Below are 1,153,433 nucleotides of genomic sequence, written 5' to 3'. Positions count from 1 at the left end.
GCTGTAAGACCTCGAGCAAGTTATATAGCTTCTCTGAGCCTCAGTCTTTCCAACTGTAAAATGGGAAGATAACACCAGCCTTGTTGAGATACAAGAATTGCATGAGACCCAGCGCAGAAAAAGCCAGGTATGCAGAGGACATTCAAATATTAGCTACCTTCCTTGCCTCTCCCCAACCTCTATTAAATTACCCCTGGGGTGACCATGCTAAGGGGACTGCCTGAGCAGACAGTGGTGTCCTCATGACCCTAGGATTTTCATTTGTCTCTTGAAAATAGGAATACAATACCTGGCTTCTGCTTTACCAAACAAGGAAAGTAAAAAATAAATAAATAAGTCTTTCTTACAAAAGACAATGGTTTAATGTAAAATACACATGGTTAGAGGGATGGTAATAAAAACTACTTTTCCGTTGAGGTTGGGGTCCCACTGGTACCAGAGGCTACTCACCATCCCCACCCCAAGGAGGAGGAAGACAACGCAGATCTTAAGCTTCCCACCTGGGTTATTGGAGGTGTTTGGCAAAAAGTGAATCTAGAATTTGACATCAACCTACCTCTGGTCACACTTGTGAGGTTGCCCAGTTTCAGCCTCACAGCCAACTCTGCACACATGTGGATATGCATTTGCAAACAAAGATGGGAGATTAATCATGGATGTAGGCACTTTCATCATACAGCTTCCATAGATAAATCTTAGCAATGATTGAGTTGCATAAGCATTTCCCTTAACAGATCTCTACCAATGATTCTTTTGCATCTACCACTGCCCATCATGGCTATACCCAAAATCAGTTTGCTGGTCCCTCAGACCAGCATCCCAGAGCTCTTGTGAGGATAAGTAATCTAGTTGCTCACTAAATATTTGTCAAATATGGATATATCAATTCCTTAAACAGGCAAGGCTTCGCATACTTTCTGAGCATGAGGCCCCCTTCTAAATGTCAACAATTTGCAAGGACCACCTGCAGGTGGTCCAGCAGAGTAGTTATACTTTTACTCTCTGTTGATTAAGATTAAATAGGACAAAACGATATAATAAATTTATATAATCGCAGAAGCATCCACCCTCAAGAGACCAAGCCTTTAATGACAGCACACTGGGTCCACTGGGGATGGTAATGCTGCCTTCCTCACTGTGTAATGGGAGTAATGCAAGCCTTCTTGATTAATGGACATGGCGAGCATTTTTTTAAATTAAATATGATAAATTATCAGTAGATTCGCAGTGATATTAACCTGACATGAACTCAGAATCTCAATTTGATTTCAATTTGGCTCATATTTTCAGTGTTTCTAGGCAGCCTAATTTGGTTTAGATGTTGATTTTTAATTTGGTTCTGTAGAGCACTGTGGGATGAACATGTTTCCCAAAAGGAAACAAATAACGTTAATTCCAAGGGACTTCACACTTCATAGCAAAGAATTCTCTAAAATATGAGACAGGAAAGGAAGCTGAAAACTGTTCCTTTTTCCTTGTCACTCTTTTCTGGACTCACAAAGCCCTGGGTGGTCTGGTCCCTATCAGTCTTGTCTTTGCCATTTCCCAGTGTGCCCTGCCTTGCTGTCTTCACTCTAGCCACACTGTTCTTCTCATCCCCTCACGTGTACAGTGTGTCCCTCCTACCCCAGGGCCTTTGTACATGCTCTTCACTTTATCTGGAATGCCTTTCCTTCTCCCATTTCACCCTGCTAACTCCCACTCATCCTTAAGAACTCAACCCAAAAGCATTTGTTCTCCAGGAAGATTTCTCTGAAATCCCTGGTGTGAAAGAAAGTGTATGTGTGTGTGTGTGTGTGTGCGCGCACGCATGTGCACACTTCAGCAAGGTTTGTGGATGGAAAGGGTAGGGAAAGAATATAGTTTCTCCTAGTACCTGTATCTCTCATCTTCTTTACACTTTTCAGTTTCTACTTTACGTTTGTTTTATAGTTGTTCTATTTTTACGTCTCTGCCACTAAACTCTAAGACCAACAAAGATGGAAACCATGTCTGTATTTGTTCACTGTTGTTTCCCTAACACCTGGACTGCTGCCCAGAACATAGGAGAACCTCAGTAACATGAGGTACCTCATTTGTTGAATAAATGAATATATATATAATTATTCTCTACATTTAAAAAATCATAATTGATAAAGGGAAAGGGAGAAAGTGACACGGAGAGACCCTGGTTTCGCTAAAGGCATATAGATTAAAAAGCAGGAAAATGACTCAGGCATTTTCCAGCTACGTGATCTGAGCCAATTATTTAATCTCTCTGAGCCTCAGTTTCCTCAAACATAAAATTGTAACAATAATGTCTACTTCAAAATATTGCTGTAAATATTAAATAAGATACCTATGACATAAAAACGGATTGGTTCCCATTCCTTCTATGATCTTCTTATATTTGGCTTTGCAAAGACCAAGTGTTAAATTCCACAGTACAGTATACTCAGGGGGACCAGTTCAGCTGGTCGGTGTTTAGAGACCCCCAAACACATTCTACTTCTGCTTACAGCTGAGTGGGCAGATTTTCAATAGAGCAGGACACAGAGGAGGTTTCTAAAGCCAAAATGTGCTTCAGGAGTTAGAGACCCATTTTGGACTCCTCTTTCCATTTAAGGACACTTTGGAACCAGGAGCCCTTTGTATGGATCAACTGTTGTGGATATCAACAACATGTCTTCATTTACCCCTGGTTTCCCTCTTTCCACATTAGTGTGTCATTCAGGGAAAAGCTTCAAAATAGCTTTGGAAACAACTTTAAAATAGCATCCAGCCAGTCCATTTATTTTAAGTACACAAACAGGCAAAACCAATCTAGGCTGTCGGAAGTGAGGGCAGTGGTGACCTTTCGGGGGAGGGGCCGTGGCTAAAAGGGAGCATGAAGGGGACTGGGAAGGTTCTGCGTGTTGATCTGAGTACTGGTTACCCAGGTGTGTTTACCTTGCGAAAACGCATTGAACTGCACTCATAAGATGTACACACTTTTCTGTCTGTACGTTGTGTTTTGTTCGGGCTCTGGGGAAACTGCTGAGACTTGAAATTGCCCTATTCCTCTCCTGTGATGGCTGTAATTAAAATACCAGGGTCTGGAAGTCAGTTTGTGCTTTTCTCTCTCCCTCTTTCTCTCGTTTCTCCTTCCTTTCTGACCCCACCCCTACAGAAGCACGCACACACACACAGAGTCTTGCAGCCACTCACTGTAATGACTTGTCTGAATACTGTAACCACAACTGATCTCACTTGTTTCCAGCTCTCATTTGCCAAAACTCATACTATGGAAGATTTTCCTGCCCTTAGCAAAAGGAATTTATTGCAAAAACTAAGTGACTCTGTATCTCAGACATTTAGCGTCTCTTGTCACCCTACCTAGCTCAAACATACACACACACACACACACACTCCATTCACACACAGCAGCCAAATGGACAGCTCCAAATGTCGTCACTCCATTATGGACGAAAAGTCTGTGTCCCCCCAAATTCATATGTCCCCCAATGTGATGATATTTGGAGGTGGGGCTCTTGGGAAGTAATTAGATTTAGATGGACTCCTGAGAGTAGGGTTCCCATGATGGGATCAGTGTCCTTATAAGAAGAGCAAAAGAGACCAGAGCGCTTTGTCCACAATGTGAGGACCCAGTACGAAAGCGGGCGTCTACACGCCAGGCAGAGGGTCATCACCAGAACCCAGCCATGTCTCCATCCTGATCTCAGACTTCCAGCCTTCAGAACTGTGAGAAATAAATTTCTGTTCCTCTAGAATCACCCTTGGTACCAAAAGACACCTCCCTTTCTAAAATCTTCAATGGTGTTCCAATTTTCTTAGACTAAAATTCAAATCCCTTGTCATTCCGCACAGGCTCTGTGAGACCTCCCTCATCTTCCTGTCCTGGCACAGATACCCCACTCGTCTCCTTTCTATTCCTCACTGGCCTCTGGGTCTTGGCCCTTGTAGTTTCCTCTGCCTGGACCTCAGAACTCCATACAGATGGCCACGTCCCATCCTTCCCGGGGCAACACCAAGGGTACTTCTTCTGCTAGGCCTTCCTTAGCCACCCCTGATAGCCAAGTTCATCATCCAGTTATTTTTTATTTTATGTTATTTTTTTTGTGGTACGTGGGCCTCTCACTGTTGTGGCCTCTCCCGTTGCGGAGCACAGGCTCCAGACGCGCAGGCTCAGCGGCCATGGCTCATGGGCCCAGCCGCTCCGCGGCATGTGGGACCCTCCCGGACCGGGGCACGAACCCATGTCCCCTGCATCGGCAGGCGGACTCTCAACCACTGCGCCACCAGGGAAGCCCCCAGTTAATTTTTTAACAGTGCTCACCACTATCTGATGTTTTTCTTTTCTTCTCTTTTCAGCTTTATTGAGGTATAATTAACAAGTAGAAATTGTATGTATTTTAGGTGTACAATGTGATGTTTTGATACAGCTGATACTTTCTTAGTCATTGATTTGTCATATGCCACCTCCTGTTAGAATGTGAGGAGTCTGTGAAGTTGGGGATTTGCTTGTCTTATCACCTCTCCCTACCATCTCCCTGCTGGCCTAGCAGTGTGCCTGGCACATACCAGGTACACAGCTCAGATTTATGGAATGAGGGAATGACCGAATAAACATCACACTGTGTTTTATTCTTGCCCCTGCTTTTTCTCCGTAATCAAGTCCCCACCCTGTACCCAGTTCATTATGTGACACCTCCACGCCTGGGTCTCTGCCCTCAAGATCTACCTCATATCCTATTCTCTCAAGCCTCGCCTCACTCCTGCCAGGCCCACCCAGGTGGCCCTCCCATCTGCTGCCAGTCCCCCAGGGGGCTGACTCCTGCCCTCCCCTTGCTTCCTGTGTTTCACCCCACCCACCCCAGCCCTGCCCCTTGCCAACGCCCACCCCCTGCCTGTGCTTCCACATGCCACGTGCCTCTGGATTCCAGCACGGCCGGCCCCGCCCACAAGCCTGCGCGCTCCCTGCGACCTGGCACTGGTGGGTGTGGCCAGCAGTTTGGCCGCCGGCATCCTGATCCTGCAACTCAAAGGACTTGGAGCTCCAAGTCAGGCCAGTTCCATCTGCTGAATGTCACTCCGCCAGCTTCCTGTCCTCCCACAGCCGTTCCCTTTGTTGAAACCCCAACATTCCTCCAGGACTATGGCAATAACCTCCTACTGGCCTGGCTTTTTCCGTATCAACTCTTTCTCAACTGCTCATTGGATTACTTTCACAGTTAGAAAAGCCAGCCATGAAAACACATATTGAGCATATGTTTTGTGTAATGTATGTATACTGTCAGACACTAGAAAGGGTACAAAGATGGTACAAGGGATGACTTCTCACCACCATGAGCCTCACAGCAGTCTAGTGGGGGCGAGGAATCAAGTGTACAAGGAGCTGGTTTGCAAGGGAAATGTGGTGAGTGCCATGAGGAGGGAGGATACCTGCGAACATGATAAAATACAAAGATGAGTAAACCAGAGACCGGGGAGGGGTCTCGTAGACCAGAGAGGATGAACTTAGACTGTGGGCCCAGCGTGACGAGCCCCGGGTCCTCCAGCTGCTCCCCACTGGCTCTGAGACCCAAGCAGATTTCCTGGCCCAAAGTCGATGCTCAGTTAATCCATGTGGAATGCGTAAGTGACTCTAGTACAACCCTTCTTATTTTATATAAGAGGAAACTGAGGCCTCCTAGAGTTAAATGAGTTGTTAAAAAGTCATAAAACTGGTTAGTGTTTGACCAAAGCCCAAATCTGCCCCCAGCCAGGGCTCTTTCATCTGCATGGCTAACCTTGGCCTTTTCTTCTCTGAGCTAATGGGGCCAATTTATTTTATCTTTCCTTTCAGTGTCATTTTTTTGTTGTTGTTGGGGGTAGGAGTTTATTAATTTATTTATGTATTTTTTGCTGTGTTGGGTCTTCGTTTCTGTGCGAGGGCTTTCTCTAGTTGTGGCAAGCGGGGGCCACTCTTCATCGCGGTGCGCGGGCCTCTCACTATCGCAGCCTCTCTTGTTGCGGAGCACAGGCTCCAGGTGCGCAGGCTCAGTAGTTGTGGCTCACGGGCCTAGTTGCTCCGCGGCATGTGGGATCCTCCCAGACCAGGGCTCGAACCCGTGTCCCCTGCATTAGCAGGCAGATTTTCAACCATTGCGCCACCAGGGAAGCCCTGGTGTTTATTTTTATTGTGGTAAAATACACATAAAATATACCATTTTAACCATTTAAACATATATAATTCAGAGTTATTTAAATACATTGACAGTGTTGTACAACCATCACCGCCATCTATGTCTCCAGCACGTTTTCATTTTCCTGAACAGAAACTCTGTGCCCATTAGACAGTAACTCCCCATTCCCTCCTCCCCTCTTCCCTGCCTACCACCCGTCTACCTTCTGTCTCTGTCAGTCTGACTACTCTAGGGACCTCATACAATGTATGTCCCTCATGGATGGCTTATTTGACTTAGCATAATGTCCTTAAGGTTCAACCATGTTGTTGCATGTGTCGGAACTTCCTACCTTTTTAAATCTTGCACCATATTCCGCTGTGTGTATGGACCCCGTTTTGTCTCTTCATCTGTGGATGGACGCTTGGGTTGCTTCCCCTCTGTGGCTCTGGTGAATAGTGCTGCTGTGCATATTGACGTGCGAGTGTCTGTTTGAGTCTGTGCTTTCAATTCATCTGGCTGTGTACACCCAGAAGTGGAACTGCTGGGCGGATGGTGATTCCACGTTGAACCTCTTGAGGAACCTCCACACTTCCTTCCATAGCAGCTGCACCATTTTACATTTCCCACCAAGGTTCAAGGGTTCTACTCTCTCCACATCTTCACCAACACTCGTCATGCCCCACTGTGCTTTGGAGTTTTGTTTGTTTGGTTTTGTTTTTAATAATTAGCATCCTAATGGGTGTGAAGTGGTGTCTCATTACAAGGTTTTGGTTGCCTCTGTGTGTATATATGTATGCATGTGTGTGTGTGTTTCTTGCTAAAGATAGAAAGAGAGTAGCTTCCTCTCTTGGGGCTACAAAAGACCTCTGTCATTAGATCCAGAGCCCTGTGCTCTCGGTAAGGCCAGGACAACAGTCCCCAGAGAAAGGGCATAACCCTTGATCTCAGCCCAGAGGCTGTGAGCAAGTTCACGAGAGTTTATAGAAGCATGTTAGGCTGAGAAGCTGGCATCTTTCCATATCTTTTCAAACTCACTTCCTAAAGAGTCTCCCTCTTGGAGAGAGAGGGAGTGGGGTGCAGGGGACAGGAGACAGAGGATCAGAGCCCAGTATGGCCAAGCAGGGGACACACAGGCCCACAAGGGTCTTCATTAGGACAAGGGATTGGCGTCGTCTCGCTGAGTTGCCAAAGCTAATTATAGGACAGTCGGGGTCCAGCTCAAACTCAAAGATAGACTCAAATGCCAGCAGGGGAGAAATCAAGAATCCAGTAAGGTTCCTGGGGAGGTCAAAACCTCAGAGATTAGGATCTGGATTAAAGTAGAGGCAAAAATAACAGGAAACAAGGTCAAAAAACCAGAAGGTCCAATTTGAGCCTCTAAGTTGGGATCCGTTACACAGGAAATTAGAGACAGAAAGCACTGAGGAGGCAGTAGGGTTCAAGGTCACTGACTCAGACCTGTTCAGTGCAGAGAAGCAGATTCCAGCATGGCTGTGAGGTCACCCAACATCCCTGGCTGTGCCCGGTGCCACGTCTTCTTCCACCCAACTGACGGCCATTCCCGCAGGCTCACCTGCTGTCACTGGAGGGTGATAATACCCTCGAGGTCTTTCCAAGGAGCTGTTAAGCACAACGTAACACGTATTTCCATTTCTTCAGTGGAGTGAGCATAGCAAACAGAAAAGTGAAGAGTTCTGCCCCTCCCCAGATGGGTCCGCCCCACCGCCAAACACCCAGGAGAAGAATGTTAAAACTAGTTATGGGGGGTGATGGATCCTACAGAAAAGGCACTAGAGAATTTGGAGACTTGGGTGGTATGCGGGATTCTAAGATGGCCCCCAAGGTGACGTACATGTGTAGTCCTCTCCCCTTGAGCAGGGGTGGGACCAGGGAGCATGATGGGATATCACCCTTGTGCAAAGGGGGGTTATCCTGGGAGGGCCTGACCTAATCAGAGGAGCCTTTAAAAGAAGATGAAGTATCAGAGAGATCGTCTCACAGTGGCCTGGAAGAAGATGAGCACCATGCTGTGACCTGCCTCAGGGGGCCACATGGCCAGGCACTACAGGCAGCCTCTGGGCGCTGAGAGCCAGCAAGAAAACAGGAACCTCAGTCTTAAACTACAAGGGAGTGAATGCTGCCAACAACTTGGATGTGCTTGGAAGATGACCCAAGGCTCAGATGAGATCACAGCCCTGGCCGACACCCTGCTTTCAGCCTGCGAGACCCTGAGCAGAGGACCCAGCTAACCCATGCCTGGACTTCTAATCCAGACAAACCATGGTCAGAATTTGTGGAACTCTCTTATGCAGCAATAAAAAGTGAATGCACCTCGCCTACTGGATGGAGGACATAAGCGGTAGGTATAAGCTGAACCTTGAATGTCTTTGATTTGCTCCCCGTCATGTAGAACAATAGATCAAGAGTCAATTCATAGACGCACAGATCCATGTGAGACCATAGGGAGCATTATCTCCAGCCCTCAGAGAGGCTTAAGTGCCTTGCTCAAGGCCACACTGCTAATTAGTGGCAAATACAGTGGTCAAACTTCAACGTGCCCTTACCTGGAAGTAGTTCTGCTGTAAAATGGGTCAAGAATGCAGAGTATTAGAAACTGCAAGAGTCTTCAACACCATCTTGTTGAAGCCCCTGCATTTTATTTTATTTTATTTTTTAAATACTGTTCTGTAATGTGATTATGTATTTATTTATTTATTTATTTATTTATGGCTGTGTTGGGTCTTCGTTTCAGTGCGAGGGCTTTCTCTAGTTGCGGCAAGCGGGGGCCACTCTTAATCGCGGTGCGCGGGCCTCTCACTATCGCGGCCTCTCTTGTTGCGGAGCACAGGCTCCAGACGCGCAGGCTCAGTAGTTGTGGCTCACGGGCTTAGTTGCTCCGTGGCATGTGGGATCTTCCCAGACCAGGGCTCAAACCCCTGTCCCCTGCATTAGCAGGCAGATTCTCAACCACTGCGCCACCAGGGAAGCCCGCCCCTGCATTTTAGACAGGAGGAAACTGAGGTACGGAGAGATTAGGGGATTTGCAACATTCTTTCCAATTCATGAAGCCGTGACAAAGCACAGGTTCAGCCACCTAACAAATAATGGCATGCATGCAACTGCCCCTCCAAACAGAAATCAGCGGTGTGTGCCAAAAATTGATCCTCAAATTAGTAAACAGCTAATAAGATGCATAAGAGATACTTGAGTTCCCATGACAGCCAACCAAGTTGCTCCCAGCTCACACTGGACATGTTAAATGGTCACTAAAATGCCCAGGGCTTTATCCTTTCCAGGAAGCCTCGGCTTCATTGAAGGAGAAAGTGGGGAGGGCCGGCAGTGGAGGCGGGGATGGGCTCGTTAGGCTTTTTTTCTTAGAAGCTTAGAAACAAAAGAAAATATCGCTGCTTCGCCAGTCAAGGACCTTTTGTGGAGGTTGATGTACGTCAGTCAGATTTGGGTGTGTGTGTCTGTGTGTGTGTGTGTGTGTGTGTGTGTAACCGAACAGCCTGTCACAGCCTCATTTTCCGCGATGCAAGTCTCCCCTAACTGATAACACTCTAAATAACAGGTGAGTGACTCCTGGCAGGAAGGAGATTGTCTGACCTCATTGTTTGCCTTTTTCCCCCCCCTCTTTGTTCTTCACAAATAAAGGTTTTTTAATAAACTGAAAGGTCCTCCGCTCTTGCCTGATGATAAAATGAAAGGAACCAGTGAGGTATGGTACAACGTGGCAGCAAAAAAGGAGAAGCTCATCAGAAAATAACAAAGGTGCAAGTTAAAGATAAGGCAGCTGTCAGAGATTAATCCTGCCCGCCTGATTGTTTTCTTTAATACCAAAGCCTGCAATAGCAAGCGATAAGTTTGCTGAGTAATTTGGTTTTTGGTGAGGAAATAAAATTCAGGTAGGCCCCATAATTGATTTCCCTTTCTTTAGTTTTCTAAACATTAAACAACAACAACAACAACAACAAAAAGCCTGACTTGGCTACACTTTCTTTCTTCCAGCTCCACTGCCCATGCCATCCTCTTGACCGAGTCTACCTTCTTCATCCCAGAAGCTTCCAAAAAGAGGGTAGGACTGAGCAAGAAAAGTTCCCCTCTCCCAGCGACATGAGGTGCAATTTACATGGAATCCTTATATTCATGTCCTTCGGGGAATGAACTGTGCCACCCCTTCCATAAAAGACGCTGGAGTCCTTACCGTCGGTACCTCAAAATGTAACCTTATTTAAAAGAGCATCTTTGCAGAGGTAATCAAGGTAAAATGAGGTCATTAAGGTGCACCCTAATCCAATCTGACTGATATCCTTATAAAAGGGGAACTTTAGACACAGACACAGGCCCACAGGGAGAATGCCACGTGAAGATGAAGGCAGAGATTGGTGTGCTGCATCTACAAGCCAGGAAACGCCAAAGATGGCCAGCAAACTGCAGCAGCTAGGAGAGAGGCAGGGAGCAGATTTTCCCTCCGTTTCCAGAAAGAACCAACCCTGGCCACACCTTGATCTCAGACTTCAGGCCTCCAGAACTGTGAGAGAGTAAGTTTCTGTGGTTTAAGCCACCCAGTTGGTGGTACTTTGTTAGGACAGCCCTAGCAAACCAACACAGCAGCTACGTCCAATATACCCAGGCAGCAAGGAGCCCTCACGCCTAACCTGAACGTCTCATTGGTCCAATTCTGACCATTGTCTTCACATCCCTACCACCCACTCCCCCAGCGGTTTCCTCAAAGCTTTAGGCACAACTGTAAAAAAGCCAGTCAGTAGGATTCCCTGGTGGCGCAGTGGTTGAGAGTCCGCCTGCTGATGCAGGGGACACGGGTTCGTGCCCCAGTCCGGGAAGATCCCACATGCTGCGGAGCGGCTGGGCCAGACAAGGGTGCTTAGACCAGGGCCCTTGCCACGTGCGCACACACGCGCCGCCTCTAACGCTCTGTTGTCTCTGGTGGGTGAAAACGCAGAGCAGCAACCTAGCGTCCATCCCAGAGAGTAACTGGGAGGGGGATGCTGCTCGGAAGCCCTGAATGTCAGGCAGGAGGCTGTATCTCCAGCTCCTCGCCGCCTGGATTTACAAAATCCATTTCCGCTTTTTTAGATCGGTGATCTTCGAACTTGAACGTGCACAGGAGTGAAACACCTGGGAATCGTGGTGAAATGCCGGCTCTGGCTCGGGAAGCGTGCGGTGGGGCCGCAGGTGCTGCTTTTCTAAGGAGCAGCCGGGTGATGCCCATGCTGCTGGCGCGAGCACCACGCCTGAGGTGCAGGGTTTGGACCCTCAGGAGGTGGAGGCGTGGGAAGGGGTCTCGGCAGAGGGGGTCCCTATGGTGGCCCGGAGGCAACGCTTTAAGTGGCCACAAAACTCCGCAGATCCCCATGTCTCTGGGCTGGGAAAACCTTCAGGAGAGTCGGAGGGGAAAACACAAAGGAAACGTCTGAGGGGGTGAAGCTGCGATGGGTGGGCTCCCAAAGGAGAAAGCGTGACGCGTGCACACGCTCCCGGAGGCACGCTCAGAGGCGGCACGGCCGCAGCAGTCTTCTTTATTGTGATAAAATGAACAGCCCCCAGGTTGCTCATCCAGCAGCTAATTTCTCATCTTATCTATTATGTGAATGAGATGGGAAAACAGTTTCCTGTTTCTCGGAGATACCACTGACATGGAAGATTCGGAACGAATTCCCTGGAAAAGCATGCAGTCCCGTCCTTCCGTCCTTCCGCAGGTGCACCGGCTTCAGGGGGAGGAGTGATGCGGCCGTGGCTGCCCTCAGTTGCAGAAGCAGTGAAGCGGCGTCTTTGCGGACGCACCCGTGTTGCTATCACCTTGGAAAATAGCTGAGGGGCCGGCAGGTCTTTTTGGGTGTTCATATTTCATGGCAGACATTCCTTGAGGCCCAAATGATTGGCCTGGGAGTGGTTTTGAGGCCCAGGCGTTCCGTGACCCGTCCCAGGCCGGCTGTGTGATGCGGTGAAGGATCCCCTTCCAGAAGCAGGCCCAGCTCGCAGCCACCACCTCCTCCTCCAACCTGCCTTCCCAGCCCCGCGAGAGCCTCAGCAGCCTACACGCCCTCCTCCCGAGGCCCCTCAATCACAGACCTTCCCCCTGAGAAGGATGACAGCCCTGTTCTAGTATAGCAAAGAGGGTCTTGGGGAATCACAGATTTCCACGTGCATTTGGCGCAGTTCTCTCTCACTAGCAACAAAGAAACTGAAGCCCAGAGTGGTAGACAGATTTTGCCAAGGTCACCCAGCAGGGAAATAGCTGAGCCGTTTGGGTCCATGCTGTGGGCAAGGTCTGGCAGAAGGGTAATCTTAGAAAGCAGTGTTAGTGAGGTAAGAGGGTTGTCTAAAGACAACGAGGTACCCAGAAAAACCCTCCCGACTCAGGTTGTTCCAGGTTTTGACCCGGAAACAACACACCTGAGAACAAGTTCGGATGTGGAGAGACAGAGCCAGCAGCCGGCACGGGAGGGTCCCAACTTGGGGCGTTTTTTTTTTTTTTTTTCGGTACGCGGGCCTCTCACTGCTGTGGCCTCTCCCATTGCGGAGCACAGGCTCTGGACGCGCAGGCTCAGCGGCCATGGCTCACGGGCCCAGCCGCTCCGCGGCATGTGGGATCTTCCCGGACCGGGGCACGAACCTGTGTCCCCTGCATGGGCAGGCGGACTCCCAACCACTGCGCCACCAAGGAAGCCCTGGGGTGTTTTTTAAAATGCTGATGACTGGGCCACGCCTCTAACTTGAATCCGAATCTCTCAGGCCTCACAGTCCCTGTGAGCTTGTTAGAAATGCCGACTCTCAGGCCCCACCCAGTCCAACGGCATCAGAATCTGGATGATTCCCTTGCATGTAAAGGTTTGAGAAGCGTGCTTGGGCTACACATTGGAACCACCTCCAAAGGGCAAGGCCTGCTGTGAGTGGTTTTTTTTTAGAGAGGTGAGGACCATGGAGAGGACAGCAGGGCACCAAATGTAAGCTCAAAGGCCTCGAAGACGTGTTCCTCTGTATTCCAGTCCTGCAAAGGCTCAGGCATATTCAGGAAAAGGAGATGTGGGTGAGGAAGTGGAGCCCAGCGTGGTGGTCCAGCTCAGCTCAACTTCATGACCTGGAACCAGTCACAGCCGACTCCAGTGATGTAGACAGAAAGGCTGGTGATTCTGTGTTCACTTTGAAACAGGGCAAGAGCAGTGAGAGGACTCCGAAGTCTCAGCGCAGCACAACTGGGTAAGTAATGGAGGGGAAGGAGGTAGGCAGGATGGAATAGCTGCTGGAATCAAAACTAGCTCAGCTGCAGCTCTATGGCCTTGGGCAAATTGTTTAACCTCTAAGCCTCAGTTTGATCATCTGTAAAATGGAGAAAATAACAACTCATTCATGGAGCCATTGTGACCTGTCAGGAGCTAAATAAATAAAGCTGTTGACAGTTTTGGGTTACCCGTGTGCAAAAACAGTAGCTGTAATTAGTGGTAATTTAATTTCAACTCCATGGTCATTTTAAGGAGGATTATAAGTTAGTCAAAGACAGATGAAATGTGAACAATAATCTTCTCTTTACCGAGTGAAAAGCTAATGTTGTGGTTATAAATAACTCCCCTGGCTATAGAAGACTGTCATCTCTGTCTCCTCCAGGCAAGCCTAGTTTAATTCACCACCGTGTTTTCCTACAAATGTAAAAAGAAGAACAATGACGAAGAATATACAAGAAAACATGGGGAGGCATGAAAATCAAAAAGGCATTAACTGAGAGGGAAAAGGGAGCAAAGAACTAGGTTAAAATTATGCAGAAGACCCTCTGGATAAATACCAGAGTGAAAAGACAGCTAATTGAAGAATGAGGGAGTTTTCTTAACCAGTGCTAGCTGAGTAAAAATATAATTAGCTTTGATTCATGAAGATTGCTACAATATGACTCATTTACCAAAACAGTTACTAGCAGAATTACATTTGTTACTGTGAGAAGACCACGTGGGAGCGAGGACTGTAGTAAATACCAAGTAATGTTTCTACTTTCGCAGTGGCACCTTGAAAAAGAGTTTTGTTTCCTCATCAGCAGTTTTCTGTGACCCTGCTGTTCTCAGAAGCGCCTTTGGCTATTATCAGGAACACAGAGACCGTTTGGAGAGACGGGAGGTGCTAATGTCACTGCTCCCAACCAGGGCCTTGGGAATGTCTCAACTTTCCCCGCCTGGGCACAGCACAGTCTGGGTCTCAAACTTCTCTTCTCCAAGTGAGGTCAAAGCTCCTCGGCAGCCATGCCCTTCCTTGGCTTTCACGCCTTTGGTGCTGATGTCTCTCTCCTTAGAGATTCCACACAAACCTAGAAATTGGAAGACCTTCCTTATGGTTCATTGGTTGTCTGATTGCTCTAAGAAGGGAAAGCCAGTGTTTTTCCATTCAGGTGTTTTGTCTTTAACTCTGCTGTAGGAGGCTGAGTGCTCATCCCTGTAGCAGAGAGCCGTTTAAAGATTCAAACCTTCAAGGATCTGTGTGCACAATTCAGGGAAGATGATGGCTAGGTCAGTGCACTAGCACAGGTGGGAAAGCGCTGGGTAGAGGGAATCTCAAGGGTCAAAGGGACCTTAGAGAAGTTCTGGCCCAACCTCTTTAAGGATGGACATGGATGCAGGGAGTATGTGTGTAAGTGACGTGAAGAGCCATGTGTTTTTATGAAAGCAGAATGAATGGCACAGGAAGAAATAAGAAGATGCATTTCTCACATAGAGAATGAGCTCTGCAGGGAGTAATGTCCAGAAAAAGGCAGTGGCAAACAGTTCTGCAAGTACAAGAGTAATGAAAATAAATACAGCTTACAAGCCTAATGAAGAACATTTCAGAGCAGGTTGAGACCCTAACTGATACAAATGAGGATCATTATCTTCCCTGGCTCTCCTGTTCAGTGTAGGACAAGAATCGTGCAAATAGAAGGAGATGACCAGGGCTGTAATGGTAGAATTATAACCCCACACCAGACCAGGGCCTCTTAAGAAGAAGAGCCATTTTCATTCCAGACCCCAATCCACTTGAAGGCCTGAAGACCGTCAGTGTAAATGATGCTTAGCTGTCCTCATTGTAGAGTACTTAATATTTTAAGAGCCACCCACATCTCTTTCCTCCAAATATGCATAAGTGCATCAGTATTTCCCTAAAGCCTAGAAGCTAAAGATGATTCCAGAGAACATTCTCAGGCTGAGACTGACCACACTCTTTATTAAGTGCCTACTATGTTCCAGGTATTGGGCTAAGTACATGCATTAGTTTATTAATCTCATCCACAGGCCTAGGAGGTAGGTATTATCAATACCCCCCACTTTTAAAATTGAAGTAGAGTTGATTTACAATGTTGTGTTAGTTTCTGGTGTACAGCAAAATGATTCAGATATATATATATATATATGTATATATATGTATTCTTTTTCATTATGGTTTATTACAGGATGTTGAATATAGTTCCCTGTGCTCTACAGTAGGACCTTGTTGTTTATTTATTTTATATATAGTAGTTTCTATCTGCTAATCCCAAACTCCAAATTTATCCCGCCCGCACCACCTTTCCCCTTTGGTAACCATGTTTGTTTGCTATGTCTGTGAGTCTGTGTCTATTTCGTAAATAAGTTCATTTGTGTCATATTTTAGATTCAACATATAAGTGATATCATGTGATATTTGTCTTTCTCTTTCTGACTTCACTTAGTATAATAATCTCTAGTTGCATCCATGTTGCTGCAAATGACATTATTTCACTCTTTTTATGGCTAAGTAGTATTCCATTGTATATATATACACCACATCTTCTTTATCCATTTATCTGTCAGTGGGCATTTAGGTTGCTTCCATGACATGACTGTTGTAAATAGTGCTGCTATGAACGTTGGGGTGCATGTAGCTTTTCTAATTAGAGTTTTCTGAGGATATATGCCCAGGAGTAGGATTGCTGGGTCATATGGTAGCTCTATTTTTAATTTTCTGAGGACCCTCCGTACTGTTCTCCATAGTGGCTGTATCAATTTACATTCCCACCAACAGTGCAGGAGGGTTCCCTTTTCTCCACACCCTCTCCAGCATTTGTTATTTGTAGACTTTTAGCTGATGGCCATTCTGACCAACATGAAGGGATACCTCACTGTAGTTTTGATTTGCATTTCTCTAATAATTAGCAATGTTGAGCATCTTTTCACGTGCCTATTGGCCATCTGTATTTCTCCTTTGGAGAAATGTCTATTTAGGTCTTCTGCTTATTTTTTGATTGGGTTGTTATTGAGTTGTATGAGCTGTTTGTATATGTTGGAAATTAAGCCCCTGTTGGTTGTGTCATTTGCAAACATTTTCTCCCAGTCCATAGGTTGTCTTTTTGTTTTGTTTACGGTTTCCTTTGCTGTGCAAAAGCTTATAAGTTTTCCCATTTGTTTATTTTTGCTATTATTTCTATTGCCTTGGGAGACTGACCTAAGAAAACATTGGTACAATTTATGTTAGAGAATGTTTTGCCTACATTCTCTTCTAGGAGTTTTATGGTGTCATGTCTTATATTTAAGTCTTTAAGCCATTTGAGTATCAATACCCCCATTTTAAAGAAAAGGATAACTGAAGCTCAGAGAGGTTGAGTAATCTGCCCACAGTCAAACAATAAGTGACAAGTCAGAGATTAAAACAGAAAACCAGGTTTGACAGGTTATTTTTAGGGTCAGCCTCTATGAGGAGGTGACAGAGATGAAACAGGCAGCTGTGTCAGAGCAGACAGGAAGGGATGAATCATTCTATGCAGAGAAAGGACCAGTGCAAGGGCCCAGAGGCAGAAAAGAGCTTGGGAGGTGTAAGGATCCTTCAGGTATCTATTGCTGAATGACAACCTGCCCCCAAACTGTGGCTTGAGACAACACGACTCATTCATTGGCTCATGGTTGTGTAATCTGGAGAGGACTCCTAGGGACATTTCATTACTGCTCCGTGTGCTGCCAGCTGTGGAAACACAACTGGAGCTAGAGAGCCCCTTCCAAGGCAGCTCACTCATGTGGCGGGAAAGCTGGTGCCGGCTGTCTGCTGGGAGCTCAGCCAGGGCCTTGACTCTCCTTCACACAGCCTCTCCACACGGCTGCTTGGGCTTCCTTCAGCATGGCGGTTGAAGCCCCAGAGGGAAGACACAGAAGGCAGCAGCCCTTTTAAAGGCAAAACTCAGAAGTGGCATAGCGTTACTTCCACCGTTTTCTATTGATTTACGCAGTCACAAGCCCAGCCCCAATTTAGTGGGAGGAATAACAGAGAGTGAACAGAAAGCCAGTGTGATGGGATTATAATTAACTAGAGATGGAGGAGCAAGGAAGGGAAGGGTCCTGGAACAAGGTGATGAGAAAGAGCATTTACGACACTTTACTGGCCCTGTGAAAGAGTCTGGATCTCACTCTGCGTATATAATAAGAAACGCTTGCTGCTTTTTTGGACCCTTGCTCTTACCTCAACTTTAGTAGAAGACTAAGAAAAGTAAACACTCAAGGGATTTCATTTTAAGTCCACAGGTCAAATCTGCATGCACATAAGATGCTTTAGTTCAGATAGTTAATGAATATGAGAAATTCGTACACTGTCATCCTTCGATATAAGCTTCCCCCAGATCCTATCTGAGTGACCCACATAACACACCAGGTTTCTAAGACATAGGAGTAATGCCAACATACCTCACCAGGTACCATCCCGGGGAGGGCCACACCACCTTCACCTGGAGAAACAACCACAGCTTGTTTTCTTTTCTACACACCACCTCTAAACATGTTATACTCCTGAAAACTGAAATCCAACAGCCCTTCAGTCTGTCTGTGTATAAATACCTCTTTGAGGTCAGGAAGCTTGGCTGTGCCCGTACCTCTGAGCTACCAGCTCCAACACGACTCCCCAGCATTTCGCTGTCTTCCGGGTTAGAGAACTGGGTCCATCTGTGCCAGTTAGAGTCCTTAGACAACGGAGAATGGAGGAATAGCTGTCCTTTGTCGATAGGGCCCTGAACTTCTCTGTATATCAACGGGTGTAAATGTTACACCACCATGGGGATTGGAACGATGCTGATAAGCACATTTTAAATACTTTCTCTTCTGAGGCACTGAGGGTACCAAAGCAAGTGAGACACACTCCAGGTTCTTGAGATGCTAAGTATAGTGAGAGGAATTACCCATAAATCTTTTTGCTACAATGTAGTACATCTAGTGGTAGAGGCATTCAAAGGATGCAGTGAGATCGCAGAAGTGGGGAACCTAGCTCAACTTTTGGTGGCAGTGCAACAGGAGAAACTTCCCAGAGGAGGTGATTGGGGGCCTGAACTGAGAAGGAGGAGGAGGGGTTAGGTAAGGTATTTCACTGGGAAAGAGGCTCACTGGTGTGAGGCGTCAGGTATGTGTGTGTGTTGAGGCGGCAGGTGCGTGACAAGGCAACATTTCTGGAATAGAACTTTAATGCAGATTGTGGCCAGGGATGAGAAGGCAGATCACAGAGGGCTATGTACACTATGTTAAGGAACTTATCATTTATTCTGTAACTATCAATGATTTTTTTTTTTTTTTTTTTTTTTTTTTTGCGGTACGTGGGCCTCTCACTGCTGTGGCCTCTCCCGTTGTGGAGCACAGGCTCCAGATGCGCAGGCTCAGTGGCCGTGGCTCACGGGCCCAGCCGCTCCATGGCATGTGGGATCCTCCCGGACCGGGGCACGAACCCACGTCCCCTGCATGGGCAGGCGGACCCTCAACCACTGCGCCACCAGGGAAGCCCTATCAATGATTTTTAAAGAGGATAATGACTTTATCAGATTTATATTTTGAATAAACTGTTGTGGTAGAAATATAAACAAAGACAGTATTGAGACAATATTGAAGGCAGGGAAGCCAGTAGCAAGTACCAACCCAATTTAAGGGAAATAATGACAGATCTATGGTAATGGCAGTGGGAATGGAAAAGATGCTACAGAGCTGAGAAACATTTATGAGGTTGAATTATCGGGATTTAGCAATAGATTTGATGTAAGAAGAGGAGAAACTTGGGAGACTCCTGGACTTGGGAAAATGAACAAAGAATGAGAACAATGCACAGAGAAGATGATGAGTCTAGACCAATGTTGAATTTGAGGTGTCTAGTGGCTTTTCAAATTGGAGATGGCCAGCGTTCATTTGAATATGTGAGTTCAAGGTTGAAAGTAGACGTTAAAGCTTGAAAAATATTTGTATTCTTATCACACAGGAGGCAAACAATATACGTGGTTGAGATTCTGTAGATTCTGAAGACTACTGAACATAGAATAGAATCCTAGCACTCCTCACTTTTTAAGGGCGGGCAAGAGGAGAAATAGTCATAGAAGAAGCATAAGAACCCGCACAATCTGGTTAAACCAGACCTGATTCTCCTCTCTTCCTACCACTGGTGCCACCGTACCCAACAAAAGACCTGACAAGTACACATGTGGATACCCAAGCCTGCGTGCCCAGGCTCTGCCTACATCCCTCTGCAAATAGCCATTCCTTCCTTGGCCACCCCTTCGGCCTAGAGGTGCACACACAGTGGGTTTATCCATCTTTGGGAGAAAGGATTTGGGGAACAGGCCCATGCAAGCCATGGAGGCAGATTCATGGCAATCTGTACGAGGAATTCTGGGGTCGGTCCTGCAGACTTATAGCATGTGGGATGAGTACACAGGAAAGTAAGGTGTAGGCTCTGGATGGAGGTGTCCCCTTAGCTCCACATACCCCTTGCCCTGTAGGGAGGAGCCCAGGGGGCAGAGGCCAGAATGGTGCTCTTTAAAGCACAGGTGCAGAGCAGGGCCCCTCTTGCCCAGGTCTATGGGTAGAACAGTCCGACAGCCTCCGTTTTCTTGATGAAACACGAAAAAGCTAAGGTTATTTGCTGAGACAGGTTGGGTGGAGATCCACCTAAAGGAATCGATGCTACCTTGATTGTTTGGTTCTTTTAACTCTTGGGAAGCATAGTATCTAAGCAGTTTGCCATGAGAATTTGTTTCTTGAAGCAGAGCCATGCACCAGGCAATCAGATATTGACGGGAATCCCTAAGATGCTACAACTTACAGGCGTTCACTTGGTAGATTGTGTTCCTCCTCCCTGTCAACCTCGATCAACCCATAAAGTTTGCTTTGTGACAAAAGCATAAACTAGAAGGGGAAAAAAAGGTGCATCACCCATCCTACTTCAGAGCCAGAGGGCTATGAAACCTGATTTTGGCTCAGGAGTCATTAGCAGTGTTGAAAGCAGGTCACCTTCAGAACAATCTGTTCATCACAAACACTACTAGGCTTTATTGTGGGTGGGTCTTCTCTCCTGCCTTAAAGGCAAGTCTGAGTTCAGATGACATCAATGACCAACAGAGACAGGGCCAACCGAAGGTGGGATGTCCAGAGAGCGGTTTTTAAAATTTTAAAGTAATATGAACTTTCTTTCAAAGAAAATGAAATGCTTTAAAAAGGAAGAAGATAGGGCTTCCCTGGTGGTGCAGTGGTTGAGGGTCCGCCTGCCGATGCAGGGGACACGGGTTCGTGCCCCGGTCTGGGAGGATCCCACATGCCGCGGAGTGGCTTGGCCCGTGAGCCATGGCCGCTGGGCCTGCGCGTCCGGAGCCTGTGCTCTGCAACGGGAGAGGCCACAGCAGTGAGAGGCCCACATATCACAAAAAAAAAAAAAAAAAAAGGAAGAAGATAGCATGAATTAAATAGCAGAGCAATGACTACACACCAGTTATATACTTTTAAAAATATTTTTATACATTTGTAAAATGTTCATAATGTTACTTTAAAGGAACTTGAAGTTCTCTCCCTGTATATTATACCCAAACATTGACCAAATGTTTATTTTTTAAATACTAGGATTTTAAAACCCTTTCTACCATTAATTTCCTTTAATGGCTGCTGAAAGCTTATTATCTGCATTTTATTGCTAGGAAAACTAAAATATAGAGCAGTTAAGTGACTACCCAGTGAAAAGGGGGCAGAATTGGAGATAGTACCAATAATTCCTCCAACCTATGAAATCATACTTCCTGCTAACCTAGAGGTGCCTGTTTGCACGCTAATCTACTTTTTCGACTCCTGGCTGGTGAAGTCCTATATGCTGACCTGTTAGGACTCTATAGTTGGTCAACACCTAGCTACGTTTTAGGTTCTGTTGAATAATTTCATTACAAAAGTAAGGGGCATCCAACTTGAAACTTTGTCTTTGAGGACAAAATAACTTATGACCTGTTGTCCAATGTGCCACATGCCAACAAAAGGAAGTCCTGGTTTAGAAGAGGCGTGGAAAGGAAAATGTTCAAGGATTTCAATTAAATTCGCGTACAGTGTATTCATAACTTATGGCCTTATATTAAAAATCTCTGTTGGCTGAACATCCCTCCCCCACTTTAATGTATCTTTTCTCATAGCAGTTATAACTGACCACCTTACATTTAGGTCTATGTATGCCCATTTTATTTTCCCTACTAAATTCTACGGCAGTGATTATGTGTTGTAGGTCATGTGCCCTCCACAGTGCATCACAATGCCTTGCTCATGGTAGCTGCTCATAAGATGTTGCTAAATGGAAAAAAGAAAAAAACTTTGGATTACATCACTAGCCTAAGATTCATGTCCGGCAGAACCAGGCCTACCCATTAGCTAAATCCTAGGACAGAGCCTTGGGTGGGATGAATTGCAGGTCGAAACTAGGAACAATTCTCATGCTCTAAAATCACAAACCAAATAAAGGATTGTGCATGAGAGAAAAGCTGCTGTTGGAATTAACAAAAGAAAATAGATCCAAACTCTTCAATTAGTTTCTGTTCCGACAGCAAGGAGGAGGATCCATATATTTATTTTTTTATTTTTTTTAATTTTTTTTTCGGTACGCAGGCCTCTCACTGCTGTGGCCTCTCCCGTTGCGGAGCACAGGCTCCGGATGCACAGGCTCAGTGGCCATGGCTCACGGGCCTAAGCCGCTCCGCGGCATGTGGGATCTTCCTGGACCGGGGCATGAACCTGTGTCCCTTGCATTGGCAGGCGGACTCTCAACCACTGCGCCACCAGGGAAGCCCCATATATTTCTCATCAAGCCCAAAAGACTACCTAGATAAGAAATACAAATCTGAAGTGAAAGATGTTTATTTCAATGCCCTGGGGAACTCCTTGATGGTGAACTTGCACTCAGGGAAAATCTGTTTATTGTGAAGTAAATAGAAAGTCCCAAATAATTATGAAGCATCCTGCACAGGGGAAGAAAGGAAGTCAATAACAGTATTGCAATGTGTGTTGTATCTAAACTAAACTACAAAAGTAGCTTTTTACCATTGCATGCAAATGATGTCTGGAAACTAGCCTAGTTCACATAATTGCACAGCTGTGGGCATTCTGGCTTCCAAAATTCAGGATGCATCTTGATAACATGTGTCAGACCCATAAAAGGGTTAATTTTGAAAACAGCCACTTTCCTATACAGATGGAGACAGAGTGCCATCATCAATGTTTAATCAATCAATAGGCATTTATTCCTATGATATAAAGTTTACATTATCCTCCATCTGGAACAAGTGGAGGAATAAGGAAGGGAATCTGTCAAAAGCAAAATTACTTCTTGTTAGCTTTGCCCCTGTAATTTCAGTTCAGCTTAGTACATGTTAATCTTTTTTATGACTTAAATAAAGCAATGAAACTGATTATACTTTAACCCTCTTGTGAATTTCTCAAACACTTTAGTCTAAACCCAACAATTTAGACCAGGCTGGGGATGAGCTGCCAGATCTCTGTCTCAAAATGTGATCAGATAATTGGCCAGTTCCTTTGTAGTTTCCATTTCTTTCCCAATTCTGTTAAAGCCTGTAGCTCCAGGTTTCTCAGCCCCTTTCTGTGCAACTCTGATCTCTGTTGTAATTTACAAGTCCAGGAAGCAGTGTTGTAGAATATATGAGTATGGACTTTAGGTTCAAATAGACTGACATTTGAATTCCAATTCCATGGAATTGCCTGTATGAGTCTCTAAGCAATATGTTAACCCCTTTAAGACTCAGTTTCTTTATCTGTAAAATGGTTACACTAATGCTTGTCTTGTAAAATTGTGAAAATTAAATGAAATAGCATGTATGAAATGCCTGGTACAGGCAGACCACTTAATTCATGACTGTGTTGTTTCCCTGCCCTCAAATGGAATCACTTGTTTTCTCTGCATTTAGAATACTGTTTTGTTAGTGTTGTTTGTTTGTTTCACTTACTAGACTGTGGCTCATTAATTCACATGGTCAAAGCACAGTGTAGAAGCAGCAAATTTGTGTCTTTCATTTCTGAAAAGGCTGATTAGTAAAAGAGGGGGGAGATCAACCATGCAAATGTACTTAGTTGATCACCAGAGAGTAAGATTATTTATTATTAATTTGATATATTATTTATATATTATTTATTGTTATATAAGTGTGATGATAATTACCATTACTGGGATGGGAGGGGGAAGGGTGGTCAATGCATGTCCGTACACGTCTAACAGGATAAATAATACAGAGGAAGGCATATTGCCCAAATGCATGTACTATAGAACATGTATGCTATTCTACATCATATCACCTGAATTTTCTTAGTAAAGAAGGAAATGGATGGGAATTAAATTCCCACTGTGCCACTAGGATTTCCTCATTCATGCCTAGGGTATTAAAGACTCCCAAAGGAAGGGTCTCCAGGCCTCCTATACTTTCAGTGACAATCATCTATTATGTACAGAAAACCTCCAGGTAGAAAATAGAGACGTGCCACCATTGTGTTTAAGTTCCCAGATCAACATTGGCATTTTAAGGTAATACAAAGACAGAGTTCTCATTGTGGCAGTTTCTATTTAGTTCAGGGGGATGTGGGCAGCCTTTAGAATGAAGCATAAAGTCAGTAGGTACTAATGAATAATAAAGTTTTACTCACAAACCAGGCCATCAAATGGAAAGTCTAACTTGATTTCACAATCCAAACCATTGTTCACCCACTTGTTCTGCATCTTGCTCTCTGTCTGTGCTACTTTTCTGTTCACAAGCTGCTAAACTACTAAGCAAACCTATCACACATAACAAGTTCAACCTGCTTCTTTATTCTAACCTAGTCTTGGCATCACAATGAAAAATTCTTCTATAGTAAGAATCTAGAGCACAGATCCTGAATATTTGGTAATTCTTATATCATGAGGGTCCCACAGGGTTGTCTGTTGGGCATGCTCACAGCATGAAATCACACCTGTCAAGGTGGAACAGCAGTGGTTTTATTTCTGTTAGGCCTTCCTGAGAGGTGCAAAGACTGGACAGAATGTAGCCAATAACCAATCACCAGGACAAAGAGTGCAGGAAATAGTGCATTTTCTCCTTTTTCTTTAAATCAACTTAAGTCAAATTCTAAGTTCCAGCCCTCTGATGAATAGAAACATCCAATTCAGTCATTATGGGAGCTCCCCACCCTCGAGCCACACAGAGGTCTGTGGATCTTAAGTAAGAGTAAACCTCAGAAAGGCCCTACTGGTTATAAGACATTGGGGGTCACAGAATACCACTGGGGACTCCATGGTCCTAGCCCTTTGGGATATGGCAGCTCACTTGCTTCTCCTCCACTTATGGGGCTCATAAAATCTTTGATGACCTGGAAGCCCCCTCCTCCTGCCGTGTGCGTCGGCAGACAGCCTTCTGATCATGTCCCTCCCTTGGGCAGCTGCTACTGGGGCCCATGCTCCCCATGAAAGTCACCAACATCCAACCTCCACCCAGTCCAGGGTGAACCATCTCTCGCCTCCCCTGCCAGTGCTCTCAGAAGCACTCCCACATCACCCCTCCTTCTCTGGGGATACCTAATTTCACCTGAGATGAGGCTTTTCCAGAAATCAGGAAGAGCTTCTACTCCTGAGGCAAGGGAAGGACAAACTTCAGGTTTCTGTTCAGAATGGGAAGGGTGGAAGTGACTTGGAAAAGGGAGTAAAACTGAAACCTCAGAAAATCATCCTGCCCTGTTGGTCTCATAAACAAGCAGCAGATAAGAATCACCCTTAACTCCTTGGCCTGGGAACTGGGTAGGACCGGATGTTCCTGATAGAAAAGTAGTAGGAGCCACAATTAGATGCACCAGCTCCAGGGACACTGGCTAAGTGTGAGAACTGAGAAGTAATCACGGGTGTTTCAGAGCAGTGCCCCTGTGTGCCCTCCCACCCATCCCTCAAGTGATTCTGGGCAGAGGTTTTCATGAGCTGGGAGTAGGAGTGGATTAAACGGAATAGGGAAGATGGAATGAAAGGGTCCTAATACCAAAAGTGTGGCAGGAATCTGCAAACACAAGACCCTCCTACCTCTGAGCCTAAAATCCAACTGGTTATTTGGAAAGTGGTCACCCCATCAGTGGCCAAACGAATGACCAGATCCATGCCAGCAGGGGCGCTGAGGAGGAGAGAAGTTGGGCTCAGAACTGTGTCACTGCCCAGAGCCAGCTGGAAGGGGCCCTGAGAACCAGGCAGGACAGAAGAAATCATGTTTCCCCTGGGGCTACCTACAGCCCTGCAGTTGACACACTGAGGGCAAATGGCAAGGGGCGACTGCAGGGCAGTGGAACAAGAGGACAGGCGAGGCAATCACCCCCAACACTTGGAGACTCTGCCAGGGAACTGGGGCCTCCATATCCAGGGACCCCACTGCTGGAGATTCTGGAAAAGTCCACGTCTGCCTTGGCCACCGTAGACAGAGACCTCTCTGACTGTGCCCTGTCAGTCTGGCGTTGCCAAGAAAACTATGGTTAAACTTTCAAACACAAGTAAAAAACTCTTAATACTGTAAGAAAACAGTTAATCTTAAATGAGAAGGTATCTTGATCTGGTGCCTGTGTGATTTACCGAGATCGAACTTAAGCAAATATTTATGGTTACAGGAGGCTATGATGAACAAATTCATTAATTCAATTACGGCACAGGGTAGCCCCTCAATAAATGTTTGTTGTCGCTGCTGCCGATGATAATTAAAATCCTGTTTATAGATGGGTTATGATGTATAATCATTTCATAACTATCTAAGTCCTTATGCCTTGATGAGAACTATCGTTATGTGTAAATATTGAGTAAGGCTGAGCCTCGTGCATGCCATTGAAATTCAAGTTTATAATCTCCCACTAACCAACAGTAATGAACTAAACTGGGACCTCTCAGTCCAAACAAACAACTGTTTGCATTGATGGTGGAAGTGTAGATGTGATCCTAAGTCAATACATCTTGTAGTCATTTTCCTACATTCTACAGACAGTCTGAGCTTTTTGCATGAGACTTCTGATATTTTGTCATCATTCAGTGACTTTTAGGATTTCTAGTGGGGAAAGTCCTCTCCCCGATTCAGCCTCACAAAGTACCAGGAGGAGATTGGGAGGCCAAGAGCTCCTGGAAGGTTCCATGGGCCTGTGGTACTCCTAATGCCACCCACTGGAATTTCCCTAGAAGTAAAGAGGAGTAGTAGCTTTTTCTTTAGGAGACCCTCTTGTCCCTAGAATGAGCCAAAAAATTATTTTTCTAGATGTCAGCTAAAACTGGTAAGAACTGAAGTGCTGAGCTGAGTTTGGTTCCAATCCAAATGCCTTACTAATGTTCAGTAGTAAGTCAAAGGCTGAATGGAAATACAAATGAGACTCCTTGCAACACTTTGTCACACCCAGCACCCACCCGCCCCCCTACACACACACATAAACTATTTCATAATTTACCAGGTGAAAATGATTTATAGGACACTCTTTGTAAGGGAATTAGAGTAAGTCAGGCAACAACTTTAAAAATCAGTAAACCCAAACCCAAACTCACATTTTGCTACAAGTCACTCTTCATCACCATCGACCCAAACAAATCAGCTAAGGTGCTTTTGCACAGACAGGACTGCCAGAAAGGAGTAGCATTTCCTCTGCATAGAGCTTGGGCAGGGGGTGAGGAGGAAATGGTCTCTTTTGTAGGCATGAGTGAGATTACTATGAAGGAGATTGTAAATATTAATGTGCTTTTCTCTTCTGCATTTCTGTGTACATACTTTCATTTGGAAGTATCTATTGAAGGGTGGGGGTAGAGTAGAAAACATTAAGATTATTCAGACAGAAACTCAAAAGAGAAAGTGTATTTACCTTTCAGCATTCAAAATTGAGAACCACAATAGAGTGAAAAACAGACTTTGTAGAGAAGGGAGAGAGAGAAAGCAAATTTTCCAAATTGTTTTAGTATATCAGGAATCAAGCCCAAGGGCTCAGATCTCAAATTTCTTCTCAGAGTGTAGATAAGATTCCCCTTCTGCTTATGACCATTAGGCCACTATACTTGTTACCCTAAAGTAGAAAGGAGGTATGCCATAGAGGAAAGCATACAGATGGGAGATCCTGAGCTTTTAAGAAAAATTTGGAGGTTGGATTTTCTAGGTGGGAATCACGGGAATTGTTGAGAGACCCCAGGAAAGCAAGTTCCAACATCAAGATTCTCATGGCCCACCCCTTATCCTTAAGATGGGGTAAATCTTTAGAACTATCCAGAAAAGGTGTGGGAGACAAAGTCTGAGCTAGTGGGCTGTTCCCAGGGTGTAGCAGGGAGTGGCTGCAAGCGATCCCCCAGCCCAGGGGCCTGGGACAGCATCCTCAGTGGAAAGGGCAGGATAGGGCTTCTGACACCCCCTTCCCGGTGGTGTACGTGGGGATTGTAGACGAACTCTGTGCCTTGTGTGAGGATGCTGAGGGGGACCAGCACATGCTCTCCTTAAGAAAAGGAACAAATGGCCCAAACCAGTGGTAGGGGTTAGCACATCAGCCCCCCAAATGCTGGATGCAACCAGCCATGCCTCAGTGGTCATCTAGCCAGAAGCAGGAAAGGCCAGCCACTCCATCTTGGAAGACAGTAGGGTTACAGATGACCTCACCTCCAGGGGTCACGTGCCATCTGGAGGAGGAGCAGTGTCAGGGCCGGGAAATCTGAGAGACCCGAAGAGGCAGAGACCAAAGTAAACATCAAACAGTTCACGGAATTCTACTGAAAGGAGGAGTCCCCTGCCCTCCCTGCCCGCACCACCCAGCAGACAGGGGCTGTGACAAGATAAGGACAATAAAGAAGTCATTTTCCCCTTGGGCAGAGGAGTGCAGCATGAGCTACACAATTTGTGACTTGGGTCCAGTAGCTTCAAGAAAAGTCAGAATCAGCTACATGTGTAAATGGACGTTTCTGAGCTTTGGGAAGAGTTGACATTACTGGTTTCAAGAGCATAGCATTTCATTCTTCAACAATGTTACGTTGTCTTGTGCTATTGGTTTTACACGGAATTATATGTTAGTGTGTAATCTACACATTTTTACCTTTAAAAATGCTTCAAGTTGATGAGCACACGTGGCAGCGCATTTTGTCTCCTTCTTCCTGCCATGTTTAGCTCATCCAGACATGTACCCACTCTGGGGCAGGTCAGAAGAGCTCTCCCCGTCCACCCAGGAAGAAACAGGAACGGAATCACTGGCCATCAGGTAACGCAGGGGCAGGGAGAAAAGAAGGGACTCGGGCCAGTGGGCGAGGGGATGAAGGGAGGGAGCGTCCGCAGGGAAAGAGAGGACTTTTCTCCCAGGGTCCGAGAGGGAGGCAGCCGTGCAGGTGGCTTCAAGGAGAAAGAGCGAAGGCACCTGTGTGTGGCTTGGGAAGCAGATGGAGCCACCTGAATAGTCGAGAAGCCACTTCCTATTCTCTGGCCAAGGGGAATTATGGAGTGTTTGTGCCAGAGAAAAGGAGCTGTAGTGCACATACTACTGGAAACTCTGTGTGTGTGTGTGTGTGTGTGAGAGAGAGAGAGAGAGAACAGTAAGACTGGCTAGTAAGGTATTTCCTGGGAAAGGGCATACCGTCCCTCCTCCCAAGGTGAAAGGCAAGGTCAAAAGTTTACACAATACAAAGCATCACTCCAAATACATTATAAAATGTTAATCTTTGGGCTTCCCTGGTGGCGCAGTGGTTGAGAGTCCGCCTGCCGATGCAGGGGACACGGGTTCGTGCCCCGGTCCGGGAAGATCCCACATGCCGCGGAGCAGCTGGGCCCGTGAGCCTTGGCCGCTGGGCCTGCACATCCGGAGTCTGTGCTCCGCAACAGGAGAGGCCACAGCAGGGAGAGGCCCGCGTAACAAAAACAAACAAACAAAAATGTTAATCTTTTATTATAATTTGGAGCAATTCCCATAGCTAAGTAGTAGTTAACTCCAAGTTTCTTTTCTAATCAGGAAACGAAGTATATCACACAAAGATATTGCTGGTCAGAAACAGAAGTAATAACAGTTCTCAAAGTTACTTTAAACCAGACCCATTTGTGTGTATGGACGTGTGCTTTACAACCACCATACTCTCCCCAAATGAAAATACATTTGAAAATGGGGGAAGATGGAGTGGCGTGGAGTGAAGAAGAGCACGGCAACATTTCCAATTCCTGGAACAACAGTCTGCGACTTGCCAGTGAGACACTGGGCTGCACGCAGGAGTCTGAATGTTCGGGTCTGGACACCCGACTCCAGTGTTTGATTTTACTACCTTAGCCCGTGCAAGTTCTCCACTCTCGTTCCTCTTGCTTCTGAATCTCCCCGTGAACACGTATTAGGAGACCAGCAAGCAGCCAAATGCAGCAAGGAGTGATCATTGCAGAGACTTATTGTGGGCTTCACTGGGGTTCTCAGAACGTATGGGATGCTCACGGTTGTGAGTGGGCATCTGATTTAACTGCCATAAACAAAGGTGGATCTTCACACAGACCTCCTCCCCCGCTCCAGAAAAAAAACACCCCCTCTCTGGGACATGAGGTGGAGTAGGAGGGCTAACCATCTAAAATTGTCAGCTACGTAAATTCATTTCAGCATAAACTCAGGTCAGCCTGAAAACCTTGACAATTTAAATTTGTTCTCCAGAGGGGGAGAGAGAGAGAGAAACAATATTCTTCCCTTTAATCTGCTGAGAATAAACAGGGAGGATGGGTGTGAGGGACCATGCATTTTGTGCTGTGCCTTTGAAAAGAGAACAAAACACAATGTCCAGAGATAAATCGTCATTTTCTGAAGCTACAGTTTTCTTACAAATTCTTAAGGAAATGTTGCCCCCTTCTGGAGAAAAGTACAATAAGCAATCACCACAGCCTTGCCACCTGGCCTATTTACGAAGTCATCTATGTGGGTTAGTCAAGAAGGATTTCACTTCGGGGCTTCCTTTCTTTCCTGTCCCTAGGCCTGCACAACATTGATATACTTAAAAAAGTCACTATAAAAGTACTAATATGCATAATAGAACAGAAAGCCCATTTTACCAATTAAGCAGAATCTTCAAAGAAGGAATAATCAATCACACTGACAAAGTCTACCAGATTTTTTCAATGTCATTCACAGACTCCTTAACTCCTATAGGACTTGAAGAGAGGTGGATAGATTCTCAATGTTTTTTAGTTAGTTTTTATTATTTATTTTATTCTTATAGTTTTATTTATTTAGGTTTTCTATTTAGTTTTTTTTATTAATACTCTCTTTCAAAAACGTGCTCAAATTAGGAGTTTGGGACTAACATATACACACTACCATATATAAAACATAACCAACAAGGGCCTACTGTGTAGCACAGAGAACTATACTCAATATCTTGTAATAACCTATAATGGAAGAGAATGTTAAAAGAGAATATATATATAACTGAATCACTTTGCTATACACCTGAAACTAATATGACATTGTAAATCAACTATACTTCAATTAAAAAAAGATGGAAAAGAATTGGTTAGTTTGCCTAGCTAAATAATCTTGAATTTGATTTTTTCAATAGATTTTAGTATTTTAAAGTCATATGTCTTCAGCATAAAAAAATGAAATGCCGCTACTGATATCCTGATGGGTTATAAGATGTTTACGTCCCTTTCCCTTATAGTGCACCCCGCCCATTAGTCACGGCTCACCCGCAATGTGTTGTCAATTAACAAGGCAATTGCATGGACATGTTTGTTTATTTGAACACCTCTGGGTTTGTCCCTCTGAAGAAAAAGAAAACTCAGAGAAGGAACCGGCACACTGACCAGGACACGCCACCACTCGGAAAGCAGGAAGTCATCTTTCTACCGTTGCAGTCTCTAACGTGTGAAGAAGTCTGCAAGCCTAGAAATCTTATTTCTCAGCTGAGTGCCCACAACAGAGGACCCACACTCTTGCTCGTCTCAGCCCTATAACTGCAGGCTTCTACAGTAAGCCCCATATCCCGCTTTGTGCAGAACCTGCCAGAGGGGTTAGGGAAACGGGATGCCATTTCTCTGAGAAACTCTGAGTTACTCATTTCTGTGAGGACGTGATTGAAGGTGATTGACAACCCTGCCCACCTGCGTAAACGATGCCCCTATTTATACCAGAGGAAACAGCTGTGGGGAGGCCCATTCTCACTCCGTGGGCGTGTTTCAAACGCTGCTGGTGGAGCGTCCTCTGGTCTTTTCTTCCCTAACGCTCGGGGCAGGGGGCCAGGAGCCCTGTCACCTCGCCCAAAAGCGGCAATCCTGTGCTACGACGTCGCCTGTGTCTTCTGCGCTCATCCTCTGGCTGGAGGCAGCAGCTAGTTCCTCCTTGTGAACGAGGTAAGTGCAAGGGAAGGAGAAAAGGTGAATTTCTTCCGCCCACAGACAGGCGTTTTTTTGTCGCCCACCAGACCCTGGCTGAGATAACTAGAGCAAATATCACCTGCGAGGCCAGTGGTCAGATTGTGTATCACGACAGGTCCCCTGGGATGGTAGGATGTGCACAGAGAGAGGGACGCAGCCGCCGCCTGCCTCCGTGAAGATCTCAAATGACTAGCTGCGCTGCTGACTTTAAAAGCACTACCTCAAAGGCTGATTTGCAGCCTTTCAGTGGCTGCAGCATCTCACAGGGGCCTTGAGTGACTGCACGGAAAAGCACAAAGAGAATGAAAGGGGGAAATGGGGAAAAAGTGTTGTTAGAAATTTTCTTGTTTTGAATTGGGAAATTCCTGGTGCAGAAATGTCTTTAGTGCTGGTGATAATCTGGGCCTGCAAGTGCTAAATTGATTCACTGTCCTGCAGACACCTGGGGGCTGAGTATCAAGGAAAAAAATGCATTAATCATGGCAGGGCCTGTATGCGAAGGCACATAAAGACCATGCTCCCAGCAGCAGTGAGCTTGGGGACCTCGCCCCAGACCACACGCGCCGAAGTCGCTGTCTTAAGTCTCACTACTGAGTGTGTGTGGGTGTGTGTCGGGGGGGGGGAGGGTGGTTGTATCTGACTCTCTCTGAAACATACATTTAGAAATAAATGTACTTACACTTAGCTTTATGTTTTTAAAAAACAAGGGGGCTGGAAGCTTTATGTTTTAAAAAACGAGGGGGCTGGAATCTTTGGACCAGAGTTGTTACAGATGAAACAAACACGCGGACATAGACACATGCACGCACAAAAGCTTTCAGGGAGAAACAGAAAATAATGTTTAGCAATTACGGTCCACAGCTGCTGCGGTTCCAAGACCCGTGTGCTACACAGGTGCAGCCATTATAACAATGAATAGCGTGCATTAAAGGTGCCATCCATAGGGGTAATACTACTAGGGTTGAAAAGGTATTTTCATTTGCAGTCTGATGTTAGGCATTTCACAGCCAGCCTGATGGCTCAACTGCTACACGGGAGGCCCGAGCCTGAGATTAATCTAGGACTCTTATGTGAGCATCTGACAGCAGGAATCTGGCAATGGTTACCTGGGGAGATCACCAGATCTCTCCCGATTCTTCAAAAAGGCTGCTGATTGGGGAAACTGAGGCACCCCGCAGCATCAGCCAGTGTGAGATCCATCCCTGTCTACCACCTACTAGTCTCTGGATGCTAGAAATATTGCTGGGGGAAAAAATACAGAGGGAGCGTCCCAGTGGGTGGAAGAGGAGTGGTTCCCGCAGGGGAAGAAGCTGGGGCGGCGTCTCCTCCTCAGGCCTTGTCTCTGGCTGCTGCTTCCACATCCCAGGGCCTGGCTTCCAAGGCTTCGTTCTGAGCCAAACAGGACCAGCCTGCTTTGCTCACTTCTCCCTTTAAAAGCCCAGCAGCAAATGGGCACTGTACCCCATCGCGGTCACTTGCCAAAGCTTCTCAAATCACTAAACTGTTCAGCCTCGGTGCAAAAAATGAGTCTTCAGGCAACCATGACATTCCTGCAGATTGAGAGTTGGAAGCAGCGGAGGAAGGGAGAGGCTGGGGGGGGACGAGAGTGAGCTTTAGAGTCGGAAGACAAAAGACCAGATCTCAGCGCCGCCCCATGCTAGCTCCGTGACCTTGAGCAAACTGTAAACCCCCGAACCTCTGCAAAATGGGGATATCAGTACCTGCCGCAGAGGGTTGTAATGAGGTTCCAGTGAGGCCAAGAATATGAAAACCCTTAACACCAAGCCTGGAGCACAGTAGGTGCTAAATAAATGGAAGAGATTATTTGAGTAGCTTCCATTTTTCCATATTTATTTTCCTGAGTAGGTCTGTGAATAACAGTGATTTTAGGCAAGAAATGGAAATCTGCATCAAGAAAGGAGAAAAAAAAATACCGGTATACATATTGCTCAGTACCATAGTCAACTTCAGATCAAACATGCCTGGCTGACTTAAAAAAAAAAAAATTTAAAACCCAGACAAATAATTGTTTTCATCTTATCTACTTTTAACAGGGGGCGAAAGCAAACAATAAAACGAATAGTGCATGTTGTGGGGTGAATTTTAAAAGCTCAGGCTCTATTAGATCCAGGTGGGTGTAGGCCTGGCTGCTGTGAACTGGGGCTGGCTTTCCCAGGGACCAGGTGAAGAGGTGCCCGCAGCCTGGAAGCTCCCCGGCCAGGCATGGGGAGGCCCAGAGACATGGGGGCACACAGCCCCCCGCCAGGACGAGCACGGTTCTAGGGAATAGGATAGGCCCCGGTTCACCAAGGAACGTGGGAACACGGCCCTGTTTAGAGGCCTTAAAAGTGAGGAGAAGATTAAAATTAATTTGAAACTTCCCAGGAAGCCGGCATCCTGAAAACACAACTTGAGGGCTTCCCTGGTGGCACAGTGGTTGAGAGTCCGCCTGCTGATGCAGGGGACACGGGTTCGTGCCCCGGTCCGGGAAGATCCCACATGCCGCGGAGCGGCTGGGCCCCTGAACCATGGCCGCTGAGCCTGCGCGTCCGGAGCCTGTGCTCCGCAACGGGAGAGGCCACAACACTGAGAGGCCTGCGTACCGCAAAAAAACAAAAAAAGAAAAAAGAAAACCACAACTTGACTGCCGTGCTGGTTGACACACTCTGGATCTGGAAAAGCTCACACAGCAGAGCTCTAGACAGTTCGCTGAAGCCGGCTGGGGAGCAGCAGCAACAAAGCTACAGTGGTGATGGTGGAGAAGGAAGTCTTAGTCCAGCTCTCAGGGACCACAGTTCCCTGGTACACATTCGCAGCGTGTTCATTTACTCATTCAACAAAAGATGAGGACCAAATAGTATGAACTGACACTATCCTAAATCCATAGTAAGACATCAGGCCCCATATTGAATAATCTGCCAGTCTGAAAGCAGAGACAGGAATAGCAACACACAATTATTAGACTGTATGTGAAAGTATTTGGCAGAGGAAGAAAGGGGTGCTGGGAGAACACTTAAGAGGGATGCCTAATTCAGACAGGGGTTCAGGAGAGGCTTTTAAGAGGAGCTGCTACCTGGATGAAAAGTAGACAGGGAAAGAGGGAGGTGTAGATGCAGGATGCACAGAGGCCTGAGGGTGAGAGTACAAGCCAGTCTGCAAACTCATAACTGAAAGTCGGATGGTGAAGGGGGAGGAAGAGAAGAGGCTGTGATGGCAGGAGCTGGTGCAGCCCTCTGCGCTGTGTGGACTAAGGAAGCCTGGGGGTGCGGGGAGATCTATGAAAGTTATAGATGAAATATATACACATTCAGTGGTAGCCAGACTTCAGGATAGCTGCCAATGGTTCCCACCTCCCAGGATTCATACTTTGGGTTAATCCCTTCACACACTGCCAGAATGGGTCTGTGTGATCAATGAAATATGCCAGAAGTAATGGTTTGTCACTTCTGAGATGAGGTTATAAAAGACATTGCAGCTTTGCTTTCTCACATCACTCCCCCTGGGGGAAGCCAGCTGCCATGCCTTAAAGCAGCCCTGTGAAGATACCCACATGCAAACAATCTGAGGCCTTGTGAGTGAGCTGGGAAGCAAATGCTTCGGTCCCAGTCAATCAAATGATTGTAGCCCTGGTTGATGTCTTGACTGCAACCTTACGAAAAACTATGAGCCAGAACCCCCAGCAAACGTGTGTGTTTCTGTCCCTCAGAAACTGAGATAGCAAATGCTTGTTTGAAACAGCTAAATTTGGGGCTAATTTATTACACGGCAACTGATGGCTACTATATCTGATAACGTGGAAAAAATATATACGTTACTATGTGAAAGAGCAAGTTATAAAGAAAATATATGTTTAATATGATGCTACTTTTTATACACTACAGACTGGTATGTTGTATTTATAATGGTGTTTCTTTTTTTAATTTTTTTTGAAGTATAGTTGATTTATAATGTTTCTGGTATACAGCAAAGTGATTCAGTTCTACATATATATTCTTTTTCAGATTCTTTTTCATTATAGTTTAAGATATTGAATATAGTTCCCTGTGCAATACAGTAGGACCTTGTTTATCTATTTTATATATAGTAGGCTGTATCTGCTAATCCCAAACTCCCAGTTTATCCCTCCCCCACCTCCTTTCCCCCGTTGGTAACCATACATTTGTTTTCTATGTCTATGAGTCTGTTCCTGTTTTGTAAATAAGTTCATTTGTATCATTTTTTTAGATTCCCCATGTAAGTGATATCATATGATATTTGTCTTTCTCTGACTTAGTTTCTTTTACTAATCGTTACATCAGGTGAACCACAAAAATAATTTTTAAAGTCTAAAGCTCCATGACAATGTCAGCTAAGGCTCATAAACAGCGTAAAAAGCAGATCACCAGAGGCATTTAAAACTCACAGGCTGACTCTTTGGGGTGCAGTCATGCCACAGAGGAGCCCTGCCACCGCCTTTCACAGCACCTCACCTGCAGGTGGATGGTGGGCCCTATGGTGGGGAGCAGGAGGGAAGCCACCTTCTCAGCAGGGGGGATGTTAACCAGAAGAGCAGAGGCTGGCCAGATGATTTCTAAGGCAGTTTTTGGGAGTTGAGGGGCAGGACAGACACCAGGGGCAGGAAAGGCTCCAGGTTTTCCAAAGAAGGTGAGAAGGGGCCAAGTTGGCAAAGGAGGAAAATGTACCAGCTGAAGGATTCCCGAGGGTGGGAGAAAGGCAGCTCTCACCGGCTGGCTTCAGCAAGACCAACCAGAAGTCCCAGCAAGTGGAAGAACGTTTCCTCATGTAAAATATAGTGGGGACACACCTCAAGGGCGGGTCTGGAGGTGGTCCAGCATGCCAGCCTCTTGGATGTCACTCAGAAGCTATGTCAGACTGCTTGCCTTCTCTACCACATTGGGCTTGACAGTTATCAGTGAATTAATTTAAATTACATTAATTTTCCTCTAATATTAACACCTTTTCTCCAAAACACTTTTTTTTTACATCTTTATGGGAGTATAATTGCTTTACAATGGTGTGTTAGTTTCTGCTTTATAACAAAGTGAATCAGTTATACATATACAACACTTTTGTCATATATTGAAGAGTTACAAAAGTAGTTTTAAGGTCATGCCAGTTTTTGTTTTTGTTTTTTGGATGGGGGTGGAAACAAGAGGTTCTTAAAGTGTATCAGCTACAGATGTTTGAGAAACTCCTCCCAGCAATGCCTCTGAATGAAGATGTATTGGTCTTGGGGCATCAGGGTAACAGATTATCATCAAGTTCCCAATCCACGGAGAGTGGCACCACCTGTTCTCGGTGGAGATGAGGCTGCCCCAGTGGGTGGGACACTGCCATCCCATGACCTGCCCAAGCAAAGACGTAGAGAAATGAGGCCCCATCCTGGTCTCTTCATTGAAAAAACCCACTCACCAGTGGACACCCAAAGTCTTTGGGCGTTTGAGTGTGGTTATCAGTGATGATGTCCACAAGAGAGGAAAAGTAAAGAAGGTATTAGTTACACAAGTATTGAAGAAATCATGGGAACACACACCTGGAGAAGATTTTAACTTTCTTTCTAGTTACTCTACTCAGAACAAAGCCACATTTATCAAATTAATGTTGAACCAGCCCTCGACTTCAGTAGGCATTTGCCCTAAAGAACAGGCACCCAATTCAGTGTGTTTAGATTCAGAAACACATGCCTAATCCTTTCCCACTAAATAGAATCCTACTTTTTAGGTGTAAACATGATGCTTATTTTTACACCTGGTAGAGCTATTATTGCTTTCAGACCATGCTATACTGCCGTCTCCAGGGTACTGGGAAAGCCCTTGATCCCCGTAGTCTGAAGTATTGATATTTACCACCAAATTACTGTCCTCCTTGTTAAATGAAGGAGTTCCTTTTAGGTTTTTTGCTACATGGAAGAGCTTCTTTTGGTCTGATACCCTCCATAAAAGCACAAATATGGTAAAACATAAACCACATAAAACTTCAGTGACTAAGCAACTACTGTCAACACAAGATAAATCACTAAGAGAAAGGGGATACTTAGCAATGATGGTTTATTTTCATTATGAATTTAATAACCACTTAAATGAAAATTTGTTTTTCCTCATTATATATATATATATATACAATTGTTATCTTTCTCCAAGATACACACCATCACTCACATATTTAACTTTTATCATGTCACTCAAAATTGACAGGAGATCAAGAGAACCTTGTGTTCCTTTTTCTTCCATGTGTGGATAGACTTCCAAATGTTTTTACTTTTCAGAAATGCCTAAAAGATACTGATATATCTTGGAGTGATTCTGTTAAATAATTTAGAGAGGGAGACATTTTGCCTCATTCCATAAACAGGTTAATGGTAGAAGCTGACGACTGTCAGATGGCCTTGCCGTCATTTAGTGGTGATCATGATTGTAGCAGGGAGACAGGTTTTTCACCAGACTTCTTGACTTTCAAACCTGGCTGACACTGAACATTTAGCATGCTGGTGGTACCTCCCAGTGTCTCTCTCTTGCCTACGCCTTTATTTTCTTTGTATAACTATGCAGTTCTCTCTACTGTTGGCAGGGGTGTTTGAGATAAGCCACAAAACCTGCAGACTGTTAATTCGATGTTACATTGGAGCTACTAGAATTCCTTTAAAAAAACAAAACAAAACCCTGCCAGTAGCATACTTCAAAATAGATTTAACTCAGATGGTAGTGAAAAATGTCAGAGTCTGAAGGACATGGCTGGAATGAACAAAGTCTTTGCTTCTCAAATGCTGGCTGTTTCTGGGAGGAGGTGTGCAAACTGACCTCGGGGCTGTTGTAAAGTGAGCCTTCTGACGCTGTCTGGTTGCAGACGCTTCCTGAGACTTCTTGCTTGTGCTGTAGTCTTTGCCAAAGACCTGTTTAACCAGGTTCTCAGGGCATCTAGGACTTACTGCCTCCTTGTTATAAGGACCATTGTAGGTTATTAAATTTTTGGTGTAAACAGTTTATCAAAATCCTTTCTATAAAGCAGATTTAGTAACAGGCTGACCTTTCTCGCCCAGCGGAGCTCACTCGGAAGGTGTCACTTCTTGGTCATTGGGAAGAGCTCTGTGGGAAGCTGCTTAGCCACTTTGCATTGGTTTGTCTTATGCCTTGATGTGATAAGCTTGTGTTTTTTTTCATTTAAAGATATTAAGACTTAATTCACTAACATTTATTCTAAGGGGTTGGGATACTTACACTTCCATATTTTTTTTTAGATATCCTGTGTTTTAGTAGCTTAAAGTTTAATGCCTAAGCTTCTCCTGAATATGGCAAATAAAACTGTATATTTATGAATAAGCATAAAATCTTTTGATGACAAAATAAATCACTGGTATATTGGAAAGAGCACGGGCTTTAGAGTCAGATAGATCTAAGTCTAAACCCCAGACCTCCCATCTATTATCTAACCTCTCTGGGCCTCAGTTTGCTCATCTGTAAAATGAGGATGCATGCCTTCTCTACACCTCCCAGGTTATCACTGTGAGGCTCCTTATAATGAATGAAATTTGACTGCAGTTGAGTTCTTGAGACCAGAGACTGTCTTGGTTTTCCTAGTGCAGGCCAGGCCTACCTAGAGTAAGAGTTCAAAATGTTTGCCGACTTTTATTAATTGACGTTGAGCCACTAGGAGTTGTGAGTTCATTTTCTCTCACTTAAGTGATGGTGACAGATTTTCCTGCCAAGTGGACTTAGAACAAACTGGACTCCAGGCTCCCACCAGTAAAAGAGAAGAAAAATATTTCCAGAGAGGATCCTCAGGTTGCTCCAGAAGCAATTCCAAATTCCTAGTGACAGCATGAAATAGTAGGTTTGTTTGTTACATAAACCTTTGCCAGCTGGGAATTTAACACCCAGAAATGCATATTCAGAATGGCTACGTGTCTCTGGACAAAAGTTCCACTCAGCTGCTAAGGGTTTTGGCACCACAACCAGGAGTGAGTACGGAGTTACAGGGCCTTTTGCCCTGACAACATTTGAGGACCTGAGATCTCAGTTCTGCTGTTTGCTCCTCAGCCACCGTGAGGCCACGGGAAGGTCATGTAATCTCCTTGTCGCTTAGCTTTCCCGTGAGGGGCATCTCTGGATCAATGGCGTAAGGCTTATCGCGCTCATTTTCAAAATGAGGAAAGCCAGGTTATTGTGAAGTGATTTACCACACCCAGAATCCCTTCCTGAAATAGGAAATAGGGCTTTGGGGCCTTGGGGATAAGGCAGCCATTTTTTAAATTTAATTTTCAAGTAAGTAATACATTCACATTGTACAAAATCTATATCACACACACACACACATATATACATACATACATACATATATACATACATACATACATAATATAAACAGACACTTTACCAAAGAGGATATAAGAATGGCAAATAAGCAAACACATCATAGGCCATTGGGGAAATTAAAATTAAAACCATGATAAACTTCTACAACCTATTAAAATGGCTAAAATTTAAAATATAATACCAAGTGCTGTTGAGGATGTGAAGCAACTGGAACTCTCAGACGTTGGAGGGAATGGAAAAAGGTATAGTCACTTTGGAAGACAGTTTGGCAGTTTCTAATAAAGATACACATACACTTGCCATGCAACCCAGCCATCCAACTTCTGAGTGTTTACAGAACTGAAAATATGTTCATACCAAAACATGTACATAAATGTTTATAGCAGCTCTATCACAACTGCCAAAAAATGAAAACAATCCAAATGTTCTTCAACAGATAAGTGGGTAAGCAAACTATGGACCATCCACCCATGAAATACTACTCAGTAATAGAAAGGGGACAGAGTATTGATACAACAACTTAAATGAATCTCTAAGGCATCAATCAAAAGATGACATACAGTATACCATTTATAAGACGTCGTTGTAAAGGGGGACGGATAACAGAGGAGTGGTTGCCAGGTATTGAGGGCAGGAGAGTATGACTACAAAGGGAGTTTTGGGGGATGGTGAAACTATTCTGCATCCCGATTGCGGTAATGGCAACATAATGGTCACACATGAAAATTCATAGAATCCTATACCCAAAAAGAATCAACTTTGCTGTCTAATTTTTAAATAAAAATTTTAAATACAAAAAAAAGATAGAATGAAAAGTACATTTATCATCCTTAACCTCTGCCTAACTCCACATACTTGACCAGAGGAAACTACTATGACTAGTTTATCTTTCAAAAGAGTTTCTTTATACAACCAGCAAATTTATTTTTCTTCCTCTTTTAACACAAAGGTACCCTATAAATACATCCTGTTTTGAACCTTGCATTTTTCACTGGACGATTTATCTCAAAGATTTTCCATATCAGTGCATAGAGAACATTCTCATTCTTTTTTTAAAACTTAAATATTTTATTATATGTATGGACCACAATCCCTTAATGATAGACATCTGGTTTGTTTCTCATCTTTTACGCTACAAACATTCATGCAATGAATAATTTTGTATACATACAATTTCATTTATGTGCAAACTTATCTATAAGTCCCCAAAATGCAGTTGCTGGGGCAAAAGGATAGATGCTTCTGTAAGTTGTAAGAGTCACTAAATTGTCCTCCACAGAAGTTTACAATCAGAGCAGCCATTTTTGAGAGCTAAGAACAAAGAGAGAAAATGGAAAACCATCGAATAAACTGCATTACCTTTGGCAAAGTACTTACTACAGAAACTAAATGTTGGGTAACCTTTTGTTCAAATTTTTAGTGTCGACTATGTTCTTAGCAGAGTGCTTACTGTTGATGAGATGCAATCTACAATGTAAGAAACAGTCTTGTCCCTCAAACAATTATAATGTAGGGGCAACAAGCACACATAGAAACCCATTAATAATAGATGCAATCTCTAATTTAGTGGCAGAATGAGTGACAAAGACAATGAGTGGTGGACAGTTTCAATATAGGGCCGCATTAGTGAAGGAAGGCATCCTAAAAAGGACGGGACTTGACAAGGATGGAAGGTAGGGAAGAAAGAGGGGGAAACATGTCATAACTCAGAACAGCCTAAGCCAATGCAGGAACATGTCTCCATCACTTACCTCCTCCAGGAAGTTCTCCCTGACTTCCGGGTCTCCCTACTTTGCTCCTATAGCAAAGTCTTTCAGCCTATCATATATATATATATATATTTTTTTTGTGGTACGTGGGCCTCTCACCGCTGCGGCCTCTCCCATTGCGGAGCACAGGCTCCGGACATGCAGGCTCAGCGGCCATGGCTCACGGGCCCAGCCACTCGGCGGCATGTGGGATCTTCCCGGACCGGGGCACGAACCCGCGTCCCCTGCATCGGCAGGTGAACTCTCAACCACTGCGCCACCAGGGAAGCCCCAGCCTATCATATTTTAAATGATCTGTCTTCATATCTAGAAGCTTCTCAAAGTCAGGAGCCAAGTCTTTTTCACCATTGCATCCTTCGGGGAATATTTCAGGTGATAAATACATATTTAAGTAATACCTAGCAATGTAACGCCTGGCATGCAGTAGGGAATCCGTCAGTGTTTGTCTCACTGTGGTGTTGGATTTGGCAAGGGTGGAGGAATTTGAGAGCCTTTGTCGCTGGTTTCTAGAATCATTATGTCACTGGTTTCTAGAACCATTATGTCGCTATTCTTTCACTATGTCATTTAGTTATAACTAAAGTCTGGAGTTGGAGATCTCCAAATACTGCATCAAAATTTTATAATTTCAATCAATTGGCAAAGCTTCACATCATTGCTCACCATTCTTGCAACATACTTTTCCCCTGCCCCGTGAACGCAAAAATTTCAAGTGCCTCCGTAGGCCGCTGGACAAATGAAATGCCCTGTGGTATGAAAATTTGTTAATGATGGCAACCATCCCTGTCTTTCCAAACGCAAGGAAGAGCCTTTGCCTTTTTGTTCTTCTCATTCCTGTGAAATCCTAGACCGTTATTGCTGACTTTTTTACAGGGCGCCCAGATTAAGAATTCGTAAAACCACAGCATTCTAGAAGTGTATGGAGCCTGGGAGCTTCTGATTTAGCCTTTATTCTTAATACTGCGTCTGCCTTAAAGAGGTTCATTTAGAGCTGCTTAACACAGTGCAAAGCATATCTTTTCACTTCGTTACAATCCTACAAATGCTTTGGCGGCTTCATCACCTGGTTTTCTGGGTTTGGTGGTGATGGTGGTAGTGGTATGAGCTTAGGCAGTGTTGGCACTGGCAGCTGAGAACCCGTGGTTCACAGTCCTGTGCTTTATTTGCCAAGTGTAGACACAACCCAAAAGCTAGAAGACCCAAAGGAAGGGGGAGCTGGTCCCCCCCACCGGCATTGTGTGCTTTGCAGAGAGGAAATGAGTGCCCACGAGGCCGGCTTCTTTCCCTCACTCTATCTCCTCAATGCAGTTTTTCCAATAATTTAATAACATTCACAGGGATATTAGATTAATTGGATTTTAATTCCAAATGACTGTGAAAGCAGAGAAATGAGTCACCAGCTCATACTAATGAGAAGATCTATTAAAGGGCTCTTCTCTGATAGATACAGCAGGGTTATAAATATTTCATATCCAATTAATTGAATTTTGCCCCCTATATATGACATTGCCCTGAAACATCAATCAAACAGGACCAGAGAAAGAACAGAGGGATGGAAGAAACACGAAGAACTTTGGAATAGCAACTACCTCAACGGGCCCCTCCCTCCCAGCCGGTGAAGCGCAAATCTGTTCATCTGTACCATTTTTCTAGGTTCCCCCGCCCCAGAGAACCCCTGCCATTCTCCCAGGGCCTGCAGAGAGGAGCTGGAAGCATTTACCCCAACTGCAGCTGCTTCCATGCAGTAGGGAAATTAATGTTAATTAATCAGACAGCAGTTTTATATAGGGCTGTGTGCAGAAAGTTATTCGAGTCCTGCTGCAAATAGATTTATAGGTGTAATTGCCATGTTGAATGACCCTCTGTAAATAGGCTCATTAAACTGGCCATCAGTCAAAAAGTCTAATTGAAGCCATGCAGTAGCCTGCCATCGGGAGCACGTGGCTCCGGATAAACAGAGCTGGCCCACGGCAGCCCCGCTCTGGACCGTGTAGATAGGGCTGCTGGCCGTCCTTCAGGTGGCCCCGCTTCTCCTGCCTTCTCCACTTTATTATCTCAGCAGGAAGGCAGAAGTATGCTTCCTGCCCAGCTTTACCCTCTTCCCCTCTGTTGGTCCCGGGAGAGCCCATGGGAGTCTGCTATGGAAAGCACAGGGTGGAGAGCGTGTGCATGGCAGACAAGTAGAAGTCTCTGAGAGGCACGAACCAGCACCACCTTGTGCTCCCTTATCCCACCCGTGTGGTCACATTCGGGCAAGGACAACTGGCCAGGTGTGCACAGGCCCCATCGCTGGGCAACCCCCAGCCATTTACGAGCTCCTTGTTGAATTCCTATTCTCCCTTTTTTTCTTCCCATACTCCCACGTAAAAAGGATAAATATAAATTACTTTTCTCCTCAATATGGCAAAACAATTGAGAGTCTGAAAGCTTTGGGAGGGTGAACTGTGTACATTTAAATCCTCTTTGATGTTTATCACAGCATTTACTATAAGAGTAAAAAATTAGAAACAACCTAAATGTCCATCAACAGGAGTCTGTGTATTTCAGTCATGATCTTTTTAGACAATGAAACACTAAGCAACTATTAAATATGACTTTTAGGGAGATCCATATTTATTAATCCAGAAAGCTGTCTAGTATGTATGTTTGTATGGGAAAAACAGATTACAGAATAGATAGGGTGATCCCACATAGTATATCTTTTTTTTAAATTTTTTAATTTTATTTTTTTATACAGCAGGTTCTTATTAGTCATCAATTTTATACACATCAGTGTATACATGTCAATCCCAATCACCCAATTCAACACACCACCATCCCCACCCCCACCCCCAATGGATTTCCCCCCTTGGTGTCCATATGTTTGTTCTCTACATCTGTGTCTCAACTTCTACCCTGCAAACTGGTTCATCTGTACCATTTTTCTAGGTTCCACATACATGCATTAATATATGATATTTGTTTTTCTCTTTCTGACTTCACTCTATATGACAGTCTTTAGATCCATCCACGTCTCAGCAAATGACTCAGTTTTGGCTGAGTAATATTTTTTATGGCTGAGTAATATTCCATTGTATATATGTGCCACATCTTCTTTATCCATTCATCCATTGATGGGCATTTAGGTTGCTTCCATGACCTGGCTATTGTAAATAGTGCTGCAATGAACATTGGGGTGCATGTGCTTTTTGAATTATGGTTTTCTCTGGGTATATGCCCAGTAGTGCGATTGCTGGATCATATGGTAATTCTATTTTTAGTTTTTTAAGGAACCTCCATACTGTTCTCCATAGTGGCTGTATCAATTTACATTCGCACCAACAGTGCAAGAGGGTTCCCTTTTCTCCACACCCTCTCCAGCATTTATTGTTTGTAGATTTTCTGATGATGCCCATTCTATCTGGTGTGAGGTGTACCTTATTGTAATTTTGATTTGCATTTCTCTAATAATAGTGATGTTGAGCAGCTTTTCATGTGCTTCTTGGCCATCTGTATGTCTTCTTTGGAGAAATGTCTATTTAGGTCTTCTACCCATTTTTGGACTGGGTTGTTTGTTTTTTAATATTGAGCTGCATGACCTGTTTATATATTTTGGAGATTAATCCTTTGTCTGTTGATTCATTTGCAAATATTTTCTCCCATTCTGCGGGTTGTCTTTTCGTCTTGTTTGTGGTTTCCTTTGCTGTGCAAAAGCTTTGAAGTTTCATTAGGTCCTATTTGTTTATTTTTGTTTTTATTTCCATTACTCTAGGAGGTGGATCAAAAAAGCTCTTGTGTGATTTATGTCAAAGAGTGTTCTTCCTATGTTTTCCTCTAAGAGTTTTGTAGTGTCCGGTCTTACATTTAGGTCTCTAATCCATTGAGTTTATTTTTGTGTATGGTGTTAGGGAGTGTTCTAATTTCATTCTTTTACATGTAGCTGTCCAGTTTTCCCAGCACCACTTATTGAAGAGACTGTCTTTTCTCTGTTGTATATCCTTGCCTCCTTTGTCATAGATTAGTTGACCATAGGTGTGTGGGTTTATCTCTGGGCTTTCTATCTTGTTCCATTGATCCTTGTTTCTGTTTTTGATTACTGTAGTTTTGTAGTATAGTCTGAAGTCAGGGAGTCCGATTCCTCCAGCTGTTTTTTTCCCTCAAGACTGCTTTGGCTATTCGGGGTCTTTTATGTCTCCATACAAATTTTAAGATTTTTTGTTCTAGTTCTGTAAAAACTGCCATTGGTAATTTGATAGGGATTGAATTGAATCTGTAGATTGCTTTGGGTAGTATAGTCATTTTCACAATATTGCTTCTTCCAGTCCAAGAACATGGTATATCTCTCCATCTGTTGGTATCATCTTTAATTTCTTTCATCAGTGTCTTATAGTTTTCTGCATACAGGTCTTTTGTCTCCCTAGGTAGGTTTATTCCTAGGTATTTTATTCTTTTTGTTACAGTGGTAAATGGGAGTGTTTCCTTAATTTCTCTTTCAGATTTATCATCATTAGTGTATAGGAATGCAAGAGACTTCTGTGCATTAATTTTGTATCCTGCAACTTTACCAAATTCATTGATTAGCTCTAGTAGTTTTCTGGTGGTATCTTTAGGATTCTCTATGTATAGTATCATGTCATCTGCAAACAGTGACAGTTTTACTTCTTCTTTTCCAATTTGTATTCCTTTTATTTCTTTTTCTTCTTTGATTGCCGTGGCTAGGACTTCCAAAACTATGTCGAATAATAGTGGTGAGAGTGGACATCCTTGTCTTGTTCCTGATCATAGAGGAAATGCTTTCAGTTTTTCACCATTGAGAATGATGTTTGCTGTGGGTTTGTCATATATGGCCTTTATTATGTTGAGGTAGTTTCCCTCAATGCCCACTTTCTGGAGAGTTTTTATCATAAATGGGTGTTGAATATTGTCAGAAGCTTTTTCTGCATCTATTGAGATGATCATATGGATTTTATTCTTCAGTTTGTTAATACGGTGTACCACATTGACTGGTTTGTGTATATTGAAGAATCCTTGCATCCCTGGGATAAGTCCCACTTGATCGTGGTGTATGATCCTTTTAATTTGTTGTTGGATTCTGTTTGTTAATATTTTGTTGAGGATTTTTGCCTCTATATTCATCAGTGATATTGGTCTGTAATTTTCTTTTTTTGTGGTACCCTTGTCTGGTTTTGGTATCAGGGTGATGGTGGCCTCAAAGAATGTGTGTGTGAGTATTCCTTCCTCTGCAATTTTTTGGAAGAGTTTGAGAAGGATGGGTGTTAGCTTTTCTCTAAATGTTTGATAGAATTTACCTGTGAAGCCATCTGGTCCTGGACTTTTGTTGGAAGATTTTTAATCACAGTTTCAATTTCATTACTTGTGATTGGTGTGTTCATGTTTTCTATTTCTTCCTGGCTCAGTCTTGGAAGGTTATACCTTTCTAAGAATTGGTCCATTTCTTCCAGGTTGTCCATTTTATTGGCATAGAGTTGCTTGTAGTAGTCTCTTAGGATGCTTTGTATTTCTGCGGTGTCTGCTGCAACTTCTTCTTCATTTCTAATTTTACTGATTTGAGTCCTCTTTTTCTTGATGAGTCTGGCTAATGGTTTATCAATTTTGTTTATCTTCTCAAAGAACCAGGTTTTAGTTTTATTGATCTTTGGTATTGTTTTCTTTGTTTCTATTTCATTTATTTCTGCTCTGATCTTTATGATTTCTTCTGCTAACTTTGGGTTTTGTTTGTTCTTCTTTCTCTAATTCCTTTAGATGTAAGGTTAGATTGTTTGAGATTTTTCTTGTTTCTTGAGGTAGGCTTGTATAGCTATAAACTTCCTTCGTAGAACTGCTTTTGCTGCATCCCATAGGTTTTGGATCATCGTGTTTTCATTGTCATTTGTCTCTAGGTATTTTTTGATTTCCTCTTTGATTTCTTCAGTGATCTCTTGGTTATTTAGTAACGTATTGTTGAGCCTCCATGTGTTTGTGTTTTTTACGTTTTTTCCCCTGTAATTCATTTCTAATCTCATAACATGTGGTCAGAAAAGATGCTTGATATGATGCCAATTTTCTTAAATTTACTGTGGCTTGATTTGTGACCCAAGATGTGATCTCTCCTGGAGAATGTTCCATGAGCACTTGAGAAGAAAATGTAATCTGCTATTTTTGGATGGAATGTCCTATAAATATCAATTAAATCTATCTGGTCTATTGTGTCATTTAAAGCTTCTGTTTCCTTATTTATTTTCATTTTGGATGATCTGTCCATTGGCGTAAGTGAGGTGTTAAAGTCCCCTACTATGATTGTGTTACTGTCGATTTCCTCTTGTATAGGTGTTAGCAGTTGCCTTATGTATTGAGGTGCTCCTATGTTGGGTGCATATATATTTATAATTGTTATATCTTCTTCTTGGATTGATCCCTTGATCATTATGTAGTGTCCTTCCTTGTCTGTTGTAGCATTCTTTATTTTAATGTCTGTTTTATCTGATATCAGTATTGCTACTCCAGCTTTCTTTTTTTTAATGTTTTTAAATTTTATTTATTTATTTGTTTGTTTGTTTGTTTGTTTATGGCTGTGTTGGGTCTTCGTTTCTCTGCGTGGGCTTTCTCTAGTTGCAGCGAGCGGGGGCCACTCTTCATCACGGTGCGCAGGCCTCTCACTGTCACGGCCTCTCTTGTGGTGGAGCACAAGCTCCAGACATGCAGGCTCAGTAGTTGTGGCTCATGGGCCTAGTTGCTCCGCAGCATGTGGGATCTTCCCAGACCAGGGCTCGAACCCGTGTCCCCTGCATTGGCAGGCAGATTCACAACCACTGCGCCACCAGGGAAGCCCTCCTGCTTTCTTTTGATTTCCATTTGCATGGAATATCTTTTTCCATCCCCTCACTTTGAGTCTGTATGTGTCCCTAGGTCTGAAGTGGGTCTCTTGTAGACAGCATATATATGGGTCTTGTTTTTGTATCCATTCAGCAAGCCTGTGTCTTTTGGTTGGAGCATTTAATCCTTTCACGTTTAAGGTAATTATTGATATGTATGGTCCTATGACCATTTTCTTAATTGTTTGGGGTTTGTTTTTGTAGGTCCTTTTCTTCTCTTGTATTTTCCACTTAGAGAAGTTTCTTTAGCATTTGTTGTAGAGCTGGTTTGGTGGTGCTGAATTCTCTTAGCTTTTGCTTGTCTGTAAAGCTTTTGATTTCTCCATCGAATCTGAATGAGATCCTTGCTGGTAGAGTAATCAGAGTAATCTTGGTTGTATGTTCTTCCCTTTCATCAGTTTAAGTATATCATGCCACTCCCTTCTGGCTTGTAAAGTTTCTGCTGAGAAATCAGCTGTTAACCTTATGGGAGTTCCGTTGTATGTTATTTGTCATTTTTCCCTTGCTGCTTTCAATAATTTTTCTTTCTCTTTAATTTTTGCCAATTTTTTTTTTTTTTTTTTTTTTTTTTTGCAGTACGCGGGCCTCTCACTGTTGTGGCCTCTCCTGTTGCGGAGCACAGGCTCCGGACGTGCAGGCCCATCGGCCATGGCTCACGGGCCCAGCTGCTCCGTGGCATGTGGGATCTTCCCGGACCAGGGCACGAACCCGTGTCCCCTGCATCGGCAGGCGGACTCTCAACCACTGTGCCACCAGGGAAGCCCTAATTTTTGCCAATTTGATTACTATGTGTCTCGGCATGTTTCCCCTTGGGTTTATCCTGTATGGGACTCTCTGCACTCTCTGCACTTCCTGGACTTGGGTGGCTATTTCCTTTCCCATGTGAGGGAAGTTTTCAACTATAATCTCTTCAAATATTTTCTCTGGTCCTTTCTCTCTCTCTTCTCCTTCTGGGACCCCTATAATGCGAATGTTGTTGTGTTTAATGTTGTCCCAGAGGTCTCTTAGGTCTCATTTCTTTTCATTCTTTTTTCTTTCTTCTGTTTCGCTGCCGTGAATTCCACCATTCTGTCTTCCAGGTCACTCATCCATTCTTCTGCCTCAGTTGTTCTGCTATTGATTCCTTCTAGTGTAGTTTTCATTTCAGTTATTGTATTGTTCACCTCTGTTTGTTTGTTCTTTAAATCTTCTAGGTCTTTGTTAAACATTTCTTGCATCTTCTTGATCTTTGCCTCCATCATTTTTCTGAGGTCCTGGATCATCTTCACTATCATTATTCTGACTTCTTTTTCTGGAAGGTTGCCTATCTCCACTTCATTTCGTTGTTTTTCTGGGGTTTTACCTTGTTCCCTCATCTGGTACATAGCCCTCTGCCTTTTCATCTTGTCTATCTTTCTGTGGGTGTGGTTTTTGTTCCACAGGCTGCAGGATTGGAGTTCTTGTTTCTGCTGTCTCCACATAGTATATCTTTATCTGTGGCTGAATATGCAGAAGAAATGTGATTTTTATTTTCCCTTGGAGCTCGTCTATTCTCTTTCATAATCTCCCATTTAGCAGTTAGGGGGATGAAAAAAAAATCACTAAATCTCTAATCTTAGTTAAATTTAGCCCAATGTATAATGTAAACTGTCCTTTCAGCTAATACTCTTTTAGGAAAACTCTGTTTCTATATGTCTTCCTGTGATAGTTAATTTTATATGTCAGTGTGATGGGGCCACAGGGGCCCAGATATTTGGTCAACTGTTATTGTGGGTGTGTCTGTGAGGGTGTTTCTAGATGAGATTAACATCTTAATCAGTAGACTGAGCAAAGCAGGTTGCCCTCCCCAATGTGGGTGGGCTTCATCCAGTCTGATGAAGGCCTGACTAGAACAAAAGAAGGCTGAGAAAGGGAAAATTCACTCTCTTTCTGCTGTTTTCGAGCAGAGCATCAGTCTATTTCTGCCTTCAGACTAGAACTGTACCATTGTCTCTCCTGGGTCTTCAGTTTGCCAACTGTAGACCTTGGGACATCTCAGCCTCCATAATCATGTGAGCAAATTCCTTGGATGGATGGATGGATTAGTAGATGATATAGAGGTACCTCTTATTGGTTTTGCTTCTCTGGACAATCCTTACTAACAAACTCCCTTGGCCCACTTTTGTTCCCCAAGTGGTACCTAGGTGTGTGATCTGAGGGCTGTATGTTATGGTACAGGGAAGAGCCAGGTCTTTGCAGGTCTTTTGAGAATGCGACACTATCCCCTTTTCCTGCCAGATCCTAAGCTAACTTGAGTGGCTGCTGGTCTTTCTCAGCTTTCCCAGAACCAGAGCTTCTTCCTGGCCGAATTGGGTTCACCTGAATTTCACAGGCCTCAGACCCCAGATCTCTGCCAAGGTCTCCATCCATTCTGCAGGCCTGAGGGCCCACCCTAGCCCCTGCAGCCGAGTCATTTGACCCTTCCTGGGAAAACTTGCAAAGCAGGCCCACTGGAGCTCCATCTAGTATCCACCCCACATGGAAACTCAGAGATCAGGAAACAAACCTCAAGCCTCCTTGGCCTGACTGTACCCACCTTTGCAATGGTGCAGTTGTATCCAGGCTGGGTCAGAACTTACTGAGAGGGGGCCTCTTCCCAGGGCACTAAATCAGGAGCCAGGACAAGGGTTTCCTTCTGCCTTCCATGTTACCCTCGCTTAGGAAACATATCTCTCCATCCCAGGGCCCCACAGTAAGTTAACATCCATCATCACACGCAGTTAGACATTTTTTTCTTGCAACAAGAACTTTTAAAATCTACACTCTTAGTAGCTTTCAAATATGCAATACAGTATTTTTAACTATAGTCACCATGCTGTATATTACATCTCCATGACTTATTTTGTAATTGGAAGTTTGTACCTGTTGACACCCTTTACCCATTTCCCCAAGCCCCCATACTCCACTTCTGGGCAACAACCAATCTGTTCTGTATATTTGGGCTCATGGTTTTTGTTTGTTTTTCTGTTTTTTTCTCTTTTAGATTCCATATATTTTTCTTTTTTAGGTTCCATATATAAGTGAGATCATATGGTATTTGTCTTTCTCTGTCTGATTTATTTCACTTAGTGTAATACCGTCACGGTCCATCCATGTTGTTACAAATGACAGGATTACCTTCATTTTTGTGGCCGAATAACACCTCACTGTACATATACACCACGTTTTCTTTATCCATTCCTCTGTTGATGGACACTTAGATTATTTCCATGTTGTGGTTATTGTGAGTAATGCTGCTATGAACATGGGAATGCAATATAGTGATTTTGTTTCCTTCGAATAAATACCAGAAGTGGAATTGCTAGATCATATGCTAGTTCTATTTTTAATTTTTTTGAGGAAACTTCATATTGTTTTCCATAGTGGCTGCACCAATTTACATTCCCACCAAGCATGCACAGGGTTCCCTTTTCTCCACATCTTAGCCAACACTTGTTATTTCTTATCTTTTTGTTAAGAGCCTTTCTAACAGGGGTGAAGTGATATCTCCTTGTTGTTTTGATTTGCATTTCCCTGATTATTAGTGATGTTGAGCACCTTTTCTTATACCTGTTGGCCATTTTTATGTCTTTGGAAAAATGTTCAGATCCTCTGCCCATTTTTTAATTGGATTTTTTTCTGTTGTATAATTTCTTTATATTTTGATATTAACCTCTTATCAGATATGATTTGTAAATTTTTTTCCCATTCCATAGGTTGCCTCTTCATTTTGTTGATAGTTCTCTTTGCTGTACAGAAGCTTTTTAGTTTGATGTAGTTCCACTTGTTTATTTTGCTTGTGTTACCTTTGCTCTTGGTGTCAAATTCAAAATATCATACAAGACAGTACAATGTCAAAGACCCTACAACGCCCCCCCTCCCCATGTTTTCTTTTGGGAGTTTTATGGTTTCAGGTCTTACATTCAAGTCTTTAATCCATTTTGAGCTGATTTTTTTGTATGGTGTAAGATAGTGGTCCAGATTCAGGTGTACAACATAGTTATTCAACAGTTATGTATATTATGAGATGATCACCATAAGTCTAGTTACCACGTGTGGTAATTTCAAGTTATTATGATATCACTAAATATCATATTTCCTATTCTGTATATTACTCTCCATGATTTATTTATTTTGTAACTGGAAGTTTGTGCCTCTTAGTCCTCTTCATCTATTTTGCCTATTCCCCCAATTCCCTCCTCTCCAGCAACCACCAATTTGTTCTGTGTGTCTATGATTCTGTTTCTGGTTTGTTGTTTGTTTTGTTTTTTAGATTCCACATATAAGTGAAATCATACAGTATTTGTCTTTCTCTGTCTGACTTATTTCACTTAGCACAATACACTCTAGGTCCTTCCATGTTGTTGCAAATCACAAGATTTCATTCTTTTTTATGACTAATATTGTGTGTGTGTGTGTGTGTATATATATATATCCATTTGTCTGTATGTATACTTTGTTTCCAAGTCATGGCTATTGTAAATAACACTGCAATGAACATAGGAGTGCATATGATTTTCAGATTAGTATTTTCATTTTTTCAGGTAAATACCCAGAAGTGAAATTGCTGGATCATATGGTAGTTCTATTTTTAACTTTTTTGAGGAATCTTCATATTCTTTTCCATAATGGCTGCACCAGTTTACATTCTCACCAACAGTGAATGAGGGTTCCTTTTCTCCACATCCTTTCCAACACTTGTTCTTTTTTGTCTTTCTTATAATAGCCATTTTGACAGATGTGAGGTGATATCTCATTATGGTTTTGATTTGCATTTGCCTGATGATTAATGATCAACATTTTTTATGTGTTGGCCATCTGTATGTGTTCCTTGGGAAAATGTCTATTGAAGTCCTCAGCCATTTTTTTATCAAATTGTTTAGGTTTTTTTTTTTTTTTTTTTTTTTTTTTACTATTAAGTTGTTTGAATTCTTTATATATTCTGGATATTAACTCCTTATCAGATACATATTTGCAAATGTCTTCTCCCATTCAGTAGGTTGCCTTTTTGTTTTGTTGTTGGTTTCTTTCACAAAAGCTTTTTACTTTGATGTAGTCCCACACATTTATCTTTGCTTTGTTGACCTTGTCTGAGGAGACATATCCAAAAGATACCACTGAGACTGATGTGAAAGAGCTGAGTGCCTATGCTTTCTTCTAGGATTTTTATGGTTTCATGCCTTACCTTCAAGTCTTTAATTCATTTTGTGTTTATTTTTGTATATAGTATAAGTTAATGGTCCAGATTCATTCTTTTGCATGTAGCTGTCCAGTTTCCCCAACACCATTTATTGCTGAGACTATCTTTTCTCCATTGTATATTCTTACCTCCTTTGTCATAGATTAATTGAACATACATGCATGAGTTTATTTCTGTGTGCTCTATTCAGTTCCATTGATCTATGTCTGTTTTTGTGCCAGTACTGTACTGTTTTGATTACTATATCTTTGTGTTATAGTTTGAAGTCAAGGAGCATGACATCTCCAGTATTGTTCTTCCTCGGGATTGTTTTGGCTATTCGGGATCTTTTGTGGTGCCATACAAATTTTAAGATTATTTGTTCCAGTTCTGTGAAAAATGCTGTTGGTATTTTGATAGGAATTGCATTGAATTTATATATTGCTTTGGGTAGTATGGATTTTAACAATATTAACTCTTCCAATCCCTGAACATGGTATATCTTTCCAACATTTATGTCATCTTTATTTTCTCTCATCAATGTCTTATTGTTTTCAGGGTACATGTCTATCACCTCTTTGGTAAATTTATTCCTAGGTATTTTCTTCTTTTTAATGCAATTGTAAGTACAATTGTTTTCTTAATTTTTCTTCTGGTAGTTTGTTATTAGTATATAGAAATGCACCAGATTTCTGTGTATTAATTTTGTACCTTGCAACTCTACTGAATTCACTTATTCTAATAGTGTTTTGGTGGAGTCATTAGGGTTTCCTACATATAGCATCATATCATCTGCAAATAGTGACAGTTTTATTTCTTCCTTTCCAATTTGGTTGCCTTTTATTTTTCTTGTGTAATTGCTATGGCTAGGACTTGCAATACTCTGTTTAATAAAAGCAGCAAAAGTGGGCACACTTATTTTGTTCCTGATCTTAGAGGAAAACCTTTCAGCTTTTCACTATTGAGTATGATGTTAGCTGTGGATTTGTCATATATGGCCTTTATTATGTTGAGATACATTCCCTCTAAACCCATTTTGTTAAGAGATTTTATAATAAATGGGTGTTCGTTTTTTTCAGATGATTTTTCTGCATATATTGAGATGATCATATTTTATTTTGTTAATGTGGTGTATCACATTGATTGATTTACAGATGTTGAACCATCATTACATCCTTGGAATCCCGATCATGGTATTTGATTCTTTTAATGTATTGTTGAATTCACTTTGCTAATACTTGGTTGAGGATTTTTCGTCTATGTTCATCAAGAATATTTTCTTTTTTGTAGTGTCTTTGTCTGCTTTTTGTATCAAGGTACTGTTGTTTTCATAGAATGAATTTGAATGTGTTCCCTCCTCTTCAATTTTTTGAATAGTTTGAGAGTTTTTTAAGAATAGTTTGAGGTAATTACTCTTCTTTAAATATTTGGTAGAATTCACCTGTGGAGCTGTCTTGTCCTGGACTTATGTTTCAGGGAATTATTTTGATTACTGATTCAATTTCATTATTAGTAATTGGTTTATTCTGATTTTCTGTTTCTTTCTGATTCAGTCTTAGAAGATTGTATGTTTCTAAAAATTTATTCATTTCTTCTAGGTTTTCCAATTCGTTGGCATATAATTGTTCACAGCAGTATCTTATGCTTAGTATTCCTGTGGTATTGGTTGTAACTTTCTATCTTTTGTTTCTGATTTTATTTATTTGGGTCCTTTCTCTTCTTTTCTTGATGAGTCTGGCTAAAGTTTTGTCAATTTTGTTTATCTTTTCAAAGATGAGCTGTTAGTTTCATTGATCTTTTCTATTTTTTTTAGTCTCTATTTCATTTATTTCCATTCTGATCTTTATTATTTCCTTCCTTCTAACACATTTGGGTTTCATTTGTTCTTCTTTTTCTAGTTCCTTACATGTAAGGTTAGAGTGTTTTATTTGAGATTTTTCTTGCTTCTTGAGGTAGAACTATGTGGCAATAAACTCCCCTCTTAGAATTGCTCTTGCTGCATACCATAGATTTTGGAAGGTTGTGTTTCCATTTTCATTTGTCTCAAGGTATTTTTTGATTTCCTCTTTGATTTATTTACTGACCCATTCATTGATTGCTTAGTAGCATGTGGTGTGGTCTCCACATGTTTTTGTTTTTTTCCAGTTTTCTTCTTGTAGTTGACTTCTGGTGTCATACCATTGTGATTGGAAAAGATGCTTGATATGATATCAATATTCTTAAATTGTTTGTAGCCTAACATGCAATCTATTCTGAAGAATGTTCCATGTTTACTTTGTAGGGGAGAGAACATTTTTCTCTACCCTTCGAGTTGTTTTGGCTGGTCTAATAGACAAATTGACATAAAGACATTAACAGGAGAAAAACAAAAAAAATTTAATTTCACACATGTGGAGGCCCCATAGATATGGGACCAAAGAAGTGACTGAAGCAAGATGTTTATATACCTTTTTAGACAAAGAATCAATTATTTGTGAAGTTTTGACAAAACAGAGGGGTTATTGCTTGGAATAGCAAATTAATGAAAAAGTAACAAAGTTTGTTTATACAGCTTTCTTGGTCTCAAATTCCCTATCTCTGGGGTAAAGGATACCCTCTATCCTCCTGGCATAGGGAGGAAACCTTCCCATGGGAGTTTGTTTCCTGTTTTCAGGGGAATAAAAGGAGGGTCAGAGTGTTATTTTCATACTGGCTGTTTCTCAAGTAACTTTTGTTCAAAATAATCAATATGCTACCTTGGCATATTCGGGGCAGCCCAGCCTTGAACCCTATCAGCTCCCTCCTCTGATACTTCCCTGGAAGTTTCACATGTTAAAAACTGAGGTGGTAGATTGCTCTATTATTTCATTGAATTAATCTCTTAGTCTTAAAAATAGGTCAGTTCAGTTAAACAGGTTTGTCTCATTTTTGGATGTAGCCATAAAGGTGGGCTCCCAAAGTTAGGCCTGTATTGTGCAAGTAAATCAAGTATTTAATAAGGCATTTCTGTGGAAACAAAAGAAAAACAATGGTTAATGATTGTAGCAAATTATAAACCAGTTTCTGAGTTCTGAATGGTGGATGGTAGAGATTTCTAGATATCAAACTCAAAGCATTCCTCAGAGTAAGGACAGAAAGTGAGGATTTGATAGATTTTCCTGGTTTGCAGTTTGAATGCCTCTCAGGTGGTCTTCTGAATAGCCCACACAGCAACAGGCATGAAGATTGTCTATACATGAGTTGTGGTGTCAATTTTTCTGAAGTTTCTTTCAAGTTGTCCAACTTTAGTTTGCCTGGCTTTAGAAAAAGGGCAGTTTTAGCTCTTCATGATTTCAAGACAAAAGAGTGGGAGAAAAATTGGAAATATTAGTTTGGAGCGTTGTAGCCAAATTTTGAGGAAACTAGAAGAATTCAGGTTATAGTCCATTTTACAGGTAGAAAACAAAACCACAAAGATAACTAACAGAACTATCAATAGAATCCAATATCCATAAAGGTGTATTACTGAAACATAATTTCTCTCTCTGCAATCACCCCCATGTCTATCAATGATAACCATAGTCAAACTAATTTGTTTGCAAATTAAGTCTAGTTTTATTAAACTTGGCTTGATTATTGACATAAGTGCAACAAGAATAGCAATTGACCATACAGAATATTTTATTTAATTTTATTTATTTATTTTTTTTAATAAATGATGGTATATTTTAAATGAACAATGAAGGAAGACTCAGTGGTAATAAAGGAAATGCTTATTTTTGGTAATAAACTTCAAACTCCAAATTTATTTGGTAGTTTTCATACGACTAACTATAAGCTCATAAATAAACAAGTAAATAAATAAGACAGTAAGTCTAGAGAATTCATAAAAGCAATCTTTTTCTGTGTTTGTTTTCTATTACAGTTAAGTTTCTCTATTTATATTTCTACCTCCAAATTCTTCCCTCTTTTCAGACGTTTTTATTTTCAATTGGCTCTTCAACATAATTTAAAAAACAAGTTGACTTATCACTGTAAAATAATCATTACCTATTTTCTTTTTATTTATTTATTTATTTTTTATTTATTTTTTGCTTTATAACAAATTTAATCAGTTATACATATACATATGTTCCCATATCCCCTCCCTTTTGCGTCTCCCTCCCACCCTCCCTATCCCACCCCTCCAGGCGGTCACAAAGCACCGAGCTGATCTCCCTGTGCTATGCGGCTGCTTCCCACTAGCTATCTACCTTACGTTTGGTAGTGTATATATGTCCATGCCGCTCTTTCACTTTGTCACAGCTTACCCTTCCCCCTCCCCATATCCTCAAGTCCATTCTCTAGTAGGTCTGTGTCTTTATTCCTGTCTTACCCCTATGTTCCTCATGACATTTTTTTTTCTTAAATTCCATATATATGTGTCAGCATACAGTATTTGTCTTTCTCTTTCTGACTTACTTCACTCTGTATGACAGACTCTAGGTCCATCCACCTCATTACAAGTAGCTCAATTTCATTTCTTTTTATGGCTGAGTAATATTCCATTGTATATATGTGCCACATCTTCTTTACCCATTCATCCGATGATGGACACTTAGGTTGTTTCCATCTCTGGGCTATTGTAAATAGGGCTGCTATGAACATTTTGGTACATGTCTCTTTTTGAATTATGGTTTTCTCAGGGTATATGCCCAGTAGTGGGATTGCTGGGTCATATGGTAGTTTTATTTGTAGTTTTTTAAGGAACCTCCATACCGTTCTCCATAGTGGCTGTACCAATTCACATTCCCACCAGCAGTGCAAGAGTGTTCCCTTTTTTCCACACCCTCTCCAGCATTTATTGTTTCTAGATTTTTTGATGATGGCCATTCTGACTGGTGTGAGATGATATCTCATTGTAGTTTTGATTTGCATTTCTCTAATGAGTAAAGATGTTGAGCATCCTTTCATGTGTTTGTTGGCAGTCTGTATATCTTCTGTGGAGAAATGTCTATTTAGGTCTTCTGCCCATTTTTGGATTGGGTTGTTTGTTTTTTTGTTATTGAGCTGCATGAGCTGCTTATAAATTTTGGAGATTAATCCTTTGTCAGTTGCTTCATTTGCAACCCCATTCTGAGGGTTGTCTTTTGGTCTTGTTTATGGTTTCCTTTGCTGTGCAAAAGCTTTTAAGTTTCATTAGGTCCCATGTGTTTATTTTTGTCTTTATTTCCATTTCTCTAGGAGGTGGGTCAAAAAGGATCTTGCTGTGATTTATGTCATAGAGTGTTCTGCCTATGTTTTCCTCTAAGAGTTTGATAGTCAGAATACTTTAATTTGCTTTGGCTGGGACTTTTCATAGGAATTGCAGATTGAATTTTAGCCTCTTAAGACCAAAATATCAAGCCAAATACTTGCTATCAGACTTGCCCTGCAATATCTATAGATGTTATATATATTTATATTTATAGATATGAATGAGTTCCTCTCTTCTCAAGGTCCCCCAAATATTCTGAGGTTCTTGTACCTACCAAGAAGTTACCTTCCTTACTCACATGACAAGGCTGTTGAAACCCTATAAGCAAGACACCAGGCTGTTTTTCCAAGGGGCTTTATTGGCTTCATAAAGTCAATCTCAGTTCTTTGACATTTCAGTCAAAGCCTTGGTAACATGACCAATGTTTCCCATTGTGTCCTATTACAAGGAGAACAGGTTCTTATTGAACTCATAGCAAACAACTGTATTGCCATGAAAATAAAAATATTTACTGAGAGTTAATGAATTCTGGAGGGATCAGGCAGAGAGAAAAAGTAAATGCTTCATCTTTATTTACAAAGTTACATTTTATTCAATTGCTATAAGCTATGGATAGCTTAAGAGAAAAAGTTTCCTTAAGTCTGAAAAATCAAAACATTAAAAAGTTCAGCAATATTTCAAATTTAAGAGTCACAAAAAAATGTAATCATTTTTCTTAGTTCATTGAGTCCCAGGTAATTAATACTTGTTAATCTTGATCTTTCGTTACAAGTTTTATGAAGCCATCAGTTTCTCCATTAGAGTTCTGTAAATTCTTACTTAGTTCAGTGGTATGATCTTGTCAGTGTCCTCCACGAATCTCTCTGAAGAGATTTTACCTTTGTAAAATCATTAGAGTAAAACAATAACTGTAAATGACAAAAGACTTCAAAATGGCCATAGTTAAAAATCTAATGAGAGTTGCAGTTGACAAAGAAATTTGCTTATTTCTGTGACACACTTCAAGATAATAACTGTAATTACAAGTGATAACATATCAGGACATATCCGATTTCTAGGAATTTCTAGAAATTTCACAATTTCTGGAATACTTATATTAATAACATAATCCTTACAAATATAATCTAAAAAAAGTTTGGCACTACTTATTTGACAATGCTTCCCACATGATTTAACATATCAAATGTGCCTAATCAGTGCAACATCTCTCTTTTTATAAGGGGAGAGAACAAATCATTTGAAATGTTCCAAAGACCCCCTGAAAAAAAAAAATCCCGAAGTTAGTTTGAGGTCAAAAAGACTTCATTTACAATTGGATTTGGGGGTGGGGAGGGTTTGTCAAAAACATCAAAAGATTTTAAAAATTTGGTCAAATAGGATCATAAGGCACTGTGAAACACTGACTAGCAAAATAGTTATCTAGTTAACGAAAGTGACAATTACAGACTTCACAAGGGTGGGCAAAGAGCAGTGGCAGCTCTGGTGTCATCTATGGGGAGATGCTGTGTGTAGCAACCAATCCCTGAGAACAGGGCTCAGCAGAAACCAGGGCCCCAAAGGGCAACTCTCATCTCAGCAGCAGCTCCAGCCTCTGGGAGTTGATGCAGAAGGGGGCTCTCCAGGCTGCTCAGCTGGGATCAGTGTTGGTGACGATCATGGGAGACCTCTGTAGCACAGGCTGCAAACGTCCACATTGGTGGGGCTTGCTGGGTTCTCCTGTTCTCCTCCCTGTGTGGTGAACTTCCTCCAAGGGCATCCCTCCTGGTGCTGATCTGCTCTTCACTGGGGTATGGGATGACACAGGCAAAATATTTTCTGTACTTTTCTATGCTGCCATCCTTGGTTTCTGAGCTCCACGGGGATTTTGCTGGTTCTTTGTAGTCCCAAGATTTCCCTGAACTGTTTACTTCAGTATGTAGTTGCTTATGTACTGTTTTTGTTTTTTGTGTATGTTAGGCATGGAGACAAGTATTGGGAATCTCTTAGCCTTCTATCTTGTGGATGTCACTCTCATTCCCCTCCCCCTTAAAAAAAATCTTTTGTGAATCTACTCTAGGTTTTGTTTTGTGGTTGCCATGAGGCTTACACAGAACGTCTCACAAATAATACAATCTAGGGACTTCCCTGGTGGCGCAGTGGTTAAGAATCCGCCTGCCAATGCAGAGGACACGGGTTCGAGCCCTGTTCCAGGAAGATCCCACATGCCGCAGAGCAACTAAGCCCATGCACCACAACTACTGAGCCTGCGCTCTAGAGCCCGTGAGCCACAACTACTGAGCCCACGTGCCTAGAGCCCGAGCTCTGCAACAAGAGAAGCCACTGCAGTAAGAAGCTTGCACACTGCAACGAAGAGTAGCCCCCACTCACTGCAGCTAGAGAAAGCCTATGTGCAGCAAAGAAGACCCAGTGCAGCCAAAAATAAATAAATAAATTTATTTAAAAAAAATACAGTCTATTTTAAGCTGATAGCAACCTAACTTTTGCCTACAAAACTTTACCTTTGGGCTTCCCTGGTGGCGCAGTGGTTGAGAGTCCTCCTGCCGATGCAGGGGACACGGGTTCGTGCCCTGGCCCGGGAAGATCCCACATGCCGTGGAGCGGCTGGGCCCGTGAGCCATGGCCGCTGAGCCTGCGCATCTGGAGCCTGTGCTCCGCAATGGGAGAGGCCACAACAGTGAGAGGCCCGTGTCACTTCACCTTTTTACTCCTCTTCTTTTATCCTTTTGATGTTATTATTTACTGCTCTTTATAGTCTATTCATTAACAAATTTAGTAGTTATAATTATTATTATTATTATTTTTATTTATTTATTTAGTGTTATGCGGGCCTCTCACTGTTGTGGCCTCTCCCGTTGCGGAGCACAGGCTCCGGACGCTCAGGCTCAGCGGCCATGGCTCACGGGCCCAGCCGCTCCGCGGCATGTGGGATCCTCCCAGACCGGGGCATGAACCCGCGTCCCCTGCATCGGCAGGCGGACTCTCAACCACTGCGCCACCAGGGAGGCCCTAATTATTTTTAATACTCTTCTCCTTTAATCTTTATACTACGGGTAAGTGGTTAACACACCATCCTGTTACAGAATTAGTTTTCTAAGTCTGACTGTATATTTACCTTTACTGGTGTGCTGTCTACTTTCATCTTTTCTTGACACTAATTAGCATCTTTTCATTTCAGCTTGAAGAACTCCTTTCAACATTTCCTGCAGGGCAGGTCTAGTGGTGACAAACTCACTCAGCTTTTCTTTGTCTGAGAGAGATTCTGTTTCCCCTTCATATCTTGAGGGTAACTTAGCCAGACAGAGTATTCTTGGCTGGAAATATTTTTTTCCTTCAACACTTTCAATATGTCATTTCACTCTTTGCTGGCCTAGAGGGTTTCTGCTGAAAAGTCTGCTGTTAGCCTAATGGGGCTCCTTTGTAGGTTATAACCTTTTTTTCCCTGACTGCTTTTAGGATTCTCTCTTTATCTTTGATTTTTGACAGTTTCACTATAATGTGTCTTGGAGAAAGTCTTTTTGCATTGAGATGCTGGGATGAGCTGTTAGCTTTGTGAACTTGGATATCTAAGTCTTTCCCCACGTTTGGGAAGTTCTGAGCTTTTATTTCTTTAAATAAAGTTTCTGCTGCTTTCTCCTGCTCTTGTCCTTTTGGAAACCCTATTATTCTAATATTTGTTATTCTGATGGAATTTATTAGATCATGTAAGCTTTCTTTACTTTTTTTCATTCTTTTCTTCTTTGTTCTGCTCTAACTGGGTTATTTCAAAATTCCTGTTCTCCAGTTCACTTATTCTGTCTTCCATTTTCTCTGCTCTACTGCAGATTTTCTCTATTGTATTTTTCATGTAATTCATTGAATTCCTCAGCTTCAGAACCTCTATTTTTCATGATTCCCATCTCTTTGGTACGTATCTCATTTTGTTCATGTATATTTTTCCTGGTTTCATTGAACTATCTTTCTGAGTTTTCTTGTAGTTCATTGAGTTTCTTACAAACTATCATGTTGAATTATTTGTCAGTTAGATTAGAAAATTCCATGCCTCTGAGCTCAGTTATTGGTTAATTATTTTTATCTTTTGGTGATAACATGTTTTATTAATTTTTCTTTGAATTATTTTTAATTGTTTTAAATTTTCATACCAATTTTAAAGGTTACTTTCCATTTACAATTATTTCAAAATATTGGCTATATTCTCTGTGTTGTACAATACAGCCTTGAGCCTATCTTACACCCAGTAGTTTGTACCTCCCCCTCCACCCCTATATTGCCCCTCCCCCTCCACTGGTAACCACTAGTTCTCTATATCTGTGTCTGCTTCTTTCTTATTATATTCACTAGTTTGTTGTATTTTTTAGATTCCACATGTGATATCATACAGTATTTATCTTTCTCTGTCTGACTTATTTCACTTAGCATAATGACCTCCAAGTCCATCCATGTTGCTGCAAATGGCAAAGTTTTGTTCTTTTTATGGCTGAGTAGTATTCCATTGTATATGTATACACATTGTTGTGGTGTATAGTTTTATAGTAGCCTCATATGATCCTTTATATTTCTGTGATATCTGTTGTAATATCTCCTTTTTCATTTATAATTTTGTTTATTTGGATCCTCACTTCTTTTTCTTTGGGAAGTCTAGCTAAAAGTGTGTCAAATTTTTGTTAGATTTCAAAGAGCCAACTCTTGGTTTGGTTAATCTTTTTTGTTTGTTTTTCTATTCTCTGTATCATTTATTTCTGCTCTAATATTTATTATTTCCTTCTGCTAACTTTGGGCTGAGTTTGTTCCTTTTCTCTTTCTTTAAGACATAGAATTAAGTTGTTTATTTGGGATCTTTTTTCTTAATATAGGCATTTATTTTTATAAACTTCCCTCTTAGAAATGCATTTGCTGCATCCAAAACGTTTTGGTATATTGTGTTTCCATTTTTGTTTGTCTCAAGATACTATTTTACTTCCCCTTTAATTTCTTTGACCTATTTGTTGTTCAAGAGAGTGTTGATTAATTTCTATGTATTCATGAATTCTCCAGTTTTGCTCAGTGATTGATTTCTAGTTTCATACCATTGAAGTCAGAGAAGAGACTGGGTATGATCTCAGTCTTCTTGAATTTGCTAAGATTTATTTTGTGGCATAACATATGGTCTATCTAGAAAATGTTCCATGTGTACCCGAGAAGAATATGTATTCTTCTGTTGTCTGATAGAATGTTCTGTATTGTCTGTTAGGTCCATTTGGTCTATATCGTTGTTCAAATGCACTGTTTTCTTATTGATTTTCTGTCCGGATGATCTGTACATTGTTGAGAGTGGGATATTAAAGTCCCCAACTATTGTATTACTGTTTATTTCTCCTTTTAGCTCTGTTAGTTTTTAATGTGCTTTATGTGTTTAGGTGCTCTGAAATTGGGTACATAAATATTTACAGTTACTATATCTTCTTGATGTATTGACCCCTTTATCATTATATAATGATGTTCTTTGTCTTTTCTCACTATTTTTGGTTTAAAGTCTATTTTGTCTTATAACTACACCTGCCTTTTTTTTTCTTGCTATTTGCTTGAAATATCTTTTTCCATCCCTTTACTCTCAGTCTGTGTGTGTCTTTAAGGCTAAAGTGAGTCTCTTATAGACAACATATTGTTAGATTTTGTTTTTTTAATCCATTTAGCTACTCTGTGTCTTTTGATTGGAGAATTTTGTCCACTTACGTTTAAAGTAACTATTGATAGGTAAGGACTGTAGATCCATTGTTCCTTTTTTCTTGTCCTGCTGCTTTTTGTGTGTGTGTATTGATATCTTTTGGTATCAGTATGTTTTGACTTTTTTGTGTAGTTACTACAAGTTTTCCCTTATGGTTATCATGAGGCCACATTAGTGGTCTCTTCTTTCAGACTTTTCAGGTTTGCTTTGACAGAGAGTTCTTAAAATTATAACACCCTATTTTAAATTGATAACAACTTCATTAACATTCCTATGCTTTACACTTTTCCTCACACTTTATGTTATTGATGTTATAATTTGCATATTTTTATATTTTGTAAATAATACCGATTATTGTGTTTATGGTAATTTTTACTGTGTTTATTTTTTAACTTTTAAAAGAGTTGTAAGTGAATTACACACCACCATTACTGTATTACAGAATCCAACTTTGACTATATATTTACTATAACTAGTGACTTTTACACTATGTTCTTACGTTTTTGTGATGTTAATTATTATGCTTTTACTTCCACTCTAAGAACTCCCTTTAGCATTTCTTGTAAGGCAGGTCTAGTCGTGATGAACTTCCTCGTTTTTGTTTGTTCAGGAGAGCCTTTATCTCTCCATTTCTGAAGGACAGCTTTGCTGGTATAGAATTCTTGGTTGACAAGGTTTTTTTCTTTCAATGTTTTGATATATCATCCCATTCTCTCTGGGCCTGAAATGTTTCTGTTAAGAAATCCTCTAATAGTTGTACGGTAGTTCCCTTGTATGTAACTTCTCTTTTTTCTCTTGCTTCTTTCAAAATTCTTTGTCTTTGACTTTTGACAGTTTATTTATAATGTGTCTCAATATAGCCCTATTCTTGTTCAACCTATGTGGGGCCCTTTGGGCCTCTTGGATCTAGATTTCTATTTCTCTTCTCATGTTTGTGAAGTTTTCAGCCATTACTGCTTTAAATATCCTTTCTGTCCCTACCTCTATCTCTTCTCCTTCTGGAATTTCCATAATGCAAATATCATTCCTTTTCATTCTGTCCCATAAGCCTGCAGGCTTTCTCCACTCTTTTTCTTTCTGTTTACTTTTTGCTCCTCTGACTGAATAATTTCAAGTGCTATATATTGCTGATTCTTTCTTCTACATGGTCAAGTCACTTTTGAAGCTCTCTATTGAATTCTTAAGTCCCATTATTGTACTTTTCAACTCCAGGATTTCTGTGTGTCTGTTCTTTGTTTCTTTGTTGACCTTCTTGTTTTGTTCATGCATTGTTTTCCTAATTTCTTTCAGTTGTCTGTGTGTTATTTTACACTAAACTTCTTTAAGAGGATTATTAATTCTTTTTCTGACAGTTCATAGATCTGCACATGTTTAGAGTCAGTTATTAGACATTTATTAGTTACATTGGTGGTGTCATATTTACCTGATTTTTCATGATCTTTTATTCCTTACGTGGTATCTGCATGTTTGAGTAAGTGGTCTCTTCTTTTGGGCTTTGCAGGTTTGCTTTGGCAGAGATAGCTCTTCAACAGTCAGCTCAGTTTGGGTTTCTGGACGTGTCTGCTGCTAATGTTCTTGGGCACATGGGGCTTGCTATTAGGGTCTATTTTAGTGAGGCAACTGTTCAAGCTCTGAGATCAGGGGTGGGAGGTGCCACTTGCTGTCAACAACTGTATAGAACTGCTGGCTCGGTTCCCTGCCAAAGTGAGGCTGTAGGATGGACTTTGCAGTTGCCTGAATTCTCTCATCAGGCTTACTGGATGGCCAGAACTGGATACTATACTCAGCAGTATGTGGGGCTATGAATTAGCTTCCCTGTCCTGGTAGGGCAAGAGGATGGGCTCCAGAGCTTTCACAACTTATTGTTTGGGGGCCCAAGTCATGCAAGAGCAGACATGGAATATCCTGGTCAGGTAAGGTCATTGGTTTTGCTCTGCAGGCAGGGAAAACCACAAGCTGTGCTGTCTGCTCAGAGTCCACTGTGAGCACAGATGTTGAATGGGCTTCAGCTACCCATGTGCTCTGGGCAAGATTCCCTGGTCAGGTAAGCTGAAGTTTGTATTCAGCAATATATGGGGCTATGAATCACTTTCCCTGTCTGGGTGCAGCAAGAGAAGCAGCTCCAAAGCCACTAAGGCGCTTGGTCTGTGATCTGGACTCAAACTGATCCATGCCCCAAGTTTCTTGTCTGAACAGGGCCACTGGCTTGCCTCTGGGGGCAATCACCACTGCTCACCTGTTTCTCAGCTCAAGCATTGCTGGGTTATACAGCAGCTTCCAGGTATTTTCATGGAGCCCTTCCTGTCAGATGGAGCTGGGAACCATACTCCACAATAGGTGGGGCTGTGAATTAACTCCCCTGCCTTGGTGTAGCAGGTGACAACTCCATGCCTGGTACTGGCTTTGCTTTGAGGGTGATCAGCTCTGCCTGCCTTCCTCTCAGCTTAAGCATTGCTGGGTTATGCATCTTCCAGGTCTTCTGCAGCCCTTCATGTCAGATGGGGCTAAGAGTCAAGTTTTGTAGCGGATGAGGTTTGGACTTAGCTCTCCTGCCTGGGAAGGATTGGAGGGCCCACTTCAGGCAATTGCCAAATTTTTCCAAATACTCTTTCTGGTCAAGAGGGGCCAGGAGCCATGCTTATTCCACAGTGGGTTTGGCTACGACAGCAATTCTGCCTGGGCACGGGCAGACCAGGCTCTAAGCCTGGCAAAACTCCTCATTTGAAGACCTGAATCAGGCAGTCCTGAAACCCGCTGAGTTCCCTGGTCAGATTATGCCCCTGATTTGGTTCTGCAGATGAGCAAATCCACTGGTTGGGACTACCACTGGGCTCTGCAGGTAGGAACTTTGTCTGCCAAGATCCGAATGCTGTTTGTTGGAAAACCCCTCCCAGTAGTTGAGCCCAGCAGATTCCCTTACAATCTCTATAGGGTAAAGCTGGACTAGGGGCTCCCACAGAGCAACCCACAATGCTATATGTCACCCTGGTCTGTCTTTTCCCCGTGGAGGAACCATAGGCTCAGGGAAGGCTTCTCAGCATGGTGCTGCAATGGCCTGGAAGAGGGGCAATATGTTCAGCTTGTAGCCATTCCTCTTGCCCTTCTAATGAAGTCTGCTCTGGTCTCTGTTGCAGAGGTTGCTTCAAACTCACACCGATATTCTAGAATTCTCAGTGGTATCTTGTCTGTGAATAGTTGTTAGTTATTGCTCTTGTGATAGGGAACAAGGTCAGAAATGACCTACGTCACCACCTTGGTGATGTCGCTCCTGGCACTGTCTACTTCTGTGTCCTCATTAGGTTTATACATTCTTGCATTATTGTGTTGTACTTCTGACACAATGTGATGGTGGAGTTCTGTGGTTAGAAATTAATCCTGGTTGGTTTTCTTCTAGTTGCATTCAAATTATTTACTGTTTCTGAAACCAAAATTATATTACATATATTTATAGATACCATTGCTTAAACTGACTAATCTGGCTTTTTATGTTAAATTTTAACATCATTCAGATAAATGAACAGAATGTAAAGGTACAGCTCAATTATCACAAAGTGAACATCTGTGTAACCACCATGTAGATCAAGAAATAGAGTGTTGCCTACTCTCTAGAAGGACCCCTAGTGCCCCCTCCATCTTTCTCAAAAATAATTACCATGACTTCTAATAATATAGTTTGGGTTTTTCTGTTTTTTGAACTTTTTATAAAATGGGATTCTATAATATGTATTTTGTGTCTAGCTATTTTTTTTTTTTTTTTGCGGTACGCGGGCCTCTCACTGTTGTGGCCTCTCCCACTGCGGAGCACAGGCTCCGGACACGCAGGCCCAGCGGCCATGGCTCACGGGCCCAGCCGCTCCGCGGCATGTGGGATCTTCCCGGACCGGGGCACGAACCCATGTCCCCTGCATCGGCAGGCGGACTCTCAACCACTGCGCCACCAGGGAAGCCCTCTAGCTATTTTTTAATTAAAAATTTTATTGAAATACAGTTGATTTACAATGTTGTGCTGATTTCAGGTGTACAGCAAAGTGGTTCAGTTATACATACATATATGTGGGATCTTAGTTCCCTGACCAGGGATCGAACCCGCATGCCCTGTATTGGAAGCAGAGAATATTAACCACTGGACTGCTAGGAAAGTCCCTGTGTCTAGCTATTTTCATTTTCTTTTGCTTTTCTGTTTATTATCACAGAAATACTTTTGTATATAGATCTTGTATTACCTGACTTTGCTAACCATCTTTATTGATCCTAAAATTTATCTGTATGTATTTTCTAAAGGTTTTCTGTTTATAAAGTTATAGCATCTGCATTTAATAAAAGATTTACTTCTTCTTTTCAACACTTACATCTTTCATTTCTTTATATTGCCTTATTGCATAGACTAAGAACTCCTGTACACATTTTCCTACCTCCAATTTCAAGAGGAAAGCCTTCAACATTTCACTACTAAATATGACAATTGCTATAGGCTTTTATATGTTTATTAGTTAGTTCCTTTCTGTTTCTAATTTCTCAAGACTTTTGAGAGAGTTGAGCACTGGAATGATATACTTTTTATTTTTTTCTGGTTTTAATGAGAATTAATTCCATGGCAACCCATGGAATGGGAGAAAATATTTGCAAGTCATATATCTGATAAGGAGTTTTTATGCTATTGAGTTGTATGAGTCCTTTACATATGTGGATATTAACCCCTTCTTCAGTTTCTTTCATTAATGTCTTAGAGTTTTCAGTGTACAGGTCTTTCACCTCCTTGGTTAAATTTATTCCTAGTATTTTATTCTTTCTGATACAATTGTAAATGGGACTGTTTTCTTTTTTTTTTTTTTTTTTTTGCGGTACGCGGGCCTCTCACTGTTGTGGCCTCTCCCGTTGCAGAGCACAGGCTCCGGACGCGCAGGCTCAGCGGCCATGGCTCACGGACCTAGCCACTCCGCGGCATGTGGGATCTTCCCAGACGGGGGCACGAACCCGTGTCCCCTGCATCGGCAGGCGGACTCTCAACCACTGCGCCACCAGGGAAGCCCGGGACTGTTTTCTTAAACAGTCCCATTTACAACTGATAGCTCATTATTAGTGTATAGAAACACCACTTTTTTATACATTGATTTTGAATCCTTCAACGTTATTGAATTTGTTTATTAGTTCTAAGAGCTTTTTTGGTGGAGTCTTTAGGGTTTTCTATATATAATATTATGTTATCTGCAAATAGTGATAGTTTCACTTCTGCCTTTCTGATTTGGATGATTTTATTTATTTTCCTTACCTAACTGCTCTGGCTAGAACTTCCAATACTAAGTTTAATAAAAGTGGTGAGAGTGGGCATCTTTGTCTTGTTCCAGATGTTAGAGGAAAGCTTTCAGCTTTTCACCATTGAGTATGATGTTAGCTGTGGGCTTGTCATATATGGCCTTTATGACATGGAGGTACGTTCCCTCTATACTCTCTTTGGTGGGAGTTTTTATCATAAATGGATATTAAATTTTGTCAAATTTATTTTTGCACTTATTGAGATGATCATGACTTTTATCCTTCATTTTGTTAACATGATGTTTCACATTGACCAATTTGCAGATGTTAAACCTTCCTTGCAGCCCTGGGATAAATCCCATCTGATCATGATGTCTGATTCTTTAATGAACAATATTATTGAATTAAGTTTGCTAATATTTTGTTGAGGATTTTTGCATCCATGTTCATCAGGGATATTGGCCTGTAATTTTCTTGTGGTGTCCCCTTCTGGTTTTGGTATCAGGATAATGATGGTCTTGTAAAATGCATTTGGAAGTGTTCCCTCCTCTTTTTTTGGAAGAGTTTGAGAAGGGCTGGTATTAATTCTTCTTCTTCTTAAATTAATTCTTCTTAAAGAATTTAATTCTTCTTAAATTCTTCTAAATGTTGGTAGAATTCACCAGTGAAGCCTTCTGGACCTGGACTTCTGTTTGTTGGGAGGTTTTTCATTACGGATTCGAACTCCTTACTGCTAATCAGTCTGTTCAGATTTTGTTTCTCCCTGACTGAGTCTTGGCTGGTTGTATGTTTCTAGCAATTTATCCATTTCTTCTAGATTGTCCAGTTTGTTGGTGTATAATTTTCATAGCAGTCTCTTATGATCCTTTGTATTTGTGTGGCATTGCCAAGGCTTTTGAAAATCATGAGCAGATAATGGAATGTTTCCAATTGTTTTTTATGCATCTGTTAAAATAATCACTATTGTTTTTCTCCTTCATTCTGTAAGAATGTTAATCACACTGCTTATTTATTGAATACTGGACCAAGCCAGCATTCCCAAATATAACAATATGAGCAAGACTTATTACCTTTTTATATACTGTTCAGTGTACTTTGTTAGTATTTTGTTTAGGATTTTTTGAGTGGATTCAACTATAGTTTTTCCTATAATGTTTGTCATGTTTTGGTATCAAGATTATTTAAGCATTGGGAATTATCTTTTTTTTTCCTTTCCTAATCTCTGAAAGAGTTCTTAAAGTTTACTATTAACTCTTTTTTAAAAGTTTGGCAGAATTCACCAGTGGGACTTCTGAGCCTACCTAAAGTCTTCTTTATGGGAAGCTTGTTAATTACAGACACAATTTATTTAATAGTTATAACATTGTTCTGATATTTCTATTTCTTCTTGGGTTCATTTTAGTCAGTCACCACTAATATGTTGAGGAGTGTATCAATTTTATCTAACTTACCTAACTTTAATAGATAAGTTTGAAGCTGTTCATAATATACATAAAATCTTGCAGCAGTGTTGTTTCCTTTTTGATTCCTGATATTGGTTGTGTTTTCTGCCTGTGTTCTTTTAATTAGCTCCTACTAGAGTTTATGAATTATATTAGTCCTTTCGAAGAACCAACTTTCAGCTTTATTTATTTATTTATTTATTTATTTATTTATTTATTTATGGCTGTGTTGGGTCTTCATTTCTGTGCAAGGGCTTTCTCTAGTTGTGGCAAGCGGGGGCCACTCCTCATCGCAGTGCATGGGCCTCTCACTATCGTGGCCTCTCTTGTTGCGGAGCACAGGCTCCAGACGCGCAGGCTCAGTAGTTGTGGCTCACAGGCCCAGTTGCTCCGTGGCACGTGGGATCTTCCCAGACCAGGGCTCGAACCCATGTCCCCTGCATTGGCAGGCAGATTCTCAACCACTGTGCCACCAGGGAAGCCCTGATCTTTTTTTGATTGTTTTCTATTTCATTAATTTTTTTTCTCTTATTATTTCTTTCTTTCTACTTTTAGGGGGAGTTTATTTAAACTTTTCTTATTCTAACTTCTTGAAATTAATGCTTAGCTCATTTATTTTCAGATCTTGTTCTTTACAAATACACACATTTAAAGCTATCAACTTTTTTTTTTTTTTTTTTTGCGGTACACGGGCCTCTCACCATTGCGGCCTCTCCCATTGCAGAGCACAGGCTCCGGACGCGCAGGCCCAGCGGCCATGGCTTATGGGCCCAGCTGCTCCGTGGCATGTGGGATCCTCCCAGACCGGGGCACGAACCCGTGTCCCCTGCATTGGCAGGCGGACTCTCAACCACTGTGCCACCAGGGAAGCCCTAAAGCTATCAACTTTAAGCATGGCTTTCACTGCAACCCACCCATCTGTTTTATCAGCAGTAGTACCTTTGTAGCTTTGTATGCATAAGCCTGTATTTTATCACTTACTTTAAAAATATTGGATCTACTTTTATTTACATCACATCATAATTCTCTAAACTCTTTTAAGCTATATGCATATAGTAATTTAATAAAATGGAGTTGGGGGGCTTTCAACTTCCCATTGTCTAGAGGACAGAGGAGAAATATGTGCACACCTGCCTGTGCTTTTCATTCAATCCCACCTTCAATCTGCACTCTCCTACCCAAATTTCACCAGCCCTTGGAGTTCTTTCTCAGCAAGATTTTCTGATCTCTCCTTTCTCCGAACTCTTATAGTATTTGATATCCATCTTACTCATTGTGACACTTGCTAATAAGTGTCTTACAGTGTTACTTGTTTCAAGTGTGTATGTATTATAAATTAGCCTATTGTGATAGGTAGAGATTCTAGATCTTTAAATGTATTCTGTGTCTCCCTTACCACATTGCATCGTGCTAGGCATGGGACTCACAGTCCTAATAACACCAGATACAGGAAGAGCAGGTGTAACTGATGCGGGTGTAGCCAGTGCCCATCCACATGCTCTCAGCACGCACCTTTCCTGGGAGTGCAGCAGCTGCTTGTTGCAATCCCCCTGCAACTCTGCTGGGGACCGTCTTTCCCTGCTGAGCGTGCTTGGCCTGCTTGCAGGACCTGCCATGCCACTAAGGAGTTGTCCCAGTGACAAATGAGAGTTGGTCCATGAATACTTCAGTTTCCTGTTCTTGGGTGGGACAACTCTGGGGTGTGCTCTCCACTGTCTCCCGGGGTCCCCAGCAGTCTGAGCCCCAGTTGCCCACAGTGGTAATCTACGAATTAGTGCACCCTGTATTAGCTTCTGTCTCTATCCTGTCTCACTTCCCCATTCCAAATCCTTCCTGGTATCACTTCCCAAACAAACGACTGCTACTCAACATGAAATCCTCATCTCAGGGAAGGTCTGCTCTGGGAAGACACACTGCAAGACCATCTGTGGCCTTTTTGCCTTTCTAAAGGGATCATTCTCAGAGATTAAAAAGGCTTCAAAAACAAATTCTAACTACAGTTTATTCAAGCTAATACCACAAGAAGAGTTTTTGACACAGTTCGTGAAAAGAGCTTACACAGTTTGGCGACACCAGACCTAAGCCCAAGAGGGCAGCCCAGGGTTCCAATGCCGACCCTATCACTCACTGCATGTGTGACCACAGGAAAGTTACTCAGTTTTTTCAGATCTCAGGTTCCTAACGTAAAAATGGATAGTAACAACTGGTTCCACTAACCTCACATTCTTGGTTTGGGAAACAAAGGAGAGAATGTATGGGAATGGGTTTTATGAACTGCCAATTACAAATAAAACATGGGGTGAAATGGAATATTGTTTCTTTTCACGAGGGACTGAAACTACTCCAATAATGTTTAGGAAACTAATCACAAGAAAGAAAGAGAGGGAAGGAGGGAGGGAGAGAGGAAAAAACAAACTTGTCCCAAAGATATGTTGGTTTCTAATATCAATATTTTTCCCTATGACAGTGAGGCATAAACTTGATATGTGAATTTTTTTTTTTGAATTTTTATTTTTTGGCCATGCAGCATGTGGGATCTTAGTTCCCCAGCCAGGGATCAAACCTGCATCCCCTGTAGTGGAAGCATGGAGTCTTAACCACTGGACTGCCAGGGAAGTCCCAATTTGTGAATTTTATCCAAGTGCCTTGTCTTGTTGAGAAACAAATGAGCTGGGAAGGGAGACCTAGAAAGAAAGATCCACTTACTGCATTGCTCATCCTAGTAATCTTGGGCCAAAAGAGGAAGATGCCCGTGACTTACTCACCTGGGTGAACAGACCTGTTGGACACACAGGGGAGCTTTAAATATTTGCTAAAATATTTACCTGTTTCTTTCTAAATTAAGAAACTTGCCTAACTGCCCCCACTATAATATGGGAATATCAAGGATGAAAGATCATACATAAAATGCTTTTATTTTCCTTTTGAAATTGACCACCTAGAACGTATTACTCAGGCAACAAAATACTCCAAAGTTATAGGTCAAAAAATAAGTTAGGGGCTTCCCTGGTGGCGCAGTGGTTGAGAGTCCACCTGCTGATGCAGGGGACACAGGTTCGTGCCCTGGTCTGGGAAGATCCCACATGCCACGGAGCGGCTGGGCCCGTGAGCCATGGCTGCTGAGCCTGCGTGTCCGGAGCCTGTGCTCCGCAATGGGAGAGGCCGCAGCAGTGAGAGGCCCGCATATCGGGGGAGGAAAAAAAGTTAGCTCAGCCCAGCACTCCCACCGGCTGGGGAGCTTTACTCCTAGAAATAGACCCACAAGAGTGTCAAGAAAAATATCAAATCGTAGGTTGTTAGAAACCAAAGCAACCTTGCTGGTCACCTTTTACAGATACCTTTTACAGATGAGGAAGTTGACATCCAAAGAGCTTATATAGCCCCATATCACAGTGACTTGATTGTCTCTACTATACCAGCTTAATAGTTGGAAATCTACCAGCTTAATCATTCACATTTTGGCTTAACTCGCGCTTAACCTCCACAATTCTGACTAGTACTCTACATAAGAGAAAAAATACTCGGAGTTGGTCCACTCTCTCCATGGTCACACAGCGAGTAAGAAGCAGAAACATGGCTTAAAGCTATTTTGCCTCCAACATCTGTGCTTCTTTGAGTCCGCACACCCTCCTGTTTTTGTTTTCAGATAAGGAGAGGACAGGGCAGTATTTGACCCTACCGGAACAGTCATTAAAATCTGACCTTCATGACGGTCATAAAGTCATAAATGACTGTCATTAACGGTTTAAAAGGAACATCAGAGGTTAAAGTGGCAATTGCTACATATTAAGAGAGTGAGTGAATGAATGGATGAAGGACTGAAGGAAGATCTGAGGAACAAATGAATGGACGCTTGGATTTGTAAAGCAATATGAGTTGCCGGCAATTACCATAAATGTCCACAAGATGTCACTACTTCACACCACTTCAGAAAAGCCATCCATATTCAAGTCAAGAATGTTTTTGATCTTTGGACAGAGAGAGAGGTGATTTATCTCATAATTGAAAGCAGCTCTGTCATTTCTAATGTCTTTTGACTGCTTTCTTGTTTTCTCTTACATCTACCTTGAGAGAGACTGCAAAAATGTAGACTTTAACTAAGGCCTGAGACTTACCCTGCTTATGCTGGGAAACATTAACTAAGAAGTCACCCACACAAGGGGTTCCCAGGCTGCTCCAGGGCCGGAGACCTTGCACGCAGCCCTTCGTCTGCTTAGTTGCAAAGCTCCTGTCGGCACTTTCTTGTAATTCTACCATGCTCAGTGCTTCAGACTCACGGAAACAGTGATTCAGCAGCATCCAAAAGACAGCACTTTGGGGTTTTACATTGTGCTTTTTTCTTGAAATATTACTCACGCTTTTCCCTTACCAGGAGTGAAGTTCCAATGACTGTAGTGAGTGTATGTGTGTCATATATGTGTTTAATACATATGCACACACCACACTCATAATTCAGGTCTGGGATGTCTTGTGCTCGTTGGAGTTTTTTCCCCAAGTATAATTAGAATCCAGTTTGCAAATCATTGTTTCAAGTTTTTACAAGTTTTTAAAAGACCACAATTATGTTAACCACACTCACAATTTCCACTTCAGCTATAGTGAGCATTGACAAACCTGAAGTTTAATTTAAATACTTTATTCATATGAGATCTATTGATACAAAATGTGCTTGTGGATTTTTTAAAGGTCCCAGCACCTTTTTTTTTTCCCAGCAACTTTTGAAGTTATGTACTTTAATAGTGTTCACTACTGATCTTTTTTTTTTTTTCTTTGTTTTTTTCTTTTTGGCCACCCTGAGAAGGCAGTGAACTCATTCTGTTAGAACGCTTTCTGCTTAGTAGCTTTCAGAAGAGGGTTCCACGTTATAAACAAAAGCACTGCTTTGCCTTAAATGCTCATATTTCCTTCACATACACATCCGACCTACTGAGAGGCTCAATGGAGTCACTTAGCAGGCAGTGGGTTGCCGGGCTCAGAGACGCAGGCTTCAGCCTCCATGGGTTGTGGGGATAAGTCAAAGTAATTTCTTACTAATAATAATATAAAGAGCTAAAGTTAGCAATTAATTTACCTTTTAAAAAATTGACTAAGTTATGAGCCCATGTTCAAGCCCACCCCCAGTATGGCCTCCCTGATTTTCATTCCTTGATGGGCTCCCTGGAGCAGAAGAGGAAGGGATGGAGGATGTTATGACTCAAGGACATGCTCACACTGTAAAGTTAAATAAAAAATAGAATTCCAAACTCCATAGGAAGTCTTAGGCTTTTGTACAAATAAGTACCTATAAGGGGAATACGAAAAACATTTTTAACTACAAAAAAACTAGAAATATAATAACATGTCAACAGGTACTGGGATTATAGATGCTTTATTCTTGAATTTTAAAATTTTCTGGAAGGAATATGTTTAACAAAGCAACAACCAGTGTCCAACCATTAGAGGGGTGTTTTTCAAAACGATGACACATTCATCTACAGAATACTACGCAGCCATTAAAAACAACTTTTAGGAAGTTTCTGCAATAACATGGAGAAATGTTCATGATATTTCTGAAAAGCTGGATCTGGGGGACAGAATTTCTCTGAAAGGCTGTATACAAAGAAGATAACAGTGGCTGCCTCTAGGGGAGAAACAGGAGCGCTGAGGACAGACCTAGGAAGAAGAATTATTTTTCTCTGCATATTTTTTCACAATGATCAGATTGGCACAAAACGACGGTCTGGTAATACTAAGTCTGCTGTGACTGTGGACCAAGAACTGTTATACCCTGCAGGGCTATGGGAAAATTCCTAGAACTGGTTGGAGAACAATAACACATAGACAGGCTATAATCCATTTCCTAGGATTCCTGCAATTCCATTTCCCTGTATCTACCTTATCAGCCATGTGTGCACAGAGAAATACAAAAGGGTGTTCACTCCAGCTTGGTTTATTACCATGGAAACACTGAGAACGGCCTGAAGGTCTGGATGAGCTCAACTGTGTCCTTCCTAAATTCTTATATAAAGTTCTAACTCCAGTACTTCAGAATGTGACTGACTGTATTTGGAGACAGGGACTTGAAAGAGGTAATTAAGTTAAAATGTAGTTATTGTGGGTAGGCTCTAATCCAATATGATTGTCGTCCTTGTAAGAGGAGATTAGAACACAGATACGCACCAGAGAAGCCCATATGAAGATCGAGGGAGAAGACGGCCATCTGCCGGGGAGGGAGAGAGGCTTCAGAAGACACCAACCCTGCCAACACCTTGATCTCGAACTTCTGGCCTCCAGACTGTGAGACAATAACTTTCTGTTGTTTAAGCCACCTAGCCTGTGGGACGTTGCGATGGCAGCCCAAGCAGCTGAAGACAAAGTCCATTAGCAGGGGATGGATAAATGAAGCCTTGGTTATGCAGACAACAGAACCTTCCAATTACTCAAAGTTGTAAAAGATGAAGATCTCAGCAACGTGGAGTCCAGTGAGTGGACACCCCCCAGGGACTTGGTTCCAGCAACACTGATCTTACCGCACCTGAACCCCAGTGGTCGGAAGAGCTTCGTCCAGCACCCCATGCAAGGGGAAACTTGGATGTGCAAGGACAAGGGACCCTGGAGCCTTTGGTCATGATTAGGGCCATTTGTAGGGCTGGTCTCTAAACACAGGGGCCAGGGCTGCAACTCCAACCCACCTCCCCAAGCTGCCCCCTCACCCCAGGGAAGCAATCCTGCCAGAAGGAGTCAAATCTATTCCTTCCCTCATTTGTTCAACTAACAGTTGGCTCCAGTCCCCATGTGAGTCAGTGCCTTGATAAGTATGAAGGTATAAAGATAAACATAACTCGTAGTTGTCAGGCAGCTGGCAGTCTGGTTGGGGAGAGACAGAAATCACATCACTTGGGACACAAGGTGGTGTTGGGCATCTCTGAGCAGAATCCAGAGGCCAGTGGAGGAAGCACAGTGAAAGCAGCATCTTATACGCTCTATTTTCTCTGCTAGAAAGTCGTGTCTCTTGCTTTGGGAAGTGCCCGCTCAGAAAAGGCAGGTCTTCGGGCAGTGACAATAAAAGGTACAAAGGCACAGAGTCACCAACGCCCCAGGCTGCCAGGACGGGGCTCTAAGTGGGGCAGCTGCATCGCGGGGCAGAAACCAGGCTGGTTCGGGTCAGAAGGGAAGGGGTGGGTTTTCTGCTGTTGACAGGAGGAGGCGACAGAGGCCTTTATGAAGAGGACACAGGCCTGATGGGCCATCCAGGAAGGTTCTCTGGCAGCAGCTTGGAGAAGGACGGGAGGGAGAAAGGGGCTGGTGACCAGGCAAGAAACTTGTCCCAGTTTCTGAGGCTCTTCTGTGCCAGTGAACACGGAGAGTTGCACCCCGGGACTGCAGCTGGAAATGCTGAAACGTTGTTTTGCCTGCGAAACACAAGACAATGGACAGAAAGAAGGCCCGGAATGAATGGACAATTGTTGCTGGCAACTGCTTAGACCGTGTATATTTGTATGTCAAAAGTGCTTATTCTGGATGAATTTGTTTTGAGAACAAAAGAGGCCATTTGGTCCTCAGGGCTATGTGGATCCAGAAAGGCAGAGAAAAAGGCGCCGTACAGTCCAGAAAAGTGCTCCCCACCTGCCTTCACTGGCTGGATCACCCGTTCTGGAAAAACCACGAGGCGGCCTAGCAGCTGACATTATGCCACGACGTGGGGGCCAGCTGGTACCCAGGGCATGCAGATGTCCAGGTCCGAGGAAGCACACCCAGGGCTCACCTGTACTACCTCAGGCCTTACAGGGCGTGCTCGTCCGAAGGATCCTCGTAGGAAACTTTAAAGGGCTCCTCTTAGCCTCATTTGTGCCATGAAGTTCAGGCCGCTGGGTGTCTGCCAGAAGCATACGTACCTGTGGGACGTACAGACTCTGCTGGAACAAGAGAATTAGCTTCTACCCTCAACTCTGCTACAGAAGAGCAGTGTGGTGCCTTGGCAAGTCATGAAACTCCCTGGGAGTTACCTCAGATGTAATAATCATAATACTAAGCCAGTAGCTCCCAACCCAGAAGTGAGATAAGAGTACTGCTTCCTGGCCATAACTAACTAAACCAAAATATCTGGGGAGTGGGACCCTGGGCTCTGTAACCAAGTATCTGTCTAGTCCCTGCGTATCCCCCAAGTCTCTTGCTTTCTAAGACCCTTGAATGTCTAAGTACAGGGATGAGAGGAAGCATAGCGCCCTCCACCCTATGGCCAATATTTTGGTCAGTCATTTGGGGGATTCTCATAGGAGGCTTCGATCGCTCCTGGGCTTATCTCGCTCCAATCTCTAGTGGCGACTGCATTTCCTCTCTTAGTCTTTCGTCTTCTCTCCCCACAATGCCAGCCCAAACTGGAGCCAAGGTCCACCCCCCCTTATTTAAGATGGAAGGTATCCCTAGCTATGGTAGTAAGAGGAAACTTCCAGAACAGCCCAGCAATTCTACCCGTTCCTATTCTTAAAAGTCACCCTGACCTCTGGGGATTCCCTTCTCAGGTCCCCAAATTCTGCAGCCTCATTCTTCTCCCAAGTAGGTACGGCGAATTCCCCCAAAGTTCTGTTCATTTTTTCAGCAAAGCAGTTTGCTCCCACAAAATACATCAGGTCCCAAAAGTCTAGGCCAACCTGTGCATATTTCAAATCGGGCTGAGCATCAAGTTAAACAAAAGGTCTTGTAGCAGCACAAGCACTGACTGAAGCTTCCACATGCCTTCTCTTGACCAGAGTCGAATGATTTGGCGTGGTTACACCCCACCAGTTTTCTCCTTCCCTCCAACCCACAGAAGGTAAGAGCAGAGGAAGGTTTCCATTACCTTCCATGGATAGGATTTCTGCTCCTCCCCTTAGATGGCAGTCAGCGTTTTGTCCACAGCAAATCTATCCCTCCTGCCCCTACCCCCTGCCTATTTAACAAGCTCCCCAAGGGACAGGGTCAGCCCACCTGCATTTGGAAACCACTGGACCAGGTGACTTATAGCATTACTTTCAGCTTTAAAATGCTTTGTTAAAGGGCTTCTGCACCAAGAGGCAAGATGGACTTCAGAGTTAGCCGGACCAGGATCCAAGCCACAGCTCTAACAAGCTGGGTGACCTTGGGCAACTTACTTAGTCTCTGAGCCCAGGCTTCCATATTTGCAGAAAGAGGATATTAATAGCAAGTTCCCAGGCTGTATTAAGTAATGTATGTGAAAGGAATTGCCAGTAACTGCTAGTTTTCTTCCTCTCGGCATATGGGAGGTAGCCTTACATAAATTTATCTATTTTTTTGCTCTTTTAAATTCAACTATACTTGATTTATAATGTGTTAATTTCTGCTATACAGCAAAGTGATTCATATATATATGTATATACACACACATATACATTCTTTTTTAATATTCTTTTCCATTATGGTTTATCATGGGATACTGAATATAGTCCTCTGTGACATACAGTAGGACCTTGTTGTTTATCCATTCTATATATAAAAGCTTACATCTGCTCACCCCAACCTCCCACTCCATCCCTCCCCCAACCCCCTCCCCTTGGCAACCACAAGTCTGTTCTCTATGTCTGTGAGTCTGTTTCTGTTTCATAGATAGGTTCATTTGTGTCATATTTTAGATTCCACATATAAGTGATGTCATATGGTATTTGTCTCTTTCTGACTTCACTTAGTATGGTAATCTCTAGTTGCATCCATGTTACTGCAAATGGCATTATTTCTTTCTTTTTTATGGCTGAGTAGTATTCCACTGTATATATGGACCACATCTTCCTTATCCATTCATCTGTCAATGGACATTTAGGTTGTTTCCATATCTTGGCTATTGTGCATAGTGCTGCTATGAATATAGGATGCATGTATCTTTTTGAATTAGAGTTTTGTCTGGATATATGCCCATAAGTAGGATTGCTGGATCATATAGTAATTCTATTTTTAGTTTTCTGAGGAACCTCCATACTGTTTTCCATAGTGACTCTACTAACTTACATTCCCACCAACAGTATAGGAGGGTTTCCTTTTCTCCACATCCTCTCCAGCATTTGCTATTTGTAGAGTTCTTAATCATGGCCATTCTGACCAGTGTGAGGTGGTACCTCACTGTAGTTTTGATTTGCATTTCTCTAATAATTAGTGATGTTGAGCATCTTTTCAGGTGCCTATTAGCCATTTGTATTTCTTCTTTGGAGAAATGTCTATTTAGGTCTTCTGCCCATTTTTTGATTGGGTCGTTTGTTTTTTTGTTGTTATTGAGTTGTATGAGCTGTTTGTGTATTTTGGAAATTAAGCCCTTGTCGGTTACGTCATCTGCAAATATTTTCTCCCATTCTGTAGGTTGTCTTTTCATTTTGTTTATGGTTTCCTTTGCTATGAAAAAGCTTGTAAGCTTGATTAGGTCCCATTTGTTTATTTTTGTTTCTATTGCCTTTGGAGACTGACCTACAAAATCATTGGTATGATTTATGACAGAATGTTTTGCCTATGATCTCTTCTAGGAGTTTTATGGTATCATGTCTTATGTCAGGTTTATTTCTAAGTATTTTATTTTGGGGGGCGAGATTTTAAAAGGTATTGGGTTTTTTTTTTACATTTCCTTTCTGATATTTCATTGCTAGTGTAAAGAAATGCAACCGATTTCTGTATGTTAATCTTGTATCCTGCTTCTTTGCTGAATTTGTTTCAGTTCTAGTAGTTTTTGTGTGGAGTCTTTAGGGTTTTCTATATATAGTATCATGTCATCTGCATATAATGACAATTTTACCTCTTCCCTTCCAATTTGGATACCTTTTCTTTCTTTTTCTGATTGCTGTGGCTAGGACTTCCAATACTATGTTGAATAGAAGAGGTTAGAGTGGGCATCTTTGTCTTGTTCCAGATTTTAGCAGGAAGACTTTCAGCTTTTCACCATGAGTATTATATTGGCTGTGGGTTTGTCATAAATAGCTCATGTTATGTTGAGATATCTTCCCTTTACACCCAGTTTGGTAAGAGTTTCTATCATGAGTGGATGTTGAATTTTGTCAAATGCTTTTTCTGCAACTATTGAGATGATCATGTGGTTTTTGTCTTTTCTTTTGTCTATGGTGTATCACGTTGATTGATTTGCATATGTTGCACCATCCTTGTGAACATGGGATGAATTCCACTTGGTTGTGGCATATGACTTTTTATGTGTTATTAGATTCAGTTTGCTAATATTTTGTTGAGAATTTAAGCATCTATATTCATCAAAGATATTGGCCTGTAATTTTCATTTTTGGTGGTGTCTTTGTCTGGTTGTGGTATTAGGTTGATGGTGGTTTCATAGAATGTCTTTGGGAGTGTTCCCTCCTCTTCAGTTTTTTGGAAGAGTTTGAGAGGGATCAGTATAAGTTCTTCTTTGTGTGTTTGGTATAATTCTTCTGTGAAGCCATCTGGTCCTGGACTTTGGTCTGTAGAGAGTTTTTTTTTTTTTTTTTTGCACGGTACGCAGGCCTCTCACTGTTGTGGCCTCTCCCATTGCGGAGCACAGGCTCCGGACGCGCAATCCCAGCGGCCATGGCTCACGGGCCCAGCCACTCCACGGCATGTGGGATCCTCCCAGACTGGGGCATGAACCCATGTCCCCTGCATCGGCAGGTGGACTCTCAACCACTGTGCCACCAGGGAAGCCCCTGTAGAGAGTTTTTAATTTACAGATTCTATTTCATTCCTAGTGATTGGTCTGTTCAAATTATCTATTTCTTCTTGATTCAATTTTGGTGAACTCTGTGTTTCTAGAAACTTGTCCATTTCTTCTAGGTTGTTGAATATGTTGGCATATAATTGTTCATAGTATTCCCTTATGATTTTTTGTATTTCTGCAGTATCAGTTGTTATGTCTCCTTTTTCATTTCTTATTTTATTTGGGTTCTCTCCATTTCTTGGTGAGCCTGGCTAGAGGTTTGTCAATCTTGTTTACCCTTTCAAAGAACCAGCTGTTGGTTTTATTGATTTTTCTCTATTGCTTTTTAAATCTCTATTTAATTTACTTCCTCTCTAGTCTTTATTATTTCCTTCCTTCTGCTGACTTTAGGTTTTGTTTGTTCTTCTTTTTCTAATTCTCTTAGGTGGTAAGTTAGGTTGTTTATTTGAGATTTTTGTTGTTTGAGGAAGGCCTGTATTGCTATAACTTCCCTCTAAGAACCACTTTTGCTGCATCCCACAGATTTTGTATGGTTGTGTTTTCATTGTCATTTGTCTCAAGGTATTTTTTAATTTCCTCTTTGATTTCGTTGTTGACCATTGGTTTTTAGTAGCATGTTGTTTAGTCTCCATGTAATCGTTTTTTTCTCATTTCATTTTCTGTGGTTGATTTTCTAGTTTTATGCCGTTGTGGTCTGAAAAGATGCTTGATATAATTTCTGTACTCTTAAATTTGTTGAGGCTTGTTTTGTGCCCTAGTATGTGCTCAATCCTAGAGAATGTTCCATGTGCATTTGAAAAGAATGTGTATTCTGGTTTGGGTTTTTTTTTTTTTTTTTTTAGATGTAGTGTCCTGAAAATATCAAGTCTAACTGTTCTATTGTATCATTTAGGATCTCTGTTGCTTTACTGAATTTCTGTCTAGAAGATCTGTCCATTGATGTGAGTGAGGTGTTAAAGTCTCCTACTATTATGGTATTCCTATCAATTTCTCCCTTTATGTCTGTTAGTATTTGTTTTATATATTTGGATGCTTCTATATTAGGTGTATATATGTTGTATATATATGAGAGTAAAATCCTTATATTGATCCTTTTATCATTATGTACGGTAAGTCCCCTACATACAAATGAGTTCTATTCCAGCAGCATGTTCATAAGTCATATTTGTTCATAAGTCCAACAAAGTTAGCCTAGGTAACCAACTAACACAGTTGCCTATAAAGTACTGTACTGTAATAGGTGTATAATACTTTTCACACAAATAATACATAAAAAACAAACACAAAAAATAAAGAGAACATTTTTAATATTATAGTACGATACCTTGAAAAGTACAGTAGTACCAGCTACATCACCACTGCTTTTACACTTGCTTCTGGACATCCTGGGCTTGAAATAAAGACACTGTACTACTGTACTCTATACAGTACTGTACAGTAAAGTACACAAAGGCGCAACCACTTGTAGAGGATGCACACATGTGACAATGTACACCAGACATGTGAACTAACTTATGTGATTGGACATGTGAATGCATGTTTGCATCTTTGAAATTTCATAACTTGGAGGTTTATATGTAGGGGACTTACTATAGTGTCCTTCTTTATCTTTCTTTATAACCTTTGTTTTAAAGTCTATTTTGTCTGATATGAGTATTGTGGCCCCCACTTCCTTGTCATTTCTGTTTGCATGAAATGTGTTTTTCCATCCCCTCACTTTCAATCTACATGTGTCCTTTACCCTAAAGTGAGACTTGTATAGGCAGCATATTGTAGGCTCTTTTTTTTTTTTAATCCAGTCTGCCACCCTGTGTCTTTAGATTGGAACATTTAGTCCATTGACATTTAAGGTAATTATTGATAGATATGTATTTACTACCATTTTAAACTGTATTTTCCCATTGATGTTATATTTCTTCTGTGTCCCTTTCTGTTCTTCCTTTTGTGGTTTGATGATTTCCTTTTGTGTTATACTTATGTTCTCTTCTTTTTGTTTTTTGTGAATCTATTGTATGTTTTTGACTTGTGTTTACCCTGTTTTTCAAGTATTATTAACTGCTTCCTATATCTAGTTGCCTTAGACTGGTAGTCATATAGGCTCAAACACCTTCTAGGAAATGAAAAAAACCTACATTTTCTCATTTTCTTACTCTCCTCCCCCACATTTTATGATTCTGATGTCCTCTTTTACATCTTCATGTTCATCCTTTTGCTGTTCACTGTGGTTATCTTCACTTTCACAGAAATTTTTTGATTTTTTTTTTGATTTGTGTACTGGTTTATTTAGGTGATTTGCTTCCCAATTGTGATTTTCTCTTTCCTATAGATTCTTACTATTTTTCTATTTAGAGAATAGAAATATTTCTTTTAGGATAGGTTTAGTCTTGCTGTATTCTTTTAGTTTTTGCTTGTCTGAGAAATTCTTTCTCTCCTTCTATTCTAAATGATAGTCTTGCTGGGTAGAGTATCCTAGGTTGCAGATTTTTCCCTTTCAGGACTTTGAATATATCTTGCCACTCCATTTCTGGCTTGCAACGTTTCTGTAGAGAAATCAGCTGATAGCCTTATGAGGGTTCCCTTGTAATTAACCCTTTGTTTTTCTCTTGCTGCCTTTAGAATCCTCTCTTTAACTTTTGTCATTTTTATTATAATATGCCTTGGTGTAGGTCTGTTTTGGGTTTATCTTGTTTGGGACCCTCTGTGCTTCCTGTACCTGGATATGTTTCCTTGTCTAGGTTTGGGAAGTTTTCAGCCATAATTTCTTCATATACATTTTCATTCCCCTTTCCTTCGTCTTCCCCTTCTGGAATCCCTATTATGCATAGATTGGCACATTCTATACTATCCTATAGGTCTCATATTGCTTTCACTTAAAAATTTTTTTTATTTTATATTGCAGTATCATTGATTAACAATGGTGTGTTAGTTTCAGGTGTACAGCAAAGTGATTCAGTTATACACATACAAGTATCTATTCTTTTCCAAATTCTTTTCTCATATAGGTTATTACAGAATATTGAATAGAGTTCCCTGTGCTATATGGTAGGTCTTTGTTGGTTATCTATTTTAAATATAACAGTGTATCTGTGTCAATCCCAAACTCCCAATCTATCCCTCCACTTCCCCTCCCCCCAGTAATAATAAGTTCGTTCTCTAAATCTGTGAGTCTGTTTCTATCTTGTAAATAAGTTCATTTGTATCATTCTCTTTCAGTTGGCTTTCTGTCTGCTGTCCTGATTGGGTACTTTCCATCATTCTATCTTCCAGGTCACTTATCCGTTCTGCTGCATTATTCATTCTGCTATTCATTGCCTTTAGCTCAGCTTTTGTCTCAGCAAATGAGTTTCCTAATTTTTCTTGGTTCTTCTTTATAGTCTCTAGTTCCTTTTTACAGTACTCTGCATTTCTGTCAATAGCCTTTCTTAATTGCTTCAGTATCTTCATTATCTCCTTTATGAAACCGGTGTCTATTAGACTGAAGAGGTCTGTTGCATTGTTTGTTCTTTCAAGGGAATTCTCTTGGTCTTTGAACTGGAAGTCGTTCCTCTGCTTCTTCATTTTACTTATATTTCTCTTATTTTGGGGGTTTAGGAGAAACAATTATCTACAGTGGTCTTAGAGGGTTATATATATGTGGGAGTGTCCCCGTGTAGCTTTAATATTTTTGGTGTGAAGGCTGTTTTTAGTGTGGATGTCTGTCGCCCCTTTCCTCGGTGTGTGCTGACCATTAATACCCTTGATAGGGACTGTGCAGATCAGGTGATTGGTGCTCTGTCCTGGGGTTTTTGGTGGCAGCAGCAGCTCACGTGTACCCCCAGAGCACACGATGGAAATGGTGGCAGTCCAAGACCTCTCCTGGAGTCCAGGAGTCCAGCAGCAGTGGCTTGCAACCACTCCTGTAGCCCAGGGGTGGGGGTGGGATGGCGGCTTGCAATTGTTCCTGAAGCTTGTAGCCTTATGTAAGTTTAGGGAGTTAGACAAAGCTCAAGTGGGCTGGGCCTTCTCTCAGCAAATGCCCTTCCTCTTGGGCCTCATCACATCATTCACTGAGCCTGGAACCTTCATTAAAGATCCTTCCAGGAGGGGACTAGCCACCCCACTATCTCTATGGGTAACTGTGAAAGCACAGCCTGCTCCTGTGGGTGGCCACTGCATTAACTGGTACTGATTTGATGCAAAGGCAGCATCCAATTTCAGGATAAGGGCAGGCTTAACTTCACCCGGACTAGAGGCTGGTGAGTGGTGACGATGCTGTGCTGGGTAACCTTCAGGCACTGTGAGATGAGGTAGCTCCAAACTTACAGGAAAACAAGGATACAGTGACCAATCACTCTGTCATCCTGCATGCTGGGATTCCCCCAGGTATTCCTGCAGCACATGCTCTGGATCTTGTCTTTCTGGTCACATTGCGAGCTCTTCAAGGGCAGAGAATGGGTCTTCAGCATCTTTACCTGCAGTGCCTAACAGAATGCCAGACCCATTCCAGACCCAACAAAATTTGATAAATAAGAAAATGCATTAATTAATGGATGGGCAGATCAGGGGGGTTTCAGACTATGTAAACTGCCTGCCTGAGTGGCTATTTCACATAATGTGCTTTCAGAATTCCTTGAAAACACACGGCTTTATTTCAAAAATGAATTCTGAAAAGCAGAAAAGATGTTTCCAGCACAAAACTGACTCCATCAAAACTGTCAAACCCAACAATGCATTAAACATGCTTTCAATTCCTCATTCATTCAATGAACACTTACTGAATCTTCATTACATGCCAAGCACTATGCCAAGTGCTGGAGACAAGAAGAGATAAGATGTGGTCTCTCACGAGGCTGGGCATCGATCACTTCTTTTTAAACTTCCTGTTGTGGTTGTGATGTGCAGCCAGGGTGGAGAAGGGCTGGCCAGAAGGACCCCTCTGCTCACCGCCCTCAGCCTGCGCAGTACAGAGGGCACACCCACCCCATTCTGGGACCACCCACCAACTCCTCTTTGGTCCTCCTGATTTCTGCCTTTTTCTCTCTTAGCCTGCCAAAATCTCAGATTAAAGCGCTTACTGATTTTTTGCAACTACTGAATAATGTTCCTCTTCTTTATGGTAACCTTAAAACTAAAATAGAAATGTTTTTAATTGAATGAAATATTCTTTAAAGTCTATAGTGCTTTACAATTTTCAAGTTTCATATACATGATTTCATATAATCCTATAATAACCCCTTTTTTCTCCTACCCCTGTGTTGCCCCTCCCTTCCCTCTCTCTACTGGTAACCACTAGTTTGTTCTCTATATCTGTGAGTTTACTATTTTTCTGTTTTACTCACTAGTTTGTTGTATTTTTTAGGTTCCACATATAAATGATATCATACAGTATTTGTCTTTCTCTGTCTTATTTCACTGAGTATACATAATGCCCTCTAAGTCACTCCATATTGCTGCAAATGGAAAAATTTCATTCTTTTTTATGGCTGAGTAGTATTCCAGTATATGTGTGTGTGTACATACGTGTGTGTGTGTGTATCTTCTTTACCCCTTCATCTGTTGATGGACATTTAGGTTGTTTCCATACATTAGCAATTATAAATAATGCTGCTGTGAACACTGGGGTGCTTGTTTCTTTTTGAATTAGTGTTTGGGGTTTTTTTGGATATATATCCAGGAGTGGAACTGTTGGGTCATATGATAGTTCTACTTTTAGTTTTTTGAGAAACTGCTATACTGTTTTCCACAGTAACTGCACCAAATCTCACTCCTACCAACAGTGTACAAGGGCCCCCTTTTCTTCACCTTTTTTTTTTTTTTTTTTTGTCGTATGCGGGCCTCTCACTGTTGTGGCCTCTCTTGTTGCAGAGCACAGGCTCCGGATGCGCAGGCTCAGCGGCCATGGCTCACGGGCCCAGCCGCTCTGCGGCATGTGGGATCTTCCTGGACCAGGGCACGAACCCGTGTCCCCTGCATCGGCAGGCGGACTCTCAACCACTGCACCACCAGGGAAGCCCTCTTCACCTTCTTGCTAACATTTGTTACTTGTGTTCTTTTTTTTAAATTAATTTTTATTGGAGTATAGTCGCTTTACAATGTTGTTAGTTTCTGCTGTGCAGCAAAGTGAATCAGTTATATGTATCCATACATCCACTCTTTTTTAGATTTCCTTCCCATTTAGGTCACCACAGAGCACTGAGTAGAGTTCCCTGTGCTATACAGTAGGTTCTCATTAGTTATCTCTTTTATACATAGTAGTGTATATATGCCAATCCCAATCTCCTAACTCATCCAACCCTCTCCTTCCCCCTTGATAACTGTAAGTTTTTTCTCTCCATCTGTGACTCTCTTTCTGCTTTACAAATAAGTTCATCTGTACCATTTTTCTAGATTCCACATATTTGTTTTTCTCTTTCTGACTCACTTCACTCTCTATGACAATCTCTAGGTCCATCCACGTCTCTGCAAATGGCATTATTTTGTTCCTTTTTGTGGCTGAGTAATATTCCATTGTACATATGTACCACATCTTCTTTATCTATTCCTCTGTCAATGGACATTTAGGTTGCTTCCATGTCCTGACTATTGTAAACAGTGCTGCAGTGAACATCAGGGTGCATGCATCCTTTAGAATTCTGGTTTTCTCCAGATATACACCTAGGAGTGGAATTGCTGGGTCATATGATAGCTCTAGTTTTAGTTTTTTAAGAACTTCCATACCGTTCTCCATAATAGCTGTACCAATTTACATTCCCACCAACAGTGTAGGAGGGTTCCCTTTTCTCCATACCCTCTCTAGCATTTACTGTTTGTAGACTTTTTGATGATGGCCAATCTGACCAGTATGAGGTGATACCACATTGTAGTTTTAATTTGCATTTCTCTAATAATTAGTGATGTTGAGGAGCTTTTCATGTGTTTGTTGGCCATCTGTATGTCTTCTTTGGAGAAATGTCTATTTAGGTCTTCTGCCCATTTTTTGATTGGGTTGTTTTTTTTTGATATTGAGCTGCATGAGCTGTTTGTATATTTTGGAAATTACTCCCTTGTCAGTTGCTTCGTTTACAAATATTTTCTCCCATTCTGAGGGTTGTCTTTTTGTTTTATGGTTTCCTTTGTTGTACAAAAGCTTTTAATTAGGTCCTGTTTATTTTTTTTTATTTTCATTACTGTAGGCAGTGGATTGAAAAAGATCTTGCTGTGATTTATGTCAAAGAGTGTTCTTCCTATATTTTCCTCTAAGTGTTTTACAGTATCCAGCCTTACATTTAGGTCTTTAATCCATTTTGAGTTTATTTTCGTGTATGGTGGTAGGGAGTGTTCTAATTTCATTCTTTTACATGTAGTTGTCCAGTTTTCCCAGCACCAGTTATTGAAGAGACGATCCTTTCTCCATTGTATATTCTCGCCGACTTTGTCATAGATTAGGTGACCATAGGTGCATGGGTTTATCTGTGGGCTTTCTATCCTTTTTGATGATGGCCATTCTGACTGGTGTGAGGTGAGATCTCATTGTGGTTTTGACTCACATTTCCATGATGATTAGTGATGTTGAGCTAAAATAGAATATTTTAAATCTGGCCTTTTCAAAAACAAACCCTAATACCTATTTCTTTTAAACTGCAAGCTCATCAACCCAAAACATATTTATTAAATGCATATTATGTTTAGGACAACTAGGAACTCTAAGGCAATAGGAACAGTCCCAATCTTCTGTTTAAACTTTTGTCCTAAATTGACATTTTTTCTATGGTTAAATGTTCTCAGGGGAAAAAAGATACTAATTGCTCTTGGAGGTGTTGTCCTTTTAGTACTGAATAAGGCCTCATAATATGAAAAGGGTGTCCCAGGACCTAGCACTGTCTGAAATAGAGAATCTATAAGCCCAGATTCCACAGGCTTGACTTCCACTCCATAATGAGTAATTGATTCTGAGTGGTCTCTCAAGGGACCAGTGGTCCTTGTTTGCCCAGGACTGAGAGGTTGGCAGAGTCTCTGCAAAGCAGGACTGCTGGTCTCCCTAATGATCATCTCTCCTCTCACCACCAAAGTTCTTCTCTCAGAAATGAGGATACTAAATACAGAGAACCCCAGACATGAATCATATTGCAAGTTCAAAGATTTCATTGTAAGATGGATTATTCCACACACTCCATGCCAATGGTGATGTATACCATTTTTGCTGGTGGTGCAAGATGGGTATTTTTCTTGGTCTTGCACCTCAAAATATTCCTGTTGGAGACAGACCCTGACAGATTTTAGGCACCTACATTCTCTTCCCTCTATCCACTATCTAATATTCCTCCTGGGACAGCAAAGTAGGGTTGCCACAAGGTTCCCTGGTTAAACTGAGGTAAGCCTCCTATACTGGCACAAAAGTGCTACTTCTTAACTTCCATTGTCTCACATAAGGACTAGAGCTCAGGTTCTGAGCAGCATCAGGACCACACAAACTATTTAAGGGACAAGCATATCACTTCACATTTCATTGTCCAAAGAGATGCACCAGCAGGATACCTCATAGAAATATCCACAGCCGGTGGCTTTCTTGGGACTGTCTTGGATTCAAATCTCAGCTCAAGCACTACGTCTGTGACTCTGGGGCAGTTAGCAGCCATCTTCCTGATTCTGTTTCCTCATCTGTAAAAGGAGGTTAATCCTACCTGCACTGTTAGGAACGAAGATCAGAAATCAAACCGAAAACATCCAAGCGCCTGACATGTAGTACAAATTGAACGTGTGATGCTCAAATTTTAAGCAAGTAAAACCTGTACACATTTGTTAAAACACATACACACAAAATACACACACATGCTTCAGAACAGCAAGTCTGACACAAACAAAAAGCAATTCTTTTTAGAAATATTTCCTTTATGTAGAAATGCAGTATTGATTTAGTAACTCATTTTTTAACCCTCTGATTTGAACAAATTCTCTCCTCCCAAGGTATTTGATTGACAATACAACATTGTAGCATATATTTTATTATTATCATTATTATTTTCCACAACATTTAATACCATGTTTCCTTCTCCCACATAGAATATCACCCAATAGAAGTTTCCCAAAGGAGCCACAGCACATTCATTACAAAGATAGAAAGGAAAACCATTTTTCAATCTCTGCTTTCTAATAGGATGATTCAACTAAAACAATGTCAGATTTAATCAGCTATGAAACTGAAAAAAATGGAAACCAGCCCGAGTGAACATCATGGGCTGTGATCCTGAACACCTCTGAGAAATGAGGGGAAAAGAGAGAAATATCTGCCTCTTCTCCCCAAACTTCAATATAACTTTAAATTACTTTAAAAAATATTTATAAAAAGACATCCCTCTGCCTTAATGGTGTGAAATCTGGGTGTTTTCTCAGGGCCATGCCTGGGCAAGCAGAAGGCACATATGCAATGGAAAACAGTAGCCCCTCTGAGACTTCTGGTATGTGGGCAGGTGACTTTCTGATTTCCAATCTTGGCTCATTTCAGAAGAAAGAAGGGTTACATCCCTGGGGGGGTGGGGGGAAAACGCAGCCACCTTCAGGGCACGTGCCTGACTTCCAGTCCATTCAAGTGTCCATTCACAGTTAGTCCTCCAGGCTCATTGAATTTTCAGTATTCTGCAAACCTCCCTCCACACGGTCCCTCCCGGCAGTCTTCTGAGTGTAGTTAATGTGTTTGAGAACAGTAATGTCACAAGTCAAAGGATTGGGGGCTTCCCAAGGAACAACCGTCTTGCATATGTTCTGGAAGACAAGTCATCTCAGCTTTACCTTCTAACTTCTGGAGTAGACGCCCGGGTTCCCAACATCCAGATTTCAGTGGTTGGAGATCATGCCAGAAAAGTGAAGACCCAGCTAGCCCAGAATGGACTGTCTCTGCAGTTCTAGCACATTCTCCACACACCTCCATACTACTCAAATGTCCTAGAAAGTATTAAATCAACTGGACATGGCTGATTCAGTGGTACAAAAAAAGCTTTATAAAAATACTCCCTGCACTTAAAAAATCAAAACAAAATAGATGCATGTAAACATCACCTCTAAGTCACTGGAGAACTCTGGAGTCTTTTTATCTCCTCTGTCCAGTGATTTGCAGTCTTATGTGTTCAGCTTTTGTTTGTTTCTTTTTTTGGAGGTATCAATCTATTTTTTTCTTATTAACAGAGTTCAGAGTCTGAGGCCGCCTTTGGTTATGAGCTTGTGGTTTGATTGGCAGGAATAGTATGATCAGGAGACTGATAATGTGTAAGTAAAAGTACATGGACCTAGGAATAAACACACAAATTATATTTCAAACAAGAGTGTATGTGGGAAATGTCACATGAAGCAATTACATCACCTTTTGGCACTGGCGGACCTGACTTCCCTCAGGCTTGCCTTGATCCACTCCACAGATAACTTCCTTTGGTTGGGTGAGTGGGCCAGGGATGGACCAAAACCACAAAGCTGGGCAGAGCAAACCAACCAGCCCATCTGCAGACAGGCGTATGGCAATGTCCCACTGATGTAATAAGCAGATCGAGAGAATTAACCCTGACAGCTGGAAACCCACCATGTTAAAAGTCTAAGGATGCATGGAATGAAATTGAAGCCCTACCCTATGCTCCCCAAACACAAATGCAACTGACACTTTAGCCAATGTGCTCCACTAAGTGTCAGGGGTTCTTGTATATATTATGAGCCTGAGGAATCCAGATTTCAAAAGCCTACTCCATAACTCGATTTTCAACCAAACTAAAACAAGTTTTGTTTTTGAGGTTTGTGGACTTATTGCATAAGTGTGGTACTGGACACAGGGTAGATGCTCAATAAATACTGTACACATCAATGAATGCAAGTAATTAGAAACAGCTTTTATAAAACTGTTCTATATCCATTTGGGAAAACTGAACTTACACTTTCTCCAATGCTTTTTCAAGAGCAAAGGAAAATAATGTTAAGGGGCAAGGGACCCACAATTGATTTACATATAACTCCCCAGCTTTTGTGATCATAATGTCAGGTCTATAGAATAGTTAAAAGCTCCAGCAGAAGCAATCATATCTTCATTTCTTCTTTCAATAAGCATTTATTGCCTAGGATGTACAACGCACTGAACTGGGATCTACAAAAAGGCAAAGACCCCACCCCTCCTTTTGGGAATGGAAAAGAAGAGACGTATAGACACATGGTAGTAATTAGCAGAGGGGTGAATAGCCACAGGTAAGTGACCATCTGATTTACTATTTAAACCAGGACAGTAATGAGAGTGAATAACAGCTCTACAGATAAACACACTGGCTCAGCAAGTGTAAGCTGGGATTCTCACAGGCACACCCCAGGCAGAGGGAACTCCAGCTTTCAAAGTCTGCTCTCGTAAAATGTACTTTATTCTTGCGTTTTGCCTTAATCTTTTACATGTGGCCAAATCTACACTGGAGCAATTTTGTTAGATTAAAGTCAAATATTCTGGCAGTCAAGGGAAAAAAAAACTTCAACTTCCCAGGGAGGTTTAGTAACCTATTCTGACATTCCATACTTCTCTCAAATTTTAAGCAATACTTCCATCTTTTTGTTATGGAAAAACTCAGCTAACATTTATAGAGTATGCTAGGACTAAACTAGGTACTCCAGATATACAGATGAATAAAGCATAGTTCTACTCTCAAGGAGTTTGCTATCTACAAAAATTCCTACACAAATTCTAACATTCTTATACATTGAATTTAATAAAGTGCTTTCTAGTTAAAGACAACAACATATGAGATTTTGCTTTTGAAAATGATTTCATAGAAAGGTTCTGCTCTGGCTAAATGTTTGTGTCCTCCCCCAAATTCATACATTGAAGCCCTGACTTCCAATCTGATGGTATTTGGAGAAGTAGACTTCGGGTGGTAATTTGGTTTAGATGAAGCAATGATGGTGGGCCCCCCCATGACAGCATTAGTACCCTTATTAGAAAATAAAGGCAAATCAGAGCGTGAGCCATCTTTCTCTGTGTCCCTCTCACTGTCCCTCACCCCATCTCTTTTGCTGTCCTTGTCTCCCTCGGTCTCTCTCTGCTATGTGAGGACACAGTGAGAAGGTAGCCTTCTGCAAGCCAGAAAGAGAGCTTTCATCGGAAACCAAATCTGCTGGCATCTTGATCTTGGACTTCCCAGCCTCCAAGATTGAGAGACATAAATGTCTGCTGTTTAAGTCACCCAGTCTATACTATTTAGTCATAGCAGCTTGAGCTAAGACAACTTCGTTCTTTTTTAAAAATTTTTATTGGATTATAGTTGATTTACAATGTTGTGTTAGTTTCAGGTGTACAGCAAAGGGATTCAGTTTTATATATATATATATATATATATATGTATATATATATATATTTCATTTTTATTATTTTCTCATATAGGTTATCACAGAATATTGATTAGAGTTCCCTGTGCTGTACAGGAGGTCCTTGTTGGTTATCAATTGATATCTTATAATATAGTAGCGTTTGTATGTTAACCCCAAGCTCCTGATTTATCCCCCCAACCTACATTTCCCCTTTGGTAAACATAAGTATGTTTCTGATATCTGTCTTTCTGTTTTGTAAATAAGTTCATTTGTATCATTTTTTAAAATTAGATTCTAGATATGGGTGATATATGATATTTGTCTTTGTCTGACTTCACTTAGTATGACAATCTCTAGGTCCATCCATGTTGCTGCAAATAGCATTATTTCATTCTTTTTTTATGGCTGAGTAGTATTCACTGCATATATGTACTACATCTTCTTTATCCATTCCTCTGTAAATGGACATTTTACGTTGCTTCCATGTCTTGGCTATTGTAAATAGTGCTGCAATGAACATTGGGGTGCATGTTCCTTTTCAAATTATGGTTTTCTCTGGATATATGCCCAGGAGTGGGATTGCTATTTTTCTCCAGATACATGCCCAGGAGTGGGATTTCTATTTTTAGTTTTTTAAGGAAGCTCCAGACTGTTCTCCATAGTGGTTGTACCGATTTACATTCCTACCAACAGTGTAGGAGGGTTCCTTTTTCTCCACACCCTCTCCAGCATTTACTGTTTACAGACTTTTTGATGGACATTCTGACTGGTGTGAGGTGATACCACATTGTAGTTTTGATTTGAAGTTCTCTAATAATTAGTGATGTTGAGCATCTTTTCATACACTTTTTGGTCATCTGTATTGCTTCTTTGGAGAAATGTCTATTTAAGTCTTCTGCCCATTTTTTGATTGGGTTGTTCGTTTTATGTTTTTTGGAGGATTTTTTTGACATAGAGCTGCATGAGCTGTTTGCATATTCTGGAGATTAATCCCTTGTCAGCTGCTTCGTTTGCAAATATTATCTTCTATTCTATGGGTTGTCTTTTTGTTTTATGGTTCCTTTTGCTGTACAGAAACTTTTAAATTTAATTAGGTCCCATTTGTTTGTTTTTATTTTTATTAGGTGGGTCCAAAAAGATATTGCTGCAATTTATGTCAGAGTGTTGTGCCTATGTTTTCTTCTAAGAGTTTTATAGGTCTTTGATGCATTTTGAGTTTCTCTTTGCATATGGTATTAGAGAATGTTCTGATTTCATTCTTTTACATGTAGCTGTCCCATTTTCCCAGCACCACTTACTGAAAAGACTGTCTTTTCTCCATTGTATATTCTTGCTTCCTTTGTCATAGATTAATTGACCATAGGTCCGTGGGTTTATTTCTGGGCTTTCTATCCTGTTCCATTGATCTATATGTCTGTTTTTGTGCCAGTACCATACTGTTTTGATTACTGTATCTTTGTAAGTATAGTCTGAAGTCAGGGAATCTGATTTCTCCTGCTCCGTTTTTCTTTCTCAGGATTGCTTTGGCTATTTGGGGTCTTTTGTGTCTCCATACGAATTTTAAAGTTTTTTGTTCTAGTTCTGTGAAAAATGTCATTGGTAATTTGGTAGGGATTGCATTGAATCTGTAGATTGCCTTGGGTAGTATAGTCATTTTGACAATATTCTTCCCATTCCAAGAACATGGTATATATCTTTCCATCTGTTTGTGTCATCTTTGAGTTCTTTCATCAGTGTCTTATAGTGTTCTGAGTACAGGTCTTTTGTCTCCTTAGGTAGATTTATTCCTATGTATTTTGTTCTTTTTGATGCGATGATAAATGGGATTGTCTCAATTTCTTTTTCTGATCTTTCATTGTTGGTGTATAGGAATGCAAGAGATTTCTGTGTATTAATTTTGTATCCTGCAACTTTACTGAATTCATTGATGAGCTCTAGTAGTTTTCTGGTAGCATCTTTATGACTTTCTATGTATAGTATCATGCCATCTGCAAACAGTGACAGTTTTACTTCTTCTTTTCCAATTTGGGCTCCTTTTATTCTTTTCTCTGATTGACATGACTAGGACTTCCAAAACTATGTTGAATAAAGGTGGCAACAATGGACATCCTAGCCTTGTTGCTGCTCTTAGTGGGAATGCTTTCAGCTTTTAACCATTGAGAATGATGTTAGCTGTAGGTTTGTCATATATGGCCTTTATTATGTTGAGGTAAGTTCCCTCTATTCCCACTTTCTGGAGAGTTTATATCATAAATGGGTGTTGAATTTTGTCCAAAGCTTTTTCTGCATCTATTGAGATGATAATATGGTTTTTATTCTTCAGTTTGTTAATGTGGTGTATCACACTGATTGATTTGTGGATATTGAAAAATCCTTCTATCCCTGGGATAAATCCCACTTGATCATGGTGTATGATCCTTTGAATGTGTTGTTGGATTCAGTTTGCTAGTATTTTGTTGAGGATCAGTGATATTTGCCTGTAATTTTTTTTGTGTGTGATGACTTTGTCTGGTTTTGTTATCAGAATGATGGTGACCTCATAGCATTCTATGAGGTCACCATCATTCTGATAGCTTGGGAGTGTTCTTTCCTCTGCAATTTTTTGGAAGGGTTTCAGAAGCACATGTGTTTAACTCTTCTCTAAATGTTTGATAGCATTTACCTGTGAAGCCATCTGGTCCTGGAATTTTGTTTGTTGGAAGTTTTTAATTGCTGTTTCAGTTACTGTACTTGTGATTAGTCTGTTCATATTTTCTATTTCTTCCTGGTTCAGTCTTGGAAGGTTGTACCTTTGTAAGAATTTGTCCATTTCTTCTAGGTTGTCCATTTTATTGGCATAGAGTTATCTGTAGTAGTCTCTTATGATCTTTTGTATTTCTGTGCTGTCAGTTGTAACTTCTCCTTTTTCATTTCTAACTTTATTGATTTGAGTCCTCTCCCTTTTTTTCTTGATGAGTCTGTATTAAGGTTTATCAATTTTGTTTATCTTCTCAAAGAACCAGCTTTTAGTTTCACTGATCTTTGCTAATGTTTTCATCTCTATTTCATTTATTTCTGCTCTGATCTTTATGATTTCTTTCCTTCTGCTAACTTTGGGTTTTCTTTGTTCTTCTTTCTCTAGTTGCTTTAGGTGTAAGGTTAGGTTGTTTGTTTGAGATTTTTCTTGTTTCCTGAGGTAAGGCTGTATTGCTATAAACTTCCCTCCTATAACTGCTTTTGCTGTGTCCCGTAGGTTTTGGGTTGTTGTGTTTTCATTGTCATTTGTCTCTAGGTATTTTTTGATTTCCTCTTTGATTTCAGTGATCCATTGGTTGTTTAGTAATATATTGTTTAGCCTCCACATGTCTGTTTTTTACAGTTTTTTTCCTGTAATTGATTTCTAATTTCAAGTGTTGTGGTTGGAAAAAATGCTTGATATGATTTCAATTTTCTTAAAATTACCAAGGCGTGATTTGTGACCCAAGATGTGATCTATCCTGGAGAATGTTCCATGTGCACTTCAGAAGAAAGTGTATTCAGCTGCTTTTGGATGTTATGGTCTATAAATATCAATTAAGTCCATCTGGTGTAATGTGTCATTTAAGGCCTGTGTTTCCTTATTGATTTTCTCTCTGGATGATCTGTCCGTTGATGAAGTGGAGTGTTAAAGTGCCCCCCCCCCATTATTGTGTTACTGTCGATTTCTCCTTTTATGGCTGTTAACATTTGCCTTATATATTGAGGTGCTCCTATGTTGGGTGCATACATATTTATAATTGTCATATCTTCTTCTTGGATTGATCCCTTGATCATTTTGTAGTGTCCTTTGTCTCTTGTAATAGTCTTTATTTTAAAGTTTATTTTGTCTGACATGAGTATTGCTACTCCAGCTTTCTTTTGTTTTGCATTTGCGTGGAATACCTTTTTCCATCCCCTCACTTTCAGTCTGTATGTGTCCCTAGACCTGAAGTGGGTCTCTTGTAGACAGCATATATACCGATCTTGTTTTTGTATCCATTCAGCCAGTCTGTCTTTTGGTGGGAGCATTTAATCCATTTACATTTAAGGTAATTATCAATATTAATGTTCTTATGGCCATTTTGTTAATTGTTTTAGATTTGTTTTTGAAGGTCTTATTTTCTCCCCTTCCTCTTTTGTTCTCTTGTGATTTGATGTCTATCTTTATTGTTGTTTGGATTGCTTTTTCTTTTTTTCTGTGTGTATCTGTTGTAGATTTTTTTTTTTTTTTTTTCTGTACGCGGGCCTCTCACTGCTGTGGCCTCTCCCGCTGCGGAGCACAGGCTCTGGACGCACAGGCTCAGCGGCCATGGCTCACGGGCCCAGCCGCTCCGTGGCACGTGGGATCCTCCCGGACTGGGGCACGAACCTGCGTCTCCTGCATCGGCAGGCAGACTCCCAACCACTGCGCCACCAGGGAAGCCCTCTGTTGTAGATTTTTGGTTTAAGGTTCCCATGAGGTTTTGATATAGCAGTCTATATATGTACAAGATTGTTTTAAGTTGCTGGTCACTTAATTTCCAATGCATTTCCAATATCCTGCATTTGTGCTCTCCTCTTCTCACAATTGCTGGTTTTGATATCATATTTGTGTGCAGATGATTTCCTACCTTTACTTTATGTTTGCCTTTACTGATGAGCTTTCCCATTCTTAATTTTCTTGATTCTAGTTGTGGCCTTTTCTTTTCTGCCTAGAGAAGTTCCTGTAGGATTTATTATAAAGCTGGTTTGGTGGTGCTGAATTCTCTTAGCTTTTGCTTGTCTGTAAAACTTTTTCTCTGTTGAATCTGAATGAGAGCCTTGTTGGGTAGGGTATTCTTGGGTGTAGGTTTTTCCCTTTCATCACTTTACATAATATCATGCCACTCCCTTCTAGCCTGCAGTTTCTGCTGAAGAAAATCAGCTGATAACCCTATGGGGATTCCCCTGTATGTTATTTGCTACTTGTCCCTTGGTGCTTTTAATATTTTTTGTCTTCAATTTTTGTCAGTTTGATTAATATGTGTCTCAGTGTGTTCCTCCTTGGGTTTATCTTGTATGGGACTCTCTGCATTTCCTGGACTTGATTGTTTCCTCTCTCATGTTAGGGGAGTTTTCAGCTATAATCTCTCCAAATATTTTCTCAGGCCCTTTATCTCTCTCTCCTCCTTCTGGGACCCCTATGATGTGAATGTTGGTGCATTTAATGTTGTCCCAGAGGTCTCTGAGACTGTCCTCATTTCTTTTCATTCCTTATTCTGTTCCACGGCAGTGATTTCTACCATTCTGTATTTCAGCTCACTTATTCGTTCTTCTGCTTCAGGTATTCTGCTATCGATCCCTTCTACTTTATTTTTCATTCCAGTTATTGTATTGTTCATTTCTGTTTGTTTGTTCTTTAAATCTTCTAGCTCTTTCTTTGTTAAACATCTCTTGTAACTTCTTCATCTGTGCCTCCATTCTTTTTCTGAGATCTTGATCATCTCTACTTTTTCAGGTAGGTTGCCTATGTCCACTTCATTTAGTTGTTCTTGTCGGTTTTTATTTTGTTCCTTCGTCTGGAACATATTTCTCTGCTGTCCCATTTTGTCTAACTATTTCTCTGCTGTCCCATTTTGTCTAACTTTCTGTGTTTGTGGTCTTCTTTCTGCTGGCTGGAGGATCATAGCTCCTCTTGCTTCTGGTGTCTGCCCTCTGGTGGGTATGGCTGGTCTTGAGGTTTGTGCAGGCTTCCTGGTGGGACGGACTGGTGCCTGCCCACTTGTAGATGGAGCTGGGTCTTATCCCTCTGGTGGTCAGGGCCATGTCAAGGGGTGTGTTTAGAGGTGGCTGTGAACCCAGTATGTCTTTATGCACTCTGTCTGCTGATGGGTGGGGCTATGTTCCTACCCTACTGGTTGTTTGGCCTGAGGCGTCCAAGCACTGGAGCCTGTAGGCTGGTGGGAAGGGCCATGTCTTGATGCCAAAATGGCAACCTCTGTGAGAGTTCACGCTGATCAATATCCTCTGGGGCCTCTGCTACCAGTGTCCTTGCCCCACCCCCCCCACCCCCAATGAGCCACAGCTGACCCCTGCCTCCCCAGGAGACCCTCCAAGACTCATAGGTAGGTCCAGCCCTAGCTCCTATGGAGGTACTGCTTTGTGCTGGGTCCCAGGGTACATGAAAACTTGTGCACGCCCTCCAAGAGTGCAGTCTCTGTTTCCCCCAGTCCTGTGGAGCTACTGTACTCCAGCCCCATGGGCCTTCAAAGCCAAATGCTCTGGGGGTTCCTCCTCCTGATGCCAGACCCTCATGCTGGGGAGCCTGATGTGGGGCTCAGGACTCTCATTCCTGTTGGAGAACCTCTGTGATATAATTATTTTCCAGTTTGTGGGTCACCCACCTGACGGGTATAGGATTTATGTCGCAAAAGCACCCCTCCTACCGTCTTGTTGTGGCTTCTTCTTTGTCTTTGAATATAAAATATCTCTTTTGGTAGATTCCAGTCTTTTTTGTTGATGGTTGGTCAGCAGTTAGTTGTGATGTGGTGTTTTCACAAGAGGAGGTAAGCTCAAGTCCTGCTACTCCATCCTCTTTTCAGAATCACATTTAGATGTTCACTTGGGGCTCATTTACAACTTAAAGGAAAAAAATTAGACTAAGAAATTTAAAGCTGGGAGTTGTAGTCACTGTACATTGAAACGTGACTAGGCAGAAAAAAGAAGCCCATCTGACATTTAAATGTCAGTCAGGGAAGGGTATCCTGAGAAATGGATTTGTATACAACTGCCATGCATTGCCAGTTATTTAAATTATCCCCTAGTGAGGAACAGATCTGGAATGCATCTAGACCCACCTCGACTAAAAAGATGATTCAATTTTAATTTACTTTGCCAGATTCAGTGATTCTCTTAAGAGTTTCTGAAAAAAATTGTTTTTAAAAGATTCTGAAAACTTTTGTTGAGAGGCAATCTATAATAGCCCTTGGCAACATGTGGCTGTTAAAATTCAAATTAGATAAATTGAAAACTCTGTTCTTCAGTCACACTAGCCACATTTCAAAAGCTCAACAGCCACAGGCACTGGTGGCCGACGTATTGGATGGTATTTTGGTCATTGTAGAAACTTCTATTGGACAGAGCTGATCTAGATAGGGAAGTTAAATTATATACATAAGCAACTATGAAAACAAGATAACATATTAGGTTGAATTGCTTGTAATTGACAGAAGTGACAGAAATGTCAATTTCATGCTAAACAAAGGTGTTTTCTAAAAAAAAATAAGATTGTTTTTAAAAAGAAATGGAAATCTACATGAGTGATCTGGATTGATAATGATTGAATTCTTTCCCTAGAACTCCTGCCTAAATATAGAAATTAGCATGCTTAGTTGGTTAAATGCATGTGATCACAAACAAATCACCACTTTGTGCTAATACCCTAGCAGTAACATTCTTCCAAAATAGCTTCTCCTAGAGAAATTTTTAGTAACTGCACTACTGCTCTTGCTGTTAAAAAAAAAAAAAAAAAAAATTTGCATCTGAAACTCAGGCCTTGCTGTGTGAGTTTTAACTGCTCACCCTCTCTGAGCCTCCACTTCCATATATGATAAACAGGGACACTGATACCTACCCTTGTCTCTTCTCAGCTCACTACTCTCTACCTTGGATTGATTCTATATTCTGCCCATACTCATGTTTCTCGGGGCTTCCTCCTATCACAACAGGGCTTATCTATGCTGCTCCCTGGGTCTGGAACACAACCCACAGTGTTCCATCCACCACTCTCAGCACCCTCAGACTCCAGGACTCAAACGCTGCTTCCTCCCAAGAGCAGATTCCTGTTACATGCTCTCATAAATCTTTGTACCATTCACTCAGAGTATGATCTTAGTGGGTATTTATAAATTTGTCAATTATTTCCTGTCACTTCCACCAAGCTATCTCCTCCATGGAAGTAAGAATGATTTCTATCTTTTGCTCACCATCCCATCCCCCAGCTTCTAGAAAAGTGCCCAGCGCACTGTAGGTATTAAATGGTACTGAGTTAAATACAGGCATTTCTGCTACAACATGATACATATATTCCCCCCAAAAATCTTGCGTCTGGCAACATGATGTGCTTAAAACACCAGGACTAGGGTGGTTTTTCTGTCTCTCTCTAGTTCCTGTTTATTAGTCCTCATAGGCACTTAGATTTTCCAAACACTGGGGGAAACCCTCATCCATCTTACTCAGGAATGCAAGTCAATGTGTTTCAATGCCTGTTATAAAAAAACAAGTACCTCTCTTTTAAAAATCTGATTTAACGGAACATTTTTTATTTCACTGTTCCATTTCTTTTATAAAAGTCATCTCCTCACTAGCAGCTGTCTCCCCTAGAGTAAGGGAGTGTGGAGCGGGTTGGGCACCTCCAAAGAAAAGGGAGAGAAGGGCCCAGGGTTACAAGTTAACCTCTGAAGACGGAAGCAGACAACTCAAAACCTATGAGACTTTGTAACCAGAGCACTAACACAGACAATGAGCACCCAAGCCAGAAACTTGGACAGCCCAGGCAGATAGCTCAACGGGGCTAAGGCTGCTTCAGGGGGCAATAGAAGTTCCAGATAATGAAGGGCAAATGCTGGCTAGAGGGCACTGAGACAAGAGAAAGGACAATACAGCTGTGAGCAAGTGGGGCTGCCCGGAGGGAGGGTGCAGAGAGGAGGTAAACCAAGATGGTGCAGCTTGGGCAGGGCGGGCACTCATGGCTCCTACCACTGTAGCAGTGGAACTGAGGGCTTTGTTTGGCTGAAGATTTCATTGTTTTTCCACTCTTCTGGCATCCCTTGTCTAGAAAAATTTGTGTATAAAGCAGCTCAACTTCCATATTATATGGACATAAGTCCTGTGACCTAACCAGCATTATAGAAACAGACTTCTTTGAGGAGCATGGTGTACTTCCCTCTACCTTCTTTCCCTATAACCTAAAAAAAAAAATCATCCTAGACATTGACACCTGTACCAAGTAATATTTCTTTGATCATTCCTGACCAGTGAGTCCAATCCCTGATGTACAATAAGGCACGTTTGCATGTTTATTTCTAAGCCACTTTTCTGACTGTAGCTATGGTCCAAACTCAATCTGCAAAAGTCTCTGCAAATCAGTAAATAACACAAGTTGGTATTTATCGAGTATAGACTACATGCCAGACACTGGGCTGAGCCCCTTGCACGTTTGCCTCATTCAATCCTAACACCTAAAGGTGCTTGGAGGTGAATTCTATTCTTACCTTCATTTTACAGTTGAGAAAACACTGGTAAAAGAGGTTAATAACTTGCCAGAGGTCATGCAACCATCTCTCCAAGAGTAGAGAAACACGACTAATTCAACAAAAGAGGGAAACAATAAAAGCACAAAGAGGTCTGCAGTTCGTCTGGAGGGCTGGTGTTTGAATATAAGGGCCTGACACCCTTTCCCTAAGACACCTTTCCCTAAGGGCCTCTTGTCTGTAGGGTGAACCTAGCCCCAGCTGCGGCCTGCTTCTGTCCCTCTCTGAGTGCCCCACGGCCTCCAGCATAGCCTAACCCCAGGAAAAAGAGGCAAGGGCAGTGACCTCACCCTCTGAGTTTGTAATCTGGATACATCCCTTCAGAATTCACTGCCATAAGCATCCCTTACTTACATTAGTCATGGCTGAAGGGCTACCTGTCAACTCTGCTCTCTGTATTACTATTTGTCTGTTGGCATCTCCAGGACAGACACTTCCTCCTAAAGCTTTCTCTAGACATTTTCCCATCAAAACCATACATAGAGATCGTCAGTACTGATGGATTCAGTTTGCCAACTCCTAAGTCAAACACAGAGAGAACAGGCAAGTTTACTATAGAGCAATCGAGAACAGTGGAAACTTACTTGTATAAACTGATGGTGGGTTCAACGGCCAACATGACGAAGGGGGCGACTGTGTAAGAGACGGCCAGCTGAGTGACAGCCCAGGTGACTATGTCATAAACAACCTTGAGGGCTTTTGAAGAAAGGAAGTAATGTCTGTAGTTGTTCCTCACCTGCTCACCAAGGAAGTCATGGTGGATGGGGGGATGCAAAAAATGGAAACTTTTACTCCATGCATGCAGGTAATACCCCTCAGGAACATAGGAGATAAAAACTACCAACAATCTGAGTTCTATTTTCAACTAAAAATACCACTATGGTTTTTCTTATTATTAAAAAAATATAAGTTCATTCACTGTAGAAAAATGTTTAAAGAACAGCTAAGCAGAATCAGATTTTTTTTTCTTTAATATCTCCCAGAGAAAAGCACTGTTGAAAAACTTGGCACATACCTTCCAAGTCCTTTTATATTCATATATATCCATATTTATGTTTCCAGTGGCGTCAATATATGTTTAGCCTGTTTTTTCATTTAGTAACATAGCATGAATGTTTTTCCATGTCATTAAGTATTAATCTGATACAATTTTAATTATGGGAAAGTTAGTCTCCTATCCCCTGCTATTGTAAACAATTCTGTGATGTATACTCTTGTAGAAAAGTCTCTGCACTGTTTCCTAATTATTTCCTTTGAATAACAGTAATAATATAATAGTATAATAACATGAGCTACGATTTATTGAGTGCTTACTGTGTGCCAAGCCTGTGTAAATTCTTTATGGGTATCATTTCTGTTGACTCTCCCCATAGGCCTATCATGTAAGCATCAGTATGCCTACTTTCCAGACAAGGAAACCACATTCTTTGAGATGGAAAATGCTGGGTCAAAGGATACTCATTTGTAGGTCTTTTGACACAGATTTGGCTCCAGAAAGACACCTAATTTCCAGAGGCCAGAACCAAAGACAGAGCTGAAACTATGGCTGGCTTATAGGTAGGTCAGCCTCAAAGCAGGAAAGGCTTCCTAGGGCTGCCTGGGAAGCTGAGGGCACCTCCTCGGCTCTGAGCTCCTCAGGACAGAGGCTAGAGGTCCATCTGTGGGCAGTATTGAAAAGCATGTAAGAGATTTTACTAGGTAACTTCCTGGGCCTGAGACACTTCATGACTGTTTGAGTTCATTCTCCTTTTGAAAAAAAAAAAATGGAAATACTGTTCTATCAACCCTCTCCCCTCCATCCCTTACCTAACTTATTTCTGAAAAACATTTCCAGGTCACCCAAGAGGCTTCACATAAATTAATCCTTTTATACCCATTGAAATCAACTAAAGACAGCTTAAGAAATGATACTCTGAAAGTATTAACAAAATTCTGGCCTTTGTTCAAGTTTGTCCTCCCATCTGTTTTTTAGTTTTGTGATCCAAGTTAGTATATGTACAGGAGAAAAGAAAATGTCTTCTGTTTCCAATGCACAGATACGTAAAATATGTACTTTAAAGTGTGCTCATCAGAATAATCAATTATCCATCTTGTTCACACATGTATCCCCACAAACCTTCTTCTAACTAAAATAAAAATTCCATGGGCGAGGAACTTTTGTTCACTGCAATAGCCCAGCACCTACTAGCATATAGTAAGGCTCCTGAAATATTAATAGAACAGATAAATTCAAGAATGAGTGAATAGCTAAAAGAAATGGAAAAGAATTCCCACTCTACCTGTCTCTCCATTTAACAAATATGAAGAAGTTATCCATTTCTATTCCCAGCACTAGACCGGGAGCAGGGGCCATATCTGTTCTGCTCTCCATTTTTTCTCCAGTACCCATCACAGTACTTGGCACATACTAGGCACTCAATAAATATATTTTTAAAATAAAAAAAAAGAATGAGTGAATAGCTGTGCTGGGGATCCTAAATCCACATCTAAAAATACAGCTCAACAAATCTCATTAAAAGCTCTTGGCACCTGAATAAGGAATGCCATAATCATTATCAAGTATTGAAATGAAATAAAATTCAAAGCGCTCTGTATTTGACAGAATACAGTGAATCGTAATTACTTATATACATGTTGCGTCTCATTCTTTGAGGGCAGGCATATTTTTAAATTCTGTTATTCTTGCTCTACAGCCAGCAAATGGCAGGAACAGTCTAGGACAAACTGAAGGCTACCCCCAAAACCCAGAGAACCAAATTTATCAAATTCACAAAGGACTTTACACAAACTAATTTAATCGGATCCAACATGAGGGCTGAGAGCAATCTTTAAGAGAACAGTTCCTATGGCTGCAATTTTACCGGTTGCTCAGAAACCAAATTATTTTTAGGTGTAGGATAGTGAAAAGAGAAAATTAAGTAGAGTATAAGCAAAATGAAGTTTTACAGAGCCTACATTAATAATCATTGTCATCTGTAATTAGTAGACTGTATGTTTACAGCCTTTAATGATTAAAAATGTTTTCATCTCTTTTTTTTTTTTTTTTTTTTTTTTGCGGTACGCGGGCCTGTCACCACTGTGGCCTCTTCCATTGCAGAGCACAGGCTCCAGACGTGCAGGCTCAGCGGCCATGGCTCACGGGCCCAGCCGCTCCGCGGCATGTGGGATCTTCCCAGACCAGGGCACGATCCTGTGTCCCCTGCATCGGCAGGCGGACTCTCAACCACTGTGCCACCAGGGAAGCCCCAGAAATGTTTTCATCTCTTAAGGCACTAAACATTGTTCCTAAAAGTCCTTTTGTTTTGCAAACACCCCCTGCAAGTAATATGAAAATAAAATGCTTAACCATTTTATGAGCATAAGTTCCAATATATTTAAGTATTTCTCTAATGGGAAGACTTTTGCTGATTTTTCAAAACATCACTCCTACCATCACCCCCAACAGCACTTCTGCTGGGACCTAAAAGACAACAAACACACAGGCATCCAATTACTAAGGAAAAGACCCCACAGCCAAAGGGAGCTTACCGTTCTGGCTGCTAGCGTGACAAGGATTCCAGTTAAGAAGGTAAAGTAGTATCCAGGGTAGACACCATGCCACAAGGCAGACAGGATGAAGGTTAGCACTGTGGGGTGCCAGGGAACCCGCTTATAGCACACTCTGTGAAGACAGGAAGGTACAATGGGCCACAGGTCAAACATACCAGAAACTTCCGCCTATACCTGCATCATTTTGGAACCAATCATGCAGAAATCATTTGATCCAATATTGATGGCGTGCCTGCCTCACCCTATTCAGGCACTTGCAGCACAATCCAAGCAGCTCTGAGCTCTAGTTTTCTTATACACTCCCAGACGGGCCATTCACACAGTCCAATCTCTTTGTCAGATGCATGAATGTTTAACCTCCATAGGACTAAATGATCTGGACCCCATCACACAATATCTAATAAAAGTCAGAGTGGTCACTTTTTCCCAACGAGAGCTCCTGCCTTATAGAAGCTTATTCCACCAATGGCCTAATCCACCAGGGATGCTTATGGATAAATAAGTGCCATTGACACTAAAACTTTTAGAATCAGGGTAAGGGTCTTTAGAAGTGAGATCCTTATTTCATCTAAATTAATTTACTTTTCCACACTGGCCCCAATGTCATCTAACTCATCAACACTGCAGCCTTCTCATCTCTCTTGGCCATGACTCCAGCACAAAATCAACGTGTCAGTTATATGGCGTCTTCAGTTCTCAGTGTCTATTGGATTCCAATCCATGAATTTGCCTTAAAGAGTGAGGACATTGTAAGAATCTAGAAACTGTCAGCAAATACCCTGGAGATCTTTGGCTTCTTGGTTGTTTATTAAAACAACGTGACAGGGGACTTCCTGCCAAATTCAGTCTACGGATTGCCAGGGGCACCATAGGAGCAAGTACATGGCTTCTTGAGTGAGAGGGCCCAGATGAAAAGTAAAACAGAAATCCAAACAGTTAACAGCAATCCAGCCTGGATGGGCTGTCAAAAGTAACCAAGTTAAACCCAAACTAAGGACTATGGCTCTCTCTTCACAGGAAGAAAGGGAATGCATTTGAGGAAAGAAACACAGGATGGGACTCCATTTGTAATGTTTCTTTTTGAAATGAGAGGTAGTTTGCATGGGTATTTGTTTCTTACCCTTTGTATCTTTTTGTATGAATGAAATACTCCATTTTCTAAAAGGATTTTTAAATAGTATTTTTTCATTTTTTATGTGCCCACATGTATGTTCAGTCACATAAAAAATGTTTATGTAGAACAAACTCCTAGTGGAGACTGTAGGACTCTCCATACATTGGGATTATTCAATATACAGAAAGAGGTTTAGGCTAAAATGACTTGCAAAATGAATAGCAATAACATTAAGGGCAAATTTTCAAAAACTGCACATTCAGAGTAGTTGCACGAGTTTACTTTGTTGAAATTATTATACATTGTCTCTTCTTTTACCCCGATGTTTTAACTGATGAAAAATGCTACTTATCAAAAACAGCAGAGTCAACAGCTTAATATTTCTATACTCTCCCTGCACTCATGCGATAGGAATATTCACGAGCTCAAGTCTGCCACTTCAAGGATAGCATATCATTAGTTCCACAATAACGAATGTTTCTAATTTTGGAATGTATAGAAAAACAAAAGGACAGAGAAACAACAAAAATACAAAGTTGAAAAGCATAAGCATTTGGGGCACCATAAAGCTTTCGATACGGGGGGTAAAATAAACACAGCAATCTTCAGTGATCTGATGCTGACATTGACCCTCCATGACATCTGAGCAATAGGCTCTCCTCTAGATAAGAGGCAGCACATCATAGAGCTTAAGAGCCTGGCTCTGGAGAGACACTCATATCTATTATCTATAATAGCTATTATCTCATAGCTATTGCTCATTAGCTGTGTGACTTTGGGCAAGTTACATAACCCCTCTGTGCCTCACTTTCCTCATCTGTAAAATGGTGATACTATGAGATATGGGCTCATAGCTATTGCTCATTAGCTGTGTGACTTTGGGCAAGTTACATAATCCCTCTGTGCCTCACTTTCCTCATCTGTAAAATGGCGATACTATGAGATATGGGCTCATATCTATTGCTCATTAGCTGTGTGACTTTGGGCAAGTTACATAACCCCTCTGTGCCTCACTTTCCTCATCTGTAAAATGGGGATAATAATTACCAACACCTCATGGGATCGTTATGAGGATTAAATGAGTACCTGGTACCCAGTAATGGCAGCATGAAGTATCTGGTACAGTAAAATAAATAGGCTACATTATGACCTTCTCAAATTACTGTATTTCTTCTATTTCATTTACACAGCATAGATGTTAATACCAAACACAAGTGTCAGATGAGGTTACCACTGGCAGACTATCGCTGTTCATCTAATAACACCCATCTAAACATAACCCAGTGCCATGAGTAATGAGGTCGTTTTTGGTTTCCTTACCGCTTTAGCCAAGTAGCTGTCTGAATATTCCAGTTTTCTAAGTACATTTTGAAACTTGTGGCAGTCTAGAAAGGAGAAAATAACACCTATCATTAGCTTTAAAAATACCCCAAGAAATGGAAAGTCCTCCCCAGAATTTCCCTGGCGGCAGATTAGATGTGCTATTTCAACCGTGAGTCCTGACTCAGGAGCAGATCTGCTGTTCCATCGCACACAGTCAAATTTTCGGGGGTTTATAAGATTTACTTTGCAACTAAAACTTGGCTCACAAAGTCTCAATTTTTCTCAATCTATTTTCAAATTATAGGATGACTAAAGGAATGTTTTGTAGGTTTTCCTTCCATTCTGGTGAAACACAAAATTTAAGTCATCTGAATTTTAAAACTAAATACTCTAAAATGGGATTTGCCACCGGAAAAGTTTCATCATGTGAATTTAGCGCCTTTATGGAGACAGCTTGAATTTAATTGTCATCTTTTCATTCTGTGGCCATCTGTAAACCAGGTCAGTCTGGTGAAGTTATTCTACAAATAGCACAGGTTCAAATGCTTCCAATTGTATCTAGAATAGTAAGGAGATTTTATGCAGGAAGGAGTCACAATACAGAAAAGAAAACAAACATCACCTAACTGGCAATGATGCAGGTAAATCAACCATTGAGAGAGAGAAATTCCAAAATAAGTCATCAACTGGGTTTTCTCATTCAAAAGAAAAAAGAAGAAAAAAAGACTTAATAAAGGCTGGTGGTAGAAGGCATGAAGCAAACATTTAAGAACCAGAATTCCTAACGAAGTTGAAAAGTGTAAATGTCACTGTTTTCTGTTTCAACCGTAAGAAAATCTTAGGCCACACACTGGCCTAATGTAATATGTTTGGAAGGAAGGAAGGGAGAGAGATATCAGACCAATGATGGACGGACAGATAGAGTTTTGTACTATGAGTTTTTAATGTCAAAACCCTACAGAGTTTTATTTATCCATTTAGACACCTTCTATGGCTAATAAAATGCTATACACACAGCTTCAAGGTGCCTTAAATAAGTCAGACTTCCTTGGTGTGCTTTAGCTCCTTGCTCTATATCAACTTTATTGGAAATACAAATTTTCTCCTTCTGGTTTTCTTTTATAATAAATACATAACTCAGCCCTTTACCCAGAACACAGGTCCCCTGATGGGCTAGTTTCCACCAAATGTGGGTGGCAGGTGGTCAGTCTCCACATCCCGGGTTTCCTGCCCTATATGGACATCCCCTTTCTGCCCAAACTCTCCAGTGGCACTCTACCTGCCCTGTGGCGGGTGGAAAATGAACCACCAGCAACCATGAGTCACCTGGTTGGAGAACCAACACTTTGGGATGTTGAGAATCATGCCCTTCCTCCCAACCAGCTGCCAGGAGGAAAAGGGCCCAAGACTTGGCATTCCTTTCAGCTCTGAGGGATGACAATGCCAAGGAAACCAAGAAGGATGGGGCCCCAGAGAGACCACCTCTAGAGATGGAAACATATCCAGAACTGTGGTCCAAAAACAAAGCCAGTGAAAAAGAAAAACCACACTAATTCTAGTGGCCTAAAAGCTGCGCACCAATTACAATTCTTAAAAGCGAATGCATTATAAATGTTTCCAAAGGAACCACCGAGAACACTGGCAATATTGAAATCTAAATACAGCTGCTAGTCTGTACCCTTGACTGAGGAAAGGAGAATGTGAACAAGAGAAAATGATATCTGTACTTTCTAGTTGATAGAACAGGAATGTAAGCAACAAAAAGATTTTCCTGGCTCTTTTTCAGATTTTTCGTGTGTTGTTATTACTTGAACCATTAATACTGCCAAGAAAGTAGGCACCTTAAAAGAAAAAAAAAAAAAAAGGAAAAAAGTTCCAAGATACAAAATGTCCCCGAGCCTGCTGGAGCCAGCATTTCCTGATAGCAGCTTTTCCTTGCACACTGATGATAAACTTCTATGGATACCACACGCACAGCAAACCATCTGCTTTATTCACAATGGCAGCTTGATTCAAAAGCATGATAAACTCACCTCAATTTTCCAGATGTTTAGGTTAGAAAGCAGATCCCAACAGAAATTTCCATTCTTATCCACTCCGCTGAACCCAAAGCCAGCTGCGTTATTCACTGCATCAGCTATGGTTTTTAAAACAACACATTAGGATGTGGAATAAAAGATACTAAGTGTCTGTCTAGCTTTAAGATGAAGAGAGATAGATAGTTTCCTTGGAAAAGAAACCAAAATAAATTTAAAGGACCTGGTACCATTATGAATCAGTTTTGGCCCTTGGGTGACCTCAACTTTTATTCATTTTTATTCATTCACTAGCATTTAATGAGCACCTGCTCAGTAAGAAGGAAGGTGCTAGATGCTCACAGAATGCAAAATGAAAAGAAGAGAAATGAAGAAGCAAAACAAAGAAACAGGAAGATTTAGTGACCAACTGGACATAAGGGGAGAAAGGGAAAGAGGTGAAAATACATATAAGCTCAGAGACCAGAAGATATAGGGGACTCCGTCCAAGAGCTGTCATTAAAGATGGCGGGACACAGGCTGATATCATTATATCAGGAGGAGAACCAGCTCTGAAATAGAAATTGGAGCTCGTTCTGGACATGTTAAGCATGACATGCCAGTAGGATATCAGTTGGGGGAGCCAAGATACAGTTAGAAAAATTTAGAACCTAAGAAAAGGAACATCTAGAGATGTGAATTTGGGACCAGCTGCCATAGAGGCCACATGTGGACACAATGACCAAAGCCACCCTACCCACAAAGTCAGTCCAAAGGCTCCTGTGTCCATCGTTATGTCACTTCACTGAACTCTATGAAAATGTCCCCCTGCTGTATTTCAGTTCTACTCAATTCCTTAATGAAATTTTTTACACTCAAAAAGAGATCTGATGAAATCAACACAGTTGTATGATAATAGCCAAGAGGCTTATTTTTTCTCTTCACTTATCTTCTTTCAAGTTCAGTCTGTTAGAATATTTTCCTAAGAAAAATAAACTAATGAAATTTTAAAGTCTGAGATCCGGGGGAGAGCTCAGAGAAACCTTTCCTTCGCTAGTTCTGTTCATTCCATTTCTATGGGAGTTCAGGTCCAACCCAAGCTGGACTTCTGAAGAAAAATCACCCGCTCTAGGTATGCCTCCTTTCCTTTTGGCATCGTTGATGATTTAATATCACTTATCTATGCTTAGCTTCACTGTAAAATGATCTAGTTTCTTTTAGAAGAAAGGAGGAAAAGTACCGAGTCCTAATATGTCTTTCTCCCAAGCCGACCGGAGGGAAACTCAGTGGAAAAGAAAAAGAACAAAGGCAGAGTGTACCAGTTAAGAAACCAAGAGTTTTAACATGTGTGGGCACAAACTGTGAATGACAGAAACAAACTAAACCAGCAGAGGACAAGCCCTTGAGGGTTGTGTTGACAACTAAAAACAGGGCTGGGCTGACCATGCTGGGACCAGCATAGCAACCCAGGAATTCCCTCTCCCATCTCCAGCCTCAGATCTAAAAAAAAAAAAAAAAAAAAGAAGAATGACTTTTTTTTTTTGGTCCTTACTATTTTCCCAGGATTCTGTAAAGCATTCCACAGACATTTCTCATTTAATCACACCATTGTGAGCAAGATGGTGGTTCAGGGTGGGAATGACAGCTCTCCTGGGTTCCCTTCTCTACTTGGAAACAGGGTCAATTCACAGCCTTGGGAGAGTTGTCTAACTTCTAGAAACCTCTTCCCCTGAGTAGAAAATGGATGTAATAACAGTACCCATTATAAAGGGATGTTGAAAGGATTAAACCAAATTGAATATATGTAGAGTGCATAACACAGGGCCTGGCCCAAGTCAGCACTCAAGAATGGTTAGCTGCCACCATTATTATCATTAGTATCACCACCCCCACCTTGCTAGTAAGAAGACTAAAGCTTAGTACTGTTACCACCTGAGTGGTCTTAATGTTAAACAGTGTCAGAATCTGAACACTAGAACTCTGGTTCCACAGCCTGAGTGGCTAGGAGTCATCTGAAAGATAAATGTAAGAACCAGAAGTGGTGACTCTCCGAACTGCTGCATTTAGAGGAGGTCAGAATTCCCTGCTACCCTGTATCCAAGACTGGTTTTTGCTTTAGAGCAGTTAGAGGTTCTAATTTCACCAGTCTAAAACTGGCTTCGCTTGCACTGTACACGGCTCTAACATATGACTGAAGATAAATTCATTTGGACACCCATATTTTGGAATCTGTGATCTTTAGAACACAGCCTGGGCTAAAATTGAGTCTCACTAATTAGTACTAATTAGTAGAAGAAAAACAACCAACCAGCCTCGTATGCTAAGTCCAAAGAAAATAGCTGTACTCTTTCAACAGAAACAGTAACTAGAATGAGGCTTACACAGTGCAACTCAGCTGAGATTCATCGAGAGGCCAGCTTTAAGGATTAAATTTATAATCATGTATTATTAGTACATCAATTATATGTAAATGGTGTTTGAAGGAGCTGGATAAAACAGTTGTTCAGTTAAGCAGTTTAAACATTCCCTGTTACACTATTCGTTGCTTCTTTACTCATAAATAATACAAAGCTTAATTTCAGACCAGCCCATGCAATCTAAACTACAACAAACTTCCAATTGAGGCCATACAAAGTAATGAAGTGTTTCTACTGAAGCCACAAGAAACAATAAAGAAAGGGCAGTGGGGGAGAATAGACAAAGAGGTAAGTCCACAGAGAAAGCTGTCCATGGAAAGGGGCACTCCTCTATTCCAAATATCTGGGGTCACCCCGCAACGAGCAGACTGACAGCAGACACCCTTGTGCCCTGTAAGCCCCTCCCCACCCAGGTCCCCGCCAGCACAACCCACCTCGTGTTAGACTTTCCCTACGAGACTACGGCATGGCCTTTCTTTCCTCCTTAAATCAGGAGCTGCTTTAGTCCAGAAGCCAGCCCATAAGCCCTGGGATACAGAATATGGGAGCGGGAAGGGGGAGGGGAGAGGGGAAAAGAAAAGGAGGAAAAGTGAAGAAGTAGAAGTTAGGAAAGGAGTGAGATTCTATTACACACACACACACACACACACACACTCACACACACTCAAGGTTGGAGCAAAGCGAAAACTCTACTTCACATAGAAAAATATGCCCAGTATTCCATCCATAGTAGGCCTAACGCCTACCTACGAAGCAAATTATTTTTCAATAATAAAGCATCTGCAGAAAAAGGAATCAGATACAAGGAGACTCTGGAAGCCCTCCCCAAGGACCAGTCCATATACATCATCCCCTCTGTAATTCTACTACTGGGGCAGCTCTTGACGTGTATTGCCTGGTTGGTGTACGCGTCTGTGTCCTCACAGACTGTAACGGTCTTGAGGGCTGAGATAGCTTACTCACCTTTGAGTTCCTCATAGCACACAGACTGGTACTCCACAAAAAACTCCTTGAATTAAACTGAATGGGACCAGAAACAAAATTTCCCCCGCGGCAAATTTTGGAAAAGCTCTGAAGTCTCTCTCTGGTCAAGCGTAACATAAATACTGCACTAGACTGAACTTGTCTCTGAACATTGTGACCTTTAAAAATAACTTGGGGGCTTCCCTGGTGGCGCAGTGGTTGAGAATCTGCCTGCCAATGCAGGGGACACGGGTTCAAGCCCTGGTCTGGGAAGATCCCACATGCTGCGGAGCAACTGGGCCCGTGAGCCACAACTACTGAGCCTGTGCGTCTGGAGCTTGTGCTCTGCAACAAGAGAGGCTGCGATAGTGAGAAGCCCGCGCACTGCGATGAAGAGTGGCCCCCACTCGCTGCAACTAGAGAAAGCCCTCGCACAGAAACGAAGACCCAACGCAGCAAAAATAAATAAATAAATTAATTAATTAAAAAAAAATAATTTGGACCAGGAGCAGGGAAGAAAGAGGAATGGGGGGTTATTGCTTTGTTTAATGGACAGAGTTTCTGTTTCAGGAAAAGTTCTGGAGATGGATGATGGTGACGATGGTTGTACAACACTGTGACTGAACTTAATGCCATTAAATCGTACACTAAAGATGGTTAAAATGGCAACTTTTACATTATGTATATTTTACCGTAATAAAAATAATAAATGAAAAAAAACAGTAGCTATGAACTTGATTTGGGGGCTATAAACTTGGAGCATGAAATGAGAGAAGAGAACTCAGTTAAGTGCTGTGCCCTTATGAAATATGGACTAAGCACTAGGAAGTGAGTTTAATAATCTATTTGGCTTCATAAACCAAGTCACTGTTCCCTGACATCAAGCCCCAGGTCACTGGCAGCTAAGGTGTTAAACTTCCATTCCTGAAAGGGTTCCAAATGTGAAATAGATAAGGTTACCATGCCTTATCAAAATACTTTACCATTCTTGGTAAGTAAACAGAAGCTTTATTGCTCACTTTAGCAAAGGTTTCAACTTTTCCGGTCTAAAATTATGTAAAAGGAAAGAGATGAAAGTTTAATATTGACTAAAGTTATCTCACAGGAAAAAAAAAGTGTGATAATACCAAATTAAGTCGAACTTTCCACCTTTAAAAAAAAAAGTCACTTGAAATCAGTTTCTTTCTAAGGCATAAAGCTTAACCAACAATTTCTTAAAGAAGTGTAACCTAAATGAGCACATGTGTTGATAAAATTAAGTCAGTGTATATCCTGTATTATAGACAAGCCAGAAAAATTACCAGAAAGCCAGATCATTCTGGAATTTTCCCCTAACTTTCCAAGTTTGATGGGTAGAAGAAGCAGCTTCCAGGTTTTGACGTCTGTTAATAACAACAGCCAGGCTTTCTTTCCTCCTTATCACAGATAATTGAGTTTCTGGGCAGCGGGAAAGAAGAGGTTTACTCTGGAAGGTAGAAAGTGACCCTGGCTCAATTGCCCTCCATCACGCATTGGACTTTTTTTAGATTAGCTGATCCAAATGCTGCTCTGGCCAAGCCATCCAAGGAGTATCATTTTTCCCTCTTTCATTTAGCACCCTCCAACAAACTCACCTAACGTCCAGGCAAAGTAATACTTGGGCTTCGAGGCTTGCATGACAACATATAAGTAGCAGAGTCGGGTCAGAAAGTTTGCTTTATGAACAAACCAGTCGTCAACCAGGCAGGTGACAGGGAAGGTCTTCGTAAGCGTCAAAAACAAAAGGAGAGACACCAAGGTCATGCACAATTTGTGTATCACGGCTCTCTGAAAATGGGGGGGAAAATGAGGTAACTATTCAGAAGACACTGGTATGAGGAAAACAATTTCAGCAAAGGCACATTGAGAACAAAGCCATTTCAAAGCTGCTTTGGCAATATTCTCTAGAAGGAGTGGCAAAAGGCATTCTTCCTCAGGGCGTGTATTGAATGATGGGCATTATGTGCTATATTTAGATGCAGAATACACCCCATGACACCTGAGGTGGATGGATCTAAAACAAAAGAAAACTTTTACCAGCACATTCTACCAACAAAGGGCAGGTGGTTTTATTACCCAAAACATAAGAGAAATCAGTAACATGACAGGGTGGCGATCTTCCATCAGAAAGAAAGAACCATTGGCCTTGCGGTCCTGCCGCCAGCAGAGCCAAGGAAATGGGTTTGAATCGCCAGCAAGGAGCACAGAGGCTTAGTTGGGAAGGATTATGTGCACATGATTACATGTCTGAGCCAGGACATGGGCAGGTAGTAGAAAGCTTTAGAAAACCTTTCTGGATGGTTTACATGTAGTCTGCTCTGGGGTTAAGCTATACAGAGGTTTTAAATTCCTCTGGATGGAATCGTTTTGCCCGGTTCCCCTGACATTCCAAACATCAACAGATTTATAGTTCCCAACTTTATAAAAACAGACTTCTTTTACTTGTAACATAGGGATAGCAGTAGCACCTCCCCCAGAGGGTGGCTTGGGGTTTCAGCACGTGAATATTTACAAGGGACTGAAAGCAGTGCTGGGCTCCCCGTTAAGTGAGTACCATGCTTAACTATGATGACACCACTGAGGGGCCAGCAGCTTGTGTGCGCCAGCCCCTCCCATCCATGTGTCCTTAGCCAAAATGCAACCTTACCGCTTCATGTTCTCTGTGCACAAAAAAATGCGAGAGTATCCTTGGAGGGTGATGATGGAAAATAATGTTATTTTCCAAATACAAGTATGTGAAATGCAGCACTCCTGTGACAGATACTCCCCAGAAACACCTGTGGTTACTTTGATGTCTCCCAGCCACGGTGACCTCACTCCTAGATGATGTCGATAAAGCCGCTGGGGCTGAGACATCTAAGTAATCATGAAGTGCAGAGGACCCAAGTGTGTCAAAGCTCTCCAAAAATGCATGCTTTATTAATCAATCACTTAAATTTTCAAATACTTAATGTTGCCTGATGGTAGCACTTTAAAAATATTTAAATTATCCTGAATTTCTCCCTTTCCAATGTTCCCCATCCCTTCAATTAATTACAAATTTCCCTTAAATATAGGATATTTGATCTGGATAAATTCAGCATATTTGTAAAGTTCAATGAATTAAGCGCATGTTGACTAATTTGAGGTTAATACACTTCAGCTTAAAATTTAAATATTGTATAAAAAAACCACCTAAACTCTCTCAAAGTCAATATGACCAAACTACAGGCATGCCAGTATAAAACTGGTTTCCCTTGCCATAAAAGCAGGATCTGCAGGGCTTCCCTGGTGGCGCAGTGGTTGAGAGTCCGCCTGCCGATGCAGGGGACACGGGTTCGTGCCCCGGTCCGGGAAGATCCCACATGGCGCGGAGCGGCTGGGCCCGTGAGCCATGGCCACTGAGCCTGCACGTCCGGAGCCTGTGCTCCGCAACGGGAGAGGCCACAGCAGTGAGAAGCCAACGTACCTCAACAACAACAAAAAAAGCAGAATCTGCAATAAAAAGCACATTTATTCTGGTCCCACTCTTTCCTCCTCCACCATTTATGACATAGTATCTTTTGGCTATCTATGAATTTCTATTCATAAAGAGAAAACACTCATAAATTTGAATGTGTTAACAAGCACAGTCATAGGCACATTGTAGGCATTAATACTGGCTGGTTGGCAAATGGGTTAATTGCTTCAATATTCCCAGCCAATGAGCTTCTCTGTGAAATAAACATCTGTTGCTCCAACACAGAGAACTACTGCAAATAAATACCAATACTGATATTTTAAACAAACGGGGAAAAGTTACCAGCCAAGATTTCTGGTAAACTGTTTGGCTTTTTAATTCGAACAATTAAAAGTGACAGTCAGCCCTGGCAGCAAAGCTCTATTTTCTGGACCTCTGGGTAAATACTTGGCACTAAAAACTTACAGTGGGAGAAGGTTCTGGCAGGCTGTGGAAGCCTTTTTCCTTCCAGTTCACTTCCAGCAACTTCATGTGTGTATGTCTCCCCTCAATGAAGGCTATATACTCCTTGAAATTGTTACAAGGGCCCGCTATGACACTCATGAAGTTGAGAAGGTAGCTTACGTATTCCAAAAAGGAGGGTTTTGCTCTGCGAAAATAAAGTAAAAAGTTGAAGAGTCTTCAGTCTTTGATTTTTTGTTCATATTTGCAGATATGTCGATCGTAAACACAGGTGTTGTCTCTGTGGGTTGTTAAACACAGCGTGATCTTTCCTTGTTCTGGTTCTTTAAAAATCCGTCTAAGAAGAAACCTAGTTGAAAGGAAGTTATTGAGGTGGGCGGCGCAGAGAAGGCACAGCACTCCGTGGCGCCCTCTGCTGGCCACCCACAGCTATAAACGCGGAGGGCCAGGAGTGGGCCAAAGGCAACCCTGAGGCTGGGAAATGTTCTTTCTCAACGACCTTGGCTGTCTGTCTACCAGAGAAAATGAAGGTACTAAACATAAGGCAGGGTGGGTACCCGACCTAACGTGAGTTGGTTGAGATGCTTTGAAATGGGAAAACTCCCTCCCAACTGCCAAAATAAATACAAAACAAATGATGGGTAGAACCGGTTTCCACTTGAGGCCACACAAACTACCGCTGTAACAGCCTCGTGTCTGCTTTGGCATCCAGGCACAAGGTCCTGGACAACAGACAAGGGCAGTGGCAGGAAAAAATTTTCTAGAGACCAGTTCTGTCTAGTGTTTTAAGGGCCTTTTAAAGGGCATGGTCTTCAAGTAGGACAGAATTGTGGGGAAAGGCTTCCTCAAATGCCATTGCTAACCAGTCACTGGAATTATGCCCTATAGCATTTACACCCCCATGATGCTTAGCAAAGAACTTGGTTCATTAGACTCTTGCAATGATACTTTCTACGTTGCTTCCAAGTCCCAACTTCTTAATGAAGGAATGAAGCTGGACCCTCTCTTACATATCCCAGTTATTTCCTGCTACTTTCTGGTAGGAACCCTCCACCATGGCTGCACCACTCTCCCCCATGTGCTACCCCCATAAGCCATTTCTGCTCCTCTGTCAGTGTTATTCTCCTACTTTAGACGGCCTCCCTTCCTCTCCGATACCCATCCCCTTTCTACTACACATCAACACTGGCCGAAGTCCACCTTCAGCCTTCAGCTTCCTCCTTCATCCTATTCGCCAGCCCATATTCATCTCTCCAACCCCACTTCCTATCTTTTTTCATGACAGAATAATCATACTGATAGGCACTGATAATTAACTGTTTCTTGACAACCCTCAGACACATGCCCAATAAAAATAATTTTGGAATAAAGAGAACAACCCCACTGAAGGAGAATCCTGTAAAACTAACAAAATACAGAGCCATTTACCCTTTGATCTAGCGCTCTCAGTTCTGGGAATCTATCCCACAGCTATACCCAAACCTATTTAAAATGACCTATGGACAAGGTTATCATGGCTTACCATTTATAAGAGCCAAAGACTGGTAGACAACCCAAGTGTCCATCAATAGCAGATTCATTCAATAAACAACATTAAGGAAGATCTCTGGATACTGATACCCAAAGGGCTCAAGAATATATTGTCAAACTTACTTTACAGCAAGCCGATGTTGCTCAGTGGAAAGATCTTCAGCCTTCCGACCTAATCCTATGAAAAGAAATATTGAGAAATAAGATGTTTTAAGTGAAGTAGATAACTAAATCCTTAAAGAGGCTTATAAAAACTCATTTGAAAGAAGTGATTCGTTTTTGTTTCATCAATCATAAGTAGTCCCCGTTCTCCGTTTTTTTCAGTGGATCAAAGGGCTGCCTATAAGGACACGTGTGAGGAAGAAAGTCTCTATAGGTTCTTATGAAGAGGGGAGAATTCAGGGGTTACCCCGATTTAATTCACACAGTATGAACATGGATCCCAGAGAACCCTTCACACCTCATACACTCCTTACCACACTGTATACGTTTTCATTGTTCCATGAGAGACATAAGCCTGCCTTTGCAGCCTGCACCTGCCTAACTTTCTTCCTGATTATGCTGGGTGCAGATACCTGGTATAAGCTGGGAATGCAATGGAATGGATGGGGAAAGGAATAGGGGACTTTCCTCTTCCAAAGAAACAGGAAACGTAACCCTGAATGCACGGAAAACACAAAAGAATTATCAAGAGGTTTTTCTTCTTTTAAAACTCATCCATGCCAGAAAAACTCCCAACCAAATCACATTTGTGCTTCCTATAAAATCTGTATGTTAACTAATAGTCAAGGAAACCGAACTGTCATCTTAAGAGCAGAAGAAGTCGACTTTAAAACTGTATATTCAGCTAAGACTGATTAGGGTTACCGACCGTCAAGGCAACTCAAAAACATGCCTAAGAGAAGACAGACTGTTTCTGGAACTTACTTGTCCCTCCCACACACAAGAAAAAAAAAAAAAAAGGAAAAGGCAAATAAACATTTTGCTGCATGTAAGGGATGTTCCAAAAAACAGGGTAAACTGAGAATGCTTTGAAAAGTAAATTTAGGCAAAAAGCCTGTGTATTAAAAGCAAAACAAAACCAAGAAGCAATGTTAATAAAAAAAGTCACACACTTTTTTCTAAGATCTTATCAAATAGTACAGCTCTGGCAATCTCAGGAATTAAATTGATTTTAGCTATTGACTTACGGTGCTAATGTGAGTCTATAACGACTACCAAATGGTTTTCAGGTACAAAAATATTGACCAACTCACCCCATTTTGCCCAGGACTTTGCCAATGTGGGCACTAAAAATTTCATATCCTGGGAAACCTCTGGGTTCTGGGCAAACCAGGACATTTGCTCACCCTAGAAAGGCTCCATCCTCAGAATAAAATTACTCAGTTCTCTACAGAATGACTAAATCGCCAAGTATGAACTAGGAATAAACAGGGTCAAAATGAAATTAAATCAGCTCCCCAGCTGTAAGGAAAAACAGGAAGACTCACTAGCAGAGACTAAATCTTCCCAACCCGTCAACACGTAAAGAAGTTTCAACAGTCGGAAAGCATTTGCCAGAGCCGTACAAATCCACAGAGGATACCTTTACTAATTGCACCTGGCATCTCTTAAGCCCATATTGAAACCTTCCACATGGATGGAAGGGCCATCCTCCTTTCCTGGAACCCAGTATTAACAGTGGAAATAATCACACTTTCTGGCCATTACCAGGAAGGGCCTGAGCAAAGAAAATGTTCAGTTTTATATAAAGAAAAGATTCTTTTTCTTCCCAGCTTTTTATAGGGTTGGGCTAATCTCATTAGATAATTTTACAAGCCCCCACACCCCAAAAAATGGTTAACTAGCCAATGCTGTTTAACATTTTATTACCTCATGAGCTTCTCAGAGATTAAACCAAAGAAAAAGGATTCCATTTCTTCTGAATGGATTTGGAAATGGAGGGCAGAGAGCACCATACATTAACTTAAATTTAAAACACTGTAAAACTAAACAGAAAACCCACCATTCTCAGTACAAACACTTTAGCCAAGACTACGGATTCAGCAGGGAAATGGTAAATAATAGCTGGGAAAGTAAAAAGCTATGATTAAAGTGGGCTGCAAATTTTTTTGCAAGATCTGCCAGCCCTTGTCTAACTTTTGGACTGTGTGTACAGTAGAAAAGAAGAGCTCTGAAGGTCAGGCTCACTCTTAGAACCAAAAGGAGGGCTGTTTTTCTCACCGTCATGAACTTGGAATGCCAAGGTTGTGATCTTCTGAGTGACAATCATCAAAGGCCTAAAAGGAAGATAGAAAACAATCAAGGTTGGCAGGACTGCCACTGGAGAAAACATTTATTCCATTTCTGGGCATGGTAGTGTTTCTTGAAGATTATGAAATAAAATACAAAAACACAGAATTCAAACAATTTTTTCCCCTTCCAAATCACTTTAAATAAGTAGATAGGCAACAGTGAACAAGAAGATCACCGTAGAAACTCCCTCTTGTGTTCTTACGCAAAGCTAAGTTCTAGGACCAACACTGCCAGCATCGCCTGGAGCTTATGAGAAACATAGACTCTCACGCTCCATTCCCAACCCAGAAAGTAAGAACCTGCATATTCACAAGATCTCCATGGAATTCAAATGCACATTTAAGTGTAAGCAGCACTGGTTTGGGAGATAACCTAATCCAGAGCCCTGGTTCCACCTGGATGGATATATGTTTTGGCTTCTTCATGCTAATATGCTCTAAAATGCTTTGTTCTATTTAAAGGCAATTCTTTCATGCACACATAGTAAAAGATACATTTGTAAAATATAGCTGCCTGTAAATAAACCATTTAGTGACCAAAAAGAGCACCAATCTTATTGTGAAAAAAGCCATCAAATACAAGCCTAAGAAGTGACACCCATGTCAACAAGCATGTCAAGATAATTCAGTGTATACCTATATCCCCATATATATGTATACGTATAGCTGATTCACTGTTATACAGCAGAAACTGACACAACATTGTAAAGCAATTATACTGCAATAAAGATGTTAAAAAAATCACACACAAAAAGATAATTCAATGGAAGCAATAGTCTTTTCAACAAATAGTGATGGGACAACTAGATATCCACATAAAAAGCATACAAAAAGTAACTAAAAATGGTTCAAAGACCTAAATGTAAGAGCTAAACTATAAAACTCTTAGAAAAAAACATAGGCATAGATCTTCATGACCTTAGATTTGGCGATGACTTCTTAGATGTAACACCAAAATCACAAGTAACAAAAGGAAAAGATAGATTAAATGGATATCATTAAAGCTTAAAATTTTGTGCTTCAAAGGACACACACAATCAAGAAAGTGAAATTCACAGAATGCATGAAAATATGTGCAAATCATATATCTGCTGAGGAACTCATACTAGACTAAAGAACACTTCCAACTCAATAATAAAAAGACAAAAGTAACAATTTAAAAATGGCCAAAGGATCTGAATGGACATTTGTATTAAAAAAAGATATACAAATGGTGAATAAGCACATGAAAAGATGCTCAGTAGTAATCAGCCATCAGAGAAATGCAAATCAGAACCACAATGAGATATGACTTCACAAGCACTAGGATGACCAGAATCAAAAAGACAGATTGTTTTGGCCACAAGGTGGAGAATTGGAACCCTCACACATTACTGGTGGGAATATTAAATGGTGCAGCTAGCTGAGAAACAGTCTGGCAGTTCCTCAAAACGTTAAACATAGAATTACCACATGACCAAGCAATTCCACTCCTAGGTATATACCCATGAGAAATAAAAACATGTCTACACAAAAACTTGTACATACATGTTCAGAGCAACATTATTCATAACAGCCCCAAAAGAAATAACCCAAATGTCCATCAACTGATGAATGGATAAATAAAAGGTGATATGTCCCTCTAATAGAATATTATTCAGCAATAAAAACAATAAAGTACTGATACATGCTACAACATGGATAGACCTTGAAAACACTATGCTAAGAGAAAAAAGCCAGACATAAATGGCCACATATTGTAAGATTCCATTTATATGAAATATCTAGACTGGGCAAATCCACAGAGAAATGGATTGCTGGTTGCCTGAGTCTCGGGGAATTGGGAGGAAATGAGGAGCGATAGCTAATGCATACAGGTTTCTTTGGGTTGGGTGGGTGATGAAAATGTTGTAAAATTAACTGTGGTAAAATGGTTACACTCTGTAAATTCACTCTGCATATGTGTTAAAACCTGCTGAATTGTATACTTTAAGTGGGTGAATTGCATTGTATGTGAATTACATCTCAATAAAGCTGTAATTAAAATGACACCTGAAAACTGAACAGCTACACGTAAAAGAATGGAACGAGAACATTCTCTAACACCATACACAAAAATAAACTCAAAATGGATTAAAGATCTAAATGTAAGGCCAGACACTATAAAACTCTTGGAAACATAGGCAGGACACTCTCTGACATAAATTGCAGCAAGATCTTTTTTGATCCACCTCTGAGAGTAATGAAAATAAAAATAAACAAATGGGACCTAATTAAACTTAAAAACTTTTACACTGTGAAGGAAACCATCAATAAAACAAACAGAAAACCCACAGAATGGGAGAAAATATTTGCAAGTGAAGCAGCTGACAAGGGATTAATCTCCAAAATATACAATTAGCACATGCAGTTCAATATCAAAAAAACAAACAACCCAATCAAAAAATGGGCAGAAGATCTAAATACACATTTCTCCAAAGAAGACATACAGATGGCCAAGAGGCACATGAAAAGATGCTCAACATCACTAATTATTAGAGAAATGCAAATCAAAACTACAATGAGGTATCACCTGCTACCGGTTAGACTGGCCATCATCAAAAAACTCTACAAACAATAAATGCTGGCGAGGGTATGGAGAAAAGGGAACCCTCTTACACTGTTGGTGGGAATGTAAATTGGTACAGCCACTATGGAGAACAGTATGGAGGTTCCTTAAAAAACTAAAAATAGAATTACCATATGATCCAGCAATCCCACTCCTGGGGATATATCCAGAGGAAACCGTAATTCGAAATGATACATCCACCTCAATGTTCATTGCAGCACTATTTACAATAACCAGGACATGGAAGCAACCTAAATGTCCATCAATGGAGGAATGGATAAAGAAGATGTAGTGTGTACATATATATATACACACACAACACACACACACACACACACACAATGGAATATTACCCAGCCATAAAAAAGAATGAAAAATGCCATTTGCAGCAACGTGGTTGGACCTAGACATTATCATACTGAGTGAAGTAAGTCAGACAAAGACAGACAAATATCATATCGCTTATATGTGGAATCTAAAAAATGGTACAAAGGAACCTATTTACAAAGCAGAATAGAGTCACAGATGTAGAAAACAAACTTGTGGTTACGAGGGGAGAAAAGGGAGGGAGGGATAAATTGAGAGGTTGGGTTTGATATATACACACGACTATATGTAGAACACATAACTAATAAGAACCTACTGAATAGCACAGGGAACTCTATTCAATACTCTGTAATGACCTATATGGGAATAAAATCTAAAAACGAGTGGATATATGTGTATGTATAACCAACTCCCTTTGCTGTACAGCAGAAACGAACACAACATTGTAAATCAACTATACTCCAATAAAAAATTAATTTAAAAAAAGACATCTGTTTTTCCAATCACCTAGCCTAGCTTAGTATCTTTAATAGCTCTATCCTCGCCCAGTGAGACGAGATAAAATCCCACTGCCCAACTACCCTACTTTCCTTCAAACCTTCTAAGTTTAGCCTGGTATCTGATCTCCATTCTCATAGCTTCTTATTGAATTTGCTATCTCTGAGCCGTATGGACTGATGACTCATTTACATAGAAAGCTGAGGTTTGGTCAACGTCCTATGACAGCATTCCTGGGATGAACCTAGGATGCCGCACAGCCTCTGTGCCGTGAGCTCAGGCCACACCCAGGTGTGGCAGGATGGGATCAGACGCAAACCATCTTTAGGCCAAGGCTGATGTGTCCACTGCACTTGGCCATCTCTTTGTGAGTCCATTTTCTTTAATTCCTCTCATTCTCATTTCCATTTTCCATCTCTTTAAAATACTAAGCATGTAATATTTTAAACTGTCAATATAAACTAATAAGATAAACTATTTTAAAGAAAGTGTCAACAAATGCCCTTTGAAATCTTAACACCTACACCCAACTTTATATCTTATTTGTAAAAGTCCAGTGGCCAACGTTTGAAACAAGATTCCTAATGTTGTGTAAGGCGAAGAGAAGGAGAAGTGATTTGTCTGACTGCGGAAGGAGGGGTGACTTGCGCTCCAGGACTGGGGAGAAGTGGGGGGTAGCCGACAAGGGAGCCCCCAAAGTGGTCATTCTAGGGCAGCAAGACATGCTCACAGCTGACACTAATTTTGACCACTCTCTTGTATAGTGAAAAAAATAACTGCTTCCAGAACACCGAGGTTTGGGTCCTAGAAATAAGGATTACATCAAAACTTTCTATAAGAGCAATTTCGTCTTACAAATATATAACTTCACAGCTCATCTTCTTGATATTCAACCTCTGACCCAGAATGTATAACAGATGCCGAGAGCTGTTCTTCGTGAAAGGGACTTACACTAAGCATCACATTCAATGTAGTTGCCAAATATGACTGTTTTTGTTTTCAAAGCCTCTTTGTGCTTTTTTTTCCTGTAAGATTGTAAGCCTGAGGAATCAGTAATAGGACTTAAACTCCCAGCCTTCTTTACACAAAGCCCAGCACAAATTTTTTGTGTTTTGAGACACACATTCTGGTGACCATGCAATTTGCAAACCAAGTTCCTACATTTGATTTAATTCACAACTTCATTTTAAAAGGGTCTAAAACATTGGTATATCCATAAAGGAAATGTGTCATGGAATTAGCCTGACCTTCAGCCTCTAGAGAAATGTAACATTTGTCTTCCTCTTTCTGGGGTTAGATTGAATGTATTCCATAATTAGGCACATGTTCAGCAAAGCATTTAGAGTCTATTCACAGAAGTGGTGGGCATGAGAAAGCACCTCTCAGATTGGCTGCTGGGGGTGCAAAACTGACTGGCTGCAGCCTCTGATTCCACCACTTGCTGGTGCTCAGCCCACGCCTCCCTGAGGCTGCGTCCAGCCAATGACTGAGCACAGCAGGGTAGCCACGCCCTCCAGACCAGGCGTGGTGCTCCTCAGCCAGGGAATTCCAGCTCGAGGACTCATCCTTGAACTCACTGAAACAGGCTCAGAACTGCACTGCAGTCCCAGACCTCCCTTCTTTCCTTCCCTCTCCCATCTCAGGGGTGAGACGTGCATTTTAATCTGATGGCTCTCCCAGCCTCATCCAGTTGCCTCCCTGTTTTCCCTCACAGGTATTTCACCCAACAAATCTCATACATCTGTTCCCACCTTGGCGTCTGCTTCTCAGAGAACCCAGACTAATGCAAGACACACTACTGAATATCTAGATCAATGTAAATAAATAATAATTAGTCCATGTTCAATCTGTACCTTTGGGCCTATGTAAGAACCACATTGTTATCATTCTTTAAGGGAAAAAACTCTCCCTTTTGGGGGGAAAAAATAAGAAGCTATGGATCAAATTTTGTTACCCATCATCTAGACTATACTTTTAATAATATATTGTTTCTGTTTTAAACATCTGAAGAAGTTTCTAGCAACTTAAATAAGAAGCGACTCACACATGTGACCATGGGCTTATAAAACACAACATACTGACAACTTGCAGAAAAGGAAATGGAGTTAGACTCCTCCTACATTCTTACTTTTCTGTGGGTGTAAGGAAGAGCGCCATACGCTCCTGCACAGAGGAAGTCCATTCTGAACGCTTTTCACTGATCAATTTATTTAAACCGATGGGTAGATCAGATGCCAAACTCAGACTGCACAGCTTACTGAGATTTCAGAGTCAAATCCATAGAGTTACCGACTTAGGATAAAACTCAAATACCGGGACTTCCCTGGTGGCACAGTGGTTAAGAATCCACCTGCCAATGCAGGGGACACGGGTTCAAGCCCTGATCCGGGAAGATCCCACATGCCGCGGAGCAGCTAAGCCCGTGTGCCACAATTACTGAGCCTGCACTCTAGAGCCCATGAGCCACAACCACTGAGCCCGTGTACCACAACAACTGAAGCCCACGTGCCTAAAGCCCATGCTCTGCAACAAGAGAAGCCACCACAACGAGAAGCCCGCGCACCACAACGAAGAGTAGCCCCCGCTCGCCGCAACTAAAGAAAGCCTGCACACAGCAACAAAGACCCAACGCGGCCAAAATAAATAAATAAATAAATATATTTTAAAAAACACTCAAATACCATCGATGTTGCATTTCAATCAAAACATAATATAATCTAAGACGTGTTTGTTGGTCTGTGATCGGAATTCATGCTTTTTCCGGCAAAAATACAAAACCCAGGAGATAGAAGCACATACTACAAGCACATGAAGGACACAGAAAGGCTCCTTGATGCAGCCAAAGGACTTCCTCAGGACAATGAGGCCTTAGAAGCTTAGCTGTACTCAGATTATCCACCCCCTGAGAAGTAGCCCCTGTCCTTGGATTTTTACACACTCACCAGTCAGAGGCTCTGCCCTTGAATCTATGGGAACCATCTGACCAATCGGAAACCAAGGTTTGAATCTAGCAGGGTTGAGATGGGGCCACTTCTCTTTTGTCCTGTGAATTTTTTTCATGATAAAAAAAAAAAAAAGCTGAAGAAAATTTTTTCTTCCTGAACCTAAAATTATTAGTCTAATTTGGATAAAGAAATATAGGGGGAAATAAAGTATGGGGAAAACAGGCAGATGGAGATATGTTTAGAGTAAAAAGAAAGAACTATGCCACTCTGCTCTCCCCACCACACACACACACACACACACACACACACACACACGCAAAATCAATGCCTTCTGATACAGATTTCAGGCAATTTACCAGTAGTGGTACCCATTCATCCATTTCCATTTCCCATATCAACTCCCAACAAAAAATAACCTGTTTTTAAAACACTAAGCAAAACTCTGTTCTGAGCAGTATTCCAGTATTACCTACCTATTTCACCTTAATCTTTGAACCTTAAGTGGTTAAGTTCTCTGTCCTGGTAAAGCTAGGATGGAACAATGAGATGATGCAGTCATCAGTTAGAGGTGTCAAAAGAGCCAACCAATCACAGCTGGCTGGACAGCATCAAGCCAAATCTGACATTCACGGATCTTATTTTCCCTAACAGGTAATTTTAGGCGCAAAAAGTTATACTTTATATTTTCATCAGTTCTTTGTTTATAATACAAATCCACTTAACAATGCATACATACTAGGAAAGCAAGGAGTCAGGCCAGCAAGAAGTCTGACAGGATGGGAGAATCCAAGTACAACAAACTGCCTATCAACTGCAATCTAGGACAGGGCTGGATCTTGCACAACAACTAGGGGCACCAAGATACAATGCAAACTGCAGCCCGTGGCCCAGACCCAAGAGCTGAGGGACAGACAGGAGGCTGTTGCTTTTGCCCCTCCAGTACCCCTCTGCTCCCTGGATTACTGAAGAGGGGGGTGATGATATTATACCTTCAGTACAATGCTCCCAAACTCCTATCAACTATGCCAGCCTGGGGGAAGAAAACAAGGGACTCCTGGAGTCACAGCAAAGAAAGGACATGGTTCCACCAGGCTTCCTAGGGCTGCAGATGAAGGCAATGGAAACTCCTCTGGACTCACTTCAGAGTTCACTGGTATCTGTTCAGACCCATCTAATCTCTATACTTTGGCACTCAACAACAACAAAATCACCAGCTCTCCATTTTAACAGGAATCCACCAGATATGCTTGGTATAACTTATACTCATGTCCTCAGAATTACATTCCAAGTGATGGTGCTAATTACTGACAAGCTGGCAGCAGACTGAAGGAGAAGCATGAAATACGCTAATCTGGAAATCTCTTTGCAAATCTCTTCTTTTGTTCATATTATAGAACCCAGTTATTTGCACATACTGGGCTGGTTAGGTAGGGTGATCAGGATATCATAAACCAACAGAGGAAAACATCTCGCCTGGAACAATAGGGCAATGATCTCCACTACTCCAAGGGATGTGAGCAAGTGATACTTCTAGAATGCCCAACAGGATAACCAGGAACACAAACGACTATTGTTCCACTGGTGTAGGCTGCAGTTCACCATGATATGCATGCATAGTATGCTTTCAAATATATTTAAATAACATTTAGAATTTATTATTATAATCATATAAAATAATAAAACAATGATTAAAATCACCAATAAAGACCACCCCCCAACCCCAGACAGAATCACTGTCTTAGCATTTATTATTTCCTTCCACTCTTTTTTCTACACATGTCCACATTCATAAAAATGGAATCTTAATACATGTATTTGTTTTGTGGTTTTGATTTTCCATTATATTGTAAGCATTTTCCAGTGTCATTAAATATTCTTTGAAGATGTCATTTTTAATGGATGTATATTAGTACCATAATTTAATCATTCACCTCTTTTGGACGAATTAGGAGCTTCCAATTTTGCACTATTATCGACAACAGTTGAACACGTTTATGAATACATTTGATTTCCTTAAGGTAATTCAGTTCCGAGGAATTTATCCTATTATAGGATATAAACTTTAAAAAAATTCTTGCTTAAAATTTATGGCTAACTTGCCTTCCAGAACGGTTGTCCCAGTTTATACTCCCACTAGCAGCGTATGAGTTCTCACTTCATAATGTTTTCAAAAACACATGGGTAACTCAAATTGCCAACATGATGGGAGAGCAATTATCTGCCTGAATCTGGCCTCGCCTGCAAAAGGAATTAAGGTTCCTTCTTGCTGCTTCCCTCAGAAGAAAACTCGATTTGCACCCTTCTGTGAGCAAAAAGGAATCAGTTCACTATCACCAACTTAAAAGGAATCAGCTTTATTACAAGCAGTTGTTGAGCTTCCCCGGGGAGAACAGTAAATGTTCCAGTATTGTTAATAACCCATATTCACAGAGAAAACACGGAGGACACTGGCTTCTACATGTATTGATACAAACTACATTAGCAGCACTAATAAAAGTGTATCTTGGGCTTCCCTGGTGGTGCAGTGGTTGAGAGTCCGCCTGCCGATGCAGGGGACACGGGTTCGTGCCCCGGTCCGGGAAGATCCCACGTGCCGTGGAGCGGCTGGGCCCGTGAGCCATGGCCGCTGAGCCTGCGCGTCCAGAGCCTGTGCTCCGCAACGGGAGAGGCCATAACAGTGAGTACCACACACACGCAAAAAGTGTATCTTGTGTGTCATCCTCACCATTTAACATCAGTCTTGATCACTTTCAGAATGGTAACAAACTTGCGAGGCCCAGAATCATCTGAAGTACAAGTTTGTGTGCTCCCCCCAAATTAAAAACATATATATGTCGTTGGACACAACACTAACGTAATCCACTCCTGTTCAATCTTACTCTAAATAAGCATGTTAAGCACATAGGTTCACAGAGAACAGCTGTGACATCAGGCTGCTTTAAAACGCCAAGTTCAACTTCAAATCACGGCTGGATTCCTCAACAAAATCCTAAATAAGATTTCTAGGCCGAAAGAAATAGTAGTGTTAAACAAAGTCCATTCTGAAGGAGAACTGGTGGTTGCTTGCATGTCTTCATGAGACTAGACACTGGAAAAGAATCTCCCTTATTGACCATTTGTGATTTAAAACATCTTGTCAATTTCAGTACGTACCCCCTCCATTTATGTTTCTGACATTATCCAAGAAGATGGATTTATATCAGTGAGGCATGGTGCATTTATGGTGACAAGAAAAAAAAATAATTCTGCTGCTTAATAATGCCCTATAATTCTTTTTAAAAAGACATTCCCTCCAAGAACCGGATAAAGTAGGGTCAGTCCACAATCAGGGATCTAAATCACATTCTACTTACAGGAGCAGACACATTTTTGTTGTATCCTTTCCCAAACAAAAGTGTCCTTTCTCATTCAAACAGTCTACACTTCTGTGTGTAAAGTCAGAGATTTCTTAATACAAGAAGATCCAAAAAATGCCAGAGAACAAACATCACCGAAGGAAATTTATCATGACTATGCACATGCCACTGAAAGTGGAATGGACAGGAACTGATTTCCAACCTCCCCTGCTGTCAAACCCCAAATCCACCCCATTTCACAAGCACATGACTGTTTTCCCTTTATTTGCTCTTTCTTTTTTCCTTTCGGTAACTTTCCACAATCCTGATTATATTAGAAATGACATAACAATCATTCACGAGTTTACAGGGTTTTTTTGTTATTTGTTTTTTTGTTTGTTTATTTGCGGTACACGGGCCTCTCCCTGTTGTGGCGCCTCCTGTTGCGGAGCACAGGCTCCAGACGCGCAGGCTCAGAGGCCATGGCTCACGGGCCCAGCCGCTCCGCAGCATGTGGGACCTTCCCGGACCAGGGCACTTCCCGGACCAGGGCCGGCCCTGCACCGGCAGGTGGACTCTCAACCACTGCGCCACCAGGGAAGCCCCACAAGTTTACAGTTTTATGGACAAAACCACTGGAGGCGGAGATGTGACGAGAGCAGAGTGAAACGTGGACAGTGGAGGCAGGATCAGCTCATCAAAGGGTATGGAATCATGTAAAAATGGGTATTCATTTCCTAGAGCTGCCGTAACAGATGACCACAAACTGGGGGGTTTAAAACCAGAAACGTAATGTCTCACAGTTCCGGAGATCAGAAAGTCCCAATCAAGGTGTTGGCAGAGTTGTTTTTTTCTGGAAGCTCTGAAGGAGAATCTGTTCCATGCTTCTTCCTAGCTTCTGTGGCTGATGGCAATCCCTGGAGTTCCTTGGCTTGTAGCTGTATCACTCTTATCTCCACCTCCACCTTCACGTGGCCATCTTCCCTCTCTGTGTCTCTGTGTCTGTCTCTCTCGTGGCCTTCTTAGAAGGACACCAGTCATAATGAATTTAGGGCCCACCCGAATCTAGTATGCCCTCACTTTAGCTAGTTACATCTGCAAAGGCCCTATTTCCATATAAGGACATATTCTGAGGCTCCAGGTGGACACGAATTTGGAGGAACATGCGTCAAGCCAGTACACAATGACATGCTCACATCTGGCCTTCCTATACAAACCTGAAATAGGTAACTACATTCATTCCACAGTCTTTGGTCACCTCTGTCTCCTATAATTGTGCCTTCCATATATAGGTTCTCAGTCAGGTCTGCTGAATGATGAATGAATGAACCTTTCAATGCAGGACCAAAGCTCTTCCTTGGAGTATGGATCTGATCAACGGTGGCTACTCTCTTATATAAACCCCATCCACTATCTCCAGAGTTGTTTCCTCTAACAAGGATTGAGAAGGTAAAAGGAAGTAGAGATGCTTGCAGAGCAATCTGAGCGCAGCATTTTTACTTTGTATAACCCTCCCTCAGATCCTTTCGGCTTTCTCAGCCACATTACATTTAATTCAACCACTATTACTGTTAATATACTAAACTTGCTTTGGTGGCTTTCCAAAGGACCCTATCTAGATTTAGAGAAACCACTCTCTCTCCTTTCACATCCATATATAATCAGCTTATTTATAATAAGTACAAACTGGAATAAACAAATTTGGGGATAAACACATGACACTACCTAAGCGTACAAATCAATGGATGAGGGCAGAAGTGCTCATGCTCACCACCTACAAACACTCCGTGCACTGGGTTCTCTGTGAGTATGATTCACGGGTAATGGGCAGCACCAGCCAGTGAAAGCAGATGAGAGGCCTCCTGCTACACAGGTCCAACTGCAGGGACTCACGAGATGGAAGGAAGCGGGCGGGGGAGGGAGGAGGCGGCCGGCAGGGAAAGCTCTGTGAAGCAGTAATCTTTGAGCTGGGTTATAAAAAGTGAAGTGAGAGATTTCCACGCAGTTAAGGATGGAAAAGGGGCTTCTAATCAGGGGAACGAGGAAGGCAGAGGCGCAGAGACATGAACTAACCAAGCGCACGCACAGACCCTAAGCTTTTCTGCGTCGCTGCCACCTGCAGTGCACACAGGGAGGCGATGCAGCAGAGGAAGCAGGTCCAAATCACCATTGGCTTGGATACTCCAGAGAGCACAGAGTGGAGGAGAGGTGCAGGATGGCAGGAAAGATGGCCAGTTAGGACAGGTGCAGACATGGGGATCAGGGCGGTGGCAGCGGGCATGAGTGGCAGTGGACGGATTCGAGGGACTGCCAGGCTGCTGACATGAGAATGTGGGTGGCAGGGAAAGGAAGGTGGCTTTCTGGGACCTCCACAAGCACCTCACATCTCTGTGCTCCTGCAGAGCTATTCCCTTTGCCAGGAATACCCCTCCTCCTGCTAAAAGGCACGGTGTCTCTGACACCTGGCACTGTGCATAGCATATTGCAGACTAAAAAACTGTTGTAGAAAAGAATGAATGAATATACACCTGTGTCCTAAAAAGAAAGATGATATAGATGAGAAACAAGTAATAATCTACTTTAGGCTAAAGTCAGAGTTTTTTGTTCAATATCCCAACCAAATATGGCTGGAGGGGCTGTTTAATTGAGGCTCCTGGAAGCATTAAAAAAAAAAAAGGACTGACAAATACTAGAGTATTTAACTCATTCCTTTAGTGAACATCTATGAAGAGCCAGGAACTCTTCTAAGTATGGCGGATGGGGTGGGGGGACCCAGTCCTGAAGTTGAACCAAAAAAAATAAAGTTTCTTGATTAAACACTAGGGGAAGTTATGACCACCATTTAAGACTACTTTTGAGACTTCCCTAGTGGTCCAGTGGTTAAGATTCCACCTTCCAATGCAGGGGACACGGGTTCGATCCCTGTTTGGGGAACTAAGATCCCATCTGCTGCAGGGCAATTAAGCTGGCACGCAAATATTGACCCCACACACCACAACCAGAGAGCCCACATGCTGCCACTACAGAGGCTGCGCGCTCTGGAGCCCACGCGCCACGACTAGAGAGAAGCCCACGCACTGCAGAGGAGGGTGCGTGCCACAACTGAGACCCAATGCAGCCATAAATAAATAAATAAATAAATAGTTTTAAAAAGGGGGCCTTCAAGATAGCGGAGGAGTAAGACATGGAGATCACCTTCCTCCCCACAAATACATCAAAACTACATCTACATGTGGAACAACTCCTACAGAACACCTACTGAACGCTGGCAGAAGACCTCAGACCTTCCAAAAGGCAAGAAACACCCCACGTACCTGGGTAGGGCAAAAGAAAAAAGAAAAAACAGAGACAAAGAATAGGGACAGGACCTGCACCTTGGGGAGGGAGCTGTGAAGGAGGAAAGGTTTCCACACACTAGGAAGCCCCTTCGCGGGCGGAGACTGCGGGTGGCAGAGGGGGGAAGCTTCGGAGCCGCGGAGGAGAGCGCAGCAACGGGGGTGCGGAGGGCAAAGCGGAGAGATTCCCGCACAGAGGATTGGTGCTGACCGGCACTCACCAGCCCAAGGGGCTTGTCTGCTTACCCACCGGGGTGGGCGGGGCCTGGGAGCTGAGGCTCGGGCTTCAGAGGTCAGATCCCAGGGAGAGGACTGGGGTTGGCTGCGTGAACACAGCCTGAAGGGGCTAGTGCACCACAGCTAGCTGGGAGGGAGTCCGGGAAAAACTCTGGATCTGCCTAAGAGGCAGGAGACCATTGTTTCAGGGTGCACGAGGAGAGGGGATTCAGAGCACCGCCTAAACGAGCTCCAGAGACGGGCACGAGCCGCGGCTATCGACGCGGACCCCAGAGACGGGCATGAGACGCTAAGGCTGCTGCTGCCGCCACCAAGAAGCCTGTGTGCGAGCACAGGTCACTATCCACACATCCCCTCCCGTGAGCCTGTGCCGCCCACCACTGCCAGGGTCCCGTGATCCAGGGACAACTTCCATGGGACAGCACACGGTGCGCCTCAGGATGGTGCAACATCCCACCGGCCTCTGCCGCCGCAGGCTCGCCCCGCATTCCATACCCCTCCACCCCTCCCCGAGTGAGCCAGAGCCCCCGAATCAGCTGCTCCTTTAACCCCGTCCTGTCTGAGCAAAGAACAGACGCCCTCAGGTCACCTACACACAGAGGCGGGTCCAAATCCAAAGCTGAACCCCGCGAGCTGTGCGAACAAAGAAGAGAAAGGGAAATCTCTCCATGCAGCCTCAGGAGCAGTGGATTAAATCTCCACAATCAACTTGATGAACCCTGCATCTGTGGAATACATGAATAGACAATGAATCATCTCAAAATTGAGGTGGGGGACTTTGGGAGCAACTGTAGACTTAGGGTTTGCTTTCTGCATCTAATTTGTTTCTGGTTTTATGTTTATCTTAGTTTAGTATTTAGAGCTTATTATCATTGGTAGATTTGTTTATTGATTTGGTTGCTCTCTTCCTTTTTAAATTTTTTTATATATATATTTTTTCCTTTTTCTCTTTTTGTGAGTGTGTATGTGTATGCCTCTTTGTGTGATTTTGTCTGTATAGCTTTGCTTTTGCCATTTCTCCTATGGTTCTGACTGTCCGTTTTTGGGGGTTTTTTTTAGTATAGTTTTTAGCGTTTGTTATCATTGGTGGATTTGTTTTTTGGTTTGGCTGCTCTCTTCTTTCTTTCTCTTTCCTTTTTATTACTTTTTTATTTGATTTTGATTTTATATTCTTATTTTTTTGTGGTGTGTGGGCCTCTCACTGTTGTGGCCTCTCCCATTGCGGAGCACAGGCTCCGGACACACAGGCCCAGCAGCCACGGCTCACGGGCCCAGCCGCTCCGCAGCATGTGGGATCTTCCCAGACCGGGGCACGAACCCATATCCCCTGCATCGGCAGGCGAACTCTCAACCACTGCGCCACCAGGGAAGCCTTATTATTTTTTTATTTTTAATAATTCTTTTCTATTTTAACAACTTTATTTTATTCTTTCTTTCCCTTTATTTTTCTTTTCCTTCCTTCTTTCTTTCTTTTCCTTCCTTCTTTCTTTCCCTCCCTCCCTCCCTCCCTCCCTTCCTTCCTTCCTTCCTTCCTCTTTTCTCCCTTTTCTTCTGAGCCATGTGGCTGACAGGGTCTTGGTGTTCTGGCCAGGTGTCAGGCCTGAGCCTCTGAAGTGGGAGAGCTGAGTTTAGGACATTGGTCCACCAGAGACCTCCCGGCCCCAAGTAATATCAAACAGTGAAAGATCTCCCAGAGATCTCCATCTCATGCTAAGACCCAGCTCCACTCAACGACCAGCAAGTCACAATGCTGGACACCCTATGCCACACAACTAGCAAGAAAGGAGCACAAACCCACCCATTAGCAGAGAGGTTGTCTAAAATCATAATAAGTTCATAGACACCCCAAAAAACACCACCAGACATGGTCCTGCCCACCATAAAGACAAGATCCACCTCACCCACCAGAACACAGGCACCAGTCCCCTCCACCAGGAAGACTACACAACCCACTTAACCAACCTTTGGTGTCTGCCTGGGAGCAGACACCAAAAACAACAGGACCTACGAACCTGCCACCTGCTAAACAGAGACCCCAAACAGAGTAAGTTAAGCAAAATGAGAAGATAGAGAAATACACAGCAGGTGAAGGAGCAACGTAAAAACCCACCAGACCAAACAAATGGAGAGGAAATAGGCAGTCTACCTGAAAAAGAATTCAGAGTAATGATAGTAAAGATGATCAAAAATCTTGGAAATAGAATGGACAAAATACAAGAAAGGTTTAACAAGGACCTAGAAGAACTAAAGAGCAAACAAACCATGATGAACAACAAAATAAATGAAATTTAAAATTCTCTAGAAGGAATCAATAGCAGAATAACTGAGGGAGAAGAAGGGAAAAGTGACTTGGAATATAAAATAGTGGAATTAACTACTGCAGAGCAGAATGAAGAAAAAAGAAAAAAAAGAATGAAAAGAATTGAGGACAGTCTTAGAGACCTCTGGGACAGCATTACATGTACCAACATTTGAATTAAAGGGGTCCTAGAAGAAGAAGAGGAAAAGAAAGGGACTGAGAAAATATTTGAAGAGATTATAGTTGAAAACTTCCCTAATATGGGAAAGGAAATAGTCAATCAAGTCCAGGAAGCACAGAGAGTCCCATACAGGAAAAATCCAAGGAGAAACACACCAAGACACATATTAATCAAACTATCAAAAATTAAATACAAAGAGAAAATATTAAAAGCAGCAAGGGAAAAACAACAAATAACATACAAGGGACCCCCCATAAGGTCAACAGCTGATCATTCAGCAGAAACTCTGCAAGCCAGAAGGGAGTGACAAGACATACTTAAAGTGATGAAAGGAAAAAAACCTACAACCAAGATTGCTCTACCCAGCAAGGATCTCATTCAGATTCGATGGACAAATTAAAACCTTTACAGACAACAAAAGTTAAGAGAATTCAGCACCACCAACCCAGCTCTACAACAAATGCTAAAGGAACTTCTCTAAGTGGGAAACGCAAGAGAAGAAAAGGACCTACAAAAACAAACTCAAAACAATTAAAAAAAATGGTAATAGGAACATACATATTGATAACTACCTTAAAGGTAAATGGATTAAATGCTCCAACCAAAAGACATAGACTGGCTGAATGGATACAAAAACAAGACCCATACATATGCTGTCTACAAGAGACCCACTTTAGACCTAGAGACACATACAGACTGAAAGTGAGGGGATGGAAAAAGATATTCCAGCAAATGGAAATCAAAAGAAATCTGGAGTAGCAATTCTCATATCAGACAAAATAGACTTTAAAATAAAGACTATTACAAGAGACAAAGGACATTACATACTAATCAAGGGGTCAATCCAAGACACAATTGTAAATATTTATGCACCCAGCATAGGAGCACCTCAATGCATAAGGCAAATGCTAACAGCCATAAAAGGGGAAATCGACAGTAACACAATCACAGTAGGGGACTTTTAACACCCCACTTTCACCAATGGACAGATCATCCAAAATGAAAATAAATAAGGAAACACAAGCTTTAAATGATACATTAAACAAGATGGACTTAATTGATATTTATAGGACATTCCATCCAAAAACAGCAGAATACACTTTCTTCTTAAGTGCTCATGGAACATTCTCCAGGATAGATCATATCTTCAGTCACAAATCAAGCCTTGGTAAATTTAAGAAAACTGAAATCGTATCAAGTATCTTTTCCGACCACAACGCTATGAGATTAGATATCAATTACAGGAAAAAGTCTGTACAAAATACAAACATGTGGAGGCTAGACAATACACTACTAAATAACCAAGAGCTCACTGAAGAAATCAAAGAGGAAATCAAAAAATACCTAGAAACAAATGACAATGAAAACATGACGACCCAAAACTTATGGGATGCAGCAAAAGCAGTTCTAAGAGTGAAGCTTATAGCAATACAATCCTACCTCAAGAAACAAGAAAAACCTCAAATAAACAACCTAACCTTACACCTAAAGGAATTAGAGAAATAAGAACAAAAACCCCCCAAAGTTAGCAGAAGGAAAGAAATCATAAAGATCAGATCAGAAATAAATGAAAAAGAAATGAAGGAAATGATAGCAAAGATCAATAAAACTAAAACCTGGTTCTGTGAGAAGATAAACAAAATTGATTAACCATTAGCCAGACTCATCAAGAACAAAGGGAGAATACTCAAATCAATAGATTAAAAATGAAAAAGGAGAAGTAACAACTGACACTGCAGAAATACAAAGAACCATGAGAGATTACTACAAGCAACTCTATGCCAATAAAATGGACAACCTCAATGAAATAGACAAATTCTTAGAAAATCACAACCTTCCGGGACTGAACCAGGAAGAAATAGAAAATATAAACAGACCAATCACAAACATTAAAATGAAACTGCGATTAAAAATCTTCCAACAGGGGCTTCCCTGGTGGCACAGTGGTTGAGAGTCCGCCTGCCGATACAGGGGACACAGGTTGGTGCCCCGGTCCGGGAAGATCCCACATGCTGTGGGGCGGCTAGGCCCGTGAGCCATGGCCGCTGAGCCTGCACATCCAGAGCCTGTGCTCTGCAATGGGAGAGGCCACAACAGTGAGAGGCCCGCATACCGCAAAAAAAAAAAAAAAAAAAAAAGAAAAAGAAAAATCTTCCAACAAACAAAAGCCCAGGACCACATGGCTTCACAGGCAAATTCTAACAAACATTTAGAGAAGAGCTAACACCTATCCTTCTCAAACTCTTCCAAAATATAGCAGAGGGAGGAACACTCCCAAACTCATTCTACGAGGGCACCATCACCCTGATACCAAAACCAGACAAAGATGTCACAAAAAAAGAAAACTACAGGCCAATATCATTGATGAACATAGATGCAAAAATCCTCAACAAAATACCAGCAAAAAGAATCCAACAGCGCATTAAAAGGATCATACACCATGAGCAACTGGGGTTTATCCCAGGAATGCAAGGATTCTTCAATATACAGAAATCAATCAATGTGATAAACCATATTAACAAATTGAAGGAGAAAAACCATACGATCAACTCAGTAGATGCAGGAAAAGCTTTCGACAAAATTCCATAGCCGTTTATGATAAAACCCCTCCAGAAAGTAGGCATAGAGGGAACTTACCTCAACATAATAAAGGCCATATATGAGAAACCCCCAGCCAACATCGTTCTCAATGGTGAAAAACTGAAACCATTTCCTCTAAGATCAGGAACAAGACAAGGTTGCCAATTCTCACCGCTACTATTCAACATAGTTTTGGAAGTTCTAGCCACAGCAATCAGAGAAGAAAAAGAAATAAAAGGAACCCAAATCGGAAAAGAAGAAGTAAAGCTGTCACTGTTTGCAGATGACATGATACTATACATAGAGAATCCTAAAGATGCTACCAGAAAACTACTAGAGCTAATCAATGAATTTGGTAAAGTAGCAGGATACAAAATTGATGCACAGAAGTCTCTTGCATTCCTATACACTAATGATGAAAAGTCTGAAAGAGAAATTAAGGAAACACTCCCATTTACCACTGCAACAAAAAGAATAAAATATCTAGGAATAAACCTACCTAGGGAGACAAAAGACCTGTATGCAGAAAATTATAAGACACTGATGAAAGAAATTAAAGATGATATAAGGAGATGGAGCGATATAGCATGTTCTTGGATTGGAAGAATCAACATTGTGAAAATGACTCTACTACCCAAAGCAATCTACAGATTAATTGCAATCCCTATCAAACTACCAATGGCATTCTTCACAGAACTAGAACAAAAAATTTCACAATTTGTATGGAAACACAAAAGACCCCAAATAGCCAAAGCAATCTTGAGAATGAAAAATGGAGCTGGAGGAATCAGACTCGGTGACTTCAGACTACAGTACAAAGCTACAGTAATCAAGACAGTATGGTACTGGCACAAAAACAGAAATATAGATCAATGGAACAGGATAGAAAACCCAGAGATAAACCCACGCACATACGGTCACCTTATCTTTGATAAAGGAGGCAAGAATATACAATGGAGAAAAGACAGCCTCTTCAATAAGTGGTGCTGGGAAAACTGGACAGCTACATGTAAAAGGATGAAATTAGAATACTCCCTAACAGCATACACAAAAATAAACTCAAAATGGATTAAAGACCTAAACGTAAGGCCAGACACTATGAAACTCTTAGAGGAAAGCACAAGCAGAACACTCCATGACATAAATCACAGCAAGATCCTTTTTGACCCACCTCCTAGAGAAATGGAAATAAAAACAAAAATAAACAAATGCGACCTAATGAAACTTAAAAGTTTTTGCACAGCAAAGGAAACCATAAACAAGACAAAAAGACAACCCTCAGAATGGGAGAAAATATTTGCAAATGAAGCAACTGACAAAGGATTAATCTCCAAAATATACAAGCAGCTCATGCAGCTCAATATCAAAAAAACAAACAGCCCAATCAAAAAATGGGCAGAAGACCTAAATAGACATTTCTCCAAAGAAGATATACAGATTGCCAACAATCACATGAAAGGATGCTCAACATCACTAATCATTAGAGAAATGCAAATCAAAACTACAATGAGGTGTCACTCCACACCAGTCAGAATGGTCATCATATAAAAATCTACAAACAATAAATGCCAGAGAGGGTGTGGAAAAAAGGGAACCCTCTTGCACTGTTGGTGGGAATATAAATTGATACAGCCACTATGGAGAACAGTATATAGGTCCCTCAAAAAATTAAAAATAGAACTACCATACAACACAGCAATCCCACTACTGGGCATATACCCTGAGAAAACCATAATTCAAAAAGAGTCATGTACCACAATGTTCATTGCAGTGCTATTTACAATAGCCAGGACATGGAAGCAACCTAAGTGTCCATCAACAGATGAATGGATAAAGAAGATGTGGCACATATATACAATGGAATATTACTCAGCCATAAAAAGAAACGAAATTGAGTTATTTGCAGTGAGGTGGATGGACCTAGAGACTGTCATACAGAGTGAAGTAAGTCAGAAAGAGAAAATCAAATACCATATGCTAAGATATATATATATGGAATCTAAAAAAAAATGGTTCTGAAGAACCTAGGGGCAGGACAGGAATAAATACGCAGACTTAGAGAATGGACTTGAGGACATGGGGAGGGGGAAAGGTAAGCTGGAACGAAGTGAGAGAGCGGCATGGACATATATACACTACCAAACGTAAAATAGATAGCTAGTGGGAAGCAGCTGCATAGCACAGGGAGATCAGCTCGGTGCTTTGTGTCCACTTAGAGGGGTGGGAGAGGGAGGGTTGGAGCGAGATGCAAGAGGGAGGAGATATGGGGATATATGTATATGTATAGCTGATTCACTTTGTTATACAGCAGAAACTAACACACCATTGTAAAGCAATTATACTCCAATAAAGATGTTAAAAATATATTAAAAAAAAACAAGGGATTACAATTAATCCTCTAAAGGACACATGTATGTTATTGTTAAAAATAAAATAAAATTACTTTTAATGCTATAACTTCATGACTATATTGTTATCTTTGTTGCTGCCATATCTTCCATATTTTGTTAGCAGTAAACATTGTTAAAAAGTAAAGAAGTTTGTGAACATGTTTCAGAGAAATTGAAAAATTATGCTCTACAATCTGAGAGGAAAGGAATAAAGAAAGGAGGCAATTCAAAGAGAAAAAGGTAAAATCGAAAGGGCCGAGGCTAAGAGGAACCGATGTCCAAAAAGCTAGTCTGAGACCAAACTACGGTCATGGAAATCCCAATGCAACAGTTTTTGTGTCCCAAACAACACTTTGCCTTCTGAAGCCTCTTCACAGTGGGACAGTTTAGTTGTACAACTTGCAAGGTTCACACCAATGGGCAGTAATTTGTAGCTCTTTATTTCATTGACTGTTCTCTACCAACTCATCCAATGAAAGGCAATTCAACCTGAGAGGAGAACCCAGCTCTCCCTGACTCCAGGCTGCCTGTGGAGACCAGGACCAAACTCCTAAGGAAGTAACATGGATAATATACAATGTGTCATGAGGAGTAGCTCTGCTTTAGTACCCATTACTCAAGATTCATAAAAAGTTGCTCCTAAATGAATACCAACAGAGCAAAAGAATTTTCACTGATCCACCACCGCCTTCACCCAGTGACCAGTCAGGAGAGGGGTGGTCCCCAGGTTAAGGCTATGGTAACAGACAAAATTTTTAGAAGTATGGAGACCCCTGCTGTGCCAGGCATTGCCCTTCTCATCACTAGAAGTCTGGGGGATCTGGGGAGGAGGCCAGGGCAGCCAGGGGCCACTCAACGGGCTCAGGATAGCAGCTATTCATCAGCTAGTATGGAACAATTTTGTATTATTAACCAGTAGGAGATAAACACCAACTCTGTGTTAAGGGCCTTAGAATAGGGGTTGGCAGACTTTTCCTGTAAAGAGCAAGATTGTAAATATTTTGGCTTTTGTGGGTCATATAATTTCTGTCATAACTACTCAACTCTACCACTGTAGTGCAAAAGCAGCCAGAGACAACACATAAATGAGTAAGTGCCTGGGTATGTTCCAGTGTAACTACAAAAACAGGTGGCCGGACAGATATAGCCCATGGGCCATAGCAGAGCTCACCGTCCCACAGAGCAATCAAATCTTCAACCGCAACCTCATTAGCACAGTCTTACCAACTGATTTAATGAGTTGCCGATGACTCTTACGTGCATACTTGATCTTTACAGACCCCAAGGGACCGAGTCAAGGGACTCAGCAGTCAAGGGGCTGTCCCCACACAAACTAAGATACTCACCCAGAAAAATCTGTAGTGAGAATGCCATAGTGGAAGATGTATATTCGGCTGATGTGGCATATCGTAAGGTAGCCCATTGCTACAAAAAAGGAGTATCTGGAACCAAAAACACAGAGGATCAGATTGTTGCGCACCCACTCAATCAACTTTTTCTTCTTTCTCTCCCTCACCCTCCACATGCAATTAGTCACAAAGTCCTATGTGGTCCATCTCCATCCCAGCCCATCCCCTCTCCTCACTTTCACACCCACTGCTCTGAGCCCTTCATCTTTTCTCACCTGGACCACTGCAGTAGTTCTCAACTATGGCAATGTAATGGAATCACCTGGGGAGCACCGGGCCCCACCCCCAGATACCCTGATTTCACTGGGATGGGGTGCACCTAGCAGGTATAATTCCAACGTGCAGCCAGAGCTGGGAACCGCTGGCCTGTAAGGTCCTTCACTCAGATTCTCCTCTTCACAAACCATCCTGTTTACACAACGATCTTCCTAAAATACAAACCATCATCATACAGCCAACCACTCCCTTCCCAAAACAATTTGTTCTCTTGGCTTTCATTCTCCCTGTTTCCTTCCCAGCTCTCTGGTCAATTCTTCCAAGGCTCTTGCTCAGCTCGTCTTCCTCAATCTACTCCTTAGGTGTTAGCATTCCCAGTGCTCTGCTTAGGACCCTCCCTACTGATGCCTGAGGCTTCAATTACCACCTACTCATGTTCACTCCCTGGCCTCCTTCAGAGACTGGTCCTGACCATCCTATAGTATAAACCCCCAGTGCACGCACGCACACACACACACACACACACGCCATTCAGAACATTCATCAACTTGTACATATAAAGATAGGTGATAATCTGATGAACTACAGTCTCCATTACAAGCCTGAAAGCTCCATGAAAGCAAGGATGGCCATGTGTGTTTCATTCACCACTGTGTGCTGAGTGAACCTACTGTGTGTTGAGTGAACAAACAATAAATGAATGTTACTGGTCTTAAAAGTCTCCAGTGGATCCCACTATCTAATCACTTTAAAACTCCTGAACACAGCATCCAAGGTGATTCGCATGCTAAGCTCTACCTTTCCTTCTGGACTCATCTCCAGCCATGTTCCATGTCCACCCTGTGTTAAACCACAGGGGACTGCTCCCTTTCCACAACTACATCCTGCATTTTCAGGCCAGGAATCTTTCTCCTTCCTCTGCCTGCAACTCCTTGCTCCCTCCCCTATGGTCTATCTGGAAACTAACTATCAGATAAGGCTCAGCTCCAATGTCACCTGGCATAGTCTTGTTCTATCCATCCCACCCCGACTCCCAACACAATTCGCTGCTCCACTGCCTGTATTTCTCTAGTGCTACATGCTAACATATATAATTATAATGTTAAAATCATATGTATGGATCTGTTTCCCCATCTCTGAGCTTTCATTTTTCTCCATCTCAGGAAAAAAATCTGTATCCTATAGAGTTGTCCTAGAAAGAATATATTATCAATAATGATAGGAAATATTAAATGTAATAGTATATTAAGTGATATACTAAATAAGAGTCTATAGATCAAAATAATGAAACATAATATATTTACGAGTGCTCAGCCTAGCACCTGGCACCAAGCAAGTACTCCAAAATTGGTAACTGCATCACCAAGTTCCCACATGAGGCCTTCCATCCCAGGAGATATTATATTCTGTTCCAGTTGGTTCATATGAGGTAAGTGACTACCTGTGATCTCTGCCCAACAGAGTGGCTTGGGAAGGAAACAGAAATGGTACCCCAAGAACTCTCTAGATAAATCCTGAATAACAACAATCAGTCCTGAAATGGGTTAGTTCCACATAGCTGCAAATATTAACTGTCCCCTCCTCATAACTTGGTGAAAGGAAGAGGAAAACAATTCACAAAGAACCCAGAAATCCTGGTCTTGAAGAGACCTTAAGCTCAAACCACCACAAACCCTACATTTCGTAGGCAGGAAACCTGACATGCAAAGAAGCTGCCTGGCTTTTCCAAACCCACACTGCTGGAAAGAGCCAGGTTTCCTGACTCTAGCTTCGTGTTCTTTCCCAGCAGCAATAGGAAACAACTTCCATCCATGGGGAAATGTGAACCACTCCCTATTTCTGCAGTATTGGCAACCACACAAGCAAAGAAAGAGGGGAAGAACTTGTTCTGGCATTTTTTCTTTTCGGTCTTATGACATGGCTCTCTGCTACCACAACATGATTTTGGGGAAACTATCAGAGCCTGTCTGTAAAGTCTCTGCCAAAGCTGGAAGATTCCACTCCTGGCCGGAGACTAACACAGAGGACCTGGAAATGCAGCCTGACCCCCTGCAAAACAGACTGCACCTCGCCAACATCACACAAGTGTGGGGAAAGCGGACAAATTACAACTGGTCAGGTAGCTGGAAATGTGCTCTAGAGATGCAACAAGACTTTTATAAATCATTTAATTGCTTCCAACATCAAGTGCAGGAAAAGCCAGGCATCTTTACCTCCCAGTGAAAAAAGCATTTTATCATAATATGAAGCATTTCCCAAACCCATTCGTACCAAATTATAGAAATACGGATTTCCTATTTCCCTTCTGAAGGAATGACTCTATCCCCTTCAAGGAGGGCACTTAGAAGAGAGATGATTAGAATTCAAATTTCCAGAGCTCCTTTAAATACAAAGTTGAATGACTATCCAAGTTAAAACCAGGCAAAAATATTGTCCCTTACAAATCAGAAATTTATTGGAAGTAATTACAAGATTATACACTCAAAAATTAAATTACAGTGCTTTTAAGAAGGAAAACGATTGTGCTCATAGTCTTATTAATCAAAGAACTTTCTGAGGCTGAAATAAGGCATCTGCTTTTTAAGAGGAGCCATCAGAAAGGAAGCCATAGAAGGGTGAAGCTCTTTTCAAGTATATTCAGTCATTCCATAAATATTTATTGAGCCTTTATTTGTGCCAGGTATTGTTCTAGGCTCTGAGGCTATAACCGTGAACAGGAGAGAAAAGTCTTTGTTCCCACAGAGCTTCCATTCCAGTGTTACTGAGGCTGAATTAATTCTGAGGTTTCAGAAAGACCATGGGAAACAGAGACAGTGCAAAACAGCTCTTCCAGGTATCTCCCTGGATTGTTCAAGCGTGTAGCCTTCAAGGGAGAATGAAATTACTTCTGCACTTTGAAGTCAAAATAGCATAGTAAGAATATTTCTTCCTTTTTTTTTAAACACTTATTGGACATATGTAAAGTATACAAAATTTTGACCTATTTCATACTCAGAAAACCTCAGCCAAGTTCAAGATAACAGACATATCCATCACCCCCCAGGTTGCTTCATGCCTCTTGTGGTTCCTTTCACATCTCCCTGAGCCATCTCACCCCTGGTTACCTCTGATCTGATTTCTGTCACTACAGATTAGCTTGCATTTTTGAGAACAGAATTTGTGGGTCCTTCTTCATTCAGCATGTGGATTTTGAGATTCATCCATGGCACTGTGTGTAGCAATCATTCGTTCTTTTCTATTGCTGAGCAGTATTCCATAGTCTGACCATCTGGGTTGCTTCCAGGTTGGTGCTATCACGCACGAGGCTGCCTAATTCTGACAAACTCTCTCTCACCTGAGTCCCAATTCACATCACACTTTTTTTTTTCCGTAAAGCTTTCTCTGAAGACTCCCAGCATTTAAGGTTTCCCATCCCTCCTTTCTGATATCCCAGAGCACTTAGGATACGCCACATGTGGCAGATGGGGAGGGCATCCCTTCATCCTAGAAATATATTCCAAAGATCATGAAAAGCCTCACCTTGCATTGCTCATTCCCAGGGTCTTACCTGTGAATACTGGATGCGCTTGCAGTGACCATGATTCCATAGCACATTAACACCAGCACAAAAAGATGCACAGAGTACCTGTAGGCCATCATGGGGAGGAAAGAGAAACACAGAATTTATTTCATATGAACATACCTCTTGGCCACCCATACTGCACCTCCACCTCCACTCCCACAAAAAAGCAAGTGATCAGTTACCCCATGTTTATGTAGGAGGAAATAAATGAAGTATTTTCGTTCTATGTAATTAAGATACTGTAGGACACTAGGAAGACATGACATAGTCTGCCAACTGCAGTGAAGAGAGTTCTTTCTTTCAATTTTAAAGTATCAAGACCACAACTGAGCTGCCCCAGATACCAAAATACTCATTATCCTTTCTCAAATTTTCATTGAAGGAGGAAGAGCCATAATCTACTACCTTGAACAAAGTCACAAATTCCCTTAAGCTGTACTTCTAGAAATGTTCATTCCTCAAGAAGTACCCCTCCCAGGGGATTTGCCCAGCTTTCCTAGTAGAGAACGTCTTAGACCACAGGCTTTCTCTGTTAAAGAATGACACATGCCCTAACACCAGCACGAAAACTATTGTTCTACTCTAAATGCAGGATTAACACCAGTATCTCTAGCAGTGATGCAAGAAAAACACCAATATCTACAACAGTTAGGAAAGGTCCCTCGTTGGGAAAATTAAACCTTAGAACATTCCATTTACATGACCCAGGGTGAGATCAGCAGAAGTCTAATTTTAAGAAAAATTCACTGAATTGATTTCTAATAGAGTCCGTTTACTCCTTCCAGTTTCTTACAGTAAATGGAGATTTCTCAACATCCCCAACATTTTACAATACGAGTAAATACCTTTTTTTTTTTTCTTAGTGCCTGGGAAATGCCAAGAATATCGCTACAAAACCACATGATAAATATTAGAATTCAGGAGGCTCATACTCACCAGCCAAAACAAAAGATGACAAAATAGATGCCAAAAATGGTGGCAAATGCATGTCGGACATCAGGACTGGTTTTACCAGGACTCAAGTAGCTGCGGAACCAGAAAGCAGCAAACAAAGCAAAGAGCTGGCATGCCACAAAATTCACCTGTATGGGAAAAAGAAGAGAGAATCGAGACTTTTACTGTTTGGCCTGTGTGTGAGTTTTCCCTACTTCTTTCAGATTCTACGTCAAGGTGCGTCTCAGACTTGGATGTTTTCCTCGGTAGAGCATTTGTTTGGAGGAGGTGCGAGAGATTGAAAAGATAACCATACCCTCATCTGGTATAAGAAGTGACAAACCCAAAACTTTCTTCTCCAATCTCTGAGACTAGCCAAAGCTGCTTTCCCACCAACAAACTGGAGACTTTCTATTGGAAGGGGCCTTATCAGACTGTGAGATCACTTTGCTGGGTGTCTTCCCCTCCCCCACCACCCAGCATTATGTTCTTCTTGAGATGCAGATGAATCAAATCCATGAGGCTTCCCTCATTGGTACCTCAGAAAACAAATGCTTCTCCAAAACAATCATCAGCTGTTTTCTGAGTCTAATTTTTCTCATTTTAAATGAACATGAAATAAGCAAGAACATTGCTCAAATCCAAGGTGCACCACTAAAGACCCACAAAGTAAGAACCAGCCCTGCATTGAACTTTCAACACCAAAACTATCCAGTTATGCAAAACAGTCACCACATCTCCTTAGAAAAATCTCAGTGATCTCTCTCTCAAAAATATTTTACCTAAAAGGAACTATAAAATAATTCCCCAATACCCTTAGAAAAGATCAGCTGATTTAACACAAAACCAAAATACATTAAGTGGTTTAACCATTAATTAACATTGGAAAAGCAGTTTAAGCTTTTCAGAGTATTCAGAGTGAAAACTTCGGTATCAATTTGCTTTTAGAACGGATGGAGGATATGAGTATCTGAATAAACCCTCAACTTCAGCCTCGACAGTTTTTCATGCTACAAAAAACTGTGGCTGTTAGTGAAATTCATCAGGGTTATGCTCCAAGGTAGGGCTGTAAGTAGCCAATGTCAGCTCCACCCAAGCTCATTTGTTTTCCCAATAACAAGAATACTTTAAACTCCTAATAATTCATAGAAAATAACACTTTCAGAGAATTTCTTGTTTTTAAAATTGACTGTGCTGAGTTTCCCCTGTATTTGGAGATCACCCTTCACCAGTCTTTCCAAAAACTTATTCCTACTACTGCTCATGCTCAATTTCTACCTTGAAAGACAGGAGGTGAACTGGGATCCTATCCTGCACGATGTGGCCATATCTCTCTTTTTTTTTTTTTTGCTGTACACGGGCCTCTCACTGTTGTGTCCTCTCCCATTGCGGAGCACAGGCTCCAGACGCGCAGGCTCAGTGGCCATGGCTCACGGGCCCAGTCACTCTGCAGCATGTGGGATCCTCCCGGACCAGGGCATGAACGCGTGTCCCCTGCATCGGCAGGCGGACTCCCAACCACTGCGCCACCAGGGAAGCCCGGCCATATCTCTTTATAGCCTAAATGCACAACCAACAACACACACACACACACACACACACACACACATACACGTATACACAAATAGAAAAATAACTGTCTTAGCAAGGTTCAGAGTGTAAAGGAATTGGCAACTAGAAAGTCAAAGTTATGCTTATTTGTAGATGATCAGTCACACATTCTTTCATTCTCTCAGCCTGCAGACCAGCCCACAGTGAGAGCAGAACATAGTTACTCAGAAGAGCAAGCAAGGGGAAATTTGCTCCATTCTTTTTGGCTGGCCAGTAATTATTGAGCATCCTTGTGCATGAAGAATGGTTCAGGGACTAGAGCAGCAGTTCTCAAAAGTATGGTCCCCAGACCAGCAGGAGTAGCATCACCTGGAAACTTGTTAGAAGTGCACACTCTCCGGCCCTACCCAGACCTACTAAATGAGACATTCCCAGAGTGGGCCCAGCAATCTGTGTTTTATCAGATCCCCCAAGTGATTGTGATGCACACTCAAGTTTGAGATCCAATAGGACAGAGGAGAAAAAAGGCATGATCCCTGCCTTCAGGAGTTTATAATCTAACTGGCAAGAGAACACAAATAACCTACAAGTAATTGTAAAGTAACACTAACATTGTGTGCCTTTAGATCCAAAGTAAATGACAAGAAGTTCACGGTTAAGGAGGGATGAGATTCAGGCAGACAATCAGGAAAATGGTTGAAACAGGTGAAAATTGAGGGATGTTACGAACATTAAAAAATTGAAAAATAATGCCTGGGTCCTATCCTCAACGATTCTGATTTATGTGGCCTGTCACCAGGCCTTTTCAAAGTGTTCAGGGGATTCTAACATGCAGGCAGGATGGCGACCTCCTAGATTAGAAGTATAAAGAGAGAGACCTACAGAGGCACCCATTAGGAACTGGGCTTTCCCAGAATGCAAAACACAAATACAGGACAGGGAGGTTGGACCGTGCAAGCTTGAGGCAAGGATGAAGTGGAAGAGATTTAAGAGTGATCAAAGCCTGACTGCCACCACTCAGCCAACCCAGGGCTCCTCAGGGCTCCTGAGCTGGGCTGGTCGTCTTCAAGACCCCTTCAGACCTATCTCCAAGGAAGAGAGGGCCTCACTGTGGGAAAACTACATCTAATCTTGTCACACCAGCAACTGAAAAGGAGAAAGAGAAGACTCACTTGGCCATTGAAGCAAACTGCCATTATTTAGTCACATAATGTCATATGTAACCAACTGAATGCCCTAGTCCTGACACTGAAAAGCCAACTGGTCAGGCTTAGGTAATTCATGGATTAATTCCACAAACATTTAGTGGTTGACTCTATACGTTAGATACTGGGGACAGTGAGCAAGACATTGTCACTACCCTCAAGTCAAGAAGAGGAGCTTTACATGCTCTGGGTTTCAATTTCCTTTTATGAACTGGTCTCTAATGCCTCTTCCAGCTCTAATGGTCTCTGATTCCATACATATCTAACCAGAATCTTTTCCCTTAAGTGCTCATGGTAAATGCGCAAATGCAACACTTCAATATGGATTAAAAGCTTTCCCCTATATACAAACACAACCCACTCCCCCCGCCTCTTCCCAGGATTAAGTCACAGATGGCTAGCTGAGGGTTCAGGGCAAACTGTTCCAAGGTAAAAGTAGAAATACACAATAGCAAGACTTAGATCTAGCAGGAAGGTTCTAGTAGAATTGCTTTTCAATTACCAGAGGTACACCTTAAAAGGTACGGGCTGAACCACAAGTAGACACCACTTCACACCATTAGGATGGTAATTATTTTAAAGACAAAATAATGAGCATTGGCAAGGATGTGGAGAAATCAGAACCCTTGTGCACTGCTGGTGGGAATGTAAAATGGTGCAGCTGCCATGGAAAACAGTGGTTCTTCAAAAAATTAAAAATATAATTACATACAATCCAGCAATTCCACTCCTGAGTATATACCCAAAAGAACTGAAAGCAAGGTCTTGAAGAGATATTTGCCCACCATGTTTACAGCAGTATTAACCACAATAGCCAAAATGTGGAAACAACCCAAATGTCTATAAATAGTTGAAGGGATAAACAAAATGTGGTATATATATATATATATACAGTGGAATATTATTCAGCCTTAAAATGGGGAAAATTCTGACACATGCTACAACATGGATGAACCTTGAAGATATTATGCTAAGTGAAATCATCCAGACACAGAAGGACAAGTATCTAATTCCACTTATATGAGGTACCTAGAAGAGTAAAATTCATCAAGACTGAAAGTAGAATAGTGGTTGCCAGGGATTGAGGCGTGGAGAGATGGATGGTGGTGATAGTCTCATAACAATGTGAATGTACTTAATGCCACTGAACTGCACTATATGCTTAAAAATGGGTAAAATGGAAAATTTTACACTATGTATATTTTACTACAGTTTTTTAAAATGTACAGGCTGGAGCACAATACCGATTTCTTTGTGTTTCCTAGTTCATATCGATACTGGTAGCTGGTAGGAACTATGACCATCTCTGCAGCCAACAGTGGCTAGCTGCCGTGACAACAATTCGTATAGGAACATAATTAGATCTTTGTTCCCTTCCTCTCTAACGGACTAACAAAACTTGAGACATTATATTTTAAAAATATATCCCCAAATGGGTTTGAATTAATGTATGGGATCTACTTCCAAATAATCTTGAGGGGATGGGAAGAGTGGAGTGAGCATAAATCCGTGGTCCTCAGCTAGGGATGAATTGCTCCCCAGGGGACACTTTTAGTTGTCATAACCAGAAAGGGGGTGGGGGGTTGGTGCTACTGGCATCTAGTAGGTAGAGGCCAGGGATACTGCTAAACATCCTGCAAGGCACAGGGCAGCCTCCCACACAAAGAATTTTCCAGCCCAAAATGTCAGTAGTGCCAAGGTTAAGAACTCCTGGTATAGATGAAACAAGATTGGCCATGAGCTTCAAACTGCTGAGGCTGAGTGCTGGGCACATGAAAAGTTCACTCTACTCATCTCTCCACTTTCACATATTTTTGCCCTTTTCCCTAACAAACAGGTTTTTAAAACTACACAACTCTGGAAAGCAAATCACTGGCCTGAGATGATACAGAGTTTAAACCCTAGTGATTCCAAGTAGTTGAAACGGAAGTCTCTTTAGCCACATCAGAGAAACAGCTAAGTTAGTGAGGAAAAATACGTAAGTATAGAAACAAACCAAAACAATAAAGGGATGACGCCTTCCTAAACAGGAAAAGAACCACCTTTTATGAAATGATCAAACTCCCGAAAGAAGAGAACCAAATTATAACAAATGCAAGAGAAAAGGATTTCCCTTCAATAATCATCAAATTAAGTACTTGTGGCCTCCCAGCCCGTGACCAGCAATAGAACCAGCGGTTACCAGCAGAGGCAGACTGCTGGGCTGCAAGACCCAGCCTCACCACTTACTGGTTGAAGAGTTACAAAGCTCGCTTCGTCTTGGCCCCTGGTTCATGGGATGGAGGCAGTAACAGTAGTACCACTTCTCAGGTTGTTTTGAGGGCTAAAGAAGTTAATGGAGAAAATCACTGGAAACAGTCCTGGCACTGACAGGCACTTGCTATTAATATTATTCTATATCCACTAAGTTAACACACAAATTGTGCACAGATTAAACTCAATATGCAGTCACCACTGTTGGGCTGTTAAGAATCAGCTTCCCCAGTCTCCTCCCTGCGGCTCTTGGACTGATGCCCTTTCCCACCCATCATTCAGGCAGCTGCCTGAGTCTTACACATACCCTTTCTTCCACAGGGAGAGGCAATGCAGCCTAGGACGAAAGAGTCAACCCCTGGGTTTTCCAGTTCCTGATTAGAGTCTCCTAAACCTAAAGCAGAGGTAAATCTGAAAGTCAAAGCAGTCTCCAGAAATTTAGGAAAGCTCTCTTTTTCCTTTTTAATCCTGAAAGCTTATCTTCATAGATCAGGAGCAAAACTGAAGAATTTAAAGCATTGGAGTTTCTACCATAATCCCAGAGGGAAGAAAAGCTCTTAATGATATAAGAGCTATTTTTCGGCACAAAAGTTGATAAAGAGTTTGGCCGGGGATCTGAAGGAGGGATTCCGGGGGGCAGGACTAGCACTTAGACGTGGGGACAAAAGGGTAAAGAGCAAAGATGCTCAGACCATCGAAATGGATGGCATCCCTAGAGAAGTCTGGAGGAAGGATGCAGGTTATCACGGAAGAAGAGAGGGTGGCCCGGCTTCTCAGAAGGCAGCCCAGGGAGATGGCCAGCCCTGTAGAGAAGCACTCCAGAGGACCACAAGATGGGCTCCTCTTGAGCAGAGGCCAGCAAGGTTCCAATGGCACAGGAACCCAATGCCTGCCAAGGCCACAGGGAAGGTCTGCTTCTCAGTCCCAGGTGCAGAGGGAAACGAAGCTTTACAGCCTTAAATGGGAGGTGAGCTGCCTAAAACTGGCAACTTAGCTTGAAAGGTAAATTAAGTTTAGAAGGGAGAAATTTTAAAAGTTCCATTTTTGCATATCTGTCCATGGCTGTCAATTTTAAACCCACTGTTATTACCTCTATTAGAAATGTGCACCAAATTTTTACACACAAAAAAAGTACACCTCAGTATTATTTCTAATAGCAAGAAGAAGGAACCTAAAAGTTCAAGACGCTGGTTAACATATAAAACAAAGGATGCACCTTGCACTATAATCCTTTTCAAAAGGAATATGGTAGTATTTGCTAGAATCCTTTTCAAAAGGAATATGGTAGTATTTGCTACAAGTCATACTTTTGACCAATTCCTGGAAATGTATTCATTGGATGATAAAAAGCTCAATGCTGAAAAAATGTCAAGGCATTATTTACAAGACAAAATAAAGCAAAATCTACCTACATATAGGATAATAGAGGGATAGTAATTAATGGTAAACCTGTTCAGTATAAGAGTATTAAAATGGGCATTACAAAGCACCTATAATGAAATGAAAAACATTTGCTGTAACTAATAAAAAGCAGAATATAAAACTGTATGGACATGTACAACCATGTTTTAAAAAAAACAATAATGGCATATGGAAAAAGGCAAAGATAACATGTAAAATTGAATATGGCGGTTTTATCAATATGACAGGAATCCAGGCAAATTCTTTGTAAATTTTTTTTCAACTCATAATGTAATTTCCATAATGAATTTGTCATACATACACACACACACACACACACACCCCCCCCACACACACACACACACAATCAGGGCACTCTAAGAAACTCACAACAATTCTTATTTAATTCTACTCTATCCTCAGGGTTGCATTTATTAGCACCTACTATACATAAAGTTTAGGGAGGAGTTATGCATAAATAGAAGTCAACTTGCAAAAAGATTCACCTTAAAGAAAAACGCCCTTTTTACAGGCAGCAAAATGTCAGGAGTAACCGTGATGTGCATGGCCGGAGAAGATGAAAATAGGCACCTTTACACTTAATAATCTCTTCACATTTAAAAGGAAAGTGTTAATTCTCGATATCACTCTACACAGTAGTCAAAGGTAAGAGTCAAGTTTTTACTTTTAGTATTAGAAACTACATGAATAAATGTATTTATAAACATATTTGTTCTGGTAATGCTATATTGGATGCACTATTTAATTTTAAAAAATCGCTTTTAAAGCCTTCTCCATTTCTTAAATTTTACTATTTTGAAACAAACATGCCAAGCGGCAAGTTAATTTCAAGTTCCATTCTACTATTTAAACTCATATATGAATATTACATTCTGTCAATAGCACAGACCACTGTATTTTCATTTAAAACATGTAAATTGTATTTGCATATTTCAATTGTGTATTTGTAAATTTTTACGGGACAATTTTGTTACTAACTAGACCTCTAAAATTACAAAATTATTTTGTTTTTGCCTTAGTAAAAAAATTAAAATTAAAAAAAAAGGAAGGTGTGCCAAGTTTTTATTTTTCTACTGATGCCCTCCCTCTAGAGCAGGAAAGAAAGCTGCACTTTCATTCGTGATCTCCAACAGTACGCCCTCCACAATTAAACAATTATGTGGGCCCTTCTGCAGAAGGAAGCAGTAGCGCACAGCTGTTTTGACCAAACATAACTTGGATTCAGCAGGAGCTCAACTTTCACTGCTCTCGCAAGATTTCAAAGTCACGTACCCAAGGGTCTGACTTCTTATTTCACCAAAGCCCAATCACACTGAGCTGCAATTTTCCAGTGTAAGTTTTCAATCTTTCCGCTCTCATGTGCTGCTAGAAAGGCATTTCTTGGGGATTTCTGTTCCGTGGCCTTCATATGCTTCCCCCAAAAACCAAACTTTGCCAGGAGCACAAAACATTGCCTTCCTCCTAATGAAGAGATGCAAGCAGGCTATTTCTTTTTTTTTTTTTTTTTTAATTTATTTATGGCTGTGTCGGGTCTTCGTTGCTACGCGCGGGCTTTCTCTAGTTGGGGCGAGCGGGGGCCACGCTTCATTGCGGTGCGCGGGCCTCTCACTATCACGGCCTCTCTTGTGGCCGAGCGCAGGCTCAGTAGTTGTGACTCACGGGCCCAGTTGCTCCGCGGCCTGTGGGATCCTCCCAGACCAGGGCTCGAACCCGTGTCCCCTGCATTGGCAGGCAGATTCTCAACCACTGCGCCACCAGGGAAGCCCCCAAGCAGGCTATTTTTAACAAACAGCAAAGATTAACAGTCCAAAATGATTTCCCTGCTACAGTGATTTACCAGAGGTTCACCAATGAGACCGAGGCAACTGTCCAGGCCTGGAATGCTCTTCTCAGCAACGCTGCCTTATATGTTCCCAGACAAAACCAATCTAATTAAGCAATTCCTTATTTAAAGGCGGGCTGTCCCTCCTCCACAAACAGTGCTTTTTGTGCACCGCCTCCTACAAATGCGTGTGGCCCAGGAAAGTCTGAAAAATGCTATTCCCTTCTGTACCACAGAACAGAAAGCGTCTGTCCCATAGTCTTTAGCTACTTCGCACTTTCAAAGACATCCTTGTTATACTTTAAATCTAAACTCCTTGGAATGTCAGCAAGAAATGCTTTTAAATCTGTAATAAGCCAGTGTTTTCCAAGCTTGTAGATGAACAAATATGATTTAAGACTGATAATCAATGTGTGTAATGTATAACCACACAGACTTCTAGTTGATATTCTGTCTCATCATAACAATAAACGTGCTTTTTTTTTTGAGTGCTTACCAAGTGTCGGGCACAGTGATAAACTTTACATACATGATGTAATTTCAGCTTCACAACTTTATGAAGTCGCTTACTCCCACTTTACACAGTAGGAGAAGGAAAAACAAAGGCTGAATTCACAAAGCTAGTGAGTGACACAGCCAGGGTTTAAAACCTGGCCTGAGCCCTCACTCATTACACCGTACTGCTTCCCCTCAACTTCAAACATTCTCCCCAGAAATACTGTCACTCAGGGAGAATTTAGTAGCTGCCTGGATTTCCTCAGGCTGCCATATCAAGGTACCACCGACGGGGGGGCCTTAAACAACAGAACTTTATTATCTCACAATCCTGGAGGCTCTGAATTCAACATGTCGGCAGGATTGTTTTCTTCTGAGGCCTCTCTCCTTGCCTTGTAGACAGCTGTCTTCTCCCTCCCAGAGGGTCTTCCCTCTGTCCGTGTCTGTGACCAAATTCCTCTTTTTTATAAGGACATCCGTCATTGGATTAGGACGTACCCAAATGACCTCATTTAACTTAGTTACCTCTTTAAAGACACTATCTCCAAATACTGTCATGTTCTGAGATACTGGGGGTTAGGACTTCAATATTTGGATTTTGCAGGAACACAGTTCAACCTCTAACACTTCCCAATAAAAATCCTCTACTCAAAGGCATGGAATGAAACAGACCTCATTTTCCTTGCTCCTGCAGGTGGGAAGTTAGCAAGACCCAAACCAAACCGTGAGGGATGCTGTGTCTCGGCATAAGCTGGAGCCCCCTCCTCACCTGGAGATACCTCTGTACAGGGAAGACTTGATAGAATTCAGGACTATTTGAGGAATCCTGAAAAACCTTGTCCACAAGCATGCTGTCACCCACCTCCTCTGGAGATATCATTTCGCCATTAGAATTAATTCCATTGTTAGCCAGTTAAAATATTAATAATAATAATAATAATAGCTAGTATTTAGGGTGCTTACTATATCCCAGCACTGCTCTAAGTCCTTCTGCCTGTAAGTCACAGAGAGGTTAAGAAGTTTTCCCAAAAATCACACACCTGGTAAGTGGCAACACTGGAATTTAAGCTTGGAGATACTGGGTCCAGAGTCCATCTGCTCAGCCACCCCAGAATGATTCAATTAGTTCAATCTTCTCATGTAATTCCAACATCTCATTTTCCGGGTAAGGAAAGTGGAGCCCGGAGATGCCCACTCACTCAGCCTGGGTCACACAGTCACTGAGAATCAGACTGGGACAAGAACTAAGGAGGCCAGCACAACTTTCCGAAATTCCCCACCAGCCTTGGGTGCGGGATGGAAATAAAACAGGGTGCAGGGGGTCAGACAGGCCCATCTAGAAATAAGTTCTGAGTAAGGATCCTTGGACCGCCAAAGCGGGGAGGGGAAACAGGCTGCTGTAGAAAACACCACTGAACAAACACGTGCAACGTCTGCAGATGACTTTATAATCTTTTTTTTTATTGAGATACAACTGACATATAACATTATATTAGTTTCAGGTGTACAACATAATGATTTGATATTTGCATGTATTGTAAATGATCAATACAGTAATTCTAGTTAACAGCCATCACCACACACAGTTACAACTTTTTTTCTTGTGATGAGAAATTTTAAGATCTATCTCATAGTTACTGTACAACACAGGGAACAATATTCAATATCCTGTAACAACCTATAATGGAACAGTAATCTGAAAAATATATATATATGGTAGCAACTTTCAAATATACATTTCATTTTCTTATAAAATTAATAATTGCTCATTTGAACAACTGAACAAATACAGAGATGTGCAGGGTAAAAGCCCAGTTTCCCCATTGCCAACCTTCCACACACACTCTCCACCATTCTTCTTAGCAAACTACAGTATGTTTTTAGATACTTTTTTCTATTTGCAAAAATATACCCATAAACACGGTTTCTCCTTTGAATATAATCACGGGATAAAAATTACCTGCAACTCAATTTTTCACTAACAAAATATCATAGATATCCTCCCAAGTCTGCTCACATTGAGCTAGTTTATACTTTAAAAAGTACAAAGCTGCATGATATTCCAAAATACGTGTTGGGGGAGAGGGGAACACTCCCCACTTCGTAGATTTCCGTAAGGACAAAATAATTTCCACTCCATTCCCTAGGAGGGAAAATACAAAAGGAGAATTTCCACCTTCTGTCCATCCTGACCCCTTGCTTCCTCCTCCCCAGGGAAGGAAGAATGACTTAGCCAACTGGTGAATCGCAGAGGAGACACTGGGCACGCCTGGTTCAGCCCCCTGGGACTTCTGTCTTTGGAGGCCAGTCTGCATTTAAACAAGGACATTCTCTGCTCTGTGCTCCCTGCCCTGATGCCCTTCTCCCATCAGTACCAGTAGCTGGGGGCATAAGTCTTTCTCATTCAAGGGTAAAGAAACAGGAAACTTCTGGTCCATCAGCTTTATCACTACTAAAGATAATATTTTGATCTCCCTCTGGCTGTCTCTTGGGTCTTATTTCCTAACTGGTTCCACATCTAGGAGAGGAAGAAAAGGGTTTTGTTGATTAGTTTCCCCAAACGCCAATATTATGTATGTGATATAATTTATGCAAGCATCCTCCAACTGCCAAGTGGTTTCCAGTTTGGGACCATTACAAATAGCACCATTAAAAGAAAAAAAATCCTTGTACATACATCCTTATGTACTGGTGATTTTATGTCTCTAAGATAAATTCCTAGGAGTTCTATCAAACAGAATATTTATTTAAAATTTCAATAAATATGACCAGGTTACTTTCTCTAAAACTTAAGCAGTTTTGTAATAACTGCGGGCCCTCCCACCAGCTACATGTGAGTATGTGTCCTTTCCCGATACCCTTGCCTGCAGCAGATGCTGTGAATCTGTTTAATCTTTCCGATCAGGTAGAGAACTGGTAGTATATTAATTTCAATTTGCATTTTCCTGACTACTGGTTGAGCATCTTTTCATTATTGGCCTTTGGCCAATGAATTTATTAGCCACTGGATTAACATTTTCATTACAGTAAAAAGGGAGTGATGCAGATCAATTAAGCACTCAGATTTAATCAATAGTCCAGGGTCCCTCAGTATCTGTGGGGACTGGTTCTAAGACCCTAGCAGATACCAAAATCTGTGGACTGTTGGCCCTCCTTATCCTCAGGTTCTATCCACGGGTTCAACCAACTTCAGATCCACAGGCAAAGGAGGGCACACTGTAATGACAGCTAGCAGAGTATAGAGGTAAGAGTACAGGCTCTGGAGCCAGACTACGGAGGATTGAATCCCACCCTAACTTACCTCCTAGCTGTACAACTTTAGCTAGTTATCTAACCTGTACTCCAATTCTTCTGTAAAATGAGGATAATAATATAGCTACCCTCATAGAATTAAATGAGTTAATACATGTAAAGTGATGAGCACGGTGCCTGTCCAGCATGAAATGCTCAAAGTGTGCTAAATATTATCTTTTTTTCCCCATCAAGCTGTTTACCCAAGACAGTAACAAGAAGAAAAGCTCAAATGTACTCATTAGAGTTGATCAATTTCTCTGCACATCCTTTAGTAAAAAGCATATAAATGATGAACGTCCCCCCATCACTTATGGCCTACCAAATGCATAAGAAGCTCCTATATAGTCAGCAGCTGTCCTAAATGTAAAAATGCAATTAGTCCATCTTCTCTCCCAAGTGAGCTTCAACTGAATACTTTGAAGAGGCCACATTCATTACTCTAACATTTTTTTTAAAATCTCCTTATTATTTAAAAGTTCTTAGACATTACCGATCTGAAATAGAATTAATCAATAAACATAAGCCCAACCGGAATGGAGCATGAATCAATTACACTATGATACTATAGTGTCATCTTATAAAAAAAGTAACTAGATACACACACACACGCACACGCACACACACACACTGTATTTGGTTATTTCATGTCCCTAGGGAGGCAGTATGTACAAATATCAACAGTGTTTCCCCAGTGGGTAAAATGGAGGGCTAAATAAGGTTTATTTAACGAAAGAGAGGAAAACAGACTCCCAAGTCACCTCTTTCCCCAACAACCTATCACTGCCTCGTAAACAAAAAACCTGACCTGAACAATTTCTTTCCTGGTGGACTTAAGTAAAAACTTCACCACTCCAGGGCTTCCCTGGTGGCACAGTGGTTGAGCGTCCGCCTGCTGATGCAGGGGACACGGGTTCGTGCCCCGGTCCGGGAAGATCCCACATGCCGCGGAGCGGCTGGGCCTGTCAGCCATGGCTGCTGAGCCTGCGCATCTGGAGCCTGTGCTCCGCAACGGGAGAGGCCACAGCAGTGAGAGGCCCACGTACAGAAAAAAAACAAACAAAAAAAAAAACCTTTACCACTCCAAAGAAAGTGCCTTCCACAGATGGATCTGCTTTCCCATTACCCATAATACTACTTACTATTTAAGATGTTACTGTGAGTGAGATCTCTGGGGACAAGGGAAAATGCAGAACCAGGATTATATTTTCTTATGCAACACCCTAGGGTGTGACCAATTATCTCAGACTGTTATGAAATTCTCAAAAGTCTCAACACAGAATTAATTTTAATTCAGTTTTAAGTTGAAAATAAAACATATCATCTTTTAGCTTTTATAAAACAGAGCTCTTGTGGAGCCAGACGGGATGCAACACAAACGCCACAATTCCAAGAGTACACAGACCCAAGGCCTAGTGGCCATTGTACAACCAGGGAACATCAAAATAGGAATATCTGTGATTCTGCCTGTCCCTAAGTACTAAGCTATTTCCAGTTTCTATTATGTAATCACCTTCTCTAAAATATGTTTATAATAAAAGGGAAACTCCAATTTGGACCACGAGTCAAAGGAACTGTGCATCCCTTTTTAAAACAAACAAACGAACAAACAAAAAACAACCTTAGCCTACTCAACAGGAAACAAGACAACCGTTTTCAAAGGCAGGAAACAAATGACCAACTACAGGTTAAAAAAAAAATTTCAAGTAGTAGGCAAACGTTTCTTTGGTGCTTATTAATTCTCCCACCTATAGAGTCATAGGGAGGGACTGGGGGAAGGATTTGTACTTTTAAAATTTAATTACAAAGAACCCCTAAAATCAGACTCTATTTCTTCCCCTCCCGTTCAGGCCATAAATCACGACATCTCCCTAACACTCCAAAACAACTGCTCTGAGCAAGTCACCAACCATCTCCTTGTTTGCCAGAGTCAATGAACCTTACCCAGTCTTTGCCTGCCATGAGCTCTCAGCAACATCTGACACAGTGCATTATCCTCTGCTCTTTCTTCTTGACTCCCTGACATTCCCTTGGTTGTCTTTACCTTCTGATCACTCCTTACCCCTCTCCTTTGGGAGCTGCTCCCCTGCCGCCCACCCCTGCTAAGATGGTGCCCTCTGGGGGCCATCCCAGGCCAGCTTCGCTTCTCATGCCGAGTGATTGCCAATATATGCCAAAGGATCTCTCTTACGCCTGTGCCTCCAATTACCAGCCGATGACTTCCAGATCTTTTTCTGCAACCCAGATGTCTCTCCTAAATTCCCAGGCATACACCCCCGTGCCTACTGGAATCCTCACTTGGATAAACCACAGATGCCTAAATTTCACGAGGTCCATAACAGCTCATCATCTTCCACCTCACCTAGTCCTTTTTGCCAGGCCTCTTATCTAAGGGTGGGCCCTTCAACCATCCAATTATTCAGGCCAGAAACCAGAGAACTGTACCTCTCTCTTAAATCCCATAAATGGAATCAATCTCCTCACTATATTAATTCTACCTCCTAAGTCTCTCAAATCCCTTTGCTTCCCTCGCTACATCTACCTTAATTCAGGCCATCATTCATTTCACCTGGACAACTTCAACAGCCATTTAACTAATCTCCCAGCCTCTGACCATGCCCACCCTTCCCTCCCCTCCTCCTCCATCCTCCTAATTGCAGCTTAGAAGTCACCTCCTACAGGAAGTCTTCCCTTCTGCTGCTCCCCAGCACCCAAGCTTCTGCGGTCACAGCACTTCTCGCACTGTGTTGTAATGATCTCATTGCCTGGGCAGTAGTTTCAAGAAGGCAGAGGTCAGGTCTATCCTTTTGATCAGTGTATCCATAGAGCCTGCTATATATTGGGTTCTCAATATTGGAATGAATTAACGAATGAATGAATGAAAGGCTCAGGAGCAAGGGAGGTTAGTCAGCACATTAGGGGGATAAGAAAAGGTAGGTAAAGGAAAGGCAGAGCAGAGAATAAGTAATAAAGGGCTCTGAAGGCCATGCTTACTCTTTATTCTGTAAGGAATACAGTTCCAGGCCTCTACTGGGCATTCAGAAAACATTTGCTAAAAAGCTGATGTGCAAAGATGGACTGTTTTGGAGCCACGGGTGACTTCATCAGAAGTGTTCTTCTTTGAGATACAGGTGTCACTTTTTAAAATGATCAATGTTATTTCATGTGCATACATTTAGAGGAAATTAATACAAACCAAACCGAACGATCTCTTTCCAATCTAATCCTTCCTCCCAACTTCAACAGTAAACATTACAGTTAACCCCATCAATCCAACCCCAGCAGCACTGCTAACAGCAGGGGACCCTTATACATTCTTGAACAGAAGGAAAACAAAAGAGAGGATAATAAATATGCTGTGGTACAAACTGCTATGAGAAACTGATTCCTAGGAATGCCTCAATTTTCCAACACTCTACCTGCAAATCGGAGGATCTGCTGCCTTGCTTTCTCAACTTTTGCTCTTAAAACCAAACAGAACGTGAAATCAGCTTTCTTGCCTTTCCAAATCTGTAGTTAGCAAATACCATTTTCTTGTTCCAAGAAAAGTAAATTCTCAGAACTACAGTGAAAAGTCCTGCAAACACATAAATGTAAAATATGTGTGTGTATGTATACACACATATACATATATATGTATACAACACCTTGGTGTAGATCTACAGATCATCAATCGTATATTTAATAAACATTTCAGTATGATAGGATGCACTAAAACATATGGGAAAAAAGGCCAAAAGTGTAGAAATGTATGAACATTTCTTCCTGGATGGACTCTATGAAGAAAAGGCAAGTTCTCCTCCATGTCACACAAAACTGGAATTTTGTGGTCTCTGAGTAATAGAAACTGGTATTTTCTAGACCTCTGTCCCCGTACAAGAAAAAAACTTCTGAAAGTTAATCCAGGATTTAAATCTTAAAATTCCATAAAATAATCATAGAGATTCAAACCGGTTTTTAAAAGACACCATAATTAAATGGAAACATTTCATCAGAAATGATTGACTCATTTTGGAAAATACCTGAAATAAAGTCAGAATACATTTGGCTGTTCATAAGTAGGAGGACACAAAAGAGATTAAAAATTTTGTTTGACTTAGAAGAGACAGAACAGAAATCGGACAAATCTTTAAATCTGAGTATTACATGAAGAACTAGGCGGTGCCAGTAAACATTTAGGAATACTGGGTTTAAAGTACAGAGAAAGGAGAAAGTCAAAAATGTTGGGGAAGGGAAATAAATAAACAAGAAGGGAAAAGACAAAAAGGATATGGCTTAACTGTTGCTTCTTACAAGACTGTTCTAAAACTCAGATGAGGTCCTAGAATTGGCAGAATAGTGTAAACAATTAAAACTCTAGATAAAGTCTATTTTTCGAATAGAATGTGAGGGTCTCATGGACAGAAACCTAGTGGCTTATTACTCTTTGGATCCCTGGCACCTAGCATAGTACCTGGCACAGAATAAGCATTTAATCTCTGTAGAATAAATGAATGAATGAGAAAAGGCATAAAAAAGAAAGCTAAAGAAAACCTAGGAAAGAAAGGAGAAATACTAAGACAGCTACAACAGGTATCACTCAGTGGTGCCCACAACTGGTGGCTCCAAAGAATGACTCTAACTAGTTCCTCTCCCTTCTTGGCTTTACAGTAGATCACAGCTATGTGAGTAAAGGCAAAATGATACCCAGGCTTTGCTGACTGGAAGACTGCTGACTTCTTTTCTCTCTAGAGTTGAAAAGCAAAGGTCAATCTACCCTGATGTTCTCACACTCCACCCACCCCTTCTCAATGCCCAAGGGACCAACCAGTCTAACACATCACAGTATGCACCAGGCCGGGGGGGGGGGCGGGGGGGCGGGGAGCAGCTCTCTCTCCATCCTGTGGACCAAGCTCCACAGGCTACCTGTCCCAGTAACCTGGGGCCAGCCACTTACTGGGGCCTCTGCAGACTCAAATGAAAAACGGGACTAATAATAACCATCAGGACTTCTGCAGAGATTTGCATGTTTTATAAAAAACAAAGGGTTTGAAGGAACCTTGGAAATGACAACACAGTAACTCAACAAATCTGCGATGGCACTAATCGCAATGCTTGTGGTGTCCTCCAGATCCATCGCGGTCCAAGAAAGACGTGTGTGTGTATGTGTGTGTGTGTGTACGCATATACACAATGTACGTGGATGTCAGTGGACCACCTCTTCCAGGTGGTAAGGACTTGTTCTTAGATAAAAACTGAGCCTCATAATACGGTTCATGCTGTTTAGTATGCTCGAAAGAGGAAAATTACAACATCTGAGGGAGAAATGGGGAAAAAAAAGTATCACGTGTCCAGGTGCCCAGGCCACCAATCTATAGAAGGGTGTGTCGCACGGCCACACCGGTCACCTCCAGGCGGCCCCTCCTGGTGTCACGCACAGCACCAGGTGCCCTGCTGTGTACAACACTGGGGGGTCAAGTGTACTTGAAAACAGTTCCACTCATGGGATCCACGTTGAATAAAAATAATACCAAGTAGCCAATTATGGAGAGGAATTTTCAAAGCAAAAATTTAGTTACTATTTTTAAATTCCTTCAATTTCTATTTTCATGTCTGACATGATGGGGACACACCAGAAGAGGGGCAGTGACATCCACGAGAGGCAAATTAATCAACCCTGGATATATCATTTACTAAGACAGTCAAGAAAGAGAGTTCACAGCAGAGCCGCTGCTTGGTAAGTTCAGAATGCGGAATGAAGATGTCTGCGGGCAAGGAGGGGAAAGAGAGAAGTAACCAAAAACCATTCCCTCCCCTAAAATCTGGTCCCCTTTAAAAGCCCACAAAAATATGTTTTTTAACTAATAAAAATAATATAGCCAGAAAGGCCCTAGGAGAGAAATTATCTGTAGCACTGACACTGCTTTCTCTTAAATGGAGAATTTTAAGCTTAGGTTCTTAAGAGAAATTTGTATTTTTCTCTTCAAGAGAAATTCAAGAAAAAAATACTACATATTGAAAAAGATATATATAATTGCAGCACATATCAAGTAGCCCAAAAGCATCACAAATGTTGTTGGCAAAGAGCTATTTGGAGCTTGATTACGAAGGCGTGCGCGTTTTTGGTTTTGTTTGTGTTAGGATTAATACAGTGCAGCGTTGTGGTTAAAAGCTAATTTTTTTTAAAGCTGAAGCTTTGGGCTTCCCTGGTGGCGCAGTGGTTGAGAGTCCGCCTGCCGAGGCAGGGGACACGGGTTCGTGCCCCGGTCCGGGAAGATCCCACATGCCGCGGAGCGGCTGGGCCCGTGAGCCATGGCCGCTGAGCCTGTGCGTCCGGAGCCTGTGCTCCGCAACGGGAGAGGCCAAAACAGTGAGAGGCCTGCGTACCGCAAAAAGAAAAAAAAAGTAAAGCTGAAGCTTTAAGCAGTCCTAAAGTAAGATGCAGAAGGGATACTGGCATTTACCATCAGTTTTTACTCCATTTCAAAGATGATAAAGATGTCTAGCCTCATAATTATTAACCATAAAAATGGATAGAACTGGACAGTTTACAAAGCTATCTCATACATAGTAGAAACCCTGAAATTTTTTTTAACAGTCTAGTCTACCATCAAGAATTACCTGCCCATAGTCACTATCCGGATGAAAACACTAATAAAGACCCTAATTGTTGGTGTTTCGGCAATTAAAAATAGGCTGGTGCTTAGTCACCTTTCGCCAGTGAGTTGGCCTTTGATCTTCAGGAATTTACGTTCTCTCCTGCTCCATGAACTTATGCAGCAAACAGAGGGGTTCAGACCTGCCTTGGGGACGTTATAATAACAAGTATGCCTATAAAAAAAAAAACCCACCAAGGTATGTCGATATGGACAATACAGTGAAGCACGACACTGGATTTCTTATGAAACGTGGCAAATGTTTCTGACGCATCATCCTAAAACGTCTGCTTTCTCGAAAACTTTATTTTCTCACTTTTGTTTTTTCCCCCAAAGCTCAGCCTGTCTGCCGCCACCTCTACCACCTTGCTTCCTTCCTTCCCTTTACTCTGATGCCAGCTTCTCTAAGTCCCTGGTAGCAGGATGAATGACGATGGGGCAGATTAACTGGCATCAGGTGTCACAAGACTCACATCCCACAGTTGTCTAAAAGGTTCTACAGGTGCAGGTGAGCATTAAAGCTACTCCGTGTCGGTGTGGAGGGAAAAGACCTTTGGGTTTTATATGCAACCCATTCATCCTCTAAAGTATGTAATTTATTTTTTTTCGGTAGTGTAAACATAAAAAAAAAAATTACTCACCTCAGAAGCCTACTAAGCCAAGATGCGACTTCCTGTCTCCTACTGTGGTTTTTCTATTTGTCTTACATTTAAATCTGACCATTCCACAGTATAAGGCAGAAGTTACTGCCTCCTGCTACTGGCTTCCAATGATGTAAATTCTATGGGGAAAGAGGCAGAGGAAGAGGGGCACCTGCACATGATGACCAGGAAAGTCCCTACAATGTGTACGTACTGTACACACAGCCATGACTTGTTTATTCAATGAATGGACTCCTAACACCATCCCACATGACACCATTTTTCTTTAGAGCAAAAGCTAAGCTTGCCACGGCTACCTACTTCTATGAAGATTCCACTGTTGCAATACTTAGCAAGTAGCTAATGCTACAGAAAGAGGACAGTGTTAGAGAAGGATCATAGGACTCTGGGAAATATTTAGTTGTTGTTATAAATGTGTTGGCCCTTCCAAGGACACCTGGAATCAGAGTAAGGATCTCCATTCCCTGATCTTGGACCAGACACAGACTGGCTCTGAGATAGGCTCATCGTGGGCTGCAGTCAATGACTATTATATACTGAACATCAGACAACTCATCTAACCCCTGAGGTCCTAAGCGTTCCAAGTGGAAAAATCAGGAGATCATACTAATGATCCATAAGATCCTTTCTAACTCAAAAAATTCTTATAAATGTTTTCAATGCTTTGGCTGGGATGAAGTGACTTAGCCTAGGGAAGCAGGCTGGCTGCCATCTGTCAGGCAATGATGAACTGATCCACTTCATGTAAAGTCACTGGTGTCTACACCGACAGCATGGGAAATAAATCCATTATACTGACACCAATAGAATGGTTAGAGCACAGTCATCCCACCGAATGGCCATCTCAGAAAACCAAACCTACAGTGGGTGCCTCGTTGGTATCAGGGACTTGCTAAGAGTTGGATTTTCAAAAAGAAAAAGCCAGTAGCTTCTCTCAAAGAATCAGAGAGAGGCAAGCATTGAATCTCTCCCTCCCTTCGGCAGCCACTGCAATTGCCTTATGCCAGCCTGTTGCACCCATCACGTCCTATCTAGTCCCCTAAGTATCTGTGTACATGCCATCTCCACTACTAGGCTGTTTCTTCCTTGAAGAGTGGATCCTTACCCGGATGATCTTTGCACTGTCCAGAAAGTAGACACTTCTCGGCTCTTTTTGACAAACCTCTGATGTAGTTTAATACCCTCCAACCTGTTTTAATTTCCCCCTCATTCCTTTTTCCAACCACTTCCAATCCCCCTTGCTCTTACTACTGGCCATTTTCATATGTTCCCGATTCTCCTGCCCATCTTTCCCCACGCTGGCCCTGCCATTTTCCATCCTTTGCCCACCCCTGCCATCTCCCCAGGGCCTCCCAGTGTGGATTCTCAGGCCTCATGGGCAACTCACTAACCCCTTTCTTGTTCCAATAACCACCAGTGGCCCTGGATTGCCTGCACCCCACATTCTGCCCCTCAAAGAATCAGCTGCTCTGATATTTTGCTCACTAAACTCAAGAGTCATCTGCGGGCTTCCCTGGTGGCGCAGTGGTTGAGAGTCCGCCTGCGGATGCAGGGGACACGGGTTCGTGCCCCAGTCCAGGAGGATCCCACATGCTGCGGAGCGGCTGGGCCCGTGAGCCATGGCCGCTGAGCCTGCGCGTCCGGAGCCTGTGCTGCACAACAGGAGAGGCCACAACAGTGAGAGGCCCGCGTACCACAAAAAAAAAAAAAAAAGAGTCATCTGCATTTGGTGAATCTGCCCACAAAATTCCACTTTGAGTTATACCCTAACATTATTTAAATTTCCTGCCTTTAAATATGACACCAACTCTCCCTTCTACCACCCAACAAATACCAATTATATTTTAATACCAATTATTTGTTAATTTTCATTTTTTAACTTCAAAACATACAGTATCCATGGGCAAGTGAATTTAATGAAAACTTCTATTTAATAAATGGCATCTCTTATGCAAACTTGTAAAATGTTTTCCAATTGGAGGTATAGAATTTTAAGTTCATTAGAACTTAAAATCTAAGAATGAAAGAAAGTGGAATGACCAGAAACCAGTTTGATGTCGCCCAAACTGAGTTTAAGGAGACTATAATTAAAATAGAAATAGTAGCAAATGATTACCTTGAACTGATCAGTTTTAGACAGTGCTAACAGCAGGCTAAAAATAGAAACCAGATAATTTAATCGTGTCTACTTCACAGCTGCCAGAGGACTTGCCCGTTGAGGGCATTTTCCATCCTGGTGGCTGCAACAGAGAGGGATGAATTAGGAATGACCTCTGGCCACTGTTGTAGTGATTCCCCTCCCTAAGCATCCACCCACCCCACTAAGACAAGAGTGATCAGAGCCACTCAAAAGGGTAGGACCATCTCAGGTGGAGGAGGAAGCACAACATCCCGGACCTGTGTCACTTCTTTCTTCTTTTTAAAATTTCTTTTCTTTCTCCTCCTCATTATCAGTTTCCCTCTGTCCTCTTCCTGTTCCCACTTCATTCTGTTTTCAACTGCTGGCCTTTCCTCTCCATTATATTTTCTTCTCTCTTAAACTCTAAAGTAGATGAAAAGTAGTCACTTAAATTTATTCAACTAAAAAACTAATCCCAGAGAGCCCGTCTGAGTTCAGGCATTGTGCTACATGGTACCATATGTACAAAAACGACAGGCACTTTGGTGCCCACCTTCTAGAGAAAGGGGTAAAGCAAGTGCAACAGACCACAAAGCACAGGCATCATCGGTCCTCACATACAGGAGACAGGAAGCCCAAGGGCGTCCAGAGGAGAGAGCACACGTCTGCATGGGGACCAGGTGATACAGGAGGGACCATCTGAAGTGGAGACTGTGCTTCCAACACAGAACACAATTCAAGGGCACAGGTGTATATATTTATGATCTATTACCTCAGATCCCTGAGAGGCTATTTTACACCTATAGTAAGTTTAAGAAAGGGATAACAGCATACACGCTTTCTCATAGGTGACCTGGCGGCCTGAGTTTTGGAGTCTGGGGGACTTAGGTTTTGAGTCCCTGCTCTCCTACATAGATCTGGATGACCCTGGACAAATGACTCAAGTTCCTCAGTTATAAAGTGGGAGTGAGTATTGGCCTACTTCTAGAGTTGTCGGGGGAATCTGAGTAATGCTCGGTTACTAAAACTTTTACAAGCTGTTAACCTTTCCTCCTGGGCCCATACATAATCAAAGACTTCTCATCTCTAGAACTTTGGGAAGAAACCATCCTCCATGGTCTCCTCCCCCACACTCAGTCTGCACGAGGAATGGTAGGATGGACACTAGGGAGAACCTCTTCCCTCTAGAGGAGGGGAGTGATGCATTGAGGGTCCACCCTCCGGCCCCCTCTCCTGAGACGCCTGGTGAAAGGCTGCCCAGTCTCCCCCTCTCCTCCCTTCAGGGGGCAAACCTCCAAGGCAGCACCGTGCAGCTCTCTACCCGCCACTGGGATAAATCAACTCAATTCAGGTTGCAGGAGCTCTCCATTTGAGCTTTCTCACTAGCAAAGGTGTTATCTAGAACGCTAGCTGACACCTGTGCACATTTCTCAATCAATTCACAACCCATAGGAAGGGATGAAAATGGAACTCTCAAACCCCAATGTTTATTATGAAAAATGATGGGGAATTTTTCACTGATGAAGAAAAATCTGGTAATCAGAATGGAACAAAATTGGTATTACATTTATAAAAAGAACAAGTTGACATACAGAGCTCTCCAGACACTGAAAATCCCCCCACCTTATCTCCCACTCCTCTTCAGAGAGCTGAGCTATAGCTACAGCCAAAGAGAACTCCCCATCGTCTTCTCCCCTCTGTTACTCTCTCACTCAAGGTGACTGGCAGGCCACCTTGTCCTCCAGGCTGGAATGTAACTAAAATAAACTGTAATCTAATCCATGGTACTATGATCTAGATAATGTGTTTACAGAAAGGGGAGGTCTGCAAGGATTTCATTAAAAAACAAATTAAAAAAGACAAAAGAGTTGACTACGTGAGCACCCACTAGGTAAACAGGTACAACAACCAGCTGACTCAGGTACAGCCATACTAGGTCCATCTGGCCAGCCTGGCTCAATCACCCGTGACCATGATGCCCACACCCAGCTGACTCCATTTATTTCTGATCCGGCTTTGAATTTGCAGAGAAAGTCTCCTATATGGGAGATAAATAGAATGACTACCCAACATCAGTATTTCCATCCGGCTTACCAGTTGTATTAGTCGCAGTGAATGGATAAGATGGCATTCTGTTTGGTTGGAGTCTATCATTGAGTCCCATCAAGTGTAAGTTCACCAACAAAAATCAAGATGCTAGACTAATTAGCAAAGCTAACAATAGGACCTGGACAGTTGTTACTACTGTTGACAAGGCCCTGCGCCAAAGGCTTGCCACTCAGCTCCAAAATCTTTGACATCGCTTCTCCTTAAATTGAACGGTATCTTAGGAATCCATAGCCAATAATTCACAGCAAGACAGAAGGGAAGAGGCAGGGACCTAGCATCAGGGTTACCCAGGAGGGGAGCATGCTGGGGACCATCTAGGGGTTGGTGTTAACAGGGAAGTCCAGCCTGGCTGCCAAAGCCAGCTCTGTTGATCACAGCATCCCTGGTCACTGTGCAGATGGGGTAGGTGGTGGCACAGGGGGAGGATGGGACTCTGTCTACAGTGATGCCATTCAAAACAAGTAGGCAGAGAATAGTTGGGACAATGCAGGTAGACTAGACTAGACTGGAAGCCCACACCAGCAGACAGGCACACAAGGGATGAGCAGTTACCCTGGAGAGCAGGACTCTAGTCACTAAGCCAAGGCTGAGGGTTGGGCCTCAATCACTGGTTGGATAACTAGCCCCTGTGTGACTATAAGATTCACCAAAGTTTGTGGTGAGCAATTCATCTATACTTACCCAAACCATCCTCCACCAAATGAACTGCTTAGAACAACCCAGCCACGTCTCTCCCAGGCTTAAAGCCCTTCAGATACAGCCCAGCATCTGACATCATCTGACCCCTAACTCCCTACCTAACTCCATTCTCTTGGAAACCATCTCCTCATTCCCATCCTCCAACCCCATCTCTGGACACACACATGCACACAGAGCTAGGTATCTGCCTCTACATTACCTCTGTACTACCGTATGTATCTAATATTTTAATTGGCACACATAATTGCAATGTTTTTGTGTGTGTGTCTATATTCTAGCTATGTCTGAATTCTCTGTACGCAAGGAACAAGTTTTACTCATCTCTGTAAGCCTACCACCTAGGAGAGTGCCCACAACGGGATAAGCAAAATTAATTTTATTCTCTATAGTCTTAGCACTTTCCATATTTTTTCATTCCATCCTCTTAAGAAAGCTGTGAGGCAGGTATGCTCATCTCCATTCAACAAATGAAAAGACTTAAAACTCAGGGAGGACAGATGGCCAGGAGGCACATGAAAAGATGCTCAACAAAGCTAATTATCAGAGAAATGCAAATCAAAACTACAATGACGTATCACCACATGCCAGTCAGAATCATCAAAAAATCTACAAACAAGGGGCTTCCCTGGTGGCGCAGTAGTAGAGAGTCTGCCTGCCAATGCAGGGGACATGGGTTCATGCCCCGGTCTGGGAAGATCCCACATGCTGCGGAGCGGCTGGGCCCGTGAGCCATGGCCGCTGAGCCTGCGCGTCCGGAGCCTGTGCTCCGCAACGGGAGAGGCCACAACAGTGAGAGGCCCATATACAGCAAAAAAAAAAAAATCTACAAACAATAAATGCTGGAGAGGGTGTGGAAAAAGAGAACCTTCAGGCACTGTTGGTGGGAATGTTGGTACAACCACTATGGAGAACAGTATGGAGGTTCCTTAAAAAAGTAAAAATAGTTTCAGTTGCATTTCTCAAATATATGCATTGGGCATATATCTGGAGAAAAACATGGTTAGAAAGGATACATGAAGCCCAATGTTCATTGCAGTGCTGTTTACAATAGCCAAGACATGGAAGCAACCTAAATGTCCAATGACAGATGAATGGATAAAGAAGATGTGGTACGGGGGAGACCTTCAAGATGGAGGAGGAGTAAGACATGGAGATCACCCTCCTCCCCACAAATACATCAGAAATATATCTACATGTAGAACAATTCCTACAGAACACCTACTGAACGCTGGCAGAAGACCTCAGACTTCCCCAAAAGCAAGAAACTCCCCACATACCTGGGTAGGGCAAAAGAAAAAAGACAAAACAGAGACAAAAGAATAGGGACAGGACCTGCACCAGTGGGAGGATGCTGTGAAGGAGGAAAGGTTTCCACACACTAGGAAGCCCCTTCGCGGGTGGAGACGGGGGGTGGCGGAGGGGGGAAGCTTCGGAGCCTCGGAGGAGAGCGCAGCAACAGGGGTGCGGAGGTCAAAGCGGAGAGATTCCCGCACAGAGGATCGGTGCCGGCCGGCACTCACCAGCCTCAGAGGCTTGTCTGCTCACCCGCCGGGGCGGGCAGGGCTGGGAGCTGAGGCTCAGGCTTTGGTCGGAGCGCAGGGAGAGGACTGGAGTTGGCGGCGTGAACACAGCCTGAAGGGGTTAGTGCGCCACGGCTGGCCGGAAGGGAGTCTGGGAAAAGGTCTGGAGCTGCCGAAGAGGCAAGAGACCACTGTTTATGGTTGCACGAGGAGAGGGGATTCAGAGCACTGCCTAAATGAGCTCCAGAAACAGGCGCAAGCCACGGCTCTCAGTGCGGACCCCAGAGACGGGAATGAAACGCTAAGGCTGCTGCTGCCGCCACCAAGAAGCCTGTGTGCGAGCACAGGTCACTATCCACACCTCCCCTCCCGGAAGCCTGTGCAGCCCGCCACTGCCAGGGTCCCGTGACTCAGGGAAAACTTCACCGGGAGAACACATGGCACTCCCCAGGCTGGTGCAACGTCACGTTGGCCTCTGCTGCCGCAGGCTCCCCCTGCATTCCGTACCCTCCGTCCCCCCGGCCTGAGTGAGCCAGAGCCCCTGAATCAGCTGCTCCTTTAACCCCGCCTGTCTGAGCGGAGAACAGATGCCCTCTGGCGACCTACTTGCAGAGGCGGGTCCAAATCCAAAGCTGAACCCCGGGAGCTGTGCGAACAAAGAAGAGAAAGGGAAATCTCTCCCAGCAGCCTCAGGAGCAGCAGATTAAATCTCCACAGTCGGGCCTCCCTGGTGGTGCAGTGGTTGAGAGTCCGCCTGCCGATGCAGCGGATACGGGTTCGTGCCCCGGTCCGGGAGGATCCCATATGCCGCGGAGTGGCTGGGCCCGTGAGCCATGGCTGCTGAGCCTGCGCATCCAGAGCCTGTGCTCCACAACGGGAGAGGCCACAACAGTGAGAGGCCCGCGTACCGCAAAAAAAAAAAAAAAAATCTCCACAGTCAACTTGATGTACCCTGCATCTGTGGAATACCTGAATAGACAATGAATCAACCCAAAATTGAGGCAGTGGACTTTGGGAGCAACTGTAGACTTGGGGTTTGCTATATGCAACTGACTGGTTTCTGCTTTTATGTTTATCTTACTTTAGTATTTAGAGTTTATTATCATTGGTAGATTTGTTTATTGACTTGGTTGCTCTCTTTTTTTTTTAATATAGATATATATACTTTTTTCCTTTTTCTCTTTTTGTGAGTTTCTATGTGTATGCTTCTTTGGGTGATGTTGTCTGTATAGCTTTGCTTTTACCATTTGTCCTAGGGTTCTGCCTGTCCGTTTTTCTTTTTTCTTTTTTTTAGTATACTTTTTAGCACTTGTTATTACTGGTGGATTTGTTTTTGGGTTTGGTTGCTCACTTCTTTCATTCCTTCTTTTTTTTAAATTACTTTTTAATTTTCTTAATACTTAATATTTAAAAAAAATTTTTACCTTAATAACTTTATTTCTTTTTATTTCCTTTCTCTTCTCTCTCTCTCTCTCTCTCTCTCTCTCTCTCTCTCTCTCTTTCTTTCTCCCTTTTCTTCTGAGCCATGTGGCTGACAGGTCTTGGTGCTCCAGCCAGGTGTCAGGCATGTGCCGCTTAAGTGGCAGACCCGAGCTCAATACGTTGGTCCACCAGAGACCACCCGGCCCCACGTAATATCAAACGGCAAAAGCTCTCCCAGAGATCTCCATCTCAACGCTAAGACCCAGCTCTACTCAACAACCAGCAAGCTACAGTACTGAACACCCAATGCCAAACAACTAGCAAGACAAGAACACAACCCCACCAATTAGCAGAGAGGCTGCCTAAAATCATAACAAGTTCACAGACACCCCAAAACACACCACCGGACGTGGTCATGCCCACCAGAAAGACAGGATCCAGCCTCATCCACCAGAACACAGGCACCAGTGCCTCCACCAGGAAGCCTACACAACCCACTGGACCAACCTTAGCCACTGGGGGCAGACACCAAAAACAATGGGAACTATGAACCTGCAGCCTGTGAAAAGGAGACCCCAAATGCAGTAAGTTAAGCAAAATGAGAAGACAGAGAAACACACAGCACATGAAGGAGCAAGGCAAAAACCCATCAGGCCAAACAAATGAAGAGGAAATAGGCAGCCTACCTGAAAAGAATTTAGAGTAAAGATGATCCAAAATCTTGGAAATAGAATGGAGAAAATACAAGACACGTTTAACAAGGACCTAGAAGAAATAAAGAGCAAACAAACAATGATGAACAGCACAATAAATGAAATTAAAAATTCTTTAGAAGGAATCAATAGCAAAATAACTGAGGCAGAAGAACGGATAAGTGACCTGGAAGATAAAATAGAGGAAATAACTACTGCAAAGCAGAATAAAGAAAAAAAGAATGAAAAGAATTGAAGACAGTCTCAGAGACCTCAGGGACAACATTAAACACACCAACATTCGAATTATAGGGGTCCCAGAAGAAGATGAGAAAACAAAAGGGACTGAGAAAATATATGAAGAGATTATACTTGAAAACATCCCTAATATGGGAAAGGACATAGTCAACCAAGTCCAGGAAGTGCAGAGAGTCCCATACAGGATAAATCCAAGGAGAAACATGCCAAGACACATATTAATCAAACTATCAAAAATTAAATACGAAGAAAAAATATTAAAAGCAGCAAGGGAAAAACAACAGATAACATACAAGGGAATCCCCATTAGGTTAACAGCTGATCACTGAGCATAAACTCTGCAAGCCAGAAGGGAGTGGCAAGACATATTTAAAGTGATGAAAGGGAAAAACCTATAACCAAGATTACTCTACCCAGCAAGGATCTCATTCAGATTCAATGGAGTAATTAAAACCTTTACAGACAAGCAAAAGCTAAGAGAATTCAGCACCACCAAACCAGCTTTACAACAATTGCTAAAGGAACTTCTCTAGGCAGGAAACACAAGAGAAGGAAAAGACCTACAATAACAAACCCAAAACAATTAAGAAAATGGTAATAGGAACATACATATCAATAACACCCTTAAATGTAAATGGATTAATGCTACAACCAAAAGACATAGACTGGATGAATGGATACAAAAACAAGACCCATATATATGCTGTCTACAAGAGACCCACTTCAGACCTAGAGACACATACAGACTGAAAGTGAGGGGATGGAAAAAGATATTCCATTCAAATGGAAATCAAAAGAAAGCTGGAGTAGCAATTCTCATATCAGATAAAATAGACTTTAAAATAAAGACTATTACAAGAGACAAAGAAGGACACTACATAATGATCAAGGGATCAATCCAAGAAGAAGATATAACAACTGTAAATATCTATGCACCTAACACAGGAGCACCTCAAGACATAAGGAAAATACTAACAGCCATAAAAGGGGAAATCGGCAGTAACACATTCATAGTAGGGGACTTCAACAACCCACTTTCACCAACGGACAGATCATCCAACATGAAAATAAATAAGGAAACACAAGCTTTAAATGATACATTAAACAAGATGGACTTAATTGATATTTATAGGACATTCCATCCAAAAACAGCAGAACACACTTTTTTCTCAAGTGCTCATGGAACATTTTCCAGGATAGATCATATCTTGGGTCACGAATCAAGCCTTGGTAAATTTAAGAAAATTGAAATCGTATCAAGTATCTTTTCCGACCACAATGCTATGAGACTAGATATCAATTACAGGAAAAAATCTGTAAAAAATAAAAACACATGGAGGCTAAACAGTACACTACTTAATAACCAAGAGCTCACTGAAGAAATCAAAGAGGAAATCAAAAAATACTTAGAAAGAACTGACAATGAAAACACGACGACCCAAAACCTATGGGATGCAGCAAAAGCAGCTCTAGGAAGGAAGTTTATAGCAATACAATCCTACCTCAAGAAACAAGAAACAGGGCTTCCCTGGTGGTGCAGTGGTTGAGAGTCCGCCTGCCGATGCAGGGGACGCAGGTTCGTGCCCCGGTCCGGGAAGATCCCACAGGCCGTGGAGCGGCTGGGCCCGTGAGCCATGGCCGCTGAGCCTGCGCGTCCGGAGCCTGTGCTCCGCAATGGGAGAGGCCACAACACTGAGAGGCCCGTGTACCACAAAAAAAAAAAAAAAAGAAAGAAACAAGAAACATCTCAAACAACGTAACCTTACACCTAAAGCAATTAGTGAAAGAAGAACAAAAAACCCCAGAGTTAGCAGAAGGAAAGAAATCATAAAGATCAGATCAGAAATAAATGAAAAAGAAATGAAGGAAACGATAGCAAAGATGAATAAAACTAAAAGCTGGTTCTTTCAGAATATAAACAAAATTGGTAAACCATTAGCCAAACTCATCAAGAAAAAAAGGGAGAAGACACAAATCAATAGAATTAGAAATGAAAAAGGAGAAGTAACAACTGACACTGCAGAAATACAAAAGATCATGAGAGATTACTACAAGCAACTCTATGCCAATAAAATGGACAACCTGGAAGAAATGGACAAATTCTTAGAAATGCACAACCTGCCAAGACTGAATCAGGAAGAAATAGAAAATATGAATAGACCAATCACAAGCACTGAAATTGAAACTGTGATTAAAAATCTTCCAACAAACAAAAGCCCAGGACCACATGGCTTCACAGGCAAATTCTATCAAACATTTAGAGAAGAGCTAACACCCATCCTTCTCAAACTCTTCCGAAATGTAGCAGAGGGAAGAACACTCCCAAACTCATTCTACGAGGCCACCATCACCCTGATACCAAAACCAGACAAAGAGGTCACAAAGAAAGAAAACTCCAGGCCAATATCACTGATGAACATAGATGCAAAAATCCTCCACAAAATACTATCAAACAGAATCCAACAGCACATTAAAAGCATCATACACCATGATCAAGTGGGGTTTATTCCAGGAATGCAAGGATTCTTCAATATACGCAAATCAATCAACGTGATACACCATATTAACAAATTGAAGAAGAAAAACCATATGATCATCTCAATAGATGCAGAGAAAGCTTTCAACAAAATTCAACACCCATTTATGATAAAAACCCTGCAGAAAGTAGGCATAGAGGAAACTTTCCTCAACACAATAAAGGCCATATATGACAAACCCACAGCCAACATCGTCCTGATTGCTGAAAAACTGAAACCATTTCCACTAAGATCAGGAACAAGACAAGGCTGCCCACTCTCACCACTCTTATTCAACTTAGTTTTGGAAGTTTTAGCCACAGCAATCAGAGAAGAAAAGGAAATAAAAGGAATCCAAGTTGGAAAAGAAGAAGTAAAGCTGTCACTGTTTGCAGATGACATGATACTATACATAGAGAATCCTAAAGATGCTACCAGAAAACTACTAGAGCTAATCAATGAATTTGGTAAAGTAGCAGGATACAAAATTAATGCACAGAAATCTCTGGCATTCCTGTACACTAATGATTAAAAATCTGAAAGTGAAATCAAGAAAACACTCTCATTTACCATTGCAACAAAAAGAATAAAATATCTAGGAATAAACCTACCTAAGGAGACAAAAGACCTGTATGCAGAAAATTATAAGACACTGATGAAAGAAATTAAAGATGATACAAATAGATGGAGAGATATACCATGCTCCTGGATTGGAAGAATCAATATTGTGAAAATGACTCTACTACCCAAAGCAATCTACAGATTCAATGCAATCCCTATCAAACTACCACTGGCATTTTTCACAGAACTAGAACAAAAAATTTCAAAATTTGTTTGGAAAAACAAAAGACCCCGAATAGCCAAAGCAATCATGAGAACGAAAAACGGAGCTGGAGGAATCATGCTCTCAGACTTCAGACTATACTACAAAGCCACAGTAATCAAGACAGTGTGGTACTGGAACAAAAACAAAAAGATAGATCAATGGAACAGGATAGAAAGCCCAGAGATAAACCCACGCACATATGGTCACCTTATCTTTGATAAAGGAGGCAGGAATGTACAGTGGAAAAAGGACAGCCTCTTCAATAAGTGGTGCTGGGAAAACTGGACAGGTACATGTAAAAGTATGAGATTAGAACACTCCCTAACACCATACACAAAAATAAGCTCAAAATGGATTAAAGACCTAAATGTAAGGCCAGAAACTATCAAACTCTTAGAGGAAAACATAGGCAGAACGCTCTATGACATAAATCACAGCAAGATCCTTTTGGACCCACCTCCTAGAGAAATGGAAATAAAAACAAAGATAAACACATGGGACCTAATGAAACTCCAAAGCTTTTGCACAGCAAAGGAAACCATAAACAAGACCAAAAGACAACCCTCAGAATGGGAGAAAATATTTGCAAATGAAGCAACTGACAAAGGATTTATCTCCAAAATTTATAAGCAGCTCATGCAGCTCAATAGCAAAAAAACAAACAACCCAATCCAAAAATGGGCAGAAGACTTAAATAGGCATTTCTCCAAAGAAGATATACAGACTGCCAACAAACACATGAAAGAATGCTCAACATCATTAATCATTAGAGAAATGCAAATCAAAACTACAATGAGATATCATCTCACACCAGTCAGAATGGCCATCATCAAGAAATCTAGAAACAATAAATGCTGGAGAGGGTGTGGAGAAAAGGGAACACTCTTGCACTGTTGGTGGGAATATAAATTGATACAGCCACTATGGAGAACAGTATGGAGGTTCCTTAAAAAACTAAAAATAGAACTACCATATGACCCAGCAATCCCACTACTAGGCATATACCCTGAGAAAACCATAATTCAAAAAGAGACATGTACCAAAATGTTCACTGCAGCTCTATTCACAATAGCCTGGAGATAGAAACAACCTAAGTGTCCATCATCAGATGAATGGATAAAGAAGATGTGGCATATATATACAATTGAATATTACTCAGCCATAAAAAGAAATGAAACTGAGCTATTTGTAATGAGGTGGATAGACCTAGAGTCTGTCATACAGAGTGAAGTAAGTCAGAAAGAGAAAAACAAATACCGTATGCTAACACATATATATGGAATTTAAGAAAAAAAAATGTCATGAAGAACCTAGGGGTAAAATAGGAATAAAGACACAGACCTACTGAGAATGGACTTGAGGATATGGGGAGGGGGAAGGGTAAGCTGTGACAAAGCGAAAGAGAGGCATGGACATATATACACTACCAAACGTAAGGTAGATAGATAGTGGGAAGCAGCCGCATAGCACAGGGAGATCAGCTCAGTGCTTTGTGACCGCCTGGAGGGGTGGGATAGGGAGGGTGGGAGGGAGGGAGACGCAAGGGGGAAGGGATGTGGGAACAGATGTGTATGTATGACTGATTCACTTTGTTATAAAGCAGAAACTAAAAAAAAAAAAAAAAAACATTAGCCAGACTCATCAAGAAAAAAAAGGGATAAGACTCATATCAACAGAATTAGAAATGAAAAAGGAGAAGTAACAATGGACACTGTAGAAATACAAAGGATCATGAGAGATTACTACGAGCAACTATATGCCAATAAAATGGACAGCCTGGGGATTCCCTGGTGGCACAGTGGTTGAGAGTGCGCCTGCCAATGCAGGGGACACGGGTTCGTGCCCCAGTCCGGGAGGATCCCATATGCCACGGAGCGGCTGGGCCCGTGAGCCATGGCCACTGAGCCTGCGCGTCCAGAACCTGTGCTCTGCAACGGGAGAGGCCACAACAGTGAGAGGCCCATGTACCGAAAAAAAAAAAAAAAAAATGGACAGCCTGGAAGAATGGAAAAATTCTGAGAAAAGCACAACCTTCCAGGAAGACGTTGAAAATATAAACAGACCAATAACAAGCCTGAAATTGAAACTGTGATTAAAAATCTTCCAACAAACAAAAGCCCAGGACCACATGGCTTCACAGGCAAATTCTATCAAACATTTAGAGAAGAGCTAACACCTATCCTTCTCAAACTCTTCCAAAATATAGCAGAAGGAGGAACACTCCCAAACTTATTCTATGAGGCCACCATCACCCTGATACCAAAACCAGACAAAAATGTCACAAAAAAAGAAAACTAAAGGCCAATATCACTGATGAACATAGATGCAAAAATCCTCAACAAAATACTAGCAAACAGAATCCAACAGCACATTAAAGGATCATCACCATGATCAAGTGGGGTTTATCCCAGGAATGCAAGGATTCTTCAGTATACAGAAATCAATCAATGTGATAAACCATATTAACAAATTGAAGGAGAAAAACCATATGATCATCTCAATAGATGCAGGAAAAGCTTTCTACAAAATTCAACACCGATTTATGATAAAAACCCTCCAGAAAGTAGGCATAGAGGGAACTTACCTAAACATAATAAAGGTCATATATGAGAAACCCCCAGCCAACATCATTCTCAATGGTGAAAAACTGAAAACATTTCCTCTTATATCAGGAACAAGACAAGGTTGCCCATTCTCACCACTACTATTCAACATAGTTTTGGAAGTTCTAGCCACAGCAATCAGGTAAGAAAAAGAAACAAAAGGAACCCAAATTGGAAAAGAAGAAGCAAAGCTGTCACTGTTTGCAGATGACATGATACTATACATAGAGAATCCTAAAGATGCTACCAGAAAACTACTAGAGCTAATCAATGAATCTGGTAAAGTAGCAGGATACAAAATTGATGCATAGAAATCTCTTGCATTCCTATACACTAATGATGAAAAATCTGAAAGAGAAATTAAGGAAACACCCCCATTTACCATTGGAACAAGAAGAATAAAATACCTAGAAATAAACCTACCTAAGGAGACAAAAGACCTGTATGCAGAAAACGGTAAGACACTGATGAAAGAAATTAAAGATGATACAAATAGATGGCGAGATATAGCATGTTCTTGGATTGGAAGAATCAACATTTGAAAATGACTATACTACCCAAAGCAATCTACAGATTCAATGCAATCCCTATCAAAGTACAAATGGCATTTTCAACAGAACTAAAACAAAAAATTTCACAATTTGTATGGAAACACAAAAGACCCCGAATAGCCAAAGCAATCTTGAGAAAGAAAAATGGAGCTGGAGGAATCAGGCTCTCAGACTTCAGACTATACTACAAAGCTTCAGTAATCAAGACAGTATGGTACTGGCACAAAAACAGAAATACAGGTCAATGGAACAGGACAGAAAACCCAGAGATAAACCCATGCACATATAGTCACTTTATTTCTGATAAAGCAGGCAAGAATATACAGTGGAGAAAAGACAGCCTCTTCAATAAATGATGCTGGGAAAACTGGACAGCTACATGTAAAAGAATGAAATTAGAACACTCCCTAATACCATACACAAAAATAAACTCAAAATGGATTAAAGACCTAAATGTAAGGCCAGAAACTATCAAACTCTTAGAGGAAAACATAGGCCGAACACTCTATGACATAAATCACAGCAAGATCCTTTTTGACCCACCTCCTAGAGCAATGGAAATAAAAACAAAAATAAACAAATGGGACCTAATGAAACTTCAAAGTTTTTACACAGCAGAAGAAACTATAAACAAGAGAAAAAGACAACCCTCAGAATGGGAGAAAATATTTGCAGCTGAAGCAACTGACAAAGGATTAATGTCCAAAATTTACAAGCGGCTCATGCAGCTCAGTATCAAAAAACACAAACAACCCAATCCAGAAATGGGCAGAAAACCTAAACAGACATTTCTCCAAAGAAGATACACAGATTGCTAACAATCACATGAAAGGATGCTCAACATCACTAATCATTAGAGAAACGCAAATCAAAACTACAGTGAGGTATCACCTCACACTGGTCAGAATGGCCATCATCAAAAAATCTACAAACAATAAATGCTGGAGAGGGTGTGGAGAAAAGGAAACACTCTTGCACTGTTGGTGGGAATGTAAATTGATACAGCCACTATGGAGAATAGTGGAGGACCTTAAAAAACTAAAAATAGAATTACCATATGACCCAGCAATCCTACTACTGGCCATATACCCAGAGAAAACCGTAATTGAAAAGAGTCATGTACCACAATGTTCATTGCAGCTCTATTTACAATAGCCAGGACATGGAAGCAACCTAAGTGTCCATCGATAGATGAATGGATGAAGAAGATGTGGCACATATATACAATGGAATATTATACATATATACATATATACAATGGAATATTACTCAGCCATAAAAAGAAATGAAATTGAGTTATTTGTAGGGAGGTGGATAGGCCTAGAGACTGTCATACAGAGTGAAGTAAGTCAGAAAGAGAAAAATAAGTACCCTATGCTAACACATATATGTGGAATCTAAAAAAAAAAAAAAAAGGTTCTGAAGAACCTAGGAGCAGGACAGGAATAAAGACGCAGACGTAGAGAATGGACTTGAGGACACGGGGAGAGGGAAGGTTAAGCTGGGACGAAGTGAGAGAGTGGCACTGACATATATACACTACCAAATGTAAAACAGATAGCCAGTGGGAAGCAGCCACATAGCACAGGGAGATCAGCTCGGTGCTTTGTGACCACCTAGAGGGGTAGGATAGGGAGGGTAGGAGGGAGGTGCGAGAGGGAGGAGATATGGGGATATATGTATATGTATAGCTGATTCACTTTGTTGTAAAGCAGAAACTAACACACCATTGTAAAGCAATTATACTCTAATAAAGGTGTTTAAAAAAAAGATGTGGTACATGTATACAATGGAATATTACTCAGCCATTAAAAGAATGAAATAATGCCATTTGTAGCAATATGGATGGACCTGGAGATTGTCATACTAAGTGAAGTAAGTCAGACAGAGAAAGACAAATATCATATCACTTATATGCATTATCTAAAAAAAGATACAAATGAATTGAGTTATAAAACCGAAACAGACTTAGAGAAGGAACTTATGGTTACTGGGGGGAAGGGGGGATAGACTGGGAGTTTGGGATTGACATGTATACAATGCTATATTTAAAATAGGTAACCAACAAGGACCTACTATATAACACTGGAAACTCTGCTCAATATTCTGTAATAACCTAAATGGGAAAAGAATTTGAAAAAGAATAGATACATGTATAACTGAATCACTTTGCTGTATACCTGAAACTAACACAACATTGTTAATCAACTATACTCCAACATAAAATAAAACATTTTTTAAAAATGCAGGGAGGGGGCTTCCCTGGTGGCGCAGTGGTTGAGAGTCCGCCTGCCGATGCAGGGGACACGGGTTCGTGCCCCTATCCCGGAAGATCCCACATGCCGCGCAGCGGCTGGGCCCGCGAGCCATGCCGCGGAGCCTGTGTGTCCGGAGCCTGTGCTCCGCAACGGGAGAGGCCACAGCAATGAGAGGCCCGCGTACAGCAAAAAAAAAAAAAAAAAAAAAAAAAAAAAAAAATGCAGGGAGGGTTAGCCAATTGCCCTCACAGGAAGTTAATACCAGCTCTGACTCCCTGCCTTTAACTACTATTGTACATCAATAAATGATTGGGAGGAAGGAAATGTGGGTAAGAGGGCTGGAGTTTGCCGGAAGCTTCCATACAGTGCTTATCTGTATCTGACTCATCTCACTTAGCATAATGCCCTCAAGGTTCATCGACATTGTCACAAATGGTAAGACTTCCTTTTTTTGGGGGGTGTGGGGCGGGGAGGGCTGGATAATATTCTATTGTACATATACAAACCACACTTTCTTTATCCATTCATCTGTCTTTGGACACTTAGGTTGTTTCCATGTCTTGGCTATTGTGAATAATGCTACAGTGAAAATGGGGATGCAGATATCTCTTTGAGACAGTGGTCTCATTTCTTCTGTAAGTATACCCAGAAGTGGGATTGCTCAATCATACAGTGATTCTATTTTTAGTTTTGTGAGGAACCTCCGCATTGTTTTTCATAGTGGCTGTACCAACAAGTGTTCCATCTTCAGTGATGCTTCTAGCACACCTATTCCTACTGTCGTCATTCTCCAGGTCCAACCATTTACAAAGAGTTTGCAGAGTTTCAGCACTGTTCCTCAGCTTAGGGCAAGGGAATGAGAAACAGAAGGAGAGGCAATAGTGTGACCCGGTGTAGAATAGATAAGCACTTGCTCTTTGAAGCAAGTTTGCCGGGCAAGTTCTTCCCTGGCTGGCTGCCGGGCCTAGATCTGGAGGGTCAATGAGGCCAGACTGAAATGCCATCACTGTGAAGCAGAGCCCTGACGGAACCTTTGAAGATGTAGCACAGATAAGAATATTCCATCAAAGGTACACCTCGGACAATGTAAAGGCTTTTTAACTCTATCTGAGTCTGGGACTTAAGAAAACCACATGAGAAAGAGAACATCTACTTCTGAAAGTAAATAAACTGACCAGAAATTCAGAAGAAAAAACATAGAACCTTGAGTTATTCCCAATGACTAATTTCTAGTTAATTAAACAAGTTCTACACTCTGACATGTGGAAAGCAAAGCATAAGCCACTCAGTTTTAAGCAAAACCTGCAGCCTATAAATATGGTTATAAAACTATTTACCAAGTTGGTTGGAAACATTTATTTCAAACCTAAACATCTTTGGGATAAAAACACCTTCCTATGTTTTTCCGCTAAAACATCTTGGACCGTCACAACTTGTTCATTCAGATACGAATATAACGTCCTTCTGAGACATGAGAGGATTCCCAAGCTTCCTGGAATGTTTAAACACCGATCAACAGCAACTCTGTGTGCAATGACCATGTAATACAGAGGTCTAGCCTTCTCACCATGGCCACATTTTATTAATTCTGAAGATATGAGCAAAATAGTAAGCATGCCATATAGGAAGGAGCATCAATTTTGGTGTCAGACAACCAGTTCTGTCACTAGCTAGCTAGGGTGTCCTTGAACAAGTGATCTAATCTTAATGAGCCTAGCTCTTCTTGTCTTTAAAATGAGGAAAAAATGATTGTGGAAAAAATGATTGCAGACAACCAGTTCTGCCACTAGCTAGCTAGGGTGTCCTTGGACAAGTGATCTAATCTTAATGAGCCTAGATCTTCTTGTCTTTAAAATGAGGAAGGGAAAAAAATAATTGTTAGGATAATTCTGAAAATTCCATAACAAAATATAGGGATCACATCTAGTACAAGCACCTAAATGGCTCTTCCACAGTTTATGGGGAGTGTTTTCCAGGGCAAATGTCTACTATGGTTCCATAGAGCTCACTTTCTTCTTCCCACTTCCCCTACAAAAATAGTTCCAAATTCTTATTTTACAAATTTAAAACAATTCACAACACCAGAAGAGGTTCAGCAATCTCTACCTTCGGCAAGAAGAGAAGAAAGAAAAGAGAGTCTCGTCACTAAGAGTTAGACTCCTGGATTAATGACTGTGAAAGAATAAGCAGAAAAAGAATTTCCATAAGTCAGGTCAAGAAAGGAAGAAACTTAACAGCGCACTGGTTTTCTACCGAAGTTTAAAAGTGAAATGGGAACACTATACAGGCATACCTCATCTGATTGCACTGCACTTTTCTGTGCTTTGCAGATAATGTTTTTTACGAATTGAAGGTCTGTGGCAACCTTGTGTAGTCAGATGATGGTTAGCATTTTTTAGCAATAAGGTATTCTTTAATTAAGGTGGGCACATTGGTTTTTTTAGACATAATGCTATTGCACATTTAACAGACTATAGCATAGTGTAAATATAACTTTTACATGCACCGGGAAACCAAAAAAAATGCTATATTGAGATATTCGCTTTATTGCAGTGGTCTGGAACTGAACCCCCAATGTATCTGAGGTCTGCCTGTGTGAGGCCTAAGAGGCAACCCTGTGAACCTGGAAGAGCACCTAGAGAAAAGGACTCCAGGGTGCTCAGAAATGCCTTGGAGTCTTTGTGGCAGGCTAAGAACAGTAAACAGCCAAACACATATCCACACCTACAAATGCCAGCTCAGCCTTAGAAATAGCAAGGTGCCTGATCACCATGGGAGACGTGACATCCCTAAGTGAGCAAAAATTCAGAACAAGACCCCAGAGAAGTAAAGGCTCAGACAAACCTTCAGACAATATGCAAAGTATTTATGCTCCAGAGAGGCATGCTTCCTCTTAAATGACTCCTAGCATCCCAGGCAGCTCCTGAAGTGTAGATTGAGTCTGGTTTTTTTCCTTCCAGTTTTATTGAGATATTATTGACATACAGCACTGAAGAAGTTTCAGGTGTACCACATAATGATATGACTTACATACATCATGAAACAACTATCACAATAAGTTTAGTGGATATCCATCATCTCTTATAGATACAAAATGAAAGAAACGAAGTTTTTCCTTGTGATGAGAAATCTTAGGATTTACTCACTTAACAGCTTTCATATATAACATACAGCAGTGTTCATTCTATTTATCATGTGGTACACTGCATCCCTAATACTTATTTGTCTTACAGCTGGAAGTTTGCACCCTTTGACCACCTTCATCCAGTTCCGCCTCTTTCCACCCCCTGCTTCTGGTAACAACAAATCTGATCTCTTTCTCTACGAGATCCTTTGTTTGCTTTTGAAGTGTAATTGACCTATCACACTATGTTAGCTCCATTTACACCATAATAATTCGATGTTTCTATACATTTCAAAATGATCACCACAATAGTCTAGTTACATCACCATACAATATTACATAGCTATTGACTATATTCCCCATTCTGTACATTTTATACCTGTAACTCATTTTTGGTTTTTTTTTTGGTTACTGTAACTTTTTTTTTAAACATCTTTATTGGAGTATAATTGCTTTACAATGGTGTGTTAGTTTCTGCTGTATAACACAGTGAATCAGCTATACATATACATATATCCCCATATCTCTTCCCTCTTGCATCTCCCTCTCACCCTCCCTATCCCACCCCTCTAAGTGGTCACAAAGCACCAAGTTGATCTCCCTGTGCTATGCGGCTGCTTCCCACTAGCTATCTATTTTACATTTGGTAGTGTATATATGTCCATGCCACTCTCTCACTTCATCCCAGCTTACCCTTCCCACTCCCCATGTCCTCAAGTCCATTCTCTACGTCTGCATCTTTATTCCTGTCCTGCCCCTAGGTTCTTCAGAACTTTTTTTTTTTTAGATTCCATATATATGTGTTAGAACTGGAAGTTTGTATTTCTTAATCTCCCTCACCTATTTCTTTCCTCCCTCCGCTACCCTCCCCTCTGGCAACCACTTGTTTGTTCTCTGTATCTATAACTCGTTCTGTTTTGTTATGTTTGTTCATTTGTTTTGTTTTTTAGATTCCACATATAAGTGAAATCATACGGTATTTATCTTTCTCTGTCTTATTTCACTTAGCATAATACCCTCTAGGTACACCCATGTTGTCACAAATGGCAAGATTTCATTATTTTCATGGTTGAGTAATATTCCATTGTGTATATATATCTTCTTTATCTATTCATCTATTGATAGGCACTTAGGTCACTTCCATATCTTGCTATTGTAAATAATGTTGCAGTGAACATAAGGGTGCATGTATCTTTTCTAAGTAGTGTTTTTGTTTTCTTTGAGTAAATATCCAGGAGAGGAATTGCTGGATTATATAATTCTATTTTTAATTTTTTGAGGAATCTCCATAGTGTTTTCCATGATGACTGCACCAGTTTATATTCAGAAGGGCTCTCTTTTCTCTACATCCTTGTCAATACTTGTTATTTGTTGTCTTTCTGAAATAGCCATTCTGACAGGGGTGAGGTAGTATCTCACTGTGGTTCTGATTTGCATTTCCCTGGTGATTAGTGATGTTGAACATCCTTTCGTGTACCTGTTGGCCATCTGTATGTCTTCTCTGAGAAAATGTCTATGCAGATTGTCTGCCCCCCCCATTTTTGGGACCCAAACAGGGACATGAACATCTGCTTATTTTTTAATCAGGTTGTTTGGTTTTTTGACATTGAGTTTTCTGAGTTCTTTGTATATTTTGGTTACTAACCCCTTATCAGATATACTGCATGTAAATATCATCCCCAATTCATTAGGTGACCTTTTTGTGTGGTTGATAGTTTTCTTCAATGTGAAAAAGCTTTTTAGTTTGATGTAGTCCCATATGTTCATTTTCATTTTTGTTTCCCTTGCCTGAGGAGACATATCCAAAAAAATATTGCCTAAGACTGATGTCAAAGAGCTTACTGCTTATGTTTTCTTCTAGAAGTTTTATGGTTTCAGATCTTACATTTAAGTCTTTGATCCGTTTTGAATTTTTTTGTGTGCATGGTGAGAGAGTAGTCTAGTTTGATTCTTGTGCATGAAGCTGTCCAAAATTCCCAACACCATTTATTGAAGAGGCTGTCTTTTCCCCATTGTAAATTCTTACCTCCTTTGTCATAATTTCCCATTTAAGTGTGGGCTCATTTCTGGTTTCTCTATTCTGTTCCATTAATCTGTGTGTCTGGTTTTGTGCCAATATCATACTGTTTTAATTACTGTAGCTTTGTAGTATAGTTTGAAATCAGAGAACATGATACCTTCAGCTTTGTTCTTCTTTCTCAAGATTGTTTTGGCTATTCAGGACCTTTTGTTTTTCCATACAAATTTTAGAATTATTTGTTCTAGTTCTATGAAAAATGTCATTGGTTTTTTGACAGAGATGGCATTAAATCTGTAGACTGCGTTGGGTAGTATGGTCATTTTAACAATATGAATTCTTCCAATCCATGAGCTTGTGTCATCTGCTTGTGTCATATTCAATTTCTTTCAGCAGTGTATTACAGTTTTTCAAATACAGGTCTTTTTCCTCCTTAGTTAGATTTATTTCTAGGTATTTTAATCTTTTTGATGCAATTATAAATGGGATTAATTTTGTAATTTTTCTTTCTGATAGTTCATTGTTAGTATATAGAAATGCAACAGATTTCTGTATATTAATTGTATCCTGCAATTTTACTAAATTCATTAATGAGCTCTAGTAGTTTTTGGTGGTGTCTTTAGGATTTTCTATGTAGAGTATCATGTCATCTGTAGTGTCAGTTTTACTTCTTCCTTTTCAATTTGGATTCCTTTTATTTCTTTTTCTTATCTAATTGCTGTGGCTAAGACTTCTAATAGTAGTTGAATAAAAGTGGCAAGCATGGGCATCCTTGTCTTGATCTTAGAGGAAATGCTTTCAGCTTTTCACCATTGAGTATGATGTTAGCTGTGGGCTTGTCATATATGGACTTTATTATTTTGAGGTATGTTCCCTCTATACCCACTTTGTTGAGAGTTTTTATCATAAATGAATGTTGACTTTGTCAAAAGCTTTCTCTGCATCTATTAGGATGATCATATGATTTTTATTTTTTTTATTTTTTATTTTTTTGGCAGCACTGCACAGCATGCAGGGTCCCAGTTCCCCAACCAGGGATCAAACCATTGCCCACTGTAGTGGAAGCACAGAGTCCCAACCACTGGACCACCAAGGAGTCCCAATCATATGATTTTTATTCTTCAGTTGATGTGGTGCATCATACTGATTGATTTGTGAATATTGAACCATATTGTACCCCTTGGATAAATCCAATCTGATCATGCCACTCCCTTCTTGCCTGTAACTTGTGTTTCCCTTGATTGCTTTTAAGATTCTCTCTTTAATTTTTGCCATTTTAATTACAATGTGTCTTGATGTAGTCCTCTTTGGGTTGATCTTGTTTGGGACTCTGTGTGCTTCCTGGATCTGAATACATGTTTCCTTTCCCAGGTTAGGGAAGTTTTCAGTTATTATGTCTTCAAATGTGTTCTCTGCCCCTTTCTCTTTCTCTTCTCTTTCTGGGACCAGTATAATGTGAATGTTAGTATGCTTGATGCTGTCCCAGAAGTCTCTTAAACTGTCCTCATTTCTTTTCATTCTTTTTTTCTGTTCTCCTTCACTGATTTCCACTACTCTGTCTCCCTGCTCGCTGATGTAGGTTGATTCTTTAGACTCCCTCAGTCTTAGACTGGGACTTCTTAGGAAATTCTGACTCAGAAAGATCAGGAGTAGGGCCTAGGAATCCCTGTGTTTAAAGTGTTGCCCAGGTGATTCTGATGGTGACCACTGTAAAGAAGGACAACTTGAGCCACCTCATGACACCTTATGTCCTTAGGATGCCTTAAGTCCTTATGATACTTTGAGCCCCATCCCACCCTTTTGATGGTTCCCATCTACTCAGCTCTTTCTGAAGAACAAATGCTGATAAATCTGTTTTCACACGTTCATCCAGGTATTCTTCAGTCAAATGAAAAACCAAAGCTAAAGCTATTCAGCAAGAGCACCCCATGCTTCTTCCTGTCTCCATCTTGAAGTGATTCAGGCCCACACCCACCCTTCCGGGTGCAGAGGGGACCTTGTCTCCGTGTCCTCAGCTGACCATGTGCTGGATCCTGTCCCTTCTCACATTTAACCCACTCTGCATCAAGTCTCTGTCAACTTCTTCTCCACAGGTTTTGTGATTTCTTCGCTTCTGTCTTCAGATATGGATAACTCCCTCTTTTATTTATTTATTTTTTTTTGGCGGTACGCGGGCCTCTCACTGTTGTGGCCTCTCCCGTTGTGGAGCACAGGCTCCAGACGCTCAGGCTCAGCGGCCATGGCTCACAGGCCCAGCCGCTCCACGGCATGTGGGATCTTCCCAGACTGGGGCACGAACCCATGTCCCCTGCATCAGCAGGCGGACTCTCAACCACTGCGCCACCAGGGAAGCCCTCCCCTCTATCTTTAAAACCGAAAACAAACCTCCCCTTGGCCCTTCCTGCCATTGTCTCATCTCTCTTCTTCAAAGCCATCAGATTTCTCTTATGAATGGTCTACACATATGTCCATTTCTTCCCTAAACACTGTATCATTTTCCCTCTTCACCACTTCTCTAAAACTGCCTTCTCCACTATCCCAAACAACATTTTTCTCAAAAAATTCAATCCCTTGAGGGCCCTGCAACACCCCTCCCACCCTCACCCATTTCTGTGCTACTAAATTACCTTTCTAATGCTGCGTTCTCTCTGGGCTCCTCCACGGGCACTCAATGGGGAGTGTTCACCAGGACAAGTCTCTGCTGCGGTCTCATCTCATTTCCGCCCTCAGTGAGTTTGTTCCTTTTCCTGGTTTCATCCACCCCACCCCAACCCATGCCAATGACTTCCAAATCTCCATCTCCCCAGCTCTGATCCCTCATGTCTCACACTGCCTTCAGGGCATTTCTTTTTTGAAATCCAGCTCTCATCTTAATATGGCTCAAGCAGAAGTCATTAGTTCACCTCTTAGTCAACTTCTGTTTCCAGTTTCTCCATTTATGTCAAAAGGAGTTCCGTTCGCCAAGACACTCTTATAACCCCCTCTGCAACCCCATTGGCTTTATGACTGGGAGAGCCCCAAAATAACCACCAGACAACCTGATATTTTGCACAATTATTTCATTCCTTTGGGTCTTGAAGATCTTTCCTTTTAATGTTTTTAAATACCCAAATACTATGTTTGCTTAATAAAACACAGATGTAAACATTTTAAAGTTTCTTTTATCCTCTGCAGCAATCGGGGTGACTGTTAAGAGGGTCAAGGTCACTGTGCCCACTAGCTACACGTTGGTGACTATCATTCCAAAACCAGGTAGATAAATAGATGAAAGAGAGAGCATTTTTATTTTTTTAAATTTAAACAGGACATGGGATCATAATATACATACTGTTCTTCAACTTGCTCTTTTCACTCAATATGATGAATATCTTTCTATCTGACTTTATTTTCTCTAATACTTGTATATAATTCCACAGCTTGAGTATACCATAATTCAATCTAACTATTCCTCTACTGCTTAACATTTAGGGATCTTTCTATCTTTAAATGCCCATTGAGAAAGGTCACTCCTTAAACCACTAACTTATTGTCAATTAATACTAAAACTAGGATCACTGTGGACTGGCAGCTAGATAAAGAAAGAATTCAGGGCAAGCAGGGAAGGACATCAGGAAGGAAGGGAGTAGGCCCTGACAATAGGAGTCATCACCACACAGCCTCTGCTTGAATACTGCCTGGGATGGGGGACTCATGAACTCCAATGATGATCAATTCTTTTATCTACACAACTCTCATTAATAAGAAATTTTCTGACAATTGAAACCTACCTCGCTAAAGTTTCCATCCCGTGAGTTTAATTCTGCAGAGGACACATCATAATTATATTCTTCAAATATCTGAAAACTACTATTATATCCTATCTAAGGCTTTTTTTTTTTTTTTTTTGGCGGTACGCGGGCCTCTCACTGTTGTGGCCTCTCCCATTGCGGAGCACGGGCTCCGGACACGCAGGCTCAGCGGCTGGCCATGGCTCACCAGCCGCTCTGCGGCATGTGGGATCTTCCCGGACTGGGGCACGAACCCGTGTCCTATGCATCCGCAGGCGGACGCTCAACCACTGCGCCACCAGGGAAGCCCAAGGCTTTTCTTCTTTAAGTTAAACACCTCTTCTTCCTTCTGTAATCCTCCTCATAGGAACTAGGTTCAAAAGCTCTCACCTTATCTGATTCCAACACAGGTAATGTTTACCTGATAAAAAGAGTCACTCCTATGTGAGGTTCTTTCTCACTTCCTGGGTTCTCACTAAATTTACTAATGTTTCCGCTTGGATCCCCACCTTCCCATTTCACTACAGTCAAAAAAAAAATGTTTTCTTTTCAGCTGTCACCCCTTTCTTTTTTTTTTTTTTTTTTTGCGGTATGCAGGCCTCTCACTGTTGTGGCCTCTCCCGTTGCGGAGCACAGGCTCCGGACGCTCAGGCTCAGCGGCCATGGCTCACGGGGCTCAGCCGCTCCGCGGCAATGTGGGATCTTCCCAGACCAGGGCACGAACCCACGTCCCCTGCCTCGGCAGGTGGACTCTCCACCACTGCGCCACCGGGGAAGCCCTGTCGCCCCTTTCTTTACTCACTGCCTTCTTCTGCCCCATCTTTTCTGCCTTGAAGTACGAAATTCCTTCATCCCATTGAATCCCCAAAGTCCAGTCTTTTCTTACTCTTCACCAGATGCTAACTGAAAACCCAACTTCCCCTCCAAACGCCACCTACACCCACCTCACTTAAGCTCAGTGCTATGCCATAAGCATTTTTCCCTATGAGCTTCAAAAATGTGATGAAGGTGGTGATGGGGAAATGATAGCAAACAACATCCACATAATTACTGAGCAGTTTATTAAAATCTTCCCTATGGATCACCTGCCTCATTTGAAATACACAGACACCCCTAATGTATATATATTAGCTCATTTTACAAATAAGGAATCAGGCTCTGAAAGGTTAAATAGCTTGTCCAAGGTCACACATCTACAAAGACTGGCTCTAAGCCTAGAACCCAGCTCTTCAAAGTCTATTCCAGCATTGTCCCTACTATGTTAGAGCAAGGTAAGTTCACAGGACAGAACTCAGAAGGAAACACAAACATTCATTACACAGCCTGGGTCTAAAATTTTGTCACTTTTTACAGCTTGCACTCCATACTTCCTTGAGAAGATTTTCGCATGAATTCTTGTGGCTTAAGCAATATACACTCAGAATGGTCCTGTTGAACGGACAATTGAGATGCAGAATAGCATTTCTATGGTCAAAATAATGAGGAAATATCTCATTGAGCAATGGTAAATGCCTAGAGAGTTTTGTCCGGGGGTGGTTCTGCTGTCTGATGTTACAGGGAGAGAAATATTTATCTTACTAAACAACTATTCATTCATGAAGATTACCTAATGAGGAGCCTGAGGATTCAGGATGAACCAAAAGTCCTTTATATCTTTACTGAAAGTGACTTAGATGCATGCAATGATTTTAATAAATCTGACTTTAAAGCAAAAGTGAATCTAAAGCACAAACACATACCAGTGTAATTGTGCGCTTTCTTTCCGTTCTTCTGACTTGAAAATTCTCTAAAAGCACGCTGGTCCCAATGTTCATAGACATAGCACAACTAATAATCCTTGATTTAAAATAAAAAGCATCATGTTTTAAATAAAATTTATTTTTCAGAACAGTTTTAGATTTACAGAAAAATTGCAAAGATAATACAGAGAGTTCTCATATATCCTACAACCTATTTCCTTTATTATTAGCATCTTACATATAAAGGTTTCATCTGTCATAGTTAGTGGGCCAATATCGATACACTAGTATTAACTAAAGCCCATACTTTATTCAGATTTCCTTACTACCCAATGCCCTTTTTCTGCTCTAGGATCCCATCCAGGACACCACACTGCATTCACTTGTCATGTCTCCTGAGACTTCTCTTGGTTATGCCAATGGTTACACAACCTGGTGAATATACTAAAAAAACACTGAATTGTACACTTGAAATGGGTGAATTGTAAGGTACAGAATCCTAGATTAGAAAGAGGACATTAGTGGAAAAATTGGCGAAATTCAAAAAGTCTGGAATTTATTTAATGGTTTTCTATCAGTGTTGATGTTTTACTTTTGACAAGTGTACCTAACATTGAGGAAAACCGGGGGAGGCACATATAAAAACTGTTTGTACTATCAGTACAGTTTTTCTGTGAATTTTAAATTATTCCAAAATAAGTTTTGTTTTGTTTTTTAATTACCATAGAATGTGATCTATTATTATGAAGCAAAGGGCAAACCTTAGATGAGGTGCAAGTCGCTTCTTGAAATATTGGTGAGACCCTTAGTATTTTCACTCGAGCTAAAGAGGGATAATTACAAAGTGACACAACAAAGGACTTCTCTGAGGCCATCAAGTTCAAGGCCTTCTTCAGGAAATGAGGCGCATCAGTGGCACACCGCATCTATGGTTACCTAACCGGCATTTTATGGTCCTCATTGACGGCTGCTCCACAGTCTGTGGCTCTTGCCATCTTCTGTCAACTCTTTTATTCAAGTTCATTTCCTTTTTTTGTTTAGGAACCTTCAGTCCAGTTGTTCTTAGAACCATTTTTCCTGCTCGTTTCTAACTTCTCCATATCATCTAAAAACTTTGCAACAGAGAACCAAATCTCAACACATATAACTCTAATAAATATTTGAGGGTTGCCAAGCACACAAGAGATGGTTTTCCAGCTCTCCTAAAAACTTGTAAGTGGTCCATTTCTGAATCATTTTACAGCCCACTACCGTCTTTCTAATTCTCTCTGCAGTTTCCACTAGCTAAGATGCACAGGCATAATTCATTATTGGTTATGACAGTGAAATTGGGTCCCATCTGGTATCTTGATGAAATGATTACTTTTAGTTTATAGCCTCCTTTCTCACCCTTCTTTCAAACTAAGATAACAAAACTGGCCATCAGATAAAGACATCTATGAAGGCTCTCAGTACCTCAGTAGAAAGATAAACACATGAGTCAACTTAAGTTTTGCAACTTAGGCTCACTATAAAACTGAGGTAAATGTTAACTCGATAAGGCTGAGATTACAAAATGGTCCTTTATTATACTCTTTTTGTAAACTCCACCCCCAGACCCTACACATTAAGAAAATGAAAAATCTTTTTGTTCTTCCCTCCACAATGTATAGAAAACAGCTCTCTGAGTAGAATTTCATACACAAATTGATTTGCTTCCCTTTTGTTCAATAACCTGCAGGCAGGTTAACACTTACTGTCTGGAGATGAATGGCGATTCTCTTTTGGAATTGAGAAGGGAGGAAAGCCAGCTCAACATCTCTAGTAAACAAGAAACAGAAGCTCTTTTTCACACCGTCTTATTTCCAGAGGAAAGCACACAAATTCCTAAGGCGTTCTGACCTTACTCTAATGAGGAGGTGGAAGAAGAGAGATTCCAGAGCCCTGAAGGTCAATTCGCTTCAGCCAACACGCATGGAAATGCACATTTCGACTGGGAGAAACAAGAAAGGAAAAATATACAGATACAATCCTTTTAGCTACATCCACTGAAAAGTAAAAAGAAAAAGAAAAGGCCTTGGAGGGGGGCCTTTACCCTCAAGAAGGGTTTCTTTACAATCTAAAACCAAGCCTTCCTTGCTACTGTTGAAGGCACTGGAATCACAGAATTTTAGAGCTGCATTGGGCTTAAAGAGCATCACTTCCAGCAGACGGAGAGACCAAAAATTCCGCTGACACCGGGTCAGTGGGAGGCAGCGCCATCTTCATTCCTGGGGCACAAGGGAAAGGGAATCTTCAATGTCCTCATGCCTAAGTCCAGAGTGTACGCTCTCCCTCCCAGGGAAATTGGAGGCAAAGCCCATCTTCTGCTCGCCCGGAGCTCAGTGCTCATCCCGCCGCCCCACCCGCCCCACTGTACGTGGTCCCCATGTTCTCCATGTTCCTGGGGACCATGCCAATGTGGGAGACCCCTCCCCAAACCCATCACCCACCCCCACCAGCGTCTTTCAGCGTCTGCTAAAGGACAAGGCCGTTCCTGTAAGCAGAGAAGCAGAACTCTCAGAAAAGGCAGAAAGGAAGTCAACGTCACAAGAACTCTGTAGATGCAGATATGAATCAATCCCTAAGAGACACTGTTAAGTTTTTTTTAAAAGGCGAAGAGTGGAAGAACCGTACACTCTCGTTTGTGTCAGAAAAGACAACAAGATTCTGTGTACATGGCTGCCTCGCCTACCTCTGAAAGGATGCCACTGGCCGCCAGCGGGGAGCGGATCTGAGCAGCTGCAAACTGGGGTTGGGGGTGGGGGCGTGAGGGGGGCGTACACCACAGGGACTGACCTTTCATTACATCCCCTTTTCTACCTTGTGGTTTGATACTAAGTACATAAGCTACCTAGTCTTTAAACTGTATTTATACAAAATAAAAACCAAAAAAATTAATCAAACACAAAACATTACAGATAAATAAATATTTTAAATAAATGGAATTAAATTTTTAAAAAGACAGAGCAAAAAATGATGCCAGGAATAAAAAAAAAAGTCTTTGGAGGAAAGAAGTCTCAACGCAGTGACACTCACAGTTAAACCACTTCATGAAATTTCACAAAATGACTTTTGAATTTAGCAACTTCCTCTAGGCCTTAGCAACCTTGTGTTGTATACCTCTGCTGACTGTTTCAAATGAGAAGTACGGAATGATGAATGAGACAAAAATGGGGGTGGGGGGAGACAACCACTCATTTTTTAATTACTTGTTTGAAATAAGAAGTTAGAACTCCCTGAACAAAACTTTTCCAATGTACCCCTGCTCCTTTTTCAAATGAGGCTTTCAAACCCGAGCTTTGTGTTGTTGTTTTGGTAAATAGGCTGGAGAATGGAATATCTGTAATAATACGATGGTTGCGAAATCCCCAGCACCATCCCCCCAGCCAGAAATCCTAACTCAACACTTAGAGCCCCTTTTATGCTGTGTGGACTTTCAAAATAATACTTCAAAAAAGATTAACCACTGATAACAAAGTTATAGGCAGAGCCCCACTATTATAAGGAAGTTGGTAAATGATTAACCAAGTGCCTATTTTTTGCGTGCGGGGCGGGGTGGGGGGCCGATCGCCCCCCCCACCCCGCCCGCACTGAATCTTGTGGCAGATGACCACGTTTCTAAGCCCTATGGGATAGTGGGCTTTTAATAAAGCACATTTTTAACCCGAATAAACTACTTGAAGTTACTTTTCCCGCTGATTAGTCTCTATCCTTCTGCTATCCTGGCAAAACTACTAGAAATTGTCATTAACAAGACTGCAGCAAGTTCTCTCTTTGTCTTGTTTACTGAAAGGGTTGACTTACTTAAAATAGAAAGCCTCTGAAAAGCATACAACCAAATACTGTTATTAAATTACACAGACTGAATTCTTTTTACAAGTTGCTGCTACAAAAAGATATTTCCAGATTGTATCTCCTTAGATATAATCTTTCCATGAAATTTTTCCTTATAAATGTAATTCAGAGGCTGTGCTTCAAAAACACTTGGGACTACTTGGGTATACAGCACTTTTTATATATAAGTGACTTGACTTCAAACTGCAAAAGGAAAATTGTACACGTTGTTCACACACAACTTGAGACAACTGGTCCAAAAAAATGATATTAATATCTGCCTTTATAATGGTAAGTAATGCATCTATCAACTCCACATAATGAAAATGGGAATGGAGAATTTTATATTTAAACAACCCAAGATTCACATTTAACTATCAGTAACTGGGCCATTAATTAACTCTCAAATCAGAAATTAGGCCTATTCAATCTGAAATGTAGGGTCCAAATAATAAACAGGCCTAACCAGTTGGTAAAAAGAACTGGCTCCTAATTTTATCATCACTTAGTCATCCATTCCAATGCAAATTATGTGAATAAAATTCCACTTCAATGGAACCAAGTTTATCTAGTTCTTACTTCATACTAATAAGCATACCAAGATGACTAAGATTCAGCCTCACTCACTGCCCAAGAAGAAAGGTCATCTTTTCTCAGCCTCAGTACCTTTGCTCAAACAGCTTCCTCTTCCTGGCATATTCTGCCTGTCCCACCTGGCCTCACCCCTGCACTTTCCCCTTCTCCTTCTAAAGCAGCAGCTCCCAGGAAGCTCCCCTCACCTTCCCCAGGACAGGCCCAGGAGTGCTGAGGCCCATGCGTACACATTTTCTGGAGCACTGAGCACAATGCTTTACAAGAGTTTACACGTAATAAAGTAATTTACCAAGTACGTATGGGTTTGTCTCCTAGAAGGCAGAGATCCTAATTAATCTCTGTATCCCGCTTCTAGCCCAATATTTGGCATCCGGTACTCCATAAGCAACTACAGAGAGAAGCCTCTCAGAATCAGGCAGGGCAGAAAGACGATAAATATCTGAGACATAAAGTAAGAGGCACCATGTGGGAAAAAAGAATGAACTATTGCCATTTGCAGCAACATGGATGGACCTAGTGTATATCCTACTAAGTGAAGTAAGTCAGACAAAGACAAATATTACATGATATCACTTATATATGGAACCTAAAAAATAATACCAATGCATTTATATACAAAACAGAAAGAGACTCACAGACATAGAAAACAAATTCATGGTTACCAATGGGGAAAGGGAGGGGGGAGGGATAAATTACAAGTATGGGATTAACAGATACAGACTACTATACATAAAGTAGGTAAGCAACAAGGAGGTACTGTATAGCACAGGGCATATATGTACTGTATATTCAATATATTGTAATAACCTACAATGGAATACACTCTGAAAAATATACATATAACTGAATCACTTTGCTATACCGCTGAAACTAGCATTGTAAATCAACTATATATTTCAATTTTTTAAAAAAGACAGAAACACACACATAACCAATAGGCAGACAAGTAGATATGCATATACAAAGTCAATAAACATAATCCCCCCCACCAAAAAAAGAAGCACATACAGTATGGAGAGAGTGCTATGGAGAAACAAAGAAAATAAAATCGGATCCATTTGGCCCTGGGGGAGGGTGGGGGGATGATCTATAAGGGGAGAGGAGAGAGCAAGGCCAGGGTTACAGAGAGCAGACAGGAGGGGATGAAAAAGGAGATGAGGATGAGGACGAATGTCACGGAGAGGGAAAAGTGTGAGCAGAGGCTGGAAGGCGTGAACGACGCAGTGGATCTGAGGCGCAGGGAAGAACGCATCCAGTGCGCTGACGGTACAGCGCCCAGGGAAGCAGTGGCTGGGATGCGGGGCAGCCAAGTCTGCAGAGGCAGTCCTGGGTTCGAGCCCTGCCCCTGCCCCTGCCCAGCTCCCAGGCTGCCCACCCTCTTTGTGTGCAGCTCCAGGAAAGACCACAGGGCTCAGGGTCAGTCGCTGGCCGCGGCCTTTACCAGGACTCTGGGCCCCCAGGGGACACCTCTACCTGCCCAGCACCCCGAGGCTCATCCCTGAGCCTCCTGCCCGGCATGCAGGCTTGCAGTCATGGGCTCCTGACTTCCTCCTCCGCCTCCGCGATTTATGTTCCCCCCGCCCACCTCCCTCCCACTGCCGAGATCCTCCTCAAAGCCCTCAGTCTGCCCTGCTCCGGAAGCCTCGGTGTCTTTCCCAGTTCTCTCCCTCCCTCTCTTAGCCTTTCCCAGTTCTCTCCCTCCCTCTTAGCCTTGCGGGAGAACTGTCCGCCCCCAGGCGTTTGCTTCCCCATTTTACCACCACAAACGGCAAGGAGAGAGAAGAAAGTCACTGCTTTTCCAGGTTCCCCCATTGCTGCTTTGGACCATTTTTCTTCCACCATCCTTCTGTCTTTTAAGAATATACTTGTGGACTAAAAGATATAAGTGCTGTATAAAATCAGCCAATTATGTGAAAGTAGCGTATCTGCCTTTACTGGGTTTGTCATTAATCTGAATGGAAAGACCTTTAAAATTGACTTCTTTAGAAAGCATCTGAATGCATTTTGTTTGGTTCTGTATTTATTCAATAAAGTGTTTAAGTGGTGCCAAGTGTGAACTGGGCCCTAGGATGGTGTCCGTTGGAGGGAACAGGGGGTGGTGGGACTGAAAGAACAGAGCAGGCTGACCCCCCGCTCATCAGGCTCAGCCGCTGCCTCCTTTGATAAAGGGGCTAAGAGAGCTCTTCCAACGCCCTTTGAGAGGCACCGTCCTTCCAGCCAGGAAGTACCTCCCTCCAGACCCCACTCTGGGTCCTAACATTAAATGAGATGCGCCCTGGAGAGTGGCTGGCTGAGTGCCTGATAGCAGAGCCTGTCATACCCTCTCTGGTTCTTCTTCATTGTCAGGATCTACCAATCTACCTCCACATTCCTGGAGAGTTTAGGTACCACAGAGTCTTTCTCTCCACCTCACATGCCCAGTCACCTGGGCAGCTTCAATGTTTAGGAGGGCGATCAATCAAATCCCCCAGTTCCTTGGCTTGCTAAACTGAATCGACTTTCACCCCTTCTCCCATGGCCACACCTTGACTTTCATCCTTGCCCAGGGAAGCTTCACTAGGAATCTTCAGCTTAAATATCCTGGCCCCCGGCTCTCTCACTTCCCCTGCACCCGCCCCTCAAAGTCCCTCCAATCTCCAAATGTTCCCTTTTCACTGCCATCACCTCCAACTACTTGTCAGCATCTTTCAACACCCTTACTTCTTAACGTTCCAACAACCTTCCCTGCAAACGTCCAGCTATTTATTTCACTTTTGCTCCTACAAGGAGCTGCTGAAAGACAAAAACCACATATTGGCACAAATCCTGTAATTTTTTATTTTCAGTGCATTGATTATACTCAGCAACCCATTCAGTTGACCCCAGGCCGCTCCTTCTCTGTTCCCCCATTAGGACTACTCTAAACATCCACTCATTGTCAAAAACCCCTGCTCCAGCCCTGCATCCTTCAGCCATGACCTCCTGCCCCACTTCACAAAATGAAAATCCTTTCACATCTTAAACCCTTCAATGCCTTCCCTTTGATGGTAGTAATGCCTCTAAACTTCAGGTAGCACAAGAATCACCTGGGCAGCCCTATCACTCGGATATGTATTTGGATTCACTAGGTCTGAGTCAAATCCCAGAAGCATAGTTGGCAATAGATACTGATGATGGTCCATCCACCAAATGTGAGGAAAATTAGTCTAGAACAGGGGTCTCAAACTCCAGTCCCCAGGCCAAATCCAGTCCCTGCCTGTTTTGTGTGGCCTGCATGTTAACTATGTGTTTTTACATCTCTAAAGGGTTGGGGGAAAAAATCAAAAGAAGAAAATTTCACAACATGTGCAAATTACATAAAATTCAAATTCAGTCCATAAATAAAGTTTCATGAGAACACAGCCAGGCCCAACGATTTGCATATTGTCTATGGCAGGTCTCACGGCACAATGGCACAGCTGAGTCGTCGCAACAAAGACTGTACTGCCTGCAAGCCGAAAATATTTACTGTCTGGCCCTTTCTAGAAACAGTTTGCTTCCCCCTGGTCTGCAGGACGAAGTACAAACACCTCACCAGAGCCTCCCAGCTTCCTCATGATGTGACCCCTGCCTCCCTCCCCAACCTAGAGTCCCAAAATCTTCACAAGGGCAGCCTCACCAGCCACTTCAGTGGACTCAGTTCCTTGAACGAAGTGCACAGTTTCACACCTCCCCATCTCTGTATGTGCCGTTCTTTCTACCCACTTTGCCTGACAAATACTGCTTCGGCCTTCAAGACCCAATTCGTGGTCCTCCCCACCTGTGAGATGTTCTCTGACAACCACACCTCACCCCCTCCACTGCGCTTAATTAATTTGTATCCCAATTATCTGTATACAGCAGTGGTTCTCAAACTTTTGGGCATCCCAGCACCACCTAGAGGGCTCATTAAATCCCCCGCTGGCTGGGTCTGCCCCCAGAGCAGCAGACAGGGTGCCAGGCAGAGAATAACATTTCTAACAAGTTTCAAGGCTGATGCTGCTGGTCCAGGCACCACACAGGAGCAACACTGGTTGGCTTCTGTGTCCCCACCCCACCCAACAATGAGTTTTTCGAGGATGGACCCTATTTTATTCATGTTTGAATGATAACAGCCTCACCCAGTCCCAGGAATTCCTGGAACAGCAGAAACTCAGTATTTGCTGTTTGTAGTCTAACCACATGATGCTCCTCCCATGAGCCAATGATTTCACTATCAGACAGTGAAAGGGAAATTAAGTGGGGAGAGGAGACCTAGCCCGGTAGGAACTACTGAGGCCAAAAAAATTAATGAAGTGGCTCTCTGCAGGATGGACATTCTGTGACCTGCCATATGCATCCTGAGCCAGTGGGGTCAGCTGGAAAGCCCCAGGGTGGAGAGTAGATTGTTCAAGTCAGAAACCCAAGAGTACAGCCTGGAGGCAGCGCCAACAGGGGGAATGTTCCGTAGAGGACCCTCCCCACCCCTCCCACAAAGATCCATCTCCCTCCATTTTAAAAACAAGATTCTGTATCAAAGTCTGATAATGCATATCATTAGCATTGGCATATATTGCTACTAATGGTAAGCATTTGTTGAGCACGCTACTACTTGCTTGGAATACCAGGATAGATAAAACCTAGACTTCAAGGAGACTTTAAATTAGTTTGAAACTCAGTATTATAAACCAGGCAGGATACCTAACAAAATAAGGTAACATTTTGTGTCAAGTGTCAAATATAAACCGTGTCAAAGGTAAACAGTAAATTCCACAAGAGTCCAAGGTGTCCTGTGGCTTTCCCTTCTCCGTTCCACTAAGGTACCACCTACAAACCTCTATTAGTACCTACATAGGTCTGTGAGGACACAGCACTTCTATAGGTCTTTTGCCTCCTCCATGGGCGTATAAACTCTTCAAGGATAGAAACCTTGATTTTTTTTTTAATCCCTATATTTCTAAGACCTGACCAAGTCCCTGGCACTACTAGTGTTAAATAAATATTTAATAGATTTAATAATGACTGTGGAATGTGAGCTGAGCTTTTAACCAAGGGCAAGATTTAGATAAGAAGAGAAAATTGAGGGTTGGGCTTTCCAAGAACAGGCAAAAGAACCAACCAGGTGACTGAAAGCTCCAGGCAGGTACAGAAACTGTGGTCAGAGGCCCCGGTGGAATCATCGAAACCCACTGCTGTTATCACCGTGAGTCGAGAGGGTCAGGCCTTCAGAGCTGGTCTTCACTGATCCTGCCTTTTAAACTGTAACACAAGCTTACATAAATAGGCCTAAACCTGGACTGCTTTAATCTCAAAAATCATTTCCTGGCACTCAGAGTTCCCCACCACCAAACTGCAAATTCCTTAAAGCCAGGAATTTCTCCTCTTGCACAGCTCCTAGGATATGACCGTGTACCACACAAATTAGAAATGTCAGTATTACCGTGTCTATCCTGGTAGCTGAGTCAATTTTGCAAACTTCGAAGGCTAGGATAGTTTAAAGACAGATCATTCCATACCCCACGACCAAAACAGAGTGGAGAGGGCATGAGCAGATGATTTAAACAAAAAAATCAAACAAAACAGTCATCCTCAGTTCTTTGCCCGAGCTCCACATCTGCTCGAAAGAAACTCATTCTAGAAACGCAGTTTTCACCAAACTCATCTGTGAGGCACCTGTGAAGGCCCCTAAGTCATCCATTTCCTATACTCTGGATTTGAACTGCTGTGCTCGAGTCTCTAATTTAATAAGATGATTTTGCATTTAACATCTTTAGGAGGAGACCAGGCTAGTAAAAGTCCCTGGAAACTAAAATCATAGACTTTTCCTGAGTATGGCCACAATTGCACACAGGCTCCCCCTCATAAGCTAACAGAACAGATAAATGGAAGAATCAGATGAAAAATAATTAAAGACAGCCACTATGGAGAATAGTATGGAGGTTCCTTAAAAAACTAAAAATAGAGCTACCATATATATGATCCAGCAATCCCACTCCTGAGTATATATCCAGAGAAAACCATAATTTGAAAAGATACATGCAACCCCAATGTTCACTGCAGCACTATTTACAATAGCCAGGACATGGAAGCAACCTCAATGTCCATCGACAGATGAATGGATAAAGAAGAGGTGGTACATGTATACAATTGAATGTTACTCAGCCATAAAAAAAAATGAAATAATGCCATCTGCAGCAACATGAATAGACCTAGAGATTGTCATACTAAGTGAAGTAAGTCAGACAAAGACAAATATTGTATGATATCGCTTATATGTGGAATCTAAAAAAAAATGGTACAAATGAATTTATTTACAAGACAGAGTCACAGATACCGAAAACAAACATGGTTACCAGGGGGAAAGGGTTGGGGGAGGGATAAATTGGGAGATTGGGACTGACATATACACACTACTATTTATAAAATAGATAACTAATAAGGACCTACTGTATAGCACAGGGAACTCTACTCAATACTCTGTAATAACCTATATGGGAAAATAATCTAAGAAAGAGTAGATATATGTATATGTATAACTGATTCACTTTGCTGTACACCTGAAACTAACATAACATTTCAATCAACTGTACTCCAGTAAAAATATTTTAAAAAAGAGTTCTTCACTCACATAGTAGAATGTTCAACAGATATTTCAGGTTTTGCAAATAATAAACAACTTGACACAGGGAGACCCAGAAGCCAAAGACATTCTCACAAGTGCAATCAATACAGAAATTACAAATATACGTGTGAAATGTTAAGACATTAAGAAAAGGATTCACTATCTTTAAGTGGCATATGAAGAACCACTCGGGCAACTTGAGGTATATGTTCTATCATTGTTAGCAAATCGAAGGCCAATAAAAAGTCACTCTTTAATGGGCCAGGAGCAAACATGTATCAAGGACTGGGCTCTTATCCTAGGACTGTCCTCCAGATCTGGCTCCACTATTCTCTTCCCAAGTTTGTGCCCCAGGGGGAGCCCCTGCAGACCACATCGCCCAGGTGCCCCAGGCCAGCCACGCACTGGGGGCCACTGCAAGAGATGGAAGGGCCAGGGGACCGGGAGCAGAAGGGCTGAGGTTCTCTCTCACTTCCGCCCTGTATCCTGGCAAGAGGACTTTCTCCCCTTTCCCTTGCCCAGGTCTTGGTACCTGAACATCCTCTATTGGTTCCCTTAATGCCACCCACACCTCTCTAAGTAGTTCATCAAAGTTTCTTCATTGCTATCCATTGAGTTGAATTGTTTCCTGCCAGGACCCTGTCTGATACAAGGACTGTAGGGCATTTAATATCTATATAAAATGTCTCGACTCCAAAAGGTAGGTCTTTGTGTCGTCTCCCATTTTACACGTGAAGACACTGAGGCTCCAGGAGGGTAGAATACCAGCCAGCAGTCATAAAGGAAGTTTCCTGGCAGAGCACAAATTACCCCCAAGTCAGTCTAACAACCAAAAAGCCCCTGAAAGTGCGAGGGAGAAAAACACATCAAGCTTCCAAACTCTCAAGCCACAGTTTAGCCTCAAACCACATTATTTATGGTTTGGGGTTCTCCCTCGGCCTGAAATGAGCCAGCTGGGGCATTGCCCTTTAAGTACTTCTTCCACAGAGAATCACTTAGATTTGACCCTGCTGGAGGGCAGTGGGGTTTCCTAAGATCTAAGAGATCACAGGTGCTCCTTCCTTGCCTATCGCCCACATTTTTCCTTCAGTTCATCCCAGAAATCCCTCCCTTCCAGCCTTAAACATCCCACAGGCTCTCTTGTTCTTTTTTATAAATTAAAACCAGAATTCCTTTGCCAGAACTCCAGGAGATGGAGGATGAGGGTGGATGCGGTTACAAAGCACTTAATAACATCATCCTAGGCACCTCTCAGTCGTCAATCTCTGGGATTCATTAACAATCTAACTCTTTCCATACAAAAAACCTCCCTGGATTCCTCTTCTCTCTAGCTGTGCTGAACTGCTGAAAATGGAAAATGCAATTAAAATAAATTGTGATGGATAGTAGAGGGGTACGTACCAACAAAGTCCCCTGAAGGAAATTCAGCTCTGAGTTATATTTCATTTCAGGGCTAAAGAATTTGCTATTATTTCTGCCTTTGCAGGTCCCTGGCAGTCACTACCCTCTCACTACAAGAACAGGCGTTAGCAGCTGATACCTCTCCCAATTTCCTGACCATCTGGATTTTACAATTGATGGCCGACAGTCAGATCAGGTGGAGTTCTGAATCAGATCCTCAGAGGGAGCCAGGTGGAAGGGTGGCTCAGTAAACAGCATCTGAATGAGGGAAACATCTAGGTCTCACTTCCTCGTTGCTGGGGGAATGTGAGGGGAAAGAGCCACAGGTATACTCTTGTTTGAAGGAAAAAAGAATTTTTTAAAAGATCACTAGTGGGCCCTCCCCCAGCATGCCTTACCGAATTCCATTTAAATAACATACAGCTGACCCTTGAACTACATAAGGGTTAATCTGTCTATAATTTACTGTCGGCCCCTTGTATCTGTGGTTCCTCAAAATCTGCGGATTCAAGCAACCTCGGATGATACAGTACTGTAGCATTTTCTATTGAAAAATACACACATATAAGTGGGCCCATGCAGTTCAAACCCGTGTTGTTCGCGGGTCAACTATATTTATTGACTCACTGCTAAATACAGGGCCTATCTAGCCTGCAGCACCTAAAGAGACAAGAAAAGGGGTTAAGATAGCCTCAACCCTTGGGAAAATTTCTTACCTGGAATTACTGTTGTTTGCTGCCATTTTCAGTTTTAATGGTAGCAGACAGTTGCTGGACAGTCCAAATACCTGCAACAGTGCCTCTCTTCTCCCACTAACCTGTCCTACTAGGGAGCCTGGACCCCCGAGGGTAGACTGACTGAATAACCTAAGGCCCTCGGAAAACCACAGCATCCTGTGTCCCTCCTCCCTTGCCGATGTTGATCACAGGTGGTACAAAATAACTGTCACCCCGATTCCACAAGCCTCACTGCAGAAAACCCAGGTCTCTCATTCAAAAGCTACAGGCTTTTGCTTATAGATCACTCAGGTTCAGTTTCTAAGTAGTTTCATCTAACTTAAAAATAATAAAGACTTGACTACACTGATGAAAGAAACACTTGAGTCATTTATCAGAATGTTTTAGCCCTGGGTTACAGGAAACGAGGAAACCCCAAACTTCAAACAAAACAAAAAAGTTTATTCGAACCTTCTGTACAAGGTATACCAATTTTTTTTCACACTTACATGAGAAAAACATCAATTGAAGACCAACAAACAAAACTCCACCTGTCTAGTTTGTAGCAGTGAAATCTGCTATGGGGGCGGGGACGGAGGTAGATAACATCCCCACCAACCCCCCCGCAGGCTTCACGCCCGCTCCGGCTCGGGGAGGGTTCCCGCGCTCCCGCCCCAGCCGCGGGCCGCCCGCCCGCCGTTACCTGGTCCAGAGGGATGCCCAGGAGCTCGCTGAGCGGGTGCAGACAGGTGGAGCCCGTGGTGCGGTAGGAGAGGCTGGGAGGAGGCTCTGCTGCCATCCTGCATCTTCGGGAGGCGGCAGCCCCGGCCCCAGGCCGCGCCACCCCGCTTGGCGTCCTCCCGCCCGAGTGCGCGCGGGTGGCTGTCCCGAGGGCCGCGCGGCCGCCTGGCTCGCGGGGACCGAGCGGCGAGCCGGAGGACGCGACCCAGCGCAAACTCTCGGCGCGCAAACTTGGCGTTGGCGCAGTGGCCGCGGGCGCGGCAGGAGGGCTGCGGCCGAGAGCGCTTGCTTCCCGCTCCCCTCCTCTCGCCGCTCATTGGCCCGGCCGCCCGGGACTGCCCGGGAGGAGGGAGGAAGGGAGGGAGGAAAAGTAGGGACTCGGAGCCCGGCCCTCGAGCGCCACCCGGCCCGCCCTGCCCGGGCCGACCCGAGAGGAAAAGCGACGACAAGGGCGCCGCCGCCTAGCCCGGCGCCTGGTGGCGCGCGGCCCCGGGGGCGGGAGGAGCCTCTGCTCTTCCTTCGCCCGAGCTCCCCATCCTCCCTCCCCGCCACAAGAAACGACCTCCATCCCGGTCACCCCGGCGGGCTCCTTGCGCTAGGGAGCCACCCTGACCCCACCCCGTTCTGGTTCCGTCGCAGCGTCGGCACCCCGGCCCTCCCGGTCCCCGCGCCGGCTAAGATTTCCTGCGCTTTCCTTGCAAGGCTTCCCCCTCGCAGTCCTTGCGGCAAAGGGTTAATCTGCCAGGGGCTCGAAGCCCAAGGACACCCCGAGGCTCCCAGCCAGCACCCCAGCACCCAGCCTCCTTTCTCTGCTTACATGCCTGTGGGCAAGACATAGTTTCCTACACCCTGATCTGACATGGTCTGTGTCACACAGGCGCAGACACTAGGACTGCTAACTTCTGACCATTAATGTCCAGCCCTTTGGATTATGAATTTTTACCCCTGTAAGAAACGGCGCTACTGTTATGTGCATTCTGATCAGCTTTTGCCAGAACCGGTTCTAAAAAGAGGTACCTGGCCCCTTGGCTTCTCTGTCCTCAGACACCCAAGTGTATCACTGGCACTTGGAAAACTTTCAGTTGATTAATAGGTTCTGAGAATCATAAAAGTCTTGATCCTTTCCAAGAACTGTTGTATGCTCGCTGATGAAGAAGGCTTTCAGGAAAGCAGGAAATCAGATGGGCAGGAAGACACAAAAAACAAAGAAAACTGAGTTGGTGTCAATCTCTAGGCTTCACCAGGTAACCAAGCCCAAAGAGCCACAGATTAGTTGGTGAAGAATCGGACCAAACAGGGGGCCAGTAACTTTGGGGCAGAACTAACATTGTCATCAACATGGCCTCCAGCTTCAAATCCAACTGCAGGCCTGTCAGACAGTCACAACAACTTCCCCTCCAAGGCTGGGCCTCACCCTGGCCTTCTAGAAGAGTTTCATCACCAAAAAGCTGCACAGAGCTTTAAATGGCCAGTCCAGAGTTTCTCAACTCATGTCCCCACCACTCCCTGTCCCCATGGATATTTTATAGGAGGCCACCACCACCAGATGACAATCTGCTTTTTACACCACACACACATATACACATACTCACACGCACACACACAGGCATATGCTTGAGGATCAATTAGGCTAGACAGGCTCATTAAATATCACACAGTTCTAGAAACTGACCAGAATTGAAGCAATGTTCCTCTTATCTTGAGCAAAATGACAGCTTACATGAGGTTTTTGAGGGCAGAAGGAGCTTGAAAGCATTGTTAAAAGAAAAAAAAAAAAAATCAACATTTAAATGTGAACTGCCAGAAAAGAAAAGTAGGCCAGTTTGGGTAGTATTTATGAAGCAAATGCTCAGACCACTCATAATTTTCCACAAAGCTATGCTCTTCAGACTTCAAACACCAGTCTTCACATTGGTGTAGGTTTAAAAACAGAAGATTAGTCCTACGCGGATTTTCTTCCACTCAACAAAACACAGATTATCATCTAGTCTAAGATTTTCCCTTAAAAATGGAGGAACTACGCTTAGATCTTGAAAACAAAACATCACAGAACTTAAATCTTAATAATTCTGTTTTACTGATACTGTAGTACAATTAGTGTTCAAAGAACTATTAGGTGATGCAGCATCAAGAGAATGGACCAGTTACACTATCGGTTAATTCAGCTGGCTTCTGGAGGATGGGATATGATTCTAAGATGTATAAGAGCTGCACCATGGGCTCATCACTCTCTTTTCCTTCCCCTTTATCTCTGTTTCCATCAGAGATCAATTCATAATAATAATTATTACATGTTAGATATACCTTTTAAAAAGCTCTCTCATTTACCAGTGACAATAACCCATGTGGTTGTTATTATAATCTCTATTTTATAGATGAGAAGCCTGGAGTTTGGGGAGTTTTAAGTATCTTGGCTGTGTTTAGGAAGGTTGAATCAAACATGCCTGTCTGATTCCAGAACCTGGGCACTCAGTCATTATGCCACGTTGCCTCCTCTAAAACAAAACATTTCTCTCTTTATCAAGAGGCCCACTCATACACCCACAGGCCTGTCATTCCTGTGGACAAAGCACTGCATTTACTGTTCAAAAATGAGGTGGCTTGGGGTGATGCTACAGGCACTCCGTCTCACCTGTTTTCTGTCTGCCGTAGAATCAGGCTTGATATCAAGGTCAAGTTTCTAATCTCCTTTCTGAAGCTATACTCAGAATGTGAAGTCATCCAGAAGATCCAGTGCTTATCCTGATGACTGGTCTAAAATTAAAGGCCAGACAAAAAGACCTGAAAAAGGATCTGGCATATTTCAGGGAGGCAGCATGATACTGTCAACTGATAAAAATTCAACACCAGTCTCATGCCAATCCAGACCCAGCCAAAGATGCTCAAACAACAAAATTGAATTAAAATCAGCCTCAAAGTTTACAGAGGTGTAACCCTTCAAGAAGATAAATTCTCATGATTCAATCAAAAATAATCACCAACAAAAACGAATTAAAACCATCTACAATGACACAACCCACGTAAAAATAAAATACCATGCTAATAATACCACATATTTGTGTAATGATATTGTGTATTCACAGAGCACACTCATTTATATCATCCCCTTTGATCCTCCCAACGATTCTATGAGGTTGAAAAGGCAGGTGTTATCACTTTTATTATTATGTCATCACCCTCTCCATTTTTATTCACAAGAATACGAAGTTTCTGGTAACTTGCAGCTAGCTTATCCAGCTGGTAAACAGCAAAAGTAGGATTCAAACGTGGCTATTCCATTGTTCTTTTTATTACACAGAGATCTTTTTATTATACTAGGAGTCCACCTTCAGGAAAACAGCAGAAACTGTTGCCTGCATAGAACATTTAACTCCACGCCTAACATTTGAGATCTGATCCGGAGAATGGTCTGAACTGACCCACGATGGGTATCACTCTTGCTTTTTAAGCAGTTTCTTTAAGCATCATCCACACAAAACCACAGGGAATTTAGATTTTGCAATCAGTGCCCTATTCTGTCACATTTTAGCTCAACCATTCTGCGTTTGTTTGGAGCATCTGTTACCTCCTACCTGCCTAACGTATCTCCTGAGTTGAGGTCACAGTTAAACATCGTTTTTATATTTGTTCATGTTCAGAAAATTAAGAAATTAATATAACTGAACACCTACCAGATTTAGCTCTTACTGCTCCATAATATAGCATTTTCCTCTGAGAATACTATCATTTAGTCATTCAGGATAAATCAACACAGGGCTTCCCTGGTGGCGCAGTGGTTGAGAGTCTGCCTGCCGATGCAGGGGACACAAGTTCGTGCCCCGGTCCGGGAGGATCCCACATGCCGCGGAAAGGCTGGGCCCGTGAGCCATGGCCGCTGGGCCTATGCATCCGGAGCCTGTGCTCCACAACGGGAGAGGTCACAACAGTGAGAGGCCCGCGTACCGCAAAAAAAAAAAAAAAAAAAAAAAGATAAATCAACACAAATCCTCTCAGCCTGCTAACCTCTGTACTTAGGTCAGGGAGATGCTGATATGTCTAAAGACAAAAGAATCCAAAATAATATGCCAACCTCTGAAAGAAACCAGTTATGAGAAATACAAAGCAGAAATTAGTCACGGATAAGCAAATGCAGAAATAAATCCCGCTAACAAAACACCATTAACTAAAAATACACAGAACAATATTTATAAATACGATTTTGCACAACTTCTGAGTGGGCAGGATTGGAGGCTAAAATGTAGAAAAGAAACGGGTAATGAAAATCTAAAGAACCCAGCCTTTAGAGCAAAGCAAAACTGGACCCGAAAACCAGTACTGCTTTTTACTAGTTTTGTGACTTTGAGCAAATCAATTATCTTCTTCAAATCTCCGCTTCCTCCTCTATAATGTGGAAATAAGAATTACGGTCTCTTGTGGCTGGTGTAAGGACTGAAGGAAAGATTATATATGAAATAACCCGTCATCAAGTAATTGTTGAAAAAATATTAATTAACTCTGCTCAGCGGAGCTTACCCTCTACAAACTAACATTTTATTTTAACTTTAGTCTTTGGGGAAGGAGAGGTTTCTAAAATGGATCGCACATGTCCCTGCATACTTAAATGGAGTTCGTGACCATTACTGAGTTTTTGCTGATGAGTCAAGAACCCATCCTGCAATAGAGTGATGTCTTGGAGTCCATTGACTTGTCAAGGATTTGTCCGTACACTAAACTATGCCCAAAGAGGTCAGCTTTTTCAATTACTGTGTCTACTTTCTAGTTTTTCAATCTCCTCTCATATTTTGGTTGTTGCTGCCTTGACTGCTATTTTGGTTCTCCTATGAGTTAGGGAACTCTGTAAAATCCCTAGGCTTTGGCTGAATGCCTAAGGAGTTCTTGTAGAAGTCAAGTACAGTTGTCCCTCAGTATCCGGGGAGGGTTGGTTCCAGGACGTGCGGCAGACATCAAAATCCATGGAAGCACAAGTCTTACAGTAGACTCTCCTATCTGCGAGCTCCACATCCGCGGACTCAACCTACTGCTGATGGAAAACGTAGTACTGTATGCAAACTATATGTACGGAGGGCCGACTGTACTTCGTTTTTAAGTAAGCTCTATGCTATCTATCTCGGATATTCAGAGGTTTTTTTTTTTTTTTTTTTTTTTTTTTTTCCTTATTTCCTTTGGGTGTCCTGACATGCTTGGTGTCCTGATATGCTTTGGATGTCCTGACATTCTCCATCCTGTGCCCCAGCCCCACTGTGGGTGTCGTTGCTGAGACCGCTGCCATCTTAGGCTTCAGGGAGCTGCCCAGCCTTAATCCTTTAATCCTAGACCTCGTATTCGGATCAGAGGCCACTTGGATGCTCCCTCAACTCATATTTTTACCTTACTCTTCACTCTTTGTTCTGCTGCCTGATTCCTAGGCCCAGTGGTAGTGACAAGCACAACAATGCTTTAGAATGAAGGGATGGATGGTTTCCTGGCAATCAGTGCAGCCAGTGGTACTCATGACTTCTCACTTAAATCCTCATGACCCGGCCTGTTGTTCAGAGCCTGTGTGGCTCTCCGTGTCAGCACATTAGGCTGGCCAGCCCTAAATGCTGAGTGTACACTGTAGTCTGTTATTTATAGGACTAAAGTAGGTATTTGTCCCTATCCCCTAAGCCTTTCCTATACTCCTATTGTGCCATTTCTGCAACTTTCATTTACTTTGAAACAATTTCCATCATTATTGGTTAGTTATTTCAGAGTATCTCAAAAACATACTAGCAGGCGCTCCTGTTGGCAGTCTCTAAGAAAGGAACATGAGGCTCCGTTGACCACAGGACTTTTTTGTGTGTTCATGGTGCATCCTTCAGAATTAACATTCCCCAGATTCACTTGAGGAAACAGGGCTGTTGCTTGTGAAGATTGAGTTGACATTCAGCAAATGTTTATTGAGGAACTGTTATTTATAAAGTACTATTCTAAACTACAAACAGACAAAAATACCTCCCCCAATGGAGCTTATACTCTAGCAGGGGAAGGCAACAAAAACATTAAATATATATATATATGTATATATGTATATGATATGTATATGCAGGGTACATATGTTGTAGTGTTTTATAGGGTGGCCAGAGTAGACCTCATTAAGATCACATTTAAACAAAGACTTGAAAGCAGCTAAGGAGTTAGCCAGGCAGATTTCTGGGCAAAGACTATTCCAGAAAGAGGAACTGTCTAGCACAAAGGCCCAAAGACAGGAGTAGGCCTGGCAGAGTGGAGAAACAACAGGCTGCCAGGAAGCCTGGCGCAGAGTGATTGAGGGGAGAGAGGGAGGAGATGGGCCAGAGAGGTGTGGAGAGCCAGCCTATGGGGACCTTGGGGGCCATTACAACAACTTTGTCTGTTCCTCTGATCTCGATTGGGAGCCACTGCAAGGATTTGAGCAGGAGTGCCTATACTCTTTAAACAGCTCCCCTTTCCCCTCCCCCTAGCCCCTGGTAACCACCATTCTACTTTCTGTTTCTATGAATTTGACTACTTTAGATACCTCCTATAAGTGGAATCATACAATATTTTTCTTTTGGTTACCGGCTTATTTCATGTCCTCAAGGTTGATCCATGTTGTAGCCTGTGACAGGATTTTCTTTCTTTTGAAGGCTGAACAATATTTCATTATATGTAAAGGCCACATTTTGTTTATCCATTCATCTGTTGATGGACACTTGGATTGTTTCCACCTCTTTGCTATGGTGATAGTGCTGCTATCAAAATGGGTGTGTAAATATCTCTTTGAGACGCTACTTTCAACCCTTTGGATATATACGCATAAGTGGGATTGCTGGATGATATGGTATAGTTCTCTCTTGAATTTTTTGAGGAACCATCGTACTGTTTTCCATACGCCATTTTACAATCCCATCAACAGTGCACAAGGCTTCCAATTTCTCAACATTGTTACCAACGCTTGTTATTTTCTGTTTTGTTTTTATTCAGTAGTAGCCATCCGAATGGGTGTGAGGTAATCTCATATCTCATTGCGGGTTTGTTTTTTTTTTGGCGGTACGCGGGCCTCTCACTGCTGCGACCTCTCCCGTTGCGGAGCACAGGCTCAGCGGCCATGGCTCACGGGCCCAGCCGCTCCGCGGAATGTGGGATCTTCCCGGATTGGAGCACGAACCCGCGTCCCCTGCATCGGCAGGCGGACTCTCAACCACTGCGCCACCAGGGAAGCCCTCTCATTGCGGTTTTGATTTACATTTCACTGCTGGTTAGTGATGTTGAGCACATTTTCATATGCTTGTTAACCCTTTTACATCATCTTTAGAGAAATGTCTGTTTAAGCCCGTTACCTGTTTTTTGGTCATGTTATTTGATTTTTTGTTGAGAGGTAGGAGTTCTCTGTATATTCTGGCTATTAACCCTTTATGAGATATATGATTTTCAAATATTTTCTCCCATTCCGTATGTTGCCTTTTCACTCTGTTGATTGTATCCTTTGATGCACAAAAGTTTTTAAGTTTGATGTCCCATTTCTCCCTTTTTACTTTTGTTACTGGTGCTTTTTTGTCATATATAAAAAATCATTGCCACATCCAATGTCATAATGTTTTCCCCCTATGTTTTCTTCTAGTTTTCCAGTTTTAGGTCTTACGTTTATGTCTTTAATCCATTTTGAGTTCATTTTTGGATATGGTGTAAGATAAGAGTCCAACTTCAGTTTTTTGCAGATGGATTTCCAGCTTCTCAACACAATCTTAGACTGTCCTTTTCCCATTGAGTAGTCTTGACACCCATGTTGAAGATCATTTGACCATATGTGTGAGGGTTTAACTGAATTCCCTCATCTTTTAATGTAAAACAATTAAGCTGTCTCTTTCCTTCCAAGCTCTTTAAAATCCAGCCTATAAAAGGACTTATTATTTTCCTACATAATTTTCTCCCTGAAAGAGATTCTCCTGCCAGCTGTAAAAATTTTAGATTTTCCGGCAACTCTCACAGCTATGAATTCAGTCTCCCTGGGCTGCAGTTTCCATGTATGTGGATGAGAAATAAAACTGCCCCGCAACCACTGTAGATTTTTTAAACTATATTTATTGAGAGATACATTATATATGTGAATGTAATAATATATATATAATTTAAATTAAAATAACCAAATTAAAAATATATGCATGTTCCCACAACTCTTTTAAGAAATAGAACATCAGGAATACCATCAACAGTGCTCTCCAAACCAAGGCTTGTACCGCCCTCACCCCCCTACCCCAACTCAGGTACATAAGGACTTTCTGGGGGTACCTAAGCATCCACCAGTTTAAGTAAATTATTTCTAGATAAGCAAATTCCATAGATACTCTTCCTAAACCCAGTTTGCCTGAGAACTCTTGAGTTCCCAATAGTCCTTCTCCCACTTGACCAAAGCACCCATTGAAAAATCTTACAGTGCACTAGGGTCCTGGGTGTGAACCCCTCTCATCTCCAAATGGGCCAGGTCTCCTGAGGATTAAGCAATGTACCATAAACCCACAGGCCTTTCTGTGTTTCCCATTTTATGCATATTTCTGTCAATGGTAAAGCATGAATTTTAGAATCAAGTATTGTGGCTCCTGTCCAGATGTTCTGAAATCAGATCTATGGTAGTGATAAGGATGGGGGTGGCAATGATAATTTTCTACCTCTTTCTTCCCCAGTTTATTTTCAAAGAATGAGGAAGAGTCCTGGGAGAGAAAAACAAAGAAAGCATGGATAAGAAATATTCAACACTGAAAACTTGGGCTTTCCTTTTTCATATATTTAAAAGCATTTCTTTTCAGCTATTTTCAATACTCTTTCCTAGGGTGTGTCATTTGCTGGAAATAAAAACATCTTGATCAGCTGAAGAAGCAGAATGATTCTGCTTCTTTTCAGTGTTACTGGAATGTTTTCTGGGACTGCCAAAAATATCAGGATAACTTTGGGTAAAATCCAAAGATAAAATTTTTATGTAACTTCTTTCCATTTTGGTATGTGGTACTCAATGTACTAATTAAAACCCATTTTATCAATTATATTATGAATTTTTTGTAATTACAGTGAATCATATTATTTCATCCTATGAAATGTTTATTATTTTATATCTCCTATTAATAAAAAAAGTATATGAAATAACTGCTAGTCCCACCAGTTATTACCAGTATAAACCATTCTCTTTATTAAAAGCATAGAAGAAGTAAGGTCATGATTCTTCTTATAAAAGGATTTATTTCCAAAGCCAACTATACTTCAGTGAAGTGTAAAATTGATAAATAAATAAATAAGCAAAAAATAGGATTTATTTCCAATAAATTTTACTTCTTGTGTTTAATGATTATTTATCAACATTTATAACATATTTAAGAATTTAAAGTGGGTACTAATAATAATTACAAAGGTAATTTTTTTTAATCCTGGAGGCTCATGACTTCAGAAAATGAGATAAATGTTAAGATTACACATATACACATATTTTGTTTTAGATAAGTATGATAGAATAATCAAGAGAAGAGTTTCAATCATAAAGATATATTAGGACAAAAGCTTGTGGAGGAAGTAGAATAGAAATATTATTCAAAGAGAAAAAGGGAAGATTTACATATTTTAATGTTTTGTTTTACTGAAGATTAGTTGATTTACAATGTTGTGTTAGTTTCAGGTGTACAGCAATGTGATTCAGTTATACCTACATATATACCTATTTTTTTCAGATTCTTTTCCCTTATAGGTTATTACAAAATATTGAATAGTTCCCTGTGCTATACAGTAGGCCCTTGTTGGTTATCTATTTTATATATAGTCGTGTGTATATGTTAATCCCAAACTCCTAATTTATCCCTCCTCCACTTCCTCATATTCTTTCACAAGTTAAAAAGCTTGTTTACGTATGTTTTAAATGGTCGTTGGTAATAGTATAAAATTATTATGGTTTTATATCTAATTGAATACTTTTAAAAGCAAGATATGACAGTTTTATTTTTAAATGTCAAATTTTACAACACACTGGAAATTACATTCTTTGCAACTCTTTCAACTTGTAATGAACATTTTTAGATGGTAATTTTTAAATGTAGGAACAAATACATAGTTTCTCAAAGTTCTTTACGGGAATAAGTGAACAAAAGATTTGAACTAAAAAGCCCTATGTGTCCCTTCTCAATGAATTACCATCTCACAAAGGTGACAATTATTTGAATTTTATATTAAGTATGTACTTGCTTCTTTTTGTAACTTTGCCATGTATGTATATAACTCTAAGCATAATTGCTAGATTTAGCTGGTTTTGATCTCTGTACAAGAATTCCCCATTCCTTGTGGGGGTTTTTTAACACTCAAAAGGCAATTCATCCATATAGGGATGTGGTTAAAATACCTTAATCATTTTCACTGTTGTGTGGTATTCCTTTATATAAACTATATCACAATTTAACAATTATTTAACAATTAATTATCACAAGTTAACCATTAGCAGTGGTTAAGAATCCTCCTGCCAATGCAGGAGACATGGGTTCGAGCCCTGGTCCAGGAAGATCCCACATGCCACGGAGCTACTAAGCCTGTGCACCACAACTACTGAGCCTGCACCCTAGGGCCCATGAGCCACAACTGCTGAAGTCTGCATGCCACAACTACTGAGCCCAGGTGCCTAGAGCCCGTGCTCCACAACATGAGAAGCCCACACGCCACAACTAGAGAAAGCCCGCATGCAGCAACGAAGACCCAAAGCAGCCAAAAATAAATAAATTAATAAATTAATTAACAATTATCTGGTTCATTTGATATCTGGAAACAATGGATTCCAGATTTTTGCTTTTAAAAACACTAACATAAAACCATAACAATGCTGATGTAAATATTCTCAACCCGTGGTAAACATAGATAAGAAGGTAGTAAAGATTTAGGAGTGAATATTGCTGGATCATAAGGTAAATGCACATTCAACATTTCAAGATGAAACCAAATTGTTTCCCAAAGTGGTTGTACAAAGCTGCCCTCCCCCTGCAGCGTATGAAACTCCCAGTGTTCCACATCCTCACTCACACTTGGTATTTTTTTATCTTTATTGGAGTAAAATTGCTTTACAATGGTGTGTTAGTTTCTGCTGTATAACAAAGTGAATCAGCTATACATATACATACATCCCCATATCCCCCACCTTGTGCCTCCCTCCCACCCTCCCTATCCCACCCCCTAGTCCTCACAAAGCACCAAGCTGATCTCCCTGTGCTATGCAGCTGCTTCCCACTAGCTATCTATTTTACATTTGGTAGTGTATATGTGTCCATGCCACTCTCTCACTTCGTCTCAGCTTCCCCTTCCCCACCGTGTCCTCAAGTCCGTTCTCTATGTCTGCATCTTTATTCCTGCCCTGCCACTAAGTTCATCAGTACCATTTTTTTGGATTCCATATGTATGCGTTAGCATATGGTATTTGTTTTTGTCCTTCTTACTTACTTCACTCTGTATGACAGACTCTAGATCCATCCACCTCATTACAAATAACTCAGTTTTTTTCCTTTTTATGGCTGAGTAATATTCCATTGTATATATGTGCCGCATCTTCGCTCAACATCACTAATCGTTAGAGAAATACAAATCAAAACCGCAATGAGATATCTATCACCTCACACCATTCAGAATGGCCATCATCAAAAAATCTACAAACAGGGCTTCCCTGGCGGCACAGTGGCTGGGGGTCTGCCTGCCGATGCAGGGGACACGGGTTCGTGCCCCGGACCGGGAAGATCCCACATGCCATGGAGTGGCTGGGCCTGTGAGCCATGGCCGCTGAGCCTGCGCGTCTGGAGCCTGTGCTCCACAGCGGGAGGGGCCACAGCGGTGAGACGCCCGCATACCGCAAAAAAAAAAAAATTCATAGATCAAGTAAAGTTAGAATTGATCATCTCTATAGGAAAGAGAGTTAACATTTATTAAGCATTGACTATGTGTTGGGTATTGTGCGGGAGTTAACATACTGTTAATTCATGATAAGAGTTAATCCTGATAAGAGTCCTTCAGAGTTTGTAACATTATCCCTGTTTTGAAGACGAAGAAGTCAAGTAACTTGCAAAGATTCATACGAAGCTAATAAGTGGCAGAGAGAGATTAGATTGTCAGAGTCTGTATTCATTTGTTACTGCTGTAACAAATTACCACAAACTTTGTAGCTTCAAAGAACAGAAATTTTTTAGTTCTGGAGGTCAGACATCCAAAATGGGTTTCACTGGGCTAAAATCAGGGTGTCAGCAGGGCCGCATTCCTTTCAGGAGACTCCAGAGGAAAATCTATTTTCTTGCCTTGTCCATCTTCTAAAGTCTGCCCACATTCACGGGCCCGTAGACCCCCTCCATCTTCAAGTCAGCAATGGGCTGGTCAAGTCTTTCTCACGTCACATCACTTTGATACTGACCGACTCTTCTTCCTTCAGCTTTCATCTTTGAGGACCCTTGTGATTATATTCAGCCCACCTGGGTAATATACCTACTTTCAGGTCAGCTGATTAGCAAACCTAGTTCCAACTGCAACCTTAATTCCACCACCACCACCCCCGACAACCCCACCAAGTAACCTAACATATTCTCAGGTCCAGGAATCAGTTCGTGGACATCTTTGGGGGGCCATGATTCTACCCACACAGGCTCCAAAGCCCATCCTCTTTTCTTTACATCATACTCCCTTCTCACTGCCTCTCCAACATTCTTTCCAATTCTCAGTGAAGCTTATGGAAAATGTGAAAAGAAAAAAAAGAGAGAGAGAGAGAGAGAAGACATGATCCCTGCTGTTAAGGAGGTTCCAGAGAAGTTGAGGTGGCGAGAAGAACTCGTATAAAGTGTAACACCCAATTTGGGTTTGCAAGTGACACAGCCCATAATAGACATCACAGTTATACCTCAGCTTACAAACTCTCTGGCTGTGGAAACCTAGTGCTAATGTTTAGTCCTCTCACTGCTGTGCTTGTGAAAACAATTTTCTAATTCCTGCACGCAAAAGGGGAGGGTCCGGAACCGTTTGGGGCGCTGGACAACACAGAGAAAGTGATGTCCCAGAAGGAGGGGAAGCAGTGGCATGTGCTGGGGTGAAGTCACAGAGGCAGGGAAGGCCCGGGCAGGGTGACGGAAGGAGAGGTACTGTGGAGGTTGCAGAAGAGGCAGCAAAAGGCTCTAATCAGGGAAGAACCGCTTCTGAGCACAGATGCCTCCTGAGCAGGCCAGAGCCTGGACTCCTCCTCATGAAACTTTGGACAAGAAGCGCACCCTCAGAATGCTTCTGCTTCATTCATTGTAATGGTAGCAAGTCTAGAGAAGAGAGAGAGCCATGGGGACCGAAATAGTCAAATTCTCAATGAAGTCATGAGAACTGAAACAGAGGCTCGTTATTGTGGTCGCTGAGAGAGAACAGAGGGCAGTCCATGGCAGAAGCGACTGCAGAGAAAAGGATCTGAAGAGAGAATGGACAACCAGGAGAGCCTCTCATGGAAGGCTCTTCCAGCCGTGGTTGCCAACTTCATCCCCAAGCCAGGTGTACTTTAAAAGCATCTTTATCACGGCCAGCGCTCTGCTGCCGCAAGCCCCGAAGCAGGCTCAGACCCTACCAGTACCAGAACCCTCTGAGGTACTTGTCCAAAATGCAGATTTGAGGGCTTTGGGGCAGACCTTCCAGAGCAGAATGGCTAGCGCTGGGGACCAGGAATCTTCATTTTAACCAAAATTCCCCAAGGAGATGAAATTGAAAGCCAGGGAGGCAGGTGGTCCAAATCCTTCCCTGTAAGAAAGATCACTGAAAATAGATGAACACTTCACCATCAGGTGAAGGTCAGTGAACTGGGCCAGTAGGAAGAAGATGTAAAGGAAAGAAGCTTTCTGTCTCCCGGTACTGTGGCCACTGCAGAAAGCAGCCTTGAGAAACATAAACGGGATCGCTAACATTTAGACTCCTTAGATATCTGTTTTCAGATGCAAACTTTTGTGGTGCCAACTACTTGGTAATTTTAAAAATAGAAAAAGGACTGTATTTTGCTCTGAAATAGTATTACTTCAATCATTCTGCCTTTTCTATAACTATGGGGGAAATATGTATTAATTGCAGTTAGGGGAAGACTATCAACAGCATTTAAAGGGAGAGATACCCCCTCAAGAACATAGTCATCTATTCACCAGTGGCAGCTATGAACTATAGGCAAATTGTAAGAAAAGTAATAACATTGATGCTCACTGAATACAGTTAAAAAGGCTTTCAGGGCTTCCCTGGTGGTGCAGTGGTTGAGAATCTGCCTGCCAATGCAGGGGACACGGGTTTGAGCCCTGGTTTGGGAAGATCCCACATGCCGTGGAGCAACTAGGCCCGTGAGCCACAACTACCAAGCCTGCACGTCTGGAGCCTGTGCTCCGCAACAAGAGAGGCCACAATAGTGAGAGGCCCGCGCACCGCGATGAAGAGTGGCCCCCGCTTGCCACAACTGGAGAAAGCCCTCGCACAGAAACGAAGACCCAACACAGCCAAAAATTAAAAAAATAAAAAATAAAGGCTTTCAGTTTAAAAAAGAAGAATAGAAAGAAAATAACAATAAATATATTACTATGTGTGCCATTTTTAATTTTAGTCCAGAGGGACTTCTGAATGTGGCTCAAGGTTCAAAATACCTTTTAAAATCTGTTTTCTTCAAGCAAATATATTGTTGGTGAGGCAACAGAATTCTTAATAAAAATGGATTAAGGGGAAAAAAATTAAAAAATAAAATAAAATCCTTTAAAGTTTCAGCACTTCTTTTTAGCACCATCTGCATAGAGGAAAAATGCTTTCACATTACTAGATTGTACCGCACTTATTTAGAGTATTTTGTCTCAAACAGGTGTGGCCTTGGCCACACCTAAGTCTTTTTTGTGTTCAAGCCAAGCGAGAATTCTGTGGCTGGAGACCAATTCTTTCCATTTTTGGAGCTTCATCAAGATTCGTTGAGCTACTTTTTCAAACCTAGGCTTCCTCCTACACAGATGGGCATTTAATAGAGACTACTTTACAGGGCTGTAAAGAAATGTCTATGTCTCTCTCTTCCTTTCACTTCTTTAAATTTCATTTCATGGTCCATTGTCTTAGAAGATCCCACCTGTTCTTCAAACTCTCAAGCCAAGGCTTGAGTCATCTATTCTCTACTGGCAATTTTTGTTTATGTGTTTTTTATGTTTATGTTTAAGCTTTATGTTTAAGCTTTAAACCAAAGTTCACAACCTTGGCTATACATCAGAATCACCTGGGGGGGGGTTATAAATTACTGATGCCAGGGCTGTATTCCAAGCCAATTAAAGTGAGGTGATCCCCAGCAAGACAAAGGCAAGCTTACTCTAAAATTGATATGGAAAAGCAAAGGACTTAGAATAACTAAGACAATTTTGAAAAAGAGGAATAAAGTGGAAGGAGTCACTCCACTTGATATTAAGGCTTATATAGCTACAGTGATCCAGATAGTGTGGTAATTAAAAAAAAAAGATAATGTGTTACTGATAGAAGGATAGATACACAGATCAATGCAACAGAAAAAAACCTGTGAATAGACCCACATAAATATGCCCAACTTATTTTTGACAAAGATGGAAGAGTAATTCTGGTGAGAAAGAATAGCCTTTTCAAGAGATGGTGTTGGAACAACTGGACATGCAAAGGCAAAAAATGAATCTCAGGCTAAACCTCATGTCTTATACAAAAAATTAACTTAAGATGGATCACAGACTTAAATATAAAATATAAAACTACAAACCTTTTAGAAAAAACATAAGAGAAAATCTTCAGGACCAAGGGTTAGGTAAAGAGATCTTAGACTTGAGGCCAAAAGCATGATCCACTAAAAGTATTGAAAAATTGGATCTCATTGAAATTAAATTTTTTTACTCTGTGAAAGAACCTTATAAGAGAATAAAAAGACAAGCTACAGAGTGAGGGAAGATATTTATGAACCATATATCCTACAAAAGAGTTGTTTCTAGAAAATATAAAGAACTCAAAACTCATGGTAAAAAGCCAACAATCCAATTTCTAAATGCACAAAAGTCATGAAGGGACATTTCACCTAAGAGGATATACAGACGGTGAACAAGCACGTGAAAAGATGTTCAACATTGTTAGCAATTTGGGAACTGCAAATGAAAATCATGAAATATCACTACACACTTACTGGAATGGCTAATTAAAAAAAAAAGTGTCACCATCTAAAGCTGGCAAGGATGAGGAGAAACTGGACCGCTCATATGTTGCTGGTGGGTATGTAAAATTGTACAGCAACTCTGGAAAATAGTTTGACAGCTTTTTATAAAACTAAGCATGTACTTACCATATGACCCAGGAATTCCAAAGCTGGTCATTTATTCCAGAGAAATGAAAACTTAGGTTCAACAGAAACCTCTACATGATTATTTATAGCAGCTTTCTTCATAACAGCCCCAAACTGGAAACAACCCAAATATCCCTCAGTGGGTGAATAGTAAAACAGACTGTGAAACACCCATCCCATGGATACTACACAACAATAAAAGGCAGCCAACTGTTGATACATCAACAACTTAGATGGGTCTCAAGGGAATTATGCTGAGTGAAAAAAGCCAACCTCAAAACATCACATACTGTGTGATTCCATCCACATAACATTCTTGAAATACCAAATTATAGGGATGGAGAACAGATCAGTGGTTGCCAGGGGCTAGAGGTGGAAGAATAATATGAGGTAGCCTTGTGGTGACGGCACAGCTCTGTATGTCGATTGTGATGGTGGTTACGCAATTCTACAGGTGCTAAAATTGCATAGAAACACACACATGCACACACAGGAGCATACTAACACTGATGAAATCTGAATAAGCTCTTGTAGACTGTACCAATGTTGTTTTTCTGGAGTTGATATTATACTATACTTAATGCAAGATTATCACTGGGGGAAACTGGGTGAAGAGTACACAGAATCTCCCTGTACGTTTTTTCCAATTTCCTGTGAATTTATAACTATTTTGAAGTAAAACTTTTAAGCAAAAAAAAAAAAGGTACATTAATAAAATGTTGATGCTTGACCCCTATTCCAGACAAATTAGATGAAAATTTCCTGAGGTAAGACAGGACACTAATATTTTTTAAACTCTTTCCAGATTATTCTATGGTGCATTCAAGGTTGAACCACTGTTTTAAGCAAGCATGGATTTCCAAAAATATGTAAATTACAAAGATGATAACTTGCTTTATTAAAAGAATCTTTGCTCTACAATGCTAAATTGATCACAAGCAGTCTTTCAAGAATTGAGCCCTCTAAATCACTTAAGAAATCTAATTTACACATTACCTTTTAGGAACACATATATCTAGTGTTCATGCTGAAACACATGAGCAGTCATAAGTAGCTATTGTTATAAAGAAAAAAATCAAAATTCAAAAGGATATATGCACCCCTATGTTCATAACAGCACTATTTACAATAGCCAAGACATGGGAGCAACCTAAATGTCCATCGACAGATGAATGAATAAAGAAGAAGTGGTATATACACAATGGAATATTACTCAGCCATGAAAAAGAATGAAAAATGTCATTTGCAGCAACATGGTTGGACCTAGAGATTAACATACTAAGTGAAGTAAGTCAGACAGAGAAAGACAAATATCATATGATATCACTTACATGTGAAATCTAAAAAAATGATACAAATCAACTTATATACAAAATGGAAATAGACCCACAGACATAGAAAACAAACTTACAGTTACCAAAGGAGATAGTTGGGGTGGAGGGTAAACTAGGAGCTTGGGATTAATGTACACACTACTATATATAAAATAGATAACCAACAAGGACCTACTGTATATCACAGGGAACTATACTCAATATCTTGTAATAACCTATAATGGAAAAGAATCTGAAAAAGAATATATATGTATATGAATCACTGTGCTGTATACCTGAAACTAACACAACATTGTAAATCAACTTACTTCAATTTTTTAAAAAATCTATTGTATTCAGCTCTCTGAGAAAATGTATCTGACTAGATTATTAATTTCTCTTTATGTCTACTGCTTGAAACTGCCTGTCTCTCCAAATCGGTGTCAGCAGAGGATCACCTGACAACATTTAAACATTTGCCTTTTGTTTCAAGAATCTCAGGGGAGGGCTTCCCTGGTGGCACAGTGGTTGAGAGTCCGCCTAGCGATTCAGGGGACACGGATTCGTGCACCGGTCTGGGAAGATCCCACATGCCGCAGAGCGGCTGGGCCCGTGAGCCATGGCCGCTGAGCCTGTGCATCTGGAGCCTGTGCTCCGCAACAGGAGAGGCCACAACAGTTAGAGGCCCGCATACCGCAAAAAAAAAAAAAAAAAAAAAAAAAAGAATCTCAAGGGAGATTGAGAAGTAGCCCCCTGGGGCTTCAACAGTGTTAATCACAAGGGCAGATATTCTAAGGATATGAGTTGTACTGGACCACCACTAGACCCTGAGGGATAGAGCCTCCATGGATTTTTACTTTTTAGTGCATTCATGATATATGCAGGGCCCTCTAAATTATGGGCCAAGTATCCAGGCTCCTCTTACCCCAGACTAAGGTCAGTCTGGCACACATCCCATAAAATAAGTCTCATTTTATTGTCTGTATATCAATTGTGCATGTGACCTGTTTGATAACCAACTTTATTTGCCATCCTGGGATCAAGGTAACTTTTGTTCTAAAAATTATGTCTGTCCACAAATGATGATATTTTGTCATTGAAAGATCTCCAAAGAATATGCCAGAGACTCAAAAGAGGAATCCAAAACAATTTGAACAGTGGCAGCATCCCTGGGATATCAGTGTAGATTCTGAAGGTAAACTGTTACCAAATAAAAATACTGATTTGGGGGGCTTCCCTGATGGCGCAGTGGTTGGAAGTCTGCCTGCCGATGCAGGGGACACGGGTTTGTGCCCCGGTCCGGGAGGATCCCACATGCCGCGGAGCGGCTGGGCCCGTGAGCCATGGCTGCTTAGCCTGTGCGTCCGGAGCCTGTGCTCCGCAACGGGAGAGGCCACAGCAGTGAGAGGCCCACATATCGCCAAAAAAAAAAAAAAAAAAAAAAATACTGATTTGTTTGTTACATGTCTTGTCATTTTTAAATCCTATCTTGAAAACTCAGGGGTGCCTGGCTACTACCCTGCAAAACCTAGGTGAGGCTCAGAAAGCTCCTGTGTTCTCCATCTGCTTTTATGTGGGGATTCGGAAAGATCCACACACTTTGCCACTGCTGCCATCTTCCCCCTCTTGCATTCTTTCCATTATTTTTCTGTAAACATTATTTCACATAATTATGGTCATAAATATATACATAAAAATTGTAGATTCTAACCATCAACAAACAATGTGAGAAGATAATCTACAAAATGGGAAAAAATATTGGCAAATCATGTATCTAATAAGGGGTTAATATCCGAAACATATAAATAACTCATACAACTCAATAGCAAAAAGCAAATAACCCAATTGAAAAATAGGCAAAGGGGCTTCCCTGGTGGCACAGTGGTTGAGAGTCTGCCTGCCGATGCAGGGGACACGGGTTCATGCCCCGGTCCGGGAGGATCCCACATGCCGCGGAGCGGCTGGGCCCTTGAGCCATGGCCGCTGAGCCTGCGCGTCCGGAGCCTGTGCTCCGCAACGGGAGAGGCCACAGCAGTGAGAGGCCCGCGTACCATTAAAAAAAAAAAAAAAAAAAAAAAAAAGCTTTGGGGAACACTGGGTTAAATCAAGTTTTAAAAATTTCTTTTTTACCAGATGTTGCAACGCTTTTAATATGCTAAGTTATTGATATATTGTGAATCTCCAATAAAGGACTAAAATAATCACCACTTCCAAAAATTATTTGACCACAAACGCTTTTTGTTTTCTTTTGTGTACATCTCTCCTGATTAATGTTCTGTGGAACTCACTTTAGGAAACACTACTCAATAGTTATATGACGGAAACAACACATGTGCATGTTTTTTCACTTAACAGCTTCTTCATTTTGCTCTGCTGAAGCAAACTGCAATTACCATTTATTGTGAAATTTGTGATATCTCTCTTTCCAGTCTTTTTTTCATCACTGTTCCATTTGTAGTACTAGCCTCTACATCTCTACTCTGCATCAGTAATGGGCCTTCATTTTAAATTAAAAATTTTCCCCACTTAGAGATCTACCTCTTAAGATTTTTGATATTTAATAGAGGATATAAGACTTACTCACAAATAACTATAAGATGGACAACTAGAAAAATGATTTAGAGATATAATTAAAATAATAATAACATTTAAATGTATTTACCACTTATGATTCAATAGGTACCAGCGTAACTTGTCATCTCTGCATAAGATATTCAAATACATTACCATATTACATTGGTGCATGTAAAAAAATAGTTCAAATTGAGTCAATCCATTGACCAATTAGATAGATAGGTGAATACTAAATGACACACATGCATTACACATGCACTACATTATGATGTGATGCAATGGTTAAATTGGAATACAGTTCTACCAAAATGGTTGAGTTGTGTTTAATGGGAAAATATTTCACACTGCTTCAGTTTTTTAAGTTAAAATGAAAATTAATTAAAATGAAATAAAATGTAAAACACAGTTCCTCAGTTACTCTGGCCATATTTCTAGTACTCCCCAGCCACATGTGGCTAGTAGCTACCATACCACTGGTAGTGAAAGGGAAATGCAGAGTCATAGGGGAGCTTCTCAAAAGAAAAGAGAGACCTGCACACATTGTACATGGAAGGGATGCTGCTGATGGAGAGGGAGAGTGGGTACCACACAAAGGTGATATGAGGATGTGGGATCCGGAGGGACCAGACTTGAAGAGAAGGAGGGACATCTTCCTCCAGCCCTAAAACTGCCACTATACCCTTCTACTCCATCTTCATGTACCCCATCCCCATCTCTCTAAAAACAGTACATAAACTAAGCTTAAAGTCTCCAAAGATGATTATAAAGGGAGGGGTTTTTTAAAAGAACATAACCTATGGCATCAAACAGACCTGGGTTCAGATCCTGCCTCTACCATTTACTAAGTGAGTTTTGTCAAGTTATTTAAACTTCTGAGATAGTTTTCTTTCTTTTTTAAAAAATTGAAGTATAGTTGATTTACAATATTGTGTTAGTTTCACGTGTACAGCAAAGTGATTCAGATATATATATATATTTTTTCAGACTATATTCCATTATAGGTTATTACAAGATGTTGAATATTGTTTCCTGTGTTATACATAAATTCTTGTTGCTTATTGATTTTATGTATGATAGTTTGTATCTGTTAATCCCATACTCCTAATTTATCGCTTCCCCCAAACTTCCCCCTTTGATAACCATAAGTTTGTTTTCTATGTCTGTGAGTCTGTTTCTGCTTTGTATATAGATTCATTTGCATTATTTTTTTAGATTCCACATATAAGTAATATCATATAATATTTGTCTTTTCTCTGTCTGACTTAGTATGATAATCTCTAGATCCATCCACGTTGATGCAAATGGCAATATTTCATTCTTTTTATGGCTCAGTAATATTCCACTGTATATAAACCAATCATCTGTTGATGTGCATTTGGGTTATTTCTGTCTTGGCTATTGTAAACAGTGCTGCTATGAACATAGGGGTGCATGTATCTTTTCAAATTAGAGTTTTCATCTTTTCCAGATATATGCCCGGGAGTGGGATTGCTAGATCATATGATAGCTCTATTTTTAGCTTTTTAAGAAACATCCGTACTCTTTTCCATAGCGCTGAGCCTATGATTAAAATAGGGAAACTCCTTATCTTAAAGAATGGTGTGAGAATCAAATAAGGTAATACACACAAAGAAATGCTTAGCACGGTCACCATCTCATTGGAAGCACTCAATCTTCCACATCAGGTGGTAAGAACACCCCTCACGCATTTCACAAATTTGCCTGAAACTGTATCTGATAGCTACGAGGAACCCCAAGGCTAGCATGTACTAAACTGTACTTGGCAGAGCTGTCAAATCAAAGAATACTAGTGAGAAATCTGAACATTTTCTAAAGCGCTTTCCCTTACCCACCATCTTTTTCCGTAAGGCCTTCTGCAGCTAAATCTCCTGCCCTCTCATCCAAAGCATACTATGAGACAGGAGGAAAAGCTAGTAGTAAAAGATGGTCAGGTATCCTAGTTGGGTATCATATACTTGGCCTTTCTTCCCTGTATCTTTGAAAATCTAAACTCGATGTGATATTTCACAAAATATTTGAGAGGTTCCCCCCAGTTTTGTGGGTAGGACACCTTTCCTAGACTCTTGGAAAAGACATTCTTTAGTCCTCCAATAGCCAAACCACCTCAGAAGGGGCCTAGCCAAAGCCTACTGGTAAGGGAAATTGCTCTGAGGGAAGCTGACTCAGACCCCTCCCCGCCTGGCACCTACCATGCACAATGACATCAACAGCGCATCAAGAAGCTTTGGCGATGCTAAAGAATAGACAAGTTCTTGCCCCTCCAAATTCCCCACTCCTCTTCCGGTCACTTTCCCTACCTCCACTAATGGGTTGGAAGTTCTCATCACTCTATACTGTCATTTTTGTGGTGTAATTTCCCCAGTGGTAAGTCAAAATGCTAATAGAAGAGTGGGTGTGCAGAATGATTTGATGACTTATAAAAATGATCAAGGCTTCATGAAGCCTGTGTGCAGGTGTTTTATTATGAGGTATTTCAAACAGACAATAAACAAGGAGAACAAAATAATAGACTCTTAGTCACCACCATCCAGATTGTTCTCACTTGCCCCATGTTTACTTCAGATGTTTTTGAGGGGATAAAATATCACAGATGTACTTGAAGTCCTCTTTATACCTCTTTTGGAAGTTGCAGTTCTTATTATTCTTTAAACTTTATAAACACTAGGTTGGGAGCATGGTGGTAATAAATCTGAAAACAGCATTCAAAGGTAAAGTGAAATTTTTCTTCTGTTGCTATGGGCTTTAACTAGTCTTAGGGCATGTTTTCCTTCTCATTTATAGGGCCTTTTTCTTCTTCATTTTTTCAAAGAATCTCAAACCCAGAATTAGGATTCACTGTGCTATTAGGTTGTAAACAAAAAACAGATCTAAATGTGCTTTGAAATTTTTACCTGCCTTCAATCTAAGTTATTAAAGTTTAAGATGCCCAAAGACATGCTGAAAATCTTGTGTAATTTCACAAGATATTTGATTTTTTATTTTATTTCCCCATAGTGTAGCCATTTAGAATTGTGAATTTCTGCAAAAATAACTGATTGCTGCTCTTGCCCAATTGAATCTCTTCCTATTCAACATTTTGTTCATTTTCATCAAAATATGAATGTTTACTTATCCACAAATTTCATAACTCAGGGTGAGAGCCCTGCAAATGTAATAAATATGTATTTTTAGTTACTAACTAAATTTTAGTTAGCATCTAAATTTTCACATCCTAGAAGACTAGACTATCTAGAATTTTAGAAGCTTTCTTGTTACTTTTCCAAGGACCCATTTGGAAAATCCAAACTTCCTCATCTTCCCCTTAAATTCATTAATCAAATTATTTTTCAATAAAATTTTATGCCCATTCTTCCAGAAGGAAATCTCCATACACATGCACTCCCTCTCTTTCGCCACCTAGAGGTCAAAGAGTAAAACAACTCATAATCCTTCCAAGATATTTCCTTCCCAACTGTACAAAATTATCTTTTTTTCCTCCAACACAGAAATTTCTGTAATATTTTCTACCACTTTTAATTTGCTCATACATTCTACCTTATACAATAGTTATTTGTGAACAAGTCTTACGTCCCCTTACAGACACTGGATATCTTAAGGGGCAGGTCTATATGTTACCCATTTCTTTTCATCTTCCATAACACCTAACTCAATGCTTTACAAGGAGAATAATGAATGAAAGAATGAATGAACAAATAAACAAACATATCAGTTTGGGGGCAGAATCTCATTCATCTCCATTCAGTCTTGGGTATATAAGAAAAGACGACAACCATAAGAAGACGCTCCCTGGTAGCATGATGTAGGGTAGATGGTGCTGAAATATGAAAAGAAAATGACCTTGGGAATGAGATTCTTGCCTTCTCCAATCCTAGCTCTGTCACCAGCCAATCAGGAAATTGTTGGTTAAATAACATTTTTCTCTTAGACTTGCTTTCCCTTTCTCTCAAGTAAAGAGAGTCATACCTATTTTGCAACGATGTATGAATATTAAGCAATACAGCATAAGAGAAAGTGCCTTGCTCTCATAATAAATAAACAATAAAGTATACATGATTGTTCCTGGAGAGGGCGCTTGCTCACAGAAAGATGCAAGATCTTTCTGGGCCCAGCTCTGCCACAGGCTGTCCAGCTGTGCCATCTTGAGGAAGTCATTCACCCTCTCTGGGACCCCCTCTTCTCATTAGTGCAATTGAAAAGTTGTGTGCATAATCCTTGAGGTCTCTCCCAGCTCTGTGATTAGAAAATAAATGTTTAATGTATCAACTCATTATCACAGTTATGTCTGGGTTGAGGAACTCCATAATTCCTCTTTTTTTTTTTTTTGCGGTATGCGGGCCTCTCACTGTTGTGGCCTCTCCCACTGCGGAGCACAGGCTCCGGACACGCAGGCTCAGCGGCCATAGCTCACGGGCCCAGCCGCTCCACGGCATGTGGGATCTTCCTGGACCGGGGCACGAACCTGTGTCCCCTGCATTGGCAGGCGGACTCTCAACCACTGCGCCACCAGGGAAGCCCAATTTCTCTCTTTTTTTAAAACAACAACACAGTTGACAAATTTATAGTAAGCACTACTTCTAAATTTTGTTTCTCTCATGAGAAGAATAAGAATCCAACTTTAAAAACCTATGCATCTTTCAGAAAAGAATATTTAATTGCCTTTATATATGACACCATCCATTGAGCATATTTTTGCTTCAACATATTTTTGCTGAATGAAGGAATGAATAATACTTTAGTGGGTGTTTGCCAAAAGTTCCAAGAATGATAATTCATATTCTCTACTAGGCTTGATTCTTTATAAACAGCCAGCTTAGCTTTTTTTTCTCCCCAAATTGGCTTTGAGTCACTGATATGATTCACAACTTTAAAAATATAGGTTGAACCTGAAATTGCCCTGGCAGGAAATGAGCTAAGGAACACAGTACAGGTGAAAGGGAGATGCCCTCCCCCGAGAAAAAAAGATCGTTCTTCTTTTCATTTTCTAGTTCCCAATATGAAATGAGGAAATGTCAACACGTAGCTTTATTCCCATCTGTCTGATCACATTGGTTGAAATGGTAAAATCAAAGGTGAAGTACAAAGCAATTAAATCTCTAGGATCCAACAGGCACATTTTTTTTCAGGTGTGGCTGGCCTTCCCACTGCACCCCAGATGAGTCACTTAACAGGAGCTAAGCAGAGGAAGATGAATTGACATTCTGTCAGAGAAAAGGTACATACCAGGTCAGGTCTTGACCCACAAAGAAATCGTTGATGTCACACAGAAAGATACAGATGGCAAGAGCTAAGAGATGACTACCAGAGAGAGGTGAGGATGCTCTAGCACAGCTAGCCCTGCTGACATCCTTTAAAAGGGAAGAGATGGCAGAGAGCACGTAGCACAGGTGCCGTTGGGAAGGAGGTCTGACTGACAGAAAGAATCGATGCACTTGCTTGCTTTAGAAAGTTTGCCTTGTTTAAAGAAGGATCCTAAAAGGTAAGAGGATGGTTTCAGTTCCCTGTTTTCAATATCCTCTCTGCAACTCAAACTTCCAGTATTATCCAGAAGCTACTTTGCCTTCTCCTGTCCTGTCTTCCCATGGATAATGGCATATCGTCATGTTTGTCCAGAAGCTTATAAAAGCAATTATCTTAGGGAAATAAACGAGACACACTGGAAGAATAGAACACTGCTAAATAGGAGTAGGGTGGTTTCAGCCCTTAGGCAAGTGCCAGGAAGTTACCTAGGGCCCACTCTATGATGTGGGCAAGAAAGGCTCCTTCCCTGGACTGCATGCCGACTCCTGCTCTTCTCGGCCCATGCCCTCCCTTCATGGCCAAAACCAATCTGGAGCTCGTAATCTCTCTCTAGATGACATTACAGGCACCAAAGACCTTGGAATTCCCTTCCCAAATGACCCTGAGCCCTCTTTCATGTCCTGCACTGGTCTCTTCCCTGGGTCTGGCCCAAAGGCAGACAGAACAGCTAGAATAGCCACTCCTAGCCCTGCGGGACAGCTGTTCGGGGAGATGGTAGAAGGTAGACAGAGCTTGTATGCAAGACTAGGGTGTCCAATGTCAATTTTTCATTCTGTTAAAGGGACTGTTATGCTCTACATCCTAGAGCACTTTGTAACCTAATGTCAATAATTCATAACAATACCAGAAGAGGGGCTATAGTTTTTAATGTAAAAGCAAATGAAGTTGTAAGTTTGGATTATGGTTTCAAGAAGTAATTCTAGTGACAGTTGCCCTTTTTCTTTAAATTTCTAGACACTTTTTTTCCTAAGTGTCTTTATGAAAGGACTTTGTGAGGTCTGAGTATTTAGTAAATTAATGAATTTTCTGTATTTTAGTTTATTTTAGAGAGAGCACTATCAAAATATTTAAACATCTTTAATACCAAAAAATGTTTAGTAGATCTCAAAATTTGCACTTATTATTACTATAGTAACTATCTTGGGTGCCATGCTCACTTGCCTTGCTGTTCTACAAGTCATAAAAATACCAAATAGACACCAAAGTCTTGTTAAATGCATCCTGACAGAGTACAGAATTCTGTTTTATAGTCTGTCTCTAACACTGTTTAAGGGACTTAGTTGCCAAGGAACCTCATTATCACAGAATCTTGCTTGTGCTCTAGTCCTAACAGCAGTCTTGGGGAACAGCATCATTGTAAACTGCCAATTACCAAGAATCCAGATGTTTTGAAAGTCTTGTGAAAAGGGGATAGGATATTTTTTACTTTTCTTAAGCTTCATCACCATATTATTTAGGCTTTGTGTATTTAATTAATTATTTGAAATAGATATTAAATTCCATCATCTTATTGGTTTGGTCACACAATGTATAGTGGTGAAAGAATGTCCTGAAGAGGATATAAGTTCACTCACCACCCAGACGAAACCCAACGTTATAAGGCTAATTCCCTTTCCAGTAACAAACGTCCATAGCCCAATCCAAAGACTTCAGGAAAAGGGGACAGATTCTCCCTCATTTCTTCCCTTCCAAAGGAACACACATACCCCAGGTAAATCCTTTTACAAACCCCAGGTATTGTTCAGGCTGCTCTTCCTTGCCCTCGGGTGCCATGTTGCTTTCAATCTCTTGGCAGCATCTCTTGGCTGCTACTTGCCTTGCCTTGTCAGTATAACGCCAAACTGGCATTTACTTCCTGACTGCTGGAACACAGTCATGGCTGTCACAGCTAGCATCACAGACATTCCCCTGCCAATGACATTCCTCACTCTGACCCCTGCCAGCCATCACTGACTCTACCACCACTGGCTCTATTGACCCATACTAGTTCCTTGGAGAAGCTGAGAAAAGAAGGGACATCTGGGCTATAGACTTCCTGTTGCCCAACGCAGATCCTTGACATTGCTCTTTCACTGGAGAGGTATGAGTCAAGCCAGCTACCTACCCGTTTATACAGAAAGGTCAGACAGTTCCATTCATTTTCTTTGATTAGCAGGCTGTGTAATATCCTCTCCTCCAGGATGGTCTTTTACCATCTTATAAGTCCCTTATCACAACACCTGTCTGTATCTCCTTGTATTTACTTCTCCACAAGTGCTATGAGGGCAGGGATTGTATTTACCTTGCAAACTGTTATATCTCTAGCACCTGGTCCTACCACACCCTACAAATCTTCCCTAAACTGAACCGAACCTCAAAAACTTAGGGCAAAAACGGTACAGGCATCTATCAACACTATAGTGTGTGCCTCCAGAACTTCTTCCCCAGCCATCACCTACCTTCCCAGTCCAACAACCACAAATTATGATCAAAGAGAAACCCCCTCAGTCTTCAGGCCCAGCCTCCCAGGGTATATGCAGGTTATGTTAGATGGCTGGGTTGAATTTTTGTCTTGAGGTTTCAAAACAACTACTCAAAATTAGGGGTGTGACTAGGAGATGAGGGGAAAGCATGTTTCTGTTTGGATCTGCAAGAGACAAAGCATAACATCCCTGCTGTGGAAACCATTCTCGTCATTGAAAGGGCTTCAGCCTTCAAACCATGGCCCCACCATGGCTACCCACCTGTCTTGGTTGGGTGGTGAAAATGGGATCAGGAGAAATGAATATACAGAAATGGAATAGAAGAACAAGACGTAGAAAAGGTATGCTTACATGTTCATTCTTAACCCTTAGTCCAATAAAGTCAAAATTAACTAAATTATAATTTCATTATCCTCTAACAGGAGATAATTCTGACCTCTCTTCTGGCATTTGGCATTTGTAAGTGACACTACTCAGAACAATTCTTATCTGAGTGTGGGATGTGACCATACCCATCAAGACAAGCCCAACCATATTACCACTCTGAGGAGATGTAAAGATTGTTCCTTGGTTTGGGACCACAGCTGCCATTTACAGAATCATAGGGACTGCATATAAATCAGCCTCTTTGACAAAGAAACTTTGTGGGTCAAGCTGTCCCCTCCTAACTACCTCGGGCATGGCTTTGGTGACAGTTCTTAGTAATCAAAAAGTAGCACTATTTAAAATTCTTCTTCAGAGGGTACTTAGCAGTTTTTCTTTTTCGTCTTTCAACTTAGTGTGCTATAGTTCACAAGATGGAAAATAATGATATTTTCTTACTGATAATTCATTTCAGAATAATTCAGTATCGTGATGATAGCAGGAGAGAATGGAGGAGAGTCTATTGATATAAGACCGACAGGTATTGGCCCCCAATGTATCATTCAACAAGCACGAATATCTAACAGGGGTGGTGCTAGGTGGTAAGACTGTAGGAAGACACAGTCCTTGGTCTCAGGTGGCTAATAGCTTAATGTGGAGGAAAGACTCAGGTAAACCAGCAATTGCAGCAAGTTTATTCGGTGAATGTTATGGTAGAGTTATATTTGGGTCGGGAAGAATATTTGGAGTACCAAAAAAAAGGGCATCCAATCAGACCGGGGGAGGTGTTATCAGGAAATACTTCCAAGATTCATGTTTAAACTGAATCTTTTTTTTTTTTTAGGCCGTGCCACGCAGCATGCAGGATCTTAGTTTCCCGACCAGGGATCAAACCCGTGCCCCCTGCATTGGGAGGTCGGAGTTTTAACCACTGGACCACCAGGGAAGTCCCTAAACAGAATATTAAAGGCCAAGTATGACGTGGAGAAGATGAGGAGGGAAGAAGAGAGTAAGGGCATTCTGGGGAGAGGCCTTACTACCTGCAAAATCATGGAGGTACAAAATCTTGGTGTGTCCTGGGAACTACAAACATGGCTAGAGAAAAAGGCAAGTTGCAGAATGTTGCATGATCTGGAGCCAGACCATGTAGAAGCTACTATGCTAAGCTCAGTTTAGAGGACCACAGATTGGCTTAGGCTGTTCACTGTACTGTAAATGCCGCAAAGGGCAGAGAACATACCTTCCTTGTACATTTCTGTATCCTCCATGTCTAGTACATGGTAGCCTCTCAACAGATGTGTGTTGGATAATTATATTAATTTATTAGTTAAACCCTATCACTGGAAGGAGAATACTTTTTAAATCAATTACAGGAAGGACAACTTTTATTTATAGTAGCATACAGGTACTACAAAATGAAAAAAATGTAAAATACAAAAGATACTTTAAGTTAAAGATAAGCAATTTTTTGGTTGTTTGTTTTGAAAAGATAAACAAAATTGCCAAGAGGCTAGACTCACCAAGAAAAAGAGAGAATTCAAATAAATAAAATCAGAAATGAAAGAGGGGACATTACAACTGATACCACAAAAGTACAAAGGATGATAAGAGACTACCATGAATAATTACATGCCAACAAATTGGACAACCTAGAAGAAATGGATAAACTCCTAGAAATATACAACCTACCAAGACTGAATCATGAGGAAATAGAAAATCTGAACAGACAATTACTAGTAAGGAGATTGAATCAGTAATCAAAAATCTTCCCACCAAAAAAAAAGTCCAGAAGCAGATAGCTTCACTGGAGAATTCTACCTAATATTTAAAGAAAAATTAATACCAATCTTTCTCAAGAAATTGAACTTATTTTACAAGGCCAGTATTACTCTGTTATCAAAACCAGACAAGCACACCACAAGAAAAGAAAATTACAGGCCAATATTCCTAATGACCATAGATGCAAAAATTCTCAACAAAATCTTGGTAAGCCAAAATTAATAATACATTAAAAAGGATTATACACCATGATCAAGTGGGATTTATCCCAGGGATGCAAGGATGGTTTGACATCTACAAATCAATCAGTGTGATATAACACATTAACAAAATGAAGGATAAACATCATATGATCATCTCAACAGATGCAGAAAAAACATTTGACAAAATTCAACATGTGTTTATGGTAAAAACTTTCAACAAAATGGGTTGTTCTTAAGTGAATAGACATTTTTCCAAAGCAAACATGTAGATGACCAACAGGTGCATGAAAAGATGCTCAAAATCACCAGTCATCAGAGCAATGCAAATCAAAACCACACTGAGATATCACCTTACACTTGTTAGAAGGCTATAATCAAAAAGAAATAACAAGTGTTGCTAAGGATGTGGAGAAAAGGGAAATTTTGTGCACGGTTGGTGGGAATTAAATTGGTGCAGCCACCTGGGAAAGCAGAATGGAAGTTCCTCACAAAATTAAAAATAGAACTACCATATGATCCAGCAATCCCATTTATGGGTATTTAGCCAAAGAAAACAAAAACATTAACTTGAAAAGACTATGTATCCCCATGTTCACTGCAGCATTACAGTTGACCCTTGAGCTACCTGAGGGTTAGGGGCACTGGCCCCTACTCAGTCAAAAATTTACATTGTAACTTTATAGCCAACCCTCCACATCCAAGGTTCTGCAATGGCAGATTCAACCATCTGCTGATCATGCAGTACTATAGTACATATCTGTTGAAAAAAATCCAGTACAAGTGGATCTGTGCAGTTCCAACACATGTTGTTCAAGGGTCAACTGTATTTACAACAGCCAAGACATGGAAGCAATTTAAGTGTCCACTGATGGATGAATGGATGAAGAAAACATGGCATATGTATACAATGGAGCATTATTCAGCCACAAAAAGAAGGAAATCTTGCCATCTGCAACAACATGGATGGACCTTGAGGGCATTATGCTAAGTGAAATAAGTCAGCCAGAGAAAAGTAAATACCATATGATCCTGCTTATATGTGGAATCAAAAAACCAAGCTCATAGATACGGAGAACAAATTGGGGAGGGGAGCAGAAGTGGGTGAAGGTGGCCAAAAGGTACAGACTTTCAGTTATAAAATAAATGTCATGAGGATGTAATGTGTAACATGGTGCATGGTGACTGTAGTTAATAATACTGTATTGTAATTTGAAAGTTACTAAAAGAGGAGACTTTAAAGTTCTTATTACACACACAAAAAAAGATAACCAGAATCAGTACCTACCACAATTATTATAAAGAGTTTTATATTCCATCAAACAGATCTCTTAAGGATGCATGGGGTTCTGGTGAGTGGCATCCTTTTCTTGTCTCATTAGCAACATAGAAAATATCTTTGCTGTGTTGTCTCATTAGCAACACAGAAAATATCTTTGAAGTTTAAAGTGCTGTCCAAGTGTTCCTCAGAATTCTATTATTAATTTCACAGGGTATATTCCATGCACTATCCCTTAATTCGTTGTTTATCTAAAAATTCAACTTTAAACTGGATGTCCAGAATTTCATCTGTCAAATCTATGTTATGGCCACATAAAAATACCAACTTAAGTGAAGTTAAACAAATATCTTTTATGCTGGTCTTCACAGAGCCACTAATAAATTCTGGTAAATAATGTTTCTCTGAGAGGGAACTGAATGTGCAGTTTTTCTCAACCTTATCTGAACAAAAATTCCTTTTTTAAATGAACATTCCCAAAAAGCTACTCTGAAGGGCAATTACTCAATTATCTCTGTAGTTTCAGTGTCCTATTCACTACATATTTCTACAGTTTCTTATTGGATTCTGAGCAAATCATTTCTCCATTTAATATCAGTAAATCTTTCTTTCCAAGGGAAAGTGTGAAATCCTTAGCATGAAACACAGGGTCTTCTGCAATCTGTTATTTACCTTTCCAGCTTCACTCCCAGGTTGTCCTCATACACAGTCCTACCCACGGGTCTCACTGAGCTCCCATCCACTCTCTGAACATTCCACACTCCTTCAGACCTCAGTAGTCTTTGCATGTGTTTCATCTCCCGGAAGTGCCCTTCTCTAGGTCCCTACCTTCTCCATGAACCATTAATCCCTTAAATGAATAAAGATGTTGCTGACCCCCCACCGAGCAGTTAGTCATTCACTCCTTCCTCTTCTCACAACACTGGGTGCATTTGTCTGTTAGGACTTACCTTCCTGTGCTATAATTATTCATTTACAGGTCTGCTCCCTTCCCCCAGTAGACAGGCAACTTTTCAAGGGCAATTGCTTTATGTTATTCATCTTTGAGTCCTCAGCTCAAAGCATGGGGTTTGACACATATATGCTCGATAAATGATTGGTGAATTAATGAATGAATGTAAATGTGATTTTTAAAGAGAAGATTCAGGGTGTGGACCCTTCCCCTTTTTCCTCAATCCTCTCTGTTCTACTTCTTCAGAAGACCTAGAATGTCTTCCAAGAAAATAACTATTTAACAAATAGGTACCATTTTATATAAATTGACTCAGACGTCTAATACTTTCTCTGAAAAGAATGAGAGACAATAAAATTAGGTAAATGTCTTAAAACATAGTATTTATCTATGGATCCTTGCCTTTCCATGGGTTATGATTATATGATAAATTATTGAAAACATGTTTTTCTCTAGTTACATAGTAACATATTCAAAGAGGCTTACTGGCATTCAATTAACCCTTTATCTTCCATACATGAGGTATTATTATTTTCACTTTAAGAGGCATGAAAGTATAAGAAGCCACGCCCACATGAGAGTAAACCCTCTTTGGGCATTAGTCTAAAGTTCTTGACTGATTTAACCACCTTCAGCAACCAATTAGAGACCATAAATGTTGATAGATCTATCTGATTCAGGTACCTCTCTTAGAAGTATAGTGGAAAAAGAAGATATGGTACATATATACAATGGAATATTACTCATCCATTAAAAAGAATGAAATAATGCCATTTGCAGCAACATGGATGGACCTAGAGATTGTCATACTGAGTGAAGTAAGTCAGACAGAGAAGGACAAATATTGTATGATATCACTTATATGTGGAATCTGAAAAATGGTCCAAATGAACTTATTTACAAAACAGAAATAGAGTTACAGATGTAGAAAACAATCTTATGGTTCCCAGGGAGGAAGTGGGGGAGGGACAAATGGGAGACTGGGATCAACACTACTATATAAAAAATAGATAACTAATAAGGACCTACTGTATAGCACAGGGAACTCTTCTCGATACTCTGTAATGACCTATCTGGGAAAAGAATCTGAAAAAGAGGGGATTTATGGGTATGTATAACTGATTCACTTTGCTGTATGTCAGAAAGTAACACAACATTGTAAATCAACTATACACCAGGGGAGATATTTTAAAAATAAAAAATAAATTTAAAAAAAGTATATGAAGAATGACTTCAAAACTCAGGACTTTATAAATTCAACAAAAAGATTAACTGAGACTAATGAACCCATTATATGGAATAAACTATATACAATTTACCAACTACAGACATATAGATAGAAGAAACAGGTGTATGTAACCTCTTCCTGATTGGGATTTGCTCTCACACCAAGTTCTAATATATGAAGATATATTTTCCAATGTATCTTCAACCACTAGGAGAATTTTACTTCAAGTATTAAAAAGTTGTGTATTAAAAGTTTGGATTCCCTCCATGAAGGAAACTGAAAGAGAGAGAATTAAAGGCAGAGAAAAGAAAAAGGAGTAATACAAGCACCGTTATTGGTAAATAATATTTGCTGACTTGAGTTGGATCAAGATAAGGACATAGAGGTTTGAGTAATAAAGTGAAGAGAAAGATGTATTAAAAAAAAAAAAGCTGAGGGAAAGTAAAGCCAGGCCTTAGAAACACACTATTAGGAATGAGAAGACTGTGATGGGTAAAAGAGTGTCTGATAGTGAATTGATTGACATGAAGCCACCAAAGACAGTAGGAAGCAGAGTGAGCAGAGTCGGGGAGGCTGCTCAGAAATATGGGCCTGACCGGGGGAAGCAAGCTAAGCAAGGGTGATATAGCTCTGCTCACTGGCAGCTTTCAGTGATGCTTTATCTCTGAGGCCTCATAGGGACCCTATAATAAAAGTTTATTTAGTTGAGAAATAAACTGTCTGGGATCATAAAATGAGAAAGACACCCTGGGATGGAGGCCCAGAAAGACACTGGACGGGCTCAGAGCCCCACTGAGCATCTGGCAGGCACAGCCTGTACAGCTGCTGGTGAGCAAACAATGATAAATGGAAAGCAACTCCACGGACCTCACAGTCTGTAACGGGCATGGACGAGATCATGAAAAGTGTCCTTATTTAGTGTGTTGTCTTTATGGTTTTATTCTTAGTCATAGTGACAACTAAGCTTTCGTATTCCAGATTGTTCAAGGAGCTTTATGTATAAGTCATTTAATCCTATTAACGGCCCCATGGAGTTGGTACGATTATTATTTTCATTTTATAAACAAGGAAACTAATACATAGAAAGATCACTTGGCAAGTAAGTGGTAGAGGGAGTAGCCATTGGAATCTAGTCGGTCTGACTACACACATGCACACACGTACCCCCAGGGTGAAATTCTCATAGTAACTGTCCAGCCATCCTCGTTGGAAGGGTGCTAGGTATGACCAGGGCGGTAACTGTCAGGGCCGCCTTGTAGGGGCTGTGCCACACAGACAAGGGTCTCATGGTCATGTCTGTGCTAAGCCATCACCCGGTATAGAAGTTACGCACTCTGGCCCAAAGAAGGAACATGACCCCGGCCAGGTCAACAGAGAGCCCACACCCTGGCCACAGTATAGTCCAATAATCCAAGTGGTGGGCGTAAGAATCCCATCTGGGGGCTTCCCTGGTGGCGCAGTGGTTGAGAGTCCGCCTGCCAATGCAGGGGACGCGGGTTCGTGTCCCGGTCCGGGAAGATCCCACATGCCGCAGAGCAGCTGGGCCCGTGAGCCATGGCCGCTGAGCCTGTGCGTCCGGAGCCTGTGCTCCGCAACGGGAGAGGCCACAACGGTGAGAGACCCGCGTACGGCAAAAAAAAAAAAAAAATCCTATCTGAACAGTCTGAGTCCTTCCCTAGGATCTTTCCAACTGAAATTCAGAGATAAATAGACATCTCTGGCTGCAAATCTTTCAGGATGTGACTTTGACAGTTGCTGAAGGTCACTTTTCCTACTGGGCAGAGAATGTCCATCTCTAGTAACAGAGAAGGAAGCTTAAGTGGAACAGATGAGAGAGAGACAGACAGAGAGAGACAGCTAACAATGTTTGGGTTCCTGGTTCCAGTCCGTGGGACCCCAGAAAGACTCTAGGTCCTGTGATGGTCCTTTGAGCTACTTCCATGCTCTTCAGATGAACCACTCGTTTTGTTTAACCTAGTTTGGATTGGTTTTCTGTCACTTGCTGTTCAAAGTGTCCTGTCTGAAGACTCTTCTCTCATTTTGCATCTCCATCATCCCGTCCTGGTTTCTAATCAGCTGCTGAGGTGCTTCTGAATCCCATGTGGACCACATGCTGTGGCGGTCCACCTCCTGTGCAGATTCACGTCTGTCCACATCACACGCTCTGCGATCTGATCCGTGGATTGCAGAGGAGATTTTGGTCATTTACACCTACAGTTTTCAAAGTTTAGCTTTCGGGAACCTATGGATGATACTCATATTTCCATTTCTCTAGATATCCCCATTTTAATTGTTATTGCACAGATCTATAAAAAATGCGGAAATGCCCCCAAATTTGGGTACTTTTTCTTTCTGATGATGAAAAGCTTTAATCCTTGTCTTTAAGCAGAAAATGAGTAACTTACAGGTAAGGTATAGGCTGGAAAATTTTCTTCTAGAAGTCTGTCCCACTCTGATGATAGTCTCTGGTTGTGACAGCTGGGGTTAAAAACTGGCCACCTCCTTCCTCTTTGGAGTTCTGTTATTTAACTATTTCATCCCTACCATATGAGCCACAGTATGACTAAATATTTTGCTTACAGTACAGCTGATTAATAGATAAGTAGCTCTTCTCTCCCTCAGTTTATATTTGAGTAGACCACACTGTCTCTACATATACACACAAAAATTGACGTACTTGAAAGTATAAATAAGTGAGTCGAAGATGACAACCAAGAAAAGTTGAGATTTAATTCACCTGTATTATTTCTTCCCATAGTTTTCAATTAAGAGCTAAATCTTGGATTCCAGCCATCTCATTTGGTTCTGAGTTTCTTAGATGGCTTTGTACATGATAAACCAATACAAGTCTTTTTTAAAATTTTATTTTATTAAAGTATAGTTGATTTACAATATTGTATTAATTTCAGGTGTACAACAAAGTGATTCAGTTATATATATATTCTTTTCCATATTCTTCTCTGTTATGGTTTATCACAGGATATTGACTACAATTCCCTGTGCTATATAGTAGGACTTTGTTGTTTATCCATTCTATATATAATAGTGTACATCTGCTAAGCCCAAACTCCCAGTCTATCCCTCCCCCTACACCCCCTCCCTATTGGCAACCACAAGTCTGTTCTCTATGTCTATGAGTCTGTTTCTGTTTTGTAGGTAAGTTCATTTTGTCATATTTTAGATTCCACATATAAGTGATATTATATGATATTTGTCTTTGTCTGGCTTACTTCACTTAGTGATAATCTCTACATCCATCCATGATGCTTCAAATGGCATTAGTTTACTCATTTTTATGGCTGAGTAGTATTCCATTGTATATACATACCACATCTTCTTTATCCATTCATCTGTCAATGAACATTTAGGTTGTTTCTATGTCTTGGCTATTGTGAATAGTGCTGCAATGAACATTGGGGTACATGTATCTTTTTGAATTAGAATTTTCTCTGAATATATGCCAAGGAGTAGGATTGCATAGCGGTTTCACCAATTTACATTCCCACCAACAGTGTAGGGGGATTCCCTCTTCTCCACACCCTCTCCAGCATTTGTTATTTGTAGACTTTTAAATGGTGGCCATTCTGACCAGTGTGAAGGGGTACCTCATTGTAGATTTGATTTGCATTTCTCTAATAATTAGCAATGCTGAACATCTTTTCATGTGCCTATTGCCCATCTGTATGTCTTCTTTGGAGAAATGTCTGTTTAAGTCTCCTGCCCATTTTTCCATTGGGTTATTTGTTAGGAGAAGTCTTCTCCTAACATAGGCCATGTGTCCTTGAGGTCAACTTTCAGCATTCTCAACATGAGCACAGGAAGCTCCTGGTCCATCCCTCTCCTGGTAGATCTGAGGGCAAGCCTGCCCACCAAAGCAATCTGAAAGCTGATTCCATTTTCTGGGTGATGCAGGGGAGAAACTCTTATAATAACTTAATTAAGCTGTCAATCAAGAAGTGTTTATTGAGAGCCACCTTCAGGACATTCAGGAAGGAAACTAATGTCCAAGGCAATAACAGAGGCCAGTGATAAGGGGGTCAGCTATCCCAAAGGCTCTAAATCGCAAAGTGGGAGAAATTTATCTGCCCTCTTCCTTTCTTTATGATCTCTTCGCCCCTCTGTACCTATTCTTTTTCTAATAGAACCAGTATTTTATGCTGTCCCACACACACCTAGACCTGCCATTCATTCATTCCTACGTGCATGCATTTATTTATTCAATAAATATATATTGGGCAGTATGTACTTGGCAATGTTCTGGGCAGTAGTGAAATAGCAGTGAATAAACACCATTCCTGAGATTCAGGGAGCTTATCCTAGTGGTGGTAAACAGTGAGAAAGAAACATACAGCAGATCAGATGTTAAGTGCAGTGGAGAAAAATTAATTAGGTTAATAGAGACAGAGAGTAGGACTGTGTGTGCTGTTTCTTATTTTATTTTTCTTATTTTAATTTTAATGTTTAACTTCATTTTTGGTCAAATTTAATGTTTAACTTAATTTTTGGTCAAAGAAAAATTAATTAGGTTAAGAGAGACAGAGAGTAGGACTGTGTATGCTGTTTCTTATTTTATTTTTCTTATTTTAATTCTAATGTTTAACTTCAATTTTGGTCAAAGCAGGACCTACTGCAACTGTGCTATTTGGGCAGAGACACAACAGAAGTGAGGGGGTCAAGCCATGGGGATATGGGACCCTGGGCTGGGAAACCACAAATGCAAAGACCCTGAGGCCAGTGATTGCTTAGAATGTTGTAGAAACTGTTGGGAATCGGTGTGGCTGGGGTCCCAGGAGTGCGGGAGTGAAAGGAGAGCAGCCAGAGCCCAAGGGCACGGATGGGGGTGGGGTGTTCAGCTTCTCCCCCGTGTGAGATGGGAGCCACTGAAGGGTTCTGAGCCGAAGAGTGTTCAGAAGCTGGTTTACACTTTAGCAGAATCACTTTGGCAGTTGTGTTGAGAAGAGACTGGTGGGTGTGACAAAGGCAGGGGCAGGCAGATTAACTGGAGGCTATTACATAATCCAGCAGAAGATTACGCCTTTGAGGCTGTTTTAAAAATCTTGAGAAGTCCTCAGACTTTGGTTATATTTTGAAGGCAGAGCCAATGGGATTGGCTGATGGAGGAGAAAACCATGCATAAATTATTCTATTAAGATAATAATTACTGTGGTGGAGGTTTATAGCATATAGTGGAACCACAGGGGAATTTGTGCCTCAATCTGGCTAAAATCTATGTTCTCTAATGAAATATAAACACTATTCAACACTGTGTCCTAAGCTTCTAGGAAAGGGCCAGGTATATAAAAGGTGCTCAATAAATGTATGTTGAATTGAATTCCATTGGGGAGGTTAGTAAAGGTCTCACGGAGGAGAGAGTATTAGGCTGAGATTCTAAGGGTAAAAGGATTTTTACAGGTGACAAATGGCCCATAGGCTAAAGTTATCAGCCATCCTGACACCCCTTCCTCCTCCAAATAAAATGATCTTTCCTTACTTAGTACAAACTTGGGGAAGGGGAGGAGAATTTAAATCAAGGATTTCTAAGATCTAAGATCTTTACAGCAGGAAGTATTCGGGATAGGTGTTAAGAGAAATGGGAGAATATATTTTTGATTTCAGAGTTAGAAAGAAGTCCATAAACAAAACCCAAAGGCACAAACCAAAAAGGAAGACTGGTTAATCTCTTGGGTATACTGAACAAAGTGGCATGACACAGAAGGGGAAAAGATAGTTAGAATATAACTGAAAAGAGATATATAAAGATATCTAATAAATCAATGAGAAAAAGACAACTATATCTAAAATGAACAAGGGATATAAACTGTCAGTACCCAAAAAGGAATTCCAAAGGACAAATAAATGTGGAAAAGGCTTGATTATTGCTAATCAGGTAGGTACAAATTTAAACAATAGGCAGATGAGAAGCCTATCAGTTTCATTTACTTTTTCTTAGAACACATCCTTGTGGAGCCCTTACATCACTGGTTCCAGTCTGCAAAGGTTGCTTTCTGGCAGCACATATACTGTCTTAGATTTCTCTTCCCCACAGTTCTGGGAAACCCCTTTACTTCTGTTTAGATCTTATTTCCAGGGTCTTCTGCCTACCAACTTGCTGACTGACTTTGCCTTGACGAACACAGGTTCCGTCATTAGGTTTTGAGACTCAGTGAAAGAAAAAACTCTCTGTGTATCTCTACTCAACACACTACTCTTCATTCTCCCCAGCACACTTCTGACACCAGATGTGTGGGTTCTTTCCCCACACCAAGCAGTTCTCTAATTTTGTCGACAGCTGAGTGTCCTACAAGTTAATTCAACTCTGCCACTGTCTACCTGGGGTTAGCGAAGACCCCATAGGTCAAGGGCTCAGTCTTACAAGACTCCCCCCTCCCACTTCAGATGCCAATCTCAAGTCCAGGTGGTTTCCCATTCTTCTAACTGACCAGCTACAGATTGGAGGTTCCCATGACGCCCCTCCTTGGGTTCAACAATTTGCCGGAGCAGCTCACTTAGGAACACAGTTTACCTACCATATTACTGGTTTATTATAAAGGATACAACTCAGGAACACTATCAAAAAACTGTAAAAACAACACACAAATGGTAGAAAATATTTGCAAATCATATATCTAACAAGGAACATGTTATCTAGAACATATAAAGAACACTTACAACTCAACAATAAAAAGGCAAGTAAGCCAATTAAAATATTGGACAATGGATCTGAATAGACATTTCTCCAAGAAAGATATATAAATGGCCAATAAGCACATGAAAAGTTGTCTGACATCATTTGTCAAAAGGGAAATGCAAATCAAAACCACAATGAGGGACTTCCTTGGTGGTGCAGTGGTTAAGAATCCCCCTGCCAGTGCAGGGGACACAGGTTTGAGCCCTGGTCCAGGAAGACCCTACATGCTGTGGAGCAACTAAGCCCCTGCGCCACAACTACTGAAGCCCGCGCACCTAGAGACCATGCTCTGCTACAAGAGAAGCCACTTCAATGAGAAGCCCACGCACTGCAGTGAAGAGTAGCCCATGTTCACCATAACCAGAGAAAGCCTGTGCGCAGCAACGAAGACCCAACACAGCCAAAAGTTAATTAATTAATTAATTTAAAAAAAACACACACACAATGAGATACCACTTTACAACCATTAATATGGCTAGAATCAAAAATTCAGATAGTGACACATATTGGTGAGAATATGTAGAAACTGGAATCCTTATACACTGCTGGTGGGAATGTAAAGTGGTGCAGCCACTTTGGAAAACAGTCTGGCAGTTCACCAAATGATTGAACACAGAGTTACCATATGACCCAGCAATTCCACTCCTACCTATATACCCAAGAGTAATGAAAGCACATGTCCGCACAAAAACTTGTACACAAATGTTTATAGCAGCATTATTCATAATAGCCAAAAGGTGAAAACAACCCAAATGTTAATCAACTGATGAATGGGTAAACAAAATTGGTATAACCTTACAATGGAATATTATTTGGCCACTAAACACAATGAAGTATTGATACATGTTACAACATAGATGGCCCTTGAAAACACTAAGTTAAAGAAGGCAGATACAAAATACCACATTTTTATGATTCCATTTCTATGAAATGTTCAGAATAGGCAAATCCATACAGACAGAAACTAGATTAGTGGTGGCCAAGGGCTGCAGAAAGGGGGAACGGGAACTGTATTCGTTTCCTAGGGCTGCCATAACAAAGTACCACAAACTGCGTAGCTTAAAACCACAGAAATTTATTCTCTCACAGTACGAGAGGCTAGAAGTCAGAAATCTTAAGCGTTAGCTGGGCCATACTCCCTCTGAAGGCTCTAGGGAAGAGCGCTTCCTTGCCTCTTTCTGGATGCTGATGGCTCCCAGCAGCCCTCGGCATTCCTTGGCTTGTAGCTGCATCACTCTATCTCCGTCTCCCCCTTCACACAGCTTTCTTCTCTGTAGCTCTGTGTGCCCTTGCCTCTTCTGTAAGAACACTGGTCACTGAATTTAGGGCCCATGCTAATTCAGTATGATGTCATCTTACCTAATTACATATGCAAAACCTTATTTCCAAATATAGTCACATTCCAAGGTTCCAGGTAGACATGAAGTTTAAGGAGACACTATTCAACCCACTATAGGAAGTGACTGCTAACAGGTACACTGTTTCTTTTTGAGGTTATGAAAACGTCCTAAAATTGACTATGGTGATGACTGCACATATCTACAAATATACTAAAAACCATTTAACTATATACTTTAAATGAGAGAATTGTATGGTTGTGAATTATATCTCAAAAATAAAAACTACCTTTGGGGGCTTCCCTGGTGGCGCAGCGGTTGAGAGTCCGCCTGCCGATGCAGGGGTCATGGGTTCGTGCCCCGGTCTGGGAGGATCCCACATGCCGCGGAGCGGCTGGACCCGTGAGCCATGGCCGCTGAGCCTGCGCGTCCGGAGCCTGTGCTCCGCAACAGGAGGGGCAAAAAGATATGAGGTGTAGGACAGAACAGTTACTGTGAGCTGGAAATTAAGTCCCTGAAGGTCAGAGACTTTGTTTTGCTTACTGGCTGAGTCCCTAGTTTGGAATAGATGTTCAAAAATTACACATTGGATAAATGGCTGAATTAGTAAATAGGGGCATAAATCTAAATAAACGTTTTCATTAAACAATAAATTCTAATTTTTATGATTAAAAGCAAAAAAAGAAGATAAACCAAAAATAGTTGACAATAGCATGTAAGCTAGGAGAGTGTGATCAGAATTAGAGCAATGAAATGCCTTGGAATTTTTGAGGCACGGGCTAAAGATATTGATGGATTACAGACTTTGTAAATTAAATATGCATGAAAATATTTCAAAAGGAATCATTAAGAGAAGAGGTTATAACTTCCTAGTTAATTGAGCAAAAACTTAAGAAAAAGAGAAAGGAAGCTCAATTAATCCAGTAGAATGTTGGAAAGAAGGAAAGTACAGATAACGTGGGACAATTAGAAAGCAAAAAAGCGAGAGGACAGAAAAAAATCCAAATACAGCACAAATAGATGTACGTAGACTAAACCTTCCCTTTAAAAGACAGATTGTTAGATTAAAAATAAATCCAGCTAAATGCTGCTTAAAGATATATATCTAAAACATGGGAACATGGGGAAAAATATACATATATAATATATTTTTATGTATTATATATGTAATTATATAGAATATATAGTACATATATTTTATAATTTATAAATATATTATACATATTTTATATATTTTAGTATGTTACATATGTAACACATATAATGTGTATTATATATTTTATATTATGTATGTTATATAGTTTTTATATATTTTATATATCATAAATATTTTGTCATATAAAAAATGTATACACACACACACACACACACACACAAGTCCTTAACCCAAACCCTAGAACACAATGTGTTTCAAATTCACATTAATTTTAATTTATTTTAAGAAATTAATACAGGTATATGTTACATCTGCATAATGTCCCCAGTGGGGTTTGATGCGGTACTTCATAACCAAGCAGAGTAATATTTCTGAAAGAAACATTAATATTCACACTAAGTAGAATAAATAAAGACTAAACAGCCTCACATCAGCACAGATCAGGTTTTCCTGCCAAATGAATTATGAAAAAAAAAACCACACCTTTTTTTTCAGAGCTTTTTGGTCTTCAGAACTGCAAATAAGGAATTACAGACTTGAAGCAGGCAAATATTAGCCAAAAGAACTGGTATACCTGAAGTAATATCAAACCAAATAGGTTCTGAGGCAAACAACATTATTAGGGTTTACCAAATAATATTTCTAAAATCTTCAGTTCACCAGGAAGGTACAACAATTCTAAATTTATCTGTTCTTATTAAGATAGCCTCCAAACACAAAGAAAAATTGATAGTACAATAAGGAAACTTTCGTGTACATGCAAAATAATTTCAATGTATTATATACTCTGTTCAGTATTTCAATGTGTCTTGTCATCCCAACTAGATTACAATAAATCAGTGATGAGTGGGTATTTTCCTTCCAAGTGAAAGGCCCTTTACACTCATGACCTCCTTTGAGTTTCATGTCCCTATGAAGTAGGAATGGGTGTGCCCTTACTGCAACAAGGGAGATTAAGTCATTTGCCCAAAGTCTCCCTGCTAAGCATCAGAGTTTGGATTTAAATTTAGTTCTGTTTGACTCCAAAGATCCAAGACCTTTTCAGTGGATCCTGAAATAAGCATAAGACATCATCCCCTGAGTTAGTGAAATTAAAATGGCAGCCATTATACAGCAGAATTTAAATCGAGATTGGTGATCTATACATAATATCTATCATTTTCCAGGAGGCATATTATCAAGTGTCCACGCACAGGAGACACGTTCTAAAGGCTGACACAGTCATCATCCTCCTTCTTCTCCCAGAATATTGCCATTTTCTCCCTGACCTTCATACAGCTTTGAAACGAGATGAACTCACAATCCCAAGACATTCTGAGATTTCTCAGCCTCTAACTCACATTATTCTTGTAACACAAAAATGCAGAGTTGTTTGGGTAACGAATGAGTTTATAGTTTAAAATGTAAAGCCTTTTAAAACCTGTTTATAATGGGTTTTCTACTTTCATTCACCAATTATCCTCCATGAAATAGAAAGAGAAAATAGTAACTAAAACCGGTGACGGGAACAGCAGTAGGCAGAAAAAGATACAGAGAAAAATAAAGTCTAGAAATAAAAACAACATATTTGTCCTTATGTTTCAAGAACACCAGAGACTACTCAAGACCGGGCGTGCTTCTCTTCACCAGGGGTATCGGAGGAAGCTCAAGACAAACCACTGCTCGTCCTGTGTCACAAAGAACGCTGGAGCAAGATGGAGACATGCATACTCACAATCCACCACAAGAGGGCGCCCATCAAAAGGGAGTGAAAGGTCATCCTGCCCTAAATAAGCACCGGAAGAGTAAATCCCTGTCTGAAAAGCTTGAGAATATTTTTATCATCAGGCGGTGCTGCTAGAATTGGTAAAACAACGATCCAAATTAAGATTTTTTTTCCTCCAATACTATTTTTGTGTTGTCAATCCCATTTCTGTAAAGAATTCTTAGAGATACTCTATAAAGAATAAAAACACATTTTCCTGTCTGTAGGGTAAAACAGAAACCAAATGAATTGCTCACATAAAACAATTCCAGTAAGCGTCAGTGAAAAAAATAAGTGAATTTTATTTTAGGTAGGCTTTACTAAAAACTGGAGACTAAAGGGATTCAGCCTGCATTTCCCTTTTAGAAAGGAAGGAAGATGTGAATTTCAATTTCAATTTCTTATGAACTATTGGAGAGCGAAAAACTCGAGTTCAAATTCCAGTTTTATCTTCCAAAAGTGTTGTTAGCAGCTGTCTCAGCCTCCCTGTCTCCATATCATTGGTACAGGGTTTGTCTTGGATAACACTTTCCTTCTAATGGCTTCCACTAACAAATCCATCCTATAGATCTAATCGGTCAACCAAGAATCTGTTAGGTGACCAGGTGCCCAGGAGCCAAGAGGTGGTGTGTGTCCTAGAGGCCAGAAGAGTCTCTGGGATCAGGCATTTCTGTGTTTGAACGCTGGCTCCACTTCTTGCTAGGTATATGTAACGTTGGGTTAGTCTTTCAATATGCCTCAGCCTCTTGTTTCCTTATCTGTAAAATGCGAATAATAATAGAGCATAGATAGGGATAGGGGATTAAGAGGTACAAACTACTATGTGTAAAATAAATAAGCTACAAGGATATATTGTACAACACAGAAATACAGCCAATAGTTTATAATAACTATAAATGTAGTATACCTTTAAAAATTGTGAATCACTGGGTTGTATATCTGAAACTTATATAATATTACACATCAACTATACCTCAATAAAAAAAAAAGAGGAACAATTGTAAGGACTCAATGAGATTAAATAATATAAAGCACATAGTAAAGTGCTTAGTCTAAGAATATGCTCAATAAATGTCAGTTAAAATAATTCATTAATATTTATTGATCACCTATGCTGTGCCAGGTACCATTCTGGGTGCTCAAGATGCATCCATGAACAAAATTGCGAATGATCCCTGCCATTGGGAGTTTGCATTCTAGAGAGGAAAGGCAGATGGTAAACAACAAGCATAATGAATAAATAAAGTATGCTAGGAGGCAAGAAGGTAATCAGTGCCATGAAAAAGAGAAGTAGAACAAAGTACAGAGACTGGAGAGGGCGGTACAGTTTTAAACAGGGAGCTGGGTAGGCCTCATTTAGAAGGTGGGGCTTGAGAAAAGAACTGGAGGTGTGGGAGACACCATGTAGCTATGGTGGGAGGAGGGGCATTTCAGGTGAAGGTAACAAGACAAAACATGGCATCTTCCCCCTTCAAACCTTCTGTCATATATTTTCCCTCTTTATCAATGTTAAATTCTTCCAAGATCATAATTTTGAAATCATTTTTTAAGCTCCTTTTTTGGTTCATTCTTTGTGTTCTAGCTTTTTTTTCTTTTCTTTTTTTCTTTTTGGAGTCTTTGGATTTACTCTTTTCTGTCTCTGCTGTCATGACACGAACACAGATTAAGACCTGGCCCTAAGACCAAAAAAATGCCTGGTGCCCTTTTTTATAAGTTGCAAAGGTCTGTAAAACTTCATGAAAACTGAAGATTTCCCATTTTTAGGGGCCCCTCTTTTGTCCCTGGGTATGTGCTTAATCTGCCTCTCAGATATCCAAAACCACCATCCCCCTGTGTGCATTCTTATCACCCACCTCACTTGTAGGTTAGTTCCATTGTTTTTATGTATTTCTTAGATTTTACTGAAGTATAGTTGATTTACAGTGTTGTATTAATTTCTTCTGTACAGCGAAGTGACTCAATTATACATATATACATTCTTTTTCATATTCTTTTCCATTATGGTTTGTCAGAGGATGGATGAACAACAAGGTCCTACTGTATAGCACAGGGAACTGTATTCAATATCCTGTGACAAACCATTGTTTCTTAACTGGTCTCCCCCTGCAGTTCCTCCCAGTATAATCTAGACCACACAAAGCTTTCTGATTGACCTTTCTAAGATGTTGCATTCATTTGTCATCTCTGTACTTAAGAACTTGTAAAGTCTAAATTGCAACACCTGGGACTTCCCTGGTGGTCCAATGGTTAAGACTCCGTGCTTCCAATGCACGGGACCCAGGTTCGATCCTTGGTCAGGGAACTAGACCCCGCATGCCACAACTAAAAAAAAAAAGATCCCACATGCCGCAACTAAAGACCCAACATGTGGCAACAAAGATCCCGCGTGCCACAAATAAGACCAAGCGCAACCAAATTAAAAAAAAAAAAAAAAAAAATATATATATATATATATATATATAAACTGCAATGCCTGTCCTCGTAATTATGAATAACTTGAGGTTGGAATCCTAGTTTGAAATTTCTGTTGTAGTCCCAGAAATGCTTAGCCTGGTGGATGCTACATGGAAACACTCAACACTTGTTCAATCAATATGAAAAGAAAATTGAAAGAAAAGAAAGAGTGAAACTCACATAGCTCCAAGTCTTCCAGCTCTGAGGACCATATTGACTTTTTTTTTTTTTTTTTTTTTTGCAGTACGCGGGCCTCTCACCGCTGCGGCCCCTCCCGTTGCGGAGCACAGGCTCCGGATGCGCAGGCTCAGCGGCCATGGCCCACAGGCCCAGCCGCTCCGTGGCACGTGGGATCCTCCCGGACCGGGGCACGAACCCGCGTCCCCTGCATCGGCAGGCGGACTCTCAACCACTGCGCCACCAGGGAAGCCCCCATATTGACTTTTTTAAAGTCTGGTTTACTGAAGCATAATTTACGTACAGTAAGATTTACTCTGCATAGTGTACAATTCTCTGCGTTTTGACAAATGCATAAGGTTACATACCCACTGTCATCCTCAAGATACAGAACAGTTAGGACACTCTACTAAAACACTCCCTGTGTCCCTTTGTAGTCAATCCCTCTCTCTGCCCCCGGCAATCATTGATCTGTTTCCTGTTCCTATAGTATTTTTTCTTTTCTACATGTCATATAAATGAAATCATGCAGTATATGACCTTTTGAGCATGGCTTCTTTCACTTAGCATAATGTATTTGAGATTCATCCATTTTGCTTCATATACCAGTAGTTTGTTCCTTTTTCTATTGTATGGGTGGACTACAGTTTGAAGAACATTTAAACTGTTTCCAGTTTGGGGCAATTATGAATAAAGTCACTGAAATCAGTCATGTATAGGTTTTTGTGTGAACATATGTTTTCATTTTTCTTGGATAAACATTTAGAAGTGGAATTGTTGGAGCATGTAGTATGCTTTTAAAGGAAATGCCAAACGGTTTTCCAAAGTGGCTGTAACCATTTTCCATCCCCACCAACAATACAGGACAGTTCCAGTTGCTCCAGATCCTTAACAGCACTTGGTATTTTCTGCTTTTTCTTTATTATTTTACCAATTCTAATAGGTATATTTCATTGTGTTTTAATATGCATTAATGAAAATTTTGAGCATCTTTTCCCATGCTTACTTACCATCCATATATATTCCTTGATGAAATGTCTGTTCAAATCTTTTGCTATTTTTAATCGTTTTGTTTGTTTTATTATTAAGTTTTGAGACTTCTTTATAATACTGAATACAAGTCCATTAACAAATATGCTTTGCAAATATTTTCTCCTAGTCTCTGGTCTGTCTTTCTGAAAAATGTTCAGACAGTAGAGCTCACATGGGTGTACAATTCTATGTGTTTAACACATGCATGGATTCTTCTAACAATCACAAATAGGATATGGAACATTCCAGCACCCTAAAGAATTCACTCACGTCCCACTTTTGGTCAGACTCTCTCCCCACCCCAACCTCTGGCAACTTGTTCTCTGTTCCTATAGTTTAATCTTTTCCAGTCTCTCAAGGAAATGAAATCATATAATATGTAATCTTTTGGGACTGGCTTCTTTCACATAGCATAATGCTGAGCAATGGTCTATGGTATGGATACACCACAGTTTATTTGCCCACTAAAGGACATTTAAGTTGTTTCCAGTTTTTGGCAATGAGGATTTTTGGAAAATCAGTGCATTATTCTCATGATGAATAAACACAAAATATTAGACATCGTCGAAGAAAACAGATTCAAGCAACACTGTTGGAAAAGTCAATGAAGATGGGATATCAGGAAAGTGGAAAGAAAGGCCACCGTGGGACCAGCTCAACTAGGATAATATACCCACGGGGAATAAGAGAAACTAAAATCAGTGTGAGAAGCAGTGTGGCTCAGAAAGGCAGCCCAGGGCAACACAACTCTGCCTTGCACTTGAATGCAGGAAATGCATTTGAGGGCAGAACAACTACTGGTAACATTATGAAGTTATAACCATATTCAATATTTTACCTACACTTTTATAATTTTTCATCCCTACTTCTTAGAAAATATTATAATAATTTAAAAGCCATTTGCACCAGAACAGCTAAAACCTAAATCAGAGAGAATGTTTAGAAGCCATATTGAGGAAGAAGCAAGGAAAACATTCAGCTGAGAGCCTGCAATGAGATGCTTACTTGTTCTCTGAGCTTCCTATATATCTTCCAGGGCAAAAAGAGAAAATTCTTTTAGTTGTTAATTGGAGGAAAATCAGTTTTTCAGGAGAGGAAAACATTTTCCTGTTACTAAATTCTCAGATAAATTTGTCACATAATTCCTTATACAGAAGACCCATAAGCAATATTTAATAGCATCATGAAAACAACAGTTTTGCCAGAGATGCAAAAATTTCTTCATAGGAAATTGCATTGTATTCCGTCTTCCACATAATCTATCAGAACATAGTATGTAGGAAAATTTGATGTATTCACATCTAGTTTCTCAAACATAGTCAGTGGTAACCCCCGGTCAAAATCACGTGCTACTTGATACACATTCAAATTCCTAAGCTTTATCCCAGTCCAACTAAATCAAAATTTGGATAGACAAGGCCCAGGAATCTGGTACATTAAAGTTTGAAAACCACCACTATAGAAAAATATGGCTGCTTTTCGGTCATGTAGGATGCAGAAACAGAAATGGGAGAATTTGGGAAAATGAATAATTAACATGTCCTTTAAACCATCTCTCTTGATATTAATTGCTTTCGCTGTGCTTTTGGCAGCCAATTAAGTGCTGCATTCTTTGGTAAGTGCCTGGGGTGCAAACCTTCAATATTATTGACTGAACCTTGGTAATTTAAATACTTTGAAGTGTGTAAGTCTACAAAAGAAGCCATACTATTGCTCATCTCTTGAAAAAAAAGTCTTGATAAGCACTTTAATTTAAAAAAAAAGAGGTTGATCATATTTTAATTTCTATTTGCCCAAAATATCTGCTGTAAGCATGTTAGCACACTGTGTGTTAGTGTCTGCACTGTCTGTCACAAATGAGACAGAAACAAAGACCAGGAGACCCTTAACTTGAAAACACCTTGCCTGAAGTGTTAGTTCATGTATGTGCCAGATAGTCATAAACTACAGTTCTTTGAAAATATTCTAGAGTTTAGATTGTGCTCCCACATTTAGTTGAGGTTACTGAAGTGTTACAGTCTATGTTTCATGAATCTCCTTATTCTTACTTCAGTAAACCACTAGAGGACTTCTCAATTTTCTCTTTAAAAGCAGGATAAACAGAAGAGGTGAACCAGTGAGAATTAAGTGGAAATTTCAAGTCAAGAAAACATACTGCATTTATTTTATAACCCCATTTATACTTAGATTTAGCACATGCCCAGAAGACCGTGATATACATTTATTAACAATATCCACAGTCATTATCTGTGTCTGGCAGCAAATCACATTTGTTAAGCCCTTGTGGGCATGTGTGAATGCTTGGTGAGTTACAACACCTCTATAAGTATTTACATTTTAGGGGTAAAAAACCCACCACGTTCAGATTGAAAGACATATTGGAATGCCTTGGATTTCTAAAACCCAAGTAAAAAAAATAGGAAGATGACTCCCATTGAAAATAACACAATATTGAACTTTAAATCCATACAATTAAAAACATCATTTTGCCTATCAGAGTATACAAAGAAAACCAATTACCACAACCATTGTTTGCTTTGGAACGATTAGAAAAACAAAATATGTGAACATTATACTTGACTTATGATTAGATTTAACTTTCATTTCTATTTAACCCAATCCTTTTTGTCTCGTGGGCTGAAAAATTCTGTTTCTCATTCAGTACAGACCATCCTTTCTTCTCCCCACCCCCAACCTTCAACTCACAAGGAATGCATTTCCTAGAGGAATGTTATGGTCCGTGTTCTCATTTCTGCCCTGTGCACTGTATTATGTATACACACAAATATATACTTTGTGCTGCTTACCCTTACAGAACTTTGATTTGGCCAGTTACCCTAACACTTGATTCCTTTTCAATCATGTAGTTGATAATAGCTGGAAGTTCCCTTAGAGTTCCCCAATTTTTAAACATTAAATCTTTCAGAGTCATTCCAGGCCATTTCCTTTTCTAGTCCTTGACTCTTTCTTGAAATGACCCCTTTTAGTTCAGCCAAATATAAACAGAACTAAATTTTAGCTCTGCTCTTACAAGACCTGTATTTAGACTATGATTTGCTCCAGGCCAATGCTTTTCAAAGGGGGAGATTTTGATCTCTAGGAATCCTTGAAGGTGAATGATGACAAAGATCGGGAAGGCAAGATTAAAATTATATATGTACATGTATTTGTTCATCATACTTATGTTAAAGGGAAAAAAAAGATTTAGATGCAAGTAAAAGGCATCTAAGCATGAAGGGCCACTTATGTAATTCAAAAATGCAGAATTATCCTATAACTCATTAAATAACTTTTGAAATATTATTTCAAAATGGATTTTATTATATGGTTCTATTTATACAAAATGCCCAAAATAAGCAAATTCATAGAGACAGAAAGGAGATTGGCAGTTGCCTGGGGCTGGAGGGTGGAGACCGGGAGAAGTGGGGAGAGGCTGCTCAGGGTACAGGGCTTCTTTTGGGGATGATAAAAGTGTTCTACAACGAGGTGGTGGTGATGGTTGCACAAGTCTGTGCATATACTAAAAACCACTGAATTGTACACTCTAAAAGGGTGAATTCTATGGTTATGTGCACTGTATCCCAATAAAGCTGTTATTTTAAAACTGGATTTACGTGGTTCCCATCTGACAATAAGAAGATAATAAGTAATCCAATAGAAAATGGGCAAAGGATATGCATTGGAAACTCTCAGAAGAGGAACCACGATTTGGCAAATAAGAGGTTTCCCCACAAGGGGTTGGGGAAAATGCAGAACAAAACGACAATGAGATATTTAAACCCATTATACTGGAAAAAATTATAACCATTCCAAATGATAGCAGGATGTGAAAGTGAGATTCTCATACATAGCTGGTGGGAATGTAAATTGGTACAAGAGCTTTGGAGGGCAATTTGGCAACATCTCAAAGTTAAAAATAAGCATACCCTCCCACCTGGCAGTTTGGTTTCTCAGCACACTCTCACACAACAGGGTGAAGATATATGTACAGGGATATCCATTAGCATTGTTTGTAATTGGGAAAAATGGAAACAACTCAAAGACCTACCAATAAAGGGATGGGGAATTAAACTATAGTACATATATACAATGGAATACCATATAGCACTAAAATAAATAAATTAGATTCACTAGGGGAAATAATGCATTTACAAAACTTGCCACAGGGCTTCCCTGGTGGCGCAGTGGTTGAGAGTCTGCCTACCGATGCAGGGGACACGGGTTCATGCCCCGATCTGGGAAGTTCCCACATGCCGCAGAGCGGCTGGGCCCGTGAGCCATGGCCGCTGAGCCTGCGTGTCTGGAGCCTGTGCTCCGCAATGGGAGAGGCCACAACAGGGAGAGGCCCGTGTACCGAAAAAAAAAAAAAAAAACTTGCCACAGAATTTTTTAAAGAGAGATAAAATAGGAAAAATAAGATTAAGCTAAGGGTTTAATGCACAAAGTGAGGTTTGGTTTACCTGTTAGTGCTGGATCACATTTGGCTCTAAAATTTTAGCAGCCAGCATGAAAGGAAAATCTGATCAATTACAGAATCAGACTGTGATGGAAAAACACACAACTCTTCCTGACACTAAGATCAGAGGGAAATTTCCCCCAGGGTTTTCAGAAAGAGGCCACCATGTAAGGTGGGTAATTAACATCCTCAATGTCATTCACCCATCCATAGAATGACCCTTATTTCCACAAAGACACATCTCCGTGTTTCAGTGTCCAAGTGCCTGGCTTTTTCAGAAGATTCATTTTTGAGATCATGGGTTAGAAACCGAGGTGCCAAAGTACTTTCCTGGGCCAGCACAGTATTTAAGATTTTTTCATTTGAATGCCTTCAGGTGGCACGTACACTCCTTAGAATAGCCCTGTCAAATAGAACTTCCTGCAATAATGAACATGTTCTGTATCTGCACTGTCCAGTGTGGTAGCTGACAACCCTATGCAGATACTTACTGAGTATGTGAACTGTGGCTGGTTTGATTGAGGAACAGAATTTAAATTTTATTTAATTTTAAGTAACTTTAATGTAAATAGTCACGTGTGGCTAGTGGGGACACTATTGGGCAGTACAGCTCTAGAAAACCACGGGTCCCACCATTCTCTACTTGATTAAACCCCACCCTCAAAATCACACATTTAGGTTATCTGGCCCCTAGAGGTGTTTCTCTTTGTAACTCATGTTTTAAAGTACCATGTCTTTACTGCTATATTTAAAATAGATAACCAACAAGGATCTACTGTATAGCACGGTGAACTCTGCTCATTATTCTGTAATAACCTAAACGGGAAAAGAATTTGAAAGAAAAGAAAAGAAAAAAAAGGAAGGAAGGAAGGAAGAAAGAAAGGAAGAAAAGAAAGAAGGAAGGAAGGAAGGGAGGGAGGACCATGTCTCGAGGAAGGACAGATTGCCATTTTATGGTATATCCTCTTTTGTTCATTTATTCAATAAATACTCTTTCTACATGTATCAGGTCACTTACAGACAGAGCACTTATCATCTCAAGGCAGCAGAGACCAATCAATCTATGACAGCCCTGCAAGGATGGGTGATGCATATGGTGGGGGAAAAGCAAGGTCCAGGGAGCACACAGGATAGTGGCACTTAACACCCAACCTGAATTTGGTGGGACAGAGAGGTGCCCTGTAAGGGAGAACTAAGAATAAGTACAAATCAGCTGGAGTGAGGGGAAGTTCTCAGAAGAGGAAAGAGCATGACCTATTCTATGGTTTCAAAAAAATTCACTAGAATTTAGAATGTGGGGACGGATGACAGTGAAAGATTGGCAAAGGGTGAGATCATGCAGGATGTTAGAACTGACTTTGGACTTTGTCCTGAAGGCAATAGAAAAACCACTGAAAAATTTTAAGCAGAGGAGTAGATTCCTACCTTCTCTACATTCAGAATAAACCCGCAAGAATTACCACATGATCCAAAAATTCTACTTCTGTAGATACCCAGAAGAAACGAAAGCAGGGGTTTGAACAGATATTTGTACACCCATGTTCATAGCACCATATTTAAAATAGCCAAAAGGTGGAAACAACCCAAGTCTCCATCAACAGATGAATGGATAAACAAAGTGTGGTCTATACATAAATGGAATATTATTCATCCTTAAAAAGGAAGGAAATTCTGACTCATGCTACTACATGGATGAATCTTGAAGACATTATGCTAAGTGAACAAGTCAGAGATAAAAAAACAAATATTATATGATTCCACTTATACGAGGTAACTAGAATAGTCAAATTCATAGAGACAGAAAGTAAAATGGTGGTTGCCAGGGACTTGGGGGAGGAGGGAATGGGGAGTTATTGTTTAGTGGGTACAGAGATTCAGTTTGGGAAGATGCAAACGTTCTAGAGATAGATGGTGGTGATGGTTGCACAGCAATGTGAATGGATTTAATGCCACTGAGCTGTATACTTAAAAGTGGTTAAAATGGTAAATTGTATGTTATGTATATTTTATCACAATAAAGAATAAATGAATAAAATTAAATAAAATAAACCCTTCATTATTTCTTGCCAAATCTATGTAAAAGCCTCCTAACTGTTCTCCCTGTGACTATTCTTGATCCCTTATATATAGTCTATTTTCTATTCAACAGAGAGAGTGATGGATGAAACATGCGTCAGGTCACCTGACTCCCCTGCTGACTCCCAGTTTTCAGTGGCTGGACTGGCCTCTAGTGATCTGGTCCCTCGTCACCTCCCTGGCCTCTTCTCCTCCAATCTCTGATGGCTGATTCTACTCCAGCCTCACTGGCCTCTTTGAACTCACTAAGAAATCTCCCACTTTGGGGCTTTCTCATTCTGGAACATTCTTTCCTCTGATATTCACCTAGTTTGCTTCCTCACTTCCTTATGAAGGTAATATCACCCCTCAAACACCTTTCTTGACCACCCTATCTAAAAACATCCCTACCCTGCTTTCCTTGATAGGACTTACCCCCGTCCATCATTTTAGTATATATCCAACTGTTAACTTGTTTATTGTCAGTCTCTCTTGCAATGTAAGTTCCGTGAAGGCCAGGACTTAGTTTTCTGTGCTACTGAATCCCAGTCATTGGAACAGTGCTGGTCATGGAGGAAACATTCAATAAATATCTGGTGAATAAAAGAATAATTATATTTGTGTTTTAGAAAGATTGTGGGGATAGACTGCAGTGTGGACTAGAATGGGAGATACCAGCTTGGGTGGCTGTTTCTTAATCACACAAGCAGTTAAGATGGCCCAGATAGTGGCAGGGGGTCACCGGGAGATTTGGGGAGACAGAGATATTTAGAAGAGTGAATCAAGAGGCAGGATGGAAGGTTCATTCAAAGAAGGAGAAGACACAGAAAGAGGAGCAGGTGTGAGGGAGAAGTGAGCTCCATTTTAAACTCAGTGAGTGGACTTTCTTCATAGAAATGTTCAGTGGGCAGTTGTATTTCTTCAACAGAGGATCTGGGCTAGAAATGCAGATTTGGCAGTTCATAAATGTAATCTCAGTGGAAATTTTGATAACCGTTGAGCGGCAGTTAGTTGGAGGTTATACTTTTTGAATAAGTACTTAAATGTACATATTCATTGGTGCCAATTAACTTCAGACTCATGTGTTCTCATAGTCAGCCGAGTTGGTCATATTTTTTAAACTGTAAGGAAGGAATGCAGGAAATGAAATTTCTATTTTTAAAAAAAAGTGGAGTAACACTACTCTTTTTTTTTTAATGTAACAGGGTCAATTTTAATGGATTATATCCAAACCTCAAGTCATATATTCTGTAATCCACCTAATTAAATATACAGATTAATGTTTGGCCTTTACGGGAACATCATTATCCTTTATATTTAAAAGTGATCTCCTAATCCAACTCCATCATTTCACATATGTGGAAATAATATCCCTTGGACATTAATGACGCACCCACCTAAGGTCACACAGTTGGACGTAACAGAATCAGAACTAGAATCCAGAGCTCTTACTCTGTGTCTAAGTAGTTCATAATTGTGGGCACATTGTTTAGATTTCTGTTTTGGTTTATCTTTGGAAGGATTCCTTCAAAATTGTTCTTCATGACTGCATGCAGTTTACCAAGGCCAAAGCTACCTGGATATCCTTCAGTGACTCACTTGTCCCACCCAGGGAACCTGTTGTCAGACACTGAGTCTTCACTCTTTATTACCTTTCTGCAAAGTTGAATACATAGCAGAACTGCTTGAGAATAAATATATGGGCTCCAAGGCACACTTGGATTTCACATAACTAAAAAGTACAAGCCATTTCTGCCTTTTAGATTTAAAGTCTGGACTTTGCTACCACTCCAAGGCTTTTCTTGAATGAGTTTCCTGCTTCATGGAAAAGCATTATTAGATGATATCCCTAGGAACCAAAATTTAGTGACCACTTGCAGCAATGAAATCTTACATTAACTGACACAAAAACAGAAATATAGATCAATGGAACAGGATAGAAAGCCCAGAGATAAACCCACGCACATACGGTCACCTTATCTTTAATAAAGGAGGCAAGAATATACAGTGGAGAAAAGACAGCCTCTTCAATAAGTGGTGCTGGGAAAACTGGACAGCTACATGTAAAAAAATGAAATTAGAACACTCCCTAACACCATACACAAAAACAAACTCAAAATGGATTAAAGACCTAAATGTAAGACCAGGCACTATCAAGCTCTTAGGAGAGAACATAGGCAGAACACTCTATGACATAAATCACAGCAAGATCCTTTTTGAACCACCTCCTAGAGAAATGGAAATAAAAACAAAAATAAACACATGGGACCTAATGAAACTTACAAGCTTTTGCACAGCAAAGGAAACCATAAACAAGACCAAAAGACAACCCTCAGAATGGGAGAAAATATTTGCAAATGAAGCAACTGACAAAGGATTAATCTCCAAAATTTACAAGCTGCTCATGCAGCTCAATATCAAAAAAACAAACAACCCAATCCAAAAATGGGCAGAAGACCTAAATAGACATTTCTCCAAAGAAGATATACCGATTGCCAACAAACGTATGAAAGAATGCTCAACATCATTAATCATTAGAGAAATGCAAATCAAAACTACAATGAGGGCTTCCCTGGTGGCGCAGTGGTTGAGAGTCCACCTGCCGATGCAGGGGACACGGGTTCGTGCCCCAGTCCGGGAAGATCCCACATGCCGTGGAGCAGCTCGCCCTGTGAGCCATGGCCGCTGAGCTGCACATCTGGAGCCTGTGCTCCGCAACAGGAGAGGCCACTACAGTGAGAGGCCCGCGTACCACCAAAAAAAAAAAAAAAAAAACTACAATGAGATATCATCTCACACCGGTCAGAATGGCCATCATCAAAAAATCTACAAACAATAAATGCTGGAGAGGGTGTGAAGAAAAAGGAACGCTCTTGCACTGTTGGTGGGAATGTAAATTGATACAGCCACTATGGAGAACAGTATGGAGGTTCCTTAAAAAACTACAAATAGAACTACCATACGATCCAGCAATCCCACTACTGGGCATATACCCTGAGAAAACCATAATTCAAAAAGAGTCATGTACCACAATGTTCATTGCAGCTCTATTTACAATAGGCAGGACATGGAAGCAATCTAAGTGTCCATCGACAGATGAACGGATAAAGAAGATGTGGCACATATATAGAATGGAATATTACTCAGCCATAAAAAGAAACAAAATTGAGTTATTTGTAGTGAGGTGGATGGACCTAGAGTCTGTCATACAGAGTGAAGTAAGTCAGAAAGAGAAGAACAAATACCATATGCTAACACATATATATGGAATCTAAGGAAAAAAAAAAAGGTCAGAAGAACCTAGGGGTAAGATGTGAATAAAGACACAGACCTACTAGAGAATGGACTTGAGGATATGGGGAAGGGGAAGGGGAAGCTGGGACAAAGTGAGAGAGTGGCATGGACATATATACACTGCCAAACGTAAAATAGATAGCCAGTGGGAAGCAGCCGCATAGCACAGGGAGATCAGCTCGGTGCTTTGTGACCACCTAGAGGGGTGGGATAAGGAGGGTGGGAGGGAGAGAGACACAAGAGGGAAGAGATATGGGGATATATGCATATGTATAACTGATTCACTCTGTTATAAAGCAGAAACTAACACACCACTGTAAAACAATTATACTCCAATAAAGATGTTTAAAAAAAAAAGAAAGAAAATCTTACATTAGAGGCAGAATTAAGAACCATCTCAACTGTGATGGCCACTCAGTCAGAGGTGGTAATTTTTCTGACCATAGTGGAAACTACTTGTGGCAGATTCTTTAAATGGCTACCCCAAAGCCTCTCCAACCTCTTCTCCTTGCCCCGTCCTACTATAAATTCCTCATTGAAGTGCAGATGGCCAAGTGAGCCAATTCAGACCCATGAGACATAAGCAGAAGTCTTCCCAGGCCGCTGCTGGAAAGTCAGCATGACCCTCTTCCCATTTCCCTTCCCTCCTTATGGACAGGATGGCTTGAGCTACAGTAGCTTTCTTGCATTTATGAAGGAAAAGGCCAAGGGAATCACACAATAGAGGCCCTGCCATTGTCTAACTGCTGAACCAAAACCCACCAACGCCAGATTTCTCATGTGAGAAAAAGTATTCTCTTGTTGTTTAAGCCACTGTAGATGTATGTTCTGTTTCCCACATCTAAATACAGTTGTATTAGATTATTCAGTCTAATTATGGAGGGGGTAAGGGGGTGAGAGAAATGGGAGAATTGGGTTGTTTTAGTTTAACTAAATTGTTTTATTATTTTAATTTTAAAGAATAAATAAATACAGGGCTTCCCTGGTGGCGCAGTGGTTGAGAGTCCACCTGCCGATGCAGGGGACACGGGTTCGTGCCGTCGTCCGGGAAGATCCCACATGCCGCGGAGCGGCTGGGCCTGTGCACCATGGCCGCTGAACCTGTGCTCCGCAACGGGAGAGGTCACGGCAGTGAGAGGCCCGCGTACCACAAAATAAATAAATAGATAAATAAAATAAAATAAAATAAAAAATAAATACAATTGTAGCCAAAACACTAATGAAATAACTCAAATTGAAAGCATTGGGGATGGGATGGGAACTATCAGAATATTTGTGGGCAGAACCTAGTGTGTATATATGGATACACACTATATATATATATATATATATATATATATATGGTCCCCAACACCTCCTCTCCCAATTGGGAATTATCTGTATATCATGTTCTCCTTACTAGGTGCAGTTTTATCTCTTTATACCACGATAATCAAGCATGAAAAAGAAATGACCTAGAAAGTTGGTATCTGAACACAACTTTCGTACACACATGATCTTTCCTAATTTGCTAAACTCTGAATATTGCCAACAAATTTCAGAAAATATCCTAGGAGCATGAAATTATATAAACCGTTACAGACACTCTTAGACCATTTGTGAAGCTCTATAGGGCTGCACCCCCATGACCACGTGCTGAGGAGATTAGGGAAAATCTGCTTTGCCCAGTCCGGGATTCAGGCTCCACTCTTGTCCTGACACGACCCTGTGACAGCCCACTCCCTCGTCTGTGCGGTATGCAGAGCCTCAGCTGACTAAGCAACTGCAAGCTCTGGACTCTGTTGCTATTAGTGCCTTGGCCGCATCACTGCAAACCATCTGCTGGCTTTCCCCGAATCCATCACTATGCAAAGATCATGGTTCAATCTATTCTACCACAGCGGGGCCAAAGCTCCCTGACTGACAATGCTCGTCAATTCAAAAATCAAGATATTGCCAACATTGGGTTGTTTCTTAGATCCTTTGTGGGTTTCCCCCCAGTCCTACAAATAACAATGATAGTAGGCCTTTGAAATCCAGAGGCATTTTCTGACTTTGCAGGAAACAGCTGGGCAGATGTCTCAACAATATTTTGTCATCCTTGATTTGACCACCAGCCTGGGAAACACTGAAACGGCTGAAGTCGGCCTGTCCTGGATCTTTTAGAACACCCCTTAGTACCCTCAGAGCTGCTGCTTCTCCCAGTTGCCACCTGGTGACTCTCTGCCCCCCCAGAACCATCCCCTGGAAAGTCTATACACATGTGTCCCCAGCCAATCACCTGCCACACTGGGGAGAGAGGCCCTTCATGAATAACTTAGCCTAGATTTAAGGTGTTATGTCATCTGGGCACTGCCTCCTTAATAAGCACCTCAAAGCCATAGGAACGAATCTGGTGGTACTGTTTCGGGCACCAGTGACAGGCTTCTGGGAAACATTCTGCAGCAACACCGGCCCCAAGCATGTCTAGATCCCGCCTGCCTGCCTTAGGAAGCCTCTGCATTCTCACTCTTGTGAGACACTTTGAGTACTCTAGCACTTAAGAATAACAAAATAAAAATAAATACAATCTGTACATGTTTTATGTGTCCTCTTCCTCTATCAGCTATTTCTTAAATCAAGTCATCTTTTTTCTAATGATAGGAGTTGGAAAACAGTGTCAATATTTCTGTAGTGGAAATCCTAGAAGCTCACCAAACCAGCCGACCTGTACGTACCACGCCGCCATAACCACACACAGGAAAAATTTGTCAAAGCAAGCCAGAAAAGCAGCCCATTGGGTCACTTTCCTTCACATCAGTGGCACTTTCCAGTGGCCACTAAGGGCATCTGGTTGGTCTCTGAGCATGAATGTTCCCTACTGTGACACAGTCTATATTTTTGTTTCATGAATTAATTTCTTTGTTTATTCTATTTAATACAAATGAAACATCACCTGATTGTTCTCTCATTAAATGCAGCATTAGACTTCCCCACTAACTCTGCAAATTATTTTTTTCAGTGGTATGTGGAAGCTGGCAGATTAAGCGATCTGTTATTTGTCCTGTTGTAGTGGCTTATGAAGAAAAAAGCATGACAATTATAAGAGCAATGTTTGGGGCACTTAAGGTTGTTGTCATAACTAATTTCAAAAGCCCTTCTGATCACAATCTCCTCTCCTACCTTCTGCCAGACCTTTTGGGTCCTGTTAAAAGAGCCTCTAAAATCATGGGAAGAGTGTTCAAAGTAATTTAAGAAAACAAACTTTACACCTTGCAAAAATAGTTCACTGGGAATTATTGGTGTCAATTCCCAACCCCAGCAGACTGCCTGGTGTGAATTTCACCTGCCGCTTGTCAGTATCCCAAGGCTTGATTCAGGACAGCCCGGGGAGTCAACAGGAGACTTGCGGTAATATAATTAGAAAGGGACCCTTTGTCCCACTAGTATTTTTCTATTTCTTCCTTGCCCTCTGTAGAATGGGCTCCAAGCCTAAAAATGTTACTTCTTAGAAGAAGCCTAACAAGCAACAGGCAAATGCATTCTTGTCTGTGATGCAAAGCAAGCCCAAGCTGCTCATTCTCACTGGGATAAAAACAAACCAACATGTAAACAAAATACATTACCAGGCATATGAGGTCATGGGTGGAAGATTTCATCTTAGAGGCTGCTTCTGTCACGTGATTGGCAGGTGCTTGAACACATCAGTTCTGTTAACCAGTCCTGCTGTGTGCCCTGCTCTCCCCCTATTTCCCTGGATAAGACGTCAAAGGAGGCCTCTGCTTCTCCAGGTGTGAAACAAGCACGATGATAATCTCACACATTCGGTACATCAGTGGGGGTTGGCCTCACAGTCATGCTACTGTCTACGTCTGTGTCACTTTCCCTGCCTGCGCCCGCAAAACCCACATGGAAATCTGCAAGGGGAATTTACGTTTCTTTCTCTGTCTTGATCACAGCCTCTTTTCCTATTCCCACTGCTGACACTGTCTCTCTAGTTCTACTCACTTCCATCTGGCTGCCAATTCCTTCCCACAGAGCCAGATGGAATTACAACCCAACACTGCACAGTTCGAATGTGGATTCCCTATTTGTCCTATACATTGTTTCTGTACTTTGATAAAATGGGAATCTTTGAACATCATAAAATGATGATTATTTGGAGTGTTACAGGTTTAAAGGTCAAAAAGAAATACATGAGAGAGAATCTTATCCTGTTTCTTTTATAAACTGTATGCTTCCAGTCAATCTGATAGGATTACATAGTGAACTTGTATGAGAAGTAATTTTGCGTCTATTGCCTGCTAATCTGGAAAAAAATAGGGGGAATGATAGTGCTATGATGCAATGAATTAGCTCAGTCTTAACAATTTCCTGCTACAACTGCTTTGTTAGGTAAATGATATCCTCAAATGATTTAAGGATTAGAAAACCCCAGTGCTGGAGGGACAAAACAGATCTGTCAAACAAGTTAACCCTGTCAGCCATTTTCCTTACCTTTGCATCTGAAGGGAATTGAATTAAGTATTAATTTCGTGACAATCTTTCTTAAAGCTAGGATCAAATCATTGCTCTTCAAAACACTTTGAGAAGTAATACATTTAATAACATAATATTTAGAGGCAGGTTTACCTGGTAGTATTTACAGGCTGATCAATGAAGCTTTAGACTGATGTAGGTTCAAATCCCAGCTCTTCTACTTACCAGCTGTATGAACTTGGACAGATTAGAAAGCCTTGGTTTCCTCGTCTGAAAAAGAGGAATGAGAGCATTTTTGTGAGATTTGTGGCACTGTGTATATAAAAGAGACTTAGCATAAACAGTGGAGTTTCTGACTTGGGATCAGATCCTGGCATTGTTGCTTATGAGTTATGTGACCTTGACCTTGCTATGTAAATATTATAGCATCATTATTGCTTAAGTGGTGCTATGATACATGTCTTACACGGCTACTGTAGAATTAAATGAGACTGTATTAAAGGGGTCAGCAAACTTTTTATAGAAGTGTAAGATAGTAAATATTTTAGGCTTTGCAGGCCACGTGGTCTTTGTCACAACTACTCAGCTCTGTCCTGGTCACACAAAAGCAGCCATAGGTAATGCTGAAATGAATGGGTATGGTGGTGTTCCCATAAAATTTTACTCACAAGAACAGGTCATGAGCCAGATTTTGTCCATAGGCCATAATTTGCCAATTCCTGCTCTAGGAGATAATCAATACATGATAAAACTCTAGTAAGAAACACAATCTTTTTAATTCATGTAATTGATCATAGATGAGACAGAAAGACAAAGAATTGAAGATGCAATCTTTCCCTAGACATCTATATGTTTTTACATAATTACTCCATGTTAGATATCCATATGAATTCTATGAACAATAATAGTTCAATAAACAATAGAGATACATGCATTCCAATGTTCATTGCAGCACTATTTTTAAAATAAATTTATTTATTTATTTATGGCTGCATTGGGTCTTCGTTGCTGCACACAGGCTTTCTCTAGTTGTGGTGAGTGGGGGCTACTCTTCATTGAGGTGTGCGGACTTCTCATTGCGGTGGCTTGTCTTTGTTTCAGAGCACGGGCTCTAGGCATGCTGGCTTCAGTAACTGTGGCACACGGGCTCAGTAGTTGTGACACACGGGCTTAGTTGCTCCGAGGCAAGTGGGATCTTCCCAGACCAGGGCTCGAATCCATGTCCCCTGCATTGGCAGGCAGACTCTTAACCACTGCGCCACCAGGGAAGTTCCTGCAGCACTATTTACAATAGCCGAGGCATAGAAGCAAACTAAATGTCCACTGACAGATGAATGGATAAAGAAGATGTGATATATAATATTCCATTGTTTTATATATATATATATAACAATGGAATATTACTCAGCCATAAAAAAGAATGAAATAATGCCTTTTGCAGAAACATGGATGGACCTAGAGATTATCATACTAAGTGAAGTAAGTCAGAGAAAGACAAATATCATATGGTATCACTTATATGTGGAATCTTAAAAAATGATACAAATGAACTTATTTACAAAACAAAAACAGACTCACAGATATAGAAAATAAACTTATGGTTACCAAAGGGGAAAGGTGGGGAGAGGGATAAATTAGGAGTTTGGGATTAATAGATACATACCACTATATATAAAGTAAACAATAAGGCTTCACTGTATATAGCATGGGGAACTATATTCAATATCTTGTAATAATCTATAATGGAAATAATCTGAAAAAGAATATATCTATATCTATACACCACTGAATCACTTTTCTGTACACCAGAAACTAGCACAACATTATAAATCAACTAAACTTCAATTAAAAGATGATTTAAAAATATGTTAATAGGCTGAGGCCAAATAAAGGGAGGTCATGTGGGTCATTATAGTGTATTTTTAGCCTTCAACCTGAGAGAAATGGAGACCTGCCATAGAGCTTTAAGCAGGACAGTGGCAGGATCAGATTTGTGTTCCAGAAGACACAGTGGCTACAGTGTGGAGAACGGACCTGCTAGGAATCTATTGCATAGTCCAGGCATGACATAATGGTGGTGGAGACAGGACTGGTAGTAGGAAGGGTGGAGAACAGTGAATGGATTGGAGAAATATTTAGAAGGTGCAATTGACATTAATGTTAGATTGGTTTCTGAGAATTGGAAGGCATGGGAAAGACTGGAGTGAAAAGAGGATAACAGTCTGGGAGAAGATAAGGAGTGGATAGATGGTCACATCATCTACTGAACTAGGGAAGAAGAACAGATATGATTTAGGGACAAGATGCTTCCGTTTTGCACATGTGTTGGGTGGACCCATGACATATCCAGCTGGAGAGAGCTCTTTCCATGTCTCCTCAGTTGCCCACCTCCTGCCATCCTCCTCTGACCTGCTTCCCTCCTCTTCCTTGTCCTCTTTCTCTCCTGAGTTTAAGGCCTCCCAACCTCAGGTCTTCACTTCCCATCAGAGGAAAAAAATAAAAATAAAAACATACTTATGAGAAGGATTGATAATGTAATTCTCCCTAGAGAAGATCTTTAACAATTTCATATCAGAGTCTGAAGCATCTGCTTCTATTTGATGGTATCCACTGGTCTCAAATGTCTCCACAACGATGATTAGTTATTATGGTTCATCTTATATCTGCTGATTAAAAGTGGTCTCCAGTGGGCTCTTTCTCAGAAGACAGCAAGAAAATCACTGAAAGATGAATTCTAATTTCTTTCCTTAGAACCACCCAGGATTCTACTGACCCTGGTAGATGTATCACACCGTATTTCCATTAGATTGATGATTTTTACACAGTGTTTAGTTATGGAGCCCTTTTGTCTAAGGACAGGTTCACTAGAAATAAAAGCTGAGATGGAGATTCTTGTACAAGTGATTTGTGGAAGAAGTGCTCCTGGAGAAGAGGAGAGGGGAAAGCAGGACAGGGCGGGATGGAAACGCTGAACAAGGATGTGGTCTCAGCTTCAGCCTGATCCCCAGGGAGCCAGGGAGCCAATCTACACTACAGACTCAATTACCTGCTAGGCAAGGGGTCAGCCTTTTGTATCCCATCAGTTGGTCTTTGGCTGAGGGCGGCTGAGTGGGGTTGTAACCTCCAGGCAGCCCCATGCTGAGGGCAATTCTCTGGACAAGAGGGCAGTGGTGGGTCACAAGCAGCCAATGTTCACAGCAGCTGGGGGATGGGTGCACCAGGCCTGGGAAAGGTAAATCTAGACAGGGAACTAATGGCTTTCTTCAAACAAAATCTTACCTGGGCGTCTAATAGATGTAAAGGAAAACACACACACACACACAGACACACACACACACTGGTGGTGCATGGCACCTTCACAGAAAAACTTTTGATTCCTCGTCGCCCCCAGAAGGAGAGAAAGCTCCCCAGTTTCTATGAGAAATTTATAGGAGTAAATAGTAAATATTATGTTTAAATATTTAATGTTTTAAAATGTTAGAAAAGTAACCAAATTAGATAAGATCATCATCATCATCTCAAAAAGGTATAAAGAGTTTAAAGCACACTTTAAAAGCCCTATGAATGTAAGAAGAAAGAATAGAAAAAATAAATATACATTTAACAAGGAGATACAAAAAAAGAAAAAGAAAAAGAAAAAAGAAAGAGTATGATTAGCTCAATTACTAGACCCAATCCACATTGGGTACTCGATAAAGATTTGCTGAATTGAATGGGATTGAATTGATTATCCCTCCAAAACATCATATACTGAATTTTGTTGTTGTTGTTTTTGTTTTTGCGGTACGTGGGCCTTTCACTGCTGTGGCCTCTCCCGTTGAGGAGCACAGGCTCCGGACGCGCAGGCTCAGCGGCCATGGCTCACGGGCCCAGCCGCTCCGCGGCATGTGGGATCTTCCCGGACCGGGGCATGAACCCGTGTCCCCTGCATCGGCAGGCAGACTCTCAACCACTGAGCCACCAGGGAAGCCCATATACTGAATGTTTTAACTTTTCCAATTCATATGTTGAAGTCTTAACCTCCAGTACCTCAGAATGTGACCTTATTTGGAGACAGGCCTCTACAGAGATAATCAAGTTAAAATGAGGTCATTAGCGGGAACACTAATCCAGTATTACTGGTATCCTTATAAAGGGGAAATTTGGACATAGACACATAAAAGGAAGACAATATGAAGACACTGGGAGAAGATAGTTATCTACAAGCCAAGGAGAGAGGCCTGGAATAGCTCCTTCCCTCACAGCCCTCAGAAGGAACGGAGCCTGCCAACACCTTAATCTTGGACTCAGCCCCAAGAACTGTGAGATAATAAATTTCTGTTGTTTAAGCCACCCAGTCTGTGGTACTTTGTTAAGGCAGTCCCAGGAGACCAATATATATATATGCCAAGGAATATGTTTGGGGCAAACACTGAGGAAGCGGTTCCCAAGGCTTGCCTGTTTGATTATAAGGAAAATAAGAGTTGCTACCTTACTGTTTGATTTCAAAGTGAAATAAAGTCATCATAGAATAGTAAACGTTATAGTAAACAACAAAAGCCTAAGAACACTGGAACACCATGCAAGGGAAAAATAGGCAGAAACGGAATTGTACTTTGAAATGTCAGTGTTCCACATGACAAATCAGGAGGATCAAGATTTAATGAAGAAAGTGTGGGGTTGATTAGTATAATAAATTAGGTAAATTAACAGATATGTAGAATCACAGAAGTTAATACATTTTTTTTCTAATGTAATGGGTCATAAAAAAATCAATTACATAAGGCACAAAAAAAATTCTTCAAACAACAGCAACAAAAAAGAGATTCTACATACCACATTCCCAAAGTAAAAAATAGTGCAACTTGAAATAATGAACAATAGCAGAATTGATTAAAATTTTAAACTAACGTCTTAACTAATAACCTACATCAGAGAAGAAATCTGCTATACAATTCCAATATAATTTAAACTACATATTTATATTGTGTAATACCCACATATGATCACGATATATAAAGTTTATATATGGCTGTCACAAAATTATGTAAATGCATCAGAATAAACATAGTTGTCTTTGGGTTGTGGGGCTCAGCCCTAAATTTCCTTATTTAATGAATTTTCTAAATGACCTGTTTTTTAAAAAGAAAGAAAATCATCAAGAAAAACTAGAAAAAGGAGACCTAATAAACTAAGCACAAATAAAGAAGGCAAAAGCTATAGAATCAATAACAGGAGGCTCTTGGACAATTTTTTTAAAGTGTTAATCATTGAAATAAAAGGAAAACCTGGATTAGTAACATTCTGTGCAAGAAAAAAGCTATCACAATTCAAACCCAAACTTTTTATTTCACTAAAATGGAGGACTATTATTTTCAACTGTATGTTAAACTTGATAACCAAAACGAAATGGATGACTTTTCAAAAATATAAAATATAAAAGCTAACAGAACTCGCAGAAATACAAGTTCTCATTTTGATTGGTGTAGCGTCCTGAAGAATATCTCATCAGGCTTTCTGAGAACATCTTTAAAGTACCTGTTATTCTACCCTTGAGTGAAAAATTAACAACAGGTGATTTATTATAACAGACTTATTATAGTAGAGGGAAAAAACACAACAGAATTAAGCAGAAAAAAATAGGAAAAGCTGTTACAATATAATGAAAAGAAAGGAGGTGAAAAGGCACCTGGCCCTGGCCCTGCTAAATTTGCAGAGTTTTCAAATAACAAATAATTTTGTCACGTATTGTTTCAAAAACTGAGAAAAACAGTATGCTTCAGAACTGACTTTATAAGTTAAACATGGATTTGTGTCCCAAACCTGAAGCCAATATCAAAGAAGAAAATTGTAATTATCAGCATAGATGCAAAGGAAGAAAGGGGAAAGGGGAGAGAAAGAGGAGGGGAAAAGTTGGGAGGAAGTGAGGAAGCAGGAGGGAAAAAAATGAGATCGTTCCAAACATCTAAATACAAAGGATCGCTGATGACCAAGTTAGGTTTATTCTAGGAATGCAAGGTTAATATAACACATAAAACATGATCAAGGGCTTCCCTGGTGGCGCAGTGGTTGAGGGTCCGCCTGCCGATGCAGGGGACATGGGTTCGTGCCCCGGTCTGGGAAGATCCTGCATGCCACGGAGCGGCTGGGCCTGTGAGCCATGGCCACTGAGCCTGCGCGTCTGGAGCCTGTGCTCCACAACGGGAGAGGCCACAACAGTGAGAGGCCCGTGCACCGCAAAAACAAAAAAACAAACAAAAAAATGATCAAGACAATCATTATATTAACAGAAAAGAGTAAAGACCATATAATTATATGAATAGGTACAAAGAAAGTATTTGATTAAGTACAAATTATTTTCTTGATTAAAACTCTAGGAATTTTTCTTTCTTAATTTGATAAAGAGTGCATACTTGGGACTTCCCCAGCGGTCCAGTGGTTAAGACCCCGACTTCCAATGCAGGGGGCGCAGGTTCAATCCCTGGTCAGGGAACTAAGATCCCCCACGCCTGCGAGGTGCGACCAAAAAAAAAAAGAATGCATACTTAAAACTGATAGTAGCTATCACACTTAGCACAGAACTTAGCATTAGAAATGTTCAGCTTCAAAATAGGAGTAAATCAAATTTCCCTTTGTCATTAGTCCTACTAAATATTGTACTAGAAAAGTCATCCATTGTTATTCTAAATAAAAGAGATGCAAATATAGACAAAGGAAAAAATAATATATGACTTTTTACAAAATATTATAAATGAGTTTCACGAAGAAGCAGGTTATAAGAATTATGCATCTTAATTGAATGGCCGTAAGTTAGTGACATACCTTAAAAAACAACCAGTAAAGTAGGTGTATTAGATGTTTGTTCTAGAAATCAGAAAACAATGATAATCAAAGAGAACAGAAATCAGGAAAAGAGTCACTATTAATGAATATTATTGGGATAACTAGATATTGGTATCAAGAATTATACCAATTACTACCTTATGTCATACAATGAAATAAAGCTTACTTTAAAAACTAGAAGTTATTAAGAATATTACAGCTTATGGATGGTGTGTCATCACTTATGGATGGTGTTGTCAATCAAAGATAAGATGTCAAAAGAGATCAACAAGTATGTGAGAAAATACAGCAAAACAATGTGTACAAAAGTCACAGGCTTACCATTCATTATGGAAATCAAAATTTAATAACTCTAGGATCCACCTTTTAAATTAGCTAAAATTGATTTAGATCGTAAAAATCCAATACATTGGGACTGCATACAGATAGCTGTACTAACAGCTATCAAGTGGCATGTCTTTCCAGAAAGCAATTTGACAACATTTAAAAGCATTATTAAACTGTTTTGCATGTTGACAAAATAGTCATAGCTTGGAGATCTACTCTCATTCCCCTCAAAACTCCAAATTTCAGGAATAATAATTTATATAAGAATGCTCATGGCAGCAGTTTAATAGCAAGATATTACAAACAGCGCAAATGCTCAACTACGGGTAGATGCTTCAGGAGATGCCAGTAAATACCGTGTGGAGTGCTTGCTTTCTCCCTCATACCCTCCCTCAGCGAATGACAGCAACACCCACACACGAACCCCACAGAGAAGCCCAAGACTCCTTTCTTTACCGTATTCCAGCCCTTCCCCCATCTATTAGCTTCCTAACTGGTCTCAGCCTCCAATATCATACTCCTTCAGCTCATTTTCCGCAACGGTGCCAGAGTGCTAATTCTGAAACTCGAATCTACTTAAAAATCCTTTAGTGCCCATCCCTGTCTCCCCAACTGCCCATCAAAATAAAATCCAAACAGCATGGCATCCAAAGTTCTCCAAGCCCTGACTCTACCTTCCAGTTTATTTCTTCACCCTGCCCCCCCAGCCCCTACACACACACACACACCCTGTTCTCTAACCCTTTGGACCATTTTCAGTTCAACAAGTGCATCACGCTGTTGACAACCTACAATGCCTTTGCCTTTGCCTGGAATGCTCTCCCCTCCCCCTCTTGTCCTCCTGACACACACACCTCATCTTTCGACCTTAACTCAAGCTTCACTTCCTTATAAGTCCTTCCTCATGTAGCAGGGGTGAAATGCATGCACTTCATCTCAGATATGCAAAAATGTACTCCTACATTTATTTTCTCTCACTTATATTATTCCTGCCCATGATAGGGGCAGTGCCAAAAGGTAATTCGGTCTCTTTAGGTTGAAAACTGTTGCTTTCAGGAAGACAGGGAAGGTTCCAGCACCTCACGAGACAGTTTCTTCTCTTTCAAAGGAACTCATGCACCACCACCCCCAACAGTTCCCAAGATGACACCTGGATGCAGGGATGTTACGTATCTTCACTAGTGTCTCAGTCTCTTCCCTGGCCTTGCTGAGATGTCACCTGCTTTGTCAGATCTCTGAATGTACTGAACTGGTAGCTGCTGAGATACGGTTTGTCGACCTGGTTTTTGGACATTGTGATAATAACAGGTGCAGAAATCCACGACCTCTGGCATCATCCCCATCTTCTGAAGCCTCCTCCGTCTGAGCCCAGGAGCCTTTCCAGTCTCCTGGCTGAACAGCCCTGCTCTGACATGTGTGGAGCTTCTGGAATCCTCATGCCATGTGCAGGCTTTGGGCACCTGGTACCCTGCATCAGACTCATACATTTAGATCCACCCTCTGCCAATGCTATCCTATTGTTTTTGTGTCATACAGGATGTGATGATGTGATAAGCTGCCCTCAAATAATACCCAAAGAAACAAGGGATCTGCCCCAATATTCTTGGTTGCCACAAAACTACCTGGCTGCTTCTACACCCCATCCCAGCCCTGAAGAGTGAGTCCAACAGTTATAACTCAAGCCTTGCCCTTCACCTCCTCTCTCCTGAGCACCTTCTCTTAGTGCTGGAATGGGTTTCTGATGTCTCTTCCTGACTTACAGGAGTTACTTACATCAATGCTTTTCAAACGTTGATGTGAACATAAATCACCTGGGGAATGCTATTGGAAAGCAGATTCTAATTCAATAGTTCTAGAATGGGGCCTGAGAGTCTGTATTTCTTACAAACTCCCAGGTGATGCCAGCCAAGCTGGTCAACCACCACTCTTTCAGGAGCCAGGCTGATCAATCCTCTTTCACTGGACTGTATTCGCTTCCCCCACTCCACCTCCCTGGGACAATAATAGCAGAGGTGGTGCATGGAAAGAAAATAGATGAGCAATGGGAAAATGTATCAGGGCATGTTCCACAAATATCATCTCAATCACACCAACCACCACCACCTTTCCCTCTCCCACTGGAACCCTCCTGCTTCTCTGAGTGTCCTTATATGCTGTACAAATTTCAGACACTGCTCCTGTATCTGATTCTACGTGTTTCTTCCTAACTATACTATACATTTCTTGAAAGTATAGAACAGAATTCCCAAGCTGGTGGCAAAAGGCTGCATATGGCCACACAGACATTTTGTTTTACCACCGCAGTGCTTTTAAAATATATGAATTGCTTGCCAAAGGCAAAGCACTGATTCTCAACCCTAACTGCACATTAAAATCACCCAGAAAACTTTCAAAATACGTCAGTGCCTGAGTCCTACCCTCTGAGCGATTCTGCCTTAGTTTAGTACAAATACATCAGTGTTTGTTTTTCAATAAACATTTTTTTTTGGGCCGCATCGTGGGGGCATGCGGGATCTTAGTTCCCCGACCAGGGATCAAACCCGTGCCTCCTGCAGTGGAAGTGTGGAGTCTTAACCACTGGACCACCAGGGAAGTCCCTTTAATAAACTTTTTATTCTAGAACAGTGTGAGACTTAGAGAATTATTGGAGTCATTTCCTACGCCCCACACCCAGTTTTACCTCTTATTAACAACATCTTATATTACCATGGGGCATTTGTTACAATTGATGAACCATATTGATACATTATTATCAACTAACGTCAGACTTTATTCAGACTTCCTTGGCTTCTTTCCCTAATGATTCTCTTCTGTTCCAGGATCCCATCCAGGACGCCACATAGACGCCACATTGCATTTAATTGTTATGTCTCTTTAGGCGCCTCTTGGTCGTCAGTTTCTCAGACTTACCTTGGTTTTGGAAACTTGACAGACCTGAAGAGCAGGGTCAGGGATTTGTAGAATGATCCTCACTTGAGATTTGTTTGATGTTTTCCTCGTGGTTAGACTACAGTAGGCATTGATATGTTTTTAGTTAATTAATTATTTATTTTTATCGAAGTATAGTTGATTTACAGTGTTGTGTTAGTTTTAGGTGTGCAGAAAAGTGATTCAGTTATACATATACATATATATGTGTGTGTGTGTATATATATATATACATTCTTTTTCAGACTCTTTTCAATTATAAGTTATTACAAGATATTGAATAGAGTTCCCTGTGCTATACAGTAGGTCCTTATTGTTTATCTACTTTATAAATAGTAGTGTGTATCTGTTAATCCCAAACTTCTAATTTATCCCCCGCTCCCTTTCCCCCTTGGTAGCCGTAAGTTTGTTTTCTATGTCTGTGAGTCTTATTTCCGTTTTGTAAATAAGTTCATTTGTATCACTTTTTTAGATTCCACATGTAAGTGATATCGTATTTGTCTTTCTTTGTCCGACTCACTTCACTTAGTATGATGACCTCTAGGTCTACCCATGTTGCCACAAATGGCCTTATTTCATTTTTTATGGCTGAGTAATATTCCATTGTATATATACACCACATCTTCTTTATCTATTCATCTGCTGATGGACATTTAGGTTGCTTCCGTGTCTTGGTTGTTGTAAACAGTGTTGCTATGAACACTGAGGTGCATGTACTGTTTTGAGTTAGAGTTTTCATTTTTTCCAGATATATAGACATTGGTATTTTTTAAAGGTCCCTCAGTTATTCTAAGTCCAGCTAGTGCTAAAAAAAAAATCATTGATTTTAAGAATGTGAAGAGCTTACATGAAAGTTCAGATGTGGCTTCTCTTGACACGTGGGGAGAACTGACAACACTGAGTCTGCTGTCCTTCAAGGAAAGCCGTCTGGCATTGAGAGGTGGTTACTGCAGCCTCCAGGTCTCTGCAAATCACTTCACTATGGGCCTCCTCTCCTCAACCCCGGGGTAGACCTTCACTTCTTATTCTTTTATGCACAGCACCTAGCACGGTACCTGACACAAAGCACATACTCGATAAACGTTTATTAAGTAAATGAGGGACAATGAATTTATAAAGGAAAGAACATATAGTTACTGAAAATGGCAAAGCTGTGTGTTATACGATCAGATTAAAATATTGGGGCAAGATGGCCAATTGACTTACTCAACATTCATTCTAACCTACTTTCTATATTATAGAGCCTATAGTTTTTATTACGGTTACAACTACATTTCCTAGACTCCCTCGAAGCTGGGTTTCCTCAGGGGAGGGTTGTCCTGAGAAACTTAGTTTGGCCAACTTGGAAGGAGGAATGGAGCCACAGAAGGAGGAAACCATGCATAGGGAGAGGGGTTTTTCTGGCAAGCACAGCAGTGGAGACACTTGGTTATTCCAAGGCCAGCAGACCTGACTGGGGCCTGGAAGCAGCAGCCAACAGAGCAGGCCAGTCCTCAGCGTGGTTCCAGAAGTTGTCCCCCAAGCATAGCGTCCTCAATCTGCTCTTGCATTTTCCCAACAATTTCTCCATAAATTTACAGTCTGGATTCTGTCATCTTCATCTATTCATCTTAAGTGATAGAATAATAGGTCAGAAACTGCAAATTGCCTACCCTGTATCCATTCTCTTCTTCACTAATTTCTATATTTGGGAGGTGTAAATATGTCATGTTTTACAAACATGTGCTCCATTTCCATATCCCTTTGAAGAATGAATGGCCAGTGAAATGAAATGGAAGAGTTTGGACACAGCTTCTGGGAAATATCTACAGGCAGACCTCCGAGATATTGCAGGTTTGGTGCCAGACCACTGCAGTAAAACAAATAGCACAATAAAGCAAGTCACACGAATTTTTTGGTTTCCCAGGGCATCTAAAAGTTATGTTTACACTATACTGTAGCCTATTAAGTGTGCAATAGCATTATGTCTTTAAAAATGTATGTACCTTGGGCTTCCCTGGTGGCGCAGTGGTTGAGAGTCCGTCTGCCGATGCAGGGGACACGGGTTCGTGCCCCGGTCCGGGAAGAGCCCACATGCTGTGGAGCGGCTGGGCCCGTGAGCCATGGCTGCTGAGCCTGCGTGTCCAGAGCCTGTGCTCCACAACGGGAGAGGCCACACCAGTGAGAGGCCCACGTACCGCAAAAAAAAAAAAAAAAAAAAAAAAAAAAGTATGTACCTTAATTTTAATATACTTGATTGCTAAAAAATGCTAACCATCATCTGAACCTTCAGCAAGTTGTAATCTTTTTGCAATAGTCTCATTAGGTCACTGATCACAGATTACCATAACCAATATAATCATAATGAACAAGTTTGAAATCTTGCAAGAATTACCAAAATGTGACAGAGAGACACGAAGTGAGCAAACGCTGTTGGAAAAATGGCGATGATAGAATTGCCACAAACTTTCAATTTGGGGGCGGGGGGGGGGGGGGGGGAAGAAGCCAATATCCGTGAAGGACAATGAAGAGAATTGTAATAAAACAAGGTGTGCCTGTACTCGCTGGCAAGCACTCATTTGTCCTCAGACCATCCTCCAACTTGGATGAGATGTTTTTAGCACCACCTCTTGTGAAGATGGAAGCCATGTGCTAAGGATGGCAGAGAAGAAAGCCAGGAGGAGGCTGGAGGAGGCTGGATATTGATGCCACTGTAGTGCCATCACACCAGCCTTTGACTGCCTGCCTCTAGCCTTCTTGTTATGTGAGAGAGAAACAATAGTAGTAGTTTATAATAATAATAGTAGCTTATCGTGTTTAAGCTACTATTATTGGGGGCAGAGTGTGTGTGGGGGGTCTCAGTTCCTAAGCATTTAAAGCAGTTCCTTCATAATAAAAATATAATGTAACAAAATATCCAGCTGAAAGTGAAACTTTATGAGTGTTTTTAGCTCTAGAGAAAGGGGAACTAGAAAATCAACTTGGCCTTTTCACCAGCCCAGTCTAATACCCTTCGGGCCATCAGAAGGCTCTCCCTCCATCTTGAGAGCCAATTTAAGGTCTGGATGTTTATCTGGGGGGTCAAGGCTGAGAAGGTGAGGGTCAAGGCTATTACCTGGCAAGGGGATTCTAATCAGCCCTTTATCCAGAGGAAGCCCTGGGGAGAAATTGACGAAGGGAAGGCAGTCAGGGCTCTGGATTCATTTGTTTATACAGAGCTTCCTAAATATTCATTGTGTATCAACTGTATGCCAGACACGGTCTGGGAATTTAGTCCCAGCAATGAAAGAAAGATCAGGCTCTGCCCTCAGGGAGCGGGCACTCTGGTGGAGCGTCTGCCAGCAAGCCAAGCTGTGTTACAGAATCAGCTAAGTGGAGGTGTCTGTGCAGGTGAAAATGGAGAAGAGATCTGCCACCTGACCTCCGCCCAAGACAGCTCTGCAGCCTGGAGTAGAGCCCCTCGCCCTTTTAGGGAGGGCTTCTCTCTCAGACCAGCTGTCACTCTCTAATCTGCTCTCCACACTGTGATCCCAGCTGGACACACAGCTCACCAGTTTCCCTGTTACTTTGTAAATTATGGATAGGAACTCTAGCCTTCATGCTCTGGGAATGGAAGAGAGTAAGCTGGGGTACAGTGAGCTTGGAGAAGGGGAAGTAGAGGTCTGGTTAGATAGTTGTTAAATCTTGGTTTTTAGAAGCAGAATTCGAATAGAATATACACACTGATTATAACCATTTATTTTATAATGAATACAGAATGTGACCTGCAATGTGCAAGGCATTTGATCTTACTCAGACTTCACAGAAACCCAGAGAGGGATGCACTATTATCTTCATTTTACAAATGAGATCAATGCTCAGAGAAGTTAATTATCTTGATTGGGTGCAGTAAGAAATCAAAATCGATCCATCAGACTCTAAGGTCACGGTCTTCCCACTTCACTATTCTGGTTCCTCCATACCAGCCTACCACTAAAGACCTTGGGTCCTAGAGAATATTGCCAGCCTAAGTTTTGCCAAGCAAATCTTACAAATTCTAAACACAGCCACAGCAAACACCCCGTAAGAACTGATGCTGAAGTAGGCTGTCCAGCTTGGAGGAGAGCACAGGAGCCATACGAATCCAGGAATTTAGTGTTTCTCAGTAATCATCTTTCTCAAGAGTACATCCAACCAGAAGAAATATTTGACAGTACAATAAGTTGCTTTTTTTTTTTTTGGTAATTTACATGACCTATTCTTGCTGTGGATGGGGGTTTAAGGCCAATGACTGCTGCCCTAAAGAGAGAAAAATATTTTCTCCTGCCCTTTTCACCTTCTCAGTCTTTGATTAAGACTGTAGGGTCTTCAGCAATATACACCGGTTAACAGAAATGCACAGACAAGGGAAATTGGAGAAGAAAAGGAGTTGCCAGAAATTTTTTTCCAGACCACTGGATCCTCCTCAAACTAATTAGCTTGAGGTACGTAGGAAGAGAGATTGTATGTCTTATGGTCAGTAGGAGTGCAGGTTAGTCACCAACTGTTACGCTCTCCAGGCTGGGGAAACTTACCCCCCCAGACAGAATCCGTGGCTCTACGGCCCTCACACTAGGAAGGTATCTCTAAATTTGTACTAACCACACGTCTGCCACCTCAGTATCAGGAATGACGTCTTTTCATCTATGTCTCTGTATCAAAATTCTGAAGTGTTGGTGGCAAAGGACAAAAAATTAATTCAAACTGGCATAAGCTAAGGGGAAGGTGTCTTAAAAAACGCAAAAGGAAATCTATAGGAACTTTTCTATAAAACCGAAAAGTTCAAGGCTAGTAGCAGACTGATAAAGCCTGGATCCAGGGGCTCAAGTGCTATCTTCAGAATTCCATTTTTATCCGTCTTAGATCTGCCTCCCACGGAGTGGGTTAGGTGCTGTGTGCTGGCTCCTGGCAACTCCAGGCTCGCTTCATTCTTACTGTTATGAATCCCAGGAGAAAGATATCTTCCCGGTGCTTCCCTCTTAAATTCTGGGTTCATTCTGATTGGAGGAATTGGGGTGACTCAGCCACTTCTGAACCAATCACTAGGTAGGGGAATGCAGTGCTGTGATTGGCCAGCCCTGAGGCACATGCTTCTTCTCTGAAGCTGGGGCTGGAGACCCGAGTCTAAACCACGTGGACTGAGCAAGGATGGGTGGGAATAGTTCCCTAAAAGAAATCCATGGAGTTGTTACTTGACGAAAAGGTGGAATGGATAGTAACCAAAAGAACGCATATTCCTGCAGTATTCCCACTCCCTAACACAGTGCTTGGCACGTAGTAGGAGCTCAGAAGTCTTTATTCAATTTACTGTTGACGGAGAAGGTTCTGCCTAGTGTAGACCTGTGCTCGGAGCAGTGCCTTGACTCTGGTACCCTGTGGTGTTGGGAAGTGATGCCCACCTTGGCTTTCTTTACCCGCGGCTCCTCTCCTCTGAGTTCTGACTTGATCCACACTTGATCCTGGATAATTCCCTCTGCTTCACAGCATGCCTTCTATTTCCAATCATGACCAGTCTACCCTCTTTCCACCGAGGTTGAGCTCTTTAGAAGGAAAGGTCCAAGTTGCCTCCCTCTCTGGTCTTCAGAACTCAACTGGACCTGAGCTGTTCTGGGTGAGGCACTAACTGGGATGAGTGCACTGCTGCACAAGGATGAAGGACAGGAAGTAAAAGAATGCCAGGGGCTTCCCTGGTGGTGCAGTGGTTGAGAGTCCACCTGCCGATGCAGGGGACGTGGGTTCGTGCCCTGGTCCGGGAAGATCCCACATGCCGCGGAGCCTCCGCAACAGGAGAGGCCACAACAGTGAGAGGCCCGCGCAAAAAAAAAAAAAAAAAAAGAATGCCAGAACGGAAGTTCTGTTCTTGAGCTGCCCCATTGCATCCTCTTTCCAAGCAACCCAGGGCTTCTTTTCCACAGTTTATCTGGCGGATATCCTGAGAATAAGTCCAGGGGCCTTTCAAGATGCCAGCAGTTAGTGTCTAAGTAGTTATAACTGCACTGGTAAAGTTCCATCTCAGAGTATTTTACTAATTGGCTGGGAAATATTGTGCCCTTGAAACAGTCAATAGTTAAACCCTATATAGCATCTGTAAGAAGATACACTCATTTCCTGGCTGCTGTGATATTAGAGGCTACCTTCTACTCTCAAAAGAACTTGGAGTTGACTGAATCTTCTTGTATTATGAAACTCACATGCTAAGTTAGCATAACAGGATGCCAGCATCCTCTTTGTTTTCCTACAATAATTAATTTTTCTTAAATTTCTTCCTAATTGATGCACTCATTTAAAAAATTTACAGTGTATATAACAATGACCTTTATCTTAAAAATTGTGCACCAGAAGGTAAAATATCCAATTTCCTATTTTCACCACCCATATTCTTTTAAATAAACCTGACATTTAAGACACTAACTGTAGATATGTATTCCAGTTCGGGCATCATAGATGAACCTGGAGTAACTAATAAACTTTTGATTTCTCATGCGTTCCAAATAAGAACTTGAAAAAAGAGAATCATCCAGGACAGGGGATTTTAACAGGTGCCTGAGGATTTGTCTTCAAGTATGTCTTTACAGTAAGAGGAAACTGAAAGTGAAATACAGCGTAGCTTACGATAAGGGACATATTCTATATCTGTACAGTGCACTTCTCCATAGAATGTTGTAATCCTTATCTCAGTGATCTTTGTGACCACACGGGGAGTTGAGTAGGCGGTTAATGACTCCATTTTACAGATAAAGAAATTGAGGCACAGAATAATTGAGTTTCTCAAAGTTGCATACATTAGGGATAATGCTGGGAATAAAATCCACTCTTAATTATCAGTCTAGAACCTACTCATATTTTTAAAAGCTAAGACCCACCCAGCTTGGTTATTGACGTTTATTCCACATGCTGCTGTTCTTTCTGTCTCCCTTGACATTCTTGTTTTCTTCTCAGATGTCAATTCTCTTCCTGGCCCCAGAATCTTTTTATTTTCCTAATCCTTGGTTGTCTCTCAGTATGAATAGATTTGCTGTTTGTGTTCCTGAGGCTCATGAGTGCATTTATTTTACCAGCTGAGAGACATGAGCCAACATCCTTGTGACATACATTGAAATGCAGTTAAGCTGTTAAGTGGAGCACAAAATGTTGTAAAATCAAAACACATAGGTTTATGGGTGCAGAGTGTACAGGTTTTATGCTATTCAGCCCTGATTTCCAGGAGGCATGTGGCTGCTCTTCCCTGATGTAGGGCTAAATTTGACAAATTGATTTTTTTCAACCAGGGTTAAATAACGATTAATTTCCCAGGAGCATAATTTTCCTTAGGGGTTGTAATAAAATGTCCTTGTCATGCCCTTTCATGGTTAGGTGACAGAAACGTTGAATCTTTGGCTTTTAAATATGCTTTGGGCAGCAGATGTTCAGAAAGCTTCCTAGGGCTTGCACTAAAAACCAAACTCTTCCTTAGTCACATCACTTGTTCTTAAACATATCGCAGATTCTAAGAGGGGAAGCGTTTATTTAGCATTAATCACCTTCTAGGTGTCAGGGTCTTCTAGACACTGTTTCCCTAATCAAAAATGTATTGTTGAAAATTAAGTACAGAGAATAAAGAATCAATATTTGACTAGGCTTTTGATAGGAGGATAGAAAATTTTGATGAACAGCAATGGGTTTCAGAGAGATATGGATCCAGAGCTTAACTCTCTGCTGCCTTGGGAAAGTCAATTGATTTCCTGTGCCTGTCTCCTCACCTCTGTACCATTGCTAATGGTACCCAATTCCTAGCATCCAAGTGGAGCTGAACTGAGCATGTAAAGCATGCTTGTTGTACTCCATGAATAGCAACTATTTGAGGGTATGCTTAAAAATAAAAAAAGGCTGTTAATTGCACTTGTGTGTACGAGAATATTCAAGGCGATTTGTCACTGATGATTGGTGATAACTTGAACTCAGCATCCCGTTCTGTTCATTTTGTGTATATTGTATAGATGAGGCACAAGGTAGCAAGTCACCACGTGTCCACTTATAATTTGAATGAGTGCAGACCGTCTGGTTCTCTGATCCGTGAGTGGTAGAGCTTTATGTTTCTATAAGAAATGAGAGAATTGATTTCCTGTCTTTACAAAGAGGGGGGAGACAAGAGTTCCTTCCATTCTCTCCAGCTCACAGAAAGGTAGTGGTCTATTCTCGAAGATTAGACAACTGAGCTGGTTACCTTTCTATAAGTAGAAAATCTTTGTAGATGTGATGGAATTGAATTTTATTTTTGCAAATGATCTAATTTGAAGCTCCGGAGTTAAGGCAAAAAAAAAAAAGTCTCTTACTTACTAAAAACTGAACTAGAACTGGAACTTTCAATGCGTCTTGACACTGCTGTGGCCATAAGGTGGCTGAGCCATGAGGGCATGGATGAAACCCAAACTCAGTTTCTCTTCCATCTCTAGTTCTGTCTGGTGTATTCTGCAAATGTGCAGGAAAACCCTTTGGCCCACCTGCACCTTTTTACAACCAGTGAGGCAGCTGGAATCACCAGCAGCTGCCACTAGCAAAACTTTATTCAGGAGTTTCCAAGTCTTTGCTTCAGGCTCACCCTGCTACAGGTGTATAAAGCCCTGCAGATTCCCTGCGGATCAGATCGCTGGTGCTCATGGCATGGATGGAGCTCATTAGCACTTTTCTGTGTGAATGGGGCCACGACCACGGTGTTCTATTGGTGGAAGTCGGTTACCGCAGTCAGACCCATAACCACCTATGAGCCACACACACACACCTGCCACCAGCTGGCCTGCCTGTGGACAAGCAGCAGCATCACACCCCCATCACAAGGTCAACACCACCAGTAGGAAGCAAAACAACAGGACTCCTTCACATTGGGGCAAGTGGGTGGTCCTACCAGAGGACGATCCTCAAACCATCATTACTGGGAACAGCAATGCTAAGTGTGTTTTAAGACTAAGGTAGGAAGAGTGAGGATGTTGAATGATTCAGGAAGCAGGAATCAGAGAGATAAGCATGAGGTCATGTTGGTTAGCTATTATTATGGTACTTTAAAAAAAAAAAAACAGAATGTACTTGTGTGTACATGACAGCCAAACAAGTCAACTAGTATCCATTAAGCCACAGCAACAAAGTTGATCACAATATTGAGTTGGATGAGGTTGGAAGTACATTAGGAGTATATAAATTCCACCCATCTTTTAAGGCTTAACTTAAGTACCACGGGTTCTAAAAACCTACCAAGAGGAATCTCTCTCTCCTCTGACCTTCCATTCTATCTCTTGTCTACCAAAAGGTTTCATACTCTTTAAAGCTGTAAATACCTTTATTGAGAAAAAAAAATCTTCACAAGCCAATAGGAAAACCAGATATAAGCAGAGACTCTGATAGAAGTGGGGGTGTGCTAGCCTGAGCGTCTCTCCACTGATAGCCTGAGGAACCCTGGGGTACCCTGGAACACTGTTTGAAAAATACTCGCCTATAGCATTTACTTGGCAGTTAACTGGCATACACTGTCTTATGTTTCCACCTGATTCTTGTAGATTTGCCAACTAGATTACAAATTTCTAAAGGGCGAAGACTCAAATGAAAACAACAAAACCAGCAAGAGCTAGGAGCCAGGAGGGGGAGGTTCTGGGCCCAGTGCTGTTACTCGGCAGGCCTCGCAGATGAGCCCACTCAGTGTGCTGGGCCTGTAAAGGCCAAACTAGATAGTATATAAGAAGTGTGACCCTGATTCCCAGTTTCCCATGATAGTCCTGGTTTCCATGTGCTGTAGACCAATTAACTTAATTATTTTTAGGGCCGCTTTCACTCTCAGAAGTCTCCCAATTTGTGATGATAATCCTATGACTTCCCTCTATACAAGGCCTCTTTTTTTTTTTTTTTTTTTTTTTTGCGGTACGCGGGCCTCTCACTGCCGTGGCCTCTCCCATTGCGGAGCACAGGCTCCGGACGCGCAGGCTCAGCGGCCATGGCTCACGGGCCCAGCCGCTCTGCGCCATGTGGGATCTTCCCAGACCGGGGCACGAACCCACGTCCCCTGCATCGGCAGGCGGACTCGCAACCACTGCACCACCAGGGAAGCCCTAAGGCCTCTTTTTGATTCATGATGCTATGCTGGTACTTCACCTACACATTCACACCCCATCCCCACACCCACCAGCATAGGGCTTAGGACATAATAAGGACTCAATGTATATTAAATTAATTCAGAATAAGACATAGTTATTAACCTAAAGGGGCTTGAGACCTAACTGAGGTGATGACTTACATGTATGAAGTCTCTAGAAATCAATACAGACCAGCGTGCAGTGAAGGCTGGTAAATTGTGAGACAAATGAGAAGGCCCACAGCCAGATCCCTTGTTCTCAGTACTGCAGGTGGTCATTCCCATCCTAGCACATAAGGTTTTGAACAGCAGAGCCAGGGAGAGAAGCCAGATGAGCAATGGCCAGGACCCAGACATGGGCAGACCGCCAAGTGGGAAACATGATTGGGACGACAGGGCTTACAAGGTAGCGAGTTTCAGAGAAGCAGAGTGTGGGCCTGCTTAGCTGTCTGGCTGGCTGGCAGAGCTCCATAGAGTGAGGCAATCGGCAGCAATCCAGGCGGGCAGTGGGGTCAGCGAGGTCCACGTGTGGATGGACCAACAGCAGTGGGCTTAACCGTGGTAGGGGAAAGCCAGGCATTGGGTCTGGACAACCCCATGCAACCGCCAGCCCTGGAGAAGGGGAGTCCTGAGGCAGGAACAGGGCATGGTGGTTTAGGCAGGAACTTTCTGAAAGTTGGGGGAAAGTGGATGCTAAAATTTGGGCTGATTTGGCTAGGGGGCATTCTGGGATCTCAATGGTCGGTGAGAACTGAAAGAATGAGTTGAAAGTTGGCGGAGACCAAGCAAGAGGGATTAATTTGGTTTGGAGCATGACCCTGAAGAGAGGAGCCAGCTGTCCAAACCACAAACTAGGGTCTAACTTGCGTTGGTACCAGTGCTTGGATCTGGCAGCAAGAGCCCAATCCCTGTCTCTCCTGATAGGCAGAACCAGGCAGAACGACTGGGGCAAATCCCATGAGTTATGATAGGCCGCTGGGCAGAGCACAACTTCCCCAGGGTGATGGTTACAGTGGGTGAGGCTGAAGGTAGAGGCTTTGAATCATGTCAAATCTTAGTAATGTTCACAGCAGCATTACTTACAATAGGCAAGATATGGAAGTAACCTAAGTGTCCATCAAGAGGTGAATGGATAGAGAAGATGTGGTGGATATGTATATATACACAATGGAATACAACTCAGCCATTAAAAAGAATGAAATTTTTCCATTTGCAACAACATGGATGGACCTGGAGGGTATTACACTAAGTGAAATAAGTCAGACAGAGAAAGAAAAATACTCTATATGATATCACTTACACATGGAATCTAAAAAATGAAATGAATGAATATAACAAAACAGAAACAGACTCGCAGATAGGGAGATCAAGGTAGTGGTTACCAGTGGGGAGAGGGAAGGGAAGAGGGGCACCATAGGGGTAGCAGGTTAAGAGATACAAAACTACTATGTATAAAATAAAAAAGCTGCAAGGATATATTGTATAGCACAGGGAATAGAGCCAATATGTTATAATAACTTTAAATGGATTATAATCTATAACAATTTTGAATCATTATGTTGTACACCTGAAACTAATATAATATTGTAAATTAACTATACCTCAATTAAAAAGTTAAAAAAATGACAAATTTCCACACACAAAAAAATTTAGACAGCAAATACAAAACTAGGTCATAAAACAAGAGTTTGATGGAGAACAGGCTTTGAGTTAAAGATCCCAATGGGAGATCAGGAAACTAGAGGAAAAGGTTGAAGAGTGGAGGGTCAGGGCACACAGGACAGCTTCCAGGGCAATTTCATGACAAAATGTGAGCCCTGATGGTGGCCTTATATGTAGCAGTCCCAACATGGGCTGACGTAGGTGCACTTGAGCCACTGAAAGAGGAGCTGACGATACATGGCAACCCCACCTCCAGGTAGAGGTCACGCAGGAGGAGGGTTCATGGTTCTGGGAGAGCCTGGCCAGCTGAGCACAAGACTCCACCTAGCGGCTGGAGGGAACAGGTGCAGCCCCCCAGGAGAGGAGGTAGGCGAGGCCCCAGGCAGGATGTGAGGGCCTCAGCAAAGCAGACTGGGAGTCATGCTGGGGCTTCAGTCCCGTAGTAGAAGTCAGGACCCAGGACAGAAGCACAGGCACACACATTCAAGGTTAGATGTGTAGCTGGAGTGTGTTGGACCCGCCCACGTCCACCCGATATTGGCCAGGGGCAGCAAGACGGCAGGGTGGTGGAATCTGGCCTCTGTCTCGACTCAGACTAATTGAGGTTTTAATCTTGATTCTACCATGAGCTGGCTGTGAGACTGTCAGCTAATTAACATCTCTCCATTGTGGTTGCCTCATCTTTCGGATGGGGATAACAACATGTACTTGGCACATGGTTGTTGTGAAGATTATGTGATGTAATGTGCATGGAGCCCCAAGCTTGGTGCCTGGCACCATTATAGATGCTCTGTAAACAGAACTATTACTATCATTAAGACTAAATCCAAACCACACCTTTTGGGAGGGAGGCAGATGGAGCTTTTAATACACTGCCAGGTTGGTCCAGATCACCAAAGGAAATGGATGATGCCCAGCGTGGAGGTTTAAAGCTGGATGGTGCTGAGATAGAGGGACCAGGAGTGGGCTTGGTCCTACGGAAAAAGCAAGGGCTAAGTTTCTTAAAACGGGAGCTCAGGTTCAGAGAAGAATCAGCTATTGGGTACTGACTTACTGGCCTCTGTTTCCAACTCAAGGAGCACTGAGTCTACAGGCAGGGTCCAAACAACCCTTGCAGAAAGAGGGAAGGGATGTGGGATTAGGCAACCAAACAGTTCATCACTCTGGGAGCCAGTGGGCCCTGTCATCCAAAAAATATCCCCTCTCCTTAATTCAGGACCAATGGTACCTAAAATTCCACAATTCTGTATTCATTTATTTGAATTAAATATTCTTCTCCCTAGGCATAATTGTGCAAAATGTAGGCATTGCAAGATGTGGAACACACCGAGTCACTCATAGTTCATGCATCCAGACCTCAATCTGCTGGGATGCCTGCAACTCCCCCAGAGGATTCATGTGGGCACTGACCTTCTCCAGACCTGGGGCAGCCAGCTCCAGAAGAGGAGACGAAGCATCTTTAGGACTGTGAGAACTTGGGAAGAAACTGGGAAAAGATGGAAGTTCACACAGCATTTGTTCTCTTCTTCCTGCTCACACTGGGGTTTTATGAGATCTAGTTTCTAGATTCAGTGCTCAACATGAGGACTACAGGCATCTGGCCATGGGCAAGATGGTCTGGAACGGTAAGGGGAGGAACACTGTCTCCACCATTTCCTTTTTCTGGGGCCCAAACCTCTGACGGGACCTTCTTCCTTTGGTCTCCAGACTTCCCCTGAGGACGCTAATACCTTTAAGCTTTGGGCATAATCTGGCTGAGGAGGCTTTCAATTTAGGCCCCAAAGCTACATGAGAAATGTATGAGTGTGGGAAAGGTGGGGGAGGGAGAGGGATAAATTAGGAGTTTGGGATTAACATATATACACTACTGTATATAAAGTAGATGATCAACAAGGACCTACTGTATAGCACGGGGAACTCTAGTCAATATTCTGTAATAACCAAAATGGGAAAAGAATCTGAAAAAGAATAGGTATATGTATAACTGAATCACTTTGCTATACACCTAAAACTAACACAACATTGTGAATCAACTGTACTCCAGTACAAAATAAAATAAACTAAAATAAGAGTATGTGTATTGTTGGCCTGCAAAGGTAAGTTTTTGACCTGTACTGAGCAACATACAATAACCCAAGCCACACATGGCTCCTGAGCCCTTGAAATGTGGCTGGTCCGAACTGAGATGTGCTACAGGTATAAAATACGCACCAGAGCTTTCCTGGTGGCGCAGTGGTGGAGAGTCCGCCTGCCGATTCAGGGGACACGGGTTCGTGCCCCGGTCCAGGAAGATCCCACATGCCGCGGAGCGGCTAGGCCCGTGAGCCATGGCCACTGAGCCTGCGCGTCCGGAGCCTGTGCTCCGCAATGGGAGAGGCCACAACAGTGAGAGGCCCGTGTACCGCAAGAAAAAAAAAAATACGCACCAGACTTCAAAGACTCATTACAAAAAGAAAAAAGAATGTAAAATGCCTCTTTAATAATTTTGTACATTGATTACATGTTGAAATGATATCAATAATACTCAGGATATGTTGGGTTAAATAAAATGTTTTACTGAAATTGATTTTTTAAAGCTTTTTTAATGTGACTACTAATTTTTTTTAATTCCGTATGTGGCTTGCGTTATGTCCTATTGGACAGCACTGTTTTAGACAGACTGATGACTTAGTTTTGTCCAAAGAGTCCCAGCCTGTGAAGGTCCAGCCACCCCCACTGTGATTAATCAGTCTGGTGAGTACCTGACCTCTGGCTGATCACAGAGGGGCAGCTCATCTGGTGAGAGGGAGGGTGGTGGCTCCAGGCAGGCAAAGATAACTGAACGTTCCCTACAGCAAAGGAAACCATCAACAAAACAAAAAGACAACCTGAATGTGAGAATATATTTGCAAGTGATATAACCAATAAGGAGTTAATATCCAAATATATAAACAGCTCAATATCAAAAAAACAAACAACCCCACTTAAAAATGGGCAGAAGACCTGAATAGACAGTTTTCCAAAGAAGACATACAGATGGCCAAGACACATGGAAAGATGCTCAACATCATCAACCATCAGAGAAATGCAAATCAGAACCACAATGAGATATCCCCTCACACCAGTCAGAATGGCCATCATCAAAAAGACCACAAATAACAAATGTTGGCGACGATGTGGAGAAAAGGGAACCCTTTTATGCTGTTGGTGGGAGTGTAAATTGGTGCAGCTACTAAAACAGTATGGAGGTTCCTCAAAAATCTAAAAATAGAACTACCATATAATCTAGCAATTCCACTCCAGGGTGTATATCTGAAGAAAATGAAAACATTATTTCGAAAAAACATATTCATCCCAATGTTCATTGCAGCATTATTTACAATAGCCAAGATATGGAAGCAACCTAAGTATCCATCAACAGAGGAATGGATAAAGAAGATGTGGTACATAGACAATGGAATATTACTCAGCCATAAAAAAGAATGAAATCTTGCCATTTGAGACAACATGGATGGACCTAGGGAGTATTATGCTAAGTGAAATAAATCGGACAGAGAAAGGCAAACACCAAATGATTTCACTTATATGTGGAATGTAAAAAGCAAAACAGATGAAGGAACGTACCAAACAGAAACAGACACATAGATACAGAGAACAAACAGGCGGTTACCTGTGGGGAGAAGGAAGGGAGAGGGGTGAGTTAAGGATAGGGGATTAAGAGGTACAAACTACTAGGTATAAAATAAATAAGCTACAAGGATATATTGTACAGCACAGGGAACATAGCCAATATTTTATAGTAACTATAAATGGAGTATAATCTTTAAAAATTGTGAATCATGATGTTGTACACCTGAACTTGTATAATATTGTAAATCAACTATACCTCAAGGAAAAAGATTTTTAAAAATAACTGAACATTCTCTTTATCCCTACTGTTGGGATCCGTTAAGGAAGTGCTGTCTTGCTTCTTGTCACACAAAAAGACACTTAGGCAGCAGGAGAATCTCTTTTTCCACCATCACCACCTTACGGTTCCTGCCTATGTGTTGAGAAACAGAAACTCTTAACTCTCTTATTTTTTCACCAGCTGGTGCCTTGGAGGACAGGATCTCCAGTAAAACAACTTGTGCTTTTCTCTCTCAGGGAGCTCACGACTCTGTGTTAACACCCATCTACATCAAAAAACCTGCTCTAGCTCCTCCTCTGAAGCTAGAAAATTAGACTTTTATTAAGACTACTAAGGGCGCAGACCTCACGTCATTTCTTTATTCATTCAACAAATATTTGTGTAATGTCTACTCCATGCCCAGCATTGAAGAGAAGAGCTAACAAAGCAGACCTCTGGCTCTGTCTACCAGCAACATTTGATGTGTCCATCTTGAAATTTCCTTCTTGAAAAACTCGCTTCTTGTTGCCCATAGACATCCCTTTTTCTTAGTTCTTCCTATTTCACTGTCCAGTCCATCTCCTTAACTAGTTCCTAACTGCCCAGATCTTTGAATCTTGGAGTTCCCTCAGTCTTCAGACCTCATCTTTTTTATCATCACAAACTCCCCAAATTATCGCTCTCTTCCAATGGTTGTGAATCCAATCTGTGCCCCAACAACACCTCGTCTTCTCCATGACCAAATGCCTGGTCCCAACCTCTCTCTTGGACTCATATATCCAGCTCCCCCTTCAACATTTCCACTCAGATGTGTAGTAGGATCTCAAATGTAAAACATCTAAAGCTAAATTCTGGTTTCTTCTCTAAAATCTGCTCCAACTTGGTATATTGAAAACCCATTATTCCAGTTGTTTAGGTTAAAAAAAAATCTTGATATCGTCCTGACTCCTATTTCTCTCACATCCCATTTCTAATGTATCAGCAAATCCTATCAGTTCTATTTCAAAATACATCCACTTTCTGACCATTCTCTCCATCCCAACCTCTACTCCCTTGGGTCAAGCCACAGTCATCTCATATGGGAGATTATTACAATAGTTTCCTAATAGGTCTCTGTGCTCTTATCCTTGCCTTCCTATATACTCTATTCTTAAGTCAAAAGCCAGAGTGGTCCTTGAAAAATGTAAGCAATAGCATATCATTCTCAGAACCCTCCAACACCTTCCATCTCTCTCTAAGTGAAATCCACAGTGTCTACTGCATCAACCAGGCCTACCATACTCTCCCCTGTGCTCTCCAATCCGGCCACCCTGGTCCCTGGCCTCCTTGCTTTCCTAAAACATATCAGCCAAGCTGCTCACACTTCAGAGGCTTTATTTGTTTAATTAATTTATTTATTTCTTATTTATTTTTGGCTGCGTTGGGTCTTCATTGCTGCACGCAGGCTTTCTCTAGTTGCAGCGAGCAGGGGCTACTCTTCATTGTGGTGCGCGGGCTTCTCATTGTGGTGCGCGGGCTTCTCATTGTGGTGGCTTCTCTTGTTGAGGAGCACAGGCTCTAGGCACATGAGTTTTATTAGTTGTCAGTAGTTGTGGCTCACAGGCTCTAGAGCACAGGCTCAGTAGTTGTGGCGCGTGGGCTTCGTTGCTCCACAGCATGTGGGATCTTCCCAGACCAGGGCTCGAACCCGTGTCCCCTGCATTGGCAGGTGGATTCTTAACCACTGCGCCACCAGGGAAGTCCCTACAGAGGCTTTAAATTTGCTGTTGCCTCTACCTAGAAAACTCTTCTCACAGACATGTGCATGGCTTGCTTTCTAACTTCCTTCAAGTCTCTGCTCAGATGTCACCTTCTCCAGGAGGCCTTCCCTGACCACCTCTTATAAAGGAGCACTCTGTACCTTGCTATCCCCTTCTTCTGCTTGATTTTTCTTCCTGATGCTCATCACCATCTGCTGTGTGTTCACTTCAGTGTTAATTGCCTGCCTCCTATTGGAATGTGAGCTCTCTGACAATAGGGTGTGCATCAGTTTGTTCACTGCTGTCTCCCACCATCTGTTACAGCACCCAGCACGCTGTAAACGTTCATTCAATATTTGTTGAATACATGAAGGCAAAGAAGTGGTTTCCTTCATGAAGATAATCATTAAAAGAGGCAGACAAGAAACAAGTAAAAGAATAAACACATATAATTACAAGTGGTGATGAGTGCGGTGAGGAAGCTAACAGGTACGGTGATGGAGAAACCACTTTAAATAGGGTGGTTAAAAGGGATCTTCAAAAAGAATTGGGATTAGAAGAATGAGATAGGGCCAGCCCTGGAAATGGTGGCAGAGGACCATTCTGGAAGGAAAGAACAACACATTCAAAGACCTTGAAGCAGGAATGAGTTTGATGTCTTCAAAGTTTTGAAAGTGGTTGGGGTAAAAGGAAAAATGACAAGAGATGATGTTAAAGAGGGATCCAGAGGCCAAATCATAAAGGACCTAATAGACTACAGTAACGTTTAGATTTTTTTTTAATTGTACTTTTTATTGAAGTAGAGTTGATTGATTATATTAGTTTTGGTATGCGGCATACAGATTCAGTGTTTTTGCAGATCACACTCCATTATACATTATTACAAGATAATGACCATAATGCCCTATGATATACAAAATATCCTTGGTGCTTATCTATTCTAGACATAATAGTTTGTATCTCTTAATCCCATACCTCTAATTTGTCCCTCCTCCTTTCCCTCTTCCCTTTGGCAACCACTAGTTTGTTTTGTATAACAGTGAGTCTGTTTCTCCCTTGCACATACATTCACCAGCATTACCTCTTAGACTCCACATACAAGTAACATCACCCACTATTTCTCTTTGCCTGACCCATTTCACCAAGCATAGCATTCTTGAGTCCATCTACATTGCTGCAAATGGCAGAACTTCGTTCTTATTTATGGCTGAATAATATTCCATTATACATACATGTACCACATCTTCTTTATCCATTTGTCTGTTGATGGGCACTTGGGTTGCCTCCAAGTACTGTTTATTGTAAATAGTGTTGGTGTGAACATTGGGTGCATGTATCCCTTCAAATAAGTTCATTTTCTGAAGATATATATCCAGGTGTGGAATTGCTGGATCATATGGTAGTTCTACTTTTGATTCTGGAGGAACCTCCATACTGCTCTCCATAGGGGCTGCACCAATCTACATCCCCACCAGCAGTGTCCGAGGGCTCCCTGTTTTCCACACCCTTGCCAACATTTTTCTCTCTGTTCTTTTTATTTGCTTTTTTTTAAAAGTAATTTTATTTTATTTATCTTTTTTTTTTTTTGGCTGCGTTGGGTCTTTATTGCTGTGTGTGGGCTCTCTCTTTAGCTGCAGCGAATGGGGGCCACTCCTCGCTGCGGTGCACGGGCCTCTCACCATGGTGGCCTCTCTTGCTGCAGAGCACGGGCTCCAGGCACGTGGGCCTCAGCAGTTGCCACATGCAGGCTCAGTAGTTGTGGTTCTCGGGCTCTAGAGCGCAGGCTCAGCCATTGTGGCACAGGGGCTTAGTTGCTCCGCGGCATGTGGGATCCTCCCCGACCAGGGCTCGAACCCGTGTCCCCTGCACTGGGGGACCACTTAACCACTGCACCACCAGGGAAGCCCCAATCTGTGCTCTTATGATTATAGCCATTTTGACAGTTGTGAGGTGATATCTCATTGTGGTTTTGATTTGCTTTTCTCTAACAATTAGTGACGTTGGGCATATTTTCATGTGCCTGTTAGTCATCTATATGTCTTCATTGGAAAAATGTCTATTCAGTCCTTTGATCAGTTTTTAATCGAGTTCTTTGATTTGTTGACTTGTATGTGTTCTTTGTATACATTGGATATTAATCTCTTATCAGATATATCATTTGAAAATATCTTCTGTCATTTAGTATGTAGCCTTTTCATTTTGTTGATAGGTTTCTTCGCTGTGCAAAACTTTAAAGTTTGATGTAGTCCCTTTTGTTTATTTTTTCCCCTCTCCTGAGGAGATATATGCGAGAAAATATTGCTAAGGTCCTGTGGTGCAGAGTGAGCTGGACCAGGGCTTTAGCTCAGACAGGGCAGGGAAGCACAGCGAGGCGATCAAGGGTAACCTGCAGAGTGGAAGTGAAACAGCAGCTCTTCTGAGAACTCAGCCCACTGGTTTCCTAAAGTTTAGATTTTATTCACCGTTTTGTCTAAGGCAACACCTGTCAGCAGCAAGTTGAGAGGAATATCTGAGATGGTGTCCAGAGATGGAATTTAGATTTCTGGCCCATTACCTTAAGCTTCTTAGTTAGGAATGGAGTGGCCTTCACAAGGAGAGTGCAGACTGATCCTCCTACAACAAAACTTCCAAGATGCCATTCCCTGTGCAGGAAGCAACAGCATCCTCTCTGTCTAAGATCCAGTCCCCAGCTGCTCCAGCTCTTCTGTTATTTGGTCCCTCTTTAATTAAGTAGCCAGTTTCATCTCCCACTACAACAATATATCATGTATGACGTTTCCAGTCCAGTTGGCCTAGTCCCTGTTATCTTCTCTATATTCTCACAGCTGCCGCTAGGCCTTTGCTTATACTGTTTCCCTGGAAAGAAATACCCTGTGCCTCACCCGCATCTCCAAATCCCAGCTCTAGTCCTGAGACAACCAGGAGATCAGATGTATAGGCCTGGATCATGATTCCAAATTTACTTTATTAGTGTAGAAACCTGAATAATGTTCCCTTCTGCCTCGCCCCCCCAAAAAAAGAGATCACATCCTAATCTCTGGAACCTGTGAATGTTATTTCCTGTGGCTAAAACAGGACTTTGCAGATGTGTCTAAGTTAAAGATCTTGACATGGGGAAATTATCCTCCACTGTCTGGGCAGGTCCTAAATGCAATCACAGGTATTTTTACAAGAGAGAAGCAGAGAGAGAAAACCTAGACTAAAAAAGGGGGAAGGCAATGTAACCATGGAGGCAGAGATTGGAGTGATGCGGCTACAAGCCACGGGATGCCAGCAGCCACCAGAAGACGGAAGAGGCAAGAAACGGAGCCTCCCCTAGAGTCTCTGGAGAGTACGTCCCTTTGACACCTGATTTTAGCCAAGTGATGCTGATTTCAGATCTCTGGGCCTCCAGAACTGTGAGAGAATAAATTTCTGTTGCTCTAAGCTACCAAGTTTGTGGTAATAGCTTACAATAGCCACAGGAAACGAATACAATTATGCTGCTCTCTACCTTGGCCTGTTGTCACTTTGGAAGGTCACATTGCTTCCCTGTCGGCTTTCCTGGTGAACTGCTAGGTAATTCCTGCTCTTTTGCCTTCCTTGATGCTATGCCCACTCATACTCATTGCATCCTAATTTCACAGGTTTATGTAGGTATGTTCTCCCTCCTGCTTTCTTCGTCATAAAGCCACATGTTCTAGCCAGCCAGACTGCAGGCAAATACCTTTATGGTCTGGTGGCAGATCCAGGATGGATCGTACTCAGCAGGCCTGGAGGCTAGTTCAGTAGTCCATAAGTGAGGTGATGGAGTATGGACGAGGAGGTGGTTTGAGCTAGTTAGGCTGTTTTGTTTTTTTACTTTTGATAATACTGGGTGCCTGGAATTGTGATGACTAGAGACAGAAAACAAAGGCTCCAGGCATTATTGTACCCAGGGACTTGTGACCTGAAGCGAAAGGGAAGAACTAACCAAATGTAATGGCTGAATGGCTCCAGGGGATGAAGAAAATAGAAACCCAAGGTTTTAAACCTCAATCACTGGGAAGATAAATAGTAGCACTATTGACAGAAATGGAAATATTAGGACACAATGAGAGTTGGGGAGAGAAAATTATGAATTTTTTATTTGAAATGTTGAGTTTTAGGTAAGTGCAACTGGCCACTTGAAAGGTCATCTCCTCCTGGGAAGTCTCCTCCTCAACTCTGGTGCTTCCAGAATCCTCTGGTTATACCTTTATTGTACCCTGATGACCTATATCATGATTACTGGTTTTTCTGTCTTCCTAACAGTCTAACAGTCTGTGAACTCCTTAGGGGAAGAATGGTGTCTTCTTCTATCTCCAGCACCAAAGAGATGCTCAATAAATAAATTTTAAATGAATTAACGAATGAGGTGGAACTCAGACAAGAGGTTCTTGATGGAGCTGAAATCCTTGGAGTTTATAGCCCACTTTCATGGGTGAGAGTGGAAGCCATGAAAAATAGTACAGCTAGATCTGTCATCAGTTGGGTTCTACAATTACAGGAAGTAGTTCTAGCTAAGTAGTATTTAAACTTTAACCCAATATTCAGGTGTCAGGGAGCATAATAATCAAATAAGGAAGAAGACAGGAGTCTGAGACATTATCATCCATCCAGGGCTTTCTCGAAACTAGAAGTAATTTTTCACTAGCCAGGCAGTTCAAAGTTCACTCACCCTTATCCCAGTTGTCATGCAACCTTCTAATAAGCAGCCCTCAGAGGCATAAAGATATTCTTTATGTGACGTGTCTGACTTCTGGGAACTGGTAATTATATTTTATGCCATATCAAAGATCTAGTCAGGCAGGAAGCTCTACAGGCAATATATTTTTTTGCTGGATATGTCTGCCCCTAAAAAGCTGCCAAAGGTATGGAGTATTCTTTAAAATGCATTTTAAGCACTACTGTAAAATGCTTTTCCTTATATTCCCAGCCAGATCCTTTTTGTACTCCTGTAGGCATCAATACATGGGGTCAACTTCTTCTGAATGCCAGAAGAGATAGATAATAATCCCAGCTGTTTTAGATACTGCTGTTAACCTTCATAGCCTGGACCTATCATTGAATTTCCCTGGGCATTTTATGATATATTGATTAAACCTAATTAAGTCAAGAACTCGCTCTCTGTATCTGCCTTAGCAGCCTCTACACAGAGCTATTCGATTCAAACAACATTTACTAAGCTACTAATAAGTACAAAGCTCTGGGCTAGACACAAAGATAAATAAGACATAGTCCTTGTCGTCCGGCAGACCATGGTCTTGGAACAGTTAGGGTTTATATGCACATACTCTAACCCAGGAAAACTAAGGTAAATACTGTAAAAGCTATGTAAACAGGGATCAACCTTTTCACAAAGTTTACCTTCAGTTACTGGGTTGAAATGGTAAAGATCTGAATTACTTGTTAGAAATAGTAACAACTCTGCCTGCAGATTTTTATGCACTTATTTTTGAAACAGAGTATAAGGAATACCGACTCACTTGGTATTATGTACCTCAGTCACTTTCTTCATAATTAACCCAGACACATTCTTCTGGTAACCACCTTTGCTGCTCCTCCATTTCTGGAGGACATGTTTAGACAGACACAAAAATATGTGGGATTGTCTCCTAGGAAAATGCAGGAACATTTTTAGGATGACCTTGGGGAGCTTTTTCATGCTCTCATTACTTGATTTCCAGTTCCAATAGTTCCATGCCATATTACCTGGAAACTTCTGAGAACTAAGTTTCAACAACTGTGTGTGGACTCTCCTCTCCGTAGGACTCTCTCTGGTATCTTAGCAAAGACTATGTGATGCTGAGTTAACATCCTTCACAATTCTTTCCCACTCCTTTCTCCTGAGACAGGCTAATGTTCTGACATGTCTCCACCACTGCCAAGACTCCAAGACAGGCACTCAAGAATTGGATGAGTCCAAATCTTCAGGCAGACATAGCTGCACCCTAAATTTTGATAGAAAATTATGTACATGGAAAATCATAGCTATTTCTCTAGAATATTATTTTACATAATATTCAAGGTAAGTGGTACTTGATTATGTGTGTGTGTGTGTGTGTGTGTGTGTGTGTCCAGACAGATTAAATAGATAGATGGTGTGTGTGTGTAAACTTGTAATTTCAAACTTCATGGTTATTTTCAGAAATTTGTACCTGAAATTAGAGCAGACTACAACTAGGCAGTAAGTGCTTTGATTGCATCCCACAGATTTCCAGACTTCAAACGTACATGTGGTTAATTTAGAAAGAAATTACCATGCTTTTCCTGCACGTATTAGCTTGAACAAGTCACTTAACCTAAATTTTAGTGACTTTTTTACAAAATGGGAACGATGATATCTGCCCTTCTGAACTTTCAAAGTGGTTATGAGGAGCAAATAGGATATTGGTAAAGCTACTTTATATAAAACAAAGGGCTCGTGATTATTATTACTCAAAAGTGTCTTCTAGACTCTTGGGTTCTTTGCTACCTGTAGACCACTAGGCAATCTAGCTATTGTGGGTATTGAAGTTGGACTTCTTTGTCTTTCCATTAAAATTATTTACAATCTTGGACCCCAAATATCTAAGACTAGAAGTTATTCTACTCAGAAAATTCTAGAACCTTACCTGTCATTTATTCAATACATGCATTATTAATGTTCCTCTGTGTCAGGAACAGAAATAGACCTCGGAGATGCTAAGACAAATAATTCAGAGTCCCTGCCTATAAAGGACTTAGAATATAACTGAAAGAAACAAATAAATGCAATAAAACTTTATAGGTACTATATAGAAGCATGTATTCTTCTCCCACACAGTAGGGAGAGGTTGAGCCTTGCCGTGGGCAGGGGCGTGTGACAAACCTTGCTTACTGCCTAGCTAACAGTCATCCTTCCCCCTTCCCCCAAACCACCACGCACTAGACAGACTTGAAGGTCAAATACTCCCTTTCTCGCCCTCCCTAGCAACTAAGCGTGTATGTGACACAGATGCGTCAGTGAGATACAAGAGTAAATCTGCCGGTGGTTTCTGGGGAAATGTTGCTTTCTTAATAAAAGGGCTCACGGAAGATCGTGTTTTTCACAGACGGCCACAACAATGGCTTTCACCCATGTGCTCTTCTTACAATGTGATCCTAAATCTTCTCCCATTAAGAGATGGGGGTCAGTGTCCTCTTCCCTTGATCCTGGAGTGAGCTTTGTGATTGTCTTAGCCAACAGAGCGCAGAAGTGGCACTGTGACACCTGAGGCTAGATCATAAAATTGCCACCCATTTCCACCTTGCTCTGTTGAGAGATTTGCTTCTGGAAGCAAGGAAGCCCAAACTGCGCCAAGAGACCACAGGGAGAGACCATGTCTAGATGCTCTGGACAGTACAGTGGAGGTCCCAGCCCACAGTCAGCACCAACTACGAGACCTGTGAGTGAGGACATCTCTCAATGACTGTAGCCCGCACCAGGAAATCATGCCCAGCTTTGAGGTCTTCCTAGCTGAGACCCAAGACATGGTGGAGGAGAGGCAACCTCTCCCCACTGTGCTCTGTACAAATTCCTATGCCACAGAATCTAAAAGCAAAATGAAATGGGTTTTTTTATGCTGCTTAGCTTTGGGGTGGTTTGCTTTACATCTGGATTGTGGATATAGCCAGCATGACCTTTTCTTTCTTCTTTCAGCCTTGATCCTAGGAGCTGAGCAGAGTGGGAGTGGCAGAAATCTTACAACCACGTAGTGAAAGCATGATCTTGGCCTTGACATTGTTGAACTGCTGAACCAACACCCACAACTATCTATCTCCAGACCTCTTGGAATGGGAGAAAAATCAATACACTCTTGTTTGTTTATGCTGCTATAAGCCAGATCATCTGTTACGTATCGTTAGAAGCACCCCTGACTCACACAAGTGACCCCTACTGGTAAGATTCAGTGGATTTATGGGGGATAAAATTTGATTTTAAAATATCAGTGACTGTCTAATCAGAATAAAAGTGGAGATAGCAATTGTTATCTAGTCTTCTGAGAAATTTGGCTGTGAAGAAAAGGAGAGAAATGAAGTGGTAGCTACGGGGATCCTATGGGCAAATTTTATAATCCATGAGGCAGTATCTAGTAGAGCCAGAGAGCTTAAAAACCGGAAAGTGAATAACCTCAGCAATTATTGGTACAGTTCAACCCTACTTTGGCCCTTGCTGTCTTTAACCAGTCTCAAGGACTCTTGGAAACGTTAAAAACAGGGCCAGTTTCCTGGGCGTGCATCCCATACAGTGGCAGAGGGCTTCATGCTTAGAAGGACTGCACATGTGATTTAATGCTCTACTGTCTTGAACTTCTTAGTAAGTTTTGGACACGGGGCGCCACATTTTCATGTTGCATTTCATTTTCATTTTGCAGAGTCCTGCAAATAATGTAGACAGTCCTGCCTTAAAGTTTCCTGCTCCCACTACCCACTCATGTGCAGTGCTAAGAAACAACTTGGGCGTTTATTACCAATGGATTTTTGTCCTAAGGGCACTATGTTCCTCAGGTTTTAAATAACATGGCACAGGGTGTCATATAGACATGTCTTCAGATGGCCATCAAGAAAGTGGCCTTTTCCAGCTGGGAAATTTTCCAGCCCTGTGGAGTCCTGAGCCAAGTGATCGCAGCCCAGTGAGACTCTTGTAGCTCCTAATTAAGACCCTGCCATTCAAGCCCATGGATCTCCTGCCCAGCACTTGCATCACAATGTCGAATGCACTAGCAGATCTGTGAATTAATTCCTCAAGAACTACACCCCGGGGCTTCCCTGGTGGCGCAGTGGTTGAGAGTCCGCCTGCCGATGCAGGGGACGCGGGTTCGTGCCCCGGTCCGGGAAGATCCCACATGCCGCGGAGCGGCTGGGCCCGTGAGCCATGGCCGCTGAGCCTGCGCGTCCGGAGCCTGTGCTCCGCAACGGGAGAGGCCACAACAGTGAGAGACCCGCGTACTGCAAAAAAAAAAAAAAAAAAAAAAAAAAAAGAACTACACCCCGTAATGTCCAGATAATTGGGCAGCTGAGTGGCCTACTGCTGACTAATACCTTCCATATGGCCAGCTGAAATATTCCTCCCACAGTAATTATGAATTCTCTCGTCTATCCTTCCCATCCACCCTAGAACCACAATTGTGCCTACAGGATGAGCTCCAGGTCAATCTCTGGGACATGCTTCATGTCCCAGAGTCTTGGTACGTGAAGCTCTTGTATGAAGAGCTTGGTATGAAGTCTCTGAAAAAATGCAGCTACTTAAAGGGGATCCTGTGTAGAAGGAATGACCTTGGTTGCCATACTCTTTATATTTTATCTCTCTAGATTTTCAGAAGACTTCAGGATGTCTCTCAGAGGACATGGATAGCTAAAAATAGTTAAGCAAGTGATTTGATCCACTGTCACTGATGTGGATGAACAAAACACCATTCTCTCCTGCTTTTCTATGTGGAGAGTCCCAGAACCTGGGACTTCACCCATTGCTCCCCATAGACACCCCCTAAGGTGGGGCAAAGGGGACAGCAGAATATTCTGTGAAGCTGTCATTTTCAAGCCATCAGGCATGTGCCATAACTATGGATCAGGAATTCCAGCTGCAGGGTTCATTCCTACCTAGATAAAGGCACGGTGATCAGGTCTCCAGCCAGCTGGGCTGAGCTTTAGTCCTACCAAGAATGAAAACCAGGCATGGGGGTAGGAGGTCTGTCTGGTGGATGGGCCACATATGGTAAGGGTTTGATTAGAAAGAGGACCTGAACATCCACGAGGGTGTCTATGGCCCCATTTCCCAGAAATAAAGCAGCAGATTCTTACCAAGCTCCCTCATCCTCCCCATCAGCGGGCAAAGAGCTACTGACATACACCACCTGACCTGACTCTAACTGGCTCAGGGCCTGGGGGGAACCAGACGGTCATTTCTTGCAGATGGGGGTGAGTGTGGCTGTGAGTTGAGGACAGTGAAAGCAGGAGCTTACCTCCTTTCCCCTCCTCTCTCCCTGTGCTAAGGGAAAAGACTACGATGAATTTATCCCTCCTTTTTTTTTTTTTTTTTGCGGTACGCGGCTCTCGCACTGTTGTGGCCTCTCCCATTGCAGAGCACAGCCTCCGGACACACAGGCTCAGCGGCCATGGCTCACGGGCCCAGCCGCTCCACAGCATGTGGGATCCTCCCGGACCAGGGCATGAACCTGTGTCCCCTGCATCGGCAGGCGGACTCTCAACCACTGCACCACCAGGGAAGCCTATCCCTCCATTTTTATTAGCAGGGCTCAGCAACCTTTTTTTTTTTTTTTAATTTATGTTTGGCTACGTTGGGTTTTCGTTGCTGCACGTGGGCCTTCTCTAGTTGCAGCGAATGGGGACTACTCTTCACTGTGCCATACGGGCTTCTCATTGTGGTGGCTTCTCTTGTTGCGGAGCACGGGCTCTAGGCACGTGGGCTACAGTAGTTGTGGCACACGGGTTCAATAGTTGTGGCTTGCAGGCTCTAGAGCGTAGGCTCAGTAATTGTGGTGCATGGACTTAGCCGCTCCATGGCACGTGGGATCTTCCCGGACCAGGGATTGAATCCGTGTCCCCTGCATTGGCAGGCAGATTCTTAACCACTGTGCCACCAGGGAAGCCCTCAGCAATCATTTTTAAAAAATAAAATTTAATGCTTGTTTTTTAATAAATGGCTAAGTACTAGCAGAAAACCGAAAAGCAGAAAACGGAATTCTACTCACTTAGAGGAAAAGCTGGTAAAAACCCTGGGTGTTTGATAAATATCTTCAAGACCCATATCTATGCCCACAATAGAGAACCCGATGGTCCAATGCCCACATATCATAGCAGCCTGAAATCATTTCAGCCCAAATATCTTAGAGAGGTATATGGTCCACAGGCATACTTTTAAAAATATCCTCTTTTTCTTCTCCTACCCAAGGTCCCACACACAACAGCTCACCTCTTGATTCTCAAAACCCTTCAGAAAATATCCTCCTTGCCCTAGCTGTGCCTTTCCTGTCAGTTCTCATCACAAAAGCCCAAACGACTTCATCTGGCAAGACAGACCCTTCCATAGAGAATGAGAGAGAGAAAGAAACATATCAGGCAGACTTAGAATTCTCCTTTGCAGGTGGAGAAAGGGGAAAGCCGAGCTCATACACACTGGTAATCATTTTCTTGTCATATATGTGCGTTTTAAAAAATGAATGTTTTTCTACATCAATCAACATTCTTCTGTGTCATGATTTTGACTAGCTTCATTGTATTCCATTGTACAGATAAACTATAATTTCTTTAACCAAAGCACTATTTAATTGATTTCCAACTTTCACATAAGGTCTGTGATAAATTTCATTGTTATTTAAATCTTTGCACGTAACCTCAATTATTGACTTAGGATAAATATCCACAGTAGGGATTCAGATGCATTTTTGGGGCCACGTGTGTGACATGCATTGACTTAAATAACATAAGAGTGTATTTAGGGCTTCCCTGGTGGCGCAGTGGTTGAAAATCTGCCTGCCAGTGCAGGGGACACGGGTTCGAGCCCTGGTCTGGGAAGATCCCACATGCCGTGGAGCAACTAGGCCCGTGAGCCACAACTACTGAGCCTGTGTGTCTGGAGCTTGTGCTCCGCAACAAGAGAGGCCGCAACAGTGAGAGGCCCGTGCACCGTGATGAAGAGTGGCCCCCGCTCGCCGCAACTAGAGAAAGCCTTCGCACAGAAACGAAGACCCAACGCAGCCAAAATAAATAAATAAAAATTAGCATTCCCTTTAAAAAAAAAGAGTTTATTTATATCTGGGGTAAAGTCAGAGCTGGGATGGTAATTCTATGCCATGATGTCAAAGATCCAGGTTCTTTCCACCTTGTGGCTCTGCCATCACTAGATATTGCTCTTGCCCATGTGAGCTAAAAGCACATCTGTATTCCAGACAGCAAGACACGGAAAAGGGGGAACAAGATACCACACTCCTGCCCTTTTAGGGCTCAACCCTGAGGTTATACACATCACTTCTGCTCTCATTAAGCATTGGCCAGATCTTATTCATGTACCCATTCCTAGCTGCAGGGGAAACTGGGAATATGATGTTTATTCTACGTAGCCTGGCTGAAAATTCCACTACCATGGAAGAAGGGGTTAACAAGCATATATTTTTAAGGTTTTTTTATATATACTACCTTATTGGTCTGCAAAGACTGGAGCAATTTATATTTCCTTCACTTGTGCCAACACAGGACATTTAAACTACCCTGCCAAATCAATAACTCAAGAAAATGATCATTGTGCTATTTTATTTTGCGTTTTCCTAACTGCTGGTGATGTTTGTACCATTTTTTTTTTCTGTTGAAATACATCTTGGAGGCGGCTTCTGAGATTCTAAGTGCAGAGTTAAGTGGGAAACCCAGAGTTCAAGATTATAGACTCTCAGTAGGGCATGCCAGCTTGCCCAGCATCTTCCAGGGCTGTTTTGTTACAGACAGTTCTAATTCTGGTTCTCAGGAGTGGTCCCTTTTCCTTTACCAAGTATGAATCTACTGTTGCCAAGTAGGTACCTTTGGGTTTTACTGTTTCAAAGACTTTCATGACATGGTGAGGCAACCCCCTTTGAGGCAAGGGGGGGAATTCCTCAGAACTTGAAAGGACTGTTCCTTCTGGGAATTCCAGCTAAACTAAGTTCAGTGTTATCTTTGTTCATTTAGTGTTGCCAGTCATCCAGGACCCCCAATCTTAAATGAGATAGCCTGATTCAGGACCACAAAAACTCCTGCCAGGTCTGGGAGAGGTCCACTGTATCTGTCAGGAAAGGCTAGGTTATGCTGAGGTAACAAACACTTCCAAATTTCAGTGGCTTAAAACAGCAAAGTTTTTTCATGCTTACAGCATTATCTATCTTGGGTCTATCTTGGAGTAGGGGGTTCTACTCCAAGTCACTCTTATCTGGGACCAAGTCTACTAGAGCCTCACCATCTGGAACATAGCCAGCCACTAACACAGCAAATCATGCACTGGCTCGCAAAGGCTTTTTCTCATAAGTGGCATATGTTACTTCCACTCACATCGTATTGGCCAAAGCAAGTCATATGGCTACACTTAATTTCAAGGGGGAGAGAAGTGAAATTCTACCATGACCCTTGAAGGAGGAGAACCAGAAATATTGGGGAATAGCATTAATGATGATCAGACTCATTTCCATGAAGTGGGGGCTGGCGAATTCAGGTTTTAGGAATCTTTGGAGTCATCTTGGTTGGTTTTGTAAGGGTTCTAGGTAAGTTTTCCATGGTCCTTATGAACCTGCAGGCTCCTTAAAGATAAAAATCTTGTCTTACTTGCTTTGGATCCCTAGTACCTGGCACATCTCTTGGCACATGGCAATTACTCAGCAAATATTAATTGAATGGGGGATGAGAGAGAGGGAACAGCTTTCATATAGAAAGTACTGGAGGCTGGAGAGCATATGAACAGAATGCTAGGAGGGGTGGCTCCTTGCTTGGGGTACTTCAATTCACCACATAAAAGGAGCCAGAAATAACAAGTTTATATAATATAACCAGGTGGTGTGGGTGAGATGGTGGGTGGCTAGCTAGGAAGGAAGGATACTGACCCACTGTTCTCATCATCACACACCCACACCTGTACAACCTCGACTCATACACACACACACACACACACACACACTCCCAGTGTGTCTGAGTTCACACGGCTATCAGCTTAAGTTCCAATGATCCCATAATGCTACGTGGTACACACATAAACATGCACATACATACATCCAGCACTAGCTGATTATAAATGTCTTGTTCATTCTTTAAAAAAGATTGGCAATAATTACCGCCACATTGAAAAGAGCAAAAATAAAAAGCCTAAAAATTTTCCATGATTTAATTTTTTATAGGCAGGAGGACAGGATTCATTTTTTCTTTATGTTTTATCTTGTTAATCTTTTAAACTAAACAAGCAATACATGTTGTGTCAGTAAAGATAATTTTGTTGCAAACCCCAAATCAATTTAGGGTAACTTAAACCAAAGACAAAACAAATACAAGAAACTGGGTAACCCTAAAATCAAAGTAACTCCTAAATCCTCAAGAAAGATAGCACCAAGGAAGTTCTGGGTATCTCTTTTGACACGGCCAACAGAAAATTCGACTCTAAAAACCATCTATTCCTATATTATTAAGATTTAGATTCCAGGAAAGTATCTGACTGGCCAACTTCAGATGATGTATATCTGCTTTTCTGTTGGGTGGGATGGGAAGGTGGGAAACAGAATCACATGGACGGAAAGCAGGGCAGTTACTCAACAGAATGAACACTGATTAGGAGAAAAGTAATAGATGTTTATGACGTGCTTATATTTTAAAAATAAAAATAAATGTATGGGGCTTCCCTGGTGGCGCAGTGGTTGAGACTCTGCCTGCCAATGCAGGGGACACGGGTTCGAGTCCTGGTCTGGGAGGATCCCACAGGCCGCGGAGCAACTGGGTCCGTGAGCCACAACTACTGAGCCTGCGTGTCTGGAACTTGTGCTCCGCAACAAGAGAGGCCGTGACAGTGAGAGGCCCGCGCACTGCGATGAAGAGTGGCCCCCGCTTGCCGCAACTAGGGAAAGCCCTCGCACAGAAACGAAGACCCAACACAGCCAAAAATAAATAAATAAATAAAATTTTAAAAATAAATAAATAAATGTACGAAAGAAAATTTAAATCACCTATATTCCCACCACAGTTTATATTCTGGTATATAGCCTTTCAGACATTTCTCTAATCATGTATATTTTTTCCTTGCAGAAATTGAGTCATACTGTATATCCTGCAGTATAATTTGCCTTTTTTTCACTTAAAATACCTTGAGAAAACTCTATGTAAATAGCATCAAGATCGAAATATAGTTTTTAATTCAGAGTAAGGAGACTCAAATGAATTACAATTAAAGATAGTGACCAGTAGAGTAATTAATCAATGTTAGAGCAAAAATTGAGTCATTGTTTCCAGACCTATAGTCCTAGCCATGAATAACTTCTACCAGTATATCTGAATTTCCATCTCTTTGTCTATATACCTGTCTACCTATATACATACCTATCCAGAGCTAGCTACCTACTTTACCAGTCATGATGGACTAAGTGATGCTTCAGTAACAAACAACCCTGAAATCTCAGTGGCTTAATGAATGAATGTATTTCTTCATCCTACCCCATGTCCAATGCAGGTTGGGGAGACTCTGTTTATCTAGGCTCCTGGGAACCAGGGTAATAAAATCTCCATTCAACACAGCAGGGGCACAGAATATGGCAAAGCACACCCTGGTTCTCAAAGCCTCACCCAGAAGTGATACATCTTACTTCCAAGCATAATTCATTCACCAAAGCAAATCTCATGTTAATCTAACTCCAAAAAAGTCATCCTGGGGCTTCCCTGGTGGCGCAGTGGTTGGGAGTCCGCCTGCCGATGCAGGGGACGCGGGTTCGTGCCCTGGTCCGGGAGGATCCCACATGCTGCGGGGCGGCTGGGCCCGTGAGCCATGGCCGCTGAGCCTGCGCGTCCGGACCCTGTGCTCCGCAGCGGGAGAGGCCACAACAGTAAGAGGCCCACATACCACACACACACACACACACACACACACACACACACACACACACACACACACACAAAGCCATCCTGCTATGCAACCCTACCATGTCCCCAGAAGAACCAAAATATTTGTGAGTGGCAAGTGGCAAAGACGACACTTTGTTTTCTGGAGTTTATAAACAACTTAGTAGCAGAAATTGGGTTGGAATGGAGAATAAAATCTTTCCCGATTTGCAAATCCTTTAAGAGGATCAAATGATTTAACCATATTAGTCAGAGTTTGCATCATAATCATTTCCATTTCTATCTCAAACTATATTTTGTCCCTCCCTTTAATCCTCTGTTCATCTAATACCAAACGAACCAGAAAGTAAGGACATGGACAGCTGGCACTGGTAACTTGCACAGAAGACAATTTTGGGATATGCTAAAAAGCCCAGTATTATTCATTCTAGGTGATCTAAAACAAATAGATATGATTATTTAAACTGCTTTAAAAATTATCCTGTGGAATTGAATATCAATATTAGAGCCCTATCATCAGTGATTCAGACCAGGAAACTATTATGAAAATGCTACCAATAATAATATGCAGCTCTGCAACCAGTTTATTTCAAGGGTTGCCTACTGAATATATTAACTGATTAAATTTAATTAAAATTAAAATCACTTTTTAAAAAAGTGATATACAGATTATGGGAGAACTACATCTTTAGCCATTGTATGGTGCAACTAAGGTATATCAACTTGTTACATTTATTGAGGGATCCCAAGGGACCATGGCCTTGGGGAAAAGAAAGATGGACAGGGTCATCATCAGAGGGCACCTGAGCCTAGGACAAGTTGGGTACCACTGGAACCAAAGGATACAGCCCTCTGACTTAGGTGGAAGCTGAGATGGAAGCAAAGGTAGCCAGTTGAGTCATAGTGGAAGCTACGGATTTGAGGCAGACAGGTTCCAGGGATGACTTCTGATGGGACTAGACACAAAGGCTCATTTATAACCAATCTTGTCAGCTCACTGGTAAATATGCATCAGGCATGGGAAAGAGTAGAAAAAGGAGAGATGATGGGACTCCAGGGACAACAGTTTGCAGTCCTTGGAAAGTGGGGCCGAGCCAGCGGTGGGCACAGCAGAGGACTCCCTGAGGCCCAGGGCAAGTCTTATTGGGATGTGGGCAGGAAAGGACTTCTGCACCTGGGGTAGCACGGGAGGATGTGTCCTAGAAAAAAGCCATAAAGACACTGAAGAACCAAAACTTATTGCAGAGGAAATCTCTTAGCTGCGGGCTAAGGGCTGGGCTTTCACTTCCTGGTCCTGCCTTCTGTTCACTGAGCAGCTAGGGAGGGTGAAACTGGCCTCTGTCAAATGCACACTCTCTTGCCAGACCTCGGCTACTCTGAGCAGAGAAGAGAGGGTCTCCCAGTCCTAAAAATGCAGGGGACAGCCTGAGGAAAGAGGTATAGATGGGGAGAAATTTGATTCAGAAAAATGCTTCCCATCCTGCTATTGTCCAATTAGTCATATCCCCCTTTTAGAGTCCAGAGGCTGTATGTTTGGTGATATACATGCACGTTTTACTCAAGTTGATATAGATGCAAGTTTTAATCAAGTCAGCAAGTATTCTTTTCTGTTCAATATAAGAAGCAAAATGGTTAAGCTCACTATTTTTTAATGTATCAAATACATTGGAATTAAAAATTTTTTTTGTAATTACAAAAGTAATACATGCAAATGTAGAAATTTTTGGAAAAGCAGAAAACTATAAAGAAAAAAATGTAAAGTAACCATAAGCTCACTGCCTGGAGATGGCTACAGTTTAATGTTTAATATGTTAATATAATGTTTAATATATTTCCTTCTCATCTTTCTCTCTGCAATTTTTTAATAATTTAGATTTGTAAAAACATTTTAAATTATGTTATATATAATATGAACCCCATGCTTATCAATTTTAAATAAAATATGAATGTTTTTCTATGTATTAGAAAACTCCAACACTAGCAGGCCTCTCACTGTTGCGGCCTCTCCCGTTGCGGAGCACAGGCTCCGGACGCGCAGGCTCAGTGGCCATGGCTCACGGGTCCAGCTGCTCCGCAGCACGTGGGATCTTCCCGGACCAGGGCACGAACCCGTGTCCCCTGCATCGGCAGGCGGACTCTCAACCACTGCGCCACCAGGGAAGCCCTCCAATACTATTTTAATCGCTTTACATAATCTTAGTGGTTCACCAGCACTTATTCATTTTCCTATTGTTAGTCATTAAGTTCATTTCCAATATTTCATTATTATAAATTATACTGAAATGCATTCATAAATATATTTCAGTATAATTTATATATATACTTATTAAACATAAATATATATTAAATATAAATATATTATATTATATATAAATATGTATATATGAGCATACAACATTGTCCACATTTTGAATTATTTCATTAAGATAAATTCTGAAAAGTGAAATCACTGAGTTAGAAGACAACCACTGAGGTAGTTTTGGAACACGACCCTGAAATTCTTTGACACTCTTCCTAGGGAGAGCTGGGGTCTATTATCCCCTCTCCTTGAGTCTCAGCAGGTTTGGGACAACTTCAATCAATAGAGTAAACAGAACTGATGCTGTGTGGTCTCTGAAATTTGATGGCTGGAGCATCCACACTTGGATCTCTGAGCCACCATATAAACAACCTTGACTACCTCACGGTTGCCATGCTGTGAAGAAGCCAACCCACGTGGAGGCCAAGTAAGGCACTCCAGGGGACATTCCTAGCCTGTGCATCACTCCAGTCCAGGCACCAAACTTGTGAAAGATCAAACCTTTTGAAGGGCAAAGGCCAGTCATTGAGTCACCCCCCAGCCTTCAAATCTTACCAGCTGAAGCCCCACCTGTCTTAGAACAGACAAACCATCCCCACTGCTCAAATTCCTGATTCCCAGAATCTGTGAACTTAATAAAATGATGTTTTAAGCCAAGTTCCTGGTTAATTTTTCATGCAGCAATAGTAACTGGAACAAACATTTTCAGGGTTCTTGATATATCCTGTCAATTTGTTTTCCAGGCAGCTTATAGCAATTTGGATTCCCACCTAGAGTACATGAGAACTCCCATAGCACTGCACTTGATCCACACTGACATATTTCAGAATTCATCTCTTGTTTTATCTTTAAATTTTTACTATGGAAAATGAACATTCACAAAAATGAGGAAGTAATATGTGAATGAGCATGTACCCATCACCTAGCTCCAATAATTCCCACTCTTATTTCATCCATCTCTGCCCCTTTCTACTCACATCTCTTATTTCTACCAGCAGAGCAGTTATATATCTACATCACTCTTCTTAAATAAAAATATATTTGCTCCTGTTGGTCACTGAAGACCAGGATTTGCCAGAAATAGCTAGATTAAACAATAAACAGTGGAGTAAGAAAAGAAGATTGCTAAATACATATTAAATAGTTACAACAAGTTAGGCGCTATTTTAAATGGATCACACGTAATCACTCATTTAAGCCTCTTAGGAACTCTAAGAGGTAGGTAAAATTAATTACCATCATCCCATTTTACAGATGAGGAAATAGAGGCACAGGAAACTAAGTAACGTGTTCAAGTTTGCATAGCTAGCTAGTAAGTGGTAGAGACAGAAATGGAAGCCAAGCATTCTGGCTCCAAAGCCCATGCTGATAATCACTCCACTACCTCACTGCTCTTGAGGGAGCCTAATTTCTGTGGCCAGTTATAGCAAATTAGTTTGTATGACACACTGAACTGATTCTCTAATCCACCATTATCCCAGTTACTGGGGAGATATTTGAAGGTTGAAGATATATATATGGTGCCATTTGACCAGATGGCTCAAGTAGAAGTATTGCTGGTTTACGTGTGGAGCCTTGTAAAGAAAAAGCCAGTTTGTGACCACCTAGAGGGGTGGGATAGGGAAGGTGGGAGGGAGATGCAAGAGGGAGGAGATATGGGGATATAGGTATATGTATAGCTGATTCACTTTGTTATAAAGCAGAAACTAACACACCATTGTAAAGCAATTATACTCCAATAAAGATGTTAAAGAAAAGAAAAAGCCAGGCTAGGAAAAAAGGCAACTGTGTTATAGCCTAGTAAAGTCAGGGTTTCTACTGCATATGGAATAGGTCTTTTTATACTGAAAAGGAAAAAAACACAACTTCTGGATTCATACAGTGGAATAAAGCTGCATCTTACCTAATTCCTAAGGAAATAATGGAAAAACGTAGAAGCAAGTCCTCCAGAAATTCACCAGCAGCAACCAAATGAGGAAAGGCGCACATTCCAATGCTATAAACCTTGAAAAGGTGTTCCCGAAAGGACATAGATTTGGGAGTAAAGCAGGGCAGCATCTTGGTAGAGCTGCCAACCCCAATTCCTTGTGTCATAAGCTATAAAATCCTAAGCATTCTCATCAATACTCCAAATCTGCAAATCTGTGTGGTCCATTGGAATAACATGGATGGGAAAGCTCTAGGGCTACCCTCTTAACTGGAGAAGGGAACCCAAGCCTGTGGAAATGCAGGACACCAGGTGGGATGAACTCAGAAGCACAAAGCTCAGGTTTTCCAAGAGGGCGCCAGCCTCAGCGGAGCCCCCCTACCATGCCCAGAAGGTACAGAAAAACAGGAAACAACTGAGCCCGCCAATTTTCCAGCACCACGATGGAAACAAACTGGTCTCAGATAAGGTGGGAAGGCAGTCACAGAGTCACACACACTCCATCAGGGCAAACAGGGGGTTTGACAGAGCTGCCCAAACTTGAGCAAAATGAAAAGACTCAGCCCTAGAAAGGAGGCACCGGCGCCTGCGGGGCTGGGGGTGGAGTAGGGGTGGAAGGAACCAAGTGGAACAAAAGACAAACGTGCCCCGCAGCCTGCACAAAAATGTGACTCAAGGACAAGAAAGACTTGACCTTACCAGAGTGTCCGGGCAAGGCAGAGCCACGGCGTGATCAGGGCCTTCCAGAGACTGCCATAGAGAGGAAGAGTCGAGGAGAAGAGAACCAACCAGAGCGCGTCCACGTGAGACAGCCTCTGAAGGCCCAGCTGGAGAGGGTTGAGACCTTATTCCTTTGTGAGATTCACGGCAGTGAGCCAGCTCCAGCCTTAGGACCAATACTGAACCCTTCAGAAAGAAGACAGCTATTTGAGTACCACAGTGTTTTAGGTACTAAGCTCCTTTCATGTATTAAATCATTGAATTCTTACAGCAACCCTATGAGGTATACTGTTATTATCCCATTTTACAGATAAAGAGATTTTACCCAAGGGCGCACAGCTGGTGAGGTGGTCTGGATCCAGAATCTATTCTCTTATCCATTAAAATCCCCTGGCTCTCCTTTACTCAAAAAAAAAAAAAAAAAAAAAAAAAAGTTGAATCCTCCTGCAGAGCTGGAGAAGCCCATGTGGTTTAATGGGTAGACCCAAGAACTAACTGCAGCCTGCCTAATCTAGGAGAAGTTGAGAGTTTTTTTGATTTTTCCTCCCCACTCCTATCCCTGGAAAGTAGCTCAAGGAGGAAGGCATCAGCCATCCAGTTGGTTGCAATTTCTTCTGCTAACAAACCTTATTTTCCAGGTAAATAACCAGGTGAAATTAATCTGATCTCTACTAAGTGTTAAGATCTTTCTCTTAGGTAAATGAAAATCCCTTCACCAAAAGGTTTAGCCTCCCAGGCTGTGGACTACACCCATACATAAAACACCCACACAGGCACACACAGCTTGCAGCAGTGTTTTCACACAGACATAATTATGACTCACAAATAACCATGGCTGGAGCATAAAGCACTCAACCAGAAGTTACATAAGCATGGATGACATCCATTTTCTACTAGAGCAGTACCAACATGAGGCATAGTGGGTTGGAGAGTCAATTAACAGAAGGCAGAAAGAGGCCAGTTATTGTAATGAATTCTTGAAGGGGGGTATCTGTCTTGTAATCACTAGTCCACTGTGGGGAGTGTAGTATTTCACCAATTAACAATAAACTCAGCGATAAGCCCAAATGTTGCTTCCAGAGAGGCATTTGGTCTGCAAACCAGTGACTCTAGAAACTTTCTCTGACTCAGTATCTTGTGTTCTAGTGTTGATTACCCTTAAATAATTCCCACATGTGAATGATGATGGATTCTTTTTTGGTATCTCCCAGAAAGTACATAAATTGTGTTTTAACCACCTCTTGTCTACATGCTCAGGACTCCCAAATCTATTCCTCCTGTCTCAACCTCTCCCTGAAGTTTAAGCTCATCTTTTTGACTACTTGCTAAACAATTTCACCTGGACATCCCACAGACCCAGCTGAACCCTTTATTGACATCCCTGGTCTACAGCTTTCAGCTGGACCCACCACTATCTAACAACTACCCACTCTGGAAGCCTGTGAGGCATCTTGGATAATGCCTCTCCTCCAACCCTCATTTTCAATCCCTGAGACTTGCCTCTTTTGGCTCCTAAGCATTTCTCAGCTTCATCCTCCCTTCTCCACACTGAGTTCCTGTCACGTCATCTCTCTCCTCGACCACCACTGTGATCATCTGTTACTGGTCTCCATTTCTCTGGTCCTGCCTCCCTCAAACCCATCCTTCCCACATTCTCAGAGTCAGCTGATTGAAAAGCTCACTCTCCTGGTTAAAACTTTTCATTTTCTGCCATTATCCATGGACACTATGGAAACAACTTAAGTGTCCATCCACGGATGAATGGATAAAGAAAATGTGTTATCAACGTACAGTGGAATATTATGCAGCCATGAAAAAGAAGGAAAATTTGCCATTTGCAATAAAATGGATGAACCTTGAGGGCATTAGGCTAAGTGAAATAAGTCAGAGAAAGACAGATGTATGATCTCTCTTATTTGTGGAATCTTAAAAAAAAAAAAGCTCATAAATACAGAGAACAGATTGGTGGTTTCCAGAGGCAGGAGGTGGGTATGAGTGAAATGGGTGAAGGTGGTTAAAAGGTACAAACTTCCAGTTATAAAATAAATAAGTCCTGGGGATGTAATATACAGCATGGCAACCATAGCTAATAATACTGTGTTGCATATTTGAAAGCTGCTAAGAGAGATCTTAAAAGTTATCATCACAAGAAAATGTAACTGTGTGATAAGAGATATTAACTAGACTTATTGTGGTGATCATTTTGTCATATATGCAAATATCAAATCATTAAACTGTACACCTGAAACTAACATAATGTTATATGTCTATTGCATCTCAATTTTTAAAAACTGTTCACTTGCTGCCCATCATCCATTGGATAAAATTGCCATGGGCCCTCCATCATCCAGCCCCTGCCACCCTCTTCCATCTCCTCCCAATGTCCCCCTCCCCAAACTCCAACAATAATGAACTTTATGAGGTTCTAATTACACATGATGCTATTTATTCCTTCATTTCTCTGCTCATGCCCCTTCCCTGAACCCAGCTCAGCCTGACCATCTCACATGCATACTCTAAGATTCATCTCCACTTTGCTTTCTCCAAAAACCTTATCTGGTTCTTCCAGGCTAGTTTCCCTCCCAATACCTTGTACATTTTTTTAGTTCATGCAGTGAAACCCTCAGAATTATGCCTAATAGTAGCTTAGAGTAATAACTCCAGTGTACGCTACACAGCTACTCCATCACATCCCACATCGTATTATAAGTGCCTGTTCTTATTTCTGTTAGATACTGAGCTCCTTGAGGACTTGCAGGATACCTTTCATTTGGCTGTCCAGATCCACTCTACCCTTCTCCCTCCTACTCTGCTCAAGGAGACTAATGTATAGACACATCAATTGGCTTCCTCGTCCACTGGCTTCTAATTGGTTTGGAAGGGGCACAGCAGGGTGAGGAGAAGGTCGGGGTATTTATTCCTCAGCTCAGTCCTTGCTAGGTTGTCATTGGCTGACTGCTCCCTTGACTGAAAGCCACACTGGACAGGAAGCATCTCTACATAGTTTCCTGGCACTTCTTCTCCTTCGCCTCCCATGTTCCAGTAGCTTTGCTCCCCATCTCCCCCAATTTCAGGCCTAAGGATGGTAAAGCGTTCCCACTGTTATTAGCTTTAGAAGACTACCCTATCCCGTGTGGTTTCCCTACACTCTGTCTACATTCTCTTCAAGTTCACCAATTTTAAATACCATCTGTTTTTTCTACTGGGATGCTAACTGATACAAGGATAAAGATGGATTCTTTTTGGTCTCTGAAGCCTCATATCTAGCATAGTGGCATACAGTAGCTGCTCAGTAATGACTGGGTAAATAAATGTGTCATCCTGCTGCAGTTCATCAAGTCACACCCAACTAAGTCTGAGATAACAGAAAACAGTGGTAATTAATGAACTAACTAAACTTTGGTTCAAGAGAAAATAGAAATGCTTTCAAAAGCCGAGGTAGGAGAGTAGTCTCAACAGAGGGACTTGTAATCAGTTAGGATTAGAGAAAGCAGGGATGGTCTTGATCTTCCTGGTAAATTTAGGAGAAAGGCAGTTCACCTCTGGAATTTGTAAAAGGTTGGAACAATTGATGAGAGGAATGAGATATGGAAGATATAGAAAAAAGAACTGACAATTAGCAGAGAAAGCACAGTTGACGCTAGTGTTTGTGCATATGTATAGTATGCCTGGATACAAGAAAAGAATTCAAATAAACACTATGTTGAGCACTCCCATGGGCCAGGCATTGGAGTAGGATCTGGAAACATGGTAATGAATGAGACGTAATTTCTATCTTTGAGAAGTTTGCAGTAGAGAGAGGAAGACAAACACAAAAATAGATCATTTAAGGGCCACCGGGTAAGGACTATGGTCTGTGGAAAGCTCCCACAGACACAGGAAGGTTTATCAACCCAGCGTGGAGGAGAGAATGGGAAAGAAGTCCAGAAAGACTCCCTGAGGAGGTGAGCTCTGAGAGGTGTCCTCAGAGAGGCAGCCAGGTGAAGAAGGGAAGCCCAGGCTTGGAGTCAGTACAGTGAGCAGAGAAGGTCACAGGGGTAGAAGCCCAGGACGCATATGCCCAACCCCAGACCCAAGACCCAAACACTATGACCTGCTTGGAAAACTACTGGTTTTTTGTAATTAGTTTTAATTACAAAAGATATCATCAAAACATGGCTACCAATAATGTAAAGAAACTAAAAGAGGTTTTCAGAGTAGAGATAGAAAGTCTGCTTTCTCTTCACCATCAATTCCCCTCTGTTCCTCAGTGATAAACCTCGCTAACAGCTAGGCAGGTTTCCCAAATTTTCTTCTGGGTGTGGTAGAATAATATGTTGGTGCATTAATCAATGTGATTTTGTCTTTGATATTTGTTTTTGTTTCTGATTTCTTTTCATAATTCTTTTTTATCTGATGATCCTTTTAGTTATACTCCGTACACACCCTACACACACACACACACACACACACACACACACCATGAAAGCAGGACCATGAGGCAGGGGCATTGTAAGAATCAAGGCAACTCACGGCCAAAGCTTTAGATTCCAACGACCTGACATAAAAGTACTCCCAGTTCCCGAATCTTGATGTTATGTATCAAAATCAAAGCCCTAAGATATTTGGGGCTAAAAACTCATGGCATAAACAGTCATTTGCAAATAGAAAGGTTGCAGAGGCCAACTTCTCTGCCACCAGAGACTGGACAGGAAGTGGAGTGATGGAAGGGACAGGACATGACAGAGGGGTGGGGGCCTCAGGATGAGGGGCAGGACCTGAAGCAGCCATATCTGTAGAAGAGGAGACTCCGCCTTCCTTCCCTGTGAGCCGTGGAGAGCCACCAGGGGGCCAAGGCAACGTCTGCAGAGGGTCCAGCAGCCACTTGAACAAGCAGAACCAAGGAAACCTTCAGCTGTTCTTCTGGTTGCCCTCTGGCGAGGGCTTCCTATAAACAGCAGCCAGCTGGAGAGCCATCAGTTTTTCAGCAGATATGATACCTGTTTACGCCCCAGAACTTTGCCCTTTTCAAAGGCCCAGGCCATTTATAGGCCTCCAAAATGGAGGGTGTAGCCAGGATACATAAGAAGTGATGTGTGGTCAAGCAAGCTCCAGCATCCACTTTGGGTGGCCTAACGAGAAACAGCTGGCCTCCCTGCTGCCTGGACAGAGGGGACCACAGCCCAACGTATGCCTGTACATAGATGCAGATTATTGTTTAACACTCACCTTACATTCCATAATTTCATACTTTTAACTTTCGACACCCAGAACAGTAAGGTCAAAGTAAATCCTCAATAAATATTTGTTGAATAAATGAACGATATATGGGTGATCTTTCCATGTAGAATGTATGGATTTCCATTATTCTTTCTATTGGCCGCTCAGTATTCTATCATATGATATAATCTATTTAACTATTTCCCTACTAACAGACATTTCAGCAAGCATATTCCTGTAGGCTTGATACAGAGTGCAACTGTTGAACCAAAGTATATAGACATTTTGATAGATACTGCCGAATTGTCCTCCAAAAAGGATATGCCAATTTATGCTTATAGCAAAGGCATATGATATGAGAGCCAATGTTGACTGAGAGTTTATTGTACCCAAGGCACAAATATTCTGCATGGATTGATTTTCTGATTCCTTCAAATAGCCCTTTAAGATAGGTATTATTTTCATTTTACATATTTAGAAACTGAAGCATAGACAAGTCAAATAATTTGACCAAAGTCATGGGTTAGTAAATTGGACTCCAGAGCATATGTCCTTATCCATGTGCCTCTCTAAGGGAGGGTATCTATTTCCCCACACCTTTATTAATAAGAGGGATTTATGCATTTCTGTCAATTTCATGAGATAATGTAGGTGAGCATACTATATGAGCTCTGAAGTAGATGTAAAGGGTAAAACCTTAGAAAGTTGACTCCACGTGGCTACCTCTCCAGTAGACCCAGTTTTTAATATTTTTGTGACTGAAAAAAAAGTCCTGCTGTTCTTGCTGACAGTGTAAGAGTATTGGGATCTGATTCGGAGACAGCAGAATCACTCTACCTAGTCACAACAGAAATGGATTTATCATTGCTATCTAAGCTTAAGGAATTTCCAAGAGGGACAGGACCAAGTTTGGCAGCCACATGGCCAGAAACTATGCCGCCGGGAGAAACACCCAACCACACCAGGAGGCTGTCTAACACCAGGAAGCCTCTCAGCTGCTGCTGGCACCACTGGACACAGGACAGTTGTGCCACCACCCAGCTGCCCCGGAAGAATCAGAGTCTCCACCACAAGATCCTGTCTCCCCGTGGGCTGCCAGCTCATATCATTGGCTCCACCTTCTAAGTTTCTGGTGGAAGCTACTGGAGTCTGCAAAGTGGATTTTTAGCTTTCTAGCCTCTGAAGTACCATCCAGAAGGGACTGAAGTGAGTTCTACACAACCGACAGATTCCACTACAAGGAAACATATACTGTTTCTCCCTAAGGGTTCAATAAAGTTTTGTCCTCTGTGAATGAGAGGGGAAAATATTTATTTATTTATAAATAAATATGATTTATAAATATGATTTATAAATATCTTTATTTTTCCTGATTGACTACTCTTGCAATTTGTCCTAAACTTGAGGGCAGCATTATAAGTGAGAATTAGTGGCTCCAGCTATGAGAACAAAGTGAGAACTGGAAACCGGTGAAGATTTAACATTCCCATACCAAGACAATCGATCACCTATTAATATAGATATAATGGGAGGAATTCCCTGGCGGTCCCATGGTTAAGACTCTGTGCTTCCACTGCAGGGGGCCCGGGTTTGATCCCTGGTCGGGGAAATAGGATCCCACATGCCACACGGCGAGATAGATAGATAGATAGATAGAGGTAGATAGAAAGGTAGATAGACAGATAAATGATATAGATATAACAGTAATGGATATCTGTGGCATTGTCCCCCCAGCACTGACTTCTCTGCTTCTGAGAAGGGCTCTCCCCAGCACCACTCCTATCTACATGGCTACTATAGACCTTCCTTGTTCATCTATGCTCTTGATAATTCTTGCATGACTACATCTCCCAGCCAAATGTGACAAAGCTAAGGGTGAGCAACTGACCCAAACCAAAATAATGAGTGCCTTGGGCTTCCCTGGTGGCGCAGTGGTTGGGAGTCTGCCTGCCGATGCAGGGGACACGGGTTTGTGCCCCGGTCCGGGAGGATCCCACATGCCGCGGAGCGGCTGGGCCCGTGAGCCATGGCCGCTGAGCCTGCGCGTCTGGAGCCTGTGCTCCGCAACGGGAGAGGCCACAACAGTGAGAGGCCCGCATACCGAAAAAAAAAAAAAAAAAAAAGATGCACCACTACGTTATGTATGTATTTGACGTAAATACACTTGTAATGAAATAGTAATGTGGTATCAACTGTTAGACTCATTTCAGAGCTGTTTTTTAAAAGTGTAATGCAAATTTTAGAATCAATGAGCTAGAGTAGTTATTCAACTCTTCCTTGGCATCTAAGCAAATTCAAGTTGGCTTGCCATGACTTACAATCACAAGACTAATATATTATGGTCTTACATATGTGAATATGATGCAGAGAGAAGTTCTGACCTGGGAATAAGATAATGTGAAAAACACACAGCAGTAAGTATTTCTTAAGGGAAAAATTATGTCATGTAAGAATTATAAAGAGCATAAATTACCCTGAAAGTAAGCATGATTGCCAGTGTCCTCATTTGCTCCAGTATTACTTGGAAGCATCCAGTGACCCATCTTGAGGTGAAGCACTAAAGACTGTAACAATACTTTCAAGCAAGTCAGTTAAGCCGTTTTCCTATAATTATCAAACATAAACACAGTTTCGGATATTGGTTAATATACATGAGCATCTTCTCAAGAATGAAAGAGTCCCCAAATTCCATCCTCTTAATGTAATTAAATCATATTCTAACAACTAGCGAAGAAAGCATGATTCAAACTAAAGAAAACTTTAAAACTCCACAAATCAGCAAACTTTTCTTTGGGAACAAAACAGTTTAGAAACTCAGATTTACCTTTGCCAGCATGGGTAACGGGTCCTATCCGAAAGGCTACAGAGATTTGCCAACGGTTCAAGGTGGTAGTTTGAATTTATGGAACAAAACAAGGATTCATTCTTACAGGTTCAAGTGTCTTGTATCTCACTGTTATTTTAAATTTGGCTTGTGGTCTCCTGTCTGCCGTAGCGTGAGCGGCGAACTCACACAGCCTGCCAGATGGCAGAGGGAAGCCCATTACTTATGCATCGCACATCCTGATCAAAACTGAAAGAAATTATGCTCAGATTGAGGAGGGATGCTCGAGAGTAAGGCAATGATTAGAATATTCTGTATTTCTACAGAAGATTTCACATCATCATTGTCCATAAATAAACTCATTCTTATGATCTGCAGACCCAAATCTGGGATTACTTCCAAAGGAACTTCTCTCATGGTTTGGGTCAAAACGCACACGTTCCTGTGATATTCATTAGAGAATGCCACAGAGCCGATGCCCTTTCAAGGTTATCTCGAGAAGTCTGAGCATTAGACTGTGAGATAATACATTAACTGTTGTGCCTTTCAGAGGAGGTCTGTTCTTTAATAGGTACTGGGGAGGACGAAGAGGAATTCAGTTACAAAGGAAACTTATTAGAAACTTCGAGAGAACAGGCTTGATGAAAATTAATGGGAAATGCAATGTATAAATACTGCTGATGAGAAAGGTTCTAAGAAGTACTCTGAAAGGAGCTGAGGGACCCAAAAGTGTATAGGATAATATTAACTGATTGCTTTAAGGAAAACCAATCACTGTACATACGTCCATGGAAGCCAATCCCAGCTCCACTTGGAATTGTTCTTTTGACAGGGAGCGAATGAATAACTACTTCTAGTCCTCGGTTGCCCCATCTATAAAATAAGAATAAAAATATCTGTCTTTCCCCACCCACTAGGATGCTGTGAAGAAAAATGACAGACAGAGACATTTCAAAGGGGGGAAAGCTCTGTCTTAGTTGAAGAAAGGAAAAAAAAAATCTTTCTTCCTATACTGAACTTTCTGAAAAAGCTAGACAAATCAACAGACATTCACTGAGCATCTATGATAACTCCAAATCAACTCTGAGGGAAGCTTAGAAGACCACAAACATGCAACTGCAGTAATAGAAGTAGAGAAAATAGCACAGTGGTCCAGGGTAAAGATGGCCCTCCAGCTGTGAAGGATGCAACACGTACATTTCCTGCTCTCATGGAGTTTCTGGTCTAGTGCCCAGGGGAGCCCTGGGGCTGCAGTGTCCAAGCCTGGATCTCCATTAGAATTGCGTGGGAAGCTTCCTAAAATCACAATCCCTGGGTGCCTCGCCCAAGATCCAGTGAATTGGAGCACCTGAAATGAAGAGGGATGTGACAGGTAGAGAGGTGATTGGATGACATCCCTGGGCGTCTCACGCAAACTCGCATCAGTGTGGTTCTGCCCTTATTTACATTCAGCAAGATTTTGGTTCAATAGAGAATGCAACATCAAAAATAAAATAAGCCTTTGGTTTTGCAAAATCATAGGTCTAATGGGTTTCCTCATAGACGGGAAAGTATTTCAAGAAATTCTTTCATTCATTCATTCAACATTCGTTCACTCAACAGACACTTCTCGTATGCCTCTTGTGGCCCTAGGGTCTCAGCAGTGGAAAGGACACACAAAGTCCCAGCTCTTAGGAAGCTATCACCAACATACACTGAGCATCCAAACCCCCAGCTTTTGTTTTTTCAGGTTTGATTCTTTAACTGAACCAGATGTTCTTCCCATAATTCCACACATTCCTTCTCACCCTGCCCCCTTTCTGCCACCCTTTCTTCCCTCCAGAAATTCATTTCTATTTATTTGCAAACACAGATTTTAACATTTGCTCATCTGAAGTCTATTAGTCTCTGCATATTTCTGCCCTTGATTCTGAACCAGGCAGTGCAGTAAAACAAGTACGTCTGTATAACATGTGCTTGGTCCTTGCTTCATTTTCTTCTGTTTTATATTCAGGATGACAGGAACTATATCTTGGAGCAGGATGTTTACATGTACATACCTTGGGTAGATAGGATCTGATGGGCGATGTAGACATGATCAATCGACAGATATTTATGAGACATTCCTGAACATATAAAACAATATCCTTCTTCTCAAGAATCGTATCAAGCTTCCTGTGATGGACAACTCAGTAAAGGTAACAGAGGCCTACTCTCTCCCTTCAGTAATGTGAGGAGAGGAGAGGAAGGATTTTCAAGGTGGCAGGCAAATTATCTCCTCTTGTAGTGCAAGGCCAAAATAATGCCTGCCTTGTATTGAACAGTTTCACATTAGGTACTGTGGGGGTTTGTGTGATGCAAAAACAGGACTAGTGGTACCTAGAGGGATAAACTTTTCACTCTTCCTGGTGCATATCTCACCAGCCTTGAGCAGGAGGAAAATAAGGGCGATTTTTTTTTTTTTTGAGGTACGCGGGCCTCTCACTGTTGTGGCCTCTCCCGTTGCAGAGCACAGGCTCCTAACGCGCAGGCTCAGCGGCCATGGCTCACGGGCCCAGCTGCTCCGTGGCATGTAGGATCCTCCCGGACCAGGGCACGAACCCGTGTCCCCTGCATCGGCAGGCGGACTCTCAACCACTGCGCCACCAGGGAAGCCCAAGGGCCATTCTTGATAAAACCAACAAAAGGGAAGATGGGAAGGTGACCGTCTGAGCATCCTTTCCTCCTTTGTTCCTTCTGCTCCCCTCAAGTGGGCTTTCTCATCACCATCGCCTCATCAGCACCGCTGCCATCTTTCTGTTCCCAGAACATTGCTACCCAAGGCCCCACTGTTTGTCCCATCTCCTCGCTAGGGTATGAGGGCACAGTATTCTACCAAGCCCCCTCCTTCATTTGTCAACAGAGTGAGTCCAACTGCTCCTTGGCAGGTCTTCCCTGCTCGAGAATGTCCCTCCTAAAGCTGGCTGGCCAAAGGAAGAGGATGACTTTCCCAGACAGAGAAGGACTCTTGTCCATGTGAAGAGTCTACTGATCTCTCCAACAACCCTCCAAGCTCACATTATTGTCCTTTCTCCAGCACCAAATTTAGCCTCTCTGATCCAGATTCTTTGACATTGCTGGTAAACTTTAACGGATCAAGTAAATAATTCCAGGCTAATCAGCTCATGGGAAAAGAGCCATGGAGAATCTAAACACTCATCTGTTACCTGTCTCAGTGTCATCTGTGAATTATTACAACCTCTCAAGACAACGTCCCGACCTTTGTTCTCTTAACCCAAGGAAATGCCTCTAAGAGAAGGAATTTCAGGCTACGGTAAAAAGGGCAGGAGATATATTAGCACTGGAGGGTCCTTCACCTCATACTATTACCTGTAGGTCATCCTCCAACACAAAACTAGTTCAACAAAGAAAATTCAGTGACCTTATTGCAAGCCCTCTTCTGCAAGGAGAGGAAAAAATTAATATATACTTCAAGTATTAGCCATGTTTTATACATTTTCTGCCATAGTTTTATGCATTTTCTGCCATAGTTTAAGTTGAAAATGTTTTCATAGAACCATAATAAGTAGCTCTCTGTACATTTCCCCCAAAATAACTCAGTTAAAAAAATATCCATTTTTGTAATAAAATGTTGGGAAAATAACCTTAGAGATTAAATATCAACTACGTGCTCTTAAACCAAGGACATGCCATTTACCTTTAAACCCTTAAACCATCACTGAGTAACTGAAAGATACAAATCATATTGTTTCTGGTTTTTTTTTTTTTTTTTTTTTTTTTTTTTTTTTTTTTTTTTTTTTTTTGCGGTACGCGGGCCTCTCACTGTTGTGGCCTCTCCCGTTGCGGGGCACAGGCTCCGGATGCGCAGGCTCAGCGGCCATGGCTCACGGGCCCAGCCGCTCCGCGGCATATGGGATCCTCCCAGACCGGGGCACGAACCCGTATCCCCTGCATCGGCAGGCGGACTCTCAACCACTGCGCCACCAGGGAGGCCCTGTTTCTGGTTTTTTATAAGAGCTTTGTTTTGTTTTGAGCAACTTAACATATAAACAGAAAATATTACCCTGAAGAAAAGAATGTGATCACTTTTTTTGGCAAGTAAGATGTTAGCAAAGACATTTACCTTTGTAGAATTTATTAGAAAGAAACTTACCTGCTGTATTAGTGTCCTAGGGCTGCTGTAATGTGGGATCTTAAAACAAATGAAATTTACTGTCTTGCAGTTCTGGAGGTTAGAAGTCTGAAATCATAGTGTTGGCCAGACCATGCTCCCTCTGAAAACTGTAGGGGAATCCTTCCTTGTCTTTTCCAGCTCCTGGAAGTTTGCTGGCAATCTTTGGCATTCCTCAGCTTGTAGCTACACACTCCAAACTCTGCCTTCATCATCACATGACATTTTCCTTGTGTCTGTGTCTTCACATAGCCATCTTCTTATGCGGACACCAGTCTTGTTGGATTAAGGGGCCACCCTATTCCAGTATGACCTTGTTTAACTCAACAAATTATATCACCAGTGACTCTATTTCCAAATAAGAACACATTCTGCAGTACTGGGGGTTAGGACTTCAACATACCTTTTGAGGGGGACACAATTCAAGCCATCATATCTGGAATCTGTAATTTTATTGGAGAATGACTTGGAAAGCAGGTCTTGCCCTCTGGAGAAGTTGGGTACTCGGTCTAAACCAGTGTTCCATTTTCAGAGCTATGTTATTGATATATATAGGCCACTGGGCTCCCATTTAGGGTGTTATGAGTTGTAGAAGGATCATTGAATCAAGAGTAGGAATATCTGAGTTAGAAATTCAGCTCTGCCATCTAGCAGGTGTGTGACTTTGGGCTAGGCGTTTGATACCTGTAACCCTTTGTGTTAGAGAGGGTAAAAATACCTAGGTTTTTCAGAAGGTTAGAAATACCTATATACCAATATTGCATAAGCAAAAGCACCTAGCCTTGTGGATTATTGTGAATATTTTTAATTATTCAAAACAAGACTGTATTCATGTATTACTTGTAAAATTAAAATACCTTCATTAAAATGCCTAAGGCTTTATAATCTGTAAAGCACTCACAAATTAAGATATTATTACATTTAATAAGTCACACCCAATGTCTTAAAAAATATTAATATTCCTCCCCAAATATCTACCATTCATCTTAGATTTCACTCGAGCAAGTAAATGGCATTTGAGGCAATTGTCCAAAGCACTCCCACAATTCCATATTCCATCCCTTTCTTTTTCTTCCTCTCACCTTTCGCCTTTCCCATTTGTTCTTCTTCTGCTTTTCCTCTATTTTTTGTTTTAGGTCTTCTTCTCCACTCAGGGGCATTCCTAAGAGCACACAGGATTAACAGAGGTTGCTGACCATTAACACAGAATAGGTCACATATGTGGCCTGTCCACTCAGTGCCCTGTGTTATACTCACTTCCCACTCACCTGTGATTTCAGAGTAGCTGTGGGGAGTTCCATGCACCCCAATGTTGTTGCACTTCAGGTGTAAGCCCAGCATCTCCCTACAGTTCTGCTTGAAGTTCTCTCCAAAGGTAAGGCAGCCTACTCAACTGGTGCACCAGCAGCTCCAAATTACAGATAAATGAGGAACAAGAGAGACAAGAGAGACAATTTTGAGACATTCTACCCAGAGGGTCCCCAGGTCATTAACAAACCCCCTTTATCAGCTTTTGCTCTTTCACTCTCACTGCTCCTTCACCCCTGCTTTCTGATATCATCTCCCAAATAAGCTACCAGCACCCATATACTTATCTCAGGCTCTGGAGCCCAAATTAACACAGCACCTGATAGGCTTCAGCTCCATAAGCCTTTAGACAGGAATTATTCCATTTGAAGTAACAGAAACTCAACTCAGACTAGCTTAAGCAATAAGGGTCCTTATTAACACACATAACTGAAAAGCACAGGACTCCAGTTTAAAGTACACCTAGACTGAGGGGCTCTAATTATATTATTAACACTTGGATTCTCTTCTTTTTTTACTTCCATTGTCCTCTGCATTGACTTCCTTCTCAGGCAGCCTCTTTCTAAATCATGATCTCTAGATGATTTAGACTTATATCTTCCCAGTTTAGAATATAGTAGAAAGAAAGAGCTCCTTTTTTCCAATAGATATAGAAAAACAAAATCCTGAGTTGAGTTTCACTGGTTTGGTTTAATCCATATGCCCACCCATGACATTTGATTCTACCTCATCTTATCTTATTATTTTTGGTGCCACATGAGAACAGGACAAGTGAGTACCTAGAGGGATAGATCTTTCAATTTTACTCATGGATCTCTCACCAGCTTTGGGTAGAAGGAAAGTAAGGTCAACTCTAGGCAAAATCAACTAAAGGGAAAGTGGCCCTCTGAGCTCCCAAGTAGGAAAACCTAAGGCTTAGAAAAGACTTACTGGCCAGGCCCAGGCCACATTCCCACTCTTGAAGTGGGGGTAAAAGTTTCCAGCTTCAAGTAAATCATATGGTTCCTGGCAGTGAGAAGTAGGGACCAGCAAGCAAAAGTAGCTGATGCTTTGTGTATAACTATATATGTCTCACACCCCTACAAACCCACATACATCTATTTATCCAACAAACACTTAACAAGCATGTACTATGTGCTAAGCATCAAAAAGACAAAACTGACTAAAGAAAAAAATCTACTCTCAAGATGTTCATAGTCCAGTGGAAGAGAGAAAAATAGAAAGCAATAAGAAATCAAGAGAGTATCATTTTAATTCATGTGCTATGGAAAAGGAGAGGAGACATCAAAGTCTGCCTGGGTTGTCTGGTCTAATTCACTATGATGTCTTACCTAAATAGGTCAGAGGTTGGAAAACTTTTTCTGGAAAGGGCCACATAGTAAATATTTTCAGCTGTGTGGTTTAAACTCTCTCCGTTGCAACTACCCAACTCTGCTCTTGTAGCCATAGGCAATAGGGAAACAAATGTGTTTGGCTATGCTCTACTAAAACTTTATTAATGGAAACCATACTCTGGATTTCTTTTAAGTTTTCACATGTCATAGGATATATTCTTTTAATTTTTTTCGATCATTCAAAAATATAAAAAGTATGAAAATCACTCTTAGATTTCAGGCTGTACAAAAACAGAGTGGGCCAGATTTGGTCCAGAAGTCAGATTGCTCATCCCTGACCTAGATTATTGCCACAGTCCTGGCCACTCCAATACATTCCCCATCCTGCAGCCAGAAGAATCCTTCTAAGACCAAATGTTATCTTGTCACACATCTGTCTCAATGACTTTTCATTGCCTTCAGGATAAATTCCAAATATCTTGATCATTGTAAGTTTCTTCACAACTCCTTGCTGAACCGCTTTTATTTCCTCCAACAACCCATGCATCCCATATTTCCTGCTCCCATTCCATATTACCTAAATAATCCCTACTCTTTCTTCTATCAATTTTTTTTTCCTCCAAGAAACCTTTCTTAAACTCTTCCCCAAGCCTGGGTTAGGTGTCCTTAGTGTTTTGATAGCACTGTATATTGCCTCACTTCACAGCACTTATTATATATTATAATTATTATCATAGTATATAATTACAATGATAACATTATTATAATTCCCTGTTTGCTAGCCTGCATCTTCAAGCTGGATGAGGACACCCTTAAGTCTATCTCTTTCTCACTTATATCTGCCATTTCCAATTTAGGGTCTGGCACAAAGTAGATGCTCAACAAACATTTATAGGATAAATGAATAATATGAAGAGGGGTATCTTAGGAGGCTTTGCAGAGGAGATGTTCCACAAGCAGAGTCTTAAAAGATGAGTAACAGTTTATAATTTTGACAGGGAGTGGTAGGTATTTTTAAGCAGAGTGACAGTTATATCAGACGTGAAAGTGGGAAAGACCATTTGCGATACTCCAGGCAGTGTCGTATGGCTGGAGTTCATGCTAATTGGAAAATGATGTGAAATGAGGCTAGAGAGAGAACCTGAGAACTTGTAGGCTAAGATAAGGAATTTAGTCTTAACTCTTCAGTTAATGAGGAGCCTTAGAAGGACAGCTGGTTGAATTTGCATTTTAGAACGCTCTTTTACATCTCATTGCCCATGTAGATAGTCTAGATACAATTAAAGTGCCTGGGATAAAGGAGACAAGATCATTCTGGCAGTAGAGTTGACTGGAGTTTGATGCCAACCTCCCATTAGGAAATAATATTGGAGTCTGCAGCGACAATGCATGTAAGAAATAAGGACCACATGAGTCAAGGAAATGATAGTGGAAACTTAGTGGAGGTGTGTATTTAAAAGAGGAAAAATTGCCAGATTGAAAATACAGAATTAGAAGAAGTCACAGCCTATAGATATATGCTGTCCGATTCACTAGCCCACACGTGGCTATTTACATTTGAATTTAAATTAATTAAAATTATATAAAACTTTAATACTCAGTTCATTCGTCACACTAGCTACATTTCATGTGATTATCAGCCATGCGTGGCTAATGGCTACTGTACTGGACAGTGCAGAATTACAGAACATTTCCATCATTATAGAAAGTTCTGTTGGACAACACTACATAGGCTTAGTTGAAGTTATAGCTAAAGTCAAGATCATCCCAGGAGTTCCTCAAAAAGCTAAATATAGAACTACCATATGACCCAGCAGTTCCACTGCTAGGTGGAATACAGGCATACCTCATTTTATTGTGCTTTGCTTTATTGTGTTTCACAGATATTGCATTTTTACAAATTGAAGTTTTGTGGCAACACTGCATTGAACAAGTCTATCGGCACAATTCTTCAAGCAGCATTTGCTCATTTTGTGACTCTGTGTCACATTTTGGTAATTTTTGCAAAATTTCAAGCCTTCTACCAACAAAAATATTATGCCTCACTAAAGGCTCAGATGATGGTTAGCATTTTTTACCAATGAAGCATTTTCAAATTAAGATATGTATGTTGTTGCTTTAGATATAATGCTATTGCACATTGAATAAACTACAGGATAGTGTAAAGATAACTTTTATATGTGCTGGGAAAACAAAAAATGTGTGTGGCTTGCTTTATTGTGATATTCATGTTATTATGGTGGTCTGGAACCAAACCCACAATATCTCCGAGGTATACCTGTATATTCAAAATAATTGAAAGCAGGAACTTGAACAGATATTTGTATACTAATATTCATAGGAACATTATTCACAATAGCCAAAAGGTGGAAGCAACCTAAGAATCCACCAACAGGCGAATGGATAAACAAATAAGTGTATACATACAATAGAATATTATTCAGCCTTAAAAAAGGACATTCTGACATGCTACAACATGGATGAACCTCAAAGATACTAGGCTAAGTGAAATAATCCAGACACAAAAGGACAAATGTTATGTGATTCCACTTACATGAGCTACCTAGAGTACTCACATTCATAAGGACAAAAAGTAGACTAGTGATTACCAAGGGCTGCGGGAAGAGGAGGTTGGGGAGTTATTGTTAATGGGTGCAGAGTATTTGTTGAGAATAATAAAAAAGTTTTGGGTATAAATAATGGCAATGGTTATACAACATGTATTTAATACCACTGAATTATACACTCACAAATGGTTAAAATGATAAATATTATGTTATGTAGATTTTACCATAATAATAATATAAAAGATTATCCAGAGAGAATGACTAGAACAGGAAAAGGGGAAAGAGATTGTTAAGGAAATAAAGAAGAAAATGAAGCCACCAAGGAGATCCAGAAAGTCAGAGGGGTAGAATGGGAAACCAGAGGGAGTGCTGTCAAGGAAACCAAGGTGAGAAAGAAAACAGTGATTTTCTACCCACAGGCCCATTTGTGACATGCTGCCAACCATGTTCCCTGTTTAAAACCCACAAGAAAGAGGTACACCCAGACCACCAAGTCTGAAAAGGTAGCTTGTGACCCTCTGCTTACCCCTGTCCCAGATCTCATTCTAACCATTGTCTAAGTGAGTGAAGGATCTTGACTCCACTTTTCTTCTTCGGTTTTTCAACTCTCTGAGAAAGTGCGAAAAAAACAGCTCATAACTTTCCTTTCCCTTAATGCTTGTTGGAGACATTTGCCTGCGTGGCATCATTTCAATGACACTTCAATGTGGTAGGTTCAAAACAAACGTTTAAAAGGGAAAGAAAGGTAAATCTGAACAGGCGATGAAGCAACATCGTTCCTCAGTCTCTCCTTACTCCCACGTGAAAACAGAAAGGACGTCTAGATAGGAAAACCAAACACCACGGGCTACATTTACAACAAGACTTAGTGGCAGAGGTGCCTCCCCGAATCCCAGAATATAAATGAACGTGAACTAACCACCAGCTGCCATAAGAGTTGTGTGGTATCAGCCCCTGTACATGAGGAAGAAGGAAAGACTTGGGTGGTGTTGGGTGCCTGTTGGACCTAAGAACAGGAGGAGCCCCCAGAGAGCCAGTAGATCTTCACTGGGATGTGAGTGGGCTAATGGGGCCATGGCAGCTGGAACTGAGAGGGGTTTTGCTCCGCAGAGGTAGATGAGAGTAAGGGGGGGCAATAGGAAGGTCTAAAGGGACCACAGCAGTCTCATCCAACTCCCCTCAAAACTGACCCTCAGGGCTCCCTTTTCAGACAGGGAGGAAGACCAAGGAGGAACTGCTGGGGGTGGGAATCAAAATTGATCAGGACAACATGGAATCAACCTAAATGTCCATCAACAGATGAATGGATAAAGGAGATTTGGTGCATATATACAATGGAATACTACTCAGCCATGAAAAAGAATGAAATAATGCCATTTGCAGCAACATGGATGGATCTAGAGATTATCATCCTAAGTGAAGTAACTCAGACAGAGGAAGACAAATATCATATCATATCACTTATATATGGAATCTAAAATCTAAAAATTATACAAATGAACTTATTTACAAGACAGAAACAGACTCACAGACATACAAAACAAACTTATGGTTACCAAAGTTACCAAATCCCAAACTCATAATTTACCTCCTTCCCCTTCCCCTTTGGTAACCATTCTACCCCTCTGGTTACCAAAGGGGAAGGGGGAGGGGGTAAATTATGATTTTGGGATTAACAGATACACACTACTATATATAAAATAGATAACCAACAAGGACTTACTATATAGCACTGGGAACTATATTTAATATCTTGTAATAGCCTATAATGGAAGAGAATGTAAAAAAAGAATATAGGGCCTCCCTGGTGGCGCAGTGGTTGAGAGTCCGCCTGCCAGTGCAGGGGACACAGGTTTGTGCCCCGGTCTGGGAGGATCCCACATGCCGTGGAGTGGCTGAGCCCGTGAGCCATGGCCGCTGAGCCTGTGCGTCCGGAGCCTGTGCTCCTCAACGGGAGAGGCCACAACAGTGAGAGGCCCGCGTACCACATATATATATATATCTGAATCACTTTGCTGTACACCTGAAACTAACATAACATTGTAAATCAACTATATTTCAATATAAAATTTTTTAAAAAGAGACTTAAAAGACATATCAACATTTTTTAATGGGCAAGACTAAACTATATTTCCTGGAGATGCATATTTGGGTGACAAACTTTTTTAAAAACAAGGAAGTAAAGACTAAAAGATATTAGGCTAATGGTACTTTTAGTAGGAGGGAAGGTGTTGTGATCAGAATTAGGGTGAATGAAAGGGACTTCAGGGGTTCAGGTCAAGTTCTACTTCTTGACCCGGGTCGGGGTTACAAGAGTGTTCACCTTATAATAATTCATTAATCCATGATTTGTTTTGTTTAGGTTTCTGTATCTGTATTTTTTGTTTCGATAAAAATCTGTTTCAAAACGGCAAGGAAACACACACATTTGAGATAATACCTTTTCCATCCAGTATATTTTGTCTGAATCACATTACTTGTTAACTGAGCAGAAAGAGCTTTAGTAGAAGAGGCAATTTGCAATCACAGTACAGTCTAAATAAAGAGTTACTAACAGTGGTAACATTAGTTGCCCTAAGATTCTATTAACAAGGGAGTTTTCCATGTCATCATTGCCTAGAACCTAATTTGTAGAGCAGAGACTGCTAGGTCATGGGTGCCTGTGTGGCACTGTTTCCCAAGTGTACCACCTGCATCACAATTATCCTGTTTATAATGCTTGCTCCTGGACTCCAACCAGAAATTCAAATTCAGTAGATGAGATGGGCAACAATGCTCTATGCTGTAAGTTCATCCTAGATTTATTTAAAAACACAAAAGCTCTATCTAAACAGTACCTTCCTGGTCTGGTCAAAGAACTGAGGACAAGAAACTCTACACTGGTGCCCAAACCACTATCTATAACAAAATTGGTCAGTTTTCTAGGATGAGCACCTAGAAATTTTGTTATTAGTGTTTGATGTGGTAATGGCTTAAGGACATACTCCTCTTTCTTCCTAACCAGGAAGATAAAACAGAGAATGTTATTTCTATGTGGGCAACTAACTGAATTGCAGTAGAAAAGACTTAGACTCAGACTAAGACTAGTTTTGTCCAGACCCTAAAACTTAAAACTTTACACTCTCAATCCAATGTGACAACCAGATTTGGCTAAACTAAATTAGAGGCACAATTTAAACTTTGGATGTTCCAAAGATTTTCTGGGCTTGTGAACAGTTTCCTTAATCTCAGAAACCTATAATATTTCCATCTGAAGATTTAATATTGAATTCCCCAGAAAACTGTTTAATAGTATTTTTTCTTGGGAGTTATTTATATAGATCTTATGGATGTTGGCAAAACTGTATCCAAAATGGACAATGAAGGCTTTTAGAGAAAATTATAATGTCAAATTTTATATCTATAGTATGTATAATGTATATATATATGTGTATATATGTGTATATGTATATGTGTGGGTGTGAATAAAAATTCAGAGCTTGTTATGGTACCCAGCAGGGTGAGAAGGTGTAGTAGGGGATTGGAAACAACCATCAAATTATTAGACAGAGGGGTGGCAACGTTAGCTGTAACAATGGGATATAATGGGCAGAAGTCCAAAGTCATACAGCTGACTGTGGCCCTCGATCTCTAGAGCATAAAGGAATTACCTGGAGGGACTTGTTAAATGAGATTCTTGGGTCCTGCCACAGGGCTTCTGATTGGTTGCGAATCTGCACTTTTATAAGCTCCTTGGGTGAGTCTGCACCGGGTGGTCAAGAAGTGATGCTTTGATGAATCTTCAACAAGCTGGCAATAAGTTTCATCGATGTCCAGTAAGGAATCATATCTTGGCAGCAATCCAAAACAAGTGAGTAGCAGCTAAGAGGTCTGAGGTGCAGGTAGGCAGGCTAACAGACTGCATTTGTTTCTCAGGGCTGCCATAATAAATGACCACACACTGGGGAGCTGAAAACAACAGAAATTTATTCTATCACAGGTCTAGTGGACAGAAGCCTGAAAGGAAAGTGTTGGCAGGGTTCCGCTCCCTCGAGGCTCTAGGGGAGATTCTGTTGCTTGTTTCCTCCAGCTTCCGGTGGCTGTTGGCATTCCTTGTCTTCTTCTGCTCATCCTAACCTCCGCCTCTGTCTTCATGTCTCCACATGGCCATCTCCTCCTCTCTGTATGTCTCTCTTCTGGGTGTCTCTCTTTCTCTTTTTTTAATTCAGAGAGCAGCACGAGGCTTTGTGTTTCTTTCTTTCTTTTTTATAAATTTATTTTATTTATTTATTTATTTTTGGCTGCATTGGATCTTCGTTGCTGCGCATGGGCTTTCTCTAGTTGCGGCGAGCTGGGGCCACTTTTCGTTGTGGTGCGTGGGCTCCTCATTGCGGTGGCTTCTCTTGTTGTGGAGCACGGGGTCTAGGAGCGCAGGGCTTCAGTAGTTGTGGCTCTCAGGCTCTAGAGCACAGGCTCAGTAGTTGTGGCGCACGGGCTTAGTTGCTCTGCAGCATGTGGGATCTTCCTGGACCAGGGCTTGAACCCGTGTCCCCTGCATTGGCAGGCAGATTCTCAACCACTGTGCCACCAGGGAAGCCCCTAGGTGTCTCTTATGAGAACACTTGTCATTAGATTTAGGGTCCATCCAGATAATCCAGAATGATCTCATTTCAAGATTCTTAACTTAATTACACCTGCAAATACGCTTTGTCCAAATAAGGTCACAACCACAGGTTCTAGAGATTAGGACAAAGACATGTTTTGGAGGGACGAGCACCATTCAAACAACAACACAGGCCAATTCTGAGACAATTAGCTGCCTTGGGTCACTGTCAGAGCAAGGGAAAGGGTGGTGGTGATTGGCAAGAATAGTCTGGCTCTAGTGCTAGAGCACTGACCTTCGCGGGAAGGTCTTGGGGACTCAGACTTAGTAACCAACCAGAAGCTGCCTATGAACAGATGAGCAGGTTAGAGTAGGACAAGCAGTAGAGCTGACTTTATTACCTTGAACTTCTGAGTCAGGATTCTATAATCCCTACTAACCAAGACATGACTGTGCTCCTACCCTGTGACAAAGCTAAGCTGCCACAGTAAGTGGACATCTGGGGCAGTATGAAGATTAGAGGCTGGGAGTCAGCTTGGACTACAAAGAGCTGCAAAGCACAATCACACAAACAAGTAGAATCATAAATAACCACCACTTATTGAGCACTTGCTGTATACCTGGTAAAGTACCATTATTATTGCCTCTTTTCATCATAATCTTGCAATACTGGTACTACAATACGGGTTCCCATTGAACATACAAGAACCCAGGATTTTAAAGATTAAAGTTATATAGCCAATAAGTGGCAGAGCTAGAATTTAAACCAGATCACTCTGGCTCCAAAGCCCATTTTCTTTCTTCTAAAACATGCTACCTCTCCACAAATTAATAGCCTGCCCCAAATTTTAGCATCTTAACTTCTAACACCTCCTCTTCTCTCTTTGAACCCTTCCCACCCCATCCCATGGTTCACTAGGCATAAAATGTCAAAACATCTGTTTCTCTATCGAATACCCTACATTAAAAATGATAACTTGGCTAAGGTAGAATGGTAAATATTTCAAAGCTTTCTAAACCAGAACCACAGGTGTGAATCTAGATGGTGAACACTTGCTCCCTTGTGACTGTGTTATATCCATCTTACTGTGGCCAGTGAAGAGGAGTCTGAGTTCAAGCAGAGATTCTGTGCACAGTCCCAGGTCCTAGGCTTGTCTCTAATCTTAAAATGCAGGTCTTATAATGACTGTGCATGTTGCACCATTCTCTCCTCCCACAATCCCCACAAGAGCCACCAAATGCATGCTGCCAGTGACGTTCTACAGCTGGTGATATCCAAGTAGTTACAGTACAAGTTTCCTCCATAGTGACCCACAGTGGAAAGTAACTTTGATGGAACAAGGTCAAGGAAGTTGCTAATACCTTATGCCTCTAGCCCAACCAGCAATTGATGCCCCTTGAATACCACCTAATCTGCCCTAAAGATAGTGTCAGTTTGATGATACATATCATTTATGTCAGTAAATGTTTGGCTACTGGGCCTTGGATCCTCAATTAGCTTGAGTGCAAGACCAAAATATTCCTGAGCCTGGTGCAAGGTGTAACAGTACTTTGAGTTCACCCTATTTCAGGTAACAGGACTGAAGTAGTAAGGACTCCTAGCCTGAACTGACATATCTTGTCAGGCCTTTAAGAAGACTGAGCATATGCGTTTTGAAAATTAATAATAATAATAATAATAAAAGTCTTGCAAAAGGGCTTGAGGTATTGCAATGCTCATCACCCAGTGAGCACCAGATCAGCAGCTATTTTGTGCAGTTCTCAGTGACTGGAACTGTAAATGATGACCTGACCTAGGTACACCTTTTCCCACAACCTGCCGGGGTCCCTTTTCCTGCTCAGTCTCACAGGCGCAATCTTCAATTTTAAGACTCATGAACACTTGCACCAACACAGAAGTCAATTTGACAATAATTTAATATTTTTCTGGTGGCAATTTCTAGTTTACTTTAAAAAATTCTTTTAAAATATTTTGGATAGGTTTGGGTCATCGTGTCAGAGAAGTTGGTAGGATACCGAAATTGTAAGGTGCTCGTGCCCAGCGTGCAGCGTTTGTTAGGAGGAAGACGTCATCGTGGGAAGCACGTACTTCTTCGGATTACTGTTTGGCGGATTAGAAACACGCAAATCAGTCCTATGTTAGCCTAGATTAACTGCCCTGGGTGCTTCTGGGCCAGTGGGTAGGGTTTTGGGGGTGTCTGCTGGACTCAAACCAGTACTTGTGGTAAGATTTCACTCGGCAAAACATTCGGAGTTAATTTTTACTTAAACCCCATCCAGGCTAATAATGAAGCTACCGGTAATGATCTGGAATGGTAACTAAATGGTGCCCGCAATCACGTCAGTCGAACCTTCTGCCCCCACGATTCTGTCGGCCCACATGCTTCTGTCCATCAGCCTCGGCCTCGGGATCAGCTCTCGCCGCGGCATTGGTCGGATTTCAGGAAGAGAGAAACCCACGATTTAAAGGGCTCGGTTTCCACCTGCCAGGCGTCGTTCGCAAGGTCCAACTTGCCTTTGGCACATACTTGGGAGAATCTCTCTCTGTTGTTCATCTATTACACTGACTGGTCAAGCGGAAGAGAGTTCCCGAAAGTGTCCCCTTTAGTCACCTTGACAATTTACAAAAGCGAAACTTGCGCTCTAGGTTAGATCCACACTGAGTCTGCGGGGCGCGGAGTCCCTGCCCAGGTCAGCAGTGCCCGCCCGGCTGGCGGGCGGGGACGGGGGCGGAGCCTGAACCAGGCGTGGTCTTCCGTGGGAGAGAAGGCGGACTTTACCCCCACCTCCTAAACCCCTACTCCCTCCCAGCCAATCAAGGAAGCATATGCAAATAGAGCCCCTGTCGCCCCGGCAACCATGATGCACGGCATCCAATGGAAACCGGCAAGTTGCGACCCTGCTCCGTGATTGGGACGGAAGGAAGGAGACAGAGACCCAATGGGCTGTGGGAACGGTCCTCGGCGGGTTGAGGGGCGGGGATATGCAAATATGGTTTGAAAAGCCGGCGGGAAATCTGAGTTTCGCGGGAGGACCTTGGCGCGTAAACCGTATCCCTTCATTCATTGTCAGCAGCAGCTTCCTGGAGCCATTTTTCAGCTGCCGGCCGCAGCACCCGTGCTGCCGCCGCCGCCTCGCAATCCATTGCATCGGCTGCCCCCGACGCCTCCATCCCCCCTCGGGGCCCGATATCCGTGCGCCCGGGACCCTCCTCTCTCCAGAGCCCCGATTATTTTTGGCCCCCGGGGCCCGGGCGGTGCGGAAAAATAAAAAGAAAAGGGAGAGAAGGGGCTCGGAAGCGCCGGGCGGGGAGGAGAGAAGGAAAGACTTGGAAACTCCGACTGCAAATAATAAAGAAATTGAAAACAATACGTTAATATACCATAGCAATAAAAAGAGCAGGAGCGAGAGATGAGAAAGGGGATCCAGCCCGCCCTGGAGCAGTACCTGGTGACCGCCGGGGGTGGGGAGGGGGCGGCTGTCGTCGCCGCCGCCGCTGCAGCCTCCATGGACAAAAGGGCACTGCTAGCCAGCCCCGGCTTCCCCGCCGCCGCCACCGCCGCTGCTGCCGCCGCCCCGAGCGCGTACATCCAGATCCTCACCACGAACACTTCCACCACCTCCTGTTCCTCCTCCCTCCAAAGCGGCGCCGTCGCCGCCGGCCCCCTCCTCCCCAGTGCCCCCGGCGTGGAGCAGACCGCCGGCAGCCTCCTCTACACCACGCCGCACGGACCCTCCAGCAGAGCCGGGCTGCTGCAGCAGCCACCAGCGCTGGGACGCGGCGGCGGCGGCGGCGGCGGCGGCCCTCCGGTAATGCCCTCCCGTTCCCACCGTCCCCAGCCCGGGCGGGAGGTGGGCTCGCACCGCGCGGGGTGGTGGGCGCGCTGCGGGCCGCCCTGGGAGAGCGCGGGGCCGAGCGTCGTGGGCCTCGGCGGCTGCCCCTCCAACGAGAGTTTATTGTTAGACTTGTGTGTTCCCCTCGAACCCCCGAAGGGTCTGGGGGGTTCCGCCAGGCAAGCGGGGCAGCGGGGATCGCCATGGCGCGAACCACATCAAACACTCCGAAACTTTTCGCGGCCCCCCCCCTTCCTTTCCTGCACTTTTCCCTACCCCCACTCTCCCCTCCCCTCCAACTCGAAGCTTCCTCTTTCTCGGGCGTAGGAAGGGGTCACGCCCCGGATGGAGAAGGGGGTGGGGGAGGGAGTAGTGAACTGGGGAGTGGGAGTCTCCAGGGGGGTGGAAACCGGGGGGCCCTGGGGGTGATGGCCGCCCGCCGGCTTCGGAGGCCCGTTGGCAGCCGGGGGTCCCTAAGGCGTGCTCGGAGTGCAGGGGCTCTGCCAGGCTGCGCTTGACACATTTTGGGATCTGTAACTCCCGGCAACAAAGGGGCTGGGGGAAGCCGAGGGGGGAGGTGGAGCTGGAAGCCGGCTGCAGGCCGAGGCGTGGGCCGTCTGGGGGTGAGGGGCTAGCGGGCGGGCACTCCGGCCTGGGTGCATCCCGTTGGTGGCAGCGGCGGCGCCCGCGTGGCCCGAGCGCCCGGGCCTGCCTCGCCGGGCCCCGGGCCTGCCCTTGACCCGCCTCTCCCCTTGCCCCTTCCTTCCCCGCCCTGTCCCCCTCTCCGCCCTCCGGCGACGGAGGGCGGGGGCAGCCGTGTTCCCGTCCCGCCGCCTGGGTCTGTTCCTCTCCCCGGGACCCGCCGGTGACGTTTCGCACACGTGCGCGGAGGACGCGCCTGTGACTGGGGAGGAGGCGGCGGCGGGAGGGGGCGCTGGAGGGGGAGAGGGGGCACCCACTTCCTCCTGCTCGCCGGCTCCCTGGCCTGGGACGGTCCCGGCGCCCTCGCACCCGCCCCCGGAGCGGCCACCCTCCCTCTCCTCTCCCCAACCCCCTCCACGGGCGCCCGCCCTCGCCCGGCGCCGCCGGTCCGTTCGGCCCTCCGGGCCCCCTCTCCAGCCGGCCCCCCCACCTCCCCCCGGAGCCAGGCTGGTTTCGGAAATGCCCTTACAGCAGCAGGTTAGTGACCGGGACGGCTCGGGGGCCGCCGCCGCCGCGGGGGCACCGGATTCTGTTGGGGGTTGGAGCCGTGAGGGTAGGCGGTTGAGCGGGGTTTTGGAGTGGGAACGGGGGGTTGGGTGCTCGAGGGAAATGAGTAAGCAAGAAAAATCTAACTAAGTAAATGCCCGGCCTCCGGTTCTAGGAACCTCCGGGCAGGAGTGTCCGCCCCAGGGGGTGGGTATGGTGTTTACGTGTGTGTTTTTCTAGGGGGCCGAGGGATGGGCGATCGAAAACCGGAGGGGGGGCTTCTCGCCAATGGCCGAGTTGAGCTCTGCTTTCTATCTTCCTTCCCTTGTGCTGGAGGGGGAGGGGGGCGGGTCAGAGGGTAGGGTGTCTGTAGGATTCCCAGGCCACCCGCCACCCCCTCCCTTTGTCCCTGTAATTTATAAAGCGCCTTTGAGAGATGATTTAGGTCAGTATGCGGCTTCTCTTTTTGTTGATACTAGAAAGAAGTGTGGCCCGGAGGTCTTCCTCCTTTCTCCTTTTCTCTCCTTCATTCCCTTCCTCCATGCCTCCTGTCTTCACCCTCGTGGTGAGGCTCGGCCCCCACGAGGCTAGAAACGAACCAAACCCAGTTAGATAAATGGTTGGCTGATAATATCAGTCGTTGACCTCACCTTGTCTCTGTTCCGAATGCGCTGAATTTTTGAAGAATCAAGATTTTGCAGAGGTCTTTAAGAGAGTCGGCACCCAGGCAACACTTTGGGGGATGAGATGGGTTTTGGAATAATGAAAAATTTTAATTCATGACTCTCCCCAATTTCTATTCGAGTTGGATCTTAACTGCTTTGCAGCCCCAGAGATACTTGCTAGGGATGTGTGATACCGTCTCAGTCAAAGAAGCTCATGGTGTTTTAGTGACTAGGGTCTGCCAGCAGGGGGGAAAGAGTACAGTACCTGCTTACACATAACAGTATCCAGTGTGCCGGATTCTCAGACACGAGAATATGCTACGCTTTTATTAGCATTAAATACTATTACTGACTTGACCTAAACGTGCTTGGATATATTTTAAGCATATTTGCCCCCTACAGGGTTCTGTCACTATATCATAAACCTAATCTGAAACAACCAGCTATTGACATACTTATGGGACTTGATTCAGATTTATGGGAGGGTAGTTTTGACAATGGGAAATTGTGAGACGACCAGTTTGCTTTTTTTTTTTCCTTTTGAATTTTAGTCCACCTGGGCCAGGTCTCTGAAACTGTCTAGCCAAACTTCTATGTAATTCATTGTATTTAAGTATTTAAAGTACAAAAAATTACCCTCACCACCTTCCAAGCTACTTCAAAACTTTATGCTCCTTGCCATGAGATTATTATTCCAAAATCATGAGCACTGTATATAAAGTTTGGTTTCTTTTTTTTTCATATCAAAATTATATTAGACTTCTACTGAAGTCTTGAACTTTTATTGATATTCTTTCCCTAAGCAGGAGGGACAGCATGGGGATAGCTAAGTGATTGGCTGAGCAAAGAGATCATTTAAACACTTGCCGTCCAAGAAGAGGTTGAGAACTCCTGTTCAAGTGGCCACAGTTACAGACCCACCTGGTTCTGATTCCATGTTCTGTCTCTAGAACAACCAGGAGCATATTCTTCACCTTTTTTTTAACGTGGAAAAAAAAATATATATATACATATGTATCTCAGTACTACCTTACTAGCTGTAATTGCCTCTGTCATTTACAAGTCGTTGGATCTTAGGCAAATAACTTAAACTCTCACAACACAGTTTCCTCTTCTGTAAAATAGGGACAATAACAGTACGAACTTGAAAGTTCTATTTAAGGGTTAAATATGATAATGCATGTAAAACACTTAGCACAGTGCCAGGTAAATAGTAGATGCCCAATAAAATGAATATTCAGAAATTTATATTTTTTTGGAACTTAGAGAAATAATGTAAGACCATGTGCACACTGCCCCTTTGTTGACATATATGAGTAAAATGGTTAAAAGTTTTTTAAAATGTTATGTAATTAACTATTTATACCTAGTTAACTTGAGTTTTTAAGTCCATAAATCATGGCTCTCCTAAGAATGGATAAAATAGGGACACGTCAGTACCACAGGCCTATGTTAGAGATGGTGGTGATGAACTGCCCCACCATGAGCTTATGCCTTGAGTTGTGACAAATTTAGATCAACTCACTCACTTTTTTGCCTCGCTCCTCCCTTGACTGCATGGACCTGCCATCTTTTGCGTGCAGCCCATGCTTATTGGCTTTTGTAGAACTGAACTCTTAATCATCACCATGTCAGAGACATGCACTAGATAAATTCAGTTCTAGATGGTGAGCTGTTGGACATGGAAGGAGTCTAGAGAAACCAGAGTCACAAGTGCTATATATTTTCTGGAACTGAAAGGGGCTTCATCATTTTCTGCCTCTGCTAAAAAGAAGCTGAAATGATTTCATTCCGCTTCTAGAAAGTTTGGGATCTATTAATGCAAGAGACAATGGCCTGTCACATCTGATTTAATTTAATCCAGTCATAGCATCCCACTGATTAGACTTTGGGAAGGCACCCACAATGCTTGAAATTTCCCTGTAAGAATGGAGAAACCATAGGTGCTACAGCTGAGTCTCTTTCTTTCCTGTATAAATATAAAAGAAGAAAAATGCTGGGTTCCTGTGGTTCTGTAGTCAATAATCTTGCTTCTGCTGAGATAGATGGTTGGTGCCAAGTTTAAGCTAGGAGAGAATTTTTAGTCACTACATACCCCAAAATGGAAGTTTTAATATAATGCAGTGCCCAGACTCAGGCAGTACAAATAGCTCCACTATAATCAGTAGCCAGGGCACCACTCTAATCATCCTCTGAAACAAAGCACCCTTAAACGTGGCTCTGTGAGCTAAGGAACCCAAACTTGTGAACAGGAAAGGATTTTTTTTGTTGTCGTTTTTCTGTAAATCGTCACCTTATGTAATACTTGGAGGAGTAGATTCTGAGATTAATGTTGTGCTGTGTAAAGCTTACATGAAAACAGAAAATAATACTCTAAGCTTAGACATGAATAGATAATAGCACCTGGAGATTGAAAGGTTGTAGGGAAAAGTAGCTTTTATTCTCATTTCTCATAGGTATAATCCATAGTGGTCTTTTATTGCCATCCCCAAAGACACACCATCCATACCTTTAGCCTTTTTCCAAAGGACCTGGACCCACTTGGAAAGGCTTCAGATATTCATAGTTGATTTTTCTGGCTGGTTTTCTAATTTAACATGACTTAACATATATTCCATTTGTATGTCTAGTTTACATCCACTTTCCCAGGCTGACTGACTCCAATTCCTTTTTAATCACCTACTTTCTACTAACATTTTAAACTAGGAAGAGTGAAAAATCAGCCACCGCCTGTGCTCATTAAATCACATCCCTCCTAGATGCCCATGAAACCACCCCAAATAGTGCAAGGCAAAGAAGGTAGGTTGCAATTCTTATCAGATGCTCTGTTTCATTTTGGTTTTTAAAGAGGAACTTCCCTGAATTCTTTGAGGTACTAAGCATGTGGTTTAATGCATATTTTTCATGCTTGTTAGCAGCTTAAAAGTGTTTCGGGGACGGTATTTACAATTGCTAAGAAGCATATTTTCTACTAATCATTTTTCATGGGACTAACAAGGGAAGCTAACTGGGAAAGCAGTAAGTATAGGAAACCACTAATGGTATCTCCTTCCTCCTACCCTGACCTTCTCTTTGGCTTCCAAGAGTGGCTTGGAAAATGTATCTTACACAAGGAAAAGTTATACAACAGAAGGGACAAAAAAGACAACAACTGGGACGGGGATAAGGAATCCTGGAGGGCAGGAGTAGGGTTAATATAGAGGGATAATACATAGAGCTTTGGGGCCAGTAAGAAGGAAATCGGTTTATTTTCTGTTGTCGCTTTTGCTTCAAACGCTCTCCTCCCAAAGCAATGCGTTTTTAGAACTCAAAGAATGTGTAAGTTACAAGGACGCATTCTCAGTCCGCCTCCAACCTTAACTGGGGGTCAGTCTTGTTGCTGTGGCGGCCACAGTCATCTACAATATAACTTTGAAGGGGGAGAGGTGAAGCCCACTGGTTGTCAGGTTGCAACCACAAAGCCTGGGCCCCTTGCTTTGCTGGAGAACCTGGGTGAAACAGACCCCTGCTTAGCGTTGTAAACTAAGGCCGGGGTTTATGTCAGCGGAGGTTGATAGCAGTGAGAATGGACAGCTGATGGAATAGAGAGCAGATAGGAGGAAGTAAGAAAAATAAAAGTAATTGACTTTAGTCTGCTTTCTATTACTGTAGCCCAACCGTCTGGGGCTATTTCTAGTGTCCAGACAACATTCTTATAACTAATTCTTCTAATCAGCATAGGCAATAATTGATATTCCCAACGGTCTTTGAATCCTAACATGTGAGAGCTGTAAAGCAAGAGTCATCATCTGACCCAATCCCTTTCATTTTGCAGGGGAGGAAATTAAGACCCAGTGCAGTTGTTACTTACCCAAGGTCACAAGCTAACTAGTGGCAAAGCCAGAACTGAAACTGGAGACTGGAATTCTTAGAAGCAGCCCCATTTGCCAAGAGAAAGTTAACAACTAAGTCTCATGTGCCCTATATGGGAAAATTGGGATGTGTAGAATACATTTAAGATTGCCTTCAGGAATGGTTACATTTTAAAAATAGACACATACAGAAGTGTCCTTTGAACAGTTGGCTTTAGAGTAACACCTCATTCTCAAAGGTACAAAATAAGCCACGCTCCTTTAGATGTTCAATGAAAGGGAATTTTAAAAAATGGAAGGAATGACTGACTCTTATAGAAACATGATAGTAGCCTTTTTAAAGCTTTATTTGTTATTTGCAAATTTTTGTGGATATGACACTTCCGGTGCTCAAACGGTGAAACATACTTCACTGAGACTAGAACCTGAAAGGATTTTTGAAAGGATTTTTGCCGCTCTCTTCAGAAGGGCACAGTATAGCTCTGGTGTTGGAGGTTTGTCCTGGGCTGTCCACATCCTGGGTGACTGTTGTGGTTTTCAGAGGTCCTGGGGCCCTTGCCCAGTGACATTAGACCAGGTGCCCTTCCTTAGGAAGATTGCTGGTTTAACAAAGTTTAACTCGTTCAGGGGAAGAAGTCCTCATCCCCTAAAGACCGGAACTAATTTCCTTAAAACGTCTTCTTTTACTTGTGGAATTGAGAAAGCTTAAAAATAGAATCACTTCAAGCCCTGAGGCCTAAAAGTGAAACATAATCCAATGTCGCTGTAGTTCACCAACGCGTTAGGGGCGGGGATATATGGCTTGTCTATAAGCCACAAACCAGAAAGGTGCTGTGTGTAGGTGCGGCCTTAGATCAGGGAGCAACTGCTGGTGAGACCTGTAGTTATCAGTGAAGCTGATCCCCCTGGAGGACTTTATGGCGGATGGAGTCCATCTCCGGGAACAGATGAACTGAACGCCCCTGGTCCTCCCAGCCAGCTCGTGCCTGGCTCCCCAGGAGACCCTGCTGGCTCCTCCGGCACGCGCCTGACTGCCGAGAAGGGCTCCTTCAAGCTCTGGTCTTCAGGATCCTGAAAGCTGCAGCTCTGGACACTGGGGGTCACAGGAGGTCAGCTCAGAGCCTATAGATTTCACCCCTCCCTTGCCCTTTTTCCACGTCTGATGCTCTGAGGCTCCAGAAGTATATAACCAGAGCAGCAGCCCTGTGACCCCATCCCTTCTGAGCCTTTCTGGTCCTGGCAGCCCTTTGGAGAGGTGAAGGCTTATATGGACCTAACCCACACCCTCCACCTAAAAGGCAATCTGAGGGGCAGCCAAGTATAAGAGTCAGACGATGGAGCCTGAAGCCAGAGTGCCAGGGTTCTTATTCTGTGTGACTTTGGGCAACTCTGCTTAACCTATGCGTCTTAATTTCCTCACCTGTAAAATGGGGAAATCATAGTAGGCTACCTCATGGGGATCGGGACGGTTAAATGATTTCATATCTGTAAGGTGCCTAGGCCGGGGCCTGACCCACGGGAAGGATTCAGTAGATACGTGGTGGAATTGCCCCTTTCTTCCATGGCTGTCTCTTGGGCCCACCCTTTGGTGGTTTAGTTTCTGAACCAGCCCTTGTGTTCATCCAGACCCAGGTTACACCTCTTAAAACGGCGGTGATGAGGAGGAGGGCTGAACCACAGGGTGGTTTTCTCCCAACATACTCTTTAGGATCTTTGTATCTCTTCATAAGCTGTGCATGGACTTGGGAGAAAGAGCAGAAAGATAAGCGTCTTATTATAATAGTCCTTTTGGTAGTGATCGTGTCATGATGAAAATCTTTATTTCTGTGATGATCTGTGTTAATAAAGCAGCACTCTTAACATGATTTCACTTCTGTACAGTCAACTAGGGCTTAAGACTGAATGGTGAGGATCAGGGTGTCTGAGGTGTGGGGGGCCCTGCAGGATTGGAGGTGCCAGCCACTCCGTGTGCAGAGGGGAGCTGCCTCCGGGCCTCCCTGGCCCCTTCTCTTCTCCCTCTTGCAGTGCCTAGCTGTTCGGTGTATTATGCCTGTCCCTCCCCCTGAGCCCTCACCTCTCCCTCTGCCTGGCTTTTAGAAGGAGGCCAGAATCCCAGCCTTCACGGGCTGCTTCCGTGACTTATCCAATTAATTACAACCCTTTCCCTAGCGTTTGAGGTCCAGTGAAATCTTGCCCTTCCCGTTCTGCTTCCCATTCCTCCCCACTGGGATCCTGGCACACGGCACAGTGCTCACAGTGGCTGCTGCTTTCCCTCCGGGGCATTTATTTGCTTGTTCCTCTCGCTGCGGTCCTTCCCACCGGCCTATCAAGGACAACTCCCTGCACAGAGCCTTCCCTGATTCCCCAGGCCTTGGCTCCCTCCCTTCCCTCAAGTTACTGCTTCCTTCCCGTAGCACATCTTAGTCCACCTTATATCCTCATCAGTGGTGCCCTTGACTTACTCTTCGTCCAAACCCACAAGCTTCAGGTAACCAGTCTGTGGTTTTCTCATCGTGTCGTCCTTGCAATGCCTTCTCCGTTGTGGACGCTCAAATATTTGACGAGGCATTGTCATTAGGCACCCACAGTGTGCTTGGCACCCCAGTCTTCCTGTTGAGGATGCAAAAGAAGTATGAAGTGTGAGCCACCCACTCTTGAGTTTTATAGTCTGTTTGGAGAGACAGGCTTTAAACACAAGTTGAGTCGCAAGCAAGACTAAACAGGAGTCGAACAAGACTCATCTTGTCCTCGGTTGTACAGTATCGACAGGATGTGCCAGCTGGACCATGGGAATGGGCAGGCCATGGCTCCCATGGTCACCGACCTTAGAGCGTGTTTGGGTGTATATTTGAATCATCTTGGCACTTTCGAGAAATACCCCCATCTAGACCTGAGTATGTTTTGAAAGTGCCCCAGGTCATTTTAACGTGCACTCAATTGGAACTGCTGGACTAGGTGGACGGGGAAGGTTTGGGAGGCTGTTCATGGCTGGGGGAACATCACGAGGCCAAGGTAGGAAGGCAGGAATTAGGCTAGCATAAGGAGACCAGTTGGACTGGTGTCAATATGGGGGAATAATGGGACCTAACACTGGATATATTGGTAAAGTTGGTCTGGAATAGAGATTGCCTTCCTACAAGGGCCGGGCAGGGAAATAACTGGGGGGTATGGAAAGGTGGGGATAAGTGGTATGGGGGTTGGGCTTGAACAAGGAAGAAATGCCCTGTCAGAAGGCAGCCGAGGAGGGACCCTGCCCCAGGTGATGGCTTCCAGAGAGGAAAGCAGGTCCCATTTGTTGCCAGGTCTTCAATTTTCTTAAAATGCCAGAAATCTACCATCTTTAAAATGCAGGCTCAATTAAAAAGGAAAATGTGCAAGCCAAACAAAATAGGTCTCTGGGCCAGATTTGGCTTCAGGGCTGCCACTCAGCAGTCTCTGGTCTATGGGATAATAATAGCTAATGTTTATCAAGTGCCCATGCGCATGAAGGGCACTAAAGTAAGTGTTTTATGCGCATTAACACATTATCCACATAACCTATGAGGTGGGTATTATTACCATGCTTGTCCTGTACAGGAAGAAGCAGACAATGAGCGCTTCAGAGGCTGGTTCAGGGCTCCACTGATGAGAGAGGCAAGTGAAATTGAACCCAAGGAGCCTGGCTCCAAAGTCTGCAGACCCGAGAAACCTGGGCCAGGTGCACTGGTACCCCCTGCCGACCCTTGTACCAGCTTCTGGACTTCCAGGTCATTGCCAGGGCAAACCATCCAAAGACGAGTGACCCAAAACCCAAAGGAGGTGAAACAAAAAGCACTCCCAAGGGGCTGAGAACTTAGGGGTTCCAAGCAAGCACTGTTGCCTGGCACCAACATCACTGGGAACCAGGGTGATAGGCTGGACACCCGGCCCTCAAGGGGTTTACTTTACCCTATAGCAGGAAGACTTTCCATTCTGTCGGGTCTGGGCCTGCCTGGAACAGGTTACCAACTGGACAGAAAGGCAGAAATTGCCCTGGGAAGAAAAGTAGGGCATACCATTTAGAGCATGGGTGCTACAGAGTTGATGAGTCTGGAAGCAGGACAGCAACTGTGATGGTGTGAAAGGCAAGATGGAAGTGAGAGGCAGGCTAAGGGAGAAAAGAAATACAAGACCTTGACTCCCAAGATGGTTAGCTCCTGGGGCTGAAAGAATGGACACGGCTGAGCTTTTCCTCCATCGGGGTTTGCATCCTGTGGAGGGAATGGCGAGTTTGGAATGAGCTGGCTCTGAGGGATGCCGTGGGCCACCCAGCTTTCTAAGAGTCTGGGACCCAGCCCTGGGAATGTGGTTTTGGCACAGAGGTTAAAGTAGAGGGCTTGATGAACAGCAGCCAGCCAAGACTGGCCTCCTTAGCTTAAAACAACAAAGAACTAACGTGGTGCTACTGAAACCTTTCATCATTTTCACTTCTCCTTCTATAATATGAAAACGAGACAGATTCATCAGGTTGATTTGGGGGATCAATACTGTCAGGGCTCCCAGAGACGAGCCATCAGATGTTATTTATGACGTACTTTCCCAGGTCTGGGCCTGGCTCCTAGCTGCTCTGAGAAAGCAAAGAGCCAGCTGGAGAGTGCTGTGCATAAAGAAAGGTCACATAATTATGTCTCGAACTAAGATGGCTTTTTTGACCGTTATTTCCTGTGCTCTCTGCTTTTGCAGATTAAAAAAATATATATCTCGGATATATTTTCTTAAGCCCTAGCATATTAAAGTTTAAAAATGAAAGAGCCATGTAAATTCGAAGTATCTTTATCATTGATTTTTAAATATGTAACTTGTATTTAAGCCTATTTGCAGTAACCCTTCAATTGACCAATTTTGTTGCTCTGTTTGGTAGCAAAAGACTTGTGATGATCACACTAAGAATGTGGTAAAGTTTTCAACATTTTCTGTTACTGTTTTCCTTGCTAGCATCTCAGACACTGTAATCCTGGGACTAGTCTTTAGGAGGGAGGTTTTCAGCTCTGGGGACCCATGGCACGGTCGTGGGGTACGGAAGGCGCCTAGGGCTTGACATCTGGCTCCAGAAACGTGCTCTGTCGCTTAGCAGCGTGTGACCTTTCACAAATTCTATGAGCTGTAGTTGCCTAAAATAGTGCTCCTGTCCCCTTCAGTGGTTGGAAGGATTAAATGAGATAAGTTTATAGGAAGTGTACTGTGTGTTCCTAACTTAGTGTGTTCACCCCACTGCCCCTCCTCCATGGTTAGTGAATTCTCAGCATTTTTACCCATCTGAGGGAAAACAAAGTACAGGACACTTACTGAACACCCACTCTGAGCTGAATCGGTTCCCAGTATTCTGGGTGTTTCAGTGACTAAGGTGTTCTTCTGGCCCTCAAGGAGTTCATCAGGAGATAGGGCAGATGAAGCAAGTTCTCCAGTGTTTCCAGTTCTCCAGATGTCTTCATCTCCAGATGAAGACAAGATAAAAGACAGTGAAGGCTGTAAGAGAATATCGATGAAGTTTCTTAGGCATCCAACCTGGGGCGGGGGTGGGAGGGGTGGGACAGAGAAGGCTTTGAAATTGGAGCAGGGTGTCAGCACCATTGATATTTTGGCCAGATACCTCTTTGTGGGGGGAGGCTGTCCTGTGCCCTGTTGGCTACTCACTAGTGAGTAGTGAGGACTCCTCAGCAGATGCCAGTAGCACCCTCCAGTTATGACAATCAGAATTGTCTCTGGACACAGAGACATTGGACACATCTGTCCAATGTCCCCCGAGTGCAAAATCGGCCCACATGTCTCCCCCGCCCCCTTCCCTGCCCTGTTGATGAACCACTGAACTAGCCCTTTACTGGGCATGCCTAACCCCCGCATGGAACCCCAGCGCTGTGATTCACTGTCCCACTCTTGAGAGATGATACAGAGAAAACGTGCTCTGTGTAGCCAGCCGAAGCCCTGCCTGTTTTACGATCAGGCGTACTAGGAATGGGCCACTTGAAGCCTCTCCGTAACTTGGAGAAGAAAGGATCAAAGTCTGCAGTTCAGAGAAGGCCAAAGAAGTTTTGCATTTATCATTTACTCAAGTGGGTAATTAAGAGAGACCTTCTGCTTGGGACCAGCTTCTCCATAGATAGTTAGATGGTTTGGGAGCGTCACTTCCTTTCTAACCTGTTTCCTCACCTGTTAAATGAGGAGAGTCAAGGTTCTCATCTCATAGGTTGTTGTGAAAACTGAACGCCCCGATGCATGTAAAGTGCTGGCTCTAGCTCCAGCCACATACTAAACACTCCGAGGTGTTTGTTAGCATCATGTATATTATTACTGCTGTTGTTGTTGTTGCCATCGTTAGCAAGTTGAGCTTCCCTTTCAGGGCAATTCAGCTGTTAAAAGCCATTCCCTTTGTTGCTGGTGTTTCCACAGCCACTTCCCTTGCTCCTCTATCCCCACACTGGCCCCAGTTTCCAGCACGGGGCATTACTGATTCATTTGACTTACTTAGCAGTTATGTGTATAGGGCACCTAGTGTCTGCCAGCCCCTGTCCTAAGTGCTGGGGATGCAGCAGGGTCGACACAGACAAAATCGCCTGCCTCGTGTGGCTTGGATCGTGAGTGATGCAGATATGGCCGTGTAACAAACAACCCCCTCCCACCACCCCCCTTCCTGTCTTTGATGGATCCTGTTCTGTTTTTTTCACAATAGTGGTTCTTAAATGTGCAGTCCAGGACCAGCAACAGCACCTGGGAGCTTTTTAGAAATGCAAATTTGGGGTTCACGCTCGAAACCTACTGAGTCAGAAATTCTGGGTGTGACCAGCAGCTTGGGGTTTGACAGGCCCCCCCGAGGTCTTTCCGATGCCCAAGTTTGAGAGGCACAGTTTGCGAAAAGATACCTCTCAACAAGAAAGGACTAGGGGAAGCCAAGGCCTGGATTGGGCTGTCGTGTTACGCGACAAAGAGGGTGTTGCCCGTACGGTGCATTTCCAAAAACAGCAGCGCTTCAAAAGATCTTAGGTGTATCAAGACAGTTCAAAACTGGCAGTGCCCTTTGGTCTCTTCTGGGCCTGGCATCCCTTTTTGGGAGGACTCTGGGAGGATCCTGTGAGCCACAGCACAGAACTCAGTAACAGACATTCTTAGCCTTCTTTGGACTTTTCAGCATCATCCCGTGAACAGGAAAACTGCTTCCCTCCCTTTTCTCCAGAGGCTTTTGATGTGTTTGTTTGACAATTATGTTCCTCCTTTTAATTCCTTCTCATTTAATCGTCCTCTTAGCTAGCACCAGTAAAAATCCTTATATCTATAACCGAATTGCCAGCCAGATGTACCAGGCTTCTCTGGAAATGAAATGGTTGCTCTCCTTACATGTCTGGTAATTTGGGTATTTAAAGATATCGTGAAGAGTAAATGAAATGAGAGACCCTGGGCCAGTGTCCAGCCTGGAGCTGGGCACAAAGTGTCCGGCCACTTGATAAATTCCCGCCCCTGTTCCCAACTCATTATGAAAACCAGTAAAGGCAATAAGTAGATACCACAGTTCTTTATGTGAAAAGCTTTCGACTACCCCACAGTTTGAATGGGTATGAATAATCGTCATATAAATTATAACCAAAATCATGGAATCAGAAGTTCTGATCAGTTAAAACTTAAATATATATGTAATTAAATAAACTTAGAAACCTAAAAGAAATAGATGTTACCTGATTTTTTTTTTCATGAAGATGGATTTTTTTTTAAAAGCCCTAATCAGATTGACAGAAATTCTCTACTTCTGCACTTGCCCAAGATTCTGCTCATACATCTAAATTGATAGATTTTTTTTAACTCTACAAAATATTTTATTGCTTGGATGTGCGAGATAAATTTAGGAGGCAGAAGAATAAATACTGGCTTTCAAATTTCTTTGCTAGTGATACACAGAATACAAAAGGAATAGTTTCACAAGTTACAATCAGTTCAGTTTGGGATACATTGTTTCAGTATGAGTCTGAAACATCAAGAAGAGTCCTAGATATAGAATTAAGTTGACTTTTTTCATACAAAAATATCTAGCACAATATATTGATGAATCAATATAATGCCAATTTATAATAACACCAAGTTCTCATTATATGTGGGTCATTTCCTGAGCACTCTGAACTGTTACATTGACATACAGTACTTGCCCACTCCCATGCCAACATTACACTAGTTTTATTTTAAAAGTCTTATTATTGCATAAATAAGTCTCCACACCTTATCACTACCACATCTTCTTCCTCTTCAAAATTGTCTTGGCTGTTTTGGTTCTTTTTTTTTCTTTTTATAGAGCAGGTTCTTATTAGTCATCAGTTTTATACACATCAGTGTATACATGTCAATCCCAATCGCACAATTCATCACATCCCCACCCCCACCCCCCTGCGGCTTTCCCCCCTTTGGTGTCCATATATTCGTTCTCTACATCTGTGTCTCTATTTCTGCCCTGCAAACCAGTTCATCTGTACCATTTTTCTAGGTTCCACATATATGCGTTAATATACGATATTTGTTTTTCTCTTTCTGACTTACTTCACTCTGTATGACAGTCTCTAGATCCATCCACGTCGCAACAAATGAGCCAATTTCATTCCTTTTTATGGCTGAGTAATGTTCCGTTGTATATATGTACCACATCTTCTTTATCCATTCATCTGTCGATGGGCATTTAGGTTGCTTCCATGACCTGGCTATTGTAAATAGTGCTGCAGTGAGTATTGGGGTGCATGTGTCTTTTTGAATTATGGTTTTCTCTGGGTATATGCCCAGTAGTGGGATTGCTGGATCATATGGTAATTCCATTTTTAGTTTTTTAAGGAACCTCCATACTATTCTCCATAGTGGCTGTATCAATTTACATTCCCACCAACAGTGCAAGAGGGTTCCCTTTTCTCCACACCCTGTCCACCATTTGTTGTTTGTAGATTTTCTGATGATGCCCATTCTAACTGGTGTGTGGTGTTACCTCACTGTAGTTTTGATTTGCATTTCTCTAATAATTAGTGATGGTGAGCAGCTTTTCATGTGCTTCTTGGCCATCTGTATGTCTTCTTGGGAGAAATATCTATTTAGGTCTTCTGCCCATTTTTGGATTGGGTTTCTTGTTTTTTCAATATTGAGCTGCATGAGCTGTTTATATATTTTGGAGATTAATTCTTTGTCCATTGATTCGTTTGCAAATATTTTCTTCCGTTCTGAGGGTTGTCTTTTTGTCTTGTTTATGGTTTCATTTGCTGTACAAAAGCTTTGAAGTTTCATTAGGTCCCATTTGTTTATTTTTGTTTTTATTTCCATTACTCTAGGAGGTGGATCATAAAAGGTCTTGCTGTGATTTATGTCAAAGAGTGTTCTTCCTATGTTTTCCTCTAACAGTGTTATAGTGTATAGTGTCCGGTCTTACATTTAGGTCTCGAATCCATTTTGAGTTTATTTTTGTGTATGGTGTTAGGGAGTGTTCTAATTTCATTCTTTTACATGTAGTTGTCCAGTTTTCCCAGCGCCACTTATTGAAGAGACTGCCTTTTCTCCATTGTATATCCTTGCCTCCTTTGTCATAGATTAGTTGACCATAGGTGCGTGGGTTTATCTCTGTGCTTTCTATCTTGTTCCATTGATCTATGTTTCTGTTTTTGTGCCAGTACCGTATTGCCTTGATTACTGTAGCTTTGTAGTATAGTCTGAAGTCAGAGAGTCTGATTCCTCCAGCTCCGTTTTTTTCCCTCAAGCCTGCTTTGGCTATTTGGAGTCTTTTGTGTCTCCATACAAATTTTAAGATTTTTTTGTTCTAGTTCCGTAAAAAATGCCAATGGTAATTTGATAGGGATTGCATTGAATCTGTAGGTTACTTTGGGTAGTATAGTCATTTTCACAATATTGATTCTTCCAACCCAAGAACATGGTATATCTCTCCATCTGTTGGTATCATCTTTAATTTCTTTCATCAGTGTCTTATAGTTTTCTGCATACAGGTCTTTTGTCTCCCTAGGTAGGTTTATTCCTAGGTATTTTATTCTTTTTGTTGCAGTGGTAAATGGGAGTGTTTCCTTAATTTCTCTTTCAGCTTTTTCATCATTAGTGTATAGGAATGCAAGAGATTTCTGTGCACTAATTTTGTATCCTGCAACTTTACCAAATTCATTGATTGGCTCTAGTAGTTTTCCGGTGGCATCTTTAGAATTCTCTATGTATAGTATCATGTCATCTGCAAACAGTGACAGTTTTACTTCTTCTTTTCCAATTCATATTCCTTTTATTTCTTTTTCTTCTCTGAGTGCCATGGCTATGACTTCCAAAACTCTGTTGAATAATAGTGGTGAGAGTGGACATCCTTGTCTTGTTCCTGATCTTAGAGGAAATGCTTTCAGTTTTTCTCCATTCAGAATGATGTTTGCTGCAGGTTTGTCGTATATGGCCTTTATTATGTTGAGGTAGGTTCCCCCTATGCTCACTTTCTGGAGAGTTTTTATCATAAATGGATGTTGAATTTTGTCAAAAGCTTTTTCTGCATCTATTGAGATGATCATATGGTTTTTATTCTTCAGTTTGTTAATATGGTGTATCACATTGATTGATTTGCGTATATTGAAGAATCCTTGCATCCCTAGGATAAATCCCACTTGATCATGGTGTATGATTCTTTTAATGTGTTGTTGGATTCTGTTTGCTAGTATTTTGTTGAGGATTTTTGCGTCTATATTCATCAGTGATATTGGTCTGTAATTTTCTTTTTTTGTAGTATCTTTGTCTGGTTTTGGTATCAGGGAGATGGTGGCCTCATAGAATGAGTTTGGGAGCATTCCTTCCTCTGCAATTTTTTGGAAGAGTTTGAAAAGGATGGATGTTAGCTCTTCTCTAAATGTTTGATAGAATTGACCTGTGAGGCCATCTGGTCCTGGACTTTTGTTTGTTGGAAGATTTTTAATCACAGTTTCAATTTCAATACTTGCGATTGGTCTGTTCATATTTTCTGTTTCTTCCTGGTTCAGTCCTGGAAGGTTATATCTTTCTAAGAATTTGTCCATTCCTTCCAGGTTGTCCATTTTATTGGCATAGAGTTGCTTATAGTAGTCTCTTATGATGCTTTGTATTTCTGCGGTGTCTGTTGTAACTTCTGTTTCATTTGTAATTGTATCGATTTGAGTCCTTTCCCTCTTTTACTTGATGAGTCTGGCTAATGGTTTATCAATTTTGTTTATCTTCTCAAAGAACCAGCTTTTAGTTTTATTGATCTTTGCTATTGTTTTCTTTGTTTCTATTTCATTTATTTTTGCTCTGATCTTTATTATTTCTTTCCTTCTGCTAACTTTGGGTTTTGTTTGTTCTTCTTTCTGTAGTTCCTTTAAGTGTAAGGTTAGATTGTTTATTTGAGATTTTTCTTGTTTCTTGAGGTAGGCTTGTATAGCTATAAACTTCCCTCTTAGAACTGCTTTTGCTGCATCCCATAGGTTTTGGAACGTCGTGTTTTCATTGTCATTTGTCTTTAGCTATTTTTTTATTTCCTCTTTGATTTCTTCAGTGATCTCTTGGTCATTTAGTAACGTATTGTTTAGCCTCCATGTGTTTGTGTTTTTTTCCCTGTAATTGATTTCTAATCTCATTGCGTTGTGGCCAGAAGAGATGCTTGGTATGATTTCAATTTTCTTAAATTTACTGAGGCTTGATTTGTGACCCAAGATGTGATCTATCCTGGAGAATGTTCCGTGCGCACTTGAGAAGAAAGTGTAATCTGCTGTTTTTGGATGGAATGTCCTATAAATATCAATTAAATCTATTTGGTCTATTGTGTCATTTAAAGCTTGTGTTTCTTTATTAATTTTCTGTTTGGATGATCTGTCCATTGTTGTAAGTGAGGTGTTAAAGTCCCCCACTATTATTGTGATACTGTCGATTTCCTCTTTTATAGCTGTTAGCAGTTGCCTTATGTATTGAGGTGCTCCTATGTTAGGTGCATATATATTTTTAATTGTTATATCTTCTTCCTGGATTGATCCCTTGATCATTATGTAGTGTCCTTCCTTGTCTCTTGTAACATTCTTTATTTTAAAGTCTATTTTATCTGATATGAGTATTGCTACTCCCGCTTTCTTTTGATTTCCATTTGCATGGAATATCTTTTTCCATCCCCTCATTTTCAGTCTGAATGTGTCCCTATGGTCTGAAGTGGGTCTCTTGTAGACAGCATATATATGAGTCTTGTTTTTGTATCCATTCAGCAAGCCTGTGTCTTTTGGTTGGAGCATTTAATCCATTCAAGTTTAAGGTAATTATCGATATGTATGTTCTTATGACCATTTTCTTAATTGTTTTGGGTTTGTTTTTGTAGGTCGTTTCCTCTTTTGTGTTTCCCACTTAGAGAAGTTCCTTTAGCATTTGTTGTAGAGCTGGTTTGGTGGTGCTGAATTCTCTTAGCTTTTGCTTGTCTGTAAAGCTTTTGATTTCTCCATCGAATCTGAATGCGATCCTTGCCAGGTAGAGTAATCTTGGTTGTAGGTTCTTCCCTTTCATCACTTTAAGTATATCATGCCACTCCCTTCTGGCCTGTAGAGTTTCTGCTGAGAAATCAGCTGTTAACATTATGGGAGTTCCCTTGTATGTTATTTGTCATTTTTCCCTTGCTGCTTTCAATCATTTTTCTTTGTCTTTAATTTTTGCCAATTTGATTACTATGTGTCTCGGCGTGTTTCTCCTTGGGTTTATCCTGTATGGGACTCTGTGCTTCCTGGACTTGGGTGGCTATTTCCTTTCCCATGTTAGGGAAGTTTTCGACTATATCTCTTCAAATATTTTCTCTGGTCCTTTCTCTCTCTCTTCTCCTTCTGGGACCCCTATAATGTGAATGTTGTTGCATTTAATGTTGTCCCAGAGGTCTCTTAGGCTGTCTTCATTTCGTTTCCTTGTTTTTTCTTTATTCTGTTCTGCAGCAGTGAATTCCACCATTCTGTCTTCCAGGTCACTTATCCGTTCTTCTGCCTCAGTTATTCTGCTATTGATTCCTTCTAGTGTAGTTTTCATTTCAGTTATTTTATTGTCCATCTCTGTTTGTTTGTTCTTTAATTCTTCTAGGTCTTTGTTAAACATTTCTTGGATGTTCTCGATCTTTGCCTCCATTCTTTTTCCGAGGTCCTGGATCATCTTCACTATCATTCTGACTTCTTTTTCTGGAAGGTTGCCTATCTCCACTTCATTTAGTTGTTTTTCTGGGGTTTTATCTTGTTCCTTCATCTGGTACATAGCCCTCTGCCTTTTCATCTTGTCTACTAAATTGGTAGATTCTTAATTGAATCTATCAATTGAAGAGTCATCTTCAGTTTACAAATGGTAATGAATTACTATTATGTTGATTATGTTAAAAGGAGTGATTTTGGTGGATTGATAGTTCCTTTTTTTTTTTTTTTTTTTTTTTTTTGCGGTACGCGGGCCTCTCACTGTTGTGGCCTCTCCCGTTGCGGAGCACAGGCTCCGGACACACAGGCTCTGCGGCCATGGCTCACGGGCCCAGCCGCTCCACGGCATGCGGGATCCTCCCGGACCGGGGCATGAACCCGTTTCCCCTGGATAGTTCCTTTTGATAAAAGGCTGTGTCTTGAAAATGCATGTGGAAAATTATAAGGCTTTACTATGGCCCAGCTTTGTCCTGTTGTTCTCTTCTAAAAATGTCTCTCTGGCCATCAGTGGGCATTGCCACCCCCTTTCCCTCCACCTTCAGCCAAAACAACTTCTGGTTACAGTGACGGTTTTAAGTTTGCCATTTGTGGTTGATTATATTATAGAAGTTGGGAAAGTAAGGTGAGCAGTACTCATTTCTTGCTTCCTGCCTTGCTCGAGAGTGAGGATCAGCTTTTCTAAGTCCTTGACTTTCAAAGTTCGCTGCTCTATATGGTACGGGTGGCCAAGGTGTGGCCCTTACATACCACCACCTCTGAAGGTCTAACATGACTCAGCGCCTGCCATCCTTTCCAAAACCAGGTCTGGGGACCAGGGTGTGGGCCTCCCCTCCGCCTTGCAGAGAGAGTAAAAGAAATTAGACTAGACTAGAGCCATGCCATCTACATAGTTGAGTTCTACAAATATTTTTTAGATAGATTGTTACATTTGACAGTAACAAGTTGCCGAGTGTTGGGCTCTTTTGAGCCTTGCTTTCCCTTTACTGTAATGTAAGAATAATGGTACAGTAGTCAGCTTATTGGCTGCCCGTTTCAGGTAAGGTAGGTCTCCGGCTCTTTTAGCACCTTGGAGAAGTGCTCTCAAAAGGACTAGATATAGACCCCAACTTTGCATGATTAGGGACTCAGATTTATTGCTCTGGGGACAATTTTGTGTAAATCGGAGTTCTGAAAGCTGATAAACTAGAGTGCAAACTTATTAATTTACCATGAGAAACATAACTGCCAAGTGGACAGTTGCAGACATTGGTATTGCCTTGGGTTTTCGATCATAAGGTTATTAGCTGACTCAGAATAAAGGGGTTGAATTATCCTTTTAGTGCCCTCCCACTGTGCTCGCTCCTGTCTGGAGCTCACCTGCAGGGGTGGGAGTCCTGCTGGCTGTTTAAGGAGCATAATGGACACTGTCATTTACTCAGGTGTCCAATGATGACTGTTATGAAACACTGACTTTGTTGCCCCTTCCTTTTTTTTTTTTTTTAAGAAAAATACTTACTTTTAGTACAACTTTGTTATTTAATGCAATCAAAGATGGTATAAGTCAATGGAGTAAAATCTGAAATACACTCTTCACTCCCTCCTGCTTCACTTTCCAGAGGTAATCACAACAGCTTGGTTTGTCCCTTTTATATCCATTTGAAAATATATATTTTATATAAAGGTGCGAATTGTGGCTTGCAGTTTGTACTTAGCAAGGTGTTAGACACATTTCCATTTTGGTATTCATTACACCTTGTATTGCCACCCGTTATATGGATATGCCAGAATGTAGTTAACTCTTCCCATTTGATTGTTATTCCTAATTTTATAAACAGAGCTACATTGAATATCCTTGTACATATGTTTTTGTGCATGTGTGTATTTCTGAAGGCTAGATTTTTTTAAATTGAAGTATAGTTGATTTACAATATTATGTTAGTTTAAAGTGTACAGTACAGTGACTCAAAATTTTTATAGATTATACTCCATTTAAAGTTACTATGGCATCATGAGAAAATCTACAAACAACAAATGCTGGAGAGGGTGTGGAGAAAAGGGAACCCTCTTGCACTGTTGATGGGAATGTAAATTGGTACAGCCACTATGGAGAACAGTATGGAGGTTCCTTAGAAAACTAAAAATAGAATTACCATATGACCCAGCAGTCCTCCTACTGGACATATACCCAGAGAAAACCATAATTCAAAAAGACACATGCACCCCAATGTTCATTGCAGCACTGTTTACAATAGCCAGGTCATGGAAGCAACCTAAATGCCCATCGACGGACGAATGGATAAAGAAGATGTGGTACATGTATACAATGGACTATTACTCAGCCATAAAAAGGAACAAAATTGAGTCATTTGTAGAGACATGGATGGACCCAGAGACTGTCATAGAGAGTGAAGTAAGTCAGAAAGAAAAAAACAAATATCATATATTACCGCATATATGTGGAATCTAGAAAAATGATACAGATGAACTGGTCTGCAAGGCAGAAATAGAGACACAGATGTAGAGAACAAACGTATGAACACCAAGGGGGGAAAGCCGGATGGGGATGAATTGGGAGATTGGGATTGACATATATACACCAATATGTGTAAAATTGATAACTAATAAGAACCTGCTGTATAAAAAAATAAAATAAAATTCAAATATAAAAAAAGTTATTAAGTAGGCTAAATTTCTGTATGTATATTGAATTTCTATCACAGGGCACATAGAGTAAAATGCTGGACAGATAAAGCCAAATTATCCCCCCAAAAAGGCCGAACCTATTCATCTTCCTCTATTTTCTCATACTCTTACCAATACTGGATTACATTAGTCTTTTGCAGTTTTGCTCATGATGGTTTTGCTAGTGAAGCTAGATACTATCTCCTGATTTTTATTTGTGTTTCCTTAATTATACTACTGTTATCACCACCACTGCTATTATTACTGCTGCTGGTTAATATTTATTGAATGTTTTATGTGACAGGATTGTTTTAAGCATGTGACATGAAATTTACCAATTTAAAGTTTAACATCCCTGTGAATTTGGTATGATTATTGTTGTCATTTTACAGACGATAAAAGAGAGATGAATTAGTAAATTTAAGCGTCTCTGCTCAGTTGGTATTTCTGTGAATTGTCTCTTTGAATCCTTTATCATTTTTGTTTTTAAGGCTGTTTATAGTTTTCTTACTGATTTATTGGGACTTTTCATGACTCATTGGAACTTTCCAGATATTGGACTTTCTCTGGTGTGCGTGTGTGCGCACACGTGTGTGGTAAATATTTCTTACCGGTTTGTTACTTTTCTTTAAATTTTATCTATGAGATGTATTTCTCTGTACAGAAGTTTTGCTCATTTTTTAACATATAAAACTACAGTCTTTAGTTGACGACTTTGGTGGCTTGTTTTGGGAAAGCCTTTCCTAATCCCCAAATTATAACAATATTCTTTATTTCCTTCTTCTGACCTTATAATTTTATTGTTTTGATATTTAACCTCTTTGGAAGGGGTTATGTGTATGTGTTAAAGATCTGACTTTATATTTTTCCCAGATGGATAGCCAGTTATACTAGTGCCATTCATTGAATGGTTCAGCATTTAAAATGCCACTTTTGGTGTGTGTGTGTGTGTGTGTGTGTGTGTGTGTGTGTGTGTGTACATGTGCAGGCTCATGCATGGATCTGTGTTGATCTGTACCTGGACCTTCTACTGTGCTCTGTTGATATCTTTGTCTCTTTCTAAGGAAATAGCATCCTTCTTTAGATATAGTAGCTTTATGGTATGTTTTGCTACAAATAGGGAAAATCCCGCCCCCTTTCATCTTATACTTGGTTTTTTTCATTAAAATTATAGTTTTCATTATTACATTTTTTTTACACATGCTTGCAATTGTACAGATTGGGGTTCTGTCTCCCCCATTCACTGTCAATTTGAGGTCATAAGAAAGATAATACTTGCCTACCTTATTGAATAGTTTTGTACACTGGGAATGGCAGTGAGCATTTTACACTTGTTATTTCATCTGATAAAGCAACCCTCCCTCATCTGTAGAGGAAAAAAGTGAGGCTCAGTGGTTAAGCAATGTGTCCCTGGCTACACTTCCAGACGGTGGTAGAGCCAGGATTTCAGACCAAGGGATTTTGAACCTCTCTTTTAATTCTGACGCTCTCCCCCCACCCCACCCCCAGACACGTGGAGTCTCCTCATGGGATATTTACTGGCCTTTGGGGTGGGTTATTAGGTGTCTGCATGTCTGCAAGTTCTCTCCTAAGGACTCACCTATTGGGGCAGCAAGACTTGAAAGATCCAACTTGGCCAAGGGTGTTTGTTCCAATTTAGGAGGAGTCAGGGTGGAGCCACAGTGTAAAATACAAGTGAGAAGGGAGAGATCATTTAGCAGATGCTTCTTCTTAGGCTGGACACTTGTTTAACCTCTGAGAGCAGTGGGTCAGGGCGTGGTTTGTACAAAGGTGAGGAGGACACAGCCCTTGACATTAAAGTAAGGGGCATTCTAGTGGGAGAGGCCACAGACACAACCCTGGAAATTTCTACCTTTTCAAAGAAAAGGCAACACGTGTTGACTCCCTAGTGGAGAAACAAAGGTCTTCGGTGATCCTGAGAGGGGTTTTTAAACGGGGGCACTTTTCCTCTGTGTCTAATCCATCTACCTACCAGTCTAAGCCTTCTCTTCCCTCTGGTGGTTGCCTCTTGATTCAATTTCTCTCAGGTGCCTTCTGTGGATTCTTACGGGTGAACATCAGGAAAGTAATTTTCTTTGGAGAACTTTGCCTCCCAAACAGAAGTCCAGCTGAGCTCCCACTGGGAGCCTTGGGAAAGTAATCCTATTTAGTAGTAGTAGTATATTGATTTTGTGTGTAAAATGGACCCAGAGGCCTGTGACAATGAGTCCATTTGAAATTATAATTTAAAATATCCAACAGAATAGCTAGGCAGAACTACTAGCCCAGAATGTAAATGATTAGATGCTTAGTGAATTTCTCGTGTGCAATAATTAAATTGGCAATTGGTAGGTCAAGTTTTGTTTTCGTGTCCTAAATCCTTTAATTTACCTTTTCTTCAACAATCACTGGCGTAAGGATAGAGGCATAGCTATTAAATCTTTGAGACCTTTATAAAAATACATAGTTTTGCTTCCTTGTTTAATTAGCCCACTTTACCCAATCTTGTACAATAAAATAGAAGGCATTTCATCAAAGAATTCTTCTTTTTACTGTATGACTACACTCTTAATTTTGTGAAAGCTTGCAAGGTTTCCTTCCAGATTGAAAGGTAAACGTATAATTATTTTTTTACGTATTTAGCACTCGCTGCCCGACCTTGTTTCTTAGGTCTGCAGTTATGGCTGGTACGTCCATTCCCCGCCTCCCCGTTGCTAGTGTCTCTGCGGTCACCACCTAGTGTCGCTCCGGGATTACGACCACAGGTGGGGCTCCTGGGGCAGCACTGGTGGTGACCACGCCGGTGCCGGTAACGCTGCCGTCCTGGCTTCGTCCTGGCTTCGCCTCTGCTGACCCCGGCTTTCTCTCACTCTGAGGGCTGAAGCTTTAACTCTGCCGACTCTGTTAGCTGTCGTTCTCCACCTTTCCTTTAAAATATACTTTCAAGTCTTCCTTCCCTTCCTCCCCCCACCATACGACTCACTACCCTGGCCTCCTGGCTTTTTCCATTCTTGACAAATGATCTGTCCACTGTAACTGTAGCTCCGCTGTGCTGATATCTGTTGAAATTAGACCTAGAATCTAAATGTGGCTTCATGAAACGATAGGTGAGACATTTTTCTCTTTGAGTAGTCTGTGATCTACTGGCACCCCAAACCACGTACCTGCACCTTCTCCACTGTGATATTGGGGGGGAAATAGGGAAAGTGATTTAGAATTGAAAGTTCTGTATAAGGCACCGTGTTAGCTGTTTTCTGCATCTACAGTAAAGCCGAGGGCTGTTGGCCGCCATTGCTGTCTGCTTGCCCACCCCCGCAAGCATACCGAATGGACTTCAACCTAGCTGCGTTTCCTATCTTGTAATAGGAATCAAGAACCTTCCCTTTGTTCCTACAGTTGCTTCTCGCCCTGATGAGACTTTGTAACCCAAAGCTTAAACGTTTCAGTGTGCTTTAGGGAATGAGCTACCCAAACACTTTGTATTTGGGCCTTTTTCTTTTAGAAGTTCAAAACAATAATTGGGTCCTGAAACTACTTCTGCAAAATAGGTGCGTGACAAATATGACTGTTTATGTTGGAGGCGGGCCCGACTACGCGGTGATTTCTTACATGGAACGGGAGGCCGCTTAGGAAAGAAGGATTAGCTGGGGCCTGGGCAGCACAGGGGCTTGCCATGTGGTCAGACTTCTCAGGGGCACCTGGGGTCTGGCAGAGCTCACAGCCTGAAGGGGCTGCATCAGCTCTCGCGTCTAGGCTCATTTGTTCTCTGTCAAATGTGAGTGATCTTTATGGACCCTTCTGCTCAGATCTCCTGTGACTTTGTCCACTAAGCTACAGGGGTCCTTGGGGGGCCTCGGGGAGGTTTGGGAGCTCAGCGGAGCCACTCAGCTGCAACCATGCATTGGGAGTTCCACTGGAGGTGACTGAGACCTTAGCAAGAAGGGAAAGCCACAGAGGGCGGGATCTTCCCACCACTCGCCACACCCCTTCCCAGCCAGACTTGATGTCTCTCACTTCTCCTCTTTTAAAGTCTTAAGGGTTGGGGCTTCCCTGGTGGCGCAGTGGTTGAGAGTCCGCCTGCGATGCAGGGGACACGGGTTCGTGCCCCGGGCCACGAGGATCCCACATGCCGCGGAGCGGCTGGGGCCGTGAGCCATGGCCGCTGAGCCTGTGCTCCGCAAAGGGACAACGAGAGAGGCCACAACAGTGAGAGGCCCGCGTACCGCAAAAAAAAAAAAAAGTCCAAAGGGTTAATTATGATGTTTACTAATTACATTTGCATTCCTGATAGTGCTCTTTCACAGTGAGTTGGCTCCAGTTCATTTTCTAGTCTAAGTAGATCTCAGAATCAGGGTGTGCTTCTTCTGGGCTATGAGATGGGCAGAGTTCAAGTACAGCCGGCCTAGGGGAATGTTACAGTCATTCAGAAATCGCTGAATATCGCTGCCCGCCCGTGGCCAGGACTTTGGGCCCTGCCCTCCAACAGCTCACTGAACTGCCTTTAAGTTCTTGCCGCGATTCTGAGAAATACTGAGAAATGTTATTTCCGGGTTACAGGTGAGGAAACGGACTGAAGGTCAGAGACATTTAGTGACTTGTTTTTCCCCTAAGGTGAGAGAGGTGGTTAAGGGGTTAGACTTTGCAATTACTTGGGTTTAAAATCTCACGAGCTGTGGGAACTCGAGCAAATTATTTCACTGTTCTAGACCTCAGGTTTACTCATCCATAACGTAGGACAATTAATGGCCTGCCTGCCTCTCCGGGTGGATGGAGAGACTGAATGAAAAGGCATGTCATAGTAAGCGACCAGAACATAGTAAGTGACCAGAAGTTTAGCTCTTCCTAGATATGGTGAGCAAGTGGGAGAGATGGGACTGAAAACAGGTCTCCGGTCTAAACCTTGCGTTAGCACACAACTGCCTGTGCATAAAGAGAATTAGAGGCATCTTTAGATAGATAGACCTATTTCATTTAATTATACTGTAAATATATTTAGAACAATTTTGATCAGCATGGATTTGGTGCAAATTTTGTTATAGTTGTTTTTTGTTTTTGTTTCTCTCTCTCTCCCCGCCCCACCCCCCCCACCCCCACCCCCGCCGTCTGTTATTCTAAGCTGCCCTGATGATATTTTAAAAAATTGCTGGGAGCTCAGGACTAGAGAGAGCCAAGACACTAAATGTTCTCTTAGGCCAGTGGTTCTCAACTGGAGACAATTCTGCCCTCCTGGGAATGGACACTTGGCAATGTCTGGAGACATTTTGGGTTGTCATAACTGGGGATGGGGGGCTGCTACTGGCATCTAGTGGGTAGAGGCCAGGGATGTTGTTAAGCATCGCACAACACACAGGAGGCAGCCCTCCCCACAGCAAAGGATTATCAGGCCCCAAATGTCAGTAGTGCTGAGGTTTAGAGGCCATGCTCTCAGGTAATCCCATTCCTATTGCAGTCAAACTTTCTTCCCTTATTGCAGAGTCATATAAGTCTTTTCAAACAAGGCATACACATTTTCTAAGGTATATTGGTTTTCCATGTGAAAAATCTTCCAAGTCCTGAAAATCTAGGACCATTTCTCAAACTGTAAGGGGAGGAGGAGGTTGGAGAGGAAATTGTTCATATCTTTCTCAAGGTGTGTAAAGCTTTCAAATCCAATCAGAAATTTTCTCAACAACTTTCTTTTTTGTGTTCCCCCTTGCGCCCCCAGGATCACCTAACCTACGTTAATGCTTTAGTTTTTGTAAGCACTAGGTAAACAGTGGCAAGCTATACAAATAAAATGTGTTCTTACTACATTTTAATTGCTCTTTTTTATGCAAATAATTTATGGCTTTTGGTTCCTACATGTTGATTTCAGGGCAATTTTAGTATTTATTTTTAAACTATTTTATTTCTCTTAAGTTAAACTACCCTAATTGTTAGAATGAGCCATCAGTTCTAAAATGCATCTTGTTTGTTAGAAGAGCAGCTTGTTCTAACTAGTTATGCTTTGAGCATGTGGTTTATTGAGGTTAAAACAGGAGCTTTAAGTTTTAAGAAGAAATTTTACTTCTAAATTCTAATTTTGATAATTTCCCATTCTGGAATATTAAGGTAGGTAGGATTGCCATATAGAATATAAGATGCCACATTTAATTTGAATGCCAGATAAACAAGTACTTTTGGTATAAGTATGTGCCGTGCAGTATTTAGGATATACTTATAATAATAAAAAATTATTTGCTGTTTGTTTGAAATTGTAATTCAACTGAGTGTTCTGCATTTTTATTTGCTAAATCTGGCAGCTCAAATGATAGAACTCAGAGTATTGGAAAATACCAGGAAATACCACTCATGTCTGGCATCTCCCTGCATAACTTCATCTTGGATGTTGTACTTTACAAAACTGTTATTTAAGTCTCAGACAATCATTTGCCAAAAAGATGGAAATAATTTTCTGAAGGCAATTTGGAAAATTTGTTCTGCAATCACATTCATTGGTCTTTAAGGGTAGCTTGAATACACTAGAAGAAATCTCTCACCTGATGTTCAGAAGTGCCATATATCGGACCTTAAAACTCAATTTCAGAGATGAAAGCTGGATGGGAAAGAATCCTTTCTATGGTTTGGCTTCCAGGGATTACCTAGGACTTAAATGAGATGATTATACAAAATCTGAACTCTTGCTGCTCTTCATAAGTGGTAGAATTAATTCCTTTTAGAGCTGAAGGGCCAATTACATCAAATGAAACAGGTGTATTGTAAAAGGCTTAGATTGGCTTTGGAAAACAGCAAAAAAGCCCAACCAAAATTCTCATCTGAAAGACAGAATTTGCAAGGGTCTGCTGAAAGCAGGCATGCCCAAGGGAGTCTTCTTTAACGTTCTCTCCATTATCTACTGATACCCATATTTACCTCTTGGGAGGAAAGCAACTGTCATGGAAGCCAGCATCTTTACATCTTTGTGGCCTCGAAATGGGTCCATCGCAGGATCTTGCTGCCTTCAGCTGTTTTAAGGACGTTTTTGCCTCTGGAGGAAGAACCAGCTGTGTCAACTGTCGTCAACTAACTTCATGTTTCCTCTGGGCCCACATCACATCCCCGTGGCCCACCCTGTTTTTGGCCACCTCTGGTGCATGCAGTACTGCTTTTTGCTTTCTCCCAAGTAGTTTCTCTAGTGCCCCGGCCACACGCACTGCAGCTTACAAGTCGAGGGCGCTAACATCCCTGAGGCAACCCTCCACCCCTTGGGAAAGGAAGGGGGCCAGGGGGTAAATGTCCCTGCCTCTGAGAACAGCTCTGGGGGCATTCTATTGACAGATGCTTCCTGGGAGACCCCAGCAGAATTAAGCCCCTGTCGCCCATGGCCATGAGCTGGTTCACACACTCTTTTTTATTATTATTATTATAGGCTCCGGCCGTGCAGGCTCAGCAGCCATGGCTCACGGGCCCAGCCGCTCTGCGGCATGTGGGATCTTCCCGGACCTGGGCACGAACCCGTGTCCCCTGCATGGCGGACTCTCAACCACTGCGCCACCAGGGAAGCCCTCACACACTCTTAAATCATACACCTGCCTCATGCCCCCTGCTGTCTACTCCTGCTTCCTGGGATCACTTCCAAATAAACCACCTGCACCCAGGTCCTTGTCTCGGTTTTCGTTTTTGGAAATGTCTAACTGTAGACATCTGTTGTATTAGTTTGCTAGGGCTACCATAACAAAATACCACCGACTGGGTGGCTCTAACAACAAGTTTATTTTTCAGAGTTTGGAGCGTGGGAAGTCCAAGATCAAGTTTGGGGTCAATTAAGATCAGCAGGATTGGTTTCTTCTAAGGCCTCTCTCCTTGGCTTGCAGGTGGCTGCCCTTTTGCTGCCTCTTCTCATGGACCCTGTGTGTGTGGATCCTGGTGTCTGTGTGCAAATCTCCTTTTTTTTTGTGTGTGGTACGCGGGCCTCTCACTGTTGTGGCCTCTCCCGTTGCGGAGCACAGGCTCCGGACGCGCAGGCTCAGCGGCCATGGCTCACGGGCCCAGCCGCTCTGCGCCATGTGGGATCCTCCCGGACCGGGACACGAACCCATGTCCCCTGCATCGGCAGGCGGACTCTCAACCACTGCACCACCAGGGAAGCCCAAATCTCCTCTTCTTATAGGGACACCAGTTGTTGGATTAGAGCTCACACTAATGGCCTCATTTTAATTTAACTTAGTCACCTCTGTAAAGACGCCGTCTCTAAATTCAGGCACATTCTGAGGTACTGGGGACTAGGACTTCAACATGTATATTTTGAGGTGGACACAATTCAGCCAATAACACCTGAGAAGAAGAAAAACTCGATCTAGAATACAGGCTACCCCACCGTAATTATTTGGTCTCAAGTTTGTTGTGGTTTTCACAAACTTTTCTGTCTTGTCTACCCTAGGCCCTTAGAGAGGTGGGTCTGTGAATTTGGAGTGGAAAAAACTACATTAGTTGGCTATCTTGCTTTAAGTTTAACGAGCAGCCTGTATGTGTCCACTTCTGCCCCATACGTTCTGGAGAAGACATGCCAGGCAAGGAGCTTAAAGTCTAAAGAAGGGGGCTTCCCTGGTGGCGCAGTGGTTGAGAGTCCGCCTGCCGATGCAGGGGACACGGCTTCGTGCCCCGGTCCGGGAAGATCCCACATGCTGCGGAGCGGCTGGGCCCGTGAGCCATGGCCGCTGAGCCTGCGCATCCGGAGCCTGTGCTCCGCAATGGGAGAGGCCACAACAGTGAGAGGCCCGCATACCGCAAAAAAAAAAAAAAAAGTCTAAAGAAGAAAAAGAGACCATTAGACACACATCAGCAGAGTACAGTTTGTTTGTTTGAGACAAGCTATATGATACAGACCATAAACTTAGAAGTTGAGGGGAGATATGCTGCTTCAGTGGGGTTGAGTTTCTTGTCCCTGAAGGAATGATCAGATTATGATAGGTAATGTTTGACTTAGGTGATTTTTGGAACTTCTGCCCTGAAATTCTCTGATCGAGAGATCAGTGTGGCCTGGAGCATGTGAACATGTGATAGCTGTAAGGAAGAAGGGAGGTTACAGTAGAAATGAACAGAGCCTCTTCTGCTGCCGCCGGGGTCTTGAAAGAGACCAGAGGGTCTGTGTGAGAGAGTGGGAGGAAACGGTGACAGGTCACGGTGAGGTCAGGTGTGTTGAAGAACAGGGAAATTTTTTAGATGTTTGAGCAAGGGCCCCACAGCGCGAAGGAAGAGGTACTGGGCAGCGCTGTGTGGGAGGGAAGATGGGTCCAGGGAGGAGAGCAGCATTTTAGGGTAAGATACGTTAGGAAGTGAGAAAGGCCTGAGCCAAGCTTCCTCCTGCCTCAGAGCCTTTGCACTCGCCGTTCCCTCTGCCTGGAACGGCCTCGGCCCACATCTTCCCATGTGACCTTGGCTGCTGGGCACCACTGACACTTCAGAAAGGCCCCTGCCCTTATCCAGGCTAAAATGCCCCTCCCAGCCGCTCTTTATCCTCTTTTCGTGTTTTATTTTCTTCACACTAATCTCTGTCTGAAGTTAGGATCTTCACCCAGTACTTAGAATGTGGCCGGACAGTTACCAGGGCTCCATGAATACTTGCTAATGAAGGAAGAACTTCATTGGGCTCCGGGACCCTGGCTGTCGGGGTCGACTAGCTGTCCCACAGGCTTGGCTTTCGGTTCCTGTGCACCAAGTTGTGCGGTCTATTGCAGTGTATTAAAATCCAATATGTTAACAAGTATACGTCTATTTTCAATGGCTGGCAGTAGGTGGACTCGCTGAGATTTGGGAGGTGGGAAGGTCACTCAAAGTTTCCTTGTCTCCTTCCTAATTTTATTTATTTATTTATTTATTTATTTATTTATTTATTTATTTATTTTTGCGGTACACGGGCCTCTCACTGTTGTGGCCTCTCCCGTTGCGCAGCACAGGCTCCGGACGCGCAGCCTCAATGGCCATGGCTCACGGGCCCAGCCGCTCTGCGGCATGTGGGATCCTCCCAGACCGGGGCACGAACCCGTGTCCCCTGCATCGGCAGGCAGACTCTCAACCACTGCGCCACCAGGGAAGCCCCTAATAATTTTTTTTTTTTTTTAAGGTCACATTTACTCAGTTCAGTTCAGACATTTACTGAGTGCCTGTCTCGTGCCGTGCATGATGCTTATTAGGTATCAGGAATCACGGAATGAATAAGACCTTAAGGACATCACAAGCCAGGGTATGGTTCTTAACCTGGGTCCCCGAATAGAATTCTAGAGTTTCCTTCTTTCTTTTTACTACCCTGTAACTGAAAGTTAGCATTTCCTTTCATTACGAATGTAGGCGATAAACCACAGTAGTACCGGCAGTACCTTTGACTTCGTCACCTACAGAAATCACAGATATTTTCATATCACATTACACTCTTTGGCAGGTATCTTGAAATACTGTGTATGCTCATCATAACTTCAAAATTACAGTGATTTTTGGACCTGCAACTGGATATTTTTATTGAATGCATTAGTAAAACACATAGATTACTGTATCATAAGTTTCTTTTTAATATTTTGTGTAGCTGTATTTCAGTACAAGTGTTTCCTTTGTGATCCTATGTATTTTACTTTAGGTATATAAAAACATTGGTCTGAGAAGGGGTTCATAGGCTTCCCCAGAAGGCCAAGGGAGCTCACAGCACAAAAGAAGTCAAGAGTTTTAGTGGAATTATGTTTAAATAAATAAATAAATAAAAAGAGGTCCTATCGCTTTATCTTAAATTATGATAGTAATTCCTATCAAAAATGATCCCACCCCCTGCTCTGGGCTTACTGATTCTTTCTGAGTCTTCTTCCCTCCCCCAGGAGCTTGTATAATTTTGAAATGGACCTTTTTGTGAAAGATTCTTTTTCTCATAGTTTGATTGGAAGATGTACTCACCTTGACAGGACTGTTAGAGGATATTGCAAGCTTTGATGATTGAGCAGAAAAATCTTAGGACAGCTGGTCAAAACAAGCTTGTCCTGCCTTGTGGGAGGGACAGAGCTTTCCAAATGATCTTTTGGTTTAAGACCTTAATTAAAAACAGCCTAAATTCACTTGTGGCAAGAATTTATTAAAGGAAAATAACCATGAGTAAATCCCTGTTGTGGTCTAAAGAAAGGAGCGATCCAGTGGGGGTGAGGAGGCTTGAATTCTGGTGAACTCGGTGCAGGGTAGCCAAGAAACCTCGGACTGGTCACTTAACAGTTTGTGATCCATATAATTAGGGGGTGGGATGGTCACTAAAATCTAAGAGTCTCTGAACCTGAAGACACTATGATTTGTGGTATATTTAGGTATAGCTTAACTGTGATATCAAGATGTCAGAAGAAAAATTTACAAGTAATACATCTCAGTTTTGCTTCTCATGGGAGAAGCCACTTAGATCTTAGACCCACTAAAAGCATCTCAATGTATCCGTGGATTTTTCAGTATTACCAAAAGTGTTCTGTGCTTGTTCTTTCTCCAGAAAGTACATAGAGAAATGCAGGTTTCTTCCAAAATGCCTTTATTAAATTTAACTGTCGTACCTGGCAGCTTCACTTCTTTGTCTCATTTAGGATCAGAAGGGGGCCAGGTAGCTGAATATCCTTTCCCTGCCCGGACACCCCATTCACTGCTGCAAACTTTATAATGCATGTGGGCATCCTTGGAATGAGAGAGCACTGGGGACCAGCCACGGATAATACTGAGCAGAGCCAGTGACTTCTACTCTTCAAAATTAGCAAAGGCACACGCACATAATCAGAGCATGGCAGATGGAGAGGGGGTGGGGAATCTAGAGTGACCAGTTCCAGGCATAAGCAATGGAAGAGGGCCCTGGAATATGGCGCCAGAGCCAGAACAGTTGGCACCGGCCCCGAGGGCTCTGTACAGCACTGATGGGCCACTGGGTGTGGCCATGGATGAGTGAGGTCCTGCTGGATTATTTCAGAATATTTCATGATGGTTTTTATGTGTTCTTCCCAGCAACAGCTCTTTGAAGTAGGTGGATCCATTTTACAGAGGAAGAACTTGAGACCTAGGTTGGTTGTAACTTGCCCAAAGTCATGTAAAAAATTAAGTCAACCCTGAATGTGTGGCGACTTGAATATTGCTTGGCCTTTTGATTTGATAGCGAGACCAGACCACTTTAGCATAATAAAAGCTGTAGAAGTTTACAAAGTCAACTTGTTAACTTAAATAAAAAGAGAGAGGGAACAATGAACATTACTAAAATTCATTGAACTGCTGAATACCGTAATTAAAGGAATACCAGAGGTAAGAAGAATGGGCTTTTGTTATTATAGAACAATAATAATAATAGTAATAGCAATTGTTATTACAGCTCTTTCTTTGCTTGCTTTCTTGTTCCTCTCAACCTCCCGTGGAGAAAAAGAGAACTTTACCAAAACTAAGATCGTACACTAAAGAATTGTCTTTGTGGGCTTCCCTGGTGGCTCAGTGTTTGAGAGTCCGCCTGCTGATGCAGGGGACGCGGGTTCGTGCCCCGGTCCGGGAACATCCCACATGCCGCGGAGCGGCTGGGCCCGTGAGCCATGGCCACTGAGCCTGCGCGTCCAGAGCCTGTGCTCCGCAACGGGAGAGGCCACAGCAGTGAGAGGCCCGCGTACCCCACCCAAAAAAAAAAAAAAAAAAGAATTGTCTTTGTAAAAGAAGAATGTTTGGGTTTTCTCTTAGAACATTTACGGTAGAATGGAGATCCTAGATTTTCTTCCTCTCTCTGTACATTAGAAGCTTTCTCTCATTAGCAGCCCTTTTCCCCCCTCCTCCCTCAAACAAAAGTACCAGGCAGGAGTAGGAAAGCATGAAGGCAAAGGGAACACAGTGACTGTAATTCAATCCCTTGAATTCCAGTAAAGTTCTAATACAGACTTATATAAAAGTGTAACAGATAAGTCGAATTAGGGAGCAGGAAAATCTTTCATACCTTTTAAAACATCAGAAATCAACGTTCCCAAGTGGGATGTGCTACCGAGAAAACGAAGTCTCTTGGCTGGACCTAGCTGATATGGAAAGTAAACATCATTCATTGTGAACTACAGGTGACTGGTAATCTTGAACAGAATTTATCAGCTTTTGAAATGGCATCAATTTAAAAGGAACAGTCTTTGTCTCTAGGGCAAGACTGTTCTTATTCTGGCTTTCTGATACCCTTGATCTATCAGAAGAGTATAAAAATTGGCTGATGCAAATCCAATTTGGAAATGGAACTAAGCGGCACTCTAATCTACAGAAACCATTGAAGAATTCTCGAAACGATTGTTCTGTAGTGTTCATATATTGCTTTACTTAGGTTGGGCAAAAGTTGGTAAAATGCATTTTAGAACTCTGTTTTTGTTTAGCTGGGGAGAGTGGAGAGCAATTGACTTGGAGAAGCATCTAGTATCCAGAAGGGAAAGAAAATCGACACTGAATTCTGAGTAGGCATGAACAGAAAAAACTAAAGCCACTTAGTTTCACAGCCAACTTGCTGTTGAAGGGCCTTTTAGAGATTCTTTACTCAGTCCTTTCGCTTTACTGATTAGGAAACTGAGTCAGAGAAATCCCTGGCCCAGGATCAGAGAGAGCCAGTGGGAAAGCTGCCTTCCTCATTACCACCTTCCCGTACAAACTGTGTTCTCCAGCCGTGCTGGGTTATAAGATTTATTTAATGACATGTGTTGACTCTAAGACTGTGATGGTGAATACCTCAGATTTGACTGGGTAATGTGATCTTTTTTATTTGCTTTAAGTTAACTTTAGCCTGTAGCATGGTGTGTTGGAAAGGGCACTAAACTTGGATCTAGAAGACTTGGGTTCAAGTTTCAGCTTTGACCTTAGCTTTTTGCTTCAGCAATTCTGAGGGCCCTGTTTTCTTAATCCGTAAAATGGGAATAATAATACTCACCCAATCTACCCTCCACAGTTGTGAGGATTAATTAATGTGAAGGGCTTTGTAAAGTATAAAGTACTATATAGGCATAAGGGTATTAATCTCACGTTTTGGGTGTTAGGCTAAAAAGACATATTTCAAATTTTGCTTACTCTAATTGCATAATCATACACATTCTTTCTCTGTTTTTACTCTGAGTATCTTTTTCCTTTAGAATTTCTAGATGTGAAGAATGATAGCATCTCTCTCGATCTGGCCTTTGTCTTAAGGTATATACATTCAAAGCAGGGCCTCCAGTGCAATTTGTCAGTTCTTTGGCCTATTTGAAATTTTTGATTCTTTGTTCAGTATATGAACTGCATCTTACGAGGCCATAGGACACTTTAGCAAATGTTCAGGCTTATATAGTGAAAATCCTAGCGTGCTCTTCACTGGGGAAATGGAGAATTGAGTGTGGTTTGTGATAAGAGCAACGCCTTAAACAACCCACCTAGGCAACACAGATTGGAAGGAGATTTGGTAATTACACTCTTTCGTTCGTCTATGAATATAGCCGGTCTGGGCAATTTGGGCACCAGAGTGAATTTTTAGGCATGAATTATCTGGTTAAGTTAGCCAGATAATTGCCAGCTGTCTCCTTTGCTCTCTGCTCTGTAGACCCCAGCCTGAATAATTGTCTTCTGTTTACTCAGGCAGGCAAGTTGCTGGTTTCCATTTTCAAACAAAAAGGAACTACATATTAGAATGGTATTTTAATTGAGCTATTTTTCCGGCTGATTCAAAGGTCCCTCACCCCTTGCCAAAGGAGTTGCCCAGATGAGAACCCACTAATCTAGTTGATTTGGGGGCTTCCTTGGTTGAGTCTGGGAAAGACTTAAATATAGTGAAAGAGATTTGGAAGTTGATGGTATGAGATTCTGTGAAATATTCAAAACTTATCTCAAATTCTGACCAAACATTTTTCTACTAATTTTCCTAACTAAATGAAAACTGCAGCTGTATAAATAATGATTTTTGTTTGAAAATATTTCTTCCCTTGTTTTTAGAACCATCAGGGGAATTCAATTATAAATAAGTAGCAGCAAAGAACGACTTTGTCAATGGGAAACAAAATGTAAAATCGCTCAAATTTTGAACGGAGTTCTAGAATGTAGACACCACCCTTCCACATGGGTTGACAAAGCAAGCTGCCCTTTCAAGAGGGAGGAAGAGGCTTACTCAGATGTTTCTTTTTGTTTGTGTGTATGTTCCTTCTTATTTGCCCATTTCTCTGTTGGATCTGATTTTAATCCTGCAGTTCTTTCCTCAGACTTTTAACTGATTACAAGTGCAGTGATGTGTCCCTCTGCAGCCATCTTTTTTTCCTCGCATTTTTCCTTAAAAAAAAAAAGGAAAAGGAAAACTCACATTTCACTGACCTCACAAACCTCATCCTACTTAAGCATATGTAAAGAAAATACCCAAATTTATGATCAATACTGATACTTTCCTTTCTGTGTGTCTGTGTTTTGTTTATAAACTCCAGTGCAGAAAGCAGTGACCCATCAGCCCAGGCACGCTGCTCTACCCGGTACTTCATCTCTTGCCGTGAAATCTCCTTATCAAAACGTTATGCGCTGTCTGGACCCTTTGTCGTACTTTCTCGAAAACTCCCATCACTTTACGTCAAGGACATACTCACATTATTGAACTATGGGCTTCACGTATCTTGAACTCATCTTGTGTTCTGGAGAGTCATTTTTCTTATGTTCTTCATTCCACAACTTACCCAATGCATATTTTGTGACAGGGCTATTACTGCCAAAGAAATGATAACAATTATTTAATTCAGTTATCCAGGAAAATTATAATAACCTAGGTTAATATTGTCACCATTATCTTACATTGAACATTCTTTCAGAATTACTCAATGGAAACAAATGGTTGCTGTGAATTTTTATCTTAGCCCCAGCTTACTTCCTATTAAGACAGTTATAAAGAGAAATATATCCATCGGTCCAAAGAAGAGAGGAGAAAATTCAGCCTTCATGTCAGGGAGAGTGAATGATTCACCCATCCACACATGGAAGGCTCAGCCCCTTTTCTGTGTCTCGGGCTTTTTAGCTGGAAGTCAGTGATACCAGTACAAAAGCCCATTTTTCTTAGGATTTGGTCTGCTCTCTGGAACCCACTGGAGACACTGAAGTTTTCTTTCCATAATGATCTTAAATGTTGGTAGTTCCCGTCTCTCTGAAAACTCATTAAGAATGAGTTCTTTTCCTTTGGAAGGGGAGGTTACATGCTGGAGCTCACAGTGGAACATCAGAAACGAGGATCACAGCCTCCTGCTTTAACTCAGGTTCCCAGATTTATTTGAGCCTACTTCTGCCAGGAGTAATTTCAATGGACATCTCACAGTGTACGGATGGTCAAGGAAAGGGAAAGTGGTCAGAGGTAGGGGTGGGGAGATCCTGCAATCCAGTGAGGACACACCAGGGAAGGACCTGCAGGGGTGAAGGTATCCTTTGGGAATCCTTGTTTTGTTTGTTTTAGTGTGGGAAAAAATATATATATAACATAACATTTCTCATTTTTAGGTGTATAATTCAGTGACATTAAGTACATTTATGATGTTGTACAACCATCACCACTATTTCCAAAATTTTTTTCACTGTCCCTAATAGAAACTCTGTACCCACCAAACAGTAACTCCCCATAGGCCTCTACCACCCGCCAGCCCCACATAACCACTGTTGTACTTACTGTCTCTGAACTTGACTGCGCTAAGTGCCTCATATAAGTGGAATTGTAGAATATTTGTCCTTTCGTGTCTGCCTTATTTCACTTTGCATAATGTATTTGAGGTTCATCCATGTTTTAACATATATCATAATTTTACTCCTTTTTACGGCTGTATAATATTGCAGTGTGTGTGTGTGTGTGTGTGTACCCCAGTTTGTTTATCTGTTCATCTGTTGCTGGACTCTTGGGTTGTTTCCACCTTTGGGCTATTGTGAATAATACTGTGTAGAAGCAACCGAGTTCCTGCTTTCGATTCCTTTGTGTGTATACCCAGAAGTAGGATTGCGGGATCATATGGTATTTCCATGTTTAACTTTTAGAGGAACCTCCAAACTGTTTTCCACAGCGGCCACACCATTTCACATTCCCACCAGCCTTGCACAAGGGGGAAATCCTTGTTTTGACCCCTCTGAATGTCACGTAACTCGAATATGCTCACCAGGCCTCACTCCTCACTGGGTTTCCCATGAGGAACTGTTTTTGCTGCCTGGTGAGTTAGCTTTGGCTGGGGGAAAGAGCATTTTTGTTTTGTTATTACCTGGTTGGGTGTGGCAACAACCATGTCTTTATGCCTTGTAGGAAGGGTCCCTGAGCCTTGGCTCTGGATGCTCTGCTGCTCTGGGCTGTCTCCTGTAAAGGCAGCCAGTTTGGTGAGGGCTCCCTGTGCCTCCAGAAACAGCCTGCCCTGGAGTCTTTTCATACGCCCACTAACCATCCTCCTAATAGCTGCCGGTTCACCTAAATGAAAAATTTATCTTGTGCTGCTTCCCAAAGGCAAGGCTCCTCACCTGCCAGATATTATTTTACCACTTATCTCGGTAACTTCTGTACTTTTTACTTCTTCAAGCAAAGGTGAGAATTATTTGAGTCCCCGTAACCTTCAACTTTTTACACCTTTTTATTATCATCAGGTAGTAACAGTAAATTAAGCAACCTTTAGAATGATTTGAAATGCTGTAACACCTTCAGTTGTGTGTGTGTGTATGTGTGTGTGTGTACTTATATCTGGACATGATTCTTTTCCTTGATCAATGCAGGTAAAGCCTTTAGTGAACATTTAGGTTTCTCAGATAATCACTTTTATGGAAATCTCAGATCTGTTTTTTTTATTTAATTTAACCTTTGAAACATTTGCATGAAGTAGGTGGCTCTTGAGCACGATTCTTTTGGCAGATGAGGAAGGGAGCATGTCTGTCAACAAGGAAAGCTGGACCTGCCCCAAAATTCCCATGGGGGTGCAATGGGGGAGAGGCCGGGGTAGGCTGGGTACCACTGCCTGCGATGGCGGGTGGGTAGGCACGAGTGGGGGCAGAGATGTCTGCTTTCATTTCTGTGACTCTTTTCTCTGTAGCTGTGTCCTTCTCGGGTCCTCATTCTTGTTCTCTTCATGGAATTATTATGTTGGATATGGACATAATTATCCCACCTCCCAACTCCTCATTTCCCCATACCCTCACACTTTACAAAATACACACTTTCTTAATCTGGAATCCCCAGTGTGGTGGTATTAATAACGTTTTTTTTTTTTTTTTTTGAAAACTGTAGTGCTTCAGATGCTGGGTCGGCCTGTGTGAATTCCCATGGCTTTATTGCCTATGGAACTTATTTGACAGTTTAATTGTGTGTACTGATATTGCATGTCTTCCATAAGTTAAAGTTGGTTATTTTATTTTATTTATTTTACTTTAATTTCCTATCAACTGTTTGATCATTGTTTAGCTTGTAAGCTCTTTCGATAAAAGTTCCATATTAGTGTCCCCATGGTGTCTGTACCACATACTTATGATTTGATATGGTGCTTTCAAAAAAGAGAGATTTTGAGGCGGGGGGTGGGGGGCTGCATCGTGCAGCACACGGGATCTTAGTTCCCCGATCAGGGATTGGACCCGTGCCCCCTGCCTTGGGAGTGTGGAGTCCAAACCACGGGATGGCCAGGGAAGTCCCACAAAGAGGTTTTTAATATTAGCTACTCATGATTCATCACAGGTTCAGCCTCTGTGAAATAAGCTTCGTCAGATCCTTGAGATGTCCCGTGCGTTTTGCAGTAGAGCTACGTAGTCGACACCTTGAATAGCTTAAAGGTTTATCCATTTCTTAGTTCATCCTTTCACAAAACAAGAACACCTGGTATCTAGTATGATCCCTAGTGGGCCCTCAAAAAATATTACTTTCCACCTCCACCTTAACTCAACTTGTAGGTCTATTTCTCTTTATCCCATTGCATGTGAGTTCCTTACTGTAGCTGGTCCCAGAAGAAGAGGCAGGAAAGCAGTGTGAGTGCTGTCCTGGCAGTTCTGCCCAACTTGTTTACATCCTCACCCAGAAGCAAGATCCCTGGAAATGAAATGTTATGTCAAAAGAAAAAACAAAACAAATCAAAAACAGAGAAGACACATTTTCTTTCTTAACCATTCAATTCAAGACTTTATATTAAGTCTTAGGCAATGTTGCAGAGTCAATCCAAAGGCCTTGGAAAGTCGCCCTGAGTCATGAATGGGTGTAGCTAAGGGCTGGGATATGGCATCAGGACCTCTGGGCTTTCATTCTGATGCTAAGTTCCCCCGAGGGCAGGCATCACAAGGGGACCCAGGCCCAGCACAGTTTGCCACATAATAGGTGCATGTTTTTGGAACTGAACTGCATGGGCCCTGCCACTCCTTGGGCCCTTGGACAGATCACAGCCTTCTGAGCCTCAGGCTCCTCCTCAGTCAGGGTGGGGAGTGGGGAGCGGGTCATAGTGAGTTGTTTCTTTTGTATGAGAATGAGTGTAATTTCTCTATTTTCTTAGACAACATTTTTTGGCAGATGTCATCTGCCATTGATCTCTCCATTTGTTTATGAAACAGTACATCTTGCAACCGGGGGCTTCTTAGAGCCGAGGACTTTGTTTTCTCATCCACTCTTGGAGGGAAATTGGGTATTAGAAAGACGGGTTCAAGTGGCTCCTTTGCCACTCTCTAGCTGACATTGCTTCCTTATCTGTGACGTAGGAGTTCAAGGAAGATGAAATGATCATCTTGAGCAACGAAATCCAACTTTCAACAGAGGCTCAGTGCATGTTAACTCTAATTATTTCACCAAAAGGCTAGGAACTTACCCTTTAAAGCACGAGGACTGCCTACTTGACACATATAGGGGTTGGGTAACACCATGGGCCGCGCTTCAGGTTGGAAGCTTTGCTGACCCCTGATGTAAAATATCTGTTTCTGAATTAGGAAATGAAAAGTGAGATTTGAAATCTACCCTCTGTCTTATTTTTGACAGGATAGGCAACATATACACTTAGAGGGAACCTAGAAAGTTAAAAGTAAGAGCAAATAAATCTCAATGCCAAAAAAGCAGCTTCATAAAATGTCACTGTTTTACTGCATCTTTATAAAGAAATGCAGCCACCTTGGACCCAGAAGATGTTAGTTTTTTTAAATGTCTTCCTTGGATAATATCGGGATGCAATGTAATAAGTTAGATTAACGTGATGTATTAGCTGTGGCTTCTTGTCAGGGAAAATAGGTAGGTCCTCAGAGCACAGAGGAGAGAGGAACTGCCACGTTATCTTGTTGAATGTCGTTTGGAAGGGGAATAGGACCAGCCACTGCCTCGTGTTCTACAGCTTTTGACAGACTTAGGCAAAGGGCCCGGCCTCTCTTGTGAGTTTTTTTTTTTTTTCTTTTGCCCAAGGGACAAATGAGTTAAGCAGTACTGCATTATTGGTTGTGTGTGCGTGTGTGTGTGTGTGTGAGAGAGAGAGAGAGAGAGAACCGCACACTGGCAGAGCTGATAAGTCTTGGCCATTTTGCTTTACCTCTGACAAGCCAAGCCACTGCCTTCTCTGCTTGGGCCTCTCAACAAGGCAGTTCCCCACTGCCCCAGACGGAGACCCACAGTGATATTCTGGGATTCTTTTTCTTCTGAATGTCAGTGATTTGCACTGATCCAGACTCCAAGGGGAAGGACAGAATGAAATAGAGAATTTATTTTTATATTATGTCATCTCACGCAGAGACTACTACATAATCAGGAGTCAGAGATCGAAAGGATTAGACTGTGAAGTCATTTTGCCCACGAGTTGGGTTACAACACATTCATTCATCATAAGCAGTCACCAACAGAAGAAGCCACTGTCGTCCCCATAATTTATTCTTGCCAGTAAATTGGGTGTTCTAGTGACAGAGTAAGCTAGCGGCATTAAGCAACCTGGAGTTCCAGTCTCTGTTCATGAGTGCTGGGAAAGACCTCTGTGAGACCTCAGGTATCACCACCGCATTCAGATGAGTAAATGGAGGCCCAGAGAGGGACAGTGACGTGCCCAGGGTCACACAGTGAGTTCAGGCCCTATCAAGGACTAGAAAACAGGCGATTCTTGATACTCTGTCCTTGGGTCTTTCTTCTCCTCTTCCTGGTGACACAGTGGATAGGATTTTACTCAGATTTCATTCCTGGGGGTTGATGTGAAAGGATTTTCACTTGTCTAAACTCATTCTCTTTTTCCAGGTAGATTACAGGTGGTAATTTTAGAAACTGAGCAAGGGATGCTGGAAAGCTAGTTTGTGGGGTGGGCTTTTTTTTGGTTGGTTTGGTTGTCATGAGTGCTCTCCGTGCATAGCCTAGAAACATCTCCAGAGAAGTGATAACCGGCTCTCCAGCAAGTTCTAGTGCGATGGCAGGTTCGTGCCTGCTGGCATATACCGTCCAGTAAGTTCCTGCTGCTGAGAGCTGGTACAGGAAAGATCAGCTGACTTGCTTTCTTTCATTGAATCATGACAAAGTCATAGAACCATAACTCTGGTGTCTTGACATGTGCCCAGAATAAGTTAAATGTGTTTGTCTTTATTTAAAAAAAATTTTATATAATATTTATATAAGGTTTACATTAACTTTATAAATTTTATGTAGCAGCAGTCTGAACATAGAGGATGATTTTAAAATATGATATTTTAGGGACTATGTAAAAACTGGCATCTCTCAGGGAGACATGGAGGTACTAAAAATTTGGTTACTTTGCCTCATTTGAATACTCTGTGTAGTGTACTTTGTACAGTATCTAAAGGTGCTTCCTGGTTTTGCGTTAGAGAAAGGACAGGTTTGAGGGCTGGGGGGGGGGCGCGTAGAGTGTAGTTCTTGTCTGATCTGGGGAATTTCATGTTCCTGAAGTCTAATTAAGTGCTTCTGTTGGTTGCTTATTTATTAAAACAAAAGTGGGGAGAGTGCCATGGAGTGAAAAACATTCTATGGCAAACATCTGAGTGTGGCTTAAAAGTATGGGCTGCAAAGAAACTGTAAATTCATTGGCTTAATTGGAGAAGAGTATTTATAGAAATTGAATGATACAGTAAAACTAAAAGCCTGGCTTCTTTCGTCTTCAGAGACCTGTTGTAGTAAATGCTCTTCCGAAAAGCACTTGCCTGCAAAGTGGACTTTGCCATCTAACATCTGGCCTTCTAGAGGTCAGTAATTTTGGCCTAGCCCTATCACTTGACTTGTATTTACTAAGTACTTTTTTTGAGGGAGGTGCAGGGACGGGGCTTTGAAGGGTGCTGAAAACATGTAAAGAAAAAATATTCAGACACCAAAGTTTTCTCATGTTTTAAATAATACTACAATTTGATTTCAATCACTCTTATAAAGCAGCTTTTATAAGAAGGCTTACTTGAAAATCTTGCTCTCAGGCCTGTTCCCACCCACCCTACCCTCCTATTTCCATTAGTTTCTTGGAATTCTTCCATTGTTTGTGCAAACTCAAAAGATTAAATATTTTTATTTTCCTCCTTTTCTTAGAATAGAGGACAACTGTTATGTTATTCTGCACCTTGTTTTCACATTTAATGATATACTTCAACGAGCCTTCCGTGTCAGAACATACAGAGGCACGTCATGATTTTTAGAGCTAAATAATATTCCATTGTATGGACGTGTCAGTTGTTAAACCAGTCTCCTGTGAATAGTCTCATAGGTTCTGTCAATCTTCTGCTGTTACAAACAAAGTTGCACGGGTATCAACTTTATGCACGTGCAACTGTAACTGCAGAGGATAAGTTCCTACTTACTGGCGATGGTGTTGATTGCCCTTCCACCGGATTGTTTCATTTTGCTCTCTTACCAAGAACTTACGAGAGCTTCACCAACAGAGTAAGTTTCCACACTTTGGAATTTTTGCCAATCGGATATGCAAACGATATCTCAATATGGTTTATATTTGCATGCCTTTTTTAAAGAGTGTGAGGTCAGACATCTTATCTGTTGAAGGCCATTGGTATTTCTTTTTTTGCACACTGTATCTTCCTGTACTTGGCTTATTCTTCTACTGGGTTGTTGGTCTTTGTCTTATTGATTTACAGAGTACTTTATGTAATAGGGAGATTAATTAGCTCTGAGACCATGATATGATCTCCAAATATTTTTCTCAGTTTATCATTTTCTTTAGTCTTTGAGGTTTTGGTTTGCCACATACAGAAGTTAATTTTTATCAAGCATATTGTTTTCCATTCTTTCCTTTGTGGCTTCCAGATTTTGAGTCACAGAAAGCATCCTCCTCTGTCTACCTTCCACACACATGTACGAAATTGACCCATATTTTTTTGCAGAATTATGTAGATATTTTGTGTTTGTTTGTTTGTTTTACATTTCAATATTTGCTCCATTTGAGGTTTATCCTGCTCTTCTGCAAAGTACAGAGTCAATTTTTTTTTCCAGGTATTACTCTATGGCCCTGACCGCTTAGTTAAAAAGCCCACCTTTACACCCACTTAAATGCCACATTATGAAATAAACATTTTGTAAATGAAAAATAGCCAATATTCCTTTCTGAAACAAGAAACCATGGGTCAACATTTTTTGGGGGGGAAAATGTTAAGGTCTTTCTCTTTTAACTTAAGACAGCTTTTTCATCTTCTCCTCCAAGGGTATCATTTGCTCACAAGTGAATGAATGAAGTTAACTGAACCCGTCTGTTCCTCTCTAAGGGAATGATAAAATTTTACCTCTTGGCATAAATCTCAAGATTTATCTTAAGACAATGTCTCGTTTCACTCAAAGTGAGTTTTCTCTTTATCACAAAGCCTGAAGCAAGACAGGAACATTTGTTACTCCAGGAGTACCATCTGTGAGCACTTGGAACAGGGGTCCTCAACGTGTGGTCCTCACACCAGCAGCATCAGCATCACCTGGGAACTTGTCAGAAATGCAAATTCCCACCCTCGACCTACAGAATCACAGACCTGTACCGTGGGGCCCAACCATCTGTCTGCATTTAAAAAGCCCCCTGGATGATTCTGAGCATGGTCAAGTTTGGGACCCATGGCTTTAGAAGTTATATTTAATCTCTTAATGGAAAATTGCAACCTTATGGCACTGCCTTTTAGGTGGACAGGTTTGGTCCTTATCTTCTTGCCATAGAAAAATGTAAAGACTGGTAGGAAATGACAACATCTGTTCTTTGACAGTGATATTCTTAGAGTAGAAAGCTTCTCTGGATTTTTTCCGGAAGTCATAGAGATATGTCACTAGTGCTTTGCACTAGTACATCTTACATCCAAAATTCAGACAAAGTGCTTCCCTTTGTCATATAATAAAAAACCAGCAAAACTGGTTTCCATAATACGCTAGGAAGTTTTGTAGCACTGAAGACTTGTCTTACTGCTACAAAAGCATCATTGTTCCTTCTTGTCTCTTGCCCTTCTGCCTTTAAAAATAATTTGGGGGCTTCCCTGGTGGCACAGTAGTTGAGAGTCCGCCTGCCGATGCAGGGGACACGGGTTCGTGCCCCAGTCTGGGAGGATCCCACGTGCCGTGGAGCGGCTGGGCCCGTGAGCCATGGCTGCTGAGCCTGCGTGTCCGGAGCCTGTGCTCCGCAACGGGAGAGGCCACAGCAGTGAGAGGCCCGCATAACGCAAAAAAAAATAATAATAATAATAATTTTGGTGTCAGAACAGAATACATATTTCCCCCTGATGAGTGTTCACCACACCATAATTGTGCTTGTATTTGTCAAGGTAAGGCAGACTTCCTATAAATGGCAGTAACTTCTGAGCCTAATTGCCAACCAGGGTTTACCGTAGAGCCATAGTTCTAAAACTTTGCTAGACGTTAGACTCAGTTGCGTGGCTTTAAAAGATCTTGCCACCCCTGCAGCAACATGGATGGACCTAGAGATGATCATATTAAGTGAAGTAAGCCAGACAGAGAAAGGCAGATATCATATGATATCACTTATATGTGGGATCTAAAAAATGATGCAAATGAGCTTATTTACAAAACAGAAATAGACTCAGACATAGAAAACAAACTTATAGTTACCAAAGGGGAGGGTGGGGGGTGAGGGAGGTGGAGCTAAATTAGGAGCTTGTGATTAACATACACACACTAATATATATAAAATAGATAAACAACAAGGACCTACTGTATAGCACAGGGAACTGTAATCAATATCTTATAATAACTTACCATGGAAAAGAATCTGAAAAGGAATATATATACACACAAATATATACAGACACACATATACGTATATCTGAATCACTTTGCTGTACACCTGAGACTAACACAGCATTGTAAATTAACTATACTTCAGTTTTTTAAAACAGGTTTAAATAAACAAATATTAAAATTAAAAAAAATCTTGCCACCCAGACCACACCCATATACCTAATCAGTATCTCAGGGGTGACCCAGGCATCAGAAATTTTTGAATGTTCCAGTTGATTCCAATGTATATCCAAGTTTGGGAACCAGGATTTGTGCATTTATTTTATAGCGATTTTGGTACCACAAGGACTGTAACGGTGACCAGATATCACATGCAAGAATATGATCCTGAAAATACCAAATACAATCTGAACAAGAAAGAGCAACTTGCTTGAAACTTAAATCACCTGCTTTTTCTTTGGGGTTTTTTTGGGGGTTTTTTTTTGTTTTGGCTGCGTTGGGTCTTTGTTGCTTCACCCGGTCTTTCTCTAGTTGTGGCGAGCAGGGGCTACTCTTCATTGCAGTGCACGGACTTCTCATTGTGGTGGCTTCTCTTGTTGTGGAGCACAGGCTCTAGGTGTGCAGGATTCAGTAGTTGTGGCTCGTAGGCTTCAGTAGTTGTGGCTCACAGGCTCTAGAGCACAGGCTCAGTAGTTGTGCCTCATGTGCTTAGTTGCTCCGCTTCACGTGGGATCTTCCTGGACCAGGGCTCAAACCCATGTCCCCTGCATTGGCAGGTGGATTCTTAACCACTGCGCCACCAGGGAAGTCCAAATCACCTGCTTTTTGGATGACTTTCTCATCTTTCGAAGATTTCAGGTTGTAGCATGTGTTTCTCTCCGAATCCCCTGTATTTTGTTGTAAATAGTCTTGCTGATTTTGTTGGCAGTGGCAAAGTGCCAGGTGAGTCACTTTGGACTTTCCCATTAGCTCTAATGTCTGAGAGACGTCCCTCAGCCTCTCTGTGTCTCTCTCTCTCTCTCCCTCTCTCTCTCTCTCTCTCTCTCTCTCTCTCTCACACACACACACACACACACACACACACACACACACACACACACACACACACACACACACACACACACACACACACACACACACACACACACACACCCCTTGGCCACTCCTCAAGTTTTAACGGTTGAAGGAGCTGGGGAGAGAGCAAGCCTTGTGTGTTTGGCTACAAACTAAGTCACAATCAAGAGACTTTTGGTATTCTTAAATTTCTGCTTAGGTTCTAGGATGGTTTTTGAATTATATTTTCTTTACCTTATGTTCGTAACTAATCTGGTAAAAATTTCTGGTGAATTTAGCCCTTACCAGGTTCTGGTTAGAACACTCACACACAAGGGCTCTTGCTCAGAAATGTAAATGCAAGTGAACAAAAGGGGTGAACTTTGTAAGTAGAGAGGTTTCCGAGATGCTCACAGGCCTTGAGGCTCTGGAAAGTACTCCAGGGATTTTTCCAGTCCTCTCTTCACTGTGTACAAACAAAGAAACGGAGGCTCTGCAACTTGGCCAGCGTTCTTGCTGTCCCTCCACAGTCTCACAGTTTAAAAAAATTTTTTTTAAAGTTATATTTTGCAAACTGACAAAAAGAATGATATAGTAACATGGCGGAAACAACACTCACTGTAATGTATCGGTTCTTGTAGTTTCTTATTTTATTCACCTTTATAAACTGCTCCGAGAATATCATCATAAAGAGCATTCTCCTAAATTGGAATGTGATTCAAATAGCCCCGTCTCTTTTCCTCCCTACTTTTTATGAAGCAACTGCCTACACCCACACGTCTTTTAGTGAGCAAATGCAATGTGTGAGTGCGAATAGAAAAAGATTTTGTGAAAATTAATGCCATCAGTCCAGGAGTTGAAAAAAGTATCAAAGTAATTACAAGATTCATTAATCATACGTTTAATAACACTATCAGGGTTTTTTGGATTGGTTCGCTTTATTCTATAAGACTCTTTAACATCCTCAGATCGGTAAACTTTAACCGATTTGTAGAGATCAGGAAGTTTTATTTACCACACAGATAAGTTGTTTGTTATTACTTTTAATAATCAGGTACTTATTTTGCATTTGTAATGACCAATTGTAAAAAAGTTAACACAGGTGATAGGCCTCTGGATGAATTCCCAGGGTGAGACCTCAGGCGGTTCTTTGACGTTCCGCTTGGGGTCGCCCATCAAGAAAAGCAATGCATTTCAGGTTTGTGAACTCACTTTGCCACCGCGAGATTTCCAGGCTGAGCAGCAGCGGGAGGAGGGGCAGTGGGAGGACGTGATGCAGGTACAGCTTCAGAGATGAAGAGCGTGTTTGTGCTTCGTGCACCCACCTTGCCTACATCTGGAAGTAAGTTCAGTCGTTCCTCGATTTCCCGGGGGGATTGGGTCCAGGACCCAGGCGGATACGAAAATCCGTGGACGCGGAACCCACTGAGACGGAGGGCTGGAGGGCGTACTGTATATAGACTAGGGGAGAAATTGTTCTCCAAATTGTCAGGTTCAACTTGAGTAATTTTTGTAATCTCTCTTTAGTCCCCCAATAACATAACGTCTATTGAGGTAACATCCAGTGCCTAGAATTGTTGTAAGGTATATAGGCTAGAGGGAGTGAAAAGATAAATGGGGTAGAAAAAAACTCACTTGTAAAAAAAAGGAGACAAGCTATATTGCCTCCTAAAGAAAGCCTGATTTGTTCCACCTGAGCTTAAGCCCTGTTCAGATAAATCGCTGCTTTGTAATTTCCAAGCTGCTGAAGAGCTAGGTCCTTGCTAAACTTTATAGTTTGTTATTGATTTTCATCATTAATAAAGGTTAGCATTTATCGTCATCTCCTATACAACACACTAGCATTCTTTTTTTCAAAACTCATTTAGATGAAAAACATTTTTCTTTGCGTGTTCTTTGAATTCAGTATTATCAAGTTGGTACAGTTCTAGAGCTATTGTATCACCCCTATTCCATCCCACATTTTTCTTTTTTTTAAATTAATTTATTTATTTGGCTGTGTCGGGTCTTAGTTGTGGCACGCGGGATCTTTGTTGCCGCACGCGGGCTACAGAGTACTCGAGCTCAGTAGTTGTGGCGCACGGGCTTAGTCGGGGCGTGTGGGATCTTAGTTCTCCGACCAGGGATTGAACCTGTGTCCCCTGCACTGGAAGGTGAATTCTCAACCACTGGACCACCAGGGAAGTCCCCATCCCACATTTTTCATAGTATTTTTTCCTAGTATGTTTTCAAGATCTTTTTATGTACATTTGGGAAATGAACATGATTTTATATGTATTTATTAGCGATCACTGCCGTAGGCCTTTCTTTTGATTTTTCTTCTGTACCTCAAAGGTAGTGGCTCATTATGAGGTAGAAAAAAGCTAAGACCTTGTTCTGAACCTTTATTGGGTAAGTGAGAGGCTTCTGAATCATGATCTCTATCAAAATGTTTGCCCACATTAGTATAACAGGGAGTTACAGTCCATTTCGTGTGTTAGAACCTGGGGAGTCAAAACTGCGCAAATGAGTGGAAGAATTTGACTCCTTTCAAAGAGTTGTATTTTTTCTATTTTGATGGCTGTATTGTTTTGCCCTGTAGATCTAAAAAGAGAGGATCCATACTTTGTGTTCTCCAGATCGAGGGGTCTTTAAATCCTAGGTCAGGCGGTACCTAATAGCAGGAATCGCTCTGCTGCTAAAGCTATATTTAGGGGTGAGTAGGGGGTCCCATTAGCGGGACCCCTACTCACCCAGCGGGGCTCCTCTGGAACGCCCCTCCCAGACCATTTCTCAATTTCCTCAGCCTTAGAAAGCTCACTAGTGGTCCTATTTGGTGAGAAATTTCTGTTCTTTATTGTTTCTTTTAAGAATGTTGAATTCTCACCTGCTGTATAAAAAAATAAATAAAATAAAATTTAAAAATTAAATTAAAAAAAGAGAAGAGCATTGGCACAAGAAGAGAAAATAAAAGAATATTCTTCTTCAAAAGTAAAAGAAAAGAAAAAGAAAAAGGAGGAAGCCCCCAATTTCTAACATTATCATTTTTTTTAATTTGCCAAAAATGTTGGATACATGTATATCTATAACTGATTCACTTTGCTGTACACCTGAAACTAACACAACATTGTGAATCAACTATACTCCAATAAATAAATAAATAAATAAATAAATAAATAAATAAATAAATAAATAAAATAGCTAGCTAGTACAAAGCATCCACATAGCACAGGGAGATCAGCTCGGTGCTTTGTGACCACCTAGAGGGGTGGGAGAGAGACGCAAGAGGGAGGAGATATGGGGATATATGTATATGTACAGCTGATTCACTTTGTTATAAAGCAGAAACTAACACACCATTGTGTAAAGCAATTATACTCCAATAAAGATGTTAAAATAAATAAATAAATAAAGCTTCTGTGATAGGAAAAAAAATGAATTCTCATCTCAGAGCCAATACATGTCTTATCAGTATTACTTTATTCACTTTCCAAAGGAGATTTCTCAAAAATAGGTAGGCCTGTTGGTAAAACTGTCATTACAAAGGGGGTAAACTTGCCTTTTTTGTGTGTGGGTAGTGCATTTTAAATAATCCATTCCACAGAAACAAGAAGCTTCTGTGGAAGTTACTGGGGAAAAAATAATTAGAATAATGGAGGCTCTTCCATCATCTGCCCCCCATCTGGGTGTTTTAGGGTGATTCTCCCATCTCAAAAGTTGTTTAATACCATGTCTACTTTGTTGGGGATCATATGAATGGGATCTATGTTCTATTTCCCACAGTTGTTTGCTCTTTAGTGATCTAGCCAGGAAGAGCACCAGTGGGAGGAATGAACTTTACAGGGATTATCTGAAGAGACTTATTAATCCCAGGATAACCTATAAAAACCAAGGCTCCCTTATACCATTAGATGAGGAGACCACAGTCTGCCCTTTTCTATCTGCGGCTTCTGCATTCGCAGATTCAACCAACCATAGATTGAAAATATTCAGGGAAAAAAATTCCAGAAAGTTCCCAAAAGCAAAGCTGGAATTTGCCATGTGCACCAGCAACTATTTACATAGCATTAACATTGTTTTTACAACTATTTACATAGCATATTTGATATTATAAGTAATCTGAGATTATTTGAAGTATACCGGAGGATGTGCATAGATTATATGCAAATACTATGCCATTTTATATAAGGGACTTGAGCATCCTCTGATTTGGGTACCCTAGTTGGGGATGGGGGTGGTCCTGGAACCAATCCCCTGTGGATGCCAAGAGACAATGGTGTTCTGAAGTTCTCCTGTTGCAATATATTATGTTTAATATTGTGCTTCTGAATAGTCAGTGTATCTGAGAATTGATATCACTATGTTTACATTGATTTTCTTTAAATACAAAGAAATTTTCATCTTAATGAATTAAGTGTGTTAGAGGACCCACCTTTCCTTAATTAAAATAATCTGTTTGAAAGTACATGGTAGGCATTGGATAAATGTTAGTTTCCTTTCTGGAAATTTCGGAGTTACCTAACTATAGGGAAGTGGAAAGGTGATATTGTAGAAATGGTCAGTAATCCTAAAACCTAAAGTCTCCCATCCCCCCTTCCTCCCTTCTTTCCTTCCGGCCTTCCTCCCTCTCATCGGCCCATTCTTTCATTACACTTTGTTCTTTGTCATTCTTCACGGAGGCTTCTGTGCACCCCATCTCCCAGAAGCCCAGCCATCTCTGAACTCCTCATGTTCGCTGGCCCCCACTCTTCTCACCTTTAACTTCTGCTTCCTCAGATTTGTCATTTGGCCAATCCCTGGTCCCTAGGCATTTTTGTTTACAACGTGTTTCCTCTGTTAATACCCTATTTTCACCAGTTTTTGAGATGAGTCACAGCGCTAGTGTATTCTCACACACCTTCTAGCAGAAATCTATAGAGCGTATCACCTCCTGAACCCTTCACCTTCCTCCTCATTGATGGGCTTCCTTTGAGGCCTTTTCTGTGTGTTTTCGACAGTGGTTATTTTTGCCTTTACATAGGAGATCATAGGGCAAATACTGTTCTGAGTTGGTTTTTTTTCTAACTAGGTAAAGCCAAAGGTGGACCTCACCGTAAAATAATGCAGCTACGTGATGTTCTATAATGTGGGTGTATAATATTGAGTGGTTTACTTAACCATTCCCTAATTAATGGACAACGGACATTTAGGTTTTTGGGTTTTTTTAACTTCCCCCTGTTAAATATAATGCTGTAACAAAATGATTGTACTTGCCTCTCTGTGTACATGTTTTTAGTATTTCTCTAGGATAAATTGGTCCCCAGAAGTACAATTGTAGGATCAAAAGGATGTGTATGTTTAAAATGTTGATCATACTGCCAGATTACCCTCCAAATTGCTGGTCACGTACCTACTCTTCTCTCACTAGCTGACTCCTATTCATTGTTTTAATTTTTCAAAATCTATTGTAAAATGTTTCAGATACAAAGGGCAGAAAGAATAGCCCCATATATTGACATTAACAATGCAGTTGAATACTCTTTTGTTTCCCTCTCCAACAGTCTTTTTTTATTCTTTGCTCTTTGCACTTAGCCCTACTCATTCTTTAGTTCTACTTAAAATTATACCATGTACCTTATGATAATATACTTCCATTTCTTCCCTCCTGGCCTTTATGCTAGTATTGTCATGTATTTTACTTATACATATACATGATAAAACTTACTATTTTTGTTTAGACAGTCAACTGTCTTTTAAAGGGATCTAAATATAATATAATGGAGGGAAAACCTCCTATGTTTACCCATGTAGTTACCATTTCTGATACTCTTAATCGCTTTGTATAGATCCATATTTCCATCTGGCATAATTTCCTTCTGCTCAAGGGACTTCTTTTAATATTTCTTTTAGTGCAAGCCTACTGGTGAAAATTTATTTTGGCTTTTGTGTCTCTGAAAAAGTCTCTGTTTTGCCTTTGGATTTTGAAACATATTTTTGCTGGGTATGGAATTCTGGTTTGACAGTTTCTTTCAATGCTTTTGAAGATATTGCTCCACTATCTTCTGACTACATTGTTACAAATGAGAAACCTCCCTTCCATTTATTTCTGTTTGTAACATGTCTTTTTTTTTTTTTTTTACCCCTCTGGCTGCTTTTAAGAATTTCTCTTTGTCACTGATTTTGAGCAATTTGATTGTGATGTGCCTTGGTATAGTTTTCTTTATATTTCTTGTGTTTGAGATTTATTGAGCTTGAATCTGTAGGTTTATGTCATTCATGTCTCTACATAACTTTTTGAACATATGGAATATAGTTACGTTAACTTTTATCTATCTAATTCTAATGTTTGTGTAAGTTCTAGGTCAGTTTCTGTTGATGGATTTTTTTTTTTCTCCTGAATATGGGTGGGATCTTCATGCTCCTTGGAACTCTGGTAATCTCTGGTTAGATAATAATCATTGTTGGGTGCTAGACATTTTTGTAGTTCTGTAAATATTCTTGAATTTTATTCTGAGATGCAGTTAAGTTTCTTAGAAACAGTTTGATCTTTCAGGTCTTGCTTTGTTGGGTGGGACCAGAGCAGTGTTTATTCAAGGGCTAATTTTGCCTCACCAATGAGACAACACCCTTCTGAGTATTCTACCCTATGCCTCATGAATTATGAGGATTTTTGTGTTTTTTTCAGTCTGAGAACAATCGTAGGAACAATGTGCCTGCAGTTTCGGGCCCTGTGGGACCTCTAGGCACTGTTTTCTATTCCTTTCAGGAGTTTGTTTTTCCTAGCCTTGGGTAGTTTCTTCACATGCATGCACAGATCAGGGGTCTACTGAATCCAAGGTGCCTTCTGCGGATTTCCAAGTTTCTGTCTCTGAATATTCTTTCCTTTTTGGTCCTCTGTCCAAATTCTACCTATTTTGATCTCCCCAGACTCTCAGCAAAATCTTCTCAACTCAGGGAGCATATCGGCCTCTACCTGGGTTCCTCCTTACTGTACTGCAGCCTGGAAATTCCCAGACCTCAAATACAGGATTAGAGTTTGCCACTAAATGAAAGTTGAGTGAGCAGGAAAGCAGCACTTTTTGGCCATCAGATCAATTGTACAAGTATTGGATATTCCTGACGTGATATGACACTAGCCGATGTCAGCTTTCAGTTCTTTGTATTTCTTAAAGCAACATTTTACTACTTCAAGAGGGAGTTCTTCAATTGGTTCTTAGGGTCATAAGTCTTCCAAAACCACTCTCACTTCTTGAAGTCCATTGATCATGCTCCTGCACCAGGAGATAGTTTGTGAAACTATGTCCTCCAGAGCCAAGTGCCCTTTCCTTTGGAGCCTGAGTGATAAACACATGTGCTTTTTCTGAGATTTAAGGTACCAGCTGCTGTGCTGCAAGCCATTTTATCAACTATGTTCTGAAGTAAGCTTCTGTGAACTCAACCAGTTTAGATTCGGAACAGTTACCCTCATGTGTTAACAGTGACTCAGTGGGAGAGAGTTTACGGACAGATTTTTTGGGTGCTAGTTATGAAGCAGTTGAATTAATACTCTCTAAAATTGATCTGTCAAACCCATAGTAAGAATTTCTTTATAGCCCTTTATTACACCTATAAACTATCTTTTTAGTGATGAATGGTTGAGGACATAAAAAGGAGTATCTTCGTGTGTTTAATTATCATTGTTTTCCATGGATGGTATTAGGTCCAACTATTCAAATGGATAGCTCAAATTTGCTTTTATTTTTAGTACTTGTTTCAAGTCCTCACATATAACACAAAGCATGACAGAGATGTAATTTCGTTAACCCAAAAGATGATTGGCTTTCTCACTTCATAAAATTTTAGTGTTTGGTATGAGCAACATAGATGTTCTTTGATAAAACATAATGAAAATTTTTAAGAGGATAATGATTTATCCCATGAGTCCACAAACTGGCCTATGGGCCATATCTTGTCCACTGCCTGTTTTTAAATAAAGTTTTATTGGAATACAGCCAAACCCGTTCATGTGTGGGTTCTGGCTGCTTTCTTGTCACAATAGCAGAGTTGAGAGGCTACAACAGAGCTGTGTCCCACAAGGTCTAAAATATTTACTACCTGGTCTTTTACAGAAAACGTTTGCCAACTTCCTGGTTTATTGCACTGCTGTTGAAGTGAGGTAAAATCTTAAGACCAAAACTAGGAATTGGAGAGGGAAGTAGAGATTAAATAGTACTCGAGTGGGAGATTCAAGTACACTATTGCAGGGAGACATCTGAGCAGCAGAATGAGAGCCTAAGCTTCCTAACTGCCCATCACTGAATATATTTTAAATACTTTTGCCAACCTCCAAATTGGAAATTCAGATGTCTGAAGAGAAGAATTCTTAAATTCCATTTTATGGACAATAACTACATACTTAAGGCTAGCAATCATTTAAATTACAGAAGAACACATTATGAACATATGAATAAATGTAAAACTGTCTTTTAAGTTAGCGATTTAATTGCACAATTTTCCCTGCCGTTTATTTTTCTGTAAAAGCATAGAAAATTCAGATTTCGAAGGGAATAATAAAGCTTAAGCATTGTGTGGGGGATAAAAACCTTTTGCCCACTCTGATTTAGAGACCTGTATGACTCACAGATAAAAAGGGTCATCATAGTGTTTCTTATTATTAAAAGTATTACTCATTTTTTCTTATTTCATCTGAGTAACGTTAGGTCTATGTAACTTATTAATCAGGCCTTTCTCTTAAGCTTCTTACCCATTTACTTTTAGTTTGGTATAGATAGATAGATAGATAGATAGAGAATTAATCTGTCAAAGGTTTTCAGAGGTCTTGGCTTTTTAAGATCAACATCTAATTATTGGTGTAGAGACTTAGGTAGGAAAGATATTAGGGCTTAAGCATTTGCAAAAGAAACAATTGCCTCTATTATTTGAGTTCATTTACTGATATAAAGTGCCAGGCACAGTGCCTTATACTTAGAGACCCCTCAATACCACTTGCTGATGAATGAGAATTAAATACATAGAGGGACACTTACGGTTCAGAAAGGCAGATTGTCACATGTATTTATCTTCTTTCTCTTGAAACCCTATGAAAACAATAGTAAACAATTTTTTTAGTCATTGAAAATAAGAGGGGGGCAACTAATGAGAACCTACTGTATAGCACAGAGAACTCTACTCAATGATCTGTGGTGACCTAAATGGGAAGGAAATCCAAAAAAGAGGGGATATATGTATATGTATAGCTGATTCACTTTGCTGTACAGTAGAAACTAACACAACATTGTAAAGCAACTATACTCCAATAAAAATTAATTTAAGAAATAAAAGAAAATGAGAGGGGGGCTTTTCGTGGCCAAGATAATCCAACAGATCTCTGGAACACAGAGAACTGGTAGAGGAGCGGCAATCATTAAGTAGAACAGAGGAAGCCATGACCAAAGAGGGTATGGGTCCGCTCTGGAGAGTCACAGAAGCTCGTGTGACAAAACCAGAGGTAAAAAGGGATTCTCATCAAGGTCTTCATGCAGAATTAATGTCCAGAAACCAGGAGAGTTTTCCCCAGACAAATAATTTTTTGAGAAATCTCAAAAGAAATGGATTGGCTCCATTCTGGCACTTAAGGGCATCACCTCAACTTGAATCGTACAGCTCCCAGTTGTCACTGTACTGTTTTATTCTCAAATATGTGTCTTAAAGACACAAAGCTTGGTAAGACATTTGAGAAAAGACTACACTGTAGAGTGAGACCAAGATTTTTTTTTGGGTGGGGGTTAGGTAATTATGACTATGGAGAAAACAAATGAAACAGGAAACAAAAGAAGACTTTAAAAGAAATAATTAGTGGCATTTGAGAGGCTATGCTATTCATAAAACAAGAACAAGATGCTATAAAAATAGGTTGATCAGGGAGCAAAACACATGTTCTTGGAAACTAAAAATCTAGTTGCCCATTTTTTTTTTAAGTCAAGTAAAAGCTAAATTTGATGTAAGCAAGTAAGTAAATTTGATGTCAGTAAGTAGAACAACAACAGAAAAAGACATGGAAAATAGAAAATAAAAGCTTTAGAGGATCAATCCAAGAGGAATAGGAATTCCAGAAAGATTAGACCAAGACAATGAGAGGGAATGGTTTACAACATAAATGTTTCTCACAGCTGAAGGCCAAGCATGTAGTTTCTAGAAGCCCATGATTTCCTCACGCAGTGAGTGAGAAAAAGATGCACACCTAAATACATGTTAGGAAATTTTACAATAAATGGTAAGACAGGCCTGGAAGCTTTCAGGGAGGTTAAAAATCGAATAGCTTCAAAGGAATGAGAATCTGTGGCTGCAGGTTTCTCGTCATCAACACTGGATATCAAAACCCCAGGAGCAGTGCCTTCAGAGTTCTGAGGGCAACAGATGTTCAGCCTTAAATTCTTAGACAGACTATCAAATGTGAGGGTGAAATACGCATTTCAGATATATAAGGGCTCAAATTTTCTCTTCCATACTACTGTTCGGATATGTTCCAGGAAAACAATGGATTAACAGTGGGATCAGGAAACTGACTCTATTGCAAGCAATTGAACACAACTCTGGCCAACTGAAGCAGAAAAGATGTTTATTGAAAGGATATTGGATAACTCGCTGAATTGTCAGGAAGATTAGAGAACTAGGCTTGGCAAACAGGCAGAAACAAGGAAGTATCCCTAGCCAGAACCACAGCTAAGACGTCAAACCACAGCCATCACCTCCGGTCTGCTGTTTTGCACGAGCAACTCCAGACTCCAAATCTAGGGTGGGTGTGACTGCCTGTCCCAGCCTAGGTAGCCCTAGCCCAGGTTCCAGGGAAGCTGGGAGAGAGGATTGGGAGTCTTCAATTTCTATGGTTGATTCAAGAGGGGGGAATTCTTCCCCCACCCCTCTTGAGTTCTTTTGGCTAGTCTGATGATTAAATTGACACAAGACAGATTAACAGAGGAGGAAAAAAACCAATTTAATTCATATGCACAGACGTCTCAGAGAAATGGGACCCCCCAAAGTGACCAAAGCAGACTGTTTATATATCATTTTTAGACGAAGAAACAATTATTTGTGAAGATTTAACAAAACAAAGGGGCTTGTACTTGGGGTAGCAGACTAATGAAGAAGTAACAAAGTTTGTTTATACAGCTCCCTTTGCCTTGAATTCCCTAATTCCGATGATAAGGATGCTTTTTATACCTTCACATGGGAGATTTATTTCCCACTTTCATGGGGGACGGGGAGTCAAAGTATTTTGGTTTTTTTAATATCATTTTTTTTCCAGCTGTTTCTCAAGCTTAATTCAAAATAATCATTGTGGGGCTTCCCTGGTGGTGCAGTGGTTGGGAGTCTGCCTGCCGATGCAGGGGACACGGGTTCGTGCCCCGGTCCGGGAGGATCCCACATGCCGCGGAGCGGCTGGGCCCGTGAGCCATGGCCGCTGAGCCTGCGCGTCCGGAGCCTGTGCTCCTCAATGGGAGAGGCCACAGCGGTGAGAGGCCCGCGTACCGCAAAAAAAAAAAAAAAAAAATCATTGTGTTATTGAGGCATATTTTGGGGTGGCCTGCCCTGGGCCCAACAGTAAGACGGTGGCTATGCCTCCCACCAAGACTGACAAAGTGGGGAATTTCCTAACCCACAGGAGGGAAGGGAAGGTTCAGAGGCTGGTCAGTCAAATAAAATGACAAATGTCCACCTCAGGCTTCAACACTGTATATGGTGAGGGAAAACTGCAGAATGACAGCCATGCAATGACCTGGAGAACCGTGTAGGGTCTAGACAGCAGGAGGTCCAAGAGCTTCAGGGAGAAAAAGTGGGGACTTGATAGAATATCCGATATGATGGAGAGTTGGAAAAAGTGGAAGATGTGGTGAAGGCAGATGGTGCCAGCAAGCGGGAAAGACAATCGGGAACTCCAAAGAAAACAAACGAACTTTACAAAAAGGAAACGCATTCTCAGTATACTGTTTGACTCTGAGGGAACAATATTTATATAGTCAAAATGCACAGTACTGGCTTTTAATTTAAACAAAAATAATGATGTCACTATTGGGAGAAAGGGTGGAAGAAAGGTGGCTGTCTTATCATTGAAGGAAGTCTTCATAATAACTAGAAATGTCTGTGTAAGCTTATTTTACTAAGAAATAGGGAGGTGACCTCCAGGAAAAATAGTAAAATTTGTTCCCTTGGCGAGGTAGATCCCTGAACTTGTGGATTTTTAAAAAAAATCATGTGCATCTCTTTATTTTTAAATTGTTTTAAATTATTTTTTTAAGTGATATAAAAAGGAGGGCAGTCACCAGTTCATAAGTAAATGGCTTCTATTCCAAAGTTATACATCAGTTTGAGATTCCTTTTCCTTTAGAAACATTCACATGTATGTGGTTAGATTCCCAAACCAGTCCACAAATACAAGTTACAGTGAAGTTAAAACGCCTAGATCTGTAGTTTAAAAATCAAAAGGAGAAAAATGGTCAAGTTTGGAATCCATTCTAGTAATCCAGTGAGAAATGATGGGGGGATCTGGCTGGGACAGTGGGGCAGGCGTGGAGAGGGACACCTCTGAGAAAGGAGAATATTCAGCCCAGATGTGGAATAGAAGGGGAAATCTCCACCAAGATAAAATGCATACTAGCTTTTCCTGGTGCCGGGTACCTCCGTCTGAGCTTCCGGCGTGCTCTTCAGTTCATCAGTTCTCTGAGATATATCGGTTTCTGATTAAGCTCCCCACCTAACAGCTCATAGAGACACTGCTCTTGATAGGTTCTGAACTTACCTATTGCTGGGGGTGGGGGGGAAACAACAACAACAGCAACTCCAGAGGAGACCTCAGAGCTCTTCATCTTAGGTAACCTTATATCAATGAAAGGTTGATGCGGGGAGTGTGGTTATTCGCCTGGCATGTAAGCGACCATGATTTGGCCCCTTCTTTATCCTCTGCATCAGAGCCCCCCCCTCCCTGCCACCAGCACCTCCAAACTGGGGCCCTTCTAAGTCTCTGTGTTTCTGGTTGTGCTTGGACAGCCTGCTTAAGGCCCCCAACTCCCACTCCCTTTTTAAATGGTTAACCAGATTGAGTTAATATATAGTCAGAGCTGGAAACTAAGTATTCTTTTCTTAAAATCCTTGTGCCCTAACCCACTGACCTAATGGCCAGAATCCAAGTGGGTTTCAACTGTGGTCTAGTCTCAAGCTGGAGGTCCCCTCCTTTGGGTTATTTCAGTATTGTATTTAATCTGGTCCTCATTCTACTGATTTAATCTCCATTTCCCTCTATTTCCCTTCTTCCTCTGTTCAAAATACCCTGTCTCACCCTTGGCTTTGAGACAAAGTGTATCGTATATCTAGTTCTTTCCCTTGCCCAGATCTATTAACTGGGGTAAAGGGAGTTTATTTTAGTGTTCACAGTTTGTTAACCTACAGCCAGCATGCCTTTTTCTTGATTTAATTTTTTCCTGTGACTCAGTTGAATGGCCGATAAGAACACCACTTCCCTTCCCACCGTGAAAATAGGATGCACATTCTGGTAGCGTACCCCATTTATGTTTTGAACCCATACCTGTACACATTGAATGGGTATAAACCACCAGACCTCTTTTGTTGAACTCCAAATGGAAAAGATTTTTGTTTTTCTTGTTATGCAAGAAACCCACACTCACTTTAAAGTGACTTAGTAATATTAAAAGTTAAGAAGAAGAAATAAAATCACCATAATCCTACCACCCAAAGATTAATACTCTTAAACTGTTTGTTATATATCCTGACTTACTTTCTTTCTATGCATATAGTTTCCCCACAGAAATAAAATTTTACTATTCACACTTTTTAAAAAAAGACTTACATATATAGAAGTAAATCATTATTGGGCTTCCCTGGTGGTGCAGTGGTTGAGAATCTGCCTGCTAATGCAGGGGACACGGGTTCGAGCCCTGGTCTGGGAGGACCCCACATGCCGCGGAGCAACTAGGCCCGTGAGCCACGACTACTGAGCCTGCGCGTCTGGAGCCTGTGCTCCGCAACAAGAGGCCGCGATAGTGAGAGACCCGCGCACCGTGATGAAGAGTGGCCCCCGCTTGCCACAACTAGAGAAAGCCCTCACACAGAAATAAAGACTCAACACAGCAAAAATAAATAAATTAATTAATAAAAACTCCTACCCCCAACATCTTCTTTAAAAAAAAAAAAAGAAGTAAATCATTATTAATTGCATAACATTCCATTATATAAATGTACAATAACTTACTGAATTTTTCTTCTGAGATTGGGCATTTATGTTGGACATAAGTAGAAAAGTATAAATATTCAAGAAACTGGCTGTGCTGTTTTTAATAGACAAACCCTAGAAGCAACATAAATGTTCTCAGAATGTATTCCAAAAAGTGGAAGTGTTAGTTTGAAAGATATAAATTTAATATGTATGTAGACATATCACTTTGTAAAACCCAACCAAATATTATACAGCTATTAACATGAAATCATTACCTCATATTTAATTTTACTTCTCAGAGATAATCTCCATTAACATTTGATGTGGATCTTTCCAACTTTTTCCTCATGGATACATGGAAAATTTCATATTGAGATCTATATAGTTTTATAGTTTTTTTACCCCTATGAGATCATATTATACATAGCCTTCTGCAACCTTAATTTTTCCCCGTTTATATTTCTTGAAAATCTTTCCAAACATGTAGATTAATCTCCAGCACACGCTGGAGATTATATATATATGTGTGTGTGTATATATATATATATATATATATATATACACATATTTATATATATTTATATATATATATTTAAGTATATATATATTTAAGTGTCCCCTTTACAGGTTGGTAATGTTGGAGCTTTGTGATTTACCTGCCAAGAGACTTCGGGAATTTATTCCTTGGTTCATTGAAAATAAATAAGTCAATTTGACTGAGTGCATGCCATATGCAAGGCTCTGGGAAAACTAAGTTACTTAAGACCTGAGACTGCACTCAGGTCCAGTGCAGAAACCTGGATTATATATGTGTTATGATGGTGAAATCATGCCCCAGCAGCCCAGAAATTGCTATGGCAGCAAAGGAGGGACATCTCAATCAGTCCAGGGAAGTCGTGGTCACTGACAAATTATTTGAACAGACCTGGGTTCAATCCTGGTATCTGTGACTTATTAACCGAGACTTTAGGTAAATCCTTAACTTCTCTGCCTCAATGCAAGATGGGTATAGGAACGCCTACCCCACAGTGCCGTCATGAATATTTATTGGGAAAGTGGTTATAGCAGAGGAGTGTTGAATGGCCATTAGTAGGTGTCTGGCTAAGTAAACAAATCATGGTATACTAATGAATACAATATTATGAAGCTCTAAAAAATAAGGTCATTCTATGTGTACGGATAGGGACCAAACTCCGAGACATGTTATTAATAGTGTGCGGTTTGCTACCATTGTGTAAAAAAAATTTTATAAGGTGTGGTGGTATAAAACTATATATATATATATATATATATATATATATATATATATACTTGTATTTACCTAGACTATCTAAAAGGATATCTAGGTAACTTAGTAGTGCTTGCCTTTGAGGAAAGAAACTGGGGATCAAGAGTGGGAGAAAGACACATTGTAAATCACCTATACTCCAATAAAAATTTTTAAAAGACTAAAAAGAGTGGGAGAAAGGTTTTTTTTTTTTAATGGTTATGAAACACACAGTCTGGTTTTTTATTTTTATGTTATTTATTTATTTATTTTTGGCTGCGCTGGGTCTTCATTGCTGCTTACGGGCTTTCTCTAGTTGCAGAGATGGGGGGGCTACTCTTCGCTGTGGTGCGCAAGCTTCTCATTGCGGTGGCTTCTCTAGTTGCAGAGCACGGGCTCTAGGTGTGTGGGCTTCAGCAGTTGTGGCACGGGGACTCAGTAGTTGTGGGTCGCGGGCTCTAGAGCACAGGCTCAGTAGTTGTGGCGCACGGGCTTAGTTGCTCTGCAGCATGTGGGATGTTCCCGGACCAGGGATCGAACCCGTGTCCCCAGCATTGGCAGGTGGATTCTTAACCATTGCGCCACCAGGGAAGTCCCTGGGAGAAAAGTTTGCAATCTATGTATATCCATTTGTGCTGTTTGAATTACCATGTGCACTTTATGTAAAGGAAAGTTTTTTTTTAATTATGAATAAAATAAAACTTAAGTTTATCATAAAGTAAGATGGTATCAATTTAATATAACTTTTCGGATATTTTTATATGGCAGTCTTTCACAATCATTTTATGGAGTGGTTATAAGCACGGACTTTGGAGTAGGCTTATTTATTGCTATGGGGATCTTGGAAAAGTTATTTAAGAGCTCTAAACCTCCATTTTCTCCTGTAAAATAGGAAATAATAATAACAACTATCTTATGGGGTTGTTGTAAAAATAAGATAACACAGTCAAGTGGAAAGCAATTAACCTGGCGTATGACCTATTGTAAGCACTCAAATGTTGAGTGCATTATGGTTAATACTAAAAGGCTATATCTAGGACTCTTGGTTGCAAGGGGTAGTAATCTAACAGTTTTCTCCTACCAAAAAAGGGAATTCTTCCCCTCACACAAATGAAAGTCTAGTAGATCTGTCTTTGGGACTGGTAAGATCTCGTACGTCCCTTGAAGGCACTGAGACTCAGTCTCTCTCTAGCTCTTAACTCTGCTTTCTTCTCTGTGGGCTCAGTTCCCAGGTAGCTCCAGGCTTACATCCTACCAGCCTGATAACTCCCAGTGAAAAGAACCCTGTACTTTCCAACAAAAATCCCATCATTGAGTGATTCATCCTGCTTTGGTCATGGGTAAACCACCCGTAAACCAGTCACATTCGCCAGCTGACTGGACTGCACTGATTGGTGGGCCCAGATTAAGGTGCTCACCTCTGTAACCTACATAGTAAGAGCCAGCCTAAGATGTTGAACAGTGTCAGGCCTTTTGTTTTCAAGCCTGGAGACAGAGAAACCACCTGAACTAAGAACTGTGGAGAAGTTCCCCAAATGAAAAATTAGGGGCAACAAATGCCAGGTAGACAGAAACCATGGATGTTCCCCTCGGCCCACTGCTTGGCTGCCTGACAGTTACTTCTATTATTTTCATACGTACATTTTCTGAAATGCGTAATAGTGCAACTGTTCCTTGCAGAGGCACGTTGTCATAGTTGGGGCTGAGGTCCTATAGTGAGCACATACTTCCTTTCTAGTAAAAGCCACCCTTGATAATAGCTCAGGCAGGTGCCCTGTGGGTGATCTATATAGCATCACTCATGTTCGGCCTTTACTCCTGCTTAGGACCAAATGGCTGGGCCTCATGTTAAGCACCAGATATATTAGTTGCTTTACTGGTAGGGGCCATGTATTATGAAGATCTGTTTATAAACAGGACAGCTCTCCGTTCAGCAAGATGTTCACACTAAGAGCAAACAAAACTTGAGATGACCAAGAGGAGATTTTTTTTTTGATTTGATTTTTTTATTGTGTTTGATTTACAATATTATTTTTAGTTTTAAGTGTACATGGAACATTCTCTTGAAAGTGCTGACAGGAGAAAAAAAAATCAACCCAGAATTCTGTATCCATTGAAAATATCCTTCGCAGATGAAGATGAAATGTTTTCAGAAAAAATAAAACTAAGATTATTTGTCACCAGCAGACGTATACTAAAATAAATGCTGTAGGACATTCTTCAGGCGGAGGACAAATGACACCAGGGAATTACACATATCTTCAGGAGCCAACAAAGAACAGCAGAAAATTTGAATTCCAAGAGGAGATTTTTATCTGCGCTGGTGCTCTTTCCAGGGCAAGGGGGTGTAGGCAGAGACTACCTGCCCTGTTTAAATCCTCCCTTCTGGCTTCTTGTTTGTTTTAACAAGCATGTGTGCGCAAACTCACTAAGGTAAGCATCAAGGTAATGCTGCTCCATCATAGCCCTTCCCAAAAAGGAAGTCCAGTTACCGTGCCCATTGTCAGATCCAGGACCTACAAGTACTATGTGTTCCAGTTTAGTCCCCACTCACTCAGCAGTGGCGGAAAGGTAACAGGATAACCCAACAGAAACATCCATTTGGAAAAGAGGAAATCACACACGGTGGTCACCTCCCGGAGCATGTCATGTCCCCCCCCCCAACAGGAATAGCAGGCACTTGGAGACTTGCTGGAGATGTGGCTTGCTTGTGGCTCCAAGATGGTCACCCCGATTTCTACCCTCTGGGAGGATTTTCTGGGGCTGCCTTTCTTTCACAGCTCATTTCTTTTTGGTGTGAGTTTTATAGGTTTAGGGATTGATTCACTTGAAGACTGAGGTCTCATAGGCCTTTGCTTCCTCTGGTGCCTTTCAAGTGTAGTAGATTTTCTATCTAGTATTGAGATTTGTCAACTCTATGGTTTGGTGCTTGGTTACCAAAGTCACACAACCTGACTAGTCCTGGTCCTTGAAGTTAGAGCGCAGTTTCATTTCCCCAGCCTACAGCTCACTGCTAACACAGGCCTTAGCCTCAAAGCAATTTGAAACAGTAGCTGAGGGTGGGGAGGCACAAACGGCGATGCCCCCAGGCTGCTGGCCAGCGGGTGGCTCTTTATTGAGGGTTCTGGGAGAGTGCGGCCTTCAGGGCCCAGGAGCTCAGGGGCCCAAGCCCTTTTCCCATTTTGCCTTCCTTCTGTGGACTTTAGCAGGGGCAGAGAATACGGCTGTATATCTTCTCGGATTGCTTTCTACTGAGAAAAGGCCTCCAGAGCAAAGCTGTTTTCTCCTTCTCTACTTTTAGGTGAGCCTCTACAAAGCTTGCCTCTGTTAGTAGTAGTTTCCTGCAGGCCACAGGAAAGAAGTGACCAACACACCTGGCCCCTTGTTAGCAAGGCATGCCAGCCCCGCATTTCACTGGAGCCCGTCTTGACTCGGCCATTTTTCCACAGGTTGTCACATCCTGCCCACACTTGCAGGAGCCCAACTCAAAGTGCTTTGACCTAAAAGGAGACTTTATTGGCTAATGTAACTGATGTAACTGAAAAGTCTGGGGACGGCCAACTGCATGACCTGACATGATGGCCTCAGACCCCTTTCTCTCTGTTTCTCCACTCTGCGTTCCCCTGGGGAGGCCTCATTTCCAGGTAGCTTCCGGCTACCAGCTTATCAACCTTACTAAGAAGGCACACCCCTTCCTACCAGTAGCTCCACAAAAATTCCTGGGGTTGCCTTCGTTCACCCAGCTTTGGTCCTGTGCCAGAAGGACTGCAGTCACTGTGGGCGAGGGGGAGGATGGAGCATAAAGACCAGCCCGGCCTGGGTCACCTGTGTGCACCAGGGTACTCTTCGTCTGTGAGAGGGAAGGGATGCTCCCCAAAGAACAAGCAGGGAGTTTTGCCTGATGAAGCGGGAATGTTCACTGGGCCAACCAAAGCAACAGGCCCACACAAGGATGTGAGAAAAGAGTCTTTGGGAGCAGACAATGAAATTAAGAAAGTTAATTTGCTAATTGTCATTCCTAGGCCCTTGGGGTGGTGATGCACTGCTCGGCAGAAAGGTAACGTGTGCCACAAATGCAAGCCACATAGTAAAAAGATACATATATTTTCCGCATATATATACGGAAAAAGGTGAAATGATAATTTTAATAGCATCTTATTTAGTAATATTTTTATAAAGCTGAAACAGCATCATTTTAACATGTAATCAACATAAAAATTATTCATGAGCTCTTTCAGCCTTTTTCGTGCTACGTTTTGAAATCCAGTGTGTGTTTTACACAGACAGCACGTGTCAGATCGGATGAGCTGCCTGTGGCTCATGGCTTCTTAGTGAACAGAACGAGTTCGGCTGATAAGTTGTTACTTCAGTTTCTATGTCATGGGGAGTTATTTTGAAATTGTGAATCTCCTCATTAGAAGCACCTGCCCTGAAATGAGCCTAAATGCACATTGTCATGTGGGTGTCTAGTTGGTACCACCCCTGTCTGGACACCCTTCACACCCGTGCAGTCCGTACTCAACAGTTACTTATTTAATAATTACCTGGCTTCTCTCCTGGACTCTACGCACTAGAAACCAAGGGACTCTTATCTGTCTTGCTTACCTCTGTTCCCTTCGTCCAGAGCCCAGTACATAAAAGACATGAAGCGCATATTTTTATATGAAAAATCAGATTAAAAACTTCAGTGAGAGCTTCTCGTTTGCCCAGTTTGATGACCAAATGGGGAAAGTAATCCTAGTTGAAACCCAGGATTGAGTGTTTGCGGTGTTTGTTATTCTGATGAATGAGCATTTGTAGTCTGTGACCAGTTGTGTTACTATTCAATCACCCTTTCATTCATCGAATATATATATATATATATAGAGAGAGAGAGAGAGAGAGACAGAGTGTGTGTGTGTGTGACTGAATACCTACAGAAACCCAGGCTCTGTACCAAGCCCTGGGTATACAAAGATAAATGGGAAGCAGTCCCTGCCTTAAAGGAAATGAGAAACAGATAAGTAAAATAACTCTTACATCCAGCAAGTGTTATGATACCAATAAACACAGAGTGTTTGGGGAGCACAAGGAAGGGGGTTCAACCCAGGTCAGAGATGGAGACAGAAGCAGAGGTTTGCTGGGGAAAAGTGAATTTAAGTCCCATGATGCCTGCGGTATTCTTAGTCTCCAGCCCCATGCCTGGCATGTATGTTGAATCAATGAGTAAATGAACAAAGTGGCTCCAGAGCCTAACCCTGAAGGATGGTTGGATTTGTCCCTCTGAGCCCAGGTGGTGAGAGCTCCGCCGCCGGAGCCGGAGCCCCGGCTGGAGGGAACCGAGACCCTGAGGGACATGGAGGGGGCCAGCGGGGGCTGGCGCGAGCCTGTGGCATTTGGCTTCACTTGCGATTGTCCACATGACCAGTGACCAATGACTGTACTCTCTTATTCCAGGCAAAGCGCAGGCTGGAGCTAGGAGAAAGCGGTCAGCAGTACCTCTCAGATGGTTTAAAAACCCCCAAGGGCAAAGGAAGAGCTGCGCTCCGAAGTCCAGATAGTCCAAAAAGTAAGGATTCCATCATCTCTTCCTGTCTTGGGTGTGAGCTTCCCAACTTTCAGAGCTTGTGGCTGAAGGGATGCCAAGGTGTGGATAATTTTGGCATGTTTGGTTCTTTTTCATTTCTGCCTGTGCCTATCCAAAGAATAAATGTGATGTCTGCAGACACCCAGTGAGAGGTTTACAGAGTCACTCCGATACCTGAATACTGACTTCAGGGGAGGCCTCTTTTGATGTGTGCAGTTTCATTTTTCAACTCAGAATACAAGCTCTTTGGCACTGTCCCACGGTCAAATCTAACTTTAGCTTTCCTTCATGGACCTTACTTCAGGGACCAGGGCTAGCTGGGTGTAGGTGATGTCTGTGCCAGCCTAAATCTCTAGTTCAGCATATGGCAGCGTAAGAATTGATGGAGACCAGTGAATTGCAGCTAGTTTCCATTTCCATCAAACACAATCGTTGTTTCTTTTGGGAGAGAGAGAAAAGTAGGTTGGAAATAGCTACACAGTCCTTTACATCTTCGGCATTTAATGCAAAGGCTAAATTAATTCAGACTTTGTCCTCTCCTATCCTGTAGTGTATGAATTAGGCAATCCACAAATTGTGTGTCGTACTCAGTTAAACCCTTGACCTGTGCACCTATAAGAGAATAAATGCAATATTAAATGAGGACAGTTCCAGAGGGATTCTGGAGGGAATCCTGGGTATACAAAGGGTATACAAATGGGGAGGGATCTCCCCATGCCAGAGGGATGGGGAGACTGGATTGAACGACGTTTCCAGGTATTCTTCATCTACATTATTTGAAAAGTTGGTGAACAAGTTATATACACACAGAGACACTGGAGTCTGAAAGGGCAGTTAGGATGGGTCTGTCTGGGCCCCATCATCAAATGCTGGAGAGGTTCATAAGCCGGACCCCATCAAATTAGGCTCCACATGTGCTGGTCCCATGAGGCTACAGCACTTGTTCATTCATTCGACAGATATTTTTGAGCACCTCCTATGTGTGAGATACTTCACTAGACCCAGGGAGTAGGGTAAGCCAAAGCAGAAACTACTGAGAACTTCGCAGTAAAACGCTTTAATCAAACAGGAGTTTTCACTGTCCCTCCCTTTTCTAATAAAGCGATTTCATAGCTTTCCATAACTCACCAAAAACATCAGCGACAACAGCTTTGCTTCCAACACTAATACCTGGGCTGCTGGGGGAATGGGGGCTTGCTTGACTGCAAAGAAACCCTTCATTTCTTTACCTTTCCCCCTATCCCCCCACCCGCTCGGCTTTTGTTTTTCTTTAAGCTCCAAAATCTCCCTCAGAAAAAACACGGTATGATACATCCCTTGGTCTGCTCACCAAGAAGTTCATTCAGCTACTGAGCCAATCACCTGATGGGGTCTTGGATTTGAACAAGGCAGCAGAGGTGCTGAAGGTGCAAAAGAGAAGGATTTATGACATCACCAATGTACTGGAAGGCATCCACCTCATTAAGAAGAAGTCTAAAAACAACGTGCAGTGGATGTGAGTATGAGTCAGGGCGCCTGCATTCACTGGCTCTGGGGTCCTTGCAAATGGCAGAGGGGTTTCTCCCAGGCCCAACTTTCACGCCCATGCCCACACTTGATTCCTTTTCTCTCCTACTTCTCTCTCCTTCTCTCTTCCCTCCTCAACTCCTTAGCCAGAAGTTCAAAGTCTCTACAAAGAGACCTTCTGTTTAGATGCTGTCAGAGATAAAAGGGTTTATATTCAATTAGCCTCAAGCAAGGGGATCCTGGGATTACATGGAGCCCTGCATCTGTAAAGTAAAACGCTGTTCATCTGTCACCGTGATATTTATGTGTGTGCTCACATGTGTAATCTGATAGATGCTTACACAGGTCTGTGGCTTGTCTCTAATAGGAGTTTAGAAACTATCTGTGGCTGTGTATCAGCACATCTGTGTGTATGCACAGTTGTCAGGTATCTTTATTGATGTTTCCCATTGCCGATTAACTCACTTTCTGTGTAAATTAAGTCAAGGTTCCTTCTGGAAAACCGGGATGGTAATACTTGTCATCTACACACCCACATGTATGATTAAATGTATGATAATGTCATTTGTGAATTATGGACAGCGCATCTGAACACCCAGTATATCAGAAGGAACTATGAAAGCATTATTGGAAGGAATAAATCTGTTATGGGTTGGCTTTGAAAAAAATATCACTTCAAACGTGATAAAATGAACGTGTACTTTTTTGGAATTTTATGACAATTCGGTGACCCATTTTAGCCTGTGGTTGAGACAAACCTGTTGGGAACTGGTTTTTGTTCTTTTTTTTTTTTTTTTTTTTTGCGGTACGCGGGCCTCTCACTGTTGTGGCCCCTCCCGTTGCGGAGCACAGGCTCCGGACGAGCAGGCTCAGCGGCCATGGCTCACGGGCCCAGCCGCTCCGCGGCATGTGGGATCTCCCCGGACCGGGGCACAAGCCCGTGTCCCCTGCATCGGCAGGCGGACTCTCAACAACTGCGCCACCAGGGAAGCCCCCTGGTTTTTGTTCTTGCATCCAGCACATATACCTGTTTTCTTCACCTCCTTTTCCTTTTTAGTTGGTGGTATAAGACCCTCAGAAATTACCTAGGTCTTTCATGCTTTTTTTTTTGGATGACGTTTGGTTGAATTTTGAACCATTCCATCTTTTTCTTCAAATTTTTCTATCTTGCTATGTCTTTCTATCCTTTTTCCCGTTTCTTTTCCCCCCGCTGGGAGGCATGTGGCAGGAAGGAGCCGCCTCCTTTGGCCCTTTGAATTTGATTCTTCTGAAGAAACAGGCTCCTCTGGAGGAAAGAAACCTGAAAATAGCAGTGTTTTTTCACTTAATTTCTATGGTGTGAAAAGTGAAGGACTTTATGTATGGAAAAATGAATTTTAATTCTAATTTTAACACTTGGCTAACAAACAGTGTGACCTCCTGCATCAAGAGGGGACATTTACCCAAAGGACCGTTTCCCCCAGCCCTCCCTTTCGCCCTCTCCCCTTTGGCCTGTCGAGCAGCCATGCAGAGTCTGTGTTTGGGTTTCCAGGGGCTGCAGTCTGTCTGAGGACGGGGGCATGCTGGCCCAGTGTCAAGGCCTGTCTAAAGAAGTGACCGAGCTCAGTCAGGAAGAGAAGAAATTAGATGAACTGATCCAAAGCTGCACCCTGGACCTCAAACTGTTAACCGAGGATTCAGAGAATCAAAGATATCCTTTGTGCCGCCTGCTTGGCGGGGGTTAGTCCCTTCTAGACTGTTTCCAGAGTTGATGATCTGACTTTTACGCACAAGGTAGAATTTTACTCGTTTCATACAAGTAAGCATGTGTGTGTGTGTGTGTGTGTGTGTTCAGTATTTATGGAATGGTAGTCATTAGACTGCATCCTATCGTATCTCTTTTGATAGCCAGGTGGGAACTGTTTTTTAAAGTATTGTATTCACGTGTGGTTGGGACACACGGATACACTCAGAGCGTAAGGCAACACTATTAATGAGATATGTAAGGTGTCAGTATTCATACTAATGATGACAATCGGCAGATTCATCTTGGGCTTCCCAGGTTTTAGGTGGGTGTTGGCTGTCACTGTTGGGGTTCTCACATTCTATATTCTTTTCATCAGATATTGGGGGCAACGGGAATTTGTTGAACCTGTAATTGAACTATAGTTGAAGGACTTGAAAGAGTACAGAAGAATCGTTCTGTAGTTTTTAAAGCACGTTATGCTGAATCACACCACCAAAAACTGATTTCAGAAACACCTCAAGGCCTAAGAAATCTCAGCTTATCCATTCATCCACAAACGTTAGTCCTTGGAAGTAAAAATATAAAAAGCCAACTCTTGTTCCTAACTGGCTGACAATCTGTTGACCACCTGAGGAAAACTTCCTGTTTACCACCTCACTTCAGACCATAGAGGAGAGAGATTACTTCATCGTGTTGACGAGAAGATTTTGCAATTTTCTCAGTTATTAGTAGAAAACAAAACCAGTATTTTAAATAATCCCATCTCTGATTTTAGTTCCCCATTTATCTTCGTTAGACAGAAAATAAAATGTGACCTGCCTGGTTTCTTCTAGTGTCTCATCTCTAGTAGGCTTTCCCTTGGAGTTATGGGGAAATTTATTTTCCAATTTAAGCAGTTTTTTGAAACTCTGATTGTTCATTTCCTGTTGGCCAAAGGATTAACCTTGTCAGCTGATGATTAGTGAGCTGAAGAAGAGGTGTGATGACTGGACACCGCCCCCTCCCCCCTCCCAGAGTGGCCAGAGTGGGCTTACACTGGAAGAAATAAGAGTAGCTCTAGTTGGGCTGCTTCATACGTTGTTTACTCGGGAGCCCCTTCGGGGAGGAGATGTGGCTGTTACATGTGATTGGCACCTTATAGCCTTGTCACCTACATTAGCTTTCTCTGGTGCCTTTGTTGCAGAAAATGAAAGCTTCCTTGCAGGGGGCTGCTAACCCAAGAAGCAAATTCAGGAGGGAGCCACAATGGAAGCACTTTTAAGTTTGTGAGATTAGAGAATATGTTTGCACAATTTATTTCAATTTGCCATCCAGTTCCGAATTTGGTACAGCTTGTTCACAAATGTGTTGAAATTTTCCTTCCTGCAGCATGTTGGGTAATTGTAGATGAGGTTTTATTTTAATAAGTGGTTGTCAAATAGCTTTTTGACAGTGGGCTGTGGAGTAAGTACCTAGTTATCAGTTTCCCCACTGTTCTCAGTAAAAATTCGTAACTGTCAAGTCTTCTATAAAGACAGCAATTGGCTTCCTGGATGAAGCAGATGATGACCTAAAACCCAGAATCCTGCGTGAGCTGTCCTGTCAAGCTCAACACTGAAATAGCTGTTGTCTGAACTACTGAGACTTAAAGATGAGAGTCTGTGATAGATGCCCCTAAAAGTACATGCAGATTTTGGGTGAATGTGCTTTTTTCTGGACAGCAGGTTCATAGCTTCCTTCAATTTCTAATAAAAAGCTACTAATCTAAGGGACATCATTTCCTCTAGGCTTTCTAAGTCCTATTTCTGTATTTAACATGTTAGATCACAGACTCTACTCACTACATTATATTACCTCTGGAAATGCCTTTGTTGGGTTGCGATTTGCTGTTTTATCCTAGGCATTTTTTGTAAGTTAATATGAAAAGCAACTGGCTAAAGACATTGTATGTTAATTATGGTACTCCATGTCCCTTATAAAAGAAAGCTATGCGACCTATTCTCTTGTAGTACCAAGTCAAAGCCTGTCTCTCTAAGCAAGCTAGCATGAATACTTAATCATATAATAAGTACCATGTTCTTTTGTAATATCCTCTTAGGTTTAACTGTCAGGGCACTTTAAAGAATTGTTCAGTGCTCAGAAGTAACTACCAAGAGTACTGAAATATTATTTTACTCTCTTTTCCTAAATCATTTAGGTTGCAGATCATCTGGAAGCTGCTTTCCTCCTTGTGAACACTGAAATATTGTAGTTAATAATATCATACAAAGGGTAATTTTTCTAACAGAGAAGTAATGACACTCTTATCAGTAGGCAATATATAATCACAACCAGCCAAGGTACACTTAAGAAAACAAGCTCTCTGCCTGAGCAGTACTCGGAGTTCTTCCACTGATACATAGATTTCACTCATTCATCTGGGTGGCTGCTGACACTTTTTTTTTTTTTTTTTTTGCGGTACACGGGCCTCTCACTGTTGTGGCCTCTCCCGTTGCGGAGCACAGGCTCCAGACGCGCAGGCTCAGCGGCCATGGCTCACGGGCCCCGCTGCTCCGCGGCATGTGGGATCTTCCCGGACCGGGGCACGAACCCGTGTCCCCTGCATCGGCAGGCGGACTCCCAAGCACTGCGCCACCAGGGAAGCCCTGCTGACACTTTTTAATAATCAAGTAGCAGATAGAAGTTACCAGTGTTTCAACAAAATTATGGTTAATAGGGCTTAATTTTTTTCTGTGAATTGGGATCTGCCATCATTCGAGTGACAGAGTACTTCATTGGAGTTCATGCAACACCTGTGCTCCAGAGGAACCTGGTTTGAAAATCCCTGACCAAATTGGGTTTCAGTTTTCTTTTGAGAGTTTATTTTAACTATTCTGTTTCTGTGTTTATGTTAATACCTTAAGTAGCCATGAACTTAAAATGGAAAGAAAATGGAAAGAAAAAAGCTAGACACTTCTTTTGTTGTTTAGAATAACAACCAGAAAAGAAGATTCATGGAAGATCCCATATATTTAAAGATCTAGGAGAGACAGATATATTCTTCTAAGAAATAAAATACTTAAAATTTTTTCCATGCATCTGTTTTGTTACCTTCGTAACGGTTACATCCGAGACGATTAGTTGGAAGATTTCCTTAACACTAATTACGTTAGCTTATGTTACATATCAAGATATTCGAAAAATTAGTGGCCTTAAAGACCAAACTGTTATAGTTGTGAAAGCCCCTCCAGAAACAAGACTTGAAGTGCCTGACCCAATAGAGGTAAGGAGATAACGTCTTTGTTCATCTGTAGAGATCTTTTTGGAATGCCTGGTGTTAAAGAATCATTGACTCCTGGTTAAAGTCCGTATTCTCCTAAAAGCTTGATAGTTCTTCCCCTTCTGTTTTACTTAATCCTAACTTTAAAAACATTTCAACAGTTTGATATGTATTGAGTGTCCAAAAAGTCTAATTTTAACATAGCAAGGCATTCAACTCAAAGTGGTATATGGGGCCCTGTCCCTCTTGTATTTTCTCTTTTTCACAATTTGTTACATGGTAGTTCTGATCCATTTGAACCGGTGGGGAATTTTATGTTGATTACCCTGGATGTGGTCCCCACCATGAACAGAGATATAAATGTTTTAAAGTAGCTCCCTAACTTATCTTAGGACATTTTAAGAATTTATCATTTATAACACATTTACTTTTAAGAAATCAAATGGGACTTCGGGTTAATTGATAGACTAGAATATTGTAAGAAAATAAGGAGCATAGGTTTTGTGATTGCTTTCAGATATACTTTGATAACATAGGCCTAGACTATATAAGATACAGAAATGTAGTAAAAGAATGCGTAGAAAATAAAAAGAATGAAATTTGCAAGCTCCCATCTAGGGTAGAGTTCTCACCTTAAATGATAATAATAGCTCTATGACCTAGATAAAGAAGAATTTTAAATATTAGTGTGCTGCATTCTCTTATTAAGCTCAGTTCCTAGCACTTAAGAGTACTATTCCTCCAGTGGCTATTAAAGTTCAACATAAAAAAACCCCTACTGTTAAGGAATAATAACATGGGAATACTGTATTTGGAACACTTAAAAGACCTTCTAAGAGTTTGCATAAAAGGAATATATATATATATTTTAAATTCACCTCCTCTTGGCAAGGGTCAGCAAACTTTTTCTTTAAAGAGCCAGACAGTAAATGTTTTTGGCTGTGTGAGCCCTACAGTCTGTTGGGACTATTCAACTGCCCAGCTCTGCCATCATAGCATGAAAACAAACAAACAAACAAACAAATATCAGCCAGAGGCTACACACAAACAATGGGAATGGGCGTGACTCTGCCAATAAAACTTTATTTACAAAGCCAGTTAGTGGACAGGATTGACCCTCGGGCTGCAGTTTGTGGACCCCTGCTCTAGAGGATGACAGTCATTGATTGAGGTGGACTACCAGTAGGGAAACAAAAGGAACAGTGAAAATTACCCTTACTTTCCATGTTTTGATGAAAATTACTATAGCTGTCATTTCCAAAAGAACTTTCAGTTTGAACTTCTCTCACTTCTTCTGTTCATAGAGCCTACAAATACATTTGGCAAGTACCCAAGGACCCATTGAGGTTTATCTGTGTCCAGAAGAGACTGAAACACACAGTCCAATGAAAACAAACAACCAAGACCACAATGGGAATATCTCTAAACCCACTTCCAAAGGTAAAAATTCCACTTTTGTCATTTGGAAACTATGTTAAAAATGAATGAGGCTAGAAGGATCCTGTATCAGAATCACAAGTCTAGGCAAGAAACAAAAATGTCTGTTATTAATGTTATTAAGGTAACATTTTTTTAAAAAGGCATTCTGAATAGTTTGCAGAAGAAAATAATGATCTTCTTCGGGGAAAATGGCTCCTCCACCCACTTAATGGAGCCCCTACAGGCTTTTGCCATCAGCAGAAACCATTTCTTTACAGTGTTTTGGAAAACCAGCGGAAGTGAGGAGTGAAGCTGTAAGCTGTCTGGGTGAATCACCAGCTACACTTGGCCGCACACCTCTGAGGGATACCGCAGAGATCATTAGAGAGGGAACTGAAAAAAGTTAGGAGAGAAAAGCCTTTTGCCAAAGAAGTTTTATCCTAATTTCCCCCGCAATGTGATGGGGAGAGAATAAGGGAGGGAAACCCCAGGAAAATAAACCTAATGCATCCTTCCACTGTCCACACAGCAAGGGAAGCTTTTTGCAGCCTTTCTTTTTCAGATTGAGATATGCATTTAATTTTCTTCTACTACCTCCCAATATAGGAGCAAGAATAGGAATGATTTAAGTGATCAGGTCTGACTTAATATTGAGGGGGAGAAAAAAATGCTACCTCAAATGGTAAAACAAAAGACCACTTCTTTTTTCCACCCTAGAACTTCAAAGTGGATGTGTCTTTTTATTTGTATTTTTAGAAGTATCTTTAATAAGCTAAAAAAAGACTAAGTTAAAATCAGTGATCTCTACTAGGGAGCCAACTTTTCAGTCTGTAGGTTTTGTTTTGTGTTTCTTTACAGAATAACTGATAGCAGGACATTTTTTAGCTTGTTAGCCTCTAATCTTTGAAGCTACGTGTATTCTTGTTTGCTAACCATTGGTATTTTAAAAGATGAGTGAGTAGACAAGAACACAAAAAGGCTTACCAGAGTCACTGCTCACAGAGCCTGTTAGCGTGAGGTGATCTATACTGTAATGTCATCTAATTGTCCTTAGCAAAGAGTGCATGCTTTTATAACAGCAACACGTACATGCTTCCCCAAAATTAATTTGATTTTTGCCTAACTTATTTTCTTGTTTCCACCAACTTTTTCCTTTCAGACTTGGCTTCAACCAACTCAGGACATAGCGATTGCTCCATTTCTATGGCAAACCTTTCTCCTTTGGCCTCCCCAGCCAACCTTTTACAGCAGACTGAGGACCAAATTCCTTCCAACCTAGAAGGACCATTTGTGAACTTACTGCCCCCCCTGCTCCAAGAAGACTATCTCCTAAGCCTTGGGGAGGAGGAAGGCATCAGCGATCTCTTTGATGCTTACGATTTGGAAAAGCTCCCACTGGTGGAAGACTTTATGTGTAGCTGATTATGCTTTGTGTGGACTTCCCTTATAAACCAATATTTTTTTATTATGAAGCCGAACATCTGTCATGCAGTGTTGTCCCTTCCTACCTTCTTCCTCCAAGATAGTATCATGAAGTAAACTACAAACTTCAGAACAAAGCTGACATTTTAATGAATTAAAAAAAAAAAAAAACTGTCTAAACGCACAGTTGCAGGCTCCCTTGGGAAAGCCCTGCCTTGCCCCAGGCTCCAAAATCTCCTGGATGAGTCAGCAAGTGAGAAAATGTGCAATCAGGTGTCTCTCACCCGTCCTTTTCCTCCCTCCTCCCTGGATTGGCTTGCTGTGCCTGACGGATGGGCTGTAGACTGGGGTCTGGCCACCTGGCCCACTCGAAAACAGCAATCTTCCTTAATAGCATTTCAAGCCGTGCCTTCTTCGCAGAATGCATGTCTGTGGGGTCTGCTAATTTGGAATGGAACTGCAGGAACTGTAAACTTGAAGTCATGCAAAAGTATGAAATGGATTTCTTCAGCTCTTCTTAGGAATATTTAAATTACTGTCATAATTCAGTTTAAGCTATGGACCGCATGTCCCACTAGGAGGTCAAGAGATCCTCCACAGCCTTTCAGATGAAGAAACTGTTTTCAAGTATTTGTCGCAGATACAGAAGAATAGTTGAGTTCTGCCCCTCTGAGCTGTTGTGGATTTTTCCTGTCTCCATAAACCACTTCCACTCCCCTGCCCCCAATGTATTTGTAAGTTTGAAGTTGATTTGTAGCAAATGCCTACTTTGGAGTTCTTTGTGGATTATTTTAGATTTTTTTTTAAGCTGCCATTTAAGCATTCCTGTGGCACCCATCACCATTTCAATTTAATTGTTTACTTTGAAGCAGTTTTTGCTAATTCAAATTATTTAAGCAGAGGTAGAGAACCTCTATTGATCAGAGCATCTAAACGTGTGTGATCTAAGGTTTAACAGCCTCTGCAAGAAGCTTTGCCCCATCTTGCTTCCTTTCCCAGGAGGGGGCGCTTGGAGCCAGTGGAGCTCGCTGACAGGGGCGGCCCATCTGGAAGGAGAACCAGGTCAGATGACATAGCAGCCCCAAGGAGCAGCAGGTGTGTATCCCTCCGTCCTTGGGCTTCCCAGGCCCCCGTGACCGGGGAAAGGGCTCTCTTATACTGCACTCAGGGAGACCACTTCTCAGGATGGGGTCAGATGGAGAGGCCTCTGGGGAGAAAGACATCCCCCCGTTGTGAGTAGCGTTCTATCAGTGGCATTTACTTCCGCTGGTGAGAACAGGGAGCTCCCATTCCCCTTCCACTACGAAGGAGTGAGCTGGACCAAGGGAAGTCAGGGATGTAGAAAAAGCAGGACAGGATGCCAGGGCATCTTCCCCTTAACTCTTCAGGAATGGTGTCCCAAGTTGGAGGCTTCATGACAGCTGCAAATCCTACCAGTTCTGTCCAAGAATGGCTTTCCCATTGGCCAGAGGGAGACGGCCCTCTCCCGCTGGGAATGTGGCAGAGTACCTCACATCCATTCCTTGGATGCTAAAGACTGTGGGAATGAGGGAGTCATCTAAAAAACAAACCTCAACACAAAGAACAGTTAAATTGAAATGCTATGTGCCCAGCACAGCGGTAGGCACATAGTAGGCACTCAATTCACGTGTTAATTGAATGGCAAATATATCCCTTAGGAAAAACACAAAACAAAACCGTGAAAGCCCTAGCTGGGTTAGTCTAGGTAGATTTCCACAATATGCAAAGTGGTGGTCGGGTCAAAACAATGACACCAGCACTTTAAACTATTTGTGTAGGTATGCGTGGGTGTATGTTTGAGAAGAAAAACAAAGGTGCAGATCATCCTCCCTTTTCTTCGGCCTCCATCCCCACCCCCGTTCCCCTCATACACACACTGGACTTGGTCCGAGATGAAGCATTGGGGGGGGGAGGGGGGAAGGGGGAGCTTTGTGTCAAGTGCCTACTGGAAATGCACTGTGGGGTGTTTTCCTGTATGGGAAACCATTTATGCCAAGCTTTTCCCCATTTCCCATATTTATCTCATCTGGTTAGCTGCCTCTGCTTCCAGCTTTGTGTAATTCTCTTTGCCAGCTGCACAAAAGCTGATTTTTTCCCAAAGTCTAAAGACTGAGCTCACCTGACTAGGTGTTTGTGTGTTTGGTTGAATTTCTCGTTAAACCTTTTCGTAATGTGATGCCGTATTTATTGTTTTAAAAATGAAAGGAATCCTAATAAGTCTTACAAGTTCCTTCATGCATAATGTTTTCCCAGTTAATGGGCTTAACTGGTGTACATTAATTAGACGTCCATAATGTATTCTGTTTGCATTATTAGTCATTTTATTTTTTGCATAGTATCTGGCACACAAAGTGGGTTAGTACTACAGTATTTGTGTTACTTTAAGTACTGAGTATGCAGGTTTCCTGGTACCATTGAGTTGCTGCTATTAAAGCTCACACATGAAATGGCTAAAAGTTACAAGTGTGCGTATTATGACTGCGTGAGCCTTAGAAAGTAAACTGTATAAAGAGCAACACATGAGCTGTCAAACAGTGTTAGGTGTGTGTTTATATGTACAGATTTGTGCGTAGCAATCGTTTTATTTAAGTTGATACGCAGCCTACTCATATTTTCATTATCTAGCAATTTTGTACAAAAATAGCAATTAATTTGTAAACACTGCCAGAATATTTTCTAGCTGGTTTGTAATTTTTTAAGAGTGTTATTTTGTTTTTGTTTTTGTTGTTGTGTTCTTGTGTTCATTTTTGTTGTTAAGTGTAGATCTGTAAATACAATTGCAGTATTTAAAGCTTTAGCTTTCAGGAAAAAGAAAGTAAGAACTCAGCGTGTGCATGACAACTCGTGTGTACAAGAGGAGGGATTTGAAGGAAGATGCCTTGCAGAGTGAGTCGGGTGGCAATTGTCAGATTGTGGGAATTTCTTTTCCTATGGGGTACGTGATTTTGTCAAAAGGAAGTATTTCTCCCAAAATTGGGAGCAGGCAAACTACTAATCAGTTTAGCTTTGTGTTGTATGCTAGTTAAAAAAAGAAAATATGTAATATAATGTAAAAAAAAAAAAAAGCTTTTATGATGGATTTTGTAAATAGATTTGTTACAGGGTAACCTGTTCTCTAGCTGTGATCTTACCACTTCAAATGGGTGTAATTTGAATAAATTTTGTATGGTAAAGGATCAATAAAATGATTTTTTTTAAAGAGTTTAGACATGTGGATGGATTTTCTTACTATTGTCTTATGCTCCTACGTTAATTTTAAAGACATGCTTAGCAAGTTAAGGGGAACGTTGTTTGAACAAAAACTCCAAGCTTCGTATGTCTTACCATTTAGTTGGCATTTGGGGAACATGAAGCAAAAAACTGAGCACCTGTGGTATGCTTGCCGCTCTGGGAAGCAGAAGAACTTGCCATGTCTCTGATCACTTGGCAGAAACCACTACCAGGTATGGAGAAGGATTTTTACACTGAGAAAGTGACAAGTCAAGTTTTATTCCTCATAAGGAGTATGAAGCCAGTAGATTCTATTTCTCAAGATTGGTAATTACCTTCCTCGTTCTAGATTCTGTATTTCTTATAATGCCACCTATGAACAACTTCGGATTTTTTTGACTGCCACGTCACTCCTAACTCAGAGCTCATCGTGTAAAAACTTCAAAATGTATATCATATACACACAGACACACAATCAATACACAGGAGTTAATGTACAAAAAAGAAACATTCCCTGCCACCACCACCCCGCCCCCGTCTATTCACCCCAGAGGTAACCACTATTTTCATTTTTCCTGTGTGTATCCTTCTGGTCTAGGTGTTTTCTAGGCATATATAAACACATGTGTGTAAGCATACAATTTTTAACATAAATCGTACTTAATACATATATGTTGATGTTTAGCTTTTATTTTTTTCCACTAAATAGCATCTTGGACATCTTTCCATGTTTGTACTTAGAGACATGTTCACTTCCTTCAAAGGCCGCATAGCATTCCAGTGATTAAAATTTTATTTAATCATTTATTTACCTAGCTAATTTCCTGTTTGAAGATATTTTTGAAATAGAAAATGTTTTATTGAATGCTTATACTATGCCAGGTACTATTTTTTTTTAATATGGTAAAATACACATAGCATAAAATTTACCATTAGTGACATTTAATACATGCACTGTGCTGTGCAATGATCACCACTCTGGTTCCAGAACATTTTCATCATCCAAAAAGGAAACCGCACACCCATTACGCAGTCACCCCCCCATCGTCTTCTATTCCCAGCCCCTGACAACCACTAATCCGTTTTCTGTCCCTATGGATTTGCCTATTTTGGTTATTTCCTATAAATGGAATCATACAATATGTGACCTTTCGTGTCTGCTCTTTTTCACTTAGCATTATGTCCTTAAGGTTCATTCATGTGGAGGCACGTATCAGTACCTCCTTCCTTTTTATGCCTGAATAATATCCCATTGCATGGATATACCACATTTCCATTGTCTGTCCATCAGCTGATAGACATTTGGGTTGTTTCCACTTTTTGGCTATTGGAATGCCAGGTACTATTTTAAGTGCTTCATACGAGCGCTCTGTGGTTTTTCACAGCACACATCACTAGCTAATCCTATATAGGTTATCGCTCCTAGAATGAGAGCTCAATGAGGAGAGGTACTTTGTATTACTCACTATTGTGTCCCCAGTTCCTAAAATAGTGCCTGGCACATAATAAGCACCTAATACATATCTAAATGAATTATTTGTATTTAGCAGATGAGTCTGAGGTTTAAGAATGTTAATTAAAAGGCAACACAGTGATATAATGAGCTCAAAGGCTTTCTCACCTCATTTAGTACCTTAGACTGGACTTTTTTTCTCGCATTTTTGCATTTTATTTTTAGTTCTGCCTGGAGTCCTGTTTTCCCAGAGTTGGGGCACCTGATTTCTGTCATCAAGCATAGCCGCTGTCAAATCCAGGGGTGTGCACCTTTGGGCAGCAGGTATTCTATAGTCACGCCAGTGATGAAAGTTGAACAAAGTGATACAAAAATGGATCCCTTCTTCCAGGTAGACTACTGAAGGTGGGGGGTGGGGGTGGTGGTAGGAGCTAGCAAATAAAACAAGAATTGTCCACACACAGTTGAAAAATGTACACAAGATGAATTTGAATCAATTGTGTAAAGCTACATCTTTTCAAAAGGTGAATATATGACTAGGATGTGTAAACAGTTTATAATTCAGAACCTTACCTGAGTATTGTTTTAAAATGGGTTCACTCTACTCTGGGGAGAATTTAGGAATCGGTCTGTAAATTGAGATAGAAAATAAAACCATTATTAAAAAGTTAATTGTATTCACTCATTTAATGTCCATTAAGAGAAATATCAATAGTTATTCATTTATTCATTCGGTCACTCTTTGAATGAGCATAAAGTGATTACTATATGCCAGACACTGTTGTAGGTGCTGGAGTCCAAATGGAAAAAGACATAGATAGATCCTATTAGCAAGAGGAAGCTTATCGTCTAGTGGGGAGAGGAACGAGTTTTAGCTAGGAGAAGTAAGTTGTGAGGGCCAGGTCTTAAGTGATTTTTCCTTCCAAAGCCATATTTGGAAGACTTGGAAGGATAGATGGTTAGAGGCAGAAATGGAAATGAAGATGTAGACTTTCTGCTGGAGAGCTTTACAAAGCAGGAAAGCTTCTGATCCAGGGTGATTAGAGACCTGTGCATCTGGATGCAGGAGGGCTTTTGCAGAAGACTGCCCAGGTAGGCACAACTCAAACGTGAATAAGCCAATGGATTCATTTTCTAGGATCTAGGGAGCTGGGGAGCCTCAATCCAATCTCGAGTACAACCCGGATACCATGAAGGAAAATGACGAGATTAAATGGTAGGTCATGCCTTGGGATATGAAGGAGAATCCCTGCCCTGGCTACTTAGAATTAATCAGCTAGGAGTCAATCAGAAGTTAAGAGAAATAGCATTGCAGTGTGCCGGCTTCTCATTGCGATGGTATTCCTGTTAACTTCTGATTGACTCCTAGCTGATTAATTCTAAGTAGCCAGGGCAGGGATTCTCCTTCATATCCCAAGGCATGACCTACCATTTAATCTCGTCATTTTCCTTCATGGTATCCGGGTTGTAGTAGCCCCTGCTCGCCACAACTAGAGAAAGCCTGCGCAGCAACGAAGACCCAATGCAGCCAAAAATTAATTAATTAATTTAAAAAAATAAATATTTTTTTAAAAAGAAATACCGTTAATAGCAGGAAGTTGCCGTTATCCACAGAATGCAAAGAGCAAGGTTTTCATTGTGCCCTTAAATCTGGGACTTGAAGACTGAAAGACAGGACAATTTCTTAAAATACTCTGGAATGTTTATAACACTAGAAATTGCTACGATGCTTTGTTGTGTGAAGAGTACTGTCAAAAAGTTCTGGAGTTCCTTATGCTGGGGGATCTGGGAAGTGCTGTGGCAAACAGAAGGGACAAAGTCCTATGTCATCATGTGCTTTAGAAGCAACACTGGAAACTCCTGCATGTAGGGCTTCTGTTGGGCTGTTTTAGGACTTGAGTATATACCATATAATAGAAAAGACAGAGTTAGTACCTAGGGGAAAGGGAGGATGCATGTGGTTTCTCTTTCCTACATCAATTTCAGTGGCTGACTGCACCCAAGTCAGGAATACAGAAACATGGGCATTAGAACCATTTTTTAATTTAATTTAACCAGGGAATTCAGATAAACAAAGCAAAAACATTAATCAAGGCCTAGTTTTTTTCAACTCAGACAAAGCCATGTCAACTGGTAATGACCATAGAATCACAGAATTTGAGTTGGAAGGCAACTTCCAAATAAAATATTTTATTTTTCTTACGCATAATTGAGCTAACAGATAATAGTTTGTTCAAAATAACAATGGCAACAATATGTTAGATAATCATAGCTTATGGATAAGTGAAATGAATGACAGAAATGTTATAAGGCATGGAAGAGAGGAATTGAGATACTGTTAGGAGATACCTATACTACATGTAAAGCAGAACAGTGCTATTTGAAAATGGACTTAGATTACTGCAAATTCTATGGCAACAACTAAAAATTTTTTATACAGAAGTATAATTGATATGATAAGAGAGGAGAAAAATAGAATCTTACAGAATACTCACTTAGAACCAGAGAAGAGAGAAAAAAAGTGGAAGACAAAAAAGGGGGGGCAACAAACAGACAACAGTAACAAATACGGTAGATATTGATCCAACTATTTTCAATATCACTTTAAATATCAATGGTGTAAATACACCAGTTGAGGGACTTCCCTGGTGGCGCCATGGTTAAGAATCTGCCTGCCAGTGCAGGGGACACAGGTTCGAGCCCCCCACCCCCATGCTGCGGAGCAACTAAACCCATGCACCACAGCTACTGAGCCTGCACTCTAGAGCCCACGAGCCACAACTACTGAGCCTGAGTGCCACAACTACTGAAGCCCACGCACCTAGAGCCCATGCTCCACAACAAGAGAAGCCACAATGAGAAGCCTGTGCACCGCAAGGAAGAGTAGCCCCCACTCGCCACAACTAGAGAAAGCCCGCGTGCAGCAACAAAGACCCAATGTAGCCAAAAATAAATAAATAAATAAATAAATAAAATTTATTAAAAAAAATAATACACCAGTTGAAAGCAGAAACTGTCAGAGTGAAATAAAAAACAGGAGCCAACTGTGTTATTTATAAGAAATCCACTTTAAATATAAAGACAGCTAGATTAAAAGTAAAGGAATGGAGAAAGATATACCATGCAAATACTAACCAAAACAAAATGGAGTAGCTATATTAATTTCAGACAGAGCAACACCATTTGCATTAGTGCCAAAAAAAGCAAACCCCTTTGGTTTGGTGATGACTCTGAGATACAACACCAAAAGCATGATCTGTGAAAACAATATTAATAAGTTGGACACAGTTTGATATAATGGTACTGATGCCTTATTCTTAAAATTATGTAGTGACTTCACAGGTACTCATTATTAAGCATCAAAACTTACATTCATGCTGCACATAATTTTTTTTAATGAATTTATTTATTTATTGGCTGCATCGGGTCCTCATTGCTGCACATGGGCTTTCTCTAGTTGCGGTGAGTGGGGGCTGCTCTTTATTGCGGCGCGCGGGCTTCTCAGAGCAGTGGCTTCTCTTGTTGCAGAGCACAGGCTCTAGGCACGTGAGCTTCAGTAGTTGTGGCACACGGGCTCAATAGTTGGGGCTCACAGGCTCCAGAGCGAAGGCTCAGTAGTTGTGGTGCACAAGCTTAGTTGCTCCGTGGCATGTGGGATCTTCCCGGACCACGGCTTGAACCCGTGTCCCCTGCATTGGCTGGCGGACTCTTAACCACTGCGCCACCAGGGAAGTCCATGCACATATTTTTGTACGTAAAATTATTACACAATTGATTTTCAATTTTGAGGCTGGGCCTCAAAATGTCAGAAGGATAAAGGTAAGGGATTGGCAACCGTGACAACCAACTGGTCTTTAGAGTACCAAATGTGATAGATCATTACCTGATATATAGCTGACACACCACAGATTGAGTTCATCTTTTTTTTTCTGTGCTGTGCACTGCAATAAAGCCTTCTGACAGATAGATAAAAATAGGGAATTGGGCAGAATTAAGAGAAAGGCAAAGCTTTAAAATTCATTATTTTTTTAAAAAGCCAAGGGCTTCCCTGGTGGCGCAGTGGTTGAGAGTCCGCCTGCCGATGCAGGGGACATGGGTTCGTGCCCCAGTCCGGGAGGATCCCACATGCCACGGAGCGGCTGGGCCCGTGAGCCATGGCCGCTGAGCCTGCGCGTCCGGAGCCTGTGCTCCGCAACGGGAGAGGCCACAGCGGTGAGAGGCCCGCCCACCGCACACACACACACACACACACAAAAAAAACCAAGAGTTAAATCAGAAACAGAATATTTAGAAGAGAAGCAAGGAGACAGAAAAAACTAGTTTTACCTCAGCAGGAGTATGGCGTGCTTTGCTTAGCCCTTCTTTGAAGTGCTGATGTGTGCAGCGTGCCAGGAACTGCCCTTGATAAAAACTGCTTTTCCTCCAGGCCACTTGTCCAGCTGAGTTCAGTTACCTTTTCAAAGGCCCCAGGCACAACTTGCTTGCGGACAGGTGCCAACAGGGTAGAGGCCGGTGAGAACAGGCAGAGCTGAGGGGCAGGAAGCACCACTGATACCGTGTTGTATGCCCTGCCCCTTTCGTAGTAATTTCATGAAAATAGTAGGCAAAAAACCAGAGTAAGAAAGGCCTTCTGAGCCATTCTTGCTGATTTATTCTTTCTTGCCTTTCTCACCTCCAAATTCCACAGCTTATATCGTATAATCTTTGCTTTCTCTTACTTCTTTCCTCCCTCGGGCCTGCTGTTTGTCAGGCCATCACAACCAGTGTGAACTTGACTTCGATGCACCTGCCCAGCACTCACCTCCTACCCCTAAGCCCAAATCCCATCCTGCCACCTAGGGCTTGTATTTGGCATCTTAGACCTTACTATTCCAATTCTGGCTATCACAGCATGCATTAATGGAAGAGCAGAGACAATCAAACAATATTATATTCATTATTTTCTGGAAATAACCATTCAACTCAGTTTACAATCTTCTTTGGGCCTCTCCTCTTTTTTTTTCCCATTTATTGTACTTTGGGGGAAATGCTACATAATCTATACATACTCTTTTCATCCTTTGTTTAGCTTTTTTTTTTTTTGCTTTCAAAACATTTTTATTTATTATCAACATTTGGCTTGATACCTGAAGGTCTGGAAGAAACCAAAAGTTATTTTTGACTTTTTCATTTCAGTGGTTATGTTTCAAAAATCAGAAACCCTACTAAAATTGAGTAAAGCCTTAAAGCAGGTTAAGGTACAGGTGTGTGGATTTCTTCACTAAGGTCTCACGTTTCCTCCCAAGCAGTCAACAATTATTCATCATTAAGCCCCAATTCCCTAGCCATCTCTCACATGTTCAATGTGGCCTCTTACACAAACGAGTCCAGTGCAACCAATCCACACATAACACACACACCAAGTCTCCAAGGCAGCCACAATGCACAACACCCTCTCAACATTCATCTGGTTGCTAATCAAGGGCCATTCTTCTTGACACTGCCTACTATCTCTTTTTCCATTTCTCCCACAATACTCACTGCTCAAAACAACAAAAGAAACAATTCCTTTTCCCTAACCGCAGACAAAACAGCTTCTTTAACTCTATTCCACCCCAGCCCTCGCCCCCGCTTATTCTGTACCCTGCCTTTATTATTCAGAAAGCACAGGGCCTGGTACAATCTCACTCACCTCATGCTATACGTACCAGCACCCAGATACTGATGGACCCAGGACAGAAGAGCCTCAAAGCCCTGCACCGGCCGTATTCAGTCACCTCATCCACCAGAGGCAGCTGCAGAGCCCAGGCCATCCTGGCTCCTTCCATACCCCAGAGACACCGTTTCCTTTTTTTTTTTTTTTTTTTGCGGTACACGGGCCTCTCCCTGTTGGGGCCTCTCCCGTTGCAGAGCACAGGCTCCGGACGCGCAGGCTCAGCGGCCATGGCTCACGGGCCCAGCTGCTCCGCAGCATGTGGGATCTTCCCGGACCGGGGCACGAACCCGTGTCCCCTGCATCGGCAGGCGGACTCTCAACCACTGCGCCACCAGAGAAGCCCCGAGACACCGTTTCTTGTACAAAGGCAAGTACTGTGATTCTACCCAATGGGGTCAAGACTAGAAAACTATAAACCAAGATCTCCCACGCAGTACCCACCAGGCAGCCACCCCCAAGGCCGACCCTCACTGCCTGCACCCTTGGCTCCTTGCTCTTGGCTGCCCTAACTTCAAAAAGCCGTCTTCCCAGTTCTCCGCAGCCGCGGGAGGTCCCTTTGGCTTACGTCTTCCCGACCGCCCGGAGGCCCTCCGGGCTCCCTGCATTTCCCACTCGCTGGGCTCCCCGCCTTGAGCTCGTGGTGGTCACTCTCTGCTTTCCAAACAGACCAGAGAAGCGACCCGCCTCCTGCCCGGCGCTCCCAGACCGCTTTCGCACCTTTCCCTGCCCCCTTCTGCTGGAAGCCCCTCCCACCCGGGTCCGTTCTCCTGCTCCCCTCCAGGCCTCGCTTCCGGTTATCCGAAGATCACTTCCGGTCGCCCTTTCTCAACCCCGCGGCTCTTAAGTGAAATCCAGGTTTCCGCTGAACTGACTCCCCACCCTTTGCAGCGCCCCACGGTCTGGGAACAAGGATGGGGAAAGCCCAGCTCTGGCTTGAAACCCAGACTCGCCAGGCTCCTCCACTGCCCCAGCTGCTTAGCTTCAAAAAATTACAAAAGGTATTCTCTTCCTAGTGAAATCACCAGTTTTGTCTTCTTATATTTCTTTTGGCGATTATCTGACATAACTGAAATAGATAGTACTAACGCTATGTCATTTATGAAAGCTTTTGTTTTGGGGTTCCCTGGTGGCGCAGTGGTTGGGAGTCCGCCTGCCGATGCAGGGGACACGGGTTCGTGCCCCGGTCCGGGAAGATCCCACATGCCGCGGAGCGGTTGGGCCCGTGAGCCATGGCCGCTGAGCCTGCGCGTCTGGAGCCTGTGCTCCGCAACGGGAGAGGCCACAATAGGGAGAGGCCCGCGTACCGCAAAAAAAAAAAAAAAAAAAAAAAGCTTTTGTCTTAGGATGACTGTTTGTCTTACCAGGGCAAGAAGGTGACGTGACAATAGAAAAGGAAATGGAGACCACTCTGGCCTCTTCCCTCTTCTAAGTGGTCTGTACCACTTAGAGCTGCCATGCTCAGGACTGCTTGAGGGATACTGAATGAACATCACGTAGAAAGCCTCAACTCTTGGTACTTCCCTGGCGGTCCAGTGGTTAAGACTTCAACTTCCAGTGCAGGGGGGTGAAGGTTTGATCCCTGGTTGGGGAGCTAAGGTCCCACATGCTTTGCAGCCAAAAAAACAAAAACAAAACATAAAACAGAAGCAATATTGTAACAAATTCAATAAAGACTTTAAAAAAATGGTCCACCTCAAAAAATTTTAAAAAGAAAGAAAGCCTCAACTCTTAGCATTAAGGACATAATAAAGTTCCTGTTGCTTCAGTTATCAAAAATATAGTGCTTTCAGTGTAACCTCCCAAACTTAATTATATAGCGGTGTAATTAAGGAGACTTGCCAGATGGTTCAGGAAAATTATAACACCAGCCATGGTTATTGAACAGATTCAGCTATAATTCCCTTCTCTTGGTTCTTGATCTCACTCTTACTTTACCTCACTTTTTAGCTCTAGCACCACTAAACAAAGGGCTTCTTCTAGAAATCAACATATTTGTAGATCTGAGACAGTCTACATTTTAAAATGATTGGAGGAGAGTAGTTTAAGCTGGTTAAAAAAAAAAATGCCTGGAGGTGTTTTGACAACACATTTGCAGTGTTGAGCACTTGGCTTTCATTATGCTGTGAGTAGTAAGAGATTGATGATAAGTGCTGAGTTTCTTTTGAAACTGTAAACAGGAAGGCCGGAATGGACGGGATGTGGGAATCAGATCCTACGATGACTTTTATAAAAGAGTGGTCTGCACATATATATACATATACACATCCTATGGGTTCTGTTTTCTGGAGAACTCGACTAACGTAGCATCTGTGTAGTAGAAATCGTGTCTGTGCTTCCTCCAATATCAAACCATAGGGTCACAGGTGAGTCCTGTGACTATTAGTACGTGACCCCTCATTTCCTAGACTCAGCTGGCTGAATGCAGTCTCTTCTCCAGGAATTGGAATTGGGATTAAGAGGAATTCATGTCTGTTTCTTTTTTTTTTTTTTTTTTTTTTGTGGTATGCGGGCCTCTCACTGTTGTGGCCTCTCCCGTTGCAGAGCACAGGCTCCGGACGCGCAGGCTCAACAGCCATGGCTCACGGGCCCAGCCGCTCCGCGGCATGTGGGATCCTCCCAGACCGGGGCACGAACCCGTGTCCCCTGCATCGGCAGGCGGACTCTCAACCACTGCGCCACCAGGGAAGCCCCCATGTCTGTTTCTTGAATGGAAGAGATGTAACCACTCAGAAGTGTTGTAGCCATCTTCTACATGAATTGAGTAGCAGAGGAAGCCATGGCAATTAAAGAAAAAGGAACTCCAAGCATTAAGAGAAACGAAGATAAGAGACAGAGAGCAGTGAGTTCCACATGCTTCCTGAAGCCAGCAGCACTCTGGCCCTGAAATTCTCCTTGTAATAAATTCTTCATTGCTTAATTGGGCTTCAGTTTGTTTGTATTACTTGCAACCAGAAGATCTTAACTAATATAATAACCTAGTATGTCAGACAGTTTGTCAGCCACTAGGGATATAGAGATTAAAAAAAAAAAAAAAAAAAGGTATGGTTCTCATCCCACCACTGCACAACTCCCCACCAAAAAAAAAGTCCCTTCCTGCGTGGAACCTCCAGTACCCAGGGGAGAGAGGTACACACGTAAGCAGATAAAGTCTACAGGGTATAGTAAGTGAGGAGATACTTTGTGTTACCAGATTTAGAAAACAAAAACAAAAGCAGGAATGCCTGGTGAAATTTGAATTTCAGATAAACAATGAACACATTTTAGTGTAAATGTTTCCCAGATATTTTATCCGGCAACCTCAGAGATAGACTGTAGACAGATGTTAGGGAAGGGGGGCGCTTAACCCAAGCTAGGGTGTCTCAGAAATCTTATTTTATTTACTTATTTACCTACCTGGTTAGTTCTTTTCTGGAGAAAGAATGCTTGGGTTGAGTTTGGAAGGATATGTAGGAGTTCACCAGGGGAAGAAAGGCAGGAAGAGTATTTGAGTGAGAAAGAAAAACAAGAGGACTAAAGGCACAGAAGCATGACACAGCAGTGTACGAGAAGGGAACTCAAGCATTTTGGCATCACCAAAGCTCACCAGTACAGGCAATGAGATTTAAAATGTCAGGAAATGTTTAGGGATTCAGATGATACTCTAACACGATGATTTTCCATCCCGTGCATACGCCTATTGAAATGTCAGGAAAGATATTTTAAAAACAGTAATTCATAATGACACTAGAAATGTAGAAGGGCTGTAGGCAGCAGATAAAGAGTTGAGGAATTCCTGGAAAACAGAACATTTATAGCATCACATTAGCAAAGCAACAAAATGGAGAAGCTGTAGCCAAAACACAAAGAGGAGAAAGTCACTTCAGTGACATTTCAAGGGTGAGAATGGATTTTCCTAGGGAAACCCCAAGTTTGTTGTCCATAAATAGAAAAAAAGAAAAGAGCCTGGACACATCATAATGACGATTACTGAAAGATCTGACTTGGGACAGCAGGATCTGTTGGATCTCCCTCCCCTCCCTATGTGCTAGCAAAGTTTGTTCCCAGAATAAAGGCCTGAGAATGTTTTTCTCGAAGCATGGCAAGGAAGGGTTAGGGTTAGAGTTAGAATTATCATGGCTATTTGGGTCAGAGAGCAAAGCAAGAAGGCGCCAGAGGTAACTCTAGACTTTGGCCAAGACTATAGAGGGTGAAAGATTCCAAATTAAGGTCATGAGCACGGCTCTCTAAAGAGAGAATTGTATTTCAAAAGATAGGTAGAAGGCACCAGGTAAGAGGAAGGTGTCTCCAAAACCACAAGTCACCCTCAGTCTCTCTCTCTCTCTCTTTGTATATAAACAAATACATACATACATGCATATATATTATGTATGTATTATCTTTCTAAACGACAAATACTCCTTCATAACAAAACTTTTTAAAGTATGCAAAGCCATGGTTTTGCAAAATATCAAAGGTGTCTGACTTTAATAGTATTGCATCTGTCTGGATACTCAGTTGATGGACCAATCATGCTTAAATGTGTAAAAAAAATCTGTAATTCATAAATGATTATGTATTTATCCCATAACATTTCTTTTTCTTGATCATTTTAGATTATAATCAATATTTTCACATAATTTGTGTTCTATTGACAGTTATTATCTGAGGGGTTAAAAATAAAATATAATTATATTTGAAATGTACAAAATTTCAATTATTTTAATCAAAATGTAAATTAAAGTAAATATGAAAATTAATTTTTATTTAAGGTTTCAAATGTTATTTTTTCTTCTTTTTTATTATTTTTAAAATTTATTTTTGGCTGTGTTGGGTCTTCATTGCTGCACGCGGGCCTTCTTCTAGTCGTGGTGAGCGGGGGCTGCTCTTCGTTGCTCTACGCGGGCTTCTCATTGCGGTGGCTTCTCTTGCTGCGGAATACGGGCTCTAGGCGCACAGGCTGCAGTAGTTGTGACACATGGGCTCAGTAGTTGTGCCTAATGGGTTCTAGAGCACAGGCTCACTAGTTGTGGCGCACGGGCTTAGTTGCCCTGCGGCATGTGGGATCTTCACAGACCAGGGCTCGAACCCGTGTCCCCTACATTGGCAGGCAGATTCTTAACCACTGTGCCACCAGGTAAGCCCAAATGTTATTTTTTTCTAAAGTGTTTTAAATTATTAAAATTAAATGACAAACTACAAATTAAAGTTAATGAATATTGAAATTTTAAATCAAATTACTTTTAAAGCTGAAATTTAAATATAATTTTTTAGATTTATGTAATGTTATTAGTTTTAAAATAAAATACACTAAAAGCTAGTCACATATTTAGTTTTCATGGTCCATCTGGTTGCCAATAGAAAGAATCAGCATCATGCGACACGCCTATTATGTCTAAATATGCGTGTATATGCAAATTTAAGAGTAATATGAATTATTTAATGTTGGGAAATTTTATTCACCTGTCGTGTACAATTGTTTCAAATGTTGAGCTAATTTGAGAGAACATTCAGATTCACAAAGGCAAGCAAGAAAATGGATGCTGAGCCCTCTTAGAGAATAATCCTTCATTATGCAAGAATCTACTGCATTCATCTTGAGAGGAAGGATTTGTCACAATTACTAATTTGTATCTTCTCTTTCTTCAGTGTTTCTGCCTCTCAAATTCTCCCTGCTGAAACAATACCCATTTCCAAAATCGATAGGGCACAACTCACAAACATTCAGGACATTTGGACAGGATTGCCCTTTTTTTGTTTCAAGGTCACGGACATGAGGAAAGGTGTTTCTCTGGGGCTTGAACAGTGTTAGCATGACGGGATGCAGATGTTGCTGGGCCAGGACTGAGTGCCTAGCCTGAGTGGGAAAGGCACCTGTATTTTCTTTAATAATTTATTTTTGTGCAGAGTCTTTTATGCCCAAGTGTCAGAGTGTGAATGCTCCTTTTGCCACATGACCCAGCTCTCACCTGCCATCATCAAAAATAGCTTTCTGTGATCAAAACTTGAACCCACTGATAAGTAACCAGAGAGTCTTATTTGGGCGTGGAAATAAGATGTTTAACCTAGGTCCACACAGCAAATATTAACAGGAAAGAAAAAAGTAAAACAAAGCAAGAACCACCAAACATCTGAGGAAAATCAGCACTTTGAAAGACAGGCACCAAAGGCAACAAATGAGGGAATTAACACTAGGTTACACTGTGTTCATTAGAGGAGAGACAGGTCACAACCAGATCCTGACGGGCCGTGCTGGTCATGCAAAGGAGACTGGACTCTATGTAGCTGTCAGGGGGCCGGTGGAAGTTTCACCAGGGAAGGGCTTCTCATGTTTGTGTTGTAGACAGGTCACGGGCTGCCGTGTGAAAAACAGGTTAGAGGGGAATAAGACTAGAGGCAGGAAACTAGTTAATAGTCCAGATGGGAGTTGATGGAGGCCTGAACTAAGGCAGTGGGAGTAACAATAAAAGAAAATCGTCTGAAAGTACTTAATATATATAATCATTAGAACATGACTGACTGGATAAAGAGTAAGAATAAAATCAGTCAAGGATAATGTGCAGTTTTCTGGTATTTTGACTGTCTGGATCATTATGGTGCTAACTGATTTGGAAAAAACAGGAGGAGAAACAGATTTGGTTAAAATGAAAATTAAAAACATAATAGTCATAACAATAACAGCAAGATGGATGACATTTAATGAGTTTCTACTATGTCTCTATGATTCCATTGTATTCTTTAAAATATCTACCTCTATTATTAGAGTTAATGCTACAGACAGTCTGAAAGATGGACACTATTAATTAGTCCCCTTTGACAGATGAGGAAACTGAGGGGTAGGAAAGTTAAGTAACTTGCCAAAACTCACAGACAATACTCGTAATAAACAGTGTTACTGTTATTGTAACAACTAGTTTATTAGGGTTGTTTCTTTTAATGTCTGCTTTAATCTATTGCCACATAACCAAATACCAAAACCTGTTGGCTCAAGACGACAATACACATTTATGACCTCATACAGTTTCTGTGGATCAGGAAGTGGGGAGCGACTTTGTTAGGTGGATCTGGCTTCGGGGGTCTCCTCAGGCTGCAGTAAAGATGTCAGCCAGGGCGGCAGTCATCTGAAGGCTGGACTGAGACCAGCGGAGTCCCCTCAAGCGAGCTCACTCATGGTCAGTATGTTGGTGCTGGCTTGTGGCAGGAGGCCTCAGTCCTTCCCATGTGAACCTCTCCATCGGTTTGCTTGAGTGTCCTTGTCACATGGCCACTGACCTCCCCAGGGTGAATGATCCAAGAAAGAAAAAGATGGAAGCTACATTGTTTTTTATGTCCAAGCCTTAGAAATCACACACGGTCATTTCCTTAATATCCTAGTGGTTATACAGATCAGCCGGATTCAATGTGAGGGGGAAATATATAAAGTTGAGCCTCATGGGGGTCATCTTGGACACTGGCTGCCATATGTTCTTTTTTTTTTTTTTTTTTTTGGTTACGCGGGCCTCTCACTGTTGTGGCCTCTCCCCTTGCGGAGCACAGGCTCCGGACGCACAGGCTCAGCGGCCAAGGCTCACGGGCCCAGCCGCTCCGCGGCATGTGAGATCTTCCCGGACCGGGGCACGAACTCGTGGCCCCTGCATCGGCAGGCAGACTCTCAACCACTGTGCCACCAGGGAAGCCCTGCCATATGTTCTTAACCTGGCCTTGTGGCATTATGTCATAGTACCTTTCAGCAATGCAATTCAGCTCTCAGCTCATCTGACTTAACCCACAGATAGATTTTTAGAGACAAGCATGCACTCCATACCCTTAAGGCAATCCTTTATTAATATTGAATCTGTCAACCAAGCTTTAGTCAATGTTGAGCATCAGGAAATTTGACACTGTAATCGCTGACAGGTTCCTTGAGGCCAATGAACCTCTCTTGGTGGCTAACGGTATAGAAGGGCTAGCATAGCTCATCTCTGCCCACCTCCTCTCAGGCCACTCTCTTCCCATTCATACATTCCAGTTTCACTGGCCCTTTTCCCCACCTTGGAGCCTTTGAATTTGCAGCTCTCTCTGCCTAGAATTTTTTCCCTTGCTTCCTCACACTCTCCCTCTCCTCTGGCTTCTTATTCTAGGCTTCAGTTTACACGTCACTACCACAGAGAGAACTTTCTTGCTCATGTGGGATTCAGATGGAGAAATGGCCTCTCATAACTGGCGGCCCTGAACCATATTCTGCCATGAAGCAGGTGAAAAGAAATCTACTCTGCGTGAGGAAGGCAGCTCCATTAGCATCCACATGGGGAAGAAAAGGCACTATTTTTCTTGTTATTATGAAGGATGATAAAGACAATTATTGCTACCATTTGTCAGTACTTAGCAGTTATACCCTTGTCCTCATCTCCTTCAAGAATTCATAAAAAAAAAGAGAATAAAAGGGACTTTATTGAAGATGTCAAGGGAAGAATGAGAAGAAAGCAATCTGCAAATAAATCTCTCTTAGATATTTCTGTTCCCAAGCAACTGATATATTTTATCCAATGTTGTGTTTTTACCAGCCAGCTCTTTCGGGGGTGGGAAGGACTTATTTGTAGAGTTGCCAACTGCTGTGGTGTAAATATTCCCACCATGGTTGATTTTACACTATGAACATGATGTCACTGAACACGCAGTTAGGAATAAATGCCAACAATCAGCCCTTGGGAGCCAATAGGAGCCAGCTCCAGCACCCTAATACCCCATCAGTACCAACCACATTGATGTTTTTCTTCTTCCTCACAGATTTACCCCGTCTCTCAGCTCCTAACCATCAAACATTGTGTATCCAAACCCTCTTCAACATTCAGAAAGACAAAGGGCCTTCCGTCAGTAGGATTCACCCTCCCTAGAAGGCAGTATATTTTGTTGGCAGAGCTTGACTCTTGGGATCTTAGTCATCAAAGTATTTCTTCCAAACTCATGTACTAGATCATAAGAGAAATTCAAGGGAATGTTATCTCCTCTCTCCTTATACGACATCCCCATGGCTGTCATTTGGGATATTATTATCTCAATTTTCCAATTAGGATATTGAAGTTCAGGGAGTTTAGGCGACTTTCCCAAATTCACTGAGTTAAGAAGTGGAATAACCAGGATTTGAAGTTAGGGCTGTCTGGTTCCTTGTCTGGGCTCTTGATCTCTGCCTTACATTTTGTGCACCTGTGAACCATGCTGTGTTGTCAGGCCCTAGCTGGGAAGCACTGAGAGAGTTGTTTCTCAGTCAGTCACACAGCCTTCCCAGGAAGTTGCTGGAGAATTACAGAATTAACACTACAACTCAAATAAAGCGTTTTAAATAAGGAAATTCAGAAAACTTTTCTTTTGTGTCAGTTTTGTGCAAAACACAGAACCAGATGGGGCTGTGAATATAAACCAGGACTAAGGCCTTTTCAACATTTGTAGAAAAGCAATGATTGAGTTGTTTTAGGGCAAGTCTCACAGAGTGTTTCATCTTGGGGACAACCCAGAGGATAATTGTTAACTGGACAAAGTGTCAGTATATCAGCTGAGAGCCTTAGAAAATCAGTTCATACTCCCTAAACTCAGCTTTTGATGGACAGCATCCATTTACCCTTCTTTTTGGAGTGCTCATTTTATTCTTGCCTCCCCAGCCGTCAGTCCAGATGCTGCAGGTGGCATTCATTCCATGTCCTACTTCCAGAGAGTTCATGTGGGATGGACTTTATGGCATGTGAATTGTTTCTCAAAAAGCTGTAATTTAAAAAATAGAATTCATGTGACTTAGTCTGGCTAATTAGAATATTACATTCTCCTGGCTACCGTGAATTTGTTCAGGGACAGTTACATAACCTAATCAAGCTAATAAAAAGAAATGAGGCTTTTGCTGGGATTGTTGAAAGTCACACCTTTAAATTTTTTTTTTTAAGTTGAATTGAATATGGGAAGATGTTTCTACAGGCAGCCATCTTGTTACCCCCATGGAGCCAGAGAATAAGCCCAACCTTTTTGAGACAAGAAATTGAAATGGCTTTTCCTGATGACATTTTGTTTAACCTTCCTCCCAGTCCAGCCTTGACTGAAGTGATATCTTAATCAAGACTTCACTCACATAAGCCAATAACTTATCTTTCTTGATTTAAGCCAATCTGGATTATGCTTTCTATTATTTGCAATTAAAAAGAAGTTCTAAATAATGAAGAAATTTATACCAGAATTGGGGTGTAAAGGACACTAAACTGTAGACACGTCCAGGTTAAGGGTAGTTTCAAGAAGAGTGAAGGATCCTCTCTCCTGGGCTGGAAAGTTGGTAACTCTTAACATTTCATATGAAGTAGGAAACAGCTCATCGAATGACTGTCGTGTATTTTATCTTGGGACTCAGACTGTTCATTGACAAAGGATGGAACATTAGAGAACAAAGTAGAACAATGTCAGAATTTTAGAGTGTACTGGCTATTTCTTGTGGCCTATGTTCTTATGCTCCACAAAGGAGGGCTTAGGTTGAAAATGGTTCATCTGAAATCTAAGAGCCAGGATCAATGTTTTTAAAATACTCCTGACCCCACAGATTCTATCCAACCACCTCCCTTAATGTACTTCTTCTGCCTGAGAAAGTAGGCAATTACCATTTACAAAAAAAGTGGCTGGGGGGCTTCCCTGGTGGCGCAGTGGTTGAGAGTCCACCTGCCGATTCAGGGGACACGGGTTCGTGCCCCGGTCTGGGAAGATCCCACATGCCACGGAGCGGCTGGGCCCGTGAGCCATGGCTGCTGAGCCTGCGCGTCCGGAGCCTGTGCTCCGCAACGGGAGAGGCCACAGCAGTGAGAGGCCCGTGTACCGCAAAAAAAAAAAGTGGCTGGAATGTGGGCCTGGAGCAGAATAGCCTCACCTACCTACCCCAGAACATCGTTTTGAACTCTTCAAGACAGATTTGGAGAGGAAGACCCCTAAGCTAAGGCTCGTAGAAGAACAACAGAGCACTGGAATCTGCTGCTAAGGAACAGAAGTTCATAGATCCAGTTCTAGACTCAACTAGCTGTCTGGCTTCTTATTAGCCCAGAGAATTGCATGGAAGCAAAAGCTAACTAAACTCCAAGTCTGGCAAACAAAGACTAGTGACTATTTCACGTCTAAATCTCTTGCCACACTATTAGTTGCTAAAGAGATGTGACCTCAGGAAGGGAAATCCTCCCCAATGTCCACCTCAAATGTGACCATGGAGGAAAAGGGACCATTTGGGCCTATTAAGAAACTCACTTCATTGCCAGGATTGGAGACCTTGCTGTTCCTGTCCAGTAGTGTATGATGTATATGGACTGGAGACCACTGTATGTTTTTTTTCCTACTATTCCCTTTTCCAAAGAAAGGTTGATGGAAGCTTGGTAACCAAGACAGAAGATGACTGACAGATCATGACTTCACTTTTATTTCTGATTCTCTTCTCCAGGTACTTTGGTCCTGGGTATAGAGTGTTGTGTTGGTTCTAGTTTATCAGACTAGAGTAATGTCTGTAAAAGATGAAGGGGGGGCAAGCTGGGTAGTGAAAGCCTTCAGTTGACAACACCGATCATACAAAATCTGGGTCGGTGTCATGGACAGCTCTTGTCGCAAAAACTGCAGTTAGAGTAGTCTGCATTGGACTGAAATGGCTACATATGAATAAGCCTGTCATGCTTAATTATTGCCTGGGGGGGTTACTAAGAAAGAGCCTCGCCTTAGCTGAGAAGCTGGGGTGGGTCCTGAAGGTGCTGCTGAGGAAGCTGGTGGCTAATTGCACTCTTCCCTGCTGAGCAGCATGTACTTTCTTGAGAGCAAACCTGCTGGTTGCTCTTCCATGGCCGCCACAGGGTGATGACCAGTTGATTTGACTATCCTGGCAGTTTGGTTCTCTCATTACCATTAATACTATTATATATTGGGTATGTTGGGGTGTGTGTGTGTGTGTGTGTGTGTGTGTGTGTGTGCTTGTGTTATTTTTATCATTTTAGTTGGGCTTTACTAGATCATATGGAGTCACCCAGAGAACTTAGACATGTATTTCAATGGAGCAACTAGACTGGACTTTGAGTTGTCTTATTTTAAAGATGGAGTGGCTGTGTTTTGACTGCATATGATATTCCTGTATAGAAGTGTGGGCACGTTTTAAGGTATATGTATGGAAAGAAGGGTGTGTGGGAATGTTGAGCTGCTGAAAGGAGCGAACTGAGTAGTGAAAATCTGTTTTTCTACCCAGCACCCATTCATCATTCCAGTTTTCCTCTGTGGGACCACCCTGCCCCACACCAGTCCAGGTGCTTTAGAGAGAACTTATGCCACCCTTGCCTCCAGGGGTGGGTGTGGCTCAACCAATGCACTGCATTCCCCCTGCCAGAGGGATTCTGTTCTTTTTTTTTTATAATTTTATTTTATTTTATTTTATTTTATTTTATTTATTTATTTTTATTTTTTTTTAATTTTTTGCTTTATAACAAATTTAATCAGTTATACATATACATATGTTTCCATATCCCCTACCTTTTGCGTCTCCCTCCCACCCTCCCTATCCCACCCCTCCAGGCGGTCACAAAGCACCGAGCTGATCTCCCTGTGCTATGCGGCTGCTTCGGAGGGATTCTAAGGAGAGGCACAGGACCCAGTCAGAGCCAATGATATGCAATGAGACTTTTTTTTTTTTTTTGAGATTGTTGAGTGAAAAGTAATTTTTCTTTTCTTCTGGATTTGAATCTGGAAGTTGGCCTGGAAACTAATGATAGAGTCTGAGAATGAAAATGAGGTCAAAATGAATGACAGAGTCAAGATGTGGAGGGAGAAATTGGTCCTGGGTGAAATTATTTGAGGCTCTAAATCCATTTTTGCCTGAAGCATGAACCATCCTAAGATTTAAACATCCTGTTTTACTTAAGAAAATCTAGTTAGTGTGTATACACACACACATCACACCCACACATGTATTATGTATATACACATGTATATACACATGCTGTTCCATTTCTATTTTCTTCTATATCTACTGCTATATATTAAAAATGAGTTCACACTGACATCTCTAATTCAAATCCAGTACCACAGGGTTCTTCCTTATTTTCTCTGTTTTCCTATTTCTAATTCTCTTGTTAGTGAGAAACTTGGCTCTCACTGTCCTCAATATATTATTTGCTTGATGCTCTTATATGTCACCAATCTCCCACTGTGGCCACCATGCCTCTTCCCCTGTCATAGACACCCTCCTCACCCCACTTGGAATCTGACACCCTACCCCCAGCCTTGGCAGACACTACTCTTATGCTGCCAGGGCTCTGATACTTTGTGCCAGGCTGGTACTGGTGCTGTCCTATACGGATATCCTCTTCACCCAACTCCGACTCTGACATCCTAAACTGGGTCCCCCCTGCTGGGTAGTATCCACAGTATGGATGTACCATTGTTCGTTTAACCATTTACCTGTTGAAGGACACGTTAGTTATTTCCACTGTGGGGTATTACAAATAAAGCTGCTGTGAACAGTTGTGGACATGTTTTTGCGTTAACATAGGTCTTCATTCCTCTGGAATAAATGCCCAGGAATGCAATCGTTGGGTCATTTGATAAGAGCATGTTTAGTTTTTTAAGAAACCACCAAACTCTTTTCCAGAGTGGCTCTTCCACTTTACATTCTCATAGTCTAATGGCTTTTTCACCAAGTTGTTCAAGAAGGGCAGGGCAAGGGAGGAAGACAAGGGAAGGGAAGGAAAAGAGGAAGAAGAAGAGATAGTTGTAAACTACCACCTATATTTAAGTCTATGTCTGGTTTCTTTAATTGTTTTCTTTTGATCTAGATTTCTGTTTTCATACTATTAACATATTTTAATTTTAGTCTATGGAATATTCTTTTATAAGAACACTTTTCACCTGTTCTTTTTAGCATTATTCTTTAATATTTTGTCCATTAAAAAATTTTAAATCCAGGTTTATTGAGGTATAATATGCGTACAATAAAATTCACCATTTTTAGTGTATACAATTCTAAGAATTTTGACAAATGCACAAAATCATATAACAACCACCACTATTAAGATATTGAACATTTTTAACACCTTAAAATGTTCCCTCATGCCCGTTTATAGTCAGCCTTTCCTTTACCCCCAGTTCCTGTCGGTTGATGATCTGTTTTCTGTTTTTATAGTTTAACCTTTTCCAGAATGTCATATAAATAGAATCATGTAGTATGTAGCCATTTATGTCTTTTTTCATGCAGCATATTTGTGTGTATGTTGAGGAGTTCATTCATTTTTCTTGCTGAATAATATTCCATTAAATGTATGTACCAAAGTTCAACTGTTTACTACTTGAAAGACATTGGGTTGTTTTCAGGTTTTTCTGGTATTTAAAAAAATGAATTTTATACACATTTCCTGATTTCTACAAAAATTCTTTTATGATACTAATTTCTTTCCTTTATAATTTTATATTCCTTTTTATTTGCTTGCCATGTCTGTGTTCTTTTTTTTTTTTTTTTTTTTTTTTTTTGCTGTACGCGGGCCTCTCACTGCTGTGGCCTCTCCCGTTGCGGAGCACAGGCTCCGGACACACAGGCTCCACGGCCATGGCTCGCGGGCCCAGCCGCTGCGCGGCATGTGGGATCTTCCGGGATAGGGGCACGAACCCGTGTCCCCTGCATCGGCAGGCGGACTCTCAACCACTGCGCCACCAGGGAAGCCCATGTCTGTGTTCTTGTTTCTAATTATTTCTCTTTATTGTGTTACATCTGTCATTTGTTATAGTAGTCTCTTTTTAAAAAATCAGCTGTTGATTTTACTTCTTGTGTGTTTTTGTTTTAATATGATTTTTAAATATTTATTTATTTATTTAATTTATTTTATTTTTGGCTGCATTGGGTCTTTGTTGTTGCACGCGGGATTTCTCTAGTTGCGGCAATCGGGGTCAACTCTTCGTTGCGGTGCATGGGCTTCTCATTGCGGTGGCTTTTCTTGTTAAGGAGCGTGGGCTCTAGGCACGTGGGCTTCCGTAGTTATGGCTCGTGGGCTCTAGAGCACAGGCTCAGTAGTTGTGGTGCATGGGCTTCGTTGCTCCGCCTGCAGCATGTGGGAACTTCCCGGACCAGGGCTAGAACCCTTGTCCCCTGCATTGGCAGGTGGATTCTCAACCACTGCACCATCAGGGAAGCCCCTGTCATGTGTTTTTAATTTCTAATTTACTTTAGTATGCTTTTAATATTTTTTCACCCAGTGCTTAAAAATTTTCTAAGATCTTAAATTTAATGTTTATTTAATTAACTATTAGTAATAAAATAATTTTAAAGCAGCTATTTTCTTTTTTTTAACTTTTTTTTTTGGCCACACTGCACAGCTTGCAGGATCTTAGTTCCCCAACCAGGGATTAAACCTGGACACCCCCCGACCCCCTCTCCCTGTAGTGGAAGCGTGGAGTCCTAACCACTGGACTGCCAGGGAATTCCGAACATATATTTTCTTCTAAGAAGAGTTTACCTGCATTTCACAGTTTTTGAGAAGTACTGTATTATTTTTTTAAATAGATTTTTATTGCGTTCTTACTTTTCTCCTTGATAAGTCTATTGTTTAGGAAAATTAAATTTTTTCATGTAATTAGGGTTTTTTGGTTTTATATTTTGTTATTAATTTCTGTTCTTATCACAACTGATGGCCTGGAGAACATTATGTATGCACTATAAATAGAATTCCTGCACCTCATTTAATTTATTACAAACATCAGTTAATTCTGTATTTGAAGATGTCAGGACCTTTTATACAATACTTCATCCACTCAATCTCTCATATTGACAATGGAGAATTAAAATCTCCAGTATAATTTTGATTCTGTCAATTGCCTGTATTTCTAACAAATGCATATACACCAGGGTCTTGACACTTGGTTCACATTCTCTACCTAATTTCTGCCACTCTTCCAGGTAATTATACATTCTATTTCTTAGTGTCAGAGTTCTTTAATCTCTACTCCAACTCTTACTTCCTTTCAACAGCCCACTCTCCTGGCCACATCCTGGACCTTGTTACAGTTTGGGGCTCCTCTACCTTTGACTTCTCACTCTCAGACCACATCCTTCCCCTTGATTCCAGGCTCTCACGAAGCAACAAACTCATCTAACCATGCCTTGTAGTCTCTCAGCTATTTTCCTTCTTCCAGTTGGATTTATCCCATTTTGGATTCTCGTTCCTCTCAATCCAATTTGACCCTCATTTTCAGCCACTGCAACTTTGTTCTCACTGGTACCTTCAATTTCTTTCCCTTCCTGCCCTTCTATTATATCTGTCCTACAGATTCCCAACCCTGGGTCAATACATTTATCTGCCTTCTCTGTCAAGACATTCATTCAACTACTTTCAGGGGCTGCAGAATCAGTAAAGATTCTTTTTTTTTTTTGCGGTACATGGGCCTCTCACTGTTGTGGCCTCTCTCGTTGTGGAGCACAGGCTCCGGATGCGCAGGCTCAGTGGCCATGGCTCACGGGCCCAGCCGCTCCGCAGCATGTGGGATCTTCCCGGACCGGGGCACGAACCCGTGTCCCCTGCATCGGCAGGCGGACTCTCAACCACTGCGCCACCAGGGAAGCCCAGTAAAGATTCTTGATTGACAATGAGAAATCAACTGGAGCTAGCTTCAAGGAAAGAAAATAACATGAATGAACATAATTAACAAATTAACATTTGTACCCACTCCAGGACTTCTCTCTTCATTTTCATCTCTGTTTCTCTCTGCCCAACAGTTCTTTCTTCTCTCATTCTCTCTCTTTGGAACAACTTTCTCTTCTCCACAGTTACATGGAATCTCCCTTATAAACAATTCTTCTGTTAGATGTCAAAACTGATATTGGACTCTCTTAGTCTCAATTTTGAATTCATAGGGAAAGACCTCTGATTGGACCAATTTTGGTCAGAGGTCAACTCTAGACTGATCAATTAGGGACAGAAGGGCATGGTCACATTTTATAAAAATGGCAGCTGGGGACTGTTGTTACCATGTGCTCATCCATGAACTTATGGCCAGAATTAGGATATGGTGACGGAGCTCGCCCAAGTTATATGTACTCATAAAATCCAGTATGTATCGTGGTCAGAGGAATACTAGGTTCTAATTGAACTGGTCTTGGTCACTTTCCCATTACTAGAGGCTGAAGTAGTCCATGGCCACCTGAACCACATAGAATTAGAGTAGGTTCTTCTGGATAGAGAAAAACAATGACTATCTGATGTAGTTGCTAAATGATAGATAAGGAAGCTGAGAACTTCCTGGTGCATCTATTTATTGAAAGTTTAACATATGCAGGGCTAGGCTATGATCTGAGTAAGTTTTTACTCAGTATGTTTTCGTTGCTTTATTTGAAGTTTAAAAAAAATCTTACCGGGCTTCCCTGGTGGCACAGTGGTTAAGAATCCTCCTGCCAATGCAGGGGACACTGGTTCGAGCCCTGGTCCGCGAAGATCCCACATGCCGTGGAGCAACTAAGCCCATGTGCCACAACTACTGAGCCTGCGCTCTAGAGCCCGCGTGCTGCAACTACTGAAGCCCGCGCGCCTAGAGCCCGTGCTCTGCAGCAAGAGAAGCCACCGCAATGAGAAGACTGCGCACCACAACGAAGAGTAGCCCTCACCAGCCACAACTAGAGAAAGCCCGCGCACAGCAACAAAGACCCAAAGCAGCCATAAATAAATCTATTTAAAAAAACCTCTTAGAATGTTAAAAATATCCACATTCATTGCCAAATATCAATTTTTTTCAAAGTCAAATATAAATGACTTTAGATTATTTTGGATTAACCACACCATTGTTTCCTTCCATTAGCCAAGATAATCAGCAATCAACTAAATAAACTTATATGTATTATTTGTCTAATAATACATCACAATTTTGTCAAAACAAGTCAACTTCAGGGAATACAGTTTTTCTCTGAGCAAATTCATTTAGGATATGAATTCTGCCCATGTTTACATATAACATAATTAAATATATGCTTTGAAAATAAATGCTGTAATTATTCAGTGATTGCCTTTTTTCTAAACATTTTTTTCTGCCTCCTTACAAATCATTTATTGAGAAATTAAAGAAGGTAAATATAAGAACACAACAAAGAAGATAAAGTCTTGTTTCCCTTATTTTTTTCCTGGCTTGCTTTTCCTTTTGATCTCTGCTATTACTCTCCAACTGAATGGACAACAACCCCAAGGGGGTCTTTGAGAAATTTAGAATAACCAAATAAACCAAATAATCCAAAACTGGACACTCCATCTTCTTGCTCCCCTCCTAGCTGTTGCAGTTTAAACCTGGTTTCTCTGTAGCTTCAGGGAGTATATTCTCATGAAATCAGCTACCGCAAGAGTTGTTCTGTTCTCTGGCAGAGAGTTTCTGACTAGTAAAGCCCTCTGTGGCCTTTACTATTCCCATCGCTCACTCTCAAAGAGATTTTCTCTCCGTGGAATTGCAAATCTCTGAATTTCCCCTACAGATTTATCACTTGTAAGAACGTATTTGGAAAGAAGCCAGTGAGAGGTATGACTGATAGAGAGCATTTAATGAATAGATTTTAAAAAACAAAAGCCATGAGTATCTATGGTTAAAAAGAAAAAAAAGAAAAAGAAAAAAAGGATTTTCTGTTACCACATTTTCCTGGCAGTGACAACATTGTGATGCTTGCCAGTGAAATATATCTCCAGTATAATATTTTAGTTGACGCTTGGTCACTGCTAATGTCTTATTAGAAAGCTCTAGTTTTTAAAAAGTCACATTTCTTTAAATGTGTTTTTTAAAATAACATCAGCCAAATGTATTTGATTTTTTTAAACTAGGTGACCAGCCTTTATGTATTTTCCGAATATTTATATCTCAGTTACTATGATATAATGCTTAGAAAATAGTCACTGTCCTTTCTCAGGAATATGACTTCAGCAGTTTCCCCCTCTCTGTACAATACCGTGAATTTCCCTATCTCCAAGGGATTGTTCTCATTTAGCATATCATCATGCTCTTGTTTTTCCTATCTTAAACATTTTTTTCCCTTCCTTTTGAACCCATTTTCTCCACTGCTACAGTCCTATATTTTCACTCCTCTTTGCAGTAAATCTTCAAAGTTGTCTTAAGTCCTATCTCCAGTTCTCTTCCCTTCCTCCCCCTTGAATCCACTTCATTCAACTTTTCCTCACTCCGCTCCACCAAAACTACCCTTCCAGGTTGCTCAATTCAGTGATTTATTCTCAGTCTTCATCTTACTTGACCTATCAGCATAATTTGACAGTTGATCATTCCTCCATGATATACTTTTATCATTTGGCTTCTGGGATACAACATTCTTAGTTTTCTTCCTACCTCACTAGTTGTTCCTTCTCAGTGTTCTTTGCTGATTCTTCTTCACCCTCATCTTAGTATTGGAGTGCCCCCAGGTCTCAGTCTTTGATCCTCTTCACTTTTTATATCAATTCTAATCTCATTTAGTATTTTGGCTTTATATATCATCTATATGCCAGTAACTCCCAAATTTATATCTTCAGCCTAAACTTCTCACCTAAACTTCAGAATCATAATTATAACTGCCAAGTTAACAGTCCAGTTGGAGGTCTCATAGATATCTCAAGTTTAATAGGTATAAAACTGAGCTCCTGAAGTAATGCCACCCAACAGCAGTGAGCTCATGTCCAGTTTCTAAATACCATTTCCCACTCAAAGGAACCACTACTCCTTGGAGAACTGGCTGATTCCAGGGAAAGGGCAGAGAAATGCAAGATGAGCGTAGGGCATCTTGTGGAGCCAGAAAATAAGGAAGTGCAAAAAAGAAAAAAAAAAGGCAGGAATTCCCTGGCAGTCCGGTGGTTAGGACTCCACACTCTCACTGCCAAGGGCCCAGGTTCAATCCCTGGCCAGGGAACTAAAATCCCACAAGCCGCACGGCTCAGCCAAAAAAAAAAAATAATAATAAAGCAGACATGTCAAAAGAACACAGACGCTAACCTGAAGGCCAATGGTTTGGCCACGCTCATTTAATAATAAAAGTAGAAGGAGTAATGGAAATGGAAAATTACCATTTGTCAAATAGCACAGTAATAATTCTTGTCTACCAGAATCATTAAGGGATGCTAAAATGGTGGGCAAATACACTCTGGGAAACAGGATACTTATATACTCTCAAAGTCTCTTCCCACAAGACACTTACTAATAATAATGGGAAAAATAGTAACTTTACATTGCAGAGGCCATGTTCAAAGTACATCACTGGTAAATGAGACCTATAAATGTCAGGTACCTCCCTGATATGATGGGCTGAGAGGGGCACAGCATCACTTCTGTAGTAGTATTGCCAAAAATTCGTAAGCTGAATTTAGTCATCAGCAAACATCAGACCAACTCAAATTGAGGGACATTTTACAAAATAACTGATCTGTATTCTTCAAAAGTGTCAAAGTCAGGAAAGACAAAGGAAGAATGAAGAACTGTCCTAGATTGGGTATCATATCAATGTTAATAGTATCGTATCAATGTTAATTTCCTGGTGTTGATAATTATTCTTTGGTTATGTAAAATGTTATCATCTGGGGAAGCTGGGTGAAGGTTATACATGAATTAATTGTAATAATTTTGCAACTTAAAAAAAATCTAAAGTTATTTCAAAAGAAAACAATAAAAGGCAAACAAATTAAGAATATACTGAAACCTGATTTCCCCCTTCTGCAATCTATTCCATCTCCATTGATAGCAATTTCATTCTTCTTATAGTCCAGGCCCAAAACTTGGAAGTCAGCATCCTTTATTTCTCTTTTTGTCTCTCATACCCTAAATCCAGTCTACAGGAAATTCTACGGGTTGTGTCCTCAAATATGTCCAGAATCTAACCACTTCTTATCACCTCCTCCTCTTGCCTCCTTAGTCCAGGATGCTGTCAGTACCTGCCTGGATTATTGCAACAGCTTTCTAACTGACATCCTCGATCCACCCCTCCTCTCAAAACCTTCTGAAGCCTCCCATTTCTTCCAGAGTAAAAGCCAAAGTTCTGACTATGGCCCATGAGGCCACACATAATCTGGTTTTGTTCACTCTGCGACATCTTTTCCTATTACTTACTCCATTCCAACCACTCTGATCTTCCTGCTCTCTCTCTTTTTAAAAAAAATATTTATTTATTTATTTTTCTTGTGGTATAGTTGATTTACAATACTATGTAAGTTTCAGGTGTACAACATACAAGAATTTTGATTCACAATTTTTAAAGGTTATACTCCACTTATAGTTATAAAATATGGGCTATATTCCCCATATTGTACAATATATCCTTGTAGCTTATTTATTTTATACAGAGTAGTTTGTTCCTCTTAATCCCCTGCCCTTGTCTTGCCCCTCCCCCACTTCCCTCTCCCCACTGGTAACCACTAGTTTGTTCTCTAATACCTGAGTCTGTTTCTTTTGTTATATTCACTAGTTTTATTTTTTAGAGTCCACGTATAAGTGATATCATCTAGAGTATTTGTCTTTCTCTGTCTGACTTATTTCACTAAGCATAATACTCTCCAGGTCCATCCATGTTGTTGCAAATGGCAAAAGTTCATTCATTTTTATGGCTGAGTTGTATTCCATCATATATATATATATCACATCTTTATCCATTCATCTGTTGATGGACCCTGCTATCTCTTGAACATGGCAGGTGTGCTCTTCCCTTAGAGGCTTTCCACTGGCTGGTCCCTTTTACTTGAATGCTCTTTCCCCACACATTCCTTTGCTAACCTTCTCATCTTTTTCAAGCTTTTGCCTAAAGGTCTTTTTCTCAATGAGCCTACCAATGTAGGCTTAAAAATTGCAAGTCCATCTTTAAAAATTGCAATCCTGGGCTTCCCTGGTGGCGCAGTGGTTGACAGTCCGCCTGCCGATGCAGGGGACACGGGTTCGTGCCCCGGTCCGGGAAGATCCCACATGCCGCGGAGCGGCTAGGCCCGTGAGCCATGGCCGCTGAGCCTGCGCGTCCGGAGCCTGTGCTCCGCAACGGGAGAGGCCACAACAGTGAGAGGCCCACGTACCACAGAAAAAAAAAAAAAAAAAAAATTGCAATCCTCACTCTTGGTTCTCCTTAATCTGCAGCAAATTTTTGGCCATGTTATCACCTCTGAACACAATATATAATTTTTATTCATATCATATTTATTATGTATTATCTCTCTCTACCTGCTGTCATATAAACTGTTAAGAGGGCTGAGATCTTGGTCTGTTTTTTTTTTTTTTTCCCGAGTGTTAAAACTGTCCTTGGTGCACTGTATGTACTCAATAAATATATTATTATATAACTCAGTAAGTTTGTTATTTGAGTCATATATTACTGAAGGACAGAGAAAACATCATACGTCTCTTTCCCAATCAGGGAGTTAGACAACTGTTATAAATTGTTTAAAAGTTAAGAGAATATGTAAACATAAGATGAGCCAGGACTCTTGGTTGCAAGTGAAAGAAATCCACTCAAATTAGCTTCAGGGATAAAAAGGGGGGACTTACTTGTTCACAGAACTGAAGAGCTCAGGAGTAAATCTAGCTCCAGGCATGTGGATGTAGGGGGCTTACAGCTGTCCTCAGAACTTATTGATTTCTCCCTACATCGCTCAGCTCTACTTTCCTCCGAAATAGCCTGGGTCTCAGGCAGGTGTTCGCCACGTGGTGGTCCTGGAAGCTCCAACCACAGATTCTCCCACTTGACTGAGAGCCCAGAATTCACTCTGGCCTGGCATGGGTTACCTGCCCTGAGGCAAGGGAATGTGGTGATCTCGTGGCTTTGGCCTGGGCCACAGAAACAGCCCCCAAACCACCCATAGTGAGAGTGGGAGAAGGAAAAGATACAATTAATTACAGAAATGAGCCAAACCAATTTGTGTAAATTGATAGAATAGCTGACATTAAAAGTATAGCATTCTGACCTCTAGTGGTTAGATTACTTGGAGAAAATTCAGCATTAGCCCAAAGACAACAGCAGGTTAATTTATTTCACATCATGTTTTATATAATCTTTTCTCAGTTTATTTAAGAACATCAGCGTCCTTCCCTTTTATCCTCTACATTGAAGCATTCACCTGTTTGGGGCAAATTTTCTTTTGACCGTTCTTGTATCCTTTCTCTTTTCTCTATTTCTACAATCACCATCTTTCTTCTTGGTTTCATATTTAGACCACTGTGATAATCTCCTAACTTATTTCCTTATTTTTAATCCTTTATGAAAACAAACACCTGAAAAGCCTTGCTTAAAAACTGCTATAGTTGTATGGTGTCCAGCTGGGGAATTTACTCTGACAATTTATCAGATCCAATCAAAATCCCTGGGTCTAGCATTAATTTTCATGTGCCCCCTCATCCTTTTGTAATTAAGAAATTCCAGTTAGCTTTCCACCACATGCGGTGGGAAGCTAACATAAATAATAATATATTTGCATAATACATGTTGACCTGCTGAACTTTAAAAATTGAGAACACATACTTTTCTTATCTCATATATAATAGATTAATCCATTTTAAATTTATTCTACTAAACTTATCTAATATTCTACACAGAAAATTTCTTATACATTTACTATCATTTTTCAAGAGTGAATTAAATGCATGATTTATTTATCATAAAAAGATACTGATTGGAACAAATTTATAAGTACACTAGCTAATTACTCAAATCATAAGCTAAATCTAAAATATGTGCTCCTAAAAACCAAAAAAACCAAAAATAAGATATGTACTCCTAAATTTTTTTAAATTAATTAATTAATTTTTTGTTTTTTATTTTTGTGTTGGGTCTTCATTGCTGTGTGCGGCAAGCAGGGACTGTTCTTTGTTGCGGTGCGCAGGCTTCTCATTGTGGTGGCTTCTCTTGTTGCAGAGCACAGGCTCTAGGGCACACGGGCTTCAGTAGTTGTGGCACAAAGGCTCAGTAGTTGTGGAGCACAGGTTTAGTTGCTCTGTGGCATGTGGGATCTTCCCAGACCAGGGCTCGAACCTGTGTCTCCTGCACTGTCAGGCAGATTCTTAACCACTGCGCCACCAGGGAAGTCCCTGTGCTCCTAAATTTTTATAACTTTATTTTATTCTTTCTTGGTTAGTGGCTGAGATGGTAAGAATTCTCTAACTTCATTATTGCCCACATTTTCTCTTCGATTTTCACTGTAAAGAATATTAAAAGATTGAGTTAATTACTCTGAAGGTTTATAGATTTTATTGCACATTTCCCTTATCATTCTTTTCTTTTTTCTCTCCAATGTTTTTCTTTATTTGAAATTTTGCATTTTTAATGAAAGTATACTGTTTCTTTCTTCTGAAGTATAGAGTAAAAAAAAAAAAAAAGTCCCTGAAGTCAGACTGCTTAAGCTTCAGTTTTCTCCTCTGTAAAAAGGGGATAATGAGGATAATAATAGTACTCCTGGGCTTCCCTGGTGGCGCAGTGGTTGAGAGTCCGCCTGCCGATGCAGGGGACGCGGGTTCGTGCCCCGGTCCGCGAGGATCCCACATGCCGCGGAGCAGCTGGGCCCGTGAGCCATGGCCGCCGAGCCTGCGTGTCCGGAGCCTGTGCTCCACAATGGGAGAGGCCACAACAGTGAGAGGCCCGCGTACCGCAAAAAAAATAAAAAATAAAATAAAATAAATAGTACTCCTAATTTATAGGATTACTTATAGAGTCATTGTGATGAAAACATTTGATAATTCACATAGAGGGCTTAGGATGGTTACTGGCACACACATATAAGTTCTCAAAAAATGTTAGGTTTTACTATTATTTTATAGATTCACTTGCATTTTTAGTATGTCTTTGTATACACGAATTGGTTTGTCTACCACCAACATTTATAAAGCATTTAATATTGTTGGCTGAAAAAACGATAACAATATGGAGCGTCTATTCTTATGAAGTTTACAATCTAATTTGAGAAACAAGGCATAAATATTTAAAATTTGTAAACAAAATGTGGTATATACATACCATGGAATATCATTTAGCCTTAAAAAGAAAGGATACTTGACATGCTACAACACGGATGAACCTCAAAAACATTATACTAAGTGAAATAAGCCAGTAACAAAAGGACAAATACCGTATGATTCCCCTTATATGAGGAACCTATAGTAGTCAGATTCATACAGACAGAAAGTAGAACGGTGGTCATCAGGGGCTGGGGAAAAGGGGGATTAGGGACTTACTGTTTAACAGGTTGAGAGTTTAAGTTTGGGGAGATGAAAATGTTCTGGAGATGGATGGCTGCACAAAAATGTGAATGTACTCAATGCTACTGAACTGTACACTTAAAAACGGTTAAAATGGTAAATTTTACATTATGTATATCTTAGCATAATAAAAAGATTTAAAATGTAAATATTCATATGAAAGAAAATACTACAGTGTAACAGATAAACCAGTAAATTATAAATTATCAAATGTCATTTTATTTATAAAATGCATCCATTTATTTTTTGAATAAATAATACATCTGCATGGTCCAAAAATAAAAGGTACAAAATGATATACAGGGAAAAGCAAATCTTCCTTTAGCCACTCAGTTCCTTTTCCCAGAGACATGCCTCTGTTACCAATTATTTATATATTCTGCCACAGATTTTATACATGTCTAAAACTGTAGTTATAACTATAGTCATACACTATGTTGCAAATTTCTTTTTCTACTTAAGAATAGATAGTGCATTAAATGCAACCTTTTTCTTTTTCAGGAGCTGTAGACACCATAAAGATATTTAATCAATTCCCTATTGAGAAGCCAGAGAGAGTTTTCAGTCTTTTGCTATTGCAAGCACTCTTTCAAAGAATAATCTGGCACATATGTCACTTTGTGTAACCGTGAGCATTTCCATAAGTTAAACTCCTAGAGGTAGTGTCACTGGCTTTTCAAATGATTCAGATTAAAAGTGCCTAAAGAGACAGATTTCACCAAAGAAGTACTGGTGTCAGTTGCTTTATCCCCAAACTTGGAAACGTCCTTGTATCCTCGTCTACACCTATCAGTCTCTAAGTCTTGCTGATTTTACCTCCTCAGTCTCTTCTGTCCTCCCTTTTCATTTTCCCATTGCTCATGGCCAACAACTTGATTTAGGCTTTTCACTATTTCTTCATGTGTGAAATGTTGTCCTCAAACCCATCCTCCTGAGAGTCTATTCTGCTCAGACATTTTCATGCTACCCAATACATCCAGGATTAGGTCTAATGTCTTTATTTTAGCAAACAAGGCTCACCTTAATCTGATCCCTGCACTTTCCTTTCCAGCCTTCTCTGCTATCATCCAACTTTACTCTTTTTTGCTTTTATAATGTACAATAGTTTATAGTTTCAGGCCCCCATGCATTGGCCCTCACTGTCTCCCCAGTGTGGAATACCTTTGTCCATTTCCCTCACTTCACCCCTGGGGGAAGTCCTGATCTCTCTGTTGTGCTCCACAGGCCTCTTGCGTTCATCTTCCATAGGGATTGCTATTCTCTACTGAAGCTATATCCTTGCAGTAGCCTGAAAGAGTGGTAGGGAGTGTCTTTCTTCTTTTCTAGCTCCAGCATCCAGCAAGTGCATATCATATGGTATGCACTCAATAAAATTTGTTTGAACTTAACCAGATCTTGGGGAGAAGGGGTGCACTCATTCATTGATTCAACATGTTTATTGAGAGGCTATTAAGTGCAAGATTATGAGCTAGGCAGTGGGATGACCACCAAGAAGAAGGTGACCCAGGGCCTACTTTTGGTCTAGTGAAAGAGATGGGGCAACATAAACACAGAATTCTAATTCAGCTGCGTGAAGACTGCTGTGGACCTTAGGTCACAGTTCAGATTTTTTTTTTTTGGATGAGCAAAGTGTGCCATTTTAGCTAGAGGGAAATGTACTAGGAAAGTCATTTACAAAGTAAGTCAGTTGCCCCAAATCACTGTGAAACCCAGAGTCACGCAAAATTTCGACTTCCTGTTCATGGCTATAGTCTTCACTTTCTAGTGGAAATGCTTTTCTGGTAAACAAGGTCAGTGTCTGGGGTAAAGAATAATAAGGTGAGATAACTCATGTAAGGTAACCAGGTCAGAATCTGTATATACTCCATGAAAGTTGTCTTTCTCTGCTAAACTGCTGCTCCTAGACTGTCTGCTAAGCATTAAAACAAACAAACAAACAAACAAAAAACAACAAAAAACCTTGCTTGGTGTTAAATGATCTATATTAAGTTTAATCCAACTGTTATCTTTTTACTCTTCTCCATTTTCTTTAATACGACCTCTTTTCACAAAAGGTCGAGGAAGCTGGTAAAATGTAATGAAAAGAGCAGATTCTCTGGGAGCCTGGCAGAGTTGGGTTTAGCACAGAGGACAGTCACTACTACCAGAATCACTTTGGGCACGTAATTAAACTCCCAGTTTCCTCTTCTGTAAAATACGTATAATAATAAATAAGTGGGGAGATAATGTTTATGGAAAGCTCTGAACACCGTACCCGACACGTAGTAAGAGCTCAGGAGAAGTTAGCTATTAAACGATTCTAAGAACTCGAGGTCTTGAAGGTCTTATTTTCGTTCTGGCAACCAAAGGAATCGTTAAATGAAATCATTACTAAACCAAGTTGAACCTGAACGCGCATTTCCAGCGATGATGTAATTTGATCTCTCCGGGCCACCGTCTGCGAGCATGCGTAAAAACCCGTGGCGGGACGTAGGTGTCATGGCGAGCTCCATCTAAAGTCGCTGCAGTTTCCGGAGAGTGGCGTGTAGGTTCTCTTACTTCTGGCTGGTTTGTTATTTCCCGACTGCTGGATAAGGGTGGCGGGTGGATCAGTGTGGGGCAGAGTTTGGCCAGAGTTCCTTTTACGGCGGAGCCTTGTTTCCCCAGTTTTAGTCTTTCTTGGGAGGTTTGCTGGTTTGTTTTGCAGTTAAAAGAGAACTTACCAACTGGGCTGGGGGAATTGGGAGGCAGGTAGCGCTGCCAGAAGTGAGGACGGGTCTTTGGCCTTAGGTGCTGCAGGGCTGTAAGGAGTATTTAAGGGAACTTGTTGCTTATTGTCAAATCTAACTTCATTCGTTTTCCCACTTTCTGCGTTAGTTTGTGGGACGGGACAAGGTTTCACAGTCACCTAGCTTTCAGAGAGCTGTATCTCAGAAATTTAAACAAGTTGGTCTGAAGATTAGGTGTCTTGATTTTTCACTTTTCCTTCTTGTTTACTGGTAAAACCTCTTTCTGAATCTCGGGACGACACGTGTCTTTCGTGTGTCAGGTGATGTGGATACTTACTTTATTGCCATATTTCTGTTTTGTAGTTCTCGGTATTACTTGAATCACGCAGACGTGTTGTAGTGCTGGATAGTGTTTATTAACTACGGCCAGACGCTGGATCTCAGTCATAGCAAATGTGGCAGATGTTAACACACCTGGCCTAATCAGAAAGAAATTGGGAGTAGTATGGAACATTATTAACCCTGAGGTATAAAGTAGCCTTTTATGGAGTTTAATCCCTTTTAGGTAGTTTTAAAGAGTCCTTACTGTTGTTTTGTGAAGTTGTTGCGAGCTTGCTTTTTCTAATCAGTTTTTATTTTCCAGACTCATCTCTCAAGAAGATTTGAGGCTAATTATGAATAATCGAGGTACTCATTTATTTTAAGCCTTTTATGTTGGAGTGACGTGTTGCATATTATAACCTGCAGGAAGGTAGCCTAATTTTAATTTCTTAGTGATTTTGCTACCTTCATTATCTGGAAACGCCAAGATCTTCCTATCACTAAATCCAAGAAACGTTTTCATTCATTTTACTTAACTTTGCATTACCTGCATTAAGCAGCACTGACCATGTCCACCTCTTTCACATGCTCACTTCCTTTTCCTTTTGTGACCCACTGATTTTCTTCTCTAGTGGCTTCTTCATGATCTCCACTATAGGCTGGTTCTCTTCTGTATGGCAGGTAAATATGGAGTTCCTTAAGGCTTGGTCCTGTCTTCTTTCCAGTTAGAAGAAATTCTGTTCTCTTTCTCTGGGTGAGCTAATGCACAACCTCATCAACATTGTTGTTCTCTGTCTTTTTTATTCTAGCCATCCTAGTGTGTGTGACGTGGTGTCTCATTGTGGTTTTTTTTTTTTTTTTTTTTTTTTTTTTTTGCGGTACGCGGGCCTCTCACTGTTGTGGCCTCTCCCGTTGCGGAGCACAGGCTCCGGATGCCCAGGCTCAGCGGCCATGGCTCACGGGCCCAGCCGCTCCGCGGCATGTGGGATCTTCCCGGACCAGGGCACGAACCCATGTCCCCTGCATCAGCAGGCGGACTCTCAACCACTGCGCCACCAGGGAAGCCCCTCATTGTGGTTTTGATTTGCATTTTCTTGATAGCTAATGATGTTGACATCTCATCATGTTATTGGTCGTTTGTATATCTTCTTTGGAGAAATGTCTGTTCAAATCCTTTGCTCATATTTTTCATTGGGTTATTTTTCTGTTGTTGAGTTGTAAGTGTTCTATATGTATTCTGATACCAGACCTTTATCAGACATTTGATTTGCAAACATTTTCTCCAATTGTATGAGCTCTCTTTACACTTTCTTGATGGTGTCCTTTGAAGCATGAAAGTCTTAAATATGAAAGTCTTAAATGTAAGTCCAGTCTGTTTTTTCTTTTGTTGCTTATTCTTTTGGTGTCATAACTAAGAAACCAGTGCTTAAACTAATGTCATGAACATTTACACCTATCTTATCTTCTAAGAGTTTTATAGCATTAGTTCTTAAATTTAGGTCTGCAATCAATTGGAGTTAATTTCTGTATGTGATGTGAAGCAGGAATCCAACTTCATTCTTTGCATGTGGCTATCCAGTTGTCCCAGCACCATTTGTTGAAAACACTACTCTTTTACTCATTGAATTTTCTTGGCACCCTTGTTGAAAATCAGCTGACCAGGTAATATATTTTTGACAAGCATTCTAGATGATTTTTATTAAAGAATAACTCTAGGACAGTGATTCTCAAACTTTAGTGCACATCAAAATCACCTGGAGGGCTTGTTAAAGATTGCTGAACTTTACTCAGAGTATCTGATTCAGTAGATTTTGAGTGGGACCCCAAACTTTTCATTTCTAACAAATTTCCCCAGTGACCCTAATTGTGCTGGTGTGGGAACCACACTGTGAAAACTACTGGTGTAGGACTTTGGTTCACAACTGTGGCAACACACATGAGAATTACTGGAAAGTTTTAAAAAATATTGATGTCCAGGCTCCGTTCCAGCGATTGATTCAACTAGCGCAGGGCTCAGTTGTCGGTAATTTTCCATAGCTCCTCAGGTGACTATAATGAACACTCAAGACTGAGAACCTTTGCTGTAGGAGAACAGTGGTTCTCAATCAGATGTGTATAGTGGAATCACCTGGGCAGGTTTTACCTTCCCATCCTTAAATTCCACTCTGGAGAATGGGGCCTGGGTATTTGCTGTTCTAAAGGTCTCCTAATAAATCACCTCTGTAAGTAACCAGTACTCTATATTATTCTCTCTTCATCATTTTCAATATCTCCTTTTTTCACTTACTGTTTTTATTTCCTTCATTAAACTTGATTTCCTCTACCTTTGAGAAAAAACTTTATACGATCCTGTTGTTCCATTTAGCTACTATCTTGTTTTCCTTTTATTCTCAAAGTTTCATTATTAGTCACTTATTTAATAATTTCTGAAGGCTAACAATTCCATTTACCAGTTTGTTGGCAGTAAGAACTTGAGCTAATTAATAGTGATGAGTGAGTTTGTTCCGGTGCTTATTATATGCAGCCAGGTTTAGGAACCTCTGCATTATATATTTGTCTCTTTTGTCTCCCTGGAGTGAATTTCTGGAAATGGAATTGCTGGGCAAAAGGATATATGTTTTAAATTTTGATATGTATTGCCAGATTGCCCTTCAGAAAGGGTATGTCAGTTTTACCGTGCTTTCTGCTAACAGTTGGGTGTTTGTCAGTCTTTGTTATCTGTGGGGTAGATGGAAAATAACTCCTTGTTTAAACACATGCCCTTAGTGTGTTTGAGCATTCTTTCCTATGCTTAGCGGCTATTTGCATTTCTGAAGTGTGTTGCCGGTTTTGCCTTTGCCCATTTTTTTCTGGAATGTTCTTCTTTCTTAGGGTTGCCTTAGACTCTTGCATTATTTGTGCTTTGCCAATGGGGCAGAGCCATGTGGGGAGAGCTTGGTGTTGAGGGAGGGCCTAGGTTCTAATTTTAGCTCGATCAGTGGACAAATCTGTTAGCTCCTCTGGACTTCAGTTCTATAAAATAAGAGGCTTAGCAGTGTTCCTTGCTTCCCTAACTCTGATACTGTATGTCTACTGCAGTGGACCCCTCTCATCTCTCTTCTTCCGTACTGTTTCCCTTCAGTGGATCCATAAGCAATTGTGTATGGGATGTAAATATTGTGTAATTAAAAAAATTAATATATGTCATTCAATTTATAATCCTTCAGTAGTTCTTTAGTAACATTGAAAGGCACTACCTGGTCTTAGCCTTTCTCACTTAACTGTTATTTCATAGAGTCATAGTTTATAGAAGAAACCGTAGGGGTTAGGTATTTATTTCACCTTCCCACCTACTGTAAGAATTTCCTCCTGTGTTATAGAAAGACTAGCTAAATTCAGCTTAAGCAAGTGTTTATTTATCCATTCATTCAACAGATATTCTGCACCTGCTGTGTGCTAGGCATTGTTACAGGTGTTGTGGATATAGTGGTGAGAAAGAGATGACACCCTTGTTCTTTTGGAGCTTACACTGTAGTGAGAAAGACAGATGCAGTTATATACCTACCTGGAGTCAGGTAGGTAAGTGTTATGAAGAAAAATGAAGCATAAAGTGGGTTAGAGGCTGGTGAGAATGTGTGGGATGCCTAATCAGTGTGTGCTTATCTTAGATAGGGTGATTAGGAAAAGGCCTCTCCAAGGTGTCATTTGCGTAGAGAAGTAGGCAGCAAGGCATACGAATATCTGGGGATGATATTCAAGGCAGAGGAAGAGCAAGTGTGAAGGCCCTGAGTCAGAAGCTAGTTTGGCGTGCTCAGAGGACGTCTGAAAGATTATTACAGCTGGGGCAGAGTGGGAGGTAGCAGAGGGGGCATATTTTGTTAGACTGGGTAGTGTACAGTAAAAAGTATTTATTGAGAAGCTGCAGTGTGCTAGACAGTTCTAGGCACCACCTGGGATAGAGCAGTGAACAAAGCACCCAAAAGCCTTTACCTCCCCCTGCCCCCCCATCCCCCTGAGAGTATATATCCTAGTAGAAAGAGATAGTAACAAAATAATGAAGATATTTTCATGGAGGAAGAAATTTTCCTCTACCCTTCTAGGTTCTTCTGGCTGGTCTAAGAATTAAACTGACAGATTAACAGGAGGCAAATCAGGCGAAAGTGTAATAACATGTATACATGGGAGAGACCCAGGCAAACAGTAACTCTCCCAAGTGGTTGAAACCCTTGCCTTAAACCCTTTTGTCTTCAGCTAAAGACAGAAGAGGATCTTGGGGGTAGTGGTTTGGGACCTCAGAGGGGAGGAAGGCAATTGCCATGCCATGGAAAAGCAAATGTTTGGTTACAGAGGAATTTTAACAAACAAACTTTGCTAGGTTCCTCCCCGTCTGCACACGTAGTTCATACTCCAGTTATCTGTGGTGATTACTCCCTTCCTGGAACAGGTGCTCTGTTTACGTTCTTTTAGGCATTTACGGGGAAGGTCAGAGTTTCTTCCCGAATCTTTTGATCCTTGATTGTTTTCAGCTCAAAATAATCTGCATGGCAAGCAGACATTTTGGGGTGGCAAGTTTGCTCCCCTGTAATATCTAAGCAGGTGGTGAAGTGCTGTGGTAAGGAAACAAGGCGGGGAAGGCGGACAGGAGGTGTGTGTACGTGGTGAGGTGGGAGTTGCTCAGGAAGGCCTCACTGGTGACATTTGAACAAAGTCCCAAAGGGCTTGAAGGCATTCCAGGCAAGACGAAGACCTTGAGATGAGTGTGTGCCTGGTGGGTGTGAACTAGCCAGGATGCCCGTGTGGCCGAGTGGAGGGAGAGGGGAGAGCAGTGGGAAGTGGGGTCACAGAGGTAACAGGAAGCTGATTATGTACTAGTAGAACTCTGTAGCAGTTTTTACTCTGCGGCTTTTTACTCTGAGATGGAATACCAAGGGAAGGTTTTGATCAGAAGCCTGAGAAGAATTTCGGTTTTAAAGGGATCCCTGGCTTACGTGCTGCAAGTGTCCTTCGGGAATTAAGGGTAGAAGCAGGGTGACTATTACAGTAATCCAGGCAAGAGTTAATGTTGGTTTGGACCAAGAATGTAGCAGTGGGTATGGTCAGAAATAGATTCTGAATATAGTTGGAAGGTCAAGCCAGCAGGCTTTTGTTGGTGGATTGGATTTAGGGTGAAGGAAAGAGAGGAGTCAGGGATGGTTCCAGGACTTTTGACCTGAGTGGGTGGAAGGTTGGGATTGCCTTTAAGTGAGATGGGGAAAGTTGTGGGAGGATCTGGTGTGATGTTGTTGGTTGCAGGTGGGGTAAGGTGGGGAGAGGATCAGGAGTTTTGTTTTTGACCTTTTAATTCTGAAATAACTATTAGACATTCAAGCAGGGGTGTTGAATAGGCAGTTGGACATCTGAGCCTGAAGTTCAGGGGAGGACTGGGGCTGGTTATATAAGCATACAGTTGGTCTTGCAAGGCCTTGGGACTGGATGAGATCACCTAGGATGTGTCTGTAACTAGAAAAGAGAAGTCCTGTAACGGAGCTCTGGGGGCATTCCGAGGTTGAGAAGTTGGAGAGATGAGGAGGAACCAATAAAGGAAACTTGGGGAGTGGTTGACATGGTAGGAGGAGAACTCAGAGTGTGCGATTCCAGAAGCCAGTGAAGAAGATCGCTTTAGGGGGGATGCATGGAGTGGTTGACATGGTAGGAGGAGAACTCAGAGTGTGCGATTCCAGAAGCCAGTGAAGAAGATCGCTTTAGGGGGGGATGCACGGAGTGGTTGACATGGTAGGAGGAGAACTCAGAGTGTGCGATTCCAGAAGCCAGTGAAGAAGATCGCTTTAGGAGGGGATGCACGGACCGTAGTGTCAGATGCTGCAGACCGGGTCAGGCGAGATGGCTGAGAATTGACTGCCATGTACACTGTTGTGAGTCACTGAAATCAGGACAGCAGTTTTGGTGGAGTGGTCGGGGTGAAAGCCCGGTTTAGTAGAGAATGGGAGGGGGAAATTGGAGACAGTTCTTGCAAGGAGTTTTCTTTTAAAGGAGAGAAATGTGGTGGAGACAGTAGGTAGAGGAAGTGGGGTCCGGATAAGGTTTTTGTTTTTCAAATGGGAGAAATAACAGTATGTTTATACCCAGATAGTAATGATTCAGTAAAGAGACAATTAGCGATGATGCAAGAAGAGGAAGCATGGCTGGAATTCCGTGCTCGAGCAGGTCAGAGTAGAGGGATTGTTCTAAAGGGGGTGGGCAGTTCATTCACTGTAACAGATTGATATGTGGGTAAAAACCCATTTCCCGGTAAGAAAATGAAGTCATCCATGTGTACAGAATGTGGGAGGGGATCTGAGGGTTGGCTTCCTTCAGGCCTTCTGTTTTCAGTACCGTCTGCAACCGCATGAAGAGGAGACCTGTGAGAAATTAATTTTCAGAAAACTCCTAAGATCAGCGAGTTTAAGTTTCTTCACCACAGCGCTTCCCAGTCTTTGCTCTACTAATGCATACTGGGAGCCTGTAAGACGCAGACTGTCCCAAATTTATTTGACCACAGAACTGTTTCTTCACTGATAGTCAATAAATAGAACGAATTTGGGAAAGACTAACCTGGTTCATTTCACCTTACCTATAGTTTGCTGAGTCGGCCAGGGCTCTCATTTGCAAGAACAGAAGCCCCAACTCAAATGAATTTGAGCCCCAGAGGGAATTTATTAGCTCATGTGACTGGGCAGGGCAGGGCTGCATCTGGCTGCAGGCATTGGTTGGACCCAGTTGCTCAAATAATGTCAGTATTGCTCGTTATCTCTCCAGCTCTTAGAAGCCTTTCCTGCCTTGGGTAGGTTCTGCTTTGTGGCAGGCAAGATGGCCCCCAGTATCCTCAAGTTGCCAGCCTCCTAACTTAGTCACTTCAGTGAAAGAGAAGCCAGCTCTCCTGTTAGCCCTGGCATAGAAGTTCTCGTGATGATTCTGATTGGCTCGGCTTGTCATGTCCAAACCTGAACCAGTCATTGTGGCCCAGAGGATGAATTACTCTGGCACATGGGTCTCATGTGCCATGGCTGCATCTGGGGAAGGAGGAGGCCTGTGACTGACAGTCCTACCCTGACCATGTGGTATGGGTGTTCACTATAATTTAAACAGTTCTTGATTGATTGCCATCTGGGTTATTTCTGATCTTTTGTTCTTCTGAGCAATGTAAAGCTAGCTGAGATTTGAACACAGATTTGTCTGATTTACACGGCCTAGTTTGTCATACATGTAAAGAGTGCATTACAGCCAAGGGCACAAAATGAGCCTGGCTGGAAATACTCTGTTAATGTAAAGATGGGAATCTGACAAATGAAGAGAAGGAAAATTCATCAGAAAGGCTTGAGACCAGAGGAGAGTGTAGGACCCTTAACACTGGTTTAGGCGACCCGGATGAAAAGTGGTCATTCTGGGTAATTAAGTAGGCCGTAGAGTCTCGCACAGCACGTGGGCTCAGGCTCATCTGCTGTGGAGTCTTTGAGCTGCTTTGGGTAAGTTAGCTTCTCTGTGTTTTAGATTACTCTTCATTTTTTTTTTTTTATTTGGCTGTGCCACGCAGCTTATGGGATTTTAGTTCCCCGACCAGGGATGGAACCCAGGTCCTCGGCAGTGAGAGTGCGGAGTCTTAACCATTGGACAGCCAGGGAATTCCCTAGATTATTCTTTAAAGTGAGTATAACACCACCACCTACCTCCTGGAGTTGTTGTGAATGGTTAATGAGATGATGCTGTGAAGCCCTTGCTTCCTGTCTGGACACAGTATTAGTGGAGGTCTGCCAGTAAGTGTCTTCAAGTATCGGCAGACCTCATTTTCTTTTGCTTCGCTTTATTGTGCGTCACAGATGTTGCCTGTTTTTGTTTTTACACATTGAAGCTTTGTGGCAGCCTGGCATCCAGCATGTCTGTTGGTGCCATTTTTCCAACGGCATTTACTCTGTGTCTCTGTGCCACATTTTGGTAATTCTCGCAGTATTTCAAACTCTTTCATTATTGTTATATTTGTTATGGTGATCTGTAATCATTTATCTTTGTTACTGTTGTAATTGTTTTGGGGCGCCTTGAACTACGCCTGTATGAGATAGCGAACTTAATTGGTAAATGTGTGCTCCTACTTAAACCAACTGGCCCTTCCCCCATCTCTCCCCCTTTCCTCGTGCCTCCCTATTCCCTGAGACATACCAGTACTGAAATTAGGCCAGTTAATAACCTGGCAGTGGCCTCTAAGTGTCCAAGTGAAAGGAAGAATTGCATGTCTCTCAGTTTAAATAAACTAGAAGTGATTAAGCTTTAATGCGGAAGCTGAGATAGACTGAAAGCTAGGCTTCTTGTGCCCGTTAGCCAGATTGTGAATGTAAAGGAAGAGTTCTTGAAGGATATTAAAACAGATCCTCCAGTAAACACATGGATGATAAAAAAGCAAAACAGCCTTATTGCTGATATGGAGAAAGTTTGAGTGGTGTGGATAGAAGATCAAACCAGCCGCAATGTTCCCTTAAGCCAAAGCCTAATCCTGAGCAAGGCCCTAACTCTGTTCAATTCGGTGCAGGCTGATAGAGGTGAGGAAGCTACAGAAGAAAAGTTTGAAGCTAGCAGAGGTTGGTTCATGAGATTTAAGGAAAGAAGCCATCTCCATATGTAAAAGTGCAAGGTGAAGAAGCAAGTGCTGATGTAGAAGCTGCAGCAAGTTACCCAGAAGGACCAGAAGATCTAGCTAAGATAATTACAGTGGCTCAGTGCCTGGTTTCAAAACTTCAAAGGACAGACTGACTCCCTTGTCAGGGGCTAATATAGCTGATAATGATAAGTTGAAGTCAGTGCTCATTTACCGTTCCGGAAATCCTAGGGCCCTTAAGAATTATACTAAATCTTCCCTGCCTGTGCTCTGTAAATGGAACAACAAAGCCTGGATGACAGCACATCTGTTTATGACATGGTTTACTGAATATTTTAAGCCCACTATTGAGACCTACTGCCTAGAAAAAACATTCCTTTGAAAATATCACTGCTCATTGACAGTACACCTGGTCACCCAAGAGCTCTGATGGAGATATACAAGGAGATTAATGTTTTTCATGCTGCTAACACGGCATCCATGCCACAGCCCATGGGTCAAGTAGTAATTTTGACTTTCAAGTGTTATTATTAAAGAAATATATTGTATAAGGGTAAGCTGCTATAGATAGTGATTCCTCCGATGGATCCGGGCAAAGTAAATTGAAAACCTTTTGGAAAGGATTCACCATTCTAGGTGCCATTGAGGACATTTGTGATTCATAGGAGGAGGTCAAAATTTCAGCATTAACAGGAGTTTGGAACAAGTCGGTTCCAACTTTCATGGATGACTTTGAGGGGTTCAAGGTTTCATGGAGGAGATAACTGCGGATGTGGTGGAATTATCAAGAGAACTAGAATTAGAAGTGGAGTCTGAAAATGTGACTGAATTTCTGCAATCTCATGGTAAAACGTGGATGGATGAGGAGTTGCTTCTTATGGATGAGCAAGGAAAGTGATCTCTTGAGATGGAATCTACTCTTGGTGAAGATGCTGTGAAGATTGTTGAAATGACAACAAAGGATTTAGAATATTACGTAAACTTAGTTAATAAAGCAGAGGCGGGCTTCCCTGGTGGCGCAGTGGTTGGGAGTCCGCCTGCCGATGCAGGGGACGCGAGTTCGTGCCCCGGTCCGGGAAGATCCCACATGCCGCGGAGCGGCTGGGCCCGTGAGCCATGGCCGCTGGGCCTGCGCGTCCGGAGCCTGTGCTCCACAACGGGAGAGGCCACAGCGGTGAGAGGCCCGCGTACCGCAAAAAAAAAAAAAAAAAAAAGCAGAGGCAAGGTTTGAGAGAATTGACTTTAATTTCAAAAGAAGCTCTACTGTGGGTAAAATGCTGTCAAACAGCATTGCATGCTTATAGAGAAACTGTTCATGAAAAGAAGAGTCAATTGATGAGGCAAACGTCACTGTTCTCTTATTTTAAGAAATTCCCACAGCCACCCCCCTTCAGCAGCCACCACCCTGACCAGTCAGTAGCCATCAACATGGAGGCAAGACCCACCACCAGCAAAAAGATTATAATTCTCTGAAGGCTCAGATGGTGGTTAACTTTTTTTTAGCCACAAAGTATTTTAAAATTAAGGCATATACATAGTTTTTAAAGATATAATGCTATTTCACACTTAATAGACTACAGTATAGTGTAAACATAACTTTTATGTGCACTGGAAAATCAGAAAATTCATGTGACTCCCTTTATTATGACATTCGCTTTATTGTGGTGGTCTGGAGCTGAACCTGCAGTTATCTTTGAGTTATGCCTGCACGTTTCATTTTTCAGGTAGCTTTTTATCTTAAGTATTTTATTTTAACATAATTGTAGATTAACTTAGTTATAAAAATTATGTGGAGTTGCTGTACACTGTACCCAAGTCTCCCCCAAAGGTAACATCTTGCAAAACTGTAATATGTATAGTATCACAACCTGGATATCGACATGATGTGGTCAGGATGCAGAACACTTCCCATCATCACAAGGATCGCACACACTGACCTTTATAGTCACATTCACGTTCCTCCCACTCTATCCTCTCCTTAATCACTGGCAACCACTGTTTTGTCCCCCATTTCCATTATTTTGTTATTTCAATCTCAAGTATGTTATATAAATGTAATTATACAGTAGGTAACCTTTTGCAATTGGCTCTATTCACTGAACATAATTCTCTGGAGATTCATCCAGGTTGTTACATGTGTCAGTAGTTCATTCCTTTCTGTTGCCGAGTAGTATTCCATGGTATTGGATGTGCCTCAGTTTACTTAACCATTCAACCATTGAAGGGCATCTGGGTTGTTTTCAGGTTTTAGCTCTTACAAAGAAAGCTGCTGTAAATATTTATTTTAGGTTTTTGTGTGACTGTCTTAATATTTCTCCTGGATAAACACCTAGAAGTACAGTTGCTGGGTTGCATTGTAGTTGCATGATTAGTTTAAGAAAATGCCAAACTGTTTTCCAGAGCAGCTGTACCATTTTATATTCCCACGAGGACTGTATGAGTGATCCAGTTTCTCTACATCCTTGCCAGCATTTAGTGTTGTCACTGTTTTTTATTTTAGTGATAACTATGTAGTGATATCTCATTGTGGTTTTAGTTTATATTTCTCTGATGGCTAGTAATGTTGAATCTCTTTTCATGTGCTTATTTTTCCTTCTGGATCTTACGAATTTTTTCTAAAAGTTCATAGTTTTGTTTTACATTTTAGTCCAGGATCTGTTTGAATTAAGTTTTGTATAAGGTGTGAGACTTAGGTGGTTGTTCATTTATTTGTCTATAAATGTCCAGTTGCTCGAGCAGAAATTACTGAAAAGGCTATCTTTCCTTCACTGAATTGTGTTTTGCAGTTTTGTGTTTTTTTGGTGTTTGTGTGGAGTGGAATGGTTATTGCCTAAAAGCTTTCTGTCTTGTAAGGCTGCCACTTTTCTGGTTCTTTGGCAACAGAACAGTCTTTTGTTTTGTTGAGGGCTTTTATTGTCTGCACCTGTTGGCATTTCTGGGTTGCTGGCTTCTTCAGCTCCAAGTCTGGGATATAGGAGGCAAAACAAAACCCAAGGAGCTCACCATGGTGGTGTAACTTGGGTTGCAAGGTCCCTAGCCGGTCTGCCTTCTCTCCATCTTTCAAAGTGTTCTTATGTTTATTTTACGTATATGTCTGGAGTTCTAGTTGTACTTAGTGGGAGGGATAGGGAAAATATGTTTATTTCATCTTCCTGGAAGCAGTGTCCACATTTTCTTTTCTTAATTATAAAAATTTTGAACATTCAGGACAGTAGAATTGGATAATAAACAACAACATGTCTATTTCCTAGATTTAAGAGTTGTAAATGTTTCCCCATGTCTTAATATATTTTTTATTGTTTTAAAATAAATTATAGATGTAATATTTACCTCCACATATTCAGTGTGCATCTCTAAAAAAATAAGATTTTAATCGTAAAGACAATACTTTATATCTAATGATTTTTAGCAATATCCAAATACTATCTAATACCCAGTTCATATTCTGATTTCCCTAATTGTTCCCAAAATGTCTTACAGTTGTTTGGACAAAGTAAGACCTGATCAAGAGCATGAAGTGTGTTCATATTATCTTCTAAGTATCCTTTAATCTTGAACAGTTCCTTTCCTGCTTTTTTCTCCATGACCCTGATTTGTTGAAGAAATAGTTCCAGTTGAACCGTGGAATGTCCCACTGTCAATAAGATTTATCTGGTGTTTCTTTTACTGTATCTCCTGTATTTTCTGTAAACTTGAAGTTAAAATCTAAAGGCTTTATTAGATTCAAGTTTGGCGAGAATATTTCACGGGTGATGTTATGTTAAACAGATTTTCTGAGGGACTCATGTGCTTGAATCATTTATAACTTTTTTATGTGATAGAGAAGATGCCTTCTGCATCCTGTGATACATTCCTGGATGACATAGAAGATATTGTGTCACAAGAAGATTCAAAGCCCCAAGATAGGCATTTTGCGAGAAAGCACGTTGTTCCAAAGGTGCGAAGGCGAAATACCCAAAAATATTTGCAAGACGAAAACAGTCCACCAAGTGATAGGTAAGCTTTTCTTTTCTTTTGAAATTATATTCAGTATCATACCAGGGGAGAGGCTGGCACTACTGTATATGATATACATAATGTCTCTTTTAAAAAAAACCTTTGAAATTTTGAGAGGAAATATGTAGTGTTTTTTTGTTTTGTTTTTAATTTGAATGGTTTTAAATTTAGCAAAGTCATTGACTAAAGAAGAAAAAGATGTCAAATTGCATGTTTCTTAAAAGCAGGGCCTAGGGCAGTATTTGGCACAAAAATAGCTCCCCCCCTGCACCCTCCCCTGGCTGGATCTCTTTGCTGTTACAGTAGTTGGTGTGTAATTGTTACTCCCACATTAAAAATTTTATTGGAATTTGTGATTCTTATGAAATAGTGGTGGTTTGGGCATTTGGTTTTTCTTAGCAAATTTACAAATACTTGTGGATCATCTAAAGGCATTGGGCACAAATTATTGTGCTGTTTACACTGTTATATTAGGTCTCTAGTGAAATTCGAATACAACGTAGCCAGAAAGGAATATGCAGTTATATAGTTTTAATATGCTTATATTTGTTTACCTAGTAAATTGTTGAGAGTTTTAATACACTTGATTATTTTGTTTGGAACAGATTCATAAGATGTATGAATTTAAAATTTGCTTATATTTTAATGAATGAAGTTTATTAAGTTTGTCCTAAACATGTTGTTAAGGTAATGTCTATTTAATTATTAATTATTAGGGCAATCCAAGTTGAAAGTCCTTTTATTTCCTTTGTAAAAATATTACATTTTTCAGAACTCTATTTTTATATATGGAACGCTTTGAATAGTGCTGTAGAGTGACAGATTTTCATTTTGATTCGGTTATTTATATCTGTAAGTTATAAAATAAAGATTGTAACTAGTATATAGTAGTCTTTAGATGTATTTAACTTTATTTGCCATTGCTGCTGGAACCATTTTTTGTGCTATTGTTATTTGTTTGTACCTTTCCAGGAGTTGAACTTAGTGGTAATATTTAGTAGTATTGAATTTAAAATACAACTCAGAGAAAAGATATTTTTTATATAGAGTCTTAACTTAGAATTCTGTGCTGTTATTTTATCTTGTATTTAGATTTTTGGTGTAACAGCAGATTATGTATTAAGTTGGTGCATTTAATCAATAGCCTGTGAATGGACTGCAGTGAGTGAGTATTTTTGCATAATGGGCCCAGAAATTACCTAGTGCTTTTTATTTTAAAAATCCCTTAATGAGACTTTTTTTTTTTAATTCATTAACAGCACTATTCCAGGCATACAGAAAATTTGGATACGAACTTGGGGTTGTTCTCATAATAATTCAGATGGAGAATATATGGCTGGACAACTAGCTGCTTATGGATATAAAATTACAGGTAATGAGATCTGTAATGTATTTTATTGATTAAAATTTTCAGAGCTAAGTTTTTTAGAGATATCTGTTCTAACTTCAGCAACTAAAGGACATTTTAGCATAATTTGATGATTTTAAGGGAAAACAAAATGATACCTAATATATGTTGTCTAGATAACTACAGTTGACCCTTGAACAACACAGCTTTGAGCTGTGTGGGTCCACTTATCCGGGGACCTTTTTCAGTACATACACTGTTATGTTTACAATCCATGGTTGGTTGAATCCTAGGATGTGGAACCCTCGGATATGGAGGGCTGGCTACCGCACTTGAGGATATGCGGATTTTGGTCTCTGCCGCAGGTCCTGGAACCAATCCCCTGCACATACTTAGGGATGACTCTGTGTGTGTGTGTGTGTGTGTGTGTGTGTGTGTGTGTATAATATTAAAAAAAATTTTATTTTGAAATAAGTTTGGACTTACAGGAAAGTAGTAAAATTGAGAGTTTGTATATGTCCTTTATCCAGGTTCCCCTCATCTTAATATCTAACATAATTGTAGTATAATTAATAAATTGGGAAATTAGCATTAGCGCAATACTATTATCTAAACTACAGATCTTGTTTGAATTTTGTCAGGTTTCCTATTTATATCCTTTTTATGTTCCAGGATCCAATCTAGGATCTCACCTTATGTTTATTTCTAATGTCTCCTTAGTCTCCTCCAATCTGTGACAGTTGCTCAGTTTTTTCTCATCTTTTATGACTTTGACACTTCTGAAAGAAAATCGATTATTTTGTAGAATGTCCCTCACCTTGGGTTTGTCTGATAGAGTAAGGTAATTCTGATTACCTTAGATTGGAGTAAGGTAGTTACGCACGTTTGGCAAGAGCACAGGAGTGATACTATATCCTTCTCAGTGCATCACATCGGGCAGGGGGCTTCGTGATGTTAGTACACTACCCCTTGTCTGTCAGATTTCTCCACCGTAAAGTTACTATTCTTCTCATTGTAACTAATAAATATCCTGTGTCTCCTCAACCTCTTGCCTAGTAATTTTAGTATTTGATAATTTTAGTATCTATCAGTGGATCTTGTCTGCAACCGTTATTACTGTGATATTTGCCTAGTGGTGATTTTCTATTTTCTTCTTTTCTTCCACATTTATTAATCAGAGTCTTCTGTGAGGAAGGGCTGTCCTTTCCTCCCCATTTTATTTGTTGATATCAGTATGAACTCATGGATATTTATTTTATTCTATAGGTTATAGTTCAGAGCTATATTAATTAATTAATTAATTAATTAATTAATGATACGCAGGCCTCTCACTGTTGTGGCCTCTCCCGTTGCGGAGCACAGGCTCCAGACACGCGGGCTCAGCGACCATGGCTCATGGGCCCAGCTGCTCCGCGGCATGTGGGATCTTCCCGGACCGGGGCATGAACCCATGTCCCCTGCATCAGCAAGCGGACTCTTACCCACTGCGCCAGCAGGGAAGCCCTATTTATTTTCTTTCTTGTATTGTTCCAACTTTGGCCATAGGACCTTGTTTAGGCTGGCTCCTGTGTCCTTCAAACATGCCCCCATTCCTTTTTGAGCACTTCCTTATTTTCTGGCACCACAGGATATTCTAGTGTTGTATTTTCCCTTCTCCAGCCTCGGAAGCAACCACTTTTCCAAGGAATCCTGACCCCTTTCGTTAGGAGAATAGTGTTTAGAACCAGACCAGAGATCTGGGCACTAGTTGTGCTTATTGCTACTGTGAAGTATCAGTGCTTCGAGGTCCTCTCAGTGGACAGAGTTAGGAAATATATATGTATATGAACTGACACATACACACATCTGTGTCTGTTTCTGTTGTATGTACATTAAATGGGAACATAATTTGAATGCTTTGTGAGAGGCAGTGAATGGCTCAGTGCTTTATATGTGTTATCATGCTTAGTCCTTGTGATAAAAGGACATATTAGCATCCATTCATATAGGTGAGAATGGAGAGGTGGTTTCTTACTTTAAATTACATGGGCGGTAAAGTCTGTTGCTCCAAAACATTGCTCTTGACCACTAATCTGTATCACATAGCACATTGCCTTTGCATGTGTAGTTGGCTCATCCTAGCTTCAAGATGGATGTGAGGAGAAGGGCAGATTGGAAAGTTATTCCTTTCATAGCATTGTTTCCTTCAATACGTAAATAATTGTATGTCATTAACTCTGTTTTTGATAACTCATTCTTTTTTTTTAAAATTTATTTTTATTTATTTATTTTTGGTTGCATTGGGGTGTCGTTGCTGTGCGCAGGCTTTCTCTAGTTGAGGTGAGCGGGGGCTACTCTTCCTTGTGGCGCGCAGGCTTCTCATTTCGGTGGCTTCTTTTGTTGTGGAGCATGGGCTCTAGGCGTGCGGGCTTCAGTAGTTGTGGCACGCGGGCTCAGTAGTTCTGGTTCGTGGGCTCTAGAGCACAGGCTCAGTAGTTGTGGCGCACGGGCTTAGTTGCTCCACCGCATGTGGGATCTTCCTGGACCAGGGCTCGAACCCGTGTCCCATGCATTGGCAGGCGGATTCTTAACCACTGCGCCACCAGGGAAGTCCTGATAACTCATGCTTTAGACAGCAAAATCAGTCTTATAAAGATAAAAACACTCAATCTGCTTTTAGAATTACTTCTCTGTGTTCATTAGTAATTTTTGTATAATTTAGCCTGTACTTACCTTAATACATTCTGATGGTGCAGTTTGAAAATTAAGAAAATAGCCTTTAAGATAACTTCCTAAATATTAAAAAAATTCAGAGCTTGACTTATCCTAGGTGATATTTAATATCTAACACACGTTAATTCATTTTAGCCCATTAGTCTTATAACAGTACTCTTCTATGTAAAATAAGTCTTGATGTGTTTATACGAGAATATTAAACTTTGTTATGCAAACCTAATTTTCGTTTTTTATTTGGGAATAGTAAAAAGGGAAATTGGTTCCTTAATCACTTGAATGTGAAATTTATTTTTCTTGTTAATGTAGTTTATTTCTTTTATATGCCTGTATTACTTATATGTATTTGTATTAATTTTACATACTGTTGATTTTACCCACTTTAGAAATTTATCAGTTTTAATTCTAGTCTGGCTTGCATGCAGTAGACTATAGGACCACTTTCTTACTTGTCTAGATGCCATAGGCCCAGAAAATATAAACATTAGCTTCCTTAAAATATTTAATAAGGAAATCTCTACAGGTCTTTCATTTAGGTTAGATATATGAATGATTTCTGGATACATATGCCAGTGGTCTCTTTTGTTATTGTGGAATAATGGGAATTTATAAAAATTATTATTGCTTAATTGTTTATAATAATATTTCATTAATCACATGTAGACCAAAAATATTTTCATTTAACTCTGTAATTGATAAGAATGAGATATATAATAGATTATGTATAATGTACACAGAGGTTACTGAAAACAGTATACAGAGAAATTCAGAAATCTCAGTTACCAATGGTAGATATTTTTACTGTTTGGGGAGGAAAGAGAGATTAGGTATATACTTGAAATTGCTACTTCTAACTGTGTGAATCTAGGAGTATAATTACTCCATAGTAAGACCTCACAGAGGCTTACTCAGAGAAGTAAATGCTTGTTCGTTGCCTCTTTCAAATCCTTTTTATTTTGAGGAAAAGGGTGGTTTATAACTTATAAGATAATGCCTGCTTGTTTCTCATTTCAAAGAATGAAACCTGCTGAGGAAAAATGATGTCATTCTCTAAAACTCAGTTACCTGTTTGTGTTATGGAAAGCAGTTAAACTGTCCTTGTAGGTACAGTGGCTTTTTACAGAAGTATGATTTGAACACAAACATTTCATGAGTGTGTTCTTCAAGTGAGCAATTTTTATAGACTAACCCCCTCCCCCCCAAATAATGCTGCCTTGGTTATTGTTTTTGGATTATTTCTTTTGGAATGTTGGTAAATTATTTTCATTGTCCTCATTGGTGGCAGATCTTTATATCTTGAGAATATATTTAGTGTTTGAATGGTCACAGGTCATTTGAGGCCAAATCTGATGAACAAGTATCGTGGTATGATACTTATATGTAGGGACTCTTCATTACTGTGACATAAAATAGGATACATGCTGATTTTTCTGATCTCTACATTCTAGTTTTCTTTTTCTTCTTTAAATAGAGCATGGAAACATTTAGTTTTTTTTTTTTTATCTCATCTTTTCATCTCAAGGGGAATCTCCTCTTGTGATAGGAAACACAAAACTGTGTTTCAACCATCAGCCTACTAAGTGGCACTAGTTTTGATTCTGTACTAAATTGTGTGTTATCCTTACAAATTAAGTAGTGTTAATTTTGTTCTTGTTTAAATCCTGAGCAACGTTTTCCTTATGTTTGAGAGTGAACTTGCATGGTTGCTTAGATTCTTCACCTTTTACAGAGATAAAGAGAAAATCTAGTTCACTCTTGTGAATTCTAAGATACTTTGGCTCCAGGTCCTGACTTTTTTAGCCTGGTGTTATGTCAAAGTGAATGCCCAGTCATAGTTAATAACTTGCATGATAATCAAATTATTTTGATAAAAGTTTTAAGCTCAATTTTCTCACTGGTAGATGCGGGAAAACTTCATCTTTTTTTATCGTCTTTCTCTGGGAACTTTCGATCGTTTTTCATCCTGTTCCACTTTTGGCCTGACCTTTTCAGGTCACTTAAACTTCTTGTTTGCATTTCTTGTAGCATGTAAGTGGTAGTACTTCAACTCACATTAGTTGCAGTAATTTTTGTGAGTAAATGCTCTGGAGTGCTCAGTTGTATTAAGATGACCAGTCTTTTCAAAATTGCTGGCATTCTGATACTGAACAACTTAAAAATATTTTTTAGTTTTAATATTTTAGAATATTTTTTTCTAGGCCTTACTAATATTTTATACGGTCAATGTTTAATTGAACACATCCACATATTTGTCACTGTCTTTACTCTTCATTCCATCTTGCACCTCAGACCTTTATCTGGAATCTTTCTGCCTAAAGTACACCCTTCAAAATATTTTAGAATTTTTATGAGTGACAAATTTACAGAGACTAACAGATTTTCATAAACTTCACTTTTGCTTAATTGCTTAATGATTCATATTGCCCTTTGAGATTTTGTAAAACTTATTTTTGATAATTCATTTAGAAATGTCCTGTGTTTAAACTTTATTTTTTAAGAAAATGGACAGATGAGTAATTACCATGAAAGCTTCACTTAAAAATCTATCTTTTTGCATTGTTGTCTCTCATTTTGAGGAAAAAACATTTTTTTTCAGATGTTGACACTGGAACATGTAAAATAATGTTGGCTCTTGTTTTGGCTGTTAAAATTCTAGTTGGTTTGGATTAAAGACATGATGTATTTTTAGCTCTTGGACAGTAGATGGCAGTATTACATTACATGATCACTGCATCTATGCCATTAATATGAAAAGTGAATTGTGTTACAAATAGTCTTCTAATAAAATTATTAGAAGTCATTAAATTAGTTAACACTTTATTTTATTCTGATTTATTGCTCTTTAAACTTTTTAGTAGTACTTATACAAGAGTCATACAAATTGACCTTTTCAGAGGCAGCATGACCCGGCTCAGATACCCGCCCACCACATGTATGCTGGAGACCGCGTGTGAAATGATTCGCTCATTGCTTGCTGCTTGACATCGTCGTTGCTCTGTTGCCCTGACTGTGCTTGTTCTAGAATGTGGTCATTGTCCTTTTGCCCAGAAGAGCATGCTAAAGTGGGAGTTTTTGAATCTGAGGACAAACATTTGATACCTTTATCATTACATTGCTTTCACACTTAACTAAAAACTAACCTTCATATAAGGTGCATCTTGAGTAATCCCCAAATCTGTGAACATATATTAAGGTTAAAGAGGTTTCATATTAAAGGAGAATGGAGTAAATTACAGCACTTTAAAATTTCCCACTCATTCCCACTTTACCAGCATCAAACACATGTGTGATGGTTAATTCAAGATGATTTGAATGTCCAGGCATTTGCAGAGACTTTCTTTTTGGTTATTCCTTCATTGTAGCTTGGTGATTCTCAAATTTAACAGTTTCTAAGAATTCTTGTACTGTGTTATATACACAAATTCGTGTGTGTCATTTATATAATGGGTGATTTAAGGGCTTTTTTTTTTTCTTTTTTTTTCTTTTTTTTTTTTTTTGCGGTACGCGGGCCCTCTCACTGCTGTGGCCTCTCCTGTTGCGGAGCAGAGACTCCGGACGCGCAGGCTCAGCAGCCATGGCTCACGGGCCCAGCCGCTCCGCGGCACGAACCCGCATCTCCTGCGTCGGCAGGCGGACTCTCAACCACTGCGCCACCAGGGAAGCCCTAAGGGCTTTTTGTGTATGCGTGTGTGTTGTGACTATACCTCTGATCACCTAATCTGATCATTAGCTGTAACTGCTTGTACAGCTGTATCTCCACTTGCACTGCCGCCATTCGGAGGGGGTGGTACCTCAGCTACTTCCTGTCTTGGGGTAATTTATCTTCTTTTTACATGTTCTCTCCCATGGTGTGTGAGTTCCTTCTGTCTTAATCATCTTTACCTTTGGCATCTCAGAGACACTGTTGCTTAGTGATTAAGAGCAGACTGTAGCCAGCTGTTAATATTGAGCCAGATTGTAAAGCCAGCTACTGCCATGTATTAGCTTTATGACTTTGGGCAAGTGACAATACCTCTGTGCTTCAGTATCCTTATTTATTTAATGAAGATGACTACAGCAGTCCTTTCTAAAGATTAAATTTTACTATGTACAAACGTGTTCCATGTGTGTCTGGTATTATCACCTTCATCATCAAACTCAGTACCTGTCACACAATAGGAATTCAGGTGTTTTTTTGTGTGTGCATTAGTGAACAAGTAAAAACAGTGTTTTGACTATAATGTATTGAAGTAGTTTTATTCTTTCTTTATAGCAGAATACAAATTATACTCTAAAGTTTAAATAAATGTGGTATGTGGTATGTGTGTGAGTCCCTTGAGTTTTTCAGTAGAATCCTATTTAGTGGCTTTCAAGTCCAGTCTTCATGGTCCTGACATGTCTCAGATAAGATCCTCGTACTATCACTTTACCTGACATGGACACTACAAATTATATTGAATCAGAAATCTAATTTAATCCATTCTTATTATATTGGAAGCAGTAATTGCTTTCAATTTAATGGGATTGAATTCAGTATTAGAAATTTTGATGTTCCTTCAAACATAATAAAATTCGGCTATATATATATTTCCATGTATTTGTGTGTATGCCTGTGCATTTGCAGAGAAAGTGGTCTTGGAGCATTGCTTGTATTCAGATGAGTTATTTGCAGTGATTGGTAAGGGGGCATAGTACAGGGTGGCAACGAGAGTGGCACTTCCTCCTTCATTTTTCCCTTTCTGCCCAGGGAGAAAAGCAGAGAGAATTAAAACTAAGGGCTTTCAAAGTGGGATTTTCATCCATTCAGAAATAGGGGAGGGAAATCAAGAGTCTCTAGAGAAGATCCAGAATGTTGTTTACTATTGGGGGGGGGGCGCATCCAGCACTCCCAGTGATGAAAAAAGAGCTGTGGGGTGAAAGGGAATCCTTTAAAAATGTATGCTTAGCATGTTTATATTCAGTCTTTCCCACTGAATCATTTTTAGAAATGGCTAGGTTTACCAATTTTTATGTCTTATACTGTGCTTTTTCTTGAATATGTTATGAACAAGAGGTGACGCTAATTAATGAACATTTCTGAGTTAATGTCTAATTATTGCATTTGATCGTGGAGTTGTGTTTCACAGAAGATGTAGTACTTCTGGCCCATCCCTCTGGCTTGCTCTTTGCTTTTACTCTTTGAGTGTTTTCAGTAAGCATTTTAGCTACCATCTTATCAGCTGTTGTCTTCTTTCTTTCTTTTTAATTGAGTGGCAGTGTGCAGTAATTTAGGATGGGTTCATTACATATTAACTGATTTTGAAGTCTGCTCCATGAAAAACTACTCGATGACTGCACTTTGAGTAAAATTCATAGTAACAAATGAATCAAGGATAAAAGATCATTGAGAATACTTTCTTTTTTCCATGTGAGAGCTGAGTTACTAGCTAGCTTACAAAAATAAGGGAGCTGTGAGGGTGTTCTAGAATAACTATGTTATGGTCTCATAAAAACTATTCAGGAAATCAGTGAAAGAGGTAAAAGTAGAAGACATTGAAAATGCTATACAGACATCTAAATAGGAGATCAAAATAAGGCAAAGAAGCTTTAGGGAGAATATTTGAAGCTCATCATTTCCATCTCATTCGTAGCAGCTTTTTATCTGTGTCTTAGGTAAGTTGCAAATTGCGTGCAAACCATAAACAAGGGCTGTTTTTTTCCTGAGGAAAAAAATGAGAGAAGGCTTTGCAGTTTTCAGTGAAGGCTTTTTCTTTTAGCATAGAGGTAGGAAGAATACTGTATTAGATGAAGAGTTTTTGTGTTCGTGAAATGTAAACAGCTGTGAGAGTGTCGTCAGCGTTTGTATGTTCTTCATGTAGTAATTTAAACATAAATATCTTTTCCTTGCAAGTATATACAAAAAACATGGTACAAATAAAATTTTGTAAAATCTTATTGAAGAATTAATGTTGAAATTTAAAAACTAGCAATTTCAAGATACTGATGACTCAGCCATTCTTAACTGAGGGATATTTGAGTCAGGCATTAACATTTTCTGAGCCTCAGTTTTCTTTGAAATGAAATGGTGCTCTGCCAACCTCATGACATTGAAATGAAAACATATAAACATGAGGTAACATTTTAGTTTTTGAAAATATTTATGTTTTAAAATGAATAACTCATTTATCACACTTTAATGTTATTAAATTGTAAACTGATGTTTTTTAAATTTCTTGCTTTGCTCTCTGATCACATTTAAAGATATTTTTGTACAATTTAGAAGCTCAATTCCTAAAAGTACCAAAAGGTGGCACTGTTTACGTATATATAATATTTTGCTTTTTGATGAAAAAATGTGTTACATGTTTTATCTGCAAATGTATTAAATTGAGGTTATATTTTTTAATGTTTTATTTTCTGTTTTGTAAATGGATTTTTAATTCATGTAAGGTTTACTAGGACCAGGTTACATTTTTTTGGAAATGGTTTGGAAATTCAGATATTTAACAATCATCGTGTAGACATAGGCTCCTGTATAATCCAATATAATTAATGGTAAAACCATGTATTAATGTGACAGCTAATGTTTCATGGAAAACATAGTTGCTTTTGTATAGCAAAAACCATTAATTTTTTTAAGCCTCTAAAAACTATCCAGTGATTAAAACATAACAGCCATAAATAAATGATTTGTGTGGCTTTTAGGTCATGCCACATAGGTTTATCCATTCTGGAATGTTACTTTATGGTAAAAGTACCTTTGAAAATTTAGGAAAATCTTTCATTGCTTGAATTTCCTACTGGCAGTAGTGAGATGAAAGGAGAATCTAGGTTCTATGAATAGCTTCTCTAGGTGAAGAATGCAAAAATTAGATAATATGAAATTGACTTGAGGTGAGGATTATTTATATAAAGGATATGGTGCATACATTTCCCATACAGTTAGGTGAAAACCTCCCTGATTGTTTATTCATGGAGCATATTACATCCAACGTAGTTTATGACCCCAGAAGATAATACAATTAGTATATTTTTATGTCCAATAAAAGCTATCTGTAGTTGTTTTCTAATATAAACAGAATTTGTCAGTGATTTTTACTGGATGTAGAACAGCACAAAATGCTTCTGTTACTAATATAAAATGCTTGACTCTTGTTTTGGGTGTAAGATTAAAAAAATCTGAGATAATTTCAGGTGTGCTTCCACTGTTTCCTTTATTTAAAAGCAGAAAATGTTTGAAGTCAACATAACTTGTACATTTCAGTTCTTGTTATTTTTTTCTGAAGTATCTCTTTTTAAGGTACTAATCCTTAGAAATAAAGAGTTAATGTCTTCCTCCATTAAAAACTCATCCTTATAATTCTGAAGTGAAGTGAAGACACAGTTGGCAGTTAGAGGGGTTCTTTTATGTTCATGAGAGTGTATGTGCTTATATTTAAATGTTCACTCTTATTGCTGCTTTTGTTGATGTTAGTAATAATAATACATATGTGATTTGTCTGAATTGTTTAAAAATGCTTAATTAAAGGAGGATTTGATTATTCAGCACCTGTTTCAGTAGCTAAAGACTATCACTTAGACATTTTCTTCCAATATTTGACAATTGTTCTGTGAGCTATGAATAGTATGAAAAATTGAAGGAAAGCATTGTGACACTACAGTACTTCAGAGCCCATACTCTTAGGATATTCTTATTGTAGAGATTAATGGAGTGTTTTAATTATTTAGCAAGAAACAGATCTGTTTTTTAGCCTAGTCTTTTTCTAGATGTAAAATTCTAGGGATTTGGTAAATAACAAAGATTATTTTCCTAAATAACAAAGATTATTTTCCTAAATGACTTTGTGTTTAGGGATTTTTGTAAGGAAATTAGAAAGTGCAAAAATGCACTCAGAATAACTTTTTTAAAAAGCATGAAACTGAGAAAGACAGCTAAATGTCCCCAAAATGCTTTCAACAGGTCCCCACCCCCTGCTCCTCCCCTGGCTCCCCATAATGGCCAATGTGCTTCTCACGGAAGGACCTGAAGTAGTAAAATGTGATATTATACAAGCAATATTTTTTTCCTAAAATACTTGTGATTAAAAAAAAAATCCAATCAATCAGCATTATATATTCGTATAAAAAAAGATCTATCATGCAGATTGTCTGGCTCCTTTAGATGCCTTATAATAATATGCTAATTTATGCTGATGATCTTACCTTATGACCCTTCTGTGTGGCCTAGATACGTTAATATGTTATAGCTTTTAAATTTTAGTCATCTGTGTTGGTTGAATACGCTTGTTAGTCCACAGTACCACTCACCAGTCTATGTCAAGGACTGGAAAAGAACAAGAAAAATTTATCTTAGAATCAGTTGCTTTAAGCATGCATTAGTAATGGAGGAAATTACAAAATAGACATAATTTATTTTTATTCTTTCTATAAAAAGTATACTTGGAGGGATTTTTTTTCCTTCTAATATTTAGCCCTTTATCTGAAAGTGTAATGTCCCTTTCGCCTTGAAATAGTTGTCCCCCATTTTTGGTTCTCATCTTGATCTAAAAGACACTGATGCTTGAAAAACGTGGGGTAATTTTTAAATTAGCATACTTGGCATAACTGAGTAAGTATTTCTCAAACCTCTCTGAGCCTGTGATTCCTTGTCTCTAAAATGGGTTACCGGGTTGTTGTGAAAATTAATAACTGGTTGATAAATGTTAGCTATTATTAAGTATTAATAAAGAAAAGTCACCATTATGTATGTTTTAAATTTGAGTCTCTGAAATGAACGGTAACTTAATGAAATTTAATTTAAATATGTGTTTTAATCTATTTAAATGTCTTTTAGTTTTATGTATTTCTCTCTTGCACCTCTTTTTCTGATGGTGACTGTTAATTAGGAAATAAGGATGGGATATTGAAGTAATGGATAATAGATGGCTTCCGGGCGGGGGTGGGGGTGGGTGACCAGTGAGGCAGAATGGAGTGATTTCATAGAAGGAATAAGGGATTAGAAGTTGGAAGACTGGAGGTCTTGCTTTAAAGGTGACATGGATTGTTAGTGAACTTATCTCTTTTTTGGCTTCTTTTCTCCTTTTTTAAAAAAATGTATTTTATATTGGACTAGAGTTGATTTACAATGTTGTGTTAGTTTCAGATGTACAGCAAAGTGATTCCGTTATACATAAAGCTTTTTTTTTTGACTTTTTAATTCTCGCCTGTGAAATAACCCATTTGACTTTGCAGAAATATGGGGTTGGGTGGGCAGGTCATGTTTTTTCACCTTTCTCTCACTCTGAAAGAGGTACAGCACTAGGTTAAGAAATATCAGGTGTGAAATCCTTCTCCAACATTTCTCATTCCATTCCTCCTTATCCCATCTCCCCAAGCACACCTCCAAAGCAGGCTTTTCCTTAACACACTATTACGACCAAGATTATCTTCATCTCTGCTTGTAGCACTCATTAGACTCTACTGGAATTATTTGTTTACATAACTTTCTCTCCTGTAAGACTGAACTTGAGTGCAGAGAGAGCCCTTTTTTCTTGTATTCTTAGTACCTATTACCATATTTGGCCTGTAATAAGCACTTGGTTCGTGTTCATTGAATGAATGTATATCAATGTTCAAGTCATTCATGAGAAACAGGTAAAATTTACTGAGTGATTCCATGGAGTACAGAGGTGGTTTCTCATTTGTGTTGCCTTTACTATTAGGTGTAAACCACCGATGATTTCTTACCGCCTGAAAGAATTAAATTTAGCATTTTTCTAGGTCAAGTAGTCTTTTATAAATTTTTGAGACCCTTTTATGAGCCTGACCATAGTAAATGGCCTTGTCGGTGCTTTACAAATGTTGTGATTCGTGGGCACCTTAAGTATAGATTTCCTGCTTAAAGTGACTGAACAGAATAGGCACATTGTTCTTTGTTAGTTTCCTCAATTGGTTCTTGTAATTTTCCTGTTTCTACTGGTGATACCTTAAGGCATCTGGCCTGTGTTGAGTATTTCTTCCTGACTCATCATTCCTTCTGCCACCTGCCAAAGAAATGCTTTTACTTTGGTCAAGAACATTTGGAGTGAGTTAGATTTCATTATGGGGTAGGTCATGGACCACCTGATAAGTCTAAGCGTGTCATACTAATTAGCATTGACTGGCTGCCACTAGAATGCTTAATTCTGGTGTTCTGCCTTTTAAACCTACAGGTGTTATGGAGGATGGAAAAATCCTTTATCTGAATATGAAACTAGGCACCAAATCTGAAGACTTTTCCCCCACTCCCAGTATGATTTTACTTTGTGTGAAGTTCCAGTAGACTGTATTATATTTACTTTTACATAATCTTTCAGGATTGTTAGAATTTTTTCCTTAGGTATCTTTAAGTCACCGCTTTTTAAGATAATTTAGAAAAGAGGAATTGAGGGTTGGCAATTAAAAAGGAAGAAAAATGGCTCATAGATCGTATGTAGAGGTTTTAACCTTTCATCCTGGAAGAGAGGGATACTTTGGGGCACTAGTGCTTATCATCTTGTATCTGAGAGCTGGGAGGCAGCTGAGATCTGTGCTGGAAGGTCCCTGGGACCCCCCAAAATAGGAATCCTTTGCAGTAAGAAAGGAATCTGTTGGACTTACAAATGTTTGGACACATTCTTAGAATGCATTTTATCTGCTGCAAGCCAAAAGAAGTTTACTCACATTTGAATGAAACTGTAGAAGGGAAATCCTGAGTTTTCTTGAAAGCAGGGGAGGTTAGAGAACCTTAAAAACGCAGTATCCATCCTTAAGAACTGAAAGAGTAAAATGTCACTTATTGTCTTTTCTTTTAGTGCAGTGTCTTTATTAGACTGTAGTAAATTTTACAGATATTGATAGGGGCTTCCATGGGTTCTTTTTCTACCTTTGGTCTCCCTGTCCTATCTTCCAATTAGATCTTAGATTCCCTCAAATATATTCTCCTGCTATGGAAATCTTTAGAAATATTAGCCCCTTAACTGGGGAGGGACTACTTTCCCTCAAAAGGGAAACGTACATAATTATTTTTCAAAAGGGAAACGTACATAAATGTCTAGAAAGAGTTGTGTTGAGCTTAAAGAATAAGTACTAAAGGTGGGAGAAAGAATAAGAAAAACTCAACGTTAAAGCAGCACCTATTGAGTTAGACTCTGTGCAAAGCTGACCAACTTGCCTTGTGATCTTAGCCAAGCCATTTAATCCTTCAGTTTACTTATATCTCAAGTAAGTGAGTTGAACTCCAGTGCTCTCTGGTTCTTTATAAATTCGTTCATTCATTAGATACTCATCGTGTGCCTGTGGTGCTGTGTATTCATCAGTGAACAAGGCAGATACGCGCTCATCCTTTAAGAAGACTTCTGTTTCCCCTGTCTCTGCTGACCTGTCTTTTTCCCGTTCTTCCCTTATCTAGTAATTGGGTGGATAATAAGGAAATGAAGCAGTTTGAAATGATTAATTACAAATTTGGGGACCCTGTCTGCTTATTTACGTACAAAATGGATCAGTATTGTTTTGGGAAAAAAGAACAACTTGTAAAGACGATAGTTTATATATGTTAAAAAGGTTATTAAAATGAAGAAGTGAGTTATCTGTTAGTGGAATAATTGGGTGACTTAGGAGTGAGAGAAGTGAAAGAGAATGACCTTGTTTAAGTTTAGGTGTGCCAGGTATAAATGGAAAAGATTTATCCCTGACGTTGGAAGGTAATTTAAAAAAACGTATTTGAGCTTTTTGGGTGTAGTTATGCTGTTATATATGTTGAAGGTCAGATGCAATTTTTTTGGGCGGCGGGGGTGGGGGGGATCTCTTTGGTTTGAGTCAGCTCTAGTGTCTTGAGCTTTATGCCTTTAGTCTGGAGAACTGAAATTTATTATCTCACAGAAGGGGAAAATAATTTGAATAGAGTTAATTGAAATGAAAGGAGTAAATGTTTTTTAAGATTTAATCTTATATATTTCTGGCTGCATTGGGTCTTCGTTGCTGCACATGGGCTTTCTCTAGTTGTGGCGAGCAGGGGCTACTCTTCATTGTGGTGCGTGGGCTTCTCATTGCAGTGGCTTCTCTTGTTGCGGAGCACGGGCTCCAGGTGTGTGGGCTTCAGTAGTTGTGGCAGTCAGACTCAGTAGTTGTGGCTTGTGGGCTCTAGAGTGCAGGCTCAGTAGTTGTGGCCACAGGCTTAGTTGGTCCGCGTCATATGGGATCTTCCTGGACCAGGGCTCGAACCCATGTCCATTGCATTGGCAGGCGGATTCTTAACCACTGCACCACCAGGGAAGTCTCGAAAGGAGCGAATTTCTACTTAATTAAGAAATACACTGAGACATCCAAAATGAAGGAAACTCCCACATTTGGCTTCTGGATCTAAAATGATACTCTAGTCTGTGTAGGTTGGTTCAAGAGCATTTAACTCTGTTGGAGGCAGCCAGGTTAGCTTTGTGGAATTTAAAACTCTGACTTTTCCCTAGATACTGACGAAAGCAACTAAATTTATTGGTTATTAGGGAGCGAGAGTAAGCTCAATTTTCTCCGGACTTATGACAATTAGAGGTTGGTTCTAGCATATCTAATGCTTCAGTTTCAAGGCTACCTCTATTTGAGAGCTGTTTTGTGGAGATAACCTCGTAACACATACATTTTAATGAGTACATTACTTTTACCACCTGCTGAAGTCGACTTGGAGTGACTACTGACCTGAAGTGAATGCCTGTGTTCAATATTAATACGCCATGTCTGGATCCAGACAGCAATCTTTCATTTTGACATGCACATAGTCAAAGTAAATTAATGTTTAAAACCCGAGCACTTTAAGTTCAGTCAGTGTGTGCATTCCATAATAATCCTTCAGAAGCAGTTTACATAGAAATGCTACGTGCTTTCTTATACTTTAGTTATCATACATACAGGTCCACATTATAGTATTCGTAACAAGGTTTATCCATTGCTATTTTTGTGACTCACTTGTCTTGCAGTGGCTAAAGAAATTAATTATTTTAGGATTTAGTCTTTGCATGTTTTAAATAAAATTACACTGTTTTATATATTCATGCCTGGCAAGACAGTAGCCTAATTTCAGTTATCTTATTTTTAGATTTTTTTTTATTAACCTAGTTCCTTCCTTTATTTCTGCTCAAATCGCACATTTTTGAAAGTATAGTAGTTTTTAATAAGCTAGGCCTGGAAATAATGCATATTTATGACTTTACGTATCAAGGATATTGCTGGAGGATTTTTCTTTTCTTCCTTACGTGCCGTTTTCTAACCTTGCTTTTATTGGTTAAAAAAACATTCATGGCAGATGTAGTAATGGGAAAATTATATTAACATTTAAGTATTAAATTAGCCTGTAGCCAGAGTCTCCTACTAATATGATGACATTTAGTGAGTTCAGGATTTTAAGGACCACACTGCACAACTCACTGTTGCACATTTCCTGTTTGCGTTTTTTGAAAAGTATGTTAGACCTGCCTTTTCAGATTGAAAATTTCCATTGTGGAATCCAATGTTGTTATTATTTTACCTTGCTTGTCAGTGCTTGTTATTTATGTATTAAGAATATGTGTATAGTGACCATAATGAGAATAGTATGTGATGGCGCCGTCTGCAAACAAGACAGTTTTCATAACACTTTTACAGCTTAATTTCAAAGAAAAATCTCAAGTTGTATTTATTAGCAAACATATTTCAGCTAGGGAGTTTTTCATCCTCCAAAAAGATGGCAGATGGAAGTGAACCTAATATGTGTTAAAAGAAAATACACTGCATTTATTTTAAATTTTATCTCTTACATCAGCATGATGTTTTTTATTTAGTCTTAGAGTTATAATAAATGCCATACTTTTGCTGTAAAAGTCAAAATTAGATTTCTGTGTCCGACAGAATTAATTTTCTGTTCAGAAATAAATAAAATATTTGGTTTAGGGCACAGACCATCAAATAACAACTGTTAGATTACACTTCATACAGTTTTAGTGTCCTGGATCTTGGATATTCCTACATCAGAAAACTATGTGCTTTACCCATGGTACAGTGGGTTTAGATTGGATTTGGAAGCATTGTACAGAGAACACCTATTGTTTCCCTTGAATGATGTATGCCCTACAGACGTAACCTTTGTGACCCACCGCTCTTGCAGCGGTCATGGATTTGCACTGATTTGAGCACAGTCTTTCACTGGGTCCTGTTTTCAGTTCTCACGTGTGATGACTGGCTGGCAGAATTAAACATCTGCCTTGTGGCTGCCGAAGGCAGTGTGACTGGCTGGTTCAAATTTACAACACTGGCTTGTTGAGTATTATGCTGTCACTACCTGAATTAACTAGCTGTGGATAAAGGGTCTGTACCATGTGAACATGCTCATTTTTTGTTCTGCTGCGTGGGGAATTTTTGTCCTGTAAGTTTTCTTAAGAGGTTATATGAGTTTGGATTAACTGGAAAGTCAGCATTTTAGCACCACCTCTCTCCCAGAGACTTTGTTAGTGATTTCTACAAAAGGAGACTGTGTAAGAGATTATATGATCAGGCCTATTATTCCCGATCTGATTTTAATTTGCTTACTTTTATCATTTTTCCACAAAAAAGAAAAAACAGCCATATTCTGCCTCTAGAAGGTTAAGGAGTTTAGCTAGAACGTATGCATGTGTAGGTTTTTATGGAGTCTTAGACATCTGTACAAACACACTATAGAGTAAGTGCATTTTGTTGAAGCAATAAGATCTCTCAGAAAGTAAGATGTATGGAGGCCCCAGAGGTCTTGGACTATTTTGTTTGAAGCTACCCCTATACCTCCATAGATAGATGACGAGACAGACATTTTCTTTGGTGAAAAGTAGTTCCCAGCCAACTCTGATATCTACTTCTTGCAGCTTTATGGACTTACTTCAGAGAGCTGGTTACTGAGAGCAAAATATGTGCATGATTACATATAATCAAGGTTAATTTTTATCAAGGGTCACCATGTTTTTGCTATGGTCTGACAGTCATGACCTACATTACAAGAGCCCTGTGGGTCTGTCTGGTGTTTTTTTGCTTGATGTCTGGGTAGTTTATTTCAGATGCTTGTCAGTTTCATTATATATTATCATTTGGGGCTTTTGCTGGATTTTCAGGTATACCGTAAAAACAGTGCTCTTTGCAATTAGATTGTCATGAGGGAGCTTCTGTTTTATGGTGTGTAAACACTCTCTAATCTTGAAGGATGAGTAATTTGGGGGACACTTTCCATTTGGTTTTGTGTTATATTCACTTGGTACATTATTTTGAAATAGAATAGACTTTAGTTCTACAACCAAGATTCCAGATTTGGTTCAGTTAATTCATTCTTTAGCTCTTCTTGGGGAAAATATTTTGGAGTTTTCAATTCAAATGCATTTTCTTTGCTTATGAAAAATCCAGATGAGTAGTTTATTTCACAGCCAGCAACTAAGTGAGATTTATAAGTCAGAAATTTACAAATTTCTTCCCCTTTTGCCAGTACAAAGGGAATGATAGACACTGTTTTTACAAAATGTGATTTAGGACATTTTGGTAACTCAAAGACAAAACTTAATGGCTGTTAAAGCTGGGTATTTGGTTTTGTAGTTTGAAATCATATTTAATTTTGGCCATATCTATCTTAGTAGTTTAAAGGATAAACAGTTCAAACAGTAAGAAAAAAGCAGTTTGTGTTTTGTCAGTTTTCAACTTTAGATATCAGTAAATCATTGCTGTAGCCTTCTTTATCTTTTGTTTGCACAAAAAACCTGTTAGAATTATGTCTGGGGGGACCATCTGGTGTGGTTCCCAGTCTTGTCAGTGTGATAAGGGATAAGCTGTATAAACAGGGGCACCAAAAAAAAAAAAAAAAAAGAAAAGAAAAGAAAAAGAAATGAAAAAGAAAAAAGCAGGCTGCTTCTAGGAAGGGAAAAGTATGGCGTGTGTTTAATTTTATAATGTACCCACAGAAAGTCATAGGATTTTGCTCATAGTCTATCAAGATTGAGGGTGTAATGTATTTATTTAGAAACCACTGGTCCATGTTATTTGAATGGTTTATCTTCACATTAATATTATATCTTCCTTTTTGATTACAGGGTTCCTATTTTGGAGGTCAGGCTTTTATAAGTTCTTTGAAAATATTTCAGTATAACTCCTGACATTGCAATGTTTTCCAGACTGTCTGTTCAGTTTTTGGATTTTTTTTTTCCTAGCTATTAATTTTTCTCTGAGTTGAATCCTCAGAAATCATCCTATTCCTTTTTCATTTGCAATGAGGTCATGGTGCTTCATAAGGAACAAGCCAGTCATTTCCATGGCAACACATTATATCAAAACATTGCAAACCTGTCTTGCCCCTTACTTTTAAACTCTCAAGTGTAGGAAGAAGGAGGTGTGTAAGCAGTGGCATTATTCTTATAGCATATTGGATTACAGGAGGGTTGGCAGAAGGAGAGGAAAGTCAATTAAAAAAAATTAATCTCAAAAGTACCTTAAATTCACTTAGTTATACATATGTGGGGTATGTGTGTGTGTGTTATGATTGACTTTATTTTGAATTAAACAGTTTTTTTACGATGGAAAAATGAATATTCCAAATAACTGATTTGAAGACTGATCAAATTTAATGTTTATGAGAACAGTAAAAGAAGAAAAAGTAACTGAGTTATATTATCCATGTAAACATATTACACAATCACTCCAGTCAAGAAAAGTCTACCTTTGCTTAAAGGCTCTAGCACATTCCCATCAGTCATTTTGACTTAAGGCAGTATTATTTCAGCATGAGAGTGGTACCTTGAACTTCAAAGTGAGTTCTAGAATTTTGTCAGTTTTTTTTCCTGTGGGGAGGATCTAGTGAGATGATGTGATTACCTCTCGTTTATGGAATGGGAGGACAATGGGTGTTGCATCATTACTGAAAATTTCATACCCTTTAATATCAGGTATTCTGGAGCACAGGAACATTAATTTTTTTTTTTTTTTTTTGCGGTATGCGGGCCTCTCACCGCTGTGGCCTCGCCTATTGCGGAGCACAGGCTCCGGACGCGCAGGCTCAGCAGCCATGGCTCACGGGCCCGGCGGCTCTGTGGCATGTGGGATCCTCCCGGACCGGGGCACGAACCCGTGTCCCCTGCATCGGCAGGCGGACTTTCAACCACTGCGCCACCAGGGAAGCCCTGGAACATTAATTTTTAATAATTAAAAGAATTAAAAATAGTTTTTATTTCCTTGTCGTATGTTTTTGCAAGATTCCCAGGGTTAGTTGGTGTGACCTTCGAAGACGGTCAGTATTGTAAGGCTTAGTGCCTGCTGTTTGCCCGTGTCCCCTGTCTCAGGCCTGCGCTGTATCTTTGCCAGTCCTTACTGTAGAGTCTACCTGTTGTACTCCCGGAGCTTGCACACCTGACTCACCCCTGCTGTTGGATGGCAGGTTCTTGGGAGGCAGGAGCTTGCTTTCGGATGGGTGGATGTCGCGTGGAGCAAGTGTGCGGTAAACGTTTGCTGAGAGAGGAGGGATCAGAATGAGTGGAGTTAGTTGTTTGTGATGAACCATTTTTTTTCGGTGGCAAAGGTATATACTCCCATTTTTTTCCCGTGGCTGTATAAAGTGAAATTGGAATATGTCCTACACACCCCTTGTGCCTTTCCAGGCCTGACACACAGCTATCACTAGAGAACTCCTCAGCCTGTCTCTTTTCCCCATTTACTTCCACTTCAGAGTAGTTAACCCTGGCAACTCTAAGCTGTCTGTTGTGGAAGAAGGAGCTGCTGGTGGGGAAGGTTTTCAAAGTCTACAGGCAGTATCTGGTGGATTGCACTAAATTTTTTCATTACAAAATACTTGACAGAGAAAAAGACTAAAAGAATAAGATACAGAACAGCCACGTACTTCCAGCCCAGATTTAGAAATAAAACATTATGGGTACAGCTAAAGCTCCCTATGTATGGAGTGGGGGTTAGGTGGGAGTATATTTTTCATTCTCTCTGCCTGTTTACTCCAGAAGAGCTGCAGCCTTTAAAGGAAGTCTTCCCCTCCTCTGTGCTCTCAGAGTGCTACCCCAGGCCCATGAGCCCGCCAGTGTATTATGACCATCTGTTCAGATGTCTGTCACCTCTGCCAGGCTGGGCTTCCACCTTTGTGTTCCCAGCACCACACACAATGATGGGGATGGAATAGGTGCTCAGGAAGTGCTTGTTGCATGAATGAGTGGATGAATGAATAGGTGCAGTTCTTTTCTAACAAATGCCAATTTAATGTAGGATTCTGTTTTTGCAAAACTATTTCCTTGTCTAGCCCATAGTTATAGTGCCTTGCTGCTCTGATTTGAACAAATTGAATTAAACGTAAAATCCTGTGGAACAGATGCATTTACAAGTCTCCGCTCACACAGCTGCTGGTCTATTTAATAAAAACATAGCTATTTTGATTGAGTATTCATAGTCTTTCTTTTTGTTAACTCTGTTAGTATCGTAGTGCAGGCAGAGACTGCAAACTTTCTGAGATGAGTGGAAGAATGAGCCAGCGCTCAGGGCTGGGAGAGACACTAGGAGATGCCTGAGGTGCATGTAAATAGGAGGTGCGCTCTCAACACAAAGAATAAATAAATACACGTATTTGTGCTCCCTGGGCCGTAGCTCCTAAGTTTTTGACTGCAAACCTCTCAATTATTCTGATCTTTCCTCCTCGAAATCACCTATGTTTATAACATCCCTACTCTCAATTACAAAGAGGTCTTTGCTTTTTAAATTAAAAATTCAGGTATAGTTTATATCCAATAAAATGTACAGGTCTTAAGCGTTGAGTTAAAAAATGTTTCCCATTTTGTACATCCATGTTCCACCACCCAGAGAAGATGGAGAACATTTCCATCACCCTAGGAGATTTTGTTGTGCCTCTTTGCAATCAGTCCTCCCTTTTTCTTCCCCTCTGTAGCAGGCAGTTTCTGATACTATCTGCTTGTTCTTGGGAGACATACAAACAAAATCATATGGTATGTACCCTTTTGTGTCTGGCTTCTTTTACTCAAAATAATGTTTCTGAAATTCATATTGTTGCATATATAAATTCCACTTGCTTCTGACAACAAAATGTGTACACTAGAAACCAAATAAAAATTTATTTTTACCTTAAAGCTGAGAGATTGAGTAATGCTTTTTAACGAGTATTGTTAATAGAATTAATGACAATAACTCACATTTATGGAGTGCCAGCCCTCATGCTAAGTGCTTTGCATGCATTATCTTATTCAGTTGCATTCTGTGGTTATGTGTTTGTTTAGTTCTCTGTGGCAGACCTATTTGGTGAAGGACTGTCTTGTGTTGTAAAATTCTAATTGTTTTCCACAGGACCAAGCACTATTAATGGCAGGTATTGATGAGCTAAAATATGAACCAAGAGGAAAAGCATAAAAGGGCGATGGGAAAGGGGCATGGGGTAGGAAAGAAAGCAGTGCAGGAGCGCAGTGTAGATTCCCCTTTCATGACTGCAACCACATAGCCTTTGTATATATGAAAAGTGGTCACGTTAAGACTTTTCAAAGAAGCTCATAATAGTATGATGCCGTTCTTTCTGTTCAGAGTTTTATCAGTCCAGCTTTGAGTTTTCATGTGTAGGTTTTGTTTTGCTTGCACTTACATAATACCTGCTATGTGCCAGACACTGTCCTAACTGCTTTACATGTATTCTCACAAATGGGCAAAGTGTGAATTTTTTCTTTTTAATTCCTGCTTTGCACATGAGGCCGCTGAGGCACTGAGAGGTTAAAAGACTGGACCAAAGTCACATAAGTCCTAAGGGTGGAGCTAGGATTCTTTTTTTTTTTTTTTTATTAGTTTCTGCTTTATAACAAAGTGAATCAGTCATACATATACATCTGTTCCCACATCCCTTCCCTCCTGCGTCTGGAGCTAGGATTCTTACCGTGGGTTAGAATATGGGTAAAAATTTGAAGAAAAATTCTATACACGATATTAAATTCTTCATTTATCACAAGTTTCATTAATCCTCATTTTTAATGCTGTTCCTCACAAAATGTAGGTATTAAAGTGACCCATGTAGTGTGACAGTCAGTAATGGCAGCTGCTGTAGCACCTTCAAATTTGAGCAGATTTACAGCCAGTACGAAGTGCCTGCAGCAGTCATTGAAGTACAATCTCCAGTTTGGGTTTTATTTTACTTACGTATGATTTATACTAAATATCATGAAATTGCAGGTTTTGCGTTTTGCAGTAAAGTACAAGTCAGTAAACAATCTTTAACACCCCAGTTTTGGTTTAGCAATTCATGGTAATATCTAAAATGTACTTAGCTTTTACTGTGTGCTAGGCATTATTCTGAACGCTTTACATATATATTAACTTCATGTTAATCATGGTTTTCAAAAAAGTAGTATTAAATCTTTTGGGGAAAATACAACAAAGCTGTCTTGCACACCCTGGGTTTGGAAAGCCAAGCACCACACCCCCAGTCCTTTTTAAAAAACTTGTGCATACAGATGTATAAATGTATTTTCAAAAATAGACATACTGCAAATTTATAATTGTTTCGGGGAAAGGAAGTACTTCATGTATCTAACCGATAAAATACTCTGTTTCTTTCACAAGACATTTTATATAGACCTTTTCATATATGTGAAGTAAATTTTAACATGTTGCTTAACTGTTCAACATATCTATGAGATACAGTGCTATGTGCTGAGGGCAATGATTTTAAAAATGAAAAGATTTGGTCCTTTATTTTTTCAGTTATCGCAGGTGGCAAATATGTATGATTCCAATATAAGGCGATGCCCCAGTTTTCCCAGTGACTAGATTAAATAAAGTGTTTTGACTAACTGGAATATATAAACTGTAGGAATGAAGATGAAATTGTCATCCTAATATTAAGTTATACATACATATTTAAAATTGCATTATATGAAGTAGTTTTTAAATGTTGCTTTTCTCCTCTGGCTTTTCATGAAGCAATTTTATTTAAACACTTCGAGGGCAGCTTGAACATAAGGGTTTTTTAACCCCTCCCTAAATCACTTTTTGAGTCGTCTGACACAGTTTTCAAAACTTCACTTCCATTCGACTTGTTTGAAATCCAACATATTTTGAATCTATGATGAGGACCCTGGAAATTTTCTCCCTGGTGCCTGTTCTCATAATTAAAGAACAGTTGGTTTTTTCTTTCCTCCTGGAGAAGCATATATGTTGATCTCTAAAGTGTAACCACTTATTATAATGCTTTGTAAAAATTTGTCTTTGAAAGACTTGTTTACAGTGAAATCTAATACTTGCCAGTGTCAGGTTATATCCCTAGGAGTTAAGTAAGGCTTAAATCCATTGCAGCTCTTTTGACCGATTCAGGTGACTTCCCTAGGCTTCCAGGGATCCTGTTGCTCAGGGTAATGTCTTCTCCAAGTGATACTGTAACTCGGAATAAGGGGGTGGAGAGAATAAGAGCTCCTGGTAGAAAGAAATACTTGATAGCGACTTTATTAGAAGTATAAAACAGTTTTCTCTTTTCTGAGGGATAATTGTTTTGGGAAAAATAAACTGTGCCTTACAGTTGGGCATTTTTTAGAAGATAGCTATCACCTGTTGGAGAGAGTGGATAGGTTGTATTTTAGCCCACTTTTTTCTTACTGAACTGTCACCATTGCATACTTGCTTTTCCTTGCCATGAATTTGGTTCTTTTTACCTGATATTTTATTTGTACGTTTTTCTGTTTCATATTACCTTGTTAGATTTTTCCCGCATTTTGTCAGATGAAGAACATTTATCACTGTTGATGTCTTCAGGACCATAAATATCTGTAACTCTTGTTTCGGGTGTTAGAGAGTAATGTTCTATTGCCTAAGATGCTACCAACTTGACCTCCAGTACATATTGATGTATTTCTGGAATGAATGTTCCTGTGATTCTTGCTTGCACATTACAGCTTTGATATTTGAAATCAGAACTGTGCAGTGTGCAGAGACAAAATGCACTCTTAAAATATTTGCATGATAATCTAAAGGACAAAAACATTTAGTAGGAGTGGTGGTAGAATGTTTCCAGGATCAACACTTGAATGCTGTGGGAGAAAAAAAAATTTTTTTAATGGATGGCAGGTGGCAGAATTGAAAAACAGGTTTTTATAATGGAAATGCTAAGAGTCTTAGCTATAGTGAATGGTATTGTTGCACTAGATATAGTAGATGTATTGCATTATCTTATCTAATCAGGCACTTTTGTTAGTCAAAGCTTCCCCTCCCCCCCCAATTAGTTTCAGCAGGCTTGCTGCAGAGAATGATTCCTCTCAACAATTTGAGCTACTTACAGAATTTTTGAGAGACTGAGGATATTATTTTATCTTTGTCAAGTTTTAACAGGTTTAATAAGCCTAAATTTATTTTATTAAAAATACTACTTTAAGCTAGGAAAGCAATTATAGGAAACAAGTCAGATGTATTCCAGATAAGAAGGGATATGACTTTGCCCCTCTAATGAACATCAGTAATGTTGGCTGCTTTCCTTTTTAAAATTTATTTATTTTTAATGTTACTATTTATATTTCACATTTAAGATTTGTTTTCAATACCCTTACTCTTAGAAAGGGGCTCAGGAAATTTTACTACATTTTATATAGTTGGTTTCCAATATCATTCTTATTTTAAAATTTTGTATAATTTCTAAAGGCTTTTTGTAAATAGGGGTCTGTAGTGTCTGTAAGTTGGGGAGGCTAGGAGGGGGAAGACCACACAGGAGCTGGGTTTAGTCACAGTGAGGAAGGCACTCTATAGTATGCTTAAAGGCAAAAGGACTCAATTATATTCTAAGAAAGTAGAACCTGTTGGTCTGTTCTGAGTAAAGAGAACACTGTCTGGGCAGGGTGGGGGTCAGTCGAAATAAAAGTGGGTAGTCGCCATTTGGGGATTTTAATCCAACAGGCAGGAGGCACTTTCTTTCTGCACATGCAGGCTGGAAATGCGTATAATCCTCCTCTGCCATCCTGGAGCATCAGCATCGTGTGGGGAGGGGGAAGGGGGGTAAGCTGTGGTTTGGTGATAGCTGTGACCCCTTTTTTTCTGTGTAATGTTGAGTGTTCTCGGTACAGAACGGACTGGTAAGTCTTGCGCAAGTCAAGGTTTAAGTTGAGGTCCCTGGGTAGTTAAGTAGTTCCAAGAATGTATTTGTTCAGTAGAACTCTTGAATAATTTAATGTGTGCCAGCTTGCTAGTGCTAGGAATACAACGATGACTAAAACACAGCCCATTCCTTTGAATACCTATCAGTCTAATGAGGCACATAACTATTTAGAACCATCAGAAGAGAATATTCACACATTCCCAATACCAAATCCACCTACCTGCATGAATTTGCTTCACCTCCCTACTCTGGTCCCTTCACTGCCCTTGATGAATGTCCATGAGCCCATCTGAGGCCAACTCTAATCACTACGCACTCACCCCCTCTCACCTGCTTGAGGGCATTGCTCCTGCAGTTTTCTCCTTCCTCCATTGAATTATTTTCCCTTTTTACTGGATCATTCCTATCCTCAAACATGCTATCTTAAAATAGTCTCCTTCCTTGACACCATATTTCTCTCCAACTATTCCATGTCCTTCTTCCTTCTTTGTAGGTGGCAAAAACTCCTTCTAAGCAGTTGTTTATACCTGCTGCTTCCCCTACTTTCCCCAACTTACTCCAGTCATGCCCCTTTACTACAAGTGCTTTTGTCCAGTTCATCAGTGACCTCTGTATGGCCAAATGCAACTGTCACGTTTCTGTCCTTGTAGTCTTTATCTGTTAGCATTTGACATAGCTGATCACCCTTTCCTTCTCGAAATACACTGACTGGGCTTCCCGGACACCACTCCATCTTGGTTACTGGTTCTCTTCCCATTTCACTGGCTGTTCCTTCAGTCAGTCATCTTTGTTGATTCATCCTCATTATTATGATATCTAAATGTTGGAGTGTCTCCAAGGTACTTTGTTTTACTTTCCCACCTATACTCATTTGGAATTTTATAGAGCGCCCCAGCTTTTAAGTACTCTCTATATGCTGACACTTCCCTAATATATATTTCTGAATCTAATCTTGCCTTTGAACCCTGGACTCTCTGCTTTATATCATTTGACCTTGGATTTTTAATAGACGTGTCTATTTAACATGTTTAAAACTCCTAATCTCCCCCACAAATCTGCTCCTCCACAGTCTTCCTATTTCAGTACAAGGAATCTACCTATGTCCTTTCAGTTACTTGGGCCCAAAATTTTGGAATCAAGGCTAACTACTCCTGTTTTCACCCCCCACATTGAATCTATCAGCAAATCCTGATGGCTCTACCTTGAAGACGTCCAGAGTCCTACCATTTTTATCACCCCCACCTAGACTACCATCTTGCTCTAAATCAGTGTCATTTTTTTTTTACCTAGATTATAGTAGTTGCCTGATTCATCTCCTTGCCTTCACCTGCACAATCTGTTTTCCACACAGCAGTCAGAGGTTCTTTGAATACCATCTTATTTTACTCTTCGGCTCAAATTTCACAATGCTGTCCAATAAAACTTTCTGCAATAATGGAAATATTCTGTTGTACATTGTCTGATATGGTTAAAACATTGTCTAATACGGTAGCCATTGGCCAGATGTGGCTATTCAGCACTTGAAATCTAGTTAGTGCAACCAAAGAACTGAACTTTAAATTTTATTTAATTTTAATGAATTTAAATATAAATAACTACATGAGTAAAAGCCAAAGTTTTTATCATGACTTTTGAGGTGTTAGGTGAACTGAACCCTTTTTATTTTTCTGATTTCATCTCCTACTACCACTGTCATCCTAATTTTTTCTTTGAACATACCAAATATGTGCTCACACTTGTTGTTCCCTCTGTGAGGAATGTTCTTCCTCCAGGTATCTACTTGTTCTGATCTTACATTTCAGGCTTTGTTCAAATAAATATTACCTTGTCAGAGAGTCTTTCCATGACTCCCCTATATAAAATAACATCCTTCCCTTCTCTCTACCTCTAATCTTCTATATTTCCTTTGAGTAATGATCACCACCTGTTAGACTTATTTGGTTGTGATCTGTGTCTTCCTCACTAGAATATAAGTTCTGTGAGAGCAGGGGCCCTCATGTCCCAATACAGTTGTAGCCCCAGAGCCTAGAACAGTTGTTGGCACTCAGCCAACTTCATTAACTTACTTAGTTAATGAATAAGTAATTGGAGTCAAGGTGATAAACTCTTGTTGACTTATGAATGAAGGCTTCTTATAGATACAAAGGAATGAGTAATGACTTCAGCCTCAGGACTAGGACTACCTTCATAGAACAGTGAAATTTGAATTAGGCCTTAAGGAATGAATAGAAAATTGTCTTATTTTAGAAGAGAGATTAAAATTTTGTGACTTAATCAATATTTTAGTTTTACCTTGTTTTCAACAATGCTGACATTTAGGCAACTCAGATGAGTACACAGGCCCTGTTGTGTGGTGGGCACTGTGCTGAGCCCTGCTGGTACAAAGAAGATTAATAAGATGTTCCTGCTTCCTTCAGGGAACTCACTGTATGTGCTATAGTGGTGTCCACTGATTAGAAATAGAGCAAAATAATGAAAAGTTCAAGTTCAGCTTTTTCTATTAGCATTTTAAATGGTATATTGATTATTGAATAATTAAGAGATTGACATATAAAAATATATTAAGAGAAGTGTCTATTTGATTCCATCAGCACCTATAGTGATCATTCCTCCTAGGAGCTGATCGGCTCCAAGCTGTTGTTGATAGGGATTATTAATTTTTTTTTCCCCCACCTCTCTCCTCTTTTTCTCATTATGGGATTGGGTTCTATAGAAAGCTCACCGGGACAGTAAAATTCATCAGTTGTCTGTGAACTTTCAAAAATTACAAATCTGAACTGTTAAGATTTTCATTGCAAGAGAGAAGTGCTAACTAGGTTTACAAGATAATCTTGGGTTGCTGCAGAATAGAGACTACGTGAATACTTGATGAATTTAATGCTTTTTAAAATCGAGTATAAATAAACTGAGGCAGTCTTAGTACCCTTTTCCAAGCATGTTGTGGTTCATTTAGGTGTTCTGGGTGATGGATGAGTGTTTCAAAAATACTTTCTTTTCTCCAACCCAAAGAGTATATTCCTCAAAGTCACCTTCAGCATCCTTCCCTCACCCAAGAAAACTCATCTTTCCTCCTAGCTGCCTGTGTTACTCTTATTTCTTTGAGCCCACCTTTGAATTTAGGACTTGTAAAATTATAAACATTTATAAATGTTTGATCTCTGTGTCCATGGAACAGCTTTAAAAATCTTCTTTAATCTCTGAGATGAGGCAGTCAAGAGTCAGGCATCTTCCATTATGGAATCTCTTTGAAGTTTTCTTTCTATTTCAGTTTTTCCCTCTAGCACTCCTACCTTCGGTGGCTCAGTGGTGGATTTTTTTCACTAAAACATTTTTTTCCCCTTTTGCTTAGGTCTCTTTGGCAGTCTTTCAGAAGTTCAGAGGCAAAATTAGTAAAATTAGGCTTTGAACTTTGTTTATTGTTTTCAAACTCCACTTCTCTACTAAGATAGTCTCTTGAGATAGAAAGAGATCTCCTTTTAAAATATTTTTGTCTATTTTACATGCTATTGCTGCTTCTGTTGGAGGTATAATAGCCCTAAAAACAAGCTGTTGTTTTCCTTGTCTAGACTAGAAAGCTCAATTAATCAAGATGTCTTGAGTCTAGCTACTATCCATTTTTGTTTTATAGGATTATACACTTTTTTGAAATCTGAAATCTTACGACACGGGATTTTCTTTTGTGGTTTTATATGAATCAAAAGCCTTGGTCCAGGGAACAATATGAAAACTCTCACTACAAAGAAGGTATCTTGTTATTTTTTCATTCAGGTAGCCCTACGTGAAATTTTTGGTGGTCTTTTTGTCTCACGAATATCTACTCTGCTGCACTGAGAAATTTGCTTTGCCTTTTGTTTTTGGATTCATATGTTTTGAATGTTCAGGGTAAATAGCATTAATCAGGGCTGTTAAATTACATGTATCTAATATCTTATATATACTTATGTTGGGCTTTTACTTCATTGATGGGTTTGCTTCTGCTTACTCCTTTATACTTAGTATTACACACACACATGCAGACACACACACATTCTAGTTTCATATTGCTTCCTATTTGATTTTAGATGTAATTGCTACTCTTACTGAAAGCCAGTGAAATTGAAAGCCAGTCGAAACTCTCTTTGTAAGAGAGTTTTTGTTTCTTTAATTCTGTAATTAATAATTATTGTTTCTCAAGTTTCCTTTGGCAGGTATTCTCATGGAACATTCCAGGGTCCTATAATACTCCTTGTTTGATTAGAAAATTATTCATTACTTGCCTCTCCATTCTTTAGGAAAATAGAGAGCCTCCCAGTTCACATCAGTGAGACTGAATTTCAGAAAAAGAATATACCACAAAAAATACTTATAAAATTATTTTATTAGGTGATTTTCTCTTATTTCAGTGAAATTTTAAGAATGAAGCCCAAATTTATGTTTTACAGTTTTTTTTTGTTTGTTTTTGCGGTACGCGGGCCTCTCACTGTCGTGGTCTCTCCCGTTGCGGAGCACAGGCTCCGGACGCGCAGGCTCAGCGGCCACAGCTCACGGGCCCAGCCGCTCCGCGGCATGTGGGATCCTCCGGGACCAGGGCACGAACCCGCGTCCCCTGCACCCGCAGGTGGACTCTCAACCACTGCGCCACCAGGGAAGCCCTGTTTTAGAGTTTTACAGAGTTAGTCGTTGACTGTAGAATCGCATTGTGTTATTTTAGACGATCCGAGGGGTGGTCTAGGAAAGCAGGTAAGAGTGTGTCATGGCAACAGGCTGCCTAAGTCCAAGAGCCACTTCATTACGTATTTAACGTGTCACCTTGAATAAGTTGTTTAACCTCTCTGTACCCAGTTTTCTCATCTTTAAATAGGGTGATAGTACCTATTCTATATGGTTGTTATGAATAATACATGAATTTAGATTAAAATATTTGGGACACTGAGAAGTGCATAAAAGTGTATTGAGAGGAAACAGTACTATAGTAATAGGCAGCTGCTGCTACTATTATTGTTGTTGTCTTTGTTATTAGTCTTAATAGACCTGTGTATGAATTCTTGCTTTGTCCTTGAAGAGTTATGCGACCCTCCCAGCTTACTTTACTTCACGTCTAAGTTTTCATCTCTAAAATGAAGATTGTATTATGTTGTACCTAATAAAAGGCATCATGAGGCATAGAGACGCATATCTAAATGATCTACAGTGATCTACAGGCAGAGGAGGGCGCCATAACTTTATTACTGGTAGTTGTAGTATTAGTATTTTTTTCTCTTGAAAACCCTGCCTGATATCTGTTTTCCTTTTTCCTGAATCTGTTGTAATGTTTCACTGCTAAATGGTTATCTAGAGAGTTTCCAGAAAGAGTAATGCTTTTGGGATTCAGGGGTTTAGACAGAATTGAAATAAATGTTGCTTAATTGCCGGCTGTGAGAGAAACATGGTGGGGACCATTATACTTTTCACCAGGGAGTGTGAGGATGTGAGTGCTGGGCCAACATTTCCCCCCTCCTTTATCTCCCATCTACTGTTCCTCCTCTCTGTCCAGTAATATCTGTTGTGAGGTGGTTATGACCGCTGGAGTTACGGTGCAGACACTGTGGTGCCTGCAGTATGAATCACAGTCCTTTTATTTTAGTGCTGGCATGGGGGCCACATAAAGCTGTAAAGGCATTAAAGGATTAAATGAGTTTCAGAGGTACTGTTAGAAAGATGAAGTTGAATTTCCTTAAATTCTTACATTTGTAATGGTTACAGCTACAAAAAGCATTGGAATAATCTGGAACCTAGGGAAGGCTGTGGTGTGGGCTAGTTTTGTAGCAGAATTCGCTTTTGCTAATGTCACATACTGATTTTCTTTTCCCCAGAAGGCAAAATTGTTTCTAAACTGAAACCTCAGCTTACTGAGCTTAATATTGATTTTGAGGGCTGTACAGTGATGACTGAAAAATAGGTTACAGCCATTTTTGAAGAGAGATTACGTTTGAACTTCTACATTAAGGATGGCACGTGCTGTGTGTCTGACACATCTTGCTGAAGCAAGTCATTAATGACTTGACCTCCTGTCACAAGCATAGACACATGTTTTAAATTCATAAATGGTGGCCCACTGAGAAACGTCTGCTGTGTTCATTAAAATATACATATGAAACTAGAATCAAATTAAACATTTCAAACAGCTCATTTTATTAACTCTTAATAATTAATTAGTTTTTAGCACTGAGAATAAAGGTAATTAAAACAGATTTACTACATGCTATAAGATTTCTGCCTCAGGAAGATGAAAGGGGACATTTATTTTTCATACACTTAAACATTGGCATTTCTGCTTTTATTCTCTGGGGCTTTTGTATATAACAAAAGAACTTACTGGGTTTTTTAAATGATAAAACTATAATTGTAAAATACCTTTAATGCTTTTAAGTCTACCTAAATCAATTGCAGTCTGTTGGAATGTTAAAATTCCACCTTTGACTTCTGCAGTTAATAAAAAGGTATTTTCTGCTACTGCGGGGTATTGTCACATCATTTTATTTACATTTTTCTTAATTTAATCTCTAGTATGATTTATATCTTTACATGGTTTAAAATACCTAAGACAGAAAAGGATTCACAGGCAAAGGTATGTTCCTATCTGAATTCCTTATTTGCTCTGGTCGCATATCCTCTCCAGGTGAAAACATTGATTAGTTTCTGTGTATCCTTCCATAGTTTCAAAAATGCAAACAAATACATGTCTCTGTCACATTAAAAAAGGTAGAAATCCAGACATATAAGGTAATAGATAATAAATGTTAGATGATAACTTGGAAAGAACAAAGTCACAGTATTGTGATACTTGGAAATCAGTTCATTCAGTTGTGTGTATCACCTTGCTCCCCTGTTATTTCAGGTTGAGTGTACGTGTTTGCTTCGTCTTCAGAATAGAAAGTTCCTGGAGAGGACCTACCCTTTCTGGAACTGTTTCTGTTTGACCCATCCTGTGCAAACTTACTCAGTCATGCAAACACTGTGTGCTTTATACAAATATTACCACCTGTATTTTTTATTTGTGTTTCTCAAAGGAGTTTTTGGTAAAATTTGCATAGTGATTCTGCTCATTCAGCTTTGTATATTGTTAAGAGTTCAAATGCTGTGGATATGAAAGACTATAGTGTGTATGCACCAAATAAAAAGGTACTGTGACAGGCAGTGTTCTCAGGATAACTCCGTCTCAGGTATTCAAATCTAATTTGAATATTGAATCTAGACCTATGATTATTAACCCAACTCCATTTACAGTTGATGGAAATTTGCATAAAATTGGTCTTCTAGATAGCTTAAGGTATAGTGAGCAAAATGTTAACTCCTTATTTATGTAGCATGTGCAGCTCTGACTGTCATGATGAAAAACTAATCTAAGCACATTTGGTTTACTGACAGTCTTTTCTGGAAATTAGCTGTGGTATCATGTCACAATGTCAGAAACATGTCTGACAGTTTTTGCCTTTTCATACTGGAAATGGTGGATAGCGTGTCTCAAATCCTAGAATCTGTGCTGTGTCAAATCCTCTCTGTGTGGATCTTGGTAGGCAGATCGTTCAGGAGAGGGGTACTGTGGCTTGATGTGCTTTATAATTTTGAAAGAAATTACACTCATTTTGTTCACTTTATATTGGCTCTTCCTTTATTTCTGGTGTTAACTGACAACTTCGCAAGCATTTGGTCTTTTTTGTTGTTGTTGTTGTGTAGAGAAGGTGATTCTTTTTATTAAATATTGAATGAGTGTATGCATGTGTAATGATTTACTGGAGGCAGCGAGCTTTTATAAATCTTTTCAGAGGAAGTTCCTGGCTATTTACAAAGGTTGATTACTTCTTAGAACAGTGATTGCCTGAGATTTGCAAAGGCAGAGGAAAATCACACCTCTTATTTTACCTTTCTCCATCTGTTAAACCTACTGTAAATATATTGGTAAGGGTGTCAGGCCATGGAATAGGCCTCTGTATTTGAACAGTTTGATCCTATCAATTTCATTGAAGTCATTATCCTCTGTAGGACCTCAGGATGATATCACTTTCGAGGTAGTGCCTAAACAAACCTCAGTCCTTAAGTAATGCAATTTTATTAAAATTTTTCTCCTTTTATTATGAGTAGTCTCTGTGCCTTTTAAAATAAGTTTTTTTTTTTTTTTTTTTTTTTGTGGTACGCGGGCCTCTCACTGTTGTGGCCTCTCCCATTGCGGAGCACAGGCTCCGGATGCACAGGCTCAGCGGCCATGGCTCACGGGCCCAGCTGCTCCGCGGCATGTGGGATCCTCCTGGACCGGGGCACGAACCCGTGTCCCCTGCATCAGCAGGTGGACTCTCAACCACTGCGCCACCAGGGAAGCCCCTACAATAAGTTTTTAATAAGATGGTAATTGCATAATAGTCAAGATATTTACTTTTAATTATAAAGTTTTGGCTGCCTTGAACAAATCTAATGATGTCCAAAAAAGCCTGAATGGATGGGTATATAAATGTAAAATATTTTGTAGCACTATTTGTACATTATTTCTGGCTAGTGTGCACCCCTTAGTGTATTTAAAATACTAGATTTGTAAAAATTCACTTTATGTACAATATTAGATTAGGATGTGTGTTACGTAAAGTGAGGCATGCCTCTATGAAACCTGGTATGTTTTTTTGTTCCCAAATTCTGTGGTGGGTGTGCTGAATGATAAACAGTCATGCTCTTAGTCAGATTGATCCTGGATCCCTTGAGGGAACTGGCAGTTTCCCTTGGATGGCATTGCTAAATCTCCGGTTTTCTTCCTGACTTGCTCCTCCTGTGGCCCACACTTAGGTCAGATTTCTGAGAAAACCTGTGCTATTGATGAATGCTTTGTACATGATTATAGAAGGCTCAGTACCTCTGAGAAAGAGCAGAAACATGTAATTAAATGCAAATGGTGGCAACTTGTTTAATTTTGAGTTAATGTGGGTTAATCCAGTGCCATTGATCACTTGGGGGTAGCACTACTTGGGGTCCATCTAATAAATATCATAATGATGGTTAGTTTTTCTTTTAGATAATAAATACTTGCTCTTCTCAAACATTAATTTATTAAGTTTGAGCAAACATTTTTTTGGAGAGAGGATGGTAAATGGTGATTAAAATTTTGGGTTTAATAAATGGAAGGAAAAGAAAAACCCTGAGAATTGATTTAAATTTGTCCTTGGAGAAGTGGGAGTGCTCAGAGCTTCTCTGGTAGTGAGCCGGTAGTTGATGGGGATGAAGATGATGACATAAGCAAAAATCTGGGAGCATCAAGCACAGGTAGACTAATAACACAGAGCTTACAAGTTTGCTTTGTGCTTATTGCACTGTAGAATTGTAATGGAGGAAAGGACTCTTGACAGCACTCAGCTGTCACATGTAATAATATAGCTAAGAAAACCGAGGCGCATAGAGAAATGGAGGACGTGTGCCAAGTTATGGAACTAGTTAGTGGCAGGTTGGATTCCAGGTCTTATTTGTTTAGCTCAGCACCTTTTCCTTCGCTACTCTCCTTACTTGTTTATTGGTTATACAGAATTATTATTGGGCTACCAGATGGTTAGGTGTGATCGAGAGAGGAGGTAGGAAGACCTAATGCAAAAGTTTATTTGGCAGTTCTGCTGCAGACCAGGGCTGCTGACAGTCAGTTAGTAACAGCAGCCAATGTAACACTGAGGGCTTGCCATATGAGAGGCACGGGGCAAAGAGCTTTACATGTACTTGCATGTAATCCTCAAAAGAGATCTGTGAGGTAGATAGCATTGTTATACTATTTTGTAGATGCAGAACTTAAGTCTTAAAGAGATGAAGTAATTTGCTAAAGATAAGTATCTACTGAGGGTAGGAGCGCAGATTTTTTTTTTGGCTGCATTGGGTCTTCTTCGTTGCTGCACATGGGCTTTCTCTAGTTGAGGCAAGCGGGGGCTACTCGTCCTTGCGGTGCGTGGGCTTCTAACTGTGGTGACTTCTCTTGTTGCGGAGCACGGGCTCTAGCCGCGTGGGCTTCAGTAGTTGCAGCACGCGGGCTCTAGAGCACAGGCTCTAGAACGCAGGCTCAGTAGTTGTGGCACACGGGCTTAGTTGCTCCACGGCATGTGGGATCTTCACGGACCAGGGATCGAACCTGAGTCCCCTGCATTGGCAGGCGGATTCTTAACCACTGCACCGCCAGGGAAGTCCCAGGAGCGCAGATTTGAACTCCTCTCATATCCCATTCTGCTTCCCATTGTATGTCAGTCGTATAAGGGAAGACCTTTGCAAAAATCCAAAGCCCTTTCCAGCTCTAACATCCAATGACCACTGAGTTTTAATTTCTTTTCTTTTCAATTATAATGTGAAAGTTAGCTTATTGGATCTCACTTTAGCTTCTAAGAGGTGAGACTCCTTCATGTGGTACAGAGTTCATTCAGGAAGGTCTGCCAACGCTTAGAAAGGGAGCAGTGAGGTTAGCTTGACATTATTTGGTCCTCAGGAGTTCAGACTTCCCCTCACTGGTTAGTGATTTCTTCCGGAAGTGGTTTTAAACCATCTTTAAAATGGCTTATTTACAGTCTTTTGAGGATTGATGGCAAGGGACATGTTACCTAACTTACTTTAGCTTTGAAAATTGGAATACTTACCTACCTTTTGTCTTCCTATATTTCCTTATTTCTCAGAGATTAGTGATGGATTCAGCAGCCTAATCTGTTTGTTCTGTCATTACCCTGGGATATCAGTCACCTGGGCTGGATTTGGAGCAGTGAGGCACTTGATGCTTCTTTCTCATCTTGACCTCAAATTCCTTTTAGCCATGTTTATTGTGTTCTTTTCTAACCTGAAGAAAATGGTCACACCCAGTTTCTCAAGGCAAGGAAGAAAAACTCAGTGACCATCTTTTCTCTGGGTCTCCTTTATTGCTTGGGACTATAGTCCTGTCATAGTGATGAAGTCTCAGCGGGGGCGGGGGATAGATTTAGGGAGTGGCATCCATTTGTTCCCACTGTGTTTGGAAACAGGGAGGGTACTGTGAGCAAAGGTTGTATTCTATGATTTTTTTCCTTCCTACTTTTCCTTTTTTCTCCTGATTATTTGCCTCTGGCAGACACTGGTAAGAATCACAGTGCAGACATCAAGGATTTGAAGGCAAATCTATGCCCTCTTCTGCAGATAATGATTCTTTGGAGAAATAGCTCCTGGCTTGTATTGGGCCTTGCTTGAGACTGAATACATAATCATGAGGTATCACGTGACCATGTGGCCTGAGCTTCCTACCATGAATTGGGTTTTGCCTAACCCATTTGGCCAGAGATTGGGAATGAACCAAAGCAATCTGTTATCAAATGGAAGTGGGATATAACAGACCAAATTTGGGCAGGTATGGAAGGTATAAGTATGTTGTATGAGTAGGTGGCTCCGATGTCTTCAGTGCCAACTTTTGTTCATTGCTGCTGCTTTTTCAGTCTATTCCTATGGCCTCCTTATGATCAGTTGAGCAAAGAAGAAAAAAACTTCAACCTGGTTTACAGATGAGTCCGCATGATACGCTGGCTTTCACTCAAAAGTAGATACTGCAGGGCTTCCCTGGTGGCGCAGTGGTTGAGAGTCTGCCTGCCGATGCAGGGGACACGGGTTCGTGCCCCAGTCCGGGAAGATCCCACATGCCGTGGAGCGGCTGGGCCCGTGAGCCATGGCCGCTGAGCCTGCGCGTCCGGAGCCTGTGCTCCGCAACGGGAGAGGCCACAACAGCGAGAGGCCCGCGTACCGCAAAAAAAAAAATAAAAAAGTAGACACTGCAGCACTAAAGCCCCACTCAAGACTAACCATGAATGACAGTGATGAAGGGAAGTCCCTACAGTGGGCAAACTTTGAGCAGTATATTTTGTTGCCTGCTCTGTTTGGAGTGGGAGATGACCAGAGATAAAGACCTACATTGATTAATGGGCAGTTGCTAATGTTTTGTCTAGAAGGAACAGAATCTGAAGATTGGTGACAAGGAAGTCTAGGGAAGAGGTGTGTGGATGGACCACTCTGAATATTCAGACTGTGAAGATTGTTAACCTTTCGAATGCCCACTGAAGTGCATCTACTCCAAAGAAGACTCTTACTAATGAGGTGGACAAAGCGATGTATTCTGTGGATGTCAGTTAGCCTCTTTCTCCGTCCACCCTGGGTCTTGCTCAGTTGGCCTATGAAAAAGTGGCTGTTTTGGCAGGGCTGGAGCGTTCATGGTTCAACAGTTCGGACTTTCTCATAACAAGGCTGACCTGGCTAATGTGATTGCTGAGTGCCTAATCTGCCAACAGCAGATTTACCATTGAGTCTCTGACATGGCACCATTCTCCAAGGGAACCAGCCAGCCATCTGCTGGTGGTTGATTATACTGGACCTCCTGTATCATGGAGAGGACAAAGATTTATCTTCACTGGACTATTCACATATTCTACATATGAATTTGCCTTTTCATCTATAATGGTTCTGCCAACACCACCATCTGGGTTCACAGAATACTTCATCCACTGTCATGGCATTCTGTGTTGCATTGCTTCTGATCAGAGCATTCATTCCACGGCAACATAGGTGTAGAATAGGCTCCTGTCCTTGGAATTAACTGGTTTTGCCACATACCCTATTACCTGAAAGTGGCTTACCTAATTGAAAGGTGGAATGGCTTACTGAATACTCCATTGCAGCACCAGTTGAGACAGTACTATGAAAGGATGGGGTTCTGCATTTCAGGATGCAATATATACTTTGAATTATATGGTTCTGTCTCTCTCATAGTTAGAATTCATGGCTCTGGGAATCAAGGATTGAAGTGAGAGTGGCATTTCTATTATATTTCTATTATACCTACCTGTTTTGGGAATACTGAGCTCTGCTGTTTTGGAGATCTTAGTCTCCAAGGGGAGAATGTTTCCACTAGGGGAAACAGCAGTGGCTCCACTGAATTGGAAGATGAAGTTACTACTTGGCCATTTTGGGGTCCTTGTGCCACTGAACCAACAGGCGGAGAAAAAAGAGGCTAACTTACTCGCCGGAGTGATCGATCTTGATTACCAAGGGGAAATTGGGTTACTGTTATATTATGGCATCAAGGAGACAAAATCTGGAATCCAGGGGGTTTTGGGGGCGTTCCTCTTAATATTTTGATTCACAGTAGTAAAGGTTAATGGAAAACTATGTCAGCCAAAAAAGGGCAGAATGATTAATGACTCAGATCTTTTAAGAATGAAGGTTTGGGGACTTCCCTGTCGGTCCAGTGGTTAAGACTTGGTGCTTTCACTGCAGGGGGCGTGGGTTCGGTCCCTGGTCAGTGAACTTGATCTTGCATGCCATGTGTTGCAGCCAAAAATAAAAAAATAAAAAGAACGAATGTTTGAGTCACTCTGCCAGATAAAGAACCCAGAGCTGCTGAGATAGTTTAATCTCTAGAGCTTCAATTTTTTTTTTTTTTTGGTTTGGTTTTGGTTTTGGTTTTTCAGGTCTATGTTTAATTTCTTGAACATATGTAATATAGTTATAATAACTTTTTAATGTTTCTGTCTGCCAATTGTGATGTCTGTGTTAATTCTGGGTCAGTTTTGATTTGTGGATTTTTCTCCTCATTATGGGTTTATTTTTCTTAGTTTTTGCATGCCTGGTAATTTTTAATTAGATGCTAGACATTGTAAATTTTACCTTGTTGGATGTGGGTATTTTCGTATTCCTGTAAATATTCTTGAGCTTTGTTATGGGATCCAGTTAAGATACTTGGAAGCAGTTTGATCCTCTTGAGCATGACCAGAGCCATGCTTGGTCAAAGGCTGTGCTGAGGCAAGACCCTTCTGTGTACTCTACCCAGTGTCCCATGAATCATAAAGTTTTTCCATCTGGCTGGAGAGGACAGGCATTATTCCCAACCCTGAGTGAGCTTTGGGCACTGTTACCTCCATGCTTTTGAGATTGTTCTTTCCCTAAATTTGGCTTGTTTCCTCACATGTTTGCACTTATCAATACTCAGCTGGGTATTTGAAGAGCACCTTCTGCAGACCTCTGGAATTCTCTTGCTTTGTAGCTTTCTTCTTTCCAGTTCTCTGTCCTGCAAATCATAGCAAACCTTGGTTTCCCCAGACCCTTAACTCTTAATTTGGATTCCTCTGGACTGTCTTGGTCAAATACAACTCAGACTGGAAACTCTGTGAGGGCAATAAGCTTGGGGCAATTGAGAACCCATCTCATTTGTATCCCCTCTCTCAGGGGTCATTCATTGTCCTTCACAGTGTGATGTTCAGTATCTTAAAAACCATTGTTTTATATATTTTGCATGTTTTTGTGGTTGTTTCAGGTGGGAGCTTTTAGTATAGTGTTTGAGACCACATATTCATGTAACATTTAATAGGCTAGGATTAAACAGAACAAAACATAGTGATTATTTAGAAAGTAAAAGTAAACCTTTCTGCATACTGGGAGCCTGTTTTTTTTTTTTTTTTTTGCGATACGCGGGCCTCTCACTGTTGTGGCCTCTCCCGTTGCGGAGCACAGGCTCCGGACGCGCAGGCTCAGCGGCCATGGCTCACGGGCCCAGCCGCTCCGTGGCATGTGGGATCCTCCCGGACCGGGGCACGAACCCGTGTCCCCTGCATCGGCAGGTGGACTCTCAACCAGTGCGCCACCAGGGAAGCCCGGGAGCCTGTTTTTAGCCATTTATAACCACTTCTTAATCATGGCAAGATACATTGTTATTGAAGATTTGTGTGTGTCCAGAGTTTTTCTTTATAAATTGTAGAACATAGAGAAGAGAGAAGGCAGATAAGATTGACCTGATTTTCTCTGTAGGTTTGTGTTCGAAGGGAGGCTGAATGTATAGAATTTCAAGGTGATAGAGAAGTAGAGTTTATCTGAGCACAAAGAATCATTTGTAAATAAATGCAGGATGAAAAAAGCAAAGAATCAAAAGAGCAGCTTTTAAAGCCCAGTATTCCTAAGGTCTTGTCTTCACGATATGTTTCTGTTTGTTACTTATTGATTTGAGATCTGTTTCATGTATGTTGAATTTATCAGGCTGCAGGAGTTGATCCACACATGCTGCAGAAAAGTTGAGTAAGAAATGGGAGAGCAAAAAGCTAACTTTCATGAAACTTTTCATAGAATCGATTTCAATTCAGGGTGAAAATGGCAAAACCCTGTGGCTCCCAGTACGGTTTTGAAGGGTACTCTGGCTGTTGGTGAGATTTTTATGAAATGAGGTGTTTATTTCTTTGGCTTCTTTTTGCCTTAGTCTATGCCAGGTGCTTTACATATATTATCTCATCTTTTTCTCTTGACAAATCCTGCGAGGTACTTGGTATTAATCTCGTTTTAAAGGTGGAGATTTTTGAGGCATATAAGGACTTAGGTAGTTTGTTTAAGGTCACTGCTAGTAAGTGAGCAGGGATTGTGCCTGGAACTTTGACTCATAGGCAAGTATTCTTTATACTTCATCACATGGGTTGTGTGTTCATAGTTGCTTTTTCTGAAGTTAATACACGAAGACTTTCTTCCTTAGGTAGAGAGCACAAACTGAAGAACTGAAGGTAGTTCGCAGGTTATCTCAGTTTCTTCTGGTCATAAAAAGGGAAGTATAGACTGAGTAGCCTGTCTAACCCAGGTTTTGTGTTTTCCCTGTTCTGACTAATGTACTTTTTGTTGAAATGCCCACACTCCTTTTGTTGAAATGGCCATATTTATAAATAAAATAGTTACATAATTTTAAATACATACTTTAAACAGTTAATTATACATTCTTGTAAATGATCTGTGATAGATTTTTGTATCACGGAACACTTGGAGTCATAATGTTGGTATTACAGAAGAAAGGTTCAGAGAGTCCCTTTCCCAAATAAAATCATCTGATCCCGAAGCACAGTTAAATAACACTATAAAAACAGAGTTATGATGACAGGGGGTGGTGGCTACCCTTTTTTCTTGAGAAGGCAGTGGTTCTAAGAATAGAGTTGAATACATTCAATGCCAGCATGTATTCTTTTGTTTAAGCCTATTGCATTATGAAGAATGTTAAATAATGTTATACTGAAATAGCTCTTAATAGATAGCTCATAGTACTTGAAGTCTAAGTGTGTTCTGTTGTTCTTGAAATAAATTAACGTATGTGTAGTAGATATCACCATGTGGACAGACAGAAGGTTACTGAAGAACGGAGAAGTTTAGTGCTCGTCATATAAATGATATTATTGCTTCTGGTAATGTCTAAAGCCTGTGGCCAAAGTTGAAAAGTTCTTGAACTAATAAAAATAATTCTCATTGTTTGATTGTGAGAGTGATATTGGCAATTGTATACTTTTGTTTTCTTTGGTATATTCTGTATACTTTAGGAAATTAAAAAATTTAAGAAATTGAAGATCTTCTTTTTTTAGTACTTTTTAGGTTTGTTCCGGGTTCCAAGTAGGTATCAGTTTATATAACTGCACTGTACTGTGTTTTACTCCATCTAAAAACAAACAAGTAAATAAAATCCATTGTGTTATATCCCTGACAAAAACACTATTTTGTTGCTGGCATATGGTTAGTCATTAGTTGTATTCAGTACCATACCTTCCTCATTTAATGGCACTATCTGTTAAAACTATGACTGATACCAGTAGAGAGAAAGCCAATTATTTTTTAGTTTGTGAACGTGGAGTAAATGAGAGTATTTCTGAAGTTGCCTGCAGTCAAGTACTTTACAAGTGGCTTAGTCAAACAATTGGAGCTAGTGCTACCTTGGGAAACCAGATCAGGAAAGAACATGATTTAGCGTCTTTACGTACTCTTAGCAAGGGGTCATGCGTTATAAAAAAATAAATAACAATTGATTAAGTTATTCAAAAAGATTTGCATGATATGCTTTTTTTTTTTTTTTTTTTTTTTTTTGCGGTACGCGGGCCTCTCACTGTTGTGGCCTCTCCCGTTGCGGGGCACAGGCTCCTGACGCGTAGGCTCAGCGGCCACGGCTCATGGGCCCAGCCGCTCCACGGCATGTGGGATCTTCCCGGACGGGGGCACGAACCCGTGTCCCCTGCATCGGCAGGCGGACTCTCAACCACTGCGCCACCAGGGAAGTCCGATATGCTTTTTTTTTAATGCTGTTAAACCACTGGTGTTTGTGGTTTGCAATTGCAGCTAGCGTGCTGAGGGTTGGAAAAGGTGTTCTCACAATGAGGCAAAAACCTTTACAAGAATGATTTTTCACAGACTAGGATTTAGGACAATTTTGTACAGTAAAATAACTCTTAAAATTGTTAGACATTTATAAGTTGTTCCTTTTCATGTCTATGACTCTGTTCTGAAATAAAGTTTTGCACTGCATGTGTGAGGCTGTAGCATACATTACAGGCCTTGCTGGGGTTGGGGAGACACTTATTTGTTCCTCACGGCCCTGTGTGTCGGCGGGGGCGGTAAGTGTATGTGCTGTGACTCTTTTGCTCCCTCCACCTGGGCTCTTGGAACGGTTTTATTATTATTATTTTTTAGTAGTTTTGACTTTGAAATTACTTACGGTTGTGTTTTTGTCTGGTGTCCTCTTTACCCACTCTTCCTGCCCAGGCTCATTAAAGGACCAATAAGCAATAATCAGGTTAGGGTTTTCCATCCCTCTCTCTCCCCGTCCTTTTCCCCTTTCTCCCTTCTGTGAGTAAATCTTATCCAGATGATGAAAACAAAAATTAAGAAAATATAAAAGGTAGGGAAATATGGCAACAAAATGCAACTTTGACTTAGAATCAGTCTTAAATAATTGTGTCAGAAGAGGTCTGTGGGGCTTCCCTGGTGGCGCAGTGGTTGAGAGTCCGCCTGCCGGTGCAGGGGACACGGGTTCGTGCCCCGGTCCGGGAGGATCCCACGTGCCACGGAGCGGCTGGGCCCGTGAGCCATGGCCGCTGAGCCTGCATGTCCGGAGCTGTGCTCCGCAACGGGAGAGGCCACAACAGTGAGGGGCCTGTGTACCACAAAAAAAAAAAAAAAAAAAAAGAGGTCTGTGGTAGCATGACTGAACATGTTTCATACTTTTTGGAATGGGCATAATTTTTTAGACTGAAAATGATTTTCCCTCAGATCTTTGAGGCATTCTTTCCTTTTAGAATTCAGTCTATTTTTTTTAACATCTTTATTGGAGTATAATTGCTCTACAATGGTGTGTTAGTTTCTGCTTTATAACAAAGTGAATCAGCTATACATGTACATATATCCCCATATCTCCTCCCTCTTGTGTCTCCCTCCCTCCCACCCTCCCTATCCCACCCCTCTAGGTGGTCACAAAGCACCGAGCTGATCTCCCTGTGCTATGTGGCTGCTTCCCACTAGCTATCTATGTTACATTTGGTAGTGTATATGTGTCCATGCCACTCTCTCACTTCATCCCAGCTTACCCTTCCCCCTCCCTGTGTCCACAAGTCCATTCTCTACGTCTGCGTCTTTATTCCTGTCCTGCCCCTAGGTTCTTCAGAACCTTTTTTTTTTTTTTTAGATTCCATATATGTGTGTTAGCATACGGTATTTGTTTTTCTCTTTCTGACTAACTTCACTCTGTATGACAGACTCTAGGTCCATCCATTTCACTACACATAACTCAATTTCGTTTCGTTTTATGGCTGAATAATATTCCATTGTATATATGTGCCACATCTTCTTTATCCATTCATCTGTCGATGGACACTGAGGTTGCTTCCATGTCCTGGCTATTGTAAATAGAGCTGCAGTGAACATTGTGATACATGACTTTTTTTGAATTATGGTTTTCTCAGGGTATATGCCCAGTAGTGGGATTGCTGGGTTGTATGGTAGTTCTATTTTTAGTTTTTTAAGGAACCTCCATACTGTTCTCCATAGTGGCTGTATCAATTTGCATTCCCACCAACAGTGCAAGAAGGTTCCTTTTTCTCCACACCGTCTCCAGCATTTATTGTTTGATGATGGCCATTCTGACCCATGTGAGGTGATACCTCAGTGTAGCTTTGGTTTGCATTTCTCTAATGATTAGTGATGTTGAGCATCCTTTCATGTATTTGTTGGCAATCTGTATATCTTCTTTGGAGACATGTCTATTTAGGTCTTCTGCCCATTTTTGGGGTTGTTTCTTTTTTTGATACGGAGCTGCATGAGCTGCTTGTAGATTTTGGAGATTAATCCTTTGTCAGTTACTTCATTGGCAAATATTTTCTCCCATTCTGAGGGTTGTCTTTTTGTCTTGTTTATGGTTTCCTTAGCTGTGCAAAAGCTTTTAAGTTTCATTAGGTCTCATTTGTTTATTTTTGTTTTTACTTCATTTCTCTAAGAGGTGGGTCAAAAAGGATCTTGCTGTGATTTCTGTCATAGAGTTTTCTGCTTATGTTTTCCTCTAAGAGTTTTTTAGTGTCTGGCCTTATATTTAGGTCTTTAATCCATCTTGAGTTTATTTTTGTGTATGGTGTTAGGGCGTGTTCTAATTTCATTCTAGAATTCAGTCTAATAGTTAAGAAGTCTGATGACAATCTGGTTTTTTCTCTCTCTAGGTATCTTTTCTTTCTTTTATTTTATTATTTATTTTAATAATATTATAATTTACTTATTATAAATATTATAATATTTATAATATTGCGTTGGGTCTTTGTTGCTGCACATGGGCTTTCTCTAGTTGTGGTGAGCAGGGGCTACTCTGGTTGCGGTGCGCGGGCTTCTCATTGCAGTGGCTTCTCTTGTTGTGGAGCATGGACTCTAGGCGCGTGGGCTCAGTAGTTGTGGCGCATGGGCTTAGTTGCTCTGTGGCATGTGGGATCTTCCCAGACCAGGGCTGAAACCCGTGTCCCCTGCATTGGCAGGTGGATTCTTAACCACTGCGCCACCAGGGAAGTCCCTGTAGTTATCTTTTTTTTTTTTTTTTTAGAAAACATTTAGGGCCTTATCTTTAGCCTCAGTGTGAAATAGTAGAAGGGTATTTCCAGGTGTGGGTGATTTTTTAGTTACCATACTTAGCACTCTATCAGACAGAAGGTTCCTGTCTTAGCTCTAAAAAGTTTTAAATTTTATTCTTTATTTCCATACCTTTATTTTCTTTGTCTTTTTCTGGCAATCCTATTATATGTGTTAGTCTTTGTGGACTGAACTTCTTTGCCTTTTAACTTTTCTTTCTTATTTTCTGTTTGTCTTTTTGCTGTACTTTCTGGAATTTCCTTGACAATGATACACTAAAAAATACCTGGTAACAGTTAATTTTAGTGCATATTTAAAAATCCCCCCCAAAATAAATAAAAATAAATATCCATATGTGCATTAATTATACCTAAAGAAATCTGTATTCAGCATTCCACATTTTCATGCAGATTGTTAATATACTGTTGAATTTATATATACATATACAATGTTAGTTTTGTATGCTACCGATGACCACCTCTTTGTTTTATCAGGAGTAACTTCTGGACTCACCTTTCATGTCTCTCTGGAATTTTCCCTCATTTCTTTGCTGTAGATTGCTTTCTTTTAACCACTTAACTGCCTTTGCTTTTGTTGCCTCCTTTCTAACCTGAGAAAGTATGTTAGTGCACATCTACCCACCCCAGAATAATTTTCTTCCAGTTGTGACCATTTCATCATCTGACTTTAGTGTAGACAAAGACTACAGGCAAACCATGCAGTGTTCCTTGATGATATGGACTAGTAAATAGAATGAGCAGTTGGTTGTGCCTGCTACCTCTGTGGATGTAGGAGGAATTCTAATAGTCGGCATGAGAGCAAATTAGAGATTATTTTAAAGTGATAGTATCATTTTCAGGAGGCTAACTTCTTGTTAGTATATTTTGGATAGGTGAGGCTTTCTCTGTGGCCCAGGACCAAGACATTTGTTTTGTATTTCAGTTTTAAACTAACAGTGTATGTAACCAAGACTCTGGTGTTTACTATTACTGTCATGTTTTTGGATCAGAGCTAGAACATTAAAAAAAATGTTTTTGAATGGATAATTTATTCACATGGCACAAAATTCAAAAGGAACAAAAGGGTATAAAGTACTGTCTCCATCCGTTTCAACTAATAAGTCTTTCTGAAGAAATCCAGTGTTAAAATTTCTCTTTCTCTGTGTAAAGAAGGAGATGGGATTGTAAGGATAAATGTACATACATAATCACACATACACACATATAAACATACATATGTTTTTTGCCTCCTCCTTTTACCTAAAAGCTAGCATATAATACACATGGTTTTGCACCCTTTTCATTTAACAATATGATTTGGTGATCATTTTCTACCAGTTCATTACAAATTTCCTTATTTTTAAAAAAAATTTATTTATTTATTTATTTATTTTTGGCTGTGTTGGATCTTCGTTTCTGTGCGAGGGCTTTCTCTAGTTGTGGTGAGCGGGGGCCACTCTTCATCGCGGTGCGCGGGCCTCTCACTGTCGTGGCCTCTCTTGTTGTGGAGCACAGGCTCCAGACACGCAGGCTCGGTAGTTGTGGCGCATGGGCCTAGTTGCTCCGCGGCATGTGGGATCTTCCCAGACCGGGGCTTGAACCCGTGTCCCCCTGCATTGGCAGGCAGATCCTCAACCACTGCGCCACCAGGGAAGCCTGAAATTTCCTTATTTTTTGAAGTAGTATTGTATTCTGTTTTACAGACATAGGATAATTTTTTTAACCAGACCTTTCATTCTAGACATTCAGTAGATACTGCCAAATTGCTTCCTTTGCTAATCTGATGAATGAAAAGTGATATTTTAGTGTTGTTGCATTTCTCATAAGAGCTATTTATATCTTCTTTTCTGTGACCTATCCATGTCCCTTTATCATTTTTCCATTGGGTGATGCTTATTAATTTGTAGGCCGTCTCTGTTTGGGAAAGTAATCCTTTGTGATATTATTTCCAGATTGTCCCCTCTTTGTTGTATTTGTTGTTTATGGTTGCTTTTGCCATGAAGAAAGTAATTATTTTTTATACAGTTGACGTTATCAGTTTTCTTTTATTCCAAGATGATGACCGTAATTCTCTCATCATTTCTGCTGTGAATTTTTTTTAAAGGCTCATGTCTTTTTTTAAAAAAAATTTATTTATTTATTTTTGTCTGCGTTGGGTCTTTGTTGCTGCACGCAAGCTTTCTTTAGTTGCGGCGAGTGGCGTCTACTCTTCGTCGTAGTGCACAGGCTTCTAATTGCGGTGGCTTCTCTTGTTGCGGAGCATGGGCTCTAGGTGCACGGGCTTCAGTAGTTGTGGCATGTGGGCTCAGTAGTTGTGGCTCGCGGGCTCTAGAGCACAGGCTCAGTAGTTGTGGCACACGGGCTTAGTTGCTCCGTGGCATGTGAGATCTTCCCAGACCAGGGCTCGAACCCGTGTCCTATGCATTGACAGACGGATTCTTAACCATTGCGCCACCAGGGAAGTCCTCTGCTGTGACTTTAATGGTTTCATTTTCCTACATTTAAATCTTTGAGCTACATGAAGTATATTTTGATTTCTGTGTGACATGTGGATCCAACATTCCCCTGTCTCCCCAGATGACTAACCAGTTCTCCTGACACTATTAACTGAGTTGTTTATCTTTTCTCCCCTAATTTGAAATGCTACCTTTACCATACACTAAATTCGTAGATGCATTTGTATTTTATTTTCATATTTAAAAGTTATATTTGTTTATTGTGAAAGTTCAAGCATACACACAAGTAGAAGGAATAGTTCATTGAACCCCCCATACCTATCAACAGATTCAATAAGATTTACCTATCAACAGATTCAATAATTAAGATTTACCTTTCTTTCACTATTTCTGTTTCTGTTGAAGAATTTTAAAGCAATCCCAGATACTGTGTTATTTGACCCATATATAACTTCTACATGCAGCTCCAAAAATATGCACATTTTAAAAGATAAGTTAAATATTTGACTTTTTATTCCAAATTCAAGAGAAAAAACATTTGGGGCTAACATTTGGTGTCTCTGTGCTTTTATTAGTAATCAGTTACTTCAGAGGGTGACAGCATATTAGCCCTTGAGTTGTTTAGTATTGAGTCATCATGAAACTTTCCTCCTGCACTGTTTTTTGTTTTTTTTTTTTGGAGGGGCCTGGCTCTGTGTACCATGGGTATTGAAATGTTTTATTAGTGTAAAGGTGTCCAGATGATTTCACTTGTGGGCCACATAACGAGCAGTCTGTGTGTAGGCTACATGAATAATAAAATTGTAAGCAGTGGTTAAGTATAGCCAAATGTATGGGTGGGAGCCGGGGAGTGATACACAAGCAGTTAAGATACATCTTAAGCTATTTCTGACTTGTATAGAAGGCTAGTGCTAGAAATTGTTCTTGAGAATAAGGGTGTCAGGGCATATGTCCTATTTGATTCTAGAATTGTATCACTAAAGTTAGTGCTCGGTTTCAGATGTGTCAGTTTCATGTGAGAAAATATACTTCCATGATGCCAGATGGGTACAAAATGTTTTACATAACTATATATTTCAGTTTAAGTTATATTTGTCGATTAGATTCCATGGCTAGTATGTTTCCTTTCACTTTAATCTTCTTAAAACTGAGCTAACCTAATAGGGCTTGTTCTTGATAATTCAGTTATATCCTCAGATTTATTTCCAAAGGCAGCTTCACAAACTTAAAACATGGCTCACATTCTTGTACATCTATAAAACTCTTTTGAAAATGATAAACCATTTTCATCAAATAGCCCTGGTATTCACCAGTGTTCACCAAATACCTTACAGTGATATAAAATGAATATAGAATTTAGTTATTATTTGCACAATTCATATATCCAGTTTGACTAGGAATTCTTCCTTTTTTTTTTTTTTGAAGAATTCTACAGTTTCCTTGATTTTCTTCAGTTTCATTGTTTTATATGCCTTGTTATAATCTGTTACTATCTAGTGAGTCCCATAGATATTTGACTGGTTAGGTCTTCCAGAGCCCTACAATTCCTGAAAATGATCTGATAAGGCACTTTTTCATTTTTCTCATTGGTTTTTACTATCTAGTCATTTGATTGAATTAAAGTCTCCATAGTCTCCTTAAGCTTTTAAATATCCCCTTAATTTCTACGTGTATTCAGCCAACTTGGGAAGGTTATAGCACAATCCCATAATGAATAATTTAGTGGAAAGCTACTCACACCTCTTATTTGACTTGAATAAACTGGTTGAATCTTTTCTCCCTTGTGTAAAATATAAGCAAATTGGGCTTCCCCGGTGGCGCAGTGGTTGGGAGTCCGCCTGCCGATGCAGGGGACGCAGGTTCGTGCCCCGGTCTGGGAAGATCCCACATGCCGCGGAGCGTCTGGGCCCGCGAGCCATGGCCGCTGAGCCTGCGCGTCCGGAGCCTGTGCTCCGCAACGGGAGAGGCCACAACAGTGAGAGGCCCGCGTACTGCAAAAAAAAAAAAAAAAAAAAAAAAAAAAAAAAAAAAAATATATATATATATATATATATATATATAAGCAAATTATCTATGGCAGGTGTACTCAGTTTTTCCACGTTAGACAGAATTTCTCAGTTTCTTTCTGGTAGGTGTTTATCTCTATTATTAATTCATATGTGCTGGCTAAATAGATAAAACAAAGTGTGGGTTGAAAATCTTATTTCCCACATATATAAAAACATAGTTTATATTTGAGGGAAAACAAAAAACAAAACCTCCTCAATCTATTTGAGGGAAATGGTAAAATCTGGAAAAGTATTATCTAGACACCATATATTTAACAAGATTGCTAAATTTTCTGTTTTTAATAAATATAACCTTTTAGAACTACTAAATTTAGAATTATTGAAAATAATTATTGGTCCAGATTCTTAAAGAATTTAAATATTTGTGCCATTTGTTAAGCTTCTACAGTGTGCTGGATCTATCCTAGTAGCAACTCTGTATATCATCTTTAACTTTGACAACAAATCCACAAAGTAAATATTATATCATAGATGAAGAAACCGAAGCTCTAGAGGTTAAGTGTCCTTGCTGTTGTCACACTGCGATGTATGATGCAGTGTGTGTGATTCAGTGAAGATTTAAAGCTACATTTCTGAATACAGAGCTCTTTCTTTTCAGCATTTCTTGGTTTCTACTGAATTCATGAAGATGAGAAAACTAGCACAGTTAGACTTACTGTACCTATATTCCCTGCTTTTCTAACACCTATTTTAGATAGGTGTTAGGGGTGGGTTGGAGGACTTCAGATTTCAAAATAGATGAATATCTTTTCTTAACAGACTTAATATTTTTGGACAGTTTTAAACTTAAAGAAAAATTGAGCATATGGTACAGAGTTCATATATAGGCCCCTGTTTTCCCATGGTTCCCACTATTCTTAACATTTGTATTAGTATGGTATATTTATTACAATTGGGGAGCCAGTATTGATGCATTATTATTGACAAAGTCCATAGTTTATTCATATCTCCTTTGTTTTACCTGTTGTTTCATTCTGCTCCGGGATGCCTCCTAGGTTATCATATTACATTTACTTGTCATGTCTTCTTAGGCTCCACTTGCAGTGACAGTTTCTCAGATTATCTTTGTTATTGAAAACCTTTACAGTGTTAAGGACTCCTCGTCCTTAAATACATCCTACAATAGTAGGATGTCCCTCTACTGGAATTTGTCTGGTGTTTTTCTCATGATTAGACTGGGAGGATGGGTTTTGCAGAGGAAGACCACAGAAGTGCCATTTTCATCACATCATATAATCATATCATATCATATCAACATGATTTATGACCACTGATGTTGACATTGATCAGCTGCCTGAAGTAGTGTTTGTCAGGTTTCTCCACTGTAAAATTACTCCCCTGTACTCCACCCTTTCCGTACTGTGCTCTTTGGAAGGAAGTCACTTACGTGCAGCCTATACTTGAGGGGTGGGAAGTTATGTTCCCCTTCCTTTACTTTTTTAGTTAATTAATTTTTTAAAGAATTTTTTTGAGGGGGTACTTCCCTGGTGGCACAGTGGTTAAGAATCTGCCTGCCAATGCATGGGACACGGGTTCGAGCCCTGGTCCAGGAAGATCCCACATGCTGTGGAGCAGCTAAGCCCGTGCGCCACAACTACTGAGCCTGTGCTCTACAGCCCGTGAGCCACAACTACTGAGCCCGTGTGCCACAACTACTGAAGCCCATGTGCCTAGAGCCCATGCTCCTTAACAAGAGAAGCCACCGAAATGAGAAGCCTGCGCGCCGCAGTGAAGAGTAGCCTCCGCTCGCCACAACTAGAGAAAGCCCCCGCGTGCAGCAACGAAGACCCGATGCAGCCAAAAAAAAAAAAATAAATAAACAAACAAATGAATAAAATACACAACATTAAAAAAAAGATTTTTTTTTGGATGTGGACCATTTTTAAAGTCTTTATTGAATTTGTTACAGTATTGCTTCTGTTTTTTTATGTTTTTTGGCCGCGAGGCATGTGGCCAGGGGATCAAACCCTCACCCCCTGCATTAGAAGGTGAAGTCTTAACCACTGGACTTCCAGGGAAGTCCCGTGTTCCCTTTCCTTTAGACTGTAATACCTGTATAATTCATTTGGAATTTTTCTGCCTGGGAGATTTGTCTCTTCTCATTTATTAATTTATTCAGTCATTTATATCACTGTGAATGCATGGATATCATTTTATACTTTAGGTTATAATCCAATACAACTGAATTTTGTTACTTAAGTTGTTCTAACTTTGGTCATTGGGAGATCTTTCAGTTGTTCCTTTGTCCCTTTGACACATCCCCATCAGTTTCTTTTTTAATTAAAAAAAATTTTTTTTAGTACTTTCTGGCACTACAGGGTGCTGCTCCAGGCTTATTTGTATATTTTCTGCCTCCTTTCTGTGTTGACTTAAAGAACAATGCAAACGTAAGAGTTGTGAGTGTAAGTTTTATTCAGGGTCTTGCTGAGGACTTTAGCCTGGGAGACAGCCATTCAGCTCTGAGGAAACTGCTCTGAAGAGGTCGGGGAGAAGCCCGTTTATATATGATTTTTGGCTAGGAAATATATGCAGTGAAGCATCTATCTTGGTAAGAGATTACTGCGGACCACAAAAAAGAGTATCTCAAGTTAATAATTTTAGTGTTTCTATGTATGGGAAGATGCAGGAATCTGGGGTCATTGAAATTCTTCCTGAGGTATACTTCTAATTATCTATGGGGCTAATTTATCCAAAACACAGAGTGCCTTTCCCTGATTTTTTCATCCTGAATTCCTCCAGGGTGCACTGTCAGTTGGCAGCTGCAGTGGGTTATCAACTCACCCTTGTAGAACTGGGTGCTGAGGAACATTCTTTGTTCACCCCCAGAAGCAGCCATTTCTCCAGGGAGCCCTGGTTCCTTTTACTAGAGAGAGGTATTAGAAACCAAGATTGGGGTGCTAGGTGTACTGGTTGCCAGTGCTTGTCATTTCTCGTAGACCATCTCAGATGGCAAATCAAGGAAATACATATGTGTATACTAACCCGTGTATATACACATATGTATAAATATTTCCATATGGATCTATATTAGGTTAAACATGAGTTCTTACCTATGTCTCCAGCTCTAGTTAGTATAACTCCTATTTTTAAAGTAATTTAAAAAAACATTTAACAAGTTTATGGCAGTTTTATCCTGTCCCACAACAGATACCCTTTTCTGTTGTTAGCTTTGTTGTTTAGCTATATTTAGGTGGATTCAGTGTTCACTCCCAGTTGTTTCCTGTAAGGACTTCTCCATTCCTGTATCACTTTCATTCTTCCATGGATTATATAGCTTTTTTATACTCAAGTTGCCCCCCTGCCCCCAGTGTTTATCGATACTGTATTTCCTAAGTTCTTACTCACATGTTTGAAATTTTTTAAAAATAAAAATTGATTTCTATCATTGTGATATTCAAAAATTTTATCCATTCACCTTTCATCCTCATAGTACTTCTTTTATTTATTTATTTATTTTTTGGCTGTGTGGCATGTGGGATCTTAGTTCCCTGACCAGGGATCAAACCCATGCCCCCTGCACTGGAAGTGTGGAGTCTTAACCACTGGACCTTTAGGGAATTCCCTTATAGTACTTCTTTTCGATTTTGGATGGATAATGTGGGCAAAGGAGTGAGGGATAGCACTGAGTTGATGATTGAAATATTTTGTTTTCAGTTTTATATGTTTACTCTGCTTCCAGATGACATTTTAAAAAAATTTATAAAGTTTGGCCCCTTTTCAGGTTAGAACACTCGTGGTAATTTTCTTTGCTAATTTTATTTCTACTATTTAATTCATTGAGATTTGAAAAAGATAGGTTCAATGAGTCTGTGTTAGTCTGCCATCTTTTCCCTTGACCAACACATTTTTTCTTGGAAGCCCTTTCCACTCTGCTTTATTACTTCCTCAAATTTACTCTTTACATTTCAGTACTATTGCAATATCTAATTGTTATCTTAGCTGTTATCTAGTACAACTCTCAATTTTTCAAGAACTTAATTAGCTATCATTTTCATTAGAAACTGACACTTTGATTTTTTTTTTTTAAATACTAATCTGAAACAGAAAGGAGACCACTTGCATTTGCCAGGCTTTTTTCAATAAAATGTTTGGTGCCTAAACATCTTTGGGGAAACTAATTATATCGTTTTTATATGGCTTTTTTGGTGAAGAAAAATGTATGTTAAAGGTGTTTTGTTGATTAGTGAGCAATGAAATATAAATCTGTATATTTCCAGGGCAAAGCATAACTTCTCTTCAGATAGTTGTAGACAAGTTTTGTTGTTGAAGAAAGTCCATTCGTTTTTTAGTAACAACAGAAAAAGAGTTTAACATTGTAGTGAATTATATACCCTTATTTTAGAAGAATGATAATTTTTGAAAAATCTTAAGATAATCAGTATATAAGCTAACTTTGTAAGCCAAGAAAGCAAACTAATAAGTTTATGCAGTGATCCATTTGGACCATGGACAGGGGAGTATGATATAATAATATAACAGCCTGCCAACTTACACTTATTTTGTAACACTTAGGTTATTCAGTGTGTTAAAGGTTTTAAAATGGGATCCTTTACAGTATACTTTCCCAAACTCAGTGGGAAAGGGAAATTGCTATGTTGTGTTCAAATCCTGTTAAAATAAAATCTTATTGCTATAATTTACAGAAAGAGTAGTATACTGATTCAAAAATTTTTTTATGAAGTGCAAGATGCTTGCTGTATGTGTTTTACAAAGTAAATCAAGGTGGAGGTTAGTAATTAATAGGGAGGTTTTATTGATTTCTAAGCCAGGGTGCTTGACAAAAAGATAGTGCTGTGTAATAGACTCTTATTTTATTCCTGATATATATTGAAGTGCTTTTAAATACATTTGACAGCAGGATTGTATAGGTGGTGATTAGATTGCAGAGTCTGGAGCCAGATTGCTCAATTCAAATCCTTCTTTTATCATTTGACAATGTGTGACCTTGGCCAAGTTACTTAAGCCCAGGTTCCTCATCTGTAAAGTGGAGACAACCATGTACCTGTCTCGTGGAATTGTTGTAGGGATTGAATGAATTTATGCATATGAAACTCTGAGAGCCTAGCACAAGAATATGCTGAATAAGTGATAGTTATGATTTATATCTATTTATATCTCATTTTAAAAAAAGGCACATTGGTTTATTAATGTGCTTTCTTTGGGAGATTGGAGAACCGTTTCTATGCAGCTTATTATGGAATTCTTTTCTTGAAACTAGATCCTGTGCAGTTGGGGAGAGTTTACCACCTAATTCAAGGGGTTTGTTTTCAAAGTTTATGAGAAGGCATTTGGTGATTTGGGGTGAATGCTAGGATGAGGGGCTGGTCAGCTCTTGGTAGAGACCATTTTTTTAGGAGTGGAGTAGTAGTATTTGGATCTGAGACCCATGGGGACAGCCTCTTCTCCCTATCAGTCAACTAAGAGGACAAACTCATAGTATTTTGTCTGTTTTTGTAAGACTTTTCCTCTCTCTTGAAGTTGCTTCTTTTTATCTTCTTACTCAGGAATAGGCTAGGCAGATAATAGGGTGTCCAGCTGCTGCTCTGTCCTGTTTACAAAATATGTAAGTCCTGCCTTTGATGTACTTGGATCCCTACTTCTTTTCACGTTAATGCTCTCTTAAGAACTCACCACCACCCTAAGCCCCCCAAACCATATGAAACTGGGCTATCATCTCAGATGAGAACCGAGAGCTACACTTAATTTAAAAACATCCATTTCCACATATGAAGAGGGTAGTGCGGGAAAAAAAAAGGGGAGACATGAAATTTTTTTTTTAATTTTTAAATTTTTAGTTTTTATACAGCAGGTTCTTATTCGTTATCTATTTTATACATATTAGTGTATATATGTCAATCCCAATCTCCCAATTCATCCCACCACCACCCCTATCCGCCACTTCCCCCCTTGGTGTACATACGTTTGTTTGAGACGTGAAAATTTGAAAAGTATTTCAAATTACGAGATTACTTAGTACTAAAATTTTGTACATAAGCCTCTGTGTTTAAAATTTTGTATAGTACAGTATTTCTGCAGAGTTTATGGAAGCCAGTTTTTGTTTGTTTAATTGAGTTTATTATATTCACATCAACAACTGGTATTAGAGTAAGCTATATCATAGAAATAGTTTTTTTGTAAAAATGATTTTATTAAATTATTTTTTAAAATAAATTTATTTATTTTAATTTTTGGCTGCATTGGGTCTTTGTTGCTGCGCATGGGCTAAGCCATGAGCGGGGGCTACTCTTTGTTGCGGTGCCCAGGCTTCTCATTGGGTGGCTTCTCTTGTTGCAGAGCACGGGCTCTAGGCGCGTGGGCTTCAGTAGTCGTGGCAGTCAGACTCAGTAGTTGTGCCTCGCAGGCTCTAGAGCGCAGGCTCGGTAGTTGTGGCGCACTGGCGTAGTTGCTCCGCGGCATGTGGGATCTTCCTGGATCAGGGCTCGAACCTGTGTCCCCTGCATTGGCAGGCAGATTCTTAACCACTGTGCCACCAGGGAAGCCCAAAACAAAATTTTGTCTCTAACGTTTCTATGCTTCTTGGCATAGATCCTATGATTATGGTTTGTAAAATATTCCCACCTTCTTCTTCATCTGTTTTCTGAGTAGTAGCATGATTTCCTAGAATACTCAGCACACTTAATTCAAAAAGACAATATTTGTCTTTGCTGTGGTTACAATGAGATAAAACACTGACGCATTCTGGTTAAAGATACTATGGACAGTTAATTCCTAGGAAAATTATTTTATTTCTGTTAAAGCATTTTGTAAGAATAAAACCATAGATATGACTGGTATCTGTCTTTTAACTGTAATCTAGAAATAGTTCTATATTCTACTCCACTTCGGCAAACTTCTTTTAAATATGTTGTAAAACTTTTATTTACCTGGGTTCTCTTATCTATCAAATATAAAAATGGCTGTTATAGAAAATTTATTGGTTAACTAAGTTAAAGTGTTGAGTCGATATGCATCCATTTTATCTTTTCTGCATTGGTTAGTTAAACAAGAATTCCAGTGATGTGTATGTTAGTCTAGAATGTTTCTCACAGTTCTCACCAGGGACATGTGTGAATTTCACTAAATTAATTGAAAAGTTTTGAATGTCTTTGTGACTTATGATAAATTCCTAAAATTGGGGCTTTCTAATGAGTCAAGTTATATGTAGGTAGTGTGTAAAAAGTCAATATATTGCTCTAAGGTACAGTTTAATAAGTGTTTAGACATATTTGGCTTAGATGTGCTCTGTATTTTAACTCTCTTAAGTGATTTGTAATACTTGATCTATCTTCCCCGTGAGGTTAAGTAGAAGTAAGGCATTTACAATCCATACATTGCTTCTGGGTAAAGCATAACATAAACAGATTTGGTTGTAGTGAAGATTATAAAATATCATTGTAGAAGAAAACATAGACTGTTAAGTGAAAAAAATTAAGCAAGATTTTATAAAATTGGAATTGGAAGACTCTACATCTGTTTGACAAATATCGGCCTTTTTTTTGGCTTAGCCTTAACACCATAGCACTGTCTCCAAGACCTGCCTTTATTGTGTTCCCTGTTACCCAACCATTAAAGTCTGTTTTGAGATCTATGTTTTCTTTGCTGCAGTTACTTTGGGCAGAGTGGGGCTTGAGAATGTGGATTGAGTATACTTTTTTCCTGCTTCTTTTATTTTGTAAATATTTAACTTCTAACTTCACTGTTACTACTTTTTTTTCCCTCCTAGACTCACTGAGTTGGAGTAGTCTTATTCAGAAGCCTCCTTCCTTTATTGTTTTTCCTGATCCTTGTGTTGTATGCTGAAACTAGCTTCATTGCTTTACAAATGTTGGTGTTAGGAGAGATCATTTTCCATCTGTCTCATTTTGCACATAAGCTTCCTGCTAGAAAGTAAGCTGGGTGGAAACAGAGGCCTTGACTAAATCACTCTGTTTTCCCAGCAGCTGGTAGAGTGCTTAACACATAGTAGGCTCTTCAAAATACATGTTGAATGGAAGAAAGGAAATGAGATCCTGAGAGGCTAAGTGAATATATGCGGGGAATGTATAACACATACTATCAAATTAATATTAATTATAAAAGTACTCCAGAAGGCTTTAGAAAGATTCGTTATTAGAAGTAGTATTCATGCAATAGTAAATCATTATTCATATTTTTAAAGAATTTATTATTAGATAACACAATGTATTTAGATATGGATGCTTTTCATTGTATGTAACAAAACACCTAGTCAACAGTGGCTTAAACTAATGAGGATTTATTTTTCTTACATGAGAAGACGTTTGGAGGTAGGGATCTTGCTTACATTGACGTAGCTGCTCAGCAGTGTCAGGGCTGTTCTGTAATTTTCTTGGCCTTTCCTTCATGGTTGCAAGATGGTTGCTCCTGCTCTAGGCATCACCTTTCTGTCTGAGGTGCCACGAAGGGGTATGGATTGACAGCAGCATCTCTCTTTTTACCGGGAAACCAAAAGCCTTTCTGGGACATCTCTATTCATTCTATCAGGAAACCAGAAGACCTTCTTGGAAACCTTGTAGCACAGCAGACTTCCCCTTAAGTGTTATGGCCAAAATTGATTCATATGGCCACCGTTAAGGGGAAGGAAGGCTGAGAAAGTGTGATTTAGCTTTTCCAGCCTCTGGTAGAGATGGGGGAAGGGAGAAAGAGTTTGGAAATAGGTATTGGGTTTGTTAACCAATAGTATCTGCAAAATATATCACTTTGGCTAGCCAAAATCAAAATATAGCCTTCTTCTTATGAATGCATTTTCCATGGAATACAGTTACCACGTTTCTGAGGTAGATGATGATACCTGTTCTCATCCATGATTGCATCTACCTCTTAGTCCAGGATGTCTGCTTGATGTGTACTTTTCTCCATCAGGTCTGGTTGTGGCTCGTCTTCTGGTGACCTAAAGCTAAAAGAGAAAATCTGTGTTCCTTGTACACCCAGAAAACTTCAGTGGGTAAAGGAACAAGATAACTTTAATAAATGCTCCCACTTAGAAAAAAGGGGGAGAATTAAAAACTCCAAGTAGTCACTGGTCCACAAAAACACCACACTGTGGAAGATGTTGAAGACTTCCTGTTCTGGCAGTGGATTCAACTCCTAAATTAATCCATCTGCTGCCCCTGTTTTATGTTCCCTGGGAGGGTCTACCTCAGTCACAAAAGTCTTGTTTACTGTGGCTATACAAGAAGTCTTAAAATCGGATAGACTGATTCCTCCTACTTTCTTATTCCTTTGCAAAATTATTTTGGCTATTTTAGGGACTTTCCTTTTCCATATACATTTTGGAATAAGTTTGTGTGTGACTACCAGAAACCTTGCTGGGATTTTGATAGGACTTGCGTTAAATTTACAGATCAATTTGGGGAGAATTGACATCTTTACTATGCTGAGTCTTTTAATCTGTGAATGTGGTAAGTCTCTCCAGGGATTCGGTCTACTTTAATTTATTTCAACAAAATTTTATAATTTTCAGCATACATATGTGGTACATATTTTTTTAGATTCACACCACAGTATTTCATTTTCGTGGAGCACTGGTATAAGTGGTATTTTTTTTGTTGATTTTTTTCACTTGTTAGTTGCTAGTGTATACAAATGCAATTGATTTTTGTTTGTTGATTTTATATTCTGTGATCTTGCAGAACTCAATTACTAGTTCTCGGAGTTTCTTTTGTAAATTTCTTGGGATTTTCTACATAGGTAATTGTGTTATCTGCAAGAAGAGACAGCTTTCTTTACGATTTGTTTGTATTTTACTTCTTTTTTTTTTTTGCTTCATTGTGCTGTCTAGACCCTCTAATACTGTGTTGCATTTGAGAGGTGAGATGGGACATCCTTGCCTGGTTTTTGATCTTTCACCTTTAAGTGATATTAGCTATAGAAGTCTTGGTAGATATTCTGTATGTGATTGAGGAAAATACTTTCTGTTCCTAGTTTCCTGAGTGTTTTTATCATGAGTGAGTGTTAGATGAATTATAGATACTTAAAAATACTATGAGGGGGACTAAATTACTCTTTTTTAGTTGGAAATATGTTAGTGCATGAATAGCAGAATGGTAAAGTCTTTTACCTAATACATGTAGTGCTTAAGGCACCAAAGACATTTTTACCTGGCTCTGAATCAGTTTCACTTATTTCTCCATATTTAAGGAAAGATTTATGAATACTTACATGTGAATTTTTCTTCTTTTTGGCTTTTATTTATTTAACATCTTAATTGGAGTATAATTGCTTTACAACGTTGTGTTAGTTTCTGCTGTATAAGAAAGTGATCAGCTATATGTATACATATATCCCCATATTCCCTCCCTTTTGCATCTCCCTCCTACCCTCCCTATCCCACCCCTCTAGGTGGTCACAAAGTGCCGAGCTGATCTCCCTGTGCTGTGCGGCTGCTTCCCACTAGCTGTCTATTTTACATTTGGTGGTGTATATATGTCCATGCCACTCTCTCACTTCGTCCCAGCTTACCCTTCCCCCTCCCCCTCCCCATGTCCTCAAGTCCATTCTCCACGTCTGCGTCTTTATTCCTGTCCTACCCCTAGGCTCTTCAGAACGATTTTTTTTTTTTTAGATTCCATTTATGTGTGTTAGCATACGGCATTTGTTTTTCTCTTTCTGACTTACTTCATTCTGTATGACAGACTCTAGGTCCATCCATTTCACTACAAATAACTCAATTTTGTTTCGTTTTATGGCTGAATAATATTCCATTGTATATATGTGCCACATCTTCTTTATCCATTCATCTGTCAGTGGACATTTAGTTTGCTTCCATGTCCTGACTATTGTAAATAGTGCTGCAATGAACATTTTGGTACATGAATTTTTTTTCTTTTTTTTTTTTTGCGGTACGCGGGCCTCTCACTGTTGTGGCCTCTCCCATTGTGGGGCACAGGCTCCGGACGCGCAGGCTCAGCGGCCATGGCTCACGGGCCCAGCCGCTCCGCGGCATGTGGGATCTTCTCAGACCGGGGCATGAAGCCGTGTCCCCTGCACTGGCAGGTGGACTCTCAACCACTGCGCCACCAGAGAAGCCCCTACATGACTCCTCTTGAATTATGGTTTTCTCAGGGTATATGCCTAGTAGTGGGATTGTTGGGTCGTACAGTAGTTCTATTTTTAGTTTTTTAAGGAACCTCCATATTGTTCTCCATAGTGGCTGTATTAATTTATATTCCCACCAACAGTGCAAGAGGGTTCCCTTTTCTCCACACCCTCTCCAGCATTTGTTGTTTGTAGATTTTTGTTGATGGCCATTCTGACCAGTGTGAGGTGATACCTCATTATAGTTTTGATTTGCATTTCTCTAATGATTAGTGATGTTGAGCATCCTTTCATGTGTTTGTTGGCAATCTGTATATCTTCTTTGGAGAAATGTCTATGTAGATCTTCTGCCCATTTTTGGATTGGGTTGTTTTTTTTTTTGTTTTTTGTTTTTTGCCGTACGCGGGCCTCTCACTGTTGTGGCCTCTCCCGTTGCGGAGCGCAGGCTCCGGACGCGCAGGCCCAGCAGCCATGGCCCACGGGCCCAGCCGCTCTGCAGCATGTGGGATCTTCCTGGACCGGGGCACGAACCTGTGTCCCTTGCATCGGCAGGTGGACTGTTTGTTTTTTTGATACGGAGCTGCATGAGCTGCTTGTAGATTTTGGAGATTAATCCTTTGTCAGTTGCTTCATTTGCAAATATTTTCTCCTATTCTGAGAGTTATGTTTTCGTCTTGTTTATGGTCTCCTTTGCTGTGCAAAAGCTTTTAAGTTTCATTAGGTCGCATTTGTTTATTTTTGTTTTTACTTCCATTTCTCTAGGAGGTGGGTCAGAAAGGACCTTGCTGTGATTTCTGTCATAGAGTTTTCTGCTTGTGTTTTCCTCTAAGAGTTTTATAGTGTCTGGCCTTACGTTTAGGTCTCTAATCCATTTTGAGTTTATTTTTGTGTATGCTGTTAGGGAGTGTTATAATTTCATTCTTTCACATGTAGCTGTCCAGGTTTCCTAGCACCACTTACTGAAGAGGCTGTCTTTTCTCCATTGTATATTCTTGCCTCCTTTATCAAAGATAAGGTGACCATATGTGCATGGGTTTATCTCTGAGCTTTCTATCCTGTTCCATTGATCTGTATTTCTGTTTTTATGCCAATACCATACTCTCTTGATTACTGTAGCTTTATAGAATAGTCTGAAGTCAGGGAGCCTGATTCTTCCAGCTCCGTTTTCTCTTTCTCAAGATTACTTTGGCTGTGCCAGCACTTATGTGTTTCCATAAAATTGTGAAATTTTTTGTTCTAGTTCTGTGAAAAATGCCATTGGTAGTTTGATAGGGATTGCATTGAATCTGTAGATTGCTTTGGGTAGTATAGTCATTTTCACAATATTGATTCTTCCAATCCAAGAACATGGTATATCTCTCCATCTGTGGGTATCATCTTCAATTTCTTTCATCAGTGCCTTATAGTTTTCTGCATACAGGTCTTTTGTCTCCCTAGGTAGGTTTATTCCTAGGTATTTTATTCTTTTTGTTGCAGTGGTAAATGGGAGTGTTTCCTTAATTTCTCTTTCAGCTTTTTCATCATTAGTGTATAGGAATGCCAGAGATTTCTGTGCATTAATTTTGTATCCTGCTACTTTACCAAATTCATTGATTAGCTCTAGTAGTTTTCTGGGAGCATCTTTAGGATTCTCTATGTATAGTATCAAGTCATCTGCAAACAGTGACAGCTTTACGTCTTCTTTTCTAATTTGGATTCCTTTTATGTCTTTTTCTTCTCTGATTGCCGTGGCTAGGACTTCCAAGACTATGTTGAATAATAATGTTGAGAGTGGACATCCTTGTCTTGTTCCTCATCTTAGAGGAAATGCTTTCAGTTTTTCACCATTGAGAATGATGTTTGCTGTGGGTTTGTCGTATATGGCCTTTATTATGTTGAGGTAGGTTCCCTCTATGCCCACTTTCTGGAGAGTTTTTATCATAAAGCGGTGTTGAATTTTGTCAGAAGCTTTTTCTGCATCTATTGAGATGATCATATGGTTTTTATTCTTCAATTTGTCAATATGGTGTATCACATTGATTGATTTGCATATATTGAAGCATCCTTGCATCCCTGGGATAAATCCCACTTGATCATGGTATATGATCCTTTTAATGTGTTGTTGGATTCTATTTGCTAGTATTTTGTTGAGGATTTTTGCATCAATATTCATCAGTGATATTGGTCTGTAATTTTCTTTTTTTGTAGAATCTTTGTCTGGTTTTGGTATCAGGGTGATGGTTGCCTCATAGAATGAGTTTGGGAGTGTTCCTTCCTCTGCAATTTTTTGGAAGAGTTTGAGAAGGATGGGTGTTAACTCTTCTCTAAATGTTTGATAGAATTCACCTGTGAGGCCATCTGGTCCTGGACTTCTGTCTTTTGGAAGATTTTTAATCACAGTCTCAATTTCATTACTTGTGATTGGTCTGTTCATATTTTCTATTGCTTCCTGGTTCAGTCTTAGAAGGTTATACCTTTCTAAGAATTTGTCCATTTCTTCCAGGTTGTCCATTTTTTTTGGCATAGAGTTGCTTGTAGTAGTCTCTTAGGATGCTTTGTATTTCTGCGGTGTCTGTTGTAACTTCTCCTTTTTCATTTCTAATTTTATTGACTTGAGTCCTCTCCCTCTTTTTCTTGATGAGTCTGGCTAATGCTTTATCAGTTTTGTTTATCTTCTCAAAGAACCAGCTTTTAGTTTTATTGATCTTTGCTATTGTTTTCTTTGTTTCTTTTTCATTTATTTCTGCTCTGATCTTTATGATTTCTTTCCTTCTGCTAACTTTGGGTTTTGTTTGTTCTTCTTTCTCTAGTTCCTTTAGGTGTAAGGTTAGATTGTTTATTTGATATTTTTCTTGTTTCTTGAGGTAGGCTTGTATAGCTATAAACTTCCCTCTTAGAACTGCTTTTGCTGCATCCCATACGTTTTGGATCGTCGTGTTTTCATTGTCATTTGCCTCTAGGTATTTTTTGATTTCCTCTTTGATTTCTTCAGTGATCTCTTGGTTATTTAGTAACATATTGTTTAGCCTCCATGTGTTTGTATTTTTTACATTTTTTTCCCTGTAATTGGTTTCTAATCTCATAGTATTTTGGTCAGAAAAGATGCTTGATATGTTGTCAGTTTTCTTAAATTTACTGTGGCTTGATTTGTGACCCAAGATGTGATCTACCCTGGAGAATGTTCCTTGCTCACTTGAGAAGAAAGTGTAATCTGCTGTTTTTGGATGGAATGTACTATAAATATCAATTAAATCTATCTGGTCTGTTGTGTCATTTAAAGCTTTGTTTCCTTATTTATTTTCATTCTCGATTATCTGTCCATTGGTGAAAGTGGGGTGTTAACGTCCCCTACTATAATTGTGTTACTGTTGATTTCCCCTTTTATGGCTGTTAACATATGCCTTATGTATTGAGGTGCTCCTGTGTTGGGTGCACAAATATTTACAATTGTTATATCTTCTTCTTGGATTGATTCCTTGATCATTATGTAGTGTCCTTCTTTGTCTCTTGTAATAGTCTTTATTTAAAGTCTATTTTGTCTGATATGAGAATTGCTACTCCAGCTTTCTTTTGATTTCTATTTGCACGGAATATCTTTTTCCATCCCCTCACTTTCAGTCTGTATTTGTCCCTAGGTCTGAAGTGGGTCTCTTGTAGATAGCATATGTATGGTGTTGTTTTTGTATCCATTCAGGCAGTCCATGTCTTTTGTTTGGAGCATTTAATCCATTTACGTTTAAGGAAATTATTGATATGTATGTTCCTATTACCATTTTCTTAATTATTTTGTGTTTGTTTTTGTAGGTCTTTTCCTTCTGTTGTGTTTCTTGCCTAGAGAAGTTCCTTTAGCATTTGTTGTAAAGCTGCTTTGGTGGTGCTGAATTCTCTTAACTTTTGCTTGTCTGTAAAGGTTTTAATTTCTCCCTCGAAGCTGAATGAGATCCTTGCTGGGTAGAGTAATCTTGGTTGTAGGTTCTTCCCTTTCATCACTTTAATTGTGTCCTGCCACTCCCTTCTGGCTTGCAGGGTTCCTGCTGAAAGATCAGCTGTTAACCTTATGGGGATTCCCTTGTATGTTATTTGTTGCTTTTCCCTTGCTGGTTTTAATATTTTTTCTTTGTATTTAATTTTTGATAGTTTGATTAATATATGTCTTGGTGTTTCTCTTTGGGTTTATCCTGTATGGGACTCTGCGCTTTCTGGACTTGATTGACTATTTCCTTTCCCATGTTAGGGATGTTTTTGTCTATAATCTTTTCAGATATTTTCTCAGACCCTTTCTTTTTCTCTTCTTCTTCTTCTGGGACCCCTATAATTCAAATGTTGGTGCGTTTAATGTTGTCCCAGAGGTCTCTGAGACTGTCCTCAATTCTTTTCATTCTTTTTATTCTGCTCCCTGGCAGTTATTTTCACCATTTTATCATCCAGCTCATTTATCCATTCTTCTTCCACAGTTATTCTGCTAGTTGTGTTGTTCATCACTGTTTGTTTGCTGTTTAGTTTTTCTAGATTCTTTTTAAATGTTTCTTGCATTTTCCCTGTTCTGTTTTTGAGGTTTTGGATCATCTTTTCTGTCATTACTTTGAATTCTTTTTCAGGTAGGTTGCCTATTTCGTCTTCATTTATTTGGTCTTGTTCCTTTGTCTGTAACATATTTTTTTGTCGTTTCTTTTTTTTTTTTTTTTATGATGGGTGGGGCTGTATTCCTGTCTTACTCTGTGTTTGGCCTGAGGCGTCCAGCACTGCAGTTTGCAGGAGTTGGATAGAGCCAGGTCTTGGTGCTGAGATTACGACCTCTGGGTGGCCTCACTCTTTTTAATATTCCCTGGGGTCTGAGGTTCTTTGTTAGTCCAGTGGTTTGTACTCGGAGCTCACAGCACAGGAGCTCAGACCTGACCTCCGGCCTGGGAGCCACGATCCCGCCAGCTGGTTGCTGGGGTTCCTCCCATTCGCATAGGTGTCTGTGGTCCCCTACCGGTGCCTGGCAGGTGCCCTAGTTGTGCGGAGACACAAATTTCACGTCCTCCTAGTCCACCATCTTGACTCCACCTGTCTCTCTTTGGCTTTTAAAGTAGATATTCCTTTAATATAGACATTTACAAAAAACCCAGTTTGCTGATATCTGTATTGGTCCCGCCACTGACATTGTTCCCATAAAACTGATGCTTCTTTTCCTATCAGAGAAAAAATACTTCCATGTGGATAGTCATATTCCGTGTTTTTTTTTTTTTTCTGGTATGCGGGCCTCTCACTGCTGCGGCCTCTCCCGTTGCGGAGCACAGGCTCCGGACGTGCAGGCCCAGCAGCCATGGCTCACAGGCCCAGCCGCTCCGTGGCATGTGGGATCCTCCCGGACCAGGGCATGAACCCGCGTCCCCTGCATCAGTAGGCAGACTCCCAACCACTGCGCCACCAGGGAAGCCCATATTCCATGTTTTTTAATGCCTTTCATTCTCTTGCAGTTTTTTGGTGGCAGCCTTATATTCTTATGTTGCCGAGCAGCCTGTCCCTCTAATTGCCTCTTGGTTTCAAAAAAAAAAAAAAAAAATGATGTTTACAGAAAATCTTTTCCTTTTCCTTTTCCCTTTCTAAGCCATTTGAGAGTAAGCTGTTCACTTTTGCCTCATCACCCCCAAATACTTTAGTGTCTGTTTTCTTCAAAGTGATTGTCCAACAAGAACCACAGCACTGCCATCAAAAATGGGAATTGGCCCTCAGACCTCCCTACCATCTCTTCTTCACTCCTCACACAGGTTATCCCTATAATGTCATTTATAGCAAGAGGATTTTGCATTGAGGTGTCATGTCTCCTTAAGACTTTTAAAATCTGGACCAGTTTCTCTCTCTCTCCTTGCCTTTTTATCATTGTCATTTTTGAGGAGTACAGGCCAGTTACTGAATGATCCTCCCATGATTTGTGTTTGTCTAATGTTTCTCCTGAGTAGGTTCAAGTTGGGCATCTTTGGTGGGAATATCTTCAAAATCGATCCTCTGAGTGCATCCTGTCAAGTGACACCTGATTTGGATTTGTCCCATTACTGGTGATGTTAACTTTGATCAGTTGATTAAGGTGATGTCTGCCAAGTGTCTGTTCTGTAAGGTTATTTTTTTCCTGTTGTTAATAATGTATTTTGTGAGAGGGTTCCTTGAGCTATGTAAATTTCCTCATCAAACTTTCACCTCTCTCCAACTCCTGTAGTCTGCACCTTGGTGCGTCCCTACAGAGCTGGCCTCCTCACCCCTCCCAGATTCCAGTGCCCTGTGAGCACACCCTCCTAACACCTCGCAGGGCCATCCTCCTGCGTGCATACTTTCCTCACCCTGTTTATGGTCTGACAGCAGACACCGGGCAGCTGCCACCACCTGCTCCATGCGGCGGCCCTCGTCACCTCCATTGGGCTTGGGCTTCACCGGCCAGGCTGTCCTTACGTGCATATGCCCATCTCACTGTGCTCCAGCTCTGACACCCACTCTGGGCTGCCCCCTGCAGGGATGCCATTCTTGCATTTCCTCGGCGCTGAGACCCTGGGCTGGGCTGCGCGCCTTGGTGGATGCTCCTGCTCTGCTCAGGTTGTGCCACCTGGTGTCAGGCCACTCTCCTTTGTGACCGTCCCTCCCTTCTTCATTTCTCGTCCACTGATCGCCCATGCAGAGTCACCCTCCTGTACAGATGCCTTTCTCCTCCTGCTTGTGCTCTGACAACCTCCTCCCCTTGGATGGGCTCTGATACCACCCACCTCCCCCAGCGTGACTGCTGACCTTGCTCAGCCCCACCCCATCGCCTTGTACACACTCAGTATGGAAGGCGGGGAGGGTGAGGGGTGCTCCGGTCTCCTCTTTGCTGTTACATTCTTATCCAGCCCCCCGATGTTTGCCTTCTCATCTGTGCTTTCTACTTCTTAGCTCTTTATATGAGGAGTATAGATAATTTATAGCATTCTAAATGTAAACTTTATTTTCTTTCTTTTTTAAAAAAAATTAATTAATTAATTTTTATTTTTGGCTGTGTTGGATCTTCGTTGCTGTGCGTGGGCTTTCTCCAGCTGTGGTGTGTGGGCTTCTCACTGCGGTGGCTTCTCCTGTTGTAGAGCACGGGCTCTAGGCGTGCAGGATTTAGTAGTTGTGGCACTCAGGCTTAGTAGTTGTGGCTCACAGGCTCTAGAGCACAGGCTTAGTTGTTGTGGCGCACGGGCCTAGTTGCTCCGTGGCATGTGGAATCTTCAGAGGCCAGGGATTGAACCCATGTACCCTGCATTGGCAGGAGGATTCTCAACCACTGCGCCACCAGGGAAGCCCTAAACGTTATTTTTTGTAGAGGAAAGTAGATGACTATAATCTGTGACTAAATGTGCAAAGCTTAGTTGTTGTAGGCATCACAAAAGAGGTAATCCCTATACATGGGAGTTAAAGGCAACATGGCCATTTCCATCAAAAGGGAAATTGATAACGCAGATTTCAAAGTGCTTCAGTTCACCTGTTAGAGACACAGGTCGTCCTGGCCCTGCCTCCTGGTTTCCAGTTTAGGATACCTCTCTGCAAGTCACAACACCTTTCTATCCCTGTTTCCTCATCCATAAGATGGGAATCATAAATACTTACTTCATGGGGCTGCTGGTGAGATTAGATGAGATAAAGTATTTGAAAATGCTACGCAAAGGGTAAAACGCTATGCACATGTGGTTATTTAGTTCTAATTTATTGCATAGTCAAATGGAAATCTACAGGAAGTTAAGTCAAGCATTTTAATTGCACTTGTGATGTCTAGGCGAGTTCCCTCTGATTCATAAGGCAGAGGAGAGGTCAGCATAGTTTTTGCTTTTCGCTGCCACCTTAAGTCCATTGTTCTGTCACCATTACTCAGTCAGGCAAACACTCCTCTTTTGAAGTCCTGCCCACCCATTCTGCCTCTGTGACATATTTCCACCTCCTTGATGATTTTTACCCCTGGTGTACAGTAGTCCTCCTCACTGCGGTTCCTGGTGTCTGTCATCTTTGGTGACATCAACATCATTGACCTTATATGAGTTCTGTCATGCGTTTACAATTGTTTGTGGCACAGTTCTGCTCACATAGATCACTGGATAGTACCTTAAAGTGAACGTGTCTAATGCCGAAGTTACACTCTTTTCCTCTGACCTGCTCCTCCCTACGGCTTCCACTTACGTTACTGGTGTCACTCTTTGCATTAGCCTTGTAGGTTAGAAACCTTAAATCTTCGCTCTGTCATTTCCCATATCTAGTCAGTCACTGAGTTCTTTTGTTTTTGCAGAAACCTCTTTCCCACTGGAGGCTTCCTTTTCCCATAATTAACAGCCTACCTCTGTCCCTTGTTATCTAATCTCTGAACTATCGATACAGCCTTCTTCAAGGCCAGTGTTAGAACCTTGGCTTGGCAAGTTCCAGCATGAATTATTCCATCCAGAATAATTGGATGAAGAGAGGGCCCTTGGGGTCAAAGTCAACTCTCTGAGGGGCCAGCCCTTCCAGATGAGCCATTTGGATGCTATAGAACATGTCTCCAGAGACCTTATGAACCTCCAGATGGTTGGGATCAGGCTTGGGGAAGAAGCTCTGCCTTGTTAGGCCCAGACTCGTGTCTGAAAGCCTCTAGAATCTAGGAAGACCTGATGTTTAGAATATGAGTGCCATTATCAAAATACAGCTACTGGGCTTCCCTGGTGGCACAGTGGTTGAGAGTCTTCCTGCCGATGCAGGGGACATGGGTTCGTGCCCTGGTCCGGGAGGATCCCACATGCCGCGGAGCGGCTGGGCCCGTGAGCCATGACCACTGAGCCTGCGTGTCTGGAGCCTGTGCTCCGCAACAGGAGAGGCCACAACAGTGAGAGGCCCAAGTACCGCAAAAAACAAAACAAAACAAAAAACAAACAAACAAAATACAGCTACTGTTAATATTTTGGTATATTTCCTTCTAATCTATTTTTTTAAAAATTTGTTTTATTTATGTATTTTGGGCCGCATTGTGTCTTTGTTGCTGTGTGTGGGCTTTCTCTAGTTGTGGCTCGCAGGCTCTAGAGCACAGGCTCAGTAGTTGTGGCACATGGGCTTAGTTGCTCCCCGGCATGTGGGATCTTCCCGGACCAGGGCTCGAACCCATGTCCCCTGCATTGGCAGGTGGATTCTTAACCACTGCGCCACCAGGGAAGCCCTCTAATCTATTTTTTTTTTTTGGTGGTACGCGGGCCTCTCACTGTTGTGGCCTCGCCCGTTGCGGAGCACAGTCTCTGGACGCGCAGGCTCAGCGGCCATGGCTCACGGGCCTAGCTGCTCCGCGGCATGTGGGATCTTCCCGGACAGGGGCACGAACCCGTGTCCCCTGCATCGGCAGGCGGACTCTCAACCACTGTGCCACCAGGGAAGTCCTCTAATCTATTTTTAATGCATAGGGTTTTTATTTTACTTTTCCTATAATTATATGTATAAATTTCATAATGTATTAAATGAAAAAATTATTTCTGTGATAATTTTGTAAGTGTAATTAAAAAAAATTATCAGTACACAGTGTTCCATAGAATGAAAAGTTGCTGCTGTTATTTGTTCTTGTTAGAGCAAGAAGGTCCCCTGGAAGAAATATCAGATTCTCTATCAGAGCTTGACCCCAGCTTCTGCTGAAAGTAGTATTTCTCTAGAGTTAACTTTTTGATTACTGACAAGAACTAGTCTATTTGCCCCGGAAGTTTGGTCTTGATGAGTACTCATTAATGCACCTTTCTGCTGCCCTGATCTTTGCTACTTTGCTCATTTGTTTGTTCATTCATGCATTTCCCCTCCCCGCTCCCTTTCTTTCGTACTCTCTCTCCCTGCCCTGCCTTCCCCTCTTTGCTTCTCTCACTCCCTCCTTCCCTCTCTCACTCCCTTCCCTTCCTCCCTTCTTTCCCTCCATCCACAATAAGAGCATATTTTCTTCTAAGTCCTCAGCTTGGCTCTGGGGATTTAAAGATGAACAGACAATTGAGGGACTCATACTAAGGGGGGGACACATGTATGAATCTTTGCCAGGATGTGCCACTAGCTCATCTGTGCACACACGGAGAGCAGTGCCTTACTCTTTCTGAAGAGGGTAGAGAAGGCTTCCTGGGTGATGACGTGTACCTGAGTCGTGAAAGGTGAGTAGGAGTTTGCTAGAGCTGGTGGGTGGAAGAGACATTTAGGCAGAGGGCACAGAAGTGAGAACAGTGGTGATGGTGTGGCTCAAGCTTATCTGTAGTATTTTGTTATTGTTGTTGTGTTTTTTAAGCAGTTTTATTGAGATAATGATTCTCCTACCATACACCATTTGAAGTGTACAATTAAGTAGTTTTTAGTGTATTCACAGCATTGTGCATTCATCACCACAGTCAATTTAAAACATTTTCATTGCCCCAAACAAACCACTTTAGCTGTCACCCCTCAGTCCTCCTTGCTTGCTTTCCCAGACCTGGGTAATCAACAGTCTGCTTTCTGTCTCTTTTGACATTTCATTTAAGTGGAATCATATGACGTGTGTTCCCTTGTGACTGACCTCTTTCACTTATCAGGTTTTCAAGGTCCATCCGTGTTACAACATGTATCACTACTTCATTTCTTTTTATTGCCTAATAATATTCCATTGTATGGATATACCACATTTTATTTCTCTGTTCATCACCTGATGGATGTTTGGGTTTTTCCTACTTCTTGGCTATTAGGGATAATGCTGCTATGGACATTGATGTACAATTTTTTGTGTGGACATATAGTTTTATTTCTCTAGGCTATACACCCAGAAAAGGAATTTCTAGATCATATGTTAACTCTATGCTTAACAATTTGAGGAACTGCCAGACTGTTAGCTCTACTAATAGTCAAATTAGCCATACTATTTTACATTCTGATCAGCAGTGCATGATGGTTCCAATTTCTCTATGTTCTCGTCAACACTTGTTATTATTTTATTTAATTTATTTTTATTATAGTCATCCTAGTAGATGTGAAGTGGTAACTCCTGGTAGTTTTTTTTTTTTTTTTTAAAGTGCTTGAAATTTTATTCACTGCATGATTTAATTCATTTTCTGACATGTATTAGCCACTTGCCTTTTTTGTTTTTTTTTTGCGGTAGGCGGGCCTCTCACTGTTGTGGCCTCTCCCGTTGCGGAGCACAGGCTCCGGACGCGCAGGCTCTGGATGCACAGGCTCAGCAGCCATGGCTCACGGGCCCAGCTGCTCCACGGCATGTGGGATCTTCCCGGACTGGGGCACGAACCCGCGTCCCCTGCATCGGCAGGCGGACTCTCAACCACTGCGCCACCAGGGAAGCCCTCTCCTGGTAGTTTTGATTTGCATTTTCCTGATGGGTTTTGATGTTGAGCATCTTTTCATGTGATGATGATTTATTTGTATATCTTTGGAGAAATGTCTATTCAGAGCTCTTGACCATTTTTAATCAGATTATTTGCCTTTTTTAAATCATTGAATTGTAATAATTTTTTTTATAAATAATATTCTTTTTTCTTTTTTTAAAACCCCACATTTGTTTATTTATTTATTTTTGGCTGTGTTGGGTCTTCGTTTCTGTGCGAGGGCTTTCTCTAGTTGTGGCAAGCGGGGGCCACTCTTCATCGTGGTGCGTGGGCCTCTCACTATTGCGGCCTCTCTTGTTGCAGAGCACAGGCTCCAGATGCGCAGGCTCAGTAGTTGTGACTCACGGGCCTAGTTGCTCTGCAGCATGTGGGATCTTCCCAGACCAGGGCTCCAACCCGCGTCCCCTGCATTAGCAGGCAGATTCTCAACCACTGCGCCACCAGGGAAGCCCGAAGTGTAATAATTTTTATATTGTCTCTAGTGTTTTGAAGCAAAGTTAAGACTAGAATACTTTACTTTTGACTTTAAGTAGAAAATGACTCAATCAAAATTTTGAATCACCTAAAAGAAAGAAAATTTAAATCTGAAAAGTAGATTTGGAGATAGGGGATATCAATATTAATTTTCAAAAGTGGTAACATTAATATATTCCACAAGTCAAATTCTAGTTCAGTGATCTTACTCGTTTTATTAAGCTAATTCTCCCTATTTCTGTGCACTGGTGTCAGATAATCAAATACTCGCTTCTCTCAGGAAGTCCCCAGCTGCTGTGACAAATGGGCAGGGTTTTCTAATCTTTTTCTAATCGATTTCTTTCCCAAATTATCCTTTAAGGCAATGGTTTTTCTTCTCTTTGTCTCTTATTCTTTGTCTCAAATTGGTAAAACATATTTGTAATTTTAGAAAGTTTGATACTGTCATTTGGGGATATTATTTATGAATATCTGTCAATCAGTTGAACAGCAATTATTGGTTGCCCGCTTAGGTGTACAGTTGGCTCATTTTGTTTCTCTACGGGAGTCATAGTCAAAATATATAACTTTGGTGTGGTGTGGGCATTAACAAGTCCGAATGGGCACTGGCTTTAAAGTACTTCACTCACAGTAAGTTTCATTATTCCAGTCATAGATCTTTGTTATTCTTCATTGTACTTTGAAGTCCAGTGAACCTATGCCTAGTCCATAGCTTTATTTTTGATCTGGATCTTTCCTCCCTTGGCAGTATCCTATGGATATTTCTCTTTTGATTACCAAACTGGTAATTGTTTTGACCCAGTAAGTTTGCTGGGTCAAAATCCTAGAGGTAGCTCTGGTATTAGCGAAAATAATATTCAGCAGATAACCTAAACTTCCCTTCAAGGAGATACTTCTGTATTCTAGAATTGGTCATGGAAGTGTGCCATTGCAAGCAGATGAATCAAGTTATCGATTTGTGCTAAACAGTTGAGCATTGTATATAATCTGAATGGAAACCAGATGTTTTGCAAATATGCTAGTGAGTGGTTTCTCTAGGTTGTTATGATTTGCTCTTTGGCTAAATAGAACTCTTTTCAATATACCACTTTTAAAATGTCTGAATCAGGAAGGAAATTTTCCATGGAATACATGAATGTAAAGATACAATTGGACTAGTCGGCTGCTCTGAAAAGCCATCTTTTCATTGTCCCTGAGACTGGCTCCCTGTTCACTGCAGCCACAGGTCTGTATGCCTCCTCCGCAGACATGGACTCAGGCTGCTTCACTGCCAGAGTCCCCGAACTGGGACTTTCTTTTTTGTCTGTTGCATTGGATCTCTGGTGTGCCCCACCGTGTCAGACCCGGCCATGGACACCAGCTCTGAGGTCATCACCAAGGACTTAAAGGAGAAGAAGGAAGTTGTGGAGGAGGTAGAGAGTGGAAGAGATGCTGCTGAAGGAAAGGCTAATGAGGTAGATGGGGAGCAGGGGGCTGCCAGTGAAGTGGAAGAAGGTGGGGAGCAGTGGAGGAGGGGGAAGGGGGCTGTGGGGAGGAAGAGGGTGGAGTGAAGACAAGGAGGCTGAGGCAGCTCTGGGCAAATGGGCAGCTGAAGGTGACGAGGATGACAGTGTTCACACCAAGAAGCGGAAAACTGATGAGGATGACTAGGCAGCACAAAAGAAAAAGTTAAACTAAGAAGAAAGGGCTGGGGGGGGAAGGCCACCCTGAGCCATTCACTCCCCACTTCCTCTCTCAGAATCTAAACACGATTACCTTGGAGGAGAGAGGCCCCCAGGCTGCCCACTGCGGGCAGAGTCACCTGCAGGTGACGTGTGCTCCCCACCACCCAACCCAACCCACAACGTGAATTTACAACAGGAGAAGGAAAAAACCCAGATCTTTCAAGGTCCTGCTTCTTTTCTTAAAGGTGACATGCAAGACAAACGTATGGTTACCAAAGAGGAAAATGGGGGTGGTGGGGGATGAATTAGGTGTTTGCTATTAATACATACACACTACTATATGTAAAATAGATAACCAACAAGGGCCTACTGTAGCACAGGGAACTATATTCAATATCTTGTAATTACCTATAATGGAAAAGAATCTGAAAAAGAATAGATTTGTATATATATCAATATGTATATGTTTGTATAAGTGAATTACTGCTGTATGTTTGAAACTAACACAACATTGTAAATCAGCTAAACTTCAATTAAAAAAAAAGTGCTTTCAAAAGGAAGATTTGTTTGTATTTTAATTTGCATTTTTATTTTTGAACATACTGTTAGGGGTCAGCCATTTTTAATGATCTTGGATGACCAGACCAGCCTTCGGAGTGTTCTCAGTCCTACTTCAGACTTTACTTGTTGTGTGACCATGTTCATTATAATCTCAAAGGAGAAAAAACAACTGGTTAAAAAGAAAACAAAGCAAAAGCAACAACAAAAACAGTCTTATTCCCAGAATGCCAGTAACTTTTTTGGGGTGTGTACTTAGTTGTATTATAAGTAGTTTTATGAGATGGTTATAAAGGCCAAAGATAAAAGATTAATTTTTTCCCCTTTTTTTCTCTATGAAGTGACTGTTTATTTTTTTTTGGTCTGTTGATGTATGTGTGAAACACTGTTGTCCAACAATAAACTGGAATTTTATTTTACTGAGTTCTTTAAAAAAAAAAGATACAATTATATATTTTTAAACAATTCTATTTTTTGGTTTGTAGCAAATTCTCAGTAATGAATTATTTTCTCCTTACCAAAATAAAGTTGCAGTTGGCTGCCAATAGTGTGTATTTTATTCACCCAGTTTTCATTGTCCACATGTATAAATTATCCATGATAATCTAGTTAAAACAAAACAACTCTTGCTTCCCTTTGGTTCATTGATAGTTTTCATAATTGCTGTAATGGCAGCCCTAGGGAGGGAGGAGACTTATACAAGGGTGGCAGCTGTGGAGATAAATAGCAGACATATTCACATTCTTTGGAGGTAAAATCCTTTGGGATTTGCTGGATTTGCTGCGGGAGATGGTGAGGTGAAAGGAATGATTAATGATGACTCCGAGGTTTCTGGTTTCAGCATGAGTACACCTAGATGTACTCTTAGATCTGAGATGCCATTTATGGAGATGGGGAATTCTGGAAGATGGAAGGTTTAGTCATTTGCCTGCTGGCTCTCAGTTTCAGTTCCCTGATTTCCTCTGTCCTCTGTATTGCATGGAACTGCATTTCAGTCTCCTTGCCTTTTGGATCTTGTGGTTAGATTTGGCCAACAGGAGGCGCTAATGGAAGCCTGGCGGATGGGAGTAGGGAGAAAGTAGGGTGGTTTCCTCCCACGCTTTTTGCTCTGGGTCCGGTTCCAGGAAGTGGCAGTTTCATTCCGGTGGCTTCCGTGCCTGTCAGACAGCTCCTCCCTTCGCTGCAGTGCTGCTTTCTGATGGGCAGCTCCTGTTGTTGCCCTTGCCCCCGCCAGTGATCACAGCTTCTGGGCTCTTCCAGTCAGTCCCTCCAGCCCTTAGGCTGATAATGGCTTCCTGCTGTTACTCATCTCCTGGTTGTTTCACCCTTCCCCATTTGGTGAAGACATTTGGTGTCTTGGCTTTTCCATCGCCCACGTAACCACACTTCTGTATTAATTTTTCTTTATCTTAACGTCTAGAGTGGTTTCTGTTTTCCTAACTAGAACCTGAAAATTGGAGAGTTCAGTTTTGGAAATGGTCTGTGTCCAGTTTAATATTTTTTCAGTATGTTCCAGTGGAGATGTTACTAGGTGAGTTGTGTAGTGAGCTCAGATGGATGTCTGAACTGGGAGAATAAATTTGGGTATCACTTCTCAGTGCACTGGTAGTATTTAAAACCGTGAGAGGTATGGTTGGAATCATCCAGTGAATAGATGACAAGGGAACCAAAATCTAGTCCTAAGGAACTCTACTTCATGGAGGGCGGATGGGAATGGATAAAGTAGAGCAGCCAAGGAAGTAGGAGGAAAACAGGAGAGTGATGCTATCCGCAACGTAAAGAAAACAGTGTTTGACTGCATGGTGCGCTGTCTGTGGCATTTGGCATCAGTTCCCTCGATAAAAGTGGTTTCTGGGGAATGGAGAGTGGTTGATGGTCTTCATCAAAATGAAGTGGTCCAAGAGTGGATGGGAGGTGGCAGAGGATATCTAGTACAGAGAGACACATCTTTCCAGATGTTTGACTATGGAAGGGAGTAAAGAAATGGGAAGATAGGAGGATTAAGACAAGCTACAGTCTTTACAGTTGCTTTTTTACTTTGAAGATGCTTACATTTTGAATAGGTTCAAAAATAAAAAGTAAGTTATACAAGGAAAAAAATCTTCCTCTCGTCTCCCATCAGTCCTATTCGACTCCTTCCTCCCCATCCCAGCCATTGCTATTTGTTTCTGATGTACATCCAAAATACAAGCAAATGGGAATATGTATTCTCAGTTTCCAGTGGTAGCATAGTATATATATATATTTTTAGTGTCTTATTATTTTCTTTGAACAATGTGTCCTGGAGATCTTTTTATATTAGGACTTCAAGGTTATTCTTTTTTTTTCTTTTGTAAGTAGCTTATAGGAGTCTTAATTCTTTTTTTTAATTTAATTTTTATTTTATATTAGAGTATAGTTGATTTACAATGTTGTGTTAGTTTCAGGTGTATGGCAAAGTGATTCAGTTACACATATACATTTATCCATTCTTTTTCAGATTCCTTTCCCATATAGGTTATTACAGATTATTGAGTAGAATTCCCTGTGCTATACAGTAGGTCCTTATTGATTATCTATTTTATATATAGTCATGTATATATGTTAATCCCAAACTCCTAATTTATCTCTCCCCCCATAGGAGTCTCAATTCTGAATAAACTAAAATGTGTTTAGTCAGTCACCTTTTGCTGTTAGAAATAAAGCTGCAATTAATGACTTTGCACCTGTGCAAGTATGTTTGTCGTAGCTAAGTTCTTGGAACTGCTTGGTCAGAGGATATGCATTTGCCATTTCGGGAGATCATGTCAAATTGCCTCCATAGGTGGTGGCCTAGTTTATATTCCCACCAGCAATGCATGAGAGTGCCTGTTTCCTCACGGTTACATCAGTTCAGTGTGTTATCAAATTTTTGGGATTTCGACAATATAGGAAGTGAAGAAAAATGGTACAGTTTTTTTGGGGGGTGCAGTTTTAGTTTTCATTGATTAAGAATGGGGTTCAACATCTTTTTGTATGTTCAAGAGCCATATGTGTTTCTTCCTTCGTAAACTGTTCATAGACTTTGCCCACTTTTTTTCAATTAGATTTTGGTCATCTCAACATTTGAATTTTACTTATTAGGCCTGAGGGCCTAAAGGCTCAGTGTGGCAGGAACATAGTAGCATACAAGGTGGGCTTTGGGTAGAGGGGTGGGGACCAGATCATGCAGTCCCCTCTGAAGTCCATTTGGTGTATTTATTGCTTCTTAGTTTACAAGCCTATTTAACACCTAGAAATAGATATCCTTTTAGGGATTCTTTGGACACAGTGACTTCTGAAGTAATTATGTATAGGGATCAGCAGAGCAATTTGATCTGGAAGGAGACTGGGGGAGTATTAGCAGTGCTCTGTTGTACATGGTAAGTAAACGGTCTGTCTGTCTAGCGCTCTGATTTTGACTATGACCAGGTGTGTTTCGCTATATAATTAATCTTCAGTAGTTACTGGTAGAGTTTTGCCAGCTATTATTTCTCATTTAGGAGAAAAAAATGTTCTTTTCCTTTCATACAGTAAGCAGAGTTCAAGCTGACCCTTGGTTTCCTCATCTTATTTCTGTGAAGCACTCAGCATGACTGTTTTAAAAGAACAAACTCATTATGTGTGTAATCTCCAAGTGTAAGTGCTTTCCCCAGGAGCTGCTATGTTCTACGTCACTCAGAAACATGCCGAACAGTCACCAACACTGCACAGTGGAGGGGGCTCTGTTCTTGCTATACGTATTTCAGTGTGGGAGCTAGAGATACTCTGTCAGTCTGTCCTTCTCTTTCATTTCTCCTCTTCATCTTTCCTACACCTTCTTTTTCTCCCTGTCTTCTCCCCAGCCTCCCACCCCTCCAAGCCTAGCTGGTTAAAGGGAGCATTCTTTGTCATGGATCACTTTGCTTTTATAAAATAGATTTTGAAAGCATGGTTACTCCATGCTGTGCATTTACACAGGCCCTACAAAGAACAATAAATGAAATGTGGAAGGAAAATATGAATCTGTTGACCAAAATTTTTGTTTTGCCTTTTATTGGTTTTAAGATGTTTTTCAATATGCTCCTTAAAGGTGCTTTAAAATTTTTGTATTATAGCATGCTCTATTCTCTGAGTTTTTAGTAGGCATCCAGTGATTTGTATTACATAAATAAACTCCCAGCTGTGATTAAACATAATGGACATTTGAACTGTTTGGACTTGCCTTGCCTTCCAGAGTTCTGTGGTAAAAAATTCCCCCCAAATGCTGTTGGGTCCAAAATAATCAAGACTTTCCTCCCTCTTCATTTTGTTCTTAGTGAATTTTTATTTGTGTCAGCTTGCTTAGCTGCCTTACTTAAATCTATGGATTTAAGTAGTTGTAAGGCTCCTCTTACTGTTTGAAGCTGCTCCTCTAGTTGACTTTCAGATGGAACAGTTGTGTAAGGTAAACGGTTTATTGTGGGTACTGTTGATATGAACCATGCCCATCTCTTCTGTAATGCCACCATTATACAGAAGGCTGCAGGGGGAAGGGAGGACTGGTTGCTTTGAAAGTCAGCCTGTGCTCTGCAGTAATGCTCCTGCACTCAGTATTTTTTTTTTGTTTGAATTTTATTTTATTAACTTTTTTAATATAGCACGTTCTTACTAGTTAAACATTTTGTATGCACTCAATATTAATTCTTTCTTTACCTGCCTGTTTCCCACTGATAATGGAAGGCCAAGAGCTGACAATGTTCAAGCTCTTGGAAATTTTGGAAATAGCCAAACAGCTCCTTTTGAAGCCTGGTTATTTGTCTTATTAGAAGTAGTATCATGAGGCAACCTCAGGGTCATGTAATACATTTTTTACTTTGTTTTTAGGTGTTGTCTATTTTATTATTATTATTATTTATTTATTTATTTTTTTGCGGTACGTGGGCCTCTCACTGTTGTGGCCTCTCCCGTTGCGGAGCACAGGCTCTGGACACGCAGGCTCAGCAGCCATGGCTCACTGGCTCAGCTGCTCCGCGGCATGTGGGATCTTCCCGGACCGGGGCACGAACCCGTGTCCCCTGCATCGGCAGGTGGACTCTCAACCACTGTGCCACCAGGGAAGCCCTATATTATTTTTGATCAAGAAGCAAAGAGCCCCTAATGAGGCATTCTAATTTCCTTAAATTTACAGTCTCTGAAGTCAGTTTGTCTGGATTTCTAATTCTGGCCCCCTCTCTTTCTTTGTGATTTTAGGCAAGTTACTTATCCTTTCTAAGCCTTAGATTCCCCCTCTGTAAAACTGGAGTAAAAGTTGAACCCACCTCAAATTGGGAGGATTAAATGGGAAAAAAAAAAAAGAGTATGTCGTGCTTGGCTCATTGCTGGGTGCATAATATGTACTCAATAATGTTAGCTATTATCATTATTGCCAATCAGATTTTTATTACTTTGGATTTAGAAGTAATTTATCTTGTATACATAAAGAAATAGTTTGGAAAGTAAATGCATTTCGATTAAAACAAATAATAGTTTGTTTCTCCATCCTCACACTCAAAGTGAGTGGTGTGTCAATGACCATCATTTTCTTGGTTCAGTGAGTGCAAAAGCTTTTAGCAGTGGGGAGAAAAGTCCCAGAAAATGTATATCAGGTCACTGTTTTCATGATGGATCACAGCAGGAAAATAGTTTATGTTCTTACCTTAAAATGAAAGAACACTATTGATTCTGAGCCCTATGAAAAAGGAAATTAAAAAAAAATTTTTAAAGGCTTGATTAGTTTTTTTTAGTTTAGTTTAAATGCTGTTAGAAATTCAAACAATGAAGACAGAGGTAAATTAAATATTAATGTGTCCCTTCTCAGGGTTAAACTTTATAAAATTATAAAAGTAATATGCATGCAAGTTTAAACAAAAAAAAGAGACTATAAAAGTGCATATTAAGACCATATTGGAGACCAACTGAACCTTCATCTTATTTCCAAGGGCAAACACCTCAAACAGTTTCATATTTATGCTTCGAGAATTTTTTTTTTTAACTTAGAGCAGGATTTCCTCTTTCTCCATTTTAAAACACGAGTGAAATACAAGACCTACTCTTCACCTTGCTTTCATCTGATGATATAACAAAGATTATTATAAATTAGTACTTACAGATTTATCTTGCCTTTTTAACAGCTGAATGGCATTTTAGATGCAGTCTCATAATTTATTTAACCAGTCTCCTTATAATGGATATGTAGGCTTTCCAAGTTTTTTGCTTTGTCAGTAATCTTCCATGTGAATTTTAAAATTTATATGTATGTACATATATATGTATATGTATATCTGTGTGTTTGTATATAAATATGTGTGTGTGGTGCAAGTATCCTACAAGCATGTGTAGGAGAAATTCTCATGCACATTTAAATTTTTGACAGCTATTCCCATGTTGCATTCCAAAGAGTTTCGTCAGAATAGACTCCATCAGCAGAGTAGAGCTTGCCAGCTTCCCCATTCCTTTGCTAGCACTAAGTAGTACCATACTTTCTAATGTTTTCCAATTTAGTATGAGCACAAAGGATCTTATTTCATTTCGCATTAAAAAAATTCAGTAAGATCAGTGTACATCGGGGTAAAGTTCTAATAGAGCAAACATCTAAATGTAAAACCCTATGTGTATTAAAATAAAAACATGGGTGAATTCCTTAATAATCTGGGAGTAGAGGAAACTTTCTAATTATGACTGAAAATCTGGAAGCAGTAAGAGAAAAGTTTGATAGATTAGCAGATACAAACTATTATATATAGGATGGATAAACAACAGGGTCCTACTGTATAGCACAGGGAATTATATTAAATATCCTGTGATAAACCATAATGGAGAAGAATATGAAAAAGAATATATATATATGTATAACTGAGTCACTTTGCTATACAGCGGAAATTAACAGAACGTTGTAAATCAACTGTACTTCAGTAAAATTTAAAAAAGGAAAGTGTGATAAATTTGATATCCTGAATATAAAAAAGCATGAAGAAACTATAAAAAAATAAAATAACAAGCCAGGAGAAAATATTGTAACTTCTATCATAGACAAAAGATTAACATCCTCTTTGTGTGTGTGTGTATATTTGTGTGTATTTGTAATTTAAAACTAGAGATTAAAATGACTATCCTGATAGAAAAATGGGCAAAAGATCTGAACAGATGGAAAACGGGGGGGGAACCCCCCAACTCTGCAAAGGCCCTTAAACATGCGATAAAATGCTCAACTCATTCTTAATAAGAGAAATGCACAGTTCAAATCCCACTGGCTTCCTGTTTCTCACCGCATTGCCAGAAGTACAAAGGTTTGATAGCACACTCCATGGGTGATGCTGTGGATAGATGGGCAGTCTCATGCATTGCTCATGGGAATGTGAAGCCATGCACCCCTTATGGAGGGGAATTTATCCTTTGACTCAACAGTCACACCTTTTTGGACTTGATTCCACAGGTAATCTGGGAAAAATACAAAATGATATATGTACAGTGCTGTTCATTGCAGCGCCATTTGAAATAATGAAAGACTGTAAGTAGTCAAATCTTGAGGTCTAGATTCCATGTGGCTAGCCTCAAGTGTGTAGCTTTTTACCCCAGTACTGATATCCCAGCTCTGGCATTAGCAATATTTGGCTTATGTGCAGATGATTTTCAACTGCATGTCACGGGTTAACAAGGACAGGTGTTGGAGGACAGGTCTCACGGTAGGTAGAATTGTTCCCTGGGTCTTCTCGAAGTCTGTGCCTCCAGTCTTGGTGCCTTCTTACTGCCTTTCCCTTCCATGGTCCGTTCTTGCCCATTTCCCTAGTCCTGTCCCCTGTGTTCTCCTCTCTAATTCTGTTTCCCTGTCCCAGACACTGGAGAACCTGACATGGATGCTCTGATTAAGGCAAGAACATAAGCTGTTAACTTTCTCTTAGTAGATAGTTAACCCAGAAACCTAATTACCTACTAGCAGTAGGATGTTTGAACAGTTATTTTATTTGGGGTGATGAGGTTCTAGAAACTGCACATCTTCTGGTATTTCCTGATTGTTCTAGATGCTGCTGCTCTAAGGTAGACATGCCAAATACTAGCTTATTTCTTCTGTTTCAGATGTATCTCACCCCCACCCTGCCTCCTATATTAATGTTTGAAGTTGGGATGTATCTTAAAACTTAAAAGAACAGAGAATAATGTTCCACCTCTCTTGAAAAGCTGTTACAAAGTTGGTTGTGTTTCTTTTTTTTATTTAAAAAAATATTTATTTATTTATTTTTGTGGTACACGGGCCTCTTACTGCTACGGCCCCTCCCCGTGCGGAGCACAGGCTCCGGGCGCATAGGCTCAGCGGCCATGGCTCATGGGCCCAGCTGCTCCGCGGCATGTGGGATCCTCCCGGACCGGGGCACGAACCCGTGTCCCCTGCATTGGCAGGCGGACTCCCAACCACTGCGCCACCAGGGAAGCCCTGGTTGTGTTTCTTATAGTTGATGGCACTTAAAACCCAGGAAATGTGTTCATAGGGGGCAGAACATGTGGGATCACATTACTTACTGGCAAAATAGCCGTATACGATTTTCCTCCTCACTCCCCTTTGGTAGTGAGCTTGTTTTCTGTGTTATTTAAAAGCCTTAAAAAAGGGCCTTTGCTGGGTGATTGTAAGTTGGCACAGAGCAAGCAAATACTCAAAATTGAGAAAGGAAAATGAAAAAGGGTGGAGGACCATCTTATTTTTTTTGGTAACAATACCAGTATTTATACAGATATCTTTCTTGAACTCTTAGCATTTAACACAATTGAGTATTTCTTTTTGAAGTACTTGCTTCTCTGGATTTCTATGACACCATGCTCCCTAGTTTTTATCCCCTTATCTTATTGGCTGTTCCTTTTCCACGTCCTTTTCTCATCTCAACTCTCTCAGACCTTTGAACAACCCGATGTTCTGTCTTCTGCTTTTTCTCTCTCCTTTTTCCCCCCACCCTATATTCTCTCCTTAGGTAAGCACATCCATTCCTATAAATTCAGATATCTTTTTAGGGTTTAGATTCTCCCCATTTGTGTCTCCAGCCTGGAAGACTCCTGTGAGCTTTGGTTTCATATATACGAATGGCTGATCAGTATTTCTAATTGGACATTTAATAGGGATCTCAAACAAAACATGGCCACAACAGAACTATTGATTCTCTGTCCCCCAAATCCGTGCCTTTCCAAACCTCCCTCATCTCAATAAATGGCACTTCAGTAACGGATGCTCAGGCCAGCATCTTTTCCACGTGTTTAGGGATCCTACATGATGCCTTCTTGTACGACTTATACCTCATCTAACAGTGAATTCTTTTAATTCTGCCTCCAAAACATGCCTCCATTCACTTCTCATTCTCGCCATTGCTCTAATCCCAGTCCAGGTTTCCACGGTCTTGCGCTTACCCTTAGACCAGTGTATCAGCTTCCAGCTGATTTTCTTGCCTTTGCTTTTTTCCCCACTTCTTTTGCCTTTACCCCATCTACAGACTTTTATTCACAGTGTTTCCAGAATGGGATTTCTGAAGTAGGAATTAGTTCATGTTTGAAACCCAGTGGTGACTTCTCATTACTCTTAGAATAAATGTAATTTTCTTAACTTGCCAATATTATCTGGTTCCTGCCTACCTCTCAGACCTTTCTCTCCCTGGGTCCAACCACACTGGTCTTCTCTCTGTTACTGGAACATGGCAAGCTTGGGCCTGTTTCACGGCCTCTGCACCTGTGCTATTTTCTCCTTGGAATGCTCTTTCTTCTGATCTTTGCGTGGCAGATTCCTTCCCATTGTTTAAGTCTCAACTCAGATTTAAGCTTCCAAGGGAGACTTTTTTTTGACACCATTGTACTTGAACATTTGTTACTTTTTTTTTTTTTTTTTTTTTTGGCTGTGTTGGGTCTTCGTTTCTGTGCGAGGGCTTTCTCTAGTTGTGGCAAGCAGGGGCCTCTCACTATCACGGCCTCTCTTGTTGCGGAGCACAGGCTCCAGATGCACAGGCTCAGTAGTTGTGGCTCATGGGTCTAGTTGCTCCGTGGCATGTGGGATCTTCCCAGACCAGGGCTCCAACCCGCGTCCCCTGCATTAGCAGGCAGATTCTCAACCACTGCGCCACCAGGGAAGCCCCCAAGGGAGACTTATTTTGACCAGCAACCCCACAATTATTCTCTGTTCATTATTCTCTTTAATCATCTTAATATCATTGATTGGTACCTGAAATTATCTTGCTTATTTCTCTGTCTTTTGTTTTGGTCAGACTTCCTCTTTAAGGCTGTAAACTCCTTGAGGGTGGAAACTGGTTTTACTCTCATATTCCTAGTACTTAGAACAGAGCCTGACACATAGTAAATCCTCGTTGTGTTTTGGTAGTTGACTGATTTATGCTCATAAGTAGAACAATCTTTTGACAATATTAAGTAAGATATATTAGCACAAAACTGAGTTCAGAAATAATTGGATAAGAAACTCCTGTGTTCATCAGAGAAGGGACATTGTCTTTTTGGTGGTGGTTACCAAAAAGTTAGGTAATTTTGTGGGCATCTTGGTATATTCACAGGATTCCTGTTGATTGCAGTTACTGGATCACCAAGCAGTATTCACTTTATTTTGTAAGTCAGTACATTTCAACATTGGCAAAATTCCAGACAGCTTAGAACAATATGCCTTATTTATTGCTGGAGTTCTCCTTGAGAGGGCTTTTGTTTAAGTATGGGGAGAGTTGTCTGATGATTTTACGGTGACTGAAGGGAAGAATGTGCTAGGATACAAAATTGGCATCTGGCACGGATAGTTCTGTCTTTTTTTTTTTTTTTTTTTTTTTTTTGCGGTACGCGGGCGTCTCTCTGTTGTGGCCTCTCCCGCTGCGGAGCACAGGCTCCGGACGCGCAGGCTCACGGGCCCAGCCGCACCGCGGCATGTGGGATCTTCCCAAACCGGGGCACGAACCCGTGTCCCCTGCATCGGCAGGCGGACTCTCAACCACTGCACCACCAGGGAAGCCGAGATAGTTCTGTCTTTTGATTTTTGTTTGTTTGTTTGAAGTAAGTCTGTATCTCTGTATTTTTATCATTAGCTAACAGACATCCATGACTTTTTCTTATGTGCATAATACATTGCGCATAGTATTGCTTCGTCTTTCAAAATTCAACATTCATTCAGTAAATACTTATTTAATGAATATCTACCATGTACGAGGCACTGTAATAAGTGCTGGGGATATGGCTGTGAATAAGATAAAGTCTCAGCCCTAAATATTTGTTAAATAAATTGATGGCTTTCTTGGAATTTATTTCAGAGGATTGGTATGGCCTTCAGAGCTTTAGGAAATTGGTAGATGGCATCTAACAAACCATATGCACGTGGTCCCACACATTATCCCTCTGTCATCTTTCTTCTTGTACCTACTTGTACATTGTCTAGTGTTCTATGGTTATTTGAATGTCTGTTCTGTGCCCATCACTGTGTTAGGCCCTGGACATTCAGAGAGCAACAGAAAAAACTGTTGTCTTCAGTATCTCTTAAATAGTAATAAAGACAGGCTGGAAAAATGAATTATTTTAATACAGAATTGTAAAGTGCAAGAATAGTCTAGACACAGTCTACCGTGGGAGTGCAGAGAGGGGGCATCTCACAAACATCAAGCTGAAACTGAAGGATGAAAAGGAGTTAGCCAGGTGGATAGGCAGGTGAAAGGGGTATGAGCTGTCATTCTGTGAAGAAAATAAAGGTATTCTAGGCAGATGGAATAGTGCAAGCTTGAGGAATTTGGTTTGGTGTGGCTGGAAGGATAGATGAATATAAGGAGAAATGAATATTGCAGTTGAGGAGGTGGAGATCTGGATAGGTCTTGACTACCAATTGTAAATCACTGTAAGATTGAAAAGGTACTATGATCAGATTGCTACTAGAGGATTATCTTTTAGGTGGCATCATGGGGACTGATTTGGAGAGAACTAGAAGAGGTAGGTGAATACTCGTCATTACCAAGTTTGAGCAGGCAAGTGGCGTAATCAGATCGCTGTTTTACGAAAGGCCACTCTGGCTGCTGGGTGGGAAAATAGACGACTGGGTTGGGGTGGGGAGTATGAATGGAAGGAGGGAGACAAGTTAGGAGGGATCCTAGTATTCAGCTGATGTATAGTAATGAGGAGCTTTCCTTTTCAAGAATTTGTGGATCTTACCTCTTTGTAAAAAATTTACCATTTTTATAATAAAATGTTGGGGGGAAAAGTTTTGCCAAGTTATTAGAAGCTTGGATGTGCTCACCATCCGTCTCATGTAATGCTCTCACTGGAAGCTCCATTCCCAGGTAGAGGATGTACACACAGAGATCCATATGTCCTTAGTTCTTCATGTCTTTTGACCTCTGCTTCTGTTCTTGTTGAAATACCATTGAAGGTGCTGCAGTTTTCAACTTTGGTTTTCCTTTCATTGTGGTAATCCTGTTTTAATGTGTGAGTCCTTTTAGGCAGCAAGGTTGTTGGAATAGCATCAAGCACTTCAGGCACTTATAAATTCATTTCCAGGGACTTCCCTGGTGGTGCAGTGGTTAAAAATCTGCCTACTAATGCGGGGTGGGGGGGACATGGGTTTGAGCCCTGGTCCGGGAAGATCCCACATACCGCGGAGCACCTAAGCCTGTGTACCATAACTACTGAGCCTGCGCTCTAGAGCCCACGAGCCACAACTACTGCAGCCTGCGTACCACAACTACTGAAGCCCTCGCGCCTAGAACCTGTGCTCTGCAACAAGAGAAGCCACCGCAGTGAGAAGCCCATGCACCGCAACGAAGAGTAGCCCCCGCTCACCACAACTGGAGAAAGGCTGCGCATAGCGTTGAAGACCCAGTGCAGCCATACATACATACATACATACATACATACATACATACATACATACATACATATTCATTTCGATAAATGTGATGGGTTTGGTTTGGGTAATTTGTTGTGTTGCTAGTGAGTTTGTTATAGTGTATAACAGTATCTAATCAAATTAGTGAGGAGTAAAAGAGTCACTTTGATGTAAGTCATTAACTTTTTCAAAGAAGACAATATTTTTAGTAACATCTCAAGCTGAAGAATATTCAGCGTATAATACATGTGCTTGAAAAATATTAACACACAGCCTAAAAAGGGGCAATTAATTTCATATTCAGAGGTAAGATTAGGCCAGTTTCACTTTAGTTTTTGAAAGTATTAAATACTTGCAAGTATTCAAAATGTTTGAAGAAAATGCTTATCCTCTTTATATTTTAAATGAGGAGATAATAGCACAGGTTATATATTTTAATATTTATTTCTCACCAATGTTTCCATATTGAAGCAGTTCTCGACCATATTGTAATTGCCTGTTTACTTGACTCTGCCCACCAGCTCGCTCTCCTCTCCCCCTGCAGTCCCAGTGCCATCTGAGTAAGCACTTGGATATTTTTGGCTGATTAAATGTGATACTTACTTTTCTTTTTCATATTTATCTTTTTAATAGAAAATGCATCAGAGGCAGACTTATGGCTCCTGAATAGCTGTACTGTAAAAAATCCGGCTGAAGACCACTTTAGAAACTCAATTAAGTAAGTGGAAGTTGATTTTTTTCTTATCTTTTATAAGTGATGTAAGAATTAATTTTCAGGAAGTTAGCTTTTAAAAGATTCCTAACATTACAGATACTCAGTATGTTATCAACAAAAGTATGAGTTGGACTTTGGGCATTCTACTGTTTTGAATTTATCTGATAAGGAATGAAACTTTAAGGTAGACTTTTCTAATAGGTATTTGAGTATTTGTGAAGTTAGCTAATAGGTGATCTGAATATCTGTCAAGTATTAACAACATACTTTTCTCAGGGAATCCAGTCTCTACTTTTTGAAACTATCCAAAGCAGTCCTGACCTCTTTCTCTTCCCTGTCCATTAGCACTGTTCTAATAATGCCTGGCCATCAAGGGAAGTACAGTTTATTGGGGGAGCAGGCATGTAATCCGTGGTTCTTGAATTGTTCCTCAAGTTACAGTGAAGTATCTTTTTTTTTTTCACATCTCTGAATCTTACTCCACCCACTCCATCCACTTCTTACAACCTTCATTCTATAAATTATTTCCTCATTCACCTCTGTTTTCATCTCTCCAACCCCATTGGTGCCTTTTCACTGGTATTTAAACAAACTCAGATCTACTCAGCTCCATACACCCCTTTTAGCTCCAGTCCTATTTTTCTTCTTGCCTTCCCCGAGAGACTTTTAAAATTTTTGGCCGTGCTGCACGGCTCGTGAGATCTTAGTTCCTGGACCAGGGATCAAACCCCCTGCAGTGGAAGCGCGGAATCTTAACCGTTGGACCTCCAGGGAAGTCCCCTGAGAGACTTCTTAAGATTTTTCATTTCCTGACTTCACTCTCAAACTCAACCCCCACCACATTGGTTTTATTGTGAAATATATCATACATAAATGAATTTATGAAACACGTACAGTTTAAATAAGGTTAACAAACTTAACGCCTAGTATCTACCACCCAACATAAGAAATAAAGCATTGCTGAGACCTTAGAAACTACCCCGTTGTCCCTCTTTCAGTCAGTCATATCCCTGAGATGTAACCTTTATCCTGACTTTTGTGGGTCATTCCTTTCTTTTTATTAGTAAATTTATCATCTATTAAATATCTCTCTAAACAATGTGTTGTTTAGTTTTGCCCTCTTTTAAACTTTATATATTGGACTTATACTGTTTGTGTTCTGAGATTTGCTTCTTTTCCTTAACATTTTGCTTTTAGATTTATCCATATTGATGGATGTAAAATAACTGGCCATTCATAGTATTTTACTGAATGAATTTGTCACAATTTATCCATTTTATTATTGAAAGAGTTTTGAGTTTTTCCTGTGTTTTGCTTTCACGAGCACTGCTGCTCTGAATATTTTGAACATGTTTTCTGGTGTGGATGTGCAAGAGTTATTTTAGGGTATGTACCTAGGAATTATTGGGTCACAGGTATGTGCATATTCAAACTTTTACGTAATGATGAACTTTTCCCCCAACGGATGTACTGGCGTTCACTGCCACCAGTCATGGATGGGTGTGGTTGTTCTCCACTCTTGCCAGTACTTGATATGGTCAGGGTTGTAAATTTTTACCAATCTGGTGGTGGAGGTGGTATCTGAATGCGGTCTTAATTTGTGTTTCTATGATTACTAGTGATGTTGAGCATCTTTTTATATGTTTATTTGCCATTTAGATTTTCCTTTTCTGTGAAATGGCTCTTTCAATATGTTTTCAGTAGCATTTATTTTTTGAAAACCTGTCCTTTCTCCTTTTATCTGTATATTATCCACTCTGTCATAGGCTGAGTGTCCATAGATGGTTGGGTCTGTCCGTGGGCTCTCTGTTTGGTTCCACTGATCTGTTTCTTTATTTTGGTGCTTATTCTACTACTGCTTTCCTGACATAGTCATAATTAGCATAGATTTATAATAAGTCTAGATGTTTGATAGTGCTAGTGCCTTTTTGTTCTCCAGTTTGAAGGAAGACATGTTTTTGTTTTTGAACATGCTGTATTTGAAGTTACAGCTAAATATTATAATAAAGTAATGGATAATATTTGATTTTTATCAAGTGTCTTCTATGTGGCAGGCACTGTTCAAAGTGCTTTACATCAATTAGATATTATCTAGTTTAGTTCTTGCAGTCTACCAGTGAGTTGTAGGTTCCAATTTTATTTCTGTTTTACAGATGAAGAAGCATCTGTTTTGCAGATGAAGTTCTCTAAAACTGTTGAGTTCATAAGTGGTCTAGGTGGGATGTTAACCTAGGTAGTCTCACTAGAGCCTGTGCGATGTTAAATTTAATACCAGGTAAAGAAGTCAGGTAAGCAGTTACAGAATTGAGGCAGGTATCAAAGAGGCAACACTAGAGGTACAGATTTGTATTGTTTCCATAGAAGCAATAGTTGAATATGATGGTTTCCTCAACTCAGATATCATGGAAGGAGCAGAGAAGAGTTGTCACCTGAACGATGGTGGGAGGCTTAGGAGGGTGGTAGTGATGTGAGGTGGAACAGGGGAGTTAGGGTCATGGTTAGGACCAGAAGAAGGGAGAATTAAACCAAGAGCAGAGCATGATGTTTACCAGGTGCTGCTTATTTTCAAAGAATGCCTTTTATGGGAAGTCTATCATGTTCCCTGATTATCTACTTTTTCTCCTATAGGAGAGGCATAAGATACAAAGATATTTTAGTGCTACTGATAGCCTCTAAGTACAAACCCCAGAGAATTTAGTTTGTGTGATTATCAATTTTAAAATGTGATTAACAGATACACTTCTAGACTGTTTCTAAAAGTTTACTTAAAAACTCAAATATAACTTGTGTCAGTGGGTTTTCTTATATAAACTGTTGTGAATGCGGTTCAAGGTAATGATACAGTGTTTGAAAGATTAACTGAGGTAATCACTTAAGATATGTTTGTCATTTTAACACTACGACGCTAGTGGTAGAGAGCGCAGGTTCCTTTAATGCACTATTCTGCTTGCTTGAAAGAAAATTTAAAAACAGTATTATAGGTGATTAAGTATTTTTTTAAATGGCTTTGAAAGCTTTTGATAATCACAACTAGTTCTTGTTAACATACCACCTAAGCGAACGTTGGATTTGTTTCCAGAATAAATATAATCCTGTAGAAGGCACAGTAACAATTAACATTGAGAAAATGTCAAATTCAAGTGACATTTATACATTTAAAGACTTTCAGTGAAAGATTACCTACTCTTGTCAAACATTTTGCTTTATTTAAATGTTCCCCTCCTTTCACCACTCTCTCCTAACAAAGCAAAACAAAGAAAAATAGTTCATAAACTTTATTACACCTTCAGTCATGCGACACGTTTGTCTTCTCTCAACCTCTAGCTCCATCCTTTCCCTTCAGCCTCCTCACGAGCATGCATTTTTTTCCCCCATGACAGTGAGGCAACATTTAAACTCAAGGAGACCCTGATAGGGTGTTTCATCTCTCCTTGTTCAGCTGTACCTAATGCATTATGCTCATATTCACCCATTTTCAGGATGGGCTGGGGGCTATTTTTTTCTAATCTGAACCCCCTACAAATAATGATTGCTTCACTTTGCCACTTATTTCTGAGTGTTTGCCATCATTTCCGATCATCTGCTTTTGTCTCTCTCCCAGTGTATTCTTTTTTGTTTCGACTGTGGAAATTTTTTTATTGAAGTATAGTTGATTTACAGTGTTGTGTTAATTAATGCTGTACAGCAAAGTGATTCAGCTTTACATATATATACATTCTTTCTTTATATAATTTCCATTATGGTTTATCATAGGATATTGAACGTAGTTCTCCGTGCCATGTGTATTTTTGATATTTAATAGTTGTTTGTCTATTATCAACTCATTTTATTTCTCTTGAGCTACAAGGCAGTAGGACCCTCTTGTTTTAACAGGAGAAAAGAAAGAAAACTGAGGGATTTACTATCTTTCATGTAATCAATGCATAAGATCCCAGAATTGTGAATTTGTGACAAGACAGCCAGGGCCTTTTTTTTTTTTTTTTCTTCTCTTGGTGGTGGTGGTCAAAAGTATTAGTTTTGCAACTTCACAGTATAAAAAATATTGGGAGTATTATTTAACCTTGGTCACAGAGAATATTGGCTTAAAATTATTTGGAAATTTTCATTTTATACACTAATGCTGATAGTAAATCATTCTATTTTTAAATAATTCCTTAATCTAGTCCAAGTTACATACCTGGCATGAAAATGCATACGTGTTAATCCGTAGGCTGTACTGCTCAGTACTTTCTACTAGTTGATCTGATTACTAAGGCTTTATAGTGTTTGTATTATTGATGTTCAGATTGATAAAACAGTAGGAGTTTTAAGTAGTAAAAAGGGAGTTAAGAATGATTTTTTTGGCTGCCTTTTGAACTTTGAAATGTTAAATGCTATTGCCTTTACTAAGTTTGAAAAAAATCTCTAATGAGCCCCATGTTTTGTGATGGCAGCCTGTTGTGTGCATACTCTTTCCTCTTGAGCATTTGCCAGTTGCCCTGTCCTTGTTTTATCCATTAAACCAATTTGATTTAGACAATATGGCCTTAAACTTGAGGGGTTCTTGAGTAAACGAAAAAGATCAAAAGTTTCAAAAAAAATAAAATTTGCTCTTAATGAGAGTATCAAATAAGAAAACTCCTTTGGTTAGTGCTTTATAGAAATGTGGGATCTTTTCCATGCCACCTAAAGGAGGTCATTCAGAGGCTGGTGAAGATAAACACGTCTTGTGTGTTCTATATAAATGACAGAAAGAATAGCCAGCTTGCTTTGATCATGGACTGTCAACCTCTGTTTGACCTTGTGCGTTATTAACCCAAATGGGCACTGTGGTTTAGCCACACTGATAGTAGATAGACGAGTCACTCGTTCTTTGAACCACCTTTGCCTGTCGAAATAAATGGTAATGTTGAAGGGATGGTTTAGATATCTCAATGAAATTACTTGAAAGAACAATGGAAATATAAGGAGAAATGGGCAAAGAAGAAAAGTGTATGTTGAGATAGAGGATAACCTGCTTTGTATGATATCTTCTGTTTAAAGGAGAGCTCTTTTTAGAAATAGCATTCTGTTGATCAAGTAAATTATTGGATGTTCACTCTTAGTATGAAAAGATTTTTTGCTTTATGTGGATTTAACTTTGAGTTCTTCATTGTAAATTGAAGTTGGGGGAGGCACCAGAATATTATTTCAACTTGAATTTGTGAAATAAATTGCCTTCAAAAAAGCTGACTTATTACAAACAGAGAAGTGCTTTCCTTTTCAGTTACTAATTATACAGTTTAAAAAAAGAAAAAAACTCGGCTGGTTCTGTCTTTAACTAGATTTGTTAGTAATCAGGTTATCTTTATTTTTTTAATTAAAACAATTGGCATTGGGAGATAAAAAATAATACTAGGTTTTAGTTTGGCCTTTTTCAAGAAACAGGTTAGATAACACAAGTTCTTTTGTTAAACTTATTTTTTAATGTTGTAGGTTGTGGATTTTTTCTTAAAACTTAGACATTTTAATTTTGGCTTTTCTAGTATGAAATGGCTTTAGTTCAGTAGCACTTTTATGTTATTGTTTCAAGTGTCATTTACAAGTCACAGTTTCATGGTTCCAGCTATCCTTTCCCACCTTAAAGGTTTTCCTCTATATGGAAAGTTAGTTCAAAATATTGGGCTTCCCTGGTGGCGCAGTGGTTGAGAGTCCGCCTGCCGATGCAGGGGACACGGGTTCGTGCCCCGGTCCGGGAAGATCCCACATGCCGCGGAGCGGCTGGGCCCGTGAGCCATGGCCGCTGAGCCTGTGCGTCCGGAGCCTGTGCTCCACAACGGGAGAGGCCACAACAGTGAGAGGCCCGCGTACCACACACACACACACACACAAATATTGTACTGTTTGACTTAATAGGTATTGTCAATTAAGTTTTGTCTAAGGCGATTGTTTTTCTCCAAACAGTGCTATTTTTAACGAGTTTACGTTTCCTCCTACCATTTCTCATCTACTTTCACTATTTAGATACTATCTGTGTGTTGATCATTCCCAAATTTCCGTTTCTGACCCTGTTTTCTCCTTCCAAGAACCAAACTTGTATGTCCATTGTATGTCCAACTGCTTTCTGGACTTTTCCATTTAGATGCCCCTTAAAGTTGACACTTTAAATCATCGTGTCAGAGCTTCTTCATTATCTACCTCACCTTTTCCCCAGCTAATGTTCCTGTTCGTATTGCCTATCTTGTTTGGTTACAAGGTCACCTATCAGATAGTCTGGGAGTTTTCTTTGACTCCCTCTTTCCCTCCCCTATTTTCCATCCTTCAGAACTGATTCTACTTCTAAAATATCTTTTCCTTCCTCCCTTTGATTCCTTCCTTCTCATTACTTTTGCCCAATGTTGTTAGTGTTTTGTTGCTTCTTGGAACTTGCAGTGAACCACTGTGTTCTCATGTTTCATCAGATTGCCACGAACTAGACACATATCTTTTGAATTTAATCCTTTCTCTCCATCCCTATTGCTAAAGTCTTAGTTATGGTCCTCAATATCTCTTGCTCTTATATTACAGTAGAAGTTAAGCTTGTTCTCAGCTCCTTTTCTGTTCCAGTTCATGCGTTCCTCTCCTTCACACCCTGTAATGATTCCTTCTCAGCTACAGGAGAAAGATATAATTTCCTAGTGTAACAAGGTCTTTTAAAATAATCTGTTCCTTGCCTACCTCTATGGCCTCTTTTCTCACCACTCCTCCATAGAATTTTACTTCTTGCCTAAATTGTATGATTTTCCAGACATATAATGTGTTTGCATATGTTTTTCCTGTTCCTTGGAACATGCTCTCCCTTTCCCCCAAAGGCATGCATGTGTGCACGTCCATGCGCGCACGCACGCGCGCACACACACACACACTCTCATGCACCCCATGTAATTCTACTTGGCAACCTAGTCATCTTGTGGGACTCATATCAAAGGTAATACTGTGTGCAAGGTTATCTCCCTTCTAACTCCCACCCTTTACCTCCAGGGTCCCCAGAGTTAATCACCCTCTGTTCTGTGCTACTTCTTTATCCCGTACAAACATCTATTGTTGCATATTACATTTTATTATTTGTTTACATATTTGGCTCTCTACTAGATTGTGGTCTTGAGGTCAGGTTATTGACCTCAGGAAAATCCTTTTTTATGAAGTCTTTGACCCTCTGACTCTTCGATGTAATGATTTTCCTTTTCTTGGGAAACAGATACCATTCATGGAGTAAGACTTGCTTGTCAGCTGTTCTGAGAAGAGACTCCCAAGGCACCTGTGAATCCCTTGTAGAGACAGGCTGTATATTTGCAAAAAGGGGAAAGAACATTCTAATTTGCAAAGATTGTACTAAAGGGCTCTCTTTTTAAGAAATCGTGCTGTTTTGCTTTTTATGTTTTGCTTATAAACTAGGAAGAAACCTGCCCCTTCTTGTCCTAAATGAGATAAGAAACTTGTGCTAGGGCTTCCCTGGTGGCGCAGTGGTTGGGAGTCCGCCTGCCGATGCAGGGGACACGGGTTCGTGCCCCGCCCCCGGAAGATCCCACATGCCGCGGAGCGGTTGGGCCCGTGAGCCATGGCTGCTGAGCCTGCACGTCCGGAGCCTGTGCTCCGCAACGGGAGAGGCCACAGCAGTGAGAGGCCTGTGTACCGGAAAAAAAAAAAAAAAAAGAAACTTGTGCTTGCCACTGTTGGTCCACAGTTTCTTTCCAGAGTCAGGTAGTAACAGGGGTGAGAACTCTTCTCCCTCCTTGGAGTATTGCTTGGTCGCGCTGCCAGAAGCTCAGCCGTGAGTGGCAGGACCCTGTTCTTCCTGCCAAACTAAGTGAGCTGGCTCTGCTTCAGGACCTTGGCCATTGGATTAATTGAAGCATGTCATCTTGAGTCAGAGGGTAACAAAGGTGTAGATGAAAACCGGGTAGTGTTAGACCTTGTTTTAGACACACAGTTGTACTCAACATGTGTTTGTACACTTAGGTTAAATTGATTGATGCTTCCTTTTTTGGGAAGAGTGCTTGGCATCATTCTGCTGTCAGGGCATCAGCAAGTCATTGCTAATGTATTATTTTGTGTTAAGTATATTATTAATTATATAACTATATTAATATCACAACACTTGTCTTACATTTGAGTATCAGATTGTCCAGTTTCAATGAATGAGCAAAAAACATTAAAAACACCAAAGCGGGAGAAAGAAATCAACATGGCTGTTGTGGGGTAAGAAGTAGATGTTTTGGAGAGGTTGACTTGATGTAGGATCTTTGAGAGAGTAGTGGAACAGTAAGATCTATGCAGACAGTGATGTTGTCCACTTGTTTCCTGAGGGATCCTTGGTCTCTGGTACAGTGCCTGGGAAACATTTGGCACTGAGTTTTGCATTGAATTGAAAGCTGATTTGATGAAGACCAAATTTCTCTGGATAAGTTGCTGTTTATGTGTTAGGTCTTCTTACTGTCTACCATATGTGAATTCATATTATTCAAGTCTTAAGTCATGGGTCTGTTTAGTCTACTTTCTGTTGATGCTAGGACTTTGTTTTGTTTTTTCCCTGTCAGCTAGTCTGGGGTTAATGATGGTATTAGAGGAACATGGTTTCTGGAAACATAAATGAAGAGTTCTCTGTTGATTCCTAAAGTGAGGGGTGAGAGTTACATAATTCAGAGCAGATTTTGACCCATTTCCTGCTACAGACTTCAGTTGTTTGTCCCCTATCCATGGAAAACATGGAGATGAATGGGAGTGCAGGGAGATTATTACATGACAAATCCCAGTGAGAAATTTGATGGGGAGTAAAGGAGAAAGTATATTTTAGGATTGAATTCCTGGTTGACTTAAAAAAAATGAAGGAATAGTTAAATTTACAGTTGTAAGATAAGTTACTTAATTTGCAAATCAGGAACAGAAAAAGCAGTTTAGATGTAATAAATCATTATAAAATGCAAAACTGAGTTTCATAGCTATCAAAAATCTTTTTGGAGAATAGTATTTTGCATATTTCATGATTACTGTTACATCAACAGTTGCTTTGTTTTTGGCATTTTAAGCAAGAGAGTAAGTGAAAGGTCAGAGTATTATGTACTGGCAACAGCTGGCTGATAGCATTGAATACTCACGTAATTAAATATATGTGTTGGCTGTTGTCCTAACAGCTCTGTAGGTGGAGGCCCCAGAAAGCATGCAGAAACTTGCTTCAGCAGGATTAAAGAAGAAATCAACATGATCTAAGCCTGTGCTTTCAGCCAGGAGTGATTTCCTATTGCTTTGGTTTGAAAGACATTCTACTTATTCTTGGTGTGTGTGTTAGTACAACAGCAGAGAAAAAAAGACACTTGTGTATTTTTACTCCCTTCTTTTTTTTCTTTTTTTTTTTTTTTTTTTGCGGTACGCGGGCCTCTCACCGTTGTGGCCTCTCCCATTGTGGAGCACAGGCTCCGCGGCCATGGCTCATGGGCCCAGCCGCTCCGCGGCATGTGGGATCCTCCCGGACCGGGGCACGAACCCGTGTCCCCTGCATCGGCAGGCGGACTCTCAACCACTGCGCCACCAGGGAAGCCCACTTACTCCCCTTCTTGTATGCTCTAAGTGTGAAAAACATAATCTTTCTTAATTTTTGGTCACTCAGTAGTGTTGTTTATTAACTGATAATAAATGAAATAAAAAAGTATGACCTTTAAACCCATAGCACACCAAATTAAAATATTAAATGTTTACTATTTCTGTTCCTTATTTATGGTTTCAATTAGGTTTAGGTGTCCTCTGGGCCATATTAAAATAGTTACGTTGATTTTAGACTGCATTAAGGAATGGTTGACTGTGATCATCAAAAACTGGATAAGGGGTGGCAGTGAAGGATAAACAAAATCCTCAGGTAAAATGCAACTCTGCCTTTAGTTAATAGGCTTATGTGTGGGTGCAGATTCTACTCAAAGTACCTTATGTTTACCTCTATTACTGTTTTTATAGCTTAAGGGCTGAGGGCAGTCCTTGAGGCACCTTTGGGTACAGGCTTTGATGAGTGGATGTTACCTTTGTGGGATTAGGAAAAGATGTCAGTTCTTGTAGACACAATCCGGAACAGCTGTGTGTGGCTGCCCCTATAAATAACCCTGTATTTTAATCATATCTTCATCTGTCTGTAACCCATTTCAGGGTTCCTTAGGGACAGCCACTGTGTCTTTTATCTGTATCCCAGCACCTAACACAGTGGTTGACAATAAGAGTTGAACAAATGAATGAACCAACTCATGTGTTTGCTTTCTCTGTATGCTTTTTCTCCTCACGCCCCCTCCACTCCCTGCCTCTGTCAGAACAAGTGTCTTCCTCTGTAAGCTTTTCACAGAACTTCTTCTGTATCTCTTTCCTATTAGATTGCATTACTTAGAAATTAAGTTCAGCCGCATGTCATAGAGGACCCTAAAAGTAGAAGCTTAAATAAGATAGGGGGTTTATTTTCCTTTATATAATGCAAAGTCCATAGTTAGGAAGTTGCTGGCTTTGGTTTACCAACTCAAGGATGTGAGGGCTAAGTCTCTAAAGTTTTATTGATCTTTGCATTATGATGTAAAATGGCTGCTACTCTTCAGCCATCATATGTACTTTACAAAAAGGAGGAACTACCAAATGGGACAGTGCCAACTGAGTTGGTCCCTCCTTTAAAGGCACTTCATTGGAAGTCCCACACAGAACCCTGTGTCTGCATCTCATTGGCCGGAGCCATATTACATGACTACCTCTATTTGTAAGGGAGGCTAGGAAATGTGGTTTATTTTCATTTGTTTTAGACTAGTCATGTTGTTGTTCCCAACAGAATTGGGGTTCTGTCAGTACTGAAGAAAGGGAGAATGCTCACTGGGTCTTAACTTGATGCCTCTGCTACAGGTTGTAGTCTTTGAGGCAAGATGTGTATTTTATTTACCTTCTTCATTTATCAGGACTAGAGTATTGGATGAGATTCTCAACATATTTGTGAACCAATGGCCCTTCTTTCTCCTGTTTACTTTATTCAGAATGTTTAAGAAACAACACAGTTGACATTTGAGAACTTTTCTTCTTTTTGGTTACCCTAGCTGTCTCTGATGAAGTATTGATAATAACAATAACAAAATACACTGGAGAAGCTCATGGCTTAGATGTTGCATATACAAATAATAATAACAAAAAAGGATAATTGGGATTTTCACATATTTTCCACTCTTAAGATCGGCAGTGACCATATTTGAAATGGGATCTATGAGGAAAGTATGTATCTCATTGTTTCTGATACTCCATTTTGTGATAACAATGATTATAAACCTGGTTTAGAAACTAGAAATTTTACAAGAGTTTAGACAGAAAGCAAAAGCAGAGTTTAAAATTATCACAGAAGGTCTTAACTAATTGGAAGAAAGGTTGAGACTTCAGTTCATTCTATAATTTAACTGCTAGAAAACAGTATTTTATATAATTCTAAAAAGTTTGTTTCAGCTGAGAACAATGCTTCTTTTCACTCAGACAGAAACTTAGTGTTTTACATTTAACTTGAAAAAAAAAAAAAAAGTGGAGAAGTCAATATAACCGGTGAAAAGCTAACCAAAGGGAAGAGTCCTATACAACTTGCTGTAGGGTTTCTGTAGGTTGGCGCCATTGGATATTTTTAGAGGAAAGTTAAGAGTACCCAATCCTCATCCTAGATTGTGAACAATCTGAACATTCTGCAACAGTGTCTTTTTGTGTCCTTGCAGAGATACTCTGCTGAACCATTTTTTTGTGTCCTTGCAGAGATACTCTGCTGAACCATTGTTACAAACTGCCCAGACTTATTTATGTTGTAACGGTTCATTCTTTGGTGTTTTTCTTCTTGTGGTGAGGGAGTGAGAGACAGAGAGAGTGTGAGAGAAGGAGGCGGGGAGAGAGAGAGAGAGAGAGAGAGAGAGAGAGAGAGGAAGAGAGTGTGTGTGAGAGAAGGAGAGGGGGAGAGAGAGAGGGAGGGAGAGAGAGAGGAAGGAAGAGAGGGTGTGTGAGAGAAGGAGAGGGGGAGAGAGTGGGGGGCAGAGAGAGAGAGAAGGAGAGGGGGAGAGAGAGAGTGAGTGAGTGAGTGAAGGAGAGGGGGAAAGAGAGAGGGAGAGAGAGAGAGAAGGAGAGAGAGAGAGAGGGGGAGAGAGAGAGGGAGAAGGAGAGAGTGAGTGTGTGTGTGGGAGTTGGAGAGGCAGAGAGGGAGGGAGGGAATGTAGATGCATTAAGAAAGAAATGACAGAATCACATGATACAAACTATTTTGGGAAAAATACAAATTAAGGTGTATGTCAAGGCTCTCTCGTACAATATGTTTTAGAAATCAACAGCTCATCCTTTGTACCAGCCAGTGATGTGCTTTCTAGATCATAAATTTCTTTTCTAAGAGGGATCAGATAAGCAAGTTTATGGCAAAACTAAAACGTTTAACTTGATGCTTTCCTTAAATGCTTGTCAGTAGCTCATGATAGTTACTGAAGGGAAAGACTTGTTTTGCTTTAAATGAGAAAATGTTTTGAGTCAACTTTTTAAATAATTTTTTTGTCATCTGCAGTTGAAATATTGATTAATTTGTTCTTTTGATGTTTTTACTCCTTTAATAAATAACAAAGGTTTTGGTGTCATTGATCATTTACATTTAAAAATGATAATTTTTAAAGAAACACTAAAATAGAACTGATGGATAGTCCATTGAGCAAATCCTGGGCACGTGGTACCTTGAGTATATATGTTTCTTATCCCCTCATTGTCCCACTGGGTAAATAACTTTGGGCATCTTTTAGAGCCTTAGAACTCTGTGTTAGAGGAGAACACAGATGGAGTTGAGACCCTGGGTCCTGGGAAGAAGGTGTACCTGTGTAGGTGGGATTAGAGGAGGGGGTCTTATCTCTAGTCCTAGTGGGGGTGGAGAGGAGGGTAAAAGATCTAGAATCTGAGGAGTCTTTTCTTCTCCTCTAGGCCTACGGCAGTGTTTCTGAACCTTATCAGACCCAGTGATCCTTTTGTATAACAAATGTTTAGCAAAGTACCCTTTAGTAAAATTCATGAATAACATAACTTACCTATACACATTATTACAAATAACACAATGCTCTGGATATAATTAATGCAGGGGGAAATAAACAGAAACATTGGTAATGTAATATATATTTCAAAATATAAATACTCAGGTACTAATACACCAGAAGACCTGATGAAATCACCTATATGTAGAATTACACTGAATTGTGAGAGTAATGAATTCCATCTGATATATGTATAGCCTTAACAGCTTAAATACCGACAATGACATTGCCCTAGGGATGCACCTTAGATTCTAGGACTAGATCATGTAAATATGTTTTTTACCTACTTGAATGTTTAATGGGAGATTCAGAACTCTTGCAGGACATGTGGAGTTCTTTGTACAGGACAGACATGTGCCTTAGAAGACACCTAGCACCTCTGACTTATGCCCACTAAATGGCAGTTACATTCTCCAAACCAGTATCACAACCAAAAAGATTTGATAGATTTAACCCCTAGTGATTATAATTTCCGTATGGACTGAAGCACCCAAAACAAGATTTAAAAAATCTATAGAGATTTTAAAATATATATAATATATGTGTGTATATATATACATACATATGAAAATATAAATAAATGTATATATGAATAATATCAAAGAGCTCCATAAATGAGACAGCTTAATTAAAAAGTCTTCAAAGGGTATGAACAGGCAACTTATGGAAGAGGAAATAAATATGAAAAGTTCATTCATCCTTACCGGTGGTCAGAAAAATACAAATTAAAATGAGATACTGTTTTCTTGCTGAGTAGATTGGATTTTTCAGTAGAACTGGTGGTCCTAAGATTTGGGGGAAATGTTTGCTCTGATATTATTGCTGGTGAGAGTCTGAATTACCACAGTCTTCTAGGAAAGTAATTTTTTGATAAGTATAAAAATTAAAAATATGTATGCGCCTTGATTTAGCAATTCTGTGTTTTATGACCGTCTCCTGTAGATATAAAAACACGTGTCTGCAAGGACAGGGATATAAAGTCATTTATTGCATCACTGTTTATAACGGCAAAAAGTGTTACAGCAAATTTGACTCTTCTATTCCTCTCTCCCTTCCTCTCTCCTTCCCTTTATCTCTCCTCCCTCTTTCTTCTTCCCTTCTTCCCTCCTTTCTTCAACTAACTGTGTACCCTGGAATAATTCCCTACAGGTGTATATAAAGCTTCCTTATTCTTATAGATTCATAGACTACTTTGTGCTCTTATTTATTTATGGATTCATAAATGTTCTATTTTATATACATGAAATATTATTTACTCGCCTGTTGATGAACATTGAGTTTTTTCCTAATAATTGGCTATTATAAATATTGTTTATAAACATGCCTTGACTGGAATTTTATAGAGTATTAAACTTTTTTGTTTTAATTTACATCTTGAAATAATGTCATACTGAAAAGTTTCAAGAACAGTGCAAACAATTCCCATAGACCTTTCACCCAGCTTCCTCTAATGTTTAAATATCTTACATTACCATAATGCAATGATCAAACCAGGAAATTAATATTGATACAGTACTATGAACTGTTATACAGACCTTATTCAAAATTTGTCTTTTTTTTTTTTGGTTCAGGATTCAATTTAGTATCCTACATTGCATTTAGTTGTCATGTCACAGTCTCTTCCAATCTAGGACAGTTCTTCAGTCTGTCTTTTATGACATTGGCACTTTTGAAGAGTGCTGGTGAGTTTTGTTATGGAATATTGCATAATTTGAGCTTTCCTGATATTTCCTCATGATTAGATTCAGATGTTATGCATTTTATCAAGAATACAGGGAGTGGTAGGTATGTGTCTTTCTCAGTGTGTCATACCAAGGAGATTCAGGATATTGTTAAATCTTTTTGTTGTTGTTGTTAACTTTGACATACAGTAACTAGGTGTTAAATTCATCTACTTAAGGTGGTAGCTTTCAGCTTTATGCTCTATAGTTACTATCTTCCCCTTTGGAGTTAATATGTATTTTGTGGTACTTTGGCTTTATGCATATATCCTGTTTCTCATCATGTTTTCACCATTACTTTTAGCATCCGTTGATTACTTTTGCATATAACATTTAATACTGTGGTATTTATCAAGTGATGATTTTTCCGTTGCCATCATGCCATCTGCATTAATTAATTGGAATCTTACTGTAAGAAGAGCCCACTCTTCACCCTCCCATCTGTCTGTCTGTCTTTGTAATATTGTCTTCATAGGGTCAAGGTTATTTATTCTAACCTTGGGCATAATCCCTTGCTATCATTATTTTTACTACTCAAATTGTTCTGGATTTGGCCAATGGAAACTCCTCTAAGTTGGCTTATTTCTGGTACCATAAGAGTCCAGGCTCATCTTGTACCTTCGTTGCTTTGGTTATCTATCTGTATATGTATTAAAAAGCATGAGGTCATACTGTGCCCTTTGATTCTATTTCAACTGCGTAGGATTTACTTCTAGCCTAGCCTCCCTCCCTCCCTCCCTCCCTCCCTCCCTTCCTCCCTTCCTCCCTTCATCTTAGTTCCCCGACTAGGGATCAAACCTGAGTCTCCTGCGTTGGAAGCGCAATCTTAACCACTGGACCACCAGGCAAGTCCCCTTCCTTTTCTTATATGTAACTTCATTCTGTAACAGTGAGAAACGCAGCTCTCATTTTTTACAATGCATTTATGTTATTTGTTCAATCCTATTAAACATCTTAAGTCCTTTTTGTCTTGAGTCTTACAGTATGTGGTCAAACGGCTGCTTTCCAAAGATACTGGAATTCCCTGTTTATTATCCCCATTACTCTCTTTTCATCCTAATCCCACCTGTCTCCATTAGCTTCTAGTTTATTTTTCCTTTTTTATACATATAAGCACAAGTCAAGTTGTGATTCTTCTATTTCTACTATGTCTTCTACATTTATTAATTGGACTTTTACTATGAGGAAGAGTTGTTTTCTTCCCTGTCAATTTGTTTAATCATTTATATCAGTATAGACTCATAGTTATTTATTCTGTGGGTCATAATCCCACAGAATACATATGCAGAATTCTGTATGCAGAATCCATGTAAATTTTTAAAGTCTCCCTTTGTTTTTTACTTAAATGGTAGCATATTCTAGATATTCTTTTATTCTTTACTTTTTGTAATATAGCCTGGAAACTCTGCATCGGTTGATAGAGATCATCCTCATTCTTTCTTATGGCTGAATAGTAACTTCATTGAATGGCTGTATCATGGTTCATTCAGCTTGTGTGGACATTTAGGTTATTTCCAATATTTTGTAGTTCCAAATAGTGCCGTAGTAAGTAAACTTGTGCACATATATTTTTATATTATTGGAAGTGTGTCTTTAGGATGAATTTCTAGAGTGACATGGCTAGGTTGAAAGGTAAGTGAATACATAGATATTACGAAAATACTCCCCCTCCCCCCCCAAAAAAAATCAGTCTCTTGGATTTTAAGTTTCCTTCTTCTGAGGGCGCATTCCTGAGATTCTCCATTTCATATTCTCTGGTTCCATTTTAGATTCAAATCCCTTCACACTCACCTTCTTTATTTTAAAAGGGTGGTTCCAGCATTATTTGGTCTATGAATATTTCTGTCTTACAATGCTGTTGTCAGTTGTGGCTTTAGAATTAAAGTGCTCTTTTCACATTTAATCCTTGTAGCTTGAATTCTACTTTGTTTTCTTTTGTACTCTCTTTTTATACCTTTGCCTGTCCCTTTAATTTAGCCATTCTGAACTATAATACTTTGTTTAAGACGTGTCTCTTGTGTATAGAACAGAGTTGGATCTTGCTTTGTGAGCTTAAAATTTTTTTCTTCTAATAAAGAAAGCCAAGCTTCTTTACATTTGTTGATATGATTGATATATTTTGTCGCTGTGGTGATAGTTTGTGATCCTCTCTCTCTGTATATATTATTTTATATTTGCTGTGTTTCTCTTTGAGATGTATTTTTTTCCCTTAAATTAACTGAATGGTATTTAGGAATGTTTGTGTTTTTATTCTAGTAGTTACATTTGTCTTTATACCTTTTAAATGACTGTATTCCTCTTTTACCTATTTAATCATTTACCGTCTCTTCAGTGTTAAGAGTTTAACTTCTGACTTTTGCCAACCAGTGAACTTATTTTACTTTCTCACTTCCTCTCCTTTTTCTTCACATTTTTTTGCACTGTTTGTACTTTGTTACATTTGTACATTGATCTTCAGCTTTCAAAGATTAATGTCCCCACTTTTATTTTAGTCTCATGTCTACAGTTTCATGTATAAATGGATGTATCACTCTATTTTGCTGAAATTTCCCTTGTCTTCGGTTGGTGCATTGAGCTCATTCTGTAGTAGATTCTTCAAGAAGGGATTATGAATTCCTGTATGTTTAAAACTGTTTTTATATAGCATTGATACTTGAAGGACAGTTTGATTGGATATAAAATCCATTATTCATTCTTTCTTTCATTGAATTTCTTAAAAAAAGCTGTTCTATTGTTGCCTTGCATTGTGTTTTATTTTAGACAACTCTGATCCCAGATCAGATCCCAGATTTGCTTGCCTTTGTTCATTATTTTATCTTTTTTGCCCGGAGGCCTTGAGTATCTTTTCTTTATCTTTGAAACCTAAGAGTTCACTAAGGTCTGTCTGGGAGTTGATTCTTCCCAGCTAATTCTCCCAGGTATTGGGAGAATTTCAATATGTAGATTCAGATCTTCTTTTATTTCTGGAAAGTTTTCTTGGCTTCTAGTTTTAAACATTGGTTCTATTCCTTTTTAGAAAAAAATCTTCTGTTAGACTCCAGTTTTATGAATGTTATTCCTATTTCCTGTTTCTCTCTGACTTTGTTTTTTTAGCTTCTTTATCTCATTCTTATTATGTTGATTGTTTTACTGCATTTCTTCAATATTCCCTACTGCATTTTTATTAGATTTTAGAATGGTTCTTTATAGTTAGGTGGGATCATTTTTGGGTGGGCTCATTGGGAAGGCTTTTGAAAGAATAAGTCTGAATCTAGATCTCAGATGAGTTCTAGAATATTTATTCATAGTAAGTGAAGAACATTCCAGACATATCAGAAAAACACTAAATAAAAATCATTGTATATTATATTCCTTGCCATTCCTATTGCTGCCATTCTAGTTCCAGTCCTCTTCAGGTGAGACCTAGATTATTACTTGGAATGGAAATTATATGTGGGTAGTATTTTGTTCTGCTTGGAACTAGCTGACAAAGGGTTTGTTAAGATCAGTGGTGGTGAATAGAATAAATTAAATGACTATTTTTAAATTAGTAATTGTGAATATGAGGTAAAATGAGTGGCACTGTTATCCATGGCCTGAGCCACCTTGTAGATTAGACTGCCATGTAGAGAGACCCTTTTAGCCATTTTTTCAGCAAGTATCATCATCCCTTATCTCTTATATGTTGGACAGTATACTGGGCACTGGGACATGCCCCCGTCCTCAGCTATAAATAAACCTCTTTAGAGCAGAGCTTTGTTCTGTGTTGAATGGCTTTAGAGGGAGGTTCTGGTGTAATTAAACTGTATATTTTCTGAAAGATGAATGAATGTTGCTTTTGAAATTTATTGGAAGAACATCTTAGAGTGCAAGGACATTATCAATTATGTCAATTTTAAAAAAAACTTTATTTTATGATGATTGTACACTCCCATGTGTTAGTAGTTTTTAAAGATATGACATATTTGAAGTTAGTTTTCTTATAAATATGTGCCAAATTAAGGAAAATTGAGGGTGAATTTACTGACAGTGCCGTTAGCAGTGTTTGATTTTTTACGTTCATTGCTCAAAGCGCTACTATTCGAGGACTAGTCTTTTTAATTATTCAATTATTTATTTATTTATTTTAAAGATGGTTAAAACTAGACAGGTTGTCCCTTACCTGGAATTTTTCTTTCAATAGGCAAGACTTGATTAAGACTGAACGTTGTCCGTCACTGTCTACATCTGTGATTCTCTTTATTCTGATTGAAAGAAAATCTTTACTTTCTACATGTAGCTTTATATAGAAATCTGGCTGGACAGGGCACTTTTGGATCAAGTATTGAGCCTTAAACCTTGAAAAAGATAATTTAACAAACATCCTTCTGTTTAGCAAGGTGAGGCTGTTTATAATAGGGCAAAATTTAAACCCATGTTTCTTGTTTGCTAGCTTGCAAAGGGGTATTTTGTTTGATCATCTAAGTTTCCTGATATCAGGATGTGATTTTAAGGGGAGAAAGTAACAATTTTTGATACCAGTGATGCTAAAGTTTTTTTTTTTTTTTTTTTTTTTTGCGGTACGCGGGCCTCTCACTGTTGTGGCCTCTCCCGTTGCAGAGCACAGGCCCCGGACGCGCAGGCTCAGCGGCTATGGCCCACGGGCCCAGTCGCTCCGCGGCATGTGGGATCCTCCCAGACCGGTGCACGAACCCGTGTCCCCTGCATCGGCAGGCAGACTCTCAACCACTGCGCCACCAGGGAAGCCCCGATGCTAAAGTTTTTAATGCCTGAAACGAACAATCAGTATTTTGTGAGAAATGAGAAACAGGTTGGGAAGGATCCATGGTCTCAGTTTTGTTTGTTGCATCACATTAGTTGGGGATCTTTAGCTTAAGCCTCTTTCCTGTTGGCCCGCTTTACCTCAACTCTTCAGTGTTGTCATGAATGCATTTACAGTTCTTCTGAACGATGGCCTCTCTTTTTTTTTTTTTTTTTTTTTTTTTTTTGCGTTACATGGGCCTCTCACTGTTGTGGCCTCTCCCGTTGCGGAGCACAGGCTCCGGACGCACAGGCTCAACAGCCATGGCTCACGGGCCCAGCTGCTCCGCGGCATGTGGGATCTTCCCAGACCGGGGCACGAACCCGTGTCCCCTGCATCGGCAGGCGGACTCTCAACCACTGCGCCACCAGGGAAGCCCGATGGCCTCTCTTTGTAGATGAATCCCTATATAAAGAACGTAGGAAGTTGTTATAGCAACTCCTAAGCAGGCTCTGGAGTCCAAAATGTTTCCAGGCAGCAACAGTCCTGTGCATGCTGATCTCCCGGAAATCCAGTTCTTTCCTGCTGCTTAGTTGTGTGGCATCCCTGGCCCATGACTGGACAGGCTTGAGCCAGTATTTGCCTGGGTCTAAATTCTGTGTTCTTTCCATTTTACTGTGCTTTACAAATTTATTAAATTCCTACTTTATGCCAGGCATTGTATTAGGGGCCAAGGACCAAAAAATGAATAAGGCAGAGTACTGTCTTTATTTGATAGGAGAGACAGTGTGCCAGTTATCTGTTTATCATCTCTCAGCCCCCAGTTCAGCCTTCTTTGCCTTGCTTTGTGGGACTGGAACTGGACCTGAACCCAGTAATAGTTCTCCTCTGTTAGCAGCTGCAGTCAGTAGAGGGTGCTGGTGGGAAATTGCAAGGCTAGAGTAGCAGGAAAGCACTTCTCCTCCGGGTTCCAGGCCTCCTTTCTTTCTTATTCACTGCAGAGCCAGGTGTGGGTGTGTGGAAGGCCTGGTGGCGTTCTGGTGACAGTACAGATTCTGCCTCCTTTCCAGGGACATTGCAGGCCTTATCCCTCAGGAAACTTTGGTTCTGGCTTTACCATACCGTCTGTACCTCGCCTGATCTTACAGTCCTTCTCTGACTGGATACGTTTCTCTTTTATGATCCAGATCTAGCAGTGCACGTACTTCCCTCTTGAAGGCTTCCCTGAACTTCCAGCCCAAGTTCCACTTTCTACCTTGTACTCCTTTGAAGCATCCTGTGTTTACCGTAGTTATCTCATCCTATTAGAGGGGATTGTAATTTTCAGTTGGTTTGTATTTCCCTCCTTGAAAACTGCAAGCTTTTATCTATTTCAGTATACCCACCACCTAGCATAGCCTCCCAGATGCTGACTGAATTGATGTAAATCTTTTATTTCACTCTTTACCTCTTCCTTCTACCTAGTAAAACATTGTTTCTGAGGGAAAATGATAGCTATCTTTTATTTAGCAGTATGTGAGGCACTTCTGTGGACTTCGTCTTATTTAATTTTTTTCAAACTTGAGGAAACAAGTATGATTAGACGGGTCAAGTATCTTGCCCCCAGGTTTACGTGGCTAGGAAGTGATGGAGTTCGTTTTAAACCTGGGTCTGCATGTTCAGAAGATGTTAAAAGTTAAACAAGTTTTTGTATGTTTCTAATTTTTATTTTCGTTATAGTTAGTATAGATCTATTAGAGTACCATAGTAAACTAGCATTTGGTTAATGATTCCTAGTTTTATTTATACTTAGAGATTTATTTGTTAGCAGGAAATTCTAATGGATAGTGTCTTCTGCTCTTCAAAATTGGAATTAATACATGGCTCTTAAGTCTCTCACGTAGTGATTTTTAGGGGATGAAAATCGTGGGGTCAAAACCATAATGTCCATTTTATGACTCTTGTATAATTCTGCCTGCAAATAAATGGTGTTTTCTTTGTCATTGATTGTTGTTTTTTAAAGGTTTATATGTTGTGACATTGATTTTCAAAGTTACAGATGCTTTATCTCAGAATCATTCAGAACTGAATGATAAGGAATTCTGTTTTTATTGTATAAGGCTTATGTTTCATAAAGCTAGTCTTAGTGTTAGAAAAACAGCTGATTTTTCAGAAATATCGTTGGTTGGTGATCCATAGACTTCTAGAACAATTTTTCTTCTCGATTATTTAAAAAAAAAAAGGTAGCTTGTAAAATGTTTGGAAAATGCAATTTGAAAGTCACCTGTATCCCTTTAGGCAGTTAACATGCTGCCGTATGACTTTCCAGTCTATCTATATTGGTTTCTCTTTTACATAGATGAAATTGCTTTGTGCTATTTTTGTATCCCACTTAAAAAAACACTTAAGTTTATTACTTGATTAATATTAATTTTAAATGGCTGTGTAATATTTCATTTTATGGATAGTTTATGTACATTCTTTGGCTGTTGCTTAGATTTTATCCAATTTGTCATTCACTGCAATAAATGTATTGTATCCATCAAATAAATGAACATCGCTGGGTGTAAATCTTTGAGTTCATTTCTGGCTATTGAATATTTTTATAATGTAGCTTAGATTTGCAAAGGTGGAATTTTAGGTCAAAAAATGAGCATTTCAAAAACTCTAGCTAGGGCTTCCCTAGTGGCGCAGTGGTTGAGAGTCCGCCTGCTGATGCAGGGGACATGGGTTCGTGCTCCGGTCTGGGAGGATCCCACATGCTGCGGAGCGGCTGGGCCCGTGAGCCATGGCTGCTGAGCCTGCGCGTCCGGAGCCTGTGCTCCGCAACGGGAGAGGCCACAACAGTGAGAGGCCCGCGTACCGAAAAAAAAAAAAAACTCTAGCTATATTTTGTCACATTATTCTCTAGAAAAAGTCTATGAGTTAGCCTCCTGTACAGCAGTGACGGAGACACACTTCTCCCTCATGTGCTTTTGGAATTACGAATTTTGACTTTGCTAATTTAATGGGGATTGGGATGACAGTTCATTGTTTTAATATGTATTTCATTGATTATGAATAGAATTGAACATTTTTACATGTATTTGGGTTAGTAACCATTTACCTTGTCTTCATTATAGACAATGTTTTTCAAGTATGCTCATATGAACTTCTTTGTATATTGAGAATCAGCTATAAGAGAACTTTTAAAGTCAGGACTGCTTTACTATGCTAGTAAAAGCAGTAATCAAGAATAAATTTAACATTGAAATCTTGGGAGAAGGTTTTTCAGATCTAATGTGAGTTCATTTACTAATATTCCTGTGTATCCACCATGGTCTGCTTGAGTACTTTCATCAGTGTACAAATAAAAGGAAATTGAAACGTAAAATAGATAGCTAGTGGGAAGCAGCCGCATAGCACAAGGAGATCAGCTCGGTGCTTTGTGACCACCTAGAGGGGTGGGATAGGGAGGGTGGGAGGGAGGGAGATGCAAGAGGGAAGAGATATGGGGACATATGTATATGTATAACTGATTCACTTTGTTATAAAGCACTAGCTAACACACCATTGTAAAGCAATTATACTCCAATAAAGATGTTAAAAAATAAATAAAAGGAAATTGAGATTATGATATGTTATGATAATTATTTTGCCCATACATAATGATGAATATATTTTTCAAATAAGATGAAATATATATTTCATGCAACAAATGCTATATTACTAGACTTTTTTAAAAGTAGGAAATATCCAAGGGAATAGGCAACAATGACTTTGAATTCTTTAGGGACTGTGGTAAGATGCTTTATGACCTAGCTCCCAAGAGGTTTTGTGGCTCTCATTTGTAAGCTGCCATTCATTGTCCCGCCTCTTGTCTTTGGCTCTCTCCAGCTTTCTTCCTGAATCTTTGGACTAGTTCCTGTGGAAAATATGAGCTCACAGTGGTGCCCTGTGGGCCAGGGCATCCCTGGGCCAGCAGACCCTGAGCAGCCAGTGCTGCTGAGAGCAGGTGCATGTGCAGATGGCGTGGTGGGGCCAGCCTGCCTTCTGCTTGGTGGAACTGGAGAAGGTGATTGGTCATGCAGCTTGCTCTGCATAATGGTCTGAGGCAAGGGAGCAAGTGTACCAGGCGAAGTGAAAGTCAGAGCTGGCAGAGCAAACATCCACACTTAATTTAATCTGAGTTTTATTAAACGTCCTTATTAGTACTCTTAAGCAGTGGCCTCCGCACATGCTCTTTTGCCTCCTTGCCTTCTCTCTTGCCCTGTATCTTCTGAGGGAGGTGTTGGTAGTAGGTACAGAAAGGGCAGAAAGCAGCTATCCAGAGTTGGAGAAGCTATTCACTTGTCAGTGCTCTCATAATTTAGAGTGGACTCCAAGGCAGTGTAAAGGCAGCTCATTACGTGCCTCAGTCTGGTTTCTGTCTTTTCTTGTAGTTATCTCTAAAATGGAGTACACATACCCCTAAGGTAGATAAAACAGTGCATTGGGAGTTGGGTAGGAAGAAAATAGTAAAAACTTCATTTTTATCTCATACTTTAAAAATTTCTACTTCTATATATCTTTTATAAAATATACAGTCAATTTGTACAGTAAGACAAGTATATAATTTATAAATAAATATGTATAAATTGGGGTGGTATGCTCAAGCGTTTTTTATTTTTAACTTTAAGTTTTCACAGCATGAAGCTTAAATTTTGTAGGACTTTGTCTTATGGGATTTGTTGTATGGGTATGGTAACTTTTGCTTATTAGTACGAGGACATTGGTGAAACCGCAGTCTTTCTTGGATGGGACTTGAACCCCATAATCCCTGATTTAGGGGGGGACTCGAACCCACTGTCTTTTAATTGTCTTTAATTTAATCATCTTTAACTCACCTGGTGTCAGGACTTAACTGAAGCTCAGATTCTTTTGTCTTACAGAAAGAATTCAGCTTGAGGCAAGGCCGTAGGCAGAGAATGAGTTTAATAACATAGGATGCTTGTGAGAGATGCAAGCAGGCACACAAGGAAGTGCAGCCCTGAGAACAAAGAGGGCTACATTTTTGTAATGAAAGGAAAAGTGGGGAGAGGAGAAGACCACCTTCTTCCTCATTTGGGGATAGCTGTCATTAGTTCCTCCTTTAACCCTGTGTGGTCTAACTGGTACTGTCATGGTGCTATTTAAATCATATGTATATTAGCAAAAGGGTGGTAACATATCCTAAAATATGGCAGTTCATCTCAGGTTTCGGTATAATGTCCCCTTTCACCTATATTCCTGTCTTGGGCACAAGCAGGAATGCAACTCTTCAAGGACCATTCACTCCCTGACTTCATATAACAAGATCCAGACCCCATGTCTATTGTCTTGTGTTTTAACTCTCAGGACTTGGTGGCTTGAGTGTGCCTGGAACTTGAATGCGCCTGGTCTTCCTTCAAGGTAGTGTAGACTGTTGCTGGCTGGGTTACTGGGTTTTTTCCTTGAGTGGTCATTAGCTTAGGACAGTCTCCCAAACTCCCTTAAAATTCCCTTTCTGTCTTTAATCCCCTAGTGGGACTTTTAAACTAACTAATTATCCTCCTCTATCCCTATCATTGGGACATTTATATAAGATTACTGCCTACCTATTCAGAATTTTTTGGTTTTGGTTTGTTTTTCCCTCAGAATAAATCAGGCTTAATAAAGAACATATGAAGGGCATGAGCTCGAGGACAGTGCTATTTCTTTGCCAGGATTTTTCTCTGAATTTAAAAATGTCAAAAAGAGTAAAGGCTTCAGTGCTGGCTAGTGTGGATGCATTCTCGGTTTGTCACTCAACCTCAGAGCTCACCTGGAGTTCTGTAGCTGTTTTAGGCAGCTTTCTGTTAGGAGCCCCGAGCATCAGGAGCTCTTGTGAATTCTGTCTACAGCTAATAGGTAGGTGTAATGATAGTAATTTGTCTCTGGTTTTCTTCATCTTTCCTTCTTTTAAATGTTTGTTTATGATGTTTGAAACCACTCTGGCCTTTTAATTTGGTATTCCACAGAATTTCTGTATGGGTCACAGAGGGGTTAGTTATTTTTGGGAACTCTGAAATTTTATTATTCTTGAGGTTTGAAAATCGTGAAGCCTGAAGTGAGACCATTTTAGAAAGGTTAGTGATGGGGAGTATCAGCTGTGAGAATTTATAGTAATTCTCATTTTTGTGTTTTTTTCCTTAGGATAAATTATTTTTTTGAGGCTTCCTTTTTAGTTTTAGTTGTTGCTGTTTTTCAGCAGCCCTGAACAATAAGAAAGAGTAATCAAACCATTTGGATAAATTTGGAAAAATCAGTATTTTGAGGGGTCACAATTAAGAGAAGATGGGAGCTGCCAACAGTGGTAAGAAATTAAGAAAGAGCCAGAGCTTGGAAGGGGTCAGATCTCAGCTGATCTTTGTGGAGGGTGGCCCTTCCGGTTCTAAGACAGACTCTCACTTTTCTTCCTTCATTCTCATTTCCTCGACAAATAGTTTAAGTCTGCAAATATTTATTGGTTTTTCCTGTTAGAAATACTAACCATTTGTGATAATTTACTGAATTGAGATAAGGTAATTCTTGTTTATGCAGTTCCAGATTACTGAAATCCCTTTGAGACTAAACTTTTAGAACTACCACCTGTTAGAACTTTTTGTGTGTTTTTTATCAAGAGGAAGAACAGTCACTTTCTTGTTTCCCAGAAACAAATAGTGAGGAACAGGACAAATGACCAAATTATCTTTCCAGATAGATGTGTTTCTTCCAGGGACAAATGTTCTGTACTTAGTTTTTTTAGTTGTTATACTTCATATTAATGTACACTTAGTACTACACACAGCAGCAGTCTTACTTTCTTGCCTTTGGCTTCCCAAAAGGTCAAGACCACAGAAATACTTTTGCCTTCTCTCGTCATGTCTCATCCATTTAGTGTGGATGATTGAAGTCTAATACTGAAAGCTTTTCATAAGACCTAGTTATACTTGAACTTGGGGTTACTTAACTCAGAAAAATTCCAGTTTAATTAACTTGTAGTTCAGAACCTGCCAGCTACATTCATAGGAGTCACAGTTTTCACTTTGGATGCAGGAGGAACCCCTTCAATTCCATAGAAGGAGAAGAAAGGACATCTCTACCTGTGCATCTGGATGTCCTTTGAGTTGTGCAGAGTGTTCTCCGCCCCCATTTTTTTTTTTTTTTTTTTTTTTTTTGCAGTACGTGGGCCTCTCACTGCTGTGGCCTCTCCCGTTGCGGAGCACAGGCTCCGGACGCGCAGGCTCAGCGGCCATGGCTCACGGGCCCAGCCGCTCCGCGGCATGTGAGATCTTCCCGGACCGGGGCACGAACCCGTGTCCCCTGCCTCGGCAGGTGGACTCTCAACCACTGCGCCACCGGGGAAGCCCCCACCCTCATCTTTTGCATAGTCTCCATGTTTATACTAATTTGTTATGAAGCATCAACTCAGCAGAGGTAACAGGAATAAGAGCTACATTGATGCCAGAGCTAAAGAAGTCCTTTCTGTCTTTTTCATACAGCCCAAGAAAGTAATGAAGTATGTCATCATCCATGTACTGAAATACATAAAAACCATATTGAAGACCTTTGTCACTGCCTTTCACCTGTAGTGAAAAAGTAGAAAATGTTTTAAGTCCCTGTATAATGCAGAGCTGCCTCTTTTCCCGCCTTTAAGTTTGAAAGAAATAGATATAATACATGTTTTTTAGGACTGCATCTTCCTGGGGAAAAAATCAAGTTGTTTAGCACCTTCAGAACTGGATGTTCTCATGCTTCTAGATGAAATCTGGTATTGATAGGTATGTCCAGAATTGTTTCTAAAAAGGTATCTAGGACATTTGGCCCACCTGCCAATAACTCTTTATCTCTCAGATGAAGGACTTGTTGTAAAACTCATCTTCTAGGACTGTTCAGGTTATAGTTCCATCCAGATGTTCATAAATACACACAGTCTTCTGTTTTAGAGCTGAGCCCAGATGTCAGGTTATACTTGGAGGAAGTGGTATTTCTGTACTACTAAGGTGCTTTGGTTCTTCATATCTGCTAGTTCAGTTGCCACCTGGTTTCCTGATATCTGTTCCTGCTACTTCCATCATTCTTCTGTTGTTCACTTTTTCTCTGGCCATGCAGGTATACCCCAGACTGCCACCCATTCTTCAGGATGCTGTGTGCAGCCATCCTGGTTTTCACTGATTTTATGTTTTTATTATGGTAAAATATATATAACATAAAATTTACTGTTTTAAACACATTTAAGTATACAGTTCAGTGGCACTAAGTACATTCAGATTGCTATGCAGCCATCACCACTGTCCATACCCAGAGCTTTTCATCTTCCCAAATTGAAACTCTGTGCCGGTTAAACACTAACTCCTTTCTCCCCTCCCCTTAGTCCCTGGTAAACACTACTTACTCTACGTCCTGTCTTCATGAATTTGACTGCTCCAGGTACCTCATATAAGTGGACTCACTGAAATTTAAAAAATAGGTCTTACAAGGCCACTGCCACATTTCTTGAATGTGTGGTTTAAATCACCAGTTAAGTTTGCTTTTCGTCTTCTCTTAGCTGTGGCCCCAAAGGCATTCCACAATGACTGGCCAGCTAGGAGCAAGAGAGCAAAACATGGAGGAGACCCGAGAAATCTTGGGCCTTCCTCCTTTGAATAAAAACCGATCCTGAGAAGTTATGAGAAGTTATGAGAAGTTGTGAGAATGCCTAAAAATGAAGGCGTTCTTCCCCATATTTTTTTTTACAGCTCTCAGTGGTAGCAGCGTTGTACTTCTGCAAAACAGGAAGGATTTCAAGTTCAGGCTTTACTTCATCTCCAAGTCTCTAAAGACTTTTAAAGTTAGACTGTGAATTCTTTAAGAAGTCAGGTAGCTAAAGGCATGTGAAATTAGTGAATAAAGTCCATTCTTAGAAAGCAAAAATTAGAAGTTAGCCTCACATTTAGCAAGGACATTTTCTTTTGGTTTTCTCTCTAAAGTTAGTATATGGACATTTTAATTTGGAACTCCTTTTTAATCTCTAGCCATCATTTCGTGCTTGGATTAGAGAAAAATTTGTTTTTACTTTAATAATTTTTTAAAGTAAGTATTTTAACAAAATTATTTATTTTTTGACCAAATGTCTCTGAAGTTATTTTTATTTTTTTGAATTTTATTTATTTTTTATACAGCAGGTTCTTATTAGCTATCTGTTTTATACATATTAGTGTATATATGTCAATCCCAATCTCCCAATTCATCCCACCACCACCCCCCCGCTAAACTTATTTTTAATATAGGATATGTTAAATTGAAAGATACTGTCATGCAAGAAGAACCACAACTGATGGTTACATAGCATTTGAGTCAATGCTGTGTAACCCTTTCATTAACTTTAAGAAAGTAGTCCATGGCCCCATCTCCTGCTCATTTTCCTTCCAGCTTTCCCCAATTAGAACTTGATCCAAAACAGAACATGCTGAAGGATATTTTGTCTGATGTGGGTACTCGGCACTTGCTTTTCATAGTGTTCAATTGCCGTAAATTTTAGCATTTTCCCATGTTTGCTCATGAGGATTAAAAAAAAATCCTGCGTATTGCTTTATCAGACACTTGACTGCTGAGATGATCATATGACCTTTAGCAGCATTTCTGGTGACTAGAAAGTTATTTTTCTGTACCAGTTCATTCAGGATGAAAAAATTCATGAGAGAGGTGCAAGAGAAAGAAAATTGTCCATTCTTCTCCCAGGTTGGATGAACTAGACACTAAAAGATATAGTTCAAGAACTAGTGTAAAACATAGCTGAAGTAAACTGATTTTGATTATAAAAACCAAACCAACTCCTCTGAGATGTGCAGATCATTCACGCCCTTGGATAAAATGGTTTGAAATCTAAAAATGCATTGTTCATCATTGTTTGAAAATAACGGCTTCTTGAAGAAAGTTTTGATTTCTGCTTTGGGTAAGGTGTTTGAAAGGTCAAGTGAATTGTATAATAGTTAAATTTTTCTCTGTTTTTAGAAGGTATGTGGTATTCATTTAGATCAAACGGGAAGGCCACTTGTTTTGGGGAAAATAGAACTTGTGTAATTTAAGGGAAGACTTATTTTAATGGAAAAAACAGTAATTGTTGGTTGACTTGATTACTCAGGGCTTTATGGTCCTTAATGATTTCTGAGTCACAGATCATTTTAATAATCTGGTAAAAGCTAAGGACATTCTCTCCCTACCAAAAAGAAGCACATTCACAAACACATGGAAAGTTTTCATACAATTTCAGTTGGATTTCTGGAAAGCCATACATGGATGTCAAGTTAGAACATACACGGATGCCAAGTCTTTCTCTAAGGGCTGTAGTGAATTGACGTTAAGTCAGATTTGTCATTCACAACACTTGGTTTTTGCCAAACAAGTTTGAGGCAGGGGAGCTACTTCTCTACAAGTCTCACACCACATTCTGCCACACAGAGATATGTATTAATCATTCATTAGTGAAGCAGGCTCAAAACAGTTAATGCAGTTTGTTACATAAGCTTGATTGAAGGTTCAGATCTCTGTGGTCTTAGGTGCCTTGATCGGCACTTTGTCTGGAAGATTCATCCAGGCAAATGCAGTGACATTTTAGAAGTAGGATTCAGTAACCTTTATATTCAACATCAGACAACAGAGAATCCTCCTAAACCCATGACTGGACTCAGGACCTTCTAGAGATTAAATTTGGGGAGCTATCTCTAAGGGTAAGAGCTATGGGCCTCACTAACTCGTATGCCCTGTTGATTCAGAAGTGTGTCATGTCTCTAAATTGTTTAGTCAGTCTATATGTATCAAATACTCTTACTTTCAATAAGTGAAAACCCGTTTGTGGCAAGAATCCTGCAAGTCAACAAGCTACTGTTTTTACCAGTAAAAACTCATTTCTGACGTTTAATGTACCAATTAGCAAACCCTGAGTTGTTACTTGAGATATTGATAATAGAAGTATTTATAGTAGCTGTCTCTGGAATTGGGATTCTGATTAGAGTACACTGGGATTTGCGTTCTTGACTAGGGCAACTGAATGTCCCTAGACTCCAGGCTTGAGCTACAGAAACTACATTCTTTATGCTCAAGTATTTTAAACTAACCGACAGACATTGTAACAGCAGGTAATAATTTGTATGCTTCTATCAATGAGACCCTTGTTTCATACTGACCTGCTTTTAATCATTGTCCTATCGGGTTGATCTTAGTCCCAGTTTTGTGGTGTTCCAGTGTGTGTTCACATGGTCCCTGTCTCATGGTGGGGTCTCCAATGCATTGCATTGTATGTGGCTATAGTATTTTGGCTGCTGAATGAATTTTGGTTGAATGAATAGTGAACATTCAAAATCCCCGCTGAGCAAAACTTTAGGCAGTCTTTTAACTTTAGAAGAATTTTAGATTTACACAAAAGTTGTGAAGATAATGTAGAGAATTCCTGTATACCCTTCACCCTGTTTCCCATATTGTTAACATCTTACATCACTGTAGTGTTTTTGTTACAACTGAGAAATTAACATTGTTTCATGTTGCTATTAACTGAACACTGTGCTTTATTCAGATTTCACTAGTTTTCCCCAGTGTCCTTTTCTCTGTTCCAGGATTTCATCCAGGATTGCATTTAATGATCATGTCTTCTTAGACTCTAGTCAGTGACAGTTTCTCAGACTCTCCTTGTTTTTGACAGTTTTGAGGAATACTGTCTTGTAGAATGTCCTTCAATTTGGGTTTGTCTGTTATTTTTCTCATATTTAGAGTGGGGTTATGGGTTTTGGGGAGGAAGATCACAGAGGTGACGTGCCACTCTCGTTATGTCATGTCAGGGGTACACGCTAAACAATTTTATTTTTAATATTTCAATCTCAGAATGGAGAGATGGAGAGAGCAAGAAGGTGACATTTAAATAAGTTAGTTTTGCCATGGTAAAAATTGTGGTAAAGGTAAGGCGAGGGCACTGAATCTACAGGAAAAATTTCAACTTATCTGGGGGAATTCAGCCCTTGGTATTCCTGTCATGCATTGTGTTGTATGTTGGAGAGTTGGTAGTATTTACTTTATTTAAATGCTTGACTGACATAAATCAGAGAAATGAAAAGGCCAGTGGTATATAGATAGATATACATCAAGGCAAACTGCAATAGTCTTTAAAAAGTCTCTCAAATAACCAATTTTTTGAAGTCAGAAAAATTCTTAATTGGATTTTCTTCCTTTGTGGCTATGTTTTTTTCTTTCCCTGTGTTCTTCTGCATTAGGGTTTATATTTTTCAAGCTGAGTTAATGAGATTGAGAAACATTTCAAAGCATTTGTCACCAGAGTAGTTCATCCCTTAATTAATGGCGAGGTGGTTTTGCAGACAGGTGACACACTTTAATGTATCGCAGAGACTAGTCTTGTTAGTTATTGATTAGTGGCGAATAAATTACTGCCATTTTTAATCAGAGGAAAATTTCCTTTGAGGATAATTAATCAGATTCGTGTATTTCCCAACCAGTGTAGGATTATCATCTTTTTTAGCTACAAGAATGAACCTGCCTGCCTCTGCCCTGGATAAATTCAGGACAGAGCAGACAGGTTTCCAGGTTTGTATTTTGATCATTACTTTTATTTAGGCAGATGAGAAGTGTACTTGCTTAAAAATTACTTCAAACTGCCTTTCCTGTTGAGTAGGTTTTGAACTACCTGCCTGACAGATGGTGTTGGAAGTAATTACTAAAGTCATGTGTTTACCTGTACATGGACATGTGTTCACCAGATGCACCCTGTTTACCCAGTGCTGCTGATTTCTTAAAGAAATATACACCTTCTGGATAGAGTTGCATAACTTAGGAGAAGGAATAAAAGCTCAGCCAGCCAGAGCTCTGCATCTCTCTCAGTTGCAAGATCAGCTGTACTGAGGACCATCTACATCTGTCTCTGCATGAGTAGTCAGATTAGTTGAAAGAACCACTTTCAGATATTATTTAGCTTTCCTTCTTTTGACTGACTTAGTATTTTTATTTTACCCGTGTACTGATTTAACAAATAGCCCCCTCAACTGTATACTCAACAGTAGTAAAAGTGATCAGTCAGGCTTTAATATGATGGTATGGTTTATTATATTATTGTATTATTTGTATTCAGCATTTTAAAAATCATGTTTTCCAGATCATATGGTAAAGATATATCTATCCTCTCTATTTCTAGATTCTGATTTTGGAGGTCTGGCCTTTGGATTAAGCTTTTTTTTTTTTTTTTTTTTTTAACAACTCATGGGCAGTTTCTTTATTCATGAAGATTGAGAACATCTATTTTAATGTTTTATTTATTAACCATCAAACCCTAATTTATGTTTTCCACCTCATTTCTGTTTTACTTCTGTTTAAAAAAAAGTTTCAAAAACTTAATTATAGTGACCCCCTTTTAACGTGTGTGCCTTAAGTGTTCAGTTTTGAAACTTGGTACATTTCACTGTCTGTAAACCTTGAGAAACAAGGAAAGTCATTGTTTCAAGATTTTGACAGGTGCAAAACTGTAAATAATTACAGGCCTGGGCAGAAACTAGAACAGAAGTTGTACAGCAGCTGGCAGGCCTGACCTGTGACAGGTCTGACCTGAGTTAAGTAGCCTAAATTTTATGGCAAGCTCGGATTTGTTTTATAGCACGAAATTCACCTTCTGCTACAAGATTCCAATGATTGAGACTAGATATCAGCTGCAAAGGGAGAAATGTATACAGAATATTGAGAAAGAAAACTGTCCATTGAGCCACCGTTTGTGTGACGTTAGGACCAGATGGAATTTTTATAGATGAATTTTGAAACTGATTTACATGTTGACTGAAATAAATCACTCAACACCCAAGGAGGGGGTGGTCTGGCTTTTTTTTTTTTCTTTAATACTTTTTATGTTATCTGTTTCTAAAACCTCTTGATTTTTAGTCTTAGGAACATACTTGACTTTTGTAAAGAAGAAAGCAATTTTAATTATTTATATCTTGGGAATACCTGAATTGTACTTTTCTCGGTCTTCATAGAGAATAATGCAGATTTTTAATGGGATTTTATCACCTTCAGGTTCCATTAGGCAGTTCCCCACCTTACAATTAATTGCCAGGTTTGTTGCTGATCCATGAACTGCCTCCCACTGCACGCAGCTTCCACCTCCACACACTATGTTGTTACTGCTGGCGAAGATTATAATAATAGCTAACAGGAAAACGTGAAGTAATATAGTTAGTAAAAACATGGTATTAGTAAAAATTAGTAAAATAAAAGTTTTATGTTTTGGGCTGCAACTTTTTTGGAGGGAAGAATATAATGGCATTAAGTACGAAAGCATGATGTTATTTAATTAGTTTTACACATAATATTTTCAGGAATATATTTAATGCTTAAATGTGCACATATGGTTCATTGTGGTGTTAATTTAAACTTTGAAAACTGCTAAAAGTTTCAGTTAGTAGAGAAATAGTGAACTTTCATTTAATGATCAACTTATACATGAATTAACTTACGATCTTTATTGTTTTCAATTTTGGGAACATTTGAAAATAGCAGCCCTGTATTGTGGGATTCATTCGGCATGATGATTGTCTCAAGAATTAAGCACTGTTCTAGGCACTGGGATTTCAGCAGTGAATAAAAAACACTTAGTGAGCATACATGGGCAAGGAGAGAAGTAAACATTCATTGACATTTATTGAGCTGTACCAAATGCCCTTTTTTTTTTTTTTTTTTTTTTTTTTGCGGTACGCGGGCCTCTCACTGTTGTGGCCTCTCCCGTTGCGGAGCACAGGCTCTGGACATGCAGGCTCAGCAGCCATGGCTCACGGGCCCAGCCGCTTCGCGGCATGTGGGATCTTCCCGGCCCGGGGCACGAACCCGTGTCCCCTGCATCGGCAGGCGGACTCTCAACCACTGCGCCACCAGGGAAGCCCCCAAATGCTCTTTTAATTCCTTGGGATATAGTAGTGAAAAAAGCAAATTTTTTGTCTTTTTTGTGTTGACATTGTAGTTGGCGAAGAGAGGTAATGTATAATTCTGTGAAGAAAATGAAAGCAAGGTCCTGGGGGAGAGATTGGGGATTCTAATTTGGATAAGATGGTCAAGAAAGATTTCTCTGATAAGATGACATTTGAGCAGAGACTTAAATGAAATAAGGTAATAGCAGTAGGGATATTTGAGGAAAGAATATTCCAAGCAGGGGGAACAGCAGTGGGATAGGAATGTGCTTGGTTGTTCAAGGAACAGCAGGGAAAGGCCAGTGTGGCTGGTGGAGAAGGAGCCAGAGGAAGAAGGGTAGGAGAAGAGTTTATTTTCTACTTAATGAATGGCTCTGAATATATATATATATATATATCTCGGGGTAAAGTCTCATGGGACCAAGCTAAATTGTATATGAAATGACAGTGGTATAAAACAAGAAAATAAGGATCTGTGGAATATGTCCCTAGACGAGATCAGGAGATAATAGAGTCAGTTTGCTCATTGTTTCTGAAGTTAAATCTCACTTGTGTGACTCTCCTTGTGATTTACTCTTTCAAAATGGAATTCTACATGGTGTGGTCCATGCCCTGAGGTTTGTATAAATTGTTGAATTTATGGCGTGGCAATACCCATTACAGGGTGGCGATCCGGTTAATTTGCAGCAAAGAATATGAGGTTTGGGATAAATGGGTCAGAAAGCCTGACTAAAATGAGAATAACAATTCACATTCAATTAAAATGTGCATAGCCTGTAATAATTTTTCATTGTAGTAGGGCTAAGGGGAGAACAGAAGTAGAATGATAATTAATAGTTGTAAATTTAAAAGTCAGCTTTATTCCAAGTGTTAATTGGTCAAGTTCCTGAAATTGTAGAAACACAGATCATTGTGTTTATAATTGAGAGGCATGCTAGGTAGCTGACCCCAAGTGTGAACTAATTAACTTATGGCTTGTGTAATCTGCTTTAGCAAAAGTAGATATTTAAAGATAATTGTTTTTTTTTTCATTTTACGAATGACAATATTTATGTTTATGGGGTTTTAATTTATCGTAATATCACTGAGAACATTTTTATGGTGATTCTTTCAATTTTAACATAGGTATCAATAAATGAAATTTTGTTTCAGGCATAATATTACTTCAGCTTATTCACAAAATATTTATAAAGAACATCATCAATCAACTGTTAAAACTCTACCATATTTAAAACAGTGCAGGTTTTTGAAATGCAGTAGTAATGATTATTGAAGTGCCATACAAAGATAAGACTAATTAAATCTGTACCGTTCAGAGAAGTATTTCACCAAGAAGGCCCCTACGTGTAAACAGATTGTGTTAAAAAAAAGTTCTTTTGAAAATACTTGCTGGAATTCAGGATTCATTTTTACCCAGGAGTAATAATATATATGGTATTTGATTTTCAGCCAAGCCCAAAATATATTAGGAATCTATACATATGTCATGGATTTTAGAGGCAACTCTCGTGCAGTTTTGAGCAGATCTGATTTCTAGTAAGAACCTGTAGCTTTTCTTTTCCTTGGTGTACGTGTTTCACCAGCACATTCCTCCTTGAGTCTGTTTAGGTTTACTTGTCTATTTGTTGCGTGTGCCGCTTTGTCCCCTGTGGTGGGTAAGGGGGTCTGTGTTCATAGGGTTGCTTCATGAATTGGGTCTACAGGTGAGGCAGTTATTGATGTCACCAAACATTTAATCCTGTTACTAGCTCTTCCCAGGGCAGCAGTTCTTACCCATGGGTCCCCATCCCCTTGATTCTCAGCCACAAGAAAGCTGAGGTGATGCGTAGGGCCATGCACCTGACTACCCATTTGCTTCCCAAGTTGTAGGACAGTAGGAGGTGGGGAATGCCAGGTGCGGAGCTGGGACCAATACCCTCTCTCTACTTAACGGTCTAAGGTGCTTCCTCTGAAGATTTCTTTGCCTTAATTCCGCTGCTAATGAGCGGATACCCACCCCCCTCCCTAGCTTTGCCTGATACGGGGAGGCAAAGTTGTTTGGGGCTGGGTGTTGGCTGGAGGGTGAATTGTGTGGTGGGGGAAAATAGGGAGGAAAGAAGAAGAATCACTCAACCTAACTTCTCTTACTTTCCATTAGGCTTTCTTAGTCCTTTTTGGTAAATTTGAGGTAGTGATCAGATGCCCATAGGCTGACCCAGCCAGCTTTTGCCTACTTTCCACCCTTAAATTTCTGTTAAAAATATCCTGTAAGTCAAATTCCAGTGAAACTGGCCACACCCTTCTCCTTACTTCTGATTTTATTTCAGATTTGTAACATCTTACCTTTATTTACTGACACCAGAATGCTCGTTGAATTGAGCCCCCTAATTTTACAACCGAGCAAAACAGTACCATCAAATATATAACCATATTTAACTAAATATGTGTGTATCTGTGTTTCTGTATATCATTTATGTATGTTATCCAAAGTAATAAATAATCTAGGAGTACAGCATCTGTCTCACCTGCTGTTCTCTTTATGATGTGAAGGGATGAGTCACATGAGTAATTGTATTACTTGTGTAAAGTACTTGGAAGAGAGTTTCACTTGCCTAAGTCCTTTGCTGCATGTCATAAAGATGAAAAGTTTGAGCCATCTGTTACTTAAAAAAAAAATTACCCTAGTATACCACCTGGTGTTTAACTAGGCCTCGGGATTTGTTCCAGATACAGCACTGCTTCATTGAACAAATATTGGGGTGAGTGGTGGGTAGGGTTTGGTGATTACTTCTGCAACTTGGGAGGGGCCCTTTTCACTGAGTCTTGAACAATGTTATTTGGATCATTGTTATTTCCTATTGTGGTTTGCCGGCCGTTAAAAACAATTTTGTCTTAATTTTGAAAATTGGATATGAGGAGTAACATTACACAAAAACAACATTATACAATGATGGAGACAATGTTCTGTGCAGCATGATTTAATTTGGAGCAGTGGATGACCACCTGCTAGGCCTTTGTTCTTGTGGCAGTCTGACAAGTGGCCCCAGTGTTTTGGTTCTTTCGTTGGTCACGTGGCTGTTGAGATCTGCCTGGTTTAGTTGCAAACCATTAATCTGGTAGCACAGAATGATGGAATATTTGACTACTGGGTGTTTGAAGTAAGAAAACAAATCCCTTTTAAAGTTGTTATTCAGCAATCACAGAATGCTTTTATCTTGTTGATATAACATCTGAGTCTTTACATTTTATCTAGGGGTAGCTTATTCTTATCTACAACATAGAAACAGAAATCTAGGAGTATTTGGCATTATGGTAACTAGCTACCATATAGCACCTGTCTGCTTACCCACTGTGGTAGGGTAAGCCTGTAATTCAGTGACCAACCTGGGATCCTTTGAGAGTGACAGAGAGCCACTATAGATTATAATGGGATAAGAGGCATAGACTAGGACATATGGGTACTCTATTTATAAGACATGGCCATTTTTATCATCCTCTGTGATCAGGAATAACCAAATATTCCATATGTTTTTAAGGATGATTTCTATATTTAAATTTCCTTAATTCAGGCTGGTACCGTGTCTCATACAGAGTAGGCACTAAATCAATATTTGCAAACTGAATAAATATTTATGTTTTTAAAAAACTTGGGCTTCCCTGGTGGCGCAGTGGTTAAGAATCTGCCTGCCAGTGCAGGGGATGCAGGTTCGAGCCCTGGTCCGGGAAGATCTCACATGCCACGGAGCAGCTAAGCCTGTGCGCCACAACTACTGAGCCTGTTCTCTAGAGCCCACGAGCCACAACTATTGAAGCCCGCGTGCTTCAACTACGCGCCTAGAGCCCGTGCTCCGCCGCAAGAGAAGCCGCTGCAACGAGAAGCCTGTGCACCACAACGAAGAGTAGCCCCCGCTTGCCTCAACTAGAGAAAGCCTGTGTGCAGCAACAAAGACCTAACTCAGCCATAAACAAACAAACAAACAAACATACTTAAAGCTTCCTGCTATTTAAAGATATTTATATTTAAAAATGTACACTTTAAAACAGCTTTGGGTTAAAAATCCTCTATATTTTCCCGATATTCAGGCCCAGTCTCAGGCTTCCCCATAGTGATAGTACCCATTGGCCTATGATTTGAACTCTGAAACCATTTTAATATGTAGTTTATTTATTATAAAGGTAGGGAAAGCACTTAAAAATTGCAATTGCCTATTGTTCTGTCTAAAATAATTTAAAATACATACTAAGAGAGTGAGCCGTTTAGTCAAGTGCTTATGACTTACCCCAGTAACTTATTACTTTACTTTGTTACTTGAAGTTGTAAAACAGTTCATTGGTTACTTAACAGTTTCTTGAATTTCTTCTGACAAAATAAGGATGCCAACTTATTCAATTTAGTTATCTGATAGTACCTAGTCAGAGACTTTCATAGTAGGATTGAAATTTTGGATAATTTTTTATGCTGAGCTTTAAGTTTGTGTTTATCACTTTAGAAATTTTCTTTGTCTTAAATTTTTTTCTCTCTCTTTATAAGCCTTAATTTATTTCATATAAGAAATAGAAAAGGGTGCAGGAATTTCTCTCCTTTCCTACATGAGATAATCAAATGGTGTTTCTTGCCCATCTGGCCATCTCATGAGATGGATTTTCAACCCTGGAGTGTGGGTTACAGTGTGGTGGGTTTTGGAAAGTCAGTTGTGGTTTAGAGACAATCTGTGATGTGGGCTGGGAACTTTAGTGTTTTCCTCTGGTCTGAGATAGGTTTTTTTTCTTTTCTGATTTCAAAAGAGGTGTTAGAAGACCCTGGGTTCTAAACCTTGTTAGCTGGTTTGACATGCTGTTTGTCCTAGTCTCCTTGTTTCTAATATGAAAGAGTTGAGATAGATGTTAAATTCCCATTTCTTTATTCTTTGTGTGTGTGTGTGTGTCCTGATGATTTCATAGTCTTGTTCTTTCTCCATCTTCCCCTTTTTCTTTTCTACAATTCAGACCTGATTTTTTTTTCCTCTCTCTTGATCTTTCAGTTTTTTCTTCTTGTTCTCAGGTCTTGTTTCTCTGATTTTTTTTCATGTTGGTAAGAGTTCATGCAGTCTTCTTGTTTATTTCTACCCTAATTGTTCATAATATTCAGGTACTGGTCATGATAGAACTTTCTCAGGTGCTTCCTGATTTTCGTACAGCAGAACTAAATCCACTAGGGAGATATTTATTTACTTGTGAATTATCTTACCCTTTTGCAGTGGAAGCTCCCAGGGCAGGCATTCTGCTTTGTTTACAGCTATATCCCCAGAGCCTGGAAGTATGCTCGGTGCCTAATAACTATTTACAGAAATGAATAGAAATGCTTTATTTTCCTGATAGTTTATTAAGTCAGATATTAATTAGGGAGAGTCTTGGAGTTCCTTTGCTTTACAGAAAACCTGAGTCTTAGCTGGTATTTGAACCATCTACTGAGGGGGAAAGTACTTTGGAGTGATTATTCTCCTAATAATGTGGGCTTATAGTCTCTTTCCTTCCTAGTGCTTGTTGTCCCCAGACTTGATTTTACTATTTTAGTTAAGGACCTCTTTGCTGCAAGGAATAGAAATCTCCACTGAAACTCACTTAAACAATAAGGAAGTGGATTATTCTCGAAACAAGAAGTCCTGGAAAGCTTCAGAGTGAGTTGATTGCACCTTACTGTTGTCATCAGAGACCCAGGCTCATTTGTTCTTTTTCCTCTTCCTTTTACATTCTTAGCTTCATCCTTAAAGCTGGTTCTTTCTGTGGTTATTAGGACAGGAGAACGGTTGAGTCCCTATTTTACCAGTGGGAAAGAGACTGGCTTTTCCTTCTTTGAAGGCCTGAGCAAGACTTTCTGCATGTATCATTGGTCCAAATTGGCTTCAGACTACTCTTTCCTGAACATTGGCAAGGAAGATGGAAGTATAGCAATTGACCTGGACTAATCATCTCTAGTGAAATAGGTATTGGAATCCGCTACAACACTCACTAAGATCTCATGTGAATTAACCTCTTAAAATAAATTTCTAAAGATTGTTGATTTCCTGAGTTCCAGGTTAGTACTTCCCAGAGTGATTATGTTCATAACCAAGAGGATGCTGAGTGAGTGAAGTCAACATCATCATGATAATTGCTTCATTAGGGAAATTAGTGTTTAAATTTAAAAAATGTGGCAATTTTGTTCTGTCCTCCCAAAGTCTAATAAATATGACGTGCTACAATGTTTCTATAAAGTAGAAAGTAGATATGTAAAATCAGAACCATGATTCCCCCTTAAGTCTGTTTGCATTGATAGCAATTGGTATGTTTAAATTATTTAAATAAAATGAAATCTTGTTGACTAGAAAAGTGGAAAAGATAACTAGGACATAGTGAAGCTTACTTAAAAAAATAAAAAGTCAATATAAAGGCAATGTGCATCTGTCACCTTAACTTACTAAAAGGTTTTTGATTTACTTGAACATAACAGTAATGGATTATTTTTGTTTGGCCAAGAATTATCAGTAAATATTTAATGCGCAACTTGGAAGCATTATGATATTGTGGAGAAAGCACTGAATTAGGAGTTGGAACCCAAATTTCTAGTTCTGATTCTGACCCTAACTACCTATATGACTTCTAGTAAAACATTCAACCTCTATGAGCCCTCCTTTCTTTATTTGTAAAAGAGTTCCCCTTTAGTTTTCTAAAAATGTCTTGCGCTTCACTGGTTGAAACCATTCCTTTCCTGGGAATTTAGTGATATATCTCTTTCCTTTAGAGGTGTGACTTTTTAGTGTAATTAAGATCGTATGTGATTTAAGTTTATTTGAACAAGGAGGGACAGGTAAAAACTGAATCCAAGTTGTGAGATAGATAGATGTTCTGTCTTCAGTGCATATAGCTTATAGAAAAGAGTCTTTCTGTTCTGAAACATACATTAGAAAGGCAAGTATTTTGTAGATATATGTGCATTACATTTTCCCAACACTTCTGGTACCTCATTAGCCAAACATGAGCTTCTAATGATGTCTGGCATCTGGAATGATGTCACACTAATAAGTTTGTAAACTAAATGAGGATTCATGGATTCCCCAGATCAACTGTAATTCAGTAAAAAGAGGTTTGGATTTGGAGTCTTAAGAGTAGGTTGAAATCCTGGCTCAGCTGGTTGAGAAGAAAGCCTGGTAGTATAGTAGAATGAGAATATGGACACTGGAAGGTGTTTGGTTTTACCACTTATATTAATCCATTGTGATGAACCAGGACATTTCAGCTTGAATACCTTTGGCTTTAAGTAGCAAAAGACTCAACCAAAAGCAGCTTGAACCGTAAGGGTTTTATGATCTCACATAACAAGAAGTCTGGAGGTTGTCAGTTCTAGTTAGATTCATTTCATGGCAGCAACGTCTTCTGTGAAACACGGTGGTCCTTTTGATGCTGCTCTTCTTTCTTTGTGGCAATATTGCTATAGTAGCCATAGTTTCAGGTATGATATGCACTTATGACGACAGCCAATGAAGAGAGGTATTACTCTCATAATTCTCTTCTTAGTAGAGAGGAGAATCATTCCCCATAGTGCCAACTGCATACCACCGGCTAGAACTGGATCCCAAAATCAGACCTAAAAGTTACTTACTAGCAAGGAGAATGAAGACATCATGACTGACTTAGACTATTTTTTAACCTGCCCTGGGACTTTGGGAGACTCTTTCCTGAGCACAGTGCCTTAAAGGATTGACAACAAACAAAATCAGGTCTTTGCTAGCAAGAAAAAAAGGCGTGGGTTGGGAGAAGGGATCTGAGTTGGAAAGCAATAGTGAGCCTACCTTGTTTCTTAGAATCTAATAGGAGACGTACATAAACCAAGAGATTGTGATAACAGAATATGATACAGTCTATGACAGGGAAGTGTATAGGGCACTACAGCAGAATACAAGAGAAAAACTTAAGTCCTAAAGTTGCAGTGGTTAGAAAAGACTTTTCTGGAGGAAATGGCATCGAAGTTGTTACCTGAAGAATGAGTGGAAATCAGGCAATGATTAGTCATTGAGCCGTGCTCCCTTTTCCCACATTTATAAGAGGTCAAAACCTAGCCATCATGGTGTATCCAGGACTATTTTAAGAAGAATTTTAGGGCAAAAGTTGTGGATTCAATACCCAATCAGACTTAAGCCCCATTACCTATAGCTATAACAACTAATACTCAAAATGATCCTTATTCTTCAAGTGAAAGTTATATAATAATTTTCAAAGTGCCGTATATTTTTGGTATGAAACACTCTTTTATCTTTGTAGGAGTCTAAGAATCAGAGGACTTGTAATTGTGCTGCTCTACCCTCTTCTGTAAAAAACAACCATTACTTACCTGATGCCCTGTAGTGAAAAGTGTTTAGTAGACCAAAACCTAGGATGGCTTTCATTATTCAGGAAGCACCGGTGAGAGACCTTTCCCCTTTGATTATAACGCAAAGCATATACAGTTGGCCCTTTGTATGGAAGGATTCCACATCTTTGGGTTTGCATCCGTGGGTTTCAATCAACTCTGGATTGAAAATATGCTGGGGGGTTGGGGGGGATTCCAGAAAGCTCTAAAAAGCAAAACTTAAATTAGCCTCACAGACAACTGTTTACATAGTATTTACACAGCATTTACATTGTATTAGGTATCATAAGTAATCTAGAGTTGATTTAAAATATATGGGAGGATGTGTGAAGGTTATATGCAAATACTACGCTATTTCATATAAGGGACTTGAGCATCCTTGGATTTTGGTATCTGTGGCGTCTTGGAACTAATCCCCGCTTCGTACCGAGGAATGACTGTACCTGGGATTAACCATTCTGCTGTTATTTTACCTTTACTTGCATTCTTTAAACTCTTTCTTCTTGAGTTTCAATTGAATTAATTAATTTAGAGAGAAGACCGTCAAGGGTTTTTCCTTCTTCTGATGATTAGGAAGTGAGAGTCCATTTTCTCTCCTCTACTAGTATTTTTGCATGTTTTTCTTCTCTTTAAATAATACCAGTATCTTACATTCTTTAAAACTGATACTGCTTCCTGCACAGAGTACATGAAGTGACTCATTTTTGGCTTCTAGTCCTTATTCTCCACAGGCATAGACATTGTATTAGGAGATTGATACTCTGTTTTTTTTCTTGTTACTGGGAGAAGGTTTGCAAGATTAACCAGGTGTTTCAAGTAGGAAAAGGGTGTGGTAGAGTTTACAAATAAATTCTTTTTTTTAACATCTTTATTGGAGTATAATTGCTTTACAATGGTGTGTTAGTTTCTGCTGTATAACAAAGTGAATCAGTTATACATATACATATGTTCCCATATCTCCTCCCTCTTGCGTCTCCCTCCCACCCTCCTTATCCCACCCCTCTAGGTGGTCACAAAGCACCGAGCTGATCTCCTTGTGCTATGCGGCTGCTTCCCACTAGCTATCTATTTTACATTTGGTAGTGTATATACGTCCATGCCACTCTCTCACTTCGTCCCAGCTTACCCTTCCCCCTCCCCGTGTCCTCAAGTCCATTCTCTATGTCTGCGTCTTTATTCCTGCCCTGCCCCTAGGTTCATCGGTACCATTTTCTTTAGATTCCATATATATGCATTAGCATACAGTATTTGTTTTCCTCTTTCTGCCTTGATACAAATAAATTCTTGGTGAACTAGGACTCATACAATGGTAATTCTTAATTAAGAATTTATAATTGATATTGCCTTATGTTTTAATTTTCTCTTTCCTCATCTTGCTGAAAACAAAACAAAATATAAGTTCAAAAATGTAATAATTACAATTGTAATAAAAATTTCAGGCACATTCTTTATTGAGCCTTTAAAATACCTTATCACAAAATATTACAGGGTGAGTACATGGGAGAAATCAGAGTCACCTTTGTGGGTTGGTTACTGTAAAACCCAAATGTGAGAAATATATTATATATATATAGATATTAGCAGGCTGTTTTAAAAATCCATCTGTGATACTAATTTTGATCATATATGAACTTTTAATAAAATTTACCCTCACTTCTTGAAAAAAAGAAAGAAAACCTAAGTGTAAGGAAAATGATTTATAGGATATTTATAAAGCATTTACTAGAAAAGACAGACTTTTTCCACTTGTTTTGCAGGGGGTAGATCAGGAATTCTGATTGGATCATGCTTAATTTGAGATGCTTACAAGATACCTGAGTTGATATGTTTGTGTATATGAGGTTGAGGTTTGAGAGAGGTATCTGGGAATCCTCATCCTGGTATATAAAGCCATGAGACCGAAGAAGGTCGCCTAGGAAATTAGGGTAGATAGAGAAGGACTAGGATCCAGCAGAGGAGGCTCAGTCGAGGTGGAAGAAACCAGGAGAGTGTTTTGTCTCAGCAGGCAAGTGAAGGATATGTTTCTAGAGGAGGGATTGATCAGCTGTGTAAGTACTGCTGAGAGATGGAGTCAGATGAAGACTGAGAATTGATCGGCTGGATTTGTCAAGAGGGAGTGAGCTCGTGGTGGTTCTTGATGAGCAGTTGCAGTGGAGAGGTGGGGATACAGGACTGATGTGAGTGGACTTAAAATGGAGTGAGAGAGTGAGACAGAGTACAGATTGCGTCTTAAAGGAGGTTTGCTATAAAGGGAAGCAGAAATGGAGCTAGAGCTGTGTGGGGAAAGGTTTAGAAGCAAAGGAGAGTTCTTTTGTGTTTCTAAGCTTGGATGTTACTGCGTATTTGTATGCTGTTGGATATGATCCATTATAGAGGTAAAAATTGCTTAGTAGAAGGAAAGAGGGTAATTATGGGAGCAGAGTATACAAGAGGGACCGGGATGTAGCACACAAGCAGAAGCATTGGGCTTACATGGCAGTAAGGACAGTGGATTTATTTTAACAGATGTTGATACAGAGCAGGTAGTTTGCTAGATGCGGTGGTGGAAAGAAAGAGCAGTTCTCTTCTGATTGCTTCTGTTTTTCAGTGAAATAAGAAGCAAGGTCATCTGCTGAGAACCTTAACGGAGAGAGGCCATGTTAGAGCAATATAAAATGTTTGCTTTATTTTCTAAATAATATTTAGGAAATATATTCTTCCCTTAGCTGTTGAGTTGTTGTTATGGTGGTTAGCAATCTATGCCCATACATTTTATTTCAACAGGGAGAACCGAATTTCACTAGGACTTACTTGTATGGTATAAATCAGATTCTGCCTTCTCCCCTCCCACCGCCTTTTGAGTGTGGGGATTTGAAATTTAGTAACCTTATGATTTGGTCCTTCTCCTTGTTCTAGGTCTTTAATTTTTCAGTGGTAGAGAGGGAAGATGGTTTCGTTGAGTTCAGTTATGTTTTGCAGCATCTGCTTGCTTCCAGGACTTGGGAGTAGCTGAAAGTGCATTCCTAATACAGTGAAGTGTTCCAACTTCTGAAGCTCTAGTGGCCTACCTACCCCTCTAGTGAAAGTGACCCGAGTGGAGACATGCTTTTGTTCAGGTTTTAAGTGAAGTCTTGTCCTTCTCCTTCAGTAGGTGTACAGATCTCCTGCATTTCTTCTGTTTTCTTTGAGTACTTCAGAGTATCCCTTTTTTGCTTTAAGTAGTAGAGACCAATGTTAACTCCTCTTTTATTCTTGTATTCCATTTTTCAGCTTGCTTCTCTGAACTTCATTTTCCTCATTTGTAAAGTAAGAATCCCTCACAGGTTCTTGGAGATTTCATGAGGCAGCATGTGATGTATGTGAAAATTGCTCTGGAAAAGCGTAAAGCAGTATAAAAAGCAAAATCCTGTTGTCACGATGATAATTTTTGTTATTCTCTAGAAGACATGGACCATCCTTTAGACTCTTGGGTTTCACCTTTCAGGGGCATTCATTTCTTGTTTTATTATTTCTTATTTCTTTTCTGTTAGGGGCTTAACGTAGTGACTTGAGTATTATTCGAGATTTTGATGTGTGGGGTTGAAATGTGAACACTGCAAAACTGGAGGTGGGAGGAAGGAAACTGAATTTATTGCCTGCTTTCTTTTATTTTATTCTAACTTTTTAAAGCCACAAACTTTCCCTTTTACCACAGTTTTACAAATGGATACGTGAAAGCATAAACCAGAATTTAAAATATTAAAAATGAACTTTCTTCTTATATTTTCATTTGCTAATTTTCAAGTCTAGTACAGATCAGCTGGGAGTAAAAAGATTGAACATACATTGCAGCTTTTTGGGGGGAATTTTCAAAGAAATTTTTCTTTTTATTCTAATTAAATAAAATTTACTAATTGAGAAAGAAAAAAATTTCTAACAATGTTATTTGCCACTGTGGTATTTTTTCTTAATCTTGGTGGCAAATGCTACCTTTTGGGGGCAGATATTTCTTACGTCAACCAAGATTTTTAGTGCTGGAATACATATCAGGGTTCATCTTGTTTAACCATTTTCATGTATATGTGAGAAAATTAAGGCTCAGAGACAAAGACGATTTGTCTTGCTGTCAATTCATGGTACAGCTGGGACCTGAATTTAGGTCTCTGGACAGCGTCAGATTTTCCTTCTTGAACCACCCTGCCACTTAAAGCTCACAGTTGTGTTTGCAGAAAGAACGAGAGAAGTTGCCCATACACAGTACAGGAGAGCAGACAGAGGTGCATTCTGTGCACTCTTCATGCTTTTTAATTTTCCTGTCCTTTCAGTGGTATAAATGGTAATTAATTGCCACGAAATATAGAAAATAAACAAGTTTTTGTGATGTTCTCTTGGAATGTCTTCAGTAATAATTCTGACTTACTTGGTCTTTTCAGTGTCATTCCATTTACCTCCAACAAAGATGGTCAGAGGACAACATACAGTTTTGTTTCTACAAGCGTGCATTGGGGTTCTTCCAGCTAACTGTGACATCCTGTTTACATACCACGGGTTAAAACCGCTTTCATGTGGGTCCTGAGATATAGGGAGTTTGAAAAGGCTTTAGAGATGGCTACCACAGTTTTACTTCTCTTCCCCTTTTTGTTTACTGGGAAATCTCTGGTTATTTAGTTCTAGAGTATTTTTTATTAGAGATTTCTTTTAACTTTGTTGTAAAATACAATGATAAGTTTTAAAATTGCAGAACAACGTATAGGTTAGGGAACTATTTTAGAGCAGAGACCCCTGTCACTATCCCCCCAGTTCAAGAAATGAAACATTGCTAGCCACTCTGGAAACCCCTTTACATTCCCCATCACAGTCACAGCTCTCTCCCTACCTCCACAGATGAGCACTGTCTTGACTTTTATAATAATCACTTCTGTATGGCGTTATCCCTTATGGCTTTATCACCCACGTTTTGTTTTTAGACAATGCAGTTAAATCTTGCCCATTTAAGAAAAAAACCTGAAGTGTATTTTAAAATCTCTCTTAATCAATAGGTTCCCCTTCTAGCTCTTTCTTTTCCTTATAACTTACCTGTTGAAGAACTTGGGCCTTTTGACCTGTGAGCTCTCCATAGTCCAGATTTTGCTGATTGCATATTCAGGTGCAGTTCAGTACCTTCCTCTGTCCTCTGTTTTAGCTGCAAATTGGCAGCTTGTTATAGAGCCTTGGCAGGATTTTAGGTTGAATTGTATTCTTTCATTGGGAGGCTCGTAATGTGTGGTGGTTTCTCTGTTTTCGATGCTACCAGCTGTTGACGTATAACGCCGTGAGTCATTCTTTGGGGTTTGGAACATGATGACATTCTATTATATCATCTTGTCAGAGATTAGCTGTAATAATTTGATAAGGAGATGTCGCCCCTCATCAGCTGTTTACTCATTGGTAGAGTTTATAGAGAAAGGCAGGATAAATTCTAGATTCCCTTATTTACCCGATTTCTAAGATAATAAATTGGATCCTATCATTCTCAGAAGGTGACTGATAGCCCCCCCCGCCCCTTTTTTTAAAGTATGATTAGAAACTCATGATTTTAAACATATTTGGGCTTCAGTCAACTGTGCTTCTTACCCAAGTTCAAATTGTCCTGTCTTTGGCCACTGTGATCCCCTTCAGGTTGATTTCTGTGTCCTTTTGACATGACCCTGGTATTCTTTGATAGCTTCCTTGCTCTCCGGTGGTTTGATAAGGTGTTCCAAGCTCATCGTGTACGTTTCTCGTCCCAGACATGGAATCAACCATTTCTCTAAGAAGCCCTGGTTCCTTCAGTGGGAAATGGAATTTCATCACCACACCTGGGTGCTTTGCTTCTGTTGTTGGTTATTGTTCCTAGGCTTTTCCAGTCTTTTCAGTGGACACATCCACACTCAAACACAACTTTTAAGATAAAATACCTCGTGAGTTCATATTGACATTTCCAATTTACATTTAAGATTATAGATTTTTACCTTAATCTCATATATTACATATATATTTCCTTCCTTCTTCACCAAGAATCCTAGGTCTCAAGAACATAGGGAGGGGATGATAGAATTAGAATTACCCCATAGTCCTCATTAGCTTTATTCTGCTTTATTTATTTATTATTATTTTTCCTCCAACCAGTTTTATTAAAGATAACAAAGTTCTGTATACAAAGTGAGCTAAACCTGTTGCTTCAAACATGACACTTCCCTTAACTAGTGTTTTGATAAGTCAATCCATAGAGTGTCAAAAAGCAGCTTACTATAAAATTAATAGAAAAGTGCCCAATGCACATTACATGAATGGCCTAATTACTGGAACTCTTATAGTTCTGTAAGATAATTAACATAAGGTACAATTGAGTCTCTATGACAAGCTGCTGGAGAACTGATACGGGATGTCTTATACATACAGTAGTTTCAGAATAATAATCGTACTTGTACATACATCACCAGTCATGATTACTGGAAAAATTAAAAGGATTGTTTTGCAAATGCTATATCCCCATTCTCCTCCCAAAATATTTTTAATGGGAATTCTGTATCTACATTGTCAAATCATATAGTCATTACATATTCAGTTTCTCACTTTCAACCCTTATTTGATATTCATTCCATAAATAACTATGTACTTAATGCCTGCCACAGAGACCCCATGTAAATACCCATCTAGTTATTTTTGGTGGTTTGAAGTACGTTTTAGTAGGTTCCTTAGGAAGGGCCCCTAGCAACAACAGTCTCTTAGTCATGATATGTTGATACTACTTAGTGATCCTTATACTGTATATCCAGTCAGTTTTGCTGGATATAAAATTCTTGGGTCACATGTTCTTTCTGGCATAGAGCACTGGTTTTAAAGTCTGGTGGCAGTGTAATTTTTTTCCCTCCTTATAAGTAATGCGTTCTTTTTGCCTAGAAGATCAAAGGAGTTTTTTCTTTTTCTTAAAGTCCAGTAATTTTATTAGAATGTGTCTTGGTGTTGGTTGTTCTTATTGTTCTGGGGTAATGTTCTCAGGTATATAGTATAATCTTCCAATATATGGACAAAACTTTTAAATTTTTTAATGTAAATTTTCTTGAATTATAATTTTTAGTATTCCCTTCCCTTGCCTTCGGTTTCTTTTTCTTCTTCAGGAACTCCTCTTATTCATATGATAGGTTGTCTTTGCCTATCTTCAGTAATTGTTACTTTCTCTTGAATCCCGTGGTCTTGCTGAACTACCTTGTTAGTTCTAGTAGCTTTTTATTCCTTTAGGATTTTATCCATATTCGATCATTTCATTTGTGAAGAAACCCTTTTGATTCCTTTTCTCTGTGATTGTATGCCTTTTCTTTCCTTATGCCTTAGCAAGGGCCTCCATTACAATATTGAATAAAAGTGGTATGAATGGGCATCCTTGCCTTGTTTCTCATCTTAGGGAGAAAACATGATGTTAGCTTTAGGTTTATTATAGATATCCTTATCAATTTGAGGAAGTTATCCTCTAATTTTAGTTTGCTGAGACTTTTTTCATGAATGGATTTTGAAATTTGTCAAATGCTTTTTCTGCTTTTGTTGAGATGATCGTTCGGTTTTTCTTTTTCAGTGTGTTAATACAGTAAATGTGGTTCTATTTTTAGGAGCTCTGATTCTAGTCGTTTGCTTAGGGGGTGATAAAAAGGATGATAAGATCACGATTGGCTGAGGAATGGCTTCCTCTTGAGAATATGGGAGTTCTTTCAGGTGTGGTGATTGTGGCCCTGTGGTGGCTTTAAGTCATGCGGTGGCACTGCTCTGCTTACCTGGTTGCAGTGCTAATGCTCACAGGTGCACATATAAGACCTTCTACTTGTATGTTGAGAGCTGTACGTGAGGTCATAACTTGTAGGTAACTCTGGAAGCCAATTGCTGTGAGGACAGAGGTCTCTCAAATCATTGTTTGTCCATCTTTAATTATGGAGATCAGCTTTTTCTAGGCTCCTTTCACCTTTGATTTATAGGTTTTCTTTGGAAAAGTCACTTTTTTTTTTTTTTTTTTTAAGTTTTACACAAATGCTCCATGACTGCGGTTGCTCATGTTCCCTTTCCCATGTATAAATTATGTCTTCTCTGGAATTTTGGGAAGGTGCGGAGGTGTTTCTGTTCATTTGGTCATCTCAGCTCTCTGCTGGGATCAAAGTACATAATTTGGCTTTACCTTTTAGAAGGAGTAAGAATATAGCAAATTTCCACACCTCTTTTTTGTATTTTAAGTAAGGCACTGGTGACAGCAGCTGCTGTGGTTCCAGTTGTAACGTGTTCCTCCACAGCCACTTTTCTGTAGTAATTCTGAATGTCATTCTCTTACTTCTTTCAAGTCCCATTTCTCTTTTTTGCTAGCTTAAAATTAAGGATTTTTTATATTATTTATGTGACCTTAACAGTCTAAATTTTTTTTCATGTGTAAAAATACAGGTAATATGTAGTACCTTATTAGTTGTGAGATAAAAATGAGGGAATATCAGTCTAACAGAGTGTTGGTTTTCTCTCTTTTTCTCATATATATATAGGTATGTATGTGTATACTCCTGTGCATTAGTAAAATATAGTTACTTAAAGGGCCAATTAATTGATTAATTTCAGTAGAATTCAGAGAAGAATCTCCAGAGGGAAATGGAACCTTTAAATTAACCACGGATGTCAGCTAGCCTTAATAATTAAAAAGCATCCCAAGAATGACATGCTTTGTTTCTACATATAAAGGGAAATGGATAATTAATAGGATTATACAGTTAAAGCAAACCAAATCTTTCTTTTCATCCTTAACGTATATAATTTTTCACCCCACATATTTCATACTTGCTACATAGTGATTGTTCCATAAGTATTAGTTGATTAAATAAAAAATTTTAAATTGCTGCAGTCCTCTGTGTTGTTTTTCGTGTATACATACAGCCTTTTCATTGTTTTTTCTGTTCCCCGTGGCGACAACATTGAACATGGAAGAGACACTCTGAACATGTTTTGTTTGGCTCAGAGGGAGCCTGTAGTCTCCTTCTGTATGACTCTGCTGATAATAATGAAGTAATAATGAAGAAATCCTCTCTTTAGTTTATAATGGTATACTTTGGTTTAAGTCATGTTGCTAAATGGTAAATGTCATTTGCTTGGTTATTTCAGTTGATAATTTGAATTGATGTCAGTCTGACGTTGGTATCAGGGTGACGAAGTTTGTCCTTTGCTGGCATTGCAAACAGGAAAAACTTGACAGTTTTTTTCCCCATCAAAATGGATTTTGTTTTGTACATTGATGTTGGTAAATGGGGCATTTTCACATAGAAGGCAGTGTTTGTTTCACTGAAATTGCTTTGCTTTCTGGGACTAGAGTTGAGTAGTGGCTCCAAGGTTTGTCTGTGACCAGCTATGTTGGTTGCTGCTATAAAAAAATCTTTTTTTTTCTTGTGAAGTTAAAAAAAAAAAGTTGTATTTGTGATCAGTACCTTTCTGAACTGAGGTCAGAGTAATTATAAGTAATAGCTGTATTACTTTTCTGAAGATAAAATGAAAATTAAAAAAAAATTTTGAAAGAAAGAGTGATGGAGGGGACAAAGGAGAGAGTTGAAAGGAAAACTGTGCTGTTTAAACACTAAGAAAATTGTTCTTAAGAATATGATAGTAATTCTTATGAACTGTTTATTTGATTTGTGAAAGAGTCTGAGGACTTACCATAAAATTAAAATGTACATAAATGGTGTTGCCACTAATCAAAGTAGTTCCCCTGTTTGGATTATCTGTGTTTCTGATGATGAAAAAGATGGATTCCTGCTTAGTGTTGGCCTTATTAAATTTTAAGAGACATAAGCATGGCTCTTAATCACAACTTTAATGATTGATTCTAGTGTTATTTCCTGTTAATTGGTTTTTCATTCATTTATTAAATTGCAAGAGGTTTCTTGAAAATGTACTGTGAGGTGTGTAAAATGAATCATATCTAGGCATTGCCCTTAGGGAGCTTATAGTCTTGTAGGGGAGAGAAATCTATTGGAAGAGCTATTGATATATATCTATTGATATAGTATCAATACTATAGGTCAGTGCTGAAGATTGTAAATCATTTGCCATAAGAACAGTACTGATAATTCCTTCTGAATTAGCTAGTTCAACTAGAATATGTTAAAAATAAGTTTTTTAATAGTGCCCTGAAACACTGATATTCTCTGCCTCTTGCGCCTCCAATGAAACCTCTTGATCATGCAGGAGTTAGAGCTGGCTGAAACGCAGTTAAGCAGCTTGACTTAGTCTCTTCTGTTGCCTCAGTCCTGTAGGTGTAAATTAGCCAAAGACACAACTCCTGCAGATTCTTATCTTTTCGAGGGCACAAGTGTCTCTTGCTTGGCCACTATTTAATTGTATTATTTTAAATAAAAAAGCACTTTTCTGTTACCTCCTCCAGGGGATCAGTTTTTCCATTAACTAATGCCTCTTTGGAAAAGTGACTTTGAAAAAGATGTAAAAACTTGAAAATTTTGTTTGGGAACCTTTTATAAGCGTTTACAACAGCTTTTTATTCAGACTGTATAAGTCAGTTCTAAATTCTAATTTTTTCTGGGTCTCCCACCAGAAACCAGGTTGGGATCTAATAGTACTGTAGCTCAAATTGTATTCAGGTTGGAACTCTAAATAAGACCAAGTATGCATTTTCCTTCAGAACTTTTATTCCTGTAATCCCATTCTTTAAAAATAAATTTATTTATTTATTTATATTTATTTTTGGCTGCATTGGGTCTTCGTTGCCGCACACGAGCTTTCTCTAGTTGCAGCGAGCAGGGGCTACTCTTCGTTGCCGTGCGCGGGCTTCTCATTGCAGTGGCTTCTCTTGTTGCAGAGCACAGGCTCTAGGTGTGCAGGCTTAGCAGTTGTGGCTCATGGGCTCTAGAGCGCAGGCTCAGTAGTTGTGGCGCATGGGCTTAGTTGCTCCGCGGCATGTGAGATCTTCCCAGACCAGGACTCGAACCCGTGTCCCCTGCATTGGCAGGCGGATTCTTAACCACTGCTCCACCAGGGAAGTCCTGTAATCCCATTTTTAATTGGAACCAGAACTGTAAATTTCCCTCATTCCTTGCTCAAAATATAGATTCCTGTCATAATTTAATTTTGGTCTTTCTTGGTGAATGTGATAATTAAAGTAAACTATAATGAAATGTGAAAATTGGATGGTGAATTGAATAAATGTAACAGCTGATCGGGGCATCTCTTTTCAGTGTCACTTTATTAAGGTCTTCCTATATACTGATACACCTCCGAATTTTATTTTTAAAAAAACTTCTTTTCTTTTTCCTTTCTCTCCTTTCCTCTGTTGAAGGGTATTACCATCTAAAGTGTTTGCTATGTATGAGTAGAGTATCGGTGTATTGATCTTAGGGAGGTGAAGTAATTACAGATTTGCTTTTCATTTTATGGGATAATCTCCATAATAGGAATATACATGTCATATACTTTAGGTTATTTTTTTTAATGTTAATCCTTTTAAGGAAGGAGTGTTTTACTTACATTAACTAGCTTATCAAGAAGAAAATAATTGATTCAAATACTAAGTGCTGTGCAAGTCCTAAATGCAGTTTTTTTGGTTTTTTGTTTGTGTTTGTTTGTTTTTACATCTTTATTGGAGTATAATTACTTTACAGTGTTGTCTTAGTTTCTGCTGTACAGCAAAGTGAATCAGCTATTTGTATACATATATCCCCATATCTCCTCCCTCTTGCGTCTCCCTCCCACCCCCCATCCCACCCCTCTAGGTGGTGACAAAGCACCGAGCTGATCTCCCTGTGCTATGCAGCTGCTTCCCACTAGCTATCTATTTTACATTTGGTAGTGTATATATGTCCATGCCACTCTCTCACTTCGTTCCAGCTTACCCTTCCCACTCCCCATGTCCTCAAGTCCATTCTCTACGTCTGCATCTTTATTCCTGCCCTGCCACTAGGTTCATCGGTACCATTTTTCTAGAGTCCATATATATCTAAGTGCAGTTTTTTTTTTTTTTTTTTTTTTTTTTGCGTTATGCGGGCCTCTCACTGTTGTGGCCTCTCCCCTTGCGGAGCGCAGGCTCCGGACGCACAGGCTCAGCGGCCATGGCTCACGGGCCCAGCCGCTCCACGGCATGTGGGATCCTCCCGGACCGGGGCATGAACCCGTGTCCCCTGCATCTGCAGGCGGACTCTCCACCACTGCGCCACCAGGGAAGCCCTAAGTGCAGTTTTAAATGTAGTGAGGTATCATATCTACAGTGGTCTGATTTTCACTAGCCTCACTCATCTTACTTTGCCTTGGATCTTGAAGTTACATAAAAAAATCCACTGAACCTTACACTTCATGATGTAGGGTAGGGAAAACAATACATACATCTCTTTGTATGTATGCTCTTAGGTTCAGCAACTGGGGCATGTGAGTCAAAGTGATAAAAGACAGACTAATGGGAAAAACAAAACAAAACAGTTGTAATTATGCAAGTATGTAGGAGTTAGAATTTGGAGATTATATACCATCTTAACAAAGGGGGTAAAGAGTGGAGAAGAGTTTAGACAAAGGAAAAAGGGGCTTATTGGGGAGGTGTAAATTAAGAGAAGGTGATTAGGAAATATATGATAAATAAGGCTTTTTAGTAAGGTTTGTTATACAGGTAAGAGTCTGGTGATAAGAGCTGTCTCTGGAGTACTCTTCCTGGTACTAGAGAGGGAGACACCTTTACAAATGGAAATTTATGTCCTGCTTTTATCCAGATGGGAGAGGGGAGAGAGCTTTTTTCCTGAGTCTGCTGTTTCTTAACTGCCTTCATCTCAAAAGAATTCTTATTCCAAAGTGGCATATTTTGGGGTGGCATATTCTGGTCCCCTTAAATGAGAAAAGAAAGTTCTAGGTGATGGATAACATTACACCAGATATTGAGGGCTACTAATCCTTTATTTGAGCCTGCAATAACTCCTCCCATTTGAACTCAGAGCACTAAGGTTATTTTGCAGCATTTCACTTAAAAAAATATAACATTAAGGTATATTTTATAATGTACATAATACATTAATATAATACTCCATGTGTATAATTTGTATACAGTTGTATGTATTTATGTATTTGAGGTCCATTTCTTTTTTTTTTAACTAGTGGGTACCTTGATAAAAAGTTTGGTGGGGCTTCCCTGGTGGCGCTGTGGTTAAGAATCCACCTGCCAATTCAGGGGACACAGGTTTGAGCCCTGGTCTGGGAAGATCCCACATGTTGCAGAGCAACTAAGCCCGTGAGCCACAACTACTGAAACCCACGTGCCTAGAGCCTGTGCTCTGCAACAAGAGAAGCCACTGCTCTGAGAAGTCTGTGCACCGCACGAAGAGTAGCCCCCGCTCGCCGCAACTAGAGAAAGCCTGCGTGCAGCAACGAAGACCCAACACAGCCAAAAAAAAAAAAAAAAAAAAAAAAAAAAGTTTGGTAACCACTGCTCTGTAAATTTATTTGTTCTTTTTGATGTTCTAACCTTGTACCTAAAATATTGATTTGTATGTCTGTTCAGTTTGCATATTTCAGACTTTCTTTTTTGGTCTTTTTAACTTCCTGTGTATTCCTTGAGGCACAAATTCCTCTTGGTATCTGACGGACCTCTAAGCATATATTGTACACATAATAGACACAAAATATTTCATTAATGAATTTGTGAAAATCATATATAAAATGAAGTTTTTGATTGTTGTCATTTATTCCAGAAATTTTTGTAGATTCATTGCATGGCAGTTAGAAATGGTAGTAGTAGATTGAATAGACAAGTTAGAAATATATTGAGAAGTAATAGCTGACACAACAGAAAGAGAAGAATCAATATATATGGCTTACTGAGATTATTTATTATGGGGCCATACAACCTTATGGATCTTGGTAACCCCTGGCTTAGGACATCATTATATCAAGGCAAAGGGCAGTGATGGATGACTGCAGTACTGTCTTTACTTTGACCTTGGGCAATCTGTTTAATCTTCTAATCCTCAGTTTCTTCTTTTATACGTGAAATGATAGGGCTAGAAAATTTTGGATGTCTCTTACAGATGTGAAATTCTATATCTACTGTGATTATTTAAGGCAATCAAATATAGGTTCAGTTAGTTTCACTGTATCTTGTGTAATAAGAAATATAAGCATGCCATGTATTTTAGAAACATTTCCTTGAGAATGGTTACATATGTTTTGCCTGGCATGTAGGCCAGTGTGTAGGGAACAAAGCTTTGGGAGGTGAAAGAAGGCAAATTAGAATGAATAAGTGGAAGCTATCTAGAGGTAGAGTTTAATAATAAGAACATATGGACAAAAACATGTGTACAGTGATTAAACAGGAAATTTTGAAGTAATGAACTTCCTGCCATTGAGGAAGTAAAGCAGAAGCTATATGACCATTTATAAGGAATATTGTAGAAAATATTAAACATGTGGGTAAAATTTATTTAACTGGGCAACCTTCCTATCCAAGAGAATGTCTGAGAATGTTGGGGAGCACTGTGAGGTTACCTAAAGTAAGTTAGGGAGGTAGATAGGGAGGAATATGGCACATAATCCTCTGAAATTGGTCTTTATCCCAACATGATGGCTCCCGAGAAGCTGGTCCTGATGCCTTACCACGGATGCTGGGGAATCTTTCCCTTGCCCTGTTTTGGTGTCAGGCTTTTGAAAACAGTGTTATGAGTGTCTTCTTTATTTTCTTAACTCCTTATCCAACAGAGATGACTATTATTTACAATTTGGAATATTTCCTTTCAGAATCCCTGGGAGGATTCAGAGAGAAGCATCTTCCTGTAAGCCTAAGGAATCTTTCCCATTCTCTGAACTTGCTTCCCTTTGGAGCATGAGGCTACCCAGGCCCACCTGGTGCTTTCTTACTGTGTTTCTTATCCTCTCGTGAGCGTGCAAGCACAGGTCACCCATTTTCTGATTTCTGCAGGAGGTTCTTCTTCCTACTTCTTGCCATCCCTCCTGTCTTTGGTCTCGCTCCCTTCCCCCATCACTTTTCTCCTATAGCTTTAAAAAAATTTTTTTTATACTTCTCATTGAAATTCCCTTTTCTATAATGAACGAACCTTCCTTACACTGTTAACCTCTTCACGGAAGTCTATGTCCTTGTCAATTATACCTCAATGAAGCTGGGAAGAAAAAAAGTCCATGCCCTATTCTCACCATCTTTCTTAAAGTCACAGAATCCTTTCTTCAAACGAAATATTTCACAGACTCTTGATAGGTAGAGCAGATGAAAGCACAGTAACAGGATGTAGGAGGAAGAGGAAGTCTCTGGTCCTGCTTGCTTAGCCCGCTCTGTGTCCCTGACCTGGTCCCTCAGGGACCTCACTGGGAGTCAGCGTTCCACAGCGCTGCATTCAGAGAAGCTACCTCTCCTTCATAACTGGGTACCCTTGGGTCTCTTTACATGGGCACATGCTTCTTCTCCCACAGGGCTGCTCGCAGCTGTCCTCGCTACCTCGGCATCTCTGTTCTTCCCCTGCACGCAGAAACCTGGGTCGTAAGGCCTATTTCTTCCTTTTCTCACTAGATTGCAAGAACACCTTGAGGGTAGAGACTATCCTTTTACTTTTTTCTTCCCTTGTGTTTAGCATGTGGTGAGTGACTGAATGGTAGAATGGAAAAATAAAATGCTGAATTAATGACTTTTAAATAAATAATTGTTCTTATCGGTGAACCCAGGAACTTGTATTGCAGTAATAAGCACAATAAAAGAAACCTATTGAACCTGAAATCAAGTGGGAATTTCTTCACTGGTTTTATATGGCCAGTTCATCAGGGAATGGCAACTTGTTATATCCAGATACACTTTAAAGAAATGACTGCTGTGTCTAAAAGGATTAACTATTGTACTATGATAATCTGCCTCAGGTGCCTACTTTGTTTGCCACTGTTATTAAGTGTTGAGAAACTTTAACCCTTTGGACTCCTCTTTCCTAGTGCAATGAAGACCATTCCCCGTGTGGTAACATTCTTTCTTCTCATGGGGCATAAAATGTGCATTTACATTTTTAGCTTTGTTGGTTCAAATAATATTCAGTATTGTGACCCTGAGTTTAAACCCCAGTTACTTTGGATTTGAATGTCTCCAGACAGCCCCAGTTACCTATTTGAATCTATCTGTTTGCATTATTTTTTAGACTGATAAATCCTATCAAGGCTTAGAGTAACTTTATTTTCAACTTTTGGTGGCTCCTAGCCTAACTCTGCAAGTCTTGATAAGAGTCATGTATGGAGACAGTTGCCCTGTTGCTGCCAACTCTTCCCTCCTTGCCTGGTTGTTCCAAAATTTAAAAGAAGGGCATCGTGGTTATGGAAATAGATCACAAACATAGATCCTTAGTTGTTTTATCTTAGATTATCTGCTGAGGTGTTTTTTTTTTTTTTTTTTTTTTTTTTGCTGTACGCGGGCCTCTCACTGCTGTGGCCTCTCCCGTTGCGGAGCACAGGCTCCGGACACACAGGCTCCGCGGCCATGGCTCGCGGGCCCAGCCGCTGCGCGGCATGTGGGATCTTCCGGGATAGGGGCACGAACCCGTGTCCCCTGCATCGGCAGGCGGACTCTCAACCACTGCGCCACCAGGGAAGCCCCAGCTGAGGTGTTTTTATGAGTTTCACATGGCTACATGCCTGCACATAAATACTTAAAATAGTGTCCTCTCCCTTGAGTATCTGAATGCAGACAGTACTCACTTGCAGAGTAGTTAAGAGTACTTGCTGTGCATAGAAACAGATTGGTTTTGACCCTTCTTCCAGTACTGCTGTTTTTAGAGGGGTATCAATATACATTTAGAAATTAAAAACTCAGATGTATATTTAAGAATACTTTTTCGTAAAAGAAAATTTTGATTGAAGACTTAGATATTACTATGAGTATTTTTATATAGGTTAAATATCAATTTGCAGGAAGGATATAAGGAATAAGAGATGAACATGGAGAAGAAGCAGCATTTCCTCTGTATCTGCTACTTATAGAGAACTGAGTTTTTCTTGATAGATCCATGGATTTACTACTCTGCTATTAGACTGTGATTTTGTTCACAAGACTCAGGAAAACAAGAGCTGTGAAATATTAAATTGTGTTTCTACTTTGAAGACATTCAATATATTATAATCTGTGTCAATTTCTGTGTTGTTTTAATCAAGAAATGTTTGCTCCAATGTTTATTACACAATCAAAACTCAAGTTTGATTTATGTTCTGAAATGTAGGATTCAAGGACTAGGAGATCCTGGGTCCTCATCCTAGCTCCAGCACTAAATCCACAAAGTGTGGAATCGACCATTGCGTTTTCTTGAATATCAATTTTCTCATCTGTGAGATAATGATATTATATCATCTTTATGTGTTTTCTATGATGCTGTGAATTTTAAGGTTCTGTACAAATTATTTCTTTCATTTGGTGCTTGGCAGAAAAGAAAAGGTTTCTTTATGTTTTCTTTATTACTCAAGTTAATGCTCTAGACAAGGATACATCTCTGTTTTAATTTAGAAATGTGTTTCAAGAAAATATGAATGATTATATTGAATTAACTTTACATTCAGTTTTCATTTTACTATATGTGCTGCCGAAGCAAGCACTCAGTTTTCATTTTAATTGACATTTCAAGGCTATCTAAAATGAAAACATGGAAATTTATAGTATTTTTAAATTTCTTAAGGTATTATTCTTATCAGCATTCATACGTTGAAGGATAAGGCTTTAAAAAATATGTCTGTGCTGGGTATATTTCTAAAGAAAAAGTTTTCAGGCCTTATTTCAGGCTTATGAACCTGAGCAAAGTTGACTAAACAAGAAGAACAGGATGTCAGAAAGGAATGTTTAGAACAAGAACACTCTTTGAGAAATTGCATTAAAACTTTTGATACTTTATTTGGTCACAGAGTGTGGCATCAATATTCCATAGCTGGGGTATGATTTTTGGCTTATAATTCTGGTCTACCCTAGCATTTTAAAGCCAAATTCAATAAAAGCATGAAATAATATTTTAAATAAATTATTTAAACATCTCTATTTTGAAATTTCCTCTTACTTTTCTGGTGTTCTGCTTACTCCCTAAAGTCAGCCTTGGACTGTTCTTTCATGACCTGGTCTAGTGTTGATAAAGTCAGCAGAACACTTTCCCTGGGTAGTTGTATATTGGCTATACTGTTTTCAAATAGGTTGTACAACTAACTATATAATGGTGACCTTGATGAAGTACATATAAATGCTAATCATGATTATTATTGCTGTTACAGTATTGTTGGTGGTGATATTACCTTTTTTGGTTTTTGACACTAATATTTTTTAGCCTATGGGAATGCTTCTACATTGCTAAAGAACCTTACAGTTTTGTACTCAATAAGGATTCTCTCCACACCTTTAGGGATTGTTGCATCCACTGTCATCAACCATCACTTTGGAATACATTTCAAAAATCTATCCCCAGCTCTATTGCCAACCAGCTGAATTGCATCCAGAGACTTGATGGACATTAGCAGAACCTCAGATTTGGTGTGTCCTATTGGAATTTCCTTCTATCCCAGTACTCAGCTTCTGCTGACAGCTAGTGGCACCACTTTTCTTTTATCTTCTTAGACTAGGGATCGGCAGCCTCTGGCCTTTGGGCCAAATCTGACCTGCTGCTTGTTTTTAAAAAAGTTTTATTGGAACAGAGATGTACCCATTTGTTTAAGTATTGCGTCTATCTGCTTTTGCTCTAAGGTGGCAGAGTTAAGCAGTTACAACAGAGACCTGTGATCACCAAAGCCTGAAGTAATTTACTCTCTGGCTCTTTTTAGAAAATGTCTGTTAATCTCTGCCTCAGACTCAAAACCTTGACATCACCTTTGATTCATCCTTGGGGTTTCTCAAGTATATTCCAGCAGGAGAACTCATCTCCTTTTAACTTTTTTTTTTTTTTTTTTAATCCTCCATATGTGCTCAGGTCCTCACATCCTTTTGCCTAGGGTATTAAATGAATTTCCCCAACCACTGACTTCTTTTTCCCATGTATTTCATTTTGCACCTTGCCACCAGGGTCCTGTTCTCAAAGTTTGACTCTATTCTGTGTCCACTCTGCCACCAAAATTTAAAGTTTCCCTACTGCCCACTACATTGGAGCCTGTCCAGCCTTTTTTGTAAGGCTCCTTCCACAATATGAGCCCTATGAGTCTCCCTTATATAGAAATTCTTTCTATAATGAAATGCTTTCCCCTAACTTCCTCCCTTCTTGCCTTTGTCCATGGTGTAACAGCCGCCTGGAGCTTTTCCTGCCTCCATTTCACCCTCTCCAATTCCTGTCTCCCTTTAAACTCCTCTCAACATTTTTCATAAAGCTTTTTACTGTATTTTTCTGTGTGCATATTCTTTGTCTCTCCATGATACGTTGCCTGTACATCTTTCTGTCACGTTAGGGCATTTTACTTGATGCTGTGTTGTTTATGTTCTTTTACATCTCATCTCATCCATTATAAACCAGAAGCTCGTCGAGTGTAAAGTGCCTATCTTCCTCTTACTGTGGTCCCTTAAACACTCACTATCATGTCTTAGACGTGCTTAATAATTAAGTAATTGAATCACATTACTGGAAGCCAGCTTTTTTTCCTTTTAAATAAATTTATTTTATTTTAATTTATTTTTGGTTGCGTTGGGTCTTTGTTGTTGCGTGCGGGCTTTTTCTAGTTGCGGCGAGCAGGGGCTACTCTTCGTTGCGGTGCGCGGGCTTCTCACTGCGGTGGCTTCTCTTGTTGAGGAGCATGAGCTCTAGGCATTCAGGCTTCAGTTGTTGTGGCTTGCAGGCTCAGTAGTTGTGGCTTGCGGGCTCTAGAGTGCAGGCTCAGTAGTTGTGGTGCACAGGCTTAGCTGCTCCGCGGCATGTGGGATCTTCCCGGACCAGGGCTCGAACCCGTGTCCCCTGCATTGGCAGGGAGATTCTTAACCACTGCACCACCGGGGAAACCCTGGAAGCCAGCTTTTTAATTTGGATTTAATAATTGGTGACCTCACAGACCCTTGAACATTTGGCAGTGATTCTAGGTGCATAGCTAAAGTTTGTGAAGAAACCAGATGTTATTTCCTTGTACATGTTATTAATGTAAATGGAAAGATTTTTTTGTTTGATAAGGTATTTCACATTTACTGCAAGAAAACTATTTGTGTGCAATGGTGTGCTTGGTACTGATAAAAAAAAAAAAAAAAGTAAAACCAAGTGGCAGAGCCAGGCAGTAGTTCTCTTGGATATGTTAAGCAATCTACCAGTGTCAGATTTTCTTGATTCTATTAACAAGCTTTTTCAGGATCCCAAATGGAAAAGTTATACCAGAGTACTTTAAGAAGTTACGGAAGTGAAATGCTTATGGATGCTGTTAAACTAGTATTTTGTCCTCTGCCCGTTCATTCATTTAATCATTTTCTGCATACTTCCCAGGGGTTTTGGTGTGGCTGTTGATCACCCATAGCTAGTTCTGTTAACCATCCCCTGCCACCTTTTTTTAGGCTTTCAGTTCTGAATTCGTAGCCTTGAAAAAGTTGACAGAAACAAAAAAGGGTGTCAGATATAGAGACTTTTCACTTCATGGTGGTGTAGTCTAAAAGTTACAAGTCTAGAAATGGGACTGCTGATTCCCTTAGCTTTCTCAGTTGGTTTCAGAAACCTAGACATTGCCTGGGGTGGGAGGCTCAGAAACACAGTTGGTGTACAAAACACAATACCCGAGCAACCAGTGGAAAAAAGTAAACAAAGCATCACAAGTCCCAAACCCACATACTTGAAAAAGAATTGAAGACTTAAAATTTTAATATAAATGGGTAAAGAATATGAATAGTTTCTAGGAAAAGTTGTTAGCTCTGCTTGGTTTACCCTGTCTTCTAGCACAGAATCAATGTTTGCTGTATGCATGTGTGCCCAGACAAATGAGTAACACCCACATAAAATATATCCCAACTTCCTCCTAAGTAAAGAAATGCCTAATAAAATAACCAGACATGTATACCTTTGAACCAACATTTTTACTTCTTAGAATTTATGTTAGGGAAATTTAGCATAGATTTCGCATCTAGGTTTTTATAATCCAGAAATACCGTCTCAAATATTCAAAGATTATCTGTCCATCCACATGTATTTGTACGTGTATGTGTGTGCATATGTCTATATGCATGTGTATTGTGAAAAATTTTGTAATAGTGAAAAATTGGAAATAACCTAAATGCCTATCAGAACACAAATAGTTAAACTATAGTATACCCACATTGTAATGTTTAAAAAGGATGAGGTTCCACTACTGGGTATATATCCAGGATATATAAATACTAATTCAAAGAGATGTGTGCATCCCCAGTGTTCTTAGCAGCATTGTTTACAATTGCCAAGATAAGGAAGCAACCTAAGTGTCCCTCAGCAGATGAATGGATAAAGAAGATGTGGTGTATAGACACACACACACACACACACACACACACACACAATGGACTACTACTCAGCCATAAAAAAGAATAAATTTGTGCCATTTGTAACAATAGGAATGGACATGGAAGGTATTATGCTAAGTGAAATAAGTCAGAGAAAGACAAATACTGTATGATATCACTTATATGTGGAATCTAAAGAATAAAACAAACTAGTGAATTTAACAAAAAATAACAGATGTATAAAACAAACAAGTGGTTACCAGTGGGGAGAAGGAAGGGGTTTGGGCAAGATAGGGTTAAGGGATTAAGAGGTACAAACTACTATGTATAAAGTAAATAAGCTATAAGCTATGGGGATATATTGTATAACATGGGGAATATAGTCAATGTTTTATAATAACTATAAATGGTGTATAACCTTTAAAAATTGTGAATCACTATGTTGTACACCTGTAACTTCAATAATACTGTACCTTAACTAAACTTCAATTAAAAAAATAAAATACAAAAAAAAAGGGGTGAGGCTGATATTTAACTAAAGAAACAAAAGGAAAGATACACAAGGTGTATTGGATGAAAGTTGTAAAACAAAATATTGTTTCATCTTTGTGTATTTATAGTGAACAGAGGTCTAGTTACACATCATACCTGCATATGAGAGGGATTGTCTGGACATAAGCATAAATAATCTAAAAGTTGTAGACAGTCTCTGAGGAACAGAAGTGAGGAGATGTGTGAATTCTCAGGATAGAGGGAGTATTATACCTTCTATTTCTTACTTTTCTGTTCAATTTTTTCAATGTATATTTTACTTTTATACTAGACAAAAGACTGGGAAATCATATAGTATGTTTTAATATTAATATTTAAAATAATGATTTAAAATAATTGAATGGCTAATGTCTATCTGGAAAATGTGGTTTTTCAAGAACTATTTATATCCTTGAATATTCTATATAAGTAAAATTTTTTGTTTTATAATGAGGCTGTAATGAAAGACATTATCAGATTGGACTGCCATTGTGTTGTTCATGGTGTGATAAATAGACACATAGTTCAGAAGTCTTATTATAATGCATTTTTTTGAAGCAGTTGTAAGAAAATTCTGTTTGATGCTAGATGGTCATGTTATGTTTTAGGGAACTTACGTGCAGTAACATCAGTTTCCAAGGGTACGCTTGTGAGGAAAAGAATTAACACTGTTTTCTCTTCAATCTTTTAGAAAAGCTCAAGAGGAGAACAAGAAAATAGTGCTTGCTGGATGTGTTCCTCAAGCCCAGCCTCGTCAGGACTACCTTAAAGGGCTGAGCATCATAGGGGTAAGCTTGCACCTGATAGGAAAAAAGACAGTCCTACGTTGTTAAAACTTGTCATGGCTCCACATTTTATTTTCTATTTTTAGGTTATTTATAAGCTGGGTTACACTTCTGGCTGTCCTTAACATACTTTCCCTATTGCCAAGGAAACTTTGTCATGTCTGTGTAACGTCTGAACCTAGTGCGGAAACATGTTCTAGGTTCTCTCATTTAAAAAGGAAAAATTACACAATAAAAAGCCATAGTATGGAATTTAAGGTCGTTAATTATAACCTTGTCTTTGTGTGTCCAGCACTATCTCTTGCCATATCATACTATATAGCTATATATACCTATATACCTATATGGAATGTCCCACTTTTCACACTAAAAGTGGAATGTCCCACTTCCATCTTACTCATCCCCCAAGACGTGGCTTCACCATTACCCCTTCTCTCAGCCTGCCTTGACTGCGCTGTGCAGGCCTCGATAATCCTGTCTCTGGGTTCCTTTCACTTACTATGCAGTTACCTTTCATTTGCTCTCTCAGCATTTCACAGAATTGTATTTTTGGGGTTAACTTATGTGTTTTTTTGAATACAGCCCACCTCTCTTTTTGAATTATTAGCTGCACACTGACAGCTTTTCAATCTTTTTTAAACGCCCGCCACGTTTCTCCAGCCTTTCCCAAGGTGCCTGAAATACGGTAGGCATCCTTTCAATCAGTGTTTGGTGACTGAAAAAATGAAAGAAGCTTCCTTTTGTACTTCTGTTGTTGGTGTGCTTCTCTCCCTGTTGGGTAGTAAGTTCGGTGAAGTCAGGGGACGACTACTTACTATAGTATCTTTCTTATTCTTTGTGGACATCACTGTTCACAAATGGCCAGAGGTAGTTAGCATTCAGACAGTACTTGTTGACCAAATGGTGGTGTTTCATCCTCCCCACCATTCTGTTACAGCTGTACTCACTGTGCTCAGTAATGATCTTCTTTTAAAGAGGCTCTGTTAATTTTTTAAAATATATAAAAATATGGTATGCTCATAGAAAAACTTGTATGAAAAATTGGCATCTGGATTGAGACTTATTGGATTTTTTTCCTTATTTGATGTACTTTTGATAGGTTCTTATACTGTATTCTCAGTGCAGTGAACTTGTTTTCTGCTGTGAAGTCCTTGCCCCACTGGCAAATTTAATAATCTTTGAACAAACATTCTCATGTTAAACAAACAGAACCTGAATGTTTGGGAACTTTAGTTTGTTTTCACCACTTGTCTGTTTACATTTTGATTTCTCTTGGTTTAAGGAATGAACTGAATATGGACTCCTGAGTTATCTTTTCATGTCAGACTAACTTTCTCCATAAACATAATCCTGCTGTGTTAGGGAAATAGAAAACTAGTTAGAATTCTGTTTTAGAGATAAAACGTGGTAAAAGCTTAGAATTCATCTTTGAGTTCATCTCAAGGAATTAAGTTCCCAGAATAGTAGAATTTCTGTAGTATGGCAAAAGTCTCTTCTCTGTGTACATTATGGTAACATTTCCCTGAACTCCACTGTGTGTTGTGAAGAGCTTAGTGTATGTGAGTATGTTGGGGAGATTCTCAAGATGGTGGGAGAGAGGATGCCCAGTGCTGGTGATACGGAACACTATTTTCAGGGATGATGTAATCTCGTGGGTATGGCAAATAAACATTTTTTCCCCATTTAATCTAGCATGCTTTCTGTTTTGTCTCTTTGTCTCATTTTATTACCATTAAATTTCTTTATATTTATTTAGCTTCTTCATAATTGGAGAAACAATACATGTTTGAAAAAGTGAATAGAAAGAAAATTCATAATCCTCTCACCCTAACACAATAATTATCCCCTTCAGACTTTTAACCTCTGCATATTTTACTTAATTGTAATCTCAAAACTATTTTGTGTCCTTATTTTTCCATGAGATTTTATTCTATGAGCTCTTTAACCATTTTAAGTCCTGTGTTAATTTTCTGCTGAAGGGTATATACCATAAGTTACTTAACTGTCCTTAATTGTTGGATATAGGTAGTTTTCTAATTTTTAGGAAATGTACATCATACAATAATGCTCATAAAGGGCTTTTTAAATTTAAGATCAGTATACTGTGAAAAGTTTCCAAAAGTAGAATTGCACTAACAATAACAACATTTCGGGGTTGTAGTTTAATTATATCTTCAGCATTTGGTATTATTACTAAAGTATAAGATTGTTCTTTGTCAACATCATTTTATAGAGCATTTTTATCTGTGGCAGCTATATAACTGGCACTTTATATATAAAAATTGTGTACAGGAGAACTGAAAATCTTGAAGAAAATTTGGAGAAGGAAACCAATATTATTTATAATTGGCGTTTGGAGAGATCTATTTCTGAACATAATTGTTGAACTGCTACAAAATCAGAAACCTTCTGAAACATAGTGAGTTACAGTCAAGTAAAGAAATGAATTAGGGACTTCCCTGGTGGCGCAGTGGTTAAGAATGCAGGGGACATGGGTTCGAGTCCTGGTCTGGGAAGATCCCACATGCCGCAGAGTAACTAAGCCTGTGAGCCACAACTACTGAGCCTGCACTCTAGAGCCTGAGAGCGACAACTACTGAACCCGTGTGCCACAACTACTGAAGCCCGTGCACCTAGAGCCTGTGCTCTGCAACAAGAGAAGCCACCACAGTGAGAAACCTGCACACCACAATGAAGAGTAGCCCCTGCCGCAACTAGAGAAAGCCCTTGCGCAGCAATGAACACCCAACACAGCCAAAAATAAATAAAATAAATAAATTTATAAAAAAAGAAATGAATTATATTGGTTTACACAAAGAAGAAACAATTCTGAAGTGTAAAAAAAAATATGAAGGTGTTTAAATTCATTGACTTGGGAACCTATTTTTAGGAGGATGTTTAGAATTGTATTGCACAGTTGATTTACAGGCTGTGTGAAAACTGTTATTCCTTCACAGAATTTTCCTCACAGAGTTTCTGTGATGGGAGGGCGTTAACAGAGGTCGAAGGAAGCCCGGCTGTGACTGTATTCTGTGCTTTCACTTCCTGCTGGGATTTGTCTGTGTTGTGCCACATACAGGGAGGATGGTCTGCTCTGTTGACCGAGTGATTGAAATAAAAGGCTGCCTTTAGATGGTGAGCAGGATACTTATTGCACACTTAAGTTAAAAAGACAAGTCTGTCCCATGTTTGCAGGTGCTCCTGGAGTAAGCATTTAAGATGTTTAATAAGGAAGAATGATATTTGTTACCATCGTAAGGTTAATTTCCACCCATATCAGCCTTTAGAAATGGGACAGTTAGTTTGTTTCCATAATCAGAGAGAGCAGTGTGGTGAGGGCACTTAGCAATTGGTGGTTTGACTCCTGGGCTTTGTATTATCATCTGTCGTAATGTCTCCTGAATCTAGTTGTGATTAATATTATCTGAGTGGTGGGACGGAGAAAGAAAATAACAGAATATCAACCAGAAGTAATACCTGTCAACCTCTGGGTCCAGAACAACTGGCTTTGGTGGCAGTAATCTTTAGGCTTCTCCCATCCGAGTTTTTTTTTATAGTGGGAGAGGAGAAAGAACAGATTTGAAAACGTATATGTGTTGGATAGAAAGACCTTTTTTTAACCAAAACTTTTTCCCTAGCATGATTAAATGAAGTTTATATCTAGAATATAAATTTATAAAAACATGAATTTATAGGTAATCAGTGCAGAATCAAGATCTTTTTCATTTTTATGGGATCTTGAAACATTTTACCTTACAGTGAAAATTTTCATTTCTCTTTTTCAAATAAAATTTATTTATTTATTTATCTATTTATCTATCTATTTATTTATTTATTTATGGCTGCATTGGGTCTTCATTACTGTGTGCAGGCTTCCTCTAGTTGCGGCTTGCGGGCTCTAGAGCGCATGCTCAGTAGTTGTGGCGCATGGGCTTAGGTGCTCCATGGCATGTGGGATCTTCCCAGACCAGGGCTCAAATCCGTATCCCCTACATTGGCAGGTGGATTCTTAACCACTGCACCACCAGAGAAGTCCCTTCATTTCTCTTTTGACAAATACTTATGGTTAACTATTCACCTTGGAATTAGTTTTCATGCAATGTCACTTTTTTTTTTTTTTTAAATCACTGCTCTTATTTGTTTACATTGGTTACTCTGTGTCTAGCTGTAGGTAGCTCCAAGATGTTGTGACTATACCTATTGAATGCTACTTTTCTTCTCTTTAGTTTGTTTTTTGGCAGGAAAGTTTCTTTTAGCTTAGTCAACCAGAAAGGATGTTCTGTTTTAAAGTCTGGTAGCAAAAAATAATAATAGACTTCAGAGCTCAGAAAGCCAGGCTTTAAATCCCAGGGCTGCCACATTATTGTTTTTTCTATTCTTACTGAGTGCCTACTAAGTGCTAGCTACTGTTCCAGGTGCTAGGAATGCAGCGGTATATAAAATCACCAAAGATCCCTGTCCCCATAGAGCTTACCTTCTAGTTCTTGGGGAAAGAAATCTGGTTTGATCCGAGAACATCTTCAACCTCCTGGAGAATGTGGTGGGATGCGTCCCTAGATGATGGGGAGATTGATTAGATTGGGAATTTCTCTGTAAGGTTCAGATGGAAATACACTTTGTGTCCATCAGCTGGGAGTTGTGTTAGGAATAGGTGGCTGAAATTGTATTTATTTGCTTGAGTTCTACTTAAGGTAGTGTTATTTCTCAGTTCTTACAGTAGTCATTATTGATAGGCATGACATTAGGAAGGTTGGTTTTTATTCTGTTACAGGAAAGCATGTTTACAGAATTGTGCATTTTGTGTAGATTTTCTGAGCTAATAAAGACTGCATCTGAAATTGGTCTTGGCATTGATTCATTAGGCTTATCTTTGTATAATATCTCTAGAAATCCTAAATAAACTGAATTAATAACCAGGTTGTAACATTTAAAAACATTTTTAAAACATGCAATTCAAAGCAGAATACACAGATGCTGAAAATTTGTATATGACAGAACTTCCTGATGTGCCAGCTGTGAGCCCTGCAGGCAGATGCATATTTTCTTTGGAGAGCTGAACAAAAATGTGGTTTAACACAGGTGTCCACTTATCTCAGGGACTCTTACCAGGTTGATTTGCAGTGGTTTAAACATCTTTTCAGGCAGGCTGCTCTAATCCTGAAAAGTCAGACAGCATGATGGCTCTTTCATACGTGAATGTTAATTTTGAAAATTATGTGTATAAATAAAGCAGCATTTGAAAGAGGATATGTTTTAGAACATTTCTATCATATTACTGTATTCCAGAAGGTAAATAAATTCATGAAATGGAATAATGTCACGGTAATGGTGGCATCACATCGAGGGCAAAATTTTAGAAACTGTCCTTCTCCTATTTGTCTCTACTTCATGTCTTCTGATATTTCTTCTTGTCATATTCCATTTTTTTAACCTTTAATTATCCAAATGGCAGTATTGTAACAGAATGACATGTAGATTTAAAAGCCCAGTCATTTTTTTACCTTACTAGATCTGTTGTTTTTATTTTTTCATGGCTTCCTCTAATTTTATCTATATGTGTATACATTTTTCACCTACTGAATTATAAAAAGGTAGTCTAGCATACTAGGAAGAGCATGGATTTAGGAGCTAGGTTACACAGGTTCATATCCCTGCTCCACCACTTATTAGCTGCATGACCTTGTACAAGTTACTTAACTTCTCTGTGCCTCAGTTTCTTCATCATAGAATGGAGATAATAATAGAACCTAACTCCGAGTTCTGTAAGGGTTAAAGTATTTAATACACATAATGTGCTTAGCATGGTCCTTAGCACATAGTTAGCGCCCTGTATGAGCATTTAAAAAAATTAATTATCTTACTAGTAGAGTTAACACCGAGCACAGCTATGTGCCTGGAATGAAACTATTTGCTAGAGATACAGAGCTGAATAAAACTTGTCTGTCCTTAAAGACAGTAAAATCTGAGGAGAGCTGCAAATAATCATGATAAATATGCATAGGGATAAAGTCTGGTGGGCACACAGAGGTTGAAACCATTCTTGACCTGGGTTTCAAAGGATGAGTAGTGGTTTGATGAATGGAGAAAGGAGAAAGGGCTTTTGAGCAGAAGCAATAACGTATCTAAGGAAAAGCATGTGTGCTTAAGGATGCCTGGAAGGGAGAAGGAGTAGCAAGAAGTGCACCCTATTTGAGTGTAATTTGGAGGCGCTGATTTTAAGAGGTGTAGCTTGGAGTAGTGCAGATGGGTGATAAATAGGGTGGAGAGAAGGAGTCTGCATTCAGTGAAATGCTTAAGTCAGAATCAACATGACAGGGTGAAAGACTGAGGGAGGGTAGGGGTAAGTTAGTGTGAAAAGGTAAGTGTCAGAAGCCGTATAATCTAGTGGTTATTTCTATATGCCCTTTATTCATTATCTGTTAATTATTTTCTTGTACGTTATTGATACTAATTTTTTTGTTTTAAGTATGGTTTATTGAAATATAATTAACATGTAATGAAACCACCTCTGATGAATTTCATACAGAACATTTCCGTTGCACTGGAAATTTCCCTTGTCTCCTTCTGTGGTCAGCTCCCCCAACTCCCACCCCCAGCAAACAGTAAACACAGTCCTCGGAAACCACTGTTCTGATTTCTGTCCCTATAGTTTTGCCTTTTTCAGAATGTCAGATAAATGGAATTATAGGCATACCTCAGAAATATTTTGGGTTTGGTTCCAGACCACTGCAATAAAGCAAACATCACAGTAAAGCAAGTCACATGATCTTTTTGCTTTTCAAGTGTGTATAAGAGTTGTGTTTACACCATACTGTAGTCTCTTAAGTGTGCAATAGCATTATGTCTAAAAAATATATTCATACCTTAATTTAATTTAATTTTATTAAAAAAATATTTACTTGGCTGTGCTGGGTCTTAGCTGCAGCAGGTGGGATCTTCACTGGGTCATGCGGGATCTTTAGTTGCAGCATGCAGGATCTTTAGATGGGGGCGTGCGGGATCTAGTTCCCTGACCAGGGATCAAACCCGGGCCCCCTGCATTGGAAGCATGGAGTCTTAACCACTGGACCACCAGGGAAGTCCCCATACCTTCATTTTAAATAATGCTTTATTATTAAAAAATGCTAAGCATCATCTGAGCCTTCAGTGAGTCACAGTCTTTTTGGGGGTGGAGGCTCTTACCTTAGTGTTGATGGCTGCTGACCGATGAGGGTGGTGGTTACTGAAGGGGGGTGGCTGTGGTCCTTTCTTAAAATAAGAGAACACTGAAGTTTGCTGAATCGACTGACTCTTCCTTTCATGAACAGTTTCTCTGCAGCCTGCAATACTATTTGATAGCATTTTACCCACAGTAGAACTTTAAAAATTGGAGTCAGTTCTGTCAAATCCTGCTTCTTTGTCAACTAAGTTTATGTAATAGGCTAAATCCTTTTTTTGTCATTTCAGTAATCAATTAAGTTTGCTGTCTTATGTGGGCGCCGTTCATGCTATCAGTAGAGATATTAAAGACCATTTATCACACATCACCATAACAAATATAATAATGAAAAAGTTTGAAGTATTGTGAGGATCACCAAAATGTGACACAGAGACAGGAAGTGAGCAAATGCTATAGGAAAAATGCTGCCAATAGACTTGCTCCATGCAGGGTTGCCACAAACCTTCAATTTATAAAAAATTCAGTATTTGGAAAGTGCTGTAAAGTGAAGTGCAATAGAATGAGGTATGCCTGTATATGTTACTGTTTCTTTTTTCACTTAGCATGATTCATTCAGTATTCATACATGTTGTGATTATTATTATTTTTTTAACATTTTTATTGGAGTATAATTGCTTTACAATGGTGTGTTAGTTTCTGCTTTATAACAAAGTGAATCAGTTATATATATACATATATCCCCATATCTCTTCCCTCTTGCATCTCCCTCCCTCCCACCCTCTCTATCCCACCCTTCTAGCTGGTCACAAAGCACCGAGCTGATTTCCCTGTGCTGTGCGACTGCTTCCCACTAGCTATCTATTTTACATTTTGTTATGATTATTAATAGTTTGTTACTTTTTATTGTATGGAATTATTTTACTGTATGGATGGACCACAGTTTGTCTATCCATTTAGCAAGTTGATGGAAATTTGTGTTGTTTCCATTTTGGGGCTATGAAGAATAAAGCTGCTGTAAACATTCGTGCACAGGTCTTTGTGTGAATTATGTTTGCATTCTCTTGGGTGAATACCTAGGAATGGTATTGCTTGGTCATATGGTCAGCATCTGCTCAGCCTTTTAAAAAGTGCCAAAGTGTTTTCCAAAACAGCTATACTATTCTGCATTTCCACCAGCAGTTCATTTGCTTCACATCTTGACCAAAGCTTGGTACTCCCAGTTTAATTTTAGCTGTTGTACTAGGAATGAGTAGTATCTCATTGTGGTTTTAATTTGTTTTCTCTGTTGGCTAATGATGTTGAGCATATTTTCTGTGATTGTTTAATATCCATATATCTCTGATAAAGTTTTATCACCTTCCCCTCTTTTTCGGTGACCTTGAGTTAGGAAACTGTTTCTTAGGTAGCCACATACAGCTATTTCTTAGGACACAGAAGAAAAGAAATTGATAAATTGGACTTCATCAAAATTAATTCCTCTGGCTCCCCCAAAGATACTGTTAAGATGAAAAGATAAGCCAGGGACTGGGAGAAAACATTTCCAAAACACATATCTCCTAAAGGGTTTATACCAGAATATCTAAAGGACTCCTACAACTCAACAGCAGGGAATCAACCTATTTTAACTTGGGAAAATTTGTGTGTCTTTTTATCATTATTTTTCATTGCCTTTTAAAATTTTGATATATTAGAAACTTGGAATTTGAGGGAGAGGGGAATGAGTGGGTAATTTCTCCTGTGGTTTCAAAACTTAAAATTTACGTTTCCAGTATCTAGGAATAGGTCTGATAAAGTATATATTTTTTCTTTTTCTTTTAGACCTTTTTTTTTTTTTTTTTAATTATGGAAAGGATTTGTTCAACTCTTCACTCTGTTTGCAGTTTACTGTGGTGGACACTTACAAGCTCCATAAAGCCAGGGATTTTGTTTGCTATTATTTTACAACTTTATATATTTTACATTAGTTTCTGTACTTAGTACAGTGTCTGGCTCAGTAAATACTTATTGAGTGAATATTTGTTAAATATAAAGTATGCATTTATATTTTTCCATATTGTTCTCAGTTATTCCAGCAGCATTTATTTTTAAAATTTCCCTTCCCTCTTTGATGGTGCTAACTTTTATCATGTTTGTTTCTTAATTAATGTATGAGTTTCACATGTCCCATAACAAATTACCAGAAACGTGGTTGGTTAAAACAACACACATTTATTATCTTACGATTCTGGAGATAAGTTGGGCACGGGTTTTACTGGGCTAAAATCAAGGTGTTGACAGGGTTGCATCCTTTTCTGGAGGCTCTAGGGGAGTCTTCTTCCTTGCCCTTTCCAGTGTTTAGAGGCCACCACATTCCTTGACTTGTGGCCCCCTTCTTCCATCTTTAAGGCCAGCAACGCAATGCCATCTCTCTCTGACCCTTCTTCTACCTTGATCTCTCTCTCTATCCAGAGATGGGAAAGATCCTCAGCTTTTAAGGACTCATGTGAATAGATTGGGCCTATCTGGATAATCCAGGTTAATCTCATCATCTCAAGGTGTTGAATCTTAATCACACCTGCAAAGTCCATTTGCCATGGAAGGTAATTTACTCTCTGGTTCTGGGATCATGACTTGAACATCTTTGAGAGACCATTATTCTGTCTACTACATGCAACACTGTTTATTAGTTGATGTTTTACATCCCTAATGTGTATTTCTGTTTTATTCTAGTACTACTGTTTTCAACTTTAGTATTACTTTATATATAATTTTTTACTTTATAACATGTCCTATTATTTAATATGGCTATAATATTCTAATGTCCCAAAGAATGTTTCTCTATGTAATTGAATTTAGCATGTCGATTTTAGTTTCTTCAAGATACCCCCCCAACCCCTGTGAGAAAGTTTTATAGGTATTTTAATTGGATTTAAGGGGGAAAAGTTCCTGGTACTGATCCCCATTTTGCTGGCATCCATCTATCCTGGCCTCATCTGTCACTTAGTAATTTTTATCTCCTACTCAGTGTTCGTCACTCACTGGTACCATTCAGGTAGAAAATATGCTTTTAGTGGTGTGTGGAATGTGCTGTCATATAACTTTTGATGAAAGGGCTGTTTGTACTGCTGGGGAAGAATTTTTCTCAATGAAGAGGTGAAAGAAGATGAAACTGTACTGGCAGATGAGAAAGTTTTTTTTGAAAAAGTTAAACCACATGTAGCATCAAGTGCTCTTTTGTGTAACATTAGTAAACTTGTTCATGGGCTTGTGAATTCAAGAAATCTGTCTTCCAGCAGTTAGGTAGTGACTGCTCTGGACTTCTCCAAATTTAAGAGATTTGGAAATTGAGCTCTCTTCCAATACCATTTATAGAGGTAGGGACTTCCCTTAACAGCTTGAAGGAAATTTTTTTAGAGAGAAATATATTTTTTTACCATGAAGTCAGTATTGAACTTTAACCTGTCAAATGCTGATTATTGGATCAAGTTCCCATTATGGTAAAAGTGAAAAATCTGCATTTAATGGAAAAGGCTTTTTATAGTCTAGTTCTTAACAGAGATAGAAAGAAAGGCATTTTTTTCTTTTAAAGGTTGATAGAGTTTTTAGGTGGTTTTAAAGTGTTGGTCTGATATTTCTTAATTAGAATGAAATGACAGGTTGTCCTAGTTTATTTATATACAATCAAAATTAAGAGAGCTAATGAGAGAGTTCCTCTGTATCTATGTTGATGTGTATCTATAATTTATTAACCTTTGTTACTCCTGAAAGGATTTGAAGTGTCTTGGGATAAAATCAAGAGGTAGTAAAACCCCAGCCAGATTCATATGTGTATAAAAAGACTCACACCAAGTAATAGAGAAATGTGGATAGAGAGTGCTCTTTGCACATTTTTGATAGAATTAGCCTGAGCGATGCTAGTGAGATTGTTCAGTTAACCCTCCAATCACTTCCTTTCGCAGGTAGAATATAAAGTGTAACCGGCACAACATGAGCTACAGGTCTCACATAGTCTTCCTTCCCTGATTATCTGACCTCATCTCCTACCACGGTGGCCCTCATTCGCCATCACTTCTGTCTCTCAACCCTGTATGTGCTCTTCCCCCTGGAGGTTCACGTTGGTGCTTCTGTCTTATGGTTCACGTCCCAGCATCAATGCTGCCTGTCCAGAGGTTGACCTGGACCACTGTAGCAAAATTGCCCTCTCCTCCTCCAGCCACTCCCAGATTTTATTTTCTTCACAGCATCTATCATGATAGGAAATGAACATTTCCGTTGTTTATCTGTTTGTCTCCTCCAAATAGAATGTAAGGCCCATGAAGCAGGGACTTGGTATTTTCACCATTAGATCCCCCATTCCTAGAACAGTCAGTGCTTGGTTGGTGCTTAATAGGTATTTGTCAAGTGAATGCATGCACGGCAGAGGTGATTGGTGGGTGAGCGTTTGGGGGAATGGTTGTTGCCTGGTTACCTTGAAAGTCCAAGTTCAGTTGGATATCGTTTTGTGATCAGTTAGTAATGACCTTGGTGTGTAAAGGAAAAGGGAAATTCACAAAATGTGCCCCTTATGTGCCATTCCTAGATAAGATATACTAAGACCACTTGGCTAGAATTTAGCAGGATACCTTCGTGCCTTAGTTCCCTCAGCCTAGGAAATAACAGTAAGTGTCTACTGCTGAGGGATGTTCTGAGGATTAAAAGTGATGGTGCATGTGGTGTGTTAGCACAGAGCCTGGGACGTGGTAATTGCTCAAGAAATGTTAACTATCAACGGGGTTATTAGTAGGCTGGTTGCAACTTATCTAGCTGCTGGTTGTTCAGAAAAAAAGATACTTCAAGTGCATACTAAAGCCGAACTTCTGACTGCAGGGCAGTATTAGCCTGTTCCCTGACTGCTCTTTTATTTTAGCCTAGTTGGCAAAATTGTGTTTGAGGTGTGTGTTAGTTTCCTAGGGCTTCCTTAACACGTCACCACAAACTGGGTGGCTGTCTTAGCCATACTCTAAACCTGCACTTTACAGTGTGGTTGCCAAAAGCCACAGGTGAATATTTAAGTGAATTAAAATTAAAATTCAGCTCCTCAGTCACAGTTAGCTGTGTTTCCAGTACGCAGTAACTACATGTGGCTAGTGACTACCATGTTGGACAGCCCAGTGTGTAAACATTTCCGTCCTTGTGGAAAGTTCTGTTGGAGAGCACTGCTGGAAACAATTAGGAAACTTCAGAATAGCTCTTTTATTTGCTTTAGGTGGCTTTGTATAGGTTTGTTTCTTCAATATATGTTGAGTTATAAATTTGGAGTAGTTCATAATAGCTGAATAAAATATTTTTATGGGTTTCTTTTAAAAGTTCTACAGCAGAATGACTCATTAATGTTATTTATGAATTGTTTATTCACCAACTCCTTTCTTCATTGTCAAGATCATATGGAGTCAGTAATAGAACATACCGCATGTCTTTTTTTTTTTCCTGTATAGTTATAACTAAGTACCTGAAGGACACAAGATACTGTTCTATTTATTTTATTTGAATTATATGCCAGAGACTAAGCTCTTGTGTATTCAGGGCTACAAGTTATAGTGTTAATTAAGAACAGCTTTCCTTTTCTTCCCAGAATGAATTCAATATATTCCTCATTACTGTATGTGAATCTTGAGTTTGTTCTCACTCAGGACTGCTTTTTCTTCTCTCCCTGCCTCCCACCCTGTTCTTTTTGCCTCCCAGCCTCTCCCTCTTCCACCTAATTCCCCCTCCCCTGACTCTTCTCTCTCTTTCTTCAGTCTCCTCTTCTTTCTTTTTTTCTCCCACTGCTTCCTCCAGTATCCTCCTTTACTAGAAATGGAAGTGACACATTTTCTTTAAAGCATTTAATGAACTTCCCCCCTGCTTTTTGTAATCCAATGCTTTTTTCTCTTTTTCTTAAAGTTTGGTAGAGCCTTCCTTTTGAAGTCCTGGATTCCCCCCACACCTCCCAGCGATTACTGATCAGGTGTAGGCAATATCTATTTTTCTGCCTTAAAAGTGAATGTGATAATCAAGTACTTTTTCAAAGTCAGAGGATATATTTTCAGCTTGATGCATTTGAGGACTGATGCATTCACGTCAATTCTGTGTGACCATTAGGGTAAAAGAAAACGTTCATCTCTTCAACACCCACACCCACGCACACACTTCAAATTTTATTTATTTATTTATTATTTATTTATTTTTTTTGCGGTACGCGGGCCTCTCACTGCTGTGGCCTCTCTCGTTGCGGAGCACAGGCTCCGGACGCGCAGGCTCAGTGGCCATGGCTCACGGGCCCAGCCGCTCCGCGGCATGTGGGATCTTCCCAGACCGGGGCACGAACCCATGTCCCCTGCATCGGCAGGCAGACTCTCAACCACTGCGCCACCAGGGAAGCCCTAAAGTTTTATTTTGACATAATTTCACACTCACAGAAAAGTGGTGAAAATAAAGAATTAACATATACCGTTTACCCAGATTCCCCGAATGTTAATATTTTACCAAATTTACTTATTCTTTTTATATATAGACATTTTTCCTGATCCTTTTGAGAGCAAGATGTAAACCTGATGCCTCTTTACTTCTAAATATCCTTATATTTAAAAAACAAGGCTATTCTCATATCACTATAGTCTAATTATAAAAATCAGGAATTTAACATTGCTAAAATACTATCAGTGTCCAGACCTTATTCAGATCTTGTTAATTGTTCCAATAATGTCCCTTATAGGAAAAGAAAAATCCCAGATCTAGCCCCAAAGTTACATTCAGTTGTCAGGTCTCTTAAGTCTCCTTTAACTGGAACATTTCCTCAGTTTTTTCTTGAGTTTCATGACCTTGACATTAGAACATTTGACCACCCTCAACCTTTTTTTGGGGGGATGGTGGCAGTAATAACAGCCCTTGTGAGATATAATTCAAACTCCACACTATTCTCCCATTTAAATTGTGTAATTCAGTGGTTTTTAGTATATTCACAGAGTTATGCGACCATCACCACAATCAATTTTATAATATTTTCATCACTCCAAAAAGAAACACAGTACTCCTTAGCAGTCCCTCTCATTTCTTTCACCACCCGTCCATAGGTAATCACTAATCTACTTTGCCTCTGAAAATTTCCCTATTATGGTCATTTCATATGCGTGGAATCAGACAATATGTTGATTGATTTTTTTCCTTTTTTCCTCTGGCCTCTGTCCCTTAGCATAATGTTTTAACATTATTAATACTTCATTTCCCTTTATGGTTCAGTGACACTTTGTTGTATGGATATATACCACCTTTTGTTTATCTATTCATCAGTAGATGGCACTTGGGTTGTTTCTGTCTTTTGCATATTATGAATAATGCTGTGACTATTTGTGTACAAGTTTTGTGTGGGCATACATTTGCATTTCTCTTGGGTATCCAACTAGGATTGGAATTGCTGGATGATACGGTTTAATGGTTTGAGGATCTTCCAGACTGGTTTCCAAAGCAGCAGCCCCATTTTATTGCATTCCCACTAGTGATGTGTGATGTGGGTTCCAATTTCTCCATATCCTTGCCCACATTTGTTACTGTCTGTCCTTTTGATTATAGCCATCCTAGTGGGTATGAAGTAGTATCTCATTATGGTAAAATATACACAACATAAAGTTTGCTATCTTAATCAATTTTAAGTGTTTAGTTCAGTGGCGTTAAATACATTCACTCTGGGCTTCCCTGGTGGCGCAGTGGTTGAGAGTCCGCCTGCCGATGCAGGGGACACGGGTTCGTGCCCCAGTCCGGGAAGATCCCACATTTGCCGCGGAGCGGCTGGGCCTGTGAGCCATGGCTGCTGAGCCTGTGCGTCCAGAGCCTGTGCTCCGCAACGGGAGAGGCCACAACAGTGAGAGGCCCGCGTACTGCCAAAAAAAACAACAAAAAATACATTCACTCTGCTGTGGAAACCATCACTAGCATCCATCTCCAGAACATTTTCATCTTTCCAAACTGAAAATCTAGACATGTTAAACAGTAACTTCCCACTTCCTCCATTGTGGTTTGATTTGCATTTATTGGTTGGTTAATGATGTTGAACATCTTTTCATGTGCTTATTGGCCATTTGTATATCTTTCTTGGAGAAGTGTCTAGTCAGATCTTTTGCCCATTTTTAAATGGCTTATTTGTCTTTTTATTGAGTTCAAGTAGCGCTTTATATATTCTAGATTCAGGTCTCTTATCAGGTATATGATTTGCAAAAAGTTTCTCCCATTTTCTGTGTTGTCTTGTTATTTTCCTAGTAGTGTCCTTTGATGTACCAAGAGGTTTTAATTTTGATGATGTTCAGTTTGCCTTTTTTTATCACTCATTCTTTTGATGTAATAGTAAGAAACTATTGTCTAATACAAGATTCATCTAGACTTACGGCTTTGTTTTCTTCTAAGAATTTTACAGTTGTAGCTAACCCGCAACTTTTTAACCTTTTAACTCCTCCCTCCGCATGTTATTCTGACTTTTCTCCAGGGAACCCGCTTCTTATTCAGTCCATGTGCTACGAGATTGGGTGCAATACTCCCTTTAAACTGTGATGTCTCCAACTGCATAGGAAAGCATTTTTGTTCTGGTTCCATTATTGAATTACTTTATATTGTACTTCTTTTATTCTGTCTTTTCCTCAACTGATATGTTGGTCATTCACCTACATTCACTGTGAAATTTGGTCAACTCTTCCTTCCTTATCCTACCTGTATTTCTAATATCGTGGGCAACCTGAGTGTCCATATGGAATGTCTCACCAACACTCTAACCTTACTTCCTTACTTCTCAACTACAGTGGTTATCACCTTTATCAAACTCTTTTAGCAAATTGTTCTCATGACTCTCTTGGACCTTGCTGTTCTTCAAAAATACTAAGTGCCTATATCTGTACTCGGTTATAACCTCCTATTCTCTTTTCTCCTTTATCTCTCTCCATCCTCGCTCCTCTTTCCCACCCTCCCTTTCCTTTCTTCCTTCCTTCCTTCAACCCCCAGCCACTTTATTTCTCCTTTCTGGCTCTGCTTCTTTATCTATCTAACCTATACTTAAAGTTTCATGTTATCCAGTATAGTTTCCTTTTTTCCGTATCCTTCACATCTGTCCTGTAAATCTCTGTGCTATTTCCCCAGCCTTTTGAACCTTCCTGGCACTTGTTAGATGTTTAACAAATGATGAGTGAATGAATGAATGAATGATGGAATGAACAAACCTTGGGTCAATCCATTTGACTGTTTCTTTCCTACATAAGATCTGCTGGGCCCTGAGGAAAATGACAGCTATACATGGAGTCATTGTTAAAAGTTCTTGGTATCTAGTTTCAACTGGTATCTCAATACCGTAGCAGTTTTTATGTGTTTCTAGTCTTCTCTCTCTCTCTCTCTTTTTTTTTTTTTTTTGTACCAGGTATTAAACTTTTAACAGGTATTTTTAAACATCCACCCTGTTCTTATTTAACAGTATGCTTTCTCACTCATAGCAGATGAACTTGCTTCTTATTTCACTGAGAAAATTGAGGCCAACAGATGGGAATCTTGTTTAATATCCTCTTTGACTTCTACAAGAGTAATAGCATCTGTTTTCAGGCTTCCCTCCTAACCCCTTGTCTCAGAAGATGACTTGGCCCCTCTCCCATTCTGGCTTGTGTCCCTACTACCTGTGTTTTGGATCTTACCCTCTCTGCTTCCTGAAGGACCTAGCTCCATCAATTATTTCTTCTATCTTCAATTCCTTTTTATCTATGGCCTTTCTCTCCTCAGCATGTAAACTTTAAAAAAGAAAGGAAAGAAAGAAGGAAAGAAAGAATTAAATATACCAACACATGTATACTCAATTTTTTTTTTTTTAAGCTATCAGGAGTCCTCTTTCTCTTTTTTCTACCCAGCTTTTTGTAAGAGTTGTCTGTATGAGCTGTCACCATTTTCTTATTTGTGATTCATTACTACTGAACTGGGTTCATTGACCCCCTTATTGTTAAACCAGGTATATCCATTTTAGTCTTTATGTGACTTGGTATCTCTGAAGCATTTGACACTGCTGGCTACTCCTTCCTCTTTGAACTCTCTTGTTATCCTGGGTTTGATCACATTCTATAAGGAAGCCATGTGGATTCTCTTAACAAAACCGGAACTTAATGGTTCCAGTGGTTCTAGGTGGACACATCCACCTCCAGTTAGGTAGGTTTGTTTAGGACTAAAGGTCTAACGTTCTCTGAGATTTACTTTGCCTTTGACAATTTCTCAGTAATTATTGTGACTACTACCATCATGCTGGGCTGAGTGGTCACAGGCAGAGCTGGATTCAAGTGTGTTCTCTCAAGTCTTCCCTTATTTCCTATAAGGCACCGGGGCCAAAAGAATATTTCAGAGAGATGTGACGTTGCATTTTAAATAAAGTGTTTTTAAAAGGTTCTTCTTGTCTCAGTTGAGTTCATTGCAACATCATTGTATAATAATGAACTATTAGGAGTGACAAAAATGCTCATCAGTAGGGGAATTCATCACTACTGAACTGTATGAATGCATTATGTTATATCCATATGTGAGAGAGTAGGCAGCTAGTAAGTGAATGAAGTAGACCTAGATGTATTGATGATGTATAGAAAAAGAAATCAAGCGGAGGTCTGTTATTTTATCTGTCATCTATCTATCTCATAATTTGTTACAGAAGAAAACGCTACAGAATAGAATTATGTGTAAATGTTTAACACTTGGTATCTACTCATCAAACCGTTATGAGTGATTTCATCTGAGGAGTGGAAATGGAGGGTGTTATGAGTTACTTTATTTCCTTTTTATATTTCTATTTTGTGATAAAACAGTAATGATTTTGAGGATTTTAAATGTAGAAGAAATACCAACTTACGACCTTTTCTTACCTGTCTTGCTCTCCTTCCTCTAGCTTCTTGGGCTACAATCTTTGCTTTTTTCATTTTCTTTCCAAACTGTAGCCACTCTAACTGAATCCCCTTAGTGGGCTTCTCCTATCTGAATCCTGTTTATCCCTCAAGAGTCATCTCTGGGGTTCCCTGAGGAGCATTGCTGGATTACTCAGACGTGTTTTATTATCTTCCCTTTGTGTTCCCATGGTACCCTGGGAAATCTTCCTTAGTCACTTGTGTCTAGGGCAGGAGCTGTTATTTGATTTTGTATTCCACGGATCTGAGCGGGGTATCTAGCACATGGTAGAAATTCATTAAAAGGGGTTTCAGTGTTAAAATAATAAAGCATAAAATTTGGAGTAGATCTTCTTAATACCACCATGTATCCTTTTGTGTAGGTTGTCATATTTCCTTGGAGCTCTGTGTGAAGATACATGTTTTAATTAAACTGCAGTTTATATCTCAGGATGTGTTGAGTTTATGTTGATAGGCTATCCTAATAGAACTCCAGGCAGTTTATTTAAATGTAATATGATTTCTTCAATTATAATTGGAGGACAGGAGAGTGATAATTTCATACTTCATTGTAACACAAAACAATATGGAGAATTTCTTATAATATCTCCAAATGCATTAATTAAAGAAAACTTGCATTTGTGTGCTTCGAAATGTGTTATGTTGACTCAAGCAGAAGGATAAACAAAAATTGCTGTTTCTTCTGCATGTAAATTGCTTGTCTAACAGTTTGTTTTCTTTTTAGGTTCAACAGATAGATCGTGTGGTAGAAGTTGTGGAGGAAACAATTAAAGGTAATTGTTGAAAGTCAGATAAGCACATATATATATTATTTGAACTGTATTATAAAATACTACTTAGTTAACATTGTTAAGCATTTTTATGAAAGTTATTGTTGGACAAAAATCATAAAATTTTGTCCTTGACTGCTTTGTGCATTGACCAGTCCAATATAGGAGGCATATATTTGGTTGCCTTATAAATGTCAGGTATAGTCTTTTTAAAACATCTTATTTTTATTTTAGTGTAAAATAGATTTAATTTGAACCTCAGATCAGGAAGACAGAATTTAATTTTAAAATAAGGAAACACCTTTATTTTCAGTTTTATTGAGATATAATTGACATTATTTGCTTGTTTTTATATCACATAATGAGTTGTAGTTATCCCTTCTGAAAGTACTTTAAAAGTAGTATTCAATTTTGATTCCTCTTCTATGTATAATTTTTGTAGTTACAGAAAATAGAATTATGCTTTGATTGTTTTATTAGCCAGTGTTCTTTGAAACAGATTCTTATTGAAGCCACTGAGGAATAAACCATTCTTAATTCTGTGGATTAATTTGTAAATATAGTCTACTTTTCTTCTGTTAGATTAGTACAAATGAAAACTGATAATATGATATTAAAATATTAAGTGAATTGAGTTCTCACTTAAAATTTTTACCATTTTTTTTAATAAATGGGAGTTTGTGTTTTAAAAAAAGTCTACTTCCATCAAATTGAGATTTTTAACCACATACTTTTCCTGCTGGCTTGTATTTACTACCTTCCACATGCTGTTATTCATTAATTTTGAGTCTTTAATTTATTAGGTGACCACAGAATATGAGAATTTTAGACTATACCTTAGTCTTCCTTGAAATCCTGAAATAAAATGAAATGTCACGATTAAAAATTTGTAGCAGTGATAACTTTGAATATTTTTTTTTCAAACTATACCTCAACCCCATCTTGTAAGGTCTAGAAGTATCACTACTAGCATTTATTGTGCACTTACAGTGTGACATGCACTATGCTAAGCATGGAGTAAGTCATTTAATTTTACAACAGTACTGTGAAGTACAGTGGGTACCTCTGTTTTCCTCATTTTTTAGAAGAGGAAGTTGCGACATAGGGGCACACAGGTAGTAAGTGCATAGTTGGAATCTGAATCTAGGCAGTCTGATTCCGATGCCTGTTCTCTTAAATTTGACACTACGTTCATACTATACCATGATTGCTGTGCTCTCTCCCAGGTGAGAGTCACTGCCTTAACAGTTGTTCAGTTGAGCTTCTTAAAGCAGTGCTTCAGGATGCTTGAGGGTGTTGTTGCTTGAGTACCAGGCATATACTAGCCACTAAATATTTTTTAAAAACTGAATGACAATAAAGATCTTACAGGAGAAAATCTAGGTGACCATAGGTATGGCGATTACTTTTTAGATGTAACACCAAGGCATGATCTGTGAAAGAAATAATTGATGAGCTGGGCCTCATTAAAATGAAAAACTTCTGCTATGAAAAAGACAGTAGTATCAAGAGAATGGGAAGACAAGTCACAGGCTGGAAGAAAATATTTGCAAAAGACATACCTGATGAAGAACTGTAATCTAAAATACACAAATAACTCTCAAAACCCAACAACAGGAAAATAAGCAACCTGATTAAAAAATGGGCCAATGACCTTATCAGAAACCTCACCAAAGAAGATACACAGATGGAAAATAAGCATATGAAAAGATGCTCCACATCATATGTCATCAGGGATGACACCAACCAGCCTGCTTCCTCCAAGAGTTAACTCATTAATACAAATTCAGATTTGCTTGAAAGGGGCTTATTATGAATAACAAAAGATGCTCCTCTCACCCTATCACTCAGGAAATCATAAGAGTTTTAGGAGATGTGTACCAAGAACTGGGGATGGTGACCAAATATGTATTTCTTATATCACAATATCACAGAAGGCCTGTCACTGCCAGGTTGGGTTAATTAGGGATAGCATCTCACTGAAGAGTTTTGCTTAAGTGGGTTTATTGAAGAGACTGCAGTTGGGTTTAATTGTGATAGTCTACAGCAAGAGATGAGTTGAAGATGAAGGTGCTGTGGGTGTTCACTGGCAGGTTGGTTTGAGGGTGGGAAGTTTGATGAATTGAGTCTTAGTAATACAACAGGAGAATTTCAGAGATGGCAGAAATAATTTTGTTAGATGCCCTTAGTTTGCAGATGAGGAAGCTGATCCAGGAAGGGGTTAAGGGACTCATCTGAGATCTTTTTGTTAATGGAGATCTGGGCCTGTCACTGAAACTTCCATTCTTCACTTTCTTTTTCTACTGCCAAGACTTACAAGACAGCACAAGTTAGTGAAATAATGTGGTCCTTGTAACAGTTAACTACTTGTTGGTTGTTTTTCAGTAAGTTACTTTTCTGAGACTCAGTTTTCTCCGTTTAAAATGGAGAGGATTAAATGGATAAGACTTTTGAGATACCTGGGATACACTAGGGGAAAATTCATGTTAATGTTTACTTCTTACTACCCCCTGAATACTTAGGGTGCAGGAATAATCCAACTGACCTTCGATTGCAGTGATGCTCCTTTCAATCAGACTGTATATACGGCTGTCATTTTCTGGGAATATCTCACTCTCCTGTATGTGTACCTTCAGTGGTTGCCTGTTACCTACCAAATTAACTTGTGACTTCTACCTCATTCTACCATTTCCACTTTTTCTTCCATTAATTCCGTACATACACCTTTTGCTCCAGTCGGCTGTACTGTTTGATATGTCTTGTATATTATTTGCAGTTTGCTTCACATTCATCTTAGGATCTTGCACAGAAGTGGATAAGTTCTGTTTCCCTCCAGATCCATTCCCCACCTTGATGTGTGTCCATGGAGGCAGACCTGTGTGGACTGCATCAGTAGGATCCTTGCTACCTGGCATCTAGTTGGATTTCTCCGTTTAGAGGTTGGGGGTGTGACTAGAGTGTGAAATGGGAGGATTCTTTCCCCTCTCTCACTCCCTTCTTACCTGCCCATCCTAACCTGAAGGTCACAGCTCCTGTCAGGTGGCCCTCTCTATTCATCTGTTTTTCCGGGTTCCTGTAACTCTTCCTTTCCTTTGCTTTTTTCAGGCCCAGGGGTGAAAACACACCCCATTGTTGCTAGCCTGAGAGTACTGCATTGTCTCTTGCTGGTTTTCCTAACCTTGCCAAGCTTTAGTAAATAGTCCCTTTATTAAAATCTCTTCAGTTATGCAGTGTGCCATCTGCTTGCTGGGACCCTGATTGATAAATGCTCCATGGAGAAGAAGGCTCTGCCCAGGAGGGCCAGATGGAATACAGCCTGACTAGAGGATTCTGCTATAACTGTCTTGTTTTCACATTTGATTCCTGTTGGGCTGTCTTCATATGTCTTCCTTGAAGGGGGTTTGAACACACAGCCTGTGCCACAGCCTGTTTGCATTCTTCTTGTGGTATACCAAGTGGCATTTTTAAAAAAGGTATTAATAAGATACATTGGTGATAAAAACATTTAAATCTATTGTAATTACAAGAAAACCAAACAAATCATATTCTTTTTATATCTGTCTTGGTTGGAGCAAACTGGAGAATTTAAGATATGCTGAATGAGTTCTCACTGTTAAACACTAGTGGCCTGAAAATTCCATCCATTTAGCATTTGCTTTAGGAGACAGTATATTATAACGACTTTAGGATTTTCTTTTGTATCATCTTGATAGTTGAACAAGATATGTAATTAAAGCTAAAGGAAAAAGTATAATATTTAAAGGATTTACTTTTTTTAAACACCTTTATTGGAGTATAATTGCTTTACAATGGTGTGTTAGTTACTGCTTTATAACAAAGTGAATGAGTTATATATATATACATATATCCCCATATCTCTTCCCTCTTGCATTCTCTAGTAGGTCTCCGTCTTTATTCCCATCTTGCCTCTAGGTTCTTCATGACCATTTTTTTGGTTTGTTTTTTAGATTCCATATATATGTGTTAGCATACGGTATTTGTTTCTCTCTTTCTGAAGAAGTGACTTACTTCACTCTGTATGACAGACTCTAGGTCTATCCACCTCACTACAAATAACTCAATTTCATTTCTTTTTTATGGCTGAGTAATATTCCATTGTATATATGTGCAACATCTTCTTTATCCATTCATCTGTCAGTGTACACTTAGGTTGCTTCCATGTCCTGGCTCTTGTAAATAGAGCTGCAGTGAACATTTTGGTACATGACTCTTTTTGAATTATGGTTTTCTCAGAGTATATGCCCAGTAGTGGGATTGCTGGGTCATTTGGTAGTTCTATTTTTAGTTTTTTAAGGAACCTCCATACAGTTCTCCATAGTGGCTGTATTAATTTACATTCCCACCAACAGTGCAAGAGGGTTCCCTTTTCTCCACACCCTCTCCAGCATTTATTGTTTGTAGATTTTTTGATGATGGCCATTCTGACTGGTGTGATGTGATATCTCATTGTAGTTTGGATTTGCATTTCTCTAATGATTAATGCTGTTGAGCATTCTTTCATGTGTTTGTTGGCAATCTGTATATCTTCTTTGGAGAAATGTCTATTTATGTTTTCTGCCCATTTTTGGATTGGGTTGTTTGTTTTTTGATATTGAGCTGCATGAGCTGCTTGTAAATTTTGGAGATTAGTCCTTTGTCAGTTGCTTCAGTTGCAAATATTTTCTCCCATTCTGAGGGTTGTCTTTTCGTCTTATTTATGGTTTCCTTAGCTGTGCAAAAGCTTTTAAGTTTCATTAGGTCCCATTTGTTGATTTTTGTTTTTATTTCCATTTCTCTAGGAGGTGGGTCCAAAAGGATCTTGCTGTGATCTATGTCATAGAGTGTCCTGCTTATGTTTTCCTCTAAGAGTTTGATAGTGTCTGGCCTTACTTACATGTAGGTCTTTAATCCATTTTGAGTTTATTTTTGTGTATGATGTTAGGAAGTGTTCTAATTTTATTCTTTTACATGTAGCTGTCCAGTTTTCCCAGCACCACTTATTGAAGAGGCTATCTTTTCTCCACTGTATATTTTTGCCTCCTTTATCAAAGATAAGGTGACCATATGTGTGTGGGTTTATCTCTGGGCTTTCTATCCTGTACCATTGATCTATATTTCTGCTTTTGTGCCAGTACCATACTGTCTTGATTACTGTAGCTTTGTAGTATAATCTGAAGCCAGGAAGCCTGATTCCTCCAGCTCCGTTTTTCTTTCTCAAGATTGCTTTGGCTATTCGGGGTCTTTTGTGTTTCCATACCAATTGTGAAGTTTTTTGTTCTAGTTCTGTGAAAAATGCCAGTGGTAGTTTGATAGGGATGGCATTGAATCTGTAGATTGCTTTGGGTGGTAGAGTCATTTTCATAATGTTGATTCTTCCAATCAAAGAACATGGTATATCTCTCCCTCTGTTTGTATCATCTTTAATTGCTTTCATCAGTGTCTTATAATTTTCTGCATACAGGTCTTTTGTCTCCTTAGGTAGGTTTATTCCTAGATATTTTATTCTTTGTGTTGCAATGGTAAATGGGAGTGTTTTCTTAATTTCACTTTCAGATTTTTCATCATTAGTGTATAGGAATGCAAGAGATTTCTGTGCATGAATTTTGTATCCTGCTACTTTACCCAATTCATTGATTAGCTCTAGTAGTTTTCTGGTAGCATCTTTAGGATTCTCTATGTATAGTATCATGTCATCTGCAAACACTGACAGCTTTACCTCTTCTTTTCTGATTTGGATTCCTTTTATTTCCTTTTCTTCTCTGATTGCTGTGGCTAAAACTTCCAAAACAATGTTGAATAGTAGTGGTGAGAGTGGGCAACCTTGTCTTGTACCTGATCTTAGTGGAAATGGTTTCAGTGTTTCACCATTTAGGACCATGTTGCCTGTGGGTTTGTCAGATATGGCCTTTATTATGTTGAGGTAAGTCCCCTCTATGCCTACTTTCTGGAGGGTTTTTATCATAAATAGGTGTTGAATTTTGTCGAAAGCTTTCTCTATTGAGATGATCATATGGTTTTTCTCCTTCAGTTTCTTAATATGGTGTATCACATTGATTGATTTGTGTATATTGAAGAATCCTTGCATTCCTGGAATAAATCCCACTTGATCATGGTGTATGATCCTTTTAATGTGCTGTTGGATTCTGTTTGCTGGTATTTTGTTGAGGATTTTTGCATCAATGTTCATCAGTGATATTGGCCTGTAGTTTTCTTTCTTTGTGACATCTTTGTCTGGTTTTGGTATCAAGGTGATGGTGGCCTCATAGAATGAGTTTGGGAGTGTTCCTCATTCTACTATATTTTGGAAGAGTTTGAGAAGGATAGATGTTAGCTCTTCTCTAAGTGTTTGATAGAATTCTCCTGTAAAGCCATCTGGTCCTGGGCTTTTGTTTGTTGGAAGATTTTTAATCACAGTTTCAATTTCAGTGCTTGTTTGTCTGTTCATATTTTCTGTTTCTTCCTGGTTCAGTCTTGGAAGGTTGTGCATTTCTAAGAATTTGTCCATTTCTTCCAGGTTGTTCATTTTATTGGCATAGAGTTGCTTGTAGTCATCTCTCATGATCCTTTGTATTTCTGCAGTGTCAGTTGTTACTTCTTTTTCATTTCTAATTCTATTGATTTGAGTCTTCTCCATTTTTTTTCTTGATGAGTCTGGCTAATGCTTTATCAATCTTGTTTATCTTCTCAAAGAACCAGCTTTTAGTTCTATTGATCTTTGCTATTGTTTCCTTCATTTCTTTTTCATTTATTTCTGGTCTGATCTTTATGATTTCTTTCCTTCTGCTAACTTTGGGGTTTTTTTGTTCTTCTTTTTCTAATTGCTTTAGGTGTAAGGTTAGGTTGTTTATTTGAGCTGTTTCTTATTTCATAAGGTAGTATTGTATTGCTATAAATTCCCTCCTAGAACTGCTTTTGCTGCATCCCACAGGTTTTGGGTCATCGTGTTTTCACTGTCATTTGTTCTAGGTAGTTTTTGATTTCCTCTTTGGTTTCTTCAGTGATCTCTTGGTTATTAAGTAGTGTATTGTTTAAATTCATGTGTTTGTATTTTTTACAGTGTTTTTCCTGTAATTGATATCTACTCTCATATAGCATTGTGGTCGGAAAAGATACTTGTTATGATTTCAATTTTCTTAAATTTATGAAGGCTTGATTTTTGACCCAAGATATAGAACATATCCTGGAACATTTCCTGGAGAATGTTCCATGGGCACTTGAGAAGAAAGTGTATTCTGTTGTTTTTGGATGGAATGTCCTATAAATATCAGTTAAGTCCATCTTGTTTAATATATCATTTAAAGCTTGTGTTTCCTTATTTATTTTCATTTTGGATGATCTGTCCATTGGTGTAAGTGGGGTGTTAAAGTCCCCTACTATGATTGTGTTACTGTTGTTTTCCCTTTTATGCCTGTTAGCACTTGCCTTAAGTATTGAGGTGCTCCTATGTTGGGTGCATAAATATTTACAATTGTTATATCTTCTTCTCGGATTGATCCCTTGATCATTATGTGGTGTCCTTCTTTGTCTCCTGTGATAGTCTTTGCTTTAAGGTCTATTTTGTCTGATATGAGAATTTCTACTCCAGCGTTCTTTTGATTTCCATTTGCATGGAATATCTTTATCCATCCCCTCACTTTTAGTCTGTATGTGTCCCTAGGTTGAAGTGGGTCTCTTGTAGACAGCATATATACGGGTCTTGTTTTTGTATCCATTTAGCCAGTCTATGTCTTTTGGTTGGAGTATTTAATCAATTTATATTTAAGATAATTATCGATAGGTATGTTCCTATGACCATTTTCTTAATTGTTTTGGGTTTGTTATTGTAGGTCTTTTACTTCTCTTGTGTTTCCTGCCTAGAGAAGTTCCTTTAGCATTTGTTGTAGAGCTGGTTTGGTGGTGCTGAATTCTCTTAGCTTTTGCATGTCTGTAAAGGTTTTAATTTCTCCATCAAATCTGAATGAGATCCTTGCTGGGTAGAGTAATCTTGGTTGTAGGTTTTTCCCTTTCATTACTTTAAATATGTCCTGCCACTCCCTTGTGGCTTGCATAGTTTCTGCTGAAAGATCAGCTGTTAACCTTACGGGGATTCCCTTGTGTGTTATTTGTTGTTTTTCCCTTGCTGGTTTTAATATTTTTTCTTTTTATTTTAATTTTTGATAGTTCGATTAGTATGTGTCTTGGTGTGTTTCTCTTTGGATTTATCCTGTATGGGACTCTCTGTGCTTCCTGGACTTATTTATTTATTTAATTTTTGCTTTATAACAAATTTAATCAGTTATACATATACATATGTTCCCATATCCCCTCCCTTTTGCGTCTCCCTCCCACCCCCCCATCCCACCCCTCCAGGCGGTCACAAAGCACCGAGCTGATCTCCCTGTGCTATGCGGCTGCTTCCCACTAGCTATCTACCTTACGTTTGGTACTGTATATATGTCCATGTCTCTCTTTCGCTTTGGCTTCCTGGACTTGATTAATTATTTCTTTTCCCATATTAAGGAAGTTTTCAACTATAATCTCTTCAAATATTTTCTCAGTCCCTTTCTTTTTCTCTTCTTCTTCTGGGACCCGTATAATTCGAATGTTGGTGTGTTTAATGTTGTCCCAGAGGTCTCTGAGCCTGTCCTCAATTCTTTTCATTCTTTTTTCTTTATTCTTCTCTGCAGTAGTTATTTCCACTATTTTATTTTCCAGGTCACTTATCTGTTCTTCTGCCTCAGTTATTCTGCTATTGATCCCTTCTAGAGAATTTATAATTTCACATATTGTGTTGTTCATCACTGTTTGTTTGCTCTTTAGTTCTTCTAGGTCCTTGTTAATTGTTTCTTGTATTTTCTCCATTCTGTTTCTAAGATTTTGGATCATCCTTACTATCCTTATTCTGAATTCTTTTTCAGGGAGACTGCCCATTTCCTCTTCATTTGTTTGGTCTGGTGGGGTTTTATCTTGCTCCTTCATCTGCTGTGTGTTCCTCTGTCTTCTCAGTTTGCTTAACTTACTGTGTTTGGGGTCTCCTTTTCACAGGCTACAGGTTCGTAGTTCCCTTGGTTTTTGGTGTCTGTGCCCAGTGGCTAAGGTTGGTTCAGTGGGCTGTGTAGGCTTTCTGGTGGAGGGGAGTAGTGCCTGTGTTGTGTTGGCTGAGGCTGGATCATGTCTTTCTGGTGGACAGGTCCACAGCTGTTGGTGTGTTTTGGGGTGTCTGTGGCCTTATGATGGTTTTAGGCAGCCTCTCTGCTAATGGGTGAGGTTGTGTTCCTGTCCTGCTAGTTGTTTGGCATAGGGTGTCCAGCACTGTAGCTTGCTGGTCATTGAGTGGAGCTGGGTCTTGGCATTGAGATGGAGATCTCTGGGACATTTTTGCTGTTTGATATTACATGGAGCTGGGAGGTCTCCTGTGGACCAGTGTCCTGAACTTGGCTCTCTCACCTCAGAGGCACAGCCCTGACCCCTGCCTGGAGCACCAAGAGCCTGACATCTACACGGCTCAGAATAAAAGGGAGAAAAAAAAAGAAAGAAAGAAGAAGATAAAATAAAGTAAAATAAAATAAAGTTATTAAAATAAAAAATAATTATTAAAAAATTTTTTTAAATCGCTAAAAAAAAAAAGAAAGAAGAGAGCTGCCAAACCAAAAAACAAAGCCACCAATCATAACAAGCGCTAAAAATTATCCTAAAAAAAAAAAAAAAGAGCAACAGGCAGACAGAACTCTAGGACAGATGGTAAAAGCAAAGCTACACAGACAGAATCACACACAGAATCATACACATACACACTCACAAAAAGAGAAAAAGGGAAAAAAATATATATATTGTTGCCCCCAAAGTACACCTCCTCAATTTGGGATGGTTGTTGTCTATTCAGGTATTCCACAGATGCAGGGTACATCAAGTTGATTGTGGAGATTTAATTTGCTGCTCCTGAGGCTGCTGGGAGAGATTTCCCTTTCTCTTCTTTGTTCACACAGCTCCCGGGGCTCAGCCTTGGATTTGGCCCTGCCTGTGCGTGTAGGTTTCCTGAGGGCGTGTGTTCTTCGCTCAGACAGGACGGGGTTAAAGGAGTAGCTGATTCGGGGGCTCTGGCTCGCTCAGGCCGGGGGGAGGGAGGGGTATGGTTGCGGGGCGAGCCTGCAGCGGTAGAGGATGGCGGGATGTTGCAGCAGCCTGAGGCGCCGTGTGTTTTCCTGGGGAAGTTGTCCCTGGGTCTCGGGACTCTGGCAGTGGCGGGCTGCACAGACTCCTGGGAGGGGAGGTGTGGAGAGTGACCTGGGCTTGCACACAGGCTTCTTGGTGGTGGCAGCAGCAGCCTTAGCACCTCAAGCCCATCTCTGGGGTCCGCGCTGATAGCCACGGCTCGTGCCCGTCTCTGGAGCTCCTTTAAGCGGCGCTCTGAATCCCCTCTCCTCGCGCACCAGGAAACAAAGAGGCAAGAAAAAGTCTCTTGCCTCTTCGGCAGGTCCAGACGTTTCCTTGGACTCCCTTCTGGCTAGCTGTGGCGCACTAGCCCCTTCAGGCTGTGTTTACACCACCAACCCCAGTCCTCTCCCTGGGATCCGACCAAAGCTCGAGCCTCAGCTCCTAGCCCCGCCCGCCCTGGCGTGTGAGCAGACAAGCCTCTCAGGCTGGTGAGTGCTGGTCGGCACCGATCCTCCATGTGGGAATCTCTCCGCTTTGCCCTCTGCACCCCTGTTGCTGTGCTCTCCTCCGCAGCTCCGAAGCATCCCCCCCGCCACCCCCCGTCTCTGCCAGTGAAGGGGCTTCCTAGTGTGTGGAAAGCTTTCCTCCTTCACAGCTCCCTCCCACTGGTGCAGGTCCTGTCCCTATTCTTTTGCTCTGTTTTTCCTTTTTTTTTTTTTGCCCTACCCAGGTACATGGGAGAGTTTCTTGCCTTTTGGGAGGTCTGAGGTCTTCTGCCAGCGTTCAGTAGGTGTTCTGTAGGAGTTGTTCCACGTGTAGATGTATTTCTGATGTATTTGTGGGGAGGAAGGTGATCTCCACGTCTTACTCTTCCGCCATCTTGAAGCTACTCCTTCATTTCTTTCTTTAAAAAATACTCATATGCACCTTAGTCTTGTTTTACATGGTCATTAAAGCCCCCCCTATTTTTTGGTATAAAAGCTTTGAAAGGGGGCTTCCCTGGTAGCACAGTGGTTGAGAGTCCGCCTGCGGATGCAGGGGACACGGGTTCGTGCCCCGGTCCGGGAGGATCCCAGATGCTGCGGAGCAGCTGGGCCCGTGAGCCATGGCCGCTGAGCCTGCGTGTCCAGAGCCTGTGCTCCGTAACCGGAGAGGCCACAACAATGAGAGGCCCGTGTACTGCCAAAAAAACCAAACAAAAAAACAAAAAAAAGCTTTGCAGGAAATATAAATCTGGGTATTTGTTTTGATATATGTATATGAAGTCCTCTAAACAAAAAACATCTTCAAAAAAGTTCTTGTCTTTGGAAAAGGTAGTCAAACCAGGTAACTTAAGATAAATGATTGCAAATAAATATTGCGTATTGAAAATAGAAAAATGTTTTTACTGTTAAGTCATATTTCTTCTCTAGTCAGTCTCTAATAAAGGAGGCCTCAATTGTTTTAATATGTTTGCTGGTATTTCATTTAGTCTGGTTTCAGTTGCCTCCAGTATTGGTAATTGAAGGCTTTCCCAGTATGGTACAATCTGCAAGTTTAATTGATTTTCCATTTCCCCTACCTTCTCAGTAATTGATGTGATCCTGGATTAGGCTGACCTAAATTCCCAGGGTGCTTCACCAAACAGCTCTTTCTTATTTAACACATTGCTATTAATCTTTACTCTGTCAGAACTGTACTTTGCACTTGATACTAATTTAGAATATAAACTTTTTGTAAATTGAGACTGTAAGGCGGAACTATCTCAAGTGTGGTTTTATTAGTGTTAATGACTTAGTAACTTCTCTTACGAAGTCTGATGGAGATTTACTTGAAGGTGTTTCTAAACTTAATGAGTAAGTGAACTGAGCTTGGATATGTAGCATGGTACATCTGGGATAATATTGAACCACAAAAGCACATCTCCTTTTTCAGTACTTTCTTTTCAATAAAATAATTTTCTTTATTTTAACATCTTTATTGGAGTATAATTGTTTCACAATGGTATATTAGTTTCTGCTTTATAACAAAGTGAATCAGCTATACATGTACATATATCCCCATATCTCCTTCCTCTTGAGTCTCCCTCCCACCCTCCCTATCTCAAGTGAATAAACTGGCAACATAGAGTAATTTGATGGCTCAGATGTAACTAGACAGCAAATTTAAATCTGATTTTCTCTTTTTCTTGAAAATTTTGATAATTAGAAGTATTTAATAGTTTGTTACTTTTTTTTGTCCTAAAGCACAGAGCTGATCTCCCTGTGCTGTGTGGCTGCTTCTCACTAGCTATCTATTTTACATTTGGTAGTGTATCCATGCCACTCTCTCACTTTGTCCCAGCTTACCCTTCCCCCTCCCCATGTCCTAAAGTCCATTCTCTACATCTGCGTCTTTATTCCTGTCCTGCCCCTAGGTTTTTCAGAACCATTCTTTTGGTTTGTTTTTTAGATTCCATATATATGTGTTAGCATACGGTATTTGTTTTTCTCTTTCCGACTTACTTCACTCTGTATGATAGACTCTAGGTCCATCCACCTCACTACAAATAACTCAAAGTCGTTTCTTTTTATGGCTGAGTAATATTCCATTGTATATATGTGCCACATCTTTATCCATTCATCTGTCGATGGACACTTAGGTTGCTTCCACGCCCTGGCTATTGTAAATAGAGCTGCAATGAACATTGTGGTACATGACTCTTTTTGAATTATGGTTTTCTCGGAGTATAATATGCCCAGTAGTGGGATTGCTGGGTTTTATGATAGTTCTATTTTTAGTTTTTAAAGGAACCTCCATACTGTTCTCCATAGTGGCTGTGTCAATTTACATTCCCACCAACAGTGCAAGAGGGTTTCCTTTTCTCCACACCCTCTCCAGCATTTATTGTTTGTAGATTTTTTGATGATGGCCATTCTGAGTGGGGTGAGGTGATACCTCACTGTAGTTTTGATTTGCATTTCTCTAATGATTAGTGATGTTGAAATAAGCTTTGAATGGATACTCTTACACATCATCACATTATGTAATCTCTTATGTAGTTACTATAGTATGAATATAGTAGAAAAAGTTGTGCATTGGCTTTACATGTTGGGAATACTTCCCAGTCTCACTGGTATAATTAGATAGGTGATAACTTCTGCCTTCTAATAACTAAAGGAGCCAGAAATTTATTGCTGTTATCTGGTTTTGGTTTTTTTCTCATGAGCCTGTTTGTTTTAAGTTTATGTTCCATGTTAATATGTGGTTACAGGTTGGTAATCATTGCATTTTGCCACCTTCTTAGATGTGTCAGTTCATGTCCCTTTCAGTCTTCTTTCCCTTCTCTCTCCTTTGTTTCCCTCAAATAACCAGTCCTCTGACTTTGCTTATTTATCCTCTGTATTTCTTATATGTTCTAGAATGAACTTATTTTTATTCACTGTATCTCTTTTACGTAGCATTTTTTCAAATCATAATAGTTTTAGAAGTAAGACCAGGCAAATGTCTTTATGTCCCAAACAGCAAAGTTCTACCATAAGACTATAAGTTGATTTTTCACATCACTTTATTTTATAATAGCTAGTTTGGAATAATGGCTGGAAAGGACAGTTTATTGGAGAAACCACCATGTCTTGTCTGTATTTCTCTAACTTTATAACTTTATTAGCTAAATTATCAGTCCTGTTTCTAGCCACAGAAACACTAAGCAGTCCCAGAATTATTTATCTGCTGCAAAATAGCCAATAGATGCTCTCAAAAGAGTCTTCTTTAAACATTGGAAGTAGTCATGTTTATTTTATTTTTTAAAATAAAAGTAGTTAAGTAACTTTAATTTGTCAAATATTTTTCTGCCATTAAAACTTTTAAAACTCAAATAAATGCATAAATGTGTCCCCCAGGTGAATTCTGCTGTGCTGGCTTCAGACTTGTTTTATATGCTTTGGTTTGTCTTAAAGTTAATTACACTGCTTTTGTGTGTTCATCACTTATATTTCCCTTTCTGTCCAAAGATGCATTATCTTATGGTTTGCAACCATCTTTTATTAATAATGGAATTTATTGATATGAAGTCTTGGGTATTTCATTAACTTTGAATTCTTCATTCCAGAGTGGAAGTGGGGAGGGTGCATAGTGTTGAATAGTTTGTTAGGTTGATGATCGTGTTAGAGTTTGCACATAACACTGTTATAATGGTTCACTGGATTTGATTGTTCAAAACAAGGAAAGGAAATTACTTTAAGTTTGAACTTCTCAGGCTTCCCATGACCCAACCCTTGTGTTAGTGGTCCCACTGATCTGTCTGGTAAAGTAGCCCCATCCTTCCTTGTTTAAATATTAACAGGGACTTGCCTGCTGTGAAAATTGCGCTTACATGTTAACTCTTTGCAAAGCTTGATTCTGCCTTGGCAGATTCCATGAAGGTGAGACTGCAAGTATTGTTGAATTCTCTAAAAATGCATTACTGTAGTCCAGACTTTTGTGAGAACTGTTCATGTTAAAACAGTTTATGAAGTGTGAACATTAATCATGTCTGTGTATTAATAATTTTCATTGCAGGTATTTGGTATTCTCAGATATAACAATTTCTGAGTCCCACAGTTCTAATTTCTATTTATTCTAATAGGATTTATTCAGTAAACAATGACAAGTAGATCAATTAATCCTGTTTTGAGGCTCTCATAGAAAACATTAAAATTAATATAATAAAAAAACTTTAATGTACTTAAGTTCTTCCTTTATTGTAACTACCTTTGTAGAGAATTGGCATGTGGTACACTGCTTTTATGCTCTGCATGCATATATGTGGTTTATTGCATGTCTGGAGAAGCTTTAGTCTTCATTTAAAGAGTCTACTATTTTTGTTTAGTAAAATATAATGAGAATAGTTGGGACGATAAACTTAGAGAAAATAATCCTAGCAGCTTTATTATGTTTTTTAAATAGAGGGTGAAATTGTAGGTTGATTGTGGTATTTTCTGTTGCAGTTTGTTCTTTAACACAATAGTAAATTGTATTGTATTGGTAATTCTTCTTTGGTACTTTATAGCTGGGTTCTGTAAAAATAGAAGTACAAAGCGGAAACCAGGTGATGTTAGAGGTGCAGTATCTAAAACTCCAGTAGCAAAATATACATAAAAATTATGACATTTTTGAAAATTTTATTAAAAAACAAATATTGATATTTTATTGCCAGTAAAATCATATAACACAAACAAGTGAAAAAACTGGCAACATAGAGTAATTTGATGGCTCAGATGTAACTAGACAGGAAATTTAAATCTGATTTTCTCATTTTCTTGAAAATTTTGTGAATTAGAAGAATTTATTTAATGAGACTAGTTGTAGGGTGTCTTTTAGGTGATACCATTGACCTTTCCTTAGAAAACCTAGTATTGTTAGCACTTGGTATAGAGAAAGAATGCTCAGCTGATACAGAGTTTTGTATCTAATGTTTGGAGATGCACATCTTTTCTTTTAAAAATTCATTCCATAACACTCTACAGAGCACACAGTATATGTGTAGCAGTTACTTCTGAGACTGAGAGAATAAACACTAATTTCACTTACTTATTAGTTTGGGGGTGGGGGGACTCATTTGCAGAATCTCCAGTTAGGATATCAACTATGGATGGATTTTTAAGGAGAAATTTATCAGTACTACCGTTATAACAAGGCATACATTTTATTGAGTAATAAAGAAAAAGTAACTGAAATGTCTTTGTGAAGGATGGTTTTTAACACATTAAATCTTTAGTGCAACTCTGAAAATTCAAGTGCCCCATTTCTTTAAGCTGCCCTGAAGTCTGGTGCTGTGATGGGCTAGAATCATGGATTGAGGATGTGAAGGGTTATGTTGAATTACTTGGTCTGCTGCTAACAGCGTCGTGTTTAACAACCCACACAACCTCATTGTCCTCAGTTTCCTGGGTTGTAAATTGTATGACATGGAAGGTCCCTTCAGCTCTGACTGACATTCTAGGAGTGTTGGAGTCTGTACTATAAATCTGAGTTTCAGAGCCCGTCATTAGAATGAGACATTGACATTTTGGACAGTGATCTCTAGCAAAAGTTATTGTAATGTGACTAGCTTTTTCTTGCATCCTAATCTCCACATGCCAGAGTTTACTTTTTCTTTCCCCATACCTTCTTACTTACAAAATGAATTTGAAGGCGTTTGTGGCAGACATACCATGCATTTTTCTTTTGTATGTCTCTGTATTCTCCAGTGAAGAGGATCTTGAGTAAAGCACAGTTCCCTGACTCCTTTGCCTTTACTGTATTCCGTGGTAATGCCATCCTAGGTGGTGATAAGTGGTGTACTTCCCCGTGTTGCTATAGAGTTTTGTGCTTCTCTAAAGCAACTTTCATTTCTATCCTGGGGCATATTTATTTTTGGGACTTTGAGACAGGCAGTTTTCATCTTGGTGACTGGGATTGCTGGGGGGAAAAAAGTAATTTGAGAGGATTTAATGCAAGGTGTGAACATCACCTGCAGCAGTGATTCTCAAGGGTGTTTGCTTGGAGAGGGACCCTTAGCCAGAGTGGGAAGATAGCAGGGTGGCTTACCTGAACCTGGGGAAGCTGGGGGGCTTGGAGACTCTGCCATGTGGCCCTTCACCTAGATTCATTTGCCATGTGAGCCACTGTCACAGTGGTATGCATCCTATCACTCAGATGTCCTGGGGTGGGAAAACAGCCATGGCTCTCTGGCACCTATGCTTAGACTTACCCAGGGTCAGGTGCAGTTCCTTGTACCCTACTTATGCCTTCTTTCTCTTCCCTCATATTCAAGAAATTGTATCGGAATGCAGTGAGTGATTTGAGAGGGAATCTACTTTGATTTATATATTTAAAATATTTTTAAAATCATTCACAAATCTGATTATCATTATCAATGCAATTATTTGTGACCTATTTCCTAGTTCTCCAGAGGTTTAAAAATAAATGGGATCTGACTTTATTTTACAGTGATTGAAAGTTTTAAAAATCTCCTTGCCTTCTTGCTTTTGAGAAACGTCATTAGCATTATAGGTCTTGATAAGATTACAGTTGCATTAATTATAGTAGTAACTGTAATTACCTTCTGTCTGGCTCTTTGTAGCTTACCCTTTCGTATACATTAATTCATTTGTACTCCACAGGAACCCTGGCATTACTGATTATATAGCAAGGCAGCAGTGTACTATAATTTGAAACCTACTCCTCTAATCTCAAGTTCTTTAGGTTCTATTAAGCTGCTTACCTTGAATGGAGGGAAGTGACAAAGTGAGACCCATTTATTGTTATCTCCATCCCTCCTGCCTATTGACTAAGGTCACGGCTCAACCATTTCTAGTTCCCTTTCATATTCTTACTTACACGTTTTGTTCCTTCATGTTTCTTGTTTCCTCTTTGATTTCTTTCTCCCTTTCCTCCTTCTCAGTTTTACTTGCCATTTTATTTTGTGCCAACATAAAAACTTTTTTTGTTAGGAGTTAATAAAGACTTGCTATATATATATATATATATATATATATATATATATATATTTTTTTTTTTTTTTTTTTTTTTTTTTTTTGCGGTACGCAGGCCTCTCACTGTTGTGGCCTCTCCCGCTGCGGAGCACAGGCTCCGGAAGCGCAGGCCCAGCGGCCGCGGCCCACGGGCCCACGGATCCAGCCGCTCCGTGGCATGTGGGATCCTCCCGGACCCAGGCACGAACCCGCGTCCCTGCATCGGCAGGCGGACCCTCAACCACTGCGCCACCAGGGAAGCCCCTAGATTTGCTATATTTAAAAAAAAAAAATTCTGAAAAGAATATTTTAGTCTTACCTTGCTATAAGGGTGCTTAATTTAGGAAAAGAGTGAGTAAACGTATTCCTTAACTGTAAGCAACCAATAAAGAAGCTAATCAAACCAGTAAAACCTAAAGAGATTCTGCAGAGAGAATTCTCTTGGGTGTGTTTTTTAAAGGTAATTTTGGAAGGTTTTAAGGTAAAACACAGTTTATACTGTCAAATGATTAAGTCAAGAAAATCCTTCCATGTTTTTTAAGGATATGGTCTATGTTCTAAATTCTAGTTTTGTATTTAGGCCAGATAAGTATTGAAGCTGTAATCAGAAGGATTTTGATGTTGATAACTTTGTCTTTAACGTTTCACAACCAACATTAATTGTAAATTCTTGAAGTAAGGTTTGTTTGTTTGTTTTTCAGTGTACAATACTGAGGTTTTGAATTAACCTTTAAAAATAATGTTTGGCCAGTCTTTTGATTAGAACTAAGAATGCGTATCTCAAACCCACATAATTTCTATCTCATAAACTATGTTTAGAGGCATTTAATTTTTGAAGGTGGGGTTTTTCACAGTGGAGCTCCTTTATGCCAAGTCTTAATAAATCTTTTCAGTGAATTCTGGCTTTAGCGATAGGCTGGTTTAAGAAGCAGAAGATGAACAGACAGGATTTGTAGCAAAGATCTGTGCTTGCTGTGTTAGCAGTGTTGTGTCCAGATGTACTGGGGAATCTATGTAGTTGTGTATGTAACTTGTATCTGGCCTGCTCAGCCTCCCACACTACAGTGTCACTTCTCCTTGAAGCCTTTACTGATCTTTTTTTAGGAGAGTTGACCACTCTCTCATGGTGATCTACTGTCCTTAAAAACACTGATCAGACCATGTCTGACATTTCATTCCAGTTATTTGTTTACAAGTTGTTTTCCTCAAGACCGTAAGTCCCTTTAGGGCAGAAGTCATTGTGATGACTCAGGACAGAATAGTTTTTTTGGGGGTGGGGGTTGGGTTTGGGGAGTCTTTATGTTGTATCTAAATATTGATAAAATAATATTTCAAACCTACTTCAGTTTTTACTCATCTGTAGCATTTCGGAACTTTTGTTTCGGTTATGCATGTGCATTAGTGTATTGTGTTGTGATATAAAATGTACATCCTCTTTGTTTTTCGTACATTTCTACACTTATTTCACTGTCCTCATTTCTCCAGAAGGGCAGTGGTAATGCCAGTCACAGGGGGTTGAGGACTAAGATTGTGAATTTAAAGCCAACAAATAAGTGCCAGATGCCCCTTCCCTGACTGCCTCCCTTTAGGTTGCCTTTATACTGCCTCCCACCGCTCCTCGGTGACACTTTATAATGATTTGAAGAGTTGCAGGAGGAGCTTGACATTTTCATTCATGATCAGATGTGGAGATTTGAGCTGAGTGTGGCTTACAGGTTCCTTATTCTTGTATAGTGTTGTTCTCTCTCTCTTTTTTTTTTAGGAGCTTGAATGCCATCTGTTATTAGGTCTATTATCTCTGCTTTCATCACCTGGTGCAGTAATTTGGGGAATATGGGTTTGAGCATGAGCAATGATTAAGTTTTTGCATTGCTGCCATGGATGCTTTACTTACTGAAATGGAAGTACTGAGTAGCTTTATTGCCATAAACATTAAATCTGGGGAGGGGGAAGGGTAAGCTGGGACAAAGTGAGAGAGTGGCATGGACATATATACACTACCAAAGGTAAAATAGATAGCTAGTGGGAAGCAGCTGCATAGCACAGGGAGATCAGCTCGGTGCTTTGTGTCCACCTAGAGGGGTGGGCTAGGGAGGGTGAGAGGGAGATGCAAGAGGGAGGGGATATACGTATAGCTGATTCACTTTGTTAGCAGAAACTAACACACTATTGTAAAGCAATTATACTCCAATAAGATGTTAAAAAACACACCCCAGGGCTTCCCTGGTGGCGCAGTGGTTGAGAGTCCGCCTGCCGATGCAGGGGACACAGGTTCGTGCCCCGGTCCGGGAAGATGCCACATGCCGTGGAGCGGCTGGGCCCGTGAGCCATGGCCGCTGAGCCTGCGCATCCGGAGCCTGTGCTCCGCATCGGAAGAAGCCACAACAGTGAGAGGTCCGTGTACCGCAAAAACAAAACAAAACAAAAAAAACACCCTAAGACATTAAAGTGGAGCTACTGAAATTTAGAATTCAGGAGATGTGTGGTGACCTAAATGGGAAGGAAATCCAAAAAAGGGGATATATGTATATGTATAGCTGATTCACTTCGCTGTATGGTAAAAACTAACGCAGCATTGTAAAGCAGCTATACTTTACACAGCTATACTCAACACAAATTTAAAAAATAAAAAAGTAAATAGAGTGTGGGGAAAAATAGAAAAGAAATATATAGAATTCAGGGGAGCCTACTGTAGCAAGACAGCCAACCACATGAGTTCTTTTAAGGGTCAGTACTGAGGTGGACTTACTGACGTGCGACTGCTTTGACTTTTGAATATTTTGATGTACACTTGATTTAGATTGTGAAAAATAAATTGGCACCGTATAAATCTCCTCCCACTGTCATAAAAGGTATATCTGCTTGCAAAAGATGTAATTGAATCATAAAATTAAATGCTTCTGGTAGTTTGCCTCCAGAAGGTATTTCCATTACTATAAGAAGACATCTTGCTTATGTGGATTATTTATTTTATGTATTCTTTGTCCAGTATGATGACTTGAAAATAGTTGTCATTAGTTGTACTAACAATGCTGTATGAATGGAAGAAAAAGTTGCCTTAGAATTTTCCATTCCAACATGTTTTCATCTTTACATCTTCCACAGGTCTGGATCATACATAAATTTCATGTCATTATAATTATAGTGTAGATACTTTTTTGTGCAAGAAGAGTTTTGATATTAAATAAGCCTCAAACTTTTAGGGGATCTAAACTTTGTATTCTGTCCTTATCTTCCTCTCCAACTCAAAACTCTGGAAATGCACGCTGGTAACATCAGGACCTTAGTAGGCTCTCTTTGCTTATACTTTGATTCACGCTTTGAATTCTGTCTTTTTGGGCAGTTGATTCTTACCATTCTTCTCTTATTTTAATGTCTTTTTCTAGGTGTCATTGTTCTAGTTAACATTTAAATTCTTCGTAATTGCTGAAATCTTAGTAGCTAAAATTGGCGCTTGAATTGTAGTGATCTTGTGTTTTGAGTCAATTCTAGCATTTCGGGTAAAATTTTCCAACCCAGACTAGCTGCTTCTTTCACTTAACCCGACTACTTTGTTTCACTTTGCTTTCTTCTTTTAAAATGAAAATATTTCAAGAGAGTTACTTATGTGTGACTATTAGAGAATGCTTGCTTTCTTGGGAGGAGCCTACATATGAGGAATGACATTGAACGGAGTAGAGACAAACTTTGGCTAAATTTTTGTTTTTCTGTGTAACTAAGTAGTTAAAAAGCCTTTGGGGCTTCCCTGGTGGCACAGTGGTTGGGAGTCCGCCTGCCGATGCAGGGGACACAGGTTCGTGCCCCAGTCCGGGAGGATGCCGCATGCTGCGGAGCGGCTGGGCCCGTGAGCCATGGCCGCTGAGCCTGCGCATCCGGAGCCTGTGCCCCGCGGCGGGAGAGGCCACAGCAGTGAGAGGCCCGTGTACCGCAAAAAAAAAAAAAAAAAAAAAGCCTTTGGAGGCTATGCTGAGTAACAGCTCCAAGCATTTTGTAGAAAAACAGTAAACTGAGCTTTCCTTTCAATATTCTTAAACAATATTCAAATTGATGGGGCTCTCTTAAGTGAGAATTGATGTCTGTAGTGCATTTACTCATCTTTTAATTTTTGTTTTTGCTTGTATATCTACCAGTCTTCTCTTACCCGCTGCCCCAGCATTGGGTTGGGTTTGCTTTTATTAGGAAGCTTTCCAGCAGGACGACCCAGAGTTTAGGGTTCAGCTAGGTCTTCATGATGTCTGTTAATAGGACCGAATTTGTGTGAAGTGAGAGCAGTCAGTAAGAGATGAAACAAACTTGGCATTGAGGCCTCTCTGGTGGTAGTGGAGGTGGGTGGTAACATATTAAGGAAACAGTGAATGGCCTTTAAAATTAGGTGAGAAGAATGAAGTATTGAAGGAAAGTCTGGCTGTTTCTAGAGGCTTTAGAAGAAAAAGAAATTAAAGGGAAAAGAAATAAACAACTGGAGTCCAAGTTGCCAGATTACTGGTGCTTCTGTAATATGTAATGATATTCTAAGGCTAACTTGTACAAATGACTTTAGCTTTGAGAACCAGAGGGGGAACGATTGGTTTGTATGTAGAAACATAATTTAATTAATAAATACCTAATTTGTAGGTAGTCCTATTTCTATCAGTGTGTGTGTGTGTGTGTGTGTGTTTACATATATGCTTATATTACAGGGGTTGTTACTTTTCTGCTTTTGAATGACCATTATAATTGGCTTCCTGACATGTTGACAGACTGGGCTTTCTAGTATGTATGGGTGGGATGTTTTTCCTCAGCTCTAATAATGTTCAATGCAGTTAACACTGCGGGATTTGGGAAAGATTATTTGCTCATGAAGATCCATAAACAACACTGAATATATTGATTCAACGAGTATAGCCATTATTGTACAAAATATGCCTTTTTTCGTATAGGTTTTTCAGTGTTATGAATTCACAAGTGTGCATATAATAGTGAATTATATAAAACAAACTAGCTTTTGGTTCAATACTTTGTAATATATAATAATTTTAGCTAAAAAAATAGTTTAGTAACATTCTTTACTGGATTAGATCAAATGTAAAAACGAGCACAGAATCAGGGTTTTGTAGCTGATTTATAAATAACTGCTGAAAGCCTCAGGTTTAAAATTAAATTTGGTTTAACAGGACTGAATTTTATGTGACACTTGTAAGTAACAACTTAGAGAGATGTTTATTAAAGATGGTTAATAAGCCCACTGAGACATATTTGACCATTATTTAGAGGAGATGAAATGTGAATTTACATTGAAAATGGGAAAGATAAAATCATGGAAATAGAACATTTGAGTATGTCCCATTCTACATATAAGGCAATCTTCTTTTTTCATCCTTGGATTAAAATTGCATATTTCTATTTTAATAACTTACATCTTTATCCCTGTCTCCTCAGTGGTCTCATGTTATTATCAGTTTATCTGGTCACACTGAGCATCATTGTTCCCATCTGTTCCTATTAATATTTCCTCCTTTAGTTTCTTATTATGTGTGATTGAAATGATGTAAAAACCAATATTTTCACTCTCCTTTTCTTTCAAACTCTGTTGTCCTGATTTCTTTTCTTCCTCTCCTTCTCTTCAGTCTAGCCACAAAGGCGGATGAAATTCGCAGTAGTCACAAAACAAATTGGTACTCATTGAGCAGTGTTCTTTTTCCTTCACAGTGCTAGGCATCAGTGACTAATCAGAAGGGATTGTATAGAGAAGCAGTGTTTGAGTGTCTAATGGTGGTCCTTAAGGCTTGGTCCCTTCATAAGTATAACATGTTCATTTTCAGTATAAATTTGCTCCAGAAGTTTCCTTTTTACCTTTCACATTTTTATTCCTTCAGCGTGTTTCCCTGTTCCTGAGTCCTTGTTTCCTTTCCTTTTTGTCTCACAGATACACCTTCTTTAAGATATCTCCTTCAGTTTTATTATTTATTCTGTCAAATTTCAGTTTGTTTTAGAGGGTAATAATACTGATAACTGCACATGTAATGGGTAATGATTTGTAGTATATGTTTTTATTCTGTGGTCTGTAGATTTAAGGAGTTACTTTGAAATAGCAATTCTGTTTGCAAAAGGATTTTTTAAAAAGATGGTATAACAAGTATAAAAGTTCTGTTCTGCTAGTCTGTTTTTTAAAAAAATAATCATTATGTGGTTGAATTTCCTTTCTTTCATCTTTGACCAGATATAATGAGGGACTTTTATGTTATTTCCTACTTTGTTTTTAGTGTGGTATATTTTTTTCAATTAAAAAAAAACACAGACTGTTGCTAGGTCTGCCACTCTTTAATGAATCATTGGATTGGAAAATAACTCATTATATCATCAGGCAGGATATGTTCCTTTATTTGCATGTAGATAGTTGGAGATGAATAATTTATCAAATGTTATTAGTACAGGCTCATATTGCTGAAGTCTCAGCAGGATATAATGAAATTTGTCTCAGGCTAGTATGAAAATAGCATGCCTTTGCATAGTCATTATTGAACTTTTGGCATCTCTCAGAGAACTATTATGTTATCATGCCAATCTTGCTCACCCCTTCATTAACTGGACTTGTGATTGAAGAGTTCAACTTATCTTGAAAATCTGTGAAATCTGGTATGCCAAATGCTTGCTTGAGTCTAACTATGTTTCTCCATCAGAGCAAGAATTTTCAGAATGAATGAAGTACTTAATGTTTCTTATTAAAGCGATTAGTACGAAAAAGGCCATGACTGATGGTTTTATTACTTCTGGTCCTGAAAAGCTGTCTGTACAGGAGATGTTTAAGCAGTATATCTTTCTGAAATGAGGGGTGATGAAACATACATATAATTGCTTAGAATCTTATATCTGTATTAATTACGTATTTAAAGTTATTTTAAATAATTGCTTTTAAAAAGTGGGCTTTGGTTAGCTTGTGGCACGACTGCATGAGAAGGTCAACAAATCTCCCCATGAGCAACAACAAAGCTGGACAAATGGTCAAAAACAAGCCATTCTCGCATTCTGGAAATTGACTAAAAGCAGTCAGCAAACTGAGAAGTGTTTATTTGTGCAAACAACTGAGCTGTGGGTAAGAACAGCGTGAGTCTGTGGTGTTTGAGCCTGGTGCTACTGCCGTTTTCCTTCCTCAGCTCTGTGGGCAAGGTTGTTCATCCAGGGCAGGGCAGGCTGTAAAAACCAGCAGCTTCACTGCTGCTCCCAAGAAGGCTCAGTTGACTTGGAGGACTGTTTGGGAAAGTGAAGATGTTTATGGCTCATGACGGGGGGTGGGGGGGGTAGGGGATGGGGTGTCTCTGGCTCTACACACCTGAAGTTGTGGGCCTGTTTGGCAGAAGTGGTAGACAGACAGACTAGCCACGGATTTAGCAGAGACTTCTGGGAGGTGAGACAGAGAGAGGATGCTTGATAAGTCTTCGCCAACTGTAAATTGATTGGAGGTTGTGCATATGCACAACAGGGACCAGAGTGGACCCAAGCTGCCTACACTTATCTGTCGGCTGGAGCTTGTATGCACATCGCGAGAAGGTGGGAGAGGACCCAAGAAAGCCCAGGAGAAAGTAAAAGGTGGGGCAGACTTGAAAATGGCCCTAAGTTTGAATGCTCTCGGCTCATACACAGATCAGTCAGCACATAGTTAGGAATCTTACTGGTTTAAGGTGTTTGAGCATATGCGTGACCAGTCCTTGACTTAGCTTTGCTATGCAGATACAGAATTGACTGCTGGGAAGTTACACTTTGGGGGGAAGAAAGCCAGAAGAGCTAAGAAAGGAGATTAATGACCATTCATTGTGGAGACATAAACTTCATAGACTACACTTTGGGTGATTAATATGAATTGAGAGTTGCTACAATATATTACCTAAAATTTCTAGTATTTAACAAAATATTATGATACATACAAAGAAACCAAGTATAACCACATTCAAGCGGGAAAAAAGCAGTCAGTATCGATTGTCGTTGAGTGGCCAGAAATGTTGGATTTAGCAGACAAAGACTAGAAAGAACTAAGTGAAACGATGTTAAAAGCATTTAAGAAAAGGATGATGACAGTGACTTGAATATAGAATCACAAAATGATAGAAATTATAAAAGAGAACCAATAGGAAATCTGGAGTTGAAAAGAACAGTAGCTGAAATGAAAACATTCATTAGAGGGGCTCAACTGCAGATCTGAGATGGCAGAAGAAAAAAATCTGTGGATAGACCAAGAGAAATGATCTGATTTGGACAGAAGAAAAGAGAAAAAATGAAAAGGGCCTCAGAGACCATTGGGACAACATCTGGCACACCAACAAATGTGTCATGGGAATCACAAAAGAAAAGGATACAGTAAAAAACAGCAACAGCAACAACAGTAGTTTTAAACCGTACTGGATGAAAATTTCCCAAATTTGATGAAAACCATTACTTTCAGATCCAAAAAGCTAAATGAATTCCATGTAGAGAAGTCCCAGATATCCACACCTATACACATCGTAGTCATTGTAGAAAGAGAGGGAAAATCTTGACAGCATAAGAGAGAAATGACATACCGTGTACCCGAGAACAACAAGATTAATAGTCGACTTCTCACCAGAAGCACTAGAGGTCAAAGACAGTGGAGTGATATATTCAGTGCTCAAAGAACAAAACTGTCAACTAAGAATTCTATTGATATATCCAGCAAAAGTATCCTTCACAAATGAAACAAAATAAAGACATTTCCAAATAAAAAATTTGTTGCTAGCAGACTTGATTTACAAGAAATACTGAAGACAATTTTTCAGGCAGAAAGTGGTACCAAATGGAAATCCCCAGGAGGAAATGAAGAGTGCTAGAAGTGGTAATTATGTGGGTAAATATATAGTACTTTATAAATATATATTTTTCACATTTTTCTTTAAAAAACATACAATTGTATAAAACAACAATTGTAGCACTATAGTTTAGGGTTTATACAACTATATATGTTAGTATGTGTGATGGCAGTGGCACAAAGGAGGAAGAAGGAAAAGAAATGATTCTGGGACGATTGAATATCCATGTGCAAAAATAAACTTAGACCTTTATCATACACAAAAAGTAACACAGTGTGTCCTAGACCTAATTATAAGAGTGAAAACGATAAAACTTGTGGAAGAAAATGTAGGAGAAATCTTTGTGCTCTTGGGCTAGGCAAAGAGTTCTTAGATATGACACCCAAAGCATGAGCTGTAAAATAAAATATAGATAAGTTGAACTTCATTATATTAAAAAAACTTTAATTTTCAAAAGATGCCATTATGAAAGTGAAACTATAAGCCACAGACTGAGAGAAAATATTTAAAAATTATATATCTCATAAAGGTCATATAACCAGAATATGTAAAGAATTCTTATAATTCAATAATAAGACAAATGCTCTAACTAAAATAATGACAAAATACTGGAGTAGACATTTATATTAGTGAGGGTTCTCCGGAGAAAGAGAACCAATAGGGGTGTATGTGTGTGTGTATAATGAGATGTATTATAAGGTATTGGCTCCCACCATTAAGGAGGCTGAAAATTCCCAATGTCTGTAGTCAGCAAGGTGAAGACTCTAGAGAGCTGATGTGTAGTTCCAGTCCAGGTCTAAAGGTCTGAGAATCAGGACAGTTGATGGTGTAAGTTACAGCTGGCAACTGGGCAGGTGTGAGACCCAAGAAGAGCTGATATTTCAGTCTTGAGTCTGAAGGCTGGAAAAGACCAGTTACTCAGCTCAGTAGTCAGACAGGAGGAGTTAGTTCCCCCTTACTCAGCCTTTTTGTTCTATTCAGTCTTTGATTAATTGGATAATGCCCACCAGTGTTAGGGAGAGCAGTGTGCTTTACTCAGTCTACTGATTCAAATGTCAGTCTCATCCAGGAACACCCTCACAGACACACCCAAAATAGTGTTTGGCTAAATGTCTGGGCACCCTGTGGCCCAGGCAAGTTGACGTGTAAAAATTAACCATGACAACATTTTACCAAATGGGAATACAATTGGCGAATCACACGAAAAGGTGCTCAATATCGTTAGTCATTATGGAATGCATATTATTCATTCAAAGCACAATAATATACCACTGCATGCCCACTAGAATAGCTGTTGTCAGAAGTTACAATATGAGTGAGGTCTTGGTGATGTGGAGAAACTCAAACCCTCATACATTCCTGGTGGGATATAAAATGGTAGCACTTCTTTGGAAAAGTTATTTCTTATAAAAGTGAATATAAATTTACGACATAACCCACAATTCTTTTCCTAGGAATCTATCTAAGAGAGGTGAACACATATGTCCGCATGCAGATCTGTATTCAGATATTCATAGAAGCATTATTATAAAAGGTGTTAATTGGGAACAGTCCAAATGTTCATCAGCTGGTTGATAGATTAGCAAAATGTAGTATATTTGGTATGGGAGCATGGATAGACTATAAATAAGCTTGAGAGAGTTTTGGGGGTGATGGAAATGTTCTAAAAATGGGTTGTGATGATTGTACAACGGTATAAGTTTATTTAAAATCATTGAATTGTGTACTGACAATGGGTTAGTTTTACAGGATGTACTTCAGTAAAGTTATAAAAAATAATATGTATGTATATAGAGAAAATGATAAATATGGAAAATAATAATTGGTGAATATCAAGGAGATGAGAATTCTTCTATTCTTTCAACTTTTCTGTAACTACAATTAATTCAACATTTTAATGGGTCTTAGAAGTGTTCTGATTCTTTTGTAATGTTTAAAAAAAATAAGTTTAAAAGCTTTTGTTTGTTCTTAAAAATCCAACCCTAGAGTGTCTTTCCCATTGCAGAGCACAGGCTCTGGACGTGCAGACTCAGCAGCCATGGCTCACGGGCCCAGCCGCTCCGCGGCATGTGGGATCTTCCCGGACCGGGGCATGAACCTGTGTCCCCTGCATTGGCAGGCGGACTACTGCGCCACCAGGGAACCCCCCCTAGAGTGTCATTTTATCTCAGCTTTCTAATTCTTTACTTTGATTTACAGTTTGCTTTGAGCAGATGATCTGCTTTTGCACTTGGCCTGCAGGGCCAGTGCCCAAGTGAACCCTTCCTGCTTCATATATTTACATATCTGGTCTATGTTAGGGGCCACTCATACCTGTGGAATGACACTCTGAGGATATTTCTATTTCTCTCATCTGTGCACTATGAATGTGCAAATATTCTAAGCAAAGCACTTTTGACTGTAGGACTTGAACACTGCTGCCTTTCCCTTTGGTAGTATTTCTTAGGTTCAGTGATCATATCTTCTCCGGGTTGTTCTTATTTGTTTTCATAAAAGAAAAAGTTAAATGCAAATATTAACACATTTGTTGAAAGCAGTAAATTAAAGTGAAGTTGTATGACTCATGCTAACGTGTTTTCTGTGCTTTATTTGAAGGTCACTCTGTGAGACTGCTGGGTCAGAAAAAGGATAATGGAAAACGGTTGGGGGGAGCACGACTGGATTTGCCAAAGATTAGGAAGAATCCACTGATAGAAATCATTTCCATCAACACTGGGTAAGCTTCTCTCTAACTCATAAAATATTCAATATACTCCATGAATTTTCCTGGCTATATGACATAGAAAAGTAGTTGAATATTTCCTTGGGAAAGAAAAATCAAAAATGAATTTTAAAAAAAATCAGACATGAATATCATTCCCTCTAAGATGTTCCCTGTATGCAGTTGCACTTATATATGCAGCAAGTGTTTTTTTTTTTTGGCGGTACGCGGGCCTCTCACTGTTGTGGCCTCTCCCGTTGTGGAGCACAGGCTCCGGACGCGCAGGCTCAGCGGCCATGGCTCACGGGCCCAGCCGCTCCGCGGCACGTGGGATACTCCCAGACCGGGGCACGAACCCACATCCCCTGCATCGGCAGGCGGACTCCCAACCACTGCGCCGCCAGGGAAGCCCAAGAAGAGTATTTCATTTTATGAAATGGTTAATACACCCGTCATCTTTGACTATTTTTTTCAATAGCATTATAGTAAATATTGCCCAAGATCCTTAACCATATTTTGATTATTAACTATCTGAAATGAATATTTTCAAATGTTACTTTTATGAGCCTTAAACTGAAGATAAACATCGTGACTGAATATCAAGTACTCTCTAATTGCCATGTTGGTCTGAAGTTCTGCCTGATTATAACTCCTGGTATAATCAGTCATACGTGGTTTTATTTGCATTTGTTGAACTTGGTTCTTTTAAATAGTGACTCCATTTGAGAAAGTTACTTATTTCCCACTTTAATCTATATGATCATAGTCTGGTAATAAATTTAAATTTAAGCCTCATGAAAGCCCCTCCTTTCATGCAGCTGCCTCGCATGTCCCACAGATTGAAGCCTTCCTGCTCCTTTTAAATTTTAATCTTCCTTCTCTTTAAAAATTGTCCTCCTTCTGCCCTTTGATTTCTTCATGCTCTTTCCCACTGAGAGCAGGTGAACTTATCTTTCCTGCTCCAGCATCTTTCTACCTCTCTCCAAGCCAGTGCCGTCCTTTCCTCCTGCAACTGTTGCAGCTGTGTTGTCACTGGTTGTCTTTTCTCTTGCCTTATCATCCACCTCGTGTTCATCCTCCCCACTGCCGCCAGAGACCGGGGACTGTTGAAGAAGCCATTTGGCTTTTCCCTAAAAGCCCTTGGGGACTTTCAGTTGACTTCGTGAACTTGTCCAGGACCAATATCTGGCCTTCATTGTGGAAGATTCATAAACCTGGACTCATCAAGCTCAAAGACTACTAACGACTAAGTCAGAATTTAACAGTCAGAAGCGTAGCTGTCACATTGACCGGAGAATCTAATATATTCTCTGGAGCCTGAGCCAAGTTACGGGTGTAAGGCTGTTTGCTGTTCCCTCTGTCTCAGTCACTCTTCTCCTTCCTTCACATCCTGCGTTGCTGTTGCTGTTGTTTTTGACTCCTGAATTCAAATTCCTATTAAAATTTCAGCATCCCTACATTTCCTTTCCTCCATATTTGCCTTATTTTCCTTTGTAACATTTCTCGGTATTGAAATGGACATATGTCCATTTATGTTGTATTTGTCTCCCCTCACTGGCATGTAATAAGCTCTATGAAGGTAGGGAATTGACTTTCTTTTGTATCATTGTATCCTTAGTACACAGAAGTATGTACACAGTAGGGATTTAGTAAATGTTCACTTATGAATGAATAATTGAGTTCTATAATTTGAAAGTTGAATGGGATCATGTTAATTTCTTGTTGCAGTACGAATTGCCTTGCCACTTGCACAGTAATACTTGGAGTTTGGCTAGGTGTACTTTCTCCTAAACAATGTCTTTAGAGGGGCAAAGTCTAAATGTTTCTGATAGTCTCATTTTTTTAAAAAAAATGCAGGACTGATCAACTCCTTTTTGACTGGCACATTCCTTTAAGTATGTTATTATTTTAGGGCCTGTCAAACCCTTTTGTATTAGAATCCATTATTTTAGGATCAAGGTGACTTTGTACCTACTTGTGACCTGCTGAGTGTCGATTTTAACTGTTTGTTTTCAAAGATACTTTATATTTTTAGTCTCCGTACTTCTCCATTTTGTCACTCCCCACCTCACACTCCAGTATTCAGTCTCACTGAACTACTTGACATTCTCAGCCTCAAGGTCCTTCTCTCTCTTGACTCCAGGCCTGTCTGTGTGCTGTAAGGATCCCCTGGTGTGTCTCACCATTTCTCCACTTACTTGTGGGTAATCCTGCTGTACGCGCTTGTGTGCCCCTTTCTTTGGGTGGCTGCTTGTTCCTCCCCTCCTGACTAGGCTAAATACCTCCATCTTTCCGTTGTGCATCTACAACATTCCCTATGTACGTTGATTATGGCACTTCTCAGGATGCATAATTTATATTTTCTACTTAGTAATGAGCTTCGTGAGTTCAGAAAGTATTTCAGTTATCACTATTATTATCTCTGACTTCAGGGTCCAGTACAAAGTGAGTACTCAATGTTGAATTAATGTTGTAGTTTCAAGCCACTACTAATTTATTTTGCTATATATTTTTCAAAATTTCCCTTAGGTAGTCATTTTTAAATAGCATTAAGTTAAAATTTTTCATATATTTATAATTTGAATTTTTCTTCTCTTGGATTTAGTGTTTCTTATAATGAGGCTATAGACTTTTTTAAAGCTCACTGGATATTTCCTTTTACTTTCTCATCCTCTCACATCTCTCATATTACAGTATAGAATTGCCTCTTAGTAAATAAATCAGCAAACATTCTTTTGCTGTTAAGAGAATTAATCTGTACTGTCACTCCTTGAGATAAGAGTTTCTGAACTTCTCTGACTACTAATCATTTTCCTGAATCAGTTGGAGCCTTATCACTTGTTCTCAGATGAAAGTCTCTCCATGAGTGTTTGTCGACAGTATCACTCTTAACATCTTTACCTTGAATTTTATTTTTTTTACCTCCAGTAGAGCTCATTGCTTTTTTTCATTTACATTTAAATGTTTTAAAAGAGTTGTACGGATAATTACTTCTTTCAAGTGAAAATTATCATCTCTATCAAAATCTTACACTTTTCAAAGTTTTATGGCTTTGAAGTTAAATATGGATATATAAGTTTCATATAAATTTTCTATTCATCAGTTAGGGAAAGGACCCCATTTGCAGTAAGTTTTATTACATGTATTGGTAATTTAGCAAAGTTACTATTAAACTCTACAGAGTTGTTATGCTTTGTTACGTTTCTAACTTAAAATGTAAAAGGAGTATATTAGTCGCTTTAGCCAAGGAAGAAGTTGAAAATTTCATATCATGCTAGATTGTGGATGAACTGAGACCACTACTTATTTGATCACATTGTGTATAATAAGAGTACCTTTAGTTCTTAAATAACATTTATTTTTTCTTTCCATACTCTCAATTTTATGTTCAGTTATTCATCCTTCTTATGTTTGCTGTATTGCATATATAAATTTGGTCTACTCGGTTCCTTGTCTCAATTTACAACATTCTTTTTTTTTGAGGTGAGCCTTCTGAGGTTAGCTGCCCCTTGTCCAATATCACTCTTATTTCTAGACTGTCCCTAATGGGGTAAGGACTCCCTGTAGACATGAATAGGCACATGTTTGTCTAGTAGGATGATGAGAGCTGTATGGACATGACTGAAATGCAGGAGAGAATGAAGTTAATCATTGCTAATGTATATTGAGTGCTTAATGTGGGCCAGACAGAATTCTGTGAAATGTGTGTTTTTTCCTGTATTTCGTCCTCACAACAGCCTTGTGAGATTTTTCAGTAGATGAGGAAACTAAGTTTCAGAGCACTTAGGTGACTTCACATTGTCATGCAGCTAGTAGGTGACTGAGACTGAGGCTTATCTATTGCACCCGTCAGACACTTTTGTGGATTCACAGGAGCAAGGGATCATATCAAGTGTGGGAACAGAATAATCTTTGCATTATAGTGACATTTGAAATGAAATTTCAGCATCTATAGGCCACCCACGTTTCTTGCTTATGGTTCCTATAGCAACCGAGCCAGGAAGGAATGAGAGCCTGGGTGGTAGTTTTGGGAAGGAAAAGCAAGGGTGGCAGTACTGTGTAATGGTTAAGAAGATGGACATTGGCATTCTCCAATGGATTTGGAAGTTCCAAAGAGTGGTTGGAGATAGAAATACAAGGCTAAAAAGAAGCCTTAGTTGGAGGGGTGAGAGTTGAGGTCAGTGAAGGTGAACGGTCAGTGCCCATATATAGGAAATAAGAGGAGAGAGATGAATTATCTATGAAATAAAACTAGTCAGTGGCGAAGGTTTTATGAAAAGAAGTGTCTATCAATTACTTCTGATCCCTTGAGGAGAAGTAACGGCAGGTTAGGTGAATCATTTTCAAAAGAGCCGGAAATTTGCAAACTACGTTAGAAATTCGTAGGCTTTGCTACAGGAGGACTGCTCTTTGGAGGAGTTCTGCTATAAAGTGAGACACGTGGTTTTTAGAATAGAAGGATATTTCTATCTGAGCTTGTTTAGAGGCAGAGGGGTAAGGATTAGAAATATATTGACAGGAGAAACTGTTTAAACAGGAACAGTTGTGAACGTAGTTAGAAAGTTAAGTGTTGGAGAGAAAGACACCTTCATGCTTCCTCAGACATAAGAGTAAAGGATGTAAGTTTAAGTGTAGAACTTATCAGTTCATTTTTCTTAGAGGTCTTCACTGATTTAATTTAGAGAAAGGTGCTCAGTTCCTCCATGCTGTCAGGCAAAATGGAGGGTGGAGGGTTCAGTGTCCTGTCCCTTTATGTTTTGGTTAATATACTGTGGTCTCTTTGATTCCATTGACTTGAGGTACAGCCGGTTCTTGATCAGAATCCCCCCTCCTTCCAAGATTTGTCAGTTTTCTTCTTCCCCGATTTCCTCCCTTTGGTGGTGGTGTTCTGCTGATATTCTACCCTACAGATTTTCTGTAAACTGGAAGCTATGTCTAATCTGAGATTCTAATTAAAAATTTGGCCAGAAATAATCTTGTTTCTGGGGTAAATATATGAAATTTGAAGAGTCATGCCAGAGTGTTCCATTTTTTTTCATGAAATTCATGGAGTGAGGTCATGGTCCTGATGCACAACAGAGTAGGAAATCTGTGGATGTTTACGTAGAAAAGTATCAGCCAAGTGCCATGGTCAGTATAATAGGGAGTCAGCATGTGCATAAAAGGAAGAAGTGAGCTGAGGTTGAAAAGCTCAGGTTTTGTCAGTGGACCCCATTTGTGTGATTGCCTTATTTTTTTTCTAGTAGTTAGAATGGAGTGTGGAGACAGAAGGTAATATAGGGGACAAAAAGTTAAAAATCAGAAAATGGGCCATAAAGAAAATCTCTGCTTCATTTTGCTGGCCCTGTCACTATCAAAGTCATCATTTTGACAATCCCTTGGCAATTTTCATTCTTCCAAAGCCAAGAGTTGGGTGCTGCTCAGCAGTTCTGATATAAGGTATATCATTTTTTAGATACTACTATCAGATTATCCCTAGTTTGAAGGAGTAATCCTCCCCAGGGCTAAACACATCTTAGAAAATACCATCTGACCCTGTAATACTTTACTGATACTTCCACTTTTAAAATTTATCGTCTTTCTTGTTGTTTGCCATCTGCCAGACATAAAATGATGGTATATGGGAACCTTTAAGGGGAATCTAATTTTCTTTGAGATTACATACTTGAATTAAAGTATCTGTTACTTTTCCCCCTGTGACATCTTAGCTTTGGGAAAACAAACTAAGATATTTGAACTTTTTTTCTATAATGTCTGGAATTTATCAGTCCCTATTCCAGGGCTAGATACATAGGTGAATGAATGAATGAAAGAGAAAGAATGCAAATTTCTCTCATAGAAGTGAAGTTGTTTTTAGAGAAGTAGGATCATTACTAATAACATTTTGCTATCTTTCTGGTTCTAATGGTTAAAACATGAAGTAATTATTAACTAGATATAATCACAATGCATTTGAAAATGTAATTATTATGTGCTTACCACATTACCAGGTATGGTATTAGATATTATGATGTATACAAAGATAAACATTTCCCGAGTCAACAGCTAACTAACATTGACTGAAATAATCCAAAAAATCCAGATGTAAACACAGTTAATTGCAGCTCCTGTATGGGGAGGATTTGGGTCTTGTTCTGTTCCACGTTCTGGGGAATGAATGCTTTTAGGTGCCAGCATGACACTCTTCTAGGGGTGAGAGTACACAGCAGTGACTCCTGAGACCTCTGAATATAAGCGGTGTGAGATGCTCAGGTATCCTCTTACTGCCTCTCTATGAGATGTAGCAGCAACATAGTAAAAAGGTCTTCTCCTTGACCTTTGTCATCAAACACGACTACTGCCATTGTCAGTACACGTGTGGAAAATATAAGCCTCAAATGCTATCTTTTAATGTTAATCTTTAAATTACAGCTTTCAGAAAATAACATTCTATTAAATACATTTGGTGGTAAAAAATTTATTGGGTTGGTCAAAGAGTTCGTTCGGGTTTTTCGTAACATCGTATGGAAAAACCCGAACGAATTTTTTGGCTAACCCGTAATTAGAAGTGTTCTTGTAAAGCTTGAATTAAGTTTCCAAAAAGATCCTGTTAGAAGGTTGAATGTATGCAATATCACACTTGTATTAGGGTGAATCTTTTTAAACATTTTTGGAGAATAAAATTTGGGATGTTTTATTTTATAATCCCTTTGAAATGACTACGTGTTTAGTATATTCAATGATTCATTAACTTCTTATATCTTAGCATGGTGTCAACAAATAAGTGTTCTTTTTTTTGCCTAGTTATACTGTACTGTTCTGTTTACATGTCCTGATTGTAATAACCATGGCACTATTATGAATCTGCTCTCTTGAGAAAAGCTCCTTCAGCCTCGACCGTCCTCAGAGACATCTATTAGGTCCTGACACCTTTTTCCAAGAGGCAGTATCTCAAGATAAAACATTTTCCAAAAAGAATTCAGCAGACTTAATAGTCACTCATTTATTTAAAAATTATTGGTCAATATCACTTTTTTATATATTGGGTACTGATGACTGTAAATTAATGTAAGTCAGTTTTGTCATACACACTCTTAGAGGTTTTTTTGATAGACAGTAGTACCTACCAATGAGGATTAGTTGCTTCTCTACAACCCAGTTGTCAGGTTATAAGGAAAGCAAGCCCCAGTCCAGAATCTGCAATAAGAGTTCATTAAGCAAGCTGGCACCGTCCACCTGTTCTTATAAGCTTGGTGAAGTCCTAACTCTTTCTTCTTTGGGGTGATTAAATTGAACCTTGCACGAAAGTTTCACTTGAACCAGATGAGACAGTATTGTCAGCCTCAAGCAACCAGAATCCTCTACCCAATGTCTAGAGTGAGGGTAAAGGAGGAACCAAGACAGAATAATATCCTTAATGGTCCAAGCCAGTGCTAACCAAAGTGTGATCCATGGACCAGTGCCAGGTTATTAACTATTGATGACTGGTCTGTGACAAGTATAGAAATTGAGAGTAAGCATCTTAGAAACTTTTAAGATGATTTAACGTTGCTGCAATGTCTTATAATTCCTTTTCACTGTATTTTACATAAATACTGGTTTATAAGAGGTTGGAAATAAAAATCCTGGTCTGTCTCTATAGATAGTTTGAGAAACACTCGTCTCAGCTACGGTGTTGCAAAATTCTTTACCCTCTTCTGGCAAATATTTTAGCCAGTCAACTCATCTTGAATGTCACTGATTCCACCAGTGAGATCCCATTTCTACTATCTTTTATGCTATTAGGTAACCACTTGTGTTTAGTAGTTAACCACTACTTTCACAAATGAAAACTTATTTCTGTCGCTTATTATGCTAATTTGCAAAGCCTCTGCTGTTGACCAAGGATAAAACACAGCTAAAACATACCAGTAAACTCTGGAAGGTAGCCATTCTAATTAAATACTAGCAAATTGTAGCTTAAAATAACTCACACATTTTATGTTACACCCTTGACCTTTAGTTCTTTCAAAAGTAAATTATAGAAATCCTAACATGGCCCATGTGAAACTTGAATCTAGAGTTTATAACTGTTCTTTTGGCACATCAGTAAGATGCGTAAATAACTGCTGTTATTATTCCTGATCTTCTGTAAGCTTACGGAGGCCAGGAAGCTTATCTCTTAGTAATGAGCCTGGAATGTGGTACCAGCCTATTCCGGAGAAGACAGTAGAGTTTATGGTACATTGGAGAGACCTCTATGCTCTGGGTTTGGAGTCTTAGACATTGTTATTTTCTAGCTGCATGACTCAAATAAATTGGGTAACTGCTAAGAGCTGATCTCTTTTGTAACACGTGCTACCTACTGTATATGTAGCCCGACACATTATGGGCATTTTAATAAGTGTTTTTCTTAGAATTGTGATCTTGCTATATCCTGTTCTCTACCAGCATTCTCCAAGACCCCCTCTCCCTTTCCTTTCTTTGCATCGTTTGTACTATTTAGGCTGGAAAGGTGATGGTACTAGAATTTAAAGTTAGGAGTTTATTCGATTCATCACCAGCTCCTCAATCTCCTCTTTCATTTGTTCAGTTTTGAGTGAATGTTTGACAAATAAACGAAGAAAAGTTAATCTTTGTCTCTCCTGTAGCTTTTAGAACCGCCTTGATCACAGTATTCACTTAAGTATTTTAGTATTTCAGTAACAGCAGGGTTACTTAAATGCAGAAAAAATTTCCTGGCTGAGCTGGAGTGTAATTCCAATTACTTCTCTCTGGCTATAGATGATTGTTTTGTAGAGAAAAATGTTAATTTGGACCATGAATGAAGTGAAACTTATCTCAAACAATTAAATGTGTGAAATTGAAGTATTTATGTCAATTTTGAACTTGTTACATTTTTACTTTTATCCCAAAGCTAGTTGTCCTGAAATTTGCAGCTGTTTTGATATCTTCAGTGAAATCCCCAAATACCTTGTTTTCACTTAAACATTGTGCAAATAAAATTTTAAAGTAATCTTATTTTTAGTACATTATAAAAACTGTATTTGGGCAAGATCATTCATAAGAACAGTGGATGGCACTATTGGCTCATACCTGTGAAGTAATTATCATCAAGTTGCAGAACTTTGAAATGCAGGTTTAATAATGCCTTTAAGTAAGTGACCCAGTTAAAAATTTTAGACAGCATTAGCATGGGGATTTAGTCTTAAATTTTGTAAATTCTTCTTTATGTAACCATTATTTTACATAAACTTTGAAATGAATATATAACTTTTCTAGTAATTATATATAAAGAAAAGGCTGATTTTTAAAAGCCATTTCAAGTTCTAGTATGTTACAGAATACACCATTGCTGTAACTAAGAAGTGCATCTTGCTTACCATTTTTCTGATAAACATAATTATTTAGTTTGAGGAAGGTAGAATAACTTTGAGTTTGGATAAAAATCAAAATTTAAAGGTACTCAAATTTTGGCATATCATTAAAGAAGCCTTAAAGTTAATCGAGTAGAATGGTTCACACTTTTTTCAGGTTAGTTTATAGATTGTATGGTGAAGATGTACATTAGTTATAAATACTTACAGATGCTTTTATAGTTTAGAAAGTTTATTATTTTATTTCATATGTAAAAGTCTTTTATGTTTGTTATTTAAGAAAACTAAAGAGCCCTGTTTCTGGACATTCATTTATTCAACAAACATGGCTGAACATTTGTTAAGTGCAGAGGATTGACAGGTACCTTCGTTTGGTGTCTGCCCTTGAGAATCCAGCAGGAGAGAGAGTAAAACAAGCAGAAAACAATTAAATTATATCATTGTAAGTACAGTAGTACAGGAGTGAACAAAGTTATTTATGAGCATGATGGATTGTTTGGGTGAGTTAAAGGAGCTTCCCTAGAAAGTAGATACTGAGGCTGTCTCTCAAAGTTTATCTCATAGGTGGGTTCAAAGGCAATCTAAGCAGGTGCCCCTCTTCCCCCCCCCCCACCTCCCCATCAATAGTGGTATTGAATTGTGAAAGGCAGTGTCTTACACAGAGAATGATGAGTGGATCAGGGGGGTGGTGTTTCAAATTAGGGAATGGTAGGAGAAAGTCTAGAAAGAGATAGCTTGAGATTGCCTGGGTTCAAACTTGGCCTTATCATTTTATCATTTGCTGTGTGATATTGTATAAGTTATTCAACCCCTCTGTAGATCTCAATTTTCTCATCTATAAAATGGGGATAATTATGGTGTTGTGAGAATTTAAAGAGATCATCCATTTAAAATAATTAACACAATGTCTGGCACATAGTATCTGTTCAGTACAATTACTATCAAGTTTATTACTATCACAACTATGCAGAAGGCAGACCTCGGGCCTAATTAGATTGCAGTGTGCTTAAGACCACAGAGCAGTAAGTGGCAGAGTCGTAACTTAAACCACATCATCTAACCAGTTCTTTTTCCAGTAAACCACAGGTTCATTGGCTTCTAGCCCGGTTTTCTATCCTTGCGTTGGAACTGTGGTTGTTTAGTTAGTTGAAAGGAAAGCCAGTTAGAGCTAAAGTTTGATACTAATCTAGAGGTTAGCCAACTAAACCCGAAAAAGATGCTATGGGCCCCAGAATTTTACAAAGAGAAAGGAAAACATGGGCTGTCAAGTGTAGTGCGCTGGGAGAATTTCTGCTCTTTTCTTATATTGTACTGTGTCAAATGCCTCTTAAGATGCATTAAGTTTATCCAGTGGGATGGAATCTGAATTTCCTATTACGATGTTTAAAGGATAGGACTGCCCAGTCATATAGATTTAGAGATAGTTGATAAGTGTACCCTCCTGTCTGATTGTCTTTTTTGTTTGTTTTGTTTTGTTTTCTTGAGTTAGGGTGCACTTGGAGTCAGTACTTGAGTTAGGGTGGACTTGGAAGGGCACAATAGGAGTGAATGAATGGATGTTTCCAAAGAACTGCCATCTGTCAATTTTCCTATTGCTTCAAGAAAACTTGTTTTCCAGTCATATCAGGAAGGGGAAACCCCCCCCCCCCAATACTTGTGTTGTCCAACTTTAAGTATAATTGGACACACATGTGACTGTGGATAAAAGCCTGTCGGTTTTTTCAATACAAAAATAATATATGTCTCATATTTATTTGTGAAACCACTTAGCTTTTATTTTGCTACATCTCAGCATGGTAGCACCAGTTGTTTTATTTTTGCCAACCCTGACAAAGCAGAATGTTTTGTTTGGCTTTTTAAAAAGGCAACAGTGCATGTAGTTAAGACCTCATTTACTTTATCTGATGAAGTAGTCCCTGAGGAATGTGTATTTTTCTGTAAATCCACTAAAGAAACTGGGTTTAAGGCAAGGTCATCTTTTAAAATCCTGGTTTTCTATTTTTAAACAATATATAGCTCTGTGATTTGTAATGTGTATTTCTGTGGTTCTTTTTAGGTTGTCCTTAAAATAAATACTAATGGTGAGAGATAATAGGGATTTAGGGAGATCTTTCTACCTTGTAAAGTACCTTTTATTTTTCCATTACTGCTCTTGAGGAAAACATAAACTGTCTGAAATGAGATTTTTAGTCTGTTCTCCTCCTCCCTCACTTCCTTTTCCCCATCTCTGTTTCTCTCTCTCCCCCGCCCCACATCTATAAATTTGTGAGAGAACAAGGTATGTACAACGGATTTATTTATTTAGGACCAGTAGCCCTTCTGACTGTAAGATATCCCCAGTCAAGATTGGTGGTCGTCTACTTTATTCATTGGTTTGTTCACATATTTGTTTGTTTATTCTTTAGTCATTCACTCATTTAGTCAACAAACATTTACAGATGTCTGTATGTATCAGATACTCTACTAAGTGCAATAAAAGAAACAAGGTTTACCTGTTTTATCACTGCCCCCATAGGTCTTTTATTACTAGCATAGTTTCGTTAACTGGTAAATAACTCTATTTTAATCATCATGGAATATAATCATCATCAGGTTTTAAAAAAATATGTGTGAGACTTAGAGCTATGTACCTAGAAATGACCACAAATACACAGAATGAATAAAACAGGACTCATACGATATATGATGGCTGAAAATGGGCTTGTACAACAAGTAGTGTATAACTTACGTAACAAGTCAGGTTGGGGGGGCCTCTTTGGTAAATTGATTACCGTTGGGAATTCCATCACCCACCATCACATACTGTTCTCACTCTGGAATTCAGGCAACCCGTGATCTTTTGAATGTTGAGTCTCTGCCTACTCTGTTAAATTAAACACCTGATTTCACTTCCAGAGAATGGAATTGTTAAGACCCCTGTTTGCTTACTCCAACTTCTTTCTCATTCTTATTTCTCCTATTAGGTTTATTTTTTCGTTTTCCTACCTTCTCAATTTTATACAAAGTAAGAAACAAAGCAATAACAATAAAAGCAAACAAAATTTTGAAAAAAAAAATTTTTTTTTAGCCACGCTTGTGGGATCTTAGTTCCCCAACCAGGGATTGTACCCGGGCCCTCAGCAGTGAAAGCACCAAGTCCTAACCACTGGCTGCCAGGGAATTCCTGAGAATTTTTAGAAAGATCTCTGTGTCCAGTGCTCATGAGGAGAGAGTGGAGGTGAGGTTCTGCTGGTGCTGAAAGCCAGTCTTAGTGATATTTAGTGATGCCCAATGGTTTCTGCATGGCAGTTGGCAAAATGCAAGTTTTCTGTGTGAGTTGACTTGCACTTACATATTTTGTTTTTCACAGTAATATATCAAATGATAAATTTTCTTAATTTTATTGTGGCTTTGTGTCTAAAATTTCTGTTTGGAATATAATTGACATAATTTAATACTCCATTAAGTTTAAATTCTGTGATAGATTTTCAAAGGTGAATGATGGAAGTAAGAATAGTACAGATATTTCAGTTTCTTCTTTTTCTGATTTTTAATTTGATTATCTTATTTTTGCATATCCTAATAAAGAATCCAAATTTGATTAGGGCTTATATGTATTTTCCTGATACACTTCACAAATGCTCATTTGAAGCAGCATCAGTGTGGCTTGCCTAATTTTTTTAGTTTCTTTTCTTTATCTTTTATGCTTATATCTTAATGGTTCCTAGACAACTTTAATTAATTGATCCTGTCATGTCTGTATTTTCTGATTTCTCTTGTCTGCAGTCTTCTTTAAATTATTTGTTCCCTTCCCATTCTCCCATCCTCTATGTCTCCTGTCTTTTCATGAGGTGCCATTACCATCAGGATACGTTGATTACTAGAGTAGTTTGGTCTTCAGGTATCACCGATATGCTATTTTCTTCTACATCTGATATGGAATTACGAGTGTGTTTTTCTGTGTTTTTTTGTTTTTGTTTTGTTTTTTTTGGAGAGTGGACCATGGCAGAACCTTTTTCCTGAATTGAGATATAGTGACAACAGCCAGAAAGTAGCTCTTATGATCTAGACTAGATTATCCGTTCTTTTTAGAACACAATACTTCATAATTTACCTTTGTCTTTTTATTTTCTTTCTGTTCTGATGGTCTTAACTGCAATTAACTTTGACATGTCTAATTTGTACTCTTACATATTAAAAAGCATAGTTTTTCAAATATATTTCATTAGAATGAATTTACAGAAGTGGAATTATTATGTCAAGGTTAAGAACCTTTTTATGGGTCTTGGAATATAAACTCAAATTGCTTTCCAAAGCATTGTCATTTACAATGCTAACAAGAGGGTACATATTTTACTTCACTGTAGAGTCTTCCTTATTATTCCCGTTTTATAGAAACTGAGGTTGAAGAGATAAAATAATGTGCCCAGAGCTACCATCTTAGTATAGATATAGCTAAAATTTGCAGCCTCATTTATTGAATGTGACAGGCCATTTGGCCTAGTGTTAGGAGTATAATTCTGGAGCCAAATTTCTTGGGTCTAAATCCTGGCTCCAGTGCTTACTGTGTAACTCTGGTCAGGTTTCTATGTGTGTCAATTTTCTCATCTCTGAAGTGGGAATAATAATAAAAATAATATGTTTCCTATGCTTGTTGGGGGGATTAAATATATCTATATATAGCTTAGAAAAGCATCTGGTAAATATAATTACTATATAAGAGATTGTTACCATTATCACTATTATTAATTCTTTCTAAAACAACATAGGCGTTTTAGGTTATCAAATTACTGAACCATTCAGACATTTTTTTGGAGTGGATAAATGAAAGAAAGAAAGCCAGCCAGCCAGCCAGCTAGCCAGCCAGACTAGAACCCACATCTTTTGCTTTTATATAATTATGTTTTACTAAACGCCTCCTTATTTTGAAATACTAGATGAGAAAGAACTAGTCAAACTTAAATATGTCTAGAGTAGACATATGGATTTGTCCTTTGTAACGTTTCCTTGCCAGATGTTTGGATGGGTTGTATAGCAACATGGTAGTTTGCACGGTGAGCAGCAGTTTGATTTAAGCTACTTAGTAATGGGTTATACTGCCTAAGATCTTTTGCCAACTAATGAGAATGGTCTGAGGCCTTTTTTTATAAGGGATGGAAAAAAAAACCTTTTAATTAGGGATAGGCTTTGCAAACTATTTAATAAGTTTCTTTATTATTTGTAGCCCCATGGCCAAATACCAACTGCCTGCACACCTTCTTAATACGAATCTATTCTTGGATAATTAAAAATCCTTTTGGCAGATTTATATTTTCAGAGACTGTTAGAGCTAGAAAGAATTTCAGATATTTAAAATCTTTTTTTCATACACGATGAAACTGAGGCCCATGGGACCCAACAGCCTGAAGTCAGGTGGCCTGCCGATTGCACTCACTTTTGGAGAATTTGGTTCATGACAAACAGAAAGAGACCCCTCTGACAGGTGGTAGACCTTCACCTTTAGGGTTTTAGAGCTTGGTGGGAGGGTTAGAAGCATTTGTGGTCTGCAGGATGTCATAAAAATGATATTTTATTTTAACTTACGTTGAACTAAATATAGATCAAAACACCAGAAAATGGTATTGCTTTGGCCATTAATTTTTGGGAAATAAACAATGGAAAACAGTGACTCTTTCTATTAAGTGAATTGGGTTACATGGGTTAAAGAGGCTGTTGAGACTTAAGATTCTCTTTTGATGTGTGAGAACCTTCACAAGAACTCCAGACTTTACATCTTCTTGTGTTCCTCTTCTGTTCACTCATTGTTTGCCTTTCCCATCAGTGTTTCTGGTTCTAATCTTTACCTTACATTTATTCCTGTAGGTTTCTGTGTTTGTATCCCTGACACCTAATAGTCACTAGCATACGGAAGCTCTCAAAAAATATTTTATGACTCAATAATGGTATGTTTTCATTCAAAGGGTCTCTTGCTGTTTGCTGAGTCTTGACCATGTATTCCAGCCTTTCTCATTTTGTGCTTTCTGAGAGAATTAAACCTAAACTTACAACCCGAATGTTCTAGGCATTCACTGTGGTTAATGAATTATCTTTTCTCCTGGGCATCTAGATTGGTAAACAGCCGTGTACCGTTCTTGGGAGATTGGAGAAAATGATCATTTAGGTTATTTTTTGTAGTACTTAATTATCTCGGCGCACTGGTTTAGAAAGGCTGCTTTATTCACTTCATCAGACCTCCTAATGCCCTTCCTAAAGCTTACTTCTAAGAAGTGTCATTGTTGATTGACTTCATTTTGATGCCAGTTTTTTTACCCCACATTTCCTTAGGTTGCGTAGACTTAAGTTTTTACTAAGGGTGGTTGCTATGTTTGCTTTATGCTGAATAAGTTACAGAAAATTGTCTTAGTCTTTTAAAAGAACCAGCAATAAGTGTGTAATGGAGCGCTCATATTGCTGTATTTTTCTCATGTAAAGCATATACGGCTTGAATGTCAAACTGGTCACTGCTTGGGTGAGCTTGTACGTGAGACATGCTAGGACCATGACAACACAGGTTCTAAGGGCAAAGGAAGGAGACTAGTGGAACTAGTAGGTTGAGTATCATTAACACCAATGTGGCCACTCCAACTGACCCTTGAGAGTCAGCCCTGTTTTTAGGCATGACATCTAAGACTAGTAACTATCTGAGTTCTTCCCAAAGGGGGTCAGTATTAGATGTGTCAGGGCTCAGTTGTATTGTTACTGAGTTCAAGCTCATACTGCTCACCGCATGACAAGCCAGTAAATCAAGAGACGAGTTGTTGGGGCAAGGAATAGCGACTTTATTCGGAAAGCCAGCAGACCGAGAAGATGGTTGGCTTGTGCCCCAAAGAACCATCTTGCCTGAGTTAGAATGCAGGCTTCTTTTATACTAAAAGGGGAGGGAGTGAAGTCAAACATTTCCTGGTTCGGGTCGGCCTCTGTAGGGGCTATGTTCATTTCTTCCTCCCTGCAGTCATTCACAGGTGGGCCTGGTCAGGATGTTTCCTGTGAGGTAAACAAAGGTATTTTAGCTTAATGCTCATTACCTGGGAGGCAGGGTTCCCAGAGACGGGCTGTTATGTATAATTTAAGCTTATAGGCAACATTCCTTTAGTGATTAACTTGTAATAGAATACAAAAGCTTCTTCCCTATTACAGTATGAAAATAAAAGAAGAAATAAAACCATACCTATCCACAGATGACATGATTATTTACATAGAAAGTCCTATGGAATCTACCATAAAACTCCTAGAACTCGTGAGTTTAGCAAGGATACAGTGTAAACCCACCAAAAAGCAATCCTATTTCCATATATACTAGCAATGTACAATTGGAAACTGAAATTTTAAAGAATATTTTACACAGTAGCTCTAAGAAGAATTAATTAGGTATAATTTCTTAGGCGTAAATCTAACAAATCATGTATAGGATTTGTATTTTGAAGACTATAAAACAGAAGGAATCAGAGAGGACCTAAAAAATAGATATATGAAGTTTATGAATTGGAAGACTCAACATAGTAAAGGTATAAATTCCCCCCAAGTTCGTCTGTAGATTTAAAGTAATTTTAGTGCAAATTCCACTTGGATATTTTTTGTAGGTATGGACAAGCTAATTCTGAATTTTCATTTTATATGGAAAGACAGGAACTATAGTTATCTAAAACAGTTTTGAAAAAGAACAAAATTGGAAAAATCATACCACCCTATTTTTTTTTTTTTTTTTTTTTTTTTTTTCGGTAGGCGGGCCTCTCACTGTTGTGGCCTCTCCCCTTGCAGAGCACAGGCTCCGGATGCGCAGGCTCAGCAGCCATGGCTCACGGGCCTAGCCACTCTGCGGCATGTGGGATCTTCCCAGACCGGGGCACGAACCCGTGTCCCCTGCATCGGCAGGCGGACTCTCAACCACTGCGCCACCAGGGAAGCCCCACCCTATTTTAAAACTAATTATAAAGTAGCAGCAGTCAAGGTAGTGTGGTAGTGGTAAAGGGATAGACACTTAAGTCAGTGGAAACAGAATAGCAAGACATAGGCCCACACAAATTGGCCAGTTGATTTTTGACTAAGGTGCCAAGTCTTTTCGAGGGGGAAAGAAGTATTTTCATCAGAATGTGCTGGAACAAATTGAATATCCATGTGAAAAAAGAAAAAAAGCCTCGACCTAAACCATATATATATATGTATGTGTGTGTGTGTGTGTGTGTGTATATATATACATATATATATATATATATCCCCTAAAAGGATCAACTGTCTAAACGTTAAATTTTAAAAATTATAGAAGAAAACAAAGGGAGAATATTTTTGTGACCAGACCAGTGGTTAGGCAAAGAGTTCTTTGACATGATACTCAAAGGACAACCTGTAAAAGGACAAAAGATGGACTTCATCGAAGTGAACAACTTTTGCTTTGTGACTGGCACTATTAAGAGAATAAAAAGCAAGCTGCAAACTGGGAGAAAACATTACATACCCAAGCGGTACCAGGTGTTGATGGGGTTACGGAGCAACTGGAGTTCTTACACATCGTCGGTGGGGATGCGGAAAGGTACAGCCGCTCTGTAAAACAGCTTTTCAGTTTCCTTAAAAAGTTAACCATGGACTTCCCACGTGACCAGTAATCCTACTTCTGGACATGAGAAGTGAAAACTTAAATTCACAGAAGAACCTGTACACAGATATTTGTAGCAGCTCCCTTCCTAATTGTACAAAACTGAAAACAATTCATATGTCCTTCAGGAGTTGAATGACTATACTGTGTTACATTCATTCAATGGAACACATTACCAAGCACTAAGAAAAGAATGAATGGTTGATACCCTCACCATCTTGGATGAATTCAAAAGCATTGTGCTGAGTGGAAGAAGCCAGTTGTAAAAGGCTGTAACTGTGTGATTTATTTATATGACATTCAAGAAAAGAGAAAACAAATGATGATGGAGAAGAGGTCCATGAGTTCCAGTGGGTAGAGGTGGGGAAAGTGTGCCTATTAAGGGATAGCAAGAGGGAGTGTGTTGAGTGGTTGAACTCTTCTGTACTGTTATTGCCACGGTGGTTCCACATGTCTATACATGTGCTAAAATTCATAGAACTATATACTCTACAAAAAATCAGTTTTACTATGTGACAGTTATTTTAAAAATTAAAAATTTTACAAAAAATATATTAAGAAATGTTTAGATGGGGAGTTAAGAGATTGAATTTTGTGAAAAGTTGTTTATACCTCATTTAAGTAGGAAGCAGAGTCATCTGGACAGAGTGGGAGATGGATTTGCATCTGTATATTTGAGAAGAACTGAGCTTTGGAACAGTTGCCAAGGGTAAAGGAAGCATTAGTGAATTTATCCTCAGTACTGAATGGGATATTGTCACCTCTAGGTAACATGAGGTGAATAATGACAGTTAAATGGCAGGATTATGTCATGATTTGATCTATTAAATAAAACTTTTTAATTACCTGGTGTCATTTCCCATTAAAGAAGACTCCCTTTCATTTTGACAATTCCTGCTGGTTGCCATTTGTTGGTCAGAAGACAACTTTCAGAAGTATTCTATTGTTGCTGGAGGTGGGCATGGGCAAGGGTGGAATTTGGTTAGAACAAAAATGTCCCAGTCACAGAATAATTTTGTTATCCAGTTAGATGGCCGAGCATTGTGTTTATTATCCAGTGGCACTGTGCTAAAAGAATACAACATGCCTTGACATTACCAGACTAAGCACTTATCACAGTATTCCCAGTTCACAGGAAAGCAGCAATCAGAAAAATTAGACAACTTAAAATGGAATATGTGTTCCCAGCAGAATTGCTTTACAAAAGGAAAAAAATGAAAATGAGGCTGCAACCAAATTAAGTTTCTGATTAGCACTTTTATTAGCCGAGCAAAAAAAGCCACTCATCAATAGTGATTTAATTAAATCATGTTTGATCGTAGCGCTGTGTCCCATGAAAATGAACTTTTAGATGTTAGGTGAGAACAGTTGCTCAAAGATTTGAGGACATTGGGAGCTATGTCAATAGTTAATTATAAAACGAGACAAATGATTTCTTGTGGTTTTCTTTGGGCTTTGATTAGTCAGCAGATGTTTCCAGTGCTTCTCAGTTGTTCATTAGAGGAACCAGTGATGAGTTTGTAGTGATGGAAGAATGAGCCTCTCTGAATAGATTGTGTCCAACAATCTACAGGTGAGAATATTTAGGCAGAGAGTAAGAAAGCACTAATTCAGTACAAGCCGAAGTGGAATCTGCTAAGATGTGTTGAAAGTCTTAGACAAGTTTACAAAGGGGAAATATTAGGGTGTGTAAAGCTCATAGTTACTCATTGTGTTATTCAACAGCAGAAAATATTTGAGGAAAGTATTTGAATCCTGTCATGTATTATTGAACCAGTGGTGTCATTGGTGAACTTCATGTTTTTCTCACAAACTTAGCCTTTCTCAGTTCCATGAAATTTTGTCAGAAACTAAAGCTAAATATAGTGACTTGCCTTACTACACAGCGGTTAGTGACTTAGCAGTGGCAAAGTTTTACTCTGATTTTTTTTGAGGTGAGGGCTGGAATTGAAATTTTTCCGAATGGGGAGAACCACTCTTAACTACTATTACTGAACACTAAGTGGCTTTGGAAATTAGGATTTGTTAAAGATTTGATACTATATCTTAATGAAATTAAAATGAAAAGGTAAAATGGAACTTATATATAAAGCTAATACTACTGTAAATTCATTTTGTTAGCAACTAATGTTTGCATCACAAGTAACGTCCAGCTACTCTCTATGCTTCATGTGCTGTCAGGACTTAAACCAAGAAGCACACTCTCCATTCCCACCTAGATTTGTAGCAGATACATATTTTGAGCTCCAGCTACCATCCTAGCAGCATTTTTTGGACCTCAGTGCCAGAGCAAAGGAAATTTCTGTACTGCAAAATCCATTTAAGTGTGCAGTGAGGAACTCCCACCTAACCTTCATTGGAAACGATTAATCTGCCTTGCAATGAAAAGCTAAAAGGCAAATATCAAGAATAGAATTCTGTAGATGCCTTCCAGGTGGTGAATATGCTCAGTTACAATCATGCTTGTGTGTGGCTGTTAGTATTTGCCATTACTGATCTGTGTGAAAAGACATTTTCAAAGATAAAATAAGTAAAATCTCTTCACATATCTGTCTTAACAGATGAACATTTTTAACTGATTTTGATGATAGGGGACAGTAACTTTGAACTGAAATTAAGTAAAATATTGTCCTCCATAAAGAGTTTCATTCTTCTCATTAATAGACTTGTATTAGAAAAAAAATGTATTCTGTTACTATATTTTGAATTTTGTCAATAAAAATCTTATGGAAATTTGTTTTCTCTTATTATATAAGTGCCTACATAATAATCTTGATATTGCCTTTTGGCCTGGAAAGCCTGGCCTGAAAAAAATATTTACTGTCTGGCCCTTTTTAGAAAAAATGTGTTACCCCTTTGTTAGTTGATTGAAATGTGGAAAGGGGAGTGATGGAAACAGGAGACACGGTGCCTGTGGTTTCTGGCGTGACATTGCCATGATGTTCTTGCAGACAGGAGCGCAGGAGAATAAGAAGTTTGGTGGTGAGACAAAGAAGAGGAGTTGAATTTTGGACCTGTGTTTGGTATGCCTGGGGGAGATTTTCTGGAGCCAGTTGAAAATTTGGGTCTGGGTTTCAGGAGAGAAATTAGGACTAGATGTGCTGTCATTAGTATAGGTTGGTAATAAGGGTGTGGTTTTAAATGTATTTTGTATTCCTTTAGAAAATAAGTATATTTTTCTACTATGTTTTCTGTTTTGAAACAAGGCTCAGTTTTCATGGAGTTCCTGAAAAACAGACTCTGGTCACTAAGTCACTACTGTTCTTTGATTTTATAGTAAGGAGGATATTTCACATTCTCTTCTTGACTACATGATATAATTCTCTTTCATTACATATACTTTTCATTCTCATCCAGAAGATCTTGTTTGAAGGCAAAAAGCATACGTGCATTTTGGCTCCATCAGTGTTGCTTGCAGAAAAACCACAGTGTTTTTATCAGGGGGAAAGCAAAAACTTGTTTATAGTGGAAACCATAACAAAATCTGTGATCTTTTTGCCTGAGGACTCTTTCCAAAACAACTTACTGTAACAGACATCTAAGGTCAGTATTTCCTAATTAAGACTGTTTAGCTAGAGCCGGGGCTCCCAGTCCCAGCCATCACCCATAGGGCCATTCCTTCCTTACACAGGGGCACCCCCCCCACACACACACACACCACACACATACACATTCCTTCCTTAATGCAGTGTGTATTTCAACTTACTAGTCAGCATCTGGGGGCCATACCGTTTTTAGCTTAAAATAATATGCTAGGAAAAAGGTGTTTGACTTCATATCACCAGTGATTTTTAAACTATTTTAATATAGTATAATATAGTATAAAATATAATATTTTAATAATTTTTAAATTATTTTTGCCTTTTTTTGAAAACAAATTTAGAAATCCAGTGTGCCGAATAGGAATATCTCTTCAGTAGCCAACTGTGAGCAGAGAATATACTGCATTGGTATTTCTGTATCCTAGGAATACTTTGTGTACCTGGAGTACGTGGGGTGAAGCTCTGCCTGGGGAGGTAGCACACTTCTGTTTGTTCTTGTGTGCTCTCTGCAGAATGCCTCGTTCTAGTGAACGCTCAGGAAATATTTGTTCGGTTGAACTCAAGAAACTTAGCAAAATAGAGGATTAACAATTGAAGAATAAATACATTTAGGAAGGAGACACTTATAGATGAGTCGCTCTGGTTCCTGAAGAGTGACAGAAAATTGGGGATTGGTTTGGCTCATCCTTTTTATTTTTAGCTGACTTTTTTTTCCCTTTTAAGAATGTAACTCCCTGAAGAAAGATAATATTATTTTTGTGGTCTTACGAATAGAAATTACTAAGGAATATTCACTATGTTTAGTATATGAAAAAAATTAATAAATACAAAATAGAAAGGGAAGCAGCAAGTCAGTTTAATGGTGCATCTAAACTTTTAGTTAGATGTCCCTATAGACTGATAGTCATCCTTTATTTTGTATCCTATTTTTCTACCTTTTACTCTTCCACATTTCCTTTATTTTTTTAATTATGGAAGATTTCAAGGTGTAGAAAAGAGAGGGTAATATAATGAACCCTCAAGTACTCACCAGGCTGCAGCGATTACTAACTAATGGGCAATCCTATTACTTCACCTGCCTCCCCCCCCGCCCCGCCCCCCCATCCCCTTGCTTGTCCTAGCACAACTTGATTATTTTGAAGCAAGTTCCAGACAGTGTATTATTTAATTGGTAAATATATCAGTTATGTATCTCTAAAGAAAAGATCTTGTTCATTCTTTTTCCTTCCCGTATTGGCGGGGGCAGGGGGAAGAGAAACCAATCTAATACCATTGTTACACCTAAAATAAAATGAATAGATTTCCTTACTATCAACAAATACCTAGTCAGTCTCAAAACTTCCAGTTGATGCCCTTGTTCATTCTTCTTCTCCGTCTCCCCCAACCATCTTTACAGTTGGTTCTTTTGAATCAGGACCCAAAGGCGATCCACACACTGCTTTTGGCTGATATATCTGCACCACCACAGCACCTGGTTATGTGTCCAAGTTGGCCATCAGGCTCACAAGACTCAAGTGATTTTAATCTAATACTGCTTTTATGTCAGTTCATAGAAGGACCAAGGGCAGGAGACATAACAGGTGCAACATTTTCATCTCATCAGGAAGCCTGGTCTGTCTACTCTAATATACAGCTTAATTTAGCCTTCACCTATATTGAACATTACAGCTGCCATGGTCAAGAGCGAAGGTGTGTGGATGCCATCTTGACACAGCGATGACTCAGACTCAGTTTTTCACTAATTTTTTAAACCGTTCAGTTAAGTAGGCCCAGCCCCGCATACCATTTGACTGAATACAGGGATAGTTCCATGTAGCGGATGAAGCAGATATAACGTTCTGAGTTCGTCTTAACTCTGATGTTTCCAAGTAGGAGAAAAGGGACATTGAGATTATTCCCAGGAAAGTCTGCATCAGCCCAGGCCAGTGTTAACCCTTTACTCACATGGTCTCTTATGTATTTCTTCATCTGTTGTTTGGTTTTTCTCTTTCTTGTTTAACTTAGGAAATCATTTCATTTGTCCTACAATTTCTCACATTCTGGATTTTGCTGATTATATCCTCACTGTGTTATTTAATATGTTTCTTTATTTCCCAGTTTCTGCTGTGAACTGGAAATTAGATCTAGAGGCTTGATCAGAGTTTAGAATTTTGGCAAGAATACTTCATAGGGGCTTCCCTGGTGGCGCAGTGGTTGAGAGTCCGCCTGCCGATGCAGGGGACACGGGTTCGTGCCCCGGTCTGGGAAGATCCCACATGCCGCGGAGCGGCTGGGCCCGTGAGCCATGGCCGTTGAGCCTGTGCGTCCGGAGCCTGTGCTCCGCAACGGGAGAGGCCACAACAGTGAGAGGCCCACATACCGCAAAAAAAAAAAAAATACTTCATAGCAGGTGGTGTGTACCAGTTATTGCATCATATCAGGAGGCTTATTTCTAGTTATCTTACTTTTGTTAATCTGTGCTGTCTTAGTCTGTTTGGGCTGCTATAACAAAATACCACTGGGTAGTTCATAAACAACAGAAATTTATTGCTCACAGCTCATGAGGCTAGGAAGTGTAAGATCAAGGCATCAGCATGGTCACCTTCTGGTCAGGCCCTTCCTCTTAATTCATAGCTGCTGCCTTCTTGCTGTGTCCTCATATGGTGGAAGGGTCAAGGGATCTATCTGGAGCCTCAAAATTATAAGAGTACTAATCCCATTCATGAGGACCCCACCCTCATGACCTATTCACCTCCAAAAGTTCCCACCTACTAGTACTGTCACCTTTGGAGGTTAGGATTTCAACATTCGAATTTTGGTGGAACATACATTCAGACCATAGCATGAGGATTATGTTGTTAACTGAATCCAACCTATGTGAAGTTTCATCAGCTTTTTACTTACTGGTGGAAAAAAAAAAGAAAAAAAAGGCTAACAAAAACAAATATAGATCAATGGAACAGGATAGAAAACTCAGAGATAAACCACGCACATAAAGTCACCTTATTTTTGATAAAGGAGGCAAGAATATACAATGGAGAAAAGACAGCCTCTTCAATAAGTGGTGCTGGGAAAACTGGACAGCTACATGTAAAAGAATAAAATTAGAACACTCCCTAACACCATACACAAAAATAAACTCAAAATGGATTAAAGACCTAAATGTAAGGCCAGACACTATCAAACTCTTAGAGGAAAACATAAGCAGGACACTCTATGATATAGATCACAGCAAGATCCTTTTTGACCCACCTCCTAGAGAAATGGAAATAAAAACAAAAATCAACAAATGGGACCTAATGAAACTTAAAAGCTTTTGCACAGCAAAGGAAGCCATAAACAAGATGAAAAGACAACCCTCAGAATGGGAGAAAATATTTGCAAACGAAGCAACTGACGAAGGATTAATCTCCAAAATTTACAAGCTGCTTATGCAGCTCAATATCAAAAAAAAACAACCCAATCCAAAAATGGCAGAAGACCAAAATAGACATTTCTCCAAAGAAGATATACAGATTGCCAACAAACACATGAAAGGATGCTCAACATCACTAATCATTAGAGAAATGCAAGTCTAAACTACAATGAGGTATCACCTCACACCGGTCAGAATGGCCATCATCAAAAAGTCTACAAACAATAAATGCTGGAGAGGGTGTGGAGAAAAGGGAACCCTCTTGTACCGTTGGTGGGAATGTAAATTGATACAGCCACTATGGAGAACAGTATGGAGGTTCCTTAAAAAACTAAAAATAGAACTACCATATGACCCAGCAATCCCACTACTGGGCCTATACCCTGAGAAAACCATAATTCAAAAAGAGTCATGGGGCTTCCCTGGTGGCGCAGTGGTTGAGAGTCCGCCTGCCGATGCAGGGGACACGGGTTCGTGCCCCTATCCCGGAAGATCCCACATGCCGCGGAGCGGCTGGGCCCGCGAGCCATGGCCGCGGAGCCTGTGTGTCCGGAGCCTGTGCTCCGCAACGGGAGAGGCCACAGCAGTGAGAGGCCCGCGTACAGCAAAAAAACAAACAAACAAACAAACAAACAAACAAACAAAAAGAGTCATGTACCAAATGTTCATTGCAGCTCTATTTACAATAGCCAGGACATGGAAGCAACCTAAGTGTCCATCGACAGATGAATGGATAAAGAAGATGTGGCACATATATACAATGGAATATTACTCAGCCATAAAAAGAAACGAAATTGAGTTATTTGTAGTGAGGTGGATGGACCTAGAGTCTGTGAAGTAAGGCAGAAAGAGAAAAACAAATACCGTATGCTAACACATATATATGGATTCTTAAAAAAAAAAAATGGTTGTGGGCTTCCCTGGTGGCGCAGTGGTTGAGAGTCCGCCTGCCGATGCAGGGGACACAGGTTCGTGCCCCGGTCTGGGAAGATCCCACATGCCGCAGAGCGGCTAGGCCTGTGAGCCATGGCCGCTGAGCCTGCGCGTCCGGAGCCTGTGCTCCACAACGGGAGAGGCCACAACAGTGAGAGGCCCGCGTACAGCAAAAAAACAAAAAAAACAAAAAGGTTCTGAAGAACCTAGGGCAGGACAGGAATAAAGACGCAGACGTAGAGAATAGACTTGAAGACACGGGGAGGGGAAGGGTAAGCTGGGACAAAGTGAGAGTGTGGTGTGGACATATATACATTACCAAATGTAAAAGCAATAGCTAGTGGGAAGTAGCCACATAGCACAGGGAGATCAGCTCGGTGCTTTGTGACCAGCTAGAGGGATGGGTTAAGGAGGGTGGGAGGGAGATGCAAGAGGGAGGAGATATGGGGATATATGTATATGTATAGCTGATTCACTTTGTTATAAAACAGAAACTAACACACCATTGTAGAGCAATTATATTCCAATAAAGATGTTAAAAAAAAAAGTCAAAAAAGGCTAGACAGCCGGCTACATCAGGGGTAGGCAGATATGTCCCGTAGTGTGCCAGATAAATATTTTAGGCATTGTGGGTCATATAAAATCCCTACTGAATAATTTTCTTTATGTCATTTTACATCTCTTTACAAATGTATAAGTCATTATTAGCTCCCTGGTCATATATAAACTGTGTGAGCCAGATTTGATTTACTGGCTGTAGTTTGTCACCCTTCGTCCTACATCCATTCTTTTTATTAAGCATTGCAAAGTCATTAAATTTTAATTCTACTATTGTTTCTTCACCTTTTAGTTGGAATGCCTATGAAAATAATTTTTTCCTAATTATGTGTTTACCCTGACGTACAGTTCCTATAGAAAAGGCAGGATGAATGCCTGATTCTTGGCCTTTTAGTTACTGGCATTGGAAAAATAAGTTGGTTCCCTAGTGTTCTCCAAAAGCAACTATTACATTTTGTTTTGCCTTAAATTTTTAACCAAGAATCATTACACACTTATGGATTTTTTTTTTTTTGATGTCTTTCAAACCATTGCATGTTGGCTAGTGGAGGTTCCTTCAAGTTGGGTCTTGGGTGTTTTTGCCTTGGTCTCAGTGATCTTTCTAGTGTACCAAGTAAAGAGTTGGACATACACACCATCACCACAATCATAATGAACATTTCACCCCCAAAGTTTTCTTATGCTCCTTTAAAATCCAATCCTCCCTCCTTCCCTGTCTACAAACAACTGATCTACTTTCTGTTACTAAGGACTAGTTTGTATTGATATTTTGTAGAGTTTTATATAAATAAAATCATATAGTATGACTTTTTCTAACTTCTTTAATACAGCCTAGATTGTTAGATTCACTTATATGGTTGTGTATATGACAATTCATTTATTTTTATTGCTGAGCAGTACCCATGGTAGGGATATTGCAAAATTGGTTTGTTCATTTGTTGATGGATACCTGAGTTATTTATTTCCTGATTTCAAATAAAACTGCTTTGACCATTATTGTGTGAGTCTTTCCATAGACAATTGCTTTCATTTCCTCTTGGGAAATATCTAGGAGTGAATTGGCTGAACTGATTGTACCATTTTGTCTTTCTGCTAACAGTTGGTGACAGGTGCAGTTTTCTACGTTGTTTCCAACACTTGATATAGTCAGTCAGTGCTAGCCATTGTAGTGAGTATGTATTTATATCTCAGTGTGGTTTTAATTTGCATTTCTCTTACAACTAATAATGTTGAATATGCATATGTCTTTTTAGGTTAGTGCCTGCTCAAATCTTTTGTCTTTTTTTATTGGCTTGTTTGGCTTACTATTCAGTGCTGAGATTTCTGTGTATATGTTGGGGAAAAGTTCTTTATCTCATATATGTATTTTCTTTCCTTTTTTTTTTTGGTTTTTGCAAATATTTTTTTTCCATTATGTGATTTGTCTTTTGAACAGTTTTAAATTTTTATGAAGTGTAGGTTATTATACTTTAAAATATAATTTGTACTTTTTATTTTATTTAAGACATCTTTGTCCATCCAAGACCACTAACATTTTCTCTCTTTTTTTCCTAGAAATTCTACAGTTTTAGCTGTTACATTTAGATATATTATCCATTTTTGGTTAATTTTTGCATGTGGTAAGGATTGAGGATCATTATTTTACATATGAATATACAATTGTTCCAGCACTGTTTGTTGAAAGTATCATCTTTTCCCCATGTCTTTGAACCTTCATCAATAATCAATTGTCAGTAAATGTGTGCATCTGTTTCTGGACTATCCTGTTCTACTGATCTGTATGTCTCCCTTTGCACCAGTTATACACTATGTTGATTAGTGTTGCTTGAAATCACGTAGTTTGTCTTCCAACTTCATTGTTCTTGTGAAAAATCAATTATACTATTGTAAATCATTTGCGGTTTTAGAAATTTTAGAATCACCTTTTCAGTTTTTACCAAAAAAAAAAGCCTCTTTTATGATTTTTAATCAAATTGTATTGGATTTATAGATCATTTTGGGGAGAATTGACATCTTTACAATGTTGAGTTTTCTAATTCCTGAGGATGATATATTTCTCCATTTACTTATATCTTCTTTAATGTCAGTGATGTTTTATAGTTTTTGTTAACAGTTATTACACATTTTTTGTTAAATTTATTCTTAAGTATTTCTTTTGGGGGGATGTTATTATAAATGGTGTTTTAAAATATTTCAATTTCCAAATATTCATTACTATTATATAGAAGTATAATTGATTTTTGTTTCTATCTTACCATCTTGCTAAACTTACTTATTAGGTCTAGTAGTTTTTTGTAGGTTTTTTTTTAGAGTTTCTTACATAGGTAATAATGTTGTCTGCAAATAAATCAGTCTTCTTTCTTTATGATCTCTAAGTCTTTAGATACTTTTTCTTGCCTTATTATGCTGGCTAGGACTACTAGCCTAATGTGAAATAGAAGGATAAGAGTAGCAGCTTTTTCTTAAATATCTCAGGTGAAAAGTAGTGGTCTTTCACAATTTAGTATGATGTTAATTGTGGGCTTTATGTTGTTGAGGGAGTTTGCTTGTATTCCTAAATTTGCTAAGGATTTTAATCATGAATGGATGTTTAGTTTTGTCAAATGCTTTTTCTGCATTTATTGAGATGGTCATATGCATATCTTTTCTTTTTTAATCTTAATATGGTGAATTAAATTAATAGATTTTTGAATGTTAAACCAACTTTGCTTTACTGGTATAAATCCCCCTTGGTTATGATGTATAATTATTTTATGCATTTTTGGATTCAATTTGCTAAAATTTTGCAACAAATTTTAAAATCTATTTTCATGGAAAATGTTGGTCTGGAGTTTTCTTGAAGTCTAGCTTTTATATCATGGAAATGCTGACCTCCATCTTTTTATTGGTATGTTTAGACCACTTACATTTAAGGTAGTTATTGGTGTGTTGGATTCAATTCTCCCATTTTGCTGTTTTCTGTTCATCCCATATGTTTTGATTTCATTTGTCCTCTTCTTCTGCCTTCTTTTGCGTGAAATGTGAATTTTAATTTTATCCCTATATTTTGGTCCCATTTTCTTAGTAGTTGCTCTACACAGTTTACCGTATTTATATTTACTACAATTTACTTCCAGGTTATACCATTTTAGATATAGGTTAAGAACCTTATAGCAGTATATGATTACATCCTCTTTTCCTTCCTTATTCAATTGTTGTCCTACATTTTGCTGTTTTATATATTGCAAACGACATAATAAATATTTCCTGTTACTTCAACTTGGCCAGAAGCAAGTCTTTTTGCCATTGTTTCATTTAGCATTCTTGCTTTGGTATTCTTGAGAATGGTTGCAGTTTTGGTTTTTGAATTCTTTGTCAGATTTCTGAATTATTGTCATGTTTGTTTAATAAGAAAAGTATTGGATAATTTTCTTATTTTCCTATGTTTAGGAATAGTTTATGTAGCACTTATATCAGTGGTGGAAGGAGTTTAGATTCTCTGTTTCTGCTCTAGTAATAGGGTCTTTTGTGTTCCTTTGTTTTTGGGGATCAGTTTTGCTAAATTGTATGTTTCTAGAAGGCATTCATTTTATCTAGATTTTAAAAATCATTTACATAAGTTTGTGCAGAGTAGTTTCTTATTTCTAAAATTTTCTCTGTTTTGACGGTTATTTCTTTCTTGCCCTTTCTGATTTTTGCATGTTTTTTTCTTTATGCCTTGCTTCCTGATTAGCTTATTGTTTGTACACTTTTTTTATGGAGTCATCTTTATTGGCTTTTATTCTGATTTTAAAAGTAAGCATGTTTATTGAAAAAAGGTTTAGAAAATTTGGAAGAATCACAAATAATAGGATAAAAATCAGGTACTCTACCACCCAGATATAGCCTTTGTTAACAGTTTGGTAACATTTCATATGTTGGTATACATGTAATTAATTGCATGTTAATTTAACACAATTGAGATCAGTTTTCTGTGCACATACTTGTGTTAATTTCCTAGGGCAACCATAACAAAGTACCACAAACTAGGTGGCTTAAAATAACAGAAATTTATTCTCTCACCATTCCAGAGGCCAGAAATCAAGGTGTAAGCATGGCCATGCACCTTCGAAACATGACTCTAATCTCTGTTCATCTTCACATGCCCTTCTTTCCTGTGTGTTTGTGTCCATATTTCCCTGTTCTTTTAAGGAATGTAGTCATTGAGTTAGGGCTCGTCCTAATCCAGTTTTAGCTCATCTTAACTTAATTATATCTGCAAAGACTATTTCAAATGATGTCACTGTCACAGGTTTTGGGTGAACATAAATTTGGGGGGTACACCATTCACCCAAGTACTGTATTCTGTTATTTTCCCTTCTGTTTATTTCAAGGCCTTCTTTGTACTTTTATTTTTATAAGTGAATTTTATGGTCTACTACTGGGCACCATCAAGTGCTAGAGTATATCAGCAATGTGATGTACTAGCAGCCAGCTGTACTTCCAGTTTATCCGTAAACACAAATTGCCATCATCACCTAACAAAGTGTCATCATAGGAAAGAGAGGCAGGGCTCATTAAATGTTCTTAGAGCTTATATCCCAGTTAATTTTAGAAGATGAGACTGTTCCTTCTTGTATTGTTCTTGAAAATAATTAAAAGGTATTATATTTAAGTGAATAGAATGAACGTGGTATTTTTAAAACCTGAATTAAGAATCATAAAAATGCAAATAGATTTAATCAAATTGTATCATCAGAAAACTTCAAAAAAAATTGGTGGCTTGAGTGGTTTTTTTTGTTGTTGTCGGTGGTGGTGGTGGTTGTTCCTGGACCTTTTTCATGATATCCATCCTGATCCTCACATATCCTATAACATTCTCTAGTTATCTTCTGCATTTCTTTAACAAATGTTGATCTATCTCTGTTGCTACTTTTGTAACTCAAAAGTCAATGGCTTTTCCTTATGATGAATTAATAAGTATTTATTGTGTGGCTGTTTAACATGTTACATTTTAATTAGTCTAGATACAGGATTCTGGAGGGCAGGGTATGGGCAAGGACGCAACATTCTTTGAGGATGTACTGCAATGTACTGTGTGATATTACATGTTATTTTTGCTCATTTCTTAAAACTGACTGAAAGGTAAGTATTACACCATTTTCAATATTAGAAACATGAAGACAAAATCATATCACTAGTTACCGGTATAATTGGAACTGTAATTTAGGCCTTAATTTTCAAAATTTTGCTTATAGCACTACAGACTCAGGATTTTTCAACTTTAGGGTGGTGTGAAGGTGATATGCATTCAGTAGAAACCTTACTTCAAACTTTGCATTTTGATCTTTGCCCAGGCTAGTGGAGGGAGTGCGGTGCTCTCTCTCAGTGCCGGGCAACAGAGGCGAGCAGCCGCCAGCCAGCCATGCCATCACGAGGGTAAACAACTGGCACACTTACAACCATTCCCGACCCAGACAACCAGTCTGTTTTTCACTTTTCAGTACAGAATTCCGTAAATTACATGAGAGATTCAACACTTACAAAATAGGCTTTGTGTTAGATGATTTTGTCCAACTGTGGGCTAATGTAAGTGTTCTGAGCATGTTTAAGGTGGGGTAGGCTAAGCTATGAGGTTTGGTAGGTTAGGTGTATTAAATACATTCTCAACATAGGATCAATTTATCGGAACTTAACCTCATCGTAAGTTGAGGAAGGTCTGTAGTTCTTTTTATTAGTAAATGGACAAGCAGGGTCCAGCATAGAGAGAGAGGTATATATAAATGTCCTCTATAAAGTCTTCTATAAGGCAACCCTTTTTTTTTTTTTTTTTTTTTTGCGGTACGCGGGCCTTTCACCGTTGTGGCCTCTCCCGTTGCGGAGCACAGGCTCCGGATGCGCAGGCTCAGCGGCCGTGGCTCACGGGCCCAGCTGCTCCGCAGCATGTGGGATCTTCCTGGACCGGGGCACGAACCCGTGTCCCCTGCATCGGCAAGTGGACTCTCAACCACTGCGCCACCAGGGAAGCCCAAGGCAACCCATTTTTAAGAGTTGAAGTGGAATTGGCTTAATTAGTTCTTTCTTTAAATTATTTAAATTCTCAGTTATATACTATCTCTTCATCATCATTATAGGTTTAAAACAATTCTCTCTTTGTCAGAAGGTTGGAGAAAGTCATGGTCAAACTGCTTTTATTTTATGCTACTGATTTGTTTTATGTTATTGGATTAAGTAATATGGGGACTTCTAGGTGTTTTAAAAACCTGTCTTAAAAGAATTGACTATTTATTGTTTTTTGAAGGGTAATAATGACATAAAGTTGTCCTCCATCTCCAGCAAGCACACAAATGCACCATTTGTCTCATCAGCTTTGTGTGACCCAAGAAAGCACAGACTTACTACTGTTATACTGAGAGGTTTTATGGTTTATAGCAACAAGGAACTATATCATAGGATTTTTGTGAAAAAAATTGCTTGATCTTATAGAATGCTTTATGAAAATAATGGTATACTGGATGACCATGAGTATAACCTGAAGTGCCTGGCTCTCAAAGAAGCTTCCTATTCCTGAAGAAAAGGTCTTTTACTCTTTTCCAAGCCTAGTGCCCCCACTCCCCACCCCCAGCCCATCCCCATTCCCACCCCATCCGCATTCCCATCTGCATCCCCATCCGCATTCCCATCCGCATCCCCATCCGCATCCCCATCCACATGAAGACTTACCAAGTAGTCATTACATTATGGTTCATACTGTGGTGTCAGCTTTTCCCAAAGGTACTCCCCTCAAACTACTGAGTCATTTCTATGATGATGGCTTATTTCAGAGCTTTCACAATCTCTTGTTTGGTCTTGTGGGACCAGATGTTACACTGTCACAAGCAAGAGTTAGATTATGGTCTTTGATAACATGTCTTAAACTTGGAGTTAGCACTATTTCTTCACCTGAGGAATGTTTCCGAATTGAATCTTATAAGCTGTTCTATGATAGTAAGGTTATGTGTCTCAGATTTGTACCTCAGTCGTTACTCACATACTATGGAGCAATAAACTCAAATTATTATAACATTATTGGGTTGTCAGTATTTTAAATAGCAATCCAGTATCGACTAATTATCTTTTTTGTCTGAGTGTTTTGTATTTAAGAAAAGTGGTAAGGTTCTTCTCATGAAAATTAAGCTAATGGCACTTTTCTACCTCCTATACTTGAAATCAGTTACTTAAAGGAACTGTAGATCTATATTATAACCACCGAAAATAAAGAAGAGTGACTACATAGTTTCCCATTCAGGGCTTCTACTTTATAAGGCTTCATTCAGAATCAGAGTAAGGTTTGTTAGAACAGATGCATTAAAATTACATAAACATTTAAGAATTCATAGTAAAATTCTTATCAATATATTATGCTATACCAGTATGGTGCCCCTGTTGCTGTGTAGTCACAGTGAGATGCTGTGGTACAGTAGGGAGTAGGGAGAGAGGCTCTTTGTTCATCCTCTTGTGACACATCTTGATGATTGCATATGTTTAGAATGTAGGTTTTATAGAATGTTTTAAAAATCTTTTCGTCCTCTTATGTGTTATTAACTAATACAGGATTATGTGTTTCTCCAGTTTGTGGATGATGCAAGTGCTTGATTTATGCTTTATATTAAAAGACTCATTTGGTTGAACTAGAGTTAATAGTGTTTACAAGTGACTCACTTGGTCTGGTTGTTGAGAACGCTTTCTGACAGTGCCATTTTCAAATGGTGTTTTCTGTATTTTTGGCCTTCATGTAGCTAGCATATATTGTTGCAGAACTTGGATTTATATGTTTGCTGTTTTATTTCCCCATGCTTAAGTTCTGCATGCTTAAATGTTTATCTAGAGTATATATTTTTTACCTATATTGATGGATAGTTTGTTAAAGATGACAGTCTGCTGGGCTATCCAAAAAAGTTTCAAGTAAGTTATAAGCAAACATCTCTTTTAATTTGCTAGGCAAAATAATTCGAGTATAGTTTTTGAAAATCTGATAGGTGTGCCTTGTAGGTTTCTTCTGGCTCCAAGTCTCTATGAGTATAATGATTTCGAATTTTTTGAAGAAGTGGCAGACTATTCATTGTTGTTGGCAAATGTATTTCTTTTGGATTCATTTAGGGCTTTATCTCCTGTATTCCTGATGGTCAGACTGATACCTGAACTTTGCTTCACCCCTTTGGTGACAGAAAACACCAACTAACTAGATACTGTCCTATGGTGACCAGGTGATCTAAATATTCATCTTATGCTGTATTGAAAGCTTTGATCACTAAACAAATGAGATTTTTCTATACTTGAGAAAAATGCAGTATGGAGATGTATTTAATGTATACGATTTTTAAAATATATTCTGCTTTACAAATGGATTTTTATTATAGAAATAGGAAGATAGCAGTAAATCCCATGTCAAAAATTTTTACTTTTCATTTTGGTTGAATATTTAAGAGGATATCTCATGGACCTTGTCTGCCCCTATTGGTGATGCCATGAGCTGATATGGAGGCTGCTTAGTACCTGTAGTTGCCCCGGCTTCCTCTACCCCAAGAACACTACACGGCTGAAGTCTAGGGTGTAGCCTGCCATGGGGGCCAGTGGATTCCCTCCAAGAGTCTGTGCTTGCTTTCTTTTGGTGCTCCTCAGAATTCCCGAAAGTAAGCAGAAGTTCTTAGGGATAAAAATGTGTAGATAGCATTGTCACTGCCCACAGCTTCTCAAGTAAGGATTGTAGTAGTGCTGGCGGAAGAGGGTGTAGGCTTCTGACTCTATAATCACACCTCCTTTTGCTGCCTGTGGTTACGCCAGTACATTCAGTCTTGTTGGAGTCAAGTTTTCATGCCTGGAAGCCATTTTCTTCTTTAACGGTGGTGGTGGTGGTGGTGGAGGATGAGGATGAGGAGGAGGAGGAGGAACCCTTCTGCTCTGCTTGCTGGTGAGAGTGTAGATTGGCAGCCACTATGTCACTATGGAAAACAGTATGGCGCTCTAGCTGTATCTACTTAGTGCTCAAAATGTGAACTTTGTAGAGGGTGTGGTACTGGTCTAAGACAAGGTGCATACAGAAATAGTGAGTGTTTAGAAACTTTGTCAGGCTTTTTGTTTTGTTTTGTTTTGTTTTGGGCACTTTAGATTTAAGTAATATTACATTGCGTCTCACCCTGTGCTTTTATGATAGCTCTCGTCAACTTTCAGAGTATGACTTGATTCTTCTTGGCAGTGCTTGTGACGTGAAAGCACGTCCCTTAGTGACAGGCTGTATTTACTGTAAATACTTTAAAAACTGTTGCTGACAATACACGTCTAATTTTAAATGAATTTTTAAATGATCCCAGTTTACAGATACTAGCCCAAGTTGATTATTTGTTATGACTTAATCAAAGTGTTGCCTAATTCCAAATATGGGCAGGCTACGTAGGCCCCCAAACCTCCTGCAGTCTATTCTTATGGTATTTCTTTATGGATTTATATCTCCTCTCCATTCTATTTTTTAAGATAAATTTTGGGAGATTACTACATTACATTACATTATATTTGGGGCAAAATTAACTGCTTTCTTTTTATTCACAGAGAGGACCTGACTTTGGCCCTGGAAGAGGTGTTCTTGCAACATGTAATTATTTAATGTCCTCTTCAAACAGGATCCACGTTTAAATAGGTGTAGCAACTTTCCATCTATCTGCAGCCTTTCTCTTTTGAGTTAGAAATGGAGTTCTGTGTAAGAATTGCTCTCAGTGGAAGCCAGTCCCCTGTCCTGGTGACCTCAGCCTGGTTGTCTTGAGGAGAGTGTGGCTGTCCTGAGTTCATGTAAGTGCAGGGGAACCTGCTCAATGAAGAGTCAGTGTGACAAAAGGCTGTGACTTTTTTTCTGCCTAAATATAGTAGTTTCTCACTGTAAGATATTTCATCCTCTGATTTACAGTGTTTCTTTTTGTCTTTCTTTCTTGCTTCCTTTGTGGAACTTGCTATTTTCAGATGTTTTGATTTGGGGGGAAGTTATAAATGGAATTGTGTATTTCGGAGAAGGTCAGGTTTAGCAGGCATCACTCATCACATGCCTATCTCCCTTTTTTATTTTTAAATGGCACACGATGTCTGACTCGCACGTGGTGTTTCTTGCTTGGCCGGCTGGTGCCAGACTCTGTGTCTTTTGTTTTTAAGAGATAAACGTCTGGTGGTTTTTGTTTTTCTGTGAGACACATGTGAGTCATACTTATCACAAACTATGTCCTTCTTCCAAACCTCTAATTATTTTGGACAACTTATCTTACTGTCTAGAAGCTAATAGGTTAAAAATTTCAACGTGTATGTCTGTTTATAAAGGTTTGCTGAGTCATCTATACTTTTCATTCCTTCATAGGTTGATACAGTTATATCTTAGTTGAGTATCTACCAATGTTGTTGGCACTAACTTTGTTTTTATACTTCTGTATTGATTGCAAAGTCAGGAAAAGACTTTTTAAAAGAAAGTATTGCTCAACCTCTGTGACTTACATCCTTCTTGGTCACAGGCAGTACCAAAAATCTAGATTTCATTTGTGTGTTTAATCCTGTGAATTACCCTCTCTAGCTCAGTGGCTCGTAGTTTTAAAAAGCAAACAATACTAATGATCAAAAAGACATCTGAAATATTTCATATAACATTATTGAAAAACTTGTTCAGCATTATCATACTCATCTTTATTTCCCCAGTATATTATGACAGGTAGTATGTGTAATGGTTAAGAGAGTGGATGTGGAAGCCGGCCTGTCTGGGCTTACATACCACCTCCACCATTTAACTGGTTCTGTGGTTTTTGATATTTGTCAAATCACTTTGTCTCTATGTGCCTCAGAAAAATAGGGAATAATAATAGTACCTACCTCATAAGGTTGTTTTCAGGATTAAGTTAATATATTATAAAGTGCTTACAACAGTGCCTGGTCCTGCCAGGTAGGTGCATGTAAGTAGTCTTAGCTATCATTAATCATCTTTGTGATTGTCTAGTTTTACAAATGGTTTGTTAATAACAATAAGAATTTATTTATTATATATTAAAAGTATGTACTAGGATTTATGTTTTTTAAAGCTAAGAATTTCCAGTAGAAACCATTTTTCTCCATAACTCTTTTAAGAAATAAATTATAGCTAACCACTTTTCATTATCAAGGACTATTGCAAAGTAGTGTTTTAAACATTAAAAAAAAAAGTCCATGGAGTTGTATGCAAGACCAAGTAATGTGATTTTGCCTTTTTTAGCATTCTGTGTTCTTTTAACATTTGCTTCAGTTCCTAGTTCAAGACATAAAAACATCTGATTTTGAACAAAGTAGGCACTAAATCTTGTATGTCTTATTATCTAAAACTTAAGTTTTCATTGAGTTACTACTTAAGTTTTCTTGACTGTTGATACACTTCCACATTATTGTTTTAAATAGTCTTTTTTTATTGGGAACATTTCCTTGAACATTCACTAGAGTATCAAAAGAAGTTTTTGTTTGTGGTTGGAAAAAAATGTCTTTAACCTGCCAACAGAACTTAAAATTGCATAAGAAAATGGGTGTTGATGCTGAGAAATGGTGTGTAGGCAGCAGATCTCTTGTTCTGTCTGAAAACAGTGATGAAACACAAACAACAAATGTGGAATTGCTGCTGCTCTATTTTTGTGTGGGAAAGACAACTTCAGAGTAGGAGAAAACTTTCTGCTGTTTTAATATATTTTTATTATATTTAGGCGTGGGATTTTCTTGGCAATCATTACAGGGATCATGGAAAGCTAATTTCTATAAAAAGTACTATGGTGCCTGTTTTATTATATTTGTGTTGAAATTTAGCAGGAGTTTATAACTTGGGATTCATTGTTGATCTTTAGGTAATCTGTGAATTCTTGAAATTGTCTATAGAATTTTACTTTGTTTTTGAAGCTTTCATGGTGCATTGTTATCATTAATCAATTTTTCACTCTTTTTTTAAATTGTAGTAAGGTATATATATAACATAAAATTAACCATTTTAGCCATTTTTATGTGTACAGTTCAGTGGCATTAAGCACATTCATATTTTTGTGTAATCATCACTATTGTCCATCTCTAGAACTTTTTGATCATCCCAACCTGAAACTCTGTATCCATTAAACAATGACTCTCCATCCCCTCCCGTGTCCCAAGCCCCTGGCAACCACCATTCAACTTTCTGTGTTTATGAACTTGACTACTCTAGGTACCTCAAATAAGTGGAATCATACAACATTTGTTCTTCTGGTTCATCCATGTTGTAGCATGTGTCAGAGTTTTATTTTTTAAGGCTGAATAACATTCAGTTGTATGTTTATGTATTCACCCGTTGATGGACATTTGGGTTGTTCTGCCTTTTGACTGTTGTGAGTAATACTGCTATGAACATTGGTGTACAAACATCTGTTTAAGTTTCTGCTTTCAGTTCTTTTGTATATATACCCGGAAGTAGAATTGCTGGATCATATAGTAATTCTGTGTTTTAATTTTTTCAGGAACCAGCAGACTGTTTTCCACAGTGACTATACCATTTTATTACCACTGTCTACAGAATTTTGTATTGTGTACATTTTTCTTGAGAATTAATTATGAGATTTCATCAAAGCCTCAAAGTGAGCCATTGTCCTAGTATTTAGTCCTTATCAGGTTTAATTCCTACATACCTAATACAATGAATATTGTATTACAAATATTAGTTTTATTAGGCCACCTACTTGTTTCCTCATTCCACCAAAACTTCCTTGGGAAGATGAAATGCACGGCATTACCTTTCAACTTTAGTCACATAAGTTAACATCAAAATAGGTAACCGTAGGACTAGGTAGACTCTTGTGTTCAAGTAGTCCTGAAGAACAGAATTATTTTTCAAGCTCACCAAAAGACTGAGATGACAAAACACAAAAAGTAACATCAAGTATTTTATCTCAGGTCCTTCTATACTGAGAGTATGGAAGTGGACTGACATTAATGATTTTGATTTCTCAGATTCATGGAAGAGACTGTGGGTCAACAAATACTACTGTGTACCTTTAAGTATATGGATAAACTGTTTTTAATGTGAATTTGATAATGAATTTATGTAAATATTTTAACAGTAGTTTTGTTATTCTTTACTTTAAAATGGATTATCAACCAATGACATTATCATAGGTGAACATTTTTTCACATAACTTTAGAATGAGGGCTAACAAAAATAAATAAATTGATTGATTGTAGAGGTATGACTCCCTTTTCACTTTCTCCAAACAAATAAAAGAAATCCAATGACAAAGAAAAGTCCAACACTATCTTTTGTCTTATATCCCTGTAGCACTTGACAATGATTATATGAGGTCGAGCATGATAATTTGAGATACTATTCAATGTTCTTCTGTTCATTATATTTTATTTCCTAAGGCAAAGTAATTGGGCCATAGAAGTTTTTTTTTTTAATAAATATATTTTAGAATCACATATTTTGGGACCAAATTAAAAAATCCAAAACAAACTAAAGAAAATTGCATATGACATCTAATATAATAAGGCTGCGGTACAAGAAGTTGTCTCCCCCAGCGTCAGTGGTGAGGCTACCTCAATCCACCTTTCCTCTTCTGTCAGGATTTCTGTTGTTGATGGGACTGGGGCCCGTGTCAGTATTGTCTTTGGGCAGGAGAAAAGGTTGACAACAAGCAGTACAGTTAAACTGCATTTTAGGAAATATGCTTTTTTTTTTCTTCTTTTTCTTCAAATTAATTAGCTGAATCACTGGGTCTTCGTTTCTTATTTGTAAAATGAGAGGATTGAACTAGAAGGGTGTACTTTCTGACGTTCTTTCTAACTCTGATTTTCTTCTTTGTGTGTGTGGGGTGGTGAGGGAGTATGATCCTGGAGTCTTAGAAACACCCCAAATTCTGAAACCTAGCAAATTCCCCAAATAATCTTTATAGAGTTTTGATAATAGGTCTATGCTGTAATTCTTTCCTAGTTTGAAGGCAGGGACTATCCATCTTGTAAACCTCATATCTCCCAATATAAGGCATTTCTCAAAGTTGGCACCTAGAAAAATTGCAAATGCAAAGAAAATTGTTCAGGTTAAGGAAGGTATAAAATTATTGTGGCAGACAACATTTAATTGGTTCTTTGAAGCTCTTAATGGATTTTGGTGCATATATTGGTTATTTGCATCCATATATTTTAACTGCAGATCATAAATAACTTAATGATAATGAAGTATAATGACTTGCATAATGCAAAGTTAAGAGATACACCTTAATCCAGTGGCTTTGTTTGCATTTTTCTGTGTTATTTTTGGCAACCTTCCTCTGGCTTTCAGACCCTCAAACGGTCTTGAGTGCAAACCTGTATTTCATAATCTCTAAAAGAAAGGAGCTGTTTTTAAGAACAAAATCTTTTCCCCAAAGTCTCAGTGCATTTTATTGATATGAATTTTATCCTTGTACATTTCTGAACTAATTCCAGTTTCCATAAGAATGCCATGTGCTGATTGGCTTAGTTCTGAGTTCCTGAACTCATTTATTGGAAAAGGGATTTCTCTGTAATCATGCCTTACTCTAAAATTGGTGCTAGAGCTGGTTTCTCTTGGGTTTTGTGGATGACATGAGGGAGGAGTCGATTCCTGAACAAAACCAGTGTTCTTTGAGGAAGGGGAGTGGACATAAGCCCAGGGCAGAAATCTAACAACAGGCCCTATAGTTCACCCTTTTCACTCCCAAACTTCCTCTTATACATGTTCTTAACTAAAATTTGCCCTTCAACGAAACACCCTCACCACCTCCCAAAACAAGGACATTTCAAAGTCTCATCCATTTCCAAGACCAGGTCCTCTTTCTCGGGTCTGATGGAACCCCTCATGGTCTTGCAACCTAAGACTGAAGAATAACGTCCATATGTCTGTTCATAATGCTGGAGCAAGAGCAGGATGACAATGATAAAAGTTCCCATTTTTAAAGGAGGATAGTGGAAAACTACACACGTTGGCCACTCTCTCATAGTCCAGGAATGGTGAGTACTCCCTATACTGGCAGGAAGTTATTTTCTTAGTCAGTGTATTTGACAGCAAGCGATTTTTACCGCTGAGCGTGTTTCCTTTTTCCTTGTCTTCCACAGCACATCTGGGATGGCCTCTGGGAAGGACTGTCCATTTGGGAACTGCAGCTTCTAGTAGCTGTTCTACAGTGGACATGATGTTGAAAGGAGGGTTGCTTCAGAGCAGTGGTTTTCAGTGTGGTCTCAGGACTAGCAGCACTGGTATGACCTGGATAGCTAGTTCTTGGGTGTCACCCCAGACCTGTTGTATCAGAATAGGGGCTCCAGCAACCTGTCCATTAACAGCACCTCCTAGAGCATTGGATCTACCAAGTTTTAGAACCGTTGACATAGACATTTAGCAGGTTTTGTGGTTTCTTTGGCAAATAAGCTCCCTTAAAATCTAGGTAGACTGCTGGTCTGTTTATGGTCAGGTGCATTTGCAGTAACCAGTCATCCTTTCTGAGCCTCTTAGGGCATGAAGCCTCCACCCAGGCCCTGGGACCTTAATTTAAAGGCCACTGCCCCATCTTGGCCTCTTGCTTGTTCCTTGCCCTTAGGCTGCATTTCAAATACGTTTTCACAATGAAGTGTATTGTCTTCTTTGTTAGGCAAGGGCAGGCCTAGTGGCTGGAGGTGCTCCGATGGGCAGCTCTGGGGGTGGGATTAGGTGTCTTCTAGGCTCCAGTCTCATCCCCAGTGGAATCTAACTCCCCAGCCTCTCTTTTCACAAACCTTAGCTTGGCTTTCACAACTCGGCTTTTTGTTTGTTTGCTTGGTTTTTGTTTTAACCCTGCTGGAGTCCACATAACCAGACTTTTAGCTTATTTGGGTTATAGAGGCAGAGAGGGCCTCTTATAGCAAAGATCTTTTTTCTCCCCTCTCTGCTTTTACCCTAAGCTTATCTTTATCTAGGCTACAAGTAAGCAACACATGTCATCGTTCTTAATTTCTGTACCGTTTTAAGTTTCTTTTACCTGAAGCAGCCAAGTAATAAATGCCTGGAGTAATCATGAAGGCCTTACATATTAGCTCAATTGGTTAAGAGCGCTGCTGTTCAACTCTCCCTTTTGGGGTTAGAAACATGTGCCACTAATAGGAACAGGAGGCAAATGAGAAAAAGCAAGTCCTTTCTCTCTTGTTCAGCTTTCCTGTCTCCCTCTTTTGCCCCTGGCTCTCATGGCCTCACTGGGACAAGTTTGGCAAAGCGTGGAATCTATGGACTAGTGCTCAGCAATAAAAAGCAGTGAGCTCTTGATACACTCCGCAATATGGATGAAAAAAGCCAGACAAAAAGGAGTACCTACTCTATCTTTCATTTATATAAATTTCTACAAAACTAATTTATCGTGAATACCAATTTATAGTGAAAGAAAGAACAGGTACTGGGGGGGGCAGGTGACAAAGGGACTGGAGGGAAAGATGACAGAGAGACACAAGAAACCTTTGGGGTTGTTGTATTTATATGATAATACTCAGCAAATTACACATTTTAAATATGTGCAGTATATTATATGTCAGTTTTACCTCAATAAAGCTATTAAGATTATTAATACACTTACTCATTAAAATAATACCTATTCAGCAATTAAACAGGGCTTTCTCCTACCCACTAAAAAAAAAAAAAACACCCAACCCCTTGAGTATTCTTAAAAGTAAAGAGGTGGGTGCAAACATTACTTCTGGCTTTTAATTAGTCTGTGTCCTGTAAACCGTTTTCAACTTCAGTTTTCTTCTCTGAAAAACAGAGCTTTTACTACCGGCAAGGAGGCTGTGAGAGGGAACGCTTTGTGTGCTTTGAGTTAACACTCTTCTCTCCTTCCTTCCTTCTTCTGAGTGTTGAAAATATACCCCGTGGGATCCCACTGTGGCCTCCTTTTCTTCTGTATAATGGAAAGGTAAGGTGAGGTTAGATTGCCCTTGGACAGGCCACACGTGCATTATTTAGCTGTGAATTTGTTGAATAGCTGTGTCATTAGTTTGGAGATGCCCTCAAGAAATGGCAGTGGGAAAAGGAAAGCCTTGAAGTAAAGCAAAAGGCAGCAGCACCACCAAGGCAATCATATCTAGAAACTCAGCTGAAGCTGCAGCTATTCTGTGGCAAGTTAAATGGCTTTACAGTAGAAAAGAAATAGATGCTCTTGTTCCTGTAGTACGTGTCCCATTGGGGGATGCATCTGATGAGTTGTGACTTTGAAGGGTGTACAGCTGTTGTAGGTTAACATTTTTGTAGCTAACTAGCTACTTTTCCTGAAATAAGGACAAAATAATGTTTATTTTCTTGGCAGTTAAAAGATCCAAAAATGTAAATAGTTTATTTTTTTCTTTAGTCTAATTAGCATAAAAGGAACATATTTTAATGATATTTTACTTTTTTAAAATTTTATTATTATATTTTTAAAACATTTTTGTTGGAGTATAATTGCTTTACAATGGTGTGTTAGTTTCTGTTTTATAACAAAGTGATTCAGTTATACTTATATGTCCCCATATCTCTTCCCCCTTGCATCTCCCTCCCTCCCACCCCTCTAGGTGGTCAAAAAGCACCAAGCTGATCTCCCTGTGCTATGCGGCTATTTCCCACTAGCTATCTATTTTACGTTTCATAGTGTATATATGTCCATGCCACTCTCTCACTTTGTCCCAGCTTACCCTTCCCCCTCCCTGTATCCTCAAGTCCATTCTCTGGTAGGTCTGCATCTTTACTCCCATCTTGCCCCTAGGTTCTTCTGACCTTCTTCTTTTCTTTTTTTTTTTTTTTAGATTCCATATATATGTGTAAGCATATGGTATTTGTTTTTCTCTTTCTGACTTACTTCACTCTGTATGACAGGCTCTGGGTCCATCCACCTCACTACAAATAACTCAGTTTCGTTCGTTTTTATGGCTGAGTAATATTCCATTGTATATAATTGCCACATCTTCTTTATCCATTCATCTGTTGATGGACACATAGGTTGCTTCCATGTCTTGGCTATTGTAAATTGAGCTGCAATGAACATTTTGGTATGTGACTCTTTGAAGTATGGTTTTCTCAGGGTATAGGCCCAGTAGTGGGATTGCTGGGTCATATGGTAGTTCTATTTTTAGTTTTTTAAGGAACCTCCATACTGTTCTCCATAGTGGCTGTATCAGTTTACATTCCCACCAACAGTGCAAGAGGGTTCCCTTTTCTCCACACCCTCTCCAGCATTTATTGTTTGTAGACTTTTTGATGGTGGCCATTCTGACCAGTGTGAGGTGATACCGCATTGTAGTTTTCACTTGCATTTCTCTAATGATTAGTGATGTTGAGCATCCTTTCACGTGTTTGTTGGCAATCTGTATATCTTCTTTGGAGAAATGTCTATTTAGGTCTTCTGCCCATTTTTGAAGTGGGTTGTTTGTTTTTTTGATATTGAGCTACATGAGTTGCTTGTATGCTTTGGAGATTAATCCTTTGTCAGTTGCTTCATTTGCAAATATTTTCTCCCATTCTGAGGGTTGACTTTTTGTCTTGTTTATGGTTTCCTTTGCTGTGCAAAAGCTTTGAAGTTTCATTAGGTCCCATTTGTTTATTTTTGTTTTTATTTCCATTTCTCTAGGAGGCGGGTCAAAAAGGATCTTGCTGGGACTTATATCATCGAATGTTCTGCCTGTGTTGTCCTCTAAGAGTTTGATAGTGTCTGGCCTTACTTACACATAGGTCTTTAATCCATTTTGAGTTTATTTTTGTGTATGGTGTTAGGGAGTGTTCTAATTTCATTCTTTTACATGTAGCTGTCCAGTTTTCCCAGCACCACTTATTGAAGAGTCCGTCTTATCTCCATTGTATATTCTTGCCTCCTTTATCAAAGATAAGGTGACCATATGTGCTTGGGTTTATCTCTGGGTTTTCGATCCTGTTCCATAGATCTATATTTCCGTTTTTGTGCCAGTACCATACTGTCTTGATTACTGTAGCTTTGTAGTATAGTCTGAAGTCAGGGAGCCTGATTCCTCCAGCTGCGTTTTTCTTTCTCAAGATTGCTTTGGCTATTCGGGGTCTTTTGTGTTTCCATACAAATTGTGAATTTTTTGTTCTAGTTCTGTGAAAAATGCCAGTGGTAGTTTGATAGGGATTGCATTGAATCTGTAGATTGCTGTAGGTAGTAGATTCATTTTCACAATGTTGATTCTTCCAATCCAAGAACATGGTATATCTCTCCATTTATTTGTATCATCTTTAATTTCTTTCATCAGTGTCTTATAATTTTCTGCATACAGGTCTTTTGTCTCCCTAGGTAGGTTTATTCCTAGATATTTAATTCTTTCTCTTGCAATGGTAAATGGGAGTGTTTTCTTAATTTCACTTTCAGATTTTTCATCATTAGTGTATAGGAATGCAAGAGATTTCTGTGTATTAGTTTTGTATCCTGCTACTTTACCAAATTAATTGATTAGCTCTAGTAGTTTTCTGGTAGCATCTTTAGGATTCTCTATGTATAGTATCATGTCATCTGCAAACAGTGACAGCTTTACTTCTTTTCCGATATGGATTCGTTTTATTTCTTTTTCTTTTCTGAATGCTGTGGCTAAAACTTCCAAAACTATGTTGAATAATAGTGGTGAGAGTGGGCAACCTTATCTTGTTCCTGATCTTAGCGGAAATGGTTTCAGTTTTTCACCATTGAGGACGATGCTGGCTGTGGGTTTGTCATATATGGCCTTTATTATGTTGAGGAAAGTTCCCACTATGCCTACTTTCTGGAGGGTTTTGATCATAAATGGCTGTTGAATTTTGTCGAAAGCTTTCTCTGCGTCTATTGAGATGATCATATGGTGTTTCTCCTTCAATTTGTTAATATGGTGTATCACGTTGATTGATTTGCGTATATTGAAGAATCCTTGCATTCCTGGGACAAACCCCACTTGATCATAGTGTATGATCCTTTTAATGTGCTGTTGGATTCTGTTTGCTAGTATTTTGTTGAGGATTTTTGCATCTATGTTCATCAGTGAGATTGGCCTGGAGTTTTCTTTCTTTGTGACATCCTTGCCTGGTTTTGGTATCAGGGTGATGGTGGCCTCGTAGAATGAGTTTGGGAGTGTTCTTCCGTCTGCTGTATTTTGGAAGAGTTTGAGAAGGATAGATGTTAGCTCTTCTCTAAATGTTTGATAGAATTCGCCTGTGAAGCCATCTGGTCTTTGGCTTTTGTTTGTTGGAAGATTTTTAATCACAGTCTCAATTTCATTGCTTGTGATTGGTCTGTTCATATTTTCTATTCCTGGTTCAGTCTCGGAAGGTTGTGCATTTCTAAGAACTCGTCCATTTCTTCCAGGTTGTCCATTTTATTGGCATAGAGTTGCTTGTAGTAATCTCTCATGATCCTTTGTATTTCTGCAGTGTCAGTTGTTACTTCTCCTTTTTCATTGCTAATTCTGTTGAGTTGAGTCTTCTCCTTTTTTTTCTTGATAAGTCTGGCTAATGATTTATCAATTTTGTTTATCTTCTCCAAGAACCAGCTTTTAGTTTTATTGATCTTTGCTATCGTTTCCTTCATTTCTTTTTCATTTATTTCCGATCTGATCTGTATGATTTCTTTCCTTCTGCTAACATGGGTTTTTTTTGTTGTTGTTGTTCTTCTTCTTTCTCTAATTGCTTTAGGTGTAAGTTTAGGTTGTGTATTTGAGATGTTTCTTGTTTCTTAAGGTAGGCTTGTATAGCTATAAACTTCCCTCTTAGAACTGCTTTTGCTGCATCCCACAGGTTTTGGGTCATTGTGTTTTCCTTGTCATTTGTTTCTAGGTATTTTTTGATTTCCTCTTTGATTTCTTCAGTGATCTCTTGGTTATTAAGTACTGTGTTGTTTAGCGTCCATGTGTTTGTATTTCTTACACATTTTTTTCCATAATTGATATCTAGTCTCTTAGCGTTGTGGTCGGAAAAGATACTTGATACGAGTTAAATTTTCTTAAATTTACCAAGGCTTGATCTGTATGATCTATCCTGGAGAATGTTCCATGAGCACTTGAGAAGAATGTGTATTCTGTTGTTTTTGGATGGAATGTCCTATGAATATCAATTAAGTCCATCTTGTTTAATGTATCATTTAAAGATTTTGTTTCATTATTTATTTTCATTTTGGATGATCTGTCCATTGGTGAAAGTGCGGTGTTAACGTCCCCTACTATGATTGTGTTACTGTCGATTTCCCGTTTTATGGCTGTTAGTATTTGCCTTATATATTGAGGTACTCCTATGTTGGGTGCATAAATATTTACAATTGTTATATCTTCTTAGATAGATCCCTTGAACATTATGTAGTGTCCTTCTTTGTCTCTTGTAATAGTCTTTGTTTTACAGTCTATTTTGTCTGATATGAGAATTGATACTCCAGCTTTCTTTTGATTTCCATTTGCATGGAATATCTTTTTCCATCCCCTCACTTTCAGTCTGTATGTGTCCCTACATCTGAAGTGAGTCTCTTGTAGACAGCATATATATGGGTCTTGTTTTTGTATCCATTCAGCCAGTCTGTGTCTTTTGGTTGGAGCATTTAATCCATTTACATTTAAGGTAGTTATCGATACATATGTTCGTATTCCCATTTTCTTAATTGTTTTGGGTTTATTATTGTAGGTCTTTTCCTTCTCTTATGTTTCCTGCCTAGAGAAGTTCCTTAGCATTTGTTGTAGAGCTGATTTGGTGGCGCTGAATTCTCTTAGCTTTTGCTTGTCTGTAAAGCTTTTAATTTCTCTGTCAAATCTGAATGAGATCCTTGCTGGGTAGAGTAATCTTGATTGTAGGTTTTTCTCTTTCATCACTTTAAATATGTCCTGCCACTCCCTTCTGGCTTGCAGAGTTTCTGCTGAAAGATCAGCTGTTTACCTTATGGGGATTCCCTTATGTGTTAATTGTTGTTTTTCCATTGCTGCTTTTAATATTTGTTCTTTGTATTTAATTTTTGATAGTTTGATTAATATGTGTCTTGGCATGTTTCTCCTTGGATTTATCCTGTATGGTACTCTCTGTGCTTCCTGGACTTGATTAACTATTTCCTTTCCCATATTAGGGAAGTTTTCTACTATAATCTCTTCAAATCTTTTCTCAATCCCTTTCTTTTTCTCTTCTTCTTCTGGGACCCCTATAATTCGAATGTTGGTGCATTTAATCTTGTCCCAGAGGTCTCTGAGACTGTCCTCAATTCTTTTTTCTTTATTCTGCTCTGCAGTAGTTATTTCCACTATTTTATCTTCCAGGTCACTTGTCTGTTCTTCTGCCTCAGTTATTGTGCTATTGATCCCTTCTAGAGAATTTTTGATTTCATTTATTGTGTTGTTCATCTCTGTTTGTTTGCTCTTTAGTTCTTCTAGGTCCTTGTTAAACGTTTGTTGTATTTTCTCCATTCTATTTCCAAGATTTTGGATCGTCTTTACTATCATTATTCTGAATTCTTTTTCAGGTTGACTGCCTATTTCCTCTTCATTTGTTAGGTCTGGTGAGTTTTTTGTTTTGTTTTGTTTTGTTTTTTTGTGGTCTGTGGGCCTCTCACTGTTGTGGCCTCTCCCGTTGCGGAGCACAGGCTCTGGACGCGCAGGCTCAGCAGCCATGGCTCACAGGCCCAGCCACTCCGCGGCACGTGGTATCTTCCCAGACCGGGGCACAAACCTGTGTCCCCTGCATTGGCAGGTGGACTCTCAACCACTGCGCCACCAGGGAAGCCCCTGGTCTGGTGGGTTTTTGCCTTGCTCCTTCATCTGCTGTGTGTTTCTCTGTCTTCTCATTTTGCTTAACTTACTGTGTTTGGGGTCTCCTTTTCGCAGGCTGAAGGTTCATAGTTTCTGTTGTTTTTGGTGTCTGTCCCCAGTGGTTAAGGTTGGTTTAGTGGGTTGTGTAGGCTTCCTGGTGGAAGGACCTAGTGCCTGTGTTCTCGTGGTTGAGGCTGGATCTAATCTTTCTGGTAGGCAGGTCCACATCTGGTGGTGTGTTTTGGGATGTCTGTGGCCTCATTATGATTTTAGGCAGCCTCTGTGCTAATGGATGGGGTTGTATTCCTGTCTTGCTAGTTGTTTGGCATAGGGTGTCCAGCATTGTAGCTTGCTGGTCGTTGAGTGGAGCTGGGTCTTGGCATTGAGATGGAGATCTCTGGGAGATATTTGCCGTTTGATATTACGTGGAGCTGGGAGGTCTCTTGTGCACCAGTGTCCTGAACTTGGCTCTCCCTCCTCAGTGGCACAGCCCTGATGCCGGGCTGGAGCACCAAGAGCCTGTCATCCACACGGCTCAGAATGAAAGGGAGAAAAGAAAGAAGCTAAAATAAAATAAAGTTATTAAAATAAAAAATAATTATTAAGAAAAAAAATTTAAGTGAAAAAAATTTTAAAAAGGGATAGGGAGGGTGGGAGGGAGGGAGACACAAGAGGGAAGAGATATGGGAACATATGTATATGTATAACTGATTCACTTTGTTATAAAGCAGAAACCAACACACCATTGTAAAGCAGTTATACTCCAATAAAGATGTAAAAAACAAAAAACGGCCAGACAGAACCCGAGGACAAATGGTAAAAGCAAAGCTATGCAGACAAAATCACACACAGAAGCGTACACATATACACTCACAGAAAGAGAAAAATGGAAAAAATATATATATATATTGTTGCTCCCAAAGTCCACCTCCTCAATTTGGGATGGTTCGTTGTCTATTCATGTATTCCACAGATGCAGGGTACATCTAGTTGATTGTGGAGATTTACTCCGCTGCTCCTGAGGCTGCTGGGAGAGATTTCCCTTTCTCTTCTTTGTTCGCACAGCTCCAGGGGCCCAGGTTTGGATTTGGCCCCGCCTGTGCATGTAGGTTGCCTGAGGGCATCTGTTCTTCGCTCAGACAGGACGGGGTTAAAGGAGCAGCTGATTCGGGGGCTCTGGCTCACTCAGGCCAGGGGGAGGGAGGGGTACGGAGTGAGGGGCGAGCCTGCGGTGGCAGAGGCCGGCGTGACGTTGCACCAGCCAGAGGCGTGCCGTGCGCTCTCCCGGGGAAGTTGTCCCTGGATCTCGGGACCCTGGCGGTGTTGGGCTGCACAGGCTCCCCGAAAGGGTGGTGTGGATAGTGACCTGTGCTCGCACACAGGCTTCTTGGTGGCGGCAGCAGCAGCCTTAGCGTCTCATGCCCGTCTCTGGGGTGCGCGCTGTTAGCCGCGGCTCACGCCCGTCTCTGGAGCTTCTTCAAGCGGCGCTCTGAATCCCCTCCCCTCGCGTATCAGGAATCAAAGAGGGAAGAAAAAGTCTCTTGTCTCTTTGGCAGCTCCAGACTTTTTCCCGGACTCCCTCCTGCCTAGCTGTGGCGCACTAGCCCCTTCAGGCTGTGTTCACGCTGCCAACCCCAGTCCTCTCCCTGCGATCCGACCTCTGAAGCCTGAGCCTCAGCTCCCAGCCCCGCCCGCCTCGGCGGGTGACCAGACAAGCCTCTCAGGCTGGTGAGTGCCGGCCGGCACCGATCCTCTGTGCGGGAATCTCTCCGCTTTGCCCTCCGCACCCTTGTTGCTGCGCTCTCCTCCGCGGCTCCGAAGGTCCCCCCTCCGCCATCCGCAGTCTCCGCCCGCGAAGGGGCTTCCTCAATAGTTTCTTTGAGAATTTACCATGTGTTATATATGTTTTAGTTGCCTTTAATATTTTTCTTTTATCATGGTGGAATTTAGATGCCTTGGGATATGATATTTGGTAATGGATATCAGAACATAGTAAAATCGTGTATATTAGTCTAGCACATTTTGACTTTGTATATCGAAGTTGGATGATCTAGGGCTTCTTGGTTTCAAATCCTAGCCTCACACCTAATTAGTAGCCTTTAATAAGTTACTTAGCCTCATTCTGCCTCAGTTTCTTCATGTGTAAAAGAAGGTCGATAAAAACATGAACCTCACAACGTTGCTCTAAGGATTAAAAGTGATTTAATACATCTAGAGTGCTTAGTCCCTTGCAGACAGTAAGCATTGTGCAACTGTTAGCTTACTATTATTATTATGTCAACAATAGTGTTGTGTTTTTAAGAATCTGTACTTGATGCTAACACATATATATGGAATCTAAAAAAAAAAATGGTTCTGATGAACCTAGGGGAGGGACAGGAGTAAAGATGCAGACGTAGAAGTTGGACTTTCGGACACGGAGAGGGGGAAGGGTAAGCTGGGACGAAGTGAGAGAGTGGCATGGGCATATATACACTACCAAATGTAAAATAGACAGCTAGTGGGAAGCAGCTGCATAGCACAGGGAGATCTGCTCTGTGCTTTGTGACCACCTAGAGGGGTGGGGGATAGGGAGGGTGGGAGGGAGGGAGGGAGGTGCAAGACGGAGGGGATATGGGGATTATGTATACATATAGCTGAATCACTTTAATATACAGCAGAAACTCACACAACATTGTAAGCCAATTATACTCCAATAAAGATGTTAAAAAATCTGTACTTGAAAGATTATTTCTTTGTACACTGTATACAAATTAAACAATTTAAAATAAAATGTTTATTAGGTTGGAAATCGAGTTATTGGGGAACATCGTGAGGCTTTTTAACACATATTAGCAGATTTGTCTTCAGAAAAGTTATACTAATTTGTACTCTCATCAGCAACCTCTAGAGCCCCTGGAAATGGAATTAGTAAGCCAAATTAGAATGATTTTTTCTTGTTAAGTTTTAAAATGAACCAGTTTTCCCTATTTAATCTAGAAAAAAAGTTAAATAGGACAGGAGATATTTGGAAATATAAAAAAGAATTTTCCAGTAGGATCTGTTGAAAGTCAACAAAATAAACATTTAAGGATAGGTAAGAAATCTACTCTGGGAAATACTAATAAACAGCATTTCCTATCATTTGTTTTGTACTCTTTGGGAGTTGTGGGCTCTCAGGTACCTGGTCTGATCTCCAACATTTGGATAAACTATCTTACTGTATTGCATCGGTTGATTCTTTTAAGCAAAGGTAACATTCCATACCTTTGTGTCTGCCTGTATGACTAGCCCTACTGCAGAGCCAGAGGCTTCTTATGATTCACTTTTGCCTCCATCAAAGGGTGGCTTCTTTAGGATCATATACCCCCATGTGTATCCCCATCCCTTGGGAAGGAAGTTCTCCTTAACTGGTATATGGCTTTTCTGTAAAACATTCTCTTTTAGTGTTCCCATTCGAGTTTTTAAATTGAAATATTTCTTCCATTTGAGGTACATTTTTCCTTCTTTTATCCTAATGTTTCTGAAAACAGCATGATTCTTTAGAAAGGATTAAATTCTATATTTAATTGGGATAGCTTTTATCACTCCTTGTCCCAAAAAAGAAAGAAAAAGAGCTTTTATTGAATCAGTAGGGGTTCTTACAATCATTCAAGGAAATAGGTGTAATATGTATGAAGGAGAATGCTGTACACTAAACAGACCATTGTGCACCTGAGGCTTGAGTGGGAAAAGCTTTCCTCTTGGAGGTTTTGGTGGTTGGCTTGATAGCTAGTGACTTTACATTAGGGACCTGCTGGTCCCCTCATTTTTTTGGGGGGGGATGCTGCCCGGCGTGGCATTTAGGATCTTAGTTCCCTAACTAGGGATCGAACCCGTGCCCCCTGCAGTGGAAACACTGAGTCCTAACCACTGGACCGCCAGAGAAGTCCCTGGTCCCCTCATTTTATCTCTGATATATGGTATTTTGTCTTGGCCCTGCTTTAGATATAATTGCCAAAGGGGAGAGAGAGGCATTGGATTTTACTTATTCGATTATTATAATGCTAATTGGAATTGTAGCTCTCACATTTAGAGGATTTGTTGAAGTGAAAATGGTGGGTAATTGGAAATTCCCTGGCAGTCAAGCAGTTGGGACTCCGTGCTTTCACTGCCAGGGTCCCCGGGTTAGATCCCTGGTCAAGGAAATAGGATCCCACAAGCCACGTGGTGCGGCCAAAAAAAAAAAAAAAAAGTTGGGTAATTGCATAAATGCTTAGGCTTTACTTTTCCATTTCAATTTAAAACATCTCCTCTGTCTTCATTATGTAATTATACCATTATTTGACCCAATTTATTTTCCTACACAGGTTAGAAAATTATCTGAGTTTAGCTTTCTAGTTTCAACAACACAGTTGAAATATAAGACTTTTTTTTTCTGTTCCCAGGATGTTTTGACCCATGTTCGAACAATACCTTTTATCCTAGGTGCCAAAATATGGTACCTGTTATATGTTATAGAATTAGTTTCTGCCAGTGTTTCCTGTGAGATTTCATGCCGTCAGACGTCAGCCTCCAGAGCCACTAAGGAAGGAAAAACAATACCTCTCTGCTGATACTCCTTTACTTTTCAATATAGTTTGAGGTTCATTATTCAGATATTGGGGTTCATTTTTTTTTTCTGGTTGGTATAATTAGTGTGTGGTTAGTCAAACTTTGTGGAGATTAACTCTTAGATAAGTCTTTGCTAGAGATCACTTCACATAAGTTATCCTTAAGAGTTCTCGAAAGTGAAGATTTAGTTTTCCTTAGTTTAATAGGAGATAGTTGTTAACTATTAAGCCACAGGAAATAAATTGTTATTTCTAATATTGAAGTAAATTGTTATTTCTAATATTATCACCAAGTAAATTTGGCTTCAACTCAGGCATATAAAAATAGTACTACGTTTTACAAGTACATATGCCTTGGTTCCATTCTTGCAGATTCTGATTCAGTAAGTTTGGAAAGGGGGCCAGGTATCTGTACGTAAAAAGAAAAAGAAAAAAAAAGTCAAACCCAAAACACAAACTCAGAGATACAGTGAATATTTATGAGTGGAAGTGGCGAAACTGTGTGTGTGTGTCTGTACTTGTGTGTTTGTGCTTTACATACAAATACATATCTACTTGATTATGTTACTTTAAAAAGAGTATTCTTATTGCTTCTTTGACCTTATAGTATGTTAGGAATATGTCCTACATGGCAGAATTGTATTTTAAAAGGAAGAATTATATGTATATATTTATAAACCTAAATATACACATAATATATACACATAATATATATGTAAATGTATATATGATTTACATACCCACTATATAAATAAAGTCCCCTACCATGGTAGCAGCTAAATAGTTGCCATCAGAGTCCCTATTTCTTTTTCAGCTTGGACATTCATAAGTTAATTCAGATCAGCAGCACAGAGTAACTTTGTTTGTGTTCTCCAGTTCTAATGGCCAATCAGGTAGTTTTGCTTCACTAGCAAATATTATTTGGTGGCTACAGCTACCTCCACTGCTGTCGTTGAAAGGTCTAGAGATAATAGCTTAGTCTTAATTGTTTGTACTGCTGTCATTGTTTTATAAAACTAAAAATAACAGTGTAGGCGGAATAAAAGAAAATTTTTGGAAAAGTATGAGCTCTGTGGTTGTCAGAATGTCCTCATCTTTCACCATGCTATTTTGGTAAACACATTCAGAAAACAGTTGTTGCTGTTATGGGGGTGGGACTTTGTCCCCCAGGGAGTAAACCACTAGCTATAAATAGAACACATTGAAAATCCAACTGTGATTATTATTGTTGCTTATTAATTATATTCTATGTTTGTATCAGTTGGCATGTTACTGGATTTAGGCTAATGTTCAGTTAAAGCCATTTTTCTGCTATTTTTTCCTGTACCTCTTCAATTCTAAAGATTATCATAGACCAAAGAAGACATAAAGATGGCCGAAAAGCACATGAAAAGATGCTCAACATCACTAATTATCGGAGAAATGGAAATCAAAGCTACAATGAGGTATCACCTCACACCAGGCAGAATGGCCACCATCAAAAAGTCTACAAGCAATAAATGCTGGAGAGGGTGTGGAGAAAAGATAACCCTCCTGCACTGTTGGAAATCCACTTCCAGAAATATAAAATGGTCAAGCACACAGTGAATCACGTACATACAAGTCTAACCTGTTCAGCTCAATTCAGAACTACTTGAAACTGTGTGTGTCAGATATCATCCATTTAAAGTTACTTTTCCCGTGAGAATATCAAGCTTTTATTTTATGTGACTTATAGGTTATAATGTTATTATGTAAACATTCAAGGAATGGAGTGCTAAATTACTCCTATTAATAATAATAGTAGCTGCTAACATTGTTGAAGTGCATTCATTGTTGAATACTACATTTAGTAACACTGAAGACTTAAAGGGAAATCAGATATTTTATTTTATATCAGATTTTAATATTTTATATATTTTAAAATATAAATATATCTTTTATTATAATAAAAATATTAAAATTTAAAACATTTTAAAATATAAAAATATATAAACACAATAGGGTAGTTTAACTTTCTAAAAAAATGTCTTTACTTGGCAAAATAGAAAGTTTGCACCCTATTTGGTTGCCAGTTTTAAGTGTGTGCATTTTAAATTTATTGCTCTGTGACATCTTAAGGTCTGGGAACTATTGATGGAAAATGTATGGACAGTTATATTGAAAATGGATAAATGAAATCATTGGTTTTTTGATGGATACTTTGGCCCTTTGATTTCTCTTGTTGGATGGTCTATTTGGTTTGGTGTACACATTGTACTGTGTTTATATCCTGTGTAGGGTCCCTGGCCTTACAGTTTTAGTCTCCAAGCTTTAGTTTCCTGTTCCCAACTGCCTGACCTTGAAGACAGGAGTGCAGATCCTTTTGCCTACCAAGATCCATGGTATCTCCCCATCCCTCTCCATTCCTGGCTTCCCTTTCCCTGCTTCATTGTATCTTCTGGATTTGTTTCTAAGCAGATAGAATTAATAATTGCCAGCCCATTTTCTGTTAAGCACTGCTCCTGACTGTAACAAAGTGTTGGCTTGACATCTGGTCTGGTTCATTATGAAATCACCCATAACTGAGTATTTGTTGATATTCTAATTGTATACAAGTTACTGTGTTAGATACTACATCAGATAGTAAGACGAGTAAGATACATGCCTATTTTTTTAAGTAAACTGTAATCTTCTGTGCATTAAGCCCACAAATAATCATGTATTCTTTTAAAAAATTTTTGGTAAAACACAAGTAACATAAAAGTTGCCATCGGGGGCTTCCCTGGTGGCGCAGTGGTTGAGAGTCCGCCTGCCGATGCAGGGGACACGGGTTCATGCCCCGGTCCGGGAGGATCCCACATGCCGCGGAGTGGCTGGGCCCGTGAGCCATGGCCGCTGAGCCTGCGCGTCCGGAGCCTGTGCTCTGCAACGGGAGAGGCCACAACAGTGAGAGGCCGGCATACTGCAAAAAAAAAAAAAAAAAAAAAAAAAAAAAAAAAGTTGCCATCGTAACCATTTTGCCATCTTAACCATTTTTAAGTGTACAGTTCAGTGGTATTAAATACATTCACATTGCTGTGCAGCCATCACCAGCATCCATCCCCATAAGTCTTTTTGTCTTGTAAAACTGAAACTCTATACCCATTAAACAATAACTCCCCATTTTCCCCCTCTCCCCAGGCCCTGGCAACCACCATTTTACTTTCTGTCTCTATGAATTTGACTACTCCAAGTACTTTCGTATTAAGTGGAATCAAGTCTTTTTGTGACTTGCTTATTTCACTTAGCATAAAGTCCTCAAAGTTCATTCATTTTGTAGTGTATTGCAGAATGTTCTTCCTTTTAAAGGCTGAATAATATTCCATTGATTTTGCTTATCCATTCGTCCATCGATGGACACTTGGGTTGATTCCATATTTTACTGATTGTAAATAACACTGCTGTTGCCATGAATATGATTGTAGAAATATTTCTTCAAGACCCTGCTTTCAATTCTTTTGTGTATATATCTAGAAGTGGAGCTGCTGGATCATATATGGTAATTCTACTTTTAATTTTCTGAGGAAACATCATACTGTTTTCCACAGTGGCTGTACCATTTTACATTCCCACCAGCAGCGCACAAGGATTCTGGTTTCTCCACATTTTCTCCAACACTTGTTCTTTTGTTTTTTTGATAATAGCAATCCTAATTGGTGTGAGGTGGTATCTCATTAGAGTTTTGACTCTTATTTCCCTACCGATTTAGTGATGTTGAGTATCTTTTCATGTGCTTATTAGGCAATCATAGATCTTCTTTGGAGAAATGTCTACTCAAGTCCTTTGCCCATTTTTGAATTGGGTTGTTTGGTTTTTTGATATTGCTGTTGTTGAATTTTGGGAGTTCTCTATATATTCTGGGTATTATCCTTTATCAGGTATATAGTTGGCAAATATTATCTCCAATTCTTTGGGTTGCCTTTTTACTCTGTTGATAATGATGCAAAAAATTAAAAACTTTTCTTGAAGTCCTTTGTCTGTTTTCTTAAGTTGTCTGTGCCTTTGATGTCATGTCCAAGAAATCATTGCCAAGTCCAGTGTTGTGAAGCTTTTGTCCTTTGTTTTTTTCTAAGAGGTTTATTATTTTAGGTCTTACATGTAGGTCCTTGATCCATTTTGAGTTAATTTTTGTATACGGTGTTAGGTAAAGGTCCAACTTTATTCTTTTGCATGTGGATATCTAGTTTTCCCAGCATCATTTGTTGAAAAGACTGTCCTCATCTCATTGAATGGTCTTTACACTCTTGTCAAAAATCATCTGACCATATACAAGAGGGTTTATTTTGGGGCTCTCTGTTTTATTCCACTAGTTTATATGTCTGTGTTTATGTCAATACTGCACTGTTTTAATGTAGCTTTATAGAAAGTTTTCGAAATCAGGAACTGTGAGTCCTTCAGTTTTTTTTTTTTTTTTTTTTTTTCAAGATTGTTTTGGCTGCTTGGGGTACCTTGAGATTTCATATGAATTCTGGGATAGGTTTTTCTATTGCTGCAAAAAATGTCTGAAATTGGAATTTTGAAAGAGATTGCACTGAATCTTTAGATCACTATGGGTAATATTGACATTTTAATGATATTAAGTCTTTTAATCCATGAATATGGGGTGTATTCCCCTTTATTTATGTCTTCTTCAATTTCTTTCAGCAATGTTTTGTAGTTTGCATTGCATAAGTCTTACAACGCTTTGGTTAAGTTAATTGGTAGGTATTTTATTCTTTTTGATGCTTTTGTAAATAGCACCATCCGCAAACAGATTCTACTTGGATGCCCCTTCTTTCTTTTACTTGCCTAATTGATCAAGCTAGAACTTCCAGTATTATGTTGAAGTGGTGAAAGTAGGCATCCTTGCCTTGTTCCTCATCTTAGAGGAAAAGCTTTCAGTTGTTTATCACTGCAAATGAGGTTCTTTGTGGGTTTTTCACATATAGCTTTTATTATGTTGAGGGAGTTCCTATTTCTAGTTTGTTGATTGTTTTTATAATGAAAAGATGTTGAATTTTGTCAAATGCTTTTTTTCTACGTCAATTCAGATCATGTTTTCTTTTTTTTCCTCCTTCATTCTGTTGATATGGCATTTACATTGATCCATTCACACTGTTGAACCATCCTTGCATTCCAGGAATAAATCCCACTTGGTCATGGGGTGTAATTCTTTTAATGTGCTGCTGAATTCTGTTTGCTAGCTTCTGTTTTGTTGAGGATATTTGCATTGATATTCATAAGGGATATTGGTCCGTGGTTTTGTTTTCTTTCAGTGTCTTTGTATGGCTTGAGTATCAAGGTAATTTTGCCCTCAGAGAATGAGTTAGAAAATGTTCCCTTCTATTCAGTTTTTGGAAAAGTTTGAGAGGGATTGGTATTAGTTCTTCTCTAAATGTTTGATAGAATTCACCAGTGAAGTAATCAGGCTCAGAGCTTTTATTTGTTGGGAGATTTTTGATTACTGATTCAAGCTCTGTACTAGTTACAGATATATTCAGATTTTCTATTTCTTCATGGTTTAGTCTGGGTAGTTTTTTTTTTTCCAGGAATTTGTTCTTCTCAACTAGGTAATACAGTTTGTTGGTGTACAATTGTTCATGCCACTCCCTTATAATCCTTTTTATTTCTTTAGAATGAGTAGTAATGTCCGACTTTCATTTCTGATTATACTAGAGTCTCCTCTTTTTGTTCTTAGTCCATCTAGCTAAAGGTTTGTCAATTTTTTTGATCTTTTTGAAGAATCAACTTTCAGTTTTGTTGATTTTCTCTTTTGTTTTTCTATTCTCTATTTTATCTTTTCTCAAATCTTTATTTCCTTCATTCTGCTAGCTTTGATTTTAGTTTATTCTTCTTTTTCTGTATACTTACATTGTAAAGTTGGGTATTGATATGAGATCTTTCTTTTTTAATTTAAGTGTTTATAGCTAGCTATGAAATTTCCCCATAGAACTCCTTTATCTGCCTCCCACAGTTTAGGTGTGTGGTGTTTGTTTTTGTTCATCTCTAAGTATTTTCTAATTTCTTTTGTGATTTCTTTTCTGATTCATAGGTTATTTAAAAGTGTGTTGCTTAATTTCCACAATTTTGTGAATTTTCCCTCTTTTTTTTGTTACTTATTTCTGACTTCATTCTCTTGTGGTCAGAGAAGAAACTTTGTATGATATCTATCTTTTAATATATTTGGGGGACTTCCCTGGTAGTCCAGTGGTTAAGACTTTGCCTTCCAATACAGGGGGTGCATGTTTGATCCCTGGTTGGGGAGCTAAGATCCCACATGCCTTGTGGCCATAAAACCAAAAAACATAACACAGAAGCAATATTGTAACATACTGAATAAAGACTTTAAAAAATGGTCCACATCAAAAAAAAAATCTTAAAAAAAATAAAGTATTTGGAGTCTTAATTTGTGGTCTAACGTATGGTCTGTCCTGGAAAATGTCCTATGTTTATTTCATTGTTGTTGGGCAATTTACCATTCAAATCTTCCCTTGGAAGTTGCTAGCCTTCAGCTGACTCCAGAGTTCCAAAATAGTTACACCAGACAGATTTCTGCCAGTGCAATTGTTGTCTAGGTGGGGAGACAGATTCCTGGAGCTTCCCACTGTGCCATCTTCCCATAATCCTTCCCAACAATCACGTATTCTTACCTAGAGTAGGTTATTGTATCTTAAGAGAAGTAGAGTACAATCAGTGATAAAAAAATTTCAGATAAGATTGATTGTATCTTTCACTTGGCCAACTTTGGACAAGTTTTTTTTTCTTTTTTTTCTTTTTTTGTGGTACGCGGGCCTCTCACTGTTGTGGCCTCTCCCGTTGCGGAGCACAGGCTCCGGACGTGCAGTCCCAGCGGCCATGGCTCACGGGCCTAGACGCTCTGCGGCACGCGGGATCCTCCTGGACTGGGGCACAAACCCGTGTCTCCTGCATCGGCAGGTGGACTCTCAACCACTGCGCCACCAGGGAAGCCCCGGGCAAGTTTTTAAATCCCTTTCGGCCCCACTTTCCTGTATGAAAATTAAGGATAATGATACTTATACCAAGATCGTTGTGAGGATAAATGAAACAATATAAATGTATGGCTGAGTGTCTGGCAAGCATTCAGCAACCATCTTTTACTCTTTTTAGCACCTCCCATACCCCAAATGATTTTAAAGCTTGTGATGATTTTTATAGAGATTGATGCATGATGATGATAAGGATATCTCTTTCAGGTAAAGGGAATGAGAAATAGGGTACAGAGTTTAAATATGTTGGCACAAGTTTTTGAAACAAAGGATGTAGCACAGCAGCTAATGGGGGTAGGATAAGGAAAAAATATAGCTGCAATTGTTTTTGAATTTTGTACAAATAGAAGGGTTAGCAGCTGGGTTCCCAGACCTACCTCTGACCCTCCTCCCCCCGCCTCCCCCCAGATGAAAAGGAACTCCACAAAGGGCACAATTACAGTTAAAGACAGAGGTGGTAATTATTAGAATGAATTTTTGGGGTAGGAGTTTGAGATTGGAGATCGAGGCAGTAACTCAGGTGGAGAGATTTGTTACATTGGAGGAGTCCTGGCCGCAGGAAGCTTAAAGAATTTAGGATATATTCTACTAGTTTTTCAGGTGTGTTACTTTTCCATTGCTTGTTCAGGATTTTGATCTTGGCAAATAGGAATTATCATTTGAAGATCCAATCAGATTTTGCTAAGAGTATCTCTTGTATTTATTTAAAAGATCAAAAAGTTTGTAATTTTCCTGGAAATACTTTAAAATACTTTAAAAACCATGATGAGGGCTCACAATAGGCTATATTTAACAATCAAGTCTGGCACAGCCTACAGTGTGTGAACCTTCTATTTCTTGAGTTTTTGTTTTTTCTTTGCTTCATGAGGCTTCCATATGGAAGGCCACAATATGATTTTTCCAAGGTTTTGCTTATTTTGTAAAGTATGATGCTTTGAGAAAGATAATGCTCTGTCAACGGATGAAAAATAAATAAGGATTAAATTATGTGAGTGGTACAGAATGTTAGTTTGAAGTGTTAATGTTATTGTTAAAACAATAGTTTCTGCATATTTAAAATTATCTTTGACCCTAAGCAGAGAGAAGCAGAATCCTGAGTCACATAAGCTTTTTTTCGCCTTAAAAAAAAGTGATATTAGTGGGGGTGAAATTTTAAAAGTATAACTCTGATTTTTAAATTATTCCCAAACTTCTGATATCTAAAGATGCTCTTTAGAAGAAAAAGCCTAATGTATTAAAACTTTTAATTTTTCTTTGCTTTATGTGGTTTTGGTAGCAAATTGGCATGTTGTTGTGCATTTGAACCTTCTGAAATGTTTTAATTTTTAATTTTAATCGTGAACATTTATTGTTATTTCACATATTTAGTTTCTGTAGTTTAAAAATATTCTACCACAGATGCTTTTTAAGACTTGAGTTATCCTGCTAAATTAAATGCCCAGTCTGGCTCTGCTTTTGAGGTCTTTAGTTATTTCTTGGCCTGTGGCCATATAACAACCTGTACAAAGTTGAGTAGGCAGAGCGTGTGCTACCTTTATCCTTCTATCACAACAGGCTGTGTCTGTTCAGGATTTTGCCTCTTCCTTGCAGTTCAATGGCCATCTCTTTTTGGTTTTGACTTTCAACAGTCAACCCTCAAAGATCTTTTGTTTTGTGACGGTTAAGGAAACTGGCTCCGTGTTCTTACTCTTAGACAATTATTTAATTGTTTACAGATAACTGAAACTACTAAACGTTTCTATGATGAATCCTTTTCTTTTGTTGGAGGCTTGTCATGTCGAAACGATTGGTCATCATAATTCCTGGTGTTTGAGAAGATTGTTTTTAAACCAAATAGCATCAAAAAGCTCATTCTTTCTTTTCTGATTTTGTATTGGGTATTTTTCCTGTGTATTATAACAAATGTCTCTCCTTTTTAAATGTAAGACATAGCAGATTTAATGCTTGATTAGTGCTGTTATAACATGCTCATAGAAATACTCTCTATAGAAATTTTCACTTTATTGAAATAATATGAAGTATTACTTTGGTAATTGCAGATAAGGATGAACCCATCTTATACAATAAAGAGTTTAGAACTTCAAAAGTATATCACATCAACAACTCTAATTAACCCCAAGGGAACAATTAATGAAGAATATTTTGAATTCTTAATGTACTATTTATACTTACTGGCTTATTTTGATTATTATAAATGTTTCCAAATATCACCTTGTTTTATTTAAATATTTTTGTACATTTTCATGAGTGATTTTCCATGGGGGGTAATACATTTCCACCTTTATTAAGTGAGCCAGTAGGAAAACATGATTTGGTTTCCATAGTTGATTTAAGTCAACCTGTCAGCAACACATCTGTTCCATAAAGTTAGGTACCCCTGGAACATGATAGTGCATAATTAATTCCTTACAGAATTGTTTAGAACAGTTGCATTAAAGTTACTGATCACTTACTAGGTGCCGGCAGTATTCTAAGTGTTTTATGTGTGTTAATTGATTTCTGTTATAAATATTTAAAATACATGTTTCCCTTCTCTTTTCCTTCCCCTTCTCTAGGCTAGTGTCTCTTAAGAAAGTTATTTTTAAGAAATAGCCCAAATTAGAAATAGTATTAGCTTTTGTCAAGACTTTTATCAAGTCCACTTAATTTATGGAGCTCTCCACTGGGAATAAGTAGTATTGAGGGTAGAGAGAGCAGATTCCTCAGAAGGGTGCTGATTCAACTTGAGTGAATGGCAGTCATGAGGGGGGATCCCAAGTGAATGAATAAGGGGTCTTTTGCATCGAGCCCATCATGAAGCCACTGAGGAGAAGGACAGAGAGAGGTATCAGCTTGGAGGACCTGAGCAGTAGAATTTGAAAACCATGGCAAGACAAACAAGGTGACATATTTTGCCACAGAATAGCAGTTGGATGAAAAATAGAACTTGTAAACAACAACGGTGAAATAACTAGTTTGGGCCAGTGGATGGACAAGAAGCCTAGCCTTAGATTTCCAAAGAATAAAGGAGAGCAACAGGTTTTAAACAAACAGTTCCATACATGGGATGATGAGTACCAGCCATATCTTTGAATATATGTGTTGTATTACTTTATATCTCATGTCAGATGATTGCCCGTCTTACTAGTATTTCTTATCTGCATTTGTCTATAGCTAGGATGTTTGATACATATTTATTCTGGGGAGGCAGCTTGGTATGGAAACAGGAGGGAATTTTAAATTTGGCAGGCTTATATTTGAATTTTAGCTGTTACGTGTCTCAAACAAGCTAGTTATCTGATTTCCCCCAAGGTTTTACTGATGTAATTGCCATTATAACATTGTGTAAGTCTAAGATGCACAACACAATTATTTGGTATATGTATATATTGTGAAATGTTTACAACAGTTTTAGTTAACATCCCTCGTTTTACATAATTACAGATTTTTTCTTGTAATGAGAACTTTTAAGTTCTATTTTCTTAACGCTGTTGAGATATATGATACAGAATTGATAACTACCGTCACCATGCTGTACATTACACCCCCAGAATTTATTTATTTTATAGCTAGAAGTTTATAACTTTAGACCACCTTCACCCTTTTCCCCCACCTCCCACAAATCCCACCCTCTGGTGATCAACAATATTTTCTTAGTTTCTATGAAGTTGGTTTTTTTTCTGTTTTTGTTTGTTTATTTTAGATTCCACATATAAGTGAGATCAAACAGTATTTTTCTTTCTCTGACTCACTTATTTCACTTAGCATAATGCCCTCAAGATCCATCCATGTTGTTGCTAAGGGCAGGTTTTCCTTCTTTTTAATAGCTGAATAACATCCCATTGTTTAAACGTATCACATTTTCTTCATCCATTCATTTGTTGAAGAACAGTTGGGTTGTTTCCATGTTTGACTATTGTAGGTAATGCTGCAATGAAAATGAGGTTGCAGATATCTCTTTGAGGTAGTGATTTCATCTCCTTTGGAGATAAACCAGAAATGGAATTGCTGGATCATATAATGGTTCTATTTTTAATTTTCTGAGGAACCTCTATACTGTTTTTCATGGTGGCAGTACCAATTTACATTCCCACCAATAGTGCACAAGGGTTCCTATTTGTCTACATCCTTGCCAGCTGTCGTTAACTCTTATCTTTTTGATAATAGCCTTTCTATCAAGTGTGAGGTGATACTGTGGTATTGATTTGCATTTCCTTGATGATGAGTGATGTTGAATATTTTTCTTGTACCTGTTGGCCATTTGAATATTTTCTTTGGAGAAATGTCCATCCATATTATTTGGATGTCTTAAAATTAGATTATTATTATTTATTATTGAGGAATATGAGTTTTTAAAAATATATATTGGATATTAACCCCTTACCAGATATTATGAATCCCTTATTGTAGAGTAATAAAAATATATTATTATGAATTTATTATGAATCAGATATATGGTTAGAAAATATTTTCTCCCATTCTGTTGGTTGCCTTTTCATTTTGTTGATTGTTTCCTTTGCTGTGCAGAAGCTTTTTAGTTTGATGCAGTCCAACTTGCTTGTTTTTTGCTTCTGTTACTTGTGCTTTAGGTGTCATATCCAAAAAAATCATTGCCAAGAACAATGTCAAGGAGCTGTTTCCCTGTGTTTTCTTCTAGGAGTTTTATGGTTTCTGGACTTACATTTGTCTTTAATCCATTTTGAATTAATTCTTGTCAGTTGTATAAGTTAGTGATAGTTTCATTCTTTTGCATATGAATATCCAATTTTCCCAGCACTATTTGTTGAATAGACTATCTTTTCTCCATTGAGTATTCTTGGCTCCTTTGTCAAATGTTAGTTGACTGTATATGCGTGAGTTTATTCCTGGGCTCTCAATTCTTTTATGTTGGTCTATTTGCCTGTTTTTACACCAGCACCTACTGTTTTGATTACTATAGCTCTGTAATATAGTTTGAAATCAGGAACTGTGATGCCCCCAGCTTTGGTGATTTTTCTCTTTTTCTTTCATCAATGTCTTAAACTTCTTATTGTACAGCTCTTTCACCTTCTTGGTTGCATTAATTCCTGGGTATTTTATTGTTTTTGCCATTGTAAATGGGATCATGATTTAGTCTTGGTGGGTTGTATGTTTCTAGTTTATTTATTTACTCTAGGTTGTTCAGTTAGTTGGTGTGTAGTTGTTCATAGTATACAGTATCTTATGCTCCTTTGTTTTTCTGTGGAATGAGCTTCATTATCTGACTTTTTGGTAGCAGATTCTTCATCTGTAAGATGGAGATAGTAACATCAACTCTAGAAGAGTTAAATGAGATAATGTATGTAAAACATCTAGCAAAATGCCTGGTGCTTAATCAGGGCTAAACAAAAGTGAGTTACTCTCCCAAGGAGAAGCCAAAAAAAACCAGTTTTCTTTTTGCCCTTGTTATGGAACAAGGCTAAACAAAAATGAGTTACTCTCCCAAGGAGAAGCCAAAAAAAAAAAAAAAAAAAAACAGTTTTCTTTTTGCCCTTGTTATGGAACAGATGGAAATTGAAAAGAGAAGACATATAACAATTGGGAGACTAGAACCTCTATTCATAAGAGAGAGGCCATAATTTGTGCATGTGTGTGTGTGTGTGTGTGTGTGTAAAATGGCTCAGGAAGAAAGGAATGTTAGCTGTTTAAGAACACGTGGTCAGTTAAAAATCAAAATGTGTGTGTTGTTTTACTTAAGAGCTCCATGCAAAAATAATTAGAAATTAAGCATTACATTGTTGCCTCCTGAGTTCAATGATGTATATGTATTTTAAAGTCATATATTAACAAAATTACACATTGACCAGTTATAATTATTAAAAGTTCAATTTTCCTCTGTTTAAAATTTTAAAGCATTTGTATAATGATGGTCTTTTAAAACCTTGCTATTTATTATAGCAGTTGAATCATTGAAGAAATGTTATTCTTTGTTCAATGTTGTTGAGCCTTATCTTTCTGGCATAGGAATATTTTATGTATAATTGTTTCTCTTTAATTTTATAATAAGAAAATTTATTTAAACTATATTTTTAAATTATAAGAGTAGAACAAACATTTAGTTTTTTTTAAAAATTAATTAATTAATTAATTTCTGGCTGCATTGGGTCTTCATTGCTGCACGTGGGCTTTCTCTAGTTGCGGCGAGCAGGAGCTACTCTTTGTTGTGGTGCGCAGGCTTCTCATTGCGGTGGCTTCTCTTGTTGCAGAGCACAGGCTCTAGGCGTGTGGGCTTCAGTAGTTGTGGCTCGTGGGCTCTAGAGCACAGGCTCAGTAGTTCTGGTGCATGGGCTTAGTTGCTCTGCAGCATGTGGGATCTTCCCAGACCAGGGCTCAAACCCGTGTCCCCTGCATTGGCAGGTGGATTCTTAACCACTGTGCCACCAGGAAGTCCAACATTTTAGTTTTTAAAAAACAATTCTGTATCATGTCTTGAAGTATTTTGTGAATTAATCCTATTTTTTGATTTTTTAAAATTAATGTTGTCATTATTATTCTTTACTTTGACTAATATAATCCCAAAGAGCATTCATTGGACATGTTTTAATATTCTTTTCTGATTTCAAAGAGTTAAAAATATTATCTGAAGATTTCTTAGGGTGTACTTTCTTATGAGAATTCTGTACTGCCTATTTATTCTTTTTTAAAATTTTATTTATTTATTTGGCTACATTGGGTCTTTGTTGCTGTGTGTGGGCTTTCTCTAGTTGTAGCAAGCGGGGGCTACTCTTCATTGCAGAGCACAGGCTCTAGGTGCACGGGCTTCAGTAGTTGCAGGACGTGGGCTCAGTAGTTGCAGCGTGCAGGCTCTAGGGTGTGCGGTCTTCAGTATTTATGGTGTGTGTGCTCAGTAGTTGTGGCTCGCGGGCTCCAGAGCGCAGACTCAGTAGTTCTGGCACATGGGCTTAGTTGCTCCATGGCATGTGGGATCTCTCCGGACCAGGGATCAAACCCATGTCCCCTGCGTTGGCAGGAGGATTCTTAACCACTGTGCCACCAGGGAAGTCCTTGCCTGTTTATTCTTAAATCATTAGTTAAAAGTTAAATGAAAAACTTTTTCATTTATGAATAATGCGGTAGATATAAGTGATACTAAAATTTTAGTTTTATGATAGCCAGATAAATGTCATTCGTTTTAAAAAATGTGAATCTTTAATTTCTTTTGATTTTGATTAACCATTGTAAGCATTTATCCTTTTTGTTTCCACATTAATGTGTGCATTTGAAGATAATATGGGATTTGTACAGTCTTTCTTGAATAGTTGAAACTTAACAGAATTGCAAATTGCAGATTTCTGTGCCTGGTGGAAATAAAATAAATATGAAACATGGTAGATACTCAGTTTTTATATCTCTTACATAACCTGGCAAATGATACTAAAACAGCACTTTGGTGTATGTTTTGGATATTTTTTCCCGTGTTAAGTGTACACTGTCTTTAAAAATTTAACTTTATTTATTGCTGTCATTTGAACAGGTGTCTCAATGCTTGTACCTACTGCAAAACTAAGCACGCCAGAGGAAATTTGGCCAGTTATCCAGTTGATGAGTTAGTAGATAGAGCCAAACAGTCTTTTCAAGGTAAGAGTTTCTAGAATTCTGTGTGATTATAGTCTTTTTAATAAATTATAATAGTCTTCTAAGTAACACTTCACTTTAGATACATGCTTCTTTAGCTTTCTGAAGAGTTTACAAATATTTCAGCTTATCTAATAGAAGATGTTACCAGATTCAGGTTATAATATTCACATAACTCCCCTTTCACCACTCTTCTGTTTTCTTATGACTCTAAGGTAAGTGATGTATTTTGAAATTTATCACCTATCTTTATATTCCATGGAAGAGACAAAAAAATAAAAATGAAAGCCATGACCTTCTGTTGTGTGTTAATGAGACTTCTGTGGACTGAGTGAAATACTCAAGATTTCTCCCTCTTTCTTTGGTAATTTTTGGACCATTCAGAAAATAGAGCTAATAAGGGTTGCCAGGAGTTTTAGAAAGAGAAGGTAGGTTTTACTATGAGCCAGTAGAGATAACCCTCCTCATCCACAGGATTGCTGTGGGGCAGTAAATATTGGTACTGGTAGAGAGTCCTAATGAGAACAATTTTTGTGTGGGTGGCCAGCTACTTTTGAATCATCACTTGCTGGAAAATGTGATTGCCTAGGTATCTCTCAGCATATAGTAAGACTTATCTGTAACATGAGTCTCAGTTGTGTTGAGTCACAGTTGTGTTGACACATAACCATAAATTGCCCCTTTTGTCTTGGCTTATAATATGTGTCTATAACATTGATGTGTTTTTATAACCAACATGAGATAATCTATTGTCTCATAATCCTGTGGGTTAATAGTTATTGGTAATGTACTTTTCCTTTTAGCAAGTAACTTGGAGTGCTACTTTCAGTACTTCACATCCTGAATCTCAAAATGTATGAGTTCCAAACAAACTTATTCAGTCTAAACCTTTTATCAACATGAATTTGAAATGCTCTTTATAGCAGAGAGAAAAACACCCTTGATTAATCTAACACATCTCAACAATTTTTTTTGTACCTTTATATTCTTAGCACAGTTCCCTCCTCTGTTCACATTCAGCTTGTACTGAAAGAAATAAAGGAAACTCACTGACTCTTGCAGTTGTTCACTTTCAGAGCCAGGTAGTTGTCTAATCTAAGGAAAAGTCTGGGTGGTTGTCTTTTCTGCAACATGGCTACTTTAAGGATTTTTCAGAAAGGGCATGAATTTGCACAGAAACCTACTTTATTTGAAAAATGATCCCTTTGCTGGCATTCTTACTTAGTGTTTGTTTTTCCATATATCTGTTGGATAATGGAGATATTAAAACTATATGATCTATCCACCTAACTCTGCAAATTGGAAGGTATTCAAATTACAGATACAAGTGACTTTGCTTGTTAAGGTGAGTGATTCAAAGAATATATCAGAGATTAGCAGTGACTTAGTGGCTATTTATAGAGAAAGTATTAGAAGAGGTTTATTTAATATTACTTTCATCATCATCAGTAGATATGTATGTGCTTGCTTATTCCCAACCAAGGAATGTTTGCAATGTGAAGTTTTTTTTTCTTTTTCTTTCTTTTTTTTTTTTTGCGGTACATGGGCCTCCCACTGCTGTGGCCTCTCCCGTTGCGGAGCACAGGCTCCAGACACGCAGGCCCAGCGACCACGGCCCATGGGCCCAGCCGCTCCGCGGCACGCGAGATCCCCCCGGACCGGGGCACGAACCCACATCCCCTGCATCAGCAGGCAGACCCCCAACCACTGCGCCACCAGGGAAGCCCTCTTTTTTGTTGTTAAATTTAATTTTATTTATTTTTTATACAGCAGGTTCTTATTAGTTATCTATTTTAGTTATCTATTTTATACATATTAGTGTGTATATGTCAATCCCAATCTCCCAATTCATCCCACCTCCCCCCAGCCACTTTCCCCCCTTGATGTCCGTATGTTTGTTCTCTACATCTGTGTCTCTATTTCTGCCCTGCAAACCGGTTCATCTGTACCATTTTTCTAGATTCCACATATCTGCGTTAATATATGATATTTGTTTTTCTCTTTCTAACTTATTTCACTCTGTATGACAGTCTCTAGGTCCACCCACGTCTCTACAAATGACCCAGTTTCATTCCTTTTTATGGCTGAGTAATATTCCATTGTATATATGTGCCACATCTTCTTTATCCATTCGTCCGTCGATGGGCATTTAGGTTGCTTCCATGGCCTGGCTATTGTAAATAGTGCTGTAATGAACATTGGGGTGCATGTGTCTTTTTGAATTATGGTTTTCTCTGGGTGTATGCCCAGTAGTAGGTGTAAAATTTTTCTATTGTCTTGTTATCTGAATATTAGGGTTGAAATGGAAGGCTAGTTTTCGGACTGGCAGGCTCATTTTATTGCTATGTGGAACTGTTACTAAAATATCGAGGTCATAACTTTCTAGGTAAGCCAGTGTGTTTAGGCAATTTTAAGTCCTAAGATGCTCTTTGCCGTAGGAGAGTTGAATTCAAAACAGTGCTCTGCTGCTTACCAGCCACGTGATCTGACCAAGGTACTTGACCTATATACAAGCCATGGTTTTCTCATTCCTGTGACATTAAGTGTTGCTTGTTGTTTGAATTTGAGATAACTTACATGAAGTAATTGGTTGTGTCCTTATTATGAAGAAGTCATGTTACTTAAACTGAAGGAATTTAAAATAAATCCAACAAGAGAAGTCTAATTTTTTTTTTTTTTTTTTTTTTTTTTTTTGTGGTACGCGGGCCTCTCATTGCTGTGGCCTCTCCCGTTGCGGAGCACAGGCTCCGGATGCGCAGGCTCAGCGGCTATGGCTCACAGGCCTCGCCGCTCCACGGCATGTGGGATCTTCCTGGACCGGGGCACGAACCTGTGTCCCCTGCATCGGCAGGCGGACTCTCAACTACTGTGCCACCAGGGAAGCCCGAGAAGTCTAATTTTGAGTGAGAAAATTGGAACATCTAATATTGGAACACTTAATGATTAGAATCAAAAGACAAATCTTCTTTTGCTTCTAAAATATGTCTTATGAAAAATGTCTCTATAGATAGAAACTAGTATGACAATTACCTTTTATTTTCTTAATTTGAGAATTGCAAATTCATACTAAGGATGGTCTTATATTTTCACAATAGGAAATAGCAGTCTATAAGCTCACATTTTAAAGACATTGAGTTAGCAGCATTGTCTTTTTTTCTGCAGAAGACATTGGGATCATAATGGTCTTATAGGATTCCTATGTTTGAGTTTTAAAATTACTAAGAAGGGACTTCCTTGGCGGTCTAGTGGTTAAGACTCTGTGCTTCCACTGCAGAAGGTGCAGGTTTGATTCCTGATCGGGGAACTAAGGTCCCTCATGCCGCGCGGCACGGCCAAAATTTTTTTTAAATAAATAAATAAAATTGCGAAGAATAATTATGAAGTTAAATGTAATAGAAGAAATAACCTGTTTTTCTCATTTCTGTGACTTCTGCGTAATTCGTTCTTTTGTAATTCAGATATTAGGAACGTTTGGGGGGGTCAGAGCCCCTTAAATTCTACATTATACCATTATTAAATTGTCCTATAATCAATTCTTTGAAAATTTACTCTAAGCTGAAAAGTCTAAATATGCTGTCAGTAAATTTTAGTGCTATGTTTAAAGCCGTCCTGTCAGTGCAAGTTAAATTTTCCAACTGAAAATTGCATTTCCTTTCTTTCTTTTTCCTTGAAGTTTTAAATGACTATGTGTCACAATTACAAAGTGATTTTAAAAAAACCTCTACACCAGTTGTAGAATAGGGATTACAATCCCGGTTGCCAGTCACGTGACAGACTATTACAATAAGATCACAATTTCTTTCTGAGTAGCATATTTATGAAACATTTTATATTCATAAACATTTATTTCTTAGAAGTGTGATGAGTGAAGAGACTAGGGCTAACCCATAGGCAAGGGAGCATTCAGAAGAGATTCTGAAATAATCATGAAATCATTCTGAATATAAAATGGTTTCCTAAAGTACTAAAAATATACTGACTATACATTCAGCTGCCAGGAATGAGAAAGGGAGCTCATTAACGTTTGAATGGATATCATTGAATAAAATTGTTTATATTTTTGAATGGAAACTTTAGTTTACCTTTTATGAAAAAAATATAGTTTATATTTCATTGGTTTCCTAGCTTTTTTTTTTTTTCTTTTTCTTTGACTTATCCTAGCCCCTTGACATTTTCATTGACTATTTTTACCTTCTCAGTGTGTGTATCATTTTTGTGGGCAGTTCTGCATATGAGTGTAATATTTCCCAGGTTAATTTCTGGGTATCATCACATTGTTCTAACAGACCATTGGGAAACCTCTCCCCTCACTTCCTCACCGATGCCAAACTTTAGGTTTTAAAAATTCCTACTCTGGGGGTTGGGGTTTGACATGGTTGCATTTTAGACATCTAGAAAAACATGTCAAGCAATGACCTATACTTTGTTGGGGCCAGAATGAATTTACAAGCTAGTATTTTCTAGGATATTTGTATTGATTTTTCTCTAGCAACTAATCAATCAGTTTCAGTTGTATAAGTGATGGAGCAAACCTTTTTAAGTGTGCTGGGTGAGTGGTGTGGAAACAACACCTTTCACTGCTGTCTCTGGAATCAAAATGTAGAGATGATGGATGAGCTGTTTTTATAGCTCTCATGTGCTTTTCTAGATCTCATTTCTGTGTTGCTACTTTTTTTCTCCCTCATAAATCTGAACGTCCCCCACAAGATAAGTGGCATAAACCAGTTATGGAAAGGTAAATAAATTAAGATGAAATATTCAGGGCAAGGAGAAAATTTCTTGATGCTTAGTGATTTCAAGATTAATGTTGGAATTTTATGAAATGAATTCTGTTTTATTTCAAGACTTGCAAAGATACTGTCTATTGTATATGAGATTAATTATGCAGTGCAGCTGGAAAACATTGCTTCCTGCCCTTTTAGATAGGAAAGGATATGAGCAATATTTGATTTTCTGGTGTATAAACTTCAGATTGTTGAGCTGTTGCATTTGACTTATCACCTTTAGCAATGAGTACTGTATATTGATTTTCATCTAAGCTTAAAAAGAGACTAATAATTGCATCCTATTAATTTATATGGCAGTTATTTAAATGTCTTTTATTCCTTTATCTTTTCATTTGTGCTGTGTTCAAATTGAGAAATCTATTTCTTTTATAGGATTAATAATGTTACTGTACATATTTGTTATACATTGTCAACTTCCAAAAAGGGATTTTAGGCAGCTTACATTAAATGATTATATGTAAATAGACCATGAAAATAAAGGGTGTATGAAATGCTGTGTTTCAAGAGGGAAGATAATTATACCAACTGGTGAAGCTTGGCTGTCCCAAAGAATAAGGCGATAGGGTGATTTATATAATTTGTATGAATGTATAAAAGGAAGGATATATTTTTTAAATTAATTAATTAATTTATTTTTGGCTCTGTTGGTTCTTTGTTGCTGCACACGGGTTTCTCATTGCGGTGGCTCCTCTTGTTGTGGCGGGCGGGCTTCTAGGGCACGTGGGCTTCAGTAGCTGTGGTGCGTGGACTCTGTAGTTGTGACTCGCGGGCTCTAGAGCGCAGGCTCAGTAGTTGTGGCGCACGGGCTTAGTTGCTCCACAGCAAGTGGGTTCTTCCTGGATCAGGGATCGAACCCGTGTCCCCTACCTACATTGGCAGGCAGATTCTTAACCACTGTGCCACCAGTGAAGTCCCAAGGATATAGTTTATAATGAGAAATCTACATGTTTCTAGGCTGTAAACACTAAGAATTATTTTCTTATATCCTTTTCTAAGAGACATTGACAAATATAATAGAAATGCCTTTAGCTGGCAGTGTGTAGAATTTTAAGATATAGTTTCTACATTGTCTTTTCTTCTGTTGATTCTTACAAATCCCCCAATATAATATTAAACTATAACTTTTCAAGACATTTTAATGGGGGGAGCTAAATAAATGTAATGTACATAATATATATGACTTGATAGGGAGATCTGATGCCTAAAGAGCTGTTTATTAGATATTTAGTTTAAACAAGCTGAGATTAATCACTCTGATTTCAGAGAATGTTAGTTAAGGCTATCTGTGGCAGACCAGAGTATGATTTACTTGGTTCTTGCCTCTTCAGACCTTTGAGTTTCTAAGTCAGTGGTGTTCAGAGTTTTCTTAGCAATAAAGGAACTCTTTCTTCAAATGAATTTTGAAAAGTGAAAGCAGAACTTCCAGGATTGAAGTAGAGGTGGGGCCTTGTTTAATGGGTCCTTGCTTTTGAGGCCTTTCCTCAGAACCTTTAGGATTTGGCCTGAATTGGCTGGTGTAGTTTAGTATTTCTCTGGTGTATCCTTAAGTACACCAGTCCAGGGCTGGAAGATGTTTTCTTAAAGGGCCAGATCGTAAATATTTTAGGCTTTGTGTGCTACAAGGTGTCTGCTGCAACTGTTCATTTTTGTCCTTATAGCATAAAAGCAGCTACAGACAGTACATGAATGAATGGGAGTGGCCATGTTCGAATAAGGGTTTAATGGTCAACTTTGGAGAAAGCTAGCTTAAAGTAAATGAGACGTTATCGGGAACTTCCTATTGTCTCTAATATGCTAACACACATCATAAATTCATAAGAGATGGATGTAGTCTTTAGAAACTAATGTTGATCTAGAATAGATTAGTATTATCAGTCTAGCTGTTCATTTTAGTCACGTGGAAATTTTGTAAAACCAAAACCACACTGATGTCTGTGTCCCACTGCTGACTACTGCATCATCATTTCTGTGGGTTGGGAGGCCCTGCATTTTCTAAAATATAGTTGATTCTAACGTATAAGCCAGAGTTGAGAACTTGAATTGAGAACCACTAGTTTAGATAATTTTTTGGTTGAGGTTATTAAATGAACTGACCCTCTTGACCTCTACTGAGAGGGATTGTGGGGAGGAAACCCTGGTTGATTTAGTAAAGAATGAGCCATGTAGCACAGGGAACTCTGCTCATTGCTCTGTGGTGACCTAAATGGGAAGGAAATCCAAAAAAGAGGGGATATATGTATACCTATAGCTGACTCACTTTGTTGTACAGTAGAAACTAACACAACAATAAAGCAACTATACTCCAATAAAAATTAATTAAAAAAAAAAAAAAAAAAAAGAAGAATGAGCCAGGTTAGGGAGGTTGGCAGGTCAGAACAGTGTGTTGTTAGTTTGCAGACACCACCCTGCTAGTAAATGGCTGGTTTCAAAATCCAGTGGTGCTTATTTAGTGAAAAGGCTCAGTGATTTTTGTTATCTCCAGGTATCACAAAAGGGTCAGCTGGCATTTTATGAGTGTTTATTTACTGTGCTGTATGGGAATTAAAAAGGTGGAAAAGATGGGGTCCTTGTCTCCAAGGAGCTCCTCCTAGTTTAGGAGCACAGAGTAGCCAGTTGGACTAATGAAAATTAAAAGTACACAGAACCAGGAAGCAAGTCTTCGGATGGCAAAAACCATTGAGCCTTTTGACTTAAATATCTCAACATTTTGAAAACATCCATTATCTATCAGGGTGGTGTCAGCAAATTGGCAGCCCTTGTGCTGCACCGCTGCCTTCCCAACTCCAGGCCTCCTTTACTGATCAACCAGGCTTTCCCCGCAGAATCCCTCTTAATGCAGAGTTCTTATTAGCCACTGATTCGTACTCCAGATGAAATCTACTTGCCATCCTTAATCTTAAGGTTTATGTAATGCTAGAGGTCTATGAAAGAAAGAAACCAAACAGTGACTCTTTAACTGAAGTAACTGTTGGAACGATATAGTTGTTATTTTGCCATTCATTCAACAAATATTTATTGAACATTTATTCGAAACAGTTCCTATTTCTCCTGATAGGCACATGCTTTAGAAAAGCGGTGATAACAATACATTATTATAATCAGCCTTTCATTACTTCTGCCAATGAGATAGGGAGGCCAGTGATGCGGTTTGCTTATCTCTGCTGTGGGAAACAAGGATGCAGTCCCAAGGCTGTTTTACGAAATGACATCTGTTCATAATTCTCAAAGCTTTCGTAGTTCAGAGTACATGTAATCCAAAGTACGGAAAATTTGGAGCTTCTGGGAATACGTTTTTATATCCACCCCCCACTGTTACTGGTGAGTTTTATCTTTTTTACTCTATTTTGTTCCACAAAACAACCTGCAAGAATGCAAGTAAGTATGAAAACCATATAAAATAATGAGACCTTGGGAAAGGAGATGAGGAAAGTCAAGACTTGGTGCAGCATTGGAACCCGGGAAAGTAAGCCGTAGTCAGATAGGCAGTTTCGACTCTGAACTTTTCTTAAAAGCTTATAGTCTATAAGGAATAAAAACAACCCAACTTGGCATTAGATTTGAAAGGAAATTTTCACATGTGAGCTCTTATAGGGAGTACTGAGAGATGCATTAGTTCTCAACAGCATCGCTTTAACACTCAAACTCACTTACTGAGTTTCTTAAAGTTGTATGTTTTGGCATTCCTTGTTAAAACTTGCAGCCGTGCCCTGTAAAGCATAACACTCTGAAAGGATTTCTTGGGAGGCTAAGACAATACATTCTAAGTATTTGGTACTCTAGTGACCTGACCCCACTTCCATAGCCCTTGGGCACCACAAAGGAATCCTGCCAGCTTAGGGTCTGCATGCCCGAGATCGTTTTGTGAGATGATATGTCAGAGTGCAGGAAGAAGATACTAGAATTTATATTGATCTGTATTTTCTCTTCCTTAAAAAGTTTTTTGGTGTATGTTTCATATTGTATATATTAGCACAGTAGTGCTTGAGTGTCATTAATAAATACATCTCTCTGGAGATGCATTAAAAAAAAAAATTAAGTGATTCCGGAGAGTGACTTTCTAAAATATAGAGACCACTGATTTAGAGGAACAAGCAGCCTGCCCATTTTCCACTGGAAACCCAGTTCTTTCCTCCAGGCATTTGGTTTCAGCAGGGCAGCAGAGTTCTTTGCTCTCTGTCAAGGTCCTAAGGTGCCTGTATTCTGTTTTGACTGAGTGCACATCCATCTGCTTTTGAGATCAAATAAGCAAATAATGAAGTTTGTGCCCTTTGGAGGAAACCTGAAGTACTTAACAAAGACCTTGCCGAGCATCTGCTCAGAGGCAGCCTCTTCGTCCTCGGCAACACATGTTCCCGCTCTCCTTCCATCTGGGTTTCAGGTCACTGGGGGACTGAGCCAGGAGGGCATTGGGCCAGGCGTGGGTGACAGTGTGTATTTGGGTTTAGTAGGTGCTCAATAAATGTTGAATGAGTGGCTAATCCTGAATTGATTATACTCGATGAAATTCCATATGCGACTTGGAACCTACAATGAAAATAAAGCCTGGAAAAGCTATATTTCTAAAGTGGGCAAGAAATATTGCTTAGTTTCAGCTGCTCTTCCTTCACAATTGAGTACTGTGTCTTATAACACAGGCTTGATTTTATGATACCAGATTATCTGTGGTGGTGGCAGCTTTCCAAGATTTGCAACAGAGGAATAATTTACTTTTGGAAAGTAGTTCCTGATAGTTAACGGGTATCTGTCATTTTACCAAATGAGTATATCTGTGTAGGTCCGCGTTTCTAGTTATAAATAAATATTTGCTTTGATATTTTTCTTCTATGAAACAGAACTCTGCAAACGATTTTTGGTGACAAGGGGACAGAAGTTAACCAGGGGTTTGCTTTCAGAGTTTGAACTGAGGCTGATCTGTCTCTGGGATCATTTTGGTGAACTTTAAAGGCTGCAAGTTAGTTTTGGAAGGTTGTTTAATGGAATTTTAATAGCCCTGGAAAGATGTGAAAGTGATACTGCTACCTGGTGGTTTGTAAACCTGACCTTTGTGAGATGTTTTCTGGGCAAAAGTACTACTTTGTGATGCCAGCAGCTTTTATTGATTCTGCAGAGTATGCAGTTTTCTAACACTGGCTGTCAGTTCATTCCAGCTGAAAAATTATTAAATTTCTTCTCCTGCTTGTGTGGATATTAAATTGCAGTAAACATACTTGCACACTGTCAGGTGCGGCAAGCACAATTTTCTGCGTGAAAAAAAATGTTAGTGGGACCTTGGCTGTTCAGCAGAGGTTATAAATTTCTGTATTTCTTTTTATTTGTTGCTCTCAGTTATGCTTTTTATTTCTCTTCGTGAGTTCCAACACATTTCTTGTTATTTGTCATATAAGAAAGAAAAGTTTGATTTAGACTGCTGACTTTAAAGACTACGCCCTTTAGTTCATTTCTGGTATGGGTGAGAACCTGGGGGTAAGAGGATTTAACCAGTGCACATATAATTGGGGCAGAATGAGAAGGATCTAATGAAAGAATGTATTGAATGAGAAAGGGAAGGAGTGAAGGCTTAGACGATTATACAATGCACATAGATCTTTTTGACTTGTTGAATTTTAGTTAAGGAAAGTGAATGATGGTGAGACAGTAATCATCTACGGAAGCGGTTCCTAAACTTTACTGTCTCTAAGAATAACCACTGGACCTTTGGGATGTGTATTTAAAATGCAGGTATCTGGCCATATTTGCTATTCAGTAGGTCTGCCATAGACCCGGGAATTTACATTTTCAAATGACCCGCTCCAAATGACCCAGGTATAGGCGTTGTGAGGACCACTTCTAGAAACTTGTCTAGAGAACCTTCTTGATTCTCAACTACCGAGTCATTTGATCAAAATATTGAATGGAAGTGGAGAAGACACGTACCATTTACGGTCAAGAATATCAGCATAAACAACGTAAGCTACGTAAATGGTCTTCTACGTGTTGATCGTATTAGGAAGTACATATTTGATTTCTCTAAATACCTCCCTCAGTGGGTGTGAAGTGACAGACTTCAGTGGTGTGTGTGGGGACAGTAGCAGTGTTTCATGAGTCAGACCTGATACAGAATGTGTGTGTGTGCATATGCATTTGATGTGGCACGATTAGAGCCCGGAACTATGGTGGAACTCAAAAGAGGAGCCCAGGAAGTCATCAAATCAAAGAGATCTGAGTCAGAAATCAAAACCAGAGTCTGAAACCAGAAAAGTAGAGAGAAAATAAACCCAAGCACATGGGGAATAAATAGGAGAAAATCCTAGCTAATTAATTAGAATGGGCCATATTGCTTGCCACTTGCAGAGTGCTGGACTTGATTCAGGGATAAAAGGCTATGTGTGCAATGGCCAAAACTCACTTTTGTCATAAACAGTATTTGAAATATTTAAGCTTAGTTGATTTTACGTTTCATAATTACTGACAGATTTTATAAATACATTTTAGAATCTAAGATTTAACAAACCCAGGGAATCAACAATTCCTGTTTTCTTCTCTCTAAATACCATGTGGATAAACTATTGAAAAATCCTGGTAGACTACTACTCTGTGGCCCTCACTGAATCACTCCTCCTAGTATTCATGCTTCCTGTAGATAGACCCCTTCCACGTTGACTATCTGCCTGTCATGTGTCTTGCTTTGGCCAATGGGGCATTAGAAAGCATTATGCAAGCAGAGTTTCATAAGCACTTGTATACTCGGGCTTGTTCTTATGGAATGTTGGAGCCCTAAGCCACCTTGAGGGAGGTCCAGCTACCCTATTGGCAGCTTCATCTGGACAGAGAGATGCATAGTCAGTCCACAGATATTCTAACCGAGACTCCAGATGTGAATGAAAAGCCATATTGAATGTTCCCACTATCACATTGATCCAAAAAAACCCTGCCCAGCTGGACCTAATCCACATTGCAGAATTAGGAGCAATAATAAATTATTGTTTTAAGCCACTAACTTTCTGTGTAGTGTGTTTTGCAGCAATAAGTACATTTTGTTAGATATTTTAAAAATATATTTTATATTAAAATGTCATAATGCCATTATTATATTTACAGTACCTTTTATTCCATATAATATTATTGTATATATATTCAACAAATATATTCAAGATTGCTTTCCATTAAACTAAATATGGTGGTAATAATAGGATATGGTTTAAACAATTACTGGCATATCACCAGGAACTGTAAGCATAGAGAGAGTTAAAAATCACAGGGCCATGTAGCTTATAGTTTGCAATTTAGTAAGTAAGCCATAATATCAGTGAGTGATAAGAGCAGTGATTCAGATAAGCCTTAGATACTATGGTATTTTGGTTAAGAACAGAAAGGGTTAAATTCTGTTTCCATAGTGTGTTAGCTCTGTGCCCTTAAGAAAACTGTTTATTCTCTCTCAGGCTTAGTTTTTCGTCTGAGAAATAGGAGTAAAGCATACTCATTAGATAATCAGCATGAATATTAAACAAGATAATGTAATGCTAAATCTGATACTTTGAGAATAATAAATGGTTACTTATTATCATTGTTGTTGTTCTTAACAATATAGTAAGAGGGCAAGAAGGAGGAAGGGGAACAGAAAAGAGAAAATGCTGTTGCCATTTTATTTTTCTTTATTTTTCTGTTCTGTGTGTATTCACATGCTTTCACGTGCCCATGCCTGGCTGTTTTTAAGAAGAAACACTGGCCTGTAGATGTGCTGCTCGCACTTTAAAGGGCGGACAGATTACCTGGAGATTTTGTTAGCATGCAAATTTTGTTTCTAGTGGGTCTTGAGTGGGGCCTGAGAATTTGCGTTTTAAGTTCTCTGTTGATAGTGATACTGCTGGTCCTCATGACCTTTCATATTTTAGTCTTAAATCTCCTCTTCAGCTATCATCTCTCACCATTCATAATTTGTTCTTCAGTCACACAGAAATTTTTCTTCATACATCTGTGCTAGTGCTTACCAGGTGTAGTTAAAGTGACTTGTTTCGATATTTATATTCTCTACCTCCTCTGTGATCTCTGTGATAAGGACTGCTTGGGTCTTACTTATCTTGATATCACAATTAATGTTCAGTAAATGTTTTTTGACACATGCGCTTATGATTCTCATAACTGTAGACTGGAAACTTCGTCTTTCATCTTACCTACTAGAAGTAGTAAATGTTCTCAGAGCCTTTGAACCTATGAACCTTCTCAATGTCTGGCTGTGGATCCTGGAGTTTGAAGGCGTAGTCAGCCAGGATCCTTGATTGGTAATGAGGGAAACATGGATTGTTCACAGATGGAAGGTAATTTAGGGAGGATAATGTGGATTGGGCACAGTTCAGACTTTCTTTCTGTGAATATTAATGTACACCCATACTATGTCATATAAGAAACTAATGGCCAGCTAGATAATATTTGAAACATAGTGAATGTTCTGCATAGGAAACGTTGAAGAAAACTGGATTTAAAAAGATAATAGCTGTTTTCTTTGAAAAATTGGGTTGCTACGTATTATATACAAGTGAATTCATTTCTGTTTTTGTATCTATATTTTTTCACTCTGGCTACGTCTGTGCTTTAGTTTTTAGATTAGAAATAATTTATATGCAATGGTCTGACCTTCATTTACAGTTGTACTGACTTGGAGATATAATTCACTGTGTAATTAGCTTTAGTAAAAAGGGAGGTGGGTAGGAGAAGCTTGGCACTATGTTAAGTGGAGAATAATTGAATAAAGGTTTTAAAAATAATTTCTCTAACTGTATTAGCCCAGCATTTGAATGTTTCCAGCAGTATTATTTCTGCAACTAAATTTTCAAATAGTATGTGCTTTGTATAAATTCATAAATATTTCAGTGGCATGAAAATATACCTCTCCCTATGCATTTCAAAAATCTGTAAATTGTTTTGCTCTGATTGACTAACATTTTGCTTTTTGATGACTAGTTCTTGATTTTAAATGATGATGTTTAAAATAACTTACTTTTGAGTAAATACAGGAGAATGAGGTTTTCTGTAGCACATTAGCCAAGGTTAGTGTTGGATTTAATCTGAATTGTTATTACTATTATTTGTTTATTTAAAAAACATTTGTCAAGTACCTATTAAGTGGAAGATTTGTGATAGTGAAGTGCTGTTTACAGTTTACATTTTTTGTAGTGAATCCTGGAACATTTACAAGAAGCAATTTGTGATTTGTAAGTATGACTTGATAGCAGGTTATGAAGCAAAAACATATTTTTCTTCACTAAAATATAGAATTTCATAAAATATAAGTTGCTGCTTAAAAGAGGCTGGCTTGTTCAGAATAATTTATATAAAAGGAAAAATAAATGGACCCTTGGACCAGTGTATTTGAGGTAGGGCAAGATATTTCTCACTCTTGACATCTAATCACATATTCAGCCACTGTATTGCTAATTATTCTTAAATATGGATTTCAGGAAGCCAAATTGCCATCCCTAAGCAAAGAAAATTTTATTTTATATTCTACTACCAAAAAACACAAAATAGAACGTTTGCACATCACCGATTTTATTCCTTGTTTTATTTTCACTCTTATTTGTTATTCTGATTTTTTGTGATGAATACAGGTGTGATTATAAATATAATTCAGACATTATGCTCTCTTGTGGGCCCTTATATTAATAAAATTGTCTAAGAAGTGGATGTCAAATGATGTTCTTTGTACTTTTACATGTAGCTTTTCAGTTCATCCTTACATTTGCTTAGTGAATTATAGCTGCTGGTGCTTGTTGTCCCTGTTTTACTGAAGCACAGAGAGGTTACACTGCATGTCTGAAGAAGAGCGATAAAATAGAGATTTCCTGATGGATGGGCCATTGTACTTTGCACTATAGCATGCTGCCCCTCCGGGAAGATGTTGTACTCAAATACTTGATATTGCAAATGCATTGGTTGCTATAGTGCCGTTTAGTTTATTATGGTAACTGGGGTCATTTCATCAGTTGGGATCATTTTGAGAGAGGCCCTTAGTGGAATTGCAATCATAATGTTCTTGAATGGTGGCACTGACACATTTCACAGGTTTTCAGTTTCACTGGCGTCGCTGTTTCAAACCAAAAGATTAGATACCTTATAAAAACAACAGAATGCTGAAAATCAGACCCAAGCAGTAATTTTAGGTTCTAGGTACCTTAATATACTAGGAGGAAGTATTTTAATATGTGTGTCAGTAAATAGACTACATTTAAGTACATTCATTAAGTAGTTCATTAAGGTACATTTAAAACTAACTCTGCCTAATTTGTAAAAATACCTGTTCTTTTCAAGTTTGGAGATTAAAAATGTTTAAAAGAAAATAAAACTGTATTTCATAGTTTAGAAATGTACGTAAAGTGAATATAGTAATGATGTTAATGATGCAGAAAGATTAGTTCTACTATATGTAACTATTACCTTGAGGCTTTGCATCCACGAAGATACTTAAAGTTTCCAGTGTACCCATCAGAGTAGCTTGATTGCCTAAAATCTATGTTCTCCTCATGCGGCGGATTTGCATTAAATGAACTGTGAATTTTAATTTGAAATGTATTTGGAAACCAATTCCTATTAAAAAGTGGATTTATAGCTTCAAAACTGGGTACTTCAGAAATGCCAAGTAAATCCAGTTCATCTTCAGTTGCCAGTTGTGTCTGTTTTTAATTTTAGGCAATTGCATTTGTGACCCACTCTTGTTTGGCTTTACTTTTTGAGAACCAGTGCTCCAAAGAAAGAAAAAATAAACCCACTTTTGTTCCTAGTTTATTTGCAAACCAGGTCAGACGCCCTTGATTAGCTCTCAGTTGGAGGATAATTTGAACCTTGACAGATTGAACCCAAACAGCAGGGTTTCTCTAGTCTGGCCAACAGATAGAAAAAATAAAATAAAAGCTAATTCCAGTTCACAAGCCATACAACAGGACTGAATAAACGTGCAACTGTTAATGAATAGCTATTTCAAATATTTACAAAAGGCCCAAGAAAAAAGAAAAGATTAGCATCTTAGGCAGCTGTTCTAAGGGAGCCCTATTAAAAATAAACATGATAAATGATGCTCAAGAGCTAATATATCTATCAAATATCAAATACATTCAAAGAAAAAACACTGTTTCAGAAAAAAAAAACTATTAAGACTCTTTGGAGCATGACTATCTTGCTTTGTGGTTTACACCAGAATTTTATTTTTATTCTGGTTTAAATGTATCTTTTCTAACCCCTCAGATATTCTTAAGGATTCTATTTTATAGATTGTCAGGTTATGGGTAAGTGAATGGAATCATCTGAGTGGTATCCATTGTGATTAAATTGGTTAGAAGCTTTAAAATTCAGCTATATATAGTTTGAACGAAGACATACTGTTAATTGTTATTTTATGGGATTGCAGATGATATAATGGTTTGAATATGACCGTAATAACATTTTAGCATCATGGCAATTGTGCTAGGAAATGCTACATAAAGATGGAAATTATTACTGAAGCAGTAAGGTGTTGGTTCCCAGCACTGATTACAAGTACAGTTATTATTGTCTCTGTGTGCTTTTAACAGTGTTTCTGCAAATCCACCCTAGTCTCCTCATGTAAAGTACCCTTTTTGCGCTTAGCTAAAATTAAACTGTACTTGCAATGCATTAATGACTTTTATAGTAGACTTTTGGCATTCAAGACTTACCATTTGTGTTTTTAACTATTTTTTGATACTTTGAAAGTGTGGAAAGAAGCAGTTTGAATTTTCTGATCCTTGTATTTGTATTTGAGTAGCTGTGTTTCGAGGCTAAAGTGGAAGATCAAGTCATTTATCTGATGAATGAGTTTAGCCAGCAGCTCAGCATTTATTTCAGTGTGATGCAGAGTAAGTCTCTTGTAACTTTTTAGTTGTAAATGACTAAATCTTTGTTTCTGTGTCCAAGATGTCACCTAAAAGAAAGCCAATTACGAGTGGTAGAACCTTTGTGGATTTGGAGATTCGGAGATGATAATGATCTACTGCCTTAATAAATGAATATTTGAAAAGTTTGAAAAACTTAATTATTTTGATTAGGGGTCATCTCTAATTTGTAGAAGTGTGATTCTTTACCAGGAGTGTGGGTCACTTTGTGGAAGTTCACAAACCATGCTCCTGAATGAAGCGCAGCCTGTGTGGGAGTGACGTCTGCGATGCAAATGTAGAGCAGCTTGGTCACGATCTCAACTACAAGTCAGTTCAGACACGGTGATGTATTATTAGGCCCACTGTTTGTTTTCAGGTTGGTTTCTGAAGCAGTGCAGGAGTATGGCCATCCTTAGTCCCTTCTAGAGAGGGTATGTATTATTTGGGGAGACCATAGTGAAGGCTGTCAAAGAATCATGGGATGTCATTATCCGGCCGTAGTGTTTCTCTGACGTCATAGTCCATTCCTCTCCAGCAGGACCTTTATGGACCCATTTCTCCTGTCCCCACCCAAATTGGCACAATTGAATGCTCCATAATAACCTTTCACCTGGAATAGCCTTTAATCACCATTAATTCATTTTTGCTCTCTAATGGAAGGGTTAGAAAATGGAAGGGATATGACTAAAGAACATAAAACGCATGTATAAAGGGGGCATGAATAAGTAGTAAGGGGATGAGGAGGAAAGCTAGACAAATCAGTCCTTTCTTTTGAGCCACATGTTGCTTCTGTGTAATAAACAATGTTATTATTATATTGCTGTTTAATTCTTTGAAATATACACACTGCCTATACACACACATACAGGAGGGGAATTATATTATGATTTATACATAGAAGGAGAGCAGTATCAATTTGATATTTTGATGGTAACTTTTTTATTTGTACTTTGTACTAAATATCACCCCCATTCTAAAAGTGGTTTTAGTGAAATCTGAAAGTGTCTGTTCCTTACTTCAGAAATACTTGCATTCAGACTCCATTGATAACACTAAATTTTCATGCTGTTCTGAAGTTATATTAGGCCCTTAAACTTAGGCTCTCTTTGTACTTCATCATTGTAATTTACACACTGGGTTGGTACATTCTCTTCAAGACAGTTTGTCTTGTGCCTCCAGCTGCTCCCCAATAGCCATTGTGCTGAATAAGCACTTATTTCAGTATGTCCTTGATACAATTAATGCAGGCATCTGCAGAAGCGGCGGCGGCAGCAGCTGCAGTGCCTTATGGAAGCCAACTTCTGCTTAGCATTGTGATAAAAGAAATAGTTTTGAGCTGGAAGCTAATGTTGGCTTATTTTTAGCATAAAAAGAGTTGCACCTGCCAGGGCTAGCGGAGGACTGAGGTTTGTTGATTACACGTTCTTGTTAGTACCATTGTTATTGGTAAAATGGGGATGATGTCATCCTTATCAAACTGAATTGGCACCCCGTAGAGTGACAAATAATTTACCCTCTGCGGTTTTATCAGCATGGGCCGCATGTTAGAAGCAACCAGAGTGCTGAGTTTTCACAGCTGAATGCTATGGAACTGCAGAGGTGTATGAAAATGAAAGGGATTGATACTTGTAATCAGTGCACATAGTAATGGCCAAGGTGTAATGAAACATAAGTGCACATTTAGGGTAATTATGCTGCTACCAGGTGGGGCCCTGGGGCTTTGCATGTATAGAAGCTGCTTGAGGTGGTGGATGTGCAGCGAGGAATCCTGCAGCACCATCTGTTAGATTCTCATTTTCTCATTAATTCTTCTGTCCTCTAAGTCTGGGCTACATTGACTTTGAACAGCACTTCATCTGTTCAGTATCTCATCTCATTTTAGTTGGAAGTTGCTTTCAACAGTGGTATTGATATGATGTAATTCACAGTCTCAGCTATGTGAAATATATTAAAACCAATCATCGAGTTGATTTTTTTTGAGTAAAGCTGTCTTTAGTAACATCCACATGACTATCTAATTCTAAACGATTCACCACTTTTATAGTTATTTTTTAATAAAGTAATTAAAATAGCTGTTCACATTGACTAAATGCACATTGTTCTCCAAAATGTTTTATAAATAAGATTATTTTATAAATAAGATTATTTTATAAAAAATTACAAAAGTGCATCTTCCATTATTTTTTAAAAATTACATGTCTTATTTCTACAGGCTGATGTAATTTTTGTCTCAAATATAACAAAGATTTATTTTTCAGTCAAGCTGAGGAATAAGTTATTTGTACAACAATATGAATACACTTAATACCCCTGAGCTGTACACTTAAGAATGGTTAAAATGGTTTTTAAAAAAAGAATAAGAAAATGATACTTGAAGTTGTATATATAGGAAAGTAAAATGCTTTAAATGTGCTAAATTCGTTTTATAAATATTTTCACTAATATTAAGAAAAATATTTTTAAGGCACCTAGCATAATGTTGTAGGTAGTTCACATATGACTGCTTTCTTTATTAATATGAATTTTAATACCATGAAAAATTTTAGTGGAATCTATAGTATACATTCATGTAACATGAAAAGTAACAAGTAGCATCTAATGGCCAACTTTTTTATACCATATATTATTTTATATCAGGGTTCAGTGTATCAGAATAATTTGGGCAGTCTTCTGGAGTCTCTGCTTGCATCTGACTGACATTAGATTAGCGATTTCACAATCTCTTTAATAAATACAAGTGTAATATTTGTGTGGTCTGAGTGGTTCTCTAAGAGCTTTCTATAAATAACAGAAATACCCCTATTTAAATTTTCCACCAGGAGAATCCCCATGCATTTTGTCATTCCATTTCCATGAATTTTCCTAAAATGGAAAACAAGAGAAAGACATATTAGCTTCTTCCAAAAACTACATGAACGCCCCCAGCTATGCCCCTGCGGTCATTGTTTGTCAGTGGGCTTGCACAGAGGCTTGGAGAGCTTTTCTCTGTGACAGTGCTGCCATCTTAACGTCCTTTTGATGGATCTTAGCCTGTAACCGGCTACCTCCAGCTCCATGGAAGGAGAGAGTTAAAAGCAATTTACTACCCAGCTAATTTTTTTTTCACATTTATCCTGAATAAGGCTCCTAAAACATTAATAAAATGTATCTCATTTCCCCCTCCTTTCTATTATAAATTCATCTAAGGCAGCAAATGAGAAGAGGTTGAAAACTCCTTGTAAGTTATCTCTTGGGAAATTACTTGATTATTACTTAATACGTAGTGTGGTGGTGGACAGAAGGTATGTCAGCAATACTTTATTTCTCTCCTAAAGTTTACTCATTTGTATTCAGAGCATTTAGATATCAGGATTTTTTTTTTTTTTCTCATACGTTCAACAGACATTAGCTAGATCACCTATTTACTAGGCTGTGAGCTTAGCAAAGGCAAGGCAAGAGGTCAAATTATTTGAATCCTGGCTTGGGCACTAGCCAGATATGTGATTTTGAACTAGTAATTTAACCTTTCCAAGCCCCAGTCTTCTCATCTATAACCTGGAAATAAGAATTCTTTACTGTGCACAAATTGTGAGAATTCATGATAATGTATTCCTAACAGAGTGCCTGTGAATGGGCACTCACTGATGGTTGCTGCTGTTACAGTTCTTTTTACTAACAAGTATGATTAAGAACCTATACTGCAGTGTTTAGATTATCTTCCCAGAAACCATTGCACAGGAAAACACAAGAATAAGTCATCCTCCTTTATTTACTAGCACCGCATATTCCTCCAAGGCAAGTGTGGACATATACCTACACAGTTCCAAGATACTTAATAGATTAGAAATGCCAGCTGAAGGGTATTAATCAGTTAGGAGAAATACTTACATGTATATCCCTTCTCATGATGGTATTTTTAAATACATAAAATACATAAGATTTTAAAAGAAAACAAATTATGTTGAAATATCATCATAAGTGTCCAGAAAGGACATTTCTGTGATATGTGTTTCTTTATCAATACATGAAATAGCAAGATGCAGCTGTGTGTCTAATAATTTTAATAATTTCCTAATAGATATTTCACAATACCTGGAGTAACTGTAATGTGATAGGAAACTATAATTTTTATGGACAAAATCACAGATACTGCAAATACCTGTAACTTGTTGGCATAATGGTAAAAATGCAAAAATTTGGCAAAAGATTAATGAAAACAAAATTGTGACTTTTTTCTTCTCATTCAAGTTCGCGCATTCATTCCTTCACCCCTCAAGTGTGTCACACCTTCAGGGTTTTTGTACCCAAAATAAGAACCCCTGGTGGAATATAGGTAACTTTCAACTAGCTTTCCTAATAAAGGAAAAGATGTAAACAACAACGACAGAAGCTAATACACACACTTACCAACATCAACAAAATCCAAAAATGACTCAGACCAGCTGGTTTGTGTTGTATTAGTCCTTGACCAAGACCCCGATCAGTGGGCTCTTCAGTGCTACCTCTGTCCATCCCCTCCTATACCATTAGCTGTGTCTTACAGTCTTATACTCAGTAGTTCCTTGTTACTTATGTTTCCAAACGTACTTACTGTTTTATTTGAACTAGAATACAAATTTTCCATGAAATCAATATAATTTCCTGTCAAATCTATCTGTGTCACAGGTCTATAACATTCACTTACTTTACAGACAAAATATCTGTCTCTTTACCTGTGAGGAAAGAATGCTTAGGAACACGGTAGGCTTGGAGTTCTCAAACAATGTGGCCTGAGCTTTAGAGGATGCCTAAATTGAAATCTTGAAATTATTTTGCCCAAACAGAGCAACAGGAAAGCTCCAACCATATTCCTCAGAGATTGTAGTTACACAGTTTTATATATCTTTAATTATAGAAGATTGTAGCCACAAAAGTATACCATATTTTAAAAATATATTCAGCAACTTGTATTATTAAAAATAATTTAAAATGTGTACTTTAGAGCAGCAGTACTTTGTTTTCTTAACTCTGAAAAGCTTACTTTTCCTAATCTGCACTTTTCTGATTATAGTTTTGATTATCAAAATTGTACTCAGAACTAAGTAAAAGTAATTTAGTGAGAGTCATCAGAGTGCAGAGAAAGATTAATTTTGGCTTTTAAGATGGTGTGGAATTTTCTAGGCGGTACCTTTAATCTAGGCTTCAAAGGACATGTAGGATTTGGTAGATGGTAATGTGGGAAAGGACATTTCTATTCTAGGCTGCAGAAATAATACAAGCAAATACTGAAGGAGATGGACATGCATGTTTTCATTAGGAACACAGCACAGTCTGGATAGGTGGGTGCATGGCAGTGATGAGTCTATAGAGGCCCAATTATTGAAGCTTTATGTCCACAGCTAAGAAACGTAACGATTATTTTGTAATTATTGGAAGGAAATAAAATTTTTCTTTTTTAATCAGAAAGAACGTAGGAACAAATCTACATTTTAGGGGAATAATTCAGGTTGTATAATAATATGAGGGATGATTAGAAAAGGGAAAACATTGGAGAAGAATGAGATTATTAAAGGCTGTTCTGTTCAGATGATCCAGGTGAGAGACTTGAACTTGGCACTGGGAATTTTGAAAAGGATGAGTTAGAACCGAGGGATACTTTAGAATACAGATTTTTCAAAATTGGAGGGTGGAAAAAATAAACACACAGTCATAAATGACTGAAATTTGTAGTTTGGATGATTGTAAAAGGAAATGGAAATTGAAATAGGAGCATCTTGTCTTAGAGGAAAAGGCAGTTTTAGGCTTAGGCTCAGTGTAGTGTTGGAAGTCTTTCTTTGTAGAAAAACATAGCTGTCCATTCCAAATTCTCATCTGGTGCTCTCTTTAAAAGTTCGAGTTTACATGAGGATTGGGGACTCAAACTTTGAAGCAGAAAACTGAAGAGGTGCCATCTGTTTTGCAGAGGTTGAGTAGGATGAGATTTAAGAAGATACTGTTGATATGACAATTAGGAACTCATTGATTACCTGAAGAGAACAATTTCACTGTAGCAGCCGTCCCCAGACTTTAGTGTGCCTGAGAATGGCCTTAGAAAGCTTGTCCAAAATGTACATTTGTTAACTCTTTATCACAGGTCTCTAGGACGAGGGCAGTGCCTGGAAATCTGCTTTGAAAAAGCACTCAGATGATGATGATGATGATGATGATGATGATGACAGTAGCTGATATATATATGTATATATGTGTGTATATATGTATATGTGTGTATATGTATGACTTTTTATATGCCAGTTTTAAGTTGATGATATTTATAATCATGGTCTCATAAGAACCCTATGAGGTATGTACTGTAATCTCCCTATTTTACAAATGAGAAAACTGGATCACAAAGAGTTAAATAACTTGCCGTAATGTACACAGCCAAGAAATGGTGATTCCACAGCCTGTGATCTTGACCGCCATGTTACTCCCAGTGAGTGCTGAGAATCAGTAACTTAGAGCTCGGCCCATCAAAGGCAAGTGAAGGAAGACCACTGCCCAGCCTTTCATCTACCAGGGCCCTTAGTCATTGTATTTATTTCTATGGGTGTTTTAAAAGGCATTGCTGTTTCCTGTTACAATTCTCGTAACACTGTTTTGACCTTGCTTAATTTTTAATATTCTTTCAGCCTTAAAAAATGTGAGTGACCAGGTTTCTCTTAACTTTCAAGAGGCCCTGGGCAAGTGATTGCAGAAGAAGTTGGATTGCAGTGAAATTAGTAGCTAAGGGGAGGCAAGGAAATCAAAGTAGCTAAGGTTTGGAGGTTAAGGAGTAGCACCTGGCCCAGAAGCCTGTGTAGAAGGATCTTAAGGCTGGCAGTCCCAGGTGAGGAAGCTGTGGTTTTAAAACAAGCATACTGATTCCACTTAGAGTTATGCTTATTTGTACTGCCTTGAAGGACATTGGGCCAGGGATACAGAAGGAAATAATTGGGGTTGGGAGTGGGGACAGGGCGAGATTGCTAAAGCCCCATAAAAACTACCCTTTGGTGCCCCCAACTATGGAAAAAAGAATGGAAATGGTGTGGTAGATGATGAAGTTGTATGGAGGGAACACTGCTTTTACATTAGGGGCTATTTACGCATGTTTCTGTATGACAAGGCAAAAGGAGGTAGAAATAAAGATTTTGGTCTTACTAGAGAGATGGATCTTACGTTACGGGAGAGCAATTTCGAAGGAGATGGGAAAGGATAGTAAGGTTAGATAAGCAAAAGGGCAGGAACACTTGTTACTGTGACACGAAAAGGGAAAAGGAGAGTTCATGTCAAAAAAAAAAAAGAAAAGAAAAGAAAGAAATTTTGAAGTGATGGAAGGAAGGTTAAAGACTTTCAAATGTTCTCCAGCTCTTTTAATACGTAAGTAGCAAGGTCATCTGCTCCCAGGAATCACTGGGGATTTGAGGAGAATGGTTGTATATCACCTGATAATTATATGTCTCTGTAGATCTTTGAAATTGGTGAGAGAAAAAATAATAGAAGCTCTTAGAAGATGTTTCAGGGTTTAGATTTAAAATATTTCATCTTCACTGTTGTTTCTGAGATATGTTAGGGGGGTTGGAAGACTGATACCAGGAGGGGGCAGCAACGCTATAAGCATTTAATTTGGGTCCATAGTTCCTTTCTCTGTTCACTTGGCTTTAAAAAATTAAGTAATAATGTGTTTTCTGTCCCCATTACCTTAACTAATGAAAAAAAATAAGAGCCAAAAAAACTATTTAATAGTCTTTCAATTTATTAATTTACTAGTCTCACATTGCTAAACACAGCAATTGTGGAAAGTACTGAAAATTATCCTTATATGTAACAGTTCAGTTTGAAAAATTTTGGTATGAAGTAGGCCTAATTTTGTCCCATCTCTGTGTGTGGCTTGTATAATAAGAAATTCACAAAAAAACTCACCAGCTTAAATAGCTTTTAAGATATAAACTGTGGGAATATAGGACTAATTGGGCTTGTTGAAAGAATTTTTAACACATAAACATTAATTTTTATTGAGCACAGACTGAATTGGAAAAGGCTAAACTTACATGTTAAAATAATTTGGCGATCTAACTGCAGATTCAAAATTTCTGAAAATGTAAATAAATTAAAATGTTAGGCAGTGTTTTGCCATCTGTAATGAATTAGCATTCCATTTTACCAGCTGCTGCTGGGGTTTTGAAGCTGACTCAGGATCTGAACACACTGGTGGGTTGGTTGCTGCTGATAAATATAAGAACCTGTAGTTTAGACCGACAGGGCTGGACTGGTGACTAGAGAAGTCACTGCGCTTTTAAGCAGCAGAGATCCTTACACTTGGGGCAGGAGGTAAGGGTATACTTTGTGTATAGATGTTACAGTACGAATGAGGAAGATGGTACCACCACTTGCTGCTAAGGGGTCAGAACATGCAGGATGTCACTACTGTGGAGCATGGAGTCACCCTTGGAGGAAAAAACTTGTACCCATCTTTTATCTGGTAGACATATTTTAGGCTAAATGGCAGTATTTGTACATTGCTGGGAAATCTTATACTCTAGATTAAATTCTCTAATATTTTTTTCTTCTGGTATTTCATTTCCAAAGCTTTTATTCTGAGCCTAGAGGATTTCTTGGAAAGAATTTGAACTTTGAAGTCAAACATACCTAGAAGCGAATTCAGAGTCTGTCATTTCTTAGGTGTGTGATCTTGTCAAACAAGTTGCTTAAACCTTCTGAACCTCAGTTTCCTCATCTGTAAAAAAGGGATGATATCTACCTGGTGGAATTGTCGGGATGATTCTTACACCTTGGAAAGCCACTTCAGTCTGATACTGTTTCTGTAGCCCTCAAAACATGGAAATAAATGAAGAAAAACAACAATGGCTCATGTTTGGTCACTATGCCTTTCTGAGGGAATAAGCCCTAGCCAGGTATCTGTTGATTTCCTACACCATGTTAAGATCTGTGATACTATGAGTAGTAACCAAGAAACATATGTGAAGGTTTAGCATTTACTCTATAATAATGTGCCTAAATGGCACTATATTCATTTCACAGATAGGAGATTACTTATATGCTTAGTTGGCCTTTTATTTTGATAAAAGGGAAAACCTTGGTGATAAAAACCTTTGATAAAAGGGAAAACCTTGGTGTAGACTTATCAAAAGGACAAATGTTTACCAAAAGTTTGTTTGCTTCAGGGCTTCCCTGGTGGCTCAGTGGTTGAGAGTCCGCCTGCCGATGCAGGGGACACGGGTTCGTGCCCCGGTCCGGGAAGATCCCACATGCCGCAGAGCGGCTGGGCCCGTGAGCCATGGCCGCTGAGCCTGCGCGTCCGGAGCCTGTGCTCCGCAACGGGAGAGGCCACAACGGTGAGAGGCCCGTGTACCTAAATAAATAAATAAATAAATAAATAAGAGTTTACCTCTCCCGGGGGGGGGGAAAAGTTTGTTTGCTTCAGAATTGAAACATTTTGGTGTCCTAAATCCTTACATTGTTAGTGTCATACAAATTCAATACATTCTGGTTCTATAAGTAGTAACACAGATTTAGAATTCAGTGTATTTTGTTTTCTTTCCTCATTGAAGAGGATACTCCATTTTAAGTGTTTTGCTTTAGCACCTTTAAATAATGAAAACAATTAGTTAAAAGATTGACCAGTTCCCAGTATAACACACACACACACACACACACACACATATCTGTGTGTATTCCTCTTACCTCTTTACTATCAATCTTTTTACAGATCAATCTTCTAGATATTATAAATGTATGTGCTAGCCAGAACAAGCTAAAAGTCAATACACTTATTCATTCAACACATTTATTTAGTGTAGTGTATGTGCTGGGTATGGGAAAACATAGCTGTGACTCTTACAACTCTGGCCTCATATAGCTGACATTCTCATGGCAGTGGAGGGGAGGTGGTGTGGACTGCTGTAAATATAGAAGAGTAGACAAGCATTTATATTGTGATCTGATCACTCATGTGATAGGGAAGACTAGTGTGGTTAGGGAAGCCTTCCTGCAGCCAGTGGTACAAAATATGCAACACTTCACCAAAAAATATACTTGTAACAGCAGTTAGGACTCAGGGATGTGAAAATGCCTCCCTTGTTCGATAGCCGTAGTGATTCTGACCCTGACAGATTTGTGCATGCCGTATAGACACCTGTGCAGTCTAAGACCTGACCAATTTAGGGAATTTTTAGTTAAATATACTGAAAGTATCCTGGGAGTTTTCAGATCTTTCTTTGTCTAAAACTTCTGTCCTGTTCCCACCATCACAGAATCTTCATGTGTCCTCCCGGGCTGACCAGGACTGAGATGTACTGACCTGGCCATTATACAGGCCTGCCTGAGCTCACTGCCCTGGAGCAAAGACCTGTGTCATAGATTTACTAGTGACTCACTGTGTACCACTCTGGCTGGACCTGACTCTGCTTCCTTAGTGGGCGTTCAGTGTGAATTCAGAGAACCTGTTTGCGACCCTAAATTGGTTCTGTGTACATTTCTCACCGTTACTCATCCACGCATGACTCATGGCTCGGCTCTCATTTTAAACGTGTGCATTGGGGTCACTCTTAATTGAGCTTTCCTTCTCTTAGAAGCAGAATGTCATGCTTATCCGGTGTTGACTCAGCCCTTGAATGTTTGAAGTGTCTGTATTTGGCTTTGTGTGGTTATAATCCTAGCTCCTTAGCCTGGAAACCTAGGCCACTTGTGGTCTCTATTTCCAGCCATAGGCCTGACCACCTCACTCCCTGCTGCTCCCATCAAGCTCACCTACTTATACTTTTCCACATGCGTTTCAAGCTTTCCCACCAAGATGATGGATCTTTGCTTACCTGGTTTTCTTCCTTCCTTCAGGCCGAGTTCAAAATGGCCACGTTGATTTTGGAATTTGAGGTGATTTCTCCAAACAGAAATAATTTCTCTCTACTCAAGACTGTCATATATTTAATAATATTTTATGTTTTTGTCCGTATCCCATGTACTGTCTCATACATATAGGTTCTAAGTAAAATTTTGCTGGTGGAAAGGAGTGGGGAACTAGACTTTAGTAACTGAGAACAGCAAGATGGAATGCCCTTCTTATCTGTTATCTAATAAGCTTCTCCCTGTTCCCCTGCAGACTTTGATCTCCAGCAGCCATTTCTATGCTAACCTACTCTGCCCTCATCCCTACATATATAGCAAGCAGCTTTGCACTGTTATCCCGCACTCCTTCAATTGTTGAATAAGTCAATAGATCTTTAAAGCCAACCATAACAGCCCTATGTTTTTAAATACATCTCTCCCATCAGAGATTGTTTCAATACTAAGAGGACAGAGAAGTAGCTACACAGTCGTAAGATTGATGTTCAGGTGGGCTCTGCTTCCATTTTTGTAGACCCAGAAAGCCACTAGTACCCCTGACAAAGCCAGGCTCCCTAAAAGGGCCAGATAACACTTTGGAAGTGGGAGGAAGGTGCAGTAAGAATCTCCACGTGGTTTTAAAGTATTGGTATTCCCTGGTTAAGATGAACAGAATATACCTCTTGGGTTTAAAATGGCTCATATATGCTTAAAAAAGCTCTCAATAAATAATATTTCCTGTCTGTACACACAAGGTGCTTGAACAGTTTTTATGCCATTTAATCTTCAGAACAGCTTTTTTTGGTAATTACTATTCCTGCTCTTATAGATGAAGAGCCTGCGATTCAAAGATTTATGCAGGAAGCAAACACGTATGTCCTGGGGTCAGGCCTACTGCTGTCCCTGCTTGGTGCTTTGAAATTAACTTAAACTTCATTCTCCTTTTTATCAGCAAATTCCTTCATATCCTTGCTGGATTTCGAGACTTTTTGCCCTTGACCTCCTCTGACTTTTCTTACCTCTCTGGTTTTAGAAGTCATCCCTGATTCCCTGGACTTCCGGTTCCTATTCTGTGCCATAATCCCTGCTATTTGCTGCCTGTATCCTGGAGTGATATTTAGTGAGAGAATCCAACCTATCAAGACCAGGAAGTTGACCAAGTTTTTTAAACAGAACCTTTTCCTCGCAGTCAATTAAAAGGTTTACCCTGACTGTCCATTTCTCAATTACAGCACAGAATTGAGATACTGATTATCCTCTCTCTGTTCCCACCCTTCCCTCGTTTTCTGTCTTACCGTGGTTGACCCCTGTGTGCCTCTTGTCTTCCTCGGTTTCAGGCCTCGCTGACTGTTACGAGCAGGGCTGTCTGCCGTGTTCTTGCCATTGCTTTCCAGTGTTTAGTTCACCAAGATAGTTGTTTTATTTTTCTCAGAGGTTGTGACTTTCGAGGTTATTATTATTAAATATCTTATTATTAAAATGTTAAATATTTTATTATTATATAAGATTTTTATTTATTTTTTTATTTTTTATTTTTTTTTTGCGGTATGCGGGCCTCTCACTGTTGTGGCCTCTCCCGTTGCGGAGCACAGGCTCCGGACGCCCAGGCCCAGCGGCCATGGCTCACGGACCCAGCCGCTCCGCGGCATGTGGGATCTTCCCGGACCGGGGCACGAACCCGCGTCCCCAACATTGGCAGGCGGACTCTCAACCACTGCGCCACCAGGGAAGCCCAAGATTTTTATTTTTTATTTTTATAAATAAATTCCACGTCTTCCACATCACACACAGAGAAGCACTCTGGGATATTTTATTATATTGGAATTTTTGTAAGTAATTTCCTTACACATCAACATGAAGAAGTTTGCCGAAGGCTCCAGAATACTTAGAATGGGAATGTGAGGTAAGAGTGTAAGCAGTTCTATGTATTTTATGTTATGGGTTTGTTTGTTTTTTTAACCCCATTAAAGAATCTAAATTCTTTCAGCTTTTATAGTATTTTAATGTAAAACCAAGATGCTATATCATAATACTGGTCTTTCTGTTATTTATACATTTCTCTGCGACCTATATATCTTATATGGGCTATATAAAGCCCCCTGAATTCATATATAATGTAGGTCTGAAAACATATTTGAAGCTCGACTATCTAAAAGTCAAATGATTGATTTTTATGTTATAAAGGGGGGAGGGTTGCTAAATAAGTTCCCATAAGGCTTAAAGAAACAGATTATAAAATTACTTATTGTTGGTTCCTGCAACACCTGAGCAACTCATTAGGTGGGAGAACATCCATAGGTGACTTGGCTGGATGGGTTTGGGGGCTTCCTTGGCAAGGGATCACCAGCTCTCTGAGGATTGAGGAAGTTATCCAGGCATCTTCCTTAACTACTCTTTCTCCATCTGGAACTTATGTCAGGATAATATATATATATATGTGTATACATACATATATATCCTTAAGTATAAATTATATGTATATAAAAAATGAGGATTTAGGGCTTCCCTGGTGGCACAGTGGTTGAGAGTCCGCCTGCTGATGCAGGGGACACGGGTTCGTGCCCCGGTCCGGGAAGATCCCACATGCCACGGAGCGGCTGGACCCGTGAGCCATGGCTGCTGAGCCTGCGCGTCCGGAGCCTGTGCTCCGCAATGAGAGAGGCCACAACAGTGAGAGGCCCACGTACCGCAAAAAAAAAAAAAATACCCTGCTTGTCCCTTTGCAGTCCAGCCCTCTTCTCACCGCAGGCCCTGGCAACCACAAATTTGTTTTCTGTCCCGATAGTTTTGCCTTTTCTAGAATGTCATATAAATAGAATCATATAGTATGTAGCCCTTTCAGTTTAGCTTCTTTCACTTAGCATAACATATTTAAGATTCATCCATATTGTTGCATGCTTATTCCGTTTTATTGCTGAATAGTATTCCACTGTATGAGTGTACCATAATTTGTTTATGGATTCATCAGTTGGAGTACCTTTGGGTTGTTTCCAAATTTTGGCAATTGTCAATACAGCCACTCTAAAAATTCACATACAGATTTTTGTGAGATAACATCCTAGGTCGTTTCTGACTTTCCTCACCAGTTTTTCCTTTTCATGTTGTCTTTACTGCTATCCTGTCTTCTCATAATGGAGTCAGTGTCCTTTTGTGTGTTGTTAAGAACAAGTTTCTAAAACTGGAAAAAAAAAGTGTTCTTTTATTCACATTTTATGTTGATGAGAATTGGTCTCTCTTTGGCACTTTGATTTTTTTCTTTTTCTGTTTTGCTGCTGAAATTTTTGTTCTGTGTTTTCTTTGCTCATCCTTTGTAAGAGAGAAGTCTACAGTCATTTGTGAGGTATAGATGAAATTAGATACTTTAAGTATTACCATGAGTTCCGGCATAGATTGGTATAGGGCCCCACCTATAATTCTTCCAACAGGATCTTCTCAAATCCATATTGAAGGATAACAAGACCCAATTCTCAGTAGGTGGCTGAATGGGAAATGGAGCAGCGAGGAACTGGATTTGAGCTACGGGCATGAACCTCTTCTCACCTTCTCTGCATGCATTGTTTTCCCAGTTGTTGCATTTTAGTCAAGACAAGGATGACTAATTCCAGGCAGCTGCCCCTTTCCCACATGTGGTAGGCAGACTTGAAATATGGTCCGCAAGATTCTCACCCTCTGCTGTGCATGCCTTGCATAATTCCCTCCCCTTGAATGTAGGTGGAATCTGTGAGTATGATAGGATATTCCTCCAGTGATTTTGTAGTCACTAGCCAAAGTGGCAATTCAACATTGAAATGTGGCTGATACAACTGAGCAACTGAATGTTTTTATTTATTTAATTTTAATTAATTTAAGAATAAATAGCCATATGTGCTTGCTGAAGTATTCAGAATGAAGCGTACTGATGTCTGCATCTTACTTTGAAATGCATGAAATATTAAGATGGATAGTTATGTGGGAAAGCAAGTATGGTAAAATGTTTCTATCATAGAATTTAGATGCTGGTCATATGGAGTTCATTATACAATTATTTCAACTTTTTCTGTATATTTGAAGTTTTATAACGTGATGGGAGGCAATCTTTCGAAGTACTTTACTGAAAAATTAATTATAACCAATAAAGAAAAGTCCAGGACCAGATGGCTTCACTGGAGAATTGTACCAAACATTTCAAGAAAAATTAACACTAATCCTTCTCAGACTCTTTCAAAAATAGCAGAGAAGAGAACTTTTCCTAACTCATTCTCTGAAGCCAGCATTGTTACCCTGACACCAGAAAAAGACATTAGGAGAAAAGAAATTACAGACCAGTATCACTAATGAATATAGATGCAGAAATCCTCAGCAAAAGTACTAGTAGATCAAATCCCACAGCATATTGGAAGGATTGGACACCACCACCAAGTGGAATTCATCCCAGGAATGCAAGGGGGTGTTTAAACAGAATCGATCAATGAAATACACCATATTAGTAATGAAGGGGAAAAAATATCATAATCTCATTTGACACAGAAAAAGCATTTGACAAAAATCCAACACCTCATTTTAATTAAAAACACTAAAAGAAAAAATTCTAAAAATAGAAGGGAACTTCCTCAACACAATAAAGGGTGTTTATGAAAAACCCTCAACTAACATCATGCTAAATGCTGAAAGACTGAAAGCTTTCCCCTTAAGATCAGGAACTTGCTTCCACTACTGCTGTTTAACATTGTACTGGAAGATCTAGCAAGAGCAATTAGAAAGGAAAAAGAAGTAAAACACATCAAAATTGGAATAGAAGAAATAAATCTTTCTTTACAGGTGATAGGATCCTATACACAGCATATACCAATGAATGTAGAAGAAAGCAACTAAAGCTAATAAATGAGTTTAGCAAAGATGTAGGCTACAAGATCAACACACCAAAAAGTCACTTGTTTTTCTGTGCACTAGCAATGAGCAATCCAAAAATGAATAAGAAAGCAGTTCATTTACAATAGCATTTAAAAGAATAAACACTTAGGAATATATTTAACCAAGGAAGTGAAAAAATTGTACAGTGCAAACTGTGAAACATAACTGAAAAAAATGAAATAAGATATAAATAAATGGGAAAACATTCATGTTCATGGATAGAAAGACTTAATATTGCAAAGATGTCAGTATTATCCAAAGCAATCTACAGATTCAACACAATACCTGTCAGTATTCCTAAAGCCATTTTTGCAGATATGGAAAAGCTGATACTCAAATTCATGTGGAATTCCAAGGGGCCCTGAGTAGCAAAAGCATTTTTTAAAAAAGAACAAAGTTGGAATACTCATACTTCCCAACTGCAAAACTTACTTTGTGGCTACTGTGATCAAAACAGTGTGGAACTTGCACAGAGACAGACATTCAGATCAATGGAATAGAATTGGGAGTACAGAAATAAACCCATACCTCTATGGCTAACTGATTTTTGACAAGAGTACCAAGTACATTCAATGAGGTAAAAATTAGTATCTTCACAAAATGGTACTGGGACAACTGGATTTCCACATTCAGAAGAATGAAATTAGACTCCTTGCCTTATGCAAAAGAGTTAAAACAGTAAGACTCTTATTGTTATATAAGACTGGGAGAAGATATTCATAATACATTTATTTGACAAATGATTGCTATCTGAGATTAAGAATTCTTAAAACTCAGTAATAGGAAGACAACTGAATTTTAGTTTTTTAATTAAAAAATTTTTTTTAAATTATATAATTTTTAAAGGCTGCTTGCCATTTACTGTTATTACAAAATATTGGCTATATTCCCCACATTGTGCAATATGTCCTTGAGCCCATCTTATACCCAGTAGTTTGTACCTCCCACTCCCCATCCCTATGTTGCCCCTCCCCCATCTTCCCACTGGTAACCACTAGTTTGTTCTCTATATCTCTGAGTCTGCTGCTTTTTTGTTACATTCACCAGTTTGTTGTATTTTTTTGGATTCCACATCTAAGTGATATTATGCAGTATTTGTCTTTCTCCATCTGACTTATTTTGCTGAGCATACATAATGCCCTCCGTGTCCATCCATGTTGCTGCAAATGGCAAAATTTCATTCTTTTTTATGGCTGAGTAGTAGAGACACACACATCTTTATCCATTCATCTGTTGAAGGACACTTCGGTTGCTTCCATGTCTTGGCTATTGTAAAGAATGCTGCTTTGAACATTGGGGTAGCACATGTATCTTTTCGAATTAGTGGGCTTTTTTTTTGGATATATACCCAGGAATGGAATTGCTGGGTCATATGGTAACTCTATTTTTAGTCTGTTTATTGATTGATTGATTGATTGATTGATTGCTGCATTCGGTCTTCATTTTGGCGAGTGGGGGCTACTCTTCGCCGCGGTACGCAGGCTTCTCATTGAGGTGGCTTCTCTTGTTGCTGAGCATGGGCTCTAGGCACGTGGGCTTCAGTAGTTGTAGCACTCAGGCTCAGTAGTTGTGGCGCATGGGCTTAGTTGCTCCGTGGCATGTGGGATCTTCCCATACCAGGGCTTGAACCTGTGTCACCTGTATTGGCAGGCGGATTCTAAACCACTGCACCACCAGGGAAGTCCCTATTTTGAGTTTTTTTGAGGAACCTCAGTACTGCTTTCCACAGTGGCTGTACCAATTTACATTCCTACCAACAGTGTAGGAGAGTCCCCTTGTCTCCGCATCCTCGCCAAACAGTTGTTATTTGTGTTCTATTTGATGATAACCATTCTGACAGGTGTGAGGTGATAGAACATTGTGATTTTGATTAAACAGCTATATTTCTAAATGAGCAAATGATTTGAACAGATACTTCACAAAAGAAGACACAAATGACCTATAAGCCAATATAAAAGTGTTCAGTATCATGAGTCATCAGGGAAATGCATTCAAATTACAGTAAGGTACTGCTGTGCATTCAGTATAATCACTAAAATATAAAAGATGGACAACACTAAATGTTGGCAAGGATGTTGAGTGACTGAAACTTTCATACATTGTTGTTGGGAATTGGGATTTCTAACCACTTAGGAAAAGGTCTTACAGTTTTGGGGTTTTTAAAATATTTTTTATTTTATTTTGATTCTTTTCTCTTTTTTAAAAAAAATTATTTATTTACTTTTGGCTGCATTAGGTCTTCGTTGTTGCGTGTGGGCTTTCTTTAGTTGCAGGGAGTGGGGGCAACTCTTCGTTGTGGTGTGTGGGCTTCTCATTGTCGTGGCTTTTCTTGTTGTGGCGCACAGGCTTCAGTAGTTGTGGCTCGCGGGCTCTAGAGCACAGGCTCAGTAGTTGTGGCATGCAGGCTCAGTAGTTGTGGCACGCGGGCTCAGTAGTTGTGGCTCGCGGGCTCTAGAGCACAGGATCAGTAGTTGTGGCGTGCGGGCTTAGTTGCTCCACGGCATGTGGGATCTTCCCAGACCAGGGTTCAAACCCGTGTCTCCTGCATTGGCAGGCGGATTTTTAACCACTGCACCACCAGGGAAGCCCAAGGTCTTACAGTTTCTTTAAAAAGTAAGTGTACACTTACCTCATGATCTGGGTATTATACTCATTTACTGAAGAGAGAGGAAAACAAATGGTCAGAAAAGATTTGTACGGAATGTTTATAGCCATTTTGTTCACCATAGCTAAAAAATTGGAAACATCCCTTGTGTCCATCAATAGAAAAATGGATAAACAATGCGTAGTTTATTTACACAAGGGAATATCATTTTGCAATTAAAAGGAACCACTGATAGAAGCAAAAATGGATTTATCTCAAAAAGTGCTAAGTCAAAGAATCATTACACAAAAAATACTCAGGGTGTGTTTTCCATTTACATGAACCTCTAGAACAGCCAAAACTAATCTATGGTGGGAAAATGTTCAGTGTATTTGTTGCCTCTGGAATGTGGCCGGGGAGGAGGTGATAGAGATTGATTGATTAGGTGCATGGGGATCACTTTCCAGAGGAGCGCTGATGGTGTCTTGAGAGTAGTTTGAGTTCCACAGGTGGTATATATTTGTCAAAACTCACTTAAGATCTGTGCATTTCCTTTTATGTAAATTTTGCATTAAATAAAAAAACTCTAGTTGGTGCTAAGAAAGGAAAATAATTCTAAGCTTCTAAGAATTCAGTGGCATAAAACAAAACAACTGCATGTCTTATGGGGCTGTTACTGCTGGCCTTGGGCAGTGAGAGCCTGGTGTTTTACAGCCTATTCACCATGTGTCTTAAAAGCAAGTGCTTTAAGCTACATCTTGATGTTTCTGACTGCTTAATTATCAATTTGTAGACTCTAAGCAAGATGCACAAACGCCATTTATGGAAGCTTTCCTTTCTCTAGAACTTCCTTTCTAGTGATAAAATTGTCAGGACCCAGATTTGAACACTGTAAGCAGTTGTGAAGAAAAAACTGCTTGGCAATTTAAGTGGAAGAAAGTGTGCAGTAGATAATTTGATAAATTTTCAGGGATGACAGAGTATTTATAAAACCGTGTTTTTCTGTTTGTGTCCCTTGTAATTTCAAACAGTCTGATGGAAAAGAACCTTTTGGTGACAGCCAAATTTTTCTCTCCTAAACTTTCCAGTGTTTCTTTTTCCTTTTTTTTTTTTTTTACATCTTTATTGGAGTATAATTGCTTTACAATGGAGTGTTAGTTTCTGCTTTATAACAAAGTGAATCAATTATACATATACATATGTTCCCATATCTCTTCCCCCTTGCGTCTCCCTCCCTCCCACCCTCCCTATCCCACCCTCCCTATCCCACCCCTCCAGGGGGTCACAAAGCACTGAGCAGATCTCCCTGTGCTATGCGGCTGCTTCCCACTAGCTATCTATTTTACGTTTGGTAGTGTATATATGTCCATGGCTCTCTCTCGCTTTGTCACAGCTTACCCTTCCCCCTCCCCATATCCTCAAGTGCATTCTCTAGTAGGTCTATGTCTTTATTCCTGTCTTACCCCTAGGTTCTTCATGACATTTTTTTTCTTAAATTCCATATATATGTGTTAGCATACGGTATTTGTCTTTGTCTTTCTGACATACTTCACTCTGTATGACAGACTCTAGGTCTATCCACCTCATTACAAATAGCTCAATTTCGTTTCTTTTTATGGCTGAGTAATATTCCATTGTATATATGTGCCACATCTTCTTTACCCATTCATCTGTTGATGGACACTTAGGTTGCTTCCATGTTTTGGCTATTGTAAATAGAGCTGCAGTGAACACTGTGGTACATGACTCTTTTTGAATTATGGTTTTCTCAGGGTATATGCCCAGTAGTGGGATTGCTGGGTCATATGGTAGTTCTAGTTGTAGTTTTTTTAAGGAACCTCCATACTGTTCTCCATAGTGGCTGTATCAATTCACATTCCCACCAGCAGTGCAAGAGTGTTCCCTTTTCTCCACACCCTCTCCAGCATTTATTATTTGTAGATGTTTTGATGATGGCCATTCTGACCGGTGTGAGATGATATCTCATTGTAGTTTTGATTTGCATTTCTCTAATGATTAATGATGTTGAGCATTCTTTCATGTGTTTGTTGGCACTCTGTATATCTTCTTTGGAGAAATGTCTGTTTAGGTCTTCTGCCCATTTTTGGATTGGGTTGTTTGTTTTTTTGTTATTGAGCTGAATGAGTTCCAGTGTTTTTTTAACATTGCTTAAAATAAGAATCACCTGGAGTGTAGGTTCAAAACATATTTCCTACACTCCTCTCCTGGACTTTTTGCCTCAGTGTGTCTGGATGAGAATCATGATATTTGTCTTTTTAACAAGTACATCAGACAATTCATGTCAAATTGTTTGGGAAACTGCTTTCAGATTGTAGGTAAAGGCATCAGGCCTGAAGTACTCTTGTAATTCTTAGTGGTGACCAATAATAGCTTAATTATTCAATAGAACAATAATAAAAATGATAAGATAATATTATTGAGTGTTACACAGTTACTGTATTCCAGTCACTCTTGTGAATGCTTCGTTTGTATTACCTTGTTTAATCCTCAGAAAAGTAGAAGGTGCTATTATTATCTCATATTACAGATGAGAAAATAGGTCCAGAGAGGACAAATAATTTGCCCTTGGTCACAAAGCTAGAAGGTGACAGGGTCAGGCTTTAAACCCAGAGATTCTGGCTGCAGAGCCCATGCCTTACCCAGCACTTTGGCCACAAAATGGGTTGTTGAAAAAATATTTTCTTCTTTTTGAAAGTTGGAAGGAGTTTTTCTCCAGTAGTGTGTTGAGGTGTAATGGTAGTCCAGTGCCTCTGTCCTGCCTCTCTTATCTCCTTACTGAGTCACTAGTGCTCGTGACCTTGAACCGCATAGGGGTTGGAAGGCTTTGGCTTGAAGTGTGACTTGATCACTGATTAACAGCAGAACCTTGAGCATGCTTCAGCCTGTCCCTACCTCGACTTCCTCATACTTCCTGTGTTGGTCAGAGCACGGGAGGTGATGCCAAGTGGTGTATCAGTCATCCTCCACTCGCATGCCGTTTCACCCTTCTCTGCCCATCCTGCTCATTTCTTATATGCATATGGGGCTCAGCTGCTTTTTTTGATGGTTGTCTTTTTTTTTTTTTTTTCTGTACGTGGGCCTCTCACTGTTGTAGCCTCTCCCGTTGCGGAGCACAGGCTCCAGACGCGCAGGCTCAGCGGCCATGGCTCACGGGCCCAGCCGCTCCGTGGCATGTGGGATCTTCCCGGACCAGAGCACGAACCCGTGTCCCCTGCATCGGCAGGCGGACTCTCAACCACTGCGCCACCAGGGAAGCCCTACTTTTCTTTTTTAAATTTAGTCTAATCTCCAAACTTTTTTTCTCAACTCTTTCAGTTGCTGTAGCTTCCTTTGAGTTGCTCTGGTTTTGTGTCTCTCATCTTCTTTAGCATTTTGTGATTTTTGCTTATTGTGTATCTGCGTTCAAATAAATGTTTCCACACCACAACCCATGAGGAAACCTTACCCAAAAGTTGAACTCAGATTTGATTAAGGCAATGCAGAAGACGTGGGGACACAGGAAACTGCATTTCAGGGATGCAGTCAGTAAAATCCAGCCTGAGGAACTTTACAGGATCAAAGACACAGTTTCTTTAACAAAGAAGGGGGAGTGATAGGAAGAGAGTTGGAAGGGGAACCATACAGATTAAAGGATTTTAAAAGAAAATTGCAATGTGTGGAGTGCATGTGGATCCTTATTTGTACACACAGTTTTGGTTTGACAGTTATAAAATTGAATACTGATGATTTAGAAAAATATTTAAAAACTTTTTAGGTGTGGTAATAATGAAATATTTATAGGTGAAGGGACATATCTGCAATTTGCCTCAAAAATCCTTGGGAGGGGTTGGAGGAGGGCGTGTGTGGATGGGTGGCCATGGGTCTGTATGGGTTGTATTTATTGAAGCTGATTGGTAAGTACATGAGGGTTTTATTATACTATACTGTCTACTTGTATATGTATTTGAAATTTTTTATAATAAAAAGTTAAAATGAAATATGTGCTTATAATCCTTCTTGTCTGCACAAACCTCCAGAATTAATGAAGCAGTTCTTACTTTAAAATTGATTCTTTATAAGGAGTTTTCGTTTACCTCATACTAACTACCCACTTCTACCTTGAACCGCTAAGATTTTGTTCCAGTATTTACTGACAGGATCTTTCTAGATAAACCAAACCTTCAGGAAGCAGTTGCCCTAAGCATCTGTCAGTAGAGTCTGATCAGATTGATTAAATGAAATGAATTCAACTGAGGCAAAGTCAAGCAGATGAGAACCTCCTGGTCTCCACTAAACATCTGCTCCTGGTGACGGGCTCACAAAGGTCAGTCTTCCTTCTTTACCTGAGTTGGATTTGAGGGAGCAGGTGCTTCTTTTGTCCTGCACCTGCCTCACCTCGGGTGAGGGGGAACAGCTGTGGAAAGCAGAATAGCGTTACTCTGTAGGTGGTGGGTCTGGACGGATCCCAAATAGGCAGTTCTCTGTGCAGCCTCATTTTTAATAGCTGATAGTTTTGACTTGGCATCACAAAAGAAGCACATTAGGACATCTGAATAAGGGACTAAATTCTTTGGGATTTTGACTGGAATCAGATAATCATGATTCATTCCACTACCTGCACCGAGTGCAGTTTAGAGCCTACTTCCACGAGGCATTTGCTGGCCTTTTCCTTGCCTCAGAGCAAAAGGACAGTAGGGTTCGGTGCACCGGCCTCCCTGCCGTATAACTAAACATTCTTGGCATATTCAGTTGAGGTCTCATGCCTGTAGCAACTGTTTCTTTATAATTAGAGTAAAGAGTAAGGGATATTACAGGATAGGTTAAGGCTGAATTGTTTGAGTGGGGAGGGCCTGACTCGGGGGAAGATAATGTAAATTTTTTAAGGTGTGTTTGTCTCATTGCATAATTTTTATTTGTGTACAGAGTTGCACTTATGTATATTCTTTTTAAGGTTTTCTGTCTGGTAGCATGTAGAATGTATAATGGTTAAGTAATTGACTTCCTCAGTCAGATGAATCACTGTTCTCCTGTTTGCTGAGTCTACATGACTTTGAATGACTTATTTAATGTCTTTTTCCTCAGTTGCCTGTCTGTAAAGTGAGGAGAGTGACAGAACTAACTTCATTGAGTTGTGGTGGGAATGAAATGAAGAAATGTACGCAGAGGGCTTTGCAAGGGGTTGGGCTTGAAATAAGTGCTCAAATGATGATGGTGGTGGTGGTGGTGGCGGTGGTGGTGGTGATGACGGTGGTGGTGGTGATGATGATGATGACGTTGGTGGTGGTGATGGTGATAACGGTGGTGGTGGTGATGGTGATCATGACGTTGGTGGTGGTGGTGGTGATAGTGATGACTTGACGGTGGTGGTGATGGCAATGGTGGTGGTGGTGGTGATGGTGATGGTGGTGGTGGTGATGATGATGTTGATGAGTAGGAGTAGTAGTATAGTATTATATGAGCAAAAGATTGAATGTATAACTTTGAACATTTCTTACTAGATTGGAAATTAACATTATTTCATGCTAGCAAAACAAACCTTGCTAAAACATTCAAGTGATGTGATTATAAATGAAATATAAATACATAGAAAAGAAACACGTTGCAACTATTTGGTATATAATTGTGTACTGAGCCCATTTTAATCAAGGTGAAAATGGAATTATTGCCAAGGATACTGGTGGTTCATTTGCTTATTGGCTGCATTCTTAGTATCTAAAATGTCATTTTGGAGGCAGTCTAATACACTAGTTTCCGGTTCAGCAAATTATTGACCTCAACTATTTGATTCTTTAAAAGTTCAGCTTAAGTGTATTTTTAGTCAAGTATTATTTAGTAAATTAATATACACATTCAAGAAAAATTCTTTTATTCTTACCATACCATGCAGATGGTCTTCATAAATCAACAGTGATAAATTTACCAGTGTTCGAACTTGGGAGAATTAACCTCTGGTCTTGCATTCTGCACTCTCCTTGCTGTGCTTTCGATCATATAGTAAATAATTCTTCCAGTGGTATCAGAGGAAAGCACATTAACACCTTAAGTTTTTAAAAAGTCTTAAATTTAAACAGTTTTTAAAAGAATTTTGAATGATAATCTTCTTTGTAAAGGCTGCTCTTCTAAATCAGAGATTCTCCATTTGGGGAAGTTGGAAGAAGGTCTTTTATTTCACGTTTGAGTGTTATAGGTGTAATAACTGACTCCACATTTATAGAGGTGAACCACTCATTTATAGAGGTAACTTATTTTTCACTAAGTTATGTACTCTCTAACTTGAGTTTTGACAAATAAAAATAACACATAAAATACATAATTAATATATCAAAAACTGGTGAATCTTTCACAGAGAATGAACAAGTGTTAGAATTGTCACATGCTCTTTAGTTTTTTTTTTTAAGAAATAAAATATTACAGATAAAGTTGAAATACCCTATCGTCTCCTACCAGGTTTTATTCTTCTGCTTCTCTACCAGAAGTAACTGCTGTCATGAATTTGGTGTTTATTGTGTGTGTGTGTGTGTGTGTGCATGTGTGTGTTTTGTATGTTTATAATATTAAAAAATGGTTTCATACTCAAATATTTTTCAACTTTTCTCTTTTCACTCAACATTTTGTTTTATAGAGCTATGCATGTTAGTCCATATATCTGTTTCACTCATTTTAATAGCTCTATAGTATTTCATTTTATGAATTTATAATTTATCTGGTGATAGACATTTGGATTATTTTCAGTTACAGTGAAATCGCAATGAACATCCTTATGCTTATTTCCTTGCGTACATATGTGGTAGATATTACCTCTAAGTGAAATCTTGGGTTAATGGATATGTTTATTTTCAGTTTTACTGGATATTACCTCAGTGATCTCATACAGTCCTTCCAGAAGTGTATAAGTTATTTCCATTTCTCCACATCCTTACTGTTCATTTTTAGAATTCAGAATCTAAAATTTCTATCAGAAGAATATTGTGTGTAAGCTGATAGATACATAGATAGGTAAACAGAGATGCGTTTGTTCAGTAGGTATTTATCATCATTGTGTGGATAATTTCCATTAGGAGTTTCAGAATTTGCAAGTGACATCTAGCATTCGCTGTTGTGAGAGGTCAGATAAGTCTCTGTCTCTTTAGCTTTGTTTAACTGCCACTATTTATAATGATTCCTGGAAAGAATGGAAATGGCTTCCCATAATAATCTACCCTAGTGCAAGCACCTGTGTGTCCAAACCACACTCAGGTGCATGATTAGCCAGTGGAAATATGCATGTTTTGATAGTCACTCCTTCAAATTGTGTTCCTCCGCTTTCTTCACCCCTTGTGAGGAAGCTACAAGTCTCATTTCCCTTCCTTGCTCCACTGCAGATCGTGACACGCTGCCACTCACAGCAGGGTCTCCAACATCAGTGAGCTAAATATGTCAAAGAAAACTTAGCATTCTGGGCGTTGGCTGAAAGGGAACACTTCCAGATAAAAACAGGGAACACTGCCAGATAAAAATTAAGAGATTGGGATTTGGGATTTGGAAATGGCTTTTTTTCTTTTGAAATCACTTTATGAAATTTAAAAATGGGATTCAGCAGAATCGATAGGAAAGTCTTGGTAAAAACAAATTAGTAAGTAAGACACTTACATTATGTCTGGTAAATGTAAAATGCATATTTTCACAATTGCTTAGATGAGTGTTTTCCACTCATCGAAGAGTGGAAATAAAGACTAAAGAATATTTTAAATCAGTAATGAAAGCCAGGGATTGGGTTTTGTGGTTTAGAAATAAGTATATAGTGTTGGGTTTGATTTATGAACTCATCAAATTAATGTGGTGCTTTGATTTTTCAGTTAACATTTCAATGTAGGTTAGGTTTCTGTGCCCCATTTTTGGAGACTGACACTGCTAGGTGCGGCAGGGACCACTAGGATGAAAACTCCATCCCTCTCCTCTCCCTACCTGTCTCAAAATAAACCACCAGGATGAAAACTCCATCCCTCTCCTCTCCCTACCTGTCTCAAAATAAACCTGTCTTCCAAAGAGAGCCTTGGCCTTGGAACTCTGTAGTACGTAGAACTCAATCAGGTTAAAATGGTCTTGAGTTCAGAGGATGGTCTCAGAAATCATTTTTTACTCAGATCTACTATCTCCAATGGAAAATAAAAAAGGCCTTTAGACTTGGAACTTCTGTTGGTAAAAGTGAGTTTTTAAAAAAATTTCTGTTTGAAACTTATATTTAAATGATGGATGAATATGTGTTAGGATCTGCCAGGTAGAGTGTTGAGAAGTGTGGCAGTCTTGTCTAAATGTACTTAATAATTTGGAAACTAACCATTAAGTTTGATTGTTTCAGGATTCCTACACTACTAATATAGATTCAAAATGGTCCTAGACAATTAATGTGTTCAACAAGCAACCAGTTTTCTGCTGGAGACATGATTCTCTTTATGGAAAAGACCACCTTCTTAGACCAAAACCCACTGAGATATAAAGGGTGGATGGGGATGAAGGCTGGGATTATACTTTTAATCTCCTAATGCCATAAACCTTGAGATAAGGGTGTGGGGACAATTTAGGTTATTTTATACTGTTGGGATGAGCCTTGCTTTCCAAGAAGACCCCAATCTATACCCTTTAATTAAAGATGATTTAACTGGAGATTTTTTTAGAAAGGAGTTAAGTTAAATGAGCACCACAAGAAAAGCAGCTCTCTTTTCTACCCTTTAGTTGAAATAAAGAGCCCATGAGTGGGGATGGGACAAGGCAGGCTCAGATGAAGAATTGATTAGCATACCATGCCTCTTAAAGGGGAGGCTGTCCACCTTGCCCCACACCAGACTGAGAGTGAAGCCATATGTCATGGCCTCTTTGACCTTAGGAATCTGGGAGCAGTCAGGTGCCTCAAGTAATGTATACCTACAATTTAGTAAAAGCAAATATATGTTAGGAAAGTCTTCCTAGAAATAACTCTAATTTTATATTTCTTTCATACCAGATCTTCAGTTTTATAATCAGATGATAAGTCTGCTTTTCTAGTAAGGGACCACAATCTTATCCCAGTTATTTAGGGGAAAATGGTGTCTCTATGTGTGTATAGAAGAAAGCCTGGATTGAAATAAAATATCTAAGTAGTTATCTGTCAGTAATAGCATTTAGTTATTTTAATTTTATATTCTAAAGAATTTATTACAGTGAGTGTCCAAAATCCTTTTTCCCACAATCAGTGTGAATTAACTCCTCCCATTATAAAGTAATTAAAAATACATTGTTAAAGCACTTAATGGTTTTAATGCTGCATAGAAGGTAAGAAGATATGTGATGGCTGTGATGTTTTTGTGGTTTATTCATTTTTCAGTTAAATGGCTTCAAAACTAATAAATCAATCTGTTTAAGACTGGATTATACAAATGACTCAGTCAAGGTCTAATGAATTGATGAAATTAAGTTTCTGAGTCTGTAGAGAAGTCCATGAAAAATGTAGTTACTCTTCAGGGTACAGTCTGGTTAATCAACAGACTTTTACCCATTCACTTCTGGGCGGAGAAGGATAACCCAGCTACTCTTGGGTGTATTTCACTTTGTGACAGTTTATGACAGCTGGGTTCTGTAATGGGAGGACACCTTGGGCTCTCTTTTACTGTTTTTACTTGGTCTGAGTTTTGTTTCACTTGCTTCTGCGTATCAGCATTTGCCGTCCTGTACTGCTTGTCTTTCTCTGTACCTCTGGATATTCTCTTGGTCCTTAGAGGTGCACTGTTTCTGCCCCGCCCCCTCCTTTTGTCTCTCTTCATGTTCCTGATGGGTTTTTTTGGGTTTTTTTTTTTTTTTTTTTTTTTTGCGGTACGGGGGCCTCTCGCTGTTGTGGCCTCTCCCGTTACAGAGCACAGGCTCCGGACGCGCAGGCCCAGCGGCCATGGCTCACGGGCCCAGCCGCTTCGCGGCATGTGGGATCTTCCCGGACCGGGGCACGAACCCGTGTCCCCTGCATCGGCAGGCGGACTCTCAGCCACCGCGCCACCAGGGAAGCCCGTTCCTGATGATTTTGTAGCCCTCTCTAGTTGGGGTATTCCAGATGAGGTGTTTAGGTGGGCTAGACCATAACGACTGGAGCAGACTCACGAAATGTGACTGTCTTCCTGAGAGTGGCTTCCTGCTTAGTTTTCTTTAGCTTCTTCTCAGGAGTGAACTCATTTTTATAGGAATGCTATCATTATTCTAAAGTGGCCTACTCTTGACTAATGACTGTTTTTCTTGGCATCTGAAATCTAACAGATAGAAGCCCAATTCCTTTTTCTAGATACTATGGATTCGATAGGACTAGGAACACTTATTGAGAGTACTGATAAACTCAGCATTATTTAAATGCTCCCATCACCAAAACTATTGAATAATGTTCTGTAAAGTCAGTCATATATATATTTTTAATTCTCTAACAATAAGATTCTGTATTTAAAATAATCTTATGGTGAAACTTTTAATAAAACAATTCCTTCCTAATTATGCTTGCTCAAAATAGCTTACTGCTAAGATGAATGGCTCCCAGCGTTCCCCCTGTACAAAATATTAGTGCCAAGAGTACTTTGGACATCATCTTACTAAATTCCACATTTTATTTGTATGGAAATTGAGAGCAGGAGGGGCTAAGTGACTTGCCCATGTTATATAATTATGTAACTAGTTCTAGTGAACTCAGTACAGCAAGACACAGTCTCCTGGGATCCTTCCTCTTCCAATTCTTTAGCTACCACATGACACTACATCCTGTTAATGGGATGTTATTTTCAGGGCAGAGTGTGTCTTGTTCCTGCTGAAATGAATCTTGTTAGCAGAACGATTCTGCTTTTTAAAGCCATTTATTGGGCATATAATATCTCCAGGTACTGTGCTAAGCAATTTATATATCATTAATTTCATTTTTATTCCTACAATAACCCTGTGAAGTTGTCATTACTAACCACATTTTATTGATGAGGAAACTGAATCAAAGGGGTCCTGAGAGAGACGACCAGGGTAATGCAAGGGTTTACTTTTTATGACCATGCCGTGTAAGCTTGAAGCAGTGATGAAGTGTTCGGTGACTAGAGATGTTGCCTGGACCCTCCGCTCTTAATACCCTAGGGAACAGTTTAAGATTTACACTTGACCTGCTCAGTATTCTAGTCCTTAAATTTTACCCACAGTAACTTTTCTTCAGCGAAAGTTTGAGATTGAACAGTGCTTCCTCCCTTACCCATATGGAATTTGGCACCCGTGCTGCCTTGGGATATTGAGTGTGTGGCCCAACCCTCATAGAAAGTGGTAAGCAAACATGTACATGGAATCACACTAAGCCGTTTTCAGAGACAAGTAGGTAAAAACGGTGTTATGAAAACAATGTTTTGGGACTTCCCTGGTGGCGAAGTGGCTAAGACTCCGCGCTCCCAATGCAGGGGGCCCAGGTTCGATCCCTGGTCAGGGAACTAGATCCCACATGCATGCTGCAACTAAGAGTTCGCATGCCACGACTAAGGAACCCGCCTACTGCAACTAAGACCCTGTGCAACCAAATAAATAAAAAAAGAAAAATCAAAAAAAAAAAAAGAAAAAATGAATGCTATTTAAAGAGAAAAAAACAGAAAGAAAACAATGTTTTGGTATCTTCTGTTATTTAAAAGATAGTCTCCAAACTCCTGTGGTAATGTACTTTAGTGCTGATGATTTCGCATCTTTGGTTAACTGAGATGCTCAAGGCTTATATCCTAATCAGCGCTGTCATGTGGCCACTTATGTTTTCATTTTAGATAGTGCGTGCTCTGATGCACTATGCAGATGGAAGCACCAGCACTGTAAATCGATACTGCTAGTGGCACATAATGTACAGGCTATTTGAGGGGAAAAGGTTGCTGTTAAATTTAATGATGAGTTTGAGTGTCATTAACTGTGTGCTTATCTAAAATCTAAAGCGGGTCCCTCCCATCCCAGACATCTGCTCCCTTCTCAGCAATGTCACTTTTAAACGATACCTGTAGGTTAGAGTCATTTCCAACTTTCTCTTCATGGACTCACCTTGCTTTTGCTAACGGATTTCTTGGTAAAGGAGGAAAACACAAACTCTCCTTTGCAAAATACTACTGTAGCATCTCTGCCTAAGTAATGGGTTGTAGAATGTAAGAGGATGGGCAGCATTGCTTAAGGAAATCTTTTATGAATGTGTGATAGAATATTTTATCATTTGTGTAGATCTTTTCCCCTGGAAGTTAAATATTAAAATTATATGGAAAATCATTGTCCTGTGGGTTTTGTGTAATCTATAATAGTTTCAGCTGCAATCATGTACTGAAAATCAGTGGGGCATGTCGTCCGTCTTCCATATTCATGATGAAGTATTGTCCATTGGAGCTCAGGTATTAAAATATGAGCGTTTTGGTTGCTTTTGAAATTCAGAGATGACAGCCTCACTGATGCTTGCTCTGTGTGGAGGCAGGTGCCGGGGGGAGCTAGTGTGTGAGTTCTATGGTTTACGAGTCAGATGCAGTGTCAAGTAGGCCTTTTGGTGATGTACAGGTATAAAGATGGAGTGTTTATTTGTGACTCTTACCTTTTATTGCAGAGTCTGTTTTTTTCTCTTGAACTAGTGTTTAATATCACTATTCAGTTGTACCATTATACAAAAAATTGTATAAATCTTAAGTTTACAGTTTGATTTTTACAAACTGAAACCAAGAAACATAACATGTAACCAGCCCCCAGATTAAGAAACACGGCATTACCATCAACTCAGAAAGCCGTTTCTTATCCCCCAGTCATCTACCCAGAGTAACTCCTTTCCTGAATTCTAATACATCGATTAGTTTTGCCTTTATAAATGGCCAGATTAAGGGTTTTGAACTTTATTTAAGAACAAAAATGGGAAGAAGTCATATCAGAAGGTTTGAGGCAGTGGCGTGACATCATCTGATTTGCGTTTCTAAAAGGTCAGTAGCTGCAGTGTAGAGAAGGGGTCCAGAGTTTCAATGGAAGGACCAGATAAGAGGCTATTGGATGAAATCACCTGGTGGTTTGACCTAGGTTCACGGCAGTGGAGATGGAAAGAAATGGACAGATTCAAGACGTGCGCGTGCGTGTGCACACACACGTGTGCTTGCCTACACAACTGGCTAGATTAAATAAGCAGAAATTAGATGTAAGACGTGAGTAAGTGGCAGGGGCGGCGGCGTTAATATTTCCCAGGTTTATGGATGAGGTCTAATGTACTGAATGAGAAAGACCGGAAGAGGCAGGTATTTGGCTGAAGGAGCTCTGGAGGTCCAGTTGGGCATGTTATTTTTAAATAGCTGTGAGCTGTCAAAGGGGGATGATCAAGGAGGTAGTTGAATACATAGCTATATCTGAAGTTTGGAAAAAAAAGAGTTTGAGCTGGAGATCTGAATTTAAGAATTGCTGATACAGATTACATTTAAAACCATGGCTATTGATGAAATAAATCTCTTAGAGATGGAGTATAGAGTGAAAAGAAACGATAATATTTAAAAGGTATGGGATACAGAAAAAGGGAGGCAGAGAAAAGAAGATGCAATCCAAAAGGCAATAATGGAAGAATGGCCATTGGCAGTGGGATGACAGCGGGTCACTTAGGCCATCCACATGGATGACAGATGAAGAGTGTATCGAGGTAAAGCCCTCCTGGGAGTTGAGGAAAGTAACGATACACTCAGTTGTGATGTTAGGACTTTTGCCCATGAGTCATCCCTCTGTCTTATACTGTGGCTGTCACTGTATTCTATAGACTGAATGGCACTTAGCTGTAATAGGAAGCTGCTCGTTCTTGAGGGAAAATGGGCAAGTTTGAAGTTGTGGATAGAAAAGCCAAATTATTTTTAATATATCCTTTTGCCAGTCCTACTCATCAAAAGGCTCTGCCCAATTTCTATTTGAACAACCAGACTTAACCCCACCTGTTCTCTCTCCACTTAACACACACACACACACACACACACACACACACACACACACACACCCCTTTAATGCTGAATATCTTAATTTTGATATCAAAGCTTTTCTGAGGATGTTAGTCTTTGAAACACTAGCTCCTTTAATCTTCCCAAGCATCATTCTTTGGAGATGTGTTCTTGAATAAAGTGCTGCTGGAATTGGTAAATGCATGTTCATTACTTTACTCAGCCTGAGTTCCTTTGAGACTTTATAATTGAGCATTCATAATATGCATCACTTTAGAAGTCTTCAGAGATCAATCTTGATGTTCCCTCTTTTAGCTTTGCAACTTTTACAGTGCCCTTATATATTTGTTGGACAAGATGAGCTGATTTTCTGCTCCTATATGCTTTAGTATGATTGCTCAGTCATGATTGTATTTTCCATATAGTGCACACAGTAACTGAGAAGAGAGAATTCTGGTAATGAAGGTGCTGCTTCTAAATAGAAAATGTTTTATTTGGAAGTGCTTATAACCACCCCTAAGGAACAAATGAAACTCTGAAGTCCCTATGCAGTTGTATCGTAGGACAGAGTTGGGCTTGCTTTATTTTGTCGTGATAAACATAAATCCTTTTAGGATTAGAAATTGTAGTCTCAAAAGTGACTACGAAGAAAAAATAGTACTTAGGGAAGCAAAAAACAGCCCTAGGCAAGTCCTGTCACCACTGTGGTCTAGAAGGTATATGTATCAGTGAAGGACCTATCAGCGGAAGCAGGACCACTGAGCGTTACGGGATAAAGGCTTTACCACAGGAGCTGGAGCCTCCGCAGTGTGGCGGGAACCGAGGGACGCAGGTCCGGGCGGGACACTGGCAGTGGGCTGCAGGCTACTCCTGGTCAGCAGGGTCAGCTCGGACACAGTTGCTGGAAACAGAATGGAGGAGAGTCAGACGAAGCTGGAACCTGCTAGCATTTCTGTGTCTTCTGTCAGCACTTCTAATCACAAGGACCTTCATTCAGAGAGAAGTGGCTGCTGCTTCACTTCTGCTTCCAAATCTCATGTGAGCTTCTCCTTGGGCCAGCTTTAACTCAAGGACCGACCTGGGAAGGCACAGACCATCACAGGATGGAATCTGAGTAATGGGGCTCCTGAAGGTTGATATATTTTCTCTACCACTTCAAATACCAGAATTATCAAATGGCGATAAAAGAAATGTTAATGTATTCTTCACTAGAAGACAAATGACATCTTGACTACGCAAGGTCAGCTTAGTAAGAATTGAGTACTGTCTGTTTTTCAGATTTAGATGGGCCTAAGTATAATTACTTGAAAATATTTACCATTGATTAAAAATATCATATTTAATATAAGAATTATAAGTACAAAGTTAATTGAATGATTACAATGAATTCCTTCCTCAGTCTTCATTGGTAGGCAAATGAAGAGACACACTGGACCAGACATGACTCTCTCTAGATTTTAATCCTAGCTGTATTATAAACCAGCTATGTGACTTGGCATAAATATTTAATTTTTTTATCTTTACATTCTTTATTTATGGGGATTAAAAGAAATAATGTATGTGGAAACTAAGAAGCATTATACAATCTTCAGATATTACCATGTCTTTAGGGGAAAATTTTCCTCCAGTCGACGAGAGGTTAACTTATATAGTAAACATTTTTATCCTAAGTAATGACCTTCTAATGAATAGACTCTCTGCGTTACATATTAAGTCTGATTCCATTGAAGTCTGTCTCCAAGCAATTGTAATGTGACAGAATATTTTTATTAAAGTTTAAATACTCTTATTTCTTGGTTATTTTTCTAAGAGGAATCTTCACTTATGTTTTCAGTGAAAGTACTGGTTTAGCTTCATTAATAAGAAAATTATTCATTTTTGTGAATATATCCTGGGTGTCTTGTTGCTACGATATATGTATCTGAAGGAGTACTAGGCATTGGATCTGTTCTAATGAATTGTCAAATTTTCTGGTTGTTTCTTCTTTGTTGTTGCTGTCTCCTTTCCTAGTAAACAAAACTATATTAAATAAAAGGTAAAACACTGTAAATTAAAATCCAAAAGCTAAAAAAAGCTGTAATGTGATAAAAACGTGTGTGCATTTATCTGTGTGATTTGTGTGTATGACGTGATATGTATAATGCGTTTGTTAAATTTAAGCCTCCCTAGGACAGAGTTCAAATTGCCCAGAGCTCAGAAATCTTTCCAAACATCTAGTACAAGAAGAAAATTGGAGTTAGGTAATTAGAATTGATGAAGGGACCAAAATGGGTCAGATTTTCCAAAGAATATATCATAGTTCAGCATCTCTTAGAATTAATCCAACAAGTCTTGACTCATTCACTATAATTTAGTGTTGTAAACCAATGATACTTTGCTTAAAATGGCCACTAGTCATATCTAGACTATTATTGCATATGCAGTCAATGAGATTTATCTAAATGCTTTAGGTGCTTCATTGAAGAGCAACTTAAAACACAGATTTTATTTTAATATGGTCCTTGCCCTGGTGGTTTTGTTCTGTTTTTTCCAGTGTTTGAAACATACATCAGTACTTTGAGCTGCACCCAGACCACCCACCACCTATGTGCAGTTCTGCCCTTAGATTCTCCATGTACAGGGAGAAAGGCGATGTCCCCGCGCGAGGGAGGTTGAGATTCCGGAGGCAGTGAGAACATGCCCCGGGGCAGGCCTCAGACAGAGCCGAGCTGCAGTGCCAGGAGGGGCGGAATGGACTTGGTGGTGGGGCAGTCTGAGTTTAGCAACCTCAACCTGGTGGAGTCAGCCCAGTGGGGAACAGTGTGACTCACGCAATCATCACACCTACTCCCACCTCCAGAAGGTAAGCGTTAACTATCTGTGGTTATCAAGTCCTATTTCCTCCATTCCCGTGTTCTAAGTTAGAAAAAGGGTTGTTATTGCCACAGCGGTTTATTTCTAGATGCTGTTTTCACTTCATCCTTCTTCCTCGTTGTTCTCACACTAACAGCGCTTCAGCTGTTCTTTGTCCTCATCCAGCCCATTGTTTCCCAGATGTCTTTGATAAGAATCATCTTGGCTACTGGTTAAGCCTCTGGTTTTCCATACTCTTGCCATGGAGGGTCCGATTCTGTGAGTCTGGGTGGAACCTGGGAATTTGTGTGTATAACAAGTACCTCAGGTGATTCCTACGGTTTAGGTAGTGCTGCCTGACCCTGAGAGATGAGCTCAGTGTGGCAGTGCATTAGCAAGTGCATCCATGGGTAGGTTGCCAGCTTCAGCAAATAAAAATACAGGAGGCTCATGGGACATACTTATACTAAAAATTATTCATTGTTTATCTCAAATTCAAATTTAACTGGGTGTTTTATCTGGCAGTTCTACCTTTGGAGAAAATAGATCTGTGCTGTAGAAGCAGCTGTTTGAACTTGTAGCCTGGGGACCAGATGAATTCTAGCCAGGAGTTAGAAATCTCTTGGACGTAAAATGTAGGTGCCACTTCAAATGCTCTGTGTGTCCCCTGATTTGCTGGAGCATGGTGTTATGGGTGAAATTGCATCCCCTCCCCCAGATTCATATGTTGAAGTCCTAACCCCCAGTACCTCACCCTATTTGGTGGTAGTGTTGTTACAGAGTTAATCAACTTAAAGTCATTAAGATGGGCCTTAATCCAGTATGACTGGTGTCCTTATCAAAAGGGGAAATTTTCTTGACAGGCACTCACATAGGGAGGATGCAATGTGAAGATAAAGGCAGCTATCAGGGCGTTGCCAGGGAACCCCAAAGTTGCCAGTAACCACGAGAGGCCAGGAGACAGGCATCAGATTCTTTTTTTTTTTTTTGCGGTACGCGGGCCTCTCACTGCTGTGGCCTCTCCCGTTGCAGAGCACAGGCTCTGGATGCGCAGGCTCAGCGGCCATGGCTCACGGGCCCAGCCGCTCTGCGGCATGTGGGACCTTCCCGGACTGGGGCACGAGCCTGTGTCCCCTGCATCGGCAGGCGGACTCTCAACCACTGCGCCACCAGGGAAGCCCCCATCAGATTCTTTTATACAGCTGTTGTAAGGAACCAACTGTGCCAACACTGTGGTCTTAATCCTCTAGCCTCCAGAATAGGATTTTCTGTTGTTTAAGTCACTCAGTTTACGGTACTTTATTAGGGCAACCCTAGCAAACTAATAAACATGCAGTACAGAAATTGTGCTGATGAACTTTCTCTTGCCTTGGTGTGGAAAATCTGTGGAATGTAGGCCTGACACCTAGCGTGACCTCCATTTTACAAATGTGAAAGCTGAAGCTCAGAGTAGTTAAATGACTTACCCAGGCTGACACAGGAAGCTATTGGTTAAGGTATTCATATTTACCAACATTTATTAACATATAAATATGGAATAATGTTTATTACCAATAAAGTAAAAGGTAATACTAACCTTTGTAGAGTGATTGTCATGTGCCAGGCACTTCATGTACATTATCTAATTTCATCTTCAAGATAACCAGTGATTAGGCACTGTTCATTAGCTCCATTTTATGGATGAAAACTGAAGCTGAGTAAGAGAAAGTGTTTGGGCACAAGCAAATAGTAGCTACCAAGAATAGGAACCAAGAATCAAGTCCAAGTTCTCTGGTTCCAAGCTCTATTCTATATTACTTCTAATAAAGAAAGATGCCAACCAGTTGTATAACTCTGCAGAGGACTAGATGAGAGTAAAGAGGCTATTTATTTAGTTGCATTTTTTTGGCTCTAGAATTACGTATTTTGGTTCACATTCTCATTTTGATGTGTGCATGTGAATTAGTGATCTTTGATGTGGGCAAGGTCACCCAAAATGCCTTTGTTCATGACTTTTACCAGAATTAGAAGTGATACAAGTAAGGTTTTCATCTTATTATTTATGCTCTTTTTGTTTTGTCTTTAGACCAGGATAGACATTGTCAAATTTGATTTATCAGTATTAAATTCCTATTAATGCTTAACAGTTTCCCTACAGGATTGCTGTCAATAAAATCTTCCTGACGCAGGAAATAATAAGACTTTACTTCTCTCTTCTTCTTCCTGTGTCTTCCCCGACACCTGAGATTTGTGATGCAGACTTATTTCTTTGGGTTTTCCATGTCATGTGTCTAGTCCAGCATTTTAACAGTTAATGTGTGCCTAGCACATTGGAAAGGAGGATTTCTCACCAGAAGTGATTTCTGGCATGCAGAGCGTGTGGCTTCTGAGGTTTATTGTTTTTACGGGGTGGAGAAGTTTCTCCAGGCATTTCTGTGAATGAGAGATCAAAGTCAGATGGATCTGACAACTTTCCTCTGAGAAGGACCACCCAATAGTTCGGTAGTTCTTGTGTTTTTCTACCGCATGGTGACTAATGTTCTCATGACCCACTGTCCTTTGGTTTTGAGTGACAGTGTATGAAGAAGCCCCTGTTTGTGCTCTTGATTTTTACCAGGAAACTATTGGGTAATTTTATTGTTATTATTATTGTTTAATTCAAATTCATAAAAATTGCCAGGGTTCATCTCCCCCCAACCCCCCCCCCCCACACACACACTCACACTTTTCTTTAGCTACTATTTGTTTGTTTTCCCTTCATCTTAAGTGGAGTTCAGTGAATCCTATTTGACTCCCTGCCTGGGTGGGGAAACAGCAGGCTTTCCTAGATTGGGTCCTGGCATCAACCTAGGAGACCAGCTTCACCTTCTCTTGAGGTGAAGTTGGTCTCCTAGTTTCTGCTGATGAATAGTTTTATCAGGGAACTGGTGTGTTGATCTGGCCTTCAGTTCCTAACCAAGGGGAAGGCATTAAGGAGTCTAGATACATGAGGAGTAAGGGTGATGGTCTAATTTAGGAATAGCTGAATGAGGCAGGTAATCAAGAATGAAATCAGAGGTACCTTGTGAAAAACAGATAGCCCAGCAAGCAGGATGTGAGTTGGAGGCTAACATGGTCAAATAGTTGATCTAAGAATCAAGTTTACTAGAGGAAATTTCTGAGGATCTCGCTTTCTATCTTCCCTTGTGGGAGGTCACTCCTGATTCTAAAGAGTCCATGTTTCACCCAAATGTCACCTTCTCAGGGAAATCTTCCCTGACTGTCCTCTCTAAAATAGCACCTGCCACCACCCACACCCCCATGTTTTAACGTCTATATAGATTTACATTTCTGGGCTTCCCTGGTGGCGCAGTGCCTGCCGATGCGGGGGACATGGGTTCGTGCCCCGGTCCGGGAAGATCCCGCATGCCGCGGAGCAGCTGGGCCTGTGAGCCATGGCCGCTGAGCCTGCGCGTCCGGAGCCTGTGCTCCGCAGTGGGAGAGGCCACAACAGTGAGAGGCCCACGTACCGCAAGAAAAAAATAAAATAAAAATAAAAATAAATAGATTTATATTTCTTCATAAGAATTATTATACATCTGTTCATTTTCTCCCTCTAGCCCACCCCAGCCCAGTGTAGATTCCATAAGAGTTTGGACTGGATATTTTCTTATTGCTACTAACCAGAGCCTAGAACTTAGTAAATGCTCGATAGAAATTTGTTGTTGAATTTTTGAATGACTGTCTTAATGGCAGAGATATTAACACTACCTGTCTGGTCCTGCATTATTTTCTAAAACGCTACTATTTAAAACAGGTTTTAAAAGCATAATAATCGTTTTCTGTAGTTTCATGTAGCCCCCTAAAAAGGTCTTTAGTAGTCATTTGAACTAGTACTCAATTTTCCCACCTTTTTAACGTGAAGATTGTCTCACAGCTCTGGCACCACTTTGACAAAATTTACATATCATTTGTAAATCTAAAGCATTGCTCATAATGCTCACCTCCAAACTCACAGTATATGACTGAACATATTTTTTACTTAGTTTACCATGGTGGTTGTAAAATTGGAGATAGGGTGATCTGTTTTACTCCTTCTTGCATAATTTACTTGCTAAAATAATAATGGACTTTATTTTTTTATAAATTTTTTGAATTTTTATTTATTTGCTTATTTATTTATTTGCTTATTTATTTATTTATGGCTGCGTTGGGTCTTCGTTGCTGTGCGTGGGCTTTTTCTAGTTGCGGTGAGCGGAGGCTACTCTTCATTGAGGTGCGCAGGCTTCTCATTGTGGTGGCTTCTTTTGTTGCAGAGCACAGGCTCTAGGCACGCGGGCTCAGTAGTTGCGGCACACAGGCCCTACAGTGCACGGGCTTCAGTAGTTGTGGTGCGTGGGCTCAGTAGTTGCAGTGCACAGGCTCTAGAGCGTGCAGGCTTCAGTACTTGTGGTGCGCAGGCTCACCAGTTACGGCTCGCAGGCTCTAGAGTGTGGGCTCAGTACTTGTGGTGCATGGGCTTAGTTGCTCCATGGCACGTGAGATCTTCCTGGACCAGGGCTCGAACCCATGTCTGCTGCGTTGACAAGTGTATTCTTAACCACTGGACCACCAGGGAAGTCCCTAATGGACTTTACAATAAGGTGTTCTCACATCATATTTGCTGAATCTTTATTAAATTCTTAATCTTTTGCTAGGCAATATGCAAATATCTGAAAGAATATTAATAAAAATTGATATGCATTTTGAAAATCACAGATTATTGAATAATGGGAAAAAATTTAAAAGCAGTAATGAGAACAGATATCTCTGCTTGTTTCCTAATCTTAGGGTTCTATATTACTCAGAGTTCTCCAGAGAAATAGAACCAGTTATACATACACACAGGCACACAAAGGTTGAGTGAGTGAGTGAGTGAGTGAATGAGTGAGTGAGTGAGTGAATGAATGAGTGAGTGAATGAGTGAGTGAATGAGTGAGTGAGTGAATGAGTGAGTGAATGAGTGAGTGAATGAGTGAGTGAGTGAATGAGTGAGTGAATGAGTGAGTGAATGAGTGAGTGAGTGAGTGAGTGAGTGAGTGAACAAATGAGTGAGTGAGTGAACGAATGAGTGATTTAAGGAATTGGCTCACATGCTTGTGGGGACGGGCAAGCCTGAAACCTGCAGGGCAGGCTGAAAATTCCAGCAGGAGGCAATGCTGCAGTCTTGAGTCCAAAGGCTATTTAAATTCTTTTCTCTTCTGGGAACCTCAGTCCTTTGTCTTAAGGGCTTCAACTGATTCAAATAGATTGACCCACATTATGGAGGGTAATGTGCTTTACTCAAAGATTTAAATGTTAACCACATCTAAAAAATACCATCATGGCAACATCTAGACTGGTGTTTGGCCAGATAACTATATACTATAGCCTAGCCAAACTGACACAAAAATTAACCATCACAGGTAACGTATGACCCAGCAGTCCCACCTGTACATGAGTATACATGAGTGTTCATAGTGGCTTTATTTGTGATAGCTCCCAAATGGAAACAACTCAAATGTCTTTCAACAGATGAATGGATAAACGAACTGTGTCCTTACAGTGGAATGCTGCCCTCCCAGCCTTGGGAGCCACTGATCTTTTTGCTGTCTCCATGCTTCTGCCTTTTCAAGAAGGTCATATAGTTGGGGGTCATATAGTATGTAGCCTTTTCACATTGGCTTCTTTCACTTATTAATATACATTTAACTTTTCTCCATGTCTTTTCATGGCTTGATAGCTCATTTCTTTTTAGTGCTGAATAATATTCCATTGTCTGGATGTAGCACACTTTATGTATCCATTTACTTACTGAAGGACATCTTAGTTGCTTCCAGGTTTGGGCAGTTTTGAATAAAACTGCTATAAACATCAGTGTGCAGTGTTTCTTTTTAGTTGCATTGGGTGTTAGTTGCAGCACTCGGGATCTTCCTTTGTGGCGAGCAGGCTTCTCTCTAGTTGCGGTGCAAGGGCTTCTCTCTAGTTGTGATGTGTGGGTTTTCTCTCTCAAGCTGTGGCCTGCGGAGCTCTGTAGTTGTGGCACATGGGCTCCAGAGCACGTGGGCTCTGTAGTTTGTGGCACGCAGCTCTCTTGTTGAGGTGTGCGAGCTCAGTAGTTGCGGTGCGCGGGCTTAGTTGCCCCGTGGCATGTGGGATCTTAGTTTCCTGACCAGAGATTGAACCCACATCCCCTGCATTGGAAGGCAGATTCTTTACCACTGAACCACCAGGGAAGTTGCAATATGCAGATTTTTATGTGGACATGTTTTCAACTCCTTTGGGTAAATATCAAGGAATGTAATTGCTGGAGTGTATGGTAAGGGTATGGTTAGTTTTGTAATAACCTGCCACACTATCTTCCTAAGTGGCTGTACCATTTTGCATTCCCACCAGCAGTGTATGAGAGTTCCTGTTGCTCCATGTCCTCATCAGCATTTGGTATTGTCAGTGTTCTGGAGTTTGGCCATACTAATAGATGTGTAGTATTGTCTTATTGTTGTTTTAATTTGTATTTCCCTGATGACATATGATACGGAACATCTTATGCTTATTTTCCATCTGTATATCTTCTTTGATGAAGCATCTGATAAGGCCTTTGGCCCATTTTTTAATTGGCTTGTTTATTTTCTTATTGTTGAGTTCTAACAGTTCTTTGTATATTTTAGATAACAGTTCTTTATCAGATATGTCTTTGCCAATATTTTCTTCCAATCTGTGGCTTGTCTTCTCATTCTCTTGATACTGTCTTTTGCAGAGCTGAAGTTTTTAATTTTAATTAAGTGCAGCTTATCAGTTATTTCTTCTGTTTTGCATCTAAAAAGTAATTATTATACCCAAGGTCATCTAGGTTTTCTCCTATGTTGTCTTCTAGGAGTTTTATAGTTTTGTGTTTTACATTTAGGTCTGTGATCCCTTTTGAACTAATTTTTGTGAAGAATGTGTCTGGGTTAATTTTTTTACATATGGATGTCCAGTTGTTCCAATGTCATATGTTTGAAACACTATCTTTCCTCCATCGTATTGCCTATGCTACTTTGTCAAAGATGATTTGACTATATTAATGTGGGGCTAGGGCTCTCTGTTCTGTTCCACTGATCTATTTGTCTATTCTTTGATCAATGCCCTTCCTTGATTGCTGTAGCTTCTTAGTAAGTCTTGAAGTTGAGTAGTGTCAGTCTTCCAACTTTGTTCTTCTTCTTCAGTGTTGTGTTGGCCATTCTGGGTCTTCTGCCTCTCCATATAAACTTTGTTTGGTGATAGCTTGCTGGGATTTTAATGGTGATTGCATTGAATCTGTAGATGGATTTGGGAAGCATTGACATCTTGACCATATTGAGTCTTCCTATCCATGAACATATAGACTATCTCTCCATTTATTTAGTTCGTCTTTGATTTTATTTATCACAGTTTGTAGTTTTCCTCATATAGATCTTATACGTAGCTTCTTGTATTTATACCTGCATACTTCATTTTTTGGAGGTTGCTAATGTAAATGGCATTATGTTTTAAATTTCAAGCTCTACTTGTTCATTGCTGGTATATAGGAAAGTGATTGACTTTTGTTTATTAACCTTGTATTCTGCAACCTAGCTATGATCACTTATTATTTCCAGGAGTTTTTCTGTTAGTTCTTTCAGATTTTCTACTTAGATGACTGTGTTACCTGCAAGTAAAGACAGCTTAATTTCTTCCTTCTCAGTCTGTATATCTTTTATTTCCTTGTGTTTGTCTTTTACACTAGCTAGTACTTCCAATATGATGTTGAAAAAGAGTGGTGAAAGAGGTTGCCTTGTACCTGACTACACAAAGAAATTTAATATGCCACTAAATATCACAAGCTTTACCTGATTTAAAACTTTCTCTGATAAAAGTACTGTTAAAAATGTTATTTTAAAAAGGAAAATGACAATCAAGGTAATCTTGAATTTTGCTGGAAGATATGATTGTAGGCTAGTTAGATTTGGGGGACTATACTCCAGTAAACAAGTCTGTCTGTTTCCCTCTAATGGGAGAATTGTAACACATGCTCCTTCTTGCACATCAAAGAAAAGCTACAAAGAAGAGTAAGACATGCTCATTCTATAATTCTGCCCACATATAAGTACTATGAAGTTTTACGTGTGCTTCTAATCATTCTTAAGGCTTATACAGTCATCCTGCCTATCTGTAGGGATGGGTTCCAGGACTCCTGCAGACACCAAAATCTGCAGGTGCCCAAGTCCCTTATATAAAATCGCGTAGTACAGTTGGCCTTCCGTATCCGCAGTTCCACATTCACAGATTCAACCAGCCATAGATCGGTTTTGACCAATAGTTGGTTGCATTCCCGGATGCAGAGCCCATAGATACAGTGAAGGCCCACCGTAAATCCGTGTCGTTTGTTTGAGGACTTCAGCCTGGAGGTGATAATCCTCTTCCTTCCACTTCTCAGTCTCTTTCAACTCACTTATATTCCTCTCCCTAAATACAGTTTTTCACAGGGGAGGCTACATAAAATGATGCTATGTTGCGGAGCGTTAAGAGACAGGAATCAGCCCATCTTCATTGTGTTTATCCATGCCCGATGTTGAGGTGAGCAGGAACTTAGCCAGCACTTAGTTTTCATGGACATTCCTACCCTCTAGTATTGGCCAATAGCAATATTATGCATATCTTATCCTAGAATCCTTCACTTTGTGAGTCAGAACAAACTGTTCCTGTCACAGAGGGGGTTTCACGTGAATGCACATGTTTAATGATGAAAGTGACTTTCTGTGAGAACTCGGCAAAAACTACTGTGTCAGTAGTCATTGAGTTACTAAAGATAAAAGGAAAAGCAAAGAGGAAAGGGAGGATTAAAGGGAACAGAATTTGCCAAGGTGTGACGTAAGTCAGTAAGGGGCCTAAAGCATCAGCTGTGCCTCTACAGTTTGAAAAAGTCAAGGGTGACTAAGAGGTATTGGAGATGTTGGCACTAGGCAGTTAGGAACACTACAGATTTGCTTCTTCATTCCCTGTGATGGACTTAAATCATGATTGGAGATACTGCTGGAGCCAAACCATATTTGTTTGCTATATTTATGATTTAATTATTTGCTCTAAAACACGTCTCTTTTCCACAATGAAGGGCTAAAGACTGTTCATTTTCTTCTTTATGTGGGTGTTTATTTGGTCTTAGCAATTTATAGCCTGTCCAGTTGGCATTAGTTTCATTTGCTGGCTGCCCGGTACCTTTTGAACGTTCTTAACTCTAATCTGGGGTGTTTCCAACCTTGTGAGACTAACTCCCCAGGATGGAACTGAGAAGACTAACCTCCTTTGCCCGAGGACACTGGAATGTGACCTAGATTCCACCTACAAATCTAAATTCTGAAATGAGCAATTTGAGGATAGAGGCTCCATCTATAATCCATTTGTGCTAGCCAGAATGGCAGTAGTGGCAGCCTGCCCCTGGGGATGGCAGTGTTTACAGGGTTGAATTCTTGGTACAGCAGAAACACTGACATTCTCATTAGGCCTGTTTTGTACTGTGTTGTACGTACATTGTTCTTGGAAGCTTAGTGTTGAGCCTCATTCTCATTATCCTCTTAATAAACCCCTTTTCTGTGTGATTACTCAGAATCAGCTGCTGTTACAACTAAGAACTTGAATGGTATCAATTCTCAGTTAACTCTGTGGAGCATCTTATTAGGGTGTCAGACTAAATTTAGCCTGGCTGTGTTTCAGTGACAGGTAAAGACAGAGGACAGGGTCTAGGCTTAGAACTTGAAAAGAATTATACCATTTTCAGGACTAGACCTAGAAAAGTAGGCCTGTAAATAAGGAGTGTTGCCTGGGTTCAAGATAAAGGTTTGAAAATACCGTATGCTAACACATGTATATGGAATCTAAGAAAAAGAAAATGGTTCTGATGAACCTAGGGGCAGGACAGGAATAAAGACACAGACGTAGAGAATGGACTTGAGGACCTGGGGAGGGGGAAGGGGAAGCTGGGATGAAGTGAGAGAGTGGCATGGACATATATACACTACCAAATGTAAAATAGATAGCTAGTAGGAAGCAGCCGCATAGCACAGGGAGATCAGCTTGTGACACCTAGAAGGGTGGGATAGGGAGGGTGGGAGGGAGATGAAAGAGGGAGGAGATATGGGAATATATGTATACATATAGCTGATTCACTTTGTTATACAGCAGAAACTAACACAACATTGTAAAGCAATTATACTCCAATAAAGATGTTAAAAAAAAAAAAAAGAAAAAGGTAAAGGTTTGAGCCCACCATAGGAAAAGCTAACTCCAAGACAAGGTGACGGTAGAGATCAAAGTCAGTAAAATGAATGGGATGTGTTAGATTCATGCTTGATTGACGCATTGAAATATGGGTAATTTTTGTCTTGGTTTTAGAAAATTTTAGATTTCAATACCTTTTTTTGATTCTGACTTCTCTTTGTCACATTTCCAAGATTTTAAGTCTTAAAAAGTTTCGAAGATTCAGGTTCTTTGTCTACCATATACAGAAGTGACTAAACCAGAATTATTTTTGCTTTTAGTATTACGTAATGCCATTCACACTTTCATTTAATTGTTTTTCAAATAATGATGCTAATTTTTCAGTTATTAGTGAGTAGAATGCCCAAGAAAGCACTTACAATGAAAATACACTTCTAGAAATTGTGGACCTATGGAATTGTCATTCAGATACTCTTAGTAGATTTATTCTAATATTGAGAGTTTTACTTACCTTTTATAGAATGAACTACTAACTCTTAGTTTGGGAATATGGCAATCAGGAGGTAATGTTACTTTAATAATATGGTCCATACTGCTAAGTGCCTCTCTTTCTTGAGATTCAAATGGTTGTCTCAGTTAAAGCCCCTCTCATCATATGCAACTGAAAACTTCCTTCTTAAAAATTTCTTATTAAAAAGTAAAATGATAATAAAAATGGCTTACATTTATTTAGTGCTGACTGGGTCCAATCACTGTGTTATATGTTTTATAATACATAAATGATGTATGAGCCATACAACACCCAGAAAGACAAGTTGTTATCCCTATCTTATCAAGAATATAAGGCTCAGAGAGCTTAAGTGACTTGCTCATGGCTCTCCAGGTCTGTTTTAAGTTGGTGTTTCAGAGTAACTTTTTTTTTTTTTGGCTGCATGATGCGGCGTGCAGGATCTTCCCCAACCACGGATCGAACCTGTGCCCCCTGCATTGGGAGCGTGGAGTCTTAACCACTGTGCCACCAGGGAAGTCCTCAGAGTAATTTTAAATTAAACAAAAGGAGACCAAGGTGCTTTTCTTAAGAATCTCTACTTGTTATCCTAAACCTGATCTCAGAGTCTTAAGTAGAATGGCCCTGTGGCCTATCCTAGCTTATATCTTCAGAGAATAGTTTAACCTGTGGACCAACTCTGTGGCTTGATTTCACAGACTACTATCTTTTAAAAGCTGGCAATGACTACTAAGAATCACTTCATTTCACTCCCTATTGGTAAAGTAATTCCTCACAGATTGGAGCTACACTTTCAACTAGTTTCCATTCTTCACACATGGCCAAAACAGCAAAATGAGTGAGAAAGTGCTGTGTGGAGAATTTAAGCCCTCTGACTTGTTTCTCAACAATTGCAGATACCTCCACTATTTTCTTGTTTTAGGAAGGAAAAATAAGTCAAACCTTTCAACTTTTCCTCTCATACTGGGAGATGCCAGGCCTGATTTGCACTTACTGTAGAGGCCCTAATATATTTATTTGTATGCTGTTAACTGTGAATGAAGCGCCTCAGATAGATTTTCCAGAGCTGTAGTACTTAAAAGCATAGGATATTTTGAATAAAGTGTAATAGGATATTTGAACAAAATTCAACCTGGTTTTGCGATAAGGGCATGCGTTCTGAACCAATGCAGAGAGAAGAATGACATCAAACTTCTTTCCATCCTCCCATGCTATTTGGGGAAAAAAACTTGGTATTTGAATAGATCATCACCCCATCAACATTCAAAGGGCCTGCTTCTCCTGCCATAATGAATCACATATTCAAAATGCAGACATAAAAGGAAGCACTGTAAAAAATTTTTTTGTATTTTAGGCTGTAAAGAAATTGTGGTTTTAAAGTTTTTCTTTCTTTACCCTCTTCAGTATTCTTGATTTTGGGAAGTTTGTGTGGGGTGACAGAGGAACTTAACAATGATCTCACCTGAGAAACACAGAAGTCAGACAGAGGAGACGGTATGGAAATGAAGATTTTAAGTCATATAATAATCTAGTAACATCTGGTAGTGTGTGTGTATGTACTGTTTTGTGAAAGATGACAGGCAAGCTGCTGTAGCGAAAGAGTGGTGAGGGTAAATGGAGGTTAAACTGAGGGTTACTTAAGTTCCCTGTGCATTGCATTCAATATTAGGCTTTAATTGTTTGAGTCAAACAGCTCCAAGCTTTTTCATCCAGAAAAACAGTCTGCAGGTTGTAAGATCTGACTGAAGACTGGGATGAGAGTAGAGAATCGGGAGTTGACTTTTATGGCTTGACTTTATTCAAGCAATAACTCTCCCTTTGGAAGCTTTTGTTCATTACAAAAGTAGGTTGTTTCAGTCAGTCTAAATAATGCACAGAAATTTCCATCATTTATCAAACGGTTTGTAATTTCAGCTGCATCTATATACCATTTGAGCTGATATATTAAAATGAATGAATAGCATAATTTATGTTTAAGGTATATGTCTTAAGCATTAGGCAGAAGAGTATTTATTAGGTATGGGGGTATTTGCCTCAAAACTGTTTTATTAAGGCAGACTAGAACTTATAAAAAAGATGAAGTAATTTTAAAAGGTACTTAGAGGGGAAAAGCATGTACATATAAACTTAGGTATTTATTTAAGGTGTTCAAAATTCTAACAGAAAATTGGTTATTAACACACTGACTCGTTAAATAGTTAACTCTCTAGCTTACATTATAAATACTACATTAGTGATGTTCCACGTTGTACTTATTATAGAATATAGTATTATAAGAGCAAAAATCCACAATACCTTGTTTAGTAAATTTTAGGGTACATTGATTTTTACTTTGAAATGAGGATGCATTTACATATCATTTTACATCTAAATGAAGATGCATCTTATAATTGAGAGAATTTTGTAATTATTTGGAAATATTTTGTGGTGGTTTTTTCCCTTAGAAGCACACTTTATAAAGTGAGTTTTATTTTACTTTTTTCCAGTTTTACTGATATGTAATTGACATATAACAAAAAAGGTGTATTTTACATTGTTGGTGTCTTAGATTCCATTATATATAGTAATTGTCTTTTTCTTTGGGGGCGATTATAGTTGCTTTACAATGTTGTGTTAGTTTCTGCTGTACAGCGAAGTGAATCAGCTCTATATGCACATATATCCCTCCCTCTTGGACCTCCCTCCCACCCCCACCCCCCAAGCCCACCCATCTAGGTCACCACAGAGCACTGAGCTGAGATCCCTGTGCTACATAGCACGTACCCACTAGCTAGCTGTAGTGTATGTATGTCAGTCCCAATCTCCCAATTCATCCCCCCCTTTCCCCCAACCCATGTCCACACGTCCATTCTCTACATCTGTGTCTGCATTCCTACCCTGCAAATAGGTTCATCTGTACCATTTTTCTAGATTCCACATATATGCATTTATATATGATATTTGTTTTTCTCTAATAGACATATCTATAAATAAGAATTGTGAAGATACTAGAACCTCAACAAATAATCAAAATATCAAGCCAATGATATTGGTTAGTAAGTACTATGACATTTTGAAGAATACTTCCAATCAATTTTGTTTCTTTCTTTTATGATGGAGTAATGGCCCATCTAAAAGTGTGGAAAGAAATTAATGTTAACTATGTAGACATCAATGAAAATTTCTGCAAGTTCCATTATATTTTTCCCATAATAATTTTAGGAAGATGAACTCAAACATATTGAAGGAACTTCTATAGAGCTCTATTAATAGCCTGAGGATGGTTTTCTACAGATGATATCATTAGCTTGGAACAATATTGCACTTTATTTAATAAATGGAATGAAAAACATAGAGGGTATTGATGCATGACATCAATATGGGAGAAACTGGTGGTGTCAAAAGAATGAAAGAATCTAAATTAACCTAGAAGATTTGGTCCAAAACATCAATAGGTGTATAGTATGATGAACTGTAAAATCGTTTCTGTAAAGAATTGAGGCTTGGCACTAACCCTGCAGGGGAGTGGGAGCTAATCTGTGCAGCCCACTTAGATTATGTCAAGGATATGTTGTTCTTGTCAGAGTTACCATTACTTTGGGGTAAACCATATAAGTATTGAGAAATAATCCTCTGTTACACTCTGGAGAAATTCAGTGAAAATGAGTTAGAAAAAGAGACCTCTGAGAAACATTAAGAGAAATTGAAATGGTTTGATTTAAACAGAAGAGTCAAGAGATTAAGAGTTATAAGAAGAGGTACCAGCTGTTCTCCATTTCTATTAACAGAGAGTAAGAATAAATGGATATTAATGAGAGTGGGAAATAAGCAGGTTGGTTGTTGTAATAGTACCAGAAAGAAAAAGGAGAGCCTATCCTTAGAAATTTTGAACACAGTACCTAATTGCGCCTGGTAATAACTATGTAGTCATTTGATAAATATGTATTGAATGTCTTCCATAGAAGGGTCTAATGTTAGGTGTTGATCCCTGTTTGAAGATAAGAAACTAAACTAGGAACTAGATATACAGTGTCCTTCCCAGTTCTGTGACTTTCTTGAAAGTAGTTAGCAGGCTAAGTGAGACTTCTTGAAAAATGGAAAAACCTGTGTGGTATTCATTCAGTGAGGTAATGTATCAATATATTATATACAGAGTCAAGAATAGAATGGTTCTATAGAGTTAGTCACCCTTTGATATCAATTAAACTGACATTAATATCTAAGTGTCTTTTGCATATTCCTTAAGACATGTCAGGAGAAGCAAGAGAAGGTTAGTAATGCAGCTTCTATTTTTTGTCATTATTTACAGTGTATTATGTACACGGTCTAATCCCTCAGCCAACTTTAATTTCATAAGCTATTCCTTGTGTTTAAACAGTGCCTTTCTTATATTAAATATTTATGGCAGTCTTTGAGAAGAATACATTAAAATGACAGATGGGGGTCATTTGAAACATTTCCTTGATTGAAGGCAAGGGACCCCCTTGTGAATTTATAGTCTGCTTTCAAAGAAAAGTTCAGTGTCTGATAATAACCCAAAGAAGCAAGAATTCCACCAATTCCCAGCACTGTGATTTCAAAAAGCAATGGCTGCAAACAATCTTCATGCTTCAGCACCTCCCATTTTGAAATTGTTTGCAAGGGCAGTGAAGAATGATGAATAAAAGCATTTACAGTTGTATTGCCTATTAATAATTCAATAAGAGTACACCTATTTTGCATTAATATTACTTTTTCATTGATTTTTATTCACAGTAACAAAGATAAGTGGAAAATCAAATTTTTGACCTATGTTGGACAAGAAGATATGTCCTAAACTCTAGAATTCTGGAACTTGAAGGATACTCTGGGAATCACATCCTAGGTTTCCTAAAGGAGGGATGAGCTTTTTTGCTTTACTATTTTCTATTTGCCTAGGTAACCAATAAGCCTGAATAATGGTTATTTATTGAAAATGTTAACCAGAAACAATGGGGTTTTTTTCCCCCTTAAGAATGATGTCTTCTAGTTTAAACTTAGAAGAACTTTATATCTTTAATTACATTACTTTCTTTAGTAGTCATCATAAAATCTATTCTCTTTAATAGGAGCTTTGCTGAATATAAAAATTGATTATGTGAATTTTTATTAAAATCTTAGATGGTTATTTAGTAACTGTCTCATTTGACTGTTGATAATTAGGATGCTTCTTTCTTAACCACCCTTACTCTCTTTTTCTAAGCAAACAGTCTGTGTTTGATGTAAAAGGGAAATGACTGTCTCTGAAAAACTTATTTTAGCTTTATCCAGCTATTTCATTAATGTTTCATGAGAGTTTTGAAAGTCTCTGACCAAAGAGAAATTATGACTCTTGTAGTATTGTAAGTCAGTTGCCAATCAATAGTGGCTATCCTTGGTTGACAGAGTGATTATTTTACAGTTGCACAGAAAGTAAGTATGTGTGTGCGTGAGTACCATGGGCAGTCTGGTAATTTCAGACTCCCTTTAAATTTATATTTTTCAAGTTATTATCCAACAGTTATTTTGTGAGGATGTGAAGCAACTGATTTGCTAGTGGTAAAAATTGTATATCTTTATTTTTTAATGGTTTTTTATGTGTATGGACTGTAGCATCACATTTTAATATACAGTTGAAGAATTCTTCCACACATGTGCTTTCAAGAATCTATGAATCCCCTGAAATATCAAGCAAAATGTTGAATGTGGCTAATTTCTGGAAAGTGATCCATAATTTCCATCAGTGTCAAAGGCAATCTCTAACCCAAAAGAGTTGAGCTAAGTAAATAGCCTGGTCTAATCTTATTTTCCAGATGAAGAAACTGAGATCCAGCAAAATCAAGTGACTTATTTAAAGGGAGACAATATTGGAAGAGCTGCAATTAAAATCCTTTCTCCTACCATAGACTATCCCTGAGGTTTTCAATATTCTTTTAGAAGTTAGATGCTCAGAACCTGGAATTGAAAAAAATTATGGACCTTTTCCATACAAAAAAATCTATTCAACCCCAAATAAATATGAGCTACAGACCTGAACTTACAATATCTCAGGGATATTGTTTTGAGTTCCATCTTAGCTTGAAGTTATTATCTGTAGAAGACAGCCAGTATTGATTACATTTTGTAAGAGAAAGTAATGCCTCCTCCCCTGCCCAAGTTTAACCCTATATAATGGAAATGTAGCTTCTCCTTCTTCCAGCATTTGTTGAATAAATCTTGGTAGTTCCAGATAATAAGGAGGGTTCCCAGTAGACACTGAAAGGATCCTTACTTAAAGGCTTAGTGGGATGACCATCCTGGGAGGATGGTGACAACAAATGGTTTTAATATATGCAACTTACCCGTTGGTTGGGTTTTCTTTGCGGGTACTCCTGGTCTTCTTGGGGAGGGGGCACATAGAGGTATTATCCCATTCTTTCTGGTAACAAAGGCTAGCCTTGGGGGCAAGGATAATAGTTACTAGTGCAGTGCAGTGTAGGGGAAAATGGCGGAGAGAACCCCAAAGAGCAGAGATGGTCTCCAGCAAGAACCATAGTAGGGAAAGTAAGATACAGTCAAGAAGGCAGTGGGATGAGGATATTCTAAGAAGGGCAGTTACTCACAAAGAAGAAATGATAGCAGATTGGATGTTTCCTGTTTAATCTTAATCCTATTTAATTTTAAATTTTTTAAAATTAATTAATTAATTTATTTATGGCTGTGTTGGGTCTTTGTTTCTGCGCGAGGGCTCTCTCCAGTTGTGGCAAGCGGGGGCCACTCTTCATCGCGATGCGCAGGCCTCTCACTATCGCAGCCTCTCTTGTTGCGGAGCACAGGCTCCAGACGCGCAGGCTCAGTAGTTGTGGCTCACAGGTTGCTCTGCGGCATGTGGGATCCTCCCAGACCAGGGCTCGAACCCGTGTCCCCTGCATTAGCAGGCAGATTCTCAACCACTGCGCCACCAGGGAAGCCCAATCCTATTTAATTTAAAAATAATCTTTCTAATTATTTTGATGTTTGTAGCAGTGATTTTGCTTTTTATTTGGCTTTTCATTAACATTCATAATTATTAAAATAGCTTTTTTGGGTTTCATTTGTAGCAGGCAGGGCATGGGCTAGGTTTATTATTTTTATTTTTACTTTTTGATGCCTCACACCAGCCCTAACTGAAAGTCTGCACCTGTTCACCTGCGCAGTCACTGGCAGGTGTGTTCTTCCTCATGGTCAGGTGGGCTGCTGATGGCTCCTTCCTGCATAGCATTCAAGGACTAACTCACGTCACTGTCTCCCATTTGGACCCTAAAGAATACAAGGACAAAAGGCTAGAGGTTGGGCACCTTGTTTTTTTAAAGGGTGTCAGCTCCTGGCTTATGATTTGAGTATTTGTTTAAATACTCGAAAACTGTATTTTCTTTTTTCCTTTAATTTTTAACTCGTCTTCATAAAGTTCGTATTCAAAAAAATTTATCAAGTTGATTTGGATTTTCCAGAACAAAAGTGTAAGTAATTTCTGGACAAAAAGTGCCAAGAAAAGCTGCTTTAAAACAACAAATCTAATTTTAGAAAACATATAATGAGTTAAAAAGCAGACTCAAACCAAACTAATGAAAGCTATTTAAGAGAAGTCAGTTGAACTTTCTAAGCATTTATTTCATTGCTTTTTTAACTCCTTGACTATTAACACTATAAAAGTGAATTTGAGAAAAATGAGCTTGTTTTTGAACTCAAGTATTTTTTTCTTTTAATTAACTTTATTGTTTTTAAAGCCCTGCATCAAGCTCTATTTCTGTGCTTGGGTAGTTCCCATTTGCAAATGGGGCAATTTCTGCATATAGGTCTGCACAGGCTATGCCACAATTATCCTTTTTATTGTAACTTGACTGTCAAAGAAGTAGTTTTCTTCTCCAATTGGAAATTCAGAGTAACTCAAATGACTTAGTAAACATACTGTCATTTCCAATTTCCAAAGGCAATGGCCCCTGGTCCAGCAAACAAAACCCATGTTGAGACCTGAAATAGATCCATATCGCCTCATTGTTACTTTGGTATTTCACATGATAACAACAGTTGCTAGTATTTGTTGTTTACTGTGTGCCAGGCAGAGTGGGAATTGCTTTGTATGGATTGTTGCATTTATCTTTACATCACCCCCTGTGAGGTGTGGGTGTGATTATCTTCATCTCACAGCGGAGGAAACCTAAGCTCTGACTCATGTAGTTAACTTACTCAAGGCTACCCAGCTAGCAAATGGTAGAGTCAGAATTCTAACCCAGACTCTAAGCTTGCTGTAACATGAGCATCTGTGCTATATTGATACACAGGGATGTACATTTATGTATGTGTGTGTGTGTTTCTCATTATAATTCATCTTTGAAGCCACTTCAATTTAGAGGAGTAACTATGCATAGTAATTGGCCTCGTGGGCTTCTGCTCCTGTGCTGGGTTTTTTACCGGAAATTTTGCCGTCATTTAATTGTCACAATCCAATGTCCCTATGCCCACTTTGCAAACAAGACATAGAAGATTTTATGTGGTCACTGTCACTAACTAGGAAGAGGCCAACCCAGGGATTAGAACTTGGTCTTTCTTACAAATATTGTATGATATCGCTTATATGCGGAATCTTTAAAAAAATGATTCAGGGCTTCCCTGGTGGCGCAGTGGTTGAGAGTCCACCTGCCGATGCAGGGGACATGGGTTCGTGCCCCAGTCCGGGAAGATTCCACATGCCGCGGAGCGGCTGGGCCCGTGAGCCATGGCCGCTGAGCCTGTGCGTCCGGAGCCTGTGCTCCGCAATGGGAGAAGCCACAACAGTGAGAGGCCTGCGTACCGAAAAAAAAAAAAAAAAAAAAAAAAAAACAAGATTCAAATGAACTTATTTACAAAACAGAAACAGACTCATAGACTTAGAGAATGAATTTATGGTTACCAGCGGGGAAGGGTGGGGGGAAGGGATAGGTTGGGAGTTTAGGACTGACAGGTACACACTGCTATAATTAAAATTGATAACCAACAAGGACCTACTGTATAGCACAGGGAACTCTGCTCAATATTCTGTAATAACCTAAATGAGAAAAGAGTTTTAAAAAGAATAGATACATGTATATGTATAACTGAATCACTTTGTTGTACACCTGAAACTAACACAACATTGTTAATGAACTATACTCCACTATTTTAAAAAAAAGAACTTGGTCTTTCTCCAAACAAAGCTATTTTTCTATTTCTGGTTAGGAGTATCTGGACAAGCCACCCAAAAGGATTAAAGTACAATTGAGGGGTTTTTGTTTGTTTGTTTGTTTTGTTTTGTTTTAGTGTGTGATGGTATTTGTCTCTGTGGGATCTGATTATCTTTAGAACACTTTGTAAAAAAATATTTCCTAAATATTGGGGAAATTCGTTTTGAAAATATGTGCCCTTTACTAGAAGGTTAAATATTTGACTCATTCCCCTCCTTTCTGCCCCATCCCTTTCCTTCCTTTAGCAAATATTAGTTAAGTAGTTATTATGTGCAATGGTCATTGTATGCAGACCTGGGAGCCCCTAAAGAAAAAAACACACATTCTGACCTGTAAGAACCTCCAAATGCTTTTTGAGCAACTACTGTCTACTATTTGCTTTGAAGTTTACAAATGAAGGAAGTAATTCATAAAATCTTCAGAGGCTTGATTTTACAGTATAGGTTATCTCCACATATTTAATATGCATCTCAGACATTGAGATCTTTCTCTGTGCTTTAGTGCCCACACCTAACCATAAAATCTGGCCATTATATCACCTATTATCTCTCCCAATTCTGTGTTTCTCTCAACTGTAGTGGAAAACCTGTACATCATGGTGACACACGAACCATTTGCAAGCTCTTGTTAAGAATCCGGAGCCTATATTCCTTTTGGGGATCAGTAATTGGGAAGTATGAAATCATAGTGTGAGTGTTAACTAAATTCAAGGAGGCAATTTTAAGTCTTTAAAAGGCGTGAAAAGGTTTTTTTTTAGAATTTTGATAATATATTTAATTGTTGTTGCTGTATACATGCATGAAGCCTAACCTAGTGTTTCTCTAAGTGTGGTTATCAGTTATCAGCAGAGTACATGGTCTTAGACATCAACCCACACTTACTTCATTAGAATCTCGCCCACCCCGCTCTTTTTTTTTTTTTTTTTTTTTTTTTTTACTGTACGCAGGCCTCTCACTGTTGTGGCCTCTCCCGTTGCGGAGCACAGGCTCCGGACGCGCAGGCTCAGCGGCCATGGCTCACGGGCCCAGCCGCTCCGCGGCATGTGGGATCTTCCTGGACCGGGGCACGAACCCGTGTCCCCTGCATCGGCAGGCGGACTCTCAACCACTGCGCCACCAGGGAAGCCCCACTCAAATTTTTAATATGCTTTGTGATTCTTGAGCACAGTAGCACTTGAAACCTATTTTCTTGTTGATTTTATATGTATTTAAGCAGAAGCAGAAGAAACTCTGGTTTGAGTAAAAAAGAAATTACAGACGGATACTCAGTGACTTGTGAGCCCTAAAGGAAGCCTCAGTAGATCTCTGTAAATTAAGTTGAAACGATGCCATCTGGCCCAAAGATGTGCCTTACTTAACAGATGATAGTTTCTTCAATGGTTCTGAGTAGGGTGAGGTCAGAATTCCCTGACACCAGATTCCAGAGCTTGGAAAACTCCCACTTTTAAAAGAATCTAATTTCGTAACCAACACCAAAAATATTCCCTTAAAGAAAAATGGAGGGAGAGTATTTTTCTACTTAGTTCCAAAGAGACCTCTTTTTCTGATGAATTCACGTAATCCTCACAGACGCCTCCTAGGGGAACCCAGCAAACAGCGTAAACTTTTTTGTTATATACTTGCTATGAGCCAGACCCTCTACTAGATATTTTTGTGTTATTGAATTGAACAGTTAGGTGAGATGATTATTATTTTTCCTGAAGTCAGTTAAATAGCTTGCCCAAAGATACTGAGTTAATCAGCAAAGGATTTAGGAATGAAACCTTGGTTGGCTGAGTTGCAAAACACGTCTTCCTAAGGCAAGAAAAATGGAAGACATAGCTTCCCACTCCGAATCCCACACACAAAAAGTTGCATCCCGTGAAACCACCATCTTTCCAAACTTAGCAGACTAGGTTGAGTGAAAGGACTTTCTTCATCTCTCCTGAAAGAAGGGTCACTCCTTTCTGAATTTCAGTGTTTACCTTACCCATGAGAATATAGTACCCTTTGCCTCAGGACAGTAAGTTAATTGTTTGGGTTTTAAAGGTCTTTCCTTCTGGCTCTTACAGAATTAGAATAAACAGAAGTGATGTTTTAGTCAACAGTGTTATACACCAAATAGGTGACAGTGTCGATGTGAAAGCTAGATGAGAGTTGACTCTAAGACAGTGATGAGACGTTTATGAACTAAAACTAGGACTCAAAATTAAGAATGTCTCTGCAACTGTAACTTTAGCACATTTGCCTGAATGTTATAATGTATTCACTGTAAAGTCTAGAAGCCTTATAAATATATGACTGGCAGTTGCCTTAGGCAGAAATCTTTTACTGATGTAATGAGATAAAAGTAACTAAGCTACATGTAGACTGATGGGTAATTAAATCCATGTGAAGCATTTTGTAACTAATTGCTATGTTCTAATCACAGATTGCTTTCTATTTGTCAAGGTAAGTGTATATAATTACACAGTGCTTATTTTCTTTAATCTGAAATCATCCCAGTTGGGGGAATATTTTTAAGCATTCTGAATCTTACAATATTCGGTACATTTCTTGCATAAAGATAACTTGCATATTTTTAAATTTGAGGGCCTTTTATAATAAAATAGCTGTTAGGGTCACTGACAGCAATTCTGTGGTCAATAGAGATTTCTACAATCTAGGTTCATTGTTCATTTTTAATTTATTTTTTAATAGTAAAGCTGGTTTGTTATTTACTGAAACCGGTAATGTTCAAAGCATTATATGGACTGTGGTGTCGCTCACAGTAGTTTGAAAAAACCAAGAATCAGTAAGTGATGTGAAAGGATTGCAATTGAAAGTGGAACGGAGGATGTGGAATGGAGAATCTCACACACGCGCTCTCGGAACAATGGAATTTAACTGAGAGAATGATTTCCCGTAAATGTCTGATTTACGGAAGACCCAGTCTTATCTCCCGTATAACATCTCCTAAACATCCACCAAGTGTCCCTCCCCATCCTTAAACCCCTGAACTTACTGCTTGGACTCAGGCTGGACTTTCCCCCTCTTTCCACTCCTTGCCCATAAATACAGCAGACTCCCCTGTAGCTTGCTGCAGCATGCATTTTCCACATTGTGACTCCTCAGCTCTTCCCAAATAAACTCAGTGTCTGGTAATTTGAGGTTGCCTCAATTTACCTCTTTATTTAGGTTCACCGTGGATTAAAAAATAGGATATTTTGAGTGACACAGGTAGAATAAATAAATAGCTTTGCAGGTGGGAGAGTCTCGGTATGGGGGAGCAATACAGTTCAAGGCGTGGCTATAACTTCTTGGCACATTAGAGCAGGTAGACAGCCATCTCTAGAATCAGGACTAGAGGGGATTTGGACACCCACTTGAAGTATGGGTTTTTCAATACAAGTTGCCTCTGCTGCTCTGTGATGCTAGACAGTGTGCTTCTAGGATGTAGGACCTGTGTCTTGTTCATCTTTGGTCTCTAAGTATGGTGCCTGGCATATGGATCTCATTTGGTTAATATTTGTGGAATTATTATGAATAACATGACCAAAGGAACCAGATCATTTTCTGCAGATTATCTTCACTTGTGAATGCCGTTTTTTCATTTTCTATTTGGATAGACTTTTCTGACCTTTAAGGCGTATTATAAAGCCATTGCATTAAAACAAAACAAAATACCTGTATATAATTTACTTTACACATACTTTTTATTAAATTAAGTGTGTAACATTTTTTATTGCTAATGATTTTTAATAGCCTTGCAATTTATAGTAAATATTCTTTAGCTTTGGTCTTCTCTAAGTGGTAACCATTATGAAAGGCATGGTTTTCAAAGCTGAATTGTAATATATTTGTTAAAAAGCCAGATACTTTCCCCTCTTATCCTTCCCACTGTTTTTCCTGCAACTGTTAAAGCAGCCCTGTGTGGGGTATGGAATTGGGCTCCTGTAGTTGCACACCAGACCTGCTTCCCTGCCATCTCTATGGAAGAGTGTGTTGGCACCTTCCAGGGACTGGATTCTCTCTTATTCAGATACAAGTGTTATGTCGATGCCTTTACACCACTGTTCCTTGTCCTGTAGCTTCTCCTTTGTATTAGTGCATATGTAATAATAAATATAGATGTAATATAGTTTATCTTCATTATATCTAAGTTTAATACGTCAGAAACATAAAATATTATTTCCTGTTGCATGTTGACATTATCATTTTTACATCTCCCTCACCTACTCATTATGGTTATTTACATGATAGGCAATATCTTGTAAATATTTAACTTAAGAATATTCTGTACGTTTAATTTTTAAATTCTCTTTCACAGCTGTGTCATCAGTTTTGTTTATAAGTGCCTTAGGAAACTGGGAAGGTTCACATAGGGCTCAATAGTGACTTCCTAATAAATACTACTTTGTGATGTTAATGGCAGTACTATGACATGTTTCAAAAGGCAGTCTTTTCGCTTCTAACAGCAAATAAATATATAACATTTTTCTTCTTTATGTAGTGTGTGCAGCTTTTTATTTGAAGATGAGTTCTTCAAATCCTGTTCATTTGATGGATTTTTTTAATAAGGTGATAATTTTTAGAAGCATCCTGACATTAGCTATTTTAAACCAGAAAACTGTACTCATTGCTAAGGGAAGTGGGTTCTTGATTTGCATTAGACAAAGAGTAGGTTGGATCTGCCCTACGTAAATTTCACTTGAAGCCTCTGCATTAAAGTGGTAAGCAAAGGTTTCACAGATACACACTATTCTCCTGGTAACAAATACCCTGTCTTGATCTTATTCCTTTTAAACTTTTATTTTGAAATAAGTCTGGTCTTAGAAAACGTTGCAAAAATACTATAGAGAGGTCACAGTCTTCATCCAACTTCCTCAAGTGTTAATATTTTACATGACCACAGAACATTGATCAATAGCAGAAAATTAACATTGATGTCATACTGTTATGTAATGTATAGACCCTATTCAGATTTCACCCATTGCCCCACTGAAATCCTTTTTCTGGTCCAGGATCCAATCCAGGACCTTATATTACATTTAGTTATGTCTCCTGAGTCTCTTCTCTAGTCTGGGATAGTACCTTTGCCTTTCTTTATCTTTCATAACCTTGATATTTTTGAAGTTACTGACCAGTTATTTAAAAGAACCTCTCTCGATTTCTGTTCGCCTGATGTTTCCACATTATTAAATTCAGATTATGTATTTCTGGCAAGAATACCACTGCAAATGATGTTGTGCACTTTTCAGGATATCCAGATTCATGATGCTGAGATGCCTGATTACAGGTGGGGTTAAATTTTTTTCACTTAATGAAGGTGGTATCTGCCAAGTTTCTCCACTGTGTAGTTACTATTTTTCTCAGTTAGTAAGCATCCTATGGGGATACACGACAAGACTATGCAAATAACCTGTTTCTCCTCATACTTTTGCCCACTAACTTTAACATTCGTTGTTGATTCTTATCTCCAATGATTATTACTGCACTGTTCTCCAGTTGGTGATTTTTCTATCTTTCCTTTTGTAGTTAGTAATTGGAATTATAAGGAAGAGCTGTGCTTTGTCCCCTATTTTTTTCAAATATTTATGTAAGTATGGATTCATGCATATTTATTCTATACTTGAAATTCCATTACTATCATTATTTATATTACTGCTCAAATTGTCCCAGATTGGCCATTGGGAGCTTCTTCAAATTGGCTTCTGTGTTCTTTAGATATACTATGAGTTTTTTGAGCATCTTCTTCCTTTCTGGTACCAGAAAATGTTTAGGCTTGTCTTGTGCTTTACTTACCTCAGTCCTAGAATCTACCATTTCTTCAAGCGTCTGTTGTTGTTTTTATGGGAGAATGGTGTTTAAACCCAAGATCTGGTCACTAGTTATGCTCACTGCTTCTGGGGTATCATCATCTGGCTTGATCTTTTACATTTCAAATGTGTGGAGTTCTGTTGGAACTGAAAAAAGTGCACTTCTGGGCTTCCCTGGTGGCACAGTGGTTAAGAATCCACCTGCCAATGCAGGGAGCATGGGTTCGAGCCCTGGTCTGGGAAGATCCCACATGCCATGGAGCAGCTAAGCCCGTGTGCCACAACTACTGAGCCTGCACACCACAACTACTGAAACGTGCATGCCTAGAGCCCGTGCTCTACAACAAGAGAAGCCACCCCAATGAGAAGCCCGTGCACCGCAACAAAGAGTAGCCCCTGCTCGCCACAACTAGAGAAAGCCCGCGCAGCAACGCAGCCAAAAAAAAATGAATAAAAAAAAGTGAATAAAGTAAACTTAAAAAAAGAGTACACTTCTGTATATACTGATGATCTTCAAATGATTCTGTAGTGGAACTCTGCTTTTCCTCCTGTTAAAATAATGCTGTTTTCTTTTTCCTTATTTTCCTCAATATTTATTAAGTCAATGGATTGAATTATCTCAATTGTCAGTATTTTTCGGAAAACTTTTTCTCATTGTTTTGATGGCTATCCTCTACTTGGCTGGATGTATAAAAGATGACAAATTAGTGCATAAATAGAAAACAAGTATTAACAGAAGCTCAAACAATTTATTATGATTATTTTTACAGTCTGTTCTGTTTTTTCCTGTTAAATACATATGTTCAATATATTTTAGGCATCTTCTGATTGTGCAGTTTTCTACTATAATGGGAAAAGCATTTATATTTTGGGTTCTGTTTGAAATACTATGACTTTCTGGTGTTCCTACCACTTAAACAAACCTGAGACCTGCACTTGTAGGCTCCATGTTCAGTCCCACATGTTCTCATCCCTGAATCTTCTCCTTCTCTTCTGTTTCATGTGTTCCTTTCCTACTATCTTTTTATTAATTGAATAATTCAATCAACAAATATTCATGGGATGCCCGTGAAGTCTCAGGCACTGGTCTACTGCAGGAGATACATCAGTGAACAAAACAGATGAAAATCTCAATCTTATTGTAGCTTTCTTTCATCCTAGTTGGAGGTTGGGTAGAGAGATAATTCACAATAAACATAAATAGAAGTAAATTATAGTATGTTAGAGATATTTTTCCCCATATTTCCTTCTGCCTGCTCCTCCCTCCTGTGCTGTTCACCAAGTCATTTCTCTCCATGGATACTGTTGGAAATCTTTAAAATAGACAATGAATGAAAGAGACCCTCTCTAGGACCTCAGCTTAATCCCCAACCAGCTGAAGGCACATGAAATGATGATGACAAGAAATTATCATTTTCCCTCATGAGGTAGTTTTTTTTTGTTTTTTTTTTGTTTTTTTTTTTTGTTTTTTTGCGGTACGCGGGCCTCTCACTGTCGTGGCCTCTCCCCTTGCGGAGCACAGGCTCCGGACGCACAGGCTCAGCAGCCATGGCTCACGGGCCCAGCCGCTCCACGGCATGTGGGATCTTCCCAGACCGGGGCACAAACCCGTGACCCCTGCATAGGCAGGCGGACTCTCAACCACTGCGCCACCAGGGAAGCCCAGGTAGTTATTTTAAAATGGCATTGTTTTCCTCTTAGGCTAGAGAAGAGTTAACGTTCTGTTTTTAAATATTGAATATTAGCTATCTAGATTAGCCTCACATAGCAGAATTTAATAAGGGTCATTGTGCTTAATTATGCTTAATAGAACCACTTATTTTAAAACACACTGATTTCATTGGTTGATTTAGCTTCCAAGTGTTTTGTAAAACAAAAAAAAACCAACTTTACCAGTACTCATTTAATGACGGAGATTGTTAGTTGTCATTGAAAATTTTAATTGTAAAATGTTTCCAAAATATAGAAAACTAACAGTTACACACACACACACACACAGACACACACACACACACCAATTACCAGCTGTTTCAGATCCTAACATTTTATTATATTTGATTCAGACTTTTTTTTTTATAAAGAAAGAATTTTAATGTTGAAGCCTCTTGTGTGTATCTCTCCATGATCCCATTTCACTCCTGTCTCCTCTGGAGTTAATGATTTATTGTTATTTCCATCGTTTTCTTATTCATTCTTTCTTCTTCTCCTGCCTTCTTCTGGATTGAGTATTAGGATTCCATTTTTATCTCCACTATTGCCTTGTTAGCTATAACTCTCTGATTGATTTGCTGATTGATTGAGTCATTGTGGCTGTTCTAGGGTTTAAATACTATTCTTTAGAGTAGTGGTATGCTGGTAATGAATTCTCTCAGCTTTGCCTGAAGTCTTTATTTTGCCCTTATTGGATAGATATTTTTCTATTTGCATTGAATCCAAATTCTAGTTCAGTTTTTCAGTGTTCTGAGGATGTCTCTTCATTACATTCTGGCTTGCATAGTTTCTGACAAGAAGTTTTCTACCATTTTTATATCTCTGCCTGTGTACAATGTCATCTCCATCCTCAACTGCTTTTAAAATTCCCTCTATTTTTTAAAAAAGAATTTATTTATAATGTGCTTTGCTGTGGTTCTTTATGTTTATTCTACCGAAGTTGATTGAGTTTCTTAAATTTTTAGTTTAGAGTTTTCATCAAATTTGGAGGAAAATCTACCATTATTTTAGGGAATCTAATTATGCATGTGTTATTCAGCTTGGTATTGTTCATTTCATGCTCATTCTCAGTGTTCTTAGCTTCTTTGCTTCATTTTGGATAGTTTCTGTTACTAGATCTTGAGCTTCATCTCTAGAAGTTCCAGTTGGGTCTTTTTCTAGTATTTTCTATTTATTTTCTCATCATGTTCATGTTTTTCGAACATGTGAAACACATTTACGATAGCTGTTTTAAAGTCCTTGTCTGCTAATTTTATCATCTCTGTCATTTGTCACTCTGTTTCATTTGGTTGATTTTTCTCCTCATCATAACTATAGTCAGTATTTTCTTTGTTGTCTGCATGTCTGGTAATTTTTGTTTGGCTGCCAGGCATTTTGAATTTCATTTTGGATTTTGTTGTGTGTTTTTATAGTGTTTTGGACTTTGTTCTGTTTTAGAGTTAAAATATTTGAAAGTGCTTTTATTTATTTATTTTTGAGGCTTTCTTTCTTTCTTTCTTTCTTTTTTTTTTTTTTTTTTTTAGCGGTACGCGGGCGTCTCACCACTGTGGCCTCTCCCGTTGCGTAGCACAGGCTCTGGACGCACAGGCTCAGCGGCCATGGCTCACAGGCCCAGCCACACCACAGTATGTGGGATCTTCCTGGACTGGGGCACAAACCCGTGTCCCCTGCATCAGCAGGCGGACTCTCAACCACTGCGCCACTAGGGAAGCCCCGAGGCTTTCTTTTTAATGTCTATTAGTATAGGTCCAGAGCAGCTTTTAGTTTAACACAAATTTTTCTCTACCACTAAGGTGGTTACCCTTATTGAGGACTCTATCCAATAATTTTTGTATTCTGAAGTCTTTCTTTTGGTTTGTAGGAACACAAACTGTTCCTGGTTCTGTGTGACTTCAAGGAGTTGTTTGTCCTACTGCTTTTCTATGATTATTTACCCAGCCTTGGGATTTAGTTTCCTCTCTTGCATTCTCAGCCAGAAATTTGAGGGCAGCCCTCTGCTGATCTTTGGAGCTCTGTCTCTGTACATCTCTCTCACTGATAATATTTAAACTTGTAAAGGTAGTTTTCTGAACTCCAATTTCTGTCTCCTCAACTTGGCAAGATCATCAGGCTCTACTTGGTTCCACTTTTCTGTGCTGTGGCCTAGAAAATGCCTCCAGGCGGTAAGATGGGCAATCATAGGACTCACCTTATTTGCCTTTCTCAAAAATCATAGTCCTGCACTAACTATTATTTCTTGTCTGATGATTGTTGTTTTATATATTTTGTCAAATTTTCTAGTTGTTTATAACATTAAGGTAATTTTTATAACAATTAATCCTTCACGTGTAGAAATGGAAGTCCTCACAATATTTTTTTTTTTTTTTTTTTGCGGTACGCGGGCCTCTCGTTGTTGTGGCCTCTCCCATTGCAGAGCACAGGCTCCGGACACGCAGGCTCAGCGGCCATGGCTCACGGGCCCAGCCGCTCCACGGCATGTGGGATCCTCCTGGACAGGGGCACGAACCCGTGTCCCCTGCATCAGCAGGCGGACTCTCAACCACTGCGCCACCAGGGAAGCCCACAATATTTCTTTTTAATTAAAATTATATGTTGTCATTAATATGGCCAGAGTCCAGAGTTAATCCTGGATATTATACGTTCCTCTACAGAAACAGACATATTGGTGGATATAATTTTGATTAGCATAGCTTGGTCAAGTTACAGAGCTAGGTTTTGGTTATATGTTATTCGATTGTAATATATATTAAAATCACCTTCTGGGGCTTCCCTGGTAAAGAAATTTTTTGTTCTAGTTTTGTTTGTATTTAAATATGTGAGTCTTGTTTCCTGCACTTTGGTCATTTGTAATAAATTCCCCCTGCAAAAAAACAGTGAAAGAAAGCAGTTTTTTTAAGTAAGACTAGGCAGTGGCATTTTCTGTTATTTCTTTTCCTGTCCCTTCTTATATACCAAATCTAGTGATTTGAGAATTTTGAAACTGCTTTGAATATTCATGAGCATCAGCTTGAGAGTTTCTTAAAACATGGAGTTATTGAGAGCTTTCGCTAGCAATTATAATAGGCATCTTGCATATTCATCACATACAATAGTTAATAGGTTATTGACGTGGAATTTTTGCTCTCTTAGCTCTACCCTGTGAGCTTGAGCCCCTTGCAACAACTTCTGTCACCAGTGGCTCCCATTTTACAATTCTTTTTCACCACACATCCCTCACCCACTTTGCCCCAACCACACGGACCACTTTGTGGTCCCTTGGGAACTATAAACATGCTCGTTCTGGGTCTTTGCACTTATAATGGTCCCTCTGCTGCAAGTGCTCTTCCTTCAGATCGCTGATCTGCGTGGCTTACTACTTGGTTCATTCAGGTCTCGTGTCATCCTGAGTTGTCCTTAACTATTCCCTGTCAGCAGTAGCAATGTCCTTTCCCAACCACTTTATCACTCCTTCCTTTGATCCTACTTTCAAACATTTTATTAGCACTTACTTTTACTTGACAATATATTCTTTATCTCTCAGTTTATTGTCTCTCACTTGAATACATTTCATGAGGGCAGAAACTTGTCTCTAGATCTGGAACAGTGTCTGGTACATAATAATACTCAACAAATACTTGCTAGAAGAAGGATGAATGAAACAGTGAATGAATGAGTGATGTTATATTTGTATTAGGACACCTGCTCGATGCACCTTCAAACTGAACATTAGAATGTAGTAGAAAATAGAAAACTCTATTTGCTCTTTAAATACTTAAAATATTAATTGATAAGTTTTATATTCAAAGTGAAAATTCCCTAATTATAACTACAGAATTTCACGTCCTATTTGACTGTAGATTGGGTGGAGTTCACTTTTCTTTTTTTAATTGATACATTTTTTAACAACTTTACTGGAGTATAATTACTTTACACTGTTGTGTTAGTTGCTGCTGTATAACAAAGTGAATCAGCTATACATATACGCGTATCCCCATATCTCCTCCCTCTTGTGTTTCCCTCCCACCCTCCCTATCCCACCCCTCTAGGTGGTCACAAAGCACTGAGCTGATCTCCCTGTGCTATGCGGCTGCTTCCCTCTAGCTATGTATTTTACATTTGGTAGTGTATATATGTCCATGCCACTCTCTCACTTCATCCCAGCTTCCCCTTCCCCCTCCCCGTGCCCTCAAGTGCATTCTCTACGTCTGCATCTTTATTCCTGTCCTGCCCCTAGGTTCTTCAGAACCGTTTTTTTTTTTTTTCTTAGATTCCATATATATGGGCTAGCATGCAATATTTGTTTTTCTCTTTCTGACTTACTTCACTCTGTATGACAGACTCTAGGTCCATCCATCTCACTACAAATGAGTCAATTTCATTTCTTTTTATGGCTGAGTTATATTCCATTTTATATATGTGCCACAACTTCTTTATCCATTCATCTGTAGATGGACACTAAGGTTGCTTCCATGTCCTGGCTATTGTAAATAGAGCTGCAATGAACATTGTGGTACATGACTCTTTTTTGAATTATGGTTTTCTCACGGTATATGCCCAGTAGTGGGATTGTTCGGTCGTATGGTAGTTCTATTTTTAGTTTTTTCTTTTTTTTTTTTTTTTTTTTTTTTTTTTTTTTTTTTTGCGGTATGTGGGCCTCTCATTGTTGTGGCCTCTCCCGTTGCGAAGCACAGGCTCCGGATGCGCAGGCTCAGCAGCCATGGCTCACGGGCCCAGCCGCTCCGCGGCATGTGGGATCTTCCCAGACCGGGGCACGAACCCGTGTCCCCTGCATCGGCAGGCGGACTCTCAACCACTGCACCACCAGGGAAGCCCTATTTTTAGTTTTTTAAGGAGCCTCCATACTGTTATCCATAGTGGCTGTATCAATTAACATTCACACCAACAGTGCAAGAGGGTTCCCTTTTCTCCACACGCTCTCCAGCATTTATTATTTGTAGATTTTTTGACGATGGCCATTCTGACTGGTGTGAGGTGATACCTCATTGTAGTTTTGATTTGCATTTCTCTAATGATTAATGATGTTGAGCATTCTTTCATATATTTGTTGGCAATCTGTGTATCTTCTTTGGAGAAATATCTGTTTAGGTCTTCTGCCCATTTTTGGATTGGGTTGTTTGTCTTTTGGTATTGAGATGCAGGAGCTGCTTGTATATTTTGGAGATTAATCCTTTGTCAGTTGCTTCATTTGCAAATATTTTCTCCCATTCTGAGGGTTGTCTTTTCATCTTGTGTATGGTTTCCTTTGCTGTGCAAAAGCTTTTAAGTTTCATTAGGTCCCATTTGTTTATTTTTGTTTTTATTTCCATTTCTCTAGGAGGTGGGTCAAAAGGATCTTGCTATGATTTATATCATAGAGTGTTCTGCCTATGTTTTCCTCTAGAAGTTTTATAGTGTCTGGCCTTACATTTAGGTCTTTAATCCATTTTGAGTTTATTTTTGTGTATGGTGTTAAGGAGTGTTCTAATTTCCTTCATTTACATATAGCTATCCAGTTTCCCCAGCACTACTTATTGAAGAGGCTGTCTTTTCTCCATTGTATATTCTTGTCTCCTTTATCAAAGATAAGGTGACCATATGTATGTGGGTTTATCTCTGGGCTTTCTATCCTGTTCCACTGACCTATATTTCTGTTTTTGTGCCAGTATCATACTGTCTTAATTACTGTAGTTTTGTAGTATAGTCTGAAGTCAGGAAGCCATATTCCTCCAGCTCTATTTTTCTTACTCAAGATTGCTTTGGCTATTCAGGGTCTTTTGTGTCCATACACATTGTGAAATTTTTTGTTCTAGTTCTGCAAAAAATGCCAGTGGTAGTTTGATGGGGATTGCACTGAATCTGTAGATTGCTCTGGGTAGTATAGTCATTTTCACAATGTTGATTTTTCCAATCCAGGAACATGGTGTATCTCTCCATCTTTTTGTATCATCTTTAATTTCTTTCATCAGTGTCTTACAGTTTTCTGCATACAGCTCTTTTGTCATCTTAGGTAGGTTTTCTCCTAAGTATTTATTCTTTTTGTTGCAGTGGTAAATTGGAGTGTTTCCTTAATTTCTTTTTCAGATTTTTCATCATTAGTGTATAGGAATGCAAGAGACTTCTGTGCATTAATTTTGTATCCTGCTACTTTACCCAATTCATTGATTAGCTCTAGTAGTTTTCTGATAGCATCTTTAGAATTCTCTATGTATAGTATCATGTCATCTGCAAACAGTGACAGTTTTACTTCTTCTTTTCTAATTGGGATTCCTTTTAGTTCTTTTTCTTCTCTGATTGCTGTGGTGAAACTTCCAAAACTATGTTGAATAATAGTGGTGAGAGTGGGCAACCTTGTCTTGTTCTGATCTTAGTGGAAATGGTTTCAGTTTTTCACCATTGAGAATGATGTTGGCTGTGGGTTTGTCATATATGGCCTTTATTATGTTGAGGTAAGTTCCCACTGTGCCTATTTTCTAGGGAGTTTTTTTCATATATGGGTGTTGAATTTTGTCTAAAGCTTTTTTTGCATCTCTTGAAATTACCATATGGTTTTTCTCCTTCAGTTTGTTAATATGGTGTATCACATTGATTGATTTGCTTATATTGAAGAATCCTTGCATTCCTGGGATAAACCCCACTTGATCATGGTGTATGATCCTTTTAATATGCTGTTGGATTCTCTTTGCTAGTATTTTGTTGAGGAGTTTTAGGTCTATGCTTATCAGTGATATTGGCCTGTAGTTTTCTTTGTGACATCTTTTTCTGGTTCTGGTATGAGGGTGATTGTGGCCTCATAGAATGAGTTTGGAAATGTTCCTCCCTCTGCTATATTTTGGAAGAGTTTGAGAAGGATAGGCGTTAGCTGTTCTCTATATGTTTGATAGAATTTGCCTGTGAAGTTGCCTGTGAAGCCCTCTGGTCCTGGGCTTTTGTTTGTTGGAAGAATTTTTTTTTTTTTTTTTTTTTTTTGCAGTACGTGGGCCTCTCTCACTGTTGTGGTCTCTCCCATTGTGGAGCACAGGCTCCGGATGACAGGCTCAGCGGCCAAGGCTCACGGGGCCAGCCGCTCTGCAGCATGTGGGCTCCTCCTAGACCGGGGCATGAACCCGTGTCCCCTGCATCAGCAGGCGGACTCTCAACCACTGTGCTGCTAGGGAAGCCCCTGTTGGAATATTTTTAATCACAGTCTCAATTTCAGTGCTTGTGACTGGTCTGTTTATATTTCTGTTTCTTCCTGGTTCAGTCTCAGAAGGTTGTGCTTTTCTAAGAATTTGTCCATTTCTTCTATGTTGTCCATTTTATTGGCATATAGTTGCTTGTAGTAATCTCTCCTGATCCTTTGTATTTCTGCAGTGTCAGTTGTTACTTCTCCTTTTTCATTTCTAATTCTATTGATTTGAGTTTTGTCCCTTTTTTTCTTGATGAGTCTGGCTAATGCTTTATCAATTTTGTTTATCTTCTCAAAGCACCAGCTTTTAGTTTTATTGATCTTTGCTACTGTTTCCCTCATTTCTTCTTCATTTATTTCAGATCTGATCTTTATGATTTCTTTCCTTTTGCTAACTTTGGGGTTTTTTGGTTCTTCTTTCTCTAATTGCTTTAGGTGTAAGGTTAAGTTGTTTATTTGAGATGTTTCTTGTTTCTTGAGGTAGTATTGTATTGCTCTGACCTTTGCTCTTAGAACTGCTTTTGCTGCATCCCATAGGTTTTGGGCCATCGTGTTTTCATTGTCCTTTGTTTCTAGGTATTTTTTGATTTCCTCTTTAATTTCTTCAGTGACCACTTGGTTATTTAGTAGCATATAATTTAGCCTCCATATGTTTTGTTTTTTACAGTTTTTTTTTTCCTGTAATTGATATCTAGGCTCATATAGCATTGTGGTCATAAAAGATACTTGATACGATTTCAATTTTCTTAGATTTATCGAGGCTTGATTTGTGACCCATGATATGATATATCCTGGAGAATGTTCTATGAGCACTTGAGAAGAAAGTGTATTCTCTTGTTTTTGGATGAAATGTCCTATAAATATCAATTAAATCCATATTGTTTAATGTGTCATTTAAAGCCTGTGTTTCCTTATTTATTTTCATTTTGGTAGATCTGTCCATTGTTGAAAGTGGGGTGTTAAAGTCCCCTACTATGATTGTGTTACAGTTGTTAGCATTTGCCTTATGTATTGAGGTGCTCCTATATTGGGTGCATAAATATTTACAATTGTTACATCTTCTTCCTGGATTGATACCTTGATCATTATGTAGTGTCCTCCTTTGTCTCTTGAAATAGTGTTTATTTTAAAGTCTATTTTGTCTGATATGAGAATTGCTATTCCAGCTTTCTTTTGGTTTCCATTTGCGTGGAATATCTTTTTCCATCCCCTCACTTTCAGTCTGTATGTGTCCCTACGTCTCAATTGGGTCTCTTGTAGACAGCATATATATGGGTCTTGTTTTTTTATCCATTCAGCCAATCTGTGTCTTTTGGTGGGAGCATTTAGTCCATTTACATTTAAGGTAATTATCAATATGTATGTTCCTATTACCATTTTCTTAATTGTTTGGGGCTTGTTATTGTAGGTGTTTTCCTTCTCTTGTGTTTCCTGCCTAGGGAAGCTCCTTTAGCATTTGTTGTAAAGCTGGTTTGGTGGTGCTGAATCTCTTAGCTTTTGCTCTCTGTAAAGGTTTTAATTTTTCCATCGAATCTGAATGAGATCCTTGCTGGGTAGAGTAATCTTGGTTGTAGGTTTTTCCCTTTCATCACTTTAAATACGTCCTGCCACTCCCTTCTGGCTTGCAGAGTTTCTGCTGAAAGATCAGCTGTTAACATTATGGGGATTCCCTTGTGTGTTATTTGTTGCTTTTCCCTTGCTGCTTTCAATATTTTTTCTTTGTATTTAATTTTTGATAGTTTGATTAATATGTGTCTTGGCATGTTTCTCCTTGGATTTAACCTGTGTTGGAGTTTCTGAGCTTCCTGGACTTGATTGACTGTTTCCTTTCCCGTATTAGGGAAGTTTTCAACTATAATCTCTTCAAATATTTTCTCAGTCCCTTTCTTTTTCTCTTCTTCTGGGACCCCTATAATTAGAATGTTTGTGCATTTAATGTTGTCCCAGAGGTCTCTGAGACTGTCTTCAATTCTTTTCATTCTTTTTTCTTTATTTTGCTCTGCAGTAGTTATTTCCAGTATTTTATCTTCCAGGTCACTTATCCATTCTTCTGCCTCAGTTATTCTTCTACTGCTTCCTTCTAGAGAATTTTTAATTGCATTTATTGTGTTGGTCATCATTGTGTGTTTGCTGTTTCGTTCTTCTAGGTCCTTGTTAACGTTTCTTGTATTTTCTCCATTCCATTTCCAAGATTTTGGATCATCTTTACTATCATTACTCTGAATTCTTTTTCAGGTAGACTGCCCATTTCTTCTTCATTTGTTTGGTCTGGTGGGTTTTTACCTTGCTCCTTCATCTGCTGTGTGTTTCTCTGTCTTCTCATTTTGCTTAACTTACTGTGTTTGGGGTCTCCTTTTCACAGGCTGCAGGTTCGTAGTTCTCGTTCTTTTTGGTGTCTGCCCCCAGTGGATAAGGTTGGTTCAGTTAGTTGTATAGGCTTCCTTGTGGGGGGGGGACTGGTGCCTGTGTTTGGGTGAATGAGGCTGGATCTTGCCTTTCCGGTAGGCAGGACCACGTCTGGTGGTGTGTTTTGGGGTGTTTGTGGCCTTATTATGATTTTAGGCAGCCTCTCTGCTAATGGGTGCATTTGTGTGCCTGTCTTGCTCGTTGTTTGGCACATGGTGTCCAGCACTGTAGCTTGCTGGTTGTTGAGTGGAGCTGGATCTTAGCATTGGAGTTGGAGATCTCTGGGAGAGCTCTCGCTGATTGATAATACATGTGGCCGGGGTGTCTCTGATGGTCCACTGTCCTGAACTCGGCTCTCTCACCTCAGAGGCTCAGGCCTGACCAAGGCTGTGTCTGCCACACAACTTTTGGCAAGTCTGAGGTCTTCTGCCAGCGTTCAGTAGGTCTTCTGTAGTTGTTCCAATGTAGATGTATTTTTGATGTATTTTTGGGGACTAAGCTGATCTCCACGTCTTACCTCTCTACCATCTTGAAGGTCCTCTCTCTTCACACTATTCAGTTTTGAAATGTTCCTTACTCACAGATCAATCAAGGAAAAGCTTAAGGGCAGATTTAGGGAAATCTTCCATTACTCTGGTTGCTAGCGGATCCACATTTCATCTGGAAAGGACATAAATCTGGCAATCTCACTGCAGGCCTAGCCTGTGCACCTGTTTTTCCTTTGTGCTTAGTCTGTTTCATTTGCTCATAGCGGGCCCTCTGCAGAGGCCTTACCCCTGGCCCTTGAGAGCAGAGATCCTCGTGAAACGGCTGAGCCGACACCTGAGCTTGGTACGTGCGCTGAAGCTCCTCACAGAACCCTCAACTCAAGATGGTGGCGGACCGTGTGCAGAGACACTGTGTATGCATGGAATTCACTTTTGAGAAAGACCTTTAGGACCAGAAAACGTTAATCATAAAAATATTCTGTTCTTGTGAAGATTTAAGTTTTATTTGTTCTTCATTCTGTAGTTGAGTTCAGTGGCCAAAATAACACAAAATCTTTTGGCTTCTTTAATTTTCTTTACCCTTTAAACTATTCTGTAGCTCTTTAAGTTTGTCATGGAATCTAGATAAATTTCTGTCCATCAGCATGATCAGCTCATATTAGTCTTTTCTGAGAACAGGTCCTGCATTACAGGTATCTGTCTATTCTTTCCTCTTCCTACTTCCTTTTATATCTGTACTATTTGGTCTGCTGGGAGTTGAGCCTCTTGTGCTTTCTTTTAATAATAAGGTAACATCTCTCCCCACATCCTACTGAAATACCAGAGAGTCCTTTCACAGACGCAGCCGTCTGTATTCTCTCTAGGAGTGTTTAAAAAACCCGTATATGGAGTAGAACACACTGGTATTAAGAGGATAAACTTAATCTGTTGCATTGAGGCGTATTGCAGATTTTGGAGCCTGAGGAGTCAGATACCTTGTTTTCAGAAAGCGTGTCATCATTTTGTGGTGTTTAATTTGTTTTTAGCCTTCCATTATTTCCAAATTCTTATGGAAGTATGGAAATAAGCAATTTTTATCTGATTATGACCTTCGAAAAGAAATAAACAGGTTGTTTTTATTTAGCAGCAACGTTATCAATTTATGCCAACAACAGTTTTTCTGAGTATGACTGCCAGGATGTCAGATGTCAGGATGCTCTGGAAATACTGTCTCTTTGTTAACTCTTATTATTCAAGCACTAAAAAACATCATTTTAAAGTTTAATTGATTTATGGGTAATTGGTCCATCTGAACCTACGTGTACGCGGAAGGTCTTACTTCTAAGTAAAAGATGGTTTTTATTCACTTGCCATGCTATCCAACAATCACTATAGGGTAATAAGGAACTTTGAGTAAGATTGCTTAGAAGTTAAGATGCTATGCAACAAACTTTGCAACATTCAAGCTACCTTTTCATATTTTCCAAAGAAAATTCATTTTGATATTTCCTTATTGCCTAATGCAGAACCTTGTACACTGCTGTGTACACTCCATGTGTGTGTGTGTATGCATGTGCATACATGTATGTTTATATATACCTTTGTGGGGACAAGGAAGAGGTGCTTGTCAAATGTTAGCTAAATTAAACTTAATTAGTCATTTTTACTGAACGCAATTATATTAAATTGATTAATGGAACCAAAGTTTATTGAGTGCTTCCTATGTGCTAAGCACTATAATAGGTCCTAGGCATATGTGTATTAGGAAGATTTTTGCATCTCTGCCCAGAAGATGCTTGCATCTTATCAGGTGACACAAACAATTAAACCAATAATTATAACATACTGTATTACAGAATTTTGTGCAAGATGCTTGGAAGCACAGGAGAGGAGCATCTGAATTAGTCTGGTTGGTCAGGAAAGTTTCCTGGAAGAGGTCTTCATTATGCAAGAAGAGTGAAAGGCATTTTAGGCAGAGGGAACAGCAAATGACGAAGCACAGAGTTCTGACTATGGTGTCGTCCAGTGTTGGGTTTGCCTGCAGTAGTGGTTGTGTTGTGAGAATGTAAGGGAGAACGTTCTTGACCTTAGAAGCTATATACTGACATATTTAGAGGTAAAGTGCCCTAATGTCTGCAACTAATTCTCAGATGGTTCAGGAAAAAAAACAAACTTGTATTTGTGGATGTGGAGAGAGGGCTCACACATGTGACAAAATATTATTCCTGGGTTTAGGTGAAAGAGGTACAGGGATTTGTTGTACTATTCTTGAAACTTTTCTTGAAACTTAGCACTGTTCAAATAAAAAGGGGAGGGCTTCCCTGGTGGCACAGTGGTTACGAATCCGCCTGCTAATGCAGGGGACACAGGTTCGAGCCCTGGTCCGGGAAGATCCCACATACCATGGAACACCTAAGCCCGTGCGCCACAACTACTGAGCCTGTGCTCTGGAGCCCACGAGCCACAACTGCTGAAGCCCACATGCCACAGCTACTGAAGCCCATGCACCTAGAGCCTGCGCTCCGCAACAAGAGAAGTCACCACAATGAGAAGCCCGCACACCACAACGAAGAGTAGCCCCTGCTCACCACAACTAGAGAAAGCCCGTGTGCAGCAACGAAGACCCAACGCAGCCAAAAATAAATAAATAAATAAATAAATAAATAAATATTAAAAGGAAAGAAAACCCTTCAGGTCACTAATAAACTTTTTTCAAAAGTTTTAAAAAGTAGTATAAACATGATGTAATTGCAGAATTACCTAATTAATAACTGTCTTCTATGGTGGCCTATTAATTGGGTATTTATCAGTGATAGATCATTATTCTATAAAAGATAGCCTTGACTGGATCTGCTGTGATGCTATCTTTAATAAAATTGTTATTTAAGTCCTTTTTTACCAAAATGGGAAACATAAGACCATTGAGTATCTAATAACAGGATCAGAAGGGACCAAAGGAGTTATATTGTCTAATTCACTATTAAATGAATAAGCTAAGGGCTTCCCTGGTGGCGCAGTGGTTGAGAATCCGCCTGCCAATGCAGGGGACACGGGTTCGTGCCCCGGTCTGGGAAGATCCCACATGCCGTGGAGCGGCTGGGCCCGTGAGCCATGGCCGCTGAGCCTGTGCGCCCGGAGCCTGTGCTCCGCAACGGGAGAGGCCACAGCAGTGAGAGGCCTGCGTACCGCCAAAAAAAAAAAAAAAAGAATAAGCTAAATAGGTAGAAGGCTGCCTGTGTATATTATTACTTAGAAACATTGCCATTGAAGAAATTTCCATGACCTTTCAAATGCTTAAACAGAGGGTCATATTCATTTGTGAATTGTCTAAGATTATTTTTTAAGAAGAAAGAGCCCATGAAAATCTAGTTAATATACACTGTGACCCTTAAAAGAGAGAATGGGGAATTAAGAGCAGAGAATGTAATGCATATTAAATAAACATTACAGATAATGTATAATTCATGTTCCTTATTGGCCATAGAAGAAAATGGATAATGAGGGCTGGGATGGATGGTGGTGAAAGACTAGGGGATGGAATTGTGGGAGGAGGGAAAGGCAAGGCTAGTAATGGAGAGCACAATATCATAGAGGAAGAGAGAGAACACATCTTCTGAGGAAGAAAGATATAGCAGACTTTGAGGTGATTTTTTTTTTTTATTGAAGTATATTTGGTTTACAATGTTATGTTAGTTTCTGGTATATAGCAAAGTAATTCGGTTATACATATATATGTGTGAGAGTGTATGTGTGTGTATATTCTTTTTTCATATTCTTTTCCATTATGGTTTATTATGGGATATTGAATATAGTTCCCTGTGCTATACAGTAAGACCTGGTTGTTTATCTATTTTATATATAGTAGTTTGATTCTGCTAATCCCAAACTCCTATTTTATCCCTCCCCACTGCCTTTCCCCTTTGGTAACCATAAGTTTGTTTTCTCTGTCTGTGAGTCTGTTTTCTGTTTTATAAATAAGTTCATTTGTGTCATATTTTAGATTTCACATATAAGTGCAATCATATGGTATTTGTCTGACTTACTTCACTTAGTATGATAATCTCTGGGTCCATCCATGCTGCTGCAAATGGTATTATTTAACTCTTTTTTCATGGCTGAGTAATATTCCATTGTGTATGTGTATGTACCACATCTTATCCATTTATCTGTCGAACATTTAGATTGCTTCCATGTCTTGGCTATTGTAAATAGTGCTGCTATGGACATAGGGGTGCATGTATCTTTGAATTATAGTTTTCTCTGGATATACATCCAGGAGTGGGATTGCTGGGACATATGGCAACTCTATTTTTAGTTTTTTGAGAAACCTCCATACTGTTTTCCATAGTGGCTGTACCAGTTTACATTCCCACCAACAGGGTAGGAGGATTCCCTTTTCTCCACGTGAGGTGATTTTTTTAATAATTATGTTTAATTGATGTAGATTTTCTTACCATCTAGTGTTTTTTAACTATTGATCCACTTAATCACTGTTTACAGTTTTTATATTTTTATAATCTCTGTTTTTAGAGACTCTACTCATGGAATAATTGCAACAATTTATTATGATGGAAATTTTCCCCAGTGATAAAGCAAAAGCTACCAGAGAAATATCACTTCTCTGACCAGATAAAATCAATCTTCACCCATATTTTAATTTGTTACAATGAAGCTCATGCACAGGAAGAGTTATAGTGAGTCATAATCTTTTGAACTTGAGTTTTGGCAAAGTTTGGTTTTTCAGAAAGGATTTTCTTTGTTGTGAGACTATTTTACTGAGAATATGATCTTTCTTTTATTATTAACCTTTTATGTCTTCTTTATGTTTTCCATCCTCTGTCATCTCAAATTACTATGAAGCAGAGATCAGAATGCAGCTGTTGTAGCTGCTCTCTATTCAGGGAAAAGTAGTGTTAGAACTGTAGGCTGATCTGTAATTACTTGGGTAAAATGATAATGGATTCCAATAACTTAACTTTTTGAAGCGTTTTCCTTTGGAAGATGTATTTCATTTCTTCCTAGTGTTTGCTTTTTTTTTTTAACCAAAATTAACACAACAAAAGGATGATAGATGATCTTATGAGCCTAATGTTCATTAGAAAAGTCAGATACACTGAATAATTTAAGGAACATGAACAAAAGTCAGGTAGATGAACAATTTTAGGAAAAAGTAAGATTCCTCCTTGGATGTTTAAAAAAAGCCTCATTCCTGTCTCCTGAATTTCTCCACACCACTTTCTTTTTTTGCATGTATTTATTACAGGCATGGGAGTTTTTAATGGGCATTCACTTCTCTTATCTCAATTCTTCCTGCCTGTTTCTCCTTTTTATTTTCATGTGTTTGTTTTTCTGGCATGTATTAGTCAAAATCCATGTTACAGTGTAGATGGGGGTCTATCTCATTGGGGTTGACATCATACCCACGACAAGCCAGTTCAGTTCGCCCTTGATCTTGGTTTCTAAGGCTGTGTTCTCCAGTACCCATCCGCCTCCACATCACCACTGATAGGGATGTATATGAAGTTCCCAGGATGTCTGTCAAGTGTCCCCTCACCGGCGCCTGAGTAATAGCCAATCTTAGATCTCAGAAGTTTAATGATGAATCCATATCCGTCATAAGCTGGAAAAGCTGCAGGGCACATAGTAGGTAAGGGCTTACTAAATGTTTGATGGATGAATAAAGAAATGAATGTGCAGAGGAATGTAGCTCAGAACTGAAGTCCTTAAGGAACGAAGCTGTTTAGGCAAGCACTTCTGTCCATAAGTATAGCCAGTTAAGGGTGCAGCTCAAAGCATGCACGTGTGTCCCAATATCCATTAGTGATTACAGACTGCAGCCTTCGGTTTCCCTGGTGAATTCATATGCAAGCTGACCTCTGACAGGCACTGCTTGCGCTATGAATAATCACAGGACTTCGGGATTCCACACTGAGCTTCCCTTTTACTATGAAACGGCTTTCTGTGGCCTAACTGTGGGAGGGATCAGCTCTCATTAGAATGAATGCTTGAAATATAACCTTACAACCCTGAACTTTCTCACGTTAAGAGCAAAATCATCTTTGACAAATTTTTGGATTGAATTGGCAAGGCACAGTTCTTCTCAAGTCCAGGGATTTCGCATTTTGCACATGCTTTCTTATTTCATTGTGTTTTAAACCAGGTTGCTATTATAGAGAGCATTTTAGCAGCCTTGATCTTGGAGACATCAAGACCATTATTCCTGTTGTTGCTGATGTAGTGTTACAGCTGCTTCCTCTTCATGTGATTTAATTTGAAGTTTCAGCCCACCAGGGGGCTGCTGGTCCCCACCTATGCAGCTTGAAGAGCTGGATGCTGTTTTCTGCATGGCTGTTATTCCTATTCCTATTCATAGCGATTTTTCCCCTTCTATATTCATCTAGCAACAGCAAGGCACTGTTCCAGGAACTCGCTCTCTCTACATAAGGCGTAACATGGAACCATTTGGATGGAAAAATTATAAATTAAAATTATTCTGTTCATTTTAAAATATTCATATTGTGTTGCTCAGATGCCAGTAACTGGAAAATCATGGATAATGTCCTGTTTTTATAACCTCTTTCAGAGTGTTTTAAAATCCATTTATGTTGTTACTTAGCCATCTCTTTCCTGGAGTGGATTTTGTGATAAGATTTTTTTAAAAAAAGGTTGTATGAGTCCAGGGTCTGATGGCATATGTAATATTAAAATACAGATAATACCACTAATTGCAACCAGTTTTTTTCAATAGAAAAATATTTACTCCATGTACAGAGAATATTTATAAAACTACAGAGCTACAAAGGTAGCCTGTGGACATGCCAAATTATTTACTTTGAGGATAGAACTTTTTATTAAATGATTAAAACTAAGCAAAGGTTTATTAATTTCTGAAACTACATATTTAAATTAAGAAATCCCATATATTCATAACATTATTGATTTTCAAATACTAAAAACATCTCTAACTTTTAAAATAGAGCTGTTTTTTGATGTCTCCTGTTCTTTAATTTTGGGAAACTAATTTTATTTCTATCCTTGTATTTTCCATGTTGTCTGGGTGTGGGTGAGGACGTGCTTGTCTCAGAAAGATAGTAAAGTGGGGAAAAGTGAACATGTTTTTATGGAGGTTGGCTAGTTTGTTGATAAAGTAAATATATCTCTTCTTCTAAAGGAAAGAATAGTGACTGGAGATGTTAGCTTCATGTATTGATATATTTTTCCACCTCTGTGGAACATGTTAGAGAGTAAAGATCTTTCCTCTTTGCTTCTTTGTTCTGTAAGTTTTAAGTTCACATTCACATAGAAGCTATGTGTTCTATTTGTTGTCTCTCTTGGCTAGGAATATTTAAATGTATTTTTGAAATTATTCTGTTCTGTCAACTAAAGACAATTTAAAATTTTAATTTTAAGACTCTTCCTAGAAACTTCTCCTTTTGGTTCAGGCTATCTTCTTTGTTTGTGTGCCTTGTGTGTGTGTTGAGGTTCTTCAGAAGCTACAAATCACGTTAGCATGAACAAATTTCACAGGCCCATTTCACTGTTTATTTTAGCCTTGTGAATCATTTGGCCTTTTAAAACAGGCTAATCCTTTAATTGAATATGCCTTCAGAAAGATTCTGTGTGCCCTGAAAACTTGGGTGGCTCTTGCTAACTCTGCTTTATTTATTTTAAGTAATACTAGGTGATCCAGAAGTATTTCCTTTCAATTTCTGGAAGAATGTTATTGCAGGCCGGTAATATTGGAAGTCAGGATTCTTTATAACAACAACAACATGGAAACATAGATACATTTTTATAAAGTCTGATTGATGGAAAATAGGATTTAACCTGTTCTATTTTTAGTAAACAGCTTTTTCAACACAGATGCTTAGTTTATACAGCAGCCAACTTCTTTGAATGCAGCAATATAATACACTCTGTTCTTAATTGAATTAAAACAAATTAGCATGGTTACTACAGGAGAAATGGGTACCTCATAATTAATAATTTGTGAGTCAAACTTTAACAACACTTGACATTTTCCTTGGGTCGGTGACAGACTGATTAGTGAGTTAACTGCTGATAGTACCTATTTTGTGGAGTGACTGTTTCAGTTCCGGGGCTTTTGCTATTCAATAAACTAGGTATTGTCTGTGATGGGACTAAAGCTTTAGTCTTGATCAAAGTGCTTTGGAGGAAGCATGGTTGAACTGATTGGCTGTGAATGTTAATCACTCCATAGGACGCACTGATAATTTACAGCATTGTTGTAACTCTCTGGTTTTCATAAAATGAACTTAATGACCCAGTGCCACCATGGGATAAGCTGCTTTTTCTCTGCAATTGAATACCCAGGCTGCCTGCATATCAGTGTTGAGAAATACTGCATTAAAAAGAGTGAGCAGCTGTATGATGAAGGAAACGGCTCTGCAACAGATTTGTTAATTATCTCCTTTGATTCACAGAGGGTGTTTGTGAAATATGGTTGACCAGTGAAGACACAGGGGCTTATGGCAGAGATATTGGCACCAGTCTTCCCGCACTGCTATGGAAACTGGTTGAAGTGATTCCTGAGGGAGCAATGCTGAGGCTTGGCATGACAAATCCGCCCTATATTTTAGAGCATCTGGAGGTAAGGAAAAGCACCCCATTTCCATGCTGACACAGAGACGAACCAATCCAGACAACGTGGCAGCCTCAGCACCATCACATGAGTTTCACTTAAAACCACTTTCACATTTTTTTTTTGTGGTCCCACGTTACTGAGAATGAATCGGGAATTTCAAGTCCCTTCTTTGTCAGTCTGCACATCTTGTTTCTGCTTCCTCACCATTAATTAGTGTTGCCTAGATTTTCCAGTATTTGCCATCTTGTCCCAGTTCTTTGTTTCTTCCTTACAGCCCTTCAGTTTTCCAATGCATAAATTTGCCTCAGTGCCTCTGTCTATAACCCTTGTCTATTTCAGGACTGCTACTAGTTGCATTGATTTTGCAACCAACTGTGAACATTGCATTATCTGAACGACTGTTAGCCCTACCAATAAGGATACTGTGCAGTGGAGTTTAAGGGTGTTTTAAATTTGATTCTTTTGTCTGGCGATAGTTAGGGGAAAGATGAAATCAAGGAGACGTAGAGCTTTGTAGTCTTCCACTTGGTTCTCTTGTGGTCACTATGAAGAAAGGAGTTATGATAATGCAAGATCCCTGGTTTTGGGGTTTTTTTGTGTTTTGTTTTGTTTTGTTTTTTTGCGGTACGAGGGCCTCTCACCTTTGTGGCCTCTCCCGTTGCGGAGCACAGGCTCCGGACGCGCAGGCCCAGCGGCCATGGCTCACGGGCCCAGCCACTCCGCGGCATGTGGGATCTTCCCAGACCGGGGCACAAACCCGCGTCCCCTGCATCAGCAGGCAGACTCTCAACCACTGGGCCACCAGGGAAGCCCCCCTGGTTTTGTTTTTATAACTTCCGTGGATGAACAGAGTGCCTACCCTCGAGTAACTTACTATTAAACTAGGAAAATGGACGTGTGTACCAGTAACTGTGGTACTTGATGACAAATGGTACAATAAATATGAGCAAAGAATATGGACAAGGGAACAACCATGTAAATGAAAAAGTACATGCTGGGATCCATGATTATTATTTGAGAAATAAGATTATGCTATTAGGTCCATAGTTAAGAATAAGAAATCTAATAAGTGCTGTTGGAGAGTCATGTGCAAAGTATAGAAACAACTCACTTATGTTTTTATCAGTTGTGTTCTTTGCAGTTAGTTTGTACAGAAAAATGACATTTCAGAATTCTAAAAGCAAGTATAGTGGCTGAAATTTAATGTGAATGAATATTCAAAGATTATTTCTATTGATTTGATTTGAGGCCTATACTTGTTGAGGTTGTTGTTGAAAAACCACCCTGCTATCAGCAACCTATTTTAGAAATTCTGAAAACAGAGTGGATTGCAATCTGATCGTTAATTATAAATATCTAATGAAGAAATTTAGCGATTTCAATTTTGTTATTCACATTTTCCCAGCCAGATCTTTTTAGTAAAGGTGTGTGATTTATATGTTAACTTTGATACTTTGGACAGTGTGTGACTATTATGATTTGCTATTTAAAAGTAAGCCACAGGGCTTCCCTGGTGGCGCAGTGGTTGAGAGTCCGCCTGCTGATGCAGGGGACATGGGTTCGTGCCCTGGTCTGGGAAGATCCCACATGCCACGGAGCAGCTGGGCCCGTGAGCCATGGCCGCTGAGCCTGCGCGTCCAGAGCCTGTGCTCCGCAACAGGAGAGGCCACAACAGTGAGAGGCCCGCGTACTGCAAAAAAATAAAAAAATTAAAAAAATAAAAAAAAATAAAAGTAAGCCACAGGCATGTCAGTTTTTACTTAACCCTTTGACGTGGCACTTGAAAAAGCAAGTGATTCTCTGTAAAAATCAAATGTGCTAAGAGGTATAGCAGTCTTGCTATGTTTGCAGTAAATGTGAGGCATCCATCATGAAGATCAGGAGATGTGCTGGATATATGGTGGGTAGGAAGAGAAGTAAGCCCTGCCAGTATATAGCTGATAACACCCCAGTTTCTTTGGATTTAAAAAATCTTATCAGGGCTTCCCTGGTGGCGCAGTGGTTGGGAGTCCGCCTGCCGATGCAGGGGACATGGGTTCGTGCCCCGGTCCGGGAAGATCCCACATGCCGCGGAGCGGCTGGGCCCGTGAGCCATGGCCGCTGAGCCTGCGCGTCTGGAGCCTGTGCTCCGCAACGGGAGAGGCCGCAACGGTGAGAGGCCCGCGTACCGCAAAAAAAAAAAAAAAAAAAAAATCTTATCAAATTTCAAGAGAACGTTAGTAGCTAGAGTCAGAGCAGTTCAGGTGGGGCTACAGTCAGAGAAGTTCAGGTGGGGAGTAAACACAAGGGGAAAAAAATCACGTATTGGCTCTGTGATGAGAAACGTAATATCTCTTGGAATAAACTCAACCCTTTAATTAATTGCAAGATTGCAGAAACCAGTGTCACGTTTATAGCAAACCCTAATGCTCAGCATCTAAAATAGTGCTAGAGTTGTTGACCTCCGAATAGATGCTCCAGAAGAGCTGCTAAAAATCAACAGAGGACGGTAAATGTAGCTTTACGCTTTACCTGGAAGAACACAAGTGTTTAGTTCATAGATTGTAGTTAGAGTGATAACAAGTTACAATTGTCATAAAATTACCTTTTAAAAATTCTTGCTTTAAGATATCTATAATGTTGGCCTTCCCTCCTACATTCTCATTTTCCCGAGGCAAGGACCTTGTCATATCTCTGTGTTGATCTACCCCACCCACTAGTGGCTCAATAAATGAATGAATAAAAGATGAATAAAGGAAGAACCTTTTTCATAAAATAAATTGTAGAGCCCATTCTATCATCTTGAACTTTGAAGTCGTCTGGCCAGAAGAGGCAGCACAAGATGACAAAGTAAATGAGCTTCAAGGGTGAGAGTTTGTCCCAAAGAAAGCCACCCATTCCCCTCCACTTGATATGCAGGGAGTAATTCCATCCTGTGGTTCCACAGCAAAGGAGAGAGCAGTCCAGAGGAAATAGGGCCAAAGGAGACAAACAAACAAAGATGTGCTAGAACGAGAAAACCCAAGTATCTGGAAGCAAGAGCTTTTCAAGTCTTCCTCTGTCACTTTGACAAGACCTGCACACCTTGGTGCTGGTTCTCATCCTCCTCTGAGTGGCAGAGCTTCAAGCTCGCAGTGTCCTACAAACACATCCTTCTGTAACAGAAAAGGTATCTGAGCTCCACAGGCATCACTGGCTTCCAAGTGTGAAAAAGGACATTAGGGAAGGGAGCCAACCCCATGGAGCCTAACCCCGCACCCACAGTGCATCATATTTCCCCATTTTCCTCTCACTAATCTGAGACTGCTCTGAAGAAATTACTTGACTTACCTAAAGTGCTGAAGAAAATTCATCAATAAGAAAAAAAAAGAAGCGGGAAAAGCTGAAAATGGGGGAAAAAAAATAACACCAGTGAATGACAGGTGATGTTTTTTTTTTTTTTAACTGCTGGGATAGAAGGAAGCCACTCTTGAAAAAGTACTCTGATGGTTTAATACACTTACGGTGAGGGTTTCTGGCGAATTGTATTGGTAGGACCCAGCCTTGTGTTTCTGGAAGATGCTTCACGCTACAGACTTTAATTATAGAACACTTCACGGGGCTGTTTTCCTTCCTCTTGGTTATGTTCACTTCACATTCACCTGACTCTTGAGATTTTTCTCTTAAACTCTTTTACCAGTTTTTTTTTAATTGCACAGTTTAAAGGGGAAATCATTTAAAGGAAAATACCAAAGTTTCTGTCATTATTTAAATGTATGGTGTGGAAAAATAGGTCTGTTGAAAATACATTTTATTAAATCTTCCAAGGGACAGAAGATATCACACTTAACGTAGGATGCATGTCTAACTTTTAATTGAGAGTCTGACATTATATGTGGCACTTTATATGGTAGATATTGAATAAATGTGTAATGAATAAAAGGAAAGGAGGGAGAATTCTTAATCCCTAACAGGCAAAGTCAAGTATCTAATTGGAATACCTACAAACCCTATTTTTAACTTGTTACTGCCCTAAAAAACCATATGGGATTCATTTTAAATGATGACATAAGTGTCAAAGATATCTCAAACATATCTATATATATGTATACCATATATATATGGTGGGAAAACACCCTGGAATTGAAGAAACATAATTATAAGCTTATGTAATACTTATTAAATTTGGATATGAGGTAGAAACAATAGATAAAACAGTAGATTAAAATATGTTTTACCTCATCTTAGATCTGTAATACCTCTTCATTACCCATAGAATAAAGATGAGCTCTTTATCATGACATACAGGGTCCTTAAGATGCTTCCCCCACTACATCCTTGTTTGCTCTTCCCTTTGCTACCCTTATGAGGCCTCCTGTGTAGCCTGTATTTTTTTTAACCATTTTATACTCCTGCTATTTTTACTTTAACTTTTTCCCATTTCTTACTCACCACATGATGACAGTTGTTAGTATTGAGTTAATCAGATACACTAATATTTGCTACTATTGGGTTGGCCAAAATGTCCATTCGGGCTTTTGCATTAAAAAAACGGGTTCTTAATGGAAATACATATGTTGACTAATACATACGTTGACTAATATATTGCCCCTATAGTGGCAAATAAGAGATATTTTCCCTCTATGTTTGCTTTCCTGTTGTTATTGCTAAGATAAGAACACTGGCATATTCCTGTTTAATGAACTCTGACCTTCTAGGTGGAGCAGCTTGTGAATTGGATTACTCTTGAAACTGCATTGCTTAGTTTTGCCCTCTGCGTTGTAGGTAACCCACAGCTAAGGTATTAATTCAGAGTGAACATAACACATAGGAACCCAGCCAGGTGTCATGTGGCCAGTGACAGTGACGCGATGGCTCCTGGTACCTGGGCCCCAGAAGACACTGGAGACATTATTCAACACTGCTTAAGAATAATCATAATAACATCAGTGCAATTTCTTGGGCATTTATTATTTTCTTGAAACCATACTGCTTGCTCTACACATATTATCTCTTTTCCTTCTTACAGTAAGCTAGCTATATAGATAACATCATCCTTATTTTATTTATTGAGAAGCCAAGTCTTAGAAAGCTTTAATAATTGACCAAATGAGCAGCTGAACGGGTTTCTAATCTTGTCTGACTCTAAAATGCTCTCTGCTATACTGCATCTCCCATAAAGCCTGCTCAGATATTTCCCAGATTCCTTCCATGCTTTGTCAGACTCTGTCCAGCCTATCTCTGTGGGCACTCATCATGGTGCATCATTACTTATTTACACGTAAATCCAACAAAACTGTTACCATCTTTAGGAAGGGGCTGTATTGTTTGTCTTTGCATTTCAGTGCCTGTGATGACATGCACTTAATAAATGTGTATGGAATGACGTGATGGCTTTAAGTTTAGCTGTTCTCTGACTGCATGTCTTGTACATATTGAGGTGCCTTCATATCTGGGCTGAGCATCTAGTTTTGGAAGAGTTTGTGGATGGTTGTCATGTGTGTTTCTCACTTATGAGTCACACTTTTGTGAAGAATTACTAGATGGTGGAGGAGAACCCATCTAAGGGATATGCTTTATTATTTGCCCTGCTAAAATATTGTAGTGACAGATAGTATCTTTAGAACTACCTAGAGCAAATGAGCTCATCATAATATGATTATTGAATTTGTAGGTTATCTAGGCTTTTAGCTTCTTTCTTCTCCTTCCTGCTTCCTAGCTTTCACTGCTTTTTCTAGTCTCCATCAGAGAAGTCAGCAGTGGATGGTCAAGGAGGAGAAATTAAAATCAGGCAGTTTGTCTTGTTTTTCATTTTATGGGTTGGCTGGTAGGGAAAAGATATTAAAGCTGTTGACCAGAAAGGGATATGGGAATTATCTGTGGATTTTATTTATCTAAGCTATTCTGGTTCTCCTTGTGTTATGAATAATTTAAAATAACTGTTATCTTCCTTGAAAATGCCTTGTAGGTCTTAAAGTCATGTCAGAATTTTAGTGCATCACTTACAGCCTGGAACAGAGAGGGCAAGTTGATTAATTTGGAGTGCAAATGCTTGTTATTAAAGACTTTTCCTACATTCAAATTATAAATAAAGCAAATTGGTTATTTTAAAATTTCTATTACTCTGTAAAATATTGCTGAGAATATTGACACTCATATTCACATTGATATGCTACATTTTATTCAGCTTGAATTAAAATGTATAAGTTCTTTAAAGATTTATATTTACTATATTTCTGTTACTTATATTATATGCGTTACATTGTGTAAGGTTAATCATAGTGGTATTTTAAATGTTCCATCTGTTTTTGGTTGAGAAATCTTTTAGTCACTACCAGTCAGTTTCCTGCTACCCTTGATTTTTGTATATTTACTTCTATTTAAATGACCTTATGTTCCAATCTAATAGTACATTTAGCAAATTTAATTTATCCAGTAAGACAGTAGATATATGTCAAGGACTTTTGCTGCATGGTAATTTATGAACATTAATAGTATGCTTGGCTTGGCAGACTTCTGAAAAATGCCTCATAGTTTCAAAATAATAGAAAACACAATACCTGCTGTGCTTATGTTTCATCAAAGCAATACAGAATTTCCAAATTGAAGTCAACAGTTCACATGGGTCTTTAAACTTTTTTTTTTCCTTAAGGGTTATACTTTCCAGAATAATAGAAAAATATGCAAATGGATTTTGTGCTGTTGTATACAAACTCCTTCACCCTTTTGATGAATAGAAGGACATGCTCAGTGATTCGTTTTGAGCAAGGAAATGGAAAGGAAAAATCCTTTATTTCTGCCATCAACGTACTGTAGCTTTTGGAACTTGTCAGTGTGGTACGTGTGACTGTTGGTACCCCGTTTCTTACTGGTTAGAATCATCAGCACTTTACTTCATTCTTAACCTGACACTTGTGAATAGATTTCAAGAGGTCAGTGAAACCTGTAAAACCGGAGACCAAAGTTTGTGCCTATCTGAAAATTTAGGGGGAGGAAACCATCAAATATTAAACGGATTCAGGGCTTCCCTGGTGGCACAGTGGTTGAGAGTTCGCCTGCCGATACAGGGGACACGGGTTCGTGCCCCGGTCTGGGAGGATCCCACATGCCGCGGAGCGGCTGGGCCCGTGAGCCATGGCCGCTGAGCCTGCGCGTCCGGAGCCTGTGCTCCACCACGGGAGAGGCCACGAGAGTGAGAGGCCCGCCTACCGCAAAAAAAAAAAGGATTCATATACTTAATAAAAATCTTATCAGGCCTAATTACGAGAGCTGAGAGCAGCCCCCCTGGAAAGGAACGGGGGTTATGCCCCAGCCCTATGTGCCGAATGATTTGACTCCTTGTGATAAACCGTGATACTCCACATAAGCACGATTGTGGGCTCTACCCCACATTCCACCTCTGCTCGTCCTTGGAGGGATCTGGATCTGAGCACCAGCAAAGCTTCAGTCTGGCCCTTCGACCAAAACATTTGTATCTCTGAGCCTACTTGTATCTTACCCCATTCCATCCTGTGATCCTCACTTGTTCCCTCTTCAGGCTTCAGCTCCTAACCCCAGCCCTGCCCAAGAAGCCTCAGCTTTTCTTTTTTTTTTCTTTTTTTTTTGCGGTACGCGGGCCTCTCACTGCTGTGGCTTCTCCTGTTGCGGAGCACAGGCTCTGGACGCGCAGGCTCAGCAGCCATGGCTCACGGGCCCAGCCGCTCCGCGGCATGTGGGATCCTCCCGGACTGGGGCACGAACCCGTGTCCCCTGCATCGGCAGGCGGACTCTCAACCACTGCGCCACCAGGGAAGCCCGCCTCAGCTTTTCTTGAACTCAGCAGCTCCTCAGAAAAACTTCCATAGCTTCTTGCTTACGACTACTGAGCTTCAGTTTGTAATGTTCTGTCTGGGTGATTAAGCCTCAGGGTAACATGCAGGCCAGAGGACCCAGAAAAGAAATGAGCTCTTAAATAGATAGACTTGATCTCAACAAATAAGTCTTTGTTGCTGTCCTCACAGCCACAGACTCATCAGTTTCATCAGGAATTTTATTTTATGCTTATCATCTCAGGTATGTTTTCAGGGGAAAATGGACTATTTTGTGCCTGAATGTTTCTCATGTCGAAAATATTGGGTTTCTCTGTCTTTTGGGGGAGAACAATGGAAAATGCCTTGTTTTAAGATTCTGTTTATATGGCCAGCAATAATTTATCCAGAGACCCACCCTGTGGGCCTCCCTGCTGCCCTCAGTTACAATTTCTGAATTACCAGATAGCATGGATGGGAGTCTAGATACAGCAGAGGAATATAAATAGTCAAATTGGCTTTGGTTATCGTAATATGATTTAATCCACTTTGTGATAAAAAGTATCTGAACTTTGCAACCACTAATATCATCATTTTATCTCTTGCCATTGGCCTAAGTTTATTGCCAGTGAAATCCAGAGACATACTGATATTCATTGCCAAAAGAGATGATCATTTTCCTGAAAGGAAAAGAATGTAGGGACATAGGGATAAGATATGGGTCAAGATGATAAGTAAAAAGGCCTCAGCAAATGCTTTATAAAGAAACTGGTGTCATAGTCAGACATCTGGAACCACGTCTGTGTGTGTGTGTGCATGCGCACGCATGCGTGTGTGTGTATATATATATTGGGTTGGCCAAAAGGTTCATTTAGGTTTTTTCTGTAAGAAAAAAACTTGGCTCTAGTAGCACTTAGTTGTCTTTAACTTCATCCTAAACAATTTTGTTAGATTGCATGTGACAGCTGTCATATCAGCGTGCATTTTAAAAAAGACATCAAAATTGGTGAATTTTAAAAAATTTATATTTTGGCTGCATTGGGTCTTTGTTGCTGCATGCAGGATTACTCTAGTTGCAGCGAGTGGGGTCTATTCTTCATTGCGATGCACAGGCTTCTCATTGTGGTAGCTCCTCTTGTTGCAGAGCACGGGCTCTAGGTGCGCGGGCTTCAGTAGTTGTGGCACGCAGGCTCAGTATTTGTGGCTCGCGGGCTCTAGAGTGCAGGCTCAGTAGTTGTGGCGCACGGGCTTAGTTGCTCCACAGCATGTGGGATCTTCCCAGACCAGGGCTCAGACCCGTGTCCCCTGCATTGGCAGCCGGATTCTTAACCACTGCGCCACCAGGGAAGTCCAAAATTGGTGAATTTTTGTGTAGCCATTTTAATATTGAGGATGGAAGAAAAAAGTAACATTTTCGGCATATTATGCTTTATTATTTCAAGAAAGGTGAAAATGAAATCAAAATGCAAAAAAAGATTTGTGCAATGTATGGAGAAGGTGTTGTGACTGATTGAATGTGTCAAAAGTGGTTTGCAAAGTTTCATGCTGGAGATTTCTTGCTGGATGATGCTCCACGGTCGGGTAGACCAGTTGAAGTTGATAGCGATCAAATCAAGGCATTAATTGAGAACAATCAGTGTTATACCATGTGGGAGATAGCCGACATACTCAAAAATATCCAAATCAAGTGGTGAAAATCATTTGCACCAGCTTGGTTATGTGAATCACTTTGATGTTTTGGTTCCACCTAAGTTAAGCGAAAAAAACCTTCTTGACTGTATTTCTGCATGCATTCTCTATTTAAATGTAATGAAAACGTTCTGTTTTTAAAACAAATTGTGATGGGCGATGAAAAGTGGATACTGTACAATAGTGTGGAACGGAAGAGATCATGGGGCAAGTGAAATGAACCACCACCAACCACACCGAAGGCCGGTCTTCATCCAACAAGGGTAATGTTGTGTATATGGTGGGATTGGAAGGGAGTCCTCTATTTTGAGCTCCTTCTGGAAAACCAAACAATTAATTCCAACAAGTACTGCTCCCAGTTAGACCAACTGAAAGCAGCATTTGACGAAAAGCTTCCAGAATTAGTCAACAGAAAATGCATAACCTTCCATCAGGATAACGCAAGACCACATGTTTCTTTGATGACCAGGCAAAAACTGTTACAGCTTGGCTGGGAAGTTCTGATTCATCTGCCGTATTCACCAGACACAGCACCTTCAGATTTCCATTTATTTAGGTCTTTACAAAATTCTCTTAATGGAAAAAAATTCAATTCCCTGGAAGACTGTAAGAGGCACCTGGAACAGTTCTTTGCTCAAAAAGATAAAAAGTTTTGGGAAGATGGAATTAGAAGGTGCCTGAAAAATGGCAGAAGGTAGTGGAACAAAAGGGTGAATACATTGTTCAATAAAGTTCTTGGTGAAAATGAAAAATATCTTTTATTTTTGCTTAAAAACTGAAGGTACTTTTTGGCCAACCCAAAAAAGCAGAACACTTTAATATTTCAGAATTGTAAATATAATTCTAGGATACTAGAAGCCTGGAAATTTACAAATTTTGATTGTGGCATACAAAATATTCCCGTTTCATCTTTTAGTATTCTAGTGTACATTTCAGTTTCTAAAGGAGGGCATTAGATATGTGATGGTTTAATATGCATCTTAAAAGGCGTTTCACATTGCTGTTTTCCCTGGATCCTTAATTTCACAGGAGTAGCTAAGAAGACTTCCATGTCACCTGTCGAAATTAGTATCATTCAAACTCCACAATACACCATCTGTGGGCTTTATCTTTCTCATTAGTTCAGGAAGTCAGTTATGCTCAAACCACTGAGAAAAGCCACCTTCGACTTTCCTTCATAAGCACAGAGCATGGCTAACACATAAGGCATTCAATGTAGTTTTTTCTTTACACTTTTCTTTTGGTACTAGGATCATTTCTGTATTGATTCTTTGCTCTGATAGCCTATGAAAGGCTACCCTAGGCCATTGCTAATTCAGCACTTAGTAAATTGAAATCTTCATATTTTATATCAGGTGGGTAATGGAATTTTCACGTGATTCATGGTGTAGAACAGGAAGGTTGGTAATGAAGTTAATGGTTCAGAGAATACTTAAGGGACATTCTGCATATTTTTCAGAAAGTAAAATGCAGTTCCTTACTTTGCTTCTGTTTATTTTTAATATACTAAATTGTTTGTTGTTTCTAGATCCAATATGCATCGGTTCTTTTTCCCACATCTTCCTTTGTCCACCACAAAAATAATCCACATAAAAATGTTAAGCTTTCAAATTTTAAGTCCAAAATTCTTTAATGTCATTTGACAGTAAATGATGATTGTGTCCTAAATTGGAAACATAAGCATTTTTATATGATTAAGAACACCTTTATTTGTATGTGTTGAACAGAACTATCAAATACATTATAATGGGCATGAATAGTGTATGTGTAATGAATCATTTTTAGCATCAGAGGATGCTGCACGTGGGCCAGAGAAGTCAAACTATTTAGAGTAATATTGAAAGTTCTCTAGTTATTCATTAGTTTAGGTGGAAAAAAACTATTCTGTCTCTTTTTGTAGCATGCATTTTTCTGTGTTTTTAAAAGCACTGTGAAAAGTTTGCTGCTTGTAAAGCATTGTTTGACTAGAGAAAGTATTGTGGATTAGAGTGTCTCTAATATATGGCAACAAAGAAGTAACTTCCATATTTACATGTTAAAATATATCTAAAAAGCAAGCTTTACATCAATTTTTTATTATACAGTCATATGGAATGTCAGCCTAAATGCTAAGCAGTTGAAATTTCAGATGTTAATCTTTTCATTAATTGGCTACTATATAGTCAAGCTTTGTCTTTCCACCGCAATAGATCCTTGTTATTTTTTCTTCCTCTATTCCTCTATTACTGTCTTTGTATTAGTTTCCTAAGGTGGTTGTAACAAAGTACCACAAACTGGGTGGCTTAAAATAACAGAAATTTATCCTCACAGTTTGGGAGGCCAGAGGTCCCAAATCAAAGTGTTGGCAGGGTTGGTTCCTTCGGGAGGCTCTGAGGGAGAATCTGTCCCATTCCTCTCTCCCTGCTTCTGGTGGTTGCTGGTAATTCTTGGCATTCCTTAGCTGGTAGACATATCACTGCAGTCTCTGTTTCAGTTTTAACATGGTATTCTCCTCTCTCTGCGACTAAATTTCCTCTTCTTTATAAGGGCACCAGTCATTGGATTGGAGTCCACCCTAATTCGGTGTGACCTCATTTAAACTTGATTACATCTGCAAAGACGCTGTATTTCCAAAGAAGCTCATTTTCACAGGTTCTGGGGATGCTGACGTCAACGTGTCTTCTTGTGACACACAGTTCAGCCCACAACAGCCTTCTTTTGTGGTAAATAGATATTCTCTATGTGCCATTTTAATTCATATATATAATCTTTAAATATTTTTTTAGTGGTTACCTTAGTATCTTAATCTATAACAGTTTAGTTTAGGTTAATATCAACTTTGTAACAGGATACACAATTTTGCTTCTATACATAGCTCAATTCCCTCTCCCCTTCTCTTTGTCTGATGTTATCAGACAAAGTATATCTTTGTAAAATGTACACCTATCAACGCATTCATAATTAGTGCTTTATGCAGTTGTCTTTTAAGTCAGATAAGATAAAAACAAGAATTACAAACAAAAACCACATTTATACTGTTACCTTTGTAGTTACCTTTACCTGTGCTCTTTATTTCTTCATGTGGATTGGAGTTAGTGTCAATTCATTTCAGCCTGAAGGACTTCATTTAGTATTTCTAACACAGGTCTCCTAGAAAAGTATTCTCTCAGTTTTTGTTTATCTGGGCATAGCTTAACTTTTTCTTCATTTTTGAAGGATGGCTTCTCTGGATACAGAATTCTTGGTTAACAGTCTTTCAGCACGTTGAATATGTCATTCCACTGCCTTCTGGCCTCTGATTTCTGATGAGATATCTTACTGAGGATCCCTTACACATGATGAGATGCTTGTCTCTTGCTGTTATCAGGATTCTGTTTTTATCTTTCAGCAGTTTATGAGATAGCTAGGTATAGATCTCTTTAAGTTCATCCTGCTTAGAGTTTGTAGAGCTTCTAGGTTACGTAGATTGTTTTTCTTCAGATTTCTGAGTTTGGGGCCATTATTGCTTCAAATATTTTTCTGCCTTTTTCTTTCCTTCTGGAATTCATATTATATGTATGTTGGTATGCTTGATGGTGTCCCACAGATTTCTGAGGCACTGTTAATTTTTATTCATTGTTTTTTTTTCTGTTCCTCAGACCAAGTAATCTCAATTGACCTGTCTTCAAGTTTGCTGATTGTTTCTTATACCAGCTCAAGTCTCCTGCTGAGCCCCTGTAGTGAATTTTTTACTTCAATGCTTTTACTTTTCATACCAGAATTTCTATCTGGTTCTCCTTCATAATTTGTCTCATTATTGATATTCTTCATTCAGTGAGATGGCATTCTCATGCTTTAGTTCTTTAAACATGATTGTCTTTACTTCTTTGAACATATTTAAAATGATGATTTAAAGTCATTGTCTAGTATGTTCAGAATCTGGGCTTTTGCTGGGAGAGTGTCTATTGATTGCTTTTGTGTGTGTGTGTTTTTCACATTTTATCATTTTTTGTTGAAAACTAGACATTTAAATATACTTTTAAATATAATGTGGCAGCTCTGGAAATTGGATAGTCTTCTCTTGACAGGAGTTATTGTTGTTGTTGTTTGTTTAGTGACTTTTCTTAATTAATTCAGTAAAGTCTGTACTTTGTTATGTGTGGCCAGTGGCTTAGTAGTCAGCTCATGATTGGACAGAGATTTCCTTAAATACCTGGAACCAATAAGTCTGTCTTTGCAGAGGAGCCCTTTGTTCATATTGGAGCATCCTTCAATGCTCAGGTTGCCTATACCTCCATCTTTACCTGTACTTCCTGTTTGTGTAGAACCTCAGACTTAGCCAGAGGTGAGAATTAAGGGCCTTCTCATGTCTTTACTGAACAGGTGCACAGCCTGGACATGCACACGTCCTTGTGCATGCATGTGGCCTTCTAGATTCCCAGGAACGTGTCAGTGTGTTTCAAAATCCCCTCTAGACATCACATTCCCTAGCTTTTCCTTTATGCTTTTTGATTTGCTTATTATTTGCTCTGTTATTTGAAGCCCCAGGCAGCCATGATGTTAAGCAATTGCAGATGATTATTTTTGACAAACGCCCCTGGGAAAAAGGCTTTTCTACTGGGTGAGTGCCAGGTCAGGTTAAATAAGAAAGCCATGTGAGTAGAGTCTTCCATGAAACCACTGCACAGGGCAAATACTGACAGTTTTTCTGGGAATGGGGCTTTGAAGGAGCTCCAACCCTCTTCTGCCCCCTTCAGTGGCTGCCAGACTGCTGATTTTCACCATGATTGAAGGTTGTTGGTTTTCAAGGCTACCACAGAACTGGGCAGTGGGAGGTGAGAAAAGGGCCAGTTTAAAATGCCACATAACTTGCTGTTCTTACCAAGATTGCTCCATTTTTCTGGAATAAACACTCGTCAGATTGCTGTAAGCCTTTAGTTAATTTCCAGAGTTCTGGAAAAAATTGATTCTGACCGTTTTTGTCACTGTCCTCATTGCCTTTTATGTAGGAGAGGATTTTCAGAGGTCTTTACTCTGCCGTTCCTGCTGATGTCATTAAATATTACTTATGCCTTCAAATGGGCTGCTTCTATATCTGTCAGGCCATAAGTGTATGGGGTTAGCTCGGTATTCTTTCTTAATTTTTGTGTTCCATGTCCAAGGTACCGTCAATCAATTATGGTTCCATCTGCCCTTGTAAAGCTTTTGAGGAGGAGCTCATGTCATTAGTAGGTTACTGACAGCAAAAGATCACTATTAATTGAGTCTCTCAGTGGCCTGTAACAAACAACACCCTCACAGAAAGCACAGAGATTTAGAGAAAATGCATACCTCATTAGATACTTGTAGCTGTGGGCACCACACAGAGGATACTGTGGCTTACTCAGAGGGAACCTTGCATATGACATTTAGTTGCTTCCCTCTCTTTCTTTATTGATTCTTTTTCTAAAAATCATACCCAATACTACTTTGTTATTTATATTCTAAAAGATAGTTCAACTTCCACAGTCACTGTCTTTTATATTGTTGAAGCTACTGTAGATCTCCTCTCATGAAAATGCTTTGTTTTGGGGACTCCCCTGGCGGTCCAGTGGTTAAGACTCTATGCTTCCACTGCATGGGGCACGGGTTCGATCCGTGGTTGGGGAACTAAGATCTCACATGCTGTGTGGAGTGGCCAAAAAAAAGAAAGAAGATGCTTTGTTTTCTTGAGAGATGGAGTCCCTGTCACTATGCCATGTTCCATCCTCTGTGTAGTCTTCCAGAAAGCTTTGCACATCAATTGGTTAGGTATTTGTTAATCAGAAAGACATTTACTGTTGATGCTGCTTTACTAAACTAAAAAGATATCAAACTTCAAATTAATAGCTACAGACTCTAGAGTTTGTAAAAAAAAAAAAAAAAAACTGCAAAATACTGGTAATTCGAAGATATGTAACTCCAGGAATTAAAGAGTCATTTTGAAATTTGCAGTACATTGTTTTACTGTCATGAAAGTAAATGCAGATTTTAAAGTTCCTCAGTTTCTTTACCAACATTTTTGTTGAAGTATCTTTATGATGTTTTTATTTATTATCCTTGTAACTTAATGGGATGTGACCGTACTGAAGTGTTCACAGAATTAGAAGACCTGAGTCTGAATCAGTTTGTCATTAATCTGGCAAATTCGTTGAATCTTGATCACTCTATTTATATTTCAGTCTTTTTAAAAACAAACACCATTTTGAAGGGGCTGAGCTGAATGAGATAGGTTTAAATTTTTTCCATTTGACCTCTAAATTCTGAGCCTTCTAAAATCTTTGCAAACTCATTTTACTTGATGTGACCTAGAACTTAAAAAAAATAGCGTTTCAAAGAATTGTTGTGCCATTCCATTATCTGGTATTTGGTATGAAATAATCATCCCAATACTTGCTTTGACAGTTGTATCATATTTATATGTCATATGTCCAGAGAGGCCTGGAACCCAAAAGCTTTCTGTTTCTGTAGTGAGTGTGGGGAATCACTTACTGAATTTGCATCCTCTACCTAACACCTGAGAACGAAACATTTCTTTTGGATAGCATGGCCCTCCTCAATTGCAAATGCTTTTCATGTTGCAAATGATACAGTAGAAAAATGAAATCTATGGAAAACCACGTCAAGAGGATCTCTCTCTTATTCAAGGAATGATTATTGCATAGACAGAGTATTCCGGTTCCCCACCTATGACCCTGGAGAGGAATTGGGCATCATTTTGGTGGCTGGCTTCATGAGGCCTCAGACATACCTCTAGCGCTCACTCTCAGTCTCCCTGGGCTTGGGGCACTCTCTGTTCTCTTAGAGAGCCTTTTCAAGTCTCCCAGGGCACCAGCTACTCTTCTTTTGTATATGGGCGTACCTCATTTTATTGTGCTTCACAGACATGTTGCTTTTTACACATTTAAACCCTGCATTGAGCAAGTCTATCGGTGCCATTTTCCCAACAGCGTGTGCTCACTTCGTGTCTCTGTGGCACATTTTGCTGACACAGAGACACATTTTAAATATTGCAGATTCTTCCAATATTTAAAACTTTTTCATTGTTATTATTTGTTACGGTGATCTGTGATCAGTGATCTCTGATAAAACTGTTTCAAAAAGATTACGACTTGCTGTAGGCTCAGACGATTGATGATTAGCATTTTTTTAGCAGTAAAGTATTTTTTTTTTTTTTTTTTTTTTTGCGGTACGCGGGCCTCTCACCGTTGTGGCCCCTCCCGCTGCGGAGCACAGGCTCCGGACGCGCAGGCTCAGCGGCCATGGCTCACGGGACCAACCGCTCCGCGGCAAGTGGGATCCTCCCGGACCGGGGCACGAACCCGTGTTCCCTGCACCGGCAGGCAGACTCTCAACCACTGTGCCACCAGGGAAGCCCAGTAAAGTATTTTTTGACTAAAGTATGTGCACTTTTTTAGACATAATGCTGTTGCCCACTTAATAGACTACAGTATAATATAAACATAACTTTTCTCACCCTTTTTTTGTTTTTTTCCCCAACTTTGAGATATAATTGATATATAATATTGTGTAAGGTTAAGGTGTACAATGTGATGATTTGGTTCAAATATATACTGTGAAATGCTTACCACAACAAGGTTAGTTAACATATCCTTCACATTCACACAATTACCACTTTGTTGTTCTTGTTATGGTGAGAATATTAAAGCTCTATTCTCATAGCAACTTTTCCACTATATAATACAGTATTGTTAACTATAGTTACCATGCTGTACATCAGATCCCTAAAACTTAGTCCCTCAAAGCCCTTACTATTTCTGTAAAGAAGTTGTCAAAAGAAAGCAGGAATAACGATAACCTACTTACGTTTCTCCATTCTTTGATATAGTCCTGAATGTGCGGCTGATTTGTGTGGGGCACTGAGCGAATTTTTCACATTTCTGTGGCTTCTGATGTTTTCAGATATCACCCGGGGCATAATAGCAGTTACCCTGTACAAAGAATATTAAACAATGTATCAGCAGTGCCCTATAGGATGCTATATAAATGTAAGATTTTGTTTTATCTGGATTAGAGTAACAATGAATAGAACAATGAATTGGTAGAACAATGAATTAATATCTTAGAATAGTACCTGACATACAGAAAGTACTTAATAGTTTTAGCTATTAATATTACTATTATTATATCAGAATTTTGGAATTTTACCTTAAAATAATGTATCAGAGCTGAAAGTATATAACTTATTCTTTATTTTTCTTTATGAAGGCATCTTTTGGATCAGGCACGTGCAACTTTTAAGGATTTGCTTATCAGAAATCTCATGATTAATAGAGCAAGATGAAGTCTAGGGTCCTCATGGGGAAGGAGAAAGAGATCTAGTGAGGGAGTGAAGCAGGACTCGTTGAGGAAGTGAGAGACTTTTCCAAGGTCTCTGGGGTAGGAGTGGCTTATAGGTAACTAATCACTACGAGCAGAGATAAAGGGATGCCATGATTCACCTGGGCTCTGCTGTAGTGCTGCCATCTGTCTTTTGCCCATCAGAATGTCTGGGAGAGTCATCCATGTTTTGTGTGTTGGGAATTTGTTACAGGTGCATTGCTGTGAAGCATTCCATTGTGTGAATACATCATAGTTTGTTCAGCCATTTACCTGGTGAACACTAGGGTGATTTCCAGGTTTCAATTATTATGAATAAAGCTTACATGAACATTATCATACATGTCCTTTGGTGAACAGGTGCACTCATTTCTCTTAGGTATATACGTAGGAGTGGAATTGCTGGATCATAGGGTTGACGTGTTGGCTTTAATAAAACTGCCAGCCATGTATGAGAGTTGCCACTATTCTCTTAGATAGACTTTTGAATGGGAAGACCCTTCAACAGATGGCCTAGCATAATATTCCCCCTGTAAGGCGAAGTGTTGGGATTGGTTGTGCGTTGGTTTTTTCTAGTAGGTACTTGATGCAGTGCCTGTTCAAGAGCATGAAAAACTTCAGAAGGTACAGGTTTTATGTATGTTAGATATGTTTGTATGATAGCAGATTGAATAATTGAGCCACATGTTCTGTTAGAATGCATTTTGGTGTAATTTAATCTACCTGTCATACCACACAATTTAGAAGATTTATATTTGAGAGGACACTGTTCTGAACATCTGAAGACCTTGGTTCCAACCCTAATTCTAGCACTATGTAACTGTGACCTTAGTCAAGTCATGTAACCCCTTTAAGTCTTCGTCTTTGTGTAGAAGTGGTAGCAGTGGAAGAGGAGTTTGATATATATATCACTTAGTTTTCTCATTCTATGATTTTTTTAATAAGTCACTCAAAGTTATATGTTAAATTATTACCTTACATATCTAATTAATAAATTAACATAATACATTAATTTTCATTAACTCAGAAACGTGATTACAGACTCAAAGACATGGAAGTGACTCACATTTTAGACTACTGAGACTATAGGATTTACTAAACCAAAAATGTTATTTTTTTAAAAAAATATTTTATTTATTTACTTATTTTTGGCTGCGTTGGGTCTTCGTTGCTGCATGCGGCCTTTCTCTAGTTGTGGCGAGCGAGGGCTACTTTTCGTTGTGGTGTGCGGCTTTCTCATTGCAGTGGCTTCTCTTGTTGCAGAGCATGGGCTCTAGGTGTGAGGGCTTCAGTAGTTGTGGCATGCGGGCTCAGTAGTTGTGGCGCACGGGCTTAGTTGCTCCGCGGCACGTGGGATCTTCCCGGAACAGGGATCGAACCCATGTCCCCTGCTTTGGCAGGCAGATTCTTAACCACTGTGCCACTAGGGAAGTCCCCCAAAAATGTTAAGTTCTTAAAAAATAAAATGCTAACAACTTTTCTGGCAACTACTTTGGTTTTGTAATATATCACAGATGTGGCTACTCAGCTACTATGTAATCAGAATCCTAAAGGACATTCCACATATAATGTTGCAAACGTTCAACTTTGGACTGGGTTTTGTAAAGTCAGCTTGAAATAGATTCAACCCGTCTGTGGCTCCTCAGATCCTACCTACACTGATTCAGAGTTTCACATGTGGCTAGTGTTTTTCTTACAGTTATTAGTAAGTGTCATGGTGTAGGGAAAAGGGCAGTCAGCTGTTTCTGTTATGATTAAAGGTAGAAGTTTCCCTTCACAGTCTTGCCGTTTCAAAATTTGATTCCTTTATTACATCCAGATGGGACTAAAGGAAGCCTTATATTGTACTTTTTCTTACTGCAGAATATATAATTACATTGAGCAATGCAAAATACCTTGTGAAAATATAAACAGGAAACAGATGTTAGGTTAGACATACAAATAACTATGAAGTTGAGCTATTTCTGAGACTACCAGGTTTTCTTATTCTCTTTGGGCTATAAGTTACTAGTTTTATGACTGAGGGATGAAATATAGTATATTCTTTTTGAAATAGACTGTGGGAATTTATCATGTTGCACATTTTAATGTTGAATAAAAAATTAAAATGAATTTCATCATCATTTTTTTATTGGTTGTTGTTTGAGAGAGATGACTAGTAAAATGGCTAGTGAATATGGAGTTTTTGGTTTTGTAGGATTGTAGAGTCTATGTTTGTTTAGAAGATCACATATTTTGGACAGGAAAATGAAGGTAAGTTTGGATACTAGCATAGAGTTTGAGCAGTATCATCTGTTCTTCAACTGATTGGCCTTGTCATGTGACCTCCTTGTATCTTATTTATCTTAAAAATGGCTTTAATTTTAGGTTCCTATAATTTAGTAATACTTATCATTGGTCTCTCATATTTGCAAATGAAGACAAATTATTTTTGGTTAACTTCATTAAAAATTCTCCTGTATAAAAAGTAAGATGCCCATTGATGGATGAATGGATAAAGAAAACAACAGCCTGGATGGACCTTGAGGACATTATATTAAGTGAAATAAGACAGACAAAGACAAATACTGTATGATCTCGCTTATATGTGGAATAAAAAAAAAAAGAGAGCCCATAAAAACAGAGAACATATTGGGTAGGGAAGTAAGTAGGCAGTGGGCAAAATGGGTAAAAGTGGTCAAAAGGTACAAATCTTCAGTTGTAAAATACATAAGTCCTAGGGATGTAATGTACAGCATGGTGGCTACAGTTTATAATACCGTATTATATTATATATTAGAAAGTTGCTGAAAGAGTCGATCTTAAAAGTCCTCTCCACAAGAAGAAAAACAATGTGTTGATGTGTTGTGAGGGATGTTAACTGGACTTATTGTGGTGATAATTTTGCAATATATACATACGTCAAATCATTATGTTGTATATCTGAAACTAAAATGTTATATATCAATTATATCTCAATTTTTTAAAAAACGACTTTGCCAATTTTGTTTGTGGTTGTACAACCGTACAAAGTTACTCACACTGTACACTTAAGAAAGTATGAGTATAATCTTCAAGCTTAAAATGCAGAAACTTAGGTATAAACTGTCTAAAGTTGAGGTTTCCCTGGAAGCACATAGGAAATCATTGAAAAAGCCAGAATGAGAATTGTGAATACTGAGTCTATAGTTTGTCTCGCTTAAACACATTGACTCTTGGTTTAATTGCTATTCAACTCAAACAAAGAGGTACCAACTGTTTTTTTATATATGATGTGGCGGGGTGGTGGGGGTAATTGAAATGTAGAATGTGGTAATTGCCTAGTAGAGATACAAAGCACTTTAAACGAAAATTGAAAAGAGATGATTAGCTCTTTGTATACATTGGGAAACACAGGAGGAATTGATACACGAGGTGTGGATAGTTTTCGGTAGGCAGGAGTAGCTTGGAAGTGGGGAGTTGCATTCTAGGCTGAGGTTGACATTTAAACAAGGGTGAAAAGTCTAGAGCATGTCCCAGGCAAAACGCTATAGGTCCCTTTTAGGTGGAGATGTGCTCCCTGGGAGTTGGTATATGTTGGAGGAAAAGAGGAAAGCTATCAGGGAAGATGGGTTTGGAAAGAGGGCAGAATGCCAGACTAAGATGTTGGGACTTGGTTTTGCAGACCTGTGAGTGGTATTGAAACTTTTGCTTGGTGTTACCCCAAAATAATTTTCTAAAATCATGTACCACCTCATACATTTTCTGATTGACATTGAATTTTTTTCATGCTAAGTTTAAATAGCTGCAGAAGAGGTAACCTCTGGTATATTTTAAATATAGAACTGTAAAATAAAATTGTTATATCACTCTTTCAAATGTATTCAAATAAATATTAAAAAATAGGAGAACTTACATCATCCTCTTTTTTCCCAGAATTCAAATTTCCATTTTCTCTACAGAATTCTAATATATTTTTAAGCTTGAAAGTCATCTATTGATCATTCTACCACCCTTTTCTGTATCAAAATGTATATATAAATTAAGACATTGTGACCGCAAGGCTGTAAATATTTTTTAAAAAACACTTTTTATCGAATTATCATTAGATTAGTAGTAGTACACAATTCATCAAAAACAGTATAAATACTTCTTAAGCATAAATGTAGAAATTTATTATAAATTCTGCTTTTAATGAAATGAATGTTGAGGGTGGCAGCCATGGGAGCTCGTTAATGTTGTTTTGAAAAAGGCAGCTTCACAAGTCCCTACTTGGTGACCTGAAGGTGTTCAGTAAAAGTGAGAGGGAGGTGTGAAAGGAGACCCCGCATGAAGCCTTGACCACAGACAAATCAGTTTTATGAAAAAGTACAAATGGAAATTAAAGACCTGGACATGAATTCATTTTTAAATGACCCTTGCCTGCTAGTTTGTTTCCCTCCAGGAATACTCTGTGCCCATTTCAAGACCCAATTTACACTATAGTTTGTAAGAAAGAAGTTGTGTGACCTGGACAGTGCGAAGTTATGCTCAGGAGGTAGATATGGCCAAATATCAGAGACTTCTGAGGGTTGAGTAGTAGAAGAAACACATAGCAACTAATGGGGTGTAATGGATGAAGGTGAGAAATTCAGAGGTTTTAAAACTGATGAGGAAAAGGTTGTAATGCTTCGGCAAGGTTATATTGCTTTTTTTTAATTGAGCTATAATTGACATACAACTTAGTTTCAGGTATACACTATAATGATATGATATTTGTATGTATTGTGAAATGATCACAATAAGTGATAAGAATAGGCAACCACCAATCTGTTCTCTGTATCTATGAATTCTTTTTCTAAATTTTTTTTAAATTTCACATGTAAGTGAGATCATACAGCCTTTGCCTTTTTCTGTCTGATTTATTTATTTCACGTAGCATAACGCCTTCAAGGTCCATCCAAGTTGTCACAAATGGCAGGATTTCCTTCTTTTTTTGGTCTGAATAATACGTATACCATTGTATACATACGCCACATTTCCTTTATCCATTCATCCACAGTGAGTTCATTTTTAAATGTCATATATATAATCAGTGCTTGGGAAAGTCATTCAATAGTTTATTAAGGGGAAAATAAACACCCAGATGGGAGTATCCCATTTGTTTTTAATTTTTAATGAGTAGTTTTAATGTATCCTTAAACCACTAAGGGACTGGATTTTCCTGTCTTCATTTCACTCAGCTGAAGACATTTCATTTACTCAGAGCAGCCTCTTGGGAGAAATTTCTTCATATGGGCTGTGTTCTCCCACTTCTTGACACCATTTCTGGAGAGACACTGAGTACTATTTGTTCAGAATAAATTATTCTTCTTATTTCACAATAATCCCAGCTCTTTCTAGATCTCCTATCTGAACTGTGCCTGTTTAAGTAATTCTGTGGAGAGATTATTTAGAGTCCTTTGAGGATGGGACAAAGGAAGTGATCTAAACATTCTATGGAAAACTGTTGATGGTGCCATCACTTTCCACCGGCATTCATTTCAGGGTATTGCACATTTTGTTAACCTCTCTTGGACATAGTCCTCTTTTTTCCTATCTGTCTTCTAGATTCTCGATCTCTAGCTAATTTTGAAATATTAAAGACAGAGTACTTGATTTGGAAATCCTTTTTCTCACCTAAGACAGTAGGAGATACTTAGTATGTAACATGGTATCTTATATCTCCTTAATCACTGTTATTTAGACCCATCTTTATTCAGTTTTGAAGCCAGGTAAACATAATATATTAACAATATATATTTATAACATTTGATCACTGGAAAGATGAAGTTCAAGCCCTGCTCTATCTTTTAAAAAAATTCTTTAATCCTATAAAAATGGCAACATTTAAGATCTGAAAATACTTATGTATCAAATGATTGCTTCTATTAACCTTAGGCAGAACCAAGGTTCTGCCTAAGGTACATCAGATTTCTATATTTGTAGAGGCTACAGACTTTGACAGAAAAGAAGAAAATAAAAATCTTCATTTCCCTCTCTAATCAGAAGAAATCTATTTTAATTGCATAGGATTTTAACTTCCATTTGATTAAAAAATAACAGAATATTTTAAAAAAATAGCTCAAGTCTTAACAGGTAAATTTGGCTCATCACATGGAATTTTTTCCTGATCTTTCTTTATAGTCTATACAAGTTATCTGATCCTATAACTTTGGCACCACAGTGCTTAAAAGAGCAGCAGATTCAAATCTCAGAAAATATTCTGACTAGGTGTTCTTAGACAAGCTAGCTTACCATGCAGTAACTGGAAATGCTTTCATTTCAGATCCAATTAAAGAACTGACTCGTGAAGCCAATTTTACCAAGTGAAAACAATTAAAGTAGAACAAGGAAGAAATAGGCCCCTCTTTGTTGCTTTATAAAAATTATATACCCATTTATCCATTTGACCTCAAATTCCATATTGTTCAGTAACAAAAGAGTACAAAGATCCTATTAATTTATTATATTTTAATTTCAACTAATGTAATAAGAAGCAATTAATTCATGCATTTTGAGACATTTGGAAAAAATGCACACATTTCTAATAAATCAAACATAAGGAGAATTTTGCAAACTGAAAATTTTAAACTCTTTGATTTTATTTTGGTCTTGTTTTGGAGAGACAGCTCTCCACTGCTTATTTCAAGCCCTGCTCCCAGAAATGACTTATTGTTAGTTAACACTGTCACGTGAATTAATTAGTGCTGTTCCTCAGGAATGATTTTAGATTTAGGGGGGACACATTTGTGAGACACATTTTGATGGAATGGAGTGTAAGGAAGTAAAAAATCTTTTCCTCTACCTTTCTTGGGTTCTCCAGGTGGGTTTCTGTAAGTTACACTAGCCAAAGATAGATAAATAGAGAAAAACAGAAGGTTATTAACATGTGCTTTCTGCTCATATGCATGGAAGCACCCAGCAGTCAGTAACCCCAAAGGGTGTTTAGAACTTGGGTTTATATACCATCTTATGCTAAAACCAAAGAAAACGGATTTGTAGTTCTGGGTGAGGAAGACTAGTTATGGGAAGGTGACCAGGAAAAGTATGGTAAACAGGGATTGTTTAGAAAGGTTTGTTATGCATATTTAAGTCTTCACCATTGATAGGAATTGTTAAAATTTTGTTCTCTTCTTCCTACTATGGAGTTTCCATATTTACATCTTTTTTTTCCCAAAACTTCTACCTTTAAAAATGGAAAATTCGGGACTTCCCTGGTGGTGCAGTGGTTAAGAATCTGCCTGCCAATGCAGGGAACACGGGTTCAAGCCCTGGTCTGGGAAGATCCCACATGCCACGGAGCAGCTAAGCCCGTGTACCACAACTACTGAGCCTGCGCTCTAGAGCCCGTGAGCCACAACTACTGAGCTCGTGTGCCACAACGACTGAGGCCATGCACCTAGGGCCCATGTTCCGCAACAAGAGAAGCCACAGCAATGAGAAGCAAGTGCACCGCAAAGAAGAGTAGCCCCTGCTCACTGCAACTAGAGAAAGCCCACACGCAGCAACAAAGATCGAATGCAGCCAAAAAAAAAAAAAAGATGGAAAATTTATAAATAGAAATTCCTTTTACAAAAGGAAAACAAAGGCCCTGTTTTTAGACCTTTTCCTGGGTCTGCTGGTTCTCAATGGCCTTTAGCTCAAAATAATCCATATGCGAAAGAGACATATATGGGGGTTGGTAACTTTTGAGAGTCAGGGTGACTGTAATTACACTCCAGTTGTACCACTGTGCCTTGGACAAGGTTGTAACTTCCCTGAGTGTTAGATTCAGTAAAACTACTCTCTAGGTTTGTTCAGAAATTTAAATGAGATAATGAGTGTTGTTACCGAACTGAACTTGGATCTGCTCGCCTGACTGGCAGCAAAGCCAGTGTCCTGGCATCAGGGATGAAGAAAAGTACAGCATCCATTGCAGGGTGCCAAACAAGGAGAATGGGCAGCTCATGCTCAAAAGACCTGAACTCCCTGATGGCTTTCAGGGAAGGATTTTTAAAGGCAGCATTTGGGGTGAGGGTTGCAGCTCATGGACTTCTCTCTGATTGGTTGGTGGTGAGGTAACAGGGTGATGTTTTGGGAATCTTTATCATCAACCTTCTGGTTCCAGCCAGTCAGGGGCCTACTGCTTGTGATCAGCATGTAATCACCAGCCTCCACCTGGCTGTGGGTCTTAGTTTCTGCAGAACAACTCAAAGATTTGTGTCAAATTGTTATGTATATCCCTTGAGGAGGAACTAGGACTCTGTTTTATCCTTAAACTATTGTTTAAGCTGTTACTAGTTTTCTTGCTTGACTGCTTTTCCTTTGTTTCTGCCTTCTCTCACTTCCATAATTAGTACCTACTTGAGTTTGCTCTTTGGAATTTGGGGGAGGCCTAGGGGACTAAAGCCTTTTTTTCTACAAACAAGAAATGGGGGTCACAGAGGGGCTTTTATACCCAGGAAGGCCCCGCCAGAGCTCTGCAGGTTTCCTTGTGAATCAGCAAAATGTCTAGCACATAAGGATGCTTATCACTATTATTACTGTTACTACTAGTGCTGTACCACTTGATAGTATTGTGATTTGGAGAGTGCTGAGAGCTTGCTTCTTCCCTCTAATAATCATTCCAATTAAATGACTTCTTCTGGTCCATGTTTTTAAGAATTCCCTTACATTACAATAAATTTGGGAATGGGGAAAGAATTGCCCATCCCTCTTTTCTCCTTTTACTTTCATTCTCATTTTTGTTTTTGTTTTTGAACAAAGAAATTTCTTTCAGGTCTATTTATTTTTTTTACTCTCTCATCATAGCTCCAGGGACAGAGTTGCTCAAATGGTAATAACTTCTTCAGGAATGATTCTAAGGCATTTTTGCTGATTCTTATCTCTGACTCTCCTTTGCATGTTGTTTTCATATTCACATTTCTCTCTCCTGTTATGCTAATGTGGAATGAGCCCCTTGAGTATAAGTGCCTAGGTGATTTGAACCCTGCTTAGAAGAAAGGTTTACTTCTTTCATTTTTGAAGAAATTGAGCTCACACTGAGTGAGGTATTGTTAAGAAATATTATTAACTTAATATTTTGTTCTTTGAAAATCATTTTACTTTCTCCAAACCCACCAAATGGTATCAAATATAATTTTATAATATAATTGCTTCAAAATGATAGTGACAGTATTGCTTTAACTATGATTTATTTTTTTCTTTCTATTTTTGTTTTTCTAAAACTTTAAAAATGAATATATATTACCTTTATAATACAGAAAAACATTCATTTTTTAAAAGAACAGTGTTTTTCATTATTTTATGTATACTAATTACCATATGCATCTTTATTTTAGAAGTATGTAACAGGTTCAGCCTATAAGATCTGTGAGTCCAACCCTCAAACAAACAATTCTCTCTTTAAAGTGATTTCAACAAATAATGTTACAGTTGGTATATTTGATAAAAGAGTGAATAGGTAGAGAATCATTAAGTGGTCCCCAAGTGTACTCCTTATTTTTCCCAAATGTACTTTTAAAGATATAATTGATATTATTAGACTAAAAGAAGCAGAACTGATATGACAGGTTATTGGATCATTTTACAAGATATACAGCCTTATGTCTTATATGTGTTACCTGTTGACTATTTTTGAGTGTACAGTTCAGGGACATAAAGTACATTCACAGTATTATGCACCCGTCACCACTATCCATCTCTAGAGCTTCTTCATTGTCCCAAACTGAAATTCTGTGCCCAGGAAACAATAAACTCCCCATGCCTCTCTCCCCAACTTGTCTCCATGAATGTGACTATTCTAGGTACCTCATGTAAGTGAGATCATGCAATATTTGTCCTTTTGTGTCTGGCTGATTTCACTTAGTATAATGTTTTCAAAGTTCACCCCTGTTGTAGCAATGTTATATTATTTTAAATATCTCTTTTTTAGGTAGTTGTACTCTCAGTGGCAGAGCACACTGTACAGACTTCAATTAGCTCTTATTTCCCTGTCCTACAATTTTACCATACATGCTCATACGCCAAGAGTATACAGTGTTTTTCTCTATCTCTCCCTTTCCTTGCTTAATGCCTGGTGCTTAAACAGTTAAATTACAGTTGAATGAATGGATGATTGGATAACCCAGTTGATTAATCAAAATGTTTATTTTAGAGTAAATCCTACAAAGAATTCTAGGTAAAGGTCAAACATCAGTGCCTGTGTTCTAGGAAATCCTATTTCTGGAGTCACCTTCAATGCTCCAAAGGTCATATAGGTCAAGATAAAATAAGATCAGAGTCGTATTTCATCCATTATTTTCATTAATGACACTGTAACAGCCACTAAGTCAATTACCAGCACCTACATTTACTTTCAGCCATCTAAAAATAAATTATCATTAATAGCATCAGAAAGTGAACAAGGGAGCACAAAAAGAGAACACTTCCAATCCTTATATCCCAAATGAAAAGGAGTGAATATTGTGAGCAGATTCTAATTTACATTTGATCTATAACTTAATTATAACAGGAAATTCACTTCTAAACTGCAAAGAGTTAACATTTTCAATATTTGCATTAAAATAAGTTGAGACAAAATATCTGTTCTAATTAGCTTTCATAGAAATGTTAAAAGGACTTCAGTCCTCCTTTACCATTACCACTCATCTTAGTGTCAGAGTCAATAATCAGACTTCACATTATGAAGATAAGAATACACATTAATACTAATGTCAAAATGCTGAGTTGTAATTATACACACATTTATGTTCAACTGATATTATCAGTGTTTTGTTTTATTTTTAAATTATTATTCTACTCTGCTAATGCCAAGAAATCAAAAGAGTCCTTGTATGTGGATTGTTGTGATGGTTACATGAATCTGCACCTATGTTAAAATTCATGAAACTGAACACATAGAAAAAAGTCAATTTTACTGTATTAATTTTAAAATAACAGAGAAGAAAGCTAACAATAAAATCTGTTGTGATTCAAACACTATATAACACGCATAGATGTATGTTAAAAATTATGTGTATATAAAGTATATATGTTTATATATTTTATATGTATATAATATATATATATTTAAAATATAGTTGCCCTTTTTTCCATTAAAAAAAAGACCATGTCTACCAGACACTAAAAGAACTCAATACCTGATCAATTTAATGGGGATAATACATGCAACCCAGTTAGACTGAGTGTTCAACTCAGACAAATTCTATTGGCTTCTCTTAAATATGACGTAAATAATTAAAGAACCCAATGGGAAGGCAGATATTAAAGATTTATTTAGAAATATTTAACTCTTACTTGTTTATGGTCTGATTATCCCAAATGATGCTAACTTTCGTTTTGCACATCACGCAGTACAGAGTCGAAACAATGTTCTGGTGATTTCACTGCTCTAGTTATGGTTGCTTCGTATGTGAAATGATGCAGCTAAACAAGTATTTATTAAACAGAAAACTGTGTTTCTGGGATGGGGATGCAAAGAACGCAGTAACCTCCTTTGCATTTTATAAATAAACATGTAAACACGACTGCCTCCTTGGATGGGGAAGTGCTCACTTGTGTCCAGCCCTCGACTGAGTATCAATACTTTATGTATCTCATCTGACTCCTCCCTCCACAGTGCAGGTATTTTTATTATTTCTATGGTAGAACATATCACCGTTTACCAAATATCCTGCTTTCCCTCTCCGTGGGAGCGTGAGAATCTCTGCCTAGTTAAGCTCAGGAGCAGCTGTGTGACTTGCAACAACCAGTGAAATGTGGGAAGAAGGTTTAAGCCAATGATTCTCTTTTCCTCCCCCTCTTCCAAATTCACAGTTTGCAAGTGGAAGCAACTTGAGCAAAGCTTTATTAGCCAGTCCATGAAAGATATGTAGCATGAAGAAGAATTACATTTTTGTTGTTATAAGCCACTGAGATTTTTTTTTTAATTTTTTAATTTATTTTTGGCTGCATTGAGTCTTCGTTGCTGCACGCGGGCTTTCTCTAGTTGTCGCAAGCGGGGGCTACTCTTCCTTGCGGTGTGCAGGCTTTTCACTGCAGTGGCTTCTCTTTGTTGCGGAGCAGGGACTTCAATCGTTGAAGCACGCGGACTCAGTAGTTGCAGCGCGCGGGCTTCAGTAGTTGTGGCGCGCGGGCTCAGCCACTGAGATTTTTGAGATCGTATGCTATACAGCATAACCTAATGCATCCTACTGATACATTGTCATTTTATGAATGAAGAAAATGAACATTCGGAGATATTTAAATAATTTGTCCGCAATGACTAGCAGTAAATGAAATAAATAATGTAGAACCTAAGCCTCTCAGACTGCTGAGTCCTTTTTCTTAACCAGTTTTCAATAAATACTGGAATGGAATTGTATATCAATTACAAAAGTAGAACAGGGGATGAAGAAATTAAGTGTTGTATGGGCCACAGAAAGTTCCACCCCAAATGGAGTTTAATTTTGAGTGATAAACAAGAAATTTCCAGGCAAACTGCACCATTCTGTGAATATACTAAAAATTTAATTGCATACATTTTATGAGTGAATGGTATGGTGTGTGAATTGTATGTCAAATAAGCTATCTTTTCATGCCTAAGGGTAAGTGGTATAGTTTGTCTTTTTTTTTTTTTTTGAGGTATTTTCTTGCTTCAACATATATCTTAGATTAGCTGAAAAAAAAACATAGCAGTGTTACATAGTTTAGCATTTTAAGTATGCAGATACAATACTTCCTAACAAAGCTATAATCTGAGAGGGCTTTCACTGTGAATGCAGAGACATCTGAATGCAAGTATTAATATACACTGAGTGACTTTGTTCAGCTGGTAGTATATATATTCAAAACCAGGTAGAATATGATGATTAATTTGATGACTGCTGGGCAATAAAAGTGAAACTTAACATTTCTTTTAAAAATGCACCATACATAAATTGCTTTTTTAAATTAAGCCTGTTTTCATTCATTATTTTTTCTTTGCTCTTTAAGTTCATTAAAAAATCACAAACAGGGGCTTCCCTGGTGGCGCAGTGGTTGAGAGTCCACCTGCCGATGCAGGGGACACGGGTTCGTGCCCCTGTCCGGGAGGATCCCACATGCTGCGGAGCGGCTGGACCCGTGAGCCATGGCCACTGAGCCTGCGCTTCCGGAGCCTGTGCTCCACAACGGGAGGGGCCAAAACAGTGAGAGGCCCGCGTACGGCAAAAAAAAAAAAAATCACAAACAGTGAGATGAACACCAATTCGAAATAGGAAAACCTCATGTGAAAACACCAGATAGAAATACTGTTTTGTTGATCTGTTAGACATTCTCTGGTCTTTACCTATGAAATAGTCACCATCTATTTTAAGCAGTCTTGGTACATCAACCCTTAGATAAAAAATGACCATATATTAAAATAGATACTATTTCTATGCTAGTTGCTACCAGGGCTCCTTAAAACACACCCATGTGCATGCATGCACACACAGACCTACACAGGCCTGTGTGCACACATGTCTGCACACATAGTTGCCTGTCTACTCAGACTCCCTTACCCAGCTCTGAGTGTAGGGTTGCTCATGGCTGCTGTTCTTGGGCACACCATTTATAAATTATTTCCATAAGAATGTACACTGTAATTCCAATCCAAGGCTCCAACAGACTTTTAGAATTATAACCCATGGTGGGGCTACCTATAAAGAATCTGATCTTTTCTTAGACATATATTTACTTACATATTCATATATAATTTTTCACTGTTCTAAAATTAAAACAGGCTGATTATCTGCTTGTTTACCTGCCTGAATATGTGCTTATTTACCTGCTTTAACCAAATGGAACTAATTGAAAATTTGTCTTCCTATCAAATAGCAATTATATTTTAAATCTCTCTCTTTGTATCTTGATGTAGTTTTGACTCAGATCTACGTTTATATGTTTGGTGGTGTACTCAGCACAGTCCTAGCCATTGTAGAGATCCAGAGAGGAGTAAAACATAATCACAGGCCTTGTCCACCTTCCATCTGGAGATGCATGACCCATGTTGCAAAGTAGAGCCAAGGAGATATTTTGGTAACACCAGGAACAGGTTGCTGAGGAATCACAGAGGAGGAAGTCATCTCTTGCAGTAGAGAATCTGTAACTCTAAACTGAACCTTAAAAATAGAGAAGAATTTTGAAAGGGGAAGTAGCCCAAAGGTTACTCTTAACCAACAGTGCTGAGAGAGAAGAGGGATAAAAGGAAAAACAAAAGAAAAAATATGTACTTTGTCTCTTTGGGGTACATTAACCTATGTTAAGTCGTGATTCTTTTAGTAGAATAAATACAGACTTTAAATAAGGGGCAGGTTTATTTTTATTTTGTGTTCTGGTGCCTACTATTACAAAGTTGCAAAGTCTGTAGAATGAAGCTGAAGATAATTACTAGTGGGAAATCTAATTTTGAGAGCCAAAGGGGAAAAAACCCACCAAATTTATCCTACTTGTTTGCTATTAACATTTTAATTTGAAAATTGTCCTACTATAATAGGGCAATGCCTCATCTAGTGCAGTATCCTCTTTATAGGAGAAGGCCACTCTGAGTGTTTCCAACAGAAACTGCACCCTTTCTGGCCCTGGGTCATGTTTACTGGGAACCCGTTTCAAATTTAGATTTTGCAAGTCAGTACAAGTTATCTCTCCTTCACTTACTAGGTAAGGAAACTGCCTTGTTGAAAAGCTATTCTGTTTATTGATATATTCCCATTCATGTATATGAAAACGTGTTACCATGAACTTTAAATACTGTCCAGGGAAGAAGAATGTTAGATAGTTTATGTATTGAGAGCCAACACATAAGCACATCCTGGATTATCTTATTTTATTTTTACAGTGGCCTGGTAGCCCAGTGAGGTAGGTATTACCACTATCTCCATTCTCCAGATGAGAAAACCAAGGCACAGAGATTGAGAGTAAAATTTCATTTCACAAATTGTGTTACTTGTTAAGGTGTCTTTTTTTTTTTACAACAGTATGTATGTTGCAAGTTAGCTAAAGCTGAGTCCTGCGCCTTTAGAAAACAGATATTTTTGTATAATTTGTTTTTCTCACACTGTTCAAGAATCTTGATATTCAAGTGTGAAAAACCTGAAAGACAGAGAATCTAGCAGGAGGACAACATATTTATTGTAGAGTAGGTAGTGATAAATGTTGCCCTGCGTCCCACAGCCTTATTATACATGGAAGGTGTTGAGTAAGGAGATGAAGAGCCTTCTAACTAAATACCCAGCCAAGAAATGTAACAGTTTTGTGAGGGAAATCTTCAGATGATGTGTTCGCCAGTTAATTTGCTGCTAAATAAGAAATTCTTGAACTTCAGTCCCAATTTAGTAATCTGTATATAACAAGGTATATCCCTATTAATTCCTGGAAGAGAAGGTCAATAAAGGATATCCATGAGTAGTATCATTTGGTTATTTGAATCTCTTAGAAGGATTTTTTAAACCAACTAAGCTGCTCCTAAGAAGATGGTTAGTTTGAGTTTGTCACTCTATTCTTCCACTTTGGTAAAAATACTAATATTATAGTCAATGGAAAGAAAATGAAGGAATGAAGGGTATGGGTGATACATATGCATGACTGAGCCCTGAACAGCTAAAAGAGGTGACTGTATGGCATTAGGTGGCTCTTTGACTCCATAAGGTCCCTCAAAATACTGTTCTAATGATAGAACGAGATGACAGATGTGAAAGTATGGTACAGTACTTTGTGGAAGTATGGTACAGTACTTTGTGGAAGTATGGTTCAGTACTTTGTGGAAGTATGGTACAGTACTTTGTGGAAGTATGGTTCAGTACTTTGTGGAAGTATGGTACAGTACTTTGTGGAAGTATGGTTCAGTACTTTGTGGAAGTATGGTACAGTACTTTGTGGAAGTATGGTTCAGTACTTTGTGGAAGTATGGTTCAGTACTTTGTGGAAGTATGGTACAGTACTTTGTGGAAGTATGGTTCAGTACTTTGTGGAAGTATGGTTCAGTACTTTGTGGAAGTATGGTACAGTACTTTGTGGAAGTATGGTACAGTACTTTGTGAAAGTATGGTACAGTACTTTGTGGAAGTATGGTACAGTACTTTGTGGAAGTATGGTTCAGTACTTTGTGGAAGTATGGTTCAGTACTTTGAAAACTAAAAATCACTGGACACATGCAAGCTACTGAAGAGCAGTTCCTTTCTTGACATTTTTATCTCTATTGGACCTTTAGTGTTCTCTCTCTCCTCCCCCCTTTTCCCCTCCCCCTCTTTTTCTCCTTCCTTCTTCTCCCCCAACCCATTGATGGGCCATAAATTAGTCACATTTTTCTTTTTGCTCACATAAATGGTTTCCTTACCACCCTTTTCCTTTTACCACTCTTTTTTCTACCCACTTTGTATCCTTGGAGGAATTTAGAACCATCTCTGAATTTCCTGATTTGTTTCACTTAAACTTGCTCTCTTTAACTTTGCAAGACAGATTCTTCTTTCTGCTCTTTCCTTATTTCTCTTCTTTGGAACTCTGCAGCTTAAAGGTAGGTAGTAGTAGGTGACCATTGGTGAACTGGTTGGCTTCATTGTCTGATACTCTGCCTTTTGCATAGTAGATACTCAAAAATGAGTGTTTGCTAACTAGCTAAAAAAGAAACAGGTGAGTTACAGATTTCTTTTTCTCCTTCAGCGTTAAAAAAAAAAAAAATGTTGACTTGCCCTAAATTTGGGAACTTTATTCACGTACACAGGATTCTACAGCTTTGACCGTTTGCCTTAAATGTTGCTGCTTCTGCTGCTAATGTAACAGGGCAGAATATAACACTGCTTTGAGGGAAGGGAGGAGTGGTGTTTATTTTGAAGTATGCAGAAATCTTTTTTACTCTCTAGGCATTACATGAGCTTGTGTCTGTTTCATCACCTAAGAGAGGCAATGACCATGAGGAAATAACACTTCTGTGAAATCCTCCGAAAGTCATGTTAAATTCCCAGATGTCACCCTAGAGTGATGCTGGTGGACTTTCACTCGGGGAGCCTAGAAGATTGGTCCGTTTTCAGCTGTGTGTATTTGCTTGCACTCGTGAGAACTGATCTGAGGGAAACCATTCTCTAATTTGTTACAGTGATTGTTTTCTCCTTCCATCTTTTTCAAGGAAATGGCAAAAATCCTTAATCACCCCCGAGTGTATGCCTTTCTGCACATACCAGTCCAGTCTGCCTCTGACACTGTGCTCATGGAAATGAAAAGAGAATACTGCGTGGCTGACTTCAAAAGAGTAGTGGATTTTCTGAAAGACAAGTAAGTCTGTTAGCATTTAAGAAAATAACCATCTCCTTTTTTCTTTTAAAAGCATGTGGCAAAAATGCACTTATGGTAGTCACAATTAAAGGTACCAGAGAGAGGTGAGACTTTCGAAGCTTTCAAAGCCTTTAAGTTTTCCTTAGACACCCTTGATGTGGTTTCTTCTTGCCCCTCAGTTTTATCCACCTTCCATCTGTGCATCACACCCCATTAATTTGTGTAAGGTTGCCAGTCTTCCTAAGGTAATGTGCATTGTGATCATTTCTGTACCTGACCTAGTAGATGAAAACTGCTTTAGCCTTGCTCTGCTTAAATCTCCTTTAATGTGGCTTTTTGAAGTTGTCATCTGATTTTGACGTGGAGGTAGGTCAAATCATGTCACTACAAAAGAGATAATTTTCTATGAGATACCGTTATTTGAAGAGTATCTGGGAATGTCTTTGCTTTTACACATTTATCCTTGTGGTTTTCTTGCAGAATGGGATTTATAAGGAGATTTTGGGATTCTGTTTTTTTAAAGTTCAAATTGCCATTGACCAAAATTAAGGCACATTTACACAATCTCAGACATGAATGATAATTTTGCTTCCACAGAAAACACTTGCAGCCTATAATTATATTCTTCAAAATCCTACTTCTCATCATCACCAAACGTTGAATGCCTTCTGTGATTATAAAAGGCAGGAAATAATGCTGGCCAAGGTCATACAGAACATTCTCGTCTGGGGCACTGTTCTCCCCACTGGGGCTATGTCATTTATCTTGGCATATTTGTGGCCTGGGTCTTTCTACTTTCCATAATTTTTTCCCATAATCTTTTCCTCTGTTGTTTTTCTAAATTAAAATACAACTCTTTATATCCATCTTCCTGTTTATAATTATGTACCTTTGTACCAAGGACTACGTGGATATGATTGCTTTATACAAATTGTAAGCAATTATTTTTTCCACCTTCAATTAGTCACTTATCCTGACTACATACAGGTTTTTTAAAAATCTTTTTCTTCTTCTGTTTACTTTCTCCTTCCTTCCTCATCTTCCCTTTATGTGTCTACTTTTTTTTTCGCCTCTAGGCATTTCTTGATTATCCTAACCACCAGAAATAAAGACACTTGGTGTGCATTCAAGCAAATACAGCTAATTGTTCGAATATTCAAATCAGTGAATAGAAAGTATATTTATTCTAAGATTTCATAATTATAATCGTTAAGTATATACAACTTTCAAAGTTGAAAATAGAATAATGATGGATCTCTAATACTTCCTGATCTTGAACAGAACTGAGAGCAAGGCTAAAGAATAAGGATTTTTACAATAGATGTCTGTTGTTGGCCTGTATCCCTCCTTTGCATTTATTCTAGCTTATTATAGGTAAACTTGTCTCATGTAAGAGAGTCCTTCTGGGCACGCTGGTGCTGGTGAATAGCATGTTTTCAGAATTGCAAATAATTGGTTACACCTGTGAAATTGCTTGCCTTTTGCTTACTAGAGCAGTAGCAAATAATGCACACAGTCCATACCTGTTGCACAAGATTTTGCCGAGTGTAGACATGCAGCCTGTTGTGCAGAATGGACTAGAACACTTTCCAAATAGTTGTGTTAATGTGATTCAGTGAGGTTAAGGAATCAGCAGCTCCTTTTACCTCCATTTGGGTGAGTGCTGACTCAGTTGTTTGGGAAATTAATGTGGCTACCTAACTGGGCAACAATTTCCCAACAAGTTTTAGCCTTTTATGTTACTCCAAAGATGGACCTTTTAAATCTGTTGCATTTTGAACAGTTTCAACAGCATCCATGAGCTAAATACGGGTCAAAAGATGATCCCATCAAAGTATTAGAAAATAGTACTAAGCTCATTATTCTTTCTTTGGATTCTGAATTACACTGTGGCATCCATGTGACTTTTCTAGAACTATCCCAACTGTGTGGAAGGCTCCAGAACCTACCTAGGGATCTCCAGTATTTCCAGCACTGGAAATATCAGAGATCCCTGGGGAGGAAATTAGAGATACCTGGAGAAGACAACCTATCCCACCCATCCATCCACAATTTCAGTTTCAAGTGCTGTGACTCACTGGGATTGGAGAATATGAGTCTAGCCAGTTAGCATCTCCAGGTGATTTTTTAAAAATTAACTCTGTACTATATATAGTTTTAGACAGTTCATCAGAACCAAAAAATTGTATGTTTTGTCCCATCTACCCTGTTGCTTGTAAAGAATAGTATAGCCTCAATCTTGTGAGGACTCTATAATCTAACTTTACTCTTTAGTGGAAAAGTTTTCCTGTCCTCTCAGGGAAGTTCACCTATCCAGTGAATAATTTCCAACTATGATGGACATATAGAAATAAATGAAATATTTTAAGCACTCTTCTGCTCTGACATTTACTTACTTTTCCCTATATAGCTTTATGCCAAATAGATTCATGATTCTTGGAAACACCAAAGTTTCAGGGGTTTCTATAGAACCACTAGTCTGGATAACTGATGCAGCATAAAATTGTTTTGTTAAGTGTTTATTAAAATTTAATACAGTATTGTCATTCTTAGAAAGAGAGTCTGATATTACCACATTGCCCTAGTTTATGTCTAACACTAAATTCATGCAGTGGCTCTCACTTAAAATGGTGTGTCTGGTGCTCACTTTTTCTGTTTTTTAGAAGGAGTATAAATGTGGCCCTTTTCATTTGCATCTTTTTTCCTCTGAAACCTTTGAAGTCTTTTTTGTAATGAACCTTTAACAAACAAGAGTCTCATTTATTTATTTTTTTCTCCAGCAGTGTGAGGCTTCTCAAATATTCATGTTATGAATTTAGGGATGAGGTATTTCCTGATCTGTTTCCTCAAAAAATCCCATCTTTAAAACAACCTATAGCATTTGAGACTGAAATCCACACTATGGGATTTTACATAAAGCTGCATGCTTTTAAGCTGTTAGTTCAGCGGTGTTCATGGTGCCATGTTTCTCAAACAGTGGAGGTGAAATCTTTTTAATTAATTTTCTTTACAGTTGAAATTGGCCCCTGTTTTAGCTGGGAGCAGTAGAAGTTTACATATGAGCCAACTTGAAGCTGATTCATTATTCTCTTCAATTGGTTGAAAGTTGGCAGCTACTCCCATAATGGCAGCTAGATTGAAGATAACCTGGTAGTGTTAGCACGTGTGGAGGCATATGGGAATGTACTAAATCAGGCAACCTTTGCAAAGAAAAGTGTCTAAATTACTTAATATACTAATTTAAAACCGCCGGTCATGAGCAATCATATGACTGAAATTATTCTATTCAAATTTATTAATCCTGTTGGAAAATTAACTAAGTCCTTTGATGTTTTTATTTAAATGGATAAGATGATTTCTTGAAATATGTAATGGGATTTATAGGGATATGGAAGAAAACTACATAGAACAAAGCAAGAGATGCGATTCTGGTTTGAGAGAGATTTGTGTTTTTATAATTTTTAATAAATACCTCATAAATTTTACTTTTCATTACCTGTCACTTTACTGGCTTCTCTGTTGTCTTTTTAACATAATACTGGGATTTTAAAAAGTAGAAAACTTGAATCATTTATTTTTATTTTCTCGTGTAATTTTAAAGACTTACTTCCCAATGAGAGGATTTTTCACTGTGATATATGACAAGGATGTAATTAGGGTTCCCAGGACCTTGGGGCCTTGGACATAAATTTTAATTGGGTCCTACCCCATTTGAGCAGCGTTGAATTTACACAGTCACTCCCCAACATAAACTGTATATTCACATATATTTTTTTAAAATGACAATATGCAGAGTTCTTAAGAATATGTTCTAATGCTAAGTAAAAGAATAGCTTAGTCCTCAAATTCACACATGAAAGTGTGAAAGAAATATGCAAGAATGTCCTATTGATAGATACATTTTAAGAAATGAAATGGTTGGGGCTTCCCTGGTGGCGCAGTGGTTGAGGGTCCGCCTGCCGATGCAGGGGACACGGGTTCGTGCCCCGGTCCGGGAGGATCCCACATGCCGCAGAGCAGCTGGGCCTGTGAGCCATGGCCACTGAGCCTGCACGTCCGGAGCGTGTGCTCCGCAATGGGAGAGGCCACAGCAGTGAGAGGCCTGCGTACAGCAAAAAAAAAAAAAAAATGAAATGAAATGGCTTATGAATTAAAAGACCTAACCGTTTACACAAATTATTTTATTAAAAGTCCAGTGGACTTTTGATTTATGTTAACTAGACCTTAAATTTGGGAGACAAGGTTCTTCTCCCTCACTCAGTAAATAAAATTTGAATGAATTAATGACCAGTTTGTTTTCCTTGCAAGTTGCATGGATCTAAAGTAACTTGCACCGTACTGTTAGCGTCTTTGTGTTGACTTTTAATTCCATGGTATTATCTATCTCAGAATTTACCCTTATCATTTGTCAGTGTACTGTGTACTTCTGGATTAATTTGTCTTGTTTCCCATACTAACCCTTTTAGCCCTGTGATACCCATTCACACACCCCTAAGTTTACTATACCCAGAGATTTCCAAGTGAAATGCCACAACCAATAACTAATGAGTACTCACGGGTAAAGGGGAATCTTTTTGTGGGGAAAGCAAACTAGAGGGGAAGGGGCAGCTTTGCAGAGAAAGTCCTGTCCTCTGACCTCTCTCCTGTGTGCTCAGACAGTGAGGAGGCACAGGGGCATGAAGCTGGGGTCAATCTGGCAGGATGACTTCTCTGAGTCACAGTTACCTCATATCATCCAGCCTGTCCTATTCCCTACGTTTCCAATCTATCTGCAAAAAAAGTCGTGCTCACTCGTTAATATCCTGAGTTCTTTTTCTTCCTTTCATTAATCCCTGTCATCCATGTGTCCATACTGGAGCACAATTTGATAAAAGGCAAATTACATTAAGCTTGTATTTTATTCTGTTTATTTTCCCCCTCTGTCTAGTTTTATTCCTAGTGGCTTGGAAACGTAAATAGCAATATTTGTCAGAATAGAAGAAAAGAAAATTGCAAAAAAAAAAAAAAGAATGATTCAACAAGGATTCAGTAATTAAGTTTTCTTCCAGTTGCATTCCCAGGTGTGTTTCTGTTTGCTGAATAACCACCTCCAAAATAATTTAGGCAAAACACTTCCCTCAAAGATGTTTTCTGGCTCTTTTTCATCATTCTTAATATCTTTAACTAGGTGGTTATTTTGGGAGTCCCTAGGGTCTTGTTCACGCTTTTATCTTTTGTCATATTTCCTTCTGAGGTAGTGAAGTTCTGTTCTTTTCCCTTCTCTCCCTTGCTACTTTTAAACTTTTTCAAGAGAATGAATACATATCATTGAAACAGTTATCTAGTAGAAAATCATTTACTTTTTTCTTTTTGAACATGGTATTATATTTATATTTGGAAGATTTTGACATCATGTGCTAAATACCGTATTATTTGGGGATTACCCCAAATTTGATTAATTGGTTTGAAGGTAATTAAGTTTTCTATTGATACAGCTTCCTGTTGTCCTTCTAGCCTGGTTCAGAGAGAATTCTCATCACCACTCACCTCTTTCCACCTCCTTTTGTAATATGATTGTGTTATTCCTTCTAGGAACTGAGACTCTCCCTTCCCTTAATCCTTTGTATGTTTTCTCTACCTCAACGTTTTGTTGTAAACTTCGTCTGTCAAGGCGTATTCTGATAGTAAGCATTTTTCCTTTCAGAATGCTTCTTTTATTCCACAGGGCTCACATATTGTGAGGATGTTGTCACAAAAACCTTGGCAAGTATCTAGGTTAGATATTTTTAATCTGCACTTTATAGAGTGAAGGTCAGGGTTCACATGGTTAAAAAGACTTGTTGAAATTCCATAGCGACTTAATGCATAATAGGACTAGATCCTCAGTTTCTACTGTGTAACAATCTTCCAACCCATTCTAATAACACCTGTTAATTAAATGATTCACTTTTTCATTTATCTGTTTTGTGCCCAGCAAATGGAACAATAACAATATCAATATCAATATTACTTAACATGCTAATAGTAATAAAACCAATAACTAATATTTTTGAGTTTTACTTTTGTGTCAAATACTGCTATGAAGGCATTGCATATATTAGCTTATTTAATTTTTAAGGCCCAAAGATGTTAAGTAATCTCCCCGTGGTCATGCAGTTAGTGACAGAACCTTGATGAAAACTCAGGCCATGTTATTGCTGAGCCAGTACTCTATTGTTGTTCTAATCTAAGTCATGTTGCTCTAGGGATGGAGACAATAAGGTGGACTCAACAGATACTGAGAAGATAAAAATTTACAGTGTGTGTTCAGAAGGGAAGATGAGGAAGGTAGGCATGAGTGTCAAGGATGGCTCCTTGGTATCTTATCTCAAGACATAGTAGAAGAAGATGTAGTTAACCAAGATAAGGAAATGAGAAGAAGGAGGAATTTGGGTGGAAAAGATAATGGCTTTGGTTTTAGACATACTGAATCTGAAAGGCCTTTGTAGGAAATCCAGAACGGCTCCTGCAGGCTATAGAAAATATGGGTCAAGAGCCCAGGAGGGAGATGAAGGTCTGGAGAGAAATACTTGGCAGTCATCAGCATTTGAGGAGTAGACGAAGCTGTGGGTGATGAGATCGTCCAAAAGAAAGGAAAACAGGCCAAGAACAGAAGTCCAGGGAACATCAATACTTGAGTGGTGGAAAAGGAAAAAGGATCCTGTGACAGAGGCTGAAAAGGCACAATCAAGCCAGTGTAGGAGGAGACCCAGAAGGAAATAACACCGTGGAAGCCAAGGGACGTTGCAGTTCTAGGGAAATGAAAATGGTAAGGGTCAAATGCCAACTGGAGTTGCCTCCTATAAGCAGACGTGGGGCTAGGTGCTCTGGGTTATATGGGAAAATAAAAAGTATTGTTAGATTACTTTCTTTACCAAATACTATAAGTGTTCAAAAGCTACTGAGTTGTAGTCATGGCTAATATGAGAACAAGTCTTCCTGGTCCTTGGTTGATGGCCGCATCCTCAGTTCCTAGCACAGTGCTTGGTTTGTCCCCCTTTCACCTCCATATGGTTGCACTGCATACATGGCAACCAGGGGCACAAGAACAAGAAGCAGGGATAATGTGTATTTGTTGAAGAATGGCACTTACTCTGGAACCAATAACATTAAGGCTTAGAGTAGTATTTCTCAGTCTGCTTTAATTAAAGTTCTCTTTTCATAGGCAAGAAAATCCCCTGATGTTTGCAGAGAAACTGATATATTCCCTTTAGTGGAACATAGTACTCTGCTTTCTTAGAGATTCAGTGTTCTGTGGACCCCTGCTGGCTAATAGCTAACAATACTTATTAGACAACATTTATTGAGCATATAATGTATTGAAAGTAATGTGCAAATTGTAGGGGTTAACTCATGTAATTTTCACCGTGGCACACACGAGATAGGAAATATTATTACCCCCATTCTACAGGTGAGGAAATTAAGGCACATAGTTAAGAGACTTGCCCCAAGTTACTGTGCTAGTAACTGGCAGATTCAGATTCAGCCTCCAGCCTGTGATCCTCCAAACTTCATTTGTTGCTATCATGGCATCTAGCTTTTTCAGGTAGGATAATTTTTAGAAACATTAGGGATAATGATAAATCTCCAATTAAAAATTGTACTATACTTTTAAAGAGAAATTTTAAAATTTTACATGCTTTCTGTTAAAAATTTAATACCTCTTTCTATAGTCAGTATGCCCTTTTTAGCTTTTACTCCCCATCCAGGTGGAGTCACTGGGTTAAGGGGGTGATAAGTTGTTTGAATGTGACCACATGGAGGAAACCTACAAATAGAAGTAATGAGTGGCTTACCTGTAACAACATCTTTAACTATAAGCTGTGCGTTCTTCATGAAGTGTGTATATAAGTAAATAAAATGCTGTACTAATGGTTCTGTGTTGCAGAGCTATCATCCTACATGACCTGCTTGTTGTAAAAACTTTGTAAGTCTTCATTTCTACCTCCTAGTTATCCTTTTCCCTAGAGCCAAGTATATTAAATATACAGCTCAAAATCCTGCTCGTAAACAGCCGCAATTCTTAGCACTGATCATTTTCTCACTTGCTGCTGCATAAGGAGAGAGAACCAGTTATTGGTCACTCTTGCCTCCCCTTTCTCATCCGTGTCATCATCTTCTGATGGACATTCACTGAGTCCTCATTATTCTATCTAGGACCCTCCATTCTTTTTTTTTTTTTTTTTGCGGAATGTGGGCCTCTCACTGTTGTGGCCTCTCCCCTTGCGGAGCACAGGCTCCGGACACGCAGGCTCAGTGGCCATGGCTCACGGGCCCAGCCGCTCCGCGGCATGTGGGATCTTCCCAGACCGGGGTATGAACCCGTGTCCCCTGCATCGGCAGGCGGACTCTCAACCACTGCGCCACCAGGGAAGCCCCAGGACCTTCCATTCTTAACAGAAACAACAACAAATCAAGGGAGCATGTATAGTGCATGCAATTTTGACTGTTCCACTAGGCTTTGCAGTACTATTCAAAAGGTACCAAAACTAGGTCAGCAGCAAACAATGGGGAAAAGACTAGACAATGTAAGCCACAATTGTTTTTAAAGTTTGAATCTCAGATTATTAAAATCTGAACAATTTAAATTCTGGAAATAAGACCAAAAAACATCAATGTGAATTAATTCCAAAGGAGCCAGAGTCTTGCATTTATTCAACTGTTATTAATTGGTTATAGAATATATGTTAGGCACTTGTTAGGTGTAGAATATGAACACAGTAAAACTTGATAACTGTCTTTTAGGGACTGACATTCTTAAATCATGGATAATATTATATAAATACTTGTAACTACAGTGTTTGGTAAGTATAGTGAAACTCTAACGTTAATTCTGGTATAGCGGGTGGGGACGAGTATAAATGTTTCTTATAGGCTTTCCATGAATAACAAAGAAATACTGAATTACAGGTCTTACATGAAAACCAACCTCTTTTCCTTAGACAATTATACTTTGTAGGTTTGAGTTTCTTTATGATATCATAAAACCTACTGCTATTGAGAAAGGCTTTAACTAGCTTACACACACACAAGTATATTTATGTATATAAAAATCGAAGTTCAGTTTGTCTGCGAGTGACAGAAAAAAAGTAATGGCATAAAGAAAGTAGAAGTTTATTTTTCAGTCATGCAAATGAAGTCCAGACTAGGCAGTAGGGCTTTATAAGGCTCCGGCACATCAGGGATGCAGGCAGGCTAAAGCTTTCATCTCATGGTCCAACGTGGCTGCTTGAACTCCAGCCATCAGATTTGCATTCTAGTCTGTAGGAAAGTGAGAGGCAAAGAAGAGTACGTGTTCCTTCCCTTTAAATGCTTTCTGAAAGTCACACGTGTTACTTTGATTATATCCAATTGGTCAGAACTTAGTCACGTGTTTGCACTTGCCAGAAAGAAAGGCTAAGCAATGTAATTTTTATTTTGAGTCGCCTTGTTCCCATTTGTAAACAAAGGGCTCCGTTGGAAATAAGAGTAAGTGAGATAGCGGGGAGCAACTAGTAGTCTCTGTCTCAGTGTTTCCCATTTGATCGCTCTTCTTGCTACATACAGAACTTATCCTTTGTCTAAGAGAGATAACCCAAGCCCCATCTAGTTACCCTGTCCTACTGTACCAAGATCTATGGTTGATGCGCTACCCTTTTTAGAAAGTCCAGATGTGGCTTTCTGTGGACTGGTGGCTGTAAACGAAAGGGCAACCCAATAAATTCCCCATTTAAAATGGAGTAAAAATAAGATGATTATAACTTTTAAAATTCCCATTTGAAAAATGGGAGAATGTGAAACACATATCAGCTACTATTCGATGGGTATTAACAAACCCTGCTTGGTAGAAATCATGAAGGTTTTCTGCCCGAGCACTGAAGGACATTCTTCAGTTATCCCATCTGATGAGCCCTGATTTCCCTCTGTGAGAGAAACTCCCTAGTTGATTGACCTTCACGGCCATATCTGTGAAAGGCATTAGGGAGTCTGATCTTCTGCCTGGGTTCTAACACTTCCATGCCTGCTTTCTTCTGGTGCTGATTAGAGACATGGAAATTGCTTTAAGAGCTGTACATGATATGCAGATCATCCTGGTGTATCTTTGGCAGCCCAGTTCCCTAAAAAATTTAGTATGCTTTCAGTCTGTTTGTTTCTTATCCGTTCCATGAACCAGTGTAGTCGAAAGTCATGTCTGGGCATAGTTTTGAACCTGAAGACTCTTATTTATTGACCTCTGGCCTCTGTTTATCTCCCGCCTCTGAACTTACTGATGACTCCTTTCAGACCATCTGAAACTCTCTTAATCCCATCACTGCCAGAAAACTGGGCCAGTGTATGATGGGGCACCAATTCTATCTTCCATGGTATTGTAGCCAGTGCTTGTGATTGCTTTGCTTGGCTTTTGCAAACCTGCAAACCTCAAAATCACAGAATTCTCAGTCAAATTAGACTGTAATTCATAAACAGAGATTTTCTTAGAAAAGCTCTGTTTTCTTAAATCTCAGCTTGCAGCTGGCCAGTCCTAATCTGTGTTCCTTGTTGCTAAGAACGGTAAGGGGAGCCAGCTCATATTTAAGGTTCTGAATCATTTGTTGCACTTCTACTGCTGCAGACTTAGTTAACATTTGGTCTGTCTTCCAAGGTTCAGCAGATGACAGTTTGACCAAATATTTTGCAAACATATAACTTTAATTAGCTTTCCAGCCTGCAGTATGGGTTCTTTCTACCTGCTGCCCAACTAAACTAATGCCATACTTTTAGGTTCTGTCACATGTAGCCCTCCACTTTAGATAGGATTGGTTTTGGCTGTGAATTACCAAAAACATAAAATAATATCTCAAAGAAGATAGTTGTGTATTGCCCTCTCGCATTTAAAGAAAAAATTTAGGAGGTAGTAATCTTGTGCTGGTGGGATGGTCCACAGCAGCAAGGACTCAGGATTCTGTCTTGTTGGTCAGCTCTCCTCAGCCTGAGTTTCTGTGTCATGGTCCATGATGACTGCTTAAATCCATCCATCAAGTCTGCATTCCAGCCAACAAAAAGGAGAAAGAATTGAAGAAGTGTGTACCCCTCCTTTCCTTAAAAGTTACATTCTTGGAAGTTGTACAGGACACTTAAACTTATATCTCATTGATTAGAACATGGCCATCCCTAGCTGCAAGGGAAGATGGGAAGTAATAGTTTCTTCCAGGCGTCCATGTGTCTAGCTAATAATCTATTTCTGTGGAAGATGGCAGGAATGGATACGGAGGGGTCACCAAAAATCTCTGTCACTACATGTACTTTTTTAAAAGTTCTCATGTTAAAGTTCGATAACTGCCCCTAAAAAGAGTTGAATTTGTAATCATAATTCTAAGCATCTAGTTATTTTTTCTTGGGTGTCATACCTTCTTTTTTGCACATGAACCAGTTGATATTCTTCGTTTCTTACTGTTGCTGGTGGGGTTGGTGGTTTCATTTTTTTAAATGTACATGTACTGAGACCACCTCACAAACTAAACAATATTTTGGCATATTATCAGTTGTCTATTTTGAGTGATTATCAGAAAATGTCATTTAAGATTTGAAGACTTGAAGACATTTAACGTCTTCATTTTTTTTCTAATGTCAGAGATCAGTGTTATCTCAATTTTTCTTGTCCTAGATGTCCTTTTTGTATACATGAGCAATTGGCTCAGCCTCATGGTGAGTCCCTTCTTGTGGTTCTGTACCTTCTAGGGCATATCCTTCTACCCACTGCTTCTATCTGTCACACTAGATCAAAAAGTAAATGCAAAAGCCTTAAGTGTATTTCTCCTGCTACCATCTCCAATTCAAGATGACAGTATACTGGAGTTGGCATTCTACCAGAATTACTAAATACTTTCATGTTAGAACAGAAGAGACGGAGAGGAGAAAATCACATTTTTCTTTTATTTGTTGGGGCAAGCTTATCTCCACCCCAGTATTTCCTCTCCATTTGTGTGGGGTTACTTGCCTGATGTGCTTTTGCTTTATTTATTTTAGGTGTCTTAGATTCCTAAAGGAATTTCTTCCTTATAAACTAATCTATTTTGATCAATGAAATCAGTGGTTTCTTGTTAATAGCCTTTAAAGTGAACAGATTTCTTTTCTCTTTATTATTTAGAGCAAGTTGTTTTTAGTCTAACTATGTAAATAAGACCAAGCATCAAACACCTTTTAGAAAATACCATTTTAATTCAACTGTCCAGTAATGCCTCTTTTTCATATACTTTTCCCTAATTTATTGTGATTCAATGTTTTAATTGTATCATTGGAAAAAGTATTATTCTTTTGAGTTTTTCCTTGAAAAAAATTATTTCATTGTCTAGTTTGCTCTTAACTCTTTCAACTGTTAATTCTTTTTTCTCCCTTTTAAATACTTTGTGCTTTCACGAATCATGATATAATTAAATTCTGAAGAGTTTTTCTACTTATAAAAAAGTCAGAATTCATCTTAACTTTTATAGTGTAATTCCCTGAATTTTTTCTTATAGAGATAAAAGAGACTAAATTTGATGGGAAACTCTACAGCAGAATCCTGGTACATAGGAAGCTTTAAAAAAAAAAAGACTATTAAATTTTAATACATTTTCAAGCAATATTTTCATGCATAAAAGATGTATGTTTTCCCTTTCTGTAAGCTAAAATAAATTTCCACTTTTTTCCCCAAATAAAACAGCAACAGAAACAAACAAATAGAAAAACAGCATTTGCATAAAAACATTACATCATGACTTTTTCTCTGGATATTACTCACTGAATAATTATATTAATTTCTAATACTTACTGAGCACTTAAAAACGTCCCAGTCACTCTTCAGATTGGTTTATGTATATGAACTCATTTAATTCTTACCACAACCCTGTGAAACACGTATTTTTGACAATCACATTTTAGAGATGAAGAAACCACAGCACAGAGAACTTGCGGTTACATAGCTAGTAGGTGATGGAGAAGACTTTGAACCCTGGTTGCCTGGTACCAGGGCTAGTGCTTTTGAACTATCGCGCTGTACTATCTATCGCACGTGCTATGCTCTGAATCAGTACTGCTCAAAAATTGGCTCACAGACCAGTGCCCGTTTGCAACCTCTTTGTCTTTGATGTACAAGATTACTGAAATTGAAAGTAAGCGCTTAGGTTTTCTGGTAATTTAACATTCCCAAGACATCAAATTTATGATATATTTTTTAGTAATTCACCTTAGTTGTGTTTTTAGAAGTGTATCAGTCCATAATGAATTGAAAAGAAAACTGGTTATTCTCCACAAATAGTTCAAGAAGCACTGCTCTAAGGAGAGTAGCTTTTATAGCTGTTAGGTGCTTTTAAATTCATGATTTCATTCAATTCTCACAATAACCCTGCAAGTTTATGGTGCTATTCACATGCTTTAGGTTGAAAAACTAAAGATCAGAGAAGGTACATTTGTGATGGATCTGCAATTCAAAGCCTGGTCTTTATTCTATACAGTATAGAAACTATATTCTCCGGTCCCTGGTGACACTCATATTGAAACATATAAATTTGTTGAAGCCTTTCAAGATATTTTTTCTGTCGGTTATCTTCATAAAAGAGAACTGAGCTTGAATAAGTAAGAATATTTTTTTAATTTAAAGATTCTTGAAACCTGGAGAATATGAAGAGACTAATACAACCTGGTCATGTATTAATCCTTTGTTAAGGTATTATTTTTATTGGGAATTATTAGAGGCAATTCTTACTTTAAATGTATAGCGGCAACCCTAGTTTCACTTACTAAGATATTTTTATTTTGACTTATCGGAGGCAATTGAGATCTTCTGGCCGCTGCCTCTCATGGTGATGACAGAAAGTAAGGTAGCGTTCCCTCAGTTCCCACATCTCTAAAAAGAAAAAGGATGAGCTAAGTTATGTAAAATTCCAGTCTAACTGGAGGTTTGTGTCAGTTCCCCCCCTTTTCTCAGCTTTCTCCTGATGAGTTCTAGTCTTTTCTGCTTTCCAGTTACTCCCGTTCTCCAGAAACCCCTTGGGGAACCTGCATTTCCCCGTGCCCTCGTTCCTCCTCACGGCCCACCTTCTCTGAAGAATGGCCACCCTGCAGCCTGCCACCCCTCCCCCGCCTTCCATCCACTCCTTGATCCTCTGGCGTCTGGTTTCAGCCCAGTCTCCTTCAATAGGTCTACCCTTGTTAAATTCCTCGTTGCGGACTCCAGCAGGCAGTCGTCTTTCATCCTTAATTTTCTTCTCCCTAACGTTGGCCAGCTCCCTCCTCCGTGAATCGGACTCAGTCTCCGTCCGTCAGTCCTCGCCCCACCCTTCCCCCCACCTTCACACCTGTGCATCTGTCTATCAGAACGCTTTTCAATGAGAGGGCTCCACTTGGGTGTCCCTCAAGCTCTCAGTCCCCACCTTTCACACTTCCTCTTCCTGCCATTCTCTTTATCTTAGTAAAAGGCCCCCCTAGCCATCCATCCAAGTCAGAAGCACAGTTTTTGTGGACTTTCCTCTCTCCTTTTTCCACCCAATCTAATCTGCCACCAGGTCCCATGAGTTTGATTGCCCACACGACCTGTGTCCCCTTTATCCCCACTCTCACTACCCTCATCGAGGAAGTTCTGTGAATTGTGTTGCCTCCTAAATCCCTTCCAGGCTCACCCCCTCCAGTCTATCCTTCAATTCATTGCCAGCATGTTCTTCCTAAAATATAGACCTTGTATTTTTTTAAGCAAAATTCTTCCATAGCTCCCCGTCACCTTCAGTACAGGAAACAGCAGCAGTGGTCGTTTTATCCTCTACCACTTACTGATGTGTACTGCCAGGAATGCTGCAAAGTATTTTACATGCATAATCTCCTTACAGTTTATCTCCATTATGAGGCTTCCCCACATTGTCCTGTGCTTGTGCATGTTCCCCCCCCAGACACTCCCCCCACCCCGTACAACTTCATGAATGTGTCTCCAGCACATACTACAGTGCCTAAAACATAAACCCATTATATCTTTGTAGAATGAAGGATTTCTGTTGTTGTTGTCATAGGACTGATTTGTGTTGTAGGATGTGGAGATTTCGAATCCTGTAGTAGAAAAGCCTACAGGAAGGACAGCAAAGGCTTTGCTGGCTAAGGCAGAATACTTGTCCCAAGTCAAGCGAGTCAGAGGCCCTGTAATGCAGCCCACCCGCCTCTTTCATCATCACCTGAATGCACCAGGACTCGAGAAAGGGTGAAAATGACTGTCTTTATGCTTTGATTCAGTGCATACAGCCTACTACTAGCAGCCTCATGCCGACATGCACCATATTTTAAGGAAAAATAATTGTATCCTATAGAAAATAGCCTTGGAAAGTCAGTTCCCTTCCTAGCTCCGCTTTGTCTCATTCTTCACTGCTGACCCCTTTCACTGAAAGACAGTGATTTCATTATTGTTATTGTAAGATAGCTGGCTCTTCCAGACTATTTTATATTTCTTAACTGATCAGCCTTCACACAGCATGGTATCCTATGTTTAGCAGCAAAAACTATTCTTCTTAATTCCCTTTCTTCGTTGTTTAATTTAAAATATATAAAATTTAATTCAATTCCTCCATTCTGAGGTGTTCTGAAGGGTGTAAACTGAGATTATGAACACTTTTAGTTCAGGTTACCAATAGGAATTTGACATTTATATGAATAAGAATAATATCAAGAGTTACAAAAGCTAATATAGAATTGCAAGGGCTATCAGGCTCTGTGCTTGAGGCCATAAATTGATTGCCAGCAGGGGTCAAACAGGAGTCTCTGCTTTCTCTGTACAGTCTCCCTTGGGTAAGCCATTGCAGTATTTGGTGCACCAGCAGAAAGGGCAGAGAGAATTTACGCCTTCTTCAAACAAATTGTTAGAATATTCACTGCTTGAGATAGGTGTGGATTAATAGGAGTTCTTCCTTAGATAGCTAAATATAGAGCCCAAGATTTTTTTTCTAGAAATAATATCAAGCCAAGGGAAATAAATCTAACAATGTAGGCAAGTATATGCAGACAGGCTCTGTTTGGTCCACACTGTATGTTTCAAGACAGGGTTTTATATTTCTGTTTTTTGTTATACGAGCTGCTGAGAAAAAATAAAGAAACACTGATTCCAAATGAACTAATTTGGTCCTAATTACCTAAAACAAAATGCTGAAACCAAAGTTGATCCTTAAAATATAAATATGTATATGTTGCAATTTTTGATTATGTCTGTTTATTTTGTGTCACCTTAATGGAATGTATTCTTATAAAAATGTTATTAAAATATTAGAATAAGCTTCTATCTAAGTAATAGAAGTTATACTTAGATATAAAATAGAAGGATTGTCTACCCTTTTGCAAATATTATGACATTGAGTGTTTTTGATAAGGATGAACTCTTAGGTCAAGCAAGCCTTTAATAGCCTAAAATTGAATAATACAAGTTTGTACATTATTATTACTTTTTGTTCCTTATTGTGGTAAGGGAGTCCTTTGTGAAGGTAGGAAGTGAATTCTTTTCGTTCTACATTCCCTCACAGGTTATTTAAATGAAGCTACATCCATATGTAAACTAGGTGTGTTTTCTTAGTGGCAAAAGGGAGGTTATACCTGGACTACCTTATTTTATCTCTGTTGCTTTGTCATCTGTCATGTGTCTCATTCGTTCAGTGTTTGTTTTGTTTTGTTTTTTAACTAATTGGTTTCTATTGTCCACATCACTGAGTTATTCCTTTTCTTTTCTCTCTCTCTCAGTTTTAGGAGAAACTATTTCTTCAGGTACCTATTTGTTGCAATACTGTGGATGTATTATTTTTTTTTTCCTAATTAAGATCCCATGTGGTATTCTATCTACTGCTTTGTCAGGTGCTGTGGACAGAATTAGAGTTTCTAAAGGAGTTTTGTTTTGCATTAAAAAACAAACTGGAGGCTAGATGGCATAAATATTAGTGGCTTAGGCTATCATTAGATATAGGAAATTTAAATAATACCTTTGCCAGAAGCCTCAGAAGTCACTCAGTTGTAGCAGTAAATAGCCCATGCTTCAGCTGTTGTACATGGTCAACTGCTGTCTTGTGCAGCGTGCATTATGGTGATCTTTTTTTTTGCGGTACGCGGGCCTCTCACTGTTGTGGCCTCTCCCGTTGCAGAGCACAGGCTCCGGACGTGCAGGCTCAGCAGCCATGGCTCACAGGCCCAGCCGCTTCGCGGCATGTGGGATCTTCCCGGACCGGGGCACGAACCCATGTCCCCTGCATCGGCAGGCGGACTCTCAACCACTGCGCCACCAGGGAAGCCCCCATTATGGTGATCTTTTAAAAAAATTTTCTTAATTAATTGGCTGTACATAGGAATCACCATCCATACAGCAATAGGCAAAATATAACCTATTTAAGCCTGTCTTTCAAAATGTTTCACATGCCGGCAGGCCACTAGGAGATGGTAAATAACAATACGGCTATTTAATTTACTTATTTCAAATAGCGTTGAGGAAAGAATCTTAAAAGTTGCTTCTAGCTTAATTTTTTTTTTTTACCATTTTACCTTTTTTCAAAGCATTTTAGTTATACAGTGGCCATTTTCTCTTTCCTTCTTTACCCCCCAAATATTTTATCTCTAAAATAAAAATGCTTCTTTAACACCAGTATCCTAAATGATATTGTTTAGAAGTTTTAGAAGCTATGGTGCTAACCTCATTAGAAACAAATGTTTCTTTCTCTTTTTTTTTCTTTTTCTCTTTTTCTTTTATTCTTTACTCCTCCCCCCAAAAAAAAAATTAAAGGAAAAGATATGTGTTTTTTGCCAGTTTAATTAATATCATGAACATGTGAAATTAGAAGGCAGCTTAGAAATCAGTCTGTCTTTCCATGTTTTCAACCAAAGCCGAGAGAAGTTTTTGGGTTTTGTTTGTCTGTTTGTTTTTCCGTTTTACATATATTTAATGGCCAAGTCAGTCTCTGGTTTTCTGTGGCACCACCTGACTACCATGAAAAGCTCATTCTCTGAAACTGTCAGAAGTCTATATGTTGGCTGTATTGGAGATAGCCCCATATCTTCAACTAATTTTTGCTGTTTTTGACAGAACGGAAATTGAGCAAATTCACGGGTATTATGGTGTTTAAAGAAATAAAAGAACCAAAGAAAAAGAATGCTAAACTTAATTATCTTAGGAACCTCGCTCCTTTGGTAGAGGTATTCAAGTGAGGTGCTGTCCTACTTTTATTCTGAGCAAGAATGTTTTGTGGGAGTGGTCAAAGTCAGAATATTGGAACACAGGCCTTAGGTATAAATCCTGCCTTTGTCATATTGACCCAGTTACTTAACCTGTTGTACCTTGGTTTTCTTATCTGTAAAATGAGGATAACAATACCCTTTCTTTAAGGTTGTGAGACTTAGATGAGATGATACGCATTGAGATAGACTTAGGACAGTGCTTGGTATGTACTTACTAAATGATCGCTGCTACTCTTCTTCTAGTAAGAAAAACAGCAGCACAACCACAACACAGAACAGTAGTTAAGTGATACCTAAAAAATAGAAATAATTGATACATGCTATGTAGAAGCCAGTGTACATGGCTTATGCAATCTAAGATACACACAAAGTCAGTATGGAAGAAGAAGAACTCACTGAAAATACTTTTCTGTTTTATTTTCTTCTGCAAGTTTTTAGAAAATGTCCCCTTAGGTTAAAAATGTAGTTTATTTGGCAGAACTCATCCAAGAGATTGAGAAAACAGGGTGAAGATGCAACAGCTACATATTAATTAAGGTCTACTAATGTCTCTAAGAATGGTGCTATGAATTGGGGTCACATTTTTTTTTCCCCAGGACCAGAGTTCCCATCACCATTTCGAGACCCTTTCTCCCTTTATTCACTCCAACCCTCATTCAGGCCCCAGTTGTGCCAGTCCTCCAAGCCTTTCAGTCTTTCCTCTTCATTGTAAACCTTTGCTTTCCTGGAACACCTCACAGTCCTTTTCACTGGTAGTTAATTTTGTAGGAAGTCATTCCTGTTGAAATGTTGTTGGTTTGATAATGCCTGGAAACTTCTTTTCTAAATAAAATTTGCATTTGCCTGGGGTCTTTACTGACTTAAAAGAAAAGAAGAAATAACAGAGAATAGGTTAGGAATGCTGAAGAGTCAATATGCAGAGATTTTTGTTCAGAAAGTTGTATGTTTTTCTAATGGACCCACCAACACATTTTAGAAAAGATACCAGTATATGGAATAGTCCAGACTCCCAGCACTGCCTCCCCTTTTTGAAGCTCCCAGGTACAAAATTGAGTGGCATTTAAAAGCAGAATTAGTTCTCTTACCTCTGGATGGTGTAAAACATTATCTTGTTTCACTATTTTAAAATAACTAAAAGTATTGTCCTGAGTTGCTACACAGGTTTGTGCTAGCCCAAGAGTTAATTTTGTGCGCTACTGAGAGGGGGTAAATTATCTTCAAGACCTCTCATGGCCTGGCTGCTGCCCAGCGTCCTGGGAGATGTAATCAGTTTCAGTTAATTCCAAACAATAGATGTGGCGGGGACTCCAGTAAGTGGCGGGTTGACTGCACCCAAACTGTTGATTTAAGTTGTCAAGGGAGCTTGACTCATACTTAGACCCAACACCAGTTTGGGTCAGCTGACTTATCTGTAAACCATTACAAGTAAACGAGGCTTCTTTTGTGTGTGAGGAGGGAGGGGATGACCTCTGGTCCTGTTACCCCTCCTCCTCTTCACTGCCGCCTCCACAGCCTGGCCATGAGGCTCTTTCTGTGCCTTTTCATCTGCTCAGGCTTCAGCTTCTTCATACCACTCATGCCTATCACTGGTTATCCAGCCACATACATGCCTGAGGGAGATGCCAGTATATTGTGCACTTTGTGTAATTTCTGTTCATTTCTACTCATCATCACTCTTGTTGGTGATGTTTAATAAGAAGTGCATTAGTACTCACTTTATCATATGCCACATCTATATTGCACTTCTTGACTCTCGTAGGGATTCCTGTCTGTCCAATATATTCCAGGTGAGGGCAGGGCAGGAATTCCATTGCGTCAGCATTAATCATCCTTGTTACCTTTTGATTAGATCACTCAGGTTAAATACTGGTTGGAAGAGTGATCTAAGGTTGAAAGCATGAGGATAAATATGGGCCAAACATTAGCAGTTTGTTTTAATATGATTTTTTTTAAGTTTGAAGATAAATGTTTCTCAATTTGTAATTCAATATTTTTCTACCATTTGCCTTTGAAAATAAGTTGTAGCAATTTGAAGTTGAGACACAAACACAAATGGACACTTGTTACCGGTTTGATACCAGTTTAAATTTGTTTACTCTGAGGTGATTAAAGTCTATATATAGGTATGTTTGTTTCAGTAGGTCCTATTAAAGGATACTTTTGTTTAATGGGGAGGTACTGTGAGGAACTGGACCCCAGAGAGTGAGCCAAGGTGGCTGTAACCTCACACACCCCTGTTAGTGCCTGACTGAGTCTCAGGAAACCTTGAGGGCCATGTTGTGATATGGATTGCCTTCGTGTTCTTTCTGGAAATTAGTTTTTGGTTTGGAAAGCCAGAAAGCTCTAGCTCTTTAAGTAAATAAAGTCAAGTGATTTTCTTCTTCCATACCCTTATCAGACTTTGTACCCTATCTCTTTCCTGTTATAATTTTGAAAGTCCCCAAATCATTTAAGAGATTTGCTTCGCAATCGTGAGTCCATTTTCTAATGACTAGAATTTTGTCTTCTAGAGAATGTCTGCTACAAATTTCCTTGGTTTTTATTTTACTTTCCAGTTTAGTTTTCATTTATCTTAGAACAAAGTGCAAATTTTCATGAGAATAGAAGCAATAGACAGAATGGCACAATATATTTTTATTTACCATAGATCATAGCCATTTTGCTTTTCCATGGCAAAATGGGGACAAATCCATCATGGCTCTTTCATCATTTTCTGTGTCATTCACTTTAATGGGATGCATTAGTTGCTCACATAGTATGACATGGGAAAGGAAAGTTACGATTGTTTTCTTTTGGTTTACATAATATCTTCAAATGAGAGGAAACTGTCCTCATTTGAAGAATGTATCATGAATTTTAGTGTGTGGCATTTCCTTTTATATTAATTTGTAAATACATATGTAATAGAGATAGTAAAATAACAAGACATGGCAGTTCTATTTTAACCAACAAAATAATATGATATACATATTATGTTTGTATCTGCTAGGTTTTACTTTACTGTTATGAAATGAGGATTAACTTCCGAGATGAGTCGATGAAAAGTATCAACATTAGAAGTAAATTTTTTCTGAGATAAAGTATGGAACAGTTTGACAGGTGATGTGAGTCTATGTAATTTTAATATATATTAGCAGAATTTATCCATTTATACCTGTACTCGGGAATTGAGTAGTTTACAGAGAAACATGTGAAATGTAAGGTTTTTTTTTTTTTTAATGCAGTTGAAGAAATCAAGAGAAAGGAGAAAATTAATGTAGGAAAGATAAGATGATGCCAGTGGTCAGGTTATTATTAAAAATACATGTCCTCCAATCTCATGCACTTTTCAGGTTGGCTCTGGTTAATTGTCACGTGTACAATTTGTCACTGCATCCCTTCTCTTCCCCAAAATTCTTGCTGCTTTTTGGATTATTAACGTGCGCTAAGATAGTATTTTTTATAGTATAATTAATAGACTCACTTTTTCTGATTAAGCATGCTCTTATCTACATGCTTTTCTATATGTTTTCAGTTCGTTTTTCTTAAAGGCGTACTTGTCTGCTCTAGTTTTTTTGTGTTGACTTGGTTTTGCTTGTTTATTTTTATTATAAACTTAAGCAAGTTTTAAAGAAATGCAAAGGTGGATGAATGTTCTTGTTATCCCTCTTCGTCTAGAACTTTCAGGCCACCCCTCTGACTTCTTTCTCCATATGGAGACATAGAGATTTTGCTCTGTTTATTTGGGGATAGGAAAGTAATGAGCAATGAAGTGGAGACGAACAAAAAGAATTCAAACTATTATTTTCTCTGGGCCTTGGAAACAAAAGTTTTAAGGGAATTATTAGACTATTTAAGTGCTCTAATCATTCTCTTTGAAATAAATGAATAGTAAACGGATTTTGTGAACCCCTGTTCCTCTTTCTAGCTGCAGAGGAATTTATCAAGAGATAGAAAGCTTCATCCCAAACTTCAGGTTGCTCATTCATCTGCTTGCTTTTTGTTGGTTTATGTATGGACATGGAAGGACTTTGTGGAGAAAAAAGAATACAATGAAGGTTAATTTTCAACTATTTATATTGTTCTCTGAATTTACAACTGAACACCTATTAGTTTGTAGTCATTTCTCTCACATCATTCTTCTGAGTACACATTTCCATGATTCAGTGTTGTCCATGTATATATCATTTTTAGAGGTTATATAACCTGTTGGTAAGTTTACATTCCCTTCTTTACATAGTTATTGCTCATTGTTAAACATTTGGATTGTTTTCAATTTCTAACTGTCATGTAAAGAGTTGGCTAAGAATTCCTTTCCCTTTTTTGAGGTGCAGACTATAGAAGCAAGTGAAAATTCATTGTACAGTTGTGGGGTGTTTTTTTTAATTAATTTATTTATTTATTTATTTTGGGCTGCGTTGGGTCTTTGTTGCTGCGTGCGGTCTTTCTCTAGTTGCGGTGCGCGGGCTTCTCATTGCGGTGGCTTCTCTTGTTGCGGAGCACAGGCTCTAGGCGCGCGGGCTTCAGTAGTTGTGGCTCGCGGGCATCAGTAATTGTGGCTCACGGGCTTAGTTGCTCCGCAGCTTGTGGGATCTTCCCGGACCAGGGCTCAAACCCGTGTCCCCTGCATTGGCAGGAGGATTCTTAACCACTGCACCACCAGGGAAGCCCAGCTGTTTCTTGGTATCCCCGGGTAAGTGGTTCCAGGACCCCCTCAGATGTCAAAATCCATGGACGCTCAAGTCCCTTATATAAAATGGCTTAGTACTGTCAGCCCCCACAGGTTCCGTATCCTTGGATACAGATGGGCAACTGTATGTATTTGCAGCTAACATATTAATGTAAGATAATCCAAAATTATGATATAATACAGTTGTATTTTTTCCGTTCTGTAAGTAAATTATATATCCTTATATATTCAAAATACACAGTATAATTTTGTTCATTTTATGGAATTCTTTTGAAATAGGCTGTGAAGGTATTTATTTGATTGGGAATCAAGAAAAATAGGTTTGTTGTTGTTGAATTGGAAAAACTGATTTAATCTTTGTAGTTTCAATTTGAGTCTCATCTTTTGAATGCAGGGAGTAGACTAAGCATGCTCTGAAGTTCACTTTTGCTCTGAAACTCTACCATTTTAAAACTTAGAACATGGTTTTACTGTTTTAAATGGTTATACATGATTATTATTATATCTTTGCTTTTATGATATATTCTTGGTCTTATCTCTGATATACTTAATGTCAAGTCACAACCAGAAGGGCAACAACCAATATCTTTATAATTCCTATGAGAAAAGGCAGACTTTTATAATGCTTTTTCCAGGAATTCATTTTGGAGAAAAGTGGAAACTACCCATGTGTGAAACCAAACATATATGCAGTCTGAACTAAGACGTTATCAGAGAAAATGGCTTCATTTCTAGACACTTCTCTATCTGTTATTGGACATGATTTTATATACTAGGTTGTCCATTTATAATAATGTCTGGCTGCCCGAGGGTGAACTTCAGCCTCCCTTGTGTTCTCTCTTTCCTGTTCTTCATCCTTGTCATGAACTCTCATCATTTGATCTCTCCTAATCCTGCAGTCCTCTGGCTTCCACCTGGCCTGGACCCCATGGTCCTCTCTTTTAGTGATATTCTTTGATGCAGCTTTGGCTTTTCTTTACTTCTAACCCTAACCCTACCACTAGCCTTGGCCCTGCTACTAGCACCCACTTCTCCCCCTCCAGATTGCTAAATGTGCCTGTGGAAGTCTGGCTTTAACCTTACTAAAAGGAGTCATATTTTGGGGGGGCATTGGGTGACTTTTTTTCTTTCAGGAGTCATATTTTTTAAATCTTTATTGAGCCTTCTTTGCTGTTCATCTCTGTTTTCTTTTTCAGTCTGTTTCTCCACATTCATTCAATTTTTTTCATCTCTTTCAAGTATAATACTCCAACTTTACCTAACCTATCTGGCAGTAAAATGGTACCTCCAATAAGTAGCACCTTAATTCCCCTCCCTGTTGAGCTCAGAATGTCATTGTATGCTGATTGGTTTCCACATCCTTCCTGCCTAAGGATTTGTCGTTTCTCACTCCCCTCTTCAGCTGGACTGATGCAAATCCTAATGGGCAGGGAGGTGAGAGGCATGGCAGTGCCAGGTCCCCATGTCGACCGTGTTTTGGAAAACAGAATCTGTGGGGGAAGAGCCTAGCAGAGTTAGCCGAAGGCTTTGGTCCAGGTGTCTGAGGTGGAGATCACTAGGCCTGGGGTGCTCAGTAGGGCCAGAGACATGAAATACAGGTGGACTAAACACAGGAACTGAGGAGGAGTCGGGGAATCCAAGAAAAGAGCAGGTGGGCCCAGGTGCTAGGGAATCTGAAGGAAGCTGGTGTGTGAGGGTCATCTGGGCAGACTGGAGTCACTGTGGTGAAGTAAGCCAGGGGCTGAGTCAATGAAATATCTTGTTTAGACTATTGAAAGAACTTTCTAATAGGTCTTTTCTTCCTGACTCTGACTCACCTCTCCCATTTCCAACAATTACAATAGTTAGCATTTAAGGATTGCCTCTGTGCCTGGCAGTGTCTTAGAACTGTGTGGATGTTAATTTCATTTGATCTTCCCAGCATTCAGCTAGTTAGGTTTTATCCTCAGTTTGTAGACTAAAACATACAGCCTTAAAGAGGCTCAAGATTTCTCAATAAAACTGGGGTGGGGCAGAGATGCTCAGGAGCACACAGCTGTTTACCAAGTACCTGCTAGACCTTTTAACCTGGATGTCCCATTGACGATTCAAATTCAGCTTCCAACAGAAATCATATCCCCTTCCCCAAGCCAGCTTTACTGATTTAAGGCTTTATTATTTCTCTTCACTGCACTTAGGCTTTCAAAGTTGCTACAACTTAACATTTGGAGACAGTGAGCTTGATGTTCTTCTCCTCCTGCTCCCTACATCTGGCAATTAACTGCTTGGCACCAACTCTCTGTCTCTGTCTCTCTTTCTTTCTTTTTTTTTTTTTTGTAATGTCGATCACTCTCTGAATGAACAAGAGAGAAAAAGGATATAAGATGGAAGTCAGAGTAGAGAGTGTTGGAAGTCAGAGTGATGGAGGTGGTGGTGGAGAAGCACTGTTTCCTGGGAGACTGCCTATGAAACTTGTGTTTAGGGCTTCCCTGTAGGATAAGTACGTTATGCTATGTGGGTTAAGTGCTCTAACTTCAAGGTTGTATGAAGGTATAAGCATCAGTTTCCACTAAAGCCCTTCTTTTGATGCTTTCCTGAAATCATCTGTGGAGATGTCATGATGAATTTCACTCTTATTTATTTTGTAATAGGGAGTGCATGGCCATGGGAAAAAAATTCAAAAAGTATAAAGGGGGGCTACATTGAAAAATAGGTCTCTCACTCCAGCCACTCAGTTTCTCCTTTTCTGGGGTATTTTTAACTGGAGGGAGTTGATTTAATTACTCCCTTGGTCCATTCTCTTTTCATTAACGCTGACAGGGGTGTTAGTGGATGCCTAGGACTTCCCTTAGTTCATTCTTTGTGTCTTCATTTTCTGTTACTGAGTAACAGATTACCACATATCAAGGCCCAGTCTCTTTCAGTGTATTATTTGCATGACTTTTGAGTACTATTTGGAAAATGCTTCAGTGTCCCAAGGTTTCCCGAAAGTGTGGAGTCATCTAGGCCTTTATTCCTCCCTTACCTGTGGTGACTTTTTTTTCTTTGTTTGCCTAGGACCATCCTGGTCTATGCCTGTTGTCCTAGCATGTTTATTAATAGCACCACGCTTTCACTCCACGTCTGTGTTTGGAGGATAAGTAACATAGACACACTACCCATACCATCTAGGTCCCACAAGGCTCATCTTTTTCAGCTCCTTCTTTCTGTAATGCTAATGCTGTTTATACACTGACAACCATCGACCTTAAAGCTCACACCATCACATCGTTTGTCAAGTGATCAGTTAAGGAAAGGATGATTAACAGTGTCAAACACAGTAAGTAGGCCAAGTGGAATTAGGACAGAAAATAACATTCATGGATTTGCCAGGGATGAGATAATTTCATCACTGTGTTGAGGCAGGAGCCAGGTTATAGTAGGTTTTCCAGGAAGTTAACCGTGAGGAAGTACAAGTGGCAATGATAGACTGTTCTTCCAGAAGTCTGGAAAGGAAAGGAAGAAGGGAAAATATTTGGAACCAGTTAGGGAAAAGGGATGGAGCAGTCAGGCAAGACAAGCTGGGTGGATTTGTTCCTTAGTGTAGACGAGCCACTATATAGAGAAGAGTTCGATGGTGCTAGAGCAAGGAGCAAGCATGACAGGAGAGCCCATCAGGGGTTCTAGAAAAATGGAATCCAGAGCACAGTTATAAAGGAAATAGTAAATGTGTTCCTCGGAACCTGGAAGGAAGACACAGAAAATTATACCAAACTACATTGAGATATGTGGATGAAGACGAGATTCTGGTCCTGCCAGATGGTCTCCATCTTCTCTCTTAAGGAGCCAGTGTGATTTTCTGTCACCATGGTTGGTTTTGCAACTGGTACTCTTACGAGTTTCCCAGCTTTACCTTTGAGCCACCACTGTCTTATCTCTGGAGATTCTAATATCCTCTAAGTATTTTTAATTAAAAAAAATTTGTAAAATAAAAAAGTGTTTGGAATTATACCTGTTTAATTTCAAGTAAGTGGCCAATTAAAGCAGCTCATAGATGAGCTAGTCTGATAGACTTTATTTTACAGATGAATACAGTTTTTTAAAGCACATGTGTAGTTTGATCCCAAGGCTGGTCTGTACCTAATATAGCTAGCCAAATCTCTAAGGAAAACATCTGTTTTGTTATCAGGCCAACACAAACTGCCTACAAGTTCAACACATAAAAGGCTTGTTCACGTGAACATAGGGTTACTTTAATACAGCTGTTCGTTCATCCAAGGCAAAAAATGGATAATCTAATCTCAGCAAATTATTTTTGTTATTTTTTAAATAACCAGTTTTGGTTTGACTTAATAAATATGAAGAAATAAAACATGAGCAATTCATGTATGACATTTTCCCTATGTAAACAAAAGGCTCAAGGGTACAGAATTTCATTTTAGGAATTTTATTTGTGAATTGTAAAGTCAATTACTTTTAAAATCTTTTAATCTATAAATTTTACAATATGGTGGGTTTGTCTACATGGCATGTATAAAGACATAATGTCTTTTACTGGTGCTCATTTTAATGAAATAGACCAAATTGATAGCATGTTAAGTACTTTTCATATTGAAATATTTATTCTGTTAATGTATGTGCATGTTGATGTTTGTGCTTGAGATTCAATACAGATTTTATTTCAGCATCTTTCTCTCTTTATCAACAGCAATCTTAGGCAATCATAGGAACATATAATATGTAATCAACATTAAATATTGAGTTAAGTTCTCAATAAGCACGATTCTGAGACCCATGATTGGAGACTGGGCTTGTTTAAAATCTACTGAAATTCTTTCTCTTTATAGAATTATTCAGACCAAAGTGCAAGCAATCCCTGAGACAAAGCACAGCTTGCCTAGTACCCTCCTGGGAATCTCCTCTACTCTGGTACTTTTCTTTACTATTAAAAAAATTATATAGCTGCCATAGATTTTGCTTTGAACATAACTCATATTTGAGAGGAAAACTTTACTTTCATATATATTTTATACACTTCAGGGTCATGAGAGAAGCATGTAGTGTAGGGGTCAGCAAGCTTTTTTGGTAAAGGGCTAGAGAGTATTTTAGACTTTGTAGGTCAAGAAACAAAATCAAGGATAATCTACCTACCCCCCATTTCTAAGGGAAACCAACTTTCACAGATTTTTATTGATGAAAGTAAAAATATAACAACAATGTACTACAATACTTAAAATATTGACCTACTACTAGTAAGAATAGAATTACTTTAGTTGGATAACATTTCACTTATTGGGGTACAAAGATTAATGTTCCCTATCGTCAAACTCAATCACTAATATTCATTTGTCAATGTTGATGTCTAATGAGATTTTATGTATTTCTTTTTTGAAAATATCTTTTCAAACAGATATATAATGCCAAATATTGGTATCAATTCATGACATCAGTATATCATGGTTTTAATTGAACCTATTTATCACTTGGCATTTATAGAATTCTGTTAGATCCTTTTCTTGATATTTTCCTTTTATCAAATCTATCACTTCCAACTGAAGGTTGGGTGGAAACTCCTCTCAATTATACGATTAAATGGACTTTCAAGTGTGGATATTTCCCTTGCACTTGTATTGAGATCAGAAAAATGCTGCTCAAACTGTAGTCTGAGTTCAGGAAATGCATCTGCTGCAAATTTGTGTGGGGATGGAGAGCACGCTTTCACTTTTGACAGCATGGTAAGTGTATAAAGCACCTGAACATTACTTGTGATTTAAACAAGTTAGTTGTCATTATAAATGACTTCACTGCAGTATAAGTTTTGCATAAAAGCAAAATTTGCCATGTAATTGGTTGAATTCATTACGAAACATTATCAAATCTATAACAAAATCTAATTTTCAAGACCGTTTGATAATAGTAGTTGAAGTTGTTTCTTCTTGTCAAGAAAAATTTCAGTTATCAACCTTGATCTCAAAAAATATCATGGTATAACTTTACCACTGCAAAGCCTTTGAAGTGGTATGTGGTAGGATGAGGCAAAGTATTCAGCTTCTGTTTATGACAAAAGGTCATGGAATTGATGAAAGTTAAGTTCACAAGACTGAATGAAATTGACTATTGACACTACTGGCTCAATAACGTATAAGATTCAAATATTTCCACAGAGTACCTGCTCATCAATACCGTAGGCTTTTATTCTCACAGGCTTGTAAATTTGTTTACCTAAGGCCTTTTTTGTGTTTCATACATTATTTTTACCCAGCATCAGTTACAACACATCATAGCAGATTCCACTTCAGGTTGTAATGAATTACTGTTTTCTCAACTCCTTTGAAAATATTCTTGCCTATAGGTGTTCCATGCAGACTATTCACAGAGGTTAATTTTCAGTAACTTCCATTTTGTCATGGACTTCACTCATAAACAAAAATAGCTCTGCAGTACTTGTAGCTTCTCTTAATTCATCAAAGCCAAGGATCCCTTGTCAAAATCATTTACTTTGTTTTCTAGTTGACTGTTGCCGTTGGTCGCAATATCCTCAACTCCATGTGGGTAGAACATTGAGAAGAAGGAGGTTGTGGGAGGAGGTGACCCCAAAGGAGTTAGGTTGGGTTGGACCTTACTTGCTTGCCATTCATAAAGGCTGGAGACATATCTTCCAGGACATTGAGGTTTTGGGGATTTTTTGTTTGTTGGGAAGGGAAGGGAAAAAAAAAAAACAATCTCAAGGAGAAACCCAATCTGTAACAGTTAAATCTGAAGTTGCTTTGGTTGAAAAGTCAGGAGGTGGGAGACCTAGAGCCCCGTAGTCCTGAAGTGCCACTCAAGCCCTGTCCCCTTAGCCTTTCTTGCAGAAAAATTTTGAAAACACAGTTGTTAGCACAACTGGGGAACATGTGATAAGATGTACTTTGAGCAAAGTGCCTTTGCATTACAAGAGGAAGAGGGAGGAAACTTGTTTGATCACCTGTTATGTATTAGCTAATAAGTCTTTTAAAGTATCTCACTTAATCCTTGTAGCAACATAACTAGTAGATATCATCACCGATTTGTAAAATGAGGAAAAGAAGGTTCAAATCTGTAGTTAGGTTTTTGTTTGTTTGTTTGTTTTTGCGGTACGCGAGCCTCTCACTGCTGTGGCCTCTCCCGTTGTGGAGCACAGGCTCCGGACATGCAGGCTCAGCGGCCATGGCTCACGGGCCCAGCCGCTCCACAGAATGTGGGATCTTCCCGGACCAGGGCACGAACCCGCGTCCCCTGCCTCCGCAGGCAGACTCTCAACCACTGCGCCACTAGGGAAGCCCTTTTTTTTTTTAAAGTATTGTTATTTATAGGATCTCAGCTCTTAGGAACAGTGCTATTCAATAGAGCTTTTAGCAACGATGGTAACGTTCTGTATCTGTGCTGTCGAATATGATAGAAAGTAGCCATATGTGGCTATAGAACACCAGAAAGGTGGCTGGTGTAACTGAGAAACTGAATCTTAAATTTATTTGCTTTTAATTCACTTTGATTTAAGTAGGTAGATAGCATCTACTATATATTCAGAAGTTCAGCTCTAGATAAGTCACATTCAAACTGGTTTGTTCTCCAATGATTCTCTCTTACTTTCACTTCCTTTGAAAAATTATTATGTGGCTTATATTTATCTTAGACTCTTTTGTTAAATGTATCACATAAGTATTTGATTTCACTTATTTCAGCTAAAAAAGCTGATAATCAGGCCTCGATAAAAATTATTTATGGGATTTGATTTTTCCTCCTTAAAAGGGGGACTAATGAATCTTTCACTAATTCATTAATATTTAGTCGGCACCTACTTTGTGCCAAGCACTGAGCTGGATCCTGGGAATGTAGTGACGTGTTAAGACAGTCAGTGTCCTCAAGGAACTTACCAGTCCCAGTGGAGAAAACTTAGAAATAACAAACAATAATAATGGAATATTAGAAAATACAGAGAGTCTGGCAGCTTGGAAAAGGCACTGAATACAGTCCAAGTGCAGGGAAGTTTTCCTAGAGGAAATGCCTTTTATTTAGAGGCCTGAATAATAAGGGAGAGTTAGCTCTGCCAAACAGACTTGGAGGAGCAGTAAGGAGAATGTCGTGTGTGTAAGGTCTATAGCTTGAGAGCATGGGGCTTCGAAGAAGGGAATGGAAGTCAGTGGGGGGGACTGTAAGTCAGTGGGGTGGACTGTAATGCGTGATGTGGAGCCCGTATGATGTAGTCTACAGGGCTTAGCTTTAGGGCACACAGCAGGGCAAAGAGGGCAGGAATGGCTGGCTGGGGGCAGGGGACAGGATAATTAGCGCAAACTATAAACCTAGATGACATTTAGAATTTTAATAAAAAGCAATTTTTTTCATAGTGGTTATTACTGCACTTACTAGTTGTGCTTACTTTCATTACTATCCCTTCATTAATTAATTCAAGCTTCAGAGAATTTTTGGAACCTGTCAGTAAGAACTGTAAATCTACACTTTAAGAGACTAGATATACTCTGAAAAAGCTGATTTTCCTCCTGCACCTCAGAAATCTCCTTTTTGTACAAATCTGAAATTCCTCTTAAAACGGTCATTTGTCTTCTTTTTTTTTTTTTTTGCGGTATGCAGGCCTCTCACTGTTGTGGCCTCTCCCGTTGCGGAGCACAGGCTCCGGACGCACAGGCTCAGCGGCCATAGCTCACGGGCCCAGCCGCTCTGCGGCATGTGGGATCTTCCCGGACCGGGGCATGAACCTGCGTCCCCTGCATCGGCAGGCAGACTCTCAACCACTGAGCCACCAAGGAAGCCCAAACAGTCATTTTTCTTAAACTGCCGTAACATATTATGTAGTACCTTAAAGGCTTATTTGAAAGATGACCAGTATATAAAACTTTTCCCCTATCAGTTTTTTAAAATTAATTTTTATTGGAGCATAGTTGATTTACAACATTGTGTTCATTTCTGCTGTTCAGCAAATTAAATCAGTTATACATACACATATATCCACTGTTTTTTTAGATTCTGTTCCCATATAGGTCATTACAGAATATTGAGTAGAGTTTCCTGTGCTATACAGTAGGTCCTTATTAGTTATCTATTTTATTTTGTTTAAAAAATTATTTTATTTATTTATTTTTGGCTGCGTTGGGTCTTTGTTGCTGCACGTGGGCTTTCTCTAGTTGCAGCAAGCGGGGGCTACTCTTGGTTGTGGTGCGCAAGCTTCTCATTGCAGCGGCTTCTCTTGTGGCAGAGCACGGGCTTTAGACGTGGGGGCTTCAGTAGTTGTGGCGCACGGGCTCAGTAGTTGTGGCTCACAGGCTCTAGAACGCAGACTCAGTAGTTGTGGCGCACAGGCTTAGTTGCTCCACGGCATGTGGGATCATCCCGGACCAGGGCTCGAACCCGTGTTCCCTGCATTGGCAGGTGGATTCTTAACCACTGCACCACCAAGCAAGTCCAGTTATCTATTTCATATATAGCAGTGTGTATATGTCAATCCCAGTCTCCCAATTTATCCTTCCCCCCCTCCCCATCAGTTTTATACTTAATCTTTACTTTCCTCATCTATGGATAAAGAAAATATTAATTGTCCAGTATATCTAGCACAGGTTTAGGTAGTAGCACTACTTAAGAATGAATACTCATGAATGAGTAGATTTAGTGTCACATTCAGCTTCTTCCTTGAGAGCTGAGTCTACAGGAGCTGCTTGTACATGTATATCATGTAAAATAGTATAAATTAATTAGATATTTGTTGATAATATTGATAACTAGGAATTTCACTCAGCAGTTGGTTTTCTTCTTCTCATACTGTTAACCTAGTGAGTAATGGGCAGGATATTCAGCAGCTCAGCATTAAGCTTTATGTTGATGGTGAAAAGCCAGCTTAGAAATTAGCACCTTGTAAACTATAGGGAACATTTAATTAAGGTCTCTACCTCCATACTTGTATTTTAGTATGTTTAATTTCTTGCTAAATATTGATGAACTTCACAATTCCAAGAGGATTTAATTAATTTTAACTTTTGGAAGCATGTCTGTAAAAAGTGTAATCAGAACAGTATTATGCCTTCAGAAATCACTCAGATATTTTTTCCAGGACAAATGCAAATTATGGTTGAAACGTGGGGGACCAAGCCATATGAACTAATGTCAGTCAATAAACATGCCATATAATTTTCTCTATTTTGATGTCTTCTATTCCATTTTTTCTGTTCATGCATGATGGTTTTAATGTTTTACATGGAGGAGTTGTAAAAAATTAGTGTAGTTTCAGTGGCTGATTTTGTGCAACAAACATTAAATCAGTTCCCATGAACAGACCCCTGGTGCAACCCTTAATAAATGCAAACTTTATTTTTAGTAATGACCTTTCGTAATGTGAGCCTTGATCCGTTGAGATGCTCTTCGCTTTTGATGCATCTCCAAATCCCTTTTTTTATGCATTTTAAATCAACACACGCTTGCTCTGAATTTATGCATGTGGATAGACGGAGATGTAATTTAAACACATCTGTTCAAATATGCATTTCAGATCAACTTGGTGCCGGTTCTCATAATACGATGAAGTTTTTGACGGGTATTATATCCCTAAAGTACACAACAGATGGTATTTATTAGAGAATGAATAGAAATGAAGTTTAAAGTTGTTGAGCTTTTTGTCTTAAGTCATTCGTTTTTTAGTTATAAAACAATAATGGTCTGAAGTCCTGTGCCCTTATGATAAAGCTTTGTGTGAGACTGTTCTCTTTTAGATGAATGTCTCTTTGTCAAGTTGAGATTTAAAATATTTTTTTGTTGAGGAGTCACCAGTACTGAGAAAGTTAGGTAAAAAAGGGATAGAGTAAATAATAGCTAGTATCTAATTATTAATAGCCTATAATTTATAAGTCATATAAATAATGGATTTAAATAGATTGAATAGCTTCATTAAAAATCTTCATCACTTTAGGCATATGTCAATGAATAGTTTCAGATTTATTAAATAATATTGTTATACTTTAGGGTCCTTATTTCAATGCTAAAAGTGAGATTTCTTTATTAATCTTCAAAGCTAACCTTTTCCCCGCCAAATACTTGTACTAAAAAATAAATGACATATCCATAAAATGGTGGTCTAAAATTAATATAAAGAAATTCATTGCCTGTCAGATTTACCATTTTCAGTTGTGAGTTATATCTAAGTGACTGTCATTTCTAGAAATGCAGAAAAATATGACATAAACACACATTGTTTTTTCCTTAATTCCTTGCACCCCTCACTCTTTGAAGCATCATGCCCCCCTGTGTACCTCTGTGCCCGCTCCTGCAGATGAGAAGCTGACAAGACTGCAGTGGCTTCATGAGATGTTGAGCCCTTGATAGGAGAATAGTGCGTATCTCAAGGTTTTCAGATATAATAACTAACGTTTAGCACTTATTTCTTTTACCAGAATTTATAACATTGGGAACCAGTTCCAAAGAGCTGAATCAAAGATAAGAAACAAAATCTATATATGCATGCCTTTTTTCTGCATTTGATAGGAAGCTATATTCTCATGTCTATGATCAGATGCAAGTAAACCAGACTGAGATTACTTGTGAGCTATTATTGACTTCTACAAACAACAGCACAAATAAGTCTTTTTTTGTTCCCAGAGATTTAGACAGAGGGAGTGCAAAAGGAAGGTAATGATTTGTAAGGTAACCTGTAGTTATGTTAGGTGGTAATAGAAAACGTTTTAAAATATTTGAAATAATATAATTGCTTTGTGCTGGGAACACGTACATGAATAAAAGATGTTAGCAGGTGTCCTGCTAGTATGGAATCTCATTCTGTTGTATTTATTGGAAATATGCACACCATCAGCAGATTTAAATTTGTAAAAAGTAATCAAAACAGAAGGTTTGAATAAAAAACTCAGGCTTAAAATCATGTAACTCCTTTAAACTGAATTTCCAATTTAATAAAATAGAGTTTCTGTATCCAGTTACCTTTCTGTCTTAGATTTTTTGCCATTATTCTGAAAATCATATTTTTCTGGGTATTTCAGATTTTTCCCTTTAAAATACTTTAACACATAACATAAAATAATTACCTATAATATATGATGTGTCCTTGTGTAATTTGGTAACGGTTTTTATAGCGTTTCTAATATTTGATGATTAGGGACTTAATGTTTAATGTCTCTCTTGGTTATAATTTTTATGGTGAGTAGCATACAGACTTGTAAACATCTTTTTATTACTGTCGATGTACAAAGACACATTTTCTTGTTATTTCATGTTCATCAGTAAAATTTATTTTAATACAATAAATTACATGGATAACAGTTTTAGCTTTAAATAAAGGAATAGTCATCTACTAGAGTGCAATTTGCTTTCTGGTAAAAGTGCTTTTCTTCTTTTTTATTTTTTCCTTTTGCTCTATTTTTATTCCCTTAATGTTTTGAACTGCATGGGGAATGTAGAGTCAAGGTGCTCAAGTCTTAATCCATTTTGAGACACTGCGCCTCCCTTCCAGCATTTCTTACAGTGTGGTCCTTGTGCTTATCTTTCAGCTTTATCTTTTAACTTTCCTGCGCACTGTACCCCACCACCACTACCACTGTTCACCCCATCCCTGCTCCTCTGTTAACAAACACTTTTTTTAATTGACATATAACATTATATTAGTTTCAGGTGTACAACATAATGATTCGGTATTTGTATATATTGTGACATGATCGCCACAATAAGTCTAGTTAACATCTGTCCCCATACACAGTTACAAATTTTGTGTGTGTGTATGATGAGGACTTTTTAAAAAGACCTACTCTCTTAGCAACTTTCAAATACTTTAGTCACCAGGCTGTACATTATATCCCCATGAACAAACATGGTATTAGAACTGCACCATGGACTGGGAAGATAAAACCTAGATGTGACATGCTCCCGGCCCTCACTGTGCTTAAAGTTCATCAGTTATACAACAAACACTTCTGTAGTGACGCTGGATACTCTGATTGGGTAATCTGGTCTGGATTCATGGTCTTACTTTCCTTCCATTCACTTCCAGGTGTAACACCCTGGAGTCATGTTGACTCTTGGTTTTTACTGTCTCCACTCCCTTCCTCCACCACCTGCTTCCTCCAAGTCAGTCACCTGACAATCACAGGTGGTCATGCCATGACTCACACTCCTTTCCCCTTTCCATCTCCACTCTCACCATCCTAGTCGGGGCCATCATTTTCTTGTGCTCTATCATCTTTCTCATCTAAGGCATTCTTAAGGCATTGCCAGAACCATCTCACTGATGCACAGTTTTAAAGGCATTGCTCCCCATTGAAGCCTTTGGTAGCTCCTTTTTGCCAAACTTCAACATGCTGGTCCTAACCCCCTTTTTTAACTGGAAGTTCCACTACACCCTTTCATGCATACTGTGTCCTATGGTGTTTGTTGTTTCCTTTTTATCTGAAGCCTTTGCTCTTGGTTTTCCTCCTGTTGAAAGTCTTACCTTCTCTCTATGTCTGTCCAGTGTCTAATACAGAAGCCACTTGTGTCTTTTGAGCAGGTGGAATGTAGCAAGTCCAAATTGAGATCTGCTGTGAGTGTAAAATACATACCGGCTTTCAAAGACTTAACAAGAAAAAAAGAATAACATATCTCATTAATTTTTATATTGATTGCATGTTGAAATGTTATTTTGTATATATTGTGTTAAATTAAATACTATTAATTTCACCTGTTTCTTTTTTAAATGTGACTACTAGGAAACTCAAAATTACATGTGTCGCTCGTGTTATATTTTTATTGGTTAGTGCCACCCTATACCATCTGCCTCTGTCCTCTGAGCTCATCTGCCACTTTCATTAAAGCTACTTTCGTCTCTCTCCCCTCTGCATTTGCATCACTGTAGGATTTATTTTCAGTTGTCACATTCATTGTGCAAGGGAATTATGGTTATTTATCAAGAGATAGTATGTACATTGAGTGAAGAGCTCAGAATTTGGAACCAAGATACCTGGGTTCCCATCACATTCTGACATTTACTAATTTGGTAATCTGGGGGAAGTCATTTAACCTTTCGGAGCTTCAATTTTTCTCATCTGTAAATTAGAGATATTAGTAGTACCTATCTTACGGGGGTCCTGGGAGGATTAAATGAGTTAATGTATAGAAAATAGTCAGAACACTGCCTGTCATAAGGTGTAATGTAAATGTTTTCCATAACCGCTAAAATTACTACTACTACTTCTACTACTGCTACTGTTATATACCTGACTTATCTCTGACTGGGGTCTCTGAAGACAGATATAGTATCTTGCTGTCTTTATATTGCACGGTTCTAGGACATAGAAGGACCTCCTTATATGATATTGATTAAGTTGATTATCGATTCAGTTGATAATATGGATTGAATTGAATTTTCCCTGGGAAATTATCGAAGCCCAAAGTGACTCTTCTGCCTACATTTTTTTCAAAAAGAGAAATTTCAATAGAAGGGTGACCTACGTGAACATTTAAGGTTCTTTCAGTCCCCCACAATATGTGTTATAATGGGTCTTTATTCTGTTCCTTCTGTCCTTGGGGATACTCCCTAGGCAATACTCCTAGAGACACTTCCAAGACAGCCCTTCCCTCCTTCCATAAAGCATTTATACACACTTAAGAATACGTCATGTCTGCATGTTTTCACCATTTGTCTCTGCACTCTCATACCTCTGAAGATTATTCTGTTCATTGTCCCTCTTTTAGTGGTGATATGTGCTTTTGCATTTTGCTCTCTCAGTGTCATTTTCTCATGATTTTCTGTTACATTCAGTTTGTTTATGTTCACATTTTATAAAAGTATCATCATACAATTAAAAATTATTATTCAAGGATGCCTGGGAAACGTGACTTGTGTTCAGAAGGAAGTAGCTTTGTGTAGGAAGCCTGTTGTCAGACTACACAGACCCTGTCTTGGATCTTTAGGTATGATGAGATAGCCAGTGGTTGTGTTTTACCACCTGGGGTTTCTTCATTGACTTTTTTGATCAGACATTGACTTGTTAAAGCTGTTGGCTAAAGGAACTGCTTGCTGTACTTGGAGCTACATGCATAGACTGAAGTGGACTGTAGATTCTAATGCTGTCACACTGTGTTTCTGTGGATTTCAGCAGATTCTACATTAGGAGGTGGCCGTCTGGGGCTCTGTGTACCTTGTCATGCCCACAAGCCTCTGCAGTTTTTCCCTGTGTCCTCCCCCACCACCCCCAGTCCCTGTTATTCCTGATTTCATGTTCTCTAAGGCCCATAATCCCATTTATTCCACCACCCCTCCCTTTCCCACCCTTCTCCCTTGTATTAAGCCTGGCACTGTCGGCCACATCACTGTTCACCTCCACCAGTGACTGGAAATGCTGCACAGCCCTCCAGTGTATTCTGATTCTATTTGTTTGGCCCCTTGGTTGTAGGTATTCAGTTGTCGTAGGTTGGATTGAATCAAATTGTCTTCAAATCAGGCTTTCATCTGGTAGATCTTACCACACCAGTGCCTATCTGATAGACACTTACACCCTCTGTTTATGTTGGTGCTCACAGACAAAACTTTTTGGTGGTCTAAGATCACAGCACAAAAGCCTTTTGCACAGGCTGTGGTTCCTGAGAATTGTTCCGTTTAGCAGGTTTGACAGGCAGCAGTTAGTGTTCAAATCCTGATTCGTCTCTGCAGCTACTTTGCCTCTCGGAACCTCTGTAAAGTGAGTAGATCACCCCTTCTTTCTCAGAGGGGTGTTTTGATGTCTGTGAAGCAACACAGACAAAGGAGTATTAGCATGTGACCCATTGTGGGTCTTTAGAGCCGTTAGTTGGATCTGAATTATATGAAAGACAGAGATACTTTGGGTTCTGTGCCAGGCTATGAACTGTCCAGGACTTGAAATCAAGCACCACCACAGTTATCTAAATATTCCTCAGATTCTTTTGCCAAAAATTTTGCAATCAGTGCTACTTTCTAGACCTTGCATGGTTTGGGACATGATGTGAAGGGTTAAAAATTAACAAGATTGTTTGTTTTCTCACTGCTTCTCTGAGCCAAGGGCTAGTTCTGTCTGCTAATGTTTCTGGTCTCATGGGGGGCTATCTCTCCTCATTTTGGCACCGCTGAAAATGTGTGTGATAAAATCTGAGCTTTCATGAATACCTTTTTGCTGGCTACTGGCATAGATATGCTATCTTGTAAGGATTTTTTCCCCTACATTTCTTTTCCTTGGCTGAAAGGATAAGTACCTGAGTAAAGCACTAGGAGTCAGAAAACATAATCCCAGACATGTTCTCCTGTTAACTCGCTCCGTGACCATGGACAAGTAACCTCATCCTCAGTGTCCTTGTTTTTTAACGTGAAAGTAATAGTCGAGTAACTGAGGAATGACTGAGTAGATAACGTTAAGTGGGTATTTTTGTTATGTAGTAGTTGTAGGCTCATCAGATGGCACTCGTGCTTCTAGATGAGAGTCTCCATCAAGCCACTCCATGATGACACCTCACAGTTATCGTTTCTGAGGAAGGAGGCCTTTGGGAATAATTGTACCTGGCACTATTTGATACTCACTGCCCACCATCACTGGGTGGCAGTTTGTCATTTAAAATCACAGACTCTGAAATCAGACAGATCCAGACTCTACTGCTTATTGCTGGATGGCGTTAGGCAAGAGACTTAATATCTCTGTGCTTCTGCTGCCACATCTATGAAGTGGAGAAAATATTACCTTTCTCATTAACTGCTTTGAGGGTTAAATGAGTCACTATATGAAAAGCACTTAAAAGAATGCCTGGCACACAATAAGTGCTCAGTAAGGTTCCGAGAGGCTGGTGTCAGAAAATGCCACAAGATCAACCTGGTATTGAGCTAGTTCATTTGTGACTAGTTATGTCTGCTGCCCTAATGATGACCTTGGAGATCTTTGTAGTATCCTGGTGTTGCCTCATGTAGTGGCTTTGTTCTTGGTTTGTGGAACGTCTCTTGGCTTAGGATCAGCTGCCATCAGCATCAAAGCAACACCCAGCAGCCCAGCACTGCTGAACCATGGGTGTGAACAGGCTGCCTCCAGACAGCTGCTGTGGCTGGAGCTGAACTGGGTTACTCACTGTCGGGAAGGGCCCCAGGCTGTCTTAAGGATCGGACAAGCGTGTCTTAGGTGTTGCTGCGTGACTGTGGAAGCCTGGGGAACAACCACGGCTGACAGACCAGCCAGGCGGGCATGAGACAGGATGGAATTGCCTTTTTGGAGGCAGAGATTGGGGCCAAACGGGGGATCCAAAAGGCAGCGCCATAAAAAGTAACAGGCCCTTCCCATAAAAGCTGCAGTGTTTAAGGAACAGGCACATCTCATGTGATTTCTGTATGGAAAGGGCCCTCGGCCACTTGCTGCCTCTCTGCCATCGCAGCCCTCATAGACGTTGACTGTCAAGAACCCCGCCGAGAACATACCATCCAGTTGATAAATGACTTTTGAGTGATGGAACTTACCAACTTCAAAAATACACGAGAGCAACTGTAACGTAGAATTAGAATGAAAACTCCTCTTCTCATAAATCTTGCTTCAACATCACAGATTCCAGCTTGAACCCCGTTTCCCCAGATTTTAAACTGAAAGTTGCAAATGAACTCAGGTCATTTAAAATAAGCTTTGACCCCTTGTAAGCGTTTTAATTTTTTCTAGAAATAAGAATTTAAGGTGAAACAACTGTTAGTGAACTAATACATTTTTTTAAAGTGCTCATTGGAGAATCAATGCCCTCACTGTAAGCAGGACAGATCAGCTCCAGTGGCCAGTGTCTGGGCAGCATCTGTATAGCTTTTACACCAAAGAGAAGCATGTCACTTAAAAGCCCTGTGATAGGGCTTCCCTGGTGGCGCAGTGGTTGAGAGTCCGCCTGCCAATGCAGGGGACACGGGTTCGTGCCCCGGTCTGGGAGGATCCCACATGCCGCGGAGCGGCTGGACCCGTGAGCCATGGCGCTGAGCCTGTGCGTCCGGAGCCTGTGCTCCGCAACGGGAGAGGCCACAACAGTGAGAGGCCCACGTACCGCAAAAAAAAAAAAAAAAAAAGTCCTGTGATAGCCCCTTCTGTTCCCCTGCCAGAGAGGTAAGGTCAGAAGTTCACTTCTCAGACTTTGAAGTAGAATGCTGAGATTGATATTAGTCAGTACAGGGGTTAATGATGAGTAAAGCCTGTTGCTTTGCTGAGTTTATTCATCCATCACCCGTGTCCTTCCTCCCAGTTCTCTTTTGCCCACCACCTTTCGGTCACTGGACACCTTTATTGAGCCTCAGCTGTCTGAGCTGCTCCCTCCTTGCTGCAAGTATAAGAACATGAACATGACCCCATCCTAGTTCCACCAGGTGCTTATGGTTTATTACTAGGAGGCATAAGACAAGAAAACAAATGTGAAAGGTGCCAGGTGCCATCGTCATCCGGCTTTCACAGAGGTATGAAGGAGGAACCATGAAGTTGAGATGCTGAGAGAAAATCGGAAAAATTTTATCAGAGAGATGGACCATGAGGGAGGGATCGTATAGATAGGTGCTAATAGATTGTGCACCAAGATTCCTCAGGTAGAAAGTATTCTGATTTGAATTGTATCAAGAAGACTTTGGTGACAATGAAAAGATTGATTAGGGCTGCGTTTTGGAGCGCAGCATATGCCCGCTGATGGCCCCCATACTCACCCTGGAGCGTCCCTGGGAGTACTTACCAAAATCAGAGTCCTGATTTTGTTTGGTTGTTTAAAATAGCTTCAGGTAGTAAATATTTTTGGCTTTGTGATTGCAATTGTCACAATGACTCTGTTCTTGTAGCCAAAGCAGCCATAGTCAGTATGTAAATGAATGGGTGTGGCTGAGTTCCAGTAAAGCTTTATTTATAAAAATAGGCAATGGCCAATTTTGGCCCATGAGCCATAGTTTGCCAACCTTTGATCTGATTTTGAGAGTAAACTGGATTTAAACAAAACAGAACATGAGTTCCACTAATAAGAGATAAAGAAAGTAATTGTGAATAATCTAACACTACTGTGTTTTGATTGGATGGCATTTGGCATGCTCTCTCTCTGTATTTTTCCAGTATTATTTACCATGCTACTATACAACTTGCATTTTAGGATGATATAGACTTGAAATGTGATATCGATGAGTACCATTTCTTGATGATAATGACACTTCCATTAAAAGTAAAAATTTGCCTAATTTCTTATTTACAGTGCACTGGATTTTAGAGGCAACCACCTTACGACTATACCATTTTATAAATTATTCTTCCTGAGACCTGATGTCTAGTCACCTTCCAATTATGTTTTCCTATTAAAGAATGCTATGATCTGGGTTTGAGTCACTAAAATTTCAAGAGATTTTTTTTTCAAAGTTTAATTTTAAAGGATTTAAGCAACTTGCCCAACTTTGTAGTTTTTGCCCTGTCCTGATATTCGTTTAATTGGTTCTGCTAATGTGAATGCCCTTTCAAATATGAAAAAAATAAAGCAAGAGGGAAACGTTGATTATTTCAGTAATTGGATTTTCTCTTGAATAAAATTATTTCACCCACTTTATCTTTCTGACTGAAGGGATGGGGGTGGTTGACCAATTTTCTTTCATATTATAGTCAGAAGCAGACAGAGGTATAGTCTGTTCCAAGGTATCAGAATAGCATATTGGGTTTGGTTGTAATTAATTACCGATGCTGAATATACTCTGGCCCCTGCTTTCGTTCCTAAATCTAAATTTCCACTGTGTGCAAAATAATTCCATCCAGGAAGAATTCTAATTACTTTAGTAATTATCATCTTATCTCTAAATGGAATTCAGACATTTGCTGCAGTTTATGAATGTTAGAAATGTTTCATTTCCTTTTCACCTTGAGTAACAGAAAAATACACATTACGGAATCTGGCTTCATTGAACCTTTTAATTCATGTCACCATAGAAACGGAAAAACTCATATAAGAATTGTGTTAACAGTACCATAGATAGTCAATACCTTCACTTTAACTGGCAATATCATAAAATGATTTTAATAACAGATGTATAAAACTTCTGTGAAATTTAATATGGTTCCTTTTAAATATTATAACAATATTATCCAGTTTGCTTACTTTTAATTTTTAAAGCAGTATCTTTGGTCTTATGAAAGACTTTGTGCCTATTCTAACATGTTTGCTGTGGAAAGCAAGCATGGTGTTACAGGATAAAAAACTTACTTAACATAGTACTTATTTAGTTTTTAGTTAACGGTGATGATTCATTTGATTTTTGCTTGAAGCCAAACTGTATATTCTGGATTTAAACCAGGTTTAGAAATGTAATGGATGACACCAAATTCTTTGGCGTCATCTCCATCTGCTTGGCCCCCTGTCTTTTTTTTTTTTTTTCTGCCCTGTTTGACAGCCATGTTTCTTTCTGAGTTTCAGAAACACTTTTTCCCATGTACTTGATCAGTTTTATCACAGATATTTAATAGTTAGTCATTTTTTTACCATTTTATTTTGTTTGCTTTCCGTTTTAATATTTTTTAATTGAAATATAGTTGACTTACAAGGTTGTATTAATTTCTGCTATACAGCAAAGTGATTCAGTTATACATACATATACATTCTTTTTTAATATTCTTTTCTATTATGATTTATCATAGGGTACTGAATATAGTTCCCTGTGCTCTACAGTAGGGCCTTGTTGTTATCCATTCTCTAGGTAATAGCTTACATCTGCTCACCCCAACCTCACACTCCATCCCTCCCCCAACCCATTTTTTTTTACCATTTTAAATCCCGATTTCTTAGAATTTCCAGAAATTTGCAGAGCTTTAGCAAATCATTTGTCATTTTATCCATGCTCCTTTCCTTGTCTGAAACATATTACTTTTTTACTTCAAAAAAGTAAAATTGTGCCAAATTTAAACAATAAACCATCTGAATTTTTTAAGCTTATTAAAAGATTTTATTACTTTCAAAGAGAAGGAATAATTTAAAAAGCTAATTGCTACTAAATTTTTCTCAGAGTGAGACCTTGAAAGGCTATCTTTGTTTATAAATGTCAATTAAACTACTATGTGAATTATATATTAACATGTAGATTTTGGCTACTATTGAAAGCAGTTTCTTCAAACAAGTAGGTTAAACTGCTCTCTAAAGGTCAGAAATGTTATACGTACTGCTTTGAAAAAGACCACAGCTATTTATTTGTAGGAATACATTTATATTCTTATTGTATTCACATTCCAAAAAATAGAGTTGACGTTTTTCTAAACCATTTTACCATTTATTTCTAATTTTATTCCCAGAGAATGTGGTCTGTGTAAATGTGATCTCATTAAGGTAGTAGAATACTGATTATTTTGATTAAGGTCCTATTAGGAAGAAAAACTTTGCAAGCCTTTGCTACCAGAGGATATTTAGAATTCAAACCCAAACCTTTCAAGCAGATCAGTGCTATTTCCACTACTCTACCCTGGTGATTATGGAGGCATTTAAAACCTAAATGGCAGAGGAGCTTCAAGATGGCAGAAGAGTAAGACGTGGAGATCACCTTCCTCCCCACAGATACATCAGAAATACATCTACATGTGGAATAACTCCTACAGAACACCTACTGAATGCTAGCAGAAGACCTCAGACCTCCCAAAAGGCAAGAAACTCCCCAGTACCTGGGTAGGGCAAAAGAAAAAACAGAGACAAAAGGACAGGGACGGGACCTGCACCAGTGGGAGGGTGCCGTGAAGGCGGAAAGGTTTCCACACACTAGGAAGCCCCTTCGCGGGCAGAGACTGCGGGTGGCGGAGGGGGGAAGCTTCGGAGCCGTGGAGGAGAGCACAGCCACAGGGCTGCACAGGGCAAAGCGGAGAGATTCCCGCACGGAGGCTCGGAGCCAACCGGCACTTACCAGCCCGAGAGGCTCGTCTGCTCACCTGCCGGGGCGGGCGGGCCTGGGTGCTGAGGCTCAGGCTTCAGTCAGATTCCAGGGAGAGGACTAGGGTTGGCAGTGTGAACACAGCCTGGAGGGGGGTAGTGCGCTAGTGGGGAGGGAGTCCGGGAAAAGGTCTGGACCTGCCGAGAGGCAGGAGACGTTTTCTTGACTCTTTGTTTAGCGGTGCACGAGGAGAGGGGATTCAGAGCACCGCCTAAACGATCTCCAGAGACAGGCGCGACCTGTGGCTATCAGTGCGGACCCCAGAGACTGGCAAGAAACACTAAGGCTGCTGCTGCAGCCACCGCATAGGTCACTATCCACACCTCCCCTTCCGGGAGCCTGTGCAGCCCGCCACTGCCAGGGTCCTGTGATCCAGGGACAACTTCCCCAGGAGAACGCACGGCGCGCCTCAGGCTGGTGCACCATCACGCCGGCCTCTGCCACTGCAGGTTCGCCCCACATACGTACCCCTCCCTCCCCCCGGCCTGACTGAGACAGAGCCCCCGAATCAGCTGCTCCTTTAACCCTGTCCTCTCTGAGTGAAGAACCGACAGCCTCAGGTGACCTACACGCAGAGGCGGGTCCAAACCCAAAGCTGAACCCCGGGAGCTGTGCAAACAAGAGAAAGGGAAATTTCTCCCAGCTGCCTCAGGAGCAGCGGATTAAATCTCCACAATCAACTTGATGTACCTGCATCTGTGGAATACCTGAATAGACAACAAATCATCCCAAATTGAGGCGGTGGACTTTGGGAGCAACGATATATATATATATATGTTTCCTTTTTTCTCTTTTCCCGTGTGGATGACAGGGTGTTGGTGCTCCGAACAGGTGTCAGGCCTGTGCCTCTGAGGTGGGAGAGCCGAGTTCAGGACACTGGACGACCAGAGACCTCCTGGCCCCAAGTAATAGCAGTCGGCGAGCACTCTCCCAAAGATCTCCATCTCAACACTAAGACCCAGCTCCACTCAATGACCAGCAAGCTCCAGTGCTGGACACCCTATGCCAAACAATTAGCAAGACAGGAACACAGCCCCACCCATCAGCAGAGAGGCTGCCTAAAATCATTCGAAGTTCACAGACACCAAAAACACACTACCAGACATGGTCCTGCCCACCAGAAAGACTAGGACCAGCCTCATCCACCAAAACACAGGCACCAATCCCCTCCACCAGGAAGCCTACACAAGCCACTGAACCAACCTTACCCACTGGGGACAGACACTAAAAACAACGGAAACTACAAACCTGCAGCCTGCAAAAAGGAGACCCCAAACACAGTAAGTTAAGCAAAATAAGAAGACAGAGAAACACACAGCAGATGAAGGAGCAAGGCAAAAACCCACCAGACCTAACACAGGAAGAGGAAATAGGCAGTCTACCTGAAAAAGAATTCAGAATAATGATAGTAAAGATGATCCAAAATCTTGGAAACAGAATAGAGGAAATGCAAGAAATGTTTAACAAGGACCTAAAAGAACTGAAGAGCACAGAAAGAGAGATGAACAACACAATAAATGAACTTTAAAATTCTCTAGAAGGGATCAATAGCAGAATAACTGAGGCAGAAGAACGAATAAGTGACCTAGAAGATAAAATAGTGGAAATAACTACTGCAGAGCAAAATAAAGAAAAAAGAATGAAAAGAATTGAGGACAGTGTCAAAGACTTCTAGGAAAACATTAAACGCATCAGCATTTGAATTATAGGGGTCCCAGAAAAAAACGAGAAGAAGAAAGGGACTGAGAAAATACTTGAAGACATTATAGTTGAAAACTTCCCTAATATGGGAAAGGAAACAGTTAATCAAGTCCAGGAAGGGCAGAGAGTCCCATACAGGGTAAATCCAAGGAGAAACACGCCAAGACACATATTAATCAAACTATCAAAAATTAAATACAAAGAAAAATATTAAAATCAGCAAGGGAAAAATAACATAGAATGAAATCCCCATAAGGTTAACAGCTGATCTTTCAGCAGAAAATCTGCAAGCCAGAATGGAGTGGCAGGACATATTTAAAGTGATGAAAGGGAAAAACCTACAACCAAGATTACTCTACCCAGCAAGGATCTCATTCAGATTTGATGGAGAAATTAAAACCTTTCCAGACAAGCAAAAGCTAAGAGAATTCAGCACCACCAAATCAGCATTACAACAAATGCTAAAGGAACTTCTCTAGGCAGGTAACACAAGAGAAGGAAAAGACCTACAATAACAAACCCAAAACAGTTAAGAAAATGGTAATAGGAACATGCATATCAATAATTACCTTAAATGTAAATGGATTAAATGCTCCAACCAAAAGACATGGACTTCCTGAATGGGTAGAAAAACAAGACCTGTATATATGCTGTCTACAAGAGACCCACTTAAGACCTAGGGACACATACAGACTGAAAGTGAGGGGATGGAAAGAGTTATTCCATGCAAATGGAAATCAAAAGAAAGCAGGAGTAGCAATTCTCATATCAGACAAAATAGACTTTAAAACAAAGACTATTACAAGAGACAAAGAAGGACACTATATAATGATCAAGGGATCAATCCGAGAAGAAGAAATAACAATTGTAAATATCTATGCACCCAACATAGGAGCACTTCAATACATAAGGCAAATACTAACAGCCATAAAAGGAGAAATCGACAGTAACACAATCATAGTAGGGGACATCCACTCCCCACTTTCACCAATGGACAGATCATCCAAAATGAAAATCAGTAAGGAAACACAAGCTTTAAATGATACATTAAACAAGATGCACTTAATTGATATTTATAGGACATTCCATCCAAAAACAATAGAATACACTTTCTTCTCAAGTGCTCATGGAACATTCTCCAGGGTAGATCATATCTTGGGTCACAAATCAAGCCTTGGTAAATTGAAGAAAATTGAAATCGTATCAAGTATGTTTTCCAACCACAACAGTATGAGACTAGATATAGGGAAAAATCTGTAAAAAATACAAGCACATGGAGGCTAAACAATACACTACTTAATAACAAAGAGATCACTGAAGGAATCAAAGAGGAAATCGAAAGCTACCTAGAAACAAATGACAATGAAAACATGACGACCCAAAACCTGTGGTATGCAGCAAAAGCAGTTCTAAGAGGGAAGTTTATAGCAATACAATCCTACCTCAAGAAACAAGAAACATCTCAAATAAACAACCTAACCTTACAACTAAAGCAATTAGAGAAGGAAGTACAAAAAAAAAACCCCAAAGTTAGCAGAAGGAGAGAAACCATAAAGATCAGATCAGAAATAAATGAAAAATAAATGACGGTAACAATAGCAGAGATCAATAAAACTAAAATCTGGTTCTTTGAGAAGATAAACAAAATTGATAAACCATTAGCCAGACTCATCAAGAAAAAGAGGCAGAAGACTCAAATCAATAGAATTAGAAATGAAAAAGGAGAAGTAACAACGGACACTGCAGAAATACAAAAGATCATGAGAGATTACCACAAGCAACTATATGCCAATAAAATGGACAACCTGGAAGAAATGAACCAACTCTTAGAAAAGCACAACCTCCGAGACTGAAGCAGGAAGAAATAGAAAATATAAACAGACCAATCACAAGCATTGAAATTGAAACTCTGATGAAGAATCTTCCAGGAAGGCTTCCCTGCTGGCGCAGTAGTTGAGAGTCTGCCTGCTGATGTAGGGGACATGGGTTCGTTCCCTGGTCCGGGAAGATCCCACATGCCGTGGAGCGGCTGGGCCCATGAGCCATGGCCGCTGAGCCTGCGCCTCCGGAGCCTGTGCTCTGCAACGGGAGAGGCTACAACAGTGAGAGGCCCGCGTACCACAAAAAATAAATAAATAAATAAATAAAAATAATAAAAAAATGTTCCAGGAAACAAAAGCCCCAGACCAGATGGCTTCACAGGTGAATTTATTCAAACATTTAGAGAAGAGCTAACACCTATCCTTCTCAAACTCTTCCAAAATATTGCAGGATGCAGGAAGGCTCCCAAACTCATTCTACGAGGCCACCATCACCCTGATACTGAAACCAGACAAAGATGTCACAAAGAAAGAAAGTTACAGGCCAATATCACTGATGAACATAGATGCGAAAATCCTCACCAAAATACTAGGAAACAGAATCCAACAGCACATTAAAAGGATCATACACCACGATCAAGTGGGGTTTATCCCAAGAATGCATGGATTCTTCAATATACTTAAATCAATCAATGTGATACACCATATTAACAAACTGAATGAGGAAAACCATAAGATCATCTCAATAAATGCAGAGAAAGCTTTTGACAAAATTCAACACCCATTTATGATAAAAACCTTCCAGAAAGTAGGCATGGGGGAACTTACCTCAACATAATAAAGGCCATATATGACAAACCCACAGCCAACATCGTCCTCAATGGGGAAACACTGAAACCATTTCCACTAAGGCACAAGACAAGGTTGCCCACTCTCACCACTGTTATTCAACGTTGTTTTGGAAGTTTTAGCCACAACAGTCAGAGAAGAACAAGAAATAAAAGGAATCCATGTCAGAAAAGAAGAAGTAAAGCTGTCACTGTTTGCAGATGACATGATACTATACATAGAGAATCCTAAAGATGCTACCAGAAAACTACTAGAGCTAATCAATGAATTTGGTAAAGTAGCAGGATACAAAATTAATGCACAGAAATCTCTTGCATTTCCATACTCTTAGGATGAAAAATCTGAAAGTGAAATTAAGGAAACACTCCCATTTACCATTGCAACAAAAAGAACGAAATACCCAGGAATAAAGCTACCTAAGGAGACAAAAGACCTGTATGCAGAAAACTATAAGGCACTGATGAAAGAAATTAAAGATGATATAAGGAGATGGAGAGATACACCATGTTCTTCGACTGGAAGAATCAACATTGTGAAAATGACTATATTACCCAAAGCAATGTACAGATTCAGTGCAATCCCTATCAAACTGCCACTGGCATTCTTCAGAGAACTAGAACAAAAAATTTCACAATTTGTATGGAAACACGAAAGACCCCGAATAGCCTAAGCAATCTTGAGAAAGAAAAACGGAGCTGGAGGAATCAGGCTCCCGGACTTCAGACTATTCTACAAAGCTACAGTAATCAAGACAGTATGGTACTGGCCCAAAAACAGAAATATAGATCAATGGAACAGGATCGAAAACCCAGAGATAAACCCACGCACATATTGTCACCTTATTATTGATAAAGGAGGCAAGAATATACAATGGAGAAAATACAGCCTCTTCAATAAGTGGTGCTGGGAAAACTGGGTAGCTACATGTAAAAGAAGGAAATTAGAACACTCCCTAACACCATACACAAAAATAAACTCAAAATCGATTAAAGACCTAAATGTCAGGCCAGACACTATCAAACTCTTAGAGGAAAACATAGGCAGAACACTCTATGACATAAATCACAGCAAGGTCCTTTTTTGGCCCACCTCCTAGAGTAATGGAAATGAAAACAAAAATAAACAAATGGGACCTAATGAAACTTGAAAGCTTATGCACAGCAAAGGAAACCATAAACAAGACCAAAAGACAACCCTCAGAATGGGAGAAAATATTTGCAAATGAAACAACTGACAAAGGATTACTCTCCAAAATTTACAAGCAGCTCATGCAGTTCAGTATCAAAAAAACAAACAACCCAATCCAAAAATGGGCAGAAGACCTAAATAGACATTTGTCCAAAGAAGATATACAGATTGCCAGCAAACACATGAAAGGATGCTCAACATCATTAATCATTAGAGAAATGCAAATCAAAACTACAATGGCATATCATCTCACACCAGTCAGAATGGCCATCATCAAAAAAATCTACAAACAATAAATGCTGGAGAGGGTGTGGAGAAAAGGGAACCCTGTTGCACTGTTGGTGGGAATGTAAATTGATACAGTCACTATGGAGAACAGTATGGAGGCTCCTTAAAAAACTATAAATAGGACTACCATATGACCCAGGAATCCCACTACTGGGCATGTAACTTGGGAAAACCATAATTCGAAAAGAGTCATGTACCACAATGTTCATTGCAGAACTTATTACAATAGCCAGGACATGGAAGCAACCTAAGTGTCCATCGACAGATGAATGGATAAAGAAGATGTGGCACATATATATACAATGGAATATTACTCAGCCATAAAAAGATACAAAATTGAGTTATTTGTAGTGAGGTGGATGGACCTAGAGTGTGTCATACAGAGTGAAGTAAGTCAGAAAGAGAATAACAAGTACCCTATGCTAACACATATATACGGAATCTAAAAATAAATGGTCATGAGGAACCTAGGGACAGGACAGGAATAAAGACACAGACCTACTAGAGAATGGACTTGAGGACATGGGGAGGGGGAAGTGTAATCTGGGACAAAGTGAGAGAGTGGCATGGACATATATACACTACCAAATGTAAAACTGATAGCTAGTGGGAAGCAGGTGCATAACACAGGGAGATCAGCTCAGTGCTTTGTGACCACCTAAAGGGGTGAGATAGGGAGGGTGGGAGGGAGGGAGATCCAAGAGGGAAGAGATATGGGTATGTACATATATGTATAGCCGATTAACTTTGTTATAAAGCAGAAACTAACAGGCCATTGTAAAGCAATTATACTCCAATAAAGATGTTATAAATAAATAAAGAAAACCTAAATGGTTACCTGCTAACATCTTTTTTGATCATTATCATCACTCATGAACAAATAGGTAGATGTTATTATTCCTATTTACAGGTGGCTCAGAGAGAGGAAGCAGTCATAGTACCACTAGAAAGAAATCAGATTTAAATTTGGGTCCCCATTTTCTAGCCACATTCTCACAGATTATCTTACTTTTCTGAGCTCAGGTCCCTCTTTCACAGAATAGGGATGACAACACATCCCTTCCTGGTCTGCTGTGAAGACCAAGTAAAGTAATGAATGTAAAGCATTTACAATCGCAGCTGCCATATAGTACGTGCTTAATAGATGCCAGCTTGCTTTTGTGTTCCTTAAGAGACTAACAGAAATGGGGAACAAGACCACACCAACTACCTTGAACCTGGACTCTTCTCCTTCTATTACACGTATGGCCCCTATTTCTGCTCACATTTCTTTTGTATCTGGTAGTGTCGATAAGTGTTAGTAGATAATTTTAGCAGGAGTGCATGATCAGAGTATAAAAGACACTAAAACAAAGTTGACATGACATGACCAGTTTGATATTCTTTATCACAAAAAAATTAGAAGACACTGACATGGTGAAGTGATTTATGTATAAAGTATAAGAAATTCCAAAATGCTCTAGATATGAAAAATATTCCAGCTTCAGCACCTCCTGACAAAAGTCCAAAAGTATCTAATGAAGGAATTACACCAGAACTGAGTTTGTTTCTGGAAGTCTAATTATGTTAAAAACAACTGCACAAAGAAAAACTGTTCAATATAAGTTGATAACTAAAAATAAACTAAAACTAAATAAAACTAAAAGAATAAAGTTAAAATATCTCAGACAAGTTTTTACTTAGAAGGTAACTTAAAAGAGCAGTTCTATACACAGTTTTCTGTTCCTTAAGGTTTGCTCAAGTGTGTACACCAATGAGATGAGTACCTAAGTGACACAGCTAAGAGGTAAGACTGATCCTTTGTTTACCATTTAGTGATTCTGTGTTGATTGGCAGTTTCTTCCGCCTTTTTGAATCTTATTTCCCTAATGGTGCTTTCCCTATTTCCCACAGGGACAAAATAGAATCTATCTTATGTGGAGGTTGTATTAAATAAGGTGTAAGTTGTTCACATATTGCCTGGCACTTAGTATTATATAATAAATGATAGTTGTTGTTACCATCTCTCTGACAGGGGTACAATAATAATAGCTAAAACATGTCAGGCAGTATGTAGCAGGCACTGTCCTGAGCAACTAGTTGATATCCTAACTCATTAATCCTCTTCTCTGTGAATACTTTTACTCTTCTTATTTTATAGAAAAGGAAACTGAAGCATACTAGTGCTAAATAAGTAATTTGCCCGAGAGCATGCAGCTAGTTAGTGTCAGAACCCCTCAGTTACACATGGGAAGAGTTTTCTCCTAGATATCCATGTTAAAAAATTAGGGATGAACTCCCAAGCCACACCAGTCTTTCTTTGTCCTAGTGACTCATTATGGCTTTTCAACCCTTATCTAAATGTTTCAGGGCTTTTTCTGTTTTCAGCTCAGGTCCTTTAAGAATTTCTTCATAAAATTATGAAAATAAATTTAAAGCTGCTGAAAGGTGTCTTAACTTTATTTGAAGATGTCGTATTGTTTCTCCCTAAATTTCCTCTTCGGTGTGAACAGAATGATTGCTCGTTGTCATAAATCAGTAGTTGGGAAATAAGTCCAAGTTTTCCTCCTCCTAGGCCTTCCTGATGGCAGGCTCTGAACATAATTACCTTTCAACCTTAACCTTACCTTTTATTATCTTTGCCTTTTGCCCCTATTTGGCCATATTTAATTCTTGGACTATGCTTTGTCAAAAGCTTAGCTAATAGGACTTCTTAGAATAAAGTATGTTCTGGAGCACGGGTCCCCAACCCCTGGGGGTCCTCGGCCTGTTGGGAATCGGGCCGCACAGCAGGAGGTGAGGGACCAGCGAGCAGGGAAGCTTCATCTGCCTCTCCCCATCGCTCGCATTACTGCCTGAACCATCCCCCGCCTCCCTCCCCCCGCCCCCCACCCCCATCCGTGGAAAAATTGTCTTCCATGAAACTGGTCTCTGGGGCCAAAAAGGTTGGGGACCGCTGTTATGGAGGATTGCATAACTATCTCTCTGTCTTTAGAAAGATGTTTTTTCTAGTTTTGTTTCTTTCACTTTTAAGAGGGTTGCTGTGGGTATAATTCAGATACCATCCAATAAGCACCCAGTGTAAGAGTATGTTTGAAGATTTTTACTGAATGTATACATTTGTGCAACCATCATCACAAGTCAGTTTTACAGTGCTTTGGTTAGGACACAGAGTTTCCTAGTGCCTGTTTGGAGTGAATCCCTGCTCCCAGGCCCAGGCAACCACTGATCAGTTTTCTGTCTCTCTAGTTTTGCTTCTTGTAGAAATTTCATGTAAATGGAAATAATAAGTAATCCTTTGTGTCTTCCTTCTTAGGATGTTTTCAGGGTTCACCCATGTTGGTGCATGTATCATTAGTTGGTTCTCTTTTACTTGTAAGTAAATTTCCATTGTATGGGTATGTCACATTTTGTTTATCCATTCACCAGTTGATAGACACTTGGACTGTTTCCAGGTTGAAGCTATTATGAAGAATGCTGCTGTAAAAATCCACATACAAGTCCTTGTGTGGACATATGTTTTAATTTCTCTTGTGTAGATATATAGGAGTAAACTTTCTTAGTCACAGTAAGTGTGTATTTAACTTTTCAAACAATTGCCAAACCGTTTCCCAAAGTAACTGCACCATTTTTAAGTCCCACCTACAGTGGATAAGGGTTTCAGTTTCTCAGTATGCACATCGATGTCAGTTGTTTTCTAGTGTTTTTTCAATATAGCCATTCTCCTGGGTATGTGGCATCTTACAAGGTTTTAACTTGCACTGCCCTGATTATTAACGACTTTGGGCATTTTTTAATGCACTTATTAACTATTCATATATCTTCTTTAGTTAAGTGTTAAAATCCTTTGTACAGTTGTGTTATCTTCCTGTTGGTGAGACATAAGAGTTCTTAAAATATTTTGTATACAAAATATACAAATCTTTTTATCAGATATATGATATGTAAATACTTTTTCCCAGTCTATGGCTTCTCTTTTTGTTTTCTTAATGGTGTATTTTCAATAAGTCCAATTTACCAGTTTATCCAATTTTTTCTCATAGATTGTGCTTTTCGTGTTGGTGTTATAGCTAAGAAATCTTTTCCTTACTCAAGTCACAAAGATTTTCTTATGGAAGTTTAGTAATTCTAGCTCTTACATTTATATCTATGATTCATATAGAAGTACTTTTTGTGTATAATGTAAGGTAAAGTAAGGGTCTAATAAGTTTTTTTGGCAGGGGGCATATGGTATCCAATTGCTCCAGCACCATTTATTGAAAACACTGTCACCTGCCCTCATTGAGTTGCCTTGGCAGTTTTGTTGAAAATGAACCATAAATGTATGGGTGTATTTTTGGACTCTATGCTGTTCCACTGATCTGTCATTATACTGCTACCACACTGTCTTGATAGTGTAGCTTTGTAGTAAGTCTTTTAAGTCAGGTTCATCCATTCCACTAACTTTGTTCTTGTTCAAAATTGTTTTGGCTATTTTAGGTCCTTTACATTTCCATATAAATTTAGAATCACTTGTCGATGTTTTCTACAGAAAAACATCCTGAAATATTTTGATTGTAGTTGCACTGAATCTTTTTTCTTAATTATGTATTTTATTTTTAACATCTTTATTGGAGTATAATTGCTTTACAGTGTTGTGTTAGTTTCTGCTATATAACAAAGTGAATCAGCTATACATATACATATATCCCCATATCCCCTCACTCTTGCATCTCCCTCCCACCTTCCCTATCCCACCCCTCTAGGCAGTCACAGAGCACAGAGCTGATCTCCCTGTGCTATGTGGCTGCTTCCCACTAGCTATCTGTTTTACATTCGGTAGTGTATATATGTCCATGCCTCTCTTCACTTCATCCCAGCTTCCCCTTCCCCCTCCCTGTGTCCTCAAGTCCATTCTCTACATCTGCGTCTTTATTCCTGTCCTGCCTCTAGGTTTTTCAGAACCATTTTTCTTTTTTAGATTCCATATATATGTGTTAGCATTGGGTACTTGTTTTTCTCTTTCTGACTTACTTCACTCTGTATGACAGACTCTAGGTCCATCCACCTCACTACAAATAACTCAATTTCGTTTCTTTTTATGGCTGAGTAATATTCCATTGTATATATGTGCCACATCTTCTTTATCCATTCATCTGTCTGTGGACACTTAGGTTGCTTCCATGTCCTGGCTATTGTATATAGTTCTGCAGTGAACATTGTGGTACATGACTCTTTTTGAATTATGGTTTTCTTTGGGTATATGCCCAGTAGTGGGATTGCTGGGTCATATGGTAGTTCTTTTTTTGCACTGAATCTTAGTATTGATTTGAAGAGACTAACCATCTTAACAACAGTATAATCTTCCAATCCATGAAAATGATATATTTTTCAATTTATTTAGCTGTTCTTTTATTTCTCTCAGCAAATTTTAAGAAACTCTTTAAATTATCTGTTTCTATGCTCAAATTTATTCTTAAGTATTTTTATGCTATTGTGAATGGAACTGCTTTCTTGATTTCATTTTCTCAATACTCATTACTAATATATAAAAATACAATTGATTTTTTTAAACTTTTTACTTTATATTGGAGTATAGCTGATTAACAGTGTTTTGATAGTTTCAGGTGTACAGCAAAGTGATTCAAATATACATATACCTGTATCTATTCTTTTTCAAATTCTTTTCCCATTTAGGTTGTTACATAATATTGAGCATAGTTGCCTGTGCTATACAGTATAAAATACAGTTGATTTTTATATGTTGATCCTTAGCTTTAGTGAACTCATTTATTCTAGTAGATTCATTAGATTTCTTAGATTTTCTATGTATGAGATTATGTCACTTGCACAAAAAAAAAGACTTTTTCCTTTTCAATCTATATGCTTTTCATTTCTTTCTCTTGCTTTTCTGCACTGATTATAATGTTCTACTCCACTAATATTTTGAAGAAGTGAGAACAGAATTCTCTGCCTTGTTACTATTCTTAATGGAAAAGCATTTAGTCTTTCACCAATAAATATGATAATAGCTATAGATCCTTTATCAGGTTGCAGTAGTTTCCTTCTGTTCTTTCTTTGCTGAGAGTTTTTATCATGAATGGGTGCTGGACTTGTAAACTGAGTTTTCTGCATGTACTAATATCACCATGGGGTTTTTATCCTTTATTCTTTTCATATGGCTTATTGCATTAATTGATATTTGCACGTCATACCAACCCTTGCATTTCTGAGATTAAAAACATGGTCATGATATACAATACTTTTTTGTGTTTTCAGGCTCACTTTGCTTATCTTCTGTTAAGAATTTTTGTCTCTGAGTTCATGGGGGTTATTGGTCTAGAACTATTTCCATCTCTTTCTCTGGTTTCATACAGGCTACTATTGCTGGACTTGTAAAATGGGTTTCTCATCTATTTTTGGAACAGTCTCTGGGAATTCCCTGGCAGTCCAGTGGTTAGGACTCAGGTCTCTAACTGCCAGGTCCCCAGGTTCAATCCATGGTTGGGGAACTAAGATCCCGAAGCAAGCTGCATGGCCAAAAAAAAAAAAAAAAAAGGAAAGAAATAGTCTCTGTAGAATTAGTTTTATTCTCTCTTAAATGTGAAGTCATCTGGGCCTGCATGCCTCCATTGTTTTTTGTTGTTTTCTTTGGTGAGAGTATTTTAAATTACAAATTCAATTTTTGTAATAGATAAAAGGCTATGCACACATATATATGGAATTTAAGAAAAAAAAAATGTCATGAAGAACCTAGGGGTAAGACAGGAATAAAGACAGACCTACTTGAGAATGGACTTGAGGATATGGGGAGGGGGAAGGGTAAGCTGTGAGAAAGCGAGAGAACGGCATGGACATATATACACTACCAAACGTAAAATAGATAGCTAGTGGGAAGCAGCCGCATAGCACAGGGAGATCAGCTCAGTGCTTTGTGACCGCCTGGAGGGGTGGGATAGGGAGGGTGGGAGGGAGGGAGACGCAAGAGGGAAGAGATATGGGAACATATGTATAGGTATAACTGATTCACTTTGTTATGCAGCAGAAACTAACACACCATTGTAAAGCAATAAAGATGTTAAAAAAAAAGGCTATGCAGATTTTCTGCTTCTTCAGTTTTTATAATTTATGCCTTTCAAAGAATTTTCCTGTTTCATCTAAGTTTTTAATTTATTGGCTTAAAATTGCTTACAATAGACCCTTAGTGTCCTTTCAATGTTGATAACAACTGTAGTGCCGTCCCCTCCTTCATGCCTGAAGTCGGTCATTTGTGTCCTTTCTTCTCAGTCTACTAGTAGTTTAGTAATTTTATTAATTATTTTTAAAGGTGCACCTTACTTTTATTGTTTTTTTCCTATTTTCTATTTTATTGACTTCTTCTTTTACCTTTATTATTTCTTTTATTTTACTTTGAGTTTGATTTGCTCCTGTTTTAAAACTTCTTAAGGTGGAAGCTTAGATTATTGTTTACCTCTTTCTAAAACAGACATTTAAATCTATAAATTTCTTTCTAAGCACTGCTTTAGCTGCATCCCATATATTTAGATATGGTATATTTTTATTTTCATTCCATTCAAGATACTTTTTATTCCCTTTCTACTTCCAATTTAGCTTCCATGAAATTGTAGAGTAATTGTCCTGGAATTAAACCCTATAGGACTAAAAAATGTTTCTTTTAATCATGTGTTTTGTTTATGCCTAATAATTTTAATAGGTCTGATCCTTTTTCTGATCATTTTTACCGCTTTCTTTTGAGGTAGATAGTGTGTGTGTTAGTCTCACTTTTTTCACATGTGAAATTTGAAGCTCATAATTTATTGATCTAAAGAATGAAATAGAATCAGCCTTTTTATATTTTTGCCAGTGAAACACCAAATTGCAAGTGAAAGTCTTGAGGTGTATTAAAGTACAACATTTTTTGTAGTATTTCAAATACAGTATGGCATGTATATATGTATGTATTTTTAGTCAAGGTGAATAATTAAGTATTTAAAAATATTTGGGGCTTTCTTAAATGCTGGCCTAGTGCCAGCAGATAGGTAGTAGTCTACTTACATGTCCCTGATCAATTTTCATAACTAATCATACAGCTCAATTCATATGCATAATTGGAAACTTTCTCATTAATTCTATTCCCAAGTTATTTAATGAACTCTTTTTGCAAGTAAATAGCAAGTATAAGTCAGAAAAAAATGGGTCAAAACTTCTCTTATTTAAGCTAATTGAACATTTTCATTTTCATCATTCCGTCAGAATTAATGCTACTATGAAAATGTAAATATAGAAGGTCTTTTAAATTTTAAAAAGGCATAATACCTAGTAATTATATTTATTAGACTCACAGCTTCAATAAATTTGTGGAAATGATCATTTTTAAAAATTTTAGTAATCTGAAAATTCATACCGTCTCAAAAAACAGCATTTACTCACAATTAGCATATTAAATATTTGGATTAATATTCTATTTTACGCCCCTTAAAATTTCCTTATAGCCACTTAAATCATATGCATGCAATTAGTTTAGAATTTGGTCCACTTCAAACATTTTTGATTTTACTTATGAACTGAAGAGAATATTTACTAATAAGCTAATTAGCAGTGTAAATATGAGATATTTTATTTGGTTCACCTAAGGAGCCCAATTATTTTGAAGAACCTAAGTAGCATGATTTGCATATACAAAATCAATGTATAGATGAGCTTCAATATTAAAGTGTAGTCTCTACTTTGAAAACATTTTTTGGGTAATCAGTTTATATTCTTATATACTTTGAAACTTAAACTGCTTTTACTTTTAAATACTAACTTAGGTCTTTCATGAATTCATAGTGTCCTATCCCCACCTCTGTTATTGGTCACCTTTTTGTGTGGATTATCAAATATATTTATACATTGAACATCGCCTTCCTTAACATTTATGATGACTACTGTAAAGGTTTGTCTTTTCTTTTTCACTATGGACTTTAAGGCCAAAGTAAGCAGGTGTTATATAATACTGAACTCAACTACATTGGATCAAGAGGATGTGGGGTGACGGGGGGAAGGATCAGTAAGGTACTTTCCTTTGGGAATACCCCATAATCTAGTGCCAAGTTCATTCCAATTCATAGCCTGGAACAATAACCAATTGTCTTTGTCACTGCAGTGTTTCACAGGCAATTTCTCAGATTTTTTTTTTTCCCCCTAATTTCTTAGGGGAGATGGACTCTTCTCTGTCACTTCTGCTGTGATCCATTACTTTTATTTTTAGGTGTGGACTTCTTTTGTTCAGAAATAGTTGTAAGTCAACTGTAAAAAATTGCTAATTGAAGTTATTAACATAATTCTATTTCACATGCTTTAGCTAGTCTAGAAAATAGTCTTTTTATTTACCATTTACTGTAAAAGTATATTTTTTACGGTTTTCAACAGTAATTTTGATAATTATCCTTAAAAGAAAAAAAAAATTTATAACACGATAAAATTTTTTTAAATAATTTTTTTCCAAATATACTGTTAGATTTTTCTGTATGTATATTGTCTCATTTTCTATTTAGCATCAGATAGAAAAGTTCCAGACCTTGGAACTTCCCTTACTAATTAAAGTTCAGTCAAGTTAATAGCTGGGTGAGACTAAGCAGAAATCAAGAAAGAAATATTTTTTAAAATAAATTTGTCATTCTTTCACACAGAATATTGTAGCATACTTATGGAGAAATTCAATGGCCAAAGAGAAATGACTTCCAAGATGCTAACATATGGACCTATTGAAAAACAAATGGAGCTTATTACCCAGTCACTCTGATGAAAAGCTTTTAGTGCTTTATTCTTATGTATTAAAGGGCAGCAAGAGTCACTATTTATTACGGCAGGTCTTAGTCATGAATGAAAGGGACCAAATCCAAGAACCCAGAGGAAATAGATACAGTTAAAGTGAGCAAAGGAAGGATTGCAACTAAACTGTAATTGGTATCCTCAAAGAGTTAAGAAAAGATGTTGCTTCTCTAAAAAACAGTAAGCTGTGAAAAGGAAAACTGGAAAATGGAAAGAGCTCTTAGAAATTTAAAATATGGTAAACAATTAATTTTTTCAATAGAAGCATTGGAAGATAAACTCAAGTAAATCTTTCAGAAAATGTAACAAAAGCACAAGGTGGAAAATAATAGTGGAGCAGCTTAGAGGGTCCATCCTGTAGTTTCAACATTGCAAGGAGAGGAGTTACAGAGAGAGAAAAATGATTTTTAAAATAGCATAAAATTAGACCTATAGACCATGAGTCTCCAGATTGTACCCTGTGCAAATATTTCAATACTTAATCCAAGACCTATTATTATGAAATTTAAAAACATTGAAAAAAATTAGTAACCTAAAAGCTTTCAAAACGATAGTGGGGCACATGTAAAGAAGTTTGCATCAGAGTGGATCTGGACATCTCATCTCAACCTTGCCAACTTAAAAAAAAAAAAAAAGGGAACAATACAAAATTCTGATGGGTAATATTTTTCATTTTGGAGGGCTATGCACCCCACACTATCAGTCAGTTGTGTGTGGATTAAGACATGTTCAGAGATGCTAAAACAATAACAAAAAAATTTCCCTGCCACTCTTTTTGATGAAGCTTCTGAAAGAATGCTCCAGCAGAATTAAGGAGAACAGAATAGTCAAGAATTAGGAAGACATAGGATCCAGAAAAAAAAAGGTGGGGGGGATTGAAAAGAAAACCAAGGAACCACATTCAGGGATGACAGCTGGTTCATTATGAAAGCAACACATACTTGAAGAAAGTTAGGAGTGACATTTCCAGAGAGAAAAATGGAACTGGTAAATTATATAGTACATCGAGAGTTTAGAAAGTAGTATTGGTTTTTGATAGAACTGATGGATCTTCTGGAAAACATTTACATAGGTACATAGAATATTAAGCAATTTTTTTAAAAAGGAGGCAATTATTAACTCTAAGAAAAATATGGCAAAAGATAACTTATTGATAGTATACCAGTTGGCTGTGAAAGTGAACACTATCTCAGCATTTATACCAATGGAAATACTATTAACACTATTAATTTAACTAAAAATTGAGCAGTGATTATGTTGGAAGGGGAGGGATAGAGTAGTTTAAAGAGCTAAATCCTCATTGAAGTCTGCAAATATTGCCTAATAGTCAGTAAGTCTAGAAATAGAATAAGCATCAATATTAAAATATAGAAGGATGAAGAAACATCTGAAATTTTTTAAAATGGGTATTTCCTGAGGATGATAGGGGGCCGTGTTTTCCATAAACTTTTAATATTTAGGGCATTTTAAAACTGTTTGCAAATGTCCCTTTCCTAAAAATTTAATTTTAAAGGAATAGTGGTATTTAAAATGTCAAGGAAATAGAATAATTATGGACTGTAGTCAACTTTGTACATTTTTGTTTTATTATTTTCTAGAGTTCCTGGAATAACTATTGCTACAGACATTATCTGTGGTTTTCCTGGAGAAACAGACCAAGATTTTCAAGAAACAGTGAAACTTGTTGAAGAGTACAAGTTTCCAAGTCTCTTTATTAACCAATTTTACCCAAGACCAGGAACTCCTGCTGCAAAAATGGAACAAGTTCCAGCGCAAGTGGTAAGATACTTTTCTTGTAAGGTATTATATTTAGCCAACAGCTATAAAAATGCAGCTATGTTTCCTGCCTTAACACAACTAGCACATGGTATAACCAACCCTTAAGTTACAAAATACGGAATGTTTGTTCCCAGTTGGGGTCAGGGGCAGGGAGACCTTGGTACATTAAATGACCTTAGGCAACTATAATATTACCTTTTTTTCTTTCTCTTGAAGAGTGAGGTTCAGATGACACGGGGAAAATTTTTTAAACTAATATCTAGTACTAACTGTTTATAGGATAAAGCCTTGGATCTTTCACAATAAGGCAAAACTTAAATATTTGTGAGCAAAGGAGGCTTCCCTGCTTCTTAAGAGATGCTTTTCATAATTTGTTACTTTCTGAGGGTCCCCTGGTTTTCCTGTTTTTCCATGGGATAGATATGATGCTGTCTGTCTATTTCAGATGTGTGTGGCTTTCACAGTGAGCCTCAATTTAATTTCCTCCTTACATGTTCATAGATGTATTAGAATAAGATGACCTAAAATAAATGTGAAAAAGTTTGAGAGCCAGTAAAGGCAAACTGTTTCCCAGAATGCACCAGAAATTAATGACCTCAAACAAACATTTAGTTTCTAGATTCATTGGCCCAAGATGAAAAAATGTTAGTAAGCCTTAAGAGGAAGTAGAATTTTTTTCACTGAAAATTTTCTGCTTTGTTTCTGATTACCAAAACAAATTGTGCGCTACCATTAATTTTTCATAAACATAAAAAGAAATCAAATGAACTAATTACTTTTTATATCTAAATTACAATTTTTATTGACATATAATTTGCATTCAGCAAAATTACCTCTTTCCAGCATATAGTTCTCTGAATTTTGATGAATGCATTCACTAGTGTAACTGGTCCCACAATCAAGATACAGAATGGTTCCATCAGGCCCCCCCGCCAAACTCCCTTTTACTTTTTTTGTAGTAATCTACTCTCTCCATCCCCATCTCCTTAACAACTACTGTTCTATTGTCCTTATAGTCTAATTCATTCTTTTTTAAACTTCTTTAATAAAAAAGTTTTTAAACTTCAAAATACCTGCAGAAAAGTATACAGCTGTATGTTTTCATAAAGTGAATACTTCCATGTAACCCTCAGTCTGATCAAGAAATAGGACATTAGCAGTACCCCAGAGGTCCCCATCATGCCTTTCTCTTTACTATCCTCCCCTATTTCCCAACAGAAACCACTATCCCTCATTCTGACATATTAGTTTGACCTGTTTTTAAACTTGATATAAATGAAAGAATTCATCAGTGTTTGAATGTTGGGTTTTTTAATTTAACATTGTGTTGGTGAGAGTAGTCTGTTTTTGCTAGTAGCTGTATCTCATTCATTTTCTTTGCTGTATAGTATTCCATTTATGCAAATCACAATTTGTCCATCCTAATGTGAAAGAAGAATTGGGTCTTTTAAACATTCCATTGTTAGTATTGCAACTAATACAGCTGTCAGCTTTCCTGCTTGTATCTTTTATTTGCCTCGTGTATGTAAACGCTTCTGCTGGGTGTTTAGCTAGGAGTGTAATTGCTGGATCATAGGAAATACAATTACTCTGCTCTACTAGATGCTCCCCAATAGTTTTCCCAACTAGTTGAATTTAGAGTTCCAGCAGCAGTATATCTAAAAATGCTAGTGACTCTGTATCCTTGCAAACAGTTGGCAGTATGTTTTTATTAGTAACCATTCTGATGGGAATGTAATGTAATCTTTTTGCTGGGGGGCAATGTTGGGTCTTTGTTGCCGCACATGGGCTTTCTCTAGTTGGGGCGAGCGGGAGCTACTCTTCGTTGTGGTGCGTGTGCTTCTCATTGCGGTGGTTTCTCTTGTTGCGGAGCATGGGCTCTAGGCACGTGGGCTTCAGTAGTTGTGGCACAAGGGCTCAGTAGTTGTGGTGCACAGGCTTAGTTGCTCCATGGCATGTGGGATCTTCCCAGACGAGGGACTGAACCCATGTCCCCTGTGTAGGCAGGCGGATTCTTAACCACTGTGCCACCAGGGAAGTCCTGTAATGTAATCTAATTGTGGTTTTTATATCTCCCTGTCAACTATTGATACTGAATACCTTTTATATGTTTTATTGGATATTTGGATACACTTTTTCATGAAGTGCCTGTTCACACCTTTGCCCCTTTATCTCTTGGCTTACCTGTTTTGTTTGTTTCCTCCCCCGTTCCTTCCTCTGATTTATAGGAATTATTTGTGTTTTCTGAATAGAAGTCCATTGTTGGTCATGGTAATCTAAGTACCCTTCCATTCTGTAACCAGTCTTTGCACTCTTTTAATGGTGCCTTTTGAAGAGCATTCTTAATTTTATGTAGAATTTATCAATATTTTTCTTCTTGTTTTAGTGTTTTTTGGGTCCTGTTTAAGATTACCTTCCCCATATTGTCATGAAGATACCCTCCCCCACAAAAGGTACTCTTAGATTTTATGATTTTGCCTTTTACTTTTAGATCTTTAATCCAACTGGAATTTATTTTTGTTTAGATTATGAGGTACGGAGGTCAAGACTTTTTAAAAAATATAAGGATATCCATTTGAGTCATCACCACTTATGGAATCTCATCCTTTACCCACTGCTCTGCTTGGTCACCTTTATCATAAATCAAGTGTCTCTACACGTGGGTCTCTTCTGGAACTTTATTCTGTTCCTTTGGTCTGTTGATTTCTCCACAAAATCACAAAGTTAAGTACTGTAGCTTTGTAATAAGTCTTGATATTGGCAGTGTAAGTATTCCAAATGTTTTTTCCTTGAAAATTGTCCTGACTATTCTTGATCCTTTGACTTTCTAAATTTGTCAACTTACACCAAAAAATCCTGCTGGAATTTTAATTGATATTGTATTGATTCTGTAGATCATTTGGGGGAAAATTGACATTGTAATAATATCAAGTTTTTCATCTTTGAATAAAATATAGCTCTTAGTTATTTTAATCTTCTTTAATTTCTCTCAATAATGATAGTTTTCTGTATACAAGCCTTGCATATCATTTATTATTTTTATCCATATGTGTGTATTCCCTTGATATTATTAATCATTTTTAATTGTTACTACTATTTAGAAATAGAATTGATTTTAACATATTTACCTTTCGCCCATCAACTTTGCTGAATTTATTTATTCTAATAGTTTTTCTGTAGGATTTTTTTTTCTTCCAATTTTTCTGTATATACAATTGTATTATCTGAGGATAGTTACAGTTTGACTTGTTCCTTTTCAATCCTCATAACTTTTATTTCTTATTGTATTGCCTGGAACTTCCAGTACACTACTGAATAAAATTGGGTAGTTTTCTCTTCTTTCCTAACTCAGGAGTGGAGTTTATAGAATTTCATCATTCAGTATAAAAGTTAACTGTAGTTTGGGGATTAGGGAAGTCCCTTTCTAAGTCCTAATTTACCATATGTGTGTGTGTAAATTAGGTAAATTATGTGTGTGCACACGCACGCTTTAATCATGAATAGAATTAAACTTTTATCACTTTCTTTTCATCTATTGAAATAATCATATGGTTTGTTTGTGGTGTTAAGTCTGTTAACATTGTGAATTCTACTGAATGGCTTTTGAATATTTAAATCAACCTTGCATTCCTGGGATAAACTTCTCTTGGTCATGATGTATTATTTTTGATATATCATTTCAGTCAGTTTGCTCAAATTTTGTGAAGAATTTTTACATCTTTGTTCACGGAAAATTTTGATCTGTAGTTTTCTTGTAATGTCTTCTTAATTTTGGTTTCAGAGTAATGTTGGTCTCATAAAATGAGTTGGGAAGCATTCCTTCCTCTACATTTTTCTGGAAGAGTTTTTATAGTATTTCTATTATTTTCCCTTAAATATACCTAGAATTACCTAATGTATTAAGTGGAATTGTAAAATGGCCCCAGAAACTCCCTCACCCCTTTCCCCCTCATTAGGGTACATACTCTGTGTAATCCCTGGGACTGTTAATTTGATATTTGCTCTACCCTTTGGTTTCTTGGTTCTGCCCTCTGAGTCATTTTTCCTTGTTCATGAAAGCAGTTTCTCAGAAACGTTGTGGCTCTTCCCTGTATTTCGCTGGAGTTTATTCCATTAGACAAAAATCACATCAACAGATCTTTATGATATGATGCCTTCTCTACCTTAGCCCCCTGCTGAGTACTTTTCTTTGTATTTTTCCTCCTTGGAATTCCTGGAGCTTCTTTACTCTGCCCTGACCTCTTTCATCAGCTTTGGAAAATGTCAGCCATTCTCTCTCCAGGTATTTCTTTTGCTCCATTCCCTCTTTCTCTTCTCTTCTAGAATTTCAGTTATACATGTTATGATATCCAATGTCTAATTTATCCTTTTTTATATTTTTGCTTCTTTGTTCTCTTTCTGTTTCTGGATGTTCTCTCCTCACCTCTTTTCTAGTTTCTTGCTATTCACAATAGTGAATAGCAAGACGAACAGCAACAGTAGCATGTGTGGTCCCTAGAGAAGCAGCACAGCTGTCCACCCATGGGGCTGCTGGAAATGCAGGCTCTCAGGCCCCACCCCATCCCAGATCTTCTCAGTCATTCTTTGTCTCCACATGATTTGTCTGTACATTAAAATTTATGAAGTGCTATTCTAGTTTACTAATCCTTTATTCATCTGTTTTTAATCTGCCATCAAACCCATATATGGAATTTCTCATTTTAATTTTTTTACTTCTAGAATTACAATTTGATTCTTTTTTTATAGATTCCAGTGTTCTAGTGAAGTTCCCCATACTTTCCTCTATATTTTTTGAACATATTTTATCAGTTACCTTAAAGCCCATACTGAATTCTCCAATATCTGGATCTAATGTTGGTTTGTTTGTATTGTCTTTTTTTCTTGATTTTGATCATTTGTCTTCTCTTTCCATATACCTGATCATTTTTATTATATGACTACCATTGTTTATTTAAAAAAAAAACTATAGGGTCTAGACTGTAATGTATCTTCCTCTGGGAGTATTTAATTTTGCTTCTGCTAGACTCTAAGATAAGAACTGATTATTTGAATTGATCTGAGATTGATTTTTCAAACTATTTTTCAGTCTTTCTGAGGATTGGGTTATTTCTGGCTTGCCCTTACTTTTTGAAGGCAGGCAGGGGTGTGTTGGTTTTTAACAACTGATGTTCAGCAGGAAGGGTTCTGTTCATAGCTTTTGCTGATTTCCATAGTGTAAATACTTCCACTCTTGCCAGTTTCAAATCACCAATGTGATATCACTGAACAGCACATGAAATTGGGAAGAAATGCACATAATCAACTCTGGTGAGCTGGTCAAAAGCCTCAGCCAACATACCACCCTAGCGGAGCTCTTCAGGATCTCAGCTGAAATTCTGTGGTGGTTAGCAGGGCCTTTTTTTACGGCAGGTCTTCAACTCTAATTTTTGTCTCTGCAGGATCATGAGAATGCTTCAGGCTCTGCATAGTTTCTCAGCCTCTTGGCTTTTACCTGGCTGCTCAGTCTCCCAGTCACTGCTTACAAATTAATAAATACCCAGAAGGGAAAAGTAGATCCAAATATTGAGCTTCTCTCCAGGATCTTAGTTCCTCAGGTTCTCACTGCCTTGGTAGCTTTTTGTTGTTCAAACAGTACATATTATAAATTTTATTCACCTTTTCTAATTGTTCTTGGCAAGATCATTGGTCTGATACAGGCTGGTTTGCCTTAGCCAGAAGCAGAGCTCATTGCATAAAATCAGCTTTCAGATGCTTTTTATTTTGCTCTTTTATCTTTTAAACATAGCCCCTTAGCATCTTCCTTACATTTTTAGACTTCTGTCACCCAATCCTGGCATAGCAGAACCATTTTTTTTTTTAGACTTCATATTTTCAAGCAGTTTTAGGTTCATAGCAAAATTGAGTAGAAAGTACATAGAGTTCCCATATACTCTGCCACACACACATACAGCTTCCCTGATATCAACCTCCCACACCAGAGTGTGGTACGTTGGTTACATCGATGAACCTACATCGGCACATCATTATCGCCCAAAGTCAGTAGTTTACATTTCAGTCTACATTCTTTGCATTTGTGGAAATGTGTGAAAACATGTATCTACCATTATAGTATCATGCAGAATAGTTTCCCTTCTCTCAAAATTCTCTGTGCTCTACCTGTTCATCCCTCCTCTACCCCCCAACACCTGGGAACCACTGATTATTTTTACTGTATTCATAATTTTGCCTTTTCCAGAATGTCAGATAGTTGGAATCCTAGAGTGTTGTATCCTTTTCAGATTGGCTTATTTCACTTAGTAGTGTGCATTTAAGGTTTCTCTATGTCTTTCTATGGTTTGATAGCTCATTTCATTTTAAAACAACAGAAATTTATTGTCTGACAGTTCTGAATACTGAAGTCCAGAGGCAGGCTTCCTCTGGACCACGTAGGAAAATCCTTCCTTGCCTCTTCCTAGCTTTGGGTGGTTTGCTGCTAATCTTTTTCCTTTGCTTGTAGCTGATTTTCTGCCTTCATTGTCACATGGTATCCCTGTGTGTCTCTGTCTTCACATGGCTATTTCTTGTAAGGGCCCCAGCCATATTAGATTAGGGACCCGCCCTATTCCTCATCTCAGCTCATTACATCTGCAGTAATCCTCTTTCCAAATAAGGCTGCATTTTGAGATTATGGGGGTTAGGACTTCAACATATCTTTTTTGGCGGGAGATACAACTCAATCCACACACTTCTCTAAATTTCTGTAATTATGCTCTAGGTAAAAACTAGCCTGGAAGAGTTTCATCTTTATAAAATTCAGAATCTTAAATAAAAGGAATTAAGTATTAATGATGAAACCCTTTGATAACCTGCCATCAAAGAGAGGATATATCATGTGCATTGAATCTCCCTGGTTTTCCTAAATTTATCAAAAATTAACAATTGTCTACCCTAAGGTAGGTACTTTATGAAACTGCTTAGTAACTGGACGTCACTAAAACACTGCTACAAAATAGATATCCATTGTTTCTTATCTAATTTGTTTCCCATTTCCTTGCCTAAAAAATCAACAATGAAGATGGACTCTAACCCCTTATTGGAAGAAGACCACAATATCAGTTACTTTCAAACAACACTTTTTATTCTGTCTTTAGAGTGCCTCTTAGTGAAAATATATTGTTTTCTTAGGTATATTTTATTTCCACTAAAATCAACCCCCCCCCAAATGTTCTTCTCCAATAAATGACATGAATAATTTCAGTATACTTTTCCCTTTCCCATAACTATGTTTACATGAATCCTAGTATTAATATAAGTAAATCCCAGTGCTTTTCATGCTTTATAGTAGAGCTCTGATAAATGAACTAAATTTTGTGTATTTTTTAATCATTTAAATCATCAAATGGATAAAAGCACCATACAGTTGAGTTTTGCATTTGCATAGGTGGGAGGGGCAGATTTTTTGCCAATCCTTATTGCCTGCTGAAAAAAAAGTATAACCCTCTTAAATTGATAATGAAAATAACTTAGGCAATGTATTTTCATGATCAGGATAGACTAAAAATTTTTTCTTAGCTTTTGCAAGCTTATTAATGTATGAGATTTAATAGTGGAATCACTTAAGCTAATTGGGAGTGACCTTAGACTTTTAGATGAAAGGTCAAATTTGCATGTTTACATTTTCTATTTCATTGAGTCTTCCTTGAGTAGTCTTCATTAATCTTAAGTAATTCTATTAGTATTTTAAAATTATGGCTGAGGTTCTTAGTCTGCCTAGAAAAGGTAACTTAAGTTTAAAAAGTCATTTGATTCTTAGCTATCAATTCCAGACTTTGTTTTTAGAAAACTTTGATGAAAAATAATGAAGTTGTAATGAAGTCTTTATTTTAAGAGGCTTATGACTTGAAAAAATAATTTTTAGGTAATGAGAGTAGCTTTGGAATTTTCATATTGGTTTAAAATGTTAAACTGTGATATTAAATCCACCTGCTTGCTTGTCTTACATCTTGGAACTAAGATAATGTCTTTAGATATATGTTAGCACAAAAGAGTCATAACTCACTTACCTGCAGTTTTGAGAACATTTACCCTAGGGATAATGAGGCCACAGTAGATGCTTCCTGCCTCAGCTCTGAGGAGTGTGGGTGCATGTTTCTGAGGCACTTGGAGGCCATCCTTGAGATTGATCCAGGCAGCTTTGCTGAAACTGTCCCCAGTAGATTTCCCTGTGAGGGAGTGAATTTTTGCTGGAGGTATTCAAACCAAGGCCAGGTGACTGCTTGGAGTAGATGTTGAATAAGAAATGTTCTTAAATCATATGCAGGTTTAAGAACAATGACATATAATGGCTCTCCCAAATTTAGCTGCCTGTAAGTTCTTTAAAAAAGCAAAACAGAGAAATAAAGCAGATAGAAAGAGCTTTGTTACTTTCTCTAAATGTTTTTAAAAGCTTGTTGTTTCTGAGTATGATCTAAAGTTTAACAACTCAGTATTTTAGAGACTATCAAGTTGCCTTAATGGAAGGAATTCTGATATTTTTGCCTTACTTGATAGTATAATTACATTATTTACACAGTCTCTGATTTTCAAATTAAAGTTTTTCCCTGGGGGAGAGGTAAAAATATTTTCAAGAGTTTTTATACTCTAGATTGTCCATTATACTTTATTCTAAATTGATTTCCAAACATATGTCGAGGGAAGCCCCTTTTCTCAAGATTATTTTCGTTTTGACTTCTCTTTTCAGAAGGAATATTTTGGGATTCTTACACAATTGTATTCGATTCTTCCAGTGAGTCTTTCTTTTTAAATTTATTTTATTTTTGTTTTTGGCTGCATTGGGTCTTTGTTGCTGCATGTGGGCTTTCTCTAGTTGCAGTGAGCGGGGGCTACTCTTCGTTGGGGTGCATGGGTTTCTCATTGCGGTGGCTTCTCTTGTTCCGGAGCACAGGCTCTAGGCATGCAGGCTTCAGTAGCTGTGGCGCACGGGCTCAGTAGTTGTGGCTCATGGGCTCTAAAGCGCAGGCTCTGTAGTTGTGGCTTGCGGGCTGTAGAGTGCAGGCTCAGTAGTTGTGGCTCATGGGCTTAGTTGCTCTGTGGCACATAGGATCTTCCCGGACCAGGGCTTGAACCCATGTCCCCTGCATTGGCAGTTGGATTCTTAACCACTGTGCCACCAGGGAAGCCCTCCAGTGGGTCTTTTAAGTTTCTTTTTTCTGGACGTATCATTTCTCTTTTAATTTCCTCTTTTGGTAGAGTGTTTAGCCTGTCCATAGTTTTGTTTTTAATAGATTTCAGCAGATCACTTAACAGAGTCTTTTATGATGACTGTAGTAACATTAGGAAGTATGAGCTAGATTATAATCCAGAGAGGTGGTTGGGAACAGCCTACTTCGTGTGAGTTTTTATACAGATGGTATTCGTTTAACAAATGGAGAATTGAATTGAATGATCTCTAAGGCCCCTTGAAACTCTTAATAATCTTTGATTCTCTATCATTTGGTTTCAAGGCCACCTTTCAAGCCATGTTTAGAAAGTTTAGGTGCTTTATTTTTCTAGATCATGGGCCTAAATATGTTTTCGGCATTTCCCTATTCTTTCACCTTTTACTTTACTGTGAATCCAATGACTTTTTGTTTGTGTAATCAATAAATTGAATGACTTCTTCTTGAATGTGACCTAGGAATGTTAAACATAATAATTAAATTAGTTGATTGTATGGCTCAAAATGGCGGCAATGAGACCAGCTGTGGTAGAGAGAATAATTGGCCCCCAAAGATGTCCACACCCTAATCCCCAAACCTGTGAATATGTTACCTTACAGAGTAAAAAGGACTTTGAAGATGTGATTAAGTTAAAGCATTTGAAATGGAGAAATTATTGTGGATTATCTGGGTGGGATCAGTGTAATCACAAGGGTTCTTGTAAGAGGAAGGCAGGAATGTTAAAGTTAGAGGGGGGGAGATGTAAGGCCAGAAGCAGAGATCGGAATAATATGCTTTGAAGTTCAAGGACAGGACCGTGAGCTAAAAAATGCACATGGCCTCTAGAAACTGGAAAAGGTCAGGAACAGATTCTCCCTTAGACACTCCAGAAGGAACACAACACTGCCAGCACCTTGATTTTAACCCATGAGACCCATTTTAGGCTTCTCACTCCCAAAACTAGGAAAGAGGTAGCACTAGTGAGACCACTATTTATTTTTACTTCCACAGGTGGATTTTCTTTTTTCTTTTTTGTTTCGTTTTGTTTTGTTTTTGAAAAGCTTGCTCCTGATTCCTCTCAGCCTAAATTATTCTTCAGAAAATCCCAACCTTCTCTCAGTGTATGCTCACTGCTCCCCCTAATTTTCTGCCCTCTGACCTCTTGCCTGCCTGCCTGCCACAGAGAACTGCCTAACTTTTTATTAAGTCCTGATGTGACATTAACAAACTGAATTCCATTATCACATAAATCAGCTTTCATGTAGTCAGACCCACAGGACTAGATACATGCAGACTGTAACTCCAGAATGGAGCCATGTTATGTTCAGGATGGTAAAGATAGGAAAAGCACAGATTTTTGTTGATACCTGAAACCCTTTCTTATGACTCTTCTGTTAAATACAAGCCATTGTAAGAAAAAATCAGGGATGGCTATACTTTGGAACCATGGGTTTGTCTTGGGAATCCTAGTATTTCAAGTTTTCTAAAATAACCCAACTTTAGCACAATGAAGAGTCAGATATGATTTGAGAGCCTTGAGTTCAGTGATAACAGTCTGAATTTGTACTTCATCGTGACCTTACAGAAAATCTTTTTTTTTTTTTTTTTTTTGCTGTACGCGGGCCTCTCACTGTTGTGGCCTCTCCCGTTGCGGAGCACAGGCTCCGGACGCGCAGGCTCAGCGGCCATGGCTCACGGGCCTAGCCGTGGCATGTGGGATCTTCCCGGACCAGGGCACGAACCCATGTCCCCTGCATCGGCAGGTGGACTCTCAACCACTGCGCCACCAGGGAAGCCCAGAAAATCTTTTTTTTTTTTTAACTTCTGTAGAAAAAAAAAATGCACTTAACTTGTTTCTTATGATATTTTAATTTCTTGCTTTCATTTTGGCATTTATTTTTATCCTGCTTCTTTTATGAATTTATAATCACCAAAACAGTGGGAAGATATGTGGGTATAAGTTTTTCTCTCAGATGCTGAATGTTGGTGGGTATTAGGGTTGAGAAGGACTGAGTGAATTTATATTAAATAAAGGAATATAAATTCTGTCCTTTGCAAAGTCATCTTTATTGTATTTTAGTCTGACTTTTTCAGTGATGATTACATGCTTTGCTTTATATAAGTTTCAGAAAAGTTAGAAGGATCTACATAATTCTTTTACACCTTTTATATGAACTTGATTTATTAAAATTGTAATATTCAATTTGAACTCACTTTTTATTATCTTAATAAGAAGTTTAGAACTGAGTAGACTTTGGAGTAACTTCTAAAGATAAAGAACCTTATGATCTATCTTATTTCTTGACCTTATTTTTTTCTGTGATAACTATGGTTCATTAATAACTCCATATTTATAACCTTCCAAGGGATTTATAAGTGTAGTTCCAAGTATTAGAGCTAATGTTAAATGTGTATTTAGGTCAACAGAATATATTTGGTAATTTAATATGACACTCTTTTCTAACTCCTGCCTCTTAGAAGCATGTTTATTTCATAATTGAGGACTAACAAATCAAATATAACCAGATAAGCATTCAAATGGATAAAACTGTACTCTACTAATTACGTTCTGAGATCATATAATCTATGATGAATGTCCTGATTCTTTATTTTTGCTACTCATAATAAAGCATCTGTATAGAAGTGATATATAAGATTCAAAGAGCAGGGAAAAGAAACTTCCATTGTTTGAATGTAACACATGCCAGAATCGTATAGTCTGTGCTTTTTGTGTACTTTGTCCTGTGTTATTCTTCCAACAATACTTTCAGGTATCTGGTATTATTTTTTACTTTACAGATGAGTTAACTGAGGCTCAGAGAAGTTAAGTAAACTCACCCAAGGTTACATAACTACTAAGTGAAACACTGGAGACTTAGACTCCATTCTTTGACTCTTTGCTCCATGCTCTTTTTTTTAATATTAATTTTTATTGGACTATAGTTGCTTTACAATGTTGTATTAGTTTCTACAGTACAGCAAAGTGAATCAGCTATACTTATACATATACCTCCTCTTTTTTCGCATTTCCTTCCCATTTAGGTCACCACAGAAACTGAGTAGAGTTCCCTGAGCTATACAGTAGATTCTCATTAGTTATCTATTTTATACATAGTAAACAGTAAAATGAGTACTTATCACAGAAATTCAAAATAATTTTAGAACATTTTGACCAAAAAAGTGTTGGTTTCCAAAGTTGTTTTCTGTCATAGCAGTGATTTTTTTTATTTATAGACCCTAGAAATTTATTTCCTAAAAATGATTTTAAACTTTACAGAAAAGTTGTAAGATTATATCTCCAGTATACCCTTTACCAAGATTTATCAGTGTTTTTAACATTTTGCTGAATTTGCTTTCTTTCAAGAAACAGACAGAGACTTAGACATAGATTTTTCCTCTGAACAATTTCAGAGTAGATTACAGACAGACATCATGCCCCTTTACCCCTTAATATTTAGTGTGTGTTTCCCAAAAACAAGGATCTTATATATAATCACAATATTGTTATCATATTCAGGAAATTTAACACTGGTACTGTACTTTCCCTAATCTACAGTTAAGATTCCAATTTTGTCAAGAATCCCAACAGTGTCCTTCATAGCTGTTGTTTTTCTGTTATGGGACTCAGTTCAGAATCTTATATTTAATCTCTTTAGTCCTCTTTAATCAAGACAGTTCCCTGGATTTTCTTTCTTTCTTTTTTTTCACATTTATTTAGTATTTGACCATATTGTCTATACTTGAAAAGCCTCTGGAAAAGAAAAGAGTTAAATATCAATTGGAATTAATCCTGAAATTAAAAAAAAAACTCACCACAAGTCCCCATAATAAGCAGAATAATGGCCCCTCAAAGATGTTCACTTCCTTTTTTAAAAATTTTATTTATTTTTTTATATAACAGTTTCTTATTAGATTTTCTTTATATTTCATGACATATTGACAGTTTTTGAGAGTACTGGCCAGTTATTTTATGGAATGTCCCTCAATTGGGGTTTGAATTTTCCTCATGATTAAATTCATGTTATATATTTGGCCCTGTTAAACTAAATAAATGATGTTATGTTCTTCTCAGAATGTCACATCTGGAGGCACATGATGTCTTTTTGCCCCTTATTGGTGATGTTAATTTCGATCAAGTGGTTAAGGTGGTGTCTGGTTTCTTCACTGTGTACTTATCTATTTTTAGCATAAGAATGTTTACTCTCAAGTATTTAATAGGATCAAAGGTAGGAAGAAAAAACAGGCCTTGAAAACTCAAAAATCTTAGTGGTTTAATTCCCACTTTCAATTTTATGATAGCTTGGACTGCTACAGTTATGTAGTCTAAAAGATTTTTCATTTCGGGGTCTTCTCTGGTGGCACAGTGGTTAAGAATCCACCTGCCAATTCAGGGGACACGGGTTCAAGCTCTGGTCCAGGAAGATCCCACATGCCACAGAGCAGCTAAGCCCGTGCACCACAACTACTGAGCCTGTGCTCTAGAGCCCGCAGATCACAGCTACTGAGCCTGGGTGCCTAGAGCCCATACTCCGCAGCAAGAGAAACCATCGCAGTAAGTCTGCACACCACAACGAAGAGTAGCCCCCGCTCACCGCAACTAGAGAAAACGCCCACAGGCAGCAACGAAGACCCAATGCAGCCAAAAAATAATTAATTAATTAATTAATGTAAAATTGGGAAATATTTCTAAAAAAAGATTTTTCATTTCTTAGTTTAAATCTATTCTAAATCTTTCGACTTTTTTCTATCAGTTTTTAATCCTTAGGCTACAATATTTTTGAACAAGATACTTTATTTTTCCCTTTTTTTATTGAAGTATAGTTGATTTATAACGTTTTAGGTGTACAATGAAGTGATTCAATTTTATGTGTATGTGTATGTATTCTTTCTCAGATTATTTTCCATTATAGGTTATCATAAGATATTAAATACAGTTCCCTGTGCTATACAGTAAATTTTTGTTGTTCATGTATTTTATATATAGTAGTATGTGTTTGTTAATCCCAAATTACTCATTTATCCCTCCCCCCAACAAGACACTTTATTTTTTTTTTTTTTTAACTTTTTATTTTATATTGGAGTATCGTTGATTAACAATGTGTTAGTTTCAGGTGTACTGAAAAATGATTCAGTTATATGTATATCTATTCTTTTTCAAATTCTTTTCCCATTTAGGTTGTTACTTAATATTGAGTATAGAGTTCCCTGTGCTCTACAGTAGGTCCTTAAACAAGATACTTTAAATTGAGTGTGCAGTGACAGAGAGGGGAAACTAAAATTGGAAAGGCAGAAAATTTGTTTCATTGAAGTGCCTGTATATTTACACAGCAATTAAGTACATGTAGAACTTTCATTCTCAAAAACTGTGCAGATCAAAAACTTGTGTGGATCAAGAGGAGATAGGGAAATTCATGGATGAAATGTCTTTAACACTTCGGGGGAATTCATAGGTCATGAGGGACATATTTCTCCTGAAATGCTATGAGATTCACCACTGTATCAGGATGTTACTCAGTGTCAAAGTCATACTGTGCGAGTCAGAAATACTTTCCATGTACCTTGTATTCCTTTACTGTCTTTCCTCTGGACCTTCGTTATCTGTGAAGTCAAAAAGTGTCCTCTCAAACTACTTTCTGGGTGATTTGAACTTGTTATTTTAGGACAAACAAATGTGGAGGAAGAATCCTATATGTAAATTCCAGTTGGTGGGATTAAGTTATGCTTGATTCTACTTGGAATCAAGCCCAGAAACATATGATTGAAATCACTGGGGACATTACAGAGTTAATGCCAAGATCCAGTAATTGATGGATCTCTTCCCACCTAATTTGATATTAAATCTTAGAGAGCCCAGGAGCCCCAAGACCCCCAGGGAGCAGCCCTTTTTGTTCATTTTATGCTATTAAAATGAAAATCAGTGAGTTCTTCAGAGGTCTAGAAAGGTTATCCAAATGGATAATTTGTCAGGTACCTGAAATCCTATTCCATTAGAGAACCTAAAGACCACTGTGAAGTAGTTTAATTTGATTTATCTTCTGTTAGCAGCCAGAGTTAACAGGGACAGATTGGAAGTTGAAAGAAGGCTCTCTGCCTGCACCTCTCATCAGTGTGACGTAACCACAGCAGGCATAGTGCCCATCATGACCAAAAACATGGCTCTGGGGAGTAATTTAAGTCTCTCGATCACTTTGGCAATCAGATCTTCTATTTTAAAAATTATAGTTGAAGCTACAGTTAGGATAACATTAATTAATCTATCTGGTATCAGATAAGCTTCTATATGCCAGGAGCTGGGCTGGGTGCTACACCAGGTATCAAGATGATTCCTAGGCATTCCTTATTCTGAAATAGCATAATCCAGAAACAAGAGAAAGATGGTGTAAATGGCAGTACTACAGGGCAGTGTGTCTTCACTGCTGTAAGAGTGATACAAAAGGCTGTTAACACTTAGAGGCTTGTGAGTGTGATGACCAAGGTCACTGTCAGAAACTTTTAAGCTGAGGTTTTCACTATATGAAACATATTAGAAGTAAGGGACAAGATGTTTCTAGAAAATGATGGGTTTAGATGAGTTTAGTTCTTCTAAAATGCAGGGTTTATAGTAAATCATGAGAAAGACCTTTTAGAAGATGGATTGGGGCCAGTCAAGGGAATTCTGACTCTGTAATTACACCCAGACTCACAGCCTTAGCCCCTGGGAACCTAGATAACAATCACAAGCTGAGCCATCAGAAGTACATCATCTGGGACTTCCCTGGCGGTCCAGTGGGTGGGACTTGGCACTTTCACTGCCGTGGCCCAGGTTCAATCCCTGGTTGGGAAACTTAGATCCTGCAAGCTGCACAGAGTGGCCAGGAAAAAAAAAAAAAAAAGTACATCATCTGTACTTAGTAGGCAACATCTGCTGTTCGGATGTTTTTGAGCAGAGGAGTGATGCAATTTCAGCAATATTGTGGGAAGGTGAAATTAGGAAGAATATGCAGGATGCATCCAAGTGGAGAAAGGCTGCAGGCAGGAATTGAGAGTGTAAGGAAATAGTACTGCTGTGAGAGGTCTACGTGTTGGTGGTGAATTTAGGAGTAGACAGAAAAGAATGAACAAGAGAGACTTTACAGGAAGAATCTCTATGGCTTGTAAGCTAGAGGATGCTGGCAGCTTACACCTTGTATACTGTTCACCATGTACCAAGCACATGTTTGATGCTTTATGTGTATCGATGCATTTAATCTTCACAACAACCCTAGGTAGCGACTGTTCTTATCCCCATTTTACATTTGAGGAAACTGAGGCACAAAGAGTATAAGTAACTCACTCAAAGTCACACAGATAGTGGTGGAGTTAGGATTTAACACCAGGCATTCTGGCTCTGTACTCTGCTTCCTAGCCATGCTATCAATAATAAATTATAGTGGCAAGGGAGAAGGAAAAGCAGTGCCTAAAATAAGGCTCTGACTTAATTAAAATACAGAATTCTCAATTTCTATTTTAAATGTATAGAATTTTAGAGCCAAATTTTTACTCATTTAAAGGCAAAATGCTTTAACCAGCGTGACAACCTTGAAGATGTAGGAATCTGTGCTCTGAGGCTTCACATGGTAAAATTATTTACCCAGTGTTTCATCCATGGAATAGATAATAGGGCCTAAATGGGTCAATGGACAGCAGCCATAGGCAGACCGCAGTGCTGCTCCAGCTGTCGTGAGGCGTGTCTGTAAGTGTTCAGGGTCAGAATCTGGCATTGAGTCCCAGGCACCTCCCTTTGCCTTCCCAACAGTTGCCATGTTTTCTTTCACCCCCAGACCAGCTTCAGGTAAGACCCAGGGTTTAAACCCTTCATCGCTATGCCCGAACTCCAGACGCGCAGGCTCAGCGGCCATGGCTCATGGGCCCAGCTGCTCCGCGGCGTGTGGGATCCTCCTGGACCGGGGCACGAACCCATGTCCCCTGCATCGGCAGGCGGACTCTCAACCACTGCGCCACCAGGGAAGCCCCCTTCACTTTGACTTTTTTGCTGATGTCTGTTGAAAACAGAAAAACAGAATGCAAACTTTGAGGAAGTTTACAAAGGTTAAAAAATATCATAGTCTCTCATTTTTAATTCTTAACTATCTTACTAGATCTAGATGTCATTGTCTTAAACAAATATTTTACAGGAAAGATTTATGTGTCTGTCACTGATTAGGATGGTGTCCTGAATCTCTGTGACCTACTGACTCTCTTGCTTATGAATTAGTAAGTTGTTACTTAACTTGACCATATCTGTCCACTTATCCTTCCATAGGTCTTGTGGATTCTTTCTCTTCAGCACCTAAGCCTAACCAAACAATGAGTAGCGTAAACAGCATGAAACTGGGGGCAAATTATGTGCTCAGTCTATCAAAGACTGTGCAAGTGATGCCAGACATCATTGGAAATAGGATGAGATGGGGAAAACTGTTCTTTATTAGAACTCTTCGACGAGAGAGGGACTGTATGTGGGTTATAACTAAAGCTGTGAGAAGCCACCTGGAATGAGCCTTCAGACTCCCAAGCGATCTGCTTTGAACTGCCTCTTAAAGAGGGAGCGCCTACTTCACTTCCTGTCTTTTGATTTGCCCAGTGGTGTGAGCAGGCTAGGACACCACTCCCCGTGTTACTGTCTTCCACCCCCTCCCATCTGGTGCTCAGCCGGTTCTCTCAGAACATCAGACATGTCAAGAATATTGGCTTCCACGGACACCAAATGAGTAGTTTATAGGAGATTTTATCTATCTCTAATTCTAGGTCAGTGGGGTTTTTTGTTTTGTTTTGTTTTGTTTTTTTGCACTATACGCAGGCCTCTCACTGCTGTGGCCTCTCCCATTGCGGAGCACAGGCTCCGGATGCGCAGGCCCAGCGGCCATGGCTCACGGGCCCAGCCGCTCTGCGACACGCGGGATCCTCCCAGACCGGGGCACGAACCCGCGTCCCCTGCATCGGCAGGCGGACTCTCAACCACTGCGCCACCAGGGAAACCCCAGTGGTTTTTAACATTTTTTGAGAATCTGATGATACACACACACACACATATATATACGTATATATAATATTTACTACACATACATACATGCATATTTGTATATACATATGCATTCTTCCCAGAAAAAAGCCAGTTTTCCCAAACAGGTCAGTGTTTTTGGAGTATATAGATATCCTAAAGCCATCCACAATAAGGACCAATGTGCACAGTGATTTGTGTCACCTGACTGGCTTACTCCTGTCTCAGTTTACTTCCTGTCCACAGTAGGACATTTCCTCATAGATGGCAGGCACCAAGAGTGAATGATTGTTGAATGGAATGAAAGGTTAGATGTAGACTGACCACATAATTGCTGAAGAAGCTGCATAAAGACACTAACTTTGATAAACAGGTTCATTCATGAGAAAAACATACTTGAACATCTGGTTAGTGAACATGCTTCAAAAACCTAGCAGAGAAAAACAGGTCAAGAACAAAGAGAGTACAGCAATTCTAGAATCTGGGCTTACAGAGATCTGAGACAGAACAAAAAAGACCATTATAAGATTTGTACAATATGACCTGAAACTGGAAAAGAATTCATAGAAGCAGTTTATGAATAACATTTAAATGTAATTGAAACAACACGCATGATCTACAGGTTAAATAATTGGTTAGATGTTTTTTGTTGTTATTGTTTTGGGTTTGGGGAGGTATGGGAGTTCTATCAGAATGTAATCATCATTTATAATGAAAAAAGTACCGCCCGATTCCAAACAGACAACTTAAAAACAAAGTTATAGAATATAACTTGTTTAAAAGTTCGGAACTATATATACCTTCATCATTTACTAATTTCTGTCATTAATGTTAGGCTCTCCAATACTGTTTTTTTTTGGGGGGGGCAACTGAAGCTGTGTTACTAAGAGTCTTGAAAATTAATTATATAAAGCGTGTTAAATAATACCTTCTACATTGTGGATCCTGAATCACACACTATGCAGTCTTACAATATATTGTGCTTCTGGAAATTAAAATTATAGCGTTAACTTTCCTTGATTTTTTAAAATAATGATACAAGAAAAGGATAAATTGGCCTTGTTTATGAGGTCAGTAGGTGGTGAGATGAATGTTCTAAAATTCCCATACCTTGAGGAGAGTCTAGAGGAATTTGAAATTGTGCTGGCGTTTCTTGGCCTGGGTTATTCCATCCATAGGCTTCAGAGGGTCTGGAAACCAGCTGAAGTTGTGTGGAGCAGTGGAAGAGTCTATAAGTATTTTTTTTTCCCTGGAGGAGGAATTCATTGGTTTTTGTTAGATTCTTTTTTTTTTAAATAAATTTATTTATTTTATTTATTTATTTTTGGCTGCATTGGGTCTTCGTTGCTGAGCGCGGGCTTTCTCTAGTTGTGGAGAGCGGGGGCTACTCTTCATCGTGGTGCGCAGGCGTCTCACTGCGGTGGCTTCTCTTGTAGCGGAGCACGGGCTCTAGGCGCACGGGCTTCAGTATTTGTGGCTCACGGACTCAGAATTGTGGCTCGTGAGCTGTAGAGCACAGGCTCAGTAGTTGTGGCACATGGGCTTAGTTGCTCCGTGGCACGTGGGATCATCCCGGACCAGGGATTGAACCTGTGTCCCCTGCATTGGCAGGCAGATTCTTAACCACTGTGCCACCAGGGAAGTCCCCATTAGATTCTTAAAGGGATCCTATTCCACAAAAGGTGAAGAACCAATCATCTGTTAATATCTCAGTTTAAGAAAACATTTTAATATAGGTATTTTTTTTAATAACCTGTGTTTAAAAAAATTCAACTGAGTAAAATTTAAGTATCTTGTTGGCTTTATTCAGTAATTCATGGATTGGGCAGCATCCAGTCTAGCAAATTGAGAGGCAGTCTGAGGAGCTTACAGTACGAAGGACCTTAATAGGCAGAAGAGAGCAGGACAAGGAAGTTTTACTGGTCAAAAAAGCAGATTGGTTATTGCAAGGTTACTTTCCTTACAACGGATGGCAGGGGCCTATCAGGCAGATGACCTCACTAATTCTGATCAGGTGATTTCTGATTCACTGGTTCAATATTCCATTTCTGGAAGAGCTGAAACTATAAATAAGTCTTGGTTTACTGACATGAGGCTTAGCACAGACTACTCCATTTTGGCCTGTTGCCTTGTTTTTAACACCTGTTTAATTGTTAAAATTATCAATGCTTAGTAATCTTTTAATCTTGAAGGCCTGGAAAATGAACAGTTTAAAAGATTAAACAAAAATATTATTTAAAAATAAACTTCTGTTTTCTGGTTTTTAGAAAAGATCAAATTCCCATGCCTTAAAAACTGTGCTTTCAGGCCCAGTCTTCCGTGGTAGACCCCATGTCAAGCACTCAGGTCTGATATATAAGGGACCCAAGTAACCAGACATAAGGAATTGAAACTTAATACTCTCCCATATATATATTTTTTAACATCTTTATTGGAGTATAATTGCTTTACCATGGTGTGTTAGTTTCTGCTTTATAACAAAGTGAATCAGCTATCCATATACATATATCCCCATATCTCTTCCCTCTTGTGTCTCCCTCCCTTATCCCACCCCTCTAGGTGGTCACAAAGTCTCCAATATTTTCTAAGTGTGGGATTGAAGATTTTTGCCAGCCCTAACTTGTAGTCACGAGGACTGCCTTTATGATCTTTTTCTCTCAATTCATTCAGCACTGTATGTATTAGGTTCCTATGTGCCTGACACTGCAGTGATGCACAATGTGGCCAGGATGCTCCTCTCACGGTGCACAGGGAGGAGAAGAGCAAACCAACGTAGGCAAAATACCAGAGAGTATGTAGCAAATTAAAATAGATTAATAGAACCAGTAATGGCTGGATGGATCCTTTGTGACCCAAAGGCCACAAAGTTATCGCCTCTGTGGAGGTGATAAATGAATGCAGATCAGAATAGGCAGATTCTAGGAAAGAAGATTCTAGGCAGAGGGAATATCTCACCTAACAGCCTTTGAAAGGGATGGCATGGGAAACAAAGAGGAGAGTGATGTGGCTGAAGTATCGTGGGTGAGGCGGAACCTTGTAGGAAATGAAGAAGGTGAGGTGGACGAGGGTCAGATCATGTCAAACTGGATAAGCCAGGGTAAGGGACGTGAAGCAGGAGAAGCCGTAAATGTAATACTAATTCTGTAAAGTAAGAGTTGAGGATACTGGAATTCTTTGCTTCTGAACATAGATACAGCCAGCTGAAATTGAAATTTCTACGTGAATTGAAGTAATGGTTAGAAAACAGTAGCTAACGTTGTTTTCCGATGTCGCTGTACACCGTGCCAGTGTGAAAGTCATCATCATTCTTTGACTTTATGGAGATATATATCTAGTCATTTATGAAGAAAATTTATGAGGGTCTCATATATTTGTAACTATAGCTGCACAGACATTTGTTACACTTTAGCTTGTGATAGGATAATAAATACAAGTGATATTATTGAACTGTCACAATAACGTTAATTGGAAGACTAAGAAGTTTGCAAGCTGATAATAGGAGCTATCATTTATTGAGTGATTACTATATGCAGACACCGTACCAAGCATTTTATTGACATTTCATCTTACCTTTATGGCTGTCCTACAAGGAATGGTATGTATATTAAGAGTATAGGTTAAGACTGTCTGTAAGTGCCAGCTAGACCAAAAGGGTAATAAGCACAACTATAACACCTTTGATTGTTTTTTTATAACCAGAACACACAGTTTCTTCTCTCTTTGAGCACAGTCTTCAGAGAACACACAATCTGTTGTGTTTGGAACAACAAAGAGTTGTAGCATGCAATTTTCAAGTGCCCTTTGCCAGTAGAGACTGATCTTATGCATTATGGCATTTATTTACTCATGCACAGCCTCTAGAACAAAAGAACGCTACTAGTGTATGTATTAAAGAAACATAAACAGGGACTTCCCTGGTGGTGCAGTGGTTAAGAATCCGCCTGCCAATGCAGGGGACACAGGTTTGATCCCTGCTCCAGGAAGATCCCACATGTTACGGAACAGCTAAGCCCATGCACCACACCTACTGAGCCTGCGCTCTAGAGCCCACGCGCCACAACTACTGAAGCCTGAGTGCCACAACTACTGAAGCCCACGCGCCTAGAGCCCGTGCTCCACAACAAGAGAAGCCACTGCAATGAGAAGCCCGTGCACCACAACAAAGAGTAGCCCCCACTCGCCGCAACTAGAGGAAGCCCGCACACGGCAATGAGGACCCAACACAGCCAAAAATAAATAAATTCATTAAATAAATTCATTAAAAAAAGAAAAGATACACAAACAGAATACATACAAATCAGGTGAAGTGTGTACAGAACATGTGTATTTCGAATAGCTATTGTGTCACTGAAATTGCCAGGCACAAATTTAGTCTTGTCATTTTGTTCACACACTGGGGAAAAATTAGTTTGTTAAATGTTTCGTGTAACTGTACTTGTTTTACCAAGCTGGAAAGTTGGAGCTTTTTAATTCTTGTTTTCATTACCTGAATATCAGGTTATTTTTTTCATATGGTATGCGTAGTATCTCATGACTGGAGTTTGCTTTGTTTTATAGTATCTGTACTCCTTGTATTTTTCAAGCACTGTTTTGAAAACAGATGATGTATTTCTCCATTAAAGACACAATAAAAATAAACAAGAAAGAAGCAAAAAAAATTTCTAGCATTATCTAAAACTTCTTCACTTTTATGCAGTGGATTCTAATGTTAGATTATCATCTGCTATGTTCTTTACATTGATTCTTTTGTAAAAGAAGTTTATAAGTTACGTGTATATACGTACCCTAAGTGGTTTAAGGGTTGTTTTTTTTTTTAACAGTACTAAAAATTTTTCAAAGGATAAGTTTGGCTTCAAGTTTGAAAAGAAAGTTCAAGACGGATATTATTTCATTCTGTCCCAAATCCTACTAAAACTACAGTGCAGAGATTTTTATTTCAGGCATTATTAACCTACAAGGATAAAGAAAACAGAAGAAGCAACAGCAAAGTTGCTGTGACAAGGAGATAGACAGTTGACAACTAACCTCACCACCCCAGGGAAACCTAAATACCTACCTGGTGAGGAGGAAAAACCCAAATCCAAACTGATAATCAACTTAATACATACCACAGAATTCTTTTTTTTTTTTTTGGCCGCACCTCATGGCATGCGGAACTTCCCCAACCAGGGATCGAACCTGTGCCCCCTGCAGTGGAAGCATGTTGTCTTAACCACTGGACCACCAGTGAAGCTGCACAGAATTCTTAAGTGGCCCAAGAATTGGCTGGCACCTCTGGAAGGGAGAATGAGGCAGGAAGGGAGATGACTAAAATGAAGAAGATTGTTTGACAACTATTTAAGAAGCAGTTAGATTTCTCTATTTCCTCCCCAACTAAGGCTTCCAGGTAACATCCCTTCACCTACCCTGACAGAAGACAGGAGGCTTGTTCTCTGAAGGAGATACGTGTTAGAGTTCCTTAGAGAAAGAAAACCAGCAGGATGTGTATGTAGACACACACACACACACACACACACATATATATATGGAGGCTGAGAAGTCCCAAGATTGGCAGCCAGCATGCTGGAGACCCAGGGGGCCGATAAGTAGTTCCAGTTCAAGTCCAAAGGCTTGAGAACCAAGAGGGCCAATGGTATAAATTCTAATCCTAAAGCTGACGGATTCAAGGCCCAGAAAGAACCGATGTTAAAGTTCAAGTCCAGAGGCTAGGAAAGACCAATGTCTTTCAAGTCCAGAGACTAAGAAAGACAGGAGGAGTTGCCCCTTACTTAGGCTTTTTGTTCTATTTGGTCTTCAAGTGATTGGATAAAGCTCACCCACATTAAAGGGAGCAAATCTGCCTTACTCAGTCTACCAATTCAAATGTCAGTCTCATCCAGAAAACCCTACAGACACACCCAGAATAATGTTAGCCAAATGTCAGGGCACCCCGTGGTCCAGTCAAGTTGACACATAAAATTAACCATCACAGGAAGATGCAAGGTCTTTGGACTGGTGGCCACAGGGCACAGTTGAAGGCAAAGAAGATTCTGTCAGTATATGGACATCACATGTCTCTTTGTTCATTTAGCAGATAGAATGCTGGCAGTCATACATGCCTCTACCTTCCCAGCAAGAGTTTGGAAGAGTTTCTTTGGGAAACCTGACCAGTCCAAGACTTAAAAGATGTTGACATCAGAAGTTCCAGAATTAAAGTCTAGCCAGATCATCCTATAGTAAGACATTGACAAGCCCGGGCATAGGCTCAGAAATTTCAGTCAGCTTTATAGTCCCTGTATTAGTCTCCTAGGACTGTTGTACTAAATTCCACAGACAGGGTGGCTTTAAATAACAGAAGTTTATTTTTCACAGTTCTGGAGTCTGGAAATCCAAGATCAAGGTGCTGGCAGGGTTGGTTTCTGGTAAGACCTCTCTCCCTGGCTTGTAGACGGCCACCTTCTCACTGGGTCCCAACATGTTCTTTTCCCTCTGAGTGTGCAGAGAGAGGGTTTTCTGTCTCTTCTTCTTATAGTCCTATTGGATTAAGGTCCTGTCCTTATGACCTTATTACCCTTAATTACTTCCTTAAAGGTCCTAGCTCCAAATGCTGTCACATTGAGACTTAGGGCTTCATCATATGAATTTGGGGAGAGACACAGTTCAGTTCATTATAGTACTTTACCCTTAAACTTGAATAGGCAATCAAAGATTACCAGACAGCTGAGGAAAGCCATTAACTGACATGAAGAATAGGGCCAAAGCAAACAAACAGAAGTGGGAGGAGAGAAAGAAAAAAAAAAAAAAAGACACAGGACTATGCAGGGAGAATAAAAATTTTTTAAAAATCCTTGCTATTCTCAGAGAAATGAGAGAAGGTATTATATTCCTGAAACAAGATCAGGATGCCAAAAATGAAGATTTACAGAGCAAGAAATATTCTTAGAAATTAAAAGCATGGTAGCAGGCCTTCCCTGGTGGTGCAGTGGTTGGCGGTCCACCTGCCGATGCAGGGGACACGGGTTCGTGCCCCAGTCCGGGAAGATCCCACATGCCGCGGAGTGGCTGGGCCCGTGAGCCACGGCCGCTGAGCCTGCACTTCCGGAGCCTGTGCTCCGCAATGGGAGAGGCCGCGGCGGTGAGAGGCCCACGTACTGAAAAAAAAAAAAAGCATGGTAGCAAAATGAAAAATTCAGTAGAATTAGAAGATAAAGTAGAAGAAACCTCCAGAAAGTAGAACAAAAGGAAAGAAGACAGAAAATAGTAGGGGAATAAAAGGAAAATTAGAGGACCAATCCAGAAGGGTCCAACATTCAAGTAATAGGAATTCCAAAATAAGTGGACAGAGAAGGAAGGAATTGTCAATGAAATAAGTCAAGGATATTTCCTATGACTGTAGGACATGAATTGCCAGATGGAAAGCCATCACCCTGAGCCCAGCAGTATGTATGAAAAATAGACTACACTAAGACGAGAGAGAAAATCCAAGTCAAATTCAAAGGATCTGGAATCAGAATGGCTTCAGACTTCTTAGTGGCACCCAGAAAACAAATGAATGATGCCTTCTCAATTCTGAAGAAAAATGCTTCCCATCCTAGCATTTAATATCTCACCAAAGCATCAATCAGGTTCCAAGATAGCTCTTTTTCAGGAGGCTTTTAGAGAATTTTGGGGCATCATCAAAACAAGAGAGTATGCTGAGAAAAGATATAAGATAAAGGAACAGACAACTCAAACACAGATGAGAGGCAAGCAAAATCTCCAGGACGATGGTAAAAGAGAGAGCCATGAATCAGAGTTGGAGAGAAACCGGACTAAATCTTTAGTCTGAGGGAAAGACTTGGAAGAAGATGAAAAGGATAGAGTATGAAAAGGATAGTGTGAGTGAACTTCTCGAAGAGTGACTTAGATAAGTGGAAGAGAATTGGGGATTGAATTAGCAATAAACGCATAGAAAATTAAGCAAATGAGAAAAATGACCTTTTCTTTAAAACTCCAGAGAAAACAAAATATACATGGAAGGAAATATAATCATAGTTGTTACATAGCTGAATTCTGAATGGCATGTGTGTGATGTCATCATATCGGGAAGTGGGGGTGGGAAATATACAAGTAAATGGGGTGGGCAGGGGAAGGTATGAAAGCTCATCTTCCATAGTGAGAAATCAATGCATAGTATTTAATACTAAAAAATTAACAATAGCAATAAAGATATGTTATTTAGCAATATGATAAAGGATAAACTTAAAAGAGTTGAAAAGTAGTTACGTCTAAGGAAGCAAAAATAGGAAAGGGCAGCTGGGAAACTGTTGAGGTTGACTCTTTTAGATTGTATGTGTGTGTAAGTGATTTTGGAAAACAACTGAAAAGATAAGCAAATGTCTTGGGGAGGTTAGGATTAAGAGAGTTGCTAGAACCAAACAACATACACAAAAAAGAGGTTACATCAAGGCGAACTCTGCAACCTAGAAACTTGTTGAGGTGCACATGAGTATAAAGAGCTAGGAAAATGCTGGCATTGGAAGAGAAAAAGGACTACGAAGAACATACAGCATCCCTCTACAACTAATACGTTCATAAAGAACTTCCAACGTTGCTCTGGAATTTTTTTTTTAAATAATGAAGTTTATGGTCATTTGTTCTTGGTGATAGAGGAAGCCAGTATATCCAGTCACAGGGTGAAGGGAAGGCGGCTAATTGCTGTTAAAATACATGGAGTGTTCAGTAAATCTTTGAGTGAATGGATGAATGCTTATCATTGAACTATAGTTATGAACACTCTGAAGATATAAAGCACTATATAAATGTCAAAAAAAGAGTTTGGACTTTGACATTGATTAAAGTTACTTTAAGCATAACTCCTTTAAAATCATCATAGGTAGTTCATTGAGCTTTTTCTAAGATACTCTTGTCCTTTTGCATTGTAAACATTCATGTATGTTTACACCTACAGGCTTTTTTTTTTTTAACCTTAGGATCTCATCTCCCAGTGAAAAAGCAGAAAGCACACAATAGTCGCAATAAGTGAATGTCAGGGTCTTCTCACTTCTTAGCTCTTCCTCTTTGGAGAGAGAAAGAAAGAGAGGCAAGAGATGAGAAATTGACAGGGACACGAGAGCCTTATCCCAAGGCTGAGGAGGAAGGCCTACTCTAAGCCCTGATAATATGCCTCAGGTGGTGGGCAGAGGCCTCCTAAGAATAGAGAGCCTGGCTGATGGGATAACAGTCCTACAGCCTCCAAGGACGTCTGGGATCCTGGACTTCGTAGAAGCATCGTGTTCTGCCCATTTTCTCATTACTGAAAATGATCAGGCCTGTCATTTGGTACAGAAACCTACCGTCTCTGGGTATTTTTTCCTGCTTGTGTGAACATGGATTAATTTCTCTGAACGCTATTATGTAACATGAATTATGTTTAGCCGGAGCTGTCTGAAGTGTTGGAACGGGCACAGGGCAAACCTCAGCCACTTTCTGTTCCTCCTGTCTTGCCCTTTTTCTGATTTCCTAGGCCTCCACCGCCCACCCACCCACCCTGCACCGTCCTTGCCAGCGGCTGAAAATATTGCTTGGCTTAGAGCCAGCCTCAGAAACTTTCATCCACTGGCTGTTTGCCTAGTAACCTTGCTCTGCAACATAAAAAAAAAAAATCGACTGATTTCTGAAGTGACATGAGGATGAGAGAATGGAGAAGATTGAGCTGTATATTAAATTGTCTTCTGGTTATCAAATAAAGACTCTCTGTCATAAAGGCCAAAGATAAAAAAGAAAATGTGTATGTTTAATACATGGAACAAAAATAAGTCTATTTTTGACGTAGTACTAGAGGAGAAAATAGGTCAAAAAGCCCAGCCACCCCTGAAATGAATTTTAGACTCTTATTATTGATGTGATGGGGCAGAGAGAGATATCGGTGATGGTTGAGTTGCTGATAGAAGTGATTTTTTTTACAGTAGGTGCTAAATTAGATGTAGAAAGTAGGAGCGTTATCAAACCTACATTGTCATGTCTGACCTTCCAGGTCCCAGCTGTGGAATCATAATAAAAACGAGTTGTGGGCTTATCTAGCGATTCAGCAATAACTGGCACAGAACAATGTTCAAGCTTCTCTTCAAATGGGGTGATACCAGAGGTTATTTGGGGTCGTGAAAGAGATGCATTGGTTTTGATCAGTTTTTAGAACTGTAGAGCAGCTTATCTGTGGGTCAGAGAAATTCAGTTTCCATTCTTTTTTCATCATTTTTCCCCTTGGGTGTGATGTGGATTAGCCTCTGGAAGCCAGGATGAGGCTCTGAGCGTTAATAGAGTTTGTGCAGATCCAGACTGTACAACCCTATGTATTTCACAGTGTTGGGCTCCAAGCTCATTGAATGTTAGATTTAGTAAAAGCGTGTTACCATCTCTCTGTAAATGAAAGGAAGAAAAGTATTTAATGACAATACAGAAAGACATAGGACTCCAGGGCACTAATTAGAAAAGCCCACCCCGCATTTATTTTATCCACTCGCAAAATATTATTCTCTCATAGTTACCTCTCTAATATGACTTCCTATTTTTACTTTTTTTCAATTATATAATTTGTCCTTACTAAAACAATTTACAGGCATCAGACATTGTAACAATAATAAGTAGAAAAATGTTAAATAAAACCATTTGTCCCTGCCCTCTCCCTAATTTCAAGTAGTTTATAGCATAGTAAACCTTTGAAGATAAAAATAATGATGGTGTAGCGCATAAATGGCAGCAGATTTGTTCCCTCCACTGTTTGCTGGGTTGAGGTGATGAGCCAGACTTCGAGAGAGTTTTAACACTGTAACTGGTAAGAGAATAGTTGTCACATGTTAAAGGAATTTTTTAAATTTTAGAAATAACAGTGAAACCTCTCATGCATTGGTAATGTTTATATGTATGATTGCTCTAGAAATTCTAAAAGTGTGTGAAAACAAATTTTACAGGAATTAGATTAAACCCAGTTTTCTTTCCTTTGTCAAACTGCGTAGCTTCAGATTAACCACAGGGACAGGGTCGGGGAGATGGAGGGCCTCGGTGGGGAGGTAATATTTATTCTTGCACCATCAGGTGTTTGGGGGTATGTTATAAAAGCTAGTATCAAATATATGGATAGCAGATCAGTTATCTGACTATATTCTGAGCTGTTACTGGTTGTTTTATTTACCTGTTTATTTTAAGGTAAGAGTAACCCATGACTTCACAGCTGTTGATTTTGTCCTTTCCTGAGATTTTTCCACCTGGCAAAAGATACTGGTGTTTTCGTTCCCCTATCCTGTATATAACTTGTCAGAGAAAGGAGCAAGTGTTTATGAGAATGCAGACATGCTAACAAAAAAAAGTTGTGCATATATGTAAGTTGACTCAAAAGTGGAATCCCGTGGAAATAAGTTTCGAATTCTGGAGTTTTTACGATTATCATCTTAAAGTACCATTTATAGTTATAAAAATAATTCTATCCAACATAAAATAAATTTGCATTTGACTTAGTAATCTGTCCACAAACCATAAACAGGTCATTCATTAGCACAGCCACTTAATAAGCAGCGTTACACCCAATGTTAATACCCAGAATTTTTGCAATTCATTTAGCAAACATTTGTTTACTGTGTTCCTGGTTGTGGTTAAGTGTGGTCATTATTTCTCCCACTAGTTTATAAGTTCTGTGGAGTCCAGTGGCCTCATCTGACTTGCTGTCTGTCTCACCAGTGCTTAGTATGGCCCCTGCAGCAGGATGGGCACACAGTCAGTGCATCGAATGAATGAATAAGTGATCCTATTAAACCTGGAGGTTTTTTTAAATTTTATTTTATTGGAGTTTAGTTGATTTGCAATTTTTTGTTAATTTCTGCTGTGCAGCGAAGTGATTCAGTTATACATATATATACATTCTTTTTCATATTTTTTCCATTATGATTTATCACAGGATACTGAATATAGTTCCCTGTGCTACACAGTAGGACCTTGTTGTCCATCCATTCTACGTGTAATAGTTTGCATCTGCTCATCCCAAACTCCCAATCCATCCCTTCCCACCACCTTGGCAAACACAAATCTGTTCTCTGTCTGTGAGTCTGTTTCATAGATAAGTTCATTTGTGTCATATTTAATTAATTTATTTATTTATTTAGTAGTAGTAGTAGTATTTTTTGGCCACATGGCATGTGGGAATCTTAGTTCCCCGGCCAGGGATCGAACCTGCACCCCCTGCACTGGGAGCATGGACTCTTAACCCCTGGACTGCCAGGGAAGTCCCTGTGTCATATTTTGGATTCCACATATAGGTGATATCATATGGTATTTGTCTTTCTCTTTCTGACTCACTTTGCTTAGTATGATAAACTCTAGGTCCATGCATGTTGCTGCAAATGGCATTATTTCAATTTTTATGGCTGAGTAGTATTCCATTGTATAAATGTACCACCTCTTCTTTACCCATTCCTCTATGGATGGACATTTAGGTTGCTTCCATGTCTTGGCTATTATAAATAGTGCTGCTGTGAACATAGGGATTTAACAGCTAATTTTTAAAGCTCAGAGAATGTATTTTAGATATAGAGGGTGAGAATGAAGACAGAAAAACTGGTGGGAGGCTCTTATGAGGAATCAGAATAGCAGCTATCTCCTCACAGAGGAATAACCAAGGAATGCTGAGGTGGCCTCAGTCCACAGAGGTACCCAAATTACTCAGGGAGCAAGTGATTAGAGTCATATAAGGTGGGGGCAGCAGGAGTCTGTAGGGAGAAGGAGGACAAAGGAAGATGGGGAAGCTGAGGTTATGCAAGTTGAGTGTCGTATTCACAAATAGAGAGCCTGGAGGGAAAAGGTGACTTGGGTGGCTCATCTGAGGGTTTAGGAGGCTCAGTGAAGATTAAACCAAAATGTTGTGGGATGAAGGGGGTGGCAGCATTTATTGAACAGCTCCCACATGCAAGGCACTTTAATAAAGCCTTGTGGAGGGAAGAGATGCTACCCAGACAACCAGGACATGGCTTCTGCCCCAAGGAGGCAGTGACACACAGGGAGAGTGGTGAAGCAAACTGTGGAAGCATGTAGTTTAAAAGGTTCTTTCTGTTTGTGGGGGAGGATCCAGCAAGAAGGATAGGATGTTTGAACTGGGCTTTTCAGAATGAATTTAATACATGGAGATGGTAGGGAAGGTGTTCCAGGCCAAGGAGATAGCATTAGCAAGATGTGAACTCAAGAAAATGTGGGGTCAGCCAGGAACAAGACATTGTCTTCGGTGTTAGTGGGGAAAGTGGGCCAAAGCCCTAATGCAGTACTTGAAACTTGATTCTCTGAGCACGGGAGCCCTTGCAGGTTTTTAAAGAGGAGAGTGACAGGAGACAGCCACGCGTTAGAAAACTCACTCTGGCCTCAGGACAGAGTTGTGTTCAGCATTGGTTCTGAACCCTGGCTTCACGTCAGCCTCGCCTGCAAAGATTTTTAAAATTCCAAATCCCAAGCTGCACCCCAGATCAATTAAATCAGAATCTCTGGTGATGGCACCCAGACATCAGTGTTCTTTAAATCCCCCAGTGATTGCAGTGTGCAGTCAGGATTGCATGCCAATGATTTAAAGCAGGGCTTGGCAGACCCTTTCTCCCAAGGGCCAGATAGTAAGTATTTTTGGCTTTATGGGCCCTAGGGTTTCTGTTGGAGCCATCCCAGGCTGCCATTGTCCACAAAAGCAGCCACGCGCAATATGTGAATGAATGAGCGTGGCCGTGTGCTAATAAAACTTTACGGAAATTCGAATTTCATATAATTTTCACAAGTAACCAGTATTCTTGTTCTGTGGATTTTTTTTCCCCGCCATTTGAAAATGTAAAAACAAACTGCAGACTGCACAAAACTAAGCAGCAAGTCATATTTGGCCCACAGACTTTATTTTGCCAGTTCTTGACTTAGAGGGTGAAAATTGGGCTCAGGTAGTCCAGGAAAGAAAATATGACTACAGTAATCCAGATAAGAGGTCAAGTTAAGTCTCTTTTGCGGTTCGTTGGAAGGGCAGAGTGAAGATAAGTGATACTGAATTGATATTTATAGCAACTCATGTTCTCATGTGCTACTTTTGAGCACCTAGAAGTTACTGTACAGAGGATCTTAGAAGGAACCATTGTGTGTGGTGTGTAGTGCTTAGCTCCCTTTGACTTTGTCTTTTTGCAGGGTTTTGTTTTACATTGAAAGGCTGTTTCTTTTCCAACTGCTTGTAATGGCTTTTCGTTTCGGCAACACCTAGCACCACAAACTGGTTAAGTCTCCTTCCTTAGGTGCCAGCCATGCCTTTGTTTTCAAAGAATGACCTTTCCTTGCAAACAAATGTTCTCTTTAGAAAGTAAAGTGAGCTTGATATAAGGAGATATGGCTACTTACCTTTTATTTTATTGGGTACCACTGCATTAATGCAGAATTCCCTCTTTGCATTTTCTTCCAGCATTTGTTGCTTAGTTGAGGATCTGCCAGGATAAATGGTGCCACTTCTCCTCCACCTCCCGCGCTACCAAAACGAGAGGCTGATTATTGCACCTTCATTCCACTGAGATTACTTTAGAAACCTTAAGGCCAGGGAAAAGTTTCCCACCGACACTGCTGTGCTTTAAAATCAGTGCTACATTTCCACGTTGGCCTGGTTATTTTATTTGAACACCATTACAGTCGGGTGAACAAATTCACTTACCCATTTTCTAACTTCCCCTCTCAGAAGTCTGCTGTTTCAGTGTCTTCCAAGAATGGAGGTTATACTGGGCCCCCCACCGTGAAGATTGGAGAGACTAAAGAACATGGTAACTCTCCTTGAATTTGCTGTAACAGGAGGGAGAGAAGGAAATTTAGGACTACAGCCAGCAGCGTTCATTGTCATGTCCGTTATCTTAAAGATCTTACTGGAAAGTGAGAGGTGAAAAAATAAATAGAGCTTTATTTTTATTTTTCCGACCATCCTCACAATAGAGTTGTTTCTCATAGAACACAGAAGTATTATATATATGTACCATATAAAGGAAAAGCAGATGATATTTTGAAGTTTGTGTGTCTCCTTGAGTATTTTGGGGTATTTTTGATCACCAAACATATTTCACATCACTGACTTTTTTAATTGATGTCTAAATTTGGGGGTCGACTGTTTAAATTTCAGGGACTTGTTTTTCCTTCTTCTCAGTGATCTTGAGTGATTCTCATCATCTTAGGGACACCAGCCAAAAACCTACAATATAAAAGTGAGGTTGTGATTGAGCGCTGATAATGTCAAGTGCTTTTAATTAAGCCTCTGATGTTTTATACATTGATAACAAAATAAAGGTTCAGATTTATTAAATTAGCTTTCCACTCTTTTTAAAAAAGCTCCCACCACATAGGGAACTAAATATGTAAGAGCAGCCTGTTCTCTGCAGCCAAAGCCTCAATGTGCCCCAGAGGAATTCCTGCATAGAGTCCTTTTTTTTTTTTTTTTTTTTTTTTTTTATGCAGTACGTGGGCCTCTCACTGTTGTGGCCTCTCCCGTTGTGGAGCACAGGCTCCAGACGCGCAGGCTCAGCAGCCATGGCCTACGGGCCAGCCGCTCCACGGCATGTGGGATCTTCCCGGACCGGGGCACGAACCCGTGTCCCCTGCATCGGCAGGCGGACTCTCAACCACTGCGCCACCAGGGGAGCCCCATAGAGTCCATTTTTAAGTAAAGGAAGAGATCAGGAAATAAGGCAAAGCTATAGTCATAAGAATGGGAATGCCTGATAGAATTCACAACCCAGGATGGCAACAGCTGAAAGACAGTGTGGAACTGATAGAGAAGAACAGACGTTAACAGTTGGAAGAGACCTTACGGATCATCTTGGCTAGTGGTTCTCAACTTTGGCTGCTCATTGGAAAACTCAAGAACTTATAAGTAATACACTTGTGTAGGTCCCACCATGCCAATTAAATCAGCATCACTAAGGATTAGGACTAGAGCGTGCGTATACTTTAGAGGCTCCCCAGTGATTCTAACCTGCAACCAGGGTTGAAAACCACTGGCCTAATCCAACTCCTTCATTTTACATATGAAATCCAAAGCAGATACCCGGCCCAGTAGTCAGAGAGGTATCATTTGCTTGGATTTTAACCTTAATCTTCTTGTGTCCTTATATTCCCTATGCGATCATATCCCCTCTCCCACTTTAAATTACACCAGTAGGCTCATGACTCCCAAATCTCTCTTCTTTTTTTTAAATTGAAATATAATTGATTTATAATTTTGTGTTAATTTCTGCTGTACAGCAAAGTGATTCAATTATACAGTACATATATATATACATATTCTTTTTTTATATTCTTTTCCATTATGGTTTATCACAGGATGTTGAATATAGTTCCCTGGGCTATACAGTAGGACCTTGTTGTTTATCCATCCTACATATAATAGTTTGCATCTGCTAATACCAAACTTCAAGTCTATCCCTCCCCCTTGGCAACCACAAGTCTGTTCTCTATGTCTGCGAGTCTGTTTCTGTTTTGTAGATAAGTTCCGTTTTGTCATATTTTAGATTCCACATATAAGTGATATTATGTGGTATTTGTCTTTCTCTTTCTGACTTTCTTCACTTAGTATGGTAAACTCTAGGTCCATCTGTATTGCTGCAAATGGCATCATTTTGGGGTTTTTTTATGGCTGAGTAGTATACCATTGTACGTATGTACCACATCTTCCTTATTCATTTATCTGTTGATGGACATTTAGATTGTTTCCATGTCCTGGTTGTTGTAAATAGTGCTGCTATCAACATAGAGGTGCATGTATCTTTTTGAATTATAGTTTTGTCTGGATATATGCCCAGGAGTGGGTTTGCTGGATCATATAGCAACTCTATTTTTAGTTTTTAAGGACCTCCATACTGTTCTCCATAGTGGCTGTACCAACAGCTACTTACATTCCCACCAACAGTGTAGGAGGGTTCCCTTTTCTCCACACCCTCTCCAGCATTTGTTATGTGTAGACTTTTTAATGATGGCCATTCTGACCAGTGTGAGGTGGCACCTCATTTTAGTTTTGATTTGCATTTTTCTAATAATTAGTACCACATCTCTCTTCTTAGCACCATACACTTATGTCTAACTTCCTTCAGATTAACTCTCCAAATGTCACTATATTCAAAACTGAACTCCCTCCCCCCTCCCCTCACCACTCAAACCTGCTTGTCAGTCTAGATTCCTTATCTCAGCACAGGGCACCTCTCTCCCCTTAGCTGTCTGCGTCAGAAATCTTGGAGCCATCCTCTGTTCTCCCCTGTCGTGTACTCCTGTCTAACCAAGTGCCACCTGTCCTGCCTCTTAGCTCTTTCTCATGCCCATCCCACCTACTCCCCTTGCCCCTCACTGCCTTTGGGATGGTATCCTTTCTTCAGAACCACTGGACCCTCTTCTCACAGTCTTCAGCCTCTAGCCTTGCTCCCATGCTCCATCTCTAACAGCATAACAGAACTCTTTCTGCAGCTCACATTTGATCATTTGTCACATTTCTTGCATTGTGTGCTCTAATCATTTAGCCATTTCTTTGATTCAACAAAGCTACGTCTTTTTTCTCTGCCTCAGCATTCCTATACTCGACCTACTTTCTTACAGTATAAATGGCATAATCTATCTATAGACTCAGTTCTTTTCTTTCTGCTTTTATCAAAAGCTGACCTCCCCAGTACACCGTACTATTTTCCCTCTTCAACCAAACGCTGTCCCATTTCAGACTGAGTTTAATGGGCCCCACATTGCCCACACGCTGACTAGGGGAACCTGCCCCTGCAGGAAGTATAATAGAAGATCCCAAGGTAAACATCAGACCTGCCTCAGCCTCAGACCACATCCTTGGGAGTCAAGGCCTTCACTTACCTCTGAAGGTTTCCTGGCTACTTCATTTCTTATCCCTGACTTCAGGGTCTCTTACTGCTTTTTGCTTAGTCCTTAGTCCTCACTGTGATTCTCCCAGTTCCTAGGTCTTCACCAACAACGCTTTTGATTCTCAGTCTTTGTTATTATCTTGCAACTCTTGGCTGTTTCCACCCTTTTGCCTCAGGATACGGTTCCTGAGGTGGAATGCCTGTCCTTTCCCTGTCATGTAGTAACTGACCAGTCCTTGATCCCTAGCCGTTTATTACCTGGAATTTTGACTCCAGCCTCTTGGAATGTATTTAGAGCCACAGTCTCCTAGTCCCCACGGCACCATCATTGCCTCTTGTCTTCACTGCCCCTGCGTGACACAAAGGTCAGCTATTCAGAACCTGATCATCCAGTTGGTGAGTTTCCTTGGCTCCTTATCCTCCTCTCACACTGACTTCGCTGCTGCGACTTGCCACTTAATCCGTTAACCGCTTCTTAGGCTCTCTGCCCGAAAGGGAGCAGGAAAAAATAAGTGTGTTGAAACTCTCCTTTCTTAGCATATCATTTATACTTTAAAAAAACAAAAACAAAAAGAACAACTTATTTTAGTGGTTGCCCTAGAATTTGCAATATACATTTACAACTAGTCCAAGTAAAAGAAATCCACTTTTACATAGGATGATAAAACTTCACAGGTAGTATGAATACCTTGTAATAACAAAATAATCCTAATTCCTTCCTCCCATCCCTTGTATCATTGCTGTAATGTATTTCACATATACTTAAGCATACATAATCAAATACATTGTTGCTATTATTATTTTATCTGTTATCTATTAGATCAATTAAGAATAAGAAAAATAAAAATTATTTCACTTTCACTTATTCCTTCCTCAGTGCTCTTGCTTTCTTTACGTAGATTCAGATTTCTGATATATATTATTTTCCTTTTCTCTAAAGAACTCCTTTTAACGTTTCTTGCAAGGCAGGTCTACTGGCAGCAAATTTCCTCCGTTTTTCTTTGTCTGAAAAAGTCTTCATTGTTCCTTCATTTTTGAGAGATAATTTTGCAGGGAACAGAATTCTAGGTTGGTGGATTTTTTTTTCTCTCTCAACACTTCAGATATTTCACTCCACTCTCTCCTTGCCTTCATGGTTTCTACGGAGAAGTTAAATGTAACTCTTACCTTTGTTCCTCTATAGGTAATGTGTTTTTTCCCCTCTGGCTTCTTTCAGGATTCTTTTCTTTATCTGTGATTTACTATAATTTGAAAATTATATGCCAAGGTGTAGTTTTCTTGGCATGTGTCCTGCTTGGTGTTCACTGAGCTTCCTGGATCTGTGGTTTGGTGTCTGACCTTAGTTTGGGGAAATTCTCAGTCATTCTTGTTTCAAATATTTCTTCTTTTCTTTTCTCTCTTTCTTCTCCTCCTGGTAGTCCCATAACCACATATGTCATACCTTTTTTAGTTATCCCACAGTCTTTGGATATTCTGTTCTCTTTTCTTTCAGTCTTTGTTCTCTGCTTTGTAGTTTTCGAGGATTCTAGCGATGTATTTATTATCCTCTAGCTCAGAGATTCCTTCCTCAGCTATGTTCAGTCTATTAATAAACCCATAAAGGCATTCTTCATTTCTGTTATATTATTTTTGATCTCTAACATTTCTTTTGGTTCTTTCTTAGGATTTCCATCTCTCTGCTTACATTGTCCATTTGTTCTTGCTGTCTGCTTTATCCATCAGAGCCCTTAGTGTATTAATCAGAATTGTTTTTGATAATTCTAACATTTTTGTCATGTCTGGTTGTGATTTCTGCTCTATCTCTTCAAATTGTGGGTGTTTTTTGCCTTTGGCATACCTTGTGATTTTTATTGATAGTCGGATGTGATGTACTGCTTAAAAGGAACTGCCTTTAGTAATGTGGCAAGATGTGAGAGGTGGGGAAATATTCTACATTCCTATGATTACATCTCAGTCTTTTAGTTAGCCTAGGCCTCTGGACTGTGCACTTCTCGGTGTTTTTCTCTCCTCTTAGGTGGGATAGGATGGCTAGGTGGGCTGGAGTTGGGTATTCCATTCCCCAGGTCAGTTAGGCTCCGGTAATAATACCCTAGCAGGTTCAGCTTTGATTAGCTAGTTTCTCCTGAGGGCAGACCGTGTTAAAAACAGAGTGCACGGGTGTATTTCAAAATGGTTCCTTTTCCCTCTCCTTCTGCTGGAAGCCCAAGGGGATTTTCTCTGATATTTACTGTGGGAGCCTCATTGAGCTTCTGCTAGTAAATCTCACAACACTGTGAGGGCCCCTACTACTGAATCCCACTGGAGTCCTTAGCTCTTAGAGTTATTAGCACCGGGCCTCCAACAATCCAGCAATTACAGTTCCGGTTTTCCTGCCCCAGCACTGGTTCCCACAGGGATTCGCTCTGCCCTGGGAAGCTGCATTCCCGGTGATTGCCTGTTGGTCTCTCCAGTTGCAGGGAGGTGGAGGGGGGCAGGCGGGGGAGGGCAGTAGTGTTCCCTGAGTTTCTGGTTTTTCAGTCTTTTCAGCTTATTACTTGTGAGGACAGAGTGGTAATTTCCAAGTTCCTTACATGCGGAACCAGAAGTCGGAAGTCAGTACATTGAAACTCAGACTTGCTCTTTTGTCTCCTTACCACAAAGTAGGATGAGGATTTGTTGAAACATTTATATTTTATTATAATATACCTTAAGCACATCGAACTCTCTGAAAGCTTGTAGGTTTTATCATTTTTGAGAATCCATATGTAGAAATGACATTCATAGCGTTATTACAGTTTTACCTTATAATCACACTATTTTATTTGAGAAAACTTTAATCTACGAGTAGCGAATGGGCACAGTAAACACTGAATTCGTTTGAGGAACCAGGAGAAGTTAAATTGGTGGATACTGTTAAAACTCAGTTGATTGTGTAACTTCACGTTCAAAATACAGGCTCTCATCACATGTGGAATGTCTTTCAGATCCGAGCTCTTTTGTTACCTTTGATAAAAATTGAAATAATTACATCATCTGGAAATCTGAACTGTTAAAAATCCTCCTTTGGGGCTTTTAATTTTGTTTGGTTTTGTCTGAAAGGGAGTTTAAACATGGATATAAAAGGGGTTCATCGGTGTTTTCTGTCCTTGCAGAGTGAAATTCAAATTCCTATAGGCAGGAAGTGCCTATAGGATAGAGACCTTCAGATGCTCAGCTTGTCAGAAATGTAGAAACTTTACCACATTTGCATACTGCCTCATCTTTTAAACCCAGCTGCAACCCACAGAGACTGCAGGACTCGGCATGTAGTTACTTTTTACCATCCTCTCATCTCTGTGGCCAGGACCTTGAGATTAATGACGAGGTGGACCTGAAGACACCTCGTACTGTTCTCGGGGAGGTGTTTGCCACACTCATTGTCCTTTGGCCACCCTCATTCCAAGTTCATCACACAACTTGTTTGGCACGTTTACGTTTTGAACTCTTGGAGAATTAACAGGTGGTTGCATGACTGAGATGTTTATTTTAACAGGCGAAAAAGTGGGAGGTAATTTAGACACACACTATGATGCAATAGGAAACTGCCTAACTATTCCATTTTTGGCTCAGCTTTTCGTTTCAGTTAAAAGTGCTGACAGCACGGCTCACCAGGTCTTGTAGCTTCGTATTGTTAACATTGTCTGCACGTGAGGGACTGGCTCACTAGCAATAATGACTGCGCTTTAGTTACTCATACACGAGACCTTCTCCTTGGCTTTAGTGCCAGAACTTAGTAAAGGGTCTCTTCTCAAAGGTTCTGCCATCCGCAGTTACATTGTGAATACAGAAGGCTCTAAAAGCCCTACATCTATCTCAACATGCTCTAGAAAACAACTTGTAACATTCTCTGTCTGAATATAGAATGCTCAGAAGGCAGAATCCTACACACAAGACAGCAAGACAGCTAATTGTTATTTTCCTTGATATGTTCATCCTGATGTGTCAGGATATCCATTAGGGTTGATTCTTGAGCTGTCTTCATTCAGTGAGCAGAAGAAACAAGGAATTTTACTGGACAGTTAGTTGTTCATTTGGTCAGAGATAGAGATTCTAGGTGAGAGATGGCTGACTTTTTCCGTAAAGGGCCGGATAGTAAATACTTTAGGATTTATGGACTCTAGGGTCTCTGTTGCAACCACTCAACTTCTGCTCTGGTAGCGTGAAAGCAGCCATAGATAATACATAAGAAAATGAGAGTGGCTGTGTTTCAGTACAATTTTATTTACAAAAACAGGCAATAGGCTGGATTGGCCCAGGGGCTATCATTTGTCAACCCCTATTCTGGATCCCAGAAGATACAGTTCTGGGCTATATGACTCTGACCTCACAGGAAAAATAGCAATGGTGTTCAGTTAACTGGACTAGTAACATATAACCTTCAATATTCATAGCCAAGACTTTACTGTAGTTGTATGTAATAAATTTGTTGTCAGAAAAAAAGGGCATTCTTTCCTCACTGTCTTCTTTTGGGGCTTAGTCTGAATAGTGTTATTTGCTTTTTATTTATACCCTACTTTCTTCCCAAAATAATAGAAGGTATATTTAGATTTTAGCTATTAAAATAAAGATATAGGGCTTCCCTGGTGGCGCAGTGGTTGAGAGTCTGCCTGCCGATGCAGGGGACACAGGTTCGTTCCCCGGTCTGGGAAGATTCCACATGCCACGGAGTGGCTGGGCCCGTGAGCCATGGCCGCTGAGCCTGCGTGTCCGGAGCCTGTGCTCCGCAACGGGAGAGGCCACAGCAGTGAGAGGCCTGCGTACTGCAAAAAAAAAAAAAAATAAATAAATAAATAAATAAAGATATAAAATCCAAACCCACATAAAAAGGTCACATAAAAGAACCTCTGAATATTCCTTATCCACCTGCCAACTCAAGCTGGTAGCTCAACCATTTTAGGGACTGATTGGTCCTTGGGACACCTCCTAAGTTGAATACTGATATGCTGCCTATTTTATCTTCTCAAGCATAATTTCCTTTCTGAAAAAAAATTTCCCCAGTGTTTTATATTGTCTCTTACCAAAGGAAGTGTTAATATCCGTCATTTTTCTTCTGATTGAAGTATAAGCCAAGAACTGTTAAACCAACTAAGTGGGTGTGTGGAAAGGAAAGAGAAAAATATAAGCTAGTGAAAACTTTGGCGGGCAAGTGACCTGTTCAGAACAGATTCCAGGGCTCATAGAGCCAGGGGACTGTTTCCAAACCATTAGAGATACATCTCTGCTCTCTAAAGGAAAGGAGTGTTAGATTACATTTGAGCCCAGTGGTCAGAAGCACAGCTCAGAGCTGGACAGAGGAGGTAGGAACTTTAGCTGAGCTGCAGGGAGAGATGACTGTTAGTGGGTGTCAGAAGGTGGAAACAGGCCAAGTGAGTTGAAGGGCTGCTAACTGGAATTGTGGCTCCAAAGACAGTTCTGAAGTAGGGAACTAATCTTCGGGAAAACTGTGAGTGTATACAAATGACTCTAACACAAGGTCCTAATTCATATCAGCTCTGACTGCTGAGCCAAGTAGCTGCCCAAGGTCATGTAGAACCTATGCCGGGGATCTGCCTAGACCTGTGGCGTAGGGGAGGTGTGACAGATGTGCTCATGAGGAGGCTGGAGTTTAAAGAAGGAAACACTTCCCTAGGAAGCACGGGTACCAGGCAAGCATTAACAACATCAGAGTAGAACCTGGAACAAGATGGGGGCAGCATTAAGGACAAACAGGCCACTCTCATGACAGAATTTTAAGATGTGGTAGTGGGCTAACTCTATGATGTATAAAAAATAAATACAAGAAATAAATTCTATAATCAGCAGCTGGGATGATGTTCAGTATCTGTTTTTAAAATGTCTTATCTATTTTCTAAATTTAAAAATGTTCTCACCTTTAAACAAAAAAGAGAAATTTAGAATTTCCAACCTAAGCCACAATCCCTTCTTCTCTTTCACTCTTGATGAGAGGGACACACTGGTCTAGTGTTTGGGGGAGGGGGCAGCTTGACAGTTTCTGTCAAGGTAATAAACATGCATTCCACTTGATCCTGCAACCTGACTTCCATAATTTATCTTCTTTAAAAAAAAATACACACACTCAAGCTGGCAAAGACGTTTGTGCAAAGATTATCATTATATTTATAAACTGAAATGCATTTCAGGAAAGAAGTTCAGATTTCAGAAGTTTTTGGATTCATAACTCTGTCTAAGGGATTGCAGAGCTGGATATATAAGCATTTAAGTTTGGCAAGGATAAATCGTGAAGAGGAAAAAAGTAAATTTCAGAACAGCGTATACGGAATGATTCCTTTTCTTTGGAAGTAATAGTAATCAATTGTGTGTGAAGATATGTGCACAGAAGGTCTGGAGCCATCCACAGAATTGCTCATGGTGGCTATGGGGGTCGTGGACGGATCCCAGTGGATTAGTAAACAAGCTGGTTCTTAGAGTCGACGCTCATAGGAGAACCGCACACTCCTCCCTTGTCACAGACACTGAGGAACAGGAGGTGGAGAAGCCCGGCTTCTTCTAATGAGGACAGCATCATTGGAAGTGAAGAGAGGTTTCTCTGTTCATAACTGTGGATGAGACTTACATGTCATCACTACCGATACAATAGTTTTATGCCTAACTCAGGTATATTCATTTATTCATTAGTTTAGCAAATATTTATTGAGGGCCTACTGTGTGTGAGACACCATATATATAACAATGCCATATATACATATCTATGTCACTATATAGCAGTGACAGAGCAAAGATAGCCTCACAGCTGCAGGCTCCCGCAGACAGACCCAGGCTGTGACCAGGAAGCCTAAAGTAGGCATATTGTTTAAATGGATGCGTGCTAGTGCCTAACTCAGAGTAACTGAAGTTGGTATTGCAACGAAATTGAAAGTGTCCTAAATATGTTTTTCTTTCTTTTCATAGTTTTTTCTTCATTTTAGTCTCTGAATTTTGCATTTATTATAAATAGAGTTTTAATTATGGAACCTTCTAGAAGGAGGTTGCCTGACTGGTCTGTGACAGTGACCCACATAGCCATCAAGTGGCCTTGGTTTCTGGTTATATCCATTTGTCCCAGGTTGACAGTGTAGCCCCTCAGCTTGCACAAAAGAGGAATCTCTAAATAAACAATGTTGTAAAGCAGATACATACATACATAAATACATACAGATAGACAGATACAAATGTGTATATTTTTGCCACCAGCGTACTCACATGTTTGTGTTTTCTTCCACAGAAAAAGCAAAGAACAAAAGATCTTTCTCAAGTATTTCATTCCTACAATCCATATGATCACAAGGTAAGAGAAGAATGTTATTCGTGTTCCTGGGTAGTAGAAGTCCTTCTGAATGTATAGCACACTTTTCGCCAGTATATAGTGGTTTTGAACTACAGTTACCAATTACGTTTATATTTCAGTTTTAATTTTTTAACTCTTTATCTCTTGTAAAGAAAAGAGAAGATCTGTATTTCTGAACTAAATTAATTCTATTTTATGCATATTAAAATCTAGTTACATATCATCACTGAAATCTCAAAGACTGTGAAAAGACAGATTTGGGGGTGTTTTTTGATTGGTGGGTTTTTTCTTTCCGAACAGTGTAGTAGACGAACCTGGCTTTGGAATTGGTAGAGACAGTTGAAATATTATCTGCCAACTGTTGGTTCTCCATTGCTTCTGACAGAAACTTACGTTTCTAAATAAAAATCCTAACAAAAAGCAGTGCCGAGAATCATAACTGAAATATTCACTCCCGAGAGTTTTGCTACACAGAAGACCGAGTAGTGTAATGACCCCTGTATCCCCATCCTATAGCTTCATAGACCCATGTCCAGTCTTGTTTCATTTATACCCACACTCTCCACTTGCTATATTTGAAGAATTCTCAAACATCTCTTCACTTATAAGTATTTCACCATATATTTGTAAAAGGTAAGTTCTCTTTAAAAAAAAATAACTTTTTAAAGAAAACGCTCAACACCACATCTTCATGGGGGGGAAAATACATTAAAGTATTCTGAGACTTGTACAAAACTTCTATATCGTATAAGGTTCCAGTAAATCTGTTAATTCGAGGTGATTTCAGAAGCAAACAAAACATTCGCACAGTTGAAATGCTAATATAAACTTAAATCTTTATCTATGAATCTACAAGGAGACATGTGGTAGGGATTTTTTAACTAGCCAAAATAAGTAGTGTGAAAACTACTCTCCTCATTTGAGAATACAGAAATGTCTGGATTCAGGAGGAAAAAATTGTGCCAGTTGTTCATAGAAGTTGAAAGAATTTGAATAGCTTCTAGTGTTTCTATAGTGAACAGTTGACTTAAGCATCAGAAATTTGTCAGAAGAGGTGTTTATATTCCACGTGACCACGGCGATATACAAGACTAAAAATTTTATCATTTCAAGTTACATTTTTCAAGTTAAATCAGTCACTTTGCAGAATATGGCAATTTGTTTGAAAGCGATTGAGCGAGCCAGGCGTGTCTGACAGCGCAGGCGGAAGGTGCGGGCTGATAAGTAGTACAAGAGCAAAAGGAATGAGATTGGCCAGATTTCTGATGGGGAAGTTGCATTTTTTTTTTAGACGATGCCACTCAATAAACATAAATGCAACAGTGGCTGAAGTTAACATTTAACAACAGCAACAACAAGAGGCTATGACAAATCAAAGGTTTTGCCTGACTTGTCTAAATTTTGCCCACTTCGAACATTTTTTTAATTCACGGTTAAGGGAAATTCCATTATTCTTTTATTAGAACTCTTAATGGAACTTCGCCATTCACAGCTTCTCCCAGCTTCCTCTTCATATCCTTTGTGGCACTGTATCAAAGTCACCTCAGATGATTTTGGCTTCCCTTGTGAAGACTTCATTCCTCTACGAATTAGTCATCAGGCAGTGAGGAATTGAATATAAAATGCTAGATGGAGTTCCTTTTGATCTTTGCTTTAAGATTGGTAATAAATTACTGTGAAGTAGCTGGACTGCTTGATGAGTGGGTTTTGAAGCCCCCAAGGTTCAGCCTGGGGGCGTTCTGTCTTACTCTATACACAGTAAAGGGAAAGGGGAGAGTTTTCCTTCTGGCTCCTGTCCCGTACTGCCTCCTCCGGATTTTCTAAGCTCCAACCAGGCAAGTCTAACCGTGTTACTTTTAACTGGGTCTCTTGTTGGTCAGTGTCCACAAAGACTAGAATCACAGGGTTTGAGTCACGTGCACTGTTTTCTCAATATTAGAATGTTCCTTGTTTCCCCATAAATAAAATAATAGAAGGTTGTGATTCGAGTTACTTTGTCATTTTTAATTACCCAATTATATTCGAACAAATTCATTTTCTAGGCAGAAAAAACGTTAGTGTAAAACGTTTTGTAAGATGTGGTTAAAGTTGGTTTAAACATCTCATGCTCAATGAGATTTCTGGAGTGATCTTCAGGTTAAATATATACATATGTCATAAATAAAAGCTTATATAAAGCTTATATAAAATAAAATATAGGTTGTCTGGGATTTGCTTTAAAAAAGGATCAAAGGAGGAACGTGGGTAGGGCACAGTAAAATAAGGTTGGCCATGTGTTGATGATTATTGAAACTGAATTATTGGTTTGTAGGGGTTCATCATTCTACTCTGTGTATTTTTTTTTGCTTTATAACAAATTAAATCAGTTATACATATACATATGTTCCCATATCCCCTCCCTTTTGCGTCTCCCACCCACCCTCCCTATCCCACCCACCCTCCCTATCCCACCCCTCCAGGCGGTCACAAAGCACCGAGCTGATCTCCCTGTGCTATGCGGCTGCTTCCCACTAGCTATCTACCTTACGTTTGGTAGTGTATATATGTCCATGCCGCTCTTTCACTTTGTCACAGCTTACCCTTCCCCCTCCCCATATCCTCAAGTCCATTCTCTAGTAGGTCTGTGTCTTTATTCCTGTCTTAGCCCTATGTTCTTCATGACATTTTTTTCCCTTAAATTCCATATATATGTGTCAGCATACAGTATTTGTCTTTCTCTTTCTGACTTACTTCACTCTGTATGACAGACTCTAGGTCTATCCACCTCATTACAAATAGCTCAATTTCATTTCTTTTTATGGCTGAGTAATATTCCATTGTATATATGTGCCACATCTTCTTTACCCATTCATCCGATGATGGACACTTAGGTTGTTTCCATCTCTGGGCTATTGTAAATAGGGCTGCTATGAACATTTTGGTACATGTCTCTTTTTGAATTATGGTTTTCTCAGGGTATATGCCCAGTAGTGGGATTGCTGGGTCATATGGTAGTTCTATTTGTAGTTTTTTAAGGAACCTCCATACCGTTCTCCATAGTGGCTGTACCAATTCACATTCCCACCAGCAGTGCAAGAGTGTTCCCTTTTTTCCACACCCTCTCCAGCATTTATTGTTTCTAGATTTTTTGATGATGGCCATTCTGACTGGTGTGAGATGATATCTCATTGTAGTTTTGATTTGCATTTCTCTGATGAGTAAAGATGTTGAGCATCCTTTCATGTGTTTGTTGGCAGTCTGTATATCTTCTGTGGAGAAATGTCTATTTAGGTCTTCTGCCCATTTTTGGATTGGGTTGTTTGTTTTTTTGTTATTGAGCTGCCTGTGCTGCTTATAAATTTTGGAGATAAATCCTTTGTCAGTTGCTTCATTTGCAAATATTTTCTCCCATTCTGAGGGTTGTCTTTTGGTCTTGTTTATGGTTTCCTTTGCTGTGCAAAAGCTTTTAAGTTTCATTAGGTCCCATGTGTTTATTTTTGTCTTTATTTCCATTTCTCTAGGAGGTGGGTCAAAAAGGATCTTGCTGTGATTTATGTCATAGAGTGTTCTGCCTATGTTTTCCTCTAAGAGTTTGATAGTGTCTGGCCTGACATTTAGGTCTTTAATCGATTTTGAGCTTATTTTTGTGTATGGTGTTAGGGAGTGATCTAATCTCATACTTTTACATGTCCCTATCCAGTTTTCCCAGCACCACTTATTGAAGAGACTGTCCTTTCTCCACTGTACATTCCTGCCTCCTTTATCAAAGATAAGGTGACCATATGTCCGTGGGTTTATCTCTGGGCTTTCTATCCTGTTCCATTGATCTATCTTTCTGTTTTTGTGCCAGTACCATACTGTCTTGATTACTGTAGCTTTGTAGTATAGTCTGAAGTCAGGGAGCCTGATTCCTCCAGCTCCATTTTTCGTTCTCAAGATTGCTTTGGCTATTCGGGGTCTTTTGTGTTTCCATAGAAATTGTGAAATTTTTTGCTCTAGTTCTGTGAAAAATGCCAGTGGTAGTTTGATAGGGATTGCATTGAATCTGTAGATTGCTTTGGGTAGTAGAGTCATTTTCACAATGTTGATTCTTCCAATCCAAGAACATGGTACATCTCTCCACCTATTTGTATCATCTTTAATTTCTTTCATCAGTGTCTTATAATTTTCTGCATACAGCTCTTTTGTCTCCTTAGGTAGGTTTATTCCTAGATATTTTATTCTTTTTGTTGCAATGGTAAATGGGAGTGTTTCCTTGATTTCACTTTCAGATTTTTCATCATTAGTATATAGGAATGCCAGAGATTTCTGTGCATTAATTTCGTATCCGGCAACTTTACCAAATTCATTGATTAGTTCTAGTAGTTTTCTGGTAGCATCTTTAGGATTCTCCATGTATAGTATCATGTCATCTGCAAACAGTGACAGCTTTACTTCTTCTTTTCCGATTTGGATTCCTTTTATTTCCTTTTCTTCTCTGATTGCTGTGGCTAAAACTTCCAAAACTATGTTGAATAAGAGTGGTGAGAGTGGGCAACCTTGTCTTGTTCCTGATCTTAGTGGAAATGGTTTCAGTTTTTCACCATTGAAGACGATGCTGGCTGTGGGTTTGTCATATATGGCCTTTATTATGTTGAGGAAAGTTCCCTCTATGCCTACTTTCTGCAGGGTTTTTATCATAAATGGGTGTTGAATTTTGTCGAAAGCTTTATCTGCATCTATTGAGATGATCATATGGTTTTTCTCCTTCAATTTGTTAATATGGTGTATCACGTTGATTGATTTGCGTATATTGAAGAATCCTTGCATTCCTGGAATAAACCCCACTTGATCATGGTGTATGATCCTTTTAATGTGCTGTTGGATTCTGTTTGCTAGTATTTTGTTGAGGATTTTTGCATCTATGTTCATCAGTGATATTGGCCTGTAGTTTTCTTTCTTTGTGACATCCTTGTCTGGTTTTGGTATCAAGGTGATGGTGGTCTCGTAGAATGAGTTTGGGAGTGTTCCCCCCTCTGCTATATTTTGGAAGAGTTTGAGAAGGATAAGTGTTAGCTCTTCTCTAAATGCTTGATAGAATTCACCTGTGAAGCCATCTGGTCCTGGGCTTTTGTTTGTTGGAAGATTTTTTATCACAGTTTCAATTTCAGTGCTTGTGATTGGTCTGTTCATATTTTCTATTTCTTCCTGATTCAGTCTTGGCAGGTTGTGCATTTCTAAGAATTTGTCCATTTCTTCCAGGTTGCCCATTTTATTGGCATAGAGTTGCTTGTAGTAATCTCTCATGATCTTTTGTATTTCTGCAGTGTCAGTTGTTACTTCTCCTTTTTCATTTCTAATTCTATTGATTTGAGTCTTCTCCCTTTTTTTCTTGATGAGTCTGGCTAATGGTTTATCAATTTTGTTTATCTTCTCAAAGAACCAGCTTTTAGTTTTATTGATCTTTCTATCGTTTCCTTCATTTCTTTTTCATTTATTTCTGATCTGATTTTTATGATTTCTTTCCTTCTGCTAACTTTGGGGTGTTTTTGTTCTTCTTTCTCTAATTGCTTTAGGTGCAAGGTTAGGTTGTTTATTCGAGATGTTTCCTGTTTCTTAAGGTGGGATTGTATTGCTATAAACTTCCCTCTTAGAACTGCTTTTGCTGCATCCCATAGGTTTTGGGTCGTCGTGTCTCCATTGTCATTTGTTTCTAGGTATTTTTTAATTTCCTCTTTGATTTCTTCAGTGATCACTTCGTTATTAAGTAGTGTATTGTTTAGCCTCCATGTGTTTGTATTTTTTACAGCTCTTTTCCTGTAATTGATATCTAGTCTCATAGCATTGTGGTCAGAAAAGATACTTGATACAATTTCAATTTTCTTAAATTTACCAAGGCTTGATTTGTGACCCAAGATATGATCTATCCTGGAGAATGTTCCATGAGCACTTGAGAAAAATGTGTATTCTGTTGTTTTTGGATGGAATGTCCTATAAATATCAATTAAGTCCATCTTGTTTAATGTATCATTTAAAGCTTGTGTTTCCTTATTTATTTTCATTTTGGATGATCTGTCCATTGGTGAAAGTGGGGTGTTAAAGTCCCCTACTATAATTGTGTTACTGTCGATTTCTCCTTTTATGGCTGTTAGTATTTGCCTTATTTATTGAGGTGCTCCTATGTTGGGTGCATAAATATTTACAATTGTTATATCTTCTTCTTGGATCGATCCCTTGATCATTATGTAGTGTCCTTCTTTGTCTCTTCTAGTAGTCTTTATTTTAAAGTCTATTTTGTCTGATATGAGAATTGCTCCTCAGCTTTCTTTTGGTTTCCATTTGCATGGAATATCTTTTTCCATCCCCTTACTTTCAGTCTGTATGTGTCTCTAGGTCTGAAGTGGGTCTCTTGTAGACAGCATATATATGGGTCTTGTTTTTGTATCCATTCAGCCAATCTGTGTCTTTTGGTGGGAGCATTTAGTCCATTTACATTTAAGGTAATTATCGATATGTATGTTCCTATTCCCATTTTCTTAATTGTTTTGGGTTCGTTATTGTAGGTCTTTTCCTTCTGTTGTGTTTCTTGCCTAGAGAAGTTCCTTTAGCATTTGTTGTAAAGCTGGTTTGGTGGTGCTGAACTCTCTCAGCTTTTGCTTGTCTGTAAACGTTTTAATTTCTCCATCAAATCTGAATGAGATTCTTGCTGGGTAGAGTAATCTTGGTTGCAGGTTTTTCTCTTTCATCACTTTAATTATGTCCTGCCACTCCCTTCTGGCTTGTAGAGTTTCTGCTGAGAGATCAGCTGTTATCCTGACAGGGATTCCCTTGTGTGTTATTTGTTGTTTTTGCCTTGCTGCTTTTAATATGATTTCTTTGTGTTTAATTTTTGACAGTTTGATTAATATGTGTCTTGGTGTATTTCTCCTTGGATTTATTCTGTATGGGACTCTCTGTGCCTCCTGGACTTGATTAACTATTTCCTTTCCCATATTAGGGAAGTTTTCAACTATAATCTCTTCAAATATTTTCTCAGTCCCTTTCTTTTTCTCTTCTTCTTCTGGAACCCCTATAATTCGAATGTTGGTGCGTTTAATGTTGTCCCAGAGGTCTCTGAGACTGTCCTCTGTTCTTGTCATTCTTTTTTCTTTATTTTGCTCTGCAGCAGTCATTTCCACTATTTTATCTTCCACCTCACTTATCCGTTCTTCTGCCTCAGTTATTCTGCTATTGATCCCATCTAGAGTATTTTTTATTTCATTTATTGTGTTTTTAATCGATGCTTGATTCATCTTTAGTTCTTCTAGGTCCTTGTTAACTGTTTCTTGCATTTTGTCTATTCTATTTCCAAGATTTTGGATCTGGGAAATAGAATCTTGGATCATCTTTACCATCATTATTCTGAATTCTTTTTCAGGTAGACTGCCTATTACCTCTTCATTTGTTAGGTCTGGTGGGTTTTTATCTTGCTCCTTCTCCTGCTGTGTGTTTTTCTGTCTTCTCATTTTGCTTATGTTACTGTGTTTGGGGTCTCCTTTTTGCCGGCTGCAGATTCGTAGTTCCCGTTGTTTTTGGTGTCTGTCCCCAGTGGCTAAGGTAAGGTTGGTTTAGTGGGTTGTGTAGGCTTCCTGGTGGAGGGTACTAGTGCCTGTGTTCTGGTGGATGAGGCTGGATCTTGTCTTTCTGGTGGGCAGGTCCACGTCTGGTGGTGTGTTTTGGGGTGTCTGCGGACTTTTTATGATTTTAGGCCACCTCTCTGCTAATGGGTGGCGTTGTGTTCCTGTCTTGCTAGTTGTTTGGCATAGGGTGTCCAGCACTGTAGCTTGCTGGTTGTTGCGTGAAGCTGGGTGCTGGTGTTGAGATGGAGATCTCTGGAAGATTTTCGCCGTTTGATATTATGTGGAGCTGGGGGGTCTCTTGTGGACCAGTGTCCTGAAGTTGGCTCTCCCACCTCAGAGGCACAGCACTGACTCTTGGCTCCTCAATTTGCGATGATTTGTTGTCTATTCATGTATTCCACAGATGCAGGGTACATCAAGTTGATTGTGGAGCTTTAATCCGCTGCTTCTGAGGCTGCTGGGAGAGGTTTCCCTTTCTCTTCTTTGTTCTCACAGCTCCTGGGTCTCAGCTTTGGATTTGGCCCCGCCTCTGCGTGTAGGTCGCCGGAGGGCGTCTGTTCTTCGCTCAGACAGGACAGGGTTAAAGGAGCAGCCTCTTCGGGGACTCTGGCTCACTCAGGCCGGGCGGGAGGGAGGGGCACAGAGTGCGGGGCTAGCCTGCAGCGGCAGAGTTCGGCGTGACGTTGCACCAGCCCGAGGCGCGCCGTGCGTTCTCCCAGGGAAGCCGTCTCTGGACCCCGGGACCCCGGCAGTGGCGGGCTGCACAGGCTCCCGGAAGGGCGGCGTGGACAGTGTCCTGCGCTCGCACACAGGCTTCTTGGCGGCGGCAGCAGCAGCCCCAGCGTCCCACGCCCGTCACTGGGCTCCGCGCTTTCAGTCGTGACTCGCGCCCGTCTGTGGAGCCCCTTTAAGCAGCGTTCTTAATCCCCTCTCCTCGCGCACCAGGAAACCAAGAGGGAAGAAAAAGTCTCTTGCCTCTTCGGCAGCTCCAGAGTTTTCCCGGACTCCCTGCCGGCTAGCTGTGGCACATTAGCCCCCTTCAGGCTGAGTTCTCGCCGCCAGCCCCAGTCCTCTCCCCGCGCTCCGACCGAAGCCCGAGCCTCAGCTTCCAGCGCCGCCGGGGCGAGCAGACAAGCCTCTCGGGCTGGTGAGTGCCGCTCGGCACCGATCCTCTGTGCGGGGATCTCTCCGCTTTGCCCTACCCAGGTATGTGGGGAGTTTCTTGCCTTTTGGGAGGTCTGGGGTCTTCTGCCAGCATTCAGTAGGTGTTCTGTAGGAGTTGTTCCACGTGTAGCTGTATTTCTGGTGTATCCGTGGAGAGGAAGGTGATCTCCGCGTCTTACTCTTCCGCCATCTTACCCGGAAGTCCACTCTGTGTATTTTTTTATATGATTGAAATTTTCCATAGTAAAAATGATGCAAGAAGTAAAATAAACTATGGTCTGCTCCTGGGAGCGAATGTTGCGGTATTCTTTTCCTCTCTAGCTAAATCTTTTAAATTGTTCATTTTTCCCTTGATGTAAATTTGTGCCAAAGAAGGAATACTCAGCATTTCAGCGGGTTCATTATACTGAGTAAACTCAGAAATGCAGCTCCTGTTCTAGAGTTGGCATAATTTCCTGGGACTTCATCCCAAATTATAGTGGGTCACTTCAATGATAGCCTTGCCTACAAGAAACTGTTAAAACAGTTGTAATTACAAAGGGGCGTTAGTACCACCGTTTTGTTCTCAGTGAGTCAGTTGTATTTGCTCTCCTTTCCTTCCCCCCAACCAACGCTGCTCCTGCCTGACCCCAGACACAGGAAAGTCACCAGGTTAAACAAATTTGTTGTTTGAGTGAAGCCAGGTGCATTTCTTAATCATACTGTAAAGCCATTGTTTAGGTTGTAAATGGTCAGTTTGTTTTCTCTTAGGTGCTGTTGCAAAAAGCAAATAAAGCTTAGGGCAAAATGAGCATTCAAAATTAGTCTTAAGAAAAATACCTGATTTGTTTTTTTAGACTCTAAGACAAATTTTGCTGGAGACTGGACGAATTTCGTTTTGGATTGTTATCTCTGGTCCCATGTCCATTTTTTAAAAAATTGTTTTTGGGAGTTCTCATAACACAAACTTACACAGAAAGGCTTGACCAAACCTAACTCCCACTGATCTATCCTAATAAAAGGGAACATTGGTAAAGGGAATCCAAAGCAGCAGGTAATCTGATTGTATTTTGAACATTATATTCTTTCCTCTGTTATTTTAATAAACACATAATAAACATAGCTTGGGATTTCTGAAAACACGTCATACTAGCTACCAGGAAGATTATAGGGATAGAGGTCTTCCACTTCACAGACAGTCAACCTGGAGTTGAATTTTTCCTTTGGAGAAGTCACAGGTAAGTAGAATAGGCTATAATTAGAACACTTTTATTAAAGGTATGCAAATTAGCATATGCTTTTTTTTTTTTTTTTTTTTTGCGGTACGCGGGCCTCTCACTGTTGTGGCCTCTCCCGTTGCGGAGCGCAGGCTCAGCGGCCATGGCTCACAGGCCCAACCGCTCCGCGGCATGTGGGATCTTCCCGGATCGGGGCACGAACCCGCGTCCCCTGCATCGGCAGGCGGACCCTCAACCACTGCGCCACCAGGGAAGCCCAGCATATGCTTTTTATCTTGGGCCTGATGAAAATATTGCCATGCATACAAAAGATGTCTCTCTCTTTCTTATTTCCTTCCTTCCTTACTTCTTTTCTTTCTTGTTAGATTTTATCAGAATTATGTGTTTGGAGAAATCTAGGTTTATTAGCTAAACACAGATGTTTTTTATAATCTGCTATTGTAAAAAGCTACTATAAATATGAAAATACTTGGAAAGAAAAAAGTACACAGTTCTGTTTAGATCTATAGTGGTTTTTAACATCTGCAAAATTGAATAAGTTCCGATTCCATTATTCTTTTATTAGAACTCTTAATGGAACTTAAGGGGCAGAGATTATTTAAACAGATAATCTATATGAATTAATATATACTTGACCATTAAAAGTGAGTTTTTAACAGGTTGTCACTGTTATAGTTTCTGTATTTTGTGAAGTGGGCTTCTCATTTTCTTTTAGTGACTGTTGTTGTTTTAATAATTTTCTACATTTGTAAAATGTTCTACATTTCGTACATAAATCAGTGGACAAGTAGAAACATTATTATATGGCTCCTGCGTTGGTGCAATAAACTTCTCTTTGTCTTTTTGGTGACCAATTTTTTTTAATGATTTTTCTACACACATAGACATGTATCACTTGAACTGTAAATAAACTCACCTGTCCAAAAAAACAGCTGTGTTTGAATACACTTGATAAGTTAGCATGTGAATAGATAGAAAATCACTCACTCTGAGGGATTTTATGTAGCAATCTTAGCCATCAAAAACACAGCCCGGAACCTGAAAGTAAGCCAGCCTAGGCCCAGACTGTCAAAATCATCTAATTCTCTCTCCCCGCCTCATTACTTCTTCAGTTCTCCATCCACAAACAGTCCTTTTTTTTTTTTAATAGTTCTAACAAACATAGATGCCTGGCTTCTCAAACCACAGTCAACCCTAGCAGCAGTTAAAAAGAGGGTAGTTATTGCTTCAAGAAGTCAGAACTCCATTAAGAAGTGGCCGCATACAAAGTGAAGGCAAGGACAAGGCCGTAAAAGCTCTAAGTCACTAACAGAGGGACTCTAAAAGTGCAGCTGCCCAAGTCCACTTCATTTGGACCCAAACATCCCTGTAATTCATTTTTGTAGTCCCAGAATAAAATAATTGGACCAAAATTGTATCAAGAAACAGATGTTTTGTTTAAAAATAGTAGAGATTTGTATAATCTATTTTTACTTACAAACTATTTTATGAATAAATTTCATTTATCTTGAAAACTCTCTTAGGAACAGCTGGTTCTTAATAAGGTTGGATAAATGAAGTATGTATTACTATAGAGAGTGGTTTAATAAAAGAGAAATAGTGAAAGAGTGGTTGAACATGTATTGGTAATTGGGTTAAGGACAGAAAATATGTGTGAGCATAAAAGATGAGAAGGGTAGAATCAGTCTTCCCCCAAATTATTCATTCATATAATTAGATACTGTAAAAATATTAAAGCCTTTGAGAATTATAAGATATTTTTATCCTGAAGATTACTCTAGGCATAACTTGAGTGAATACTTGTAAGTAGTGAATCAGTACAATGCTTTTTTTTTTTTTTTTTTTTTTTTGTGGTACACGGGCCTCTCACTGCTGTGGCCTCTCCCGTTGCGGAGCACCCGCTCCGGACGCGCAGGCCCAGCGGCCATGGCTCACGGGCTCAGCCGCTCCGCGGCATGTGGGATCTTCCCAGACCAGGGCACGAATCCGTGTCCCCTGCATCGGCAGGCGGACTCTCAACCACTGCGCCACCAGGGAAGCCCAGTACAATGCACTTTTAACTGAAGTATTAAGTATACAAAAAAAGTTGATGTGTATTTCCCTTATCCACCCTTCTAAGACTACCTTAAGAACGGTCGTGAATACAGCCACTTGCAGGAATTCCTATCTCTTAGTGCACAATGAACTATATAATAAAAAATGTAAAATTATATTTTCTGCGGCTTCATTTGGGCAGAAGCCCAATCTATTTCAGAAGTCTTGGGACAGAAAAAGTCTTCAGTTATACATCCACCTTTCTTCCCTTAAGAGACTAGTAGTCTCTATGACATCAAGTTTCATAAATACATATATCATACTTAAGCAAAAGGGATGGTTTTGTTTCAGAAAATCATGTATTGATTTACATTTCTCCATTAATCAAATATGTCTAGTGATTTAAGATAAAAGTTACTTTATCCAGCTCTTTATGTTTGAAGAATAATGGCCATTTGACTCCATCCTCAGGCAGCTACAATACTGTCAAAGCTTCCTCATCCCCTGTGCTTTGAATAACATCATGCAGCAGCAGAGTGCTGTGGGTTGTGCTTTAGGGAGGGAGATGCAGACTTGGATTATCGCCTGCTGGCCCTGTTGAGCTTTGAGCTATCTGCTGTCTGGAAACAGAAAATTCAGTTTTTAATGGATCCGGCACTCTACGATAGCCAGATTTTCATGGCACATGCAGAGAAAGAAACAAGTTATTGATTTGGCATGTTTATACCATGCTTAAAACAGTTCTCCGCAGCAGGTTGGCCAAAGCCATTTGTGCACTTACCTCCATTCCTCATCTCTGGCAAAGACTAAAAAATGTTTAAAAAGTAATTTTCGGGATGTCACTAAATACCAGGAACAATTGGATTAGCTTCTAACTGTCTGAGTTCCCTTATTGTCATGTTAACATGTGTCATACTAAAACCATGCTCGGGTTATGGCCTTGAAACACAAGGACATGAGCGCTTCAGTAAATATTAAACCCATTTCATTGGCTCCATGAACTCCATTCTAAAGTCGATTGAATAACTCAGCCTCAAAATAATGGACATACTAAAAAGCTCTTCTGGTGTAAAATCTGTGCTTCCCTCTCTAGGTGACCATATAATTGTTACCAAAGAGGCAGATATAGTTCAGCTGCTTCCAGCTTCACCAGTAGGTATCTCTAGCCACGCTTTTGCTTCCTGATGAATGCCAACCTGATCCAAAAGCATTTTCCCTATTTTTAACTTTCCTCAGCTTGTGATTCAAGTTGAGTAACAGGTCATGCTTCCTTGAGCCTAACTTTGATATTGTACCTATGTATTTTTTTCTTTTCCTTCTAACATGGCATTGTTCTAAAAATCAAACATTACTTTTTTACATGTTGATTTAATTTACCTTGTTACTGTAAATGCAGGGATAGGTGGTATGGAAGTATGTGTAAATGGCAGAGATTTTAGTGATGTTAAAATGATATATCCAGGGACCCATAGATGTCAGAATTCTGCTCTGGCAGTTACCCTGAGAATTGACAAGGAGACTGGAATCTGATTGGACCATTATTATTATTGTTATATTATCATTATTATTATTATTAAACTACTTACAGCATACCCTGTAACTGGTAATATTCTCAAAGCTTTACATATACACATAACTCATTTAATCTTTATACCAACCCTGTAAGTACTGTTATTATCCCGTTTTATAGATGAGGAAACTGAGACACAGATTAAGTAACTGCTCAAGGTCACACAGCTAGTAAGTCACAGAGCATTCTAGCTCCAGAGTCCATGCTCATCACCCCTATGCCATGAGTAGCTGCAAATCTGCTGAGTAAGAGGCTCTGATAAAGGTGGACTGACAAACACAGCTTAAGTTCAAGGTCAAGATGGGCCTTCTTACCCCACCTCTTTCCCTCCAACCCCTAAATCTAAATAGGCAAACTCTATGTAGAAACAGAGGTAGGAGAAGGAATAAGGAGAGAGAAAGGACAGCAACAGTCCAGGGGAAGAGTGTCATGGATTCCATTGACTGGCCTCCCTGTAAAGCAGACAGTAAAGCAACCAAGCTTGTGCTGACCACTGCCACCCTCACCTCCACTCTTCCCCTGTCTGATTAATTCACCATCAGCCCGGGGCAAAGGAAACTTGATTTAAGCTGTACATCAGGGCTGATACCATCAGAGACTAACAGATGACTGTGAAGCACTGTTCACCTTGCTCTCCTTTCAGCTCCCCTCTGTGAGGGTGGGAATGGGGCAAGTTCCAGCCAAAGGATGGGAGTTCTTTAGGGCCAAAACAGCAGGGGATGTCCAAGCCAGGGAAATAGGGCACGCCAGCCTAAAACCCTAGAGCCCAGAGAAAGGTTGAGGAGAGAATCAACTGAAGTCCAATGGAGATGGGAAAATGGCAGCAGGGCAGGTTAGAAACTGGTAGACTGCTGTCCTGTTCCATCTATCAGGACACCAGCTGGCATTTGCAACTTATTTTATGGGCAGGTGGCGTCATGAGGCCAAAGTCAGAAAGTTCCCCAGGTCCTGACTTAATGTCCTATTTAGTAGCATATTCTCTTCCCTCCACCTTCCCGCCCAGCTACTCCCAGGAAATATCAGCAATAGGGGAAAAACAAAGTTCATGATCAAATATTTTGCTAACATTCAGTATAAAAGTACTGATAAAAAAATTAATCAAAAAATCTAAAAGGCAACAGAAACAAAAATAAACAAGTGGGACTACATCAAACTAAAAAGCTTCTGTACCGCAAAGGAAACTATCAACTAAATGAAAAGGCAACCTAGCAAATGGAAGAAAATATTTGCAAATCATGCATCTGGTAAGAGCCTAATATCCAAAATATGTAAAGAACTCATACAACTCAGTAGCAAAAAAACCCACAAACAATCCAATTAAAACGTGGGCAGAGGATCAGAATAGACATTTTACCAAAGAAGGTATACAGATGACCAACAGGTGCCTGAAAAGATGCTCAGCATTGCTAATCGTCAGGGAACTGCAAGTCAAAACCACAGTGAGATACCACCTCACACCTGTTAGAATGGCTGTTATCAAAAAGTCAAGCAATAAGTGTTGGTGAGGATCTGGAGAAAAGGGAACCCTTGTGCACTATTGCTGGGCATGCCTCTGTGGAAAACAGTATGGCAGTTCCTCAAAAAATTAAAAACAGAACTACCAAATGATCTAACAGTTCCACTTCTGGGTATTTATCTAAAGAAAATAAAAACACCAACTCAACAAGATGTATACACCCCATTGTTCATTGCAGCATTATTTACAATAGTCGAGACATGGAGACAACCTAAGTGTTCATCGATAGATGAATGGATAAGGAAAATTAGGTGTGTGTTTATACACACACACACACAATGGAATATTATTTAGCCGTAAAAGGGAGTCTTGCTATTTGCAGCAACACGAATGGACCTTGAGGGTATTATGCTAAGTGAAATAAGTCAGGCACAGAAAGACAAATACTGTATGATCTCACTTAAATGTGGACTCTAAAACAAAACAAAACAAACTTACAGATTAAAAAAAAAATCAGATTGATGGTTTCCAGAGGCAGGCTGTGGCAGGTGGGAGAAATGGGTGAAGGGAGTCAAAAGGTGCAAACTTCCAGTTATAAAATAAATAAGTCATGGAGATGCAATGTACAGCATGGCAACTATAGTTAATAATATTGTATTGTGTATTTGAAAGTCGCCAAGAGAGTAAATCTTAAAAGTTCTCATTAAAAGAAGAAAATCTTGTATGTATGGTGACATGTTAAGTGGACCCAATGTGATCATTTTGTAGTATATACAAATATTGAATCATGTTGTACACCTGAAACTAACATAATGTATTTCAATTATACCTCAATTTAAAAATAAATAAAAAAGAAAATCTAGGGCTTCCCTGGTGGTGCAGTGGTTGAGAGTCCGCCTGCCGACGCGGGGGATGTGGGTTCGTGCCCCAGTCTGGGAGGATCCACATGCCACGGAGCGGCTGGGCCCGTGAGCCATGGCCGCTGAGCCTGCATGTCCGGAGCCTGTGCTCCACAACGGGAGAGGCCACAGCAGTGAGAGGCCCGTGTACCGCAAAAAAAAAAAAAAAAAAAAATCTACATAGAAATGGCAGTTACTATATTTTAAATTATTTATCGGGCCTAAAAGTATCTCAGTTTCTACTGTCATTAATTGTATACTGCCTCTACAAAATTCACTAGCATAAGGAAGAAATCAGCAGAGGCAGGAAAAGGAACTGCATTGTACCAAGAGCCAGAGTGTGTGCATGTACCACGCATCCCTGGGCTGCTTGCCTCTGACTGCTGCAGCAGTCACCCCCATGCTGGTCCTCTAACATCAGTCTTTGTATGCAGTTAAAACATATCACCAGTCTCTTTCCTTCTTGATACATACCTGCCCCAAACCTTTTTCTATGTCTCACCACCAGTGGGCACTACCACTTACCAACCTTCCCAACAACAGACTCAGCTAGCACACCCTCCACTTGATATGTTAGGCCTGTTGCATGTTGGGTTGCCAGTTAGCAAATGAAAATACAGGACAACACCCAGTTACATTTGAACTTCAGATAAACAGTGAGGGGATTTTTTGGTTTGTTTGTTTTTGTTTTCGTTTTTTAGTATAAGTATGTCCCATGCAATATGTGGGACTTATTTATACTAAAAATTTATTCATTTATCAAAAAAAATTTATTTATCTGAAATTCATATGTAAGTGGGTGTTTTGTTTTTATCTGGCAACCCCAGCTGCATGTACATTATACTTTTCACTTCAGGAAATTGAGATAGATGAAAGGGAAAAGAATATCCAAAATGGAATGAAATAAAAAATGATTTTAAAACCTCCGCTGTATATAATGTGAAGGATATGAGCAAATTTCTTCCTACTCCTAACCCCATTGTTGTATAATGTGCGTGGCCTGCCTGTCAAAGGCTGACACCAATGTCAGACATAGTTTTTCAAACATTCACAATTTTAATTAAGAAGATAAAACAAGGGATTCCCTGGTGGCGCAGTGGTTGAGAGTCCGCCTGCCGCTGCAAGAGACACGGGTTCGTGCCCCGGTCCGGGAAGATCCCACATGCCACGGAGCGGCTGGGCCCGTGAGCCATGGCCACTGAGCCTGCGCGTCCGGAGCCTGTGCTCCGCAACGGGAGAGGCCCCAACAGTGAGAGGCCCGCGTACCAAAGGAAAAAAAAAAGTGCCTGTACCTTATTTTCAAGGAAGAATTTCCAACCCCCCCTGAAAAAGCACACTTTTTCAGCAATACATTTTATCGTAAAATATATTAATGACTTCTTTGTAGCTGGAGTTATTTTTATTGAGATGCACTAAAAAGCATTAATGCCAGTGATGCTTAAAGCAAGTAATGCAGGCATCCACTAGAGAAATGAGGAAGCTATAACTGATTTTTTTCGTCTCTAGCTCTGCTGCTCAAGTTTTCAGATGGTTGAAAATCCTTTGATTGCTGCAGTGTGGGTTGATGCTGTTTGCGTAGTTGGCTCCCCAGGCCTGGCCTCTGTCTTCCTCAGCACATTATTAACAGCGGCTAAAAGCCCCAGTCTGTGTACCACTCTCCTATGATCACCAGCCTTCGATACAGATTCTGACTTGCACAGTTCTCTTGACAAAGAATAGTGAAATGAAAATATTTCCATGAGCCAATAATTCATTCTCTTTAGGGTTTCTGTGCAAGGTTAAGAAGACATAATTACAGTTAGCATCTATGGTGCTTTTTTAATGTATACATTAACACTCTTCTCTTGAAATTAGAAAGCTAGAGATTTTTGGTACCTGGAAGAAAATAAGGTAAACAGCTTTTTTTAATGATTGTTAATATTTTCCATTATTCAACAGTGTACCTTTGGGTGCTTTTCAGATGTCCAGAGGTATTTTAAATGCACGTGTCAAATAAAAAAAAAGGAGTTTTAAAAGCTCAAGTTCTTTATAATTCAGCTCTATCGTTATATGGCACACACATGGGTAAGAAAGGAGAATATTCCCTTTTTAATTACTGTAAAGTATAATAATCCAGCATATAATCATATAACAGAAATCTCTAATTCAATTTAGGCCTTTTTCTTGGAAGGGGGTAATTTTAAACCTGCCTTTTTGTCTGTATTCCTCACTCTTTATTTCTTATCAGCACTTTCTTTTTCTAATTTAATTTTAAACGATGTAGTTAACGTTTTACGTTTGCCTCCCTCCCTGTACCTCTGGGCCTGTGTTTTTCACTTTGCCTTCCTCCCTGCGAGCTGATTACCTTCCCCTATCCATTCTTTGTACTCATATTTCCTTACTATGCCACATACTTTTACATCTCTCCACCCAATTTCTCAGATGTTTTTGCTTTTTACCCTCTAATATGTTCCTGCTTGGAGTGTATGGGGTGTAATTCTTGGGATCTTCAACCTGGTGGCATATTCTGGAACTTACTTCCTTTTCCCTGGAGACAGTAACACACAAAATCAACACTGGGTCCGTCCATTCTCCCTTCTTAAACCAGGGAGCTCATGTAATCCCACTGCCCACCTCTTGTACACGTAAAGAAAAGTTTGTCTTGTCCTGCTGAATTCTTACTCATCTTTCATGACCCAGTTTAATTTTACCTCCTTTGCATCCTTTCTGATGCTCACAGAAAATTGTTGTCATGCTATCACTATGACATGCATATGTCTGTATTATTTTGAGTTGTCATGCTGTTAGAATTCAGTGCCATTCAACAATCATGAGTTTTTTCCTAAGGGACAGGCATAAATGCTTATAACCCAATAGGGCAATAGAGGAGTTGGCAACAAACATTGCATTGGAATTATTTTGCTCTGTTACATATGTATTGTTGATATAACTGTTTCCTCCTGTTACACTGAGGATGTCTACAGGACAAAGATCATATCTCACTTGGCTTTTTTTCCCCTCTCCAGGGGAAGACCCGGAATGGTGGACTAGAATTTAATGTGTTGTATATATGAAGTGTGTTTTGTTCTTCTTTTGCTCTACGTACCATAACTGTACAAAGCACTTACCCATTATTATCCCACAGCAAATACAAGGTGAAAACTCAGCCTTTAATTCCCAGTTTGGTGCCCTGTCCATGTCACTACACAGTTGGAATGTTCCAGTAGTAATGGCCACAGCTGTGGGAGGATGCGCTAAGTTTGTTCTTGGTTTTTAATTGTAAAATAGGTAATACACGCACTTAAAACCACGCTCAAAGAAAGTCTCGCTCCTAACACTATCCTGCAGATCCCTGTTGCCCTCCAGAGGCAATCACTGTTTTTGGTTTTGTGTATATGCTTCTAGAGTTGTTTTCTGCATATGGAAACACATACCTTCCTATGTGTCTTTATGTAGATACATGCCCTTTTTAACTCAGATGCTAACATACTACAAATTCTTCTCTTTTTCACTTTACAGTGAATCTTGGAGATAATTTCGATCAGTACATAAAGAGCTCCTTGTCCCTTTTTTTTTTAATGGATCTTTACTGGAGTATAATTGCTTCACAATACTGTTAGCGTCTGTTGTACAACAAAGCGAATCATCCATATGCATATACATATCCCCATATCCCCTCCCTCTTCAGCCTCCCTCCCACCCTCCCTATCCCATCACGCTCTAGGTCATCACCAAGCACTGAGCCGATCTCCCTGTGCTATGTGGCTGCTTCCCACCAGCCAACTAGTTTACATTCGTTAGTGTATATACGTCAGTGCTTCTCTCACTTCGCCCCAGCTTCGCCCTCCCACCCCATGTCCTCAAGTCCATTTTCTATGTCTACCTCTTTACTCCTGCCCTGCAACTAGGTTCGTCAGCACCATTATTTTTTTCTTAGGTTCCATATATATGCATTAGCATACGATATTTGTGTTTCTCTTTCTGACTTACTTCACTCGGTATGACAGACTCTAGGTCCATCCACCTCACTACAAATAACTCAATTTCGTTTCTTTTCATGGCTGAGTAATATTCCATTGTATATATGTGCCACATCTTCATTATCCATTCATCTGTCAATGGACATTTAGGTTGGTTCCATGTCCTGGCTATTGTAAATAGAGCTGCAGTGAACATTGTGGTACATGAATCTTTTTGATTATGGTTTTGTCCAGGTATATGCCCAGTAGTTGGATTGCTGGGTCATATGGTAGTTCTATTTTTAGTTTTTTAAGGAACCTCCATATTGTTTTCCATAGTGGTTGTATCAATTTACATTCCCACCAACAGTGCAGGAGGGTTCCCTTTTTACCACACCCTTTCCAGCATTTATTGTTTCTAGATTTTTTGATAATGACCATTCTGACTGGCATGAGGTGATACCTCATTGTAGTTTTGATTTTCATCTCTCTAATAATTAGTGATATTGAGCATCTTTTCATGTGCCTCTTGGCCATCTGTGTGTCTTCCTTGGTAAAATGTCTATTTAGGTCTTCTGATCATTTTTATAACTGGATTGTTTGTTTTTTTGATATTTAGCTCCATGAGCTGTTTGTATATTTTGGAGATTAATCCTTTGTCTGTTGTTTCATTTGCAAATATTTTCTGCCATTCTGAGGGTTGTCTTTTTGTCTTGTTTATGGTTTCCTTTGCTGTGCAAAAGCTTTTAAGTTTAATTAAGTACCGTTTGTTTATTTTTGTTTTTATTTCTGTTACTCTAGGAGGTGGGTCAAAAAAGATCTTGCTGTGGTTTATGTCAGTGTTTTTCCTGTATTTTCCTCTAAGAGTTTTATAGTGTTTGGTCTTACATTTAATTAAGTCTTTAATCCATTTGGAGTTTATTTTTGTGTATGGTGTTAGGCGTTGTTCTAATTTCATTGTTTTACATGTAGCTGTCCAGTTTTCCCAGCACCACTTATTAAACAGGCTGTCTTTTCTCCATTGTATGTTCTGCCTCCTTTGTCATAAATTAGGTGCCCATATGCGCGGCTTTATCTCTGGGCATTCTATCCTGTACCATTGATCTATATTTCTCTTCTTGTGCCAGTACCATACTGTCTTGATTACTGTAGGTTTATGGTATAGTTTGAAGTCAGGGAGCCTGATTCCTCCAGCTCCGTTTTTCTTTCTAAAGATTGATTTGGCTATTCAGGGTCTTTTCTGTTTCCATACGAATTGTAAAATTTTTTGTTCTAATTCTGTGAAGAATGCCATTGGTAGTTTGATATGGATTTCATTGAATTTACAGATTGCTTTGGGTAGTAATAGTCTTTTTCACAATATTGATTCTACCAGTCCAAGAACATGGTATATTTCTCCATCTGTTTATGTCATCTTTGATTTCTTTCATCAGTGTTTTATAGTTTTCTGAGTACAAGTCTTTCACCTCCTTAGGCAAGATTATTCCTAAGTATTTTATTCTTTTTGTTGCAATGGTAAATGGGAGTGTTTCCTTAATTTCTCTTTCAGATTTTTTATCATTAGTTTATAGGAATGCAAGAGATTTCTGTGTGTTAGTTTTGTATCCTGCAACCTTACCAAATTCATTGGTTAGTTCTAGTAGTTTTCTTGTGGCATCTTTAGGATTTTCTATGTATAGTATTATGTCATTGGCAAACAGTGACAGTTTTACTTCTTCTTTTCCAATTTGTATTCCTTTTATTTCTTTTTCTTCTCTGATTGCTGTGGCTAGGACTTCCAAAACTATGTTGAATAAGAGTGGTGAGAGTGGACATCCTTGTCTTGTTCCTGATCTTAGTGGAAATGCTTTCAGTTTTTCACCAGAGTATGATGCTTGCTGTCGGTTTGTCGTATATGACCTTTATTATGTTGAGGTAGGTTCCCTCTATGCCCATTTTCTGCAGAGTTTTTATCATAAATAGTGTTGAATTTTGTCTAAAGCCTTTTCTGCATCTATTGAGATGATCATATGGTTTTTATTCCTTAATTTGTTAATATGGTGTATCACATTGATTGATTTGCATATATTGAAGAATCCTTGCATTCCTGTGATTAACCCCACTTGATCATGGTGTATGATCCTTTTAATGTGCCGCTGTATTCTGTTTGCTAGTATTTTGTTGAGGCTTTTCACATCTATGTTCATCAGTGATATTGACCTGTAGTTTTCTTTGTTTGTGTCATCTTTGTCTGTTTTTGGTATCAGGGTGATGGTGGCCTCGTAGAATGAGTTTGGGAGTGTTCCTCCCTCTGCTATATTTTAGAAGAGTTTCACAAAGATAGGGGTTAGCCTTTTTCTAATTGTTTGATAGAATTTGCCTGTGAAGGCATCTGGTTCTGGGCCTTTTGTTTGCTGGAAGATTTTTAATCACAGTTTTAATTTCGGTGCTTGTGATAGGTCTGTTTATATTTTCTCTTTCTTCCTGGTTCCATCTTGGAAGGTTCTGCTTTTCTAAGAATTTGTCCATTTCTTCCAGGTTGCCCATTTTATTGGCATAGAGTTGCTTGTAGTAATCTCTCATGATCCTTTGTATTTCTGCAGTGTCAATTGTTACTTCTCCTTTTTCATTTCTAATTCTATTAATTTGAGTCTTCTCCCTTTTTTTCTTGATGAGTTTGGCTAATGGTTTATCAATTTTGTTTATCTTCTCAAAGAACCAGCTTTTAGTTTTATTGATCTTTGCTATCGTTTCCTTCATTTCTTTTTCATTTATTTCTGCTATGATCTTTATGATTTCTTTCCTTCTGCTAACTTTGGGGGTTTTTTGTACTTCTTTCTCTGATTGCTTTAGGTGTAAAGTTAGGTTGTTTAGTTGAGATTTTTCTTGTTTCTTGAGGTAAGATTGTATTGCTATAAACTTCCCTCTTAGAACTGCTTTTGCTGCGTCCCATAGGTTTTGGGCCGTCATGTTTTCCTTGTCATTTGTTTCTAGATATTTTTTGATATCCTCTTTGATTTCTTCAGTGATCTCTTGGTTATTTAGTAGCGCATTATTTAGCATCCATGTTTTTGTATTTTTTACAGTGTTTTTCCGTTAATTGATATCTAGTGTCATAGCATTGTGGTCAGAAAAGATACTTGATAATACGATATTAATTTTCTTAAATTTACCAAGGCTTGATTTGTGACCCAAGATATGATTTATCCTGGAGAATGTTCCATGAGCACTTGAGAAGAAAGTGTATTCTGTTGTTTTTGGATGGAATGTCCTATAAATATCAATTAAGTCCATCTTGTTTAATGTATCATTTAAAGCTTGTGTTTCCTTATTTATTTTCATTTTGGATGCTCTGTCCATTGGTGAAAGTGGGGTGTTAACGTCCCCTACTATGATTGTGTTACTGTTGATATCCCCTTTTATGGCTGTTAGCATTTGCCTATGTATTGAGGTACTCCTATGTTGGGTGCATAAACATTTACAATTGTAATATCTTCTTCTTGGATGGATCCCTTGATCATTATGTAGTGTCCTTCTTTGTCTCTTCTAGTAGTCTTTATTTTAAAGTCTATTTTGTCTGATATGAGAATTGTTACTCCAGCTTTCTTTTGATTTCCATTTGCATGGAATATCTTTTTCCATCCCCTCACTTTCAGTCTCTATGTGTCTCTAGGTCTGAAGTGCTTCTCTTGTAGAAAGCATATATACAGGTCTTGTTTTTGTATCCATTCATCCAGTCTATGCCTTTTGGTTGAAGCATTTAATCCATTTACATTTAAGGTAATTATTGATATGCATGTTCCTATTACCATTTTCTTAATTGTTTGGGGTTTGTTTTTTGTAGGTCTTTCCTTCTCTTGTGTTTCCTGCCTAGAGAAGTTCCTTTAGCATTTGTTGTAAAGCTGGTTTGATGGTGCTGAATTCTCTTAGCTTTTGCTTGTCTGTAAAGGCTTTAATTTCTCCGTCGAATCCAAATGAGATCCTTGCTGGGTAGAGTAATCTTGGTTGCAGGTTTTTCCCTTTCATGACTTTAAATATGTCCTGCCACTCCCTTCTAGCTGGCAGAGTTTCTGCCGAAGATCAGCTGTTAACCTTATGGGGATTCCCTTGTATGTTATTTGTTGCTTTTCCCTTGCTGCTTTTAATATTTTTTCTTTGAATAATATGTGTCTTTGCATGTTTCTCCTTAGATTTATCCTGTATGAGACTCTCTGTGCTCTCTGGACTTGATTGACTTTTTCCTTTCCTGTATTAGGGAAGTTTTCAACTATAATCTCTTCAATTATTTTCTCAATCCATTTCTTTTTCTCTTCTTCTGGGACCCCTATAATTCGAATGTTGGTGCATTTAATGTTGTCCCAGAAGTCTCTGAGACTGTCCTCAATTCTTTTCATTCTTTTTTCTTTATTCTGCTCTGCAGTAGTTATTTCCACTGTTTTATTTTCCAGGTCATTTATCCATTCTTGTGCCTCAGTTATTCTGCTATTGATTCCTTCTAGAGAACTTTTAATTCCATTTATTGTATTGTTCATCATTGTTTGTTTGCTCTTTCATTCTTCTACGTCCTTGTTAAACATTTCTTGTATTTTCTCCATTCTATTTCAAAGATTTTGGATCATCTTAATATCATTACTCTGAATTCTTTTTCAGGTAGACTGCTCATTTCCTCTTCATTTGTTTGGTCTGGTGGGTTTTTACCTTGCTCCTTCATCTGCTGCCTATTTCCCCTTCTTCTCATTTTGCTTAACTTAGTGTGTTTGGGGTCTTCTTTTCGCAGGCTGCAAGTTTGTAGTTCCTGTTGTATTTTGTGTCTGCCCCCAGTGGGTAAGGTTGGTTCAGTGGGTTGTATAGGCTTCCTGTGGAGGGGCCTAGTGCCTGTGTTTTGGTGGATGAGGCTGGTTCTAGTCTCTCTGGTGCGCCGGACCGTGTCTGGTTGTGGTTTTGGCGTGTCTGTGGCCTTATTATGATTTGAGGCAGCCTCTCAGCTAATGGTTGGGGTTGTGTTCCTGTCTTGCTAGTTGTTTGGCACGGGGTGTCCAGCACTGGCGCTCGCTGGTTGTTGAGTGGAGCTGGGTCTTAGCGTGAGATGGAGATCTCTGGGAGAGCGCTCGCTGATTGATATTACGTGGGGCCAGGAGGTCTCTGGTGGTCCAGTGCCCTGAACTCGGCTCTCCCACCTCAGAGGCTCAGGCCTGACACCCAGCCAGGGCACCAAGACACTGTCAGCTGCATGGCATCTTGACCCCCAGGAAAGCTGCTCACTGGGCGCACCACCACAGTGGGTATCCGAGTGGCTCGCTAGGAACAGGAGACGACGCCACTGCTTGGCCTCGGGCCCCTGAGGGACGACCTGGATGATCCAGGGGCACCATCCAGGGCAGGTCGAGATGCTCCGTAAATGTTAATTTAAGGGCCGAACGTAATTTTTTCAAGGTCTGATTGTCTCTTATACTCTTGACTATGTATCTCTTGAAACATCTTCTGTATTCTGTGCACACACGGAAAATTTATAAGTTTGTATGGACAAGCAGTGGTCCCACTGGATTTCCATATTTCATATTTAAAATGTATCTTTTCTATTCCCAGTTGTGTTACATTTATAGAAAATTGAGGAGAATGGTTTGAAAGCAGGGTGTGCTTTCTTCTGTGCCTGAGTGAAGAGTGTGTAAGCTCCTCTTAAGGGTGTGATCCCTTTTCCACACCAAAGGTTCACAAACTTAATGGCACATTAGAATCAACAGGGGTGCTTTAAAACATACTGATGCTTGGGTCCCACGTCTGCACAACTTGTTTGTGTCTGTGTGTGTGTGTGTGTGTGTGTGTGTGTGTGTGTTGCATTGCTTCCAGATGTTCTAAATGAGCAAATTATGCTAATTGGCTTCATTATAAAGTTATGGGTTCCCATCTCAGCTGAGCCCTCAACCTTAATCCTTTTCTTTATCTGCACTCAGCTCCCTTTCCCATTTCTCCTGGCACTTATCCTAAACCTTTACTACTTTTCTTGGTTCTCCTGTCTCACCCCTACCTGTAGCCTGCACGTGCACAGGCGCGCACACACACACACACACAGAGCCCCCTCATGAATTGGTCTTCTGTTTATATTGCTCAAACAGAAGACCGAAGTCTACCATTTTGAATTTCAAGTTTTACCCACATTGTACTTAATCTGATAATGTGACATATCCCTAAGGATCCTAATTGACTTATAGGATATTTTATTTAAAGTAATGTTGTGAATAACTCAACTCATGCTGACTTAAACAAAAAGACAATTTATATGTATAATTTATTGGCTTTCTTAATTGAACTGTCAAGGTAGATTTTTGCATTAAGCAAGGCTTGATTCAGGACTCAAATGGAGTCACCAGTAGCAATCTTTGCTGTGTCACTTGGCAGGGTTTGATATATCAGCCATTCTCAGACTCATCTCCGTGGAGTTAGCAGAGTCGCTGTGGCAGCCCCACTCCTCACACCACCAAATACAAAGGAGAGAGAAGACCACTGTCCTGGAAAGTCCAGCCAGAGTTCCATCAACCTGATTGATTTGGGTTGTGTGCACTTCCTTGAGTTGGGGGTCAGTGTGTTTATTCAATTAAGCCAGTCAGGGTTCTCACCCCAGGAGCTGTGGGTGCTGTTAACACCCTCAGACTGCGTTGGCTACAGCATGAGGGTTGAAGGGGCAGTGAATTCCCCAAGGAGTGAAAGATGAATACAGCAAGGGCAAACCACACATGTTCACAGTCATGAACATTATCGTAATATGGTCTGTCTATAAGGATTTCATCAACATCTGAGCACCGTATATTTAATTTGAAGTGTCGTGTAGATATAGTAAAATTGCTGGGTCATATTGGACCATTTTGACTTTCTGGTGAAGTGAATGCAAAAACAGAGTTATAATATGTTCTGTTTTTATAAGCAACATAAGAAATCACTCTCTGTCATTGAATTTGTTAGTTTCATATTTTTTTACAAATAGTAAAATTACTCCACTAAATATTAGAAGTATGGTATAACGGAGTCTGAAGAACTGACTTCAAACCAATGTTTGTCACTTGACTTTGGATAAGTTATTTTCTTACCTGCTAGATGCAGATATAAGTAATACCTGTCTTATTTATCTCACAGAGTTATTGTGTCAAATGAAATGTTGTATATGTTAAAGCATATAATAAAAAGGCAGAGTTCATTGTTATTTATTTCACTGTCTCATCAGGTTGAGTTTACCTGACCAAAGAAAATATCATTATAATTAAAATGTAATTCTCTTTTACTAACACATTGTCTTCATTACTTAAAACCTGTTTTGTTTTTATTTTTGGCTTTGTATAAAGCCTCAGGGTGGCTTATATAAAAAGTACATAATATATTTTAGGACAGAATAAGAAGAACTATGTTGTTGACCCATAAAATCTGAGTCATTGCTACAGTTGAGATTAAAAGCCTGGGCTTCTGGGAAGCAAAGGCAAATAGATAAACAGCTAAATGCACAGCTTTCATTTTGTAATAACAGAAAGTATATCACTCAAAAGGAGTGACAACCTTTTCTTAGGGCAAATCTCTAAATAGAATATATCCCATCAATCTTTCTGTTAAGGGGCATTGAACAGCATAATGGACTATTGTACCATAAAATTTACAAAATCCAATAAGCTTTTAAACTATTTTGTACAGTTTTGAAAAGAGAAACACTGAAGTCTGGGTTTTAACAAGCCATTTATTAGCTGTGTGACATAGGCAGTTTGCTAAACTTCTCTGAGCCTCAGCTTTCTCATCTCTGAAACGGAGATAAAAAAAAATAATACCTACCCCATGGAGTTATTATAAGGAATAAAAAAGAGAATGTATGTTGAAGAGATTGGTACAGTGCTCTCAATGTTGTACTTAATAAATGTTAGATGTTACAATAATAATTACAAATCCCATCAGTAAACTTGTATTGCTGTAATTAGATATAAGTAAAAGAATATCAGCAGTGAGGTAATTTTATTGCCATTAAAGCATGCATGTGATTGGATACTAGAAAATATCACCAGGGCCCTTCAACTAGATAAAAGTCTAACCACCTGGAGATCTAAAGGAGAAAAGTGAAAATAATTGTTTTGGTTCTCTCTGTGAACTGATTAAAATTTTCTGTTATATACATATTTTTTAAACGAGTCATTTTAGAATAGCACTGAAGTACTCCAAGATAGCATAACATTGAAAAGCCTGTGGTGTGAAGGGTCAAAAAGCTAACTAACATGTGTGAACCCAAAGTAGACCTCATAATTCACACTTTTGCTGACAGTACCTGCCTTAGAATGCTACTTAGATGTGTGTTGGCTTATTAGCATATAGTGGCCCAGTTGATGTGGTCCAGCCATTCCTTTGTATAAGCAGTATTGTCTTGCAGGATGCTATCTTTAAATTGTAACTCTAGTTTACCATCCCCTCCCACCACCCCCCAAAAAAGTACAGGGAGAAAAAATAGAAAAAGTGTACTGATAACTCTAGATATAACCCAAAATAAGATTACTTAGATTATTTTACATGCTAATACATTGGTGATAGGTGGTTTTTATCTTTATCCCTTAAATTGTCAAAGTAATAGGGTGTATATTTAGAATCACTAATGTTAGCACTGAGAGGAATTGTAAGGTCAAATTAGTACAGTTTTTTCTTTCTTTTTAATTTAGATGTGGAAACCAAGGCCCACAGGGGTTAAGTTCCACAGGCAGTTAGCTAATTAATAATAAAACTATACCTTAAAGTCAGATTTGCCAACTGCTAGTCTGAGAGGCCTTTCATTTCACCACAAGGTGTTTTGGGGGTTTTTGGACATTGTTGTTTATTTTTGTTTGTAGCTGTTATTGATTTTCAGTATTTGCATTCTGCAGAGCTCCCTTATTTCTAATTATTATGGGATTCAAAGCTCCAGTGAACTCCACATTTTAGCAAACTGGACTTAACATTTTAAGCCCTTGAGGTTGACGTGAAGTTGATTTGCTCAAATAAATGTGAATTTCCAGGTTACTTGGCCAAGCATACAGATCAAAAGAGAAATTATAGTGGTACAGTATAATAACACAACTACTATTCTTGGGTTATGTAGACCTCTTTGAGGTTTGTATGAAAGAAGGCAACTGGAGTTGCCCTCTTCACTTCTCTACTGGTAGAAAGCCACAGAATTGGCCAGGCTGGTGGTAGGTCCTCTGTTCCCTGGAGACCTCTCCATGGCCAGCACCCAGGGAATACAGTGGTTAGGGTTGGGAAAGCAAAGCTGTGAGAGGATGGTATGACAGAAATCGCCAGTGCAAAGATGGAGAGGACCTGCCACTTAGAAGTAAATTTGATTTCTCTTTTGTAATCAATAAGTCCTCTTCTGCCTGGTTTTTCCTCTGCACTAGCTGCCACAGTGGAATTAAAAGGAGTGTGTTCCCAAAGACTAATTCACCATACAGGGTAGTGCTTATGATTGTACCAAAGTTCAAAAAGCAGTTACGAAATAGTGTATTCAGTATAATGCCAATATTAGGTATCTGTGCTTCTGAATTGTCTACCTTTTATATAATATGATTTCTGTAAGAGGAATGAAAGGAGTAAATATTACTTTCCTGTAAAAAGGCTTTGACTGAGCTAGAGAACATTTGAATGCCTCTGGATTTTTCAAAATCTGATTTTTTTATCTGTATCGTCTGCTTTAAATATAAACATCACTGAATTTTGGAACTGCTGATGGAGGACAGATAACTGCATTTTGGGGTATTTATCTCAATAATATCTAGTAATAGAAGGATGTAGTTTCTGTATCAGTTTAATTTCCACCTCTTGTTGGACCATTTTGATGATATGGTCTTGTATGTTTTGATCATAACTATTTTCTTTCACACCATGCATCCTCATTACTTTGGTCTGGCCCGTGTGTCATGTATAGTAGAAAGTCACCAGAAACAAGTCAAAAGGAACTTGACTAACCACCCAATATTCAAGTTTCGGTAGAAGTAAAACAGAGAAACATTTCATGGGAGGGAGTTACTGAGAAAGATAAATGTTGTTCATGTCTAACACTGGAAAAATGAAATAAAATGAAAACTAGATGGCTGCTCTAAAATGCTTTTGATCAGTTCAGAACATTTAGTTATTTATGTTAAATTTTCACTAATTTGAAGTAGTTTCAAGGGAGACCTGAAACTGAATTAATCATATCCTGAACTAAGAAAGTACAGCCATGTCTGTTTTAATGTGTACCCATATATAATGTGACTTTAGTTACTAATTCAGCCTGAAAAACAGTCATAGTGTATGCAAGGTCCAAATTAGTGAAAAATATTTCTTTTTAAATATTTTAAGGGAATATTTAGTTTATTCTAAAATCATAATAATAGATAATAAGTAAATAAACTTGAAAGCTTATTACTTTCAAGTAATTTTGACTAATTTCAAGTAATTAGATAAATTCAGTATTCCAAGGAGGAGTACCTTGTGATTCTTTTTATGAGTAGATAAGAGTGATACATTTTCTAAGACATCAATAAGCTTTTAAAAAGGAAACGTAGTTATTTAACCACAGAAAAGTTCTTAACCTAGCTGGTAATTAAAGTAATACAAATTTAAATTATAATAAAGTATTATTTTCACCTATAAAATTACTAAGGCTTTTTAATAGAGACTACCAAGTGCTGGATGAGAATATAAATTTTAGAGCCTTAAAATTCATATCACTTAGCTCAGCAATTCCGCTTCTGAAAATCTATTCTAAGGAAGTACTTCTTAAGACAGAAATACCACTTTTCACAAAAATGTTCACTGTATTATTAATGATAATAGGAGGGAGAGAGAAAAAACTCAAATGTTTGCCATTAAGAAAACTGATTATGTAAGTAAATCGTAATATGTGCAGTAGAATAATACCCGACCAATAACTATTACTTAGAATTTATAACAATGTGAGAAATGGTCATATTGTTAGGGGAAAGATGCTAACAGAATTTCACATAAGTGTGGATGTTTTAGAACAACAAAATATTGAAGATAGAAATACCAAAAATTTCTACTTAAGGTCTTATTTATATAAATATGCATAGTCACTCCTTTTTCCATTATTGCTACAAAAGTAAAAAGTAGGCTGTTCTCTTTCCAAATTATCTCACGTGTCAAGTTCTGAGGGTCATAATATAATTTTTATCTTAAAGCAGAAATGTCTTTAGATAACAGATTTAAGTTTTCCAAATATTTTTATTTCCATTAGCCTTTTAGATGTGTAGTTTTCAATATATTTAAATATCTCATTTTGCCACATAACTCTTCTGGAAGAAGCATACATTTCCTGGAATTTTCTCTTGGCCTGCACATCTGTCTACCTCCCCCAGCTCCACAAAATTAGAATTCCGAGATGGTATTTCAGTGGCTCTGAGGAATTGGAACCTATATATTTGTTTTAATTTTTTTTTTTTTTGGTCCTACCGTGCCTGGGGATTATTTAACATTTTCTAAGCACACATGATCCATTTACAAAGACAAAGCACCTTGTGTTTCTGTAGTTATTTTTATGTAAAGCTATTAAAGGAACAGGAAACATCTTTCGACCACCTTTCTCCCTACAACTGCCCCCAAAATAGTCATTAGTATTAAACATAACAGAGACTAAAATTGTTTCCCATAGGTCCATGGAGAAAGTCTGCAAAGTAACATTAAAGCATTTGGGGTTATTTATAATAAAGCCTGTGTGAGAGAAACAAGATGCCAGCCCAGGCAGACAGTGGCAGCTGCTTTGTTACTATGTGGCACCGTCCCATCCTAAATCAGATGGGAAATGGATACTGTTTGACAGATACTGTCATCAGTGCAAGCATTATTAAAATAATTAAAAAGCTTCTAAATTTCTTTTTGTTAGTCCTAAGGACAGACTGTTTGCTTGTTGGGGCTTTCCCAGCTCTGATGCTCAGGGCTCCAGCGATGAATTCCTGTGCCAGATTTTTTATCCAGCCAAGCCTGAGCTGTGACTTTTTAATCCCAGTGGGACGGTGCAGCTATGTTCTTGGCATTTTCTGCCTATTACCAGTTAGGGTCTGTGAACAGAATCTCCATTTGTGAGAACCTCATTGTGGAGAGCACGCAGTGGTCTTTTCATTTTGATTGATGGTTCTGGTTCTGCACCATCTGGCTTCTGATAGGCTGCATTAATCATATCCTGAACTAAGAAAGTGTAGACACGTCTGTTTAATATGTACCCATACATAATGTAACATTAGTTATTCATTCAGCTTGCAAAACAGAGTCATAATGTATGCAAGGTCTTTGTATAGTAAAACATAAATATTAATATGTGACCCATTAATGCTGTTTTTACTTGTACTCACCTCCCACTAGTACATTTGTTTATGAAGATTGAGGAATTAAGAGAAAGAAGACCATGTGCACATTTACATGAACATGTAGAGTTTTGCTGATGTCTCATATGAATTTAGAGTGATGTATGCCTATAATAGTTATCTTGCCCATATTTACTTTATATATCTTTCTAACTGCCTCTTAAAATGCAGGTTAAATGCAAGCTGCAACACAGATTCACTTTTTCTCGTGTGACTGCTTGCATCAAATGTAGGTCACCCGTTTGCTGGGGTCGCCGGGGTTGTACGTGGCCCTACTCTTTTGTGCTGCCTCCGGCTGGGCCCACTTTTGACAAACTGTCTCCTGCTGTATAATAACGTCCAGAAAAAAAAGAGAGAGAGAGGATGGGAATTCTCAAGTCAAAGAAAGTTTGCTCCAGATTTAGGACTATCATACTTCTCAGTAGCTTAAATTTGGTTTTAGAAATTTGCTAGGACCTTTTCCAGTTAAGGGAGATTTAGTGTGCATTAATCATAATCCTTTCAGTACCTTGAGAAGGGAGGGTAAAAGAGGATTTAAATTCTCCCGGGAAGTTACCTTGTACAAAATTGCGAGCTAGAGCATATTTCTTAAGGTAGCAAATTAAAACCATAACTTCATAAAACACATTTTACGTTTTATTAATGATGTTTTGTCCTAACGGCCCCATATTCCTTTGGGGCTACATCTTCTTATATGTGCCTTAAATTCAAAGTACGTGTTTTAATGAATTATACTCCTGAAGAATGAGTGGAGGTTAAAGCTTGTGTGCAGCAGAATGCAAAATACAGTCCACACTGTAACAGGGCTCAGTCCTGGAAGCATGTATGGGGCACAAGGCCGATGATCATGGTTTTTGCTGAGAAAGAAGTAAACTACAGTTTCTGTTTGAAATGTCATCTCATTGAGATTTAACTTGTCACATAAGTGCTATGACACAATAGAAACTGTATAAAATGTCATCCATGGGTCCAAACGGACCTCCGAAGGGTTTATGCTATTACGGTAGCATGATCTATAAAGCTGGGGAAAAAAAATCATTTTTAGGAGTAAAAACAGTAACATAAAATATTCATCTCATCCATTTCTTACCTTAAAGCGATTTTTAGCTGTTTCTTCTGGTAATTTAGATCCCATTATTGCTTAATTCATTCTATTAATTGATTTTTAAAAAATACACTCAACTGCCAAGAACACTGCATTGAAAAACTAGAGGGTAGAAGGTCTATGATAAACAGGACTGTGACCATGAGAACACCAATGTAGTTCTAGGGATTTGTGAAAAACTCTGATTTTGCTAAGGGAAGGCAGGGGTCATGTTTTGGCTGTGCCACTTGACTAGCTGGACAGTATTGAAAATGGGTTCAAACTGGCTGGCCTATTTCCAGATTAATCCTCCTTCTAAGACGTGATAGTCTTAGGGAGCTTTTTATCTAAAAAAGAAATATCTTCAATAACCTCAAACCTGATTTCTTATCTTGAAAATGAAGATCATCCCTGCTCTATCTACCTTTAGTGTTTGTGAGGGTTGAATGGTATAATGTGCATGTGTTAACTTTTAAATACTTTAAAAATATATGCACTGTCATTTTGTGCTGATTAAACTTTCCTGGATTTCATCTGTTATATTCATGAGAGTTTGCACAGTGATATATTCTCGTTCTATGTCACAGTAAATTTAAGAACCAGTGAAATGATGAACACATTGCATTTCCTGGTGCCTGGGTTCCTCTTCTTGTATAAATTCCCTCTAGAGTTTACAGCAGAGGTTGAAAACTATTTTTTCCTGTAAAGGACCATATGCTAGTGAAATACAGCATAATTTCATTTCCTTCTTCAAGCAACATCTAAACTATTGGACTGTGCTTCTTTAAAATTAAGGACATTGATCCTGAAGCTCTGACAGGAATGGAAGGGTAGGACTTTAGAGCAAAATATTTCATTAGTACAGGAAGGCGATGCCAGAAAGACAGCTTTCAAAGGCCAGTGCTTCAGTTCTCTGCCGGAGGACTGGGGCCTTGCAGAGGGAGGGCACGAACAGATGGACAAGTTACAAACTAGACAGCTTCCCCCTTCCTCCACGATTCGTCCTTAGATTTTGATTCAAAAGGCAATAAAGTCCCAGAATGCCAAATAAACCTCCTTCAAATAGTAAATACAAGAACACAAGTGGTTTTTAAATTTGTAACATTTTAATGAATCTATTATGTTTTGGCATTATCATGAATATAAAAACATTTATATTGTTATTGAATTTTAAGCACTTTTTCATGTTGTCAGCTTGTCTGAGGGACAGCCAGACATGTGTGGTTCTGCAAATCGGGGAAAATAAATTACATTCAAGGCTGCATTTTGTGTTTGCTTTGACTTTAGGTGAAATCAGGTGCCTCTCTGTATACTGAGCCAGTGTCACAGGGCAGGTTTTAATGTCTGTAAACAGTAAGTCTTGCCCTGATGCCAGCATTGTCCCCATTTAGGGACTCAGAAGTCATTATATGAAATTTTGTAAAACTCGAATTTGTTTATTCAGTCACTGTAGGCAAGGCACTGGAACACAAAGAACAGGGTATTGTGCGGCCCCAGGTCTCGACACATGGTGCGTTGGGGGGGATAGAGTTGAGCAGCTAATTTTAATTCTAACAGCCACACATAATGGCACTCACACCACTGTTATCAATTACTCTATTATAGTAACCATGCTAATAGCACACCATAAAGGAACCACATTTTATGAAACTTTGAAAGCACCAGGAATTCAGTACTAGCTTCATGCCTGAAGACAATTGTGGGAACCAAGACTCATTCATTATTTGATTCAGATCAGTTTATTCCTCATTCTCCTAAGACTTAAAATGCCCACATTTTTTCCCCTAAAACTCATATTTAGAGGTTTGTCTAAATTGTCATGGCCCTTGTGCCAGTTCACCAAGAGCGTAATGGTCCCAACGTACCTCTTTGGGTTTCACATCTGGCTTAAATTGAAACTAAAAACCTAGCACATACCTGTGCAAATAACTTTCCAGGGTTTTTTCCTTAATGGCACTATACTGTCATGTATTATTTCTTTTGGTGCTATTTCAGACCATAAGGTAATACTGAGGAATTACTTCCTAGCTCTCTCTCCTCTACCACAAGAATTATTTGCCCTGTACTCTTCCCCCAAGGCCTCCAAGGTTATTGATAGTCCAGACTGATGTCTACCATTTCCATCCCCTCACCGCCACCAATTACTAATGTGTCCTGCACCATATCCGTAGACATGGAGTAAGTACACTGATTGGAATAAAAAGCGGAAAACTCTATTGGGAGGAGCTGGAGGGTGGGACCGTCATGCATTATGCAGAGTTTGTCAGCATTAATGTGAACAAAAGGTCACCAAGACTCATCTCACTTACGATAGGGAAAGAGCGTTTGCTCTGTAGAATTCTACATTTCATAGCTAACCTAGTATGCTGCAATTATTTAGTTTCAAGTTGAAGATACCATTCTTGCTAAAAAAAAAAAAAAAAAAAAAAAAGCTAGTTATTTTCAATAATAGTTGATCAACCTGTGTATTACTAGTTATGCGTTATTTCAGTAATTTACAACCTGTACCTGACCTTCACTGCCAAAGGTGGATTTATCATATTAAGGAAAGAAACTACTCTTATTTTCTTTTTCACAGCCTGTTACCTGTTTTCAAACCACCTCTTTTCAAAAGGGAAAGCATGAAAAAGCCTTGAAATGAAGAGCACGACGTCAGCCTTGACTAAAGTCTTCTTCTAAATATATGAGATATTTATCTTTTGAAAGAGTCTTTTTTTTATGATTTAGGATTTTTTTTAATAAAATGCATATAAAAATGTAAATTGGTTTTCTTTTCCAAAACGATAATTTCATCAGAGCTCTTCATTACAAGAACCTATTCATGGGGTAAAATGACAGCATGATTGCTGTTTAAGCTCATTATTTTCAGATGGCAGAAAAACGAAATAATAAAAGGAAAACCTCTTGCACAGTTAATATAAAGGTTAGACAAGATAGGAAGATGCTTGTCAGAATCGAATAATATATAGGCCGGGGTATCCCTATTTTTCCCACGAGTAGAAAGTCTTATTATCACAGCTCTTTAGCTTTCCATTCCACATCTGTTGTTTATAAACATTTCTGGAACGGCTCTGTGTGGCACACACATATGCCCTGTACTCCTCCCAGTTTCCTCCTTTCTCCTTTCAGTCTCATTTCAGTTTCATTCTTACTGTTTTATTCCTTTTCCCCTTTCATCAAAGCAGTTCACTTTCATATATGTTACCGGGACCATATTTGGGTTCAAATGATGCCTGTTGCCCTTAACCCCGAAAGGTCTGGGTAAGTAGTTTATTGCCATCGATATTTTGTCACGCAAAAGAAAATGATTCCTTCAAGCAAATTCAGTGGCTCAGTCATAATAACCCACATTATCAGGGTGTGGGTGAGTTTGGGGGAAACCATTCTTTTATCATTTCAACCACAGGCAACCACAACCCACAGTTTTTTAAATGCCCATCCTTTAAGGAACATAATTTTACTTCTAACATTTCTGTAATCCAAATTTGCCAAAACATCTGGGCAGCATGGTGAATATGAGAAAGAGCAAGTGATCTGAAGTTCAAGGGAACCTGGCGTGGAATGTGCCTTTTTGAAACCCTTTACTAGCTGTGAACCTTGGGGCGCATTTTCTAATCTATCTGACCCTCTCATTGGCCATCTGTAGACTAGGCGAACACGCTGTCTAGTTTTTGTGAGAAATAAACCTCTCCAAACAACTGATTCATTGTACGTAAGTACTCGTAAAGTCTCTTACCCATTTCCTTTCCCTTCCTGCTAAACAATTACTGTTGAATATGCCCAGTAGTCCGGACACTTGGAAATACTGAATTATTGAATATTTTCATGTTTTATTTCTCATGCCTTTCCATGGCAGTTGAGAAAAATACATTGTAATGAAAATATATACACCTCACGGCTCGTCTCAGTCAAGGCCATCTTTATACATAAATTCAAAGTCCATCCCAGCCTCTTCTGGCAGTTACCTTCCCCCTGCCCCACTGCCTGACCTTCTCATTGCTCCCAGGCTACTCCCCCTCTCACTCACTGTCTCCTGTCATCCACACAGTCCAGCCGCTTGCAGTAAAGAAGGTATAAACACAGCCCATTACCAGGTAGAAATGATTGAAAAGCGTCAGTATGAGAATCTCTCCCACTATTTTCATTTTAACAAAAGAGACAAGGACTCAAGCCCAAGTATTCACTACTAATTGTTGATTCTCCTGTGTTAATGAACCTTCTTATTTTCTAACAGACTTTCTGGAACTGGTCAGTTATAATGTCCCTGAAAATTATAACTTGAAATTGGCCTTTTACCCTTTGAGAGGTTACTTTTGATGACATGTGACCCCAGCAAAGAGATCCACAAATCACTGGAAACTGCCCCTTTCAGGCAGAAGCCCATTACACTTTGTGACCACACAGTTCAGTAAAATGCAGTGTCATCAAGGAAGAGATTTGGGAGGAAGAGGGAATGGCAGCCACAGCACGACTAGAAGTAGTTATTTCTGGTCATCAACATGTCCTAAGAAAGACTTAATAGCGCTGGAGATGGTAGCAAAAAAGAACATCCACCTTCAGTGCGAAATCAGTAGTGTTGTGCCTTTTTTCAAAATCTTCACTTAGGGAAAATATATGAAAATCTTGTTCATTATTAGGATATACATTGCAGGCAAGAATATCTTGGTTTCTCTCAGGTAGATTAAAATTGTATCTTGGGCTTCCCTGGTGGCACAGTGGTTGAGAGTCCGCCTGCCGATGCAGGGGACACAGGTTTGTGCCCCGGTCCAGGAAGATCCCACATGCCGTGGAGCGGCTGGGCCCATGAGCCATGGCTGCTGAGCCTGTGCGTCCAGAGCCTGTGCTCTGCAACGGGAGAGGCCACAGCAGTGAGAGGCCCATGTACCGCAAAAAAAAAAAAAAAAAAAAAAAAAAATTGTATCTTATTCAAAAGCCCTAATAAGGGAGAGACTGGGAAGACTCATAGGTAATTGTTGGTAATCTCAGCTTTCTGCTGACTTTCCGTTTCTTACTTTGTTGTGCTCCTCTGATAGAGGATGTGGTCAGATACGAAAGATGAAGGAGAAGGAGTAAAGAGGAATCCACTGAATGGCTAAATGTTCCCATGAAACAAATGAATAATACTCTGTCAAGCACTGGATTATATACTGCCTTGTGTGTTTGCTTAATTATGTCTTGGCAACTAGATTATAAATTTCTCATGGGTAGAGACTATGTCTTATATTTTCAAATGCCTTAAAGGAAACTAGGCTAGTAGTTGACATTTAATAGGTTCTAAGTGGATACTTGCTGAGTGGAATTGAATTTATGGTAAAGTTACTTATAGATTCCCTATGGAGAGGCCAGATGTAAACACTAGAGGAGTCTGATTTTTCTTTGGAAAAACTTGGACCCGGCTGATGTGGTTTTCCTTGGACACACCTTTTAGGACAGCACTTTGATTCAGGCCACTTGGTTCCACTGCATCTTCCTAAGAGACTTGTCTACTTTTGACCAAATCATGCATCTACCCAAGGTTCTCAACCAGGGTTGATGTCACTCTGTGATGGTGTCCTGGCCTGTGGTGCCAAGGCGCCAGGGATGCTCAGCATCCTGCGTGTTGCACAGCACAGTCCTTCACGCTAGGAACTTGTTGTGCTCATTATGCACTAGTCCCTGTCGCTAGGAAGCACTAGATTCCTTAGTTTTTCCCTTCCTACTACTCACGCCTCACGCCTCATGTTCACCCCTCCTGCCTTGTGCACTGTGTCTAGGCTTTACTCAGCTGCTCGATTCTTGATCATGCCAAGCTCTGTCTACTTCGTTATCTTTGCAGGTTTTGTTTCTTCTGCTCTTGTCCTAATTTCTCCTCTAGGGAATGTCTTCTAACCTGTCAGGCACCAGCTCCTCCAAGAAGCCTTTGTGTGTTTCAAACCCAGACTGGGATAAGTGGCACTTCCATGCGCTTTTCAAAGCACCCTGTGCCTCCTTCTGCAGTGACATTTTCCCCAGTGAATTGTGGTTATGGGTTTGCTTTCTGTCTCTCTCACTAGACTGAAATCTACTTAAGAACAAGTTGGATATCCCAGGATCTCACCAAGTGCCTGACACATACTGAGCACTTCGTAAAGAATTTTTTGAATGAGTGAATCAATCAGTGCAATTTTCAGACAGGAATTAGTTCATTCAGCAAATATGTATTGTGTGCTTTTCATAACTAAGAAGAGCCTTGGCAGGAGGCACATGAGGATGTCAGCACCACTGGCGTCGTTGATGGGGAGGAAACCTTGTGCAAGGAAAGGGAAGCGATCAGGAGAAAGGATGGAAAATTACCTTTACCATGGGGCCAGCCCAGGCTTGATTCGCTCAGTAGCTCTAAGACTGTGTGTGGGACATGAGAGAACAAGGAGCTCAGCCTGTGCTGTTCTAGGCAAGGGCCTCAGATCCAGCCAGTCCACAAATGTATTGATCTCAAATGAGCTAACTACAGAGGTGAGAGTAAGCATTTAAGAATTAGACAAAATAGGGCTTCCCTGGTGGCGCAGTGGTTGAGAGTCCGCCTGCCGATGCAGGGGACACGGGTTCGTGCCCCGGTCCGGGAAGATCCCATATGCCGCGGAGTGGCTGGGCCCGTGAGCCATGGCCGCTGAGCCTGCGTGTCCGGAGACTGTGTTCTGCAACGGGAGACGCCACAACAATGAGAGGCCCACGTACCGCAAAAAAAAAAAAAAAAGAATTAGACAAAATAATGTATAAGTAAATTGGTTCCTGATACATCTGAAATGTTTTTCAGTAAGGAAGAAAGGAAGGAAGGAAAAAAAATTTAAGCTGCTCTTCAGCACAGATATTTGAGCATCACTGGTCCAGGCAATCCCAGTATAGTGATGAGTCTGTTGCACACCAGACTCCAGGTTGGGTGCTGACAAAGCAGGTACTTACTGCTGATCCCTCCCTTCCTTTCTTCCCCTCCTGGCAGGGGGACCGGTTAACTTGAGACAGAGGCAAGTGGTTAGAACTAGGGTCCTCTCTGAGTACCTAGAGTTCTAGGTAAGACACTAGCACCTGACCAGAGCTGCAGTACCAAGCAGAAAACCAAAAAAAAAAAAAAAGAAAGAAAAAATCTGTGTATGTGGATCAAGTCAGCCTGTCAGCAGTTTCAGGAGAGCTGAGACTCCACAGAAATCGGGGTGCCCAGTTTTCACTTCAAGCAGCAGGGTTTGTGGTAGAACATCTCATTCTAACCCCTACCTCCTGGTGAGTTGGTGGCCACCAATGCACTCTGCACCCTGACAATGATTTAGCTCAAGAACTAAAGGAGGCTGGCTGGATTCATAGGCTGGGAACCCTCATTGGCAGCAACCGAGCAGGTTATGGGAGGGGGTAGCTGACATGCCTAGGATGTGAGAAGCATTATGCCAGGTATTACGAAGATTCAGAGATGAACAGTTGTGTTGATAATTTGAACCAAAGCATAGGCAAGAATACAAATAGAATGCTTTAAGAGAAACAAGCACAAATTGTAGTAAGGCATTCTTAAAGAATAAATATGAACTAGTTTGTGTGCAAATTAAAGCAAGAAAACATTACTTTTACAAAATTACTGCAAGAAGTTAGAGATGGTATTGGCAGTAGTACATTTATAGACTGTTAAATAACAAGCAGTATGACCCTCATAAAGATTGTTTATGCGTGGCAGGGTTGAAGTGCCACAGGATAAAACTCATCAGCTTTACTTACAAGAGTTCTAACTCGTGTAGAAAAAAAAATCCTGCCAGACAGCATGTCTGCCTTGTTTGGAATAGAAACCTAACTATCTAATTTGCCTCATTACAGAGAAGAATGCATGATCTGGGCAGCCTGAAGCCAAATAATCATTCCGTCAGTCTCAAAATGTAGGGAACGTAATTAATTTGCTGATTCGGCCTAATCCTTATTCTCAAATGGTGAAACAGAAATCTGTAAGTTCATATATCATTGAGTTATATTTTACTTCTTAAAAGCTAAAAACACAATTTTGCCAGAAGATCAAAAATAAAAGCAACTAGGATTAGGTCAGTATACCCTGAATTGGGAAAGTCAAAAACACACACAGTAATTAATTTCTAAAAGTTTGTTTTTCTGTCAGCATTTCTCTATTTTGTAAGGGTTGTTTTGGGTTTTTTTTTTTCTATTTTTGTGTGTGTCATCAAAGCAAGTGTGTCTGTAAGGATGACTGTGTCTCATGAGTGCAAGGTAGGACCATGCAAACCTTTCATAGTAGCATTTCATCCCAAAAGCTCTTCTGTTCATTTTTCTGTTGCAAAAAAACGAGGGTGACTAACAGCCCACACAAAAGCTTGCTGTTATTTAAATGAGAAATTGATATTTTGTTTTTTACATTTGTCAGGCTTTTATTTTTTAGCTGGTGTCTTGCTAGAAGTTTCAGTTTCTTGGTGGAGTTGTAATAAATGAAAGCAAGTACATTTTTATTAAACCATAAAAATGATCAACTATGCACTCTTCTAGAGAATGCTCATGTGCAGCATAATTGTTTAATACTGTTTTCTTTCCACATTAAGTCAACCTGAAAGACTATTGATTTTACCAAACCCCGTTTCTTAACGCCATAATTCTCCAGGCCTGTGTCTCTGGGGACCCTCGTCAGGAGGGTAATTGCGTGTCTTGCTGCTCTCTGTTGAACAGCCAGTGACAGGCCGTCTGGAACAACTCAGGTCATAGAACAGTGCATTTCCCCATGCTGAACCCTCGGCAGTTCCGCCACAAAGAAGGAGCCCCCCCTCATTTATGGCTAAACGAAGAGGGAGTTTGAATGTGGAAAACACCAAAACTTTCATAGGCATATTGTATTCAGAAAAGACTGGAATACCATTCTATGTGAAGCTTTAATTTTGCCTTAATTTATAGAGATGTGCCCAAATCGTCCTAGTAATTACTTTCATTTGTATAGTACTTTATACAAAGCACTTTACATATGAATCTTCTCACCACGAAGCCCTGTTCACTTGAACAAGTTATTTCACTTCCTCAGGCCTCAGTTTTCTGATCTTTGAGAAATGGGCATAAAATTGCAAATTGTCCTCTTACCCCCACAGAACTGTGAGGGTCAAAGGATGTAGCACTCAGTCAAGCAAGCGTTAGGTATTTTCCCTCAGCTCGAGTGAAGTCACACACATCCGTTAACAACTGTTTTTAAAGCAACCATTGCGCGGTAAGTCCTGTGCCATGAGCAGGGAGCCCAGTGTGATGCAGGCATTGGGAGTGGATCCTGCGATGAGGCAGGTCACACTGAATCACCTGTCATTTCTTCAAAACGAAGGAAACAAGTGCAGGCGAGCTGGGACTCCGGGGAGGAGCAGCCAGGAGAAGGCCACCACTTCCCATATTTTCTAACGTTTCCTGTTTCGAGTATTCACATTTGCTCTCCACCAGAGGTGGCTTCAGCCACTCACGCAGAGTGGCTTCTACCTCATCAGATGCACAGAATTAGTTCTCCAGTTTCACTCGGCTTGAGCACTGGGTGGTCATGTCCCGTTGGGTTACTTGGAGCCATATGTATCTGTGAGGTCTGCAGAGGTGGGTGGTGTGGGGCTCCTGCACACACCAGACTCACAGCCTCTTTCCATTCTCCTTCTCAGGACAATGTCCTAACTGTTGGAAGTGTGCAGATTTTCATGTTTGTTCTTAATGATATAAAGAGCAGAAAGTCTATACAATTTTTAAATTAAAGTAATAATGTAAATGTCTTCATTTACTGAACTGATCTTTTCACATTCAGAATATCTCCTTTGTAGTAACTCCTTTAAAAAAAAAAAAAAAAAAAAAAGATTCCCAGAGCTTGTAACGTTATTCGGAGAAGAGATTTTTTTTTCCCTCCTGTTGGTGACATCCCAGAGAACTGGAATTCTCTGTTAACCCGTAGGTCAAGCATCCATCCTGACACACATCTCTTTTATTCTACCTCATTTGTAAGGAGCAGTTTATTCTTAACTTGATTCCTAGCCTCTTTTTAGGGAGCATTTGAAGTTAATCTCAACAAAGAATAGTAATTCAGATTGACCATCTGTGATATTAGGGAATAGAGTGAAATCGAGTAATCTTAGCATGAGAAGGAACCATAGAGATCATCTTATCTAACCGCTGCATTTTGCAGTGAGGCAGCCACGGCCCAGAGAAGCTAAGTGTCTGTCTAAAATCATGTGGCTGGGTTATGGCTGATCCTATGATTCGATACACTAGGCAACATAAAGAGTGATATTTCCTAAAGGTGATGGTGGACTAGAATGTAATGTTTTTTATAAAAATAAATACATGTGAAAACTGGCTTGGAGACTTCACACTTCTAAACTGGTGCCCAATATTATATCTTTCTACTGTCCTTAAATGAGTCTGGACTGTATGTAACACAATTGCCTAGTAAAAGAAAACGTATCCTCAAGTATGGCTTTGGGAGTCAGAGACCAGGCAGTTGTCTGAGCTCCAACATGTACTTTCTGGGTCTTGGGGGCTTTCCCTGCTTGGAAGTGAGGATGGCTGACATGACCAACTATCAGCTCCATGGGGTACCATTCTTCCCTAAAAATTCCCTAAAAACATTGCAGTTGATGTCCCATAGCCCAGAGGAAAAAATGGTTTTGGTTTCAGACCCCAACCTCTCGAATCTATCCTACAAATTCCAAAGCAGGTTCAGCTCAAAATCAATATGGAAGGACCAGACTAGTCTTGGTTGCCTTCACTCTTAACCTTCTGAGTTTTGAAGTGAGGAGGAAAATATGTAGAATTATTTCTAGAGCCTCTAGTGTTATTCCTGGGTTAGACTAGTCCCACTAAGATATTCTTGAACTCACCTTCCTACCCAGGGTGCCTTCAAAACTCTGCTCTTGTCCTATGATCGAAATAAGCGTCATTTCTCCTACACTTTCCTGTCCGATCCAGGTCCTGATCCACATTTTCGGGAGCCTGCATGGCCCATCAGCAATAATGGCTGTGGGTGCCATGACCAAAGGCTCTTCAGCAAACACAGGCAGGGAGTTGATTGGGGGAAATGTCAATGCCCTAGAACCTGCCATCCAACAAATAGTGTTTTGTTTTTTTTTTGCTATGACTGTCTCACAAGATCCAGGTGAGGACCAACTTGGGTTCTTTTTCATACATGAAGTTATTTTTATTGAGATGCTTCTTGACATATGACAAAGAGTGACATCATTTCATACAGAGAATGCTCAACAAGGTGAAAGTCTGGAAAGTTTAGGTCTTCAACTTTATGGTATATTGTTTTTTACTTTTAAATATGATTTTCACCTTTAATCGTCTGAAAAGTAGCACCGTGTGAGTACCTGGCTTTCTCGCCAGCCTGGCAAGTAGAGAGAGCATGGTGGAGATTAATGGGACCTGTGGAGTTTGGAGGCCTTAGTGGACTCCCTGAGAGATCAGACCATCACACAAAGGCTTAGAGCTTAAACGAATAACAATAACAAAGCCTAACCCGCAGCTCTGTCCCCCTCGTCCATTCACAGGAGCCTTGCAGGTTGTATGCGCCCAGCTCCCTAATTAGTGCCCTGCAACGAAGACCAGCCTCTTTCCTTAGTCATGTGGATTCTGACTCTCCTTTGACTTAAGAAGAAGCTAATTATGGCTTGTTTTTTTTTTTTTTTGGAAAGAATGATTAATAATCACTTCCATTTGGTGGAATGTAATCTGTGGAGGCAGCATTAATGTTTTTACTACCTTATGAAGCAACATAAGGAAGAAAGGAAAAACAAAAAACCCTGTATACTCTTTTGCAACAAGCTATAAAATGATGTATTTAATCTCGAATAATTAAACAAAAATATTTTTATTCACATAATGTTATAATCGTATTGCTAATACCAGCTTAATGCTTACTTTTTAACTAATTCATTTTCTCATTTGTGGCAATTGAGAAAGGTTTATTAAATCTAATGACTGTTTTAGGATTAAGTAGGGGAAAAGCATGTTCTAATTACAGGGATGGATAAAAGCAAACTAATTAACCAAAAACGTGTATTTCCTTCCTGAGGGATGTCTGGTCAGGCATATCCGAGATGAACTCGGGTTACCTAGCTCCTGGGTTTTTTAATCATGTTTTTAGATTGCATTTTTTACACCATCTGTACCATTAACACGACTGTAATTTCTGTCACAGTTGGAAGCTTCAGTTAATAAATGTTTTGTTTTGGAGCGGGAGGGGAGGCAGACAAGAAGATGGGAATGTTTATGAATGAACCAAAGGAAGAGACTGTGTCTTAACAGAGGGGCCTGAAATGAAATGCTGGACATTGGTGACTGGGGCTTTGGTGTTGCTTACATTTACTTGAGAAAATAATCTTAATTCATCCTTTAAAAAAAAAAAAACTTATCTAATAGAAAGTATAATCACCAGCTAATAATAATGATACCTAAATAACCTCATTCATATATAACAGTGTATACAGAAGAATAGGTAATTATTTTATGCAACTCAGAAGCATTGATTTTTCAGTGTTTTGTATATCCTGAGCAAAGCACAGGATCACAGTACTACAGTTTGAGCTCCAAATAAATTATTTTATCCTTTTTTGAAAAAATTACAGGTTTTCTGGATATGCATTCCTTTTTTAGCTAGCGACTACCACCGCAGGCTTCTTTAAAGCACACTGATTATGTTTTCACAACTGGAGAGAACAATCAGAGGTTTTAAAGCATCTGATTGTAATTTCAAAGAGTGGTGGTATACTGATAAAATGTCCGCAGGAATAGATAATAAAATTGGGGGGCAAGGATCGGGGGAGACAGGACACAATGCGAGCTGCAGATTGTTGCCCAAAACCAAGTACACATACTTTTCAGATGGAAAAGATTACCATTCATGACGAAAAAATGATAAACTCTGTGAAGACCCTATTTTTAGTTAAGTCCTAGAATACTAGGATGAAATTTTACATCTGGAAGCAGAAGCGACATTAGATTTCATACTGTGAAGGAAACATCAGTATATATATTGTGTGCCTGGTATCTGCTGTGTGCTTAGGGATACAGATGATAAAGATAAGAGTCTCCCTGAAGGAGCTTACAGTGTAAGTCAACATTTGGGGGACTAGGAGTGGCAGCAAAATAGAAGTTGTAGTAATTTACTTACAAAAAAAATTTTTTTTCAGGAGAATTTTGGTAGTAGTGGAAATAGCACTTATCTGGTTGTAATAATTTGTATATACAGTGGCCTTTTGACATTTGCTGGCCATATCCTAGAGCCTTTGTGAATCCTCAAATTCCCAAACAACCTTATAGCTTATAATTGCAACCCTAAATTATGCTAATAAAAGTATTTGAAAATTTAGAGTGGCACCTTCAGGCCTGTCTGAAAGAGACTGTGTACATTGGCAGTAAGAAAGCCAAGTAAAGATGTAAAACACTGGGAAGTTGGCTGTCTTCACTCTTAAGTGAGTCCATCCCATCTACCAATCTTGAAGTAATTTGGGAATTCCAAATCGTGTGGCACCAAAAAAAACAAATAGATGAATGTCCTGAACATCCCAGTTCAAGCGAGTAGTAAGGATCTCACACTCATTTGAAAGAATTCTCACATTAATTGTGCATTTACCAAACAGCACACACTTCCAGGAGCAAGAAAAAAAAAAAAAAAAAAAAAGGCCTGTTGGATATTCATAAACAAGGTACACAGGTATTCCTTACTCACTGTGCTAAAAGTCAGAACTTGCAATGATTTCTTTGAGAGCATCTGCTGGAAGCTTGCTTTCATGGCCTTCAGTCCAGGACCATGTTCCCTAGCAATATGTTCTTTTTAACAGAATTCCACCACTGAAGGGACCGGTGCAGATATGACTTTTGTTGTAATGGAAGTTTCCCTATATAACCAAATCTTCACCCTTAAAACAAAACCTAGTTAAGATAATGAGGGCAAGTGTAGTCAAAGCCTCCATAAGGGGCTTCCCTGGTGGCGCAGTGGTTGAGAGTCCGCCTGCCGATGCAGGGGACGCGGGTTCGTGACCCGGTCCGGGAGGATCCCACATGCCGCGGAGCGGCTGGGCCCGTGAGCCATGGCCACTGAGCCTGTGCGTCCGGAGCCTGTGCTCCGCAACGGGAGAGGCCACAACAATGAGAGGCCTGCGTACCGCAAAAAAAAAAAAAAAAAAGCCTCCATAAAGTTTGCTTGAAACTTGGCTCTTAATGTCAGTTAACCAAACACTCTTATCAATAAAACCAGTAACCTTGGAATTGATCAGATTAAGCATTCAAGTCAACTCAATATTTAAAACGCTTTCAGATAATTGCCACAAAGCCTTATTAAATACATCAGCCCAATTTCAAGGTTGTCCTGTCAACTTCATCCTGACAGGCTTTTCCGTATTCCATTGCTGGCTTTCTAACTTTTCACCAGACCCAAATCAGAGTAATGAAAACAGTCAAACTGCTCATAAAGTGTCACATTACTATGAGAGCACACATTATTTCTACAGATATTTTCTGTCAGTCACTAGATCACTACTCAAATGACAGCAGTGCCTGCCTGGAACCTGCTTTAAAAATGACAATCCCATACTGTAAAGACTACTTCAGCAGTAACATTTACTGATTTGTCCCTTTGATCTCAGCCTACAAAAGATACCAAATGTTACTCAGGAATAAATAAAACATTTACAGAAAAGAGGAGAAAAGGTTATATGCTTCATTTTGCTTATCAATGTCATTTCCAAGCCAACAATTTTATTAGGGGTAGGGGTATGGTGACATGCTATTTTTAGTTTGTAGGGGAGAAATGTGACATTTAGAACAAATGTCATAGCATTTCTTCAATAAAAATCCATGCTGTCAGCTGCCTAGCTCTAGAGAATTATAGAAAAGCTGTACTGAACCAAAAGAGAAGCAACAATAACTTGATTTTTAGCTTAACCCTCTCAGACCCAGGCTCAGTGTGGACCGACATTAATAACAGTTTTTTTTGTGTAGCTTGGGGACGCAGGCCTGTATTTGCACAGAGTGTTTCTTGAAAGAATCTGTTCCGTCTACTTAAGAAATGACCCTGTGTTCAACCAAAGCTTTGTGACCTGTTGTATTCAGTGAACCTTGAGGAGAAGCAATTTCTTCACAAACAAAAGAAGAAGTCAAATACCTACTAAAATAACTATTCTAAGATGAAAGCCAGAAAATGACTTTTTATTGATTGTAAACAACAAAATGAGCAGCAAAAAACAGTAGAGGAGATAATTACTAGAATTTAGTATAAAAAGAAATAGCATGGAATGAATGTAGTTCTTGTTATGGAACTTTTTGCCCTTATCTCTCCCACTTTTTTTTGGCATCTGTTCACATTCTACCATGAAATATCTCTGGGTTGTTCTTTAACTTCTCAGGACAAGAGCCATATCTTACATTTCTCTCAATTCCCCACAGTGCCTAGCACAGTCCGTGATAAAATTATTGAACAGTTAAACCACTGGTTTGGGAAATGTGGTCCATATCTAATTTTTTAAAACTTTCTGGCTCTCCCTAGCATGCCACCCCCGCCCCCAAACACACACAGTGACGACTTTCAGGTTTTGCCATTTTTAAGGTTCAGATCCTGCTCAGTCCACCCTGACTCCTTTGGGTAATAATAATAGTCAACTTTGCTGACAGTGACCTATGCACTTTTTAAATAAGGATCGTTATTTCATTAAGTGAGAAGATGGAGACATCGGTGACTTTCTTAATGTTCTTTCCCCTTGCAGATCATCCTGTACTTTGTTCATGATCTTTCCTTTCCTTCCTGTCTCAAAGAGGTTCCTCTCTTCCTTGACAAAGCTCTTCCTTCCCTTTGACTCTCAATCAGGTCTCTCCAGGCTTTCTTGGAATTCTGTCATTTGTCCCCAGGAGTCTCAAGGTCTCCCCTATTCTGGGTCTCCCTCCTTTTTGCTTTCTGATGGGCCTAATAATAATCTCCACTTTAACCTACCTTCTTCTTCTCTAATGCTAAACATGAATGAACACTCAGTAGGTCCCAGGCATTGAGCCAGGTAATACACATGGGTATATACACTTTCGAATAAAGTAGAATCCCTTCTCTTAAATAGCTGACAACTGCCAAACCGATTCAACAGGTAATCTGTTCTATATATCACCTCCACAAACAATCATTCAGCAAACATTTCCTGAGTCAAATTCAAGTGACACAGTAATGGCTAATGACGGTCCTTGCTCTCAAGGATCTCATAATGTATGCAATTCCTAGAGCCCATACCAGGTATATGTCTCATTTTGAACTTGTACTTGTTTCCTGTCCCAAATTCTGAAGTGTATTTTATATGTATCCAGAATGCTTAATGTGGCTTTTCTTCGGTTTTGGTGGAAACATTTTGAAGGCAAAGACTGTTTTTCCAAAACTGAATTTTTTTTAACATCTTTATTGGAATATAATTGCTTTACAGTGGTGTGTTAGTTTCTGCTTTAAAACTGAATTGCTTTTTATCTTTCATGGTCATTGCCTGACAGGGGACCCTAACCACAGGGCCACCTCCTGCAGCCACTCAGGCTGTGGACTCTTCAGCTCCAGGGGGACCAAACACATCTCAATCGAAGTGGCTCTTGATGCTCAAGAAATATTTCTGTTTGACTCTTGGGATGCCAGCCATTTATGAAACATTGTTTTGTTTTCTAAAAAGCATCACTGAATCCTTTCTTTCTCCTACTCTTTTTATTTTTTATTTATTTATTTATTTATTTATTTTTGCGGTACGCGAGCCTCTCACTGCTGTGGCCTCTCCCATTACGGAGCACAGGCTCCGGATGCGCAGGCTCAGCGGCCATGGCTCACAGGCCTAGCCGCTCCGCGGCATGTGGGATCTTCCCAGACCGGGGCACGAACCCGCGTCCCCTGCATCGGCAGGCGGACTCTCAACCACTGCGCCACCAGGGAAGTCCCTCTCCTACTCTTTTTAAACCCACCCACCCACTCAGTACATAAAGCCATGGGAATAATTCATACTCAGTGGCTCAGAAGTAGGTGATGTTTTGAAAATTCATTTTTATATGAATTAGATACATATGATTTAGTAATCTGTACAAGACCGCAATTGTATTCCTAACCTGTTTTTTCTAATAATGTTTGTTTTGGGTTTTTTTAAACATCTTTATTGGAGTATAATTGTTTTACAATGGTGTGTTAGTTTCTGCTGTATAACAAAGTGAGTCAGCTATATGTATACATATATCCCCATATCCCCTCCCTCTTGCATCTCCCTCCCACCCTCCCTCTCCCACCCCTATAGGTGGACACACAGCACGGAGCTGATCTCTCTGTGCTATGCGGCTGCTTCCCACTAGCTATCTATTTTACATTTGGTAGTGTATATATGTCCATGCCACTCTCTCACTTCGTTCCAGCTTACCCTTCCCCCTCCCTGTGTCCTCAAGTCCATTCTCTCTGTCTGCGTCTTTATTCCTGTCCTGCCCCTAGGTTCTTCAGAACCTTTTTTTTTTTTTTAAGATTCCATACATGTATGTGTTAGCATACAGTATTTGTTTTTCTCTTTCTGACTTACTTCACTCTGTATGACAGTCTCTAGGTCCATCCACCTCACTACAAATAACTCAATTTCATTTCTTTTTAAGGCTGAGTAATATTCCATTGTATATATGTGCCACATCTTCTTTATCCATTCATCTGTCGATGAACACTTAGGTGGTTTCCATGTCTTGGCTATTGTAAATAGAGCTGCAGTGAACACTGTGGTACATGACTCTTTTTGAATTATGGTTTTCTCAGGGCATATGCCCAGTAGTGGGATTGCTGGATCGTATGGTAGTTCTATTTTTAGTTTTTTAAGGGACCTCCATACTGTTCTCCATAGTGGCTGTATCAATTTACATTCCCACCAACAGTGCAAGACGGTTCCCTTTTCTCCACACCCTCTCCAGCTTTTCTTGTTTGTCAATTTTTTTTTTTTTTTGGCGGTAAGCGGGCCTCTCATTGTTTTGGCCTGTCCCGTTGCAGAGCACAGGCTCTGGACGCGCAGGCTCAGCAGCCATGGCTCACGGGCCCAGCCGCTCCGCGGCATGTGGGATCTTCCCGGACCGGGGCACAAACCCGTGTCCCCTGCATCGGCAGGCGGACTCTCAACCACTGCGCCGCCAGGGAAGCCCTGTAGATTTTTTTGATGATGGCCATTCTGACCGGTGTGAGGTGATACCTCATTGTAGTTTTGATTTGCATTTCTCTAATGATTAGTGATGTTGAGCATCCTTTCATGTGTTTGTTGGCAATCTGTATATCTTCTTTGGAGAAATGTCTATTTAGGTCTTCTGCGCATTTTTGGATTGGGTTGTTTGTTTTTTTGATACTGAGCTGCATGAGCTGCTTGTATATTTTGGAGATTAATCCTTTGTCGGTTGCTTCGTTTGCAAATATTTTCTCCCATTCCGAGGGTTGTCTTTTCATCTTGTTTATGGTTTCCTTTGCTGTGCAAAAGCTTTTAAGTTTCATTTGGTCTCATTTGTTTATTTTTGTTTTTATTCCCATTACTCTAGGAGGTGGGTCAAAAAGGATCTTGCTGTGATTTATGTCATAGACTGTTCTGCCTATGTTTTCACCTTAAGAGTTTGATAGTGTCTGGCCTTACATTTAGGTCTTTAATCCATTTTGAGTTTATTTTTGTGTATGGTGTTAGGGAGTGTTCTAATTTCAGTCTTTTACACGTAGCTGTCTAGTTTCCCCAGCACCACTTATTGAAGAGGCTGTCTTTTCTCCACTGTATATTCTTGCCTCCTTTATCAAAGATAAGGTGACCATATGTGTGTGGGTTTATCTCTGAGCTTTCTATCCTGTTCCATTGATCTATATTTCCGTTTTTTGTGCCATTACCATATGGTCTTGATTACTGTAGCTTTGTAATACAGTCTGAAGTCAGGAAGCCTGATTCCTCCAGCTCCATTTTTCTTTCTCATGATTGCTTTGGCTATTCGGGGTCTTTTGTGTTTCCATACAAATTGTGAAATTTTTTGTTCTAGTTCTGTGAAAAATGACATCTAATGGTGTTTTGACATGACTTTTTAACACTTGTTATATATATTGACAACCTCAATGGCAGGGTGGAGGTATGTGGTTTCTTTTTATCATTAAGCGTTGTCATTTCTAACCATGGATTCTCAAATACAGAGGAAAATAATTGCTCTTGTATGGATTTATTTAAGACTGTAATGAATTAACCTAATGTCATTTGAACTTGGGTTGCTTCTGCATCTATTCTGATGTCAGTGAACTTATGTCACATTTCTTCTGTTATGGCAGCTGTATAATCATCAATAGCAGTCTTTTATATTAATCAAAATATAGGATGTCTCACCTTTATCTTTGTGTGCACATAGAGGGTTGGAGGGGGTGTCACTGTCTTAGCTAGGAACAGAATTCCTCTTAGGAAAGAAAATAGCTTTGTCTAGGAAACTGTTTCGATAAGCAGTTTAATGGACAAAGAAAGAACCTGAGACCATGAATGAGAAGGAAAAAAGTTATGAAAGATAGAACTGAATGCTTGGCAGTAGAAAAATAGAGGGAAGTTTTCTCTCAGCATCAACAGAAGAAAGAGTGATTAAAGAGGGGGAAGAAGTGGGGAAATAATTAATATTCAATTAAATTGAATAATTAATAATTAATAGGTGATTTGCATTTTCTCCCTGTGTGCCTTTAATGACAAAACTAAGTCAGAAGACCAAAAACTGGGAACTAGATGTGACCTTGAGAATGCAAGACCCCCAGAGGTTGAAAGTCATATGGAGAAGGGCACTGTACTTTTTTTCACAAGACAAAGTGTGGAAGTTTGGAGCCTAGATCTGAAGGGGTAGGGAGACCCCAGATGACATCTTAGTTTCATATATATTCATTCCTGCTTTCCTCATCCACAAAATGGAAATAATAGAAGTGTATATATATATGGGTTGTCTTAATGATGAAATAAATTAATACAAGTGAAGAGATTAGAAAAATGCTATACATAATATGCACTGGATGTTGTCATACACATCACCCATCCTCATTGCAAGCATGCATGTAATAGAACATTTGGGTGTGCTTTTCATGTACATGCTTAAAACTCAAAGAAGTACATACATATAAAACCCATTCTAAGGAATCAAAATTGATTCAGTACCCCTTCTTTCTAACACCTTCATTTCTCCTTTAAATGTAAAGTATGTTATACTTCAAACAAATAAATGATGAGTAATTTATTATCTGTATATCAATATTATTTGGTTCCATATGTCATCATGTATTTTAAAAGACCAGAATCTTATCAAAATGTTGATATATTTTCCAATCCATATACATTTGTTCTTCAAGAGAAAAAGTTGTGCTTTGTTTCTAAAGCAGTGGTGTAACTAGGACTCATTAGACATAACTTTTTTTTCTTTTCTTTTTTTTTTTTGTGGTACGCGGGCCTTTCACTGCTGTGGCCTCTCCCTGTGCTCCGGACGCGCAGGCTCAGCGGCCATAGCTCACGGGCCCAGCTGCTCCGCGGCATGTGGGACCTTCCCGGACCGGGACACGAACCCATGTCCCCTGCATCAGCAGGCAGACTCTCAACCACTGCGCCACCAGGGAAGCCCCTAGATATAACTTTTAAAGTTTTAGTCATTGGGCTCTTGTCTGCATGAAATGGAAAAGGCAGCTTACTTTGAAGAAGTTAGCTTCAGCGGCTGCTAAATGCTGTACTGGGTAAAATATTAAAATACAGGGATGGTGATGTTATTTTGAGAATGTAATTACTGTGTGTTCTGATTGCTTCCTTTTAAACCTTTAGGCCATTTACTGCTGACCAATTTTGGTAGCCATTTATGTTCATGAGAATTGGTTTACCATATTGATTATAATATATCTAGAAACTTAGCTATAAAAAGACTATAATTCAAATCTAAATAATCCTCTAGAAAAACATTTCCCCCTAAGTAATTGCTTACTTTACTTAATTTTTCTCCAGAATTATTGTTTTTAATGAGTGTGTTTGGGAGGAGGTAGTGAGTGGGTAACTTTAAAAAGCTGTAATATTTAATAGTGATCTCTTTTATAGTTGGGAGGGGACTTTGGAAATAAAATATTCCGGTTTAGCTCAGCTCAAGTTGGAAATGCAAACAGGAAACATGGGAGGACAAGGGGAAGCGTTGCGGCAGCAGGAAGGGCGAGGAACCTGACTTGAGGAGCTCGTGGAGAAGCCTCACCTCGCCCAGGACAGCCCGTCCATCCCCTGACTTTCTGCTCTACCTCTGGACACCTTTCCAATCTAGTCTTTTTTCCCCATTCTCATAACCTCCCATTTTTGCACTTTTTACATTTTATTGCTTCCTTCACTTTCTGTCTTGATACAATGAAAGCTCTTTAAGAACAAGGACTGTATCTGCTTCCTGTATCCATAGAGTCTAGGACATTTAGAAGGTTAATGAGTATTTGTTGAATGAGTTAGTGAACTCACTTATAAGTCACTTTGCAAGTTTGTGATTATTCACTATGTTCAAAAGACCCCTTTCCCATGCCTTAGTATTTAGTCTTGCTGGGAATTAAATTCATAAAATCTGTGAGAAGGACAACCTGCCAGTATGTATCAAAGCTTTCCAAGTGTATAGAGGAATATATTAAAAGAAACAGTCATGAATTTGGGTAAACATAAATCTAGGAGGAGGTTCATTACAGAACTGTTTGTAATAATAAAATGTTAAAAGATTTTAAAAAAACCCTAAATATCCAGTAATAGGTGATGGATTAATAGATATGCTACACTCACAGGATATAAGGCCATGCAGTCACTGAAAATCATGTTGTAAAGGAATATTTAATGATGGGGGAATGTTTATTGATGTGTCGAAAATTGCAACAGTATGATGAGGTAACATGTATCTTTGATATCAATTTTATTAATAATCACAATATATTTGCTTAGAAAAAAATAAGACTGGTAACATACACCACAACACTAACAGTAGTTATCTCGAAGTGACAGAATCCCGGGTGATTTTCATTTTCTTTTTTGGTGGCCTTTCTGAGTTTTTTGAAGATTTCTAAAACAAACATGTAATGCTTTTGTAAAGAAGGGTGGAAGAAAGGAAAGTTCTCCAGTGCCATTTTGTGGGGTGATGGGACAAGCCCATGAGGAAGGAGTTGAAAGGTAAGTGGAAGGTGAGGAAGGGTGACAGTGTGTACAAGGAAGAGAGAGATGGCTCAACATTTAAGAGTTGCAGCCACCAAAGAATTTGTCTGATGGGGTTAATAGAACTCAGAAACTAGAAAGGTGCGGAGAGATCCCTGGAACCAGAGGAGCAAGATTGGTATGCATACCTTTGTCATTGCTTTGGCATGGAATCCTCCTAAGAGTATCAAGCCATGTGAAGTAGGTAGGAAACAGAACCCTGGTAAGCTTTGTCTAGGGGAAAGTCTGCAGTCTGCCTGGGTGGGTTTTATTCAGCATAGGATTTAAGCACGTTTTAGCCATATATTCCTTTGACTCTTAATATGTGTTTATTGATTTCTTTTTTCTGCACCTTGTTCTTTGTTTCTGCAATGATATTTTGAGAGACAGTGGGTAGAGTGGAAAGAGATGGGCTTCTGAGCTTGGCAGAATTCAGCAGACAGGAGTTTGAACCTTACTCTTTCACCTCTGAGCTCTATGACCTTGGACAACTTTGCTTCGATGCTCTGAGCAAGTAGTGTTAAAATGAGGCTAATAACAAGTACCTTGCAAGGTTTTAAACAAGATACACGTATGTAAAGTCACTAGCGCAATGCCCTTCACAGTAACAGACAGCCAATAAATGTTAGCTGTTGTTCTTAAGATTGTATTTTCTTATTGTCTTGCTTACACAAGCACAGTATATCTTATAATTACAAAACCACATGCTTGTGTTGATGTCTTGTTTTTTTTTGTTTTTTTTTTTTGCGGTACGCGGGCCTCTCACTGCTGTGGCCTCTCCCGTTGCGGAGCACAGGCTCCGGACGCGCAGGCTCAGCGGCCATGACTCACGGGCCCAGCCGCTCCGCGGCATGTGGGATCTTCCCGGACCGGGGCACGAACCCGTGTCCCCTGCATCGGCAGGCGGACTCTCAACCACTGCGCCACCAGGGAAGCCCCGTGATGTCTTGTTTTGTTTGTAGTTTTAAAAAAAATTTTTTACTTAAGTAGTGTAAAGAAAAACTAGTCAAAATCTTTTAAACGTTCAGATCTTCACCAGCAAAAGCAAGATGCCTTGTTGGTCCTGAGTGATCCTAACCAAAATCAATAGTGTGGTGATACTTCTAGCTCATTATGACATCTCCCAGTCACCTAAACTGGCCTTCTTGAAACAAAACAGTCTTTGAGAAATGAGAGCACATCACTCAGCCTTGTTATGGAAAACGGGCAGACACCTGGATGTGCCCAGAGGGACTGTGATTTCACTTCTCACTCCATAAGCAACATCCTTCTGTTGTGAATTAAATCTTCACAGTCAAAATCTGTGTCTGCATGTGCTTGTTTATTTGGAAAAGAAATGTTATTCAGAGGCATTTTATTTGTAATAGTTATGGAGCAGTATGAAAGTGAGCGAGCTGAGCATTGGTATAGTGCTCTTTCCATGTTAAGATTCCTCGCCAGCATTTGTTTTTCTTTCTGCCTTAACTATCGTTTCCTGTTACGACAAGGAACAAGTTATATTTTATACATACGTGTGAGTATGATGATTTACATGTGCCGGTAACATGTATGGATATTGTACGTATTCTGTATGTGAATTAATGTATATAATATCTGAGGCTCTGCGTGTTAGTGAACTGGTTTCTATTTACACAAGAAAATTTTTCTGGTTTCGCCCACCCTTACTTTATCCAAGAGGGTAAATGCCGTTCTCTTATCTCACATCCCAAGCTGAGTTCAGCATCTGGAGAAGCTTAAGGTCCCAGTGCATCAAATTATCGTGCTCAAACTGTTGTTTATTACAGTCCATTTTGTCCTGTCATTCCAGTGACAGAATGTCAAAGCTTTTTTTTCCGTTACCTTCAGCTCTCAGCATCTGCAGGGATCTGATGTGCTATTCCTGCTTCACTCAGGGAGAAAAACTCAAATGCTCAAGATGAAGGCTACAAGCCACAGGACTGCAGGCACCGGTTAACCCCTTTGCTAAAGCTCAGGGTGGGTTTATGCCCTGCCGTTTCCCTCCCTGGACCACAAAAGCGCACTCCATTTTATGGATATCTGGTAGTTTCTTACATATTTCCATCAGTCTTCTTTTGAGTAGCGAATAACCACAAGCAAATCATGGGTGATAGCATTCACGATAGTATTGACAGGGTAAGTCTAGAAATTCAGTGCGCATTTCATCACTAAATGTTTCTACAACTATGTGGCCAGGAATCGGAGTGATTTAATTTGGATAATTCTGCTTAAAACTGTACAACGACTTTCCATTCTTACGGAAAGCCCTTCTGCGTGTGCGGCTGGATCTCTCCCCATGCTCCCCCGGCCCTCTCTGCTCTGAGCACACCTTGCCTTCTTCTGCTCCCTCAAGCAAACACCATTCCTTCTCCTGTGCTGTTTCTCTGCCTGAAATGCTCTTCCTGCCCTTCTTCACCGCGTTAGCTCCTGGTCACCTTGCAGATCTCACCCCCAGAGCTTCCTCAGAGAACCTTCCCCAGACCTCTCTGACTAGGCCAGATCACCATCATGGTTAATAACAGGTGACACTCCTCTTAAACACACATCAGAGTTACCATTTTACATTTGTGTCGTTATTTGATCATGGTTCATCTCCCTCACTAGATTGTTAAGTTCCGTAACAACAGGGACCATACCTGGTTTTGCTCACCGTGGTATCACTAGAGCCCAGCACAAAGCCTGGCATAGCGGTACCTGCTCAGTGGAGACTTGTAGAATTGAACGAAGACAACCATATCTGTAGTATATTCTATTTTGTGAAAGTATATCCTCAGTCACCCTGATGTACAGTTTTCACAGATATCCACTAGTTTTTTTTTTTATTGAAGTATAGTTGATTTACAAGGTTGTGTTAATTTCTGCTGTACAGCAAAGTGATTCAGTTATACATATATATACATTCTTTTTTATATTCTTTTCCATTATGGTTTATCACAGCATACTGAGTGTAGTTCCCTGTGCTACACAGTAGGACCTTGTTGTTTATCCATATACATGTTTATCCATGTATAATAGTTTGCATCTGCTAATCCCAAACTCCCAATCCATCCCTCCCTCCCTGCCTGCCTCGGCAACCACAAGTCTGTTCTTTACAGATATCCACTCTTAACAGTGACACCTAATTCACATAATTATCACTCTGTTGAGATCTTGCTTCCTTTGTATATTTGTTCTGTAGTCTGCAGTGTAGACTAGCCTTTTTTTTTTTTTTTTTTTTTTTTTTTTGCGGTACGCGGGCCTCTCACTGTTGTGGCCTCTCCCGTTGCGGAGCACAGGCTCTGGACACGCAGGCTCAACGGCCATGGCTCACACGCCCAGCCACTCCACGGCATGTGGGATCTTCCCGGACCGGGGCACGAACCCGCGTCCCCTGCATCGGCGGACATGAGGTGGACTCTCAACCACTGCGCCACCAGGGAAGCCCCTAGACTAGCCTTTAAAAAATTTTAAATCCCTGCTCCAGGCAGGGTTTGAAATGTGAAAAGTTCCCTCTGGTTTCACCCAGCATGGATTGGGTTTGAGCATATGCTTCCATAAGAGACAAGAGGGGGAGATTATTGACTTCCTAGCAACTCTTGAAAAAGATCTTTGCAATGAGGCCTGATTATTTTCATATCCTGTATTTCCAGAACAAGAGATGTTTAAAAAAAAAACCCACCACTGTGACACCAAATGTATAGGATTTGTTGTGATTTTGGATTACCTTTTGCTTTTGTCCATTTGTGACAGTTCTCTAAGGGAACACTGCTTATCTGGGCAGTATGTAGCATATTTGTGGTCCGTAAATATTTTTGTAGATCCACTTTAAACCACATAGACCTAGGCTTGAGAGTTTCAGTGAGAGATCAGTAAGAACCTTTGGCTTTGAAATGACATCTGAGCATCCTACCTTTTCATTTTCATTCCATCTTTTGGTTTCAAGGGAAAAAAAGATTTTTTATTCACTCTACTTTTTGGATACATATGTGTTTTTACTTAAACAGTGGCTAATTCAGTCAAGAAAATAGCTGTTAATTAGAAAATGCAAGTTTAGGAAAAATAGGAGTCGATTATAATACAGGAAGCCTAGGGGTTATGGTGAAGGTAGGGTCAAAGGTGGACAGAGGACATGACCTTTTGGTGTTACCAGCTTGATTTGCGTGTCAAAAGCGCAGAGTAATTACCTTTCTCCTCTGAGTTAAGAGATTGTGGGAACCTTATATAAATGGGCCCATCCTCCTCCTGTACTTGACGAGGCTACATTTCTTTCGCCCCTCCAAAGATAATGTATAAGATTGACATTATCAGAAGAAAAATAATGTTGGTTGCTGTTTTTTTCTAAACAGTAGCAGATAAGCAAAGACCATTTTCTAAGTAACAGTGACTTCCTGCTTCATTAAAAGATTATTTATGTTCTGTGGAAAAACACTATTTAAATGGTAGTTTCAACAAGCAAGTTGTGTCTCTCTTTCCAATCAGTGTAGGAGATAAACTGTTAGCAATAATGAAGAGATGCCCACTGAACTGAGAATATTCTATTTGGAGATAAAGAACTTTGGGCTGGTTTTAATCACTTCCTGCATTTCAAGAGAATTTGTCCACTTAATATATTTATAAGAGTGATCTTAATTTCAGATTTATAATGTTTCCGAATATATGTTTTTGAATGTACACATAAAAATTAAATTTAGAGGAAAGAGTCTCAGAAATCACTCTTCTGTAAAGCTGACTATAAACGCTGCTTCTCTGTTGCTTCCATTATGGGATTGGAGTAATTAAGCAGACATAATATAACACATAAAGGAATTTATTGGGCTTTTATTAGGGCTTGATAATTTGAGTTTCAGATTTTAAATCTCAAAGGGCTCATAATTGTTGTCATTTTCTACTAAAAGCCGCATTTAGAAAGAAGTTAAACTGCAGTGGAAAAGAAAAGATGTGTTTGAATGAAAAGTACAAAGTGCCATTTTCATTAATTCAGCCCTTGAATGTGGGCGCCTATTGTGCCTAGCGTGAGGCTTTTAATCAGTAATAAGACACTGCTTCCCTGAGTTAATTTATGCTGATATTTTCTTGAAAGCGTGTTACTTGCAGGAAGTAGACATTGGAGATGGAGATGTGCCTTGGTAGGAAGGGAGAGATTGGTTTCAGACTCCAAAAATGTGAGCGACTAATTTGCCAGACCAATTTAAAATCTTAGAAAGGTTTTCAATTTGATTATTGACTCAAGAAACACACTGGGACAGTTCCAGGACTTGGCAGGGTGAATTCAGGTTTGTAACACTGAACAGCCGTCTTCTGGTTAAACAGTGTGTCCTTGCAGTTTTAACCTTTGTTTCTAAAAATTCTGTCTAAAAAATATTAGTATGGTATCTTTGAGTCTTTAGGATCTTTTTTCTGCATATTAATTTGTTTGGTACTGAAATTCTCTCTGTGGATATTGTAAGGAACTGAACTTCACTGACCCCACAAAATGCATTGAAATTTTTGCATCTCTGATTATGAGCCTTAATTTACTGCTTTCTCCCAAAAATCTAGAGACCATCCGAAAGCCTTTCCTAGTGGCATGGTTGTCAGGACAACAGATAGGATGTATCTATCTCATCGTGTCTCCTTATGGATTCCTAATTCCCCATAAAGCTGCATCTCTCTGGGGTCATGAAAATAAACATCTCCCCAAGAGAGGCAACGTTTTAAAATGTAAGAGACCGTAGAACTGAAAACTTTGATGGAAAAGGGATAAACGGGGCTCAGAACTGTGAGACTGATTCCACTGTTTTGCCTAGAACCAGCCCTGGCCCAAGATTTGAGTTGGATGAATTCCAGTTAATGGAGGTTTTGCTCTAATGTCGAAAATAAAAGCAAAACTGCCGGGCTCAGACAGCATCACATTTGTAGTTTCCCTACCCCTTGTTTGCTTTCAAGGACCGAGAATAAGACTGTTGATGTCTCACTGACTGGTGTCACACCTAAACCCATCTGTTACAATCCATCAGGGTGGACTCACTGCACACACACAGTGATATCAGGGTGTCTGTCTCACAACACACAGAACTTGGCCTTAGATTCATGCCTGATGTAGGGAGCTAGCAACTGGCCCTTTCCACCTCTGCTCCGCTCCTCGTTCAGTCCTGCCTTATGAAAAAGTTACTCCTCTGGAGATGCCCGAAGCTGAGGTGGTGGTTTCTTGCCTCTGGTTCTCTCCACCTACTTCCTGGGGTTTGCGTAGTAATCTGTGCCACCTCTCAACATTGCAGAGGCCTCGCATACATCCCTCGGTGCTTTTGGTTTTTTTCTTTAAACATCTTTATTGGAGTATAATTGCTTTACAGTGGTGTGTTAGTTTCTACTTTATAACAAAGTGAATCAGCTGTACAAATACATACATCCCCATATCCCCTTCCTCTTATGTCTCCCTCCCACCCTCCCTATCCCACCCCTCTATGTGGTCACACAACATCAACCTGATATCCCAGTGCTATGCAGCTGCTTCCCACTAGCTATCTATTTTACATTTGGTAGTGTATTTAAGTCCATGCCACTCTCTCACTTTGTCCCAGCTTAGCCTTCCCCCTTCCCAGGTCCTCAAGTCCATTCTCTACGTCTTTATTCCTTTCTTCTTGTCCTGCCCCTAGGTTCTTCAGAACCGTTTTTGTTTTTTTTTTAGGTTCCATGTATATGTGTTAGCATACGGTATTTGTTTTTCTCAGTAAGTTTTTCTAACTTACTTCACTCTGTATGACAGACTCTAGGTCCGTCTACCTCACTGCAAATAACTCAATTTTGTTCCTTTTCATGGCTGAGTAATATTCCATTGTATATATGTGCCTCATCTTCTTTATCCATTCATCTGTCGATGGACACTTAGCTTGCTTCCATGTCCTGGCTATTGTAAATAGAGCTGCAGTGAACATTGTGGTACATGACTCTTTTTGAATTATGGTTTTCTCAGGGTATATGCCCAGTAGTGGGATTGCTGGGTCATATGGTAGTTCTACTTTTACCTTTCTAAGGAACCTCCATACTGTTCTCCATACTGGCTGTATCAACTTACATTCCCACCAACAGTGCAAGACAGTTCCCTTTTCTCCACATCCTCTCCAGCATTTATTGTTTATAGATTTTTTGATGACAGCCATTCTGACCTGTGTAAGGTGATACCTCATTGTAGTTTTGATTTGCATTTCTCTAATGATTAGTGATGTTGAGCATCCTTTCATGTGTTTGTTGGCAATCTGTATATCTTCTTTGGAAAAATGTCTATTTAGGTCTTCTGCCCATTTTTGGATTGGGTTGTTTGTTTTTTTGATATGGAGTTGCATGAGCTGCTTGTATATTTTGGAGATTAATCCTTTGTCGGTTGCTTCATTTGCAAATATTTTCTCCCATTCTGAGGGTTGTCTTTTCATCTTGTTTATGGTTTCCTTCACTGTGCAAAAGCTTTTAAGTTTCATTAGGTCCCATGTGTATATTTTTGTTTCTATTTCCATTACTCTAGGAGGTGGATCAAAAAGGATCTTGCTGTGTTTTATGTCATAGAGTGTTCTGCCTATGTTTTCATCTTAAGAGTTTGATAGTGTCTGGCCTGACATTTAGGTCTTTAATCCATTTTGAGTTTATTTTTGTGTATGGTGTTAGGGAGTGTTCTAATTTCATTCTTTTACACCTAGCTGTCCAGTTTCCCCAGCACCACTTATTGAAGAGGCTGTCTTTTCTCCATTGTATATTCTTGCCTCCTTCATCAAAGATAAGGTGACCAGGGCCTCCCTGGTGGCGCAGTGGTTGAGAGTCCGCCTGCCGATGCATGGGATACGGGTTCGTGCCCCGGTCTGGGAGGATCCCATATGCCGCGGAGCGGCTGGGCCCGTGAGCCATGGCCGCTGGGCCTGCGCGTCTGGAGCCTGTGCTCTGCAGCGGGAGAGGCCACAAGAGTGAGAGGCCCGCATACCGCAAAAAGAAAAAAAAAAAAAAAAAAAAAAGATAAGGTGACCATATGTGCGTGTTTTATCTCTGAGCTTTCTATCCTGTTCCATTGAGCTATATTTCTGTTTTTGTGCCAGTACAATACGGTCTTGATTACTGTAGCTTTGTAGTATAGTCTGAAGTCAGGGAGTCTGATTCCTTCAGCTCCGTTTTTCTTTCTCAAGATTGCTTTGGCTATTCAGGGTCTTTTGTGTTTCCATACAAACTGTGAAATTTTTGTTCTAGTTCTTTGAAAAATGCCAATGGGAGTTTGATAGGGATTGCATCGAATCTGTAGATTGCTTTGGGTAGTATAGTTAGTCATTTTCACAATGTTGTTTCTTCCAATCCAAGAACATGGTATATCTCTCCATCGGTTTGTATCATCTTTAATTTCTTTCATCAGTGTCTTATAGTTTTCTGCATACAGGTATTTTGTCTCCCTAGGTAGGTTTACTTCTAGGTATTTTATTCATTTTGTTGCAATGGTAAATGGAAGTGTTTCCTTAATTTCTCTTTCAGATTATTCATCATTAGTGTATAGGAATGCCAGAGATTTCTGTGCATTAATTTTGTATCCTGCTACTTTACCAAATTCATTGATTAGCTCTAGTAGTTTTCTGGTAGCGTCTTTATGATTCTCTATGTACAGTATCATGTCATCTGCAAACAGTGACAGCTTTACTTCTTCTTTTCTGATTTCGATTCCTTTTATTTCTTTTTCTTCTCTGATTGCTTCCAAAACTGTGTTAAATAATAGTAGTGAGACTGTGCAACATTGTCTTGTTAATGATCTTAGTGGAAATGGTTTCAGTTTTTCACCATTGAGAATGATGTTGGCTGTGGGTTTATCATATATGGCCTTTATTATGTTGAGATAAGTTCCCTCTATGCCTACTTTCTGGAGGGTTTTTTTCATAAATGGGTGTTGAATTTTGTCAAAAGCTATTTCTGCATCTATTGAGATGATAATATGATTTTTATCCTTCAGTTTGTTAATATGGTTTATCACATTGATTGATTTGCATATATTGAGGAATCCTTGCATTCCTGGGGTAAACCCAAGTTGATCATGTTGTGTGATTCTTTTAATGTGCTGTTGGATTCTCTTTGCTAGTATTTTATTGAGGATTTTTGCATCTGTGTTCATCAGTGGTATTGGCCAGTAGTTTCCTTTCTTTGTGACATCTTTGTCTGGTTTTGGTATCAGGGTGATGGTGGCCTCGTAGAATGAGTTTGGGAGTGTTCCTCCCTCTGCTATATTTTGGAAGAGTTTGAGAAGGATGGGGGTTAGCTCTTCTCTAAATGTTTGATAGAGTTCGCCTGTGAAGCCATCTGGTCCTGGGCTTTTGTTTATTGGAAGATTTTTAATCACAGTCTCAATTTCAGTGCTTGTGATTGGTCTGTTTATATTTTCTATTTCTTCCTGGTTCAGTCTCAGAAGGTTTTGCTTTTCTAAGAATTTGTCCATTTCTTCCAGGTTGTCCATTTTATTGGCGTATAGTTGCTTGTAGTAATCTCTCATGATGCTTTGTATTTCTGCAGTATCAGTTGTTACTTCTCCTTTTTCATTTCAAATTCTATCGATTTGAGTCTTATCCCTTTTTTTCTTCATGAGTCTGGCTAATGGTTTATCAATTTTGTTTATTTTCTCAAAGAACCAGCTTTTAGTTTTAATGATCTTTGCTGTTGTTTCCTTCATTTCTTTTTCATTTATTTCTGATCTGATCTTTATGATTTCTTTCCCTCTGCTAACTCTGGGGGTTTTTTGTTCTTCTTTCTCTAATTGCTTTAGGTGTAAGTTTAGGTTGTTTATTTGAGATATTTCTTGTTTCTTGAGGTATGATTGTATTGCTCTAAACTTCCCTCTTAGAACTGCTTTTGCTGCATCCCGTAGGTTTTGAGTCGTCATATTTTCATAGTCATTTGTTTCTAGGTAATTTTTGATTTCCTCTTTGATTTCTTCAGTGATCTCTTGGTTATTTAGTAGCATCTTGTTTAGCCTCCATGTGTTTGTATTTTTTACAGTGTTTTTCCTGTAGTTGATATCTAGTCTCATAGCGTTGGGGTCAGAAAAGATACTTGATACAATTTCAGTTTTCTTAAATTTACCAAAGCTTGATTTGTGACCCAAGATATGATCTATCCTGGAGAATGTTCCATGAACACTTGAGAAGAAAGTGTATTCTTTTGTATTTTGATGGAATGTCCTATTAATATCAGTTAAGTCCATCTTGTTTAATGTATCATTTAAAGCTTGTGTTTTCTTATTTATTTTCATTTTGGATGATCTGTCCATTGGTGAAAATGTAGTGTTAAAGTCCCCTACTATGAAGGTATTACTGTCGATTTCCCCTTTTATGGCTGTTAGCATTTGCCTTATGTATTGAGATACTCCTATGTTGGGTGCATAAATATTTACAATTGTTATATCTTCTTCTTGGATTGATCCCTTGATCAGTATGTAGTGTCCTTCTTTATTGCTTGTAATAGTCTTTATTTTAAAGTCTGTTTTGTCTGATATGAGAATTGTTACTCCAGCTTTCTTTTGATTTCCATTTGCATGGAATATCTTTTGCCATCCCCTCACTTTCAGTCTATATGTGTCCCTATGTCTGAAGTGGGTCTCTTATAGACAGCATATATACAGGTCTTGTTTTTGTATCCAGTCAGGCAGTCTATGTCTTTTGTTGGGAGCATTTAATCTGTTTACATTTAAGGTAATTATTGATATGTATGTTCCTATTACCTTTTTCTTAACTGTTATGGGTTTGTTTTTTGTAGGTGTTTCCTGCCTAGAGAAGTTCCTTTAGCATTTGTTGTAAGCCTGGTTTGGTGGTGTTAATTTCTCTTAACTTTTGCTTCTCTGTAAAGGCTTTATGTTCTCCAGCAAATCCAAATGAGATCCTTGCTGGGTAGAGTAATCTTGGTTTCAGGATTTTTCCTTTCATCACTTTAAATATGTCCTGCCACTCCCTTCTAGCTGGCAGAGTTTCTGCTGAAGGTCAGCTGTTAACCTTATGGGGATTCCCTTGTATGTTATTTGTTGCTTTTCCTTTGCTGCTTTTAATGTTTTTTCTTTGTTTTTAATTTTTGATAGTTTGATTAATGTGTGTCTTGACATGTTTCTCCTTGGATTTATCCTGTATGGGACTTCTGTGCTTTTGGACTTGATTGACTCTTTCCTTTCCCATATTAGGGAAGTTTTCAACTATAATCTCCTCAAATATTTTCTCAGACCCTTTCTTTTTCTTTTCTTCTGGGACCTCTATAATTCGAATATTGCTGTGTTCAGTGTTGTCCCAGAGGTCTCTGAGACTGTCCTCAATTCTTTTCATTCTTCTTTATTCTGCTCTGTGGTACTTATTTGCACTATTTTATCTTCCAGGTCAGTTATCCATTCTTCTGTCTCAGTTATTCTGCTCTTGATTCCTTCTAGAGAATTTTTAATTTCATTTATTTTGTTGTTCATCATTGTTTGTTTGCTCTTTCGTTCTTCTAGTTCCTTGTTAAATGTTTCTTGTAATTTCCAAGATTTTGGATCATCTTTACTATCATTACTCTGAATTCTTTTTCAGGTAGATTGCCTACTTCCTCTTCATTTGTTTGGTCTGGTGGGTTTTTACCTTGCTCCTTCATCTGCTGTGTGTTTCTCCATCTTCTCATTTTGCTTAACTTACTGTGTTTGGGGTCTCCTTTTCTCAGACTGCAGGTTCGTAGTTCCCATTGTTTTTGGTGTGTGCCCCAGTCGCTAAGGTTGGTTCAGTGGGTTGTGTAGGCTTCCTGGTGGATGGGACTGGTGCCTCTGTTCTTTTGAATGAGGCTGGTTCTAGTCTTTCTGGTGGGCAGGACTGCGTCTGGTCGTGTGTTTTGGGGTGTCTGTGAAGTTATTATGATTTTAGGCAGCCTCTCTGCTAATGGGTGGTGTTGTGTTCCTATCTTGCTAGTTGTTTGGCATAGGGTGTCCAGCACTGTAGCTTGCTGGTCGTTGAGTGGAGCTGGGTCTTAGCATGAGATGGAGATCTCTGGGAGAGCTTTTGCCATTTGATATTACGTGGAGCCAGGAGGTCTCTGGTGGACCAATGTCCTGAACTCGGCTCTCCCACCTCAGAGGCACAGGGCTGACACCCAGCTGGAGTGCCAAGACCCTGTCAGCCACGTGGCTCAGAAGTAAAGGGAGGAAAAAAAAGAAAGAAAAAAATAAAATAAAATTTTAAAAAGTTATTAAAATTTTTTAAAGTTATTGAAATAAAAATTTTAAAAGTTATTAAAATAAAAAATAATTATTAAAAAAATTTTAAAAGTAATTAAAAAAGAAAGAAAGAAGAGAGCAACCAAACTAAAAAACAAATCCACCCATGATAACAAGCACTAAAAACTATACTAAAAGGAAAAAAAACAACAACCCAACAGAACCCTAGGACAAATGGTAAAAGCAAAGCTATACAGACAAAATCACACAAAGAAGCATACACATACACACTCACAAAAAGAGAAGAAGGAAAAAATATATATATATATCGTTGCCCCCAAAGTCCACCACCTCAATTTTGGGATGATTCGTTGTCTATTCAGGTTTTTCACAGATGCGGGGTACATCAAGTTGATTGTGGAGATTTAATCCGCTGCTCCTGAGGCTGCATGGAGACATTTCCCTTTCTCTTCTTTGTTCACACAGCTCCTGGGGTTCAGCTGTGGATTTGGCCCCGCCTGTGCGTGTAGGTCGCCTGAGGGCGTCTGTTCTTTGCTCAGACAGGACGGGGTTAAAGGGGCAGCTGATTCGGGACCTCTGGCTCACTCAGGCCGGGGAGCAGGTGGGGAGGGAGGGTACAGAGTGTGGGGCGAGCCTGCGGCGGCAGAGGCCAGCGTGACGTTACAACAGCCTGAGGCACCGTGTGTTCTCCTGGGGGAGTTGTCCCTGGATCACAGGACCCTGGCAGTGGTGGGCTGCACAGGCTTCCAGGAGGGGGGTGTGGAGAGTGACCTGTGTTTGCACACAGGCTTCTTGGTGGCGGCAGCAGCGGCCTTAGCGTCTCATGCCCGTCTCTGGGGTCCGCACTGATAGCCGTGGCTCGCCCCCGTCTCTGGAGCTCCTTTAAGCGGTGCTCTTAATGCCCTTTCCTCGCGTACCAGGAAACACAGAGGCTAGAAAAAGTCTCTTGCCTCTTCGGCAGCTCCAGACTTTTCCCCGGACTCCCTGCCGACTAGCTGTGGCGCACTAGCCCCTTCAGTCTGTGTTCACGCCGCCATCCCCAGTCCTCTCCCTGCGCTCCAACCGAAGCCTGAGCCTCAGCTCCCAGCCCCGCCTGCCCTGGCGGGTGAGCAGACAAGCCTCTCGGGCTGGTGAGTGCTGGTCGGCACCGATCCTCCGTGCGGGAATCGCTCCGCTTTGCCCTCCGCACCCCTGTGGCTGTGCTCTCCTCCGTGGCTCCAAAGCTTCCCCCCTCCGCCACCTGCAGTCTCCGCCCGCGAAGGGGCTTCTAGTGTGTGGAAACCTTTCCTCCTCACGGCTCCCTCCCACTGGTGCAGGTCCCGTCCCTATCCTTTTGTCTCTGTTTTTTCTTTTTTCTTTTGCCCTACCCAGGTACGTGGGGAGTTTCTTGCCTTTTGGTGGGTCTGAGGTCTTCTCCCAGCGTTCAGTAGGTGTTCTGTAGGAGTTGTTCCACATGTAGATGTATTTCTGATGTATTTGTGGGGAGGAAGGTGATCTCCACGTCTTACTCTTCCACCCTGTTGAAGGTTTCCTCCCTCGCTGCTTTAAGCTGTATCCTGGCCTCTTAGTCTTCACAGTAACGCAAAACAAACACCAGTTTGTCCGGAGCCTCAAAGAGAACCGTCTGTAGTTTGGGGATATATTCTTGATTTCAAGTTGCCACCTTTTCTTCTTTCCTTGCTTGTTTCTTTTCCACCCTAGCCCCTTCCATTCTCCCTTAATGGTTCTCTAACCAAATGGCCAAAATCCTTATTCCGTGGAGGCTCCTAAACCACAGACATTTGTTAGATGAATATCAGGAAAAGGTATATGGAGTTGAGTTCTCTAGCAAATCTTTTTTTTTTTTTTTTTTTTTTTTGCGGTACGCGGGCCTCTCACTGTTGTGGCCTCTCCCGTTGCAGAGCACAGGCTCCGGACCCGCAGGCCCAGCAGCCATGGCTCACAGGCCCAGCCGCTCCGCATCATATGGGATCCTCCCGGACCGGGGCACAAACCTGTGTCCCCTGCATCGGCAGGCGGACTCTCAACCACTGCACCACCAGGGAATCCCCCTTTTAACTTTTATATTTATAAACCCCTTTTCTTTATTTTGCTTTATGGAGAAGGAAATATTGACAAACACTGGTTTCATAACCATTAGAAGAGACTAGATAAGTAAATTGTTGTGCTGACATATTGTTCTCATTGTAAGACTATTTTTCGTTTTACTCCATCGAAATTTATTTCTTCAGAATTGACCACGTCCCCAGTATGTGGCACATACTGAGGGGAAAGGATGAAGAGAACACGGATCATTGCCCCAGAGAGGGAGGCTAGTAGGGGTCAGCACTGTGCATTATATTAATAGAACAGTTACAGAAAAGTGGGTGGGATGCTGTCAGGGTGATAATTGCGAAGAGTGAGGGCCTTAGCTACCTGAGGACGGGGTGACTGAAGAGAAGTTTCGCAGAGGAAGGGACGCCTGGGCTGAACTTAAAGGCTATTTCAGTGTTTAGGGGGGCATTCTGGAAGCAGACTGCCCAGATTCATATCCTAGCTCTTCCATTTACTACCTGTGTGACCTTCAGAAAGTAAGTTAACCTGCCTGTGCTGGTATTTTTCTCATAAGTAAATGGAGGGTAATTGTAGTGCTTACTTCACAGAATTTTTGTAAGTATTACACACATTAAATGACACGTGTTACATGCACTAAGCACTTAGAACAGTGCCTAGTGCAGGATTAGCTTTTACTACTATTAGGAGTAGTAAACCTGATAATTGAATTAGGGAAAAGGAGTAAATGTGGGGGTACAGATGTGTGAGAGAGCATACCAAGTTCAGGGAACCTCATGCAGTTTTTCAATATTGCCCCCAAAGGAGGTGGTACACGTAAGAGTAAAGGGAGGTGAGAACTGTACAAGCAGATGCGATTTGGACTTTATCCTGTAAATGACAGGAGACCCATTAAAAGGCTTTAGGTGATTGGGTTTGGACTTCGTAAAGAATATCCTCCTGCCAGTTTTAAGGCTGGAAAAGGGAAAGACAGGGAGAGATTGAGGATAACATAGAGGATAACATGTGTAACATGCCAGGCAAGAAATGGTATAGACTTACAGGAGTGGCAGAGGAGAGGATGCTACGCTCCTCACCCAGCAGTTTTGTTAAAGGCTAATTGCTTTCATACCTTTTGATGGGCCAGGTCCTTTGATACACAGTCGTCAGCCAAATCAAACATTAGTACAAGCATATTGTCCTCATCTCAAATTTAGCTATTGAAAAACCTTTAGATGGACAGAGGCTTAGCTTTTAATAGACTAATCAAAGAGAGCATAGTGGAAAATTATTATTGGAAGAGAAAATTTTAGACTACTATGAACTATTTGGGACATGGATTTTTTAAAATAGAGGAATAATCAAATAACTCCAGTGAAGGAGAAGCTACTAAATATATGGTACTACACTTGGTCTCATACGTTGCTCCTAAACATCTGTTTATTATCTGCATCAGTACTGGTCTAATATGAAGGTGGATATGAAAGTGGAAGATGGAAAACCCAGACTACTCGGTAACTAGGAGTATATTCCTTAACCTCTGGGAGCCTTGCTTTACTTTTCGGTGTCCTGGAGATAATATAGTCATCCCCTGGTATCCTCGGGGGATTCCAGGACACACACACACACACACACACACACACACACACACACACACACACACACACACACACACACACACACACACACACACACACACACACACACACACACACACACACACACACACACACACACACACACACACACATACACACACACACACACCCCATACCAAAGGGTGCTCAAATTCTTTATGTAAAAGGGCATAGTATTTGCATATAATATACGCACATCCTCCTGTATACTTTAAATCATCTCTAGATTACTTATAATACCTAATAAGTGTAAATGCTATGCAAATAATTGTAAATACAGTGAAAATGCTATGTAAATAGTTGCCAGGCACGCAACAAATTCAAGTTTTGTTTTTTGGAACTTTCTGGAATTCTTTTTCCAAATATTTTTGGTCTGCGGTTGGTTGAATCCATAAATGTAGAACCCGCAGATACAGAAGGCCAACTGGATTTCAGATAGCTGTCATGAGAAACAAATGTGATAATGTAGGTGAGAGCCATGTGAAATAGAAAAGCGGCATTTGCCAAGCTGTGCATCTAATATGGGCTATTTTAAGCTTTTTGTTTATCCTCTGGTTCTTGTAAATTTGGGTTTGGTTTCAGTGGAGTTTTTGAGCCAGGTGAGAGAGAATTTGAGTAGTGATGCTGTTAAATTTTAATTTTTGAGTTGCTTTTCCAAAGTATTTCTGCCACATGCACTGTCAAAGCTGACAGTTGACTGAATCACTTGTAATGAAAGTGCCACTAAAAGTAACCATGACTAATTCATATGAACCATGGAAGGGCTATTTAATAAATACCAGAAAATATTTAATTAGCTTAGAAACAAAGACAGCAGCTAGTTTATAATAGATATGAGGACCTTACCTAACAATGGCTACTCAACTTTATCATTCTGCCTAGGTCACTAGAATTATTTAACAATCTTAGGCCTCATTGTGATCAAGAATATGTAATCTGCTCACAACAATTTTATGGTCTCTGTATTCTATTTTGTGAACTTTCTTTGACACAGTGAGAATGCTTCCTCTCAGAAATCTTGTCAACTGATTAAGGGACCAAAATCCTGAGTATGTTTACATGGATGGCCAGTTAATGGCACCTTGTCTACATATTCTTCTGTGACATTGAAGTAAATCAGGATTGTTACAGATTCCATTTGATTTAATTTAATAAACTGTATTTACCGTGAGGCTTTATGAGCCTTACTCAGGGAGACACAAGGACCTGCAAGCTGATGTCAGAATATATTGGGTTGGCCAAAAAGTTATTCTGGATTTTTGTAGTAGCTTATGGAAAAGCCCAAAAGAACTTTTTGGCCAACCCAATATGTCTGAGTCTCTGAGGACTTCTTTCATTGCCTTCTGTAGATGTCTTCAGAAGCCCTTAAAACTGTTGTGTGTGACAGACACTAGACATAGCCTAGAAGGTGTACTAGATTATAAATGGCTATGCAGAGCTGGCAGTGCATTATTGCTTGACAATAAGTCTGAGTCATGGTGAGGTTCTAGCCAGGATGTGTTGGAGATGTATCCATCTGTAGCCACAGATTGCAGGTAGGAAGCATGCTGACTAGTGACTTGAGTACAAAAGCAGAAGATGAAATGAAGTCAGCCAGTGTATCCTTTGAGAAGATAATAGACAACTGGGGCTTCCCTCGTGGCACAGTGGTTAAGGATCCACCTGCCAATGCAGGTGACACGGGTTCGAGCCCTGGTCCAGGAAGATCCTACATGCCACAGAGCAACTGAGCCCGTGTGCCACAACTATTGAGCCTGAGCTCTAGAGCCTGTGAGCCACAGCTGCTGAGCTCTCATGCCACAATTACTGAAGCCTGCGTGCCTAGAGCCAATGCTCCGCAACAAGAGAAGCCACCACAATGAGAAGCCCGTGCACCGCAACGAAGAGTAGCCCCTGATCGCTGCAACTAGACAAAGCCCACGCACAGCAACAAAGACCCAACTCAGCCAAAAATAAAATAAGTAAATAAATAAAATTTAAAAAAGAAAAATATAATAGACAACTTTTCACACCAGTGAACCCAGCCTTCTACTCCTAGTGAAGCACCGGATTCCACGCAGGTAACATCCAGGCGCTCGAGCCATTTCGTCAGTGATGCTTATGAAGGGCATTTGAGATTAAAGCAATATGGGATCATGATCAGGGTGCTAAAGTGTCAGTCAGCCTGGAAGACAACTCATTTGAGCAGATGCTCTACAAGCAACACATGGAAGCTACAGAGAGATTAGTTTTGAGTCACTTTGAGGAAGAATCTTTAATGCTGACATAGCTACACATGAGGACATTTTTGTGTGTAATTGTATATTTCCTTGGACTCAAAGCTATTGTCTTACAAATCAGAAAATAATACACCACAGTTGGGAAAAGTTGATAGGAGTAATTTCAAAATAAAATGCATACCATCTGTTTCTAAGGGCTAAAGGGAATATTCTGAAAATCAGTGTGATTTCAAAGAGCTGTAAAAACAATTTCTAATGTACCCATAGCCCAGGTAAATAGCAAGCTTTTAGCAGTTTTCTTTTAGGTAATATATTTACCCCCAAACCAAGAGCACTTCAGTATTTTTCATTATCTCTCCATTTTGGTTTATACTCCTCTCTCTCTCTCTCTCTCTTTCTTCCTTTTCTCAGAGGTTCCTTTCTCCCCTCTTCCTCTTTATAAATATCCTCCTTCTCCAAAACATAAATATGTAAGTGTATTCTTTCCTGCCTGAGACAGAAGCTGATTTAATGTGGATGGACCTCTTGGGCTACAAGACAAAGTTCCAAGTCCGTGAAGACTTGTGAGAAATTCATGTGAGAGGCAAGGAAGAAATTATTTACTTAGAGAAAGGAGACACCTACACAGGATAGTTTTTATCCCAATGAAAGTAATACGGGAAGAAACAAAATAAGATGGTCTACAAGTTGGACATTAAGAATATATAAGAGGGCTTCCCCGGTGGCGCAGTGCTTGAGAGTCCGCCTGCTGATGCAGGGGACACGGGTTCGTGCCTCAGTCCGGGAAGATCCCATATGCCGCGGAGCAGCTGGGCCCGTGAGCCATGGCCGCTGGGCCTGCGCGTCAAAAGCCTGTGCTCCGCAACGGGAGGGGCCACGGCAGTGGGAGGCCCGCGTACCGCAAAAAAAAAAAAAAAAAAAAAAAAGAATATATAAGAGATTGGAATATTTTACAAAGTGCACCCCATGACAGTAACATTGATGAGCAGATATTGCAAATGTTGTGCACCTGTGTCCCCACTGAGACCCTGTATTGTTTTAAAAGTGTTATTTACCAGCTAGCCTAATCCTTGGTGGATTTGTCAGTCTCCTGACAGGAGGAAGAAGAAAAAGAAAACCCATCAAATTCTTGCTGAATGTAGACAAATTCATACCTACCAGCGAGAGAAGCAAAGTAATAATGAAGACAGCTAATGATCTGTGGAACATACAAGTAAAGTTTAGTTTGTCCGATAAGATGCCTAAAGCATCCCCCCTGAGATCATCACCAGGGCCATATTGTATAGTTACAGAAGATGGACTGGTTGACCAGGAAAACATTTAATATTGTGTAAGACTGGAGTTATAAGGGAAGATAACAGAAGTAGTTTCATTAGTCATCTTATTTCATACATATTATCTACTTAAGGACTTTTTTAGGTTTCCTTTCTTCATGAAGTTTGGAGCAAAAAAATCATGACACTATTTCTAAAATGTTTCTGATGCATTGAATGTGTTTCACTGTTTTCACATGGAAGGTAGGGAAAACTTCCTGCCTTTTACAGAGGCTGAGAAAGTACCATAACCTACCAAAACAGATTACATTGCTTTTAGCCAACATAATTCAGCTGTTTAGAGACTTGTAAAGTAATGGTCGGTTTGCAACTCTGTCGTTCACTGTCAATATTCTTTAAAATGGCCATTTTCATTAGATGTATTTCTGGAAGCACACTTATTAGGTTTAAGAGTACAAATGTTACTTGGTTAAGGGGTTCTTGATAAATACTGCCAAATTGCTTTCTTGAAAAGCTGACCAATGTATATTCTCACCCCAGCCTAGTCTTCAGTTTCAAAGATTAATTTTGGGGGGGACTGATGAATGATTCTTTTAATGTGCTGTTGTATTTATCTTATATTGCATCCAGATTTTCTACCTCTATACTCAAAAATAAGATTAGTGTATAACAGTGGGTCTTAATCTGGGGGAAGCCGTGATTCATTTGAAAATCTCAGGAAAATCATGAGCCTTCCTCTCAGAAAAATCAACATACCAACAAAATGCAGATTTTTCATATTTAAGGGGACTGTGGAGAGTCTTCCCCTTAAAATATTGTTGCTCCCATTATACTCAGTGCTTTGCATGGATTATTTTATTTAATCTTCACAATCTGGGGCATCACAAAGGAAAGCAACTCACTCAAAGTGCCATAACTATCACAGTTAACACTTGAACAACATGGGTTCAGGCTGCCCAGTTCCACTTATGTGTGGATTTTTTTCCAATAAATACATCCTACAGTACTACACGATCCACAATTGGCTGAATCGGCAGACACGGAACCGCAGATACAGAGGAAACACTGTAAAGTTATTCAAGGATTTTCAGCTGGTGGATCGGTGCCCCTAACCCCTGTGTTGCTCAAGGGTCAACTGTAAATGGTAAAGCTGGGATTCAAACTCCAGAACCTGTCCTCTTATCCAGGATATTATAGTATATTGAGGTTAAGACACCTTGTCTTTCTTCTTTTTTCGCGTTATTTTGTCAGGTTTTTTCTAATAATAGTAATGCTGCCTTCCTAAAAATCTAACGGGGTGGGCTTCCCTGGTGGCGCAGTGGTTGAGAGTCCGCCTGCCGATGCAGGGGACACGGGTTCGTGCCCTGGTCCGGGAGGATCCCGCATGTTGCGGAGCGGCTGGGTCCGTGAGCCATGGCCGCTGGGCCTGTGCGTCCGGAGCCTGTGCCCCGCGACGGGGGAGGCCACGGCAGTGGGAGGCCCGCGTACCGCAAAAAAAAAAAAAAAAAATCTAATGGGGTAATTTGCCATATTTTTTGTGTGCTCTGGGTCTATTTCTGTAGCATGAGGTTATCTGTTTCTTAAAAGTTTAAGAGTTGACTGCTAAGAAGCTTTCTTGCCTGGAGTCTTTTAAGAGGAAATTGTTCAATAACCTTTTTAATTGCTTGTATGTATATCAGTTTTTTTTTAATGTTCAGTCAATTTTTATAATACATTCCTACAATAACTACCTATGTCACTGATTTTTTTTTCACCTTTTTCAGCACAGAGTTGTATGTGATTCTCTTAATTATTACCATGCCCTTTTCATTCCTCATTGTTTTCTTTCTTTCCCTTGATTGCTTTGGCTAACGTGTTGTCTGTTTCAGTATTGATTTGTTGCTGTGTTTCATTTTGTTTTTGTGAGCTCCTCCCCCCACGCACAAACAAAACTATGCTTGAATGATTAATTGTTCCTTTTTTTATATTTTCTGTTTCTGCTTTTAATTGTATTCCTTTATTCTGCATTTCTTAGGGTGTGGCTGTTGTTGGGCTTGTTGTTCTTGTTTTTCAAATTGCTAAACTTCATGTTTGTTCCTTGTTCTGTTCTTCCATGTCTATGTAGTGTTCTGATCTTTCTTATTTTTAAGTTGATTTATTTGGAGTTTCTTTTCTCCTTGATCTAGTGACTATTGAGCAAAGTGTTTTTAATTTTCATATGTATTTTCATAGGTTAATTATTATTACATTTTTAAAATTTTATTTATTTATTTTTGGCCACATTGGGTCTTCGTTGCTGCGCGTGGGTGTCTCATTGCGGTGGCTTCTCGTTGCAGAGCATGGGCTCCAGGTGTGTGGGCTTCAGTAGTTGTGGCTCACGGGCTTAGTTGCTCCATGGCATGTGGGATCTTCCTGGACCAGGGCTCAAACCTGTGTCCCCTGCATTGGCAGGTGGATTCTTAACCACTGCGCCACCTGGGAAGCCCTAATTATTATTAAGTTTTAGATAATAGAATCCTAAGTTCATTCCTTCAAGAAGTTTGACCATTGTAGAGAGAAATGAACATGTTGACACTCATATGAGAAGAGAAACTTGAATTTACATGTTGAAGTCTATTCAGTTCAACAGATATTTATTGATTGCCCACTGTGTGCCAAGAGCTATGCTAGGTAGTGGGAACATGCCAGTGAAAAGATAGAAATAGTCTCCTTTCTCATGAAAGTTTTATTCTGGTAGAGAATGAAGACAAGTGCACAATTACAGGAAATACCAGAGAATTAACTGAAAAACTAAGAAGACAATTGGGTATGAGCCCAGCTACAAGATCCCATCAAAACTAAAATTAACAGAAAAGGACGGTTCAAATAAAAATAATGGAAAAAGATCCCATTCACAATAGAAACCAAGCAAATACATGTACCAACAAATAAATCTAATAAGAAATGTACAAAATCTTTATGATAAAAACTGATATTTTTTGAAGAATATGGAAGACATATTTAAATTATAAAACATAACACATTCCTGCATAGGCAATTCAATATAATGCTAATGTCAGATGTCCCCGTATTATTTTATAAAGTCAATATAATCTTAATCAAAAGCCCAACAGGGTTTTTTGATAAATTTTGCTACAAAAGAGTAAATACTTCTATATAATAAGTGAGAAAATTAAAAGATAAGCAACAAACCAGGGGAAAACATTTTTAGTAATTATAATTCAGTAATTGTAATTCAACAGAAAAATGGGCAAATGCATTCAGTAAAGGTATGGGAGATGTCCTATCTCATTGGCAAGTAGGGAAATGAAAATTACACCAAAAATATTTGTTCACCTTTTATTCTGCAAAGTTTTTTGTGTTTAGTTGATAATATACCATGTTGTTGAGTATAAGAAAGAAAGCCCCGTATGCTAAATGGGAAAGTATACATTGATAAAGCCATTTTGGAGGGCAATTTCGTTTTATATATGAAAATCATAGGGATTTCCCTGGTGGTGCAGTGGTTAAGAATCCACCTGCCAATGCAGGGGACATGGGTTCCAGCCCTGGTCCGGGAAGATCCCACATGCCATGGAGCAACTAAACCCGTGTGCCACAGCTACTGAGCCTGTGCTCTAGAGCCCGTGAGCCACAACTACTGAGCCCACGTGCCTAGAGCCTGTGCTCTGCAACAAGAGAAGCCACCGCAGTGAGAAGCCCATGCACCGCAGCGAAGAGTAGCCCCGCTTGCCTCAACTAGAGAAAGCCCACGTGCAGCAACGAAGACCCAATGCAGCCAAAATTTAATTAATTAATTAATTTTAAAAAGAAAATCATAACTGTAAATATTCTCCCTTTGACCTAGTGATTCCACTTTTAGAGAAGTGTTCACGCATGTGTCCAGAGAGGCATGTATTGCTGTTGGTCATAGCCAAAAATTGAAAATAAGCCAAATGTCTCTTAATAGGGAAGTAGTTAAATAAATTATGACATCTTCATTACATGGCCTCCTGTGTACTAATTTGAAAGATAAAGTAGAGCTTTATGTGGTAACTTTCTCCTGAGCGCAGTGGGGAACAATCATAGGGTTTTAAATGGAGGCATGAGATGACCAGACTTGAGTTTTTAAAATATCTGTCTAGGTGGATTATGGGAAATGGATCAGAGAGACAGAAAATAGAGGCAAGAATACCATTACCAGGCTGTTAATCCAGTCGAGTATTGATGGTGGCCCCATAGTATGGCAGAGCTGAAACTGTTGTTACACGGCCAAAAAGATACTCAGGTGGAAATTCATTTTGTATTCTATTTTAACGTATGTTTGTTGGGCAGCTCCTATGTACAAAGCAGTTTCCTAGCAAGGATGATAAAGTAGGTTTCCTGACTGTAGTATCTATTTCCTAATAGGTTAAAATTATAAATCTATTAGTTTTATTGTTTGCTTTCCAAATGAGGCCTTTCGCCCCCTTTTTTGAAACAGTGGAGCTCATCTAGGTGACCACGCTAGCCTTTTTGTCTTGACTGTCAGGAAGCTCAGAGATGAATTCAGCGCTCAACTACACGGGACCATATAGCTTAAGTTTAGGGTATAATTAGCTTCCACTTTTTCCTCCATAGTTTCATCTTGTATTTTCATTTTCAAAAGCTGCATGGTTAAGTGTTGTTTTTATTGTACACTGATTATCCATTGTTTAAAAACTAGACAGGTTTAAAATTACTGTTAAAAAGCAAAATTCAACTGAGTACATTTTAAAGATGTTATTGGCTTTAGTGGATGATTCATGAACCGAGCAGCATCTAATCTAGCAGATAGAAAGGAGCTTCAAGGAGCCGTACAAAATGAAAGACTTCCGTAGGCAGATGCGAGTGGAAACAAGGGAGTTACATTAGCAAAAAGCAGACTGGCTGTGGTAAGGTCACTTTCCTTCAGGGAGTGGGAGGGGTCTCCTGGGCAGGTTACCTTGCTAGTGCTGACCAGATAATTCCTGATGGACTGGTTTAAGATTCCATTTCTGGAAGAAGCCAAAACTGTAATTAAGTCTTGGTTTGGTGATGTGGGACTTAGCATAAGTGACTCCATTTGGGGCCTATTATCTTGTTCTTAACAAAATAAATGCATTAAACTTACCATTTTAGCTGCATATTCTCCTTGATTCCCTTGGTGACTTTAAAGGTGTCATTTGATTTTTATCTCCTAAAGTTGTGAATATTTCATATTGGTTTAGCAAAGGTCTTCTAACAAGAAACAGGCCATTTTAAATCCACAGCAAGCTACACGGAAATTATCGGCTCCCCAAGATTAATTAAGCATTTATAACATTACTTTAACACTGTAACTTGACTCTAAAATTGAAGAGGTAGCATATAGCATGTTAGTTAAAAGCTCAAGCTTTACAACCAGACCACCAGGTTTGAACACAGGCTGTGCCTGTCACTTACCAACAGTGGGACCGCAGGCAGGGACTTTGTCCGTCTGGGTCTCAGACTCCTCATGAGGAAGTCCCTACTGCATGAAGTTGTTTTGAGCATTCACCTAGCTAATATTTGTAAAGCACTAGCTATAGGTATTTGTTAAATTAAAAAAAAAATGCGGGGGCTTCCCTGGTGGTGCAGTGGTTGAGAGTCCGCCTGCCGATGCAGGGGACACGGGTTCGTGCCCCGGTCTGGGAGGATCCCACATGCCGCGGAGCGGCTGGGCCCGTGAGCCATGGCCGCTGGGCCTGGGCATCCGGGGCCTGTGCTCCGCAGCGGGAGAGGCCACAGCAGTGAGTGACCCACGTACCGCAGGGGGAAAAAAAAAAATGCGATGAACATTCTTTTTTAGCATTCATCTTTAGATGGAAGAGAAGTTTATCTCATTTAAGGCTGTATGGTAAGAGGAGCACTGAAGGTTTAAAGCTTTGATTTTGGTTTTTCACGCATATGCAAATATACTTCTAAAAGAAGGGAGCATTTTTCTATACATTAATCAATTTAAAGCCATAGATTGTTTTATGAATGTTCATTCTGATTTATTTGCTGTTAATGTTGCGAGGCCAAACAGTGGAACACGAAGAAGTGAAAAGGCTGGTGTTTAAAAAGATGTGCAAATAAGACAAACAAGGGGTATACTCAGCATGCAGCTGTCTCCCCAGTGGTGAAATTTTTAATCTGCTTGGGAGTTTTTGTAAATTACAGTCTAAATAAAGGAGTAAAAACTATTGCTTTGAATTCATGTGTATAGATAGCTGTATATGAAGGATGACACATGCACTAGAACATGAACTCTTAAGAAGCCCAAGACAGCCGAGGCAAAGGGTCTTCCTGCCCCCGTCGTCTGAAAATGTCTTCACAGGATGGGATTTCATTTCTGAAAAGCAATCCTCACAATCCCCTCACTGTTAGAGAAGAGTTATAATTTTGAAATCCACAATTGTGCTGTTCATTTGAATTATTTACATAGGCAAGACTTCTTCTTAAATTAGAATCATAGTGAAACATGATTTTTTTTTTTGGACTTCTGGATATTCGCAGTTAATTTAGGTAGACTTGAACAGAATGGAAATCTATAAAATACTGCCTTTTTTTCCTTAATCTTTATTTTATATTGGAGTATAGCTGACTAACAATGTTGTATTAGTTTCAGGTGTACAGCAAAGTGATTCAGTTATACAAATACATGTATCTATTCTTTTTCAAATTCTTTTCCCATTTAGGTTATTCCAGAATAATGAGCAGAGTTCCTTGTGCCTTGCTTTTAAAGTTAGGTCTCGGGACTTCCCTGGTGGTCCAGTGGTTAAGACTTCACTTTCCAATTCAGGGAGTGTGGGTTCTATTTCTGGTTGGGGAGCTAAGTTCCCACATGCCTCATGGCCAAAAAAACCCCCAAAACATAAAAAAACAGAAGCAATATTGTAACAAATTCAATAAAGACTTTAAAAATGGTCCACATCAAAAAAATCTTTTTAAAAAATAAATAAATGAAGTTAGGTCTCTTCCCTTCTACTGTGGAGAAGGTCTTTTTTTTCCTCCACTTTAATACACTGGCTTGTTTCCATTTTGGGGATATTAATTATTATATATAATGATAATCACTGTTTTGATAAATTGAACACACACACCCCCACACACATTTTATTTTGTAGAGGGTATATTTGTTATCAAATACGAGGAAGAACTAGTTCCAGTTTGTAATGATTATGAATTTTTCATAGATTTGATTTAATTACCTAATTCTATTTGGAAATTTCAATTCGTATTATTATTTTTCTACCCTCTTTTCATTAACTTCTAAAAGTGAATGCATAAAAAAGTAGGTGTTTTGAACAAAACCAGAAGACTTGATTTATAAAACCAAAGCCTTGATTTAAAGAGTGTGATATGATTTTCAACCTGGCTAGGTATTATTTAAGGTTTTTATCTGATCTACTTTTTCTCTTTTAGTAGCACGGCGATACATCACCTCAAAAATGCCTGCTGGGTCTCCTCAAACATGTGTTCTATAAGGAAATTGAAGAATCATCATTTACTGATATATTTGATGATTTTCCAAAAAGATAATGCAAGCAAACACACAGAGTAATTGTTTATTTTTGATAAAAATTTTCTCAAAGCCTAGCAACCTAACCAGAAATGTCACATAAACCAATATGCAAAGTGACATTTTTAAGTGTATTCTGTAGTATTTTAGCTGATATTTTTATATATGTTTCTTTAATTCTAAGATAGTTGGATTTTAAAGCTTTTCTCATTTCATAGAACGCAAGAGTGAGTAGCTTGTCCAAACCAAAGTCAGAATCTCACTTGAACTCAACCTGTTTTGTTGTCACCCCTTGATACTCTGTCTAGTCTGTCAACTAAATAACGAAATGTCACTTAGAAGATAGGAGCAGCCAGTGTTGCAAGCACAGGACAGCGGAACAAAATGAGAGATGAAGATTCAAGGGGCAAGCACACAGTATGCAAGGCGAGGGCAGTGTACTGGGGAAGGAGTCAGATGAGAGAGAAAAGGAAACCGTCATGAAATTACATTTCTTATCATCATTTTAAACTATATGACAGCGGTTACGTATATATTTAAGGATTTTTAATAATATACAATTCTTCCACAAAGCCCCATGCCTATTTTTCTTTATAAATCCTTCACCATTTATGTTGTGATTGCACTGATAGTGGAAAAGACATCATTGTGCTGTTAACATGGATGTGCCCTGTGTAGATTTTGAACTCAAATAATGAAGAGGAGGCCACACTTTTTAGCTTTTTAAAAAAAACTTGGTTTTAGTGTTAATTTTAAGTTGTATATAAGGGTTTTTAATTGAAGGAAAGGAGGGGTCACATTGTCAAAGATGATCTTGCTAAAAGTCATTGCAGAAGGAATTAATCTGATTGAAAATGGTACCCAAAAAAGTTTCCAACCCAGGACAGCTTCCAGACAATAACATACTCACGCGTACACCATCTGGGCCTCTGTAGTTACAACGGTGGTATCAGTATCACCAACAATGCATTTTCATATAGCAGTTGTCACTTTCTTAAGGAATGGCACCTGCTCTCATTTAAGTGAACTGGCTGTGTTTGCATCTGACCCAGGACCCCAGAGGACCTACCCAAGCACATAAGAGCTCAGCTCTGGTCTCCAACCAGTTTCCCTGTTCTTTCTGTAATGCCGGGGTCACTAGCAGAGCACACAGCTTAGGGAGTGATTCCAGCCTGTCACATTTTTCTGAATTTTTACCCAAACAACATTTCAACTCAAAAAGTGTGAGAAGAGTGCTGTCACGATTAGTTTTAAAAGTTTATAAACTTATTTGCCAGTATCCATATTATCTTTTAACCTAGGACACAGCAAGTGATAGACTCATTAGGAAGGAAGTAACTTACCTGCTGTTGGCATGGCGCTGCTTGCCTTTCCTCACCTCCTTTCAGGGTGAGCAAAGCCCTCAATATCTTTGCAAAGAGCGTCTGGGATTTTCAAAGACAGAGAAGGAAGTAAGGTGGTTGGGTGGGGGGCATGATGGGAAGGGGAAGGAAGAGAGAGAGAGAATGAGACCATAATAGAAATATTACCTAAAACAGGCTTATAAAAGATATTGCCCTGATTCAACAATTCATTATCATGGGTTTGCTTGTTAATAGTCAGATGTTTCCTTCGTTTATCAGTCTGAGGCCTTATTTAACCTCAAGACTAATGCTAACCAAAGTCACACGCTGAACATGAAGATGCCTAGTTAGGAGCAAGTAGTTTCGGGAAGGGAGGGCATTCCCACCCACCCCCCGTGTTTGCTAGGAAATGCTGGGCACGGGTATATTTTAATAATTAGCCTTAAATTTATTTTATATTTCTTGCCTTCTGGCTTTCTGGCAAGCTGAAGAATTTGGAAGTAATTGTTTATTCATAATAATACATCTTTGTATTTTTTAAAAATCGTAAAATTTTTCTGAGTGAATATTGTAAGCTATTAACTATCACCTCCGTAAAAAGGAAATCACTCAGCTTCACCATTATACACTATGTGACTTTGGCTAAGAGCACCGCAGTGGGCCGTAGTTTCCTTGTCTGTAGAGAAAAGATAATGTCAATACCTACCCTCGAGGGTATGTGGTGGAGAAATACGGTACGCCATTGCATCGCTGGAACAGAAGGAGTGGGGCGGGGCAGTGCTTGTGCTCTTGGTCGTGGTAGGTGCTAGAAGTAAGTGGAGAAATAATACAAAGCAGAGAACTCAAGGTGACTATTTTGAGAAAAGATCTCAGTAATTTTCCATCTTTCTCTACTGGTTAGTGAATGATAATACTGAAAATTTCTCTAACATTTACCATCTTTTTCTGCTTTACTCTGTTGTGTGCTAATTACAGCACCTCTTCTTTTCTTTTCTTTTTTTTTTTTTTTTGCGGTACGTGGGCCTCTCACTGTTGTGGCCTCTCCCATTGCGGAGCACAGGCTCCGGACGCGCAGGCTCAGCGGCCATGGCTCACGGGCCCAGCTGCTCCGCGTCATGTGGGATCTTCCCGGACTGGGGCGCGAACCCGTGTCCCCTGCATCAGCAGGCGGACTCTCAACCACTGCGCCACCAGGGAAGCCCCCCTCTTCTTTTCTTATACCTCTTCTTAAGGGCCTTGTTTTGTGCTGTCTTCCAGACCCACAAATTAACTAGCAGAGAGATGGTGCGGCATTGTAGACTACAGAGAACACTTGGGCTAGGAAGCTTGGTGCCTGGGAGCTGTATCTAACTCACTATTAACCTTGAGCAAGTTACTTAAATTCTTTGTGTTTCTTGGTCTCTGAGTTAGAAACAACAAAGATATACCTGAAAATGAAAAATAGGGAACTGTTATCAACATCCCTCACCAGAGTGGTACATTTGTTACAAGTTATAAGGGAGATACATGGGAAGTCTCTGGATCTGCCTCTCAATTTTGCTATGAACATAAAACTGCTCTAAAAAAATAGTCTCTAATAAAAATAATTAAATAAGGAACTATGTGAAGTAAGATTATTACAGCTGCTATTTGTTATGAAGGTGGTAACAGAAAAATGCGTTTCTTCTATGTCCCTTGGAATAAATTTGAGAAGTAAATCCTTTGAGAATAACCTCACTGATGATTTAATTCCAGTTTACAAAAATATAAAAAAAGATATTAAAAAAAAGATATAAAAAACAGTGTGGAACAAAATAATTTAAATTATGGTTACAATCTACTGAAGGAAATATCCATGTCTTATTATAAACACATTTATAGTCTAGGGTCATAATTTAAATATTTGGGTCTTTTTTTTTTTTACATACACAGTTATTGAAACATAAAAGCAAAATTTTTTTTAATTTTTAAACTTTAAAAATTTTTAATTTTTAAAAAAATATCAGTGCATGACAATCTAACTGCAAAAATGTAACTATGTACTTGTTAAAAGAGCTGGTTCTTTCATTCATTCATTCATTCAACATTTATTGAGCATCTGCAGTGAACCAAGCATGGTGTTGGCACTAGAGGTATAGCTGCAAATAAAAGAAACAAAATCTCTGATCTCATAAAATGTAGAATCTTGTGAACTTGCATCTAGGTTATTTATTTCCCTTAAAAAAATTTTAAGGTATCAGCTTGCTCAAGGTAAGTAGGATATTTTGTCCTGCTATAGTGCTATATGCATGTACTGTTCTGAAACTTCCCACTGTCCTATGTACTGTTTCGTAACAGAGAATTGTTTATTATTATGATTCTGATATGTTAATGAAGAGGTACTCATTTGCAAATAACTGTTTAATATGTAATTAAGATCTGGCAGTTCTCTTAAAAATACAGTTAAAATGCATAGTCACTGGCCTGCTGTATTAAATATGCAATTGCAAGACATTAAGTAAGGCATATCCTATTTATCACTTTTAATGAATCTTTCACCCTAGTCCCACTGTAAGCCCTTGATGGTATTCCTGTTATCCCACCCATATGCTTCTAATGGCATTAACTGTTCATGGGTCTGTGCGTGCCCCAGTATAAAATCAAAATCTCTAGGGTGTTTTTGGTCACATATAAGCAAGCTTAAAAAAAAATTATCATTACCATATCCTCATTAAGATGATGGGCCCCTGACCATATCCTGATGTTTGCTTAGCACTCTGAAATTCATGTATGCAAAAGGAATTTTTCTTATCCTTTTGAAAGAAGAATGATAAATATTTATATAGGCTTAACTCTTTCAGGCAGGCACAGGATCATGTTTTAGAAGTGACAAGAAGCTGCTCAGGTTGGGTTTTTTTTTTTTTTTAAGCATAATTCATCTTTCCAATAGCTACTGAAAAAATGAATTGTGGGTTTATCAATATTGGACAATTATCTTCCTTTCTTCCCATTAAATATGCTTTGTCTTACCTCTCTGAAATCCTTTTGAGTCATGGCTTTGAAAAGGGAGCACAAAAGGTATCTCTGCTTTTTGGGCAGGATTCCTCAGAGAGATGACAACAGGCCTAGCAAGACAGCTGACCTGGGCCCCTTAAGGTCCAGGCCCTGCAGCCTTCTGCTTTGTTAGCCTGTTTAGCAACAGTCTCTATATATTAAATAATCCTGCATCCATATGGTGTTGCTTTCTAAAACCTCTGCCTATTCTGAAGCAGTAATTGGATAGAGCCCCAAGATAGTTTTCTACTTAGATTTTTCTCTTGACTCCCTCAATCAAGATATCCAGCAGTAATGTTGAACTCATGAATGTGTTTCAGCTCACAGAGCTACCTTCTATAGTAAATGAAAGATGCATGAAATTTGGGAATATACTCCCGGCGGTAACAGGAGTACTGTCAGCTGTAATGCCAACAGTAATCCACTTTTCCAGCACATATACTGACTTCCAAAAGCTAGGTCATTAATCTGAAGACAACTCAAGATTCAAGCCAGGTAATCATTTTAATTGTTTCTTCCAGACAGGAAACCGAATCCCCAAAATGTGACTCCCATTCATTCTTCCACTCAGCCTTGCCTTTGGCAAATGTTGTTAATCCCAGGCTGTGTGTCAGCTCTGGAAGTGAAAAGAAGGAATGCTGGTGATGAGACTAGTGCCAAGCTGTGTGACAAGGGCCAGCCCCTGGCTGTGTCCATGGGACACTACTGCTGCTGCCCCCACAACCACTGCCGGCAGAAGCTCCCTTCCCATTGTGCGCCCTTAGCCTTCACTGCAGGACAGACACCTTGCTGGCCCTGCCTCCTCCGTGGATATGTGGGCCAGAGGTGGCCTTTCAGGTTACTGGTTTCAATCCCCTTCCCCCTTTTTTAAGATGAGGAAACTGAGGCCCCAAAGTGAAATGATTTGTTTGGAGTCAAACAGCTAGTTAGTGGCTGTTGTCAGTTTGATGATTGTGTGTCTCGGCGTGTTCCTCCTTGGGTTAATCCTGTATGGGACTCTCTGCGCTTCCTGGACTTGGGTGACTGTTTCCTTTCCCATGTTAAGGAAGTTTTCAGCTATGATGTCAGGCCCTTTCTCTCTCCCTTCTCCTTCTGGGACTCCTATAATGTGAATGTTGGTACGTTTGATGTTGTCCCAGAGGTCTCTTAAACTGTCCTCATTTCTTTTCATTCTTTTTTCTTTATTCTGTTCCACAGCAGTGATTTCCACCGTTCTGCCTTCCAGCTCACTGATCTATTCTTCTGCCTCATTTATTCTGCTGTTGATTCCTTCCTAGTGTATTTTTCATTTCAGTTATTGTATTCTTCCACTCTGTTTGGTTGTTCTTTGTATTTTCTAACTCTTTGTTAAAAACTTCTTATAATTTCTCACTCTGTGCATCCATTCTTTTCCTGAGTTCTTGGATCATCTTTACGATCATTACTCTGAACTCTTTCTTGGGTAGATTGCCTATCTCCACTTCACTAAGTTGTTTTCTGGGGTTTTATCTTGTTCCTTCGTCTGGAGCATGAAAAGCTTCTTGACTCGCTGGTTAGTACTTTTCAAGCTCTTCTCTTCTTGGCCAGGGTTCTGTCTTAAAAGAGAAGGAAATTGTACCAATGTACCCGGATACCTTTGTAAGATGTCAGACCAGTAGACTCAGACTGTGGTGATTACCAGAGATCTAGTTACTGACTGGGAATTAAAATACCAAATTGTTGTACTTTAAAAGATAAAGCAGGATAGACTTCATAATAACGTGTTGTGTTTGAATACTACTTTTTGACAAAACTTTAAGGTGGAAATAGGCAAGAAGTTAAAAAACAAAAACAGTGTGATCTATTAAACAGGAGAAGTGGGAGAGAGGATTTTTAAAAATTCACTCTTCCTAAAGGGTGGAAGGTGGAAACCAGCTCTTGAATGCCGAGTAGTTCACCAGAGAGAGGAGGGCCTTTTAAGATTTAAGTGACTTCTCAAGTTTTATTTATTTTTTATTTTTTATTTTTGCGGTATGTGGGCCTCTCACTGTTGTGGCCTCTCCCGTTGCGGAGCACAGGCTCCGGACGCGCAGGCCCAACGGCCATGGCTCACGGGCCCAGCCGCTCTGCGGCATGTGGGATTTTCCCAGACCGGGGCACGAACCCGTGTCCCCTGCATCGGCAGGCGGACTCTCAACCACTGCGCCACCAGGGAAGCCCTCAAGTTTTATTTTAACTGTGTGCTGCCATGTGCAGATTGTGTATAGCATCAAAATGTCTCGCCCCACGTCTGCTGCCTATGATGTGAATGACCTGAATATTCTCAAGGTCTCTCAGTTCCTGCGAGGCAGCGACTTTGCAGCAGTGTGGACCATCCAGGCACACTACATAGGCTCAGTAGGCTTTCCCAGCTACTCAGCGCGTTGGCTCAGTTTTTCTCTTGAGTCTCTCTAACGATTGCAGAGGTTCCTGTCCACCCCTGTGATCAACAGCTTTTCCTAGGGCAGCTCACAGACATGGCAGTCTTTGGGTTTAAGTAGACTCTGTAATATTGTGTTTGGCAGGAGAGACCATTAAAAAACAAAAATCAAAGCAGCCCTCATAACTAGATTCCTTTTTGAAAGGTTACTGATCAAAAAATATAGCTCAGAACTGGAAATTGTTTGGTTTAAATAAATGCATCCTTTTCTCTCTCCTCCCCACTCAGTCCCTCCCCCAAAGTGGATTGATATGAAACAGTACCTAGGATTACGTGAAGCTTTCATCTTTCTTAGTGATCACCCTGGAAGAATATTTTTTTCTCCTTGGTTTAAGTAGAACCGTTTATTCTTGGTTTAAATTTATACAACAACTACCCACGTGTTCACCTGCAACCTCAAGTTCCTTGTGTTGAATTTCATATATTTTCTCAGTTGTCTGTCATCAAGAGGAGATGGGGAGAGAGGATAGGTCTGAAGCAGACTGCTCTCATTTAAATTCCATGATGTATGTATGTATGTGTGTGTGTGTGTGCACGTTCATGCAGACGCGCACATGTGCATGCACACATACTCAGGGCTAATTACTGGTTGCGATAAATTTGGTCGAATTTCAGTTTAGCTTCATTAACTCTGAGACAGGGTAGTAATATCAAAGGGAAAAACAGAATAAGTGAAGAGAAACAAATAGATCATTTTCTTTAAATAAAGATATTTTAGGGGGAACTGGTATTCATTTTTTAGGTCATCATTGCTATTTCTCAATATTATATACCTATAAACCGCATAGTAGGACTTGGTGTGCTTGAAGAAGCTACATTTTCACAGCAGGAGAGGAAAGCAGAATAAAGCATTGAGATGCAGGTGCACAGTAATACAAGTGGGCTCTTTCCCTGCAGCCCAGATGCCTGGCCAAGAAAGCAGAAGCTCTCAAGCCCAGCTCTCAGGGTCTCCCAGAGCTAAGCCAAGAAGCGTAGGGGTTGGGGGGTGGGGAGCAGGAGAGAATAATTGTTATTCAGTCTTCTTTAATGAGATGTATTGCCCACTGCTGAAAGATTGTGGCAATGTCTTTTGTTATGCTAATTAGGCACCATTAGAGCTTGGCTGTCTTTGATTTCTGCTTAATCCATTCTGCTTCCTCTGCCTCCATCCTGACTGGCAAATGGTTGAAAGATGGTGGGTGTACTGCATGTGTAATTTATTGCTCACATCCATGCTGAGTTCTCTGGTAATAGGGTTGGTAACAAAAGATTTATCTTACCGAAGGCGGTACATATTTTGGACGTTCATTTTGGCTTTTTAAAAAATGAAGTTGAGAATGGTCTGTTTCTGCCTTTTAAGTTCAAACACCATTTGCTTTTGCAGCCACACAAAATGGGAAATGACAGATTGGGAAATTTAGATGGCCTCTCTTTGGTTGCTTGGATTACCCAAAAAACAATAAGCAAGTTGATCATGCCTTAAACTTTTTTTTTTTTTTTTTTTTTTTTTGCGGTAGGCGGGCCTCTCACTGTTGTGGCCTCTCCCCCTGCAGAGCACAGGCTCCGGATGCGCAGGCTCAGCAGCCATGGCTCACGGGCCTAGCCGCTCTGCGGCACGTGGGATCTTCCCAGACCGGGGCACGAACCCGTGTCCCCTGCATCGGCAGGCGGACTCCCAACCACTGCGCCACCAGGGAAGCCCATGCCTTAAACTTTTGGAGAGGCTAGGGTCGACCAGAAAAATGGAAACAAGATTAATTTAAAGGTCAAAAAGAGAACTTGAGCAGTTTAAAATTCCTGCCTTTAACAATTTATAGATATGTATGCATTCTTTCCTAAAATTAAAGCATTGCATTTACATGATTAGTGCAAATTTAAGGGTATTTGTGGTGAGTTTAAAAAATTTTTTTAAATGATCAATCTGGTCCTTAAAATAGTGAAAGGGGGGATTTCTGTTAAATTTTTTTTAACTACCTAATAATGTTTTAGGGCAGCACTGTCCAGTGGAAATGAACCACAGATGTTATTTTAAATTTTCTGGTAGCTATGCTAAAAAACGTAAAAAACAGTTGAAATTAATTTTAATATATATTTTATTTATATATCAAAAATATCATCATTTTGTTGACCTACAAGAAATAGGCTGCCGTTTGTTTCTCTGATAAATATGGCTTTATGATGGATCAACAGAGAATTGCAGTTTGGGGTCTACAACCACAGTGAGCCACATGCAAGTCCCCACACAGCAAGGAGAGGAGAACTCTTTTAAAGAGGGGAAAAGGAACTTAGGATGGGTATAGTAAGCAAAGAGTTCACTGGAGGAGTTGAGAGGTCAAAGCACTATTGTGACTTTTCATTGGCTGAGTTGTTTTGGTCCCTCATTAGCAGAGCTCTTGCCAGGAAAGAAGAGAAAGTCTTCCTCTTGGGCTCTGCAATCCTCATAAAGCACAGGACTTCCCCTTCTGGCCTCCTGACTCTAATTTCATTGAGGTTTCTGTTGATTAATTTTTACAATTTCAACATGTGTGTAATCAATATAAAAGTAATGAGCTAGTTTATACTCTTATTTATGTTAAGTTTTTGAAATCTGGTAAGTTTTTTACACTGGTGTGTGTTTCACAGCACATCTCAATTTGGATTTGCCATGTTTCAGGTGCTCCACAACCAGTTGTGGCTGGTGACCACTGTACTGGATGGTGCAGCTTTAGATTAATTCATTAATTTACCACATGCCTAAAAGCAACTGTCAGGATAAAATCCATTTTTAAAGTTATGGGTCTTCGTTGCTGCGCACGGCTTTCTCTAGTTGCGGCGAGCAGGGGCTACTCTTAGTTGCAGTGCACGGGCTTCTAATTGCGGTGGCTTCTCTTGTTGCAGAGCTCGGGCTCTAGGCGCGGGCTCAGAAGTTGTGGCTCACGGGCTCTAGAGCGCAGGCTCAGTAGTTGTGGCACACGGGCTTAGTTGCTCCGTGGCATGTGGGATCTTCCCGGGCCAGGGCACGAACCTGTGTCCCCTGTATTGGCAGGTGGATTCTTAACTACTGTGCTATCAGGGAAGCCCTTGAACTAAATGATCTTTTAATTCCACCACCCACACAGCTCTGAATTCATAATTCAAAAAATTCACATTTAGAGCCTGAGTACGCTAGAACCTGTCCATCGTCTCCTATAAATTAGTATTTAAAAAGAAGCCTTCTTTCCCCCCAAAGAAAATTACGTGTCCTATATACCACACCCATACCTTTTCTCTCCAAATGTCTGAATCTTTCTTTGAATTCTTCCAAGTCTTGTATTGTTTTGATAAAGTATTTGGTAGTATAGGAAACTGAAGGTGCCTGGTGCTCAGTGCTTTTGGAATGAGTGCTTTGGGCAACTGTGAGGTGAGTTGGCAAGTAATTACTGCACATTACTAGATTACATGAACACTAAATCTCTCTCTGAAGCTCAGCTGCCTGTCTGAGTTTGTAACTTGGATTATTTATTGTGTCATCAGTGAAAATTCTAAAGACACTTTCCAAGAAGGTAGTCTGTTCAATAGTTCTAAGATAAAAGGATGGTCACCTTTGCGCCTATGTGAAAAGCTCATCAAAGAAAATTGGCCCAGACTTGCTGAGTAATGATTGATAGGGACCAATTGGAAATGATCAGGAAGGTAGAAGCAAATGGAGATAAATGTTCGATCTTGAAATTGAAATTTTAATTTAAAAAAGGGTTCCACATACATATCCCATATTGACCCCACTTGGTCATCCCATTAACAAGATCTCGTGAATAGATATTACTGGCAACATCTGGTTTTAGGGCTTTTGGTAGTTTTAAATGTTGAGCAGTTTCCTATACTGCCTGGGCATTGTAGAGCTTGCCTAGTGTGGGAAAAAATAGAGGTAACATACTTGCGCCGAGTCTGTGATAAGGAAAGGCAACTTGTTTGAGTTTGTTAAGAGAATGTTCTAGAATACCAAAAATGTACAGGCAGGTAATTAAAACTTGGCTGGTTTTCAAATTGGAAGTTCAGTCAGCGCTCAGGTACAGATCTCTAATGCTGCAAAGGGATCAGGTCAGCATTTGTCATGTAAGTATTTGCTGTCTAGAATGACTTTTACCAGATCAGTAAAGCACTGTTACTGTACTGTTATTGTTGGCTGTCAACCAGCAGAAGAAAATGGCTTTGTTATTAAGAATGGCATTTGCCTCCAACTGAGAAGAGACTCCCTTGGGTTGCCTTTCTCTTACTGGGGTGGGCACATGGCTAGAAGAAAACCAGCCAACAATTGAAGACAAAAGCACAAGGGCCATTGTTAGAAGAAATTTCAGAGTCTGATTTGATTCAACAGAACCACCTTGGGTCTGGTCTTTGTAACTTTCATCATTGCTTTGGGAGGAAGGACTTTCAAAAAGCCAAATTGTTTTTCAGTTTTTCTTTGGTGTTTAGGTTATTTCTGAAACGTGAAGAAGGAATAATAAAGCCACTAAGATACTCATGGCAATTACTAGGTAATCATAAATTAAACACTTTAGAGGTATGGATATTCTACCTCAAAGGAACATTCTTTCCCTTTTGAACACGTTTAATTCTAATAATAATTATAGCTAAAGAATATGTGTTTCTTCACACAGAGGATAGTGTTTTTTTTTAAATCTAATAGAATGTATTTCCTGTCATTGTTTAAGAGTCGGATACAAGTCCAGCCCCTTTCACAATGAACTGTCCCACATCTTCTCTCAGGAATCCATAAGTAGACCAGTAAACAGATGGCAAGCATTTTGAATACGATGGACTTAGAGGCTCATTACTTGTTTTCTATGCTGTCATCATTTTTGACACACATTCCCGTGTCATGGCCCTATTTCATTATAGAATGGCGTTGTGGAGTAAGGATGATATTAAATTTTAATGTTATTGCTATTATTACTGTTGACTATTTTTAGCGTAAGTATGCCTGCTTCTTTAATTCCAGCTTCTGCAGGGCCAGAAAACAGAAGTGTGCATAAACAGTCAGGAAAATTACTGTATACCGTGGAGACCCAGCCTCGCATGTTCTGCCTGTTGTGAATGATGAATCAAAATGGAAAGGTTATCATTTTCATTAGCTAGGAAAGAACAAGACCATACTTTTCTCCAAGTGTAATTACAGTGGTTCACTGGCAACATTACACTGCAGTAATTAGTCTAAAGGTGTATGTGAGGGCAGGCTTTTGCACAGACACTAGAAATATTATTTCAGAGTTTAAGGTCACAGCCTTGTGTTTAACATGTTCCAGGCAGCTTAGGAAAAAAAAGAAAAACTAATTTGACTGGAGGTAAAGAAAGACATTTGACATTTCCCAGAGTCATGCATTCAGAAACCAGTCAGGTAGAAAAATTGTATTTTATTATCTACAAAAAAAAAAAAAAAAACTCAGCTGCAGAAGTAGCATGCCAGAATATTGTATAGGGTAAACATAGATAAAATTTAAGTTTATTAGGAATGTGCTGTAAATAATTATGAGAGCTTTTGATATGTGTGTTTTAATCTGCATTTTTCCACCTAAGGCAATTGGACAGAAAAATTAATTGCTAGAAACTTTTCAGGGGGAGCAAAATAATTCCTCTGCCTTCTTATAACTGTTTTCAAGAAATAAATATTTCTCTTACACAGGTCTTCTAATATATATCTGTCCTTTGTGAATGTTTTTTTGGATACTCTGAGTGGTTATATTGAATTAATTAAAATCTCTCTAACCTAACCCTTCAGAGTAAAGTGAATTGCAGTTATTTTCTAAAGCCACACCTCAGGCTTTCTGTTTAAGTAAAACAAAAGTGAGAAGAAGGGGGAAAAAAAAAACTAGTTAAAAGTAAGATTTACATAAAGTTTATACTTTAAAGCCATATATGGGTTTAAAAGAAACTCTTTGCTTCTTCTAGTTCAAGGAATACTTATACAAGTAACATTTCTTACTGGGTTAAAGGTAAAAGCCCAAGTACTCTTAATGTCTTTGTTAAATTTCAGTATTTTCTGCCTGTCTTGAAGCAATTCTTTTTAGTTTCTCTCTTTAAATCCTTAAATAGCCATACAGAATATTGTTTGTTTTAGGACAAATGGAGAAATAGAATGTGCTTGAATGAACATTCATTCAGCAACCAAATCCTGTTGTAAACCACTGCTTTTTTAATGCAAGTGTGTGTTTTCTGTGTGTTATCTGCCCATATGGTTAGAACTGATGTTTCTCACCACTTCAGGCACTCGGGAAATTTGAAGCATAGATGTGACACAAATAACACAGCCAGCTGATTATGTAATGTACTGTAAAATCTACCCCCAAATTGAATTTTAAAAAAACATTGCTTTTTGTTTGTCACAGATGTTTCTCTGCTCACGCAAAAGCCATGCACTGCAGAATCAGAGCCATGATGTACGTTTTCTGCAGCTAGCAATTAAATAGGAGACATCAAGTAGCAGGAACGCTTCCAAGACTTCTTTCTGCCACTGAGCAAATCACCGCATCTTGCTGGACCTCAGTTTCCTCTCTGTGAAATCAGAGATTGCTAAGCCCCTTTCATGTTCTTACCTTCTTTGTCTATTTAGGGGAATAGGGTCTTTCTTTTCTCCCTTTGTGGTTTAAAAAAAAAAAAGCATAAGAGCTTTTCTCATATCTTTTCAACAAAGCCTAGAAAGTTCTACTACACTCCTTTCATAGTGGGGGCCGTAGTTCCCATCACCTCTGTGAGATCAGTGGTAATGCAGGAACCTGTGGACTTTTTCTGTACCTTCTCTTCCTTCAGTGCCCCAATCTGTGAAATGGAGGGAAGGTTTTTACAAGACTATTTCTATAGTTCATTTTTCATAAAATGTGTTTATGAAGTCAGGTTAAAATGTACTAAGTGAAGTTCTGCACGTCCTTGGAAAAGCCACTGTCTTCACTGACATCTGATGAATAAATTACAAAGTACATCTAGGTTGTTACAGTAGGTGCCAGGACTGACAGCCACTTTGAAAAGTCCTGACAAATGTCCTGAAAGTCAAACTTTGTAAATGGAAACTGAGTGTCCCATAAAAGTGCAGGGGGTTGTATTCCCAGCCCTAGTTCTTTTTTTTTTTTAAATAAATTTATTTATTTATTTTTGGCTGCGTTGGGTCTTCGTTGCTGTTCACGGCTTTCTCTAGTTGTGGCGAGCAGGGGCTACTTTCGTTGTGGTGTGCGAGCTCCTCATTGCGGTGGCTTCTCTTGCTGCGGAGCGTGGACTCTAGGCACGCGGGCTCAGTAGTTGCAGTGCACGGGCTTAGTTGCTCCGCGGCGTATGGGATCTTCCTGGATCAGGGATTGAACCTGTGTCCCCTGCATTGGCAGGCGGATTCTTAACCACTGCGCCACCAGGGAAGTCCCCCAGCCCTACTTCTTAAACTCTAAAATGCTCTAGAAATCAAAGAAGCATTTTATTTAATCAGCTATAAATTATATACCTGTAAAGAAAATCAGAAGGAAAAGAGGTTATTTTAAAAAGGGCTTTGTTGGGAAGATTTTGACAGGATTCTTCGGGTTCAGGTCACTGAATAGCTTTATGAAAAACTTTGTAAATGTTTCTTTGGTGGGTATTAAGATCACATTGTTACTTTAAGTGCAGCAAGAAAGTACCTGTAATTTGCAGAGGGCTCTAAGCATACTTTTACTGAGACAGCCTGGATTTAGAGTACCTATTTCCTTTATCTGAAACCTTGTGAGCAGACCAAATCTACCATGAATGACGACTGAGAATTTTGGAACTGAAAGGTCCTCTAAAAATCAGAATCTACTTCCTCTTCAGCCCTGCTCACCTCTCCCCAGCTCCACGTCACTTCTTCCAAACTCTCATTTTTTTCTCTGAGGAAAGCAAAGTCCCCAAATGTAGCCAAATCTCTTTTACCTTAAAAATAATCTACCCAGACCCATGTCCTCTCACCCTACTGTCCAGTTCGAATATGTGGCATTTGATGGTGTTGAATAAACCTTCTTCCTACTCCTCTCCCCTGGGCTCTGCTAGAGCTGTGCATTCCTGCTTCTGACCATTCCCTCTCCCTCCAAATAACTTCCCCCTTTCTCCCTGTCCTTGAAAGTTCCAGTTATCTTAAAATCACCCTCCAGACCGACCGACCGTTCTTTGGGTTTACAATTCCACTTGCATCTTAATCATCCCTGCTGAACAGCCATATTGTGCTACCAGTCACAAAGCTTATGGAAACCATTATTTTCAACCTCCTCTACATTCTCAAAATATATATGTGTGTGTGTGTGTGTGTGTGTGTGTATACAAATATATATATATATATTCTATAAACTCAGGAGTTGGTTCATTTTTTAAATTACTCAAGCAATCTTGTTGTTAACTTCCTCTTCAAAGGGCTTGTCTTAAGCCAGTGACGTAACCTTGCGTTCCTGCCGGAGGTTCCAGCTGTTAGGGAAGGTTCTGACAGGGATGGTGAGTAGCCCAGGAAGCCGCCTTCTCAGAAGAATATCAGAATGTCAGCAGAGAGTAGATGTTGCAGAATCTCAGAGAAGACACACTGTACACCCATCATTCTCTAAGACAAACTGGTCCCTCTGGGGCAGTGATCCCCAGCCTTTTTGGCACCAGGGACCAGTTTTGTGGAAGACAGTTTTTCATGGATTGGGGGGCTGTAATGCGAGCGACGGGGAGCAGCAGATGAAGCTTCACTCACTCGCCCACCGCTCACCTCCTGCTCTGCGACCCTGTCCGTGGCCCAGGGGTTGGGGACCCCTGCTTTAGTGGGTTAGCTCTGCCCTTAGCATAATAGAAAGCTGGGTGGTTGTAGTCCTAGTGGCCTAAGGGTAACTGTTGCCCTTTTTCTTCTGAAGCCCTACTTTTTCCTCTGAGAACAGGACTTCCTTGCTGGATAGGAGAGGCATTCTTAGGTAAATCAGGATGATTATCCTAAATCTTGTTACGTGGTCTTTAACCATACTGGGTTATCATGTGGGGCTGGGGAGAAAACACTTGGAGAGTAAGGAGGTGGCTCATTTAAAAAAACATTTGAGGCTAATAATACGCTTGGCCCATAAGTTTCCTTATTGTCACCAAGGCAAAGTTGCCTCTTCCAGAGTTCCAACTGAAACCCACTCCCACTTCCTTAACTTCCTTGTTGTTTTTAATTTTATTTATTTATTTTTTTTTTGCGGTATGCGGGCCTTCTCACTGTTGTGGCCTCTCCCGTTGTGGAGCACAGGCTCTGGACACACAGGCTCAGCGGCCATGGCTCACGGGCCCAGCCGCTCCGCGGCATGTGGGATCTTCCCGGACCGGGGCACAAACCCGTGTCCCCTGCATCGGCAGGCAGACTCTCAACCACTGCTCCACCAGGGAAGGCCCCCTTGTTGTTTTTAAGGTTATTTGAAACAGTTGATTCTCTTAAAGGTCATATTTGATAATTCACTTCATTGCAACTTCATTCTTAAAAAAGAGTACTGCATAGAGCATTTATTATTTGTTTTTGTTGGATTTTTTAGGGATTGGGGATAAACTGCATCAGTTTTTCATCAAAGTCCTATCTTGCTTATGCTCATTTTTGCTCAGTAGCCTCTGGGGAACTTTAAGAGCCTCAGCAATGAGACAAAATCCATAGTTGAGGGGACCAAAAGGGTGATTGGAGAGGTGTTTGCCACTATAAATTACTGCCCATAGCAATTTTCCTGAATCCCTTTGGCAAATAATAGTTAAATACTCACATACAAATAGTTCTCTGATGGTTGATCGAAAGCCCTGCCCTCTACTGTATAAACATAGCAAGTCTTTCTAACTCAATATGTATATATTACTGTCATCATTATTCTCTCCAGATAAAATGGAATAGCCCAAAAATGATTACTACAACTGTCCACATGAATTCCAACAAGAGGGAAAAAGCGGCGTACGTTTTCAGTGGCTCTCCTCTCTCGTATTGTTGTTAATTTCCTGAAAACTTAATGTTAGATGAAGTGTAACTGCAGATTTCCTTAAGAACCATTGACAGATACTTATCTTAAGTTATAAGCAACTCGCACTGTGAAATGTGTGCAAACATTCTAAGTTTCCTTCCAGAAGCATATACTTCAGTGAAACCCAATATTCATCAGTCTTTTTTAATAAACGGGGCCATTAAAGCTCAAAGTAGAAGCTGGGAGTAGTTCTTTTGTTTCTCCTTGATCTTTAAAAGAGACAATAGTGCTGGAACTTTTCACTGGTTTTCAAGGAGTGAACTATGTTAAGTGTTTGATAAGTATCCTAGAGACCTTACAACCTTCAGCTAAGGGGGCTACATTTGATTGAGAGAGTGAAAAAGAGCAAATTATGGTGTATTTAGGTATTGTCATTGTATAATGCACGGAAGAGTTTGGTGGGGTTTTTTGTTTTTTTCTTTTTGTTAGGTGGTCTATTTAGTGCAGCTGTGTTTATGTTTCCCAAGTGGTAACTGCCTGAACATGGTGACAAGTCCCTACATATGAGAACAGGGATTTCGTTTAAAAAAATCTTGCCAATGTGCTTTAACATAGAGGGTTGTATTTATCTAGTAGCAATGGCAAAAGTGATTCCAGGCACAATCATCCAATACAGCTGGTTTGCTAAATCAGACATTTTGACAATGTTGTAAAAAAAAAAAAAAAAAGTAATGATACTTTAAATGTTGCATTTCACAGTTGAATAAAGTTGGAAATAGTAGACTATTTTAAAATGGTCACATTGCTTTAACCAACGTTTTGGCTGATTTAACTTCTTGGTTATTAAAAATGCATGCTTAGATCGTAAATATAGATCCTGTAGAGCATTAACAGTCCCCTATTTTTGCTGTCTTTCTCTTAAAAAAATAAAATGAATATGGGGTCATTCCTGCAACAAAAAAGAGACAGTTGCCCATGCCAGAGAAAATGTATATAACAAGTAAATAACTGAATTAATCAGTAATTTCAGAATTGCATGTAACGTGTGAAATGTTTAGGTACAGGGACTTAATGACTAGTTTTTAAGGCATTTTCTTTAGTGTTACATCCCTCATAACTCAAATTAATGTTTATTACCACTTTCATATTGCCAAAATATTTTCATGAATTTGGATTAGAAGCAGCTTGTTCTGGCTTGTTTTGCAACTTTGTTTCAAGAAAAACAAAGTGATATTTAGAAGATTTTGTATGTCTTAGAAGCCTTTAATTATCTAACTTATGTTGAAGAAGGAAATAAGATCAAGTTTTGTTTCATAGATCTGTAAGAAAATAAGATTTCGTTCTACACTAATTTTATATTACTACATAGATAATAATGTCTTTCTGAAAATTTGAATCAGTGATTCTTGTGTTGGCTGTTAAGTAGCTAGCAATCTGGAGTCTACTTTAAATTCAAGAAGCCACGACTTACTGGTCCATAACTATTTAGGTTGGCATTTAATTTGGATGCTCAGGTGTTTGCCCTGATCTCTCCTGGTTTTCTCCCCTTCTCTCCACAGATTGGTGAGAGACAAAAAGTATTAGTCACAGAAGAATCTTTTGATTCCCAGTTTTATGTTGCACACAATCGATTCTATGAGCAGGTAAGAGATACTCCCATGTTCTTAGGGTTTCTCCAAAATGAGAAAGACTTCTAAAAGTAAATCAATGTAAGCGAAAGAGACTTAAAGCAGGGGAGAGGTGTAGAATCTTGTCGCAGGAAGGCTATTCTATAGCATCAAGCCAACCCGGCTAACATGGGGCTTATCTTTGTGGCTTAATCTCCAAAACATTCTATACAAAGGCATAAGTGTGTTTTAGTCCCCATTCATCTTTGACAGGACCAGCCTCTGGCTTTGCGGAGTTTGGAACAGGCACTTCTCACTGCCAAAATCCCCACAGCCTGGCAACGTGGAGGGGAAAGTTCTGTCCAGAGGACAGGAAGGACGTCTGTACCGGCGACATCAGCCTGGAAGGGCAGGGATTTCCTGTCCCTGTCACAGCACTCACACAGGCTTTTGATTGGTTGGTCTGTTGGTTGGCTTTTTTAGTTTTGTTTAGTTTCAGGTGTTTTTTTTTGTTTTTTTGTTTTTTTTTAACTTCCACATTGATTAAAAACGCTGGGGGCAAAGGGAAAATAGTCTGTTCGTTGGACTCAACTCAAGTTGGGTGAACAACTCTGGAGGCCAGCGTAAGGATCAAACCAGCTTCACTTTGAGAGTTTTCTTCGAGGCCAACCTGAAGGGCTCTCCACTCCCTGCCCGTTAAAGTAGCGTGCTTTGCCCCACCAGCAGCCAGACTTCTATTTTAGCATTTGGGATTCCACTACCCCAGGTGGTAAAGCAATTCAAAAGCGATTGAAGAAAACAGTGCCTCCTTCAGGAGCCATGGACCCTGGGAAGGGCCAAGGAGGAGGTGTAATATGCCCCTCCAGGTTAGAGATTCTCATAAGAGCCTAGGGATTTCATGGGTCATCCCTGGATCGTATCTGCTTTTCTTAATATCAAGTGAGTTTTCCTACTTTTCTTTTTTTTTTTCCTACCCTCATCAAATGACAAGTTAAATGTTTCTCTGTGGGTCATGGCTTGGGAAGGCTCTTCAGGCCAGCCTGGGCAAGTCACGTAAGGGATGGGCAAGGGAAGCCGACTGCCCATGTTAGACAGCAGGGAAGCCAGAGCCGGAGGGGCCTCCAGCATGGATGTTCCATGTGGAATCATCTCAGACTGGGCACTCGGTCCTCAGGGAAAGTGGGGGAGCTTTTCATGGCCCAGACTGAATGTGCCCTGTTCGGTCCCCAGTAGAGACTACAGCTGAGGCTGGATTCCGAACCCTCCACGTCTGAGCTGAGTCCGTCTCTTCCCCATTTTCCACCTCAGTAATTGACCCCAGAGAGCCATTTTCCTATTCAGGCCAAACTTCTGCTCAGCCCTCAGGAGGAGCCTGATTGTATTTTGTTGCCTCTTTCCTCTCCTTTCTCTTGCCATCTGGGTTTTCGCCCCAGCAGGGAACTTTTTTCCCCTTCATTTTAAAGGCGATGGCATGCCTCATTAGCTGTTTCCTCCAATTTAAAGCAGTCGAGCTTTTTCCAATTATTAAAACCGGAGGGAAAAAAACACTGAGCCCTTCATTCAGATCAAGACAGCAGATCAAGGACAGAGTTATTTTCCCCGAGAATAGTACCAGATCTCCCAGGGATAGTTTGCTCTAGAGATTTTCTTGTTTTATAAAAACTGATTTAAAAGGGCTTTCATATCCTGATACTAAAGCTTTTTTAGTCCATTTGCTTGCCATGAGTAATCCACCACCCAGGTGACCTTTCTTCCTATACTTTGATGAAGCAGTGTACTCAGTGGTCATAAAAAATCAAACTCAGAAAGACCAACATCCATTTTTGCCTCTCGGAGAAATTGGCTGTGGAACTTCTGGCTCTCATCTGATTTTTCTTTCTTTCTTTTTCTTTTTTTTTTTTTTTTGGTCTCTAAAACCAAGCATATCAAAGATTTCATAGGAATTATTTTTCTAAAAAAAGATGACTTCCAGAAGATTGTATCTAGATATCAAAGTATTGCCGGATTAGAATTAGTCTATTTATTTTGGATTATGACTAGAAAAGATTGGCAAGTAGCTCCAGTACTGAAATAGAAGCGTGAGGGAGACATAACACATACACACTACCTGTAAGTCCAAGAGGAGGGGAAACATTTGCTCGAGGTAAACAAGTACCTCCGTCAGTAATCTCTGGTGGAAAGGGGCCATCTGACAGTTTCCTGTGAGCCAGCCAAAGTACCCTTCAGGGGAGCTGGTTCTACGTGGAGGTAGAACTAACAAATACATGCTTTTCATAACAGAGCGAAAGCAATGAACAGCAGCCATCATTTAGCTCCGAACACCAAGGTTTGGAGTATCGAAAAGGCGGCTTTGAAATTTTCTTCCTCTTCCCCCAAAACACACACACACACATGTGCACTTGCACACACACATGCACCCAAACATGCGGGCCTTTATTTGAAGTGGCTGCTCAAATCCTGACTCTGACAGCGAACTTGGAAGGTATTAAAAGTATAAAGCTTTCATCGGTGTTGTCCCAGCTTTCTTCATTGCCTGGGACAGCCAAGAGTAGGATATCAAAGGCCTGTCCAAGAGTGACTGGCTGATGATGCCTCGGGCGGTTCCAGGCCTGCCTTCCACGTGCCCTAGGACCACAGGCATCCCACAAGGAGAGAGCGCTGTCTATAGCCCCTTACCCCTCCCAGAAATGCCTTCCCTTCCCGCTAGACCCCCAGGTCCTTGAGCATCTGGAAGATAGAGCCCACTTAGGATGGGATCCCCAAAGAGAAAAAGGACATTAAGGGACAAGTGAGGGACTCTGAATAAAGTATGGACTTCAGCTAATAGTAATACACCAATATTGGCTCATTAATTGTGACACAGGTATCAGACCAACGTAAGACGTTGATAAGAGGGACACTGCGTCTGGGGTTACCAGCTCTCTGTGCTATCTTACTAATTCTGTAAGTCTAAAACTGTTCTAAGATAAAATTTTGTTTTTAAAAATTAAGCCTTCTCTAATTTTTTTTAAGGTTTTAGTGCCAAAGAACCCCACATTCATGGGGAAAATGGTCGAAGTGAACGTTTATGAATCAGGAAAACATTTTATGAAAGGGCAGCCAGTTTCAGATGCCAAAGTATACACGCCGTCCATCAGCAAACCATTAGCAAAAGGAGAAATCTCAGGTTTAACAGAGGTGAGTAGAAGATGCTTTTCCTCTCTACCCTGCTAGTAAAACAGCAGCTCTGGAGGCACAGTGATTTCCCACCATGTTTCTGTTATCATTTATAGTTCCTTTTTTATGTATGCATGAGGCTTTAATCCTTTCTGACAGATTGAAATCTGAATTAGAAAGATGCATTTCTGCTGATGCCTATAGCTTTGCTTCTCTGCCTGTGAAGAGAATAAGCTCTTTCTGCTTCTAGGCTAGAAACAGAGGGCAAAAGCCATTATTTTCAGGTGAAAGATTTAACACGGAAGATGATCTGATCCAGTGTGTTTCTGTGTCAGTAGATCCTCAGTGGAAGGGGTAAGGAAAGGATAATTTTTGTGCTTTGCAAAGCTGTTTGTAATATAGTAAAAACCCACATACAGTTAAACAGGCATTAAACCATGTCAGTATATGTGGTTATGGTGCCTTTCTCTAGGGTGTTAGCTGAATATCTGCTTGAGTAATGTGGAGTGAAAATTAAACATTTTTTTCTTTCTATAAAAAAGTAACCTGACCCCTATTTTATACCTTGGTAAATATGGCTGTTTGCCAAGCTCTCTCTTACATTTCATTGAGCTACAGCTGTAAAAGCTGATGGAGTGTGAAATGAAAATGTGTATCACATTTCTAAGAATCATTTGATGTCCTTTCTTCAACACAATTGTGAAGTGCTCCCCAAAAAAGTATATAGCGATGACTTAACATTCAGAGCAATGAGTGATATTTATCTGGCTATATAATTCCAAAATTGTTTTAATATATGTATTATCTTTTCCCTCAAAAGAAATGTCAAGGGCATGTTAATTAAACTTTAGGAATAATGACAAAGACGTTCATATTATCTATATTCTCGCTTATTGTGGTGGTGGACTCCGGAATCCAAACGTGAGTGACACCTCTCATGAGCTTGACGAGGACACGTGAAGAATCCGTGTGTATAGCCATCTGACTGATTACGGAATGACGTAGGCCAGCCTTTGTCAAAACCCTGCCAAGTGTGTCACCCTGCTCAGCCAGGAGTGAACTCTCATACTTGATAAGCATAACCGTTAATGTTTGCTGTTGTTTAGAAAAAAATCATACATCATACGTGGGGCTTTGGATGGATGGCCAGGAAGGAACAGTGTAATCCAGCATTTAAATTATATTGCTAGAGATGTGGCTTTTGACATGTTAACTACTACTTCAGAAATTTTTTAAGGAAGTGGCTTTAAAAATTTTTTTTTCTGTTTTTCCTCACGGTGTGTTTTACAAGGTTGATTTTAAATTGCCACAGTGACAAGGATTTTATGACAAATGGCAGTGGTGGGCAAATTATTATTTCAAGACCCTGCCTGCTTTAATTCCTTCATGTAAGCCTATTGAAAAGGGTGGTATTTTTTTTAACATCTTTATTGGAGTATAATTGCTTTACATTGGTGTGTTAGTTGCTGCTGTATAACAAAGTGAATCAGCTATATGTATACATATATCCCCATATCCCCTCCCTCTTGCGTCTCTCTCCCACCCTCCCTATCCCACCCCTCTAGGTGGTCACAAAGCACCAAGCTGATCTCCCTGTGCTATGCAGCCGCTTCCCACTAGCTATCTATTTTACGTTTGGTAGTGTATATATGTCCATGCCACTCTCTCACTTCGTCGCAGCTTACCCTTCCCCCTCCCCATGTCCTCAAGTCCATTCTCTACGTCTGCATCTTTATTCCTGTCCTGCCCCGAGGTTCATCAGAACCATTTTTTTTTAGAGTCCATATATATGTGTTAGCATACGGTATTTGTTTTTCTCTTTCTGATTCTGTATGACAGACTCTAGGTTCATCCAGAAAAGGGTGGTATTTTAAAACATCACATTAATAATACACAAATAAGGAAAAGCAGTACCTTTCACTGGTTCCTTAAGTGTAGTGTTGCTTTCTAAAGGGGCAGAGCCCCATTCAAATCCCATGGGCAGCGTTTTCCATTCTCCTCTGCCTCCCTCCAGCCTGGGAAATGGTGTCACCAGTTCTCTCAACAGCCCTCCTCTGAGCCGGCATGACCCAAAAGCCCTCGGTGAGACGAGGATAAAGGTCATTTGACTGCTGGCCCTTCTGGGTCTCTAGGAATTATAGTTTGATTGCATGCATGAGGCCAAAGGGTTAGGAATATTGATTTGGGCATTTACATTAAGGGAAGCGTCAGGCAAGTCCTTTATCACCATTTGAGACTTCACGTAAATTAATGAACATAGCTTTACGCTTCATTATTTGTCCGCTTTTAAAGATATGCCAAACTCGGGGTCAAAAATCCTTCCTTAATGAATGTGTCCTGGTGTTACAAATGTTTTTGCTAATGATATGAGCCAAAATAAGTTAAGCAGCAGAAGAACAGCTTCCATTTTTATAGGATTTAGAAGTAGATGATAGAGGTTATAATCCTGTCTCAGGCATTTTGAGTCTTTGAGTACTGATAAAGGTGCCGGAACTCTAGTGAAAATAATGAGCCTCACTCTGTGGATGAAGTGTGGCCCTGGAAGCAGTTACACCTGAGTTTGTATCTGGACTTGCCAGTTTACCCTCGGCCTGTGACTCCTCTGAGCTTTAGTTTAGTCTGTTAAATGTGACAATAATATCTGTTTCATAGGGTTGTTGAAAGGAATGTATTCAATAGTGTATGTAAACCACCTAAAACTATTTTGGGGACATAGTAAATAGTTACTAAGTGGTTATTTTCCCTTTCCCCCAAATCTAGCTTCTCTAGAAAAAGCGGACTCTGCAGATGACCGTGGTACTATCAGCTTTGGTCTTGTGATCATGCAGTGCACATTGCATTGGAGTGGGGGTGATCTATTAGGGTAATTTATTCAGTGCCAGAGACACCAATCCCATCAGAATTTCTATCTTCTTAAATTTTCTAGGCTTTTTCTGAGTTTTTCTAGAGTAATAACCTCCTCATACACACTTTGTAAAGAAACCTAAAAAGGCCAAAGCATCTAAAGCAAAATATTGTGTAAAAAAAAATTATTTTCCATAGTAAATGTATTTCCTTAATTGAGAATTTTAAGATTATTCTTTAAGTATTTATCCCTATGCTACTTTGGACTTACTTTGTCTCACTTTAGGCACTGTTGACCTCTTTTGATAAAACTGATGAGAGGTACAACAGACTAGGGGGAGAAACACAGGCTGGGTAGGAGTTATGAGATCTGGATTATAGGATTCTGGCATTTGCAGTAACAGACTCTTTGACCTTTTGTATATCACTTAGGTTTCCTGGACCTCGGTTGTCTCTAAGACTCTGTGATTGAAATATTTCATTTGACAAAAATGGATTGAATGCATACCCTGTGGCAGGACTTTGAATTCTAATTCTGTTCTGTAAATATTAATAGAAATCAGGCCTTGTTATTTTCAAGTAATAATATTACACAAATGCCCATAACATGGTGGGAAAGGAAAGCTATAGTAAAGTCAAAAGGTTACTGTCCTCTCAGAAATTAGATTCTAATTAAAAAAAAGCATATAGTAATATCTTTTTATGGTTATTAACTATTCCTCTTTTCAGTTCAGTTAGAGGAATGGAGGAAGAGAGGAAGGGGAGAGTAGCATAGAGAGACAAAATTAGTCTGATTATTTTTAGGGAAGGTGGGAGCCAAAATGCCACCTCTAATAACCTAATACGGAACATTTTAAAATAAATATCATTTAAGGGTAATTAATTTCAGAAAAAGGTTATGTAATAATTATCCAATGGAAGGCATTGTAGAGTTTAAAGGGATAAATATAAATCAAAGAAAGGATAGATCATGCCCTTTTCTGTGGAAACTGTCAGGCAACTTTGTTCTTAGGAGGAAGAAGAGATGGGAGGAAGCAGGGGACACATAAATTGTCATAGACGTTCCAGGACAGTGATTCTCAAGTGTGGTCCCCAGACTTGCAGCATCAGCAATAAATGGGAACTTGTTAAAATGCAAATTCTTGGGCCCCAACCCAGACCTGAGCCAAAAATTCTGGCAAAGGGACCCAGTAATCTGTTTTTTAATAAGTTGTCCAGGTAATACTGATGCAGGCTGAGGTTTGAGAGCCCCTCTTCCAGGAAAATGATTCTCAAGTGGGAAGGAGCGTTTGATATTTGTGAAAACAGTATGTTTAGTGAAAAGGGCCAAAAGAGTAGGAACTTGGGGGAGAAACAGTTTTACGATGTTAAGAGCATGATATTTTTACCATGTTCTCTCGTGGAACCTAAATCTGTGTTAACATATCCAATTTAATGTGATGATCTTTTTATACATTTCATGTTTCTTGGAAAATTACTGTGCTGTTCAGGCATTCCATCTGAAGAAAATCTTTGGGTAAACAGGACCTGGTGTCACCTGTACCAAAATCCATGACTATTTGATAATATGAAAAACCATCTGAGAGCCATCATCAAAAGAGTAGGATCAAAAAGCGGTTTTGCTTTAACTCTATTCTGGAAAATTTCTATTACAGAAAATTTCAAGCATATATGAAAGTAGAGAGACTAGTATAATTATCATGTCATCTCTGCTCTTATTCACCCCCATCCCCCTCTGATTCTCTTGAAGAAAATCCCATTTACCATTTTATTTCATCAAGGTATATATCAGAAAATATCTCTGAAAGATGAAGACTCCTTTTAAATACAGTATCAAATCTAAAATAATTAGCATCAATTCTTTATCCAGTTAATGTCAACACAGTGTTCAAATTTTGCAGTTTTTTAAGCAGTTTGTCTGAATCAGAAGGCAAATCAGGTCCACTCATTGCAATTAGTTAGTATGTCTTGTAAGTCACTTTTAATCTATAGATGTTCCCTTTTCTCTCTCTTTTTTTGTCTTTTTGTATTGCAGTTCTTTGGTTGTTTTTTTTTTTTTTTTGCGGTACGCGGACCTCTCACTGTTGTGGCCTCTCTGTTGTGGAGCACAGGCTCCGGATGCGCAGGCTCAGCGGCCATGGCTCACGGGCCCAGCCACTCCGCTGCATGTGGGATCTTCCTGGACCGGGGCACGAACCTGTGTCCCCTGCATTGGCAGGTGGACTCCCAACCACTGCGCCACCAGGGAAGCCCTGTATTGCAGTTTATTTGTAGAAGAAACCAGGTTGTTTGTCCTGCAGCATTTCCCACAGTTTGGAATTTGCTAATTGTATCCTCTGATACAGGCTTCTCTGTTCCCCACTTGTTTTATAAATTGGTAGTTAGATTTAGAGGCTTAATCAGATCCAGGTTTGAGTTTTTGACAAGATTACTTTGTGTGATGCTGTGTATTTCCATTATGAGGCATAGAATGTCTGGTTGTCTCTCTTTATGTGTCAGTGGTTGATGAGCATTGCCTAGATTCATTGAGTCATTAGGGGTTTCAAAATGGTGGCGTTCTAATTCTGTCTTCCCTTCCTCATTTATTAGCTAAAAGCACTTCCATGAAGAGAAACTTTGCCTTACTCATTTTTGTTTACCCTGAGGTACATTTCTGACAGGAAAGGTGAGATAAAGGCTTGATGTCTTTCTCTCTGTTTACCAGTTTTAAAACTTTGAGTTGATTCTGTAACATCCTCCAAAAGTAGCCAATGAGGGGTTTTTTAGTATTATTATAAACTCATGGATTTTGCATGTTTGATATGGTTTTATCCGTTGCAGTTATTATATTTAATTGGTGCTCAAGTAGCTGCATTTTTAGAGAGTGGAAGCTCTTCAAATTACCTCCTCAATCCTTTGACACAGCTCCTGAAGTCTTTGATAGTTTCTTTGCTTTTTGATGTGACAAGATGTTCTAGGCTCATTCTTTGCTCCAGACCTGGAATCAGCCATGTCTCTAAGGAGCCTTGGTTTCTTTTAGTTAAACAAATGATATTTAGAGCCTACAGTGTGGGCTATTTAATTGGTCATTATTTTTATACCTTTCAGCAGGTGGAGCTACAAAATCCACCCCCCGCTTTTTTTCAATTCATACTAATGCTCCCATCCAGGTCAAATTCTGAAATTTTCTGTCCTGCACCTGTAACTTCTTTCTTCCATCCCAGTTCACAGTAACACAGTGTAATTATTCATTTGCTTTATCCTATAATATTCACGTTAACTGCCTAATAATAACTATACCAACACTATCACCAACAATGTGATTACTGAAAGCAGTTTAGGTGGTGGTGGTGGTTTTTCCACTGGTTTTGTTCATAGAGTGCATCCCACTAGGGATGTACAGGCAAAAAACAGTTCTAAAGGCACGTGAAATAATTCTTCTTCATATAGTTATACCACCAAATCAATACGTAAGTAGGAGTATTCGTTTTCCATTTCTTTGAATTTTTAAAACTTAATTTTGTTTCATAATTATGTAAACTACTTTGCAAAATCAAACCTACAGAAGTGTGTTCTGAGAAGTCCACCTTCTGCTACTCCTGTCGCTTCCACCGTTTCCTTTCTTACCTATTTAAGGAACTGTGTTTGTTTGTTTTAGTTTTCAGTTTATTCTTCCAGTGGTTTGTCTTAACAATGTAAACATTTATATATATTACATACTTTTTATTACCTTCCTCTTAGATAAATGGTGGATACTTTTGCTATTTTCACTTAGCAATATATCTTGATGGTTACTGCCTAACTGTGTATAGAAATTCAGTGAATGTTTCTAATGATTTTTCCTAGGCTGTTAAACAAAATACCTGAACGTCTCTATTGCTCTAGCACCTGAGTTGAATAATATTACCCTGTATGAAACCCAATACCCTTCTGGTCAAAGAAAAGACAGGCAGAATTACCTTATAGAGAGCACTGGCTCCTAGACCTACAGGAGTGGACCGCAGCCTGATGGAAGGCATTAAAGTGGCCAGAGAAACAATAGGCCAGAGGATAGAAGTGGTCAGACATGCAGGTAAAATAAGGAAGGTCCAGAACCAACACTGGCAGAAAGCACCCGTGTCCCAGAAGAGGGGCTGTTTTGGCTGGTGGACTTCAACACGTCAGAAAACTGTCCCTGTTTAGAAATGAATGCATCTGGTTACCTTAGCCTGGTACCATTATACACGTGATTCATTTACTTCCCTCCGTTGAGTTCATGATTACCAGGCCACCCTCTGAATATTGTTTGCCTTTCCTATGCAAATCTGCCTTCCTGCAGGAAGAAAATAGATTTGTTCAGACCTCTGTAAATGTGCTGGTCATAAATTGGCATTCCAGTTTTATACACTGGTCTCCTGAGTCCCATCCACGTTTTCCCTTCTGTAGATGCTGAGCGGTTCAGTTTCTGAGCTTTCAAGGCTGTGAGCCAAACCCTGGGCCATCTTAAATCCCCTAAGGGAACAAATGCCACCCCATGTGGCCTCTGGAGAGATTGCAAGGGATTTTTCCCCTCTCTCGTACCTACTCTGCATTGCCGTTGACTAAATACTCCACACCTACTGCTATGATGCAAAGCCAGTATTTATGGAGTGTTTATTATGGGCTAAATACTGTATCTTACACACGTTCACTCACAGTATCCCCATAACGCTGTGAGGCAGGTACTATTCTTATCCCTATTTCAGAGATGAGGAATCTGAGCATCAGTAACTCAATAAATAATAACAACTTATCCAAAGTCACAAAATTAGAAGGTGGGAGAGGCAAGCCAGGATTTATTTCCCAGTCTTACCAATTTCCAAGCCTGTGTTCTTATATTTAAATTGTGGTTAAATACATATATAACATAAAATTTACCATCTTAACCACTTTTTTTTTTGCAGTACGCGGGCCTCTCACTGTTGTGGCCTCTCCTGTTACGGAGCACAGGCTCCGGACGCGCAGGCTCAGTGGCCATGGCTCACGGGCCCAGCCGCTCCACGGCATGTGGGATCTTCCCAGACCGGGGCACAAACCCGTGTCCCCTGCATCGGCAGGCGGACTCTCAACCACTGCGCCACCAGGGAAGCCCTTAACCACTTTTAAACGCACAGTTCAGTAGTGTTCAGTCCAGTCACAAGTTGTTCAGCCCATCTGCAGAACCCATTTGTTTCATCTTATAAAACTGAAAGCCTGTACCCACTGAACAACTCCTCATTCAGCCCTGCCCCTGGCAACCACCCTTCTGTCTCTGAGCTCACATACGAGGAATCATAGCAGTATTTGTCTTTTTGTGCCTTGTTTCTTTCACTTAACGTAATGTCCTCAAGGTTCATTCCTGTTGCTGCATGTGTCAGAATTTCCTTCCTTTTGAAAGCTGAATAATATTCCATTGTGTATTTATACAACATTTTGTTTATCCATTCATCTATCAGTGGACACTTGGGTTGTTTCCACCTTGTGGCTGTTGTGACTCATGCTCCTGTGAATGTGGTTGGACAGATATCTCTTTGAGATTTTGCTTTTAATTCTTTTGAATATATACCCAAAAGTGGAACTGCTGGATCACATGGTAATTTTAACTTTTTTAGGAACTACCATACAGTTTTCCACAGTGGCTATACCATTTTACATTCCCCCCAGCAGTGCACACGGGTTCCAGTTTCTTTCATATCCTTACCAGCCCTGATTATTTTCTGGTTTTTTGGTAGTAGCCATCCTGATGGGTGTGGGGTCAAGCCTGGGTTTTTAATCCCAGGCCTATACTACCTTCCCTTTTTGAGTTGCAGGAGTCTTATTTGACAACTTCTGGACAGCAGTTTCCTTTTATATAACAGAGAAGCTTACACTAGGTACAAAAAAGGAGAGGAAAAAAATGCTGAGAAAATGGACAGTATTAATCATCTTCTCTGTGTTCTGTTAAAAGTGGTTCGAATTGTGAGTTTGCCTTAGGAATACATGAGAATGTGAGCACTACTGCTGCTTGATAAAGACTAACCAGATTTACTGCTGATGTTCTTTCTCCTTTTATGGCCCATGTTATAACAAATCACGTGAATCCTCCCATTTCTAGGATCGATGCTTAAGAAGTCAGGCCTATTTTGTGCCTGACAGAAGAGAGAGAAGAAGAAAATTCTCTCCTAATTCTAAACTTAAAAGTAGTCAGTTTTATTCCAAAGTTTTCCTCTTATTAGTTTTATTCCTAGTCATAGAGAATTGCTTTAAAAAAAGAAGAGGTAGGGTGGCTTTGTGAAAAGAGCTCGAGATTTGGAACCTGTCAGGTGTGGGTTCAGATTACAAGTACAATTCCTGTGATGTTGTACAGCACACTTTCTTCAGTCGGTCTCTTCATCTGTAAAACGGGCATAACTAATTCGCAGAAGATTAAATTAGATAATATGGACAGTGTGCCCAGTGCATAGTACATATGTTAATATTTGATAAAGGCATTCAGTAAGTATGCCTTTAAAAATCAGTGATTTACTGGCTTCTATTTTAATATTTTTACTTTAACTTTCTAAGTGGTACTTTGCTTCCATTGGTCGTCACTATACAACACAGTATAGCAAATAAGAACATGGATCCTGGGTTCTGATCACCTGCGTTTGAATCCTTGTTTCACCACAAGAATTAGACCTTGGGCAAGTTACTCAACCTCTCTCTACCTCAATTCTTGCCTCTGGAAATGGGGGACATAATAGTACCCACTTCGTAGGATTTACATGGAAATGGCTTAGCAATCAAGAAATGTCAGCTACTGTTACAGTAAATGTTGGCTACTGATAATTAATAATAATTATTATTAATTTGTGATACATGCGAGGGCATCATTTTACTTTAAGCAATGAAGGTAAAAATTGCATAATCTTCTATCATTTCAAATGTTGTGCTCGTCACCCATTGGTTTCCTACAAAATGGCAAATGAAACCAGATTCATTTAGGGGTTCTTCCACACAGTGAGAATGACAAATTCACAGAAAGAGGCTCAGTAACAATCTTATAGCACTGGCTGTTCTTACTGACAGGCATTTCTTCCTCTTATTCCTTATGCCCCCTTTTAAAGGAGAATATTCTAGAATGGAGACCTGGACTTACCCTGTTTCTCACAAGGGAAGGGAAGACTGCCCCAGGGTGCCTGGCTGCCACCTGTTTCTCATCTGTTGGGACTTTGATCCTAATAATGGATTCACTTGAGCAGTTAGATAGCTCAGCACCAACATAGCCAGCTGCCCTCAGAACCGAAGCAGAAGTTTTAAAGGGCGGCATGGTTTGCCTCATTACCAGACAAAGGGCCAGCAGGATATTCAGGTGTACTGAGTTTTATGTACACACTATACTATATTTTCAGAGCTTTGACCCTTAGAAAAGCATTGTTAAAATGGTTTCCTCTTCATCTAACATTCATTTCCAAAACTACTGAAGTGAAAGGGTCTATTAGTTCAGGGCCAGATTTGAAAGCGCATGAAAACTGCATTCATGAGGTTAAGAAATGGCTTAACAATTAAGTTAAAACAGTTGAAAGTGGATCTAATTTCAAACAGATCAGCTAACCGTGTTAGAAGTAAATGAGGGTGTGTTCCTTCCGGATTTTTCCTTCCACCCCCAAGATACTGGCTCCAATCCCGAGCAATTTTTGCTAGTTCTTTTTTTCTTTTTAACTTTATATAATATTGAATTATTCATTGCCCATATGTTAAATTGTTGTCACAATTAAAACTGTAGCACATTTAATATTTAGTCCATTTCTTCCTTTCATATGGCTTCTAATTAGTTCCATTTGCAGATCCATTAGGACATATTTGGGTTTCACAGTCTAGATACACAGCTTTTTTTTTTTTTTTTTTTTTTGCCGTATGCGGGCCTCTCACTGTTGTGGGCTCTCCCGTTGCGGAGCACAGGCTCCAGACACGCAGGCTCAGCGGCCATGGCTCACGGGCCCAGCTGCTCCGCAGCATGTGGGATCCTCCCGGACCGGGGCACGAACCCGTGTCCCCTGCATCAGCAGGCAGACTCTCAACCACTGCGCCACCAGGGAAGCCCTAGATACACAGCTTTTATTCTATGCCCCTGAGCTATATTTTACTGGGCATTACAGCTGAACTTGTATGATTATGTCAGTTCAAAAGGTCTTCAGTATGTTTGCAATACCTTCCGTGCACCAATTTGAGTACCATTCAAAGTATCATCAGAGCGAGCTGATGCTAAACAATTAGCTTTCATTTCACTTGCATCACTAACTGTGTGATCACTGACGATCATTTTCCCTCTCCAGAGGCTTGTCGCTGGGGCACAGTGAGGGGAATTGCCTGCATCAAGGGACTAATTGTGTCTGGATGATAATAATAGTAGCTACTGTTTAGTGGGCCTCTAGTGTGTGCCTTGGTGTTGAGGCTTTTTACCTGTATTACCTCCTTTTATTATTCTGGCCTGGGTTAGAGCAGCTAGAACACATGAAGTGTCTTTTTTTTTTCTTTTTCTTTTTTGATGTGGACCATTTTTAAAGTCTTTATTGAATTTGTTACAGTATTGCTTCTGTTTTATGTTTTTGGTTTTTGGGCCACAAAGCATGTGGGATCTTAGGTCCCCGACCAGAGATCGAACCCACACCCTCTGTACTGGAAGGTGAAGTCTGAACTACTGGACTGCCAAGGAAGTCCCATGAAATGTTCTTTACATGGCTGTGCACGCTCACAAAGAGACATCATAGGGTTGGATTGGGCAGGCACTTTCCCTTCCTCTGCATCCTTTGCCCACAGTCGGAGAAGCGGGTAGAAGGAGCTTGAGGCAAGGCCACGGGCAGACTCCCGGAGCTAGGAACGGCTGAGGGCGAGAGAAGAGAATGAGGCCCCCCCCAGCCTGAATTACTCACAGATTGAACATGCAGGGAATGCCTGGCTTCTTAGGATATGTTTTAGTACTTTTTTTTTTTTTAATTTATTTCTGGCTTCGTTGGCTCTTGGTCGCTGTGCACAGGCTTTCTCTAGTTGCGGCGCGCGGGGCTACTCCTTGTTGCAGTGCGCGGGCTTCTCATTGCTGTGGCTTCTCTTGTTGGGAGCACGGGCTCTAGGCACGCAGGCTTCAGTAGTTGTGGCTCGAGGGCCCTAGAGCGCAGGCTCAGTAGTTGTGGCACATGGGCTTAGTTGCTCCGCGGCATGTGGGATCTTCCCGGACCAGGGCTCGAACCTGTGTCCCCTGCATTGGCAGGCGGATTCTTAACCACTGTGCCACCAGGGAAGTCCCTGTTTTAGTACTTATTGAACATGGTATTATCTAAGCACTGGACTAAATATTGGAGATAGAAATAATGAATAAGGTCTCGGCCTTTGAGGAGATTTTAGTCTGAATGTTCTTCTGGTAGTACTGCTATTCTGTTGTGACCCTTTTGGGGAGGGATTGGGGTGAGAGAGAGGGTCCTATGTGGGTGCACTAGCTACCTGATGTGACATTATTGCTCTGGTGATTAAAGTTTTATGGATGATTCTTACCACATCTAAGGTGTCCAGAATGGCTCTTTTGTTCTCTCATTATGACTACGTTACTTTTCAGACTTTTTACTCAGGCATCAATTACCAGTGCCAAAGTATGACCATATGTCTCGGTTTGTCTGGGACGGTCCTGGTTTATACCTGTTATCCTGGTATAATTAATAATAGTGCCCATTTTTCATTCTCCAAGGTATCCTGGTTTGGATGATAAATTATATGGTCATCCGATCAATTCATAAAGTAGACCCAGCACTATGCCAAGCACTGCTTGGGACCAGCAGTCTTAAGGTGTGATCCTGGCCCTCAAGGAGATGGAACTGTAGTTGGGAAGAGAAGACAGGTGCTTATAAAACAAAATCTGTAATATGTAAAGTGCTAAATTGAATGACATCAGATCATAAGAGATAGGAAGATAGGAGACCTCTGTAGACTTGGGGTATCAGGGAATGTATAGGTCAGGGTTCTTTGACGACAATAGAAAACAGCTCAGTTAGTTTAAACACAAAGGGGTTTAAAAAGGGATACTGGATTGTCCACAGAATAATTAGAAGGGCTGTGGAGCAGACTCTTCACTGAGTTTTCTGACAATAACACCCAAACCACGTAGAAGCTGCTGGTAAGATATGTTATCTGTGCCCCTCCTGCCCCAGCAAGTTAGAAGCCTCAAGCCCTGACTGCTTCCTTCACAATCCAGGCCTCAGACCTGTTTCATCTGAGTGTGGAGAACCGGGGTCTCAGGTTTTGTACCCTAGGGACAAAGGAGGATGGGAAGTGTTTCTTGGAATCTGTATTACTGAGGTGGAACTTACAGTGTGGAGACTGTCAGTGTGAAGGGAGTATTCACACAGTTCCCACTACAGAGGGTATCGTGGATGTGATGGGATTAGAACTGGACTTGGAAGGTGAGAAGGACTTAATCAGGGAAGTGAAGAAGGAGATTTTTCTCAGTGCAAAAGGAACATGAGTCAAGTGACAGAATGCACAGGAATAAATCTGGCTTTCCTTGGGCATCTGTAAGCAGATGTGCGCAATTGGGAGCAAGCGTAAAATAATGTTCATTGTGAAGAGTGGGCCCTCTGGGCTTTGAACTAAAGTAGCACGTTATACAATAAAGCACATGTATTAGTCCATGATAACTTAGGCTGTGCTGCCGTAACACATTAACCCTGAAATCCCATGCTTAACAGGAGAAAGGTTTATTTCCTACTCGTACTACAGCACATCTGGCATCAGGGATTGTCTGCTCCACCCAGGCACTCAGGGACCCAGGTTGCCTATCTGGAGAACCAGGCTCTTCACTGCCTCAGCACAGGAGTGGCACAGGATATTTCTATTTATGTCTGTTGCCCAGAACTATTCACATGGCCCCACCCAATTTCAAGAGTTTGGGAAATACATACTTCTGTATAGATAAGATAGAGAAGATATGGGTGAATACTAGAAGTTTCTACCATGCACGTTGGCACGTTTTTGAGCACGAGCAAAACAGTGAAAGCAGCCTGTGTGAGCAAAAGTTCACAAGAGCAGGGCCACCCTGTCTGTCCTGTTCACCACCAGCTTCGGGCCATAGCACAGTGCCTGGCTCAGAGTTGGTGCTCCGTACATACTTGTTGAATGAACTTGGCTGTCACTGATACGCAGGGTGGAATAGAGGGTTTCTTGACCAGAGGCAGGGAGGTTGACAGAACGTGATAGGTTGATATCGTCTATTACTTCAACTTAGGACATTAGTATATTCTTTAAAGGCTAAAAAAATCACAGTCAAGCCACCCAACCTGCTCTTTGAAGTCATTTGACATCTTGATAAGCAGATTGCAAAAACCCCTTTTTAAACTGATGTTAATCTTGCAAATTTAAATTCTTTTCGTGGGAACTGTAAGGATGAGTACTTTTAGAGCCAGGCATGCTTCTAACCATAAATTTTCAGCCTATTTCTCCTGTCATATTCAGAGTACTAACTTTGAGTTGTGCCTAAAATAATAGAACCATGAATATCTTTGTTTTCTAACATAGTTTGCCACGTTTGAAATTTAAAGGGCTTTGGAGAAATAAATTTTCTCCTGTCCCTCAATCTCTCCAGTGTAATTCTATAAAATTACTGAGAAACATAAATGTACAAGCCATGTGTCAAGTCAACAGTTATCTGGTAGGAAGTCAACCTATAAAAATAGGATCCAGTAACTTTCAGATTTGCCACCACTTGAGAAAGAAGTCCAAAGGACAAAAAAAGCCAAAAATGGTTGCAGATTTACCTTATCAAGGTCAGTATTTTCCTTCTAGAGGCCCCTGGCTCCCAGAGATTCTTTCCTGCAAACATCCACTTTGAAAGAATAGAGTATCCCTCAAGCACATAAACTTTGTGGTCTTACTGTGTAGATTTTGGAATTTTGGTTTTATCCCTTACAACTGTGTGCATTGGTTGTTCACTTACCATCTCAAGGTATGTTTCCTCTTCTATAAATTGAGGATAATAGAATCTATTCTATAGGGTAGTTTTGACACTGAAGTGAGATAATGCCTGGGAAGCACTCAGTAGTACTGGCACGGAGGAAGTGATCAATGACTATGTGGTACGAAGTTGGTGGCATGGTGATGATCACTGAGGATTTATTTGGGCCTAGTTAACCGAGATGCTAATGTCGCATCCATTACATATATACCGTGAGAAGAGGAGTTGGTCATTGGTCTTATCAGTCATATTTATAACCAACAACAGCATTTTTTAAAGTATAGTTACCTAAAATAAATACTTTGTGATCGTGTTTCTAAGTTTCCCCTTTTCATTGACTTTGAGTGCTATTTGTTTTCTGCTGTCCTTCAGATGAGGTCAGTTCCTCTGAACAGTCACAAAGCATCCATAGTGTAAGATAGTGTTATTTGCTACAGGCTTTTTCTTTTAAATATTCTTGTAGGAGGTGGTTTTTCCATGCTCTGTACTATGTAATCTGAAAATAAACACAAACAATCTGCCTAATTGGTCTCCCTGTTTCTACCCTCCATAAAAATCAGATCATGTCTTTCTTGTGCTCAAAATCTAGGGTTCCATATGACCTAGGATATATACCCAGCAGAATTAAAAGCAGGCACTCAAATAGATACTTGCTCTGTTTGTTGCCAATTGTATTGTATGGCAATGTTCACAGCAGCATTATTCACAATAACCAAATGCTGGAAACAACCCAAGTGTCCATCAGCAAATATCTGGATAAACAGAACATCTTTGATATGTCGATACATACATACAATGGAATTTTGTTCATCCATAAGAAGAAATGAAGTTCTAGTACATGCTACCACATAATGAAAACAGTATGCTAAGTGAAATAAGTCAGGTACAAAAGAACAAATATTATATGATTATATGATTCCACTTGTATGCAAGATCTAGAATAGGCAAATCTGTAGAGCCAGAAAGTAGATTAGAGGTTATCAGAGGTTGGGGGTAGGAGAGTTGTTTCTTAATAGTTACTGAGTTTTCTGTTTGGAGTGATGAAAAAGTTTTAGAAATAGACAGTGGTGATGTTTGTACAACATAGCAAATGTAATTGCCACTGAACTGTACACTTAAAAATGATTAAATTGGTAATTTTTCTGTTATATATATCTCACCACAGTAAAAAATATTTTTAAAAAGTCTCGGGTTTCCCATCACACTCAGAGTGGAAGCCAAAGGCCCTGCAATGGCCGACAAGGCCTAGTGCCTTGCATACTCCTACACTGCCTCTCTGACATCATCATTTACCCTTTTCCCCCTCGAACATACTGGGCCAGCCATACTGGCCTCCATGCTGCACCTGAGATATGAACACACCAGGTTTGCTCCCTCAGGAGGGCCTTCCCACTTGCTAGACCCTCTGTGTGGAACGTGCTTCTGTTAGATGCCCACATGTCATGTCTGTCCTCTCCTCCATTCAGGTCTCTGCTGAAGCCCACCTTATCAATGAGGCCTTCCTGAGGAGCCCTCTGTTAAATAGCAGCCCCCACCATCTGTCACACCTAGTACCCCCTGTCCTTACGCTGTTTCTCTCCACGGTATATCTCACCATCAGACATACCAAATATCTATGTTTCTTTGTCTCCAGCTAATACAATGGAAGCCCCATCCATGAGGGCTGAGCTATTTTGCTTTGTTCACTCCTTTGTCCTTAATGTCTGGAATAGTGCCTGGCATAGAGCAAATGCTCACTCAGTGTCTCTTGAATGAATGAATGAGTGAATGAATATATTTGTGCTGGAGATATACATGTATCCCTTACTTAAAAAGGATTGCAGAACCAAATATCTGGTCATCCTATATATTAGTTAGCTATTGTCACTATAAATGCCTCATATATAACAACCACAAAACCTTAGTGGAGTTCAGCTAATCTCGACTGGGCACACTCACACATCTGCAGTCAGCTGTGGGGTCTCTGAGTGGATCTTCTGATCTAGATGTGGCTGCCGACATGCCTGGTGATTCAGCTGGCAGATGGCAGGTAGCCACAACTGGGACTACTTGGATGAATCACCTCTGCTCCATGTGTCTCATCCTACAACAGGCTAACCTGGAAACGTCCTCATGGTAAAGGGAGAGGAACAGGAACAGCAAACAGAAATGCACAAGAGCTTTTCAAGCCTTGGCATACGACATGTTTGATAACATGCCACTGGCCAAAGTAAGTCATGTGGCCAAGATCAGGGAAAGCACTAGGCAGTTATGTGACCGAAGGCACAGCTAGGGGAGCGCGAAGAGTTGGGACCATTGCTGTATTCCGTCTGTCCCAACCTATGAAATCCTGGACTTTTTCGCTTGTGAGCTGCACATCTTTCCACCCTCTTTCTGTAGCCCCACCTAAATTACATGCTGCTTTAGCCTTTGAGCCAGTCATCCCAGCTCTACAACTCAATGTCTTGTTTTCAGTTACTGAGTTGTGGAATGGGAAGGGTTAGATCTAGTTTTAAAAATAAAACAAAAGAAACCCCTCATTTTTCACATAAAGAATCCAAAATCTAAAAGTTAGAAGTTAAAGCTCTTTCTCATGGTCTTCGATTAGGAAACTTCAAGTTCTCTGGAGTATGGCAGTTATTCTCTGAAGTGTATGTACCCAGCAACTCAACATTATCACCCGTAGGGCCTGTGGTAGGCAGAATAACAGCCTCCCAAAGATGCCTATGGCCTGATCCTTGGAACCTGGGAATATGTCAGGTTACATGGGAGGCAGGGGATTTCAAGGTGCAGGTGGAATTAAATTTGCTAATGAACTGACTATAATCCTGCAGCCTGTGGAAGAAAAACCACATTCACAGAAAGACAGACAAAATGAAAAGGCAGAGGACTATGTACCAGATGAAGCAACAAGATAAAATCCCAGAAAAACAACTAAATGAGGTGGAGATAGGCAACCTTCCAGAAAAAGAATTCAGAATAATTATAGTGAAGATGACCCAGAACCTCAGAAAAAGAATGGAGGCAAAGATCGAGAAGATGTAAGAAATATGCAAGAAATGTTTAACAAAGACCTAGAAGAATTAAAGAACAAACAAACAGATGAACAATACAATAACTGAAATGAAAAATACACTAGAAGGAATTAATAGCAGAATAACTGAGGCAGAAGAACAGATAAGTGACCTGGAAGACAGAATGGTGGAATTCACTGCCACAGAACAGAAAAAAAGAAAAAAGAATGAAAAGAAATGAAGACAGCCTAAGAGACCTCTTGGACAACATTAAACACACCAACATTCGCATTATAGGGGTCCCAAAAGGAGAAGGGAGAGAGAAAGGACCCGAGAAAATATTTGAAGAGATTATAGTTGAAAACTTCCCTAACATGGGAAAGGAAATAGCCACCCAAGTCCAGGAAGCGCAGAGAGTCCCAGGAAGAATAAACCCAAGGAGAAACATGCTGAGACACATAGTAACCAAACTGACAAACATTAAAGACAAAAATTATTAAAAGCAACAAGGGAAAAACAACAAATAACATACAAGGGAACTCCCATAAGGTTAACAGCTGATTTCTCAGCAGAAACTCTACAAGCCAGAAGGGAGTGGCATGATATATTTAAAGTGATAAAAGGGAAGAACCTACAACCAAGATTACCCTAGCTGGCAAGGATCTCATTCAGATTCAACGGAGAAATCAAAAGCTTTACAGACAAGTAAACACTAAGAGAATTCAGCACCACCAAATCAGCTCTACAACAAATGCTAAAGGAATTTCTCTAAGTGGGAAACACAAGAGAAGAAAAGGACCTACAAAAACAAACCAAAAACAATTAAGAAAATGGTAATGGGAACATACGTATCGATAATTACCTTACACGTGAATGGATTAAATGCTCCATCCAAAAGACACAGCCTCGCTGAATGGATACAAAAATAAGACCCATATATATGCTGTCTACAAGAGACCCACTTCAGACCTAGGGACACATACAGACTGAAAGTGAAGGGTTGGAAAAAGATATTCCATGCAAATGGAAATCAAAAGAAAGCTGGAATAGCAATACTCATGTCAGATAAAATAAACTTTAAAATAAAGAACGTTACAAGAGACAAGGAATGACACTACATAATGATCAAGGGATCAATCCAAGAAGAAGATCTAATAATTATAAATATATATGCACCCAACGTAGGAGCACCTCAATACATAAGGCAGATGCTAACAACTATAAAAGAGGAAATTGACAGTAACACATTAATAGTGGGGAACTTTAACTCCTCACTTACACCAATGGACAGATCATCCAGACAGAAAATTAATAAGGAAACACAAGCTTTAAATGACACAATAGACCAGATAGATTTAATTGTTATTTATAGGACATTCCATCCGAAAACAGTAGATTACACTTTCTTCTCAAGTGCACACAGAACATTCTCCAGGATACATCACATCTTGGGTCACAAATCAAGCCTCGGTAATTTAAGAAAATTGAACTCATATCAAGCATCTTTTCTGACCACAATGCTATGAGATTAGAAATCAATTACAGGGAAAATAATGTAAAAAACACAAACACGTGGAGGCTAAACAATATGTTACTAAATAACCAAGAGATCACTGAAGAAATCAAAGAGGAAATCAAAAAATACCCAGAGACAAATGACAACAAAAACATGACAATCGAAAACCTATGGGATGCAGCAAAAGCAGTTCTAAAAGGGAAGTTTATAGCAATACAATCCTACCTCAAGAAAAAAGAAAAATCTCAAACAATCTAACCTTACACCTAAAGGAACTAGAGAAAGAAGAACAAACAAAACCCAAAGTTAGCAGAAGGAAAGAAATCATAAAGATCAGAGCAGAAATAAATGAAATAGAAACAAAGAAAACAATAGCAAAGATCAATAAAACTAAAAGCTGGTTCTTTGAGAAGATAAACAAAATTGATAAACCTCTAGCCAGACTCATCAAGAAAAAGAGGGAGAGGACTCAAATCAGTAAAATTAGAAATGAAAAAGGAGAAGTTACAATGAACACTGCAGAAATACAAAGCATCATAAGAGACTACTACAAGTAACTCTATGCCAGTAAAATGGATAACCTGGATGAAATGGACAAATTCTTGGAAAGGTATAACCTTCCAAGACTGAACCAGGAAGAAATAAAAAACATGAACAGACCAATCACAAGCAATGAAATTGAAACTGTGATTAAAAATCTTCCAACAAACAAAAGTGCAGGACCAGATGGCTTCACAGGTGAACTCTGTCAAGGATTTAGAGAACAGCTAACACCGTCCTTCTCAAACTCTTCCAAAAAACTGCAGATGAAGGAACACTCCCAAACTCATTCTGTGAGACCACCATCACTCTGACACCAAAACCAGACAAAGATACTACCAAAAAAACTTACAGACCAATATCACTGATGAACACAGATGCAAAAATCCTCAACAAAATACTAGCAAACAGAATCCAACAACACATTCAAAGGATCATACACCATGATCAAGTGGGATTTACACCAAGGATGCAAGGATTCTTCAATATACACAAATCAATCAATGTGATACAACATATTAGCAAATTGAAGAATAAAAACCATATGATCATCTCAATAGATGCAGAAAAAGCTTTTGACAAAATGCAACACCCATTTATGATAAAAACTCTCCAGAAAATGGGCATAGAGGGAACCTACCTCAACATAATAAAGGCCATATACAACAAACCCACAGCAAACATCATTCTCAATGGTGAAAAACTGAAAGCATTTCCTCTAAGATCAGGAACAAGACAAGGTGGTCCACTCTTGCCACTGTTATTCAGCATAGTTTTGGAAGTCCTAGCCATGGCAATCAGAGAAGAAAAAGAAATAAAAGGAATAGACATTGGAAAAGAAAAAGTAAAGCTGTCACTGTTTGCAGATGATATTACTATACATATATAATCCTAAAGATACCACCAGAAAACTACTAAAGCTAATCAAGGAATTTGGTAAATTTGCAGGATACAAAATTAATGCACGGAAATCTCCTGCATTCCTATACACTAACAACAAAAGATCAGAAAGAGAAACTAAGGAAGCAGTCCCATTCACCACTGCAACAAAAAGAATAAAATACCTAGGAATAAACCTACCTAAGGAGACAAAAGACCTGTATGCAGAAAACTATAAGACACTGATGAAAAAAATCAAAGATGCTACAAACAGATGGAGAGATATACCATGTTCTTGGATTGGAAGAATCGATATGGTAAAAATGACTATACTACCCAAGGCAATCTACAGATTCAGTGCAATCCCTATCAAATTACCAGTGGCATTTTTTACAGAACTATAACAAAAAAATCTTAAAATGTGTATGGAGACACAAAAGGCCCCGAATAGCCAAAGCAATCTTGAGGGAAAAAATTGAAGCTGGAGGAATCAGGCTCCCTGACATCAGACCATACTGCAAAGCTACAGTAATCAAGAAAATATGGTACTGGCACGAAAATAGAAATATAGATCAGTGGAACAGGATAGAAAGCCCAGAGATAAACCCATGCATCTATGGTCAACTAATCTATGACAAAGGAGGCAAGGATATACAGTGAAGAAAAGACAGTCTCTTCAATAAGTGGTTCTGGGAGAACTGGACAGCTACATGTAAAAGAATGAAATTAGAACACTCTAACACCATACACAAAAATCAACTCAAAATGGATTAAAGACCTAAATGTAAGACCGGACACTATAAAACTCTTAGAGGAAAACATAGGAAAAACACTCTTTGACATAAATCACAGCAAGATCTTTTTTGACCCACCTCCTAGAGTAATGGAAATTAAAACAAAAATAAACAAATGGGACCTAATGAAACTTAAAAGCTTTTGCACAGCAAAGGAAACCATAAACAAGATGAAAAGACAACCCTCAGAATGGGAGAAAGTATTTGTAAACGAATCAATGGACAAAGGATTAATCTCCAAAATATATAAACAGCTCATGCAGCTCAGTATTAAAAAAAGAAATAAACAACCCAATCAAAAAATGGGCAGGAGCTTCCCTGGTGGTGCAGTGGTTGAGAGTCCGCCTGCCGATGCAGGGGACACGGGTTCGTGCCCTGGTCCGGGAGGATCCCACATGCCACGGAGTGGCTGGGCCTGTGAGCCATGGCTGCTGAGCCTGCATGTCCAGAGCCTGTGCTCCGCAAAGGGAGAGGCCACAACAGTGAGAGGCCTGTGTACCGCAAAAAAAAAAAAAAAAAAAAAAAAATGGGCAGAAGACATAAATAGACATTTCTCCAAAGAAGACATACAGATGGCCCAGAGGCACATGAAAAGGTGCTCAACATCAATAATTATTAGAGAAATACAAATCAAAACTGCAATGAGGTATCACCTCACAATGGTTAGAATGGGCACCATCAGAAAATCTACAAACAACAAATGCTAAAGAGGGTGTGGAGGAAAGGGAACCCTCTTGCACTGTTGGTGGGAATGTAAATTGATACAGCCACTATGGAGAACAGTATGGAGGTTCCTTAAAAAACTAAAAATAGAACTACCATATGACCCAGCAATTCCACTACTGGGCATATATCAAGAGAAAACCATAATTCAAAAAGACACATGCACCCCAATGTTCATTGCAGCACTATTTTCAATAGCCAGGTCATGGGAGCATCCTAAATGCCCATCGACAGACGAATGGATAAAGAAGAAGTGGTACATATATACAATGGAATATTACTCAGCCACAAAAAGGGATGAAATTGGGTCATTTGTAGAGATATGGATGGACCTAGAGACTGTCATGCAGAGTGAAGTGGTGGTGGGATGAATTGGGAGATTGGGATTGACATGTGTACTCTAATATGTATAAAATAAATAACTAACAAAAAAAAAGAAGTTAAACTTCAAAAAAAAATTTGCTAATGTACTGACTTCAAAATAAAGAGATTTCCTGGATTATCCAGGTGGGTCCAGTGACATCACAAGAGACCTTAAAAGTGAAAAGGCTCCAAGAGAATCAGCATCAGAGGGATGAGAATGCTGACTTTGCAGATGGAAGGGGGTCACAAGCCACGTAACGTAAGCTGGAAAAGGCAACAAGATGGATTTGTCCCTAGAGCCTCCAGAAGGAGGACGACACCTCACTTGATTTCAGTCCAGTGAGACCCAGTTTCTTACGGGTTGTTTGAGGTCTCAGTTCTTTGTTGGCTGTTGGTAGCAAGTCTCCCTCAGTTCCTTCTCATGAGGGCTTCTGCATAGGGCAGCTTGTTTCCCCCAGAACAAGCAAACAGAGAGAGTGAGAAAGGTAGAAGCCACAGTTTTTAGTATCCTAATTTCAGAAGGGACATCCCATCATTTATGTGGAGTGTAATTAATTAGAAGCAAGTCAGTAAGTTCAGTCCATCGTCCCGGGGAAGGTGTTACACAAGAATGTGGCTACTAGGAGGTGAGGATCGTTTGGGGCCATCTGAAAGGCTGCCTGCCATGCTTTTATAGTGATATAAATAACTAGATCTCTTAATATTAGTCTTCTCTCAGTTATTTTAGTGACTTTTGGTAGAATCATCATTTTTATTTTTAAAAAACTATCCATATTCAAAGTAGAAAGGGAGAATGGGCATACCTTGGAATGGATATTTGGAAGAACACATAATAGAACTTTGGAAGTGATAGGAAAATAGGTAGATATGTGAACTTTTTCAGATGGCTGAGTTTAGTGTAATTACAGTGAGGATGTACCATGTAATTTTTCTTCACTAGTTTATCTGAACTTTGCAAGATGAATAAACATCACGGTGATCTGAGGGAAACATTTTACATGTTAGCTCATCATTTGTGAGATTCTTTGAGACAGAACAAAGCACCTGCCATCTCCTTTATTCATTTTATGCAGTTCATGGAGCTCAGTGATGCTAAAACCATATTTCCAGTGTCAGTGAAAATGATACTTAGGATGAGAGGTTTGCATTGTGATAGCAGTTAACATCACCCATGGTTTTTTGTTGTTGTTATTTAAAACACAAACATCTGCCAACACACCCTCATGGTTACCTATTTGGACAAAATCCTTAGGAGTAATTATTTTGAGTTGAATTGATTAAAGATTAACTTCAACGCCCCCAACTGTTATGTTCATCTGCATCCCAGTTCACAGCTTCCAGTGTACACTCCATGGAACGAGGATGGTTTCGGTTCTGGTTTAAGAGATTATCAAAAGGACTTCATTGTCAGTGAAGCATTTTGACCCAATTCACTTTTTCTTTAACTTTGCCGCACCTGTGGAGCAGCTTTAGTTTGTACTAATGCTTATTTCCAACCAGTAATTCGGAACAAATGAGTTCTGACTTCTGCCACTATCACGAACGTTGGGATCACAGACTTCATAGTTCTCAGTGAGCCTCTTGGTCTGTGCGCACACGCGTGTGTGTGTGTGTGTGTGTGTGTGTACATCTGTGGCTGATATTTAATTAGCAGAAGAGAGAACTATACTATTAATTTTGGATCTGATTCTCTACCCTACCTGCCCCACCCCTCTTATTTTAAGTGTTAACAAGTCGAAAATCAGGAAAGTGTAAGCTTATTTGAATGGACATGTTGTGCTAAGTTCAAGAAAGATTAAGAAGGTCAAAGAAGGGGACTTCCCTGGCTGTCCAGTGGTTAAGCCTTCGCCTTCCAATACAGGGCGTGCGGTTCGATCCCTAGTCGGGGAGCTAAGATCCCACATGCCTCGTGGCCAAAAAAAGAACAAAACAGAAGCAATATTGTAACAAATTCAATAAAGACTTTAAAAATGGTCCACATCAAAAAAATCTTTAAAATAAAAAAAAAAAAGTCAAAGAAGATGACGGCATTCAGATAGAAGCCCACAATGGAGGGTTGAGAATGCATTACAGAGACTGAGCAGTCACCTTTGTTCATCTCTTCTTACCAGGGACTCATGCAGCAGTGCGCGTTAGGGCTGCTTATGTGAAGAGGTGCCTCCTTAAGTTTATATTTTAGGGATAAAATACAATAGTGATAGAGATACCTTTCTGCTATGAAGATAATTTTGTATTCAAAGCAAACTCTTCCAAATTAGGAGATTTAGAGGTTCTTTTCGAATAGTGTACCGTGCTGCATAATGTATATTTTAAGACAATTTCCTTGTATTGATCACATATTTGGTTTCCATAGGATTTCTGCATAGGCCTACGTTCAGGCTTGGTTGAAAACAAGATGATTCTAAACTCTAATTTATCTAGAGTTACAAGATATCAAACCATTTTTTCTTCCTCCCTGTTAGCTTCCACTTCAAGGTGTAACAGTGCCTCTGAGCCATGAGAAAAATTTACACATAAGAAATATTTTGAATTTATTAAAAGAAGTTCAGAGCTTAAGAGTTATTTTCAGATCTCTTGAGTAGGGCAAAATACGATCTTACAGGAAATAATTAGGATGGGCAAGTGCCGAGCTTTGGTTTTTGGTAGGATTATTATCTCTTTCTTTCGTTTAGTGCTGTTCAGGTCAGAGGGCTGGGCATCCAGCAAGGGATGGATCACCGAGACCACGCAGGGACATGTCAGATCTGTTCCTTTGGTGGACGTCAAGCCAAACTTATTCAGAATATAATCTGAAATGCATTTGATCGTATGGCAGACAGTTTAATAATTTATGTTTGGCCTTATTAGCAAAGCCTTGAGTTTACTCCGCTATCAAAATAAGATTCCAAAAACTAAGATAACAGTGATTTTTTTAGAGTGTGTGTGTGTTCTGGTTCAAAACTTTTCCTTTGCGGTTTTAATGATCTTATAAACAAGTACACATTTGAGGTGAGAGGGAAGAGGAAAAATTACATATGAATCACTGCTGATTTAGAATTGCTCATGCCCAGAAGTGATACAGAAAGGCTGACAGTACTGTGCTGTCCTCATGTGAGTCTGTGACAGAGATTTTCAAATGTCACTTTTCTCCCCAAATAAATGATAAGGTGTAATTGATTCCAAGTTTAATGCGTTGATCCTGTTACATGACGATATACCAGTAATGCTAATGGACTCTACGTATATAACATTCTTTCCAGAGACTGCAAGAGCTAGAAAATACTACCATCTTTGGCTCAGAGATAATGGGCACTCCTAATTATGTAATATTAAGATGCTCCCGGTTTGAGAAATGTCTAGAAGTATATTAGAGAAAGGTACCTTGGCCCCTGTAATCCCCTGTCCGTCCTGGTATCCGGTAATGACACGAAGCACAGGGACAAAGTTGTCTGTCAGTCCAGGAAGGGAAGCTGGCATGTGGAATGTGATTGCTGGCCCATGGCAACACCTGCAGGTGGCAGGGACCAAAGAATTCATTTAGAGGCTGCACTGCAAGCTGGGGAGACAGGTGGCAACTCTCTTACAGGGATGTCTTTTATTTGAGCAGAACCAGACCAACTGTTCCTCATTAAAACACATTTTGCAACATGTTCTAATGTGAGCAGATCAAGTATGTGTGCATGTGGGCATGTGCGTGTGTGTGCAGAGAAAACCCGGGATGTGCCATCCACAGGTCACGTTTACAGAGTCTCAACATGGCCCAGAGCTGCAAGACAGGTCGCGTGCAATGTCTCTGCCTGACCTGAGGCTGGCTTTCCTGGAAGGGCCTTCTCTAGGGAAACACAGAATAACACCATCACCTCCATGTAAAGTGGAGAAAGTCTGTTTGATAGGAATCTTGATACTGGTAGTTATTTTAATAATTATTCAGTGCCTTGATTTTTCTCATTTCTTTGCATTGCACTATAAATGCATCTCTGATATGTAACTACCAGGCTAGACTTAATACGTCTAAAGCCAATCCTCTCCTCTGCTTCCACATTTACACCTACTGTCTGTAAATTGGGTGAATACTTAAAGTTGGGAGAAACTCTTGTTAAGTACTTCACTGGGCAGCTGGGAGGATTAAAGGAGAGAAGGCATGGAGAATAGAGCCCTTCTGGGCATGTGGGGAATATTCCAGAAACACTGCTTCTTCTACTTAGTATTTTTACACAGAGCTTGTCGTCCACCTTTCTTGCTGGATCGTTTTGCCTCTGATTCTGCAACCATGTCACAAGTTATAAACATTTTTGATGAGGAGGAACTGCAGGAGAGGCCGCTGAACAGGGTGACTTTCTTCCGTTGGAAGGGCAAGTTCATCAGCTCCCAAGAAAAGGATCCTTGCAACTATATGAAAATATGAACACAGAATGCAAAGGAACAAGTAGAAACCCAAATATCCCTTCAGAAAACGTTGATTGACCACCTTCTAGGTACCCTTTCCTTCAGGTCTGTTTCTCTTGGCTGAAAGAGCCGTGAGGAGGACAAATAAGGGTGGCCCTGGAGGCCTGTTTTCTTAGCAAGCAGTTTTCTCAGCGGGTCTGCGTGAGCCCCACAGAAGGAAAGGGCCTTAGAGGAGGCCCAGCCCTGGTGGCCCCTGTCTTCCTCCACCAGGGAGCTTCGGGATCAGCCGGCCATACAGTTGCGGGGAGGCGCCCTGCACCCCTCTCCTGGTAACTGTGTAGAGCCCGAGGCTTCCGCTGGAGTGGGTTCTCTTGTGCAGCTTGCTCAGCTCTGCCTGAACTGAGCGCACTTTCTGGTGGGACGGTGAGAGCTTGGGGCATCACGTGCGCCGTGAGTGCCGTGATGAGGGCCAGCAGGACACACAGCCCACGGAGTGGGAGCTCCCAGTGCATCTGGGCTGTGTGCTGGTTGAGAGAGTCGAGATCTGTCCGGTCGAGGTCTGACACGTCAACAAGAAGAGGGGCAGGGGCGCGTGGTGGCTGGAGGCGAGGCGGCGGGGTCAGGCAGAGTGCAGAGCAAGGGCCGAGTCGTGGCAGTGACTGTGACCTGTCCTCTTCCTCCTTAGTTTCCTTGAAAGCAGCGTTACAGCAATATTAGGTATTGGAAGAAAAGGCAGACATAAAAAGGGCCCGTGGCACATCTGACAGGTGAATTCCTCCTTATAAATGGTGGTGTCCAGGTCTCCCTTCTTATTTAGGATGGTTTTAATTAAGAGCCTTTCCAGAAGGCTCACCCCACAGACTGAGAGCCCGGGGAGGAGGAGGTGCCAACCTCACGGCGGGCGTAGCTTCTCCCTCGTGGGTTAGAGCTGCGAGGACAGCATCCGGGACAGGACGTCACCCTCCCGGCCCTGCTGGCAAGTGCTGTGGGAGGCTCTGCCCATCTCCGTCTTCCACGCCACACTCCTGGAGTGGAGTGTAATGGTGGCCCTTCATCGAAACCTTCTGTATTCCCAGCACTCTGCCCAGGCTCTGGGCCTGCGAGTTCTAACCCTTTCAACAACATCTTAAAGTAGATATTGGTATCCCTACCTCACAGAAGAGGTAACTAGGCCCGCAGAGCTTAAACCACTTGCCCGGGGTCACACAGCTGATAAATATCTGAACTTGGATTCGGTTTCTGGTCTGCCATGCTATTCATTATACTGTGCACCTCCTGATGATATGTATAAGAAACAAAAGTAGTTTAAATTGATAAACCTTATTTGAAAAGCAAATAAAATAGTGACTTTGTAATTTTACAAAACTAATATCTGAGGCAGTTTGCATATTTCGTTAGGACCATAAAATACCATGGAGTGGGGCTTCCCTGGTGGCACAGTGGTTGAGAGTCTGCCTGCCGATGCAGGGGATGCAGGTTTGTGCCCCAGTCCAGGAGGATCCCACATGCCGTGGAGCGGCTGGGCCCGTGAGCCATGGCCACTGAGCCTGCGCATCCGGAGCCTGTGCTCCACAGCAGGAGAGGCCACAACAGTGAGAGGCCCGCGTACCACACACACACACAAAAAACATGGAGTGTGTTCATCTTTACTGAGTCTTAAATGTTCAAGACACAATATATATACCTAGTTTAATCCTCATAACATCCCTATGATGTGCAGATACTTACTCTATCTCAGGTGATTCTGTATGGAGGCAAAAGAGAGGATAAATTATTTGCCCAAGAATTCTCAGATGGAGCTGGGATTAGAGCCCAGAGCCCATGCACTTACTGCTTCTAGAACAGGTCCCATTTGTTTCTCTGGTGATAAAAGTGCCCAGGTTAAAGGCCTCTCCTTCCTTTCCCTAGCAATACATGTATAACTGCTAGAGAAGAAGGAAATAATTAGAGGTTGATTATTGTTACTGTCCCAACTGTCTTTATCTTTAACTGATGGAAATCTGATCCCTGAAGGTTCTGAACATCAAAGTTGTTTTTGATTTGGTATGGTATGGTTTGGTTTGGTTTGATTTGGCTTGGTTTGGTTTGTTTTTTTTGGCATATATATGTGATGCTACTCTAATAGATGTATTACTTTAGTAGGATTTGATAAGCTCTACTTTTGAAAATTAGAATATGTTTAAGAATTAGGAAGTAAGTATGTTTAGAAATTAATCAAAGGAACAGTGAGATTTACAAGGGGGGAAAAACGTTAATCAAAGTTAACACTTTCTTAATGTGTCCTTAGTCTACTATGACTGGCTAAATACATGGATCTTTTTGATTGAACGAAGGTCATATCCTGCTTTGTTTCTATCTGTTTTGTAAAAGGCATTTCTAAATGGGATTTGATTTCTTAAGAATTATAAATCTGAGAGTTGATGTTTGATTAGTTTTAGTAAATAATAAAATTTCTTGTATTTGTTGCATTATAGCTTGAGAGATACAAGTGTGTCTTAAATTTCAAAAATTAATAACTTGGTAATGTTTAAGAGGTTTATGGAAGGTTCGAGCCTTCTGTTTACTTTCCAGAACTATTGACTGTGCCAAGTTTTTCTCTAAAGTCAATTTTATACATTATTCTGTGTGTGTGTGTGTGTGTGTGTGTGTGTCTAAACTTTATCTTGCTATTGGTTATGTATCATCACTTCACCTGTAAACCCTTTTTATTTTCATTACAGTCTAGAAATACTACATTATTTTCTATTCATGAATGGTGCTTCTGACTGTGTAGAAATCGTAATAGTTCTGCATTTATATGTTTGAGGATCTTGGACTTTATGAGAAAGTCCTTGTATTTCCTGTATTTCTAAATTACTTTTCCTTCAATATCACAGTGGTAGTGACAATTGAAATGTACAAAGCTAGCTGGCAACAGATTACTCTGTCATCTGAGAAACTTTTTTTCAATCTTATATTTAAAAACATATCATCAAACTCCCTTAATCAAGATGGTGAACTGGTACAGGGTGAAGATAATAAAAGAAGCACAACATGGTAGAGACAGGCTGCATTTTCTCTCTCCTACTGTGTCATCAAGCTCTCACCTTGATCTTAGGGAGAATGGCAGGGTAGGCTTCTTGTGGGGCTGTGTATGGATGCCACGGTACTCCATACAATTCTGTGATGCAGACTTGCTCCCAGGGACAGGAGAGCAGCTTGCCACCATATGGGTCAGTTATGTTCAGATGTGTTAAATGTTTGAGTGAGGGAGGGAAAAATCAGTGCCCAAGGAAGAATGACTATGTTGAACCCAGCCACAGATAATCCACAATGCTGGTTTAATAGGTACCTTTTATATTTTGAGCAAAATTTTATGGCAAATGAGTTGGAAGGAACAGAGGAAGAAATTCTGTGAAACTCTTGTTAAAAGTTGAAGGGTGGTGGGGCTTCCCTGGTGGCGCAGTGGTTGAGAGTCCACCTGCCAACGCAGGGGACACGGGTTTGTGCCCCGGTCCGGGAGGATCCCACATGCCGCAGAGCGGCTGGGCCCGTGAGCCATGGCCGCTGAGCCTGCGCATCCGGAGCCTATGTTCCGTAATGGGAGAGGCCACAACAGTGAGAGGCCCACATACCGCAAAAAAAAAAAAAAAAAGTTGAAGGGTATTTTCAGGCTGAGAGTACAGGTACCTTACCTGTACTGCACCTTTGTGAAGCAGAATGTGTTAAAAACCCAACCAAATGTTTGATGCTTTGAGACTCACCTAGTCCTGCCCGGGACAGCCTGACCCGTGGCCCCCTACACCAGTGATCACCAAATGGCAGCTTCTGGGATTGCAGGCACAGAACTAAGGTTCATTATTCAAGACTGGGGGTGGGACAAGGGCAGATATTCCCTGAAGCTAGTAGAGCTTAAGATTCAGGGCCTGACACTTTGAGGGGCCCCTTCCAAGGCCCTGTTCTTAATTTTGTATTGAATTTTTTTTTTAAGAGAAAGCATCAGGCCCCACAGTGTCTGGATCTGTGAACCTCCTGAAGTTATTTGCAGGGTGTGAGCGAGGCTGTGTGTATATGTGCACGGATGCCTCCACAGTTTTCTGGGGGAACAGTCTGTAGTCCTCACTGCCTTCTCAAAGCCATCTGTGACTTAAAAAGGTTAAAGAACTCAGGCCTAGGGGCTTCCCTGGTGGTGCAGGGGTTGAGAGTCCGCCTGCCGATGCAGGGGACACAGGTTCATGCCCCGGTCTGGGAAGATCCCACATGCCGTGGAGCAGCTGGGCCTGTGAGCCATGGCCGCTGAGCCTGCACGTCCGGAGCCTGTGCTCCGCAACAGGAGAGGCCACAACAGTGAGAGGCCCGTGTACCACAACAACAACAAAAAAAAAAAAGAACTCAGGCCTAGGAGAACTTAATCAGCCTCTTAGTTCTTGTCTTGTAAACCCAAGCTTAGGAAGTGATGGTTTAATTGCTAGAGGCAACAGCTCAAGCCTCTTCTACAGTTGTGCTCATTAGTCACCAGAGACATAGCTAAGCATGTTTTTGATCAGTTGTATCTCATCTGGAATACACATCCTCATATCCGTTCATCCACTCCTTCATTCGTTCATTCATTTCTGAACACTTGCTGAGTACCTGCTGTGTGTTTGCCACTGTGCAGGTCCCAAGAACCCAGAGATGAATTAGCAACCTCTCTGCTTTTGAAGAACTCACAGAGCTTCCGTTATTTTAGCTGTAGAAGGCTGCCTTCTTTCCCAAGGTTGAGTGCTGTCCTTGAGATCTTGGGGCTATTTTTAACCAATCAAAATGAAAGCTTGTCAACATATTCCCAGCTCCGAAATATCATGCAGAAAGCCAACCGTACAAGAGAGCGGCTTCCCGGGGCAGGTCTGGGTGCAGCCGTCGCTGCTGCAGGGACCACGGCTCCGTCTGTCCAGCTGTGACCTTCTTGTCAAGGGCCCCCAGTGCAGGGACAGCAGCAGGGTGTCAGCCCAGATCCCTGAGGAGCCCAGAAGTAAATGATGGCTCAACTGCCACTGGGGTTGAGAGATTTATCCTTGTGGACCAAAGCTATATTAATTTTGCAATCAGTCTCCTATAGTCAAAGCAAGAGTTCTTCCATATCTATCACAGGCAAATATATCAGCCGGTGGAAATTGGGTTGTGGAAGTTCTTCTCATTTCCCCATTCCTCTTCTTTGCCCCTCCATTACCCACTCACCTGAACTCAAGTACTGTTGATTCTACATTAAGTGTCTGTTGTGCCCTCCTTTCTGTGCCATCCTCCCCACACAGGTCCTCAGCACTCTCCACCTCATCTGTCGCCACAACTTGCCCCCGGCTTCTCTACCCCCATCCTCCCCCCTCCCCTCAATCCACCTTACACTTTGTGCCAGAGTTACCTTCTGTAAAGCACACTTCCAGTGCTTCTCCTGTGCATGGCGGGGCTGCCATTCCACACAGAGGCCGAAGCTGTCCCCAGAAGATTGTTCGAGAGTGTGGAAGGAAAGAATAAGCCACGTGAAATGGTTGTTCGGAGGCATCTTGTGCTTCTGTGGCTTTCTTGCACCTCCACAGCCACGCCTCTGGCTCGCCCCCTCCTCCCAGCCCCGCAATGTTTCTTCCATCCCAGATTCTCCTTCCCCACCCCGCCTCCGTCTCTCAAAGTGTTATTCAGGTTTCAACAGGGGAGACACTGATTCTAAGGCCTGTGTATAAGGTGGAAATCTTATATCGTGGAATCAAAATTACATGTCGAAACACTAGAACCGCCCTGAGAGTGGCCAGGTGCCCCTTGTCCCCTCCTCCCCGCACCTGCAGAGACGCATCAGGGGACAGAGACCCCCTACAGAGTCTCACCGTCATGTCTCCTAGCTCCTGGTGTTCCCTGCAAGCAGGGTTTCCCAGCCTTTCCATGTCAGGCACATGGCACACCAGAGTGGATGCAGAGGCTGCGCATGGGGGTGGAACCCTGTGGCCACTCAGACCCCTTCAGGTGCCCCCCTGGGGGTCAGGGCAGCCCTCCTGCAGCGGTGCACCAGCTGGGAGTCCCTGTCCTAAGGGACGTGTTTGATGAATAAAATGGCTTCCGTGGTTTTTTCCTGTGTCATTCTTCTTTTCCTGAGTAGATATGGTTGCATCCCTAAAAGTTAGATACGTTTGTGATATGACTCCACTCTACATAAACTCTACCCTTCGTGAAGTCTGCCTTGATTCTCCATAAACACTGTTTGTCTCTTTCATATAGTTTGTGTATAATCTGGAAATTTATGAACTTGGTCTGACCCTTCAAGGAAAGGAACTATAACTTGTACTTAACTTGGCCCACCTGGCCTATGGTAGGTGTTTGAATGTGCCTGTGTTGAAGGAGTGAGTGATAGCTTCTTCTTACATCAAACTAAACAGCTTGTGCACAGCAAAGGAGACCATCAACAAAATGAAAAGGCAACCAGCTGAATGGGAGAAAATATTTGCAAATCATATATCTGATACCTGATAAGGGGTTGATATCCAAAATATATATAAAAACTCATACAGCTCAATAGAAAAAAAAATCTGATTTTAAAAATGGGCAGAGGGGCTTCCCTGGTGGCGCAGTGGTTGAGAGTCCGCCTGCCGGTTCAGGGGACACGGGTTTGTGCCCCGGTCCGGGAAGATCCCACATGCCGCGGAGCAGCTGGGTCCGTGAGCCATGGCCACTGAGCCTGCGCGTCCAGAGCCTGTGCTCCGCAACGGGAGAGGCCACAACAGTGAGAGGCCTGCGTACCGCAAAAAAAAAAAAAAAAAAAATGGGCAGAGGATCTGAATAGACAGTTTATCAAAGAAGACATGCAGGTGGCCAACAGATGCGTGAAAAGATACTCATCGGCACTGATCATCAGGGAAATGCAAATTAAAACCACAATGAGATGAAACCTCATACCTGTTACAATGGCCATCATCAAAAGAGATAAGAACTAACAAATGTTGGTGAACATACGGAGAAAAGGGAACCCTCGTGCACTGTTGGTGGGAGTGTAAATTGGTGCAGCCACTGTGGAGAACAGTATGGAGTTTCCTTAAAAAACTAAAAATAGAACTGCCATATGATCCAGCAATTCTACTTCTGAGTGTTTACGCAAAGGAAACAAAAACACTAACTCAGAAAGATATATGCATCCCATGTTCACTGCAGCATTATTTACAATAGCCAAGACATGGAAGCAACCTAAGTGTCCATCAATGGGTGAATGGACAAGGAAGATGGGGCATATGTATACAATGGAGTATTACTCAGGTGTAAGAAACAGGAAGTCTTGCCATTCACAACAACATGGATGGACCTTGAGGGCATTATGCTAAGTGAAATAAGTCAGAGAAAGACATAGAATCTAAAAAAAACAAAACCGAATATATAGACGCAGAGAGCAGATTACTGGTTGTCAGACACGGGGGGGTGGCAGGTGGGTGACAGGGGTGAAGGGAGTCAAAAGATACAAACTTCCAGTTATAATGTAAATATGTCCTGGGAATGTAACATACAGCATGCTGACTATAGTTAACAATACTGTATTTTATATTTGGAAGTTGGTTAGAGAGTAGACCTTAAAAGTTTTCATTACAAGGGAAAAAATTGTAGCTGTGTTGTAACTAGACTTACTGTGGTGCTCATTTCACAATGTATACAAATATTGAATCCTTATGTTGTGTACAATATTATATGTCAATCATATCTCAATAAAAAACTAGCTCCTTCTAGGGATCCTTTGCTTGACTGGTGTCACATTAGCGCTTTTTTTCTTATTTTTCATTCTTAATGTCTTTCGTTTTCCTCTATGTTTCTCTCTCTATAGGAATTCAGAAATAGGCTTGGGAACCACCTGAATTCAGTATCCCACACCTTGGATGCAACTCAGCAAGACTCGGCGGGTTCCAGAATGGCGCTACAATTGCAAAGGCTACACCAGGACTGTGCACTGAGGCTGTCTGTGGTCCTGGCTCTGTTTGCTTTTCTTTTTGCTTTTTTGATCAAGGTCTATAATTAAAACACAACTAACTGAAGCATCTGTGAAGAAGAATAATGGATTCGATCCCTGGTTGGGGAATTAAGATCCCACGTGCTGCACGGGGTGGCCTTTAAAAAGCCAAATCTGTGAAGAGGAATGAATTTCTAATTAAAATCTTCAAAGAAAAGGAGAGCGACCACATCAGTTTGCAAAGGGCAGTAATTTATACTGTCTCCCGGCCCTTCAGCCACACTCTTTCATGGGGCTTACCCAATCTCACCTTGAGTTGGACTCATTGGTTATTTGACCTAAAACCCAACAACAGCTGCCATAGCATGTCTTTTCAGTTAAGCTCCCCTTGGTTTATTTTTAGCAAGAAATGCAAGTGGTCGCATTTTCTTTAAATCACCAATCTTCAAGTCAGAACCTATTTGTACCGTGGGCCTGGTCACCTCTTCCTTATGCGGGAAGAATTTTCCATTTTCAATAAACATTTTTACATGTATCTTTCTCTTTATGCTTTTTTTGGGGTCCCGATGCTACTACCGACATCTTATTTTCCACAGCAGATGTGTTCCTGAAAAGTTTACATGGAAACCTGTTTCTGGAACTTGAATCCCTTCAGAATGTGCAGGGAGAGCCTACCAGTTAAAGGAGTCCTGGCAACGTTTTGAGAAGTCTGAGGAATCACCCACTCTTTAGCTCCCGCAGACACACAAAGCCTGGACTTGTCGGAAACAAGCTCTGCTTCTTTTCTGATATTTTCGATGGATTCCATCCACTGTCTATTTCTCCCTGACATCACCGGCCATTTACTAAATGTAGTGATTTCTTCCACTATAAAAAGAATTGGTGTAATGAGCAAGGCTCCTGACTGTCAGCATTAGAATAAGTTATTGGGATTGTAGAGCGCAGGGAAATCGGGCGCCCAGTCGTTACCACAGGACAGTTTTCATTTTTAAACCCCCATCCCTGTTCAGCTCTTTATTTTATCTCAGAATGTTTCAGCCTCTTTTGTATCTTTTGAATCCAGATTAAAATTAAATTATAAGTCGGTGAGTTAAAAAACCAAAACAAAAAACTCTAGTATTAGTACACTTCTCCCGACCCTGGTATGTGCTTCTAAGAGGAGATGACATTTAAAATGCAAGGGTTTACTCCTGCTTCCTCTGAGTCCTGCAGTGAGATGTCCACTTGGCATCCCCCTGTTCTGGCAGCAAGAGGAGAGAGATGTGTTGGCAGAAAAATAGGAGCCTGCTGGGTGCTTCCTTTCTTGAGATATGTGCAGTCATTTCTTTATTAATAAACAGAGTGGGTTCCAGCATGGTACTTTTTTTTTTTTTTTTTTTTTGCGGTACGCGGGCCTCTCACTGCTGTGGCCTCCCCCGTTGCAGAGCACAGGCTCCGGACGCGCAGGCTCAGCGGCCATGGCTCACGGGCCCAGCTGCTCCGCGGCATGTGGGATCTTCCCGGACCCGTGTCCCCTGCATCGGCAGGCGGACTCTCAACCACTGCGCCACCAGGGAAGCCCCCAGCGTGGTACTTATTTAATAAAAACCTAGCGGAAGTGGAAATGCTACTGAAAGCCTAGAGTCTCACTATATAAGAGGTAAGAAAAGCTTCCCATCTGGGACGGATTGGAGACAGAACGCTTTTTTTTCTATTTCCGCTGTCTCACTCTTTTCCTCTCACCCCCTCATCTGCTTCTTTCCTCCCCTCTAGCTCTGTACCTGTCTCTCCTCCGCTCTCGTCCCTTCATTTTTCCTTCTGTGAGTGAGAGTGATACACCCAGCAGTCCAATAACCCCACGGCCCCGCACCAACCGTGGTGGGCGTTATCAGGGATTGTTCAGCCATACGGGATTGTCCCTGTGCCGCCCTGGCTGTTACATGACCCCAAGTAGGCTGCGACTCCACTCTGCTCTTCGGTCCAGAAAGTTTAGAAGCCCTGCAGCAGGGACCAGATCATACATGATAGCAGTCACCGTATTGAGGACCAGTTGGCAAGGGGGTGGCAGTGGTCTGGAGATCCAGCTTGCTTCTCCCATGACCTCCTGCTAGAGGGATAAGAGAGAGAAGCGTGGGCGGGTGTCAACCACTCAGTTATCTTGTAGACAGAATTCTGAATGCAGCTGAGCCTGGGAGCCATAGGGGTAAGTGTGGCATCAGTAAAGCTGCCCGTAGTGTGATGGCACATCTACCCTTTTGGGATTAGGCCTGATGGTGTGACCTGTTCTGGCCAGTGTAAAGGGAGTGGAAAGGTCATGTCTTTCTTTGGGGCAGACATGTTCAAATCCAGTCTGCCCTGTGTTCTTTGCACCATAGACGTCATTGTGGACACACATGTCAGGATGAAGCTTCCTCCAGCCTGGGTCCCTGAGGGAGTGCAGGGAGAGCGCCTTCTGCCGGCGTGTGCTAGACCTTGTGTAGAACAAGAAAGGAGCCTGTGTTGAGCCACTGAGATTTGGGAGCTGTTACCGTAGCAGAAGCCAGCCTATCCTGATCCACACAGAGTCAGGCATGGTAGGATAAATTTATCAAATGTGCTATCAGTTGACCTGCAGTTTGTAAACATAACTGTCATTACGCTTTATATTTTCTTTTCATGTTTTTCCTTAGTACCAAGTACCATGTTTTTCCTTTTTCTTTAATGTGGCCCTCTCTACTAAAAAGGAGGAGATCTGTCTTGGTTCATTCAGGCTGCTATAACAGGATGCCATAGACTGGGTGGCTTCTAAACAACAGAAACATATTTCTCACAGTTCTGGAGGCTGGAAAGTCCAAGATCAAGGTGCCAACAATTCGGTAGCTTGTGAGGGCCCACTTTCTGGTTCATAGATGGCCGTCTTCTTGCTGCGTCCTCGTATGGTGGAAGGGGCAAGGGAGCTCTCAGTGTCTCTCTCTCTCTCTCTCTCTCAAGGGAGCTCTCAGTGTGTGTGTGTGTGTCTCTCTCTCTCTCTCTCTCCCCCCCCCCGCCCCCCCGTAAGGGCACTAATCCCATTCATGAGGGCTCTATCCTCATGACCTAATCACCTTTCAGAGGCCTCACCTCCCACCATCACATTGGCGATTGGGTTTTAACATATGAATTGTCAGGGGGTGGGGAGGACAATATTCAATCTATAGCAATATCTTTTGAATACTTTGGCCAATTTTTTCCTTAAATTCTTTTTTTTAGCATCTTTATTGGAGTATAATTGCTTTACAATGGTGTGTTAGTTTCTGCTTTATAACAAAGTGAATCAGTTCTACATATACATATGTTCCCACATCTCTTCCCTCTTGCGTCTCCCTCCCTCCCACCCTCCCTATCCCATCCCTCTGGGTGGTCACAGAGCACCGAGCTGATCTCCCTGTGCTATGCGGCTGCTTCCCACTCCTTAAATTCTTTATTAGAGTAAAACAAACATATGACAGTGCGCATACCTATATAAAAATACGTGCATAAATCGTAGGGTGGCAGCTTGATGGATTTTCAAAAAGTGAACACATTGTAACCAGCACCAAGTGGGCTCCCCATGCACCTTCCCAGTCACTACCTCTGTCCCCCAAACGGTAACTGCTATCCTTATTTCTAATCATGGATTGGTCTGCCTGTTCATGAACTTTCTATACATGCAGTCATACAGCAGGCGCTGTTTTCTGTCTGCCTTTTGCTCAACGTTGCATGTGAGATGCATCCGGGTGGTTGTGTACGGCAGCAGTTCACGCACTTTCATTGCTGACTAGGATTCCGCTGTATGAATATACCACATCGTGATTAGCCATCCTACTTTTGAGTTGTTTCTAATGTTTTGGCTATTAGAATAATAATGCCATAAACATGTTCTTGGGTCCACAGAGATGTGCATTTGTGTGAACTTATATCGAGAAATGGAATTGCTAAGTCAGGGTGTTTGCACATGCTGCCCAGCGGTGTTTGGAAAGGGTTGTACCCATTTACGTTCCTGTCAGCAGTATCTAACAGTTCTGGGTGCCGTCCACTTGTTGACGTGAACTCTGCCACTCTCCCCACTGTTTCTTCTCTCTCTACCTTTGACTTTGTTCAGCAGACCTTGTCTCTGTTGTCTCTCATCCGTGAGGCAGCCCTGTTTTGATAATAATGATAATACTGATAACCATCAACTCTCTAGCCTTTAAGCGTGTCAGACAAAATGATGTGGACTTTACAAGTGTTCATCGGTCCTGAAAACACAACCCTGAGATAGGTACTATCATTCCCATTTTGCTGAGAAAAAAAAAAAAAAGTCTAAAACACACAAGACTAAGTAACTTGCCAGGGGCACAGAGCTACGAAGTTCTAGAGGCAGAACTTGAACTCAGCCTGACTCCAAAGCCTGTGCTTCTAGGCTGTATACTCTTCCCGCTCCCATGACCCCATCTTCCACCTAAACTTGACCTGAACCAATAGACGGGTATCTAGGATTAACTCTGTGGATGCCTAGGTTCTGGGGGAGCCCAGCCTTTCTCTCCATGTCGTCCTGCTCCAAGAATGTGCATGGTACTTGATGCACTCTTCAAGATTTAACAGTCAAGTTTCTTTTCCTTCCTTCCTCCCTCCCTCTCCCTCTCTCTCTTTCTATCTTCCCTGGTTCATCAAGTGCAAGACTGTCAATAGGATAATGTAAAAGTTCTTTGGTGAAAACTTTGCTTTGTTGCTAGGAAAATGTGTCTAAACATCAGATTTCCATATGTCGTTCAGTCAAAACATAGGCTTTTCCATTGACTCCACTCCAGGTTGAAAATTTCAATGTATATTATAAGATGTCTTGGAGGGAGAATTAGAGTTACAAATGAAGCTTCAAGAGGTTTTATCATTATAAAATAAGCATAGGGGGAAAACGTAAAAAGGGAGAGAGGTAGAGAAGGGAAGAAAAGAGGGAGAGAAAGAAGAAAAGGTAAATGATAGGAGGGTAAATGATATTCTTAAGGCTTGCCTGACCCCTAAGCCCCCCAAGGTGCTGCACTGAACTCACAGGAGCACCATGGGATATTTTAAATTTTTGAGGGAAACACAGCAACATCTGTCAGATACCATGTAAAACTATTAGCTCAAAATAGTTCACAGTTTCAACATTAAAATGCACAACATTTTTTTTTTTTTTCTTTTTGCGGTATGCGGGCCTCTCACTGTTGTGGCCTCTCCCGTTGCGGAGCACAGGCTCCGGACGCGCAGGCCCAGAGGCCATGGCTCACGGGCACAGCCGCTCCGCGGCATATGGGATCCTCCCAGACCGGGGCACGAACCCGTATCCCCTGCATCGGCAGGCGGACTCTCAACCACTGCGCCACCAGGGAGGCCCTGCACAACATTTTTTGATGTTACCGTATCTTTGTAAGACTAGGTTTTAGGTGGTTACTGTGATAAAAAAGCAAGTATCAAGTGAAAAATCAGTGTTTAACAAGGAATGAAGGTGATTTTATTTCAAGGTTCGAGAAGTTGTGCAGTGCCCAAAAGATACACACCTCCCATTAATAGATAATTATGGCAATTTTAGAATGAAATAGTTATATTTATTTTAATTTACATGTATTATTTTTTTCAAATAGTTCTTGTAAGATATTAAGACACAAATATTTCTTAAGTTGTTAGGACCTACCTACTTAATAACCAGAGTGGTTAGCTGTTTCTTTTGGCCTAGGGGTGCCATGAATCAAGAAAGCTTGGACATCTCTGCTCTATGATACCACCTAACCTAGAGCATCCATGCCAAATTTATATTTAATCTGCGGTCCTAACCACTTCTCAAAGTATTTTTAGTTTTCAAAAGTTAATTCATTGATAGCACATTTGATAAATTTATACTTGCTTTTCCACTGAGCTTGATTTTTTTTTTTTTTTTTTTTTTTTTTTTTTTGCGGTACGTGGGCCTCTCACTGTTGTGGCCTCTCCCGCTGCGGATCACAGGCTCCGGACACGCAGGATCAGCGGCCATGGCTCACGGGCCCAGATCCTCCGCGACATGTGGGATCTTCCTGGACCGGGGCACGAACCCGTGTCTCCTGCATCGGCAGGCGGACTCTCAACCACTGCACCAGCAGGGAAGCCCTGAGCTTGATTTTTATGCTGTTGAAACCATAGAAGTTGAGTTAAGGAACCATGAAGGAGTTAAGGACCTGAATCAACTGGGTTCAGATCTCAGTTGTTTCCATTACAAATCTTAGGAAAATAGTGTAGGGGAAGAGCATGAGATTTTTTGACATCAACAAAAGTTTGGTTTAAATCTGCAGCCAGACCACTTCTTCCTGAGCCTCATCTGTAAAATAGGAACACAACTGCATTGCAGTGTCATTAAAGATGAAATGAGATCACATGTATCAAGTAGTGTGTCCTAGGCACACATCCTTTCTTCCCCTTTCATGATTCCTTTAGCCATTTAAACATGAAAACCAACTTTATAAATAAGGTTAGGTGTTTTAAATTTCGTTATTAACACATGACCACCCAAAAGAATTATATGTGGGATAAAAAGAGTCTTGCCTCAAGGGACTTAAAGTCTAATTTTAACAAATGCAGCAAAGGAAGAAAAATTCAAAGAAAATGGATTGCAGCTGTATTTGAGGAGATCAAATTAATGAATGCTGTGTAGTACAGATTTGGGTGGCCAATCTAAGATCAAGAAGGGCATTTTTCCATGGCCAAAGATTAAAAGAGCAAAGAGATTAATAGGGAGGCCTAGAAGTCATGCCCTTCCCCACCCTACCTTGGGGTAAAAGGAAGTGCAGACACTATTATTCTTCATTAGTTTTTGGTCAACTATTTCCTCCCAGTACTGTTTCCTAGAGCTCTATAGCCAAAATATCCCAACTGTGTAACAGTTGAAGCAAAGAGTTTCATTTGGTCTCTTATGGTCTTCCTAATTTATGGGCATCTGAATACACTTACAAGTACTGGTGAGGCAAGTGCCCAGAAAAAAAAAAAATGTAGGGGGGAAAAAACCCAGAAACCTTGGATCAAGGTAAGGGAAAACTTGGAGTTCAGAAAAGCCTGAAGAACTAGGAATTTTAACTCTCGGGTTTATCTAATCTGCTTTTAATATGTGTAATTAATCATAATAACTATAGATGTTATCCCAGACTGTCCAATTCCAAGGTCCAAGCTTTTAACTTCTGTTTTTAACCCCCAGTTTCCATAAAGAGGAATAAAACACAAGTGCTTTTTAAACAGACCTAAAGATTTTCAAATAGATGTAAAGGAAGTTGTTTACTTATGACTCAATGTACTTGGGTCCAGCCTTTGTGACCTGAAGCATACCATCCACATAATGTATACATAAGTAATGAAGTAATGAGTCTAAGTACAAATTCCAGCTCATTTTAAATTCAGTGTTATCTCCCTCAAAAGGTCACTTTAGAATGACTCTGTTGACACTCAATCCTGAAAGAAATTCCTCATGCTATCTTGTGAATCTTTGCCCTTGCAGGAGGAATTTATGTGACATTTTACTCTTGCAAGTGTAATTTGTTTTGAAATAACCAGAAATAATTTAAACAGTGAGTGAGGCATAAGAGTAAACTAGGTATATTGGTAGGAGTCCCTGGGAAAATTCTTTTGTGGGCCTTGGCTCTCTAAAGAAAAGACCTTGCAGCAAGAATTTTTTTCTTTAAACCCCAGACTTTCCCCCCTGACCAGCATGAACAAAGAAAAGTCCAGGAGCAGGTGGCTTCACAGGTGAATTCTACTAAACATCTAAAGAATAATAAACACCAATCTTTCTTAAACTCTTAGCAAAAAATGGAAGAGGAAGGAACACTTCCTATCTCATTCTATGAGGCCAGCATTATCCTGATATCAGAGCCAGATAAAGACACTACAAGAAAATTGCAAACTAAAATCCCCTATGAATATAAATGCAAAAATACTCAAAATATTAACAAATTAACTTCAACAGCATGTTAAAAGGATTGTTTACCATGACCAAGTGACATTTATACCAGGAATACAGAGTGGTTCAATATAAAATCAATCAATTTAACATCACATTAATTTAAAAAGGGGGGGCATGTGATCATCTCAGCTGAAACAGCAGAGACATTTGACAAAATCCAACACCCTTTCATGACAAAACTTCTTAGAAAACTAGGAATAGAGGGGAAATTCCTCAACATGATATTTATGAAAAACCCACAGCTAATACTATACTCAGTGGTGAAAGACTGAAAGCTTCCCCCTAAAATCAGGAACAAGACAAGGAGGCCCACTTTCACAGCTGCTATTCAACATTGCACTCAGTAGTTCTAGTCAGAACTGTTAGCCAAGGGGCTTCCCTGGTGGCGCAGTGGTTGAGAATCTGCCTGCCAATGCAGGGGACACAGGTTCGAGCCCTGGTCTGGGAGGATCCCACATGCCGCGGAGCAACTAGTCCCGTGAGCCACAACTACTGAGCCTGCACGTCTGGAGTCTGTGCTCCGCAACTAGAGAGGCCACGATAGTGAAAGGCCCACACACTGCGATGAAGAGTGGCCCCCGCTTGCCACAACTAGAGAAAGCCCTCGCACAGAAACTAAGACCCAACACAGCAAAAATAAATTAATTAATTAATAAACCCCTACCCCCAACATCTTCAAAAAAAAAAAAATAGAACTGTTAGCCAAGAAAAAGGAAGAAAAGGCATCCAAATTGGAAAGGAAGAGGTATTTGTAGATGACATGATGATCCTGTGTATGGAGAAGTCCAAAGAATCCACAAGGAATCTACTGGAGCTAATAAACAAATTCAGCAAAGTTGTATACTATAAGATCAACATGCAAAAATCACTTGTTTCTTTTTGGATTGTTTCACAATCCAAAAAGAAATTCAGAAAGCAATTCCACTTACGATAGCATCTAAAAGAATTAAATACTGAGGAATAAATCTCACAAAAGAGGTAAAGGATTTGTATGCTGAAAACTACAAAACATTGCTGAAAGAAATTTTTACGCATCTAAATAAATGAAAAGATATCAGTGTTCATGGATAGGAAGACAACATTATTAAAATGTCAATACTACCTAAAGTGAGCTACAGATTCAATACATTCCCTATTGAAACAGACTTTTTTGCAGAAATGGAAAAGCCAACCTTTATATTCGTATGGAATTTCAAGGGATCCCAACTAGCCAAAAGAATCTTGAAAAAGAATAGATTTGAAAGAACACTTTCACTGTTCACAAACACTTTCCAACTTCAAAACTTACAACGTGGCTACAGCACTTGAAACAATATGGTACTGGCATAAGAACAGACATATAGATCAATAGTATAGAATAGAGATCGCAGAGAAAATTATTCCCATAATTGGCCAATTGATTTTTGATAAGAGTGCCAAGATCATTCAATACAGGAAGGACAGTTTTTTCAGCAAATGCTGTTGGGGGAACTGGGTATCCCCATACAAAACAATAAAGTTGGATGTTTCCTTACCTTTCACCATATATGAAAATTAACTCAAAATGGATGAAAGACCTAAATAAAATTAAGAGTTAAAATTATAAAATTCTTAGAAGAAAATAAAACATTGGGAGAAATCCTCATGGCATTGAATTTGGCAACAATTTCATAGATGTGGCACCAAAAGTATAGTCAACAAAAGAAAATTTTTAGATTTCATCACAATTAAGAACTTATGTGCATCAAAGGGCACTATCAAGAAAGCAAAAAGACAGAATGGGAGAAAATATTTACAAATCATTTCTCTGACAAGAGATTCATATCTAGAATATATAAAGAACTTCTATAACTCAACAATCCAAAAGCAAACAACCCAATTTAAAGATATGCGAAGGGGGCTTCCCTGGTGGCGCAGTGGTTAAGAGTCCGCCTGCCGATGCAGGGGACACGGGTCCGTGCCCCAGTCCGGGAAGATCCCACATGCCGCGGAGCGGCTGGGCCCGTGAGCCATGGCCGCTGAGCCTGCGCGTCCGGAGCCTGTGCTCCGCCAACGGGAGAGGCCACAACAGTGAGAGGCCTGCATACCACAAAAAAAAAAAAGAAAAAAAGAATTGAAAGCAGGGACTCTAATACATATCTGTACACCAATGTTCATAGCAGCATTATTTACAGTAACCAGAAGGGAGAACCAACACAAATGCCCACTGATGGATGAATGCATAAACAAAATGTAGTATATACATACAATGGACTATTACTCAGCCAAGGAGTGAAATTCTGACTCATGCAACAACACGGATGAACCTTGAAAACATTATGCTTAGAGAAATAAGCCAGACACAGAAAGACAAGTATTGTATGATACCATTATATGAGGTACTTAGAGTAGATAAATTCATAGAGACAGAAAGTAGAATAGAGGTTACCAGGAGCTCAGGAAAGGAGGAGAGGGAAGTTACTGTGTGATGGGTACAGAGTTTATGTTGGGTGTGATGAACGGTTTTACATATAGATAATGGTGATGGGTACAAAACATTGTAAATGTATTTAATGCCACTGAATCATACACTTACAAATGGTTAAAATGATCAATATTATGTTATACACATTTTACCAAAATAAAAATGGCATTGTCCTCTAAAAATGTATGGTGAATTTGAGAAACAACGTGGCTAGAATGAAGGCTATATAAGAGAAGTGCCTAGAAATTAGACTACAAATAAGCTCAGGTTGTGAAAAGTTTTGAATCCCATTCTAAGAAATTTAGACTTTATTTGATAGTTAAGGAAGAGCCACTGTAGGCTTCTAAACGGGCTTCTGAACATTGCAGGCTCTGAAGACATTGCTGTCTGAAAAGATAAGCAGTGACCATCTGGAGGCTGGCCTGTTCTGTTGATGACCCAGGCCAATGGGCTCCCATTTCCTGACCCTATACCACCACTTTCGGAAATGTACAATGTAGTCATCACTTTTCAGGGGCTGTGAAGCAAGGCTTTAGGAGAGTTAAATCTCTGTCCTTGGTTTTGAGTTTTTTATCTGCTGCCAAGCTTCAAGTCTGTCCATTTCCAACAGAACCATTAGCGAGCCTCACTCAGCCAGTTGGTGATGGTTCCTATCCTTGCTGTTACTGACACTAGTGTTGCTAACATGGAGGTTTGCTTGTTTTACAGTTGTTGCTGTGACACGGAACTGGATGTGTGGGTCCCACCATTATCTCAATTAAGAAAGCTCCTCAGTAAGGGTCAAGCTCCTGTCTTTGTAGTTCAGTGCATTTGCTCTTTAATCTTTGCTTTGTGCTGCCGCACTGAGGTGCTTCTGGGGACCTAGCAACCCTCTATCCCTCCAGCACCTGCTACCTTCTCTGCTTAGCTACCGTGATTCAAATCGGCGACTCCAGCTTTCTGGTTTTGATCTTCTGTATCTCAAATTCTGTTAATACACCTGTTCAGTTAAGAATTCACATGCTCTCTTCTCAACAAATGGATGAGAATACTTAACCAAAAAGCCACCTGGGATAACCATCTCGGGCCGTGATCTTAGAGAACAGATGCTCCTGGGATTTCGGTTCTCTGGTTTTTGGTTTTTCAGGCAGTATGATTTCTGCAACCTTACTTGGTGTCGTTTGAGATATAAGGGAAGGGCTTCTGCCACCATAGAACCCTCATGGTCCACTACCCTCAATTCCAAACTTCACAGGAAAACTCTAAATTCTATTATTGGCCCATTGAAGTGTTAAAACTTGTCATGTCTGCAGGACCGGGAAAACTAGGCTATAATTTGGTATCAACTCTATGTTTTGGGCCTGAGTAAATAAACCTGATTTCTAGCACAGTCTCTCACCCAGGAAACAATGGTGAATAGTCAATATCATGTCTCATTTGGTTCCATATCCGAGAATAAAATCGGAAGTCAAACAGAAGATGAGATGGAGCTCATAGAGTCTGGGTCCCATCTAGAGAAAGTAAAGGAGCTGTTGAAATTTACTTTTAAGTGTATTACATGGAGAGGCATTCAGGATGGCTTGGGTTTTGTGTCATTGAAAAGAGTGACCTGAAAGCCTCTGAAAGGTCTGCTCTAGCTGCTGCCCTTGACCTCTTCTCACCTTTCCTGTTTTTATATCTTTTTTGTCTCCAATTTTCCAACAGCTTTTCTTCTCCTACATCCCTTCCATGTGTAAGGTCTCTAACCCTATGCACGCAGAATAAGATTCTCAAGCCTCCAATTTAGACCCCTCTTCTATTTTCCCCTCTTAACACAGCATCCTCCAAGATTTTTGAGGTTAGGGAGGTTGAAAGTTCCAAAGCAGTCTGACAAAAAGCACAAGTTGGTTGGATCCCAGTCTAAAAAATTTAATCTTATCAAACCAGCTTGCCTTGGGCAATCAGAATTATACCAGCTGCAAGAACATTCACTAGCTAGAAATGTCGTATTTCAGGTTGAAGAATATTTTTAATGCCTTTAGACACACAAATCAAAAGGAACATGGGGGAGGGGAGAAGCAATTTAACACCAGCTTTCCCTCACGCTATGGGGCAGAGTCAAGCTGTCTATCTGAGGAGCTGCAGTAACTCCAGTTAATATTAAAAGCAAAACTTGTGACAACCCAACATTGAAGTCACAAGTGTAAACCCCCAGAAAGTCACCACCGGCTGCCTTCTGGTAATCAGTCCTAAACAACATGTGTTTCTCTGCAGCATGTCAGGGAATTTAAACTTTCCTCCAGTACTGCTGGAAATTTGAATTGAGATTTGAATAAGTTACACAGAAAGACTGTTCTTTCTCAACACTTGGTAAAAGATCGGGATCGCTCTGTGTCTCTCTGCTTCACCCAAGACTTGGTCTTGCTTGAAAAGCAGGAGTGGTGAACCCTGCAGGTCAGCCTAGAATAAGACAAGAGGGGCTCATAGGAACCATAGAGTTGGACCCCCTTACCTTATAGATGGCAAAACTGAGGCTAGAGGAGTTCAGTGACTTGTGTAAGATCCGTCCCTCTAGTCTGGAGCATTTCTGAACAGGAATCCCAAGTATTCTCTTTGTTATTGAGAAGCTTTGGGACTTACCTGTGTCCAGAGGTGTATCGTAACTGAATGTATCTCTTGAGGCTCCCCTCAGGGCTAAGAGAATGCCTATACAGCCCGATGCCAGTTTGGGCCAACTGCAACTGTTTCTGACTGAGTTCTTAGTCCCAACCCCAGAGAAGGCAGTGGCGGTGGTGGTGACTGGGGCCACTGTGCTGAATTGACCCAGATTCACTTTTGTCTCTCCACTGGAATGGGCTTATAAAAAGTTGAGTTATAAAAAGAAATTTGAGGGCTTCCCTGGTGGTGCAGTGGTTGGGAGTCTGCCTGCCAATGCGGGGGACAAGGGTTCGTGCCCCAGTCCGGGAAGATCCCACATGCCGTGGAGCGGCTGGGCCTATGAGCCATGGCCGCTGGGCCTGCACGTTCGGAGCCTGTGCTCCACAACGGGAGAGGCCACAACAGTGAGAGGCCCACATAACGCAAAAAAAAAAAAAAAGAAAAAAAAAAAGAAACTTGAGCAGAATTATAAAATTCATATTCCTCACATTCCTGAGTTTATACACTCTTTGCTACAACTATGTTGTATTTAGGAATATAGTGATCACTCTTCTTGATTTTAAGCACCAGATCTGGAATCTCTGCCTTCCCCACACCCAGAGCAGTGTGGACCTTCGCATTTTCCTCCTAAGATTGACCCAATGGCCCCATTTACTCTCGGCCGGATTTGGTATCTTGGATTGGGCCAGATTCCCTGCAGCAGCTTCTGACTGTTCAGTGCACACAGGTTATGGACCACCCACCAGAGTCACTTAAAGCCCCATGGGCCCAGGACTGCCCAGTGCTTCAGGGGCCGATTTTCTCATTCCATAATTCTGTTACCGTAAACATTGCTTTCATTATATACAACTTGAAAAGATGAAACACCCTAATTCATCTTCTGTCATAGGGAAAATTTCTCAGCACTTAGTGGTTGGGTTAAGATTTGAGGCCTTTGTGACGGGAGCGAGGAAACGCTCTCCAAGGCCATGAGAGAATGAGACTGAGCTACAGTAGTTGGGGTCCCTGTTAAATTGCTGGGTCTGGAACAGGAAGTTCATGCTAAAATCCAGGAATGGAGATGGCAGAAGGATCTGGAATGTCACAGAAATGAGGAGAAGGGTCCTGGATAACTACTTCTGAGGAAGCTGAAGTCACTGTAATTTGCCATTATTGGTTTTTGGTTTGTTTTCTGGTTTGGTTTTGTTTTGTTTTTTAATTTTGGCTGTGCCGTGGGCTTATGGGATCCCAGTTCCCCGACCAGGGATTGAACCCAGGCCACAGCAGTGAAAGCGCCAAATCCTAACCACTAGACCACCAGGGAACTCCCTGACATTGGTTTTAGAAATCATGCTCAAGCGTTGGTTGGATTGGCACAAGAGTCAAGGCAGATGGAAGCAGTAGCCAAAATACCTTTGGTGCGTGTAGCAGTAATAATAAAAGTAAATAACATTAACATCATCATCTCCGTAGCTACCATCTACATACAGCCAGGCATTTTCCCCAGCACTTTAATATATTAGCTTCTTTAATCCTCATAGCCACTCGGAACAATTATCCTAGATGAGGAGACTGAGGCACAAAGGTGTGATTTGTCCGAGGTCATTAGCTGGTAAATGGCAGAGCCAAGCTTATAACCCAGGCAGTCTGGTGCTACAGTCCTAGTCTCAACCAGTTTGCTTTCCTCTCTCAAGCTAGAGAGGGCGGGCGGAGCACACACAGATGCCCTCAGACCATGAACACAGGAGGTGCTCCAGGTAACGTGAGGGCACTGGGAGAAACAGAATCCCTTCTGGCTGCAGGATGAAGACTTCCTGAAGGGGAAAGACAACTTGGCAGATGTTTGGTGCTATGTACCAAGCACTGTGCTTGTCACTGGGATAAAAGAAGTGAACAGGACAGACGCTGTCTCTGCCTTTGTGAAGCTTTGGGGCAATTGTAACCCAGCTACTCGAGGTAGAAAAATACAGGGAATCATCAGAGCATGGGAGGGACATCTAACCCAGACTGGGGAGGTCCGTGAAGGCCTTCTAAAGAACGCTAAGTACATTGAAAGGGGCAGGCGCAGGTGTCATGAGATCGTGGGGCAAGCAAGGAGTATAAACCAGATTGCTGAACGGTGAGGGGATTTAGCCAGGCAGAGAGGTGAGATAGAATTTGGGGGAGACAGGAGTAGAATGTTGGCAGACAGGAGTACCTTTAACAGAACTTATCCTACATGGAAGGACCTTCTGAGGGCAAGTTTTCTTTCATCCGAAGAGTGAAGTATAATTCCTAAAATTTGCCCTAAAAATCATCAAACAAGGAAAAGTAAAGCCCACATCTGAATTTTTTCTAATGTCTAAAACAAAAAAGCCACAGACTGTATCTATTTAAGCAATTTTAGCCGCTCCTCTTTCTCACCCTCTGTAGCCAAAAAAATTAACTTCAGAACCTCTTAATATTCATCAGACCTCCCCTATCTTCAGAAGGTGGCAGGTAACAAGTTTTTCCCTTTGCAGATAATTTTCTCCGTCTCTTAATGTTTTGTAATCAGATGTGGTAGCTCCAACTTCTCTGTATTCCAAACATAGCCAGGAAGGAATTTCTCAGACAATTTAACTTTTGGTAGCAGGTAATTTTAATCCATTGCAAACATCAGCCTGACACAGACTTGCTATCTTCATTATTTTAATTACTCTTTGGGGCCACTTACCTCCCCACTCCACGCCCACCACTCCTTCCAGGAAGGAGTGAATAGAAATTGGCAGCTTTAATCTTATCATCCATGGACCAGGTAATTTTTGGCTTAATAATGATATCATTTAGCTTCATACCTTAAGTAATGAAATTTGTTTGTGAAACTCTTTATCTTAACCAAAAAAAGAAAAAGTTACCTTTTTTGATGGGAGGTCAGTCACCTCTGTCACACTGCTGTCTGTGCTGTTCTGTCTGAACAGCTGACAGTTTCTGTTAATTTACTTTCACTCCCCAGTTCAACCTCCCATATGGAAAGCTGGGGTGATTTTTGAATAACAGCAAGTAATATCTGATGTGGCAGCAACTGGCAACTCTGACATTGAGCTTGGCTGTGGCCATTACCCAGGATTCCTCACTTCTCCTTGAGAAGCAATTACAATTTCACAGGCTGGAATTAAAATTCCCTGTGGTCTGCAATAGAGCAACTGACACTGTCAAAGTGATTTCAGGCTGCTAATGTCTTGCTGGGGTATAAGTAGAAAAAAGAGTTCCTCCTCTTGGAAACGGAGGTCTGTCAACTTTAAAACGCGGACTCTTTGATATGTTTTAATTCACACTGAGGTCAGTGGGCACTGCCTCCTTCCAACAAAACTTGTTAGGGCACTAGATTGCGGAACGGGTGTTTTCATAATGATGGAGCAGAAGTAGGGTTTGGGGCAGGAAGAAGTGTTCAGACTAGCAAGGAAAATAATGAAAATGGGCCCCAGCTATTGTATAAACCAAATGAGGATGTGGAAATAGGGACAGCTTCTGAGCTCTCACCTGGGGAAGGACACAGGGGGCACATGCCCTTTATGGCGGTTCTCTGACAGGTCTTCATGGAGCTCCTCTTCTGGCCCAACCCTGTAAGGGAGAGACAGAGGTAGTGTGCTTTAACAGAAAGCTCAGAGCCTTGGGCATTAGACCCGAGTTCCAATCCTGGCTTCTCCTCTTATTGTGTGTTCTTTCACAACAAAATTTAACTTCAAGACTCAACTTCCTTTTCTATCCAACGGGACCCATAATACCGACCTTGCAGGGTTGTGGTGGATCAGATGTGAAAAGTGTTCTGCACAGTGGCCTATCCATAGTAGATGCTGATTAAATATTACCTGTCATTAACAAACAGAAAGGCTTTGTTCAATCATGAAGTTTCTCAAACCTCAGGACTTTTGTCACAGCCAAGTTCCATCAGCAGAATTGCTTACTTAATAGTTTGCATCCAATCACTCACTTTGGAGACTTCAATTAATCTATTTTAAAAGAAAATGTTTATTACAAATGGCAGCCCTATGTCACTTGCCATCATCCATAGAAGGTTACCATTTTTAAAAAATGAAAAATAAAAAGTGTTTATATATCCTACTTAGCATTGCTTGAAGAAGGCTCAGGACTTGAAGCTTACAGCAGTTGGTTTAAAAAAAAAAAAACAAACAAAACTGAAAAGAGGAGACAAGAGAAATAATAGAGAGGCATCCAAGGCATTCTTGCCCCAGCCTGAGTCTCTTCCCTTCCCTGAGGTCTCAGCCTTCCTTCCTTACCAGCTACTCACCCATCCCCTGCATTTACGGACCTGATCAATATCCATGAGATTGCTTGCTTCATTTCCTGTAGTCTCATTCTTTCATTTGAAAAGAGAGAAAGAAGCATCTAGCGGAGAAGTGTGTCAACCCCTCTGAGTTTTTCTTTCACTCTACGCCCCAGACCCTGATGTGAGTTTACAAGTGAAAACACATGGGTAAAACTCATTTTCTTTCTGATGAAGAAACGTGCAGCACTTGTGAATGAGAGTTGGCAGTAACCCAGTGACGCCCGTTCCACTCCTGAACTTCTCAGTGGTCAAGGGCCTTGATGAGGCAGAACCAGTAGATGTTTCTCCCACACCCTGGTTTCATTCCCTCCTTCCTGAGCGCCAAGTTCTGCAACACAGGCCTGAGCAGGGACGCTTCTCGTTCATTTTCATGTTGTCCAGTTACACCCTGGGTTAGTTCTGATCTGATCAATTTTTCAAAGGAAAATGATAAAGCAGGTCTTTTGTCTACAGCTACCAAATCACACTGTGTGGTTTTATCATCTTATTTTCCAAGTTTATCTTTTGAAAGAGTTTTTCTAAAATTTCCCCACCAAGCCCGTGTCCCTTCTGGGAATAACAAGACTTGTTTCAGCTACATTTTTAAAACTGTACTTAATGAAAAGGTCATCTACAGATGAAAGTCCAAGGCTAGCCTTAGGGTGGCTACATCAGTATTCCTGGGACAAAGGAGAAATCAGATGATGAGAAATTTAAATTTCTACTGCAATCTTTCTACTTAGCTCCTGTGGTCACCTCTTGGGGTGCTCCGTCAGCTCACATACCCCAGGTAACCAACCAAGGCCAACCCCTTGGAAAGTCTCATCTGACCATTCTCAGTTGTATTGCCCACAATTTGATCCCAAAGTGAATCTAGGGGAAAATAATTATGCAAAGGAATGGAAGTATTTATGACATTGAATAAAAATTACATTTAGGAGGGAAAAAAAGGTAATAAAATTGTCCTGAAAGAAGGCATGCAAAAACAAGGAAATTACTGAGATTAGGTAATAGATGGTAAGTAATCCTTGGATTCATCTTTTATGTAGAATGATCAGTTAACATCAGGCAGTGTCTTGGGCCAGTGGTTTCCATGAGTACAGAGGTAAGACACCTATTTTTCAACTTTTCTGGGGATGACTTCCACCTTTTATTTTTAAATTGAAGTGAAATTCAGATAACATAAAATTAACCATTTTAAAATGAGCATTTCAGTGACATGTAGTACATCTGCATGCTGTGCAGCCACCACTTCTGTGTACAGTTGACTCTTGACCAACTTGGGATTAGGGGCATCAACCCTCAGTGCAGTCAAAAATCCCCATAAAACTTATAGTCAGTCCCCAATATCCAAGATTGCTCTGTATCTGTAGTCCCTCCATATTCACAGTTCAACTAACTGTGAATTGTGTAGTATTGTATTTACTATTGAAAAAAATCTGTATATAAGTGGACCCGCACAATACAAACCCTTGTTGTTTGAGGGTCAACTGTACTTCCAAAACTTTTTCATCACCAGAGACAGAAGCTCTGCACCCTAAGCAGTAACTCTTCATTTTCCCTTCCCTCAGCTCTTGGTAACCTCTGTTTTACTTTTTGTCTCTGTGAATTTTGCCCATTCTACATACCTCATATAAGTGGCATCATATAATAGTTGTCCTTCTGTATGTGGCTTATTTCACTTCACATAATGTTTTCAATCCATGGTATAACATGTATCAGGACTTCATAATTTTTATGGTTGAATAATATTCGATTCTATGTATATACCATGTTTTTTTTGGCCCGTTCACCTGTTGGTGGATGTTTGGGCTGTTTCCATCTTTCGTCTATTTTGACTAGTGTTGTTATGAGTATATGTGTACATGTATTTGTTTGAGTTCCCGTTTTCAATTCTGTTGGGTACATATGTAGGTGTGGAGTTGCTGAGTCATATGGTGATTCTATGTTTGACTTTTTGAGGAACCGTCAAACTGTTTTCTTACAAGTCCACCTTGGCAACTCATTCTGTTGGATTATGCATTTCTGTTTCCTTAGATCCTCTTAACAATCTGCTTTTAAAATTTCCTAACATATCTAGAAATTTAAAATACAACAAGCCCCACGTAGCTACTACTTACCTTCAGTAGCTGTCAACGTCCTGCCACACCTGTTTCATTATTTCTCTCCACGCACTACCTCACTTTGGTTTCCTGGAGCATTTTAAAACAAATACCGTACGTCATGTAATTCCCCCCCAACCTCCACCAAAACTTAAGTATACAACTAAAAATAAAGAGCAGCATCTGCTTACATTACCACCATAACCACACTAACACTAATTCTTCAATATCAACCAGTAAATGGTCTATATTTACATTTCCCCAGTAGTCTTAAAATACTGTCTTGCCTTTGATTTGTTTGAATCAGGATCCAAACAAGATCCAATGTATTTGATTAGTTTATATCTGAAGTGGCCTTCAAGTGGTTTTAATCCCCAGGTCAGTTGTCTTATAGAACGTTCCCACTCTGGAAAGAACCGATTTCTTCCTTGTGGTGTCCAGTTCTCTCTTAAGGTTAACATGTTATTTCTGCAATGGTGATATAGTCAATTCCTATAGTATTCACTCTCAAGCTTTAAAACCAACAGTAGTGGTCACCTGAGATGCTTTTTAAAAAATGCAGATTCTTGGCCCTTGTGCCCCTTCCCTCACACACCCCTCTGCACCCCAGACTCTGACTGAGGAGCTCTGGGTTGCATACCAGAAATCTGCATCTTATGCACGCTCCTCAGGCGATTTGGGTGCAGGTGGTCCCTAACTACACGGTAGAAGCTCACCTTTATGGTGAAGTGTGAATGGACATTTACATATTTTAAAGTCACTTTTTATTCTGCACTTTAACTGTATGTTTCAACTACCCAACCAACTAACCGAGTATAAGTAAGAATGTTGCTACTCTAATGCTACCCAAGATGAACCACAAATAACCACCCAACATTCACTGTTCTGACTCAGTCACACCTTATTTACCCACAACTTCATTATCCAATGAAAAGACTAAACTCAGGTCCCCATCTGGGCCTGACAAGGTACTGATTTCCTTCACCTTGAGGTGTATAGGGGAGGCCTGGGATAGCTGATGGGGTATCTCAGTATATCCCCAGTATGCTGTACGATATTATCATTTTATCTGCATTTGTCATTTTTGCATATATTGGTGTGAAATAGGTCAGAAAGCACTGGAAAGGGTGCTAAATCAACATCTGGCCGATCTTGTAAACTAATTTTCTCTCTCATTCCACTTTAAAATAAATAGCAGGCAATAGATAGATAATGTCAATCAGTGTGAACAAGGAATGCCTTATTTTGGACATTGATATATGCTCGATGTTCTTTTCTGAGTGTTTCTCACTAGCAGCTGTAAGTGCTCAATGGTTTTCAAGAGTTTTATATCTTTATGTGCATGTCCTAATACTGGAAATACGGACACTGTAATGTGTACTTGTGTAACAAATTATTTGGACTATCTTAACAAAACTATGTTTATTGTTATAAAGCTGTAGTGTTAACTGCCTAGCAACTATTGTTCCTTTCTTAATTTGTTAAAACACTGCCACACACAAAATTACTCCGTCAAATAATTTTGTTTAACAAATACTAATCTTATACTTCATTTTCTATGAACATATGCAGTATTTGAACTGATGGAAAGCTTTTAAATAACTTTGGGGATAACTTTTAAATTACCAATGGCATTTGCTTTGAATTGTGATTCACTTCTCTGGGGAGAAAATTTATTTTGATAAACTCTTAAAATTAATCAAATTCTCTGGAGTAACTTTTCTTAAACATCAGTATTCATATTTCATAGTTATAAAGAATAATACCTACATTATCATTTGCTATTACTGTCCAACTATGGATTTTTGAAAGAATCGTCTGTGAGGCCCTTTAATTTATTTTAGGTTTTTTTTTTAACATCTTTATTGGAGTATAATTGCTTTACAATGGTGTGTTAGTTTCTGCTGTATAACAAAGTGAATCAACTATACATATACATATATCCCCATATCTCCTCCCTCTTGCATCTCCCTCCCACCCTCCCTAACCACCCCTCTAGGTGGCCACAAAGCACCGAGCTGATCTCCCTGTGCTATGCAGCTGCTTCCCACTAGCTATCTATTTTACATTCGGTAGTGTATATATGTCCATGCCACTCTCTCACTTTGTCCCAGCTTTCCCTTCCCCCTCCCTGTGTCCTCAAGTCCATTCTCTATGTCTGCGTTTTTATTCCTGTCCTGCCCCTAGGTTCTTCAGAACCTTTTTTTTTTTTTTTTTAGATTCCATATATGTGTGTTAGCATACAGTATTTGTTTTTCTCTTTCTGACTTACTTCACTCTATATGACAGACTCTAGATCCATCCACCTCACTACAAATAACTCAATTTCGTTTCTTTTTATGGCTGAGTAATATTCCATTGTATATATGTGCCACATCTTTATCCATTCATCTGTCGATGGACCCTTAGGTTGCTTCCATGTCCTGGCTATTGTAAAGGGTGCTGCAATGAACATTGTGGTACATGACTGTTTTTGAATTATGGTTTTCTCAGGGTATATGCCCAGTAGTGGGATTGCTGGATTGTATGGTAGTTCTATTTGTAGTTTTTAAAGGAATCTCCATACTGTTCTCCATAGTGGCTGTATCAATTTACGTTCCCACAAACAGTGCAAGAGGGTTCCCTTTTCTCCACACCCTCTCCAGCATTCACTGTTTGTAGATTTTTTGATGATGGCCATTCTGACTGGTGTGAGATAATATCTCATTGTAGTTTTGATTTGTATTTCTCTAATGATTAATGACGTTGAGCATTCTTTCATGTGTTTGTTGGCAATCTGTATATCTTCTTTGGAGAAATGTCAATTTAGGTCTTCTGCCCATTTTTGGATTGGGTTGTTTGTTCTTTTTATATTGAGCTGCATGAGCTGCTTGTATATTTTGGAGATTAATCCTTTGTCAGTTGCTTCAGTTGCAAATATTTTCTCCCATTCTGAGGGTTGTCTTTTTTACTTGTTTATGGTTTCCTTTGCTGTGCAAAAGCTTTTAAGTTTCATTAGGTCCCATGTGTTTATTTTTGTCTTTATTTCCATTTCACTAGGAGGTGGGTCAAAAGGATCTTGCTGTGATGTATGTCATAGAGTGTTCTTCCTATGTTTTCCTCTAAGAGTTTGATAGTGTCTGGCCTGACATTTAGGTCTTTAATCGATTTTGAGTTTATTTTTGTGTATGGTGTTAGAGAGTCTTCTAATTTCATTCTTTTACATGTAGCTGTCCAGTTTTCCCAGCACCACTTATTGAAGAGGCTGTCTTTTCTCCATTGTATATTCTTGCCTCCTTTGTCAAAGATAAGATGACCATATGTGTGTGAGTTTGTCTCGGGACTTTCTATCCTGTTCCATTGATCTATATTTCTGTTTCTGTGCCAGTACCATAGTCTTGATTACTGTAGCTTTGTAGTATAGTGTAAAGTCAGGAAGCCTGATTCTTCCAGCTATGTTTTTCTTTCTCAAGATTGCTTTGGCTATTCGGGGTCTTTTGTGTTTCCATACAAATTGTGAATTTTTTTGTTCTAGTTCTGTGAAGAATGCCATTGGTAGTTTGATAGGGATTACATTGAATCTGTAGATTACTTTGGGTAATAGAGTCATTTTCACAATGTTGATTCTTCCAATCCAAGAACATGGTATACCTCTCCATCTATTTGTATCATCTTTAATTTCTTTCATCAGTGTCTTATAGTTTTCTGCATACAGGTCTTTTGTCTCCTTAGGTAGGTTTATTCCTAGGTATTTTATTCTTTTTGTTGCAATGGTAAGTGGGAGTGTTTCCTTAATTTCTCTTTCACATTTTTCATCATTAGTGTATAGGAATGCAAGAGATTTCTGTGCATTAATTTTGTATCCTGCTACTTTACCAGATTCATTGACTAGCTCTAGTAGTTTTATGGTAGAGTCTTTAGGATTCTCTATGTATAGTATCATGTCATCTGCAAACAGTGACAGCTTTACTTCTTATTTTCCGATTTGGATTCCTTTTATTTCTTTTTCTTCTCTGATTGCTGTGGCTAAAACTTCCAAAACTATGTTGAATAAGAGTGGTGAGAGTGGGCAACCTTGTCTTGTTCCTGATCTTAGTGGAAATGGTTTCAGTTTTCCACCATTGAGAACAATGTTAGCTGTGGGTTTGTCATATATGGCCTTTATTTTATTGAGGTAAGTCCCCTCTATGCCTACTTTCTGAAGAGTTTTTATCATAAATGGGTGTTGAATTTTGTTAAAAGCTTTTTCTGCATCTACTGAATTGAGCATATGTTTTTAATCCTTCAGTTCGTTAATATGGTGTATCACATCGATTGATTTATGTATACTGAAGAATCCTTGCTTTCCTGGGATAAACCCCACTTGATCATGGTGTATGATCCTTTTAATGTGCTGTTGGATTCTGTTTGCTAGTATTTTGTTGAGGATTTTTGCATCTATGTTCATCAGTGATATTGGCCTGTAGTTTTCTTTTTTTGTGACATCTTTGTCTGGTTTTGGTATCAGGGTGATGGTGGCCTTGTAGAATGAGTTTGGGAGTGTTCCTCCCTCTGCTATATTTTGGAAGAGTTTGAGAAGGATAGGTGTTAGCTAGTCTCTAAATGTTTGATAGAATTCGCCTGTGACCTTTAATTTATTTAAGATGAATCCTCCCACCTACTTTCTAAAAGGAGGATCTTTGCATCCTCCTACAATCACTATTCCTGACATTTACAAAATAATGAATCTCCTTTTCTATTCATTATTAGCTTTTTTTCTAAGAGGTTTCAATACCGGCATATTTCTTATGTCATGAGTCACAGAAAATTAATTAAGAAAAAATAAAGGTCATAAGTCCACTGTCCATTCACCTGAGGAAAGCACCAGGAGAAGGAGACCTTAGCTCACTGTCATTCATTCACGTACCAGAGCTGTCATCCTCACAGCTGTCTGCTTTCTTTCTCCCTACACTGTGACTTACTATAACCAGTCATCTGACTATCAGAAAAGATTAGAGAAAAGGAAAGAAATAAGGAGGAGGAAAATGAAAATATTGGAAAATTGGAAAAACTTTTCAATTTACTATTTAATTTCAAAAATTGCTTTTGATAATTTTTCAAAGAATTTGAAATAACACACAGCAGGTCTAGAAGAATATCTCAGTTACGTCTCAATTCTTGCCACTAGCTAGAACCCACACTTATAAAACCACTCCTAAAAGACATGTATTGTTCTTAATCAAGGGGAAAGAAACCGACATATGCTTTTTTTCATTTTACTGGACACAGTAATAGGCACTTTAAAGGAGTTGTCTCATTGAACATAGTTAATTGTATTTAGAGTTATCAAATTTTGGAAATAGTTCACCAACCCATATAGAGTTGAGACAGGACCTGTTAATATAATATGAGACAAAGACAAGTTAAAGATGGTCATATTTCCTTTAAGGAGACCCTAGGGATGCTTGATAAAACTCAGGGAAGAAACCTAGAAGTGGAAAGGAGTTGAACTTCGTAATGAAAAAAATACTGTTTACAAAGACCCAACTTTTAGAATGCCCTATATATAATGAATCCTTTTATATAGGCTCTGACAGCTAAACTGCCTTAAACCAACTTCCCCACCTAGTGGCCAGCACAGAAAGTTGTTTAAAAAACGTTCCTCATTACAGTTTCTCTCCCTCTAGGGAAGGGTTCCTGTTTCCCTCCTGACATATCCATCCTTCCTCCTTTCCTTCTTCCAAACAGTTAATGATATCTATTATGTGCTAAGTTCTATTAAGTGATGGGAACATGAAGGTGAAAGAAACACAGTCTCATCCACAAAGAGCTAACAGTGTTTAGCAGAAAGAAAGCCACATAAAACATAACATTTTGGGAGTCTTAAAGAAATATCCTGTGCTCAAAAATGCTAGGAAAGGGCTTCCCTGGTGGCGCAGTGGTTGAGAGTCCGCCTGCCGATGCAGGGGACACGGGTTCGTGCCCCGGTCCGGGAAGATCCCACATGCCGCAGAGCAGCTGGGCCCGTGAGCCATGGCCGCTGAGCCTGCGCGTCCAGAGCCTGTGCTCCGCAACGGGAGAGGCCACAACAGTGAGAGGCCCGCGTATGGCAAAAAAAAAAAAAAAAAAAAGCTAGGAAAACAATGGTTTTATTGTTTTGCATTATATACATATATACATGCATTATATATATATACAGACATATATACACATATATATGTATATATATGAAATAAATGGTGCAGTCCTTAATTCTAGAGCCATGAAGATTGGCAAGCAGCCCTATCCAAGAAAATTTCAAAAAGAGGCATGGAGCTAACAAGTGATGAACAAGTGGAGAAAGAAAAATCAATGTATTTTCCAAGTAGGTTATCTCTAAAATATAAATGAGCTCTGCTATGATGTTTCTGTTTCTTCCCACTTCGTTTTTAATTCACAGTTTCCATGTTGACTTCCTTGTTACTTCTGCTGTGGAAACCTTCTCCTAGTAGTTTATCTGGTCCCTTTCTTCTTTGGAGGGTGTATCATCCAGTGCAGGAATATGAGGGAGAAAAAGCTTCAGCAAGTGAGGGAGGGATTGTCTCGCATACAAGAAGTCTGTGGATCAGTGGTGCAGTGGCTCCCCCCATATGGCTTCAGAATCCCAGATTCTCTCCAGCTCTCTGCAGCAACATTCTTAGTGTGCGGCGGTTGTGTCCTCTGGTTATGAGATGCGTATCTAATCTGTAGCCCCCCATTTGTGCTTTAGGCAAGAATAAGGAGAGGAACAACGGCCAAAAGCACTTCTAGTGGCTTTGGCTCTTTTAAAGAGTTTTTCCAGAATCCTCGCTCTGTAACTGCTGCTTAGGTCTCATTGGTCAGAAACATATCGTCTGTCTAGTCATACTTGCAAGAAGCTGGGAAATGTAGTGTTTTAAAGCTGGGTACACTGTCACTGGAACAAAATCGGTGTTCTGTTAGTGACGAATAAAGGGGAACGTGGAAGTTGTGCAGGTAACTCGCAGTGAAGGTCAAGACTCCTTCCAGGCTGCTGGGACCCTCCTTGACCAGCATTCCTTCCCGTGACCACCTCCTTCATCCTTGTTTGAACCCACTGCTCCCGGCTTCCATCAGGGCAGCGCTCTGCCCACGAGAGTCTCCCAGGGCATGTAACATCCCACAGCCAGGCCACACCCCAGACCACCCGCATCTCACACTGGTTCTCAGCAATGGCTGCACATTGGAGGCACCTGAGAAGTTTTAAGACCTACTGATAAACCTGGTGTCACCTGCGGAGAAAATAATGTAAGTGCTCTGGGGAAAAGCCTGGGCAAGAGGAGGCTTAATCCCAGGTGATTCTAATATGTAGCAACGTTGGGGAACCATTGTGCTACCAGTAAGCCCCAGCCAGCAATAGCTTTTCATGCTCCCCAGGTGATTGCAATGTGCAATCACGCCTGAGAACCACTCTACTAAAGCAGAAAGCTCATGGCTGCTGAGCTGGGAGCTGCCCTGGGTTACCCTTCCCGTTCTTAACGGCTGGAATTTTGGAGTCTGTATCACTTGGGTCTGTAGACAGACCACAGAGAGGAAGCTTTTCAAAGACAATGATTAAGAAAAAGGAACAATCTAATCTCTACAAGCTTGTAAAACACTAGTCATCGACATAGAGGTTCGCGAAGGACTTTTCCATCCTCGGACGTTTTTACGTCTTCCATCCCTTCTCTCTGCAAGGGCCGTCTCAACAGCTAGGTGAGCTTTGCACCTTTTATTTGTGGGTGGTGGGGTCGGAGGATGCTGTGGGGGGGGGGGTGCAGCAGCCCTTCTGGGTTTAATGAATTTTCTTCCCGGGGCCTGTGAGTTGTTCAAACTCTTACTGGGGATTTTGTTTTCAGTGAGTTCTTGTCTGTGGTCATACTATCCTGCTAATGCTGGAAGGTTGAGAGTGCGTTGTGTTCAAAACCTGACTGCTTTGATTTTAGATGGAAATCAGAACAAACAGGAGACTGTTTTTTCCACTCATTTATAATGAATAGAAATTAATAATTTAATGTCATTGTTTCATGTATGTTTGAGCTGGATGATTTCACCTGTGGCCGAATATATCATTTCAGAGGCCTAATTAATGATTTTTAAATGCTTTTAAAACATTTCCAGAGCTTGACCATTGGCCGAAAAGCTTGTTTTAGGGATAGGGTAAGCTAAAGCCACTTTTGAGAAACACAGTCAGTTCTACAGCAAAGACGAAGGAGGTAAGACTGAAGACTCACTGATAAGTAGTACGAAAGGAAGTTTTGAAATTGAGAACATAGATCTGGCTGTCAGAGTCAAGGTGGAACCAAATAAAGGAGAGAGTTTCTTGGAT

At 39.9% G+C, this 1,153,433-nt stretch overlaps 4 protein-coding genes and 1 pseudogene across 15 annotated transcripts; 3 read left to right on the top strand and 2 right to left on the bottom strand.

Annotated features, from left to right (window-relative positions):
• Positions 1-92,041: 92,041 nt before the first annotated feature.
• On the bottom strand, positions 92,042-212,377 carry MBOAT1 (membrane bound glycerophospholipid O-acyltransferase 1). 2 transcript variants are annotated; one of them, XM_081247177.1, is made up of 13 exons: positions 212,024-212,377; positions 150,604-150,749; positions 149,653-149,730; positions 145,827-145,922; positions 123,696-123,751; positions 121,596-121,650; positions 119,946-120,129; positions 117,637-117,763; positions 112,662-112,765; positions 110,626-110,690; positions 108,171-108,303; positions 105,227-105,378; positions 92,042-93,335 (listed from the first exon to the last, which is right to left on the bottom strand). In XM_081247177.1, exons 1-13 carry the CDS (start codon positions 212,117-212,119, stop codon positions 93,209-93,211), a joined length of 1,419 nt encoding a protein of 472 aa, XP_081103303.1. In that variant the 5' UTR covers positions 212,120-212,377; the 3' UTR covers positions 92,042-93,208. The 2 variants fall into 2 exon arrangements, with proteins under 2 accessions (XP_081103303.1, XP_081103302.1); XM_081247176.1 differs by having other exon boundaries at positions 117,637-117,829; positions 212,024-212,375.
• Positions 212,378-347,228: 134,851 nt separating this feature from the next.
• LOC308623573 (uncharacterized protein) lies at positions 347,229-348,113 on the bottom strand (the record flags this gene model as incomplete). The annotated part of the gene is made up of 2 exons (XM_081246160.1): positions 348,033-348,113; positions 347,229-347,926 (listed from the first exon to the last, which is right to left on the bottom strand). The coding sequence occupies exon 2, from the start codon at positions 347,733-347,735 to the stop codon at positions 347,229-347,231; it is 507 nt and encodes a 168-aa protein (XP_081102286.1). The 5' UTR covers positions 347,736-347,926; positions 348,033-348,113.
• Positions 347,901-429,606, top strand: E2F3 (E2F transcription factor 3). 3 transcript variants are annotated; one of them, XM_081246157.1, is made up of 7 exons: positions 347,901-348,395; positions 416,943-417,054; positions 418,348-418,567; positions 420,110-420,268; positions 423,431-423,545; positions 424,847-424,982; positions 426,121-429,606. In XM_081246157.1, the coding sequence occupies exons 1-7, from the start codon at positions 347,997-347,999 to the stop codon at positions 426,381-426,383; spliced, it is 1,404 nt and encodes a 467-aa protein (XP_081102283.1). In that variant the 5' UTR covers positions 347,901-347,996; the 3' UTR covers positions 426,384-429,606. The 3 variants fall into 3 exon arrangements, with proteins under 3 accessions (XP_081102283.1, XP_081102284.1, XP_081102285.1); XM_081246158.1 differs by having other exon boundaries at positions 347,924-348,395; positions 418,366-418,567; XM_081246159.1 differs by lacking the exon at positions 347,901-348,395 and adding an exon at positions 349,263-349,598.
• Positions 429,607-464,385: 34,779 nt separating this feature from the next.
• CDKAL1 (CDKAL1 threonylcarbamoyladenosine tRNA methylthiotransferase) lies at positions 464,386-1,126,319 on the top strand. 8 transcript variants are annotated; one of them, XM_081245693.1, is made up of 16 exons: positions 464,394-464,447; positions 465,275-465,318; positions 477,376-477,550; positions 478,810-478,922; positions 567,570-567,654; positions 632,960-633,056; positions 651,838-651,886; positions 680,865-680,985; positions 749,070-749,173; positions 846,699-846,865; positions 881,690-881,835; positions 943,759-943,939; positions 987,218-987,280; positions 1,087,703-1,087,786; positions 1,090,763-1,090,927; positions 1,125,663-1,126,319. In XM_081245693.1, exons 2-16 carry the CDS (start codon positions 465,306-465,308, stop codon positions 1,125,852-1,125,854), a joined length of 1,755 nt encoding a protein of 584 aa, XP_081101819.1. In that variant the 5' UTR covers positions 464,394-464,447; positions 465,275-465,305; the 3' UTR covers positions 1,125,855-1,126,319. The 8 variants fall into 8 exon arrangements, with proteins under 8 accessions (XP_081101822.1, XP_081101819.1, XP_081101825.1 ...); XM_081245694.1 differs by lacking the exon at positions 464,394-464,447 and adding an exon at positions 464,476-465,158; XM_081245696.1 differs by lacking the exon at positions 465,275-465,318 and having other exon boundaries at positions 464,386-464,447.
• Positions 552,950-553,858, top strand: LOC308623630 (annotated as a pseudogene). Its single transcript has one exon. The product of its transcript is annotated as an uncharacterized misc_RNA (transcript).
• Positions 1,126,320-1,153,433: the final 27,114 nt, after the last annotated feature.

The sequence above is a fragment of the Mesoplodon bidens genome (assembly GCF_964165515.1).
Source record: "Mesoplodon bidens genome assembly, chromosome: 10".
Classification (NCBI taxonomy): Eukaryota; Metazoa; Chordata; class Mammalia; order Artiodactyla; family Ziphiidae; genus Mesoplodon; species Mesoplodon bidens.
Note: the sequence above shows the minus strand (reverse complement) of the source record. Positions and strands in the feature narration are given on the sequence as shown.

Excerpts from the sequence above, each read along its gene's own strand:
- E2F3 (XM_081246157.1), top strand. The coding sequence starts at position 347,997 with ATGAGAAAGGGGATCCAGCCCGCCCTGGAGCAGTACCTGGTGACCGCC. Across the intron at positions 348,396-416,942 it reads GCGGCGGCGGCGGCCCTCCG|GCAAAGCGCAGGCTGGAGCT; the intron begins GTAATGCCCTCC and ends CTCTTATTCCAG. Across the intron at positions 418,568-420,109 it reads AAAAACAACGTGCAGTGGAT|GGGCTGCAGTCTGTCTGAGG; the intron begins GTGAGTATGAGT and ends TTGGGTTTCCAG.
- CDKAL1 (XM_081245693.1), top strand. Across the intron at positions 881,836-943,758 it reads GTGGATTTTCTGAAAGACAA|AGTTCCTGGAATAACTATTG; the intron begins GTAAGTCTGTTA and ends ATTATTTTCTAG. Across the intron at positions 1,090,928-1,125,662 it reads AAATCTCAGGTTTAACAGAG|GAATTCAGAAATAGGCTTGG; the intron begins GTGAGTAGAAGA and ends CTCTCTCTATAG.
- MBOAT1 (XM_081247176.1), bottom strand. The coding sequence starts at position 212,119 with ATGGCAGCAGAGCCTCCTCCCAGCCTCTCCTACCGCACCACGGGCTCC. Across the intron at positions 150,750-212,023 it reads TGGGCATCCCTCTGGACCAG|GTGAATTTTGTGGCATGCCA; the intron begins GTAACGGCGGGC and ends TTTCCCATACAG. Across the intron at positions 145,923-149,652 it reads AGCGCATCCAGTATTCACAG|ATACTCCTTTTTTGTAGCAA; the intron begins GTAAGACCCTGG and ends TTTTGGTTCCAG.